This window comes from Natator depressus, chromosome 4 (genome assembly GCF_965152275.1).
Source record: "Natator depressus isolate rNatDep1 chromosome 4, rNatDep2.hap1, whole genome shotgun sequence".
NCBI classification, from domain to species: Eukaryota; Metazoa; Chordata; order Testudines; family Cheloniidae; genus Natator; species Natator depressus.
The window spans coordinates 55,955,456-57,108,888 of NC_134237.1; the positions used below are offsets into that span (position 1 = coordinate 55,955,456).

Genomic DNA, 1,153,433 nt, shown 5'->3' on the forward strand with positions numbered 1-1,153,433 from the left:
TGCATGTAGTGGAAATTTCAGGAGGCAGGTATAAATATGCAAGCAAGCTGACACTATTGGCACAGGTGAAAATCAAACTATAATTGTATCCTTCCCTTGCACAGGAGGAAAGAAGACATCAAGGCAGACTAAGCACTGCAACTTAATCTGTCCATAAAAACTCACTCTCAGACTTCTTTGCTCGGTCGGAATAGCCAGGCTTTGGCAGAGAATTCAGAATTACCTTTAATAAAAGCAGTGTTTTATTGTGCAAAAGCTGCTATTTGTATGGAATGGCACAGAGCTTGAAGAACTATATCTGGAGCTCTTTCTACTAAATAAAAAATGCACTCTTCCCTTTAAGGTCCACCGTCTGTTTAGAGTAGGAAACAAAGAAATAGTGACAATAGGTTTCGTTTTAGAATCTTAATGTGGAAAAACTGTGTCTTGGTCTTTGCTTTCTTGCCATCGAATTTGAGAAGACAGCTTATTTTTCTTTCCTACCCTATTTTTTGCCTTTGTTTTTGAAATTTTCTAATTCCCTTCAATTGTACCTCAACTTCTTAATCTTTGCCATGTAACAAAGTTAACATTTCTCAAACTGTAGCTAGTGCATGCGCCTCTTACACAGTAGTGAAGCATTTGTCAAGCGGTGCATTCCAGTGCAGGACTTAAGAGTTTGTAAAACTCTTTTCTAAGCAGCAAAATAACTTCATACAAGTGCACCCACCACCACAGAATCTGAGTATATCAAACATTTAACAATCTTGATGAACTTGGTAGGTAGGGAACTAGTATCCCCATTTTCCAGATGGGTAAAGTGAGGCAGAATAAGTGACTCAAAGTTCACAATAGTACAGTTCCTGGTTCATCTAAACTTTTTGAGTCTTGGTTTCTTAACCACATGACTATCCTTCTACCCTGCACAACAGCTTCATGACTTTGACAAGTGTTTCTTAAGAGTAAGTTCAACTGTGAATAAACTTGTGCTGCTGCAATTGTAGGGGTAGTGCAGACTCAGGAGGACAAAACCCAGGGGGCCTGGAGGCAGTGAGAAATAAATGTATACATAGTAAGATCTACAACCGGGGGTGTGTGTGGGGGGAGAGTTTAAGAGGAGGGAACATAACCATGTAGGGCATTCACGAGTTTATTTTAAAACTGCCTCCTTAATACAGCTTCATACAACTTAAAATAGTTGCCACAAACAAGGTGTGGGATTGAGGGGAGGATCTAATTGTGTCACAATATTGCATTCTATGTATGTAGATATTTATACAGTGCTTACTGCTAAGGTATCTGAGCACCTTACACAAAAACAAAAAATTGTGAGCATCTCTGCAACAAAAATTACAGCTTCCTCTGCAGCTTGTACAAAGGAAAATTGGAGAAATAATCAATTCAGTTAACAATGAAGCTTCCTGCTGCTGAGGAAGACATGACTTCACTATAACAGTTCAAAATGTCCTTGCATAATGACTTGTAGTTCATCAGTAGGTCCTCTTTTTTATATTAAATCAATTTAAAAAAACCCTCTTGGGCCAAAACATAAAACCTAGATTTTATGCTCTTCTATTAAACACCTTAAATGCTGAGCCATTCTGCTAACGTGCATAGATAATTTTCTTTGATTTGAACATATCAATCCGTTTCGAAGTGACTACTCTTCACTGCTTTACTGTGATGCTGACATTGCTTTTATAGTGCTGAATGTTGAGCACAAGTTCATTTCCAAGCTGAACTTGGATCGGTTTGTCAAGAACAACTGCAGCTTGTTTCCAGTGGGAGGAATCACTTGACGTATCCAAATAAATATCTTCATCTAGATGTATATGATACCAAAATGGAATGGCAGTGACTTGGCCAGACTTACAAACTTGCACCTAAAAATGAAGAGAGGTTCTGTAAGGAAGTAGAACTCTAATTTTTCACTGATTTTATTTGTATTATAGCAGTGGCTAGATCACCAAGAAAATCAAATACAGTGGTTCAAACCTGTTCAAATCTACTTCAAATTGGCTTGCATTGAAATAGCTTTTGTACTGAATTTTTCAACCATGGTAATGAGGAATTGAAAAAAAATTGTGCCCATTCAACTTACCTTTATTTCTCTATTGGAGCTGTTCAAATAGGGATTCATGAGATCTAGTCTTAGCAGCTCTGCTGGCTTGCTTAAGGGCACACATGGTAATGTGGCAAGATCCAAAAATACACGAACAGGCACCTAAGGAGGAATATACCAGGCTTTCAGGCTTAACAATTATACAACAGCAACTTTCAATTTGTGAATTACTGCATTGCTTCCTAAAGGAACTGAACTGTTAAAATAACTATCGCTTCTAATCCTTTTTAAAATCTGGCCCTTGTGACACAAGTTGCATAAGAAAACAGTCTCCTACCAAAGCTGTTTTTTTGAACACTGAAGTGTTGGAAGTCATAACTTTTACTGGTTTCAGAGTAGCAGCCGCGTTTACTGCTCTCCATATCAGATCACAAATCACTTCTGTCCTACCTGAAGCATGTGTCTTGACTTCTATTATAGTAAATTTACATCAGTATCTATGCACAGAATTTAAGTTATAAAATATATTGAAAAAATTAATCCAACATCATTAATACTTCCAGCACTGCTTTTTCTTAAATTCCTTATATTGAGGTTATGGCCCTCAGTTGGGCATTTATGGGTTTTGAGAGCTATGCTTGATATTGAAGCATGTCGCTAACTTCCTACCTTGAACTGGTTGATAAAAGGTGCTATATTAAACCCAAGTGTGGGTTCAGTCCCTTGAACTGCACTTTCAAGTACTAAAGATTGCGATTCTACGAGCATCCCATACATCACCACATATTGTGGGAATATCTTTCCTCCAGAGTGAAGCAAACACCTATAAAGAGAGATAGAGATGTTTATTGCCAAAATGTGTTCTCCTGCTAGTAAGAAACTAAATCAGGGGTGGGCAAACTTTTTGGCCTGAGGGCCACATTGAGGAATAGAAATTGTATGGTGGGCCATGAATGCTCACAAAATTGGGCTTGGGGTGCAGGAGCTCTGGGTGGGGGTGGGGCTGGGGATGAGGCATTTAGGGTGTAGGAGGGTCTCTGGGCTGGGACTGAGGGGTTCGGAGGGGAATCAGGGCTGGGGGTGTGGGAGCTGGGGTGGGGCTGCGGATGAGAGGTTTGGGGTACAGGAGGGTGCTCCGTGCTGGGATCAAGGGGTTTGGAGAGCAGGAGAGGGATCAGGGTTGGTGTGTGGGGAGAGGCTCAGGGGTACAGCCTCCGCACAGCGCTTACCTCAAGCAACTCCCGGAAGCAGTGGCTTGTCCCTTCTCCGGCTCCTAGGCACGGAGTGGCCCGTGACCCTCGGAGCGGGGCCATGCCACGGCTTCCAGGAGCCGCATGGTGCGGCCCCTGACCCGGCACCCTGGCTGCAGAGCCAGAGCAGGGCCAAGACGCATGGTGCAGTCCCCGACCCGGTGCCCCGGCTTGAGTGCCAGAGCGAGCCTGAGACGCGTGGTGCAGCCCCTGACCTGGCACCCCAGCAAGAGCTCGCGGGCCGGCTTAAAACGGCCCGCGGGCCATAGTTTGCTCATCCCTGAAATAAACTGACTGCATTAAGGTCTTGATTCAGAATGGGTACTTAAGTTCCAATGAAGTCAGAAGTGTTCAAATGCTTCTCCAAATTGGGGCCTAACAGCTTTTCAGATCGCTCCTAATCTAAAATACCTTATCAAATTCCACACTGTACTATACCAGGATTCATTTTCTTTGAAGGCTGGTTGACGTTTTGTCTTTGACTCGGGGAACTCAAAATATTAAATACCCAGTGAAGAACAGTGACAGGTCAGGTGGAAGAGCACTGGAGACAGGCCATTCTATGTCAGTGCAAGCCCTACCCTTCCAGGCCAGTACCCTGCCAGAAGCTGGGATTGGATGACCAGATCACATGATAATTGCTCTGTTCTATTCATTCTCTCTGAAGCATCTGGCACCAGCCACTGTCGAAGTCAGGATACTAAATTAGATGGATCACTGTTCTTACCTGGCATGGCCATTCTTATGTAGAATGTAGTTATTTCAGTAAGATGGTGTTATAGGCTATTAAGGCTTCAAATACAAGGTCTGGTTTATTTACAACACTGTGACTCCTGAGACAATACTGAAGGGTTGTGAAAAAATGGCAACAGAAGCTGGGAAAGAGATCACTAGGGCACTGTTCAGGAAATCCTGCTTGAGAGTCAATCCCTTGTGCAGAATGAAAATGGCAGGAATTCAGTTAATCCATGATGTGCCCAGGATAGTGCTAATTATATCACCCACATGTGGGATGCCAGCAGTGTTTTAAATATTTAACAAAATCATTCTCAATACACACAAGAAACAAAGTTAACAGTATTCTTGTGCTAGACTCAGAGGCTTCTTCAGTTCCCTGACACAGACTGCTGAGCTGTCAAGAGCAGCAGCAAGTAGGCATTTAATTCTGCATTGACTTTGTGCTCTCCTTGTTTTCTAGCAGAGGTCTCTTTACAAAGGCACTAGCAGGGACAACAAATGGCAAAAAGAGAGAGACTTACTCCCTTAGCCACATCTTCACAGTCTCTGACAACTGATGTGAATGTACATATGACACAATCAGAACCAACTTCCCCAAAAGGGCTGATACAGCAAAATCACGCCCCCTTGATATTATTATCCTGACCTCACTAAAAGTCTGGATGAATAGATGAAAATGTTACACATGCACACACACCCCACACCACCCCAATAAAAGCCCTCTAAAACTGAAAATTCATCCTCTCTTTCTCTAATATTCCTCCCACTGTTTGTTTTTGCTCTTCTTGCTATTTTCTATTATTTTGTCTTGTATTTTCTTCATTTCTCTCTTGCTTTGTGTTACCTTTTTGTCTGTTCACTATCCCTTTTTCTCTCTGTCTCTGTTCTAGCTCACATGTATCTGTCTCGTAAGAATTTCAGTCTGTTCCACAGCAGCTTGAAATGTACAAGATTCTGACCTTGTTCTATCACTCAGATCTCTTAAAATTTCATGCTGCTGATAACAGCATCAGGACAATTGTTGTTTAGATTTCTGGTATGCTAAGCATAAGATTCCCCCCCCCCTTTTTTTTTTAAATCACAGTGATAAATTTCTATAAAAATGAAATAATTTAACCGATTGTCTTTGACCAAAATAATTCCAAGCTTCAGTCAGACTGGCTGAAACTTGGAATTACTAGGGAGGTTCTCTCTCACCTTCAGAAGATTTATAAATGTCATACAGTACCTGGATATTGCTGCCTTTTCCATCACCTCCTGCTGGATTAAACCTGAAGTCTCTATGACATCCAGAATTATAATACTCCACAGTTTGTCTGATTTGGGTCTCTGTAACACCACATTCTCATCCTCTAAGTGGCTGAGCCAAAACTCTAATGTTTCTTTAGGGAAATGGTTGGCTTCTGAAATTATGTTAAGGGCTATTTGATGCTGCTCTTTTTCAACAGAACTGTAAGCTTTAACTGGTCCAAGTTTGCCAGCAATTATTGGCAGAATCGAAAAGCCCTCGGACACATCTAATACATACAAAGGGTCATGAGTTGTATACGAGGAGTTCTTGTTTTGACTCTTTTCGAAGTTCATCTCTCTATCGTGACCATCAATATCCATTGACAGAGATGCTCTCGTTGGGATCAAGGATGACAACACTTTGCCAATGGCAGCATTAAAGCATTCATGGTATGGCACATTGTTCAGAAGTGCAATTTCAGTGGATTCCAGCATGCACTCCTGCCCCATGCCATCCGGTGTGCTAGTAGTTTGAAGACTAGCCAGAGCACTACATAGTTCAGCCTCATTGCCCAAAGCCAGTGTGTTCTCCCTTTCAATGTCCATCCCATACTCTGAAGTTAAAACAGAAATCTTCTGGATCCTCAAGTAGCAATCTTGGCAGCATACTTCCATCATCACAGTGTCTCCAGGTTTCACAGAATAATCTTATCAAAAAAGTACAAAAAGGTACATTAGTAACTTTCAGAAATTATAGGGGAGTGTTCACACAAATGCCTAATCTGTGGTTTTAGGAAGCAAAACCTACACTAGAGCCATTTTCCATCTACTATGAGGAAACTACTGATATAGCATAAGAGGGAGAGAAGAGGGACAGTGATGGGTGGGGAAAGGCTAACGAAGTTGATAATGAAGTAAGGATTGCAAGGAACACTCAGGGAGACTGAGGAAGAGAAATATGCTGCTATGGTTAGTGATGCATTGTCCTCTTTCCCTAATATGTTCCCCTATCTCTGAGGCAAATTGATAGCATCCTTTTAAGACTAGTTACTATCAAATAAACAAAATATAAAAAAGTTAATAGTATTGCCATGGAAAATCCACATACCAGGAAGGCCCTGCACAGGGTAGACTGCTTGTTCCCAGCAAGTTTCCTCACTGGGACTTGTAGATAGACTGTGCTCATCATCAAGTTGTAGTACAAACCAGACCACAATAGCATCCAGTATACCTCCCTGAGTGACAGGTACGCTGAACTTGCAAGGCTTCCTGGTTGCCAGGCTTTTCAGTTCCTGACCATGATAGTAAAAAGAGAAATAAAACTTGAGTACCTCTTCCCCAAGAATGATGGCTGACTAATGTTGAGAATGGAATGTATGTCAGACTCCTTTTTACTGTTGGGAACATAAATTTAGAGCTTGTTTTTAGAATTAACCCCAGAAGCAGTTAATTTAATTTCTGAATTTCGTACTTTGATATGTAACCCCTGCTCCCAACTGTTAGTGTGTCAACAGTTTTATGTTGTTGTTTTTTTAAAAAGGGAATATGTTTGAATGACACTATTTGAGAACCAACAGTGGGCATGAGAGGAGAAAAAACGAGTGAGTTGCCAGTGTATGCAGAGGTAACTCCATTGCCAACAGATTGCTGGTGGCAAAAAGCTGCACAGTCATGAGTATTCACTTGTTCCAAACAAATAAAAATGAATACATTTGTTTTCACCTACTGTGTATTGTATTTATACCTCTTCACACAGTAAGGCTGGAATCTGCTTTATTTGAAGATCTAGGTCAGTGTTTCCCAAACTTGTTCCGCGCTTGTTCAGGGAAAGCCCCGGCAGGCCCAGCCGGTTTGTTTACCTGCCACGTCCGCAGGTTCGGCCAATCGCGGCTCCCACTGGCTGCGGTTCGTTGCTCCAGGCCAATGGGGGCTTCGGGAAGCGGCGGACAGTACGTCCCTCGGCCTGCGCCACTTCCCGCAGCCCCCATTGGCCGGGCATAGCGAACTGCGGCCAGTGGGAGCCGCAATCGGCCGAACCTGCGGATGCGGCAGGTAAACAAACCGGCCAGGCCCACCAGGGGCTTTCCCCGCACAAGCAGCGTCCCAAGTTTGGGAAACACTGATCTAGGTAATAAAATGTTTAGAGCGTTTCACATTATTTCTAGGATCTTATCAAATGTATTCTGTAAGATTAAAAACATATATATTGGCACAAGTTGAGAACAACATGTACAAGATTAAGCATTTGACAAGACACTAATCGTTTATCAGAGAAGCCAGAGCTGGAAAAGACATTAGAGATTGTTGCAGCATAGTTCCCTGTAATATATTCAAGTGCTTTGCTTTACTTCATTCGTTGACCTTAGATGTCAGCTAAGGTGAACAGGGAAAGTTATCGATACAGAACATAGCAATTCCCAACCAATCAGTAGCCAAGAATGATTTTATCTATATAACAATTTATTTTCAGCTTTGGCTCACCACTTTGGTGCAAACTCCTCTCCATGGGTCAACAAGCCAGAAACACACACATGCACCAGCATCAAAATGTATCGCCCTTTCAGTCTGCATGGCTATCACTGGCTCAGAGACGTACTCAGCTCTATTTGGTGCATATGTAACCCACACACCTTCTGGGTGTGGTGTTCTGCCCCCTCTAGTGGCACCGAGACAACTTAGAGAGAGAGAGAGAAAAAATGAGTCTGCTCTACAGCTTAGCTAAGAACCAGTTGGCTTTTAGCTCATGCGGGAGAGGCTCATGCACTAAGCTCCAGAGGTCCCCAATTCCATCCTGCCCGCTGACGACCAGGGTCTGTGGGCGTTACACATACACAAAAATAAACCTATTTACATTGTCAAAATATAGATGTACAAAATGGTTTCCATAGGGGAAATAAATCATGAGTTGTTTGAATGGTGACTTATCCCACTCTCCACTGCAACCATCTATTAGCAGCTCATTGTTAAGTGGTAATATTTTGACTTTAAATATAAAATACTCTTTCCTGTGTCATCCTCAACAATTCAAATACACTGCTATAATTTTACTTGAAATCTGATCAGTTACAACTCACTTATATATTGCAATTCTAGTGGTAAAAATGAGCCAGTAGGTCAAGGGCATATGGACAAACATGTAACACCACATTTAATAAATTTACTTAGGGAGTCTTTACTGCAGAGTTACCTCAGGATATTTCTTGGATATTATCCCTGTCTCTACTTTTGTTCACACACAAAACCCCCTCACCCAAGTTTACTGGTGCTTTCAACCCAGACTAGCTGCCCTAACTGGGGCTACAGCCAAGAGCTCAGGTGCCACTTTCACTCAGACTGGTAACCTGTTCACTTTGCAGTGAGAATGCAGCTAAATCACTTGAGTGCGGACAGTCCTCCAACACCTTTCCTACAATTCCCTCCTAGAAGGACTGACAAGTTCTTCTATAATTCACTGGGAAAGAATCCTGCAGCACAAGGAACCATGAGATATACCCCCAGAAGTCCTAATGATGCATGTGGGTGAGTGCAGCCTCAGTGAGCACACTAACTCAGGTATGGCTTTGCAGAGTGGCTATTCACACCCAGCACAGGCTAACCTGGGTGCTCAAACTCAGATAACTATTACCCAACCTAACGGAAATGAATAAATACCCTTAGAGACAAGCCAGACTTTTGGCTCTGCATCAGCTGCTCTACAGGTTTTCTGTTTGTTTGTTTTTAGGATGTAAGACAGTGAAGAAATCATTACCTCCAGATTGTTGAAATCCACTGTCATGGCCTGAAAGGGTTCTGTCAGTGGCATATAACCCCCAGGAACTCTACTGAGTTTTTCTGTGGTGTAAGGTTCAATAGTTTCCTCTGAGTTCACAGAAGCACGTGTTGGACTACAGAACTCCACTGTTTCTGCCAAATGCACACAGGCAACTTCTTGTACTCCCACCCTGGGGGGAGAGCAGGGAGGAAGAAAACCACAAACAAGCCTAAATTAGACGAATCAAAGCTTATACACGGTCCTTCCCCTTGAACACTGAACATATTGCGTGCGTAGTGTGATAACAGACATTGTTGGTAGCTGTTCCTGGAATATTAAACATACATCTCTTTCAGGAGTTAAATACAGACCTAAAAGTTAATCAGTACCAGCTCAGTCACTCAACCATACAGAAATTCTGTTCATACTTTGCACAGCTGCTTAAGTTGGTGGTCTCATTTAACTACACACACAATAATACATACAAATATTTGTATTAAGTGAATGGAAAATAAAAAATATTTCCCTTTTGTTTAAATTGATCACATTTCTTTTCCTAAATCGGTCAAATGTGAGCTCCAAATCCTGTCATAAGTATAAACATACCTGTGATGTCTGCGTATCTCTTTGCATTCCACTGCCATCCCAAATACAATAGCACCTGCAGGAATAACTTGACCATAGTCTTCTGTGCCAATGTCTTGATTTTTAGGCTGTGAAAACGTAAATAAATAAGATGGCACAATGAGATGAAGACCTATTTCTACTGGTACTGCTGAGTTTAAGTTTGTTATTTCTCTGTCATTCATTATTATCTCAAAAACTTTAATAAATATTCAAGACTAATGACGTTTTTAATTTTTTTTTTATAATTGCAGTCAATTCAATTTTTTGTGCAAATGTAGTGAATTAAATTATTCCTCTTTTCATGAAAAAACAGCCAATTGTATACTATATATACTGAAGGATGAAAAGTCTAGAAGCTGTAGTTATTTTCCCAATTTTTTCATTTCCCAAAGCATTTCAAATGCTCCTTTGATATTGTTGCATCCACAGTGACCTTTTCTTTGCATACACTTTGATCACAACAAATTGATGGCATATTAAAGGGTCACTCACTAGGAGGTAGTATTTTTTGTTTTTTCCTAATGTATCTGCCTGAAGAATATCTCATTTTCAGTTCCAGGCTTAACTGTAAAGTAATATTTTTCCATAACTCCTTATTTCTCAATAATGCCAATCTGTATTATATATGAATTCTGATAGTTTCTAATAAGTCATACTCTCCAATGTGATTTTATCAGTCTATCCCCTGTTTATCTTGCTACTTCCCAGTAATTAATTTGATAGCTTCAATATATATTTTAAAAATACTTTACTTTTACCACCTATCTTTCAGCATTGGTTGTTTCTCTTGCATCAACTGCATAGTTTTTCTCAAATATTTCTTTTCCATACTTAGATTCATAGATATTTAGGTCAGAAGGGACCATTATGATCATCTAGTCTGACCTGCACAACGCAGGCCACAGAATTTCACCCACCACTCCTGCGAAAAACCTCTCACCTATGTCTGAGCTACTGAAGTCCTCAAATCGTGGTTTAAAGACTTCAAGATGCAGAGAATCCTCCAGCAAGTGACCCGTGCCCCATGCTACAGAGGAAGGCGAAAAACCTCCAGGGCCTCTTCCAATCTGCCCTGGAGGAAAATTCCTTCCTGACCCCAAATGTGGCAATCAGCTAAACCCTGAGCATATGGGCAAGATTCACCAGACAGATACTATAGAAAATTCTTTCCTGGATAACTCAGATCCCATCCCATCTAATATCCCATCACAGGCCATTGGGCCTATTTACCATGAATATTTAATTACCAAAACCATGTTATCCCATCACACCATCTCCTCCATAAACTTATCGAGTTTAATCTTGAAGCCAGATAGGTCTTTTGCCCCCACTGCTTCCCTTGGAAGGCTATTCCAAAACTTCACTCCTCTGATGGTTAGAAACCTTCGTCTAATTTCTAGTCTAAATTTCTTATTTATATGGCTATAGAACCTTTTACTATTGCTTTTAATTCCCTTTGCAAGGTCCAACTCTACTTGACTTTTAGCCTGTCTCACTTTATCCCTACATGTTCTGAGCTCAATAAAGGTAGCTTTTTTTGCTGATCCCTCCCTTCTTCCACTTCCTGTATGCTTTCTGCTTTTTCTTAATCACCTCTCTGCGATGCTTGCTCATCCAGCTTGGTCTACAACTCCTGCCTATGAATTTTTTCCCCTTTCTTGGGATGCAGGATTCCGATAGCTTCTGCAGCTTTTGTTTTAAAATAATCCCAGGCCTCCTCTACTTTTAGATCCATAAATTCTTCAGTCCAATCCACTTCCCTAACTAATTTCCTTAATTTTTGAAAGTCAGCCCTTTTGAAATCAAAAACCCTAGTTGCAGATTTTTGTTAATCCTTCTGTTCAGTTTGAACTGAATTAGCTCATGATCACTTGAGCCAAGATTATCCCCTACAACCATTTCTTCTGTGAGGTCCTCACTACTCACCAAAACCAAATCTAAAATGGCATCCCCTCTAGTCGGTTCAGCAACTGCTTGATGAAGGAATCCATCAGCTATCACATCTAGGAAAATCTGAGCCCTATTATTATTACTAGCACTCGTCCTCCAGTCTGTATCTGGGAAGTTAAAGTCTCCCATGATCACACAGTTTCCATTAGTATTTACTTTATTAAAAACATTAAAAAGGGCTCTATCCATATCCAAATTAGATCCCGGCGGTCTATAGCACACCCCAAGCACTATCCCAGGGGAGGTTCTAATAGTTTTCTTCCCCAGTGTAATTTTTGCCCAGATGGACTCTGTCTTATCCATTCCATCGCTTATTTCTTTACATTCTACCTCATCATTGATATACAATGCTACTCTACCACCTTTACCTTTATTTTGGTCTTTCCTAAACAGCACATACCCTTCAATACCTGTAGTCCAGTCATGACTACTATTCCACCATGTTTCTGTTATCCCTATAATATCTGGTTTCACTTCCTGCACCAGTAGCTCTAGTTCCTCCATTTTGTTACCTAGGCTCCTTGCCTTGGTGTACAAACATCTTAACTTTTGCAGTTTGGCCTCACTTACTTATCTTGTTCTAATCAAGTCTTTGTATTTTAGATATAGGTTGGCTCTCTTTATTGTCTTTTTTCTCTCTTCACTGTCTCAACATAAACAAGCTGCTGATCAATAAATATAAACTCACCAAATGACAACACAGACATGACAGAAAGAGGGTGAATCGAAAGAAGTAACCTCATAAATAGTTCTTATGTTTCAGTACATCTAAAACTACCCTCTCAAGGAGCTACATATAAGCTTTCAATTATTTACACACCAGTTGTGTGTGACAGTTCATTGTATTTTCTTGTGTAATTTTAAACCCTGTATTTGATCCTAACTTGAAGGAATACAAGTTAGCTAAAAACATGCATAATGAATAGATCAAACTATTCCTGTTTTTAATACTAGAGGTCATCAATTTCAGTCTAATAGAGCAGATAAAAAACCCTTCACCTAGATGGTGATTTTAAGGTAATCGTCTTTTTGTTTGGGAGGAAAACGTGAAAGAAGGAACTAGATCCTGTAACTTTTCACAAACTGCATCCCTTTATTTCATGAGACCTAAACAGGAGTTTGTCAGACACAGATAATAATAAGTAGAGGTTTTTTTGTTTTTTTTGGGGGGGGGGAGGGAGGAGTTACATTTACATAGTCTTAAAGGCAAGATGCATCTAGCAACTCCCCCCCCCCCCCGCACCCCCACCCCCCAAAAAAGATGAAGTGGCATCTTCCAGCTTTTCAAATTAATCACCAAGGAATTATTAAATATAAAATAAGGGTGAAATGGAAGATTTAACAGATTGGTAACAGAATGCCCTCTAGTGTTAGAAGCAGATGCATACTAGTTTCTATTAATTGCATACGAGGTGATTTTGGTTTCAGTCACAGTGAACAGGTTTCAGAGTAGCCGCCGTGTTAGTCTGTATTCGCAAAAAGAAAAGGAGTACCAGTAGCACCTTAGAGACTAGAAGCCTTTTCTTTCTAGGCTGCTGTTTCAAATCCAGCCTAGATCTCTACTGACTGCATGGCCTTCTGACAGCCGTTTTGTGTCTTAATATTAAATTAATAGATTTCAGTCTGGTTTGCAGTAGACAAGTGTCCACAACACAAAAGTCATCGTAATCGGCATCACTGATAGACACAGAGGTCAAGGACTGAAGAGCCATAAAGACTGAATTACCCTCCCTACACTGCTCCTGCCAGGTTAGTGTTGAAAAACATTGATAAGGCAGTGTCATTCGCAAGGCGCATTGTCACTGCTTGTCTACTCACATATAACAGGCACGATACAGTACTTCTGCCAACAAGGCTGTCAACTCACTTTCACAAGCACTAATGTAACTCAAATTTAAAAATAAAGCATCAATTGTTTAAGCATTAGAAAGAGTGGAACATTCATAATAAGGATGTGTTATGTATGTATGTTTCAATATGGTTCTGATTTATAAGTATCTGAATATATCACCTACCTTTGGTTGTAAAAGCAAATGCTCCCAAGCATGTATCAAACTCTCCACAATCCCTTCTCCAAACAAACCTGCATCTACCGTTTCTGTGACAACCAGGGAAACCCTATGAAAAATTGTTTTTAAGAAAAGGTAGTTACAGTTATGAGATGGTAATGGGCATTACAAATTTCTGCTAGAAGTCACACCTTTTAAAATAAAATACAAATGTAAACTGAATCTAGAGGCAGCAAATGTTGATAAAAAGCTGTGCTACTAAAGTATTAATTCATGTAAGTGAAAAGCAAAACACATCCAGCAGAGGGACATATTTTAAGTTGTTGTTATAACAAGTTATTCAAACTATAGATAAGTTTATAAACAATGAGCAACAATTTTCCATGAAACTTTCCAGACAATGCTTAGGAATCATTAGGTATGGGAAGAACCCAAGACAAACATAAAAATAAACAGAACCTTTCAAACAGACTTGAAATATGGCAGACCATATCCCAGAACACAAGCTTACATGTAAAATAAATTCAACAGTGATTAGCACTTGAAGGAGATTCCATAAAATTTTTGCTCTATCATCAGTTTGTTATGTATTAAGTTAAAGCATGCAAACAGTGCAATTTTATAGTTATACTTTAAATACAACTTCTAAGCAGGACATGAAAGAGATTAGTGGGCACATATTACCTTTAAATTAGTAATTTAATTTGAGACTAAAAACTAAGGCACCTATATTAATCTTGGATTAATCTTAAATCTCAATACTACCTACAGCAGCAGGGCTGAAATGATGAATAAGCATCAGTAAAATAGTGCTGAGTCTACACCAGCAACCCTTTAATAGATTTCTGCTATTTAAACTTACAGCTCCCCAGAAGCATCCCATCTGAAAACAACTCTTAACCAAATGTGCTGAAAACTAAAATGCTAAGTCAAACTGTGGTTTGCCAACTGCAACAGTTACATTGTGCTTTCTGGGATCCTGAGTAGACTCAGTAGCCTAATCAACAAAGCTTTTTAAATACATTATAATTTGGTTAAAGTGACACTATTATTTAACCCATAACCACTGTACAAAAGGACGTACTAGCAATAAAGATGAGAGGACAATTGTAGAGAAAATAAATAAATACACCTTTCAAGGCAAAAACAGAAAATAAAGCTAAAAACATACTGATGCTACATGAATACATTTAAGTGTGAATAAAAACAAGATGAAATTACCAATATTAGAAATCTTATAAACTGAACAAAAAGATGCCGATGTCCTTTTCTGAAAGCTACCAGAGAACCTAAACTTGCTAAGGATGAAATCATTGTGCCAGCTGTCAGCAACCAGTGTGAGGTGCTTCGCAGAGGAATGGGGGGTGGGAGAAATGTGTCAGAACTAGAATCCACTTGGAGCGGTTGTCACATGGCCCTGCAGATAATTACTTCAGCCCAGTATCTAAAGCAGCCCTCCGTGCTGCTTAAACGTCTCCAACGTCGGGGTGGAGGATCTGCACAAGGGCAATTCCCCACCAACCTCCTAGAGGCCACCAAGTAAGAAATGTACACCTCATGTGCGGATACCCTTAAATCTTGTCTCACTCCTGAATACAACAGATTTCCTTTGAGTAGTGAAGTTAAAATCCTTTGTTTATGGCATCTCAGACCTACCACAGAAATCAGCGAGATCTTCCAAACTTGACATTATAATTAATTGCAGAATTAAGTACAAGATGTACTGGAGCAAATTACACATGTAAACATATTTGGTAATTAGAAAATATGGCTATAAAGTTATTAAACATGTGAAAAAAAAATTTGTATTTAAGCATGGTAAACTTGAAAGTTCTTAAGTATAAAAGTCTCTCAAAAGAAACAAAGATGTCAAACTTCTAGGATGCAAGTCCACCAATGACTTGTGTCCAATGGCAATCCAATGGCTAGAATCTAAAGCTAGACAAAATTCCAATCGGAAATAAGACCTAAATTTTTAACAGTGAGGATAATTAACAATTGGAACAGCCTACCAAGAGTTGTGGTAGATTTTCAATCACTTGCTAATTTTAAATCAAGATTGTATGTTGGTTTTTTAAAAGATATTCTCTAGTTCAAAAGGAATTATATTGGAGAAGTTCTATGGGCTGTGGTATACAGGAAGTCAGACTGGATGATCACAGTGGTCCCTTCTGGCTTTGGAATCCATTAATCACATTAAGATTACTCTAGCAGTGAACTATATCTATTTTGAGAAACACCAACTGAATAATCATTTTGAAGATACAAAGCTAAATTTTTAAAACGCAAATTACTCTGAAGTCTTTGGTTTAACCTGGTATGGTAATTTATCTTCTCACTGCACCTAAAAAAAGTATGTGATAGATTTTAAACTTAGTAGACAACTGAACCTTTTGAAATCATAGATATTCATCCCATATTTATACTGGACTTGGTTCCATCTTTTCCTTTTGCTTTATCCCCCTAAACTTATTTTTAGGATCAAGCCATTAGAAAGTGATCCAAAGAGGTGAAGAGTCAATGGATGTAGCACTTTGCAGGATCTAGAATTAGCTTTTTTTACCCCTTGACTAAGTAGTTAAGCTTTTGTAAAATCTCTAGGACAATAATTTCTTGGAACTGTGGACTTGAAACACCTACTGTATGTAGATGTCTACAGTGGAACTAATCTGAAAGATAATGATGTAAAATTATTCTCCTGTAACCTTTAGGATGTAAAGAACCTTACTGTCATTAAATAATGGTCTGACATTGTTGCAAATGAATGGACCTAGAGAGCTAACCAGACTTACCAGTCCTGACAGCACACACACAAAAGATACTGCCAAAAAATGTCCAAGAACAGGAGGAGGAAAACCCCTAACTGACAACCAGACACTGACCTGACTGTATTATTGTTCTATTTTTTTCCTCTTTTTGTCTCCTTTCAGGTTTGTCTGTCTCAAATGTACCTGGTAGGTAAATGGTTTGAATGAATGAAGTTTACTCTAATGAACAGTGAAACATTACTTGCGATATAGTTAAATACGGCCTTCTATGACAGAGAAATATTAATCTAACAGACAAATTGTGTGAGAATTTTTAAATACCATCTCAATAGACAATTAGTTTCTGTTTTCTAGTGAGTATGTTACATTGCGCAGTTTTTCTCCACTTGCATAAACAAAATTGAATTAAAAAGATATCACAGTAGGCTATTTTAAGCTACCTTTCAGGTATGTGCTTTGGAATTTCTATATCAAGAGACTTCATATGCAGAAGTTTGATTTCTCCTTCCATATTATTTGCTGCTATCACATCACAAGCAAGTTCATACATGGTCTTCGACAACTCACAGGCATAGACACAAGGTGCTCCAGCCTTCTTGGCAAACATACTGCAAAATAACAGAAATCATCATAGGAATTAGTTTATTCTTGTCAAAATTTCAATTAGAAATTATTTTAGGTAAGAAAAGTCTGAATTTTTTTTTTAAGTATATGTACATTTATTTCATATTCTTAATACCAGTACCTGATATCAGTACTAATACAAACTATAGCACTTGGGTGGATATCAGATTTTCCCAGTATACACTGTATTACCAGCAGTATAGTTTGTCCAGAACTACTACAAAGATAATATGTATGACATGAAGGCAGTAATTCATACACTATAAAACCAGAGGGACCACTGTGATCATCTAGTCTGACCTCATGTATAAGGCCACAGGACTTCCCTGAACTAATTCCTGTTTGAACTAGAGCACATCTTTTAGGAAAAACATCCAGTCTTGATTTAAAAATTGCGAGTGATGGAGAATCCACCAGAGTCCTTGATAAGATGTTTCATTGGTTAATTATGCTCACTGTTAAAAATTTGCACCTAACATCCAGTTTGAATTTGTCTAGCTTCAGCTTCCAGCCATTGAATCTTACTAAACCTTTATCTGTTACATAGAAGAGCTCATTATCAACTTTTTCTTCCTCACATAGGTACTTACGTACTGTGACCAAATCACTCCTTAACCATCTTTCTGTTAAGACTCCAGGAGCCAATCTGTTTAGTTTATCTCTACAAGGTATGTTTTCCAATTCAACATTGTGACTGAATGAACATGTATTAAATTAGCATGTGGATACCAGACATACCATTAGTGAAGCAGTTCTAGGTACTCACTTCACAATAACAACTCTAGTTATGTCTTTCCTTCCTTAAGCTTTGTTTTAATATATGAAAATTAATTTTCATGGTTTTTTTTTACAGAAGATAATTTAAATGTACATGACAATGACTGCTAAAAAGCAAGTATATTTTATTTATATTAATATAGTTTACATTAAACATGCATTTTATGACAAACCTCAGTATTCCTGTTCCTGCTCCAATATCTAGAACAGTTCTGCAACCAGAGCGGACCACCTTCTGAATTGCTTTCTGGTAAATCAGATTCCTGTTGGTGTCATTAAGCATGATAAAGTGCCAACGTTCTACCAGCCAGTTTGCAACACGGTAAAAATTCTCCTTTGCATCAGCAAAGTCAGGGTTTAGCTTCAGCGCTTTGTGGAAATATCCAGCTGCTTCATCTCTAAAGCCCATTCTAATAGTAAAAATGACAAATAAATAATAAGCAGGAAGTATGCAGTTGGTTGCCAGATATCTGAAACCTGAAGATTGGGGGGGGGGGGGGGGGAATCACATTTTTAGACATTCATTACTGAATTGTTAAGTAGTGTTGTTTTTAATAACTCTTATACTCACAATTTGAAAGCTACTTTATTTTGCTTTGAGGGCTATGTCTTTATATATGAGAGAGAGGTACACCTTGGACAAACGATAAAAAAAGTGAGCTCTAAATAATTTAAGAGGGTTGAAAATAATAATTTTTCATTTACAAGACTGTTTCAGAGAAAGATCCCTTTACTCTAAATATGCTCCTTTATAAAATAATGTTTTCACTAGAAAACCAAGCAATGTACTTGGCTAAAATTGAGTTATGAAACACTACTGCACAAAGTCTCTGTTTTTACATTTTAAGAATATAAACTTAAGTTCCTTAACCAATGATATGGTAGTTCTGTGTCAAAAAGGATGAAGTTATCTTTACAAAGTAAGATTTATGGTACTACCCTCAGTGATTTAAAATGCAAAAATACATAAAATATATCATTTATTGTACTCTGCTTCTACCTCTATTTCATCCATGACTTTGCCGCAGTAAAACAATTGGCGTCTTATAAGGATTATTTGCCCGATAAAAACAGCAACAGTGAATCAGAAATGCAAGCCAGAATGGAGACATGTCAAAACTCCAAAAATCAAAGCAAAGTAAGATTTTACCCAATTCAGGAGTAATGTATGACATCACAGCTCATATCAAATTGTCACAGCTTGAGTTACCAGTGTTTCCATTAGATCACAATTTTAAGAAGATTATAATTACCATAAAATATTGCTCTGGGCTGAAATTCTCAATCCGGGAACAATTAAAAATTGAACATTTTTAAAGTTTAAAAAAAATGCAAGGAAAATATTGTCAGAAGGGGTTTTTTGCTCTTTATTTAGAAAAAAGAGAAGCAGAGTGGACCACTCTAATAGCAGTGATCTGGATTTCTAGTTAGGAATTAAGGTTTCAAGGCCAAGTCCTATTCTAACATACCACGCTGGCAGGAACTTGAAGCACTGTGGTGGCAGCATGTGCAGCACCTTTTAGGGACTGCATAGTGAAGGGAAATGCCTTATATTGTTAAACAAAGACTAAGGCTCAAACCAATCAAGAAGAGGGAATTTACAGGGTATTCATATTCTGAACCAGCCCTCTTTTGTCTGAACTGGTTGTAATGTGGGATCTTTAGGAGGAACAGAACAGAGTAGAGGCAGAGGATCTTCATAACACCTACAGAAACGTGGAACATAACCACTTACAAAAATTAAATTACCCAAAACTATAGCCTTCACACTGGCTTTCAAACATTCTGGTCTAATTTTTTATTAAATAACTACTGCGTGAGCTGGTAAATGACATTTAAAAGGCAGTATTTTTTTATTATTATTTTTAAAGACCAAATGCATTTCTTAGGATTGAATAGTATGTTTAAGCAGTGGCTACTGCACATATATTTATATTGATTTAACAGATTTGAAATTCAGTATTACATACTTAACATTGTGCCCATGCTCAAAGATACCCCTATTCAGCAAAGCTGAATCAGATCCTTATATGTTTATTACTAATTAATAATAAATAGAAAAGGAGTACTTGTGGCACCTTAGAGACTAACAAAATTATTTGAGCATAAGCTTTTGTGAGCTACAGCTCACTTCATCTGTAGCTCACGAAAGCTTATGCTCAAATAAATTTGTTAGTCTCTAAGGTGCCACAAGTACTCCTTTTCTTTTTGAGAATACAGACTAACCCGGCTGCTCCTCTGAAACCTAATAATAAATAGTACATCTAAAAAAAAACTGAATATAGATTACTACCAACCTGAAGAGATGTTCCCCCATACTATTACATATTATTTCATCATTAGGAAACAGTTCCAGGGCCTGCTCATAGCAGTTAAATAAATCTTGAATCCGTGCAAGAGAAGCTAGCTCTTCAGCCCATTTGAAGAGGGTAAACTGGAAGGTTTCCTGAAAAGTGACGCAAACATTGCTAAATCAGTAATACGCATATCAAAAGCAGTGAATTGAAGACACTAGAAACTTCAGAGGAGGTAGTATGAAATTAGTCTTGAAATGAACACGAGCACAGTTATTTCCTTAACAGCACATAATGCTGGGAGTGCTCGCTTAGGTTCTCCAGTGAGGTAGTCTCTTCCTAGTCGTCCAGCTACCCTTACCACTAATCAGCGCACAGCGTGACATGTTACAGAGCTGTATGTAGAAAGTTTGCGCAGTGCAAGCCAGTTCTAATAGAACCTCATTTTTACAAAATCCTAAATTCACTCAGCTTTTAAGATTAAATGAATCAAATCCTATCCCTCAAGCACAAACAGCTCTCGTTAACCAAATTATGGGGTCATCCATAACACTGCTATGTTTCTCTTTAATTCTCCTGTCCATTCTTCAAAATAAGTTACATACAAAATAAAAGCAACATCTGTTCATTAGAAAGTTCTTAAGAGTGAAAAAAATATAATTGAGTTTGGACTGTCTAAAATAATTCAAAAAGCACTCACCCTGACATCATTTTTTAGCTCAGGTGCTAGGTTTAGTACCAGGAGATAGTGGGCATATGCAGTTCCAAAATCCTGATTTTCCAGACAATGCTGAGCACTCTGTAAAGATCTGGAAACCAGCTCACGTCTGCCAGCTTCCTGACCACCTGGGTGGCCACGATGAGATTTGGCGTTAGAGTTGGGCATTTTGAAGAAAATTAACTGTGCATTCCCATAAACAAAAATAAAGGAAAAAAAATTCTTATCCTAGAGTAATTGTAACTTGCAAATAAAAGTAACAGTAAAATATTTTAAAATTCTAGTATGCAGTGAAGAAGGCCCCCCAGGTCCTACAAAGAGTTGCAGATGTGCTTTACTTTACACATTCTGAGTAGTTCCACTGTTAAACGTGTAAAAATCTTTACAAGGCCTAAAACTGCACAACTTTTTCTGCTAAACTTTTGAAAACCTTTTAGCATGTCTCTGGAGGATCAACTTGTTTTTATAAACTCATATATACACACAGAATTTCATGCTTAACTACCCACAAAACTTACAATTAAACTTTTTCAGTAATACGGCTGGCATAATATATACTCAGAGAAAATAGTCTCCATAAAGTGATACTAAGGAGGACAATCTACTTTGTAGTTAACACCTAAGAGCAACAAGTTATGACAACTTTTTCCATAACAATAAAATGTTAAAATATCATAGGAATTTGTGTATAATCTTATACCACATTTTGTGAAATAGTGTCCCCTGTAATTTTAAATGCTTACTTCCATATATAGGTCCTGGTCCTGCCTTCAGGATTTTCAGACTATATCCCAGGACTGAAAGATAATACAGAAAGCAAGTTCCCAGCAGAGATGTTCTCAAGATGTATTACACCACAAAGAAATAACAGTAATCCACATGGAAGTTGATCAACTATTCTTCAGTTATGTAATTCCATCTACCTATGTAAGATGAGTATGACACAGACATGACATGATACAGTTATCTGAAGAGATGGCTTAACTAAGGGGAAAACAGAACTGTAAGAGAAAAGTTCAGATGATGGATATACCAATACCAATATAAACATCTGTTGATCAGCTCTTTGGGGGGGAATATTGTTCCTATTGGAGGAAATGAGTGCCAGACACAGGAAAAGCTGCAACAGCAACATGTTGACATCCACGCACTTTGTGCAGAAGCATTTTCACATGTATCTGGCTGGTGGGATTTCCTTTCTGCCAAACCCTGAGGGAAAACAATTTGCCTTAGTACCTGTTTGTTCTATTTTACGTCTGCTTGGCACCCACGCTACAGGGATCCTCCAACTACTTGTACCGCCTACATTAAATGGGCACAGTGGCCACTTCCTTTTATTTTTGTATTTATTCTTTAAAAATGCCCTGGGTGCCGGGGCATACGAGACAGAGACAAAGATGTACCCTCTCTGTGACAAAATGAGCATATGAGGGGGGACAAATGTACCCCCTCTGTGAAGGAATGCGGGTATACGGGGGAGCAGAAGCACTGTGAGGGAATGAGTGTGTGTGTGGGGAGGGTGGGGGGTAATGGGCAGAGGCACCCCGATCTGAGGAACCCGTGCCTGCGACAGGGGAGACGAGCTCCTGTCCGGGAAAAAGCAACCCAGGGCAGTGGGGATGGGTGGGGACATGGCTGAGAGCGATCCAGGAGACGGGACGAGGTGTAACACATGGCGGCGGTGGGGAGCGGGATACGAGAACTGGTCACCTCAGCGATCCTTCCGGGAGGCCCTGGCTGCTTACGGCTCGGCCCACAACACAGCTCCGGAGCCGCCGACGGACACGCCAACCAGGGGCCGCCATTTTGGCGCCGGGCGGAGACCCTGCCTCGCAGCTACAACCACGGAGTTCGACGCCGGGTCCCCCAGGAGGCCGCACACGCGCAGAAGTGAAGCCAGTGAAGCCGCTGCGCGCGCCGCCGCTCACCCGGCCGGCGTGACGTCACTTTGCGCCACTCAACGCGATGGGCAGCCTGGAAGTTCCTGAACATGCGCGGGAGAACTGAGCATGCTCAGTAACATCTGGTGAATCCGTGCCCTGCCTTGGGGCGGGGTGCGCTCTGCTGTTATGGGGGTGAAGGGGGCAGTCTGTGCTGGGGGGAGCAGAGCTGATCACCGCACGGGGTCAGACAGCCGGAGGCAGGGACAGGCTACAATTGATTTCAGGCGTGGGGACAATAAATTGACAAATAGGAGGGACAGAGTGAAGTGACAGGGTGCAAATGAGGGATCCCCATGGGGGACATCAACTAGAGAGTCCCCAGTAGCGCCCAGTGCTCCTCAAAACCACCTAGGGAGTCAGTGGACCCCTCCCAGAGGCATGATTGGATAAACCCCTGTCCAGCTTCCTCCTCCTGGTGTGATGGAGGATATTGATGAGGGGGGCCCGCAACCTTGTGGGGCTACGGGCAGGGCTGTCCTTACCCATACGCAAAGTAGACAGCTGAGTAGAGCACCAGGAAGTTTGGGGCACCAAATATCCTGGTGCCCTGCACAGCTCCATGCTGCTCCAGGCCCTGCCCTCTACGCTCTGCCATGTCCCTAGGCGCCGCCCCTGCAGCTCTCATTGGCCGCAGTTCCAGGCCAATGGGAGCTGCGCGGTTGGGGCGGGGGCAGTGTGCAGAGCCCCCTGGTTGCCCCTATGTGTAGGAGCCAGAGAGGGGACATGCTGCTGCTTCGTGTGCTGTGGCTCCATGCAGCTCCCAGAAGCAGCTGAAGTGCTGGAGCAGGGTAAGCCCCGGACCCTGCTCCCCAGCGGGAGCTGAAGGGCTGGATTAAAATGTCTGAAGGGCTGTAGTTTGCCCACCCCTGAGCCAGAACCTCAGTAGAAGGTTCTGGAGGAGCTGGAAGAGGGGCTGACACTGGCACACCCTATTTAGATGTGTGTCAGAGTCTCCCTCTCACCACAAAGGGACAGGTGTTGTTAGGGGAATTTGTGAACCATGTCAGGTACATGGCTCCATGGAGCAGCTGCAGCTAATATCCCCAATGGGACACAGAACCAGAGTGGAGTACAGGCTGGTTCACCAGGGCTCCTTGCTGCTGGTGGCCACAGGTCTCTCCGTTTAGTGTCAGGACAGCACACGAGGGAGAGGAAAAGGATAGCCCGAAGCACAAGTGTATACAGATGTTCCCTGGGTGTGATTCAGAAGTGGACCAGCTGGTTATCATGCAGCCAGCTCAGGTGGCTTGTGGGGCCAGGCCGCAGTGGCAAATTTCATAGGGCAAGGGTTGAAGGGGACCATCATCCTACAGGTCCCATTCAAGGAAAGCAAGAAAAGCAGGAGGTAAGGCTGCCCTCACCTCCTTTAACATACGACAGGGGATTCCCAGGGTGGGCCACCCCATGTGCTGGTACCCGGTAGGGTGATCCACTGGCAGTGGTTGAAACAACAGCGCGTGTGAGGCAAAGGGTCCTCCTCTTCCCTTTCCTCAGTTCATCTCAGCACCCACCTCCCAGGGTTGCGTTCTTAAAGACTCAGTGCATCCCAATGCCTAGACAAGACAGTTCTTCCCTATCTGATACAATGTTCTCAGCTGCTAAAGAAAACTTGAGTCACTGAATATTTTACATACCTGCATCCCCCCTCCAGACATTATAATTATCACACATCTTTTTAATGTTTAAAAAATCCCTTATCAGTTTCTATGTCTGCATAAAGCTTCATGGCAGTTCACAAATTTGTCTGAGCTGCAGTTCTGAATGTCTGAACTGGACTGGCTTTTCTTTTCTTTTTTGTAATCCACTGTAAATGTTGTTACTCTCTAAATTATTTACTTTTTAAAGTGTTCTTTTTATTAATCCTAGCACTTCATCATTTATCTTCACTAACATTGTCCAGATGGATGTCATTGTGCTATTTAGTTTATATTAGCAAAGGATCGTTTAAAATATTAATAGTTGCTAGTAGCTTCAGCAATCACATCTCCCAGTGTTTCTAGTATAACACTTCCTATTTGTAGTGTGCTACTATTCTATTTTTTTTAATACACAAGTTTATTCTTTGGGATTATATGACTTCAAGGCTGACTGATTTCCTGGGTTAGTGTTTTTCAGTTTCCTTTGATCTGTCAATGGGAATTGCCTTTGTCAACTGTTATTTTGCCTCTCTATCCAGCACCCTAGTGCTTTTTCACATGTTGCTATTTGTGTGTGGAACTTGGTTTCCAAATATTATGGTTCCCAAATATTCACCAGAGGCCAGATTTTTAGAATTTGAAAGTAACTAGATGCTTTTGAAAACCCCACTATTCGCTTAACTATACTTTCTTGTATGAAATCCTTCTCAGAAGCAATTTCTACTGTAAATTTTACTAAATATAGATTGACAACTACAAGTATTCAAAAATCATGAGTTATATACCTGAAATGTATTAAATTAAAAAAAAAACATGTGGGTTCTTTTAATTTCCTTTTTTTTCTTCTGAGCCTCTGAGTGCATTAACTTCATACTTTTGCTGTTACCTCTCGCAAAGAAGCCACATACTTAAAACCGTTATACATTCCTATAACATTCAATAACATTTTGGATTTCCAGTAATGTGATTCCCCCCACTTTTGTAACAGAAATCCTTACTTCTGTAAATAATCCTCAATCCTGCACGCTTTATTCTTCAGTTACTTCATTTGTTGCATAAGTAGATGTTGACGTTTCTACTGAATTGTTTATACTTCAAACTGCTTAGGGAAAAATCTCTGACTCTGGTGCATGAGTCACTCCACACACCCAAAGTGGAATGGTATGTGCAATCACTTGAAGAAAAACATAACAAAATATGACAGGTTTCAGAGTAGCAGCTGTGTCATTCTTTATCCGCAAAAAGAAAAGGAGTACTTGTGGCACCTTAGAGACTAACAAATTTATTTGAACATAAGCTTTCGTGAGCTACAGCTCACTTCATCGGATGCATGCAGTGGAAAATACAGGGGGGAGATTTTATATACACAGAGAACATGAAACAATGGGTGTTACCATACACACTGTAAGGAGAGTGATCAGGTAAGGTGAGCTATTACCAGCAGGAGAGAGAAAAACCCTTTTGTAGTGATAATCAAGGTGGGCCATTTCCAGCAGTTGACAAGAACATGTGAGGAACAGTAGAGGGGGAAATAAACATGGGGAAATAGTTTTACTTTGTGTAATGACATCCACTCCCAGTCTTTATTCAAGCCTAATTTAATGGTGTCCAGTTTGCAAATTAATTCCAATTCAGCAGTCTCTCGTTGGAGTCTGTTTTTGAAGTTTTTTTGTTGAAGAATTGCAACTTTTAGGTCTGTAATCAAGTGACCAGAGAGATTGAAGTGTTCTCCGACTGGTTTTTGAATGTTATAATTCTTGACGTCTGATTTGTGTCCATTTATTCTTTTACGTAGAGACTGTCCAGTTTGACCAATGTACGTGGCAGAGGGGCATTGCTGGCACATGATGGCATATATCACATTGGTAGATGTACTGGTGAAGGAGCCTCTGATAGTGTGGCTGATGTGATTAGGCCCTATGATGGTGTCCCCTGAATAGATATGTGGACACAGTTGACAACGAGCTTCGTTGCAAGGACAGGTTCCTAGGTTAGTGTTTTTGTTGTGTGGTGTGTGGTTGCTGGTGAGTATTTGCTTCAGGTTGGGGGGCTGTCTGTAAACAAGGACTGGCCTGTCTCCCAAGATCTGTGAGCACACTTAAAAAGCGAGGATACATTTCAGTGCTGTTCTTCATTCTGACGTGTGCACTGTTTTATACTGTGATTTATCCTGTTAGTTCTTTGCATTCGATGCCCAGATGGCATAGTGCTGATCTCACCTTATGCCTTTTGGTGACATCGCTAAAGTGCCTTGTCTCCACTGTGTTTTTACAGTGGGATAGCTAATGCATGTTAGTTACCCAGTGGCAGAAACACACATTTTCTTAGCACTGAGGATACAGACTATAATGCTGACTGAGATGTTGGATGAATTATTCATGGCTTGAAAACTCTGCTACTATTATTGTGTAGCTAAAACTGCTTCTGTACCACCAGAAGTATTTGCTGCTGAATGTCTGCAGCTCCCTTCCCCCATTTGCATGGTTATCATAGAAAACCAGTTAAAACATTTTAGACTAAAGGAATTAAAATCAACTTTTTCCCCTTATTCCCTTCCTTTATTAAAGGCTTGTCTGTATGATGTCACACTGAAGCAGGGGTGGCCAACCTGTGGCTCCGGAGCCACATGCGGCTCTTCAGAAGTTAATATGCAACTCCTTGTGTAGGCACCGGCTCCAGGGCTGGAGCTACAGGTGCCAACTTTCCAATGTGCTGGGAGGTGCTCACTGCTCAACCCCTGGCTCTGCCACGGGCCCTGCCCCCACTCCTTCCCCTGAGCCTGCCGTGCCCTCGCTCCTCCCCTTCCCCCTCCCCTTCCCCCCCAACCTCCTGCATGCCAGGAAACAGCTGATTGGGGGGGGGGAGGTGCTGATCTGTGGGTGGGAGGCGCTGGGAGCAGGAGGGGAGTTGAGGGGGGGCTACTGATGTATTACTGTGGCTCTTTGGCAATGTACATTGGTAAATTCTGGCTCCTTCTCAGGCTCAGGTTGGCCACCCTGGCACTAAAGTGTGAAGTTGATGAACGTAAGTTACAGCACCTTAAACGCTTTTCAGAGTAACAGCCGTGTTAGTCTGTATTCGCAAAAAGAAAAGGAGTACTTGTGGCACCTTAGAGATTAACCAATTTATTTGAGCATAAGCTTTTGTGAGCTACAGCTCACTTCATCGGAGTGAGCTGTAGCTCACAAAAGCTTATGCTCAAATAAATTGGTTAGTCTCTAAGGTTCCACAAGTACTCCTTTTCTTTAAATGCTTTTGTAGATGCTCGTGTTCAGAACTAAAGTGGCCTTAATTTTGACAACAGCAATCAGGGCAACCACAGAAGACTGCAGCATTCCTTCCCAAAAACACTATTAATCATCAACCCTTTGACCTGTCTTGAACATTTTTAAACTTTTGTCTAGTCCAGATTGTTACAGGGTGGGGTTCACTCAGCCTGGATTCTTTTGCTGCAAACAGTCCTCAGATATACTTGTGGCAAGTTCAACACCATGTACTTTATTTATAATATGTTTTACAAGTGTTTGATCCCCACAGCATAAAGCTTCTCCCCAAACCTGTACCTGTTACCAAGGCACAGGCCAGAAGGGGAGGGAAGTCACCTGGTGCTTTGCCCTTCCAGCCAGCCTTCCTCCCTCCACTGTCTCTTCCTGTCTCTCTTTGAACGGTTTCCACTTGAGGAGCTGAAACATCCAGTTAATTAGTTAATCACTTAGTACTTAAACTATTGTCTCCTCGCTTTACTCCATGTTGGAAGACTTCCAAAGTGCGCAGAGCGGTAAGTCAGCCTTAGGCTATTCACTCTCTTGTCACACAGGTATAACCCACATTTGATTTCTCAAGTCCAAAGAGAAGGAGTGAAGCAGGGGAGCACTCATCATAACTTTTCCATGTAGAAAAGCCTTTGCACAGGTATCAATTCTAGCCTGATGAAATTTCAATAAATGACTTAAAGGTCAATGACTTAAGGTTAAAATATAAGTTGATCTTATGCCTTCTCTCTCCCTTGTGCTAGTCAGAACATCTTTCTTGATCAGGAGAAAGAAGGTCTGATAGTGTCATAGTAGATCCTGCTGTGTATAGGGTTGGCCTACTGTACAGTTATCCCCTCTATAAGCAACGTATAGGAAGTAGTGGCATTCTTATCCCATTACAATTAACGAGTTGACTCACATTTTTGATGCTTTATCTGTAAAGATTCCTTTGATCTCAGTCCCACTCATGCTATAAACCTCGTCTTTTACTAACTGTGATCCCAGGAAAACTTAACTTACAAACAAAGCATTGTCTCTTATACCTTTCTTACATTATGATGGTAATATTAATATGTTCCTTGCTGCAATATCCACAAAAGTGTGAGGATACAGTCTGAAAGGCAGCAACAAAAATATATTCAGCTCACTTCAAACATTGTGCTGTTGTGTCTCAGCACATGGGCAGAGCTGACCACCTGGTCCAGAATCATCCACAAAGAGGGTGTGGCAGTTATAGACATGCTCTATATTTGGTTCTGAAGCTATATAGGATATTTTCATTGTAGGCAAGTCATCTGGCAGGTCACTTCCTGACCAATCAGAGTGCAAGGGGAGAAATGTTATAAATATATCTGCTTCAGATAGCCCTGTGGCATCAGTGGTTGTTTAATGGAAGAGCACACACGTGTGCTTGCTGATAGCAATGGTTTTGCTGACAACACTGAGAAGTGTTTTGAAAAAAAGATGATGTTCACATTCTTATGAAGATCTAAAGAAGCTAGGCACAATACATAGTATGGCCACATTATAGAGACTCAGGGCTAGACTCACAAAGGTACTTAGGCACCCAAGTCTGGGTTTAAGTGCCCAAATCCCAGTTTTATTAGCTCCACTGCAATTCCCAAAACTCCAACCAACCCTTTTAGGCACCTAAACTCACTCAGCACCTATGTTTACAAGGTAAAACTTCCCTAGGCACCTAAATTTCTGCCTCTGAAAATGCATTACTCTAGGCATTTGGATGCCTGTCTCCTGCCTAAGCCGCAGAGTGATCATGAATCAGAGAAGATAAGCGAATGAATGCCTATCTTGTGTGCAGGGCCTGCTCTGGTAGGCATGTTCAGAGTCCACCTACTGGATTGGGGTCCATTCAAAATCTGGCTGGAGAAGGACATGGTGTCACCACCTTCCTTGTAACTTCTAGCCCAGTGGTTAGCGCACTTGTTTGGTATGTGGGGAGACTGAGGATCAAATCCTCCCTCAGACAGAGAGGGAGAGAGGATTTGAACAGGGGTCTCTCACATCCCAGATGAGTGCCATAACCACAGGGCTAAAAGGTACACGATGGGCACCACCATCTTCTCCTCTGAATGTTTTCTGTGGAGTTAGGTACCTGCCTAGCTCAGTCTTGCAAGAAACAGCTTAGGTGCCTAAGCCGCTTGTCAGAAGGGTTCCCATTCATTGATTGCTAGGTACAGGTAGGCACCTACCTGCAGTGGGGTCTTAGGAGATGAACTGTATGAGAGGGGCGGGTTTAGGACACACCTTTCTTGTTGGCATCTCCCATTGGTTATCTTAGGTGGCTCACAGTTTAGCAAACTGACTTGTGTGGATCATATTCTGTCCCATGCATTGTATAGGGAGGTTGGACATAAAATCCAGGCTTTGTGAATCAGTGTTGTTCCTGTGACTTTAGGCACCTGAAAGTTAGGCATTGACACACTCAGTATCCCAGCACCTAAGTCCCTTTGTGAATCTAGCCCTTTGGCCTTCTCCTCACTGCTAAAAAAGATAATTTTTTTAACACCTCAGGGTAACTGAGCTGCAGGAGCTATTCTGAGGTAAAAACACAGTGAGGAAATGGTGCTTTGGTTTTTAGCAGTGGGGAAAAGCCTGAGAAAATGTCTACAATCAGATCAGAAGGTAACGTGCTCATATTTGTGTGCCAAAGTATAGCAGTGCAAATGTTGTATTGAAAGCTTGCTCAATATGTGTAAGAGTGACAATGGTGGGGAAGTCTGTATAAGGAACATGTAGATGTGTGGCGGGAGTCCAGGGTCTGGGGCTACTGGCTGCCACCCAGCCCCACAGAGTCCAGGGTCCGGGGCTGCCACCCAGCCCCACAGACTCTGGAGTCCGGGGCTGACACCCAACCCCCCGGGCAGGGCCCGGGATCCTGGGGCATATGTGGCCCACAATGATTGAGAACCACCGCTCTATGGCCTAATCTACAATGGAAAGAGACTAAGAATGAAAAGCAGTACCTTTAGTCAGGGTTTTACATACAGTAGTCCTGAGGTTAACTCTGTAGAAAGCTTTTCCAAATTACAATAATACCTTGTTTTATTTGTGTCCGAATTTAAAATAGAGATTTCACAATGGTAGGAAATTCTGTCTATCACAACTTGCTACTCCCTGGACCAGGAAGCGGGGATAGGTGCGAGGCAGCAAATTGTGACAGGTGAACCCCTGTCTGTCGCAATTTACTACCCCTGGACCAGAAAATGGGAGAAGGTAGAGATAGACGTATCTCTATCAATCTCAATTTTCTATCACAATTTGCTATCCCTGGATAGGAAGATGGGGGAAGGGCTTGGTAGCAAATTATGACAATTCAGCAAGAGAATGCCTAGACATCAGTAACTGCTACCAGTTGCAAATGTAACATTACACTGGCCATTTGCCCTCTTTTTGTCTCACTCCCAAGTGTACTGAGTGAGAAGTGTGGCTGACTATAGACAGGGATTTGCTTTTTCCTTTGAGCTTCCTTGTAGGGATTCTGTAATAATATGAGAGATTACAGCTGTGGTAGATAGAGAGAGAGCCCATTTTTATGCAGATCTCTGCCCCTGTGGCCCCCACCATGGAGCCTAGACTTGTACTGTACTTCAGTAAGGTATCCAAAGCTTATATTTAACAGTTATATTACTTTTTCCTGAACACACAGTAACCAACCCCTGCTGTCCACAGCAGTTTGCTGTTCCCTCCTCTGTCCCTGCTGTCCAGAGCCCTGCCTTCTAGGATGGAAGTGGAAGATGATCTTTGGTCTCCCAGCCAAACTCCACTTTCTTATATAACAGCTGCTCCACACATAACTTTGGTCAGAGATGACAGGGCGTTTGCTATGTGAAATGGGAAAGTGTGGGGACAGCGGGGTAGTAGGAGGGTGACAAAGAGGGGGACATGTTTGGGACAAAGGAGGGCTTTTTGACCAGTATGGGAAGCTTTGCCCCTCCAACTGCCCAGCCCAGGATTTTACCCCGGCCCAGAGGACAGCACATTTTGCCAGGCATGCTGCACAAACACAAATATAGGGCTAATCTTGTAAAAAAAATCACTTTGTTAAGCCGTTTAAATCATGCAAGTGGAATCATTGAAATGAACTGGACTTCTTGCATGAGTGAAAAACAAATCACATGACAAATTCTTGGCAAGATCTATCTGTCTGATTATCGTCACTTGACTCAAAGATAGGTACCAGTATTGCCAACTGTAACTGTTCAGAAATTCTAAATAAAACCCCCCAAATCATAAGAGTTTATTAAAAAATCATGAGATTTTAAAAATACATTGTGGGTTACTTTTATTTATTTTGTGGGGGTTTTTAACCTTTAGGGTCCACTTGGATTACATTTTCAAGCTTTTCTCCACAACTAAGGTCCAATAACTATTTTTATGAAAGCTGAGATTCTTAGGTATTCACATAAAGCCTCAACTTCTGGATTAAAGAAAAATGTGAAATATTGTGAGACTCATAATAAAATCATGGGAGTTGGCAACATTGAGGTACTGTAATGTATCAATATAAGCAAACTTACTATGATTCACAATTTTAGTAATGGGTCAAATGCACACTAGAAAGGCCATGTGTATGAACAAAGTATGTTTAAAACTGCCTATCTCATAGTGGTAGATTTAATTTTTAATGCTGATCTCATCCTTTTAAGGCTATGTTCAGTGAGTTCACTGTAACTATTCAGTTTACATCTTTTCCCACCCATTATAGAACTCCCCACCCCTGTTCACATCCATTTAAAGTAATCTCAGAAGGGTTTCTGAGGCTTTCTCCATAATCTTCCACTTTCTTTCTGGTTGCTGGTTTGGTGTGGGTGTAGCTCGGTGGTGTTTAGTAGCCTGTGATGTAGAGGAGATCAAAATAGATGAGCTGGTAGTCCCTTCTGGCCTTAAACTCTGTGTCTCGACTCCTTCCCTTAAAGTCACATATCCCAACTTCCAAATATATAATCATAGCTGCACATAGGTCTCTGTCGTGGTGGTGATCAGAATACAAAGTGGAAGAATAAATAGGGTGACCATATGTCCTGTTTTGGCCTTGAAAGTCCCTTTTTAAAGTCCTGTCCCAGATCAGTTGGCAAGAGCAAATGGGATAAATGCTCACTTTTGGCAAAAAAGTGGGGTGCGTAAGAACTTGCGGGTGGGCCAGTGGCAATGTCAGCCCTGTGGGGGTGGCGGGGGGGAGGCAGCAACACCAGCTGCAGCCTCATGTGGTGGGGCAGGCAGGGCTCCAGGGAGCAGCAACACCAGCCCCAGCCTCATGTTGGGGAGGGTGAGGGCAGGCAGGGCTCCAGCGAGCAGCAACACCAGCCTTGTTTGCGGGGGGGGGCAGGACCCTCGGGCTAGTCCCAGGCAGTGTCCTGTTTTCCTTTTTGGAAATATGGTCAACCTAGCAAGAAATGACTTTTGAGTTACACTACTCAATAGTCCTTAATAGGTCATTTAGGGTATTTGGAGAGTAAAAAATAGGAATGGTGGATTGTCAGCAGAAAACCTCAGGGTCTCTGCCCTTACTTAATAGGGGCCAGATCTTCCCCTTTGTCTGCCTGGGTGCAAATTACCATGTACCAGTAGAATGTGGTCTGGTTCCACTTTGACAAGGGGTTGGGACAGACTTTTGGGATTCCTGTGCTCATGCATCTCAGTAAACAGTGGAGGCTGAGAAGCAAGGCGAGATTGGGGGCTGTAACAATGCCCAATGGAGTCAACAGATATTGACCTCTTCCATGAGATGGTGTAAAACCCTTTGTAACCATGAGCCATGGAAATAAAGTTTATTCTCTTCCCAGTACTCCTGCGTGTCACATTTTTTATTACAGAGGAATGTGCTGTCGATCTGCAACTATAGATCCATAAGTCGTTGTTGCTTGTGGAGAAGGTGTGCTGAGAGGCTGAAATACGAGCACTGCTGCTAATGGGAGGAAGGAAGTCTCCAGCACAACTTGCTTATTTGTACTGATTCCAATATTTGGCCTCACAAATATAAATCTCATGTGGATGATATACCACATTAACCAATGGCCAAAAAGGACGGTGTGGAACTCCTTAGATTTTATCACTGGTGCTTCTAAATCATCCACTAGGAGTCATTATTACACAGTGATTTTAGACTTGATCCCGTCAGCTGCTTACCTCTAACAGTACTGTTAGCATCTCATGGGGAGCAAGTTTAGGACATTTTTTTAAAATCTTCAGAAACAAATTTCCTATTGCTTTTCTTTAATGCTGTTATCCCATTCCGTGAAACTTTGACTAAAAAACTCCCTGACCAGTTATAATTGTGCTTTCTTTCATTGTCAAATCTAGTACACCCACTGTACTAAATAAAAATATCTAGGGCAGGATACGGTTTTGAGATTAAGCGGTATTGGTGGTCAGATCTGACATATACCATATGATATGCATTTAAAAGTTTGGGTTTTATAACTTTACTTGAAAGAAGAGCAGAACGACTATAAGATATTATTTTAAAAACAATGTGCTTTACAGCGCACATGTGGACAAAAGGGATGACATTTCATTGTTCTAATGAACAGGTAATGTTCATGGAATTGACTCTTCTCAAATGTAATGGCCTCCTCTTGCAATGTTGTGGCGGTTCAATGACAAGACAGAACACAGCTTTTAGCAAGCAAGCAGGCTGGTCTCTGCTAACAGGCTTCTCCCTGTCAGCTTACCACCATCCCCTTTATTCTCTCTCTCCCCCTGCGCATTACATTCTCCAACAGATAAAAGGAATACACTGGCTTTGTTTAACATTCTTATTTACCAATTTCTATCTACCGCATTCCTTGCTCTCGGGCCTTGAGCCCAGTCCTGAGAGGCTTCCCACGGTTCATATCATCTTGGCGAGATTCCAAAGTTGATGCCCTTGGATGGAGCAGTGTGTGCACTACTCCTACACAACACTCCGGGTGTGCCCTGAATGTTGCCAAGCGCATAAACCTTTATGAATCCTACATCCCCTCCTTTTTTGTTTATTTGTGCTCGGCCATCTCATGGTAGCCATCAATTTGCATTTGCAAGCCAATTAACTCCCGGACAGACAAGGTCATAACTCGTGGAGCCTGCCAGAGCGGGTCTCGACAAAGCCTTAACAAAAAGGAATACATTGTACACAGCAGCAGCAAAAAATAAGCTTAAGAAGGTAAAGTGTGATTGGCCGGGCCCCGATTAGCCATGCTAGAGTACTGGGAAGAGAGGTTCGAGTAAGCGGCGAGCATCATCTCATTCCCAATTTCCTCAGGGTGATGACATACTGGAATAAGGCACGTACCTAACAATTCTTCAGCTGCTACAAAATCAAATAAACAAAAGTGGGTAACATTTGCTATTGAAGCCAATCTTTCCCATAGGTTATATGTCATTCGGACCCGTAACAGAGAAAGCACTCCCGAATCAACCCCTCCAGGAAATAGCAGGCACAAAAGGCATACAATCAGTACAGAATTAGCAGTAATTTGGGCGAGAATTGCCACAAACAAAGTCTCAAGGGTCTCTGGCTGTTGGTTTGCTGCCAGTCTTCGTTGAGCCGCGGCGACCAATGCTTTTACTGCTCCCCGTGTCACGGGCTGGCTTGGGATGCTACGTCTCTTCTGTTTCCGTCCTGCCGTTGTCGACCCGGGAGACACCGCGGTCTCCTCCAAGGTCAGCTGAAAATCCGGTATGGGGTTGGGGTTCGACAGCCCCTGGTGCCATGCCATGCTGTTTCAGTGCCGGTCGCACACACCGGGCTGGAACCCACAACAGTCCTGCAGGAAAAAACACAGCAGCATATCCCCGACCCCAAGTGATTAAAGGCACTGGGCCCAACCATTGCGGATCGGGCAGCTGACGGTAATAGACACGCGGTCTTTCCATTTGTGAAAATGCCGATCCGCGGGGGTCTGCTGATCTGCGTTCAGCGTTAAATTATTTAAAGTAAACAAAAGGATATGCAGTTGTTGCTGAATGTCTCCTAAGATTCGGAGACGCAGCTCCCCTTGTTTTAATTGTTTGTCGAGCAAGATTTTTAGCATGCGATTTGCACGTTCAACAATAGCTTGGCCTGTGGAATTATAAGGGATCCCGTGTTTGAGATGGACGTCCCATTGGGCACAAAAGATGAAAAGTGCTGTGGAGCAATAGGCTGGGGCATTATCCATTTTTATCTGGCTCGGGTGACCCATAACAGCAAAACAGGCTAGCAAATGGTGAATAACTTTGGGAGTGGCTTCCCCACGCTGTGGGGTTGCCCAAAGGAATCCCAAATAGGTATCAATGAAAACATGTAAAAACGAATAGGGGTGGAATTGTGGCACGTGAGTGACATCCATTTGCCACAGCTGATTTGCTGCGGTACCTCTAGGGTTAACGGCATAAAAAAAGGTAGGGGCAGCAGCGGCACAGTGGGGGCAGGAACGAACAATAGAATGTGCCTGATCAGCAGGAATATGAAACTGTCGGGCCAAAACAGAGGCAGACTGATGAAAAAAGGAATGGCTTTCAATGGGGTCAGAAAAAAGGGAATTTACCTGACCACGTAACGCGCGATCGGCGCGCGCATTGCCTTCAATGAGTAGCCCAGGCAGAGGGGTATGACTGCGAATATGAGCAACAAAATAAGGGAAATTACGAGTGGTGATGAAATACTGTAAGGACAAAAACAGGCGAAGGAGGTCCGCATCGACCTGAGGGGTAATGAGGGCAAGGGGTAAATAATCAATTACCTGATAAACATAATGCGTGTCCACAATCAAATTAAAGGGACAATCAGCAAAAAATTGAAAGGCCAAAATAACAGCAGCTAATTCCAAGGATTAGTAAAGCTCTCCAAGCGCTGTGCATGCAAATATTGTTGTACAAGTGAATGAAGCGCTTTCAGCTTTTCTAGAGGGAGGGGCCACTGGTCAATCCATATGGGCTCTAAGGATTGCCATACCAATGGTAATGCGGATGGCAAGGTGGGTGAGGGAGGATTTTGGGCCTTATATATTAATATCGAGGGTGGTGTCCAGCTTTGTAAGTAAATCATGGCCCCAAATATTGAGGTGGACAGGGAGTACAAAAGGGCAGATTGTAGCAAGGGCACAGCCTCCTGGTTTAGAGACCGTGACCCAAGACAAACTTTGGTGCCCGGGTTTGCTACCCCCGATCCCCCACAACTCTTTAGAAGGAACTGTTGGCCAACCGACCGGCCACTCCGGATCACGAATCACCGTAACGTCAGCTCCAGTTTCCACCAACCCTGTAAAAGGAACATTATTTAAGAGAAGTGTTAACTGAGGTTTTGAGGGGCGGACCGACATTGTCAGAGCAACAAGTGGAGAGGACGTGCTGTGAGACGGCGAGTGAGACAACGTTGATCCAAAGCCGCCTCCACCCCGGGTTCGATCCTCGGCGGCTGGCACCTGATAGGGGACTAAAATCAATTGTGCAATTGACCGTCCACGCGGGAGCAACTGTGGAAGATGGGTCCATACCTGAACGTTAATAACGCCGGTGTAATCGGCGTCAATGACTCCTGGGATGACAAAAAAACCCTGTTTCCCAGCGTGTGAGCGAGGGAGAACCAGACCCACAAATCCGGCAGGGAGAGGTCCCGTCACCTGTGTAGGTATGGCGCAAACCTCCCCTGGCAACTGAAAATCAGTGTCCTCCTGCATAATCAAATCAAGCCCTGCACTTCTGGCAGTCGCCGCCCTCATGGAGTCTATGGATTTTAAGGCAGAGGAACAGTTGTCTGAGTGGGAAACACCCCCGTTTGGCCCTGGGTTCGGGGGAGACCCGTTGTGCGGTTTCCCGACCCGCTACGACACTGATTAGCCCAGTGATAGCCCTTCCGACACTTGGGGCACTTCTTTGAGGGGCGGGTGGGCGCCGTCGATGAGCGGCACTCCCACTGAAAGTGACCCTCCTTACCACAGCGGTAACAACGCTTCCCCTCCTTCCCGCTTTTCCGCAGGGCGGCGGCCAGAACTCCAGCTTTATGTGCTTGGGTTTCGATGTTTTGGCACGCCCGCAGCATGTCCGACAGCTCTAGAATTCCAGAGGCTTGTGCAGCCTGGAGAGCACGGCGGCAATCCTCGTTCGCATTTTCAACCGCCATTTTTAACAGGATCTCCTGAGCTGCCGCAGGGTTATCCACCTGTCGGAGGATAGCCTCCTGCAATCTGTTGGTAAAATCCATAAAGGACTCTGATGCACCCTGATGGATACTGGCAAAGCTTTTGGTAGGCTTGCCTGAATCCGGGACCTTCCGGAAAGCATGCTGAGCGCAGGTGGAAATAATGGGGAAGACGGCCTGAGGGAGTTGAGACTGCAGCTGAACGGTAGCAAACTGGCCCTCCCCTGCCAACTGCTCATAAATGATACCTTGCTCTCTATATACCTGGGCTTGGCGTTCCGCCATCTGCCGATACTCACTAAGCCAAATAACATACTGACTGGGTGTCAGCATCATGCGCAACAGTGCCTTCCAATCTTCAGGGATCAGGGTGTACCCAGTACCTAGCCCTTCAATGAGACCACGCACATACGTGCTAGTCCGGCCGAACTCGCAAATTGCTTTCTTTACCTCTCTGATCACCGAGTAAGGCAAACTGACCCAGTCTGCAACCTGGTTGCCCTGGCCATCATCCTGCCAGGTCACAGGACAAACTGAGACCAGATCAGCCAGCTCCTCTGCTGTAAGATCTGAGCGAGTCCTCGCTGCGTGAACCATTTGTTGCACCAACGAAAGCCCTTGAGGAAACGCGGAGGACCCCCGGGGGGGGCCCCGGAGCATGGGGCCCCACATCACACACCGGCTCTGGTGGGGAAAGCCAGGGAGGCGGTGGTAATAGAGGCACTGGGGGCGAAGCAGGGGGAGGGATGGTTGCAGGAGCGGACGGGGGTGGCGGGATCGGCAGCCCCTCTGTTGGCGCGGGAGAGGGCCTTTCTGAGGCGACACACTGTGTTGCATCGGTAGGAGGGGGGGTGGCCGCAGGAGCGAACGGGCGTGGCGAGATCACCAGCCTCGCGAGGGAGGGCCTGTCTGAGGCGACACGCTGTATCGCGTCGCGGCAGAGGTGCCAGGCATGTAAAGCCTGCACGGACGCCCGAGGCTCTTTGTGCAATGTCTGGCCCAACCGCTCCCAGTCCGCTAGCTTAAGGGTTCCGGCTTCAGGGTACCATGGGCATTGGGCACTCACCTCCTGTAGCAGGAGAGTGAGTTCTCGAGTGGGGCAGTCATGCTGAGCCTTACGCAGCAAATACTGTAGCTCATTGCGGTGTTGCACTTGCAAAGCAGAGAGGGAGCTTCCCATACTTACCACAACAAAAAATACTCACCGGGATCAGCGAGGCGGATGAGTGACGCGTCTGAAAACCCTTGCCGGGCGAGGTGAGTGCTGAGGGCCCCACGTTTGGGCGCCAGTTGTGGCGGTTCAATGACAAGACAGAACACAGCTTTTAGCAAGCAAGCAGGCTGGTCTCTGCTAACAGGCTTCTCCCTGTCAGCTTTCCACCTTCCTCTTTATTCTCTCTCTCCCCCCGCTCATTACATTCTCCAACAGATAAAAGGAATACACTGGCTTTGTTTAACATTCTTATTTACCAATTTCTATCTACCGCATTCCTTGCTCTCGGGCCTTGAGCCCAGTCCTGAGAGGCTTCCCACGGTTCATATCATCTTGGCGAGATTCCAAGGTTGATGCCCTTGGATGGAGCAGTGTGTGCACTACTCCTACACAACACTCCGGGTGTGCCCTGAATGTTGCCAAGCGCATAAACCTTTATGAATCCTACACAATGTAAATTTTATTGAGGCTTTTCTCAACATTTGTTTTCAAAGCAGGATACATTGATTTTGAGCCATGTGTTTCATTGACATTATTATGATGATTGTTACTGTTTCCCACTTCTATTGCACCTTCCACCTGAGGATTTCAAGGACTGTACATTCATTAATAATTAGGGATACATTCCTGGGTTTGACCCTTACCCCTGGGATCTTGAGACTGGCTAGGGGCTGATACAGTCCTTGGCATAGCCCAGAGCAGTTTCAGGGCTTCTCTGATTTGTGCCCAGCTGCAACAGCTCCCCCAGAGATCATTCTGGTAGCTGCGGATTGCTACAGTTTAGCTGTACTCCAGCCAAGTCCAATGCTTAAATTATGGAGGGGAGGGGGTGAAGGAGCCAGGCCCTCTTACTACTTTAGGGGTTATCTCACTTCTTTTATGGCCCTCTTAGTTCTCACTACTGTTAAAATTAAAACAAGCCACTTGACATTCAGAACCCACCTATGCTTTTCCCATAATTTGAGCACTGGCAATATCCCTTTCCCCAACCACACACTGCATGGTAGGGGGTCTGCAAGAGAGGGTAGCATAATGCTGGCTACCCCAAACTTACATCACTGGAGGATTCCCCTAAACAAGGATAATCCTCAACTGACATCTTAAATCAGTTTATGTCTATTTTGCACTGCTGTGTGAAACTGAGGTAAGCCACTGCAATGCCATTCACTTCTTTTACACCACTGCAACACATCTTCTCTTGGAGTTTGCATCAGTTTAGCTACATCACTGTCATTTCCTATGGACTATAAAGATGTGGGTTTGCATAAATGCTATATTTTTGGAAGTATATTATGTGTCTTTTTTATAGCCTCAGTCCACTAGTTTTGGCTATTTTTTCCCAATCTTTATTCCAAAGACAAAGAGCAAAGGTGCCTGTGAAATTCCCTCACATTAAATTTATTAGTATTTTCTAGGCTGCTGGTATAAATATTTTAATTATCTAAAGTGGTCTGAACCAACTTTTCAGTGAGGTGTGGATCCCAAAGACTTTTGCTGGTATTGCTTGTTAGACATGTAACCTTGATTTATGTCTCTCTTTAAACCAGGATGTGATATAGGATTTTCCCCTATATCGCAGAGCTCTTCCGGCTGGATCAGACAGTGTTTTATATTACTGTATGATGTACAGGAAGAGTCACTAGATCATTTGCTTTGGTGGATAGGAACTGAACTGGGAATATCCAAAAAAGTAGTAAATTACTCCATCTAGTAAACAGATACAAACCATTTTTGTTGGGGTAATTTGCTGGCAGTTTACATTGTTTTGCCTTGATTTGAAGGATTGACTGTCACTATGATACTTCTGCTGAAGTTGTATATCTGATGGAATGTTTCTCATTATAAAATTCCTAATTGTTAATATAATGGAATGTATTTTCACATCACCAGTTGTGGTATACTGGTTTCCAACAGAGACATTGTCAGATATTAGAATTCTGTATTTTATATATTTTTTATCAGTTGTTTTTAAACTCGGTGCTAACACAAACATTTCAATTATTTTTCCTTGTTAAATGAAAATATTTTGTTTTAATTTAAAAACTCCTTAGTGTATGCAACCCAAATATTGCAATATTTCCAGTGTATGCTAATCAGAGCCATTATAAACAAATAGAGGAAACTACTATTCTAATTTACTTGCTGAAGCAGAGTGAATGGCAATAAAAAAAAACTGGTGAAAGTAAATTTGATTATGAAATTTTAGTTTCAATCTAAACAGCAGTATGGATTTTTTTAATATACAATTTTTTTTACTAAAAGTGTCCCTTTCAGTGTAATATGGTTCTATATGTCCAGAAACAGAGCTACCTCTCAACTGAAAATAAAATAATCTGAAAAATAACCATCACAGAAGATAACATGATTCGGCAAATCGGACACTGCATTAAGAGTCAGGATATTTGGATTGTATTTCTAACTCTGCTCCCTGACTTGCTCTGTGATTTCAAATGAATCAATAACTTAGATCCATTTTTTCAAAGTTTGCCACAGATTCTGAGAGCTGCAGCTTTTGGGTGCCCAACTTGAGACAGCGAGGCCTGATTTTTTCAAAGGTGATGAGCACTCACAGCTCCAACTGACTTCTGTTAACTTGGGACTGACTTTTAGAAGAGCCACACTTCTCATTTTGGGTACCAAAAAAACTAAGGCAAGTAAAACGTAGAGGCTGCTTTTGAAAATTTCATCTTTAACTACTACAGGCCAGATTTTCAAGAGTTCAGCACTTATATTAGGCACTGTCACAGGATCCACCACCACTAGGGTGCCACCTCCTAGCCACATTTGGGAATTATCACCACTCTAGTCCAATGCCCCTTTCTGCTGCTTGTTGCACACTCTGCTGCCACACACTCTCTCTCTCTGCAACTCAGGGTGCTGCGTCTTCATGGTCTAGCACTCCCACCAGCTCACTATGTTTTCCCCTTCCAGGGTAACAAAGTCCCACTTAACAACCATCATAGGTAGTCTGTGCTCCACTGCCTGGGTCTGTGCCACTTCCCCAGTAGCTGGTAGGGGAACCCAGGCCCTCCCACTACTCCAGGTTTCAGTCCAGGAACCTATACCTGGAAACTGTGGTCTGCTTTCCCTCAGACCTTGTTGTTCTTTCCCTGGACTCCCTCCTACAGCTTCTGGCTCCTCCCTGTCTAGGTGTACCAACTCCAACTCCCTCCTCTTAGAGAGGAGCTATTGAACTCCATAGCCTCAAATGCCTCCCTACTCCCAGATAGTGAATACAACCTACTTCCTCTGCTGCTCCTTTCTGCTGTCAACTTACTGGCTTTATACAACTCCTGCTGTTCTTCCCCAGCAGGGCTTCATCTTCAATCAGTCCTTCAGGACTAGGCTCTTCCCCCACTGTAGCCTATCAGGTTAATTATCCAAATTTACTGGCTCTGCCTTATGTGGGGTGAACACCTTATCACAAAATCACCAAAATAAATGGGAAGATTTTCAACAAAGCTCAGCATGCTGGGGGTGCTGAGTTCTTTTGAAAATCTAATCATAAGTATCACTGTGGGAGCTGTTGCATGCTGATACGTTTTAAAATCTGGCCTTTATTTAGGCATCTAAAGGGGGAAAGGGATCTTTGAAAATCTGGTCCTGAGCTCTCTTGAAATTTGGTCATCTCTGTTTCTATTTCCCCATAAGAAAAATGTAGATATAAAGTCCTTTGAAATCTTTGGATGAATACCACTCTATAGAAGCTAAGCATTAGTTCCTGTTATTATTTAATATTATAGGAATTGTATAACATGTATTGAATTTCATGCAACAGAACAGTTTTTGAGAAAGCAGACTTACTGAAGAGCTTTTAACTAACTCACATTTACAGAGCTTTATGACTTTATAAGCTTTGATACAATATTTTGTTATATACCATTCTGACACTATATTACATTTGTAACTATTTCACGCATCAACTATTCTGTTGTGTCATATATGATATCAGAAAGATATTATTGCCTCTTTTCGACCCAAGTGGCTAGTCAAAGTTCTGGGCTCAGTGGGTGGTCCAGTTGGGAACAGAAGGTGGTAGCCAGAAAGAAAAGGAGTACTTGTGGCACCTTAAAGACTAACCAATTTATTTGAGCTTAAGCTTTTGTGAGCTACAGCTCACTTCATCGGATGCATACTGTTTTTTCCAGAGTATGCATCCGATGAAGTGAGCTGTAGCTCACAAAAGCTTATGCGCAAATAAATTGGTTAGTCTCCAAGGTGCCACAAGTACTCTTTTTCTTTTTGCGAATACAGACTAACACGGCTGTTACTCTGAAACCTGTCATTATGCAAGGTGGTAGCCAGGTATTTCTTTTATGCAATCTTGTTTATTTACAAGGAATGTACAAAGTCCTGTGTCTCTGACCACAGAAGGATCCAAGGAAAAAAAGGAGCAGTTTCTCAGTTTACCATCCCCACAAGTCCTTGTAGCCAACAGCAGACTCAAAAACTCTCTCTCTAGCTTTTTCCAGGCTCGCACCATGCTTAAAGGCTCCTGCTTGGCTTTTTCTTGCCTCTCTTCCTCTGCCTTCTTATCTGTGATCTTTTTGTGTTCTCTCCCACACCCATACATACCTACTCAAAACAATCTAACCCAACCCAGACCAAAAGCTCCTGGGTAAGTTAAAACAAACATTTTGTTTTAGGTGAGGCTTAATCCAAATCATAACAAGGTTTCACCCAGCTCATAACAATATTGTAAATACTGCATGTTTCATTTTAACATTTCCAATAGATGTCTCCAGTGTATGTGTAAAAGCTTTTTTTTTTTAAAAAAACAACTAATAAACAGTTATATATAACCACACTACAAAATAAGAAATGGCATAATTACAAATTACATAATTTGTTTACAAAATTGTATATGAAAAATGATGAATGCACGGAGTCTAATCCACCTTGGAAAGTGGAAACACAGATGAGCAGAATTTTGGCTATTAGGTTACAGAATTAATATTTCCTAGTTTATGTATCGCCCGTATAGTTACTCTGGTGGGATTTTCAAAATCACTCAACACTGAGTTACGCCAATGCTTAGTGCTCCATCATGGGTTCATGTGATATTGTACAAATGAAGAACACACTATCTTCTCATACATGGTCCCATGATTTACAGTATCCTATTGGTTTCAGAGGGGTAGCCGTGTTAGTCTGTATCAGCAAAAACAATGAGGAGTCCTTGTGGCACTTTAGAGACTAACATATTTATTTGGGCTTTAGCTTTTGCGGGCTAAAATTCACTTAATTAGATGCATGGAGTGAAAAATACAGTAAGCAGTATAAATATTACAGCACATGAAAAGATGGGCGTTGCCTTACCAAGTGGGGGGTACTCTTCTGCAGGGCTAAGAGTATAACTGAATAGATTAACAATATTGTTGGGTGACTTAAGGGAACCACTGTTGTGGCCCCTTGTGGCATGTAGGAGTTTAGATAGTTTAGTGTCCTTTTTCCTCTGTAGAGAAGCAAAGTGTGTGTTGTAAATGGCTTGTCTAGTTTTTGTAAAGTCCAGCCACGAGGAAGTTTGTGTGGAAGGTTGTTTTTTTATGAGAGTCTCCAGTTTTGAGAGCTCATTCTTGATCTTCTCCTGTTTGCTGTATAGGATGTTGATCAGGTGGTTCTGCAGGGGAAAAGGCAAAATGCCACATTTATTGTGGATACAGAAAGAATCATAGTAAGCAGTTAGTTATAGCTACAACATTCCATTCAATTTCATATTTATTCACACATTCATTCATACACACACACACACAGGTTCTGCAAGGTTATCATAGTTACCAGCCTTAGAGTTGCTCATGCCAAGCCACTGGCCAGGTGGCCTGGACATGAGGAGGGAGCAGGGCCTTGTCAGATGCACATCTGATGCTCCTGGAAGTTGGTTTGCGGAATCAGACCCCAAAGTTCTCACTTTCTAGAGTCCATTTTTATAGGAATTTCTTCCTATCCCAGTCTGTGGGAATTGCTTCATCATGCTGTTCCTGAATCAATCAGCAGATGGCACATTCCTGACGGCTCTGTGCTGCCAGATGTTATCTTGTTCTTTGGTTCTCCCATTCTTGAGACTGTTGGGTGGATTCCAGTCTGCCCTCCGCGGGTCCTCTGGTAGTTTCCACTTGATGCCTTCTTCAGCCGATGGACATTGGATTCTTGGGCTGGCACCTCCCTGATCATTCATTTATTATCCACACCAAGCATCCATCCACATACATCCTCTATCTCTATTTTAATCACAATTGTTAACAGAGCGAGATGAATACAACAAAAGGGCAGGAGTCTCTGGGTGCTGTTTCTGTTGTTACAGAGTATTGCTTTGAGACTCTCTCTCTGTGAGTAGTTGTTACAAAGAATTGCTTTGAGAACAGACTCTGTCTTAGAATGTACTAACACAATTAGCAGCTTGCAAGTTTCACACAGAGAGGAAGAGAAACAGTACCAAAAACCAAGAGACCTCTTAATTAGTAATACCCTGGAATTTAAACTATGGGGAATCAAACTCATGTGTGATTTTAATACAGAACTTCTTTAATATGATCCAACACCTGTCCTAGCCCGGAGCCCCCTCCTGGACCTTGAACTCCTCATTTTTGGCTCTACCCCAGAGCCCGCACCCCCCAGCCAGAGCCCTCCCCCACCCCAACCCCCAATTTCATGAGCATTCATGGCCCACCATACAATTTCCATACCCAGATGTGGCCCTCGGGCCAAAAAGTTTGCCCACCCCTGTCCTAGCTGTGGGCTGTAACAGTGCCTGCCAAAGTTATTGCCAACAGGCATGGGAAAGTGTCCAACTGCAGAGGAAGAAATAAGGCTGCCATCTCTAGAAACCTTTGGGAAAGGATTGCAAAGTTCCTCCATGAAAATTTGAGATCTCTCAGGAGGATTCAAGGGACATCCCTGTGTACATAAAAAATTTGCTCCACATGCCCTCCTTCCCCGCCTAAGTCTGCAGGGGTATGAAAAGCAGATAATAACGCTACCTCTTTTTGTTATACCAGTACCTCTTCTACCTCTTCATTAAGTAAATTAATGAAAAGTGGATAGCTGTGTCCTGTTTAGTTGGGGGTGCCATCAGTATATCATTGTAATGGTACATACAGTTACATACTTACCCGAGGTTCCTTCCTCTGCATTGGGTTTGACTGTACTCAACTGCCAGGACTGACTGGACTGCGATGACTTGTGGCATTATTGGATCCGGCAGTTGCAAGTCCCTCTTCCTTCTCCTGGTCTTCACTGTTCATGCCGGGGCCTTTAACTTGAGCTCCTTGGTGGTCTGCAATGTGGTGGTGGGGTCTCTGCAAAGTATGGCATGCAGCTCTTTGTAGAAGTGGCAGGTTTGGAACTTGGCATCAGATTGACTGTTGGCCTCCCTGGCCTTCTGATATGCTTGACACGGTTCCTTTGCTTTCACATGGCACCGCTGCTGGTCCCTGTTGTACCCCTTCTCCTGCATCTCCCGTGCAATCTGCTTGTAGATGTCAACATTTCTATGGCTGATCTGTAGCTGTGCCTGCACTGCCTCATCTCCCCACAGGCCCAGGAGATCCAGTATCTCCTGTTTATTCCGAGCGTGTCTGGAATGTGTAGCTGTCATAGTCAACTAAGCAGTTGTACACAACAATGGAGAGTTGCTAGGTGTGCTTGCCAAGCTGTACATTCAGAAAAAGGCATTTAAAAAATTTGCAGGCTTTAAAGGAGAATGGAGGTGTCTTCCAGTCTCTGTGACTGTGGGGCAATGGAATTCACAACTGTGACCAGAGTGGTCAGTGTTACTCATTGTGTGACTGCTACTGGGGGACTTTCAGGGTCAACATAAACAACACCGTCTCTACACTTGCACTGCATTGACCTCGACTATGGCTCAACACCACTCGGGGAGGTGATATTAGTGTGTCGGCCTAATGGGGTGCTCAGATCAGTGGGAGACAAATTTAAGAGTAGACATGTGCACAACTACATTGACGCAAGGTGGCTTATGTTGACTTAACTTTGTGGTGTAGATCAGGCCTTAGGCAATGTCTAAACTTAAACTGCTACAGCGGCACAGCTGCAAAGCTGTAGCTGCACTGCTATAGTGCTTCAGTGTAAACACTCCAGCTGTGGGAGGGGATCTCCCGTGGCTGTAGTTAATCCATCACCCTGAGAGGTGGTATATAGGACAACAGAAGAATTCTTCCATCAACCTAGCACTGTCTGCGTAAGTTGTCCTAACTATGTTTATCAGGGTTGTGGCGTTTTCACACTCCTAAGTGATGTAGCTGGGTCAACTTAACTTTTTAGTGTAGACCTGGCCTTACACATGTGTAATTTTCTAAATGCAAGAAGACCCATTGAGTTTAATGAGACTCCTAAAATACGTAGTTACTCACATACATAACTGGTTGCAGGATGGAGCCTTGGAGATTCTATTGGAGTATACAGTGAAAACAGATAAACTGACTATACCATACACAAAATGCTGTCAAATGCACAAAATAAACAAAGTGAAAAAAATACAGGTTTTCCCTCCTCTTTTCTTTCAGATTTTTTTTTGTAACAACAATAAGAATTTTTAAAATGACAGTGTCCTTTTTAGTACAGTTCTTCCCAACAAGGTGCTAAGATGATTTCAATACAATTTCCCTGGACAGTGTAGCGTGGGCTTAACTTTGGGCCACATGGTATTGCAATTGAAATCAATTACAAAACTCACTGACTTAAAAGGGAGCAGGATCAGGCCATGTATTATAAATCCTGTCCCAGGCATGGAATTCCTGTGATGAAATTCACAATTTTCTAAACTGAACTGAAGATGAATATGGTAAAATATATAATATGACTAATATAAGATATTTTATATTGCAAAATAAACATGCCAGTCTTGGCCTTTAACCAGGGTGTATGGGTGTTACATGTTCATGGGTGTACCTCACTGAACAGTATTTTAATTTCCTAGAGCCAGCATCTCTGTGCACTGGCAGATTATTTTGTTCTTCATCAAGTTTTTAAATAACATACTTCTAGACAAGTGTATCTAATTTCATTTGCTCTGATCATATCAGGAATAACTTTAGGAGATTAAGGATCTAGGGCAGTCACAAAGTAACAAATGTGTATGCACATTTTAAATGGCTTGTTACGCTGCTGGTGTTTAGTGCTGCCTTTGAGGAATTTGCAACAATATTCTTTGGCTTGATTGAATTAGATAACACTGGTGATAAGTTGATCACTCCAGAGCTTCCCAAATTCTTTCCTAATCTTTTTATACTCATCTTCTGAGAAAGGATCAGATATCTTTCAACATTATCTCTTACAAAGACAGCCTATACCTTCACCTGATTTGCAACACATTTAAGAAGATCAGAATATTAACCAAATCCTGTGGTATGGCACTGATGTAAATCCAAGGTGAAATAGCTGAGGGAGACCCTTTAAAAGTGACGGCAAAAACAAGCAAAACAAACAAAAACAAAACTTAACACCAACAATTTTCAGGTTTCCCTGGACAAATTGCATACTCCTTTACTGTTCTTCATCTAAAAATATCCCCTAAAATCAAGAATTAATTCCTTGTTATACTTACAAGTAATTTGTAATAGTTAATACCATAGGCAGAGTTCTTGGCATCAAAGTGACTACATCCAGTTATTGTACTGTCAGTGCTATTTCACTTCATAAATTTGCACAGTGTTCAGGGGTTGGTGAAGTTCTAACAGACTGAAAAGAACCCAACCCTCTCCGCCCCCAATCAAAATGAAAGCCAAATATAGATGTCCTCTTGAGCGACTGGTGCTTTGGTATTTGCTCCCAAAAATGATATACTTGAATGGGAGTTTGAAATGAAAGGAATAAATGTGAGGATATAACATGCATTTTGTGATTTGCAACACCAAAGTTACATCCCACCACCAAAACCTTGGTTGATTTAGAGTTTAAGTTGTTTCAGTGCAAAGTCCCTGAAAAGCAGAGAAATGTGCAGCTAGGGAACCTTCCTGAACAAACTTTGACACCCACCCACCTCTACTACAAACTTTATATTTCTAACATTTTTCTAAACTCAGCGCGCAGTTAGGAGAAAACCTGAAGGCCCATCTCAGCACCATTTACCCGATGTAAGAGTACAGACACGAACCGGTTCGATGTAGATAGGATGTGCACCTGGGCGAAGATGAGGCGGCAGTTATGTTCTGATATTAGTGTGTGAGGGGCTGGGAGTTCAGAGAGGGGGAAAGCCTGGCTCGCAGTAAAATCAGCATGCAGGGGACAAATAACAGGCCGCGCGGCAAGTTGCCGCTGATTCTGCAACGGGCAATAGTGGCAAGGGGACAGCGGGGCTACAGGCTCAGCGCTGGGGGAGGTAGGGTAATTCATGCCCTCCCGGGAGCCACACAACCCCAGCACGCTGGAGAGCCGCACCCCGGGCAGGCGTGCTGCAACCCCCCTTCCTGGCACGTCTCTCGCCTCGTCACAAGTTGCTAATCATGCACCAAGGTCCCTGGAATTTGGGAGCGCACCGAGGTCAGCTCCGCGCGGGGAGGGCGCCCAGCGCCAGCGGCTGGAGACCGGGGCAGCTCAGGCTGAGCCGGGGCGGGGGGTTGGAACTTGGCAGGGTGGAGCCGGGAGCGGGGCGGGGCTGGGATGCCGAGGCTGCCTGTGGTGGAGGCTGCCGGGAGCTGGGCAGCGGCGTCTCCTCAGTCGTCCCAGCTGCTCTCAGGGCGGGAGGCTTCCGCGGGCGCTGCTGAAGCTCTCGGAGTAGCTGCCACTGCTCTGCTCCCTCCTCGCCCTTTGTTTCAAGAGCCCGCAGGCCCGGGGCGCGGCTGGCCTCGGGGACCGCCCTCCCACCCCCCATGCCATGGTTTGAAAGTGCCAGCTGCCTGGTCACCTGGGGGAATCGCTGTGCAGCTGAGAGGCACCGCGGGCCCTGCGCCCTAGTGTCGGCTCTTGAGGCTGCTACTGCTGCCTGGTGAAGAGGGATTTGCAAGGACCTGAGCCCTGGTGCAGCTGCAGCAGCCATGGGGCTGCAGCCCTTGGAGTTCAGCGATTGCTACCTGGATAGCCCCTGGTTCAGGGAGAGGATCAGAGCTCATGAGGCCGAACTGGAGAAAACCAACAAGTTCATCAAGGATCTGCTCAAGGATGGAAAGAACCTCATCGCTGCAACCAAAAGTGAGTGGGAAGGGAGAGGGGGGCGAGGAGGTGCTGGCCGGGGGGCAGTGTGTGCAGTGTGGCCACGTAGCCCCTTTTTGTTGCAATAATAAGACCGGCGCGGTGCTTTGCAGGGGCGGGTCCCTGTATGTGGGGCAGTAATCGGCGCTGCATCAAGGAGAGGTTTGCTGAGAGCCTCCTTGCTCAGACCAGGGAGGTTTCCTGCCCTGCAGGCTTTGGGTTGCCCCGCTGTCATCCTGGGTGCGAGCTGCTGCTCTCCTGTGCCGCTAGCAGCTGCTGCTGCAAAGTGGCTCGCCTGAGCTGGGAGGGCAGATGGCGGTGTGCCTTGCAGAAAGCCAGGGTTTCCTGCCGGCTGAGGCGCGCGGAGAGAGAGAGAGAGTGGTATTTGCAAGAGGTGCCAAGTTGCGTTCAGCGGGGGGAGAGGGGAGCCTGCCGCCTCATGCAGTTTTTAATTTTTTTACGCTTCGTGTGAGGCAAGGTTTTGCTCTGAGTTTAATTTAGTTCATTTCCCTCATCACCTTTCGCTCTAGTTAGAACCCCCTTATTCCAGCGCGAGGAAACCGCTGTCTTTCTGCCCTTGTCATCGTGGGAAAGCGATAACAGGCCTGCTACTGACAGCAACTCCCTTTTAACAGAACTTTTTGCAACCTCAGTTACATCTCTGTGATTTCCTGGCGCAGGCCTTCCTTATTCTGTGTCTCCAAAGCCCATAGCATGCTTTGGATACTGTATGTCCACAGTACCATGACACTGACTTTGTGCCACACACTGCATTTGCTTGTGTATTTTCCATCCTGAAAGGACGATAGGGTGTGTGGTCATAGTAACTCTCTAAATTCCACTGAATTCATCCGATGAAGTGAGCTGTAGCTCATGAAAGCTTATGCTCAAATAAATTTGTTAGTCTCTAAGGTGCCACAAGTACTCCTTTTCTTTTTGTCTAAATCAAATTAATGAAACATCATGGTTGGGTTTTTAAATGCACAAAGATGGCTACATCATGGTGCGGGGGTACCATACCACTGAGTGGCATGACTACATATTTACATTCTTGTCTGTAGTGTTGCATTCACATAACTTCTTAAATTTTAAGTTCAAACAGGCTAGTGTAGTTTATAAATCCTTATTTGAAACCAATGATGATTTAAACAATCAAATGTATTTATTTCACTTTGATTTTCACATATGCTGGCACTATGTTCCCTAAACTAGTGGTTTTCAAACTGCAGGTCGTGACCTAGTACTGGGTCGCACCGAAGGGGCTGTTTAAAAATCCCATCGGCGGTGCTGCTCACCACGCTGGTGTGGCAGGTCTGGCTCCTAGGCAGGAAGACCACAGGAATCTGCGTGCTGCCCCCGCCCTGAGCACCGGCTCTGCACTCCCATTGGCCAGGAACCAGCCAGTGGGAGCTGGGGGAGGGGCAATGCCTGTGGGTGAGAGCTGCTTGTGTACCTCTGTCTAGGAGCTGGACCTGCTGCTGGCTGCTTCCAGGGCACAGCATGGTTTGCAGTGCCAGGACAGGCAGGAAGCCTGCTTTAGCACCCCCTCTGTGCTGCCAACCGGGAGCTGCCCTAACCCCCGCCCCAATCCCCAGCTCTGACCCCCCCCCCCACCCAAACCTGGAGCCCTTTGCTCCACCTCAAACCCCTCATCCCGGCCCCACCCCAGAGTCTACACCCAGAGCCCTGACCCCCTCCCACACCCCAGCCCTGAGCCCCCCCCATCCCACCCAGAGCCCTGTCCTGCACCCCAAACCCCTCTTCCCCGGCCCCATCCCAGAGCCCTCACCCCCTCCTGCACCCTTGCCCCAGCCCTGAGCCCCTCATTCCCAGCCTTACCCCGCAGCCCTCACCCTCAACCCTCTGCCCCAGCCCTGAGCCCCTTCCCACACCCCAAACCCCTCATCCCCAGCTCTGTTGGGTCGTGGGCATCAACAGTTTTCTTCAACTGGGTCTCCAGAAAAAAAGTTTGAAAACCACTGCCCTGAACTATACTGCTCCCTTGAGAGCATGTAAAATTTGAAAATGCAGACAGCAGGGCCCAGCAGCTGTAAATTGGAAGGAATTCAGCAGATTATTCATGGGACAGAGTAAGTGGCTGCAGCTGGGGAGGCTTCTGTGGTTGAAGATTTTTCAGATATCTCATTCTACCCAAGTAGAAGCAGGGCAGAACATGTATATCTCTGCTTCGTGTTTACTTAAATGGGTAAAGGGGAGAGCATGCATTATGCCCTTTTCCCTTGTTTATAACACATCTTTATTTGTTGGGCAACACATTTTCTGCATTTGATAAGATATGTTCTTTGGAGACTGCATGCATGTCCAAATCATATAGATTTGAAATCCAAAATTCTTTAAAACTGAAGTGTGAAGTAAAAATATTTCTGTGTTCCTAAACTTGTGAAAAATCATTCTTTTCCCCCTTTGCGTGGATACCTCAAACAGCTGGATGGAATTGTCTGAATCTTTTCCAAAACTTCCATTTCTGGTCTTAGTCTACCCACATGAAACTTCATATAAAAAAGTTATATAACTTTTTTAAGGCATGCGAAAGGTACTGACAATGCTTTGAATGAAAGTATGCAGTGTAGTTGTAGCTGTGCTGGTCCCAGGATATTAGAGAGAAAGGTAAGTGAGGTAATATCTTTTATTGAACCAATAGAATTGAGGATATTGCTCACCTTGTCTCTTGAATGAATGTGTTATCTTGATGATAACCACAGTGTTACTTTAATATCCTTAGTTTTACTGGGTAAATACTTTTGCAGCGCAAATTGTGCCTACTGTATTAATTGACATTTCATCCTATTAGCTCTTCTGAGTAGAGATATTGTATAGAAGGGGGTGGTGGGTGCCATTGATTTTATATATCTAGTCAAGAAAATTAGTTGCATTGTGACTTTGCTGATTGTGGATTTTTTGCCCCTATGAGAGCTGTTTCAGCTTTTGTCACCCATAAATACTGGAGGCAAAAGGCTATGCCATAGGCATTTCCTGAAGGCTGACACTTAGTATTGGGTAGTAGTTGATTTTCAGCTTAAGAAGAATAAATTAAAATCATTAATATCAGGATTTTTTTTAGATTGAAGTACTCAACTATTTGGATTTTGTTTTTGAATGGGAAATTGTTTAATGGTAAATACAACTTAAGGTATATTAAATGTTATTCTGTAAATTGGGTTATTCAAGATCATTTTTCTCATGCCATCACCTGCAGCATCATATCTGTACCCTCATCATTTATGATAAATACAGAACTTTCCTTTATTTTATTTTTTTAAAAAAAGAAACGAAAAAAACGAGCAACAGCTGACAAAAACTTCATGATGCTCCTCTCCATCTTCTGCTGAATGTGAGGGAAATCCATTTAATTGAATAAGTCCCACTTCCTGTTTAACTGCGAGCACTGTAAATGACTATGACATTTGCATTGGGCCACATCCTGAGAGGTAGTAAGCATATGCCACTCCTCTTGATGACAGTAGGAGTTGTCACTGCCTTTCAGGATCAAGGCAGTAGTATTGTTGTGGTCCCCCTCTTATCTTCTTTATTCTCCCTTCCTTTTCAGTTATACTGGGCAGTGTTTTCTCCCCAGTTCAAACTTGTTTATAAGTAGAAGTTGCAGAATTAATGTTATTGGTACACACAAAGAAAAGGAGTACTTGTGGCACCTTAGAGACTAACCAATTTATTTGAGCATAAGCTTTCATGAGCTACAGCTCACTTCATCGGATGCATTTTGCGAATACAAACTAACACGGCTGTTACTCTGAAACCTGTCATTGGTACACAAGTACATTACCAATAAATAAACCATCTCTGCTGCAGCCTTAACTGAAGTTTCTAGTTTTCAACATAAGCCAGACTTCGTGTTGCTTTAAACTCCAAGTTCTAATTCTTTCATGAATCTGAAAGGTAACCAGTTCTGACTTGAAGTTCTCTTGTGTTTCCTGTCTAAAACTTTGCATCATCGAGGTGTCGTTTCTTGAAACCAAAGACTGGAAAGAAAGAAAGAATGAACAAACAGTGGTTTTAGCTATTCACTGACCTGTTTTCATTACACTTCCCTTTTTCCATATTTAAGTTGACTTTCTTGGGGGGTTGCTATTAAATGTATGAAACAGTACAGACATTTACAATAGAAATATCAATTATTTCTCAAGAAACTCGAACCATTTAGGATGTAAAGTTTGTTTTTTGACAGGATCATTTCTGAATAGAGGTAGCCACTGGGGTTTTGAGAGATACTGAATGAAAATGCACTCAGTAAATAAATGAATCCTTAATTTGAGATAAAATGTGCATTTGAAAAGTTTGTTTAAAGCTGTTAAACACTCTACGTGATTATAACCTACATAGCCCCAACATAACATGCATTCAGATTAACATTTGAGGAACAAAGTCATGTGACTCTTGATCAACACCAGTTTTTTAAGCTTTCCATGTGAGTGTCAGCTAAACTTGTGTCTCAGTGGCTTGGGCTAGTAGCATTGTGTAACGGGTACTAGCCCTCAAAGGCTCTGAAATTGTGGCCAGTTTAAATAGTTATGATGGAATTAATTTGTAAAATATGTAAGGAAATGGAGAAAGCATTCAATCTGAAAAGTATGTAATTTCTGTAGTTTAAATGAGTGCTCAGTAAATGTTTCAAAGAAAGCATCTGATATTGGTTCTCAGCAGGTTTGCTTTTATTTAAAAAAAAAAAAAAAGAGAGAAAACCTGTTCTTTGTTACAAGTAATATTGTAGATTATTTAAACTGATAGATTTCTAAATATCTCTTGCTCTTCAGTAGGATGATTATGGTATTTGTTTACCTTATGAATTTTTCTAAGGTTGCAAAATGGAAAATAACTAGTTCACTTCACACTTGCATCCCCATGCCCTAGCACAGTGCTATAGTGTTTGTTAGAAACGCTGCCAGAGAATGTTTACTTGCTTTTTAAAAAAAAAAAAATGGAATTTAAAAATATAGTGGAAACATTTCTGTTGATCTTAAGTTTTGTAATTTTGGGCCATATCTGATCTGACTTTCTTTTAAGAAAAGTTTACACGGAGAGCACAGTCCTCTGCTTCTTTTTAGCCTGTAGCAGCCACACTTCTTAGTGCTCCTTGTAATTAACATACTAATAGCATGACTTCCCTGCTAATGGAAAAAGTTGCTGTTGTATAAGAAAGTGGTCTGAGAGTCTTTCCATTCAGCCCCACCCAAAAGAAGGCATTCATCTTTATGTAAATGGAATAGTATTGCTCTATAATAGAAATGTCAAACTAATTCTGTGGGGAGGACCAAATTACAATTTTTAAATGTGGTCTGAACTGGGATTACAAAATTAGTGCCATAGCCTACCTTCTCTCCTTTGCACATCTTTCACTAATGTCAAGGAGAGGCTTGCCTGAAGATCAAGGATAGCATGTTGTCTTTAGTCATCATTGTTGTCTTCTTTCTTGTCACTTCTGTATTTGGGGTTGGCAACTTTTATAGCCTTTTTCCAAAACTAATGATTTTATGCCTGGCTGTCATGCAAATTGGTCTCTCTAAGGTCCGCTGATATCCAGTCCATGTACAAAGTCTTTGGCTTCTCCCTGTACACGATAATTTCTATCCTACCAGTTTTTTTCCACTGAATGCATCCGATGAAGTGAGGCGTAGCTCACGAAAGCTTATGCTCAAATAAATTGGTTAGTCTCTAAGGTGCCACTAGTACTCCTTTTCTTTTTGCGAATACAGACTAACACGGCTGCTACTCTGAAACCTGTGTATCCTACCAGTATAACTCTCAGGTCTCTATTGGACATGTCCATACTAAGGACTGTTGCCTAGCCTCCCTCAACTTGTCTTCAATTGGGGCAACCCGCATTCGGTCCCTCACAATCTCACTTCATTTCCTATCATGGAGCAATAGTCTTTAACTAGTAGCTCAGCTGTCTTATGAAGTTGTTATTGCATTTGGGATCAATTGGTGGTGGTGGTGTGGGGAATGATGTAGGACATTTCTAGGACCATAGCTAATTCTGTCTTTTGATCATTTTGTGCATGCACTAGACCAATTCTTACTTGCAATTCAGAATTTTTACCTGCAATATTTGAGATGCTGGTTGTTAATGTCATCATTAGGCTTCAGAGTCAATTGGAATGAGTGGTGTAGTTCACACTTTTCAGAGCTGTTGGGTAGATCACATTTGGTAGGCTTCATTCAGAGTCTTTTTTTTTTTTTTTAAATAAATGAAAGCTTATGTTCTGCAGAACTTGAGTCTATCATAGAAGCTGCAAAATAGGCTGGATCTGTTGTGGAGACTGTAGTTTGAATCCCTGGTTTGAAACTAAATTGAGGGTCAAATGAGAGAATTGCTGCTGAGCCTCAGGCAGGAACATTCCACCTTCCAAAATTAAAAGATGCTGACTTCCTACTTTTGCATGACAGTTGTTGCTCAAATGGGCATATAACACACCGTAGAGACTTTACTGGTTTTAGAAAGTGAGAAAAATTAGAGAGCGTGCTTCATCTGGGGATGGTCTACACCGGGGTGGCCAACCTGAGCCTGAGAAGGAGCCAGAATTTACCAATGTACATTGCCAAAGAGCCACAGTAATATGTTGGCAGCCCCCCATCACCTTCCCCACCCCCCGCTCCCAGTGCCTCCCACCCACTGATCAGCACCTCCTCCTCCCTCCCCTCACTTTCCGATCAGCTGTTTTGTGGAGCGCAAGAGGCTCTGGGGGTGTGGGGGAGGAGCAAAGGCATAGCAGGTTCGGGGGGGTGGGACAGGAAGGGGTGGAGTGGGGGCAGGGCCTGTGGCAGACCCAGGGGTTGAGCAGTGAGCACCCCCCAGCACTTTGGAAAGTTGGCGCCTGTAGCTCCAGCCCCGAGTCGGTGCCTATATAAGCAGCTGTATATTAACTTCTGAAAAGCCTTATGTGGCTCCGGAGCCACAGGTTGGCCACCCCGGTTTACACTTAGAAGTGGTACTGGTGTGTCTGTTGGTTAGAGGGGTGACTTTTTGCCACCATAACTACTCTGGAAAAGCCCTAGTTTGGACACAGTCATACCTGTACAAAGGTGCCGTATACTTATATTTTAGTTCCTGAACCAGATCACTCGAGGGTGTGGGAGTCCAGAAACTCCGAGTCTCTTTTGAGTGACTGACCATTGCCCCTGGGCTGGTTTAGAATGAGTCCTCTGGGGTTTTAATCTATTCATTCTGGGCAACTGTTCTCCACTGCCTTGTACCTTGTGTAGTCATACCAATGCAAAGTGGGGCTAAAGCAATAAATTCTAAGCTGTTTAGGGCAGAGACTGTCTTGTTGTTCTGTGTTTGAACAGTGGGGTTCCATGGTGCTCTGAGGCACTATGGTACTAAAAATAATAAAATACTTCGCAGCATTGTGATTTGGTAGTGTTTTATATCCCCTTTGCACAGACATGAATGGGTACACATGAATCAGGCCCAGTGAATTTAGTGCTGGTGTAATTTGTCAGACTGATGGCCCAGAACTTGACATCCTAGAATTCACCTGAAATATACAGCACAGGCAAGAATAGTGCAGCTTCCTTGCCAGTGTGCTTCTGCCTTCTCCTGAGGGAAAGGTAGAATAGTTACGTCTTTGCTTATTTTGTCCTTGGCCTTTCTACTTGAGACTGTCAGCAGTGGTCTGGTGGTGGTTTTTGTGATGTGTACTAATAATTAGAATAAGAATACCAACTTGCTTCTCACAAGCTACCTGTGGTAACATGTATGGTCACTGGTGACCTAGAACCTGGAGCTCTGTATCTTCCTCCCATGCCCCTAGGCATTCCAGTTTCCACCTCTTTGGGTCCTAGAAACAAGCCCATTCTTAATTCCCCATACATTATTAGTGTCATTGAACTCAGTAGGAATTTTCTGTTAAGCATGTGTGTTAGTGTTTGCAGGATTTGAGCCAGCACTTGTAACTTCCCCTCTTAATCCTTGGTTGCAAACTTTTTTGTTGTTGTTATTGAGAGGGTGGTGTAAGTGTTTGCAGAGAGCAACTACAAAGCCTATTCTGTGAATTTGTTAGGAAATTCTGTTTGTTTTTTAAATAAAATTCAACAAGTCCCTTTGTTTCTGGTGCTACTTATTGGTGGAAAATATAGAATTAAAATTATTTCTGCTCATTTTCTTGTTTTCGTAAAAGAAATAAAAGAAAAACAAGGCATTTGAAATGGTAATGTACATTAACATTACATACTTTGGGCCTATGTTTGGTCTTCTGTGCTTGGTGTGAAATGTTAACTTTTTAAAATTAATCAACATATAAAATGTTCCAAAAATATGAAGTGAAGATGCAACATAATTTAAATGAATATTACCAAGCTTAATGCTCTTGGAAGGTAGTTCATAGCTTTATAGAGTAGTTTGTATGACTGGCAGATGTTATATTGGGGATTTTCTTTTGGTTTTATCTTGGGAGTGTGGTGCTAGAGTCTTCCTCTTACGTGACTTCTCTGAATTTCCAAATAAGATTCAGAGAGAGTTTTATGATGACAGACTAGTAGTGGTAAAAAAACCACAATGAATGTATACTACAGTAAAAGCTCTGTTATCTGACACTCAATTAACCAGAAAGCTCAATTAACGGGTATTTCTGATCTCCCAATAGAAATCTTCAATCTAATAACCAGGACAAGTATATTGCCCAGCACGTAATGCAATTGCACGTTCTGCACTCTACTTTTATGCAAAAGAGGCAGAAGACAAGTAAGCAAGCTGATATCAGGGATTTATTCAGAAAAGCAGCTTCCAGAGCGTCATAGGGTCCTTACAGATTCAGCCCAATCTCCTGCACTTTATACATCTACAGTGATGATTGATGTTGTTGATGATGGCCCTGAGGCACTGCAAGATCCTGAAGTGTCTTCTGAATCATCAAAGAGAGATTAAATTATGTTCCGTATAGTTTTAGTGTGAAGTGTATTTTTAGTGATCTGGGTGTACACCATGCACTGCCCATAGTTATATGTAGTATCATAAGAGAACCTCATAAGAGAAAACTTTACCTGTATACACCTAAGTGCTTCAAGAAACCAACTACACTGCAGTGCAGTACTACTACTGGATTGGTGAGTACCGGTGTACTATTTTATACTTTATTCATTTTATTGTATTCTGATTCTTTGAAAATTGGTATTCCATTGGTAAAGTATAATTCAGAATATTCGATTAACCGGCATCCCCCCCCATTTCCCCAATGTGTCTGATAACAGAGCTTTTACTATAGTATTTTTCAGGTATTTGGAACATTTTGAGGGGGTGGCCTAGTCGCTTCAACTCTGATTGGAAGTAGAACTGTCCAGTGAGTGTAAGAATGCACATTCAGGAATGTGTTGCAGTCCCCATGCTGCACTGGAATTGGAAAGAGGAAGTAGAGCTGAAGTCCTTTAAGGGAGAGCTGAGATAAGGCATGTGCTTACTACAAGTTCTTGCTTCAGAAAAATGTGTGCTTTAGCGTTTCCGAAAAGCAAACTATGAGTTGGATGGGTGCGAGTTCTCTTTCCATGCCTACTTATGCAGATGGGGTCATGCTATCATTATGTTTTTGTGAGAATGGATCTTGTCTTATTCCAGCTAGTCAGTTAACTTTTTGCTTTCCTTTCTATATTTCCTTGTCCCAAGATGGAATATTTTCCCCTGTTGTTCTAACCTTGAGCTATATGCCTGCAATGGCTTTATGCTGAATTGGGGAGTTCTTGCCAGTTGTTTATGGTGAGTTACTCCCTTGTGGGAGAGAAGTAGCAGGAAAAGCTACCTGCAAAAGGCGGGTGGGGGCATAAAGGACTTAAAATAAAACATTTTCTGAATATTTCCATCTCACACCCTTAACTAAGTGCACCCGCCTAAAGCTGGTCCTCAACCTGGGATTCTGTCTGTCTTCCTGGGAAGATTAGCTCAGATGGAGATGAGAGGCTCATTAGAAGGTTCACGTTTTTATTTTCCTATTAGGTTTGATTTGTTTTCCTTGGTACGCCCAAGTCCTGGATTTAAAAATAAAAAGTTGTAACTGGACTCTAATTCTACACCTTTTGTATATGCTGAAAGTTTGATTGGATTATTGGTATTGTCCATCATGGAGGATTATCCCAGTTTAAACAAGCAAGGTAAACTGGGTATCTTGCAAAGCGTAAATGTCTGAATAGGGCTCTCCTACCTCAGCAACGAGTTTATCAGAAGTAATAGGATTTTTTGTAGCAGAAATTGGAATGATGTCCTGAACAAAAGTATGCCAGGAGACAGCATGCTGCTAGCAAGTATTCTCTAATTTTAAAAACCAGTTTGTTCCCTGTATTTTTTTTTTTTTTTAATTGCATGCTGTGACATTCCCCTATGGTGTTATCTGGACCCGTGATCTGCTAGGTGACTCCAATCCTTGACCCTGGGAGCCAGCCTTACCCTGCACTGCTGTGAGAACCCCCACTCTTGAGCTGTTCACGCACAGCCTCTGGCATGTAAGCCGCTCCTTGGATTGTGCAACCAAATCACAGTAGCCAATATTTCTGGTCCCAGACACAACCCTAGGAACCTCAGTCTTGCAATGTCCAGTTATGCCCGCTGGATGCCGCAAGCTTATATAAGTTCGTCAGTTTAACAAAGAAATTGATATGTACCAGGCTCGTTATCCCAAGAGGAGCGTCTGGCACACTTCAAACCAAACACACTGCTTCAGGTAGAATAAACAAACAGATTTATTAACTATAAAGAGAGATTTTTAAGTGATTATAAGTCAAAGCATAATAAGTCATATTTGGTCAAATGAAATAAAAGCAAGATGCATTCTAAGGTGACCTTAACACTTTCGATGCCCTTACAAACTTAGATGCTTCTCACCACAGGCTGGCTGGTTGCTCTTCAGCCAGCCTCTCCCCTTTGATCAGCGCGTCAGTCGCTTGGTGTGGTGTCTGTAGATGGAGGTGGAAGAGAGAGGAAGAGCATGGCAAACGTTTCTCCCTTTTATCATGTTCTTTCTTCCCTCTTGGTTTCCCCCCCACCCCCGTCCCCTTCAGAGTCAGGTGAGCATTACCTCATCGCAGTCCCAAACTGGTCAAAGGAAGGGGGGTTGGGTGACTCACTGGAGAGTCCAACAGATCCTTTTGTTGCTGCCAAGGCCAGCGTCCTTTGTTCCTGTGAGGCTGGACTGGGTTTGTCCCATACATGCCCTGGTGAGGTGTGAACTGCCTCTCTGCTCTTGGGAGAGTTTTTGCCTGGGCTTATTTTAAATCATGAGGATACATTTTCAGCCTCATAACTATATACATGAAATTATAACCTATAACATTACTATAACATTATTGCAACAACAATTACTATAACATCACCATAACAACAATGGTCGGTGTACCATTAGCCTTCTGAAGACACCCGACATGACAAACTTTGCATTGGATACCACACAGTCATGTTACAAGGATGAACATGGGGGTGCTGGTTGTTTCCCCATGGTACAGAGCATCACACACGCTGCTTATAAGTAAGGAATTGAAATGCATGGTGAAGAAGCTAAACTTCCTATTGAACTTTTCTTACTGCAGCCCTACAAAAAGCTAAAGCTATTTCTTTGAACCTGAAAATGTGAGTGACTTGAGTTCAAGTGCATCCTCTCCGAAGCAGAGACCCACGAGAAATAGCTTTATTTTTCTTTTGGTTCCATTCTGTAGTTTTGAATTTTCAGTCATGCAAGCTGCACACTAGTTGTACTCTTCCAATAGCATTAAAGATATTTGAGCACTACAAAAAGCCTTTTAAGTTGATGTGCTGAGCCCTTGTAGCCAAGATTACAATGAAACAGTGAATTGTTAGGAAAAGCCTAATTTTAAAAAAGATTAACTTGTAAATAATTGAAGGAACATGCTGCAATGTAACAATGGAACAGATGAACTTTTCAAGCCCTAGTTTGTAGAGGTGGGGCCACTGTTCCGTAACTGTCAGGTGGCTGAGTTAGCAATTGATTAATCCACATAAAATGCAAAGTGAACATTTTGTAGTTTCAAAGCATGTTTGTCTTTAAAGATGTATTTGGTGCAATTTCAAAATAAAACAATACAATTTGATTTTTTGTGCTTTTTATTTTAAAAAGTGAATTTGTAAGCTTTCTGTGCTTGTTTACTGCAGAAATTGACAGGTATAGTTATAATGGAATGATTATTTCACTATAGCTATGCTAGTACAACTCCCCCATGTGGAGACTCTTCTTCCAGAATAATTGCTCCACTTCCAAACTTTCCTGCTGTTCAGTAGTATTACAGTACAATTAACATCCTATGCAGCCCTGGGCAAATCATTTAGGCTCTTTGTGCCTCAGTTCTTCATCTGTAAAATAGGGACACATAGTACTGTACTTCCCTGCCTCTTAAAGGTGTTGTAAGGATAAATACATTAAAAATTTGGAAGCACTTTGAGATCCACTGATAAGAAGGATATGAGGTAGATGATATTATCTTAGTTCTTTTCTCGTGCTTCCATTCCCCTCCCACTGTCCCGTCAAATCTTTTCCCCTAAAATCAACTCCCTGTACTTAAAACAACTTTAAAATTATTTAAAATTCCTGTTATACCTCAGACAGTCTGAATAGCTGCTAATTCCTGTTTTATAGTCGACTCAACATTCATGCCACCAAGAAATAGAACTACCTGCTTGGATAGCATTATGTACCAAAATACATTCATTATTTCTAATAGCAATGTGTAAAATTGCTTCACTGAATACCTCTAGATTCCCATAGGAAAACTAGAGATTGATTGATATATATCAATCAATCACAGAAACTACTAAATCCAGTACATTGTTAAAATTATGGGCTCCACTCCACACAACATCTCTTCATAACCACCAGTTTGTGCCAGTAATTGAAGTCATCTTCATACATTCCCTCTTGTATCCTTTACTTTTTATTGCTATTGTACACTCTGGACAGCCCTAAAGCACGTTAATATTTCCATATTAGAAAAAATGTTTCTAATGTAGTTTTAATGTAACACAGTATTGAGAAAAAATGCCTGCGATGAAGTGGGAAACGTACCATTTTTTTTCATACATTGAGCTTCCATCTAAAGAGATTTGGTTATTGTATTTCAGGTATGGATTAGAGGGCATATGTTACTCCCCCCCCCCCCCACCTCTTTTCTCCCTTATCTGTTCATTTCCTTACGAAACATTCTCTTCTTTATTTTATTTTGTAAAGTAAAAGTTGAGACTACTACAACTGTGAGGAAAGTCTCTAATTTGCTCACGTACATGATTTTAGTGATATCTTTTAGAAAAACTTTTATTTGGGCTGTAAATACTGTTTAAAGTAGAGTGACTTCTCTGCCAGGTAAGTTAGTTTAAAAAGAAAACATTATCTGGGTCTATTATAGTGTTTACAGAAAAACAAGATGGAGATAAAAGAGCTACCAAAATGAAAAGCTCTCTCAAACTACAAAATAATGCATTTAAACCTGCAGTTAAAACCTGTGCTTTTGGTTCTCTGATGCTTGTTAAATTTCTTTCCACAGCATTAGATGTCAAACAATTAACTAGCCTTATGTTTAGAATTAGTACAGTATTGCATGATGTGAAGAACACATTTTTGTGGACTGATCTTAGTCCTTCGCTTGTGGGCTGGACAGTGCTGGCAGTTACCAGTAAAACTGGTGGTAGTAAGAACAGCATTTGGATTGGGGTTGTGGGTGTTCAGAAGAGAGGGACTTCATGTTTCATGCCAGGATTCTGGCAACTTTATTCTAGCTGCTGCTGCTTCTCATGTCCTTGTCACAAACAAGATGTTTTTCCAGAAGTACACAAGCGATGGCCTTTTCCATCGCTGCAGCGGGGCCCTCCTTCGTAAAGGTCTCCCCAAAGAGTTGGCAAATGAGCAGGTGCTCAACAACCTTATATAAGCACGGCCAGAACAGTAGTTTTTTTTTTTTTTAAATCAGTTTTATAATCTCACTTTAATAGTTGTGTTATAAATGCCACCCCACAAATGCAGGTCAGGAACTAAGCTTTATACTTCACAATAAAAGGGGAGTTTCGTAGGACATCAGAACCCAGTTTAGCAGGACTTTACGCCAAGAGACTGCGGGTTTGGGACTGGATATCTGGAGTTCTAATCCTGACTGTTAATATTTTTTCTAAAAGAGATGCTCCAGTTCAAACAGGAATTATTTGGGGAAGTTCTATGGCCTGTGTTACTCAGGAGCTCAGACTCAATAGATGATCAGTGGTCCCTTCTGGCTTTAGACTTGTTATAAATATAAAGGGAAGGGTAAACACCTTTAAATCCCTCCTGGCCAGACGAAAAACCTTTCACCTGTAAAGGGTTAAGAAGCTAAGACAACCTTGCTGGCACCTGACCAAAATGACCAATGAGGAGACAAGATACTTTCAAAGCTGGGGCGGGGGAGAACAAAAGGTTCTCCCTGTCTATGTGTTGCTTTTGCCGGGATCAGAGGAGGAATGCAGGTCAGAACTCCTGTAAAGGGTTAATAAGCAATCTAGTTAGATATGCGTTAGATTCTGTTTTGTTTAAATGGCTGATAAAATAAGTTGTGCTGAATGGAATGGATATTCCTGTTTTTGTGTCTTTTTGTAACTTAAGGTTTTGCCTAGGGGGATTCTCTCTGTTTTGAATCTGATTACCCTGTAAGGTATTTACCATCCCGATTTTACAGAGGTGATTCTTTTACTTTTTCTTCAATTAAAATTCTTCTTTTAAGAATCTGATTGCTTTTTCCTTGTCCTTAAGATCCAAGGATTTGGGTCTGTGTTCACCTATGCAAATTGGTGAGGATTTTTATCAAGCCTTCCCCAGGAAAGGGGGTGTAGGGCTTGGGGGGATTTTGGGGGAGAAAGACGTTTCCAAGCTGTCTCTTTCCCTGTTATATATTAGACGCTTGGTGGTGGCAGCAATAAAGTCCAGGGGCAAAAGGTAAAATAGTTTGTACCTTGGGGAAGTTTTAACCTAAGCTGGTAAAAAATAAGCTTAGGGGGTTTTTCGTGCCGGTCCCCTCATCTGTACCCTGCAGTTCAGAGTGGGGAAGGAACCTTGACAAGACGCTATGAATGACTTGCTGTATGGTTTTGGGCAACTCCCTTCATGTTCCTACTTCCATTACCATCCCCTTCTATGAAACTGTTTCTCTTATGGCTATTGTGAGGATTAGTGTTTAAGTACTTTGAATGAGTGAGTGCTGTATGCTAAGTTTACACTACGAACTAGGGGTGTGATTCCCCTTCTCATGTACACATACTCGCGCTAGTTCTCATTGAGCTAACATTAGTATAAATAACAGTGTAGCCGTGGTATCATGGGTTGTGGCAGCAGATGCATAGCTGAGCCGTGCCGAGTACCTACCCATAGGTTTCAGGTGGATTTGTACTTGGCACTGCTCAGTCATACTTCCGTTGTCACTCCCGCAGCTATGCTTCTATTTGTGCTAGCTCAATGAGAGCTAGTGTGAGAATGTGTACACGAAAAGGGGAATCGTACTCCTATCTCCTAAGTATAGATGTAGTCATAGAAAAGTGCTCAGTATCAAGTTACTATGTAAACTTGGAACCTTCATACATCGGCTGCTTTTAATATCTTGTGCAATGATAGTCCTCCAAGACCCCTCTTGTAATGACAGGTTTCAGAGTAGCAGCTGTGTTAGTCTGTATCCGCAAAAAGAAAAGGAGTACTTGTGGCACCTTAGAGACTAACAAATTTATTTGAGCATAAGCTTTCGTGTGCTTGCTTCGATCAGATGCATCGATGAAGTGAGCTGTACCTCACGAAATTTGTTAGTCTCTAAGGTGCCACAAGTACTCCTTTTATTTTTTCAAGACCCCTCTGCTACTCTTCACTTCAGACTACCTCTACATTCAGCATTTGAATTAAACCATAATGTTATAATGTGGAACACATTCCCCTTACAAAGAAATGTGCTAAAAATAGACTGATGGGAGTCAACCTTTATCCTCATACCAGAGAGGTTTTAGATATCCTAGCATGGAGAAAACTGCTCTGTGAGCTCACAGAGCAGCTGTACTGCACTCTCTATGCTGATTCTTGGAGTGGAAACTTCAGCCAGCAGTGTTTGGCTTTTGCTATTAGCTATTGCAGACAGTGTAAAGAATTTTCTTGTGGGAAATACTCATCAGTAATTCAAGAGGAAAAGTTGGGGCATACTAACCTCTCATTGTAAGCCCTATATACGTTTATTGAAAGCCACACTTCTTTAGCCTCATGGAAAACATAAAAATACCTTCTGTATTTAGAGATGGTGTTGCTTGTTTTCTCTTCCTCTTTGGTGTGTATGTGCATGTGTTCAATCATTGAGAGGATTTGCAAAGAAAATGGCTCTTTGTTTTAAAGAGTTAGTTCTTTTCTGCTACTTTATACTGGCCATGTCTAAATAACTTCAAGAGGATTTAGTCTTGGTTTGGGTGGAACAAGCAAACTGGAATAGATTACTTTTGTTTATTATTTTATTAATAGTTAAAGAAAATGTGGCTATGTAAGCAGAAATTTCTCTAAATTTCTCTATCCAGCCCTCCCTAAGTCCCCCAGCCCCTCTCCCCTTTGGGCAGAAGCCAAAGGCAATGCGTTGATCCTGCTTGGTCATGGTGCCGCCAGGCCCCCTCCCTGCACAGCAGATGCTGGAGTGGGCAAACTGGGAGCTGTGGCCATGGGAAGAGGCAGTGGCGACCTGCAGGGAGAGATGCTGCTTTTGCTGCTGTCTCTCCTTGCAGAGCTAAAGCAGCGGCCCCTCCCTGCAGTTCACAGCTGTTTGCCACTGCCTCTCTACATGGATCTAACACAGGGGTGTGCAGTCCTTTTGGCCTGAGGGCCACATCCCCACATCGGGTAATAGAAATTGTATGGAGGGCCATGAATGCTCACAAAATTGGGGTTGGGTTGTGGGAGGGGGTGCAGGCTCTGGGGTGGGGCTGGGGATGAGGAGTTTGGGGTGTAGGAGAGTGCCCTGGGCTAGGACCGAGGGGTTTGGAGGGCGGGAGGGGGATCAGGGCTGGGGCAGGGGGTTGGGGCATGAGGAGAGGCTCAGGGGTGAAGGCTCTGAGCAGCACTTACCTCAAGCGGACCCGGAAACAGTGGCATGTCCCTTCTCCAGCTCCTATGCCGAGGTGTGGCCAGGCGGCTCTGCATGCTGCCCCATCCACAGGCACTGCCCCTGCAGGTCCCATTGGAGTGCTGGAAGGGGCCATTGGAGCACGTAGGAGCCAGAGCGGGGCCATGCTGCGGCTTCCGGGAGTCACATGGTGCATCCCCCGACCCTGTGCCCTGGCTGGAACTTTGGAGTGGCCCCGACCCAGCTGCCCGGCCAGAGCGGGGCAAGCCCCAGACTCCGCTCCCCCACAGTAGGCGCCACTCTCTGGCAGAAGCTCCTATCCCCATCACCCCACCACAGGGCAGAAGCTGCCCCGAGCTTCATCCCCAGTCTGGTAGGTGGAGAATGGGCTGGGCTTGGGGGGCTCCGGGAGCCACGCTTTAACTGTAAAAGAGACACGTGCTGGTCACGAGCCATGGTTTGGCCATCCGTGTCCTAAAAAGTCACTTGGAAGAAATATTCTGCCCACTTAGAGGCTCATGTTTGAAAAGAATTGGATGCTTTAGCCCTAAAGAGAGTTCTAGAATTTGGTGTATGAAAGTCATTCTGCCTCACAGACACGTTTGTCTTGGTTCTTCTTTTTTAATGGAAAATTTACATTTTGTTAATGGTCAGGAGTTGGCCTCACATGTCTTGAGGTTATCCAGTGTTGCTCTCATTGGAACGTTGCTTCCTGAAAACTATAATTAGTGTAGTAGTTGAGAGAGAGATATGAACAGCTGTTGAGATTTCAGTTTGTGTCACTGGATGGGCGGAACTGGTTGGAATTCCAGAAGCGATAAGTATAAGGAACTAAGGTGGAGCCATTATGGAACTTCCTTTGAAAACAGTTGATAGTAACCCCGTGGCTTCCAACCTATTTTATTTATTTTATTTTTTGTTGCCGGGGGAGACATGGGAACTCACTTCTGCTAGGCTGGTGATTGGAAATGCCTCTGCTAGCTCCCAGCTCATGTCATTCTTCCTTGTCCCATTTCAATTCACTCCCATTTCTCCATTTAGCTATCTTCTGTGTTCTTGTTCTCTCTAGCTCTCCTCCTCCTCCTTTGATCTATTGGCTCTTTCAGTTTTTTTAATATATATATTTTTTTCTATTTCTCTTTGGCTTCCTCCCATCTTCCACTCATTGTTTCTCATTCACCAGAAATGTATTCTTCTCCCTGTGTGGCCTGGTCTACGAGTCTACATTTTTCTTTGGAAAATCACCGTTACTAACACCAGTGCAGCTTCACCAGTAGTACCAATGTAGAGTGTAGCCTAGACAAGATTTTTGCAGTTATCAGCCTCTAATACTGTGGTTTTGACTTGCTCTGAGAAGGATTAAATGCAAAATGATTGAGCAACTTCCAAGGAAAGCATTGCATAGTTTCCAGCTTTTTATCCTTATTTTGTTCCTGACTCTAAAATGGGGATGATGGTACTTGCCTTGGGGTTGTTGTGAGGTTGTTCAGTGCTTTTGAGAACCTTTGTGGCACAGAAGTACGAAGTGTTATTACTGTTCTAAGAACATAGGAACATAAGAATGGCCATTCTGGGCCAGACCTGTGGTCCATCTAGCCCAGTATCCTGTCTTTTGGCAGTGGCCAATGCCAGATGCTTTAAAGGGAATGAACAGAACAGTGTAATCATCAGGTGATCCATCCCCTGTTGTCCAGATCCAGCATCTGATAGTCAGAGGCTTCGGGTCATCCAGAGCATGGGGTTGCATCTCTGACCTTCTTGGCTAATAGCCATTGATGGACCTATTCTCCATGAACGTATCTAATTCTTTTTTGGATCCGGTTATAATTTTGGCCTTCACAACATCCCCGGCAACAAGTTCCACAAGCTGACTGTGCGTTGTATGAAGAAGTACTTCCTTTTGTTTGTTTTAAACCTACTGCTATTAATTTCATTTGGCTGACCCCCGGTTCTTGTGTTATGTGAGGGAGTAAATAACACTTCCTTATTCACTTTTTCCACACCATTCATTATTTTGTAGACCTCTATCATATCCCTCTTAGGCCTGATCTACACTGGGGGGGTGGGGAGGGATCGACCTAAGATATGCAACTTCAGCTACAAGAATAGCGTACCTGAAGTTGACGTATCTTAGATCGACTTACCTCACATCCTCACGGCGTGGGGTCGACTGCTGCCACTCCCCCATCGACTCTGCTTCCGCCTCTCGCCGCGGTGGAGTAGAGGAGTCGACGGTAGAGTGATCGGGGATCAATTTATCCGTCTACACTAGATGCGATGAATCGATCCCCGATAGATGGATCACTACCCGCCAATCCGGCGGGTGGTGTAGACGTACCCTTAGTTGTCTCTTCCAAGCTGAATTGTCCCAGTCTTTTGAATTTCTCCTCATGAAATCTGTTCCAAAACCCTTAATCATTTTTGCTGTCCTTCTCTGGACCTTTTCCATTTCTAATATATCTTTTTTTTGAGATGGGGTGACCAAAACTGCATGCAGTATTCAAGTGACCTCACACTTGGTAAGGCAACTCACATCCTGCTCCTGTATTTTCCACTCCATGCATCTGATGAAGTGGGTTCTAGCCCATGAAAGCTTATGCCCAAATAAATTTGTTAGTCTCTAAGGTGGCACAAGGACTCCTTATCGTATTCAAGCTGTGGGCATACCATGGATTTATGATATGTGCTGTCTTTATTATCTATTCCTTTCCTAATGGTTCCTAACATTCTGTTAGGTTTTTTTGACTTGTTGCTGAACATAGAGCAGGTGTTTTCAGAGAACTATCCATGATGATGCCAAGATCCTTTTTGAGTGGTAACAGCTAATTTAGACCCCATCATTTTATATGTATAGTTGGAATTATGTTTTCTAGTGTGCATTACTTTGCATTTATCAACATTGAATTTCATCTGCCATTTTTTTGCCCAGTCACCTAGTTTCATCTGTTTGGATGCTACAGACATAGCAAATGTTTTCAGCATCCAAAGGGTTAATTAATGGGCAGAAGCCAGGAAATTTAGAGTTACTGCACTCATTTTATTCTTTACTTACCCTGTTGTGCCTAGGTATTGTAGGGGTTTTACTAGTCAGCAGTTGGCATGTTCTGTTATTTAGTACCAATGGGGTGAACTAAAGAAGGAATTTCTGTTTCTCACTGTTCCCATTTTGATCTGTAATAAAGTAATGTACAGCTTGGAGGTGTGTTTTGGTATTTAAGTAAATCTGGCCAGGAAATTACTGTTACCACCAGATAAACCCCATTGGAAGTAATACCAGCCTGAAATGGAAATAAAAAGTGATTGGTGAGAGAACTTTTTTTTAATGGAAACATTTGAGCCAGGATTTTCCTGGTCCCACACCCATTTTAAATTCCTGATAATGACTTTGTTTGTTCCATTTGTACTAGTCATGTTATGCATCAAGTACAGTATCCAAAATATAATATATTATAGCACCTCTTTTTGTCTGAGGATCTTAAAGAATTGTGGTTTTTTTGTTGATTAGCATATAGAAATGCTAACACAACGTTGTTACCTGCCATTCTTTAAAGTATTTTAGAGATACTGATGAAACCTCTCAGCATCCTGTGGGGTAGATTAACTATTAGAGCTATCTTATGGATGGATGAAGTGAGACTCAAAGAAGGTGAGTGAGTAGCTTACCTAGGATCACCCAGCAAGTCTATCAGAGTTGGAGTTAGTAATTAGAAAACGCTTCTCATACTCAGTGCACTAGAATACTCTGCCCTGTGAGATTGTTTGAGCTGAAAACATTAGGTTTTAGATTCCCTTCTCTTCCCCTCTGGTTTTCTGGACAAAGTTACAATTTCATGTTAGACCAACACCACATGAGTGGCTGTCACACAAACAACAAACCATTTTGGTGTAGCCAGGGCTCTGTCAGTTTTAAATGAAGGAGACAAAATAATTGTTTTAATTTCAGTGTTACACTGGAACATATTACAAACACCTTCCAAGAGGAGGATGATCACTTCTGCCTAAATCCTTAACCCTTGTGCAATGCCTGAGCAAACTGGCTTTGCACATGGAGTGTCTGCAGGAGTAGTTTTCCTGTTTCTCCTCCCTCCCCCACCCCTCACTTTAGTCTCTTCAAATTTGGTCAGACACCAAAGAATTGCCTTGTTGTTAAGCCATGTCCAAAGTTTCCAGGCTGACCCTGTGCGTAATAGTATGATCTCAGTGAACAGAAATCTTTCACTTGTGTGGGATGACCAAAACATTGTTTTGTATGCCCGCCCAAAAAATTCTAAGGCTGACAGTCCTGTTATTGTGGTGCTCACCACTGTGGTATCTGTGCTCCACAAGTGGATTTGGCCGGTGGATCCACTCCTAACCTATCCTGTCCTTAACTTCCCTTCCACATGACTGCAGAGAGCCAGCATGGAGAAGAGTTCTCTTTCATGGCTTCACCCACCTTAGCCCCTTACAAAAATTTTGCAGCATTTATGGCCCGCCACAGTTTTGCTGGGATGTGAGATTTTGCTTGTGAGATTCATTTTAAGGCAGTTTTTAAAGTGAATGAGACTTGTCAGATCTGTTGCAAAAGTCTGGAGTTCCTTATTTAGTCATCCCTTTGTCCATTGGGGCACAGATGAAGAGAGGGGGAAGTACATATCAAATCAGAGGATGTGGTATATCTAGATTCATTAAACATGGAATAGCTCTTTAGGGTTGGGAGTAACTCCTTCACGTTTTATGTAGAACTGCTTCAAAATGTGTAAGTCTCACTACAACTTCCTGTGACTTAAGGGAATGAAAGGCCTATCTGCAGTACAAATTAAATATGACTTTTAATTTGTGTTATGGGCTGATTTTAAAAGTGGTGATAAGAACCATAGAAATCCCTGTAAATAAACCTATTCCATATCACAGTGTAGATCAATAGGATAAGAACAGATATTACTGGACTTTTTTTCATCGTTTTTTGTATCTGACATGGTTCCGAGAAAGGAGGTGGTGATTTCTCACTCCCTGCCACCTGGAGCAATATTGTCCCTTCTGTATGAGATCCCACTGGAAAATGCTATAGGATCTGCCCCGAAACTACATGAATCTTGGGAGCCTAGAACCATCTGTGTGGAAGCCCTGTGCTGGGGGTTCTGGCCCCTGGCACCATGGCTCCGTTAGAGTTGCTCATTCAGACTCCCCTGTCCTGGGGGAGGAAGCAAGGGGTTCTGTCAAAAAGATAATATAGGGCCAGGTTGTGTGTTTCTCCTGTTTAAATGTCACAGAACCAGAGAGCAGAAGTAGTCGGGGCCCCGTGGAAAGGTCTCTTTGGGGTCCATTGGGAAAGGCAGAGTGTATGTGACCGTCTGTGTTTTTGTTTTCCGCAGCCTCTGTCTGTCTGTCTACCTTCTTCTCTCCTTTCCCTGCCTCCCCGCTTCCCCACCACCCCAAATCTTGCAGTATTTATTCATATGAGCATTCCTATGGACTTCATAAGAATATGGGCTGCAGGGTGGGTCCTCAAGTCATGCTTTGAGTTATATTTCAGGATTTGAAATTGGATTGTTAAGTGTGGCTTAAATCTTACTTATCATAGCATTAGCTGACTGTTGCATTAGATTAGTAATAGCTACAGTACTCAATCTATTTACTTTTTCATTGTCACATCCCATGGCAATTTATTTTAGGACCATATCTGTTCCGCCCACATATCTTCCCTGAATCTGTCAATAGAAAGAATAGCTATTATTTCCATTGTACAGATATTTGTATAATCTCTGTGTAATCACCAGGTACAACAAATATTCAATATCTCACAATTTTATGAAATTATACCTAACTAAAAATTTTTAAATGTGGTGTTGCAGCATTAATTGAGCAATGGATAATTTGTATGACAATATTTGTTCTAATGTTAAAAGTGTAGGTATGATGCAGTCCCAGATTTATATAAAGTTTCTGAGTTTTGCTTTATATCCAGTTTTAAAACCATTGCTGTGTGGGGAAGAGCTTTTTAGTACTGTGTGCATGTTCTTGTTTTAGTTGCACCTAGATTGTTGCATCCTAACTTGACTGTAATAGCCCATGTTCCAACAAGTGCTTATTGACTGTAAACTTCTCCTTCATGTTTAAGAGTTTTGAATGGCTTTGCACCATCATACGTCTTTTTTTTTTTTTTTTCTTTTTTCCTTTTCTTCCTTCCAACATATTTTCCAACTTGTTCTTTAAATTGTGCACAGGCCAGCTATTTGTGAAACAGGAGATCTGGAGCTGTCTGTAATTGTCCCTATGTTTAACAGTTTTCCCAGTCTGTCTGAAGTTAGGGAACTTTTAAAAAGTTTACTTTTTTCTTAATTCTTTGTATTTGTATTGTAGAAAGCTACAAAACGTTGGTGCTTGTGTATGGGGCACCTTGTATAAATACAAGATTGTTCTTTTGTAGATGAAGATAACTCACTCATATTAGATTGATTGGCGCCCAAGTCAGTGCATGTTGGCTGTCTAGGGGTACTTGACATCTGAGAGAAGGAAGTGAATCGTTCTTTTCTTGGTCCAAAAAGACATCAATCACACAAGTGTGGAAATGACCTTACATGAAAAATCTAAAAGAAACAACCAAAAAACCCACAGCATTGTGAAAATCCTGGTGTGCAGATTTGGCTTTCACTTCAGGTAGCTCCGACCCAAAGCAGTCCTTTCTTCAGTTACTGGGGAAATGGCTTCACAAGGATGATTTATTCAAATACATATTTTCCAGTGTCTTAAACATGTACCTTTTCCATACATCTCAGTTATGAAAGCCCCTCCGTGCGCCCCTCCCCCCCGGCGCAGGTATCTTTATTGTAGCCAAAGCAAAGGAAGCCTGTGGACATTAATGATGATAAAACTTCTGTTCCAGTACTTCCTATTAATGGCTTTTAAATTATAGGCTTGTGTTTTTCCCCCTCTTCTACATGTACAAGGATACAGCATATAGCCCTGGAGTTGCTGTGTTGGATCATAAAGAAGTTCTGTATTAAAATCACAAATGAGTTTGATTCCCCATAGTTTAAATTCCAGGGTATTACTAATTAAGAGGTCTCTTGGTTTTCGGTACTGTTTCTCTCCCTCTATGTGTGAAACTTGCAAGCTGCTAATTGTGTTAGTACATTCTAAGACAGAGTCTGTTCTCAAAGCAATTCACAGAGAGAGAGACTCAAAGCAATACTCTAACAACAGAAACAGCACCCAGAGACTCCCTGCCCTTTTGTTGTATTAACAATTGTGATTAAAATAGAGATAGAGGATGTATGTGGATGGATGCTTGGTGTGGATAATAACTGAATGATTAGGGAGGTGCCAGCCTAAGAATCCAGGGTCCATCGGCTGAAGAAGGCGTCAAGTGGAAATAACCAGAGGACCCCCGGAGGGCAGACTGGAATCCACCCAACAGCCTCAAGAATGGGAGAACCAAAGAACAAGATAACATCTAGCAGCACGGAGCCCTCAGGAATGTGCTATCTGCTGATTGATTCAGCAACAGCATGATGAAGCAATTCCCATAGACTGGGATAGGAAGAAATTCCTATAAAAATGGACTCTAAAAAGTGAGAACTTTGGGGTCTGATTCTGCAAACCAACTTCCAGGACCATCAGATGAGCATCTGACAAGGCCCTGCTCCCTCCTCATGTCCAGGCCACCTGGCCAGTGGCTTGGCATGAGCAACTCAAAGGCTGGTAACTATGATAACAGCTTTGCAGAACCTGTGTGTGTGTGTGTGTGTGTGTATATGAATGAATATGTGAATAAATATGAGATTGAATGGAATGTTATAGCTATAACTAACTGCTTACTATGATTCTTTCTGTATTCACAATAAATGTGGTATTTTGCCTTTTTCCCTTTAATAAGATCCTGCTGGTTTTTATTTTATTGGTATAACAGCTGTGCCACCTTTCTGTGGTCTGAGCTCACACTTGCTGCCTCAGTTTCCCTGCCTCAGTAACCCCACAAAGACTTTCAGGTGTTCAGTGGCAACACCCTTGCTTGGGTCTTGTTTATTCATATAAAGTTCAAGAGGAAAACAAAACTTCTGGCGGAGGCTTTTCCTTCGGCCAGTTTGTTCTCTGCTTTAGCTGGTATTGTCTCCTGTGTAGGCATCCTGGCTTTCCAGCCTGGTCCCTCTAGATAGAATATCATCCCTTCTCGGGACCACTGTCCTTAGTAAGCACACAGTTGTCACCCCAGTCTCCAACAGACTTCCTGAGGGTCTGCCTTCTCAAGTTCTAGACACTTTTCAGCCTACTTTGCTCAGTCTCTCCTGTCAGCCCCTTCTGGGCTCTTTATGAGGCTGTCCCTTGCCCTTATTATCCAGGGCTTCCTGAAGTCTGTCTTCTCCTTCTGGAGAAGACCCAAGGCCGCCTCTTCCCTCTGCTTCTTCACAGCCCTCTCTGGTCTACCTCCAGAGGCTTGATTTAGCCATGTGACCTGCCTGTCAGGTAACATTCATTCTCTCCACCAGTGGAGGCGAACTGATTGTGTCACAGGTAGAGCTGGGATCCATCTCCCATAAAGATCCCATCCATTCTGGTCTGTAGTGGAATTTTGCCAGTCAGGCATGCTACTGTACTTTACCCTGAATTACATTCTGTTTCTGCACTCTTAGGTTGGATCAGTGTGCAAGTTCTAACCTTTTAAAATGTCTGTTACAGGCAAATATGTATTTTCAGTTGCAGCCTGTGGTAGTATGGATATACTGTATCTACATTTTACTTTGGGTAAATTTGTATACCTGGATGGGGAAAGAAGCTCTTTGAATAAATGACTTGGACGGTGGTGTTGTGCAATATGTAAATATGTTAGACTGTATTTCAGCACTCTCACAGTGTAGCAACCGGTAGATCATCCACAAAGATCCAGTAGTTTGATTCCGAAATAAAGAATTTGCTTCTGTATTTCATGAAAGGGGAAATATGACTGGAATTGAAGTATTTTTATACTTGTGCTCTATTAATTGATATTTATATTATGCAGGTCCATATGTATATACTCGTCTTTTGGTTTGGGAATACATACTAAATGCTTCATTGAAAGTTAATAATGTATATAGATATTAAATGCAGAGTTATATAGATTTCATTTTTAATGGAAAGTTTTAAAAAGGCATTTATAATATTTCAGATCTATTCCAGACAACTGGATAAAAACATTGGGCCAAATTCAAATATCAGTAATGCATAGGAGACCTTTTGGAAAGATGATCTCCTTGGCTTGTCTTTTTCAAAATATCAGAAAAGTCAGACCAAGTTATAAATACTGAATTGTCTCCACAGATCCATTTTTTTGAACTTCAAGCACAAATTAAACATATGAAGCTAGAAATTCTATTTTCTGTCTGTGCTTATGTGCTGCAGTTATATTGTTAGTGCTGCAGATATAAAGTTCTAATATTGAGCAAAATTTTTATGGGAGACGTAAAAAATCATGAAATCAGGAGAGTGTAATGCAAAATAGAGATACAATGTTAACCACAACAATGCAAGCACTTAGCAACAGTAAGAAGAGTGGTGGAAGTGCCTTCCACTTCTTTCATCAGGTATAACGAAGGAAGGACATATACTCAGAATAATATGTTTGTCCCCCACTTCCTTCTTTTGGTTGGTTGCCAACCACAAAGAAATGTTATCTGTAGAGATTAGTGGCTCAGGACCATAACTACCAACGAGATGTTGAAATAGGGTGACGAATTTACAGTGTTACTTGGAAAATAGCTACTCAGTGCAGTGTCAGAGTCCAGGCAGGTCAATGACTTTCACACATTTGTATCCATGGGAAAGGGTGAGGGCAGGAAAAGGGAGGGGAAATGGGTTACTAATGAGAAAAACTACCAGTTTGGAGCACTTTCTTGATATGCAACTGTTGCTAAATAAATTAAATGCAATTAAATGAATAACCATAATTTAAATCTCAGTAGAATAATATGAAGCAAATATATGCCAGGCTAACCTATTTGCATAGATTGTGCAGGTTTACATATACAATATCATCTCAATGAGGTGATGCTCATGGGATTTTTCCAATGACACATAAAGATGACAGGCTGTAGTTTTTGCACATCACAAGTCACTGAAAACTTGACAGTATACTTAGTGGCTTGTTAGCCAGTGTTTATGGAGCAGTGATTTATTGAAAGGGCTGTCAGCAGAAGTACAGGCCTTGCTGACCTGCACAAGATCTGTTACTCACTGTGCCCTATTCTGAGGCCTTTGCAAGTACATTGTTCACTGAATGCTGTGAAGGATCTTGTCAAGCTTTATGTGGTAATTAATTCTGACATAGCTAATACCTGAAATGCAGGCATGGCAGTCATGCATCGAAGACATGGATTACTAGCAGTGAATGTGTTTGTGCACAATGAGCTGGTCGCTTTGCTTAGAGGGAAAAGGAACACCTCTAAGAATCCTACAAACATAGCTGACTTGTCCCATGATGAAATATTGTATTAACTTGCCATGGTTCCCTTTTGTTAACTGGAGATTTGCACATTTAATTAAAAACCAATAGACAATTACTCATTCAAAAACAAAAGACTACACAGTCTGACAGTACACCCATTATAGGTTGATTAAATTAACAGCAACTAGTGACAAGAGCCTAGCCTCCTTTACAGGTCTTTCAGTAGGGAATTCTGAGATAGGAACACATTAACATTGTCCTTCAGTTAAAAACAAACAAACAAAAAACTCCAGGAATTTGGTGTTAAACTGGTTATAATGTTATATTCCATCTGTGTTATTTAATCTATTATACTACTGTTGCAGCTAGTTGCTTTTAATAAGACAACCATGGTGTCAATCAATGAGAGTGAAATAAGGCTTGGAGAAGAAAACATCTAAGCAGGAAAAATCTGCAAGAACATTGGCAAACTTGCTATCTTAAGACCGCACACATTCTCACCATTCCCATTAGACAGCGATTCCTCCAGCAGCCTAAACATCTCACTTCCGTTCTTTTGGCAAAAGAAATGCAAAGCCCACAAATGTTGGCTTCCAATTAAAAGCGATACCATCAAGAACTCCTCTGTTTCCTTATGAACTTCCTATTACCCAGAAGTCAAAGACAGAGTTTGAGATGAAACAACTTTAGCTGTCCGCATTCTCTTGGCCAGGAACAGCTGAATGGATTGCTGAGTAAATTCCTACAATCCAATAAATCTTGAAATCTAGTAAGCCCCCAAAAAACAAGCTGTCACCTTGTGACCAGTTCCTTTATTTATAGTCTTCCCCTCCCCATTTTTAGTAGCTCCTTGTTTCTTAAACTTGGGTGTGTGGCCTTGAACTTGTACATTTCAGTCTGTGCCTGAAATCCCCTTGTGCCAGAGAGTAGCCAGATCTGCAGTTGTCTAAAATAACTTCCAACTGCTGGCTTGGAGTATGCACACATTATTCTTTATAATATAAATCTGGCTGCTGGTTTGCCCCTGAGCATTGCTGCATAATACAGGCAGCCACAGATTCCTTCCCCCTAGCTTCTGGTAGATTAGGTAGACCTTGCTGGAAAGTGTTAGTTCTGGCTGTCTGTCCTGATGGCTGCTGGCAATGTTTCAAATAAGTGGAAGACTAATGGGAAGGAGTGCTCACACCGCTGTCGGTGGTGTATTTATTGATTTTTGCTTGGCTATAGGGCAAACAAGACTCTGTTTTTTATTTAAACTGAATCACAGTAACGGGTGTAATTATTATAAATAATGCTTCAATGTTTTATAGTATCTTTTTGTTGGCTTCTGTTTTATCTCATTTCCACTTCTCCCCTATCACCATGGTCAGTTATAACTTTTAGTACCTGTTTAGACTGCAGATTTCTCCGGGACAGGGAATGTCCCTTTTTTGTGTGGAATGTCAGTGCTTTAAATTAATATAATAATAAAGTAATCTCATTCCACAAACTTTTTTTTACTGCTTTTCAGGTGTGTCAAATTTTCCAGCTTTTTGTACTAACTTCTTCTTGCCAGAAGCTCTAGAGAGTTCAAGGACACCTCATGTTCTCTCCAGTTTGTCTCTAACTCCAGTATTGTATCCCTTTCTCGTTCCCTGTTGGAAACCAGAAAAAATTTAGGGATGAGTATTATGAAAGAGTACCTGATGCCAAATGAATCTCAAAAAAGTAAAATAATCACATTTGTGGTGTGTATATAAAGGAAAACTGTGCATTTCTGGAAGTCCTCTTCTGTAATCTGACGGCTAAAGAAGATGAATGATGGATGTTTGTAAGGAGATATATTGTACCAGTGACGTAGCATTCTGGTTGTGAGTGTAGAAAGTAGAAAAACTGGTCAAAGATCAATACTTAGAAAACTCTACAGAAAAGTATGTTTATTGGCCCATCAGTGTGTTTAGCCTTGTCAAGTCCTGATGTACTTGTTGTATAGGTGTCGTTCAGTATATTTTTTTTAAATTAAATGTTAACTCTAAATCTTCAGCAGTTTTATATTATGAAATAGAAACTTAATATCTGAACTCTTTCTGTGATTCTGAATGGCCATTGAATGCTTAACAGCTGCTAGTCACTATTGCTCTGGACTGAATTCAAACTGGTGACCTAGAGTTGGAAAAATCCATGTCCAATTACCATGAAACAGAACTTCCTAAAGCCTAGTGTGTTCCCATTTTACTTACTATTAAAACTTACCACCTGCAGTTGGATAATAAATAAGCTCTTGACAGACTTGCTCAGTGCACGGAAGGGATGTCTGGTGGACCAGGAAAATAGAGAATAAAATGTCCCTGCAGAAATTCTGGATGTGTGGCCCAGGAAAATAGAGAATAAAATGTCCCTGCAGAAATTCTGCATGTGTACACTTGCACCAATTTGGGTTGCAAGGTTGAACTTTCTTGGGTATTAAGTGAAAAATGAGTGAAAAGGTGAGTGGTGATGATGATAAATATCTAGCTCTAAATTATTGGTTCTTGCTTCCATTTAGATAGATGATTTAGAATTAATGACTTCACAATATTTGTTAAAATAGCTTCTGGTGTTTAATATTTTTATATTACAGTAATACCTGGAAGCCCCAATCACTGTTAGGCAAGTGCTTGTACAAACTTTGATACAGAGAGATGTCCCTGATCCTGTCTTTCATTTAAGAAGCTTTTAGTTTAAAAAGCAAAACAAACAAAAAACTATGCAGGTGCATAAGAGGTTGGTGTTTTCACGTACCTTGTGACTTTTCTGTCTGTATATTTTACCTGAAGCACAACAAAGAGCAGAAAGGTAAACATTATGTAAACTATCCATTGTTTGTAAAACTCATGTTTAAGGTTATTTTCTTTATAACTGTGTTATCGTGAAATATCTGTGCAGTATTTCATTATCGAAACACCTGCAACATCTGTGCAGCTAGAGGGAGACTCAGATACTTGTGTGTATCTACTTATAGGGCCCTCAGTACTTCAGTAACTGAATGCCTCACAACCATTGATGGGCTTTATCTTTCCAATACTCTAAGAAGGGAAGGAAGTCTTATTCCCTCCTAACTGGTGCGGGAACTGAGGCACAATATGATTAAGTGACTTGGCCAAGGACTGTGCCCAAGTCGGTAACTGAACTCAGGCCTCCTGAGTTCTAGTCCAATGTGCTATCCACTTGGCCAACCTTCCTACCCAGATAAATCAGTAAATATATTTTAGTTTCTCAAACTGTCTTAGGCTTGGTCTACACTAGAATTAAGTCATCATAAGGCAGCTTATGTCAGTGTCTACACTACAGCCTTGCGCCCGCCAATGTAAGTGCCCTACTACACCGACATAGTAACTCCATCTCTATAAGAGGCATAAGGCTTACGGAACCACGAAATTGACAAGAAAGCTGGCTCTCCAGCTGGGCTGCTGCCAGGTCTTGGCTTCAGGCCAGGCTGCCACACAGACTCTTGTCTTGGGCTGCCATCTGGGCTCCCCAATGCCCACGTGGTGCCCTGCTATTCCACAGGGAGCACAGCAACCAACTGGACTCCAGGTGCAGATCTACCCACCGGAGGGGAGAAGCCCTGGGCAGCTGCCTCTTCTGCCCCTACTCCCAGCTATGAGTCAGTCACAGAGGACAGCTGAACTCCCAGTGGGGAGCTGCATAGAGCTGAGAGCCCTGTCTCTCAGCCCCCACACACTGCCCCTCTTCAGTCAGTGGAAGTGCTTGTGGTGAGGACACTCACCACTGACAGAAGGAGGGTAGTGTGGACAGCAGCCACCGCAGTAATTACTGCGGTGGCTGTAAGTCAACCTAACATAGGTCGACTTAAGAGTGTGTACAGTAGACATCCCCTAAAACTGATTAAATGTGTACAGTATTTTAGGAAGTGCAGTGATTGATATGCTTATATAAATAAATGATTTAAGAGTTTGTGCTGTGTGTATATATAACTATGCTTTAAAAGTTTGTGGGGTGTGTGTACGTATATAAATAAATGTTTTAAAATAGTTTGTGCTGTAATTTATCAGTGAACTTCCTAAAATGCTGTACAAATTCAATCAGTTTATGAAAGTTGAGTAATCAATACATGTTGTTGAACGCTTTCAACTATTGCTTCCCGTTCTTTTAAAATTCATATCACAAGCGTCCAAATACACTCTAAACAAAACCCATTCCAGCTACAGTCAGCTGCATCATAGTTAATCTGGTACCTTCATTGTCTGTATCCTGTTTATTCTTCAATAATATTTTGAATCAGTTGTGACTACATCATTTGAAATGTTGGTTTAAGATCATTCATACTAGAAAAAGTGTGATGATTTTGTTGTCTTACTGTAAGCGGAGACTCATTATCCGTAATCAGCATGTAGTCAGATTGGTCTGAATCCAGCTTTTCTTGTAATGCCACTGCAATGTTCTGCCTGTTGTGGGATTTCAAACAGCGTGTAACATGTAGATCACATCCAGAAGGGTTACGCTTCTCCTGGTATGTACTGAACAACTTTTTTCTGCTGCCTGTGTGATTTTTGCTCGTGACCTACCTGGGTCCTGGAATAGCTGTTCAAATAGCAAACTACTTCTGTGTCATTTGTGGTAATACTCTTGTTCATGTGGGAGGGTTGCAGAAATGATGATGTTATCAGCTCCTTCTTAAGGGTTATTGGGTGAGTTAAACAAGTGAGCTTATTATTTTGTTTTGGAGACCCAACCTATTTCAAATATGCAGCTTTTCTTGGAAAATAAGTCCCATTCAGCCGTATATTTGTAGTGCTTGATTATGTCACAGGAAGGAGTGTGATGAGCCTGTTGCTTTAATTTTTTGTTGCTTTTTTTTCCAGTTCCTGACTGTTGCGCACAGAGATGTGATTCCCCCCCTGCTCCCCTTTTTGTCTTTTGCTGTTACTATTGGTCTTTTGATGTGACTATGATCAGAGCTGATTAGATGGAATGGCGTATTCAGTTTTTAGAAATCTTTTTGAGCAGTAGCCAGCTGTAACAGCCTTGTCTCCATATCTTTCTGCCATGTACATACACATCACATTTAAATAAGTATCCTATATCTAGACAATGTTGTATATCCTATATCTAGACAATGTTGTATATCCTATAACTAGACAATGTTGTACAGCGACTTCCACTTTGAAAACTGGCAAGCCACACACTGCAGTGTAGACAAAAGCTATTCTTTTGTCTACACTGCAGTCATCTCTTTTGGTCTGGTGTCACTTTAGAATGCTTGCTGAAATTGAACGAAGAGAGAATCTTCCTATACAGGTCTTTCTCTGCTTATGTGCTTTCCACTTGTATTTTAACTTTCAGTCCCATGTGCAAGGATTGTCTTCTCAATTACATTTTCTTCTTCCTTGACATGTTAAACACTTGGGAACTGTAGATAAACTTAACAAGTACAGGGTTTCTACCACCAAGATCTACCTGCTTGATGGAAATTGATTGTGCTATAGGAGATGTATTTCATGTAATTTCACAATATGGATCTGCGATGATTTGCTGCACTTGTATTCTGTTCTTATAATAAGCATTAAAAGTTGGCAGATTGCTTTCAGTTTAGTTAATTTATGGGAAATCAACTACTCGGGCTGTTTATGTTCGGTTGCACAAGGACTCTGAGTGAATTTACAAGATTATTAAAATGTTGTTCAGTATATTTCATATTAGATGTTTCTGTCAGGGAGTCCTGATTAAATAAGACCCCTATTATCTGAGTCTTGATTAATTGGAATTTTCCAGTTTAATAAAAAGAAAATGTTCCTTAAATATTTTCTAGTATTTTACTACTTTTTAAAGTTGTACTTAATGTATGTAAAATATGAGGCTATTATATTGGCATAAAAGATTACTTAACTTGATTTTCCAGAGTGCATATCTAAATCTGTGGTAGCAGAATTTAAGTTACATATTTTTTGCATATCTAATAACATGGGTTTTCAGATTGTGCATTCATGACTTCCCTGAAGGTAAAATCCACTTCTGTAGCTTCTGCTTTTGTTATAGATAATATATACTTTTGTGTGTGCATGTGAACATTATCCTCTCAATGTTGAGTCAAATGGGTGTTCTTTAGCTTGTGATTGTCAATTCTGGTTGGATTCTTCTGAAATATTAATTTTCAGCTTTCTTAGTGTGGTCCACAAAACACTCCTTTCCCCCCCCCGCCCCCATCTTTCTCTGTTCCACGAAAAGTATTACAGTCCTGGATGAGCTTGCTCTGTAATAACTAAACGCTCACAGGCACATTGCCTTTTTGGTGTTTGTTGCAATTCAGCTGCTTTGTGTGTTGTTGCAATGTAGATCCTCGTATTGTTCTGTAGCCTAACTATTTGTGCCAGAGATAAAATAAATCAGGGCGAATGATAAGTAAGGATAAGACTTCTTGACAGCTCTCTCACTTCCTGAGAAGTGAAGCAATAATGCTGAGTGGGAGGATTTTATAGTAGGCTGGGGAAGAGGAGAGGTTTAATAACCACTGAGATGGGAGTTGTTTCCTCATTATAAATACTTTAGTTGATTAACACAAATACGATAAACAAGAGTGATCAAGTCTGCCTGCATACTGGGTTGCCACACCTTTTGTGTTGGCTGCTTCTTCTTATGGAACTAAACTGCCACATGCCTGGGCTCTGAGAAGGAATGATGTGTCAGAGCACCAGTTCAGGGGATCAAGTACTCCTCTCCTTTGATGTTCATTGCTAAAAGGAAGGATGTAGCTCTTAGGGCATGTCTACAATGGCAGAGTTACAGTGCCAGCAGTTACAGCGCCACTCAGAGAGCACCAGAGGAAAACCACTGTTTTGTATTCACACTGACAGTTGCCTGCGCAATAGCATGTTCACACTTGCGGCACTTGCATCGGCATTCGTAGCAGTGGACTCTGGGCAGCTATCCCACAAAGCACCTCTCTCTTTTGCCGCTAAGATTTGTGGGAAGGCGGAGGGGATTGTGGGGCATCCTGGGTCCAGTCCCAATGCCCCGTGATGCATTGCTTCGCATCCCAGCAATCCCTGTGCTTCCGTCCACATTTGGCGCCATCTTTCAAGGGTTTGTGTACTGCGCGCCCTGCCTCTTTCAGGCTTCAGGAATGGATCCCGAACTGCTGACCAATATGCTGCTCTCTCTGACCAACGCTTCATGAGTGGCAGTGGAGTTATTCCTTAAACTACAAAGGCAAGAGGAGTGCGACATTGATCTCGTCACACGAAGTAGCTACGACACGAGATTGCTTGTGGCATTCACGGAGGTGCCGACCACAGTGTAACCGCCGCTTTTGGGCTTGGGAAACCAGCAGTGAGTGGTGGGATCACATCGTGATGCACCTCTGGATTGACGAGCAGTGGCTGCAGAACTTTCGGAAGAGGAAAGCCACATTTATGGGACACTGTGTGAGCTCACCCCAGCCCTGCAAGGACACGAGAATGAGCTGCCCTGTTGTTGGAGAAGCATGTGGCGATTGCACTGTAGAAGCTGGCTACTCCAGACTGCTACTGATTGGTCGCTAACCAGTTCTGAGAGGGAAAGTCAACTGTTGGAGTCATGTTGATGGAAGTGTGCAGGGCCATTAATCGTATCCTGCTCCGAAAGACTGTGACTCTGGGCAACATGCGTGACATTGTGGATGGCTTTGCACAAATGGGCTTCCCTAACTGCGGAGGGGCGATAGATGGCACGCATATTCCAATTCTGGCACCAGACCACCTAGCCACCGAGGACATTAATCTCAAGGGGTATTTCTCTGTGGTTCTCCAGGCGCTTGTAGATCACTGTGGGCGTTTCATGGACATTAATGCAGGCTGGTCTGGAAAGGTGCATGATGCAGGCATCTTTTAGAATACTGGCCTGTTCAGGAAGCTGTAAGCAGGGACTTTCTTCCCAGATCAGAAGATCACCACAGGGGAAGTAGAAATGCCCAATGTGGTCCTGGGCGACCCCACCTACCCCTTAATGCCGTGGCTTATGAAGCCATACACGGGAAACCTTGACAGCCGCACAGAACGGTTCAACAGCAGGCTGAACAAGTGAAGATTGACTGAGTGTGCTTTTGGCCACTTAAAGGCCTGCTGGTGCTGCATATATGGGAGACTGGATGACTATATTCCTATACTTATAGCCACGTGCTGTATGCTCCATAATATTTGTGAAGGGAAGGGTGAAAGCTTCACTCAGGGCTAGACCGCAGAGGCTCAGCACCTGGAGGCTGAATTTGAATAGCTGGAGACCAGGGTTATTAGAGAGGTGCAGCGCGGGGCAATAAGGATCAGGGATGCCTTGAGGCAGCAATTTGAAGCTGAAAGCCACTAATATTTGCTGCTATGCTCAGGATTGCAGTGCTTGTAATGCTAGGAGGTGACTGGTACACATAATGCAATAAGGGGGCTTAACATAATTGCATGTTGCTTTGCAGTGCTCTTTTTGCGTTCACTTAATAGAATAAACATTGCTTTCAAACCAACACAATTCTTTTATTAAAAGACAGCAACCAGAGGAGAGAGTCAAATGACAAAAATACATCAGCAGGGAGGGGGATGGCGGAAGGGAAGGTCTCCAGAGGAGGAGGGGTACCAGGAATGTTACAGATTTGTGTATGTCCAGGGATCATACCCAACCTTCTCCTTTGGAGTACGATGCAGCGGGTGCTGTACTCTAGCAGGGCCAAACTGCAGAGGGATGGGTGTTGAGTGCAGTGGATAATGGGAGTCCACAGTGCTGGACTGTGAAGAGGGAGGAGTGGAATGCCGCTGGTAGAGTGTAGAGCCAGAAGGTTGATAACTGTGTGTTGGTGGGGTGTGTGTGTGGGCATATGGGAAAGAGTTTTGTGACAGTGGCTGCAGCGGAGGGTGGGCTTGGGGCCGCTTGGTTTGAAGAGCTGGTATTGCCTGGAGAGTGTCCACTTGGCGCTCTATAATGTTTAAGAGCGGCTCCGTGGCTTCTTTCTGGTGTGCCGCATTCTCCTTTCGGTCCCTCTTCTCGCTGTCCCACCTCTCCTTCAATTCCTATTTCTCGGCGGCGGTGTACATCATAACTTCACGGAGAAAGTCCTCTTTAGTTCTTCGTGGCCACTTTCTAATTCTGCGCAGCTGTTCTGCCGCCAGTAAGGGAGGCTGGCCTCCCAAGGTCATCTCTGTGAAGTTTAAATGCAACATTTTACAGAAGCAGTATTGTTTGCAACACAGACAACACTGATTCAGTGCTTTAAAACACAGCCAGTACTCTCACACCTGTCACTAACTGGCTGACCCCAGGCAAGCACACATGAACCACAAGACCCCCAAAATGGTGAGTAGCCACAGGGGCAGGATAAATCACTCTTCTCGGACCCTGCTGTACACTGGGCATGTGGCTCTTGGGGAGAGCCAGCACTGTAGTGGGGGCTTGATAATCATTCCTGTCCCCATACTTTCCACAGGATGTGATCACTATGGAAGATATCTCACTGCTGAGGGTGATCAGGGAATCAAGGGAATCACCAAGCCTGTGGCTTCCGCCCTGGTCCCTCTGTGGCTCGCCTGTGTGCAGCAATGGCTTGGGAAAGTTACCATTAATGGGGCAAGAAACAAAGCAGCTCTGCCGAGGAACCTGCGACAGCAGATTGCCCAGTATCAGAATAGGCATGCGGTGGGAGACAAGCCTGCTTTCTGCAACCTTCCTGCCCCCCCACAAATTGCTTCAGCAATTTCCAAAATCAGATGCACTTACCAGGGGCCTCCTCTCCTGTTTGCGCTTCGTCGAGATCCAAGAGCTGTGACTGGCTAGGCTCCTCCGGGGTGTAAAAGAGCTTCTGACTGCATGCATCTCTGGCCTCCGAGCCATCTTCTGTCTCCCCCTCCCCTTCTTAGTCCAAGATTTCCTCCTCCTGGCTTGCTCCACTCTCAGCTGGCACGCAAGCCAATGGAGTATCCACAGTGGTCTTTGCAGTGGAGGTGGTGTCACCGCCGAGTATTGTGTCTAGCTCTTTGTGGGACTGGCAGCTCGTGGGCGCAGCACCGGAGGGGCGGTTTGCCTCCCACGCCTTGTGGGTGTTCCGCAGCTCCTTTGCTTTGACCCTGCACTGCAGTGTGTCCCAGTCATGGCCCCTTTCTGTCCTGCATCGTGAAATCTGCCCATAGGTATCATAATTCCTACAGCTGGAGTGCAGCTGGGACTGCACAGTCTCCTCTCTCCAGATGCTGATGAGGTCCAGCAGCTCGGCATTGCTCCAAGTGGGGGATCGCCTGGTGCGTGGAGCAGGCATGGCCACCTGGAAAGATGCACTGAGACCACTGCATGCATCACTGAGCAAACAGGAAGGGGACTTTCAAATTTGCAGAGGAATGTACAGTGTGGGGATGACGGTTGGTCACCTGAGGGCAGGGCAGTAGAGTTCAAACCAATGACCAGAGAGGTGAGGACAGGCATTGTGGGACACCTCCCGGAGGCCAATCGTAGTGCTGTAATTGCCATGGTGTCTACACTGGCACTGCTGCGCTGTAGCCCCAGCGCAGAAAGCTGTACACCTCTTGTTGTAGTGGTTTTTTTAGAGCACTACAACTGTGCAGTTTCTGTGCACTAAGTGGCTTGGCAGTGTGTACATCTCGGGAGTTACAGTGCAGAAAGCTGCTTTACCATGCAGAAACTTGCCAGTGTAGACGGGGCCTTACTGCGCAGAAATTTGCCAGTGTAGACAAGGCCTGTGTCTTTGAAATGCTATTCTGCAGTCAGTTTTTTAGTCCTGATCCTTCTCTTTAACTGCATTCAAGTCCTTTTTTTAACTAGTAGCACCCTTTAGAAATCAGACTTGCCTGATTTCCTGGACCAGAATCTATATTAACATGATGATGTGCTGAGTGCCCTCAACTCCCTTTTGGTTTTTGCATGAATTGATGTTGCTCAGCACCACAAAAATATTGAGAAGGAGATGAAGCCCAAAATAAAGGACTTTTGAATATTTGCTTTTTGTAACTAGCATAAACTTGCTCCTTATGGCATTAAAATATTTTTCATCAATAGCTAACTGGATCTCTGACTTCTTATACACTATGAAAACCAGACCATGTAATTAACAGCCAGTGAACCCTCTTTGAGTAGAGTTAAACAACGTATTGATAAAAATGCCTCCATTCTGTAACCTCCAAAATTCAGAAAGAGGTGTGCAATTAAGTTTTTTGCACTTGTTCACTATATGGTGCTTTAAACTGGATGAGGCAAACCGGAAGGTCTCACATGAGCAAAGCAGCAGCAGTAGGGACAAACCTTTGTTTTGTGAATGTATACAGGTTTTGCATACTACTTCCATTAAGTTCCAGATTGCCCTAAATGGTAGTGATTCTAAATTTATTTCCCTGTTGAAGATGCCCCCTCTTTCTTTGTAAGGGCAGAAATAGATAAATTGTCTTGTAAACTACTCGGTGTGAACACTGTTGGAAGCCATGCATCATTGTTCACTCATTTGTGTACCCAGGAGAACAAATTAAAGGAACAGAGGCAGCAACAGTAGTACATGGAGTGCTGCTTTTACAATAGCTTCCATTGAACTTGGAATTAGAATGTCTATCTTCCGAGAAGGAAATTGTTAGAGACTGGGGAAACAAAGTGAAAACTGAACTGTAACTAATTCAGGAAGCTCCAGTCTAGGGCCTAGAAACTGGGTATCTCTGCCCATTACTGCAGAACACAATCACAGAAGGGAGACACTTGAAGAGAAGAAAAATGAATATAGGCCTTGAGAGCAGTAGCAGCTAGCCTGCCAAGACAATGAACCACAGAGAGAAATTAAGTGTGTAAGAAGAGGCATCTTATGAAGGAAACTTGGAGCAGTGGCATTATTTATTTTTGGTCTCCCTTCCCTCCCAAGTAAATGACACATTTTTTGTTTAAAATTAATCTTTGTAACCTTTTTTACATGTTTATCACTGTACTTACTGCCTGTTACTCTGTTACCTTCCTTTAACCTCCAAAAACTATAAAGGAAAAAAAAAAGAAGGGGAAAATGTGGATATAAAATCAGAAGAAAAAAAGTGGCTTGAAGATTTTTTTGGTAGTAGCAGTAATAGGTCTTTATTCCAGCTCCCTCTGTGTCTCCCCTCTTGTGACTGAGTGCTGTTTTTTAACATTTAGACATGCAGGAATACTTTATCCCTACCCTAATTGGAATCTGAGACTGTCTATGCTATGGAAACTGTACCAATGTAGCTATGGTTCTGTAGTCATTCCAACATAATTTCATGGTATAGACTCAGCCTGCAGTGATGGAAGAGGTTTTTCCATTTCTGTTGGAACACCACTTCCTCAAGTGATAGTGGCTAGTTCGATGGAAGCATTCTTCTGTTGAACTAGCTGCCTTTGCACTGGGAGGTAAAGTCTGCATAGATACAGCACTATGGGGTGTGGATTTTTCACACCTCTGACCAGTGTAGCTGTGTTGGCCAAATTTAAATGTAGACCAAGCCTAAGGGCCTGATACTGCAGTCAATTCCAACAGGCTGTACAAGGATGCACTGGGAGATCCAGAGCTGATGCTAAATGGTTGAGGATTTTTTTTAGAAAACAACAGTAGTGGTGTGGCAACTTTAACATGGATTAGCAATTGAGAGTCTCACAGAAGAAATTAAGTAGGAAGAAGTTCAAGACTATGGAAAAATACATTGAACTATGGATCTTCATCTCCTATTGAACTGTGAATATCCAGGGTCAACTTGAGCTAGAGTGGCCCTCACAAAACCAAAATGTCATAACTTGTGAAATTCTAAACTTCCCAGGTTTTGTGTATGTGTACATACAAATTAAATGATAAGTTATTTATATAGCCCCGCTGCAACATTACAAGCGTAATGGGTACGTAAAGAAAAGAGTTTATGGCTTAAAAGAGGGGTTTTTAAATCTGTGGTTAAACATTCATAAATTGGTTGAGCATATATTCTACACTTCATTTTGAAGGATGGACAATGGAATAAAAGATTAACTGCTTGAATGGGCAAATCAAATAGGAGTCAAAGTCCCAGGCTGCCACTTCCTAAATGAGTTAGGCTTAATGCTGTCATGAGGATCTACTTTATATTGGAACCTCACTAATATATTCAGATGCCCATTCATTTTTATTGCCTTGCACGTTATAAACATTTCTGTTAAAACCTGGACCTAAAATGCACCAATACTGAACAGAGACAAATATACAGATTTTAAAATATTTGAAATAATTCCTACATTAGAACTGTACTTTTTCTATGTTAATTTGGGACTGTGGCAGGGATTCATTTTACATCCATATTTTGAACTAATGTTTTCAGATTGTTGCAGGATACCTGTGTGTGTGTGTGCGTGTTCATAAAAGGCATTCATTTATAACTTGTATGGTGAGTTAGTGGAAGCTGGGGTGGAGATGGAAGGAAAGGGAAAGAGACTGCTACAAAGACTTACCTTGCCACCAATGTTTATTTCAAAACTGTCTTTTTTCCTTCGCCTCCTCCCTCCCTTCCCCCACCAAAAGCAACAACTCAACCAAAACCCAACAATTACCTCAATAACCTGTTCATGATACCTCTCCCCAACCCTTCCCTCAAGGTCTGCTCTAGAACAATGCTGTTCCTATGTAGGAGGATTGAACTCAATGATGGAAGTCGTGGGTTGTGCTGTAACAATGCAACATGTCAGCGCTTGGTAGTTTGCAGTAAGAGTTACAAGGTCTGGATCTGAACTGCCCCAAAGTTCAGAAATACCTTGTATAGTTAATTTAAAAAAAAAAGAAGTGAAAAACTGGAAGGAGAATTACTATCAGAACTTCAGGAACAGGTTCTGCAAGTGAAGAAATTGCAGCCTCAGTACATGGCATGCTTCCAGAGCAAATCATTAGCCTGCATCCAAACTTGCCAGTTGGTAATCTTGACTGATATCACATGCTCAGCAAAGGTGGGCCTGGTTGGCAGAGAGGTAGAAGATTAAAGCCAATAAGGAACACTTCTGTGCATTGTGTTGCAGCTGCTGTTTCTTCACCTACAGAACTTGCTCCTGCATTTCTCCTTCCAATTCATCACTTTTTGATTAAAAACAAACAAAAAAACTCTGAAAGGGAAAAACAAGTTGTCTTATTTTAATTCTCTCAAGAAATTCATTAGTTTCCTTCAGGAAAGTAACTTAACTTTTGCATCTGTTTATTACCTTTACTGATATATTCAGTGACTAAAAGTGTACAGTAAAAATAGCTGCATAAAAGAGGGAAAAAAATTGCGAGTAGGTTTCTCAGATGTAACACATCCTGTTCCATTACTTGTTTTTTTTAAATCTTTATGTAAGCCATCTAAGGAGATGTAGTCATTATACCAGTCTGTCTCTGCTTATAATCTTAAACTTTTCATACAATGAAAGAAGGTTCCTTTTTTACTTTGACCTGATTTTTGTTAAATGTGTGGTCGAGAGCAGAGTGGAGGAAAGAAGATGGACTGATGGCTAATCAGATAACCTTGTCTGCCTGGTACTCCAAAATAATGCCACTTCCCACCCATCTCAGTTAATTTGGCTGTTAATGTCCAAATTAGTTTTATAGCTAGGCTTTTACAGAGAGAACTTTTAAAAAAAGAAGTCCTTAATCATTTGTTTACTGCATCTCATGGTTTGTACAGTTCTAAATCATTCAGACAGCTTTGCGTGTTAAAAGATTTATCAAGTATTATTGTCTTTCTCTGATTTAGTTGTGCCATTCTGGGCTAGTCAGAGTCTGTGTGCTACAGAAATGAGCTCTTCAACAGGTGTAAGATTGAGCTCCTCCATCAAGCCTCATGCTTAAAATGGTTTGATGTTTGAAAAAGGTCACTGTTGTGACCTTGTGAGAACATCACTGGTAGCAGAACAGAACAGAATTAGCTGTGTGACCTTTTAATATAGGTTAAAATAATAAAAAAGACTCTCTAACAATCCAAGAAAACACTTGGGAGTAGTGTGTAGATACTTGAAGTTATCAAATTCTTTCTTTTTAAGCCAGCCTTTAACCCTTTGAGTAGGCGTGCAAAAGCAAATGTTGCTGACAGATTTACCCGATTCCCCTCTGTATGAGCATACCACTAGGCACAGGATTGGCCTCAGGATTTTGGGGATGGTTGGTGAGAATTCTTTGGGGTCACCAGATTAATTTTTATTATTTTTTTTTTTTTTAAACGTAAAGAGGGGAGGGAAGTCCTCAGGCCTCTACCAGTCTTCTCTGCTTCAGGACAAGTGCTCCACAGCATAGAGAGCTGGGCTACATGCATATTAGTCAAAACTTGTTTTCAGTGAAAGCAAGTCAAGGATTTGGGGACGGCTGGAGTGGTTTTGTTTTTGTTTATGGTGAACTTCAGGTTATTTTCTACTACCTTCTATTGTTTAACAAAACAGAACACAAACCTAGTATCCAGTAATTATATGTAGGGTAGAATCTCTGCCTGCCAGGGAAGTGCAACAAGTGAAGGTGTATAAACTAAGCTTAGTCGTGTGATGGCTGTGTTGCAGCTTTTCCTTTTTCCATTTATGTAGCCTGCTCTTCTCTCATTCCATCATGGACTTGTTTGTTCCCTTTCATCCCATGTGTCTTTTTAATTAGTCTTTTCTCTGTAGAGTAGTATCTGTTTTCTTTAACTTTTTCTATTGATCTTCATTCTCTGCTGTCCATCCCCTCTGTCTTTCATGTTGTTCCCCCTCCATGGTTTTTTCTTTTTTTTTACTCTCCCCACAGTGTGATCTGTCTACTTTTCTACCACTCATATGTCATCTACACTCCTCTTAGCACTTGTATAGTGCTTTAACAAAAGCTTCCCATCACCCTTCTACTGTGAAGTAGGTAAATAAATATTATCCCCATTTTATAGATGGGGGTGGGGGTAGGATGGAAAGTTACATGACTTCATCATAGACACAGTCACTCTTGGACCCATGATTAGACTACAGGAAACCATTGTTTATTATGTTAAATGTTGATGGCACCCATTACTTCCTCTCCCACCCCCACACACCTTAAAAGGCAGCACAACCCTGCCCTGCATAGGAGTTGGCTCAGCTTCAGACAGATTCTGGTGGCAGAGGGGAAGTTTGCAGTGAATCAGATGGCCACAAACTGGTATCGATTCCCTCCCCTCAAAAACTGAAGAGTGGAAAGGGTAGACCATGGTTTCTGTAGGCTTGGAGGTAATGTGTGGGAAAGCCTGTGAATAAGCTGAATTTTTAGGGAAAAATTGCAATAACAGGTTTTCAGTATTCTAAAATGTGCAACAGAAAGGAATACAGCAAATGGGTGCCAGGTTTCCTGGGTAACGAAGGGGCCAGGTCTATATTACTGAAGATTGTTAGAGATCTAGAAGGGTTTGGCAGAGGATATATCACTGTAGTGATAAGCAGTGCAGAAAATTACAGTCCCGTCTGACTTTCCTATTTGCACTTAAATACTCTTTCAGTGTTAAAAAGCATTACCTCTTTTACATTAACTCAGCCTCTGACTATTATGAGACACCTAAAATTGAAGTCTTGCCCAATTGTGGTCAGTAAAGATCCGGTGGCCCTCTTTGTAAGAGCAGGGAGATTCACTCCAGTGTCTTGGCTAGTTTCCAGTTTGGTAATTTACATTCTGCTGACCCAGAATTTCTCTCTTTTAGGGAATGGGAACTATTCATTCTTCCTGTAAACTGTCATGTAGGCTGCTGACTTCTAACCAGAGAGATTAGATCATGGTCACAGGGCAAGCTGCTTTTAGACTTCTTTTAGTCCTTCTTGAATGTACCACGGTGGAGATGTGGATGGGTTTTGCTACCTTCACCCCTCTCTGGGAAAGGAAACATGTGGTTATCCCACTCTTAAACTGGATCTCTGGGCTGCAGCCCCCTTGTCTACTCATGGTGTTCTCCTGACAGGACCAACTGTATTTTGGCACTTATAAGCCTTTTACCTCCAAGAGCCACTGATAGCAGCTGATTAAAGTGACTCAAAATGCATCTTCTTCAAAGCAAAGCATTTATTCCACCAAAGGTACATAGCATGCAAAGCAAAGGGTTAACACAATAAAGACCTAAATGCATGTTTCCCTCACCTAAACATGAATTGTTCCTTGGAAGCTTTTTTTAAAAATTTCCCTCCGGCCCAGTTACCTCCATCTCTCGGTTGGTGGAGAGAGACTACTTGCTACAGTTTGTGTGTCTTTCTCACAGTGCATCTCTGTCAGTGTCTCCTCCATGAGCAGCTGATGGCAACCCACCCCGCCCCCTTCTTTTTAGGTCAGCATCTTTTAAGATATTAGTATCCACTTTGATCGTAGGCTCAGGTCTGGGAAGAGTAAACCTTGCCAGCTGGCTGGAGAAAGGTAAAGGTGTTCTCCAATTGATAGCTCCCCTATTATACTGTGTAGACATATCCAAAGGGTCCTTGAGGAAATATCTGGTCTCTGGCACACGTTTAAGTCCAAACCTCTCTACCGTCCATACACACGGCCCTCTGACATTTGGCAGTACCTCCTCAAAACATGGGTTTGCTGGGTCTCCTAGGCGTGTAACTATGAACCTGCATTTCACTCAAGCCTGTAACCAAGCCTACCCACTTTGCAATGAGGACCCTGCTGAAGCCTATGTTTGTATTCGGAGAGTCTGCCAATGCTATCCCACGTTCTCTTGGGTCTGTTGTGTCCGTGTCCTGGTCCTTCTCACTCCCAACGTCACACTCAAGTCTCAGGAACTGGAAGCAACCTCCTACTTCAAATACAGCTTCTTGACATTTAACCCTTCCATGTGGCTGCTTAACTGTAAAAACAAGTAAGCCCAGCTCTTTGGAAAACTTAAAAGATGCCCTGCGCACAGCTAGCTGGCCGGAAGAATGCACCAGGGTTCTGGTCAATATGTGGTGTGATGGCAGCAAGAAACCTGCATGCTTATGAAAGCATATCGGAGGCCGGTGGGGCTGGGGATCAAGTGAACTGGTATTACGTGCTAGGAGTGGATCAAGCACTTCAAGACTGCCTACTGCAAAGTGAAGGATGGGAATGATAAATCTGGGAACTCCACAGCTATTGCCCATGGTACAGTGAATTCAACCAGGCACTGGGAACTGCACCAAAGTCCTGCATGACAGTCTCCTAAGCAGGGATAGCATACTTATAACCTCAGAGGCAGTGGGAACAGACACACCGCCAAAGGAGAGCCTGGAGTTGCTGGAGCAGACCCCTGAATAAACCAGGGTGCTGCTGCCAGGCCCAGATCAGCCTACACAGATGGACCAGCTGGGGATGTCCTGGGTCCATTGTCGGAGGACCTGTTTGGGGATGGCCCTGGGGAGCAGCCCGCAGAGGAAGCGCCAGAGTCTGGTATGTTATGATCACTATATTTTATTATTGCCATTAAGAATGGGAGGGATTTGCCCAATACAATTATTATTAGATGCAAAGAGTTGTACTTCGCTCCTGGAGAGGACGGAAGCCATGCCATTTCCCTGACTGCCCCTATACCTGACACAAGATGGGAGCCAAGATGGATTCCCAGATGGGGAAAACAAAATTAACCATGTCTCTAGTAAGAGGTTAACGCTAGCTGCTTGTTTATTGATCAAAAGAGGGTTGGTGGTACTAGCCTTCTTGAGCATAGCTTCATAGATCTGCACATAAAACTCTGTTTATAGTGCTGCCATGCCACAGTGCCCTTCTGGTACAACCGAAGTGTCAGGCTAGTGTCTAGACCAGGGGCTGGCCTGAGGGCCACATCGGGTTTCCAAAATCGTATGGCGGGCCGGTTGGGGGAGGCTGTGTCTCCCCAACAGCCAGGCGTGGCCCAGCCCCTGCCTCCTATCTGACCTCCCCTGCTTCTTGCCCCCTGACGGCTCCCCCCGGATTCCTGCCACATCCAACCCCCCTGTTCCCTGACCTCCCCGACCCCTAGCCACACCCCTGACCACTCTTCCCCACCCCCCCCCAACTCCCCTGCCCTCTATCCAACCTCCCCTGCTCCCTGCCCTCTTACTGTGCTGCCCAGAGCACCGGGTCAGGCCGCGGCTCTGCAACTGCCCTGCCCAGCCGCCCAGAGCGTTGTGCTGGCGACATGGCGTGCTGAGGCTGCGGGGGAGTGGGAACAGCAGGGGAGGGACCGGGGGCTAGCCTCCTGGACCAGGAGCTCAGGAGCCGGGCAGGAGGGTCCTGCGGGCCATAGTTTGCCCACCTCTGGTCTAGACTATCAGTCCCAATGTCAGCAGTGGATGTGTATAGTCTCCTGGGCCCCTGTCTGGGCTTTGCATGCTGCGCAGGGTGGTTTAAAGGGGTTGTAATAAGTCTAAACATCTGCATCTTATTGATTTTCTCCTTGCCCCCCCCCCCCCCATATATATATTCCTGACTGGTTTAGCATTCAAACTTCTTGCAGAGTAGGCAATCTGGACAGTCAGTCAGATTCTGGGGTAAGACATACTTATTACAGCCACTTCTGTAGTTCTTGAGTCCTCTCTGTTCATAGAAATGCTGGTCAGTCACCACATGCTGAAAAATCTCCTTTGTATAGATGGATGGCAATCCTCTGCTGGCCTGGAATAGGAACTCTCTCCTCTTTGCAGCCACCTCTAGAAAGCTTATGACCACCAAATCTTGTTGTGCCTGAAAGGATGTTAAAATCAAAGCCAGGAACTTGGGCCTTCATAGGAAAACCTTCTCATCCCAGCTTGGGGGGGGGGGGGGGGGTGTGATGGGAGGGGGAATTAAGGAGATTTTTAAAATATTTAAAATTCTTTTTATTATGTTAAGCTTACCAGAATGTATCTGTGCTTGCCCCCTGGCTTGCTGGAGCTTCTGAACAGGCCAGTGAATAAAGGATGAATTAAAAAAAACACCCCAAATGATAAAGATATCAACCTGTTATCTTGTCATGGTGCAGCCCTTGAAGATTTGAATCCCCTTCCCCCAATGTTCAAACAATAATATGCTCTTCCATTTTCCTTGGCAGGCTCCTCCATCTCTTCTGAGCATAGACAAGGAACCAGGAGCCTGAAGGACTGGCACTGAACCAATACTGGAGAAGGAAGAGAATCAGGGCTGAAATGCTGCAGGATGTTGTGGCCCAGACAGATGAAGAGCTGGATTTCCAGAGAGAAAGGAAGGAGAGGAGGTTGCAGAGGGAGAATGAGACAGCGCAGCATGAGGAGAGAATGATTGCACAGTTCCTGGAACGTGACCGGAGGTTCAGGGGAGAGGACAGGGTGCAGCAGAAGGACCTTTTTGAGAGATCGCTTGCTTATATGGCCACCAGGCAACAGGCCCCAGCTGCAGCACCAGCTCCTGTCCAAGGTCCGTCTACAGTATGCGCTGCCTCCTGAGGCTACTATGTCCTGCAGCCGGTGCAGTTACTGGACAATTCTGAGGTTAGCTGGTCCGTGACCCATACAATGAACAGTTTGTGGAATAGGATAATATACTATGTGCAGCAGACAATCCCTGAACAAACCTGGCCCACACAGGCAACGTGCTTCTGAAGGGACAGGGAGTACAGGCATGAAGGAGACATACATTCCACTACAAGTGGAAGCTGAAGTGTTGTCACTGTATATAGTTTGCCAGTTTTGCACTTCTGTTAGTGTTTTTTTTTTGTCTTTTACCTCTTGATGGAAGCTGGTCTGCCTATGTTTTTAAAATGTTATGTATATACATGTTTCAAATAAAGTGTTTTGGTTGCAAACAAGAACAAGTCCCAAGGCTACATGAACAGGTTTTGTTAAATTCATAAAAATCAAACTTCATGGCAGCAGTACATAAGATGTGCATAGAGCTACATTAACAGGTTTTATTATATTCGTAGGCTACAGTGGCTCCAAAAATTGTGGGATAACGATATTAGTTCATTTTCTGTCATCCGTATCACTGTGCAAACTGATCATGTGGGTGCACAATGCTTCTCTGACTTCCCTTGTGCATGGGTTCCTGCACCAGTAATGATAGGTGCTCTCTCTGGTTGCATGTACTATTCCTGCAGTCCAGCAGTGTCTTGAATCCACTGCTGACAAAATCATTCTCCTTTTGCCTCACAGATGTTATGCAGTGCATAGCTTCCACAATAGTGCAGACAGGGTTGGCAACACTGGTATCCAAATAGTTTTGAAGGCAATGCCAGCTTTGCCTTCAACCTGCCAGATGCACTTTCCATTGCGATCCTTATAGCTAGTGAGCTTGTAACTGAACCTTATTCTGCCAGGCCCTCTGAAATCAGGATATGGTTTCGTAAGCCATGGCAGGAATGGGTGTGCAGTGTCCCCTAGAATAACAGTGGGGACAGACTTCATTTATAAGTGTCATTTGGAGAAAATACAAGTTCCCTGCTTGTCCAAGAAGGTAAAGTCCTGATTTGCAAGGAACCCCTGGCATCTTGCGTTGTGCTAATACGCTGCACATTGGTGTCCGTGAACCTGCCTCTGTGACTTATCAATGCCTGCATAATGATGGAATAGTACCCTTTGCAATTTATGTACTCATTTGCTTTTTGTGGACGATGAATTATGGGCACACCAGTCCCATTGATAGACCCCCCCCCCCCCCACAGTTTTTTGGAAGCCTACTCTTTCCAAGGTAGTAATTATTTCAGGCACTTTGTTTATGCCCACCACCTTTGTGCACACAGTCCTGATCACCTCATAGATTTCCACCATCACAAACCTCACAGGTGACTTGCCAACACCACAGTTAGCCATGGGCTGGTAGTAGTCTGGGGTAGCCAGCTTCCAGATGGATACTGTGACCTGCTTCTGGACCAGCATGGCTTCCTTCACGTGTGTGTCTTGATGCCACAAGGTAGGTGCGAGTGGCTCACACGGGTCCAGGATCATCTGCTGCTTCATGCAGAAGTTTTGGAGCCACTGCTGGTCATCCAAGCTCCATATAAACAACGTGATCCCACCAGTGTGTGCTTGAGGCTCTGCTCCAGAATCATTGACCTGAATATGGGGTATCTGTTGCAGTGGGAGGAGACATTTAGCTGCATCATCTGGGTCATGGATGACATGTCTGTACACTCTCTCTCTCTCTCTCCCGTCTTGATATCTGCCTTCTATAGGACAGATACTGCTACCAAATTGTCCACCAGCATCTTGCTGATGTTCTACCTGAATCCTGAAATGGTGTAACTGTGCTGGCTTCGGCAGCAGGGATCCTGCAGATCCAAAATGGCTCAGCTGGATGTGTTGGTGGGCTAAGAGCACTTCCAGTCAAGTGCTGTGGGATGGACAGACAAGTCCCACATTCCAGCATGAACCAAACCCTAGAGAGGCTACAGTTAGATGCTAAGAACCCTGGGATATGCCATCACAAGCCACAGCAGCCGACAATGTCAGTATATCACAGTATGGTCATGCTATTATGGGTATGAGGCATGCATAACAACTCAGTGTGGAGTGCTCAAAGGTGAGCTTGAAAAGCACAGGTTTGCATGAAAAGGTACATGGACCTGGGTATACTAAGAAGTGCAGAGAATACTAAGGCTATGTCTAGACTTGACCTTATTTTTGCCATTGTTTTGTTTCCTGTCCAATCAGTCTCCATTGATTTAACTTCTTCCAGTCAGGCAGAGTAACATCAAACAGGTAAACTGAGGTGCATGTGGTATTTATAAAAAAATACACATAACTTCTTCATTCTCCCCAGATGGTTTCACTTCAGTTGTGTAATCCCTGCGTATGTGTATCCCTGTCTATAAAGTTTGTCATGCACTTTGGGATGCTTGGAGGAAAGATGCCGTATAAATGTTAGTGGTTTTTGGTGGTGGTTTGTGAATGAGGGGAAGGTGGGAAGTAACTAGAATAGCAAGGCAAATTAGTGAGGTTTTTTGTTTGGCTCAGATAGAGGACTTCAGAATACACCCAACTGTGAAGCTTAACAAGCAGTTTGTTCCTAAGTATGTTGACCTGAAAGATAACTGTATCAGAGACATGGTTTTCTGTACTGGCTTCATTGCAGAACTGCACTGTGATGTTGTTACTAGCCAGATACTTAAGGGCTAGAAGAGGATAACCAGCAGTACTAAATAGATTATTGCATCCTTACATTATAAGCTGGTGAGATGTCTGTTAATATTCATAAAAAGTATGTGTGACTGTTTCCATGTTCAATTTTGTATTGCTCACTGACAGAATGCATGGAGTTAACTCAAAGGAGGTTTTACAGGGGCTGTTAAGGGGCCCAACAGGAAAGATAAAACAATGATACAGATAAGATAGCCTCTTAGGTTCCCATCTTTAAAGGAGATACGATAACAATTGCTGGGACATCAGTTGGGAGAAGAATTTACCAAGCTGGCTCCATCCAGGTTTTACTCTTCCAAGGTTAAGCCTAGAATAAAAAAATCCTCAGAAGTTAAAAAGGCAGAAAGGGAGAGGGGTGGTTGTTTAAACTGAGAGGCTGATCAGGGTGTGTTAGTGAAAAGGCAGGCTGACTGACTGAGACCAAGGGAGAAGAAGGCTGAAGGTAATGTGGGCTGGTTCTCCCATCTCAGAGATGGGGAATCAGCTGGAGCAGCCTCAACTATGGGTAGAGAGGTTAAGTTTAGGTAAGAAGTAGGGTCTCTTTGTTACATTAAATCCACTTCTCTAAATGCTTTGTATGTTGTGGGTGAAATAATGTTCTGTTTTGAAGAAACTGTTTATCTCACTGCAAACATAAGCTGACACAACCTCCCAAAGAGAACCCCTTCCAGAGTCCAACCACAGACCTGCTGAGTTAGTCACAGTTGGTACTTAGGGGACTGTAACCCTGGTCCAGAGTGGGTGACGACAGAATTCTGCCCTAGAGGAGGCAAAGAACTGAGGTAAGACAGCTGAGGAGGTGCATTCGTAGAGACCTCAAAAAGGGGCAACAGACAGCAGACCCAATAATGGGGATACCTTGCCTTTTTTGTATAAAATGGAGATGGAACACATCCAGAACCTCTGCAAATGTTCCACTCTAGCTCTGGCTGCGGTAGACAGGAAAATTTCCTGTTGTAAATTGTACCTGTGTCAGACTATCAAACTGCAGTAACATATGGTCTGCAGAGTTCAATGTTCAAGAACTGTTTTGGGGAAGTTTTGAAATATGTGGTATATCAAATATGGTTATTTGCTCATAGATTTGTTTCTCAGCCTTGTTATACTTACTGTAGTCAAGTTTTTTGCTTAAGGGCCTACTCAGCAGGTGAGGTGTTACACCAGTGACTCCCATCTCTCTCTCTCTCACATGCTTCTTTCTTGTTTTAGAAATCATACTAATGCTAAAGGTGTTCGGTACAAAAGCTGATAAAATAACCATGATTTCCAGGGGGCCCAGGCCAACTTCTTTTTATTGTGGGAGTTTTTAACAGAAATGATCTTAAATCAGTTGATCACATCTGAGAGGAGGCTAAGGTAGGTGGAAAAAGTACAAACTGTTCTAACGCTCTTGTATTTCAGCGGCAGCAGAGGAGGGGGAACACAGTGACAGATTTTGTAAAATGTTATGTTCTCGGGTTTTTCAGAAGTTTTCCACTTCATGCAGTTTTAGTAACGAACTGTCTCCCCTTTAAGGAAAACAGTAACAAATGTTTAGTTGGAGTGACTGGATGTCACAGTGGATCGGAAATGGGATATAGAACCTTTCACCTATATCTCTGTTTCAGCTCCAACCCAGGTGGGAAGTAATTTGAAAATTACCAACTAGATGGTACATTAAATGAATGAGTTGTCTCAGTTCTATTCCCACAGGATAAGTGAATACTTGAGGGGGGTAAAAAAATCATGGGCATAAATGGCAACATTGTTGATGACCTCAGTGGAAAGGCCAGGCACTGAAAGGGTATGGGGACTGAACTGTCCCTCCTGTGGAAGTGGGTCCCACAGAGTCAGGTGTAAGACTCTTTTGCAATAGAGTGTGGGGAGCTTGTTCTGCTGCTATCACTGATGTATTTCCACTCCCCTGAATGAATGGAAGACTTAAGGCAATAGGACTGTCAGTTCAGCACCTTACAGGGGTACTGAGTTCTAATACCCAAGATACAGACCTAGTCCTGCAGCAAGCCCTTTTCTTTGGCACTAACAGCATCTTGAGAAGAATACTAAACTTCCAGATAATACCTTTTTCCATACAAAGCATGCTTGCCATTCTGATGCTTGTAGTTGTGTTAGTCTGTATCAGCAAAAACGACGAGTCCTTGTGGCACCTTAGAGACTGTTTGGGCATAAGCTTTCGTGGGCTAGAACCCACTTCATCAGATGCATGGAGTGGAAAATACAGGAGCAGGTATAAATACATGAAAGGATGGGAGTTGCCTTATCAAGTATGAGGTCAGTCTAACGAGATAATTCACTTAACAGCAGGATACCAAGGGAGGAAAAATAACTTTTGAAGTGGTAATGAGAGTGGCCTATTTCAGACAGTTGACAAGAAAGTGTGAGTAACAGTAGGGGGAAATTAAGTTTAGGTTTTGTAATGACCCAACCACTCCCAGTCTTTATTCAGGCCTAATCTGAAGGTGTCCAGTTTGCAAATTAATTCCAGTTCTGCAGTTTCACATTGGAGTCTGTTTTTGAAGTTTTTTTGTTGAAGAATTGCCACTTTTAGGTCTGTAATCGAGTGACCAGAGAGATTGAAGTGTTCTCCGACTGGTTTCTGAATGTTATAATTCTTGACATCTGATTTGTGTCCATTTATTCTTTTACGTAGAGACTGTCCAGTTTGGCCAATGTACATGGCAGAGGGGCATTGCTGGCACATGATGGCATATATCACGTTGGTAGATGTGCAGGTGAACGAGCCCCTGATGGTGTGGCTGATGTGGTTAGGTCCTATGATGGTGTCCCTTGAATAGATATGTGGACAGAGTTGGCACTGGTGTTTGTTGTAGGGTTTGGTTCCTGGGTTGGTGTTTTTGTTGTGTGGTGTGTAGTTGCTGGTGAGTATTTGCTTCAGTTTGGGGGGCTGTCCGTAAGAGAGGACTGGCCTGTCTCCCAAGATCTGTGAGAGTGAGGGATTGTCCTTCAGGATAGGTTGTAGATCCTTGATGATGCGCTGGAGAGGTTTTAGTTGGGGGCTGAAGGTGATGGCTAGTGGCGTTCTGTTATTTTCTTTGTTGGGCCTGTCCTGTAGTAGGTGACTTCTGGGTACCCTTCTGGCTATGTCAATCCGTTTCTTCACTTCAGCAGATGGGTATTGTAGTTTTAAGAACGCTTGATAGAGATCCTGTAGGTGTTTGTCTCTGTCTGAGGGGTTGGAGCAAATGCGGTTGTATCTTAGAGCTTGGCTGTAGACAATGGATCATGTGGTGTGGTCTGGATGAAAGCTGGAGTCATGTAGGTAGGAATAGCGGTCAGTAGGTTTCTGGTACAGGGTGGTGTTTATGCGACCATCGCTTATTAGCCCTGTAGTGTCTAGGAAGTGGACCTCTTGTGTGAACTGGTCCAGGCTGAGGTTGATGGTGGGGTGGAAATTGTTGAAATTTTGGAGGAATTCCTCAAGGGCCTCCTTCCCATGGGTCTAGATGATGTCATCAATGTAGTGCTAGTAGAGTAGGGGTGTAAAGGAATGAGAGCTGAGGAAGCATTGTTCTAAGTCAGCCATAAAAATCTTGGCATATTGTGGGGCCATGTGGTACCCATAGCAGTTTTGCTGGCTTGAAGGTATAAATTGTCCCCAAATCTGAAATAGTTGTGGGTGAGGACAAAGTCACAAAGTTCAGTCACCAGGTAGTTGTATTGTGTTGTTCCTGGAGAGAAGTTAAAAATGGATTCCAATGTGGCTAATTTGGAACTTTCAGCTGTGGGCCCATTCTTGAGCCTGATTTTATTTGCTAGTCACCAGAAAATTTGCTTTGCTTAATAAATTTACCAATCACTGTATTCGTACACCTTGATTTTAATTCCAGCCACAGATTATATTTTAGCACTCAAAACTCTTAATCTCTTTTTTTTAAAAAAAATCTCTAGATTACCTGGGATGACAGTACAGGACAATAGCTGTTTTGAAGGACTCTTCATTCTCCTGCTACTTTCTTTATCTCTGGGTTCTAGGCACCTCAAATTCGCAAATCAGAATTGTATCCTACTTTGGATTAGATTAACTCTTGCTGCCCAAGGAATGGAAAATACATCTTCCTGCTCCTGCGGTGGGGTTATTTAGGTGACCTCACGGAAGTGCCTACCCTTTGTTGAAGTTCACTGTGATCAGGAGTAGCTCTAATCTGTTTCAGGGAGTCCAAGCAGTGGAGGCTATAATGGGGGTGTTCTGAATAGTGCATTCCCCAGTTTCTATTGTTATGCCATTCTCTCAGCCTTTAACATCCATTTTTGGGTGCTGGTGGAGAGAGGTAGCTGTGGATGTCTTGCTCCACTGCAGATACTCTGTGAATGACTTTGCCACTCTCTGGGCCCCTCTGCCATGGTTTGTATATGTTAGACAAACTATGTCAAAGTTGTGGCCGCACTGTCTCTGTGCTCAGCAATAGCTACATGTCATCTCAGCTGCAAAAATTTTCACTGTAACCCAGTCCATTTCATATTCTGGTATGCCAAGCACATCAGTATTTAAATAATGTCTTCAAGAGACTTGTGGACCTGGACAGCCTCCCCCTTCCTTCTCATCCTCCTTTCTTCTTCAGCCTATTTCCTCTCCCTCTCCAATTCCAGAATTTTGTCTGTCCTCCCCCATTTGTTTCTCTACAGTTTCTCTCCTGGGTTGCATTATCATCTAGGACAGCCTTCCCCTCTGCTTGTCTGACTCTCAGATCCCATGGCAAGCTTCTGGTTTGTGACTCCTAAACTTGAGCTGTAGCTCACGAAAGCTTATGCTCAAATAAATTTGTTAGCCTCTAAGGTGCCACAAGTACTCCTTTTTCTTTTTGCGGATACAGACTAACACGGCTGCTTCTCTGAAACCTAAACTTACCTTGGTGCCATTTTTAACCCCTTCCTCTTTCAAATCTATGTAAGAGCAATTTGTAGCTGAAACTAACATAACATAGATTCCAGTGGGTTCACCCTAGGCAGTCTCTCCATGGTTCACACAGCAAGTTTGTTTAACCTAAAAAATAAGGCTTGTTGAGGTTTAGTTTTATGTATCCTCAAAACCAGTATTTTCTTAAACATTTTTTATCAGAAAGATGGATTATACATCTGCCTACTAGCCCACAGCAAGCTTAAAGGTATATTTTCACTAGAAATGCTGCAGTGGAACAGCTGTAGCTGTGCTGCTCTAGTACTATAGTGTAGATGCTCATTATAGCGACGGGAGGGGTTTTCCTGTCCTGGAAGAATTCTTCCGTCGACCTTGCACTGTCTACACTAAGGATTAGGTTGGCTTAAATACATCACTCACGGGTATGGATTTTTCACCCCTGAGTAGTTATAGCTGGGTCAACCTAACTTTTTAGTGTATACCTGGTCTTAGTGTTTATAGATTTAGATTTGAAATCTTCATAATGATGACTGAAACTTGTGCATGCGGGGTTCTTTTCTCAAATCCTAATATTCAAATTGAATATTACAAATAGCTTTTTAAATGTGCAAGTCCATAAAAGGCAGAATAGTTTGTTCTGGTTAAAAATTGCAATCCCAGAAAGGGCCATTTTGAATGAAAAAGCAGTTTGTTAGTGGCTGTTTTGTTGTCTTTGCACTCTGAGTAAAATGCGGTAACCCACAATGGAGTTTGGTCAGCTGCAGTGAATTGAGTGACATACTCCCACAAAGACACTTTGTTCTTGTTTGTAATGTACTTGTTAAGAGAACTTATTTAGTTTCAACCAGCAGTATGGACAACAGATGCTCCTTCCTTTTACAAGGAGACAGGCAGTAGTATCAACCAAGAGAGGGAACAGATATTTGCTTTGGTATCTACACTAAAGTCTCCACAGACTTTAAGGTCAGAAGGGACCATTATGATCATCTAGTCTGACCTCCTGCACAACGCAGGCCACAGAATCTCACCCACCCACTCCTGCAATAAACTTCTCACCTGTGTCTGAGCTATTGAAGTCCTCAAATCATGGTTTAAAGACTTCAAGGTGCAGAGAATCCTCCTGCAAGTGACCCATGCCCCATGCTGCAGAGGAAGGTGAAAAATCCCCAGGGCTGCTTCCAATCTGCCCTGGAGGAAAATTCCTTCTTCTTTGAGTAGTGTCCCTATGGGTGCTCCAGTTTAGGTGTCCGTGTGCCCCTGCACCTGTAATCGGAGATTTTTGGTAGCAGTGTTCCGTTGACCCTGGCTCCCTCGTGGTCTGCCTCCAGGCTATTTAGCACTGCACTGCGAACCCCCCTCACTTCCTTCTCTACCACCTTTGGCCTCTGACAGAAGGAGCAGTTGTCCCTTCCTTATCTGTGTCATTAGCATAAGTAGTGTTTGTTTTGTTACCTTTGTTCTCCCTAAAAGTACTCAGGCTAGTGTTTTTATTTTATTTTATTTTATTTTATTTTATTTTATTTCTTTGGTTTAAAAAGAAAAGAGAAAAAGGAAAAGAACTTCACTTTCCTTCCCTGTCTGGGGGCATTCCCCCTCACCCCCCAGGTATCTAGTGGACTCATAATTATTTATTTTTCAGTTAAAAAAAAAAAAAAAAGTAAAGAGGATGTTCTTCTGCATATTCCTCCCTGCTAGAGGATGACTCCCCCTGCCCAGGGGCTTGCCTGGCTCTCTCTGCTCCAAGCGGTGCCTCTCCTGCCAGGAGTCAGTTCCTGTAATGACCAGACACTCACTGTGCCTGGGAGATCCTCACAGAAGTGCTTTAGCTGCCACACCTAAAACGGCAGCCTCACAGGAGCTGGGAGCAGAAGTAAAAATTCCTCCTTAGAGAGAAAACACTTCAGTCTGCAGGGGACTCCGGTGGGTGTTGACCCCAGATCATCCCCAGAGCCTTCACTTCAAAAGGGGTTGAGTGGTGAAGAGGAGGAGAGAGAGAGAGAAGAAGCCACCAGCAGACTCCCCCTGGAAAGGCTCCTCTGAGCAACTGGCCAGCCAGAGGGGTGTTGCCCAGTGCGGCCATTCCTCTGCTGCGAGCTCAGCTGCCGCTCAGGTTGGGCACTGAAGCTCTGGAAGCTGAAACCTAAGAAGGGGCTTCCTGCTGTGAGCTCTGCCCTGCTCTGAGCTCTGCACCAACAAGGGGCTTCTGTAAGCTCTGTGCTGCTCTGAGTTCTACTCTGGGCAACTACTGCACCGAGAGGGCACAGTTACCGTACCATCGCTAAAAGAGCAAAACAGAGAAGCCCTGTTTCAGAGTAACAGCCGTGTTAGTCTGTATTCGCAAAAAGAAAAGGAGGACTTGTGGCACCTTAGAGACTAACCAATTTATTTGAGCATAAGCTTTCGTGAGCTACAGCTCCAGCATCCGATGAAGTGAGCTGTAGCTCACGAAAGCTTATGCTCAAATAAATTGGTTAGTCTCTAAGGTGCCACAAGTACCCCTTTTCTTTTTACAGAGAAGCCCTGCTGTCAGCTCTGCTTCAGCACCGAGACACCAGAGGCTTCCACCATCATGCTCTGAGGCAACAGTACCCCCCCCCCCCCAAGGAGAGGGGACAGTTACCATACCATCTCTAAAAGAGCGGCATAGAGAAACCCTTTGGTACCAGATGCAACAAAACTCCCATCTAGGAAGTGTTCTGCACCTTCCCAACCATTGATACCGACTACAGACACTCCTCTGGGGTTCCGGATGAGCCCATGGTAACACAGGTACTCTGATACTCTGGAGACCTGTGGCCTCAGTACCCAAGGAGAGACAATTACCATACTGTCTCCAAAAAAGTGGCACCAACAAACTTTTTGTACTGGGCAAAACTCTCATTTACGGAGTGCTCTGCCAACTATCAGTAATGACAATGTACCACGGACCCTCCTCTGTGGTACCAAATGATCCCATGGTACTGCATGAGCTCTGGTACCCTGGAGACCTGATGATTGGGGAAGAACCACAATCCCCATTACTTGGTACCAGGACTGCGGTATCGAGCACGTCCCGGCACCCAGAATCGCTCTTAGCACTGGGCTGTATACTGCCAATACCCCAGTCAGTGGCACCCTTACCCACTGATAAATCTGACATGGGCCAGGAGAAGATCATTCCCTGGTCCCTCAAGGTGGCCCACCACCACACTACCAGGGTCATTCCCAATTCCATCACGCCAACCGCCCGTGCCTGTCTTCCTGCCTCTCCCTCCCAAGGCCATATTGTAACTCTTTGGGTATATAGACACACATGGCGCGACCGTCTCCAGCGTCTCTCAGGGAGAGTCCACCAGATGGTTTGCTACAGCCTGGCACCTGAGCCAGGGCAGGAGAGCACCCGAGCCAGGACAGGAGAAAGCTTTTTCAGAACAGGGAAGAAGAGGGAAGGGGAAAAACAAACAAACAAAACAACAACAACAAAAAAATCTCCACACCTGAAGAGGAAGCTACCTCTTCAGCACACTTCTCCTCATCTTTCCCAGATGAGACTGTGCTGCCCACCCCTCATCACTAGGTGAAGATTTAAGAACTTTCTGGATCTTACCAAGAGGGTGGCAGACGAGCTGCACATTCCCTTACAGGAGGTGACAGATACACATCACAAGTTGGTGGAAATTCTGCACACTACCTTCTCATCTAGAACTGTCCTCCCAATTAATGAGCTGATTCTAGATCCTACCAAAATCATCTGGCAGAGCCAGCCTCCATCGCACCAATCAGCAACAGAGTGTAAACAAAAACAACTCTACATCTCTACCCAAAGAGGCAGGCTTTGTTTTCAACATCCACAACCCAAGTCCATCATAGTGGATGTGGTTAATGCATGAAGCAAGCAACATAATGCCAAGTCAACTCCATATGATCAGGCTTCGCAAGATGGTGTATTCATCAACAACATTACTGTTTAGAGTCATAAATTACCAAACTGTCGTGGCCAAAACAATTTTGTTAATCTTGGGAAACCCAGGATGTTTCTGAAACATTACTGGAAACACAAAAAGAACAGATTCAGACCATTCTTAGAGAAGGTCAGTTAATAGCTAGAGCGATCCTAGAGACACCACTGGATGTAGCTGTTACAGCTGCCCGCCAAGTCTCCATGACAGTGGTACTGAGGTGGGTTGTGGGTGTTTTTTTGTTGTTGTTGGTTTGTTCGCTACACCTCTCTAGATTGCCCAAAGAGCTACTGACTTCCAGTTTGAAGGGCCAAACTCTTTGCGGAGAGGACAGATTTTCTCTCCACATCCTGAAGGATTCTCGGACCGCACTACACTCCTTAGGAATCTACACTGGGGAACAGAAGAGAAGATATACGTCTCAACAACACCACAGATCACAATCTTCTCAATACTCACCATCTCTGTGCTGTTATCAGCCACAGTGTAAGAGGTCCAGGGCTCAAAAGTGAGAACAATTTGCACCCCAGTCCATGACCGCTCAAACTGCCTCTTATAAGCACTTTGATGAGCTGGTCGGGGGCCTGAACAATGATACCTTACAACATCAGCTGCCATCTGTACATCTGTCATACCTCTCAGAAGTCACCTTACCTTACTTCACAGCAGTTAGGACCAGCTCTAGAGCAAAGAGAGTGATTTCTAGCCCTGAACTTACAGGGTGCCTACTTCCATATCTCAATACAGCCATCGTACAGGAGATTTCCTACTGCTTACCTTTGGGGCAGGATCATTATAGGTACAGACTGCTCCACACAGGGTAGTCTCCAAGGTTCACTTCATTGTAGTGGCATGCTAGCCCCGGTACAGTGACTGGACTTTATCAGCACCAACCTGATGCAGTACAAGCGAGAGCGCTCCTCTCACTACCCACATTCACCACCCTGGGACACGTCTCCCTAATATGCTGGGGAGCTCACCTACACAACAACAAGGTTCAGGCCAAATGGCCTTCCACAGAAATGACCTTCCATATCACTCTTTTAGGGTTAAGGGCTGTCAGGAGTGCCCGTCCACAAACTCTGCCTTTCATCAAAAACAACACACAAAGGTTATGATGGACTTAATGTGACCTGTATGTTTTGTATAAACTGCCAAGGAGCTGCCAGATCTCCCTCCCTCTGCAAGGCACCATTCAAACTTTGGAATTGATGCACCCATCACAATGTGCTCGTCTCAGCTGTCTGTCTGCAAGTGATACAGAATGGGATAACCAACAGTCTCAGTTGGAATTTTCTCACGACGAGTGTATACTGAATTCACAGGTGCTTCAAGATATAGCCACCCTTTGGGGAAACATTCACTGGCAGTTGCCTTCATCTTCCCAGCGGACAGGACCCACTTATGTCTTTTCCCAGTTTCCTACCCTATCCAAGATTCTGTTGAAAATTCAACGAAACAAAGTGAGAGTTATTGTGATTGCCTCTCTTGACTATGACAAGTCTGGCTCCCTTACCTGATGCAGATGGCAATATGCCCTCCTGTTCCTCTGACATCAGCCCATTCCTCATCCGCTCTCTCAAAACAATGGATGACCCTTCGCTCCAACCCATGGGTCCTCCGCCTCCAGGCTTGGATCTTTCTTTGTTCCAAGGATTAGAAGCAGAATGCTCTGACAAGCTGAAACACATGTTGCAACACAACCACGAGCTGACCACTCCACATACCTGCCTACAAAATGGAAATGACTCCAAGTTTGTACCATTCCAAACGGACAGACGCAACCTCATCTTTCCTCCCTCTGATTTTGCACTACATTTTAAACTCTCACTCAGCTCCCTTAAGGTACATCTCATGGCGAAAATGGCTTCCCACTTGGAGTTTGCTCAACCACTAATGCGTAGACTCTTTAAGGGCATTGGGACTCTCTTCCCCCATGTGACACCACCCGCTCTAGCCTGGGACTTTAATCTAGTTCTCAGGGCTTGGACTAGACCTCCCTCCGAGTCCAGGGCAACTTGTTCTCTCTTATACCTGGCCATGACGACAGCATTTCTAATTGCCATCGCATCAGCTAGGCACACAGGAGAAATAGCGCCCCTGATGGCACACCCATTATTCATGGCCTTTGTCTTTAAATAAATAATAACTCTAAGGCCATATCCCAAGTTTCTCCCTACTTTTTCTGCACTTTCCTATAAATCAACAGATCCATCTCCCTGTTTTTTCCCAAAACCACATTGTGGCAACTGGGAGACAATTGTGCATATGCTAGATATTAGAGGGACATTAGCATTCTACTTGGACAGGACTAAGGACTTCAGGAATTCCCCTAAACTCTTCCTTTCGTCCACAGAAAGATCCGAAAGCTCTGTGATATCTCCTAAAAAGACTATCCAAATGGGTCTCTAGTTGTATTAATCACTTAGCAAGGGTGCAACTTGCTTCCGTCCATACGCACTCCATGAGATCCGTTCCTACCTCAATCACATTCCATAGGGATACCCCTATCTCCCCAATCTATAGAGCAATGATTGAGGCCTCTGTCCATACTTTCGCAGAACATTATGTGATCACTGAAGATTTGGCCCCTGACACCATCTTCAACTCCACAGTACTCTCTGTAGTAAAAGACTCCACTCCGAAGTCCCAGCCTCTAGTGGTGGGTACTGCTCCGGAGTCACCTAAAGTGGAGCACCCATATGGACACTATTCAAAGAAGAAGAGGAAGTTACTCACCTTGTGCAGTAACAATGGTTCTTTGAGATGTGTGTCCCTATGGGTGCTCCACAACCAGCCCTCCTCCCCTCTACTTCGGAGTTCTCTATGGTAGAGAAGAAAGTGAGGGGGGGTTTGCCCGTGCAGTGCTAAATAGCCTTGAGGCAGACCACAAGGGAGGGAGAGCAAATGCGCAGGCACAATGGGACACTGCTACGAAAAATCTCCAATTAGAGGTGCAGGGGCACACAGACACCTAAAGTGGAGCACCCATAGGGGGACACATCTTGAAGAACCATCGTTACTGCACAAGGTGAGTAACTTCCCCTTCCTGACCCCAAATATGGTGATCAGCTGAACCCTGAGCATGTGGGCAAGACTCACCAGCCAGATACCCAGGAAAGAATTCTCTGTAGTAACTTAGATCCCATCCCATCCAACATCCCATCACAGGCCATTGGGTCTATTTACCACAAATAGTCAAAGATCAATTAATTGCCAAAATCATGTTATCCCATCATACCATCTCCTCCATAAACTTATCGAGCTTAATCTTGAAACCAGATAGGTCTTTTGCCCCCACTGCCTCCCTTGGAAGGCTGTTCCAGAACTTCACTCCTCTGATAGTTAGAAACCTTCGTCTAATTTCAAGTCTAAACTTCCCGATGGCCAGTTTATATCCATTTGTTCTTGTGTCCACATTGGTACTGAGTTTAAATAATTCTCCCTCCACGGTATTTATCCCTCTGATATATTTGTAGGGAGCAATCATATCTCCCCTCAGCCTTCTTTTGGTTAGGCTAAACAAGCCAAGCTCCAGTTCATGCTCCTTCCTTGCTGGACTGCAGTTGCAGCAGCTTTGCACCTTAGGCAATTGTGTGCTTACATATGGCATACACTTTACATTCAAGATTTGTAATGGACTTTGGGAAAGAAATGGAGAGGAAAAAAAAAACAATAAAATGGATGAGGATTTGCTTTCTTTATAGTGCACTCTTTTTCATTACCTTTAATTTACAGAAGTCATTTGATCCAATGCATTGGCAATAGATGAATGCAGCCAGTAGCATTAAAATAATTGATATCAATAGCAACCCACCCCTGCCATGAGTCAGCAAATGGTGATCCCAAGTGAAAACAAAATACTGGGTATGCAAAAGAAGAGGAGAAATGTCATTATTACAACAGGTCATTTTAAGCGGAGAAATAGGAGGGCTCTGGAAAAGGGATTAAAAGTTATGTGGGGTCAGAGAAGTCACAGTTAGAGACTGCAGCAAAACGAGGATGCATAGTGAGAAGATACGTGATGGGAGTGAACAGTAAGGCCCTGAACCAAAGTCTAGTGAAACCAATGGAAAGATTTCTGTTGACTTTAATCCGCTTCCGGTCAGGCCCAAAATGATAAGGAAGGGAAGAAAAATACTATATTAGGCATTGCTGGGACACAGCAGTCTGTCAGCATGAATAATAGTGGCCTTATTGTTCACTGTGCAAGAAACTTGAATTGCTCTGTTTCCTTGATGATGGCTCAGGTGCCAATATGTTGGATGTTGAAAAAAATCACTAGATATGTAAATATGATTGAATTAATTAATCTGTCCCCAACCTAGCACCAAGCCATTCATGAAAAAGAGAAGCTAGACTTAAAATGTTGAGGGCTAGCTAATGTTACCTTTTTTGTGATATTTCCTTTTATCAATATTTTATATATATATATATATATATAATATTAAATATTCTTGCAACTTCCATGTATTAAAAGTAAGATCTATAGGCAGTTTTATGGCATAATACTCCATTTACAGAGCGATTTTAAAATTAATATTTAGTTAATTCACTTGTGGTCAGTGTGATGGGTTCGCCCCGGGGTCCTACCTGGAACGGGGGAACCACTGAGCCCCCTGACTCTCCAGCCTGGGCTCCCTCCACTGTACTGCTGTGACAAGCTGCAAAGCCCTCCAGCCTGCACTTTCACTAGCATACATACAGGTAGGGACACATCCAGCTGCAGTTACATGCAGGTTCTCTGACCAGCCCCTGCATAGTAAGGCTACAGCTAAGGCAACTCCCAGCTTCTCAGGCACGCACCCTTCTGGAGTATAAACTCAAAATTATACCGTCTTGTGCTGCACAGGGAACTGTACAATGTAAGCTCATAAAGTTTGCTCCCTCCTGTGACAGTGCACGCCATAAGGCTTTATGGAAATATGCTTATGAATGTATAGATGACATAACTGGAATATGTTTTATGCTACATATGCCATGTAACATAGCTTTGTAAAGGTTATGATCTACTGAATCTATTCATCCTATTTGTATGCATGTATCATTTTTGTATTCAAAGTTATGAATATTGGCTGGGTACGTGCTTGATTTTTTTAAGTAGCCTTAGTAAAGCATTTGGTCAGCATCTTTAGAAAGAATTTGCAAGTTAAGTGCCCAATCAAGAAGCACTTAACAAACAATGGATCCTGGAAGGTTCCAATCCACATAAGTAGTCTACATGAGGACGTTACAGGTAGCAGCCATGGTTCACATGCTACCTTGAAGTTCAGAGTCATTCATGGACATGTGACTTGCCCATGTGACTCCAAAACTCCATCTTGTAGCTGGAATTCTACATGGCGGAGGGAGGGGTATCCACCCACTAGGAAGTCTATTTAAACACCTGGGAGACCCCTCCATTTTGTCTTCCGCTGGCTCAAGAGATAGCCTCTCCACCCCAAAGGATACCTGAAAGAAACTGGAACAAAGGACAGTAACCACAGGGGGTGTGAGCGATTGCTGGACCCAGTCCAGAAGGAGTCTATTCTTTAAAAGGAAGCTTACTGGAACACCTCTGAGGGTGCGGTTTTATCTGTATTCAGTTTTCATACTGTATTAGACATAGACTTGCGTGTTTTATTTTATTTTGCTTAGTAATTCACTTTGTTCTGTCTGTTACTACTTGGAACCACTTAAATCCTACTTCCTGTATTTAATAAAATCACTTTTTACTTATTAATCCAGAGTATTTATGAATACTAATATTAATGGGGGGTGGGAACAGCTGTGCATCTCTCTCTCAGTGTTATAGAGGGTGAACGATTTGAGTTTACTCTGTATAAGCTTTATACAGGGTAAAACAGATTTATTTGGGGTTTGGACCCCATTGGGAGTTGGGCATCTGAGTGTTAAAAACAGGAACTCTTCTTAAGCTGCTTTAAATTAAGCCTACAGCTGTTAGGGGGTGTGGTTCAGACCTGGGTCTGGGTTTGCAGTGGGTCTGGCTCAAACCAGGCAGGGCACTGAAGTCCCAAGCTGGCAGGGCAGGAAAGCAGTGGCAGAGGTAGTCTTGGCACATCAGTTGGCAGCCCCAAGTGGGTTTCTGTGATCCAACCCATCACACCTCCCTCAATGTGGAGAGGAAATGCAACAGCCTTTGCCCCTGAGTTGATTCCCCCACACTTCACTCCAACTCAGTGGTTTAGATAAAACAAAAACAAGTTTATTAACTACAAAAGATAGATTTTAAGTGATAGCAAACAGATCAAAGCACATTACCTAGCAAATAAACAAAAAATGCAAACTAAGCTTAATATACTAAATAGATTGGATATGAATGAGCAGATTCTCACCCTAAGAGATGATACAAGCAGGCTGCAGATTCTTAAGGGGCAAGCTTCACTTGCTTTACTGCTTGGAATCCCCAGGTTCTTCACTCACAGATTAGAAATCCCTTTAGCCTGGGTCCAGCACTTCCCCAAGTTCAGTCTTTTTTCCTCAGGTGTTTCCAGGAGTCGTCTTGTTTGGGGAGTGAAGATGATGCCACTCCCTTCCTTTATATAGCTTTTGCATAGGGCAGGAATCCTTTGTTCCAAAGTTTGGTTCCCAGACCAGTCTGTGGAAAAATACAGACATCCCAAGATGGAGTCCAGAGGTGTGGTCTGATCACATGTCCTTGTAGAGTCATAGCAGCCATTACTTACAGGCTTTTTGTAGCGTTCTCAGGAAGGATCCCCAGTTGGGAGATAAGCTTCTCCTAAGGCCTATTGTTTTTCCCTAATGGCCCATTGCCCTGAATAAGCCCTTCCCCACCTACTATCTAGAGACTGAAAGCATCTTGTCTAGTGGGCGATACCCAGGTGTAAGTACATTTGAAATAAAGATACATAGGCAATATTTATAACTTCAGATACAAAAATGATAAATGCATACAAATACGATAATCATATTCAGCAAATCATAACTTCTCCATGTGACCCGTCTTGCATAAAATGCCACTGAACAAAACCCTTTACTCATTTAATGCTACATAATAGGCTACATTTTGCTGTTTACTTGAAATTATTTCAGATTTATATAGTATTTAATGCTTTGTATTTTATGCTAGTAGTATCAGCTAGTAAGACATGCAGTATACTGTAACCTATAGAAACATTATGCTGCAATATTCTGTTACATAAATGCTGAATTTTGTTAAATAAAACCCCACTCTATTCATTTTGTACATCTCCAGATGAGTCCTGTGGTCCTAATAAATTTCTAGACTAAAATTATGCACTCTTCTTCCTCCTCCAAATTCCCCACCACCACGTGGAGACTGGATAGCATGAAGTGTCTAGACTACTGTTTGCCATGGCAGTCCCTGTTTATGGTAGTCCCTATTAACAAAGTGCTGCAGACTGGGTTAAATTAGTTTGTTGTAATTTTGCTGCCTGTGATTCACCAGAGTGCTTCTGTTTTCCAGCAGTGCTTTTACTGATGCAGCATTTGTGTTGTCAGAGTGAAGTCATTGCTCGTATCTGTTAAGCGGTGTGGAAACTGGATATCTTGGCAGAAAGCATACCGTAGTTACCCTGCTTTGTATTAATGCCAGTTTATATCCAAAGTAGGACATATGGTGAAGACTTACATAAGGGTGACCATCACTATTCCCCCACACGCTGCCTGAGTCATCTGGTTTTGGGTTGGACATAAGCTGTGTTGGCATGGATTTCACTCCAAACTGCAGTTACCCTGTATTGGGACTACTTCTTTGTGATGCTGTTCCATTTTATGCATTGGAATAGGAGCCACTGGCCCTGTGCACATCCTTCTAGATCTCCATAGTGGCCACTCCCCCACCTATTTAGAATGAGCTAGAGGTTTTTGCTGCCATTCCTGCACAACTGGTGTGGAAGGTCTAGCATAGCTTTTACCCAGCAGGGTGACTTTTAACTCCATAGAATGTGTCTGTACATAAATATACTATATATAATGTCATTCCTATTTTGTACTGGTAAATTATATGCACTGGTGAAGGTAACAACCATTCCTTAGAATTATTGTCCCCATCTTCAAATTGTTGGCAGTTTTATTGTTACTTATCTGTATTGTGGTGGTGGCCCCAAGACCCAGTAAAGACCAAGGCACACTGTGCTAAATATTGTACAAACACATAAAACTATGGTTCCTGCCCTGAAGAGCTCCCAATCTAAATATGTCAGCTGTGTGGAACTTGTAACAGAAACCTTCCAAACACGAACATATTTTAATGAAACTTCTCCTTTCTTTTAATGTATTTACCATTTTTTTTAAACTACCAAGAGTGAAACTCTTAAACAGTACTTAACAAAAATAACTGCCTGACTCCTACACTATTACGTAACTTGCTCTTTGTATTCTGAAAGGAGTGAGAACAATCATTCCCAATTCAGAAGCTGTGCTCTAGATTCTGGGGGAGGGTGTAGTTAGTGCACTGCTTAAAACAATGCAACCTGACTTCTGAAAGAAGCAGTGCTGTTTTATCTCTCATGGGAGAACACCATGTTCGTAAACCAAGATACCTAATTATGCAGCTGAGATGGAGAGGCTAAGTTAATGATTAACACAAAATATAGGGTAAATAATACTGGTTGTTCAGAACCTATAGAAATTCTTTTTGGTAACTGTATTAAGCATCAGCTCTTGAAAGTTACTAAATGCAATCCTTATCTAATAGTTAAAAATAGTGTAACAAATACATATTTCAGCAAACCAAAATTAGAGTAAAACTAACTCCCATGTCTCACACCTCAAACTTTAATTAAGACAAGAAATACAACAGATAGAAACTGGACATTTTGTAAAGCTAGAGTTTAAAGAAGTATCTTTGTTAGGCATTTTTCAGACCGCTAAAAAGTACACATGTAATGGAAATGCCATTGGCATGTAACTAGAAGAACAAAGTAAAAATAAAACTTGTTTATGGCCCGCCACTATGTGTATGTATGTACATTTATGCTTATATGTGTTTGGCTTACTTGCTGATCCTGGACAGAGTAGAGTCTACTTTCCGTGTTGGTAGGTGTGCATGCACCTGCACACACGTGCAACCCCCCCCCCCCCCCGCAGTTCCATAGTGAGTAATTTACCTCCACAAGTGCGACAGTAAATTTTAACTATTTCTTGACAGAAGAATATAAAACCACAAAAATATATTGCAACAAAATCCTTAATGTGCTGTTTGTTGTAAGATTTCTTGTTTGGTGTTAACACTGAAACCATTGGTTATTAGAAATAGTTAAAACACGAAAGTCACATCATATAAAACTAAACAAACTGCCATTTTCAGAGAGGCTTTGGCTCCTGCTTCCAAAGAATAGTATAATTACATGGGATTTATCATTTAACAACATACTCCATTCTGGAGAAATTGCTACTATACCATTTGCTTCTGATTAGAATGTGGTGGCCATTGGTTATTCGAAGCCACATGTTGATTAGTTGGTTGGGCCAATTTAATGATGTTGCGTCTGACAGCCAGCTGTCGTTGGTGCACGATTGGAACCTAATTTCAAAAACGCATGCACAAAGTTTATGAAGTAGGGTGTAGAAGAAAAGCTGAAGAATAATCAGCGATAGCCCCCTCCTCATAAATTGCCAAACTGCCTTAGCAGAAGCATTTTGTACTGTTCTAACTTATCATTTAAAAACTAAACTGGGAGCTTTTCAGTGTTCCATATTACTATGTAATAAAAAGCAAGTGAATTGAATGCTGGGCTGCAAACTGCTGCTGAAAGTGCCGCTGGGCTTCTGGGGATTAAGCAATAGGGAAGGTGTCTAGTACAGAGCGCATTAAGAGAGCAAAATTAATAGATGTCCAAAACACTGGAATGAAAACTTAAACTTTTCTGTAACTTATTCTATCAAAAGACTCAGACTTTAAGGTCAGAAGGGACCATCATGATAATCTAGTCTGACCTCCAGTACATTGCATGCTACAGAACCTCACTTTCACACTCCTGTAATTGACCTATAACCTCTGTCTGAGTTATTGAAGTCCTCAAATCATGATTGGAAGATTTCAAGTTAGAGAGAATCCACCAAAAAGAAAAGGAGTACTTGTGGTACCTTAGAGACTAACAAATTTATTTGAGCATAAGCTCTCGTGAGCTACAGCTCACTTCATTGGAAAGCTTATGCTCAAATAAATTTGTTAGTCTCTAAGGTGCTACAAGTATTCCTTTTCTTTTTGCGAATACAGACTAACACGGCTGCTACTCTGAAACCAGAGAATCCACCATTTACACTAGTTTAAACCAGCAAGTGACCTGTACCCCATGCTGCAGAGGATGGTGAAAACCCTCCAGGATCTCTGCTAATCTGACCTGGGGGAAAATTCCCTTCCGACCCCAAATCTAGTGATCAAATAGACCCAGAACACGTGGGGCTGAGCAGGCTTCAGAACTTGTTTTGGAACATCCACGCTTTTATTTTTAGCACACTAGCTTGAGCCCTGCTAGCGTGAGTCTGTCTACCCATGCTGGGAGGCTCATTCCCAGTTGCAGAGTCAATATATCCTTAATATTTTACCTCTTAGAATGCATCAGGTTGCACAGTGAAGCTTTTTCAAAAAATATTTCTTGAGGGAGGCTGCCCTAGAATCCCCAGAGAAGATCTTTTTATAAAGGTGCAGCTCTGACACCTACTAGCCAATGGTTGATACTGGGTAGGAGGTTGCCCTGGACATAAGTGGGGAGAAGAGTCCCGTCTAGGTGGGGGAAACTTTGGCCTGAGTCAGCAGGTGCCAAGCATCATCTCTTCCCCTCCACCCAGTTACATAGGCTTTGGGTAGGGAGAGAAGATGCTTCTGGCATGGAGTCAGCTTTTGAGAGCACTGGCAAAGATTTCCCTAGCAGGAAGGAGCACAGCAGGATGAGAGGGCCCACACATCATGTCAGTGCTGTCACACTCTGTTTTTCGGTTTGCTCCGATGAGGGGTTATAATTTCAGTGCTACTTGGCCTGATCCAACTCATATTAAAGCCGATGGAAAGACTCCCTTCTGGAGCCTGTGTGTTGTGATCTCCTTAGAAATTACTAAGATAGATACGTTAGGCCAAATTTGTAAAGGTTTTTAGATGCCTAAAGGTGTAGTTAGGCACCTAGTGACATTTTTAAAAGCTATATAATCAGATGAAACACTCAGATTTTTTTAAAGGTATTTGGGCACCTGGTATAGCCACAGTCCCTTCTGTGCAGTGCTCTTCCTGGGATTGGTACGTGACATAGCATTTACAGGCTGCCCCCAGGGCCATTATCACTGCAAGTTGTACCGCGGGTTTGTCTACACAGTGTTAGTGTGCACCAGCTGGGGTGTGAATTCTAGTGTGTATGGGGTGACCATATTTCCCGAAGAGAAAATGGGACACCCCAGCCGTTTGCCCGAGGTTACCCCTCTCCATGCTGTTGCCGGTTGCTGGAACCTTCCTCTCCCGTGCCAGGCTGTTGCCTGGTCACTGGAACCCTTTGCCTCCCCCCCCCCCCCCCCACACACACACACTGCGAGGCTATTGCTTGGTCACTGGAACTCTGAGAGGGCCCCCTCAGGAGGCTGTTGCCCGGTTGCTGGAACCCTGCTCCCTCCCCCCAGCCCTACCTCCCTCTTGCGGGAGGGCTGGCATCTTTGCTTGCCCCCTCTGTGCTGCACCCCACTTTTTTGATAAAAGTGGGCATTTGCCCTGTTTGCTCTTGCCAATGGGAGCTGCAGGGGTGGCACCTGTAGGCACGGGCAGCGTACTGAGCCCCCTAGCCATGACTCTGCCTAGGAGCCGGACATGCTGGCTGCTTCCGGGAGCAGCGCCGAGCCAGGGCAGGCAGGGAGCCTGCCTTAGCCCTGCTGCTCTTCCAGCTGGGAACCTCCTGAGGTAAACACAGCCTGGCTGGAGCCTGTACCCCAAACCCCCCCCCACACCCCAACCCCCTGCCCCAGGTTGGGACCGCCTCCCACACCGTAACTCTCTCCTGGGGCTCGCACCCTGCATCCTAACCCCCAGCTGGAGCCCTTACCCCGTCACATACCCCAACCCGGAGCCCCTTCCCACACCATGAACCCCTCATTTATGGCCCCACCCCAGAGCCGCACTCCCAGATGGAGCCCTCACCCCTTCCTGCACCCTAACCTACTGCCCCAGCCCAGTGAAAGTGAGTGTGGATGGGGGAGAGTGAGCGATGGAGTGAGGGATGGTGGAGTGAATGAGGGCGGGGCCTCGGGGAAATGGCAGGGCAGGTCAAAAATGTTTGATTTTGTGCAATTAGAAAGTTGGCAACCCTATTGCCAACTGGTCAAGTCACGAAGAGTAAACAGGACAAATTCTTCCCAGCCAAAGCACGTGGTCAACTTAAGTGTGTATTTGAGTGTTACACCGCAACTGGTTGCATAGATCCTGCTTGCATGCACTAAAAGTTCCCAAATACATGTTGACTTAGTCCTGTTTGAAGGAACTTTTAGTGTGTGGCAGAAGGGTCCACACAGCCAGTTTAGTGTGTGATATGATGATGCACCCTAATGTCGTGTGAAGACAAGACCTCAGTTAAACTGTTTGATTTACTCTTCTCTTGTGTCCTACCTGTTACTGAGCCACTCTAGGCCCTGGTCTATACTGGAGGGGGGATCGATCTAAGTTACACAACTTCAGCTATGTGAATAATGTAGCTGAAGTCGAAGCACTTAGACCTACTCATCACTGTGTCTTCACTACGGTGACTTGACTGCTGCCACTCCCCCGTCGACTCTGCATGCACCTCTAGCGGCGATGGAGTACAGGAATCGATGGGAGAGCACTCGGAGGTCGATTTATCGCATCTAGACTAGACACAATAAATCGATCACCGCTGGATCGATCACTGCCTGTTGATCCGGCGGGTAGTGTAGGCATACCCTAGGATTCCCTCAACCCTTCAAAAGCCTTATACTGGGTATCTCATTCCCCCGTGGAGAGGACTAGATGTAGAGCTCTTTGAAATAGATTGACAAACCTAAAGTTTAATCAGAGGTACTCATCTGAGGCAGAGATCACCTCAGCCTAAGCAGTTTGCAGTTGGATCTGAGGTTCTTCCAAACAGTGACACATTAGGCAGTCAGTTATACATACATTTAAAATCTGAAGTGTTGAGAGAAAATGTAGCCTTTGTATGTGGAGGTGGGGCACTGGGCAATGACTTTGCTAATCTTTGAATTCCTCGTTTGTGTAATACTTCAGTTTCCTATGCCTGCTTGGATTCCATCTCGCTTAAGGATGAGGCAGAGAGTGAAATTATACCATCTAGGTTCTTTCTCTGGGTATTGGAGGAAATCTGCTTAACTTTCGTGGATCAAATGAATGGGGGGAATGGGTGGAAATATAACTTAGTCTCTGATCCTTTGTGGCTTTAGTATAACACTTAATGTTCAGCAGATGTGGCCTAGTACTCTGTAACTGTAAATATGCCGGAATGTTGAGTTCATGTTTTGACATGTACAATTGTCTTAATATTTCAGAGTATGTTGCAAGTTTGATCTTCTTGTTGGCTTTGTCTTCACATGCAGAAGATTCCTTGATAGGAAGTGGCTCCATACAGCTGACACTATTTTCAGATGTATGCTGTTCTGAAGGAGGAAAACCTGTTTTGAATGACTTTTTTTTAAGGGGTTTATTCATTTACATATAATGTGTTTAATGTTGTAATCTCAGCAGATTTCTTGATATACATCTTTATAGGGTATTTGAAAACATCTCTTGAACTGAATACATTTTAAAGGTAATTTAAGTGTGTGTGTATTATAGGGGGAGCAGGTAGCAATTCCTATGTTTTGGCTGCCTAACACTTTCCAATATAAAATATTTTTGTTACCTCTTTTTGGAAGCATTAATATCTCCATTGTTTGCAGCAGACATTTGTAATTAAGTAGGTGGAAAGATTGGTCATTCTAGATAAGTGCCTTTTCTTTGGCCTGTAAAATTCTGTTTAGGTTTTGCTGAGATATAAAATGTGGAAAATGGCCATTTCCCTTCTCTTGCTTGCAGAAATTAGGAAAGACTTCGGAAACATGCCAAAAGTAATAACTGAACATGAGAATTTTAAGTTTGGGTGCACAGTGCCAAGATGACAACATTGCGCTGGGAAAAACCTGCAATCTGCTGTGTTAGGCAGATTCCCTTTACCATCATAAAGATTCCCTTTAGCCATACAGAGCCCATATAGCCTGATTCCTTTCCTAGGACAACAGCCTTCTGCTGCTGCCACCAAGTAATCAAGTTAGTCCTGGAGCTAAAGGGGTAGAAGTTTGTGCTGCAGGCTGGAAGGCTCACTGTTCAAATCCTGCTCATGATGCAAGGTTCTTACATTTATACGTTATAGAATTTTTTTTTTTTGTTTTTACCTTAAACAAACAAACTGGGAAATTGTATACAAATAAACAACATTAAAAGAATGGTATTTAAGTTTGAAAAGTCAAACACTGAAAAGGCAGAAATACCTGATTTAAGGTAGCCAGTGAAACACTAGTTCTGCCTCCTTGTATATATGTGTGTGTTATGGTACAGACTCTAGCTACATGATCACTTTTTCCCCTTCCCTCCCCTCCCCTCCCCTCCACTCCAGCAGAACCCCTGCATCATTCAGTGCATAACATGAATGCACCGGGGAGGGGGGGGGGTTTAGTTGCTCTCCTGGCTCATGAAGTCAGACACTGGGCACCTGGATACAAGTAAGGAAAGATTTAACTATACCTGAACAGGTGCAGGATGACTGTGAAATGTGCCTTAGGCAGATTAAACGGCTGGTGGTGATGTCCTATGATAAGACTTGATCTTGGTGAGCCAAATGTTCCTGTTGTTGCTGCATGTTGTAGTTTGTATAATATCTGCAAGGTGTAGGGGGAAATGCTACCACCAGGGTACAGGAGGGAAGTGGGCAGATTGTCTGCTGATTTTGAGCAGCCTGATCCAAGGCCATTTACTAGAGACCATCCGGTGCTGTGTGGCTGAGGGTAGCCTTGGAAGCACACTTTAAGGATTTGCCTTTGCCAGACAGTTTGTTACTAATAACACACACACACACTACTAAAAAAGGGAAGGTTATTGCATGTTTGCTCCCCTGCTATGTGTGTCTTTGTCTTCCCGTCTCTCCTTGCTTTCAGCCTACCCTTGTCAATGCACAGTGAACATGGGATCAAATTGACTTTGCTGTACAGTCTCTGGCAAATTTCTTCCTAACACAGTTCTGAAGTATGAAGCGTCAGATTGTTATAAATGGAATCATGCTTAAAAACTCCATTTTCATATTTTATTTTTGTGTATTATTGCTTGCAGGGTATTAAATCCCAATTAGATATGCTGCTATCATTGATGACTAAGTGGAGAGCCTGCTGTGTATACAGATAATATGTAGGGTTGTTAATTTTGTACAACTTATGCACTTTTCTAAAGGAGTGCGAGCACTTCAAACTGTATACTTAAAAACTTAGCTGGTTTTGTTCCAGCAGGGTATGCTTCTGTCTATGTTTAATTATTTAATCTCATTTTAAAAATTTCAGGACAGTAGAACCTCAGACATACGAACGCCAGAGTTACGAACTGACTTGTCAGCTACACACATGGGTGTAGTTTTGTGGGGGGGAAGTGGACATTGCTCCCTCAAGCAGAGGTGAGGCATGGGGGGGGGGGTCTCATGGGGTCAAGTGCCACTGCTCTTCCCCCTACTGCTCTTCTGTGAGCGCCAAGCTGCCCAGGGCTTGCTCTGCTTGGCCTGCCGGGGGAAGAAGGGCTCTGTTGTTCTCATGCCTCGCCCCTGGAACGTTTCCAGCTCGCTTGGCCCCTTTTCCTGCAATCAGGGTTTGGGTGACAAGCGGAGGGGGTGGGACGGACCCACTTCTCCTGCTGGGTGAGGGAGGGTGGCCTCTCCAGCTCATTGCCTCCTGGGTCCTAGTGCTGACCATCTTCCCCTTCTGTGTGTGCTGGGCCCCCTGCATGGCCACCATCCTGTTTCCTATACAACGGTGAGTGCCTGCAGTGGGGTAGGGCAAGGCGTGTGGGGTGGGGCAGGGGAAATGGGGGAAGCAGATTGGGGTGGCGGGTTAGGATTAGCATTTTTCTCTGCATAGTAAAGTTTCAAAGCTGTATTAAGTCAATGTTCAATTGTAAACTTTTGAAAGAATAACCATAATGTTTTGTTCAGAGTTACCAACATTTCAGAGTTACAAACAAACTCCATTTCCCAGGTATTTGTAACTCTGAGGTTCTACTGTATATAATATGCTCCAATTCTTACATGACTCATCAAAAGTAATTTACCCTGCTATTCCTGTTGTCCCATTTATCTCAGAGTTTAAAATTCCTGTTGAATTGTTTATAGACAGGGTAACCTGATTTTTTTGCTAGATTTCAATGCAGCAGTTTCCTCATACATCATACTATTTTGCAGCTGACTTCTTCCAGGTGTTAATTAGTTGGGCAAGTACCAAAACATAGTGTACACATTATCTTTTCCCTCCAATAATCAAAATATGCAAGTCTAAACAAGCCTTAAATATTTCTTCTACAGAGCAGAATATTTAGCGAATATAGTGTATGTATATATATATATATATATATATATTTTCATAAATATGCAAAATATTTCTTAGTTTCTATCATTTGAAATCATAACTTTTTCCACCATGAAAGTCTACAAGTCTACAGCACTGTTAATGACTTCAAGATGCATTGAAGCTGATAGTATATCTTAATTATGCAACTGTTAGAAATACCAGTTGTTTTTAATTAGAAATACAGAAAATAAACCAAAATAGAATTTGGCATGTGATGCATATAGCTACTTACAGATAGATCTCTTCCATCATGATAGCCCACCCTTTTTAGCACTAGCTAGTTCCTGTTAGAGACATTGTTCCTATTGTGCCTTTAGGTAACTAAGAATTAATAAATTTTGATATCAGATGTTCTTTTCACTATTTATGCTGTTTATTTTCTGTAGTTCTCTCAGGTTGGACAGTGAAAATAGACTAGGCAATTTCTCTTGTTTCTAGACTTTCATTTCCAGCCTCTCATGTTATTAGCATCGGGTGGCAATGTTTGGGTTTTAGATGCAGCAGAACAAACATTCAAACTGTCATCCATTTAAAAAGAAACACATAGTTAGCCAGTAAACTGTTGTTAAATCCGCTATTTACACCTGAGTCACGTTAATGTTTCTTCTTAAATACTGTAGTTTCTGGATTTTCAATTTGATGGGCACTTTTGTTGATAGTGGGATACATCAACTTTTTAAAAACATGGTTGTTAACATCTTAAAAGTCCTGTTCTGAGAATAGTACTGTCTATAAAAGGATATTAATCCATCAAGAAAAATGTCTTTATATGTGAAACTATTTTATTCATGAGAAATATCCCCTCTTGACCTAAAGAAACTTCAATCTAATGCCAAATATTTTGTTTTTCTTTAATAAACAACAAACATGTTTTCACTTGCAAACTTATTGGGATTGACGGGCTGACTTTGAATTTTTTTAAAACCTTTTCTCTTTTGTGAGAAGTGAGAGGAATTAATATTTGTTTGTGACTATCCTAAGTTTGTCATAAGGTAATTAACAAAAATTGGATTGTATTTGTTGTCTAGGCAATTTCTATTAAATTTGTTGCATTTTGAAGAGTCTTGAGCCAAACACAAAACCTGTGTTTAAGAAATCCAAAAAGAGAAGCAGATCTTACAAGAAGAAAATAAAAATTATTACTTTTAATATGTCCTTGTATGTATGTTGGCATTAAGGCTGTATGTCAACTGTGAAGCCTTGGGTGTCTTGAAGGAGTAAGAAGAGTTCATGACTTTTGTATTATTGTTGTAGGCAGAGAAACAGAAGTGTGGTTGCTGAGCTACCACAGCTGGTATGTGGTGCCCTTTCAGCATCTGAGGAAAATGTTATTAAGATAGAACAACACAACCTTAACTAACATTAAACGAAGGTGGTTGTTTTTTTCTGTGTGAATTGCCTTATGTTTTAAAGAACCTGCATAAATTGGTGATGTAAAATAAAAAGCAGGTAATACAATTCCTTGCAAAGAATAATGATGTAGTGAACCACTAGAGATTATAGTTTGTGTTTGACTATGAAAACTTAGATTTAATGTGGCTTTTGCAGCTTGGTTTGAATGTGCTGTCATGTATAGAAGACCTAGGACATTACCTAACAGAGAACATTGTCATTACTTAATGCAGCACTTCAGATTGGTGACACTGAAGTCCCTGTTGACATTAGAGTAAATGGAGCCATTGGAATCTGGTGTCATATGTAGACAGGTCACTGCCTAGAAAGCAGTGTTGTCATAGTGTTAATGGGATGCTTCCAAACTGGCACAGCTTAAATCAGTTATGAGATAGAACAGTATTTTCTAGAACAGTAAAGTGGAAAAATATAGGCGTTATGTGTGAAAATTTTAGGTATACTGTAACCTACACCAGAAGCTTAGTGTAGAATCTCCATTTGTACACTTCGCAAAGCTATTTAAAAAAAAAAAAAAGCGAGACACCAGGGACTTAATTTCAGAAACATCTGTCTCTTTTTCCCCAGTATTTTAGAATACATTATTTCTATACAAGTTCCAGCTACACAGAAAATGAAAAGCCCTCCAATGGTCGATTTTGTTAGGTTGTTTTAATTTTTTCCCATAGTAAAACATTTAGCAGATATTCCCATTCTTTCCCTGCTTACACACAATTCTCTGATGCAACCTTAACTTTGATTTTTGCCGGAAATCCATCATAATTAAAACTGTCTTGGTCCTAATACTGATATTTTGATATTTGACACCTCTCACCAAAAGGTTTTAAACAGTGATGTCTAGAGACGTTGCTTGTTTTTTCCTGTTTTCCCATTAGATGGTAGCAGTGACTTTCAGCAACATACAACTCTCTTCCTGGTCTCTGCATGTTTCCTCCTGTCATCATCATGCTATACTGCTGGGAAAATTATAATGAGTAAAGTCTTTGCATTCTACCTTCCTGAATTCCTGGTGCATTGTTAACGGGACCAGAACTTGCAATTTGCTCAGTGACCTCATTTCCCTTTGGCCTTCAAGACAATATTGAAAGATTTGAGGCACCTTGTAGGATTAGTCCCATGCAGGGGCGGCAGGTTTGTATAATTTTTGGTGGTGCCCAGAATGGGTCCAAGTCCTGCCCCACTCCTCCACACCTGCCTTTTATTTTTTAAAATAATGTAAAAATGGACTGGAAACAGTAAGCATTTAACAGTTTCCCTATATTGCACAATGTGGGGGTGTGCGGGGGGATGAGGGCTCTGGGGTGGGGCTGGGGATGAGGGGTTTGGGGTGTGGGAGGGGGCTCAGGGCTATGGCAGAGGGTTGGGGTGTGGGGCCAGGGATGAGGGGTTCATGGTGTAGGAGGGGGCTCAGTGCTGGGGCAGAGGGTTGGGGTGCGGGGGATGAGGGCTCTGGCTGGGGGTGCGGGCTCTGGGGTGGGGTTGGGGATGAGGAGTTTGGGGCGCAGGCAGGCTGCCCTGGGGCTGGGGCCAGAGAGGACGACTCCACAGTCCCCCCAGCTCTCTCCCTGCAGGCAGCAGACTCATCCAGCACAATCACTGCATGTGCTCCTAGGGCAGGGGTGGGCAAACTTTTTGGCCCGGGAGCCACATCGGCATTGTGAAACTCCTATGGAGGGCCGGGTAGGGGAGGCTGTGCCTCCCCAAATGGCCTAGCCTCCACCCCCTATCTGCCCCCTCCCACTTCCTACACCCCGACTGCCCCCCTCAGAAATCCCGACCCATCCGACCCCCTGCTCCTTGTCCCCTAACCGCCCCCCCCCAGGACCCCACCCCCTATTCAACCCCCCCCTCCCCGGCTCCCTGTCCCCTGACTGCCCCGACCCCTATCCACACCCCCGCCCTCAGACAGGCCCCCCGGGACTCCCATGCCTATCCAACCCCCCGATCCCAGTCCCCTGACCGCCCCTTCCCCCCAAACCTCCACCCCATTCAACCGCCCCCTACTCCTTGTCCCCAACCGCCCGCTCCCAGGACCTTTGCCCCTAACCGCACCCCCAGGACCCCACCCCCTATCCAACCACACCTCCCCCCCCTCCCCCGGCTCCCTGTCCCCTGAGTGCCCTGACTCCTATCCACACCCCTGCCCTCAGGCTGCCCCCCCCCCCGGGACTCCCATGCCTATCCAACCCCCCCTGTTCCCAGTCCCCTGGCCGCCCCCCCAGAACCTCCGCCCCATCCAACTCCCCCACTCCCCACCCCCTTACCATGCTGCTCAGAGTGGCAGGAGCTCACAGCCCCACCATCTCGCCAGAGCCAGCCATGCCGCCTGCGCTGCCCAGCAGGAGCGGCGTGCTGAGGCTGGGGGGGGGGGGGAGAGGTGCGGGATAGTGAGGGAGGGGCCGGGGGCTAGCCTCCCTGGCCAGGAGCTCAGGGGCCGGGCAGGACGGTCCCGTGGGCTGTAGTTTGACCACCTCTGTCCTAGGGGCTGGGCCCCCTCTCAGGTCCAGGAAGCCCCTTTGCTTCCCTTGTGGTGGGTGCCGGGAGGGGGGAGGGAAAGGGCTGCTATCACATGTGCGCCGCCTCTTCCTTCCGCAGGTGGCGGTGCCTCTCCCTTTTGTAACTGGCAGCAGCCGGCGAGGGAGCGCAGCATGGAGCGGCAGGGCAGCTGTCAAGGGCGCAGGCAGGGATGTTCCAGGGGAGGCGCTTGGGGCTGGCAGGCGGGGCCGGGCTACGTTCTGCGGGAGGTGCATGGGGCGGCAGGCGGGGCCAGGGGAGAGACCTGGCCCTGAACATTGGTGGAGCTGGACTCCCGTGCCCTGAATTTGCTGGAGCAAGGGCATCACGGGCCCATATAACTCACAGCCCCTGGTCCCATGCAGTTGTGAAATACTTTGGGGGGGTCCTTTGAGGCACAGGTGCTATAAACCCAAGATACTGCTTCTTATTTGAAGTTATAGCAGTAGAATGTTGCCATATAAAGGAAGCTTGTTTTGTGAAACAGAACTGAGATGTATTTCTCTACCAAATCATAAAGTATCTGGGTATTAACAACTAGGGATATACGGGATATATGCAGATTAGCAAAGTGCTTTTCCTAGCACAGGATGCAAGGAAATGTGTATCTGAGAGTTAGTGTCTATGAAGCTTGTAACTTATGGTTTAAATACTGCATGTTGTTGTTTAATAACACAGTAGTATATGTGTGTATGGGGGTGGATTGCCACATTTTGTTTCTGGAGTCACCATATATTTTTATAGAGTTCTATAGTATTTGTGGTAATTACATCAACAACTTTGTTTTTCCTGATTTTAGAAGGGTGAACTGATTGCCTAATGATTTCCAGAGAGGATTAAATGTTTGCCCCTTCAAGCCTCAAATAAATCCTGCACTGAGCTGTACCTGATCGTGGTCTTCAGGTTTTCCCCATGCTGAGCTGACTACATTCAGTGTCCTGAGTCCAGTGCCTTGGGAATAGCTCTCCATACCCATGTCTATAACTGAGTTCTCAAGCCTGTCACCTAGCCTCAGACCTCTCTGGAAGGTGAGAGGGGCAAAGTTTCCATTTTGTTTCCAGGGAACAACTGTGCCCCAGTGACTGTCTCCTATCACAGAAACAAAATCCAAGTATGTTAGGAAAAGATTTATTTGGCATAGGAAAGAAAAATATAAATGAATTTTAACATAAATTAACAGAATAAAATGAGACAGTGCTGGATTCTAGGCAAACCTTCCTGAGATGGGGTAAATCTTGTGGTGACAGTCTATTGACTAAATAGAATTAAAAGCCTTATGTCAACAATGCTTGTATGCTTTGTCTCCTGCAGCCTGTTGAATCATTTAATTCAAACGTCCTTTCTGTAGATCAGAATCTCTCTCTCTCTAGTGGTCACCCCCCTTCTGGAAATAATGCTTGGTTCTTTCCCAGTTATGTCCTTGTCTTCCCCTCTCCTCCCCCGCAGTTCCATGGCTTGTGCAGAGGTTTACACATTATTAGATCACTTTGTGGTGATTAATCACTGTGCCCAGCAACAGGGACTACAAATAACCAATCTGTACTGTGATTGTTTTGTTCACGCTGCACTTTTCCCCTCTGTCAGTCTTTAAAGGATTTAGCACCCCTAATATAAAGTTTGGGAGATAGAGGTTACCATAGGGCATGCCTGTCCTGTAAACTCTCCCCCCTCCTCACCCCCGCCCAGCTGGCTGAGCATGGTGCTGCAGGGGCTTCTTGCCTCACTTTCTCCTCACCTGGGTTTTCTTACTTTCCCAGGGATTCACATGTCTCAGACCTCTGACTGGATAACTAGGTTCAATCCCCTTCTTGGATAACAAAAGTCCAAACAACCAAAAGGTTCTTCTGCTCCTCTTGGGCTCTTCTTTAGCCCACCCTCTAGGCTCAGTTCCTAGTCCCTTCTGGATTACCTTTAAGTCTCTCTGGCACTGGGATAGAGCCCTGACTCTTAGTCTTCTTCCCTAGAGTCCCCTCGGAGTCTGTCCCTTTCGGGCTACCTTTCTATCTTCTCCACTCTGGGATAGTCCACTGATTCCCAGGCTCCTTTCCAGGGGTCCTCCAGACCCTACTTCAGGGCCTTCCACAGGAGCCCAACTTGCTCTCTTGGTTCCTCCTCCAAACTGATTTCTCAGCTCTTTTATGAGGTCAAGGTGTTTCGGGTTGTCACCTGACCCCAATTAATCCAGCCTCCTAAAACTGGGAAACATGTAATTATGGCACAAGTGGAGCTGACTAGCCCAGGCCTCCTGGCCCTTAAAGGGGCAGGCAGCCCTGTCACAGAGATTTTGTTATCTCTTCAGTCTGTCCTTGTAGAGATGATGGGCACAAATCCCATGCTTACCCATTCTTAACCTATAATCCAACCTACTCCATGGCAGAATGCTCCAGTGGGACTCTGTCTGCAGCTCTAGAGCCCCTCTTAGAGGGACTTGACAGAGCACAGGGGGCAGTGCAAAAAACTTAATGTAGCCTTTGGTTTTATGAACCTTTGAGGACTTGCCATTAGTGATGGGATGATATGCATTCTCTTTCCCAGTCTTGGTATTTGAAGTCTTCAGCATCTGGGCCAAAGGGCAAAGAGAAGGAGCTGTAGAGAAGGCATCACTACATGGCTGGTTCCCATCACCCGTAGCTCAACAATACTAAATTATTTTTATACCCTTGTTCCATTAATTCAATGCAGCATCGTGACTCCTACTTTCAGTTCTAGTTTTCTGGATCAGACAAATAGTGAGGTGGACTTTATTCTCAATTTGTAAATCATGCCATATTTTGTCCCAAGCTGCTTGTAACAAAGAAGCATCTGAACTTATGTTCCCCACGCTTTCTACATTACATGCACCCCTGCAGCTAACAGGTTGCATTTTAATTTGAAAATGCCTTCCCCTTTCCCAAGGTGTGGGAGTATTTGTGATGTCAGTCTGTGCCTGCCACCCCCCTCCCCGCCCCCAAGTCTTGATGTTGAAGGGAGAATGCATAGTTGTAGCACCATTCATGGGAGAAAAACCCAACACTGTGGGACCAACTAGAATGGTTCTGTCACACAAACTGGGTGGGGAGTGGAAGAGGAGTGTAAGGCGGAGGGGAGAATAGGAATCTGGTGAGAGATGTGAGAGGAAGGGAATGTAAATATGAAAATCTGAAAATATGTGGCTTTTGTGTCTGTGTCCTGCTAGGGTGAATAGGAATTGGATAGTTGGCACCTTTAATTAGTTGGCACCACACAGTGCAGTGTAGCATTTCGAGTCCGATATGTCCTTATCTATGAAATTGGGAAAAACATACAGCAGATTGGAAACAGTATCTGCTAAAAGGGTGTGTAAACTGTTCGTGTTGTTTCAGCTCCAGCTAATCCAGAGAATAAAATGTTTACACAGTGTGTTTTATAATAGTTAGTCCTAGTCCTTCTGAATTGCATGAGATAGCTAAAAGATTAGAGATTAACTAAATATATCAAATTGCTCTTAATATTGGCCAAGTATGAAGATGTAAGGAGAATCTTTACTGCAAGTTAAGAGCATATGGGGACTTTCATCCTTTTCTCCACTGAAACCTGCCTTTTAGGGTCAATGACATTCCAAACTCTCTCATGTACTGTAATCAGACATTACAGGAGACAAGTGTATGTTTTGATGTCAACTTCAATATTAGAAATCTTCATAATAGTTTATAACATTGTGATATTGTAACTGAGAGCAGAATTTTGGCTAGTTAATATATCCGGTAGCTTCTTGAAGGAAGGAAGTAGTCTGCCCAAAGCAAGAGCAGTTTTGTGCCAATAGTAGTCAAATACTATCAATAAAAGCAGCAGTGAGAAACTGGCTAGGGAAGTCGGAATTATTTTTGTACAAAATATTAGCAGTGCTGTGCATTTGTCTCTTTAAATGGAATTTAAGAATTGCATAGCTGTGGAACTTCAGTATAGGACAAGAAATTGCTGAAGTCTATTGAAAGATATAAAAAATTACACATTTCCCGAATATCAAATTCACATGACGTTCAAGTTGCTAAAGGCTTTTGTTTGAATTAAAGACAAATATCGTTTTAAATCCTTGTTGTTTGCCTTGCAGACCTTTCAGCAGCCCAAAGAAAGTTTGCCCACTCTCTGAGGGATTTTAAATTTGAATTCATTGGTGATGCAGAGACGGATGATGAAAGATGTATAGGTATGTAAGAGCTCTGTGTGCGCGCATGTGCGTGTGCATTACTGGTTTTGTTATGCACTCCTATTCCATTATTTCCTTTTTTCTTTTTTGGTGTTACAGACGCATCCCTGCATGAGTTCTCAAATTTCTTAAAAAATCTGGAAGAGCAAAGAGAAATCTTGGTGAGTTGCAACTTACTGTAAACAAATTGTTAAAAGGATTAAGATAAGAGCAAATTAGCATTCTTTGCCACTGTATTAATCAGCAAAGTGTTAGCATCAGTGATTTATTATTGTGCAATCTCTTTTTCGCTAATCTGGATTTACAGGTTGCAGTTTCTTCTCAGGAAAGGAAAAGGCTTTGATAATGAAGACAATGACAAGGAACTGGCCCAGAATTGTAGTAACAGATTAAATGCAAAAACATACATTGATGTAACATTGTTTGCATATTATACTAAAAAACAAAAAATGCAAAATTTGTGAGACCACCTGTAACAACGCCATGGTTGGGTGATCATCAGGGATTGAACCCAGGACCACTATAGCTCCAAAACACAAACCTTAGCCATTTTGCTCAAAGCCTGCCAAATGCTCTATATTCAGCACTGAAACAAGTTCAGCAGTTCAGTTCTCTCCTGCCTGTGTCTCCAGTTTTAATGTCCCTATTTTGTTTCTGGCAATAGCATGTCCAGGGGCAGTCATGGTTTCTCAGGGTGGAAAAATGTGAGGCTCTGCCATTCTGTCCCAGCTTGGAGCCAGGTCTTCTGGCAGAGTTAGGGTCAGTGGGCAGTGAGCAGGCAGTTCTTCCTCTGAATTGCCCAGGGACGCTGCATTATGTATTGAACATGTGTTATGGCAGAGGGATTGCCTGACACGGAGATGCTAAATTGGATGGCCCATGAAAAAAAAAAAAAGCCTCTATACTCTGCTGTTCCTTGTGCACAGACAGGATGAGAACAAAAGGAAGAAGGCATGGCACTGCCTAAAGAAAAGGATAAATTAAAAACAAGTGTGAAAAAACAGAGAAGAAAGGGAGTTTAATAACCAAATTTGTTCCATGATCGGAGGCAGAACTTTTGGTGGGTAGAAGTGTGGGGCATAGCTTAGTCTTTGCCTTCAGTTGATGAACTTGTTCCATTATAGTTGTGCTGTGCAGCAAGATGTTGGGATTGGCTTTCAGTACATCTTTAAGGAAAATTACACTCTTGGCTGTATAATCTCTGGACACTGCAGTTGTGCAATGGCTATGGTGTTACTTCCTCTTTTCATATGCAGCCCGTTTGCAGGTAAGGAAGTTATTTGACACTGTACGTGTACTGTATGCTGGTTGCCTTATAGAAAACACTAATGGGAATGGAAAAGATCATGTAATGCATGTGTTCAGACAGTGAAAGATCTGATGACAAAGTTCCTCGTGGAGCTAATATTTAATTCCAAATGGAGATTGAATACTTTTCCTGAGATGTGGTTTCTTTCATCAGTACTTATATACTCTAGCACAGTGCGCATCAGTTCTTCTGTTTAGGTAGCCTCCTTGCTTACCAAGTAAGCTTATTGGCATGGTTTTTGACTATGCAGGTTGTTGACTTGCATCTCTTCCATTTAATACAATAGATGAATGATTAAAATGGGGGCTTTGTACTGCTAATTTTTTCCCCCATCTCGTGTGTGGGGTAGGATGATTGAGAGATCTAGGATGACCTGTCAACTACCTGTATACATGGGAGTATGACATGCCAGGGCAAGAGCTGAACAGCATATGAATTTGGTAAGAACAGGGGACTCCACCACAGTGGAATTAATGCTGATTTTGTCTCTCAGGACTTACTTTGAGATTTTATGCTCACTAATTTTTAACAGTGCTTAAATGCTACAGTAAAAGGGGCTTTAGAAAAACATAAGATATATAGATTCCACTTTAAATGCCTGGCTTTTCTGCTCATAGATTTTGATTTTAAGGTTCAGTACGTATTAGTAATTGCCCCCATTAAATGAATGGTGATGATAGTTAATGGTAACTGATAAGATTTCACTGTTACTTGTTTTATGCAAGGAGTATGGTGTTTTTAAAAGATTAATTTAACTCAAGGTAGTCTGTAGTGGAGTGGTAGGGGAGTGGCGTGAGGGCTTTGGCTGGGGTGGGGCTCGGGCTGAGGGGTTTGGGGTGCAAGAGGGTGCTCCGAGCTGGGATCAGGGGGTTCAGAGGGTGGGAGGGGGATCAGGGCTGGGGCAGGGGGTTGGGGCGTGGGGAGAAGCTCAGGACTGCAGGCTCCAGGTGGTGCTTACCTCAAGTGGTTCCCGGAAGCAGCGGCACGTTCCTTTCCCGGCTCCTACATGGAGGCATGACGAGGAGCTCTGCACGCTGCCCCATCCGAAGGCAGGGGGGCCATTGGAGCAGGGCCACTGAAACCTTTAGAAGCTGGAGGGGGGCCATGCCATGGCTTCCGGGAGCCACGTGGGGTGGCCCCTGACCCTGTGCCCCGGCTGGAGCAGGGCAAGCTCCAGACCCCGCTCCCCCGCAGGAGCTCGAGGGCTGTCTTAAAATGGCTGGTGGGCCAGATGCAGCCCACGGGCCGTAGTTTGCTCACCCCTGCTCTAGCAAATATTTTAGAACTGTATCGCCATTGTAGTGAGCAAGTGGAAAGAGAACCAAGGGGATTAGTTTCTGAAAACATTAATTTGTGTGTTGTTGGGGGAGAGATGGACTGCTGATCTGACTCCTTTTCTTTGGCTTCTGAATGAACAGTGTAATCGTGCCAAAGTTACATGGATGTTCTGTTGAAATCAGTGGAATGTTAGGATGCTCTGCACCCACAACGTTTGGCACCAGGGCTATAAAGATTTTCAGTTGTGGTGCAATGTTTATGCTACACATTTTAAAGCCTTTCACAAAGGAGTTCCTCCCATAACAGCATCCTCTTATCAGGCTTTTTTTCTTCTTCTTTGCTATCCTGAAAGGCAGTGTGGAGGCTTGTGACCGATAGAGTGGCTGTGACTGTGTTGAGAGAATTGCAGATAAGAAATACAGTTACAGATTAGATATACTGTATGAATTCCTTTTGCTTAATTACTGACACACATGTACGCTTAATAGGTTGCTGTTTTTTAAAATTTAATTTTGTGTATTCAGCGAATGCAAAAATGATTTTAATATCCATATGGTAAATGCAGTTATTTCAGACTTTGAATTCCAGACTTGGATTAAAAGGTTTTTCAAGTATATTTTACATAGTTTTCAAAGGCATTTGCAACATGTGTAGATGTGAATCTTAATTTTCCATACTGTCCATCACAAGCGTACTCATTTGGTCTGCTACCATGTTGATCTGGCATGGGTTGGATATTTAATAGCTGCAATCAGGCAGTTTTATTTTTGTTTTCAGTTTAAGGACTTGCATTGGTTGCAAAGGTCATGTTTCTAAATACTGAGGGATTTAGAGGTTTATGAAAAGAAAATCCCAAATTAACTCAAGAATTCAGTTGAATTATAGAGTGGCCCACATAAAACAAATTAAACTTTTCCATAACACTGTAACTTAGTGGAATTCCCTGAGGCAAATATGAAGCCGGATGCTTTGCCTCTGGAGGCCATTCTGGAAATGTTTGTTATATTAAGGATGAGTGGAATACCGGAAGTCATGTCTAACTGATTCGGTATTACAAAAATATTCTAGTTTAATTAGAGGACTGTAGTCACTCTGAGTCGTCGTCAGCCATTAATGGAAAACTTTCTTTTTAGTTAACTTAAAATTTACTTTAGAATCTTGTTTCCAGTTAACTTACTTTAAGTATGATAGATCCTAACTCTAGGATTGATAGATAGTTACTATTTCCACTGTAGATCCTATATCTTAGGGAGTTAGAGCTTTAACATTTTTTAAAATTGGCCTGAAATTGAAAATATTTGAAAAATAACAAGTTGTGTAAATTGTGGAGTATTTTCTGCCCATGTTTTGAATTTAATTTATTTTGTCTCTAAGGGTGAGATCCTCACTCTTGTTCTGGCATCTTTATGCCACATTAAAGGGCTGTAGTGGTATAAAGGGTTCCCAGAAGCCCTGGTTGTGGCCAGAGGAGGGCTTCCCTTAGTGCAGGGTTGCAGATGACAGTCATGAAGTTGTCTTCTAAGGACCTGCACCCAGATGCTGGTGATGGGAGATGTGGCTAAGGACTGGCAATGATGTTGCAAACAGGACCAGAGCTCACATCTCTGCAGCCTGTAGGGCAGCCAGGGAGGGTGCTGTAATTTAATCAAGCTCTCAGGGTGACTTAAAGCCACCTTGGCTACCCCGTAACCCTTGGCTGAGAGTTCAGTGCTGCACCTCAGAACCTTGTCCGTTCTCTCAATAGTGTATGTCTCTTCAAATACATGCATGTAGGAACATAGGTAAGTGTGTATATTTTTGGTTGGGCTGATAGTACCACCTGTAATTAAGGTTGGCTATTTCTTCCCATTACAACACCTTGTTTTCAGTTGCTTATAACCTTTGCCAAACAGCACAGAAAACTTCAGCCCAAATGATTAGTGTGTGTCTGCCTCACACTGAATTTTTTTGGACAATTTCAGCCAAAACTGTTCAGCTGCATTTGAGACCGAGGCTAGGGAAAAATGTGTTTTGCCAATGTGAAATGTTTGACAACCTTTTCTTTGAGAAACTCCAGCTTCCCCTTGCCTTCCAGCAGGGACTCAATTTGGTAGTGTGCGGCCTTCATGTCAGGGATGTACTTTTGGAGACTTGGATGGGGGTGATGGGGAGAGGAGAAGCCTGGGTCAAAGAGACTAGCTAATGAGTCTTTGGGCGGGGGGGGGAGGGGACACTGAGATTGGCTGAGGAGCCCAGGGAGGGAGGCTGGGGTGGAGCGGGCAGTAGTATGAGGGTGACTGTAGGCCAAAGGGAGGAGACAGACTGATAGGATGGGGACATGGGAGGGGGGAACTGGTTATGGCTGGGCAAAGCTACTGGGATTGAGTGTGTGGTGAAGGTGAGATGGGGAGTCTGGAGGAGGGTAGGTCTGGCTGGCCAAGGAGATAAGGGTTAGGAGAAAAACCCCAGGAGTGGAAACTGGAACTGGGTAGGGGAAGAGAATGGGACTGGGATGACGGGTCAGGGGCAGGAGGAGGTAGGACTGGGACAGGAGGATGACAAACTCAGCTCCTTTGCATATATGTCTTTAATTACATGATTGTATACTAGTTTTTCCCACAGAACCCTCACCTCATTGAGGATGGATCTGCTCTGGGTATGAATCAGGGCTGTGTAGTGAAGGAGACTTGTCTGTAGAACTCATTTGTTGCAACAGTTAGAAGTTGTGTGGTGAATGAGGCAGGGGATTGCAGGAACAAAGAGGAGGGTCTTATGGTTGAGGAAGTCACTAAAACCAAACTTTTCACATATAGTTCTTAACTGTATATACCTCATTTTCTGGGGGCCAGACTCAATATGGGGTCTGATTTGCAGAAGTGCTAGGCATTCACAGCTGCAAGTGAAGTTAACGGGAGCTGTGCTTTGGTTATACAAACTACTATATAATGCTATGTACTCTGAAAAATCAGGTCCTAGTCATCTGAAATTAGTGGATGCTTTTGACCTTAATCTCTCTCTGTCCCAGCCCTCACTCCTTATTACACAGGGGTGTTGTAAAAATAAATATGTTCTACGCTCTGATGTTATAGTAATGAGCACCATAGGAGGGCCTCTGACAAAATTTAATAATTATGTCTTCAGAGCAGGGTTTGAATAGTTTGCAGTGAATAAGGGAGGAGGCACACACTGATCAATGAGGAGAAAACAAAATATTTAAAACCTGCTTGTTAAGTGAGGACCATCCATCCTGTGCCCTGAGTGAGATGGGTCTGGGGGTGGGAGGGATCGTATTTGATGATGTAATTGGAGACTATATCATAATGCATACAAACAAGGGGGCTGAAATAACGCACAATTCTGGCATTATCTCAACTTCTGAGTGCTTGACCTTGCAACTTTAAAGTTGTTTTAACTTTTTTTGTGTGTAAAGTATATATGTGCATATGTACAGTTGTGTGTGTATTTGTGTATATATAATATAGAAATGTACAAACCTTAAACACTTTACTCTTCTGTCCCATGCACCACCCCCACTCCCTGGTGAAGTTAGCTTTACTGAGAATCTGATCTCTGCCAATCCCTAGGCCAAGATGTTCGGAAAGTGAATAGTGACTTTGTGGTTGCCCACAATGAGACACCTTAAAGAGTCCAACATTTTCTGAAATCAGGCCCCTTTGGGTGCCTAGCTGTTATACCAATAAAATAAAAGCCAGCAGGATCTTATTAAGGGGGATAAGACAAAATGTCACATTTATTGTGAATACAGAAAGAATCCTAGTAGGCAGTCAGTTATAGCTATAACATTTTATTCAGTCACACACACACACACGTACGTACGTTCTGTAGCTGCTGTATAGTTACCAGTGTGGCTTGGGTTCATAGCTTGTGGCGGCTAACTGGCCAGGAAAGCCGGGCACAAGGAAGATCTGGGTCTCTGTTGGGCATACACCGATGCCCTTCCATGTTGGCAGCAGAAAGTTACCCTTCAAAGTCTTCCATCTCACCCCTCCTTTTTGTAGCCTTTAGTTTGAATCCAGAGTCTATGGGTCTTGCTGTGTCAGGCTGCCTCTGGCTTCAGCGTCATTGATCACCCGTCAATTGCAGACATGACTTTCAGCCTAGGACCTGGCTTTGATGTTTCTTCAGTTGTACTTTTGTTCTTTTCTTTTGAGGGTGGACTCCTCTTACTTTGTCAGGGCTGTTGTCTGCATCTTCAGCCTTGGGTCTTTACACTTTCATAAGGACAGGCTGGGGTTGGAGGTTGATTCCATCATCCATACATACCTCATTCACACTTCTAAACTAAACTAATAAGATTACAGCAGGGTTTTGCAAAAATGAAGGTTGCAGCAAGCTTTTACAAAATGGAGTGAGCATTTTAAAATGGAGTTTGGGACAAGTTAAAATGGAGTTTGAGTTACAGTATGGACAAGTGTAAGGAATGGCAAACAGGGAACAGAAGTTACAATATAGACAAGTATAATGAATGACAAACAGTGAGCAGAAGTTACAATGTTGAAACAGTGTAAGTTTCAGCGATTTAAGCAGCAATTGGATTGAAAGTGAAACTCAATTAGCCAGTTATTGGGGTAACCGGTTTTATGAATGAATGTTGTTTCTTTCATAAAACTTTGCTTATGAAGTTATATTAATAAAGTGAACAATTAAAAACAATTTAATTGATCAGTTCTACATAGCCCGAGACTTAAATTTACTAAAGAGTTTCAGTCCTAACCTTTAGCTGACTGGTTCTGTTTTTCATTTAAAATTAAAACTTGGTATTAGCTGGTTTGCTGGTAGTTAGTGGTGTTTTTATTAAGTTCTGTGGAAAAGGAGTAAACTGATAAGAATTGAAATGTTGGATCATAAACACTGCAGCTGTCACTGGCACTTGGATTCCTTGCTTTTCAATGCAGCCATTTCATCCCCTAATTAATTTTATACTAAACAGGAGAAATGAGTTCCATAATACTGTCTGACTCAAGTATATAACATTTTTGAGAACAAGGAAAAACTAGTTGCTGACTGAAAGGGCAAACTTCAGAGGATTCTCTATTTCCTGACATCTAGACCTGTTTTCTGATTCACTTCACTGTCTATTTCTCACATCCTACATTTTCCATTTGGAAACTGATTTTTGGAAGGGATGTTTTTCCTCCAACTCTTCCCCTTCCCAGCTGGAAACACTGAATATTTTTGCTTGCAAAGCTAATAGTATCTTAGACTCTTTGAATCCTCATCTTCCCTGACTCCTGTTGCTGTATAATTGAAAATATTTCTGTTCATAACCAGTTTTGTAGAAGACACTTCTTAAAAAGTGAAAGCTTCCAAAAAAATTGTCCATGGCCTTCTTAATACCATTCCATTGAAAATCACCTCCTTCACTTGTCTTCCCTTTTTAGAAGAAGGACTTCATGAAATATTGTTGCATTTTTGTCCTCTCGGCTGATATTAGGTTACTAACTTTGTGAGACCCACAGTCCCTTTGCCAATAAAATGGATGCAAAGTGTTCTTCCAGAATGAAACACAGAGCGGCATATAAGTCATTGGAGACATCTCCGAGTGTCTTTTGGACCAGATCATAACCTTCCACTGACTGGAAAATAAATTAAAACTGAAATGAGGACCCAAGAACATGCTGCCAGCATTTTTTCTCTATGCCAAGGGTCTTGCTTTTCAGAATGTTAAATGTGCAAAACCTGATCCTGCTTCCATTTTAGCCCATGGGAGTGTGATTGGACCAAAGCATGTAATTCCATGTAGGGTTGATTTAGAAACAGTTCCCCTTATCAAACCGCTTTGGTAGTTTCTTGAACTTTTTAAAAAAAACATTAGGAGATTGGTTAACTCACTACAGTTAGGCTGTGATCTCTGATAAAAGGAATGAAATTATATCGTCTTAGGACTGGTTTATGTTTCACTTTGATACAATCCAATAATTTATACTGCTTACTGTCAAATGTTCATGTGAGCCAGGAAGGGATGTCTGGTCTCCTTTCTCTTGTATGTCTTACTTGTAGATTTCTTGTACAAACTTAAAACATCAGAGTATGGAAGAGCAGGGAGCTGCTTGTTAAATGTCCTCTAGTCTAAAGAACCCAGTTTTAATAGACCCACTCCTGGTTCATATTTCCAGTGTGTGGCCGTTAGAAACTCAAAACTAAAGAGCTCTAGAGATGTCTGTGGAGTAGGGAGCATTAGCCAGAGGTTTTTGCAAAGGGACATGGCAAAGCACAGGTTTTAAATGGCAGTGTCGAGCAAGCACTAGTGCTCCAGTTTCAACATAAAAATATCACAGCTGAAAGATGGCTAATTAGAGAGAGAGTCTACCACACTTATGGTACATAGAAGGGGCATTGGGCATATTCAACTCAGATCATGTTCTTATAACTCTAAGACAGTTAAATTAGAGTCATGCAGCAAGGGTAAGATTAATACCTTGCAAGAAAACTGTCCAAGAATTTAGCCGTACTGTCTTATAACATTGGAGGTGGATTGTCCAAGATATAAAATGAAAGTGTTCATTTTATATGGTTTTCCAAGGAAATGTCATTCAGCAAACTAGCATGTGAAGCAATAGAAACTTTAGGAGGGACAGAGCTTTCCTTTAAGCTCTAAATCTATAGGATTTACCAGCTGCCTTTACACTGGAAGTGTTGACCTAAGAATATGACTCTTGTACAGTTTGTACTGTCAGAGAACTGCAATTGCAGGTAAATAGCTTTCTTGTAGGTGAGCAGTATCCTCTCCTATAAGAATATACTGAGTATTTCTCCTTGCTCTATGTTCCTCGTGTTTTTTGATAGTGCAGATCCTTTTTTCATAGATCTATCTTTGTTGGCACTTGTTTTATTTAAAAAATATCACCCATTGTCCATATACTTTTTTGGGATGGGGTGGGAGGTAGGGTGGCAGCAGGGCGGCAGTGTAACCATGTCCCCTTTCTGCAAATTAACCTTCAGTTCTGTGCGATTGGGTAATGATTGATATATGCAATTAAATGAGGGTAAAATTCTTCTTGCCATGTAGAGGGTAAGGAAAGCCTTCTTATCATGAAGGACAAGGGAAACGCTATTTTAAAAAATATAGAAGAAAATCATCAGAGATCAATTTCCTTTACAAGTACTTTACTTTCCTTACCCGACCAACATGGGTAAATTATAAGTATTTCATTGTGTCCTTTCTTTTACAATGTAAAACCCTTATTCCAACAAATGCTGGGCTTGGCTCAGAGCTGTTTTAATTGAACTGTTGAAAATGTCATGAGGCCAGTTAACTGTTTACTCACCTGTTTGTTTGAAGTTCCTAATCAGTTTTGCTAATTATAATTCTCGTTTGCTGCAACAAGTTGCTGCACCTCAGTTTTGACTTTGTTTGTTGTTTAATAACCTTATATTTTACGATCTTACTATTGGTGAATAGTGTTTAGCTGCTCATTTGAAGTTTATTTGAACCTATGAGAGCTCCTTAGCTACCTCACAATTGTCTGTACACAGTACTCCCTCATCATGGTGTATTGTCTTCCTGGCAAGCTCTGAGCTTCAGGGGATGACTGGGTAGCCCACTTCCCCAAGTCTGGTGCTGGGTTGCTCCAGACTGTGTGTGTATGGGGAGAGTTGAACTTCTGTCTTGCTCCCTCACTTTGGTATTCTAGAGAGAGTTTGTAGCAAGCTTTATATTTAGGTTGCCTAACATCTTCCATTATAAAAGTCTTGTAGGCCTTTTATGAGAAGCTCTCGCACCTCCATTGTAAACAGCAGGCCTTTAATATTCTGCAGGGACAGAGCCTTGAGGCTAGAGACTTGCCTTTTGCTTGTCCCATGATATTAATTTTAGGGTTCACCCAGTTATAAAGTGTTAAAATTGCCATTTCTTTTCTCTGCTTTCATTTCTCAGAAAAATGTTAGCAGTCTGTCAAAATAACTAAAGACATGAATGTTCTAAAGAGTGAGGCCCACATGGCCACTGCTGCATTGGAAACAGCTGTAGTATCTGTAGTGTGTGTGGACTGAGCCAGGCTCCCCCTCCCTTTAACCTCCCCATCACCCCCATTCCCAGCACTTGACTTCAGCCATTTCCACCTCTCTGGGGTCACCATGTAGAGCAGGAGCGTATCCAACTTTTGGGGGAGATGACAGAGTTTGGGGCTTGATGTTCCTGTGCAAAAACTGCCGTGTTTCAGTGCACAGAATGAACATGCAGGATGAACATGAAATGAAGGCAACTGTAAATCTGTCATTTCCTAAGTTTTGAGAATATGACTTTGCAACCTAAATACTTTTCTTTTAATGTAGGGTGTTTTTTTTGTGTACTATTAATCTTAGTACAGTATATGAGAAATACATTGCAAGACTTAATTGGCAGGCGGGACTGCTAATTGTATATGAAGAGTGTATTTGCTATTCAGTTCTGCATTTGTTGCAATAACGTGATCTGATGCCCCCAAGTAAAATTAAATTGTTGGAATTTATAAAGAAAAAATGCAATGAAAGGTTTTGTTAATGAATGGGACAAAGCTCAATTGTTAAGAGACTGTTGCCTTGTTCAGAAAGACTGGAGGAAACCTCAGCCAAACCTTCACTATTGTATTTGCATAGTTCATGATGCTCAGCTTCGAAAATATTTTAACGTCTGCTTCAAGATGAGCTGAGGAATAATTTTTTCAAAAGCTCTTAAGTGATTTAGGAGCCATATGGGTTTAGAAAATGGGGCTCAGGCTCCTATCTCATTTAAGTGCTTTTGAAAATGATGCTCTGGAGCTTTTAATTTTTTGTACTATTTGCAGTTGGGAGGGTAAAATAAATGACTAGCCTTTCTCCTCTGTGGATAACACACTATATACTCTGTTGTTTTTCTTTCTCTAGGCACTCAGTGTTACCGAAACTCTGATCAAACCTTTGGAAAAATTTAGGAAGGAGCAGCTAGGAGCTGTAAAGGTTCGTCTCAAATTTATTTGTTTGCCCTTTTTTAAAGAGATGAGTTTAATTTCTCTATTTGGTCAAAGTATCCTCATGACACCAATTTGGCAGCGCACAGAGAAATGCTGGTATTTATCTTATTTTATGTGCCAATTTTTTTCTTTGGGAACTTGGTTCAGAAATGAATGGGAAATATGCCCTGAGAGGGGAGGAATGTGTCCTTTTCTCTCCTTCCCTCTCCCCCCTCCCTTGTCTTTTCTGTCTTGGATAAAAGAAATGCCACAAAGAGCATTCTCATGTTGCTAATGGATGACCATAATCTTCTGCTGTACGTCCACTTACTTGCATATTTAAAAGCCTGCTACATGTTAACTACCTCAAGAATTTATCCTCATACCCTTTCTTCATATATTTCCCATTGTTGAAATTAGAACTGATAACTCTTAATTTGGAATAATTTTATTTTTAATAGTTTAGGGTAGTGGATTGGGAGGGTGGGTAGTTTAGAGTTTGGCTTGTCTCAGCCTGCTCCAAAGAATTCCTGATTCTTTGTGATTAAGGATGTCTGTCTCTCCTGTCTGTATCATATTTATCTTCAATAATGAAGCCTGAACACCCTCTATTAAACCATTCTTTAAAGACATTCTTTACAGATGGAAATAGTAGATACAGAGTTTATCTCCTTGTAGCTTTTCCTCCTAAAGACAGTTTTTAAACTCTAACAAAAAAGCCCTAAGAGAAACTCCTTAACACTCTCTTCTGCTGTGTACATTTCCAAAACTGTGTAATCGGTCTGCAGATGTCAGAGCTTGACCCTTTTGAGGTTTCACTTAGAAGTGGTATCTAAAAATTACAGGGAAATTTCAATTAAGGTTTAAAATGCTTAAATCTCCCTTACCAGGAACACAGGCATGGTGAATTTTCGAAATAGTTTCTAATACCGAAAACACTTTTAAAACTTTTTCTTCTACAGCAATTGCAGCAAAATGCAAGAACTTGCAAGAAGCCAAATTGTCTGTAAAAACCCCTCCTGAGCCAAAATCTCTCCAGCCAAAAGTTAGTGCTTCTGTAATACAACAGGTCTGTTTCCTCCTGCCTGAACTTTGGTTGCTGAATTTTTCCATCAGGAAGGTAAAATTCCGCTCTGTGCAGCACCAGAGTGAAGAGCTTTTTCTCTTTTATTGAGTCTCTAAATGTTGCTTCCTGATTCACTTTAAACTCAGAACAAGAATACCTCTTCACGGTACACGAGGGGAAAATGTTCTATCTTGGATCGTAAACAATTAAAACAGAACATAAGTTCTGCCTTCACTTAATCTTCTGGGGCCATGAGAGTTTTGTCAGAGCTCACAAGCTTAGCAGGGTTTTTGTCTAGCATATTTTAAAAGTTGTCTCAGTAATTGGGCCTCTTCTAAGGCAAAAAAAAAACAAGAAGTTAGTGGTCCCATAGTTAGCCCCTGACTGCCAAAGGGTATTGCTGTCTTTTAGATGAGAGCTCATTATCATTTATGAATTAAAAATCATTAAAAATCCCATGGCACTTTTCACCAGTGTTTCACCCTTCTGTCCTGTCAACTGGGTAACTGCATTCTGCCCCCCTGAATTTCTCAATACAATTTCATTTGGATACATCATTCCTCACTTCCTGTCTCAACCTCTACAGTATTACTGTGCACTGTTAAACAGAGAACAAGTTCCATCCTGGAAGTGGCTGGACTTCAGTTGTGGCCAAAAGGATCCCAGTACATAAGATTTGAGAAATGCTTCAGGATTTTTTTGGATGAAAAGCTCTGTATAAATTCAGGGTCATGATAAATATATGTACTGTATCTATAAACACAAAAAGGCTTTCTTCAAGGGAATTGAAACCTGGGTCTCCTAACATTATCAAAAGGGTAATTTCTCCACAAGCATAATAGCATCATAGATTACCTTGGGCCAAGTTTTAAGCTTTTACTCCATTTTTGTGCAGTCCTTATTTAGGCAAACCTCACATTGACTTTAAATAGTTTTACCTGTGTAAGGACAAAATAAAAACTGTAGGAACTTCAGGATTTGGCCTCTTGATGTAGAATTTTAAATATATTTAGAACAAAACATCTTCTATATTAAGTACTGAATAGTGCTAAATTTTAAGCTTAAAGCCGTTTTATGGAGATCTGAAGAATACTTTTCAGGAATTTTTAAAAAATATCCAGTATAATGGAAGCACTGAAACATTATCTATGGTATTGGAAAGATAACATTGCATAGTATCAACATCTCCAAGTACAATACAGTTAGAACTATTACGTCTGAATCTAGAACAGTAAGTATATTTGCTGTAGGAAAAATGCACAAGCTCACTACAAAAAGCAAACACTGAATGTTCAGTTCACCTTAAATTACTGCTGCTTAATATTAAACAGTTTTACTCCTATGGAAAAATGAGTCTGGATTGGATAGATCAGGTCCAATTCTGAGCCCTCACTGAATTAACCCTTTGAAAAGGAGCATCACAGTTGAAAAAAAAAAACCCAACAACAGCCTGAATTTAAACAGAGTAAAGTGGGGTTGTGCATATGGGGAAGGAAGTATCTTTTTGGCAAAGCACAAATTCTTAAGCACTCACTTTAATATAATATGTAAACACAATGACATCTTTATCCTCTTTTTTTTCCCCCTCCCCCTCCGAGGCCTCCCATGTGCTAATCTCACATAGTCTATAATGATGCTGAAACCATTTATTATATTGTTTCACTTCAGTAATTTATCAGTTTGGTTTTGGCTTCTTCCTCTCTTTAGAATTTAATTACATGTTTGGGCTTGACTCTGGTAAAGGGTCTGATTGACCCAAACACATCATCATCATCATCATCATCATCTTTAATTTTAGATGAGTTTAATTAAAGGGACGATGTCTAGAATAGTGGTATGCTTAAGGAACCCCATGAGATAGGAAACCTACATTTTAGGTCTAACCTAGGTTTTTTATTAACATTACATTTTGTAAAACCTTGCTTGTGAACAGGTCCTAAACAGATTAAAAGTGTTCCTTTTCAAATAAGACAAAGGTTTCCTCAAAGTCGTTCAGCTCAAGGAATATCATCTGGTGGCATTAAGAACAAGCAGAAAGAGTGTAAGAGAAAATGTAGTGAGTACTTCAGTGAGTAGATCATAACCAATATGTCTTTGATATAATAGATGAGCGGTTCTCAAACTTCATTGCACCGTGACCCCCTTCTGACGACAAAAATTACTACATGACCCCAGGAGGGGGACCGAAGACTGAGCCCGCCCAAGCCCCGCCGCCTGAGACCCTGGGCAGGGGGAGGGGCAAAGCTAAAGCCAAGGGCTTCTACCCTGCTCTGGGGGCATGTAACCTTAGCCCTGGGCAATGGGGCTTGGGTTTCAGCCCCAGGCGGTGTGGCTTGGGCTTCAGACTTGCTGGGGCCAGGGCCAACACCAGCATTGGTGACCCCATTAAAATGGGGTCACGATCCACTTTGGGGTCCCGACCCACAGTTTGAGAACCCTGTAATAGATTGTTTTCAAAATAATATAGGGTGATAGGAAATTTGAATTCAATTAGCATCTTGTGGTAAAGAACCTGTCATCATTCTTAGAATTTGATCCCAATATTATATTATTAAATTTTAATTTTTATTACTCCTATAACAAGACAGCACAAAAATTGTTCTGATTGCCAGTTGCCCTAGTCTTGACTTGACTCTATAATTAACTGAATCAAGAAAAATAGAAATGATGAAAGGGAAGGATTGTTCTGATATTGTTTCTGCTACATTAGACCTATAGAATCATATTTCCAACAAATCTAAAATAACTAATACTTAGGCTGTCACTTTTGTAAATGCAGCATCCAAAATACTGCAAAATTTTGATTTGCATGTGTAGATGGCATTTGTGCGCACAAATCTAATAGTTAAGTTGCTCCTGGTTGCACCCATTTCTGAGATTCAGGAAAAAGAAATATTGGCTGTATATACCTGAGCCACAGCCCACTGAAGTCAATGGAAATACTTAAGTAGGCTTTGGATTAGGTTGTGTATTAGGAAAAAGACCTATACAGCCATTGAAGGTAGTCAGGATATTGCACTGCCTTAAACATTCCAAAAAGGTCAGTCGATTTAATAGAAAATGAAATGGTGGGCATGACCAGTGGCATCAAGGACTTCAGGGGTTGTTTAATATTGAATTTGCAGATTCCTCAAGTTAGTGCATGATTTTAAAATGTCACTGGATGCTTCTTAGTCCCCCGCTTCCCCTCCCAGGAAATACAAATGAGCTAATGAGATGAGACTTCAGTGGGGACTGTAGGAAGTAGTTCTGTAAGGTGCAATGGGGCATAGATTGAATTACCTGTCTGCTTTTTTTTGAACAAAGCGTCTAATATTCTATGAAGAGACTTTCAAATACACTTTATAAAAATATTTTTATCTTTTTCTGTGTGTTTTGCAGGTTTTTAAGGGGAGATCCTCCCAAGCCTGAGGGGCAGTATAGGAGAAAGCACAAATGTGATTGTTAAAAAATTTAACAAGTGGGCTACAGAGGCTGGCATCATGGGCTGATGGAAGGCAAGAGTCAACATTTCAATAGCAAATGAGAGATGGAGAGGGGATAGACCCTGAAAGGTCATGAAAGAGAAGACAAGTAGCTTATGTTTGATGTGATGGGGAAAGGAGAGCCAGTGGAGGAATGCAAAGACAGGGTGATAGGGTCAACATTCTGAATTGATATGAGCAAGGTTAGACTGTGTTTGTCAAGGCAAGAGAGAAGGATGTGCAGTAATCTAGACAGGAGCTGATGAGAGTTTGGACCAGAGTTCTAGCTGATAGGATAGTCTGCATCTTAGAGACGTTTTTCAGAAAGAAGCAGCAAGGTTTAGACATACCCTAGACATGAGGACTTAGAGACAGGTCTGAGTCAAAAAGTATGCCTAGGTTACAGACCAGAGCAACAGGCAGGATCGTGGTGGTGTTCACAGTGCTGGCAGGGCTTTGGTGGGAGAGAGGTGTAGTGGGGATTAGAAGCTGTTTTAGCCGTGTTTAACTTCAGCTGGTTGCTAGACATCTATGAGGAGATGTCAGAGAGACAGGCTGAGATTTTAGTTTGGACCGGAGGACACAGGCCTGGGGTAGAGAGAGAGGTCTGAGAGTCGTCAGCGTAGAGATGGTTGTTGAATTCGTGTTTATGGATGACATTTCCCAGAGGTCAGGTGTAGAGGGAGAAGAGAAGGGGACCAAGGACAGAGAGCTTGGTGGAACCCACACAGAAAGTTGAAGGGGGGGAATGAGGAGGCTTCTCCAAAGGACATGCTGAAAGAATGATGAGAGAGGTCGGAGGACTGGGACAGGACAGAATTACAGGTGCCAAGGGAAGACATGATTTCAGAAAGAAGAGCATGGTCCACTGTGTTGAAGGTGGCTGACAGGTCACGGAGGATGAAAATTGACTGTTAGTTCTGAGCTTTGGCTAGGAAGAGGTCATTAGAAACTTTGGTAAGAGTGGTTTCAGGCAATACAAGGGCAGAAGCTGGATTGGTCTAAGATGAAGTTGGAGGAGAGGAATTCCAGCAGCGATTGTAGACAACATGTTTAATGAGATTAGAGATGAAAGGGAGAAGGGATGGCTGTGTGTGTATAGTCCCAAATCTAAAGGTGCATTTCCTCTTGAGACTCAACTGATCTCCTTTGGATGTACATATGGAGTCCTATTTGCTTACTTTGTCTAAATTAAGCAATTTAGTGCTTTTACTCATATTAGACGCATTGACTCTGCAATGCTGTTAGAGAGTCAAATGGATTCTGTTCTGGCACATGCATAACAAGATTGTTAAATAGGTTTCAGTTGCACAACTTAACTTTAATTCAGCCCAATTTGAGTTTGCTGAGCTAGTAACTAGGAGGGGAAAAAATACTTCCCTTGTAATCTGAGTGGATTTGGTTGGGAAATCATCGAGAGAAAATAAAATATGGATCCTCATGATAGCATTTTAGAGTCATTTTTAAGAGTATGTCTATGCTTTAAACAAAGCGTATAGCAATTTTGACATAAAGATACATTTCTATCCTAAAGACTCCCACTATAGTTCTGGGTTTTGAGTTTGCTGAAAATAACTAAAAGTGCACCATTCTGGGACAGAAATCTCTGATACTAGACATGTAACAGAATTCCATGAAACCTTATAAACAATTATTACAATAACTAGTAAGACTGTTGGTCAGATCCTGACAACAAAGGTTTAATAATACAACACTTTGTTCTTGTGTTGCTTCGTGCACATGTGCATGTGTATGGCTGAGGGTACATACAGAATAAAAGATGTACAGACAACCCCAAATTACCCTACACTAGTACTCAAACAGATAAGTTTTCCAGTGGACAAGCCATTACTGATATAACACTAGTAACTTTAAGGTGGAAAGAAGGCCACTTCTTTCTTGAATGCATGATGGAGGAATTCAGCACAGAGATCCAGGCTTTAGCTCAAGATTGTCATAAACTTTGCAGTTGGCCTTTTACAACTCCCTATACCCTAGTAACACTCAGTATTGCCAAACCCAGTGATCAAAAATCATGAATCAAGCCAAACAAATTAGATTGCTTTTAAAATACAGAGTTTTAAAAAAAATAATTAATTGAATTTTATTTTCTCGTTTCTGAACCTTTAGGGTATACTTGGGTCATATTTTTAAGCTTTTCTTTACCACCATGAGGGCTAGAAACATACACCTTTTTTAAAAATTAAAGATGCGATTCTCATGTAATCATGAAGCAAAGAGCAGGGGCTTTTTAAAAAAATGGCAAGCTTCATGAGATTCATAATAAAATCTCAAGAATTGGCAACACTAAACATAGTTGTAGATTTTTTTTGTTTTGTTTTGTTTTTACACTGGAAAAGCTCAGGCATTTGTTAGCATGACAGAGTTTCTGTCATTACAGTGCAACTGGCCTGTATTCAGTTTAGGCCCTCAGACAGGATTAAAAAAAATGATTTAAAGTGTTGCTTGTTCTCATTTATTGGGAGGGGGCATGGCATTTTGTTTTTTACTCCCTTACTGCTGCTGTGCTACACCTCTCACCTACAGTTTTAACAAGCGAACAGACACATTGTTCTTGTATTTTCATATTTAAGTGAATGATATTGAATTTATTGCTTTTTACTTGCAGGAGGAAAAGAAGAAGTTTGATAAAGAGACAGAGAAAAACTACAGCTTTTTAGAGAAACATTTAAATTTATCAGCTAGGAAGAAAGAGCCACAGCTACTAGAGGTACTGCTGCTACTATTTCTTCAGCAATGTTGCTGAAAATGAAGGTCTTTCCTTTTTGTATTGAGTACTTAAATATATTAATGAAAGTACAAAAAGAGCACTTAGGCTGTTGAAGGCAAAATTGCCATCAACCAAGGAAATTTGGTTTTCTTCAAGAAATCAATATCGTTTGAACATTGCCATTGTTTGATGTCTTTTGGATTAAGTGTGAATATTTTTAGTACCTATACACAACACTACTGAACTTTGTTACTTTTACAGACAGTTGAAGGAGTAGTAAAGCATGAACATAGTGTGGACACACCTGCATTTATAGTAAGGTTTCACTGCATATATGCTTACACAGTAATATGTAGATTGGGTTGACAGCTGACAATTGATATGATGGAATGGAATGCTAAATGCAAAAGCTTGTTGCATGCTGATATTTTTTAAAACTTGGAGTACCTCCTTATCCAGTGATGCTACACAGGAGGAGGAAAGATTGTTGATGTCTTTATAGCTCAAGACTAACAGACCTTGTTTTTGTTGGCATTCCTTCTGTCCCCTCAGTGGTCCATGATAGATTTTGTCAGTTGCTATTTCTCAAGGACCAGTAAATAAGGTATGAGAAAATGAGCAAAGGAAGTTTGTTCGAGCCTCTGTAGACAGAAGGGTTACCTTACATTAGGAAAATCTCCCAGAATTCTTAATTTTCTGTTTAGCTTCTACATGCTTTACATATATTTAGCAGCACTTAAAAGTCCCCCAAATGTAAGGTTTTTTGAACAAAATGTTCCCATCAGCCTCCTTCATATAAATCATTTCACAATCAGCCAGTTACCTCATAATTTGAGCACTCAGCATGTACTTGCATTTTATCAGCATATTGACTCTGCATGCTGTAAAAAGAAAAGGAGTACTTGTGGCACCTTAGAGACTAACCAATTTATTTGAGCATGAGCTTTCGTGAGCTACAACTCACTTAATCGGATGCAGCTGTAGCTCACGAAAGCTCATGCTCAAATAAATTGGTTAGTCTCTAAGGTGCCACAAGTACTCATTTTCTTTTTGCGAATACAGACTAACACGGCTGTTACTCTGAAATCTGCATGTTGTGTTACTCAGAAAGTTAGGCCCTGGTTTTGCAAGTCTCCGTGTACTTAACTTTGAATTGGTGAGTAGTCTGATTGAAGTCAATTGGAACTACTCATGTGCTTAACTTTAAGCGTGTGCATAAGTGTTTGTAGAATCATGGGTAGAAATTGTTCTTACCCAATTGATCAGATACCATAGAAAACTTGATACAGAAAAACGAAAGTGTTATTTTCCACCTTTTTATAGGCCTGTAATGGGGCATATCTCAAGGTCAGGAAACTTGTAAACATCTAAAACAGAGATGAGATACCACGTGAGTGGAAATGCAGAATACTCCGGAGAGAACAGCCTCAGAGCCATTTTGAGCAGAGGTCTAGTAACAGTATCAGCACCACTTGTTCAAAGTATAGAGAAAGTAAAAGTAGATGTATTTAATTTTCTTTACTGAATTTTCAAATACAAAGCTCACTTACAACAATTCCTTCTATTATCAATTAAAATTATTCTTTAAAACTTGTCAGTTAGATATAACTTCTCATTCCTGTTTTTAGAAATGTTAGAAAACAGAATACTAAACATTTTAACAGCCAAAGCATGCTTTTATTTAATGCCTATAGGACTTAAAATGGAAAAAACTTTTGCACAAGCTTAGGAAACATGTATGCATAAAATTGATGGAGTTGGCTACTAAATTAGCCATACACTTGGCTTTCTCTGTCCTTTCCTTTATGTGTACATAGTATGCATTTAAATGAGATAATTTAAAAGTGAACTTGACAAACCAAGAAAATGTGCTATGTTGTGGTGGCAGCTATATTACTGTGGGAGGGCTCCTGCCTCTGTCAATGTAGGATTGTTCTGAAACTATAAGGCATGATGCAGGTATTGTTTGTACAGCACCTCTGATGTACAAACAACATACAGTACCCTAACAAAGTCACAGTTCATACCTCAGAAAGTTTAGGGATAGAATCCTTCATTGACAGGGGGATGGACTAGGTGTCTGTTATAATGTGTAGTGCCATCTGGGGCCTTTAACACTAAAAAAAAAAGAGAGCTAGACCTTGGCTCCACCTGGGTAACCTTAGTCCTAAGGGGCAGGTGCCTCATGGGACATAGACAGTAAACCCCATCACAATCACTTAAGAGAACCTTTCCATATCTACATCCTGTGATTCTAAACGGCTATGTGTTGCATACAATGCATTATAGGCATGACTAACTTTACAAACCGTACATAAATTGTATTCCATGCATAAATTAGGTTTCTAGGTACTAACCCACTTATTTTTAAACCTTTTTCCTTAATGTTGCAAACATGCAGATGACTTCAGTGTGTGGTTCTTTTTTAAAATGTGATCATTCAATATGTGTGTCTTCATTCACAAACTATGGGCACAGAGCAATAGAGGATTGATTTTTATTTTTGTTTAAATACAAAACATTTTGAAGCTATTTTTGACTTATGGTCACTTCACAGCACAGTAGTTAATGTTGTACCAGAACCATGTTTTGATAGTCTTTTGAGTTGGAGGTTATGGTAAGTCTGGGTTTTCCCTTTCTTTTCCCTTCCCTACCCTTTTTTCCTCTTTCTCTGGAGTTTGCACTTTTTGGGGGCCTGAGGCTTTTATGGAATTCCTGGAAGGCAGTTGATACCATTTCACAGAGGAGGACTTCAGTAATGATCATTTAACAATTGGAATGACACTGTCCTTTCCTCAAATTTATTTTAATAAGGGGATGTTAGCCATTGTTCAGTTCCTCTTCAGTTGAAGACTTGGCTTGGACACCTGTATCTTTATTAATAACCTGTACTAATTTCCTAACAGCAAGAAGCAGTATTTGCGCTGGTATAGGAATGAATGGTAGCTAAAATGTAATTAGTACATGAGATCAGTATGACATTGGCACTTTATAAAAGCTAAAATATTAATACATCTGCATGGGTTAGAACTAAGGCTACATATTTTCAGTATTTTGTAGGCTGTATGGTTTGTTTAATACCCAAGATAAAGGGTGGGCTCCTTTTAAACTGTCTTTTATTGCTAGTGGTACACAGTACGGATGCCTGTATAATGCATCAAAGAAACCCTTGACAAATAAACAAGTAAGATAGGGGCCAGATTATCATCTTACTTGCCATCACAATTCATACATGTTCAGGATGGGCAGGAGAGGAGGAGATGAAACCTTCCAGAGGTTTCAGAGCAACAGCAGTTTTTTGGGGGTGATGAGCAATACAGACAATGACAGAGAATCTTCAGCGTGAACACTTCCACCCAGGGTTGAATGGAAGCATTTCACATCTCTTAGGTATGAGTCTTCTAATCACCTGTGTGTCCCTGCAGGGCCCTCTTGTGTGATATTAAATAATCAGTGTATGTTTGCACTGACATGTTTGTGATTTGCATTGCAATTATAATGAAATGTCACGTGAGTTTCCAAAAACACTCCACCTTCTGAAACAAAACACAATCAAGCAAATGGTAAACGGCATTGCTGTTAATGTATCCAAAGTAAGCTACTGTAATGAAAGGTTTCAGAGTAGCAGCCGTGTTAGTCTGTATTCGCAAAAAGAAAAGGAGTACTTGTGGCACCTTAGAGACTAACAAATTTATTTGAGCATAAGCTTTCGTGAGCTACAGCTCACTACAAAAGGTTTTTTCCCCCTCCCTGCTCTTCTGCTGGTAATAGCTCACCTTAAGTGATCACTCTCGTTACAGTGTGTATGGTAACACCCATTGTTTCATGTTCTCTATGTATATAAATCTCCCCACTGTATTTTCCACTGAATGCATCCGATGAAGTGAGCTGTAGCTCACGAAAGCTTATGCTCAAATAAATTTGTTAGTCTCTAAGGTGCCACAAGTACTCCTTGTCTCTTTACTGTAATGAAGTCCTTCGCTAGTCCTTCGCCTAGAGAGTTTTATCACTAACCATCTTCAGCTCTGTATACATGTCATTCTGAAGCTATCGGCATAATGTCTGTGAAACCTAAAACAGCTCTGTTCTGTCTGTAGGCAGATTACCAAGTGGAGCAAAATAGAAAACACTTTTATGAGCTGTCACTTGAATATGTGTGCAAGCTGCAGGAGATACAGGAACGGAAGAAATTTGAGTGTGTGGAACCTGTAAGTACTATAGAATTTATTATATAAGAAAGCAACACCTGATGGCTTTGACAAGGGGGAGAGATGGAGTGTAAGAGGGTGAAAAACAAAGAGGATCAGTGCTGATTTCTGCTTTCTAAGAAAACTAAGTGTTGGATCATATTAAAGAAGTTCTGTATTAAAATCACAAATAAGTTTGATTCCCCATAGTTTAAATTCCAGGGTATTACTAATTAAGAGGTCTCTTGGTTTTCGGTACTGTTTCTCTCCCTCTATGTGTGAAACTTGCAAGCTGCTAATTGTGTTAGTACATTCTAAGACAGAGTCTGTTCTCAAAGCAATTCACACAGAGAGAGAGACTCAAAGCAATACTCTAACAACAGAAACAGCACCCAGAGACTCCCCGCCCTTTTGTTGTATTAACAATTGTGATTAAAATAGAGATAGAGGATGTATGTGGATGGATGCTTGGTGTGGATAATAACTGAATGATCAGGGAGGTGCCAGCCTAAGAATCCAGGGTCCATCGGCTGAAGAAGGCGTCAAGTGGAAATAACCAGAGGACCCCCAGAGGGCAGACTGGAATCCACCCAACAGCCTCAAGAATGGGAGAACCAAAGAACAAGATAACATCTTGGAGCCGTCAGGAATGTGCTATCTGCTGATTGATTCAGCAACAGCATGATGAAGCAATTCCCACAGACTGGCATAGGAAGAAATTCCTATAAAAATGGACTCTAAAAAGTGAGAACTTTGGGGTCTGATTCTGCAAACCAACTTCCAGGAGCATCAGATGAGCATCTGACAAGGCCCTGTTCCCTCCTCATGTCCAGGCCACCTGGCCAGTGGCTTGGCATGAGCAACTCTAAGGCTGGTAACTATGATAACAACCTTGCAGAACCTGTGTGTGTGTGTGTTTGTATAAATGAATGTGTGAATAAATATGAGATTGAATGGAATGTTATAGCTATAACTAACTGCTTACTATGATTCTTTCTGTATTCACAATAAATGTGGTATTTTGCCTTTTTCCCTTTAATAAGATCCTGCTGGTTTTTAATTTATTGGTATAACGTAAGGAACTGGGTAACTAAGTAGAATGACAGGTTTCAGAGTAGCAGCCGTGTTCGTCTGTATTCGCAAAAAGAAAAGGAGTACTTGTGACACCTTAGAGACTAACAAATTTATTTGAGCATAAGCTTTCGTGAGCTACAGCTCACTTCATCGGCTCACGAAAGCTTATGCTCAAATAAATTTGTTAGTCTCTAAGGTGCCACAAGTACTCCTTTTCTTTTTAAGTAGAATGAAAAACTATCACGTTACATATATGCAAACTCCTAATATATATAGAGAGAGACAAACTGATTTAGCTTAAAGCCACCAGTGTAACTATAACTGATCAAGTTACTTTGATGCAAGTTTTTGAGTACAAGCCCTGGAAATGTTCTACAGAAGACCCTGTTAAGGGCAGAAGTGTGCAAAACTTGGCAGCTTTTGTTCACAGGGTCTTTGGGCAAACAGTTTGTTTTGATTGAATTCATAGCCCCTGAAATGTAACGTGACTAATCCAAAGAGCATGTTTCCATGCTTGGGTTTGCAGGTTAAGCTCCTATTTACTTCATTTAAAGTTGAGCCCACTCACTCAAAGGTTGAATCTGGTCCAAAATCTCAAAGTGAAATTAGTCTGAAACTACCAAACTTGGCCAGGGTTGAAAGTGTGTAAAACCAATGAGCTTCACTTGGTTTCAAGCTAAACCATAACAGTGCTGACCAGGCTTACTCAAAGTTCCTGCGGGGGCTTTCTCTAAAATTTCCCCAAACCTTCACAGATAGTTGAATTAGGTTTGTAACAAAACCTTAAACTATGCTAGTATCCTCTGGTTTCAGATATATTTATGAAACATTCATAACCACTCTCATTATGATAGTTATTGAGAGAGTGTGCATGTGTGTGGTGTTTTTCAGCAGTGTTTTTCACTCAGCCCGCGCCTCTTCCAGCAGCTCCCATTGGCCTGGAGCAGCAAACCGTGGCCACTGGGAGCCGCAATCGGCCGAACCTGCGGACGCGGCTGGTAAACAAACCAGCCCGGCCCGCCAGGGGCTTTCCCTGCACAAGCGGCGGAACAAGTCTGGGAACCACTGAGCTATACTGATATAAGCACTGTGATATAAACTATGTCCAAAGTAGGGGGTTTGTACTGGTCTGCCTATACAAGCATATTTGAAGTGGTGGCACAGCTTGTTTGTAGACAAGGCCTTAGGTGTTTTTGCATATGTCCCCTAAGTCCTGTTAAAAAAAATTAAAATAAATGAATCTATGAGCTTACTATTGTGGTATCTAGCGATTCCATAACAAAAGCCATTTATCTTCCTGAAAGCCCAATTAAAATGAGTACCTCTCCAAATTACATTCTCAAACTTCATGCATGCTCTGGTGAACTGGTTCTTTCAGCTGCTTTTCACAACAACCTTTTCCTCTGAAGACTGGGTAAGTTGTATGTGGGAGGAAATTGTTGCTTGATTTGTATCTGAATATAGTGGAGTCTATTATACTCAATATATGCAAATTATATTCCTTTTTTCATTTTAAATTTTCACTGAGGGCGTGAATTGCTCATTCCCATCTCCTTCTTTGCCACGTAGATATTTTATGAGCCTTGCATTTTTTCAAGGGTAGTGAACCACTGTTTTGAAAATAGTTTGCTTAAATGTGGCTTCAGAGTATTGTTACATCATCAGGCTGTGGCTCCTTTTCTCCATAATACAGAGGCCTGCGTCTTTCTGTGGGATTTTCACCCTCACTTTGCTTTGGGAGTTGCCTATTCTTTTCTTACTAGGGCTGTCAAGCGATTAAAAAAATTAATTGTGATTAATCACACAATTAAAAGAAAAACCAGTCAAGATTAATCTCACAATTAATCGCACTGTTAAACAATAATAGAATACTATTTATTTAAATATTTTTGGATGTTTTCTACATTTTCAAATATATTGATTTCAATTACAACACAAAATACAAAATGTGCATTGCTCACTTCCTATTTATTTTTAATTACAAATATTTACACCAGTGGTTCCCAAACTTCCGTACTGGTGACCCCTTTCACACAGCAAGCCTCTGAGTGTGACCCTCCCCCATATAAATTTAAAACACCTTTTTTTATATTGAACATTATTATAAATGCTGGAGGTGAAGCGGGGTTTGGGAGTGGAGGCTGACAGCTCGCAGCCCCCCCAAGTAATAATCTCGTGGCCCCCAGAGGGGTCACAACCCCCAGTTTGAGAACGCCTGATTTACACTGTAAAAAACAAAAGAAATACTATTTTTCAATTCACGTAATATAAGTACTGTAGTGTAATCTCTTTATCATGAAAGTTGAACTTACAATGTAGAATTGTGTACTTCTGAAAGCATGCTCCACACCTTGTCTCGCTCAGATTTTGGAAGGAGCTTTAGATTCTTAAACCTGGAGTCAAGTGTTGTAGCTATCTTTAGAAATCTTACCAGGACCTTCTTTGTGTTTTGTCAAATCTGCAGTGAAAGTGTTCTGAAAACGAACAACATGTGCGGAGTCATCATCCGAGACTGCTCTAATATGAAATATATGGCAGAATGCGGGTAAAACAGAGCAGGAGACATACAATTCTCCCCCAAGGAGTTCAGTCACAAATTTAATTAACGCGTTTTTCTTTTAACAAGCATCATGAGCATGGAAACGTCCTCTGGAGTGGTGGCCAAAGCATGAAGGGGCATACAAATGTTTAGCGTACCTGGCACGTAAATACCTTGCAACACCAGCTACAAAAGTGCCATCCGAATGCCTGTTCTGACTTTCTGGTGACATTGTAAATAAGAAGTGGGCAGCATTTTCTCCCGTAAATATAAACAAACTTGTTTGTCTTAGCGATTGGCTGAAAAAGAAGTAGCACTGAGTGGACTTGTAGGCACAAAGTTTTACATTGTTTTGTTTTTGAGTGCAGTTATGTAACAACAAAAATCTTTGTAAGTTGCACTTTGACGATAAAGAGATTGCACTACAGTACTTGTATGAGATGAATTGAAAATACAATTTTTTTTGTTTATCATTTTTACCGTGCAAATATTCGTAATAAATAATAATATAAAGTGAGCATTGTGCATTTTGTATTCTGTGTTGTAATTGAAATCAATATTATTTGAGAATGTAGAGAAACATCCAAAATATTTAATAAATTTCAATTGCTATTCTGTTGTTTAACAGTGCAATTTAAAACTGATTAATCACGATTAATTTTTTTAAAGAGTTAATTTTTTTGAGTTAATCGTGTGAGTTAACTGCAATTAATCATCAGCCCTATTTCTTACTTGTTTGATCAAGTTTAAAATAAAGATAATTTGTAAGAGACTGGAAGCAAGACAGATTCCACAGGTGTTAGTTATGTTGTTAGCCATTTTTAACAAAATAGATTCTTGTGAATAGTAGACTTTAGTAAGAATATTTTTATTAAAGAAATCTGATAGTTTTTGTTTACTTGTTCTTTTAAATGCTTCTTTTAAATGCTTAGTAAAGACTAAATGAGAATACAGCAATCTTTGCTGGCAATTGGCGTTCGCCCTGCTAAGAAAGCTCTCCTGCTTGTATTCCAGGTGCTGTCATTTTTTCAGGGTATATTCACTTTCTATCATCAGGGCTATGAACTCGCCAAAGACTTCAATCACTACAAAATGGCTCTGCAGATCAATATCCAGAATGTAAGCTAAGATGTTTTATATTTAAGCCAGTTACAAATTTTTGGAATAAAAAATGTGTACGGTATATTTGGATAACTCGTTTCTTGGTAATGTGAGTTAATCAAGAGAAACTTTGGGGTTATAGTGCCATCTTCTGGCTAACCAATTATGTGACTGAATCAGCCATTGTGCAATAATTGAGAATACAGCTAACCCTGCCACCCTAGTGTTCTCTAATACTCTTTAAAATATTTTCTGTCAGCTTTTCATAGTTTGCATTTAAATTCTTTCATGTTCACACTAGATATGTTTAAGTTTAATGTAATTAACAGTTTATTTTAATTATGTGCAGTTGGCTGGCTCAGAGGTTTGGCAATGGAATACATCTGAATTCAGGCTGGATTGACTTTAAGTCATTACTACAGAACTACACTGTAGGTAACTGAAAAACATTCAATGGGACAGCCAGGCTTCCTAACAATTTTTGTCACACTTGTTGGTACTTCCGTTAAAGGGGCCAAAGAAAAAATGACACAGAGGCTCTGAACCAGACTCTCTTCTTCAGAACAATACTTTCAGAAAATAATGTACTTGAAGCACTCAAGTATCGAGCTGTTTAAGGAAACTTAGACTGTGATTGCCTGTGCGACACTTGTTTTGTTGGTTGGCTGTTGGTCTCCAGGGTTGTCTGGAATTACGATACAGTACTTCTAGGAGGTTACAGTCTGATTATAGACATGAATTGATGAGTCAGAACAACAGACGGTAGTGGGGAGAAAAGGCGGAAAAGTGTTACGATAATATATGGTTATGTAAGTTAACATCTTTGATAACACACTTGTATTTCCTTTTTGTTTGTGTACATCTTTTCTCCGCACTCATGAATTCTCAACTTGTATTGGGTTGCAGAGGGAATTTTTTGGTTGTGACAGTGGGCTTCCTGGAAGAAGTCACCCTTTCTGGAAGGAATTCAATGAGGGGTCTTTCCCACTGGGATTGGGAGAATATATAAAAAGCACAGATGGCAGCATAAAAGAAGGCATCGAGGTGCAAATAGGAGACGGATAGTAAAAGGGCATTGAGTCTGATATTGGTATTAGCGCAAAAAAGCTGAAGTAGGACAAGATAAGAAATAAGATCTGAAATATAGGCCAGGATGAAGTTGTACAGGGCTTTGAAGGTGAAGATGAGGAGTTGAACTTGAAATTGTAGATGAAGGTGATCCAGTGAGATGTTGGAAGAGGGAAGTGATGTGGTCAGAGCAATGGGAAAGGAAAACAATCTTTGTAGCAATATTTTGGATGGACTGAATGGCAGCAATATGTGTATCAGGAAATGCAGAGAGGTTGCAGTAATATAAGTGGGAGATTAGTGTTATAACTGTTGGAATTGAAAGGCTGGGTTGGATTTTCAAAATGCTCTAGAGGAAGGAGTGGCAATACTTGGTGACAGCCTTGGAGGAGAATGGAAAGAAGAGTCAGAAATGATGCTGCGGTTGAGAGCCCAAAAGACATGGAGGTCAGTGGTGCTCTCCACTGTAAAGTGTCTCTCTATGCCGATTTAGTAATGCCAGCTCCCTGAGTGGCTTAGAATCGTGGTTGATGTAATTTTAAAGTCAAGATTGGATGTTTTTCTAAAAGATCTGCTCTAGGAATTATTTTGGGGAACTTCTATGTATGACCTGTTCTATACAGGAGGTCAGAGTAGATGATCATAATGGTCCCTTCTGGCCTTAGAATCTATGAATCTGTTTCACACAAGGCTTTTAAGCAGTACAGTTCATGACAATCAACCCCCACCACTCTCACCTTTGTACTGTAAGAATTGTACTGAATTGTAAGAAATGTACTGTAAGAATTGCATAAGCACATTCATAAAAGGTATTATTTTCCATCTTCCATTAGTCCATGATGTGAGAGCACAGAGCATCTCTAATTTCTGTTGCCTGGGTGCATCCTGCTGCAACTGTGGTAGCTGCATTTTGTGGCTGAGGTACTGGCTCAGCAGTCTGTCACTGTCATGTGTCCATTCTGGAGAAATGTCTCATCTTTTGCTTCCCAAAGATTGTGAAGAGCACAGCAAGCCACAGTAATGCAAACAGCATTGATGACATTGGAATCCAAATGGGTCTCTAGACAGTGTCAGTGGCGTTTCTATCTGCCACACCACATTCAGCCACCATTCTGCACCTTCTAAAGTGTAATTTAACCTTATTTTGCCGGGGCCTCTGAGATCAGGGTATGCTTTCATAAACCAAGGCAAAATCGGTTACGTGGGGTCCCCTAGAATAATAGTAGGGAGAGTAACTCCGTTTATGGCAATGTCATTTCATGGGACTAGTGTCCCAGCCTGTCCTTGAATGTAGACTCCCAATTGGCAGAAAACCCTGGCATTATGAACTTTCCAGTGCAGCCCATGTTGATATGGTCTTCAAAGGCCTGCATAACAATGGAGCAGTACCTTTTTTAGTTTACGTACTCACATGCTCCTTTAGGAGGGCAAGAAAACTATGGGCACATGAATTCCAGCAATGGCCCCAGCACAGTTTGGAAACCCCATTCTCTCAAAGTCGGGATTTACTTCAGGAATGCCGCAGAAACCTCTGCCACCACTTTATCCACATTCAGCTTTCCAAAGCCAAATTGGTTAGCAACAGACCAGTAGCAGTCAGGGATAGCCTGTTTCCAGATAGTTACAACAACCTGCTTCTGGACCAGGATGTCTGCTCTCCTTGAGTGTGTGTCTTGATGCTGGAGGGTTGAGGCAGGCTGCTCACAAAGCTTCAGAACGTAGCTTTTCTAGTATTTTTCTATTTTAAATATCTTTTTTCTTTTTTCTTCTTTTTTTTCAATTTAGACAAGAAATCGTTTTGAAGGAACAAGATCGGAGGTGGAGGAGCTCATGAACAAAATCAGGCGGAGTCCTCAGGAACATAAAAGAGCAAATCAGTTTACAATAGAAGGCTACCTTTATGTGCAGGAAAAAAGTAAGATACATTTTTATTTTATTATTTATATTCCAGTAGTGCCCAAAATCTTCTAAGTGCTATACACATGTCTGTATATGTACTTCGACAAACACACATGCACACACAGAGTTTCTACTCAAAAAGCATTTGGTTTAAGAAAAATGCATTTATAATTCAGTGTTCTCATCTCTTTACAAATTTAATATACTTAATATTCTTTCATACAGTGATCTCCAAGCACTATACAAGTATCAATTAAGCAAACCTCCAGTGAGGTAGGGAGGCTGTAATATTCCTGTCTTAGTATTCCAGCGAGGCACAGAAAGGCTCAGTGAGTTGGCCAAGGTTACATAGTGAATCAGTGGCAGAGCTGGGAATAGAGTCTTCAACTGTCTCTCAGTACTGTGCACTAAATATTTTGTTGTTGAATGTAAAGCCCTTTTATAGGAAATGTTTTGTTCTTTTTTGAGGCTGGACCCTATGGTATTCATTGTGGGTGAACATGCATTTCATGTGTTTGGTACTGGAAATTCTTCAATAGCAATGTCTCTTGGTCTGTGCTGGTGTCCCATGCCTCCTCATGGGGTGAACTGTAGGCAGACGTGGCTATGTGGACCGATCACCTCTTCGGTTCTTTTTCCACCACGTGTGGTCTAGGACAGAACCTCCTGTGTTAGTAGTTTGTAGCTTCTTAGGCTCAACTTTCTGTAAAAAATATTGTATATAGTTTTAATAGTTTTGTTAGTTAACAGTTTCATAGTTAATTAGTGTATAGTTGTAGTTTAGTGAGTGTGGACCAGGGGTTTCCCCCCCGTTAATCCCTAGACATTTGTTGTACCAATAAATTAAAAACCAGCAGGATCTTATTAAAGGGAAAAAGGCAAAATACCACATTTATTGTGAATACAGAAAGAATCATAGTAAGCAGTTAGTTACAGCTGTAACATTCCATTCAATCTCATCTTTATTCACTCATTCATTCATATACACACACACAGGTTCTGCAAGGTTGTTATCATAGTAAGCAGTTAGTTATAGCTATAACATTCCATTCAATCTCATATTTATTCACACATTCACACATTCACACACACACACACACACACAGGTTCTGCAAGGTTGTCATCATAGTTACCAGCCTTAGAGTTGCTCATGCCAAGCCACTGGCCAGGTGGCCTGGACATGAGGAGGGAGCAGGGCCTTGTCAGATGCTCATCTGATGCTCCTGGAAGTTGGTTTGCAGAATCAGACCCCAAAGTTCTCACTTTTTAAGAGTCTATTTTTATAGGAATTTCTTCCTATGCCAGTCTATGGGAATTGCTTCATCATGCTGTTGCTGAATCAATCAGCAGATAGCACATTCCTGACGGATCCAAGAAGTTATCTTGTTCTTTGGTTCTCCCATTCTTGAGGCTGTTGGGTGGATTCCAGTCTGCCCTCCGGGGGTCCTCTGGTTATTTCCACTTGACGCCTTCTTCAGCCGATGGACACTGGATTCTTAGGCTGGCACCTCCCTGATCATTCAGTTGTTATCCACACCAAGCATCCGTCCACATACATCCTCTATCTCTATTTTAATCACAATTGTTAATACAACAAAAGGGCGGGGAGTCTCTGGGTGCTGTTTCTGTTGTTAGAGTATTGCTTTGAGTCTCTGTGAATTGCTTTGAGAACAGATTCTGTCTTAGAATGTACTAACACAATTAGCAGCTTGCAAGTTTCACACATAGAGGGAGAGAAACAGTACCAAAACCCAAGAGACCTCTTAATTAGTAATACCCTGGAATTTAAACTATGGGGAATCAAACTCATTTGTGATTTTAATACAGAACTTCTTTAATATGATCCAACACATTTAGCACCATCGGTTTTGCACAGCGCTAAGACTACTGTACCCACACCTACACGATGGATCCAATTCCGGAAACTCCAGTCAGTTCTCCTGCCAGACCTTGGTATTCCCTTATTGAGGATCTGACTATTTACACGCATCCAGAGTCTCCAATCTGATTGGACCTCATGGTCCAATCACAACATTGTCCAGGCGTCACTTGCCAGTCTTGAGCACTGGCAGGGCTATGACACTCCAACACAGTTGGGATGCTATTCACTTGGTTACACCTCTGGTTGAATGCAGCCAGTACCAATGGTTCCACCCTTAGAGTCTGACAGCTCTTACTCTGAGGAAGAATGAGTGCTGTCAGTTCCACTGATGATTTGTCCACAGCATGTCAGTTCATACAGGGCCCCCAGAGCCTTTTGAGGACCTCCTCTTCCACAGGACCCTTAACCTACCAACCATGGATCCATGGTAATCACCATGGGGTCTGCTGAACTATCAGTATGATCCCATCCACTGGCCTTACTGGAGTGCCTGGGGCCCCTACTGTGTGTTGGGATTCCCTCCAAGACTGCTTTCCACTTGGCTTTCCAAGAACTCAGGTATTCATTACTCAGGTATTTTTATTTTGCATATAGCAGTGCTACATTGAGTTGATTAGATCCAAACGCAGGGGTGGTGGATGCAGGGTACACCATAGCTCCAAACTTACACCGAAACCCTCTCCCTTTATATACATTACACATCTCATTGCATTTACTGTATGCTGCATCGCATGTTTTTGGATTGGCATGGTTACTTTTCAGGGGCTGTGCAGCATGCTTTTTGTTCACTCATTGGCCATATTCAACCAACTCTTTACCACATCTCTACATTTCTAACTTATCCTGTCCATTGTTGTTTCCCTGAGTGTTCTCCCTCTTATCTTAGCTGGCTCAGACATTGTTTTGTTAGCCTACTGGCCTATTTACTTATCTTATTTAGCAAAAACGTCCTTTTTTCAGCTCGATGATTCATTTACCTCCCTAATTCTATTTTCCAAAGAATGAGGCCTCCCCCCACATATTTAATTACTCATGTCAGGTCAAGCCTATCTACATTAGCATTTGTTTGCATCATAATCCTGTCTTTCTGTGCCTTCCTTTTCAAGTTTATTACCGAGCAACACATGCCTAAGACCAGAGTAGTTGTAATCATTTGAACCATCATTAATATTAGACTCAAAGTACGAACCAAGGGATGGAAGCTTAACTGCTCTGGAAAACTCCATCAGGGTGTCTCCACTGCCTGTACAGTACTGTCCCCAATTTCCTGTTGCTCGGCTGTCAGTTGGACAATGGAAACCAATTGCTCGTTTTTCCTTTGTACCAAATCAGTGGTGTTAATGGACAAAGGAGGTATGGCTGTAAAGAGAGCGGTCACCAGTGACTCTCGTTTGGTGTTGTCTGTCACAGCCTTTGTCACATCCTCCTTCATCTGCACAGTTGGCCATAGGGTTTCGGTCCTAATCTGAGCCAGAGAGGTGAGGTTCCAACAAAATCCATGTCAGGGTCCCCTGGCATTGTGTTGGCCCCACCAAACAGTTGTGGTATCCCAGAGCACATAACTGTGTCCCCTAGCAGTACCACCTCCTTTACTCTCTCTTTAATGACTAGTCGGGCCCAACCTCCCTCACTTGTGGTCAGGTTCATTCGTGCTGATTACTCATAGAACTGTCTGTGCTTGATTTGTTTACAGCAGGCTGTGTTTATTTCCTCTCCTCCTTGTTTTGCCATCGTCACACTGGGATAATGCTGTTATAGGTTCCATTCTCTGTTGTACCCATACTGTTAACATATACCAATTCTTTACGATTCCCAGACCATCTAGGAATTGCAATCATAATTGGCACCACTGAATTAAGTTCATGTGGTCCAGGACCTTTTAGCCTTGCAAATTGCAAAATTTCCTCCCCCACATTCTTAATTCCCTTTTCTACTAGTGTGGTCTGGATAAGCATGCTGTTTAACAATCTTGACGACGACTCCTGCTTTATTTCTTGTACACCGTAGAGGTCCAGAATTTGAACACTAGGGGCATTGTTCTCACAAAAGATCATCTCCAGCAGAAGATTCCCAACTGCCACAGGAGAGGAAGGAATAAGAGGATTTGGAGCCACTGGAACAGCCTGTACTGCCAGATCCACACATGCCTGCTTCTTCATTCCTAGTTGAAGCAGTGGTGCCAGCTTCCCTCCCCCCACCTGGTGGTTGCAATACCAAGAGCTGCTAAGAAGGATTGTTGACACCCTCCACATCCCCCTGAAGGAGTTCAGGACCCCCATCACACAAGTTCCTGGACTTTCTTTAGTCAGGAGCTCCCTCCAAAGTAATGCTCCCTATGGAGGCCATTTTGGAGCTTGCTGAAGACACTAGCCATCTGTGCCTCTACGCCCCAGAGGGCTGAAAAGAAATAGTTTGTTCTCTCTAAGGGGGTAAAATATTTATTCTCTTCCTCCGAAACCTGAACTCTCTGGTGGTACAAGCAGTAACGAAGTGGAACAGACTACAACAACCAAGACCTACTCCTTCGGACAAGGATGTCAAGAGAGAACATTTCATCTGCCAGCCTACTGTTCCTTACTGCAAACTACCAGGCAGTTATGTCGAAGTACGACTTTATTAACTTTTCAGAGTTTGCAGTCAGTTACCACCAAAATGTAGGTCCCAGTTCCAGGATATTTTTGATAAAGGGATATTAGGAGCCAGGTCATCCCTTTAGGCATCACTGGATGCAGGCACCTCACTTCATGGTGACCTCAGTGGTCATGAAGTAGGCCTCCTGGCTCTGGACGTTGCCTTAACTTCCTTGGAAAGCCCCAATAGTGGAGGATCTTCCCTTCAATGGAAATGACCTTTTCAATGAAAAGACTGACAAGTCATTCACTCACTCAAAGACTCCTGGGCCATACTCAGCTCCTTGGGAATATACACCCTGAAACCTCACAGAAGATGCTTTAAGGCATTGCAACATAGGTATCAGCCAGCCCAGTAGCCGTTCTATCAACAGAGGCCTTATGAACCACCAAGATAGCACCAGAGAGTACAGCATGGTACCCTGCTGCACCACCATCTCCTCTCCAAAACCAACTGCCGACCAAGAAGGCATTTTGCAGGGATGTTTGAGAGATGTCAACCAGTCCCAGCTCATCCAGTCTCCCTCACCTTCTTTGGTGGCTGCCTGGCCAGTTTCCTTTTGATGTGGCAATGCCTAACTTCAGACAAATGGGTTTTGGACATCAGTTTAGCCAGCTACATGATCGAATTCCTGTGTCTGCATTCCCCCAAACACCTTTCCCCGTCCGTTTTCAGAGACCCATCTCGCAAGAGAATCCTCATGCAGGAGATAGAAGCCCTGATCCAGGTAGAGGCAATGGAGCCAGTACCTCCTTGAGATGGGGGAAGGGCTTTTACTCCAAATACTTTCTAATACCCAAAATGACTGGGAGCTGGATCCTGGATCTCAGGCAGTTGAACATCTTCATCCGCCACTCAACTCAGGATGATCACCTTAGTCTCTATAATACTCTCCCTAAACATTGACTACTGGTTTGCAGTTCTTGATTTAAGGATGCTTATTTTCATATAGATATCTGCCCACTGCAACCTGCGTTTTATGGTGGGCTCAGAGCAATTCCAGTACAAGGAGCTCCTTTTCAGCCTTTCCATGGCTCCAAGTGTTTTCTCAAAGGTCATGTCTGTAGTAGCAGTGCTACCATATATTTCCCTACCTGGATGACTGGCTCTTGAATCATAGAATATCAGGGTTGGAAGGGACCTCAGGAGGTCATCTAGTCCAACCCCCTGCTCAAAGCAGGACCAATCGCCAACTAAATCATCCCAGCAAGGGCTTTGTCAAGCCTGACCTTAAAAACCTCAAAGGAAGGAGATTCCACTACCTCCCTAGGTAACGCATTCCAGTGCTTCACCACCCTCCTAGTGAAAAAGTTTTTCCTAATATCCAACCTAAACCTCCCCCACTACAACTTGAGACCATTACTCCGTGTTCTGTCATCTACTACCACTGAGAACAGTCTAGATCCATCCTCTTTGGAACCCCCTTTCAGGTAGTTGAAAGCAGCTATCAAATCCCCCCTCATTCTTCTCTTCCGCAGACTAAACAATCCCAGTTCCCTCAGCCTCTCCTCATAAGTCATGTGTTCCAGTCCCCCAATCATTTTTGTTGCCCTCCACTGGACGTTTTCCAATTTTTCCACATCCTTCTTGTAGTGTGGGGCCCAAAACTGGACACAGTACTCCAGATGAGGCCTCACCAATGTCGAATAGAGGGGAACGATCATGTCCCTCGATCTGCTGGCAATGCCCCTACTTATACAGCCCAAAATGCTGTTAGCCTTCTTGGCAACAACGGCACACTGTTGACTCATATCCAGCTTCTCGTCCACTGTAACCCCGAGGTCCTTTTCTGCAGAACTGCTGCCTAGCCATTTGGTCCCTAGTCTGTAGCGGTGCATGAGATTCTTCTGTCCTAAGTGCAGGACTCTGCACATGTCCTTGTTGAACCTCATCAGATTTCTTTTGGCCCAATCCTCTAATTTGTCTAGGTCCCTCTGTATACTATCCCTACTCTCCAGCGTATCTACTACTCCTCCCAGTTTAGTATCATCTGCAAACTTGCTGAGGGTGCAGTCTGCGCCATCCTCCAGCTCATTAATGAAGATATTGAACAAAACCGGCCCCAGGACCAGCCCTTGGGGCACTCGGCTTGATACCGGCTGCCAACTAGACCTGGAGCCATTGATCACTACCTGTTGAGCCTGACAATCTAGCCAGCTTTCTATCCACCTTATAGTCCATTCATCCAGCCCATACTACTTTAACTTGCTGGCAAGAATACTGTGGGAGAAAAGCTTTGCTAAAGCCAAGGAATAACATGTCCACAGAGCCAGTTATCTCATCATAGAAGGCAATTAGATTAGTCAGGCATGACTTGCTCTTGGTGAATCCATGCTGAGTGTTCCTGATCACTTTCCTCTCCTCTAAGTGCTTCAGAACTGATTCCTTGAGGACCTGCTCCATGCTTTTTCCAGGGACTGAGGTGAGGCTGACTGGCCTGTAGTTCCCCGGGTCCTCCTCCTTCCCTTTTTTAAAGATGGGCACTACATTAGCCTTTTTCCAGTCATCCAGGACCTCACCTGATCGCCATGAGTTTTTAAAGACAATGGCCAATGGCTCTGCAATCACATCTGCCAACTCCTTTAGCACTCTCGGATGCAGCGCATCCGGCCCCATGGACTTGTCCTCGTCCAGCTTTTCTAAATAGTCCCGAACCACTTCTTTCTCCACAGAGGGCTGGTCACCTCCTCCCCATGCTCTCCTGCCCAGTGCAGGAGTCTTGGAGCTGACCTTGTTCGTGACGACAGAGGCAAAAAAAACATTGAGTACATTAGCTTTTTCCATATCCTCTGTCACTAGGTTGCCTCCCTCATTCAGTAAGGGGCCCACACTTTCCTTGACTTTCTTCTTGTTGCTAACATACCTGAAGAAACCCTTCTTGTTACTCTTAACATCTTTTGCTAGCTGCAACTCCAATTATGATTTGGTCTTCCTGATTTCACTCCTGCATACCCGAGCAATATTTTTATACTCTTCCCTGGTCATTTGTCCAATCTTCCACTTCAGTAAGCTTCTTTTTTGTGTTTAAGGGATGATTGTATAGGAAGTGCAGATAGTACTCCCCAACCTCCTTGACCCTTTGCCAATTCTTGTACAAGTAAACCCAGGAAAGTCCATTTTAATACCCACAATGTCTATGACATTTATAGGAACAGTCCTGGATTCAGTTGTGGCCGGGGCCTACTTACCACAGGATAGGTTCTTGCGATGAAAGACCTTAACATCCAACTTGACTCAGTAGTCAAATGACAGTCCAATCCTGCGTGGTCCTCAGAGGACACATGGCATCATGCACGTGTGACCCCCTTCACCAGGCTTTCCAAACCTGGCTGGGTGAGGGCTACATCCCAAACAAAGACTCCTTGGATAAGAGAGTCTCACTTCCTCCCTACATCTGGGCATATCTTACCTGGGGGGAGAAGAGCCACAATGTTTGTGTGGGTTTCCTGTATACCTTCATCATGGACGAGTCTCTTCTAGACTGGGGAGGGCACCTGGATGACCAAGTTGCTCAGAGTTCCCAGACTCCAGAAGAGTCCATGTGCTACATCAACCTCCTTGAGCCACAATCAGTATGCCAAGCATGCAAACAATTCTTTTCTACTCAGGTCAGACAATATGACCACTGTTTATTATATAAACAAACAGGAGGGAGCAAGGTCCAACCCACTATGTTGGGCAGCAGTATGACTCTGGAATTGGTATATCCAACATAGATCACCCTTTCTGCAGTGCTACTCCTGGGCATAATGAACTCCCTAGCAGACAATCTTAGCAGGAATTTTCACAAAGAATACAAATCGGTGCTCATGTGTCAGCGGTCCAGCAGATATTTTGTCAATGGGGAATATCATCTTGGGACTACTTTGGCACTCAGTCAAACAAGAAGTGTGCTCAGCTTACTGCTCTCAGAACAGCTTGTTGCTGCGTCAGAGGGGATGCCTTCCTAACACAATGGTCAGGCCCATTGATGTATGCCTTCCCTCCCATTCTCCTCCTACCACGTGTTGTGCTCAGGAAGATAAAGATGGACAAGGTGACAGTAGTCTTAATACCTCCTTGGTGGCCAAGACAGTTCTGATTCATGATGGCTCTCCAGGTGTTTTCCCTCCCCTGCATCTACCTACTGACATAGAGTGGGGGTAGGACCAACAATCCAACCCAGCGTTCCTCTGCCTGGCTTTTGGATGGGCAATAAATTTAGAGAGAATCCTGCTTGAAGGTTCAAGCCATCATTCCAAATAGCAAGAATCAATCTTTGAGGAAGTGCTGCCAAATGGAAGCATTTTCCCCCTCAATTTTTGAGGGGTAGGCATTTGACCTGAATTTCAGAAGTGCTGAGCAGTATTGACTGTCATGGAAGTTTGATGGGACTAGTCAGTGCTCAGTACCTCTGAAATCAGGCCAGTTAAATTTGAGGATTGCAGCTCTTATTCCATAGTTCAGCTATGTGCTTTCATTCTCTAGCTGTGTTCTTACTGTTTAATAAAGTAGGCTGAATGTTGGACAGCAAATATCATGAATCCTGTTATGCTGATACACAGATGTTATTCAAAGAACATCCTATTAATGCATTCCAGTACACACAATCCAACTTTCAGTGTACTTAAATTACTAATAAGTTGTAGTGATCTTAATCCTGGACAAATGGCTGTGAATTCAAATGTTGGCTTTTAAACAAGTCTAATCATTTTAAAAAATCTAATTTAAAGTTTTAAAAATATGCACACTCTTAATGTTGAGTTTTATCTAACCTGAGGCTGGTACTCTCTCAATGCGTTAATAATGATGATTAATTGCATAATCAGAGGAACATCTTGTACGATGCAAATGAGGGCATGTATAAAGTGAGTGTCTCATGTATTGAAGATTCTACATACTCCTTGAAAGGATTCACAGTCATTGCTTCATACTTCTGACTGTATTACATGCTCGTCCTGAAAAAGTGTTTTAAACTCACCAACAGCGAGGAATCATCCCGATGACTCCATTCTCTAAGAAAACACTGTTTTGGGTCCTTGTTTCCTTTCTTTTCCTAGTTTGTCTTATTTAAAAATAATTCTCAAATAAGTTTGTGTATTTTAATTTTTTAAATGCCTTTCCCCCGTCCGTAGATGCCAAATGTGTAGATTTATTTTTGTTTCAGTGTAAGCATTGTCAGCTAAACTATAGAAACTATTAAGGCACATTGATTCTTTTATATCAAACCCAAAATCATGTGAAAAGGTTTAGGGGTATTTATGGGAGTTCAGGAATCTTGGAGAGTTAGTGCTGCCCAGACTGTGTCCAGCTGAGTGCTGGATTGGCAGCTGACTAGGAATCTGGGGGCAGCACTTTTTTCCCCCAGCTGGTCTCTCCTTTACTATAGGTGTGTAGTCTATGTAGATGGCATATCCGGGCAAACAACATTACCTGACCAGCTTACACTTCTGCTCAAATCAGTTTGGAACATTATGTGCTTGGATGTAGTCTCCCTGGACTGCACCCGAATTTAATTGACTATCCTTTAGGCATTTCTGCTACGTGTGTTTAATAATAATGAAGTGCCTCTAGCAGATAAATGTGGTACCTAGCTGCTTCACAATATCAGAATAACCAAATTTATTAAAAACATCCTGATCCGAATTTAAAAAAATACTCTGTGGTCCGAAACAGTAAACAAATATAAAAATATAGTCTCAAGGCTGACTGGACCAAAAAAAGCTATGAATATGAATGTGATCTCACTAAATTTAGGCTTTGACCAGGATCAGATTGGGTGGGAGGAAGGGCTGATTCTCCCAGGCTGTGCTTACTCACCACACTGATATGCTGAGGTCTTGGCTCCCTTGCTAAGATCATATGCTGAGCTGGACTCCTGCCTTCCTGAGTTTCTGTCCCAGCAAATAGTCAGGTTGCAGCAGTAAAGGCTCCTTACTACTCACAAGGCAGGAATTTCTGCAATGGCAGTTCCTGCTGGTTCCATTGTTAATTGCTCTCTGCTCGGGGAAGTGATGCAGTAGCAAGCTGGGCTTGGTTTTTTATGTTCCAGCTTGCCAGCTGCACTTTTGATTTTGGTGCTCTGGTTCTGGCTGGCTGGTGATACCAATGTCAGAAGTTTAGGAGAAAAATGGTGGCTGGCTCAGAAGTGAGTATGCGCCGTGTTACCCGTGTGTATGCCCAGTTCAAGCCGTAGCTGTGACATTTGAAAGGGTCAGTGAAAGGGGCTTTAGAGAATTCCCTTTCTGATGTCCAAAAAGCTGAGTTCCAGGCTTCAACAGCTGAGATGCCCTTGCTGATCTCAGCTGTTGCCATAGAGCATAACATAAGGCGGTCTCTAAAATAACTGGGGTTTATATCATGTAGGTTTTTAAAGATGATTACTGGCACCGGGATGGTAGCCAGAACCAGGTAATGTAGAGTTTGAAGCACTGGTGTTCTGTACTATTAATGACCAATCCTACTCAGAGTTGGTCTGTACCAGCTAAGCTTCCAGGGACTCATCAAAGACTAAATACAATAAAGTATGTCATAGTGAAAGGCCTGGGAGCGACAAAGGCATGAATAGCTACAGCAATGTCTGTATTGCAGATAAAAGATCCCAGGGTATGTCTACACTACGAAATTAGGTCAAAATTATAGAAGTTGATTTTTAGAAATCGATTTTATACAGTCGATTGTGTATGTCCACACTAAGCGCATTAAGTCGGCGGAGTGCATCCTCACTATCGTGGCTAGTATTGACTTACGGAGCGGTGCACTGTGGGTAGCTATCCCACAGTTCCCGCAGTCTCCGCCGCCCATTGGAATTCTGGGTTAAGCTCCCAATGCCTGATGGGGCAAAAACATTGTAGCGGGTGGTTTTAGGTACATGTCATCAGTTGCCCCTCCCTCCGTGAAAGCAATGGCAGACAATTGTTTCACGCCTTTTTTCCGTCCGGACGCCATACTGCTTTCAGCGGACGGTGCAGTAGGACTGCTAACCGTCGTCATCCGCTGTTTCCGCTGCAACTCTGCTCTGCTGCTGTTGTCTCAATAGCAAATTTCTCCATGTTGGCTGTCATGGGCTCCCGGGTACGTGTGTTCTTCCTCGGGAAACGTGCGCAGTGCTAACCGTTGTCCTCCACCGCTTCCGCTGAAACTCTGCTCTCCTGCTCTCATGAATCCACCTCGCAGGTCCTCTCATCATTCTTTATAAATATCTATTCTCGTGGCATCCGTCGTCAGCCACCGCTTCCGCTGCAACTCTGCTCTCCTGCAGACGTCATACCACGGCAAGCATGGAGCCCGTTCAAATCACCGCTGCAGTTATGAGCATTGTAAACACCTCACGCATTATCCTGCAGTATGTGCAGAACCAGAACCTGCAAAAGCAGGCGAGGAGGTGACGGCAGCGCGGTGACAAGAGTGATGAGGACATGGACACAGACTTCTCTCAAAGTACGGGCCCCGGCAATTTGGCCATCCTGGTGGCAATGGGGCAGGCTCATGCCGTGGAATGCCGATTCTGGGCCCGGGAAACAAGCACAGACTGGTGGGACCGCATAGTGTTGCAGGTCTGGGATGATTCCCAGTGGCTGCGAAACTTTTGCATGCGTAAGGGCACTTTCATGGAACTTTGTGACTTGCTTTCCCCTGCCCTGAAGCACAAGAATACCAAGATGAGAGCAGCCCTCACAGTTCACAAGCGAGTGGTGATAGCCCTCTGGAAGCTTGCAACGCCAGACAGCTACTGGTCAGTCAGTAATCAATTTGGAGTGGGCAAATCTACCGTGGGGGTTGCTAAGATCCAAGTAGCCAACGCAGTCACTGAGCTGCTGCTATCAAGGGTAGTGACTCTGGGAAACGTGCAGGTCATAGTGGATGGCTTTGCTGCAATGGGATTCCCTAACTGTGGTGGGGTGATAGACAGAACGCATATCCCTATCTTGGGACCGGACCACCTTGGCAGCCAGTACGTAAACTGCAAGGGGTAATTTTCAATGGTGCAGCAAGCACTGGTGGATCACAAGGGACGTTTCACCAACATCAACGTGGGATGGCTGGGAAAGGTACATGACGCTCGCATCTTCAGGAACTCTGGTCTGTTTGAACAGCTGCAGGAAGGGACTTACTTCCCAGACCAGAAAATAACTGTTGGGGATGTTGAAATGCCTATAGTTATCCTTGGGGACCCAGCCTACCCCTTAATGCCATGGCTCACAAAGCCATACACAGGCAGCCTGGACAGTAGTCAGGAGCTGTTCAACTACAGGCTGAGCACGTGCAGAATGGTGGTAGAATGTGCCTTTGGATGTTTAAAAGCGCACAGGCACAGTTTACTGACCACCCTCTCCCCCCGTGTTCTTGGGCGTCTGGGTGAGGAGGATGTGGAACTTGGGGAGGAGGGCGAGCGGTTACACAGGGGCTGCAGCAGCGGTCTGTGCTTCTGCTGCCTTTCCTGCAGCTCCACCAGACGCAGGAGCATATCAGTTTGATCCCCCAGTGGCCTAAGCATTGCATCCTGCCTCCTCTCATCACACTGCCGCCACCTCTCCTCCTGCTCCCGCAATCTGTCATCTTGCTCGTCCCACCTGTCTTCATGTTCATTTTCTGCTTTCCTGGACTCTGCCATTGTTTGCCTCCACGCATTCTGCTGAGCTCTTTCAGTGCAGAAGGACTGCATGAGCCCAGAGAACATTTCATGTCGAGTGCGGGTTTTTTTTGCCTTCTTATCTGCACTAGCCTCTGGGATGGAGATGATAGGGGGAGCGTTGAAACATTTGCAGCTGCGGGAGGAAAAAAATGGGAGAGTAGTGTTTAAAAAGACCCATTTTAGAGAACAATGGATAGACTCTTTCACGGTGAACCAAGCAGTTAACGCACCACATGTGCTTTCGGTACAAGGTCGCATTTTGCCTCTTATATTGAGGGCCTGCTGGTTTGGTGTGAGAGATAACACGCATGCAGGGCCGGGCAAAAGAATTTGGCTTGCAGGCAGCCATGGTAAGACACAGTCTTTCGTCTTCTTCAACCTTCATAACATGTGGGAATTGTTTCAAACAGCAGCGCCCTCCTTTCCCATACCAAGCACCCGTTGGGTTGGCCATTTAAAAGGAGGGGCTGCGGTTTTCAGGTTAACGTGCAGCACAAACCCAACTAACTTTCTCCCCTCCTCCCCAATTCTCTGGGATGATTACTTTACCCCTCCTCCCACCGCATGACTAGTTCCAGGAAAGATCCCTGCCAGCCAAACGCAAATAGCTCAGCGTGAACGGCCTGCATGCAGCTCATTATAGAAGCAGCATGTCTGGGGCTCTGACCTGGAGTGGCTGTTTGCCTCTTTGGTTTTTTTGTAGGCTTGCCTGAGCTCCTTAATTTTCATGCGGCACTGCTGCAGGTCCCTGTTATAACCTCTGTCCATCATGCCCTTGGAGATTTTTTCAAATATATTGGCATTTCGTCTTTTGGAACGGAGTTCTGATAGCACGGATTTGTCTCCCCATACAGCAGTCAGATCCGGTACCTCCCGTTTGGTCCATGCTGGAGGTCTTTTGCAATTCTGGGACTGCATGGTCACCTGTGCTAATGAGCTCTGCATGGTCACCTCTGCTGATGAGCTCGCCACACTGACCAAACAGGAAATGAAATTCAAAAGTTCCTGGTGCTTTTCCTGTGTACCTGGCTCATGCATCTGAGTTGAAAGTGCTGTCCAGAGCGGTCACAGTGGAGCACTCTGGGATAGCTCCCAGAGGGCAATACCGTCGAATTGCGTCCACACTACCCCAAATTCGACCCGGCGATGTCGATTTCAGCACTAATCCCCTCGTTGGGGAGGAGTACAGAAATCGATTTTAAGAGCCCTTTAAGTCGACAAAAATGGCTTCGTCGTGTGGACAAGTGCAGGGTTAAATCGATCTAACACTGCTAAATTCGACCTAAACTCATAGTGTAGAACAGAGCCCAGTTTCTCTTCTAAAAGATGTAGGTGAGCATGAGCCATGTTGTAGTATTCAGTGGTATGTGTTTGACTTGCTGGCCTTTCTTGCATTGGATAGAGTGAAAAATATTTATGGAACCAAATGTGCCTAGTGTTCAAATTCAAGTTACTCAAAATTTGTTTTTGTTTTTTTATCTCTTAATCTGAAATTCATATTGGAACTCAAATTCACTTATTCAAAACAGATTGTCCAAAGTTCTGGATACCCTCACTTCCAGGTAGTTGGATAAGCAGAATTTACCTGTATATAATGATGTATCAGACAGCATTTTGTTTTAGAACTAGGATTATATGATAAGTTTACTGCTTAATTGCTTCTGAGCACACCTAATGCGCCCTGAAATTCCTTGATATCATTGTAAGCAATTGTATGGGCAAAAATGCTTTTGTCTAGCAGTGAAGGAGGTAAGATGGAGATGCATCTAGTAAGAGCTGTTTTCCATTAGATTGTAAATATCAGTGAGAACAGAATACATAATGCAGTAGTGTACAGATCACTAAACACAGGTTAACATTTATTATGATTTGACAGCAATATTGCTCGACTTTGTAACTTGATACATTTAGGAATGTAATGATAGGTTAAGAAGATTTTTGTAAAATAGGAAGAGCAGCAAAACATCTTAAATAATAAGACATAGTTAATGGTTTGATTTTTCTTTAAGGGCCTGCCCCATTTGGCTCCAGTTGGGTAAAACATTACTGCATGTATAGGAAGGAAACAAAGAAGTTCACCATGATCCCATTTGAACACAGGTCAGGAGGGAAAATTGTAAGTACATTTCATTATACTTCTTCATGCCCTGTATCTAAATGAGAGGATATGTTAGGTAAGATATGTTGAATACATTTTTCATGCAGTTCACAATTTGCCCTCTAATGATATTAAGCTAAAATAATGGAATGGTTTAATAGATAAGGATTCTGTAGAAGTTTTAGTTGCTTAGTGTTGGAAAAGTAGAAAACATATGAGAGCTAAAATACACCTAATGTGCCTTTCATGTGTAGTTTTCACTAAGGGGGTTTAAAGTTTTTAGTCTGATTATAACCAAGTGTGAACTGAGACAGTACAGTTGCATTAGGTTTCTCACTTATACTCTCCATCCAAATTTTTCTTCCAAGGCACATAGACAGGAGAGCTGGCGGTGGGGGGAGGAGGGGTTAGGTTAGGAGGCTTTTAGATAATTCTTAAAATGGAATGCAATTTGCACGGACAATCAGAAAAATAATTTAAGCTTTCCTTGATAGCATCTAGAACATTCAGGGGTCAGTCCTCTGTTGGATGCTGAATGCCCTTAATTCTCATTGAAGTGTTTGGGAATTGAGGGCACTCAGCATCTTTCAGGGCCTGGCATTCAGTGATGGCATTAGTATGAATGAAATATGTTTTTGTTACAGAAATAATAAATTTGAAGATGAAAAAGGCGTTTTAGATCTCCCAGTCAATCTTCCTGCAAGTGCAGCATCCTGCCCTGTTTAGTTTTAATAGTCCTCAGGGGTTGGACCTCCATTGAAGATTATATCCATGTATGCTTGGTAGACAGGAGGATCTTTTCATCATTCTTAGTAAAACATATTTCTTTAAATGTGTTGGGAAATTTTTTTTCATAAGTGCCTACATGACTTAGGAGCTTAAGTGCTCTTGGAAGTCTATAGCACTTAAGCTCCTAAGTCATGTAGGCACTTTTTAAAATTTACACTCTAACTTATTGTGACTGTAATAGGCTATTTTAGTTAACCTAATTACATATGTAATCATGCACTACAAAGTTTCTAAAGAGACACCAGCAAGGCAGCTAAGCCAAAAAATGTGACCTGTTGTTCTGTCTGGCATTTGTCCTTTTTTGAAGATTTCCCCTTCTTGAACCGCACAGTGTAATTTATTCTTTCAAACCAAAGCTTCATGCACCTAGAAATGTTAAAATTAATTAAAATGCATAACGTACTGTCCACCACACAAAACTAATGGCTGCATGTTCTGATACAGGAGAGTGCCTCATACAGCAGCTTATTGAAAATCAGTCACAGTTTATTTCATGTATTTGATTTTTGGATGCTGTAAGGATGAGTTTGCAAATGTGCTATGAACATAGTGGATTTTGAAGATAACACCTGCTATAAAACGCAAATTTCATGGTACTGTAGGTCCCTTTTTTGTCCTAACTACTTTAATTGTAGCCCTTTAAAGTGGAATTTGGAATATTACCATGTCTGGGAAAAAATGTTGCAGTGAAAGTTTCTCTTACAATATGTCTTCATTGATGTTGCAATGGGTGCAACGTTCTGATTTTTTTTTTTACAATGTTTTTATTCATTTAAACTACAAAATTTCAAATAAAAGACGCACTGTATTGCTGCAGATGTATAAGATGTGTAAAATAGCCTTGGTTTTTGAGGTTTCTGCAGTAACATGTTTAGATTTTAAAGACTTGAATGGCAACCATAACTGAATTCCATTGCATATGTCAGTTTCAGTCCAGCGCTTGCTTTTACTTTAATATAGGTTTATCATATTCAGGTTTCATCACTTGGCTTACAGAAGCTTTGGATTTCAGTTTTGTTATTACATCAAGCATATAAAAAAAATCTCTTGTTTATAGGGTGATGGGGACGTTTTCCTCCTTACATTCTGTACCAAAAGAAATATGGATACTATAGATAGGCGTTTCTGTTTTGACATAGAAGCTGCAGACAGGTAAGCTGGTAAAATACACTAAAGAAAGCATCAGGGTAAATGTTAATAATAACTTGGATTTTATATACTGCCTCTCCTTGCGAGGATCTCAGATGCATAGTAATAAAACGGCTTCCTGCAAGGAAATCATCATTAGAGGAATATCCAAGCGAGGCAGTCCTGGCTTATTGTTTAGCTTGAATTATCCAAAGTTATGAGGCAATAAGAATCTACCTTCAAATGCAGGCACTGCCTGGGGTTTTCACTTTGAAGAAAAAGCATAAAAGAAATACATTCTTTCTTGGCTCATGCACTATGGTTCTTTGTGCACACTAGGAATGTGTACAATAATAATGATAAAGTGGTGGCTGTAACTTTATTTGAAGCACATATAGCTGTGATGGAAGACAAGGGTCACTATGGATTATCCATGCATTAATGGCCAAAAGACCAAATATTGGGTTCTCTGTTACTTCAATGTTAGAGGGAAGAAGCCATGGAGAATTACAGTTTCTTGTGATTTGTTGTATGCTGGTCGCTGAAATGAAAGGTATATTACAAAGCTACATTTTGGCTAAGTTAGAACCAGGCAATTTATTCTTATTATGGGATGCAAAGGCAATATAAAAGTAACATACAGTAGCACCTCAGAGTTACAAACATCAGAGTTACGAACTGACTGGTCAACCACACACCTCATTTGGAACCAGAAGTACAAAATCAGGCAGCAGCAGAGGACTCCCCTGCCCGCCAGCCCCCCCCAAAAAAAGAAAAGAAAAAAGCAAATATAGTACAGTATTGTGGTAAACATAAACTATTAAAAAAGGGAAAATTTAAAAAGATTTGAAAAGGTAAGAAAACTGTTTCTGTGCTTGTTTCATTTAAATTAAGATGGAAAAAAGCAGCATTTTTCTTCTGCAAAATAAAGTTTTAAAACTGTATTAAGTCAATGTTAAGTCTTAAACTTTTGAAAGAAGAACCATAACTTTTTGTTCAGAGTTATAAACAACCTCCATTCCCGATGTATTCATAACTCTGAGGTTCTACTGTACTAATTTTTCATTACAGGGCATGATACATCCCATACAGTGCTGCAGCCATCTCTCCTGTGTGATTCCATTTGCGTTCTACTGGGTTATCTCAAACTCAGGAAACTGTGTACTCATTTTGCCTATCAGATAAATCTAATATTTTAAAATATGTCAAATTTTATGTTTTCCACCTCAACTGGTCTTCATTCAGTGTGAGGGTGGGAGAATCCAGTTTAGAAGGCATTGTGATTAAAAATACTTCTTTGATCAAGATGTATTCCATTGGTTAATCAGTTCTCTCTCTGCACTGGACTGGAGTAGGTCTAGTACGAAATGCTACTTGGAATGTAGGAGAGTCTCATCAATTCCCAGTTATGGGTTTCAGGCTCCAAAATACTAAATTTAAACTGCATATTGGAGGTCAGCTTTACAGATGAGATGATCAAATATAACCTAAACTCCCTTACACTGATGCATCATTGGGTATCCTGGGGTAGAGACTTCCCAGTGTGCCTTGTGTCTGTAACACCCTATTAATCAGCATGATTAGAGCCCTGCACAGATACAAAATTTGTATCTGCATCCGATCTGCAAAAATGGGAGGGGATATAAAGTGGATATGATTTGCAGGGCTCTCTCAGCATGATTTAGTGGTTAATATGGAATCTGCATTTGTCTGTCTCTGACACATGCAAATTGTCATCTTTATTAAGCCCTATGCCAGGGTGGAACATGTTTATAATACCCTACCAGGTCTCAGGGAAGCTACAGTTTTTACTCCTAACTGTCTGTTTACTTCCATGAGTGTGGAGAAATCCATAGATTCTAGAAAAATGTTTTAAAATCAGAGCTGGATTATTTTTTAAAACGTTACTTTGCTCTTTGCCATTCTCTGTCACTCTGGCAAGTCTTCTGATGATGTGGCACTGATGCATTCTTTGTGACCTTATGTACAGAGTAATCTGTCACTTTCTGTGATATTTCTCTAACATTTTTCTGACTTTGCCCTTTCGCAGCTCTTGCCTTCTAGCCATCCAACTTACTCCCTGAGCTTGCCAATTAATGCCATTCTAACCTGGCATATGGTGTGAAAACTTAATTCTTCAAATTCTTCAGTCTTGTGTGCTCATTGCCACTGAGCCGGAATGGAGCATGTTTGGCTTATCCTGCAAAACAATTTTTCATGCCCATCTTCCCCCTGCAAAATTGAACCAATTCCTGTTCACTGTAACCAGTACACAAGGCTGCCTCTTGTGGTATTGAGATGTAACTGGTTAAAAGATAGGAAACAAAGGGTAGGAATAAATGGTCATTGTGGATAGTTCTCTGAAAACATCCACTCAATGTGCAGCAGCAGTGAAAAAAGCGAAGAAACTGTTGGGAATCATTAAGAAAGGGTTAAATAAGAAGACAGAAAATATCATATTGCTTCTATATAAATCCATGGTACGTCCACCTTTTGAATAATGCGTGGAGATGTGGTCATCCCATCTCAAAAAGATATATTGGAATTGGAAAAGGTTCAGAAAAGGACAACATAAATGATTAGGGGTATGGAATGGCTGCCATATTAGGAAAGATTAATAAGACTGGGACTTTTCAGCTTGGAAAAGAGATGACTAAGGTATGGCAGAGGTCTATAAAATCATGACTGGTGTGGCGTAAGTAAATAAGGAAGTGTTATTTACTCCTCCTCATAACACAAGAACTAGGGGTGACCAAATGAAATTAATAGGCAGCAGGTTTAAAACAAATAAAAGGAAGTATTTTTTCACACAATGCATAGTCAACCTGTGGAACTCCTTGCCAGTGGATGTTGTGAAGGCCAAGTCTATAACAGGTTAAAAAAAAACTAGATAAGTTCATGGAGGATAGGTCCATCAATGGCTATTAGCCAGGATGGACCCAGATGGTGTCTCTAGCCTCTGTTTGCCAGCATATGGGAATGGATGACAGGGGATGGATCACTTGATTACCTGTTCTGTTCATTCCCTCTGGGACACCTGGCATTGGCCAGCGTCGGAAGACAGGATACTGGGCTAGATGGACCTTTGGTCTGATCAATATGGCCGTTCTTATGTTCTTGTGTACCCCTTGTGGATGGAGGCTGTGCTGGCTACTCAGTAGAGGCACTGTCTCAGCTGGTGTAGGGGCTTAGCAACTGCCCTAGCTTCATTAGTAGCAGTCTGGACAGCACTGCTGTGTATTTCTCAGACATCTCTCCCACCAAAGTAGTCAAAAGACTAACCATTGGTCATGGGTTTTGTGTGTCCCCATGGTTTGGATACAGGGAATGACCAATGATTTTTAGGAAAGAGTCTCAGGTTTAGCAATCAGTTGACATCTGTTTGTTTTCAAAGCTCTCGTAACAAGAAACTAACTCTCATTTTCTTTTAATCAGAAAGCTGTGATTGTCCTTTATCCTTATCAGAATCCAAGCTGTAGGTTTTATGGGCTCCAAAACTTGCCTCACGCTAACAACACTAGATACCAATTCTTCTGATTTAATATCTCGTGTCACGTTTGATGCTTTTCTACTTTCAAATATGCACAACATAAGAATGGGTCTGTGCTATGGGAATCTATTTAATGCTTTGAAGTACTCTAATTTCTTGAGAAATAGTTAAACGTTAATGTACTTGTCATGACAGTAACAGTGGAAGATGTGAGTAGTTTGAGTATTTAACATTTTTAGGATCAGTGGACAGATGGTACAAATTTCCTTATTTCATACTGTTTATATGTCTGCAACATGCACACTTTTTTGACTTTGCAGTGATACCTACACTTCTCCATAAAAAGATTTATTCTAGCCCACTGTACACTGTTTCATCCTGATAAGAGGCTTTTCATCACTGTAGTCTTATGTCCTGATGGTGCAATAGACCTTGCCTGCCCAAGAAATTTTTTTCCCTGCATTGTTAGCAGTTGATTTGGTTCCACCAGAAGTAGCAATGGCGGAAGTTCTAGTGTAGGCTATGTTTCCTGACTGCACTAACATTCCAATAGTGTAACTTGTGGTGGTAGTAGTGGCAAATTTTAAGAAACGAAACCTTAAATATAGACCACCTTTGTGGAGGAGGGGAAGGAATAAATGTCTCTCCTAGACTAGCTTTGTACCAATACAGAACACGGATGATTCTCTTGATACGTTGCTGAGGGTGGGGGAGAGAGTGTGTTTTAGTGCTTTCACTTCACTTTTGTAATTCTAGTGAAGAGGAGGAGCATTTGCATTATGTAAAAGCGATATACTGGGTTTTTACTTTCACTAATAAAATGGAGATAAGAGAAGACGTTGAAGTATTATGTGGTCCTTTTGCTAGTTCAGCCATTTCCCTGCTTTTCTTTCCTTGCAGAATTATTCAGTTTTGTACATTTAGCATGGTTGAAACTGAATAATACTAAATGTCCAGTTTAAGCCCTGGAAAGTCTGTTTCTCCCCCATCTCCCACATCTTACTACTTCTATTCATATCTGTATTTTCTTATATTTAGCCACAAAGGGTATAAGATGCACACATTTCATGAAGTCCTGCAGAAGGCTTTTTTTTTATGGTTTATTTTTATATCTGCTAGGGGGAAGCAGTGTTTTTCAGGAGAGTAGGATACCTCTTGTTTGCATAGTGATCGTACCCTCACTTTAATAGATCTAAAGAGAAATGTTTATGCCATTTGCAGTTCGTTTCCATAATTATAATTGGCTCCCCTGAGTCTAGCATTGGCTCAGAGGAAGGACAATTTAAAAAAAAAAAAAAAATCTGAGGCAGGAAGCTTCCATTTACTACAGTATCTTGAATCCTTGGATTGTATGGGTATTTTGTCCTGATGCGTAATCCAAAGGGATGCACTGAGCAAGGGAGTAGGGCACCATAATTCCTATCTGCACAGTGCTATGCTGAAATTAATTTGGAAAACCAAAACTTAGTTCAGTAATTGGAAGGCAGAAAGAAAAAGGATTGAGGGATATCATATTTATAAATATGGTATTCAGTGGCAGGGTGTGTTAGGGGGCTTATTCCTTTACCCGCTTACTTCCCTGGTCCTTCTCGCATGAACAGAGGGCAACAATACCCGAAGTCCAAAGGTGCAAACAATCAGATGTTTATTGGGGTGAACTTCCAGCAAGCATGATTCCAGTTTCCTTCCTTAGTGTCCCCCTTCCCAGCTCTGACACCACAGAGCCTTACACCTGTGTCACTTTTCCCATTCCTGCCCTTAGCCAAACATGATTCCTATTTCCTTACCCCCATTCCCTGTTCCCATTCCCACCCCTTACTTCCTGATTGACTGCAGCCTATATAGTAAAACTTGAGTTCTGCTTAGCTATACCTTAACCAATCATTTTCCTGAAATTTAACTAACCAATCCTAATCATGTTATAACATGATTTTTTAACCAATTATATTCCACCACCTTAATTAGTTTACACCCAGCAAAATTAATTATACAGCAGACAGAAACAATCACAGAACCAGACAGAGACCATGCCAATAAACAATAGCAAAGTGGGAACTATAATGACAAAACAATACAGAAGTGAGGATTTCACAACTACATCTATAAAGACATAAAGGTTTCCCAGCTGTGTCTATTGATAAGTGAGTTCTTACTGAACAGAAAACTATTAAACTAAACTTCCTTTTACATCCTCTAGGCTCTTCCCTTTCTCTGGAGGTGATAGATCAGATCACCTTTCTAACAGCCCCAGATTGCCTTATTTCAGTGTGACTAGTTTGGAATGTGAGGATGTGACCATTCACTTCCCAGCTTGTGGCTGCCTCTGCTGCTTAGCCAAAGGCCTAGCCTAAGCACAGGGCCTCAGACTGTCACAGTAAGAGAAGGCCCTTACACCAGGAGACAGTGATTTTGATTCTTTCTTTTATATCTCTATTACTAGCTAAGTGATAAGAATACACCTAAATTCTTAGAGTATAGGCCTTTACAGACAGGCCTGACTGACTATATTCTAACAGGGTGAATGTGATACACTGTTTTTAATTGGCAGGAAAGTAATTACCAGCATCACTACTCCTGCTTCATTGCAGCTGTTAACTTCCCTTGCATTTGGTTTCTTTACTAAGCTTCACAATTATTTATTTTTAAAAGTTCCCTCATACTCTATTAAAAAAAAAGGTAGATTTACACTAATCTCTATTTACTAATCTCTACATCCCAAAATTCAGACTTTCTTCACTTGTTAGAAAAATTTTAATAGCTGAATTTTGTAATGAGGTATTGTATTAAGACTTCATTACTCTTTATAAAATGTACTATAGAATATTTACTAGAATACTCTAGAGTATTGGCACAAATATTTAAAACTGAACTCTACATTTCAAATAAATTAACAAAGTAATATTTTTGTACAATAGCCCTGATCTTATATATCTTGTATATCTTAAAAAGAAAAGGAGTACTTGTGGCACCTTAGAGACTAATATGCATCCGATGAAGTGAGCTGTAGCTCACAAAAGCTTATGCTCAAATAAATTGGTTAGTTTCTAAGGTGCCACAAGTACTCCTTTTCTTTTTGCAAATACAGACTAACACGGCTGTTACTCTGAATCTTGTATATCTTGTAATTCACAAAATTCAGTAATTCTCAGTTGTTGGTGAAATTAACAAACTTCTACTTTAAGTAGTTTATAGTGGATTGTTATTTTTTCTCTGGCTGCCTAATTTGCAGAATGGCTGTTCACTTTGGAGATACAGTTGATTTCTCAGTACATCAATATTAAGGGTGAATAATGTTCTGCAACGTAGCACACACAAAAAAGGAGTTTGTTCTTGGACAGTGAATTTTGTGATGGTGATGGGAGTGCCATTCAAAAAGAGGCAAAACTGATGTTATACGTACTGGCTAATAAAAAGACAAATATAGTTATTTTCCTTTATTGGTGTTCCTGTAGATCTGTTACTCCTGTGACCATGCAGGCATTTTCTGAGGAGGACAGGAAGCTGTGGATGGAAGCCTTGGATGGAAAAGAAGCTGTAAGAATATAATACATGGATTATTTTTCGCATACAGTTATAGTGTAATGATGATCATGTTTTCTGCAGGGCTTACCAGGATTACGTAGTTCTGCAAAATGATAGATTTACTGAAAGAGAGTATCAGTGAAATAAAACATTAGCACAGGATAGAGGTCTGTAAAGATTGTGGTGAAGCTGTGGTGTTTCATTTTTGTAACAGCAAAAATTGATTTTATAGATTCCATTACAATGATGATATCACTATTCTAGGTAATGGCTAGTGTAGACTTAATCACTTTTCCTGATAACAATCTAAGCTATTCAAATAGACTTGCATGAGCAGTCACGTGACAATATTTCTATAAGCTTAAAAATGTACTGTACACTGGAAAATAATAGATCTTACTTGAAAATGATTTTATTTTTTAATCTGTTCGTGATTGAGTAGTTGTCCTGTTTTTGGTTCATATCAAAATACTTTAGACATGGGATGGAGTTGCAGAGTTAGGATACAGCACTGGATTATTCATGTTGTTATATTTGAGTATTCAGATCTAGGGTTTAGGTTTGTAAGCCAAGAATAGTGGGACTTGATAGTAGGTGGTATTATTTCTGTGTCACAACAGATAGTTCCTGTGAATTTAAAAATTCTTTTCTTTACCCCTTTTTTGTCAGCATCATAGCAAAAACTTTTTAAAGTTGTGAATAGTTCCGGTTATAATTCACCAGGACTTGATTTACCCAATAGAATTCAGCAGTTAAATATATATAATGTTGAGCTGCCAATAGTTCTGGAAAATCTAATTGAAAAATGTTGTTTCTGGTTGGGTTGACATTAAAATTTGCATCTACCTCAGCTGCCATTTTGCCACTAGGGAGATGTAATATAAGTGCCTCGTGCCTCCAATGTCCTCTCTAGGATGAGCTCTCTGGCCTGATTACATCTTTCATGAATGCACAGCAGTCAGCCAGGGAGTCTGCCCATAGAGAAAAATGGGGGGGTGTGGGGCACCTTAACTACAACTCTTGTAAGGCTCTGGGGCAGCTTAAGTGGTTGCAGTTTAATGTTGATCGAACCCAAAATGAAATGTGTCGTTCCAAAAAAGTTTAGATAGTTTGACTCTTCATGCTCTTTGGAACAAACACAAATGTCAAATATCTGAATTCCCCATGGGCTGGAAATTGTTATTCGAGCAGCTCTAGGCTAATGTACTGTATCAAGTGAGGCCCAGTATTTGTTAGCAATCAAGTGCTGCAATTGTGCCTGTTTGGCATTAAGCAGGAAGCATCTTGGTTCTGTTCTTATGAACTTGTTTACTGCAGAGCATTAAATTTTTGTATTTTTCTATTAGCTGTTCATCAATTTGAATAGAGCCGACACAAGACAGGAGGGAAGTAAGTACCTGGAGCTACTATTAAAACTAATATTTATTATATTAAATATGTTAATATTTTAATAATTATCAATTTATTATATTAAAATATAAAATATTTAACATTTTAATTCTGAAATGCATAGATAAAAATGTTTTACAAGAGATTATACACTTTTAAAAAGAACTCAATTTTAATCCCTTTGGCTCCGATTCTGAAAACTCGTATGCACATGCTTAACTTGACTAATATAAATCATCCCACAGAAGTTAATGGTTCCTCTCACAGGAGTAAGCACAGGCATAGATGCGTGCAGTATTGGGGTCTAAGTTCACACCTGCTTTAAGAAAAACTATCCCATTGTTCATGTCAACTCATTTCATACTATAAGTGCCTTAAGGGTACAACTTACTTCTAAACATAACAAAACTTTACTGGATGAGATTATATTTGTATGGAAATCAGAAAATTAAACGATATGGCATTGGAAACCATAACTTAGTCACATTGCACACACATATAAAAACAGCATAAAGGCTCACTGCTTATATAGTAGTATAAAATACTGTAGATTTGCAAGAGTAGTGAGTTAATGTAGCAGTGAGAATCAAAACTTGTGTGTCCTCAAAATCTGAACCATAACCTGGCATTATAAAAGATATTTTTTTAATTGTTTACCCTTTCCTATGGAGAAAGAGGTAGTGATGAATGTTGAAACGGATATTTAATGGCCCACAGCTGGGCAGATTGTTACAAGTACCAGTGAAAATTTGGATTCAATTTGCTCAATGCACAGCAGTTTATTGGAGAAAGGATTACACAAGCAGTAAAAGATTATATAATACGTCTTCCTAATAAGCCTCAATTCCCCAAGCATAAACCCTCAGTAACTATGTTGGCCTTACACAGTATCTTGATTGGCACACAAAGCAGGTGTAGCTACCAGTCCTAGATGGAGACTCGACTCTTCTCATCTCTCCTCTCCTCTCCTCGGTTACTTGGTCTGTCAAATGTGTCCCGAAGCAGGGTCTTGGGTTACCTCAAGGCCCTCTGGTTCAAAAGTCCTACAAAGGTCCCTCATAGCAGGTTGTTGGCTACCCTGAGACCCTCTGTCTTACAGTATCACAGACCTCTTCAGATGTTAATTGGTGAACTAACTCTGCTTAACATTTATACCTCTTGTTCTCAGAGGAGTCACATGTCCCAGAAATATTTCATTACTAGGGCTGTCAAGCGATTTAAAAAATTAATCGTGATTAATCACACTGTTAAACAATAATAGAATACCATTTATTTAAATATTTTGGGATGTTTTCTACATTTTCAAATATATTGATTTCAATTACAACACAGAATACAAAGTGTACAGTGTTCACTTTATATTTATTTTTGATTACAAGTATTTGCACTGTAAAAAGACAAAAGAAATAGTATTTTTCAGTTCACCTCATATGAATACTGTAGTGCAATTTCTTTATCATGAAAATTGAACTTACAATTATAGAATTATATACCAAAAAACTGCATTCAAAAATAAAACAACGTAAAATTTTAGAGCCTACATGTCCACTCAGTCCTACTTCTTGTTCAGACAAACAAGTTTGTTTACATTTGCAGGAGAAAATGCTGCCTGCTTCTTGTTTACAATGTCACCTGAAAGTGAGAACAGGCATTCTCATTGCACTGTTGTAACCCACATCACAAGATATCTACATGCCAGATGTACTAAAGATTGATATGTCCCTTCATGCTTCAGCCACCATTTCAGGGGACATGCGTCCGTGCTGATGACGGGTTCTGCTCAATAACAATCCAAAGCAGTATAGACCAACGCATGTTCATTTTCATTATCTGAGTCAGATACCACCAGCAGAAGGTTGATTTTCACTTTTGATGGTTCGGGTTTTGTAGTATCTGCATCAGAGCGTTGCTCTTTTAAGACTTCTGAAAGCATACTCCCTACCTCGTCCCTCTCAGATTTTGGAAGGCACTTCAGATTCTTAAATCTTGGGTCGAGTGCTGTAGCTATCTTTACAAATCTCACATTGGTACCTTCTTTGTGTTTTGTCAAATCTTCAGTGAAAGTGTTCTTAAAACGAACAACGTGTGTTAGGTCATCATCCGAGACTGGCATAACATGAAATATATGGCAGAATGCGGGTAAAACAGAGCAGGGGATGTACAATTCTCCCCCAAGGAGTTGAGTCACAAATTTAATTAATGCATTATTTTTTTAACTAGCATCACCAGCATGGAAAATGTCATGTGCATACAAAAGTGCCATGCAAATGCCTGTTCTCACTTTCTGGTGACATTTTAAATAAGAGGAGGACAGCGTTATCTCCTGTAAACTTTTTTGTCTTAGCAATTGGCTGAACAAGAAGTAGGACTGAGTGGACATGTAGGCTCTGAAGTTTTACATGGTTTTGTTTTTGAGTGCAGGTTTCAGAGTAACAGCCGTGTTAGTCTGTATTCGCAAAAAGAAAAGGAGTACTTGTGGCACCTTAGAGACTAACCAATTTATTTGAGCATGAGCTTTCGTGAGCTACAGCTCACTTCATCGGATGCATACTGTATGCATCCGATGAAGTGAGCTGTAGCTCACGAAAGCTCATGCTCAAATAAATTGGTTAGTCTCTAAGGTGCCACAAGTACTCCTTTTCTTTTTGAGTGCAGTGATGTAACAAAAAAAATCTACATTTGTAAGTTGCACTTTCAGGACAAAGAGATTGCACTATAGTACTTGTATGAGACGAATTGAAAAATACTATTTCTTCTGTTTATCAGTTTTACATTGAAATATTTGTAATCAAAATATACACTTTATCAATTACAACACAGAATACAAGATATATATAGGAAAACATCCAAAATATTTAATAAATTTCAATTGGTATTCTCTTGTTTAACAGTGCAATTAATACTGCGATTAATTGCAATTAATATTTTAGAGCCCTATTCATTACTAGTTTTTCTAATTAATATTTTAGAAGGGACTGCAAAATGGACAGAGACTAAAGATCAGTTGACGTTTATCCTCTCCTCAATCATTCACTTGAGCTCTTCGTGTGGGGCCATCTTAAAGGGTCATTTTAACCCGGGTCAGCCTGTGCCAACCTCACTGATCGCGTGTTTTTGCATTTTCTTTACTTGGTGAGCTGGTCATTGGGTGATATGTTCCAAAGTTCCATTTTGAATCACACACACAGATAGAGCCTCTGATCACTCTCAATAAATTTCTATACCAACTGTCTGATGCTAAGAGAACCCTGCTCCCAGAATCCTCTAGCAAATTCAAACGTATCAAGCCATACCAAAGTCATGTTCACCACATTCATTCATATCAATCACAATAATTCATAATAATTTGGCACCGTCCCAACAATGAAGGCAACTATTCTCCTTGGATTCAGGGGTTAATGCATGTGTTCTTTGTAATCCTGGGGTTTATTCTGCTCCCACTCAAGTCGATGGGAAAGCTTCCATAAGATTTCATGGTGTAGGATCAAGCCAACAGTGAAGGTGAAGACCAGATGGTTAGGTGAAATGTGGTTGTGTAACATGAGTTTTGATTTAGTAGAAAAGGGATTAGACAGTGCCACAAAGATAGTTGGTTCTCGAGTATTATCCTTTGAAAACATCATGTTTTAGGTAGCCCATTCATCAGCTGCCATGAAGAGATGCACATACATGTCCTAAATCTGTGGTGGGAAAAATCTTTTGGCTTGTGTAGGACATACTTTGTTGGGGATGCTAGAAGAATTCCATAGGGGAGAAGCATTGCAATGTGTTCTGTACAAGTACTCTCTTTTCCAATTGGGTGAACTTTCTTAGATTTTATTCATTCTACATAATACTTTTTAAAAAAGAGACATTGGATCCATTTTTTAGGTTTGTCAAAATATTTAAAGCTAAAAAGTTATAAATAATTATTTTTTTCATATCCTTTATTTAATAAACGACAAGTTCACATGAGGCTTCTCTTCATATGATTTTCACTTTATTTTAAAAGGGAATATCACGGAATTATTTAAACAAGACTGGAAATACAGTTATTGTCTTTTTGGCTGTTAGTTGAGGGTTTTCCATCAGAAAGTCTCCATGCGCATTTTAGTTTTATGGGTGTGTTTTAAGAATTGGGGTTTTCCTTTAAAAATCTGCAGTGGGTATAGCTAGTATTCAAATACTCAAGATCTTGCAGGACGTGTTCCAATGAGTTGAAAATTTTTTAGGATTAGTCTGTCTTGCTTTGCAGTAAATAATCTTAAACCACATTCTTTTCCTGCCAACATATGTTTCTAATTAAGGGTCAAATCCCGCAAAGACTTAGTACTGTGAATAGACTCTCTGAAGTCACTACACCTCGTAGCAAGTGCTTGCAGGATTGGTTCTGTACAAATATAAGAGACCAAAAAAGAAAAATGTCTCTAGAAGATTTTACAAAGGTGCCTACTCCTGGAATTCTTCCTCAATTTTGCCTGAGTGAGTCCTGTCTGTAGGGTTAGGTGCAATCTTACTTTCTACCAAAAAAGCAGCACTAGATTGGCCTTGTATCTTTGGGCATGTCTACATGAATACTTACGGCACAGCAAGCAGGGGTGTAAATCTGCGGCCTTTCAACGTGCTGCGCACTAACTGTCCTGTGGACCCTGCTGATGTGCGCTAAAAGTTCCCTAGTTTGCGTTGACGTACTGTGGCTTGAAACAGAAGTAGGTGAAAATACATTAGGGAATGTTTAGAGCATAGCAGCAGGATCCACACAGAGAGTTGGTGTGAAGCATGCTGGAACGCTATAAATTTACACCCCAGCTTGCTGCATGTAGTGTTTGTGTAGACATGCCATCGGTGAGAAAAAGACAAATATATTATTAATTGTGCTTAAAATTTTTTGAAACTGTTTTTCCTTTTAGGTGCACAGTTGGATAAGATAGGGTTCACCATTCTGAAAAAATGCATCAGTGCCGTTGAAACACGAGGTAATGATCAACACAGCCAAGTGCTACTGCTCATGAGGGAAGGACAAAGATGACTGAGGCCTGTGAGAAGGTGGGAGTGGTGTGTGTGTGTGTGTGTGTGTGTGTGTCTGTTATAAAGTCTCACCAGGCCCATTATAGAGCTTGGAGAAGATGGAGGCCAGACTCAGAAGAAGCATCTGTCCAGCCCCTCCATTTTAGCTGTGGCTGTGCTCCAGGTAGAACCATAGGGTTAGAAGGCACTACAAGGGTCATCTCGTCTAACCCCCTGCCAAGATGCAGGATTTGTTGGGTCTAAGGGTGATCTGCTCCTGAGTATACAAAAATGTGTCCTGTACTCCTGAGGAAATCCTGATGGAGGGTCTGTAGGTATATTCTTCCCCACTCTTGTGTCAGGCCTCATGCAGTCCCAGTGTTTGTAAAAAGGAGGTCAGATATTTGCCCATGGTTACTGAAACACCATGAAGGGGTGCGTGCAGTTCCTAGTCCTCACTCTGCAGGCTATAAGGGGCTTAATATGCTGCTAATGAAGCTTTTAATTTTTTAAAAGGTGTCTTAAATATAAAGGGAAGGGTAACCACCTTTCTGTATACAGAACTATAAAATCCCACCTGGCCAGAGGCAAAACCCTTTCACCTGTAAAGGGTTAAGAAGCTAAGATAACCTTGCTGGCACCTGACCAAAATGACCAATGAGGAGACAAGATACTTTCCAAGCTGGGGGGGGCGGGGGCAGGCAAAGGGTCTGCCTTTCTGTGTGATGCTTTTGCCGGGAACGGATCAGGAATGCTCGTCATAACTCCTTAAGTTAGTAAGTAATCTAGCTAGAAATGCATTAGATTTCCTTTTGTTTAATGGCTGGTAAAATAGCTGTGCTGAATGGAATGTATATTCCTGTTTTTGTGTCTTTTTGTAACTTAAGGTTTTGCCTAGAGGGATTCTCTCTGATTTGAATCTAATTACCCTGTAAAGTATTTACCATCCTGATTTTACAGAGGTGATTCTTTTACTTTTTCTTCAATTAAAATTCTTCTTTTAAGAACCTGATTGCCTCAGGCCGACGGATTGATTGATTTATTGAGCATTCCTTTTAAAATGGTTCAGCTCTTTCCAAGATCAAGGCTAGGAAAAAATACCTTATTTTGCCTGTGTTAAAAAATTCAAGACCTTTTCTTTGAAAAACTCTAGTACTCCCAAGCATTGGTGCAAGGATTTGAAATTTGGCAGGGGAGAGGGAGCGTCCTGTGTGTTAGGAATGTGCCTTTTGCCATCCCTGTGGAGATCTGCCCAAATTTGGCAAAGTTGTAAGCCTTAGAAAAATCACAGTTTGTACTTGCTGAGTAAAGATTTCTCAGATTTTAGCTACTAAAATCTCTAACAATTCCATCTACAATGAGCATGCTCCAGCCCTAAGATCAGCTGGACTTTCCCTGCAATTTCAGCTTTGGGCTATAGTTGTCTGTACTGGACCCAGATCTGGACACCTGAACTGTGAGAGCAGGAAAGACTGTCTCGACTGTCCTCTCAGTGACCCTCTGCTGGGTCTAAGCAGTGTGGAGGAGGAGGATGTCTGATTGAAATGTAGAGCGGACAAGAGCTGCACCTTTTGGTGGAAATAGATTGGGATGAGGAGACTGGGACTGAGAACCCAGTGGGAAGTGGAGATGGATCTGAGGTGAAACAGTGTGAAGGGGGAGAACTGGGATTGGCTGGTCAAAGAGACTGAGACAAGGAGCTGGGGGTATATGTGGTAAGAGTTGACTGGGAACCAGTAGGATAAAGAATGTGAATGTGGGCTGGGGATGATGGGAGGCTGTGAAGGGAAATCAGATGAGGAGCTGGGAGGGGAAGACTGGGACTGGGATGTAGCATCCAGAGGGGTGGGGTTAGGACTTGCTGGCCAAGGCAGTTGGGACTGGGATGAGAAGCCTGAGGAGTGGCTACTGGGGCTGACTAGGTGAGGCAAGTGTGACTAGGATGAGGATCTTGGGGTGGGGAAGACCAGGAATGAGGACAGGTTGCATGGGGAAGGTGCAAAAGGGTACAAGCTTGGGGAAAATGAGCAGACGTGTCTGTGCCCAGAAGAGTTCACTCCCCACCAGAACCCAAGATTCCCAAGGCTCACCATTCCTCTGCTTTCATCAAATATCTCTGTAACCTACTGGCAAAGTGTCCCATCCTCTTTTAATGCTGGTCTACAATACAGGATGACAACCTACTCCTGCTATCATGCGTACTGTTAGTTCAAGCGGCAGGGATCTGTGTGGTGCATCGGCTAATGAGCCATATGATTATCAATATGATGCCATGTGATGCGTTTTATTTTTAAACTAGGAAACTGCACACTCAAAACTATGTTAAAGTAACAGTAAGGTTGCAAACTCAAGCACTCAAAAGTTAACAAATGCTACACATGAAGCAGGAGTCCTGCAGGCAACTGTCGTCTTTTACTACACAACCCTCATTTACCCCTAGAGCTGGTCTAGTCTGTGCACTGAATGAGGCAGAGTCCTCTAGAAAAAATATTGTGATCATGTAATTGAAGTTATATTGTAATGCATACATACAAGGGGGCTGAATGAATTCTAGCGTCTCCTAACTTTGGAGTGCTTGACTTTGCAACATTGCCAGTGTTCTTTTAATGTAGTTACTATATGCTATATATAGTAGATAAAATGAACAATGATAGTTAGTAGTGAAAACAAATGATTTCTTTATTATTTTAATTTTATTAAGAGTTTTCAAAAAAAAATTCACTTTTATTTGTAGGGTGGGGAATTCAGGTGTGGGTGTAGGCAATATGTCTGCTATCTAGCATTCTGCAATCCACCCAGCCGTGGCCTAAGGGAACATGACTTGGAAATAGTATACAAAGCCATGGTTATTGTTTATCTGTTCATTGACTCTGAACATACTTAAGATGTATTTGAAAACAAAATAAAACAAAATCTTGCCTTGTATGACATGTGCTGTTGCTCTCATAGGGCTAGAAGATCAGTTTCTGCACTGTTACACCCATACATTTCTAATGATGTCTGTTGAGTTGTATAAGCATAAGTGATGAAATAATTTAGGCAAGTCTCCTTGATGTACCTTTATTATAATAATATGAGGAAAACTATTAGGCTTCAAAGCTCCAGATTTTATACCTAGGAAATAGAAGGTGCACTAAACTAAATCTTATAACAACCTTTACTGTGAATATTTTACAGTAAGTTGCTAAAGGAAGTAATGTTGAATAAAAGAAAATAGAAGACAGATGCTCCTCAGAGTCTGTGTCTGTATGCCATGTTTTATCTCTTTTAATCCTAATGGGTGTGAGGTTGGTGTGGGAGGAAAGAGAGGACAGTCTAGTGTGGGTGGAAACTGAGAATAGTCTTGTCATGTCATAGCAGATAACTCTGGTATGCAAAGAAAAAAAAAGAAAATGAAAACATATTGAGCATTAAATTGTCAATGGCTGAATGACTTTCCCACTTGTGTTATTCATTTTATCAAGCTGAGAAGAAATATTTCACTTTGAATAAAAAAACTGTTCTTCAATTAAAAGTAGTATTAGCTAGTAGACTAGAATTCTTGTGAGCTGATGTATAAGGATATTTACTAATTTACTAGATTAGAAAACTTGAGCTATTAAATCAGCATTATATTTTAAAAACTCTGCGGCCCCATTTTTCTCTGACACGAGTACAATTCTGATGGGATTTTCAACCATATACTGTATCTTAGAGCAAGACTGGATGTTTTTTATTATTCCATTTTGATTTACAGTTCAGCACCTTAGTGGATAATAAAAATGAGAGAGAAAAGATTATAGAAACATCTGAGCGCTGTTCTTCCAAAAGGAAAAACTGGGTGTGTGTGTGTGAGAGAGAGAGAGAGAGAGAGAGACAGACACTGTACTTCCTCTGAGCACTCATTAGGGTGGCATTTTGTAAAATGGCAGTGCTAAGGGTTAATAACAAATTTCCACTTTGTTAGTAATTGGTACTGCGGCAGCACCTATTCTGAGATGTAGGGACAGATGGCAGCAGTGAGCTGTCATCTCAATTTTTCCTCAGTAAGAATTTTTGTTTCACTGGTGAGAAAATAGGGAACCTTCCCGTAGGAACAACCTGGCATTACCTTGATTTGTCAGTATGCGTGTGTGAGCACATCAATAGTACATAATTGGATAGAAAACTAAGTAAAACATGTTATTTCTGCAGCTGTATTAATAGCCCACATTAGCAATATGTATTAAAAAAACCCTCATGTAAGATGTACGTTGTTGGTAGACACACCCTGCTTGCTATGGCATACGTTTGAGACGGGGGGAATTGTTTTACTTATAGTAAATTTGTTTATTGGCATGCCTAGCAAACCATATGTGTCCAAATCAAGCCCTGGTATTCTGAGAGTCAGTCACCCATAACTCATGTAAATATAAAAATAATTAGAATATGCACTGTGGAGCCTTGCAGCTTTCAAAGCTGTTAATAGTGCTTGGTTCAAAGGCCGCTACTGCTGGCTGAACCAATCAGAATTTGTATTCTAGTTGGCAATAAGCTAACGCTCTAAAATACTCTGCAGTATTTATACGTTCAGATCTGAAATCACATGATTTCAAACTGTTTGTGTTTTATTAAAAATTTCATTAAAATAAAAACGGTATTGAGAAGCATTAATTCTCCTCTGCACCTCTCATTATGCATTAGCAATGAGCTCTGCTTCTTTCAGGTTGATGAATTTGAACTTGATCAATTATCTGATAGTAATTACCAGCACAGAGTGATTACTATTGCTAAAGTGGCATCCTAGTTTCACTATTACTGTCATTTCAGACACTTCACAGCAGCACATCTGCTTTAACAACCAAACAAGGGTTGCTGTGGTTTGTCCTAAATTATTTTTAAGCATAAGGTATCAACACTTTTTGAGTCAGCACAATTTTGTTTTTAATAGTTTTAATGTTAGCAGTGCAGTAAATCAATATACAGCCTGACAGCTTGAACTTCTGAGATGAGCAAAAACAATAATATAGATTTGATTGTAAGAATGTTGCTTCAACTTTTCCTTGTTTCTTGCATACAATGCAGAAGATTTGTTCTGCAGCACTAGAAACTAAAGTTGGATCCTCCTGCAAAAAGGCCTGGTGCCATTTGGCAAAGCATCAGAAAGTTGGATATGAGAGATCTATATATCTTTGGGCTGGAGTTCCCACGGAATCCCATGGGAAATTCAAGCAGGAACTGCTCTCTACTTTGCATCCTCTCCAGTCCCCCAAGATTTCCAGGGCTTCCTAGTTTTGGGTGGGTCAGAAATTATTTTAATTGTTTCCTGCTGGCAATTTTCTAAGTGATGTGTAGTACATGTGTGGTGATGATCTTAGTCTTAAACATGGGACTCTCTGGAAAACTGAGAGGTATGGGAAGTTTTTGTATATGTAAATTCACATTATATCATTAGATCTGTGGCCATCTAGACAATAAGAAGAAAGCCCAAGAAGAAGAAGAAGAAAATCTAGAAGACCTTTTATTTTTCAAATGTCAAGGTGTTTTGACCACTGAGTATACTAGGTGGTGGTGGTGGTGGTCTCATTTGTGAAGCTGCTAGAGTAATTCATTAAGAATAATATTTATTGAAAATGATACTTATGATTTTTGAAGATATTTATCTAATATTCAGTGTGACAAAGTTCCTCCTCTGCCTTGGTGGGCCCTGCGCTTATTGGCGGATTTGCTTGCTCAGAGATTCACGGCAGCCCTCAGTTTGGCCACTTTTGCAAGTGGCTCAAACCTGCCGTTCACTCAGCTAACCTCATCACTGGCCAGCATGGGGAAAAGGAAGGAGAACAATCCCCACACTCTCTGCTGGTCCACCTAGTGGGTCCCACTAGAGATCTTCTCCTCTGGTGAGACCCACAGTCCAGGTCAGCTCCTCCTGTATCCAATAGGGAGTTGGGGGGATGAGTGGGAACCCGGGCCCGCCCTCTACTCTGGGTACCAGCCCAGGGCCCTGTGGATCACAGCTGTCTACAGTGTTTTGTGTAACATCTGTGTGACAGTTACAACTCCCTGGGCTACTTCCCCATGACCTCCTCCCAACACCTTCTGTATCCTCACCACAGGACCTATCTCTTGATGCCAGATAGCGTTTGTACTCCTCAGTCCTCCAGCAGCACACCCTCTCACTCTCAGCTCCTTGCACACCCCTCACTCACTGTAGTGAGGTCCTTTTTAAACCAGGTGCCCTGATTAGCCTGCCTTAATTGATTCCAGCAGCTTCTTAATTGGTTCCAGGTGTCCTAATTAGCTTGTCTGTCTTAATTGGTTCCAGCAAGTTCATGATTGTTCAGGAACTGCCCCTGTTACCTTACCCAGGGAAAAGGGACCTGCTTAACCTGGGGCTAATATATCTGCCTTCTATCACTTCCCTGTAGCCATCTGGTCCGACCCTGTCACATCAGGTATAAGCTTTCCATTATTTGACTAGTTCTGCTTGTTTTTTCTTTTGCTCTGTGTTGGAACCATCTACTGTTGAAACTGGGAGTTCTCCACAGGTGTTTTCTCTGTATGTTGTATTCTTTAATAATAATAAATAATAATAGTAATTAATAATAATAAAAATATGAAAAATAAAAGCCAATCACACAAAACCTACCCTGTAGTTACAAAGATAAAATAAAGGTTGTTCTCACAGTATTCATACCTTCTGGCATTTCTGCATTTCCACTTCTAGGTCCATATGAAACCAGGAAGTACTGAGCTTGTTATTGTAAATTGGATTGCATCAGAGCCTCAAAGTCTCAATCAGGTTCACAGCCCTATTGTGCCATGTTGTGTACAGACATATAAAAAAGGATGGGGTAAAGGGGTTCAACATAGAAGCAATGTGATCAGTGTGATGGTGGGCATACAACTTCTGGGTTTCTTTACTTTTTTGATCTTTACATTTTTATTTATGCTAAAAAAATCTTAGTTTTTTGGAGGGAGGTTATGTGAGATTTCAATGAGGGGAGAGAGGGAATGTTGTAATGAAAAGGGACTGAATAGAGGGGGAAAGGGGCAAAGGGAGAGGGCAAAGAAAGAGAAGGGGGGTGAAAGGAAAGTGAGCAGCATAATGGCATGTTGAGTGAGATTGGGCGGCTAAATGGTTGCAGTGGGAGGGGAGTGGGGTTGGATGGAAGATGAGCAACAATCAATGGCAATACAGAAAATGAGAGTGGGGAACAAGAGAAGATATCCAGTGTCCATGTTCCAGAGCTGAGTGAATTAGGATAGCGGGAGGCTGTGAATGCTCAGCTGGCTGTTGAGGTTGCACCGCACAAAAAGGACAGGAGAGAAATTACTGCCCTCAGTCCTGAAGTTGGGTTCCTCAGGCTCTGGGTATACCCAGTGTGGGGAGAACAGTGGGTTGGAATGATGCCTTGTATCTTAAGGAAAGAGCATTGTTTACTGATGTGAAAAAAGTTTGGTTTGTGTTTTTAGGAAAGAGCTCGTAGAACGGGGGGAAAAAACAAACCCTAAAACTATTTCCAAAGTCCTAAATGGGCTGCGTCAGTGCACTGGAAAAAATGTGCATGCACCTTTTTCCTGAAGACCAACATTTTATTTAGCTTGGATTTATTTTAATGGACAGCAAAAAGAGGATTGTAGACAGATACTTTATTTGCAGTGTATTCCTCTCGTAGTCATGAGTGACAATGTGGTGAATGCAGCTTTGAGGAAAACTTATTGTTTAGCATTTTAGAAGTTTTTAAAGTTGTATTTGCTGTATATTTGAATGCTCTGGTTGATCTGTTTTCTTCCTCAATAGGTATAAATGACCAAGGATTATACAGAGTTGTGGGGGTGAGTTCAAAGGTCCAGAGACTTCTGAGTTTGCTAATCGGTATGCCTCTATTTTATAACTACTTTTACCATGTTTTCATTTTGATTCATGGCTGATTTAATTTCAGTATTGATATTTTATGTAATGTTTACATTTACTTTTTCATCATTTTGGGTCAAATTTTAGCTTGCCATACTCATGCATATAGTTTTGTCCTGCATTCACTGTGGCCTCTTGGCTGAGTAAGGCAAGCAAGTTTTAGCTGTTAGTATAAACAAAGAAAACTGCCAAAAGTACCTGTTGGGACAAATCATGGGTGTGGTATAGGTAGGTTTAAAGGAGCCTGAGTTTAAATTAATCTAATCTACACCCGCAGTCTGGAAGGGTAGAAAAGTGGGTATATGGGAGAGTCTCCTTTTTTACACCTTCCTGTTTTTTGTCTTGTACCTTTTTTGGCTAATGGTGAGTAAATGACATGAGCTTAAATTCCCTTTGGCCTGGTCTACACACAGGATTTGTATCAGTGTAAATATGTCAATTAGGGATGTGATTTTTTTTTTTTTTTAAATAATATAGTTATCCAGGTACAGGACCTAGTATGGGCCCAATTACATCAGTATAAATGTGCTTATACCAATATAGCTTTCTTCCATATGGGAAGGGGGGATAAATTATATCAGTATGAGCACATATAGACTAATATAACTGCATCCACATTGGGGTTGGGGGTTGTACCCCTTTACATACTGGTATACTTAAAGTGGTATAACTCATGTGTGGACAAGGTCTTAAGCTTGGTCTACATTTAAAAGTTAGGCCAACGTAGCTACTTTGGTCAGGGATGTGTGGGTGGGGGGGAACAACTCCTGACCAAGGTAGCTACGATGACCTAGTGTAGAGGCAGCTATGTTGATGGAAGAATGCTTCCTTCCACATAACCACTTTCACTGGGGGAGGTAGTATTCCTAGTAGGGCTGTCAATTAATTGCAGTTAACTCACGCGATTAACTCAAAAAAATTAATCACGGTTAATTGCAATATTAAACAATAACAGAATATCATTTATTTAAATAGTTGTGGATGTTTTCTACATTTTCAAATGTATCAATTTCAGTTACAACACAGAACACAAAGTGTACAGTGCTCACTTTATATTATTTTTGATTGCAAATATTTGCACTGTAAAATGATAAAAGAAATAGTATTTTTCAATTCACCTCATACAAGTACTGTAGTGCAATCTCTTTATCATGAAAGTTCAATTTACAAATGTAGGGTTTTTTGTTACAAAGCTTCACTCAAAAACAAAACAATGTAAAACTTTAGAGCGTACAAGTCCCACAGAACCCAAACCACCAAAAAAGAAAATCAACCTTCTGCTGGTGGCATCTGACTCAGATGATGAAAATGAACATGCATCGGTCCACACTGCTTTGGATCATTATCGAGCAGAACCAGTCTTCAGCATGGATGCATGTCCTCTGGAATGGTGGTTGAAGCATCAAGGGACATATGTATCTTTAGTGCATCTGGCATGTAAATATCTTGCGACTCCAGGTACAACAGTGCCATGCAAATTCCTGTTCTCACTTTCAGGTGACATTGTAAACAAGAAGCAGGCAGCATAATCTTCTGCAAATATAAACGAACTTGTTTGAGTATTGGTTGAACAAGAAGTAGGACTGAGTGGACTTGTAGGCGCTAAAGTTTTACATTATTTTGTTTTTGAGTGCAGCTTTGCAACCAAAAAACCTACATTTGTAAGTTGAACTTTCATGATAAAGAGATTGCACTACAGTACTTGTATGAGGTGAATTGAAAAGTACTATTTCTTTTTTTTAAAGTGTAAACATTTGTAATCAAAAATAAATATAAAGTGAGCACTGAACACTGTATTCTGTGTTGTAATTGAAGTCAATATATTTGAAAATGTAGAAAACATCCCAAAATATTTAAATAAATGGTATTCTATTATTGTTTAACAGTGTGATTAATCGCGATTAATTTTTTTAATTGCTTGACAGCCCTAATTCCTATAGCAGTAGAAAAACCAATTTGTGTCTGCACTATGGAGTTATGCCGGTATAGCAACATAGCTATGCTGGTATAGTCTCCATCAACATACATCAACACTTACAATGCTACAGCTGTGCCCCTGTATCACTTCAGTGTAGACCGGCCCTCCAGACGTTTTAATTTGGCCCTCAAGTTCCCGCTGGGGAGTGGGGTCCAGGGCTTGCTGTGCTCCGGCGCTTCAGCCGGGGAGTGGGGTTGGGGGCTTGCCCTGCTCCGTGCGGCTTCCAGAAGCAGCAGCATGTCCCCCCTCTGGCTCCTACACGTAGGGGCAGTCAGTGGGCTCTGAACGCTGCCCCCGCCCCAGGCGCTGCTCCCGCAGCTCCCATTGGCTAGGAACTCTATGGTCAATGGGAGCCGCAGGGGCAGTGCCTGCAGACAGGGCAGCGTGCAGAGCTGCCTGGCCGCGCCTCCGTGTAGGAGCCGGGGGAGGGGACGGGGGGACATGATGCTGCTGCTGCTTCTGGGAGCTGCTTAAGGTAAGCGCTGCCTGGAGTCTGCACTCCTGACCCCCTCCCACACCTCAACTCCCTACCCCAGCCCTGATCCCCATCCCGCCCTCCGAACCCCTCTGACCCAGCGTGGAACAACCTCCTGCATCCCCAACCCTCATCCCCAGCCCCACCCCAGAGCCTGCACCCCCAGCCGGAGCCCTCCCCCCTGCACCCTAACCCCCCTGTCCCAGCCTGGAGCCCCTCCCACACTCTGAACTCCTCATTTCTGGCCCCACCCCAGAGCCCGCACCCTGAGTCAGAGCCCTTACCCCCTCTTGCACCCCAACCCACAATTTTCTGAGAATTCATGGCCCGCCACACAATTTCCATACCCAGATGTGGCCCGAGGGCCAAAAAGTTTGCCCACCCCTAGCGTAGATGCTTACTACAAGGATGGGAGCGGTTCTCCTCTTGCAGTAGGTAATCCATCCCCATAAGAGGCGGTACGGAAGAATTCTTCAGTTGACCTAGTACTGTTTATACTGGAGGTTAGGGTGGCTTAACTACATCTGTCTGGGGTGTTGTTTTTTCACACTGCGCCCCACCCCTCGTCGAGACATAGCTGTAACTTTTCAGTGTAGACCAGTCCATGCTCATAGTCTACACTACAGAGCTATATCTGTATAACTATATCACTCCAGGGTATGGAAAACCCACACTTAGTTATACAGACTTAACCCCCATGTAGACAGCGCTATGTCGATGGGAGAGCTTCTGCCATTGACATAGCAACCGCCTCTCAAGGAGGTGGATTAACTCTGCTGACAGGAGAAGTGCTGTATGTGAAGACAAGCCTTCGTTTAGACTCCGCCTACACGCACTTAGCAGTGGGTAGCTTATACATCATCTGATGTAATCCCTCTTCGCACTAATGCCATCAGAATATTTTTTTCTTTTTCTTCTGGAAAACTTGATACTCATTTAGTCCCAGTAGTCACACTTTTGCTGCCACACCATTGCTTCCAGAAAAGTGCTGGTGTTTGGCTGAATTTCCTCATCTACCTAGTATCTTGCACCAAATTTATAGCCATGACTGCACAATGTGCAACATTTCCAAATTTCCTGTCCAGAGCACTGATAGTACATGCAGTTGGACAAGACCACAGGGATTAGTTCATTTTTATGGAGCTTCCAAACCTGTCACTTGACAGCAAGGGTCTGATTCTCAGGGATTCATTGGTATTCAGAGAAGCTTGTTTGCAGTTTGCACCAGGCTCTTCTCCAGAACCATGCATGCTCCATCTGTGCTGATAACACAGTGTTCTTTGGCACAGAAAACTGGAGGAAACCAGAAAGTGAATTCATTTCATTACCCCAGACATTATGTGAATGACAAAGCGCTTTTATATTATACACTGCTGTCAATTCAGTGCCACCTGTAAGCCTTTTTTTTTTTTTTTTTTTTTTAAAGCAGGCTGTCTCTTCAGGAGTGATGATAAGACTTCAGGCTTGAGGGCCTGTATGTCATATCAATCTGTCATAATGACCTTGCTAAATATTAATTTATATGATGTCTTACTTTAATTAATCAATATTAACAATGCCCTGAGGTACTCTGTCAATGCATGTAAACTTGTCTGTATTTTAAAGCGTTGTAACAAGAAGGGAGTGTTAGGAATCATAAACCAAGATTAATATAAACAACCAACACACAACAGATTCTGATGGCTGTTTAGCTGTGTTGGAATTAAAGACTCAGTAAGCAATAACCTTTTTTTAGCCATGGGAACAATTACCTGTCATCAGTTGAAGAACCTCGTTAGAATACATTTGCTACCATGGGCGGTTTTTGTTTTTCTACTCACTGGTTTATCTAGGGTGTGCAGTTTTGGCAGTCAGATTTTCCTCTTTACCATTAGTGGTTCCAAATTAAATAGACTCAGGTTCCAGTGGTTCAGTAGCAGCTGGAAGAGATTAATGGGGATTCCAGCATCTGCTTTTACTTAATTTTTAAATTAGAAACACTTTTTTGCTCCTTTCCAAGATTCATGTAATGATTGGGAATTGAAAGATTATACTAATGTCAAGACAGCAAGAAACATCAACTAGAGAACATGTAATGTTATAGTCAGGTGCCCTTCCCCTCTCCCAGTAGTTCACTGAAAGTATCATGATGTGATCCTGCTTGCATACTTATTTTTATGTGGTCTCAAGGAAGATTAGAGAAGGGTTTCTGTTTGTTATATAGTGCAGAAGGATCTAAAACATCTGATTAATCTATACCCCGTTGTATCTGAGTTTAAATATCCTTGATAAAATCCTCCTTCCAGTGTCATTAAAAATAAAACAAAACCCCATCTCTGATTATCTCTGATTTAACTTTCAGGGTATTCACTTTTTTTTTTTTTTTTATAAGATCTCAAAGAGTTTTCAAGCTACTTTTATGTGTCATGGGCCGTCCAATGTGTGTGGTCCAGAATGCAAAAAGGTGAAAATAGACTTCAGATGCTAGGAATGGGTGTTGATAGTATATAACCTTTTTGTCTCTTTTTGGAAAAGACATAAAACCAGAAGCAGCATAGAGGTGTATTGAAGGAGGGTGGAAAGACCTTAATTATGGGCCGGTTTCTGTAATACCTTATTCTCAAGGAGTCCCACCTGCCAGAGTAAAAATTTGTGGAATCAAGCCTTTCTTATGATCATAAATTAAATTCAGTTAAAGCAAAAAAATGCAGTTCTGTAAAACATAACACTATCTTCATTCTGTATTTGACTTACTTCTTGAATTTGTCTGTAACCTGTATAGTGCCTTGTTGTTCTGCTTTTCAACAATAGTTTTGTTGAAATATGAACGACAAAGGATAACATTTTGTAAACAAAGGTCTCATTTTTGCATGAAATGGATATTAAATTAATCTTCTAACTTATTATAAACACAGATACAGAGTCACTAGTTGGAAGGTGTCAGGAGTCTCAGTCTTAAGCCTTTCAGACTGCACTGTTGTAGTGCAGCCAGCAGAATACTCAGTTCCACTCACTACTTTGTGTATGATTCACAGAAGAAATAGTGTGTTATTTAAGTGCAAAAATCTACAAAGAAACATGTTTTATAAAGTGACTTTATGATGAGGTGACTGTTAAAGTCTTGTATATTCTACTGATGGGTTCAGTTTTGACTTCTGACAGTGACTGTCATGAAAAATGCCAGGCATCATATTTCATAGAAAAGGATTTTGCAAATCCACCTACATTTTAAAACAGCTGTGAAAGTTACTGCTCTGAATCTATTGTTTACCCTACTTTATATACAGTGTATTAGAATACATTTAAACTCTCAAAGTGGCCATATTAAAATCAAAACTAGAAACAAAGCTGCTCTTCCTAACCTAGCTCAGTAAGCCCAACTGGTTTATAAAGCCTATTTCCATAATATCAGAAATTTTTGGAGATTTAGAGCTGAATTTTCAAAAATTCTTTAAATCTGCACACCTTTATTTGTGTGCACACAAATATTTGCATCTGCAGCTGCCATTCTTGTGTGTACATTTAGTTTTTGCATGCACAAATAGTTGTGTGTGCAAAATTGCCAGCATGAATGCCGAAATCCTATTGAGACCCCTTAGCAAATGTGATTCTTAAATGTTTAGGACACAGTGGAATGTAGAAGTAAAGTAGAATAAAGGAAACTGTTTAAATAAAAGACAACGGGCAGAACCAGAGAGTCAAAAAAAGTGTTTGATCTCCATTTTTTTTTGTAGTCTCACTGTTTGTTTTTTGGGGTGGGGCTAATAGGAGGGTAATCTTTGAAAAGTTCTAGTGTTTTGCTCCGGGGTGAATAATGGAATTCTTTCCCACAAATTTTACTATTTTTAAAAAACGAAAATACTTTCTAATATTTTAAGGATGATTATTCAGTGTTTTCTGAAGTATGAATTTCAAATATGTCATTAATAAATTCCGCACAACCAAGTGCACCTTCTGATTTTGAAGGAGAGTCAGTGATGATTGAGGAGTTATTTGAAAACAGTGAAAATTTAATAGTGGATTACTAACATAGTCACTAGAGTCATTAGTTTCTGATGTGACAGCTGCTTTTTATTTCATGAAGTTAGTAGAAAGATTTCCTTCTCAGTGGAAAGAATGTGATTCTCAGAGCACAGGAATATGTTGGAAAAAAGAAAATAAAAGGTTCCATTTACACAGTGTTCAGGTTTTTGGTTGATGGTTGGCTGGTAGCAAGTTGACAGAAAATGTTATCTGACTGGTATTTTAAAATAAGATTTAAATAATTGATTTAATGAGAGAGAATATTCAGTTACAGAAATAATTGGTTGGCACAGTCTTTAGAACATAATTATTTAGTCCCAGTTAGAAAGGACTGCACCTTTAATCAGGGTGCCTAATTTGATTTTTTAAATGTATCTGTCGTTTGTCCAACAAGCACAGTAACAAATGAATTCTGAATTGTAGGAACTGATCAAAATGTAATCCACGTTAATTACCATTGTTATAGTTTATTGCATGTTGCTGTCAGTGATTGTAATCAAAAAATGTTGAAGTGCTTGAAGGCACAAGACATCTTGGGTAATTGGCTATCATTTTATTTGTTCCTCAGTGGCTTTTTCTTTAAAGTGAGTTTGATCTGCATCTTTTCATGAATATTCCTATATTGAAAGCTCCCTGCCTCTTCTAAATAAGGGAGTCTGGAAATACCCCCTTCTATAAAGAAATTTCAGATGAAGCCTAGTTTAATTGTATTGCTCACTAAGGAGAGAAAAATCAGTGAAATAGTTTTAAAAGCACTTATAAGTAAATTTTCAAAAGAGATGGGTGTGTATTTTGGATTTGAAATCCTACTTCCGTTTTAATATTAAGAGGTAGAGGACAATTTTGGATTTAAACTAACAAACGTTTCTAAATTATTGACTCCAAATTTGATATTCTTCCATTCAGGGACCTTGCATTGTGTTGTTTCCTTTAGGATTATTATAATAATGTCTGATTTCACAGATTCTGCCATGAATTCAACTTTGATAAAATCTTTTATGTATGTATAGATTTAGATTTCTTTTTCCTTTATGGTCATTTGCTAGATGCAAAAACCTGCAGTGAAACTGATCTGGAAAACTCTGCAGACTGGGAAGTGAAGACGATTACTAGTGCTATGAAGCAGTACCTGAGGTAAGGGTCCATGTGTTAACTATTCATAATTGAACTCTAATTACCACAGATTGATGACAATGATGTTTTATTGTTGTTTTGGTTACTCGTATTTACTATTGTTTGAATGGAAGTCTACACTGACTACAAATCCACATATTTATTTAAGGCACTATATTTGCTTTGGGGATGGGGGTTTCATAATTTCACAAAGAGTGGATTAAGGTTAGTGACTGGCAAACTTCAAAATGTTCAGAGGGCATAAACACTTAAGTGTTTGGCTGATTCTCTAGAACTCTTGGGGCTGCAGAATTGGCCTTTCTTATAAAATTTGCTGATTCTAATTGGGTTAGGCTGTTCAACAGTATTTCTTGCTTAGGGTACTTTGGTAGAGCTGGTCCAAAAAAGGAGGGGGGGGAAATCACAAAAATATCATTAAAAAATAATTTGAAATTATGTTTACATTTTGAAATCTGAAAAATTTGACTAGCGTTATATTTTGCTGCTTCTCCTCCTGGTCCCAAGGAGCTGTAAGTTGCCAGGAGAAAAAGTAAGAGAAGTGCATCTTTAGAGGTTTGGGTCTATTCTGTGTGCAAACCAGTTTTCTGGTTCCCTGTTGAGATATGCAGCTGAATTATGTAAGAATATACATCTTTTTGCGTGTCCATTATGGTTTAATATGAACAAAACATTTTTGTTTTGTTTTTTTCTTGAAACCTAAACAGCGCTGGGTTTTCAGTGATGAAAATCCATTTAAATTCAAATTTGAAATCTTTTATATTAATTTTCCTGGTATCAATAAAGTGAACTAAAAAAAGATGAAGGAATTTTTAAGTATCAAGCTTGGCTCTTGAAATATAGCTTATAGACTTCAGGGAGGAGAAAAAATATTTATTTAAATGAACAAAATAAAATAATATTGCTGATCCATAAGATCCTGATATTTTCTAAAGTAATTTTAAAACATGAATAAAGTCAACTCAATATTCTTGAGTTTTTAAAAAATGTTTGTCAAATTTTTCTGTAGTTGCTGTTATTTAATAAGAATTTTATTAGTTGATGGACAATATTTTTTATATGCAAATAGCAATTTTAAGACATTTTAAAGGGGCATGATTTTCAGATGGATGTTCAGATGGGTGGATGTTTCCTGGATATTAGACCCCTTAATCCCTAAAAGCTAGAAAGCCAAAAATTGAGGCATCGTAAATCACTAGTCAGTTTTGAAAATTATGGCTATCAGCTCTCCAGCGCTTCCTGAAAGAAAAAGATACTGTTGAAAAAAAAGTCTCTCTTTCTGTAACCTGAATCCTACATTCCTTTGTGCTTACATTGTGACTCTCTAACCAGCGCAACTCAAATAGAAAATACTTGCAAAGAACTGTTGTGATCAGTTCATAGTTAACTAAATTTACAACCAAAATTCATAAAATATTTATGTTCAAATAAATTAAAGGAAATGATGATTTGTTCTTCAATATCTATGAACCAAAAAGAAGGCATATTAATGGATAGACTACAGTGAATTATTCATTTAGCTCTAGCATAGAGGGTTTTATATATTCCCTTGTATCTGATGTAAAAAAATTATTCTGCTGCACTTCCTTATTTTTAAATAAAGGCATCTGGCCACCTGACTCTCTCTACCATTCCTGCCATGCAGGAAGAAAGATGAGATGCAATGGATGTGGTTTAATTGGCCCACAACTTTATTCACTTAAAATATCTGGGAATATCCAGCAATAAATTGTACAGTGCAGATCATCATTCTTTTCTTTATTGTTTTCACCTAACTGGGAGGTCAGCTGTCAGCCCTCCCCCTTTCCAGCCTGGACACAGCCAAACTGTGTCTAGGACCCTGTCGCCCTCTTCTTGTACGAGGGTTAGGAGTGGTAGAAAAAGTGGGCCGTGTGTGTGTCTTCTACCAGATGTTAGAAACCACAAACCCAGCTTCCTTAGGGGATGCATTCCCCAGTCTACTTCCAAGTGGTAGGTGGGAGACTGTTGTCCGGCTTGTTGGGGGAGAAGGTATAGCACTTCCCAGCTAGGAGAGTGAGCAAGGCTCAGAAACGGTTGCAAAAGTGGGGAGTGGGTCAGCATGGTGTGAGTCATCCTCAGGGACTGGAAGGTCTGGAGAGTTCAAATCCTGGTAGGAGAAGCCCCTTTTCTCTGATCAGGTAGAGCACCCATCCTCCCTCCCTGTCAGATGGCAAAATGCCAGGTTTAGTCAGGACCTGCTGTGGGCATCAGGCGAGCTGCTCCTTTCTGAGGGGCTGGGAAGGAATTTTCCCCTCACCACCAGATTGGCCTAGGTGGAGTGGGGTTCTTTTGCTTTCCCCCCAGCAGGTTTAGGGCGGGCTTTGTTATGGTGAGTAGGGAAGGGAGTTAGGCTATGATGTTGCAACTCATCATGTAAGTGTGGGGCAGATGTCCAGTGAAGGTACGCCACAGGGAAGTTACACAATGACCAGATAAATGGCTTTATGTAGCCTACCTTAACCCTCATTTGAGGTAGGGCGATGGTAAGGTCCTAGCAAGGCAAAAAAAACCCACTCTGACTTGGCCAATCGGGTGATGAGTGAAAAATTCCTTCTCAGCCCTGAAATAAAAAGGTGACTAGTGCAGTGCCCCAGCAGATCATGAAAAAAAATAGTTCTGTTCTAATCCCATTGGTGGGAAGGTGGGTGTAACTATGCCATGATTGATAAAAGTAAGGGCTTCTCCAGGAATGCACAGGATATGACACCCCGCCCCCAGGGATGGCGGGGGGCGGAGAGGGGTGCAACTGGAGTGGATACGTGTTCGGCCACATCCTGTTCCTCCCTTACCTCCATTTAGATAAGTTCCTCCTCCCCACCCTTGTAACCCAATTGTACAGGGATCTCTTAAAGGGGACACAGACCCACAATATTCAGTTGCAGTGAGCACATTTTTTAAAGAAACTGATGAACAATTAGTTACACAACATGCCTATATTTTCATGTGTAAGGCAATCTCAAAATGTACGGAAGGTGTTTATACTGTATTTGAAGCTTCACTTCAACTGGTGGAGTTTAGGTCTTGTGTTTAAGCATGTTGTTTCCCTAGGATTGTGCTCTTACATGTCACGCTTCAGTTTGTATTATAAACCATTGAAATCCTTCATGCTGCCCCCACCGGGGGCTCTCCCCAGTGGAAGGTAACACTGCTTCATATTGAAAGACTTTCCTGCTCGGAATAAATACAAATAGAAACAAATGTACATGAACTTACTGTATTTAGTGATTCCATGTCTTCTTTGTCTTCCAGAAGTCTTCCAGAGCCCCTAATGACGTATGAGTTGCATGGAGAGTTCATCGTTCCTGCCAGTAAATATTTGACTACAATTCAAATAGAACTATTTTATAATAGCACTGTTCTAGCACTCAGGAGCAGACATTGAAAATGTAGTCTCAAATAAATTGCTCATTTCAACTGAATAAATAACAGAGGTATAGGAAAAAATTGGAACCTTTTAAAAAAGAAAGTTGGGGATATTAATATGAAGTTAAATTGGGGTATGCCATCAATGCAGTATCTATAGATATAGCATATAAACCTTCATAGATACATAAATGCACTGTATATTGATAGACTCAATGGGGCAAGTTTTTGCTTGGCTTAGTGCACTTCACTCTGTTTTGATTTATATGAATTTTGTAGTTAGAATTTTAAAGTTCTGGATTTATTTCCTATACCAGTTGTACCACAGCGAATATTATATACCCAGTTTTCTTGCAGTAGTTTGGGACGGTAATATTTCCATCTCGTTAAGCCATTTATAAAGAAATGAAATTTAGTAGGATACAGTATGCTTGGGGTGGGGGGAAAGAGAACAAGCTTCCTTGGATCATAAAAATGACTGCCACTTGATCCTTGTTTTCAGAGCCACCTCTCTGGGAGGCCTGTATCCAAGCTGGGCTAAAGGTGCCTTGTATATTACTAGAAGAAAGGAATGTAAAGGCCAAATTAAACTGTGGCAGTTAACGTAAAGACTTAGAGAAGGTAGAGCAGAAGTTGTAGTTCAGCTGCATGATTTCTAATGTAAATGGAATTGTCTGAGGAGTAGAAATTGCATCAGAAAAAATGTTGGCAGAATAGCCAACAAATATTTAGCTGATTTGCTTTCTAGCCTGTGGCACTTCTGGCAATCCATGAGAATTGAAGTTAAAGTAAAATTTTGAGGACAATTGTTTTATCTTGTTGGCTAGTATTAAAGACTGGCAAAAACAGCAGAATGCTAGTTTCTAGTCCTTGCTAGAGTATTTTCATATTTCAAAAAAGAGATAAAACTTTACTGAACAGGTTTAGGTGTGTGTGTGTGTGTATATCTATATCTGTCTATTTGCTTACTCCATCATTGTGGTGATTGGATTTGATAAAACTAGATGTTTTTTTGCAAAATTCACAAGTGGCAACAAAGAGGAAATATTTTCTGACCTAGTACATAGTTAGCCTTGAAATTCACTGCCATACAATGTAATTGAGGTAAAGGGCTTAGTAGAATTCAAGACATTTACATAAATAATGAGTACATACAGAGTTACCTGAGATAGGATTTAAAATATTCCCTTTCCCCAAAGGAGATAACACTATAAGTTTCTGTTTTACCCTCCCCCGCATTTTATTAGGGTCTACTGGAAGATGTTTGTTTACTGGTCTTAAGAATACAATATCCACAAGTACTAAAAAATTGCATAAGCCCACATGTGCAATGGCTAAACTTGTCAAGCAATGAGAAGAAACTTGAACAACATGATATTAATTTCAGCCATTCAGTTCTTTTTTTAAAAAAGCTTCCAAGTATCTTTCTAACCTAAGGTATAAAAATGTAGTAGATAATAAGGAATGGGCTGTTATTAAATTGCAGCAGAGCGTACTCCACCCCGTTTTCTTAACAAGTATTGATTGAGGCAATCAGAAGCCCTTGACAGTGACACATAACACATTTGATGAAGCGTCACTTCATCTGGCATTCAGGATTCCATGGTACTCTGAAGGACTTTTACTTTGAAGAGAGTTTGATTGTTTTTTGGGGGGGCTCTCTGAATTTGGCTGATCAGAAGTAAAACTGTTGGCTTGCTGGTGGCATTTTCCTCAGTGAAGTTCCACCAAGTATGTTCTCTACCAAAAATATTTCCAAATCTACTAAAAGAAACACCTAAGAAAAATGGCATTTTTTTTTTACAGTAAATACTTAACATCTGGAATAAATTTAGGATAGTGCTGTCAGAGCAGTAGTATTGATTTCAGAACTTCTCAGGTTCACTGTGTCCTAATGGCCATAATGGTTTTCTGTTATGTATAGTGTCTTCGGTACTAACTTACAAAAAGATATGGTCTTATACACACCTTACTATAATCCATTCTTCAGACTTACTTTTATTAAGCCAAAGAATAATGTAAAATAAAAAAAGACTGATTTATTTTTTCACATTTTACAAATCTTTTTCAGCTATTTAATCCCTGTTGTGGCCTAAATTGTTTGTTTCTTTGCTATGTACAAGGAAGCCATTGCTTCTTTACACCCAACTGTGCTACCAGTTATACCATTGACAACAGTGAGAGAGAGAGTTGATATCAAGAATCCTTTATCCTGGTAATCTAACTCTGCAGCCTTATCAGGGTTATTGGCCTACATCTTAAAAAGGTGTTAGTTTTTCTCTTCTGAACCCTTTAGTCCTCTCAGAATGTTATTTTCTGGTGCAATTTCTAATGGAAGGTGTTTTGAAGCAGTGTCAACAGCTGTCTAGCACCAACAAAACTCAATGTAAATGATAAGGATAATTAATAAGCGATGTCAAAAGGATAAAGAAGCATCCTTTCACACTTGGTTTTCACAATGAGATGCTGTAGCTAGTAACATGACCCCTTGCTTTGCAGTATTTTTCTAAGCATGTGTATGATGCAGTAGAATATCTGCATCTTTTTTTTTTAAATATAGATGAGCAAAAAGAGGCATCCATTTACAAGTGGATTGAAAATCACTTCACAAAATAAGAAATGGGCAGATAGTAGTAGAACAGGATGACTTGAAACATAATGTGCATGTATTCAATTCTGCTCTATTTGGAGATATCTAAGTGCAAAACCAAAGTATGCGAGGAATGTTGTTTTGGGGTGGGTGTGTATGGATGGGGCAGGATTTCTGTCTTTGAGATACAGTTACTTGTTTCTGTTATGTAGAAAGTGGCAGCCCTGAGTCCAGAGTTAATGCTATCCACTTCTTGGTTCATAAACTTCCAGAGAAGAACAAAGAGATGCTGGACATTTTGATGAAACATTTAGCAAAGTAAGCACCATGGCTTCTTTTATTAGTTCCCTGCCCACCCTCCCCGCAAAAAAAAAACAAACAAAAAAAAAACTATTTTATCTACAATTGGGCTCATTAACTGTGGTTGGATCCAAGGCTGGTCATGATGCTATTTGACACAGTACCAGGCACCAAACCTATGGAAGTAGATGAGAAGTTTGACTGTGTGTTTTTTTGGAAAAGAGGGCAGAAATCTAATCTGTTAATGAAGTCATATAAGTATTTACTTAGCAATTCTGCCAGCAATTGAGGGCTTGATTGAAGTGAGAAAGTGAATTTATACTTTCTCTTTTTGCAGATTCTGGCAAAGAGAATACTAGAGGTTTGTTAGCAAAATTAGGTTGGTTTCACACTTACTGAAGTCCAAGGCTAAGTGCATTGTACACATTTAAGTTCAATAAATGACGACTTTTGTTTCTTCTTAAAATGCAGATGGAAGAATGGGTTTCCTACTTTCCACAATTCAGCGTGGTTTTATTTGGAGAAACTTTGAACAAAATAAACTTCTAAAATATGGATTAGGGAAATGTAATGTTTTCATTTGTAAAGTATACTGCAGTTTCCAAGAGTATTGGCAAATTTTCATAACTTGTTTCCTGTTTTTTTCTTCCAATTCTTTTGAAAAAGCGTTGCAGACCATGCCAAGAAAAATCTAATGACTGTAGCAAATTTAGGAGTAGTATTTGGACCAACCTTAATGAGGCCACAGGAAGAAACTGTGGCAGCTATAATGGACCTAAAGTTTCAGAATATCGTGGTGGAAATCCTTATAGAAAACCATGAGAAGGTGAGACTCTGTGTGTGTTTAAAAATTTGCTTGATAGCATTATTATTATGCATAGAATATGGCATGACCTAAACATTACCTTTTATGGGCATATGATTTTACATATGTACATACAGATTTTTCCCATGTGCCCCATTGCCCCCATAATGATCACTTTTGTGTATGTAAATTGACCTATCAACATACACATCAAGCACGTTCAGATGCATATTTACTCAGAATGCACTTACATCTGTGCTATTTGTATACACATGAGTTTTCGTGAACACTTGCACATGCACAAAGAAAGGGGCTCCTTCTGTCTATTGGATATGACAGCAGACTGGAAGTGAGAGAACCTCTGCTCTGTTTTCAGGTTTGCCATTAATTGTGCCTGAACTTGCTCATACCATTAACCTTTCTGTGCCTGTTTTCCTCACCTGTAAAACAGGACTCATAGACTTTGAGTTTTACAAGAGGAAAGCACTGTTTGAGAGCTAGGTATCGATATTCTTATTTAAAAAATTCTAATTTAAAATATGTTTTCATTTTCTCAAGTCTGCTTTCTACTGTAAAAGTTACAATGGAAGCTGTTGCTGCCAGTTAAAGTACCCCACACAATGTTCTTTAGAGCAGACATTCGAAATATCATCTTGCATCCTCTCTTGGCTTCCCATCATTGCAGTCTAAACCCAGGGGTTCTATTAGGCATTCCCTGCTTGACTTCCCCTTAGTGAGTCTTTTCAGCCTAGCTTGGCATCTTGAATATAATTCCCCTTTTGTGAGGCCTCAGATGTCCTGCTTGGTTCTGTTGGGCTCCTCCTGGGTATAATTCCTTCTTGATTGGAGTGGTTGGGAGAAAAAGGTGGCAAATCCCAAGCCTTCCCACTCACATTGTCAAAATGAGCTGTCACAGTAGATTGTGCAGAAACTGGTATGATCATCTCTCTTTTCTTATGCTCTTTGAGCAGTGAAATAGTTAATACTTGAAATGTCAACATCATTAGCTATCTGAGTTAGACTCCGTTCAGATGAACGGGACAGCCTGCACCCCTTGGAACAATTGTTTCAGGTTCTGCAAAGGAACCCAAATGCAACACTTGGTTCATATTTTTGGAAGCTATCTCAGCAACTGTAACAACTATATATAATTTATATATTTTAACTTATAGTTTAAATTCTGGAGACCAAAAATAAAAAGTCTTTCTGAAAAAGGTGCTGGTTTGCCATACTGTCACATAAAGGCTGAATCCAAGCCAGGGTCCATTTAATTCCTTTTCATCTAGATCCCTAAACAACACATTATTGGCAAGCATAACACCAGGCTGGTTCTTTGCCATCTCAGCTGCTTATATTTTTTTAGAAACTGGACACTGGTTGAATGTTTGAACCAGCAATTGTTGTGGTGGTTCTTGTTCCCTGTGAAAAGAAGTGTAGCAGAGAAGTGGGGAATGCAGGGCTGGCCTTGCCATGAGGCGAACTAAGGCGGCCGCCTCAGGTGCCAGACTGGGGTGGGGCACCACTAGGACCCAGAGTGTAGAAAATTGTGTCTGCTGCTGGTGCATATATATTCTCTCTGCTCTAGATGCACAGAGATGGTGGAGTGCTGTGCTGGAGGAAGGAGGGCACAAGAGACATAACAGGCAGGCAGGAGAAAAGGTGAGAGGGAATAACAGAAAGCAGCAGGAGCTGCAGGGAAAGAGAGGAGGGGGGAGCCTCTTATGTACCTATCTAGCACCCCCAGGAGCCTGGATTGATTAACACCAGCTTCTCAGGGAGCTTCCTGTTTCCTGCTGCTTCTCTGAACCCATTTGAGGAGAACAGGCAGTCAACTGAAGTAGTAGGAGCCAGTTAGGCCCTTAAGATGCTGATATCTTCCTTCACTCAGGCCCTGCTACCAGCCTGCTTATTTGTCCCCTTCAGCTGAGTGTTGGGAGCCACTATAGCTGGCACAGAACAGCAGTCATGAGTGAAAGAAGAAAACGCCCCTCTGGGGCAGCATTCAGAAAAAGAAAGCAAGCAAAGGAAGCTTTTCTATCTAAGCAGGAAGGAGCTCTCCTGAGATACATAGACACAAATATTCATGGTGAGCCTTCTGGCCCCAGTGAGGATGTAAGTGTGAGGAGATGCCTGATCTTCCAGTTAGTCAGAGTGCAGGTGACCTGGCAGCTACTGCAGCATCCATATATCCATCTCAAATGGATATATCCATGCACATTCCTGAAGAAAAGTGTAGATCAGAGAAGAGTGTGGTGGATGCGCAAGAAACAGCAGCTGCTGAGTTTAGTTCCTTAAGTCTAGATGATCCAGGACTGTGGACCCACTTGAGCAGTAGCCTGAGGGACTTCCCTGTACTGCATGGGCCACAGCAAGTGAAAAACTTCATGTTCCCCAAAGACAATGAAAATAGAAGTTACCATCCAACACATTACTGGTGTGAAATCCCCAATGGTGACAAAGTGGAGAGGCCATGGCTTATGTACTCAAAAACCCAGAATGCTACATACTGTTTTTGTTGCAAACTCTTCCAGTTTAATGTTCCAACCACATTGGGTTCTAGGGAACAAAGGACTGGAAAAATCTGGCTAGAAATCTGGCATGCCATGAGAAGGCAGCAAATCACCAGAGAGCATTCCATAGGTGGAAAGAGCTTGAGATGAGACTAAGGTTAAAGGCCACCATAGATGATCAGCATCAAGAGAAGATTGCATCAGAGTCTCTTTACTGGCAAAATGGTCTAAAAAGGCTCATCGCCATTGTGAGAATGCTTGGTACCCAACACCTAGCACGGTGTGGCACTTCAGATCAGCTGTATGTGCCAACAATGGAAACTTCCTTAAAACTGTGGAGCTGATGGCTGAGTTTGATGCTGTAGTCCAGGAACATCTAAGAAGAGTCACCACCCAAGAAATGTACACACACCACTACCTTGGAAAAACAATTCAAAATGAGATCACACAGTTACTGGCAAGAAAAGTCAAACAGAAGATTGTGGCAGATCTGAAGTCAGCAAGATATTACTCTGTTATTCTGGACTGCACACCTGACATCAGCCATACGGAACAAATAACTTTAATGGTGTGTTTTGTAACAACAGAACCTAGTGAAAATGTCCCTGCAATGGTGAGTGTCAGAGAGCATTTTCTAGAATTTATTGACATTGATGATACTACAGGAGCTGGTATGACAAACGTGCTTCTTAAAAAGCAGGAAGACACAGGAGTTGCGATAGCTGACATGAGAGGTTAGGGCGACGATGATGGTGCCAACATGAGAGGAAAGAACAGAGGAGTGCAGACATGGATCTGAGAGCTTTTTTTGTCCCAGACAGTTCTCATTCATTGAACTTGGTGGTCAGTAATGCAGCATCAGCTTCTAGTGAGGCTGCTGAATTTTTTAATGTAATTCAAAGCATCTATGTATTTTTCTCTGCATCAACTCATCGATTGCAAATTTTGAAGCAACATCTGGGAACATCCTTTCTGACACTGAAACCACTGCTTGCCACATGATGGGAAAGTTGAGTGGAGGCGATAAAGCCTATCAAACACCAAATTGGGAAGCTAGATGATGCCATAGTTGCCTTTATGGAGGATAATGTTATGACAGGAACTGTTCTTGGGAGAACAGTGGCAGAGGGAAATGGAATTACCAGAAACATACATAACTTCAAATTTCTGTTTGTCTTAGTGGTGTGGCATGACATACTGTTTGAAATAAATGTTGTAAGCAAGAGACTCCAAGGTGTTGACCTTGATATATGTGAAGCAATGGAACAACTGGACAAAGCAAAGTCATACCTACAGTCTTACCGGTCAGAAGAGGGATTTCAAAGCATTCTGAAGAGTGCACAGTAGTTGGCATAGGAACTTCACACTGAAGCTATTTTCCCACCCATTCAAGAATACAAGAGTCATAGAAGACAATGACATTTTGATTATGAGGCATGGGATAATCCCATAAGAGACCCCAAACAACAATTCAAATTTAATTCTTTAACCAGGTGTTAGATTGTGCAGTACAGTCAGTTGAAGAACGTTTCATGCAGCTCAAGGAACACAGCAGCATAGTTGTGATGTTGTATAATATTCCAAAACTCCTCACTATACCTGAAGAAGACCTACACCAGCAATGCAGGGCACGAGAGAGTGTTGACAAATGATGACATGTGTGATATTGATGCGAGTCATTTAGGTGATGAACTGAAAGCCCTTTCAAGATACATTTCAGCAGGATCAACTCCAAAGGCTGTTCTGGAATATATGTGCACAAATAAGATGACCACCCTCTTTCCAAATGCTTTTGTTGCTCTGCGCATACTTCTAACACTTCCTGTAACAGTTGCCAGTGGAGAATGCAGCTTCTCCAAGCTGAAGTTAATAAAAACACATCTACGCTCCATAATGACACAGGAGAGGCTGGTTGGCCTTGCAACCATGTCAATAGAGCATGAGCTGGCCCAGACTGTGGATCTTCAGCAGGAAGCAGTTCAAATCTTTGCAACCAAGAAGGCATGGAAAGCACCACTTTGATTATTCAAACAGATAAAAATGCCAGTGTTTACTATGCAGACAAGAAAAGTTACATTTGTTGTTCAGGCGTTTGAAGTTAAGTGTTACTTAAAATGTTTGAACAAGGCATTTTAAGTTGTTAGTTCTCCTTTATTGGGGTAGGTTTCAGAGTAACAGCCGTGTTAGTCTGTATTTGCAAAAAGAAAAGGAGTACTTGTGGCACCTTAGAGACTAACCAGTTTATTTGAGCATAATCTTTCGTGAGCTACAGCTCACTTCATCGGATGCATACTGTGGAAAGTATGGAAGATCTTTTTATAGACACAAAGCATGAAAAAATGGGTGTTTACCACTCCAAAAATCCACCAATGTGTTATATGCCATCATGTGCCAGCAATGCCCCTCTGCCATGTACATTGGTCAGACTGGACAGTCTCTAAGTAAAAGAATAAATGGACACAAATCAGATGTCAAGAATTATAACATTCATAAACCAGTCGGAGAACACTTCAATCTCTCTGGTCACGCGATTACAGACATGAAAGTTGCGATATTACAACAAAAAAACTTCAAATCCAGACTCCAGCGAGAAACTGTTGAATTGGAATTCATTTGCAAATTGGATACAATTAACTTAGGCTTGAATAGAGACTGGGAGTGGCTAAGTCATTATGCAAGGTAACCTATTTCCCCTTGTTTTTTCCTAGCCCCCCTCCCCCTCCTCAGACGTTCTTGTTAAACCCTGGATTTGTGCTGAAAATGGCCCACCTTGATTATCATACACATTGTAAGGAGAGTGATTGCTTTAGATAAGCTATTACCAGCAGGAGAGTGGGTTTGTGTGTGTGTGTGGGGAAGGGGGGGTGAGAAAACCTGGATTTGTGCTGGCCCAACTTGATTATCATACACATTGTAAGGAGAGTGATCACTTTAGATAAGCTATTACCAGTAGGAGAGTGGGGTGGGAGGAGGTATTTTTTCATGCTTTGTGTGTATATAAAAAGATCTTCTACACTTTCCACAGTATGCATCCGATGAAGTGAGCTGTAGCTCATGAAAGCTTATGCTCAAATAAATTGGTTAGTCTCTAAGGTGCCACAAGTACTCCTTTTCTTTTTGTAAGGAGAGTGATCACTTTAGATAAGCTATTACCAACAGGAGAGTGGGTTTGTGGGGGGGGGGAGGGAGGGGAGAAGAAAACCTGGATTTGTGCTGGAAATGGCCCAACTTGATTATCATACACATTGTAAGGAGAGTGATCACTTTAGATAAGCTGTTACCAGCAGGAGAGTGGGGTGGGGGGAGAGAAAACCTTTTGTAGTGGTAAACACCCATTTTTTCATGCTTTGTGTGTATAAAAAGATCTTCTGTACTTTCCACAGTATGCATCCGATGAAGTGAGCTGTAGCTCATGAAAACTTATGCTCAAATAAATTGGTTAGTCTCTAAGGTGCCACAAGTACTCCTTTTATTGGGGTAGGTAGCAGAGCAGTACCATGAGAGGAGTAGAACAGGAAGAAGGCAGAATTGAGACTTTTCAAAGTTTTGGCCCAAGCGAGGGGGCATGGGGTGTCATTTGAGCTCCCCGCCTCAGGTACCAAAATGTTGTGGGCCGGTCCTGGGGGAATAGAAAATACATCAAAGTGATACTGCATTAGCTTACACAACTCAATCTTTTATGCCTCCTTAGGATCTTGAAAGGGTTATCATTTATATATTTTTCTAAAGGGGCTTTTAGTTTCTACCATTACTCTTGCCAGCAAGGATCTACCTTTCCCACTGACCCTTCTCTGTTGTGCACAGTGTTGGTGTTGCCCAGACTGACAGGAATCTCCAAGTCTGGTGGAGAGTGGACTCAGTGTATGACAGCTAAATGGGCAGGCAGACCCCTGTAGGGGTGTCACAGCCATTACATAGACTAAACACATTTTCTTTTAAACATGAATCTTCTTTCCTTGGCTCTCAACAAGTAGTTGGCAGTGTAGGCAAACAGGTGTATTAGCAGCAAGGTGCTCATTTTTGCATAGATAGTCTTCTTAATAACAATACTTCTACATGTGTCAGACTTTCCATAGAGACTTACATTATTTTTATTTTATTTATAACCTTGGTAAAATCCCAGGAGACAGTCTGCCAGCTGTGGGTACAATCCTGGCATGTTAAACATGTAGAGATGTGACATTTCATTCAGCTGTAAATCTCTCTCCTTGCTAATGATTAGCAGCTTCTGCTTTAGAGACTCTAAAATTGTGATAGTAGTAGTTCTGTAGGGTCAAGACTGAGGTGCAGTGAGAAGTTTGAAGTAACACTTACCCAGCTGCTGCCTGCCACAATGCATGCTTCTAGCATTTTATAGAGAAACCATCCTTTCTTTGGCATCAAATTCGATTCAGTATTTAAAAACAGAACATAACTTCAGAAGTGAATAGTGAACCTATTTTTCTAGTCCAAATTCAATTGGTTCAGTAGGTTTTAGTCAGTGAACAAAGATAAAACTGCACCACCTTTTGTGATGCTGTCAAGCTGTCATTAAACATCATTAACATTCTCTAAGCAGTGCCGTATGGGCAGCTTTGTTGACAGATCGCAACAACCGATTCTTAGTAAGAGAAATAGTGAGTTAGGTTACTAGCTTTGAAATAGTGGTGCAGTAACAGCCATCATCACTCAACTGAATCCTAATTAAAGAACTTTATACAATTTATGTGTGAAGAAAACTGGCTCTGGATTTGCTCTGGAATAAGAATATATTGCTTAATCCAGAAGCTATTTTTGAAGGTTTGTTAAGTACATTATTTTCTGCTAGCTGGAAAACAATCACTGCAGCTTTCACCTTGTTTACAGACCTTATATGTATTTCCAAGTAGTGGTGGCAAGCCGATTATAATAGCTTTGTAGCTGTGGGTGTAGCAAATTTAAGTAGACCAGTACTGAGACTGTGACTGTGGAAGGAATGACTGCTGCAGCTACAGGAACCTGAGGGATCAGTAGCCGGCATTAGAATCAAAGTGAGATTAAGGATACAAGGGGTGAATGGGGATTAAGGAAAGATGAGTTAAGTATTCATATTTGTCAAATGTAAATGGGTGTATTAGGGAACACTCTGCTTTTGACACACTGGCATCTACCCCAGACACCAGCTGGTAGGACCAGCTGCAGAAGGCAGGGACCTTCAAACACTTAGAGAACTTTTTCTGGACTTCCTCTGTTCTGTGCTGATTCGCTATTTGCTTCAACCCTTTCTCTCCCCCTCCCTCACAATAATTTCACCTCGTTTTCACTCTACACCTGCACTTCTAACCCTCTTCACCCTTGTCCTGTCCCCCCTCATCCTCTTCAGTATCCCCCTCTTCCTTCACGCTTATTTCTATTTATATTGCCTCATAACGAAACCCACCACCCAAAAATCATGGAACTAATATGATGTTTGCTGCCATCACATTGTTCACTCTGCTTGTGTGTAACACATACCCTGTACCCCATGCTGTGCCTGTTTTGTCTGTAAGCTCTTCAGGGCAAGAACCATCTACTAGTTTGGATTTGCACAGTGCCTTGCACAATAGTGCTCTGTTCTTGCTTGGTCCTTAGGTACTACTGTAATAAACATGACCAATAATAATATTAACCTTTCATGAAAGAGGCCATGATGTGTGTCTCCTTTTATTTCTCTTGGAGGGTTAAAGACTATTATTTGACCTTTTCCCAGGAGTTTCACTGGCCAGGAGTTCCTGGCAATAGTTGCCCTAATGGTCTCTGCTCCTGAGTGCCATTGGAGGTATAGGAACCTGCACTCAGGAAGACTGTGCTTGCATTGCCTAGCAACATGAAGAGAGTAGACATCCTTGTCACCAAGCAGCATAATGTTTTGGCCTATCATTGGAAAGACTGTCCAGTGAAATGAATGTAACCATCACCATCCAAAAGTGTTACTTGTGTGCCATTGAGGCATACCTTAATGTGGAGTATTTTGGTTCCTCAACTCCAAAATAAGCTTCCGTTAAAAGAAAAAAAGTTGAAATTAAAAAAAAAAAAGTGAAAAAGAAAATACGACGGGAAGAATGCTGGAAAAGAGGAAAAATCTCAGTGGGAAGAGAATAGATAAGTTTAAGTATGGGGGAAGGATGAGAGGAGGACAGAATAGCAAGAAGAAATGGCAAAAACAGGAGGAAATGAAGATTATAAAGGAAAAAAATTTGAAAGACAGGCCAGACAAGAGTCCCATAAGGAAAGAAGGAAACCAGAGTCTACTAAGGAAAGAGTGCAAAGAGGCGAGGAGGAGTAAGGAAAGAATGAGACTCCTCCAAAGAATTTAGAAAATTTAAGTCCAGAGGCAAAAACTATCCAGAAATGTTCATTTTTAAAAGATAAAAGATTGCTGTTGGAAGAATTAATTCTTTTTCCTTCTTCAGCTTTATAAATGTTAAGTTAACTGGATGTAGCTTAAAATGTATCTTTATATGTCGTTTTGTAGTCTGTTCATATGGGGAACTCATTAAAGTGAAGTACCAGTATTTGAATGTATTTTCATCATTTAGGTTTAAAGTAGACATGTATTTTAAAATTAAAAGGTAGTTTAATATAGAGAAGTATTTTAATATTTTTATCTGTCAAGCTAGTAATTATTTCATATAATAAAACTTACTACTCTTTTGTCTTAAAAGCACTCTGCAGACACTAATCTTCACAATAGTCATGATAGGGGTCAAGGAAATAGCCCCTTCTTACAGATGGGAAAACCAAAGCAGAGAGGTAAAGGTCTGCTCAAGACTGCAGAGTTAGTAAGGTGTGGCCACAAAGCAGCATGTTTAGCAACACTTCTAATTTCTGTTGAAAAGTCACTGTTGCTGCAGAATGCTCAAGAATCTCTGGGACAGGGTGATAAAGCCATCTCTGAAGGCTCTTTCCTCCCTCAGCAGACTTCAAGGAGGAGTGGGGAGGCGGATCCTCAAAGAAGGGGAGGGAGGGAACCTTAGACTTAACAGACCTGTCTCAATGTTGGAAAACTTGATGTTCTACCCAAGTCACCTTTGCCATGAAGATTGGAATGGTGGACCAAGATATAGCATAAAACGTGGCAGAGCTTTTTGAAACAGCCCATTCTGAATGCCTCTTGCTCTGGCATATGCTCATGCACCCTGCTTCTGGTTAGGGAAGATTTTACAGCAACACTTGGATTTTAATCCATCCAAGCATTTAAGGTTATTCTTAGTGTTAAGCACATGAGTAGTCAGTACCATCAGTGGGACTATACGTATGCTTAAATGCTTTGCTAGATCGGGACTCCGAAAAGCAACAAAAAAAATAATCCATGCTGTATCCTGGTGGAGGGCAATTTAGCAAGGAGTCCTCTACACTGGGCAGGGCGTGGCTGGGTGTTTTAAGTCCTTTCTCCATCCCACTAGATGATTGTTTTACAGGGGGACCGTGGTGGAAAGCAACCTCTGAAGGCAGCCTCATGTTGTAGCAATACATTGAAAACAAATCATTGCATTCATTTAAAAAAAAATCTTCTATTTTGTAAGTCTTAAAGGGTAGCTTATAATATAGTGGAGGCTGTGTATCTGATCTTGATCCAATTGTGAAACAGCTGCTGAGATCAAAAGGAACCAAGCACGGTTCTGGGTATTGTAGTACTTGGCTCCAAGAAAATAAAAATTGTGTAAATCATCAGATCAGTGTAAAAAAAAAAAAAGTCTCAAGGTTTGAAAGGAGCTTGTCAAAACATTGACTACAAATGCATGCAATGCATGTGTGCATGGTCCATGCAGCATGCATGTAAGTGGACAATTCTTCTTTCTGTGTTTTCACATACATTAGATTACTGTGGAATACTTCTTTCAACTCCATATAAAATTTCCAAATGGAGTAGATTTCTGTTCTTTTTGAACAAATGCAGCATTGACAAAATTCCTAGGCAGGCAAACAGAAATGAGAATAGTAAGTGGAATTCAAATGACTAATACTCTCTGTGGGGCTAGATGGCAAGGCTTGTTAAGGTACTGACTTGCATGTGTTTAGCCTAAGGAGATCACTTTGGAGGGCTCCAGAAGGACTGCTGCCAAATGTATTTGGTAATAAAAGGAAATACCAAGTCAGGAAATTTGTCAGAAAATGCTCTATAAAAAAATGTAATCACAGCATTCTTGAAGATGTGAAAAAAGTTAAACCCTTCCATAGACTGAGCATTCCCTGGAATTATCCACTGCTGCAGCTTCCCTTCATAAACAAAGTGCAGAATTTACAAGATTCCATCTTGTTGTTTGTTGTCTAAACTGATCTAAATTACAAGCTGTCCAGTCTCAGGACTTGTCTTCACTACTGGGCTAAGTCGACCTAAATTATGCTACTCCAGCTACATGAATAACACAGCTGGAGTCGGCGTAGCTTAGGTCGATTTACCCAGTGTGTTCCCTGTGCTGCGTCAACGGGAGACGCTCTCCAGTTGGCTTAGCTTACTCTTCTCAGGGAGCTGGAGCACCAGGGTTGATCGGAGAGCACTTTGCGGTCCATTTTAGTGGGTCTTCACTAGACCAACTAAATCGACCCCTGTTGTATCGATTGGAGCAGCGTTGATTTTCCCCACAGTGAAGACCAGCCCTCAGCCAAGTGGGTGTGAGTACCTAATTTGGCCCAGTGTTTCTGCCTACGTTCTTCATGAATTCTAACCCACCTTTGCTTTATTGAAGTTGTCCTTAGAATCGTGTATAATCCATTTTAGCAGCAGTTCCCACCTAGCACAGTCAATATGTATTGCTTTGGTCACAACAGTTGTTTATTTCTATTGTGAAAAGCAAAAGGAGTCCTTGTGGCACCTTAGAGACTAACCAATTTATTTGAGCATAAGCTTTCATGAGCTACAGCTCACTTCATCGGATGTAGCTCACGAAAGCTCATGCTCAAATAAATTGGTTAGTCTCTAAGGTGCCACAAGTACTCCTTTTCTTTTTGCGAATACAGACTAACACGGCTGTTACTCTGAAACCTGTATTTGTATTGTGGTCATCCCATCTGTCATCAGTCAAGATCAAGGCCTTATTGCGGTAGGTGCTATACAGAACATAATTAAAACATAGTCCCTGCCCCAAAGTACTTTCGAGCTAAGTGTAAAACAAATGACAAGAGATGGGTATAACAAATAGACTGGGGAGCACAAGATATGTATGTTTGTTAAGGAGTTCTGTAGTTGCACACTACAGACTGAATTAAAGATACAAATCCTTATTGTTGCATGGAAGGAAAAATAGTAGCAGGATTCTTACTATGCTAGTCAAGACCTGTTACATATAATTCCACTGTCAAAGATCATACTTCAAACCATTTCATTCCCGTGTTTCATACAACTAAAGCTTTGATGGATAGATTGAATGTTGCCTGTATTCTCCATGTATAATTTTTCACAGATGCCCGTGTTTCATTTTGGAGATCTAAGCATATTCTCTCTCATCGCTAAAGATAAAATGGGGGAATTGCCTTGTTAGGTTTGGTGAAGCTATTCTTTGGCTACACCCTAGCTGAGTTTTACAACATTCCCTTTTATCTTTGCAGCTGCCTCTTATTCCCTTTGCCAAGAAAGAGACATTCACATTCTCTTCCGGAATTCTTTATTTGCTCTTTTAGTAACTATATGTATGTTGTATTTGGGAAAGCTGTGAAATAGGATTATGTTGAGTAAATCACCCTCTTGTTTAAAGGCATTAATTGTTCCTTTAAATCTCTCATAACTAAACAAGACATGTAGAGCCTGCTCTACGTGGCTGTGATTTAAAGAGAGACCCCTTCCTTTTTTTTTTTTTTTTTTAATTCTCATTGATGCATTGATTCTATTTAATTCTCATTCTAGTAGTAAAGTACAGTAATGAGAAGGTGGATTTTTGCTCACACTGTGGACAGATGTGTGGCTATTTCAGTCCTGGCATATCAGTTGCTAACTCTCTCTCCTCCACCCTTCAAAGAATAGCAACAAAATTTAGTGGCTTAGTGCAGTCTGTTCATTGCTATCAGGAGCATTCATGTCGTGAATTGTTAAAATGTGGAACAAGATCAGGATACAGAAGAAGCTGCAGTTTTTGCACTACGAATGCTACTTTTAGAAAAGGCTGAGTAAGCAAACTCATAACTTGCAAGTGATCAAAGGACATAAGCTTTAACCTTGTTTCTCCCCTCCCCCTTTTCACAGCTGGCCTGTTAGACAGCAATCTCTTGTTTTAGAGTCTATGTATAGTTTCTGCATTATAGTACAAATATGAGCCACATAGTTTAAGGAGAAAGGCAGGCCAATTGAATGGTGTAAGAGTATACAGACACCATCATGTGGCACTGAAATTTTGCCCAACTGATAGCGCTTTTGGCAACTTGTCAGGAGCTCAAGGACATTGTATTAAGAGGAGCTGACAGCAGATGTTCCATTTTTAGTATGGTGTTGAGACCCATGGACTCCACAGGTCCCAGCAAGCAGCACTTCATCTGAATATGAGTGGCCAGGCTGCTGGGACAGATTCTCTGTAAACTGCATCTTTGTAGTGAAGATAAAGATGTGTGGGACTTCCTTTTAGAGCTCCATGGGCAGTCCCTGAAATACAGTGCTCTCAGTGTTGTCTGATTTATTGATTATATATTGATTATTATATTGCTTGCTTAAGAATTCTCAGTTAGCATTCTGAGGCTTGATAGGTTCTTGTCCCAAGATCTGGCCCAATATTATTAAAATTACTGTTCAGTTGGGATGTGCATTATTGCAACACTTACAACTATTTATAATAGTTTTATGAATACAGTTAGCAAAGTTACAAACACTCTAACCCAGCAAGGTAAAAAGAGATAATACAATACACCTGAACATACTCTCACCATCCCTTGCAGAACAACCTAAAATGTTAAGTCATGATCTTCCTCCTCCTCATGTCCTTCCTCATCAGCACCACCAGTGGTTGTCCTCCTGGCATCTCCAAAGGCACAAAGGCCAGGATATAGGTTTTATAATGTGTTATTTTAACACCACTAAACCTAATGCATATTCAGTAGGAGTTTCACTCCCTTTTCTTTATTTATAGTTCCTCTCCCTAACTCATGTTGGGGTGCCCTTCTCCCGTAGGTTATTAATCCTTGTACCTCAATCTTATTAGTATATACATTTGTTAGTTACCACGGCACACTGGTGATCAGACATCAGCTGATGTCACTAACTTGGAATATTCCAAATTGGTATAAACTAGCATCTTGTAGTTACCTGCCAGCAGTTTTGTCATTCAGCAGTCTATATCTTATGATCTAGGGTTACTCTTGGTTAGCTACTTATGCTAGGACTTTTTTGGGCCTTATGCCTTGGTTAATTTAGCTAGGCCAGGGGCGGTCAAACTTTTTGGCCTAAGGGCCACATCAGGTTTCCGAAATTGTATGGAGGGCCGGTTAGGGGAGGCTGTGCCTCCCCAAACAGGCAGGCATGGCCCCGTCCCTGCCGCCAGTGTGACCCCTCCTGCTTCTTGCCCAGTGACAGCCCCCCTGGGACTCCTGCCCCATCCACTCCCCCGTCCCCTGACTGCCCCCGGAACCCCACCCGTAACTGCCCCCTGCCGCCCCATCCAACCCCCTCTCTCCTTCCTGGTTGCCCCCTCCCCCGGGACCTCTGCCCCCATTCAACTCCCCTGTTCCCTGCCCTCTGATTGCCCTGACCCCATCCACTCCCCCCACCCACTGACCACCACCCCAAAATCCCTTGCCCTCTAGCCAACCCTGCTGCTCCCTGCTTCCTTACCGTGCTGCCTGGAGCACTGGTGGCTGGCGGTGCTACAGCCGCGCCACCCAGAGCACCAGGACAGGCAGCCCCGCTGCCTGCCTGGACCCAGCCACACCACCGCGCAGCACAGAGCACCGGGTCAGGCTGCGGCTCTGCAGCTGCACTGCCCAGCAGGAGCTTGCAGCCCCGCTGCTCAGAGCATTGTGCTGGCGGCTCAGTGAGTTGAGGCTGTCGGGGTGGGGAACAGCGGGGGAGGGGATGGGGCTAGCCTCCCAGGCCAGGAGCTCAGGGTCCAGGCAGGAAGGTCCCGTGGGCTGGATGTGGCCCGCGGGCCATAGTTTGCCCACCTTTGAGCTAGGCTATAGTCTTACAAGCGTTGAGGCTCACTGCATTACTGCCTTTACTTATACCTATGCATTACCTAGTAAATACTTATACCTATAGGCTACATCGGCCAATGATGGTTCCGGTTTCACTCTAGTTATGACTTTTTACCTATTGACTCTTCAGGCAGTCCACTTGGTTGCATTGATCAGAAATTTTTTTCAGACTTAAGAATTATGGATACTGTATAATCACATACAATGGTTGCAATATTCGAAGTCCAGAGGTGCACCTTTGCATCCTGCGCAATCCCATGGAAGCCAGTGTATGGAAAGTCACATGACCTTTTGCTGCTGGACTGTATGTTAGCGAAGCTGGCCTACCTGTATCTGGACCAGCAGAGGGGTGACCCTGGGGAGGTAAGCAACTTTACAATTGCAATTAAATTATTGCTAAATTTTATTGGACAGTCACATAATTCAGGTTTTGGTAAAAAAACTTTTTTTTTTTTAAAGTTGTACAGATTTAATATTAATAGAACCCTTTTAATCAAATTAACCGTATTAAAATCAAAAAAGTTTTGGTCTGGATACAAATATTTCCCTATAGTGTTCATAACACACATCAAATTCTGGAAATAAGAACCAGAAAGTGAAACAATTTCGATGCTGGGGTAAAGACAAAAGTGAAACTGAACTGTTGTCCTCCAGATTGAATGAAATGCAAAAAATAAAAAGTATGTAGTATGAAAAAATTATTTTAAATGTTTAGTTTTAGCAATCTACTAGAGCAATAATTTTGGTGAAGAGGTGTGATTTTAAAATAACATTTTTGGCCTGTCCTGCTAAATGTTAATCTTTTATATTAGTTATACAGTACTATAATTTCCATAGCAATGTTTTTAGCTAATAAATAATGTTTAGAATTTGATATGATACTCAATTTTTTCTCATTGTTAGAATTATGAACCATGATTGTGTCCAGAAGATTACTTTGAAGCTTGAGTTCTCCTTTCCATGGAATAATTTATCAGAGGTACATAGCATTATACTCCATATATTTCACCTTGCACGTCCTAACGTGCTTTTGCTTCTCTGTCTACACTAAAGCATTGACTTATCATGCATGCTTTGTTGATTTACATTGCAGAAAAATGATCCACCGTCTTCATTGCTTCAAGGGATAAACTGGGTGTAGATTCCAGCAGAGTAAGTTCATATTGTGAACCAGTAATGTAATTTGCCTTTTATCCTGAGCATTGGTATGTTTCTAGTAAGTGTTTTTTGTTTTTGTACAGGTTGCTGAGTATAAACCCAGTTCTCTTATCACCATGTCCAAGAAAAGCCAAACCAGCAAAGAAGAATTTGTGGGGATGATGAGGTTACCCTCGAGTACTATTTACTGTGCAGGGCCGGCTCTAGGCACCAGCTAAGCAAGCTGGTGCCAGGGGCAGCACTCCGGCTGTTCTTGGGACGGCACTCCGGTAGCAGCCCCGGCGGCAATTCGACGGCAGCCCCTCTCCAATGTTTCCCGCGTTGGCAATTCGGCAGCGACTCTTATGACTCGGGTCTCGCCGTCTGCAGCAATTCGGCAGCAGCTCCCTCCGATGTTCCTGTTCTCTCCGGCGGCGGCGTATTCAGCGGGTTTTTGGGGTTTTTTGCTGCTTGGAGCGGTAAAAAACATAGAGCCGGCCCTGTTACTGTGTAACATATCCTTAGGCCACCATACATTGGAAAGGCAGGGAGGAGCAGTTGGCATGTAGGGCACATGGGCAGAGCCAGACGGAGAACTATTGTTCAATAAAGATCACTTGAAATGAATGTGTGTCTTTTTTTCTTTTATTTACCAATTGTAGTGCACCCATGTACTGAAGGGAAATTACCAGATACAGACTTGTTTCGTTGCACTGAATGTCTTGAGGAGCTCCAAATATAATACTGTAACAGAAATCATTATTCTGGTGTCAGAGAGCCACCAGTCCAGGACCCAAAGTGACCCTATTGTTTCAGCATCCTGTACATGGGATTAGATGTCAAATTACAGCATTGTGATTCTTGCTTGTACACACAGGGCTGAATTAACTGCTTATTCCATGTAGCGAATACTATGAAAATGGGTGGGTTTTTGCCTCATGACAAAAGCCAGGGACAACTTTAAGGTCTTAGAGATTTTCTTTAAGATTCTCCTCCTCCACAATCTTACAGCCAAATTCCCCCATATTCTCTCTTATCTCACCCAGCTTTTCTACTTACTGTTTCCATTCCACTGATTTTGGGTGAAATCGTCACTGCCGCAGTGGGCCAAATAAGAAAGATGGTGTGATGTCCAGGTCTTTGGCTAGAATGGCTCCTGGTAAACATACTAAAGTTCATTTAATTATCTTTGCCTGAGACCAGAGAGACTAGATTGACTCTATCGGTGTCCTAGTATAGCAGCAGTTCCATATATAATTCATGCCTGACTCAAAAATTATGAATTACCCCAGCTGATTTAGGGGCTTCCTTGGCTGTAGGTTTTGTGGGACCCAGAAACAAGCACTCTAGTAAGAGCTGGGAATCTGGAAACAGACTGAATTAGAGAGGAGTTAGCATTAATCTCATATCCTCTCTAACACCATCTGTTGTTCAGTTTGGGGAGTGCAGCAAAATGTTTTTGTCTATTGCCATGTGGCATCTCTGTTAGCGCAGTAGTCACCACCGGTCGATCATGATCGACTGTTCGATCCTGGAGAATCTCCCAGTCGATCATGATCTCTGGTGGTGCAGCGGGGCTGCCGCTAAAGCAGGCTCCCTGCCTGCCGTGGTGCCATGCCCCTCCCGGAAGTGGCCAGCACACCCCCAGGGCGGGGGAGGGGCACGCCGGGATTTCTGCATGATACTCCTGCCTGCAAGCACTGTTCCTGCAGCTCCCATTGGCCACAGTTCCCCGTTCCCAGCCAATGGGAGCTGCAGGGGCAGTGCCTGCAGAGAGAGCAGTGTGTGGAGCCATGTGCCCCCACCAGGGGCCGGAGGGGCACGTTGGCCCCTTCTGAGAGTGGCGAGGGGCCGGGGCAGGCAGGGAGCCTGCCTTAGCCCTGCTGTGCCTTCAACTGGGAGCCTTCTGAGGTAAGCACCTCCCGGCTGGAGCCTGCACCCCAACCCGCTGCCCCAGCCCTGACCCCCTTCCCAGAGCCAGCACTCCATACCCCCTCCTGCACCCCAATACTTCCACAACCCAAAGCCCCCTCCTGCACCCAAACTCCCTCCCAGAGCCTGTAGCACCTCCTGCACCCCAACACTCTGCCCCAGCCTGGAGCCCCCCAACACAAACTCCTTTCCAGAGCTTGCACCCCTCACCCCCTCCTGCACCCCACCTCCTGCCCCAGGCTCAGCCTGGAGCCCCCTCCCACACTGCAAACCCCTCAGCCCCAGCCCAGAGCCCGAACCCCCTCCCAACCCTCTTCCCCAGCCCAGTGAAAGTGAGTGAGGGTGGAGGAGAGCGAGTGATGGGGGGGGGGAATGGGGGGGCAGGGCTTCAGAGAACGGGGTGTGGGGGGAGATCCTAGGTTGCCCTTAAATTCAAAAAGTGATCTTGGGCGTAAAAAGGTTGGAGACCACTGTGCTAGTGGAATACAGTTGAAGGAACATGTTGAATTTGGCTTATTACTCTACGAAATGCATCTAGAAACCTTATGGGATCTATGGTTAGAAAGCTGAATAACTGCAGTACAGGAACGGTCTTAGCACTGTAGTTATCAAGACTGACTTGTTAGTTGTGGTATGTATCCAAGATGGTTAGTGGTTTGTTTAGTTCAGTAATGTACCCTTTCTGATCTACAGAACAGAAAGAAATCAGTCAAGCATCCCAGTATTTAAAAAGCCCACCAAAGAGGCACATCTCTTTCATATAGCTTTTCTACAGTAGTCCTGAAGACTGACCCAGCCACAAGATGAGTATGTAAATAATCCCTACATTAAAAGCAAATTAAAACAACCTCTTAAAAGTAAAATTTTCTCTCATACCTTATCAGTATATTAAGGAGGAGGAGCTGAGAGTAGTTTTTGATTGTTGCCTGATATAATTGTATTGGTGCTCGGAGTCTTGGTAGACAGACAGATTGGGTACATACCTGTGTAAATCATATATATTAGTAGCTTCAGTGTCTGGCACAGACTGGTTTAATGCTGATAAAATGACAGTAGTTGATGAGTGATGCTAACAATAGTGAGAACTAAGTTGCAGTGTGTTGGTATTCTACTGTAAATCCAGCACTGTTTGGCCACAGCCTCACATGTATACATCACATCATGTAACTGTAATCTCCCTATGCTCTTGAAGTTTGTGCAATAAGTTTTTATCCCTACTAAAACTAGTAGGGATAAAATTTAGTGGCTATATTTCACCCTTGTAATTGTGTACGTACAAACTAATCTCTGGGCTGTCATTACTTCTGGAATCCATGTGAGCAATTACCTTTCATTTGAAGGGAGACTCCTGTGGAGTAACAGGGGGATAATGATTTTTATGAAGTAATGTTATCCTAGCTCTACTTTAATGTTGGTGGCTTGGTGGAATGGGATTCCATTCTGTTAGATATATTTATAGTAGCTGTACCATGTATCCAGACTGCATGTGACTCAATGAACCTAGGATACCCTCGGAGACCTGATCAGTTATGCCTCCACACTGTCTTTCGAGTCAAAGCCTCAAAGAAATGTTTGTAAAATACCACACAGTACAACTGATCATACATGCTAAACTTCACCTATCACTCGTGTCTTGATGCACCACATCTTCTGTCTATATATTACCTACTTTAGAGTGTAAGCTTTTCAGGGCAGGGACCTGGTGTTGCCTAGAAAGCATTTCGCATTACAGTGATATCTAAATGATTGATAAAAACAAAGGTGAATTTAATTTAACACACCCCCTTTTCTCGCAGTTTAGCTATACCAAACTTTATTCTAATTCCCAATAGATCTTAAAATTAGTGTATCTAGGCAGCAGCCAAGTATCAGTTAAGACACGATGACAAGAATCTCTGTTTTGGAAAGGTGAAGTAATATCTTGGACCAACTTCTGTTGGTGAGAGAGACAAGCTTTCGTGCCACACAGAGCTATCACCAATGTAAGATATTACCTGACCAACCTTGTCTCTCTAATATCCTGGGACCGACATGGCTACACCAACACTGCATACAAGGAAAGGTGAAGTCAGTTACAGGAACTTGGGGAAAGTGAGAAAAGGGATGTCAGTGCAGCCACATGTGCACCTTCGATGGTAGAGTTTGGCCCTTCTGCTTGTTTCGCAAACACTGACTCTGAGAAAGTGTGGTGTGAGCTGCAACTTTGGCCTGCAGAGACAGATTGCTATTGTAGAAAAGACAGATCTAGTTATGAAGGGCTACATTATATATCACATTTGTCTAATAAAAAGAGGAAACGACTAAAAAAAAGCTTGACTAGTTGGCCTACGTGAAAAGAGGAAAGATGGACCCCAAAACACATGTTCTAGTGCAGTACATTATGACAGAACTTAGTTTTGTGCTGATCTTATACTAAGTAGTCCCTAACATACATACAGTAACATTTTAGCATATATATAAGAGAGAGAGAGAGCCTGATACTGCAAAACTTAATGCTGTGACTTTTGACAAATAGAGTCCTGCAGAACTATTCACACCAAAAAGCACAGAGCACAGCAGTGTCTGGAGGATTGGGCCCATGGTTAAGTGTGAATTGCTATGAGTGATATGTTGCTGATGGTCAGGAGTTTGAATTTTTCCACTCTCTATCCAACTAGCTTTGTTTAGGTAGATTGGAGAACTTCTGGAAATTTCTAAAGCCCTCTTCCTCAGCAGTGAGGATGGAGGTGACTATGAAATTTGGCAGAAAACACCATATTGCATAAGACCATAGAAACATTGAAATTGTGTTACTTGTACTCATGCTGTAATTCCTGAGTGTAGGGGGTACAAGCTGAATTGTGCTGTCCAAGAGCTCTCTAGAAGTAATTTGTGTTCCCTAGATTAAAAATACACCATTTCTGGAAACGTTCCCTATTGACCTTCCATACCCCAGAAATAAAACCTCCCATCCGACCTGGCCTGAGCAGCTTGGGGAGGTGGATGAAGGAAGAGACAGGGTTGTGGCTTGATACCCAACTGTATGCCTTCATAAGTGAGACCAGATTTGCTTGAGATGGTTACTTAAGTTGCATGATGCCATTATGAAGCAGCAGTGCATAATTTTGCCACTTCACTAGCTAAGTAATTTTAAAGCATGTTATTTATAGCACTTTCCTATGCCATAAGGAAGATGATGACACCTTCATGAAGGAGTTAACATTTAGTATTGCTGATTCCAGCCAGAGGATGAAATTGAGCTTTTCAGGGATCCTAGAAGGAAAGAACAAGACTTGAGTTGGTATCTGTCTTGTTTATTTTGTGTGCGCATGCACGTGTCAGGGGCAGTTGTTTAGTAAACGGTATTGATGGAGATCACAACATGACAGTTTGCAGCAGAGAGTCACAATGTGACCACTTCATGTGTTGCTCCGCTTCCCCAGTTCTAAAACAAATTTTTTCCATTATGCTGCTAATTACAGCTGTAGTTATGGATGGGTTCACTTCCTGTATCCACTTCATTAACATACTGCATGTGTTTAGCTCAGTGTTTCATTGAATGGGGTTTTTTTTAAATAGTTTGCTTATAGTTTTTGTTTTGCTTTTTTGACTTATTTGGTTTCTTAGTCCAGTAATTTTACAGGGACATACTGAAATATTTGTGGAGGATCAAAATAGAGAACCAAGGAAATTTAGTACAGCTCTTGCAAAGTCAACCTAATACATACAGGCAAGTTGATCTCTTGCAGTACTCCTAGAGAAGGCCTTCTCTTCACACCTAGGGCATCAATTTTGAACTGAGAGGTGTAGATAGGGCTAAACAAACATGCACTGGTGGAACGTAATGTAGTATGTAAGACACTGAATCCTTTAAAAAATTTCTAGGTGGCTTACTGTTTACCAGAGAGCACAAATGTAACAATCAACCCATGGAAATAATGGCATTAGAAGCATTCTCTTTAATTTTTCAGAAGCAAATATTTATCCATAATCTTATTGAATTCAGCTTTGTTGTATTTACACATAAGAGGGCAGTATGGTACTATTAGCCAAATGCCTTGTGTGCACACATTATATTTTATTATATTATGCATTGCATCATGTTTTAAGAAATGGCTTTAGAACTCTGAGCACAGTTAGAACTTTGTGAGTGGCTCCACGAGTTATAGTGCATCTACGCAAGGAACAATGTATAGAGGGAATACATGGATAGTTTTCTTTTCTACATGTAAATTATTTTGTGCATTTATAGAGCTGTAATTGCAATTGTATGCAGTGTTTTTATTCTCTCAGACAGTCAATATGTATGTATATGTATGTAAAAGAAGAGACAGATTCTCTAAAGCTGGCATGGGGAGGTTTAAATTATGTCATGTTGCATCTCAGAGAAGTCAGACAGTGTTTCCAACATTGCTTTCCCTTGGATGCCCTATGCTCCCTTCCAAGTCAGAAGGGTGGTTCTGACCATTTTGCACCATTGCAGCCACCTCTCCTTGGCAGTAGATAAACCTAAATTGATCCCAGAGAGAAGTCAGTGTAAATATGGGCTCTTGCCTTGAAGATCCTTTTTGTACAATCTAATTCATATACATGCGATACTCGGTAACCAGGCCAGCAAAGATGCCATGTAAGCGTTTCTTTTAATTCAAACAACATGGTGCTCTGAGTGGTTTATCTGAGTGACCACTGCACTTCTCAAGTGTTTAGTCACTTGGCTTTTAGCCTCATGCCTTATGCACACCTGGGGCATGTTGTAATAATCCAGAAATGTGTACCTGGGAGTCTCTTTGTTTACAACTTCTTAAATTTCTGCTTTGTAAAAGTTTTTTTTCTCTGAAGGCTTATTACAAACTCCCTCTTTATAACCTCTTGCGGTAATATACAAAATGTTTGTCTCTGTATAACTCCAGGACACAGAAACACCGTACACTATTTAACTATGTTGTTTCTTGTTATATCATTATGCTGTGCTGCTGTATGGTGTAATGGAAACACAATACTTCATTTTTGTAAAGGTATGTGCATATTTACTCTCTCATAGCTGTTGTCTTCAGAGAAATCTATAGTATGCTAACGTGCTCACATGAATTTGCCATGATCAAATGTAAAGGGCTGCTATTAAATGCTATATAGGCATATTGATCAGCTTTTATAAGTAAATCAGCATCATGGACTAGTAAAAAATGCCGGAAACTTGAACATATGTGCATTGCTGCTTTACCCAGAGAGAAATGATATGATGCTTTATGTTGGATATTGATGTTCTAGAGGTAATGAATCAAAAAATAAAATGACTAAAGGAAATGTAATCTCTTGTGTGTGTCTTTGTGGGTATCATCATGGTTTGTAAAAGTACGCCTCATGACTCATTATTTAGTGGCTAATTGAAAAGGTTCTATACAATATGCTTCTCCTTCCACCCTCACAGCAACTCCACCACACACACTCCCTCCAAGAGCATGCTGTTTTTTTAGGGGTTAATATGATAATATGACTGTCGTAAATTTTGAAAATTAATATGGGTATTCTGGCAAAATTACAGGCCCTAAGTGAAATTGTGGAAATTTACTTTTCTGGTTAGTGGTTCGTAGAGTTAATTCATTGTTTTCCCCTAGCTGGCAAGCATGGCTGCACATATTTATTCTTTGGATTAACTGATTTGCTGTCTGGTTAATGTGTAGACAGTGCTTTTGCTTATTTTTATTTTGTATGTATGTATTTATTTAAAAAGCACTCATTAAGGACCCATGACACACTCCCAAAACTTGAAGGAATGGATTTTTGGCTCCTCTCTGCTTTGAATGAAATCCAGAACAAATGTTGTTTGATAATGGTTTATAGTTGCATTGCACAGGTTGCTGTTCATGGTAAATAATTAATACCTCTTGTGTTCTTGATTGCAGATTTTCAGAACCCTGCCTGATGCCACTTTCCCTGAGCCAATCTCTATGTCAATTTCTCCTCCAAATGTCCCACCAAGGCAATCAAGAAGACAAGGGCAGCGTAATAAGCGGCCTCTGGCTGTATATAATCTCTGTCTTGAGCTTGATGATGGTAAGATTTTAATTATATTGTCTATCTTGGCAGCAGATGGGTGTTTCTGTATATCTTGTGTGAGTCTACAGTAATTTTCCATTTCACATTTCTGTTTTTTTTCTTTTTGTCATTTGAGACATGGAAAGGAGTAGGGAATATTCTTGTACATATTTGAAACTGGGGTATAATTGCCTAAAGTCCCATTCCTACCTCCTCCCTTCCCCACCCTTTAAAAAAAAAAGGCAGTTCCCATTTCTTTGGGGAGATCTGTATGACCTCTACTGAAGATTATGCAACCATAAGATAAATGGAGAGGGAACTAAAATTAAAGCAAATCTTTTATGAGAAGAGCTAATGCACTCTAATGTTAAATTCATCTGGATTAAAGGCTCAGGTCTCTCAGTGAACTGCAGAATACTGCTACTGTACTTGATTCTTTAATACCTTGCTGTTCAGTGGCAGTAAATACTTGCATCCTGCTCTGTGCTGCCGAGAAGCAAGAAATCTTGCTGGACATGCAGTGTGCAGCAATATCATATAGTGCAATATGGTATATACGGTATCCTGCATGTCCTGGCATTTAGCTCAAAACCTGGCCTGTTTCTTGAAATCTTCTGGTTTGGTGGCATGTGCAGTTCTAAAAAGGCAAGTCAGTGCTCAGTTGTATTGCAGCCTGCTCCACTCTAGTCCCTTCCCCTCTCTCTCAATGTAGTTAGTTAATTATTCCTCCACATGAAGAAGCATGAGATCAAGACACAAAGCCCAGTTAACATTAAAGTGAAGAAAATTAAGACTTGAAGTTTATGTACTAGTATGAGACTTATCGATACACTGTCATTACATTGCCTTCCTGCTTTGGTGAATTTGGTAGTGAAAAAGCAGAGATGCTTTCTATAGCTGTACATGCAAGTTTAATAAACAAGCTCAGCACAACTGTATCAGACAGCTGGCTCTGAGAAATGTCCGCAAGAGACTCAGCGTGTTGCAGTACTTTTCAGTTCATTGGTGAGATGGGGAAGCTCTGCTTCTTTCTTCTTTCTTTTTTTTTTAAAGACGTATGAAACTAGAGGCATATACTAGACAAGGTTAATATATTGCTGACTGAAGAATATGCTGACAAACTAAAAGACATTGTAAACAGTTTCTCCAATTATAAATTAATCTTCAATTTAAATATTTTTACACAACTTGAATGGTGGCTGAGCATGTTTGAGGCTGCCACTGCCACCATTTTGAATGCAAACTCTGTTTAGACCCATGAATTCCCACCACACAGTGGCAGCACCTCACATTAAGGAGCTGATCCTGATCCTAGTGCAATTGATGGGAGTTTTCTTGTTGACTTCATTGGGAACAGGATTAGGCCCTTAAAACAGTGGTATAGGTAACAAAATAATGATAATCTGAGAGAGATAAGGTGGGTGAGGTGATGTCTTTTATTGGACCATCTTCTGTTGGTGGAAGAGAGAAGCTTCCGAGCTTCACAGAGCTCTTCCTCAGACCTGGGAAAGATAACTAGAGTGTGAGCTAAATACAAGGCGCGGCAGATTGTCTAACCTTGCCATTTAGCTAAAGAAACAGCCCATATTCCCTCCTGATTTGGGTGTTTTGAAATAAGAAAAAGGCTGACATTTTAGAACTTGAATATTGCTATGTGTAACTTGGTAATTCAGTGCTTGCTGTGATCCCTTTTGAGGCCTGTGGGTTGTGTTGTGGTAATGATTTGATGCAGCATGATAACCTAGTAATATGCCATCACAGTGGATGGGGATGGGTTCTGTGTTGTCGTGACTCAGATGTCACGATACTGTGATGTAGGGCTTTGTCAGATGATCCTAAAATGTGTTTGGGGGACATTTTTTAAAGCCTGAAAGAATAATTAGGTACCTAACTCCTACTTAGTTAGGGTTGCCAGGTGTCCGGTATTCAATTGGAACACCCGTTTGAAAAGGGACCCTGGCAGCTCCGGTCAGCTCCGCTGACTAGGCCGTTAAAAGTTCGATCAGCGGCGCAGCAGGGGCCCAGGGCTCAGGCAGACTCCCTACCTGCGCTAGCTCTGCGTGGCTCCCAGAAGCGGCCACCAGGTCCTTGCGGCCCTTAGATGCATTGTTATACCAATAAATTAAAAACCAGCAGGATCTTATTAAAGAGGAAAAGGCAAAATCCCACATTTATTGTGAATACAGAAAGAATCATAGTAAGCAGTTAGTTATAGCTATAACGTTCCATTCAATCTCATATTTATTTACACATTCATTCATACACACACACACACACACACACAGGTTCTGCAAGGTTGTTATCATAGTTACCAGCCTTAGAGTTGTTCATGCCAAGCCACTGGCCAGGTGGCCTGGACATGAGGAGGGAGCAGGGCCTTGTGAGACGCTCATCTGATGCTTCTGGAAGTTGGTTTGCAGAATCAGACCCCCAAAGTTCTCACTTTCTAGAGTCCATTTTTATAGGAGTTTCTTCCTATGCCAGTCTATGGGAATTGCTTCATCATGCTGTTGCTGAATCAATCAGCAGATAGCACATTCCTGACGGCTTTGTGCTGCCAGAAGTTATCTTGTTCTTTGGTTCTCCCATTCTTGAGGCTGTTGGGTGGATTCCAGTCTGCCCTCCGGGGGTCCTCTGGTTATTCCCACTTGACGCCTTCTTCAGCCGATGGACCCTGGATTCTTAGGCTGGCACCTCCCTGATCATTCAGTTATTATCCACACCAAGCATCCATCCACATACATCCTCTATCTCTATTTTAATCACAATTGTTAATACAACAAAAGGGCGGGGAGTCTCTGGGTGCTGTTTCTGTTGTTAGAGTATTGCTTTGAGTCTCTCTCTCTGTGAATTGCTTTGAGAACAGACTCTGTCTTAGAATGTACTAACGCAATTAGCAGCTTGCAAGTTTCACACATAGAGGGAGAGAAACAGTACCGAAAACCAAGAGACCTCTTAATTAGTAATACCCTGGAACTTAAACTATGGGGAATCAAACTCATTTGTGATTTTAATACAGAACTTCTTTAATATGATCCAACAGCATGGGCAGCCAGGGAGGCTCCGCGCGCTGCCCTCGCGCCCACGGGTGCCGCCCCCGCAGTTCCCATTGGGAGTCTGAGCGATGGTGGGGGAGAGTGAGCATCAGAGGGAGGGGGGGATGGAGCGAGTGGGAGCGGGGCCTTGGAGAAGGGGTGAGGCCTCGGGAAGGGGTGGGGAAGGGATGTTCAGTTTTGTGCCATTAAAAAGTTGGCAACCCTGTACTTTGTGTAAGTAGGACTTGGGTGTCTAACTTCCTTTTGTGCCTTTGAAAAATTCCCCCCTTAATGTACTGCATGCATGTTGAAATCAGTGGTACTCACTCAGGACTCTCAGCACCTTGCTCTTAGGAACTGGCTGTATGATAGGTGGCTTCTCTGTACAGTGTTGCGTATTAACACTGACTTTTCTTTTCATTTGAATTTAGCTGTTCAGTTTTCTGAGGAACTTTTGTCAGTAGCCAATATCCTAATTATTTGACATTGGGTACAATACATACAGTAACACAGAATGTTTAGCCCAACTATGTCATTACCTGAAGGATCATTTTGGTGGATGGGAAACATAATATGTATTACAGCCTCATTAATTATCTAGTCACTGGTTAGACTTGAATAGCTCTAAATATGTTCTTACAAGCTTTCAGTTACTTCATTCTGTGGGGAACGGAGGGGGAGCAGAAGTTAGGTTGGGCTTTATTCCATATTTTCCTAGTTTCTTGGCTAACAAATACATGTTTTATAACTGCTCTTGGAAGATTTTATATCGTGTGTGTGTGTGTGTGTGTTGTAACAGGAAATTAAACATTAAACCATTTCTCCCCCCCCACACACCTTTTTTTCAAATTCACAATGGCATGAGTTAAGCATAGAGCATTGGCCAATATTTTTTATTTTCTGAATTTGATCGATTTGTCACAACCTTGTTGTTTAAAGAGAGCAGCTAGTTTTTATATATTTATAGAAAAATGTACCTTAAAATTAGTGTGTGTGTGTGCGCGCGCACGCGCATATATATATATATATATATAAAAAAATATATATATATTTCTTATTAACAAAATAATGCATTAAAACTCTGAACTCTCAGCAGTATGTTTGACACCAAGTAAAACTGTCTCTGTGCTGGAAAATTTCTTGAGCATGTTTCGCTTAGAATTGTTATGCAAACCAGGAAATCATTCGGAAAGAGGAAACAAGCCTTTAACTATCAGCTGCTCCAGGGAGTCAACAGGCTGCAGAGTCCACTCAGTGGATTGAAAGCACAAGATCTAGGCCAGTTTTTCTTTTTCAAAAGCACTCTCAAGTCACAAGGATTCTTGAGTGCACCCAAAATGTTTGCAGCAACTACCCAGACATAGGACTGTAACTGAAGTAAATATTGATAGTCGTAACAGGTTGAAAAACACATTGATTAAAATCTTTATTTTGTCTTCAAGTAATTAGCTGCAGTGGGGTCTGATAGCACATGGATTTTCCTTTCACAGGTAATTAGGTGATATTAAACCTGTTTGCAAACAATTCAAGTATTATATTTTACCAACTTGTTGCCAGAAAGGCAAACCAAATCACAACGGAAATATTTTTTGTTGGTCTTTTTTTTTGAGTTTTTCCGTGGTAAGGAAATTATGAAAGCTACATGTTGAAGTATTCCATCCTGTGAGTATTTCAAGTAGAACACCGCTTAATGGGGGACTGAGAAGTACTTTGAGATATGGCCTGATCCTCCAGTTTTCACTGCAGAATATTTGTACCAGATTTGCCCGAAAATGATATTGTGATGAGTTCAGAGTTTGACTGCCCTCTGAACGAGATATTTTTTTTCAAAATAGCATCTTCCATATACTATCCCACAGAACATTATGGAGAGTTTTGTATTGGTTGTGCAATGACTCTTGAGATTTGTGTGTTGTACTAGCCTTACGAACGAAGTAGATGGATAGCCCTGGAAATTAGAACCTATTCTATTGAGGGAGACGCCCCTTCTTTTTTCCAAAAAGTGCCATGGGGTCCTCAGTTTTTACATGGACAGTCAACAAAGTTTCTCAGAAGAAAGCTCTGTTTGTATTTCATCCAAGAGACAATTAAAATGTTGTTCCTTCCTAAATTTATTTATTTTTGCATTTTACAGTCCACAGAAAAATGCTCTCAGAGGTAAAATGGGGAAAATCTATTAACCCAGTGCCCCCTCCAACAAATAAAAATAAGAGCCTTGTGAAAATTATTAAAAATGGAGGTAGGGAATTATCTGTAGCCTGAGAATTGTAATAATCATGGTGGCCTTTAGGACTGGAGAAGCCAAAAGCTACAAGCATGTGGAGTATGGAATGTGGCCCTGAATCATCTCCATTTCTGGCTCTGCTGGTAGAAGTGTTTGTGTAACTGTCAGATGTAAGTTCCCCACACCATGAAGTATCCAATGCCACATACAGAGTCTCTTTTCATGCACATTTTTATTTCCCAAATATAGGCAAAGTGCTCTCTCACTTTCAGTATGCAAAACAGAACTTGTAGGAATATTCAAAAATAAAAATCAAAAAGGGGACATGACTAGAATGAAAATAATAAAATAATGAGGGGAATAAGAGGACCAGTGAGCCTAGGAAATAGGGTCAATCTTTCCTGAAGAAAGAGCATCATTAAAAGTCAGATCTCCTGCAATATTCCTCTATCTCTGTAATGCTCCACCTTCTGCACATAGACATGCAAGAGCACATAATACTGTAAGCAGGCCAATTTGGCGTACTAAAAGCCATTAATCCCAGGCATGGAAGCGACTGACATGTACCCTTGCTTCATGCCAGCTGTGCACTATCCAACCTCCATTCAAAAGATAATATTCCTTACTCAGGCATGCAAGGATGCTTGCAGAATAAACAGCTGAAGCAATAGGCTCAAGTCCTATTAATGAGGAATAATACTGGAGTGAATGAGAGAGCATTTCTTTTAATGGGATGTTTTTGTCTCTCTTTTTGGTGGTGTTCAGTGTGAGTGAGAAAAGTCTAGAGAGAGTCTGGATATAAGGGGTTGATGGGAGAGTTAAGGGAGCCTTCCCCTGTTTTGCTCCTGCTCCTCTTTCAGTCTTCCAAATTCTGTTCCTGTTCTCCCATTACCTTCTTCCCCTCCTTTTCCCCATTAGATCCTGTCCTTCCGAGACAGCTCCTGGCTTCTCTTTTAGGCTTTTCATTTCCCCCTGACAGTGGAAAGCTGAGACAGACAGACTACCTCCTTCCGTAATTCCAACTACAACTGCTCCTTTCTGGCTAGGAACCAACAGCGGGGTAGAATAGCAGAGCGGGTGCCTGATCAGAAGGTGCTATGGTGGGGACCTGGTGGTTAGGAGTTGAAACTGTAGCCACTACCCTGCTGCCTGGCTGGAGCCCAGCAGATAGAAGAGAATTCAGCTGTCCTGTGAGACGGTGTGAGCAGTAACATACAGGCAAAAATGTCATGCAAGATGTGTAACACTTGGGATACACTCTTAGGAAGTGGGCAGTTGTCTTCTACAAAATGTTCAGTTACTGAATAGATTTAATGTTTAGCTCCTTGAAAAGTGCATTACAATAGTCTAATCTCCAAGGCATGGATGATGATAGGGTGGTCCTTGCGTGTAAGAACAGAACATCAACCTCCTGATCATATGGAGGTGGAGGTCTTGGTCCTGGCTGCCTTATGTTATCAGCTAGAAACTAGCAAGATGCCGAAATTGTGATCACACATGACAAACACGCACCTTCAGTTACAGGGGCCAGTACAAACTTTGCCATATCCTATAGTTGCTTTCCTTAACCTATCAATGTTACCTCAGTCTTCTGTGGATTGAGCCACAGCCGTGACCCTCTCATACATTCTCAATGAGCTACTATTCACTGAGACAGACTCCTCTTTAGCTATTGCCATTCAAGGAATAGATCTTGGAGTCATTGTAGATAGTTCTCTGAAAACATCTGCTCAATATGCAGCTGAAGTCTAAAAGCTAACAGAATCTTAGGAATCATTAGAAAGGGCTAGATAAGACAGAAAATATCATAATACCACTATATAAATCCATGGCATGCACACACATTGTATACTGTGAGCATTTCTGGTCCCCCTAAAAAAAGATACACTAGAATTGGGGGGAAATTATGGAGCAAGGCAACAAAAATAATTAAGGATCTGGAGCAGCTTCCATATGAGGAGAGATTAAAAAGACTGGTACGGTTTAGCTAGAAAAGAGACAACTAAGAGGGGATATGATAGAGATCTATAAAAATCATAAATGATGTGGAGAAACTAAATAAGGAAGTGTTATTTAACCCTTCACGTGACACAAGAACCAGGAGTCACCCAATGAAATTAATAGATAACAGGTTTAAAACAAATACAAGGAAGTACTTCTTCACGCAGTGCACAGTCAATCTGTGGAACTCATTGCCAGGGGATGTTGTGAAGGCCAAAAGTATAAGTGGGTTCAGTAAAGAATTAGATAAGTTCATGAGGGATAGGCCCATTGATGGCTTTTAGCTAAGACAGTCAGGGATGCAACCCCCACGCTCTGGGTGTCCCTAAACCTCTGACTGCCAGGATGGCAGGGGTTGGATAACTCAATGATTGGCTGCTCTGTTCACTCCCTCTGAAGCACCTGGTATTGGCTACTGTTGGAACACAAGATACTGGGCTAGAGGGACCACTGGTCTGACCCAGAATGGCCGTTCTCTTCTCCGCACCCTCTAATTCAGACAAAATGGAAACAGAGCTGAGTGTAATTAGCATGTTGAAAACACTTCAACATAGGCCTCCTCATTAACCTTTCCAGCAGTCCCCTATATACTGAAAAGGAGGGGAGATACGGGAAACCATTGTGAGGCATGTTGGGCTTGTTTTCACAACCAGGGTAAGTCGACCTAAGTTATGCTGCTGTAGCTACATGAATAACGTAGCTGGAGTCAACATAGCTTAGGTCGACTTACCCCAGTGTCTTCACTGCACTCTGTGGACAGGAGATGCTCTCCAGTCAATTTCCCTTACTCTTCTCAGAGAGGTGGAGTACTGCGGTCGACCAGAGAGTGCTCTGCCATCAATTTGGCGGGTCTTCACTAGACCCACTAAATTGATCCCTGTAGCGTTGATCTCCCCATAGTGAAGACCAGCCCTGTGTTTTTGTAGCAATGTTAGCTTGTTCAATTACTGCTAATGCTTGTGCTTCCTTCTAAATGAAGGCAGGAAAGTATTTTTTTTTTTAATACTAAATAGCAAAAGAAAATTGGTTAACAAGGTGATATGGTCTCAGTTTGTCAGTTGGGGAGCCTGTATTGAGTGCATGAGCTCTTTCTGCGGCCCATGTCTACCTGGCGCAGGCACTCACAGGAGTCCCACAGCAGCCATCTGGCATGACTCCACTAACTGACAGGATTGCCAAATCCAATACTGCAAAACTCAGAAGGGAAGTCAAAATAAACCCATGATGATGATGTCGTCTGATGAGAAAGGCACCGTAAACCCCTTGCCAGTGCATGTGCCTTTGTTTCACAGCCATGCAGTATGGCACTGTGTCCTGAAAAGAACAGAAAACTTTTAATAAAATAACCCTGGGTTTAAGGATATTTGATGTTATATGAGGAGCACTAATGCTTGCCTACAGTAGAGATTTTTGTACTAGTGTAGTCATGGCACTGCCTTCTCACCAGCAACCATCCTTGCTTTCTCTTCTAGCTGTATCTGCCCCCTTTTGGTGACCTATGGCTCTTCTATAGGAGGTTCCCTAGGAGCCTCACCATAGTTTTTCATTCTGATTGATAGAGCCTTCTCTTGTCATTGTAATCCTCAAAGAGTAAAGAGAGGAACTCCACACTTTTGTATCTGTCTGTTCACACAGTTCCCCTTTGATCTGTCATATCTCAGAATTTAATTATGAGGTCTAAACTGATGCCCCGACTCTGGATCTGTGATTGTGCCTGGAACTGTTTGCCACAGCTTAATGAAGAGATGAGGATTCTTGAAGCATTTCATTTTAAGTTAGCTCAGTGAAAGGTTCACCTACAACTCAGCACATCTGTGTGGTTTTTACTAAAGAAATTGGCAATCTAAAAGTTTTTCATCCTACATTTTAAGGGGGAACCTGAAGAGGAACAGATATAAATGAAGGTAATTCCATGATATTCCAGGTGGTAAAAGTGTGGCTGGAAAACCTGTTTTGTTTTATTGAATTTATACAAACACTTTAAAAAAAATTAAAAAGCTTTTGCATGAGTGAGGAAGGAGAAGTGCCCTCAGCTTGTAATATCTTGCAGATGGAAGACACATTTCCTTTCCCTTGCATTTTGGTTGCAGACCTTAAGCTGCATGAACCAATCTTCAGACAGGTTCTGCCTCTTGATGCTGCTTTTCTAGCATTCCTGAATCACTTTGGGGTTGGGGAAAATAATCTCTCTAATAAAACCCTCTACACTGTGTGTAATATATACATGCATTCTTACATACGCACGCACGCACTTTTTTAAATCAATCAAAGCTGGTCGGTCTTTAGGAAAAAAGTGAGGTCAGTCATAGCCATATGTTAAAAATTATTTTAGCATAAAGAAAAATTGGCCTACCTAATGTTCTGCAACCCTGACTCTTACTGCACGTGTTTCGAAAAGAAGAATTATTCTGATGGATAAACAAGTCATCTACTGCCCACTATCTGACAGAAATCTGTATTGGTTGCAGTGTGCAACAGTCCTTTTTAACATTTTAATTCATGAAAAACCTAATACTTTTTATGTAGTCTAACTTACATACTAAGATAGCAGTAGAATTCTGTGGGATTTGCTACACAATAACAAAAATCTTTCCCATGTAATGACATGCAGTAATAGAGCTGTCTTTCACACAGTGTACAGGAACCTAATATTCAGACACTAGTATCTCAGGAACCCTGAAATTTGTTTTTTAATCTTAGTGTTATTTGTTAAGGTTTGCTACCAAAATAAAGTAGCTAAATGTCAGCCACCCTTGCTCTGAAGAGTGTCCACATGAGAGGGTTTGGACTGGTTTAACTAAGTCAATTTAGAAACAGATTTAGTGAAATAGGTGCAATTTTTGGGGTGTAGACTGGGTCTGAGTAGTAAGCAGAGTTCTGCTTACACATTTCAGTTGGAAAGAAGATGATTATACTGAGATTACTTTCCTCAGCACTGGATGTTCTTTCTTCAGATCTTAATATAAAAGACTACTCCTGATTTCTGCCATTTGAACATGATCCGTGTGGACTGTAGTGGTGGGAAATCCACCCTTAATGGGAGAGGCATTGGCACAAGAGGCTCACAACCCCTATACTGCTGGAGCTGGCTAGCTAGCACCATCCAAAACTGGGCAGTGTAACGTTGTTGGTTTAGGAGAGTCAAAGCCCTATTTAGAGATGGGCTGACTTAATATGATCCCAAAGAGCTTCCGTTGTTGAGTCATCTGATGAGCCTTGACCATAATATGAAGCTGCGTTCTTCTGGTCGAATCCCTGAAGTGGGATGTCAGTGCAAACACGGCCACCTTTCCCAGGCTTTCCAGGGTTAGTCTGCCCTTTTGGCACAGGGGTGCAAATTGCAACAACTGTGCTAATCAAATCCATTATGTGACAGCTGTGGAGGGGGCAAATGGGAGTAGGTTGACTAGTTTTTTCCTCTCCCTTTAGAAGCTTCAGTATCTTGTCTCAGAATCTTTTGACTTCTGTTGTGATTATGTAAATGTGAATGTTCTGCTTCAACAGTATAAGGTAATTTGTTTTGACTTTTGTTGACATTGTAACCTAACTGGTCCCCTTCAGTTCATAATCTAATTCACATAAGAATTCCACTGACCTTTTGAAGTAGAGGTGTTGGTTCATGTCATAACGTAATGCCTATTAGCTGCCACTGACTTAATAATGTGATCCGTACTTCATATCATGTGATTCCTTTTAACTTGTATTGACATTGTTAGACAACTGATCCTCTGTCATATTTTTATACCATTTCACTCTGCTGCTGTACATGTTGAAGTTGTAGTGTCAAATGTAATTCTTACTCTTCTGTGAATGTTTATTATGTGCATTGTTTCTGTCTCTAATCTGTGAAGTTTCTCTTTAAATAAAAACATTGAATGTATCCATCATAAATTCACAGACAAACAAGACTACTTTCTACTTAGTTAGATATCTGTATTATTGAGGAAAAATTGTTCCTTATGATGAATGAATATCTCAACTCTATTTGCTCCTTACCTACATTAGACTTTGTTTATTACAATATGCAAGGTGGAAAAAAAAAATGAGTGGAGGTCTTTTAACCTCCCAGTTTGGGATATCTGTGCAGCCAACATGACGCCTTCAAATGCATGAAAACATTTTATTCTTCTTATAATCTATACCGTGCTTGTCATCGTGATATCTCAGGGGAATGTGTGAAGCCTTCACGTTACGTACTGTTACTACAGAATTTTTCATTTTTATAAACTACTTTTGACCCATAGATGTTAGTATGGCTGATCTTAAAGATTACTTTTTCTTTTGATGGTGCAATCTGTAACTCTACTCAAGTTAGTTTGCAGAAAAACTGGTTAATTGCTTGAGAGAGAAGGTGTTAGCTGTCTGGTTTTCTTGGCTCTTGTTACAAGTGGATGTTTTCTTATTTAAAATTCTTGGATTAAAGCCAAGGACTGATTCTTGATGTTTGTCAAGATATTTCAGTTTCTTTCAGGTTTTGAAGCCAACAACAAAATATTCTTTGAACAGAACATGCATTCCAATCACAGCAACAACAAAATATAAAAAAAAATAAAATTGGCTAGCCTAGCTGGAAAGTAGAGTTTGGATTCTGATATGGATAATATTATTACATTTTATATATTTAGAGTCTTCCAACCCTAAGAATCTCTGATTTTGGAGCAGGGGAGGGATGAGAGAGAGTTGGGAAGGTGAAATAACATACAAACTTATTGAACAACATGGTGATAGACACAGTTTTGTTACAGATTTTGTCTGACAAAACTTTTTTTTTTCTTTTTAACTGGGAGTAGAAATAAGAAGGAGAAGGTCAAGAGTGTGGGAGGTCAAGAATTAAGGGAGTAAAAAAAGATGAAAGCAAGGACAGGCTTTTATAGATTCCAGTGCCAGAAAGGATCATCATGATCATCTAGTCTGACCTCCTGTATAAAACAAGCCATAGAAATAATTCCCGGAAATAATTCCCAGATTGTATCTTTAGAAAAACATCCTGTCTTGATTTAAAAATTGCCAGTGATGGAGACTCCACCGCAACCGTTGGTAAATTGTTCCCATGGTTAATTACCCTGGTTGTTAAAAATTTACGCCTCATTTCCAGTCTGAATTTGTCTAACTTCAACTTCCGTCCTTGGAAGAGCCCATTATCAAATATTTTTTGAAGAGCCCATTATGAAATATTTGTTATCCAGGTATATACTTATAAACTGGTTGAGTCACCACTTAACCTTCTCTTTGATAAGCTAAATAGAGTGAACTCCTTGAGTCTGTTTTCTTATCTTTTTATCATTCTTGTGGGCTCTTTTCTGAACTATCTACAATTTATCAGCATCCCTCTTGAATTGTGGATACCAGAACTGGACCCAGTATTCCAGTAGAACTTGCTCCAATGCAAATACGGAGATAAAATAACCTCTCTACCCCTTTTTATGTATCCCACTGTAGCATTAGTTCTTTTGGCCACACTATTGCAGTTGGGAGCTCTTGTTCAGCTGATTATCCACCGTTAATTGGTTTTCAGAGTCATTGCTTCTCAGGATAGAATCCTGTAAGTATGGCCTACCTTCTTTGTTCCTAGAGGTATACATTTACCTATATTAAAATGCATATTGTTTACTTACGCCCAGCTATCTCTATCAGTGGCCTGTCCTCTTCGTTATTTACCACTTCCCCAATATTTGTGTCACCAGCAAACTTTATTAGTGATGATTTTGTTTTCTTCCAGGACACGGATAAAAACTTTAAATAGCATAGGGCCAAGAGCACATCCTGGTGGAACTTCACTAGAAATACACCCACTCCATGATGATTCCCAGATTACAAGTACATTTTGAGACCTATCAGTTAGGCAGTTTTTAACCCATTTAATGTGTCACAATTTTATATTCCAGTTTTTAATCAAAATATTGTGTGGTATCAAGTCAAATGTCTTACAAATGTCTAAATATATTACGTCAACACCTTTATCAACCAAATTCGTAATTTCATCCAAAAAAGATACAAGTTAGTTTGACAGGATCTATTGCTATAACAGAGGAGAGTCTTAAAAGACGGTTTTAAAAGACTAGAAGATAGTGTTTTTATGGATTATCTAAGGAAGTTTTCACTGTGTATAGGGGTTGACATGGCAAAAAGTGCAGAGGGTGCTTGAAGGAGAAACTGAATGGTGGACAGTAAAGGCTGCACATAATGGATCAAAGATGAGGGTCAAGAATGTGATAAATCACTAGATTTTCTAGATAAGGTTGGGTTAAATTATAAAGGACTATAAACACAAGCTGAAGAGGTGAAGGGAAGCCTGCAGAAAGCCTAAGGGTATTGTGGTTAGAGCACAAGCCAGGAAAATGATCTTGATAGCAACAAATTTTAATGGACTTGAATAGGGAGCAAGGTTTCTGTGGGAAAGGCCATAAAGGAGGGAAAAAAATGAAGTAATCAGACAGAAAGTGATGAGGGCATGTATAGGCTGCGGTCCTGTTTCCCGCAGCCCAGGAAAGACTAACACCATGGCCAAAGTCTTGATCTGTCCCCAGAGAACAGTTTATTATTTAAAACTCATAAAGGAAAGCTATTCCTCTGACCAAAACAGGCTGCAGGGGCCCAGAGGCCTTTCCCCTTGCATCTCGCCCCCCTGCTTCCGGGCTGTCACACTGGCTTCATACAGCTCTCCCCTTCAATTAAGCTCTCTGAGGCTGGACCCCTTTCCTGCTGGGTTGAAACAGGGCTAGCTGTCTAGCTGGACCCAGGACTTCTGGCCCTTAAAGGGGCAGACCATGCTGTTACACAGCTTCCCCCCTTGACTGGCCTGAGGACAATGTCTGTAGTCTATATCCTCACCAGGGTACAGTCCTTTCCTGTTTAGGGTAGTCACTTCAGCCTCAAGGGTCTCCATCTTCTTATCTTTTTCTGTTGTGTGCTGTCGCTGTAGGAGAACTTCAGTGCAAAGCTTCTTTGCCACCTCCTCCAGTATCAAATATTGTTGCTCACTGTTCTCTTCCTTCCCTCTGATATGTACCATTTCTTGTTCCCTCGATATGGCTTGTGCCCAAAACCTTGTCCCTCCAAGCATTCTGCCAGCTGAGTCAGTAGGCTGTTAGGTTGGGCAAAGACCTCTGCTTTGTTCTCATCAGCCCTTGCACACAACCTCCCTGGGTGTGCTAGCCTTTGGGTCTAGTTCTTCCCCTATATTCCTGGTCCAGGATGGAACCTCTCTCTCCTCTTGTACCTGGGACTTGCTCAGTTCTGTTAACCGACTATACACTTCCTCCTCCTTTGACTCTCCTGGGCAATGTTCTGCTTCATTTGCAGGGCCCTCATGTACTTCTCTGAGGTCCCAGGTCCCTTTAATACGTGTCCCACCTTCCCATATCCGAAGCACAGATCTGAGCCCTTCCTCCATGGTGATCCAATATGGCCTACATGCTTCTTAGGGGACCTCAGCTTCTCCCTTTGTCTGAAATAGCACCCCACATAATTGATGCATTGGAAACGTACTAATGAGATTTTCTAGCTCCTCTAGGGGAACTTCCCCTATGTCAGTGGACTTATTGGGGGCCCATAACTCTTCTAAAATGCTCTCTGTCTATGGCTACCAGGATTATCTCCGCTTGAGAGTTTCCCCCCACCTCCTTCGTGTTGGGGTAGCCTTCGAGATCTTTTCACTCGGTTCCCAAAGACCTCAGTTTGACTTTGGTCTTGTTACTCAGGTTCCTTGATATGGCATACAACAAAGCTACACTGAGTTGATTAGACTCAAATGTAGGGGATGGCTACAGGGTATACCACACATCCAAAGTCAGGGGGCACTACTGATCTGGCATACGTTTCTTGCCTTCCCTAGTGAGAAACTCCTGGTCTGGCATATGCCGCTCAGCTCCCTTGGCCTCCAAGAAGTCTTCCACTGTCTCCACTGCCTTGCCCATGAAAAGTGCCCAAAAATGCCTTACCCAGCTTTGGGCTCCCACAGGCAGGACCTGCAAAAATTGTTCCAGGACCTCCAGGTCTATAACTCTCTCTACTGGACACAACCAATGGGTAGTGAGGTCCTGCAGCCACTGGGCCACTACGTGCATGCATGCTCCCTGTGGAAACTGTTTGACCTGGAATCAACGACTGTATGCTTCCAAAGTCAGTCCCAGTCTGTCTAAAATAGCAGCTTTTACCGTGGGATGTAAGCCAGACTCCTCCTCACTCAATACTCGGTACCCTGCCTGGGTCTCTCCCATCAGAAATGGGTGCCACCCAGGCTTCCAAATCAACTCATCCAAGCTTGCAGCCCTGTCTACTCACACGTTGTTTTCTGGCCCCATCTTTACCAACCCAGTGCAAGGCTTGCCTGAGCCACCCTCTTCAGGTCCAGTAAGACTCCCTAAAGCCCAGTTCTCCAGATGTTTCAGTAACAGTTTCTGTTGCTGGGGTTGGAGTTCCAGCCACTGCTATTGAGTGGCAAGCTGAGCGTCCTGCTATTGCTGTTGACTCTGCAGGAGTCGGAGGAGGAGTGCCTGGGTCTGCTGCTGCTGTTCTACCAGTAGACTGACAATGTCCTCTTTCTTTTCTCTTGGTATTAAAAAAAAGACAGACAACCAAACAAGGGGAGAGGCAAATCCTGATCTTTCCTGTAGCTGATTGAATTTCCTCTCTGTTCCAGGGACCAATCGCCTGTCTGCATTCTCCACCACATGTAAGGCTGCTGGCCTGTCTTTCTCAGCATCTTTTCATCAGAGCTCAGTTTATTATTCAAACACAAAACAAAGCTATTCTCCTGATCAAAGCAGTTTGCAGGGGCCCAGAGGCCTTTCCCTTCGTATCTTTCGATGCTGCTCCAGGGCCTTCCACAGAAACCTACTTGCTTCCTGCCATTCTCCTCTTCAGCTGAGCTCTCTCAGCCCTTTATAGGAGTCTCTTGACCCCCTTCTCAGCTGGGTCTGATAATTGAACAGGGTGACTGGCCTGAGGTCCTTAGAGTGGCAGATCATGCCATTACAGCACAGAGGCAGAGTTGTAGTTATGTGGACTGAGAGGAAAAGTTGGATCTTGTACCTATGTGGGAAGAAGAGGCAAGATGTAGAAAAAGCCTGTATGTATGGCTCGAGAGAGAAGGCCAAGACAAAAGTGATATGCAAGCTCACAGACTGGGTGACCCAGATGATGGTAGTGTTGCTCATGATTATAGAGAAAAAGGGGTAGGGTATAGTGCTGTGGAAAAGGAGTATCAAGAACTCAGTTTTGGTCTCACAGAGTTTCAATCGATGTGTGGATGCTTGAGGACAGCCCACGCAGAGTTGTCCTAAAGATTGGCTGAGATATTGGAATGGGTGGAGGGAGATTTGTGAGTTATCAGCATAAAGATGATAGTCTAAGTTTGGCTTGCAGATAAGAGCACCCAGAGATAGGGTGTAGTAAGAGAAGAGAAACTGGGTGGGGATGAAGGCTTTGAGGAACACCCATGAAACGCTCAGAACAACAGTCCACTCAATGATACACTGAAGGAAGTGATCAGAAAGGTAGCCGTCTAGCTAATTTAAGTAATGGCAATGAACTTCAAAAGTAATCATGTTCTGCCTGTTTTTCTGTATAGTAGCTACCTATAATAAAGAGGCTTTGGGAGATGGAGGAGAACTGAAGGTTCCTGGTGCCCCTCTCTAAAAGAATAAAAGATATTAATCCAGTAATGCAATGCCACATTTACACCTACAGAACTTGACAATGTTTCTCAGAGCTTGACAATGTAAAAGAAATGGGGGGAAAATCACAATAGAAAAAAAATTAACAATCTACTGAATCTAGGAATCAATTAATCTACTGAATTAAAAAAACAAAACAAAACAAAACCACCCACTGTGCCAGTAAAGTGCTTGACATCATAGATACAGTGGACATCATAATGCTTTCAAGGCTGCTCTGCCCTTTGAACCTTTCTAGAATTTTACTGGCTTTTCAAAGTAATACATAACAAATGGGGGGAAGAGACTAAATAGATAGCAATCAATATAAATTAAAAGTTCTGAAATGTAGAAAATTGATAAGGAAAGCTAAAGACACCAGGAGAACCTCCATCGCTGGCAGGGCTAAGGATAATAAGGAGTTTTAAAAGTATATTAGCAGCAAAATAAATTCTAGCTAGAATATAGGCCCATTACAAGGTGGTAAAATTGTTAATGATGCAGAAAAGACAGAAGAGTTCAATAAATATTTCTGTATTTGGAAAAAAGCGGGATGATGTACTCATATTACTTGAGGATAATGAAATTCTTTCCAGGCCATTAGTAACTAAGGAGGATGTCAAACAACATCTTCTAGGGATAAACATTTTAAAATCAATGGGCCCAAATGAACTTGCACCCAAAAGAGGCCTAAAAGAGTTGGCTGAGGAGAGTGTTGTTAATTCTTAATAAATATTACTATACTGGGGAAATTCCAGAAGACTAGAAGAGTGCTAATGTTCTGTCAGTATTCAAACAGGGCAAGCAGAATTACCCAGGAAACTATAGGCTGGTTAGTGCGACATCAATCCCAGGAAAATTAATAGAAAAATTGATGTGGGTTTGTGACAGATATGACAATATCCTGGAAAACCTATTTTGAATTAAGTAAAAGTATCTTAGGAGGTCATTGTGTTAAAAATGCAAATGTTTATGTATTGTTGTGGGATGGTTCTTTTAAGGGGGAGAAAGGATTAATGTAAATACTGGGAAGTGTTATGTGCTTCAAAGGACTCTTTTTAAAAAAACAAAACAAAAAGACCCCAATGGACAAGACAAGACTGAATTTAGTTGAGTGGAGTTCCTAGGAAACAGTTGGGAAGAACGGAATCCCCTCCAGAGCCATCCTTTTGAAATTGTGCCACGAAGAGAAATCCATTATCTGGCTGATTACCTATTCACCTATTCAAAAGCCCAAACTAGATAAAGGAAGGACTCAGTAACTCATGGGGGAGCTAGTTCTGAGCGATAGCTGTTATGAACTTCAGGAAAAACCTGTGTGTGGGGCATGAAGAACTAATTACCAACCAGAGCCCTTGCTGGAGTTAGGGAGTGGTCTCTGGTAAACTTATTAGCGTGCATGTAGGTTCTTTTATTTTTTTTAAATATATTTTCTCTGTAATGCTTCTACTGTAGGAATAAAAGTGCTTGCTTAGAAAGAACTTTGCGCTAACTTATAACTTTGTCTTTTCTCTGAGAAAAAACGTAAAGCAAGCTGGCTTAGGAAGTCTGATTTTTCTGGGGATGCCACAGTATAGGCAGGAAACTGTGCGGTCTGGAAATCCCAGTCAAGAGTGGGAGCAGTGGTGGCTGAGGAGCCTGGTGCCTAGAGTGGGTAATAAAGGTGCAGTTTCCCTGAACTGTGACAGGATTCACTTGATAAAGAATGAACGGGTTAGAATATAAGTAATGCCTGTATGCTTTTATGTGAGATTGGTTTTGTCTAACAATTCTAATTTCATTCTTTGATGAGATTACACATTTTTAGGAGAGTGGTAGGAAAGAGAAGAAATAAGGTCAGGAAGGAAAAGGACACATGACCAGAGGGAGGAGAAATGAGGGGGACGACAGTCTCCCATCCCAGATGATATCTGGGATTTAGCCAGAGCTGGCGGAGGGGGTGGTGTCATCCAGGTCCCTCTCTCTCTGTCCTGGTGTGGTAAGGACATCCCTCTGGATTTGGATGATGGACTAACTACACTAATTACACTAATTAACTAAATTAGCTACAACTACACAAATTACACTAATTAACTAAACTAATTACACTAATTCGGTCTTTCTTTCTGCCTTTTGCCCCTTTTCCCATCACTGTTTGTTGTTATAGGTTATCATGACATTTTTGTGGATTTTTATCCACTTTCCCCACAGTTAGACTCACAACTGAGGTAGGCCTACCAGGCCCCAACTATCACTACAACTCCCTTCTGGCCCTAAACTCTGTGAATCTATGAAAATTAATTTGGAATTTGGGGGACATAACTTAGTCTCCAAAACTAACACTGAGATTATGTATGTGTAGCAAAAAATCTCTTGTGTTACTAGAAGGTAACACTGTAGTATGTTGTTCTAAGCTGATGAAGGCACATCCATATCAACATTTATGCTGTAGGAAAGAAATTGTGACAAACTGTAAAATCTACATGTAAAATCCTGACCCCATTGACGTCAGTGGGAGTTTTGTCATTGACTTTAGTGGATCCAGGATTTCACCCTGTGTCTGAAGGACTTCATATTGTGCCTGCAACTTATAATATGGAAGCACTGCCAAGCTTACCTGTAAACTAAAACAACCCTCCTCCTGAGTATTTGCATACTCATAGAAGTGCTTTATATTCTTGACCTGTCTGCGTGCATTTATATAGATTATATTCCCATTTGACGGTTTGTGATTGTAAATGTTTAGCAAATCACAGAAGCAGACAAATCCTCCGAAACGGTTATGTTGACTGAGGATCTTGGTGCTATCAATGTAACTGGGTCTGAAAAGCAAGACTTTAAGGGGAAATGTGCATTATGACTTAGTTTTAGTTTTAGAGAATTAAATTACCTTATGAAGTAAGATTACAATATTACTGTCTAATCTTTAGAATATGTTTCTGATTTTGACATGTATACCTGTAACAGAGATGTAATGAATTAGTTTTTACCTGACACTTGTACAGTTCTCATGGCATGGCATACCATGCAAATTAGAACAGCAATATTGAAGAATTATCAGCTCAGAGTATCATTGCAAAGCAGTAAGGCAGTGCAGCTGCTCTGTGAGTGAGCAGGATTAGGCTAGAATATGAATGACTCATTTTCTGAGGTTATCATTCTCCTCCTCAGAGTTTCATACTTTGCTACTACAGGCTAATTTAGATCCTTAAATTAGCAGTTACTTTAGGGAGAAATTTTCAGATGATCACTTTTTATCACTTGAGTGTCTTTAGTTGTATGTCATTTTAATCTCTAGGGAAGCTGTTCTTTCAAAGGTTTCAGAGTAGCAGCCTGTATTCGCAAAAAGAAAAGGAGTACTTGTGGCACCTTAGAGACTAACAAATTTATTTGAGCATAAGCTTTCGTGAGCTACAGCTCACTTCATCGGATGCATTCAGTGGAAAATACAGTGGGGAGATTTATATACATAGAGAACATGAAACAATGGGTGTTACCATACACACTGTAACGAGAGTGATCACTTAAGGTCACTTAAGCTATTACCAACAGGAGAGTGAGGGGGGAAAAGACCTTTTGTAGTGATAATCAAGGTGGGCCATTTCCAGCAGTTGACAAGAATGTCTGAGGAACAGTGGGAGGTGGAGGGGGGGAATAAACATGGGGAAATAAACATGGGGAAATAGTTTTACTTTGTGTAATGACCCATCCACTCCCAGTCTCTATTCAAGCCTGAATTAATTGTATCCAGTTTGCAAATTAATTCCAATTCAGCAGTCTCTCCTTGGAGTCTGTTTTTGAAGTTTTTTTTGTTGAAGAATTGCCACTTTTAGGTCTGTAATCGAGTGACCAGAGAGATTGAAGTGTTCTCCAACTGGTTTTTGAATGTTATAATTCTTGACGGCTGATTTGTGTCCATTTATTCTTTTACGTAGAGACTGTCAAGATTGACCAATGTACATGGCAGAGGGGCATTGCTGGCACATGATGGCATATATCACATTGGTAGATGTGCAGGTGAACGAGCCTTTGAAAGTGTGGCTGATGTGATTAGGCCCTATGATGGTGTCCCCTGAATAGATATGTGGACACAGTTGGCAACGGGTTTTGTTGCAAGGAGAGGTTCCTGGGTCAGTAGTTCTGTTGTGTGGTTGCTAGTGAGTATTTGCTTCAGGTTGGGGGGCTGTCTGTAAGCAAGGACTGGCCTGTCTCCCAAGATCTGTGAGAGTGATGGGTCGTCCTTCAGGATAGGTTGTAGATCCTTGATGATGCGTTGGAGAGGTTTTAGTTGGGGGCTGAAGGTGATGGCTAGGGGCGTTCTGTTATTTTCTTTGTTGGGCATGTCCTGTAGTAGGTGACTTCTGGGTACTCTTCTGTCTCTGTCAGTCTGTTTCTTCACTTCAGCACATGGGGTATTGTAGTTGTAAGAATGCTTGATAGAGATCTTGTAGGTGTTTGTCTCTGTCTGAGGGGTTGGAGCAAATGCGGTTGTATCGCAGAGCTTGGCTGTAGACAATGGATCATGTGGTGTGGTCTGGGTGAAAGCTGGAGGCATGTAGGTAGGAATAGCGGTCAGTAGGTTTCCGGTATAGGGTGGTGTTTATGTGACCATCGCTTATTAGGACCGTAGTGTCCAGAAAGTGGATCTCTTGTGTGGACTGGTCCAGGTTGAGGTTGATGGTGGGATGGAAATTGTTGAAATCATGATGGAATTCCTCAAGGGCTTCTTTTCCATGGGTCCAGATGATGAAGATGTCATCAATATAGCGCAAGTAGAGTAGGGGCATTAGGGGACGAGAGGTGAGGAAGCGTTGTTCTAAGACAGCCATAAAAATGTTGGCATACTGTAGGGCCATGCAGGTACCCATAGCAGTGCCGCTGATTTGAACGTATACATTGTCCCCAAATGTGAAATAGTTGTGGGTGAGGACAAAGTCACAAAGTTCAGCCACCAGGTTTGCCGTGACATTATTGGGGATACTGTTCCTAATGGCTTGTAGTCTATCTTTGTGTGGAATGTTGGTGTAGAGGGCATCTACATCCATCGTGGCCAGGATGGTGTTTTCAGGAAGATCACCAATGGATTGTAGTTTCTTCAGAAAGTCAGTGGTGTCTTGAAGATAGCTGGGAGTGCTGGTAGCTTAGTGCCTGAGGAGGGAGTCTACATAGCCGGACAGTCCTGGTCAGGGTTCCAGGGGTGTGTCTGTGCGGATTTGTTCTTGTGCTTTTTCAGGGAGTTTCCTGAGCAAATGGTGTAGTTTCTTTTGGTAACCCTCAGTGGGGTCAGAGGGTAATGGCTTGTAGAAAGTGGCGTTGGAGAGATGCCTAGCAGCCTCTTGTTCATATTCCGACCTATTCATGATGACGACAGCACCTACTTTGCCAGCCTTGTTGATTATGATGTCAGAGTTGTTTCTGAAGCTGTGGATGGCATTGTGTTCTGCATGGCTGAGGTTATGGGGCAAGTGATGCTGCTTTTCCACAATTTCAGCCCGTGCACGTCAGCAGAAGCACTCTGTGTAGAAGTCCAGTCTGTTGTTTCGACCTTCAGGAGGAGTCCACCCAGAATCCTTCTTTTTGTAGTCTTGGTAGGAAGGTCTCTGTGGGTTAGTATGTTGTTCAGAGGTGTGTTGGAAATATTCCTTGAGTCGGAGACGTCGAAAATAGGATTCTAGGTTACCACAGAACTGTATCATGTTCGTGGGAGTGGAGGGGCAGAAGGAGAGGCCCCGAGATAGGACAGATTCTTCTGCTGGGCTAAGAGTATAGTTGGATAGATTAACAATATTGCTGGGTGGGTTAAGAGAACCACTGTTGTGGCCCCTTGTGGCATGTAGTAGTTTAGATAGTTTAGTGTCCTTTTTCTTTTGTAGAGAAGCAAAGTGTGTGTTGTAAATGGCTTGTCTAGTTTTTGTAAAGTCCAGCCACGAGGAAGTTTGTGTGGAAGGGGAATGGTGAAGAGCTGGCTGGGAAAGCAGGAGTTGACTGCTTTGATGAGTGTCTGCTATTTCAGTGGGAGAAATTGACTTGGATAAAGTAGTTGTGAGGTGGAGGACAATGGCTTTTATCCTCTGAAGGTGTTCCTAGTTGACAATATTTAAATTTAAAAAAAGGCGGGGGGGAGGAAATCAGATCAGTGAAACAGCAGAACATTCAACTCAGATTAGATTATATCAAACTGAGCTATTCTTTGTGGGGATTAATTACCAGTATGTCAATTATTGAATTAGAACATATTTGTAAGGGTTTTTTTTCATGTAGAGTACTGAGTGCACAATATGCAGCTTCTCAGACTAATGCTACAATTTAGAGACCATTGATCAGATAATTATATAGACATGGAATGGTAGGATATGGGGTTTATAGCTTTTGCCTGAAGGAGTTGAACTTGATGATGAGGTTGAGGGGTCATCACCATATAATATTTTTAATATGATATTAATCACCACTTCTCTGGGATGTGTTGGCATATGTTAGTAGGAGTAGAATTGAAGTGAGAGAATAAATGAGGTGCATGGAGGGAATCCTGTGAAGGTTGTCTTGAATATTTATTATTACTAGTGTATATTTATTTTATGGTAGCACCCAAAGGCCACATTCGGGGGTGGGATAGCTCAGTGGTTTGAGCATTGGCCTGCTAAACCCAGGGTTGTGAGTTCAATCCTTGAGGGGGCCATTTAGGGATCTGGGGCAAAAATTGGGGATTGGTCCTGCTTTGAGCAGGGGGTTGGACTAGATGACCTGCTGAGGTCCCTTCCAATCCTGATATTCTATGAATCTTTGTAAACTCTCATTTTATACATCCCTCCAGACATTCCTCCTTTTCTTATTTCTAAGTATACATTTAAAAATCAAAAGCTGTCTTCTAAATAGATAGATCGAAGCAGAACAGCTCAATGTGGGATGTTTTTTGTCGTGGGGAATCTCATAACTCAGTGGTGCAGCATACCTGTAACTTTATTTGTCATCGTTTGTGATGAAATAGATGCTCTGTTTCTTAAAGGGTCTCTAGTGGCAGAGAAACAAAGGTGCCAGCTAAATAAATCATCTCTGAATATTTTACATGCTAGGTGATATTCTAGGAGCAGCATGTAAACAATCAGATGACCAGAAAACGATGGAGTTAATTACAGATTAGCAGCAGCAATACCCTAAAATGTCCTAAAGATATCACCTGTTTCACAACTGTCTGCTTGTTATAGGTTTGTTGCCTGTTGTGACCTTTGTAATTTCCACAGTCTTGCATTTGATACGATTATGATTATTGCATTAGTTTGTGAAAGATCATTTCCCGGAGTGTTTGTGTTACATTATTTGTTTTAAGACTCTTTTATTTAACAAAGCTAAGAAAGATAGGGGACCCAAAGAATCCGAGTCTGAACAGGAAGTCTGTCATAAATTGCCACTCAGAGGAATGCCAGCTTGGTTTGCTTAGCAGAAGTAACCTTCCAACAAAAGTGGAGCAAAAGTGTGTTCCATAGTTTTTGAAATACTTTAGGGTTATACTAATAACATATATGTGGGTGGGGGATACTTGTAACACTGAAAGTTGTTTCCTGTAAACGTTTCACTGTAACATACGATGTTGTAGTTTGGATAATTAAGTAATTTACTGTGCACTAGATTATTTTTTTTAAGGTATCTTCCTGACTTGTTGTATCCTTGTGCTTTCCTCTTCTAGTTGACAACCACAGCCCTCCCAGGGAGGACACACCGACTGGCAGTATGGATTCTCTTTCTTCTCAATCTCCTACACCTGCAGTCTCCAGTAGCCCCCCTGAGCCAGACAAAAATCACCTTATTCTGGAGAGTGGAGACCTGGCAGACTGGGCAGCCAGTCAGTAAGTAACATTATTTCAGTTGGTTTTGAAAGAGGAGACTGTTGCATTTGACACCCTCTCTCTGCCTAGTTTGGATGCAACCGAGTAACTTTTTAAAGTGAATATACTTGGTTTCCATTGCTATAACTATGGGGAGCGAAGGAGTAAGTGAATAAAAAATTGATCTGTCTCATGTTTCAAAATGGTTCTCAAAATACAGTTCTGCATCTGTCAGTTATATCTGCTAAATCAGTGACTCTCAATCTTTCCAGATTACTGTACCCCTTTCAGAAGTCTGATTGTCTTGTGTACCCCAAGTTTCACCTCACTTGAAAGCTACTTGCTTACAAAATCAGACATAAAAATACAAAAGTGTCTCAGCCTTCTATTACTGAAAAATTGCTTACTTTCTCATTTTACCATATAAGAACGACCATACTGGGTCACACCAAAGGTCCATCAAGCCCAGTATCCTGTCCTCTGACAGTGGCCAATGACAGGTGCCCCAAAGGGAATGAACAGACAGGCTCTTCTTCGAGTGATTGCTCATGTGTATTCCACAATAGGCATGCGTGCTCACCACGTGCACCGGTGCTGGAAGTTTTTCCCCTAGCGTACCTGTAGGGGGGGAGCACCCCCCACAACCCTGGAGTGGTGCCTGCCTGGCGTGGTATGAGGGGAGCTTCGCGCTCCCCCACCCTTAGTTCCTTCTTGCCACCAGTGAAGGTGCGTCGGAACTGCTCTGCTCTGCTCCAGCTTTGCTGTAGCTCATCCCCAGAACTGTTCGTTCATTCAGTGTTAGTACCTGTAGTTAGTTAGCTGTTTAGTTAGTCAGTGAGCCCAGGCTGGGGCATGCCCCACACCCTGGGATTTAAGTCATGCGACTCTTGTAGGTGTTCTGTGCCAAGAAGTGACCCGCATGTAGATTGCGCTGTTTGGGAGAAACCCATATCAGCGAAAGGTGCAAGATTTGCAAGTCATTTAAGCCTCGGACCAAAAGAGAAAGGGACATTAGGCTCCGGACAATCCTGATGGAGTCGGCGCTGACCCTACTCCAGCATGCCGCTCCGAACTGGTACCCAGCACCGCGGCATCGGTATGCGGCACCCCTCCAGTGCCGTCGACCAGTCGGCACTGCTCCCTGTCCATGGGGCACACCAAGAGGGCCAGGAAGACTCCCTCTTCGCAGCGGCACCGAGGGAAGTCTGGGACAGAGGCTATGCCCATGTTGGGCAGTCCTCGATCCCCACCGAGCCCCAGGCCTCTGACTCACGTTGAGCGGAGTAGCCCGGCCCCTTCAGAACAGGCCTCTCCAGATGTCTGGATGCCATCCACACCTGAAGCCCTCCAGGCAGCCCAGGACGTTATGTCCATGCCGGTGCCTGGAACGCTGTCGATGTCGGCCCCACGCTCCAGAGGCAAGCCGCCATTGGGATCTCCGGAGTCGCCTCTGGCCTGGTACTGGTCTTGGTCGAGGGAATGTTCCTGACACCGTTCACCGCCCAGCGACCGCTCGGGGCAGAGTCCATGTGGATCACCCTCGACGCTGACCAGACTGTCTGGCTGGGTTCCGTCTGGCCAGGACTCTTGGCACTGCTCGTCCTCAAGGAGTGAATATCGAAGGGACCACGGCGGGCGTCGCCAACAGTCCTTGTCTCGGAGAGGGTACCGCAGTCCGTCATGGCACGGTCGTCGATGCCGTTCCCGCTTGGACTCCTGCTCCTAGTCTCCGCCAGGACATCGCAGCCCCGGGCGTTGATCACCGGCGTCTTGCCGTCGTGGGTCCTCCCATCGAGGTCGTTCACGGAGCAGCTGTTACCGTCGATACCGGTCCTCCATGGTACCAGTCCTCTGTGGTCAAGATCACGGTCTCGTGGCCGTCGTAGATCCCAGCACCGCTGCTCCTCCCGGTCCAGAGACAGCAGCAGATCTTACGCCAGCCCAGTTTCCATTCGTAGCCATCCTTCGATGGGCCAGGCCAGCCAACCCGAATAGCTGGCCCCATCGGTGCCACAGCAGGTGCAGTGGCACCGAGCGTTGTGGCTGGCCCAATGGTACCAGTGGGCACCGTGGCCTCCAGTGCAGCCCCTGGTGGCAGCTCGCTCGGTGGCTGGAGCTTTGGAAGCACCGTTGGCGTCCCTCTCCAGACCCCCGAGAAAGGAGTTGGTGGGATGTACGTCCTCGGCACCATGCCCAGAGTCTGATCAGGTGGTGGACCCTCCGGTGCCGGTGATACCCAGAGCACTGCACGGCCTCCTCGTCCCGCCCGGAGGAGGCGATTGCGGCCCCACCCCCCATCACCCCGGAGGAGGACTTCAGGGCCCACCAAGAACTCTTAAAGAGGGTGGCAGCAAACCTCCACCTCCAAGCAGAGGAGATTGAGGAGCCCTGAGGGGAGTCCCCTCAGACCCTCTATTTAACATGTTGTCCCCATCAGCACCGGGTAGGGTGGCCTTACTTCTCCATGAAGGCTAAGATTTCAAATGCCCTGTGGCAGACATCGGCCTCATTGGCCCCCATCTCTGAAAAGGCGGAACGCAAGTACTTTGTACCCACTAAAGGGAATGAGTACCTGTATACCCACCCAGCTCCCAACTCCCTGGTGGTCGAGTCGGTCAACCACAGGGAACAGCAGGATCAGCCAGCCCCGACCCCAAAGAACAAAGACTCTCGGAGACTGGACTCTTTTGGAAGGAAAATGTATTAGTCTTTGAGCTTCCAGTTACGAGTGGCAAACCATCAGGTTCTCCTGGACCGGTACAAATTCAATCTGTGGGGCTCCCTGCCCAAGTTTGAGGACTCCCTCCAGGAGCGTGATACGAAGGAGTTCAGGGTGCTAGTGGAAGAAGGGGCAGCAGCCGCTAGGTCGTCCTTGCAGGCAGCCTCGGATGCTGCTGACAAGGCCGCATGATCAATGGCCTCCGCGGTGTCCAAGATGGGTGTCATGGCTCCTGCTCTCTGGGCTGTCCTGCGAGGTGCAGTCTTCCATGCAGGATCTCCCATTTGACGCGAAGGCTCTGTTTGTGGAGGAAACAGATACAAGGCTGCATGGCATGAAAAACTCCCGCACAACCCTCCAGACTCTGGGCCTCTATGTCCTGGCTCCGGCAAAACCTAAGTTCAAGCTGCAGCAGACTCCCGCCCAGGCCGCCCTCCCAAAGTCTGAGGCAACCCATAAGAAACAGTGGGACTATAAGAGATGCCCTCAGAGGCAGTCTCGGCCTGCCCCCAGCCTGGGTCCTCCAAGGGCAAGCAGGCAGGGAAAAGGTGTTTTTGATGGGATGCTTGGGGGCATCCCACCAGTCCTCATCAGGGATCCACCCCCAATAAAGCTTCCCTTCTCCAACTGGTTGTGTGCTTTCCTCCCGGAATGGTCGCAGCTAACCTCAGACCGATGGGTCCTCAACACCATCTTCCGGGGTTACACCCTCCAGTTTACTTCCTCCCCGCCCAACAACCCCGTCCCTCTTGGGGGACCCCTCGCACAAAGCTCTGCTTGAGCAGGAGGTGGGGCGGCGAGGATTAGGAATGATAGAGGCGGTGCCCGAGGAGTTCATGGGCAAGGGGTATTACTCCCATTATTTCCTTATCCCGATGGCCAAAGGCCCATCCTGGACCTGCAAGGTCTGAACCAGTACATGGTGAAACTCAAGTTGTGCATGGTCTCCCTGGCCTCCATCATCCCCTCCCTGGATCCCAGGGACAGGTACGCTGCCCTCGATCTACAGGACGTGTACTTCCACATTCACATATTCGAGGGGCACATGTGCTTTCTCCATTTCGTGGTGGGACAGAATCATTACCAATTCACGGTCCTCCTGTTTGGTCTGTCCACTGCCCCCAGGATGTTTACAAAATATATGTCAGTGGTAGCGGCCTACCTCAGATGACTGGGAGGTCCAGATATTTCCCTATCTGGACGATTGGCTTGTCAAGGGCACCTCCTGGTCACAGGTGAGGGATCACATGGCACTCCTCCTGTCCACGTGCACCGCCTTGGGCCTGTTGGTAAACAACACCAAGTCCACGTTAGTCCCGGTCCAACACATAGAGTTTATCGGGGTGCTCCTGGACATAGTGTCAGCCAGGGTCTCGCTCCCACCACACAGATTCGAGACCCTGAAAGGTCTCATTGACTCGGTCACAAGGTTCCTGGTGACAACAGCCAGGGTTAGCCTGCAACTCTTGGGTCACATGTCGGTGTGCACGTACATGGTCCGTCATGCCAGACTCAGGATGAGACCCCTCCAACTGTGGTTGGCCTTGAAGTTCTCCCAGGCCATGGACAGGATGGACAAGGTCCTCACCATGCCGGACTTTGTGATCACCTCCCTACGGTGGTGGTCCGCCCCAAACAACATGCTCCACGGGGTCCTGTTCAGGGACAGGGCCCCGTCGTTGGAGCTGGTGTCTGATGCGTCGGACCTGGGTTGGGGGGCCCATGTGGGGAACTTTCAGACCCAAGGCCTGTGGTTGGCTCAAGACCTGACCCATATAAACGTCAAGGAGCTCAGGGCAGTGTGGCTGGCGTGCATGGCCTTCCAGTCGCATCTGAAGGGCAAGGTAGTCAGGATCCTCACGAACAACATGGCCTCGATGTTCTATATCAACAGGCAAGACTGGGCCCGATCCTCTGTCCTCTGCCACGAAGCCCTCAGGCAGTGGGACTTCTGTATAGCCCATGGCATCCAGCTGAAGGCCTTCCACCCACCGGGCGCCCAGAACGAGAGGGTGGATAGCTTGAGCAGGGACTTTTCCCCTCAACACAAGTGGTTCCTCCACCCGGAAGTGGCCCACGGCTCTTCCGAAGGTGGGGAACTCCCCAGGTGGACCCTGACCTCCGAGCCACCGTACACGGTCTTTCATAAGGACAAGGTCCAGCTCTGCCCACACCCCGTGTTCCTCCCGAAGGTGGTCTCTGCCTATCACATGGGTCAGGACATTTTTTACCAGTCCTCTGCCCCAAGCCTCATTCATCCAGTGAGGAGCGCCGTCTCCACACACTCAATGTACGGTGGGCTCTGGCTTTCTACCTCGAGCAGACCAAGCCGTTCAGAAAGTCCTTGCAACTGTTCGTCGCCTCGGCTGAGCGTGCGAGGGGCCTGCTGATTTCCACTCAGTTACTTTCCAATTGGATCACTTTGTGCATCCGCTCCTGCTATGAGCTGGCGGGTGTCCCCCCGCCACCCAATGTGAGGGTACACTCTACTCGGGCACAGGCCTCGTCGGCTGCCTTCGGGCCCACGTCCCCATCCAGGATATTTGTAGGGCTGCCACGTGGTCTTTGGTTCACACATTCTCCTCGCACTGTGTGATTGTCCCCCAAATCAGGGATGACACTGACTTCGGCAGGGCTGTCCTCTGTGCTGGAAACTTGTGAACTCCTACCCACCTCCAACAGATATAGCTTGGAATCACCTATTGTGGATTACACATGAGCAATCACTCGAAGAAGAAAAGACAGTTACCTTTTCCGTAACTGGTGTTCTTCGAGATGTGTTGCTCATGTCTATTCCACATCCCACCCTCCTTTCCCCTCTGTCAGAGTTGTCTGGCAAGAAGGAACTGAGGGTTGGGGGAGTGCGCAGCTCCCCTTATACCGTGCCAGGCAGGCGCCACTCCAGGGGTTGTGGGGGGCGCTCCCCCCATACGGGTACTGCTAGGGAAAAACTTCGGGCACTGGTGCACGTGGCAAGCATGCACACCTATTGTGGAATAGACATGAGCAACACATCTCAAAGAACACCAGTTACAAAAAAGGTAACTGTCTTTTATAATCAAGTGATCCATGCCCTGTCACCTAATCCCAGCTTCTGGCAAACAGAGGCTAGGGACACCATCCCTGCTCATCCTGGCTAATAGCCATTAATGGACCTATCTTCCATGAATCTATCTAGCTCCCTTTTGAACCCTGTTATAGTATTGGCCTTCACAACACCCTCTGGCAAGGAGTTCCAGAGGTTGACAGTTCCCTCTTATCCCATGACTGCTTATTTTGCTTAAGAGCCTTTGGTGAGGGGCTTTGTCAAAGGCTTTCTGAAAATCGAAATACACTATATCCACTGGATCTCCTCTGTCTGCATGCTTGTTGACCCCCTCGAATTCTAGTAGATTGGGGAGACATGATTTCCCTTTCAAAAACCATGTTGACTATTTCAACAAATTATGCGTTTGACAATTTTGTTCTTTACGATAGTTTCAACAAATTTGCCCAGTACTGAAGTGAGGCTTACTGGCCTGTAGTTGCCAGGGTCACCTCTGGAGCCCTTTTAAAAAATTGGCATCACATTAGCTATCCTCCAGTCATTTGGTACAGAAGCTGATTTAAATGACAGGTTACAGCTGACAGTTAGTAGTCCTGCAATTTCACATTTGAGTTCCTTCATTTCACATTTGAGTGCCCTCAGAACTCTTGGGTGAATACCATCAGGTCCTGGAGACTTACTACTGTTTAGTTTATCAATTTGTTCCAAAACCTCCTCTAATGAACCTCTATTTGGGACAGTTCCTCAGATCTGTCACCCAAAAAGAATGGCTCAGGTTTGGGAATCTCCCTCACATCCTCAACAGTGAAGACCGATGCAAAGAATTCATTTAATTTCTCCGCAATGGCCGTATCATCTTTGAGTGCTCCTTTAGCATCTCGATCGTCCAGTGGCCCCTCTGGTTGTTTAGCAGGCTTTCTGCTGCTGATGTATTTAAAAAAAATTTTGCTATTACTTTTGGAGTCTTTGGCTAGCTTTTCTTCAAATTCTTTTTTGGTCTTTCTAATTATATTTTTACACTTCGTTTGCCAGAGTTTATGCTCTTTTCTATTTTCCTTATTAGGATTTATCTTCCACTTTCTAAAGGATGCCTTTTTGCCTCTCTCTGCTTCTTTTACTTGGTTGTTTAACCACGATGGCTCTTTTTTGGTTCTCTTACTATGTTTTTTAAATTGGGGTATACATTTAAGTTGAGCCTCTATTATGGTGTCTTTAAAAAGTTTCCACGCAGCTTGCAGGGATTTTACTTTTGGTACTGTATCTTTTAATTTGTGTTTCACTAACCTCCTCATTTTTGTGTAGTTCCCCTTTCTGAAATTAAATGCTACAGTGTTGGGCCACTGTGGAGTTTTCCCCGCCACAGGGATGTTAAATTTAATTATATTATGGTCACTATTACCAAGCGGTCCAGCTATATTCACCTCTTGGACCTGATCCTGTGCTCCACTTAGGACTAAATCAAGAATTAACTCTCCTCTTGTGGGTTCCAGGACTAGCTGCTCCAAGGAGCAGCCATTTAAGGTGTCAAGAAACTTTATCGCAGCATCCCTTCCTGAGGTGATATGTACCCAGCCAATATGGGGATAGTTGAAATCACCCATTATTATTATTGAGTTTTTTATTTTAATAGCCTCTCTAATCTCCCTGAGCATTTCAGAGTCACTAACACCATCCTGGTCAGGTGGTCTGTAATATAACCCTACTGCTATATTCTTGTTTTGGGTAGAACTGCTTTGTTTCTATGCTTGGACTTGCTTCTTAATTTGGCTGATCTGGTCATCAGTATATGACTCAAAGAAACAGTGTCTCATGGATCAAAGGACTGGCCTAAAAAGCACATTGCTGTGGAAGACCCTTACTCAGTAAAGAGGAATGTGGCAAGAACAGTCCTATAACAGCTAGTATATAGAATCATAGAATCATAGAATATCAGGGTTGGAAGGGACCTCAGGAGGTCATCTAGTCCAACCCCCTGCTCAAAGCAGGACCAATCGCCAACTAAATCATCCCAGCCAGGGCTTTGTCAAGCCTGACCTTAAAAACTTTTAAGGAAGGAGATTCCACCACCTCCCTAGGTAACGCATTCCAGTGCTTCACCACCCTCCTAGTGAAAAAGTTTTTCCTAATATCCAACCTAAACCTCCCCCACTGCAACTTGAGACCATTACTCCTTGTTCTGTCATCTGCTACCACTGAGAACAGTCTAGATCCATCCTCTTTGGAACCCCCTTTCAGGTAGTTGAAAGCAGCTATCAAATCCCCCCTCATTCTTCTCTTCTGCAGACTAAACAATCCCAGTTCCCTCAGCCTCTCCTCATAAGTCATGTGTTCCAGTCCCCCAATCATTTTTGTTGCCCTCCGCTGGACGTTTTCCAATTTTTCTACGTCCTTCTTGTAGTGTGGGGCCCAAAACTGGACACAGTACTCCAGATGAGGCCTCACCAATGTCGAATAGAGGGGAACGATCATGTCCCTCGATCTGCTGGCAATGCCCTACTTATACAGCCCAAAATGCTGTTAGCCTTCTTGGCAAAAAGGGCACACTGTTGACTCATATCCAGCTTCTTGTCCACTGTAACCCCGAGGTCCTTTTCTGCAGAACTGCTGCCTAGCCATTCAGTCCCTAGTCTGTAGCGGTGCAAGGGATTCTTCCATCGTAAGTTCAGGACTCTGCACATGTCCTTGTTGAACCTCATCAGATTTCTTTTGGCCCAATCCTCTAATTTGTCTAGGTCCCTCTGTATCCTATCCCTACCTTCCAGCGTATCTACCTCTCCTCCCAGTTTAGTGTCATCTGCAAACTTGCTGAGGGTGCAATCCACACCATCTTCCAGATCATTTATGAAGATATTGAACAAAACCGGCCCAAGGACCGACCCTTGGGGCACTCCACTTGATACCGGCTGCCAACTAGACATGGAGCCATTGATCACTACCCGTTGAGCCTGACAATCTAGCCAACTTTCTATCCACCTTATAGTCCATTCATCCAGCCCATACTTCTTTAACTTGCTGGCAAGATACTGTGGGAGACCGTGTCAAAAGCTTTGCTAAAGTCAAGGAACAACACGTCCACTACTTTCCCCTCATCCACAGAGCCAGTTATCTTGTCATAGAAGGCAATTAGATTAGTCAGGCATGACTTGCTCTTGGTGAATCCATGCTGACTGTTCCTGATCACTTTCCTCTCCTCTAAGTGCTTCAGAACTGATTACCTGAGGGACCTGCTCCATGATTTTTCCAGGGACTAAAGTGAGGCTGACTGGCCTGTAGTTCCCAGGATCCTCCTTCTTCCCTTTTTTAAAGATGGGCACTACATTAGCCTTTTTCCAGTTGTCCAGGACCTCCCCCAGTTGCCATGAGTTTTCAAAGATAATGGCCAATGGCTTTGCAATCACATCCACCAACTCCGTTAGCACTCTCGGATGCAGCGCATCCAGCCCCATGGACTTGTGCTCGTCCAGCTTTTCTAAATAGTCCCGAACCACTTCTTTCTCCACAGAGGGCTGGTCACCTCCTCCCCATGCTGTGCTGCCCAGTGCAGCAGTCTGGGAGCTGACCTTGTTCGTGAAGACAGAAGCAAAAAAAGCATTGAGTACATTAGCTTTTTCCACATCCTCTGTCACTCGGTTGCCTCCCTCATTCAGTAAGGGGCCCACACTGTCCTTGACTTTCTTCTTGTTGCTAACATACCTGAAGAAACCCTTCTTGTTACTCTTAACGTCTCTTGCTAGTTGCAACTCTAGGTGTGATTTGGCCTTCCTGATTTCACTCCTGCATGCCCGAGCAATATTTTTATACTCTTCCCTGGTCATTTGTCCAATCTTCCACTTCTTGTAGGCTTCTTTTTTGTGTTTAAGATCAGCAAGGATTTCACTGGTAAGCCAAGCTGGTCGCCTGCCATATTTATAAATATGAATATATTCTTCACTGCTTAAGGGCAACTTACAAATATTTTGCTTTGCCCCACAAAAACCCTACAAAATTTAGCCCAAAAAAGCCTTTTAATGTCAATGAGGAGACATCACAAAGTTTAGAACCTGAAAAGGATGCCATAAAGCATGATGCCACTGATATGCAAAATGTAGCTGACAAAATGCGGGAAGTGGTAGCAGTTGATTGTATTAATATTATTGATAGAAGTATAGACACGCCTCAGGCATGTACAATTGATCCTTCAGAGGTGTTTGTCTCTGAAAGCCTGACCGAAGAAGAATTGGCAGATGATACAGGACATTTGGGAATTGCCCAGGAAGATTCCTTTGTAATTGAAGAGATGATTTCTGGTGATAATGAGGACTTTAAACCAAGATGTGTAGATACAGAAAGTAGAAGTGAGGAGGAGGAGGAACATGACCAAGATAAGAAGTGGCAGAAAAATGTGATAGTTATTGATCAAGACTTGGATGAATACAGTGAAAATGGAGATCTCCCTGTTCCAGCAAGTGAGCATGATATTGAAACATACAGTATTTCAGACTCTGAAGGTGTTCAGAGCACTGTAGTCAAAGAGAGTGATGAGTTTGGTTTAGTGCTATGTCATACTTGACAATAAGGCTGACATGGATGAGGAGAGCACAGAGGGGACTGATGAACTGGATGATTCCCTGAACAATTTGCATCTTCATTACAAGACCAGATATCTGAAATCAATAACTCAGATGAGGAGAGGGAGAAAGAGGAGGGAGAACAGAGTCTTCTCCTAAATCAAACAGAATGTGGTGGTATTAAGGCTGCTGAAGATGAGCTGGACAATACTTACACTGAATCTGGAGATGAAGATGCACTGCCTGAGGAAGAGGAAGAATTGTCCGTCTCTGTTAAATATGAAGAGACAGAGCTGGAAAACATGTAGATAAATCTCTAAGGGTAGATTTGAATGAAGAGGATTTTATAGAGAAAGGAAGCCTTTGTGAAGAGGGCATACTAATAGGACAATTTATGAAATCTGAGCTCTTTTATGAATTTAATATAATTATAAAATTAATTGGAATATAAATATTGTACTTACATTTCAGTGTATCATATATAGAGGAGTACAAATAAGTCATTGTATGAAATTTTAGTTTGTACTGACTTTACTTTTATGCAGCCTGTTGTAAAATTAGGCAAATATCTAGATGAGTTGAATGCCCCCTGGAAGACCTCTGCGTACCCCCAGGGGTACACATCTCCCTGGTTGTGAAACACTGTGCTAAATTATATTTTAGCTTTTTAGTATGGAAAGTCAAGGTGTTTTACTACTAGCAGTTTCATGGTTTACACTGTTTTATTTAGGCATTGCATTTGTAAAGTATTCTGTGCAAAATACATTACAATTGTTTTATTTCAAACCACTGGGTCCCCCAGATACCTAACCTGAAGAAATGTCTACACACTGTAGTAGTTGTGGGTGGTAGTATGTTACCATCAAGATGTATGACCAAATTCTGTCCTTCGATACATACATACATACAGAACCTATTAAAGTTAATAGGAGCTGAACATTGCTATTCAAGGGCGGGCTTAGATCTATATAATACATTAACATATAAAAATGCCTGTATTTTCAATTAATTTGCAGTTTGTCACTTGAATAGGCTTTGTAGCAGTTAGTGAGCTTGATTCTAGTTCAGCAAAATGTGACACTGCAAGTTTTAGTACACTGGGGCTCAATTCACAACACGGCCAAGCCTGAAACATAAGGAGGCTGACTTTTTTATCGTAAATCAAACTCTGAGTGAATTCCCTCGTTTACTATTCATACAAAATTTAAAATGTCATGAAAAAAATCTTTAACCTTGAAAGGCAAAAAGGTGAATGAAGTAAGTCTGAGGAAGAGATTTTGCTTTTTTGTTACAGATATTTTCCTTTATGACATTTTGAGTGGCCTGGCCTGCTTATACGATATATATGCTATATATATATGTCATTGATAAGTACTTATTAATTGTAATAACATATTTCCCAAATGGGGCGAAAGGACAAAAGTCTTTAAAGCGTCGATGTAATTATAGCTGGGTCTATTTGCTCTCGTTTATATGGATGTGCTTTGGGCACTGTTGCCTCTGGATTGGATTGTAATTTTCTCCCCCCCCCCCCCCCTTTTTTTTTTTTTTTTTTTTTTTTTTGCTTGTTGTTAAGTGATGCAGATCCATAATGACTTTCTAAGCAAGTGGTAACTTTCAGTAGAAGCACGAAATCCCTCTTTTGTCTGCAATTTTTCTTCTTGAGGTTTTATGTCAGGAAAGGGGGGGGGGTGCGTGCATGTGCAGGCTAGCTAGGAAAATTGCATTTAGCAAAAAGAAAAGGAGTACTTTTGGCACCTTAGAGACTAACAAATTTATTTCAGCATAAGCTTTCGTGAGCTACAGCTCACTTCATCGGATGCATGCAGTGGAAAATACAGTGGGGAGATTTATATACACAGAGAACACGAAACAATGGGTGTTACCATACACACTGTAACGAGTGATCTGGTAAGGTGAGCTATTACCAGCGGTGGGGGGGGGAACCTTTTGTAGTGATAATCAAGTTGGGCCATTTCCAACAGTTGACAAGAATGTCTGAGGAACAGCCGTGGGGGGCGGGCGAAATAAACATGGGGAAATAGTTTTACTTTGTGTAATGACCCATCCACTCCCATTCAAGCCTAAGTTAATTGTATCCAGTTTGCAAATTAATTCCAATTCAGCAGTCTCTTGTTGGAGTCTGTTTTTGAAGTTTTTTTTGTTGAAGAATTGCAACTTTTAGGTCTGTAATCGAGTGACCAAAGAGATTGAAGTGTTCTCCGACTGGTTTTTGAATGTTATAATTCTTGACATCTGATTTGTGTCCATTTATTCTTTTACGGAGAGACTGTCCAGTTTGGCCAATGTACATGGCAGAGGGGCATTGCTGGCACATGATGGCATATATCACATTGGTAGATGTGCAGGTGAACGAGCCTCTGATAGTGTGGCTGATGTGGCCCTATGATGGTGTCCCCTGAATAGATATGTGGACACAGTTGGCAACAAGCTTTGTTGCAAGGATAGGTTCCTGGGTTAGTGGTTCTGTTGTGTGGTGTGTGGTTGCTGGTGAGTATTTGCTTCAGGTTGGAGGGCTGTCTGTAAGCAAGGACTGGCCAACCCCTCAGACAGAGACAAACACCTACAAGATCTCTATCAAGCGTTCTTACAACTACAGTACCCACCTGCTGAAGTGAAGAAACAGACTGACAGAGACAGAAGAGTACCCAGAAGTCACCTACTACAGGACAGGCCCAACAAAGAAAACAACAGAACGCCACTAGCCATCACCTTCAGCCCCCAACTAAAACCTCTCCAACACATCATCAAGGATGTACAACCTATCCTGAAAGACGACCCATCACTCTCACAGATCTTGGGAGACAGCCCAGTCCTTGCTGCCCCTTTTCTGGCTCCTCCAGAACCTTTTATTAGGTTTTGGCTGCACTTTTCCCCACACCTCCTGATCTATGCATACCCTGTCCATGGCCCCACAAAGTCATGAGACCTTCTCATCGACCTCTTCCTGGCGCTGGCCAATGTGGCCATCTATTAAGCAGAAGGAGGATGCTGGATGGGGAGGTGCTCTGCAACTGTGGGGCCTACTTCCGTTCCATTCCTCCCTTCGATTACACATTTGGGCAGAGTTCCTCTGGGCTGCGTCCGCTGGCTCCCTAGACACCTTCGAGGAGCAGTGGGCACTGTTCAGGGTTCTCTGCTTGGTGTCCCCCTCTGGATCCTTGCTTATGGCCTTATGACCTCACTCCTGTCCCTGTTTTCTTATTAGATGTCCCCCCAAATCATTTGAGCCCTGGGTTTAGTCAGTCCTCCTTTTAGGCTGGGGAAGGGGCTTTCAGATGTGGGTGGGCAAAGGCCCACCCACCTCCTGGAACTCATAGGTGTTCATTCCCTGCACTGTCACAGGTGCTCTAAGTTAAAATAGCCAAATACTTCTGTTTAAAAACTGTGTTCTCTTTCTCACTGTTCAGGTATTGCAAAGGCAGTTTCTCCAATTCTATCTTTAGTCTGAATTGTAAAATACTTCTTAACATACTTTTAAGTTTGTATTTCTTTCTAAATTTATAACTCATATAACTCCACGCAAAAAAGGGAATTTTCCTTGTGATGTGTCTTCTCCCCTCTGAAACTGGAAGGGAAGTATCTTGTGACTTAAGCCATAGAAATTATAATTGGATCTATTTGATATTCCTGGTTCTGAAACAGACTTTGGTGTGTGACTTCTGTCACTTAATCGCTCAGTCCCTCAGTTTTCTTCATGCCTAAAATGAGGATGATACTTTCCTGCTTCAGTGTGTTGTTTTTTGTAAAGCCCTGTGAGATCCTTGGCTACACGGCATGAAGAAGTGCAAAATATTTTATTGCTTTAATGAAGAAGAACAGCTGACACAATGCGATTTCTTTTTCCTGTGTAGTGTAGACTCTAAAGCTGAGCCAGCCATCCACCTAGTTTCGTCCAGTGATCATTTGAAATAGAGGAATGTGAAATCACTCACAGCTGAAGGTTGAAGATGTATTTGCAATAGTGCTCCTGTAGTGAGTTGCCTAGGCCTGGGAAATGCTCTCTTTGGGATTAAACCTTTTGTAGATGAAGGTGAAGAACAGTAATATTCAGCCTCGTTAAAGAAGTAAATATTTAAGAACAAAGCAAAAAATGCACACAGCAAAAAATGCACAGAGCTCCTAAATGTTTGTTTAGTGTGCCAGAGAGCTACTGTTGCTGCTGTTAATTATTTGTATTACAGTTCAGGGACCTCTTGTTCTAGGCACTGTACAGTAGTACTACTCAGACCTCAGCAGTTCAGGAGCCAAGTTAGTGGTCAACATTATGCAAAAGAACCACAGTAGTGTGAATTAATTGTTTCATTTTCTATAGTGCTATAAATTCATATTTAAACAGTATATATTACAGTACCAGTATTATATTATCAATGTTGCTGCATTACAGTAGACACAAACTGTATTTCTGTTTTCCTGTTCTGAAATGCACAAAAGAAGTTTGTATAATAGTGACCAGGGCTACATTTGACCATACTGTTTGTGTTTTGAGTGTGTCTCAGCCCTGGTCAAGAACCCTGTTTTGGAGCCTCATGGTTTCACCAGAATATGGAGTCTCCCTCTCACCTGCAGCCAGTTTCCTTCTCCTCTTGCTGGTTTGGTAGGCAATAAGGTTCCTTATTCCTCCAAAATCCTGTCCCATTTTGTTCCTCTCTCCTTCTAGCTTTGTCACCCTGACTCACCTAATCTCTGTGTTTTTAAACAGCTGAATTAACTCCTCACGTTTGTACTCTCTTCTGGGGAAATTCCACTGCTCCAAACTCCCCTGCCTGAGATCACCTGGAATTAATTGGATTCTTCCAGCTCAGGCACCCTCTTTAGTATACTTATTGCCTTGCCAGAGAACAGTCATTAGAATGCTAACAACCTCTTTTGTTTGTCTATAGCTTCTTCTAGACAGGGTGTGTGATATATGACAGAGTCCTTGTCAGCCCGTGGTTAGTTTATTACATAATGAGAGTTAGAGTTATACATAGAGCTCATAAAATAAATCAGAATTCATAAGTTGTCCATAGACAGATTCCCCAAATCACCATAGAATGCCTTTCTGGATGTTTGTGAGCAGTGGGTTAGGAAACTAATGATCAAAGCAAAGCAACAGTAAATCTCAGGATGGCTGAAATCCTGAAGAGGAAAACCAGTGTCAAAGGAGCTGTCAGGGGAAGGAGGAAATAGCAATGTCCTGAACACAACAAAAGTCTTGGAGATAATTACTCCTATTTGTCTGACTACCAAATGAATTCCCATCAGCCTTGTTATGTCTACAATCAGTCAGCTTATCTCCCTAAAAAACTGAAGTGGTTCCTTTCTGTAGCTTTGGGTGGTGATGCAAATTCGCAATCTCTGTACAGGTGGCAGGTGACTTTAATGACAGTCTTGAACCTTGTTATGTTCTTTCTGTGTGATTATCTGAGGTCTTTAAGTTATTTTAGAGGAAGAACACATTTAAACAGCTTTAAAAAAGACATGATCCAATTATACAGAAATCATACACACTAGTTGTGCTCATTTTTGTAGCCTGCTATTGTTTCATCATTGTCACCCACTCAGTGACTGCAGTTTTTGGAGGTGTGTGGGGGTATTTGGCACTTGTTTTAATTCTGCCTTTTGTGGTACAAGGGCAGTAATGCCCACCATTTTTGCAATTCCACTGAAACAGGCACAATCTAACTCGACGCTGAAGTCATGTGTTTCCTACATGAAACAGGGTTGGCTATCGCTTAGAATGTCTTCAAAAAGTGGTTTAGACAGCTAAAAACAGTGCACTAGAATCACTGTGTCATATTATATGGGATAAACTGAATACATGTTACCAGAGGGAGGGTTATAAAATAATGGGCTCTGCATTGCAGCCTATTTTCCTCTTTCTCTTACAGCAGCTCTTTTCAATCCAGGGAATACAATTACTCTTGATTTCTGGAAGAGGAACAGCCTTTGGTCTGCAGTTTGCTGTAGCATACAGATATACATATGCTTTATTTTGTTTTAACTAAATTATAATTTTAAAATGCTTTAGCCTAGGACAGCTGCTGTAGCTGTATGCTTTAGATTTACCAGACTGGCATGAAAGATCATTGCGCTAATGTGTTAGCTGCTCCACTGAGACTTCACAGTCTAGGTTTAAAGAAACCTCTGTTCCAGTGTTGGCTGATCCATTTCTGTACAAATGAAGATTTATGCGTGCTGTACACGTTCCTTCCAAGTGGTGGTGGGTCTTTTTTCTTGACCAAAGGAGGGAGTTCCTGCCCTTTGGATGCTGTCCCCTGCTCTGGCTCAAACTACAACAGTAGAAACTGCATCCAGCAGTGTATCTTCCCCCCAACCCTCACCAAAAAGTCTGAGCTTTCATACAGTGAGAAAGTTTAATATGCATGGAGTGTGTTGTCTGGTGCTGGAGAATACTGGATGGCATATTGAATCAGAAATAGCCAATACCTTTTGATATATGTCTTATTGTAATAAAACATTTTAAAAGCACTTTTACAGAGTTTTGTGTCAGTAATACAGTGTGATATGACAGACACAGGGCTGCCAAACCCTTCTATGAAACAAATCTATTTTCTAAAAAGTTAGAGTGTAGATTCTTTTCACAGGCTCTCTCTCTTGCTTGCTCTCAAGATAAGAGACTCCTCGGTAGCTGTGTTACCTTAGGAACCAGCCAGATAAACATCCAATAAAATCTTGTTTTCAGGAGTTTGTTTCTGAATATCAGTATGAAATCTCTAGCTTATTTTCAGTAAGGCTATTCCTCCTTCCCCCTCCCCCCCGATTCTCTATACCAGACAATAACATTTCTTCTCAAAGAGAGATGATTATGTCAGGGTTTTTTTCCACAGGAAACACATTGCATTCATTTCAGCCTTTAGGAGCGTGGATTTCTTTAACAGACTGCCTTAAATTTGAGATAAGATATACTAGTAGGTTTTTATTATCATCTTGGTAAACAAGGCTTTTCTTACAACTTTATCTTTAAATATCTTTTTGTGTAAATAACTTTACCACAAATATCCTTTTTTTAAAAAAAAATCCTGCAGTAGGGGGCTTGTGCAGCACAGCATTGGAAAGATTTTTTGTATTGAGTAAAAACTTCAGTTTAAAAATAGAATCAAATCAGTGGTTCTTTAGGTAGCCAAGTATAGTAAATAAAAAAAGAAAATCTAAAATACAAGTAGGTCAGGTGGGTGCTTCATATTTTTGTTATTAGTGATTGTTTCACCATGTTATGTCCAGAAATAGGGTTTTTCATTGCTGCATCATAGACCATGAACTCTTGATCTGTAACCACAAGCTGAAACTGACAGGCGAATTCAAGAACAGTACCACAGTGCTTTCTCTACAGCTGAATCATATTAAGAGAATACATCAAAAAGTGGGGGAGGGAGTAACACAGAGCTCAGAGGTGCCTGCAGTTCTAAAGGTTTTTCCACTGGAAATATTGGATTTACACTAGGCTCCCAGAGAATATATCTACATTTGTATTCAGTTTTACACTGTGCCTCAGGTGAGGAGCAGTGCATTTTTCTTGGTTGATACACTACTGATCATCTTGTGTAGTAATTCACATAACATGAGACATACATATTGATCTGAGCATTTCATTTCTTCCCCTACCCCTCTCTGGATACATTCTTCTCTCTGTCTCCCCCCTCCGCCAACACTCAAAGGGAACCCATCTTTTATGTTGTATTCATCCTTATGAATTATGTTTCTGGATGAGAGATTTTTAGTAAAAAATGTAAGTTTTGTTTCTAACCCCTCAACGTGATCTCTCTCTCTCTCACACACACGCACGCACGCACAAAACTAGTTGTTTTTCACTGGTACAGCTGGTTAAATAATTAGAAACAGAGTAATACATTTGGTAGGGGTTTTTTTGTTTTGTTTTTTTAACCAAATATTCATGGATGAATATGTTCATTATTCACTGGTTGAGAGCCAAGGATGCCAAATCTGAACTGCAATTCGAGAAGGCACTTCATTTGGTAGAACATCCTTGAGTTGTTGGTGGTTGCTACATTTAGTGGTTTAAGTAGGTGCTGATATACTTTAGTTTTGGCAATAGAGTAAACAAACCCAGAATATTTTTTTTCCTTTATACTTTATATGGGTTTCATAAATCAACCTGGCACTGGTTTTAAAGTGGGAAATGTTAAAAGTAAATAAAAAACAATCCGTATGATGTTTTTAAATGTTGGGCTTATTTAAATACAAACATACTTTAAGACCCTCAGCAGATGTAAATCAGCATTGAGTTATTGAAGTCTGCGAATTGGGACCTTAATATTTTCAGGCATGTACAAGTCTGCACCTTACTTAACCAGTAATGTAGTCAGATTAGCATAGTTAGCCCTGCAGGATGATTGGTGATGATGCCTGAATGAATGTTACCAACATGTTCGTCATTTGAATTGTGTTTTTACATAGGTGTTGCTTGCACTTCAGCGCCTTTATTCCACAAAAGATACGGATGTTCATTTTTTTTAACCACTTGGCCTTTTTTGTGTGTCCTGAAATGAGATTCAAAATAGGGAGAAACTTCAGGTTTTTGTGTCTTTTAGTTTTTTAACATATGAAATTAGAAGTAGTGTGTGTAGTATGTGGGAAGAATGGGAGTTTGTCTGTGTTTTACAGTCACAGAGTTTAAAACAAGTTTAACCCTGGTCAATAGCTATTTCTCCTTCCTGGCACGTGTGCACCTGAGCATGCGCACACACAATATAAAATATTCTTGGATGGTAAAGTCATTGCGACTTCTCGTCAGCTCTGTTCACAGATGAGCACATTGTTTATGCTCAGCAAATAAGGTTATGAAAAAGGTTTGGGTTTCTTTCTACGCCAGATTTCATTGTGACTCATAAGTATACAAGTTACTGTTTTCCAAAGATTCTGGTTGGTCTGAATCTTCAACAAACTGCCCAGGTTGTGTGGCCTCTCGATCTCAGTCCAGAAGCAGCACAGTGAGCATTGTTCTAATATCACTGTTGGGAGGGGCTTTGTTCTCTTGACATCTCCACAACCCCTGACAGAGGCCATGAAGGCCCATGCCGTGCTCAAATGTGGCACTAATGCTGAGACCCAGCATCATGATCCCACCATTGTAATAGCTACAACCTCTTTTGAAAGCCTCCAGCCACACATGGCTTAGTGCAGTACTGAAAAGATCTTAAAATAGATTTGTCAAAACTTGTAAAGGCGTAGGTAGTGGCAGCTCAAATAATAGCCTGCAAGATGTGGTTCCATTGTATCTGCCTTTATTACATAAGGAATTGGAAATGTTTGCATTTTTTTCGAGTTTATCATCACTTGGAGAGATGTCTTTGTCCTGGGATATAGGGCATGTAGGAGAAATACTTCGTCAGGACATTCAGAACCATGGCTGGAAAATCAGTTCAGCGACCCCACTAATCTTGAGTTTTAAGGAGTTCAGTAGTCACAGAGTCCCACATGGAATGTTTCTGATGTGAAAGAGAATTGCATGCAAGTTATTAATGTAGCCCTGAAAAATTTCATCCCTTAGCCCCAGTCAGACTCGTTCACCGATGGTCTCATGGTTGAATACACAGTCCACCACAACACCTACCTCAACTACCAGAACTCCAGCACTGTCGTCTTTCCCCTTCCCCACCTCTGCCACAGGGAGTGACAGACCAGCTGAAAGGTACAATGTACACTTCAATTTTTGTTGATGTTTTCTTTACTTCCGTCTCTCTCTATCATTGTCCTAAGGAAAAAAGCAAACTTGGGTCTTAATGTACAATAGAACCTCAGAGTTAGGAACACCAGAGTTAGGGACTGACCAGTCAACCGCACACCTCATTTGGAACTGGAAATACACAATAAGGGAGCAGCAGAGATAGCCTTCTCCCCACCCGTCCCAAATAAGCAAATACTGTACAGTACTATGTTAAGTGTAAACTACTGAAAAAAAACCCAAAGGGAAAGCAGCATTTTTCTTCTGCATAGTGAAATTTCAAACCTGTATTAAATCCAGTGTTCAGTTGTAAACTGTTGAAAGAACAACTATAATATTTTGTTCAGAGTTACAAACAACCTCCATTCCCGAGGTGTTTGTAACTCTGAGGTTCTAGTGTAACACAGCAGTGGTTTTCAATCTGGGGGTCCGCAGACTATGTCTAGGGGGTCTGGGACGGGTTCTCATGACCACAGAACAGTGGTTTTCAACCTGTGCTCTGGGGCGTCTGCAGGATTTCAATGATTTCCAACGGGGTCTGGACCTCCCTTCAGAAATGTTCAGGAGTCTGCACATGACGAAAGGTTGAAAACCACTGTAATACAGAAACCACCGCAAATTCAAGAATGTAGCCATTTGCAAGCAGAGAGATGCCTCATACTGCTCAAGGTGGTAGTAATAATTGCTTGGGGAATAATGCCAACAGTGTGAACTGTCTTGAGTGGATCTCTACTTCTTGCTTATAATGTATCTTATTTGCTGTTTTCCTCAACTATTTAATATATTACAGGTAGATGGTCCCTAATCAAAACACAACTCCACCTGTATTCCTTTGCCTTCCATATCAAATTCGAGCTTCTTGTCCTTGCCTTCAAGACTCTGCATAATTCTTCCACTCTCCATGTCTCTACTTTCATATTTTTCTCCTCACTCCTTTTGCCCCCTCGATCTCCTCCCACTCTCGTCATTGTGCCGCCTTCTTTGTTTTCCCTCTGCCTTCTGCCCAGGATGCACTAGGCCTCTATCACCTCATCTTTTCCTTCTTAAACAAAGGACTGCTGTACTACTAACTTTGCTAGGGAAAGCAGTCAGACATACTAACAAATCCTCTACGCCACTTTGTCAAAAATTCTGGTTTTGGCCACGTGTTATACTGTGCTACCGCTGTATTGTCCTTTTGACTCTGCACGTTCATTGGGTCAGGGACGGTGTCCCTTCCAATTTTTTTTGTACAGTTTTTTCGCTGTGAGGACTCAACAAATGATGAATTAATAGCATGGTTACTTTGTCAAAATAATGCATTGTAAAGCATCCAGTTACTGTTTATTTAGCCAAAAAAGCTCTAAGATTTCTGGTCATGGTAGCTTCAGAAGTGCATAGTTATCCTGGAAAAATTTGCAGTGATATTTCATTATCAAACCTCTTAAATACATCTCTAGAATAGTGTCCAAAATTTTACATAGGACAGAACATGTTCTGTGGTTTTCTAGACTGTTGTATGGTAATAAACTACAAGAACAGTTCAAATACAGGACAGCATACAGGAAGACTGAAAACATGAAGTTGAAATTCCCTGAATAAATGGGTCTCAATATCTAAAGATTATGATTTTAAGATTAAGTACTCTATCCTTTACCTAATGTTTGTTTCATTGCTGATTTCCTTGGGCAGTGTTTTACATAGTTTGTTTTTAAAAGTGAGATGTGCACAGGTGTGTGTGCATAGCTATGATTACATGTACAAACTGGATATGCACAAGTTCAGATGGCAAGCTGTGAAATGGAATTGTGCTGTTTGTGTGTGCAAATTAGGAACACGCAATTGTGCACATGAAATCCTGTGCTTAAAGTTCTGAAATTGGGCCCCAAATGTGTTATAAATGGATATTAGTTTCTTTTAGCTATTGATAAGCATATTTCATTTTATGTCACACTTTCAGTGTTCTCAACAGAAGAGCAAGAGCAGTGTACCCTTGTGAGGCAGAACATAGCTCTGAATTATCTTTTCAAATAGGAGCAGTTTTTGAAGATGGTAAGTACTCTGTACACACAAATGTTAAAACAAGCAAACTGAAAACCCTCCTAAATGGCCTCAGACAAAAATACATTCATAACTATTAGTGATATGGCAAGGTGGCTGACTACAAATAGTCCGGAACTTAATGGATTTCTGGCGTATTGGTATACATTTTCTTGGGCATGTATTAGCGCACTGTGGTGGTGATACTCAAGGCTCAGATGAGGAGGCACTTGCAATTGTGTAGAAATGCTGATTTGGCAGCACAGAAAAGCATCTCTGTATGTGAACTTTCTTTTTCACAAACTTAGCTTTGTAAATTCCACGGGGCTTTGTGTTGAGGCATCATTTTCCTAAGTTTACCTCAGGATTTAGAGCAGGATAGGGATTTTGGGGGGCGAGGGGGCAGGGAGGAATGGTGAATATATGTATATAAGGGGCGAGTATGCATTACGTTGGGCCAAGTGATGGTGTATGTCTATGCACACAAATATACAGATAAATATGAATGTCCATAAAGAGATCCTCATTTTGAGGGTGTACTTGCCAACCATCCTGATTTGTCCTGGGCATCCCAAATTTAGTTCATCTATCCTAGCTTCCCATCAGCTGCTTCTGTCCCAGGGACACTGAGTTGACAGGAGCTTTTCCTGTAGTTCTGCCCTTGTGCTAGCAGGGGCTATTATTTAATTCCTGAAGATCTAGGAGGGGACTGGACATGTCATCTACTCCTAAAAATGTCAGAGAAGGAGTAGCCAGCCTGGCTTCTCCCCACCAGGAGGACAGCAGAGTATGCGGGGACATGGAAGCAGGGGCTGTTGTGAAGGATTTTAAATGTTATGTTTGGCAGTTATTGCCCTATGAATGCAATGTACTATGCACTGCTATTAGAAAAGCATCAAATGATAGCAAGAGTACCCCACAACCTCCTCTGTTACAAGGCCTTGATACATGGTGTCACATTGAAAAAACCCCAAAACTTAAGTTCATCAAAATGCTCACCCAAATTTTGTGCAGTTTGAAGCTCCCAAGTTATTCTCTGAAAATTTTGTAAAAAATGCTGAGATCTGTGTGCTGGAACAAGGGGCACACTGATCCAGAAGAGCCTGGAAATTCTTCCCTTGGCCAACATACCTGGTACCTCCGAATTTATTCCCAGTTGTTCAACTTGCTACTAGTGTCAGAAAGTTGATATGCGCTGTGTGACAGATATCGCAGCTCTGCTGTCAAACTGGGAGGGCGTATCTAGCATCGTCTCACAGGGGTCAGTCCAGGGTCCAGTCCTAATCAATATGTTTTCATTAATAACTTTTTGGTAGTGGAGTCAAGAGTATACTTACAAAATTTGCAGATGACGCCAACCTGGGAGGGGTTGCTAGCACTTTGGAGGACAGGATTAGAATTCAAAACAACCTTAACAAATCGGACAATTGGTCTGAATTCAACAATATGAAATTCAATAAAGACAAGGGCACTTAGGAAGGAAAAATCAGATGCCAACTACAAAATAGGGAATAACTGGCTATGTGGTAATACTACAGAAAAGGATTTGGGGGATTATAGTGGATCACGAACTGAATATGCAATTGCAAAAAAGGCTAGTATTGTATTAACAGGAATGTCATATGTAAGACACAGGAGGTAATTGTCTGCTCAGCTGGGCACTGGTGAGGCCTCTGTTGGAGTGTTGTGTCTAGTTCTGGGTGCCCCACCTTAGAAAAGATGTGGACAAACTGGAGAGAGTCCTGAGGAAATCAATAAAAATGATAAAAGATTTAGAAAACCTGACCTATGAGGAAAGGTTCAAAAACTGGGCATACTTAAGTCTTGGGTGGGGGAAGACTGAGGGGGCACCTGATAAGTTCTTCAAATAGTCTGTGAAAAAGAAGACTGTGATCAATTGTTATCCATGTTCACTGAAGGTAGGAGAAGTAACGGGCTGAATCTGCAGCAAGGGAGATTTAGGCTAGACATTAAGAAAAACTTTCTGTCAGGTTAGTAAAGCTTTGAAATAGGCTTCCAAGGGAGGCTGTGAAATCTCCATCAGTGGAGGTTTTTCTGAAGAGGTTGGACAAACACCTGTCATGGACGGTTTAGGTTTACTTGGTCCTGCCTCAGCACAGGGACTGGAACTGATGACTTCTCATAGTCTTTTGCAGCCCTACATTTCTCTGATTCTGTGATCTTTGGGGACCATTGTATTAAGTTAATTAATGGTTTATATATGACTGTGTTCTACTCCATGGGGGAAAGGTAACCACAGCTCCTCCAGGAACTAAAAGACTGTGTGGGTGATGAAGCTGAATCACTGGGACTAAACAATTCCAGAGAAGGTTCACCCTGTGAGGTGGTTTGCATAATACTGGGTTTTCCAGAGACTAGGTAAGAAAGAAAGGGCTTTTGGTATAAAACAATGTTTTTTCAATCTTTTTTCATTTTGAATGGAGGTGTGGACCCCTTGGAAAACTTAGAGTCTGTGAACCACAGATTGAAAAACACTTTCTATGGTAACAATAGCCTTTCACTGACCCCTTAGACAGACCCCAGGTCTGCAGACCCCAGGTTGAAAACCACTGCTATAAAAGGATGAGCTTGAACCAACTAGTGGCCTTCTTTCTGATCAGCCAATGGACCGGACCTTCTGCTACAGTGGGTCCCCCAGCCTTTGCAGAAGGGTTGGAAAGAATTTGGCCTAGTAAGGACCCGTAAGACTGATGGGTGACCCCTGGTACATTTAAATCTGTTTGTGTTTATTGTGTTTTCTCTGTAACCTTAAGAATAATTTGCTTGCTTAGAAAGAGCAGAGTGGTGACTTGTAACTGCGGGCAATGCACTGTTGTTAGTGAGCCCCTGGAGAGAAAGCAAAGCACAGGCATTGGCCAAGAGGCAGACTGGCTTGCTAGGGATATCATAGTGTAAGGCAGAGAGCTGTGTAGCCTAAAAACCTCTGGTCAGAAGGAGTAGGACTGTCCAGAGTCAGTTGATGGCTGGAGACCTGACTGGGTGCTCCTGGAGTGGACCATGTAGGGGGGATACATGTGCAGTTACCCTGAAATTGTGACACACTGTCCTACGGGAAGGAGGGATTAAATTGTGCGCAGCCAAACTATACTGACTGGTATGTGCTTAGAGTGACACACAGACACCAAGGAAGAGAATCTCTGCAGTGTGCCCGTAACGCAGGGGGAATTCCAAGTTCCCAGCTTAGATCCAGTAGGAAAAGGAAAAAAGTACACAGACTACAGCAGCTAAAAAATCAACGCACAGGCATATTTTTTTAAAAAAAGATAGCTAAATATGGCCCATATATTCAGCAATGCATCCTACTAACTGTTATATTGGACAAAAAAATGCGTGTGGAAAGTTTCTCAGAAACTAAAAGCTTTTCATCACCTCCCTCTCCCCCACCCCACCAGAATGTTCCTTCTGAGTTTTTTAACAAGCTGGAACAAGTGGGGAGTTCAGCAGAATGTTTTTTTCACTGTACAAGAACCCCCTCTCCCCCCCCCCCCCCCCCCGAAAAACAAACTTAATTTAAGCAAAAATATCGTATATCACAAACTCTTGTTTGGCTGTGCAGAGACATATTCCCCCAAACAAGTCTGCTCCAGGTTTCAGGTCTGTGTGTTACAGCAGATGAGAAGATCTGGGGCTCCCAGTCACACTCTTCTCCCTCCAGTACTCTCAGTAAAGGAATGTGCTTGGTGGACGTGCTTCCTGTCACAGAGCTGCCTTGCAGGCAGATCACGTCTGCATCAAGTTAGGTGGGAGACCTTTTAAAGAGAAATTAGCTAAATGATTGTTCTCTTCAAAGTCTCTAACGCAAGTTATTTTAATTTACCATTTTTTTTAACTTGACTAGGAGGGATCTTCATCAGTCAGAGATCCACATAGAGGAAAAATCTGGGTTTTTGAAGCAAATGGTATACAGGGTGGGCTTTCTAACACAACACCGAGGGCTGAATCCTGCCCTGTGTTGCACTCTCACCAGCTGAGTCGGGGAGAAGGGACTGTTGGGAGCTTCGTCCCCTCTCTTGTGCACTAATATGGCCACAGGCCAAGATTCTTTCCTAGAGCAAAGGAAGGGTCCTAGGAGTGAGGCCCAGTTGCCCAAATCCAGGGTGCACCCAACAGGGCATGGTGTTTCAGTTACAGCGCATGGCCAGGCCCCCAGCCAGCTGGTACTTTATGTCCAGGGGGATAGTTAGGAGCCAGGACTTATGTTGCTGCTTTTTCAAAGCAGCAGTAAAGTTCGTCCAGCAGCACATCCTCTATCCCTTTGCCTGCTTTGCCCTCCTTCTTTGCACCAGGATAAGAAGAGTTTTGGGCTGAAATCCTTCTCACCCTGGCCGAATTCTGCCCTTGGATATGTGGGCAGTGCTCTTAGCGGCAGACTGCTTTTGGACTATATCTTTCCTAAAAGTTGGACTATACAGTAATTTGTAGTTAGGGATGGGGAATAAGAATGGGATCATAGTGAAAGCTAATTATAGCCTTACCAATGGACTCACTGCTTTTTATTTATTTGGTTTGGTATCACGCACAAGGTCCTAGATGCCAGGCAAGCAGAAAAGAAAGCAAAATTTATAATCTAAAAAGCAAGACAGGAAAATGGAAACAACAGAGAAGTAATGTGGTCAGGGTGAGACTAGACATGTCATAATGACAGTGTTTCATAACGATTCCCATTTGGACATATCATAAACAGGCTTTGTCAGAATGGAAAGGTATTTAGGGGTCTCATGTTCTTCAAATATTTTAAAGCCATCTCCTTGTTTTTAGCCTGTCTTTGAAATTCCTTCAGAGAAGTACCCGTCTCTTCACCTATTATAGTATCTACCCCCTGGTGCATTTATACTGAAATCAGACTCCATTGAATCAATTCAGGTTCTTCACTTACTCAATTTAAATTCCCATATGCCCTAATAAGCCCCCAAATGAAGAATTAAAATAATAATACATCAGTTTTGCTGCTCTACCAATAACCTTAACTATCAAAGTGACAATGCATCAATCAAGTTGACATACAGCTAATATCAACCATTAAAGAAACTGTTAAATTAGTGTCTGACAAAAGGTGTTGCTTCCATTAGGGTTTTATGTGTCTCCCCCCCTCCCCCCAGCTCTGTCAGCTCTTGCTGTTTTTCCTGTCTTCCTGCCCCCCCGTTCTTCTTTCCTTTTCTCCCCCCTGCTTTTGCTCTTGGTCTCACTGTTGTTAATCTAACAATGCTCTCCCATCAGTTATTGTCATGGACACGTCCTTTTGCTCAGCCTGGCCCTAGGCTGAATAACAGCCTTTCTTCCTCAAGTGCTTGCTCATGTCTATTCCATTCTAGGTGCGTGCGCAGTTGTCTGAGACTTTTGCCTTAGCAGTATCCAACTTGCCACAAACTAAATGTTCACACAGACATGACCAACAGTGGGTTAACTATTCCTGTTTTATTCCAGAATAAGAGCATCCACATATGGAGTTAATCAGAAACAGCTATTCGGGAACAGCTCTCGATGTGGACAAGCCCTTGTTGACTCAAGCAGGTCTCTGGGTGGGGTTTCTTTCAGGTTCTCAACATAATAAGAACATAAGAAATGGCCATACTGGTCCATGTATTCTGTCTTTTGACAGTGGCCAATGCCAGATGCTTCAAAGAAAACAAACAGAACAGGGCAATCACCAAGTGATCATCCCCTGTCATCCAGTCCCAGCATCTGGCAGTCAGAGATGTAGGAATACTCAGACCATGGGCCTAAATAAGTTTTTGCAATTAGGGTTGCCAAGCATCTAGTTTCGACCAGAACACCTGGTTGAAAAGGGACACTGGCAGCTCCGGTCAGCACCACCGACTGGGCCATTAAAAGTCCAGTCGCCAGTACTGCGTGGCTAAGGCAGGCTAGTCTGTACCTGTCCTGTCTCTGCGCTGTGCTCCAGAAGCAGCCAGCAGGTCCGGCTAGTAGGCGGGGGGGAGGAGAGTCAGGGGGCTCTGCGCGCTGCCCCCGCCCTAGCACCAACTTTGCACCCCCATTGGCCGAGAACCAAGGCCAATGGTTGCTGCAGAGGTGGTGCCTGTGGTGAGAGCAGCGCACAGAGGCTCTTGGCCCCCTCACCTAGGATCCGGACCTGCTGGCCACTTTCCGGGCGCACTGCCTTAGTCTCGCTGTGCTGCTGACCAGGAGCTGCCCAAGGTAAGCCCACATTCCAAATCCCTCAGCCCTGCCCCTGAGCCTGGAGCCCCCTCCTGCACCCCAAACCGCCCATACTCAGCCCCACCCCCCCCCAACCTGGAGCCCACTCCTGCACCCAAACCCCTCATCCCTGACCCCACCCCAGAACTCTCATTCCCTCCCACACCCCAACCTCCTGCCCCAGCCAGGAGCCCCCTCCTGCACCCTGAACCCTTCATTTCTGGCCCCACCCTGGAGCCCGCAACCCCAGTTAGAGCCCTCATCCCCTCCCGCCCAGCCCAGTGAGAGTGAGGGAGAGCGAGCCACCAAGGGAGGAGGAATGTAATGAGCAGGGCCCTGGGGAAGGGGTGGGTGGGGCAGAGGGTGTGGCCTCAAAAAGGGGGAAGGGCTAGGGTGTTTGGTTTTGTGCAATTAGAAAGTTGGCAAACCTATTTGCAATTAGAAGTAAGACCATCTATTTAGCTTACCTAGGTAAAACTGGTAATATTGTAAGGGCCATCACTGTGCTATTTTTAAGGGTAACTGTGGGATGTGTCTGTCTGTGTTTGTGTGCGTGCGTTTTAGTAGTTTCTGTGGCACTGCTTAGACCTTCACCCTGGAACCTCTCTCCAAGTTTGCCTCCACTATGAGGTAATGAGGGCAAATTCAGGTACTGCAGTGGGTTTCTCAGCTGGTATTTCCACTGGCCCAGGAGGTGATAGCTTTTGAGAATTAGTCTTCGATCAGCACTGTGGTGCAGTCTTTCCAGGCCATGGTTAATGTCGCTGTGTCATAGTTCATTTTAATTTCTTTGCCCTGTATTTTTTGAACTACAAATACTGTCCCTTCCTGTCCCGGGCCAACATAAAACATAACTCCTGTGGGATGCTTGGTCCAGTGATGAGTAGTTTTGAGGCCCCGTGCATAGTCTCTGCAGCAAGGTATTTTTAATAGAGGCAGATTTGAGAAAGTGCTAAGAACTGTAATCATGGTTGATTGAGAAGAAATGACAGAAGGGGGTCACCAAAGAGCTGCTCTTGAGCTGGAGATTTTCCTGAAAACTTGGAGCTGAGCAACTTGGATTTAAAGAGAACTTTAACGGCACTGTGTAAGATCCAGAGCGACGGAGTCTGGTGAGATTGATAGTGAATGTGTTTGTACAGTACATTTAGGAAAAAGATGAATGGAGAAAAAGGAGACATCAAAGCAGGTTAAAATTAGGGCTTACTAGTCTGGGCACAGTTTATAAATCTGGATCAACATCAGTGTGGTGATCTCACCATTATACTTACTTTGTCCTTTTCTTTAATCTTCACAGCACCCCTGTGAATTTTATCTTCATGAAAGTGACATACCAATAATTCTGCCTGAGACAGGTGTAATGCAGATGGATGGTATGCAGACTTCCCAAACACAGAGCTCTCTTGCACCTCACTACTGATCCTGTAATATCCCTGCTGTTCCATTTCTGGTTTCCTTGGGGTGAAAATGATATTGTTCACTCAAAAATCCAATTTTTAAATGATGGGGTCTGTGGGTTACATCCTAAAGTGCTGTATTGATTATTTCACATTAAAATCTAAACAACAGTTATTCATAAAGTGGCTTCTAAAATTCACTCCTAGTGCTGCCAATCCAGTGATCTCATGTGGCTCAGCTAAGATCTCCTCTTCTGCAACAGTTTTAGGTCTTCATCCTGTCAGGTGTCCTCAACTCCCAAGTGACTTCAACTCTTTGAATTTGATCTGACTGTATATGTACCCTAATTTGGGGTTGTTAAACTGGGCCTTTGAATTGTATACACTGTATGTCTGACCCCTCCACCCCTGTTGTGTCTATATATTGATTTGCCCAAAATATATTTTAGACTTTGAATTCCAAATTGCAAGGAAGAGTTTCACATTTATAGTTTTTTCTTTGTTTTTGTCTTGAGTTCATGTTCCTTTTTGATAAAAGTGAGTTCTGACTTTCACTAGCCAGTCTTGCGGTTACGTCCCCCTCAGGAGGAGGGCCAGGGTTGTCTCAGCAATGTCAATGTTTGCTCACTGTGGTAGAGCTATAACTGTGGTGATGAAACTTTTGGAGGGAGGCTCAGTGGTGGTGTCAGTGTTGCATTTATAAATGAGTGCGTGTGTACGCTATAATCATGGAATGAAAGTGACAAAGGGAGGGAGGGCATGCTAATTATTAATAGTAATGTAAGTTACTGTATGTGGAGAGATTTAAAAAGGTACTTTTCTATGTACTATTTTTCCTTTGGTAAATTTTAAATGAAAACCTTCCATTACAAAATGTGCTGCCAGATTACTGCTATAACTGTTAAAGTATCATTTTAAAATCTGAAGGCAGTTCTGCTATCTACATTTTTAAAGTCCTCTTCACACTACAGTTTTTATTTTGACAGCACTTGCCAGAGCAGTGAATAGTATTCACCTTGGGACAGAGGAAAAGAACGTGCACATCGTACATTTTTCAGAAGTACACACGTGCCATTTTTAAGTGACTAAGGAGCCTAAGTTTCATTGAAAGTCAGGGCACGCCTACACTACAATAAAACACCCACAGCAGGCCGGTGTGAATTTGTGGGCTGCGGGTCTATAAAATTGCAATGTCAATGTTCAGGCTTGGACTGGAGCCTGGGCTCTGGTACCCTCCTGATTCGCAGGGTGCCAGAGTTCTAGCCTGAGCCCAAATGTCTACATTGCAGTTTTATAGCCCTGCAATCCAAGCCCCATGAGCCAAAGTCACCTGACTTGTGTCTAGCCCCCCCCAACACTTCACATGCCTTAAACCTCTTGCAGTAAAACCTGATCTGACTTCCCCCACAGCTCCAAGCTTCCAAACTCACCCCCTACACCCAGGACAAGTTTTTGGTCTTGCCCTGTTCTCAACTGCTAAAACTTCCCCTACTGTGCTTGGCAAGAACTGTAACCACTCCGCACTAAGCTTCTAAACACTGCTATAATCCCTGTTAAGAGCCAAGATCTAACCTTCCTCCTGATATGGTACCCTGCAAGCACTTTCACTTTGTATCCTTCCCAGACCTTCCTTTCAAACCCCTTCACCATGTCCTGATCTCCTAGGCTGACCACAAAAAATGCCCAATCTTCCTGCAACCAACCAACCCAACCAGATTTGGCTCTCATGCTCAACCCTGGCCTCTGGCACAGAGTTTCTCGAATACGGCCACTGGCTGCATGCGGTCACCAGGGGCTTTTCGTGCGGCCACAGCCTCCTTAGCAGTGATTGGGGGCGGGGGAAAGGAGCAGAGAGACAAACAGGCAGCCAGTTTGAGTTCCCCACCTTCCCAGGGGTGGTGGGGTTCAGGCTTTGGCTCTGGGGTGGTGGACTCTGTCCTCTGGCCACATGGCAGCAGGCTCCATCCACAGCTGCAGGGCTTTGGGCTCTGGCCCCAGCCCCAGGCTCTCCACCCCATCACCCCTGGACCTGTGCTGCCTCCTTAACCACCTCCCCATCCAGGGCTTAATTTGCCCTCTGGCTTACCAGAGCTGAGTAAGTCTGTTGTGAAAAGTGGTATTTGTATGTTTGTTACTATCACTTTTCACTGTCTTCTAGCTATCAAGCCTGCTGCTGTGAAAAGTAATATTAACAAACATATAGGAATCACATTTCACAGAAGCAGACTTACTAGCTAGCAAGTCATTAAAAAAGCAACCAAACAAGCAAAAAAAACCCAAACCCCCAAACAAACGCCCCCAAATAAAATAAAAGGCAAGAACATGCAAAACACCTTATGTGTTTCTGTTCTGTTTAGATCCAGTAAAGAATAGAGACAACTGTATATTGTTTTTATTATTAGGTTGCAAAAAACCCGACGTAAATAAATTACACTGATTTGGACCTGTATATGTGCATATTTATTTGTTTTTCCTAAAGGTAATTAAGTATTTTAGGAAAAATTGCCACCAGCAAGAGTTGGTGGCTGCACTCCGAGGTCACCACAATTTTCGTTGTGAGAACCCCTGTGAGTCTGGCATGTCCTAACTCCTAGGTGGCACATACCAATATTTAAATGAGTTAACCAGAAACCTCCTCTTTTCCTAGCTATGGTCTCCACACTGGTCTGTGCAAAAAATTTAATGCTTTGCTGTGCTTTTTTCAGGAAGAAGAAAAGGAGTACTGGTGGCACCTTAGAGACTAACCAATTTATTTGAGCATGAGCTTTCGTGAGCTACAGCTCACTTCATCGGATGCATATCTCTTGCTGGTAATAGCCCATCCAAAGTGACCACTCTCTTCACATTGTGCATCCGATGAAGTGATATGAGATGTGCATCCGATGAAGAGATATGCATCCGATGAAGTGAGCTGTAGCTCACGAAAGCTCATGCTCAAATAAATCTGTCAGTCTCTAAGGTGCCACCAGTACTCCTTTTCTTTTTGCGAATACAGACTAACACGGCTGTTACTCTGAAACCTGTCATTTTTCAGGAAGATACAAGTTGAAGCTGCAAGTTTAACAGAAATACAGTGGAGACTAATAAAACCTTTTTCTTCCTTTTGTAGTGCAATATTCCAGAGAACCAGGATGGCTTGAAGGAACTCTAAATGGCAGGAGAGGACTTATTCCACAAAACTATGTTCAGTTTCTTTAGCTCTCTGCATTTAACGCCCAGAAGGTGTACATGGTATCCATGGATTTTTGTTAGTCACTTCTCTGCTTTGATGACTGCTTTTAATCAAGGAAGAGCTAGACAATGGGATGAAGAGTTTAATCTGTATAAAGACAAAATGTTGCCAAATAGGAATTGCAGAGATGTGATGTGTAAGGTGGTTTTTTTAGGGTGGGGGTGGGGGCGGGGGCAGGAGGAGTAGTTTAATTTTATGAACAGGGTTTTACATGTGCAAAGCACAACAGCAATCTGTTTGCAGGATAACCAGAATTTTAAGTTAGATATGTGCTTGAACTCAGACTCCGCTGTCATTTGGAGAAAAGTTTAAAAGTATTTACATTGTCCTGGTGCTGATTAAATTGAAATTTGAAAACTGTATTTATATCCACCGTTAAATGTTGGCAATCCTCTATTTTTCTGGTTCTGAAATGTTATTGGGCAAAGAGGCTCTTATGCTGAAGGCAAAGTAATATTCTGAAAGGGGAGGGGAAGTAGCTGGATCAGATTTTATCAGATAAATAAAACCCACAGAGAGGGGGAACATGGATTTTCAAGTGTCTTCAAAATGCAGATGCCTTTATGCAATGTGTATAGCTTCATTTATATTATTTTCAAGACAGGACCCATTAACGTTTATTACAGGCTCCAGTACCTCCTGGTTCCATATTGTGCAATTTCAAAGTACAGGTTTGTCATCCAAAAAAAAAAAATCACTGTAAATTAAATGTTGTTTACTATTTGTCTATCTCTCATGTTGTTGGAGAATGATTTGCTCTGTTTCTATAAATCAGTAACTGAAATAAACTTCTCTTAGTTACTGGAAGGTGTGTGTGCAGAATCAGTAAAGAGGAAGGCACTGCTGATTCAGAACAGCTATGAGTTAGGGAGAACATTCCCCACAGCAAACAACTTACTTACTGACTTCATTAACATCTGCTAAATACAACTAGAGGGTAACATGCTGCATTGATTCTGAAGGACGAGCTCATTGCACACAAGAGGTCTCCCTGTATTCCTCCCACAAGCTCCCTGTGGGCCACCCTTCCATCCCTTGCTATTGCAGGCACTCTGCAACACACACACACCATTGCTGCCCATTCTGCCTCCATGCCAGGAGTTCTGTGTCCCTCTTCTCCCCTTAGCAGCGGCCCCTGTTCTCACCCTGCCATGTTACTAGATATGTTTCAGGATGTACGGTCAGATTCTGAACCATTAAAAGTCAAGGGGGGTTTTACCATTGACTTCAAAGAGCATAGAATCAAGCCTCATTCGTCCTACAGGGCCTGTGCAGCCCTTAGTTGTACTGAGTAGTAGCTAGTTTTACTGAATAGTATCTTACTCCTCAAGTAGCCCCATTGTAAGCAATAGGACTATTTGAGCAATAAGGTACTCATCAATGTGCCTGGGAAAGGTATCGGAATCTGGTTCAATAGTGAACTGTATATCTCACAAATCTGTGCCACATGATAAAAATACGATGAAAGGTAGTTACCATTGTGCTGAGTGCAATTTGTCTTCTCTCTTTCCTCTCTTGTTTAAAAAAATGCACAAATAACACAGCCTTTTAAGATTAATACACTGCATTAAAGTGAGCTTCATGCGGTTTGACTGTTTTTGCAAACCAAAAAATATTGCAGATATATTAAGTTACTAGTCTTAAAACAGGAGTAGTTAATGCTCTTTCATTTTCTTTTTAAATAAAAGTTTTCATGCAATGCCATTATCTATTCCTTTGCCCAGATCTTCCGAGTATACACAAATGAACTCCAGATGGTGGGCTGAGTTGGTGTTGTGGTCCAAATGGAACTCTTCCAAGCTATGAGGTTTAGTATATGTCACTGTGTCTGAGGGGGTGGTGAGCTTTGCCAAACAGCTTTAAGGCAATTCTGGCTGGGAGGTTATACTGAAGATGGTGTAGGACTACTGTAATGAGATCAAGCGCTCTAATCTGTCCCTTGACACAACAGTAAGGAAATAATCCCTCTGATAACATTGAGCAATAGATCATAGGTTTGCTCCCTCAAATTTGTTCAGTTTGGAAAGCAGTGTTTGGCTGGGTATTCTGGTCTCTGATCACAAAAAAAGGACCAATGGGACTACACCTGCGCAAACTCATTTGCGTCCTAAAAGTGTTATTCAGACAGTGCATTGCATTTATGGCCAAGGCTATGCTTTGACTCCGTGTTCCCACTGATACCAGTTGATGATTAGTATGGTCGGTGGGATAGCTAAAAGTTGTGTCAAAGTTAAAATCTTTTTAAAGTGAGGAGTCAGTCACTCATTTGTGAACAAGCAATAGTACCAAACTGTGCATAATATTTTGGCTCAGTGTGTGTTTGGTCCTGCACTGTCTTCCAAATGCCTTAGTTCTTGGTCTAGCACACAACTGAAGTGGGTTAAAAAAGGTAGAGGAAAAGTAGTAAGAGATTTAACTTGTGGAGTGCCACCTCACCCACTGCTATGATCCAGTTTGCTGCATTGCCTTCAGGTCTGCAGACTCCTGCATAAGCTATTCTGAGCTTCCTCTTATTTCAGGTTCTTTTGCCTCTGGTAGCTATGTAAATCTATGCCAGTTCCAAGCAACCCCAAGAAGAGGACAAGGACCCTGTTAAGTGTATTATTTCCTGGTAGGAGAGGTAATGCTAATTTCGTTTTTCCTTCCTAATTCATCGTGGCTGTTGTGAAAGCAAGGTATGAGTAAGCTGGGCTTGAACTGGGCTGAGTTAAACACACTGCCTACTACTTTTAAGAATTCAGCTCTGGTAATTCTGGCCCTGGTGGGAAGGGTCTTCCACCTTGGCTTACACTCTGATTCATGCTGAGAGAAGCCTATGAAGTATTGGTAGCTCTTGGTAACAGAGTGGTAGCCCCGCTGTCTGTGTTCATAGAATCATAGAATATCAGGGTTGGAAGGGACCTCAGGAGGTCATCTAGTCCAACCCCCTGCTCAAAGCAGGACCAATCCCCAATTAAATCATCCCAGCCAGGGCTTTGTCAAGCCTGACCTTAAAAACTTCTAAGGAAGGAGATTCTACCACCTCCCTAGGTAACGCATTCCAGTGTTTCACCACCCTCCTAGTGAAAAAGTTTTTCCTAATATCCAACCGAAATCTCCCCAGCTGCAACTTGAGACCATTACTCCTTGTCCTGTCATCTTCTACCACTGAGAATAGTCTAGAACCATCCTCTCTGGAACCACCTCTCAGGTAGTTGAAAGCAGCTATCAAATCCCCCCTCATTCTTCTCTTCCGCAGACTAAACAATCCCAGTTCTCTCAGCCTCTCCTCATAACTCATGTGTTCCAGACCCCTAATCATTTTTGTTGCCCTTCGCTGGACTCTCTCCAATTTATCCACATCCTTCTTGTAGTGTGGGGCCCAAAACTGGACACAGTACTCCAGATGAGGCCTCACCAATGTCGAATAGAGGGGAACGATCACGTCCCTCGATCTGCTGGCTATGCCCCTACTTATACATCCCAAAATGCCATTGGACTTCTTGGCAACAAGGGCACACTGCTGACTCATATCCAGCTTCTCGTCCACTGTAACCCCTAGGTCCTTTTCCGCAGAACTGCTGCCTAGCCATTCGGTCCCTAGTCTGTAGCTGTGCATTGGGTTCTTCCGTCCTAAGTGCAGGACCCTGCATTTATCCTTATTGAACCTCATCAGGTTTCTTTTGGCCCAATCCTCCAATTTGTCCAGGTCCCTCTGTATCCTATCTCTGCCCTCCAACGTATCTACCACTCCTCCCAGTTTAGTATCATCTGCAAATTTGCTAAGAGTGCAATCCACACCATCCTCCAGATCATTTATGAAGATATTGAACAAAACCGGCCCCAGGACCGACCCCTGGGGCACTCCACTTGACACCGGCTGCCAACTAGACATGGAGCCATTGATCACTACCCGTTGAGCCCGACAATCTAGCCAACTTTCTACCCACCTTATAGTACATTCATCCAGCCCATACTTCTTTAACTTGCTGGCAAGATACTGTGGGAGACCGTGTCAAAAGCTTTGCTAAAGTCAAGAAACAATACACCCACTGCTTTCCCTTCATCCACAGAATCAGTAATCTCATCATAGAAGGCGATTAGATTAGTCAGGCATGACCTTCCCTTGGTGAATTCATGCTGACTGTTCCTGATCACTTTACTCTCGTCTAAGTGCTTCAGGATTGATTCCTTGAGGACCTGCTCCATGATTTTTCCGGGGACTGAGGTGAGGCTGACCGGCCTGTAGTTCCCAGGATCCTCCTTCTTCCCTTTTTTAAAGATTGGCACTACATTAGCCTTTTTCCAGTCATCTGGGACTTCCCCCGTTCGCCACGAGTTTTCAAAGATAATGGCCAATGGCTCTGCAATCACATCCGCCAATTCCTTTAGCACTCTCGGATGCAACTCGTCCGGCCCCATGGACTTGTGCACGTCCAGCTTTTCTAAATAGTCCCTAACCACCACTTTCTCCACAGAGGGCTGGCCATCTACTCCCCATCTTGTGTAGGGTGACCAGATGTCCTGATTTTATAGGGACAGTCCAGATTTTGGAGTCTTTTTCTTATATAGGCTTCTATTACCCCCATCCCCTGTCCCAGTTTTTCACAGTTGCTGTCTGGTCACCCTAAATCTTGTGCAGTGTTTCAGACAATCAGTGTTAGGACATCATGCATCGAAGAGACAAAGAATTGTGAAAGTTAAAAGATACATAAGGAAAGACTTCTTCCAAGCATATAATAATAAAAAAAGCCTCTTTTCCTGGAAGCTTGGGGTCTAGCTCTCAGAATCCAATTCCTTCTTTCCCTCCAAGACCTGCTTAATGACAATGTTGACTCCAGTGACAAGAATAGGGAGAGTCATCTATGAGTGTGCCACTATTTAGCTTTTGGTGGTTATCCTGCACAATTGCCAGTGCCAGAAGGAGAGCATTTTTCAGGGCAGTCTATGCTAATTGTGCTGATCCCCACTGGAAGATAAAGTGTTCAAGGGAGGCTTCCCCCATTGGGCAAGCTAACAACACTGCCTCTGAGGCCTTTTACTCCCTTCTCCCAATAGATTTGATTCTAGTCTCATAGACTTAATTGTGGTGTGGGGTTTGGGTTCCACATTGCTTTATTTCAGCTCTGTGTCAGCCATTGCAGCCTGATTCCGGGCTTGCTGCTGTCTCCTCCTCCTTCCCATGGCCATAAGAAATAGCCTGACTGCCCCTTTGTTCCCCCCCACCCCCTTCGTAGCTGAACGAAGGCCTATCTTCTCAGGTTTTCAGCACTGCAGCAGTTTTCACTTCTCTTTAGCAGAACCCTGCTGGGTTCTCGGCAGCTGGTTCCGCACAGTGGTGGTCTAGTGTTGTAGCATGGGTACCGGTAGTGCTCCTGTTAGAGTCCTAGTTAGTCTATCCTCCTCGCCTGTCAGGTGGGTGAAAGGTCTCACGCACACACACTAACCACCCTTGTTTCTTTTACTTAGAGGACAACACTGGTCTGAGAGGGTCCCAATGACAGTGAATCAGGTAGAAAAGATGGAATTAGCTTTATGTCTCCAGAGGGGCTGCAGTGCTTTGCTCAGACTGTCTTTTTGTCCTCAACAACAAGTGTAAGTGCCTGGACCTTAGGCCAAACAATGAATGCAGGAGCTAGGACCAGTTTGATCAGCAGAAACTTCAGTATATGACAGTAATTAAGCAAAGTTCATCTCCCCTCCCCTGCTGGCAGGCTCTTGCTCCATTATTCTGCCTTGGCTCTAGAAGTTCAGGCTCAGTAGAATCCTCTGTGCTTAACTCTACTCAGAGGCCTGAGAAAATCATTCTTCTTAATGCTCTTCATGGCAGGTTTCCCTCTAATTTTCTGTCTCCCCCTCTCGGGCGCATTCTTGCTCACATACAGCAGAGGACTCGCTGCAGAGGTTTCAGAACTTGGCTACGTAACTAGAACTGAAATAATCAAATTGGTTGTAATTCACATATTTAGTTACTTCAGTGCAAGTGTGTGTGTGGACACAATATGTGAACATAAGTCCAGTCTTACTCATGTAATCTCGAAGTAGGGCACTCTTCTTTTGGATTAAGTAACCACACACAGACTAGCACCAAAATAACTAACGGGGGGAATGACTGCTGCTTTAGTTACAGTAACTCCTCGCTTAACGTCACATTTTTCAGGAACATAACTACAACGTTAAGCGAATCCAATTTCCCCATAAGAATTAATGTAAATTGGGGGGCAGTGTTTCGGTTCCAGGGAAATTTTTTTCACTAGACCAAAAATATATATATACACATACACACAGAGTACAAGTTTTAAACAAACAATTTAATACTGTACACAGCAATGGTGATTGTGGAGTCAGAGGGTGGGATATTTCCCAGGGAATGCCTTACTGCTAAATGATGAACTAGCACTCGGCTGCTGTTAATGTAGCCTCACACTCTACAAGGCAGCGGGAGGGGAGACAGCACAGCAGACAGAGAGAGATGTGCATTGCCCCTTTAAGTATGCTGACACCATTCTAAGTACATTGCCTTTAAAAAGATCAGAAAGTTGAGACAGCAGCTGTGGCCAGCAAGCTCTCTCTGTCCTGCTCCCACCCTGCTCTATATGGAAGGGGTAAGTGGGGGAAGGAGTAGGGGGGAGTGGGACACCCTGACATTAGCCCCCTTCTTTCCCCCTCCCCTACACAGCAAACACGAGGCTCTGGGGAGCAGCACATGGCAATTGCAGGAGGGACAGCTGAACTGCTAGCAATTGATAGCCTGCTGGGCTGTTGCTGCACAGGGAACTTACGGGAGCTGATAGGGGGGCTGCTGGTTCCAAGCCCCCACCAGCTAGCTGCAATGGGTTGCTTTTCCTGCAAGCAGTGGACAAAGCAGACGGCTGTCAAACAATGTTGTAAGGGAGCATTACACAATTTAAACGAGCATGTTCCCTAACTGATCAGCAACGAAAAAACGTTAATCAGGATGACTTTAAGTGAGGAGTTACTGTGGAGACAAGTCCTGCCCTTCCATGCTGGTACATTGCTCTTCACTTCAGCATGGGGGTCTCCACAATTGCACCATGCAGATAATTCAGGCCCCCTTAACTCTCACACGCACTCTCTCTTTGGTTTCCCACCCCATCTCCCCCAGTGCCTGCTGTCCCAGTCTCAGCTGCTTTGTCTAATTAAACAGCAAGGCTGCAGCTGTACCAGTGCTGAACTGGGGTAGGACTAACTTACCTATGTTCCCTATAATAAACCACACTAAATGGGGCTTGACATGGTTTTCTGAAACAGGGCTGAATGCAGGTCGTCCTGGTCTATATGTGTTCAGCACCAAGTCACCCTTGTTGATATTAGCGAACAAAATTTGCCTTTAGTGACAGTTTAAAAGTAGAGGTAGGACACTTCCCATCCACCCAAAACTTTACAAGAATGGAAATTAAGGGAAGAGAATTGTACATTTCTTTTCCACAGTTGTATTGACCACAATGCCCCAAAACACTCCATAAACCTTTTACTTCCATCTCAAACAGACACCCAAAACCAGCGCTGAGCTCCAACACCTCTAGGCTTGCCGCATCAGTTACAAATTAAGCACTGCCAGTAACCAACATGTACCCCAACTTCATCAAACTGGTACTCCAAAACACACAACCTTCACAGATCAACACATTTGACTGTTGCACCACCCAAGCATTTTGGGAAGGGGCGTGTTATTTTGCCTTACCACTCGTGAGGTCACTGTTATTCTTTGCTGCTGAATGCGTTTCGGAGATGTAGGGTAGGATTAAGATTTCTTGGCACCAAAACGTTCTGGTGCAACTTGATTGTTGCTGCTCCTGCCTGAAATTCAGAGGATTAGAGTGCACGCTCCTAGCATTCTGAACTTGTGCAATCAATCGTGCACTGGGGAAAATTCTAATTATGTGAACAATAAAAGTAGCCATTGTAGGAGAGTATATTCCAAGTGAAGATACAGGTAAGAGCCTAACTCCAGCTTTTATTGTGCTAAACCTTTTTGTAGGCTATCATTTTGTCTGTCACTCACGTTTCTTTTGTATGAGACATGCTTCACCTTCCATGCCAGCTCTCCTGGAAAACACAGTTGCCCAACTTGCTTAAGCAAGCTCCCAAGGTGGGACCTGCCATGCTCCTTGAGCGCCTGCCCTCTCAACAGGCAGTGTGTGGATGTTAGCGCCACCACAACCCACCATTATAAAGAGGCTTGTAAAAAACAGATTTCAATGTGCATGAAGAATGACAACAATTATGTAACACTGCAATTAATTTCATGTTGTCTAAATAGATTGTTTGGAAGTAAACACAGGCTTGTTTCCAAGGAAATCAATGCACCATCCGCTAGTGAAGATTAAAGCGCAAGGAATACTTGCAAACCATTTTAATCCATGTATATTTGTACAATTTATATTAAAAAAGTGTACTTGCAGACATTAACAAAGACCAAACAATATTTTCTATTTATTTAAAAAGCTTTAACCATACAGAAGCAAACCCCTAATTATAAATGCATCATTATGCATAGATTTTACTGTTTACACCAGAGTGCTGACTGCTTTTATTTTTTATCCAAAAATCTATTTAAACTCCAAGAATTCTTAAACATTCCACTGACCTCAGAACTGCTGTCTATTTTATCAAGTCATTGACCTCCAGCTGAAAACATTGCTCTACAAAAAGAAAGTCAAATCTTTAACAATTAAAAGTGCATTAATTGTAGATTGTTTTAAATTCATACATGTTTATACAAGTCAGTGAAAACACCACCCTATGAATTAGCTTGATTGTAAAGTATCTTTTTAATAAGAATTTGATATTGCAAACTTTAGCCTTTCTATTTTATTTTGTGCAACTGAACATTTGCACAATGTGATCTAGTATTCCTGAAATACCTGCTGCAGTACATTAAAACTATTTTACATTTTATAATGTGTATGCAATGTTCTTGCTGTCTATCCCCATTCTTTCCTTGCAACAACATTATTTAATGCAATCAGCATAAGCCCACTTTTAAAACAGACATTTTGAAATTTCACTGAGTTTGTCTTATATTTTGCAGGAGACAAATGCCTATTTCATTCTAAACAAGTTCAAAATACTTTCATTTCTTTGTTGTAGCTAAAACAGTATTTTATATTTTTTGTTGTAGATTTGGTTAGTTAATATGAGATGGCTATTCTGCATAAGTATTCTGGAGAAGAGAGTACTGTCTCTTAAAACATCTGTATCCAATTATATCTATTGAATGATTTCTAGCAAAAAAAATCAATGAATGGTTTCATAAACAACAGGTGATTAAAGTAAAGGATTTATTGTAATCTTCTTACAGTTGTTTGCAAAGACAGACATACGTTTTTGCATAAAGATATAAATTGCTTTTTAAAACTAATTTAGTGTGTTTGTAATTATATGAAGTTTCTGTGAATTATGAATTGTACCAAACCAAGATTAAAAGCAATAAGGTACAAAAAAAGAGCAAACAGACAACAATTTATACTGGGACAGGCATTTAACGGTGAAGTTTAGAATATGGCTTTGCTATTTTAACCAAGCAAAGTTACTTAGAGATAGAAAAGGAGCTAGTAACTTTGTTAATATAAAAAGCTGCTGCAGACTGTATTCACCCCAAACCTGGCTATTTTGAAATTCCATTATCAGTATTTAGAGAGAAAAAAAAAGTAAAGGATATCTGACCATGTCGTTACTGTAAACAACCATTCTGCATGCTGTGTATTTATCACGTTGGACATGTGGCTTTCATATTGCTGTGCAGGTCAGTTGATTGTATTTAAGGATCTACCTATGAATTAGACTTCCAAAATTGCAAATAATATATGTATGTATACATTTATATATAAGATCCCCCTCTCTGAATACAGCCTCTACAGATTACCCATTGCATAAGGCAGGTGTCATTTAAAAAGACAAGCAGTGTTGACTCTATGTTGCATGTGCCAGAAGCACACCTCGGAGTTTTGAATCAGAAAGAGTGGGTGAGTTTATTAGATCACCATTTATAAGAATGCTACATTCTGACTGGTCAAGGGACAGCTGTAGCTCAAAAATGTCACTGTTGCCCAGACAGACAGTTTAGGAATCATGACTCTCTGAAAAATTATTCTATTCAAATTAGTGTATATATAATAGCAACAGTGATGTTCAGAAAAGTTCATCTGGTCTCTATTCTACTCCAGAATTTTGTATTTATTTACAAATTGTGAAAGTCACCCCATGAAAGGTGCATCTTCATAGCCTTCTTTACACCAGAGGACATGGTTTTGAGACAAAAATTGATAACTAAGATAGAAATGTTCACAGTGAAAGTACCTGTTTAGATGTAGGTCTGCTTACATTTTTACATTAATGTTTTGAATTTATAACTAAAAACCCCACCAAGATAATCTGCCAGTATCGGCACCGTACATTCATCGTTCCCAATCAAAATATATACAGTATACTTACTGTAATGATCTGTATGTTCCCTTAACCATTATTGGAATTCACTCTCCTAAATCAGAGGTGACAACTGGACCTTTAAGGTTATGTGCATTCAATATGAAAAGGAATAACAAAGAATTTGGAAAACTTTAATTTTGAAAAAGAAAAAAAAAATCATTTAACATCCTATGATTTGCTTTTATCTCCTTGAGGAATCTGGAGTAGAGGGCAGAAACTCACCACATCATAAAGCTGGCAAAAGCTTTTGGGAGACTGTAATGTCTTGTTAAATGAAACCACCATAAAGCTGCAAACACAACATAGTGTAGTTTCCTACAGAAATATGAAGCAGTATTCCTAAAATGAGCTGAAGTCACATATACTTGCAAGCAGTAGACAAAAACGGAGAAAAATGTACCGAAAAGTAGGCTTAAATACAACTGAAAAAGGTTGTGTGGTTATTTACAACAGATCGTGTAAAATGGTAAATTAGATATGATGCTAAAAAAAGGCACAGCTTTCCCTTTCTTAAATACACTGTAAACGGTTCATTATGCATGCAGAACATTTCACTTTACAAAAAAAAATTACCTTGTTTGTTTAGACAAAGATAGTACTTAAATAGTCTCCAGCAAAATAGAATTCTTTCAAAAATACTTTCCCATTCATCCTAGTAACCATTAAAGATTTTTTTCTCATTTACAAAAGCTCCTTACACCTTATTTCAGGTCCTTCACAATTTATACATACAGCAATGTACAGTACAGCAAAAGACTGCAAAAAATTATTTGTAAAGCCAGCACAATAGATACTATAAACTGAAACTGAGGCATTTGTTTTAACATCTTATCCTTTTTAATTAAATAGTAAATGGACACTTAACACAGTGTGTATCACCTATGATGGATAACATAGGATAACAAATGCCACAGGTGAGGATAACGAGTATTCCACACCAAATGTTCTGTTATTACTTTACACTTTTGGGGGGTTTTGTATATATTTTTACAAGAAAGGAATATTAATGCCCCATATTGACTTTACGTTTTATGTGCAAACCAAGGGGTAAGCTTTAAAAAGTTTGTATTAGTCCTTGAACCCTTTTAAAACAAGCAAACAATACCAGAAACTACATGGCATATTTAAAACTCCCATCTGTTAAAATATCAAAATCAAAGAGTTATTGACTAGATATGGCTTTTCATCCAGAGGAACAGGAACATTTTCTAAGTGTTTGGAGTAAGGGGGTAATTTTCAAACAAACATCTAGGTCTTGCCAAATCCAGATCAACTGTTTTCCAAACCCTTCACATGATTTGAGACTAGTCAGAGGCTGCTGAACAAGTGTAAATAGCACGTTTAAAATGTGGTTTCTTGGGTCCTTCATGGGTGTGGAATAACACAAGGAAACTTAAGGCAAAGTTCTTCTATTAAGACATTTTCCATCACTTCCTGTGAAAGTACAGGGGCTTGGCATTTCCAGACTCCACCTTTGGTAACTGGTCACTGATGATTTCCACCAGCATGGCCGGAAACTCCACTTTCAGTGCCTGAGACTCTCGGAAGGTGTAGAAACAGAATTCTAACAAGTCACTAACAAGCTGAAATGCAAAAAAGCACACAGGATTATTAGAAAATGTTTTAAATGAATTGTGCCCACAAGTAGACAATAACAGTACCTTGGAACAGTACCAAGAAACATCAGCTCTACTGAGAACTCCTTTTCAGGAAAAAAAATAGGTAATCACAACTGCTTCACCCATGCAGTCAAAATCAGCAAATGGGGAATGGAGTGAAACCAAGATACCATAAGTTTGACTTGCAGAGGTTCTGAGTAGCTGCACTTTTCTTTGATTTCACTACGGGCCCATTAACCTGCATTCAAGTTTTGGATGCTCAGTGTCTCTGAAAATCAAGCCCTCTGCTCTCTTCCTCAACCCCAAGGAAAATTTTCAGGAAAATCTACCCATATTTTTTGCATCTTACTTTCCAGGTGATCAGAGATTCAGTACATCAAGTAATCTGGATAATTTTACTGAGCTACGCAGGGGGCCCAATCCAGAACTCCAATTGAAATTGATAAGTTTTGCCTGATAAGGAGTTAACGCTCAGGCCCTGTGCATATTACTGTACTGATGCAGGGTCTGCAGTATTCATATGCATGTGCTAATTGATAAAGCTATAACATTTAAATGCATCTACTTTTATCCATGTCACTGGCCATCAGTTTACTTCATCCAGCTCACTACTGCAAAGGCAGAATTCAGAGAAATAAATATTTATTTTTCCAATCTTATCACAGAATCATTCGTAACTGCCTTCCCATTTTGATGGGTTACACCTTTCATTATATAAATATATTTCACTACTAATGCCATGCTCCGGGGGTGGGGAATGGATTGAGAGTTTTATACATGAAAATTTCAGAATAGCCCTAAACTGATTAAGGGCAAAGGTGTATTTTCTATAAAACTGCAACTGTAGTTTTCCACATGGTTATCTAGGTGAATGTTGCATCTTACAACTTGTATTTCATCATGATCACAATGCTTCAGCCAACTCTGACCAGTGAGGGCAAGCATGGAGATAACCTTAGCATAGATCCCTCAAAGAGTGGCTTCCATTTTGAAATCCCAATATAACATGGTCCCCTTGAACATTTAAAAGAAGAGCAATTTAGGCTGGGATGCCAAAAGGCAGACAGCTGTCTTTATTATTTTGGCAATGAAAAAATATAGTACATCTCAAAGCGCTGACGACACTAGTCTGACTGTCTCTTAAACTTCCTTTTTCACACAGATTTTTCTTCATTGCAGATTAGATTCTTCATTCTGGTCTATACCTGCGTATATGAATGCTGTGGCCCTCTTCTTGTAATGTATTTAGCTCTGTCCTTCAGACATTTTAAAATGGGATATTTTTCTCTGTCTTTTGCAATTCTATGACAGAAAATCACAAACTGCAATTTCTCTTTGCTATAGAAGAGATGGGCTGGAGGGCAACCAGAAAGCTAAAGATACAATTTATTAAATTGTGCATGCCCTTCTTCTTACAAACAAATACTGGGTTCTAGTAGTAATATTAGAAAAAGAACAGGCATTTCAAAAATAGCAACTGTCTAACTATCTCCTAAAGTCTTAGAGTATGTTAAGTTTCAGAGTAGCAGCCGTGTTAATCTGTATTCACAAAAAGAAAAAGAGGACTAGTCTCTACGGTGCCACTAGTACTCCTTTTCTTTTTACAGTATGTTAAGTCATCTATGATTTCTGCCTTGGACTAACTGACATCACTTGTCAAAGTCAGAATGGTGTGGACAAAATCACAGAATAGATTTGGGCACCTTGTGTTTGCCAGCAAACAAGAGACCTGAATCTTAGCACATTTTCCCACTGCAGTTCATTAAATCATTGTTCCCCATGGCCAGGCACATCTGGCTTTGTACATTCACCTGTCTTCATTGCTTTATGTGCTGCTCCATTGACTAAAAGCTACAGAATATTCTACTTAAAAAAACCTGTTTGTTAGAGCAACTTTAAAGTTACAAATGACTAAAAGTTATGCACGACTTAATTCTACTCCGATATGTGCTTGCATTATGATACAGACTTTAATTACATGATCAGAAATGTTCTCAAATACCATAACATATTGTGTAAATTATGTATATGTTCATACACACATTTTCATTACTGTATATATCTACTTAAGCCATGCGACCCCAGTAAAACAACATGAGGGAATAATCCTGCAGAGCCCTACATCATTTTTGAGCATCCTGCACCACTTATTTATATTCTTACCAACAAGTTAGTAAGAAAAAAAGGTGTATTATATTATATAATGTGAGCGAGTACATGATCATGCAATTAAAGACTCTATAGCATGCATACACACAAGTGGAAAGATTTAAGATTGTGCATGTAATTTGCAGAGCCCTGATTCCTTCAACAGGTTTTACCTATTTACACTGGGCTGATTTTAGCCTATTTGACAGGTTTTAAATCAGTGGTCTGAATCTCATTTTCTCTTGTTTAATCACTTATGCCAAGGGGGTGTAAAATATTACTAAATCAGAATTTTCACTCACTTTGTTGGGTGGAGGAGAGAGAGAGAGAGAGAGAGAGTGTTTGTGTGTGTGTGTGTGTGTGTGTGTGAGAAAAATAATACAACTTGGAACTGTTTTCACTCACTTTGTGGGGGGAGGGGGAAGAAAGAGAGAGAGAGTGTGAGTGAGAGAGAGAGAGAGAGAGAAAATATAATACAACTTGGAACTGTGTTACTTTTCCAGCTAGATTCTGTGGGGCTAGGAGGGAAATAATACTAGGCATTTCCTTTTCCACATCACCTCTCCCTCTATGGACAGTGTGGAGAGGTGGCTGGGTAGGAATGGAGGGGAAGTGCCATGGAGATAGCTGGATCTTTCCTTCCACATGGAGGGCCCCTCCCTTTGTTAATGCAGAACGTTCAAATACCACACAGATGAACACAGGATAAGAATCTGAATAGAATGTGCCATGAGTTAAGCAAAGTGTGTAATGTTCACAGTTCTTTTCAGAAAGCTGGATGCAAACTAACTAATCTAAGTAGCTATTAGCTGGCTCAGTCACTTTTCAGCAAAATGATGTCTACCACTGGGAGGCTTGAAAATACTGAATTTTCAATACAATCCACACTGTATGTATTATGTGGGAAGTGCTTCTCACCAGGTGCATTTTCAGGCTACTAAGCTTTTTCTTATAAGTGGGTATCATTTTTTTTACCCTGATTTTTTCCTGAGTTGGATTTATTTAGTTTCTACTTGTGTTTAGACTTCCCTGTGTTCCAAGCCTCACTCTGGGTCATGGCTCCTCCTTCTTGTGAATAAAGTCTATTGTATATATGAAACACACAACGCAAAATGACACAATGGAAAAGAAGAAAGTAGGGCTCAGAGGGATAATTAGAAGATTGCTGTACAAAGAAAATCTAATGAAAGGGTTGAGGTTTGAAATGTATCAAAATGTTACTGTATATAGAAGTATGCACTTTCTCTAATTCTATTGTCAGAATTTTCACAATTGTCCTTGCAAATATGGAAAGCAGGAGTTTATCATGGAAGTGCTGATACCACCTCTACTAGAGCTATGTGAATGGCAACACTCTAATTAAGCAGTGTGAATGAAGGCACCACTGATTTCACAAACAGAAAACAGTGAGATCTTGGACAGAAATTATTTATTTTTACAACCATGAATTGTTAAAAAAAACCTATTAAATTACTAAAGAGTTACTTGGATGTTAAGATTTTGCTCGCTTAGGTGTGAGCATATAGAATAAATAAATTCTACTTCCCTCAAAATTCTTATTAGTCACACTCTTGCCAGAGGAAAAAAACAATAGATCACTCCTACCAATTATATTAAGTTGTTTAGCTCACTTTGATAGAATGCAATAAAATGTGGCTTTGTATCTTGGAGTATGTAACAAACCTTGCTCCATAAGCACCCCTAAATAAATAAATCCCAGGTGGTGGTGCCTACATTGTGTATTTTATTATAAAGACAGAATTCATAATATTTACTTCAATGTCACCTAAACCACAGTAAGACATGAAAAGTTGCTATCCACATAATGAACTAACTATGCTGGCTTTTAAGAGTGATTTGATAATATACTTGGACAGAGATTCTCACTTTAGTGCATTAATCATTAATGAATAATTGTCATTTCTACCTAATTCATGAACAGGCAATGTGTTTCACAAAAAACACACTGCATTTAAACATTTTTAAGACTAAAGTAGGCTTATTAAGATTCCTGCATCTTTATGTAACGATTACTGTCTCAATAACCAGTCTTTGCATTTGCACTTTATATTTAAGATCTGTGAAATTCAAAAGATTAATTCCCTATTAACCAAACTTCAATTTGTCATTATTTGTTTTTTCTATGAAACTTTCACCTATATTACTCTTCAAATTCAGAGAAATGAACATCATTCCATCACCAAAGACCACACAGTTATAGTGGACCGCAAGCCAGTGTGGCATTTTCATGGCAAATAGTCACCCAGATTTCAGCCTTCTGATTTTCACCATAACCTTGTACATCCAGGAGTAACAAAAACTGCTTCAGGCTGCAAAGGTGCACATTACCACGCTGAGCCCTTTCCCTACACTGGCAAGATGAGCCAGTGCTTTCACTTAGAAATCCCTCTCAATCTGTGTCTATGGCATGAAATGTTATGGTCACTCCTTGACTCCTCTCAAAGTTTACCTACAGTATCATTATGATTAAGACTACATATATGGAAACCATGATTTCATAATCAACTTAACTAGAAAATTAACAAATTCAAATAATTTAAGGCAGAGTTTGGGTAACAGCACAGTAATTTCTCCCTAGTATTAGTTACAATATCAGGGACAAACGCAAAGCCTCAGTGTTTTCATGTAAAGTAATTCTGTGAATTCATGACACACTCTATTGTACCACCAATATCAGCTTTTTTCAAAGAAGTAAAATCTTTGTTCTCACAGCCTGACCGTATGGGAAGATCCACGAAGTGAGCTGTAGCTCACGAAAGCTCATGCTCAAATAAATTGGTTAGTCTCTAAAGTGCCACAAGTACTCCTTTTCTTTCAGCTGTACAGTATTCCCATCAGGAACCGTAAATATTAATGATTCAGCAGCATGGTCCTTAAAGAGTTTATTTTTATCAGGCTGAAAATATCAACAAGCAAACAACAGTGCAATACTCATCATGCCATGCCAAAGGGTACATTCATGTTAGGGTTTAATGATGCTGCATCGAAACAAAAGCGCTTAGAACTCAAAGTCTGTTTAAATATCAATTAGATTGAAACTGAACTCAACTTTTGTTCTGAGAACTGCTGAAACATACATTAAACTCCTTATATGAAACAAAGATTGTCAAGATACAACCCTTGCCCCCAAAGCAAACTTGCTCCAGGAGATGTTGAAAATCCAAATGAAAATTTTGATAGCATGTGTATGCAACTGTTTATGATGTTCCAGCCTGCTAGTTGTCTGATCAAACAGAGTGGTTCACCTACAAACAAGAACTCTCTCTCCCTCTCTCTCTCTCTCAAATACCCTTAGTCATTCCTTGGTATGAGCCTTACCAATTTGGTTAGGAAGTGGAATCAACTAGCCTCACTGCATTATGGTTCTGAACAAACAACGCTGTTTAATGAAATCATTAGAAATTTGCTTATGACAGTCACAATTGTTAAAAAGAAAATCCCTGAAATGAGGATTAACTATGTTGGTCCCCACAACGCTGATAAAACTGTGAAGTGTGTATGTTTGTGTTTGTGTATTTCAGCTATCTGATGCATATGTCTTCACCTGAACCATTCAGGAATGGTTTTGTTCTTTTGTTCTTCAGTTTTGTTTTCAGTGCTTGAAGGTTTTATGAGCCATTGCTTAAAGTTGCTGATATTTTCAAATACTTTACTGCCTACCTGCTCTTCCTGAAACTTTTTTCCCCATCATCTCAGCACATTTTTGTCTGCACATATGCTCACCATGTAGATGAAAGGCTGAAAGCACTGAGCAGTATAAAACCATCTCATTGGTTATATGCTATTCATATTATTTAAGCCAAATACAGTATCATTCAGTATTCAAATTTCTTATTTTATATAGTCCTTAAAAAAAGAATATTTAAGAACCAGGTTAATAAAAGCAAGTCTTAAGATACAAAGAAACTATATGATTGTGCGGCACTACACCAGGGTAAAGTAAACTCCACAAATGATGATACGCTGCCTTGCTCTAATGAAAAAGCTAGAGGCAGCCGCAGGACTGAATAAGCATGAATTCTAGAGAGCTCCCTTCAGGCTTGTGCTGCAAATGCCAATGCTGTATCTGCAGCAGGGATACAAACATGGGATTTCAGCTGTGGTTAGAGAATTCACAGGACTAAGTATATTCTGATCCTTTAAAATTAAATGGAATGAAAGTTAAAATTATATTGGTGACAGCTGAAAAGTATTGACCTGTACTGAGGATTTTAGCAAAAAAAAAAAAAATTTTTTTAAATTGTACCTTCATTTCCATGATAAAAGCTGAGAAATTCCACTCTACAGGGGAAAGAGCGCTTCTCATCTCTTGTCAACATTACTGTAAAATTATTCTGATGTGCTTTGTCTAAATTAATTTAACATTTGGCCAATTTTGATATTGAGATTAGTCTTGGGAACACACATCCACGGGAACAATCTAAGCCAATACAAGTAAAAAGTAAATTGTAAGGAGAAAAATAAACAAGTGCTTGACTGGTAAGTCACACAAAATAGCAGTGTTGTGCAGACAACTGGCTGTTTTAAAGAAAATGCTGACAGCAAGACCTTCTTTAAAAATCCCTTAACTTGCTTATACTATAATAAAAATGGCATCATCAATTCTGATCCTTACTAAAAAATTAAGTAAAATACCACGGCATTCTGAAGTGATTGATCAAAACACTATAGGTTACAATACTAATGCAGTGTTTTGGGTAATTACTGTAGAATATTGTATTATTTTAAATAAGTTTGGAATTCTGTCAGCTATTACTTCCCATCCACACAATTCTCCTTATTAAAAAAAGTACAAAAGAATTACCAAATAAAACACAAACTCTATATTTCAGAAGACAATCATGTAACTTTCAATGAAATGTATGAAAAATATTACAAAAGCAGGGGCATGAGAGGACTGTATCAACTGCTGCGGAGATTCATATGTGAATAACTTGCAAATGACTTTCTTTCCTCACCAAACCCATTCCTTCAAACCAAACAGTAAAACATCCTTCATTGGCACAATATAAATGAAAATGGATCTCTAAAGAATGAGCTATTACTGCAGTACTAATAATGTCCTTTTCCTCCCACTGAGATTTTAAATGATTTTAATGAACAACAGAATAATATCTGAAAAATAATTCCATATGTATATTCTGTAAACAGAATATACATATGAGCCTCAGGCGCTCTTACAGATTTGACCTAAACTGCACTGCACTGTACTAAGACAAGTACAAAAGAGAGACATTTATATGCAGCTTCTACAATTAGGGCCCAACATTCTACATGCAGCTCAAAGCAAAAAAAATTTTTTTTCCACATCAGGATAGAGTGAGGGAGTTTTCTTTCTTTTGCTATACAGTTTAAACAGTGTTTACTGATAGCCTTGACAGTAGGTATGGTATGCCTCTTGTAACTGGTGGTTACAAGGTAAGCCTCTACATCACAAAATACCTTTAAAACAAAATGGAGGGATAGAAATAATTAAAATTCAATTAATGCTGGATTTGGAAGCTCAGCAAAACTTCAAGGGACCCAAGTTGACCCTAAACCATTAACAAATGTTTTAGAAAGATTGAGTTATGAGATTAGCAGTTGTAATGGGTCACATATTTGTTCAACAGTGAAGTAAACATTTTATTAACAAACCAGTTCTTAAATTACAAAAAGTGTGAAACTCTAATCCAACACCTTGTAGTTGAACTGACTCATGGGCGTTCCTTAAGTTTTAACACCACACAGCATATTTCACTAATCTTGCTCTCTGAAAAAGAATTGTTTACACCATTCATCTGCTGGTTTAGGGCCAGATTCCAGTACTTTTACTCATATTGGGTAACACCTGACTCAATGAATAGTTCTGCTGAGTTCAACATGATTATTTGTGGTGTGAGGTACTATTCACATGAATAAAAGTATCAAAACCTGGCCCTTAAAGGTTTTTATTTTCTAATTTTATGTGCAATTTTCCCCTAAATTTGTCCAGAAACTTCTAATAGACTCTTTAAAAACTGATTACCTATTGATTCCCTGCTGGTTAGTGTAATGAAAAATTATTAGTTTACCTTAAGGGAGAAATTTTTTTCTTTAATCCTTCTTAAAGATGCCACCCTATGTGCTTTAAGATCCCTAATAGATTATACTTACATCGTGCATGGAGTCCAGAAGCTTAGTCAGTTGGTAGAATCGTTGCCAGCTTTGTCCAGAGTTACTTGGACATTTAGTTACCATCTTCCTTAGTTCTTTGATGTAATTTGCCCTCATTTCTTCAAATGCAGCTTGGCTTTTGAGGCCATCCTTGGGAACTACCAGTAAAATGACATCTTCGTATTAATATTCATTTTATTGATTATTCTTATATTATCTACATTATAAAGTTAATGGTTGAAGGGTTATAGAAGTGTCTTTGTGTTGTGTGGGAGCATCATAAACATTTTCAAATGATATAAGAGTCCTTTCCAGATCTGTGTATGTGGATTAGTATATGCAGAAGGGTTAAGTGGGGCAGAATAGCATCTTGAAAATACAGCACACACTAGCCACCCACTGAAATTATTTTTTCATTTGACCTAAGCACAAAGTGATAGCAGAGGGAGCAGGAATCTTTCTCTAGAATTGAGGACACTACATACCATCACTTGTCTGCTATACTATACTTGGGGGGAGCGGCAATGTACAGCACATACTTGCAATTGCTTTGATATTGTACTGTACTCAGATTATAACGGCTAGGTGTGGAAAAGCTACATCAAAGAACATATTTCTTATGCAATCAAAGAATGTCGGAAGGTTAGGACATTATTGAGCATGTGTGTAATATCTTAAAGAGAGCCATCATGCTAATCCAGAGCAAGAGAGTATTTTTACTAAGTTCACATTCTGCTTAAAGATTTGACATGATACTATGTCTGCAGTCTCAACGAAAGCTTTCTTCTTAACACCCCATTAAAATTCTGATCAGTACTAGCGAAGGGCCCATTTCTGAAATTCTACTGAGCATACAGTAGAACCTCAGAGTCACGAACACCTGGGGAATGGAGGTTGTTTGGAACTCTGAAATGTTGGTAACTCTGAACAAAACTTTATGGTGGTTCTTTCAAAAGTGGACAATGGAACACTGACTTAATACAGCTTTGAAACTTTACTATGCAGAAGGAAAACGGTGCTTTTAATCATCTTAATTTAAATGAAACAAGCACAGAAACAGTTTCCTTACCTTGTCAAAACTTTCTGAACTTTCCATTTATTTTTTTAGTAGTTTACCTTTAACACAGTACTGCACTGTATTTGCTTTTTTTGGTCTCTGCTGCTGTCTGATTGCATCTTTCTGGTTCCAAATGAGGTGTGTGGTTGACCGGTTAGTTCGTGACTCTGAGGTTCTACTGTAGTACTAATTTCTGTGAGCAGTTTGACTGACTTCCGTGGAACTAGTACCAATGGTAACGAGAGTACCATTGTCTATTTGAAAACTTCAACCAGATTATTCACTGTAATAGATACTACATCCAGTGGTAAATGTTTGTGGGATCAGACCAAAACTGAATCCTGGACCTGCCCTTGAAAAGGTTACTAATAACTCTCAACAATGTCATGGTGTTTCAGTATTCACTAAATTGTTTAGAATAGATATTGTTGAATCATGAAACAAATGTAAAATCCTGGATGTATTAACTCAGGTCTGCAACAAGAAAATTAAATACTTCAGGTGCAAGAAGTGAGTTTATTTTCTAATAGTTAACTATGGTAGAGGATTACCTAGAACAGGATTTTTTAAATGTGTGGATGGCATCTCTACAGAGACTGTCCTGTGAACACCTTCCCTCTTAATCCCACAGTTCACCTTCCCTCCCACTGTGATCACAGAATGTCCATGTGGCTACTACCAAAACTACTTACACAGAATAGAGTTAGGAATGAATTTAATAGTTTTTTAGCTGCCTACTAAAGCAATTTAGCAGTGGGAAATAAGGAAGAGATCTACAATCATGTGACCAGCAAGCATCCTGTGAACAACCGCCAAGTGCCCTGGGGACCACAGTATGAGAACCTCTGGTTTAGACAAGCTAACAGGTAATGTGTCAACCTGAAAACCAAGAGTAAATAGATTTCTTTACACATTTTCAATTGCAATAATAAACTTGAAGGCACACAACATTCAAAGACAGCTAACACAAAGCAACCATTGTTTTAAATAGATTTGTGAGCAAAGTCCATACCGAATGAATAAAATCAATCACCCTTTTTTGATGGAAATATAAATCGCCTTCAGTAAAAAATAAAATAGTTACAATATGCCATGGCACTTGCATAAAATGCAAGGACTTCACAATTTCCTCAATATTTACAAATCCATCCAATTAAAAGTAGGAAAATATAACTTTTGATCAACACTCCTGTATTTCTGATGGCATTATAAAAATGTGAATTAAAGCCATACTTCTATTTCTGTCAAATATTATTTCTTTATTTTACTGTTATATTGGAAAATTATTACACCATCATCTTAGCCAGATTATAAAAAGAAGAAATAAGATCACAAATAAAAAAAAGTCAAGCAAAACACCGAATTCTGGAGGTCAGCCGAGTGTTTCTGATTTTACTTATTAAATGCAGAAGGCATACTGGCAATCATCCAAGATTCATGGGCTGGGGAAAAGCAAGAAAACAATTGAGATGTAATGTGTGGTTTCTTCCACATGTAACTGGAGTGAAACTTCCTTGATGTGGTCATCATAGAAGTTTCAAAGCAAATAGTACACTACACGTGACATGATTCAATAATAATGAAAAATAAAAATAAAAACAAGCATGGTATTTTCTATCAGAATATAGTATCCAGGTGAAGTTATTAGAAACTGGAATTATTGCTGATCACAGAAAATATTCTATATGCATTATCATAATCTTCATTTTATCCTACTTTCTTCCTCCCTATTAAAGTTACACAATGTAAATAAGCAGAATATCCCAAAACTGACAAAAAAAAATTTCTGTAGATTTTCTAAGGACATCATTGTCCATTTCAGACTGAACCAAGTAATTTAGTTTACCCAACAGGTTCTTGCAATGAACTCTTACAAACCCATTTGTTAATAGTCTAAGAAAAAGGTAGAATAATACATATTTATCTTACTGAAACAACTACCGCCACATTTCTATATGCAATTAAACTATTATTACTTTTCTATAGTTTCTCTCCCTTCACTGCTAATTACAAAAACAGGAGATCTACTTATTTATTCTACTCTGTTCTATCATATATAGTTTCTTATACCACTCTCACAATCGTAGATAGTATCTGAGCACGTTCCAGCAGTGCATTAAGCAGCATAACTGTCACTTGTGGTTTGTTCTTTCTCTCCTCTTGTTCCCAGGGAGAGAATTGTCCTGTGTCCCTGTTGAGGGGAGGAGAGAGAAAGCCAGGTGCTGCTGAGCTCCACTTGGCACTGCACCTGGGAGAGGTTCTAGTATGGAGCTGGCTAAGAGCCGAAGGGTATGTTGACACTGCAGCTGGAAGTGAGCCTCCCACCCTAGGCAGACAGACTTATCCTAGCGAGTCTTGAATTAGCATGCTAAAAGTAGCAGCATGGACATTGTGTCTTGGCCTGGAGCTTGGGCTCTTATACCTATGAGGTTGGGAGGGCTTGAGATCCCAATTTCCAGCCCAAGCCACAATGTCCACACTGCTATTTTTAGTGCATGAGCTCAAGCCCAGGCCAGGAAGCTCACTCCTAGCTGCAACGTAGACATGCCTGAAGTGGCCCCTGACCCAGGTCAGAGCAGCCCTAGACTTGCTCTCAGCTGCCCATAGCTCACAAGTAGAAACCAGGAAGAGCTGAAGTGCAGTGAGTCTGAAGGTTCCCCAGATGAGCACCCCACCCCAGAGCTGGTGCATCAGTGACCAGATACAAGGAAGGCTGTGGGCTGTGAAAGTGGACTCCCTCACATACCACCAGGGAGTTGAGCCACCAGCGGAGAGAGGCAAGGACCCGCTCCAGGACAGTGACTACCATATTCAGGCTGTCGCACCCCGGGCGGTAGACTGAGGTGAGCCATGCTTGGAACAGCCAGAGCTTGGCGTGCCAGGTCATATACATGTGGCCGAGGAGAATCAGACATCCTCTTGCTGTCAAGGTTGGGAAGCTCTGAAGGCCCTGAATGATGCCCATGATAACTTGAAAACGGGAATCCGGTAGGAGGGCCCATGCCTGAACGGAGTCCAGGACCGCCCTGATGAACTCTATCCTCTGGGTCAGTTCTAGGGTTGACTTCGTTACGTTGAGGAGGAGACCCAGCTGTTGGAACATATGTGTGGGAAGTGGGACTGCACCTGCTCTCTGGTGCGGCCCCGAAGCAACCGGTCATCGAGGTAAGGATACACTTGCACCTGCCATCGACGGAGGAAGGCAGCCATGACTGACATACACCTGGTAAACGCCCGGGGGGCTGTGGAAAGGCCGAATGGAAGGGCCGTAAACTGGTAATGTTCGCGGTTGACCACAAAGCACAGGAAGCGCAGGAAGCGCCTGTGCACCGGATGAATTGCTATGTGGAAGTATGTGTCCTTCATGTCGAGGGCGGCATACCAGTCTCCAGGATCCAGGGAAGGGATAATGGTGCCCAGGGAGACTATGTGGAACTTCAACTTGTCCATGAATTTGTTGACCTCACACAGGTCCAGAATGGGCCGGAGGCCCCCACTGGCCTTGGGGATTAGGAAATAAGGGGAGTAAAACCCTTTGCCCCTTAATTCCCACGGAACCTCCTCTATCACTCCCAGGGCGAGGAGTGCCTGAAACCTCCTGAATAAGGAGTTGCTTGTGAGAGGGGTCCCTGAAAAGGGACGGGGAAGGGGGGTGGGAGGGCGGGAAGGAACAAAATTTGAGAGAGTATCCCGCTTCCACTGTGTGAAGGACCCAGCGGTCCAAAGTTATTTGAGACCATGCATGGCGGAAATGGGATAAATGATTCAAAAAAGGTGGGGAAGGATCCTGGGGTAAGTCTGGTACACTGTCCTCAGGCGTCCCTTCAAAAGGCCTGCTTGGAACCCGACGATGGTTTGGTCGGGCCCTGGCCTTGTCCAGATGGAGGGCTGGAGGGCTTCCTCATGCCATTCCACCCCTGCCACCTGTAAAAGTCCTGCCTCAGCCAAGGAGGGTAGGAGTGCGGCTGCCGCTGCTGGCACTTGAAGTGCTTCCACTGGGTTGCTGGGGTGTGCATACCCAGGGACTTCATGGTCACCCTTGAGTCCTTAAGGCTATGCAACCTAGAGTCAGTCTGCTCTGCGAACAGGCCCTCCCCATCAAAGGGCAAGTCCTGCAGCGTCTGCTGAACCTCAGGGGGCAGGCCAGAGGCTTTCAGCCAGGAGATGCGCCTCATGGCAATCCTGGAGAACAAGGTACACACGGCCGAGTCCGCAGTGTCCAGTGAGGCCTGTAAAGAGGTCCATGCCACGGTCTTGCCCTCATCAACAAGAGCCCCAAACTCCTCCCTGGACTCAGGAGGCACAAGCTCCTTGAACTTCAGCATGGAGTTCCAGGAGTTAAAGTTGTAGCGGCTCAGGAGTGCCTGCTGATTGGCAATCTGGAGCTGGATCCCACCCGTAGAGTACACCCTGTGGCCAAAGAAGTCCAGCTGCTTGGCATCCTTCGACTTGTGCACAGGGGCCAGCTGTCCATGCCTCTCCTTCTCGTTCACGGCCGCAATCACGAATGAGCAGGGCTGCGGGTGCGTGAACAAATAGTCATACCCCTTCGAGGGGACAAAGTATTTACGTTCTACCCCCTTGGCCATAGGGGGAATGGAGGCCGGGGTCTGCCAGATGGTTTTGGCCTTGGTCTGGATGGTCTTGATGAGAGGCAGAGCCACCCTTGACAGACCTTCTGGGGCCAAAATGTCCACCACCAGGTCTTCCAGTTCCACCTCCTTCTCCGGGTTTCAGTGCTGCTTCGGTTCTGGTCAGTGGGAGAGGTGCCGAGTTGATGTTGCTAGCTTCAGTGCTGGGGAGCGGTGGTGCATGGGTCTTGAGCAGAGTCCAACAGCAGCACCGCCTCCACTACCGCTGCCGGGGTGCTGCGCACTGAAGAACTCGGTGCTGGGTCCTGCTGTGCCGATGAAGGCTGGGGAATAAGTGCCGCCTCCATAAGGAGCTGCTTCAGGTGAAAGTCCCACTCATTTTTAGTCCGAGGACAAAATCCCTTGCACTTCTCAGCTTGGTGAGCCTCCCCCAGACACTTTAGATAAGAGTTATGGGGGTCGTCCCTTGGCATGGGCTTAGAGCAGGACCTGCAGGGCTTGAATCCCAGAGACTTGGGCACGAAGCCCTAAAGAAAAATAGCCAAGGTGGAGGGTAACCCCCCAACCTGACTGCCACTAATTAAAACAAAAACAAGAACTACCAACAAAAAACAAACAAACTATCTACCAAAGCTAGGGAAACGTGAAGACCTTGCAGAGCAAGACGCCACAGTTCCAACGACCATCACGGGCGGTAAGAAGGAACTGAGGGGGCGCTGGGTCAGCTGGGTCATATATTGAGCGCCATGCAGGCACCACTCTAGGGGGCTCCACAGCCGACCCGACGGATGCTGCTAGGGGAAAATCTTTCCAACGGCCGTGCACACAGCACACGCACACGTAATTGGAATGGATATGAGCAACACATCTCAAAGAACAACAGTTACAAAGGTGAGTAACCGTTTTTTCCTTGCTTTCCACCCCTTCTCTTGTGAACATATGAACCTCCAGGACAAAATTTGCTTCCTCTTTCGTTACTCCTGTAGTTAAATGCCTTGTATCACTTTATGAATTACAGGTGCTAAATCAATATGCCCTCTAACAATTAGCAAGTATGCCAGGTAACAATAGGAACTAACCTACCTGTGCTTAACAGCAGCAAAACTTTCATTATGGTATATTCTTCAAAACTAATCTGCAAGCGAACAAACTGCAGGCTGATCTGGTGCATCCCCTGGCACAGTTCAAACATTGCAGACTGACGCATCCTCTCCCTGCAAAGGAAAAACAGAACAGCAGCATGTGAGAATGCAAATGCATAAGAAAATCCAGAATGGCAACCCTTGCATCAGGGAAGCCAAAGTGCAACCTTCCAGTGAAATGCAGCCAACAGAGTTCTACAATAAAGCCTGCCCCTCGTTCTTGTTTAGCAACAGATTTATGGCCTACAGAGACTGTATGTGCTCCATCTTATTGTGAGTGGCAACCTCTTCTATGTGCTCCAGGAATGAGAGAAAATAGAATGCAGCCACTTTAAAACCAGCTGACCTTTCCAAATCCTGATCACTGCATTCTGGCCTTGGAGGACCCAGAACAGAGTCCTTTTAAGCTAAGAGGCCCATCACGACCTAGGCACATAAGTCGATTTCACTGAACCAGGAATTTTCGTTAACTGGGCTTACTATAGGGTAAGCTGGGATAATACTATACTAGTGGGGAAAAGCTACAGAAATAGAGAGAAATATCATTTGAAAACAAATTTGAGATTTAAATTTTGAAGATATTCGTAATAACACACTAGTCAAAAAATAAATAAATACAAAATTAGGTTGTCAGTGTCCTTTCAATTTTTTCCTGGCTTAAGGCAACATTGACATGACGGTGTTCCAAAGGAGACGTATTCACTTTGATATCTGAGCCCATGTTGTGTAATGTTTTGAATCAGTTACACAACTCTGCTCAGGGAATTGGCTAAGTATGCGTGTGTAGTGAGGGGAAGAAATACGGTAACAAGAGGAAGGATAAAGTATATGGTCAGTTTTACACAAAAATATGGGGCAGTCGAGAGATTCTTTCAGCATACAGGTAGACGTCTTGACTTGGACAACATCATTTTGGACGGTGCTGTATTGTAAAAATACAACCAACAGTTTTAGGAAAGGAATGAGAAATGAGGCAAATGGCTTATAAAAATAAAATGAAATTCATGACTGCATGTTATCTCCTTCAAATCACTGGTATATACCACGAAGGAGTTAGCAGCTTAATACTGTGGACAGACATCTGGGTATTAAAGAGGATATCAGGACTAAATAATAGAGCATAAGCTATTCTAGATTTCTGTGTTGCTACTTTTAGCATTCGTCCACCCCAAATAACTTCAATTTCCAAAGCTGTTCTAACTATTTTCCTGGCAACATAGAAGGTCAAGCTACAAAGATAAATGTGTGCTACAATAAAAGTGAATCTGATAAATTATTTTCTAGTTATTGAAGTTTATGTTAGAGCTTAGTATAGTTCACTGAACTGCCTAAAGGAAACCATTTTTAAAGTTAACAAGGAACTTTTAGGTATTTAGTCAAACTGTTGCAGTTCTGTTATATTAGAATACCAATAGCTGACAAAGCATATATATTTATGATGCCTTTATAAAGAAGAAAATGCCTTTTTGTAATCCCATGAGACGATCTGAAATGAGGAAGTTTATACAAACGAACCTCTTATTAACCAATTTTCTTTTCTATTTTAAGAGAAGTTACATACCACACCATATTAGAGATAAAAATTTCTTAGTCATAGTTTAAAACAAACAAATTCTACTTTCTCTTCATATCTCCAAGTAGCTCTTTTCTTAGGCAATCTCAGACTAAACTATCCTGTATTAAAATTTAAGACAGCGCTAATTAGAACTTTGCTGTGTTTAAGATACTATTGCAAGACAAAAAGGGTAAAAGTAAACAGCCATGAGGACCTGGATTGTTTGCCTCACTTGTAAAATTAGGATATAATATGGGTGTTGTCATAAATATAAAGGGAAGGGTAACCACCTTTCTGTATACAGTGCTATAAAATCCCTCCTGGCCAGAGGCAACATCCTGTTACCTGTAAAGGGTTAAGAAGCTTAGCTAACCTGGCTGGCACCTGACCCAAAGGACCAATAAGGGGACAAGATACTTTCAAATCTTGGGGCGGGGGGGAGGCTTTTGTTTAGTGCTCTTTGTTTACGTGGTTGTTCTCTCTTGGGACTGAGAGAGGCCAGACAGTAATCCATCTTCTCCAACCCATCCTAATCCAAGTCTCCAATATTGCAACCAGTATAGGTTAGCCAGGCAAGGCGGATTAGTTTATCTTTTGTTTTATGTGAATTTTCCCTGTGTTAAGAGGGAGGGAGGTTTATTCCTGTTTTCTGTAACTTTAGGGTTTTGCCCAGAGGGGGATCCTCTGCGTTTTGAATCTGAATACCCTGTAAAGTATTTTCCATCCTGATTTTACAGAGATGATTTTTACCTTTCTTTTTTTTTTTTTTTTTTTTTTTTTTAATATAAAACCTTTCTTTTAAGAACCTGACTGATTTTTCCATTGTTCCAAGATCCAGGGGTTTGGGTCTTTGATGATTTTGTAACCAATCGGTTAGGATATTATTCTCAAGCCTCCCCAGGAAAGGGGGTGTTTAGGGCTTGGGGGGATATTTTGGGGGAGACGTCTCCAAGTGGTCTCTTTCCCTGTTCTTTGTTTAAAACGCTTGGTGGTGGCAGCATACTGTTCAAGGACAAGGCAAAGTTTGTACCTTGGGGAAGCTTTTAACCTAAGCTGGTAAGAATAAGCTTAGGGGGTCTTTCATGTGAGTCCCCACATCTGTACCCTGGAGTTCAGAGTGAGGAAGGAACCCTGACAGGTGTATAATAGAGCACTATAATTGTTCAATGATCACTAGCCATTTTTTATTGATCAGCAACACTTTTCTCTACTTATTCAAAATATTTATTCACATAATACAGCAACTGGATTAAGTTCAACTAATTATTTGAACCAAAGAAAATGACTTTTCAAACATACTGTCAAGGTTCCTTCCCCACTCTGAACTCTAGGGTACAGAGGAAAGACCCCCTAAGCTTATTCTTACCAGCTTAGATTAAAAACTTCCTCAAGGTACAAACTTTGCCTGGTCCTTGAACCCTATGCTGCCACCACCACCAGCGTGTTAAACAAAGAACAGGGAAAGAGCCCACTTGGAGATGTCTTCCCCCCAAAATATCCCCCCAAGCCCTACACCCCCTTTCCTGGGGAAGGCTTGATAAAAATCCTCACCAATTTGCATAGGTGAACACAGACCCAAACCCTTGGCTCTTAAGAACAATGAAAAAGCAATCAGGTTCTTAAAAGAAGAATTTTAATTAAAGAAAAAGTAAAAGAATCACCTCTGTAAAATCAGGATGGTAAATACCTTACAGGGTAATCAGATTCAAAACATAGAGAATTCCTCTAGGCAAAACCTTAAGTTACAAAAAGACACAAAAACAGGAATATTCATTCCATTCAGCACAACCTATTTTACCAGCCATTTAACAAAAGGAAATCTAAGGCATTTCTAGCTAGATTACTTACTAACTTAACAGAAGTTCTGAGGAGTTATGAAGAGCATTCCTGATCTGTTCCTGGCAAAAGCATCCCACAGACAGACAGACCCTTTGTCCCCCCTCCAGCTTTGAAAGTATCTTGTCTCCTCATTGGTCATTTTGGTCAGGTGCCAGCGAGGTTATCTTAGCTTCTTAACCCTTTACAGGTGAAAGGGTTTTGCCTCTGGCCAGGAGGGATTTTATAGTTCTGTATACAGAAAGGTGGTTACTCTTCCCTTTATATTTATGACACATACAAACTGGCTGGTGAAAGAGAAGAATCACAGTGTATGCAAACAAAGACTTATTAAAGCTTCTTGGTGTTCTCTCTGTTTCCTTAGCAGATTTTTTTCTTCTTCTGAATGCTAAGAAAATTTTCTCCCCATTATTAGGTGTACTCTACATTCTCTCCTCTTTTCCACCCTCTTCTAGCTTAGTTACAAGTAGCATGCCATGTTATTTTTAATTTGCCATGATCCATCATGGACTAAGGATATGAAAAGGAACAGGAAAAATCAAAAGGAAACATTTCCAACACTTTGAACACTGACTAGAATATCCTTAGACTTTCTTACTAGAAAAGCAAACAAGATCAACTGTTATTATTTATTAAGTATCGAAAGTACAGAACATGGAAAAAGACATAGTCACTGCCCCAAAGAGCTTACAATCTAAGGCTGCAACATTTACTCTGATTGAGTATAATTTATTCATACAGCAATCCCTACGACTTGAACTGGACTATTCATGTGAGTAAGCTCTAAACACAAGTAAGGATGTGCAGGATCAAGGCACAGAATATTAAATTAAAATAAATAGACATTTTTAAAAGTATGGCATAATGGGTCTACGTTCTAACGTTTCCTCTTTTAGTATTGCAGTAATGGCTGAATCTTGATTCTCTGAGCTATTCCACCTGGCTGTCTGGCGACTGTTATATTACTACTGCACTAGGATGCACATCAAGTACCTAAGCGCCTATAGCAATCACTCTTTAAAACTTTTCTGTTTTGCCTTAGATAGGCAATATTTCCTATAGTTTCCTATAATTTTATAAGCAATACTTAACAAATGCTGTAAATACTAAGCTAATGTTATTAAGTCACCAAACGCAATTAGGAATTTAAGGATGCCCATTCTATTCCCCGATGCCACAGAGCAATCCATAACTCTTTGGGGCTGTGAGGTGACACAGTTTGTGCATCAAGTCAAGAAAGCTCTGTATCAAGCTTCTGCAGAGGAGCAATGGGCAAAGGGAGAAATGAGGAAAAATGGTCCTTATGCTACCTGCCCACCCAGAAACTCCATAGGACAAAGCAGAAATTTGCATAGAATAGGAAAAAATGGGCCCAGTTCTGCCTTCATATACATGGGTGCAATCTCTGGGTGAAGTCAATGGAAGATCTGCATGTGTATCTAAAGGGAACATTTTATTTATTTTTCACTATTAAATGTGCCTGTGCAAAATATAAAATCACAGATAATTTAATTCTAAAATAATACAATGCAATTTGAAAATCCAGTCCGGAACTCAATTCCCCACCCCAAACCCATATCATTAGGCAAAAAGCTGGGTAAATAGAGCCCTAAGGCCTAACAAACTGTTTCTGTTGGACTAGTAGGAAAGTAATATGTCCTACCATCCCATTCTGTCCACATCTAGGGGCTGTTTTTTGCCCAAATCAATCTCCATTGTTGTGATAAGGCAAAAAGAGTGAGGGAGTCCCTAAGGTAGCCAGGGCCAAAAATACATAGGGATTTGTAGTTCAAAATCTATACCTTGAATTGCAATTCAAAATGAACAGGAAACCACTGTAGCTGAAGTAACTAAATGGCAAACAGCAAAGTGAGCATTACTGCATATTCAGTGCTAACTCAAGTTCTTAAGTGGAGCCCCAAGAAAAGCTCACTGTAGAAATGCAATGTGCAAGTGATGACAACATGGGTAAAAGTTGTGAAGTCAGCTTCCAGAAAGAAGAGTTAAAAATCTCCCTGCCAAATGATGATGAAAAAAGCATTCCTGGCTACTAATGCTACTTGGGAATTTTATTCTCTCTCAGTTATATAGCTGACAGTATTATTTGGATTAGACAAAACTAGAGAAGCATCTGAGGAACCAGCAGGAGAAACTAACAAAGCTCAGTGACTGGTCAGAACTATAGCTAATGAAATTCAGTGCATGTAAGGTTAGGGAAACTTCTAGAACCACTGATAAAATTATTTCTATCTACTCATATACATACCTGGGTTCTAAATTAACTGTAACGCTACAGGTAAAAGAGGAAGGGCGCAGGATTTCATGACCACCATCACAGCCGTGAGATTATCCCTGGTGCTGAATGCTCAACCCATGCATCTGGTCACACTTTAGATCTGGTGTGCAGATTAAGGTGAGAGGACTGGATATTATATTGTTGGTTTCTGTGTTGAGTTTAAGGTGCTGGCTTTAACCTATAAATCACTCAATGGCCAGGACCTTCCTACCTGTCCCTGTGCTATACTGCTGCAGTCAGTCAGCCAAGGCCCAGCTTTGGAATTCACTCACCCTTAATCTGAAATTGCCCAAAACTGAATTAATAGTATTGAAAAGGGACTGAGTTCTCCTATTTATCCACTCTCCTAACACACAAAAAAGGGATAATGATATTAAATGGTAACATTTAAAAATTACAAAATGAAATACAGTTTTACACAATGCATATTAATGAGCCATAAGACAACTCTGAGGCCAAGAGCTTAGTAGGATTTTTTTTAAAAACAAATTTGTATGAATCATTAACTCATTATTAAGTAATAATTAACATTTGCTAAGATAAAAGTTTTGTAAGGAAAGTAATTCCTCATACTTCAGGACATAAACCAACTACTAACTGCCTGGGGCTACCAAGAAACTTGAAATTCACCTACAGGTGCCATGAAGTCAGATAAATATACTGATCCATATACACATAAATTATAGATTAGAATCGATGCAGGATCCTTCCCAATTTTAGCTTGACTTGCTTATACACAAGAAATGGACCATGCTGTAACACCCCAGCCTTTACATCTAACACCACAAGTCACATCATTATGTATGAGTGAATGAAACATCTTGTGCTCAATGCTGTCTCTGGTTTCTTATTCCTCTACCCTCCCACCTCCTTTAATGGGGCGGACCTTTTGACTGGACAGCAGGAAATGAAAGACGTCTAAAACTCATGAGTGCCAGGAATGGGGGGGGGGGCGCTACTCCCCTGTATTCCTTATCTCCCTTTGGTTCTCTACTTAGTCATTGGCTGGCTAAGAGGGGAAAGGGCCAGCTGATTGGCTTCCAGGTACCCCCCACTACCTATTTAAAGTTGACCAGACTTTTCAAAAGCCTCTTAGGGTATGTCTACACTGCAACACCAAGTCTCAGAGCCTGGGTCAATTGACCTGCGCTCACAGGGCTACAAATAGCAGTGTAGATGTTCCTGCTCAGGCTGCAGCCTCGAACCTGGTAAGGGGGAAGGGTCTTGGAGCCCAGGCTCCAGTCCAGACATCTACACTGCTATTTTTAGCCTCACAGCACAAGTCCTGCAAGCCCAAGTCAATTGACCTGGGCTCTGAGATTTGGTGTCATGGGTTTGTCTTTGCAGGGTAGATGTACCTTTACTCTCCAGTTAGCTGCCCCACCCTCCGTTCCCTTAGTTGAAGATTAGAAGCTGTGAGGCTTATGATGTTGCGTCCCAGCTCCCAGCTTCTGACACTCCATCCCCCTGGTGTGTCCTTTGGCAGGGCGGGGGGTGTTACAACAGAACTGAGTCTAGGGTAGACTCTCTTCTGAGTTATTGTTTAGTTTGTGGTTAAAGTCCTGTGATCTGCGTTGGAACCAATTAAATGCTTAGTATTTGAAAGCATGAAAAGGGCAGTGTAGTGCTCCTCCCCAAGGTGTAATTAATACTCATTTAAACCCATCCCATGTGTCTGTCATACATTTGCCTGTTTGGCCTAGTCAACACCAAAGAGCGTATTGAAACAGTTTGTACCTTTATTAGCATAAAAATGATCTGATTCTAAGCATACATATTGTTACAGTTGTTTTTTGTTTTGGGGTTTGTTGGTTTTGGGTTTTTTTACATATTCTTTCTGGTTCTGTCATTGGTGTTTTTCTTTTATTGATATATGTTTGCTTAAAGGAGAGGCATTTACTAGTCGCAATCTCGATTATTCATGATTGTTATTATTTATCTAGTCTCCTATCCACACTGTGCGCAGATACAGACTTATTTAGTTTACTTCCAGGAATTACTTGCGGATGATGTAACGTGGATGAGCTAAGGATAATGTTGCACAAAAAACTAGTTGCCAAATAGAGAAACAATGTGGGTAAGATAATATATTTTATTGGACCAATTTCTGTTGGTGAGAGAGATAAGCTCTCGAGATACACGAAGCAATTCTTCAGATCTGGGACAGGTACTGGGTACAGTTTTTAAAGGATGCCTTTTTGTCGCTAAGTGCTTCTTTTACTTGGTTGTTTAGCCATGGTGGCACTTTTTTGGTCCTCTTACTGTGTTTTTTAATTTGGGGCATACATTTAATGTGAGTCTCTATTATGCTGTTTTTTAAAAGTTTCCATGCAGCTTGCAGGCTTTTTCACTTTTGTGACTGCACCTTTTAATTTCTGTTTAACTAGCTTCCTCATTTTTTACTCCTGGGGGAATTCTGCGTTATTGAGCAAATGCAGAATTAATGTCCCTCACAGATCCCTCCCCGTAGAATAATTGATTCTGACAGGAAGGCGAAGGGAAGCCATGAGACGGGTAACATTGCATTTACACCTTTCACCTACCAGGGGCTGATGTGGCACCAGAAAAGAGGGCAGTTGGTGCTAGGGCCGGAGCAGCCAGTCGTGGAGAAGGAGGTAGAAGCTGCCCTCCTCACAGAGCCCTGTCCATGGGGCCAGGTGAGAAGGCAAAGGACATGGGGGTGATGGACAGAGCAGGGCACACAGGGCTGCTGGGGGGGGGGAATCACACACACAGGGGTTCAGAAGGTCTAGTCATGGGAGCATAGGAGTTATTGGGGTGACAACATTGAGCAAGTGGCTGAATGGGAGTGGGGTTGCAGGGCCATATGGGGACATGTGCAGCTATGTCTGGCTGAATGGGGTGTGGGGGTGCAGGGACACAGCGGGACAGGGACAGATGTGCCTGATTGAATGGGAGAGGCTAGTGCCAGGACAATCCTGCACCCTGCCAAAAAATACCCTGTTCCATACTCTCCCACCCATACCCAAAAACCCTCCAGGTTCACTCCTTACCTCCTTCCCAGCAATTATTTCCCTCTCCCTCAGCTCCTCCATACCCCTGATTCCTCCCAGCCTTTGCACTGCTTCTGAGGGTGTGGGAAATATAATTCATTTAAACTACAATACAGAAATGTTACTCAAAAATTCTGTATTAATATGCCTAGTAAAGAATCTATTTGTCAAAACATTTCCTGAATCTTTTTTGTTGTCTGTATTGTTACAGACATACTTGTTGATGGGTGTTTTGAAATAAATTACTAAAATAACTGAAACTGGCATGATTATATTATGTTATTTTGACAAATAAAATACACAGAATTTTAAAATACTTTGCGTAAAATTTTTAATCTTTTGGTGTGGAATTCCCCCAGCAGTAATTTTGTGTAGTTCTGAAGTTAAATGCTACTGTGGTGGGCTTCTTTATTACTTTCCCCTCAGCCCCCACAAGGATGTTAAATTTAATTACATTCTGATCACTATAACCAAGAGGTTCAGCTATATTCACCTCTTGGACCAGATCCTGTGCTCCACTTAGGACTAAATCAAGAATTGCCTCTCCTTTTCTAGGTTCCAGCACGAGCTGCTCCAAGAAGCAGTCATTTATGGTTTATAGAAACTTTATCTCTGCATCCTGTCCTGATGCACCCAATCAATATGGGGATAGCTGAAATCCCCACTATTGAGTTTTCTATTTTTATAGCTTCCCTGATCTCCCAGAGCATTTTACAATCCCCATCACCATCCCGGTCAGGAGGACAGTAGTACATTCCTACTGCCATATTCGTATTATTCAAATATAGAATTTCTATCCAAAGCAGAAACCAAACAATAAAGGCAGATCCTCTAGTCCAGGGGTCGGCAACCTTTCAGAAGTGGTGTGCCGAGTCTTCATCTATTCACTCTAATTTAAGGTTTCGCGTGCCAGTAATACACTTTAAAGTTTTTAGAAGGTCTCTTTCTATAAGCCTATAATATATAACTAAACTATTGTTGTATGTAAAGTAAGTAAGGTTTTTAAAATGTTTAAGAAGCTTCATTTAAAATTAAATTAAAACGCAGAGCCCCCCGGACCGGGGGCCAGGACCCAGGCAGTGTGAGTGCTACTGAAAATCAGCTTGCGTGCCACTTTTGGCACACGTGCCATAGGTTGCCTACCCCTGCTCTACTCTAAAAGTATTGAAAAAAAAAGTATTTGGTCAACATTTCGAATTCCACTGTGGGTTACTCATGCACACCAGGCACCCGGAGTCAGAGAATTTGAAAGCAGTGTCTGTTGGTCCAGGCAAGCACCCTGGCTCACCTCGTGCCTCCTACCAGGGCGATAAAGGGCACAGTGGACTGATGGCCTCTTCAGTTCCTTCTCATAAGATAAGATCTGAACCAGCAGGGAAAGAGGGTGGGAGGTGGAATACAAATAGGGACCACAAATCTCAAAGAACCTCCAGTTACAGGTAAGTAACCTCCTCTTCTTTTTCGAGTGACGGTCCCTGCTGTATTCCACTGTGGGCGACTGACAAGAAGCACTTAAATAGGAGGAAGGAATGAGGATGGTAGGGTTGAGCAGAGAACCACTATCCCAAAAAAGGCATCAGCAGCCAAGTCCTGCGCCAGGGCATAATGTCTCGGAGGGGTATGTCCTGAAGAGGTGCTATGATTGTTGCAAGAGCTCTTGTGGAATGAGCTTCTACCCCTATAGGGAGGGAAGTTTGAGAGCTGATAGCAGAATAAAGCTATGAACTATTTACAGCTGAATTAATGTGTTTTTCAGAACAGCAGCAGAGCTGAGGACACTAAAGTTTCGGACCCGGACCATGCAGCAGTGAGAAGGAACTGAAGAAGCAGTCCAATGAGAGAATTCAGAGGTGGGTTCAATGGTAGGGGTTGGGCTGCAAGGCCCAACCCTGAATATAGGTTATTTGGCATGGAGGCCATTTTACATTGTCTTGGGTCCAAGAAGCTACCTGGTATTTTATAGGAGTTAGTCCCTCCACCCCCTCCCCCGCTTTTTAACTTTAAGTTATTAAAATTGCAGCTTTAAAATCCCTGCATATGTGTTTCATTCTCTTGAATGAAAGAGTTCCAGTTTTTTCTTTCTTACAAATGATGCTGATGCAAGCAGGTACCTATTACTTTATTTTCCTTTTCCACCCCAGTCCCTTTACTATAAAATTATTGGTTCGGCCACTTAAATGTAAATATTCCGAAGAAGCTGTCACCAGTCAGAACTTTTGTTTATAAACAAAGAAAATATTTAACACAAGCAAAGGAACCAACATGTGTATGTACAAACCTAAGTAAATACATGATCTTATTAGTGTAAGCTGTGTCCTCCCACCTCCCCCTACACATTGTATGCTGCTATCTCTGGTGGTGTTATAACTAAATTTAAACATTTTGGGTCAGGGACAATATCTTATTTATCTACAAAACACTCTGTTTGTATATGTGTATAAGCAACATATTGGTGTAATATATGCTTTTCTCCTAGTACACTAAAATAACAACTTTGGTAATCTATGCAGTGCTTATAATGGTAACAAGGTGCTATTTACAAAAAATGTAAACATAAATTGAACCAGTAGCCCACAAAGGTCTTATTAAATACAAGGCCAGATTTTCCAAGGTGTGCAGGGAAAAGTGCACAGCCAATTTTAGGTGTGCCTGAGCTTCATGTATGCAAAAGTGCAAGTGTGCTTTTAAAAATCTGGCCCATTACACTGTTATTACCAGGAATAAATTCATACCCAAATTGCGTGAATAAAGTAAACAACAAGCAGCCCTCTAAGCTAAATGAATAGGCTTTGCATTGTACTTGAAGTTAAGTGAGTGAATTCTAAAAATTAGGGTTCTCTCCTGAGAAAGCCCTTCTGACAAACCTGGAGAATGAGCCCCAAGAAAAGACATTCACAGAGAATCACAGTGAGCTGTAGCTCACGAAAGCTCATGCTCAAATAAATTGGTTAGTCTCTAAGGTGCCACAAGTCCTCCTTTTCTTTTTGCAAATACAGACTAACACGGCTGTTACTCTGAAAGCTACCTTAAGGTCTCAGTTAAGTGCCCTCCCTGAAACCACATGCCTATCAACGGAGAAACTGGCAGCAGCCTATAGTTCTTTGGAAAACAAGAATTTCAGCTCCTAACCCTGTAACAGAAATTACCAAATGAATTGCTGGCTGCTGTTCCTCCTCTAGTTTTCAAGGAAAGAGACATAAGATCAGCAACCTCTTGCTTGGCTCAAAAGAAGGTAAAATTGTTAAACTAGTTATTATTCTGAACCACTTGCGCATGGGATTATGTTCACCAATCAAATGTCTGTTTCTATGCAAATAAAAAAGGAGTAGCAGGCAGCTGCTGAAGAGTTAGAATGCTTGTTAATTCCAGCTGCTGACTGCCAGTTGCCTTTTCTGCTACTATTTTAATGGAAATGGACATTGCTTGGGCAAAATGAAGATAAGTGCTTTAAAATAATGACTTTTACAATAAACCATTTACGTTCAGGCTTCTGTTTTTATGAAAAGGAGGGGACGCACAGCCCACTGTCAGCAACTGCTGGTGCAGTGGAAGGGCCAGCCACAGTGGGACTGGGGTGTCCAGACTTTACACATGGCTAGCATTGCCAGCAGCACCAGTCTCCCCAAAAGGGACCACCCTTGCTAGCCAGCTGTGAGTGGAAAGGAATGCTGTACCCTCTTCCAAAATAGTGGAGTTCCATATGGAAGGTGCTCTCCCAGGAAGTCTTCTGGAACAGCCAGCTAAAATTCCTGGGGTTTGTTGCAGCATAGCCCCTTCATACCCATCCAGCATGGGCTGTGACTTTAAGCCACGATCAGCCCATGGCCTATAGGAAAAAAAATACATTCCCCTGATTTTAAATGAATCTGTCTTCAATGTAGTACGGTTATACCACCACATTAATAATACATTAAGTTTCCTCCTGGAGAAGGTAAAGATATTTGTTCTACAGTGCTAAGAACTGCTAAGGATCACATCAATTTATATGTAACATCACATCACTTTCCGTTTTTAAAGCATATTAAATCTGATAAAACTCACATTAGGATTCACATTAAAATAATTAAAATAATCCAATTATTTAAACCTAAAAATCTGTGATAATAAAAGCATACAAATGACTAATAAAATCAAATGTCTGACATAAGTAACAATTAAGTATGCAGTTAATGGGAATCGAAGTAGAAGACATGAAAGCACTAATCTTCCCTTCAGTTTATGTTCTACTATGGTAAAGGTTCCACATTAAAAATAAAATTACACAAATATTTTCTTCTTATCCAAACTTTTACTTTTGCAGTGCTACATTCAATAATAATAGAAATGTACCCCTGAACATCACAATGCATACTGGCTCCCCTAGGGTATATAGTCAGTAAAACAGCATTTTGTATCCATTTACATGTCCATCACACAACTACACACAGTCTCCCAAAGTGGAAAAAATACTGGTTACACTCTCCTGTTCAGTAGTGAAGAAAAACAATTTTCTCTCCCTCACTCCAAACAGCCTCAAAGATAAGGAGGTTTTGCCTGGGCAGGCAGCAGAACGAAGACCCTTGGGCTGCCTTAAAGAGGGTCTTGCTTTTCCCTCCTCCCCATGGCAGTCCCTCAGTCCTCACTGAAGCCATGCCAGGGGCTCTGTGCATACCCCTCTCCCCCCACCATTCCTATTTCTTTTCTTTCTGCCTAGGAGAGAAGTCATTTAAGGTGTCAACATTTTAAACTCTACTGGGTAAATGGACAAAGATGATCTGGGGGATCATCCGATAACTATTATGCTGGAAAGTGCTTGTGGCTGCCATCACCGGTTCTTTGATCTGTAGGCAGTTACAGACCTGGTTGAAGCTGCTGGCTCTGCTAACCAGAGGCCAAGGGCTCCATGTGTGCCCTCATTTTCCCCTTTCTGGTTTTTCCAGTTTCCCCTGAAATCAGTAGGGTTTTCTGCTCTGATGTCTAGAATATTCCGTGAAATTTGGAATCAATCGGCGGTGGCATTCAAAAGTTATTGCACTTACAGACAAACAGAAAGACAAACACAGAAATGCCATCTAGTTGAGTGTAGGGCCTTGCTTTGCTTGACCAATAACTATTCTCAAAGACCATCCAGTGAAATAAAACCTACAGAGCTACTGCTGCTTGTTGCATTTTTATAGCAGTATCAGATATAAATCTGCAGGTTTCCTTTTTGTGTACTCCATTAGAATGACACTGGTTTTTGTACACTATACAAAACTAAATGCTTTGATACACTTATCTCAGAAAGAAAAGGAGTACTTGTGGCACCTTAGAGATTAACAAATTTATTTGAGCATAAGCTTTCGTGAGCTACAGCTCACTTCATCTCAGAAAGTGGCCTGAACTGATCTTTAAGGAAAGTAAAGAATTAACATGTATACAAATGTCACTGATAAAGCTGTGCATGTCCACACCCACTTCTCATTGCACCAATGGTTCAGATTTCATGAGCTCAAGTCCTCTCTTGACAGGAGATATATGCAAGCACATAAATATGGACAGAAACATGCTTGCTGATTTTCTAACAGATCAGTGATCACAGGTTTAGCCTTTTATTAGCAAAGTATGAATATTATCAAACTGATAACAAGAAGTGTCTAGACAATAAAGGAAAGAAAAGGGGACTTAATGACTATTAGATTTAAAAGATTACAAGATTGTCCTAAAATTAGACACTATTGGATTAATAGCTTGAAATCTAGACTAGCATCAGTACTGTCAGGGTTATATTCAACCCCATGCAAAATGCTGAATGGAATAGTAATTGTTTAAACACTTTGATAGACATTCAAAATCTAAGGAATCATCTTTTTTCCCCCCAAATATGTATAGTCAAAACATATCTGGCGCTCTTAAATATGCATCTTATTTAGTTGCATTTATCCTCCTTACTGTTACTATAGAAATCAGAATACCAGGAAGAATTATAGGCTTCAGCATCTAAAGGTCACACAGAGGTAGTTGTATTCTTACAGCATGTTATGCAACACTAATCCTAATGGTCTCAGGTTCCACGAGTATTCTGTGAGAGGATGTCAGGGACATAATAAAAAGACAATGTATGTTCTGTTTACTAAGAAAATATGTAAAATTAATAAAATTCAGATTTAAAATAAAATCATAGCTACAGTTAAATTCCAATTTACTAGCTTTTAATTTAAAAATTCTGAAGTTCCTTAATATTGCCAAATCCTCTGCTCAGTCACATAATCTTGTCACTGTTAGTTCAAGAGCTACCTTGGCAGCTCCTGAAATCTGAAACAAGCTTTTCTGCATCTCTCCACTTCATCTGCTCACTATCCATTTTCAAATCTCATCTGAAAAATGCTTCTAATTCCTCTCTTACTTCACTTTGCAATTGTGGGAGCCACAAAGCGTTTAGTACAAAGGATGCTATACAAAATTAAGTTATAGTTTATTGAAATTTAGTGTTCTGCTTTAGATTGAGGCCTGGGCTTTGTTTATGGAAATGAATGTATTGTTTTTTATATGGACAAGAGTTAAATTTATATAATGCAAAAATATTTCACAACCACTCAGAACAATGGCTAAAAGTGTGATATATTGTCTGAAGCCAAAGACTAAAGGGATTACTACTCACTAGAGATAATTTTTTCATTCAAATGTCAATAAATTGGCTAATAATTTCTTTTTATTATCAATTTAAAATACCAACTGGAATAGAATGTTTTACTGTACCCTTAAAAATGTATGTCAACACTAATTATGCTGCAGCTTCAGTTATCTTCTGATGAGTCTTTCTTATTATAACTGACTGAACATGTGAACTAATAGCAGAGCTCCATTGGTGGAGTTGGAAATGTCAGATATCTTTGATAAATATTAGTGAAAATTATATTTTTAGTTTCTTCTCTTCAACTTCACTTTAACTTTTCAATTTTTTCATGAACTGAGCACATCTCCTGGTGCCTCTGTGGCATCTAGAGGTATTTTTATTGGACAAACCCTCAAGTCTTTGCTCAGGCAAAATTATCCTTGAATGAATTTAGTAAATAGACAGAACTGAATTAAAATTTTAAGATCTGGCCCATTAACTTTTATATACCCATGATTTTTACAGTACTCCTTTTATTTCCTACAGTACAGCTGAAAACCAAAAAAGCATCAGAGGAGCAAGGAAAAGTGTAGTGTATTTTATTAGTTATAGCTACTAATACATTGTGTTTATACAGTATTGTTTCAATGCTGCTACATTATACTTCTATAATGTCTTTTATAAGAGTGTCAGAGCATTTTCCCAACTCTAATGAAGCCTCTCAATGTTCCTGTGATGTAAATTATTATGCCCATTTTACAGATGGATGAAACAGAGACTTTGGGTAAAATTTTCAAAAGTGCTAAAATGACTTATGAGTCTACATCCAAGGTCCAGATCCTCAAAGATAGTTAGGCATCTAACTCCCATTAAAACCCATGGGAGTTAGGTACCTAAGTGCCTATGAGGCTCTGGATCAAAGTCTTATGTTCCTAATGGCCGAATCCACAATGTGATTTAGGAATTGCAATATTCTGTGTTATAAGGCTTAACTTTTAAGGACCCTGCTGCTCACTGGAATTCTCAGCCCTGAGTTAGGCTCCCTATATAATGTCTCAGGAAAGTTAGGTAGCTGAGAATGAGTCTCTCAGAAGTCAGCATGTTGAGTAATGAGTTGCCTAAGCCAGCCAGTAAAAAATGCTGAGGAGAGAGGCGGAACCTAAGACCCATCTGTCAAAGGCAACTGTGTGCCTATCCATTCAGGATTCACAGTCAGGAACCCTCTCCTCAAGTTGGGTGCCTAAGCCAGGCCAGCACTTTCTTGAGAGAGACAGACAAACAGACGGATCCACTTTCCCACCTCATTCTATCCAACTGCCAGGGCATTCACCTAGAATATGGTAGACCTGTTTTCAAATCCCTGCTTCAAATGACCTGATTTGGAGTAAGGAATTGAACTTGGTCTCCCACATCCCACCTGGTGCCCTGACTACTTAGCTATAGAGTCAAGCTCTCACTTTCCCTCTCTAGCCCAAAATATATTTAATCATTTAATACAGCTTCCCAAAACCCAGATGAGTGCCCTAACCATTGGGCTACTGGGTATCCTGGAGATGTTCCCCCCTGTCCCGAGTAGGTGTGCTCTCAGAATGGCTACCAGATTGGGTCCTGCAGATGAGATAGGGGGTGGAATGCATATTTCAAGAATGCTGCTGGGGCATACCGTGAGCTAGGGTGCCAAGCAGCTCGGCAGCGTCAGGCCGACTCCCTTTGTGGATATAGCCCCTAAGTCACTTGGGTGCTTTTGAAAATGTGACCTCTCGTCTATGGTGGGAAAATGCATCACAATAGCTTCACTACACGTAAGTAATATGGCCCGCTGAAAGGCATGCTACTGATACTGCACCACACGCATCATTTATTCTCTCTACATATTACATACACAATGATTCCCATTTAAGTCAACATTTACCAATAGTAACCACTAAGCTGTACCACATACAGCACAATCTTTCACTAGATTTACAGTGGGAAATAATTCTGATGAAGTAATGTTCTATAGATAGTCACTTTTAATGGTGACCCCTGTGCTGTGTAATATACACATTCAAGCAGTGTACATGTAGAATACATGCACACACATGAACAAAATATATAGCACTGGTTTAATTAATACCAATTTTAACATTTTTAGGAATTTCCACAATACATTAAGAGACATAGTTGAAAAGCATTTTATCACTCGGCTCACATCTTGTTCTCTAAGCACAGTCAAAGAGGTGGAATATGTGCATAATTCATAAAGACAAATGGAGCATTTATTCAGGCATACACCAGAGGCAGGTGAAGGTGGGCAAATATTTCTAGTCCTGCGTAACCCTAACATGGAAATCAAATCCAATATAGGCATGGAGGGGCTTGTGGAATATATTTTTCATGATTAAAGGATGTACTTAACAGATAAATAACGGAGATTCTCATTGACTAATCATTTCTTGTAAGCCAGCCATCAGAGTAATAAGAAATGAGTCACAGAAAACAGTCACCGTATCACACCATTTCCAACATTTTTAGATGTAGAACTTCCTTTTGCTCACAGTATTTAAGAAAAAAGTGAAAAGATAATATGCTGAATGTCAAAGAAAACAATTTGTTAAAAACTAACAATAAATTTATTATATTAGTTATTTTACCTTATATCGAACAAAAATGCATTAGTGTGTATATAATCCTAAACCTTGTTCCTCACTCACTCATGCATCTTATACATTTTCTGGGATTGACACCACCTCCTTTTTATTCAGTTATATTCATTTAATTATTTGTTATTAATTGTTCATCAAAACAAAGTGTCCCCCCCATTGCAGGATAGGTCAACGTATAAGGACCCGCCTGGCTGTGTGTCCTACTGGACAGAGCACTATCCTGGTAGTCAACAGACCTGGATTCCATTCCCAGAGATAGGGCTTGGTGACCTTGGGCAAGTCACTTCACTGCCCTGTGCCTCAGTTTCCCTTCTGTAAAATGGGGACAATGATAGTTTTGTAAAGCACTTAGAGATCTACTGATGAAAAGGGCTATATTAGAGCTGGGTATTATATTATTTCTTCATTTCTTGTGCAAGGACTGTCACTTAGCCAGTCGGTCCCCAGCCTGTAGCAGTGCATGGGATTCTTCCATCCTAAGTGCAGGACTCTGCACTTGTCCTTGTTGAACCTCATCAGTTTTCTTTTTGGCCCAAACCTCCAATTTGTCTAGGTCACTAAGGACCCTATTCCTACCCTCCAGCATATCTACTTCTCCCCCCAGCTTAGTGTCATCCGCGAACTTGCTGTGGGTGCAATCCATCCCATCATCCAGATAATTAAGGAAGATGTTGAACAAAACTGGCCCCAGGACTGACCCCCTGGGGCTCTCCGCTTAATACCGGCTGCCAGCTAGATATCGAGTCATTGATCACTACCTGTTGAGCCCAATGATATAGCCAGCTTTCTATCCACCTTATAAACCATTCATCCAATCCATACTTTTGAGCAACTGCTAGAGTTTGATGCTAATTTTACTATTACTTCCCACTGTAAACTGCAAGTACATTTTTGTTTGCAGGTGGGATTCATTTCTACTAATATAAGTTTTGAATTCCCTATTCAATTTCTTCAGCACACAGGCTGAAAGTACATTTCTAACCACATTCCCATTGACTAACGCCTTCCCCTTAGTCAAACCTGTTTTGACAACGTTTACCATTATGGGACTGGGTCCAAAGCCTTTTGAAGTAAATGGAAAGACTCTCATTGACTTTAATGGGCTTTGGATCAGGCTGATGATGCCAAAACAGAGCAATAATTAATAAGTACATAAAATGTTAATTGTCTGCACAGTGGCATATGCAGAAATACACCAATAACATTTTGCAGCACACTCTCCAAGATAAATGGTTCAGAATGGTTTAGTGAACTGAGTTGGAAGCTTCTATTTTTTGTCCATTCTTTTCCTGTTTTTTTTCCCCTCATCACTCCTCCTGTTCTATTGGTTGTTCCTCTTTCATACTTTTAGAAAGAGCTCTCTTCTGGAATGAGCATGTGATGCTATCCCAATTTGACTGGTTATTTTTATTTCCTGACCCTACCATTCTGAATAAACAAACACAAATTACATCACTAATTCAGCAAGTAAACAGCACTAAAATATTAACTTAAAATAGGAAGGAATACACATGCTTGGAAGGAATAGTTCCTTCAGTTTTTTTTGTTTTTTGTTGGTTTTTTTTTTTTTTTTGCATCATACAACTAGGAATGTTTCGTTATAGAAAAACATTTTGGCTTCTTTCATGACTGCAAAGAAGGGCAATTATGATTGTCATGAAAACACATTGAGCAGCTGTATACTGTTAACAAAAGAACCATTACCTGAATCTGCTTAGAAAAACTTGCAATTTAAACATTCACATTTCCTGGAAATTAGATATTCTTTCAAGCTATAGTAGATACCAAAAAGAGACTGTTTTCTATTAATCTGGGTTATATATCAGTCATATTTCAAAGCCAACATAACATCCTTGTTTTGGGAACATTTCTACATGCACTTGCATACACAAAGAAAATTGGAAGGAGGTAATATAGTTTTGTTGAAAGTTTTCACTTGCTCAACTTTCTGTATCAATTTCAAATTGGGATTAGCAGAATTTTTCATAATCCTTGTATATATTTAAAAATATTACAATATCTGAACTCTATCCATCTTACTTTGAAAAGGCCAATTAATAGATACTTACTCATTGAAGACCAGGTCTGGAGCAAAATAGAGGAATTGGCTGTTTGTATGTTTGTATGATCTCCAGCTCAAGGCAAATGATGATAGACACATCCATGAGTACTGGATTAGAGTAATTTGGTCCTCGAGAGGCAAGTTTCTAAATCCTGAAGAACAAAATGATTAATCACAAACTACAATCAACATTCAGGTGCAATGTAATATGAAGCACCTTAAGCTCAAACTGGAAAAAAAGCTCACCTTTCCCTAACAGTTTACATTTCTCCAAAATATTCAATGAAACAATTATAGCACTGAAACCTATTCTTAGTCTGCACATTTTAAACAATACAGTCCCAAGCAGAACTCTTAGTTCTAGCAACCCAACATTTATTTTATTTAGGTGGTTATTACTAATACCAACAAGACTTTAAAGTTTTAATTTGCAATGAGAAACACAAGAAACAGTCATTACATTAATGATGCAATACAATATTTATCACCTCCTCCTCTCCTGCAAAAATATCATATTATCTATCTTTAAAATGTCTGAAAGAAGATTAATTTTACCTAGACCTGTTGGGCAAATGGCATATTAAGCCACAAATCCTATTTTCAAAAGAAAACACATACAATAAAATACATTCCTACCTGGAAGTATCTTTGCCCACTTTACCACCTGAACCATCTGCTTGCCAGCAAGGCGGTTTAAAGTGGAAAGCAGGTGCTCTGCTGTATCTGGTTTTGAATTATCATATCCTGCATACACTATTTCAGGCTCAATGCTTTCAAGGACCATAGTGGGTGAAGGAGCAAGTGCTGGTGAAATAGCAGACAGGTGAGGAACGAGTGCTGTGTTTACAGATGGCTCTTTTACTGGAGCAATATATGTAGTCCCTTCCTCTGGGCTTTGGGGTGGCGGCTGTTGCTGCTGCTGTTGCTGTTCTTCATGCATCCCTTTCAATTTTCCCAACTTTTTGGACTTTCGGGCTGAAAAGAAGAACAAGACAATAACAGAAATCTGATACAACCTTTACTTGATGGAGGCATAAAAAAGATTATTTCAGTTCTTTAAAAAATGAAAACAATATGGAAACCATTTTTACCCAATAGCAAGCATGATGATTTCAGAACACAGTCAACAACGGAACATGGGCCAGGAGAAAAATATATAAGCAGATTCCTACCCACTTAAATCCAGGATATACCAATAAACCTAAATGTCATCTCTATCTCTAAACTGTTCTTCTAAGACACACCCCTTCCCCTCCCCCCCCATGCAAATAAATTAACAAAAATCAAGTAACGCTTACCTCTCTTACTTTATAATAATTAATTCTCTTACAACCATGAATCGTTTTTGTTATTCCCTGTTGTATCATTTCAATAGTAAAATAATAATGTCTGCTAATTTATTGTTCATGTTTCTATAAATATACCCTGTTTCCTAGTTACCTTTTTCAATTTACATGAAACATTGTAAAAATGGTTTTGATTTGTTTTGTAGGTTTTTATCTTAATCATCTATCACCCATACATTTTTTCTTCATGGTCTCTAGTCTCATATTGCATTTGGTAATCAAGATAATTATTTCTGGCCCGTAACCTTATTATTTTCCATTTCTCTACACTGATCACAAGTCACTTATCAACCTATTAGTATAATCTAGTCAAACCACTTTGTCATTGTAATTCTTTTTTTCGACCCTAGTACTGTCTCATCTCACGACTCAGTCTTCTCTTCTGGCTACTTTTGAAATTACACTATGACCATATATAGCCAGTTAAACAAAAAATCCTGAGCCCGAGAAGTGTAAAACTTCTCTCTCTCTGCTGTTAATTCACTTCTCCCCACTTCCTGCCGTTAAGCCAATTTTTACATATTTCAGTTATAGTACTGCTTTATTAGAGTGACCTTGACCATACTGAAATTTCATTTTTAAACAGCAAATCCTGTCCTTCCTACTCCCCTCTGGTACATATTCTCAGTCGGAAGATAGCAACAGCAACATGTTTCCACTATGAAAGGATGCAGGTTGCAGAGAGCAGTGCTCCGTATTCTCCATTTACATAATGTAAAGAGGCTGACAGTTCTGTAAATATGAGGAACAATCAGCTACATTTCCCCATCCCTTGCACAGGGGAACAACTACCACAAAGCTCCACCAGCTGCAAGACTGCAGAATAGCTCTGCTGGTGGTTCACTGCAGGGTAAGAGAGGGAGATTCCTTTCTCCCTCCATCTGCTGCAGAAACCTCATTTTCTTCATTACTTGGACTTTCACAGGGTACAGGATTTGGCTCAGAGTGAAGTAAAATTAATCAAACTTCTACCTTAGGAATTTCCAGAGCATATATTACCGCATTATCTAAGCATAGAGAATAAAAGATCCAGATTATGTCAACATATTACATTGTATAGACTGTGATTCCTGTTAAAAGGTCTGTTAAATCAGTAAGTTCAATATTGGGGGGGGGGGGGGGAGGGAGGGGTGGCTCTCAAGGGAGAACTTAGATGAATCTCCCAACTTGCAGTGGATCCTGAATTGATTCTGTCAACAGCTTCTGTATTAAAGACGAAATGCCATTACTGTGTAGATATCCAAGAAGTGGGGAGAGGTGAAAGAGCATAAAAAGCACCTTTTCCCCACATGAGCAGCAGGAAAGCATCTCTTCTGAATTCTCAAGGCAATGGAACAAAAAAAAAAACCAACCTGGAAATTTCCCACAAAATGAAATTTGCTTTTTTTGTTTGTTTGTTTCTGGTCGATCAGAACATTTTATTTTGATAAAAGCCCAGACCTGAAAAAAAGTTATTTTACAAACTTAAGTGGGAGTCTTTCCCCATCATTCCTACCTTTTGTAGGAACATTCCTCAAACCTCCAAAATTCCATGATGGTCTGGTGGGGGGAGGAAAAGGAGGGGGGTCCTGGCACATCTGGGCCAAACATTTATTTTTTAAAAGCCACAATTTCCATATGTGGTGTTGCGTTGGACTCCACAACCCATGCATCCTACTTTGTATCTGGAGGTTAGTGTGTCAGCCTGAAGCATCCAATTGGTCCCTAGATGCCCAGGAGTGAGCCGATTACAAAAGTCCCTGCAGCTCCCATTGGCCGGGAACAGTGAACCGCAACCTCTGGGAGCTGTGGGGGGCCACGCCAGCGGACGGCCAACGTCAGCAAAACGTCTCACAGCCCGCAATCAGATTACCCTAATGGGCCGCATGCAGCCCACTGGCCGCAGGTTGCCCACCACTGCCTTAGAATCTAGGATATTTCCCAAATTAGGGAGATGAGCCCACAGTTTATTTGGGGGGGAGGTGCAAAAGTGAAACCCTGACATGACTGGGGATCAACTAAGTGCAGAGATCCTCCTCTTCGCTCACTCTCATAGGCTTTAAGATGGGAAGAGACAGTACAGGCCAATGTTTAGCCCTACACTACAGTGAATTCAATCTCTTTGCCTGCTATAGGACTTGGAGATAGAGGTTCATAGATTTCAGGGCCAAAGGGACCATTATGATAATCTAGTGTCTGACCTCCTGTCTGACATAGGCCAAAGAACTCTGTCGCCAGGTAAACAACAAAAAACAAACCACCATAATAAACTGACAATTGAAAGACTGTCAAAGGCACTGCACTTGTAGCTGAAAACACTCCAATATGCTTCCCTTAACATCAGGATGGACTGCACTGAGATAATGTACACATTATTTTAAAACAGAATATGTGATGAAGATAGAAAACTGAAACAAAGGAATAATAAGATCAAAATAAATAGGATCTGACTAAATATTGGCAATTCTTTCCACATAACATCCCTAAGATACGACCTTTCCTACCCATCCACAGAGCTAAAACTCTTCTCTAAGTTCTCACCATCTCACACCTTTTCTCTGGCCTTGACAAATGCAATCTCACCCTGCAGAGCCATTAAAAATGCTGCTACTAAGATCATTATCCTAGCCCACTGCTCTGAGCATGTTACCTCTGTCATTGCCTCCTTCCACTGCCTCCCCCTTCTTTATCACATCAAACGTAAGATGTTTGTGTTGTAACATTCACTTTCAAGACTCTTCTGTGCCTATCCCTACCTTAACTATCATCTCTTATTCACTATCGATACATTGATTCCTGCTTCCGATCAGCCCATGATGCCAGCCTATATCACTCATTTGTTAAATTTTCAAGACAAGAACTTTTGTGCTTTCTTCCATGCTGTCCCTCATACTTGAAAGGAGTTCTCCATAAACATCTACAAAGCCACTTCATTACTCTCCTTCAAAAACCTCCTTAAAACTCTTTTTCCATGATGGCTACAAAAACAGGCTGCTGGTATGCTTAGACCACCATCATGCTGACCAATACTATTTATTTTTTTGTACTCACCTGTCTGTCTGTAACCATCTGTTGTCGCTCGTCTTGTATTTAGATTGCAAGCTCTCTGGGGCACAGATCATCTTTATGTTTTGTGTTTGCACAGTGCCTAGCACAATGGGGGCCTGGGTCATGATGACTGTGCCTCCTAGGCACTATGGTAATAAAATAATATAAAATGCAAGGCCTTCAAGAAACTGGGCCCAACCCTACTGCTAGATCTAGTCCTGAGAGTAGTTTTATTGAAGTCAATAGGATTAGTCACAAGTTCAACAGTGAGCACTATACCCGGTAGCAAGTGCATGTTCAGCTCCATTCATGTGACCATTGCAAAACATCCATACACTCTGCTCCATAAAAAAGCTGCATCCCATTGTTTTTTTCTGTAGAATATCTTTGTACTTTTAGTCCTTACTTATTTCTCTGTTTTTAGTGTTACTACATGCTTCTTTTTCTTTTTTTTAAATCTTAACCATAATACATTTTCTAATTTCTTTTTGAAAAGGTATACATATGCACCTGATCCAAAACTTTGTTAAACTACACGCAACCAGTGCAAATAAAAATAAAATGCCACTGTCTAGTTTAGACCTGTGAAGATTAAATGCTCCATGAATCCCATCCGCTAGTCTAACAATCCCAGACCTGATCAAATAACATAAAAATAATATAAAATATGAGGTACATTAAATGTAAAAATAATGTTCTGTGGCTAACTTTGTAGCAGGCGCCAAAGAGCAGCAGCACCTTTAGCACTTTTGTCAGCCAGCTAGAGGACATCCATTAGAATAAACCCTACTCGTTTTACTCACAGAGGCATGCCTACTGGTGGCACACAGCCTCTCTTTGAACTTCATTCCCTACGTGCCTCTGAATGAAATAATTTGGTATCCAGTAGGAGCCCCTATAAAGCAGCAGCTGATCTTACACTTTGGTAAATATACTTACTCTTTTCCCCACTCCCAATAAACAATGAGTTTCAAACTGGCAATGTTCACAAGCTTATTAAACTTACTGTAAAGTAAGTGAAAATTGATTTGCTCCCTATTGAATGCAGTTATATGTACAGTACTGCACACAGAGGTGGGATCACTATGACTATTAAGTTATTTTAGCAAGCCAAAGCTGAACTAGTACTTTTTGCAACCAAATGTATCCCAAGAGCAGAGCTAGGATGTCCACGTTCAGCAAAATACTTGATAATGAGTTAACAGTGACATGCATCACTGAAAAATGTTAAAAATAGGCCTGAAGGAATAAAAAAGGATCAAATATCACTGCTTATTTTTATTATTCATTTATGTTTTTCAAGCTCCATGTTTTATTTCCATTAGCACAATGAGTCTAAGAACAAGAATTTTATGCGTCTTTCATGTGTGCAGAAGCAGAAACTATATTTTCACCTGGGATTATGCCAGAATGCTAACTGAACTGGTTTGGTAGTTCCCACAAAAATCTAGCAGCTTTGCTAAACTGACAGCCCATTTAACCAAGATATAAATCCTCTGATTTTCCTCTCCATGTATTTTTGTGTTTATTTTTCGTTTTCTTCCATGACAATATCACAAAAAGTGTGTTTCAATTTCATTTTCTTCCGTTATACCATCAAAACGAATCTGAGAAAAATATTACTGCTTTATAGTCATGTTTACAGTGGAAATAACTGTGTTTTTCATTTGGTTTCATGCCAGGACTCTAGCTCAACTGGTTTGGTAATTCCCACAGAAACCAGCAGCCAACTACAGAAGATTCTGAGAACCTCTGAGAAGTAACTGCGCTGATCTTAATTTTTTTAAGGTGTGTTTCACACTTCTTCTTTAATTGGACTACCAAATGTAAAGCTAATAAAGACAACTCAATATTGGAGAGAAAATATACTTCATAGCTCCTTCCTGTACCCCACAATGTCATAAAACTTAACATAGCCACAAGGCAGATCAGCAGGAATTCTGAATAAAGATAACTGCTAATCAAAAGCTCAAATCCTATAATTATTTTCTTTAGAAACATGTGCGTAATTCATATCAAGAAATTCAGCATCTGTATTCTAAGAGTGATTGGACACTTATGTGAATAATAGGAATATCAAAAGCTATAATAGTCTATGCAAAAAAAAAGTTTTGGAAAGGACGTAAAACCTCATGTTCTAGGGCTTAAGCCAATCTCTAACTATTAAGGGTTAGGACAAGATTTTCATAATTCTGATCCTGTACCGCAGTTCCTAAATTCTTATATTCTTAAGGCTTTCTGAAACAGATTAAGAAAGGGGAAGTGTGGTGAAAGATGCCTTGCAAATGACTCTGGCTTTAACATCTTGAATGTTTTACAAAGGTTTTTTGTTAGATCAGTATTTGTAGATCTCTAATATTCTTAGGCACCAGAATGCAAAATATAAAATAAAATACGAGGGGAAGACGTGGAAAATCATATAATGTTGACTTTTCTAAGCTACAGACAGCACTACAGCAACAGGAATCCACAGCTCTTGTTGAAAAAGAGGATAATATGCAGAAGTATTGCTGCAGTACACAATAACATTTATATTCTGCAATACTAGTCCTCTCTGAAGTGGAGAAACATGGTAGAGATCGTATCAGAAAAGTCATCCCTACTTGTTACATGTTCAGCTAAAATGGATGTCCACTTACATAGAACTAAAACGGAGATAATCTACTGGTACTACCACTAATATATTTACAATGGAGAAATAAATAAAACTAAATGAGAGCCTGGTTAAAATCAATAGGACCAATCCTGATCTGATGGAAGTCCATGATAAAACTTCAGCTGAATTCTATAGGAGCAGGATTAAGCCCACTATCCTAAGCCCTGGTCTACACTATGGGGTTAGGTCAAATTTAACCACATAGGTCGATTTTAAAATGAATGCGTCTACACAACCAACTCCGTTCTGTTGACCTAAAGGGCTCTTAAAATCGCCTTCTGTACTCCTCCCGGGCGAGGGGAGTAGTGCTAAAATCGACCTTGCTGGGTCGAATTTGGGTAAGTGTGGACGCAAGTCGACAGTATTGGCCTCCGGGAGCTATCCCAGAGTGCTCCAGTGCTACCACTCTGGACAGCACTTTGAACTCCAATGCACTAGCCAGGTACACAGAAAAAGCCCCGGGAAATTTTGAATTTCTTTTCCTGTTTGGTCAGCGTGGCAAGCTCAGCAGCTCAGGTGACCATGCAGTCTCCCCAGAATCACAAACGAGCTCCAGCATGGACTGAAAGGGAGACACCGGATCTGACTGCTGGGAGAAGAATCTGTGCAGGCCGAACTCCGATCAAAAGAAGAAATGCTAATATATATGCCAAAATCGCACAGGGCACGGTGGAGAGAGGCTACAACAGGGACACACAGCAGTGCCGCGTGAAAGTTAAGGAGCTCAGGCAAGCCTACCAAAAGACAAAGGAGGCAAACGGTTGCTCTGAGTCAGAGCCCCATACATGCCGCTTCTATGATCAGCTGCATGGCATTCTAGGGGGGGACCCTACCACTACCCCACCACTGTCTGTGGACACCTGCAAGGGGAGAGTCTCGCACAACAGGGAGGAGGATTTTGTGGATGAGGAAGAGGAGGAGGAGAATGCGCAGCAGGCAAGTGGTGAATCTGTTCTTCCCAGCAGCCAGGATCTTTTCATCACCCTGGAGCCAATCAATACCCTCCCAAGGCAGGATCCCCGACCCTGAAGCCGGAGAGGGCATCTCTGGTGAGTGCACATTTGTAACTACAGTACAGGGTTTAAAAGCAATAGTGTTTAATGTTTGATTTGCCCTGAAGAATTGGGGTGCATTTGCGACCAGTATAGCTACTGGAAAAGTCTGTTAACATGTCTGGGGATGGAATGGAATCCTCCAGGAAATCGCCATGAAGCTCTCCTGGAGGTACTCTGAAAGCCTTTGCAGAAGGTTTCTGAGGAGGGCTTATTTCGTCCTCCACGGTAGGACACTTTACCATGCCAAGCCAGTAGCATGTAGTCTGGAATCACTGCAGCACAAAGCATGGCAGCGAATGGTCCTGGGTTTTGGTCACCTTCAAGCAACATTTGGTCTTTATCTTTCTGTGTTAGCCTCAGGAGAGTGATATCATTCATGGCCACCTGGTTGAAATAGGGGAATTTTTGTAAGGAAACAGTAAAAGAACCCCGTTCATGCTGGGTTGTTTGCGCTTGGCTAAAAGGGATCATCCCAGACAATAGCCACGCGGTGGGGGGAGGGGTGAATGGATCATCCCAGAGAATAGCCATGCAGTGGGGGGAGGGGTGAAGGGATCATGCCAGAGAATAGCCACACAGTGGGGTGAGGGGTGGTGTGTGCTGCACATCCACATGAAAACCGCAGCCCTTCCTTTTAAATGTTAAACCCTACTGGCATTGCTTGCTTTGGGAAAGAATGGCGCTACAGTTTGAAACCATTCTCACGTGTTATGAAGGCGTAAGAAGCCAACCCCGTGTACCAAAAGGCTTGCCATGGCTGCCTGGAAACTGAATTCTGTTGCCCAGCCATTTGTGATGTGTCACCATAATGGCGGGTGCTCAATATAAAAGGCAAAATGTGACCTTGTACCTAAAGCACATGTGCTGTCTGCTGTGAATTGCTTGATCCACTGTGAAAGAGTCTCCCTTTTGTTCTCAGAAATGTATCATCTTAAATTTTACTCTCCCTTTTTCTCTCTCCCCCCAGGTGCAAATGTTTCTATGCTCCCCCTATCATCTCCATCCCTGAGGTTATTGCAGATTAGAAGGTGAAAAAAACGCACTCGCAATGACATGTTTTCTGAGCTCATGCAGTCCTCCCACACTGATAGGGCACAGCTTAATGCATGGAGGCATTCAGCGCAGAGACCACGAAATCATTAAGTGAGCGTGCAGAGCAGAGGCAGGAGGCGATGCTGAGGCTAATGGGGGAGCAAACGGACATGATGAAGCATCTGTTGGAGCTGTAGGAAAGTCAACAAGAGCACAGACCCTTCACTGCATCCACTGTATAACTGCCTGCCCTCCTCCCCAAGTTCCATATCTTCCTCACCCAGACGCCCAAGAACGCGGGGGGCGGAGAGGCTCCGGGCACCCAGCCACTCCATTCCAGTGGATGGCCCAAGCAACAGAAGGCTGTCATTCAAACAGCTTTGATTTGTAGTGTGGCTACAATAAGCAATGTGGCCTTGTCCTTCCCCGCACCCCACCCCACCTGGGCTACCTTGTCAGTTATCTCACTTTTTTTTTTTAATTAATAAAGAAAGAATGCATGGTTTCAAAACAATAGTTACTTTATTTCCTTTGCCAGCTGTGATCGAAGGGGGAGGGTGGTTGGCTTATAGGGAATTAAAATCAACAAAGGGGACGGGTTTGCAGCAAGGAGAAACACACACAACTGTCACACCATAGCCTAGCCAGTCATGAAACTGGTTTTCAAAGCCTCTCTGATGTGCAGCGTGCCTAGCTGTGCTCTTCTAATCACCCTGGTGTCTGGCTGTTCAAAACTGGCCACCAGGTGATTTGCCTCAACCTCCCATCCCGCCATAAACATCTCCCCCTTACTCTCACAGATATTGTGGAGCACCCAGCAAGCAGCAATAACAACGGGAGTGCTGGTTGTGCTAAGGTCTAACCTAGTCAGCAAACAGTGCCAGTGAGCTTTTAAATGTCCAAAGGCACATTCTGCCACCATTCTGCACTTGCTCAACCTACAGTTGAACTGCTCCTTACTACTGTCCAGGCTGCCTGTGTACGGCTTCATGAGCCATGGGAGCAAGGGGTAGGCTGGGTCCCCAAGGATAACTATTGGCATTTCAACATCCCGAACGGTAATCTTCTGGTCTGGGAAGTAAGTCCCTTCTTGCAGCTGCTCGAACAGCCCAGAGTTCCTAAAGATGCGAGCGTCATACACCTTTCCCAACCATCCCATGTTGATGTAGGTGAAACGTTCCTTGTGATCCACCAGTGCTTGCAGCACCATTGAGAAGTACCCCTTGCGGTTTACGTACTGGTTGGCAAGGTGGTCCGGTGCCAAGATAGGGATATGCATTCCGTCTATCATCCCACCACAGTTAGGGAACCCCATTACAGCAGAGCCATCCAGTATGACCTGCACATTTCCCAGAGTCTCTACCCTTGATAGCAGAACGTCAGTGATTGCACTGGCTACTTGGATCACAGCAGTCCCCACAGTGGACTTTCCCACTCCAAATTGATTCCCGACTGACCGGTAGCAGTCAGGCATTGCAAGCTTCCACAGGGTTATCGCCACTCGCTTCTCAACTGTCAGGGCAGCTCTCATCTTGGTATTTCTTCCCTTCAGGGCTGGGGGAAGCACCTCACAAAGTTCAAGGAAAGTGGCCTTACGCATGCGAAAGTTTCGCAGCCACTGTGAATCATCCCATACCTGCAACACTATATGGTCCCACCAGTCAATGCTTGTTTTTGCCAGGCCCATAATTGGCGTTTCACTGTATCAACCAGTCGCACTACCACCATGATGTCCCAATTGCCACAGTCCCTGTTTTCAGGAACATCTGTGTCCATGTCCTCATCACAATCATCCTCGTGCTGGCGTCTCTTAGCCCGGTTCTGCACACACTCCAGGATAATGTGCAAGGTGTTTACAACGCTCACAACAGCAGCGGTGAGCTAAGTGGGCTCCATGCTTGCCGTGGTATGGCGTCTGCATGGGTAACCCAGGAAAAAAGGTGTAAAATGATTGTCTGCTGTCGCTTTCATGGAGGGAGGAAGGAAGGGAGGGGCGACTGACGACATGTACCCAAACCCACCCGCAACAATGTTTTTGCCCCATCAGGCATTGGGAGCTTAACCCAGAATTCCAATGGGCAGTGGAGACTGCGGGAACTGTGGGATAGCTACCCACAGTGCACCACTCTGTAAGTTGATGCTAGCCACGGTATTGAGGACACACTCCATGGACTTAATGCTCTTAGTGGGGACATACACAATTGACTGTATAAAATCGATTTCTAAAAATCGACTTCTATAAAATCAACCTAATTTCGTAGTGTAAACATACCCTAAGAGAGATGTTTGGAGAATTTGTAAAACCATGTGAAGACTGAATCTAGATGTGAGAATCCTTAAAGTAAGGGAGCCTGATGAGTTGGAGGATATACAGAGGACTTAATCCTAAAGATCCTTAAATTAAGTATCAACATCTGCCTGGAAATGAGATACAGAATCCCTATGCAAGCTCTGGGGAAGAAGGAAAATAGAAACATTGTATTAAACCTGCTTTTAGCAGGTAGTATAAAATATACTATATTTTATACTATAAATATATAAAATATTGTCAGAGCTACAAGACAGAAGATATTTCTTTCCCTCCCCCACATCAGCCTTATAACTCAGGCAAGAAGGATGGACCACATTTTCCTAAAATGATTGTTTGGAAGGCCAGCACTGAACCAGGGAGCTGGTACCCAGGTATCAGCCTCTCTCTTTTGGACCTGTGGAATGTAGGTAAAAAACAGGGCCTTGAAAGTTTGAGGGCTAGGGTTTTGTTTTCTTATGATCTGTAAAGCACTTAGTATAATTTTGGTGATAGACAGGTTGTATTTCATACTGTTGAATGTTAATTTATGTAATATGAATTCTAATGAACTCTTATATATGCTTGAAATTTGAAATGAAATTTTCATTTTCACCACTGACTTATCATATAACAGTGAGACACAAATGCTGAAAAATAGCATGCTACTACTATTGGATAATACCATACACAAATATTGGACAATATTAATATGATTAAATTGGTTGTGTTACAATGGTATAGTATTTTGTTTTGCTGTATTTCTTTAGTCTACAAATCTATAGATTACTTTTTTCTTTTCATGCTGAGACACATCTAAGAGTATATTAGATGTGGATCCCTTGTAATTTTCCCCCTTTCCCCTGCTTTTTGCCTTAAATAACCACAAAAATAACGTTTTCTAAAGAAAACTGTAGTTACAATATACGCTCAATATCAAATGCAGAAGTACCTGTAACAAGCCATGTTCCCCTTGGACAAGGGAAGGAGAATTTTTACATAAGTGATGTATTCAGAGAACAGCTTGGTTGCTGCCCATCACAAACTAATTACTGTTTGCACAGCTAATGACTAGTTAACGCTGCCAAAGTTAGAGCTCCGTTTATCTTAGCTTAAATTCTGCTGGAATACAAGGACTAAGCTAACCATGGCTAGGAGGATCTTAGCCTCACCCAAATCCTGCAAAAAAACATTTTAGTCAACAGTAATGCACCATCACAGTCTTTTTGGAAAAAGGAGAGGGAGGCGCAAACAGCTTTACAGCAACACACTGCCACAGGTGTCAGACTCTCTTCCTATAGCCCCACTTAATAGTGCTTGTTAGACTTCTTAAACAACTGCCTGACTTGCATAATCAACAAACCAACCAGATTTACTGCCACAAGAAACTTAGGGGGATTTACCAGAGAAGCAGGCAATTGGGATAAGGAAAAGGGAGAGACTACAGAGCAGTGTAGTGTGTGCATATGGAGAAGAGGAGAACTTATCAGGAGAGGGACCAAAGAAAGGGGAAAACAAGATGGAAAAGACTACAGAACAGGTGAAAGATTGAGAATAGGACACAAAAAATAATGAGGACATAGGGAAGAGAGAAGAAATACAGAATGAAGGGGAAAGGCATGCTGCTCTACTTTAGAAAAAGGTTTAAGGAAAGAGAAGGTGAAATACAAGACAGAGTGAAAAGAACACAGATAGAAAAGCCATAGGGGAAAAAAAAGGGGGGGGGGGAGAAAAAGTGGAGTATATGTTAAAAAAAAAAAGAAAGTAAAGAAGTAGAAGAATTTAGGCACAGCTTCAGCATGAGAGAAGGAAGGAGAGGAGTAGAAAATTATACCAATGCTGTGAGCCCAAAGGATTAGAATAACAGTGGAGTTGCCAACAGTGATTGTTAAATGAATATTACTGGATACACACTCTGAAACTGTGGTTAAACAATTCTGTAATTAAATAATTGGTGTTGTCTTGGTTTCTAGTTACTCTGGACTCTGTAGTTAAATAACAGGTGTCCTAGTTTTTAGATATTTTGTTTGACTAGCAGTTCTAGTTTACTACTATATTTCTCTTTCTTTAACTAAATTTTCATACTTTCTCAAGCTGATACAGAACCACTGTGTACTTGGGGAAACTCCTGCCTCCTGTTACAGTGCCTGAAAAATCAAAAGAACTGATAGAGTTCCACTGTACAGTGAGAGGCAGAAATCTTCATTCCCTGCATTATTGTTCAGTGTCAGCCTGCCTGTGGGGCAGGCAGAGAGATCTGGGGTCAGTAAATCAGCAATATATAGATCCATTGACCAAAACCGCTGTATAGGCAGCTTCTAGAGTTCTGTCAGCTGCTTTTACAGCCACAAGATGCAGTATAAGTGATGATGTTCTTGCAAAGGTCCAGATTCTGTTCCCCCTCAAACACCACATAGGTCCCTCATGACTGTGATAGTGTTATTTATGGACAGTTATGATTTACTTCCAATACACATTATTTTATACCTGAACATTCCAAGGGAAAATTTTTGCAGACCTCCATTTTTAGGTTTAAAAAAATTCTATAAATAGATATATTGATAGAACAATATTTATAAAACTACTTCCTTTTCCCCTCTTTTTTACTCAGGATTGGCATGGGAGACAGTATTTGGCCCTCAGTTGGAAGTTAAAATATATACAGTCAGTGCACTAAGGTGTACTAAACCACAGCTTAAATTAAAAAAGGAAAACAAATGGTAGGGTGACCAGACAGCAAGTATGAAAAATCGGGACAGGGGCTGGGGAGGTAATACGAGCTTATATAAGAAAAAGACCCCAAAAATTGGTACATCTGGTCACCACAACAAATGGCCACACTGAAGGTAACTTATTTTGAATTCATGTATTAGGTATAGCCAGGTATTAGATATACAGATCTTAATGTTGGGGAGTTGTTTGCAACTGATGCTACAGTGTAAAAAAAGCCTATTTCCAAATGACAGGTTTCAGAGTAACAGCCGTGTTAGTCTGTATTCGCAATAAGAAAAGGAGTACTTGTGGCACCTTAGAGACTAACCAATTTATTTGAGCATGAGCTTTCGTGAGCTACAGCTCACTTCATCGGTATGCATCCGATGTAGCTCACGAAAGCTCATGCTCAAATAAATTGGTTAGTCTCTAAGGTGCCACAAGTACTCCTTTTCCTATTTCCAAAGACACTTTTACAGGAATATTTAGGTTGTCAGAAAAAAAGTCTAATGCATTTGCTTACATTTTAGCAATCGTCAAAGTGATGATTAATTGACAAATAACAGCTTCATAGGATACTACTCTGTGAGGGAACAACTTTTACCAACTGCCAATTAGTAGTTTCCTGGTAAAATAAAAATTAAAAAGCTTTATCCAAAAAAGCTTAATAAGAATTGGCTAGAAGTCTGAAGATTCTGCCCAAATATGATATCTTGGAAAAAACAGCAAAACAGACACATTGCAAATGTGCTAATATTTTTAGTATATGAAGTGTCTTTCTGCGAACTTTCATCAATACCAAGAGAGATGCATTGACTACATTTTAAAATGGCAATCTAATATGCAAAGAATTTAAAAATAACTGTCCGAGAAAGAAAATGTTATCTTTCCTGAAAGCCAGGCTTAATCATTCTTGTTCAGATATTCATATAATTAATCTATTACTATTTATTTATTCATTCATTCATAAATTATGTGTCACATTTAGTGTTTTTGGAGTTTTGCATTGTATATTAAATACATCATTACACATGTTCATTAAATACTAGAACTAGAAGCAAAACCCAAGTACTAGATTGCCATAAATTAGTCAACTACAATTCTAATGTTTACCATCCACTCCTATTTACCAGTGTACTCTACAGCTCTTCCTTGTGGAAAGAACACAGTAACTTGAAAAATCATTGCATTACAGTAATTTGGCTTAAAAAAATGAAAGCAAAGTTAACACAACTTGAAATAATGCACATACACTGCTAAGAAACAATGTATGAACAATATATTTTGGTTGTGACATTAGTAGAAGGAGCCACTGCACTATTTAGATCAATTTAAATTGTGCAAAACCCAAAGCGGCAGTAAGAGCTCTCTCTCAGGAAAAAGAGCAAAGGGCTCTTTTGGAGTTTCTAGTACCTTAGTTCCCCCAAAAGAGCAACCTCATAGATGGAGGAGGAGGGCATGGATTAGTTCATACAGTTACGAGACTGATAGCAAGATATAAAAAGACTATCTTTTGTCTCATGAAACTGAGTCTTTACGAGGGTTTTTATGTCATTACTGACAGATAGCAGTTAATGGAGTTTTGATAGGTCACATAAACATTGGTATGTATGCTTTAACATATTATATTTATACTTTTGGTTTATATAGTATTGTAATGTATTTTCCTGTGCTGCAATAAGTCAAATAAAACTAGAGAAAGAAAATGTAAAGTGCAGAAGATAGTTTCCTCAAAATTATTTTAAAAATGGATAATTTGCTCATCAGTTAAAGGTCAGATGTCAGCATTTCCCCAAAATCTTGAATTGCTGCCATCATTCTCTAAATACCTTCTTAACAGCTCCAGTAGGTAAATGTGTTTGTAATTATCTTCTGTTGTCTCTTCTAGAAGAGCTAAAACATCACAAATATGCATAGTAAATAGATACAAATATGGTTATACCTTTCTAGGTAATCAAGTTCTGGATGCCTGAATTCCTGCCATTTGAAGAAGTAGAGTGTCAGAATGATTTGGGGAGGAAGAGCATCTACTCGCATGGAGTACACCAGAAAGTGAAGTAGCAGGAAAAGTGGTTCTAACAATGTAAACAAGATCCAGGGGAGAAGATTTTGACTGGCAAAATGTGCCTTCTAAAGGTTTGTACAATTATTATTATTATTGTTTTTGCTGATGATGAAATAAGAAGGGCAAGCATAGGAAAAGGACCAAAGAATTTAGTTTACATATCATCCAAGAGATGGTCTCTCTTTATGAGATCTGACAAGATCACAGCACAAGGTAGTATGGTTGCAGGCTACAAAGATTCAAAATTACATTACAAACTGAACATGCCCTCCCAAATGACAACATTGAATGAACATGATCATTGATTTTCTTATTTCTTTTTTTGTCAAGAGAAATGTCTCAGATTTTAAAATTAAACACCATAACTTGTTTGATTTCTGTGAAACCTGAATGTGTTTACTGAGCTAAAACAGGTAAAGTAATATACACATCATGTGAAGCACAACTAACGAGCATCTGAAAATTGGTAGATGTTAAAAACAACAAAACAGCCTAAAATTTAACAAAATACAACTTTTTCATGGAACATAAGGTTGTTGCTTTTTTTAAACCATGCAATCTTCTTATGTCTTCTTTTGCAAATTAGACTAATTTGCATTTGGAAAATAGGGATAAACCTGATTCTAGTAAATTTTTCATTTCAGTTTGGAAATAAAAGATAGAGTCATTGAAAATTAAATTACCTAAATAAATCCAAATATAAATGACAAAACTAAGTGTTCATAATTCAGGTGAAAAAGTATTTGGTAATATGCTCAGGTACATTTTTGTTAAATTTAAAACTGTACATTACATAAGGGCAAAAAACTGATCGCATATTTAGTTTCTGTAACTTTTTCCATTCTAACATATAGTTATGCTAAATCAGATTAATTTGCATGTTCAAATTAAGCCACTAATACTTTGGAATAGCTATGAAAGTTTTGTTTAATGAACAAAGGCTCAAATTAGAGGTAATTCTCTCTCTCTGACACACACACACACACACACACACACACACACACAGAGTTAATTCCATATTGTATAGTTTAGGACTTGGAAAAAGCAGACAACTCTTATGAAACATTTAGGCGGGATTATGGAAATTAAAGATGGAAAAGATGTAGTTGGCTAACTAGTCCATCTCCCTGCTAATGCAGGATTGTTCCCTCTACAGGAACTAGATTTCCTAGTGTTTTGTGAAGTCTAAAGTTTTAAATGCATAATGCGGTTTTTACCACTTCCCTTGAGAGAACACTCCATGTGTAACGGTGGGCACTAATATGCAGACTAACTTTAGGTATAAGTTCGTGGTGGGATCAACTCATATACTATATGATGGAAATATACAGGCTTTTTGATCAAAATGAAATGTTTGCAGATATTTTTCATTTTGGGAGAAATTTTTCAACAAAAAATAGAAACCTGAAACTTTTCTTGGTTTTCAACTTTAAAAAGTTTCAGTTCTCCCCCCATTTCTTTTTCTCCTTCTCCAAAAACTGAAAATGTGCTTTCTTTTGAATTTTTCCACAGAAAATAATTACTATTTTCCTATCAGCCCTAATAAATACCTGTATGTCTTTTTTTTTCCAGTTAAAACTTAATGAAGTATTCAGAGAATTAATACAAAGCCAGCAGCACAAATATTTTTCATGCTGTTTGTTCAGCATGCCTTAACTATGACCTGGAGATATTATTCTATGGGTAAAAAAAAAACAAAAAACTGTTCAGTCTCCATATACATTGGACTTTATAATCATACTTCTATGAAAGGTGACAATTCATGCCAAATGTAAGGATGATAATTTTGGGGAAAGGATAACACCTATGCACTAAGAACTGAATTGAGACCACATAGAACACCATTTTAAATCAGAGTGTAATTTAGATCCAGACAAAGAAGTGAAAGACTTATGTTATCAATAACCTGATCCAATCTTTTTTTCAGATTATCTTGAATACATTAAGAATATTTCAGTAAGTAGACCTAACAGAGTAACAGAATCCCATGGATGAAGTCATCACATATGTAAGTGAATACAAGATCAGGGCCTAACTTACGTATGTATTCTTTATATAAGATTTGTAGTCTCCATAGCCAGAATGGTAAATCATTTGAAAATTGACAATCAATTCTATTTATCTTAAATATATTAACAATATTTCAGTAAGCTTTAAGACCATCAAATCCTTGTTGTTGCAAGGGACAAATCTCAGTAGACCTCAGCCTACCTTATAACTTTCTGATAGGATTCAAGCAAGAAGAGAATTTTGGGCCTGTACCATAGTATATTCAGGAACAAAACTTCAGAACTGATTAAATCTTTCTGGCCCATAATTAACTGAAAATTAACTACAGTATCTTGGAAAAAAGCAGACTAAAAAATGGGCCAGCATACATTTTTAACACAGTTGCTTCATCTGAATCTCTTCCAATAATTAAGTCTAACATACAGCATTAGAAGCAAAAAAAAAAAACAACAAAAAAAAAAACAACCCCAAACAAACAATGGGTCCGGAAAAGGTTCAAAGTAGTACTTGTTGCAGGGAGAGGGAGAGAGAGAGATCTGTGAAGGAGAGGGTTGGACTATGTTAACATTTAGCTACTTTAACTTTTGTAGCAACTACTAATTATCGCCCCTTCTCATAAAATCAGACAGACTTATGAAGTAAATAACCTCACTGAAGAAATCATTATGTTGTGACTTGATGAGTAATTGTCCAAAGACTATCAGAATATAAAAGGAGAATGGATGATGTTACAATTTTCATCATATAAAAGAAGGTAAATGATAAAATAGCTATACTAACTTCGATGAGTCTTCATGCAAAGATCTGTTGGTTTTTATAAGCATTGTTTTAGATACATTTTTGTAAAAGGTGCCAAAACAGGGCATGGGTGCTTTAACATAAATCAAAGTACTACATTTTAAAAAAACGTCTGAACACACTATAAAATGTACATGCTCAAAATACACACATAACAGTCTGTATTACCGTAAACACAGGAAAAAATATTTTTTGGGAAAAAAGACCAATGGTGTCAAAAAAGATCAGCAAAATACATGAGGTTCTGCAAAAACTCGCTGCATTTGCTGCAGAAAAATGTGGAATATCTACCCTGGATTTTCCATTATTCTGTCAATTTTGTTTGCTATAAAAAAGTTTTCCATTACAAAGATGAAGAAAGAAGTAAGATGGTAGGTAACTTTTACATCATAAAATGTAATGTGCTTTAAAAATTCTTCTACTGAAGAAGAGTTTGAGTTCTCCTATTAAGTAACAGTTTTGGTTCTTTCATTCCGATCAGCAGATCAGGAGGGATACAAAGGAGAGCCAATTTCTTTACAAATCCTAGGAAGAGAGGTCCTTGTTCTCCAAAGCAATATCTGGGAACTACAATTTAGAATTTAAAGCAGTTTTCCTATAGGCCCTGTCCAAAACATACAACCTATTTGGTTAGAAAATAAGTTCCTTTGGAAGTCCAACACATAAGGCAGCTTTGATTTAGTTTGTGTTTGGGGTTCATCTTTCCTTCAAATTAGATGGTGAGAAATTAAATTGAGTTTATTTCTCTGAGTAAGAAGAGCAGAGCCAATGGGAGAATCTCTTCCATTTCTGTAGATAAATAGTACAGGTTGCCCTCTTCCTACTATTCAGTTACACCTCTTTCACTTCCTCAGAGGAGGCGGCATAAGGTGCATGTGTGGGCTGAACAGACATTCCTAGTGGAAAAATCTCTGATGAAAGGCTTGAGAGGCTCATCCGCACCTGAAATAGAGCAACCATGGGGACACTATTCGAAGAAGAACTGATTGTTCCAATGCCAATTAGATCTTTACCTTGAGACAGCTATTTGAAAATACTGCTGAATTTAATAAGCCATGTGCACCACTTTTTATTGACTTCTGTCAGGACTTTGATTCAGTGCATTGAGCAAGTTTGTAGGATCTGATGATGCAACTTGACACTATCTTCCCAGGAATGCCATTGATAGAAGAGCTCTATAATAGAACGGAAAGCTGTGTTTGAGTCACAGATACACAACATGGTTTCCTATTGCCACAGGAATTCATCAAGGCTGCATTCTTTCACCATCATAGTTTGATATTGGCATTGATTGGTTGATGGACAAGATTGAGGGGATAGCTCTTGCCGTGGCACTGAGCTGAACACCATACTGCTTCAAGATTTCAAATATGTCGATCATATTCAGGGAATCGCTGCAGCTGATGGATGATCTGGTTTAACAAGAAACAGCGCACACTGGTCTGGTTATTAATCCAGATAAAACAAAGTCTCTGGCCATTACCATCAAGCAGCCTCCAGCTCCTGATTATAACCACCTCAGTGTCAACCTGTCAAGACAGAACATTGAGCAGCTGGCTATTGTCAAACATTTGGGCATTGTCATAGACAGTACAGGAGGATGCTCGAAAGATGCAGACACTAGTAAGGCAGCAGTTTTGGGCCCTTCAGTTGCCTCTACTGGGACGCTGTGACACCAAAGTTGCTGTGAAGCTGCAGATCTATAGTACTACCATTATATCATCTCTGTTGCACAGAAGTGAAACTCAGGCACTGAGAAAGGCTGAAGAAGACTAGATTGATGTTTTCGATTCTCATCATCTACATCAGCTGCTCCACATCAAGTGGCAGGAAAAGATCAGAAATGAGGATGCTGAAAGCAGAACCCACCAATCACCTCAATCAGCACAGGTTCAGTTTCAGTGGCAGTCTTGTATGGATGTATTGCAATAGAAGACTAATGAATTCCGAAATATGTATACCAAAGAATTCCACTACACATCCAGCGATCACATGGACACCAGCAGCTTCGGTAGAGTGATAAGATCACCAGTGATGGACACACTTTGAATATCCCGTCAGACCATTTTAAGGACCTAGCCAGAGATCGATCTGGGTGGTGCTCAATCAGCAAGGAGGCCAAGTCCCTTTGGGATTTGCCATGATGACAATGACAACAACATGATTTTCAGAATATCTGTGATAATTATATTATGAAGAAAATGTTTTGAATCCTGTTATTTGAATATGAATTAGGCAGCACTAATCTATCAATATAAATGCATATTCAAACTACAGCAGACTTCAATCCTTACTAGGATGGACACTAACATTAAAGCTGAGAGATATCACTTTGCAAGAACTTGTCTTTTGTTAAGGTGTACAATGTTTTAAAATGATCTCAAGAACATTCCCCACCATCATCACAAAAAATCCCATACACAATTCTTGAAGCTTCCATACTCCTAGCTTTAGTGAAACTCCACTAAAATTACTGTCATCATCAAACACCCACTTTTCTTGTTCTGAGCCATAAAATACATATCTCCCAAAAACTGATTTAGAATGACAGTAGGGTTTATTAACTTTTGTGCATTTCTCTCAGTGTAATTCCACCTGAAAGGCTTGAGATTATGCAGCTATGTATGTAAAAAGAAGCATGTTAAAAATATTTTTGCCTAATAAATTAAAATAAAGAACTATAAATGTTATGCTTACCTCCTAAATTCATTCCAGCTTGTAGACATTTCTGTAATCGGCAAGCTGGGCAGTTCTTCCTTCGAATCTTATCGATAATACAGTCATTTCTTCCTGCACATAGGTAATTGTGCTGCCCTGAATGAACCAAAAACAAAACAGAATGTTATTTGAATACCATATATATAAATATTTCCCATTCATTCTATTTTCCATCCATTCTGTAGTCATTTTGAGTTTCCTGTTAAAGCACAGAATCTCTCTTCCCATTCTCTAGCTACCTTGGTGACCTATCATGGAATCTTCCCTCACGCTTCCAAAGCAAACAGAAACCACCCCACTATAGACCGTGCTACAGGAAGCAGGACCCTGAGTTTTAATGAGGAGATGAATATTTGCATCACTCATTAGATGGATTTCTTGCCTGTCCTGTGAACAGGATTAAACTGCTTATTTAAAAATGGGTCTCAGATACACTGGGGTTGAGGTTTTTGGGAGCCCCTATAGTTTTATCATCATTACAGGTTATTTAAGACCCATAAGTACAAAGCTCTGCTTTGTACAAAAATAAAGATATAGTCCCTGCCCCAAAGTGTTTACAATCTAAATTAGAAATAGACAATACAGGGCAGATGCAATATAAACTATCACAACAGAGTCCAATCTTTTTTAAAACAAACACACTCTGAACTGCTTAATCAGTCATCTTATATGTAGTTGATTATTTCTGAAAGCTTTGCAAATAAGGTTCTGATTCACCAATGCATTACTCCAATTGTATGCAGTTATGAATCAAGCCCAAAGGATGGATTTGAATGAAGAGAGGGTAGATATTTGGTTCACAATGAATAAAAGAAAGGAAGAAGGCATGGAGATGAGGGTGTGGGAAGGATACAAAAGGATGTTCAGTTTTTCAGATTGGGAGAACTAGTAGTAGATAGTAGGGAAAAAGAAGGAAATAAGAGCAGAATTGTCGGCGGGGCAGAATCATGAAGAGTTTTTAAAATAAACACAAGATGCTTAAATCTGATGTGGAAGGAAAGAGGACAGCAGCAAAGTGCTAATGTAACACAGTCAGAGTGATGTAAGAGAAGATTATTTCAGTTGCATCCGTTTATACAGACTAGACTGGAAGGGGCATGATGCAATGTTGGGCACATCAGAAGAGGATGAGTTTGCAGCAGCTGTGGTGACAGATGTCCTGTACATATATAAAGAGGTTTTATGGCATGACTGAGGATAGCTCAGAGAAGGGGTAGAGAAAGAAATGACAGGATTTCCCAAGAGCATGGATTCAAAAGAATAGACAAAAGTCAAATCCAACACTGAGGTGGTCAGTTTGTAAAATAGACATAATAAAAGCATTAACTGTGAAGGAGAAGCATTTGGGAGAAAAGAGGACAAGTTCAGTTTTCACTTTATTGAGTTTGAGATACCAGTGAAGATGTCAGAGAGGCAAGATGGCTGGGGGGGGGGGGAGGGGTAAATGAGAGAGGTAGTTTTGTGAGTTATCACTGTAGAAAAGGTAACAGAAATATGGGAGTGAATGAGGTTATTCACAAAAAGAGTATAAAGGGTGAAGAGGAAAGGCCAATAACAACACTGCCGGAAACACGGGCAGATTGTGGCGAAGGGATGAGGAACCACTCAGGCATTGTGGTGAAGTAGTGGTCAGAGAAGTATGAAGAAAATGAAGAGTCAAGAGAACTGACTGTAGCACTGAAACGGTCAACTGTGGCAAAGGAAACAGCTAGATCAAGGAGGCCATTAGTCATGGCTAGGAAAAGCTCTATATTGGTGTCAGTAATCTAGGACTCAGGTGAACTGGGTTCTATTCCTCGCTATTCCACTGACTGGCTGTCTGACCTTGGGCAAGACTTCTGTGACTCTGTTTTCCCTCACACTCTATGTCTGTCTGGTCTACTTAGCATGTAAAGGCAGGGACCTTTTCCATTTGTTCAACACCTAGCACTGCACGGACCCAGTCTCGCTGGGGGCTGCTAGATGCTGCTGTAAGACAACAAATAAATCATCATAAAATGGTAAATTAAAAACCTAAAGCCCTAGAAGTACTGTATGCCACGTGAAGGTTTTATAAGAACTCTGATCCCTGCAGCAGAACTCTGACAAAAAGACTGGAACTTTGGGGTAGTCCATTCATGAATATATGTCAAAGAAAGAAAACAAATTAAACCTGGATAATATAATGAAACTAGGGCTGTCAAGCAATTAAAAAAAATTAATCGCAATTAATCGCACTGTTAAACAATAGTAGAATACCATTTATTTAAATATTTTTGGATGTTTTCTACATTTTCAAATATATTGATTTCAATTACAACACAGAATACAAAGTCTTCACTTACAAAGGGCATACAGTGCTCACTTTCTATTTATTTTTTATTACAAATATTTGCACTGTAAAAATCAAAAGAAACACTATTTTTCGATTCACCTAATACAAGTCCTGTAGTGCAATCTCTTTATCATGAAAGTTAAACTCACAAATGTAGAATTATGTACAAAAAAATGACTGCGGTCAAAAACAGAACAATGTAAAACTTTAGAGCCCATGAGTCCACTCAGTCCTACTTCTTGTTCAGCCAGTCACTCAGAAAAACAAGTTTGTTTACATTTGCAGGAGATAATGCTGCCCTCTTCTTGTTTACAATGTCATCTGAAAGTGAGAAAAGGCTTTCTCATGGCACTGTTGTAGCCGGTGTAGCAAGATATTTACGTGCCAGATGTGCTAAAGATTCATATGTTCCTTCATGCTTCAACCCCCATTCCAGAGGACATGCATCCATGCTGATGATGGGTTCTGCTTGATAACAATCCAAAGCAGTGCGGACTGATGCATGTTCATTTTAATCATCTGAGTCAGATGCCACCAGCAGAAGGTTGATTTTCTTTTTTGGTGGTTCGGGTTCTGTAGTTTTTGCATCGGAGTGTTGCTCTTTTAAGACTTTTGAAAGCATGCTCCACACCTCATCCCTCTCAGATTTTGGAAGGCACTTCAGATTCTTAAACCTTGGTTTGAGTGCTGTAGCTATCTTTAGAAATCTCACATTGGTACTTTCTTTGTGTTTTGTCAAATCTGTAGTGAAAGTGTTCTTAAAACGAACAACATGTGTTATAACACGAAATACATGGCAGAATGAGGGTAAAACAGAGTAGGAGACATACAATTCTCCCCCAAGGAGTTTGATCACTAATTTAATTAACACATTGTTTTTTTAATGAGCATCATCAGCATGGAAGCATGTCCTCTGGAACGGTGGCTGAAGTATGAAGGGGCATATGAATGTTTAGCATATCTGGCACGTAAATACCTTATAATGCCAGTTACAAAAGTGCCATGCAAATGCCTGTTCTCACTTTCAGGTGACATTGTAAATAAGAAGCGGGCAGCATGATCTCCTGTAAATGTATTTAAACTCGTTTCTCTTAGTGTGGCTGAACAAGAATTAGGACTGAGTGGACTTGTAGGCTCTAAAGTTTTACATTGTTTTGTTTTTGAGTTCAGTTCTGTAACAAAAAACCCCTACATTTGTAAGTTGCACTTTCACAATAAGGAGATCACACTATAGTACTTGAATGAGGTGAATTGAAAAATACTGTTTCTTTTGTTTATCATTTTTACAGTGCAAATACTTGTAATAAAATAATAATATAAAGTGAGCACTGTACACTTTGTATTCTGTGTTATAATTGAAATCAGTATATTTAAAAATGTAGAAAAACATCCAAAATATTTAATAAATTTCAATTGGTATTCTACTGTTTAACAGTGAGATTAAAACTGCGATTAATCGCGAGTAATATTTTTGAGTTAATCGCGTGAGTTAAGTACGATTAATCGACAGCCTTAAATGAAACCGGCTTGAAAATTATCTGATATTTAAATAAGCCTATTAAAATAGTAATTGAAAAGTAAAATCATAATGGGCTAACCTTAAAAGGAAAATCTGCTTAAAATATAATATGTTTGTGCACAAAATCAACCTATGTAACAGAGAGAGATATCATAATGAAGGTCATTTACGTGACCACCTCGAGAGAAATACTGTAATTTAATGCCTATTAATATATTTTCTGTCTACTGATTTAAAAATATTATGCAACAGTACTGCAAATCAGAATGAAAGTCTAAAAATAAAGTGAAAAGTAAGTATTAAAATAATGCTGAATACTAAAAGGGTGTCATTCAAAAACCTAAATTTTGATATAATTTTGAAGAATTTGATATTTTCTGCTGGAAATGTGTGTATGATTGTTCAGTACTGCAGCTTTTCAGTCTCTTGCACAATGTCCTTTTGTACAACATGGAGTACTGCAATTCCATTTTTAGGCTTTCACAGGCGGGTGCAGGCTATTAATATGACAAGTCAGCTCTGATGCTGCAAAATGAACCCCTCTGCAGATTTCCCCTGAAGGCAGTTTGTTCTACGAAATTGTACACCTGTTAAGTCAACATTTTTCATTATGGCTTTCAAAAACTGATGAGCTTAGCAGAAGTAGGTTAACATTTATGTACTTCAGGATAATTACATAGGATATATTTTGTATACGTTGTGGAAATGTTTATTTGATTTAAATCCTTGACTTACTGTTCCCTTCAAAAGACATATTCCTTCTATACCTGAATACTTTCATGAGTCAGATTTAGGATACTTTGGTTAGACTGCAATTACTACATATGCTTTCTGTTGATAAATGTTTACTGAAAGTATAATTCAGTAAAGACATATCAATTTTGAAATAATATGTCCTTGAAAACTTCAACTAATATGTGATGCAAACAGCTTTTCTTTTAAATTGCACAGAAATATCCATTGAGAGGCTCTTAAAGTTCTCAATTCCATAGGCCAATTTACTTGGATAAAAATCTAGAAATATTTTAAAACCCTTTACCTGTAGATATTCCTTTTAAGTTCCCACTTAAGTAGAAATTATACAACAAAAGAATGCAAAACCCTCTACATCAACTCCCTATGCATAATTGTTTATTTTTAAATAATTAATAGAACTGTGTTTAGATATATTTGCAACTAAAACTGTGGCATGCTAAAAAAAATCCCTTAAGATGTGACACAAACCAACAAAAGCAAGGCAATTCAAAATTATATCACTATTAAATGTAATATCTTATATTTATATAGCACAACTCTTTCTCAAGTATCCCTAAAAAGCTTTACAATTGATACATAAATTATTATACCCCATCCCACTCCCTTCTTCCCTTTGATTTCAATGGGAATTAGGTGAATAGGCACTTTTGAAAATCCCACCAGGTGCCTATCTGCATCTTTAGATGCCTAAATGTCTTTGAAAAACTGGCTCTTTCTACCTTCTTTCTTTCTTTCTCTCTCTTTCTCCTGATTTTCCAACTGCCCTTCTCATTATCTCAGCCTCTTCGCTCTGGCTACTCCTCCCTTCCCACCCTCTTTCCCTCTCTGAGTTCTGGCCTCTGACACATGAAGAGGCAACTGGCCCCTTCACTGAAGTGCCACTAGGGCCACTCTGAGTGCTGCGAAAGGTCAACTGAGCCACAATGGTTATTGAAACAGCTGTGTTTTAAAGTACTTTTGTTTCATGTATTGTAGGCTTTGTTTGTTTATTTTTTAATTGGGATGACAGGTAGGGAAGAAAGGAAAAGGAAAAAAAGAGGAAGAGAAATAGGCACAGCTTGTCACCCATTCAGCCATGATAAGCAGGCTGGGTTTTGTAGCTATTCTGGCACAGGTGAGTCTTTTGGAGAGATTTGAAGGAAGATAAGCTAGTGGTTGTTTGGATATAATCAGGGAGCTTTTCCCATCCATAAAGGACAGCTGGCAGAAAGTGCAGAAGTGTTTAAGGGAGACGCTAACTTGTGGGTGCCTGGGAATACTGGAGAAAGCAGAGGTCAATAACATAATAGGTTACTAGGTCATCTAGGCTGAGTGGGAATAAATTATGAAGGACCCTAAATATAAAGACAAGAGTTTGTATCGGATGTGGAAGTGAAGATGGAGCCAGTAGCGGGGCTCCAAGAGGGTGCTGATGTAGTCATAGTAATAAGCCAAAATGGTGATTTTAGGAGCAGCATTCTGAAGACACATGAAGAGAGCAAGATTGCATCCTTGATGGCCAGAAAAGAGAGGTTGCAGTAATCAAGATGTGAAATTATGAGTAGAGCCCTGCAAATCTCTGGATATCCGCTTTATACCCGCAGATATTTGCATCTCTGGATCATTTTTGTGGATTGCGGATCGGATGCGGATGCAAAAGTGGTATGCCTGCAGTGCTCTAATTATGAGATTTTGGCTGAGAAAATAGAGAGGAAAGGATAGCTTTGAGAAAAGCACTGACATTTAGAAACAAACTCAACATGTGCAATAAGTGAGAGGACTGAGTCAACAATAGCACCCAGATTATGGAACTGAGTGACTAGGAGGATGGTGCTATTGTCCAAATGATAGAGAAAAGGGAGAAAGCAGGGCTGGCAGGGTGGGAGATCATAAGCTCCGTTTGTGCCATACTGAGATTAAGATGACAAATGGACATCTATAAAGAGATATCAGGAACACGGGCCAAGACACTAGACTGGATGAGGGGATAGAGTCGAGAAGGAGATTTGTGAGTCTTCAGCATAACTATGGTAGTTAGAGCCAGGCCTGCAGATAAGAGTATCTGGAGACAGGGAGTAGAGGAAAAGAAGGGGACCAAAGAGTGAGCGTCTCAGGGACACCCACAAAAAAGGGGAGAGGATGACTCAGTAGACAAGCCATTAAAGGAATGATCATAGAGGTCTGAGGAGAACAATAAGATGACAAACACAAAAGACAATGAGGAAAACATTTCAAAAAATAAGGAGTGGTCCATGGTATCAAAAACTGCAGAGAAATCAAAGAGGACAATGATGGAATATAGGCCCTAGGTTTTGACCAGAAAGAGGTTATTTTAGAGTCTTCAGAGCAGTTTCAGTGGAGCACATAAAGTGGAAGTCAGATGGGAGAGGGTCAAGAATGATATTGGAAGAATGGAACTACAGATGACAGTGATAGTAGAGAGCATATGAGTTCTGAATGGAGGAAAGAAGAGAGATTAGGTGATAGTGTGCAAGAGAGATAGGGTCAAGGCTAGGATGCTTTAAAACAGGGGAGACCAAAGCATGCTTGTATTGGAAAGGAAAAGAACCTCATGAGAATGATAGCTTGAGGACAAGAGTTAAACAGCGGATGAGAACAAGGGTGAGGGAGGACAGAAGATGAGATGGGATGGGGCTATCTACTTATGCATATAGAATGTGTTATACTCATCATGTGTTTATGGTATATAAACACCTTGTTACATTCAAAATGAGTCTAATCCCCGGTTCTCTTCTTTCTTCAGGGTTAATTTTTTATTGAAATTTTGAAAAGTTATGTCAAATAAGTTCATTTTACAGTTTGTCCTGAAAGCAGCAAGATGTAAGGTCATTTTTCACTCTTGAAAGACAGAGTCCATATTTAGGGCCAGCCACTGAGAAAGCAGGGTCTTACACTCCTGATTTTACTCATATGTTTGACAGCTGCATGATTCCTGAAGACAGAAGCTGACATGAGAGGTCATGATCCTTAAAAGAGAAGTTCTCTTATATAGGTTTTGGTGAATTTCTTGTATGGTTTTCAGAATTAGAATGGAGACCGTGAATTTGCTTCCAGGCTCACTGGGGAGTCAGTGATGTAAACCTGTGTTGCTACAGATGGGTTGTTTCATTCAGAACTAACTGACACTTTTTCAAGGTTGCAGTTTTCTTTCCAAGGTGAACTGGAATAAGCAACCTTAGATATCACAAAAGCATGTAGTATTATGGCCAATCAACATCTAACAGGATAGGATGCAACTTCCTGCCCAACCACAGGTGGAAGAAAACACTTAAAGAAACCATAGATACTAGAGAATCCTACAGCGGTGAGGATTCCAGAATACCTTTGGGGCTCTGGACTATTTTGATGATCTCAACAGAAGACAGCCTCAAAGGAAACTGATGTAACTGAGGTGGCTAGATCTTTAAAGCATATGTCTCTTCCCCAAAACAAATCAGTCTGAGTTTAGCTTAACTCAGCTCTTCTTTTTATTCAGTTTACTCAGCCAATAGTGGGTGGGGAAATAAGAGAATAGGAATCAAATTCTTGTTTCCCACATAACAATGCAGTAAGGTAAGAGTAATTTTTAACAAATGCCATTATTGAATTTATACATAGGTAATCCTTGTTTCACTTAAAATAGTTAAGACAAAATGCCTGGAAAGTTAAATGTTCAACATATAAGATAAAGAGGTACCACAGGGTTACTTATTAAGAAGAATGTAATAGAGTTGTCACATCAGAAGTATAGCTACCAGAATCACTTTGTTTATAGTTCTCAAGTTTAGATAACCGAGACATATAAGATGTACATATTCATGCAAAATATGCACTGTGATTCTTCAAGTGTGACAGGGTGAGTTGAAAATAGTTTCAGACTTGTGAATTTCCTGGATTTTTTCAGTTCTATACGGCACAAAACTGAACGGATATTCTCATTTCCTGCAATTTGTTCTGTCTTACTCTCCTATTATATTTCCTTGAAGAAACAAAATCCAGTAGCAAACAGAAAGGCCAATTGCTACTGATCCAAAGAGTTACAGCACAACTAAAACTGCTGAAAACTTAACACCCGTGGAAATGGTGGCATATTCCCCTCTTTAAAACCTAGTATCCTGACTAATGACTGATCCTGCGAAGTGGTATGCAAGAACTTCAACAGGGCTCCTCAAAGGTGCAGGGATCTGCCCACATGCATCACTGTGCAGGATCAAGGCCCAATTACTTTTTTAAAATTATAATTGGGAAAAGGCAAAATAATTAAAGTTGGTAAAATTTTCCATGTTTTCATTCTCCTTCTGTAACATTATATTTTCTTTTTTCAAAGACTGAGCAAAGACATGCACAGAATGTAATTATTTTCCTGGATTTCTTCTGCCTCTAGTCTCAACTGGAACTTCTATAATATTCAAAGAATGTTCAGTTTTGTTGAAACCAATTGGAAAATGTTTGCTTTATCTAGCTCAGTAGACAAAAAGTTTCCTTCTTCTGTTAAAGCTGCAGATTTCATTGCAAGATCTCTCAGAACAAATACAGAGAAAGTTCCGAAACTGCATTAACTACAACTTATAAATCAACAGCGGGGAACCTTGTCTGGTCCAATAACAGAGATGAGGTGATCAAGAAGGCTGTGCTGGGGCTAGGAATGTGATGAAATAGGGGTCGCAAGAGAATGACTTCCCCTTGTCTTCTGCCTCCGCACAGCATAAGAGAACGGAACAGAAAAGTACACTTCCAGCAACAACCCTAAACTGCACCTAGGGGACAAGAAAGAGCAGAGCAGAGGCTCTCTTCCTCCTCCCACCTCCCCAAAACAACCATTTTAAAAGATGTCCTAATCCAGCAGCACAGCTAAAAGCAACATCAGTATAGTCCATAATCTCCCTCCTTCACATATGGAATACTTTAATTTCGGCTACAGATTTCATTTTACTAAAGGTGGGCAAAATTGACTTCTCCCTCCACAAAGCAAGAGAGATCAGACTTTCTGTTGGGAACTAATCAACGGATCTGACGAAAGAGGGAATAGAATTTGTCTCTAGAACCCCTATGTTGCATGACTGCAAAGCATCCCATCTGCAGCCACTATTCCCGTCTTTGGACCAGTATAAGGGCTTCTGCCCTCCTCTCATTCTTCATCTCTAAGTGTGTTTGGCCACTGGATCTGTATAGAATCTAATAGCTTCTTCTCAATCACTGCAAACAACCCAAGCCCCAAGTGAAAAGTTTCATGGTACAGAGTAGGTTATGAAAGCCCGCAAACACCAACCCCTGCACTGGCAGGCATCAGTGGTGTAGAGTGCCTTTCACAGGATCTCCATAGTGAATGAATTTCATCCAATGAAAAGTGCTTTTTACCATGTGAAATTTCAGGGCTTTATTCTCCTCTCACTCACACTAGTGTAACTCCACTGACTTCAGTGGAATTACTCCTGATATATACTAGTTTAAGGGAGAGAGGAGAATCAGGCCCACATTATCCTGGGCTCAATGTATGTAGTTCTATATTAAGCTTCCCCCATTCCCATTAATTAGCTCTATTTACTAAATAGACTGAAGCAGCTATCTCCATCTCCTGTAAGGCTTTAGCCTCTCAGTTTTGCACAGATTTTGGTTCCCATATTAATTCTGAAACTAGGTACTGTATTATTTATCCAGCTGAATGGAAGAGAATGAAAATGTGCATGCTAAAAAAAATATCAATGAAACATAGAATCATAGACTTTAAGGTCAGAAGGGACCATTATGATCATCTAGTCTGACCTCTTGCACAACGCAGGCCACAGAATCTCACCCACCCACTCCTGTAACAAACCCCTAATTTATGTCTGAGCTACTGAAGTCCTCAAATCGTGGTTTAAAGACTTCAAGGAGCAGAGAATCCTCCAGCAAGTGACCCGTGCCCCACGCTGCAGAGGAAGGCAAAAAAACCCCAGGGCCTCTTCCAATCTGCCCTGGAGGAAAATTCCGTCCCGACCCCAAATATGGCGATCAGCTAAACCCTGAGCATATGGGCAAGACTCACCAGCCAGACACCCAGGAAAGAATTCTCTGTAGTAACTCAGATCCCACCCCATCTAACATCCCATCATAGGCCATTGGTCAGATCTACCAGTAATAGTCGAAGATCAATTAATTGCCAAAATTAGGCTATCCCATCATATCATCTCCTCCATAAACTTATCAAGCTTAGTCTTGAAGCCAGATATGTCTTTTGCCCCCACTGCTTCCCTTGGAGGGTTGTTCCAGAACTTCTCTCCTCTGATGGTTAGAAACCTTCATCTAATTTAAGTCTAAACTTCCTGATGGCCAGTTTATATCCATTTGTTCTTGTGTCCACATTGGTACTGAGCTTAAATAATTCTTCTCCCTCCATGGTATTTATCCCTCTGATATATTTATAGATAGCAATCATATCTTCTCTCAGCCTTCTTTTGGTTAGGCTAAACAAACCAAGCTCTTTGAGTCTCCTTTCATAAGAGAGGTTTTCCATTCCTCGGATCATCCTAGTAGCCCTTCTCTGTACCTGTTCCAGTTTGAATTCATCCTTCTTAAACATGGGAGACCAGACCTGCACACAGTATTCCAGATGAGGTCTCACCAGTGCCTTGTATAACAGTACTAACACCTCCTTATCTCTACTGGAAATACCTCGCCTGACGCATCCCAAGACCGCATTATCTTTTTTCACAGCCATAGCACATTGGCGGCTCATAGTCATCCTGTGATCAACCAATACTCTGAGGTCCTTCTCCTCCTCTGTTACTTCCAAGTGATGCGTCCCCAGTTTATAACAGAAATTCTTGTTATTAATCCCTATCAAGGTTCCTTCCCCACTCTCAACTCTAGGGTACAGATGTGGGGACCTGCATGAAAACCCCCTAAGCTTAGTTTTACCAGCTTAGGTTAAAACTTCCCCAAGGTACAAACTATTTTACCTTTTGCCCTTGGACTTTATCACTGCCACCACCAAACATCTAACAGATATATAACCGGGAAAGAGCCTGCTTGGAAACGTCTTTCCTCCCAAAATCTTCCCAAACCCTACACCCCCTTTCCCGGGGAAGGCTTGATAAAAATTCTCACCAATTTGCATAGGTGAACACAGATCCAAACCCTTGGATCTTAAGAACAATGAAAAAAGCAATGAGGTTCTTAAAAGAAGGATTTTAACAGAAGAAAAAGTAAAAGAATCACCTCTGTAAAATCAGGATGGTAAATACCTTACAGGGTAATCAGATTCAAAACATAGAGAATCCCTCTAGGCAAAACCTTAAGTTACAAAAAGACACAAAAACAGGAATATACATTCCATTCAGCACAGCCTATTTTCTCAGCCATTTAAACAAACAGAATCTAACGCATATCTAGCTAGATTACTTACTAAGTTCTAAGACTCCATTCCTGTTCTGTTCCCGGCAAAAGCATCACACAGACAGAGAGAGCCTTTGTTTCTCCCCCCCCCCCTTCAGCTTTTGAAAGTATCTTGTCTCCTCATTGGTCATGTGCCAGCGAGGTTATCCTAGCTTCTTAACCCTTTACAGGTGAAAGGGTTTTTCCTCTGGCCAGGAGGGATTTTAAAGGGATTGACCTTCCCTTTATATTTATGACAATCCCTAAATGTATGACCTTGCACTTTTCACTATTAAATTTCATCCTACTACTATTGCTACAAGGTTATCCAGATCTTCCTGTATGATATCCCGGTCCTTCTCTGTATTGGCAATACCTCCCAGCTTTGTGTCATCTGCAAACTTTATTAGCACATTCCCGCTCTTTGTGCCAAGGTCAGTAATAACAAGATTGGTCCCAAAACCGATCCCTGAGGAACTCCACTAGTAACCTCCTTCCAGCCTGACAGTTCACCTTTCAGTGTGACCCGCTGTAGTCTCCCGTTTAACCAATTCCTTATCCATCTTTCAGTTTTCATCCCCATCCTTTCCAATTTAACTAATAATTCCCCATGTGGCACCATATCAAATGCCTTATTGAAATGGAGGTAAATTAGATCCACTGCATTTCCTTTGTCTAAAAAATCAGTTACCTTCTCAAAGAAGATCAGGTTGGTTTGACACAATCTACCTTTTGTAAAACCATGTTGTATTTTGTCCCAATTACCATTGACCTCAATGTCCTTAACTACTTTCTCCTTCAAAATTTTTGCCAAGACCTTGCATACTACAGATCTCAAACTAACAGGCCTGTAGTTACCCGGATCACTTTTTTTTACCTTTCTTAAAAATAGGAACTATGTTAGCAATTCTCCAATCGTACAGTACAACCCCTGAGTTTATAGACTCATTAAAAATTCTTGCTAATGGGCTTGCAATTCCATGTGCCAGTTCCTTTAATATTCTTGGATGAAGATTATCCGGGCCCCCCGATTTAGTCCCATTAAGATGTTCAAGTCTGGCTTCTACTCGGATGTGGTGATATCTACCTCCATATCCTCATTCCCATTTGTCATCCTACCATTATCCCTAAGCTCCTCATTAGCCTCATTAAAGACTGAGGCAAAGTATTTGTTTAGATATTGGGCCATGCGTAGATTATCCTTAACCTCTACTCCATCCTCAGTGTTAAGCAGTCCCACCTCTTCTTTCTTTTTCTTCTTGTTTATATGGCTATAGAACCTTTTACTATTGCTTTTAATTCCCTTTGCAAGGTCCAACTCTTCATGGCTTTTGGCCTTTCTCACTTTATCCCTACCTGTTCTGACCTCAATAAAGTAGCTTTCCTTGCTAATCCCTCCCTTCTGCTTTTTCTTAATTACCTCTCTGCGATGCTTGCTCATCCAGCTTGGTCTACAACTCCTACCTATGAATTTTTCCCCTTTCTTGGGATGCAGGCTTCTGATAGTTTCTGCAACTTTGACTTGAAGTAATTCCAGGCCTCCTCCGCCTTTAGATCCACAAGTTTAGTCCAATCCACTTCCCTAACTAATTTCCTTAATTTTTTAAAGTTAGCCCTTTTGAAATCAAAAACCCTAGTCACAGATCTATTTTTGTTTATCCTTCCATTTATTTTGAACTGAATTAGCTCATGATCGCTCAAGCCAAGATTGTCCCCTACAACCATTTATTCTATGAGGTCCTCACTGCTCCCAAAACCAAATCTAAAATGGCATCCCCTCTTGTCGGTTCAGCAACTACTTGGTGAAGGAATCCATCAGCTATCATATCCAGGAAAATCTGAGCCCTATTACTAGCACTTGTCCTCCAGTCTATCTCTGGGAAGTTAAAGTTTCCCACGATCACACAATTATCTCCATTGACTCTTGCCCTCTTCCTATAGGACTATCTGCTCTTCTCTTCTTCCTTGCCCTCTCACCTTCAGTGACCACCTGCTGTGCCCCTTCTTTATTTTCCAACTCCGCAAACCTGTTCCTGAGCTCTATTTCTCCTTCACTGGCCTGTCTTTTCCTCTGTCTGGTTCTCTTGGTCACATGCTTCCACTGTCCACTTTCCTCACACAGCAGTATCCCCTCAGAGTTCTTTGGTCCTGCTTCCATCTGCAAGTATGAGCTTTTCCTTTCAGCCTCCTCATGTCTTTGCTCCATCATCCACTCAAACCCCCTTCTATACTCAACCAGAGTTTCCACCTGTATCTCCAATCCTCTAATCTTTTCTTCCATCAGCTCTATCAGGCGGCACTTCATGCAGATGAAATTCTTTTCAAGTATCCCCTCCAGGATCATGTACATGCCACAGCTTCTACATCCAGTCATCTTCATTGTGTCTTCCACTACTTGGGTCGCTACCAATGCTGCCTTTGTGTCTGTCATAGCCTTCTCACCTAAGTCCTGTTCGTCCGGGAAACACAAACCAAACCAAAACACCACCACCCACAGCAAAACAAACCCCCAACGAGCACCAAAACACTGCCAGAACATCACACACTCCCTTCACTAGCCTATCTGTTCCTTTGCCTGGCTCTCTTAATCTTCCCCCCAAACTCCCCTGCTTACAGCTCTGTTTGCTGGCTCCTGTGCCGCTGCAGCTGTCTGAAGCATAGGAAGAGGGGAGACCACTTATTTCCAGAATATCTGGTTCGCAGACAAAACTGCACCTAACCAGGATTCTCTCCCCTGGCCCCTCCCACAACTCCCACTAAAGGAGTTTTCCTCCTGCAGCATGAAATCATGTAATCTGCCCACCTCAACCTCTCATTTGTCACAGACAGCTCTGAAACCTCCACATACTTTGTGAAATCTATGTTATTACGTAACCCTGTCAATTTCTGTTAATTGGTAAAGTATGTTAGTCAATCCTTTTTCCTCTATCATATAATAATTATTATACAAATAAAAATGTTGCTAAAACTTATGAAAAGTTGCCACATGTAATAACCAAAATACACGTTTAACAAAAGTTATATTACTGTTCCTTTCTAGAAAGTAACTGCATATATCTAACCAATCTTTATTTTATGATGTATAATTGGCATCTGAAGCAAATCAAAATGACCAAGTATGCCATTTTCAATCTCCTCTAAATTTCTATGTTTTAGAAAGGTCACTATTCTATGCCTTACACTGACTCCATTTATATCTGGACTGCATTTTCACTGTACTGTTAAAGAATTTTTTTAAAGCAGTTGACAACTGCCCAGCAACAGCAGCCTATGTTTGCAGTCACTATTTTAGGCTACATCACATGTCAATTACATAACCTTGTTTTACTGCTCTTGAACCGGTTAGAACAACCTGGGAAACAGATTAGGGCAGTCCCTCTGAATTCTGTAATCCAAAGTCAATTGCATGCACAACTCCTCCATCCCCCTTCTCAACCACAACAATATTGAACCTACAGTAAGTCACCCTCTCTCAGTAACTAGTTACTTATTGTTAGAGCTTACTGAAACATTTGATAATTAACTTCCTCAGTTCTGTTTAAACCAGTCCAGTCTGAACACAATAAAATAATAAATAATGATCCCGGCTGCTGACATTTATGAGTGGTGCAGGATTAAGATGCTTATAAATGCCATGAGAAAAAACACAGAATTCCAAAATACATTCATATATATATTACCCTTCCTTTTTAAAAAGAGATTGTGAACATTTAATTTTTTCCAATATTCAGACTAATTCTGGAGTCATAATATGGCACTATATTCTTTATAACTCAATAGGTCTGGTCGTCTGTGTGACCATATCATTTCCAGATCAACATGCTTGCTGATGCAGAAAGGCTGTGTTTGCCATTTATTCAAAAACAATAATAAGGCTAATCTATGCCACTGCAAGAAAGTGGGGTTTGGGTACTGGTGTCCAAGGCAGAGAACATTTTCCAATTTTTCCTTTTACAAAAAGTAAAAAAAAATTAATCATAAGATTTAAAATATACATTATAAAGCAAATGTATTTACTATATTGAGCTTGACATTCTTCCTACTTCCTTCCGTTTCTGTCTATTATCTACTGTTTCTTCTATCACTTAATGCATCTTTTCTTCCATTTTTTCACTGTTCATATTTCTTCAGACTAATTAGTCTAAGTCTGCTGCCCTGGGCTACTTCCTAGCTATATGCTCCTTCAGTTTTGGGCTTGGCCCCTATAGTTTAAAGTACAGGTGGGCAAACTATGGCCCGTGGGCCACATCCGGCCCGCGGGACCATCCTGCCTGGCCTTTGAGCTCCCGGCCAGGGAGGCTAGCCCCCGGCCCCTCCCCTGATGTCCCCTCTTCCCCACAGCCTCAGCTCGCTGTGCCGCCAGCACTCTGGGCGGCAGGGCTACAAGCTCCTGCCAGGCAGCGTGGCAGTGTGGCTGGCTCAGGCCGGGAGGTGTGGCTGCCAGTCCTGCTGCTCTGAACGGCATGGTAAGGGGATAGGCAGCGGGCGGTGAAGGGGGGGTGGATAAGGGGCAGGGAGTCCCAGGGGGCAGTCAGGGGACAGGGGGCAGTTGGATGGGGCAGAGGTTCTGGGGGAGGGGCAGTCAGGAGATGGGGAACAGGTGGGTTGGATAGGCATGGGAGTCCCGGGGGCCCTGTCAGGGGTGTGGGGGTGTGGATAGGGGTCAGAGCAGTCAGGGGACAGGGAGAAGGGGGGGTTGGATAGTGGGTCCTTGGGGGGGCAGTTAGGGGTGGGTGGTCCCGGGAGGGGACAAAGGGCAGGGCGATTAGGATGGGTTGGGGTCAGTTGGAGAGGGCGGATAGAGGGTGGGGGCCAGGCTGTTTGGGGAGGCATAGCCTTCCCTACCCGACCCTCCATACAGTTTCGAAACCCTGATGTGGCCCTCAGGCCAAAAAGTTTGCCCACCCCTGGTTTAAACAAACAAAGAATTCAAATGAGCAGGGTCCTATAGGACTTCCTGGCTCCCAAAAGGGGGTGGTGGTGGTGGTTGGAGAAGTTACTGCCAATTTGCCTTACTGGCTCTATGGCCACCTCTCAGGGTCAACCTTCTGTCTTGCTTCCTGGATAAGTTTCCTCTCTCCTGTCCACCTCTCCTTTGCCTGGGCTGTTTCTGAGCTCCTTTTAACCCACTCCTCCAGATGGAACATGCACAGCAGGGCCGGAGGGGCAATGATATCCGGGCCCAGTATTGCCTTTTAACCCCTTCGGGCCAGTGAGGGGTTTGTATATCCCATCACACTAGGACTCAGAGTGGGAAAATGATAAATTCACTATGGCAGCAATAATTAAAAATACTGTCAATAAATGCTCTGGCAACTCTTTTAATCTGGGAACTTTCTTTAAATGTTGCATATAATTCATTAATGATAGTCAGAAACTTTAAAAAATATCTTTTGAGATTCAGAACACGGAACTGTTGACTATCAATCTAACATTAGACTTCAAAACGTGAAATATAACCTGCAGAAAGTTTTTTAAAAGGGGGGCTCATGCTTATTTTGTACTTCTTCAGGATGGATAAAGAAGGTCTGACCGTTTTTTTAACCTTAATATCAGGAATGTCATTTCTGGTTTAGTCAAATGACTTGTGAGGGGCAGGAAGAGAGAAATCTTCTGAAATGAAACATGGCAACCATTCTGTATCAGTAGAACAAGCTATTCTTTTGTTTGTTTATTTGCTTGCTTGATTCCAGGAGGGTAAGTTATTCTTAACTTATACCTTAAAGGAGAGGAGGAATTTTAATAGCTATAATGAGCCAGCCTCTCAACTGGTGTAAATCAGCATACCTCCATTGACCTCGCTGATTACATCTGCTGAGAAGATGGCCTAATCTAGTCATTAGTTATGTTGGATTTTGGGAACTCTTACTACACCAGCCCAGAAGATGAGAAGCTGTGGGGAAGTGCTGCTTTCCCAAGCCAGGGCAAGAGGGAGAACTGTGCTCTTCCCTGCAATCCATTCCCTAATCCCCCTTAGTTTAACCCCTGATCTCATGTCTTATGAAACTTCTGGAATTTTTGTTGTCCACCAGTCATCAAGACCTTAGTTTCACATCTTATACAAGCATCAGAGTGCCACCTAATATTGACCCAAAGAGAAGAGTGCCAGCTACTCAGTCCCCAACACCACTTCCAGTTCCTGCAGCATGTCAATCTTCTATGGAGGATACCATCAAAGAATTAACAAAATCCACATTCTGGGTTTAGTTTACAAGAACTAACATAACTACAGCTTAAAACAGAATGCATGTGTAGGCCACATGTTTGCTCTTCAGTTTTTAGTGGTGTAAATAAAGGAAGAAACAGTGGAGAGGATACATAGTTCTTGGTTTTTTGTGACAGCACACTTGCCAGAGTCTGGGTGGGGTGAATCTGCCAGATGGGCCAGAATCATCCAGAAATTGCATATGGTGGGCACGAGGTGTGCTCATTAGTTGTTTGAAGCTACTTGAGTGATTTCCGTTCTGGGCAAACAGCCTGTCAGGACACACCCAGAGTCGCTCTCAGAGTGGAACCACTGAGAACCCAAGGGGGTTGGGGGTGAACTTTATAAAGAGTAGGAATGGGAGCCAAACTTAAGAACTCAGCAGAGAGGAACAGCGCAAGGACAAGATGGGTCTCCTGTAAGTATTGCGTTCCAGGGCTTTGCCAGTTTTGTTGGATTAAGACTGCAAGTCCCTTCACTCCACTGAAGAAGAAGAGAACTTAGAACTTGCTGCTGGTGACGCAAATTGCAGATTGACATTGCGAAGACTCAAGAGGAGTTTGAATGAGAACGTGGGACTATCTCGTCTCCCAACTTTAAGGAGCTGCCATGCCCTACAGAGGATTTAGAACCATTCAACAGAGACTGAGTCGCATCCTGTGGGAGTGTATACATATTCACAATTATATTTGCATTGAACTTGTGATAGTAAAAAGTTGGGGAAACCTGCCTGAAAGTGTTATCTTTAAAAAATAATTGACAATATTTATAATTTTTCATGGGTTACAAGTAAACTATTTTGCATTCCTATCTATCTATAGATATAGATTTAGTAAATATTTATCCTTTAAAGACTGTCACTTTTGTTCTCTCAGAGATATAGCTTTGTTCTCTCTCTCTCTCTCTTTCTCTGAATGAAGGTCCTGAAAAGACTGAAGTCTGGTCTATACCCCAGTAGAGAGGAAAGATGAGATATAGGAAAGGGGAAAGAAAATATTTATACTTAACATTAGCATAGTGCTTTTTCCAAGCACATTACAAATTACAATTGCAGTGACAACCATAATTTTGAATTGCCTGAATTCTGGGTGTTTATATTCTCAACATTGCATTAATGAAGATTTTTCATTTAATTTCTCACAGAGATAAATAATAAAAAAGGGAAAATAGAAAGAAAAAACAATGAATGGCACAATGAAATGATCAGGTTCAGAGAGATTAACAATTGAGTGAAAGTACTGAACTGCACATGTCCCATGTGCAATTTTCAAATAACTATGAACTCATTGTTCCCAAAATAGATTTCTTCAGTCATGTTAAAGTAATTTGTCCTCATTCAGCACTATGAGCCTCTCTCAAGGGTCACTCATGAGTAATTTTACTCATACGAAAAGGGTTTACAGAATTCATCCCTAAGTTGTTGCCAAATATGAAGTTTTAAATGTAAACAGTTTTTAAGTTAAAACAACCATCTTAAATTTTCTTAATGTGTTTAAAACATATTTCCATGTTAACATAATTCAGATGGCAAAATGTGCTTTTACAAACTTTCCCCCACCACCACAAAAATTCATACATATGTATGTAATAACAAGCATGAGATATTTTAGCCCAAATTATTGTAATAGTTTAACAAAACCCTGGAAAGCAGGGACTTGGAACAAAGGTACCTTCTCAAAGTATAACCAAAGCATTACCATGGCATAAAAAGACTTATTTCATTTTACTTCCAGAAATCAGTGTGTTTAATTGACAATAACTTTTTCAAAATTTGTTTTTCTTAGTTAAACCAAAAGACCAATTTCAGTGAAACACTATAGTTTATAGCCAGTATTCACTCCAGAACCAAAGAGAATATATAATTTGAAGAAACTGATGTCTATCCCAAATATGCCCATTTATGAAAATCTTAATTTTCTTTAATTTATAAATATTTAGTTTCAAAGAGGAACATGGGTGATTTTTATAATTTTATTTCAGTTTCATTACTAAAAGCCCAGTAATGCTAAGCCGCTTGTATGAAAATGGTTTCTTGCAAGAACTAAGGTAAAAATAATTCACAGTCACATGTGACAGCCTAACAGAAGAGTATGACTAGTATGAAAATGCTCTGGGCCAATTTTAATAAAATTTAGCAATTCCCTTATTAAAATCAGATATGCATTATCCTGTATATACCTACTATCAAATCTAGAATAAAACTGTGAGTAGTCCCATTGAAGTAAATGGAATACTCAAACACTTTGCCAGGTAGAGAGTATTTGGAGAATTGTGCCAGTCAGTGCCTTTTTATCCCTCAGTTTTACCCAGCCATCTGAGTCCACGGTCAGATATTACAGATATTAAGCTATGCTGCTGGTATCTATAAAACATTTGACAGTTATGAAAAAGGATGAAGATTAAAAACAGAATTCTAATAATATCCAACATATTTTATAAATAAGAGGAGTGGGGGAAGGATTTGGACCCTATCGCCACAAAAAGCATTAAGAATTAAAGGAAAGTTGCAAATGGACTAAACAAAAATAGTAAGACTGATTGTTTCTGTAAGTATAACAGTTTTACACCCCACTGTAACTGAGACACTCCTGACTCATAACTGTGAAAATGGAAGGACAATTAGATCCTATACTTTCTCTGACATACGAGGAGTACCTTTGCAGTATGGCTTAGTGTTGCTGTTTTTAGAAGTAATTCTTAAACTGGTAGACAGCTGTATTAAATGCTACCCTGAAAGGTACATTTGTGTCTGAAGATGAGATTAAACAAACTTAAAAGCTGATGAACTTTGTGTATTAAAAGGTTTTTCCACTTTGGTAAGTGGATTATAATGAAGTGTGGCACTGTGTTTCATACAACTTATTAGTCCAGTCCCACTGATTTACACTCTGAAGCGGTGTAATGATTCCATAATTGGCATATAGCCAAAACTAACATGCAGAAACAATTAAGAAATTATGTGGAAATCATTTTTGTTATTTTTTTTTTTAAATAGCGAGAGTGACTATTAGTTAGTTACCATAAAGGCCCAAAATTAGAATAATTCAGTTATAGAACATTAAATGGATGCAACTGAAGTAAACTATTTTTTAAAACACAAATGAAAAGACGAATGTATGTAAAAAGTCATCTCAAGCCAGATTCATCCTGTCACTACAGCCCCTTTGTGTGTGAAGAGCTAGTAGGGCAAGCATAAAGCCACTCTTGGGAATACCACTGTTCCAGGAAACCACTACGTACAGGTCTAGAGCTGGCTTCATTAGCTGTGCAGCTGCCTAAGGTGGAGGATGCATCCCAGGATATGTCAGTAGTAGAGTGGGTGTGTGAGCTGGGGCAAAGTGGAGGCAGGCGGGAGGTCTGGAGTGTATAGATCAGGGCCAGGAGGGGATGTGTCCAGACCAGATCTGTCCTCCTGCAGTTCTGCATGCCTGCAAGGACCCAGGGGCCACTGAAACAGGGGCACAATTTAGGGCAGCCTTCAGTGCTTTCTTAGCCTATGTCATGCCCTTCCGGAGCCCCTACAGCAGCACCATGGCCAGCACAGAGATGAATATGCCTCCTTGCTTAGTCGCTTATACCTGTACAAAGTGGGTGTAAAACTCACAAAATAAGATTAGTGGCACTATATTTATACCCATTTTGCACAGGTTTAAATGACTACATAAGGTGAAAGGAGAATCAGGTCATGAAGTCTAAAAATCCACTTTGTAGAATAAATAGTATTTGCTAGCTGTGTCCTTGCAACATCCAGCCTCTGACCTAGCATAGCACAATCATACTAGTTCTGCTACCAAGGACACCTCGAAGACCAAGGAGGTGGAGGATGGATTTGTCCCTGATTGTTGAACTACAGACAGTTCCTTAATACAGAGTTTTAAGGGTGGGATTAGAGAGGTATCAAAGAGCAATCTGAGATGCATGTGTAACACGGACAGACCCCGGTCCTAACGGCAGGCAGGATCGAACCTGGGACCTCTGGAGTTTAGTGCATGAGCTAAAAGCTATGGTTGTTAGCTAAGGCTGTAGAATAGACTCATTTTATCTCTCTCTCTAAGTGGTCTTGGTGGGGTGTGGGTTATGTACTTTCCCTCATTGAGGAAGTGCGTCCCAAGCTTGAGAGTTTTCCCAGTTGAAATCCTGGACAAGCCCCCATGTGTAACACCCCAGTCGTCGTGGGGCGGGATCAAACTGGGGACCTCTGGAGCTTAGTGCATAAGCCTTTACCGCATGAGCGAAAAGCCAACTGGTTGTTAGCTAAGGCTGTAGAGCAGATTCATTTTATCTCTAAGTGGTCTTGCTGCCACTATATGGGACAGAATACCACGCCCAAGAGGTGTGTGGGCTACACATTCAGACAGGAAACCTATTTTATTCATTCACTGATGAACAACTATGCTCAGTTTATTCCCCACTCTGCTGTTCTTATTCATAGGTTAAAAATCATTACACCTAAGTTCCTACTTCTTATTTGACTACTTGGGCAGGATTTATCTGCTGCATACCAGTCCTGTAAGCGAGAACTTTTATAGTAATGTGATGTTGACTTATCAGAGATAATAAGTCTGCTGAGAATTTGAGTTTGTCACTGGTGATTTACCAGGTTGTAGGAATCTGTCTCGTGGGGTAGCCCAGCTACTGATGTTTATTCTGGTCTTATTAATTATCTTCATTAGCAGTGTGGAAGCAGGAAGGAGAGCTGCAAGCACTACTGTAGACAGGAAAATTATATGAAAGGATATACAGAAATTAGAAACATGGGCAGAAAATAATCAAATGAAGTTCAAGTTTGAAAAAAATGTACGAAAATCCATCCAGCTAATAATCCACAAAAAAATTTAATAATAGAGGGAAACTTGGAAAGCAGTAATGAGGAAACCTAGGGATAAGAGGACAAATTAGCCTTAATTATTCAGTGCAGGATGGCAGCACAAACTGTCAATAACATTTTGCGCTGCATATACAGAGGCATTATGATATAGAGCAGGATGGCATAATAGTCTTTTCTCTATGCAGTTCTGTTGAAAATACACCAGGAATACTACAGTCTGTTCAGGCACGTTCATTATGGGAAAGATATAAACAAATTGGAGGGAGTTCAGAGAAGTAGAACAAGAGTGATTAGGAGCGGGAGACAGTGACTTATGAGGAAAGATTAAAATAACTTCTTTATACAGGAGAGGGGGAAGCTATGGGGTCACAGAGGATAGGCAAGGGAGCAAGGGGAGCCACTGAGCCTCAGGGGATGGGCAGGGAGGAAGGCAGCCAGCTCCAGGCTGCAAAGGGGCAACCTGGCAATTCATACTAACATTCCTATGGCAGCTCCTCAATGGGTGGTGTCCTGTGCTCCATTCAACTCCTCGGTGACTGGCGCCCTGAGCACTGACAGCCTTCTATCCCCCACCTGGATGCAGGTACCCTGTCAGCTGGCACATGTGCTCCTGCCACTATTCCACAACCCATAGTGGCTGCGAGAGGAGTGCTGTTCCTACTTGCGCCCCAGTGGCTAGCCTAATCTTCTGCCCTGTGGCAACTACTCCAGCCCCTCCTCCAGGTCCCACTCTTGCCTCCATGATATATGGAAGGGCAGGGTGAAAACATACATCAGACCTCCTCCCCCAATATTTCCATTGTGGAGGTGCTAGTCCCCCTGTCCTCCTTTGTTCTGCTTCCCCTCACTTTATGTATCTATAATTTGACTAACCTTTGGCTACACTACAGCTTATATCAGCAGAACTTATGTCGCTCAAGGGTGTGAATAAACCACCACCACCCCCGAGTGACATAAGTTACATTGACATAAGCACTGGTGTGGACAGCTCTATGTTGGTAGGAGGGCTTCTGCTGCCGACATAGCTTCTGCCACTCACAGTGGTGGGTTTATTATGCCAATGGGTGAGCTCTCTCCCGTCGGCATAGAACATCTTCACCAGATGCACTACATTGGTGCAGCTGCACCACTACAGCACTGCATGTGTAGACATGCCATAAATGACAACCAAAGTGAATATAAAGTCTAGGTGTACTTGCCGAGTGTCAAGTCCAAGGCCCCAATTCAGCAAGCTACTTAAGCATACGTCTAATTTTAAGCACGTGAGTATTATTTAAAAGTGGTACATGAAGGTTTAACTATGAATAATAGTATAAAATTAAGACAGGAAAATGTTAGGCCACATATAGAGGAAAATTTCCTGACAGCGAATATGTAACAGTCTCTCAAGGGAAATGGTGGAAGTTCCATTGCTCGAGACATTTAAAACTATGGCCCTTGTCCTGGATAGACTTACGCACATTCTTAACTTTACATGTTGTCTCATTGACATCAGTGGAACAACTCACAGTGCATAACATTAAGCACGTACATAAGTCTTTACAGGATCAGTATCTAAAATTTGACAGTGCACTAAAAATGTACTGCAGCAATCAATCTTGCATTGGCAGGGATTGACTAGATGACCTAACAATGATTTCCATTGTGGGTGACATTAATCAGGTGAGGTGATCATAATTAAAGATCTGACTGGATCCCCTAGCTGTTCAGTTCCAAGGGAAGGGAAGTTTAAAGGTGCAGATTTTTCATAAAAGTCATAAAACATAATTCTGAGTTGTTAACTGGCCTCCACTGAAAGACACTTTCATTCTTAAGCAAGTTTCTGCTTGTGAATAAGTTATACTAATTTCTATGGTTCACTTATTGTGTTATACATAAGCAAGTTTTAGAGTTCCAAGATCAGAGAAGATAAATACAGAGCTGTTGAAAGAAAGAAGCTCAGAAAGCAATGGCAGCAATTTCAAGAGGTTTACAGGCGGCTTATTATTGAAAGACTCTTGCTTTAAACAAAAGGATAGAAATCTGAAGTGCTTATCTAAAGGACAGCACTTTATTACTAAATTATGTTGCACATGCAAATCTGAAAGGTATGCTCAGCTTGGTGCGTTATAGTTTCTCGGTATTCTTATATGTTTACATTTACCTGAAATAGAATTCTGTGTACAAGTGTGAGTACTAGATTTATGGGAATGAGGTAAGAATTGGCATAAAGTCAACAGTTCTCCGTTTTAGTGTATCAATAATTTTGATTTTATATTATAGACCTTTTGCAGTAAAATTTTTAAGTTTCTGGCAGAAGGTAAAATGACTGCATGGTTGATCATCACTTTCATTACTTGCCAGTGCAGTATCTATAGCCCTGGTATTTTAACTTCAGGGAATATTCTTTATTTTCTATAATATATGTCAAAATGAATTGAATAATAATTTACATTTCATATTGCAAACAGTATGAAATCTGTCAAAAAACAGATTATAGGTGGAAGTGGTGGCACTACATATAGTTAAGGTTGCCCCAATACCTCCTATCATAAAACTTGTTGGCAAAGTCATAAGCAACTGAAAACCTTTAGCAGTTAGTCTGAAATTTTCCATACCAGATGTCTGCCTCGGGGTGAATTTTAAGTATCACCTAAAACAGGTCAGCAATTTCTAAGAATGAGGTTAGGGGAAAATATGTTGTTTTGCCCATGGGGGAAAAAAATTCTTACAACTGTTTTGTTGAGAAGCACTAGCACCTCCATGCTTTGGAGCAGGAACTTAAAATGTTGTGTCAGAGATGTGCCTTTTGATATCTCCTTGAATTTTTGCCCAAATTTGGCCAAGTTGCAAGCTCTGAAAAAAATCTCTGTTTGCACATGCTTTGTAGAAGTTTGTTAGAGCTTAGTAGCTAAATTCTCTGAGGATTCCCTCTACACAGAGCATGCTCCAGCTAAGGGCAGCAGGAGCTCAGCAGAACTTTCCCTATAATTGATCCTCTTGGCTGCCAGGTGATGCTGTGGCATAGGGGGAGACTATCTCCTGTGTCCTTAATACGGGCAGTCAGGAAATCATGAGAAGGAGGAAGCTACCTAATTACAAGGCAGAGGAGTGAGGAGTACAGGGGCAGATATGAGTTGCAGAATCCAGAGGGTGGGGCGGTGGAACAGGAGCTGGAGGAGGGGGAAAGTTGGTGGGGACAGGAACAGGAGTGGGAGGCTGGACAGAAGCAATGGAACGGGAGTGGGAGGGAGGTGGAAGAGTACACAGGAACAGAGTGGGGAAGGGCAGGAAGTGCTGGGGGGGGACAAGAGCTCAGGGATGGAATTGAGCAGGAAAGAAGCAAGAGCCAGGGGGATAGGAGCAAAGTAGGAAGGGGCAGTAACTGTGGCATAGGTGTGTTGAGATGGATAGAAACAGAGAGCAAGAGGAAGTAGGAGATGGGAAGTGATTGGGATTGTATTTTAAAGAAGCCTTATTGAGGGCGCAGGAACAAACCATCCCGAAGTGCAGAAAGAATAGTAAATATGGCACGCGACCAGCTTGGCTTAACAGTGAAATCTTCAGTGAGCTTAAACTCAAAAAGGAAGCTTACAAGAAGTGGAAATTTGGACAGATGACTAGGGAGGAGTATAAAAACATTGCTAGAGCATGCAGGGTGTAATCAGAAAGGCCCAGGCACAACTGGAGTTGCAGCTAGCAAGGGATGTGAAGGGTAACAAGAAGGGTTTCTACAGGTATGTTAGCAACAAGAAGGTGGTCAGGGAAAGTGTGGGACCCTTACTGAATTGGGGAGGCAACATAGTGACAGATGATGTGGAAAAAGCTGAAGTACTCAATGCTTTTTTTGCCTCGGTCTTCACAGACAAGGTCAACTCCCAAACCGCTGCACTGGGCAACACAATATGGGGAGAAGGTGAGCAGCCCTCAGCGGTGAAAGAACAGGTTAAGAACTATTTAGAAAAGCTGGACATGCACAAGCCCATGGGTCCAGATCTAATGCATCCAAGGGGGCTGAGGGAGTTGGCTGATGTGATTGCAGAGCCATTGGCCATTATCTCTGAAAATCTGTGGTGATGGGGGAGGTCCCGGACAATTGAAAAAAGGCAAATATAGTGCCCATATATAAAAAAGGGAAGAAAGAAAACCCAGGGAACTACAGACCGGTCAGCCTCACTTCAGTTCCCAGCAAAATCATGGAGCAGGTCCTCAAGGAATCCATTTTGAAGCACTTGGAGGAGAGGAAGGTGATCAGAAACAGTCAACATGGATTCACCAAGGGCAAGTCATGCCTGACCAACCTTATTGCCTTCTATGATGAGATAACTGGCTCTGTGGATATGGGGAAAGCGGTGGATGTGACATATCTTGACTTTACCAAAGCTTTTGATATGGTCTCCCACAGTATTCTTGCCAGCACGTTAAAAAAGTATGGATTGGATAAATGGACTATAAGGTGGATAGAAAGCTGGCTAGATCAGGGTGGGCAAACTTTTTGACCCGAGGGCCACATCAGGGTGCAAAATTCTATGGAGGGCCGGGTAGGGAAGGCTGTGCCTCCCCAAACAGCCTGGCTCCCGCCCCTGACTGCCCACCTCAGAACCTCCCACCCATTCAAGCCACCCTGTTCCTTGTCCCCTGACCGCCCCCTCCCAGGACCCCCCATCCCTAACTGCCCCCCTGGGACCCCACCCCCTATCCAACCCCTCCTGCTCCTTGTCCCCTGACCGCCCCCTACCGGGACCCCCACCCCTAACTGCCCCCTGGGATCCCACCCGCTATCCAATCCCCCCTGTTCCCCATCCCCAGCCGCCACCACCCCGCCCCAGAACCTCTGCCCTATCCAACCACCTCCTGCTCCCTGTCCCCTAACTGCCCCCCAGAACCTCCTGCCCCATATCCAACCCCCCGGCCCCTTTACCATGCCGCTCAGAGCAGCATGTCTGGGGCCGTGCCGCCCGGCTGGAGCCAGACACGCTGCCACGCTGCCCTGCATGGGTGTGCAGCGCCGCTGCCCAGAGCTGAGGCTGCGGGGAAGGGGAAACAGTGGGGGAGGGGCAGGGGGCTAGCCTCCCCAGCCAGGAACTCAGGGACCGGGCAGGACGGTCCCGTGGGTTGGATGTGGCCCACGGGACATAGTTTGCCCACCTCTGGGCCAGATTGTTAGGCTCAATGGGTAGTGATCAATGGCTCAATGTCTAGTTGGCAGCCGGTATCAAGCAGAGTGCCCCAGGGGTCGGTCCTGGGGCTGGTTTTGTTCAACATTAATGGTCTGGATGATGGGATTAATTGCACACTCAGCAAGTTCGCAGATGACACTAAACTGTGGGGAGAGGTAGATACGCTGGAGGGTAGGGATAGGGTCCAGAGTGACCTAGACAAATTGGAGGATTGGGCCAAAAGAAATCTGATGAGGTTCAACAAGGACAAGTGCAGAGTCCTGCACTTAGGAAGGAAGAATCCCATGCACCGCTACAGGCTGGGGACCGACTGGCTAAGCGGCAGTTCTGCAGAAAAGGACCTGGGGATTACATTGGGTGAGAAGCTGGATATGAGTCAGTAATGTGCCCTCATTGCAAAGAAGGCCAACGGCATATTGGGCTGTATTAGTAGGAGCATTGCCAGCAGATCAAGGGAAGTGATTATTCCCCTCTATTCAGCACTGGTGAGGCCACACCTGGAGTACTGCATCCAGTTTTGGTCCCCGCACTACAGAAGGGATGTGGACAAATTGGAGAGAGTTCAGCGGAGGGCAACAAAAATGATTAGGGGACTGGAACACATGACTTATGAGGAGAGGCTGAGGGAACTGGGATTGTTTAGTCTGCGGAAGAGAAGAATGAGGGGGGATTTGATAGCTGTTTTCAACTACCTGAAAGGGGGGTTCCAAAGAGGATGGATCTAGACTGTTCTCAGTGGTACCAGATGACAGAACAAGGAGCAATGGTCTCAAGTTGCAGTGGGGGAGGTCTAGGTTGGATATTAAGAAACACTATTTCACTAGGAGGGTGGTGAAGCACTGGAATGGATTACCTAGGGAGGTGGTGGAATCTCCATCCTTAGAGATTTTTAAGGCCTGACTTGACAAATCCTTGGCTGGGATGATTTAGTTGGTCTTGGTCCTTCTTTGAGCAGGGGATTAGACTAGATGACTTCCTGAGGTCTCTTGCAACCCTAATAGTCTATGATTCTGTACAGGATAGGGGGGCAGGAGCTGAGGGAGGGGAAGGATAGGAACTGAAGGAGAGGAGGGTAGGAGCTGGAGAGGCCGGAGTCAATGGTTGCAGGGTAGATAGGAGGAGAGGGTGGGACAGACATAAGCAGAGGGCAGACAAAGACATATTTGGGTAGGATAGGTCAGAAAGGTCTATAACTGCTAGAGCACACCCCCCTCCACAACCTAGGGGTCCCAAATCTCACCATTCATCTACTGTCAGCAAACAGCTTTGAAAGCCACTGGCAAAGCGTGTATCTCGTCCCCCTCTAGTGCTTGGTCCATATAGAGGTTAACAATCTACTACTGCTGCTATCAGTTGCACCATTTGCTCAAGCGGTTGAGGTGTGTGCTGGGGATCTAAAGGCCTGAACTCCGCTCATGACCCACTTTAGAGGGTCTGTATGAATACACATGGTAGAGTTTGGGTGGGTTTTTTTTTTCAGTTTGTTTTATAAAAACATAGGAAATTAAATCCTAAAAACTATACTAAAAGTAACTTACTTAAGGTTATAAACTCAAGCACTCAAAAGTGAGGAAATGTCAGACCCTTAATTCAGCTCCTTGTGCACTGAGTATTACATGATCACATACTATTTTTTCTACAGGACCCCTGCCTCATTCAGAGCACAGGACTGGCTTGCTCTGGGAATAAATCAGGTTTCTGCAGTGAATGATGTTGTCTATAGAATTTCTGCTTCTTTTTGCAGAAGTTGGAAGGTGTGTAATGAATGAGGCAGAAAATGCAGGTAGAGAAAGGAGGATCTCATGGTTAAGGAAGCTGAATGTCACCATGGAAAACTGGATTCTATCCCTGCCTCTGTCACAGAGTTCCTGTATGATGCTTGGTTAGTCACGTAAACCAAACCGTTCCCAGTCACTGAGTATTCCTCATTTTCTGCATGCCCAATGTGAGAGATCTGACCTCTGAAACCCAGGTCTGCCCCTTTCCATCACTGCAGCTGATACATAAACATCTCTATAAATTATCATTGTTACCCTATGGTGCATTGTGAAGTTTAAAACTGCTTTCCTGCAACAGCATTTCATGCTGTTTTATATGATTCTGAAGGTCAATTGTGTGTAATGACAATAGGTCAGATTTTGACCTCTAGATCTGTATACAGATCCTTTCCTCTACAAGAGAGAATGGGTGTCAGTTGCATCAATAGCACCTTTCTTGGATCTATGCAGGGCTCCCCGCTAGTTCAGGGATCAGTGAATAGGAAGGAGCTGGGGATATGGATCATGATTCATAGAAATGGTAGCTGCACTACAAAGGAGTTAAGGGTCCCAGCACTTGTGTGGAGGCACTAAGATTCCTGTGGAATCCCCTGCCTCTGTGTGGATCCAGGAAATTCAAGAGACAGCCACCGGCTTAATTGCCTGGAGCGAACCCTGTTCCTCATCCTCATCCCTCTGAACAAGATGAAGATTTAACAGATTTCAAGGCGAGAAGGGATTATTATGATCATCTAGTCTGACCTCCTCCATAAGCGTATTCATTCACCCAGCAATACCTGTATCAAGCCCATAACTTCTGACTGAGCTACAGCGTATCTGGTAGCAAGACACACAATCTTGATTTTAAAATGTCAGGTGATGGAAAATCCACCTTGTCAAGGTTCCTTCCCCACTCTGAACTCTAGGGTACAGATGTGGGGACCTGCATGAAAACCTCCTAAGCTTACTTTTACCAGCTTAGGTTAAAACTTCCCCAAGGTACAAATTAATTTTACCCTTTGCCCTTGGATTTCCACTGCCACCACCAAACTTTATCTGGGTTTACTGGGAAACATAGTTTGGACACATCTTTCCCCCCAAAATCCTCCCAACCCTTGCACCCCACTTCCTGGGGAAGATTTGGTAAAAATCCTCACCAATTTGCATAGGTGACCACAGACCCAAACCCTTGGATCTTAGAACAATGAAAAAGCATTCAGTTTTCTTACAAGAAGACTTTTAATAGAAGTAAAGGAATCACCTCTGTAAAATCAGAATGGTAGATACCTTATAGGGTAATTAGATTCAAAACATAGAGAATCCCTCTAGGCAAAACCTTAAGTAACAAAAAAGACACACAGACAGGAATAGTCATTCTATTCAGCACAGTTCTTTTCTAGCCATTTAAAGAAATCATAATCTAACACATACCTAGCTAGATTACTTACTAAAAGTTTTAAGACTCCATTCCTGTTCTGTCCCCAGCAAAAGCAGCATACAGACAGACACAGACCCTTTGTTTTTCTCCCTCCTCCCAGCTTTTGAAAGTATCTTGTCTCCTCATTGGTCATTTTGGTCAGGTGCCAGCGAGGTTACCTTTAGCTTCTTAACCCTTTGCAGGTGAGAGGATTTTTCCTCTGGCCAGGAGGGATTTTAAAAGGGTTTACCCTTCCCTTTACATTTATGACACACCTCATCTCTTAATAAATTGTTTCAGTGATTAATTATCCTCTCTGTTAAAAGATTTCCTCCCTTTACCCACCTGCTAGTAATGCTCTCCCAGATTTCTTTGCAGAAGGGGAATTGAGCTCAACATGTAAGACTGCAGAGGACATAATAGCTAAGGACATATTCCACCCCCTCTTACACCTCACAGATTCTGCAATGCGGAAGTGAGCAAAGTGCATAATAAAGTGAGTTTATGATACCTCTTCCTTACCAAATCTGTGGGTAAGGTAGGTTTGTCAAAGATGACTGCTCACACTCATGTTCTGAAAAGACAATTTCTCAGCAACTCTAAAGAGAAGAACAGAGACCTGGGTCCCCTGACTTTTCTTTGAAGGGTCTATCTAATCAGTGCTACACACTGTTTCACAACTGCTTCCAAAGACTGAAGTATATTCAAATTTCAGTGCTATGCTTGTACTGAATTCCCAACTGTTCTCAGTTGCTCTCACTCATTTTCCATAAATTACAACAATAGACCTAGATCGTCTCACAAAAACCTACATTAGCCACTTTGACACAGATTATATAGTGCCACCGTTCAATATTTACATCTTCTACTTTCCTAAACACTTGTAAGGGAAAGAAAAAGGGCTTTCAGATAACCACAAACAAGGGAAAAATTCAATTTGATCAAATCTGTTCTAAAATATCCTTTGGAATGGCTATTTGAACCAATTCCATTAGAGTGAATGGATACTTGAATATTGTAAAATAGATGCACATTATCAAACAATACATCACCCTGGAGAAATGAAAATACAAACTGAAAGTTTAGAAGTCATGTGGGTTACTGAATTATCATAAAAATTTGCTTTGTCTATGAAGCTAAACTATTACACCCATATATTACAATCAAATTATAGCTATAATCCTTTAATCCTGCAGTAGACATTGCAAAATTGAACACTTGTTCCCTGTTCCTATGGTTGCATTGACTTTAATTAGGTAACTGGTTCAATTGTTTTGATCTTTTCAATTGGGAGTACATGTGATGGGTTGAACTACAATTAAGATGAGTTTTAAAAATAGGTGTGTACATTTTATGGGGTGTGGAGATGAAGTTTGTCCCTTCTTGAGGAAGCAAAGAATATGAGCTATGCAATTCTGTGGCTGTGATGGATTTAAGACAAAGTTGTGAGAGGTCTTTTGTGTTTAATCAGTGATTCCTGACTTCTGTTTTCCACTATTTCTGGGAAGTGGTCAGTTAACCCTCATAATTAAACAATAAGGCATGACAGAGTATTATTATTATTATAATATATTATTATATTACTACTGTCAGCTTGCAAACAAGTGAGGCATAAGGAGAAATCCATGGACATGCTTTTGATACTTTTAAGTGGACCTGCGTTACAAGTTACACAATATGAAATTAATCCAACTAATCAGCCACTTGGGAGCCATGGCTTTGCCAAAAAACTGGGGGTTCTAATAAAGTGAGGGCAGTCTATGCTTATGTAACATGAAAAGTCCCTGGAAAAAAATGAATATTGATAAAGGAATATACAGGAAGAATGGTTTACTATATTTTATCATGTGACTGAATTGTGAATTAATACAGCAATCAGCTGCACTGTATGCATTAGCAGACAAAAGGGTGGATGCCTCAAACTCACTGTAGAAGCAGAGTTCCTTCAACCACCAGCATGTTAGTCAGCAGCCTACTAAATCACACCACGGAGTGGCTGTTATGGTTAGAGAGAATGAGATGCACTTTAGACCCATTTTAGCCCCTCTCAAGTACACCCCTTTGTGGGCACGTTTCGCTACATTCACATCTCTCCAGGTGGAACCATGTAGTTCTGTGTTCCTTGACAGATCTAACTGGGTTTGGCACCTGTAAGCAATTTTCCTACAGGAATCTGAGACTACCAAACCAATTAAAGGGGCTCAAAAACACCTTCAAAACTAAACATTATTTATTCACCCAAAAGGTATGCAGCACACAGAACAAAGTGTTTAAACAATAAAGGTCTATACATATATTTCCCCCTTATTTAAACCTTAATCTTTCTTTGCCAGTTTTGGTGAGTTCTACTCAGAGGAGTTACTTCCATTTCTGGGGTGGGAGAAACAGCCTGTTGCTGCAGCATGCTCTCTGTGTCCCTCTCTGTGTTCCAGATGCGCACATTTTATCCAGTTCAAACATCTTGTCCTGATTTCCCCCTAAGCCCCTTCATTTGCTCTCTGGGCAGAACTGTTTCAGAGAAACAGCCGTGTTAGTCTGTATTCGCAAAAGGAAAAGGAGTACTTGTGGCACCTTAGAGACTAACCAATTTATTTGAGCATAAGCTTTCGTGAGCTACAGCTCACTTCATCGGATGCATCCGATGAAGTGAGCTGTAGCTCACAAAAGCTTATGCTCAAATAAATTGGTTAGTCTCTAAGGTGCCACAAGTACTCCTTTTCTTTTTGGGCAGAACTGGTTTATTTCTCTCCCTAGAGGTTTCTTTCCCCTCCCCTCCCCTGGAGTTATCAGGGAGACTTCAATTGGAGGTGAAGCTTCCAAGGAATTCATGTGTATTGTCTTTAAAATATGGTGATTGAATTAGTCAGTCTCTGACTTAACCCTTTGAGTCCAGGTAGGCAGCAGTACAAACTGAGCAAGTAAACTGAAGAGCACCTGATATCTATAAAAAATAATACAGAGATTTCACTCATTTTCCACAGTGGCTTATTGTTACATTATGGCTAATGATTTTCATATTTAATTTAAAAGAAAAAACTCTGGGAGAGAGAGAGAGAGAGAGAGAGCAGAGAGAAGAATTATAAAAAATCATTCAGCAATAAAATGTAGCTCTTAGAAGAACAACAACAGAAAATGATTAGGTGCAGGAGTGACCAGGAGATCAGGCAGAATGAAAGTTAGTAACATAATGCTAAACACAATTTTAACTGACTCATGAGCAGGGATTTGAAGGACAGTAAAGTTTCCTAGAAACAACTGGAGAAGGGATGCTGCTATTAGAGTGCTTGAAAATGCTCAAGTAAGTGCATCTCTTAGAAGATCATTTTGAAAAACTATTGCTGGTCAGCCACTGTTCAATCTTTATCATAACATAATTTCCTGCCTGTGCTAATAAGCATGCTTTGCTGGTCTGTTTATACCCTTTGCAACTTTCTCATGCTTCCAGTCACAAGATATTGCAGCCTCCTCTTCTTAAATGAGCAATTAAAATAGAGCAATTGGCAGGCATTCTTAGTAAAATTCTGATCTAAAAATGGTTTTGCTTCCCAAAATAAATTGAGACTAGAATACCACAAGTCAGTGTGGCCATTTGGGCTAGCAATAGCATGATTTGTTTCTAGTGCACTAATTTATAAAAAAGGTTATAGGCAATTTTGTTCTGTTGCATTAAAACATTCACGTAACTGAATTCACTGTACAGACCTACTGTATTTGAATGTCTTCCATCTGCCCTACATACTGTACAGCACAGGAGTACCTGCATGATGACACTGCAGAAGAATGGGAATATGAGAGATCATTTATAGTTCCCAAGGCTCTCTAAAGCATTTGAACACTTGTGAGATCCTGTCATTTGAATTCACCTGTTTGCCACTGCATAATATCATTACAATACCACTGGCAGTAGCAGTCTAATTCAAGAATCTGAGGTTACCACTGCATAAGTATTTTCCTATGGTTAGGCCATCAGTAACATGATAGAAAGTCTAAGTATTATTTTTAAGTGGAGTGATGTCTTTTATTGGCATTTCTGATTTTAGATGTTAGTGCATACTAAACAAAAAGTAGTTATTAATTTTCCCTAACAGTCCATCATTATAATTCCACTGTATCAGAGAAAATGAGCAGCTATAATTTTTGTAATTTCAAGCAGCATTGTTAAGAATGGTATTTGCACACATCATATGATGCATACACTAACACCAAGTCCCTTTCATTTCTAAATCCACATGGTAAAGTGGATGAATAAATGATTGAATGCTAAGGTGCAAATATACAATTATATTTAGAAAACAAGTTACAGTACAAGTCTGTGAAACAAACACATATAATAAATAAATCTATTTATAAATAATCTTTTATATCATAAGCATGACACGAGAAGCAATCCTTCCACTTTACTCAGTACTAATATGGCCTCAGCTAGATTTGTGTGTCCGGTTCTGGGCACCACACTTTGGAAAAGATATGAACAAATTGGAGGAAGTCCAGCAGAGAGCAAGAAAAACCATTAAAGGTCTAGAAAAGATGACCTATGAGGAAAAATTGAAAAAAAATTGGGTGTGTTTAATCTGGAGAAGAGAAGACTGAGAGGGGACATGATAACAGTGTTCAAGTACATAAAAGGACAAGAAGTAATGGGCTGAAATTGCAGCAAGGAGGATTTAGATTAGACATTAAGAAAAACTTAACTGTCAGGGTAGTTAAGCACTGGAACAAATTACGGAGGGAGGTTGTGGAATCTCCATCACTGTAGGTTTTTAAGAATAGGTTAGACAAACATCAGTTAGGAATGGACTAGATAATACTTAGTCGTGCCTTAGTGCAGGGGACTGGACATATCGAGATCCCTTCCAGTCCCACATTTCTATGATTCGGTGATTCTATGCCTGCCAAGATTTTCAGAAATGGATTAATAAAATGTAGATTTAGGAACTTAACTGTAACACTAATAACTGCCTGGTTTTCAAAAGTGCAGAGCACTCTTTTCTCTTTTAAATTAATCCGTGACTAAGATTTAAACTAGTTTCAGAGTAGCAGCCGTGTTAGTCTGTATTCGCAAAACTAAAAGGAGTACTTGTGGCACCTTAGAGACTAACAAATTTATTAAACTGTAGTTCTAGCCTACTAAAATAAAGATTTAAAACAGTACTTTCACTATCTGGCTAGGCAAGCACAAAGTTTTAAGGAAATCTTACAAACTGCAGTTTAAATTGTTCCCTTTAGAAAAAAGTTACAGCTCAATTCTTTTGATCTGTGCCCACACACAGTATCATACAGTGAATCTCTCCAGCAAAGTAACATTACAGTTTTCAATATCATTCATCACCCATTTCTGTAATAAACAGCTGTTTTGACAATTGGAAGAACTGTTTGCCATATGTCTACCTCCAACCTGAGGGTTTTTTTTCCTATACAAAACAACTCAGGTTTTTTATTTGTTACAAAGAAGCAAGCGAGTTATGCTACAGCATATAGAAAACTTGAAACTATAAAATACAAAATATCCAGCCCATCTCTCTTCTGCATTATAAATGTTACATGAGCCAGTTCCCAGATGAATTAAAATGAGCAGCTTGGTACAGTATAAATGAAAAGCTGTATTGTAGTTGTACTGCTTCGTTACAGGTGATGGGCTATAGCACTAGCAGAGAAAATATTAGGCTGTAATAGAGGAATGAATGCAAGTGAACTGAACAAGAAAGAGTGTAAAAAGCATCCTGGATCTAGCTTTCAGTTAGAGTTAAAATGAAGCACAAGCATCAAATGGGGGCAAGATTAGAAATTTGACTTAAGTGCACTGAACCTATGGTAATTACAGATTTTTTTTGGAAACAGAGGAATAGAATTAAAATGAAAGAAACTCAAAATATTTTGTATATCATAATGTGAGTGTTTTACAAATGACAACAATTTTATTTGATTAGCACTTAGCAAAACCAACCACAAAAATACTATTTTTCAACAAATTGTAAAAAAAAAAAAAAATTCAAAACTACCTAATTTGTGTTCTAAAAACATTTTGAATTGATTTTTGTTTATGGATTTTGAGTTATATTTTGAAATCAGTTTGTTTTTACACCACAGAGGGTACTTCTCTGTTGGTGATTTCCTTGATTTAAATTTTCAAAATGACATGCACCACATTGGGAGCACACAAACTTCAATGTATTTGCACTAACCCTGACTTACTCACATATAGATATTTATATGCAAATTAGGGTTTGCATGCAAGCCCAGGATTTTGGTTATGTGCATGTTGTACATATGCAGCTGAATGTCACTTTTGCAAATGTGGCCTACAGTGTCTTCTTATAATCCATTTCATTTCCAGACACACCAAGATATTGGTTAACACCTTGGCTTTCATCTAACCTACTGTGCATCTCCTCTTTCTAAAACATAACCTTGCCCAAATTCCTTCTCATGATATTCCTTCCATAAGGCATTTCTTTTATCTTTTCTGAAATTCTGAAATATTCTTTTCTGAACAATGGTGGGTCTGTACTTCAGTGAATATACATCTCTACAGCCTAGGTAATCATTCCATTACAATTTCCTGTTCTAACTATTGGTCACCTATTGTACAATTAAACAAAATCTGTATCTAGACTGATTTTTTACATACTAGCTTGCTAAAGTAAATGGAAGTCACCTGTGAGAGATCAGAGGCACTATCAAGGTAGAATGGCTTTCTGTCTTTCTTTTTTGCCACCTTATACATTAACTAGCACTGAGACTCAGCAAGAGATCTACAGTTTGCTTCATACTGAAGGCTGAGCTTAACTCACAAGCAGTCTCTGCTAGGAAAACAGGTGGTGGTATTGTTTTTACGCTACTGTCTTGGTTCATCCTTAGACAGAATAAGGCAACTCCACTAGAGCAGCTTGCTTACTTTTCTGCTTATAGTTAAGGTGTTGCAAAGCCAGTCAATACAAAATAGGGAATGGAAGCTTAGCAATCAGAGCAAAAGATTGGGAGTCAGGGGCATTCTGGATTCTGTTCCAGCTGGACAACTGACTTATTCTGTGTCCTTGAATATGTTCTTTGATTTCCTTGTACCTCATTAAGATAGGTGGGGATTGAGTAAAAAGCAAAACTTATCTGAAAAACTAATGCTGAGCAGAAGTGTCGTTGATACATCTCTCTCTCTCTCTCTCACACACACACACACACACGGTTAATAGTATCTTACTCCAAAGAATTCTGCAAATAACAAATTGTAAACATCCAACATTCACTCAATATTTTTGTAGGCTTCCATTTCCCTTTCATAGTCTTACTATGAACATTTTAAAAAAAGAATAAAAAAAGAGGCACTGGAAAATTGTTATCTAACTTCTTATTTAGTAATTTTAACATCACAACTGACCACACAATTTTCAAAAAATGTATATGAAAATATCCAGAAACAATGTTTTAAATGTACTTAAAATATTTATGTTGATTTGAAACAGCTGACCATTTTAACACTGATTCTTCATTTTATGCATAGGAGATCTCTCTGAAATCAGTAAAGCATTAAAACAACTGAAAATATTTTAATATTTAGAGAGAACTATAATTCTCTCTGAATCAGACAAAAAATTATCCCATGAAAAACATGGTGCACCTTTGCATAACTTTACTTCAGCACAGCTTTTGATAATTATAAAATATGCTATTATAAGGTGAGTAATTAAAGTGAAGCTTTGTACATTGAGGGCCAAGACACAGCAAGTTGTTTTATATCAGATGGAATGTTACACCACAAAGCCTGATAAAGGAAGTGGTTCACAGTACAGCATCAGAAATGAATCTCAAATCACATGTGCAACACCGGCAGTGTATTCAGGAAACAAGCAGCACCACAGGACTACAGCAAAATGACAAGTTAACCACATCAACATCAGATGCTGCAACAATCTGCAGATGAAATTTACATAGTAAAAGTTACCAGAGATTCAAAACAGGTAAATCACCAAACATGTTGGGAACTATTGTGGGCACAAAGGGGAGAGAGGAGGACACATTCCCACAGATGCCAGGAATCTGTGATTGTGCCTTCCCAAATTCATTTGGTTCTGTGTAGTTACGCACCACTGCCAGTGGAAGCCGGGGTAAAATGTTACAATTTAACTCTAAATAGCTAATTAGGTAGGATGTTGTTAGAGTAAAATATGTGCCCTGATACCATAATAAATAATAATTACACACGCAAAACATGAAAAGAACACTGTTAAAGTTGCAAAATTGGGCACTCAGAAGTTAGGGAATGCCCAAATTAAGGTTGTCTTTGCCTACATTCTGGGGATGAATCAGGGCTGTGTAGTGAAGGTGACTGTTATCTGTAAAAACCTCCTGCTTTCACTTGTTGCACAAATTGAAATACGCAGTGAATGAGTGAACATACTAATATTCTTTCCTCCTCTTTTGTGTGTGATTATCAAGGAAACTTCTACTCAGACGCAGGGTTAGGACTATAGGAAGAGAAGGAGGGTTTCATGGTTAAGGCATTTGAATGCTGCATGGACATCTTGATTCTATCCTGGCTTTGGCTACTGAATTCCTGTGTGATGTAAGTAAATTACTTCAAACCAACTTTTCACAGGTGGTCACTAATTGTGCATTCTGCATTTTCTGGTCACCCAACTTGATACCTTGCGGCCTGATTTGCAGAAGTGCTGAGCACTCAACTGCAACTGAAGTCAATGGGAGCTGTGCCCTGAACATATATAGTGCTATATAACGGGACGTATTCTGAAAAAATCAGGTCTTCATCTCAAATTGGGTACCCAAAATTAGGGGATGTTTTAGACCTTAATCTCTCTGTGCCTCAGCTCCCAATCTGTAAAATGGGGATAACATCACCACCACCCTCATCTCACAGGATGTTGTGACAATAAATTAATTAATAATAAGTTAATTTGTGAGGCACTCATACCCTATGTTAATGCCACAGAAAAGCTCACAAGGAAATGAAAAATTCTATCTTCAGAGCAGGGTTTGCCTATTGTGCAGTAAAGAAGGAAAGGGGCCACACAATGAACAATGAGAATAAAATAAAACTATTGAATAGTTGCTCATTACACGTGCGCTGTGGGAGGCACAGATTATGTGGAAAACATTGCATGTGATCATGTAATTAAATACTATCATAATGCATAAGCACATGGTGGCTGAATTAAAGTTGCTTGGGCAACCTTTATTCTGGCATTTCCTAATTCTGGAGAGCTTGACTTTGCAACTTTAATAATGTTCTTTTAACACAGTTTCAGGAAAAGACCTGATCAGCCCTGGGCTAGAGCATGCCCCGTGTGGATGGAATCATTGCTGCAAAGCTTTAGCAAGTCTCTATCAAGCGTGTGCAAACTGTGTTTTTCCCCCCCCGAGGCTTCTAAATTGGCCAAATTTGGACAGATTTTCACAAGAGACACCTCCATTTCACAAAAGCCACCCCTCTCCCTGCCAGATTTTTCAAGTCCCTGTTCCAAAGCCTGGGGACCTAAGAGCTTCTCACAGAAAAGGTCGCCGGGATTTTTTAACATGAGTAAAACAATGTACTTCTTCCTAGCCTCGTTCTCAGAAACGGCTGAACCATTTCGTCTGAAGTTTTCCAAAAATCTTCAACCTGAGGCAGTCACACAGAAAATTTCAACCCCAACAGTTACATTTTGGAAAGTTATAAGTAACTGGGTCTTATAATTAGAAGTGTCACTGTCAGGCAATCTTAATACCAGACGGTGATATCAGCATGTAGAACAGTTTATTGTGTTAGTTTTAATACTAAAGCACAGGACACATGGGTTGTCTGTTTGGAGACATTTTTGTTTGCTATTGTTTTCTTTAAAAACTTAAGTCTTAGCCTTAGTTTCCATTATCTGTCCACTTCTACTGTATCAAAAAACTGACTGGGTGTCAAATCAAAATTCAGAATTCCTGGAAAATCTGCCCCTTCAAAACTTATTTAAAGAGACTTGAACGTTAAAAAATATAAAGGCATTGCATAATTTCTACGCTTTGTACTATTAAGTAGGTGGTGGTGGGTGACTGATCCAGGATCCATTTCTTGAGAGGGAAACGACTTACTGGAGACAGACTCAGCAATCCAAACACAACCGTTTTGAACCCTAGCAATGTTGTAGGTTGTTTGATATTTAAACAAATAATAAATGTTAACTTGTAAGGATGGCACATAGTTTTCTCTTTCTTTAAAGATGGTGAATTTTAGGGCCTTAGGGTTGACTTCTTCCCAATGCAAACAATTTATAAAGAGAAATAAAAAGTTTAGGTTAGGACTAGATTACCAAACTAACAAAGGCAGGAAAAACATGAAGCAGTATTACAAAAATAAAAAAGGTGAAATCCTAGCCCCTTTGAAATCAGCAAAAATTTTGCCTTTTCCCCCCACAATTTCACCCACAAAAATTACAGACAAGATGCCAGCATACTTTCCCTTTCCCTCTATCCATAATAGACTGATCTATACACATGAATTTCATTTTTGCCCAAAACCATTTTCCCACTCTTTCATTAAAAATTGAATTAAGTACTACAAAAAGAGTTTGTGTCTGGTTGTGTGTGTATATATATTTATTTTGAAATTTTACTTATTTAGGAGTTTCTTTCAGCTATGAATCCAATTGTAAGAGCAAAATTTCTTATCTATAATTCTGCTTCTCTGGAGATATCTTGCAGGAATCTCTGGGTCTTAGCTATTTAGCCTGAAATTGGCAGAACTTGCCTGGATCCTAAGGTTTTTTTGGAACCTCGAGGGCAGCAGTAGATGGGTAGAAATTGATTAGGTCCCCTACTGGCTGATACAAGTTACCCAGCGCTAAGCATAAATGCTGCTCTTGGAACGTTTCAGTCAGTTCCTTTGACTGAGCAGAATGTGAAACTCCCTGAAAGGTTTATCATCTTAAACTTTTCTAAAATCAAAAATGGGTCAGAGAGAAGAAAAAACAAACCTGAATGGAAAAAAGTAAAAAATAAAATAAAGTTGTAACCTCGAAACTCAGAGTGGAGATTGGGCAGGCAGGCAATGAGAATTTTGTAAGATGATATCTTCAAAAAAGCAGTATTACAGGTACATAATTTTCCCTTTTTTAAAGATAGCATATGTTTGGGATTCTCACATCTGAAGAGTAAAAAGATGGTGGGATGGCTCAAAAGAAAAATGAAAGCAAAGCTTTCCTGAGGTTATATGAAATGCCTCCATTCTTTCCACATTAGATTACATCTGAAGACTCACGTCTGTCATGATGCTTATGAAAAACAGACACTGAGCCTCTTGAAGAGCAACATGAGCATATTTTACCTCTTCTGTTCAGGGCAGGGACCCTGCCTTCTGTTCAGGAATGTGCCTAGAACATTGTTATGTTGCGGGCTGCTGGACAACAAATGAAAAGTAATAATAAGCTGAAAGGACACTGCAGTGAGAGATGGAAACTGGCAGACCAGCTGCAGAAGCAGCATAACAAATACTACTGCACTGGAGCAGAGGGGTAACATGGAGTCCAGCTAGTGCCCCCACCCCCACAGCACCCCCTGGACGCAAAAGCGTGGAAGAGAGATCAATCCACTCTAAGGGCACTAGGACCCATGCAGCGATCCCCATCCTCCACCATGTGAGCTTGGAGGAAGAATTTAAACTGCAGGGATTGGAGTTAATAGGAGCAGCTGCACAAGCAGGTTAAGCGTGGACTGGCAGACAAAAAAATATCCAGTAAAAAAAACTGTAAAAAATATTATTACTGTTCTATATTGATTGGTTATGTGCTTCAGCCCCTTCCCAGCTCCTGTCTCAGTCTCTTCATCTCAGCCTCACTCCACACTTGTCCCTCAGACCTTTCTGCCCTGCTCTGTCCTGCTCACCCCCGCCCTTCCCTTGTCTTTTCAATTAGCTAATCCCCTCCTAACTAAAGCTACTCCCAGAAAATCATGGAACTAACATCACATTTGTTGACATTACATTGGATGCTCTGCTAGGATATTACATCCCTTTCACCCTGGTCTGCTTTGTCTATTTAGATTATAAACTCTTCAGGCAGGGATTGTCTGCTACTCTGTGTTTGTGCAGTGCCTAGCACAATGAGGCTCTGATCTTTGTTGTTCCCTAGGCACTACTGTAATAAACATGATTAATAATAATAAGCAGCAATAACAAGGGCAATAGCAACAATATGAAGGAAGGGTTTCATATATATATAAGCAAAAATCAAAGATATAAAGAGTAGTAAGATACCTGTGAGAAGAGGAATCCTTTTTCTACAGGGGTGAAGTTGAGTCCCGAGTGAAGTCGATATATGTTTTGCCATTGAGTTCAACAGAGCCAGGATTTCACCCCAGATCTTTGGGGTCTAGATCAGAGAGGATGAGCTCGGAATAAAAGATGAACTCAGTCTGTGAGTTTAAACCATAGCAGGGAAGAAAATAAGATTATCTAATTGACCTAAAAGCTATCAAAGCTGTCTAAAATTGCAATGATCTAACAGCCTGATAAATCTCTACAGATTTGAGAAGAGACACTCTGCAGCTACTCCATGGAAAGGAAGAAACTGAAGTGATCGGTAACTTCAGCTTGTAACTTGAGCACCTAATGTTCAGTGCTCTCAGGGGAGGGTGAAAGGGTATTTATGCAGTCCCAGAAAGGACTGCTTTTCTGGAAGGTTCCAAAGCTCAGAGGTACCCACAAAGAAGACTAAGGAAAAAGTGTGTCCTACAAGTGGGAATATGCAGAAGCCACTTGGGAGAAGAATTAATTGTTTCACCATACATCATATGTTTGATCCAGAAAATAATCTTAAATTGTCTGATGCCCTTTCAGGGTTTTTTTGCCAAATATTTTTGGACTGCTGAGTCACACAGATCTTCATAAGAAATACAATTCTACACTTCTTCCTCTTCCAAGTTACATGTATTAGTCTGTAAAAGTGTGAAGTTCCCACCCTGTTCTGAATGCATATAATCAAACTTTTGCCCTTAATTTTGGCTTGGAATTTGGATTTTCAAATACAACCTGAACATTAACCTTTCCTTCATCTTTCTCTCTAAACTTGACCATTCTCAGATTTTTTTCCCCCCGCAGAGAATCTTTTGTCCCATCACTAGCTCCATTTTCTCCAGACAGGCTCCAAGCACTCTACAACAAGATGATCCAGAGGCAGGATCTGGGAAAATGTCACCATTACTATTTCACATCCCAAATTTAGATTGGTTGATCCATCCATTCTTTCTGTATCACTGGTTACTTTCATTTCAGTATTAGCAGCTATGTTAACTTTACGAGTTTGAGTTCTTCTTTCTTCACTGTTAATTTATCTCAGTGATGCTATATGCATAAAGTAAAGCACCCACTGTACATTATTTTCTTTCATTGTTCCCAAAAATGGACATTACTGCTTCTGACAAACTGTAATGCAGTTAGAAAAAATTGGGGTTTTTTTTCAGCTGAATACATTGAAGGTATTCATGTGTACACATTGAACTAATGGCGGAGACTTTTGATCTTGCATATGTTTAGCAGAAAATACTGCTTTGACTTGCCTGTTATTAAAGGAAAGATGCTAGCTTAGGATTTAGGAGGTCTAGGCTCAATGCCCTGCTCTACTTCAGGCTTACTGTGTGACCTTGGGAAAGTCACTTAGGTCCAGATTTGCTCAGCATTGTAGTGCCTGACCAACTCTTAGGCAGTCTGCTGCCTAATGGAATCCGCATCCCTGCGTTAGACGCACAGGCTCCCCATACAACGCATGGGGAGAGTCAGGTGCCTAGGCGAGGGATCCTCAGAAGCCAGCAAGCTGAGCAGGAAGCTGCCTAAGCTAGCCATGAATGAAATGTACAGGAAAGGGCTTAGGCACCTGAGATAGGCAAGAGATAGGCACCTCCCCTCTGCTCAGGATCGTCAGCGTCCTGGAGGTAGGTGCCTAAGCCAGGTCAGCTGCTTAGGTAGCCCAGGCACTAACAGGTAAAAATGTGCTCACTAGACATAGTTTTCCCATCCTGTGAGATCTTCCCACTCCACATTAAGATGGTGAGAGAGAGAGAGAGAGAGAGAGAGAGAGCACACATGCGTGTCCCTATAACCTGGTAGTTAGGGCACTCATCAGGGATGTGAGAGAGAGGTTCAAATCCCTGCTTTTCCTGATTTGGAGTTTGGACTTAAATCCACATCACCCTACATTTCCTTGTGTCCCCAGATGTCCTTTCTACAGGTACTGTGTTGCCACTTCACCCTAGTGGTGGCCTGCATCTGGCTTTCCTGCTGTAGGATCTGACAGGTATCAGGTCTTACGCATGTTCAGAGCAGGCCTGTAAGATCATCCTCCCATGGTAAGATCCTACTTTGGGGCTTTGGCTTCAGCTAGGGCTCCAAGCATCTTGTTAGCTGTCAGGGAGCACCAGCGCTTAGTTGGCTTTGTGAATGCTGACAGGCAGAAACTCTACCAAGTTAGCTGGCAGTTGAGTGGCAGTTTTGAGAATGTCAGTGGGTCTTTAGGTGCCTAACTACTTTTGAGGATCTAGGCCTTAGTTTCTCTATGCATCAGTTCCCCATCTGTAAAATGGGAATAGTAGTAGTACCCTACCTCAGAGAGGTGCCGTGAGGATAAATATATTAAAGATTGTTATATACTCAGGTAATATGGTTATGGGAGCCATATAAATACCTAAGATATATAGATCCTCACTATCACGGTCCAAGGGGTCATTGCTAATTAGAAATTGGGCAAACAGAGGAAGGCTACACTTTTATGAATGTAATTTTAACACTGATACAAACTAACTAGCAGCACTCACAAAACTAAAAAAAAGTCGAATTAGGGCTGATCTTGTGGGATAGTTGTAGTGTTTTTCAGAGCTATGCAGGAGGCCCAAATTTAAATACCTATCTTGGCACCTGTTTGTTGCTCTCTAGGGCAATGCTCAGCCATGGGGAAGGGAATGATTTGAATCATTCAGCAGTAACTCATGAACAGATCAGCCAGAAGAATGGGAGTTATAATTTGGAGTCTTAAGGTGGAGAGAATTTAAAGCGACAGAAAATGATGGCACACTTAGCACTAGCTTACTAACACCTGACCTGTACTGAAATCACTGAGAAGTCTTGAAAATGAAATTCAGTCTGAGATTTTTTTTTTTAATTTCTTTAAAACACTAGCAGGTTTTTAGATTTGCTTGTTGTGAAAGCATCAGTGTTTTTCCACTGTTCTAGTCATTAACAACTTCAGTTTGTGGTTCCGTATGGCACTGAAGCTGCTAAAATCGTCACTCACTCCTTGCTAGTTTTGAAACCAAGAGACTGCATCAGCTAGAGTTTTTCTGGAACATAGCACCAGAATGAGCCTGCTCCATTAGTATTGTACACCTAACATTTATTGCCAAGCTTTCAGTCTCACTGTGCAGTTTGCTATGCAGTTCACACACATCCATAGCAGCAACAGAACACTTTTTTTCCTCCAATAACTTGTAAACGACCTACTGTAAAATGCCTTGCCTTTAATTAATCTTCTCTCTACTTATGCTAAACATTGCTTTTTCCCCTTTTTCTTTTTGTGGTGCAGCTGTTGCCATTTCTGGCTCCTTTTCCATCAGTCTCCTAAGGTTTCAGCTACTGCAGCCAGTTAGGGGCAGGAAATAACAGTAGCCATTACCCCACTCAGCACTCTTGCCTGCCCGGGAGGAAGGGTGGAGGTATCCTTCCTATTTCTATGAAAAATTGAAATCCGGTGGCACTTTCAAAACCAGGGATGATCAGTAAAATTTTTATTTTGCAGTTATAAACCATGGCACATCAACTGTATGGAAATACTACACTGGGAACAGGTCAGCTTATACAAGCTCACAAGCACTCAGCAGACCACCCCTCAGTTTGCCCTTAAATTCAGGCTGTAAATTCAGATTGCTTCTGACCTATTGTGCCAGACTCGATTTCAGGGATCCTCTGAATACATACAGATTCTGAGATAACGTATGGACATTTGTATAGAACAATGTTGAATTCAGAAAGGTCACTGACCTTGTGAAAGCTGTTAAAATGAAAACTGCAGCCTGTGATGGAAAAATACTGGTTCCAACACTGCAGAATGAATAGGAGAATGCAGAGAAGCACAGGAAAGGATTGTGTATATAATTTATTCTAGAGATGGGGGTGCAGACAAAAGTAATCCTTGCTAGCAAACATCACACAATGGTAGTACAAAGAAATCTCTTAAATTCAGTTTATTCAGCATGGACAAAAATATTGCTTTTTAAGCGACAACACACTTTCCCTCTCTTGTTCATCAAAATAATGTTTCTAATAAACTTCTATTCTCATAGCAAAACTAAAGAGAGAACTTTGCTAATGAAGCAAAGTCTTTAAGAATTTTCTAGCATTTCATTCTGCTTGTTTGGTATGCTTCTCACCTTTTTTTAGCCTAGAATTCCTAATTTTAATAAAAGAAAGGCATTGTGACAGAAGCATCACCAGGAAGCATGGAAATTTCAAAAGACTACTACACTGAGGTGTCCCCAATGGTACAGCCTGTAGAATATTCATGGGACTTTTATATCAATACGTGTAATATGTATCTTTGTATTTCTGGCTTGTTAGGTGGGTTTCTTGTGAAATCTGCAATTGGCAGGAGGGGAGGGGGAATTAATGCAAAGTTTCCAAAGCCAGTTATAAAGATACTAGAGTTGAGCGATTTTTCCCCAGTGAATAGAAATTAAGCTGAAAAAAATCAGCGAATAGTTTTGTTTGAAAAAAAATATAGATTTGGGAAACGTCAAAACAGTTACGACGTTTTGTTTCAAAACTAAATTTTTCAAATGCAATAAATCAAATTGACATTTTGTTTAGAAAATGCTGACATTTCACTTTGAAATGTAGTTTCGAGTTGACATTCAAATCATTTAGTTCTACATGAATGAATTTTTTTCGGTTTTTCCTTTGTCAAGAACACCAAAAATATTTTATCTCTGATCGAAATGAAAATTTGTTTACGGGTGTTTTTTGGTTTGGTATTCACACAGCTGTAGCAGACACCCAGACTTTGAAATTTCACTCCCCGGGGAGTGGGAGCATTGACTGGTTTTACCTGTTACAGGAAGCAAGGGGAAAACAAAGGTCCACAACTGTATACAATGTCCACCTGAACAGTCTTGTGGCATTTCTCATTATGATCCAAAACTGACATGAGATTGTAACCTAGAGGGCAAACCCTGCTAGCTGGGTTTGAAGAACTTTGAGGCCTACCAGATTCCCCAACATGGAAGACAGTTTGTCTTATGATATGTTTTCTCTGTAATGCTTTTGTCCTAAAATAAATGTACTGTGCTCTATGAAAGCTGGTTGGTCACTAGTGCACATTCTCATAGGCCTTTGTGAGAGAGAGCAAAACTGTGAATTCAGGGCTAAGGTCAGACCTGCTGGGATAAACACAATGAAGCGCAGAGGGAGTGCAAGCCTAAATACCTGATCTGGAGGAAGCGGAACGCAGGTCCCTCCCCAAGAGAGGTGATGGCGAAAACTAAGACCTGACTGGGAGCCCCGGAACTATGACAGACGCACCTTAATTTCTCTTTCATTTCTATTCAGAAGCATGGAACTCTGAGAAATATGTTTTAAATAGCATATGGCAAAGCAACTGGACAACTGCTTAAATCTGAAATATATACTACACACAGCCTCAAAAGAGGAAAGGTGGTAGACTTTCTGGAGAGGGAAACTATAACGTAATTCTGCCAAAAGAATATCATGCATCTGGCCTGATGCTAAATGGCTGCAGAATACCTTTGCCTGCCAGAAGAACTGCATCTGTCCTCCAGCAAATTGGCAGGCTGGCATGTTAAGATGATTCTGCATCATTTTATGGCAAAAAGATTACCCTGGGTGGATTGCACAGGCAGATTTGTAATTCCCTTGAGTAGCTTGTGGGTAGGAAGCTTGATCTTTTGGTCCAGTCTGTTATCCCCCATTCTAACGCACAATATGGCAATAAAGAACCATCCATAAACTGGAGTTGATCATCCCCAAGCCCCAGGTTTTGGATGGTCAAAATTCTTTCAGGAGTTCAGAACCTTCAGAAGTTGCCACCAAAGATAATTTTTTTTTCCTCAGTGGAAGCCTATTGAGGGGAAGACTTGGAGGATTGATATGCAAACCTATACCAGAGATGATATATCTCTATAAGCTGTTCACTGAGGTGCACATAAAATACTTACTGTACAGTATCCAGTGGCCAGTTTAAGCAAAGAAAAGCATGTAATTATGCTGGAGGCAATTTCCTTAGCTTATCAGAGAATCATAGAAATGTAGGGCTGGAAGGGACCTTGAGAAGTCATCCATTCCAGCCCCTGTGCTAAGGCCCAAGTAAACCCAGAACATCCCAGACAGGTGTTTGTCCAATCTGTTCTTAAAAACCTCCAATGATGGGAATTGCACAACCTCCCTTGGAAGCTTTTTCCAGAGCCCAACTATCCTTATAGTTAGAAAAATCTTCTTAATATATAACCTCAATCTGCCTTGCTGCAGTTCAAACCCATTACTTCTTGTTACACCGTCAGTGGACATGGAGAACAACTGATATAGTTCCACTTTGGGACAGTTCTGTGGAATTTAGACAAACTAAAAAGAAAATGGAGCATGGAAATGAAAATCCTGAGACCTCACATTCAGGGCTTGTCTACACAAACTGTTTGTGGCAAGGTGGGGTGTAAATCTACCCTATACTAGCCTGCCACAGACTAAATATCCATGTGGACCCTGCTGCCATCCACTAAAAGTTCTCTAGTGCACTTTGACTTACCTACTTTGAAACCTAAGTAAATCAAAGCACACTAGGGAACTTTTAGAGCATACAGCCCAGTTTCCCTCTCCCTCCTGTCTTTCTAATTCCCCCAAGCCTCTTGCACTTCGGTTCCTTCATTCCCCTGTATACCCTAATTCTCCCCACCCCTCTTGCTCCTGTCATCTCATCTGAACCCCCAGTTTCCCCTTTCTATCATCTTTGTTAAATATATCTGGTGCACTAGGTAGCTTTCAAAGTAGTATTTAGGATTTATAATAATTTTTTCCATTAATTTTCATAAATTTCATAAATGAAAGGGTTATCCTTAAGCAGAGGCTGGCATATAAGAATCTTTCCCTTCATTGGAACTCATGAAGAGTTGACCTCTTGGAAAATGGCCACCTTCTCCCACTGTCACAGCGAGAGTGAAGCCAGCAGATATATTTGCGAAGATCAGCCTGTGGTGTAAGTCCTACTGATAACAATTGGAGATGCCCTCCATTTTGAAAGAGCACAGTTCTATGTGGAATTCTCCTTTGTGAAATTTGTCATCCCCTGCTGAAGAAGAAACATTCAGTATAAAAGTAATGGGAAAAAATGTCCATTAATCCTAAAAAAAGCTTCAAATATAGCCTATGTACAAGATTTCTGTGAGTGCTAACTATAAGCAGAGTTAAAAACATCTGCCTTATTCTGTTTAGGTTATTTAAGAGAAAGAAACACACACTGAATTCTAAATATCTTAAAGGATCATTTTTGAATATTAATTTTAACTCAAAGTAATTAGCCAATTTATTTGTAAATTCTCAGAAAATTCACTCAAAGACTAAGTAATATAATTTTGAGAGGACTGCTGTGTTCTTCATACATAATGAAGTGCCTGAATCCCTGCTTTAAGTGCAAAACTCAACTTTAACTAAGAAACCATGAGTGGCACTTCCATAATTAATATATTTAATATCATACTTCTGACTTTCTATATTCTACATATATTATATAGAGTTTTACTGAAAATTCTTGCATACATCTTCACATAGATATAATAAGCCAGAGAAGTGAATAAAAATATTTCAATAAAATTAAAAAACTCTCAACTAATGTATGTAAATAGGCACTTATTTTTGTTGTACATCTGTCTAAAATTTGCCACATGAAGTGCATTTTAAATGAGTTTTTTAAAAAATGGAGTCGCTCTTCAAGCGATGCTAAATTAATATACATTTTTGGTACACTTTTCCAAGCTTCCTTTCTGACACTCCTATAGGACAAAAAGATTTCAGTCTACCTAGTTAACTCTGAATGCTAATGATTCAGTAATTACTTATACTTGCATTTTAATATTACATTTATTGCTGATTAAGGGGTATTTTTTCCCACCAGAAGTTTGGTTTCTGTGACTTGAAAACCAAATCTCAGTCCCCTGGTACCTCCTAAAATGACTCCTCCACACCTTTCCTTAGAATTGTATGAAGGGATAAGGAAAGCCATCAAATAAGCACACCAAGATGTTAGAAACTTAAAGCTATACAATAGCTTGAAACATTCATTTTAGTGAAATTTTTTACACTAAATTAAAAGCGGGTAGACACTTGCTGGAAAGGGAATATGTGGGAGGAAACTAAGGAAGTGTGGTGGTGCTTCATACATTAGAGCTATGGGGAAAACCTTGCCACCTAAATATTAGTAATAGAAACCCAGACCAAACTAGCCTCTGGAGTGCCCATCTACTAAGATTTTATGTTAAAAAAAATTATCCGGTACCATAAATTTGAATCCTCCAATTCAGACAGTAGGAAAACGAGCAGCTAAAAACTGAGGCCAGAGGCTAAGAGTATCAGACCTGGTACTACAGAACTATTAGAGAAAATTTCAAGGCTAGTTCTGAATGCTTTGTAAAGTGATGAATTAATTCCATGTCTTCATAATCCAGCAAGTTTGCTTCAGTGAGGAGGATACCTTCTGACTACAAAAGATGGATATTACATGAAGACTTGACTTCAGTGAAAAACTCTCTCAGCCCTGTAGGTCTACTTAATACAGGTACAAATCCATTTTGCTATTCAGTTATCAACAAATTGATCTAAGGCCCACACAAAAAAACGTAATCATATGATTAATAGCACACCTCTTCGGTCAGACTCTACTCTTTCCCCAGAACCAGCTGGGCACTGTAGAGAATACATTTCCTCCTAAGATAGGCCTCTTGTCATAGTCACTGGAGGAGCAGTCTATTTATTCACAAGCTTCTTATTTGCTAAATAGTCAACAAAAAGCCCTACACAAACCGTGGTCCTTAATCACTTATGTTAGTGAAAACATAACATCTGCCACTTGAAAATATTTTACATTTACAGAGAGTTTGTAAATAACCTTTTTTATTTTATTCAGAGCTCAAACCATTTAATACAAGACAACACCAAGCTCCTGCAGCACTCAAAGTTATCCCCATGAATTCTGTCAGAGGTGCCCTGGCAAGAGCATTTGTACGTTAGCTAGCATAATAAAAGGAAAGGCAACAGCCCAACGCCCACTTGGTAATGGAAATGCCATATTTAAAAACACCAATTAAAATGTAGTCTTGGAGAGAAAATCTTAATGCAAGTGCAGACCATCATCATTTACCTCTAAGTAATTTGAGAGCCTCCAATTCAGGCTTTTTCACCAAGATTCACTGGCCTTTCAAGCCACCTCTCTTTTTTTGCAGGGGAGGGGGAATATATCAATGAGTCTATGGTTATATAGCTGGCCTGCGTAAGTCTTACTGTAGCATAGAAGCTACATGTTATGGTAGTAACGGAATTCTGAAGCACAGTGAGACGCTTCCCAGGTTTTATCTAAAATTCTCTTACAGCTCATGAAAGATTTGGGTATATTTGTGGCCAAATAAAATTATTTTCTGTATGTCTAACCAAAAAAACAACTGCGGGATGGAGGAGTGGGAAGCTGGTTTGGTGGATATAAAGCAAAGTGTTTAAGGTGTACATTATCTGTAAAATGCCTGGAAGTTTTTTAAAGCAGTATTTTTCATAACTGCTGAGTTAATTCAACAAATATTTTTTAAGACTAACATTGCAGAATTAATCATGAAAATATAACATCAGAAAGTGAATAAAAGAAGCACCCACATGAACATTTACCTTCCACTGCTCTTTTGAAGAAAACTTTGCAGCTGCCACAGGTAACCACCCCATAATGACATCCAGATGCCTCATCCCCACACACCAAACATACTTTGGAAGGTCTTGAGGATCCAGTTGATGCACTTCTAAGTGAGGAGCTGGGGAAAAACAAAATGAAATGATTAATATTTCAAAAAACAATGTCCATAATGTAGAGTTCAATTAATAATTTATAATAAGGTGTACTGCTCGAAATATCTAACAATTAGAGACCCAAAACTCTTTCTGGCACTGCCTCATTGCATACAACCACAGTTGCCTTAACTAGTACATGAAATATTTTTGTTGCTCATTTAAAAATACCCATAAACCTATCAATGCTCAGGTGAGAAACTTCCAAAAGGGCAGTTGTGTTTACTGATAGTAGATGACTAAAATAAATAATAATAAAATAAATAAAACAACAATAACAAATCATCTTTAATTTAGCAATACAAGTGTTCAGTAATGTTTTGGTGATGCACTAAGCAGTTCTTATTTCTACCCTGACTTACCACATTACTCCATAAGTTTACAGTTAGTTAATATTTCTGTTCATATTACATTTCATTAAACAGCCTAATAGCATATATACTTTTAAAGTATGTTATTTCAAAAAAGCACAGAGAATTTTTCTGTAGTATTTTGCATGCCAGAATAGGGGAGAAAATGTTGGAGGCGTAGGCAAAGGGTTCTGAAACTTCACATATGGGCTAGTATCTTTCAGACTTCAAGAACGTGGCACATGGTGGTTTGGGGTTGAATTGGGGTTTTATGCACAACCCTCAGTAGACGGCAATCTTGCGGCATTCCCCCAGGGGAGCTGCAAGTGTCATTGTGTTTCAAGAATACTTGGAGTCAGTTCTGCTTGTTGGTCTGGAGATTCCTCATCCCCTTTAGGGAAGCTTGTGCAACTGGCAGTGCTAGTTCAATTCATTTCTTGTGCTCAAAGAAGCAGTTGCTCAAGAATAAGGAAGGCTTCTGACTCCATCTGCCACTATTGTATACCTATGTCCAGGCACAATCTTGCCCCCTAATATCTCATCGCTTCCCTTGGCAAGCGCAATCAATTGACATTCTCATGTGCTCACCTTTAATGTAACAAGGATAAATTAAAAAGTATCCACAAAGAGTTTTATATTGAGTTCCAAATAATTATACTACAGTATTTTAAAATTGCACATATCTGCTAAAATGGTATTCTACAGTAGCAGGATAATTTGATATTAACAGTGAAAATTTATCTTCTAATGTTCTCAAGCTCAAAAATGTGTATTTATTTGTTCTTCACTGTGAAATAAAAGAGTACTCAGGGATTTTTAATTCATGGTAATATTTTATAAATACATTTTCTCAGTGTAGTTCAACTTTGTCTGAATTTACAGCTTCACTGAATGAGCCATAAGGAGGTCAAGTGATTTATCCAAGGTCACATAATTAATGTCAGTGGCTCAGATTAGATTAGAGACCAGGAATCTACTGGTTCCTAGTGCTTTACTTTAACATCTAAACTACACTGCCTTTTAAATCACAGCACTCAGATATTAATCACAACACTGGAAATGATATTGCTCCTCCAGTCTCGTCTCTGCTAATCTGTTAAATTTACTAGTCCTGCTCATTATGCTATTTATACACTCATTATATAACAATGTAACACTGTCTGATAATTGCAGTGATAGCAATATTTTATTTATTATAAAGACAGGGGAAAGACTTGACAAATGTTTCTGAATGAATAAGAAACATTACATTTTTCTCAAGTTGTAGTCATCCATATAATATATCCCCCTATAACAGCAGAGAAAACATACAAGGATGGTCATTTTAATAAATCCTGAATACACTACACAACCAAAGCTGCATTTATAACTTAATATTTTCAAGCATTATAGTTGGATACATAATCTGCTTCAATAATGAATAGGGCTGGTCGAAAAATTCTGTTAAAACTGTTTCTTGATGAAAATTTGGAGTTCTAACTAAACAAACTTTTTGCAAAAAGTTCTCTGCTTTCAGCAGAATATTTCAATTGTTTGTCAAAAAACTGCATGAAAACTGAAAACAAAAATATTTTTGTTGACACTGAAAATACTTTGATTCCCAAATGCTGCTGTCCCATTCTCCTGTGTGGCTGGGCTGCCCAGCCAGACTTTACCTCCATGATGCACTATGGAATGTGAATGCCAGGGTGCACTATCTTCCTTCAGGGAAGACTGTGGTGCATCATGGCAAACAACCTGATCAGGGAGCGTGGCCTATATAGCAGTATGGGGGCATGAAACACCGCAATTACAATTCCTATGAGGCACTATGGTGGCATTTCAGAATTAAAATATTTTGATTTTCAGCCAAAATATTTTTGCTTTAAATTTTTGAGGAAAACTTTAAATTTTCTGTGAGGAAAAAAAGCATTTCCCAACCAATTCTAGTAATGAATTTGAAATTCTGTTCTCACTGGATTCACCAGGTAAAAAAGAGAAAGCAGACGCAGCAGGACAATGGTTGGTTCACGCTTGACGCTACATACTTACACAATGTTTACCTACTAAATACATTCTAAAGCATATATCTACTATATATTTAACTGTGGATTCCTTATGCACCCCTAAGCCTCCCACCAATTTCAGTGACAGTTTGGGTCAGGATTGGATTATAAATGAATAACACTATTTTTAAAAAAAAAAAAAAGCTTGTTATGTTCCTGCATGTCACACCTTCACCTTTGTTGTTTTAAAAACGATGTTAAATTACTTCATACAGTAGGTACACTTGTATGTGTAATATGGAAAATGTATAAAAGTGATCACTTCTAAAAATTTACTGTAATTCATACTGCAAATCTTGAATTCAGTCATTCTGTTCATGAAAGCTATTACTTACTCAACAGGGATGCACAGATGGTTACACCTTTTCCTCCTAAAGCACTCTTATAATCAAGTTGTCAAGTTTTTCCTCAATGACTTGACTTAAGCATGACAAACAAGATTACTGAAACAAGCACTTTAAAAAATTCCAGACCAAATATTCAGCATTTCACTCCACAGAACTGGATTTCTAAATCTTTCCACCAGATTAAATAATATCTGTCAGATTTTACATTTATTGAAAGAAACAAACAATTTAAGAATGAAAATAAACAGTATATTTCTAAACCAGGAAATAAAGTACATTCACTTTGAAACTGCATTTGCCTTAAGAACTCTCCTAGTTATGTTTCTCCCTCAACTATAAATTATATGAACAAGGACATTATCCTCCTTTCCTTGTCAATCTGCCATATATTACAATCCCCGTGCTCATGCCAACAAAAATGATACTATGGAAAGGATTGTGATTTTTAAAACATGCTGATGAAGAAATCTGGGGAAAGGTATATGGATGTGAGGTTTCATAGTTAACATTAGACATTCAGAGACTAACAAATTTATTTGAGCATAAGCTTTCGTGAGCTACAGCTCACTTCATCGGATTTCCACTGAATGCATCCGATGAAGTGAGCTGTAGCTCACGAAAGCTTACGCTCAAATAAATTTGTTAGTCTCTAAGGTGCCACAAGTACTCCTTTTCTTTTTGCGAACACAGACTAACACGGCTGCTACTCTGAAACCTGTCATTAGACATTCAGTTCAGTTGATTAGAATACTGATTATTCTTAGCTGTTTTTCTAGTTTCGTCCTTAAAACCACATATCATTTGGCAAAAACTGCTACTTCTACAGGTCAAATGAGACCAAAAAGTAGTTTGCTTCGGTAATGAATTCTTTGGGGGAAAAATGGTAGACTGATCAAATGAAAATTAAATTACCAAAGAAGGGTAGGAGTTTTACCAATGACTTCATTCGGTTAGACCAGTAACTAAATGTTTTTCAAAATCCCTTGCAAAATCTAAGCAAGCTTATATCTGGATATGGCTGAAATAAACCTAGTTTTCAGAAAAAAGTCACGAAAGGAAAATTGCTAACTTAGGCTCGAACCTCCAAAGGCTTATGCTTAATTTTGCGTGTTGAGGTCAGACTACTCACATGCTTAACTATTTTGCTGAATGAAGACATTAGTAAGGCTGCAATTAAACTGATTTTCCTTTGTTTTCATTAACACACCATTATCCAAATAAACATATTAATTTACCTGTCAATATTCATAGACAAACAACAAATATAATGCAAAATACTGGTTGTCCCCTGGGCAGGGTAGGTGGAAGGAGGTTGGATCAGGGTCCATGTGTCCCAGGCTCTGCACTACCACAATCCCGCTGCTGCCCAGTTCTCATAGGAACCGTGCAAACCCGCAAGATCTCTCTCCCTCACTCCCCTACCCCTATAGCTGTGCTGGGAATCAACATGATGGCACTGTGTTGGCCACTTGCCCAGCGCATGCACATGCACACAAGGAGGGGGCAGTTCCACCATGCAGGCACTCAACTTGCCAATCTAGGCAGCTGGGATTTGAATGGGATGCACATCTTGGTCATGTGGAAATCTACACACACACACACACACAGAGGGCTGGAATGGACCTCAAGAAGTCACCAAGTCCAACCCCCTGTGCTGTGGCAGGACCAAGTAAACCTAGACCATCCTCGAAAGGTGTTTGTCCAACTTCTTTTAAAAAGCTTCCAATGATGGTGACTCTATGACCTCACTTGGAAGCCTGTTCCAGTTAGAAATTTTTTCCTAATATATGTACCCTAAATCTCCCTTGCTGTAGATCAGGGGTCGGCAACCTATGGCACGCATGCCAAAGACAGCACACGAGCCGATTTTTAATGGCACGCTGCTCCCTGCCAAGTCCCAGCCATCTGCCCCGCTCAGCCCGCTGCCAAACCCACGCTGAGACCCCGGCAGGCAGCAGCATGCTGTTAAAAATCCTGCCAGCCCCGGCCTGCTCTTCTTCACCCCCCCCCCCCCACGGGGGCAGGGTGAAGAAGCTTGGTCCTGCCGGCTGCTGCGGCAGGGCAGGCAAGCTCCCCCCTCCCCCGCCTCTTCCCCCAGTGTGCTGGGTTCCTAGCCCTCCTCCTCTCCCTCCCTGCTGCCGATTAGCTGATGGCCACTGCGAGGGAGGGGGAGAAGCGGAACTGCGCGCTCACTGCTCCGGGGAGGAGGCGGAGAAGAGGTGGGGATAGGGCCTTGGGGAAGGGGGGTGGAATCACCCCCATGAAGCACCCCCATGACCCCAGCCCACACCCCCAGCCCTCTGCCCTGACCCTTACACCTCCCTCAACACACACCCCAGCCCCCTGCCCTGATCCCTGCACCCCCCTCACACACACCCAGCCCTCTGCCCTGATCCCCGAACCCCCCCACAACCCCAGCCCTGACTCCAGTACCCCCCACACATACCCAGCCCCATCACACCCCATGTCCTGACTCTTGCACCCTCCACATTCCCACCCCCACCCTGAGCACCAAACGGGAGCTCCTACACCCCCGCTCCACCTTCCCACCTGCACCCCTTGCACCAAATGGGAGCTGCCCAGGTAAGCACTCCACACCCAAACCCCAACCCTGAGCCCCCTCCCTCATTCTAGCTCCTGGCCAGACCCTAAACCCCAACCCCCAGCCTGCTCCTTCACCCCCAGCCCTGTGCTCAGTGCAGAGAGAGAGAAAGAGAATGGGTTAGAACCAGGGAGAAGGTAGGTACCCACTCTATGTGGGCAGGGCTGGGATCCCAGACCGGCAGCGGGCTGAGCGGGGCCAGCAGCCGGAACCCTGGCTGGCAGGAGCCGGTGGACTGAACCCCAGACCGGCAGTGGGCTGAGTGGCAGCGGGCTGAGCTGCTCAGCCCACTGCTGGTCTGGGGTCCCGGCTGCTGGCCCCGCTCAGCCCGCTGCCAGTCTGGGGTTCTGGCTGCCAGCCCCTTGCCAGCCAGGGTCCCGGCTGCAGGCCCCGCTCAGCCTGCTGCCGGGATTAAATTAAATTAAATTAAAATGCTGATTTTACACCAGCATTTTAATTTAATTTTAAATGACGCTTCTTAAACATTTTGAAAACCTTGTTTACTTTACATACGACAATAGTTTAGTTATATAATATAAAGACTTATAGAGAGAGACCTTCTAAAAAACATTAAAATGTATTACTGGCACGCGAAACCTTAAATTAAAGTGAATAAATGAAGACACGGCACACCACTTCTGAAAGGTTGCCGACCCCTTCTGTAGATTAAACCCATTACTTCTTGTCCTACCTTCAGTGGACATGGAGAACAATTGATCACCTTCCTCTTTATAACAAACTTTAACATATTGGAAGACTGTTATCAGGTCCCCTCTCAGTAGTCTTAAGAAAAGAAGAAGCATGCCCAGGTTTTTAATCTTTCCTCATAGGCCAGGTTTTTTAAAACTTTTACCGTTTTTGTTGCTCTCCTGTGGACTTTTTCCAATTTGTCCTCATCTCTCCTAAACTGTGGTGCCCAGAACTGGATACAGCTGGGGCCTCACTAGTGTGGAGTAGAGTATGACTATTACCTCCTGTTTCTTACAGAGGATACTTCTGTTAATACACCCCAGGATCATATTAGCCCTTTTTGCAGCTGCATCACTTTTAGGACTCATATTCAGATCCTTTTCAGCAGTACTACTGCTTATTCCCCATTTTGTACTTGTGCATTTGATTTTTCCTTCCTAAATGAAGTACTTTGTGGTTGCCTTTATTTAATTTCATCTTGTTGAATTCAGACAACCTGTCCTCCAAAGTGCTTGCAACCCCTCCCAGCTTGGTGTCATCTATACATTTTATAAGCATACTCTATCTATTCCATTATCCATGTCATTAATGAAAATATTGACCAGACCGAGGACAGACCCCACTAGATACACCCTCCCAATCTGACAGCAAACCATTGATAACTACTCTGAGTACGGTCTTTCACCTAGTTATGCACCCACCTTATAGTAATTTCATCTAGATCACACTTCCCTAGGTCAGTAATCCTACCAAAGAAGAAAATTAGTTGGCATGACTTGTTCTTAACAAATCAATGTTGACTATTCCTCATAACCCAATTATCCTCCAGGTGCTTACAAACTGATTGTTTAATAATTTGCTCCAGTATCTTTTCCAGGTATTCCAATTAGGCTGACTGATCTATAATTCACCAAGTCCTCTTTTTAAAGTTAGGTACTATGTTTGTTCTTCTCCAGTCTCCTGGTACCTCTCATATCCTCCAGGGGTTCTGAAAGATAATTGCTAATGGCTCTGAGATTGATTCAGCTAGTTCCTTAAGTACCTTAAGATGAATTTCATCAGGCCCTGCTGACTTGAATACCTCTACCTCATCTAAATATTCTTTAACCTGTTTTTTCCCTATTTTGGCTTGCATTCCTTCCCCCTCGTAGTTAATATTGAGTATCTGGCCTTCATTAACTTTTTTAGTGAAGGCTGAAGCAAAATAGACATTTAACACCTCAGCCTTCTTGATGTAATCGTATAATCATAGAATATCAGGGTTGGAAATGACCTCAGGAGGTCATCTAGTCCAACCCCCTGCTCAAAGCAGCACCAATCCCCAACTAAATCATCCCAGCCAGGGCTTTGTCAAGCCTGACCTTAAAAACCTCTAAGGAAGGAGAATCCACCACCTCCCTAGGTAACACATTCCCTCCTAGTGAGCCACCCTCCTAGTGAAAAAGTTTTTCCTAATATCCAACCTAAACCTCCCCCACTGCAACTTGAGACCATTACTCCTTGTTCTGTCATCTGCTACCACTAAGAACAGTGTAAACCCATCCTCTTTGGAATCCCCTTTCAGGTAGCTGAAAGCAGCTATCAAATCCCCCCTCATTCTTCTCTTCTGCAGACTAAATAATACCAGTTCCCTCAGCCTCTCCTCATAAGTCATGTGCTCCAGTCCCCAAATCATTTTTGTGGCCCTCCGCTGGACTCTTTACAATTTTTTCACATCCTTCTTGTAGCGTGGGGCCCAAAATTGGGGACACTACTCCAGATGAGGCCTCACCAATGCCAAATAGAGGGGAATGATCACATCCCTCGATCTGCTGGCAATGCTCCTACTTATACAGCCCAAAATGCCATTAGCCTTCTTGGCAACAAGGGCACACTGTTGACTCATATCCAGCTTCTCGTCCACTGTAACCCCTAGGTCTTTTTCTGCAGAACTGCTTCCTAGCCATTCGGCCCCTAGTCTGTAGTGGTGCATGGGATTCTTCCATCCTAGGTGCAGGACTCTGCACTAGTCCTCGTTGAACCTCATCAGATTGCTTCTGGCCCAATCCTCTAATTTGTCTAGTGCCCTCTGTATCCTATCCCCACCCTCCAGCGTATCTACCACTCCTCCCAGTTTAGTGTCATCTGCAAACTTGCTGAGGGTGCAATCCACGCCATCCTCCAGATCATTAATGAACATATTGAACAAAACCAGCCCCAGGACCGAACCTTGGGGCACTCGGCTTGATACCAGCTGCCAACTAGACATGGAGCCATTGATCAATACCCGTTGAGCCTGACAATCTAGCCAGCTTTCTATCCACCTTATAGTCCATTCATCCAGCCCACACTTCTTTAACTTGCTGGCAAGAATACTGTGGGAGACCATATCAAAAGCTTTGCTAAAGTCAAGGAATAACACGTCCACTGCTTTTACCTCATCCACAGAGCTAGTTATCTCATCACAGAAGGCAATTAGGTTAATCCGTTATTAGGTCTCCTTTCCCACTTTCCTACATCTTTCTATTGCTCCTTATGTACTTAAAGAATCTGTTCTTATTGCCTTTTATGTCCCTTGCCAGTTGTTACTCATTTTGTGCATTAGCCTTTCTGGCTTTGTACTTGTGAAGTTTTTTTGTACCCCTCCTTATCAATTTGACCATGTTTCCACTTTTTGTAAGATTCTTTTTTGATTTTCAGGTCACACGTGGGACGTGAATCTCTGTGGTGGGCACCACAACAAAAAAGTTTGGGAACCTCTTCTCTAGATGGAGTGAAGATGACAACACGATATATTCACTTAAGTCTAATTTTAAAATTAAGAAGCATTATTACACTGACACATAGCAGAGCTGGTGACTAAAGAGGCCAACTGATCTAGTTAGTAAGACCAGCAATGTTAAAAAGGTAGAACTTTTCATTCACACAGAACCAGCTAGTCCCTGACTCAGAGAACTATTAGCTTAAGTATGGGGTTTTTTTTGGTAAAAGCTGATGGGGGTATGTGGTAGAGAGCATGCCTGTTCCCATTTTTATAACATCAGTGCTTCCTATCAAGTAGAGACAGCAAATTATCAGAAAATTCCCAAGTATGTAGTAATACAAGACACTCCTTGAAATGTGAAGACCTCAAACTATGGTAAGAGCTTGCTAGAAAATTTTAATCAATGAAAACAGCTTTCCACTGGAAAATGTTGTTTTCATAAAAATGAAATTATTCAAGAAATCATGAAGAAGAAATTTCCCATGGGGAAAAATATTTTAGAAATAAAAGATTTATTTTATGTTATTTATTTTTATGTTTTCTGGACTGAAATGTCTCCTGTAAGTGTTGTAATTAATCAGTTAAACACTTTGAACAACAAAAGAAGATAAGCACTCAGTCACTAATTATAGGAACAGCTGTTTTCAATATCCTAGAAAAATGATTCCAGGCTGACAAACACTTGTTCAAAGTGTCAAGCTGTTATACTGCAAGATAAAACAGGAGATACTTTGGTCTAGAAAATAAGGGGCCAGATTTTTAAAGGTATTTAGGCATCTTAACTCCCATTGAAATCAGTGTCATAATTGTTGTTTAAAACCCCCCCAAATAAAATGTATTTCAAATGAAGGTTCTATTTTGAAACAAAACTGATATTTTTCCAAAGTGAAATTTTTTTCGGAATTTCTATTTTGTGAAAAATTTCAAAATTCCGTTTTCGCTCCAATTCAGAATTAAAACAAATTTTGAAATACTGTAACTTCTTGTGAAATGAAATCTGAAGTTATTACCAGCTCTAGCTATGGCTGCTATTCATTAGGTTCCACGCCAAGAAGAATGCAGGAGTGCTGCAGCATACCTGTATATTAATACTGTATGTGATGGTAGAAATACCAAACATGATAGAAATAGAAGAGGAAAAGAATTGGATCAGATCCTGTGGGAAATGTCATCCATATAAATAAGCCAAATTAACGTTTACATCACTAAAAGATTATTAGCAATGAAAGATAGGACAATAGATTTCCTAGTATGATCAACGCTAAAAAAAACACCACCAGTGTTTGTCAGAAGTTTAAACAATTAAAAACCGCAAGCAAGATGGCCGATATTCAGTACTGTAGTTAAAAATTATTAATAAACTAATGTCAAATTTATATATTTAATGAGATCCAAAGAAGAGGAAAAGGAAACAATGAGATCCTAAACGTTTTCTTTAGGGTAACTGACACTTCTATTTTGATCCTTCCAACCACAAAAAATATTGCACGACTTGAACACAACAGATATAATAGAATACATTTTTATGACTCTTTTATAGGTGTGGTGCTATAGCCCAGGGACCTATGAAGCAGTCGTAATCTCAAATGGATATCTATCTTCTTACAGATTTCTAAAGTGGTTGCTTAGAATGTTCCAATATCATTGGTCACATTGCATAGTATGTGGGTGAGAATAAGCCTGTTTTACAGCAGTGTAAATTGGTAGTAGTTAAATACTGACTGGGACCAACCGTAGCCATCAAGCTCATTTGTGCCTTTGCAAGTTGGCGTAGGTAACAACTTACATGGAATATTAATTAAAAAGAACAGATTTTGTAAAGAAGAGTCAATAAAAATCACAGAATATCCACCATTTAAAAAGGCTGATTATATGGACTATTATCCTTCTCAAACCAGATGTCACATACAGAAATACAGTTTAACAAACTTTACTTCCTTGGTGATAAGCTTATTTGGAATGCTTGCTTTCAAGTTGTAATACTGAACCTGAACTAACTTGTTCCAAATTTTTAATTTAAAAAAAAATGTAAATTATTCATTATAAGTTTGGTTCAGCACAATTGTCTATTCCTTTTTCTGTTGTAATTTCCAATAATCTACAAAAATAAGCACTAAGAATTTGGATGCAGGTTACAACATTACAACTGAAAGAATAAAGTCATACTAAACTAAAGCTGAAGTGCAGCTGAAAAAAAAAACCACAACACACCTTATTCTCACCAAAACCAAATAATCAAAAGGTATAAGGATTGAGGGCATTTAAAAAAATGTAGCTTCCCAGTAGCCTCTTTCTATCTCACCATCTCATCCCCAGACAGGGATTCACCTATAAATTCACAATCCAGAACAGTTTGCAGTGAAGACTTTTGGTGCTACAAATAAAGTTCACCAGTGCAGTCTGCTTAAGGAGGCAGCATGAGGGTTTGTGTTCACTGCAGAGTTAACTTTAGCTCTTACTCAGTTGTTGCCCCTAAAGTCCCTTCAGTCCATACAAACAACCTTTTCATCACCATAGTTTAGTGGTGCCTCCTATCCAGGCTAGATGGCCTGGCTGGAGTTATAGGTTAATGCTCAGGTTCTGCTTTCAGTTGGACTGGTAACACACTAGGGTGATCACCTTTTCAAAAGGCAAAAAAGTGTGACACATGTATGAGCCCTGCCCCGTTCATGGCCCTGCTTCTGCCTCTCCTCTTCCCTCTGAGGCCCCGCCCCCACCCAGGCCCTCTGAGGCCCCACACCCCCTTCACTGACTCCGCCTTTCCCATTTTTGAATAACTTCTAGGCGTTATTAAATAAAGTCAAAGGGGCATGTTTCCCCCGCCGCCCTCTTCCACATGCCTGGGTCCCAATGACTTTAATGATTTTCTGTGCACAGATCAAAAGAACATACCCCAAAGGAGCTTAAAATGAGATCAACTCAGGCTTCGAAATCATTTGAGCTGCAAGTATTTAGCTGTGCAGATTGAAACTGGGGAGTTTTCTCATTTTTAAGTCACCAACGGGACAGCATCAGTGGTCAGGTTAACCTGAAAACTCAAACTGTACTTAACCATTCCTGTTCATAAACGAAACAAAGAGTTTAATTCTGTGAGGTGCTAACCATCCTCAATTCCCATTTATTTAAGTAGAAGCTGAGGGAATTTGTTACCTACCAAGAGATGACTTTGCAGGATCTGGCCCTACACTTTTACCTTGACATAATGGAGCATCATCATAAATTATCTATTGCATTCTTTAAGCAGTAATTTTAGATGGCCTCAAACAAACATAAGGCCATTCAGATTTTACCTTAAAGTAATCTGTTGACTGCAAGAAAATGTAAACTTAGTACGTATAGATAAACAAATTTTGGTGGACTGAAACTGAGCACTATGTACCCCCAAGAGAATAAATCTAGTTTTCAACAACTGATCAGCTGATCACTGACATTCTAAAGTATAATGTGCGTTCCTAAAATTCTTCGGATATGTACTTTTCTCTAATCACTATTACAATGTAACAAGATCCAACTACCTGAGGAAATAAAATGTATTTGTTCTGCAGTTTTGAGATACATAAATACAGTTATCTGTTAAAATGGAATGGTTAACCTAGGTATGAAACATACAAGTAATAGCAAATCTCCTATCTATGCACACTAGAGAGGAACACTGAAGCATGATAGGATATTTTCTTTGACGTTTTAATACCAGATTCATTTATAGAATTAGTGTAGTTTAAATGCATGCTTTGGCATTTGTTCTGTGCTGATTATAAATTACCATCTATTGTATGGCAAGATAAGGCAGGAACATCGGTTTATCCATAAAAAGGTTCAAGTTAATTATTGTAAGTTTATTTATGGGGGACTCATTTAACTCCTTCTTAGCCTGCACCACTGCATTCACCACCTCTCTGAAGAAGAGCAAAGAATAAATCTTTGAGAATCCCATGTTTCACTGCACCTTCTCACATTTTACTACTCACTCAATAAGAAAAAACTAAAAGATTTATTATGCACCCTGGTCACATTTGCACTCTTGCAGGATGTTTTCTTGGTGATGCCATAGTCAGCAATATTTTAGTACTGCAAAATAGATTAAGTCAAATGAGTTTCACCTGCTGATGTTGGCACCACTGAGAAACCATTACTGTGCAGGAGCACAGGAAAAATTAGTCTACATGACCATTTTCTTATGCTGCTGAGGACTCCTGGGAGGAGGAAATATGGAAGCAAAGAGATACAGGCCTATGTGGAAACCAAGTGTGAAAGAGATGCTACCATGAATGGAACTAGTTGCTGAAAAGACTTCTAAATTAAAGACTTTCCTTTCCCACAAAAACCTAGCCTCCTCCTTTCACATTCTCACCCCAGTCCTACCCAACCAGTCCACTCATGAACACAACATTTCCCATGTGAAAGAGGACTGGGAGGAAACCTTCACCATTAGCCAACCAGAACTGAAATTAAAGCTTAGATTCATTAACTTGAGAGATAAAGAAAATTAGCTTTCAATGAAGCAAAAATGTACTGGGTATTACTGGCAAGAGCATATCACTGTGTGACCTAATGGAATACTGATTGCAAAGAGACATCAGTTTAAAACAGAAGCATGGAAATACATGAAAGAGTCACTATCTGGTTTAATTTTATTTGTTTAATAATTTACTATGCACACATTGTTTGACTTCTGAGTGCATTATATACTTAAAACCAAAACAACAATCAGTAGTGCCCACAGTGAGCAGTAACAATAGCCTTCTCCGGTAACAAAAAATTTTACAAAGGAACTACATTTATAAATGAAAAAAAAATTTAACATACTTCAAAATGGCAAAAACAAACAAACAAACAAAAACAACCCCACGCAGAACTTCTGCCCCAGTCTGATGGGGATTAAAACACCACAACAGAAAAACATCCAAAACAACCATCAAACATGGGGGAAAAAATGCACCAAAGCACAAAAAAGTTACCATGGAAACAAACACTCCTTTCCAACCAGTCAAATACAAGCCTCAGTTCTGCAAGCCTTACTCACGTGAGTAGTCCCACTGACTTCTAAAACCACTTGCATAAGCACTACTGGAGCTGAAATCAATCAACACAAAACAAAAAAAAACCTCCATTATTTGTCGGTGCATCAAAGTAAACCTACAACCAACAAAAATGCACAACTACAGAAAGAAGCCATCTGTGCTGAGAGTTTATGCATCAGAACAGTAATAATAGTAACAGGAAGTATTATATTCTAATTCCACATATTCTTAGCTATGTGAACTGTCCTTTGGACTTCAAAGGGAAGTTTGCACAGAATGAAAAACTTCATAAACAAATAAGGGAAAAACACTTTAATGTAATCACTGTCAATAAATTATTTCCTTGTAATTTATCATAAGATGTGTTAACACATTATAGATACAGAACTATATAATTATTTGAATTCCAGTTTATAAGCATTTTAAGGCAGGCGGCTATATCATCGCTATCATTTTATATGTATCTGCAATGTGTTTTATTTTAATATATGTTAATAAAATGTTATTGTAGAGAGAAAGAAGACTCTAAAGGTACTAAAGGTAGGACACACTAGCTTACGTGTTACTGAAAAGAAATATGAAAATATCTGACTTGCCTTACCTTCTCAAAAGAATGCTTAGAATTAGCATTCCAGCCTCACCTTAAGCTATTATTAGTAGAAGCTGTATCAAGGCACTTCAAAACAATGTCAGGTTTCAGAGTAGCAGCCGTGTTAGTCTGTATCCGCAAAAAGAAAAGGAGCACTTGTGGCACCTTAGAGACTAACAAATTTATTTAAGCATAAGCTTTCGTGAGCCGATGAAGTGAGCTGTAGCTCACAAAAGCTTATGCTCAAATAAATTTGTTAGTCTCTAAGGTGCCACAAGTACTCCTCTTCTTTTTGCAGGTAAGGTGAGCTATTACCAGCAGGAGAGGAAAAAAAACCTTTTGTAGTGATAATCAAGGTGGCCCATTTCCAGCAGTTGACAAGAACGTGTGAGGAACAGTAGGGGGGGGGAATAAACAAGGGGAAATAGTTTTACTTTGTTTATCCCCCCCCCCCCACACCTCAACCGTTCCTCACACGTTCTTGTCAACTGCTGGAAATGGCCCACCTTGATTATCACTACAAAAGGTTCCCCCCTGCTGGTAATAGCTCACCTTACCTGATCACTCTTGTTATAGTGTGTATGGTAACACCCATTGTTTCATGTTCTCTGTGTATATAAAATCTCCCCACTGTATTTTCCACGGCATGCATCTGATGAAGTGAGCTGTAGCTCACGAAAGCTTATGCTCAAATAAATTTGTTTGTCTCTGAGGTGTCACAAGTACTCCTTTTCTTTTTTCAAAACAATGTGTTTCCATACATCATCTGAAATTCTAGGCACATTATGAATTAATGAAAGTATGAGTCTTAAAAACAAAAAGTGTGACAGTTCTTTGTTTAGTAAAACTATTCATATTATTTTAATGCAGATTATTATTGAATAAAGAAAATATAACCAAAGCTATTTGTTTTATAAAGCTTCATCTGTGGAAGTAGGAAGTTGCATGAACACACAAACTCATGCTGAACTGTCTGTGCCCAGTACATCTCTAGTTGTGTGTGCGCCTGTAGGCTTGAAAGTGCAAATCCATATAAAAACCAATTACAAATTCCTTACAGGTTTAAGGTTTGATTTTGTAAAACAGCTGCTCTGTGCATGGAACTCCAAGTTAACGGGAAAACTATACTCGGAGCAGCTGCAGAATTTGGTCAGTATGACAGATGACCTGTGTGACAGAGAGAGAGCAAGCGAGAAAGAAGTTGGTACCTGAAAATAAACTATCAAGCCAACAGTTAAACCTATGAAGCCCAAGCAAGAGAAAATATCCATGGCATTGTAGGCCACACAAACATCAGAAAGCCACAGATGCTGATTCTCCAGTTGGCCAGCTGCAGAAGGAAGGGGGGTGTGTGTGTGTGTGGAGGGGAATCAGTAGCTCTGTGCTGAGGAATTGCTCTTCCCATATTACAGGTTCCAGCACCTCCATAAAGAGCAACCTGGAAAAATAGAGAAGCAAAGTCCAACTTCTACCACACTTTCATTGTTCAACTGCCAGTGGAGTTGGGTGGAGTCCAGTATTAGAAAGCAGGTCTAAATTCCCTTACCCTTGGCTACCACCTTTGCAGTCCCCAGTTTTTCAAGGTGTAGCAGTGATCTTTCAGGCACTTGGTTAGGGTAACACTGTGCTCAATAATTCTGTACTGGCAAGGCAATAAGCCATATCTATCAACCTTTAGAACAAAAGTGAGAGGGACATATCACTTACACAGAAAAAACTAGGATAAGGTCAAGGATGGGAAGATCTTTTCTGCCTTGGCTAAATGTCCAGAAGAGTTTTCAGTTTCCCTCCCTCCTCCCCTCCCCCACACGGTTTAAAGCAAACTTTGTTGTTAAAAACTATTTATTTCAAAATGAACAAAACACAATATGCCTCTTTTTATTCTCTTTTCTCTTCCTATCACCTATGCTTTATTTTGTCACATAGTGAGTCTTCTCTCTCCCTCCAACCCGCCCACCCCTTTTTAACTCTCAAAATTCTTCCCATTTTCTCATTCCCTCTGATTGGCCTTCCTATTCTCCCCATTCTGCTCTCTCACTCCCTGAGCCCATTCCAGCAGCTCTTTGCCCTCCCTCTCCAGAGGTTCTCTTCCCATCATTCCCCCCGTCTTGGGTTCTTCTCTTCCTTCTTCAAGACGCTGTGTTATTCTGGGCTCTGGTCTGGATGATGCAGAGCTGCAGTAAGCAGTCTTCCATTGGGCATGTCCAAACCGCAATCAGAGGGTGTGACTGCAGCTCCAGCAGTCATAACTGAGCTAACTTTAATGTAGCTAGCTTGGGTCCTGGAGCCATGGCCTCACTCACTAAGGCCTTGATTCGGCAAAGCTCTGAAGCACCTGCTTACTTTAAAGAAAATGAGTAGTAGTGTTGCCAGCAATCACAATTTCTTCACAAGTCACAGGATTTTAGCCAGGGCTGGAGCCAGTCTAGCTATGACGTGGAAAGCTCCAGTCATCACAGGTGGCAAAGGAAAACAAATTTTCTTGAAGGGAGGGTTGAGCAGAGCCATAGCCATGGGTAGGCCTGGGTGGGCTATGGGCCACTCAATTAGTACCCAGGCCCACCCAAATCTGAGCACCAGGCACAGGGCTTAAGGCAAAGGGGCTCACAGAGGGTCTCAGCTCCACATTTTTTTTTTCCAAATTGAGCTGGGTCACTGAGGGGTACAGTCTTTTAGTAAAGCTGTTGGTTGCTGCATCATAAACTGTTCTACTCAGCTCTGCTTTCTCACCAACACAGGCTCTGATTCTGCCCACACCACCCAGCTCCAGTTACCACCTTCCCATTGGCTGATTGGCTCTCAGCTCCCAAACAGGTTCTGGCCAGGCCTCTGCTCCCCAGCAGTGTGCAGGGGCATGGCACACCTCCACCAATGGGGAGGAAGTAACCAGAGCTGGGTAGCATGGGATGGAGCTGGAGCCCGAGCCCGGGACTAAGAGAAGGAGCCTACATGTTAAGTCCCAACACCACTCATTGGCCCAATCACCTTTCTATCACTCATACAGCACCCAGCGCTAGTTACTCACTTCCCATTGGCTCCCAACACCAATCTGATTGTGGCCATCCCCTGCTCTTGCTAGTATGGGCGGGTCAGGGTGCACTTCTGCCAATCGGGAGGCAATCACCAGAGCAGAGTGGCGTAATGGAGGGGTGACTGGATCAAATCTGAGTGGTGCTGCAACCTAGCACACAGGGTCTTGCTACTCCGAGTCTCTGCCTCCATTCTGGTCTCTAATGGATATAGGCTCCACCACATAGTAGCAGCCCAGGCCTGGGAGCAGAAGCCCATGTGCCAGGTTGCAATGCCACTCAAATTTGGCCCGGTCACCCATCTGTCATAGTAGCAGAGAAGGGACTCCACCTGGCAAAGATAGATTTGAGGAGGCTGAGTCTCCACTAGTCTTAGACACCCACCACCTACCCCAGCCCTCTATTGCATATCAGCCCTGCCAGGGGAACCTGCTCTGATCGACTACGTTCCTCATCTGTCCCAATACAGAAGGAGGAACAGCCAATTAGAGCCACTGCAAGAAACAGGCAAAGGTCTCTCTCCCTCTCTTGGGAGCCAATCCCATTCATACCAGGCCTGGAAAGGAGCAGGGGTGAATGAAGCTCCTGGAGTTGTCCCTCCCCTCAGCCTGGAAGGGAGCTAACGGGGAACTGGTGCAGCCCCACCACACTGGAGAGAGGGGATGAGAGCACCTGCAGAAGGGGCCAAAAACACCCTGATATATTTGGGAATGTTGGCAACATTAATTGTCACAATCTCGGGGGGGGGGAGGGAGGACATGGGGAATTCAAAAATTAAAAATGACATACCAAAAACACATCATCTTGATTTGTTGAGGTTTGGCACATACATTTTAAAATGTTGCAGTTGATAATACTTGAAGTTTCCCCATCTATGATTGTATGTCATACATCATATGTATGTGCACATAGATATCTATATATATATATATATACACAAAGTAGCTGAAAGCCCATGCTATTGCATAGGTATTCCCATTGGGCCAAGTAATCCACCATCTATGCAGTCTCCCTCATAAAACCAATGAAAGTGTTGCAAGTAAATCAGCTGTAGAGTAAGAGTGGTGATTGAGTTATCTCTGGTACTACAATTGTCCAGGACTCTTGGCCAGGTATAGATACAAGTTTTACAGATTACATCTGTGCAACAGCAAAGTCAAAATGGCTGAGAATTTAAAAATTAGATGGCAACAAAGAAAAATACCAGTGATGATTAAACCTTGTGACATTCAGTACAGAGAGAGGTCTCAACAATGCTTGTAGCTGTTTCCATCACTTCCCACTGACTCAGACATTCTAGCTGTTAGAGTGACACACAGAGACAATCTTGGAATCTTATTACATAGATCAGAGGTTCTCAAACTGTGGTCCGAGGACCACCAGTGGTCCATGAGCTCCATTCAGGTGGTCTGCGGACAGTTTCCTCTAAGATAGGTGCCTGGGTGGCCGCACACAAGAGAATGAAGGGCCACCCACCTAAATTAGTGGAGCCGTGCAGGTGTGGCTCCACTAATTAGGTGCCCAGACCCTGGAGAAGACACACATGTAAGGTGAGGTGGTGGTCTTGGGGGGAATAGGGGGTAGGTGGGAGGGGGAAGTGGGGTGAGAAGAGGGGCTGGAGGGAATTTGGGATGTGCTGGGCTGCGGTGACCAGAGAAAGAGGCGACTTTCCCCAGCTCCAGGGCTGCGGCTTCCGGGGAGAGACAGCTCTCCTTCTCAGCCTCAGCCTTGTGGCTGCTGCGGGGGGGAGGAGAGAGAGACCCCCCAGCTCCTTCCCAGCCCCAGCTCGGGGGCTGCCACAGTGGGGGAGAGAGGACACATCCATCGCATTAGAAAGGTAAGACTAATGATATTAAAATATGAGTTGTGTGCTTTTATTTGTAGAACAAAAAAAGTTAGTTATTGTTTTTTTTTTATAGTGCTTTTATCCAAAGTGCTTTACAATAGTTAGCTAACGGCACAAACAACATTTGGAAAGATCATTAAGTGGTCCGCCGAGACCCACAGCAATTTTGAAGTGGTCTGCGAAAAAAAAGTTTGAGAACCACTGACATAGATATTCATAACGGTGCACTCAGCACTTATGAAAATCTTTAGAGTGTTTTACAAATATTAATCAACCTTTACATGCTACTGTAATCTGGTTAGAATTATACCTATTTTAGAGATGGGGAGACGATGACAAAGAAGGTAAGTGACTTGGACAAGTTCACATGCCGCAACAGCATCAGAGGCAGGACTCAGGAGTTTCTGATTCTCAAATGCAAGATCAGACCGCTACACTATCCTACCACACTAGCTAACAACAGATAGATATATTTCTTACTTCACTTACACTGTGTGGTTCCAACATTTTAAAATAGTGAAATTTAAAATAGTATGTCTCCCAGTTCAAAGCACAAAATATGGGATTGGAAATTAGGATTTGAAACTTTTTGCATAATTCACTATACTTATTTTTAATTCTTCAGATGCTAATTCAAAGCATTTAAAATAATTACAAATAGAACCAGATCCATTCTTAAAACGATTATAATTATGCAGCAGTAAAAAAACCTATCATTAAATAATGTAAAACGAAAAGTACTCTACTAATAAATATTCAAACTTATCACATGCAAGACAAGTAAGTTATCAAAAATTATGTTACATGTTTTTAAAGAAACCAAAATTGTAATCTTTCCAAATCTTTTTCTCATTTATCCATGGCAAGTGCAAACACTGACAGGTAGCAGTTATAGAGTATAAGATTACTCTATTATTTAACTTTTAAATGAACTAAAATATCCTTCTATTATAAATTAGAGTGAGAAATAATAGCCTGCCAACTGCCATGGAAAATTTTGGTGAAGTAGTAGACTAGAGCTGAAATCACTGACGGATACCTACAGCAAATACCTTCAGTGATCGCAATTACTGACAAAGTTAAAATTTGTCTTGACAATCCTGTCAAGACAAACTAGAAATGTTCACAACCTCAGGTCCAAGAATTTGTTATTCAGTTGAATTTCATTCAATTTCTCAAAAATTTATGATATACAGTGCTCTATTTTCACCCTCTCTTTATAGCTGAAGACCTGAACTTTATAGAGAACAGACTCAAAGAAAATGAAAATATAAAACAAAACATGGAAGTTATTTGTTCTGCACCTTACACAACCACTGTTCCCTCCTCCCCAAATCCTTCTCTGAATTATATAAAAAAATCAGGGCTAGATTCAAAAGGCTGAGCATTGAATATAAGAATGGCCATACTGGTCCAATGGTCCATCCAGCCCAGCATATGGTCTTCAACAGTGGCCAATGCCAGGTGCTTCAAAGGGGATGAACAGAACAGGCAATCATCAAGTGATCCATTCCCTGTGGTCCACTCCCAGCTTCTGGCAAACAGAGGCTAGAGACACTTCAGAGCATGGTTTTGCATCCCAACCCATTTTGGTTAATCGCCGTTGATGGACCTATCCTCCATGAACTTACCTAGTTTTTTTGGAGCCCTGTTATAGTCGTGCCCTTCACCACCTCCTCTGGCAAAGAGTTCCACAGGTTGACTGTGCATTGTGTGAATAAGTACTTCCTTTTTGTTTGTTTTAAACCTGCTGCCTATTAATTTCATTTGGTGACTCCTAGTTCTTGTGTTATGAGGAGTAAATAACACTTCCTTATTTACTTTCTCCACACCATTCATGATTTTATAGACCTCTATCATATCCCCTCTTAGTCATCTCTTTTCCAAGCTGGAAAGTCCCAGTCTTATTAACCTCTCCTCATATGGAAGCTGTTCTTATTGCAATTCCTAATTTTTAGGTGTCCTTCCATCCAGTGTTAGTCACAACACCAGCTCCATATGGAATACGTGAGGAGAGTTAGGCATCTAAAAATGGATTAACAAAAGCCAGAAAATGGATCAGGGAGCCATGTAAGCTATCTAGTGGGAAATGAACAGATGGGCAGACTAAGCTCCACCCTTCAAAGAACTTAGGCACCTACCGCCATTCCTAGTTGGAGTCAGGCAGCTATTTTCACTCAGGAATATCCATGAGCTCTCCTGGAGTCAGCACCTAAGCCAGGATAGTCTTTTCTCAAGAGAGGAGGAGGAAGTACCCTCCCTTTCCTTTATGCTCAATATCCTAGGGGTCAGAGCACTTCCCCAGTATATCAGAGGCCCAGCTTCAAATCCATCCTCTGACTGATTCTGCAGGAACTCGAATCCAGGTCTTCCTCCACTCTGAGGTGAGTGCCATAACTATTAGGCTATGGGGTCATACTCACTCTCTTGGTTTGACCAATGCCTATTTAAGTATATGCCAGTGGTCAGGTCATTCACATGGGAGGTGGGAGACCCACGGTTCATGCTCTGAATCAGGCAGAGGAGGGATTTGAACCCAGGTCTCTCACATCATGGGAGAGTGGCCTTGCTACTGGGCATAAGACCATCACCTGCTCCTCCTTTCTTTTGTGTGGGTGTTCTCAGAACATGCGTACCATACCTGGTCCCAGTTGGGAGATTGGCAGGGAAATGCCTAATTTGTCCATCTCACCTGATCCAATGTGAAAGTTGGGTGCCAACCAGCTTTGTGGTGTCAGCACTTAGGCAGATGTGCGCATACCCACCAGCAGAAATTTGGATGCCATGGGACTTTACTTGTGGAAACTTAGGCACTTAGAAGCTTTAGGTGTCCAAAGGGTTAGGTAGCAGCTGAGTGGTGGTTTTGTGATTGCTAGTGGTGCCTAAATGTTGGACTTCAGGACCTAAAAGGGACAATTAGGCACCTCAGACCCCCTTGTGAATCTAGCTTTCATTAACTAAATAAAATGGGGCCTGATCCTGGGGGAAGCTTTCACTGATTTCAGTGGGGGCAGGAGTAGGACCCATGGATTAATGCCCCCAAATTCCTCCCTTTTCATGTTTGACTGTTAATCCATCAAAATCTGCAACTACATGGTCAAACTGATGCCTGTAAGCGCATACCATGTAAATGTGTGCCTACATATGTATTTATCAATGAAATTAGCAGAATTCTGCATGTAAAAGCAGGTTTTTGGTGAGCACAAGGTGAATGTGCATTATTAAAGGTTTAGCCATTGCCACTACTGCAGCTTAGTTTATGTGCCCTTTATATAATGTGCAAACTTTTAGAATTATTTATATAGCATGATTGTGCAATTTACATTAATTTTGTTAATTCATAGTAAAAATGAATTGACAAAGATGGCTCTCAGAAAAAGCACAATTAAAACCCTTATAAAGAGCCTGACTACATACATTCTTTGCTCCATTAAGCATTTGATGGTTATTCTCAAAGAAGCTTTGACAATGTGTCTTAGCAAGTGTTGAAATTATTTCTGCTATAAACAGGTATACAATGCGCAGTATAAGCACTTGAGCAAGAATCAAAGTGATAAGAGAAACTCAATAATCTAAAATTCTGAAACGTGTAGGGCTAGTTAATACTTAACTCTCTATCTGTATGTCTACACCGGCCCTGTGAGGGTAGAGGGTCCCAGAGCTTGGGCTCCAGACCGAGCCCAAATGTCTACACAACAATTTTTAGCCTCAGAGCCAGAGCCCTGCAAGCCTGAGTCAGATGCCCCACGGGGCTTTTATCCCTGTGTAGATGAGAAATATATGAAGGGATGGTCAAAAGAAGCCACTATCCTACCCCACTTGTGCCCATCATAGAGGTCGGACACAATCGCAGTCCTTGCCTTCCATGACTGCAAATATCAGGATTCTGCCTGATCCCTGCACAGGAATGTTAGTGGTGGGGAGACTCCTTACACCATCTGCACAGAACTGAGTGCAAACTGTTTCATACTTGCCAAACTGTATCTTCTTTATTTCTGACTAGTGTAAGCAAAATAATAAAACAAGTTGTCAACTCTGACCAATTTCAAGTGCAAAACTTTTTGAGTACTTAAAGATAGCATTTTATCCACTAATTGAATTTGGGATCCAACTCATTTGAATTAATATTAAGATGATCTTCATAACCAGAGCTGGTGAATAGTCTGTCACCATACTACTGTATCTTGGCCTATGATCTCTTCAGGTCCCAGGCAAACAACCTATAACAGAGCAGCTGTACTGCTCTTGTCAAAAGAGCATCAACCCTGGTGTCTTAAGAGACTGAAACTTAATCAGACTTTAAGGCCAGCAGGGATCATTGTGATCATCTAGTCTGACCTCTTACACATCGGAGGCCACAGAACCTCACCCACCCACTCCTGTAATACATTCCATTAATTATACTCTCTCTAGCATTTCATATGAAGAAATTATTCTTCATTTCTTCTAAAAACTTGTATGGAGTGTTAATAAAATGGCATGATTGTCATGTTACATATTAGAAGTGGGTACATTTCAGTAGTGATAAAATGAGATCTATGTCTATAAAGTGCTCTGGGATATTTCTGGAAGAAGGGTGTTTTATCATCATTATAAGTATAGTCTAACCTGTCAGGAGAAGGTTGATATACAATTTTTTTCACAATATTTACAAAAGTCCAAGTCTATTTTTTTTTGTACATACTAGTCAGGTCCCAAAAAATTTAAAATTTTCAATCAATTGTGCTTCGAAAGGCACACAGCTGCTACATAAAAAAATAGTAATGATCCTTGAAAAAACAGAAAAAATCTAATTGGTTTATGAATGAAGGTATGGTATATTGCCAATGGTGACATGCAGTAATTATTCTTGGACCATGAGGTCATAATCACAAATGATGAAACTGCTGAAATAATATTTCTAAAGTTTCATCTTTCCCTCATGCAGAAAATCCTCTGCTAAGACTGCAAAATCTTGACCTTAATTTTAAGGACATTATATTAGTTTAATGAATTATTTAGAGGCTTGTCTTGTGATCAAGAAAATATTAAAGTTCAGACTATATTTTACTTCACACAATTTCTTTACAGAAATTAAGCCCTAAAGAGCTCTAATTAAAAATACAAGAAGTTGATTCACTCTCACATTAACTAACAAAACATCTTATTCATAGACCTTGACTATTAAGATAGACTATGAACTGAATAACTGAAATCCAGTTCTGTGGAAATTGAGTTAGACATTGTAATGTTTTTGTCTGTTTAGATCTTATTCTAACAAGGTCACATATCATCTGAAAATATGAAGGAAAACATAGAATTTTATTAAACTTTCTTACACTACTGTCTTTAGTCAACATTTCTTTAATAAATAGCCACATTTCCTCAAGTTCATCAAAGGCTTCATGTCCCCTCCAAAACTGCGGAATAGTGTGTTCTTCATGATCATACTAGAGTGCACCTAATTCAACATGACTGAAGTTCTCTGTGAAGGGAGCTACTCCAATGAACAAGTCCAACTATTTATGGACTGGATCACTGTTCTAGAAAAGTTCACAGTTCAGTTGATATTCTTAGGAAAAAAAATCTGCTCATTAGGAAGTAAAATGTTAAAAGATTTTTTAAATATAACAATGCAATTTCAGCAGATTTATGAGCACAATATATTTTTTTTTTTATAGGAATGGACTCAGCAGCACTTTATTTTGAACTTCCCCACCAGTTGGGTCATTTAAAACTTTAATGCAGAAAGCACTTAAGATTATATTACAGGGAACAGTAGTGTCTTGACAGAAATATGGATAAAATGACGCTATAGACCTTGTCCACCTCGTATCTCTATGTCTTTATTCTATATGCAAATCTTGCAGTTCACTGGAGATCTTCTATGTAGTTTGATAGGGTTAAGTTTGGCGCACACAGGTTTCTAGGCAATGTTTCACTTGAACTGAATTTTATACCATCTGCTTGATGAAAAGACAAGGAGACACACATTTTTCAACTGTTATGGACAGTAGGCCAGATCTAACTTCAGTATTAATTCTTAATATTATTGGTATAGTAAATTAATGTTTACTTCCCTAAATACTGCTTATTGTCAGAAAGCCTACGAGAGAGAGAGAGGAATGCTCTTTCAAGATGCTTTCATGTATGAAAGCAGTCCTTCAAATTCAAAATGCTGCTGCTGCTGAAAATAACGTCTTCATTCTGAATCTGAAATTCCAGTCTCTTTGGTGGGAGAAAAATAATTCCAAATTATTTAAGTGAGGGAGCCACATAATGGAGCTCTTCTGTTTAAATTAAATACAGAGTGGAGATAAGGGGACCAATCCACCCTGATCTACAGCCATTAACTTAACTATGTGGGTATTAATCAGAGCAGAATTTGTCCCAACAAGAGTATAAGTGAAAGTAGGAAAGGGCCCTCATTTTCCATTATTTCACATATATAATTTCTCCATGCTCTCCACTTTATTCAACAAGTCTATAACCATAAGCAGAGCAGTTGCTTCTGTTTTACGTTGTATTCTATATTTCCATTTTCTACAAGTCCCTTATTAAAGCATCTGGGAAGACATTTTATATAATCTTCTACCAGGCAGCGACCTTTTGGACACAATGCAACAATTCCACATCCAGAGTGTTAGCTTGATGGGAGCCATTAAGCAACCCCATCTTACATTGTTATTGATCATCATCTAATAGTGCCTATGACTTTCAGAATTATATAAATTAGCCAGAGTGAGCTTGCTGTTTAAAATACAATCCCACCCTACTCATTTGCTCTTGGAAAAACATTTTAGTAAACACAATGAGTGAGCCCATTGAAACACTATTTTGCAGTCTCACCTCATTTGCACATATCCTAAAATTCCACTTCTGCAATATTCACATATAGAGATTTCATAACATTTTATACAAAAATGATTCACTAAGCATACATACTATGTATATAAACACACAAGAACTAGATGATAAACTTCAGAACCATGTTATCAATTGCAGGACTCTGATGAGTGAATTTATCATGCACCTGTGATCTCATCTAACTCCACACTAATCTACCTCCCCTGGGATTTATTCTAATTTTCCAAACCCACAAGCAACTTCTACAGCTGATTTTTTTTTTTAAAGCAGCCTGCCTGAAATTCCCCCTTTTCCAGAAGGGTGTGGAATTTCACCTAAAATAAAATCGTACCTAAAAAAAAAAATAAGGGAAAGATTCAGATTTGAGCACCAGTAACAGAATTATTGAAAATTAAAATGTCAAAACTTCAATATTTGATATCTTGCATCCTTGCTGGGCTAGAAGCGGAAGTTTTATATCACAAGATTCCCTGCTTCCCAATGGGGAAACAGCACTCGCTCCTAAACCTGTAAAGGAAAAAGTAATCAACTAATCAACTTTAAAGATGCATCTTTTATGTACAGAAAAGTCATTCTAGGTTATTTCTAGAGAATTTTATTGCTCCCTCTGAGTCCTCTAGTGTTGAATTAATGGTGTAAAAAATACACTCTGGCTTTCTGGGAGGAAGGATAATCCAAATACATTTTAAAAGAATTTTTTAAAACACATGGAAAATAGTTTTCTATTTTAACAGCAGACATATACAGAATCCATGATGATGTGGTGTGATGTAATAAAGATTGTACCAGTGCTCATTAGAGATGAGTAACACCCATGGCTTTATCACTTGTTGTAATGAAAACATCCAAATTCATTTTAATGAACTCTTCATGCCACACCACCATATATATTATTTATAAAGTTCCTCCCGTGTTTCTCAATGTGTTCTGTCATTCTGTCTTTTGAAGAAAATTCTCTTCATCCTTGTGTCTAGTATGGAGCCAAAAACAGTGTCAACACTTAAACATGGATACCCTGAAATTTCCTAATAGGTTTTGTGGGCACATAGGCATATAAAGGCCACCTTTACTCTCACCTTTCCATCCACTTCCTGGGGATATGGGGAAACAAATTCCACCCTCGCTATCTATAGGATACTTTGGAAAATCTGAGTATGAACCAAGGAAACTTTGAGAAATTTTAGCACTTCTGCACATTTCTCCATTGGAGGACATGATTTGGTCCCACAATTTACCCTCTATAAGAGTAACTACACCTCTACCCCAATATAACACGACCCGATATAACACGAATTCGGATATAACACGGTAAAGCAGCGCTCCGGGGGAGCGGGGCTGCGTGCTCCGGCGGATCAAAGCAAGTTTGATATAACGCGGTTTCACCTATAACGTGGTAAGATTTTTTGGCTCCTGAGGACAGCGTTATATCAGGGTAGAGGTGCATCACATGAAATTCGCACAATTTGGTTTTATTTTGAGATTCACACAATATGTAAAATCCTGGCCCCACTGAAATCACTCGGAGTTATGCCATTGATTTCAATAGAGATATGATTTCACCCCACATATACATACGCACACCAAAATAAATATGTTCCTAACTTTCTTAGAATTGGGTTGCTCATATCAAAATCTAAAATTACGAACTGTGATCTATTTGTTCTTTCTGTGCAATTAACTTTTTGTACTTATAAATAAATAAATATTTTACTGTTAAATGCTCCGACATCAGTCTCCTTCAGTGTTCTGTAGTGTGCACTTGATGCATGTCTCATTGTATTTGTACCTGTCATATTTCCAATGTGTGTGTTGTGGCCTGTATGAGAATAATCAGTTTTGCCAAAAAATTAATAAAAATAGAGCAAGATAGAGTGCTCTGTGCAATAACTGCATAGTCCTTTACTTATATATTTCTTAAATGTTGAATAATAATATTTCCGTTTGTATGTAAGAGACCCCATACTCCCTTCCCCTATATTAGCTGTTTCACGATAGGATACTTACTAACATTAGGATCTTTAACTTCAAGTCAATTGTTCAAACAGACCCACAGTTCCCAGTTCAGTTGGTTCCAAGCAATTCTACATATTTAGGGTATCCAGATAGCAAGTATGAAAAATCGGGACAATTGGTTGGAGGTAATAGGCACCTACATAAGACAAAGCCCTGAATATCGGGACTGTGCCTATAAAATCAGGACATGGTCACCATATTCATAATCTCTTTCCTGCTATCTATTATGCCTTGGATAAAGAAATACAATGTTTTTGTTCTTCCTGTTTTCTTGTCAATTATCTTTACATCCCTTTGTATTCAGCCTCTATTTTTACACTCATACTAAAGTTCAGCGGTTAAAATTTACGTTTCCTTTCTTAACATATTTCTTGCATTTTCATAATTAGCTTAGAATCTTTCTTCAGTGACTTTCTTATGCTATGTTTTATCATCTTATTTCCTGAACTCCTTCTCTAAAAATATCAACTATCAGATCGAGGGGTTTTCTTCTCTTCCACTATGTGGTACCTCATCTACAGACAGGATTTACAAAATTCAGATGTCAGATATGTAAACTATTTTTCCTTCAAGAGCGGCAGCTGGCACATTGGTATCTTCCATAAACATGTGTGTTTCTGGCTCTAGATTTTCCTCTGGGTTTCATTATCTTCTATCAACAATGCCACTTTGTTCACTTAACTTAGGTTATGATGAAATAGAAATTCTCTAGTCACTGGTAAAAATCAAGTCTTACAGAAATGTCTCCTGAGGCCTCAGTGTATACTGAGAGGAACAAGAGAGGAAGTACTTTCCTAAGCTCATGTATTTTCCACATATATAATTGCACGTGTTTCTTCTAGAACAGTTCTCATCACAGTATCTATGACATGAATCTTTTTGAACCAGCTTTTCATTTTCACTTTCAAGCAGAAATACTATATGCACAGTCTGAAAATACTATTTTTGTTCCTCATGGTATGGGATAAAGCCCACCTTTGTGAAATATCCTTAAACATTTTATCCTAGAGACCTATTCAAATTATAGCGACAAAAGTCTAGTCATCCATAATTCAGAAGCAGTCACCTGTTACGTGTTTGTGTTAACGGTTTTTGATATACCAATAAAAAGAACACTGCTGGGCCTGAGCCAGCTAAAATGCTCTCTGCACAAGGAACACAACATTGCCTAAATTATGACCGTGTTTTTATATAATTTTAGCAATGTTTATATATTTAGAAAATGATGATCAATATGGTTTTCTCCAGGCATGATGATCAAAAGTGGTGGTATACACAAAGGAACCCATATCTATAATTTTGATATATATCTATATCTATCTACCTATATATATGTGTGTTCACATCAGAGAGATAGGTCTTTTTTAAAGACTAAAGATATGCAAAAGAAAAAAGTGACCACAGTTTGTCATTTATGAAAGTACTCTTAATTATTGACACCACATACATAACATACATTATCTGGTTCCCAAAACAAGAATTGCAAAAACTGGATTGCAGAGGCAACAGTTATGTAATGATTTTGATGTTCTAGGTCTGATCTTGGGCAGCATTAATTTTATTAGTTTTAATTTCATATGATGTGTACACTGTTGTCATAAATATAAAGGGAAAGGTAACCGCCTTTCTGTATACAGTGCTATAAAATCCCTCCTGGCCAGAGGCAACATCCTGTTACCTATAAAGGGTTAAGAAGCTCAGCTAACCTGGCTGGCACCTGACCCAAAGGACCAATAAGGGGACAAGATACTTTCAAATCTGGGAGGGGGATGGGGGCGGAGGCTTTTGTTTATGTGGTTGTTCTCTCTTGGGACAGAGAGGCCAGACAGAAATCCATCTTCTCCAACCCATCCTAATCCAAGCTTCCAATATTGCAACCAGTATAGGTAAACCAAGCAAGGCGGATTAGTTTATCTTTTGTTTTATGTGAATTTTCCCTGTGTTAAGAGGGAGGTTTATTCCTGTTTTCTGTAACTTTAGGGTTTTGCCCAGAGGGGGATCCTCTGTGTTTTAATCTGAATACCTTGTAAAGTATTCTCCATCCTGATTTTACAGAGGTGATTCTTTTACCTTTTCTTCAATTAAAATTCTTCTTCTAAGAACCTGATTGATTTTTCATTGTTCTTAAGATCCAAGGGTTTGGGTCTGCGCTCACTTGTAAAAATTGGTGAGGATTATTATCAAGACTTCCCCAGGAAAGGGGATGTAGGGCTTGGGGGGATATTTTGGGGGAAGATGTCTCCAAATGGGCTATTTCCCTGTTCTTTGTTTAAAACGCTTGGTGGTGGCAGCATACTGTTCAAGGACAAGGCAAAGTTTGTACCTTGGGGAAGTTTTTAACGTAAGCTGGTAAGAATAAGCTTAAGGGGTCTTTCATGCAGGTCCCCACATCTGTGAGAATTTATGTGGTCCAAGTTGTACCACTCACTTGTTTTTTCACCACTAAAATTAAAGATGGGAGCTGCGGAGGCCATGCCTGTGGACGGTCAACGTCCGCAAAATGTCTCGCTGCCCACCAGTGGATTACCCTGACGGTCCGTGTGCGGCCCACAGACCACAGGTTGCCAACTCATAGCCTGGGATACAGAAAGATCAAGGGTGAAAACCTGACACTGAAATCAATGGGCGTTTTAGCATTGACTTAATAGGGTCAGCATTTCATCTCACAACTTGTGGCAGGCTGATTTGTATAAGGGAGAGACATGGTCTAAAACCAATCTATAGCTGTCAGCCTGGACTACGTGACCACAATTGGCACTTCCAATCAAGCAGTTATTCACAAGATTAGTCCCACTGATTTTTGTAGGACTATTTGTCAGAGTATGTGTGCACCAACATGATTAAGAAGGACCCTACAGAATTATGAAGATCTTAAAGGATTTAGATTAATCATAAATGGCATTATAAATGTGCAGAATATGATGTAAGAGGTAAGAAATGACAGACAGATGATGGGACTATACCATCACTGGATGCTATTAGTAAGATCAATAAGTGTGATAATATATCTTAATATAATAAAGCCGTAGTTTGGGGCAAGTATGTCAGTAAAAGGCCAAATTATCAAAGAGGCTTGCCTCTTTGGTGCCTCTTAGGCCTCAAAAACAAATCTGCATGGATCGACTCCTGCACCCACACGAAGCCCCTCAGATATCACTGTGGGCATGGACACAATGGTCTGGAATCTGCTGCAGGACTGGGACCTAAATTTGCACCTGTAGTTACCTGTAAATGTACGAAAAGCACACACACAATTATGCATCTATTTGATTTGTGTATGCACAAATACAGGTGTTTTCATTTGCAAACATGACCCTAATTTCACTTTTTATTATTACTGGGAGACACATGGGCCAATTATGTCTTGCACTTATGTTCTATTTCAAAAACACCTCTTAGATCAAATACATGGCTATCGCCATGATCGTGTCATGCAATATTTACAAAAAACATCCTTTTTTACTACTACTTATTAAAGCTAACATGCTCTTGTTTGTTTTGTCCTTAAAAATTTAAAAAAAAAACTTTAAAGAACTACCATGCTAAGCATAATTGCATTTCTCAGTAGAGTCTTGGAGACCTTCTTTGAAAACAAGAACAATGTTTTTTCATTATTTGATTTTAATGAAATTCCAAAACTATGTTCCTTTTCATTCTGAATTCATAAAATCATTTAAATTCTCCAAGTCTAGACAGAGGGAAAAAAACCCTGACATTCCTTCAGGGTTCAGTGTTACTTTAAAGCACATAATCTAATGTGACTTGAAGCTTGTGAATAGTTAAGTTATGATTACAATTTATAGTATAAAAAGAAAACTGTAATAACTGTACATCTGGGCAGTGGGCTTAAGTGGCAGAGACTAAATAAAAGCTGGAGGATGTTTTATTTTGTCTATTTCATATTCTTCAAGGACATGGCAGCTTGCATTAGAGGACAGCAGGAAAGCAAGCATGTGCAGTGTGAGCAAGCTTGCACGTGAACTGCATCTAGTTCTCTTTTTGAATAGACATCACCTGATAACTTGTCTGCAGAACATATTCCTCCATCAAATGGACATACTGTCATTGTCCACTGGTTGGAAGCCAGAAGTTAAATGCGATCACAACACGTCAAAACACAAGAAATGCACCGTTGCCCTGGTATGCAAGAACTACACTATGCTGTTATGTAAAACAAATGTATTAGATCTCAGAATTACCCTTAATGAATCAGCAATCTGTTTGCTCTCCCCTATGTTATTTACTGCCCCCGGAGGATCTCAAGAGAACCACTGGGTCAGGTGAAGAGAGAGAATTAATTTTTATTAAATCCAATCCATAAATCAGGAAAAAATACTTCTGGTAGAACTCTGATAGCTAGCTATACAATTGGTATTTAGTATTTGTTCTGGGATAAATAAAGTCCTGAAAATCATTTTAGAAAATTTCCAAAAGGGTATTTAGTGAACATACACACATTCAGTAAACACGTGATAAATATATAAAATTGGCAGGGCTTGCAGCAACACCTATAGTTAAAGTTGCCTGACACTTCCCATTATAAGACTCTGTTTTTCAGTTCCTCATACTTTTCCAAACTTTGACTGTTGGGTGTCTGCCTCATGCTGAATGTTTGGGGGATTTTTAACAGAGTTTCAGCAAAGACTGGGTAGCCATTTCCAAGAACAATATTGTGGAAAAAATAATTTTTTTGCCAATGTTAAAAATTGTTACAGCAATTTCCTTGAGAAGCTCTAGCACCCCCAGGCTTTGGAGTAGAGAATTGAAATGGGGGGTGGTGGGATAGGGGAGGAGGGAAAGGACACCGCCCTGGAGTCAGAGAAGATGCTTTGTACAGTCCTGTGAAACTGAGCATGTGCAAACTGCATTTTTTCGAAGGCTTATAACTTTCCTAAACCTCACAGGGACAGCAAAAGGCACATCCCTGATACAAAAGCCATTCCCCTGCTATGTTTCAAATCCCTGTTCCAAAGCATGAGAGCTCTAGAGTATTCCAAAGAAAAGATTACCAGAATTGTTTTAACACTGAAAAATAACTTAATTTGCCCATGTCTCATTCTCAGAAGTGGCTGAACTGTTTTGGCTGAAATTTTCCAAAAAACATTCAGCCTGAGGAAGACTTCCGGCATGGAAAGTTTCACCCCATTTGTTTCAAGTTTTGCGGTTATAAGCAACTGAAAAGAGGATCTTACAATGTGAAATGGCAGGCAACCTTAATAATAAGCAGGGTTACCAGCTCCACCTATGCTTTCATGCAAATACACATATTTGCAAACTGTGTACTGAATTTATTAAATACTGACAATTTAAGGAACAATGTAGCCTTTCAATGGCCACACTGATTATACTTTCATTCTTATTGTGTGATTTTTATAACCAAAAAAATGCTTTTGGGAAACACTAATTATACAGAAATAACCTTCCTTTGACTACACACTCTTGGTTGTCACCTACCAACTCACATTGGAAACCATACAGGGCATCATCAAAAAACTACAACCCATACCTGATGGGAACCCCTCCTGAAAGAAATATATCCGGACCTCCCCTCTTCTGGCCTTCAGACAACCCCCCAACCTCATCATCAGAAGGAATCTCCCCACAGACCACAAACACCAACTCAAAGCAGCACCAGAATCTGCCAGAACAACATATGCAAAACCTGCAGACTTATCTCCACTGCTGCAATGATCAACACCTCCCACAACATACCTTTCAAGATCCAGGGTTAATATACATGCTTATCACAACATGTGGTGTACATCACCAATGCACGAAATGCCCCAACAACTATGTAGATGAAAGCTGACGATTACTACGCTCTCGAATGAACTCACACAGGAAAATGAAAAAAGAAAAACCCTGTATCAGCTGCGGGTGAACACTTTTCACAAAGTGATCACTCTATACCTGACCTATCAGTTCACATCCTCAAAGGAAACCTGCACAACACTTTCAAAAGACAAGTCTTGGAGCTTAAATTCAAAACTTTGCTAGACACTAAAAATCATGGCCTGAATAGGCACACTGGATTTATGGCTTATTAAAAACACACTATAACCCACTAACAACCCCCCCTCCCCCAGCTGCCTTCCTCCTGTCTTCTTTTCCTCCCTATGACTGGAGGGATTTTAATGGGCCATTTCACCTTGAAAGGCCCCTTGAAATATATGTTAACTACTTATAGAATCATAGGACTGGAAGGGACCTGGAGCGGTTATCTAGTCCAGTCCCTACGCTCATGACAGGACTAAGTATTACCTAGACCATCCTTAACCGGTGTTTGCCTAACTTGTTCTTAAAAATCTCCAATGATGGTTTCAGAGTAACAGCTGTGTTAGTCTGTATTCGCAAAAAGAAAAGGAGTACTTGTGGCACCTTAGAGACTAACCAATTTATTTGAACATAAGCTTTCGTGAGCTACAGCTCACTTCATCGGATGCAATGATGGAGATTCCACAACCTCTGTAGACAATTTATTCCAGTGCTTAACTACCCTGTCTGTTAGGAAGTTTTTCCTAATGTCCAACCTAAACCCATTGCTTCTTGTCCTATCCTCAGAGTTTAAGGAGAACAATTTTTCTCCCTCCCTCCTGGTAACAACCATTTAGGTAACTTGAAAAGTGTTATGTCCCCTCTCAGTTTTCTCTTCTCCAGACTAAACAAACCAAATTTTTTCAATCTTCTCTCATGCGTCATATTTTCTAGACCTTTAATCATTTTTGTTGCTCTTCTCTGGACTTTCTCCAATTCGTCCACATCTTTCCTGCTAAACTGTCTCTTCCACCTTGTATTTAGCTCTGACACTCTGAGTAAGTTTCCTAGACGTGAAGAACAGCTCTGTGTAAGCTTGAAAGCTTGTCTCTCTCACCAACAGAAGTAGGTCCAATAAAAGATATTACCTCACCTACCCTGGCTCTCTAAAATCCTGGGACCAACGTGGCTACAACTACACTGCATAAAACAAATTATTAACCAAGTCCAAAATGATGTACCATTTGTTTAAAATGTACCAAATTATCTTGATTATTCTGGGCCTTATTTTCCGTGGCTCTTGCAGGGGGAGGGAAGTGGCAGGTCAGAAGACGCCTGCCACTCCCAATGTATTCTCCACACAAGGGTTACGGAGGGATCAATGACAATCCCTTACTTCCCGTACTTAGGGGAAGGGTAGGAACGGCTTTCCCTCTGTGTACCCTCTTGCAGGTGTAATCCATCAAAAGTTGGTAAGGAGGAGCCAGGGCCATGATCCTGCTCTTCTCCACCCTGGGACACAGCAGTGGTAATAGGTGCATCATGCCAAAGAATGGTGGTGCCTGTGTACTCCTGCTACATGCCAGAAAGCTTGCTGAAAGTTAGTCCTTAATAACATGCCTCATGTATAAGACACTGCTAGGATTTATAGTAAAATTTCCATCCAGAATTTTAACAGCACACAAAAATACTCAAACTCCACTTCTCTTGGGCATCATGCAAAAAATGGAGTTCAAGCCTAAGGGATTTTTTATGTCATAGGAATAGGTTTTCAAGTTCCTATGTTTAGCAGATGGTTGATAACATATTTCTCTATTTCCTGTTTTTTAATTTTCTTGAATTTCTTTAACAGAATAGATATTTTCCTGAACAACCTGTTGAGTCTCATTGCTTGCCTTTTCTGAATTATATCTAGTACTTATTTATCTTTTGTAGTTTTTCTCTATTACTTTCTAAACATAGAAAATCTTGCCCTATTTAGTCTATTTTTTCTGGGTAAGTGTAAAGTAATGTCTCAAAGAAAACAAACACAATGCTCACTTTCTGTCTGGCCTGCTGCTTTTCTCAGGTTATTGGAATTAATTAGGATATGGGAAACCGGAAATGTCTCATTTAAACCCAGAGACAAAAATCCTTCACATTGAAAAATTAGTTTCCTAACTTTTAATTTTTTCCTTTACAGATTGGCAAGTCACTGCTCCATTAGGCTTGGTATTGCCGTTTCCCCCAACATTTTCCAAATCTTAGAAGCAGATAAGAGACTCTTCCCTACACCATATTGCAATCTGCCGATCAACATCCTCTACATTCAGGATGGTCTCTATTAGATGCTTTGGGAGCTTGAAAGCTAATTGACCGACTTTACCTAGATATGGAAGACTCTGATACTTTGCACTAAAGATCCCTATTTAATGCCAACAAAACTAATCTGTCTTCCTCCCTGGTTTAGTTCTATGGATGCAGAAGTTTACTGCCTTGATCACATCTGAAGTGTGTAATTGTTTTTCAGAATATTAGAGGGTTTAGTGCACAAAGATGGCAGAGAAGTCAACTATTGTAAGTGGAAGGCTTTTGGGAAAGGAGACAGGGGCTGGCCTCACCACCACCTCATCTTGAAATAATCTGAGGTAATGTTGCTTAATGGAAAGTTCCCCAAGAGCACTAAACCTTCAAGCCAATGTGATGACTCTCCAAGAGCCTATACCCTGCATCTGCTCCCACACCCTAACCCCCTGTTCCAGCCCTGAGCCCACTCCTGCACCCAAATTCCCTTCCAGAGCCTGCACCCTCTCCTGCAACCCAACCCCCTGCCCCAGACCAGAGCCCTCCTTGCACATTCCAAACTCATCAGCCCCACCACTCAGCCCGTACCCCCCTCCCGCACTCCAAGCCCGTGCCCCAGTCCAGTGACAGTGAGGGAGGGAGGGGGAGAGAAAGAGACAGAGGGAGGGGGGATGGAGTGAGCAGGGGTGGGGCCTCGGAGAAGGGGTGGGGCAGGGGCATGGCCTCAGGACGGGGCAAGGGTATTTGGGTTTCTGCAATTAGTCAGTTGGCAACCCCAATATTAATGTGCATTTTAAAATATATAGCAAAACACAATACCCGGGAACTCAGAAGATTAACGTAATAAAATATTTTATCATCTGAATGAACAAATTCATGCCTAAAAGATTTTTGTTTACAAGAAGTTTTTACAATAGTATTAAAAAATGGTATAATTTTAAAATTTTAATCTGTTGTTACCATATGGGCTAGAATATTGAGCCTCTCTTACTTTTTTTCTACTTACCTTTCTTTTACTTTGAACACAAGAATAATTTTCTTTTTAGTTTGGTGAAGGATTCTCTTCTCAGTAGGATTAAATTTTTACACTAGCAAAACAAAATTGAACTTGGATACAGCCTTTGTAAGATTTGAACAAGAAGGTTACACATTACTATTAAGAGATGCAGTTGAAGTACTATAAATGAAGCTGCAGAATCTCCTATGAGCAGTTGATTTATCTGTGAAAAATACACATTTAAAATAAAGTCTTTCATTACCACATTCAAAAGTAATGACAAAGGCAAGAAACAAAATTTGGAAGATAGCAACTTTTTTTGCTTTTCAATTGCTATTCCAGTAAGTGAACTCTCCTCTTGTGCATCTCCCAGAAATTATGGGTCTGTGATTCGTTGTTTGCACATGAGAGCAGACTTTGAATGTTCAACATGTATACGCAATGGCATATAGCGCATACTGGTTCATCTTTTATTTTAAAAAATTGCTTTACAGAATGTTAAAAGACCTCCCTTTGAGAACCAAAACCAAAGAGGTGATAGCTAAGGCAAAGATTTTGTCACAGATATTTTTAGTAAAAGTCATGGACACGTCATGGGCAATAAAGAAAAATTCACGGAAGCCTGTGACCTATCCATGACTTTCATTAAATATATCCGTGATTAAATGGGAAGCTCAGCTGCTGGGTCCCCACACCGCCTCCAGTGGCTGGCAGCTGCAGGGCCCACTCGGAGCTCTGGGGGTCCCCACCACCCATGTGGAGCTTTGAGCTCCAGAGTCCCCTGCTGCCCCCAGCAGCCAGGAGCTGCGGGGTGCCCTGCAGCTCCCAGCTGCTACCCATGGCGGCGGGGCCCTGCAGCTCCCAGTCATCGCAGGCTGCAGTCATGGAGGTCTCTGAAAGTCTCAGATTCTGTGATTTCCGCAAACTCAGTGATAAAATCATCGCCTTAGTGATAGCTAATATCAATCAGTTATTTCATATTGAAGCAAAAATAAAAAGAGGATAACAGATATCAGCTATATATATCCTCATTGCTCAGTAATGTCAAGACTCTTATTAGACTTGACTAAGGTGGGAAATTTTATCTTCTGTTTTCTACAAACTGCTATGAACTATTTAGAGTAAATATATTACTCCCCCCCGCCCCCAGCCCCTTGGAAAAGTCTGCAATATTTGTGAAAGGCAAATGAAAAGCTTGAACTCATGAACAGAAAACGCAAGCACAATTCCTGGAGAGGTGTGTTTCTCCCCTCAAGCATTTTTGATAACTGGACCTGTAATGGGGCCATTTGGCATTTTTAAGTTTGAAATATTGTAATCATATCCTTCTCTCTGTCATACACCACTATCATCTCATGCTGATGTATTTTCTCTAACAGAATACTCACTTTCGGGACTACTCTATCATATGAGCCACCACATTATATTTGACAGTCTGTGCCAGATAAAATGAAGGGCATCCAAACAAGGACAAGGTTGTTTGGATTTCTGAATCTTTACAGGAAGCATTTTAAATTGTGTTTTAAGTAGAAAAAGGTACTTAAAACCGAGATTGCATGAAAAGTCCTTTTAAGTCAATATGATTTTGAATAAAATTAGCAAGAAAAGCATCTCTTCCAAGTGCTATTAAAAATAATGATGCAATTATTTTATCCTTTCAAGTCAGCACACATATAGAAATGATTAAAAACATTCTTTTTTATAAACGAATCAATTAAAAGAAATGTTGCAGAGTATATGAAATAGCATCTACCAATTTTGCTTGCATTTTATATTGTAGAGAGCTCAGAGAGTTGCAGGTCATCCTGTTCATACAGGTAGGGGAGCTAATCTCAGTTGGAGACTAGCTGAAACTCCCAGGAGGATGTTAAACTAGCAATGCAAAGGGAAGGTACTAAGGTGGCAAATGTGCTATAAACACAAGATCAGCATGTCATGAACAGATTGAACTAATGTGGCAAAGAATATGAAGAGAATATTTTTTTCAATTGCTTTTATACCAATTTAGGAGTCTGGGTAACAAGCAAGAGCAACTGAAAATTCTCATTGATGAGAAAAAAATTGATCTTTATAGTTATAGAAATTACAGTAATTAGGATTACTGAAATTTGGTGGGATAAGTTGCATGATTAGAATGTTAAAATTACTGGTTATAACCTGTTTAGGAAGGATAGTGTGTGTAAAAGAGGTGAGTGTGTTTGGCATTTCTTTTTGAATTACTTATAATTCAAAACCACTGGATCTTGACTACATATAAATCAATGTGAGTGTGACAGACTGATAATATCTTGTAATATCCTGAACAAACCTTACGGAATTAAGATACATGTTATAAAAAAGAAGGTTTAAATAATTTTTGTGTGTGCTCTAACTTGAAAGGATAAACTTAATGCCTTTGGGTACATAGTGTTAAAAATGCAATTGTGTATATGGCATTGTATATACCTTCTGTAGTTGGATGGAGATTATAATGCACCTCCTCATTTTATCAGTCCTGTGAAGTCACCTGCCCTGGAGAGGTATGCTAATACTAGTTCAAATTAGATTCTCTAGAGACCAACAGACAAAAAGGATTTCTTGCGTAAATAGCCTGGTTTTAAATCTGGCTTAGGGTCTTCTTCCTGATCCAGCAGAGAGGACCCTGGTCCAATCCTTATGGTAGCACTGGGCCTACTGAGACTCCATAGACTGTGTGCATGTTTTGAGCTGAAGCTGTGATGAACTTGTAACCACAAGGAATCCACTTGGGTGGGGATTTGAAGGACTGCTCCTGCAAGAATCCACATTAGGGTTGGGGTGAATTCCGGTAAGTTTATTAGCACGTGCGTAGGTTCTTTTATTGTTTTTAACATGTTTTCTCTGTAGTGCTTTTTACCTTCACAATAAAATAGGCTTCCATAGAAAGACCTGCGTTTTACTTATAGTTATAGAAATTACACCTGTTAGTCTCTGAAGAGAAAGCAAGGAGGCTTGCTTGGGCAGCTTGTCTCTGCTTGGAATAACACTGAAGACAGGGAACTGTGGAGCCTGGAAATACCCAGGTCAGAAAGGAAAGAGATGCCAGTCTCCAACCAGAAAGGCAATGACTGGGGAGCTGAGAGTGAGTGCTCTTGCTGGACCACTGAGGGGAAACAGGTGCCCTGAACTGTGACAGTGATAACTAGAAGTGGGTGCTGTTGGGGGTCTGTTACAAACTGCATCAAACTAGAGAACAGCAGGCGTGGCTCCTTAAGCACCTGCCTATAAAGTGTTGAAAGAAAAACGGTTTTGTTTTATAGGACTTAAATTTTGGAGGCATATGGGGGCACATCATGAAGCCATTTGTAAAACATCACTGGAGTTTAAAATGTATAGGTAACACAAGAGGTACTGCACCCAACAGAAGCTAACTATTTTGGACTCTGTCGTGATGAATAAAAATGAATTAATCGCTGGACTGGAAGTTAGTGGTTTCCTAGATATGTAAAACAGGTCAGTCCCAAACAATAATATACCAGGTGCTTCAAACAGGCTAATTTCGAAAACCTGGAAAATTATGAAAGAAAATGACTGTGGAAAAATTTAGACACAAAAATGTGACTTCTTTAAGAAGAATTTATTAGTAGGCCACGGTTCCATAACCAAGAAAGAGGACAACTTTGCCTAAAAGCGTATCCTGGTTCAGTGACAAATGAAGGCTGCAATCAGAAGTAAAAAGCAACAATACAACCAATAGGAAAAAGGGAAAAAATAGTAATCAATATAAATCAGAAGTTCTGAAGTGTAGGAAAGTGATAAGGAAAGCTAAAGACATCAGGGAAAAATCCATGGTTGACAGGACTAAGCACAATAAGGTGGCTTTTTTTTTTTTTTTTTAAAGTTTACTATAGATTCTGCTTATTAGCAACCTCTCGGAGAAAAGCAGAAAGTTTTCACTACAGTTGAAAATAAGCTAAAGGCAGGTTTGCAGGGCTACAGCCAGGGAAGGAAGTACTGGGACAGGCCCATTATTGGATGGAGATGGTAAGATTGTTAATGAAGATGCTGAAAAGGCAGAAGTTTTCAGTAAATATTTCTGTTCTGTATCTGCAGATATGTCAGATGATGTGATGTGAGAATGAGGACATACTTTCCAGTCCATTTGTAATCAGTATTAAACAAAATCTACAAGGAAGAAACCTTTTTAAAATCTAGATAACTTGCACCCAAGAGCTGGCTGAGGATAACTTGCACCCAGAGCTGGCTCTGGCCCACTGATGTTAATTTTCAATAAATCTTGGAATATCAAGGAAATTCCAGAAGACTGGAAGAGTGCTAATGTTGTGCCACTATTCCAAAAGGGAAAGCAGGATGACCCAGGTAACTATAGGCCAGTTAGCCTGACAACAGTCCCATGCAAAATAATGGAAAAATTGATTCAGGATTTAAGTAATAAAGAATTAAATGATAGGAATGTAATCAATGCCAGTCAACCTGGTTTTATGGAAAATAGCTGCTGTCAAATAAATCTGGTTTCATTCTTTGAGGGGATTTCAAGTTTTGTTCATAAAGGTAATTGCATAGATATAGTATACTTAGGCTTTTATAAGATGTTTGTATAAGATAAGATGTTTTATAAGATGTTAGTATCACATGACAAGTAAAAAGTCACCAGTATACAATATCAATAAAGTACATGTTAAATGGATTAAGGACTAGCTAGCTGACCGATCTAAAAAGTAGTCATCAATGGGGAATCTTCATGGAATGGGGGGCAGGGGTTCTATAGTGGGGTTCCTCAGGGATCAGAACAAGGCCCAGTGCTATTCAACATTTTCATCAGTGATCTGGAGATAAATATAGAATCACTGCTGATAAAATTTGCGGATTCCACAAAGATTGACAGAATGGTAAATATTGATGAGGACAGTGCAGTCAAGCAGTTAGGATCACTCAGTAAGCTGAGTCCACCCAAAGTACATTTGAATACAGCCAAATGAAAAATTATACATCAAGAAACAATGAATGCAGGTCATGCCTACAGAATAGGAGATTTTATTCTGGAAAAGCAGTGACTCCAAAAAGGACCTAAATGTCATAATGGACAAGCTCCCAGTGTGATAATGCAATTCTTGGATGTATAAACAGGGGAGTAGTAAGTAAGAGCAAGGAGGTGATTTTACTTCTGTATATGGCACTGGTGAGAACAATACTGGAATTCTGGTATCCATCTTTTAAAAAAGATATTAAAAAATTGGAGAGGGATAAAGACATAAAAATGATTCAAGGGCTGCAGAAAATGCCTTCTAGTGAGAGACTATGAAAGAGATCAACCTGTTTAGTTTATCAAAAAGATTATTGAGTGGTGACTTGATTACAGTGCTTAAGTACCTTCACAGGGAGAAAATACTGAGTACTAAGGGCTCCTTAATCTTAAGGGAAAAGGCCTTACAAGAACCAATGACTGGAAGCTGAAGCCAGACAAATTCAGTGAGGGAGGGTGATTAAAAAATGGAACAAACTACCAGGGAAGTGGAGGAGTCTCCATCTTTTGGAGTCTTCAAATCGATGCATTTCTGGAAAATATACTTTAATCAAACACAAACCATTGGGCTGAATACGGAGGTAACTGTGTGCAATGTAATGGCCTGTGATATACAGGAGATCAGACTAAAATCAGTGTTTTTTAAACTTTTTTCAGTTGCAGACCCCTAAAAATTGTTGAATGAAGGTGCGGACCCCTTTGGAAATTCAACCTCTGGTCCATGGATCGTTACCATAGATGTCTTAGACTGAATATGGACTGAATTCCATATATAAATTCAATATATAAAATTCAACTATATATGTTGCAAGCGTTTAGCATGCCATTTGATGCAGCGTGAGAAAGGGCGTTAAACTGTGGGCTTCTACAGTAATGACAACACTCCTGAGTTTTGACCCGTTGGTGGAGGTATTCACATACAGTACTTTCGACTGACCAGAATAATGGAATGCCTTTTCAGGGATTTGAAACTTTATTTTCACAGTCCCTGGCGGGGGGGGGAGGCGGGGACCACAGGCTGAAAACCACTGGACTAGATGATCTATTCCATTAATTAGAATCATATGGTTTTGTGAAATCTCTCGGCTATTAAATGCATTCTTACAAGTGATCATTCAAATCAACTGCAGCAAGCATTTGTGCAGAGTAAAATAAAATACCAACTTGTTATTCTTTTTGTTTCCTACTTATATTTAGTATCCAGGTTTTTTTTAAGGCATAAAAGGCTGTTTAATTCTGCAGGTCCGTACTTAAAGCCCAGTATTATGTCATAGTGCTGTAAATAAACAAACAGAAGCATATTTCTTAATTGCCACTAATAAGGTAAGGTTGTGGCAAATCATTTATTCACAACAAATAAGTTAATACATGTCAAAATAAGCAGTTTTATATGACAAGTAGTATTAAATGGCTCCCATAATCATTTGTTTAAATGACCCTTCTTATTTTGTCTATCCAACTATAGGGGTAAAATCATGCCATCATATAACAAGAATAATTTGCTAAAAAAGGTTTTTGATACCTTGAAAAGTCCGCAGCTAGAGTCCCACAGTGCATGACTTCTAGTTGTTTATGTGAATAGTTTGCTAAGATATGAGGCAGAGATATTGCAAGTCATTGTACAAAAATTACACCATACCAATTCCTTCTTTTTCTAACCTTCTCCCAGCCCCTCAAATTTGTCACAATGGTGGCTGTGAGAGCTGCAGCCCAAACTTATCTGTTATGCTGACCAGAGTTTCTGTTAGAAAGCTTTCACATTTATGCAACAGTTCTTCTGATGCACAGCAACAGACTACATCCCACATAACCTAGTACAGAACAATTATTGACTTGCACCATTCGTATATCAACTAGTTCAAGTCAGTAAATAGATCTTCTGTCTAAGAATTTTAATAGGAGATAGCATCAATATGCAAATCTTAGTCTATTGGAGGAATCACTGTATCCTATTTATTGTCTAAATGCATTTTAAAACAAAAAGCTAAGATCCACTGATATTCAATACTCTTTTTTCCCCTCAAACTGTGCCAACAGATCTTGAAAGCAAAACTGAGTTTAAATCCCATACAGTGCTTCTAAATTTTGCTGACACCCTAACACCAGCAAATGAAACCTGCAACCAGTGCATATTCATTGTGGTACAAAGAATATCTAACTGCTAATCTTTAATTTAAAACTAACACATTCCTAAAATAAAACACATCAATATGCACTAAATAAGCAAGTATACATAAAGTGTAGATCTTCTCTTAGAAGTGACTATGTAAAAATGACACCTTTCTTACACAACAATTCTGCTTTCTGTGGGCATGATAATATCTGCAAACTTTTGTGAGAATGGGTGTGGAGGGGGCTTGCTGTTTTATTGTTTGTTTGTTTTTACTACTTACACTCCTATTGACTGATACAGCTCTGGGGGAATGGCATATTTCTGCTTCACTCACCAACAAAATTGTGAATGAAGTTCCAAATGCAGGGTCAAATTCTGCTGTCAGTTATATCTGTGCAACCACACTGAAAACAACACAGTTGCACATATATAAGTGATGACATAATTTGAAAACAATGGTGCTGAACAGGTGTGACTCAATGCAAAATGTGGTCTGCAGAATTTGTATTACTTATGATGATGCACGAGTCATATAAAAACATCTTGACTTTCAGACCCCAGAGTCTTTCAGCAACAGCAATCTAAAAAAAAAAAAATCATCTTTTTACTCACTGAGTAATTTTTTTCTGTAAGTAAATACAACACAATTAGGACAGAGAAGCAGAATGCCATTTTTACAGAGTCACTTTCAATAGCAGAATCATACATGATTTTGGGGGGGAGGGAGGAAAGGGGGAGAGAGCATAAACAAGTCAGCAAAAACAAAGCTTATGATTAATCTCCGCTAAAGAGTAACAGGAAAAAGTTGCATTTTCAATATCTGAGACAACCTATTAAGTATAAGAAAATATTTAGCTATTGAAATGCAATATTCTTTATGGACAAAATCATCCGCTCCCACAGAAATATAATATGGGAGAGGGAAATTTATTAGAGAAACCTTGTGATGCTCATCAAGCAATTTCATAGCCATCAACCTTTCAGCTTGAGTGGGACTGTGGGTGAAATCTTTGAGATTAAGAAAGGGAAGCACTACCTATAATGGATGCTTCCCAGTTTACTCTTCTTCCAGACAAATCCTCAGAGCCTTAGCCTCACTTTGCTCAGAGTGGGGGACTATCTTAAGCTCCAAGGAGGCGAAGGAGGGAGTATATTGCCTCTGCTAGAAAAAAAAGAGTTTTAAACATGTGTTAGCTGGCCCTATGATTTTAAAGTGCAGAATGACAGTCGTTTTTTGTGATTTAAATATATACTTTTATTTTTATATGTATAAAATTTTTGTAGAAAGTATTTGAAAAAAGAAAATCCTTGCCCTTCAAATGAGATTACATCTTTGCTTGAAAATCCTCACATTACATCCACAAGCGAGCCCTGAGTCAGAATGTACAGAGGTCACTTTAGGTGACAACAGCAATGGAAAAAAAAATCTGGATGTGGATGGACTATTAAAAAACCAAATCTAAGATCTTGATTTGGCAAAAGTTTTCTGAAGATCATTAGGTTACCTCCAGTTGCCATTCTCTTTTAGGTGCCTAGAGGTGGGTGGGTTTTTGCTTTTTAAATACAGGCTGCACATTTTTATTGGCTTCCTTTACCTTATTAAAACTATGAGAAAAGAAAATATAGGTCACTTCTTCAATGCACTTGAATGCCTGCAGGAAAAATACAGCAAGTACAGATCAGAACACTAAGGAAAGTAGGCTTTTCCCTTAAAATTTTAGGCAATGTTGAGAATCCCTACGTGGGAGACATATATTTATTTATTTTAAAATATGCCATAAATAATTTAGGGCCAAATCTTGCAGTCCTTCCTCAAGCATATCAGCTGACATCAAGGGGACTGTATGTGGGCGTGATGATATGCACAATAATAGTTATTTGCAGGGTCAGGTAATTAAAAAAAAGACGACAGGATTTTAACCCCATTTTGGAATTACCTTAATGTCACTGGGCCTGATTTTGATCTTACACCTCTTTTATACTGGAGTAACTCTAATAATTTCAGTAGACATACAGTACTCCTAATTTTCAGTAGTGTAACAGACAAAATCCAGCCCACTGTACTTAACGAGTAAGAAATTTTTTTCCAGGGAAGTCGGAGTAAAACCATAATAACCAACAATCTTTAGGCCTTTAGGAAAACAATGGGAAAGTTTTCAACAATGGATTGAAAAAATCAGCAAAGGTTAGATGTGAAGACTTGACTGGTATCATAAAATCCTTGGAGAGCCTGAGTCCAGTTTTCAAATATATCAGTTCACGTATCTTAGAGCTGCACTCAAGACGTGTCCAAAGATATGCCTGAAATTTCAGTATGCTGTAATAGCTGCCTAACTACACTGGAATGGCTGAATTAAATTTGTAAGCATGCATAGAAATAAATCTATCCCATGCCCTTTGCTTGCAAGGGTGCTGGCAATTTACTTACATGGTTCTAGTGATGACCAAGTGTCAGACAGACATAACAGAATCCAGGCCATTTTCTTCATTAGCATATTATACCTTCATGCTATGTACATAAAAATTGTTATATAAGCCAAGTTTGCAGCAGAAGACAGCCCTAAAAGGTTGCAACACTTCTCATTTTGCAGGCAAAGTGTTCTCTGTACATGAAAATTACACTTATGTGAGATCTGAACACCTAAGTAACTCCTTAGAGGGTTTTTTTTCCCTTTGAAATAGTTAAGCAAAGTACACAGTGATTTGTTTTGAGAGTAATCATAATAAGGCACAGTGCATGTGAAAGTCTGTCAGCCTGTTCAGCTGCTCTCCTTTGATGCTGAACCATGAACATGCAGATGATGAATGATGGAGTTTGACATTTTATGTCCAAACACATCCCAGTCTCTGGATTTTGATTTTTCTTTTAGGCATCCTATTATCCATTATGAATTAGTTTATTAGTAGTAGCTTTGCAGTAGTTCCAAAAAGCCAAAATCAGGTTGTGGCCTCATTACACTAGTAGCTGTACCAACACACACAGACAGACAGTCCCTGCCACAAAGAACGTATCTATTACATCAATCAAAATCTCTCCATTAGATGATCCCTATTAAAAATCATGTTTAGATCATTACATTTTTGGCCCATTTCCAATGCCTAAGTACCATTTTTGATGCATGTATCATAAAGGCTTTGAAAATACTTATATCTCTAGAGACTGATTCTTATATGTCCCATTCCCCGCACAAATACATAATAGTCTCTATAAAAATATTTTCCAGAAATGTACTGTTTGTTGATAATATTGAAAAATCACTTATACATTGGTGAAATGACTAGGGAGAAACAAAACATAGCAACATGCAATAATTTTTTTCAGAAGGAGAAAAATCTATATAACTATAGGGCAATATAAGCGAAAGGAGTAACTGTAGGTTTCTGTTCCTACAGTGATTCAGGAGGCTGGTAATCAGTAACTACTAAAGTTAGACATTTTTAAATCAGCAGGTCAGAATACCTTGCATCCAAGAACTTTAAAATATCTGGCCAAGGAGCTCTCTGGACTTGATTTTGAATAAGTCTTAGAACACTGGAGAATATGGAGAGGGCTGGAAGAAAGCTGATATTGTGCTAAGGGTAAACTGGATGATATGGGTAATTACAGGCGTATCATCGTGGCAAAATAATGGAAATGACTGAAGGAAGGAAGGAAGGAAAAGGAAGGTAATACAATAATGCCAACCAATATGGATTTATGGAAAATAGATCAAATAAGCTTTATATCTTTTTTGATGGGATTACGCATTTGACTGATAAAAGATAATAGTGTTAATATAATATTTTTAGACTTCTGGAATGCATTGGATTTGGTACCACATGAAATTTTGATTAAGAAACTAGAACAATATGAAAATCAACATGGCAATATTAAAGGATTAAAAACTGGCTACCTGATAGGTCTCAAGATTTATTTGTAAACAGGGGATCATCACTGAATGGGGGTGTGTCTTGTGAGGGGGGTCTCAGGGATCAGTTCTTGGTCCTACGCTATATAACATTTTTATCAATGACTTGGAAGAAAACAAAATCATTACTGATAAAGTTTGCTGATGACACCAAGATTTGGAGACTGGTAAAAAATGAAGACAACAGGTCAATGATAGAGAGTGACCTGGATCCATTGGAAAGCTGGCTGCAAGCAAACAATATGCATTTCAATACAGCCAAATGTAAAGTAATATATCTAGCCACAAAGAATGCAGGTCATACTTACAGAATGGTGGATTCTATCCTGAGAAATTGTAACTTAGAAAAAAAATCTTGGGGGTCATGGTGGATAATCAGCTTAACGTGTGCTCCCAGCAGGATGCTGTAGCTATAGGCATAATGTGAGCCTTCAATGTATAAACAGGGGAATCTCGAGTAGGAGTAGAGACGTTATATTACCTTTGTATTTGGCACTGGTATGACTGCTACTAGAATACTATGTCCAGTTCAGGTGTCCATCATCCAAAATGCATGTAGATAAATTGGAAAGGGTTCAGAAAACAGCCACAAGAATGATTAAAGAATTAGAAATCATGCTTTACAGCGATAGACTCAAGGATTTCAATCTGTTTAGCTTATTAAAGAGAAGATTAAGAGATGATTTGATCAGTCTACAAGTACCTGCGTGAGGAACAGAAATTTGGTTACAGAGGGCTCTTCAGTCTAACAGACAAGGTATAACAAGATCCAGTGCCTAGAAATTTAAGCTAGTCAAATTCAGACTAGAAACAAGGCACCTATGTATCTATGAAGCATACAGTGCCTCTGACCTATCATACCATCTTACAACAACCTACTCTCCTCCCCTCACCCCCCTTTTATTTATTTATTTATTTATTTTTGAGAGGATAGAGCAGAAGAAGTTAGGAAAGATAGTAAATTTTTAAAACGCATTACTCACAAAACAGTTATGCTAAGATTGTCCACATAAGTCAGGGTAACCTACTAATGAAATATAATATTACAAATATAAAAGCTCTTTAAACTTTTGTTTAGGCATGTGATGGGGACAACAGTGCAAATGCTATTTTAGAAAACAGTAAGGAGATTTCTGGGTCAGCAAAGACAATGCTCTGAAAATGCAAGTCTATGTTGCATTTCCATCCTAAGCCCGGATACTCCTCCTTGAAGGAAACCAAATTACTAGAGTAGAAATCTGACAGAAGATGTACCAAAAAAAAAAAAAAGGCAGAAAAAAGAAAAGCTGCATCATCATATCTTAAACACATGTATCTCTGGAAGCACAGCAGCAAGGAATCATGGCGACAAAGCTCAATACAAGCAGATCAAACCTGTCATGCTAACTGTAAAGCTGTATGCAATGTTACTGTAGCTGTGTTGGTCCCAGGATCCGAGAGGTGGGTGAGGGGTAATAGCTTTTACTGGACCAACTTCTCTCTGTTGGTGAGAGAGAGAGAGAGAGAGAAGCTTTTTTTCCTTACAGACAGCTCTACTTCCAGTCTGTGTAAGATCGAAAGCTTGTCTCTCACACAATAGAAGTTGGTCCAATAAAAAAATATTATCTCACCCACTCTCTCTCTCTGATAGTAAAGTTGACATAAAGGCCGGAACTACTGTACATCCATAGGTACTATGGGCAAATGTGACAAGGGCAGAGATATATCCATGAAGACAGCTACTAATATCTTTACTGGTCATCAACATGCATTCACCAATAATAATACAAAACCAAAGGGTGCCAGCTGACCTTGAGGGGTCTGGAGCCAGCCACATTTGATGATGAAAGAGATTCAGGTGTCTGCAAATTGCTGATTCCATGAGCAATAGTAACTTGCAACTGATTTTCCAACAAAACCAAAATGGTATTACAGAGGAGAAACAAGTGTAATCTGAGCATGACCAGGACTCCACACACTTGATTTCTTTATAGACCCATTTATGTTTTCTCTGAAACGTCTACAAATGTTCTGTGTTATGTCCTGAACACAACAGACTACCCAATGGGATTGTGTCACTTAGGCAGCTGCCTTGCCCCTGAGTCAGTTTTCTGTCTACTTTTGTAGCACTCTTAAATTACTATAAAACTACCTCCCCTGCCACTGGATGGACCTAAGTGTTAGACTATAAAACTCATTTTTTAAAAAGTGTTAAAAATAAAGGACACAAGAAGACATTCCCTTTTGCTACTCTAATGTGGGTAATGTAGTAATTTTTGTTTTCACAATATCTCCTGACTATACCCCCCCAAAAATACTGACAAATAAATATAAAAACCTAACAAACTCCTCAACACAAAAACATTAAGCACTTAATCTTTCATAATGCAGGGCAAGATACAGAATCTTTAGATGGCATAATTTTTAGAGAGACTGAGAATCAACAGTCCCCATTGACTTCAATAGGGGTTTCAAGTTTTCAGCTTCTCTGCACCTACATAACAACATGGAAAACTGACTCAATCTTTCTCAAAGGCAAAAATTATTTAGATATACTTTTCTAGGGAAAGCTACATTATACTGTACTTATTCTGACTCCCCATACAAACATGCTGCTGTGGATAAAGCAGTGGACAATTTCTTGAAACCTGGCTGCTGCAGTGGTCCCGACTACAAATGGACACAGTATCAGCTCAAAGATTCAGCTTTACAGGTTCAGGAAGTAGCTCACCAATCTAAACTGTGGGTGTCTGCTCTCATAGCTGAGATGCTATGTTACAGTATGTGTCCCAGCCCAACAAAACCAGCAATGGATTTCCCCCCAACTAATAGTTTTCTCATGAGTTTGAAAATGAGGAGTATTTCCACTTTTGAAAGCCTGTGTCTGGTCTAGGGAGAAGCTCTGTGTCATGTTACTTTGTGAGTTTTTATTTAAATTAATAAACTGTCTCCCCTTAGGGAAGGGGCTTGAAAGACACTTTGGCAAGGGATTAGTCCTTCCTGGGTGAAGGAAGCAGAAGAGCAACACCCTCCAGTTACTCCTTTTGCTTATGTTGCCTTGTTCAATTTATATTTATATAAATTCTCTCCTGCTGAAAAGACATTACTATTGCTGTGTTTTGTTTCTCCTCAGCCATCTCAATGGAGAGATGGTTTTCGATATTCCCAACAAGCAGTAAATTTCTGGAAAAGATTTTTATACAAATTATTATGTATTTGTATGGGGAAGGGGACATGGAATGTTTTGGCCCAGAAACTTCCAAATATGTTTTATCCCGTGTGGAACATTCCCTTTGAGTACTTTTTGAAATGTTGGGTAGACAATTCTGAAGATGTTCACTGTGGACTTCTGAACCTTAGAAAAATGGGGAGGTCCCTCGGTGGTTTAAATCTCTGCAATTCACAGTGCTCAGCTGAAATGGTTTAAGAAATCCATATAGGCAGCTTTTTGAATTTCATAGTCCTGATTTGAACAAACTGGGTCCGCCACAGAAAAACTTTACTGCAGTTTTGAACATGGGAAGAACAAAATATAGCATCATCTATCAGTGAGACATTGTCCAATTTTCATACCTCAACTAGTATGAATAGAACTGATGGAGAGAGTTGCACAGATGCAAGAGCAACAGTGGAGGAATTTCACAAAAACCTCACACAGGCAGTGTGAAAGGGACCAAACTGTTTAAACACAGGGGTCCAGACATTCTCTGGACAGTCAAACCATGTCTAAATATAGTTCTTTAACTTTGTTTGAAACCTAGTGTAGACACAGCCCTCTGTTATCCCCACTGAACATCTTTCAAACACTCTGGCTGCTAGCCCTCTTACGTCATAGGCTGAAGGCCACTTCCTGCTATTAAAATATATTTCATCTATACAAAAAACTTAGATTTTTTTTTATGTGATGTGAAAACAGATTTAGAAAGATCACCGCCGCCCTGTCCCTGCACACCTTGAGCAGGACCTTGTACACCAAGGGGAGCAGGGGGAAGGCATACATCAAGCCCCCTCTCCACGGGATTGCAAATGCGTCCGCGAGTGAGCCCGGGCTGCAGTCCTTGAACAAGCAGAACCGTGCGCACTGGGCATTGGCCCTGGTGGCAAACAGATCTACCTGGTGAAACCCCCACCTGCGGAAGAGCGAAAGCATGACGTCCGCCCTGAGCGTCCACTTGTGCATGCGGTACGACCTGCTGAGGGAGTCTGCCAGCTCGTTCTGCACCCCTGGGAGATAGGATGCCTCGAGGTGAATCGCATGAGCTATGCAAAGGTCCCAGAGGAGGACGGCCTCGCGACAGAGTGGCGAGGAATGAGCTCCGCCCTGCTTGTTTATATAAAACATGGCAGTAGTGTTGTCTGTCAGAACTGTCACGCTGTGACCACTCAGAGTGGCATGAGGGGTCTGGCAGGCGAGACAAACCGCCCTGAGCTCCTTCACGTTGATGTGGAGCGACAGCTCTGCCTCGGACCACAACCCTTGCGTCATGAGGTCCCCCAGGTGAGCCCCCCATCCGTGGTCTGATGCGTCCATCACCAGCATCAGGTCCGGAAGTGGGGCGGCAAAGGGGATGCCTTCGCAAACCACAGGCTGGGACTGCCACCACATCAGGGAGTCCAGCATCCAGCCCTTGGGGCTGTCACTACCAAGTCCAGGGGGTCCCTGCCTGGGCGATACACCCGAGCGAGCCACGCCTGCAGAGTCCTGAGTCTCAGTCTGGCATGCCTGACCATGAGCGTGCATGCTGCTATGTGGCCCAGCAGCCGCAGGCAGCACCTGGCTGTTGTCATTGGAAACTGGCGCAGGGAGGCCACTGCTTGTTGGATAGCCCAGAATCAGGGTACCGGAAGGCTTGACCTGGCCTGCACCGTGTCCAGGACCGCCCCTATGAATTCCACTCTGTGTGTGGGAACGAGCGTGGACTTGGGGATGTTGACCAGGAGCCCCAGCTCGCAGAACAATCTCAGGGCCCCCTACACATGGCCCCGCACCTCTGCCTCAGATCGGCCTGCCAGGAGCCAGTCGTTGACGTACGGGTACACCCGGATTCTCTGCCTCCGTAAGAAGGCCTCCATCACCGCCATGCACGCCATGAACACCCTTGGGGCCGCAGCTAGACCGAACAAGAGAACTGCAAACTGATAATGTTCTCGGCCCACGGTGAAGCGTAGGAACTGTCCATGTGCTGGGAAAATGGCGATATGAAAGTACGCGTCCTTCATCTCGAGGGTGGCGTACCAGTCCCCCGGATCCAGGGAAGGGATGATGCTGCCCAGAGAGACCATGGGGAACCGGGCCTTGACCAGGAATTTGTTGAGCTCATGAAGGTCCAGGATTGGGAGAAGGCCCCCTTTGGCCTGGGCGATGAGGAAGTACAGGGAGTAGAACCCTTTTCCCCTTAGGTCGTGAGGCACCGCGTCTACCACCCCCGCCCGTAGCAGCGAGCAGAACTCCTCCTCTAGGAGATGCTCGTGAGAGGGGTCCCTGAAGAGGGATGGGGAAGGGGGGGCGAACAGCAATGAGTACCTGTTCGGCACCATGCGTAAGACCTAACGGTCCGACGTAATGGTGGACCACGCATGGGAGAAACGGGACAGGCGGTTCAGGAAACGAAGGGATGGATCCGGTGACTGGTCTGGTACGCTGTCCTCGAGCGCACCTTCAAAAGCCTGGCTTAGTGCCCGGCTGGGGTTTGTGCTGGCCCTGCGCATTATTGTTATTATTGTTGTTGCGCCGTCACCTGTTATCCCTGCCTCACCTACAGTAAGGCTCATGCCTATCGCGAGGCTGGTACTGGCATTGAGGGGGAGGCTGCGGCTTAAAAAGGGCTTCCTCTGGGTCACCAGGGTGTGCATACCCAGTGACTTGAGCGTAGCCCATGAGTCCTTGAGGCTATGCAGCCTCGCGTCTGTCTGATCTGAGAAGAGCCCGGACCCTTCGAAGGAGAGGTCCTGGAGCGTATTCTGGACCTCGGGGGGTAGGCCTGACTCCTGGAGCCACACCGAGCACCTCATGACCACCCGACGCGATTGTTCTAGCCACCATGTCTGCCGAATCCAAGGAGGCCTGGAGAGAGGTCTTGGCTACTGCCTTGCCCTTGTCCACCAGGGCCGCAAACTCCTGTTGGGAACCTTGATGGAGGTTGTCCTTAAACTTCCCCACCGCTGTCCAGGAGTTGAAATTGTGCCTGTTGAAGATGGTCTGCTGGTTAGCAATCCTCAACTGAAGGCCCCCCGATGAGTACATCTTTCTACCAAAAAGGTCCAGGCGTTTCGCCTCGTTGGCCTTAGGGGCCAGGGCCTGCTGCCCATGGCGCTCCCTTTTGTTCACCGCCGAAACCACTAGGGAGCATGGACTCGGGTGGCAGAATAGAAACTCATAGCCCTTAGATGGGGCAAAGTATTTACGTTCCACTCCTTTAGCCGTTGGAGCGCTGGAGGCTGGGCTCTGCCATATAGACTGAATGGTCTTAATGAGGGTGAACGCTATTCTGGATGGCCCTTCGGGGCTCAAAATGTCCAACATGGGGTCCTCCTGCTCAACCGTCTCCTCGGCCTGCAACCCCAAATTTTGGGCAACTCTGTGCAGCAGTTCCTGGTGAGCTCTGTGGTCTATTGGTGGAGGGCCGGATACCTCTGTACCCGCCACCACCTCATCGGGGGAAGACGAGGTGGTTAGCTGCTGCTCGACCCCCTCTGGTTGGTCCTCCTGCTCCCTATCTCCCGTGGCAGGGGCTCCCGGCTCAGGCCCGGGCAGGAGTCCATGGGATGGCACCAGGCTCGGTGCCGGACTCTCCGGTCTAAGCTGGGGGGATGCTGGAGGCCTGGATACTGTTGCCTCCGGCACCGTCTGGCATTGGTGAGGGGACTGGGACCGCTGCACCGAGTAACTTGCCCTGGACGGGGCCCCTTGGCGCTCCCGATAGGCCCAGGGGGTCCAGAAGGGCCAATGGCCTGGCGGCCTCCATTGAGGTTGCCAGCTCCTCTGAGGGTCCCTGCTATCCGGGCCCCGGTGCGGGTAGCTATAGCGGCCGGAGCCGGCGCCGGACTGCGGCGTCGCCGATCACAAAGGCCATGGTGGTGCCAACGATCTGCGCTGACGGTTGAATGAGCGGCTCCTGGCTGAGCGGGACCGGGAGCGGTTCCGGAACCCCTGGGACCGGGACCAGTGCCAGCATTCCCTGGACCAGGACCGTCTGTGGGAGACCTCTGGCGAGGGAAGTCTCAACTCCTCCCGGTGCCGGTCTCTGAGCAGTGCCGGAGAGCGATGTGCCCTTCCTGGCGCTTCTTCGCGTTGACCCGCAGCCGGTGCTGCAACCTCCTTCTGGGCCGCTGGCAAGTGTGAATCTGCGGAGTCGGAGCTTGACCGGGACCAACTCCGGGAGCAGTGCCAGGACGGTGTCTTCAAGCAGCACACCATTGCCAGCTTACCCCTCGACGGCACCCAAGGGTGCCGGAGGGTTCTCCCCATATGGGAGGCGGCTCGCTGCCAACAGCTCGATGAGGTCCTTTGCAGCCTCAAAGGTGCCAGGCGTAGAGGGCTGATCCATTATGCCCTCCAGCCCATCGTCCGCACTGAGCTCACTTAGGTCTGGGCTCGGTGGGGCTTGTGTCGCCGGGACCGCCTGTGTCAGCACCGGTACTGCAGCCTTCCCACTCTTGTCGGTGCTCGGTGCCTTGGGAGGCACCAGCCTCTATGCGGGGAACGACCAGGCCTTCCTTTAGGCTGCGCCAGGGGCCACACCAGGGAGGACGATCGGTGCCGGGGCCTAGCCTTGTGCTCTGGGGCCGACAGTTTACGGTGCTTCGCCAGTGCCAGGTCTCCCGACGGCTCTGGGGCACCACACACCGAGGAAGCCTGAGCCAGCATCAGACGCTCCGGGCCCGGCGGCTGCAATGCGGCCTCCATCAACAGTTGCTTTTGGCGAAAGTCTCTTTCTTTCCTTGTCCTTGGCTTGAATGCCTTGCAAATCCTACACCTTTCAGTTTCATGTCCATCCCCCAGGCAACGTAGACACGAGTCGTGGGGGTCACTAACTGGCACAGGTTTGCGGCACATGGCGCAAGCCTTGAAGCCGTGGACCTGCGGCCGGTGCTGGAGGGCTCCAAGCACCTAATCACTTAAGTGTTCACAATCTATATGTAAATAAACTCATAACAGCTACGCTAACGCTAAGGGACTGCTCTTCTAAGAGAGAGAGAGTTCCAACGCCGCCACGGACGGTAAGAAGGAACTGGAGGGGGTCGGGCCGGTAGGGGTATATATGCAGGGTGCAGTGGCGCCACTCGGGGGGCCCGCCGACCCGACGGGAGCCACTAAGGAAAAGGTTTCCGATGCTCGTGCACACCTAACATGGAATGGATGTTGTCAAGGTTCCTCCCCCACTCTGAACTCTAGGGTACAGATGTGGGGACCTGCATGAAAGACCTCCTAAGCTTATCTTTACCAGCTTAGGTCAAAACTTCCCCAAGGTACAAAATATTCCACCCTTTTGTCCTTGGATTGGCCGCTACCACCACCAAACAAATACTGGTTACTGGGGAAGAGCTGTTTGGACACGTCTTTCCCCCCAAAATACTTCCCAAAAACCTTGCACCCTACTTCCTGGACAAGGTTTGGTAAAAAGCCTCACCAATTTGCCTAGGTGACTACAGACCCAGACCCTTGGATCTTAAGAACAATGAACAATCCTCCCAACACTTGCACCCTCCCTTTCCTGGGAAATGTTGGATAAAAAGCCTCACCAATTTGCATAGGTGACCACAGACCCAAACCCCTGGATCTGAGAACAATGAAAAAGCATTCAGTTTTCTTACAAGAAGACTTTTAATAAAAATAGAATTAGAAATAAGAAATCCCCCCTGTAAAATCAGGATGGTAAATACCTTACAGGGTAATTAGATTCAAAACATAGAGAACCCCTCTAGGCAAAAACCTTAAGTTACAAAAAAGATACACAGACAGAAATAGTTATTCTATTCAGCACAATTCTTTTCTCAGCCATTTAAAGAAATCATAATCTAACACATACCTAGCTAGATTACTTACTAAAAGTTCTAAGGCTTCATTCCTGGTCTATCCCCGGCAAAGACAAAATGTAGACAGACACACAAACCCTTTGTTTCTCTCCCTCCTACCAGCTTTTGAAAGTATCTTGTCTCCTCATTGGTCATTTTGGTCAGGTGCCAGCGAGGTTACCTTTAGCTTCTTAACCCTTTACAGGTGAGAGGAGATTTCCTCTGGCCAGGAGGGATTTTAAAGGGGTTTACCCTTCCCTTTCTATTTATGACAGATGTGAACAAGCACTCGAAGAAGAAACCAAGATTACCAGGAAGCCTTCGAAAAATGAAATGCAGACATATTAGCACTGCATTGTGGATAGACCTTCAACCCAGAGCCAAAATTCTGTTCAGATGCATAAATTCTATGTCCAAGCCTGAGTTAGCAGCCTTTAAGAGCAACTATTCAGGAAAACCTATACAAAGGCTTCATCCACAGCTATACCTCCCCCAGAGAAGAAGAAAGATAGTTCTCAGACTTTTCATGGACTACACGGTACTTAACCAAATAACCATACCCAAACCAGTACCCACTGCCATTCATTCTGGAGCTCTTGGATCAGGTATGGTGACTCAGGTTTCACCAAACTGGATCTTAGAAGAGCATATAAACTAATTTTCATTAGGGCAGGAAATGAGTGGAAGGTAGCCTTCAGAACTAAGTATGGGTATTTCAAGTACTTAATAATGGTCTCCACCTTATTAACACCGCTGCCACCTTTCAGTAGCTCATTTACAACATACTTCAAGACATACTAGACCAATGTGCAGTCACATATCTGGATTATATCAATGTACTCCAGTGACCAAGCCATGAACATGAACACCATGTCCAAGAGGTTCCCACAAGATTACAGCAGCATGGGTTATAGGTAAAACTGGAGAAGTGCATGTTCCATCAGTCCTCCACTGAATTTTGGGGGGTTCATTGTATCAATGGTAGTGTTACAGATGGACCCTTGGAAGATGTCTGCAGTTCCAGTTTAGGCAGAGCCCCATAGTACTCGAGACATTTCGAAATTCATGGTGTTTGCTAACTTCTACAAGAGATTTATCCCAAACTTAAAAAAAAAAAATCACCCCCTCCCCCCATAACTGCCATCCTTTTTAAACCTGCTAAATTTCACTGGCTCCTGAAGGCCCATCAAACTTTTGAATGTCTAGTGGTAGCTTTCACCTCAGCCCCAGTGCTGAACCACTCTGTTCCTGACCAACCCTTTACTCTTGAGGCCAGCACCTCTCATGTAGGCAAAGGAGTCAGATTGTCTCAAAGAATGGGGTACCAGCAAGAGATATAGCCATGTGCATTTTTTCCCCTGAAAAAAACTTGTTCAAGCTGAATGCAATTATGAAATAACTGACAGGGAATTCCTCACAATCATGACAGAGCTCCAGACATGATACAATGCTACGGGGAGGGGTGGGGTGTGGAGGGCAGGAACCACACACTAGGTCTTAATAGACCACAAAAACCTGGAATATATATGATTCACCAAGGCACTAAATCAGCAGCAGTTATACTGGGCCCTGTTCTTTTCAAGGTTTGACTTTACGATCATAACAGTAAGGCAGATGCACTTCCATGAAAGGGTGAATACTATATGGAACCCATGAACCCCAAGGAACCACCACCCAGCATTTTGAAACCACACCATTTCCTTTGTGGATGTGTATCATCCAACTTTCTTACCTCGCTTCAAGTAGCTATCCCTAATGATCCTTTTGTAAAGCTCACAGTCATATTGTCATCCCAGGAGATACTGGCGTTGTTCTCTGCCATTATTCCAGGGTCAACAAACTATTCCCTATAGATGTTAGTTACTATCTATAGGTCCCTGATGGGCCCCCAAGAGTTAAGGTGCTGCTCATGCACCATAACACCCCTTCGAGAATCCAAGACTTGGCGTGTAATACTCCACTTGTTCTGGTGGCCGCAAAAGCAGGACAATGTCCAATCCTATGTCAAATCCTGCAACACCAGCACTCAAACTAAAACCTCCTGAAGTGAGTCTATTGGCCTCCTGATACCGTCTGAAACCCCCTCCTGAGGTATAACCCATGATTTTACAGTAGAACTACCAGAATTTGAAGAACACATACTAACCGTAGTGGATCAACTCACCAAAATGGGTCATTTTATACCATGTGTGTGTCTGACTGCAAAGTTACAGTACAACTCCTTATTGTGTGTGTTTTTTGCCTCCATGGCCTCCCCGATCATCTTATCACAGTCTGAGGCTCTCAGTTTATCTCTAGGTTCTGGAAGGAGGTGTTTCACATCCTGGACGTCTGGTCTCAGACATGCACTGCCCATCACCCCCAGATGATCAGCCAGTTGAAAAAGGTCAACCAGGTACTTGAACAGTATCTAAGCCATTTCCTTAACAATTGTCAAAATAACTGGGTTGTGTTACTTCCATTTGCCAAATTTGTTTATATAAACAGAATATACTTCCACCCAAATCAGTCTCCCCCCGCCCCTCAAGAAGAAAGGAAAGGAGGCGGTGGCAGCAGACACCGGAGGGCTCAAACCCAGGCCTGCAGTGTTGCTGAAAAAGAGCCTTACCCTCTGTGCCACCACACTGCAAAGCCAGAGGAGGAAACTGCAACCAATACCCTACAAAAAGGAGCTAAATCTGTGGACTCAGTGGGATGAGCTGATTAGTAGCAGACTGCTGATTAGACACCTCTTAGCAGAAAGCTTCCTGTTCCTGCCACATCCCTTGTCTGAGCTGCTAGTTGCTAGGCCTCCTCCTGACCAAACCCGAGACCAAGTTCCTGCCTCTTCACCTAGTTCCCACTCCTTGCTCCTGTTACCACCTCTTGTTCCTGGTTCCTGCTTCCTCACCCTAATTCCAGTTACTTTCTGGTTTTGACCCTTGCCCTGACTGCTGGCTCTGACTCCAGCTTAACTCTTGGTGTGGCCTGACTCAGACTCCAGCTTTGACCCTTGGCATGACTTGTGTCTCTGACTCCAGTTTAACCCTTGGCATGGCTTTTTACTCTGGCTATGACCCTTGGCGTGACTCCTGACTGTGACCCCAATTCTACTCTGGGCTCCAACTAATAGGTTAGACTACTCAACACTGGGCTCTGACAAAGACACCCTTCATGAATTACAGCTTTGCATTCATTCTAGGGTCTTTAATAAACCCATATAAAATAATATTACTATTTCATCAGTTTAACACCAATTGTGTCACAGAACTGTTATTCTTTCAAGTTTCTTGGCAACCCAGAAAAATGAAACCACAGACATTTTTAGGGATACAACCATCATTAGGCCCCAAAATGTAACGAACTTCTAATCTGTGCCCATAATTAGCCTTCTATAAATATACTTGTGTAACCATAATTCTACACTTCTCTTGTTCATATAAATTATAAACCAGTTAATTACATGATTATACACTTTTTTTCCACACGACCCCTGTCTCATTGAGAGTACAGGACTCTGAGGCTTTGATCAAAAATAATGGTGATGAAGGGCACAGAGGCCCGCCCCAATTTAGCAAGGTATTTAAGCATTACCAAACTTTAATGGGACTGTTCACATGCCAAAAGTTAGGTTGATGCTTAACTAGCTGAACTGGTGCCAGAATTAACAGAAAGTAGAAGAACTGAGTCAAGTACACATAGTTTTCTGTTATGCATTTTGTCTGTGACCCCTGTGAAGGTTTCAGTTTGTGTGCAGACTGCTGAAACAAGACACTGATGCAGTGTATGTGCACTGTTAATGGAATCTTAAAAGCATCGGGCATCAAACCAGGACCAATGTATTGCGTGAAACACAGACAGAAAATGGTGGCTTTTAATAGAACTCAACCAAATCAGAACAGAGATTTACATAGGGACAGCACAAGGTATCCCCCTGACTCCAGAATTATCCCTCCTGCCAATTTTTAAAGTCCTGATGAAAACAATGGAAGTGCTAGAGCTCTTCAAAACAAAGATTCCATGATTATTTTTATAATGGAAATTATTAATCAACCTAAATACCAGGGTCGCTGTTTCTCCCCCTATAAAATGGATAACATTTTAAGAGCTAAGTTAACTCTTGAGCAGCTGAGTAGGCCTAGGTGGTGAGGTATGTGTGTGGGAGAGGGAAATAGCTCTAAGCCATCTTTCCACTGTCTTGATTCCAGGCTGGCATAATTTAAAAAGCAGCCTATGGGGTTGCAATAGTCCCACAGGGACCAGCTAAGGATCAAGTAAAGTGGTGTACGTTCCACCTTGTCCTTCTCCCTTCCTGCCCCAGCACACCCCAACACATCTCTCTCCTCCCTCAATGTGTCCGCTACCCAGATGGGAATGGGAGTGGATGATGTATAAATCAGGTACACAGTCACTCCGTGCCACACAAGGATTTCCTTTTCTCAGGGGAATCCTTGGTTGCCCCTTTAGAGAAACATTCCCCTGCTTTGTCCTGATGAGGCACCTCAAAGCTGGTGGAACTAGTCTGAGAATCAGGCCCATTATTTTTTTGATTGGTTGGTAATGTCCATTTGAAACAATGATCCAAAACCAGATTAAAAATGCATGAGCATTCACAACAAAGCATTACAAGCAAACAAAACGATGCGTCTTTTAGCAGTGTTGCTTTTTATATATATCACACACACACGCAGAGCAACTTTAACAAAACACCATAATACTTTCATTCAAAATAGAAAAAAACAGAATTGCTGAATTCCAGTATCAGACATCCTGAATTATGCAAAAAGTATTGCTTCAGATATTATATTGTATATGAAAGAGACCTCTGTACTTTCCAAACTCAGCACACACAATGATAAATGAGACTTTTAACCTGAAGACACACAAACAAGAAAGTTGGCCTGGCCCCATACATTTTTTCAGCACTAAGTGGGCCAGGTTCTTTTTTTGGTTTGTTTTTCAAAATATATAAACCTGATTAAGGGAAAACTACTAAGTAATTTAATGTAACAAGCATGCAATATGTATCTATTTTGATTTATGGATTGGTTAGTTTCAGTGCTCCAAAAATAGCTTTTAATCTAATCTGTTTTAGCCATCACAACATTTTTTTTTTCAATTGGATTATTATAGTTACATAGGAAATTAAGAGCAAATAATTAGCTTCTTTTACACATTTCTGGTAGAAAAGAAAGTTATGTAGAGCTAAACCCTGTTTCCGGGCATGTCCACAGATGGTCAGGGTTTAGCAGCCTTAGAGACCATCTCCCGTCTTAAGGGAGAAGCACCTCCATGAGGAAGTCATATAGGGCCAGATTTTCAAGAGTATTTAGGTGCCTACTGAAGCAGCTAGGTGACTATTGGGATTTTCAAGAGTGCCTAAACAGGTTAGGTACCGAACGTTTATTGGCTTCAATGAGAGTGAGGTGCCAAAAATGCTTTTGTAAATCCCACTGGGTACCCCTTAGTGAAATGCTGATTTAAGGAATAGAAAAAATTATAAACACACCTGAAGACATTCCAAATATACTACTGAATATTTATGAATGCCCTCTACCAATTCATTTCTGTAACTTGCAGTATTTTATAAGAAGAAAAAAGTTTAGGTATGCTCATGGAGGACTTCTCTCCAGTCTCCAAATGGACTCTCAACAGGCACACAGAAAGAAAGCATGTGTCATGTGCAAGACCATCAGCTTGTCTACCGAACTTGTCTTTAGAAGTATTTGCATTAATTCTAAGCTCTGAACAGGTATCACACATTTCTAAGAGCACTGATGTGAACAGTGTCAACAGGCAAATGTCGCTTCATGATTCCAATTCAAAGGTGTTGTTAACTGAAATACATATTCTATAAACAGCACGAGCATGTCAAACTTTAAAAGAATAGACTCAAAGTATGATTTGATGTGCTGACTCATTCACTTTACCTTTGACATGGTAGGTAAGCGTGAGCCAGTGAAGGGATTCAAAGAGAAAAGTAATCTGGTCTGACTGACGAGCAAAGAAATAATTTTAGCACATAGGAAGATGTTGCAGTAATCAAAGTGCAAGAGGAGTAGGGCATGGACACTTATTTTGGCCATACTTTCTAGACTTGTAGACAAAGAGGCAACAACACTTGGTAACAGCCTGAACATGGGGAGTGAAGGAGAGGACAGAATCAAATATGTACAGAAGCCTGTGTGAAATAGTGATGGAAAAGGATGGTGGGGATGTCTACTTAAGGGAAAAGGTAAAGATTTAGATGTTTTAAGCTTGTTTTTTCAATGTTAAGACTGACCTGGCAGCAAAACATCTAGGATAATAGAGAAAGTAAAAAATGAGAGATTGGACAGCCCAAGGCAGGACAATAGTGCAGAAGTAGATTCAAGAATCATCCTGATACAGGTGATCATTAATATTGTGTAATTAGATGGGGTGACCCAGAGATTATGTGCAGACAGAAGAGGGGACTAAACTCAGAGCCCTGTGGAACATCAACAGAGCTAGGGTGGTGGGAGGAAGGCCAGGCTGAAAACACAGTCAGAGTGTAAAAAGAGAAGAGCTGAGAGCACTGGCTACAAAAACAAATGGAGAAAAGGCTGTCAAAGCGGTTTGCTACTGACCGATACACTGATGCTGTTGAGGGTCCGGCTCTATGACCTCCCTATTTGATTGCTATCTATAACCTGGCAGCTGACCCCAGTCACCTGGTAACCTGACCTTGCCTGCCTCTTGACACTTAACTCTCTTTGCCCTCTGACCTGTCTCTTTGCCCTCTGACCTCCTGGCCTGGCCTGACCACCGACACCTGCTACAACCACTGGATCAGACAGCCCACATCCCAAGGACGACAGTGTGGATGAGAAAAATTATGTCAGTAAACTCATAAGACCCTGATTTAGGTTTAAATTTCTTATATATATAAAATAAATACTATTTTTATCATGAAAGAAAGCCATTCAAAACTACATTAATACACATTTCCAACATCATTGCTATTTCAATGAGGATTTTACTATAACCTCAACTTATTAATGGGGCTCTGCTTAGTGTACATTAACTTGAAATTTACCAAGATCTGGATGCAATTGCTCCTAAGGAATCTACCTAGGCATTTAAAATGTGCTCATTTTCATGGTATTTGAACATCAGAATTTAAAATTCAGTGAATGGACTTAAAAAACCAAAACATCTGATTTGGGACATAAATTGAAAACTCATGCATGAAGATGATGTTCTAATAAAACATCTGTCTACAGAATATAATTTATTTAGTTTTATTCAAAAAATGTGTGCACACTCATTTTGGATTCTTTCAGTAATATCCCAAATACTCACAGTGTGGAGCAGGAGTTATTTAACTGCATATTCTACTTAAATCCTTATTCATGCCTCAGTCCCATCTCAACAAGCACAATTATTTCTTTTGTGGTCTTCCTAAATCCTACAATCTAAAACCTCAAGGATCCAGAATTCTGTTACCAGAGTATTCTCTAACTCCAGAAAGTAAAACCTTATAACATCCATAATTATTTCACTGTAACATACTTATATCTATCACTGAATCCAATTCATGTCACTGGCCTGGTTTTCAAAACTCTCCTTGGACTCACCTGACCCTAACTCTCTAGTCTTATATCTATCATCCAATTACTCCCCACTCATGCATTCCTGACCATCCCATTCTGTGACTACCCAGATTACCCGTACTTTCTTTTGTGCTCTCTCTGGATGATGGAATTCCATCATCCAATCTAATTATTCTCCTCAACTTTCACCTTAAAAACTTTTCTGTACGCTTTAATCTGATTGACACTAAACTCCACTCACTTTTCCCTTCCTTCATTACTGCATTCTTCCCTCACTGAGACTAGCAGCTGCTGCAAGAATACTTAAGTCTTTGCTGCTTTTACGTTTCCTTTCTCTTTTATTCCATTTATTGCGTTGCTTACTTTTTCTTGTGTGTAAAGCAGTTGTTGCACCTACCTCTGAAGTACTGTATCCTACCTACATCTGTATTTGCAGCTTCATACAAATAAACTGTATTGCACGGAATGCAGTAGTTTAAAGGACTATTCTCTTACTATTGAGTCATATTAATAGAATTGTATTAGTCTACTCTACTATAGTGGTAGAATCTTTAAATACCACCACTGTATTGCTCCAATCTATGTTTCATTCTTCTGCAGCTGAACACAAATGAGGAATGCACTGAGCACTGCCAAGTTTCTCCATGCTGCTCAAAACAACTCTTTGCTTTTAGGAAGGAAAAAAAAAATGTCTTGTAGACAGCAACTTAGCACTTTTTTCTAACGGAATTACTTCCATGAAGCACGGGGAGCTATTCTAAGCAGAGAAGAGACATTAGAGAAGAGGCAGAACAATGATGGGCTAAGAATCAAATAAGCTGAGTGGCAGAGGAAATTAACAGTGGCAGAGTTGTTCAACGTTCATCAGTAAGGGTATGTCTACATTACACTACAAGCACTACAGTGGCACAGCTACAGCTATGCCTCTGCAGTGTAGTGTAGGCACTTGCTACAGCAAGGGAGGAGATTTTTCCATCACTGTAGAAAATCCACCCCCTCAAGAGGCAGTAGCTAGATCAATGGAAGAATTCTTCCATCAGCCAAGCTGCATCTACAGCGGAGGTTAGGTCAATCACACAGGGCATGGAATTTTTCACAGAGCTGAGCAACGTAACTAGGTCGACCTATGTTTTAGGTGTAGACCAGGACTTTCTTTAAGCTATTCTTACTTTAAATAAAATGTTCTAAATCATTTATCGATGAATCAATTAAGAGATGACTCTTCCATAAAATACATGTTATTCTCGTTCCTTTTATGCTTGTTATGAATTCCATTTCACATAAGGCATGGTTGGGTACTATATACAAAACAAAATCCAACTTTGGAAAGCTTTGCATTTCAGCTATTTTTCCTCTTGTCCCACAATAACTAGTTATGATCAGAACATGTGCCCACTTCCTAATATTGCTCCCAATATCTGTTAAATATTAGTTTTAGTAACTCCTAATAGCCTTTAAAAATAAAGTAGCTTTTTCATCATCAGGTACTTTAATCCTCATTTTCTAACATTATAAAAATTATGAAAACATTTCTTATTTTCTAAATGATAAATCCTAGAACTCCAATATACACAGATAGCTATATGCCTTTTTTGGTCAATTTCCTGCCTTTTTATTCTAAATGACTGGTGTTGCTGCAGCTTTAATTGGCATCAGGAAGCAGGCTGGAAATTTCATGCTGCTTGAATTGAACCTGCTGCTACTGCAATTGGTTCACATGTAAAATATTTCTACTTTTGGCCCAATAAAGACATATTTTCAACCTGCTCAAGGAAGGAAGGAAGGAAGAAAGAAGCCACTCTAAAGATTATGAAGGAAACATTCCATTCCTCAGGCTCTTCACAATTTTTCCCCAAATAGGACCAACTTAATGCTATTTTTTGCCTAATCAACCTTAAGAGCGAGCTATTAGGGAACTCGGTGTTTATGAGGAACCTTAAAACTTACTTTTAAATGATATATTTTAAGAATTAAGATGTAGTGTATGCAAGGAATATGGAGGTACAAGACATACAATAAAGTAGAAAAAAGTGTCTGTGTGAATTACAATCATCATTAGTGGGTTTTTTAATTTTATTTTTTTTTAATTAAGAGGGCATTTGGGCAAGAGTTCACAACAAAAGAAAGAGACAAACACACTCAGAACATTCTTCCTCACATAAAAGTAATGGCTGCAAATATACATTGACAACATTCCTGAAAATTTATTTTGATGAGTAGGGGGATGATGCTGAAAGGTGCTGTGCTTCCTTCCAGGTCTAATGTACCTTTTATATCTACAGTGCTAGTAGAAAGTGATCAGCATCTTATGGGAGATACTCAGCACTTTGCAGGACTAGGCCTTTACACAATGTAGGGCAAACACACAATCCACCTGCTGCCTTGGCACCCCTCTGGGGACAGAAAACACCTGCATCTCTCCAGTTCAGGATTCCCTCAACATGGGGGAGTCCTCAGAATGCATAGGGACAGCCAGCTCCAATGCTACACTCCTAGCAGACACCAGCATAGGGGGCATATAGGGGAGCTGGGAGGGAGGAGGCATACATTGCACTTTAGCATTTCTTCACCTGGTAAATAGTAAACATGGCAAAGCAGAAAATCTGGCCCTTTACTTACACTCTAAAATGCAATGAATACACCTTGGACGATTAATCAAACTTATTGATAAAGCCAGAATAATCTTTTTAAACACGTTATTTTCAGTAGTACATTGGTAGGGCAGAAAAGGAAGTCACAAAGTTATAGAACAAATATCATGAATCTGAGCTACTTTATAAACATAGCATTGTTTGATGAGAGCCAAAAATCTTTAGTGTAGTTTAAATACACCACACTGTTTCCAGCAGCAGATACTTAGTTCTCAGTCTTAAAAACAAAGAGCTGTTCTATGTATTCATCTGCAATGTCCTTAATTTAGAATTTATCTCCTTTAACATCAGAAATAAAACTGGCATAGAAAAACCAGCACTATCTATTTGCACCAAATTTTCCAAGGGTTCCAAGCTGGTCTCCCATTTGTATTCATTCAATTTTTAAGCTGTATCACACATGGAAATTGCAATTTATATGGGAAGAGTCCACATGTGCTAATCTGCATTTGCAAGTTGTGTTTTGCACATGGAAATGTGGGCAAAACGCCATAAGTGATTTTGTACATTAAGTTGTGTGCACAAAAATACTGGCCACATTTAGAAAAAGTAATCTTTTATGTTTAAAGTTCCTGGAGACACAATGAAATTGTCACCCAAAGAAGTCAAGCCACACAGGATAAGAAAAAATGGCAGCTAACTCATGCTACAATAATTACACTGACTGCGGTGTTTAAAAGGATCTTTAATGCCTTCGTACTAGTGTCTAATAATATATGCTCCTTCATGTTGTGCCATTAGTCTCTCTCAAACACATTCTCAAAATTAGATTTCAGTGCAGGTACTTTCATAAGGGATTAATCAACTGGTAAGAGGAGGCAGTGTGGAATGGGCGCTAAACCAGGAGCTGGGAATAGAATCCACATCTCCTAAACCTCTTGCTGACCTACTTGGCGACTTGAGTATGTCACTTCACTTCTCAGTGCCTCAGTTTCCCCAGCAATAGGATACTGACATCTCTTTATAAACACTTCAAAATCTACTGATGAAAACTGCTACATGACAACGATTAAAGTGGATAGCCTATAACGATTTTCTTTTTGAGTGTCTTCTTTTTAAGTGCATAAGTTGATATAGAAGACCAATTTTTGCTTTAATTTACACATCCATACAACACATTTAAGTCAGTGAGGTAAAATGGATGTAAGTAAGGTTAGAATTTGGCACAAAACATTAAAACAATTATACTCAAAATGGAGTTGCTGTCAGCGATTATAAAGATTTGCATTTGCTTTTGCTTTTCTTCAGACTGAATTTCAACTATGGCTGCAAAGCTGTAACAGAAGTGATTAATCTATTAAACTGGCCAGTCCTCCTTAAATTACTTGTTAAGTACATCTGATGTTAGCAATTCTTTATGTGTGCTTAATCTGCTGTGATTAGACAAGAAATGTTAGATTAGGGATACTACTAAGGAAAGGCTGTTAAATAGGCCTTCGTCTTCATACAGAAAAGTTAAAAGCTTTTCTTGATACAATAAAAGTGAGTATTTACATACTGTGTCTTAATAAAGATCTCTCTAATTCTCCTGGAAGAGCCATAAACATTTAGTAAAACAATCCGAATTTATACTGCTTTGTTCTATGCCTTCAAATACTGTACATGGCTGAACTCCAGATCAAGCAGTTGTCCTCAAATGCCTTCCAAAGAGCCCTGCCAGATTCTGTGGTTCAGAAGTAATTTAAAGGCAGAAAGCTGTAGCAAATCAGACCTAATGGAAAACAGAGACTGCTCTAGTTCATCCTAGCTGTTTGCAGAAGAGAAATGGAACACCACAAGAAAAGAAAGAAGGAAAGAACAAAAAAGAAAAAGGAAGTGGCAAAATGTTGTAAAACTCTTTACAACTGAAGCTAATAATTCACCAGCACCATCACATGGCATGTGCATGTGAGACTGATGATAAAAGAGAGAGACTGATGATAAAACTTGAAATTGAAAAACATCCCATTGTTGGAACTCTTATCTATTCCTTAACTGTTTTCCACTTCCATTTTTTCCAAATGCTATATATTATTCCCACCTTTGTTCACCTGCTTGTTTGATAACCATTGACTAAAATAATTGCTACTAGTTAGGACAGAGATGGTTATTAAGCTTAGTCAACTGTTCATAGCTCTAGCAGATGGTTCTGTTCTGCTGGCCAACAGCAACTTTATGGTCCCCTTCTCCCCTCCCCCCCTTTTTCCCCAATAAAAATAGAGGTTCTTTATTTAGAAACTAATAATTCTTGCAACATAGTATGTTTGAGTCTGCCTTATGTATTCTATTTGCAGTTTACTATACTGGTTTTTCTCTTCAAAGTACATTGGCAGTATTAATAAAAATGTACTTTTAGCAGGCCTGATTCAAAGTCAACTGAACCCAGTGGGAGTCTTTCCATTCACTTCAATGGATTTTGGATCAGGACCATAGTATTTAAGTAGCAACCAGCCAGTGTGAATTAGAACTGATTTCCAAGTCAGCTGTAATTAGAAAGGGTTAGCTGTTTTCTGTTAGCAGTCACTGTTTTTTTCCCCACACTTATCAGATAAGAAAATGCCATCGCACAGAGTTTGGACTGATATTTTACACATGGCAAATGCTATTTCTACATTGTATATATTACATTCAAATTGAATACAGTGATGTATCTGGATCCAATCAAGATGCTGTTGTACAAAGTATAACAGCATACTGGTATGTCTGGGGCTGGATTGAGACTTGCAAGCAATGTCTTGCACTAGAACAGGATGGAGGTGCCCACCCCAACAAATTCCTTCAGCTTGGCATCAAGGTGGATTGTGAACAATACCTCCTAGAGCTTCTTGGTGAAGTGGGGAAGAGACAGAAGTTTAAGGCCAGAAAGGACCACTAGATCATCTATTCCAGGGGTAGGCAACCTGCGGCACACGAGCTGATTTTCAGTGGCACTCACGCTGCCCGAGTCCTGGCCAGTGGTTCGGGGGGCTCTGCATTTTAATTTAATTTTAAATGAAGCTTCTTAAACATTTTAAAAACCGTATTTGCTTTACATACAACAATAGTTTAGTTCTATACTATAGATATATAGAAAGAGACCTTCTTAAAACGTTAAAATGTTATTACTGGCACACGAAACCTTAAATTAGAGTGACTAAATGAAGACATGGCACACCACTTCTGAAAGGTTGCTGACCCCTGATCTATTCTGATCTCCTCTGTATCCCAGGTCACCAATATCACCCAGCACCCACACACCAAACCCGACAACTGAAATTAGACCAAGGTATTACAGCCTCAGGAGACTAAACTATTCAGTGCCACAGACTAAGAATAGGAAGGAGTGAGATGCACCACTGACTGAGGCCTCCACAATGGCAGGAAATTAATTGAGGGCCTGGGCAAGCAATCCGTACTCCATTCTGCACAGAAAAGCAATATCCCCCTCCCTCCCCCCCGCAAGGTCACTGCCACTCTGACCTGGGAGAAAATTCCTTCTTGACCCCTCATATGGTCATCAGTTAGAGCCTGACCATGGAAGCACAAACCAGCCAACCAAACCATGGAAGCACAAACCAGACAACCAAGCCTCAGAGAGATAATGCCCTTGCCCAACCTGTCCAATGTCCCATCTCCAGCCATGGCCATCTCTGATGCTTCAGAGGAAGGAGACAAATAAGCAAGGAAGCAAGCAAACAAAAACCCTGCTACATGGCACACAGAACATACTGGGGGAGGGGGAATCCCTTCCTGATCCCTGCAGGTGGCCAGCTAAAACCCTGAAACATGACCTCTTAGGAACATCCAATATTAACCAGAAGGGACCCTCAAGGCTGTCCCCGAACATCACAAGCAACCCTGCCATACCATCCCACTCAAACTGGTACAGCACTCTCATACAAGTATTGTGACTGCTATTTTTACACATTTTGTAATGTTTCTAAAATGTTTGTGTAGCATGTAGGACTAATACATTTACTGTATTGCCAGATAAAAATTGTTTTGTATGATACTGCAGGTTACCTAAAATACAGTTTAAAGAACTGTTTTAAATAGATGGGGGAGTCTACAGTGTGGAATTCCACAATTTAAGAGGGCTTATTGTATTGTATTCATCAGCTGATGGCTTTGTATACTACAGATCTATTTTTAAACAGCAAGATTTACATTCAAATAAAGAGAAGCAAAAAAAACCCACTATATTCCTTCTTGTCATCTGTTTAGCTGCTGAAGTTTTGGTAGGTTATAAACCCTTTTATGAGGTTTTAGAGGGTGGAGTAAGCAGTCATTTTGTTCATGTTTGGTCAGCCCAGGAGAGCATTTGCAATCCCCTGGACACAGAGTAATCAAGTGATTACTAAGTAAGTTTCCACAATATAATACATGTCTTAGTAACCCATGGAAGTCAGGGCCAATTATCTCAAAGGACTATAATAGATTAGACCACTAGAGATGCTCACCGCTGATAGAATTTTAAAATGTAGAATTTTATCACAAACTTATTTTCAGAGAATCTCAATAATAAACATAAGGACATTAACAGCAGAATTAAATAATCAGGTAAGCTAAAGGCTCTGTCTAGAAGAAAATATAATGTGCTTTCAAGATACTGAAGCCCGAGAAGGGTATCTACCCTTGCTCTGCAGTAGGTCAATGTATTCCAAATAGGTCAGCATCCTGCACAAGGCAAAAAATAAAAACATCTATGTAGAAAAAGTAGCCATTCCAGGTAAGAGGAGTTCAGTTTAATAAGTTCCCCAACTCTCTAGTTTGAGTCCCATGGAGTCCCAAGAGAGTGGACAGGAGCCTTTTACTTACCTGAAACCTGCCTTTCTACACTGGAATCCTGGTGGGAGTTGCAGGACTTCGGGCTGTTAAGAAAAGAGATTTCCTGCTCAAACGATCCTCTCTTCAAATTCATTTATTTGAGCATAAAATTTCGTGAGCAACAGCTCACTTCATCGGATTAATCAGTGGAAAATACAGTGGGGAGATTTATCACTACAAAAGGTTCCCACCCCTACCCGCTCTCCTGCTGGTAATAGCTCACCTTAAGTGATCACTCTTGTTACAGTGTGTATGGTAACACGCATTGTTTCATGTTCTCTATGTATATAAATCTCCCCACTGTATTTTCCACTGAATACACCCGATGAAGTGAGCTGTAGCTCACGAAAGCTTATGCTCAAATAAATGAGTTAGTCTCTAAGGTGCCACAAGTACTCCTTTTCTTTTTGCGAATACAGACTAACACGGCTGTTACTCTGAAACCTGTTATCAATTGGGTAGCTTTCTGCTGTAATAAATTATCTCATGATGGCTCTCTACTAGGACACACAGTTCTAAAGTTCTTATGGGTTCTGCTGTAACTTCAGTCCTTGTTCTTAAAATGCTTGGAGTGTGTATAGCATTTAAAATACTCAATTCGCTTTGCTCTTTTGCTTTATTTTAAAAAAAGTGTCAATAATGCAGTTTTTCCAGACTAATAAAAATGTGGTGAAGTGGGTTGTGAAAATAACCTTTCAATGGAAAGAAGCAATATATTAAAAACACAAATGTTTTGACAGCTTTTGTCATACATTTTGTGAAACTAAATAAAACTTTAATGCACAGCAAATGTTATAATGCCAATGCTGTATCTGCAAAACAATAGTGCTAATATTCTGAATACTATCCTGTGTGTTCTAATTTCAGCACTATATAATTTCTGAAGAATTGGAAGGATTGCGTGCAGTTGTCACTAAACAACACAATAGATAATGTTTACCAAGTTGATTATACAAGGGCTAAGCTACAAGATAATATTATGGATAGCATTCCTGACACAAAATATTAGGTACTGTAATTCAGTCTGAGTAAGTATACATTACTAACGTCTTGTATATATTCTGTCACAGTGAGACTTTGTACATTTACATGCTACAGACATGCAGACCAAACAGTTCTCATTCATTTATTAGAATGATGAGAAAAAAGGAAATAATTCTCCTTTATATTGTGAAGCTTATCAAACAAAGAAGAAATAAAAGAAAGCATTGTATTTGGGTGATGAGATCAGCACACCACCACGTCTGGGGAAATTCCATGAAAAATTGTTTACAGTGAATTTCTTGATACAACTGTTGAAATACAGTTTTCCTTGTTATCAGTACACAATTTATTGTTGTCGATACCAAATTTATCCTGCAAACTAAAGCTGACCAACAAAGCTGAACCAGAAATGTAAGCAGGTCACCAACTAGATAGTTTTGAATCTTGTCTTATCAAAGGAATCATATTTGCAAAAAACAAGACATATCTTCAGAATACTTATCTAACCATTTACTTACAGTGTAGTGGTTACTTTTATTCTCATTATCATCCACACAAAGAAAACATACCTATAATAAGTTCCCAACATTGCACAGCACACCTATTTAGAAATCCATCAAAATTCTCCTCTTATTTTTAAACTTTATAAAGGTCATCCATAAATAACTGACATTTTAGTATAATCTCTGTATTTATAAGCCTGACTAAAGAAATTAATTTGAATAACCACTTTATAAAAGTTTACTGTATATATGCTCTACTCCAACGTATGTTCTTATAGGAAATGCTGATGTGGTGGTGTTGAAACCATAAAACTGTATATTATTGCTCCTCAGTGCTGTTTTTTCCCTAACTACTTGTCAAAAATAATGTCCAGAATACAGTTTTCAGAAAAGCTACAATAAACTGTCATTTACTATTGTTATAACGTAAATAGCATGAATTAATTGAAGGATCAAAGAAACTGCTATATGATAAATTTTTTAGTATGAACATATATACATTTCAGAGTAGCAGCCGTGTTAGTCTGTATCCGCAAAAAGAACAGGAGTACTTGTGGCACCTTAGGGACTAACACATTTATTAGAGCATAAGCTTTTGTGGGCTACAGCCCACTTCTTCGGATGCATAGAATGGAACATATAGTAAGAGATATACACACACACACACAAATAAGTTGGAAGTTACCATACAAACTGTGAGACGCTAATTATATAAATTTCAGCATTTTGTGGAACACAGACTCCTGATTAAGCTCCGAGTAGTGCAAGCTGTTTCAGGCAGGCAACCCCATTTGCTATCCCTGAGCCCCATTTGTTTCATTGGAACTACTCACATAGTTAAAGTTAGGGAATCAGGGCCAAATTAAAGTAAATTATGCTTCAAATTCAACAGACATGCCTATACTTGTGCTTTTTCACTAGAGCGTATGTCCACATTCAGACATCAGTTTCACAAGAAGGGGTATTTGCTATGCCAAACCCAGAAAGAAGACAAAAAGGCTTGGCTGGCAGTAAGGATGACACCACCAAGTGCGGAATGAACCACACATGACAGACAATCACATCACATACTTCATGCACTACTGGAAGACACAGAGATAGATTGTCAAAGGTAATTAGGTGCCTAAAAATGTAGATAAGCACATAGTGGGATTTACAAAAGCACCTAAGCGCTCCCATTGATTTCAAGGGCAGTTAAGACACCTAACTTGCTTAGGTGCTTTTGAAAATCGCATTTGGCACCCATCTACATCTTTAGGCACCAAATACTTCTGAAAATCTGGGGCTCAAATACTATGGTGATGAGGGCAGTGTAAGAACCTATATAGAACAGAATCACCACAATGTCATCTACAGTGTTGGTGGGTGAACACAAAAAAAATTTTTTTGAATTATTTTTCTACAACCTTGATATAGAATTTCATTTTTATTGTGTTCATACCTCTTTTTATTCATTTTCACTAACGTGTGTGGACAAAGCTTTCTTTGATCAAACCTTTACAGACAGGGTGACCAGATGAGGAATTTTGGGGGCAGGCTGACTGACGTGTAAGAATAATCCACAGCACAGAGCACTCATCTGGGATGTGGGAGACCTGGATTCAAGTCCCTGCTCTGTATCAGGCAGAGTGGGAATTTGAAAACAGGCCTCCCACATCCTAGATGAGTGCTCTGAACTGTGGGTTATTCTTACACGTCAGCCTGCCCCCAAAATTCCTCATCTAGTCACCCTGCCTGATACGGAGCAGGGACTTGAACCCAGGTCTCCCAAATCCCATGTGAGTGTCCTGACCAACAGCCTGTTGGCTCCTGGGAGAAGGGGGGCATAGGGGGTGTCAATCTTCTGCTTTGTATAAATAACCCTTCACGGCTGTGAATCCCAAGCAGAAACAGGCACCTAGCTACCCTTGAGGGTCAAGGCTTAGATGTACCGCACTCCTTGACTTTTCCTACTGGCTAGTTTAGGTGGATCCCTGCTCAGATTGCTATCTTCCGAGGGTCCCTTTCTTAGGTGGCTAACTCTCCCCATGCATTGTATACGGAGCCTAAGCACCTAACTCAGTGCTGACGATTCCACTGGATGGCAGTGCACCTATATTCCTTTGTGGATCTAGCCCCTAAATATCTTTGTAAATATATTCCATAGCATCTAATTCACTTTTGAAAATGGGACTTAGGTACTTTTAAAAATTTTAATCAGCATATTTTCAATTTTCATATTCTTTCCTCGATCCAGTCCCAGGACATGCAGAATTGGGTCAGCATTAAGCTTGTTGCTGGTTTGTACATTTCTTAAAATAGGTTAGTATTCAATCTTAAAAGTTCTTGATTACTACACATTTCCACAGGTATCGTGTTGCGGCATTGCACTTGGGGCAACAAGTTATGCATGAACTTAAGTACCTTGCTGAATGAGGGCCAGAATGAAGCACTGATGGCTTTGGTACTAGAGGTACTACATTTTAGTTCCAGTAAATCTATTGGCGAAAATTTAGAGATATAGGCCCAGACTTTGAGCATTCTATTCTATTTTTAGTGGATGAAATCTTGCTCATGCCAATAAATATATCAGCAATGATTTGTGAGAAACATTAGACAACTAACTACTTGTTGACCATGCAGATTAGAGTTAACCTGATTCTGTTACCCTTATTCAGGTTGTTGTAAAAAACACCAGACAGAACTTTGGCTAGTGCCTTAGTTATGAAAAGATAGAATGATGATATTTTCTTTAGCACAGTTACCTTATTTTTTGAACATCCGATGAAGTGAGCTGTAGCTCACGAAAGTTTATGGTCAGATAAATTTGTTAGTCTCTAAGGTGCCACAAGTACTTCTTTTCTTTTTTTGAACATGAGTTCTCTCATTCCTTAAATTCATTTTCAGGTCTCAGAGGAGATCATAAACACACAAACTATTTGATTAGCAACAGTGATTCTATGTAATATGCCTTGAAATATCTTAATTCTGTGCCAGTTATGGAAGACAAGGGTAATAGATTAACTAGAGGGGATCAATCTGACTTTTTATATTAGGTCAAGTTGTTCATTTCCAAATGAATACTTTATTTTTTTAAAATATGGGTGAAAAGTGGCTTCTGTAAAACGCCAGCTGGTTAGACTCAGAAAACAGTGTACTGTGGTAACCTTCTTGGATGTTTGCTTTGGACATGTCAGCAACTTAGCTGCAACTCCAATAACGGTACTATAAAGGTTTGGGCAGTTCCTGCAGGCCTTTTTGCAGCCCAGCATGGTGCTGCAGCTCTGCAAAAAAAGTTATCGGGACTCTGGTTTATGGCTCCCAAACTTACAGTTCACACCCAAATCTAGAGTCAGGTTAGCCTCATCTCCTGGTATCTGAGGCTACAGCTACACTACAAGCTAGCGGTGAGATTCCTGGCTTGTATACACATACTCACGCTAGCTCTCATCTGAGCTAGCATGCAAGACATAGTAGTGTAACTGTGGTGGCTAGCTGTGCAGAGTACAAACCTGGGCAGTGGGAGCTGCAGAGCCAGTGCTCGGGGCTTCACTGGCCCCTGCACCTCGGAGCCAGACATGCCAGCTGCTTCCATGAGCAGCGCGGAGCCAGGGCAGGTAGGGAGCCTGCCTTAGCCCCACTGCACCCCTAACCGGACTTTTAGCAGTGCCGACTGGAGCCACCAGGGTCCCTTTTCGACCATGCATTCTGGTAGAAAACTGGACGCCTGGCAACTCTAGAGCAAGAAGCAGACTAAACCCACTATCTACTTTTTAACATTGGAAACCAACCAACCAACAAGTCTAACTAGTACCTGGACCAACAAGAGGGAAATTTCTTCACATAAATAATAAGACTATTGTAAAGTTTCAGATTCAGTGGAGTCAATTCAATGTTCATGTGAAATCAGGGGTTCAGCCTTATTCGCATAGCTCCCAAAATAGGCCCCCAGTTGGAAAAAAAACATTCAAGTGCTCCCACTTTCTATATCCTATTTCTTTTATCTCACTCATCCAAAATGTCCATCCCAACCTATGCTACCTCTCTTCACTTCCTTCCCCCCTCTGTAAAAAATCTCTGGTGGCTAATACAACAGAAGCAGAAGAAAGAGCAGCCGGAGCCTGACAATTCCCTATAAGGCCCACTGGACTCATGGGATCCTAGAGTGAGATGTTTACGGCCCAATATAATGTGTTCTCCTTGTTCACTTTTAGATAAAAAGTGACAATATAGTTGAGTCACATTACAAGTGTCATATGTTCAGGCTAGCATAGCATATTGCAAAGAAAGCAATTAATGTATAATTAGTTTGTTGAATAACTGTTCCTTGAAACGTGTCTTTCTAATGTAATATAATTACCAAAAAATTTTGGAGATAACATCTCACATCACCCTGGCATCCCTCTGAAGTCCGTATTTTATTTCATATTTAAGGTTCCAAGTGCCACATGGCCGTTAGATAAGGAACCATATGCTACTGAAAATATTTATTGTTGATAAGGAGCTACCCTGTCAGTACAATAAACTCCTGCATGGAGGGAAACAGCAAAACAAGAAAAGTGGGTTGCAACCAAATTTTTGTACTAGAGATCATTCAAAGACTTATTTTACATGCTGAGACCTTGTATGGAACCAAATCTGGCACTTCAATTCCTAACAGTGACAGAAGAAATCAAGGTACAGACAGCTCATTAATACTCTATACGGATGCAAAGATGAAGCAGTGTTGACTGTAGATCCAAAACAGAGTGACATAACTTGGCAGTCATGGAGGAAATAAAAAACAGCACAAGGACAGTACTATACATAAAGGCTAGACTCTGCCAGGGAAAACCCTTCTGCAGCTGGGAAGCCACCTCCTTAGCTGAAAAGAAGACAGTCATTTAGGAGTTAATGGGAAAGGGGAGGAATTTGTTCCACTAAGTCTGACATGCAGTGAAATCATGAACCTGCAAGCAAGAAAACAGTTTGCTTGACTTTAAAGGACAGTCACCTGGCATAGAATAGTCTCTGCAGCCAAAATTTTCAAGGTAGTTGTGAAGTTATTGACATGAACTGTGACCATACAGATCATTGTTGCAACCAGGGTCCTATAGTTACATGAGGTCTTGTACAGAGGAGGTCAAGTGGGGTGTCTATGGAAAGGTTGTAGTTTGCTGGTTATGATTATGCTGCCTGTATGTGTGTATCATTTTTGTATTTGAAGTTATGAATATTGGCTAGGTACTTGTATCTCAATGTGTTTGATTCTAAGTAGCCTCAGTGAAGCATCTGGTCAGCTTCTTGAGAAAGAACTGTTCTCAGTAAGTGCCCAATCAAGAAACACTTAACTGACAATGGACTTTGGGAGACTCCAATCCACATCTAAGCTATCCTGGGAACGTTCAAACTAACATGTAAACAATGGCGTCGGCCTGCAAAAAGCTGAATCATTCATGGACATGTCACTTGCCCAGGTGGCTACAAACTCTATCTTGTTGCTGTGACTTTGCACAGAAGAACAAAGGGGTTTCTGCCCACAAGAGAGAATATAAAAGGCCCTGGAAGCCTCTCCATTTCGTTTTCAGCTGGCTTAAGAGATGGCCTCTCCACACCGAATAGATGCCTGAAAGAAACTGGAACAAAGGACAGTAACTACGGGGTATGAGAGTGATTGCTGGACCCAGACTAGGAAGGAGTCCAGTCTGTGAAAGAAGCTTATTGGAACATCTCTAAGGGTGAGATTTACCCGTATGCAGTTTCGTAATGTATTAGGCTTAGACTTGCGTGTTTTGTTTCATTTTGCTTGGTAACTTACTTTGTTCTGTCTATCGGTTATTACTTGGAACCACTTAAATCCTACTTTTAATATTAATTAATAAGCAAAAGTGATTTTATTAAATGCAAAGTAATTAATATACGGGGGGAGCAAACAGCTGTGCATCTCTATCAGTGTTATAGCGGGCGGACAATTTATGAGTTTACCTATATAAGCTTTACACGGAGTAAAACGGATTTAATTGGGGTTTGGATCCCATTGGGAGCTGGGTGTCGGGGTGCTTGAGACAGGAACACTTGCTAAGCCGTTTTCAGTTAAGTCTGCAGCTTTGGGGTGTGTGGTTTAGACCCTGGTTCTGTGTCAGAACAGATGGATGTGTCTGGCTCAGCAAGGCAGGGTTCTGGAGGCCCAAACTGGCAAGGAAAACGGGCTCAGAGGTAGTCTCAGCACATCAGGTGACAGTCCCAAGGGGGTTTCTGTGACCAAACCATTCACAGTATTCCCCACAGGATTGTTGGACGGACAACAGTGTATTCTTCCAGCCCCACCTAGATCCTGCATCAGGAGATGATCCTCTTTCCACACAGGGGCAAGTCCATGAACACAGGGTGCTCTCTGCACATGTCTGAAGGGGACGAGGGATGCCTTCCAGCCTCTGGTGGTGATAAATCTAATACAACCATCCATTCAGGGTAAAAACACATTTGGTAACTTCTGTTTGATCTATTGGTGCATCTCTACATTATAAATGGAATCAAATTGCCAAATCCTGAGAGGAACTGAGTACTTGCGAGTTCCACAAACATTAAATGTCCATAAACATTTGATTCAATAAGTCTGTACAGTACTAAGTATCAGAGGGGTAGCTGTGTTAGTCTGTATCCACAAAAACAACAAAGAGTAACAGATTTATTTGGGCATAAGCTTTCGTGGGTAAAATACCCACTTTCTACCCACAAAAGCTTATGCCCAAAAAATCTGTTAGTCTTTAAGGGTCCACCAGACTCCTCGTTTTCTGTACAGTACTAACTCACACTTTGCAAATCTGTACAGTCAGTCACTAATACACTCTCTCTCTCTCATGGTAATCTCTCTCCATTTCTGAACAGTGATGTAAAAGCAGAGTGTTGTATGGTTTTACATCCCGGCCCATTCTGGCTGTGGAATCTTGTTTTATTAAGATCATATAGTTTTTACAAAATATGATGCAGAACTTTTCTTAGTACAGCATAAACTGTTTTAAATAAACAGTTTAAAAATAAACTCTACTCACATAAACTGAGTGTATTTTGTTATGCACTACTCTTGATATTTTTATTGTTTGTTCACTAACCAATTTACAAAATTTGCCAGGGTGTCTCAACCATTAGTGCAAATTAGCAAGGTTATTTATTTAAAACAAAAATCAAATATATTAAAAAGCTGAAAAGAGATACTTACAAAAAAAATCCAACTCTCTATTAAAATACAAAAAATGCTGAAGTACCAAAAATGATTCTAAGTATGAAGAGTGATTAGTCAAGAATTTACAAGAGGCTGGTGGATTGAATGATGACATCATTAAGTTGAGTTCTTCAGTACATTACCTATCTGAAACTAATATCCATTAAATTACAATTGGAAATATATACCATTTACATCATAAAGGAATTGTGTTTGAGATTATTTGAAAGTGACAGGAGAGGAAGAGGAAGGAAGCCACAGATCATACATTCACTGCTAAGCAATAAATATGAAACTACTTCTTAAAAATGCCAGCATGATTAAACTATTTCAGTACCATAGGGTAAATACAGAATCAATATATTCAGATTGATGGCTCTACAATACTTAATATTGCAATACAGCTTTCACTGTCCTCTCACAACAATCCATCTGCTAATCACGGTCTCCCCAAAACAGAGACCAATGCATCCATCACTAGCAGGAGCATTTTCAGGGCACCCCCAGCTTCTCTGCCAGGGATCTCAGGGCATTCTTTCTGGGCACTTGGTTGGGGCTTTCAGGGCCCACCACCATCCTGGACAGAGGGGACTCTCTTTCCCTCTTTCACTGAGGATCACAGCAATGGTTGCGCACCATTAAAGTTACAAAAAGTAAAAGTAGTAATGTTAACCCAGTCTTTCTGAACATCCTGTATACTTAACAGCGTGTGTATAATTTCATCATAAACAGTAATAGGCTCGTCACTGGACTAGGACTCAGGAAATTTGGGTTCAGTTCCAAGCTCTGGCAGAATTCCTAAGTGACCTTGAGGAAGTCACTAGAACTCTCTTTCCCTCAGTTCTCCATCTGTAAAATGTGGACAATGTTCCCCTTCCTCAGAGGGCTGTAGTGAGGATAAAATTATTCATGTTTGTGAGGTGCTCCACTACTACACTGATGGCATCCATACAAGTTCTAAATGGATAGATAGGTATAACATTGAATATTGAATAAGGAAAAACAGGAATAGAAAATTATGCATATGTGAAATGTGACAGATTCATTGTTGCTACTAGAACCTAAACTTTTGCACTCTAATGTGATTTTTACTATACAATCATAATGTAGCATTAACACAGGTGTCAATTTAATTTCCTTTCTTTAAAAAGTAACAAAAAATTAAAAGCTTGTAAATCCTTGAATTCATCAGAGAACACTTGAAATAGGTGCACCTTGCATGCACCAAATTGTATGCTCAACCCTGACCTCAGTTCCAGTCCCTTTGCGCTGCTCTTGTGTCACAAGGGGACAGGAAGCTGACAGACCTCCTCAACTGGGCAATCCCCTCGTGTAAAGGGAACCTCTTGGTAGCCAAACCTGTCATGGCCAGCTCTTATGCCACCCCCATTTTGGCTCCTGGAGTAGGAAAGGTTGGTGGGTGGAGTACAAAGCAGACTGGCAACTGACAGCTGCTGCATTGGCACCTTAGAGCTGTAGCCAATCATGTGTAGTTTAAAAGATGGAGGCTGAAATAGCATCTAGTTGATCTCAAGATCACAGAGCAACAGAAAGCTCCTCTTTGTGACCCCACTCCACTACACTTAATGCTTACTAGGGACAGGATTGAAGCCTTTATATATGTACCTGTAAACAATGAAACTTTCTATTCTAAGTGTTCAGTAAGCAATTTTCCATCTGCGACATCCTCATATCAAAACCAATTATTTTTTACTTCAAGCATACACACTAATCTGATGAAGAATGTATTTGTACCAACTTTCAAGCTTCACCCATTTTTGCTGTAGCTATATCAAAAATGTTTGATTTTTTTAATAATGGAAAAAATGTAATTTTTCACTTGCCTCAAAATGCAAAAACAGTTGAAGGGATTTTTTTAATCTTTTGTTTAATCTAATCTAATCAAACACACCTTCATACAGAATAAAGCATAGAAAATGCCACTAAAAAGACAAATGTTTCAGAGTTATGAATATGTGAAAAAGATTGTTATAATGGAAACTGTATTGCAACTTTACTGTAACTACTGTGGTGCTGACCAAGTAACTTTTATAATGTACAGCAGATGGAGCTGAAACTAGTAAAATAAATGAAATGTTCAAAACATTATCTAGATAAATATTTCTTCTTACAATACAACTTTTTATGAAGGTTTATTTTCTACAAACTGAGGCCACCTTTTCAGGCAGGTGAAGGACTGATGGTGTAGGCAAGAAACAGACAATGCGTATACACTCAAAACACATACTACTTTGGAAATAAGTCATACATTCTTAATCTTAAAATAAACTTTTTAAAAAGTTCTGGAAAATTACTAAACTTTACATTATAACTAAATAAACCTTCTCATTTACTTCACTCCTTGTGCTCCTCTGTAACAAGACAAGACAATTTCAAGGGTATTCTCAATTGAACTCTCTAGAAAATTAAAAGTTTTGTCCATTATATTCACATTATATTTTGTGTAAATCTCAAAAGTATACGGTTTCCTCAAAACAAAGGGCTACAAGTTCATTTCTGAGATAGTGACACTTCTCTGACCTTGCTAATTATCAAGCGATCAGTACTGTAAGTCATTGCAGAAAGCAGCAACAGATGAAGTTGATAGAGCATATCTTAATAAATAAAGCAAGTTAAGATATGCAGGCTAATTCATAAAATAATGCCCTGATCCTGCAAATACTAATACAAGTGCTTTACTTGATACATTGTGAGTAGTCCTATACAACAGGAGCCTAAGTGTATTCAAAAGTAGGGCAAGAAACATACCTTTTCTTCTCTAATGTTAGCCAGTAATTGAGGTTCAGAATTTCCACTTTAGGTAGTCAGGTAAAATCTATGAATGTTTCCATTCTGTATATAACACACATTTTATGTTTTATTGATATGCTGAGAGATATCCACATGTCTTTTCCTGTCTCAGTCCTTCTACCAGTAAAGAGAAAAACAAAACAAAAATAAACCTGAAATGGATTTCCTCATAGACTAGATATCTGAAAAAATATTGAGAACCACAACGTGTTAAAACTGAAAAATTATTTGTCCTCCCTTCTTTTACATTCATACAAAAGAAAAGATTGTGTCATCTTGAGAAATAGTGCATCTCATGATAATCTCTTGCTCCTGAAGCACACTGCTTATTGATTTAGGACCTCACCATTGTGTTGTCTCAATGGACATCTGCACAACCTGGTTTGTCATCTGTGACATGAAGACTAGGGGTTTGCGTGTGCCAATTTTATTGCTTGCAGCTTAAGGTATTAGATATGGAGGGTTGATTCCTTAACACAGACAGATCCTTGGGTTAGAGGAGTCCCAGAAGTTCTCAAATCCCAAAAATTTGTGTATAGTAACTACTATGCTTGGAGGATCCCAAGCTTTCTGGAGCAATATGGGATATGGGGGGTTCTTCCACCACTAGAGAGTGCCAGAATGTGACGGTTAGGATGATCTTGGCCTGTAGGTCTCTCTCACGTGGGGTCCAGTGAGCCAGAAAGTGGCAACACAATCGCAGAGTATGTTTTCTGACTCATGGGAGCAGATCTATTTTAGCAAAGACATGGCTAGCATTTCAAGGATCCTTTTGGCTAATTAATCAATCCAACAAAACACCAGTAAATTACATCCATTATCACATCAGACCACCCTGAGAACATGCTACTGAGGAGACACGGACAAAATTTACTGTAATTAATGGTGTGTAAACAGCAGAATCCTCCACAATTTCCAATGACATTTCAACAGAAATGCATTTGGTATATAAAAGACGGTAGGTATTTTCTGCTCCCCAGTATGGGCATGTTCCATTTGATTGTGACCTGCAAAGGGAGGAAGATGAAGGGAGCAGAGCAGGGGGTGTTTTTCTATTCATTTTCAGAAGCAGGGGAATAATGGCAGGAGTTATAGCAGAAGAGCTACTTGTGGGGCTGAATTTATTTACTGGGGGTGAGGGCAGCGGCCCAATTTAGCTGATTTTACTTGAGAGATCAGAAGTGATTCTGTGAGGTGTCTTGAATTTTTTTGTGGGAGGGGCAGGTATTTCATTGCCAGCCTCACCACTTATTTTGGACATCAGCCACCACTGTGGATTTCACAGGTAATTCTCATTAGGAGGATTTCACAAACTAGTTCCCTGAATAAAGAGGGCCCGGCCCTCGCCTAATCCATAAGGAACCTTGGAGGCGAGGTAAATCTGGCTCATTATAATTGCCTTGGTGATATAAAGGATAACAGACAGTCTCTCAAATACCTCAGTCCTAAATTGTTTAGGTCTATATACATAATCAATAAAACTTTGAACTGAACCTATTCGTTCACTGGCAAACATTGTAATTTTGGAGACATCCACACTAGGCAAAGATTGTTATTAATACTTTGAACCCCTATACCAGACGCAAGTAAGAAATCTATGTTCTGTTGTTTCCAGATCAATTTTAAGGAAAGCCCAATTAGGAGATAAATACAAAAAATCAAATATGGAGAGCTGGGCAACATGAATAACTGTATGCCCTCATTAAGAAAATCTAGAAATGGCAAAAGACATTGCAAAATTCTGTCATAATATGGTCTTCTGTGCTAAACAAATCAATCCAATATTTATGTCAAATATTTAATTACTTGGAATTTTCAAACAGAGCATAAATGGAAATTTGCAGATTATTCCACAAAAATCCAGAAAATCTGTGCACAGTATCAATAGGAAAAATTTTAGGAATTATTTTAATATAGTGTGATTGAACTCCAAATGATCTGTTCCTCAAAGATATACCCTACCTCAAACTCTGTACAGATATTTCTCTATTTTTTCCTTAATTTAACATGGAAGTAAAACAAATTAGTCAAGATATGAGATGAAATGTCATCACACATTTAACAACAAACAGAAGGGAGTTTAAAATATAAAGACTATAAAGCATTTTAAAAATTGGAATTCACCATTTCCCCCTTTAAGGAGAAAGACGGTTAAAGGAATGAATTCCAATTTTCAAGGTGACATGCAGTACTGAAAAAGCTTTTCAAAACAGCTATAAATTTCGTAAAAGGGACCTTTAAATGGTAATGGGTTTGTGTCTCCAAGATATTTATATTGATTTTCTTGGGTTAGATTTTGGGCAGGCTAATTAACTTTGAGCCATTTCACCTGAACTATGTGTCATTTTTCAGTAAGTTTTTCATACACATTTTGAATGAGCCTGAATTAAAGTTTTGCAATAAAAACAACTAAAGTTAGAGAGGGAGAAATTCCTGATTGATATCACTTATAGACTAATAACTTTTTCTGATTTGCACCTTTAAGGGAGGGGGTTTTGTTTGTTTTAATTTTTTTTCTTTAAGGTGCTCTCATTTTCAGAGCACCTCTCTCAAATTCAACTCATTTTGGAGGCAGGTCTTCACATTTTAGTCCCAGTATTCCCGAGGTTGTAAATCTGTTATCCTCTCAATTTCATAGTTAAAGATTATTTACTTCAGAAATAAAAAAATTATGCTACACGAATAACAAAAAGAGTAATTTTCTTTCCAACAAAAGGAAGGAATCTTGCAGAATTTTAAGCATCCTGCAAGAAAAAATTCTGTCCCTCCCTCCGCCCTTCCCCCCCTCATTTGTACGCTTCAGACCTGCAATAAATGCCCATTTTTGGGAGAAGAGAACATTCTAAACACTTCAAGCAAATATAATTTAAAAAACAACTTATACTGTCCCTGTCAAGTAGTATCACAGTTCCTCACAAACATTCACAAATGTATCCCTGCCACACTACTTTGAGGTAGGGAAGTAGTAGTATCCCCCACTTAACAAATGAGGAACTGAGGCATGAATAGATTTTAATGACTTGGCCAATCTGATACAGCAAGTCTGTGGCAGATTCAAAAAATTGAACCCAAGTTTCCTGACTCTCAGCACCTTGAAAACAGAACTACCCATCCTCCCTTCCCACAAACCCTAGCCCCCCCCAAATTTCCAGTGGAACGTACAATTCGATGTGTAAAAAAGTGACCCTTAAGTACATAAATTTATCAGCCATAATATATAATTTTATGAAACAGATATTTTTGCTGTTAATGACACCTTTCATAGATCTGTATAAATTTAAACTGTATAATATATTTCAAGGTTCATCACCAGGTAAGAAACAACATATGATAAAGCTATATATTGCTAACTGGGTAATACAATTTAACTGTTATAGCTAGACATTTGAATGAACCGTAGCATACTATGAGATTGGATAGTATTTGTTAAAAATCCCAATTTGTACATAAAATAATATTTAACAAATGCCAAGTTTAATCTTATTTTCAAATTATATCCTTGTAGAACTTTATTTCTCCAAGTATAAACCATGAACATTTTCGTAAGCTTTACATAATATCAATAAAAAGTAATTTAATTCCCCTTATTTTTAGTAGGGAATGCCCACTGTATTAGCAACACAATTAGACAAAAAACAACATTTCCTATTCTCTTCCTGGTATGAAAACAAAAATAAACTTCAAGACATGCCTTGTATTTGGAAACCAGTTGGAGGAACCACACGTTCCTTCCCCACTCTGAACTCCAGGTCCCCACATCTGTACCCTACATGAAAACCTCCTAAGCTTACTTTTACCAGCTTAGGTTAAAACTTCCCCAAGGTACAAACTATTTTACCCTTGGACTTCCACTGCCACCACCAAACTTTATCTGGGTTCCTGAGAAAACGTAGTTTGGACACGTCTTTCACCCAAAAATCCTCCCAACCCTTGCACCCCACTTCCTGGGGAAGGTTTGGTAAAAATCCTCACCAATTTGCATAGGTGACCACAGACCCAAACCCTTGGATCTTCGAACAATGAAAAAGCATTCAGTTTCCTTACAAGCATTCAGTTTCCTTCCTCCTTACTTTTAATAGAAGTAAAAAATCACCTCTGTAAAATCAGGATGGTGAATACCTTACAGGGTAATTAGATTCAAAACAGAGAATCCCTCTAGGCAAAACCTTAAGTTACAAAAAAGACACACAGACAGGAATATTCATTCTATTCAGCACAGCTATTTTCTCAGTCATTTAAAGAAATCATAATCTAACACATACCTAGCTAGATTACTTACTAAATTCTAAAACTCCATTCCTGTTCTGTCTCCGGCAAAAGCATCACACAGACTGACACAGACCCTTTGTTTTTCTCCCTCCTCCCAGCTTTTGAAAGTATCTTGTCTCCTCATTGGTCATTTTGGTCAGGTGCCAGCGAGGTTACCTTTAGCTTCTCAACCCTTTATAGGTGAGAGGATTTTTCCTCTGGCCAGGAGGCATTTTAAAGGGGTTTACCCTTCCCTTTATGACACGCCCCCCAAATCTCAACTAGGGTGAAACGCTGGCTGGGATTTCTTCCTGGAGCTCTAGGAAAAACAGAGTTAATAAGACACATGCACCTCTAAATATACTACCAAGTACATAAAGACTAACAATATTTTCCACATCTCAAGGATGATTTTTAGTTTCCCTGTACTTCTTTTATATAAAACCACAGAATAAAGAACCCAGGAGCTATTTCAGGAAGCCTCAGGTTTACCAGAAAGAAAAACACTTTATAAAACTTCTCTTGGTAGACAAAGTGCATATTAATAATATGAATCTGAAAGAAGTTCGCAGAAAGCACACAAGCATCAAGTCAGACGTAGTCAAAGTATTTTGCATTATGCGTGATATGTTATGTTCAGTCCTCATTTAAATCTCTGCATTGCCTTTTCAATGATTTAATCTATTCCAGATGAAGTAATTGATATTTCCAGTTTCACCAAAAAGAAATGGAAAAACCAAATGCAAAAGAAACAGAAACAAAACATGTTTTGCAATGATTAGTCAATATGAAACCTTCACTCAACATTTAAGTCAGCAGTGTTTTCCTCTCTCTTATTCACTGAACTGTAATGCAGATGGAGAAAGTAAATAAAAGGAAGAACTGCAATTCTTGATCTCTTGCCAGTTTACAGTATTAGAAAAAGAATCTGCGCCACAGATTGGCAGTCATCCATATTTACAGTAAGCTATCTACTGTTTCACCCAACAGGAAGGACAAAGGATTCAGTGTGGTGTTACTGGTTTTGTGTGCTTTGAAAGTAGTCAATACGAAAGTAAACTTCATACAATAAAACCTATATTTTTTCAGTCCATTTTTTTGTGAACTTTAAGAAAAAACTCTTAAATATGTTCATAAAAGAACATGCAAAGGAATGAGAAATGTTAGGGTAGTAGTAATATTAACAATTTAACTTATTAAAGCCAACTACTTGAATAAGAAAGTAATGTACCAGTTAAAGTGGTTTAGTTGATATTTGTATTTCCCCCAAACCTGGAAGCCTATACTGTATGATGTTTTACATCACAGAAGGTTAGGAGATACCTATAGCAATTTATATAACAGGGCTGGTTAAAATTGGAACTCCAACCTTAACTCTGAGATCCAAATTCACTGCTAGTGTAATTATACTGGTTTCTATAGAGTTGCACCAGCAGAGAATTTGGCCTTTTGAGGATTTAAACCTCATTCCTGAGAATATATGAACATGGTTATTTTTCTGAAAATGAGATAAACTTTTAAGTGCTCTTCTCTGAGGATGTACTTCTCGGTGGATTACCACTCTTCGGGGTGTCTACACACCTACCTAGAGATGTCATGCACAATTCCTAGACGTTGTTTGAAACCATTTGACCTCCTGAGGATGGATTTTGGTGCTGTCCTTGCTCAGGTACATGGAATACTGCTGGGAGCCTAACAGTCAGTTTCTTTGAAATGAGGGTAAAAATACCTCCATAATAGCAGCCAATTAAAACGTCAATAAAATACTAATATGAAATTTCAGCAGCTTCAACTCTATGGGGAGAAGAACTGCGAGCAAGTCACTGAGATTTATTTCTTCAAGGATGAGTAACAAGTAAGAAATTGCCTCCTCTTGGAACATATCCACCTCAATGGATACCCACCCTTGAAGCCTAAAAAGCTTCTAGGATGTCTCTTAAAAATATGAGAGACTGCAGGAGGCAGTGAGAAACAGCAAGCAAGACAAAGATGCTTTGAAGAGGAGGTACTCACCTGTGCAGTAACTGACGTTTTTCGAGATGAGTATCACTGTGGGTGCTCCACTGTAGGTGTTGGTGCTCCCCTGAGCAGTTGTTTGGAGATTTTTATAGCAGTACCCATATTGGCTGTGCATGCACGGACCCTGCCTCACATACCAGTTTTGTCTTAATAGTGCGCATGCGCAGCCGAACTCCTCAGTTCCTTCTCTACAATGGAGGCCGCCCCAGCTCTGAAGTAGAGGGGAGGTGGGTGGGGAGTGGAGCACCCACAGGGACACTCATCTCGAAGAACATCAGTTACTGCACAGGTGAGTAACCTCCTCTTCTTCTTCAAGAGGTGTCCCTGTGGGTGCTCCACTGCAGGTGACTGAAAAGCAGTATCTCTCAAGGAGGTAGGGACTTTGGATGCAGTAGACAGAACAGCTCTGCCCACATGTGTATCGGTGATGGGTCCCTGTGTAAGAGCATAACGTTTTGCAAACGTATTTTCAGAAGCCCAAATGGCAGCTCTGAAAATGTCCTTAAGGGGGACATTACATAGAAAGGCCACTGACGCTGCCATGAATCTGGTGGATGAGTCCTGATAAAAGTAAGGGGAGTCACATTCTGTAATTGATAGCAGAGACAAATGCAACTCAAGATCCAGTTGGAAAGTCTGGGGTTAGAGATAGATGAGCCCTTAGAGCGTTCTACAATGGGACGAATAGCTTGTTGGAACGCCTAAAGGTTTTAGTCCTGTCCAAGTAGAAGGACAAAGGTCTGTGCACATCTAAGTGTGCATCGCAGATTCAAAGGAATTTGCATGTGGTTATGGAAAAAGGTAGGCAGATGGATAGGCTAATTGATGTGGAAAGATGAGTGCAACTTTGGTAGAATTCTGGGGAGTAAGCGTAGGGTGACTTTGTGCTTAAAAAATATGGTGTATGGCGGATCTGCAATTTCTCTTGTGTGTCTCGCAGAGGTAATTGCTACTAGAAATGCAGTTTTCATAGAGAGATGTAGGAGGGAACATGTGGCTAATGGTTTAAATGGTTTTTGGATTAGGCATGTTAAGACTAGGAGAAGGTTCCAAGGTGGATTAGGCAGTTTGATGTCTGGGTATAGGGTTTGGGGTCTATCATAAATATAAAGGGAAGGGTAAACACCTTTAAAATCCCTCCTGGCCAGAGGAAAAACCCTTTCACCTGTAAAGGGTTAAGAAGCTAGGATAACCTCACTGGCACCTGACCACAATGACCAATGAGGAGACAAGATACTTTCAAAGCTGGAGGGGGTCGGGGGGAGAAACAAAGGGTCTGAGTCTGTCCGTGTGATGCTTTTGCTGGGGACAGAACAGGAATGGACTCTTAGAACTTAGTAAGTAATCTAGCTAGATGTGTGTTAGCCATTTAAAGAAATCATAATCTGAGGAAAATAAGCTGTGCTGAATGGAATGGATATTCCTGTTTTTGTGTCTTTTTGTAATGTAAGGTTTTGCCTAGAGGGATTCTCTGTGTTTTGAATCTAATTACCCTGTAAGGTATTTACCATCCTGATTTTACAGAGGTGATTCTTTTTACTTTTTCTTCTATTAAAATTCTTCTTTTAAGAAACTGAATGCTTTTTCATTGTTCTTAAGATCCAAGGGTTTGGGTCTGTGGTCACCTATGCAGATTGGTAAGGATTTTTATCAAGCCTTCCCCAGGAAAGGGAGTATAAAGGTAAGGGAGCATTTTGGGGGGAAAGACATTTCCAAACGGGCTCTTTCCTAATAATAATAATACCGGTTAGACATTTGGTGGTGGCAGCGAAAGTCCAAGGGCAAAGGGTAAAATAGTTTGTACCTTGGGGAAGTTTTAACCTAAGCTGGTAAAAGTAAGCTTAGGAGGATGCAGGTCCCCACATCTGTACCCTAGCGTTCAGAGTGGGGAAGGAACCTTGACAGGATCCCTTAAGGAATCGCTTACTAACAGGGTGAGCAAAGTTAGGCCTATCGTTGGTGGCATCATGGAACATTGTAATTGCGGCCAAGTGGACTTTAATGGAACTCAGGGAGAGTCCAGAGAGTTTAATCTCTAACAGACAGTCAAGGATTAGAGGGAGAGGCATGGAAAAAAGGAGTGGTTTCTGTGGCAGCCCACCAGTGTGTAAATCTTGTCCAGTTATGAAGGTAGGTGGTGCATGTAGAATTTGTTGTGCTATGAAGGAGTACATTTCAAACCTGCTCCAAGCAAGTTCGCTTGGCATGAGAGAACCATGACGGAGCCAAACCTTGAGGTGTAACATGGTTAAATTTGGGTGGAGTAGTAGACCGCATTGTTGGGACAAGAGATTTGGGCGGAGGGGTAGTGGGATGGGTGCGGAAAGCGCCATCTTGGCAAGGAAAGGGTACCATGCCTGTCTGGGCCACGTGAGGGCAATCTTTATGACCCTGGCTTGGTCTGTTCATATTTTTTATCAGTACTTTGTGTATGAGTGGTGTTGGGGAAATACATACCTTAGGTTGGTGTTCCATGGAAACATGAATGCATCCCCTGAGGAGTGTTTGCCTAGTTCCGCTCTGGAACAAAATCTTGGGTATTTCTTGTTTGCTGCAGTTGTGAAAAGGTCTGTGGTTGGGTATCCCCATGTGTGAAATATGTCTAGTACTATCTCCTCGTTTAGTTCCCATTCGTAGTTTATGGGAAATCTTCTGCTGAGGTTGCCTGCGGTGGTATTGAGAGAGCCAGGTAAGTATGCAGCTGATATTCAGACATTGTGTCAGACACCAGTTCCATCGTTTCATCACTTCTGTAGAAAGGGAGTGGGATCACACACACACCCCCACCCCGCCCCTTGCCTGTTTACATGGAACATGCAGACAATGTTGTCAGTCATTATCCTGACATGCTGATTTTGTATGAAGGGGAGAAAATGGAGGCAGGCATTGCGTATCGTTCAGAGCTCTAGACGTTGATGTGAAGGGATGTCTCAGCAGGAGACGAAAGCCCCTGGGCAGCGTATTGGGGCATGTGTGCTCCCTATCCCATAAGAGATGTGTCAGTAGTTATGATAACCGGTGGGACATCCTGCAGAAGGGGGACCCCGGAGCAAAGGTTGTGAAGCAAGGTCCAATAGTGGAGGGAGTCCTTGACTCTGGGAGGTATGTATAAAAGGTTGTTCAGACCCTAGACATTCGGTCTGTAAGTAGTGATTGTCCAACTTTGGAAACATCTCATGAAGAGACGAGCGTTCCTGACTACAAAAGTGCAAGAGGCTATGTGGCCTAGGAGTTGTAGGCAATTTCGTGCACTCACCTGTGGACTGTTGTACAGCTTGGCAACCAAAAGACTGATGGTGTTGAGAAAGTGGAGTGAGAGAGATGCTATTCTTTTGCGTGAGTCAAAATGTGCTCCTATGAACTCGAGTTGTGGGATGGGAGTAAGCGTAGATTTTCTTTGTTCATTTGTAGGCCAAGAGCATGGAAACATTGGACTGTCCGTTGTGTGGATTGAATGGCTTCTTGGAGGGTCCTGGCTTTGAAAAGGCCGTTCTCGAGGTAAGTAAAAAATTATGATTCCCTGCCTTCTGAGATGAGCCGTTACAACTGCAAGGAGTTTGGAAAAGACACGAGGCGCAGTCGAGAGGCCGAAAGGTAGGACCTGTACTGGTAGTGCTGTAAGCCCAGAACGAAGCAAATAAAATGTTTATAGGCAGGATGTATGGTCACATGAACGTAAACGCCCTGCAGGTCAAGGGCTGAAAACCAATCTCCCTGCTTCAGTGGTGGGATTATGGTTACAAGAGTCACCATTTTGAATTTTTTTTTTTTTAAATAATGAATTTGTTGAGGTATCTGAGGTCGAGAATGGGTCACCATCCCCCAGTTTTCTTTTCTGTTAAAAGTAATGTGAGTAGAACCCTTTTCCTCTGTGTTGGTCAGGCACTGGTTCTACTGCTCCTAATTGGCAGAGGTGATGCACCTCTTGGTGGAGCAGTTGTTCGTGAAAGGGGGTCCCTGAAAAGGGACAAGGTGGGGGGCAAAGATAGGAAGGGAATGGGCACTGAAGTAGGGATGATGTTTTCTATACCCTCAACCACATCTTCAAATTTACTTATTAGTGGGAGGGGGTTGACATAGAGCCGATGAATTGGTACAGTGACACTGGTATCTTGGTCGCTGATATTGTTGTTCATATGGTCTATAACTTTGCTGAGTATACATCAGGTATGGCAGGCGACCAGCTTGGCTTAACAGTGAAATCCTTGCTGATCTTAAAACACAAAAAAGAAGCTTACAAGAAGTGGAAGACTGGACAAATGACCAGGGAAGAGTATAAAAATATTGCTCAGGCATGCAGGAGTGAAATCAGGAAGGCCAAATCACAATTGGAGTTGCAGCTAGCAAGAGATATTAAGAGTAACAAGAAGGGTTTCTTCAGGTACGTTAGCAACAAGAAGAAAGCCAAAGAAAGTGTGGGCCCCTTACTGAATGAGGGAGGCAACTTAGTGACAAAGGGTGTGGAAAAAGCTAATCTACTCAATGCCTTTTTTTTGCCTCTGTCTTCACAAACAAGGTCAGCTCCCAGACTGCTGCACTGGGCAGCACAGCATGGGGAGAAGGTGACCAGCCCTCTGTGGAGAAAGAAGTGGTTCGGGAATATTTAGAAAAGCTGGACGAGCACAAGTCCATCGGACTGGATGCACTGCATCTGAGGGTGCTAAAGGAGTTGGTGGATGTGATTGCAGAGCCATTATCTTTGAAAACTCATGGCGATCGGGGGAGGTCCCGGATGACTGGAAAAAGGCTAATGTAGTGCCCATCTTTTAAAAAAGGGAAGGAGGAGGATCCAGGGAATTACAGGTCAGTCAGCCCCGCCTCAGTCCCTGGAAAAATCATGGAGCAGGTCCTCAAGGACTCAATTCTGAAGCACTTAGAGGAGAGGAAAGTGATCAGAAAGAGAGTCACCATGGATTCACCAAGGGCAAGTCATGTCTGACTAACCTAATTGCCTTCTATGACTAGATAACTGGCTCTGTGGAGGAGGGGAAAGCAGTGGATGTGTTATTCCTTGACTTTGGCAAAGCTTTTGATATGGTCTCCCACAGTATTCTTGCCAGCAAGTTAAAGTATGGGCTGGATGAATGGACTATAAGGTGGATAGAAAGTTGGCTAGATTGTCGGGCTCAATGGGTAGTGATCAATGGCTCCATGTCTAGTTGGCAACCGGTATCCAGCAGAGTGCCCCAAGGATTGGTCCTGGGGCCGGTTTTGTTCAATATCTTCATTAATGATCTGGAGGATGGTGTGAATTGCACCCTCAGCAAGTTTGCATGTGACACTGAACTGGGAGGAGAGGTAGATATGCTGGAGGGTAGGAATAGGATACAGAGGGACCTAGACAAATTAGAGGATTGGGCCAAAAGAAATCTGATGAGGTTCAACAAGGAGAAGTGCAGAGTCCTGCACTTAGGACGGAAGAATCCCATGCACCGCTACAGACTAGGGCCGGCTCTACAGTTTTTGCGGCCCCAAGCAGTGAAAAAAAACTGCCACCGTGGACAGCAAAAGGAAGAAGCTGCCGCCAATTTGCCGCCGCGGAGGGCGGAACAGAAAAGCTGCCGCCGAATTGCTGCCATGGCCGGAGGAACTGCCGCCCCAAGCACCTGCTTGGAATGCTGGCTAGGCAGCAGTTCTGCAGAAAATGACCTAGGGGTTACAGTGGACGAGAAGCTGGGTATGAGTCAACAGTGTGCCTTTGTTGCCAAGAAGGTCAATGGCATTTTGGGATGTATAAGTAGGGGCATTGCCAGCAGATCGAGGGACGTGATCATTCCCCTCTATTCGACATTGGTGAAGCCTCATCTGGAGTACTGTGTCCAGTTTTGGGCCCCACGCTACAAGAAGGATGTGGAAAAATTGGAAAGAGTCTTGCGGAGGGCAACAAAAATGATGAGGAGAGGCTGAGGAAACTGGGATTGTTTAGTCTGCAGAAGAGAAGAATGAGAGGGGATTTGATAGCTGCTTTCATCTACCTGAATGGGGGTTCCAAAGAGGATGGATCTAGACTGTTCTCAGTGGTAGCAGATGACAGAACAAGGAGTAATGGTCTCAAGTTGTAGTGGGAGAGGTTTAGACTGGATATTAGGAAAAACATTTTCCACTAGGAGGGTGATGAAGCACTGGAATGGGTTACCTAGGGAGGTGGTGGAATCTCCTTCCTTAGAGGTTTTTAAGGTCAGGCTTGACAAAGCCCTCGCTGGGATGATTTAGTTGGAAATTGGTCCTGCTCTGAGCAAGGGGTTGGACCAGATGACCTCCTGAGGTCCCTTCCAAGCCTGATATTCTATGATTAAGACAAGATTGGTATGTGAGGCAGACACCGCGCATGCACAGCCGATACGGGTACTGCTGTAAACATCTCTGAACAACAGCGCAGGGACGCACCAACACCTACAGTGGAGCACCCACAGGGACACCTCTCGAAGAATAGTAAGAACACCCACTTGTAAGTGTGCCAGGATTCTTCACTGATGTGTGCTTAAGTGGCTCCTCTAGAGGTACTTAGCAGGGGATTCCAGCCATTGAAGCTATAGAGCAGGAATCACAGAGCAGGGAATGCAAGAGGAGCCAAGATAACAACTGCTTTCTGCTGTACATGAAACTTGGCCGGCACATGATCCATACCCTTGGCCCTGGGACAGAATGAGTGAACATCCCCATGGCTCCACTCACCTCAAACCAGCAAGGGGTGAAGGTCTCAGTGCAGCTCCTGTCAAGTCTGGGGCAGTCAATATCCCAGCAATGTAGCCCTTCCCCCAGTCCTGTGGGGAGGGGGTGGGGAGGAATGAAGACACCAGTGACTCCCTAATTTCAGATTTGGGAAGGGAAGAGTAGATTCTGGCAGCACCAAATCTCTCAGGCCTGCAAGACTATGAAGATCTCATTATCTCCCCACACCCAGACATAGGAGAGTGAAAATCATGACATCTCCTTTCCCAGCTTCAGGCCAGAAGTAAAGGAGAGTGAAGATCCTGGAAGCTCTGAATGACTAAATGTGCAGAGAGAGAACAGATTCAGAGGGGAGTGGTGAGTGAGAATCACACTAGTGATGGGGAGAGAGATGGGATGAGGGAGCAAGAAAGATAAAATGAGAGTGAGGTGAGAAAATGAATGAATGGATGGATGAGACAGGATGAGCAAATGGGACAATGTGAAAGAGTGGGAAAGGAAAACTGACCAGAAGGAACTGGATTAGGACAGAGAAATAAGAGGAGAGAGGAAGTGAATAAGGGGAAAAATTAATGAGAAGACTAGTGGGAAAGAAAAAGAAAAGAGTGGATGACAATAAGTGGATTGAATTATGGAAAAGAATGAAAGAGAATCAGTAAGTGGAGTGACTAGACCAAACGCGTGAACAAATTTGGGAATAAGGGGTTGCGCTCAGAAGTATTAAACTCCCACTCAGTCAGCCAATCATTTCACTCTCAGAAAGGAGGGAAACTAGACCTCCAGCTATGTGCAGGTAATATCAACCCATGTGTTAAGTGGAATTTATCACAACTCTGCAATTTATCATGCAGTTTTGATGACCTCACCTGCACTCTGCTCATTAGTCGGAGTCTGGCAACATTCCAAATATCCAAGCAGCTTCAATAAACCATTTAAAAATAAATAAATTAAAGAAACCGACCTGCCTCAAATATTTACCTTTTCCCCCCAAATGTTCACTTTTTGCCCCTTCCCTACACCTCAAGATTACCACCAAAAAAATTTACACTGGTCCAATATTCAGTCCTCAGCCAGTGACAATATTCAGTCCTCAGCCAGTGACAGTTTTAAGTTCCAATATCTAATAGCCTAAAAATGGACTTGAAATTTATACCATTGGAAAGAAAACATTCCCAACTTTTCAGTGGAATACACAGGACTTGCTTCCAATCCTGGATGGGCCTGAAATATTAGATTTAAAATTCAGAACAATTTTATAAAATACAAAAATTATTTTAGGTAATTCTTGGTCTGATACAGCCTGGATTAGTTTACTTTCTATATATGTCACTGATCTCCTTCATAAAGCGCTTTGAGAGCTACTGATGAAAAAGTGCTCTATAAAAGCGAAGAATTATTACTAAGCTGTGGTAGTGAGAGATACCAACAACCATTAGATAATATGAAGGTAGACAAGGACTAAACAGGTTTCAGAGTAGCAGCCATGTTAGTCTGTATCTGCAAAAAGAACAGGAGTACTTGTGGCACCTTAGAGACTAACAAATTTATTTGTTAGTCTCTAAGGTGCCACAAGTACTCCTGTTCTTTTTAAGGACTAAAAAGTTGTCAGACTTAAATGAAAATTATCTTTATCATGGACTGCAAGATAAAGAAGATATCTGAATACTTTCTGTAGGGGTATATGAAAGAAGCCATGTGAGCCTTTCTACACCAGACAGAATATCTTTTGCACTTGCAGTTGAACAGCCTTCCAAGCAACTAGGAGTACTTGAAACATTTACCGAAACACTGAACCTACTTCCCTGCTTCAGAGATCAGATGTAGCCAGACTCTCAGCCTCATAGGATCAGTCATTACCATCCCTAACATGACTGAGAACCATATTTGCCTCTGCCCATAAGAGATTGTTAGGATCATCTAACATTTGTCTTTCCTGAGCTCAGTCAGGAACCTTTTTGCCAAAAGTATTGCTGCAAGACCATATATTAGCTTCTCTTCCTCCAACAGGAAGTCCTACTAAGGCAGATACTGACAGTTCGGTTTAAATATACTGGAGAGGGAGGCCAACCAAAAACAAAAAAAAAACCCACAGAAGTTTTTCCTGTTGTTGTGAAGATGGCTTAGAACCCTACAGCTTCTGCTTGAAGTGACACCAATTGCTTTAAACACTAATGTCCCCGATTCACATAAAGTACAAGTTGACATCTTGGGTGGTTTTTCTCTTTTTTGCTTCTTTTACGGGCAGAGGAAGAAAGTGGCTCGACAACAAGCCAGAGAGAACAAAGGATGGCTTGTCTTTTTAGTTTTCATTAAACTTGCCTCAATTTTATCATCCCTTTTATTTTTTCTCCATCATACAGCAGATAATATCTGCTAAATCTAGATATTATAGTCTGACAAATGCAGCCATGCATTTCTGAAAGAATCTATGTCAAAGACTGCTGCCCTTGCTGCCTTTTAGCTGACATCAACAGATGCCAGCCCCTATGACTTCTTGTGTCATCAGTCAGCTTCATAAACTCCTGGTAACCTCTCTGTTTGGGGAGTAGGTCCCTGTATGTGTGAACCGTCTTCCACAGCTACAACTGGCACCGCCCAAGGCAGTTTCCAATGGAAGCAGCCAGCACTGCAGACTAGTGAAGCCTGAGTTCAAGGACATCCAATACTTCAAGTCACAGTCAAGGGCCACGATGCCATAATATCAGTCAATTTGGGTGCTGCTCACAGCAGCCTCCCTCACTCGACTCTTGCAGAGAAGAATAATAAAGTGGACACTAGATAAAAGATATTTCCAAAAAGAACCTCAGGCGTTAGCCAGGGCAGTCTGAGAATACTGCCACATAACTTTTACCATGCAGCACAGAATAAGGTTAGTAGGTACTTTCATTCTATTTGTGGGTGAGTCCATTCAAGGTACTTTGATATCATACCCCATGAGTTCTTCTCAACAGATTCCAAATCAAGTGGATGAATGTAGACTCTCTTTTAATAAATTGGGAAAAGGTTCAATCTGTGGATAAACCCTCATCTTTAGTCTCCATAGTAAATAAATACTTTTCTTATGAGAAATCACCATTGCAGTCGGTATCCAAGTAACAGGCTTATTCCTCCTCATCAGCCTCTTCCTCATCCCAAGCAGGTGTCACAGTGTGTTGACACTCAGTGTCTGTGCACGTGTGGGGTGAGGACTGTAAGCACAAATAACATCAAAGCAATCCTGATGCTTGCTGCACTGGAGGTTTCAGCATTGAGGCCATCTTTAGATGAGCTAAGGCTTCAGGGAATTGTTCCAGACTCTGAAGCATCCAAAACTTCCTAACCACCAAGGGCATGGACCGTTGTCAGAGTCATAATGACGCTGTGAGGTACCATCGGTTGGTGCAATGATCTGGGACACCACCAAAGCAACGGTTAAGGAGAAGGATAGGAGCTCAATCACTGTGTCCTGCTGCCTCCATTTCAAAACAATTATCTGGTCTAACATTATTGACATAATAGAGCTGGGGTACCAGAAGCATTTCCACAGGTTGGAGAGGAATGATGTAACATACAGATGCCAGCAACTCACTCTGGTTTTCATGACAATTTTGCAGCATTCCTTTATGTTAACCCTTGCTCCACTTTTCTAGCTCATCAATATTTTTTGCAGAAATACCTTTCTGCAAACAAGAACACACTCAGAGGCTGCATAGGTCAAGAGGGTTGCAAAGCTTCTCTGGACCAGCTGTCACATACTACATTTTTCTGGAAAGGGCACTAAAAAAAAAAAAAACCATCTGACCAAAACCATATTCTTCTCTGATTGTCTTTGGCACAGAAAGGAAGATATATTATAAATGCATTCCAGATCAAGTAAAGATTACACTAGTACTAAAGTCTGACAGAAAAATATGACAGCCGTTTCCTGTCAATTAAGTTTAAACACAAAACTTGGCTAGAGACAATTGGCTTTTCTTAGTTTATGATTGGTTGATAAGGCAGCAGTTGAATTAAGACAGACAACTAGTATGGCACAGTGACATTTGCAGCTGCTAAGAGTTCTACTAATCAAGCAACCACAGTTTCAAGGATGGTGTCTTTTAGCAAAAGATTAAGAACCAAAAGAGCAAATTTTCCACCAGAATACAGACATGGGAGAGAGATAATGAAGGAAAAGGGGGAAATATTTTTGACATCAGTAGTCTTTTTACTCCTCCTCAGAGATGTCCCACTAGTAGGATACAAGTATTGGTTATCAGTGTCTGAAGTATTCAAAATATCTTCTAAGTGAAGCGAGTCATGGAAATGATCTCACCTTATAAATATGTGAGTATGTCCAAGTGGATCACCATTTACCTACCTCTTCCTCTGTCTCCCATGATGTGAGCAATTATTTTTGAGCCACTTCCTGATCAGAATAGTATATGCAAGATGTGGTTCTTAAAACACATACTGCACATAATAAAGGAGGTCAGGAAAAATAGAGATGATCCTAGGCAATTAAAAAAATCAGTTCTCCAGTAATCACCCCTGCTGCCACCAGAGATGTATTACACTTTGGTGCGATGCCAGCATGAGACATCTCCTCTCAGTTCCTGATAATTTGTACACACACACACTCTCTCACTCACAGAAAGAAAATCATCACTTTTTACAAACAACTAAACATGCATTGATGAAAATATAACAAATTAAGTTCAGAATGATGATCTGGTAAAAGAACTTCCTTTAAAATCTACTTGTTTCCCACAGAACTAAATACCACACTAAGCAGGTAGTGCTTTATTCTTGTGCTGTGCAATATTTTGAGTAGAAGGAACTATCAGGTCATACACACAAAATAAATAAGTAAATTTTACAAAGTGAAGCAAATTTTCAGTATGGAACATGGAAAGTACATCCCTCCCTCACCACTGTACTTACTATACAATAACATTTGTGCATGAACTTTTGGGAAATATATACCCCTTAATATGAATAGTATAATGTAAACTATTTATAGTGGGTTGAATCACACAGTTCTTACTGAGGAAAACTCTTCAAAAAAAAGTAGGGAAAGTTATGCCTGAGAAATGAATGAGAGACTTCAGGATGTGGTCCTATGGAGTCATGAAGACCAATGTTTTCATAAGGGACCACAAGTATAGGGTGTCCCAATTCTTGGATGCCCATTTGAGATACTTTTGGCAGTTTTGAAAATCAAGCCAAACAATCAACTCCAATTGGAGGCATGGGAATTCCTCCACCTCCAAGGAGTCTGAAGCTGGGCAACCAAGAACAGAGGCATCCAAATACCAGTGGCCACTTTTGAAATCTTCACTCTTAATCATTGGAATGAGGCTTATTTAAGAGACTTAATTACACAAATGCAACTAAAGTCAAAAGATTATCAGTTAATACCAGCCTCTGTATAGCCAGAGTGGATCACTGAACTTCTACAGGCTAACAGACGTGGAAGATGCCTTTCTTTTTTTAAAAAAAAGGATCACTAACAATGATACTATGCATTTATCTTATTTAAGCTATTTTGAAATGCTCAATAAAACAAACAAGTAAGCCTTGGAATTTAAAAAAAAAAAACACAACACATTTTCTTCCCTAGGGATCATTTCCCCAAGCTGTATAACTTTAAAAAGGTGTCTACACAGCGTTAAATGTTTTCCACTGGTATTAAAAGTAAATTCAATACTCCACTTCCACTACATAACCAGTTACTGACCTTACACTCCCATTTTTTTTTTTAAAACGGTAGTATGTTTTTGTGCAAGAAATAAAATTTTTGCATGCTTTGTGGTTTTGCATTCATTATTTAAGTATTGCCTAGTCTCAGCAGTACCTCTTGAGGGGTGAACTTAATATTTCTGAATCTAATAATAGTATTTATAATTCTAATACCTGATAAATTCTTGTTTGAAATTAATAAAATGGCAAGTTCCTTTTCAGTCAACATCTGGGTTCTTTATAGAAGAATGTTCTACAGAAGGTTTTATACATACTTTGGAGGACTTTGAAGGCCTTGCTTCAGGGGAATGACACACTTCCTGTTCAAACCATGAATGAATAGCCTCTGCAGGCAAAACCACAAAGAAGTCGTTGGAATGGAAAGCAGCCTACTTCATAAAAAGAGAGCACTAGAAGCCTTTAAGAGTATGTCTATGCAGCAATGTAAGCCCAGGCTCAAACCTAAACCCCGTGTCCACATACCAATTGTGCTTACCTAGGGCTCAAACATAGGGTCCCAGAACCCTGCAAAACTGGAGGGTTCGAGCCCATGTTAAGCTGGGACCTAGGGTCCAAGCCCTATTGCTTTCCTATGTGCATGCAGCCCCAGCTTCTGAATGTAACCCAGAGTTCCTTGGGGCAACTTCCTTAGTCCTCTTTATGCCAACAATCTCTGGTGCAGTCAAGTGCACTTTATTGCAAACTGAAGCCACACCTGCCTTTTCAAATGGCAGCAACTCAAGTCAGCATTAACCCAGTGTCTACTGAACACTGGTGTGCAAGCACACTATCAGAGAGCCTGCTAGGGTTGCCAGGCAAAAAGGGACCCTGGCAGCTCCGGTCGACATCACTGACCAGGCCATTAAGAGTCTGGTCGGTGGCGCAGCAGGGCTAAGGCAGGCTCCCTGCCTGCCATGGCTCCATGTGGCTCCCGCAAGCAGTGACATGTCCCCCCTCCAGCTCCTAGGCTTAGGGGTAGCCAGGGGACTCCAAGCACTGTCCCTGCCCTAAGCATCGGTTCCGCAGTTCCCATTGGCTCAGAACTGCAGCCAATGAGAGCTGCGGGGGCAGTGCCTGTGGAACCAGAGGGGGGACATTCCGCTGCTTCTGGGAGCCACCTGCACCCCCTCCCACACCCCAACTCACTACCCCAGCCCTGATACCCCTCCCACCCTCCAAACCCCTCAGCCCCAGCCCAGAGCCCCCCTCCTGCACTCTGAACTACTCGTTTCTGGCCCCATTCCAGAACCTGCATCCCCACCCCAGAGCCCATACCCTCTCCCATACCCCAGCCCGGAGCCCCCTTCCCGTCCGCTGAATGCCTCATTTCTAGTCCCACCCCAGAGCCCGCAGCTGGAGCTCTCACCCCCTCCCGCACTCCCAACCCTGGAGCCAGCCTGATGAAAATGAGAGCTGCACAGTTTGCCCAGAGCACATAGCAAAGCTGAGAGGCAGGAGGCAGCTCCCGGCTACCAGGATATTGTAAGTCATCCCTACTTAGTCTTACTAAACCAGGAGCTCTGCCACTGACCCTCCCTGCAGGGTTGGCACTTGGTCTCTGCTCCATTCGCTAGCCCTTGCTCCTGGGCCTTTCCTGCCCTCCCTAGGGCTGTGTCTGCAGAGGTGCCCAAGCAGCATACACTGTGAAGGCGGTGAGTGGGAGCCAGCCCCAAAACTCCCCCACAAAGTCTCCCAGGGATCCCTTATCCCTGGCCCTGCCACACCCTGGGAGGCAAGGATAAGGGATCCCAGGGGGTGCTGAAGCACAGTGCTCCCCAAGCCCTGGGCATGCACTTCACCTCTCTGCAGCTGGCAGCAGACAGGCGAGGCTGTGGTTAGGTTTTTCCTCCCAAACCTACATTATATGTCAAGTTTCAAAAACAGACATAAGTAAAAAATCAACTAATCAAAAACAGCTTCATTGAACATCCCATTTTAAAAACTAAGAATCGCAAAGTTTCATTTTACTAGTTTGACAGCCCTGGAGACTGATGTGCTAATTATCTTCAGAACAGGTGCACATGGGCATTTTCCAGCCAATGTGACTCAGCGTAGAAGTGGAGAGCGCAATTCTTAGATTAAATAGAAGTTCAAAAGCCTTCTCAAACTGCAGTCATTCTTCTTAGACAACCATGAAATGAGCTAATTATCCAGTTTCTGTACTTACGTGCTCCTTATGAGTCTCATCAATAGCACCACCACATTTAGGAAACAGGGTGGGAAGAAGCATTTTCCCCACAGTGCAACACATTCGTAGGGCTACAGTGTCAACACTGGGTGTTGCTGGTGTGCTAGGCACTCTGGGACAGGGTTACTTTGACTCGGGTCTGTGCACTGCAGTGTCGATGCTAGAGCCCTAGGTTCGAGCACAGGTCAGGTAATCCTTAATCTAGGGTTAAAATGCAATGTAGACACTCAAGCCCAGGGTTCCCTTACATGGGTCAGCTGACTTGAGTCCCACTAACTCTAGGCTTACACTACTGTGTAGCCATCCCCTTGAGGGCCTGTTACATTCAGGGTTCTTCTTTTGCTGAGGTGACTTGTTTATGCATAACCTCTTGACAATGAATAGTGGGTCTCATGACCTCCTCATGGCAATGGTTAGAATGTCCATCCTCCATTACCACCCCACATTTTAGCTTTTGACAGAGTCTTTCCACAAGGTGCTGGTGACCAACACACGATATAGCAGGAATAGCCAGCAAAGAACTACAAATGGCTTCATTCATTCCTCTCAAACAAGATCTAGAAACAGTGACCATGGGAACTGCTTAACATGCAGAGTCCCACATGTATCTATCCATCTCCTTCTCCTGCTGCAATATCTACATGAAAATTAAAGAAGAGGTAATGACACAATACAGCCTCCATTACCTACAGTAAGTTGATATCACTCAGCTGTATATCTTCTTTTCAACACATGCAACCCATGTCATGACAAATATGTTAAGACGCCTGCAAGATATGAGCACTGAGATAGAAACAGGCAGTTAACTGGGGTCACTGACCAGCACTGCCTCCTTTTTCAAAATACTGTCAATTTATCTGAACCCAAAACATTTTGTATATTTAAAGACAACGTAAAAATTACACAGAGAATTCACTTAATCTATTACTGAAATACAGCCACCTCTAAAACTAAATAGAGGAACTGTTTAACCCATCTGATGGCATACAGTAATATGAAGGATGAGTTTAGGTTTAACTGAGTTTAGATTAGGTCATCTTTTCTCTGCATTTAATTTAAACTGCAGGGAAGTGGGGGAAATTGAGTGAAACGTAAATGGAATTTCCCACATTGCAAGCTGGTATGAGAACACTCTGGTCATGAGAAAAGACCCAGTCTCTTTAATAAGCACAAGTAGCTAAGATTTCAGTTTTACATCTTACATGAAAGATCATTTTAAAAATGTATTTACTCTCTAACCACACTGAGACAGATTAGTGGAGGTCACTAAACTGATTATGACTAAAAGCAGCAATTTGCATATTCACCTGCAAAATACATTAGAACATTCCTCAAAGCAAGCGAACTTGAACTCCCAGCACTTCAACATACCCCCTCCACCACCCCACACACCTCCTATGTCAGAACAGGAAGTGTGATGGCTGGCTCAGGGGCTAGCTCTGATTATTTTATACCAGTGGAGTAGTTCCCAGGGGCCAGGGAAATTCTTCGCTGGCCACTTGCGGACAGAATGTGGCTGCTTTGTGCCATATGTGTAGCTCAGAAAGGACTAGAGTCTAATTGAACATGTGGTTCAACTTTAAAAAAAAACAAAACAAAACACTCCTATTTTTATTTTCTTCCAGTTTTTATGTCCAAAAATCCTGCTGTTTTCCCTTCTCCATGCAGCTAGAAATAGAACCAGACCTGTTACTCAGGAGCAAGTCCTCCCCTCCATGGGAATATCCAGGTGTTAGAGTAAGAGAGTATTGCATGAAAATAAGGGAACATAGTAAAGAAATTATGAATCACAGAATACATCTATAAGTTTACAAAAGTTAACATATATCAGTGATTTTTAACTAGTTTATTTTACTTAATTCATCTTTTTCCAAATAGTTCAGCTGATATAACTTAATATAGGAAGCATGTCGTTCTATTTCTTTGAAAAAATCCTTTTGTTCCTTTCAGTCACTTGTATAGTGGGCACTTGTTTTTGCTACAATAGTGATAAAATACATGTATTGGTTGCAATCACCAGGATTGTATACTTAATTTAAATAAATCACGATATATCCCCAATGGAAATTTTGAGAAAAAGAACATAATTATTGTTGTTGTGGAGAAGCAGAACAATTTTGAACTCCCTCCAGAACATGAGACTAACTTGTGAGTTTGAGTGACAGGTCTGCTTCTGACATCAAGCTACATATAGAAAAAAAACCCTCATTTTTAAAAAACACAAACAGGCAGGGGAATTGCTTGTGAAATTATTGAGTCTACAAATTATTGAAGACCAAATGAATGCGAGTCTTCTGCAGTAACTATTTAAAAAAAAAATGTACAACAGTAGAATAAAAACTAGGTGTTTTGTATCCAGCAGACTTTCCTCATTAGAGAATCATCAGCGATAGGTAAAATTTTGATCCAAAAATATACATAGCATATTTCTCAGGCACATGGCTAGTCTTTGTTTGTAATAAAGATTGAAATGAAAATCCAAATAAATAATTATATTAAATTTTAATGCTATTACCTCACATCATTAATATTGGTGACAAGAGCTAGACTTCATCTTTTGGCAGTAATGTGAGCAAGAATCTCTCCCATGTCAACAATCATTAATCTTCAGTTTGTTCGAATTTATGAAGATAGAACAGGCCGAATATTTTAGCCCAAAAACTGAGGCAACTGAACTGCAGGATTAAAAGCAGCCACACGCAAACACCAAATAATATCCTAAACGAACACATGCACGTGTGGAAACCGTGTATCTGCTACTTGATCAACAATATATTTAATTGCTGCAAATTTAGAGTAAGATTTGTAAATACTAATCATGACAATATCTGATATTTACTTCATATATATTTTTAGCACCTACCTGTGCAAACACTGAAATCATAATACAGAGTTACAGTATATAACTAGCTAAATTTAGCAACACTCAGTTTCTTGAATACAGGCTCTAGAACCTCAGACACCAAAGACATTCACTTCAGTGTGGAGAAAACCTACAAACTATATAGATGCTTTCATGAACCAACCAAATAAGGAAAGTCATTATTTGTTTTTGGTATGACACAAATATTACCAGGAGCCAAGAATCATACTGAGACTTTACAGTACAGTAATATTTTTTAATTGCAAGTCAACTGTTCTTTTTCAGAACCTGTCATAAAATCCCATGGATACTGTTAATGCTTGCTACTATATTTATCTACAGTCATTGTCCTGCAAAGCTAAAGTAGAAGTGTTCTTTTAAGGTATGATCGGGGGGGGGGGGGGGGGTGTTCCAGAAACATGGAGAGCCAGTGCCTAAGAAAACAAACTCTTACCACATCAGCATCCTATAATATTAGGAAACTATTTGCATCATGCAGCTTGTGCTAAATTACTTAGTGATATCATCCTTACCATAACAAATTTTCTGCCAGAAAAAGACCTTGAAGGTCAACACTGGCAACAATTAAAAAGTAATGAAAAACATTCATCCCTCAGGCAGAGTTACAATTTCTTAGTTTGAAGCAATGTGCTGTACATTTTATTAGCTATCACTTGTTTAATTATTCATTGATGATCCTCTTATATTCCATGCAGCAATCTCAGGTTCTGAAGATTTCTATTTGAAATGCTCATTCCAATTCAAGAACAAAAATATCTTCTACGCTAATTTTTGGTGAACGTTATGTTAACAAATTAAGGAGTTTGGCATTGTTTTTGTTTTTAATTCTGAACATTCTCTCTGACCTGGACCCCATGCTCTGTCTTTCCAACAAAGACATTTTGTGTGTCCACATTCATCTGGTGCAGTACCCCTGAGAGAAAACACACAAGTTTTCAACCAACGACCTCTCCCTTTGCCAGCCAGGATCATTTTTATTCTGGTCTCATAATGCAGTAGCAGCTCACACGAGCACAGTATTTTTTTCAAAAAGAAACTCAGTGAATTCAAATAAGGAGATAGCCTCATAAAATTATTTTATGCTGTAAGTGCCATTTTACTAGCTTAATCTCAGCAAGTAAATAAAATCCTTTTAAAGACTTAATACAGAAATAAGGAGTTGCTAGGACAAGCAAGGGTTAGATGGGTATTGTCTGAAGTTTTTAACTTATCTTTCCGCAAGGACACGTGCATTTATGTCTCAACTGTGGGTCACAGATACTAGGGGAATTAAAATAATTTGAGATGTGAAAAAAACCATATCACTTTGAGGCACGAAGACCTGACCTAGAGTCCCCAGTTAAGAATTTCATTAACGGAAAACATATCAAAATATTTGAGCATAATTTGTCACCCTCTCCCCCCCCGGCCCTTTTTTTTCCCCCCCGCTTTCTCTTTCTTTCCAGATATATACACCTCACTTTCTGAAGTATCCTTTTATATTAGTCAGTTATGATGCCAAAGGTTAAAAATTTTTAAAAGCCAGTATACATTAGTAAAATAGTGACGTGAGGAAAGAGAAGGTTGCCTAACAAAAACATACATTCATTTAGAAGTACTCTGAATTTTCTGGTGAACACAGTAAAGTGAGCAGAACCCATAAAATGTGCATTTCTAGCTAATGAGGCAAATCGCATCTAATGCTCTCAGAAAGTATTTATTTGGCCTAATTAAACCCACTAGATCCTGGAAAAAAAAGACAGCATTGTTCTCCAGTAGTCCTTGGTAAAAAACAAGCACATACACAGAGAGTTATGGAAAAATAGAGATTTACAATGCAAGTAACCTTCTTAAAGCACTAAGATGTACTGACACTTCAGGCTTGATCCTGAGATATACTCAATACCACCTAGAAGATGGTAGAGCTGAGTAAGTAGCAGGGGGAGGGGATTATTTTCAAAGCATTTATTTTTCACAAACACATAAAAGCACAAAGTTTATTTTAATGCAAAACAAATTTCTAGGTTCATAGAGGGAATTCATTTTATGATAAACAATTTGTTCTGGTTTCAGAGTAACAGCCGTGTTAGTCTGTATTTGCAAAAAGAAAAGGAGTACTTGTGACACCTTAGAGACTAACCAATCTATTTGAGCATAAGCTTTCATGAGCTACAGCTCACTTCATCGGATGCATACTGTGGAAAATACAGAAGACGTTTTTATACGCACAAACCACGAAAAAATGGGCGATCACCACCACAAAAGGTTTTCTCTGCCCCCACCCCACTCTCCTGTTGGTAATAGCTTATCTAAAGTGATCACTCTCCTTACAATGTGTATGATAATCAAGGTGGGCCTTTTGTAGTGATAATCAGCCATTTTTTCATGGTTTGTGTATATAAAAACCATCTTCTGTATTTTCCACTGTATGCATCCGATGAAGTGAGCTGTAGCTCACGAAAGCTTATGCTCAAATAGATTGGTTAGTCTCTAAGGTGCCACAACTACTCCTTTTAATTTGTTCTGGGCGGTAGCTAAAGTTATGTAGCAGCCACCCTAGAATATCATTTATGATGTTTAGGAGAGAAAACTAGGCTGCTAGGGAAGGAGAAGGGAAAGGAAGGCACTGGGGAACTTCAGATCTAAGACTAGACTGAGAACCCCCTATCTATCTGGTACCACAAACAGTAGAAAATATATCCCTGTAAAATTCCCCTTCTCTGGCCTCAAGAACTTTTTGATACCCAGATGGGGTAGGGCATGTCCCATTGCTTCTTGTTCCTCTAGCAGAAAATAAATTGGCATATCAGGCAAGCTTATGAGAATCTGGAAGAATGGAAGTCCAGTAAGTAAACTAAAGAGATCACAAAGAGTATCCAGTGGCACTTTGTATTCTCCCCTCCCACCTCCTGTTGCTTGTGAAAGAAATGGATCTGTGCAGGTTTGCATCCCTCGCTTTGGAAAAATTCTCCTTGGCCTTCTTGCTGAACTCAGCCATTTTGAACCTGTTCCTTGGGGCTCTTGCTACCAGATGAGGTTCTAGAAGTCCTACTAGGCAAGACCTGAAAGGCTATCCATGAGGACATGAGCAATCCTGGTGAACGAAAGAGAACCATGAAGATTTCTTGGTCTCCACCAAGATGCTCTTGTCAATATGGAGGTTCTAATGGGCTTGAATCAAGGCCCTCCTCTGTGAATGGAGTGGCAATGAGTCTGTCTTTTCTGGCATCATGCCCTTAACCAGAGAATGCTCTGCCCTGTAAACTTACATATTAATAGCAGAGACACCAGCAGGAATGATCTAATATTTGTAAAGAAGCCAGTACATTGAAGGACTCTAAGCACTACTGAAATACAAGTCACAACCATCACCACTATACATAAACTTGGAAACCAAACAGAGGTTGGCCCAGACTTTTTTCATTCACTTGTCTGATAAAGAAACTGGAGGTCACAATGGCATGTTGTTCTATCCTATTCTGTATAGGTTATAATATTCAGTTCACCGTGGTAGTATCAGAGCACTTTCCAGTAGTGCGTTAAGCATCGTGACTTACACCCATCACACTTTGTTTGTTCTCTCCTCCTGCTCCCAGAGGGAAAAGTGGGTGCAGTGGAGTGTCTTGGTTTGGTTGGGTTTAGTTGTTGCTATTGTTGCTTTAAGCTCATGATGCATCCTCAGGTTCCTAGCAGAAAACCACCTTTCAGGATGGGTGACTTCAGTTTTATACACAGGCACGACTCACAGATCTCAAAACATCTTTCAGGGAGGCAGTAAAAATAATGGTTTAGCCCTAAAGAGATTCAAGCATCTGATAATATCCTTGATGTCCTCATGGAAAGAGAAACAGGCAGGGCTTTTGCCTAGACTTCAATGACCTATTGTGTAACAAAATCCAGGATTATTCCATTGTTTCCCAGAGCACATCAAACTCCCCTACTGCCAACGCTCCTTCTGTGAGCCTCCTCAGAACTTTCTAGAACCTTCCAGCTTGCTCCAGAGTGAAGGAAAGGGTCTTCTTCTCTGAGGATCACTCACCCTTCTCACACATTTCTTGAATTTGAGGGTGCCAGATGACCAAAGACTGCCATCCCGTACTAGCTGGAGTTGAATCAGTGTGGAGGTTAGAAAGACTGAGACAAGAAGGCATGGTGATGTTTACTAACAGATTTAATCCTGTTCAAGAGAATATTGAATATGGTTCTGGTAAGGAAGTATCATTTATTTGTAAAATGTATTGCACTAATGTTAAATTACCTAAATGGAGGAGCCAGCTCAAAAATTTTCATGGAAGCAGGACACAATGGCTGAGCAATGTATGTGTTTGAACATAAAATACTTGATTTTTCAAATGGAATACATATGACTACTTTATTTCAAAACAAATCCTAACTCCTACTGCCCACATATTTATTGTAGTTAGTCTTTACAGAACGTTTTCTCTCTATATAATTCACTGTGTTCTAAACCATATCCACTTAAGAAACTAGACTTTCGGTACAAAAAGTAACACTAATTTGCTGAAGTAAACACTTATCTAAAAGTGATATGGAACTTTCTCTTTGCAAAAATCTACAGAACTTTCCTAACAAGTTTCAGAGTAACAGCCGTGTTAGTCTGTATTCGTAAAAAGAAAAAAGAAAAGGAGTACTTGTGGCACCTTAGAGACTAACCAGTTTATTTGAGCATGAGCTTTCGTGAGCTAAAATAAACTGGTTAGTCTCTAAGGTGCCACAAGTACTCCTTTTCTTTTTTCTTTTTCCTAACAAGCTGGTAGAAGCAATTTAGAATTCCAGAGCAGATCGCTGAAAGTGTGCAAATATTTATCAAATTAGGTACACGGGGAAGCTAGTGCCAAGAATGATGCTGACAGTAAACATATTTCTGTTTTTAAACACTTGTGACCAAATATAAAGCTTATTCTTATCAAGTAAAGGTACTAACAAGACCAGCTCCTTCAAAAGGAGACCAGACAACAGGCTTTTATGAGAAGCAAACATCTACAACAATTCCAGATATTTTATGCATAACGGTACAACTAAAGAGTAGCTTTTAAACCAGTACACTCTAAAAAGTGACGTAAGTACAGAAAAGGTCCTAGTCTTCAAATAGCTTTAAAAACTGACCTTTGGGATTGAAAGATTGATTTGTGTCATGGATTTATACATATTTACCTATATAAACAAAAAGTAGCTGCTACTCATAATATGGACTTTCAAGAATGAAATCAGGGTCTGATTTTATCGGGTACACCACAGTAATTTGCTGTGCAGCTTCATGAAACACTTACAAATAGCATTAGAGCCAGAAACCAAATGTTGCTGAAATGCATTCAGTAAAATGTAAAATACAAGGAAATAAAACACTGTAATTGTCTCTCAACCCACATTATAGATAGTGTTCCTAAATTATATAGTATTATAGTTTCTAGTTTTTAATATAGTTTCCCATAGAGGAATTGATAACTTAAGAGACATTCACTGGCCTTTTCTCTACGGAGATCTAACACAATATCCTACGCAGATTTATAAACCAAATAAGTCTGTAGCCTCTCATTAGATCCCAAGGGATAAAATCTATTTTACAAAACGACCACATGCAACAATGCATAAAACAGCTAATGCAAACAGCTTCCTTTGCTAATCTATTTCTCACTCACAACGATTTTCTTGTACTTAACTACAGTTGTACTTTACCAGTTGTGATGTTCCCCTCCGGTGTTACCTGGACCGGTGATCTGCTAGGTAACCCCAATCCTTGACTCTGGGAGCCAGCCTTACCGTGCTCTGCAGTGAGAACCCCCACTCCTGGGCTGTTCATGCACAGCCTCTAGCATGTAAGCTGCTCCTTGGATTGTGCAACTGAATGACACTAGACACTGCAAGCTTATATGAGTTCATCAATTTAACAAAGAAATGGATATGTACCAGGCTTGTTATCCCAAGGGGAGCCTCTGACACACTTCAAACCAAATGCACTGCTTCAGGTAGAACAAACAGATTTATTAACTACAAAGATAGATTTTAAGTGATGGGCAAAAAGTCAGAGTGTTTACCAAAAGAAAATATAAGCATGCAGGCTAAAACTCTCAACTCTATTAGAATGGGCAACATCTAGATTAAGCAGTTTTTCTCACCCCACTGGATATTGCAGTCCTTAATATACAGGTTTGTTCCTTAAACCTGGGCCAATCTCCTCTGTTGGAATCTTGTCTTCTTCTCAGTGTCTTAGTTGCTTGCAGTGAAGGTGGGGGCAGGAGAAGGGCCCAGTATGTGTTCCATTCTGTCTGTTTTATACCCTCAGTCCATGTGCTTGGGGAGCAGAAGTCCAGGCATGTCTGGGGGGCATTGCTGAGTCTCTCCAAGCAAGGCTGAGCAATTCCCCTGGTGTGCTCTCATGCAGATGAGTCATTGTATTGTAACTCCCTTGCTGGACAATGGATATTGATGAGTTGTTTGACATCTCGCCTGGGCTTTGGTTACTTTCCTTTCTGTTGCCTATGGGGTGCTAATATCTGGCTGATTCCCCAACTTACAGCATGTTGATCACCATACAATTCTCATAACTTCATATGCACTAATGATACACATATATAGAGAAATGACTTTAGCAGATCATAACCTTTCCCCTGATAGATATAAAGCATGCCTTGTAAGGTAAGATCATGATTCTATGAAAATGCGGAATATGGGGGTTACAGTACGCTCCCCCAAGGTATAGAATGTCACACCAGTGTACAAACATTTAAGAGAAAAATCAGAGACTTTTTGACAATAGAAATCTGTACCAAAACCTATACTGTAATAAATATACAGACTGGGATACTGTACATCCACCACTTTTTAGATAGACACACGCACACACACACACACTTAATTCCTTATTTAATTCAACATGCAGCCTTGCTGGTTCTCTGAATGCCTGGACCTAAGCAAGGGACGAAGTAACCCATCAGGTTTTCTGTTCTCCAGATATCTCAGAAAGTATTTCATGGACTTGATCCAAATGTAGCAGGATGTTAAAAAACCACATATCCACCAGATAAGTAATTTCTGCGGCAGTTAAATCAAATGTCAGACAGTTCCTTCAAAAGAGGCCTTATGGGGATTTTGATTTGATACTGTTTGTAGCTCCGCAATTAATCACAAAATAATGAAAGATTCAAGTCATTAGAAGCAGGGTTTGGAAGGTTGTAAGGAATTCATGGTATGAACAACAAGAACACAATTTCAACGTGTGAGAAAAAGCAACTCAGAAATAAGACATACAGTAACAGGTGATACCAATTATAAAAAATAGCAGCACTGATTATGCATTTAGGCTCTGATCCTGCAAAGACATAGGTATGTGAGTAAACTAAACACACAAGTAGTCCCATTGAGTTTAACGGAAGTACTGTATAAAGTTACACAAGTGCTTAAGTCTCTGCAAAATCAGGACCCTAGCACCAGACCTTGTGCCAACTGAAGCCCGCAGAAGAACTCCCAATGACTTCAATGGACACAGGATTAAGACTCTACCACTAAACATAGGATTCATGGATTCCAAGGCCAAAAGGGATCATTGTGATTATCTAGTCCTGACCTCCCATATATTACAAGCCATAAAAATTTCCCCAACATAATTTCTATTTGAACCAGAGCATATCAATTAGAAAAACATCCCATCTTGTTTTAAAAATTGCCAGAAATGGAGAATCCATCACAACTCTTGCTAAGTTGTTTTTATGGTTAATTACTCAGTGCTATTTTTTTTTGTGTGTACACCTTTTTTCCCCCAGTCTGAAATTGTCCAGCTTCAACTACCACTCTCAGGATATTTGTAAGCTATGTTATAGCTTTGTGTAATAGTTTGAAGAGCCCATTATCAAATATCTCCCCACATAGGTACTTTTCAACTGTGATCAGGTCACTCCTCAGCCTTTTCACTATTAAAATAAGTAGACTGAGCTCCTGCAATCTATCGCTGCAAGGGATGTTTTCCAGTCCATTCTTGTGGCTCTTCTCTGAACCCTCTCCAATTTATCAACATCCTTCTAAAATTATGGACACCAGAACTGGTCATAATATTCCAAAAGAAGTTACAGCAGTGCCAAATGCAGAGCTAATACTACTTCCCTACTTCTACTTGACATTCTCCTGCTTATTCATCCAAGGACTACACATTAGCCTTTCTGTCCTGAAAATTTGAGCAGCCAGTATTTCAGAAACTGGAAATGATAAAGCACCACTAAATCCAGAGCCGCTGCCTTTTTTCTGTGTGTGTGTGTGTGTGTGTGCGTGCGCGCGCACACGTACATGACATACATATTAAATGCATTACTTTGAAATGAAACATAGAAAGAAGGAAGAATCTACTTTTATCAGAACTCTTGAAATGTATTATGTTAGGGGTCTACCCTGATCTCACTTAAAACCAGTTTCTTGTATTTTTCCCATCATCTAAATGCTGAGATGGCATAAAAAGACTGGTTAATATAAATCATGCAATGTTGGTATCCTGCTTCCTAAAATGTGGTGTACATCTGAGTAAAGTTCCCCAGTACATGACAGAAAAGTAATTGAAAAAGTAAATTAATACATTATTTTATTTTCTTTCCCAAAATGTCTAGAACTTTGATAAAACTGATCTGTAAGTGAAAGTAGCCTACAAAAGTTCTAATATATATAACTGGTGCTTTCTGTGCATAGCATATGACTCTAGGTCACATCTACCTTGGCAATATTTAAAATGTTACATTTTTACCCACAGACTGAACCATTCTTGAATAGATCTCCAAAGCTTCACAAACAGTAAAAGTGAATTATAGTTAATGGCAAAACTCCCACTGACTTAAATGGGGACAGAATTTCACCCTACCAATGCAGAGTGGAATTTTCTTCTTAAGTTGAACAATATTACTACAGTTCTTTTGAGGTTTCGTTTTAATATCTTAGATTTAAAATATTTTTTCATTATACTTATTGCTTTTTTTCAAATAGCACATCAACTTGTACAGTAATCACAATTCATTACAGAAAGCATCATTTGAAAGGGAAACACTTAACTATTTAATAAAAAACCTGCTCAATTAATAACTTGTCCATCAGTTTCTTTTAGACAATGCAAGAAAGTCTTAAAACTATAACAATTCAGAACTTTCTCACCAGATTTAAAATCTCTCAAAGGTTGCTTGCTTTCACTGTATAAAAGAATTACTCTTCTCCAACCTCTCTAGTTTTCTACTAAAATAATTCTGAACTCAGACTCAAACTGTAGAATTATTTATGAAAAAATCTTTACTGTATTTACATTACCATATTCCGTGTTCTACTACTATGAATATTCAGATAGTCAAAAAGTGGTTCAGTAGACCTCTCAGCAGACAGATATTTGTTTCTATTCTGTTCTACACAGGTTCTTTTTACTACGCTCATCACCGTAGTATCTGAGCGCCTTCCAGTGGCATCTGAATCATGTTTGTTCTCTCATCCTCTCAGTATATGACCTTATTCTAACTAATGCAGAAAAACTAAAGTATATTACAACTACCATAAATTGAGAATAAATGTATTAAGGATTTTAGAACTATCATACAAGCAATAAATTGAACAAAACTTAAGAAGTTTATAATGAAAGAAGATTGTCAGAATTAGGCTATGTCTACACTTGCAGAGTTTTTGCGCTGTCAGTTTCACCAGTGATAGGGAACCGGTAAAAGAAAAGCGCTGGTTTGTGTACTCACTTACTTCCACCGGCGTCAGATAGTGTTCACATTTGCAGCACTTCCACCTCCAATGAGAGCAACGCACTGAGGGCAGCTACCCCACAGTGCAGCTTTCTCCATTTTGATAGGTCAGGTCTTGTGGGAAGAGGGGAGGGGTTTGATCGCAGGGCATCCTGGGTCCCTGCACAGCCGCCTCTCCCCAAACACTGATCAGCTCCCGTAGCGCAGCATTGCTCCAAGCAGGGAATCCTTTGCTCCCTGGAGCAGCCACTCTCACCTAGACAGATAAGTGAGCAGACAAACAAACAGGAAGGGAAGTTTCAAAATTCCCAGGGCTTTACAGGGGGAGGGATGGAGGTCTGTTTACCTGGTGTCAGAGCAGCAGACCTGCTGGCCAGAGTAGTCACCTGGGCACTATGGGATATGCTCTGGAGGCTAAAAGCTGTGTAAACAGGAAGGACGTGTCTTCACTTGCACATCACCACAAAAGTATCACTGGTAAGAACTGTACACCTCTTGTGGAGGTGGTTTTCTGTTTGCAGTGAAATTTCTGAGTTTCACCACAAAAAGTCATTGGCAAGTGTAGACACTCCCACGGTTTTGGCGCAAGGGGACTTTTTGCGCTTTAAATGGCAAGTACAGACATGCCCTAAAGAAAAGTAGCACTGAGTGTTGCAGCACTCAGTATTTTATTGTATTTGGTTTGCTATTTGATTTTTTTTTATTATAAAACTAAAGCTGCAACTGCAACCAGGCATAGACACTTTGTAATAATTGTCAGCAGACAAACTCTTGAGATCACTCATAGCTCCAGCCTATATTATTGTCTTAACAATTCAATATAGCTCCAGCCTATATTGTTGTCTTAACAATTCAATATAGAATCAGTATTCTGATATATTACTTGAAAAAACAGTTGACCATTAGAAGTCAAAACGGCAACAATGTTGTCATTAGTTCTTCCCATCCAGGGCAGACGCACCATTTCTGTGGTTAATATTGTTCTCCACAGACTCATTTACTATACAGAAAATCACAGCAGTTGAAGGCCCCAGTCCTACAAACATTTACGCAAATGAATAACTATTCACCTCAGAAGTCTGGGTCTACTGATATGTAGAGAGTTACTCATATGTATTAAATTACTCACACATTTGCATGATCAAAGCCCAAGGTTCACAGTTAGTTGTCTGATTGTTTTACCAATGACAAATAATGGAAGAGACTTTAATCTGAAAGCATCTCCTCAACCATAACTGCAGTATCACTAGACTATAAAATAGTTTTAAATATCACAGAAAAATCTCCAGTTGGTTAAATTAATTTAACTCTTAAATTATCCAAAAAGTTACATTACACTGAACTGGTTTGAAAAGGAAATTTGAGAGCTGTTTTGCATAAACTCTCTCAATTATGTCAATATTACTTTTCTAGAAGCTTCCCCTACAATTGCAGAAGTAGAATTTGCCTCTGTATATTCCGGTTTCTGGATTCAAAAGATAATTCAACCAGTTTGCATATTAAAATGTCACTGAGTCCTTTCCTTTTTTAAAAACAAAATCCTTAAATTCCAATTCATAAAAAAATTTTCCATTATGACTAAAAATTTAGCTTTCAGTTTTATCTCTTTAATTTCCTTTCTCTAATATACCTAACACAAAGAGGGCACACTGTACTATAGTCATTCCAACAACTATGTACACCACTGAATGCAGAGTTCTGACTTCCCTCTTGTTATTGCTACTTTTCTGGATCTTTTAAAGGCTTATATCAGACTGCTGATGTGGCTGTTGCTCAGAATATACAGGGCTGACAACAAACTGAAGCCCCAATGGAGGAAATTTCTAATTTATTGATTCCACTGCTTGGATTTTCAATAGGCCTCCTATGATTTTTTTTTCCCTCTGGGAGCAGAGCCAATCCCCTTGCATGGCTGCTGACTTTCCCCAGAACTAGCTAGAAATATTCTGCTGGACTATTTATAGACTCAAAAACTCAGACATGAACTGGTCAACCAAATTTTTCAATGCCTTGTTCCTCCTCCCTTTACTTACACACACACACACACACACACACACACACACACACACACAAACAAACTGTGGGCACAACTAGACCCCAGAGTTCTGCGTTTCTCAGGGAGATAAGACTTCATTCATACTATATACACACCTATATAGTTGAGATTAATGGAGATTCAAATACCAACAAAAGCTGTCTACAAGTGAGTATGTCGTTACTGGGCAGGCTGATAGCTCATGGATCTCCTTTTATACAGGAAGTATTGAGCTGAGTTCTCTCACACCAGCAGAGATGCATTTGTATAAAACCAATGTACGTGAAAGAATCAGGCCACCAACTATAGAGATTTCCCCACCTGTAAGCTAAAGTTCTGTAAGTCAGACACAACAATCAAGATTGATGCACATTCTTTCCCCTTATGTTGGATATGTAGACAGCCCCAAATTAGAGCTGTTATAAGTTTCACATTGCGGTGTTTAGATGCTGCTTGTAATTATTAGAACTGGGAGCACTGGCTGTTGTGAATCTAAAAGGACAGGAAACAGGAAGGGAGGGGAGTTGAGAAGGCTGAGTGAGAGCTACTGAGGGTGCAGCAGCAGCTTGGTAAAGAGGTTTCCACTTTGAAAATAAAGTCCTGTTGAAGTTTGTTAGTACCTTGCCTGGTTGCTACAACATTTTTGGCGATGAGGATGGGATCAGGTAGTATAGATACTGCTGAGCCAGTGTCCAACATTAGCTGAATAGAGTGTGATTTGCCTGACGGTATGGTGGAAATGTTTACAGTGCACTTTATTTGTTCCGGAATACGTGCAGTAGTGATTTTGTCCACACTCAGCACAGTAACATCTGGTATTGTAACTGCATGCACCTGTTGATTGAACTGGCTGCTGCGACATACTTCAGCAAAATGCCCAATCTTTTTTGCAATGATTGCACTGAGCTACTTTTGCCGGACATCCTGTGTAGCTTGCAAGGTGTTGTGGAGATCCACAGCGAAAGCATGCTTTTACTGTATTTTGAATTTGCTGATTCAGTGGTTTTCCATTAGTTTTTCACTTGTAATCGTTTGTCTTTAACGATAGTGAACTTTTCTGCAAAGGAGTAATAGCCTGGACTATGCCTCCTGTATCCATGCTCATTATTTTGGCTTCAGCTGTAGCTGACTCAATCTGAGTAGCAATGGTTATTGCTTTTTCTAGTGTAAGTTGTGGTTCAAGAAATAAGTGTTCTCTTACACGAAGCAGGGTTGTTTTCTCAATGAGCTGGTCTTTAATCATCTCATCCCAAAGTCACAAGTTACAATCAGACTCCTCAGGGAAGCAATACACTGTATTATAGTCTTCCCTGTTTTCTGCTCATGCTGGCGAAATCTGTAGCGATTAGCTACTACATTCACTTTTAGCACAAAAAAGTTCTTTAATGCAGTGAGTGCAGTCTCAGATTTATCGTCTGCAAGGGGAAAAGTGTAAAATATACGCTGCCCTTCTGCTCCAAGGCAGTGGATTAGCAGGGCACGCTTTCTTCAGAAATCTCTGTAGCAGTGATTGCAAGCAGATAAGTCTCAAACATATGGATCCAGGCAGTAAAAGCAACTGGAGGCTCACCTGGGCTTTGCAGAAAGAATGCAGGTGGGTTCAGAGGCAGAAGATCCATCCTCATCACCAAAATGTTATAGGAACCAGGCAAATTACTAAAACTTCAACAGGACTTTATTTTTAAAGTGGAAACCTCTTTACCAAGCTGCTGCTGCTGCACCCTCGGTAGCTCTCACTCAGCCTCCTCAACTTCCCCACCCCTTCCTGTTTCCTGTCCTTTCAGACTCCCAAAAGCCAGTGCTCCCAGTTCTAATAATTACAAGCAGCATCTAAACACCACAATGTGAAACTTATAACAGCAAAATTGTTTAGAACAATTTACACGTAATAGTCAAGGTAACATACAGAACAAAGTCCTGCTGAATTGCATGTTTGTGTGTGTAGCTAATGAAAAAAACATTAGCTCAAGGTTTTCTGTTGAGTGGCAGATGACTGTAAAATATTAACTGACAGAGGATTTAATATATGCCCTTATGAACTAATACACTTGTAGTGCTCCCAATACAGAACATATTAAGGGGTCCTTAACCCAGCCAGGTAAGACATCAGGAGTCAAAGAACACAGTACCAAAATCCCCTTTTAGATTTACTGTTGTTCCTTAGATTATAACTACTGAAAGAGATTAACCTATTTTTAAATGTGTTGAACTAAATCCCGAGAGATCTGGGACAACTCTCAGTGATGTCAAAGAGACTGGAGACTACCTAATACCTCTCAGGATTTTCCCCACTATATTATATTTATTATATGCCAAGTTTTTATGCCAATACCTATCTTGGTTTTTTTTGTTTTCCCCTCTCCTTCCACATTCTTATTAATTTTCCTTTCTGTTTCATAGTCTCATTTCCTTATTCCTTCCTGCTCCTGATGCTGTTACTATTCCTGCTATGATCTGAAACATCTAATCTTCTGCCCCTTCAGTATGCAAATTACCAGTACATGATGTACACTGATTTTCTGACATGTAACTTATGCTATCACTTAGGTCACCTCCGAATTTGGTGTACTCTGCATAGTGGAGAAAAGGTAATACATCCCCCAACCAAGAATTACTGCCCAATGCATTTACTTCTTTTAGGAACTTTGGGAATGTAAGGTACCTGTGACAGGGTACATAAACCCCATACCTACTGAGAGCAGGGAGGATTTAATATAGGCCCAGGAAGTGGATCAGTTGTGTGTATTTACAACCGCAATAGGAGAAGACTTTGTTGTCAGAGTACAGAAGATCTGAGAATAATGAAAAGGAAACTTCCTGAGAGTTTTGTGGAAGGTCTCAAGAACCTAAGAATGATATTATTGGTGTATTAGAAAAACAGACTGCTACACATACAGAAGAATCATAGAACAAAATATCCTTTCTAATTTACAAGAACATTTTAATTTTTTCTCCTTCTTATTTTATCCATTTTCATGTAAAGTAGTAAATAACCAAATTTTAAAATATTAGGAAGCCAGCATGTTGAAAACGTTAGAAAAAGGTACCATACTAATTAAAGCAACTTTATATTTTATTTGGAAATAAACTAATTATATTTGACTCAAATAGCATAAGCCTCACGAGTATATAAGGTGCACATAAGGTAAAAAAATTCAATACTTTTGATTCAGTTTCATTCCATGTTAAAATGAATTTATCCGGCCTTTACAATGTATAACTAGCTGCAATGCAATAAGTTTGCTTTTATAAAGTTGTATTGATCCATAAGATTGCCTTGTATTGAAAAACAAGGCAGTTTGATCTATTAAATTGGTTTGCATAATTTATTACTACTTGGCAGTATCTAACTAAGCTGTCTATACCACCAAACACTTTTGCTTTATTTTATTGACAAATCAGTGGTATAATGTGTGCACACACATGTGTGTGTATACCACATGTGGATGTTTTTACCATCTCAAATGGGGGAAATTTATTCCTGTACAGAAGGACAGTACAAGGCTTATTCATCACTTAAGTTCCATTGTCCCTGTTCTGGTACTTAGACTTTATTTTTATTTATAGCAGTGCTAAAAAGGAAGCCCATCCATATGTTCTTGGATCTCCTGATGTAACTTATAAATAAAAGTGCAACAATTTAAAATAACCCACCTCAAATTTCCCTCCCCCTTGAATAATTTCCCATGGCTACAATTACAATTCCTTTCCATTTCCAAACACCTGGTATAGAAGAGGAATGCTGCACTTAGTCCTTGAAGGTCATCAGGTTCAGGCCAAAAATGGTGTCAACACTGTTGCTGGCCCTCTGCACAGGGGTGAGTTCATTGATAAAAATATGGCAATCTTAAAATCGATTGTTGTTGCAGACCGGTCCCACTTTAAAAACAAATTTTATATTGCTAATAGTTACACATTCTTTTCACCATATAACTCACTCCTGATTTCTTTTAAATAAATTCAGACTTTTGTACAAAACATTAAAATGCGAAGGTTAGAGGCCCCTCCCTTCCTCCAAATGTTTAATCTGAAATGAATAACAGCACTTTATATTATCCATTTCTGCAGACTGACACTGTCATTGACCAATATTTAATCAGTCAAAAATATAGCGTCTAATCTATGTCTTAATGACAATTCTGGCGTCGGGGGCATGGATCAATGTTCACATTGCGCTCCCTGGACTGGGGAAGCTAATGATGGACCAGTGGACCAAATTTGGTGATAAATCCTGGTCCCGTGCCATCTGAGGCACATTGTGCCTACACTAAGTTGATATCGATTTTTTAAAATGTAAATTTCAAACAAACAGTCTCGAGACGTGAAAAGTTTAGTTACAAAACAAGTGCAAATCAAATACATTATTTCATTGCAATTTTTTTTTTTAAAGAGTTAGCTGGCAGTGGTAATAAAATTTTGGGTAGTATCCAATATTTACTTCCATATACTGAATAGAAACTGACATGTCTGACTCCCCCTCCCCCACACACTTTGTTCATCTTCCAGCTAGTTTGCACAAATTCAAATACAGATTTAAGGAATTATAATTGAATTTATTTAAATTATTCAGTTATTCCACAGTGTATTTGAAGGAATCTGATGGTTCAGTTATACAGGGTTTACACAGCTAATCCTGCTGAAATGTGGTTTTACCTCACGTTTTACAGCATGTTGGTCTATGATAAAGGCTTGGTGTAAAGTGTTAACAGGTTACTCATTTAAGTAACTTTTTTGTAAACCAAATCCTTAAAGAATGTTTATTGACCAATATTTGTTTTTAATTATTAACTTAAAAAAGGCTTGGTGCTAAAAATAATTCAAACCTAGGTGCAATCCTCCCCCACCACACCTGAATAAACACACTATAAACTGAAGAGGTCCGCAGGGGACATGGGGAACAGAATCTTCCCCAGGGCTGCAAAGCTATGAATGGAGCAGCTCTGTGGTCTCTATTGGCATCTCAGGGCTGCAGCAGCCTCCAATTGCTGCTGCAATATCCCTATACAGTTCATTGCAGGGAGATGTTTAGCCAGGGAATCCCAGCTCCCTTCCCCCGAGAATTCCCTCCCCGGTTGGGTGCATGAAACTTCCTTGGAACAGGGCAGGTGCAAAACCCCAGTGCAGGCTCTCCGTATCCTCAGCTTAAGAGTAGCAAGACTCATAGATGTAGTGCATATACAAACACATACACAATGTAAATAAGCAAATACACCATGCCTGACTATACTCTGTAGTACAATTTTGGATACAGTCAGAGTAACAGAATTGACTGCTCATATATACTATTGATAGAACCACATTAACGTAAGTGGGAAATTTGCCCTTAGTTTGCAATAGTCAAACTACTCTACTCCTTAAAAAAAAAAAAAACCTGACAATTGCGCCCGGTTTTGTGATTTTTTTCTATAGACAGCATAAATAATGCTAAAATCCTCTTTTGAACCAAGTCCTCAGTCTGCACAGCTAAAAGGTTATTGTCATGATGCATTGTCTCAGAAGTGCAAGGTCCTCTTCCCCCAGTTTTCATAGTTTCCTTGTAAATACTATCAAAGAGGCCAGTTTTCGTTTCCAGCTTCAATTCTGATGTTTTTCAAATCAGATCGCCAGCTGTCCTTGAACTAGGAATACAGCTTAATCTTAAAATACTCTCTTTATCACCCCATAGTTTATAACAGTGTTAATAAAACAGCTAAGTATACAAACCAAGATTGATTTTTAAAGGCAAGATGTTGCCAGAGTAAACTGGGACTTTTAGACTATGACACAAAGTTTCAAAATGGCCTGATTTATGGGAGCAGTGCTGTCAGTGTGCACATATAAGTGAGGGTTATGAAGTACACAGATGTGTATTTACAAATTTCTGATTTGTGCAAGCACTTCAGGATTTACACACGCTATTTAAATGTACATTTTTGAAAATATGGGCTTTTAGATCTATCTAAATATGAACTAAGCATAACTGCTACCCCTTGTCCTCTGTGGCCTGAATCTGCCATTGTGAAACAAAGCATGATTACAAAAACTCTTCTGAACAGACCGCAGCTTTGCCTAGCTAACTGCTCAAACCAATTTAAGGGATTCAGAATCCTACACTTCGATCTCTAAATTTCATGAGCAGCCTCTTTAAAAACATAGCTCAATCTATTCTAAACAATAAATTAATGGAAAAACAGAGATTATGAAGTTTCAGCACCAAAAGATAGTACTTTTTATTTCCATTGATTTGAATTAATGTGTCTCCACCCTTATGAGATAAACAAGCAGGTAAACAGTGCTATTACTTAACTTGTTGCACAGTATGTTTCAATAGTCTTAAAAATTATTAAAGAAAAATAGGCAAAAGAAAAAATATTTAAAAGTTACTTCTACATTCATGCAAGGCATACATTTCAGCATTGCACTCTTGGAATAGCAATGTAGATTTAGGTAGATGCATTAAAAAAAAAAAAGTAATTTTTCAGTGCCATCTGCATCCTTACCCCTCATAAAAAGGCAGCAGCAACACATGAAAAGACAGACAAAAAAAGAAATGAAAATGTAGTCTATTTACAGGTTCCACATAACTGCAGTATCATGTTAGGATAATATGGAATTCAGAAAAAACATTTGCAAAAAGACTAGAAAAAAACCTATAGTTTGACAGCCTAGGAAAACTAAAATCCCACTGTGGACAAATTTGATTTACTCCCCGTTACTGGCTTATGCTTAAAAATTCTGAGTCCATTGACTGATGAGCATATCTGAACTGCAACTACAAAACTGATCTCATGTCTGACAATCTTTTTGCTTATTTTTTAAAAAGCTAAATAAATAATTTACTATCCTGGTAGCTTATACTACCCTCCAGGAGAAGTGTACATATATAATTACACTCACTTTACTCCCAAAGTGCAGTAGAGTAGAAGGTGCAATCTTCATTTGGTGCTGTTTAAAAAAAAAAGCAAGAGGTGGAAGGTAAATTTTCAGCCTCAATCTGATGTGCTGGTCATTCAGTGCAACCACAGTTTTTAAATGCGGGTCCAATCAGATATCATCTTGGCCTTGGGTGATGCACAATATTTGCACAAAACAGCTTCATCTTAAAATAAATGAAAGCAGATGCTAATTAACTGTGACAACCATATTTTCTTGTCAGACAACAAAAATTGATATTCAAGTTGTCCTTGGATAATTCACCTTTAAAAACATGCCCTGCCTGTTACCATGGATCACAAAGAGTTAAGATTTCAAATACTAAAAGGTAATTCATAAGAGCAGTGCAATTGAAAAAAAGCCCAAGAGATAATCTTATTTCAGAAAAAAGCTTTTAAGTCATAGTTTAATTCATAACTGACTAGACTGAATGTTGTCCTAGTAAGTATCTGACTGAAAAATTCTGATCTAGAAGTAAAATGAAATCTAAAACTTAGGTATGTTATCTGTGCAGTCCTTATTTTCTGTATAAAAAATTTGGAACTATTTAGATAATACAATTCATACCAAGGTTATTCCCATATAAAATATGCAGTGCATTCTGTTAAACTAAACTCTCAAAAAAGGTGTTCAAAACCCCCCCCTCACCCCCCAAAACAGGACACCTTAGTAATTCCCGATCAAACAATGCATAAATATTAAAAAGCATGACAAACTTAGAAGATAGTCACAGTTAGCTACCTTACAGTAGGAGCAGGAATGCCCAAAAGGAAATCAATAGCAAAACTCTCATTCATTTCAGAAAGAGCAGGGTCCAGCCATTTTTTGCAAAAGTTAAAAAAAAAATAAAACTTCATTGCATAACAATGCTATAGAAGCAGAAACTTAGTAAGACAAAAAGATTCTCTAGCATTTGTTTCAGTTGTTTTTAATTCAGTGTCTATAAAAGGGGCATAGTGAGGTCCTATCAGTATCCTGCTGAAATGCAGTCAAGCCAGGCAAGAAGAGTTTTGATTTTTGTCTACTCAAAGTTCAGCTCTGGGATTCAAACACAGCTGAAAGCAGGACAGACAGAAGAATCAGCACAGACAGAAGTTCCTGTTTGCTCTTCCAGCACCAAACGCCATTCAGTTTCTAAAAGCCCTCTCTGTCTCCTCCCCATGCCTCTGAAGTGAGGAAAGATAGAACCACCCCCTGATTCCCCATCCCCCATTTTCAGTGAGACAGAGGCCATGGTGGCCCCCTAGAGGGGCACATAAGACTGCCATGGTTCTCCATCCCTCATCTGTGAGGGGGGGATAGAAGAACCTCTGGTACTTCCATGGGGAGAATCATTTGAGAATGGAGCATTCCCACTCCCTGGAGTATAGCGAGAGAGATCTTGTTGCCAAACCACCTGCCTACAACTCATGCTGGTCACAGGATAAAGGTGAGTGCTGATGCTGGTATGTGACATTGTGATAGTTGATATGTAGGGTGGAAGCAGAGTTGCCTCTGGGCAGGCGTGTGGTCATACAGGCATTGGGGCAGCTAAGAGCAAATGGATATTTTGGTCAGAGAGGGTGGAAAGACAAGGATTGTGGGGAAAAGCAATGTCACCAACTCACAATTTTATCATGAGATGCACAATAGTTGATGATTTTTGTTTTTAAAGTTTCTCATGTTGCATCAGGAAGGAGATGGAGAACAGTCAGGGAAAAGGCGGAACAGAAGGGAGTCTGAGGGTATGATAGGAAATAGGAATGGCAGAGAAGGAGAATGTGAATGGTAGGAAACTAACTGTGAGGGGAAAGGAAGGGAAGTATGGGAAGAAGTGAATGCTTGGGACAGCCAGGAACATGAAGGGTAGAGCACAAAGGGGGAGACAATAATTACAAGGAGGAAGGATGGAGAAGAACAGATGGTGCACATACCAGGTAAGTAACTGGATTTCCCTTCTGAGCAGTGAAGTGGGGGAAGTGTGCATTTAAAGTTTCATTTTGAATCTGATATAACCACACATCAAATGAGGAGGAGGGCTTCTCATTAAATTCTCAAAAATCAAAGGTAGATTTTAAAAAGGTGAAACTTATTTTTTAAAAATCTTGCAACTGGAGGGTCTGAATAACAATTTTTAAATATATGCAGAGGTAATGCCAGAAGAGGAAAAGAAGTTGTGTGGTAACGGCTGAAGTGCCTATATCAAATTTTTCCATTGGGGGACTATTTAAAAATAGTTATGTTTCTGTATGTAAACAAACAAGTCTTGTTTAGAAGTCAGAATGTAAACTTGTGGAATGATGGGGAAAAAATTTACCAAAACGTTCAAAAGTTAAATCACAAATTTGCTATTTTTAGGGCCATAAAACATCTTGATCTGTGGTCAACCCCCACTGACCATAACAAGAGTTTTAGATGTGAATCTAGGAGAGCAAAGTTTTCTCCATAGAGCTTTTGCAGTCCATCCATTAATTCTGATCAGTTTTTGTTCAAACATTCCAACTCAAGGAAAAAATACTCTAGTATCTAATTAAATATTTTTGAAAAATTACTTTAAAAGTACTAATCTATTTCCCCATGTTAAGTATCCTCACACCTTCTTGTCAACTGTCTAAATGGGCCATCTTGATCATCACTACAAAAGATTTTTTCTCCTGCTGATAATAGTTCATAATTAATTAGCCTCTTACAGTTTGTATGGCAACTTCCACCTTCTCTATATGTATATGTCATATAGCCTTAATTTGTTTCACCAAAACCTAAAATTTATAGTATTTTTCCTGAAGCAAAAGATGTAGTACAGTACTTTATAGACCTACAGATTTAGAGAGACAGTGAACAGTTAACACATTCTAATGTAATTGAAGAAGCTTAATTCACAGTTTAAGAAATCAGGGCTGTCAAGCAATTAAAAAACTTAATCACAATTAATCGCACTGTTAATAGAATACCATTTATTTAAATATTTTTGGATGTTTTCTACATTTTCAAATATATTGATTACAACACAAAGTACAAAGTGTACAGTGCTCACTGTATATGGATTCTTGATTACAAATATTTGCACTGCAAAAATAAAATAGTATTTTTCAATTCACCTCATACAAGTACTGTAGTGCAATCGCTTTATCATGAAAGTTAAACTTACAAATGTAGAATTATGTACAAAAAATGACTGCGGTCAAAAACAAAACAATGTAAAACTTTAGAGCCCATGAGTCCACTCAGTCCTACTTCTTCTTCAGCCAGTCACTCAGAAAAACAAGTTTGTTTACATTTGCAGGAGATAATGCTGCCTCTTCTTGTTTACAATGTCACCTGAAAGTGAACACAGGCATTCTCATGGCACTGTTGCAGCCGGTGTCCAAAGATATTTACTTGCCAGATGTGCTAAAAATTTATATGTCCCTTCATCTTCAGTCACCATTCCAGAAGACATGCATCCATGCTGATTATGGGTTCTGCTCGATAACAATCCAAAGCAGTGCAGACCGACGCATGTTCACTTTCATCATCTGAGTCAGATACCACCAGCAGAAGGCTGATGTTCTTTTTTGATGGTTCAGGTTCTGTAGTTTCCGCATCGGAGTGTTGCTCTTTTAAGACTTCTGAAAGCATGCTCCACATCTTGTCCCAATCAGATTTTGGAAGGTACTTCAGATTCTTAAACCTTGGGTTGACTGCTATAGCTATCTTTAGAAATCTCACACAGGTACTTTCTTTGCATTTTGTCATATCTGCAGTGAAAGTGTTCTTAAAACAAACAACATCTGCTGGGTCATCATTCGAGACTGCTAGAATATGAAATACATGGCAAAATGCAGGTAAAAAAGAGCAGGAGACATACTATTCTCCCCCAAGGAGTTCCGTCAAAATTTAATTAACACATTTAACGAGCATCATCAGCATGGAAGCATCACCTCTGGAATGGTGGCTGAAGCACGAAAGAGCGTGCGAATGTTTAGCATATCTAGCATGTAAATAACTCACACTGCCGGCTACAAAAGTGCCCTGCAAATGCCTGTTCTCACTTTCAGATGACGTAAATAAGAAGCCAGCAGCATTATCTCCCGTAAACATAAACTAACTTGTCTGACTTAGCGATTGGCTGAATAAGAAGTAGGACTGAGTGGACTTGTAGGCTCTAAAGTTTCACATTGTTTTGGGGGTTTTTTAGTGTAGTTATGTAACAACAACAACAACATCATCTACGTTTGTAAGTTAAATGTTCAAGATAAGGAGATTGCATTATGGTACTTGTACGAGGGGAATTGAAAAATACTATTTCTTCTGTTTATCTTTTTTATAGTGCAAATATTTGTAATATAAAGTGAGCACTGTATACTTTGTATTTTGTGTTGTAATTTAAAATCAACATATTTGAAAACAGGAAAACATCCAAAAGCTAGGTAACAAATTTCAATTTGTATTCTATTAACAGTGCAATTAAAACCGCAATTAATCATGATTCATTTTTTTAATCCCGATTAATTTGAGTTAATAGCATGAGTTAACTGCGATTAAATCGACAGTCCTAAAAAGATATAAAACTCAATTGCAAGTTAGTCTTTTGTGACCTTTGGAACTTCTGTTGTAATATAACTCAATAAAGAAACAGTATCTTGCAAAAATATATAACCAAAGAAACAGTGGGGTTTATCTCAATTTAAACTGAGATATTTTAGTTTATAAAAATGTTCTGAGAATCACAGGAAGAACATTTTTATAAACTACATTTATCTTTTTACTATATGATTTCCTTTTTAATTCCTACAATACATTTTTCAAGAAGTACTCAAAAACAAACTTATACTGTATTCTTTAATAAAACACCCTCCTATTACTTGTTAAATGTTTTAGTAAACCCTCAGTTGCAAGAAATAACTAGGCCAGAACTACCATTCAAAAGTAAGTTTGTAACCTTATTTGAAAACTTTGTCAAAGTTAATGCCTGTATTTCAAAGATGTCTCATAGATAATAGGAACTTCCTGAGCTATAGTCCAATCCTGTGCTTTATGGAGCAAGTCATACTGTTCCCACCTAGGCCATAGAGGCTCCAGTCACAGCAAAACCAGTGCAGCTCCACTGCAACAAGGAGCAGGATTTGGTGATGACTGAAAAGGGGTGCCCTTCCCCTCCCTTTTGCAGCACGATAAGCTAACCATGAGGCAAATGACGCAGTGTTTTAGTAAGGGCGCATTTAAACACCTCCAGTAACAATGCTTAAGTTACTACCATTGATAAATTATGCAGAACTGAATTACTCTTTGATTCCTCTCTTAACACACTGCTGGTCAGCGTTGCTGTAACAAGGGATGCCACATTTCCACCTTGGAGGCACACGCATCTCAAATAAGTAATTCATGTACATACTACTCTGTAATGCAACTGCCAGATGTGAGTGAGGCATATAGAATTAACATTAAATAAACTTCACAACTGAAAGTGGTTTTTGTTTGTTTTTTATATGTCTGCTTTGAATGTCCCCTCTATTCTATCAATGTATTACTTTCACCACCCTTGTCTACCCACATCATAATGTATATTTACCAGATGAGAGAGTTAAGTCTCTATGTGCAGCTTTAATGTTTGCATTTTCCAACTTCAGTGCTTGTCCTATCAACCTTAACATTCTGTTAAAATATTTTCCCCAAACGAATTTTTATTTCAATCAGCCTTACATCAATTCTAGCTTTTACTATTATGATAAGAGCTATAGTGCTTATGGTAGTTTACAATAAAATATATCTTTAAGAAGCATTCCTTACAAAATATAGATACTAAACCCAACAGTAATCTATGTAAAGCACTTAAGTATTTAAATCCAACCCTATAGAGCACATGCTTGACTTCCATTAAAGTTAAATGCTTTGCTGAACCCGGATGGTTTACTGACTCTAGGCCTCCCACCCTACTCCCACTGTAGACTATTTCAGTACTGCCTGAGTAAAGGCTTTGCAATGTTAGTCTCACTATTGCAATAAACGTACCGATATGCAAATATCTTTATAACAGTCAAATGTCCAATAATCGAACCACATTTACAGTGCATATATAAAGCTGTAATGGTTTTCATACAGGACATTTCAGAAATCACAGTTTTCCAATCCTTATTAAAATTATGAACTAATTTGTATTTTCAGTAGAATTTTGCTAATTCAGATTTCTTTAACCTGCATATTTTAGAATCTGCACACAAAAAATTGGTGCCATCTTCTCACTTCTCAGCAAAGATTTAATAGCAGACTTCTGTAATGAGGTCTTATATTACTGAAAGTACATGACGAGATTGTATAATACTATGCTATTTTCATATTAAATTAACCAAATAAATTTGTGTTGCAGTATCCTAGTTTTCTGTGTGTTCTTTCAGTTACTCACTAATTTACAAAATTCAGTAATTAGGGAAAATTGTCAAGCTTCCACTGTGTTTCCATATCCCATGACCTTTCTGACCTCCAGATTTTCATAAAAGACAAAAACATTACTAAAAACCGTAAAAGAGACAATGTTGTGGATACACAGATTTAAACACACAGCTCTCTAGGGCACAAACATCCATGTTACATATTTTGCTCCATGTGGACCTTTCACTGAATTTTTTGGATGCAGCATCCAACAGAAATTATCTTGCATTAATATTTTTTTCCATTGAAAATTAAGCCTCAAAAGCCAAATTTTCAGAGGATCTTGTAAATGTTGTGCTATGTATTTACAAAATCTGAATTTGTGAGCACAAAAAGCCCCCAAACAACTGAGGAAACAAAAATAGTGGGCCACTGGACACATAAATGCACATAGGTACAGCTGAGGAACGCTTTGAAAATTTGGCCTCAAATATTCATATGGTCCTGTAATTTTCATTTACTCTCTTATTGAGGGAAATTTAAAAAAAACAAAACAAAACAGAATTTACTGTTTTAGCAAGACTACACCAAAAATTATTAGAAAAATAATTTATAAATAAGCTATAAAGATAATGGATCATTTAAAAAATGTAAGCAAGCTTAAAACTTTTACATTAAGAATCATTACTTAGCCCTGGTCTACACTGGGGTGTGGGAAATCGATCCAAGTTACGCAACTTCAGCTACGTGAATAATGTAGCTGAAGTCAACGTACTTAGATCGACTTACCGTGGTGTCTCCACCGCTGCTGCTCCCCCATCAACTCTGCCTGCGCCTCTTGCGGTGCTGGAGTACAGGAGAGCGCTCAGGGATCGATTTATCGTGTCTGAACTAGACGCGATAAATCGATCCCCGCTGGATTGATCGCTGCCCACTGATCCAGCAGGTAGTGAAGACCTACCCTTAGTGACAAACTTTTCATACTAATACTTGTGGGAAGCTAAGGTGGGGAAAAATCCTGCCAAGTTTGGAGAACATTTTAGCAGCTTGGCACTTTTCTATAAAGTCTTCTAGTACGAGGTTCTCAACCTTTTTCTTTCTGAGCCCTCCTCCCTGCCCCCCAATCATGATATAAAAACTTACTCCTGAGGGCATTCTGCACCAAAAAAGTAAAAATTTTGTGCCAAAAAATTAAAAATTCTGCACACAATATTTTAAAATTTTACAAATTTTATTTGTCAAATAAACGTGGAGGCTCCAGCATGGCATTCGGGAGCACAGGCCACTGGCTCCACAGAGGTGGGAGATCACCGTGCAGCTCTCCGCCAGAACACCGACTCAGTGGTTATGCTGCACCCAACCCAGACACAGCGCAAGGACCAGACCTGCCCCAGAAACACACCAGGGCGCTGCCCCTCCATGCCAGGTGCACCAGGTGTGGGCAGGCGGGCTCAGCAAGGCAGGATCCAAGTGGGCTTAGTATGGGGGGTGGGATCTACATGTGGGTTGAGAAGGTTCTGTGTGGGGCAATCTGGGTGTGGGGGGATCTGGATACACAGGGGCTTTTTGGGGGGGGGGGAGGGGATTCTTGGTGCTACGGTAATGGGAGTCTGCATGGATGTCCAGGTGAAGGTAGTTGGGGCTCAGTGGGGGGGAGGGTGTCTGGGGATGACAGAGCTCAGCAGGCGGCCTAGGTATGGGGGCCTCAGTGGGGGGTTAGATTCTGGGGGAGTGGGGCGGGGATCTAGGTGCAGCTGCTTGGGGCTCGGTGGGGTGGGGATCCAGGTGTGGGTGGCTCATTGGGTGATCCAGGTGCAGGGAGAGTGAGGCTCACTGGGGAGGAGGGGGGTGAGGCTCGGTAGGAGGGACTGGGTATGAGGGGGTCTGGATGCACAGGAGTTGGGCAGAGGGGGGGGAGCAGCTCCCTATACAGGGATCCCTCCTCCTACAGCTGAGGAGAGATGGGTGCAGGAAGCGGGGGGGGGGGGGGCGCGGAGGGAGGGAGAGTTTGCAGAGATTCCTACAGCTGGGTGAGTCTGACCTGGCCCCAGATGCCGTGCAGAGGAAGAGGCAGTCCTATCCTCCCCACCCTAGCCAGGACTACCAGCCGGGTCTTCCCCAGTCCCGCCCCCTGCCCCACAGTGATTTACCTCTCTGCCAACTGCCCTGGGCACCCAAAACATACTGCTGTGGAGGGTCACATGACTGCTCTTGTGGCTTCCCTTTGCTTCCCCATCAGAAAGTCATTTTTCTGAAGGGATGCAAAGAAATCTGTGGGGGACACGAAATCTGAGCATGTTAGTTAATCTGTTAGTGGTAAACCTATAGAAATATTGGTTGCTTGTTTGCACCAAGAGGACTAAGAAAAAAAATAAAATAAAATGAGAGCATATTTGTGTCAGGTGTTCTGGTAAGTTGCTGGGAAAAGGCACATTTGATGAAAAAAGCCTCAGCGCCAGACTTTTCAGTTTTACTGTTGTTTCAAGCAACCATGACATGTTCCTTAACCATTTTGAAAGTGACACAGCTGTCATGATCATGGGACTTAGAACTGCATTTTGCCTCAGATGAGCAATCACTTTTAAAAAAATAAATCTTATTTTCCATTCTGAGTGCACATTTCTCACAATGAAGTCATACAACTAAACGTAAGTGATTGCTATTTACTTTAACATTTCTTAGAGATACCATTCCTTTTGAAAAAATATATTTAAATGTGTGATGCACAAACATTTTATGCAAGTAATTTTTTTTTTTTTTTTTAAAAGAAAAAGACATGCTGTACACACCAGCATAAAATTCAAAAGAAAATGTATTTTTGCATGGGAAAACCACTTCTTTCCTCATATTAAGTACTAGTTCTACAAATAAACCCTTATTGACTAAACATCAAAAGAGCAACAATTATGAAAGACAAAATAAATGAGGAGAAAAGGGAAATGTTCCGGATGATGGTTTGTACTGGGTATAATCAGCATGGTGGCAAGAATCTGTCATGTCTGGATAATGTTTATTAGATCTGGTTAGCAAGAACAATTGACTTGTGATACCTATTAAACTGGGGTTTTCATTCTCATTAACGGTCTCAAGATTAATGATCAAAACCTAAATTTAACTCTGCTCCATGCCCAGCCATCCTATGCCTTTACCATGTAAGGCAGCTGTAAGTTAGAGGGCATCTTAGCGTTCATTATATGTGTGCTGAAGAGAAATGGCATGAGGTTCTCCCCTCTCCTCCCATTAATAGGGTGGACAGGGACTGAGAAAGAGTTAAGGTTGTGAATTGAGACTTAATATTGAGATATTCCTAAAATAGTTCCTAAAATGCGACATCTTATATAAAAAAGTTTTTCTGCACTTACATTTTGACATCTGAACAGATCTCTTTCTGCACTAAAGAGATTAGTTTCTCTGTGGCAAATAGATTCCTATCTCCATGAAACACCACACACAATATTAGCAAAGAGACAAAAGTTCTTATGTTTTGAATTTTTCCTTCAAAAACAATCCTAAGTAACAAATACTAAGAAAAACAACAATACATTTTAAGTAAAAAATGCAAGCCATTTCTGAATTAAAAAACTATCTAAGAGAATCTACTCTACTTTCAAAATGAGCTATGACATTTACTAAATCTATAATGTGAAAATGACCTCTGAAATTTCTTTCAAACTTCATACAAAGAATAAAATCTTCTCCATCCTAAGAACAATTTTTTTTCCAGGTCAGATTGTTTCCCTTAAAAAAAATTATAGAAAGGGGGTTTGTAAAGAAGGCTTATGATGGAACCACGATTGCACCTGTAATTATAGAGCCATTCCAAACAGCTAAAAAGTAGTAGTATTGTTTTAACACCACAATAGGGTTATGCTGTGAACATGAAAATATATGCTCCCACTCTGAAATATACAACAGATGGGTGGACGCTATGCCTAGGGAAAGCCCCACATCTTCAGTGTGGCTCTGCATAGATGCAGCAGTATATGTACATGTTAAAAATTTCAGGATCTGGGTCATATACATAGTAAGGACGACAATGACACCCATACCAAACATGCATCAAGAGTTTGGATTTCAGTCTGAGGGCACTGATTATTTACCTATTGGTCTAAATAGAGGCAAATAAGTGGATAGAGCTATCCTGGACTAGCGTGACAGGCAGATCACAAGACATTCTTACCAGTCTTGTAGAAACAAATTGTCAATTAACATTTCATATGTCCCTACAGAGCAGTTTAGGCATTTAATTGTTGGTGAACATGCTCATAACAATAAATGTATAAAATATCACAAAGTGAAACATACAAAAAAAAGTCATTGTAACTTATGAGCATGCGCAACCCTTACTCCTGATGAGTAGCACTTAGCCATGAGAGTACTTGCATGAGTGTCACTAGGACTACTTACAGAAGTAATGACCTCCCCCCCCTTTAAATATTTCACTAATCCTCTAATTAACTTTATTCTAGGATACAGAAAACTATAGTTTAAACTTAAATGTGCGGGACTGCAGTATACCCAAGTTTTGTATTTGGGGTGGAATATACACTTTTCTAGTTGAGACAGATACCAAAAAAAATTTGTATTATGTCAGCAGAATATGTGCTTTATGGAATAGCCAAAGCAAACATGAAATATGGCTTGGAAAATGATAGGGTAGATGAAGAATGACTGGATTGGTGTTTATTTACATGTTTATTAGGCTTGGGGAAGAACATTTTCATATTTCTTTAATTCTGTCTTTTGCCCCATAGGCTTCATGTAGGCAGATTTCCATCCTTCTTTCAGTCACAAGTAGTATATTCTAGTTTGCTTTTCTTAATTAGAACATTCTTTATTTTTCAGATTTTTAACAATTGTATAAATAAAATATATTTTTCTGTGATTTTCCCCCCCCATGAAGGAAAAGATAGATGTTGCATTCCCAAAAGGTAGTGAAACTACTTATCAGAGCAAGGTACCTGGGGTGGGAAAACCTGAGTTCTGTCCCCAACTCTTCAACTGACTACTCTGCACAATCTTCAGCAAATTATTCTGGCTGCATCTACACTGTCAAAAACTGGACATTTGATTCACCAAAAAAGAGTCCACCAGTGCAGCTCTCCTGGCAGTAGTAACAGTGCAAGCTGTAATGTAGACAGGGCTCAGGTGTGCTCTGAGCAAGGTTAGATAGATAACACAATGAAAATGCTTAAGTCCTGTTTACAGTACAATTTCCACCATCACTATCATCAGTATAGCTGCACCAGTGCTTAATTATAGTTCTCATCATTACCTCTGTAGAGTAGGCCTTCAAAATCTCTATTCCCAGTGTCCCCACTTATAAAATAGGCACAATAATACCCATTGTTATGAAATTCACTGAGACCCCAGGTTGAAGAACTTTACATTAGTGCAAAGTATTACTACTACTCACTTGTGGTGTTCCTACAAAACTATGCTAAATGCATACTATCAACAATTCTAAAGTCAATTATTTGCACTTACTTGCAGGCTTCTTTTATACCTTCTCTATTCTAAATACCCTAAATACCCACACCATCGCATCTGAAGTATATGGATATGCCATTTGTTAATAAAGCATGGCTACTTATGATTCAGAAAAGTAGTATACAATTCAAATGATATTGGCGTATTTCACTTCACCAGAAGTGAGGAAATCAGATTGTAGTTGTTTCAGATGTGTCAAGTCTTTAAAGCCCTCCTCAGTTTAGGAGACATTTCTCTGTCTGTGTAAACCACAATGTTCATACAATTACAATTCAGAAATAACATGTTTGCCACAGATCCTCACGCTTAGTTTTTAAATTTAGTCAATTAAAGACAGATACAAGTTCATAACACAAAACTTAAAGTCCCTAATGTACCATTTCCATTTTGTTTATTTCCTTCTGACCATCACCAACAGTACAAAGCATTAAAGCAACAACTAAGAAAGAATAGCCAGTATATGGCACATGAAAGTAATGGCAACAAGCTCCATTATTAAAAATACTTATCATGGTAGAAGCTCAAAAATACTAAGTAGCACTATCACATCAAATGATAATATATTTTGTATTTAAATATTGAATATGAAACATGCAGGTTGTTCTTATTAAAACCAGAATCAAAAAGCTAGCAAGGTTAATGGAGAAACTGACTAATAAATCTTTGAAATGCACCTAGAAAAGAAATATGTATGCAGCTTTAGAAATTAAAAAGAAAATATAAAGCCTAAATTGTGCAAAAAAATAATGAAAGAGTCATATTTATTTAGACACTGGATAGTATGAAAACAAAACAAAACAAAACAGGATTTCAGTTTGCTCACCTTGACACATTTTCTGGAATGTATTCTAAAACTGGATACCCATCATGTCTTCTGGATGCTAAGTCAGTATGTGATTTCCATGTCTCAACTAGTGTACTGACTGGAGGAAATGAGCTCACATGCTGAAAAGTCTGCTCTCTAGCAACAGGTCGTGATAAAGATATTGTGCCTTGAGCTCCAATCCTGTAGTGAAATGATTGTCCACCTGAATTCACACCAACAATGGCAGAGGATGGCATACTGTTCTCTTGATAATAGCTGCCATCATCAGGCTCCTGTTTAATACCCACAGGTAGGCCTGGATTTGGAAACACACTACCTTCACAATTGCCATCAAATGATGAAACAGGTGGTCCTAAAATCCCAGAAAGAGAATAATAGTCTTTGTCATCCATAAATGAAAAATATGAACCATCCATAAATGGAAATGGATTTACTGCTTGATTCCCTTTAAAAGAGGCACCAGAACAAGAATGTTTAGCGGATTCCTGTTTTACTGGTACAGAAAATGGGGAATCAGAGTTGATTTTACTGTTTTCTCCAATACATGAACTACTGAATTCTCCATCTGGGTCAGGCTTTATAAACTGAACAAGATTCATCTGACCAGCTACACAATTGTTTGAGATGGCATTCTCCATTTTAGGAAATGTGATTTCTTGAGTACCTCTCTCTTTTGTTTCTGGACTAGGAATAGTATCTTGGCCTGTGCTAGGTCCAGCAGGTGTGCCAGAAGTAGGGAAGCTTAGGGCATTGTTTACTGGGCTACAGATAGAAGATCCCACAGTGCTAACAGCTGGACTAGAAAGACTGGACCTATTATTTGTATTGGAAGGGCTGGCAATAGAGCACCTTGAGTTCATGTTTGCAGGACTGGACACAGAGGATCTCATAGTGATATTATTAGGACTTGATACTGGAGATTTCACACTGCAGTGACTAGGAGGGCTTGAAATTGGCGATTTCATGCTACTTATAGGACTAGAAAGAGGAGATCCCACATTACTAACATGTGCAGGACTGTGCAATCTAGAGCTCCGGTTTTCAATGTTAGGTGAGCATGACAAAGGAGTTCCCTGGCTGACTGGGCTGTGCACTGGAAAATGTACAAAATTAGTAGAAGTAGTTGAGGATACACAGTTAATGCCAGCTGGGCTACAAACTGAAGGAGTCATGTTCTGAGGACTACTGCCAGAAGGAGTTCTCTCAGGACACATTATAGGGCTTTTGACAATAGTGCGCATTAGACCACCATTCGTAGAACTTCCAGAGTCTGATATCAAAGATATCAAGGGCCTATTTGCGCTGTTTAAGGGAGAGGCACAATGGCCATTTTCCTTGTAGAACTTTACCAGCTGCTCAACATTTTGATAAGTCTTCCCAGGACTTATGCTCCCTTGTTGATTTTGCTGATCGTAGGTATAATCAGCATCTCGTATGGAATCCATGTATAAACCCATAGATTCAGCTACAGTTGTTGAAAGTTCCTTTGAGTCTGACTCACTCTTGATGTCAGAGTTTAAAATACCAGGCTGATTATTATCTTGCTGCAGGCTAGGGAGTAGTTCAGGTTTTTCTTTGCTGTTTCCTTGAGCACTGCTGTTTGGAAAAGCACCAGATACACAGCTTACGTTTACAATCTCCATATAGTTACTCTCATCAGTCCGTTCTCCAGCACCTGAAGAAGAATACTTCACAGACTGAGAAACTTGACCCCACCGTTTCTCCATGTCTAAGCCTTCTGGGTAACTGTAGTATCCTTCTGTCTCCATAACTAGGAAAAAAAATACAAAAAAGTAAAATTCATAAATGATAGGCTTTTTATGATTCCATATTACAATTCAGAGATGTTAAGAAATCTAAGATAACATCACATGATAAAAGTATTTTCTATATATAATCTAATATCATAAATGCGGTTTTAAAACAGCAACCATAGATGCTGATTAGCCATAACATAGCCATGCAGACCAATAGGAGGTGTACAGATCACCTCCTGCCTATGCAATTACTTTAGAGGACTATTAAACCTTACCTCTGGGAGCTGAGGGAAACAAAGGCTGCACAGCCAATGCTTCCTCCAGAGAACAAATGAGTAAAGAGTGGGAGGAGAGGGACAGGCAGTGAATGGACCCATGATTCCACACTCCCCTCTATGCCAGCCAGCCCAGGTAGAAAATGAGCTGTACCGTGAAAAAAGGCTGTAAGTAAAATACTCCTCACCTAGCATAGCCGCTTACTCGCTGCTGTGCATAAAAACATACAAATTTAGTCTTAGATTATTTTGAAAAATCTAAGAGACTTTACTGAATTAAATGTTAGTTCAATGACTATATTAGTGATTTTAAAAGTTATGCACAAAATGAAGCGTAAATGCTTATAAACCTTACAGTACACAAACAATCTTTTTTTTAGTTTGATCAATATATTGAGTGTTCAGTATTCAATTTGAATGTCTAAACTATTTAAAAACTGTAACACTTTTTTCTTCCCAATTTTTTAAAAAGTTTGTAGTCAACCTAAACAAAAGAATTTGAAAGCAGGATTTATGCTTTTTGCTTAAAAATATAGTACTGACCCTGAATTTCTTCTTTTTTCAGCCAAAAGCATCTTTGCAGACACAGGGAGCGGTACTGCATCACCACTAAATCCTATCCCCAGCTTGTTCCTTCATTAAGGCCTGCCTGGTCATGTCCCTGCATACAATGTCCCACCATCTAGTCAGTCATCAGCTTCTAGGTTGGACTGACTGTGGTGGTGTTTGCATTATTTTCTTTGGCATCTTATGAGTTTGTCTTCTGCAGTGTCCCCACCAATGTAATCTTTTTCAAATTGCAGCCAATCCTCCTCTCCTTCTAATTTCTTTATTTGTCTTAAAATCATTGGACTTTACACCTGCCACCTTTGGAAGAACTCTCATCTGTAATGCCTTCAGATGTCTACTTAATTGAATCAGCTGCTTCCAGACCAGAGAGTAATACTGTTTGGAAGGAAACATTATGGAAAGTAGCAAAATCATATGAAGTTTCAGATAAGATAATTACAATTATAAAAGCTATGTACGAGGACTCCTGCAGTGCCATAAGAATCATTGAAAAAGCAAGCAACCGGTTCAAGTCAAAGTTTGGTGTAAGGCAAGGGGGCATGGAATCACGATCGCTTTTCATCATGTTCTTAAACTGGACATTAAGAAAGGAAGACAAGTTGGAGACCGTGACATTGGATGATCTTGAGTTAAGCTCCTTAGTTTATGCAGATGACATCATACAACTAGCACACGTTTGAATGAATGGTTAGACTCCTTGCTACCTAGGAAAACTGATGTAGTCCGTTTGAATATATAATAAATGCCAAGACGACGACATGCATCTTGGAAAAGGGACAATACATAAAGTGTTGAAATGCAGCTGCAGTGAAGTCACAGAACAGGTAGAAACTTATGTGTACCTATCAGTGTTGACATTCTGTCAACAATGAGGTTAAAAGCAGACAGCTGTGCCTTAGTCACAAGTGCTGCACAAAAATTTACAAAATTATGGACCAATAAAAGCACTATGTTTGGTATCAAATTGAATTCCTTGCACAACCAAAATTTTGATTGTCTTCAATAAACCAGTGTCCTACATGTCAAACAGTATTCATATAGGTTAAAATTTTCAAACATAAATGCCTAAAGTTAAACACGTACACCAATATTTAGACTCCAAAAGAAACATATTTAAAACATGTTGAGCACCCCCCAATACTCACTGAAACCAAATGAAGCCATGAGTATTCAGCATTTCTAAAAATGAGAACACTCATTTAGAGGCATTAATATGGATTTAGAGTGAATTTTAATCCTGTGCAGAGGCCCAGCAGAATCTTGTGCACTGCTTATGTCCCATTTAAGCCACAGAACTTAAGTCATGCATAGATACCACTGCACAGGGGTAAATTTCATCTTTTGTGCCTAATGCTTAGGCACTAACTTTTCAAGCTTAACAAATCAAAGCCTATAGCAGTTTAAGTGGCAAATTCCCTGATCCAGCAGCTATAGGAAGAGGTCCATTCTTTGAAAGATACATTTTGGGAGGGTAAAAAGCTTGGAAAGATTTATATATAGCCTGTTATAAGCTAAGTCTAGAAGTATCAGTAAAAACACGTGACAAACAGGTTCCTTGGTGGTGCTGATTATTGCCACTAATAAGTGTTGCAGTGGGTACTAATGCTAAGAAGTCTATGGGCTCAGGTTTTGGTTTTTGTTTTTTAAAAGCAAAAATTGATAAAAGAATCCATTGACTTTCATGTATGCACATCGTATCTCTACCTGATGTACTGTACAGACATTTATTTTTACAAATCTCTAAAAAGTTTTAGCCCAGGGTCTAATTCACAACTGCTGACAATGGAGGGAGGGACTGTATTTATATTGGAAATTATACTTTTATGCATTTGCGATTTTATAAATATTTATATTATGAAGAAACCTGTTCCCCGAACCTCAAAAATGTACTTGAACATTAACACTTGTGACCTAAGTGTTTCACCACCGAACAGAACAACAAATGTAGTCTTTGCAGTCCAAATCTCCAGACAATCAGGCATAAAACCCATTTCTCTGCAACGGTCAAATAAAAATAAAAATTACATGGTACCTGGAATCCCTGTACTGGGAAGGTCACCTAGGTATAAGAAAATCAGAACTAAATCCAGTTTTTTGAATTCTAATATCTAAATCTGTGACTAACTTGGAAATATGTTTGGTTTTTTGCTGTTATTTGAGTTTTCTTTAAATATCATTAATCTGTGTGCCACTTTGATGACCTAGATGTAATACTGCTCAGGAGATCCAGGTTTTAGCCTCAGACCTGAATGTCCCAAGTCAGTGAAGTACCAATTACAAATGAAAGCAGATTGAGAAGGACTGGACTAAACAGACTGCTGCAAATCTTAAATGCAAAGTTAAGGACATTGGACCATATTCTTTATCAATTACTCCCAGGCAATCACAGTTACTTCAGCAGCACTGCACAGGGTAACAGAGCAGAAAATGGCTCACATTCTCTTTCTTTTGCAGAATTCCCATTAATGGTAAAGGGTGTTTCACATGCAAAACAAGGGTAGTATATGCCCCTTTAAGAGGAAAAAAAAGTAGTGGATATAATTATTTTTCCATTTGTCCTAAGACATGGAGCATTACATGGGATTTTGTGCGTGCATGCACACAGGGTGGGAGTGTAGCATGTTCCTAGTTGCTGAATTGTTTTAAAATCTCTACTTATAATTTTTCTATTTTTTATTTCTTTAAGTTATTTAATTTTTTTTATTTAAGATTAAATTCAATCCATGTTTTCAAAATATTTTATTTACCTATTTGCATTCAGGATTAAAAGTGAAATTTTGCTCTGAAAAAAACAGAACTATGTCATATAAAACAGACAGCCATTGTCTTTCATCTAATTCTTATTTGCCTGGCCATGTGTGTTAATTATCAAAGATATCTTTGCTTAATTTAGAATTTTCTCCCTTAATACCCATCACCTCCTCTCACTTATCCTACAGTGATAGAATGCTTAATTTATGATTTCTTAATTATTTTCAAGACAGCATTCTGTGATGGCCAACGCAGACTTAAGACTTCAGAATAGGATCACAAAGCTAGAGAAAGCTCTTATTACACAAATATGAATAATTACCAAGATAGTAAATGGAGCATGGAAAGTTATAAGTAATCTTTATGTTTTAATGTTCTCTTTTTCGCACATCCCGCTCCCCTCCCTTCCCTTCCCCCCTACTAAACAGTCTAGCTTTATTTTTTCCATGGGAAAATTAGATATTCTGTACTGGCTTATAAAATATAGGCACAGTTAGCTAAATTTGAGAGACTATAATTCTAATTTAGAGTATGAAAATGATTAGACTACAATACACAAATGGATTTGTACAGTACATCTGAATAAAAGGCCAAGAATGGAACAAAAGGAATAGTCTCTTTGACTAACCTTACAAAACAAAATGATGCCAGAAAAATCAAGGAAACATTGAGGATGTTTGTCATTGAAACCAAATAACAATGAAACGTAGCTAACTAATTGATTACTTACTATATATATGAAACCACTTATTACAGAGGGATGAACATTAAAACAGATCACTGCATTTAGTCAGTTTGACTTCCACCTAGATTTAAGACAGCTGGTTTTATATTGGAAGTTGTTGAAACTTACTGACCTATTCCTGACAACAAACAATTACAAATCTGATCTGTGGATTTACTTTTTAAAATGCAACAAACAAAACTTTGGGGGGGGGGGGGAAGAAGGGGAGACTCTCTCTTGGTGTGGGAAAGCCTGGGTACAAGACACACTTGTAAATGTCCATATGCATTCCAAACACAAAGAGCCTAACCTCAAATCATAAAATAATAAAAACATGCAGCATCTCCTGCTCTAAAAAGGGACATCTGAAGACCCATCTCCCCTTACAAAAACAAAACAACGCACAAAGCCCTACCTCCTTTGCAAAGTGGATACAACGACACAGCCATAAGAGGACAAGAACTGCCAGTGCTTCCCCCGGACACCTGCGCTGTCTGTCTCTACCTGTTGCTACAGTCCGCATTTCCATTAAAGTGTAACCCACCTAAATCCAACATCCAGGCCAGAAAATGCGGATGGTTTCACATTAGAACAAGAAATAATTATTCGCCAGCAGGTAAATCCTCTGGCTTCCCTCTTAACCTGAAGTTCGCTACTGCGCCCAATGACACTGAGCAGGGCAGAAGAAGAAGAAAAAAGGTGCCAAGTCCTTTTAAAAACATGTCACATGCTCAGATAAAGTTCAAGTTAATATCCCACCCTTCGGTTGCCTCCACTGGCGGAGGGAAAGAAAAGAGACGCGCTATTGGGCTCCGGCGGGTTTCTCATTGGTCGAAAGCCGTTTCAGTCAGCGGGCGGGCGACATGACTGATACAAAGTTGCTGCGACACAGGCTGGAAAATGTATCTCTCCTTAAAGCCACAGAAGCTGGTTAAGAGAGCGCAGAGCCTGGGACAGAACTACCTCTCCTAATGCAACATGCAGCCCTCCAAACATCCCTCTAGTCCAGTTCCCCAGCCGGAGTGGAGTCAGGACAGTGGCCAGCTGCTAGCGACTGAAGGAGTTAAACACACCTCATTACAAACTAACGAGGGAAATACTTTTTAAAAGTGCCTTTAAATGAATCCAGGAGGAGGGAGGCCCCCTCCAAACGGAGTCTTGGCGGGGCTGTGATGGAGAGCGTGCCCTCCCCGCTGGGATTTCTGTCCATTTCACTCCCCACCCCTTTGTTTGAATGCAGGGGTGGGGGTGGTTCCTCTCCTCAGGTAGGACTAGAGACTAGGGTCTATAAAAAGGGAGCCTTTGTCCCCGCCCACCGCAGTCTCCCGGAGACAAAGTTAACTCCACCTGTGCCAAGGTGAGCAGCTTCGCTGGCCAGGGAGCAAATTTGGAAGGACGCAGCCTTTTCCTTTCTGTGCTTACAGTCATCGCCTCTTACCAGTGCAGCAAGACTATCACGTTTCCATTTCAATTTCCGTGTTTAAACAATGCATGAATATGCATGTTATCGATGCGGTAATGATTTAAAACAGAGAAACTCACTAAGGTTCAAGGACTTGTCCTTTGCTTGCCTCTGGGTTTCATTTTATTGCGCCTGGTGTAGTCTTTTGTAAATGCTGCGCACAGATTTTCTCTCTTTCCTCCTTTTCAAGTGAGGGTAAATGATAAATGGGGGGCAATAAAACTGTTTCAAAATTCGAGACGCTGTCTGGAGCCCGAAGCCTTTAATTTCACCCTCCTTGTGTGCTTGTTTCCAAAGTTTATAAATATTTTTAAAAGAAGAGAATACAATGTAAACTTTAAAAAAATGATACACTCCTCAGGAGTTCTATACCAATATCCTTTAACCCGGGGCTTAAAAATCAGCAATAATGACGGGCACTCCTAAACATCAATCAATGAAAATGTATGTTTCCCCTTCTCCAGATTTTGACACCAGCAGCAATGGTGTAGAGAGCCTCTCTTTCTCGCCAGCTAAAACCTGACACAGACACCCACCCACCCCTTCTTGATCCCATTTCTCTCCATTTAATTCCCAGACAAGAATACACTCCCTCACGCCCCGACCAAATCCCATAAAATTAGAGGTACCCTGGGAAAAAAGGGGGGAACCTGCAGAAGAATCGTGCAATAAAAGCGGTTTAAGAGTAGACAAATATATTTAAATATTCCGTGGAATTTATGGTTTTAGAAAGCTGGGGATTACATGTTTTATCACACGGGCGCAGTAAGATATTTACCTTTAGGATTTTTATTTAAAGTCACGTGCCTTCCATGTTTTAATATTCTTCCAAAAATTGATCTCCACTTCCAGACCCCGCAGTAGACATGGGCCGAGGAATGAGACAGGCTCCCAGACCCAGCAGAGCTACCCAGAGACACAACTGCTAATGAGTTATTATTTAAGCAATGAACATGGGGGTTTTTAAACATAAGTTTTAGCTGATATGAATAGGATCGATTTTGACCTGGACACACAATCTGGTAAAATCTCTGTAGACACAGTTATTAGTTCTCCCCTCTCAACACATTGCCCTCCAAACTAACATATCTGGTCCTTGCTTTTTTGCTCTATTGCTTTCCCCATAAAGAAACCTCTCTACCCGCCCTTTCCCCCAGGACTCTGTGCAAGTGATTTGACTGCACTCACCTTTTCTAGGACATGGTGGGGCGGTGGAGGAGGCAAGACCCCCGGCTACTGCCAACAAGCCATCCAACAAGCAGCAATCGCAAGAATTAGGAGGAAACGATGATGAAGATGCGACTGAAAATGCTCGAGGTGGTTTTAGTTATATCCTGGAAGAAGGGGGCTGTAACACTCACACACAAACCCCAGCGGCAGCAGTTCCTCTCTGACTCCAGCTCCACGGGAGGCTGCAGCACTGTAACAGTGGAGCTGGAAACAGTGAAGTCCACCCGGATCAGCTCCTCTCTGCTCTTGGTGACAGCTCCCACCATAGAGAGTTAGATGGGGGGGCGGGTTCCCCCTTGTGTCACACCCTCATCCGCTGCTGGAGGGGGGAGTAGGATCCAGCAGCATGGAAAGAGAAAGAGCCACCCTGAAAAAACTTGTCATTCCAGGTAAAACTCCCAGCGACGCCACCCAGGAAGAGGGAGGCTAGAGTGACACGGGTGTAAACTTTTTCCTCCCTTTTATGTTGACAAGCCCTCTGTGCTTCCCCTCCTGCGTCCGTCCTCCTTCACCTTCCTTCTCCTCCTGGCGCTGCTCCGCACTCCCGGTTTGGCTTCCCCGTGTTTTTCTCACGCACAGGAGGCTGCAGCTGGCTCTTGTTCCTGGTTTGTGGAGCTGCTGGAGGAGAGGGAGGGAGGAAGGAAGGAGGGAGGCAGGCCAGGGTGGCGGTGGGGGGAGGAGTATCGCTCCCTCCCTTCTCCCCAGGCGGAGCGTGTCTCTCGGCTCTGACAGCAGCAGTCTGAAGCGCTGGAGCCCACCCCCGCCCTCCCCGCGGCGGCGGCGGCGGCGGCGGGAGGAGCAGCGAGCGCCGCAAGGACTCAGAGTCGCCCTGCTCTGGCTGGCCGTACCGCGCGTTCGCCCAGATACCTAGCGGGGCTGAGGGAGGCGAGCGGAGCAGGCCCGGCCAGCGGGCAGGGCCACTCCGCAGCCGTCAGGCGGAGAGCAGCGCTAGCTGCTGCCCGCGAATGGAGGGCAGAGGCGGCGGCTGCCACTGCCGGGGCTCTGTGCGGTGACGCACGGCGGGAGCCACCTTCTGCCCTGGCTGGAAGGGTCATGACGGGGTCGCGCTGGCCCGCGGCCGCAGCGCTGGTGCTGCCCCGTGCGCCCACTGGGACTAGCGCTGCCCTGGTTAAAGCCCGGCCGGGGGACACCTCCGCGGCTCCAGTTGGCGAGTAAAATCCGGATCCGCTCTAGCTGCGCTGAAGTGATTAAAGTTACGCGGGGCTGACTCCGGGCCAGCCTGAGACAGCCCGGCTGGTTTTCTTCCCGCAGGTATGCGCTGATTAGCTTCAGGTGCGGGAGCCGGCCTTCGCCCTCCCTAGGGGGAATGTCAGCTGCCCCCCAAGAAGACCTTTCTTTCCACCCCCGCCTTGTGCCCACAGAGCCTGGAAACCTCTCAAACAGAGCCTATGGAACTAGGGGTGCTGACACCCCCGCGCTTGAAGTGGTTTCCATCCTATACAGTGTGAATTTGTTCAATGGCTCTCAGCACCCCCATTATGCAAATTGTTTCAGCACCCATGGGCTCAGACCAGTCATGGGGGGGGGGGTGAAAGCCTGTTACAGGTTTTTTTCCTATGGTTCCCTCCTTCATAGTTACACCCCAGAGTTGGCCTCTGGGGTCCTGAAAACCCATAGCCCTAGTTGCTTGATTTTTCTTGGGGGGGAGGGGACCTCCAGCATCATTTCACAGTTGTAGGGGGCAGCTCTAGCCCAACACACAAGTGGTGCTAAAACCAGCACAAACTGCCTGCAGCTGAACCATCTCTGCTGAGCATCCAACCATTGGCTGCAAGAGGAAGCTCAAGTGTGTGAGAGCCAGTATGGCCTAAGCAAGGACTGAGTGCACAAAGGGCTAATCTCAGCTCAGAGACTGACATCCACATTGCTCAGATGTCCCCCAGCTCGAGTGCAATCACTCATTTTAGACCCAGAGTTACCAATGAGATATACAAAAGTGAGGGTTGCAAACTTATGACTGAAAGTTATTTACATCAGCATTGAAGAATCATGTAACTGAAGGTACAGAATTATTTACACTAAACAAAAGAATTTCATAACTTAAGTTTCCTGCATTCCACATTTGGGCTTTGGCTAGTTAAGATAGATGTTAGCCTCTGCTAAGTCACAAGGATCAAAATTTAGCTCCCTAAATCCTGAGGTATTGAGCACCCATAGCTACCATGAACTTCAACAGGAGCTTTAGAAGGGTCATGCTTGCACAATCAGGCCATTTATGTAAGTACCTAAATTTGGATGCTTAACTTTATACAAACATCTGAAAATTTTTGCTTTAACCTCTGTGCCTTATTTTCAACATCTGTGAAATAGGAATACTAATACCCCATATACTGCATGCAAGGATGACAAGCAGTTAATAGGGGTAAAGTGTTACCCTTTGCCTTCATGACCCACTCACACCTTTCAAACACAGAAAAACTTTCATGTATTTAAAAGTGAACACTAAAGCTAATAAGTGACAGATTAAAATTTCACGTACAGCTGGAATTTTAGAAGTTTGATTTTATTTTAAGATGTTAAATACATTCTAATTTTATTTTCTCAGTGAAAAATAAAGTCTGAAGAGGTGGCTGTCCCTTAAGGCCCTGACTCAGTGAGGTGCTTAAGAACATGCCCAGGTTTATGCACGGTTGTTTTGGAGCTCAGGGTTGTGATCATGATCCTGCAAAGACATGCAGGAGTAATTTTCCAGATGTCAATTGAGCCACAACACTACTCATAAAAGTAAAGTTATGCAGGTGCATAAACCTAGGTAGGCATTGGGCCCTGCTTTTTAATTAAGTTATTGTCTACTCTATCCAATCATCCATCTAAAGTTTATGATGAACTTGATAAATATTAAGTAGAGAATCCTAAGACAGTTGTAAGGCCAGACTTTAGGATGACAGAATTCAATAGCACAATTAGAGTTTTTTAATTGTAAACCAATCTTTCACTTTGCCTACACTAGCAGTCTATATTCACCCATAATGTAGCTGAAAAAGGAGAAATGTACTCATATGTATTAACAAAAATTAGGAACCTTCTGTTCTCTTCTTTCCTTGCCTGTCAAGTCTAGTTTGGAATACAGATAATTTGTTTAAACAGAGCTACAAAGTATGGGCTACAATTTGCAGTTCATAGGCAGGTAAAACCCTCTATTTAATCAGTTAAGTAATCCTGCAAATCACAATAATGTGATTGTATACTACACCATTGATACTATCACCTCGTATACTAATGACTCCCTTCTTTTGTATAAGTTACTTTATTCTTTTAAAAAGAGATTGTTTGCAATTAAATTTTCTTTTCCCATAATAAGAGTGTAAAAGAAAGAAAGCCCCTGAAGTTATGGGGTGGGGGGGGGGTGTTGACATCATGATTGCACCTGTATTTTTTTTAAATCAGGTATTTTTTCATATTAGAAGGTTTATCTTGTGTATTAATTGTGTATCTGTTTTCTATCATACTGTATGTAGTGATGGCTGCAGGAAAAATAAAGCACTCTGGGAGGGGAGGTACAGGATGCTCACAAGTTTTCCACAAATTCAAGAGAAACCCCACTTGTTTTCTGCTTGTGGCTCATAGGAGCATGTCACTTGTCAGTCGTTGGCACTATATGTATTTTAGCAGCATTTTAACAGCTATCACTAGCAAAGATAACATATTGAACAAGAAAATATAATCCTATTTTTTTAATTTAAAGGGCCAAACTAGAACAAGAAATACAATGCAATTTGGAATTTTTATCCAGTCAAGAGAAACACTTGTGACTATGTACACGAAAAAAACAGGAGCCTATAAATACTATGGTGAAATGATAAATATGGAATTAGTAAAATTTTTAAAATGTGCATATAAATATGTAATCGACATTCAAAATTCTGTGATGGGCTCCCACAGCAATGTAGAAATAAGCAAACACAGAACATTGTCATAATTTTCCAAGGAGGTCAAGAGCAGCAATGTGGACACCTTATATGAGAAATTCTCTTCCCTTGCATTAGATGAGAGGTTCACTCATGTCAGACACATGAGATTGAAAGCAGCAGATAGCCAAAGGTAAGTCACTCTGTAGCAGTTGTCATCTTTGTTCCTAAAGATGGGGTAAATTTGCTAATTTGTATTGCTAAAAAAAACATCACCAAAGCTCTGCAAGTGACACATTTCTCATCCACCAATGGTCTCTAAATTGAGAGTGTGTTTTGGGAGCTACAGAAGTAATGGTGCAGTCTAAATTCAGCCTACTTTAAAATAAATAAATAAAATAAAAAAGTAGCGGAGGACTGTGCCCTATTTTGAGAACTGAATCAAAGCAGATGAAGTTTTGTGTTAGTTCCAGCTGAGGCAGCTGGGCATTTCTCATTTCACTCTTTCTTGCTGAAAGACAAACAAACTCATGCCTCAAAAATATTATTCCTTTAACTGTATTTATTCACTATAGATCCAATTTCTATTAGCAAAAGGCTCATAAATTTGAGGTTTGTAATTGCTTAGTAGTTACCTTTTAGGAAAGTATTATTAATTAAAAAAAAGTTTGGCTTGATAGATTAGAGTTTACTTTTCCCTGTCAAACATGTGCAGTCCTTTACGGAGAGGGAAATACAAATCTTCTCTAACCCACTGGTTAATTAATAAAATTCAAGTTCTTGATACATGATCAAAATGCTTTAAAGTCTTTATGAGCAATAAAAACACTTTCTGTATGGTATGGTTATTTTCTACGAGATATCAATAATTAATCTGCAGTCTATTTTGAACAATTTTATACTAATTATAGATATACTTGAATGTTTTAGCCGAACAGGACATATTCCCTTTTACCTAGTTTATTTCTTCTCTTTTTTTAAAAATGCTCTTTAATGGCTCAGCCCATAGATGTGGTTCAACCACATCTAAGTATAGTACAATTCCATTGCTAATGCATGTTGACATTAGCAACCACACACTTGTGTGGAGGGCCAGGACATGCAGTTTGAAAATACATGTTTCCAGCATATTTCAAGTCATGATTTTTATGGATAGTTTAGTTCCAAATGCAAGGAGCTATATATTTAAAATATTAGGTCTTGTTGGCAATGGTATGGTAGAGTAGCAGAACTAATAACACATGCAGAACTTTGTGTTTTTTGTAGCTTTAATATTTCCATATCAATTTATGTACCTTATTTTCAACTTCCAGTTTGTATACTACATGCACTAATATTTATATGAAAATGTAAATTATAAATACAAGAACTCAAAAAAAATTAGTAGAACACTGACTTAGTTTAGTATTAAATTTCCAAACAACTTATTGTGCAGCTAATTGAATATTAATATTTATCTACTGGCACTTTTATAGTATCAAATGTAACAGTAATCTGATTAAAGTTTTTTAGTAACTGCAATAGTACTCCACTTAAACACTGTGTCTGAGTTTGTGGTGTAACAATAAAAAAATAAAAAACATCTTCCACCATATAATATATCAAATGCAGTTAGAGGCACTTTAATCACTTTATAGGCTAGTAAATTTACTTGCTGTTCACAACTCTAGAGGAAGCACTCATCTGAGGAACAGAAATGTCATAATAATTTGGATAACAAGGTCAAGTCTAATTCAAGACTCTTGAAATCCAAGGAAAAAGTTCTCTTTACAGTGGCATACTACATGTACAATCTTACATTCCTTAACGTATGAGGAATTCATATCCATTTATCATTTAGAATTCCAAATTTATATATGGTAAGATATTATATAAATAGCAAAGTAAGGAACTGCATCACAGTAATATCGAGGCTTGAAGATCTTTTTCAAGAGTTAAAAATTTAGTTTTTGGAAGGGAGAGGAAAGTTAAGATAGGACCTAACTGAAGTGTAGTGTTCTACAGAGATACTGGATGAAGTGAACACTTTATAGTTAAGGAAAAGTGATAACTTTAATGGGAGGTGTAGTGTGCCCTATGTTAAATGAGAGAGTCCCATTGACTTCAGGGGATTTTGGATTGGTCTGAGTTTTAAATACGCAATTCCTGTGTAGGTTGTGCCCTAGCAGAAGCAGCTCATGCAGCATGCCAACTTCCATAAAATAACCTGGGGGCTGGGCCACATGATTCTAACTTTCGATTCATCCTGCATAGATTAAAGGATTGGGCCATTTAAATCTTTCTTCTCTGGATGAGGGATTATGAAAGATGGGTACTTCACACATGTTTGATTGGAGGGGGGGGGGGAAGCAGCATTTTTGTCTCACTGTAACCCTGTTCTGCATCCTACCATCATAACCCTGGCTGAAATGAAGGTTGTATCAAGTCCTAATGATATACGTAGCAGCTGTTCATTAGTTATTCAGCCTATATCAGATATGAAGCCACTATGAAGACAATTGGCTATACCTGTGCTCTTGGGACACATAAACTAGCGTAAGGGTCCAAGTCAATATTACCGATCCAGAACATTATGTTGAATTTGGACACTCAGAGGTAAGATGTTCCAATGCTTTCCCTATTCCATCCTCCTGCACCTTCCCACACAAAACAAGGTGCGTGTTTTGTTACAAGATAGAAACTGACAGATTTGTGGGGAGGGGATATGCCAATTTATGAACTTCATTTTGGCTCTGTGAATGGCTTGTTATATTTCAACCTCCAAGTTGAAATATAACCTGTGTGGGGCTTGGAGCATTTATTTTATATTAGGAACTTAGACACCTACTGGAAAAACTGTCTAAGAAGCTGTGACAGAGCAATCAAGGACCACCACCACCACATGATTCTACACAGGTGAAAATTGATTTGCTACCAGCAGTTATTGAATTTGAATGTCTTTGTCTAGAAGTCTATAGGTGGTATGGGGGGAAATGCCCAGTGGAAGCATAGGGACAAGAAACTTGTAAGAAACATGCTAAGATAAGGGATCTATTTCATTATCAGAAACAGAAGACCAGTCTGGAGAGAATGGAGGGACTGTGCATCCCCCAAGGATGTGATATCAGACTAAAGGGATTGTATTCAGGAGTTGGCACTTTCAAGAAAAGAGTTAAAGTGAGTAAGAATTTGCTAAGTTGGTTTTTCCTTGCTACATTGTCCCCAAATGGTGGGTAACTAAAAATCCAGTGCTCCCATAGCCAGGTGGACCCTTGGGGAAAGAGCCTGTCTAAATAAGTGTGTGTAGGGGGTGTGTGGGGTTAGGAGAGCAGAGGTTAGGGTCTAGGCACCAAAACTGTGGAGGTCCCTCTGCCAAAGAAGTGAGAGAGAAGGGGTCTGTATCTGAGAGCATGCTTGAGACCCAGAACTAGGAACCATGACCAGTCATTTCCCAAAGTCAGGGTGTCTGTAATCCAGACGTTAAAAAAAACAAAACTCCCCCATGGGATAATGGAGTGAGTGGATGTAATCATAACAGACTGGAGTCCATGCAGGGACATGAACGAAGTCACCTCCAAGTTCTGTTGTGAACTCACAAGAAATGCATCCTCATCAGGAGCATCTGCTTTGAAGAAAATGTAGGATGGTTTGATAAGCGATAGAGGAGTAGTCAAATTTGTATGTGGCTAGAAGGGAGGAAATCAGGGACATGCCAAGAAGGGGCGAGATTATCTGCAGCAGGAAAGTTGGAGTCTTGTCACTGGTATAAGAATTAATACAGGTGTTGGCATTCTAAGAATCACACTACTGCATGACCATGCTAGTGTGGTTATTAATTCCTCATGCATGCTGAGAACTACATAGCTGGCTTCATCATGAAAGTTAAGGTTTAACACACACACACACACACACAGTTTGAGCAGACTAGAATGGATTTTGCATCCTAAACTATGGTGTCATTCCCATCACTCCCCATTAAGATTAGCTAACATGTTAGATGGGGAACACCCTCCAGCATGCCCTGAAGACCTCAGATATACATAACATGCAACCCCTACACTCATCACCCATACCAGTTATTGCCAACTACTCACCCTCATGCCCATGTCTGCTCACATGTATTAAAAAAGTGAGCATGATGGGAGAAGGAAGTGACAGAAATGGGATTATGGTCACTAGGTCCTACAAGTAGCTTATGCTTTTAGTGGTTCAAGTTGTATACAGATATGCCCACTTGCCAGCAGTAAACAGGCTATTTCAGACAATTTGACATGAGCGTGATTGTGTGATTAAGTGTGTTTGATTGTTGTACAGGGAAAGCAAACAGCTCATGCTTCCCTCAGCTTGTTATTCAAGTATATTTTCAGGGTTTTTTTTTTTTTTTTTTTTTTTAACGTCTATGGACTAGCCACTGCTATTCCAGGATCAAACTGCATTGCATAGCTGTGCCCAATCAGATAAGTCACAGTAGCCCAGAGCCTCAGAGCATTTGGTGCCTAACTCCACTATGGCCCTTGTTCTCTGTTCTTATACAGGAGGAGGGTGTACATGCATGTTTGAAGTTTGGCTTCTGACCCATATTTACATATGCAACTTTGAGATCTGCTTTTCATTACCAATTTTGATGGTAAAATCCAGGTTACTCAAGTGTTCCTGGAAAGTAAACACAAAAGGGGAAATGAACATGGCCAGTTGCAGTCCATTTAAAAATTCAGATCTGTACAAATATTCCATGTAAATGTAATAATTGATTTATTCAGCATTATTTTCTCAGCAGTGACTGGAAGTTAGCAACTGTGCACCAAATACAGAAATATTGCCATATTATTTATCAGCAGAAGCAACAGTGTAACTAATATCCTTCAGCATACTCTTATTTTCCTGATTGTGGTTATTCACTTCTACCTCTTCAGTGAGAAGCAGGTAAGTATTTTCTCCCTTTGAGACCATTAGATCTGACACGTCTACTAAAGCTGCTGTTGAAGCAGAATCTCAGGAAGGGAATGGAATAAGACCATGCTGAGTCTAACACTTACATTATTTGTCCAGAGTCTAAATGAGGTAGACAGACCTGTGACTCACTATGCTTGATAAATTGCAAACAAGATGACAAAAGATAGTAATTCATTCTCTAATGATACAAGCTTCTGATACTGTACAATATGCTTTCTCCGGAGAAACAGGATAGGGGATGGGGACAAAAGCAAGGAGGTTATCCTGAAGAGTGATTTAGAATTCACCCTATCTAATCTAGTTGTAGATAAATGATCCAATAATATTAAGGATGTCATCTAGGACTGAAGCGTTGATCTTTGAGATCTTTTCAAGTGAAAGATGACATACTGGAGACAAAATTGGACAGAAGAGTTTTGAATTCATGGATCAGTGGAATGCTGTCTAAAGTCTAATCCAGATGATCTCCATATAAGCAAATAATACATGGATTTGAATTCAGAACTGGCAGGGCTTGTTAAGAAGGCTTTAAACCAGATCTGAAGTGAGGAATGGGAAACTTCACAAACTGATACTTCCAATATGCAAAAAAGTCTGAAGGAGTTTTACTTCAACAGAAGAATAAGAACTGTACACCAAGAAGAATGTCTATAAGATAGAAGGAAAATGGAAAACAAGGTGAACTAGAAGTGATAGAAAATGAAGGCAATTAGGATTTAAGAGCATAATGAAACCTGGTAGGATGATTTACTAGGTGGAACATCAATAGAGAGAAGACTAGTCTATGTTGGGAGACACAAAGCGGTGATTACTTGTTAAAAAAATTATCTACTGCACACCGCCAATGAGAGTTTGACAATGAAGAAGATAGTGGTTAATTTCTTAGGGTAAGAATACAGGAATAAAAGACAAAAAGTAAATTGTAGTGGGCATCTGCTACAGACTATTCGGAGATGGAGGAGAGAAAGATTCTTGAACCAGTTTTCCAGGTACTTGAAGCCTCAAGATACCATGTTTGTGGCAGATTATTAGACTCAAGATTGGTAGTACAAGGAAACATTAGAATTTCTGTTTTATGCAGAGAAAAAAGTATGAACCAAAAGCAGAGAAGTCATTCTTCATTTACATCTTACTGATAAAGATGAGAATACTAGAGAAGCAGGCTACAGTATCATGACCGCAAAAATACTTTAACATTGTAAGGAATAGGTTCAGAATAAAAGGTATTAAATTTCAAGAAAGCTGATTTTGGAAAGTGAATAACTCTAACAACGTGCAACAGGAGGAACTATTAGAATCCATCAGTGTGACAGAATGCTTGAGGATTCTAAAAGCTACCATAATTAGAGCACACAGCACTTCCTGAAGAAAAATAAATAAATCAGGGAACAAAACGAATGCCTTATGTGATTTCATAAGGGACAACTCAGGTTGAGGTGAGCTGGACTGGGACCCTCTACTGGAAATGGAAGAGCATAGTGGTAACCAAACAATATGGAGAGTCTATCATGGTTGGCAGGGAATAGATCCCTGGCATCAGAAGAACACAATATGTTGGGCTAACCCAGTAAGATAAAAAGGTACTTTTACAAAAGAGACTATAGGAAAAAGTAGTAGCTAATAAGGTCATAATAAGTGAGGGAGAGTTTGAAATTAATGATGCCAACCTTTAGAAGAGACTAAATGCCTTTTTTAAGTCTGTCTTTGGCAAGAAAAGTGAAGTGGAGAAGTAGGATATAAAACCCTTGTAAGACAGCTACCAAAAAAAAAAAAAAAAAAAGTCGTTCATGACTCTCTCCTCCCCCTAACCCTTCCCAGAACAAACAGCAGTTCTGCCCTGAAATGCTGTTGATCCTGTTGCAGCTGCAATAGGTGAGAGCCAGCCTCATAGACACACTGTGCTGGCTCTAGAACTCTTGCCATCTTGTCCCTAGGTAATATAGCCCCCACATTAGGGCAGGGAATTGATGGCTTCTTTGATGATATCTGTTTACGCAGGAGGATCAGGCAAGGGGGAGAAGAGCACAGCTTAATCTGTTCCAAGGTCCTGGTAGTTTAGCTTTAACTACACAGTACTAAAAATGCATTATGTGTAACTGTCCTTAGAAGTCATTCCGTACATAGTGTGCATAAAATCATTGTAGTAAACTGTGTTATCCCTTTCCTGTGATGATTATTGCATTTTAATTTATCATTTCATAAGTAAGCAGGCAAATTGAACAGATTTCATTTAAATTTGGGGCATTTTATTTAAGGCAACCCCTGAAGTGGATGGGGCTAGCCCATAATTTAAAGTGGTTCTTCACCCAATTTCTAGAGGTTCAGTGTTCCTCAAATAAAAGGAGTGTGCAGCTCCCCAGATCTCCTTTCAGTTGTCTATCTTGAAGCTGAAACATGTGACCTAATGATACAGGCTTGATTATTCAGACACTGAGAAAGGGTTTCAAAATTCACTAGTGTTAAAGAAATATGAATTACAGCTGCAGTCACTCAACTGGAAAAGATAATAGTTTCTATTGAGTTTGGTTTTGTTCTGTTGCACATCATTCAGTGTTCTGGTGATCTAGAATACAATAGTTAATATTTTATGAACATTGAGCAATAGACATGTCACCTTAAAAAACCAAGCCACTATATATTTGTTTTTCTTGATATATATTTGCACTAACCAGACACTGTGATGGATACAGAGAAAGGATTAAGTATCTTCAAGAGGCAAACTGAAGATACATTCTTTTAATGTTCGAGCTTTCGTGAGCTACAGCTCACTTCATCAGATGCATACTGTGGAAACTGCAGAAGACATTATATACACAGAGACCATGAAACAATACCTCCTCCCACCCCACTCTCCTGCTGGTAATAGCTTATCTAAAGTGATCATCAAGTTGGGCCATTTCCAGCACAAATCCAGGTTTTCTCACCCTCTGCCCCCCCACACACAAACTCACTCCTGGTACCAGCAGGAGAGTGAGTTTGTGTGTGTGTGGGGGGGGGGGGGGCGGCGGAGGGTGAGAAAACCTGGATTTGTGCTGGAAATGGCCCAACTTGATGATCACTTTAGATAAGCTATTACCAGCAGGAGAGTGGGGTGGGAGGAGGTATTGTTTCATGGTCTCTGTGTATATAATGTCTTCTGCAGTTTCCACAGTATGCATCCGATGAAGTGAGCTGTAGCTCACGAAAGCTCATGCTCAAATAAATTGGTTAGTCTCTAAGGTGCCACAAGTACTCCTTTTCTTTTTGCGAATACAGACTAACACAGCTGTTACTCTGAAACCTGTCATTCTTTTAAAGTTGGAGATCATCTGCAGCTTGTGGGGAAAACAAGTGAGGGACTGATTCAGGTGAGTAAAGGAAGGTAGAGGTTGTTTGGAATATGTGGGATGACACTTCTTTATTTTAGGAGGATCCATATTAAATTAAGAAGCAGAAAAGATTTCTTCAGTGAACTCAGGAAAGCAGACTATGAGTGTGACACTGTGGGAGCCTCAAATAATATAAGGTATTATACTAGTTGGAAATTAAAATGAGATTTCACAGCTGAGACCCCCTAATAAATATTTAAGTAATCTGTGTAGTCCAAAGAAGCATAGCTTTATTTTTAAAAATCTTTTAGTCAGGCTGTACAATATTAGGGATGGGGATGTCCCCCACCCTCAATAGTCAGGACAATCACTAAATGGTATCCAATAGGACTGAATTCTTCCCATTGGGAAGAAAATGTCAAATTAAGGCAAATAGTGCAGTAGATACTTGGGAAAACTAATTTTTGTGCAAATGCTTTGATTGAAGTTACTGCATCCTCAGAATAATGGAAAATAAAAGATTTAATTGGAAAAAGGACGGATGCTGAAGTGACTGAAACTGCATTTTCCAGATTTGCCACTAGATCTAGTAGCTATGTTAAATCATAAACTGGACCTGTCAAGAGAAAAATAGTAGTGTTGAACTGAGAGTACCAAGTTTGTTTCCCTTTTTTTGAACCCCCCCAAGACTTTTGGGGTTTCAAAATATACCCTCTCCTGGACTGATCAGGGAATTTTTGTGGGAATCTTCTACTGACAGCCTTGAGTCTAGAAACTGTTGCAAATAAAGTGTTACAGTTTATCTAGATAACTGCCAAGGACAGTTCAGCAGGTGCAGAGAAGTTGTACTGTATACTAGTTTGAGCGCCACCAGAAATATTCAGATTTCAAAAAACAAACCATGATTTACAGATTGCTGCATAGTTATGGAGTGTCTTGGGTGAGCTTTGTTTTTGGTGGACTAAAGTGTAAAGCTGACTACTATATACTCTGCAATAGCATCTCATATAGGCTTGACTATTGCCACCATCAAGAGATCTGATGAACAGGAAAGGCAGAAATTATGGGCTTTCTGATCTTGACTCCAGCTCCAAGCAAGTAGTATCACATATCTAAAAGAGTAGGAAATCCATAGGGAGGACCATTTTCTGAAGCAGGCTCCTTAAAAAAACCCCATGAAAAATAAGCTAGCTGTAATCAAGTGTGAGATCACAAGATCCGCTTTTGCAGATGGATTTTTGTGCTACTATGGGACTGTGAGCTAACCACCAAGATGTACATTTAATCCATGTGACCATTCTTTGCTATAGGAGACAGCTGTATGTCCTTCCACTCCCTTTTGTTCATTGTCAGCACATGATCCATAATTTAGCTCCAGAGATATTCCAAGATACTGGTGAGTCAGGTACTGAAGTAAATCATGTGTCCATACCCAGCTTTACTCTTTGGATCAGATGAAAGAACCACTTTTTAAAGGCAGAAATTCACCTTTCCTTTAGAAGTATTTCCAAGTCATGTTACATTTAAGCTACAGCTCCAAGTGACAGGTGAGCAGTTATTCATGAAAAATAATAATTGGTTTCTGGCCAGGCACAACCATTTGTTTTAATGGATTCACTTCAGAGTTACTTTTAGGAAAGTATTAAATCTAGTGCAAAATAAAGTTACATACTCGGACTTTTTTTCAATGCTAGCAAGGTCAGTATAGGTAGCTGCATGTGTATGTGTATGTGTGTGTGAATACAGAATTTCTGGTTAAAGATGGGCTGATGCAACCCCCCCACCCATTGGAATCTCTCAATTTTGAGTGATTTTTCAAAATCCAGCCTCATAACCAAGTTCTGATTAATTGGTCTATCATCATTTGCAACATTGGAAATCTGAACACAGCTCAAGTTGTGGGTGGAGTTTGAAAACAACCTGAACTCAGATTTGAGTTTTGCAGCTGGGGCCCACCCCTGACCCTGCAGAGTATATGCAGAAGTTCTCCTCCCATAGCCTTTTATAGGCTTCATATTGTATTTTGTAGGAAGGTCATGTTTCCTAATAATGGACCTGGGCCAACTTTTTTTTTTTTAAGTTGATTGCAGGGATAAGTGATGGTGTATACTTTTTATTAGATGGCCAAGTCCTCACTATTTTCATATGGCATCACCATCAGTCTTACACAAGTGGGATGTGCAGGGAAGAGTTAGAATGTAAGAGGAAACTGAGACTGCTTCTCCAAGGTTGGGAGATTGCTTAGACTATAGCATATGGGCAGCACTAGATTTTTCTCATGGGAACCCATAAAGGAAAGATATTTGAGTAAAGAGACAGCATAGAAGAGCGACTCACCAGCTAGCATACCCCCTCATTGGTGGGCAAACCACAATAGTCTCCTCCTCCAGTGCCCCCTTGTCCAGGAGTCTGCTTCTTCTCATTCCAGCTCTCCAGCCAGGTCACATTCAGTCTCATCCTTTCTGGGGTAAGAGAAAGCCCCACAGAACAGTAGTCTAATGACTTTATGTCAGGTCTTCACACCAGAGGGCTCTCATACCACCTCTCAGTAGCCACTAAGTGAAAGCAAGCCGTTCCTCAACTCTGTGCCCCAATCCAGGGACCCTGTAGCAAGCAACTAAGCTCTGCTCCCTCAGATTCTTTACAGGAATGCTACCTACCTAACTCTGCCCTTAGGCCCTTTACCTCAGCCCCTTGCTGGGCTCTTTCCTCCACAGATGCTTCACCCCCTCCCCAGCTCTACGGAGTTCTTTCTGGCAGAAAATACCTCCTAGGGCTTTCTCGCTAAAAGCCCATCTATTGTCTACCTCCCCGCGCAAGGCTCTCTGTATTTCCTCCAATAAAAAAACCCACCCAACCCCCAGTCTGCCTCCTGGCACCTTATCCTTTTGTCAAGACTCACCACAGACATTCACTCTAGTTCTGTAACTTTCCACAATCTCACTTAGCCATTTACTGGTATTTCCCTTCTTAGGAGTTGATCCCAGTCCCTACTATATCACCTGCAGCTTCCTGGCTTTTTTTCTACTGCCAGGAAGTTCTTCCTTTATTAGTCACCAGTGCTCCTCTCAGATGGGACTCATCCTTAATTCAGACATCTAATTACTCCCCACTCCTCTGTGCAACCAGGTACACTAATGGTTTTTGGCTCCATTTAACTCTTTCTATGCCTGTGTGGACTTTACACTCCATCACAGATGGGAGAGCTCATTTTGGTAAACACAAGAAAAATCACCTGTCACCTGTGAAATCATGGTAATGTATAGCTCATTTATCTTTTGTAGGCTATGTTTACCATGAAACTGTTTAACTGTACTGTTTTCTCTCCTGATTTAAATCTTTCTGATTTAAGCCACATGCTATGAGGAGTGAATGCTATCATGATTCTAGTGAGAAGAGCCTATAATAGTAATATTCTCTTTTTCTAGGAACTACAGAGTGAACCCTAATAAATAACTGGCTTAGTCTCAAAATAACAAACATGACAGGATATGAAAATCACATCTTTCTGTAAATATTAAGGGAAAGTATGATTTCATATTTTGGGTGCATGAGCAACATCCAGAATCACCCACAGTAAATTATTTTATTATTACAGTACTGCACAGGATGTAGTATCAAGGACAGGAAAGCCAAAAATATGTCCATGACAAAGATTTTTCAAGTATCTGTCTTCATTTTTCATATCTACATATTGATTTTTGTTTCATTTTTAGGATTACTTAGCTGCTTAAGTACTTTAATGCCCTCAGCCCTCATTGCAAAACACTATTAAGGGAGAGGCTTTAGATATGCCAGTGACTCCCACATAAGAAGCATGTGATAGCCAAGAGTGTTGAGACTATAAATGTCTGCTGCAAATCTCTGAAAATACCCTGAAAAACTAAAGCACGAAAGAAATGTCTGCTTCCTAGTATAACTTGTTGCACAACATTCATTCCCCAAGTGGTCTAATGGAACCCAAGTTTGTTGATCTTCTAGATATTCTCCTTTGCCTAAGTAGAGTGACTGTGGAAACTCAGAATTAAAGGAGGTTCATTTGTTAAAATGCCTCTTTGTATTTGTGTTTTTATAAATATATGTATGCACACTCAGAAGATGATTTAATAAATGTTATTTTTCTATGCACTCAATTGTTTCTCTTGTACACATGCAGGCAGAGCAAAATGTCCAAATTAGAGTAGGGTGAATAACTGATTTTTTGGTTAATTGAAAGTTCTGAAAAATTGAACAACAAATTGATTCGAACCAAACCTGAAAACTCCAAAAGATTTTGGCAAATCAAAAAAGTCAGCAAAAATTTCATTTTGGTCAAACAGAACATTTCATTTCTGGGCACTTTTTTAATAGAAAAGGAAAGGAAATGAAGGGCTAGATTCACAAAACAGCTGGAAGATGCAGGAATAAAAAGACTTGAGTCCTATTTTCCCAAGAAGTGTCCTAACTACTGGGTTACAGAATCATTCTCATGCTCATTTTTCTGGATCAATGACTAGTCAAGTATTTTATAGAGAGAGGAACAGCTTCAACAGGAGAGAGGTTCACCTCCAGAATATCTCATACCTCTCTCCTGTAGAGATGGAGATCCAAGTTCAGATTCTTTCTCCACAGATGAGAGGATTGAACCCATCCCAGATGAGCACCCTAATCACTGGGCTAAAGCTTATAAAGGAGACAGTAGCAGAATCATCATCACTTCCTCCTTTTTACACCACTTTGTGAATGGAGCCTAAATCCTGAAAAGAAATTTTGGGGGGGGGGGCCAAAACTGTTTGGTGAATTTGTGTGTATTTTCTGGGGAATAAACTATTGTGACAAAGTTCCTGCTCTACCTTGGGGGGTCTTGCGCTTATTGGCAGATTTGCTTGCCTTGGAGCTTCACGGCAGCCCTCAGCTGGGCCATTTTTCTGAACCCACAGTCTAGGTCAACTCCTCCTGTGTCTGACTAGGAGTTGGGAGGTTTGGGGGGAACCCGGGCCCGCCCTCTACTCCGGGTTCCAGCCCAGGGCCCTGTGGAATGCAGTTGTCGAGAGCGCCTCCTGGAACAGCTGTGTGACAGCTACAACTCCCTGGGCTACTTCCCCATGGCCTCCTCCCAACACCTTCTTTATCCTCACCACAGGACCTTCCTCCTAGTGTCTGATAATGCTTGTACACCTCAGTCCTCCAACAGTCCACATTCTCACTCTCAGCTCCTAGTGCCTCTTGCTCCCAACTCCTCTCATACACACACCACAAACTGAAGTGAGCTCCTTTTTAAAACCCAGGTGCCCTGATTGATTCTAGCAGCTTCTTGATTGGCTGCAGGTGTTCTAATCAGCCTGTCTTAATGGTCTCCAGAAGGTTTCTTTTCTGTTTAAAAAAAAAAAAAAAAAAAAAAAAAAAAAAAAAAAAAAACTTTCCCTGTTACCTTACCCAGGGAAAAGTGACCGACTTAGCCTGCTCTCCTGCTCCTGCCCTCTGGTCTGGGCTTTCCTTGCTTTTCGCCTCTGCTTTCAGCGTCCCCCCCAACTGGGCCAGACGATCTCCCCCCTTTCTTTTCTTTTTGTTGTTTTTGTTTTCTTTCTCTGCTGCTGCTAGAGTGCTGGCTGGCTGCTGGCCGGCTGTTAGCCCCCCCTACCCGCCCTCGGATGCTGCTGCCGCTCCAGCTGAAACCCCCCCCCCCCGAGAGGGGGGGGCCTGCCAGCCTGCTTCCCCAGACGGGGGGAGTGGAAGGACCCAGCCCCCAGACCCAGCCGCTTGCCGTTTGTCTGCGGACCCATCTCCGGTTGAGAGGAATCTTATCACTTGCTCTGGCATTTCTGGAATGCAAAAAAGAAAACCCGGAACAGATAGAGAAAAAGCAGTCCACCGGAGGAACACAGCCCGGGGAATCTACAAATCGCTGTGGAGGGGGCCTAAGACTGAGTAATTTTCAAACTGTGCTCTCATGTGGGGGGAGGCCTTGACTGTGTCGTGACTGTATTTGTAGGGACACAGGGGGTGTGGCACGGAGCTGCCCCCAATCCATCTGTGTCCTCCCAACCCCCACACTACTATCCTCATCACTGCCCCCTCCATCGTCATTGCTGTCTGTTTAACATCTGCCTCTGGACTTAGCTGCTCGCCCTGATTCCACCGTGTGGGCCAGAAGCATCAGCCAACCAAACAGGACTCTCTGGACAAGCATACAGTGATTCATGGCCCCCCCCTGAACTGCCCATCCCACAGCCTGTCCCTCTTTACCTGACCCCAGCTCCTGTTAACCACCTGCCACCGCCCCCACTGGGGCATCGGCAATGGAGCGCACCGGGGTAACCTCCGCAGCTGCCATGCCCACTACCTCCCTAGACTCTAGGGGACCCCCCCAGCCAGCAGGAAAGGCCAGGGCAAGAAGAAGGGGAAGGGCCCCGCTAAAACCACCGGGCCCTCCATGGCAGGGGCCACCCCCACTGTTGCGGCCCTGCTACCGACCACGGCGTCCCTCCCTGCTGCCCCCTCCACCAGCTCTGCGGATGTCCCTCCCTCAGCCCCGGGTGGCAGCAGCCCCCCTGCCTGCCACCTCGTCATCTCTCCCGCCCACCACCTCCGACACCATCAACAGCGGCCAGGGCCCCTTCCCCACCATGACAAGGAAGCACGGTGTCCAATGCCTCCTGGTGCCCGCCTCGCCCCACGTGGAGACCTATGTGCAGGCGTTGGAGAGGGTGGTGGGGCCCTCGGCCATTGTGGCGGCCTCCAAAATGTATGGGAAGGTCGTCTTCTTCTTAGCATCAGAGGCTGCCACCCAGGAGGCGGTGGAGAGGGGCCTGGCGGTTGGGGGGGTGTTTGTCCCCCTAGAGCCGCTAGAAGACCTGGGTGTCCACCTGGTCCTGGCCTCTGTCCCTCCTTTTCTCCCCAATGCTACCCTGTTACCCACCCTTTCCACCCTGGGGAAACCTGTTTCTGTCATCAGCCCTCTCCTGTTGGGCTGCAAGGACCCCACCCTCCATCAGATCTTTTCCTTCTGCCGGCAAGTACAGCTTCTACTGCCGTCAGCGGCGCATGACGGAGAGGCGCTCGAGGGGTCCTTCCTAGTCCCCCACCAGGGGGGCCGTTACCGGGTGTATTTCTCCATGGGGGAGGCCTGGTGCTACCTCTGCTGGGCGTCAGGGCATGTCCGGAGGGACTGCCCGTTAGCCCGGCAAGGAGGGGCACCTGGGATCCCCGAGACCCGGCAGGACATCGGCCCCGTCGTTGCCAACGCCCCTGGCCGCCCGATACCCGAACCCGCCCCCCCTCCTCTTTGGACCACTACTTCTCCCACTCAGGCCCAAGGGGCACCTCCCCTACAATGCCCAGACGAGCGGGAGAGCCCTGCCCTCACTGCTGACAATCTGGCGGGGCCTATGGAGGAGGGTGTGGCAGAGATACCACCAGGCATGGGAGAGAGCCTGCCCCAGGGAGAATCCTCCCTCCCTTATGCTGCCGCACCGTCCCCCCGCAAGTCCCTGAGCCATCGCCTTTACCCCCGACACAACCCCTGCTAACCAGCCCCCAGATGATGCCATGGAGGGCTGGGCCCTAGCCCAGGGGAAGTGAGGCAAGCGGAAGGCTCGAGCTCCGCCTCATCTACCCGAGGCAGAGGCCCCCCGGAAGACCAGGAAGGGGGGGCACTGATGCCGAACCTTCCACTTTGACCACGAGTGCGTCCCATCCACCGGTGTCAGCCGGGAAAGACGTGGTAGCACCGGAAGGTAGTGTCTCCCCTCCGAGACCCTCGAGGAAGCCCCTTCTGTCCTGCCACTACCTGAAGCCCCCGTGAACCCCGAGGCAACCGTCATGGCGGGTGCCAGTGGGGAGAACCCCGGGGCGACAGAAAGTGTCCTCTCCTCCATGTTCGAGGAGATCGAGGCCCTAGATCTGACCCCAGTCGCCCGGGGGAGGATGACCTTTTGCCAGCAAACCTCGATTTGGGCGACCTCACTCCACCCCTCTTTTCCCCATGCTCCCTCCCCCTAACTGCTGCTTCTGCTCCCACCTCCGAGGAGCCCCTGGACTCCTCCATTGACCCGGCTGCTGATGGCGCCCCGCTGACGACCACCGAGCCTGCTCAAGTGACAGCCGGCGCCACGCGGCCGGGACACGAGTTGCCAGGGGCACCCCCTGTTGGTGCGGAGCAATCGATTTCCTTCCTGGGCGGGGACCCAAAAGAAGATAATCCACCTCCTGATGCTGTGGCCACTAAATCCACCATAGAGCCCGTGCCCGGTATCAGTGAGAGCTCCCTCCCCAACCCCTTAACCCTCGAGTCTGATCAGGAGGCGCCACCATCCAGCTGCTTGCCTCCTGAAACCCAGAACCTCGCCTCTGCCCCTGCCCCTGCCTCTACCCCTATCCAATTTACCTCCTACAATGTCATTGCCGCCACTGGGGCTGTCTCCTTCCCTTTCCCAACTGATGACCCCCAGGGAGTGGCCTTTGTGTTCTCCTGCCCTGACCCATTAGGAGCTGCTATCTTCCCTCCACCGCCCCCTACTGCCCCAGAGCTTAAGGCGGGCCTTGAAGCTCCAGCCCATCAGGCACCCCGTCGGGGGTCCGCACCTTGCTTGTCCGTTTTAGTGGACCACGGGGCTGCACCAAGGGCCCCGCCGGGGAACAACCGGGAAACCGTAACCCCGCCCCCCCATGAGCTGCGCGGAGAGCTGCGGAAGTTTTTAGAGGATGTCCGTGGCTCCCGCAACAAGGTACAGCTTGCTCTCCAGCGATGGAAGGATTTTTTTCAAATCCTCCGGGCCACAAGGGCCCTCATGGGGGAAGGTAAAGGGATGGGGAAGCAGGATGCCGCGGCCTACTGGTGGGTCTGCGTCTTCCGTGACCAATTATTCACCTACGGGATGAGTCAAGGACTGTTGCGCGGCCCACTGGGGGATGTGAGCATCCCTGCCAGTGAGGATCCCCCTTGGCCCCCCCAACACCTCTCACCATCGCAACGTGGAACACCCGGGGTTGTAGGATGGCTCTCTGCAGGTCCCAGGTGCTCTCCTTCCTTCGGGAGGGAGGGTACTCTGTGATTTTCCTGCAGGAGACCCATACAGATCTGACCACCGAAGACATTTGGCGGCTGGAGTGGGGGGACAGGGTCTACTTTAGCCATTCCACGATTCGGCAGGCTGAAGTGGCAATCCTGTTCTCCCCCGACCTATGGCCTGAGGTGCTAGGGGTCACTGAGGCCATACCGGGTCACCTGCTGCATCTCCGGGTCCGTATAGAGGGGCTCGTGGTTAACCTCGTTAACATTATGCCCCGACATCGAGCCCGGAGCGGCTGCAATTCTATCAGCAGACATCCACTTTCCTCTGCACCTTAGATTCTCACGAGTGCCTGGTCCTGGGAGGGGATTTTAATACCACCCTCGAGGAGCGAGACCGCTCGGGGACCGAGCAGAGCCCGGCCAACGTGGACACCCTCCGGGAGGTAGTTGAACATCACTCCCTAGTGGACATCTGGTGTGATCACCACCCGGATGACACTTCCACATTCACCTTTGTCCAGGTGGAAGCCCATCGGTTGAGCCACTCCCAGTTGGACCGCATTTATTTATCACACTTCCATCTCTCACGAGCCCACTCCTCCAGCATTCGGCTGGCCCCATTTTCTGACCATCACCTAGCCACCATGACAGCCTCCCTCTGTGCGGAGAGGCCGGGGCCGGCCTACTGGCATTTTAACAACAGCCTGTTGGAGGATGAGGGCTTCATGACGTCCTTCTGGGAATTCTGGCTGGCCTGGGAGGGCAGTGGCTGCCTTTCCCTCGGCGCGGCGATGGTGGGACCTGGGGAAGGTGTGCGCCAGGCTTTTCTGCCGCGACTACACCCAGGGCACCAGCCGATGGAGAAATGTGGAGATAGAGCTGGAGAGGAGTCTGGCTACCAGCCCCGAAGACCCGCTCCTCTGTGGAGCGTGCCAGGAGAAGCGGGAGGAGCTCCAGGCCTTCAAGGACCATCGAGCCCGGGGCGCCTTTGTTCAATCCCGCATCCGCCTCCTTTGGGAGATGGATCGCGGCTCCCGCTTCTTCTATGCCCTGGAGAAAATGAGGGGGGCCAAGAAACATGTCACTTGCCTCCTGGCAGAAGACGGCACCCCCCTCACGGAACCGGCGGAGATGTGCGGGAGGGCCTGAGCCTTCTACTCAAGTCTTTTCTCCCCAGATCCGACCGAGCCTAGCGCTTGCAGAGTGCTTTGGGAGGAGCTCCCTATGGTCAGCACGAGCGACCGAGACCGGCTAGAGTTGCCTCTCACTCTGGCCGAGTTCTCGGAAGCCCTCCTTCGTATCCCCACTAATAAGTCTCCAGGCATGGACGGGATGACCGTGGAGTTCTACCGCGTGTTTTGGGACGTCCTCGGCCCAGACCTAGTCACCATCTGGGCCGAGTCTCTGCAGAGCGGGGTCCTCCCTCTTTCGTGCAGGTGAGCTGTGCTCACCTTATTGCCGAAGAAGGGGGACCTCCACGATTTACGAAATTGGCATCCCGTCTCGCTCCTCAGCACGGACTACAAAATCGTAGCGAAAGCAATCTTGCTGCGGCTAGGGTCTGTGCTGGTGGACGTGATCCACCCAGACCAGACCTACACCATCCGGGACCGCAGTATCTTTGATAACCTATTTATGGTTCGGTACCTTTTGGAACTCGGGCGTAGAGACGGTCTGTCGTTCGCCCTCCTGTCCCTAGATCAGGAGAAGGCGTTCGATAGGGTGGACCACGGGTACCTCCTGAGCACTCTGCAGGCATTTGGCTTCGGACCCCAGTTTGTGGGTTTTCTCCGGGTGCTGTACACTTCCGCAGAGTGTCTGATTAAGCTCAACTGGACCCTGACCGAACCGGTCAGCTTCAGGCGAGGAGTACGGCAGGGGTGCCCCCTCTCGGGCCAGCTGTATGCTCTGGCGATTGAGCCGTTCCTCTGTCTCCTCCGCAGGAGGTTGACGGGGTTGGTGCTGCGGGAGCCGGAGCTGCGGCTGGTCCTGTCGGCGTACGCTGATGACGTGCTCCTCGTGATCCAGGACCCCGGCGACTTGGGGCGGGTGGAGGCTTGCCAGGCCATCTATTCGGCAGCCTCCTCCGCCTGGGTCAACTGGGTCAAGAGCTCTGGCTTGGCGGTAGGAGACTGGCGGCAGGTGAGCTCCCTCCCACTTGTGCTTTAGACCATCCGGTGGCGGGTCCACTGCTCTACCTCGGCGTTTATCTTTCTGCCACGCATCCCTCTCCACCAGAAAACTGGGAAAATTTAGAGGGCGGGGTGATAGAACGGCTCCGGAAATGGACGGGACTACTCCGATGTCTCTCCCTCTTAATCAACTAGTCCTGTCCGTGCTCTGGTACCAGCTCAACACCCTGGTCCTGGCCCCGGGTTTCCTGACCAACCTCCGGACATCGATTCTGGGGTTCTTTTGGTCAGGAATGCACTGGGCCGCTGTAGGGGTTCTTCATCTACCCCTGAAGGAAGGAGGACAGGGCCTGAAGTGTCTACTCAGGTCCGTGTCTTCCGTCTCCAGGCCCTACAGAGGCTCCTCTATGGTGCAGGCAGTTCGGTGTGGACCACACTGGCGCATGCCATCCTGTGCCGCATCCGAGGGCTCCGATATGACCGGCAGCTCTTTTATCTCCATCTGGGAGGTCTTCCGCGAGACCTCTCGGGGCTGCCGGTCTTCTACCAGGACCTCCTCCAGACTTGGAAACTGTTTTTAATGACCAGGTCCGTGGTAGCCACCGAGGGGGTAGATCTCCTTGCGGAGCCCCTGCTACACAACCCCCAGCTCCGTGTGCAGGTGGCAGAGTCCCGCTCGGTGCGCCAGAGCTTGATCCTGGCAGAAGTCACGAGAGTTGGAGACCTCCTGGACTACGACCAGGGAGACTGGCTGGATCCCCTGACGCTTGCCCGGCACATGGGGCTCTCCAGACTTCGCACCCCCCGGTGCGTACTTCAGGAGGTGAAGGCCGCTTTGCCACCCGCTGCTTGAGCTTACCTCGACCGGGTCCTGCTCGAGGGCATGCCCCACCCACCCTCTACCCCAGGCCCACCGGACCTTTTAATTGGACCCCTGCCCCGCAGACCCAATCAACCCCCTCACCCCTTCACTGCGAGCCGGCTGCATGAACTGCAGCCGGTATGCTTCCAAACCGCGCCAAGGAAACATCTATACACGCTCTTGCTCCACACCCTTCACGCCCTAACCCTAGTGTCCTGCCCCGACACAAAGTGGTGAGACCTTCTGCCACCTTTGGAGGGGGAGCAGCCCCGGTGGGCCAGCCTATATTCCACCTTGGTTCCGAAGCCCGTCGGGGACATCAGTTGGCGGCGCCTTCATGGAGCTGTGAGCATGGGCACGTACTTGGCGTGGTTCACCCCCATCCCAGATACTTGTCCCTTTTGTGGTATGAGGGAAACCCTGGCACACGTATATTTGGAGTGCGCCAGGCTGCAGCCTCTGTTCCAGCTCCTCACAAATCTCCTATTATGTTTTTGGTTGCATTTTTCCCCTCACCTTTTTATTTATGCACTCCCCATCCGTGGCCTCACAAAGTCACGGGATCTCCTAGTTAACCTCCTCCTGGCCCTGGCTAAAACGGCCATCTATAAAACCAGAGAGAGGAGGTTGGCCAATGGAGTTTCCTTTGACTGTGGGGCCGTTTTCCGATCCTCGGTCCATTCACGTATCCGGGCGGAGTTCCTCTGGGTGGCGTCCACCGACTCCCTTGATGCTTTTGAGGAGCGGTGGGTGCTGTCCGACGTTCTCTGCTCAGTGTCCCCGTCCGGGTCCCTTTGTCTGACCCTTTGATTGGGGGAGAGAGTAAGGGACCCCAGCCCCAGCCATTGCTGCTGCGGACACCACCACCTTAGAGGGGCCCGTTCACACGTGGGTGCACGTTCCCCCCCCCCACCGGATTGTCCACCCCACAGCCTGCCCCTCTTGTTGGGTGCTTTCAGAGGAGGGAATTGTTGGTGACACTCGGGCTTGGCGCCAGGTAACTCGGAAGGGTGGAAGACCACAAGAGTCGAGGAAGCGCCCCGCTCTGGGCCCAGGCAAGCTTGAACACTTCCCTCCCCTGAAGCTAATGAGAAAACAATTGTGATTGGTTGCTGTGTTACACATTGCATATGCTGCTGTTTTTACTTTGTAAGTGTGTTATGCAAATAAAAACATCTTTTGCTTCAAAAAAAAAATTACTCTCCTATAGCCATCTGTCCCGACCCTGTCACAATATGCTTCCAAATTTTTTTGGTGAGCTCTAATCTGACTCTGTTTTTAAATGTATGCTGCAGCTGAGTATTGGGTTGTGCCAATCAGATGCTCTAAAACTTTTTTCATTTGCTTAGACAGTTCTCTTGGTTGCCATTACTTCAGCACATGTAAGGCAGGAGGATATGGTACATTATCATTTGCAATACATGCTATACTTTGATGAATTTTCTCCCAAAATACATGTATAAAGGAAGATGATTAGTGACAATAAAATGCATGTAGAATTCTACAAATCTGTACCTCATCCAAGCAGGAATGGGGCTTTATAGTGTATAATGACTAGGTCTGATTGTGATGGGAATTAGAGAAGATGGGTTACCAGCAAAACAGATTATGGCAATGAGCAGATGATTCCTTCTATCACAGAGGAATTTTGGGCAGATGAATTTTAATTTTCCTTAGAGTTAGGTTGATGAAGAAGCAACATGGTTACCATTGTGTTCATGAAGATAAGTTACTGAGTAATAAACCTGAATAATATTCATTTTCGTTTGAAATGATTCCAGTTAATAAATCCACAAGGTATAGGTGGAAGCAATGGCACTGGCTTTACACCTCACAGAACATTATAATGAAGAACCTTCTAAAGAAGGCAGAATAGTATGTTTATTATATCCTTTAAAAGATTTCCTTCTGTTGGCTCATTTACGAGCACCAAGTTAGATGGTAATTGTAAGATGATTCAGTAACACTCTAAAATGATGATTCAGCTAATTAATGCTGAATTACAGAGGCAGTCCTACACAGATACTCATAACATCCACATTAGCACTGATTGAGTGCATCATGATTAATCTTATTACAGCAAGCACCAAAGGAACGGAACATGATTAGACCATTTCTTGAAAGTATTTACTGAAATTAGTTTATAAAACTGTGGGCTTTATCCTATTTTGTTCTTCTCAGGTTCACTAGGAGGGAGAATAGGGCATAGTAAGCCTCTTCTCCCGTGCAGCAGCAGCACAAGATTCCCAAGAGAATTCTGGAGAGCAGGTTCTGATAATACGCTGGCTAGAGAACCATGACCCCAAAAGTGTTGTGGTCTGTTGGCTAGAAGGCATAGCCAGGTCTCAGCTGGCAACATGCACACTGACAATCTGCAGCACCCGAAGCAATGTGCATCCCACCAAGAGGGGGAGCTTCTTGCTCAGAGCCAGCCGTGAAGTTCTTGTAACCAACACAAGGCTCAGTCCTGTTCTCTCCATCATGACTTCAACCAATAAAGGCAAGATTTCATCATTTGTCTTTGGAGTTTCATAGAAATTCTGGATGGTAGTTTTGTATGCATCCCTCTACTAGCCTATTGGCTTCTTTTGTATAAGAAGTAAATGGGCTATGCAAAGGTTTTGAAAGTAGATTTGGCTCTTTCTTTTAAGACAGGATAGAAAGTTATTAATAAATATGGCACAGAGTTAGTCTTTTCATTTACACACAGGAAACTAGGCAAGGTTACTGTGGTTCAGAAAATTTCAGGTATTTCTAAGACAGTATGTTCAGAGGTCCCAAGAAAACTTAGCTGATTTGAATACATGTGAACTGATGTCTGTCACCATTTTTTAAGATGATGGAAGTATCACTCACTCCTGAAAGAAGTGATTCTGGCAATGACATTGATATGTTTCCTAATGCCAACTGGAGTGATCCTTTCAGAGGCAATACATCTAAGAAGCATGTAAAGTCATGGCATCCTCCCCTTCTTTTTCAGAGATTGGCATGCCCATGTCCAAAAACATGGCAGAGAATTAGGAAATTGAATATAAGCACAATATAAGGTAACTGGGAAACTGAAAACAAACTCATCTTCATTTAAAGGGTACCCACAAGTTCTTTAAGGCCAAAGTTGTTATTTTTTCTTTTAAATAGTGTAATGGGTGAAAATTCCCATGGGGCAGAGCACAAAGCCCTACACATGATTTAACATCTTTGCCTTAATTTGTCTTCTGAGCTAGATGTTGGGGCCTCTTCATGAATGGTGTAGGTATTGTGGTGTGAAGTAGCAGCAGAGCCCACTCTATAGTCAAGATTAAAATATTCTGGGTCTGTGGCCTTTGCATCACTTCTCTACAGGGGGCAATGGTTGATGGATCTGTGTCCTGGCATACGATTGACCCGGACTCTACCAAGCCTTCTGTCATAAATATAAAGGGAAGGCTAACCACCTTTAAATCCCTTCTTGCCAGAGGAAAAACCCTTTCACCTGTAAAGGGTTAAGAAGCTAAAGATAACCTTGCTGGCACCTGACCAAAATGACCAATGAGGAGACAAGATACTTTCAAAGCTGGGGGGGGGCAGGGGACAAAGGGTTCTCTCTGTCCGTGTTGTTGCTTTTGCTGGGACCAGAGCAGGAATGCAGGTCAGAACTCCTGTAAAGGGTTAATAAGCAATCTAGTTAGATATGCATTAGATTCTGTTTTGTTTAAATGGCTGATAAAATAAGTTGTGCTGGATGGAATGTATATTCCTGTTTTTTGTCTTTTTGTAACTTAAGGTTTTGCCTAGAGGGATTCTCTATGTTTTGAATCTGATTACCCTGTAAGGTATTTACCATCCTGATTTTACAGAGGTGATTCTTTTACTTTTTCTTCTATTAAAATTCTTCTTTTAGGAGCCTGATTGCTTTTTCCTTGTTCTTAAGATCCAAGGGTTTCGGTCTGTGTTCACCTATGCAAATTGGTGAGGATTTTTATCAAGCCTTCCCCAGGAAAGGGGGTGTAGGGCTTGGGGGGATTTTGGGGGGAAAGACGTTTCCAAGTGGGCTCTTTCCTGGTTATATTTTGTTAGACGCTTGGTGGTGGCAGCAATAAAGTCCAGGGACAAAAGGTAAAATAGGTTTGTACCTTGGGGAAGTTTTAACATAAGCTGGTAAAAATAAGCTTAGGGGGTTTTTCATGCAGGTCCCCACATCTGTACCCTAGAGTTCAGAGTGGGGAAGGAACCTTGACACCTTCCCATTGGCCCTTTTGATTCTAAGACCTCATGTATGACAGTGTCTAAGAAGCTGCTGTAGAGCTGGATTCTATGGTATTCACTGGGTGCAAAAAGCTTCTCATCCTATTCAGCAGAATGGTAAAATAAAAATACAGCACTATGGATACAGAGGCAAATTCAGCCTTGGCATAGCCCAGTTGCTCCCACTTATGTCAGGAATAAATCTGTTCCACAATGTTTTCGTGACCAGACACTGCCTATACTGCCCCTAAATTGCTGGCTATGCTGCAGGAAGCACATTGAATCAGCAGTCCACTGTCAGACAGAATTGGAGTGAAGGAGGAAGGATGGATATCAAGACTGATTCCCCACTCTGGCACTTTGAATGCAGAAGGTGGGGGCCCACAAGGATTCTAAAAATTAATACTGGCCACTCCAGGCTTGTATTAAACTCCCAAGTTTCTTTCTGACCTTGGATGGGTAGATACTGCCACCACCCAAATGCAAAACCCCTTGGAACCCAGGAAGGCACACTTGGGAATTCCTTCCTGTGGAATACCCTACCCTCAAGCCCTTTCACCCCCACGCCCTCCCCAGGAAGAGCTGAGAAAGGAAAACAAAGGAAATCAGCTGTTACCACCAGCTAATTAACAAACGTGCACAAACCTCTTAAGACACAAAAATCCAAATCCTGTTCTTAAAAAAGGTAAATTTTATTTAAAAAAAATACATCTGAAAACTCAGGCTATTGCTAAATTTTAAAAGAGCTATTCCAAAAATTAAGCACCCAAAATAGCTTTCTTGGGGGTTCAGCTTAAAGGTTACAAGCAAACAAAAGCTGGGGTTAGCACAGAGGAGTCCACAAGCCAATAAGAAATAAACAGAAATAACCCTAATTGCATCTTTCTAAACATTCCTGATCTACTTACATTTCTGGGTGGTTAAATAAGTAGTTCTAGTATGATCTGATGATTTTCATATCTGGCCTTCAGCTTCTCACAGCATAACTGCTCCCTGTTCCCCCTCTTTCCCAGAGAACAACCACAGACACAAGGGGGAAGTTTTTTCCCCATTTTAAAAAGTTCTAGCCTTCCCATTGGCTCTTTTGGTTAGGTGCCTTAACAACCCCTTTCCTTTACCTGGGGGACTTTTTTAACCCTTTACAGGTAAGGCAAGCAGAGAACAGCCAACAAGAGGAACTTTATAGCTAACTGGTTGGCTGGGTGTCCATAAGAGGGAGCTACCCCCTCTTCATTTATCACAGATTGTGTTGTGGTTAGGGTACTCAACAGGGACTCAGAAGATTAGTGTTCAATTTCTGGTGCTGCTACAGACTTTTTTCTGTATCTTTGAATTAATTACTTAATTTCTCTGTGCCTCACTTACCCATCTGTAAGTAGGGATAATAATACCTTCTCAGTTAAAAACTTCCTGTAGAGGCAAGCATGGAAATCTCATTCATATCCCTAAACCCAGGGGTTGTAGTGAAAGTCACCCTCAGCTACAGAAATGGAAGAAGTTGGGAAGAGAAGGGAGATCATTCTTTCCCAGTAGAAGAGTTTTTTGATGGGTCACAAGTAGGAAAGGGGTGTACTTTGACATATACAGTGTATTTTCATAAGAGCAGCTGGAGCTGAGTTGAAAGATGGCCACCCTAAATGACTGAGCTCTTGGAAATGCCACTGAAGAAGTCCCTGAGTTGCTTAGCAATACCCCAACATAGGGATGGGTTTGTTCCCTGATGAATGAACACCAGTCAGCCTAGAAAGAATTTTAAAGAGACTGTGTCTTTGTTTTAGAAATTAGCTAGAGAGGGGAAGAAACAGGTCCACCAGGCAAAAGATTCACTCTTTTTCCAAAATAAACAGTGATCAGAGAGAGAAAGCCAACCATAGAACAAACCTGATTTGGCAAGAGACCATGACCATTATGCCTTCCAACCTCTGTGTGTACTCAGCCCCTAACCAAAAATAACTCCAGTGGGAAGTTTCCCATCAGAAAATTGCAAGTATATTTTTAAAGCAGATTCTAAGCTCTTTGGGGTAAGTCCCTTGTCTGGCCCTTTGGCACTAAATAAATAATATCTATCTAAGACTTATATGAATCCCGTTACTGTAGCATCTGAATGCCTCTCAGTCTTTAAAATATTTATCCTCACAACATCTCTGATGTAGGGTGGTGCTGTTATCCCCAGTTTATACAACGAACAGAGGCCTAGATCATCAAAAGTTGCACCTAACTCCCATTGATTTCAATGCAAGTTAGACACTTAAATATCTTTGAGCAGGTGGGCCAGAGAGACTAAGTGATTTGGTCGTACAGTAAGTCTGTGGGAGAGCAAAGAACTGAACTCAACCCTTCCAGTTCCTAGGCTATTTCCCTAACTACTGGATCATCCTTTCTGTCTGGTAATAACAGCACAGTAATAATAATAATGGTACATGGGCTTGCTACACTAACATGCTTTATACATGATACAGTAATAATTAATCAGAACATACCTATACCAAAATCCATGGATCCTCTCCTGTGTCTAAGATGTCTCCGTAGTAGCTCTCCTGGATTACATGGCTCTACGTGTGTTGAGCTATATCCAAGAGTGGGGAACTGTGGAGCACAAGAGGTGGGGAGATCATTTGTATAAAATGAGCTATCTTCTGCAAGCAGTTCTTTATTTTTCCATTGTGGAGCAGGTTTTTTCCTTCTGTATGAGGTTTCCATTGTAGGCTGACCTTTCTGCTGAACAGGTCATCTTGCTGTTGAGCCAGTGCTGGACCCTTACTGATAGCTCTTTCTGTGTGTGTTTGAAAACTGTTAAATATGTGACCATCTTATCAAGCTAACTCTTTAATAGATCCTGAGCAACTCCTTGGAACAATATGTCAACTTCAGTGGAAATGCTTGCTTCGATGGGGCTTAAAGATTTTGTGCCTTAAGGGTTGTATGACTCCTTGTGGATTCACCAAAGAATTTCAAGTGGGATATTATTGCTCTGTGCAAATTACCCATTTGTTTTCTGTTGGATCAAACTGTTTGTCAGTGGGAGAGCTTCAACTTCAGGAGAATGTATGCACAGAAATATGAGGCTTGGCTGGTCCTAGGGAGCAGAAGTGATTTTCAATGGCTGGTGACATCAGAGAGAAGCTGTCCTGTATTCAAACTGAAGCTGCTGAACTGTAAATAAAACTCTGGAGAAAACTAAAGCAGACTTTGCATCTTTCTTTTTAGAGTTACCACAGAGTAGTTTGTCCATAGTTGTGTAGCAAACAGTAGAATAAGCATTTATAACTGTTTCCTTTTTTAAAATAGTAATTCTTTTTTTTTCAAAGAGGCTTTGTTTTAATTATATATTTATATGCACTATCCACTTGCAAATTAGATGGTCTTGTGCTTCTTGGCTCTGCTCCTTACGAGTAGCTCTGAGCCCCTTTCTTACTTTTAAGTTTAAGGATTTTAACTGATATAGGCCCTTGTACAGGCTGTGCAAGGTCAGGAGACCCCTGGCACCTATAAATATGTAGCCAGAATCCATTTAAAAAATACTTATTATTTCTCACTCTATAAACCAGTTCTGTAGTGGTACCTTTCCAATGCTGTATGATATATAACATTTTAGAAAAAACTATGCAGAAATTTCTGTTTGTGAGAAGAAGTGATATACCTCTACAGGAGGGATACTCAAGAGAACAATTTTTGGGTCCAATACATTTTTTTCATTTTGTTCCAACAATAAAATAATTTGCCAGAATATACTATTGTAGTGGACTATATACATGCAAACTTTTAAACACAAAGTCTTAGAATTATAGAGTTGTTTCCTGGCTTGATGTTTCTGCCTTCCTAGCCCCCCAAAAACATTCTCTGCACTCAAAAATGGCTAAAATGGTTGTGCTCATATTTAAAAACCAATAAACAAAATACCCAAACAAAACACAAAACAAAAAATCAAAACAATAAAGTTGCTTTTGATTAGAGATCAATTGTGGAGACTTTCAGACCTATTAGAGAATGTTTTGGAAACGTGTAAGTCTGTAAGCAGTTCACACTTGTTTTACCACAGAGTAACTCCATTGACTTCATGGAGTTACTCCTGATTTGCCATTATAAGCTGATATCAGAATCAAACTGTGGGTTAGAATGAAATCTGCTTTGTAGTCACAGCTATAACAGTTGGCACTGGTGTGTAAGAGAGATGCTTATCTTAACCAAACCTATTTGGTCTTCAAAATTTCTTTCTTCTGCTATTTCAGTATATCAGAACCAGAAGTGTGTGGAAATGAAAATAATGTTACCCAGTTTTATCTGAACTAAATCACAAATCCCTCGCTATCATAACAACCGTCCATTTCAAAAGACAATGGTGTAAATGCCAAAGCAGCTTGGTTACTATGTGTCATGTTGCAGCATCATGAGTAGCTAAAAAGTCCAATTCTTGAGTGACAGTACGTACTATAGATAATACAGGTGTAAAGCACAGGGTCAGATGAAACTGGCACCATGCTAATGCTTGAGGCCTGCGGTGCTTCCCTCTTTGCTTTCTTCACTTTCCTCTCTTTCTACCACCTCTCTTCAGTCTCTTTGACTTCCTGGTGCAGCACAGTCCTCCAATGTAGCCTGTTACTTGCTGCATCTTGCCAGAGTCCTGTATTGATGCTGAAAGTTTTTAAGTCCCTCTTGCAAAACATTCTTCAACCTGAGCCTCGGTCAGCCTAGTGGCCTCGGATTAAATACAAGTTCTTCATGCAGGAAATCCTTTGGAATGCATCCATTGTCTATCTGGTGAAGCCAACAGAGAACATGCATCCATTGTCTATCTTGATCAAGCCAACGGAGAAGTCTGTGTTTAAGAATAGTGACTAAACTTGGTAATTTTGCTTTCTCAAGTACTTCAGTGTCAGGAACTTTGGTTTCCGACGTGACAGTTACAATACAGTGAAGACAGTGGTAATGGCAGGCGTTAGCTTTCTCTAGTGCCTGCTGTAGTTGGTCCAAGTCTCGCCACCATACAGCAGTGTGCTCAAAACACACTCCTGGAAGACCCGTATCTTGGTGTTCAATTCAGTTTCCTGTTACCCCACACCTGCTTGGTCAGCTGGCCAAATGTGGTGGTTGTCTTTTCGGTATGGTTGTCATCTAGAGTTCGATTATCCAGTACAATTTATCCTAGTTCGCAGAATTTGTGCACAGCTTCGAGTGCTAGCTATTAAAACTTCTGATGTAGTCAACACTCCATAATCAATGTTGTTTGTAGACTGATGGTTAGTTCAAAGTCATTACAAGCTAGCAAAAAGCTACTGCAAGGTTGCTGGAGGTCCTCTTCACTGGGTACAATAAGGATTGCATCCTCAGTGAAAAGGAACTGCTTTATCAGCAGGTATTTAACTTTGTATTTTGCTTGTAAACCTGGGGTGAAGAATTTTCAATCTGATCTTGTATGGAGATGTACACCCTCAGTGCCAGAAGAAAAAGCATGATGAAACAGCGCAGAGAAGAATATACCAAAGAGTGTCAGTGCCAAAACTATTTGACACCACTGTGGATTCCAAAGCTGTCAGATTAATCACTGTCCTCTGGACTGTAGCCTTTATGTCATCATGGAAGGATCAAATCAAACTGAGGATGGATGGAGGACAACCAACTATTGTCTAGCAATTGGGAAAGGCCTTTTCTGCTGATGAGGTCACAAGCCTTTGTAAAATCTATGAAGGCCCTATGGAGAGATTTTCCTTGTTATTGATACTCTTCTTGATACTTTAGCTTCTTGCCTTAGAGTAAAGGCCATGCCAACAGTTGATCTACTGGCATGAAAGCTGTGCTGACTCTCTGGATATGCATGTTCAATAAGAACTTGCAGTCTTTTGAGAATGACCTGTGCAAATACCTTGCCAGCGACACTGAATTTCTCTGTAGTTGTTACAACCACTCTGATCTCCTTTGTTTTTATATAACACTATGATGTTGGCCTCCTTCACATCTTGTGGCCCCCCTCCTTTCCTCCAGCAGGCAAGCAAGATGTTGTACAGATGTTTAAGCATAACCTATCCCCTTTCTTTCAGCACTTCCGCTGAAATTCCATATGTTTCTGTAGCCCTTTCCTGGTGCTAGGATGATGATTCCCTTTTCAAGCTCATTTATAGGTGGTTCTATATCAAGCTGTTTGATAATCTGGAGCCTGGAAATCAGATTGAGCATCGCTTCAGAAACAATGGTTTCATGTGAACAGTTTGTGATAAAGTCCCACCCTGCATTGCATCTGTTTGTTTTGTTCAGTGATTATATCTCCATTTATAAGCCTATGAATATAAACATTGATGGGTTCTGATAACATGGCTATCGTGAAATTTGGAATTTTGAGTACATAGTGATGTGACTAATAACAATGGCCAGTAAAAAAGGGAGTTTCTCTGATTGAAAAAAATGTATTTCAAGGGTAGAAACACTTTCAATAACCCTTTTTATTTGGGGCTAATCATGGCCCAGCTAGGATGGTAGCACAGAGGTGTATGGGTGTGCAAGGCGTCTCCTTATGCCCCTGCACCAGCTACCCCTATCACCGATAGCAGTGCAGAAGAGCAAAGAGCCTCCACATAATGTTTATTTTAAGGGGGATGGAAGGGGATGGAAGTTATATAAAACCTCAGTTTGAAGGAGTTCCCCACTCTACTTCCTTCCACCCAATGTAGCAGGTGTAGCTAACATTGCACCAGCTCTACATCCAGCACAGTTTACTCTCTTCTCAGAGCAGCATGAAGACTGGACTGCTCCAGAGGCAAGGCAACAATTCTCGTGAGTTTTACACAGGCCACATTGTAATGTCACAATGTAGGTCCTGAAGAGTGAAGATAATCCTCTGGTAAACAATTCATTGCATCTGAATTTTTGATAATTACATATTTTTTCACTCACAACAATAAATCTGTATTTGCTTTAAATGAAATGGGTTCCAAACATTGAAAATAACGTCAGATATTTAACCTATACCTCTAAAGAGTTTTACATTTACTTACTATGAACATTTTTGATAATGAAATATGTCTGTAAAGGTGGGTCCTCAACTGTTTTCCTGCACTGTGAAAAGTTGGGAGCCATTTTTTAAAAAGGAACATTTGTATTTGTAAAAAGAAAAGGAGTACTCGTAGCACCTTAGAGACTAACCAATTTATTTGAGCATAAGCTTTCGTGAGCTACAGCTCACTTCATCGGATGCATGCCCGAGTTTTTTCATGAAGTTGATAGATTTCCACTCCATACGACTAAATTCTGTGCCTTGCATAATGACAGGTTTCAGAGTAGCAGCCGTGTTAGTCTGTATCCGCAAAAAGAAAAGGAGTACTTGTGGCACCTTAGAGACTAACAAATTTATTTGAGCATGCCGATGAAGTGAGCTGTAGCTCACGAAAGCTTATGCTCAAATAAATTTGTTAGTCTCTAAGGTGCCACAAGTACTCCTTTTCTTTTTGCGGATACAGACTAACACGAAATTTGTGTTGGTATATGTTTAGTAAAACAGACATCAAAAGTCATCTGGCTTTCTTTTGTTTTGGTTAAACTGTACTTGGCACTACTGTTGTATTATGCAAGGTATAAAATAATTATTCTTCAATATTGACTGTCCCCTCGATAAGGAACTTGGGTAGCTAAATCAAACAGATCCACTTATGAATTCCAGTCGCCTGAAGATTCCATTTATGCCAGGAGGTATGCCTGAATGTGTCTGGAAAATAATGTGACAAAAGAAAGTTGCTAATAACTCATGAACTCAGAAATATTTGCCTGTTGTTCCTGGGGGCACAGACTATATTTGATATTTTTTTAAATTAACTGAAAAAGACATTTTTTCTTTCTTTCTTTCTTTCTTTCTTTCTTTCTTTCTTTCTTTCTTTCTTTCTTTCTTCTCTACAAAGATCTATTTAAAGTTTGACTCTGTGTGTACAGTAAAATGTAACCATTTTGTGCTGTGAGTAGATGTCAAAATTGATTTCTTAGTAATCACAGGAAATCCCAAAGCCCATGAAAAATGCATAATACACTGTAAATGAAAATCCAAAACTTCTCAGCCTTTTGTAGCTAATAAAATGTTGTCTAAGAATATTAATTATCTTACATTTTTAACTCATTAGTGATGAAGCTACTAGCTTTAGAAGCATTGCAAGTGCTCTGGAAGCTGTGGAAAACTGCAAATGTTATTAATTCTCACTGGTAAATTAAATCTGCAAAATTGAAATGCAGATGTTGTATGCAAAGACCATTTAGTGACATGTCAATCTACTTTTGCTATTAAATCCCTTTGAAAGAGAATCATCCTTAGCTCTTTCAGACTGTAGATTCTGAAAAATTACAATGAAAAGAATTCATTTAATGGGCCAGACCTTCAGCTAGGATAAATCAGTGGGGCTAGGCTAGCGTCATGAACTCTGTGGAGGTTGATGAATAATAATACTGAGTGCTTTTAATTCAAAGCACTTTGGAAAGTAAGTCATTATCATTAGCTCCATTTTACAAATTTGGAAACTGAGTCACAGAGAGACAAAGTCATTTGTCCAAGCTCATCCAGCAGGCCATTGACACAGCCAGGAATAGAACCCAGGGCTCTTGAATTCTAGTGTTCTATCCAAATTGCATACACCAATTTCTCATATTCACATCATGGAAAACATCAGAAGTTCAATTTTTCTCATTCACTCGAAATATTATTGAAATATTGTTTCTGTGCTATTTCTTGACCAAATAGATAAATGATGGGGAGACAAATACACAATAAAGATGAACAGGTGGAGGGAACTATCTGCAAGGGGAAAGAGAGAAAAACACCAAAGGCCCAGATTGTGGAGCACTTACATATGCCAACAAGCATTTAGGAATTCAGTGGGACTGCTTGTATAAATATATGCTCAATGATTTGAGTAAGAGATCGACAACCTAGGCCTAAAGGGAGAAAAACAATGCAGGAAGAAAAGAAGCAATCAGTAGATAAAAGAACGGGGGAGAGAACAATACACCCAGAGAGAAACGAAACAGAAAAAGAAAAAAGAAAAAAAAGAAAAAGACAAAAAAAAAGAGAGAAATAGAGATATAAAACCTGGTACATTGATTCCACTACCCAGGGGCCATCCAGATGTGGAGATCAGGATTGCTTCTAAGTGCCCATACAGGGGACAATCCTGTACCACAGCCAAAGTACAGTCTCCAAAGTACAGTGTAGGGTCTGCTATATCCAGGCTGTTACGTGTTTGTGGGCTAATACGACTACCGTAACTGCACAAATCTAACTAGTTGTGCATGGTAGCAGTTGGAAATTGTATATTCTGTAAATATATATTCTTTGATGGAAGTGATCTATATTTTGATCTTCTTTGAAGGTGGTTCTTCAATAGCTATTGTGGTAAACCCAGGACAAACAGCTACAAAAGGGGGGTAGTAATTAGTCCCAGGGGATTAAAAGGCCCCCCCCCCCATCCACTGAGGAGAGAGAACCACCGGGCAATAAGGTTCAGCTGGAAAAGGGGTTGCTAGCGAACCAATTAGGTTCAGCTGACTCCAACTACTTGGGACCTTTTTAAACCCTCCCCTGGTGGGAGGAGGGGGAGGGAAGTTGCTAGTAGTCTGTTTGCAGCAAGACACCAGACCTTTCCAGGAGGGAGGCTGCACTCGCTCCCCAGAAGGGAAGGAAAACAGGCACAAGGGACTGACTGAGAAGAGGAGTACAGGACCCTGTGCCACCTGTAAGAATTTGCCTTGCCCCAAACCTGCGTCTCCAAGGCTAAAAAGGACTGAGCCCACTGAGGTGAACAAGGTATTTTGCCACACTATGCATATGCAGAATTCTTTATTGTACCTGTTTGTAATAAAACTGTTGTTACTGTGCATTTCTCTGGGTTTATATGTTAATCTTGTGCCAGTGCTAGCATGCACAATACAGCAATTGGCACACAGGTCCCCATGTGTGAAATATGCATCTTTCCAATCTAGTCCAGAGCTATGATAGTTCTGTGGTTCCTATGTTATGTGGTTAAGGGTGGATGAGGGTTAATTGGCTGAGACAGCCCAGAAAAGACCAGGGTGATATTATTTGGTTTGAGGGAGCAACCAGAAGAAATGTCAGGAGCTATTTCTTCCTCTCTGACTGAGTGTGTACCCAACTTTGTGTGGTGTTCAGATGTTGCTTGTAATTATTAGAATTGGGAGCACTGGCTGTTGGGAGTCTGAAAGAACAGGAAGGAGGGGGGAGGAGTTGAGAGGCTGGGAGAAAGCCACAGAGGGTGCTGTAGAAACTTGGTAAAGAGGTTTCCACTTTGAAAATAAAGTCCTGGTGAAGCTTGTTAGTACCTTGCCTGGTTGATACAACACTTTGGCTGATTGGGTTAGTAATCAGGAGGCTGGATAGTCTAGCAGCTGTTACTGGATCAGGTGGCAGCTATACCCAAGTCAGCCATTTTACATCTACAGCCAGCTGGAAACTTGCATCTATTTCTTTCAGTGTGGACTTCGCAGCTGTCATTCCTACCTTTGTCTCCTTAAGATTAGACTACTGTCAGCTGGTGCAGAATTTGGCATCTCATTTACTGAGCGATGTCTTTTTCTATGAATATATTAAATTTGAACTTTACAAACTGCATTGGCTGCCTATTGGTTTCTGGATTTATTTTAAGTTGTTTTTGACAGAGCCTAAATGGCCTGGGACCTAGCTATCCAAGAGTCTGTTTCTCTCTCCCTGTAACATATTGCAACAGTTATGGTCAGCAGAAGTACCTGTGGTGAAGCCCCTTTGCTTTAAGAATGACCTTTGGAAATCATTTCCTTCCCACAGCCTTGATCTTGCCCCATTGAAATCAATTGCAGTTTTCACTTCAGTGCAGGCAGGATCAGAATCCAGGTCCAAAACAACCTGAGTTTGTCAGCCTTCTGAATATGCTGCAAAATCTACCTTTTCTCCATGGCTTGTTAGGAAATAGGTGTTGAGTAAAGCTGGGGATTCTGTGTGAGAAGAAATTAACTTCAGTTATTTCTGTTATTGCTGTGTATGTGTACGTGCCCGCAAGGGCTGGGGGGGAGATACCAGCGAAAGGAGGACACGCAGGCCTAAGAATAGTAAACTATCCTTCCTTGAAGGAAGGAAGAACTTTATGCTCCAATCTGCGCAGGGAGCCCCTAGGACGCATGGAGGTGCTGCAGGGGACTCTGGCCATTCGGGACAGCTGACCAGGCAGGACTCCGCTTGGGGTGGGGTGGGGAGTCCTCTGCGGCACTATATTCTCCACGCTTATCTTGGGGTTACATGGGGTCAACAGCTGGCTACATTCTTATATGTACGATTTATGCTTATTACATAAATTGACTCGTTTACAGGCAAAAATATGCTGAGCTATGCTACAATGTCTTTTGGCAGGGTCTGTCGGACAAAGTTCATTGAAACTGCCAGCATCCTCCGCTTACATCGAGTCACATACTCAGTCCACCACTTAGCTCCTCGCCAATCTTCCGCAACCTTGCCCCTACACTCCACCCCTTGGCGGACTGAGGTGTATTAGTTACTGCCACCAGCACGCTTGGAGTGTGCGCACTGTTGGGTTGCCAGTTGGGCCAGGAGGGCAGAGGAGCAATTCACGCAGCACTGAAGAATGACAAACACACACAAAGCCCAGTAATCCAATCAATAGTAGGAGCCCAATGCGTCTTCCCCCAGGCATCGAGATCCGGAAGCCAGAAGGTTAGCCATTGCCAAGGGCCATCCCATACAGATGCCTCAGAGCCTATGTCATGTAACACCTTCAAGTGGTCCATCATATTATGAACATCAGTCTCGATGCGCTTATCCTGATTTGAGTAAAAACAACAACTTTCATTAATCAAGGCACAAATGCCACCTTGAGCAGCTAATAAGTAGTCCAATGCCATACAATTCTGTAATACAACTTGCAACAAAGAAGCTACTTCTAATTGCAGGGCCTGGATTGCATCGCCTGGATTGCATCTATGGTGGCATTCTCTATAATCTCTAATGTGGCTGAAATATTTACAATAGCCTGCTCCAGTTCAGCCACCCCTAGCCCGGGGAGGAAAGCGCGGACAAACTGATGGAAGCCCATGGGTCTCTGCACAATGGGATTTGGGCTCCGTCGTTGATGTGCCACCAATATGTAATTATGCACTGCATGAGCATGCATGGTTTGCATTCCATACCTATAGGGGAGGAACCGTCCCAATGTGCACCGTCAACACCATTGGTTGGGTAGGGTTTTATGTGCCCAGTGGCCACATAGCCAGTACAGCCCCGGCAATCCTGGCGTGGGGAGCCATGTGCTATCTGAGGCATTGTGACACCAACTATCAGAGCTTTGGTCACACCGAGACCAGTAATGTGCACACAGGGTTTGCCCATGCCTAATTGTGCTGAGGGGTGTTCTCCATACAGGGGCACTGGCATTGTAGGAATACAGAAAATCATGGGTATGTAGTCCCCACTCGCCCCAATGCCACCACTGATGGCAGAGGGTGGTGCCACTGGTATAAGTAAAATTGGTTTTGGAGGAACTGGAGCAGTCGTCATTCAAGATCCACACCTCTGCGGCCATCCACTCGTGTGCATTTCCGGTGGGCCAGCAGTAATGTTAAACTGCCTGGTGTCTGGCAGGTATTCTGCTATGACTGTGCATGAGGAACAGGGATGTTTTCCAACGGGACGAGCGGCATCCATCGCTGAAGGCTACTAAACACACCAATACGCATCCCCCAGTATGACTACCAGTGTCCCTTGGCGACAGTAAGGGGGTGTTTCATTATTCTTAGTGAGGGAAAAATGATGTCGTTAAGGGCCCAGGATTCATTCCACAGCACTGCAGCCCATGGAATGCTGGTGCTTACCAATTGGGGGCATGTGCACAGTATCAACAGTCCAACTTGTTACCTGTGCCACCAATTGCATCCACTGGACGGCCGAGTTGTGGTGCCATGTGGCTTGGGCACCTATTGCAGCTAAAGTTCGTTAGAGAATCATGCCGTAGAGAACACGCCATAGGGCCATCGCAGGTGTCGGCCCTCAGGTGGCATGACCAGGATGCTCCATGGACCCGCTCAAACTGCAGTGTGGCCATTATGGTTGTCTGGAAGAAAGATGCTTAGAGGGCACATACATTGGGGTGTCTTCCCCTTTTAGCAGTACGAGGTGAATGTGCCCGGGACCATCAGCTAGGATTTCCCCTTCGAGCGGGTTATGTTTGGTGGGGTTGTGGACGCAAACTGCACATCCAGTTGAGCCGAACCCTCCTGCTCGAATGGTGGGTGCAAGCGCCTCCACCTCCTGGACATCGGGCAACCCACTGCGCTCGCAAATCAACTGTGCAATAAGTTCGCCTTGGGGGAAGGTTACTGCCTGCGGGCCATTGTTAACCAACAGCACCTTAACCTCCCTGGTATAGTCAGCGTCGATTTACTCCCGCCGCAACATCTATGCCCTTAAGGGCCAGACTGCTGCATGGGGCAATGCACCCATAATAGCCTTATGGGAGCCCTATGGCTAAGCCAGTACTTACCAGGTTCCGGCTACTGGGCTGTAGAGTGAGGCCCCCTTGAGGGACCCGCAGATCAAGACCAGCACTTCCCGGGGTGGCCCGAATGGGGAGGTGGGCTTGCAGGTGCAGGCATTGCACTCGTAACACATGGGACCGCTCGATGACCTCCCCCTTGAATCTAGGGTATGGGGTGGAGCCATACAGAGGGCAGTCATTGAGCGCAGCCGTGGCCTGGTGGAGATTACGGCTCCACCCGGCCAGGGACTCAGTGGGAGAGAGTTTGCGTAACTGTTCTTTAAGCAAGCCATTCATGCATTCGATGAGTCTGGCACCCTGCAGGTGATATGCGATGTGGAACACCCACGCAATCCCCCGTCCCCTAGCCCATTCTCTTACTTCCATTCCCATAAAATGGGTTCCTTGGTCACTTTGCAACTCGAGGGGGGATCCGTAGTAGCGGCTGAGTTCCTCCAACCCCTTTATAGTCTGCTCCTGTGTCCACAAGGGCCATTACTCATTGGTGCACCCTGCTAGGCCAGTAGATCTCTACTGGGACATAGGGGCAGTGGTCCCCCACTACATAGCGCCTTACCTCTAGGGCAGGGGGCGAGGGGGACCCACCATCCCATCGGTACTAGGCTGGCAGCTTCCATTCAACATAGTCTGCTGGTGGGGCAGACGGTTGGGGCTGCTGGGGGGTGCCATCTACCTTGTTTTGCGGCCCCCCGTCGTCGGAGCCCCTACCCTTTCCTTTTGCTTCACATTCACCTGCTGTGGCTTTGTGGTTTTCGTCATACTGTCAATTTCCATTAATTGCCTCATGAGCTGTGCCGCATCCCCCACCGACCCTATGGCCCCCCCCAGCCATCGGCAGGATCATCACATTGAGGTGGGGCGGGTGGCATTGTGCAGATGGTGTGGGTCAGCTCCATGATGTCAGGCCCTTCAAAATGCTCAGCAAAGATGCCGGTGAGCATGCCCAGCTGCTAGAGGGGGTTAGCCAGCTCCGGGAGGGAGGCCCACTGTTCCAACCCATCATCCATGTCTGCGGGCGAGCTCCAGATAGTTTTGACAGCCATGGTCAACCATGCCAGGGATATGGATAATTCGCCTCCGAGTTGGCCCCTATCTTGAGACTCCTATGAAGGAGGGGGTCTGTGGTGAGCAAGCCCATCCTGCCTAGCTCAGCGGGGGTAAGGGTAATCGCATCCGCTCCATCGTCCCACAACCGTAGCAGCGACTCCTTGGGATGCTGCTTGAAATGCTGCACAAAATCCTGTATCTCAGAGGACTTATATTCCCAGATAAAATCCCTTCCTACCATTTGATCGTTCTCCCTGTGCAGTCCTTTGTATCGTGTCTCGACAACAGGCCACAGTTGTGGGTACAGTCCCGCCTTCCCACCATCCCCCTCCCTGGGGGACTTGTCCTCGCTCATCTCCCAAATGTCCCCATCCAGGTCTCTGGATCCCAGTCGCTTTTGCGTACCAGTGCACATACAGCAAGGGGACACGTGTCTTGCCGTCCTCCCTTTTGGTGCCGGCGGCTCACAATGCGAGCCACCATAACCGCACAGCGGTGCTCTAACTGATTTGGCCCATTCGGCCGTAGTAGTGATGACTTCTTGGGTTAATGAATGGGCCTCGTTTGCTTGCTGCAAATCAGCCTCTAATCTTCTTGTCCACTGTGCGGAGTGCAGTCAGGAAGACCCATCCCAGGTCCCGCTCCGCAGGTCCTACTTTGTCCAGATGGAGCTTGGATATCCATTCCTCCAGCCTAACTGGGGTAACCCCCCGGCTCCGGCCATGTGGCGGGGGCAACCAACCCCACCAGCTTGCAAGCCATCGGTGCCCACCGTCCCATGGAGAGCCACCCGGGGATGTGGCTCTCTCCCTCCCTGTTATCCTTCCTTCCTTCCCCAAAGAGGCATCCCTTTGCTGGTATCCTGTTTGTGATGCCAATTGTGCCCGCAAGGGCTGGGGGGGAAAGATACCAGCGAAAGAAGGACACTCAGGCCTAAGAATAGTAAACTATGCTTTATTGAAGGAAGGAAGAACTTACACTCCAATCTGTGTGGGGAGCCCCTAGGATGGGTGGAGGAGCTGCAGGGGACTCTGGCCATTCGGGACAGCTGACCAGGCAGGACTCCGCTGGGGGGGGGTTGTCCTCTGTGGCGCTATATTCTCCACGCTTATCTTGGGGTTACATGGGGTCAACAGCTGGCTACATTCTTATATGTACAATTTATGCTTATTACATAAATTGACTCGTTTACAGGCAAAAATATGCTGAGCTATGCTACAATGTCTTTTGGCAGGGTCTGTCGGACAAAGTTCATTGAAACTGCCAGCATCCTCTGCTTACATCGAGTCACATACTCAGTCCACCACTTAGCTTCTCGCCAATCTTCCGCAACCTTGCCCCTACAGTGTATGTGAGCTGATCTGGGGGAACTGATGGGTCTGTTTAATTTAGGTACTTTAGGTTTGTGCCTTGTTCAGGGTAAGCCACTTGCAGGCCGCGAGATGCTTTGTTTACCTGAGCATCCACAGGCATAGCTGCTTGTGGCTCCCAGTGGCTGCGGTTCACCATTCCTGGCCAATGGTAGCCACAGGAAGTGGTGCGGGCCAGGCCACCACTTCCCACAGTTCCCATTGGCTGGGAACGGTGAACCACAGTTACTGGGAGCTGCGAGCAGCCATACCTGCGGATGCTCAGGTAAGCAAAACATCTCGTGGCCTGCAAGTGGCTTACCCTGAACAAGGCACGAACCAAGTTTGGGAACCCCTGCTCTAGAGCACTGGATTGTTGCTCTTTTATGACACTGAACAAATGGTGGGGTCTATGGCTGTTCCTTATACTGCCACAGTAAATGTCCTCTGCTAGTGCGTGTTATGATCAACACACTTGCTCACATGTGTGCACCTTACTCCTCCCTGTGGATATACATATTTGATTTCCAGAGCATGTTTGAGATGATGCAGAAGCCTCAACCCATGTTTTCAAACTATACATATCATACAACAGATTAGGCAGTGGCTTGGAGTTTTTATGCACCATGCTAATCTTAGATGGCACATGATCATTACTACATTCATGGCAGTAACTAATCTATCTTCTGTGGCACCTGTTTGATAGGATGTGCTCAAATGTATGTGAGGTGTAATCAGCTTTAAGTTACACCCTACATATGTAGGGTGTAACTTGCAAAAGCACGCAGCACTGACATAACTGCTCCTGGACAAGCAACGGGTACTTTAAAGAATGTTAATGCTGATATGAATATATAAAGCAGAAGGAAGGCAGGTAGCAGAATTGTCAGCTGTGGTGGTGTCACATTGATAACAGATTTGATGATTGGCCTTTTTTTTTCCCACAAAGGAAAATTGGAGATGACACCTAATTCTGTTTGTCTCTCAATAGACACATAAGCCTTATGTGGTTTGGGGGTGGTGTGGTCTCATTATGGGGTAAAGATGGACTGTTTTCATAGCCCTATTTATCAGACAAAATGAGAAGCACAAGACCTATTAATTGTTTACAGCTAACATGTGTACCTGAATTATAAAGCATATTTGCTCTAGAAGATAAAGTTAACTTTATCTATGATGTGTTCATGCTGCTCCAGTACTCCTACTTCTCATCCTCTTAGTGACTCTACTGGTGCCTAATATTCTTCAAGCCAGGGCATGTGTCTGTACTATCCATTAATTGGAACCAATGACATGGTGGGGATCTCCATGAATTTGAAGGTGAAAATGGAAGGAAGACACCATCAGCCTGTGTGGAATAAATTGTGAAGAGTATTTACAGTATAGCAATGATGTGCTGATCCTACCCATATTTGTCCTGCTATTATAGTGGCTGAGGACACTACTCAATGTGTGATAATGTAGGGGTAAGAAAATGGAGATTGAGTATGAACATACTTTTGCTATTTGACCTCTTGAATGTCTCATATATATATCTTAGCTTCCGTGTTGCTTATTTTTTAGAGGCAACTGAAAAACTGGTAACAACCATGTGAATTTGGGCTCTTTAATTTTGCAGATAAAGGAAAAACAAATTCCAGTAGCTAGAAGTTGAAGAGAGAACAACTCGAACTGAGAAGACTCAAATTTTTAACAAGCATTGCAACAATTACCAAAAGATATGGTTTTTAGATCAAAACTGGATATGTCTCTGTTCAGTCCTTCCAGGTTGGCAAACCCTTATCTGAAGTCAAAAAGATTTGTGACTGCCATACATTTACTTTAAAAGTAAGAGTAAAAAATGTATGGTAACAATGATAAACCTATATCATTCATTTGTGTGTGTCTTTCCAAAGGCTGACAGAATACTTGACCTTGAAGGGTAAGGGGGGTGTGTGTGAAGTAGGGAGAGAGATTTTTCTTTGCTTTAGATTCTAATACAACACCTAATTCTAATTTCAACACCTCTTAACTCCCCCCCCCCCCCCCCGACACACACTCATTGTCTTTTGTGATACCCTCCTCCCCAGTCATGACCCACCTGTTGAGATACACTGCTCTAAAAGATATACACAAGTTCAATTACAAGTCATTGGGAAAGATACAGGTATTACTAGGTGAAGTTCAATGGCCTGTGCTATGAAACAGGTCAAATTAGGTTATTGTTCTAGTCTGTAGTGGACACAAAATCCATGAATAATTGAAAAGTTGAGCTCTAGTTCTGCTGTGGCTGGGAATGCTGCAGGTAAACAGTATGGCCATTTACTTTTGTTGGCTGCACCCTCACTGGAGATAATCAAAATAAACCCATTCAGAGGATGTCAGTCACTTTTGGCAGAGGAAGTGGCTTCCTCTCATGGTATTATGCAGACACTCATAATCTCAATGCCCTTTGTAAAATCTTATATCTCAATTTTGTGGGGAAGGGCCTGCATTTGATTGAGTCTAAATATTTTGTGTGAGTATATGAGGACTGTTTCTGTCTATGCTACACATCTACAATTATGTATAGTGAGGCAGTGTTTTTATGGGTGTGGGCCTACATGAGTCTCACACTGATGGGTTATCGTTTGGCAGGCTCTCAGTGTTTCCTATGCTGTTTTCCATATTTCATGGTGTTTTCCTATGACATTTGCAGCTTGTTGGGTGCTCAATGAGATGCTGCATACTTAAAGAATTTTCTTGGGTATGGATCATGTAGTTTGACATGGTTGATACCTGTTGAACCACTCATTACTTTCCTTGTTAGTGACTCAGGAACTCAAGACATTGGTGCACGGCCACTTATTGTGATTTTGGTCTGTATGACTGCCTCTAGCAACAGCCACTCTTGTGTAACTTACTGGTCAAAAGGCCCTCATTAGTTTCAGGGTGTGGATGATATAATCTGATTCCCATGAAGATGTGACTAGTTGGTATGACCACGTGTGAAGCACTTGCTATTATGATAGCATTGTATGGAGTTACAGCAAAAGGGATTGCATGTCCAGTTTTTACTTGTAAACTGGTCTCTAGCAAAGTCTTATGCAAATGGCTGACTATGATTGCTGTGTTCATTTGACACTATGTAGCCATTTTCCTGCACCACGTATGGAGCCATGTATGGCTGTGCCAGGCATCCTGTGTAATACAGCATTATTCATATACCACTGATAACCTTGGCATGCTTAATTCAGATCACACTTTTGCATCCTCTTGCTCTCTTGTTATTGAAAGTGCATGATGACAGATTGCTCACATGGTAACAGCAGCTTAGCCTTCATCTTCAACAACCAGGTGAAAAAAGCAATGTTGGTGAACGGATAATTGATCATTCAGTCTCTGTAGGACAGCCTTTTAGTGGTCATATCCTCCTGTGGGATTGGCATGAAGGGCCAGATATTCAAGGGGGGGCTCAACCCTTTATGAATTTGTGCACATGCAACTTTGTGCAATTTTCTTATGATTATTTTGTATTGTTAAAGAATGTGCTTTACAGTGTACTTGCATACTATAGCTAGACATTATGGCCCAAATCCTTGGCCCCTGTTCTAGCTGCTTTGCATTGCTGAAGCAGCTCCAATCAGTCACAAAGCTGGGATAACAGGCCAACCGAGAACTCCTCCATTGTGAGCAAGTTCCAGGGGTGCATTGAGCCAATGAAGCTGTGCTGTCTCTTGGTTTTCGGGTTAGAAGAAAGGGGGATGGGTCAAAGTACCTAGAAAGTCCTGGAAAGTAAACTGGCTTTTTAATGCCATAACCAGCTGCTAAAAACTGGTTCCATAGTAGGGAAGCCACTAATGTCTGTTTTGCAGCTTTCCTCTGCACCTCTGTCTCACAAACACTGGCCACAGCTAAGAATCTTTGCCTCCACCCACACAATCCGTAACAGCCAGATTTACATACCTAAACTCTGTGTGTGTGTGTGTGTGTGTGTGTAGTGGGGAGTTGCATGTATGCTTTTGACCAGAAGCAGTGTAGATATATATTTATACAGTTTTTTCTAAATATTATTTTCATTTTCTGAGATTTTTCACTTAAAGTTTCAAAATCTAGGCAGGCTGTAATTAAAATAATTAACTAAGACCCAAAGAAAGATGCTTGGAGAAAAGTTGCTATGTAAGCAAAATCAGAAGCTTGTTTCCTAAGACTTGTTTTAGTCTTAAATTCTCATTCTATTCTGATGAAAACAGAAAACCTTTCCTTAGGACCATTTTTCTTATTTGTCAACACACTAAAATTCTTAATGTAAAGTAGGGACCCTAAAAAGTAAAATCAAGGGACTCTACAGGGACACATGACATAGATACTATGTATATGTATGTACATAAGTAGCCCACTTTCCAAGAAGAGGTAACTCTTTCATTTTATGTTTAATTGTTAGAGTTTCTAGTCCACATTAGAATGGTCCACTAGCTAAGGCCATAGCCTCGGCCTCAGGAGACTTGGGTTGATGTCTCTGCTCTCCCAGAGGCTTTCTGTGTGACATCAGGCAAGTCACTTAGCCTGTCTATGCCTCAGTTCCCAGCTGTGAAATTGGGATAATAGCAGTTCTCTACCACACATGGGTGTTGTGAGAATAAAAACATGAGAGATTTCAAGACACTCATACTATAGTAATGAGTGCCATATAAGTACCTAAAATAGAATACAATCCTTTAAAACATTAAGCTATGTAAAAATAAAAAACTCTAGTTATTAAAAATGTACAAATATGTGCTGACAAACACAATGTCCAATTTTATGAATGAAAAATAACCAAATGGATTTTATCATAATTATGTTGCTATACTAATACCCATAGTCTCCAGTCATGGCACATTGGGCTAGGTCCTGTATAAAGTTGTAGGAAGACCAGGTACCACCCTAAAGTCTAAAAAAGGTCAAGGCAGACAAACAATAGTAGACAAACCATATAAGCAAATTATACAAGGAGATATTAGATACATGCCTTGTGACTTCCCCCTCCCATTTTTGCTCCCCAGGCCACACCACCTCCCATCCTTCTACCACTCCTGCTGTTCCCAGGTGTTCCAGCCAACATGCACTATTGCTGCCTGAATGTTTTCTCCTTCCACCCTGAAATTGCTCGCAGGCTGAGAACCTGCATAACCAGTTTCTGCTCAAAACAAACATTCATGGCTGAGTTATGAACACCCAGAGGGATAAGTGGTAAAGTAGATTAAAACACCAACTTCGTGCCTTTGGTTAAAGCCTCATTAGGCCAAAAGTTAGTCAGTTCTGTAATGAACTTTTATTTACCAATTTGACTTGGAGTGATATACCAAAAAAGGCTCAGGCATAATATGGTAGAAGTGATACAAGTTGGCAGTGAGGTGCCCTGGCAAAGTTTCAGGGGAAGCTAATCTAGTGCTCTAGTCAGTGTGACCTATTTAGTCTCTGACATGTTTTTGGATAGCATTTCAGGATAACACTTTAACTTAGGAGGAGATAACCCACATACATGGAAAACTCACACAAGAAAGGGATAGTGGGAAAAGAAAACAACCTGTGATTCCCTTGACAATACTTTCATTAGAGGGGTGGGATTTGCAAAATGAAGGGGCTTCTCAAACCCAAACTTTATAAATTCCTGAATTCTTAGTGAGTCTGTTGGAGGCCCAAGGACATGTGCCCAGAGACACTATATCTTCACATTGACTCCACTGGAGCCAAGCGGCCAAGGAAGCCTCCACAGATGACCTTAAAGGGGTGGTTCAAGAAATAGCCTTCTTCCCCTGTAAAGACATGTGCATTATCCTTTGCAAGCATTCTTTGCCCCTCACTCAATCCACATACAGCTTACGGACCCCACTGAGACCCTCTGTAGGAGCCCAGGAACAGATTGTGCTTCAGTGGTAGCTCACTCCTAATTTTATGTGGGCTCCCTCATGCATGAATCAAGCAGAATGATCAGGCCCTTAACTCCGAGTACAGAGTTGGGGTAAAAGGTAACCTTTGTTCTTAGATTCTCATTGCAGAAGTAAGAGTTGTGTATTGCTCAAAGGTTTTAATTTAAAATATCATGGTTTACTAAGGCAGAATAAGTAAAAGCAATAAAGTGCATGATAGAATAGAATATATATTGATTGTTAAATGCATAAGAGAATTTTTTACACAATTCAGTGTTTGCATTTCCTTTCTCTCACTGACAGTTGTCAGAGTTTAATTCACTTTGTCCTTTGTAAATGCTAAACACAAAGATAGAGCTTTAAGCAAGGGAATACTTGTTTAATAATTTTTTTTCTCAGGCTGAATAAGAACCCACTTTAAATGTACATGGTACACAGCACTTGAGAACTTCATAAGAAAACATTATGGGGTAGATTTTCTGTACTGTCCTCTTCCTTTTACAGCTCACAGGCAGTGCAAATGGCCAGAGCCGCAGCAGGGAATTCCCCAGCATCTGCTGTGGGTGAAGAGCTAGCTTAACTAGCTCCTCTCCTATTCTACTCTTGGCTCAGGGTGTGTGTCAGGGATGTGTCAGGGCAGGGAGAAGGAGTGGCTGGAGAGGATGCTCTAACCTCTGCTGTGGCAGAGAGCTGGATAGAGAATCAAGGAGGTATAGCTGGCCCCCGATCAGCTCCCTCTCTCTACTTATTTACATAATAACAAGCAGGTAGGCTAAAAACCTATTTAGGCTCTCTTTGATTATTCAAATACTCTAAAGCAGAGGATACTTAATTCATCACAGTCCATATTGGGGGTGAGGATTTAGAACTGGCTTATACTGGACCAATTTTCATGGGCAAGGTGTCTTAAAATACTGTACTCACAGGAGGCTGACTTCAGAGTTCTCCCACAGCTTTCAATGGTCCTCATAATGGCTGTTATAACATTTTACCTGAATGGAGATTGGGTTGGTTGAAGCGATACCTCGCTCAAGGTTCTTCATTCAGTGAGTAGAATTTTAAGGACAAGGTGGGGGCTTTTCTGGGTTTCTCACTGAAGTCAACGCAGCCTGTTTTGCATAGAAAAAAATTCTTGATAATAAAACTAAAGAGAGGCTTATGAATAGCTTAGGGATTTTTTTTCCCCCGTCTAATCACAAATACACTCAAACTGAGGTTTAGAAGGAAACTCCATCCTTAAAATGAAAAGGAGTACTTGTTGTTAGTCTCTAAGGTGCCACAAGTACTCCTTTTCTTTTTGCAGATACAGACTAACATGGCTGCTACTCTGAAACCTGTCATTATTAAAATGGTTGCTCTTTTCAGAAAAGTGAGGGTCATGGTAGATAAGCGAACCATCTGAAAACCTGATGAGAGGAGAGTGTAATGCCCCCTCCCCCCAACTGAATGGAAAGCTAAGGGTAGGGTGACCATACGTCCAATTTTGGCTGGGACAGTCCCTTTTTAAACCCTGTCCCAGACATCCTGCCTTTTTCAAAAAAAAAAAAAAAAAACACCCCGACTAGGCCTTTATCCCACTTGGTCTTGCCAACTGGTCATCAGTTGGCAAAAGCAAACAGGACAAAGGTCTGGTTTTGCCAAAAAAGTGGGGCATGCCCTTCTAGGAGGGCACAGAGGAACATTTGGGTGGTGGGGAAGAGATAGCAGCAATGGCAGGTAGCTTGGGCCAGTCTTACATTAGGGGCGGGCAGGGGGGAGGAGGCCCTCAGGCCAGCCCCATGCGGTGTCCCATTTTCACTTTGGGAAATATTGTCATCCTAGCTAAGAAGGGGTTGGGGGAGAAGCTGTGCCTCATTGCTAATCTCCTTCTTACTTCCCTGAAGAGATTTCAGTGATTGCTAGAATGGCCACTATTCTCCTTCAGGAGGGCCTTTGACCAGCCACTGGTAGGCAACCAGTTCCATCTCTTACCTTGTTCCCCTTTCAGAATGGAGAATTTGCCCTGTTGGGTGAGAGAGAGGTCTGGGGAAAGAAATAGCAGAGTCACCCCAAAGTCAGATTAAAGAGCTCTGGGGGAAAATGCTATGGCAGTCCAACAGCTGCTACAATCTCTTCATGGAGAGCTCAGTGACATGTAGCTTCATTATCTGCTAGACCCTCTGTTCCTGAGTCCAAGTGCTGCTGCCCCATCTTCCTCAGTACAGTTGTTCCTGCCACCTCCACTCCTCAGCCAAAGAGATCCTCCCATTCCCCAGTTTTCCATTATGGGGTTGGTCTAGAGGGCTGGGGGATGGGACACAGTATTTCTCCTCTTTAAATTTGTTTAGGCTGCTGCTGCTTTTTGAACCTTCAACAATTTGCTTCAGGCAGGTCTTGCTGGTACTTCCTCCTGCTGCTGAAGTACAAAAGTATTGAGCTAGAAAAGGGAAGAGAAAGGGAAAGTTAGTCAGGAGTCCCCAGATGAGTTTAACTACTGTCCGTCTCCTTCCCACCCCCATACATGAAAACAAATGTATTTGTTGGTCAAGACACTTTTATTTCCAGGGAAGGAAAATGAAACAAATACGAAGTTCCATGTGAGAGAACATAGTGGCTCACTCTGAAACATTCTGCATTTGAGCTGAAACACAAAATGGCAGGTGTCTCATAGCTGCCTCTCTAGCATGAAGGGACTAGTTTGCATTCAAAAGTAGAGTAACACAGCAAACAGAATATTTCCTTTCAGTTGAGTACCTACATACACCAGGCTTAAAGTACAGCAACACTTTGTTGCTGAGACAGCTTTTACATTAGATAGCTTTGAACATTCATTGTTGTTTGTCCTGAGTAAGATTACTGTTCTAATGTTTAATAATAACAATTGGTCAAGAGAGAGGACCCAGCACTCTTTTTTGTTAAGTCCATTTAGTTCACTCCAGCTCAGCTTAGGCTTCTTGAAACATCTAGCTCACACTGGGCATGGTCAGAGTCTTAACAAAAGCCCATAGTTAAGCCCATTCTTGTAAGATAAGAACTACAGTACATGCATATTTACAAATGTAAAGGTCCCAATACAAATGATCACTCCCAAGAATATGATTTGGATTTTGTTTGATACCTGGCGTCATTTGATTCTACAGAAGCAAAAAAAAAAAGCAACCATATAGCACACATGGTAAAACCCTTCTCTCATATATCTGACTGCTTATATGAAAACTGCACTTACCTGCCTTGTACCAGCAGTTTGAGATCACATAATATAAGAAACACAATGCAGCATGAATTAAACCCTCAATATGAATCTATCATCTAGATTTACATTGCTATATAATAATTTAGCATCATATTTTTGAAATGTCAAACTTTAAAAATGAACAAAATGGGTACAAGACAAGATGGGTGAGGTAAAATCTTTTATTGGACCAATTTCTGTTGGTGAGAGAGACAAGCTGCAAAGCTTACACAGAGCTCTTCAGGTCTGGGGAAACACGGCTACAACAACACTGCATACAAAATGGGTTCAGTTGTTTTTAACAGTTTTATATACACCATGAGACAAATTTAGTCAGGGTGTAAAAACATTGTCAGTGGATTTACTGCAGGAGTGAATCTGGCCACAGGAGTGAGAGAACAAAATGAATATAACATATGAAAGGCAACAAAGCATTTTTTTTTTAAATTTGACAAGTGTGTGTTTTGAAGTAATAGACATATCACACTCTTGCTTTTGAAATGTGACATATTAAAAGCTAGCAGCTGATATAGCACAGCTTGGCACCCACAGTCAAAAAGCAGTTATGTGACATACCTTTCCACACAGGGCTTCTGTTTTTCAGGGTTTATAAATTTCAATTTTTTTTTTTTAAACATTTGAGTTCTATGCAGATGTCCAAAAAAAATCCGGATTTTTCTGGGTTTGTGTGTACCACACACACACTTCTGTCCCAATATAATGCAACCCGATATAACATGAATTCAGATATAACGCGGTAAAGCAGCGCTCCGCGGGTGCGGGGCTGCGCGTTCCGGTGAATCAAAGCAAGTTCACCTATAACATGGTAAGATTTTTTTGGCTCCCGAGGACAGCGTTATATTGGGGTAGAGGTGTATTTGTAATGAGTAATCTCTTTGTAATGTTCTCTTGTGCACCTTAATATAGTACAGTTTCAAACAGCACTATGTTAAAGTGCACTAGGGAAGCTTTAGTATGCACCAGCAGGGGCTACACAGACTAATTAAATGTGCAACATGCTAGTGCACTTTAGAAGTCACACCCCTGTAGTCCACATTACTACTCTATGTAGACAAAGTCTTAGACACAAGTAACTATTTTTGGCGTTTTTCTAGAGTTTAATTGGATAAACCCAACTTCCCCCCGCCCTTTTTGTAAATCGGGATGTTTTATCAGTTAAACTAAAATCAGAAGCCCTACTTTTACATCAAAGACATGGAGGTCACAAATTTTGTAACCTGTTTTTGTTTTGGAATATAACCTCTTGAAGAAAGCAGACATCACTTAGAATGTCTAGCATGTGATATCTGACTTACTCCATTAATAAGTGGCAGTTTTCAAAATATTCAGCATTGTGAAGTAATCTTTTGAATTCTGGCAGGAACAACTGTGCACCATTTGGTAGGAAAATGATGTATATAATTCAGTTAATGAAGTAACTAGGGGGCCTGTTTCTGGAAACCAGAAACATGCACTTTGAACTCTTTATCTGTATACATAGTATATTTCTAGGCCACCAGTCACTCTGTTCTCTAGGCACCCTTAATAAAACATTCTTAAAATGTAGCCCTGTAGTGGCTGTTATCAGCTGAATCCAAACCATGTGTTTCTGTAGTATGAATTTTCAGACCTCTCTCTGTGCCAGTCACACATTGGGAATAAATGTTTGTGGTATAAAAGAATTTAGTAAAAGCTGTGCCGCCTTTGTTGCTTTTAGGGGGCGACGTCAAAATAGCAGTTAAGAGCAAGAATCTCTAGCAAGAAGAATTTTGCCCTAGCAGAAATAGAACACAGGTTTTTTTTCAAAATCACTCAGAAATCTGCAGTCTACAGTTTTCCCTTGTACATAGCAATGTCCATCTGAAAACTAAATATTTTGAGGGCTCTTATGCAGAGTTCAGATGGTTATACCTATTGTTCTCATAACACTGAAGTGTATATGGTACTATGTAATATACTGTACTTACATGTCACTATGGGTTCAGAAATATCTGATTTGACTTCTCTGCAGTCATTTCTACACTGAATTTTTTTCTGATGACAGTCACTGAAACCTGTTCTTTCCTGAATCCTTCTGAAGCAATGTATTTAAGATATTTCTGATGCACAGTAATACCGTCTTACTTTTGAGAGCAGATGGATTACAATACCAACAGTTATTCACAACAACATTTGTTTATCTTAGAAATATGTATCTTTTAGTTTGGTACACATATACATGTGCTGTATGAAACATTTGTTCACAGCTTTATTGTATTTGGCTCTTTGCACTTTTAGAAGTGGCTTCATGGTGCTATTATGTGGAACATTTAGAAGAAAATAAAAAATAGGGTAAGTATTTCTTCAACAGGTACTTATTTGTGAAACAAGGCCCAGTTTGAAAAGACTTGTGCTGTGCCAAACACAAGGCTGACTTTCATAGAAACCTTGGGCAACACAACTACTTATTAAATGAAAATGAGATATAGCTTCATGAATTACCTGTAGCGTATTCTTCCAGAATGCATTAGGAAGGGAAGAGGTAAGCATGTACAAATACAAAAGAGAAACCAGTCAGAGGAGAGAGAACACTTGATATCAGCAAATAATGAAGCGTCAGTGCATGTACAACACACGCACAACAATTCTGGAAAGGCAGGAATGCATGAGTTAGAACTGTCACCTTGTGGATGTACTTTAAATGCACTTATGTTACTGATGACTACCGCTGATAAAAATTTTAAATTTTTGTCCCACAGGAAATTCCATTATTTCAAAATTTGGTTTCACCTGGAATGGGCCAAAGTTGAAATCTGAAATATTTTTGCAAAAAGAAATATTTTCATTTTGATCTTATTGAAATGTTTGATTTTGATAAGGTCAAAATATTTCATTTAGATTTGTCTTTTATAATATATTACTATTATTATTTTATTAATATAGGTTTCAGAGTAGCAGCCGTGTTAGTCTGTATTTTGCAAAAAGAAAACAGTACTTGTGGCACCTTAGAGACTAACCAATTTATTTGAGCATAAGCTTTCGTGAGCTACAGCTCACTTCATCGGCTGCATTCAGTGGAAAATACAGTGGGGAGATTTATATACACAGAGAACATGAAACAATGGGTGTTACCATACACACTGTAACCAGAGTGATCATTTAAGGTGAACTATTACGAGCATATATAGTCTTTCATTGCAGTTCAGTAATTTTCCACACAGTCTGATAAAATCAGTACATTCCTATGAAAAGTTTTGATTTTGTTGAATCAGTATTTGCCAACCACAAACTGTTCTGTTGGAAACTTTTCAACCATCTCTGCTGACCCAAGGGAAAAAAAGGTGCCCAATGCTGCTTCCACTGAAGTCTCACTGAAGTCAGTGGCAAAGCTCCCTTCTATTTAAATGATTTGCTTCAGTGAGAACAGTTAGTGACTGGATCTGGGGAAAGCTATAAAGCATTGCTTTCACCAAGACAAATTATTATTAATTGATTTTTCTAAAGTTGGATCTATGATTTGATACCAAATAACCCATTATTTGTAGATATGCACTTTCAGGAGAGCACCAAACAGTCACAATTAGTGACAAATGATACAACGTTCCCTTTTAATAATCCCAGTAGCTGAAATCCTGATTTTGCAATTCTGAAACTTTTGAAAATAAAGCCTTTTTACATTCTTAATAAGTCAGATGCCTGACTTGCTCAGTATTCCAACAATTTTCTTTCCTCATTTGCTACAACAAATGCGACTATAGTACTAGGCATTTCTTTAGTGCTTTCCATCTTTCTTCACAAACATAATTAATATTACCTTACAATACCCATGAGAGTTTTAAAGCATTTTATAGATGATGAAACTAAGGCACAGAGACATTAAGGCCCTGATTCAGCAAAGCACTTAAACAGGCTTTAACTTTAAACCTGTATTTAAGTCCCAATTAAGTCATTAAAGGCAGTGGGACTGCTTACATGCGGGGCTGGCCATAGGAAAAATGGCACCCTGGGTGAACTTGTATTTTGGCACCCCGTCCTCCCAACTCCTGAGGGCCTGCTGCCTCCCTCTCCCCTTGCCCCATGCTCCCTTCTGCAGCCTTCCACCCCAGGCCTCTTGACCATGACACTCCCCCTGACCACGGTGCTCTGGGTGGTCACCTACCCATAAGGCCAATTCTACTTACATGTTTTGCTGAATAGGAATGGACATAAGCACATGTTTAAGTTCTTTGCTGAATCAAGGCCTTAGGGCAGGGGTTGTCAATTATTTTTTGTCAAGGTTCAAATTTCTTGGTCAAGGTATAGTCAAAGTCCAGACTCCAGAGGAAATAAAAAAAAAAATTATAATCGTAAATAAATACAATTTAAACTTTTACAATTTAAATAAAAACTGCCTGGTGGTCCAGATTTGGCCTGTGGTCTGCCTATTGAGTACCCCTTAAGGTATATCTACATGGTAATTAAACACCCGCAGCTGGTCCATGGCAGCTGACTCAGGCTTGTGCTAAGGGGCTGTTTAATTGCAGTGTAGACATTTGGGCTCAGGCCAGTGCCTGAGCTCTGGGACCCTCCCCCGTGATGGGGGTCCTAGAGCCCAAGCTCCAGACTGAGCCCAAACACTTACACCAGAATTAAACAGTCCCTTAGCCCAAGCCCCATGAGCCCAAGTCAGCTAACATGGGCCAACCATGGGTTTTTAATTGTAGTGTAGACAGATTCTTGGCCAAGATTGCATACATAGGAAGCCCAAGGCAGAACTGGAAATACAACATAGATCTCCTGATTTCTTTCCTCCCCGGTTCTTATCTGTGATGTTCAACCATTCAAAGGACTGTAGCCATTGGTCTGTTGCAGGCCACAAAGAATCCAGATGGGTCTAGTTTAATGCTTCAAATGCAGTGATATATGCTAAGGGGTCCAGTTAAGAGCCCCATGCTTCAAAGATAGTTACAAACAAGGAATATCTTTTTATAGTGATTAGTAGGGCATTATACCTTTCTTTTTAAATCTTCTGTTTTGGGGATTTTCTTTTTCAGTATTCTCTATTGGGATTTTAGATCTCTTGATGCTGGTGTTAGGTTTCCTCATTTGGTCTTTGACACGGTGCTGGAACAAACAGGGTTTTTGCTATGAACATATTGGCATGGCATCATGTTTCATCTCTTGTTTTAATCAGATGAAACATTTTTCTGAAGGGAATTAAGATGGAAAAATGTAGTTTCTATTTCAGTTTCCCTACAGTATGTCATACTCCATAATTACTGTCACAATAGTAATTGCCTGAAAAAAGGGGATTGCATTTCCTTTTGGTTTTGAAGGACTTGTCTTCAGACCTCCAGTGCATTATGGTGGCTGGCAGCATTTAATAACCTTCTGCTGCAATAGTTAGTGTTTTTGTAGGGACATTAAAATTGATTTTCTGCACCTTGGCATATAGAAAGACTCAAGATGTGTGTTATGCCCTATTGCCCAAAAAGATGTAGTCACAGAGCAAAGTTCCCAATGATTGAGGGTTTTATGGTATCTGGAGGAACAGAATTATTTAAACACACATCATATAGGCCAACTCCACAGTGATTCTATCTCACAACTGGCTACCCAGATCTTGTAACTGAGGAAGCTAGTCTCATGATGGGAGGGGACCAAGGATGTCGAGGAGTGACAAACTCCCTTAGATGGAACCAACCTTTTGATAAAGGTAGAGCAGGCTGGTCACTCTTCAGAATATACATCATCTTTGCATCACTCTTTACTACCAGAGAACAGGGAGCATCTCCTCCAACATCCTCTGTGTGGTAAAGACAAGGAACTATTAAAATCTGAGTTATTAAAAGAATGCATGCTGGCAGAAACTGATAAATTAAAGAGCAACAAGTCATCAGAACCTGACAGAACAAATTTGAGAATGAAGCAGCTGAGCTACAAACAAACTCTGACTCAGATCAGCTACAGGTATTATGCCTCTATTTAAAAAAAGATTCTAGCAGTCACCCCAAGAATTACCAGTCAGTGAGGATGATTTCAATCCCAGGAAAACTGATTGAAACAATAATGCAAAATAATAATATAAAAACACCAAGATAAAGATGATATGAGAAGGGCAATCTATCATGACTACTGAATGAAAATCTGTATTTTCTAATCTACCAGAATTCTTGGAGCATATCAACAAAATAGTGGATAAAAGAACTGTCCTTCAGTATTCAGTTTTTGGTTATAATTATGGAAAATGCTGTGACAAGAAAACTCAACTCAAATTATCTGGATGCCTGAGCAATTGGAATCCTGACTTGGTTATAGCTTAAAGATTGTTTTTGTTGCATTGGTTGATAATTTCCTCCCACCCCACCCCAGAGATGGATAAAGGGGTGAAAAAATGTCTCCATTGAAGTCAATGGCAAAACTCCTATTGACTTCAGCGATGCCAGGATTTCATACCAGCTGTCCATACTGATATTGCTAGAACTATTGCTGTCTTTGACACTTATGAGGTGGTGTTGATGGGCTTTCAGTCTCTTTCAGGAGATGGGGCTATACTTCAGTGGCTTTGGTCCTTTTTCACAGAGAGGTTCCAGGGTTGATTGCTTCTGTGCTGAGGGCATAATCATGTAGAATGCTATAAGAATCTACTGTCACCCCTCTGATTCCATGTGTGTATATATAATACACAAGTTGGAGAGTTAAGGACTGATGAGAGTCTTTCCACTGATCTCAGTTGGTACTGGAGCAGGCCCTTAATGAGAAGATTTGGGCTGAAACGTTTTCAGCATGCCGATACCCCACTGTACATTTCTGTCTCATCCAATCCAGAGAGTTTAGTTGATTGCATTTCTCTGTCTGGGTACATCTGGGATTTGGGTGATAGTGAACAGGCTGAAGCTAAGTCCAGTGAAGACTAAGGGGATGATGGCAGCTGTCAGGTGTTATAACTGGCCCACCAATTGAAGCTATAATTTGAAGCTAACATTTTGTGACCAAAGTCGGCAATTTGGAGGTCTGGTTAGACTCTCAGTTGCCGTGGAATGATCAGATATGTACAGCAGCAAGGACAGATTAATTTCTTCTGATCTGGTCAAGAGGTGGTGGCCTTTGATTTAGAATCTGGATCTTGCACCATGATTCATATTTTCCATCACCTCTAGACTAGACTACTTCACAAGGGCTATGCCTTGAATTGATGTGGAAACTGACACTAGTGCAAAATTTGGCATCATGCTTGATAAGAGGAGTATTTTACCATGAGCACATAATACCTGTGCTAACAGGATCTGCACTAGCTTATTTGGCTTCTGGACAGTGTTCTTGGTGATGGTGTTGACCTACACAGCCTTAAATGGCTCAATGGAAGACTTCTAATAAAAAAAAAGTGGAAGACTGGTCAGTTTTGCAAGCAGCAGCAAAGACTTGCCAAAATGCTTGAAAGAAAAACTAAGTGGATGAAACCAAGAAGCAAAGTAGGTACAACTGATGAACCAAATTATTTGAACATCATTCAAATAAAAATGAGTAAAGAGGAGAGGAGATAGGCATGGTGTTGTGGCTCTTTGGTGTGGGTTTGTTGGTTGGTTTTTTTTTTTTTTTTTGAGGCAGCCTGATATATTGGGATAACAGCTGTAAAACACAAGTAATGAGAAGCTCTGGATTAGCCAGTCAGTACTTTGGAATGTTTTGTTCCTTTAGCTTCTAGCTAGAGGATCAGTCTCGCTCAGACACAAAATGAAGTTTTTAGTGCTTTATATCATCTGACATGCAGACGTGACTAAGCACAAAAATTACAGAAGGATTTTTTTGATGTATTTATAAGTATTTATTAATCCTGGGGAGGATTAATGAAGATCAAGTGGACATATGGAGTGAAGAATATAACTGTGAGGGAGACAGCAAGCTGATATGGCTGTCAGAATGCATAGATAATCTAAAACAGTGGTCTCCAATATTTCTACACCCAAGATCACTTTTTGAATTTAAGGACAACCTCGGATCTGCCTTGCCCCACTCACTCCATCCCACTCCCTCTCCATTGCTCACTCTTCCCCCACTCTCACTCACTTTCACCAGGGGTTTGGGAGTGGTTATGGGCTCTGGGCTGGGGCCAAGGGGTTTGCAGTGTGGGAGGGGGTTCCAGGCTGAGCCTGGGGCAGGAGGTTGTGGGGGGGGGGGGCAGGGAGGGGTGCAAACTCGGGGGGGGGGGTTGGGTGCAGGAGGGGGTAAGGGGTGCTGCCTCTGGGAGGGGGGTCAGGGCTGGGGCAGGGGGTTGGGGTGTAGGAAGGATTATGGAGTGCAGGAGGGAGTATGGGGTGCTGGCTTCGGGAGGGGGGTTGGGGTGCAGGCTCCAGCCAGGAGGTGCTTACCTCAGGCAGCTCCCAGTCGGAGGTGCAGTGGGGCTAAGGCAGGCTCTCTGCCTGCCCCAGCCCCACGCCACTCCCGGAAGGGGCCAACATGCCCCTCTGATCCTGGGTGGGGGAAAGGGCACATGGCTCCAGGCACTGCCTCTCTTTATAGGCTCCATTGGCCACAGTTCCCAGTTCCTGGCCAATGGGAGCTGCGGGGCGGTGATTGCAGGCAGGAGCAGCATGTGGAGACCCCTGCGCACCCTTCCACCCTGGGCCACGTGTTGTGCTGGCCGCTTCTGGGAGCAGTGTGGGGCCAGGACAGCCAGGAAACCTGCCTTAGCGGCTGCCTTGCTACACCACCAGAGATCCTGATCGACTGGGAGAGTCTCCAGAATCGACTGATCACCAAAGAGACTTCTATGGGGGAAATTTTGGGGTAGAAGGGGGTAACTGAATTTCAGATTTAAGGAAGAAGGACATGGATAAAACAGCAGGAAAGATGCCTTAGAAAAACTGGAGAAGTGAAATGTAGGTAGAAAGAGTATATTGATCATTTAGGGCTCTCCTTGTGTAGTTATCACTATTATTCAATAAATAACTGTTTATGGTTAAGCTGGTTGTGTCTGTCTGTCTCTCTACTTTTGTGTTTTTTAGCTTCCCCTATTTACTCTGCAGCAACCCTTCTTCTACCCAAGCTAAAGATCCCTGCAGAGCCCAAAATACTATGGGGTTTACTCATCAAGTGGGTTACTACCAGTACAATTGTGATGTGAAAGTGGGGATAGGAATGTGTTAAACCTGTGGCACATAAGGGTGGCAGCTTGAAAGTGCTTCTTGACCCAGCCCATTGAGTACAGGGACATATAAGGGGGTCAGCTTGAGAGTGCTGATTGACCTGGTCCTCTCAGACTTGCTCTGTTAGTGTGTGTGCAAGTGTGTTCATCTGGTTCTAGGGCTGGAGGAACCCAGTCTTGGGGAATCTAGATCCTGCAGGATAGCTCCATTGGGAGGGGACTTGCAGAAGGAAGGAGTAGAGCTCCATATGAACACCAAGTGACACAAGCAGTACATTCATAGAATTACAGAACCCCCTCCCCCTCGCCCAGAAGAGTAACCCTAATAAACGAGCATACCCCAAAGTAACAGTCACATCTGGTAACAAGGGATACCATAAATCTTCTGTATGTTCTTTATCTTTTGCACTTGTGCCATGTTATAAACACAGAGGTCATCTCCTACCTTGTCCTCAGCAGGCATGGAATTCGTCCTGGCAGGGTGACTGGTGCAGTTCCCCAGTGCAAGGCCAGGGTGTGGGAAACAGGATTTCAGGAAGGTATCCCTGTGTGCTGCAGAGTTCAGATGTGTTAGGGTTATCTTTATCTATTCTTGTAGATGGGGTTTAGAGATGGACAGAGGAAGCGTTGAGTGGAGGATTGGGTAACCTATGGCTGCAGAAGCAACTTTGACTGGCTATTGGGCTGTAGAAGTGTCTGTAGAATGACAATGCATGCGTATTTTTTTAAAAGTGGTTTTCAGTTGCAAGTGGGGTAATACACTTTAAACCTATACCTACTGGAGCAGATCTGGGTGATGCTTTTTTTCATCATCCCCCATGTGCAGAACTGGTTTCTAAGAGAACAACTCAACTTCTTATTTTGTAAGTTCCTTGTTGCAGAGACCCATCACTAGAGCTGGTTGAAGTTTTCAAATGTTGATGAGGAAATTTTAACCAGCTCTAGTCACTTTTATTTCTCTGCAAAGTTCCTTCCACACCAATCAAAAAAAATGGAACTGTCTGTGGAGCTAACATAATAAGGGGCAGTTTCACCAGTAAGCTCCAGCTGCATTTTACTGCTCCTTACTACAAAGCTGTAAGTCTACCTTAACTAGTTCGTTAGGCCAGGTTTAGAGCTATTCTGCATCACTGGACCAGTGCAAGCCACCTAGAATGTACTGATGAATCTGGACCTCCATTTCTAAAATATCTAGTGTGGGTGAGCTCCCATCTTGTCAGAACAAACCTGGGAACGACTCACAAGAAATCAGATTATGCTTTCCTGGGTGTGGTTTGAAGAGTATGTCAGACAGTTGGGTTTTCAATAAAACTTTGTCTGGCAGGAGAGAAAGCTAATAAATATTTGAACTACCCATCATTGCAGTATTATCTAGAGGCATTTATCAGTGACTGTTGTCCTAGACACTATATATACTATGAGGAAAAGAGGGTACCTGCCCCAAAAGCTTACAATCTAGGTATATGATGAAAGACAACAAACAGACCAAGGTAACAGTAAGGTGATTATGATGCAGTATTAACTAGCATCAGATTACAATAAGAGTAGGACCAGATAAAGCAGGGATAAAAGTACCTCCCAACCCTGCAGAGATTCCACAGATTTTGGCAGAAAGTCTCTTCATATTTTGTCAGAATTACCAACACATTCTTATTGTCTGTGGTCATGCCTTAAATCCAAAAATACCTAGAAAGGCTTAAAAAGTTGCCACTTAATGCAGTTAATTTCTAAACCTCACTCAGTGACTCACTGACTTCCTGGTTCCTCATCCAACCTAAGGAACAGACTACAGCAGGTCAGAATGGACTAGCTGGATCACAGAAACAAGCCAGTGAAGAGTAGCAAGAGCATTAATTTTAATTAACAGTTCCAAACAAAGTTGCACAACAAGGTCATTTTTCTTTAAATAAATTTTGAAAGCTGTATGGAATATACCTCCTCAAGCACTATTGTATAACTTCAAAGAATGTCTGCCTTCCTGCTCTAGATTCGTTTTCAATGCTGCTAAATAAATACCTACTGAAGCCACACACACAAAAAAATCAAAGAGTCGTGACCTAACTTTCTTTCCTCCATCCCCCAAAATCAAAAAGAGAGAGGCTAGGCAGCTCAATAGCTCTATATGGAAGGAAAGACATCAATTAGTACAAAGAGCAAAACAGAAAGATAATTCTGTTCTCTTTAGAACTAAGGCAGCTTATTTTTTTTTTTAATTAATAAAGGGACAGATCCTGGCCTCACTCTACTCTGTGGCACAAAGATGGTGGAAACTCCTCAGATCAGTCTGATGCCACTGATATGGAGTGGAGCTGAAATCTTGAGGATGATTTCTCCCTGTTTAGAGGCTGCCACAAAGCAACTATGTGGGGGCAGACAGTCTTTGCCACTTGAACCTGTGGAAGAGTTAATGAGCAATTCCTTCCCTCTTCCACCCCACCCCCAGCCTTTGGAGATGGCCAAATCATCATGAGAGAGCTAGATTCTGACTGCTCCTGTATGGAGGCATAAAGATGGCTGGAAATAGGGTTCAAGGGGCTCTTCCCCTCTTGTACACCTGCAAAGAAGAGAGTCAAAATTCTGGTTCTTGCTCCCCTGTGAGCATAAGTTGCAGGGAGTCTTAATTCAACAGGAACACTACACACTTTTCAGGAGGGGATGGCTTGGTGGGGGCTCAACTACAGCCTCTTCCCCTCTGTCCACCTGATGATAATCTGAGGCTGCTTCCACCCTCTACAGGTGGTGAACTGCACCTCCATGCCACCTTTCATCCACCCTCAATATAGCTTAAAACCATGATCTAGCCCATGAGAAATAAAATTCTCTCTCATCAGGGGTTTTTTTTCCTGAGGTTCAGGTGTTGGAGGACATTTTAGAACACAATCACAGACCTGCATAAAATTAAATGTCTGTTTAAACAAACATTTCACCTAACTGTCTGCTTTGGAGTTCTACCAGCTGACCAATGGCACACACTCTGCTGTAATGTCTGGCTAAAGTTTTATTCAAAGCTACTTTAACAACATGAGGACAAAACAATGTGAAAATCAGACAAAGCTTCTGAGCTAGATGCTTAAACTTAAAAGGGATATGGCACAGAGAACTACAAGGGTAGAGCAAAACACATAGTGTTAGGCTTTTTCTAGAGCTTGATGGAAGCTATCGGCTAACAGAACAGAATTTTATATAATCTCTTAATGCAGAAATCGGGTAAGCCTCTAGTGTGTTATTCTTAACCAGTGCTGTGACTGCCAACAAGGATGCCAACTGATGGCAAAATGGATGTAGTTTTTGGGATGAAGACACTTGGGGCCAAATTTTTAGGTTAGTTACACCTGTGCATCTCCATGGAAACCACCAGGGTTACTCAGGCAGAAGTAGTGGTAGAATTTGTTTTTCAAAAACAGCAGCTTATTACACTGACATCAGATACCTATCAAATCACTAATCACTGCCAGGTGGGTACACATTTGAATCAGTGACATAGAAGTGAAAGGTTTACTCCTTAGTTCCCATTCATGAGGCATTCCACCTGCAGGAGGATTGCAAAAGCTGTCCTCAGGAGGCATGGTGGAGGGAAGAGGACTATGTTGCCTCCTTAATGGCTATTTTGGAGGAGTAAAGGTGGCAACCTCTCCAGCCAAAAGGTATGGATTTGGATTGGATATTGAATAAGTCACACTTCCCTTTTTGCAACATTCAGAAACACAGAACCTTGCTCTTTTCAGGATCCATACTCATCATACACAAGGAGGGTGGGAGTCCAGATTGCTGAAGCCTTTACTCCGTTATATTCAAACATCCATTTCTCCACGGAGATGATAATCAAACTCTAGTCCTAGACTTGCCTGCAACTTTTGGGGTTGCTATAGGTCTCAGAAGGAGAGTACTTTTCACTCTACCAAACATTTGCAAGTCAAAATAGGGAGCACTGGGTAAACAGGACTGGAGCCACTGGAATCCTTCCCCTTATTAATTTTAATTATTTGTATTACTGTAGCTGCTAAAAGTCCTAGTCATGGACCAGGACCCCACTGTGCTCCAAATAGCTAGAAAAGTGACACCTTTTTCACTTCCTCCCTTTAGCTGGGGTTAGGGAAGAAAAGCGGGAGAGAGTGAACATATTGGACCAAATTCAACTGTAGGGTAAGTAGCAATGCACCTGCTTGCTTAGAGAGCCACAAAATGCTCAGACTGTGATGTCCAACCGTGGTACACGGCACTGTAAACATAGTGGATTCAATGCATTTATATATGAAGTCTTTTTATCTTTTCTAATGCAACAGAGTTTGAGCCAAACACACTCAATTCACACTAGTTGAAGTGCTTTGCAGCACAGGTTTTAGAACATTTCATATCTCCTAATCTCTCTCCTATCTCTTGCTAAAATAACTACTGGGATTAAATACCCCCCCTTTAATTTCCCTGGGTAAATTTATGACAAGATACAAAGTAATTTCACATAAAATTGCATTCCCTGGAGTATTCCAATATTTTTACTCAAATTTTCTTAGAGGGGGAGAAAACGGTTACCTTCAGCATAAACATAGTGGTGGACTGAATGACTGAAACCAAATGAGAGTGTATATATAATAATGCTGAAATAATAAATAACTGCATTTAATAGAAAAGGATATAAGGCACTTTTTATCTTCAGAGTGCTTCACAAACAACAATCCTGTGAACATTGTTGGTGGAGACAAGTTCCTTGTTTGCTATTGTATTAAATATTTACATGGTTTCCAAATGGTCAAGAAAATCTGATCTCTGGGAAAGAGTTAATTCCTTTCTTAGTAAATTAATATTTTCCACAGGATACTGTACCCTTTCCTAAATTTATAAACAAGTATGTGCACTTTTGGCTGCAAATTCTGTTATGTGACCAAAATAAAGCTAATAACTTCCTGATGCAGAATGCAACTTTTAGAATTCCAGCAAACAGCTTTGAACGGTTTCCAAGTAGACCATTTCAAGATGTCAGCCAGACTGCTTCTGATTGCTAGTTCCTCAAACTCTTCCAGCTGTTCCCTCAGGTGAAATATGGTTCAGTTCTAAGAAACTCCTCCCTATCACACACTATTCCTTTGTTCATAATGCTGAATGGGCTCAGATATGTGGCTTGGGAGGTTGGACTAGAAAGCTTACTCTTTGCTTCTTGATGCTTTGAAACAAAAAGGAACCTGTTCAAACTTCTATGTCCCTCTTAATTAACAGCAGGCTCTTCAGTATTTGTAATTATCCATCCTGTCAGATGGAATCTGTTGTTTCCCTTTAAATGCTTCATTTACTTCAACTTCAGACCCAGCTACTTTAAATACATTTGCAGTGGTTGTTAACCCTTTATTAAATTAATATTTGAAACCCTAATTTTTAACTTATTTTTCTACTTTTGCTACATACTGTCCCTTGAAAGACTAGAAGATAAAGAAGGGACATAGCATTTCAGGCAGGGTTACTTATGACCTGCTATGTAATTTGCCTCAAGATATTATTCCCAACACTTTAAAGAAAAAGTTAAATCACTAACTGTCAAGATAAAGGTTACAAAGAAACCTCTCCCATACTCTCAAATGTCTCTCATTTCAAAGGATGCCACCCATTTTAGTCCCTAAATTAGTAACATTTCGCACAAATTTGGTGTCTGGTCAATAATGTTGTAGGAAATTATTTACATCAGAAATGAAGAATCCTGAAACTGAGGGTGCAGAAAGAGAAACAAACTAAAGGAATGAATCTGACAACATTTTAAGTTTCCTGATTATTTTTGTAAAATTTCCTTCCTTTTAAGTCTTTGTCATGCACTGGATTCTATATCAGGGCCTTGGTAATCAAGATGTATGTACTCTATCTTGTACATTATAAAGATTATGCTACTACTGCACATATTTGCAAGCAAACATGATCTGTGAATTTTTAAAGTATGCCGAATGTGGAAATGAAACTTTTGGGCCTGATTCTCCATTCTGGTAATGTCAAAGGTCTTTAAAAGGGTGTAAATGTACTCTGCACTCATACTAATGCCACTTATCCATAGCATGTTGAAGGGCCCTAGTGTAAATAAGAATCTAACCTGTTGAGAGAGATTCTCTGCTACACCACCCAGAGGTTTAGCATAGAATTCATAGCCTAGGAGGGCTAAAGTGGTTTGAAGCCCCCTTTACGCTTCCAGGTGTCTGGTGTGAATGAGCAAGAACAGAGGTGAGAATCTCAACCTTTTAAAAAGTATATTTTAGAATTAACAACAGATGCCCCTAGAGTGAGTACATGCCTTAATTATCTCTCTGGGCTTATTTACCCTCCCCCTCACTGAATTTTTGCAACACCTTATGCTTTATTTTGACTGAGCACTGTTTTCAAAAATCTGCAATGTGACTGCTATGGAAAGTTTATTACAAAATCTTGCTGCCTCCCTAAATTGCTACTGTAAGTTATTCCCTCCCACAATGTCTGTTTTGTATGCACGTTGCAATCATCGTAACAATGATATGCTTCAAAAAGTAACAGCACAGAATTAAAGGCTACGCTGTACAGAAAGACAACACAAGATCAGAGTAATTTACTTGTATATTTTCATGATAATATCTGTACCAATTGTAAATCATTCAAATATACAAATTAACTGAGGTCTATTATGTAAAATAGCATTTTCATAATATTGCATAATTTCTCAAAGGAAACATTTAAGCTACACCCAAGACTTTGCATAATGCATTTGTAAGTTGCAAAGTAATTATATGAAGGTTCATAAGTACTTTGGAGGAAATTTCTTCTTTCAGGATAGATATTCTCTGGTGGGAAGATAAGGTAGGCCTCACTTATGGGCCTATTTTCTTCCAAGCACTAATTGAACTTCTATTGATTGTAATTGGAGTTACATGGGTGCTTGAAAGAAAATTAATGTCTTTTAAGGATTTTTTCCCCAAATATAGAAAACCTCATATGCAGCAGAAACTACAAATCTAGAACAGTTCTCTGACTTGTTTCTCTGAAATTCCTGCAGGCCTTTAAGCTCTTGTTGTCATTGTTTTGTTGGTCAGCCTCAGAAATTTGATCAAAGATGGAGGCTTCATGTTTGTCACCACTATCAGCTTTCTGCTTTGCCCAATTCCTGGTATCCAAAAACTGCAAAACCATGGAGATTATTTATTTAAATGTTAAAGCTAACTCTGCTCAAAGTGGAATTAGCTGCTGGGGAAGCCTCCAATTACCAGCCTAACGTCTGCACTTGGCTAGAAAAATCTCTGATATAGTTTTTTATTTTTGAAAATTATTTCTGTAAACCAGAGTCCGACTCCCTTCAGCTGAAGGTAACGGAATTTCTCTCTCTTTTAACATGTTGAATGGCTACTATCCTTTAAGCCAGGGGTTCTCAATGTTTTTGTTTCTGAGGCTCCCCTCCCCCCAACATGCTATAAAAACTCTACAGCCCAGCTGTGCCATAACAACTGTTTTTCTGCATATAAAAGCCAGTGTCAGCATTTGAGGGTAACAAGCAGGGCAATTGCTCAGGACCCCATGCCACAGGGGGCACTGCAAAGCTAAGTTGCTAAAGCTTTGGCTTTGGCTTCAGCCAGGGGTGGTGGGTCTCGGTGTCCCGGTCTGCTGTCCCATGTGGTGGGGCTTCGGCTTTCTGCCCTGGGCCCTAGCGAGTCTAACGCTGGCTATGCTTGGTGGACCCCCTGAAACTTGCTTGCAGTCCCTCCAGAGGTGCCAGGCTGGTTGAGAACCACTGCTTTAAGCATCTCACTGCTTATATATCCTCCTCTAATGCAAATAACAATACCTGTGCCAAAATCGTACCCTTACTTATGAGTCTTATAAGCTGGTCTGAATGCTTCAGGGATTTTTTTCATGATAAAAACCTGTATTTTTTCCTTTTTCAGTATATTGTGTGACCGATCTATGCCATCCCATATTTTAATTAATTGTTTCTATTACCACTATTCTACATTTGTCCATACTGAATTGTATATTTCCAATTATATTGCATTTTAAGCCACCTAGATTAATCTTCCTTTGGATCTATTTTAATTCTTCCTTGCTGTTTGCCATATTTACAATTTTGGCATCTTCAGAATTTTGCAGTCAAGCATTTAGATGGATATATATTTTGCCAATGAACTGTCCTGAAGTGGGAATTAATATCCAAAGTTATTTTTTCAGATCAATGATAAGAAAATAAGATTTCCCCAACCTACTAAATGCTTTGAGACCATTTTATAGGCATCATGCGCAGCAGAGAGAGAGAGACAGACAGACAGGCTACCAATTCTTTTTAAAAATAATTATCTATCTCCCACCACACTGCACTGAAAATGTATCTCCAAGAACTAATTTCCTGGTAGCAAGTTATTGGCTAAAAAGTATCAGTACAGATGGCTGTCTGGAATGAAGTGATGCTAGCCATGTGTCACCATGATGTGGGAGATCATTAAGAATGGAATATTGTAGCTGAAATTACAGAATGTCTATATAATATAGGTGGTGTTCTGCTGCCATTTGACACTGAATTCTTAAATTTCCCATTAAAAATCATTATTTTTATGCAGATATTATGTACGGTACCTTGTCCATTTCAGAATGAGATTAAGCATTTAATCAGAATTACAAGAAGGAAAAAATATCTCCAAGTTTGGGATAGGAAGGAGCTACTGTTTTAGGTCCATCATCTTCATGTTTGTTATGTGGGTTTTGTTCTGAAGAATAAGGAATCCGGCAAGAGAGTTCTGTCTATAGTCAGAGGTTAGACTTCGACCAATATGCTGTTTAACCAATGATTGGATATTGGTGGCCAGCAGCATGTGCCAGGCAATCACCGACTAGATTTGCCAGAGTGACAGCTAAGCCAAGTCTTGTGCTTAAAGCAGAAAAGTCAACGTTTCTTGTGGTGAGGAAGGAGCCATCTAGAATGACACTGTGAGAATTTCTGGCAGTAATATTTCCTACTCTGAAGCAAAGGCCTATAAAAAGAACATGGCAGAGAATACAGTGAATGCTAAGGTGAAGTGAGATGAGGTAGGTGATTACATAAAACACTAGAAAAGAGATCCTTTAAAATTGTTGAAATGGGGCTAAAAGAGTCAGGCATAAAAAAAAATGAAAATAAAGGGAAAGCCATGGAATAGGGAGCAGCGGGTCAGTGGATATATATACTGGTGACGTGATAACTCACATTAAACAAATCCTCTTGTATTTGTAATATATGGATTTATTAGTTCTTTTTAAAAATACTGTGGCAGAGCCTACAGTGTGCACCAACAGTGGAAGTTCACTCCTGTAGCAGATAACTGAAGCCCTTAAAACAAATGGTAAATAGATCTTGTGCTTGCTCTGTGTACAGCATGAATTTCATTCCTAGCACGTAACTTCATAGAAGGCCCAGTTTAGACAAATAGCTCTCTTTTGTGTAATCAGAAGAACACCACTAACCACATTCCCTTCAGTTAGTTTAAATCCTTAAATACCAAAAATTACTTGTAAACACAAGCAGGTCAGACATCCTCTCTCAAGAGCACCATATTCAAGCTTCTAAATAACCTCCAAAGTTACCCCTGAGAGCAGCACCACCTCATTTTAACATTCTAAGTCTAACTAGACTTAGCTGCACGTGATCTCAAAGAGGCACTCCCAGATGTGAAGTGGTGACTGTGAACACAGTTTCAGGGATTTAACTACCAAAAACTCAACACTACCTGGCTTGGTGGGGCTTACCCTTCAAGACTGCTATGCCCCTTCTCAGAGTCACTGAAAGATATGTTTACTCTGTCACAAATTATAAATGTTAGTATTTTTAATTAATTTTCAATTTCAGGTACATTTAACCATCCAACACTATGTATGTAAATACATAAATATTATCCATACACACTATGTGGAGTGAGGCATGAATGAGAGCTAGCTGACTGAGACATATTGCAGATAAAATTGAAGTGATGTTGGTAGGTTGGAGAAAGGAACCGGAAGACCTGGAGTGGGTTAAATTCACCTTTTTCAGTGAGGATGTATGCACATCAATTTTAACCCAAATGTGCAGTTTGGGGGTCTCTTTCAGCTCCTCTGCTGATTTTAAATGATCAGGTAGGAGCAGTGGCCAAGACAGATATTTTGTATCCCGTCTTGGCCAAGTGGTTGCTTCCTCTCCTTTCAATGGCCAACCTCATAATCATCATCTAGTGATTAGATCATTGTAATAAGCTCTACCTAAAAAGCTGAGTCTGGGGCAGAATGTGGCTGGCTAGTTATTAAGTGGTGTGTTAGGCTATGAGCAAAATACAGTTCTCTGGGATCTGCACTTATTAGGTTCAAGATATTGGTTTTAACCTATAAATATGGCCCTACCAAATTCACAACCATGGAAAAACACTCCACAGACTGTGAAATCTGGTCTTTTGTGTGCTTTTACCCTATACTATACTGATTTCCTGGGGAAGACCAGCGTTTCGCAAATTGGGGGTTCTGACCAAAAAAGGAGATTGTGGGGGATGGGTATGGGTTTGCAAGTTTATTTTTTTTGGTGGGGGTCGCATTATTGCCATCCTTACTTCTCCGCTGCCTTCAGAACTAGGCAGCTGGAGAGCAGTGCTGGTGGCCAGATGCCCAGCTCTGAAGGCAGCACCCCGCTAGAAGCAGCACAGAAGTAAGGGTGGCAATACCAGACCATGCCACCCTTACTTCTGCGCTGCTGCCTTCAGAGCTGGGCGGCCGGAGAGTTTTGGCTGCTGACAGAGGGCCCAGCTCTGCAGGCAGCAGCGCAGAAGTAAGAGTGGCAATACCAGACCAGGCCATCCTTACTTCTGGGCTGCTGCTGGCAGCGGCTCTGCCTTCAGAGCTGGGCTCCTGGCCAGCAGCCACCGATCTCCAGCTGCCCAGTTCTGAAGGCAGCGCCACCAGCAGCAGCAGTGCAGAAGTAAAGGTAGCAGTACTGCAACCTGCCCTACAATAACCTTGTGACCTTCCCCCCACCCCACTCCTTTTTCAGGTCAGGATCCCTACAATTACCACGCCACGAAATTTCAGATTTAAATAGCTGAAATCATGAAATGTACGATTTTAAAAATTGTATGACCATGAAGTTGACCAAAATAGACCGTGAATTTGGTAAGGCCCTACCTATAAAGCCTGGCTGAAATGGTCTGGGACGTACCTACCTGACAGATTGCCTCTCTTTTTCCTGTGATGCTGCTACAGCTGTGGTCAGCTGGAGTCGTTGAACTGATAGTCCTTTAGGCTTACAGCAAAATGGATGGCTGACAGAGTATTCTTTCTGAGGGGTCTCAGCCAGTGGAGTTTACTTTCTTATTGGTCTGAAATAAACTGAATGTATTGACTTTCAAGGAATGCTACATGGCCATGTACTAGGCTTTTGGGAAAGTCATAGGCAGCTAGATCCAAAGTGACTTAGGTGCCTAAAGTGGCAATTAGGCTCCCAAGTCTAACTTTTAGGTGCCACTGAGATCCGCAAAACCCCTGATCAGATACCACCTAACCCCGTAGGTGTCTAAATTCCTAAGGTGCCTAAGTTTCTGACAGTGGGCATGCACAAAACTGCCTCAGTTCTGATGCTGCTGAGTGCTTGACACCCTTGCTCATGTCTAAGAGCTGGTGGGATTCTTGAACTATGTGTACTCCTCTCTACTTTATCTGTGGGGCCTGACCCAGTAGGTGCGCTCAGTGCATGCCTACTGGATGGGGTCACACACAAAAAGCAGCTAGACAAATGTAAGTCAGGAATTTTTAGAGCCGGTAGGGTGGTGAGTGTGTCCCCCAATCGCCTGGTGTCTAGAGCTCTCAGCTGGGATGTGGGAGACCTAGGTTTGAATCCCTGAGTTGGGGCTGGGACTTACATCTAGGTCTTCCACATCCCAACTGCGTTCTCTAAGCATAATATATTTTTGGGGTGAGTGTCTCTCAATCTCTACCATTGAAACTTTGAATAAAGTGAGGATTTGAAAACAGGTCTACTACATTTCAGGAGAGTGCCCTAACCACCAGTCTACTGGGAGTATCTCTGTCTTTCTCTGCTTTCCGTAAGAAAGGGTTTACGTGGCATAGGCATCTAATGCTAGAAGAGGGTTCACAGCTGAGAATCCAAAGCAGAGGGAGGCACTACTATCCATCCCACAGTTAGGTGCCTGACTACCTTTCCTTGACATTTTCTATTGACTAGCTTAGGTGGCTCCCCTTTCAGCTTGCTTGGGTCTGTGTATCCTTTCTTAGGTGCCTAACTCTCCCTATACAATGCATGGGGAGTCTGGGGGCCTGATCTGGGGGTTGTAATTCCACTGGTGAGCAGGGCAACTAGGGTTTAGTTGCAGTTTTATGGACCTAGCCCAGGGACATTGGGATTTTTAGGTTGGGTGGAGCAGCCATATGTGTTTTTGTTCTAACTGATCAAAATTGAAACAAACAAACAAACAAGTACAGTCCTTAGTGGGCATGTTTCTTCTCTAGTACACATCCTGCATCTGGCTGGTATTTTTGCCTGGGTAGACAAAATTAAATATTTAAATAACCAGGCTAACCACAAGCTATCAATCAAAGAAAGCTTCCCAGGCAGCCTAGGCCAGTCTTCTCCCCAATCAATGCTGATGCTCCAAAACTGCAAGTTCTACAAGGGTTTACTCTGATGACTGCAGGAAGTTGTGGATTTTCTTTGAGTCCTTCATTGCAATGAATTGTAATATATTGTGGAGTTCCTTGATTTTAATGCAACCACCTTCCCCACAAACATTATACTACTCTGTTTGGTTTGAAGGGACAGTCCTATTGAAGGCTAGAAACAAAAGCAGGATATGAAAGAAATGTCTTCAAGGGATTGGAGGAAACAATTCTTCAGACGCTTTGCCAGTGTTCATTTGGTGTTAGGCTCAAAAAGCATTCCTTGTGTTTTTTGCCATGTGTCATTACATCTTTGATACCCCATGGAAACTTAAATTACTCACTGCACTCAGGATCAGTAATGAAACACTTGTTTAAACTCTTGAGAGCCCTAGTCTAAAGGGCCATATGGCTGATTTTGAGTTTAGAAGAAACCTTTTGATGGTCTGAGTAAGAATGAATAATGGGGCACTTACAGCTGTAGGACTTTACTGTACCTAAAGCTCTTTGGTGATACCACACAATTGATAATTATTTGCTGTGTGAAATGTATTGGCTTTCTCCTTTTTCTTCTTTCTGCCGTTGAATGTTTACGACCCTTTGTGTAAAAATAGGAGTTTTAAAATAAATAGATATGGAGAGAGAGAGTGGAGGATGGAATCAAATTCATGCTTTGTAGAAATCAAGGCCCTGATCTTGCATGGCATATAAGCAAAACGTCCAGGGAGCCTCATTAACTTCAGTGGGGCTCCATCCAGGCACAGGGGACCACCAATGTGCCAATGCAATGTTACCAGCTCCTGTGATTTTTATCCCAGATCTCCTGATAGTTGGTTTTTCTTAAAGACCATGTTCCTGGAGACCTGTGATTATGTAAATCTCAGCTTAAAAGAGTAATAAGTTTCTAGCCCTCATAGTTGAACAGAAAAACTGTAAAACTTGATCTGAGGGCACCCTAAAGACCCAGAAACTAGAAGGCAAATAAAAAGAACAAAGTGTATGACTTTTTTTTAAAAAAAATCTCATGGATTTTAAGCCAGTCTTGTGATTTTGTGTGTGCCTGATTCATGATTTTTGAACACTACACACATTATAGGATAATGGTCCTGGAATTTGTCTGAGGAAGAGTAAGGAGTTGTTCCTGCAAACCCTTAGCCACTTGCTAATCATCATAGCTGCCAGTAGAGCTCAGTGGGATTACTTATATGAGCAAGCATTTCTAGGATCAGGCCCAACATTGTACAAAGAAGAGAAAAAAAATATTTGATTTAGAGAGGTATTGATAATAAGGAAATAACGTCTGTTTTATTATCTTCCTAAATGTCTTTATCATGTGTCCCAAAGGAAAAAAGCAAAAGAGGCAAGGAGGGCACTCGCATTTCACAGGGATTGGTGTGATCTACAGATCTAAATAGAATAGAAAAAAGTCTGAAAAAAGTGGAAATTTGCTCTGACATCACTATGAAAATACAATTATTGATCAAACAGGAAATCAATAATGACTTTTCTAGAGAAAGTACAAAACACTAATATCTTATACCAGGTTGTCTATGTTATCGTTTTTTAAAGATAAAAGGTCCCTGACGTATAAAGATCAGCATATTATCTTTATGACAGAGAAAATTATCTCTATAAGAGGCTCAACATAAATGCATCCCCCAAATTAAAAAACATAGTAAGAGAAGCAAAAAAGTGGCACCATGGCTAAACAACAAAGTAAAAGAAGCAGTGAGAGGCAAAAAGGCATCCTTTAAAAAGTGGAAGTTAAATCCTAGTGAAGAAAATAGAAAGGAGCATAAACTATGGCAAATGAAGTGTAAAAATATAATTAGGAAGGCCAAAAAAGAATTTGAAGAATAGCTAGCCAAAGACTCAAAAAGTAATAGCAAAATTTTGTTTAAGTACATCAGAAGCAGGAAGCCTGCTAAACAACCACTGGGGCCACTAGACGATTGAGATGCTAAAGGAGCACTCAAGGACGATAAGACCATTGTGGAGAAACCAAATGAATTCTTTGCATCGGTCTTCATGGCTGAGGATGTGAGGGAAATTTCCAAACCTGAACCATTCTTTTCAGGTGACTAATCTGAGGAACTGTCCCAGACTGAGATGTCATTAGAACAGGTTTTGGAACAAATTGATAAACTAAACAGTAATAAGTCACCAGGAGCAGATGGTATTCACCAAGAGTTCTGAAAACTCAAATGTGAAATTGAAGAACTACTAACTGCAGTTTGTAACCTATCATTTAAATCAGCTTCCGTACCAATGACTGGAGGATAGCTAATGTGACGCCAATTTTTAAAAAGGGCTCCAGAGGTGATCCCGGCAATTACAGGCCAGTAAGCCTGACTTCAGTACTGGGCAAATTAGTTGAAACTATAGTAAAGAACAGAATTGTCAGCTTCATAGCATGTGGACAAAGGGGATCCAATGGATATTGTGTACTTAGATTTTCAGAAAGCTATTGACAAGGTTCCTCACCAAAGGCTCTTAAGTAAAGTAAGCTGTCAGAGGTCTGTACTAGGTCACTACTATTCAACATATTCATAAATGATCTGGAAAAAGGGATAAACAGTGAGGTGGCAAAATTTGCAGATGATACAAAACTACTCAGGATAATTAAGTCCAAAGCAGATTGTGAAGAGCTACAAAGGGATCTCACAAAACTGGGTGACTGGGCAACAAAATGGCAGATGAAGTTCAATGTTGATAAATGCAAAGTAATGTACATTGGAAACCATAACCCAAACTATGCATATAAAACGATGGGGTCTAAATTAGCTGTTACCACTCAAGAGAGAGATCTTGGAGTCATTGTGGATAGTTATCTGAAAACATCCACTCAATCTGCAGTGGCAGTCAAAAATGCTAACAGAATGTTGGGAAAGATAATAAGACAGAAAATATCGTATTGCCTCTCTATAAATCCATTGTATGCCCAGATCTTGAATACTGCGTGGAGATGTGATTGCCCCATCTCAAAAAAGATATATTGGAATTGGAAAAGATTCAGAAAAGGGCAACAAAAATGATTAGGTGTATGGAACGGCTGCCATATGAGGAGAGATTAATAAGATTGGGACTTTTCAGCTTGGAAAAGAGACGACTAAGGGGGGATATAATAGAGGTCTATAAAATCATGACTGGTGTGGCGAAAGTAAATAAGGAAGTGTTATGAGAAGGCACAAATAACACAAGAACTAGGGGTCACAAAATGAAATGAATAGGCAGCAGGTTTAAAACAAACAAAATGAAGAATTTCTTTCTCACAGAATGTTGAACTCTATGCCAGAGGATGTTGTGAAGGCCAAGACTATAACAGGGTTCAGAAAAGAACTAGATAAATTCATGAATGGCTATTATCCAGGATGGGCAGGGATGGTGTCCCTAGCCTCTATTTGCCAGAAGCTGGGAACAGACGACAGGGGATGGAACACTTGATGATTACCTGCTCTGTTCATTCCCTCTGGGGCACCTGACATTGGCCACAGTCAGAAGACAGGATACTGGGCTAGATGGACCTTTGGTCTGACCCAGTATGGCCATTCTTATGTTAAAACAGAGATCTGCCAGACAATTTATTTGTAGGCATGTTTGTAGTTATTGAAAATGTAGATACGTAGCATCAAATTCTGAAATCCATGGAAATCAATTGCAGAATTTTGCCCTTGTATATCTGTTCAGAATCAAGTAATGGATTTGGATTCAGTCTGCTTTTTGGAAAATCACATAAGGATGGCAATGCAGTAAAGAAGTTTAAAATAATTTAAACATAGTTCAGCCAAAGGAAAGAGTCTTACCAAAACTCATTTTTTTCTAAGTACCCGTGAAAGTTTATTCTTAGAGTGTAACAAAGCACAATATGAAAAAACAAGAATTCATAATATACCTGGTAAAAGCAATTATAATTGTTTTCCTCATTCTGTGTGTATACACTCATGCATACACATGTGATACAGTACATCTATTTCTTTCAGATAAGAAACTAGACTGACCTTCATATCTTTGTGTGAATGTTCTGCCTGAGGATAAAAACATTTTAACACTCTTGGTAAAGTCTTATACTCAGTTAGGTTAAAGTAATTTATATTGTTAATGCAAATAAATACTATTTCTCATGTAAGCACAAGAAGATTAAATCAAGTCAAGAAATCTACAGTTGTTCTGTTTCAAATGTAAATTATTTTCTGTCCTAAAATATTTTTTTCATATATAAAATTAATAATACTTTTAAGTGTTAGACAATAAAAAATGAAATATTACCCTCATTTCCTGTGTCATCAAAAGTATGTTACTTCTGACTTTTACAAGTTTAATTTCAAAGTCAATTGAATTGTGACTCTAAAGGCTATTAAGGTATTCTGGCTTGGATTTAGGTAGGATGAGAGAGGCTTTAATGAGTTGGAAATGGGTCAAAAATCATTTACTACTCATTTAAAAAAAAGTTCCTAATTTATTATGTCTTTTTTCTCCAACACTTTCAAAGATCGTCTGCTAGTTGGATTAACCCCTATTAGTTGATTGACTACTGTCTTAATTTATAAGTAGTCAAATCTTTTTCAAGGGACATGTCTGGACATTTAAAGATAATGTATAGAACTCTCAAATGTTTCTTGAAAAGTCTTAGACTTTAAGAAATCTTGAAAATACTAAAAACTGCACCTCTCTCACACACAAAATGTGGGTTAGACCCTTAGATGGTGTAAATTGGCATAAACCTGTGGAAGTCAATGGAGTTACACTGACATACAGAAAGTTTGAAATCCTTTTATAGTACCCTTTCCATATGGTGGTGTATGATTAATTTAGGTCTTTTTTAATCATATGATTGTTCTGTAAACAAAAACACAATAAGGGGCCATTGCATCTAGTTCAAAGGACCCCTTTCTAGTGTTCCAGCTGAAGAATCACAGGAACTTAAATCAGATATTGCCCCTTATTTTCACACACACAAAAAAGTGACCACCTGCATTAAAAGTATCTCACTAATATGAATGGAGTGTATATGCTTCAGCTGAAAGAATAATTCAGTGTAATGTGTAAGGAAGTTAACCAGATACACTGTATTCTTCAGTGCATGGCTGAAATATTTGTAAATATAAGAAGAAAGTAACCCTACATGAAAACTTTCCTTACTTACACCATACTATGGATCTTCATTCCTTCCTCATTGGCTTTAACAGGAGTTTTGTCCTAGTACCAGATTGAGCAGTATTTAGTGCAGACTGAAGGGTAATTAAACTGTTGTGCACTGACATGGTAAAAATTCCATTATTCCAACAGTATTCTGCAACATTTACTATGCTACTAATTTCTTTTCCTTGTGGGTGCAACTGTTTAATTGGTTCAAAAGCTCCTAGCTATACTGAGTCACTACTGAACAGGTACATGTAATTTATGCAGTGTCCTCAATTCCTCTTATGACTCACTATATTTCAGGAGCTGTAGCACCAATGCTACTTTTGACAAAATTATCATGACCATTCACTTTGCCATTATCTGCTAAGATTATAGTTAGATGGTAAGCTCTTGGGGCAGGGACATTCTTTTTGTTAGGTATTTCTACAGTCCAAGGGTCCTGGTCCATTATAGGGGTTCCCAAGTGCTACTACAAAACAAATAATACAGGGGGGCAGGTGACCAAAGCCCACAGGTAAGTCAAAAACATGGAGACCTGAGAGAAGGGTCAGAATCTGTGGGGAGCATGGGCAGTTACAACAGAAATAAGGGAGAGATAAAACAGAATGGGGGGGAGAATCAAATCAGTATCTTAGATGTTTGTACACTAATGCAAGAAGTATAGGAAAAGAGCAGGAAGAACTTGACATGCTAGTAAATAAACACAGTAGAAGCAAGAGGAAGACCAAGGACAGGGTAGGCCTGTTACTCAATGGCGGGGGAAAGACAATAACAGAAAATGTGGACGTGGCAGAGGTGCTTAATGACTTCTTTGTTTCAGTTTTCACCAAGAAGGTTGGTGGCGATTGGATGTCTAACATAGTGGATGCCACTGAAAATGAGGTCGGATCAGAGTCTAAAATAGGAAAAGAACAAGTCAAAAATTACTTAGACAAGTTAGATGTCTTCAGATCACCAGGGCCTGATGAAATGCATCCTAGAATACTCAAGGAGCTGACTGAGGAGATATTTGAGCCATTAGCAATTATCCTTGAAAAGTCATGCAAGATGGGAGACATTTCCAGAAGACTGGAAAAGTGCAAATACAGTGCCCATCTATAAAAAGGGAAATAAGGACAACCCAGAGAATTATAGACCAGTCAGCTTAACTTCTGTACCCGGAAAGATAATGGAGCAAATAATTAAGAGATCAATTTGTAAACAGCTAGAATGAGGTGATAAGTAACAGTCAGCATGAATTTGTCAAGAACAAATTGTGTCAAACCAACCTGATAGCTTTCTTTGACAGGGTAACAAGCCTTGTGGATAGGGGGAAGTGGTAGATGTGATATATCTTGATTTTAGTAAGGCTTTTGATACTGTCTCGCATATGAACTTTGATACTTTCTCATAAATGAACTAGGGAAATACAACCTAGATGGAGCTACTATAAGGTGGGTGCATAACTGGTTTGAAAATCATTCCCAGAGAGTAGTTATCAGTGGTTCACAGTCATGCTGGAAGGGCATAACGAGTGGGGTCCCACAGGGATCGGTTCTGGATCCAGTTCTATTCAATATCTTCATCAATGATTTAGATAATGGCATAGAGTACACTTATAAAGGTTATGGATGATACCAAGCTGGGAGGGGTTGTAAGAGCTTTGGAGGATAGGATTAATATTCAAAATGATTTGGACAAACTGAAGTAAATAGGATGAAATTCAATAAGGACAAATGGAAAGTACTCCACTTAGGAAGGAACAATCAGTTGCACATATACAAAATGGGAAATGACTGCTTAGGAAGGAGTACTGCGGAAAGGGATCTATGCGTCATAGTGGATCACAAGCTAAATATGAGTCAACAGTGTAACACTGTTGCAAAAAAAGCAAACATCATTCTGAGATGTATCAGCAGGAGTATTGTAAGCAAGACACGAGAAGTAATTCTGCTCTACTCCGCGCTGATTATGCCTCAGCTAGAGTATTGTATCCAGTTCTGAGCGCCACATTTCAGGAAAGATGTGGACAAATTGGAGAAAGTCCAGAGAAGAGCAACAAAAACGATTAAAGGTCTAGAAAATATGACCTATAAGGGAAGATTGAAAAAATTGGGTTTGTTTAGTCTGGAGAAGAGAAGATACTGAGGGGACATGATAACAGTTTTCAAGTACACATAAAAGGTTGTTACAAGGAGGAGGGAGAAAAATTATTGTTCTTAACCTCTGAGGCTAGGACAAGAAACAATGGGCTTAAATTGCAGCAAGGACAGTTTATGTTGAACATTAGGAAAAACTTCCTAACTGTCAGAGTGGTTAAGCACTGGAATAAATTGCCTGGGGAGGTTGTGGAATCTCCATCATTGGGGATTTTTAAGAGTAGGTTGGACAAACACCTATCCGGGATGGTCTAGACCAGTGGTTCCCAAACTTTTTCCGCCGCTTGTGCAGGGAAAGCCCCTGGCAGGCCGGGCCGGTTTGTTTACCTGCCACATCCACAGGTTCAGCCGATCGCGGTTCCTAGTGGCCGCAGTTCATTGCTCCAGGCCAATGGGAGCTGCTGGAAGCGGCAACGAGTACATGCCTTGGCCTGTGCTGCTTCCAGCAGCTCCCATTGGCCTGGAGCAGCAAACCGTGACCACTGGGAGCTGCAATCGGCTGAACCTGCGGGTGCGGCTGGTTAACAAACCGGCCCAGCCACCTGGGGCTTTCTCTGCACAAGCGGCGGAACAAGTTTGGGAACCACTGGTCTAGATAATACTTAGTCCTGCCATGAGTGCAGGGGACTGGACTAGATGACCTCTCGAGGTCCCTTCCAGTTCTATGATTCTATAAGGTTGTCATCACCAGCTCCATTCTAGTCAATGGAAAGCGTTCCATTGACTTCAATGGACTCTGGATTAGATTCTATGTACACATAATTTATGGACCAGATTCTCATTTTTATTAAGACCCCTTTACATCATTGTGGTCATGTCAAAATGCCTTAAAGTGGGTGTAAGTCTCATGTACTTTATTGCAGTATAAATGAGCCTTGAAGTAGGAGTAAATGTAACTAAGTCCCATATAGGTACAGAATGGATCATATTCAAATGTAAGTGTGGACACTTGGGTGTGCTAACTTCTAAATGCAAATACCCAATATGGTGTGCAAAATATGGTGTTGTTTGATAAGGATATTGATGTTCACAATAGTTTAAAAATGAGGAAAGAACTAAACAGTTAAATTCTATCTTCTTTTGGAAGGTACAAAAAATCTGTGCAAATAAACATTGTGGGTAAGGCTAAGATTTTGTCGTGGTTATTTTTAGTAAAAGTCACGGACAAGTCACGGGCAATAAACAAAAATTCACAGAAGCTGTGACCTGTCTGTGACTTTTGCTGCTGCGGCTCCATGATTTCCCCAGCCACCGTGGTGTCTGGGAGCTGTGGGGTTCCTCCTCTGCCCACAGCAGCTAGGAGCTGCAGGGTGACCATATTTCCCAAAGGGAAAATGGGACACCCGCAGCCGCTCACCTGAGGTGTCCCCATCCCCCCGTACGAGGCTGTCACATGTTGCTGGAACCCTGAGGAGCACCCCCTCAGGAGTCTGTCATGTGTCACTGGAACCTTGCAGGGGGCCCCCCTGTCACCGAAACCCTGCCAGGGCCCCACTGGCTGCCAGCTCGAGAGTCCTGCAGCCCCTGGCACTGAAGCACAGACTGTCACAGAGGTCTCAGGAAATCATGGATTCCATGACCTCCATGACATAAATGTAGCCTTAATCATGGGTCAGATCTTTACAAGGTGTAAATCACCATAGCTCCACTGTCTTCAAAGGAGCAATGTTAATATACACCTGATGAGTCAACTTCTGCAATCAGTAATGTGTATATAACCTCAGAGTAAATAGGGTTGCAGATCTTTAACACGTAGCAGAATTTGGCTGTGTAATTCTGGATTATCCTTGATTAATAGGTGTGGTATCTTCACAAACATTGGAATGTGGTTCTATGATTATGTCATAATTGACCTTCAGTTGTTCCAAATGTCGGTGTGCATAGTCAGTCTGTCCCTGGTATCAAGAATAATTGCAGAGGACTGGAAGGTTGCTCACGTTACCCTCACCTTTCAAAAGGAAAATAATCAGGAAGCTATAAACCAGTTAGCGCAACTTCAGGCTCAAGTAAAAGTCTGCAAACTGCCATAAAGGACAGAGTGAGAAAATGGATTTTTACATTATAATTGCTTGCCAAAATGATTTCACAAAGATGTAGATCATGCTAGAGCAATCTAAACTCTGATTGAGGATGTAAATAGGCAATTGACAAAAAGCAGTGCATATGATTCCTACCTAGGCACTAGTAAAGCTTTTAACAGCGTACTACATACATGTTTGGTTCTTAGAATCAGTTGGATGGTGTACAGGGAGGAGGCAGGTGTGCAACATTTGTTTATAGATAGCTTATTAGGAAAGGAGAGGAAAGCTGCATGCGGTGCAATTTCAGACTGGCAACCCAAAATAAAAATAACTAGCTTTCTGGATGGAAATTTAATTTAATACTTATTTTGAAATTTAAAAAAAAAATCATTAATTATTTCTAAATGGATAGTTGTTTATTAAAAGTAATTGCCTTCATTGTAATGGAGTGCTTCGTTCTGGGCCTGATCCAAAGCCCAACACACCATGCAATCTGAACTCTAAGGGTGAAATGGACTCCATACAGAGGACCAGCACAAAGCCTATATATCATTTAAATCCCACATAAGCCTTCAAATAGACCTATATGGTATTTAAGTAGTGCAAAGGACATGTGCTGGCCCTCCGCACAAGGGCAGATTTACCTTGAATGAAATAATAGTCCTGTACCCAGCTTTTAGGGCTCTGCTTATGGAAAGTAAGGCCTGTTGCTGACCTTCCCCTTCGTTTCCACTTCCCCAGTAGATGCTGGGAAGGGTTAATGGAATTTCTTTTCCCATCTTATCTCTGATTGATGGCAGATATGTAGGTATGAATTTAGAATGACTGGGTGTGCTTGTGGAATGAATGAGTGCCGATCAAATGAGTGTGGGAGAAACAGGTATGAGTTTGTGTCTGAGGACTGAATAACTTGAGTTCAGGAATTTTGGATCAAGTCTGAGTGTGTAGTATGGTTAGTGTGTGTACTCGATATGAATGGATATGGGAGAGTGTGTATGGAATGAGTGAGCTGTGGCGATACCAGGGGTAGATTGAATAACTATGTAGTGGTGGGAAGAACACGGGGAGCATGTGAATGAGAGTGGAGTAGGGGGTGAATGGATAAGTGTGGAAGCGTGGAGAGTGGAAAACTGGATGTGGAATGTGGAACTTGGTGTGAAATAAATGTATGGAGCGTCAGACAGTGAGTTATGTGCAGGAGTGGAGAAAAAAAAACAATGTGAGTGGATATAGGTGTGTTAAAATACAGGGGAGTGGGTGCGAGTGGGAAATGGATAAAGGTTGCCTGTAGCATGTGGGAAAGAATTAATATCAACTGTGTGGGTGTGGCACACTACCTCAAAGCAGCACCCTGTAACCCCGATATTCATCATTCATATATCGTTGTGATATTTCATACAAAGCATGGCATGTGAGATATCCTAGGAAAGGTCATGATATGCTGAAACCCACTGTTCTGTCAAAATATGTATATCATTAGTGCATATGAAGTAATGAGATTTTGCTCTGTGGTTGTTATTAAAATATGTTGTCAGTTTGAGAGTCGCACGATGCTAGCTCTCCAATGACAACAAGAAAGGAGGTGACCGGGTGGGTGTTGAACAATCATCATCAGCCATTACCAGCAGGGGAATAGTAAATAAGGGATTTACAAATCAATAACAGTTGCACAAGCACCACACAGTGGGGACTGTCAACGCTGTGACTTAACAAGTCCCACCAGGCATGCCTGGACTAGTGTCTTCCAGGCACATAGACCGCGAATATAAAATATGGGACAGTGGCATCATGGTTTTGCCTTTTTCCTCCTCCATCTATGCTGGAAGCAACAAGTATGCTGGGCAGACAAAGACTTGAAATGAGGAGACTGCTCCCAGGCTTACAAGGGGAAGTCTGTGTATTAAGAACTGCAACATCCAGTGGGGTGAGAAAAATTGCTTGATCCAAATACTACCTAGTCTAATAAGGCTTAAGATTTAGACTATGTGCTTACCTTTTATTTTCTTTGGTAACTATCTTTGATCTTTTTGCCTACCACTTATAATCACTTAATCTGTCTGTAGTTAAATCTGTTTTATGTTTTATGTGCTTGGGAAATCTCAGCTCAGTTTACAAAGGCTGGTGTGTGTCCTCTCCACATCAAGGGAGGGGTGGACTGGGTAATGAACTGACCCTGGTCAGGCTTCTGACCAGGGCAAGATGGAACAGTTCTGGAATGAAAGGCTGGGGGTGTGGGAGATTTGCTGGTGCCTCTCTCTGTGTGATTTGTTAGTGTCTCAGGGAGCATTCACGCAACTTAGCTGGATGTAGGGCTCCATATGCTGTTGAGCTAGGTGATAACAGCACCTGGAGAGGTTTGCTGCTTGTCACTATCAAAGCACTGTGAGAGACAACCCAGGCTGGAGAGTTAATAGGGCATAGTGGTACCACAGTTCTAGGTTGCATCCTGGGGACCCTATCACTATGGGTAAGTACTGAATAAGTGTAGAAGTGGGAAGTGAGTATAGAATGAATGCGTAAGAGAATGCAGAGTATGGAATGAATAAATTTGGGGTGTGAATGTGTTGGAGAGTGTAGTGTGTAGAGTAAGTGGGATTGTGGTTGACTGTGCTATTGCTGAGTCTCAATCATGTCAATTACTCCATAGCCCTATTTCCCTTTGCCATTCCCTGTGATGTTAAGCTTGACTGTCTATCTCAACATGTACTAGTATTAATCACTGGAGTATCTAAACCTTCTGAAAATGCTGAGAATGCTAAGGTGGGAAAGAGCTTTCTGAGGGAGCTGAATCCCAATAAGGAAGTTTGATGCAGAAAGATACAATATTCCTTGGACACTAGCAGAACTGCTAACACAAATTTATACATTCTTCTGAATACATTCTTGTTTGAAGTTGTTGGTAGGGACAGGACAGGGTACTGGGTGTCAGGAGACCAAATTTCTGTTCCCACGCCTCCCACTAACTAGTGGGACCTTGCGCTATTCACTTAATCTCTATGCCTCAGTTTCCTCCTCCTTATAAAAATAAAGTATAATGCTTAGCCACCTTTATGAAATAGTTTGAGATGCTTGGATAAAAGAAGCCTTAGAAGTGCAAAACATTATCTATTTTTATAATATTTCAGGCATTTTAGGTCTTTTCTAATTGTTTATTCCAGAAATATGAATTTGTCAAAATTAAAGGGCAAATTATTGTCCTGATGTACATCCTGTAGTACCTTGTTAAAGTATGTGTGCTTGCTTAGCTTAGCTTAGGGCAAAATTTGTTCAGGGACTTCTAGCTTTTGGAACTATATCTAAATACATTGGCCCGCATTCTCAACTGGTGAGATCAAAAAAGTCCCATTAACTTTAGTGGAAGTCTCTGATTTACACCAGGCCATTAGGTATTTCCAAGGTGCCTGTCACCTTGTTATCCAAGTACACTGTAGTTATCCTGATAAATGTATTAATCAATTATTACTGACTGTCATCAAGCCTTCAGTCAGCTGACCATGATTCATGAAGGAAAAATCACTCATAATTAATTAAGCACTCAGCTAATTACTTTTTCCGGAAACAAATGAAATATGCAACCAATCCATTCTGTAACAGTTTCAGAAGAGTACCACTAGGGATTGTGAAGTCAGTTGACTGAATGCACAAGGACACTTTTCAGCACATGCTATGTGAGAAAATTAACCATCCTTTTAAATTCTGCTGAAAATTTCAAAACAAATATTATTTAATGTAAAATTAATCTGAGCAAAGTACGTGGATGGCTATAGTGCTTGATCTTTGGGAGAACAGATTTATTTGACTGACAACACTTTTTCTAATCCCAGGTGTAATACTGCCCTGTAAAAAGCTTCACTTTTAAACAAACAGAACTTCTCAGTAGTTCAGGTAAAAATTCCTAATAAACGCTCAGACATATATTTTTGTGTTTGTGATTATTAAAGATTATTTTACTATAACTTGTTTTTGCTGTGTGTCATTGTCTATCTGGTCTGTGCATGTGTAATGAGTGGGGGTAACTGAACCTCTATAGAATGACATCAAAAAGGAAGGGATTTACAGTTCACATGACAGAGTATAAATCTAATCCAGGGATGGCCAACCTGAGCCTGAGAAGGAGCCAGAATTTACAAATGTACATTCCCAAAGACCAACTGTAAGTCCACGTTTAGTATATCCAAATGCAGCAGCATGTCTGCAAGAAATGGCAAGTCTAGAACCCATCCAGGATCTGTAAGCTCAGAGTGTATTCTGTGCTTCTCCTCCATAAACAATTTTACTGGTTCCAGGAGCTCGAAAAAATGGGAAATAACTACCTCTTGAGAGCCATCGAACTGTGCAGTGAAATAGCAAATTGGTAGGGGAATTTGTCTTCATCCAGTTCTTCAATTAGATTTTGAAATTGTCTGTGATTGAGTGTATTTGAGAGAATGGATTTCACAATGTGCAAGACAGGTTTCATGACATGATCAAATTTGAGATTTTTTTAGATACCAGTTGCTCCCGATGAATAATATAGTGAAATGTCCAAAATTCGAGAAAGCTCTCGTCAGACTTACAAAGCCCTACTAATCCATTCGCAGATCCTCACATGGACGGAGCCCCATCCATTGCAATGGCACGGAGTTTCTGTAAAGGAAAGTGGCTTTTTGCAACTACCAACATCAACGCTCCCTTTAGATGTCATCCACGAGTTCTGTCCTTTAGTGACACAATATTAAGGAGTTCTTCCCTTACAAGACAGTCCTCAGACACAGTATGGACAAATACTGATCAGGTTTATCCTGTGCATGGCATGACTCATCCAAAGTGATGCTCAAACACTCACGCTGCTGAAGTTGCGAGTGCAGTTGCGATTCGATGTCACTGTTCAGGTCAGTGATTCTGCGTTCTATTGTGTGGTGTGAAAGCTGCAGGCCAGAAATTTTCTTCTGTAGATTCTCATTCTCTGGCAACAGGATTGAAATCACATCAGTGAGACACGTTTTTATAAGCTCTACTTCAGAACACGTTTTTTTCACATCAGCTGTGTACCAGGCGGCATAATAGGAGGCTAACGTTACAGTCTGTAATTGGTTGGCAAATCTGGTGAAGAACTGGGCTTCTACATTTGTTGGTTTTTTCAAAGTTTTCAGTTTTAAAGTGTGGAGTTCAGAACCTTGTGGGAATTCTTGATCCATATGTGCACGGCTAGAAGCGAAATGACGCTGCAAGTTTTGAAGATTTGCACTGAGAGATACATGGCCTTACCATTATGTTCAATGAGAAAGTACTTATTCTCCCACTCTTGTTGGAAGCCTCAATTTTCATCTGTGTATTTTCTTTCCTGTTTGCACTTGCCTTCCGTTTTTAGATGGTGTAAGAAAAATTTTGATTAAAAATTTCCACAGCAGCTAGTCACTGTGTGCTTTATTCAAGGAGACACTAGTGTTGGCATGGGGGTGCTGGACCCCTGGCTCTGTCCCAGGCCCCGACCCCCACTCCACCTCTTTCCCCAAGTCCCCACCCACACCTCCTGCGTGTCACAAAACAGCTGATCGCAGTGGGCGGGGGGCACAGGGAGGGAGGAGGAGGTGCTGGAGGAGAGAGGGGTGAGACTGCACACTGCATCCTCACTTCTCTGCCCTTCGTCCCTCCCCAAGAGCCTCCTGAATACTGCGAAACAGCTGATCGCGGCGGAAGGGAGGCGCTAGGGGAGGGAGTGGGGACTGATAGGGTTGCCGGTGGGTGCTGAGCACCCACCATTTTCCCCAGAGTCGGCTCCTAGCAGGAGCCACATATTAACTTCTGACGAGCCGCATGTGGCTCCGGAGCCACAGGTTGGCCACCCCTGATCTAATCATTGATTGCCGGGAATAGTTTTGTGTGTGTTGTAAATTTCCCTCTTCCCCTAACTTAATTTTGGATGATGCACTCGTAAATACGTGGCTGTTAAAAGGTTTTTCCGATCAATGAACCAGCTTCTACTCTCGCTCATGATTTACATCAGTATGAATAACTCCCTTGAAATCAATGGAGCTATAGTGGTATAAAACTGGTGTAAGTCAGAGGAGAGTTAAGAATGAGGTTTAGAAACATTTGCCCTGCTGAAAATGACAAATATCTGATATGAATTATCCAACCCTATCACAAAGTTACTCTAGACGTCTGGCCCTTACTTGTTTTTGCTTCTGCATAGTGCCAATAACAGTTATCAGACCAGCTGCCAAAGGGTATAGCAACTTCATTTATGAAGGAACAATATTGCCACTAATATACAATATACACAGTTTTAACAAATACAATTTTTTTTTTGTTAAGAAGCTTCATCCTCAGTGTGGGGAAAATGCAACATTTGAACTATAGGAAAATAAAAGCAATTTGTAGTTGTTTTTATGCTTTTCAAATTGGCGGCAAAATCCTTAGCAAATCCTTATCTATTTTTGATACCATTACACCTGCAGTTTATCAGGTTTCTGGCAGAATATGTCTCCATTATTATGATTGAAAACTGAGATTTCAAAAGTGTTGGTGTTGCAGGATGATATTGGAGTCTGAATTCTCTTCCCAGCTGTGTTAGGAGCTTTATGTGTACATGTGATAAATGAAGCGGGGGGCGGGGAGGGAAGGTAGGTAACTCCCTTTTATGGACACCCAGCTGGCCAGCCAGTAGCTATAAAATCCCTCTTAGTAGCTGTTCTCTAATTGCTCTACCTGTAAAGGGTTAAAAAGTCTCACTGCTATGCATAGGTAAAAGGAAGTGAGTGGGCACCTGGCCAAAAGAGCCAATGGGAAGGTTAGAACTTTTTAAAATTGAAAGGACTACCCTTTTGTCTGTCTGTCTGTTCTCCGGGGGGAGAGATGGACAGGGCAGCAGCCATGCTGTAAGATGCTTGGGTCAAGTATGAAAAAATCATCCGTATCATACCTAGAAACTACTCATTTAAAACCCTAGATATGTATGTAGATTAGGAAATGTCTAGGAAGATGCAATTAGGTTTATCCCTTTTATTTCGTTATGGCTAGTGGATTCCTCTGTGCTAACCCCAGGTTCTTTTGTTTTGCTTGTAATCTTTAAGATGGACCTCAAGAAAGCTATTCTTGGTGCTTAATCTTTGTAGTTGCTCTTTTAAAAATCTAGCAATAGCCTGAGTTCCTAGATGTAGTTTTTTTTCTTTATTAATAAAATTTACCATTTTTAAGAACAGAATTGGATTTTTGTGTCTTAAGAGGTTTGTGCACATGTTGTTTAATTAGCTGGTGGCAACACCTAATTTCCTTCTTTTTTTTTTTTCTTAGCTCTTCCCTGGAGGGGGGCGAGAAAGGGCTTGAGGGTACCCCACAGGAAGGAATTCTCAAGTGTGCCTTCCTGGGCTCTCAAGGGGGTTCTGCACTTGTGTGGTGGCAGCATCTACCAATCCAAGGTCAGAGAAAAGCTGTAACCTTGGGTGTTTAATACAAGCCTGGAGTGGCCAGTATTAATTTTTAGAATCTTTGCAGGCCCCCACTTCTGCACTCAAAGTGCCAGAGTGGGGAATTAGCCTTGACAGTAAGTCACTTATCCTCTTTGCTACTAGTACGACTACATGCCAGAAGAAAACAATGAAATCTCTAATATGGTTTTGAGTACTATAGTTAATATGACTATCTGGGACAGGCCCAGTTTTTCATAGGATATCTTGGTGTACCAGGGACTTCTTTCAGGAAACATGAAATGTCCCAGGTTTTCATTTAATCTAATTTTTTAATAACTACAAAATGTAATTCAAGACATACTGCAATATTAAGTAGAATTTGCTCTGTATTCACCAGGAACAGGTTGTTCAGTGGGACAATGGTCAGTGTGGTGAACAGTGTTTGGAGTGAAGAGAAAAACGGAATGAGTGTATGAGCTGTCCAAGTTGTTCATTTGCTCAGAGTAATGTCAGTTACACTTGTTCAGTGGTTCAAGACAAACTCATTAAATCAGTAAATTACTGGAAAAAATGTAACCACTCCAAGAACTGTGTCACAGCAGTAGCATCAGCACATTTTTAAAAATAAGTATATATTTTATCTTGAATATGAATTTCAGTACAAAAGTATCTTTTTTATTTAGAAAATATGGTCATTCTAACTATATTATCAGTCACCATAATCGGATATTACCAATGATATTAGCCCACCAGTATCCTCTGCCTTCCCACATTCACCAGACTAGTCATTCCAATATTCCCATCTTCAACTGTCTTTCTTGATTTCCTAGTTAGTATCTTACTAGCTTTAATGTTGTTGCAAAATAAACAAAAACTTTCTTTGTATACACTACCAAAATTGCCCCAAGGAACTGTCCACTAGAGAGTAAATGTTAGCAGACACTGATGGAAATCACTACTACTGCTATTTGCTATGAATTCTCTTCTGGGATATTTTTTGCTTTAATATTTACTACAGTGTTGTTATGGTGACCCACATCTGTAATGCAGAATGGGTGTCTTTTTAACAGCTGGTTCTCATTTTTTCAAGGTTTATTTTCCTGTACATCTATTGAATTTGGATGGTGACTTATAGATAATACTTTCTTGTTATTGATACATTTAAAATACATATTTATTATTTTTACAAACCTTCATGCTGGCTTGTAAATAGGATTCAGCTTTTTGTTATTTGTTGTCGCTTTTTTTTGTTTCAGAACTGGATAATTGCTAAATTCTTACTTATTTTCAGTTTTGCCAATTAACCTTCATAGTTAGAATAAATGCGTTTGTTCTGGTTTTCCTAAGTCATTACCAATTACTCGGGAACATTGAACATCTAACTGTGCTTGCTCTCGGGTACTAGCAACGGAACAGTAATTAACTGAGGTAGTTACTGCTTTCCCTTGAAAACTAAAGTATAGGGTTATACTCCTTGGATAAACTAATAGATTTACATCAGGTTAATGTACTTAATAGAATCCTTGATACCAGGAAGACACCTTAAAACCCTCAATATGACCTTTTTCTGTTCCTTCAAAATTACAGACAATGAAAATAAATCAAATTGAAGCTCATTAGATGTAATAAAAATAGTAATAGTAGTGGATCAAATCTCCTTAGAAGCAAAAATTAATCTGGAATTATAATAAATTTCTAATTAATGATAATTCCTCCATGGATCAGTAAGTCTTTGCAAACTTTGATTAAGCCTTGGCACTCTTGTGATGTAGGCATGTTTTTATCCTCATTTTACAGATAGGAAAACTGAGATAAGGAGAGTTTAATTTTCCAAACTTGAGTGCTTAGTATGATTGGGGCCCAGATCCTTGAAGGTATTTTCCACAATGGAAGTAAGGAGCCTAAATACCTTAGAGGATCTGGGCCAGGGAGCTGCAAGGATCAGGTACCTCCAGATCAGGTTTCTTGTTCCCTGCAGTAATCATTAGAGAAATTGAGCCAAATTCATCCCTGGAATACTTCCACTGGTTTTTGTGAGCTTACATTAGAGATGAATTTAGCTCACTAAGTGAGTTTTGTTAAACAAAAATCTTGACTAAATCATACTAATTTCATTCTGCTTCATTAAAAGTACAACATTGCTAAAATATGATTTATCTTTAATTGCATTTTGTTTAACTACAGTAATTACTGTATTTACTTATTGAGAGTGCTATAAATGACATATGTCTGATCATGAATTTTTATTTGGTTATATTGCCCAACATTTGCAAGCCTGAGAGCCTAAAGTTAGATTCTTAAATCCATATTTAAACTGCTAAACAAAGTGGCCTGACATTCAGAAGTGTTGCCCACTCACTGCTCTTAGGATACTCATCACTGTACTCAGCAATCCTCTATATGTTATATGATGCTCTTGTAACATCTGTGACATACATTTAGTCATTTGTTTGTTATTTTCTTGTCTGTTGTTCTGTCTGCTTACATGCTGTTGTTTTTCTTTGGTAATTCTTTGTTTTATTTGCCTATGGGATGTTTCCCTTTCAATAATGGGTCAAATCCTGACGGCTGTGTAAAGTCCATTTATTCAGGCTTTGCACATGGGTATTAAGCAGCGTCAACGGGAATATTTCCACAATCCATTCAGGTCTCCAGCAAAACTTCTCTGTGGATTCAGAGCTTTTTTTATTAGGACCACAGTAACATCCGCAACATTTGTGGCCCCTGACACACTGGTTTTTGGTCAAAAGAATCTATTACAGGTCCATTCCTCCACAACTCCCTCAATCTGGCTCCATTTTCAAAAAGCCCCTGCATGGTGGTGTTGAGACCTATTACTGTGAGACCACTGTGCTGTGGTCATAAACGGAGCAGAATCCCCTTGTGGCCTAGGACATTCACCCTATGCAGTTGAACTTCATCAGTTTTTCTGCCTCTGATGCCTTCCACAAGACTTCCTCTGATGCCTTCTGTTGGCTGCAGGGTTTAACTCACATGGTATAAATGGAAATTTAGGATGTCTGCTTCTGTGGATTATGACTTGTCTTAATGTAAAATGGAACTATTCATGCCAAAATAACAATGACAGTGATATGCACCCTTTTATCGTTATGTAAACATGAAGTGTGCAGTTTTATATTTTAAATTGTTAGGAAATACAAAATCTTTTAAAATAATAATTACCACAGGTAATAAATGTATATTAATGAAAACTGATTTGATTAAATTGTTTTATGTGCAGAATGAAATATTTACATATAAACCAAAACCAGAATTACTTAATAATATTTACTGCCTTTCTATTCAACATGCCTCATGAGCATGTTTGCCATTTTGTCAGAACTCAATATTTTCTTTTATATATGATCTCTCTGGAAAGAATTATACTACTATGGTTGATAAATTCAAGGTCATAAAAATGTAATCTTCCCACTTATTATGCTTTCGTTGTCATGAGGGAGGTAGGATCTGCAATCTAGAGTAGATATAGAAAAGATTTAGAAATTACCCTATAATAGTTTAGGAGCATGAAAACTCATGTCAATTCAGTTTTAAAGGAGCCTGATTGGAAGGATTTTATTGTGGTTACAGCTTTGGACTGGGACTGTATTCAATTCTTAGCTCTGACACAGACTTCCTGTGTAACCTTGGCAAGTCACCTTCTCTCTCAGTGCCTCATCTCCCCATTCCAATTTCACAGATAATAATAGTTCCCTGCTTCACAGAGGTGGTGTGAAGATAAATTCAGTAATGTTTGTGGGGTGCTCAGCTACCACTGGGACAGGAACCAGTAGAGAAATAGATACAAATATATGAATATGACTATAATATATTGCATTCATATTTCCATGGATTACTTGATAAGCAATGGACCAAATTCTACTCTCCATCACACTCCTTCAACCCCAGAATTTGTCCTACTTTCTGTGGTAAGGTAACATTGTATTGGAAGAAACTTAGTACCCTCCAGCAACCTCAGTGGAACTTATACAGCATCGGGGACCTGCTTATGTTCTGGGGTGCTCCCCTACCCAGATCCTTCCAGTGTCAGAGCCCAGCCACCTCATCCCTTCTTCTCACAAGCAGGGCCAGAGAATGCTTGCAAGCTACTGAAGAAGAGCTTCTATAAGCATACGACTACTTTCACATATTTCAGTCGCTTCCATCTTAAAAAAAACCCACCCTTGACTCCACTTGCCTCTCCAACATTGAGTATGCTTTTTACAATCACTGTCTGGAGTTTGGTTGCTCCCATTCTTTCCTGAGCTGCTTTAATCGGCTTTCATCCCTTGCACTCAACTGAATCTGCTCTTGCCAAAGTCTCTAATGAGCTCTTCTCAGCAAAATCTCAGAACCAGTACTCCACCCTCATCCTCCTTGACCTGTCTACCTTCTACACTGTTGACCATGCTCCTGTTTTTGAAATCTTCTCTGTCTTCTGCTGGTTCTCCTCTTACCTTTCTGCTCACTCCTTCACCATGGCCTTTGGAGGTTCCTCCTCACCCCCCCCCCCGCAACTTTCTGTGGGGGCTTTCACATGTCCTTCGTTTCCATCTTTTTTCCCTCTACATCTTATCTCTGGATAATCTCACCCACTAACAGAAATTCAACTACCATTTCTATGCTGATTCTTCACAGATCTACCTCTCTACTCCAGACCTGTCTCTTCCTATCCAAACTAAAATCTCAGCCTGTCTCTCTGACATTTTCCTCATGGATGTTCAGATGTCAGCTGAAACAGAGCTCTTAATCTTTTCCTCAGACTCTCACTTCTACCTCCTTTCTTGATCACCGTGGACAACACCACCATCCTGCTTGTCACTGAGGCCCATAACCTGGGTACCATTTTCAACTCAGCCCTCTCTCTGTACGACCTCATTCAGGCAATGTTAAAATCTTGCATAATCCTTCCATATAACATATCTAAGAAACAGCCTTTCTTATCCATCTATACAGCTAAAACTCTTGTTCAGGCTCTCACCATCTCATGCTTCGATGCAACATTCTCTTCTCTGGGCTTGACAAATGCAATCTAACTCCACTCATAGCCATTTAGAATGTTGCTCAAAGATCATATTCCTAGCTTGTCACTTTGACCCTTGGGGATGCAGGAGTGAAATTAGGAAGGCCAAATAACACCTGGAGTTGCAGCTAGCAAGAGATGTTAAGATTAACAAGAAGGGTTTCTTCAGGTATGTTAGCAACAAGAAGAAAGTCAAGGAAAGTGTGGGCCCCTTACTGAATGAGGGAGGCAACCGAGTGACAGAGGATGTAGAAAAAGCTAATGTACTCAATGCTTTTTTTGCCTCTGTCTTCACGAACAAGGTCAGCTCCCAGACTACTGCACTGGGCAGCACAGCATGGGGAGGAGGTGACCAGCCCTCGGTGGAGAAAGAAGTGGTTCGGGACTATTTAGAAAAGCTGGACGAGCACAAGTCCATGGAGCCGGATGCGCTGCATCAGAGAGTGCTAAAGGAGTTGGCGGATGTGATTGCAGAGCCATTGGCCATTATCTTTGAAAACTCATGGTGATCGGGGGAAGTCCCGGACGACTGGAAAAAGGCTAATGTAGTGCCCATCTTTAAAAAAGGGAAGAAGGAGGATCCTGGGAACTACAGGCCAGTCAGTCTCACCTCAGTCCCTGGAAAAATCATGGAGCAGGTCCTCAAGGAATCAATTCTGAAGCACTTAGAGGAGAGGAAAGTGATCAGGAACAGTCAGCATGGATTCACCAAGGGCAAGTCATGCCTGACTAATCTAATTGCCTTCTATGACGAGATAACTGGCTCTGTGGATGAGGGGGAAGCGGTGGAGGTGTTGTTCCTGGACTTTAGCAAAGCTTTTGACACGGTCTCCCACAGTATTCTTGCCAGCAAGTTAAAGTATGGGCTGGATGAATGGACGATAAGGTGGACAGAAAGTTGGCTAGATTGTCGGGCTCAGTGGGTAGTGATCAATGGCTCCATGTCTAGTTGGCAGCCGGTATCAAGTGGAGTGCCCCAAGGGTCGGTCCTGGGGCCGGTTTTGTTCAATATCTTCATTAATGATCTGGAGGATGGTGTGGATTGCACCCTCAGCAAGTTTGCAGATGACACTAAACTGGGAGGAGAGGTCGATACGCTGGAGGGTAGGGATAGGATACAGAGGGCCCTAGACAAATTAGAGGATTGGGCCAAAAGCAATCTGATGAGGTTCAACAAGGACAAGTGCAGAGTCCTGCACTTAGGATGGAAGAATCCCATGCACCGCTACGGACCAGGGACCGAATGGCTCAGCAGCAGTTCTGCAGAAAAGGACCTAGGGGTTACAGTGGACGAGAAGAGTCAACAGTGTGCCGTTGTTGCCAAGAAGGCCAATGGCATTTTGGGATTTATAAGTAGGGGCATTGCCAGCAGATCGAGGGACGTGATCATTCCCCTCTATTCGGCATTGGTGAGGCCTCATCTGGACTACTGTGTCCAGTTTTGGGCCCCACACTACAAGAAGGACGTGGAAAAATTGTAAAGAGTCCAGCGGAGGGCAACAAAAATGATTAGGGGACTGGAGCACTTGACTTATGAGGAGAGGCTGAGGGAACTGGGGTTGTTTAGTCTGCGGAAGAGAAGAATGAGGGGGGATTTGATAGCTGTTTTCAACTACCTGAAAGGGGGTTCCAAAGAGGATGGATCTAGACTGTTCTCCGTGGTAGCTGATAACAGAACAAGGAATAATGGTCTCAAGTTGCAGTGGGGGAGGTTTAGGTTGGATATTAGGAAAAACTTTTTCACTAGGAGGGTGGTGAAATGCTGAAATGCGTTACCTAGGGAGGTGGTGGAATTTCCTTCCTTAGATATTTTTAAGGTCAGGCTTGACAAAGCCCTGGCTGGGATGATTTAGTTGGGGATTGGTCCTGCTTTGAGCAGGGGATTGGACTAGATGACCTCCTGAGGTCCCTTCCAACCCTGATATTCTATGATTCTATGACCCCTCTCTTTGCATCCCTCCACTGCCTTCCCCTCCTCTTTCACATCAAACATAAGCTTCTTTTCTTCACTTTCAAGGCCCTTCACCGCCTATATCTATTCTACATATCCTCTTTCATTCAGTATCGAAAAATTGACTCCCACCTCTGATCAGTCTGTGATGCCAGTGTCCCTCACCCACTTCTTAAGTTTGTAAACAAGCACCTTCATACTTTCTCCCATGCTGCTCCTTGTAAGCATCCACAAAACTATCTTATCCTCCTTCAAATCCCTCCTTAAAACTCTCTTTTGGTGTGACGCCTACAAAAAACCGACATTGGGTAGGGTGAGGAGGGCCGCCCGTGCCGCAGCAGGTAACCCGGGGGGGCGCAGAGGGGAACCGCTTCCTGCCCCAGCCCACCTCCGCCTCCCTGGGCCTGAGCACGAAGCCTCCGCCTGCTTCTCAGCCCGCCCGGGCTTCCCGCACAAACAGCTGATTTGTGGGAAACTGGGGGAGGGGCGGAGAAGCAGAGTGGGGCGGTGCATTCAGGGGAGGAGGCGGAGCAGAGGTGAGGTGAGCTGGGGCCGGGCGCAGGGCGGGGAGGTGCCGGTGGGTGCTCTGCACCCACCAAATTTTCCCCGTGGGTGCTCCAGCCCCAGAGCACCCACAGAGTCGGTGCCTAAGGTGCCACTTTGATGTGATCAGTGAGAGGAGCGGCTGCTCCCCCTGCTCCCCTCCCCAGCTACGCTACCCTGCCCCTAGGAGCCAGAGGGACCTGCCGGATGCTTCATGGGAGCTGCCCCAGGTAAGCACCGCGAGGACTCCCCACCTCACCCCCCAGCAGGTCCCACTGGCTGTTAGGGGTGGGGTGGGCACCCACTATAGTGGCCCACGAGACCCTCCTGCCCAGTTCTGGGGGCAGTCGGGGACAGGGGAGAGGGATGGATGGGACAGGGGTTCGGGGGGGGGGGGCGTCAAGGAACCTGGGGGTTGGATGGGGCAGGAGTCCCTGGGGCGGGGGTGGGCCACGACCCCCTCGTGGGGTGAGGAGGGAATCAGTTGTTAAGATTTTGGCAGCTCATCACTGGATATATCCTCTTTTTAATTTTGCTTGTAACGGGGAAAAAACTTGACAAGTTTAACCTAATTCAGGATTCAGTCAGGTTCCTTTGTCTTTGTCCTGCTTGTTACCACTGGTTGCTTTTTGTATCTGGACACCAGGCACAACTAATTCCTCTGTTTAGAGCAAAGCGCCACCCTGTCTTCTGGGCAAAAAAGTAGTTGTTATAAGCAGCAACATTAAATGAGTAACAGCAATTCCTTCTTTAGCATAAGTATAAAGACCACCTACTAGTCAGGGTCTGAATTGTTACAAAGTGCTGTTTTTGTTAGTGTTGAAGGGAGTTAATGTTTGTACATCTTAATGTTAGGCTTTTTGTAACACGTTACCATTTTTGGATCCTGCAGTCTGAGGTACAGTAGGGCAGTACAGTGAACTTAAACAGGAACTCCCATACGGCTAACAAATAAGCCTTTTTTTGTGTTTCTTCGTATTGTTGATATATTTATTTTAATTTCTCTAAAAGGAGATGCTTTAGCTTATCACAGCCAAGTAAATTAATATTTTAAGGCATCTTCTCCCTTCCCCTCCCCCCACCCCCCACTGGTAGAGAGATTTTTTTTAAATAAAGCTGTCTAGAATTGAAAGACATGGTTGCTAGGTGGCCACTGTCATGATAGCTGAAGGTACCAATGAGACATACAGAGGTGAGTCTCTCATAATAGAAGAGATCCATTTTTCATTCTCCTTGAAAATAAGTCTCTTTTATAGACAGATGACAAGATCACAAACTCAGTAGGAATAAGTCTGCAGAACAAATGCATATGGTTTTAATACTTCTCTTAAGAGGTAAAAGACTTTGAAGAGGTTTTTTGGAAGTGGTTTGGATGATGGGGGGGGGTGGGGGGGATGACTGCTTCCACTTTAATTATGGAGGAAAAAAGCTTTCAGGAAAAATGGGTGACATACAAATTTTTGTTCATAGATTGTAAGGTTTGACAGATCTGCAGTACTAACCAACAAAGCAAGAATAAAATATGAAAATGCAATATAAAGTATGAAAATTACTGTTGCTTAAATACATATGGAACTAATGTCTGCTCTGTGGCTCAGGGGCCACATTTGGCCTCAAGGCTCTGACTTGTGCCCCTAAAGGGCAACTATGTTAATAAGAAAGTGTGTATTTGATTGTGAAAAAGAACTGTGTTCCTTGAGTCGTACTCTGTTGTTTTTAAACGGAAGTGTTTGAATCAGCATCATGGCTAGACATAGGAGTTAATTGGTGCCCCCTCCCAACTGCCTTTTGCCTCCCATTCTACAACTGACTATGATTAGAGCTAGTCAAAACTTGAATTTCCATTTAATGGGAAACTTTGATGTTTTGACATTTGTTTTTGTGCTGAACTGGAATGAAAACAAATGTTGAAATTTCCCACAGAACAAAAATTCCACAAAAATTGTTCAGAATATTTTGTTCTGTAAAATTTTTGAAATTCAATTTTAACATGTAACTTTTGTTTTAACTTTTTTATTTTTGCAATATTTTGATTATGTTTGCATTAGTTTGTGATATGCCAAAAGTAGCAATGCAGAATGTGGCATGGTGTGTCATCTCATCCTTTAGTAGGACATGACATTATGACATCATATAAGTCAAAATATTCTGTTTCATTTATATATCTATATCTAGTTTCCCATTACCAATCCTCTAAGCCATCCAATTGCCAAAACCCCACTTTATAACTGGGTTGGTGATGCTGAGCGGGAAACTTCACACTGGGGGGAAGGCAGCAGTCACATGGCAAGATGGGAGCAACCATGAGGCAAAGAGGAAGTGGTGCAGACTGCAGCAGGAGCTGGCAAGCCAGACCTGGACAGACTGTGACTGGCAGACATTGCTACCAGATTCAGATCTATGCAGCAGGTGTGGGAAGCAGCAGGGGCCTTACGGCTAGAAGAATGAGCTCAGAGAAGTGGGAAGGGAACTCTTGGGTACACAGAGCCCGTGGCCAGAGGTAGAGGCTATAGGGCCTGGAAGCCTGCATCCGATGAAGTGAGCTGTAGCTCACGAAAGCTTATGCTCAAATAAATTGGTTAGTCTCTAAGGTGCCACAAGTACTCCTTTTCTTTTTGCAGATTTGTAATGCAACTCTGTAAGCAGATCTTGGCTTTCTTTTTGCAGATTTGGCATTTGATGATGAAAGTTCCATCAGGGTGCATTAAGTGCCTTACACGTAAATAAGAGATGAAGAAGAGCTCTGTGTAGCTCGAAAACTTTGGGGACACTGTGGGATAGACAGGAGCTCAAAGATCTCTGAGATAAGTGGCAGATTTGAAAAATAAGAGTTGTAGCTGAATCTGTTGGGCAAAACTACATGTCAAACATGTGGCTCCATCACATGGAAGCCTTTGATCTCAACACAGCATAAGAACAATCATTTATATAAAGACCTTTAAACGTTCAAAGCATTACAGGAATATTGACTGAGTAACGCTCACCACACCCATGCAAAAAGGTAAATAAAAATTGTCATCTCTGTGTTTTATAGGTGGGAATAGAAGGCAGAGAGATACAGTGTCTTGTGTAAGGCCAAACAGCAAGTCAGTAGCAGAACCGGTGTTAAAAATTAGGAGTTCTTGACTCCTAACTCTGTGCTCATCCCTGAAAACCACCCTGCCTACGTGAAATGGAAACTGGTATGTAATATTGCACAATATTGTTTCTGATTTTATCAACTTCCTAGGTATGTTTTAATACATCAAAGCTGACTTTCTATGTGTCAATTTCATACACAAAGTTTAAAGGAAATGTTAACATTAATCTGTTTAATTTGGGTTGCTCAGCAATAATAAATAAAACCTTTTGATTATCTCATGAGGAAGCTCTTTCTTTAGGTTTGTTCAGATTAGAATAAATGATGATCTGTACTGTATAGGCAGTCACAATACAAATACTGAGAAACCTGTTTTAGTCTCCAGTCCAGCCAAGTACTTAAGCACATGCTTAGCTTTAAGCACATTAGTCCCATTGAAGTTTAATACTAGTGACTTCCCAATATTATTTGCCTAAGGTTTTAATCAAAGGTAGCATAAAATTGCACTGGAAACCTTAGTGGTTCTCCCAGAGTGACCAATTTAGGCCCTGTCCGCATAGCCAAAACCACCCATTTCTTTCTTCTTACCTTCTTTACCAATCTAGCTATGTGCTAAAAGCCTAATTCTGAGAGATGCAGATAACCTACAATTCTTACAGAATTCAATGGGAATTAGAGGTACTTAGCATCTGTCAGGATCAAGTCATCATCTCCTATTCATTATCACTGTGGTATCTGAGCACCTTTCCTGTGGAATACAGGAAAGATCATTTTAAATTTACAATGAAATCTGCCTGAAGCATGGTGGGTCAAAAGTAATTTTCGCTTGTTGTGGAACTGTTCTTGGATAGTGTCACACCTAGAATTATGCAAATAGGTGCTGATAACTGAAGTATGGTGCCTTTATGTTGTTCTCATGGATCACAAGTTATGTGATCTCTTCCACATCAGCCATACAAAACTATCAGAATCATATCCCCCAGTGCCGAACTGCAGTCAACATTTTGCAGCAGGTTCCATGTCTATCATGTACTCAGGCCAACAGGCTGTCATAGATGATATAGTGATACTCAATGATGAATTAATCCCATCCAGAAAGTATTATAAGGGAAGGTTTCAGAGTAACAGCCGTGTTAGTCTGTATTCGCAAAAAGAAAAGGAGTACTTGTGGCACCTTAGAGACTAACCAATTTATTTGAGCATGAGCTTTCGTGAGCTACAGCTCACTTCATCGGATGCATACTGTGGAAATTGCAGAAGACATTATTATATACACAGACACCATGAAACAATACCGCCTCCCACCCCACTCTCCTGCTGGTAATAGCTTATCTAAAGTGATCATCAAGATGGGCCATTTCCAGCACAAATCCAGGTTTTCTCACCCTCCTCCCCCCCACAGACAAACTCACTCTCTTGCTGGTAATAGCCCATCCAAAGTGACCACTCTCTTCACAATGTGTATGATAATCAAGGTGGGCCATTTCCTGCAGAAATCCAGGTTCTCTCACCCCCCTCCAAAAGCCACACACACACAAACTCACTCTCCTGCTGGTAATAGCCTATCCAAAGTGACCACTCTCTCCTTACAACGTGCATGAAAATCAAGGTGGGCCATTTCCAGCACAAATCCAGGTTTTCTCGCCCCCCCCCCCCCAAAACACACACACACACACACACACACACAAACTCACTCTCCTGCTGGTAATAGCCTATCCAAAGTGACCACTCTCCCCACAATGTGCATGACAATCAAGGTGGGCCACTTCCAGCATAAATCCAAGTTTAACCAGAAGGCTGGGTGGGGGGAGGGTAGGAAAAAACAAGGGGAAATAGGCTACCTTGCATAATGACTTAGCCACTCCCAGTCTCTATTTAAGCCTAAATTAATAGTATCCAATTTGCAAATGAATTCCAATTCAGCAGTTTCTCGCTGGACTCTGGATTTGAAGTTTTTTTTGTTGTAAGATAGCGACCTTCATGTCTCTGATTGCGTGACCAGAGAGATTGAAGTGTTCTCCGACTGGCTTATGAATGTTATAATTCTTGACATCTGATTTGTGTCCATTTATTCTTTTACGTAGAGACTGTCAAGTTTGACCAATGTACATGGCAGAGGGGCATTGCTGGCACATGATGGCATATATCACATTGGTGGATGTGCAGGTGAACGAGCCTCTGATAGTGTGGCTGATGTTATTAGGCCCTGAATAGATATGTGGGCACAGTTGGCAACGGGCTTTGTTGCAAGGATAGGTTCCTGGGTTAGTGGTTCTGTTGTGTGGTATGTGGTTGTTGGTGAGTATTTGCTTCAGGTTGGGGGGCTGTCTGTGGGCAAGGACTGGCCTGTCTCCCAAGATTTGTGAGAGAGTTGGGTCATCCTTCAGGATAGGTTGTAGATCCTTAATAATGCGTTGGAGGGGTTTTAGTTGGGGGCTGAAGGTGATGGCTAGTGGCGTTCTGTTATTTTCTTTGTTAGGCCTGTCCTGTAGTAGGTGACTTCTGGGAACTCTTCTGGCTCTATCAATCTGTTTCTTCACTTCCGCAGGTGGGTATTGTAGTTGTAAGAATGCTTGATAGAGACCTTGTAGGTGTTTGTCTCTGTCTGAGGGGTTGGAGCAAATGCGGTTGTATCGCAGAGCTTGGCTGTAGACGATGGATCGTGTGGTGTGGTCAGGGTGAAAGCTGGAGGCATGTAGGTAGGAATAGCAGTCAGTAGGTTTCCGGTATAGGGTGGTGTAAAAAGAAGCCCTTGAGGAATTCCACCATGATTTTTAACAATTTCCATCCCACCATCAACCTCAGCCTGGTCCAGTCCACACAAGAGATCCACTTCCTGGACACTACAGTGCTAATAAACAATGGTCACATAGACACCACCCTATACCGGAAACCTACTGACCGCTATTCCTACCTACATGCCTCCAGCTATATGGATACTATTAATTTAGGCTTAAATAGAGACTGGGAGTGGCTAAGTCATTATGCAAGGTAGCCTATTTCCCCTTGTTTTTTCCTACCCCCCCTCCCCCTCCGGCCTTCTGGTTAAACTTGGATTTATGCTGGAAGTGGCCCACCTTGATTGTCATGCACATTGTGGGGAGAGTGGTCAGTTTGGATGAGCTATTGCCAGCAGGAGAGTGAGTTTGTGTGTGTGTGTGGGGGGGGGGGGGGGTGAGAGAACCTGGATTTGTGCTGGAAATGGCCCACCTTGATTTTCATGCACGTTGTAAGGAGAGTGGTCACTTTGGATAGGTTATTACCAGCAGGAGAGTGAGTTTGTGTGTGTGGCTTTTGGAGGGGGGTGAGGGAACCTGGATTTCTGCAGGAAATGGCCCACCTTGATTATCATACACATTGTGAAGAGAGTGGTCACTTTGGATGGGCTATTACCAGCAAGAGAGTGAGTTTGTCTGTGGGGGGGAGGAGGGTGAGAAAACCTGGATTTGTGCTGGAAATGGCCCATCTTGATGATCACTTTAGATAAGCTATTACCATCAGGAGAGTGGGGTGGGAGGAGGTATTGTTTCATGGTGTCTGTGTATATAATAATGTCTTCTGCAATTTCCACAGTATGCATCCGATGAAGTGAGCTGTAGCTCACGAAAGCTCATGCTCAAATAAATTGGTTAGTCTCTAAGGTGCCACAAGTACTCCTTTTCTTATTATAAGGGAAGTCTCTTTATGATGATCAAAAAGCCCCTCATCAGATCACTTTCAATCTGACTGTTAATCTTCATAAGTTTCTTTGACTAAGCCTGATATTGCCTGACACAGAATCATGAAAACCTTTCTCAGACAGATTGGGCAAAGTGAAGAAGCATCATGCAATCTGACAGCAGGCTCAGTGACAAATAGCACATTTTGTATTGACTTGTTAACAGTGCTGAATCTCTGCTGAATTGAATCTCAAGTGATAATTGTTAGTCAAGCACAGAGCATATTCATTTTAAGTAGAAGTCTACATGCTTCAACTAAGAAGGAAGAAGTGTTATGAATATTTTGATTTTTCTTTGCCTTTAGAAATAACTAGAAAATATTTTAACAGCAACATTTTTGATTGTGCCTCCTTACAGATGACCAATGCAATTCTTCAGAATTACTTAATGAGAATAACAGAAACTATACGCAATATGAAAATTGTTGCACTGGTTAAGATTAAAAAGTATAACACTTGTTAGCCCACATGCATCAGGACATAAGCACTAAAGGCCAGATCCAAAGGCCACTGATGTTAACAGAAATTCTCCCACAGGACTGGCTCTAGCTACCTGGGGGAAAAAATCACCTTTTCTGCCACAATCAGGGCCTCCCACAGCAGCTAGCATTGCACTAGAATAATGAAACAATCATCTAAAGTGGAAGGCTTGTGATGGTTGGAGACAGAAATTTCAGTAACTGGACAGAGGCTAGAGAACTTGCCCCCACAAGAGATAAGAATAAGCACTGACCTCACCACATTCAGAAGTAAATGCAATACTCTTCTCTAAGTGCAAAACTCATCTGTGTCCAATTCTGGTGCCCACAAATCAAGAAGGATGTTGATAAATTGGAGAGAGTTCAGAGAAGAGCCACACAAATGACTAAAAGATTAGAAAACATGCCTTTCTAGTAATATGCTAAGTGGAGTGAGCTCCTTGAATCTAACAAAGAGAAGGTCAAGGGGTGACTTGAGTACAGTCTGTAAGTATCTGCCTGGGGAACAAATATTTGATTATGGACTCTTCACTCTAGCAGAGAAAGGTATAACAGTCCAGTAATTGGAAGTTTAGGCTAGACAATTTTAAAATCAAGATTGGACGTTTTTCCAATGTTTTTCTGGAGCACCCACAGGAAAAAAATGGTAGGTGTTCAGCAGCCACTGGCAGCCCACCTACCAGAACCTCCCCCTCTCCCCAGCACCTCCTGCCCACCAGCGGGCCCCGCAGATCAGCACCTCCCCCTCCCTCCCAGCACCTACCACCTGCTGCAGATCATCTGTTTTGTGGCATCAGGAGGTGCTGGGGGGAAGGGGAAGGAGCGAAGGCACAGCACTCGGGTGAGGGCGGAACTGGGTGTGGTGGGGAAGGGGCAGGAAGAGGCAGGGAAGGGGTGGGGGCAGGACGGGGTGGGAAGAATCAGGGTAGGGCAGGGCCTGGGTGGAGCACCCCCCGGCAGATTAGAAACTCTGTGCCAATGTAACAGATCTGCTTTAGGGATTATTTTGCGGAAGTTCTATGGCCTATGTTATGTAGGAGGTCAGACTAGATCACAGGGCACCCTTCTGGTTTTGGACCCTGTGAAAATCTAAGAGTCTTAGACTAAGTTTTCCACACAAGGAGCTCACAAACAAATGAGAGAGAGAGAAAAGAAAAGTAACAAAAAATTTACTCCTACCGGTTGGGGAGGGAAAGAGAGAGTGAGAAATATTCTTATTGATATTTCTATTTGTATATACTTCTAGGTGCTCAGATACAATGGTGACGGTGGCTGTATAAGAGCCAAGATAGAGAATGTTTTTGCATAATTGTCCATTGTGTATTTTTTTTTTTTTTTTTTAAACACAGTCTGAACTGTTTCCCTCCATCTAATCCCATATTGGAGCCTTTCTCCCTGACATTGCCTCATCAATGTCTGATCATGAATTTAAACTTAATATAGCCAAAACTGAACTGAATATGTTCAAGCCCTCCCAACTCCTGCCATTTTCTGTCAACACTGAAACCACACCATCAGACCTGTAATCCGAGGGTCATCTTTTTCCTCACTCCTCATCTAGGTCATCTCCTAAAGTGGCTAATATCTTACCACTATTTCCTACAAACATTTTCTCAGATACAACCTTTTTTTCCTGTCTACACAGTGAAACAGGAAAGCAACAAACAAAGAATAAGGAATAGAGACTCGGAATAATGCGCTTTGGATGTGAATTCTTAGATAGATAATAAGTAAGGCTGCGAGTTTGTCAGGGCGCATGACTTTCCATGACCGCTGTGATTTTTGCAGCGGCTGGTGTGCCTGGCTGCAGGGCAGCTCAGGCAACCCCTGCACCAGTTGCATTGTCCACCACTGGGGCCGTCTCAGACCACTGCCCCCTCCCACCCCCCCCCCCGCAGCGGAGTTTGGGTGTGGGAGGGGGCAGGGGATTGGGGCATGGGACAAGGTGAGGCAGGCTCTGAGCGGTGCTTACCTAGAGGCTCCCCAGAAGCAGCGACATCCCCCTCGCTCGCTCCTAGGCTGAGGCATGGCTTGGCAGCTCTATGTACTGCCTCCACCTGCAGGCACTGCCCTGGCAACTCCCACTGGCCGCAATTCCCAGCCAATTGGCACGGCAAAGCCAGCGCTCTGGGTGGAAGTAGTGTGCAGCGCTGCCTGGCCATGCCTCCGCCTAGTAGCTGAGTGAGGGGGATGTTGCCGCTTCTGGGGAGCCCCCACAGGTAAGCGCTGCCCAGAGCCCGCTCACCTCGTCCTGTGACCCAACCCCCTGCCCCTTCCCACACCCAAACTGTGTTGCTGCTGGGGGGGGAGGGGGGAAAGGCGTGGAACCAGGCAAGAAGCCTGTCTACCGGCTCCTGTCTACTGGCTCTGCCCTCCTTAGGAACAGCGGGGGTCCTGGGCCTTGTGCCGTCCTCACCCCTGCAGCACCAGGGCTGCCCTCCCCCAGCATCCTCGGCGCCCCCAGGCAGCCCTCCCAAGTTTTTGTGAGGGGTATATAGTAAAAGTCATAGACAGGTCATGGGCCGTGAATTTTTGTTTACTGCTCTTGACCTGTCCGTGACTAAAATGTAGCCTTAATAATAAGTGGTGCTAAATCCATGCAAACCTGAAATTCACAGTCCTTTTTAAAAGTGGCTGTCTGAATACATACAAATAATTATTGTTATAACCCTTCAAATAACATCAAGCCAAATTTACTGCTTTTATTCATAAAAATATTCATGCATCCCTTTTAATATTAGTTAACCAGTTCTAGTGGTGACTATGTAACACAGATGCAACAGAGCAGGAGGAGCCTTTGAGGGGAATCACAGACATGCCAAATAGTATTCATTCTACGAAAGAATATATCAAATAAATTGAATTAAAATCAGATAACATGAACAAGTCACCGCACAACCCTTAAATGACCAAAAAAACCCCTCTACAAATGGGAGTGGCAGAAAAATATGCAGCTCTCAGAATACTGCTATAGACATATAACACTTGAGCAGGAAACAAATACTGAAGTGAGTCATAGCAGTAGGCCTGTGTCTGCCTTTCAATAATAGGCACAGTTTGTGATTATGAAAACATTTCATACCCAGAGTCATCCTTAAGCATACACGGCTGCGTAGGGCACCCAAAAAACTGAGGACACCACTGAGTCTTAGTGTCCACCCTGCTGCCTCTTTTTATCCCTGTTCTGACCCATCCTGCAGGCTCCCACAGCTAGCTGCTGCAGCCCAGTGAGTCTTCCATCAGAGGGGATCTAGTACTTAAAAGTGAGAGAGCCTTCCTGCCTGCCAGACCTATTAGCACAACAATGAAACTGTTTAGAGCCATTCAAGTGGTAATGAAGCCATTTACCAGGCATTTGCCAACCCTAAGGTATATGCTGTCAGTTTCTGAATTTACTGACAAACATTTGTGCATTACTGTGATATTTACTCAGAACATGTTAGTTTACAGGACCTTTAGTTTAAAATTTGCTTTAAAAATATTTCATTAGAAGATTGCTAAAGATTATAAAATCACATCTCTAAAAAACCCTTGCAGAGATTTTTAGATGCACAATCTGAGTTTTCATCTTTAGCCTTAAATGCTTGGACATATAGTTTTTAAAATAAATCCTTCAAAAAACCACCTTTATCTAAAATACACATTTTAATATTAATTACTAGAGTACAAAAAACTTGCTTCCAAAGTCTTCCTGTCCTTTCTGTCCATCCTTTTCTCCCTTCACCCCCCTGTTGGAGAGAGGCGTTAAAAGGACAACACCCCTTTCCTTCCAGATAGCTGGACAACAGAGTTTCCCTTTCTTTACTTCTGACTATTTGATGAACTAGTTTTAAGAGAACCCTCCAGCAAAATCAGTACCTTAGTAAGACATAAAATCCTTTGTTATGCCTAAAAATCTTTGGAAATATTTTTAAAGTTGGTGAAATTTCATAAACATGTCAATTTTTATGGAGCTCACACAAAGTAAATTAGTGTTCCCTGTTTGTAAAAGCAATGAACATGGTTATGAACACACTAAACCTCTGTGACTGATTAATTTAAAATAGTGTCTTAGTTTCAGTGAGTTAAATATGTAGTCATCTGGAATGATTACTTTATGAAGGCTTAAGAGTACATTTAAAATATAAAATCAACTTAGAAATACGGATTAAGAAAATGTAAAATAGAGAAGAGCTGTATCATGTATTCCATAATATTTAATGTTGTATTCAGCAGGACAGCTGACTTGCCATTACTACAAAGCTTTTGCAAATAAATCTCTGACAAACTTCAGAGTATTTCAATATACCTGTGACTGACATTTTTTATTCCCAAGTATAGTGCTTTTCATTGGGTACCTTCTGCATGTCCAATCTTCACTATCTGGCATGCAATGGAAAACATGCTCCATTTTCTTTTGAAAAAAATACTTTTCTGCAATTTCTTTCTAATGTCATTTGCTTTCAGGGATTTGGCTGGAAGGAGTGAGCAGGGACGGGGAGGAAAGAGAGAAGGGAGACAGTGGGGAGGGGCAGGGCCTGGAGGGAGTGGGGGTGGGGCCAGGAGCAGAGCAGGGGTGGAGTATGGGCGGGGTCACAGGCAGAAGAGGTGGGCTGGGGAGCTAGCCTCCCCAAGCGGCAACTTCACCCACTGCCCATGACAGCAGGTAAGAGCGGGCCAGCTCCCGCACACCCAGCGTGTGCTGCAGTCCCTTTAGGCAGGGGCTGTATTCACAAAGCCGAATGCATTGGCCGGATATGGGGGTCTCTGCGGGGAACTGTGACTCTCCACTACCCTGAGATGGGCTGGGTGGCTCGGTATCCTTTGCTGATATCCATCCCTCCCCCCGCCCCCAAGCTTCCAGCCCAGGCTGCGATCAGGCATAGGAGCACCAGTTTAATAATACCGCATACGGCCCCATAAATCCTAAGGAGGGTCCTGTTCAGACCTATCAGAATAAGAACACCCATAATGAACCAGACCTATACTAGGCATAGTTATGCAACTAATACTGAAGCTGAGAAGCAAATGCAGAACTGAGTCACTATGCTCGAGGAGGCTGATGTTGTCCCCTCTGCAAAGGGATGTACGTATAGTGACAACAGACATTCTAAGAGTAAAAGAGTAAAACAGACATTTAAGAGTAAAAATGTGTGTAGGCACCTTAGCCATTGGTGGCAGTCCCTGTCAATTCTGCATAGTCAACTAACTAATGTGAATGCCTGATATTTGCTTCTCCTCCCAAATGGCTGACTGATTCTGGAGTTTGTGCCCTGAATTCTGAATACCTCTCCCTACAGCTTTTCTCTGATGCAGCATTTTGGTGATGAGGCTTATTCTTAGTTTAGCCTAAGTTGCTGTGGCTTCATGGTGTTCGGTTTAGTGATACATTCTTCTTTCTAAATATGATGCTCAAAAGTAGCTCCACTAACCAGGGTCCTTTCTTTTCTTTCTACAGGAATAACTCCAGTAGAGTTGAGGTTGAATGCATGCTACATGATGAGCAACTCTAACAACAACACGTGTCCAGTCAGAGGTCATCAAAGCCTCTTCTTCAAATACAGCAAAATTTAAAAAGACAGATTAAAATTGCCTAGGCAGTTCTGTCATGTTTTGGACAATATATACATACCCACGAGGGCAGATTCTAGTCTCAGCTAGATTCCTTTGACTTTGGTAGAGTTACTCCAGTTACTGTTGAAACTAAGCTCAGAGCCTGGCCCATAATGTTCATTGTACTAACATTTGGAAGTCTGCCTCTGGTTTAATTGTGTTTCTTACTCTTTTATCAATTTCTTTTACTTTCCCTAATGTGCTGAGAGATGTTGCATTTCATGAAATACACTTAGCTCATATTATTTCAGTAGCAAGAGACAGAGTTTCCAGCAAAATCTCCTGCACTTTCCCTATGAAACATCCTTTCAGCAATCTGTGATTACAGGGGTTAGATGTACTGTATGGGCCAGATTTTCAAAACTGCTCAGCATATTCAGGGCCAGATTTTGAAAAGAGTTCAACACATAATGGGAGCTGAGTGGTTCTGAAAATCAAAGTTCATGCTGAGGTGCCTCAATGGGAGCTGAGCTCTTCTGAAAAATCCGGTTCTGTGTTGGAACATAGAAATGGATACCAGACTGTTATTCGCATACAATTTTCCCACTCAGCTATTCCTAAGACTTTTCCTTCTCCAGAATACATTCTCTACAAGGGTAGTTGATGCATTTTAAATGGCAGCACCAGAACATATGTTACAACCTCTCTCTTCTCCAGTGACCATTGCAAATGATCTGGAAGCTGTTAACTAAGTGCCAGATTGGACCTGGCTGCTTATTAGGTGGGCAGATGATGTGGGGCTGAAGAAGAGAGCACAAAGAGCCTCCTCCCTTGCATATCTGTGTTGCAGCAGGGCATGCAGGCCTTGTGCTCCCAGGGGAACAGGAACTGATCCTTCCATATGGAGCCGGAGATACAGAATCCTCAAACGGGGCAGGGAACTGCAGAGGTGAAGAAGGGCTGTTGCTGAAGTCCATATCCATCAGCTGGCAGTACAAGTCAGGCAATGCAAGGAATAGACTACTAGAAGGTCAGGCCCTAAAGACACAATTAAGCCCTGCAAATGCAATAAGTGGGGAAAGCCAACGTGTTGTCTTTATGAGATATTTGCTAATCTGTAGGCAGCTCTGACTCTTTGATATCCTGAAAATTTCCAAAGAATAAATATAATGGGCCATGTTTATAAAGACGTATTCTTTGATGCGCAGAAAATTGGTGCACACACACATCCATTTATGCACTTGATTATTTCATTTACATGCACAAATCTTTCAATTAAATGCACATTTATTCAGTGTCAGCATGCAAATTATTGGTTAAGCTGGTCAGACATATACTGGAGAATCTTTATTATTGGTGATGTCAGAGCCAGATCATATACTGTGATTCTCAGAGCTCAGTTTGAGTTTGCAAAGATGACAGCAAAAATATCATTTGATTTGTACACTGAAAAAAATGTAGTCTGGAAGTTATTGAAAGATAACAAACAATCACCACAATGATGTTCTTACTGCGCCACTTTTTCAGAGTATAATCATACTTTAAAACAAATCTAGCAGCTTGCTTCTGGATAGCCTCCAGGAAGAAAAATGAAGAAACATGCCAATTCTATAAGCTTTTTATTACCTAACTTAATTGCTATATTATTAACTTTTAAAAAGTTTGTTATTGCATTCCATTTATTTCCCTTTCAAATGGCACACATTCAAATCAAAGGCAAAGGGCCATAGACTTCAATGGTTTAGTTTGCTTTGGTGTATCTGTATCGGTATCTGTTTATTTAGCTATAGATACTTTTGGCCCTGACCTAGCAAGCAAGCAGATCAATGATCCTAGCACTGATTGACTTGAGTGGGTCTCTGCATGGGCACGAGGGTTCACCAGTTTAATTTCAATTGCAGAATCTAGCCAAGTATCTTTATAAATAGAGAGAGAGATAGTCACTGAAGTTTTTTTTTTTTTTTTTTTTTTTTTAAACTCCTGGAGTAGAGGACTGCGCTGTGCTATATGTAAACTATGTAGTGAACCTAGAGCTGAGCTAATGCTTTGTTTTTGGTTTGGGGGACAAATTGTAAACATTTCAGTTTGGTTCAAACCCAAACAATTTTTTCGTATTTGTTTTTCAAAAAAACTGGGGAGAAAAAAAAATTAGGGTCAAACAAAATTTTTTTTCCCTACCTGAAACTATTCCAACCTCCCCCCTCCCCCCAATTTTCTGCTTAGTTTCAGGTCATTTTATGAATGAGTTTCACCCTTACAAGATTAGCTAAATTCAAAAGGAAATGCTGTTTCTAAATAGAAAGACAAAACTTGTCAAAACAAAATGTTTCATTTCAAAATGTCATTTTGTTTTGACATAAAAAAAAGAATTGAGGTTTTTTTAGCTGAAACTATTTGCTGAATTCAACCTGAATTTGCAAATAGTTTTGGTGCCCCCCAAAAAGGCATTTTTCACTGACGTTACTACTCACTGAAAAAATTTCACCCAGCTCTAACTGAATCTGCTAAAAGGTTTTACTGACAAAAGTTTTATTATTTTGAAATGTATTAAACTTTAGAAAATAGAAAATTCCAGTGGATTAAAAGTAATAACTGAATACAAATAAAATACATCCACAGTAGACCAGAAAACTACTGTACTATGAAAATTAAAATAATAAAAACCTTATATGGGGTTCAGAAAAAAACAAGGCACTCACAAGTCTTTGGATTCAATTTCAATTAGGGTTATAGGTTTCAAGTTACTTAAAGTTACTATTTGTATTTACTGTGCTTCTCTAAAGTGGCACTATCTTAAAATGATGGCTGTGGCAGAAAAAAAACCCTCTGTGATGATTCACAGAGTTATGAGCGTATAGTTGCTTTATATTCCAAGCTCCATGAAGCACTACACCCGGTGACAAGGGTTTAAGAACCTTATGCTTGGAGAAAAGGAACCCAACCTCACAGATTTTACTTTTGTGTGATACAGCCTGCTGCTGTCTCTTCAATTTCTACCTGAGCAGCATTAGGCATGTGGTGTGGATACTATAACTTGCTCAGCTGCACAGAGAGCATGTCAAGAAATACTGAAAAAATGGATACACCTTTTTGATAGTGCTTTCTAGAGAAGCCTGGCCAACACAGGCTGAAGCAATATTTTGAAATTAATGAGATAGTACAAGAGAAGAGTCCCGGCTCAGCTGGGTTTAAGGGGAGTAAAAACTGTGCACTGTGCGCTTTGAAGGTTTCACAGAACCCTGATGATGAAAGATTTGCACAACATATAACATTTCTGTATGAACATTTATCATCCAGTTCATAAAAGAAATCAACATGAAGGTGAATCCATTTCCTCTTATGTGGCTCAATTAAGAAAGTTGTCACAATGCTTCCAGTTTTACAGTTATATATCATTGAAGTAAGTTACACATTAATATATAGAATCCACACTGAACATATAGAGGCTGTTGTCTGAGGAAGGCCTCACATTTCACTGCGGCTTTGAAACTGCAGAGAGAGAGAGTGTAAGAGTGACAGTGAGTGAGTGTGGGCGTGTGCACGCACAAAAAGCAATCCCACTACCAAACTGTTAGAGGCAGAGCTCTAAGCAGGCCAACACATGTTGATTATAGGAGAGGTAGCCATAATCTTTCTGAATGAACAATTAAAGGTAATTAAGGGCAGAAGTCTATAACAGAAAGGGGCACATTAAAAGAATTTGCCTTTGAGGGAAAAGTAAAGAAAAATCAAAATAATGAGCTTTCCTAAAGGAAAGAAAAAGCAACCAGGATATACATGTCATGAATAGAGACAATAGAAGAGTTGGTCAACATATTTTTGTCAGTTTTTTTGAGGAAAAATGGCTTTTCCATCAACAGAAATTATCTTGTGAAAATGTCCATTTTCTTTTTAAATGAAAATTTCTAAATAAAGTGTTTTGAAATGTTTTGTTACATTTTGGTGGGAAAGCCCAACTCTCTCTCTCTCTCTCTCTCTCTTTTAAAAACTTCGCATCCCTTTCTTGCAGTGTAAAAAAGTGTGGGTGTGTTGGGGGAAAGGAGAGAGAAACACCTCTCATTTTTTTAAACTTTCCCTCCTTTTTCCAGTAGAAAAAAATGTGTTAGTGAGAGAAAATGTTTTACCCATTGAAACAAAATAATCCTGTGATTCAGAATTTTGTCTTCACAAACAAAAATACTAAAGAATGAAGAAAAAGAATCAATTCCCCCCCCCCAAGTTCATTTCTTTTAAATTTTTCATAAAATATTACTTTTCTCAACCAGCTCTTGGTGTCAGTGACATAGGCCTAGATATACAAAGGGATTTAGGTGCCAGATTTGGCCACTACTGAGATCCATGAACCCTCCACTCAGCTGCTTCCTAACTCTGTAGGTGCCTTAATTCACTTGGCCCCTAAACGTTTGCTGTAAAAGTCCCCTTGGAACCTAAGTTTCTGCCTCTGAGCATGCACATTGATGCCTCAGGCAGGCTGTGGACATCTGTCTTATGCTTAAGACTCAGTGCAATCCTCACACCAGGGAAAGATAGTTGTTCCCCTCCCTCCCCCAATCTTGCCAGGAGGACTTGATCTGCTAAGAGGGCTTGGAGCATACCTAAATCCACACAAAAGGTGTAGGGGCAGGGAGAAGATCAAGGTGGCAGCAGTGGCTCCTGCCTCCCTTATAACCTTTAGCCCAGTGATTATGGTACTCATCCAGAAGGTCAGGAGGAGACTACAGTTTAATTCCTCCTTCTGCGTGATGTGCAGAAGGGATCTGAACAGGGGTTTCCCACCTCTCAGGAGAGTGCCCACATCTACTGGGCTATAGGGGAGCCTCTCAGTCTTTACTGCTGAAGTTGTTCTACTTTGTATAAATAATTAAATATGTATTGGCTACAGACAGAGTGAGAATGACTCCAGTAGCTCTGGCACTCACCTAAGAGGTAGGAAACTCCTGTTCAGATCTCTTCTCCGTGTTAGTCAGAGGGAGGAATTGAGTCTGGGTTTCCCACAGCCTGAGTGAGTACCCTCACCATGAGGCCAACCATTATAAGGAAGTCTTCCTCCTCTGTCAGCCATTTTGTGTAGAGTTAGGCATGTGTTGCTACTGTTCTTGCAAGAAACAGCTTAGGCACTTCCCTTCCAGGAGAGGGTTCCTGGCTATGGATTGCAAGCACAGATAGGCATCTCCCTCCAGCCCAGACTTAGGCACCAAAATCCCTGAGGGGGATTGTGTTTAGGACATACCTCTGTCAGAAGCATCTGCTATCAGCTAGCTTAAGCGCATGCTGGTTTTTGTGGATCCTGTTCTCCTCTGGCATCGTATAGGGAACCTAAGTCCCTTTGTAGATCTGGTCCCTAACTCTTACAGCCAGTTAGTCATTTTTAGAGAGAAGCATCTTAAACAGAAGTGACTGACAATCTGGTAAAGGCAGAAGCCAGACTCCACTGGTGGCGCTGGATCCAGGTGGCCTGGTTCTCCATTGCCTTGCACCTTATGTAGTCATGGGTGTTGTCAAGGTTCCCTCCCCACTCTGAACTCTGAGGTACAGATGTGGGGACCCACATGAAAGACTCCCTAAGCTTATTTCTACCAGCTTAGGTTAAAAACTTCCCCAAGGCACAAATCCTTTTCTTGTCCTTGGACAGTATTGCTGCCACCACCAAGAGATTTATACAAAGATTCAGGAAAAGGGCCACTTGGAGTTTCTATTTCCCCAAAATATCCCCCCCAAGCTCCTTTACCCCCTTTCCTGGGGAAGTTTGAGAATAATATACCAACCAATTGCCTTTAATAAAAAGACCCTTTCTTTAGGACACTAAAACCAATCAGGTTATTAAAAGAAGAACTTTATTATAAAGAAAAAAGTAAAAGAAGCACCTCTGTAAAATCAGGATAAAAGGTAATTTTACAGGGTAATAAAAAGATTTAAAACACAGAGGATTTCCCTCTAGGCTCAACTTCAAAGTTACAAAAAACAGGAATAAACCTCCCTCTTAGCATAGGGAAAATTCACAAGGTAAAACAAAAGATAATCTAATGCATTTCCTTGCTTTACTTACAATTTTTATAACCTTAGATGCTTATTTCAGGTAGGGTTTTAGGAAATGTTTGTTTTTCTGCATTGGTCCCTCTCTGTCCGAGAGAACAACAAAGAAAGCACAAACAAAACCTCCCCCCACAGATTTGAAAGGATCTTCTTCCCTTATTGGTCCTTTTGGTCAGGTGCCAACCAGGTTATTTGAGCTTCTTAACCCCTTGCAGGTAAAGGAGGGATTTTATGATACCCTTAGCTGTATGTTTATGGGAGGTGTAAATCACTATTAGTCTTACACTAATTTTGCATAGGTCTAAATGAATACACAACAGACAAAGCGGGGAAGATCAGGCCCAGAATTGTTAATATTCATCATTCTAACAGCAAGACAATAAAAAATAATTTCAGTGTGTTACTCTTATGTTGAAGCATATATCATATTATTAAAGGCTTCTAACGGCAAAGCAATAGTTCCTGTAATGATGATTCTAGTTAGCGTAGAACACTACAGCCACCGTTATTTATCTGGTCTATGTGGAATTGAGAAGGGAAGCCCAGCTGTATTGGGCCATAAGTGCCAAAATTCAGCAAAAGTGGCATTCTGTTAAGAAGTTTCAGTCACCCTTGCTCAGTTTATTCTTCTTGGGTTGCCACTGAACGAACACACCCCAACACACTTCAAGGTGCACATTTTAACAATGAGGTTAATTAACAATCAGAATGATCTACCAAGGGTCATGGTGAATTCTTTATCAGTGGCAATTTTTAAATCAAGACTGGATATTTTTCTAAAAGATATTCTCTCATTCAAATGGGATTAATTCAGGGAAGTCCTATGGCCTATGTTATGCAGGATGTCAGACTAAATGACCACAATCATCCCTTCTCGCTATATAATCTATTAATTGAACCTCAACACAAAATGAGCACAAACAATTCCTTTTGCCCTTCCAGGCACATGTAATCCTTCCCAAGTCCATTTTAGCAGACAGGTCCTCTGTTGCATAGATTTGGGCTCAACAGAATGAGGTTATAGGTTCCTTCCTTGTTCCTGCTACCATTTGACTCTTCCCAGAACCCAATACAGTCTATTTAACTCTTCTCTGGGCTCAAATAGGCCCTTGTTTTAGGGCTTCTCACTCCAAGTCCTTTTGGCCCCTGGGCATCAGCTGATGGCTTCCTGGTATTCCTAGCCCCTTCTCTTTGGCTCACCATGGCAAGCATCCCCGCACTTCCTACTCCCTGCTCCCTGCAACAAAAGGTGTAATGACTTAAATGGAGCTACATCTATTTACACCACTGAGAAGATGGCACATGCAATTTAAAACATGTTTACAAGAGTGAGGAATATGATAAATCCATGATATAGTAACTATAGACACATCTCAAATCTGCAGTCTTCTGGGGTCCTTGAGTTCACTTCCGATACCAGGGTCAGGCTAGGTACTCTCAGCTGCAACAGCTGCCAACAGCCCTCTGTGATTATTCTAGTTGCCAGGGATCCTTAGGGCATTAGACATAGACATAGAATGCTCCAATAATACACCCAACATTATCAGTCAGGAGGAATGAAAGCATAGAAGCCCCTGTAGCAACTGTACACCGCCTGAGAATCCCCTTACGCAAGGAGAATCCTCAAGTGATGGATTTCTTGGGTTTAAATCTGGTTTGTTCCAGGGGGAATGGCAATAAGTAGATGAAATGCACTAGACAAATCAAGGCCAATATTGTGCTTTGTTACAGCTGCTACATACTCTACATTGACATAATTATTGCAACAATCTCTCTAGTAATCACATGACTATTTATATATTCTAACCATTGATGTAGCTCATAAACAACTTAACATGAAGCTGCCTTAAAAAAGATCCATCTGACAGACCTCCTCTCCTCCTTGCTTTGTTGCTTCTATGGCTGTGTAGGCTTCTGCTTCAAAAGTTCTTGGTACAAGTGGAAAAAAGTTCTATGATTGTACTGATTGTATCTCTTTTAATTTTTTTAAATGATGTACATTATTTATATCTTTTGAAATGCAGGATGCAATGTTATGGAAAATAGAAAACATTGTATTTAAATTTAATATTTCCCAAATGTTGCAGTTTTAGAAGTTAGTCCCCTGAGGACAAATTAGATGGTTGCAAACCTTGTTGACGTATAACGCAGGCTGATCTAATCAGCCCATGCATTAGGTGAATAGAAAAGGAAAGAAAGAATCAATGTTAAATATGTTCTACATTAATATACAATACCTTGTCTAAATATTTATTTTTCGTGAAATATTTGTGTTAATATTGGGAAATTGTTAGATATGTGCAATTTAAAATACCAGGGGCTAAAATACTCTGTTAATAAACAAACTAAGGGCTTGATCCTGGAAGAATTACTTCTGCTGGCTTCAATGAGGATTCATACTTCTATGAGTAAGACTTGCAGGATGGCTCTAATACAGTATAATTAGAACACAGGCTCTTTTTCTGCAGTGTTCCTATAACACAGTAAAACTATAGTATAAAATTATTTAACAGGGTTAATCTTACACAAAATAATGATTTTAACCCTATTCATTTTTTTACATATGTCTTTCATTTTCTAAAATTCATTCATGTTTTGGGTTGGTGCAATGCCCATATATTCATGTTACCAATGTACAGTAACAGCCCAACAGTCTATTCTGTGTATATTTCTGGTACCGTGCAAAATGTGTTTCATCTGATTGATTTCACTAGACAGTATTCTTTTGAAAGTGTATGTTGTATGCTGGCTTGCTGCATGGAAGCATTATGCTTTTTACAAATAACCTTTTTAGTGAATTCCACTGTAAATGCTCAACTGGTTCTAATGGGCATACCTTAGTGCCAGGCACTAGGGAGATATACAGAGAAACCAGGGGCAGGAATCATTTCTCACAGGACATAGAGCAGCTGTAGAGTCCTGCTGTGAATGCTGCTTCAGTCCAATAGCTAAGTAGAATATGAATTCCCATATGAGATGTCTAGATAGATGGTAGGAACTGGTGGATCCATCAGGGAAGAACCCCTGGACTTATTCCTGCCCTGTCCTGCTTTTTGTGTGGGGACAATGCAGTAGGAAAGCAAAAATGGTGTAGTAGGGGTCTATTTATTTCAGTCCTGAACAACTCACAAACTTGGGAAGGTTAGTTCAATCTTATTTCTGTGCTGACCACACTCCAGCACTTGATTAGTAGAGACAGTCAGCACAGTGCAATTTTCATTTTTACTTGGCATTTCACCTTTAACACCTTATGAGGTGTTACCTCCATTCAACTGATATTTCTGCATTCTGAAACGTAATCAGCACTTGACATTTGGATAGTCTGGCTAATCAAAAGGGATCATACCAGCATAATTAATAAAGCTTTAACAAATAATGGCATGGGTTAGGGAGCTGATCTATATTAAAGTCCTTACATGTGTTTTATTCATTTAGCAACTGCAGCTATCACAGCTAGGCATATAGAAAGGTGTGATTTGTAAATAATTCATTAAAAGATTTTATTAGTTATTTATTCTCTTAAATGGGCTTCAATATAAGGACCCTCTTTGTTATGTTTATATGGAGGGGTGCTCTCAAATCATGTGTCACTCCAACCAGTAAGAAAGTATTCAAGAAACCCACTATGAAAAAGTCTTTCAAATCTGCTACTCATTCTAGGGGTGGGGTATGTTACATGTAAGCAATTCATTTTATATCCTTTTCCAAAAAGATTAAGATTTCATCAGCCCTTTCTGAGAAGCCCTTCTGAAATTTTTCAGAACATTGCACAGATGTTTCCCAATTTAATTCCTGTAAGTAGCAGGGAAGTTAAATAATTTTTTAAAAGTAATTTTTATTACTTTTCCCAAATTCTATACTAGCTTGGGCTTCAATAAATGGATGTAAATCAGGTGTTAGATTAAGAAATGTAGGCACTTCATTTAAAACAAACTAACTTTTGCATTATAAGTTTTATACCTGCAGTGGGGACAACCCAACTGAAGAACCAAGGGAAAAGTTATGGCATATTAGCATCTGATTTTACACTCTTTGACATCATTGACTTTAGTGGAGTTACTTCTGATTTATTCTAGTGTAAATGAAATTACAACAGATCCATACAGTTCACTCCTATATATATGTGTGTGTTTGTGTGTGTGTGAAAGTGGATATTGATTTAGTCCTGTGTATGTCTGAAACTCCCTCAGATCCTGTTAAAGCAAAACATTTAAACTGACACTTATTAACACTGTGCTTAGATTTTATTTCCCAAGCACATGGTGATTGGTTCATTGGCTCAGATCTTTGTCATAGACATAAATTAACTGAGATCTTCTTGTGTTAGAATCCACTGAATATCGGAGTTTCTATTTATTTTGACAGAAGTCAATGAAGAGAGACCACTTTAACCCTAAGCCTCCAACTTTATCTTAGCACTATTATGTATCCTTATTTAATGGAATCCAGTGCAACCATCTCATAGGATCGAATTCAGACCCAACTGGTGCTATTTGCATTGAGGATGGATGTGGTCCAAAAATGTAGACACAGAAAAATAAAAAATGTTCAATCATATCGCCAACAAGAAGGTTGCCTGACTGTGTCTGGTTATCCTTTCTGCCATTGCAATTCCGTTGATTGCAATGGAATTCTCTTGCTGTTTTCACTTACAAAAATCGTTGAGGGAGTTATAATTGCTGTTAGAAAACAGTGCCTTTTTCAGTTCATACCCTTGTGGGATCTGGGACAACAAAACCCCACATCAGATTGTAGAAAACCAGGAAATGCTCAGTTAAAATCTCCCCACAAATCTCCCAAAGAATGTTATTGTTACAAGAATAAACAAACCACAAATGTACAAAAACAAGGAAATGCACAGCCCTTTCACACACAACCACTCAACCTTAACTTTCCCTCAGTAAAAATGAAACCACCTTGTATCATTCTTTTGGGAGCAGGGAGTTTTTTCTAGGAAATCCCCATCAGCATTAATTCTTTAATTTTGCAGCTAGAAAACAAGAAGAGGCAGTTCAATGTGTCCAGGCCAATCTCTGTCAGCCAGCAGCAATTACTCCCCATATCACAACTGTTACACAATCACACAGTATCTGGCTGGACTGTCTGAATAGGAGTCCTGATATAGAGTTGAGGTGGACACAGAGAAAATCACATTTGTTTTAGGAAGAGTAAGGTACCGTGACGTTTTTAGTTCCTACTGTCACACCTATGGGGGCAAAGCTCGGTTTATGTAGCTGTGTTATGTGTGAAGAGCTTGTTACAAAAGCACCCCAGGGAGCCATTACACTAGTCAGGGATAACCAGAGGATAGCCGCTCTCCATCTATGCTGCTTATGCTCTGCAGTGAGCATTGAAGTGGTGCAACCTATTGCTGGCTATGCTGACTCTACACTCCCTTGGGATTCCCCATCTTGGGGGACTATACAGCTAGCTGGTTAAATCAGCTTGACAGCCCCTTTGTGCAGTGAGATTGCTGGAGCCAAGGATCATAGCAGGAGCCACAGATCTGGCTCTAATGCAGGAATGAAATGGTACCATTGAGGCAGATAAGTGGAGAATTTTGATATGGTGGTGGAGAATCAGTTACAAATACCACCGCCAGAAAATAATAGTAGGCTAAACTCGACAGTTTATTTCCCAGTCATTATGCAGGAACAATTCTCTTGGAAGTTAAAAGGAGTTTTGTATTAGTAAGGATTGCATGATTTCTTATTAGCATTTACATTGCACCAGTACCTAAAGGCTCCAGTCAAGTTGGGCCTCATACTGGGCACTGGACTAACATTTAGTAAATGAGTCCTTGCTCCAAAGAGCTTACAGCTTAAGAACACTGCAGGCCTGGTAAGTCTCCATGTTCTCCCGGGGAGCCTTCCGATTTTTTGCAGTCCTCTCCTCTGCTCCTGAGCTGGTGCCTGAACCTCCTGGGAAAATAGGGTTGGTGTTTTGAGGTTTGATTTGGTGTGCATATTTTATTTCCATAAGGGTGATGCAACCAATTATTTTTCTGCTAAGATCTCTGGGCAAAGCAATACTCACATAGGTAGAGGACATTTTATATTAAGCTCCAAAATGTAGAAATTCTACATTTTCAAGTAAATAGCAAATTCATTTACTAAGTGTTTATTACAAATACTTCAGTCAGATACATCTGGACAACTCCAGCAATCAGTGGGGTTGCACAGGTGAAACAGGGAAGATTTTGGCCCTTGATGTTTAGTGATAAAGTTACAAAAACCTCAAGTTCAAAGTGAGAATACTTGAAACTGATAAAGGGCTTGATGCTGAAGCTGCTTTGGACATAGTCAATGGGATTTTTGATTTCAGAGTGGCTGCAGGATTGGGCCCATAGCCATAGTTTCTTTTGAAATTCCCTAGGGATGGGCAAAGTGGAATCTATTTCAAATGTGTGCTAGGAATGGCTGGTTTCTCAGAAGATATCACATAGAATAGTGTCAATTTTATTAAGGAGTCTGGTGATTCTTTTCCTAACTTTTCCCTTGGTTCTCTTGCATTACCAAGGCTTACAGTTATGTTTTTTAGAAGCAAGAAAGATTGGTCATCAAAAAGGACTCTTTTCTCACAAGGGAGGCAATCTGGAAAGTAATTTCATGGAAAGCAAATATGTTTCTGCTACCCTCAGACATTTCTGCAGCTGCCCTCTTAGTTTAGTAAAAAGAGACTTTAAGAGTTGGCTAAGGACTTATTTAGATACTCAGGTATCAAAAGTACTTTGATCCAGCTGGACACATCAATTAAGAATATACATTATATACGCTGGACTGAGTTACTGTTTAAAGAACTTCTGCATTTTGCAACACCAGCAGGACATACCAGGTAGACTGAGCCTGAGAAGTTTATAGCATCAAACTGCCATATCAGCATCAACTTGGTTACTCCTGCATAGGGATCTGGAAGGGGTAGGTCATGCCATTTATGGACAGGACTTTTGGGGTACTCTGTGCCTACAAGATACTAGGAACAGTGCAGCCATGTGATCCACAGAATGCAGGGACTGAATTTCTTTTTAGCTTTTGTCACAGAGTCACCGGGGTGATGCTCTGGAACTGCTCCCTATGAAGCCAGTCAGGACTCTGTAGGAGCCTCCTCTCTCTGAGCAGACTGTCTTCAGGGCAAGAAGCATACACAGCTTCCACCTTCCTGGGTCTGACCTTGGAGCATTCAGCATCCCCTTCCACACTGTGCACCTCCTGCAGCAAATCCGCCCAGGCAGGGCTCCTGGGGAGGCCAGAGGACCCTGGACCCCAACTCCGCAGTCAGCAGTGACTCTCAGCCAGCCGGTATAACAGAAGGTTTATTAGTCGACAGGAACACAGCGTAGGGCAGAACTTATTAGCACGGAAATCAGTGACCTTTCAGCCAAGTCCATCTTGGTGGCAGGGGACCCCAGAGCCAGGGCTCTGGTCCTCCCCGAGCCCAAAGCCAGCCAAGACTGACTTGCTTCCAGCTGCCTGGCCCCTGCCCTGCTCGTTGCTCCTCCTCCGTCCTTTGTCTCACTTCCTGCGCCAGAGTCACCTGGTCGCATCCCTCTCCTGCATCTCAGGTTACGAAGGGGTGGGCATAGCATCCATACAGGCAGCTGGAGCAGCCTCCACAAAAGTCACACACAGCATCCATGCAAAACAGCAGGACACACACAACATAACAAGGGAAAATCCCCACTTTGTCACAGCTTTATGCAGGCTACACAAGGAATCAAGGCAAAAGCTCTACACAGCCTTCTTCTTCCATTTGACTTCCTCCTTGCAGAAGCAGCATGGGATTTTGCTTCAAATACCAGCTGATTCCACCAAATCAGCACAAAACCTAGGGACTTGTGGATGCCAAAGCTCAACATGGAGACCTTTTTCTTTTACCCTACTTTGGGACTTACCTGGCCTCTCAACTCCTTTACAACCTGCCTCAGGGAAACATACTGCCAGGGGCTTCCCTACTGGCTGCTGCTCCCAAAAATCTCCCTTTAGTGTAAGAGGAAATGAGGGGTAGGAAAGATGACACCACAGCAAACAGCCCTTTTCCTGATCCACTGATCCTGACCTCTCTTTAGCTGCAAAACTTGAACCTTTGAAATCTTCATGGAGGGGCTCTTCTTGTAGGGTTGATTGAAGGTGGAAATGATGCCTTGGAAGGGGGTCTCTCCGTCAGCCCCTCACAAACCTGGCAGAAATGTTGTCACCTCCATCCAAGAAAGTGGAAGAGAAAATAGGACTCCAAGATGGTACAGTGTCTATTGGTTAACCATATAAATGTTGTCCGCCCAAAGTACATTGATGAATAACTAATATAGTCCAAGGAAGACAAATGCAGTAATGGCTGTACACTCAAAGACAAAGAATTTGTAGGAGAAAGAATGTTGGTATTCACACTTCAAAAATTAAACTACCTAAGATCTGAGCGATGCCAGACATACAAGGGGAAAAATGTATTTCCCTCCTCCTTTGAGCCCAATTAAGCGAGAATAATGCATGCAGAACAACTACAGGAGCTAGCCTAGTTAATAACTCAGAAAGGAAACTATTATTTTGTTAGAAAAATAGCAAGGACAAAAATAACAATTCACAAGGTGAAGACAAAATTGTGGTGGGCAAAACAGTTGGATAATAATGCTTTATAATAGTAAATTATACTTACTATTTCTACCACTTTTTATCCCAGGATTTCCAAGTGCTTTACAAGCATTAATTAATTAAGCCTCACAACATATCTGTGAGATAGCTAAACACTATTACATCTATTGTGTACATAGGTAAACTGGAGCATGAGAGGTCAAATGACTTTCCCAAGGTCGTAGAGTGATTCGGTGTTAGAACCAAGAACAGAACTCAGGAATTCTGACTCTCAGTCCTCTGTTCAAAGACAACATTTCCACCATCAAGAATTCCAGTGTTGTAGATACTGTTCCAATAATTATGGCAAAATTAAAGACAATCACATCAAAGCCGTACAGAGAAAAGGGCAAATCAAGTGTGAGGGATCCAGTTTCAATCTCATGCTTTCTATGAGGAGATAATTGTAAACCAGGAGAATTAAATAAAATGTACTGATCTTCTCCTAATATTCTGGAAAAGCTCAGAAAATACATCTTAGACTAGAGGATGAATCTGAAGATATAGGTGAGGAACTGGAGGGGGAGCAAGTGCTAAGCATCCTACATGGCAGGCACCACGACAATGTAAACATTGACCTTCCACAGGACTAAACTTAACTGTGTGGGATGTGTATATCTATGAAACTAAGCACTTTCCCCTTTTTCAGAGTTCCACATCTACTTTGTTCCCAGATCACAGTTCTGACTGTTGATGGAATCACACACTGTCATCTCATGGAGCCCGATACTTCTCCTATAAAGTGCTCTGCCATTGATTTCAATGGAAGCATGATTGGACCCAAGGAGACTTTGCTTTTGTTCTTTCCTGTTTTATTTGCCTTTATCTAAAACAGAGGCCGTTATGATTGAAAATACCCATGTTGGCACCTGGTGTTTGGAAAAACATAATACAGCTTTCTTTAAAAATCCTGAAAAAAAGATACTCACTAGTGACCACTCTGAAAAGAAAACTCTTAGGGTTAGATCCTGATCTCAGTTATAATGGTGTAAATGCAAGGTCATGCACTCAGGGACTAACAACAAGAATTTCTGCTATAAGCTAGGGCTCATCAGTTGAAAGAGACAAGGGAAGAGAGAACCTCAGTGTGCTGATCAACTATGAGCCACCAAAGTGATGCAGCTGTAAAAAAAGTAAATGCGATCCTAGAATGTATTAGTAGAGCTAGGAAAATATCAATGCTATTGTACAAGGCATTGGTAAGATCTTGTCTGGAATACTGTGTACAATTCTGGTTACTCATGTTGAAGGAAGATGAATACAAACTAGAATAGGTGCAGAGAAGGGCTGCTAGGATAGTCAGGGGGATGGGAACATATCTTATGGAAAAAAACCTAAATGAGCTTGGCTTATTTAGCCTGGCAAAACAAAGACTGAACAGGGATATGATTGCTCTCTATAAATACATCCACGGGCTAAACATCAGAGAGTGAGAAGAGCTATTTAAGCTAAAGGACAATGTTGGCACAAGAACAAATGTGTATAAAATAGCCATGAAAAAATTCAGGCTCCAAATTAGAAGTTTTCTAATAATTGGAGAAGTGAGGTCCTGGAAAAGCATTCCAATAGGAGTTATGGGGGGAAACAATTAGATTTAAGAAAGAGCTGCAATTGTATGGCACAGTTGCTTGTGATGGCAGGGGGCAGGACTCAGCAACTCTGGGGCTCACTTCCAGTTTATGTTTTATGTTCCTAAAAGCTCAGGTTTCAGGGTTGCAGATGGCCACCTGCAGGGCTTTCCCCCAGTGTATTCTGGGTTGTTTTTTGCCTCCTTCCTCTGAAGCATCAGAGATGGCCACAGCTGGAAATGGATCATTGGGTGGGGTGGGCTGGGAGTCTGAGATAGCACCAAGCATTCTCTCTCTGAGGTACTTGGCTGGCTGGCTGGCTCTTGCTCACATGCTTAGGGTGTACCTGAGTGCCATCTGTGAGGCTGGGAAGGAATTTTCCCCAAGGTCAGATTGGCAGTAACCTTGGGATTTGTTTATTTTTTTGCCTTCCTCTGCAGTATGAGGTGTGGGTCACTTGCCAGAATTATCCAAATATATCTCACTTAATCATTTCTTGCCACTGCAGTGGCCTTGGACATTGGTGCACCTTGGTCCTTCCTATTCTCTTCACATGAAGTTTAGTCAATACTTTGGTCTAATTTTGGTTGGGTTTAGTGTGTGGGTGCTGGTGATTAGCGACTTATGATATATGAGAGGTCAGAGTAGATGATCTGTTGGTTCCTTCTAGCCTTAAACTCTATGATTCTGTGACTCTATGGCTACGTCTACACTGTACAGTTCTTGTGGTGGCATCTAGGGTTCAGGTAGCTTCATCCCACAGTGAAAAGCAGATTATGTACACACTGCAGTATGTAGCTACCTGTGTCAGTGAAAGGCTCTGGCAGGCAGGGAGGCAGCAGGGAGCTGCCAGATTCTTTTACTGCAGAGAGGACAGGTTTGGGCAGCTCCCTTTGGCCAGAGCCTTTCCCCGCTGCAAGGAAAGACACCTGGAGCAAGGAGCTGCCAGAGTCTTTTCCTTCCACCTGAGCCTCTCTCTGCAGCGGAGAAAGACTACAGCAGTGGAAGAGGCAGTGGGATATTACACTTCTAAAAACAGCAGTGTGGATGGGGAGGCACTGCTTGGGCAAGCAGAGATCCCTGTAGGGTAAATATCCAGTTGCATATCCACAGGTTTCAAGAGTGTCTTTACTCACTTCAGCAGTGCCCCACTGTCTACACTGCTATTTATATCCATGCTGGGGGAGCTAGACCTGTATGTACTCTACATCCTGCCAAAAGGAGTGTGCAGTATAGACATATCCTATGAAATCCGGAGAAAATCTATTTGTGTCACTGTGCCAATTCCACTTTTACTTGCACAATATAAATAAGGAGGAACTCAACTGAAATCAACCAAGTTACGATGGTTTACTCTAATGTGAGAAGAGAATCAAACCCAGTGGATTTACATTGATATATCTGGGAATTTGTCCCTCTGTGTCTTTTTTTGTTTACTGAATATAAAAACAAAAGAACCAATCACTAAGGCCTGTGTAGTTATTCAACATTTCATAATAATCACCCTTGCATCCATTAAAATGCTATGGAAAAGTTAAAATTTTAATTCCAAGATTGTGATGTTAGACACGGATCACCATTTTAAAAAGTGCTCCGTGTCATAGGTAGAAATCTCTCTAGTTAAAAGCATAATAATAGTAATTCTGTCTTTTGTATCAGCAGAACCAACAAATGACTTAAAATGATGTGGCTGTTTGTATTCCAATTTCTCCTTCTTTCTTGAATCAGTGCATTTTAAGAGCGAGAAAGTTTAACACGCCTCTATTATTTGCATTTGTGTTGGATCTGTATGACCTACCATTACTACGGGGTCCTTCATCAAATGGACTGTATGATGACAAAGGATGTTTAGAATTTAGAGCCTGTTACATAATTACAAAAGAGGGCCCTGATCCTGAAAGTTCGTATGTCTGCATGAACCTAATTGACTTCAGTGGGATGTAGGAGTATGCCGTGTGTATGAGACAGCAGGATCTGGATTGTATACTGTATAGGGTTAAAATGTCTTTATATATAGCTTCTGCAAAAAACTGATTGGCTAAAGAACTTTTGCAGAACATTACTGGAAATTATGAAATGTAGACAGATACATTTGGTATCTTCAAATCCAAATTATGAATACAAAAAGGAACTGTTTTTGATGTATACATAAAAAAAACCATAGTGATTCATTATATATTTATGATAAGCGGGATTGTCTGTTCCTAAAATCAAAGCTAATATGTCTTACATAAAAATGTCAGCTAACACAAATTTGCATACAGTAAACACTGGTGACAAAATCCTACACACAAAATTTTCTCTTTGTAGATTCCTAGATATGTGTTATTGATCATTCATACAAGTGCTCATTCGCAGTTCATACAATACATTTCCACATTTGCTCCCTTGATCCACCTATGATATGTGTCCCACCTTATAAACAAACAAGTTAGCACCCGTTTGTTGTTTCTGGCACTGTCCAGTAATATCTAGATTTGACATTATTTTGTGGTTTTAATGGACTTACTGATGTATTTAGAGCCCAATCCTGCTTCCATTGCAGACAGAAGCAAAATCTCCCAGGACTCCACTGGAAGGAGGATCACACCCTTAATATGCATATAATTAAATCCAGTCTTCCAGTTCTTTTTAGGCCAAACCCTGAGAGATGCTGATATGGTTGCAAACTTTCTAATCGCACAAAACCAAACACCCCACCCCTTCCCGAAGGCCCCACACCCCACTCATTACATTCCTCTTTCCTCAGTGGCTCACTGTTCCCTCCCACATTCAGTTTTACTGGGATGGGGCAGGGGGTTGGGGTCAGGAGGGGGTCAGGACTCTAACTGGGCCTCCAGGATGGGGCCAGAAATGAGGGGTGCAGGGTGCTGGAGGGGGCTCTGAGCTGGGGCAGGGAGTTGGGGTGCAGGAGGGGGTGAGGGCTCTGTCTGGGGGTGCTGGCTCTGGGGTGGGGCTGGGGATGAAAGTTTTGGGATGCAGGAGGGGGCTCCAGGCTGGGGGGTGGGGCCAAGGGATTCGGAATGTGGGTGGGGGCTGCAGGTTGAGGCAGGGATTTGGGATGTGGGAGCGGGTACGGGCTCTGGGCTGGTGGTGAGGAATCTGAGGTGGGGCTGGAGATGAAAGGTTTGGAGTGAAGGAGGGGCTTTGAGTTTGGGGGGGTTCAGGGCTGGGGCAGGGGGTTGGGGCTCAGGGTTGGGGTGCGAGCTTATGTCGGGTGGCCCCTGGTCAGCAGTGCAGTGGGGCTAAGGCAGGCTCCCTGCCTGTCCTGGCTCCACTTGTGCCCTGGAAGCGGCCAGCCGGTCTGGCTTCTAGGTGGGGGGGCCAGGAGGCTCCGTGTGCTGCTCTTGCCTGTGGGCACCACCATCCCCCCCAGCTCCCATTGGCCGTGGTACTTGGCCAAAGGGAGTGTAGAGCTGGTGCTCGGGGCAGGGTCAGCACGCGAAGCCCTGTGGCCTCCCCACCCAGGAGCTGGACCTGCTGGCTGCTCTGGGGTGCACTGTGGTGCCAAGACAGGTAGGGAATAGCCTGCCTTAGCCCTGCAGCACTGCCGACTGGACTTTTAATGGCCTGGTCAGAGGTGCTGACCGGAGCCACCAGAGTCCCTTTTCGACCAGGCGTTCTGGTCGAAAACCAGACACCTGGTAACCCTATTATGCTAAGTGCCTGAAGCTCCTGAAGAAGTAATAATTTCTGCTTAAAGTGTTAATTACTACGTTACTGGAGGATTAATATCATGAAACCGATTTATGAAACTTGATTATGCACTTGTGCTCACTGCAATCAATGAAAAATCTTCCATTGATTTAATTGGAACTGGATCAGGCTCTATACGCAGAGAGAGAGAAGCTTCCCTCTGCTTATAAACAAGTTTCACTTCTTCTTAGAGGAGTGAAATGCCATGGAAGAAATTTGGGACTTACACCCCCTTGAAGAGAACCCACATCAGGCACTATGACACACACAATTCAACTTAAATGGTGTGTCACAGTATACAAGTTCACTATAAGCAGGTTCTACTGTATACAAAGCCATATGTCCATATGGGTTGGATAAATCAGTTACCTCCTTTTTATGATTACATCCATGAAAATGCATTTATTTATTCTGAATTATATATAATAGCTACACTAAATGTTTTAGGAATCTTTGGGATCCCAAAGCCAGTATCAACTTGTCAGTATCAACTATTTTAGCTGTTTACACCTGAACTGATTTTGCCAAAGACTGAACTTGCCACAGCTTGGAAGAAACCTGGCTTTTATAGGAAAGCCAGCAATTTTGGGGGGAAAGAGTTTTTATTTTCTCCTCAGATCTATGACTTTTATTCAACATGACCTTTATGGAAAGAGTCAAAAAAAAGTTAATAGTAAACAAACCAGTAGTGGCCCATAGAAATGTAGCAGGTTTTAAAAGAAACAAACCTAAAATCCTATAGAATTTAATAAAGAATTATGGCTTCACTCTAGATTTGTTAAACCATTTTACAGAACTCTACAGCAGTGATATAACTTTCTATTAAGTTCTATGTGGTGCTTTAAAAAAGTCTATGGGAAAGTTTTCATTTTCTATTAAATCTTATAGCAGTTTCCCATAAAGACGGGCATTCCTGTCCCTCCTTTGTTCTATTTTTTTTCTCCCAGGAAACACATTTATGGGTCATAATGTTAGTCTGATTGACACCAGCTGAGAATCCAGCCCATTTCTTGTAAAACTGCCAGGAAAATGGTAAGTTTCAGTTCCAGTAAGTGGGTCCAATGGAGTAGTAATCCTTATACCAAATCTGAATTTTTATCTGTATCGTATAGAATATTAAGATAGTGAGTAAAACTGTGTATGACTTTCATTTTAAAAAAACCCCACAAACCTCCAGACTATATGAATTTTGCCTGGTTTTTTTTGTGTTTATTATAAAATCTAAACATTAGCCAGGGTTACTGAATATTTCATAAGAAAGAACTAGCAAATCAGATCTTACATATAACATCTTACTCACCTTTATGCATGGAAAGTGACAGACACTTGTGCTGTTTGATACAAAATGGCTGAACTTCATCTTCAGAAGACTAAACCCAACATCAGAACATGCCAATGTAAACATCAAAACAAAAAATATATTCTAACCAACCACGGGAAACATTCTGGTATCAGGAAAAGCAACAAGGATTACACACATTTATAAACCAGCACACAAAGGTTTACAACAGTTCTGAAAATGAAGTCAGCTGTCTTGAGTCAAGGGAATAAAGAAAGTCAGTATTGCCCATTTACAATCTCTGACCTTTGTGGAGACGGTAAGAATCTGTTGTAGTGCAGCTACATACAGTACAATTCAGGCAATTTTTTTCACTTGGGTTCAGATTGCAAAATTCATTGTTGTGAGACAAAATGAGGAGGCAAATTTTAGCAGCAACCTCCACTAGACTGCTTGACTGAGCACTCCCGTGCAGCTGCATACTTTTGTGCAGCTGTATACTTGGCCTCTTGAGTTGCTGCTGAGCGTACTCACTGTGAATGCTTGTGTTCATGTATAGTGTGGTGCACCATGGGTAGTCTTAAGGGTAGTTTTGGCAATGCAATGTTATCCATCCTATAGTATCATCTCTATCCCATAATTTTTGTGCCTATTCTCAGTTTCCCATAAATCCATGCGGGACTTGTTGTCTGCCATCTCTGACAGAAGCATGGAGCTTGCACAGCCCTGAACTATTGTCATGTGCATTGCAAGCACAGGACGCATGATCCTCCAGTATTTGCAGGGCTGCAAGAAGAACTGCGGGGAATAGGATGATTTCCTATCAGTTGGTTTGCTGTGGGACATAGCAAGAACCAATTCCAGGTTATTGATGGCGTTCATGGAGCTGCTGCAGAAGGTGGAGCACCAATTCTAGTCCTGAGAATCAAGCCCTGACTGGTGGGATCACATCGTAATGCAGGTTTGGGATGACAAGCAGTGGTTACACTTTTGGATGTGTAAGCCCACATCCTGGATCTGTGTGCTGTGCTTGCCCCAGCCATCCAATGCAGGGACACCAAATTGAGAGCTGAACTGACAGTGGAGAAGGGAATGGCAATCACAAGGTGTAATCTTACAATGCCTGATTGCTATCAGTCAATGGGAAACGATTTTGGAGTGGGAAAATGCACTGTGGGGGGCCACTGTCATGTAAGTGTGCAGGACCATTAGTCATTTGCTATGCAGGACTGTGACTCTTGGCAATGTGCAGGATGTAATGGATGGCTTTGCAGCAATGCGGTTCCTGAACTATGGTGAAGGAATAGATGGCACACACTTCCCCATTTTGGCCCCAGAAATGGAAAGGACTACTTTTCTTTGGTTATGCAAGCACTCATGGATCACCAGGGTTGCTTCATTGACATCAGTGTTGGCTTGTCAAGGAAGGTGCACGATGCTAACATCTGTAAGAACACAGGACTGTTCAGAAATCTACAAGGAGGGACCTGCTTTCCTAATCAGTGGGTTTCCATTGGCAATGTTAAAATGCCAATAATGATCCTGGGGGACCCAGCCTACCCCTCATACCCCGGCTCATGAAATGGTACATTGGCCACCTTGTCAGCACCAAGGAAAGATTCAATTACAGACTCAGCAGGTGCAGAATGACAGTTGAATGAGCTTTTAGTAAATTGAGTTTAGGACCAGACTTCAAAGAGAAACTGCTGAGCTTCAGTTCATTTGCAAATTTGACACCATCAGCTCAGGATTAAACAAAGACTGTGAATGGCTAGCCAACTACAAAAGCAGTTTCTCCTCCCTTAGTGTTCACACCTCAACTGCTAAAATAGGGCCTCATCCTCCCTAGCCTGATTCTTGCTTGCATATTTATACTTGCCCCTGAAAATTTCCACTACATGCATCTGATGAAGTGGGTATTCACCAACAAAAGCTTACGCTCCAATACGTCTGTTAGTCTATAAGGTGCCACAGGACTCTTTGCCACTTTTACAGATCCAGACTAACATGGCTACCCCTCTGATAGTAAATTGAAGCGACCCTGTTATTGTTTACTCACCAAATTGGATCTCTGTGCAAAAAATATCCCAGTGGTTATAGGTGCCTGTTGTGTCCTGCCTAATATTTGTGAAGCAAAAGGGGAAAACTTGCCACGGGGGTGGAGATGGAGCAGCTGTTTGCTGAGTTTGAACAGACTGTCATAAGGGCTATCAGATGAGCACACAGGAGGAGCTATATAGCTTCAAGTGCTCTTTCAAAGTCTTCCTAAGAGCGAGCCACAGTAACGTGCTATGGTCTACTGTGCTCAACCTTGGGCAGCAGGTTGGGGGCCTGTTAGGAACTGTGTGGTGTATGCTGAATAGCTCATATATCAATGACAGTGCTCCAATTGATGTTGAGGGGTTCCTGCACATTTATGACAACTACAGTATCTAGCACTGAGCCGATGGGTTGTAAGTTTACAAGACCACAACTTTCACGGCCAACAGTCATTATTTGCCAATCTTTGTAAGCTAATAAAGATGAATAACTTTCAAAACAAAAGAGTTTTATTCACTTAAGAAAACAGCTCCAGAAATAATCTGAAAAATTTACGAGTAAGTGTGTAACTTTAAAAAAATTAGGAACATTAATAAATAAACCAGAGGAAGTAACACTGATGTCCATTGTAGTTATGCATACATCAACCATGACTCTCACAGATTAGCATAGGTGAAGCTGTGGTGGTCCATGCTTTTCCCTGGTGTGGAATTGTAGGGGAGGCGTGCTGGCCCTGAGGCCATAAGGAATGCTGATGGGGGATGTTGGGAGGCACTATGCTGCAGTTCCCAACAGACTGAAATGGCATTCAGGCCTGGGATTATTAAACCTGGAGGTCCACAAGAGTTGGCAGCATCTGAGTTTGCTGTCGGAGAAGCCCCATTATGCCCTGGTGCATCTCCCCCCCTCCCCGCTTTTCTGTGCCTCCTGTCTGCTCTTTCCTTTTCCATACAGTCTGCAATATTCACTCTCCAGGTCCCCTGTTCAAGGTACCATTGTCACTAGTGTAGGAATGGAAAGCGAAATTTAGGATTGAGAACGTCTCTTGGTTGCCTAAAGAGTTAAACAAGACAAGCTTATTGACACTTCTGCATTGGAGATCATGATCCCTGGTGCCACTCTCAGCTCAAGCCATTGTGACTATGACCTACCAAGAGTAAGGAAATTGCTCGGTTGCATGAAATTATGATTATAGGGCACTGGCACGGAATACTGGCACCATTTTCCACAGCTCGTGGTGGTTTCAGCCGATCTCACTCCTGAGGGAAACAAAGACACAGAGAGCACAGCTGCTGCTGGTGTCCTGAATCCACCCAGGCCCTTATGATGTAATGGTCTGCAGAAATTAGCACCACCTGGCAACATTTAAGAACATAAGAATGGCCATACTGGGTCAGACCAAAGGTCCATCCAGCCCAGTATCCTGTCTACCGATAGTGGTCAATGCCAGGTGCCCCAGAAGGAGTGAACCTAACAGGTAATGATCTAGTGATCTCTCTCCTGCCATCCATCTCCACCCTCTGACAAACAGAGGCTAGGGACACCATTCCTTACCCATCCTGGCTAATAGCCATTAATGGACTTACCCTCCATGAATTTATCCAGTTCGCTTTTAAACCCTGTTATACTCCTAGCCTTTACAACCTCCTCTGGCAAGGAGTTCCACAGGTTGACTGTGTGCTAAGTGAAGAAGAACTTCCTCTTATTTGTTTTAAACCTGCTACCCATTAATTTCATTTGGTGGCCCCTAGTTTTTATATTATGGGAACAAGTAAATAACTTTTCCTTATTCACTTTCTCCACACCACTCATGATTTTATATTCCTATCATATCCCCCCTTGGTCTCCTCTTTTCCAAGCTGAAAAGTCTTAGTCTCTTTAATCTCTCCCCATATGGGACCCGTTCCAAACCCCTAATCATTTTAGTTGCCCTTTTCTGAACCTTTTCTAATGCCAGTATATCTTTTTTGAGATGAGGGGACCACATCTGTATGCAGTAATCAAGATGTGGGCGTACCATGGATTTATAGAAGGGTAATAAGATATTCTCCGTCTTATTCTCTATCCCTTTTTTAATGATTCCTAACATCCCATTTGCTTTTTTGACTGCCGCTGCACACTCCGTGGACGTCTTCAGAGTACTATCTACGATGACTCCAAGATCTTTCTCCTGATTAGTTGTAGCTAAATTATCCCCCATCATATTGTATGTATAGTTGGGTTTATTTTTTCCAATGTGCATTACTTTACATTTATCCACATTAAATTTCATTTGCCATTTTGTTGCCCAATCACTTAGTTTTGTGAGATCTTTTTGAAGTTCTTCACAGTCTGCTTTGGTCTTAACTATCTTGAGTTTATCTTGAGCAGTTTAGTATCATCCGCAAACTTTGCCACCTCACTGTTTACCCCTTTCTCCAGATCATTTATGAATAGAATTGTTCCTAGGACTGACCCTTGGGGAACACCACTAGTTACCCCTCTCCATTCTGAATTTGTTCTATCCAGAGGAAGAAATAAGATTTCTATCTCTAGAAACCTTCAGGAGATGACTGTGGTGTATCAGTGAGGACTGCCTGATACTGCTGGTGCAGAAGGCCTTTGAAAGACCCCCAAGAAGGGGAATCACAATATGACCTGGTCGGAGGGCCACATCACAAAGAGGAAGCAGCAGCTACTGGAGCGAGAGACAGGCCGCAGACAGAGACAATCACTGGAGTGCAACCAGGGACATCAGTCAGACAGAGCTAATCCCCAGAACAACCAGGAGGAGGCGCAGTCATGCGGTGAGTAGAGCACACCATGACGGTAATGTAATTTCTATACTTATACTGCGTCAACCTCTGTACATCGACCATGGGTCAATGCCACTTGAGGAGCTCGTGTTACTGTCAGCATAATGGGGCACTTACATAGAGAACACAAATTTAAGTGTAGATACATGCACAACTAGGTCCATGCAAGACTTACATCACCCTAACTTTGAAGTGTAGACCAGGCCTAGTTTAAACTTGGCTCAAGAAGAGGCTCACATTCATGAATTCCTATGAACTGATCCTGTTGTGTTCAGCTTTAATAGTTAGGTTGTGGATCTTGATAGACATTTGTTTTTATTTTTGGAAGAAACCTGTTCAAAGCCCCCATGGAAGAGCAATGGGGGTTTATGACTTTTCGCCATCAAAGGATCTGCTTCATTAGGAGAATATTTTTCCCCATCTCAGGGAGGGTTTTTTTTTTTTTTTTTTTTACTTATTAGCCATAAATCCAAGCAGTTACTGCACCTGCCAATAAGAGGAAGGGCCCCCCTCTATGGACTTCATTACACCCTGAAGTACGGTAGTTGCTCTGTGAGGGAAGTAATTTGCTACACACCTTTACATGATACAGAATTTTGCCCCTTGCACAGTTGGCCAGCTCTGCTAGCTAGACCATGATGAGGGGAAAGAACTATGGTCCCCTTTCTGCCCTCTTTCCAGAGAGTTACTCCCAGGGTAAAGCAGGGAAGACTGTGGGTAGCCTGAGTAGTTCTAGTGCCTAAGCAGTGTTGGCAGTTCTTTGAGCGTGGGGGCTCTACTTTTGTTCACAGGCCATGTAGGAAAAGCCTCCCATGCATCTCACACACAACTATGTAAGGTAGCCATAACCTAATTGCATTAAGATACAGCTAAGAAAATGATTCATAACAAATCATTTATCTAACAAACTTCATTTCTTTTAGTTTGCAAATTTCTTACCAGCAGCTTACAATTCTGTTTTTTTTTTTCTTATCCAGAGATATTTATGGCACGGTTTCTAGGGACAATGCCTGGACTGCAGATTGTGAGCTATTGTTACATGTATTCAACAACCACAATTTGAGCTGAGTTACTTAGCTAGCTTTGATCACATGGTATGTTCTGCTTCCTGAATGGATGAGGATACCTTTTTGGAACAGATTTCTGGTGCAAACATTCATGTTTGCAAATTAAAAATTAATTTTCCACATATTCTCTCATATTTACTTAAAATTTGCTGTTTCTACAAACATTCTTGCCAGTGAACTCAGTTGCCAGAATATTCACAATATGCAAACACAGAGTCATTGACACAAAAGGTGAGTGTTCAGAAATTGCAATGAATATTAATTGGAATTTTTCTACAGTATTCACCAAATTATATATTGAAATAGTGTGTAAATTTTCCATTGCACATAACGACTTGTGCTGTTCCCTGATGAACTACAGCTGTTCCAATGTCTCCATATGAGATATTTTCATTTTTTAGAAATATCATCTGCCAAATGTGGGACTTCCTGGTTATATATTCTGGATGTTCTGTGGTTAGAAAACTTTGGAGCCACATTACATGTCCTATCATGCAGAACATCTCTGCAAGTAAGTAGGACAACATGATAAAATGACAAAAAAGCTCAATTTGTATTTAAAAATGTAACCGTTATACTTTATAGAGACACTTTTAAATTTCCCTTTATTTTTAAATTTAAATATTTTTGCATGCCATTGTGTTGCTCTGTGCGAGATTCATTCCCCCTCCCTCTGTCAGCATTCTGGTTTATCCAGGGCCAAACCAGTTTCAAATGTCTCCTGCCTGCCTGCAGGCTTTTTTGGCAGTGTTCATGTTGGGCGGCACACCTAAATCCAGGATCAGTGCTAGTCATAAACCATAAACTGGTTTGACTTTAACTTTTTTTCCCCCTCCAGGTTTATACAACACAATGAAAGCACACAGGTAAGTTAAAAAATAGCTTTCACTAGATCTTAGTTTACTGTGGTAAGAGTTCCTGTGTGGCAGTTTGCCACAGCTTCTTTCATGGGAACATTAGCTTAAAAACAAATTGGGTGAGAGGGTGAATGGGATAGTCTGGAAGCAAATGGAATATCTACGATATTTTACATTCAGTAAAATGTGCACAAAACTTTTGTGCCAAACCATCTAATCCCTGAAAAAAAGTGTAGATTTGGGTTGTAGTCTCAGGTCTGCTGGGGCTCTTGACAAGAACTTGACTTCTCTGTGCTTCAATTTCCTCATGTATAGAACTTGGATAATGCTCATTTATCTCACATTTGATGTGAGACTTAATCCTTTGTTACTCATCAAGCACTTTCAGAGCCTCAAGTAGTTGTGTAGATGCCGTATGGTGATTTAATAAATAAATTAAAATGGCACTTCAAATTAAAAAGAGTCAAAATGTTACATACAATGAAACCAGTCCTGCTGCACTGATGGAGGCAAAACTCTTGTTAAAATCAAATGGATATTTGCCTGAGCTAGGCCTGAAGGATCAGCCCCAACCGGGATGGTAAATGCTTAAATATGAAGCAAAATCTGTTTTCCTCAGTTACTTCTGGTGGAAGCTTAAAGTCTTAATGAGAGTTACAACATCCAGTATGCAAGAGGGGAAAGCTGTTGTGATTAGTCACAACTAAGGGGCTATTCCTACCAACACATATTAATTAGTAACTTTCTTTATGTGAATAGTCTTAAAGAGATTAATGGATCCTCCTCACACATACATGTTTGCAGGCTCAAATCCTAAAGCTATAGGTTTGTCATGACTGTAACTTTCATGACAACGCCTTTGATTTTAGGGTTATTCACAGAAAGTCATGTTTTTTCAGTGCAACTATGTACCTTGAAACAACTTTACAAGTAAGGACAGACTTAAACTGGAAGTGCATTTCTGAGCATAGTCTCCAATTAAACTAAAAGAGATGAGGAAGTTTTCATTTTGAAGCCATGGATCTGAAACGCTTTGCAGTTTTGGTGCAAATCCCAAAACACAGGGTTCCCCATTTCTGTATCTTATTTGGATCCTTAACACTGGGAAGCAAGGCGCCACTCTTGAAGATACTTAGATGTCCCCCATTCCAGCAGTGTCTGAATGCTTAACAATCATTAAATGTGTTTATCCTCACAACACCCATGCAAGGTAGTACAATACGCCAATCCACATTTTAGAAAAGGGGAACTAAGGCCCAGAGAGAGTAGGTGACCTGCCCAAGGTCACACCGGAAGCCAAAGGTATAGTGAGAACTTGAACCTAGGCACTCATGGGCAAGCTCCCGCACTCCCTGCTGTCCCATGCAAGAGTAACCCCTCTGGTAAGGTCAGGTTCCTCCCAACTTGGCCAGTGGAAATGTGGGGCTCCTTTGATTACACAACAGTTGCATTAGTAAAGAGATTTCACACTAAGTTCATGTCCTGTTATCCATTACAAGTGAGGGATGATTGAGAGCTCTCATACATAGCTCCCTCCAACCTGGCTTCCCTTTCCTGGCCTGGGAGGAGTGGGAAGAAGGATGGGGTAGGCTACTTGGGCATCCACTCCTTTTCTCTTCCTTCACACCCAAAAAGATTGTACCCCAGCTATCACCAGGAAGATGTCCCTTCTCTTCCTGCTCTAATTTCTAGCTGGGACATGTCATAAAGTAGGGGAGAATGCTTCTATTTCCTTTCCTCCCCCTTCATTTCTAGAGGACAAGATCCTCCTTCCACCTTCCCATTGCCTCGATTCTCCCTGAACAAATCAGTGAAGGTTCCTCACTTCCTTCCTTCACACCTTCTTGAGCCCATTCTCAGGAGATGAGAAGGCTTGCTTAGGAGATCCCCCACTTCTCCCAGACAGTGAGGCTCCTAGTTCAAGTGTCGCAAATCATCATTAGGTCACCCCGCTCCCCAGAATATTGATTATGAAAGGGAGTGTATATATAGACCCTCTCAGTGAGAGAGGAAGGGATACTAAAAAGGTTAACCAAATTTCTAAAAACCTACCCAATTTTGACACTTCTCTTTTATACATACTGGTGTGAAAGCATTTCCATTATAAGGACAGTACATATTTTACCACACCACAATTCCACAGGAGAAATCACATTTTTTCAATAACGTGTAAAACCAAAGTCTGGCTGCTAGCAAGAAAATAAATTAATTTGTCATGCTGTTTAAAACACAGATACTTCACTGGAGGATTAAGCAAGCAAGTCAGGGGACCCCAGGGAGCAGGTATTTTGTCATAAGATGAATCTGCTTAATAATTTCTTCTCCAAACTATCTAATTCCTGGACGTAACCACCACATGTGCAAGTATGTGTCTCTTTCCTTGTAACCCCTCGAACAGAATGCCTCCCTAGCAGCAAAAATAGGATGGATCTTTACTGGAATCAAATGCCACCTAACAGTAATTTATACAAAAAATTATTTGAGCTACATAAATGGAAGATGTATATCCCCTTTCCCATACAGACTGACTCATCCAGATCTATTTCTTGTCCAAATCCCTCCCTTATCATTTCAACTGGGTTGTTTTCTTATCAAGATCTTATTCAATCAAAATTGTATATATCTTAGAAATTAACCTTTTTGTTCCAGCGTACTCTTGGGTCACTCGAGGAGGAGTTTGCAGAACCAATATGCTTGTAGAAAACTGATTTCCAAAACCAAACCTTACCAAATTAGCCTGAGGTACTCCTACTCCAGGCAGTCGAAGGTTTCTCAGCATCCAAAGAAAGCAGCTCATAGGAAAGATTGCTAAAATTAACATTATAGATCAAATTATGAGCTCTTCTGCTATTATCAGATACATGCCTGCCAGCAACTAACCCAGATATGACAAGGTGAACATATTTGGGCATTGATGCCACTCAATCTTTTTGCTAGCATCTTGGCATATATTTTAGCATCCACATTAATTATAGAAATAGGTCTGTATGGTGCACAATTGTAAGATCTTTTCCTTCTTTAGGAATGACCACAATTTTTGTCTCTTTAATGGTATATTCAGGATAACCAGATTCATGAAACAATTCAGTTAAAATAGGGATCAACACTTGCTTTCCAGCTCTAAAATACTACTCAGAAAACCCATCAGGACCTGGAGCTTTATTGGATATTAAATTCTTAATTACAACTTCAACTTCCTCTGCAGCAATTTACTGATCAAGAGCTGCCACATCATCCTCTGATAGCTGAGAAGGTTTCACACTTCAAAACATCCAAATCCTGAAATTAGAAATTTGAGAAATGTACAGGTATGGAAAAAGTTGGGATTAGAGATCTGTGTGATGCCTGTTATTACATCTTTTTATTTCTAGTCAGATGGCTGATTTATCAGGTTTCTTTTTGAATTTTCTGGCTAAAACATATCAGTTTTATCTTATAGGCCATTAATTGAAAACGACTACAGGTGGTTTTGGTTTCTCCTTGTAAATCAAAACCCAATGGCTGAGGCTTAGTCAAAACCAAAACATGGTTGCCAGTGCTCATTTTATTTAAATGTCTCCTATCTTAGAAATAAATAAGCTAATTTGAATGTATATCAGTCTTAAACAATGTCAACATACTGTCCACAGGGCAGCTTCCTGTTTAATTAATATATTTTTATTTAGCACACATTTTGCTAGTGATATAATTTCTTTATGAATGGGATGTATTCCTTAGATTTTCTATATTACTTTCCACTCCTCCTTTAAGCTTTGGTTTGGCTTCCAGTAAACATTATATCTTCTAGCCAGAAAACCCTGATGAGAAGCAGTTAAATCATTACAAAGATAAGAATCATTCTTTTATGTACATTTTGACACAATGAACTAAATAACACACCTTTGAGTTTATCACTTAATGAGATCAATCATTTTCTGCCTCTGGAAATATCAGCACTTCAATAAATTGGAGAAGTGATCAGGTCTATAAATTGAAAAGATTTGTTGTTGTTGAAAGTGTTTATGGTATACAAGTAAATGTAGAGCACTGCAATACCAAATGCCAAAGCTATTTCTCATCATTATAAATATTAAACTCTAGGCTTTAGAGGTCAGAAGCAGGTAGTGCCTGATTTACTAACCTTTTAAGTCTTGACTCAGTCGTGTGTCAACTGTAAACAATTATAATAATCCTACTTTCTAAACTCTAGCACATCTCACCATAGACTGATAGTGGATTCACTGAAATATGCCTTTTCAGGTGAAAAGCTTCATACATAATTCTTTAAAAAAAAAGTACATTAAACATTATTTTTTTTACAAAAGCCATGAGGAATAGAAAGTTTGAAATTGCCTGTGACTTAGAACCATTAGTTCCATTGAAAGCCAGAGGGGCTGATGGTCCTAAGTCACTTAGGCTCTTTTGAGAATTCCACCTGAAGTCTGAAAACTTCATAATAACCCAACAGCAAGAAAATCACCAATTAACCAACTAAAGACACAAGGGCCAACATTTTCCAAACTGGCTGCTTAAAGTAAGACTTACATTCATACTTGAACACAAATATAAATGTCCTGATTTTCACAAGTACAGAGCACCCATAAATCCTGATGAAGTCCATGGGAGCAGTGGTACTCAGCACTTTTATTTATGTGCTTAACTATGGTCTTAGGAGACTAAATTTAGGCACTCAGGTATGACTAGTTTGACAATAATATTTATAAAATAACATTAGACTAAACATTGTTAGGAGACCACACATTCTCATATCCTGACTAATACTAATTACAAACATAACTTGAACAATTAAAAATTCAAATTTTATTTCCATATTTTCTCAAAAGACTTAAGGAAGCCGTTTATTTTATAAGTCATCTTTTCTGAAGGTAAATATGTATCAAAGACATTAATCCATTCTTCTGTTGAATAAACTGATTTTTTCTTCCAGTAATAATGTATAATACAATTCTGAGTTACTGATAAGGTGACTATAATGCATTCTACTTTATCTTTATCCAAGAGTAGTGTGGATAGATCACAGATATGAACGAAAACCCTACATGCCACAGTGTCTTTAAGGTGCTCACCATAATTCTGTGTATTTGGGGAGTTAGTAGTAGGGGTGTTTTGCAATCGGTTACCTGACAAGACAGAGTAATTTTGCCACTGAATTCAGAGGAAAAAGGATTAAATTAATGATATACATCCATGGGTTCCACTTTGGGGAAGAGAGCCAAATTCTTGTATCCATTACATTGGTCTAAATCAGGAGGGACTCCTCTGATATGAGAAGGAGTTGCATCGGATTAAGACCATGTAACTGAGAAAAGAACATGACTGTATTGAATGCATTGTAGATCCACAGGCCATTTAACAGACTAAAGAAATTCTCCTTATTCAAAGAGGTGTTCATTCACAATCCAGTAATCAAAATAGTGACCTGATAGTTATATTTCTTCCATGGGACTCACTGAAGATATTTTTGTTCATCAAGGGCTATTCTTTCAAAATTAAATTGTAATAATTTTGAAATACACAGACACAATTTTGGCAGTTAAAGAACCTGAGTATGTTTGGGGGCCCCAGAATTCAGAGACCCTGCATTATTGTTTACTATATAATGTGGCAAGGGATAGAAAGCAAGGCGCAGGGTGGCAGCAGTCACATGTAAAGCTACATTTCTTTACTCTTATTCTATTTTATAAAGTAGTTCTCCTTATGTTTTATCCCATTCCTACTAAGGTTATTTTGAGTGGGATCAGGATTTTTTCCCTCTCTTATCCTACATGTTGTCACACTGACTTTTCAGAGTCATTGCTACATTAAAAAGAGGCTTATAAATTATCTTAGAATAACAAATTTGCCAAAAATAATAGCAAACAAGTTTAGGGCTGTAAGGGGGCACTGATCTCTTGAGTACCGCCTTGCAGCTGAGTGCAGTATTACAGTCCTTTCCCCACTCCTGGCACCTCCTATAGGTTGTCTGCCTACTTCGGCTGGTGTTCAGGAATTTTGCCCTTTGGCCAGGTCACACAGTCAAAAAGGGTAGCAAGGAATCCAACAAATAAAACAGTCTATCTGCCCTCAGCAGTCTTCCATTCCAGCTCTGGGCCCTTTAAATTCCACCCTTTGCTCAGGCTTTCAAATAAGCCCTGTCCCCTTTTTGCGGCTCAGGTTAGGCTTGTCCCTATTACTCAGGGTTTCCACCACTGGGCTGTGGGAGAACCAAGGCACACTCATTACTCCAGGTCCCAACCCAGGGTCCCTATAAGCAGCTGCCACATGCTGCCCAATTTGATTCATTGCTGCTACTTCCCTGGGCCTCCTCACACCTGGCCCCTTTATCTTCACCCTTAGCTCAGGGACAAAGTTCTCAGGTCCCTCTTTCCCTGCAAACCCAGCTATGCAAGTGCAGCCAGAGCTAGACCCTGGCTGGTCCTCCGGCTCCTGTAGACAGAGAAGTGCACACTTCTCTGCTCTTCTGGCCCCAGCCAGTTCTGCCCTCGTAGTGCCCTGCAGTTCCCTTTATCTGAGCATGTTGGGCTCTGATTGGCTGTCTCTAGCCGTTAGAGGATCAGGTCTCTTTCATTTCCAAGATGGCTGCTGCAGAGAGTCCTCTCTAGACAGGTCTGAAAGACCCACTTTTGCTGGTCCTTTCCTCCCATATTGCTGCTGCCTAGAGTTAGATGTGGTAGGATTGTGGGGCCTCCTGCAAGGACCTGCAAAGGCCAGGTATAACCTGTCACAAAGGTGAAATTCATCCCTCTGCAAAGAGCCAGCCCAGGATGTAAATGTAACTTCAGTCAAGTGTGGCCCACTGCTCCGGGGTGAATTTTGCATTTAAAAAGTACATAAATCATTTTCATTTCCCCAGGTGGCTTAGGACATTATCCTACAAACACTTCTTACTATTGGCCATAATAGTTGCTACCATGATAGTCTCACTGAAGTCAATAAGACTACTCAGGGCAATAAGCTGAGCTTGTTAGAAAATTTTAGTTGGAAAACTTCTGATGAAAAATAGGAAACTATTTCGACCAAATTTCTCCCCTCACCTCAAACATTCCAGTTTTCTGACCATATCTAATAGAAAACATCATGTACAGTAGCAAGTACTTGTAGAGCAGAACCTTCGGGTGGAATTCAATCAATGACTGCTAGGCTGGTGCCTGTGAGGAGAGATTACTATAACTTCCAGGCAGCCAATGGGCTAAGAAACGAAACTCAGCTTCAGCAAATCTTTTCTTGCCGTTGAACCTTGCACTTAGCACCATTTTGGCCCTTAATGAACAAATAACCAATCATAATATACAATTAATAATGGTATTGGGGATGCCAGGGGACTTTAATTGATGTACTGGGTATGAGACCTCCTGGGGAGGTTGTTTAGGAGACCTGAGCTGCCATTATTATTAGTTATTGTGGTAATGCCCAAAATGTGATATATACTTTCCAAACACAGAGGAAAACAGCCCCTGCCCTAAAGAGTGAGGCACCAATAGTCAGTGAAGAAGTTTGAGGCCTTCCAGATAAATGACTTTTTCCTCCTGTGGTTGGGCCATAAGGTCCTTGACAGAATATTTTCTGTCCTGAAGCTTCATAACCAATAAAATCTACCAATTCTAAGCATTTTGTGAGTCCCCCAGCCTTCATCTCCTTCTTCTTCCTTAACTGGACAGAAAGACAGCTTTACAAAACTGGTTTTCCTTCCTAATGAAAAACTTAAGCCAGAAATACCAGAATTTTTACATTTCTGCTCAATACTGTAGTAATTTGGAAGCAAATGTTTGAGGATGAAACAAATTTCAGTTGATGAACAGCAAATGTCCTTCTGAATTCTTCTGAGGGAATGCAATTATTGTACCATGTAAACACTACCTAATATGCATACTGTAGCCTCTCTCTTCTAGGTTTGCGATTTTCTAGTACCAATTACGAATGATACATATGCATTTTAACTTTGTTCCCTTGTTTTATTTTGGCTTAAAAATCGTATTTTAAAAATACTGTTTCTTTTTGTCTTCTAGTCTAAAGCTTTTATGCTTCATGATTTCAAGGTTTTTCAAAACCATCAAGACTAGAAACTTTTTTAAAAAAACGAAAGCTGAGATTCTCACATAACTGGATAACTCCAGGAAAAAACAAAACCAAAAATACCCCCCATCCCCACCAAATACCATGAGATTTGCAGTAAAATCATGAGTTGGCAACAGTCAGTATACTGTTAATTTTATATATTGTTTATTAAATGTGTAGCAAAGTTTTTGAAAGGAATATAACTGAGTTCTATTGTTTTTTATTGTTGGAGTCGAAAAACATTTTTATGAATAGAATTGGATTGATTGATCTGTTTGTGTTGATTATATGGTGTTGTTACAGGTTTACGTAAATGTATGTAGACCTTGCAATTTTGTTGTTTAACTATAATGTGTAGCTACTAACATATGCAGTTTTTTTACTGTGAGTAATGTTGTAGCATATGTTCGTGTTTTAGTACTTTGGAAATAGATTCCTTGGAGAGGAAATGGGATTTTATGGTCTTCTAGGCTTTTGTAATGTTGACCTTTACATGTAATTTTACCAAATTGTAGGGGCAAAGTGAAGGTAATATAAATTGTGTGGGATGATAGTGAATGATGAACAATTACACAGCAGTAGGAAACTGGCCAAATCCCTAAGATGCTCATTTCCATACTTTCCAATGATGGGACTTTTAAAAAGATGTGAAATTTGTAAACAGAGAATGTTGGTAACATTATTTTGTGGATTTGCTGGATTGTGTTGAAACACTTACAAAAACTTTGTTGCAAAAACCTTAACTATTTTGTACTTTTGTTCCCCAATGAGCACCAATATAAGCTGTGCTGTGACAGCATTTATAAGGCCCACCAGTGTGGGGCTCCCCTCCTGCAGAGTTTAATAAGGTCATAGGGGATAGACTGTATGTGTGATATATATCCGACTGGAATGTGTGTGTAGTAGATGATGGAGGTGGAGGCTTTTATCCAATTTTAAATCTACAACTTTAAATGCATGAAGGTTTGTATCTAAAACATTTTAACCTTTTGCAATTTAATAGAGCTCTGCCTTTTCTTGTCTTATTCCTGTCACTTTCTAGATCTCCCCTGATGCATCACTCCTTCAAGCATGTCTCTGGAACTTGATCTGAGCCAGAGAGAATCCTGACCCAGGATTCAGGAACAAAGTGTTTCCTATGTCACATCTTTATACCATTGCTGTAATGAGCTGCTAGTTCTCCACCAACCTGATTGTGGGGTATGTTCATTCCACCTCTCTCATCTTTCTCTAATCCCTTTGTAATTCTCCTACTGTTCTCTTCTGCCCCAAAAGGGACACAGCGAAAGGTAACTTTGTTGAACAAAAAGAAAAGGAGTATTTGTGGCACCTTAGAGATTAACAAATTTATATGAGCATAAGCTTTCCTGAGCTACAGCTCACTTCATCGGATGCATGCCATGGAAAATACCGTGGGGAGATTTTATATACACAGAGAACATGAAACAATGGGTATTACCATACACACTGTAACCCATTGTTTCATGTTCTCTGTGTATATAAAATCTCCCCACAGTATTTTCCACTGCATGCATCCGATGAAGTGAGCTGTAGCTCAGGAAAGCCTTATGCTCAAATAAATTTGTTAGTCTCTAAGGTGCCACAAGTCCTCCTTTTCTTTTTGCGGATAGAGACTAACATGGCTGCTACTCTGAAATTTGTTGAACAAAGTCAACATGGAGTTCATAAGCAAAACTATTCTGAAGATAGGATAAGAAAAGGAAAGGTAGGAACTTGTTAAAAAAAAATCAACGAGAGGGAATTATTTCAAGCCCCGTAACTTTGAAATTCCTATTTGAATATTTTACCAGACTTCTCAGAAAGACTGTACCCTGAGACATGCTGTAGTAATTTCAAGTGGATTCATTTATACCTGGGAAAGTTAGATTGTAGGCTGAATATCCGACTCCTAAAAGGAATCTGGTTAAAATTAGAAATGAAGCCGTTATTGCTGCATTATATTACAGTAGAAATTTATAAACAAGTAATCTTTGGCTATTTAGTTAAAGCACTTAGGACTTTATCCTTAGCATCCAATATATGAATGCCAACCAACTCAATTATACAGTGATTTGAGCTGCATTAATCTCCATTTGCAAAATAGAGATGCACTATGGATCTCTAATTTAGGCTTTAGATATCCATTCTAGCACTTGTGGTTAATTTTTGCTTCAGCTTGATCCCTTAACTAATTATTTTACAATAATACATTTACATCAAATATTTTACAAGGCATAATATGGGATGATAATAAAAAGAAACCACCCTGATGAAGTGCTCAGTCATTAATCTCATAATACCATAACTATTTAACTCATATTCCATATGACTTTCATATCTCCTGTTATGATTACTGATGACTTAATGGCACTGCTAACGCTACCAGATAATGAAAACAGTAACTGAAATTACTTTGACTGGCTACTAGGATGTGAAGATGCAACTATGTCTCTTGGAGCAGTGCATTGGAGAATTTATTTTTCACAAGAAAGCAGAAGACTAGCTGTTCCCACATTGTGCAGATCAGTCTGTTTAATCAGTTGTTACACAATGAAAGTGAAGGAGAAACCTTGGTGTGGATTCATTGATTAATCTCTGAAATCTGTCTCTAGGTGTCCATGTTCCTATCTGGCTTAGATTTCCATGGCACTATATCCTAACATAACTAAACCTGAAGCTGCCTGGGGAACAGCTTCCTTCCTATGGGCAAGCTCTTCAGACAGACTATGTTGTGCAAGCCAGTAAAAGCTGCAGTGCACTTTTTTGGGGCCATATTTCTATCATATGGTGCTCCGCTTTATTAAGGCCCTTAATTCTCCTCTGCAACTAGAAATGTAGCTGCTTGATTGTTTTCCTTTAGGCTTGCAGAGCTTTCTTACATTAAATTTATGATTTTTAGGGAAGAAATTAATGAAAACCAGTAACAGAGACACAAAGGGAGTAGAGGAGTAAAACTGGTTACTAGGTAGTTCTAATACACAAGGAGAAAAAGTATATAGTTGCACAGTTGGTGAAGCTAAGGGCATTATTTGTAACGCCTGGTAAAAGTATCTGGTAAACAATAAATGGAGCTGATCCACAATAGATGTGGTTGTTCAGCAAGAGACCAGCACCAGAAAAATGACAAGAGGGGAAACAGCAGTAGTGCATCCCTGATAGGGAAAATTGGTCTCAAAATGGCTCTTTGTAGGAGGGATCAGATTAGGCCAATGGAGATGGCAGTTGTGTAAAGTTTGCTGGTCCACTGGGAAGGAAAAGCCAACTCAAGAACTGTAAATCTGATAAAACTATGTAGAGAGGGGGACTCCAATAAATCCTGAGCAGGACATCTTACTTGGTAAGTTATTAGGGAGAGTCTGAATTAAGGAGGGAGACGTGTGTAGAGATGAGAATTTCTGTCCAGTTTTCAATAAGGATTCTTCCCCCACTTTCCATCCCCTAGGGAAAAAATATATCAGTGAAAGCTATATCATATTGCATGCACACAAGGGGGCATTTGCTATCTTTTGAGTTGATTTTGCAACTGTAAATATGTTCTTGCGACATAGCTTGTGTATGTATTTTCCTAGGTTTTTTAAAAAGCAAAATAAACAAAAAAATTAATTCCATCATGTGACATCATATTGACACCTACCTGGGTCATCAGAAGGGCTGGATCTTTAGATCCACCACAAGAGATATCATCTTCGTAGCTTTTCCCAAAATGGAAGTGAGAACAGATGGTACAGTTAAGCTGACAGACACAGGATTGCAAGGGAGACCCTTGAGTTTAGCCCCAAAGCCCTCAAAGCTTAGCAGTTTCCCAGACTCACTCACTCTGTGTACGTGTGTATGTGTGTCTCATGTGCACATACACATGCGTGCGCACACACACTTTCTGCAGCTAAGAGCTTGTCGGTCTGGCAAGTTACTGCTTGACTGTACATCTACAGTGCACCAGCTTGCCACACAGTAACATTCTATGTGGACACTGCTACAGTGCAATGAAAGTCCTGGAGTGTGGTTTGGCTTACTACTACTGAAAGCACAGTATGCCAAGCCACACTCCAGGCCTTTCATTGTGCTGTAGCAGTGTCCATGTGGGACGTTACTGCATGGCAGGCTTGTGCACTGTAGATGCACACCCTGACTTCCTGTGTAGTAACTTGCTATGTAGATAAGTCCTTCAGTATTACTGGTCAGGCCTGAAATGAGAGAGGGATAACACACTACTTCTGAATTGAATCCACTGGAAAAATAAATGTTTCCGTTCCCTAGTACAGTACCAAATATTTTTAATGTCCATTAAACAACTAGATATAGTCATGAAAACTTGTGTAAAAGAGAAGACAGATCTGGAAAAGTAGGGTTCCCCTGAAGAATGGGATAAGATGTGACAGGATTAAAATGTTCCCAATCAATATAGGAGACAAGATAGTTTTACAGTGTAAATCACTTTATTGATTTCAGACAAATGCAAAGTACTACACTTCAGAAAGAAAAAAATTAAATGCACAATTACAAAATGGAGAATAACTGGCTAGGTGCTGGTACTGCTGAAAAGGATCTGGGGTTACAGTGGTTCACAAAATTGAATCAGTCAACAATGTGATGCAGTTTCCAAAAAGGCTAATATTATTCTGGGATTTAACACATGTCCCATGTAAGACATGGGAGATAATTGTCCTTTTCAGCACTGATGAGGCCTCAGCTGGAGTATTAAGTCCAGTTTTGGTGCCACACTTTGAGAAAGATGTGGACAAATTGGGAAGAGTCTATAGGAGAGCAACAAAACTGATAAAGGGTTTAGAAAACCCTGACTGGGAGGAAAGGTTAAAAAACTGGGCATATTTAGTATTGAGAAAAGAACATGGACTGGGGGACCTGATAAGTCTGCAAGTATGTTAATGGCTGTTATAAAGATGATTATTAGTTGTTCTCCTTGTCCACTGAAGGTAAGACAAGAAGTAAACTGCTTTATCTGCAGCAAGGAAGATTTAGGTTAGAAATTAGGAAAAACATTCTAAACTATAAGGGTAGTTAAGGTCTAAAATAGGGTTCCAAGGGAATCCTTGTCATTGGAGGTTTTTAGGAACTGGTTTGACAAACACCTGCTAGGGATGGTCTAGGGCTTGGTCATGCCTCAGTGTGAGGGGATGGAGTAGAAGACCTCATTAGGTCCCTTCTAGTCCCACATTTCTATGATTATTATGAAGAAAAAGCAGAAAGAAGAAATAAACAAGTCAGGGGTGGGCAAACTTTTTGGCCTGAGTGCCATATCCGGGTGGGGAAATTGCATGCAGGGCCATGAATGTAGGGCTGGGCAGGGGGTTGGGGTGCGGGAGGGACTGCGGAGTGTGGGAGGGGGTGCGGTGTGCAGGAAGGGGCTCAGCGGAAGGGGTTGGGGTTCAGGAGGGGTCCAGGTGTACAAGGGGGCTCAGGGCAAGGGGTTGGGGGCAGGAGGGGGGCAGCAGGGGGCTGGGATGTGGGAGGGTGCACGGTGCAGGAGGTGGTTCAGGGCAGGAGGTTGCGGTGCGGGAGGGGGTGCAGCAGGGGGCTCAGGGCAGGGGGTTGTAGTGCAAGAAGGGTGCGGTAGGGGGCTCAAGGCAGGGGCTTACGGGGGCTCTGCAGGGAGTTGGGGTGTGGCAGGGGGCTCAGGGCAGGGGGTTGGGGTGCAGGGTACAGAGGGGTTTGGGGTGCAGGTTCCGGCCCAGAGCCACTTACCTGGAGCGGCTCCAGGGTCGCAGTGGGGCTAAGGCAGGCTCTCTGCCTGCCCTGGCCCTGCACTGCTCCCGGAAGTGGCCAGCACCACGTCCCTGCGGCCCCTAGAGGAGGGGGGGCAGAGGGCTCCACGTGCTGCCCTCGCCTGCGGGTACCTCCCCCGAAACTCCCATTGACCGCGCTTGTTAGGCTTATACAAAGCACACAAGATCTTTTTATAGAGGAAAAGGCAATGGGAGCTTTAGGGGAGGTACCCGGAGGTGAGGGCAGCAGGGAACTGTTCCTGGCCAATGGGAGCTGCGGGGAGCAGTGCCTGAAGGTGAGAGCAGTGCACGGAGCCCTCTGCCATCCCCGCCCCCAGGGGCCACAGGGACATGGTACCAGCTGCTTCCAGTAACGGTGTTGGGCCCGCGGTGCCATGGGGGTGGCAATCCCACGGGCCGGATCCAAAGCCTTCATGGGCTGGATCCAGCCTGCAGGCCATAGTTTGCCTGCGCCTGATCTAAGTTCTTTATGAAGAAAGAGAACATAAAGGGAGAAAAGGTGCCTGATTTAATGAATTTACAGACCTAATCCTACAAATGGATCCAATGGGGCATAAGGACCTGCCCACATGGTACCCTTTGCAGGATCATGGCCTAAATAGATGAGTATATAAGAAACATGGAATAGAATGTGACAAAAAAAAATAACAAAACCATGGATAATACAAATACTTCCCATAAATGTAGTGTTAAAGTAAAGGATCTCTGGCACTTTATTTGGCACAACATCTAACAAATTTTATGCGCATAGCCCACACAGGGCCATGCCCAAAGTGATACACTGCATTGCAGTGCAATGGTCTAAGGATGCTGTCTCAGCTGCAAAGGACTTGACTGAAAGAATCAAAGGGAATTCCAGGGTAATGCTGAAGAAAACTAATGCCAAGATTAAAGTTCACTAGCTTTTTCTATAACTGGCCACTAAACATGTGGTCTGTGAACCATTTGCTTGTCTAACTACCTTTATAAGGTGAAAATCTGTCCATCTTGAAAGATGCATAGTGTTCTCTAAGGCAGCTGGGGGATGCAGTGACTTAGTCGACCTCCTGTGAACGCATCTGTGTAATGCCCCTAACAACTGCATCCTCCTCTGCTAGTGAACTCCCTCCTGCATGTGTAACCCAGTCTGGAAGAGTGCGCAGGTCTTTGGACAGCTTTAATGCCTGATCCACTATGAAAAATAAGGGTCTACTAGAGCTGCTAATGGAGTTACTCATAGGCTCTTGCTTTCAGTGCTGAAGATCTTGGGTTTGATCCCCTCTGATGATCCAGAAAGGGTCATTGTTAAATATGCTGTCTCTGGGCTGCTGATGTTTTTGGGTGTAATATCTGTAATAGCTGCATTATTCAAAGGGGCAGAGCTCTTGGCACATCATCCTCAGTGGTGCAAAGGGAACAGAAATCTTCCCTAAAGCTACTGTTATGGATATCTGGCCTTGTTTTAATGCTTGTTCTGATCAGACAGCTCTTCTCACCATTGCTACGCTCAGGTAAAATACTCAGTGTGCAATCAGTCCCAGAAGTGCTGGTTAGACAACCTCTAGCTACAAGTTACTCTCAGAAAAGGAGAAAGATTTAAAGAGACAAGAATGTATTCTTAAAATATAAGTAGCTTTCAGGTTGCCAAATAGTGAGCTTACTTAAAGGAACCAGGAGCTTCTTAAACAGCTCCAACAGACACTTCATCATGTCCGTTTGCTCCCCCAACAGACATTTCATCATGTCCATTTGCTCCCCCATTAGCCTCAGCATCGCGTCCTGCCTCTGCTCTTCGTGCTCACTGAATTCTATGCTGGCCTCTGCCACTGAATGCCTCTATGCATTAAGCTGTGCCTAGTGCGGGAGGACTTCATGAGCTCAGAAAACATGTCATCGCTAGTGCATTTTTTTTGCCTTCTAATCTGCGATAACCTGAGGGATGGAGATGGTAGGGGGAAGCATAGAAACATTCGACGCTCTACGATTCTGGGGGGACTGCATGGTCACCTGTGCTGCTGAGTGCTGCTGGGTTCACCACGCTGACCAAACAGGAAATGAAATTCAAAAGTTCCTGGGGCTTTTCCTGTGCACCTGGCTAGTGCATCGGAGTTCAAAGTGCTGTCCAGAGCGGTCACAATGGAGCACTCTGGGATAGCTCCTGGAGGCCGATACCGTTGATTTGCATCCACACTACCCCAAAGTTGACCCAGCAAGCTCGATTTTAGCACTACTCCCCTCCTCGGGGAGGAGTACAGAAGTCGATTTTAAGAGCCCTTTAGATCGATGGAATGGGGTTGGTTGTGTGGACGCAGTCATTTTAAAATCGACTTAACGCAGCTAAATTCGACCTAACCCCATAGTGCAGACCAGGCCTAGGTTTCCTTCTTATTTCTCCTGAGCGAGTTGAGGATTTGTATCCAAATCTCAAACCAAACTCAGACTAAAAACTTGAGTGTTTTGTTATTATAGTTGTTTGTTTCAGTTTGTTCTGGCTGAAAGGTTTCTACAAATTTGAATTTTTTTCCAAACATTTCTCAAAACGGGAAGCTCATTGAAGTTAACTGCTTCCCATTAATGGTTTCAACAAATTGGTATTTTCTGATGGGAAAAAATGGTTCATTGAAAAATTTGTGGCCAGCTATACTAAAGAGCACCTAAATTATTTCCAGAGGAAAGTGGAGTCCAAGTTTTTGAATTTGGATTCAAATATGTTTGAGGTTCCTAAAGTTTGACAAATGTTGCCCCTTATTTAAAGTAATTTTCCCTGCCCCAGCACTTTGTTTGCAGACAGAAGAAGAAACAGAGAGAAATATAGGAAAATACTGAAGGGGGGAGGAAGAGAAGCCTATTGTTGCAGTATTTCGGATCTGATCAAAAGCAGGAACTACTGAAAATCTTAAGAATAGGGTGTGTGTGTGTGTGTGTGTGTGTGTGAGATTCTCCGACTGAAGAGGCACAGATAATATGGATAAGCTTTGAATTTTTGAATGCTCTGTCCAAACAACCTCTGAACTTCTCAAGGTTTGTTCATTGCTAGCTGTAACATTATTTTAAAGCTACTCAACTGTCCTGAAATGACCTGGGAAAGCACTCCCAACAAAACATTGGCGATTTTATTAGATCAATTTAAATCATAATCAGGCAGTTATTCTGAACACACTTATCTCTGAGTGTGGTATCTAGTGTGTGAAGAAATTTAATTTGTGTTCTGTAATATACTCAGATCTTTAATAAATATTTTTAGAAAATGCCTTCTTACCTATAGAAGTCATAACACTGACTTGTGTTTTAACCACCAGATCACTCACTCTTCCTTATAATTTGTGCAATAAATGGTGTTATTATAACATGAGCTAATAAGAGGAAAGTTACATTGTGTTAAATAATAATAATATTGCAGACTTTAAAGCAAATATTTCTCTACAAGTGTGCAGCCGATCATTGTAAATGAATTGAAATCTGCATATGTTGATCACAGCCATGATCAGTTTTTAAAGCGAGACACTTAGAAGAAAAATGTTTATTCAAATTAAAACAAAATATTTTCTTCTTTACTGTTCCTGTACTTTATTTTTGAAGCAAACAGATGCTAATTCTAAAAGAAATACTATATCATTTTTTTCCAATCTCCATATATATTCTGAATGTTAGTTCCCCGGGGTTTTAGTTTCAGCTTTGTCATGAAATAATATCTTTACAACAAACAAAAAATTTCCACTTAACAGGAATTAATTGCCTTCAACTATAGTGTAGTAACTACTGAGGGCTCAGTTGGGTCATTTCAGCACAGACCAGCAATGGGAGCAACAGAGAGTCACTTTGCCACAGAGAGAATTTCAGGAAGGATTATACCTCAAGGATAATCTCTCCCCAAGTAGTCTGATATCCAGGGCGATTGCACAGGCTGCATTAGTTTTTAGTGTACCTTGCCTTCTCTCTGGGTCAGTACTATGGAAAAGGTCAATGCAATGGCAAAAAACTAGGAAACAAAAGCAAAGGTAACAATTTTTGAGGCTGCTGGTGAAAATTAGAGCCATTGTAAGTCTTGAGAATTTAAAAACATAAAGAATTAGAGAAATGGCGGAGTACAGAAGCTGTAATCAGACCACAAAAGGTGCCAGATCAGAAAGGCAGATGATAAGTAAGAAGCCTTGCTCTACTATGCTAGCAAGTACTGAATATCATCATGCCTATTAGCCATCCAGTGTTGGGGAAAGCTGAGAATGCAGTTTTTAGTTAGTGTTCTCAGATTTTGCAGCAACTAATGGGTGGCTTGAGAGATGAAGACTAATGTAATACAATTAAAGTGACAGCATTGTGAATAAACAAGAGGCTGATGAATTTTCTGTTAGACAATGGAAATTCTCCATGAGGTCATGAAAGTCTAATTATGAATCTAATTCAGATGAGACAGACCAGTACCAATATGCAATTCTTCCTAGGGTAATAACTTTTAGTCATATTGTTACTGAGCCAAAGCAGACAGACAGCTCTTCTACCAGTGGTAAATATGGAGAGCAATGACAAATTGTATCCTGTGGTCATTAGAAAAAACCCTAAGAATCCCAGTTATGAAAAATGTAAAGATACTGCTCATACTAGAGGATAGTAACAAATGCATGCATGACTGGAGCTATATTATCTTAAAAAGTTAAAGAAAAAGTTAAAAAGAAGCATTATCTTAAAAAGTTAAAGAAAAAGATTCAGTATGAAGAGAGTTTCTGCTCATGTGGTGCACAATATATAGATGACAGGAAAATAACATGTCTACAGTCTACCAATGAACATGACTTCATTGAGAAAGCAAATGAACCAAAGGATTATAGCTACCTTCATACGCAGAATAATTCTTTGTTCTTGTGAAGTTGTGCGCTCTACTGAAGCTTAGGAGGGATGAACATACAGTCGGTGATGGCAAGACACTAAAACTGTTCAGCTCATCAGTTCGCAGGAGATAGTTGCTGTAACTGTTAGATAGGTGTAACTACAAAAAGAGAGATTTTGCTAAAACACTTCCTCTGCTGCCTGCATTATATAAAGTGCATCAGTTGACACAGATTTAAAAGTTTATGTACCTCCTGGATTGGCACAATGTTATGACTCATACGCAGAGAATGGGGACCAAATTCAGAGAGACTCCTGAGGGAACTTAAACTGGTGCCATGGAGGTTCAAGAAATTGTTATAGCTCTTCTAAGTAAAATAATAGTAATTATAAATTTTATTGACACTTCTGTTTCTCCAAGTTAGCAAAGAAATATCAGAACTCTTAGTAAACTGTGAAAATACCTGGCTTTAGCATTGCCTCTGTTCCATTTTAGCAGAAAGAAAAATGTTACATGAAGTTTCTTCTAGGAACAAAATAGGAACAGTTTCAAATAGTTTCAGAAGACAGCTTTCCTTCTTGGGCCTGACTAGGATGTAGAACACTCAATGGCATATAAGCCAAATATCTATCTATGGTACTTACATGGCCTCCATTGCTGTAACATCTGAGCATCTTCACATCTTTAACATATTTATCCTTACAATACCCTGGTGAGTAGGGAAGTACTATTATCCCCAGGTTACCGATGGGGAACTGCGGCACAGAGAGGCTAAATGACTTGCCCAAGGTCACATAGAAAGTCTGTAGTGGAGCAGAGAATTGGACCCAGGTCCTGTGCTAGTGCCCTAACCACTGGACCATCCTTCCTCACCTTTAGGTACCTAAAGATACAGATATACATATACTGATTTTGAAAGCGCATAGGCACCCAACTCCCACTGATTTCAAGGACTACTTCATGAAAATGCTGCTTCTCTGTAAGACTAATAAAGAGATGAAATGCCTGATTCTCCTCTTATTTAGACCACCTTTATTACCTTTTTTACCACAGGAATGTATTTGTAATTGCTGTCCAGGCAATTAATTTAAACTTTTATGATCAAAATATATCAGTTTGTCCAAAAAAATTGTATTTCCAAATGAACTGTTGTGTGATGAGTGAGGAACTCAGAGAAGCATCCCTGGTTCACACTTGTGTGACATCCTGTAATGTAAGTCAGAGGGGAATCAGCCCTGAAGAGTGTAAATACATGAAATAAGCACAATAATGCAAAACAGTCTGTGCCCAACGGCATCCTAGTCTCCCAGTGAGAAAGTCACAGGTCTGTTGTGTTTCTGGCCTATGGAAAATTAAAAGGATTTCCCTCTATGATGCTCTCAATCAGTTAACTTGTCTTGACAATCAATAGTAGGCTTGCAACACTATATGTTCAATAATAAAAGAATGAAATAGAATAATTTACATTGTGTGGTACTGTATAAAATACAGTACAAACTTTGGCCCAGTATCCTGCAAGATACTGACTGCCTTCTGGGATTTCAATGAATGTTGAGTGTTTCTGAATTTAACTGCATTTTCTGTTTGTGAAGTGGCTTCCAGCAACTTATAATTTTGTCAAATTTATTCGCTATTAAAATAAATATTTTTTCTATTTTTTTTGGTCTCTTCCCCCACCTCTTCCTACCATGAATATTTTTTATATTTTATTAAGTTTGAACTGTTTTGGTTAGTTCTGACTACACAGGTCATATGGCACAGTTTCTGTTCATGGATGGAATGAATATAACCCCTATAATGAAGCTCCTGGTGTGAACTCTTACACTTGTTATCTCAAAATACATTAAATATTAATATTCGCTAATATTTACTTAAGAGTGGTTCTTTCTATGAACATTCCTGTTAATAAAACTGAAATAAAAAGTTGTGTGAACTCAGCTAAATAGAAATCAGGTTTTTTTATTCAACAGATATTTTCAGATGCATTTGGTCATCTCTATCACCCACCCCTAGCCTTCCTTCTTCCCACCTTTCCCACCAGTTTCCCCTCCTGGTCTCTTGGTTTCCATCAGTGTGTCCTTGCTGCCTTTGCTCCATACTCATTCAGCTGCTCAGAATCTCTATTATAAGCCCTCTTTCATGTTACCTCATAACCTCATTTAGCCCCAGCCTCATAACACATGTAAGCACATGTTTAGCTTTAAGCATGTGAGTAGTCCCATTTCACATGTAAATGCTTTGCTTGGTCAGGCCTTTATGATTATGCTGTCTACACCCATTCAGCTATGTTACATATAGTAAACAGTGTGGAAAATTTTCACCCAGCGAATGAAACCCCCATGTTCTGGGATCATGGTAGGATGCTTAAGAGAGAGGGGATGGAGTCCTAAGTTTTTCCATTTTTGAACTATTCAAGGTCCATAGTTGTCAAATTGTAGCCTGCTGACCGAAGACATATTTTTAAGGGTATAGGAATTAGCATTTTACAAAGCATAATTGAGGAATTGATAACTTTTTTAATATGGACATCTGAAGGCTCCATATTTAAAGCATAGTTAAGAGACTGGATGGGGGATGGAAAAGGTGCTGCATTCAGACAATAGCATTGTGTGGCGGAGTTCCTCAGTGTTTGTGCAACAGTTACAAATAAAACAGAAAAGTACTGTAGTCTGATGCTCTATAGCTGTGCATTAAGAATACCTGTTATTCTAGTTCTACATTGGGTGCTGTCAGGGGTGTCTGGGTGCCCTGGGCCAGCAGTATCGCCTAATGGGGATACTCTGGGGTGTAATGCCTACTGGCAAAGGTTCAAAGTGGCCACTTCACCTAGCAGCAATATCAGAGGAAGAGAGAGTCCAATGGGCTGCTCCGCCTACTGCCAGTTTCAGGGAAGTGCTGCCTAGCAGCGAGAGTGGGGAGGGAAGGGGAACCCCAGCCCACCCTACTCCACGAGGTTCTGACCCGGGCCCTTCAAAAGAAGGTACCGTGACACAGGGTTCAGGTGCAAGTGCGTCCCCAGGTCACTTCCTACCTCACCCCAGTCCCTCTGGCAGCACCTCTGGGGTTGGATGTGGGGTCCCTCTCATGTCCCTTCTGCTTTATCTCTGGCAGTTCCTCTGCTGGCAACAGCAAGTTGTCCCCTTCAGTTCTCACGTTTGGTTGGCTTCCCGCAGTGCAGCTAGGAGACTCAACCCCGACAGCTTCGCATCACAGTGGCTTTCCAGCAGGAGGCTTCTGCACACAACCGCTCTCATCCTCAGTCAGCTCAGACTGAGCTGAGCTGCTCCCTTGTGAATGCTCCCTCCACTGGGAGCATGCCCAGCAGGGGTGAGGTGGAGTGGGGTGGGGGTGACCTCTTGGGCCAAAAACTGCTCTTTAACCCTTGCTCCGTCAAAAGGTGCATCATTCTGGCATTTTCCCCAAAGCAGCAGAACCACAATGTGACTGGCTTGCTGACTGGTGGTGGTGAACTGATGGGGAAAATGAATAGTGACTTCAGCCTCTTCTTCCTTTATAGCCAAACTAGGTCATATTTGAGTTCTGTTTGTCACTCTACCACTGTTCATTTTTAATCCAAAAACTTGAGAGGCTTTACTACTTTCCCAAAAAGCATTATTTACTTCTCTCTGAGCAGTTATAAAACTGCATTTTTTTTAATTCGAGAGGATATGTTTAATTAAAAGAAAGCAATCAAAATGCACTACTCATATTTTAATACTTAAATTTGAAACCTTACCTTACCCCAAATAAAAACAAGCATATTCCAATAGTTATCTATATTTGCAATCTATATTTGCAGTCAACTGGAATGAACTTAATCTGTTCTTTGATTAACTTTTTTTTACAGTTCCATTCATGTATTTTTTTACTTCACTGATTTTGACAGTAAATATACTTAACACAATTAATGTATACATCCACAGTACCACAGGATTCTTGTGCACTACCAAACAAGATGACAAAGAAAGTGAATTAGGACTGATGTTCCCGATATGAAACTGTGAAGTTTGTAAAGAGTATTTGCAAGCACAATTATAATTTGAGAATTAGATCAATCGTTGACACCTGAAACTAGTTACTGAAAAATGTTGTGAAGGTATCTTTTTGAAATAAATTTAAAGTAGCAGCCTATGTCTCCTGCTGCCTGGGTCTCAATCTTAGTGATCTGCAACAAAGTTCTACAACTCTACTAGTAATAGTGTTAATTAATTTTAAATGGTAAAATATTAAGTCGTCTAAATTCTTAACGTAAGATAAAATATTAACTATAATCTGTACTGAAGTTGTAATTCTTTAGATACAAGTACAAAAAAATTGAATAAAGGTGGTTTTGAAAACTGAAAGCAATAGTAAATTGACTAGTCTTCTATCAAGACTGTAAATCTGTTAGATTAAACTGTTCTGCAAACAGAACTTTGTGCTCTACCAGGTAGCATTTAGTTATTTTTCACTGAAGAACAGGACCATTTCTGAGTGTAAATTATTATGAATTATAAGCAGTCTCACAAGCTGAATCACAACCTGCTTCTCAGGCTGTTCCGGGGGCAGTGCAACAAAGTGCTACCCTTTACTGAGGGCAGCTCACAAAGTGATGATCAAGCCGTCTGCTAGTGAATTCAGAAATCTTATGCCATTATATGATTCAGTGCTGGTTTGAAAAAAGAGTTAGGATCTACCAGCTTCTTGGTTTCCAGAATGTATGTACTTAGCAATGGCTGCCAATTTCTTCTTCCTTTCAGTGTTCCTATACTCTCCAATCTCCTAAATTTAAATTTAAAATTTTCAAGATTAAATACACCTTTTTTAGAGTAGAACTAACAGATACTTGTAGTTCACAACTGGTGATAAGCAAAAGCACTGACATTCAACTAGCTTACCATCATGGCATAGCAAATCCAATGGATTCTTCATTTTAAAAAAGAAAGAAGACTGGCTCCTTTGATTACAATGCTTTAAGTAAGATATTAAAATGTATTGGCTTTTGTTTAGCTTTTATTTATTTAAGTAAAAGAGCTGTTTTTTCCCCTTCCTCTGGAACAATGCATTCTCTTGCTACATCTCACACTGAGCATATTTCACAAAGTATTTCTGACAAGTATTTTCTTAGAATCTGCTCTGAGATTCTAAGAAAGTCTTCTGGTGGTCAGATTTCCACACAAAAACTATCCATTTACATGGAATTAACTATGAAAATTCATAGGCCAACTCATTCAAGAGAATAAAGACAAGGAAGAGAAAGTCTGTTATCCTACTATCCTTTTATAACACCAAGACACAATATGTGAAAATAGATGTGCAAAAATGTATTGTAATCAGGCCCCCAAACCAGGTATTCTTTCATCATATCTAAAGGAAGTTGGGTCCCTTTACAATAATATTAGGAGTGAGATCTATGGGCAGAAACCCATCCTAAAGCTTTTATGATAAATGAGAGGTAAATTAATTCTCCTGTTCTTCAGCAGAAGAGCGTAAAGTAACTGATGGGACTTTTGGTATACAAAAGGCTGGAATATATATAATATATAATATAATGTTGGATACCAAGTTGGATACAGTTACTGCTTTGATTAAAGCACACCCTGTTTTAGACCATAACCATTATGTATTGAGAAGTAAAAGAACTCCACAATAGTACATAGGCTATGATGTCAACCTGTTTGTCCTCTTTTTCTTCCACTTTTCTCTGGTTTCCATACATTCTTATGGAGGGCTTTTGATCCACTAACTACTCAGTAAATCAGAGGAGTAATTCATATCACATCAGTGTAAAATTTACTTATTTGTTTTAATTGCATCTTGCCAATGCAGAGAGACAGATTTGTGTAATTTATAGCTAAAATGGCCAACTAGTTTCTGCTGCTTCAGGAAAAAAAAACTGCCAATCTCTTCTGCCTCATCTCAAGCACTAGTTGTCAGGCAAAAGAACAAGTGCTACCTGGTATATTTATCCACAATGGCTGTCCAGGCCTCTTCAGATGAGAGCCCCTACTGATAGACGCAATTATGTTTTAAACACAGATTCTGCACACCATAGATTCCTGTAAGCCTCCATCCTGATACACATGAACAAAATAGAGATATCAGGTTACATAGGTGATTAGGTAGCTGGCTGTATTTTAAAGAATCCTTATTGAGGTTACAGGGACAAACCATCCTGACGTGTAGAAAGAATAGTAAATATGGCAGGGACCAGCTTGGCTTAACAGTGAAATCCTTGCTGATCTTAAACACAAAAAAGCAGCATACAAGAAGTGGAAGATTGGACAAATGACCAGGGAAGAGTATAAAAATATTGCTTGGGCATGCAGGAGTGAAATCAGGAAGGCCAAATCACACCTGGAGTTGCAGCTAGCAAGGGATTTTAAGAGTAACAAGAAGGGTTTCTTCAGGTATGTTAGCAACAAAAAGAAAGTCAAGGAAAGTGTGCGCCCCTTACTGAATGAGGGAGGCAACCTAGTGACAGAGGATGTGGAAAAAGCTAATGTACTCAATGCTTTTTTTGCTTCTGTCTTCACAAACAAGGTCAGCTCTCAGACTACTGCACTGGGCAGCACAGCATGGGGAGGAGGTGACCAGCCCTCAGTGGAGAGAGAAGTGGTTTGGGACTATTTAGAAAAGCTGGACAAGCACAAGTCCATGGGGCCGGATGCGCTGCATCCGAGAGTGCTAAAGGAGTTGGTGGATGTGATTGCAAAGCCATTGGCCATGATCTTTGAAAACGCATGGCGACTGGGGGAGGTCCCGGACGACTGGAAAAAGGCTAATGTAGTGCCCATCTTTAAAAAAAAGAGAAGGAGGAGGATCCTGGGAACTACAGGCCAGTCAGCCTCACCTTAGTCCCTGGAAAAATCATGGAGCAGGTCCTCAAGGAATCAATTCTGAAGCACTTAGAGGAGAGGAAAGTGATCAGGAAGAGAGTCAGCATGGATTCACCAAGGGCAAGTCATGTCTGACTAATCTAATTGCCTTCTATGATGAAATAACTGGCTCTGTGGATGAGGGGAAAGCAGTGGATGTGTTGTTCCTTGACTTTAACAAAGCTTTTGACAAGGTCTCCCACAGTATTCTTGCCAGGAAGTTAAAGAAGTATGGGCTGGATGAATGGACTATAAGGTGGATAGGAAGCTGGCTAGATTGTTGGGCTTAACTGGTAGTGATCAATAGTTCCATGTCTAGTTGGCAGCCGGTATCAAGTGGAGTGCCCCAAGAGTCGGTCCTGGGGCCGGTTTTGTTCAATATCTTCATTAATGATCTGGAGGATGACGTGGATTGCACACTCAGCAAGTTTGCAGATGACACCAAACTAGAGGGCCCTAGACAAATTAGAGGATTGGGCCAAAAGAAATCTGATGAGGTTCAACAAGGACAAGTGCAGAGTCCTGCACTTATGACGGAAGAATCCCATGCACCACTACAGACCAGGGACTGAATGGCTAGGCAGCAGTTCTGCAGAAAAGGACCTAGGGGTTACAGTGGATGAGAAACTGGATAGGAGTCAATAGTGTGCCCTTGTTGCCAAGAAGGCTAACAGCATTTTGGGCTATATAAGTAGGAGCATTGCCAGCAGATCGAGGGACATGATCATTCCCCTCTATTCAGCATTGGTGAGGTCTCATCTGGAGTACTGTGTCCAGTTTTGGGCCTCACACTACAAGAGGGATGTGGAAAAATTGGAAAACATCCAGTGGAGGGCAACAAAAATGATTAAGGGACTGGAACACATGACTTATGAGGAGAGGCTGAGGGAACTGGGATTGTTTAGTCTGCGAAGAGAAGAATGAGGGGGGATTCGATAGCTGCTTTCAACTACCTGAAAGGAGGTTCCAAAGAGGATGGATCTAGACTGTTCTCAGTGGTAGCAGATGACAGAACAAGGAGTAATGGTCTCAAATTGCAGTGGGGGAGGTTTCGGTTGGATATTAGGAAAAACTTTTTCATTAGGAGGGCGGTGAAGCACTGGAATGCATTACCTAGGGAGGTGGTGGAATCTCCTTCCTTAGAAGTTTTTAAGGTCAGGCTTGACAAAGCCCTGGCTGGGATGATTTAATTGGGGATTGGTCCTGTTTTGAGCAGGGGGTTGGACTAGATGATCTCCTGAGGTCCCTTCCAACCCTGATATTCTATGAATGACTTTCTTCAATGTGTAAACATTCTCATACACTTGGTGGCGGCCAATTGGGAGATGAAATCTCAATTCAAGGAATTTTCCACTTCCACTTAAACTGTATTAAATATAGTACTTTATTCTCATTAGCTGCTGAAGGGTGGTTTTATATTCCAACAAAACAACTCAGAAGTCAGAAAATCTTAAAATATTGCAATGCTCTTACCTCTACTGGTCATTGCAAAGTCATTTTTTCAGAAACCAATCCTTGGAATAGAACTCCGAGCCTTAAGCAGAGGAATGCATTTAATACTTTGGTATCTACCACACACGTGGTGTTTAGCTCTTGTTTACAATACAATAACCAGTACCCACCACCTAGTCCTGAGGATCTATCTTGAATCAGCTCCACTAATGCTTAGATGTTTGGTTTATCATTATGCAAGTATTAAGATCATCAGTGTTAAATCCTGGTTCCTGTTAGGGCTAAATCCTGCCCTCTTCAACTCAAAGAAGGGGAGCACAGAGTTAGTTGCATTGTTTGCTAATGGTTACTATGGGGTGGGAGAGTTACTGTAGATTTGAACATACAATGCTGCTCCACTGAAGAGGAGTGAAATGTGTACCTTTCCGTTACCTCTTAGTGCTTGATGATGACTACACCATCACACAGAGTTTATCCCTTTGTTTATAAATGAGCACGTATGGATAGGATGATGTTTTGAAGCCAGTATACATGGCAGTGAGCTAGATAAGTGAGCTTTGTACTGGGCTCTGGAGAAACGCAGCTTGGTGCTTATGGAATGGAAGAGGGGGGAACATCACTTGTGCCATGAGTTGGAGCTACAGAACAGTTTTAGAGTCTGCAGACTACCTTCCCCTTCCCTCCTGCACTCAAGCAGTTTAACACATAGAGCTCCAGCAGCAAGAAGAAAGGGTGCTGAGGGGAGGGTAAGGAATGTGGGACGGGCTGTAGACTTAGGGCAACAGAGTGTAATTACACCATGGTGTCTGCCTAAATGTCATACATTTGTAAAGAATCATTTAGAAATTAGGTGAGTAAAGAGCAGGAAGGCCTGTATCTAGGTTTCAGCCTGTTCACTACAGAGCACCATCTTGGATTCAAAGGGTTTGAGAATCCTGTAGAAGGTTAGAAATATGCAGATGCTCTGTGAGAACTGTCAAGAATTTAAGAGGGCTAGTTAACCAGCCAGTAGTCAACTATACAGGGCTGCTGCCTCATGCAGCAAGAAAGCTAAAGCTATGCACACCGAGCCCACACTTGGACATAATACCATCCATGTGACGAAGCCTGAGTGCAGAAGCGCTTGGCAAGCTTGGAGTCTGCAGCTGCCGAGAAAGGAGAGCGGACCCTGAGATGCTGCATACAGGTTAAACAGATTCCTAACTCCTCACCCTGGCCGGGGCAGAGTCTGAGACATTAGATTCTGAATCTAGTTCAAGGTCCAAGTCCTAATAAACAAAACCTTTAGAGTCTGCCCACTTCAGGAACTCTCTTTTTACATACTATTGCTAGAAGTCAAATAACTGGGATTTATGGCTAAGAAAGTCCAGGATGAAATCATCAGAGATTCAGATGTGGGAGCAGATTATTTTTGGTAAAGGGCTCCTGACTATGGAACTCCCTGCCACCAGAATTAGGATTAACTCATCTCCCATTTCTTTTAGAGTGCAATGCAAAACACAACCAGAAATATCTTCCTTTCACCAAGAGACTATTCTCCAAAGGACATGCAAAATATGAGCAAACTGAGGGAGGAGAAGAGAAAACTTTGTCTGGACTTCAAGAGAAATTTTATGTTATGCTTTCTAGATGCTATTGTGATGAGTGTGTTACAAGTAGAGACATTGAAAAATTGAGTGTCTGAATGACTAAATCAAGGCAGGACAGAGGTCAGTGGCAGAGTATGAAGTAGGACTCAGAAGCCGTGTACTTTCAGTCACCTGTTCTAACACTAAATCACGTTCCACCATAAAATTCTGTGAATCTTACAAAAGTAAATGTGTAACAGTATGCAGGAACATTTTATTGTATCCACTATTTTAATGAAACTTCATTTTCTTATTAAGATGATATATTCTTAAATAGAATATACAGACACAAGCAGATTGTGAATAGAATTATGTCATTCAAAACTGAAAATATGTGCATAACTTACTCATGTGCTTACTGTAACACTGATGTCTGCTATGTGCACCAATTCCTCTCTTTATTACAGTTGTGTGTCAGTTCCATGTGACAGTATTCTATGCTAAATGGGAAATCATAAATTGTTTTAGTATTCAATGGACTACAATTAATCATGATTATTTGTAGTGGCACATGTGAATGTCATACGTAGTTTCATAAGAATTCTAAGGTAACTGAGCAATAATTGAAGTCCACTTAGTATAAAACTATTGTGACAGCTTCATAGGGATAGTTTTCAAAGGTTAGCTGTGTGTACTAGATAACAGGCTGATCCTTAAATGAAAATGAAAGGCTCAGCTCTGCATATAGAATCATAGAATATCAGGGTTGGAAGAGACCTCAGCAGCTCATCTAGTCTAATCCCCTGCTCAAAGCAGGACCAACCCCAACTAAATTATCCCAGCCAAGGCTTTGTCAAGCCTGACCTTAAAAACCTCTAAGGATGGAGATTCCACCACCTCCCTAGGTAACCAATTCCAGTGCTTCACCATCCTCCTAGTAAAATAGTGTTTCCTAATATCCAACCTAGACCTCCCCCACTGCAACTTGAGACCACTGGTCCTTGTTCAGTCATCTGCCACCACTGAGAACAGCCTAGCTCCATCCTCTTTGGAACCCCCCTTCAGTTGAAGGCTATCAAATCCCCCCTCACTCTTCTGGAGACTAAATAACCCCAAGTTCCCTCAGCCTCTCCTTGTAGTCATGCGCCCCAGACCCCTAATAATTTTCGTTGCCCTCTGCTGGACTGTCTCCAATTTGTCCACATCCCTTCTGTAGTAGGGGGACCAAAACGGGATGCAATACTCCAGGTGTGGCCTCACCAGTGCTGAATAGAGGGGAATAATCACTTCCCTCAATCTGCTGGCAATGCTCCTACTAATATATAAGCCTGCATACTTCTGCATACTCCCATTGAACTAAATGGGAGAGTTCTTTTCACAGAGGTTAGCAGGATCAAGTATTTTGTTTAGCAACAGAAGATTGCATCAATATATGCCACCCTCATCCAAACTCTTGAAATCATGAAAATAAGGAGTTTCATGCAACTTTCAGGTCACCTACAAAACTCAAAAGCAGCATGTACCTCAAGGTGGAGTACATCTCACTTTTTAGTATCTCATGAAGATGAAAGTGAAGGTCTTCTGGAGTTTTGGAGATAAATATCATTGTAGGCCATATCTGCAACCTTTTTCCTTGAGGAAAAGGAATGGAGAATTTCCCCTTAACTTCTTTTTTTTTTTCATGCTTTCAAGGTTTGCCCACCACAAAATCACGCAGCCCTGCATGAGAGCCTGTGACAGACATCAGAAAAGTTTTGTCTCTATAACATTTATACATACACACACACACTCACACACTTCCTACTAGCATCCTTCTTCTGGACTTCTGGCACACCTTGTGAGCCTTATGAGGCTTATCACTCTGCTAAAGGAAGCAGAGTAAGGGTGAAAGGTACCAGAATCAGGGCTTGTGGGAGAATCAGCTTGGGAAGGCTTATGAATAAGCTCTGACAAGGGAAACTGAGACCTTTGTCCCCACAGCCAAGGCCAGCAGTGAATGACAACAATGATGACACTAATATGTGACCAAAGTAATATCAACAGTTAATACACTGAATCAATTTTGTGTTCCATCATTGTAAGATTAATATTTATTCTAAACTATTCTGAACCTTCTCCTGTCCTGGAAACATTGTGTAACCTACACTAACACTGCATCTTTTAATCCCTCCCAGGGGGACACCACATATATAGCTTCATGAGCCTGCTAATTCCTCTAAACATGCAGTCCTTGTCCTTTAATTTTAGCAATAAAGGACCCTACTTTTAGTCCCAGAAGTGGCCTACATAATCCCTCTGGCTGGGAAAGCTAGCTCCAAGCTTCAGAAGTCAATATCAACAGCAGTTCCAAATTCCACAGGAGCCTCATGCTTTTAGGTCCAGGACCTCTGAACCTAAAAGCACAAGTCTCTACAGTTGAGCTATAGGGCCAGGTATATTAGTTTATTGAACAAAAGCTTAAATCTTTCAGTACATATTGAGTCAAAGCCTACTGTCCATGCTTCATTCCCAAGGATTGTAGGATTTGGTCCATAGGAAATGCCAATCAGCAGAGTTACTATCAACCACCCATGCTGCAGTATAGGCTCCTATTTCCAGGAACCATTGACATTATAAAGGCAGAGCTCTAGCCACCACCCCTCCTCAAATGATATATAAATATCAACAGTACTAGTAGCCACACTGTACTGTATTCATTTCAGTTGTGATAAACTTTGACACAGAACTGGCAGTAGCTCTTTTTTCTAGGTATTCTAATATTTTGTTCCTTTATAAAAATATAAATTTGGTCACCGAACAGGTCCAGTTGTCATCACAATTGAGATATATGTATGTCCTGCTCTGGCCCATTATCCCCATGTTCATTCTGATATGCTGCATGATTTCTGGCTCTTCTTCCTTGCTCAGACATTTATTTTATGATAGCTCATTGCAATTCCTTTCATTGCTTGCTCCATACTTTTCCACTTGACCTGCATCTGTAGCTTGGTGTGTTTCATAAACATTGGTGGGCCACATTCAGCACTGGCATATGCAGGCACAACTTGACTGTGTCAACAAATTCATCCCTGGTAATATTGGATATATCTTTAGCACTATGGGTGAATTTCTGGGTCCAGTGAAATCAATGGCAAAGCTCCCATTAGCTGAAATTCCAATTCTGAAGAAGTCAGTGTCTTCATTACAACCTTTACTGGTTTCCCATGGTAGCCATCTCTAACTCCAATAAAAAATTGCCTTCCTGGTTTTGAAAACTTTTAATGCATTGTTTCCTGTTATAAAATTTACCATCCTCAAGGTAACTGCTCACAGCAAGACATAGCATTGCAGTAACTCCATTTCATCTCCTCCTTCAGCCCCAAGTGACTTGCCTCTTCAGCCACATCACATTCAGTTCTATCCCCCCATTTCAGGTTAAAGAAAACCCAAATCAAGTAGTGGCTCACAAATCAAAAGCAATAAACACAAAATCCTCCATTCCAGAGGGGCTCATCTTCAGTTCTGCTCTCCAAAGTGGAAAGTAAATATAACAGAGCATATAATCTACCACACTTCTTGGGCTCAATTCTCCACAGACATTTCATACTGCTCCCAGGCTTTGCAGAGTTCTTCCTTGTTCTTTTAGCAGAACACTGCCTCCTAAGGCTTTCTCACTGGAGGCTCAGTTATTCTCAAGCCACGGACTCGCCAGACTTCTTCCCTGGAGACCTTCCCATGTCTAGCTCTTCCCAGACAAAATCTTTACCCACCCATCTCTCACTGGACGTGTATTTTTCAGAGCTGCCTTCAAGACAAGCTACAGAAAACACCCTCTCTAGCAACTCCCGCAATCAATTTAGCCTCCTTCTGCACCTCTTTATAGAGAACACCTGTTCCCCCAACTTCTTCTCAACTTTATCTGATTAGTAAACAGGGCTGGCTGACCCCAGATCGCTGGCCCTTAAAGGGGCATCCCACCCTGACACAGTTCCACTGTACTTTGCTGACTTCATAGCTGCCAACTCCATCCCCTCTGTATGCACGTCTCCCACGTTGGCCTTATTTCTTTCCCTTCCTTCAGATTCTGTATATCTAGGGATCACTGTTTGACTTCTGTTGCCATATTTAACTGGAACTTCTTTTTTTCTCTCAGCCATTAATTATTATGAACCCCGCCGCCCCCCCCAGAATCAACAGAAGCTAAACATTCCTGGAATTTATGGTTTTCTCACATATTTATGGTCGATTCTCTGGCTGAGGTTTCTTGTCCTTGCTGCTGCAAAGGTGTCCATTATAATAGGCTGTTCACTTTCTGAGTCTACGGGGAACCAGAAACTACAGCACTACAAGAAATTCCCCAATTAACCTGGAAAGGATAAGCATTTTGAAGTCTAATTGCAACATTTTACATACAAAAATAGCCAAGCCTTTCATGGCTGATTGATATACTAGAAACAACAAGGTAACATGCTTCTCTGGTGTAGCTGGATATATTTGTTACATATTGGTAATTCCTTTGTTTGAAAGAACATTCTATAAGGCTGCAGGACTTGAATTTGCAAAGCAGTGAATATTCTATGTTTTGTTTGCTAGGACACTTCAAATTTAGATTTAATAGAGTCATCACAAGAGGGTGAGATTATCAGGTGCAGCTTTGTGGTTTTATGTGGTTTCTGTTAAACTTGATCTAGTAGCAACAAAGGCAGTCAGTTTGGTGTAATAAGTAAGCTACAGTTATAAATATATTGGAATGACCCTATTTGCATCTCACAATGATTTCTGATGTTCAGATACAAAAGCAGAGATGGATAGAGTAGAAAACACAAAGAAAAATCTGCAGATTCTTTTGGGAGGAGTGGAGAGCAGGAAACCTTTGTAGACTTCTACCACAATTACCTGTGGATATTTCTGCCCTCATGGATTCCTTTTCTCTATATTCTTTCTATCCCTGTGGCTGCCTTGTCTGACTCTCCATATAAAGCATTTTATGAGATGTGTTAAGTATTCTACATAAAAAAGTGAATTGCATTGCACTGCCTTGTAGGACAGGGCAGGAAGGACATGCAGGCTGAATAGCTAGTTAATCTCTTTCATCTTTCTCATGCTGTAGTTAATACTTATCTGCTCCCATCGGTATTGCAAAGTCATCTGTTTCACCAGTACAAAAATGAAAACTTTTGATTTGATGTGCTCATTGTTTATGATTCTGGTTTTATTCATGTTGAATCTGAGGCCAGACTTTGTGCTTTCTTGTCTGTAATGTTTTTGTGACATTCTCTAGCTTTACATTTTATGGGAATTCAGGCGTTTATTTAGTTTCACATTTTTGTCATCTCCCTCTGTTAGAGTGGTTTGATGTTGACAGACATGATGTACCTGCACTATTCTCAGATTATACTACTTAAAGATCCTGGGAATTAGGTGGCAAAGTTTGCAGACAATAAAATTTTTCTCGAGATAGTTAAGTCCAAAGCTGACTGGAAAGTGTTACAAAGGGATCTCACAAAATTGGTTGACTGGGCGACAAAATAGCAGATGAAATTCAATGTTGATAAATGCAAAGTAATGCACGTTGGCAAACATAACCCCAACTATGCATAGAAAATGATGGGGTCTAAATTAGCTGTTACATCTCAAGAAAGAGATCTCTGAGTCATTGTGGATAGTGCTCTGAAAACATCTGCACATTGTGCAGTGGCAGTCAAAAATGCTAACAGACTGTTAGGAAGCATTAAGAAAGGGATAGCTAATACTACAGAAAATGTCACAGTGCCACTATATAAACCTATGGTACGCTCACACCTTGAATATTGTGCGCAATTCTGGTTGCCGCATCTGAAAAATGATATATTACAATTGGAAAAAGTACAGAGAAGGGCAACAAAAATTATTAGGGGTTTTGAGCAACTTCCATATGAGGAGAGATTAAAAAAATTGGGACAGTTCATCTTAGAAAAGAGATGACTAAGGGGGAAATATGGTAAAGGTCTATAAAATCATAACTGGTGTGGAGAAAGTGAGAATGTTGTTTACCCCTTCACATAACACACAAATCAGGGGTTACCCAAGGAAATTATTAGGCAGCAGGTTTAAAAGAAACGTGAGGAAGTACTTCTTCACACAACACACAGTCAACCTGTGGAACTTGTTGCCAGGGGATGTTGTGAAGGCCCAAAGTAGAACTGGGTTAAAAAAAGAATGATATAAGTTCATGGAAGATATGTCCATTAATGGCTATTAGCCAAGATGGTCAGGAATGCAACCCAATGTTCTGGGTGTCCCCAAGCTGTTAACTACCAGAAGCTGGGATTGGACGATAGGGGATGGGTCACTCAATAAATTGCCCTGTTCTGTTCATTCCTTCTGAAGTATCTGGCAACAGCCACTGTCAGAAGATGGACCTGGTCTGATCCAGTATGGCCATTCTTATGTTTAAGAACTTGTGTCTGTGAATGAGAATTTCTATCCTTATCCTGTTTAATGGCTTAGGAAGGGACTGAAATGGAATATTTTTAACATGGTTCAGTGAAATTAATTTATTATGTTTATCTTATCCTATTCAGATATTTAAACATTCAAAGCACTTATTTAGTCTCTCTAAGACTTTGATCCTTTAGTTAACTATGACTAATTAAACTGTGATGCCAATTTGGATTACAGTATCAGCACACAATATATGTTCATTATGCTTATACAATACATAAACTGAAGCTTAAACATACAATTCTTAAAATATTTTAAGATTGGGGATAATGTTATATGAATGGCTCAAAAGATTACTGAGTGTTTTGAAATGTGTCTGTTTGCTGTTTCTGTGTTTCCATTTGTGTCCTGGATAAACTGAAGAACTGAACGTTGCTTCTATTTGTGATTGGACTTTTGGTTGCTAAGGTTTTATATGTAATTAAAGGCTAGTTATGAGATTGATTTCTCTTTTTATGAAGGAGTGATTGTGAGAAACCTCTGTGAGAGAACACAGCACATGAAAAGAATGAATCAGAATGAGTTTTACTGCTTTTATTAAGTTTTTACACATTAGTTTTCTTTGAAGTGACTAAGTGCATAAAGAAGGAGATACTGCCTGAGATGCCAGGAAAAAGAAAGTTCATGGTGTAAATTCTAGAAAGGAGGCAAAACCAATGACCACGACTTTCAGAATACTGCTGGGTTTGTTAAAGCATTGTCAAATGGCCTATATCTATAGAAACATTTTCAGACTTGCATGCAAGCAAATCCAGATATATATACGATTCTGTTTGGGTGCCCCAAACAGAAAGGAGGCATGCACATAATATTCAGAAGAGCTATTTGGGCACATGCAAACCATATGCAAGTTAGGCTCATGGTTTCTTGTCTGTGATTTAGGCAAAGGCAAAGGCAACTTAAGACTAATTTTTTCATGTCTACATTCTGGGAGTCTTTTGTTGGGTAAGCTTTCTAGTGAGCTGCTTGTAGACTTTGTGGTTAGCCTGCTGCCATAAAAAAAAGACAGCTGATGTGGATGAGGCAGGTTCAGTACTCAAATATGAGAGAAAAAGAATGAAGGAAAGGTTCAAAGAGTTTGAGAGGAGAAGAGCCAGGATGTTAGGGGGAGAGAGGAAGAGGAGGAGAAAGTTAGCAGGCAGAGAGAAGCAGAAGTGATTAACCTGTTTACTCAGGCAGAGGGGGGAGAGCCACACATTAGCTATCTGAACTTGTCAGAGAAACCAGTGTTCCAGCGGTACTGACTGGATACATGCACAACAGCTCTGAGCAGCTGGGCTCATTGGACTCAAATTCTGCTTATGGTGATCAGGGTATCTTTTAACTCCATGTTTCTAAACCACAGTGGCATTCGAGGGCACTATTGGAGACACAAAGAGTATGTCAGCCAGCCAGCCACCTCCAGGTGCATATACCAATTCTGTGCACACACCTCAGGAGAACTAAACACTGTTAGTTAACCCAGAGAGAGCGAGAGCCCCTAATCTGAGGTCTCCCAGCAGTCCCCTCACCACATTGACCTTTGGGTTCTTTTAGGCCTCTCCCCTTCTACTGCCAGTACCTCTGTCGAATCCCACTCATCCTCCCACAGCAGCAATACCAGCAGTAACTTTTCTACAGGTTTGACAGTATGGGCAGTGGGTAGCTTGACCTCTTATAAAGGGTGTATTTTTATGCATACAGAATGTGATAAGAAGATATTAAAAGTTAACAAGTAATAATGGTGAACAATTATAAGCTAATGTACCTAGAATGGGCTATGGCTGAGCACGCCTTGTGCCTAAAGTGATAGGCATGCATATATTGAAAATCACCATTAGACACTTGTGAAAAGGCATGAGCAAATCTGTACATTCATATGCACCAGCTTACTTAGCTCTAGGCATGGTATTAGTCCTGGGAGAATTTAGGCATCTGCATTGTGCTAGCGTTTGGGAGGCCTCTGAAACTAATTTTGCAGCATAAGCCCTGCAGGCACCTAGCAATACCTAGGGCTTCATGTGGATCTAATTTAATAGGATACACCCTGCTGGTATCTATGCTCTCCAGGGGCTAAGTCCTGTATCCAAATATATGTGTTGTGATACAGGAGGACCAGGAAACAGTGGTAGAGTGCTAGAGGGGAAATATATAAGCCCAAGGCTAATTAAGGCATAGTTCCCTATAGACTAGGGAGGGTGGCTACAGGTTAATTGGAGCACCTGCAGTCAATTAAGGCCCTGTCAGGAACCTAATAAACCCCCTGCTTCAAGCAGTTGTGGGCAGGAGTGAGGACTGGAGCTTAGAGGTGTGCTGTGAGACCAGAAAGATCAGAGAACTGAAGTAAGGGAGACCCTGCCCCAGCAGGGGAGGGAGACTCCCTTCCCTGTATCTAAGGACTGAAGGTATGCCACCCCAGGGGGAAGAGGGTAAGAACCTGTAGGGGTTGAGAGGGGCTTGGGCTCAGACTGAGGAGCAAACCCAGACCACTCCCCCTCTTCCCTCCTTTACCACCTTCCTGGGCCACTAGTGGGGACCTCAGAAGCCCAAGAGCAGGGGCAAGGGGTGGTGTCTTAACCTCCCTGCCAAGAAAAGCACAGGACCCACCATACTAACATTGGCCATCTTGTCACAGTGGGTATGAGCATCCCTTAGTGCACACACCTGAGAGTTTCAGAGTAGCAGCTGTGTTAGTCTGTGTCTGCAAAAAGGAGTACTTGTGGCACCTTAGACTAACAAATTTATTAGATGCATCCGATGAAGTGAGCTGTAGCTCATGAAAGCTTATGCTCAAATAAATTGGTTAGTCTCTAAGGTGCCACAAGTCCTCCTGCTCTTTTTATACCTGAGAGTGATTTTTCACCACTCAGTATGACTGAGAACAGTCTGACAACATGGGTTACTCCCATCTGCACAGGCAATACTAAACCACAATATGGTAACATGTACTGGTTAGAGGAGGCTTAAGAAAATTATTGCTTTTCATTGAAGTACAGTAAGTATCTTCATGACTTATTAATACCTAAAGTCCTCTTCATAAAGATTTCCTTTTCTCACTCGCCTTTATCTGTCTTCTGTTAGATATCCTCACCAACTGCTTGCTCTTCACACTGAAGTCCATTTTCTTGAAGTCTTTACTGAATATAGGTCATAGGACTCATCTGCACAATTTTTGTACTGTTTGAATGATATTGATTTGAGACCAATAAAGGTAAATCTCTGGAACCCCCTAATGTGGATGCAACTAAACTGGAATAAAGATGCTTCTCTCAAAGAAGCTTATATCCATACATTTTGGGCTGTTTTGATCTCAATTCTTTTACTTTATTCCTGGTTCTGCTACATCCTTTGTATTGCTATTCTCACCTCCTTCTAGTCATGTCAAGGATAGATTATACATGGCTCAGTTGTACTAATGGAAAATGAGTTGCTACTAAACAAGGTAGCAAACCATTTGTGTGACCTTCAGTTGAGTGTTTTTGAAATGTCCTTGCTACATGACTTTTGCTGTACATTTTGTGTTGCTTATTTTTTTTTCTCATTTTAAAACAAGTTCCTATATTTGCAGCACTCCATATTACAGTCAATTGTGACTGTAGGAATTTGAGATTTTTCTATACACAAGCATCTAGAGATTCCTTGGTCGTCTTTATACCAGTGGGCTCATCTTTGTGAATCTAGTCAGGCAACTGTAACCCTGGCTGCAGCTTCAGGGTTGTACTAACTGTGATTATTGGTTCTGCCTTGGTTGCACCCATCAGCTGCCTTCAGTTGTGTCTGCATATCTGACCTGCTGAAGCAGTGGCACATGGCTTTTCGTAGCTGCTTATCACTATTGCTATTCCTGTCCCTCATCAGTGAGCATTAGTATGGGCTGACTGGGGTTGAGAACTGGACAATACCACCCTGGGTTAGATGACCCAAGATCCAGGCCTCCATTTTCTTCAAAATTTGTGATCTCAGGTAAATGGTACATCTGAAGACCTGTGTTCAAATAATGCTTAATGTGTATGAGGTGATTTTTGTAGTCTCAGTAGAGTCTCTCCAGTGGGTGGGTGTTTGCATTACAAAATCACCTCACAATTTTGCTTAATTCTACTTGATTTGCAGTCTCCGCCAAGGAGAGCCCCAGAACTAGAACAGGAGGGATTCTGTAGTTGAGGTGCACTAGCAGAGTTGTGTAGTTAGCTTGTCTACCTGCAACTACTCTTTGATTATTGTTTATGCATATGCATATAATTCAACCGGTTCTTAAAATAAAAAAGAGCACTTTTAAAACTCTTCAGTTGGACCAAAAATCCTTTTGAAAGTGAAACAAGAAGCTAAATCCAAACCAAATTGATTCCTTCTACCTCACCCCTATTTTACAACACTTGAGACAAGAACATTATTTTTCTACAACATTTCTGCTTAGCATGCTAGCTTATGGTATACACAAATGTGGTATTTCTGGTCACATTCATACACTTTTTTCCCTGTCATCCTTCCTCTTTTCAGAACCAATCCTGTGTTTCTCTGAGGTTTCTTGATGGCACAGGGGCATAATGTCATGGACTTTCTCTCTAAGGGCATGGTTACACTTGCAGATGTAGAGCGCTTTGAGTTAAACCAGCCTTTGTAGAGCACAGTAGGGAAAGCGCTGCAGTCTGTCCACACTGACAGCTGCAAGCTCGCTGGCGTGGCCACATTAGCTCCTCTTGCAATGGCCACAGAGAGCAGTGCATTGTGGTAGCTATTCCAGCATGCAAGTGGCTGCAACATGCTTTTCAAATGGAAGGGGGGTGGAGTGTGACAGGGAGTGTTGTGTGTATGTAGGGGGAGAGAGTGGGTTTTGGGGGGCTGAGAGCATGTCAGCATGCTGTCTTCTAAGTTCAGACAACAGTAGACCCCCCCCCCACCCTGCCCGCCTCTCTCTCTCTCACTCACACACACACACCATTCCACAGTAATGGTTTGCTTTGTCCTTGAGCAGATAAGCATGCTAGCTGTCAGAAACAGAGCTTTCAAAGGGCATATCTGCATTCCTGCGGCAATTCCAAAACAATGACAAGAGTGGCCACTTGATTTAAGGGGATTATGGGATGTTTCCAGAGGCTGATCAGAGTGCAGTAATGCAACACCTCATTCACACTGACACCCAATCATTTCAGCTAAGGCACACCAAGCCAAGGTGGAGTACCAGGAGCACTCTAGCTGCAGAATCAGTGCTCTATGTGCCTTGCCAGTGTGGACTGGTGGTGAGCTAGGGCTCCTGGGTCTGCTTTAATGCACTCTAACTTGCAAGTGTAGCCAAGCCCTAAGTCTTATTAGAATTCAGTACTATTACTTAGTACTTAGAAGAGAATATATGCAAGACCTACTAAGGAATAAGTGCAGGACATACAGTACTAAGTCCTGAGGTGGATAACTAAGATGAGGATATGTTTTTAGTGCCTTTGCATTTTTAAGACATTGCAGTGGACTATTTTACTATTGTGTAAACAGGGATGGTAGAGTAGTGTAAATAGAGCAGTAAAAATGCATCACTTAATGAGTCAGTTTTTTGCAAGCAACAGAAGAGGCACAATGTTACAAGGCACACTGCAAAATTACAGCTGGTCAAGAAAGTACACAGTAAAGAAAATTATATCAGAGGTGATATTACACACAAACCTTTCTTTAGGGCTAGGATACCTATCCCTCCCGCAAATCCCTGGGTGGCTTTCTTTTTCTAGAGCTCAGAGAAAATCTCCTGGATACATTGCAGTCTTTTCAGCCCATTTGATTTATTTTTGCCTTGAATTGTGATTTGCATGTGTTAATGCCTTGCTCCAGTTCTTTCTGCATTTCAGCCTGTAGCCATTACCAACTCTGCATGTTTCCCTTGTTGTTATATATCAGTTTCATTTTATTAGTTAAGTTGATTGTGAACTTCAGGTCAAGGACAGATGAGTCATGTGATTTGAATGAGGTATAACTGCCTTTTCCAGTTTTTTCCACTGCATTGTCTAGGGTTTGGGGAGCACAGCCTAATATACTGTGCAGAAGCAAAGTTCACAGTTCAGTGGTTAGGTCTGAAGTGGGCTCATGAATTAATGTCTTCAAGGAAGCCAGGGCAGGAGAACCACTGTGGCTAGATCAATCACTTTAAGTTATGCTTTTAAGGGCATGAAGACTCATTTTGAAAATTATATTGATTAAATCCCCCTCATTTAATATATGTTTTGGACAGATCCAAAAATGTGTGCTAGTTAAGGCGGTATAAAGCATTTACAAAGGTACTAGCCTGGGTCTGGGTTTGCACAAAGCAAATGAATCACCAGGGCTTTGTTCAAAATGTTCTGTCTAGGCCAATATTTTGCCAGAACTGAATTCAGGTTATGCTTAAACCTTGCAAGGCTGATATTTGTCTGGCTTTGCTGGGCAGGCTCACATGGGATAGAAGTCACCTATTATGTGTTCTAGTTCCCCAATTGGCTGATCCCATGCCACATAATTGGGACCATCAAAAGAAGCTGCCTGCAGCTGGGCATGTAGATGAAGCAGCTCTGTTAGTTTGTAAGCTGTGTAAACAGTATAGTGCTCTAATTTGATTTGACTGAGCACATCCAGGAGGAATCCCTCATAGGGATACAAGAATGGGAACAGGATGTTGTGCTACACACATTCTGTTTTCCCAGTACATAAGTCTCCCTGTAGTACGATTAAGATACCTTGTCATTTCTTTGCTCATAGTGAGACACCACAGAACTTTTTCTAGCAGTCAGATGAAACGTATCATTGGGCTGATGAAAGCCTGGCTTGGCTGCCAGCTGACATCCAGGCCAAAATCTAAGGGGATGGTTCTGACTTATGAAGCCCTAAATAGGTCCTGACTACCTTAGAATCCACCTCCCTCCTCATGTTAGTTTGGATCAGCCAAGACACTAGTATTCCTCTGTTTATACAATTGGGGAGGGGGATGCTGGGAGAGTGCACTCAGTGAGATGTCCTTTGGAACTCACTCGAATTACTACGGCCCAGATCTGATGACACTCAAAGCAAGGCCTATTTTTTTCCAATGGCAAGGTTAGCAAGAGACCTTTTTCTGGTGCATTTTCAAGCTAAAATGCCATTTATTCAGCTTCTCTTTCCATAGTTCATTATTAATTTTAATAACAGAACATTTGATACATGGCTGGACTTTGACACACAAATGAATGTCCACATAGATGGATGGAAGTCTCCCCAGTCATTGACTTGTTTCATTTTCAGCTTACAATTTTAAAATATAATTCACACAACCAATCTCTAAACATTGCTTGCTCCCAGTTAACATTACAACTAGCACTAGTTGTGCAAGTAACTGATTTTCTGATTCTTCGGGAATTCAGAAAAAAAATTTAAAATTTTCAGCAAATCAAAGTTGAGAAATTCATTGAGTTTGAACTTTTGTAACATTAAATTTTTAGAATTGAAATACATTTCAAAATAAAGGGTCATTTGGAATTCTAAAAGCAACATTTTGGGAGGGGGGGAAACTGACTATTTTTATTTTGGTCTGACACAATTTGGCAAAAGCCAGATGAATTTGTAAAATGTTTTGGTGCCACTGAATCTGCAGTTTTTTCTCTGGAAAAAAAATGTCTAAAGTCAAAGTGTAACAACCATCTTTGCATAAATTGAAATTATCTTCAGTTTCATAAACCAAATTAGCTTGCATGATAGAGGGAGCTTTATTAGAAGAATTACCATACAGTGCAAAAGGCATTTGTTTCTAGCATATTTTTTAACTTCTGCCTCATACCTCTGAAATCTGAAAGTTTTTAATAATTAGTACAAGTATCCTTTTTACATCTCATGCATTTTCACTGAACAGAGACATTTCAAAGTCTCTGTCAGTTAATTATAAGCAAACATCTTGTCTAACTACTTTTTAAGACCTATTATGGTTTACAGGATCTGGTAATTAGTAATAAAAAAGCTAGTACTAAAGTCAGATTTAGAATTGCAACATGAGTAAATCCCATTTTGTGTCCTCCATGTCTGATGATGAAGAATCACTTAAAATAATGGGGGCATGGAACCATGGTGATTTTGGTATTTTCATTTTAAACCCCATTTCTTTTGAGGGGTTTACTATAGACATTTTATTATGTAACAGGTTAAAACTTGTCACCCAGGTTCTCTGTAGTATCTACAGATGACTTACAATTAAAAAGGAATGAAACCAAATAAACAATAGAGGTGGACTGTAATCAAGTGTCACAGCAAACATAGGCTTAGATACTGCAGAGCTTTATTCACATGAGGAACTACTACTCATAAATAAGCTGGCAAATTCTGGCTCATAACAATCACTTACTCAACTGCAAGATTAATTATCAAGCCCTAAAGAGGAGTTGAAAAATCATTTCTTTCTGAAAAATTTGAACCTACAATAGTTACAAGTAACACCTAGTTTATTATAACTGAAATAAGTTTGAGAAAATACAGAAAACTATCTTTTAATTTCTTTATTTTGTGTCCATTTGGCAAAACTTTTTGTACCGAATTCAGTTTTACTGTTTCACGTGTATAGAAAACCTGATCCAAAGCCACTGAAGTTAATGCAGTTATTCCCACTGACCACAGATCATGCCTTGCTTGACTGCAAAGATCTGTATAATTATCCACAAGGGTGTAAAACAAAGGAATTTTGAAAAAAAAATCCATGATATAAAAATTGTATTAAAGCTAATGTTAAAAAAATTATATAACCCATAGGTTGGAGAAAAAGAATGTCTGTACATCTTGGTATATTGCTTAGATTATCCACAAATGCAAAGTTTGTTTTTAAAGTCATATGATGCAGTACATCATCAGCAATAACCCAAATTTAGGTGAATAGATTTAACAATACAGTTTAGATATTAGAATCGGAATACTTGGGTACATAACTCATGAAAAGTTGTACAGAGATTTGGTTGTGGAAAGCAAAATATATCAATGAGTGGAGATTGTCCCTCAATAATTGAGAATTAGAATAGGTCGTCCATTTAGACTACTTAAAAGCCACTCTCTCCAAATTACTTTAAAAAAAAGAGAACCCAAAAAACAAATAAAACCTCATCCATTTTATAAAGTTCCAGTTGACCACATTCCTAATTCAGAATTCAACTAGAAGCAGACTTAATTCAGACTTAACTACAATCCATCAGTGATCTTCCTGAAAACACCATCCTGGCCACTATGGATGTAGAAGCCCTCTACACCAACATTCCACACAAAGATGGACTACAAGCCATCAGGAACAGTATCCCCGATAATGTCACGGCAAACCTGGTGGCTGAACTTTGTGACTTTGTCCTCACCCATAACTATTTCACATTTGGGGACAATGTATGCCTTCAAATCAACAGCACTGCTATGGGTACCTGCATGGCCCCACAGTATGCCAACATTTTTATGGCTGACTTAGAACAACGCTTCCTCAGCTCTCATCCCCTAATGCCCCTACTCTACTTGTGCTATATTGATGACATCTTCATCATCTGGACCCATGGAAAAGAAGCCCTTGAGGAATTCCACCATGATTTCAACAATTTCCATCCCACCATCAACTTCAGCCTGGACCAGTCCACACAAGAGATCCACTTCCTGGACACTACTGTGCTAATAAGCAATTGTCACGTAAACACCACCCTATACCGGAAACCTACTGACCGCTATTCCTACCTACATGCCTCCAGCTTTCACCCAGACCACACCACACGATCCATTGTCTACAGCCAAGCTCTACGATACAACCGCATTTGCTCCAATCCCTCAGAAAGAGACAAACACCTACAAGATCTCTCTCAAGCATTCTTACAACTACAATACCCACCTGCTGAAGTGAAGAAACAGATTGACAGAGCCAGAAGAGTACCCAGAAGTCACCTACTACAGGACAGGCCCAACAAAGAAAATAACAGAACGCCACTAACCGTCACCTTCAGCCCCCAACTAAAACCTCTCCAATGCATCATCAAGGATCTACAACCTATCCTGAAGGATGACCATCGCTCTCACAAATCTTGGGATACAGGCCAGTCCTTGCCTACAGACAGCCCCCCAACCTGAAGCAAATACTCAGCAGCAACCACACAACAGAACCACTAACCCAGGAACCTATCCTTGCAACAAAGCCCATTGCCAACTGTGTCCACATATCTATTCAGGGGACACCATCATAGGGCCTAATCACATCAGCCACACTATCAGAAGCTCGTTCACCTGTGCATCTACCAGTGTGATATATGCCATGTGCCAGCAATGCCCTTCTGCCATGTACATTGGTCAAACTGGACAGTCTCTACATAAAAGAATAAATGGACACATCAGATGTCAAGAATTATAACATAAACCAGTCGGAGAACACTTCAATCTCTCTGGTCACTCGATTTTCTGACCTAAAAGTGGCAATTCTTCAACAAAAAGACTTCAAAAACAGACTCCAATGAGAGACTGCTGAATTGGAATTAATTTGCAAATTGGATACAATTAACTTAGGCTTGAATAGAGACTGGGAATGGTTGAGTCATTACACAAAGTAAAACTATTTCCCCCCCCCCCCCCCCACTGTTCCTCAGACGTTCTTGTTAACTGCTGGAAATGGCCCACCTTGATTATCACTACAAAAAGGTTTTCTTCCCCCCACCCCACCACCCCACTCTCCTGCTGGTAATAGCTCATCTTAAGTGATCACTCTCCTTACAGTGTGCATGATAAACACCCATTTTTTCATGTTCTGTGTGTATATAAATCTCCTCACTGTATTTTCCACTGAATGCATCCGATGAAGTGAGCTGTAGCTCACAAAAGCTTATGCTCAAATAAATTGGTTAGTCTCTAAGGTGCCACAAGTACTCCTTTTCTTAATTCAGAACATTTTTCCTTTTATGAGTTTAATCAGAGCCTAATGCTAATGTAGGCGGTTTTGTTGTATTTAATGTTACCTACATTTTGTTATCACTTGGCTCAATGCCTCAAGAATCTGAGCCAAAGCTATTAAACTGTAATATCCATGAGGTTCAGGTTTCTTTCACCTGCAATACTGTACTCTGTGTTATGCTAATGCATCTCCTGTAGTATAACAAAGAACCCCTAATGACAGAAGCACAGAGGCCTGAATGTCATTTACACCTATTTGTTATAGTCAAGGTCAGCAAGAATGCACCTGGAAAACGCAGGCACTGAAACCAAGGCAGTCAACATGCAAATGATTTTCTCTGATTAGCTTATTTTGAACAGTGGTTTTTTTTTTGTGTGTGGGGTGGGGGGGGTTAGGCTTCATAATAAACACACTCTTAAAGGTCTTGCACAAAAATCATAATCAGATATTCATTTAAATAAGCATATCTTTCCTGTAGTAACAATCAGACATTTTGGAGCAATTAGAAAGGACAAATTAGTTTTAAAATACATTTATTTGTAAATAAATTGGCTGAAACATTTATTACAATAGATTTCCTACACTGCCTTTTGTTTAAGGGATGGACTTTTTATTAAGAGATACAAAATAATTTTGGATTGTTTTTAACTGTTGCTACCGATGTGATTAATCAGGAAACAAGGCATTCATTGGTTTTACTGCATGGAGTGGAGCAAGTCCTGAGTCTTGTAAATAGTATTAAGAGTGAACTGTGCCATGTTCCTATGCAGTATGCTTTATTAAAGTAAAATATATTGAAAGACATCATAAATGTGTTTTTTAAAATCAACATTTTGTATCCCTATTATTTTTTTTTATTCTCTGTACCAGTCCAGATCCTTGGGGATAGTCCTCCCAGCCAGCCAACAGAATAACTAAGGGCTTTTCTACACAGCGCAGCAAAGACCGCTAGAGGGGCCTGATTTATAAAGCTCTTTAATGAGCTACACTTTAGCTGCCCCAGATAGACCCTGCTGGTGCGCTCTAAAAGGCACTTAGTTCGCATTAACATAGATGTTAATGCGAACTAAGTACCTTTTGGAGCACATCAACAGGGTCTCTAACATGCTGTGCAGTTACAGCAGAGCATGTTATAGATCCACATACTGCACTTCTGGCTCCAGCAGATGGCCGGACAGCCTGAACAAGAGAATAGAGAAGGCTTCAGAGACCTAACATTTTATACACCCACTATTGCCTTTGTAGCCCCATGTGATGTGAAGCACCAACATTAGGCTGGCCTGAATTCTCACAGGCAACCGTCCAACCTTTGTAGGCATGTAGCACAACTGATTCCTGTAGGAGTTCCAAGGCTAAGAGGTGTCCATGCTGTCAACCTTTGTAGGCATGGCAGCAATCACAGAGCCCTTCTGTTTGACCTATTCGGAGATTCCTTAGAGTCAAATTCACCTAAGAGGAAATTTTGTGTGGGGTGGAAGAGAAGAAAGAGTCATCAGTTTCACTATCCTCTAGCATAGGGGGGGACTGCTCCAGAGAAAAGCCTGCAAACGTTTTTATACATCTAAATGTAATTTTTTAAACTCTATGTAGGTGTAGCCTGTAGGCAGCATCTGCATCTAAGAAATGATTCTTAGTCAGACTTAGGTAGGATAGACATTACCAGTAATATGCTCAGCTTCTAAAATTTGCCCCACAACTGACAATAAGCATTTCTCCTCTACGTTCACATATACAAAACTGACCGCACTATGGTTGCACCAGTAATAAGACTATCTAGTATGTCCCAATAACATTACATCCCCCATTTATACAGAAGAAAATTCTTCTCAGGGCAGGTCTTTGCAGATGTAAGTTGTCACAGGTTCAGGATCTTAGGGTCTGGTCCCTCAAGTTTATAGTTAAAACAGATTTGAAAACATTGCTTTAGTTAATATTTGGAACACTACTTTTTAACTTTCAAAACCACTATTTAAATGCTAACATCAGACCAAATAGTTGTAGATTCAATCTTTCAGGTGGTTTTACAGCACAACAAGCACAAGTTAAAAAAGAGTCTCTTAATTTCTCCCTGGCAAAGAACTTTTAGGTCAAGTAAAAATGTTGTAAAATCCTCGTGCCAAACAGAACTTTCTTCTGGTCTGAAATTAAAATTTCCTGAGACATAATAAGAACCAAATAGATTAAAATTAACTTCCTGCAGTTTGAGCAAATATCTATGATTAAGTATTCTTCCATTGCCAGTCCAAAACAAATAAGCTTTCAATGTTCATAATTTGGCTTGGATTGTCAGTTGTCAATGTCAATCACAATTTTCCATGCACACTCTTACATCAAGAAGATTAAAGCCTTGCCTTGTCTGTAACAGGTAGACTGGCAAGCTCATTCTTCCATTTGTACGTTAATAGCAGGCCAAAACAGTAAATTTATGGTTCTATGCTTATATTTTTTCAGCTCAGAATGTCCTGAATGAGTTATTTTTGTCATTTCTGATTTCAGTGATCATGGAATAACAAGTCGTTTACCTTTAAAGGAAAGGAGTACTTGTGGCACCTTAGAGACTAACAAATTTATTTGAGCATAAGCTTTTGTGAGCTACAGCTCACTTCATCGGATGCATTCAGTGGAAAAATACAGTGGGGAGATTTATATACATAGAGAACATGAAACAATGGGTGTTACCATACACACTGTAATGAGAGTGATCACTTTCCTACTCAGGAAGACAATGAGGAGTCCAGTGGCACCTTGAAGGCTAACAGATTAGCCTCTCGTTAGTCACTTGGCTATTCAGGAAGGACCTGTAAGCATCTGTTTAAGAATGTGCTTGAGTCCCATTGACTTCAAGGACACTGAAACACATGCCTAAAAAAAGTTAAGGACATGAGTGAGTATTTTTGAATGGGGATGGGCATGATCTTGAGTTTAAGTGATCAAGATACAGAGATTTATTTTGATCAGCCACCAAAGACAATTTCCAGCAATATGGATAACTGAGGATATGGTTTAGCTTTAACCCTTAGTTGTGTCAAGTTCATCTTGTGCCTCAAATGACTTTGCCATATCATCAGTCTGCCAGAAATATCTGTTCACATGCCAACAAATGGCATATCCTCACCTGATCTTAGTTTATCCACAATATTGCATTTCTGCAGGCACAACACCATTCTGTGTAGCCTTGGTGATGCTGCCACAGCATTAATGAGTTTCAACACAGAACTCCATTGTAACTTTTTTCTCATACATGTACTGACGGAAGCACTTACAGCTAAACCATACTGGGTATATCTCTTGATTTGTGCATAGTTTATTTTCATGGAAATAAGAGGCCTGGATGCATAAACTACTATTTTCCCTATTTGGGGTTACACAGCCCAAGCCCTCACTTGACTTTAACTGTCACATCCCCTCTTTATTTATCATATATAGTGCCTGCTCTGGCAACTTATGGCTTCATTTTGCAGGATCTTGTTGGGTTTCTCATTTAAACTCTGAGTTTCATTTACGGGTGCCAAAACTTCTGTGAGCTGTAGTTTAAAACTGGCATGGTAAATCACCAACACTGAATTCTTTTCTAACTTGGCATGAGTGTTTGGTGGCCTTGTTTCAGAGACTGCTGATATTTTTTCCAGGTTGGGTCTGATGCCCTTAGCTGAGAAAATGTGACTGAAATACTTAAATGCATCATCAGAGCAATTGAATTAATCACATTTTAACTTAACCCCCCCTTTTTTTTCTAGTTCTTTGGATCATGACATGTAGAATGTTCTTCTGTGATAGTTCCAGACACCAATAATTCATTCACAATTGCTACAAATCCATGGAGTCCGACATGTTTTGCACATTTGCTTTTAAAGTGCATTCTGAGCTTCATGAATACCAACGGTTTAGTGGGCAAATCTGTATCTCCCCAGTGGGTTTTTAAACAGAGTTATCAATGAACTTGGTTTGTACAGTTTTATCTATCAGTACCTAGTTGGAGCATCCAGGATATTGAAAAACTAAGCATCAGTTAATTTACTTGTCATCAAATACAAGTAATGCTCTTCCTTGATTGCCAAATTCAGATCTCCTGAATCTAGATAGTCACAGCTCTGCCATGCATGGTTTTTCCACTCCACCATGGAGTTATGTACTGTTTTCCTACATTTTTTTCATTGTCAATCTCTTTAGCCAATATATCTTCCAGTGTAATTTGGATTTTTCATGGAGCATGTACAACAGGTTCACTTTAATTTTGTATTCAGCGGAAACTGCTCTGTTCCATGAAATGCATCTTTATAGTCTTCCATTAGTCTTTTAGCTTAGCAAGCATTAGTGGCACTAGAACTAGGATGTCTCCCAGAGTTATCAGTGTGATCAATTTAAGATTCATACATGCTCTGAAACCAAACACTGGTAGTATCTCTGTGTCTACAAGGTAGAATTTTAAATATTTCATCTTTGTGCTTACATATTATAGTGCATCCACATATCTTGCACATCCGGTGAGTCAGCTCCACAGCCAAACATTTCTTAGGTAGGATGTATAAGGGGCTTTGAGAGCTTTATCTGTTCAAATTCTTTAGTGGGTATTAAACCAGTGATCAATTTATACTTAACCTGGTGACATTTCTCCCTATTGGTAACCTCTGTGAACATGGCTCCATTGGGCTGTTGCAGTCAAAGCACTCCTTATTCCTGTCATGGGCATATGTCCACAAATACATCATGTATGCTGTACTGGGACTGCTGAACCATCACATGTATTCTTTTGGATTTGCACATTTGTGGATTTCCCTTTTTACATCTGCAACATCTTGGGGGGTTGGATGTTCATCTGGCTTTTGACATGTGACACAGCTTCTCCCCTTTCCTTAGGCTTTTGCCTGCTTGCTTGTTGACGTTAGATACTTGTTTTTTTTATCTGCATGAAAGCATGGTGAAGTGTTGCTACTCCAAATATTGCCTCTTCCTGAGAAAGGGATTTGTGGGTGGGCATGTGCCATTTTTTGAGTGCCAGCAAGGACTACTGCTTTACTTAAATCATGGAGCTGACCTTGATTTTTCAGCTTTTCATGGATTTTTGGTGGGCTTCTCTCAAACACTATTGGGAAGAGGGCAGGCTTCTCTCCTGTTCTGAGATCCCTCACAAAGCTGTGGACACCTTTTCATTGGTTATCACGTCTCTGAGCTTTAATAATTACTAGGGTGACTAGATAGAAAGTATGAAAGTCGGGACAGGGAGTGGGGGGCAATAGCTGCCTATATAAGAAAAAAGCCCCAAATATCAGGACTGTCCCTATAAAATCAGGACATCTGGTCACCCTATTCATTACCTTCACCAAATCACCATCACAATCCTGTGCAGCAAGTCTTCAACTTTCTCTAATCCTCAGGTCTTTTCTCCAGGGGGGCTCTCACCATCTTAAGACCATTCTTCCTCTGAGCCCTGCTAGCCCTTTGCACTGCCTTCCTGTGCTTTTAACTAGTTTCCCCAGCTGGTAGAATAACTAGCTCATCAACTCCCAGTTTGTTTAGGCAAATAAGTACTCTCCTCCTCCATCAGGCCATTCTTGGTGGAACTAATTAAAGCTTTAATTAATCAGAGAGCTGGGTCAGGTACTGACTCTCAAAACTCTGTAGCAACTCCTCCTGTCACAAAACCTTTCACCCATGTCCGTCAATGCACAGTCCTTATCTAGCAACTTTAACACTGTTACAAATATGGTTTCACTTGGACCCTGCCCTCACTGTTACAGAATTTTAGCATGCAGACAATGGGTTTGTTTGGGGAGCCTTATTTAGCAAACCTATAGTAGTATATCATTTTTTCCTTTTCAACTAACCTAGTTATCCAAGCATTACATATGACTCTACCTTTCTCTTCAACTCAGATTAGCCAATAGCATTTTCCGCTTCCCAGCTGTGGATTTCAAGGGACTCTTGAAAATATGTTCTGAATGCTTCTTTGAGTTTCCAACACTGCTTATGTAGTTTCATACTTTCCTAATTAATTCTGAGCAACTGAACTCCAGCAAGCATCAGGACTGTGGCCTGTCATCCTTTCTTAGGCCGCTTTGTCTTGATGGTACTTCTGACGCCAAGTGATCTTTCTGACATTATGCAATGTTTTTGTTTGCTTGCATAAATATAACCTGTAGGCAGCAGCTACACCTAAGAAACTATTCTTGGCCAGCGAGAAAGGAGAGATTTAGACCAGATTTTTCTGGTGGAATCTCATTTAGTCTCTGAGAGGGAGTGAGTACCTTATGTTATCCAACATTAACTCATGTGACCTGGAGAAAGACTGTGATAAAGAAGGATTTGACAGGAAAGAAGAAGGGAATTTAAAGTTATAAAACAAGTGGTAGGGGGATGAATCTTGCAGCTACAACAAAGACTTAGAAAAATGCAGGAACTAAATCAGGGTAATTTTTCTTGGGGAAATATGACCAAGACAAATTAGGAATAAATCATATGACATTTAATAATTCTTAAGACAGTACCACAACTTCTCCACTTCAAGACCCTGTAAAGATTATTTGAGCACTGTATTTGAATAAACTTTTAAAATACTTTCGGGGGGAGGGGGGGGGGGAAGACTAAGAAACAAAAATAATATAAGCTCCCCACCTCTTTCCCCCAGGTATCTATTTGTGACTCAGAGCTGAGGGGTGAGGATCTTTGAACATGTTGCTTTTGTAAGCCTACAAGTGCAGGCAGGTGTTTGTTGTTGTTCTCTGCACCCTCTTGAAAGTAATAAAATGCAAGCTGAAACATCAGCATACTGTTGCATCCCCTAAAACCCACAAGGAGAGAGAACCTCTGAATGTTTCATTACATTTTTTTATTTTATATTTCATAAGATGCTGCAGGGTATGAAAAGGAAATCAAAAATAAAGGTTAAAAAATGGAAGTGCAAGAGAGGGATCATACCTGAAATTGAAAATAAGAAAATAATGGTGTCCATCCATTCTTGTAGAGAAACAAAATAGTAGAAAATCCTTTAAAAATCATTAGTTGGGGGGAAATTATTTAACTGAAAACCTCACTGATGAATTATATTAGATCTGTAAATCATAGGATCAAATCAATTCTGCAAGTGTGTCAAATGGAGGGAAGGGGCTGATGATTTTACATAGCAATAGAGAGGAAGGATGGCACTGTGGCTAAAGCACAACACTGAGATGTGAGAGACCTGGATTCTCATTCCTGTTTGGTCGTGCACTTTGTGTGTGATGTTGTGCACACACTTGCCTACCTCCCAGGGGATAAATTCATTAGTGAGGTGCTGTTGAGTGCCAAAGAAAATCCTATAAATTAAAATAATTTTACTTTAATACAAGAAACACAAAGGATGACAAATGGGCTGATTCTTGGCCCTGTTAACCTGCTTTTCATAAATCTTGTAAAATAAAGAAGGTAAATGCAGCATTTCCAGCTGGTAAGGGACTCCTACGGTGAAGGGGAATCTTGTTTGTAGCATAGAGCTGCTGAAGTGACTCCCATGACACTCTCCCCAGTTCCAGTGTTGGGGGTGTGTCAGAGAAGAAGGGGGTGTGACGTGAGCCTCACCTATCCCGAGTTATTGAAATGGACCCATGGAGCTGTTTGGTAGCTAGTATATCACCCTTGCCAGTTTTCTAATTGGCCAATTGCAGAACCAGCCCAACGATTTGGTTGGGGAAAGGAAAATGGCTTCTTTCCTCTCCTTTTTACTGGCAAGTGAAAGACAACTTTTGTCATTCAGAGGTGTTTTTTAAAGAAAAGAAAAGAACCCCAAAAGACAAAAGTTTTGTCACCGAAAAACGCCGGTGTGAACAGTGCTTTGTCGGCAGGAGAGCTCTCTCCTGCCAACGAACAGCAGCTACAATGAGCCTTTTAGCAGCTGTCGCTAAAAGCTGCGTAGCTTAGACATAGCCTGAGTCAGATGCATGGAGTGTGATCCTTGAGTGATGCTCAGAAACAGGGCCAAAGTTTCCTAGCAAAGGCTCCATACAACAGAAATGATACTATTATTAATGACATAGTAATATACTGTGTATTACACATAGCTGACATATTAGATCTATTAATAAGGCCCGCACAGTACTGCATTTATCTTCCCTTAATAATACAAACTACTACTGAGGCCACCTCTCTGCTGTGAGATTTTCGGGCACAGAGAAAGAAAGTTGTACTGGACTAACATAGTCCAACAGATTCCCTAGTCAGCTTATTCCGTCCATTTCAGTGGAGCTGCCTGAAAAAATGTAAAACGCTTTTAAAAAACAATGCTCATACTAACAGGAAATTTCATATCCATTTGTCTTTAATATCAGTCATGGGTTTTTCATAATTTTGGCATATTTAAAAATCAGAGAAATTTGTTTCAGGAAGGCCTTTTTCCTTCACATCCTATCATTTTACTTGCTTTGTTTGGAAAATGTTACCCAATTTCTCCCAAACTGCTTATGTGACTGAAGAGCCTAAAGTCCCATTTTCAAAAATGAATTAGCCATTTAGGAACCTATAATCAAACTAACTTTCAATGGGCTAAAAAATTTCATATTTAGCTGTCGATGTGTCTTGTAATGGGGGTGCAGCATATTTTGGGTTCTAATAGCAGATAATGAATGCTTTAAAATTACAGTCCACATACATGTATGTTTGCAGGTTGCACAGGTAAAGGAGGTTAAAAGAGAAAAATGCACATGGAATGTAGAGTAAAACTACTCCCTACTCTACAATGACAATTTCTGACAGTAATTAGGAATAATTTAAGAATTTTACTTTGCTTGCCCAGTTTGGATCATTCATTCTTTGGATTGTCTATAAAAAACATAGTATTTTCTATATCTTTGCAAGGAAAATTCTGAAATTTGGAAATGATGAACAGGACATGATTTTCATAAATATGGCATGTCAAATACAATTCAAATGTGGACTGTATAAAGTAAATCTATTGTGCATTTTGGTATAATCATATTTAAATTCTTACTGATGTTTTGACTATGGTGAAGATATCGTGTTAGAATTTTAATCCTAAACTGTCTTATGTAATTTCAGAATCACAAAAGTGCAAAATGCTAGAAGGCAGTAGTCTCCCTTGTAGGCTGTGCCTTTTTTATAGGAAATTTTTCATTTTTAAAAAATTACTTTGCATGGGGAAATGATCAAAACTCCAGAGCAAACAAAATCTGACAGACAAATGATGTCTTGATGTTTGTTTGATCAAGTTCAAGGCATTAGCAATATCATGAAGCATAATTTCTGCTTTTTGAAAAACAATGGAGTTTGTTTAGAAATTGGGATTCCCTGGAGAATGCCAAATGACTGTAGGCTATTAATTATGATGATCTATTGTTATCTTTTGTTCAGAACAATAGTGTTCCTGAGGTCCTGTGGAATTTTTCTCCCATGGAAGGTGTCAGGTTTTGATTAAGCATCATTACATACAGTTCATTAACAACGTATCTTAAAATGAGTTCTTGATTGAACATTTTTATTGGCCATTTAATATAATTTATAGTTTCTGTTGAAATTTCACATACAACATTTGCCAAGCTAGTTGTTATATTTTTTTCATTAAACAATGGCATTAAGGGAAAAGATCTCATTTTTAAACAGTAGAATGGACTATTCAAAGAATTGATTTTTGAATACAGTATATCTTAAAAATCATTAGCAGAATAATTGTTTTCACTAATGGTGCTACCACACATGGGTATAGGAGTGCCAATATGAATGTCCCAGTTCAGGTTTGTTGCACCTAAGGTACCTAATGTTTTAAATCTGACCATCAGTATAAACACACTACATTTTGGAAATTAGTTTTTGCTAATAGTTTTATCATTGTAAATTAATCAAATTCTAGCAAATCTATAAAAGAAGCCTATAAAGAGTGTGTTCCCTATATGTGGTAATCAGGCAAACATAAACATTCTCAAACATATAGATCAAAGGCCAAACTCAAGACATAATTGTAAATCCAGAGGACATTATCTTTTGAAAGATTTACCATATGATTCATCCTTCAGCTTCCAGTAATCTAGGAGGAGTTCAAATAGGACCATTCAACATTCAGAGTACTCTGACTGTAGGAAAATATTTTGCATATATTATCGCATGCAGAATACATAGTTAATGAAAAAACTATGCATTGTGAATTTTAATTACATTTGACTTGTTTCAGTTCAATACACAGATTTTTGCCTTCGGGTATTCTCTTGCTCTAGGAAATAACTCTATATGAAACAGTCATTTTTCATTTAAAAAAAAAATTGGGGTGTGTCTTGAGGTCTAATGTAGAATAGGACATAATAATTTTTTAATATTGTTGAAATGGCATCTTAAGTGGGGCACCTGCAAGAAGCCAAATGTACTTGGAAACAAAAACATTAGTCAGTTGGAATTTGTCTCCAAGGGAAATTGATAAGACATGCCTTTATTTTTCAAGGTTTTCCCCCTTGGGACACATGCAAAATAATGCCAAGAAACCACTCTAGCCATGAAAGTTTGTCAGTATAGCACATGAATTGGTTGGGATGAAATGAGAAGCAGCCCAAATCTTCGTCCCCATATTCAAACCAAAACTAAACAGAATTCTTTGCTGAGACTTCCATTTGGATAAATCCTCCCATAATTCTTCTTTTGCTTCACTTCTCTACTTCCTAGTTCTGGCAGGGATTAGAAGCAGAAAAGCTAAAATACCATCAGAGAAGCTGTTTTCTTGATACGTTTGGCCTGCTCATAATTAGGAAGCACAAAAATCTTTTGAGAAAGCTCAAGCATATAGATCCTAGAGATCTAGATTGTTCAGGTAAAGTTCAGAAAGATATCTGAACTTTTGGATGCTTATTCAAACAAAACCAACTATCCTTTTGAATAGAGATGGGCCTGAACTACAACATTTGGATTCAGCACTAGACCACCTACCAAACATTTGGGAGGTATTTCAATCCATGTTGTTTGCCTATTACAGAAAAACTGTCAGCTGTGAAATTTGGATTTGAATCCACGGTTGGATTTCAACTCACCACTAAATGTGAGCTGTTTGGTTTTAGGATTTGGGCCTCTCTCTATTCATGATTTGTCACTAGAAACAACCAGAACTAAGAAGCTCTGATTTGTTGAGATGCCCCCGCTCCCTTTCTTGTTTGTGGTTTGAGTACTTGCCTTTCAGTAATGACTCACCTGGTTTTATCACCCACTAATCTCCTCACATAATGATGTCACTCATTTTGATATCTATTCAAAGTAGATAACTTTTTGGAGAGTATTTCCCCATAACTTACCTCATAAATGGGGTGCTCTAATTGACCATATTTCCCTATTTTTGAATCCCTCCATTGCCTTCCCTTTTCCAACACTGACAAATATGATTTTAAAGTTGATGGTAACCCTCTAAATTGATTTTGCTCACATTACTGTATTTGAAAGAGATGAGAGAGAAATATTCTCAATTTTTTTCAGTTTTTTATACTTTGTGCGCTTGATAGCACCTTATTCCTCACTCTTTCTTCCATGTAGTCTGTTAGTCAATTTTCCCTGCTGCTTGTGGTGGTCTTTCACACAGCAACACAAGAGCAAAAAAACATATTTAAAAAACAGGAACTGTGAGTGTAAAACCAGAGCACATGGTAATTTATTCATTATTTGAAATGGATTATATTTCAAGAGGATAGCATCCTTTTAAACCCCTTGTCCTTTCCTTCAAGACCCTACATAACTGTGCATTGCCAACTTAGACTGATACCATGCCACCCTCTGTCCCTTCTCTCTGCTATAATGCCAGCCTCAATGTCCCACTGATTCTGCCGCAGCTACCTCCATTCCTTTTTCTACACTGTCTCCTATTCATGGAATGCCCTTCGAATCCTGATCTGTCCAATCATTACCCATTTTACATAGAAATCTTTCCCTAGGGGTCACTCTTTCCATGCTGTGCACAAGTAGTGAGTCAATAATTACTACTATTATTCTAAACAAAAACCAAAGATCACACAACAGCAACAAAAAACCCATTATACGTTTAATTGAGTTGTCAAGATTTGCAGATCCCTAAACTGAGCAACAGTGTCATCTTAGTTGTAACCCGTATCCTTCCTTGCCGCATTTGCTCCCTACGGTTTGTTACCTTCACTTGTCACATGGGGCTAGAGTCAAAAAGAAACTTAAGCAGCCTGATGCTTAGCACTGCAACACTTAACTTTTAGGTGTCTAGAAAAATCAGATTCACAAAGCCTAGGTTAGGAACTGAGGGCCCCTATACAATGGATGGGTAGAGATGGGTGCCTTAAAATGGAATTATATTAGATTGCAAGCTCTTCAGGGCAGGGATAATGTCTTTGTATGTGTTCTGGAAAGAGCCTAACAGACTTAGAGCACTGTAAATAGAATAATAATAATAAATCACTGTTTGTGCTTGTTATTTACAGTGTCAGCAATTTTTTTTTAAAATAAACTGTGACTTAAAAAGAAACAAGTGAAATTGGCAGGTGCCTCTGACCAGGAACCTCGTTTGTGTCCCACACCCTCTGTCATTGGGTGTGTTTGTATGTTTGCAAAAGCCTCAAAAAATCCAAGGTTTTTTTAAAAAAAAAAAACAAACAAAACCAATTCACAGAAAGCCTTTAGCTTAAAAATCACAGAACTTGAACCAAGATTCAAAGAAATTACAATTCTCTGAAGAGTTTACAGTCGAAACAGACAAGACAGATGAAGGTTAAAGAAAGGCAGTATTATGATTATTCACCATTTTACAATGGGGAACTGAAGCACAGATGAAACAGGTGACTTGCCCAAGGTCACACAGGAACTCTGTAATAGCGCTGGGAACTGAATGTAGAGACCTTAAATCCTGGGCCTGTGCCTTAATCACAATGCTACTTCTCCTCCCTACCAAAGTAAGGTTATTACAGTAGGATAGCTGCCACCTTCTTTCCATACACCCACCGAAGGCATGCCATATATACATCTCCAGGCACTTATAACCTAAAAGGCTTAAATCCTCATTTATGTGGAGATGCCAGTATAGATTAACAGTTACATTTTCAAAGGTTTTAGGTCACTAAATTTGGCTTTTTTGTCTGTAAAACAGATGTAAGTGGTTTTTCTGCCCATGGAGCAACAATAAAGGAGTGTGCAAGTGGATCTTCAGTGAGCTGTGTCCATCAAAGCTTGCGCATGACAGAGGGGGGAAATTGGAGCTGAGTGGGGGGCTGGGGAATGCAGAAATAGGAACTACAGCCCTAAATACTTTGCACAAAATATATGCCTGTTAGTTTGGAATATAGCTTCTGTGTTGCATGGTCAGTCCGATGGAGGACTTTGAAGATGAGGACCAAAACCTTGAATTTAACCTGCGAGTCATATAAAGTCTTATAAAGCCAGAAAGTACCAATATTCTCATCTAGTTCGACCTTCTGTATAACACCAGACTTCCTTAAAATTAACCCCCCAATTGAACAAGAGTATCTTCTTTTTTTGAAACAACATTCAATCTTGAAATTTCCACGACAACCTTTCAAAGGTTGTTTCAATGGTTAATTACCCTCACTTAAAAATGTGTACCTTATTTCTAGTCTGAATTCACCTAGCTTCAACTTCCAGCCATTGGATCTTGCTGTACCTTTGCTAAACTGAAAAGCCTGCTATTATCAATTTTCTGTTCCCATGTAGGTACTTAAAGATGGTGATCAAATCACCCCATAGCCTTATTAAGCAAAATACATTGAGTTCCATGAGTCTTTCACTATAAGGCATGTTTTCTAACCCTTTAATCATTCTCCTGGCTCTGAATCCTCTCCAATTTATCAACTTCCTTCTTGAATTGTGGACACCAGAACTGGACACAGCATTCCATTAGTGACAGTACCAGTACCAAATACATCAGTAACAACTTCTCTACTCCTAGTAAATATTCCCTCATTTTCACATCCAAGGATCACATTAACCCTTTGGCCTCAATGTGTCACTGGGAACTCCCGTTCGGCTGATTATCCATCACGACCCCAAAGTCCTTTAGAGATTCACTATTTCCCAGGATAGAGCCCCCTCATTTTGAATGGTCTAAAAGTCTTTTCTTAGATGTATACATCTGCATTTGGCCACATTATATACACACGTGTTGTTTGCCTGAGCCCAGCTTACCAAATGATCCAGATCTCTCTTGTGTTTATCTGTCCTCTTATTATTTACCACTCTCAGCTGGATACTTTTATCTGTGGGGACCCAGTGAAAAGAGTGGGTTGCTGGGGTGATATGCTCTTAGCGGTCTGTGTTGTTGAACCAACCGGAGCTTTTTTAAGGTTAGCAGTATCATTCCTAGTGTGTTACAGTAATTAAGCTCTGAGGTCACGAATGAATGGATAAGGTGAAGTCTCCGAGCCAGATGGAGGAGGAAAGGGACATTTTTCACACTTGGGTATTCAGAAGCATGGAAGAGTCTAGGGTAAGACTGATACTGCAGATTGTCTTGTTTCTAAAAAAAAAAAAAAAAAAAAAATCTTTAACATACAGTCCCCCTTTTCCATCTTCAAAAATTATTGGCGCCTCCGTGCCTCTGTAGATTGCAGGCACATAACTGTGGAGACACTTCTGCACTTCTCAAAATGTATCACTATGGATCTGAAACGAAACAATAAAAATCAAGGCTGCGAAAGCACTTTCCCTGCACCACTTGGTATTCCCATCTTCTGGCTCACAGGCTGTGCTGCCATAAGGTGGAAAGGGTTCCGATACCTTTTTCTCTTGTACAAAGGGATCACCTCTTTCTCCTCACTTTCTGTTTCCCAAGGCATAAATGAAGGGCTTTTCCAAAACTACTCACAAGCAGGAGATTAAGAGGCATTGAGACGCCAATAAGCACGCACCATATATCACTGTATATTTGCTATTTTAGTTCTCTAAATGTACACGCAGCATATAATTTTGTCATGTCTTTAAGGCAAAGGACAAAGGGGAAGGACTGAGAGAATTGTTAACAGTGTTCTTGCCAGGGTAAGGTTTGTTTTTCCCCCATTTGACCTTAAACTCAGGTTTCCTGAGAGTTGAACTGCTTTGATTTACTCTTATAATAAGGTGATCGATTAATGTGAAAGGCAGGCTTTATGAGGTCTGTCCTCAAATGGTCTTGGAGCCTGAGTGTTATACTACCATACTCTGAAAAAGGTCACACGAAAGGAATCAAAGACAAGATAAATGATGGTTTACACATCAGAAAAGCTCTTTGTAGGACAGACAAGAGAATGTAGAACATAATGCATCTCAGGGTTCTCTGCAGATGGTATATAGTAAATATAGTCTGAGCTGCCTCCTGACAAATTGTTGGTTTTGGGTTTTTTTTTGCCTTTTACTTTTGAACAAACCTATGTTCTTGAACCCCATGTCACATGAACAGCCTTTGGCTAAGGTCAAATTCCAACAAATGAAAAGGACTGACAGATCTTAATATGGTGCCCTGGTGAATTTCCACATCCATATCCAGAAATTAGCAGTTTGATTTATCATTTTCTGTCCTCAGGTTTCAAAATCATAGTCAAGTTTTTTTTAGCTGGACATCATGGGGTAGGTGGGTTCTTAGAGAAATGTGAACTGGACTGAATAAAATAGGAACTCATCTTAAAAAAGATCCAAACTGTATCCTTTTTTCTCCTTTATTTTTAATTTTGGACCATCTCTGAAATTCCTGAAGCAGGAAGCATGAGAGATTGTGAGAAAGCACATTCTTCTGATTTCCACCCTAATTTTAAGGAGTGTTCATTATATTCTACTCTAAGTAGCTTCCTTGACTTCAACAGTTACTCCCGATTTATCCTGGTGTAAATGAGAGCAGGCCCATATATTGTAAGGAACAGCTATAGCTGTACAAGCAATTTTGTACTTCTGAGCTTTTATGTAATCTATGTGGATGAAATTCACTTCCCATGCATACAGCCCCTGTTCTTAGGCTTTACATGGGTGAAATGCAGCGGCTGGGGGAGGAAGACAGGATACTAAGCTAGAAGGACTTTTGGTCTGACCCAGTATGGCCATTGTTATGTAAATTCCTCCCTTCACTCCAGGGCTAGGGCAGCTGTATCCCCAACAATATTCTAATCAATGCAGCTCTTCCGTGGCTGTTAGTGTGGTTTATAAAAATAAAATGGTGGATGCAGCCCCTATTTGCCACTTATGCAGGGTGTTAGGGTCACTCAGTCAGCACAACTAGAGATTCCCATGAAGCCTTCTGGCCTGCCCCAAGCCTACAGCCAGTACTGCCCATGATGTCATCCCATGCAAGTCAAATATCCCTCTGCAGCATGCAAGAGGTGTGGAGACTATCCTAAAGGCTGAACTGTCTGTGGTGTCCTAACTAGCCACACTGCATGGCTGAAGTAGTGTGGAGGACCTTCCAGCAGTACCTCAGACCTGGGTGAGTGTTATGCATATGACTGACTTGTACTTTTGCAGTGGAGGAAAAGGGGGTAACAAAGAGGGTGTCTAGCTAACATACCTGGATGTGTATTTTCAATTATGAGGAGTCTTTGTGGGACACACGACCAATCTCAGTGTTATGTGGTCTAAAAATCATACGCTTCATGCAAGAAAAAAAGACTGACCGTATCTGGTTTCAGAAGATGACTGTCACAGTTTCAGGTAACTGGAGCTATTCCGTACCTCTGTGGTCCCTCAAGGGCACCCACTTAAAGTTTTAGGCTCCCAGCCATCATCCACATCCTACTCCCTCCTGACTGGTATTTTTCAGGCTGCACAGCCCCCCTCCCATCCACTGTGATATCCCCAGCAAGCCAGTTTGCCCAAAGGCCAGCACCTGCTCTTTATTTTCTCTCATAGGGCTATGAACAGTGTATTGCCAGCAGTTATAAGTTACCATACAGCTCTTTCTAAGCAAGCACATTTATTCTTAAGGTAAAGGCATTACAGAGAAAAAAAAAAGGAAAAAAAAGAAAACAATGAAATACACATGCTAAAAGCTTATCAGAGTTACCCATGAGTCTTATGGGGCCCAAGTAGGCCAAAGCCTTTCCAAAACTTCTACAAGAGTTGGGGCCCCCTTTGGACAGTAGGTCCTTTTCATTTGCTGGATTGGAAAGAAGGCCTTGAATCAGCTTAAACTCAGCCTTTTCAATATCAAAAGTCCTTTCTTTGTCTGTTTTCTGGAAAACCCCTTTTGAACCAGTATAGGCAAGACTGCCCAGAGGGGTGGTACCTCTCTGGAGGTGTTTACAACCTAAGTGATTCACCATAATCACTCTTCTCTCACTGTTTTTTGGTTCCTGGAGGAGATGTGATTATAGTCCCTCCTGGAGTTGCATCTAATCCCTGGCCCACAACGATACATAAATTTAATACATGATCCCCACAGATATTGCCTGGAATTGCATGCAATATCTGTCACAATGACATTTGGGGAAAATATATGTAATGAGCTTTTCAGATATTTTGTAAGACCAGGACAGTTTGAAGAGGCATTTGGAGTCCCCCTCCGAAAACAAAAAAAAATTGCAATCATTTTATAGAAGGATAAACTGAAATAAAAAAAAAACTAATAGAAATTATAGATGGGGAAAATGTCATCTATAATGTCATCTAGTCCATTCTCCTGGAAGATTGTGTTTGCAAGTACATTTAAAACTTGAATAATAAAGGTGGCTACCCTTTAGAAATGGGGTTTCCTTCCACTCTGGTCACTGGAAATATTTTTCTCAATCTTTTAGGGCAGCAACCAGTTAACATTCTGCTTGGCCTGTGGGAAGGATCCTAGCCTGGTGCCACTGCATGAATTTCTCTTCACGTTCAGTATAATCTGACTAGACACTACAGTTGGCAGACACCAGATGGGTGATAGTGGCCTCTAGTCAGAGTGTGCAATTGCCTAAGCCTTAGGGATATAATCTCAAGGAAATAAGATTTTATATGATCATGAATCACTTCTGGGGCCTAAGTAGATAACTTAAGATGGGAGTCATTCAGGTCACCTTCTCAAAGCTCCTTCTCATACCAAGGGCAAACAATGAGAGGAGAAATTTGATGTTGGAGATCAAGTGATGGATGCATTAGTTGTGTGGTTTGGGATTTACTGAGCCCCTTTGTATGAGACAGGATACATTAGCAGAAGGGGTATTAACCTCCCAAGGTCAAAAACGGTTGACCTTGTTAAGACAGAAAAGGAAAGAAATGGGTGCTTTTGCTTAAAGCAAATTATTTGGCATGTACTTCCAACAACAAAGTATCATATGGTTGTTCAAAAACAAGAGATGGGCAACATGAAAACTTTCACATTAGAATTGGATTAACATCATACAAAAATTCTCCAGTTGTTGAAATTTTAAAATAAATTTACTGCAGCTGCACTCATATTACTTTTCATGAACATTTGCGTTGCTGATTTTTACTCTCTCAAATCTTCATGGAGAGCAAGTTTTAAGCTGGTATGCTCAAGACCCCTGTCTTTTTTCACAGGAAGTGTATAATTTATATGGGACACAGTTTTGCACAATCTAGGGGACAGGGTTTCTAAAACCCTGGGCTAGAGCACTCTCTCAGTGGCTATTAAACTCAAGCCAGAAAAGGATCTGACTACACTTTTTGCTACTAGGACCACACTCAAATGCAATTATTTTTGTCATTTTAACAAAAGAAAATTACATATAAATTATGCATCAAGCCAATAAATCTATAGTAGCACAATATATATAAGAATGATACTTCAGGCCAGGGCTGCGTAACACAGAGAAAGGAAGTAGTTTACAATTAAAAAAATTCCCATATGCTGCCTATGTTCTACCTCCTCACAAACTGCCGTGAAAGATTCATAGCCCCAATGGCTTCCTCAGGCTCTTTCCTGATTATGGTACTCTTCTCAAATTAGTGATCAGGAGCTAAATCATGTGATTTATGACTCCAGTTACAACTAACTGATGCAGCATTCTTTTCCAGTATTGACTGTAGAACACTTAGTGAAGTATGTTTATGATCAGACCATACAGTACATAGATCAGGGCTTTACATGCTGAGAGAAGGATGGGCTTTTTGTAGTTTTCCCTGCTAGAGATTTGGTCTATTTTGGGAAGGTGAGTAATTTTCAAAGTCAGAGGTCCCTTAAGGAGAGCACCATATGGAAACCAGGGAGCTGGGAGGTGTATTTCAGATGACGTAATAAGCCTTTTCCGTCTCTAATTTCTATGATTCCTCAGTACTACAAGTTTAAATTTCTGTTACTATAATGACTTGTGCAGAATACTAGGACAGAGCTTTCATTTGGACCTATTATAAGCTTATTGTGTTTGGGAATTTTCACATCTATATTGTATACATAGGGAACCTTGGAAAAATATCTGTTGTAAATTGCTGTAGCTCCATTTATTACACTGTTGTGTACTAGATACAGATTTGTGGGTTTGGAAAAATATCAAAGCCAAACTGGAAATGTTTCTCAATTGCAGAATTTTGAGGGGTGGTACAGATCATAGCATAAGTTATAATTGGTGTAGCAGAGCAGCAGTTTAATAAACAAAGCCACCTGTAATCAATACACTTAATAATTTTCCATGTCTGTGAAAATGCAGTATTATGAACATAGGGCAATTGGATTTGTGTTCCTAAATCCCTTAGGTGCTTTTGAAAATGTCGCCCTAAACCTTTTGTGTTGTAGTTGCTAATGAAGAGGGTGGGACTTGAATATATGGTAACTTTCTGGGTCTCCTTGATCTTTACTCATAATGCCTTGCACTTTACAACACTGCTTGGCCACTGGAACCACCAAGTGGAGTCCTGGCAACTGAGTTTTCAATACTAACTCTGCTTTCATTAATTAAAAAACAAACTCCTTCTTACTCAATTACATATAACAACCATCAAGAAGGCCCAGCTCTGAGTCAGAGTACCCAAACTGATGAAACATGATGCAAGTCATGCAGGCTAGGGGGAAAAAGACCAAACAGATGTGGCTGGGCTGCTAAGTGAGTCTTCAGAGATCTTTGTGGAATCAGTTTGCCATTTACTAGCCTTGTGTATGTTCAACACACCTCCCACATTTATCATTTAATAAAATCTTGATACCATTCTTTCTACAACATACTAAACTCCCAGCAGCACTTCATAAAAGCTTCCTCCAGATCACACTGTGCTTATCAGTCCAGTTAAAGCAAAACACACCAAGGGATGGGAAAATTCCTGTCAATGAGAAAAATGTCCCCATGCTATGTATAATTTATTGGTCTAGTCAATTATAGTTGTGATTCATCCCACAAGGAATACAACTTGGCTTTCATTATTTTGCAGCTAATGTGACATACAGCACTGTACTGTACAAACCATCTTTAGTTTCAAACAAACTTCTCATGTTTTACTTGCACCTGTAATAGTCTAGTGATTGCACATAGGGAAGGAGTGATTTTTTTAAAAATCACTTTCCTGTACTTAATCCCTCTCTATGGTGCAGTTGAGGGTGGTTTGTATAATGCACACTCTCATCCTTTTAACATTGCTCATTGGCAGTTCAAAAGCTAAAGTCTTCCTTCCCACCTTTGATGAACCAGCTTGCCAGAAAACATTCCCCCGAACGGAGATAGTTCAGTTCCTAGTATTCTCTGCTTTGTACGCTCTTTTACGAGGCGCAAACTTCTGAATATTCTCATTAAGAGAGAAACAAGTTTGAAGAGAAGAAATGTATAGATGGGTTACCAGAGGGAAAAGGAGACCAAGAACAAGAGAAAGAAGGAACACAATAACAAGACAGAGTAACAAGAAGAGTGTGGAAGCAGGAATAAGGTAGAATAAAAACACAGGAATATGAGAATAGGAATGAAAAGAAAGTAGAAGGGAAAGGGATGGAAACACTCTGAAGAAAGTTATAAAACAAAATACCATTTGCAGAAAAACACTAGATGAAATGGTATCTGTATCTTATTTTTGCAAGCTATTTTGTTTAGCATAATATGAGGGAAACAGGTGCGTTCCATTCTTTGTTTCCAGTTACTGTTTCCTTCCTTCCTCCAGCTTCTTCCCATCTTTGCCTGTCTTCAATTCTTTTCTTCTCTCTCTCTTCTTTCTTTGGAGGAAACTAAATATGGCCCTCAAGTGGGGCCAGTCTAACTTTTTTGCCCATCGGCCTAGCCTGTCCTATTATATACAAACTTGTACCAGATGTTCAATATGTACATGTGCATATTCAAGATGCAAAACATGGGTAAAAAAAAACACAACACATTGCAGCAATTTACATCAAATACTTCAGGAATCATCCATTCGCCCTTTCTCCCAGATCCCCCATAGAGGAGTTGTCATGTTTGCTTACCCATTTGCAGATGTCACCAGCCTCCACTGCAGTGGGATACCACTGAAGTCACTGAGAGCTGAATCCAAGAGCAGAAGTTGGCCTTTCAGATTCACTTCCTTACAACATATGGTACTGTATTTTATACCAAGAAACCTAACTGAGAAGAAGCATGATATTTACAGTATATTAGATTTAACTCTTACAGTAGCCTTGCAAAGTCTCTGGGCTAAATCCTGAATTCTTTAACTCAGTCTTTCTTTCCAGCAAAACTCCCATTGCTGAGGAATGATTGAGTAAAATGTGAGTAAAGACTTCAGTATTTGGCCCTGTGCCTTCAACAATTTAGATAGGCTGATGGTGACTCATTTCCTTAATGAATTGTGTCTGCAGGGCTGCGAGATGAGATTGGTTATAACGAAGGGATATTTGTTAGCTGCTTTTTTAATTTTTGGTAGTAATGTCAGAGAACTCACAAAGAGATCAACAGGCTATTAGATATTAAAATATTATTTTAAATATTGAAAAGCAGCAATACATTTACTCTGACAATTAAAGGAGCAAAACTGAAGTGGAAATATACTGGGTTCTGGAGATCACTGCAAAAAATGGGTTGGTCTATTATCCTTTTAAAATGACACTGTATTGCAGAATCACCAGTGCAGAAATGAATTGACAGCAAATTAGCTGAACTCCAAAGCAAAGTCAAAAATGATTCAGGGTCAGATCCCTTCAGCCTAGTGCTGAAATATCCCATTCTTTGCACTGATTATATATACACTCACAAAGCAAGTAATAAGGTAATATTCATCATGACAAAGTGTGTCAAAATCCGGCTCACAGTTTGCTTGTCTCCTGGTCTATATATCTGTGTGACAATGTACTGCATGCATGCCTGTGTCCTTGCATCCTTGTGTCTGTATTACAATTTTGTAGCAACAGGACTGGAACAGATTGCTGACACTATGGCAGCAAGGATATTGTTGGGAGTAACTTGGCAACACTTGTAGATGTTGTGACACTGGCTCTTTGCTCAAGGGCAAGGACAACGGAGGGAACGTTGAATACAAAATGGTGAGAAAAATGATGTCAGGAAAGTTCAGAAGATGAAAGCAGCAGCAGTAAATAAGTCTGAAATTATTTTAGGTTTACATACTTTAAGTCCTTAGTGACTGAAAACACAGCCAAGAATTGCTTCAGCAATATTCCTTCATAAATCTGCATAATAATCTCTCAGAGGGGCTTTGGTGAAATTACAAGTATTCATTTACTAAATTGGGTTCAGTGTCTGTATCATATATGCCGTATGAATATTCAGTGCTATGAATTCTTCCAAACTAGGGTGAAGTTAGCACACAGTCTGTAAGTCTCTCAAATAGAGAGCACAGTACTGGACTTAAATAAAGGGAACATAATTATTTTAATCTCTTTTCACTAAGGATCTAGTGGGAAAAAAAATCTTTAAAGGACAGGTCTCCTACAGTAATTCAATAACTCATACACAAGTTAGTCCTTCAAAATGTGGCACTTCTGATTATATGTATCTGATTTTGGAATAAAATTTCCTTCACAATACAGGACCACAAGAATAATACAGTGTGTTTATAAATTATTTCTGAAATAGAATGATAGTTGCTAAGCCGATACAGGAAGACTGTTTAATTACTATGCATAGTTATGATAAAGGAAACGTTGAAAAAGAAGAAACAACTCTCTTAGAAGACCATGACCTGTGTTAGCTGACTGAAAATGCTTTCCAGAGAGTGAGGATTTATATCTGGAGTTGCCATAAGCTCTGCTTCTGAAGGATCCCAAAATGTTTTACAGGTGAGATTTTCAGAAGTGCTTAAAGGAGTTAGGTGCCCAACTCCAGTAGAAAGACCGTGAGTTAGGTGTGTAAGGGATTTAAAAGTGTCCAATTTTAGCTGGGCTTAAGTTTAGTTTTTTACTGATTTAAGGAATATTGCAAAAGGGCGCTTTTAGCCTAAAATAAGAGAAATCATGCATAGACTTCCACTAATTAATAAAGATGTGAGTTATACTTAATTATTTTGCTCCCAGTCTGTGTATAGACAAGCCCTTTCTCTTAGACTGTGTTACCTATAGTGAACATGAGAGGATATTTCTACACTGCATGAATAAAACACCCCTGGCAGATATAGCGGACAGAACAGGTCATGCGGGCGTCAGAAATTAAAAGGTACAGTGACTAGAGTGAAATCCCTGCAAGCTGCCTGGATGCTTTTTAAAGACACCATAATAGAGGCTCAACTTAAATGTATACCCCAAATTAAAAAACACAGTAAAAGAACTAAAAAAGAGCCACCATGGTTTAACAACCATGTAAAAGAAGCAGTGAGAAATAAAAAGTTGAAGTCAAATCCCAGTGAGGTAAATAGAAAGGAGCATAAACACTGCCAAATTAAATGTAAAAATGTAATAAGAAAAGCAAAAAGGAGTTTGAAGAACAGCTAGCCAAAAACTCAAAAGGTAATAACAATGTTTTTTAAGTACATCAGAAGCAGGAAGCCTGCTAAACAACCAGTGGGGCCCCTGGACGATCGAGATACAAAAGGAGTACTTAAAGACAAGAGTCATCGCACAGAAACTAAATGAATTCTTTGCTTCAGTCTTCACAGCAGAGGATGTTAGGGAGATCCCCAAACCTGAGATGTCTTTTGTAGGTGACAAATCTGAGGAATTGTCACAGATTGAAGTGTCACTAGATGTGGTTTTGGAATTAATTGAGAAACTTTACAGTTACAAGTCACCAGGACCAGATGGCATTCACCCAAGAGTTCTGAAAGTCGCTCACCAAAGGCTCTTAGGTAAATTAAGTTGTGATGGGATAAGAGGGAAGATCGTTTCATGGATTGAGAACTTGTTAAAAGACAGTGAATGAAGGGCAGGAATAAATGGTAAATTTTCAGAATGGAGAGGGGTAACTAGTGGTGTTCCCCAAGGGTCAGTCCTAGGAACAATCCTATTCAACTTATTCATAAATGATTGGGAGAAAGGGGTAAACAGTGAGGTGGCAAAGTTTGCAGAGGATACTAAACTGCTCAAGATAGTTAAGACCAAAAACAGACTGTGAAGAACTTCAAAAAGATCTCACAAAACTAAGTGATTGGGCAACAAAATGGCAAATGAAATTTAATGTGGATAAATGTAAAGTAATGCACATTGGAAAAAATAAACCCAACTATACATACAATATGATGGGGGATAATTTAGCTACAACTAATCAGGAGAAAGATCTTGGAGTCATCGTGGATAGTACTCTGAAGACATCCACGCAGTGTGTAGCGGCAATCAAAAATGCAAACAGGATGTTAGGAATCATCACTGGGTGAGCCCAGTGAGGCTTACATCTTGCCAACTTCTCTGAGGAAGCTCATAGTAGGAAGGTGATATGGAAGGGGGGGGGGTTCAGCTGTTGTGACCTGCACTGGATGTGCAATGTTTGTCTTTCTTCCACAGGACAGAAGCGACTTTGTCTGTACAAAGTGCAAGCTGGTCTCCATATTGGAAGAGAAGATTGAAGGTCTGGAGCAACAGAGAACGACCCTGCATTGCGTACGAGAATCTGAGGATTTTCTGGACAAAAGTCAGGATATGCTTCTACGGGCACAAAGCTCTAAAGATTTAGAGCAGGTTTCAGAGTAACAGCCGTGTTAGTCTCTATTCGCAAAAAGAAAAGGAGTACTTGTGGCACCTTAGAGACTAACCAATTTATTTGAGCATGAGCTTTCGTGAGCTACAGCTCACTTCATCGGATGCATACTGTGGAAATTGCAGAAGACATTATATACACAGACACCATGAAACAATACCTCCTCCCACCCCACTCTCCTGCTGGTAATAGCTTATCTAAAGTGATCATCAAGTTGGGCCATTTCCAGCACAAATCCAGGTTTTCTCACCCTCCGCCCCCCCCCACCCACAAACTCACTCTCTTGCTGTGAGGGTGACTCATCAAGCCCTCGGATCGCTACCCCTTCCTGCTTCTCCACGTGGGCACCAATGATACTGCCAAGAATGACCTTGAGCGGATCACTGCGGACTACGTGGCTCTGGGAAGAAGGATAAAGGAGTTTGAGGCGCAAGTGGTGTTCTCGTCCATCCTCCCCGTGGAAGAAAAAGGCCTGGGTAGGGACTGTCGAATCGTGGAAGTCAATGAATGGCTACGCAGGTGGTGTCGGAGAGAAGGCTTTGGATTCTTTGACCATGGGATGGTGTTCCATGAAGGAGGAGTGCTGGGCAGAGACGGGCTCCACCTTACGAAGAGAGGGAAGAGCATCTTTGCGAGCAGACTGGCTAACCTAGTGAGGAGGGCTTTAAACTAGGTTCACCGGGGGAAGGAGACCAAAGCCCTGAGGTTAGTGGGAAAGCGGGATACCGGGAGGAAACACAGGCAGGAACGTCTGTGAGGGGACGGCTCCTGCCTCATACTGAGAATGAGGGGCGATCAGCAGGTTATCTCAAGTGCTTATATACGAATGCACAAAGCCTTGGAAACAAGCAGGGAGAACTGGAGGTCCTGGTGATGTCAAGGAATTATGACGTGATTGGAATAACAGAGACTTGGTGGGATAACTCACATGACTGGAGTACTGTCATGGATGGTTATAAACTGTTCAGGAAGGACAGGCAGGGCAGAAAAGGTGGGGGAGTAGCACTGTATGTAAGGGAGCAGTATGAATGCTCAGAGCTCCGGTACGAAACTGCAGAAAAACCTGAGTGTCTATGGATTAAGTTTAGAAGTGTGAGCAACAAGAGTGATGTAGTGGTGGGAGTCTGCTACAGACCACCGGACCAGGGGGATGAGGTGGATGAGGCTTTCTTCCGGCAACTCGCAGAAGCTACTAGATTGCACGCCCTGGTTCTCATGGGTGGCTTTAATTTTCCTGATATCTGCTGGGAGAGCAGTACAGCGGTGCATAGACAATCCCGGAAGTTTTTGGAAAGCGTAGGGAACAATTTCCTGGTGCAAGTGCTAGAGGAGCCAACTAGGGGGGGAGCTTTTCTTGACCTGCTGCTCACAAAGCGGGAAGAATTAGTGGGGGAAGCAAAAGTGGATGGGAATCTGGGGGGCAGTGACCATGAGTTGGTTGAGTTCAGGATCCTAATGCAGGGAAGAAAGGTAAGCAGCAGGATACGGACCCTGGACTTCAGGAAAGCAGACTTCAACTCCCTCAGGGAACGGATGGGTAGGATCCCCTAGGGGACTAACATGAAGGGGAAAGGAGTCCAGGAGAGCTGGCTGTATTTCAAGGAATCCCTGTTGAGGTTACAGGGACAAACCATCCCGATGAGTCGAAAGAATAGTAAATATGGCATGCGACCAGCTTGGCTTAACGGTGAAATCCTAGCGGATCTTAAACATAAAAAAGAAGCTTACAGGAAGTGGAAGGTTGGACATATGACCAGGGATGAGTATAAAAATATTGCTCGGGCATGTAGGAATGAAATCAGGAGGGCCAAATCGCACCTGAAGCTGCAGCTAGCAAGAGATGTCAAGAGTAACAAGAAGGGTTTCTTCAGGTATGTTGGCAACAAGAAGAAAGCCAAGGAAAGTGTGGGCCCCTTACTGAATGAGGGAGGCAACCTAGTGACAGAGGATGTGGAAAAAGCTAATGTACTCAATGCTTTTTTTGCCTCTGTCTTCACAAACAAGGTCAGCTCCCAGACTGCTGCGCTGGGCATCACAGCATGGGGAGTAGATGGCCAGCCCTCAGTGGAGAAAGAGGTGGTTAGGGACTATTTAGAAAAGCTGGACGTGCACAAGTCCATGGGGCCGGACGAGTTGCATCCGAGAGTGCTAAAGGAATCGGCGGCTGTGATTGCAGAGCCATTGGCCATTATCTTTGAAAACTCGTGGCGAGCGGGGGAAGTCCCGGATGACTGGAAAAAGGCTAATGTAGTGCCAATCTTTAAAAAAGGGAAGAAGGAGGATCCTGGGAACTACAGGCCAGTCAGCCTCACCTCAGTCCCTGGAAAAATCATGGAGCAGGTCCTCAAGGAATCTATCCTGAAGCACTTACATGAGAGGAAAGTGATCAGGAACAGTCAGCATGGATTCACCAAGGGAAGGTCATGCCTGACTAATCTAATCGCCTTCTATGATGAGATTACTGGTTCTGTGGATGAAGGGAAAGCAGTGGATGTATTGTTTCTTGACTTTAGCAAAGCTTTTGACACGGTCTCCCACAGTATTCTTGTTAGCAAGTTAAAGAAGTATGGGCTGGATGAATGCACTATAAGGTGGGTAGAAAGTTGGCTAGATTGTCGGGCTCAACGGGTGGTGATCAATGGCTCCATGTCTAGTTGGCAGCCGGTGTCAAGTGGAGTGCCCCAGGGGTCGGTCCTGGGGCCGGTTTTGTTCAATATCTTCATAAATGATCTGGAGGATGGTGTGGATTGCGCACTCAGCAAATTTGCGGATGATACTAAACTAGGAGGAGTGGTAGATACGGTGGCAGGTAGGGATAGGATACAGAGGGACCTAGACAAATTGGAGGATTGGGCCAAAAGAAATCTGATGAGGTTCAACAAGGATAAGTGCAGGGTCCTGCACTTAGGACGGAAGAATCCAATGCACCGCTACAGACTAGGGACCGAATGGCTAGGCAGCAGTTCTGCGGAAAAGGACCTAGGGGTGACAGTGGACGAGAAGCTGGATATGAGTCAGCAGTGTGCCCTTGTTGCCAAGAAGGCCGATGGCATTTTGGGATGTATAAGTAGGTGCATAGCGAGCAGATCGAGGGACGTGATCGTTCCCCTCTATTCAACATTGGTGAGGCCTCATCTGGAGTACTGTGTCCAGTTTTGGGCCCCACACTACAAGAAGGATGTGGATAAATTGGAGAGAGTCCAGCGAAGGGCAACAAAAATGATTAGGGGTCTGGAACACATGACTTATGAGGAGAGGTTGAGGGAACTGGGATTGTTTAGTCTGCAGAAGAGAAGAATGAGGGGGGATTTGATAGCTATTTTCAACTACCTGAGAGGTGGTTCCAGAGAGGATGGTTCTAAACTATTCTCAGTGGTAGAAGATGACAGGACAAGGAGTAATGGTCTCAAGTTGCAGTGGGGGAGGTTTAGGTTGGATATTAGGAAAAACTTTTTCACCAAGAGGGTGGTGAAACACTGGAATGTGTTACCTAGGGAGGTGGTAGAATCTCCTTCCTTAGAAGTTTTTAAAGTCAGGCTTGACAAAGCCCTGGCTGGGATGATTTAATTGGGGATTGGTCCTGCTTTGAGCAGGGGGTTGGACTAGATGATATCCTGAGGTCCCTTCCAACCCTGATATTCTATGATTAAAAAAGGGATCGAGAATAAGATGGAGAATATCTTGTTGCCCTTATATAAATCCATGGTACTCCCACATCTTGAATACTGCGTCCAGATGTGGTCCCCTCATCTCAAAAAAGATATACTGGCATTAGAAAAGGTTCAGAAAAGGGCAACTAAAATGATTAGGGGTTTGGAACGGGTCCCATATGAAGAGAGATTAAAGAGGTTAGGACTTTTCATCTTGGAAAAGAGGAGACTAAGGGGGGATCTGATAGAGGTATATAAAATCATGAGTGGTGTGGAGAAAGTGAATAAGGAAAAGTTATTTACTTGTTCCCATAATATAAGAACTAGGGGCCACCAAATGAAATTAATGGGCAGCAGGTTTAAAACAAATAAAAGGAAGTTCTTCTTCACTCAGCACACAGTCAGCCTGTGGAACTCCTTGCATGAGGAGGTTGTAAAGGCTAGGAGTATAACAGGGTTTAAAAGTGAACTGGATAAATTTATGGAGGTTAAGTCCATTAATGGCTATTAGCCAGGATGGGTAAGGAATGGTGTCCCTAGCCTCTGCTTGTCAGAAGGTGGAGATGGATGGCAAAAGAGAGATCACTAGATCATTACCTGTTAGGTTCACTCCCTCTGGGGCACCTGGCATTGACCACTGTCGGTAGACAGGATACTGGGCTGGATGGACCTTTGCTGTGACCCAGCATGGCCATTCTTGTGTTCTTATGGCTGGGGCTTGGGCTGAGGGACTATACAATTTCAGTGTAGGAGTTCAGGCCAGCTACAGGTGTTTTATTGAACTGTAGACAGACCCTCAAGGTCCAGTTATACTCTGTGACCTAGGATTCAAAGCTTTTTATGTGTAGGTTGTTGGTTCAAACTTAAGATGTTGCACCCACTCCACAGAAGAAAAGGGGTAAACTCCTAACCTGGAAGTTCTCCCAGATACTGGTGACAAAATTCACAATAAGATGAAACTTCATCCGTGGCCCATTGAAGAATGCAGCGTTCACAGCGTCTAAGTGATCAGAGAACTACTCTGGGGAGGGCCCACAGTGAAATGTAAAATCCAGACCAGGTCAGTAATTATTAAAAGCTATTACTATCTGATAGTTTCTTTGTAGCTCATGTCAAATAAATTTGTGGTCTCAGTCTATTTCCCATTGGAGGGCCATTCACATTATCAACTCCCAGGCAAAAGGAACATTAACTAGTACCTTTGTCAGCAGTCTTAACTGAGAGAGGCCAGGATATGACTAATAACATCTCCTCCCTCTGTTTTCTTTTTCTTTCTTCCTGACCTCCAGTGTTTGTTTGTTTTCCTCCTAAGAATTTAGATTTTTTATTTCTACTGTATCATTCATGCTTCAGAAGAGAGATTATTTAAATGTAGCCCAAGTGTTACAACCTACAGTTTATATACCTTTAAAATTTTTATACAAGAAAAGTTTGTAATCTCTTACGGCTAAATCTGTGTCTTTATGCTTTAAATGTGGAAAAAAATACAAATTTTTAAAAAATGATTAGGCATAGAGACTGAGCTAACCTTTCAGTATGAGTTGAATCCTTCAGCATAGGATTGAGATACGCTGGAGGGGTGTTTGGGGGAAAGCTAGCTCTTCAATATCATACTGACCATTCAGTATCTGTACTACCTGCTCTGGGGATTAATTAAGGTCTTCGAGTTCCATGTCTGCCAATTTGGCACCTAGTAATAAATTTACTTTACAAATTTACTTAAACATTTTAATGTCTTATTAGCTCTTGTATCTTTCCTTAACCTTTATCACTCTAGCAGGATGGAAAAAATTATTGCAAAGTTTGCAAAATGTGATGGGCAAGGAATGATGAAGTTTATTAGAAGAAGACGACCCCCCCCCATATATGATAGGCTCTGGGCACTGTATGTTTAAAAGGGAGTTTGTGAATCATGCAAAGAAATGAATTTGCGACATGTCAGGAAAGTGTTCCAAGAATCTACAAAGGGGGTAGAACTTGGTATCAGACAAGAATTATGATTCAGCAAGCTTGAGGGGAATAGCAGGGTAGAGAGCTTGGTGAGGAGATTGGGGTGGACAATTTTCTGTTGTCCTGAGTGAAATGAAAGACGTCTCACCCCAGTCCACTCCACAGAAAGGAAGTAAAAACTTGCATTCACCACCTAGGGGCTTTCTAGGGTAATGCTACCAAATGTAGCAAACAAACAAAAACTTCATGTACAGTTTATGCAAGAATGTACTGACAGGGCCTGAACCAGCTCCCATTAAAGTCAGTAGAAGCACTCCTATTGGCTTCATTGGGAGTTATATCAGACCTGCCATATCCACGGGATTGGAGATCCAGTGAGCCAAACTGAAACATGTAAATGAGTTAAAGAAAACCCAAATAGAGAAGTGTTATGAAAAATATCCCTTTATCTCTTTTCTTTTGATCACTGGATGTTGCTACTGCATTTTATGTTGCTCCTGTCATCGGGCCCATCCATCACATAGGTAGATGTATCGCTGCTCCAAAGGTCAGGAGAGTACCATTGATTCAGGATGTTCTTAAGCACACTGAAAATAGAACATCTGGATTTCAGCATACTACAGCATGGAGGGTCATTCAACAGAAAGGCAGAGACACAGAAGGTAACGGGAATGAATTAGTCAGGAATATCTCAGTCAAGTCAGGTCCTGAATTCTGAGTCTGGGGCTTGTTAGCTTCAGTCTCTTCTCATTTTGTAAAACTGTTCATCCATTTTAAAATGGAATGAATGAAATGAAAAAAACCAGCTATTACTTTCTTCACTTAGTAATACTTTGAAAAACCAAGGGCTTTTCAGCTTTCTTCACTTGAACATCCTCCACCCAGACCCAGCTAATTTTCTGTGGGTGGATGAATGATCAGCAAACCCTGAACCTTAACAAATGCAAACAGAAAAGCAGGCTTTGAAAAGGTAGACTTGCTTACTTTAGTTTCCTGCAAAGGATACATCTTAAAAAAAACAAAAAACTGAATTTAGTGTTTGTGAAAGGTGTTGTGTTAACCGAAGTGGAAACTGAATCCCTCGTGTTATCATACACAGAACAGGTAGACAAAGGGGCAACAGTGTAAGCTTCTTCACACTGCCCCATGCATATATTTCAGACTTTAGAGGTTCTTGATTTCTTTTCTGAGAATTTCAAAAAAGGTGCCAAAAGTGCTGTCTTTTTGTGATGTAGACATTGGTCTGATAAATCTAACTCCAACAAGCCATTTCACATACATCGCTGAACAAGCATCAGATGACAATTTCATTCACTACTGTATACCAAACTGAATCAAATTGGAAGTTGTTACCAGAAATGCAGAGATGAGAGGCTAAGGCCCTCTGCTTCCATTTGAATGAAACAACATAGATAAATAAATCAAATATAGCCTCATTTTGTTGTTGAGCTTTTAAAACATTTTTGCAATACTTTCTTTCATATTGGGTTATATCTTCACTTTATTAGTTATTATTAAACATACATATTTATATCACAGGAGTGCCCAAAGGACCAATCAGGATCAGGGCTCCATTGTACTAATTGGTGTACAAATATATGCAAAGACATGGTCCCGGACCCAAAAAGCTTATGTTATATCATCACATACATATCATATTATTTAAAAGGCATAATGAATAATAACCAGTTCTATAATACATTGTAATATTTTGCTGCTTAGTGAGAACATTGATTATGCTTAGTACAAGTTTGAGGAACAGCTTTCTTTAGTCTCAAATTTGCGACAGTTCCCCTTCTATTTGGCAGCACATTAATGGAAATGGAAATTTGCCTCATTCTAAATGTCAGAATAATAGAGCACCAAAAACAATTCAGTCATGTCTTTCAAACCACGCACATATGGTTCAGCACCAAATGTCATTATTCTTCCTCACTTCTTTTCCATTTGTTGCTGTCTTTGTTGATTGTCATTGTTTGGGTTACAATTTTCTCAAAGGCTTAGTGCATAACCTACCTTGGCACTGCCTAGGGCTCTCTCTTCTAGCCAAAGGCCTGATATTCTATGCTCAATAGCCTAAACGAGATCCCCCAATTGCAAGAGTCCCAAGATTTAGATGTCAAACAATGCCTGTTTTTAAATGCTCCTTCAAAGTTCAATGAGGTTCTTTTCCATTACATTTTTTCTCATACAACTCAGAACTTGTCATTCCCTATGCTGGCTTCATACACAATCTTAACCAACTTAAGTTACACTGATATGGAAAAATGGTTTCAGAGTAACAGCCGTGTTAGTCTGTATTCGCAAAAAGAAAAGGAGTACTTGTGGCACCTTAGAGACTAGAGTACTCCTTTTCTTTTTGATATGGAAAAAGTTATATATATTGACTACACTTTTTCTTGCCATACACAGAGACCCTCAAATAAAACTTTAGAAACAGTTTAATTAGCAACTATCCAGCCTTAATGTCAAGTTTTCTTTGTTTCTCTTCCCTTCTTCATTAGTGCTAAGATTTAGTGCATGAAAAGAGTACCGTAATTTTGCTCTTCTCAAGTTCTATTCCATCTGTCATAGAAAATCATATATATTTCTGAAGTGCCTAAAAATGTGCCAGCAGCTTTCTAGACTTAAAGGTAGATACATGCCCTGTCCAAAAAATATTACATTCAAATGATAGAAATCATGCAACAAGTAAGAGCTACAAGAAGTGGGGAAAACATGCAAGAGTCATAAAAATCTCACACACACAAACTATTTTGAAAAAACTTTATTAAGGTTGCAAAGTCAATCATTTCAAAGATAGGAAACACCAGAATTAAAGTTGCCTCTGCAACCTTAATTCTCCGCTTTGAATGAATGCATTATGATACAGTCTTTAATGACATGATCACATACTATTTTTTCCAGAGAATCCCTGTCTTATTCAGTGCCCGGGATGGATGGTATATAATAAATAAGCAACTATATTTTACTCAGTGTGTGCCCTATGCTTTATTTACTACTGTGTATATTAGACAAACCATGCTCTTAAGACAGAATTATTAATTTCCTCATGGGCTTTTCCCTGACACTTATCACTTTAGTATCTGAATGCTACACCAAGAAAATTAGTTTATCTTCTTAACACTCCTGTGAGGTCATGAGGAGCTATTACAGTTTTGGGGTTTACTCTGTACTCCAAACCCCTCAGCTGCCAGTGGCATGCCCGGTGTACTAGGACTTGGAGGGAAGCAGTGCAGGTGCTACAGCAGCCAGACCCTGTAGGAGCTAACCCTGGTGAGTTCTAATAACCACTCAAACACATGGCTAAAGTAGAGGTTTTTAGAGTTGCTAGAAAGGGGAAGGTTGCGAATACCCTAGGTGAGGAGACTTAACCAGTTACAGTTCAAACCATTTGAGTACCTGTGACAGTCCAACTGAGAGTCAGGGCTCTTCAGGCCTATGACTTCAGGTGCCTTCTCCAATTCAGTCTCTATTGAAGGAAATAAGGATTTGCAGGTTTCCAAGCCAGGCTCAGAGTATCTCATTGAGGACCCTTTGCACTGGTTCCCTTTCCTGCTGCTGCTGCTGCTCCCCCATTAGTCCCACACAGACCTGCACCCACCTGTGCTCTCAGGCAGTCACAACCTGTTCCACATGCAGCTCTGCCCACAGTTCCTCTGGCTTCTCTCTAGCTCCCTGCTGCCCTGTGGTTCCCTCTCATTGCCAAAGAACCCGGCCACTTCCTTGTTCATGACCTTTCTCTGGTCAGGGGAAGTGCAATAGGCTAGCGGGGGACTGATGGGAGTTGTATCCCTGCTTTGCAGATACATCACAGTATTATTCTCATTTTACAGATAGGGAGGGAGATATTGAATGGAGAGATTAATGTCAGAAGTATCCACTGATTTTGAGTAGCCAATCTGAGATATCCAGGACCAAATTTTTCAAAGCACTTCACATTATATAGCACTTTATATATTCAAGAACAGTTCACATTGACTTCAGTTGCAGTTCTGAGCACTGAGCACTTCTGCGAATCAGGTCCTATTAATGACCAACTGTATAATGTTTGGTTTAAGTAACTTGCTTAGCATCACACAGGAACTCTGTGATACAGGCAGGCATAGAATCGAGTTCCCTAGTGCAGCATTCAAATGTCTTAACCATGAGACCGTTCCTTTTCTTGCTGCAGCCTCCTGCCTTATTCACTACACACACCTTCCAACTTCTGCAACAAATGAGGCAGAATACCAATGGACGACAGCCTTTTTCCTCAAACAAGCCTGATTCATGCTGAAAGCAAGTCCAGCCTGTGTACTGAATGGGGAAGGGGCCATGTAGAACAAAAAGTAGTATGTGATTGTGTAATTAAAGACAATTCATAAATTATGAATCTTAATGCATAAAAAGAGGGTGAATTAAGGTTGCACAAGCAGCCTTGATTCTGACTTTTCCTAACTTTTGAGTGCTTGACTTTGCAATCTTAATAATTGTTTTAATACATATTTTTGTGTGTCATTTCCTAGGTTTTTAAAAAGCAAATTGAAAAAAACCAGAAATTTCATGATGTGGCATCTTATTGACAATCATGTGGGTCATCAAGGGACTGGAACGTTTAGATCTACTGCACAGACATCTGCCACTTGATCTAACAGACTAGATTATAGCAATAGTATGTTGTCTGCCCTCCAGTGCTGGTCAACTCAGAGGGTATGAGGCGGTTTCACAGTTAGCAGAGGAATAGTGAGACTCAGGAATCTTGGATTCCATTTTAGGATCTGGAGGGGAGTGTTCTCTAGTGGACACAGACTCTTCTGCCTGTTTCTTCCAAGTATTACTCCTTCTGTCCTATCCCCTCCAACCTTCCCTGTCCTGTCTCTTCCCCACCCCTGGCTCCTTGTTCCAGTCCCATCTCAGGCTCAGTCTCCTTGTCCAGCCACCCTCATCTCCCCTCTGAACTTGACAGTCTGGGATCATGTCCCAGTCTCCTCCCAACTCCCAATCTTTTCCCCTCCCATTCCCACTCTCCTTGCCCAGACAGTCCCAGTTTTCCCCTCCTACCTTCTTATACAATCTGTCTCTCCTTCCTGGTTCTCAGTCCTGGTCTCCTTCCCCAGTTTTCTTATCCAATCTGTCTCCCCACCACTTCCATGGCTTATTTTCCCAGTCTCTTTGTTCAGTCAGTGCCAGTTCTCCATCCCTCATCCCAGCTGCTTGTCACATCTGTCTCCCTTCCTCCCTCCTCCTGTTCCCCTCACTGCTTCCTAATCCTAGTCTTCTTGTTCAACCAGTTCCAGTCTCCCTCTCTACTGCCAGTTCCTCAGGCAACTGGCTTCCAGTCCCAGATCCCAATCCCCAGCTTCCAGTCCCAGTTTAGCGGACCAGTCAGTCCCATTCTCCCCCTTCCTGTCATAGTTTCTCTCTCACCTCTCCAGTCCTAGTCTCACCAGACTCCTTGTCTCAGTCTTCTCTTATCACTTCCACTGGTCTGGCTTTTGTCCACTCTGCATTCAGATCATATGGCTGTCTCTTCCATGATGCCTGGGTGCCAGGCAGGGGTCACTGAGAACACAGGAGAGGCAGGCTCAGAGCATCACGAGCTCAGAGCAGCTGGGAGCAATAAATGTCCATCTGAAAGTCCTTCTGAGCCCCCCTATTCCTGGGCTGGCGAATGCTTAGTCGGTCTGTGGGGATGGCATATACACAGTCTGGTCAGCACTAGGAACTGTTAGAGGCTCAAGCATGCTCTGTGTGGAAGGAATCTTTGGTGATCTTAGCTACTAAAATCTAAGAAGTCACTACTGAGCAAGTGCAAATCATGATTCTTCAGAGGTTCCTAACTTGGTCTAATTTGGGTGGATTTTCAGAGGATTGACAAAAGGCACACACTGGCACAAAGGAACCCTCTCCTTTCAAATTTCAAGTCCCTGCTCCACCATGAGGGGATGCTAGAGCATTTAAAAGAAAAGATCTCAATAATATTTTTAACATGAGCAAAACAATATATTTGCCCCTAGCCTTGTTCTCAGAAGTGGCTGAACAACAACAAAAGAAGAAGCAAAAAATCAGCCTGAGACAGACACCCAGCATGGAAAATTTTGGACCAAATGATTACAATTTCACAAAATTACAAACAACTGCAAGTAGGGTCATATGACGGTTGAGCACCCGTAGCCATAGGTGGAGCAACTAGCCCCACCTATAATAATATTATGCAGTTACTTACACAGCAGCCATGAGGTGCAGCAGCTGCATTGCCACAGGAACCATCAACAGCGGTTCCATCTTCCTGCTGCTTCTCCAATATCTCAGCCATTATCCCCTCTCCCCACTCCTTCCCACAGGTGGGAGACTATCAGTGGTGATGACCGCAGCCTATTCTTGCCTTTTCTCAGCTTTGCCCACAGTGCTGTAGCAGAAGCAGTTAAAGGCACCATTCACACTGAGTGGTGTGATTCCCCTTCTCGTGTAGACATACCTGTGCTAGCTCTCATTGGGCTAACATGAGTATAAATAGCTGGGTTGCCAACGTAGCACCAGCAGCTGAGCCACGCTGAGTACAAACCTGCCTGAATCCCCTGGGTACATACCCGGGACTGCTAAGACATGCCTCTGCTGCTGCTACCTGGGCTACACAGCTATTCATACTCATGTTAGTGCGATGAGAGCTAGTGAATCCTACCCCTAACTCAGAGTAGCGGGCACGGGCAGGTTTAAGCATTGGTATGGCACAAATCTGAATTTTGAAACCAGCCTGAATCTGTTTTGAAGGGTCAAAAAGTTGGCATCAAACTTTGGCTGGTGATTTTATGTTTATTTTCACAAAGCTTTTTTCTTCCTTATCTCAGTCAGGGCTTGGAACACACGTATCAAACTGTAGTAAGAAAAGGACTTGCCAGAAATCTTTGCAAAAAAACCCACCAACAACAAAAAACTGGATCTCTTTAGTTGTCCAGTCTGATTCTCTGAACTAAGTGCTTCGGATAATCTTCTGAACTTTTGGATGCTTTCCTGTATCTGTATGAATCTTTTGAGCAACACCTGTCTCTAGTAAAAACCTCATTTCTGCATACATTTCACAATGAGAAGTACTTCACAATCGGAAAGTTCAAAAGGTAAGAGGCTGCTGTTTCTTATTAGCAAAAGAAACATAATTTTGATGGTCTTAATCTATGCTAGATAGGTGTCCACATCACACTACCCGTGCTGTAACTGTTGTGTGAATAAATAGAGCTCTTCTGTCTCCAATTCAGTCAGACACCTTTCAAAATCAGTACAATGAAATGAAAAATATATTGGAGAACTAGAATTTGAAACTTATTCTAGGAGGATCATTATTTTAAACAATCTCTGCCCAGTCTTGGAGACACTTACATGGCTAAAATTTTGTATCATTGGGCCCTTAGCTATTCCTATCTTTAAAAAGCTATTGGGTCCGATTAAAATTTATACAAAGACCCTATTACACTAATCTAGCAGTGTAAAGGGCCTTAAAGTGGGGAGGGGGTGTCAATGTAATTTATACCCCTTTTAAGGCCCCTCTACACTTTCAGATTTGTAAAATGGGTTTTTAGCATTATTCTCAAACTGAAATGATCAATTGTTGCAGAAATTACTGCGATTTAAAATATATTTATCAACAGTTTTGTTATCCTAGCCATTTGTTTATGGTTTGAGTAGAGATTTTATACATGATATAAAATTTGTAATCCAATATGCAAAATTTTTGATCCATCCCATTTTAACAATGCATAGGAAACTAATTTATGAACATTTACATTCTGCCAGCAGTTCATTTTAATAATCTGATATATGTTTTAATGTCTCTCTTTGTGTCAGGCATTAACTTTTAGAAGTGTTAAGAAGAACTGAAAACACAATTCTTCTCTGAACATTCTGCAGAACAGGTCTTAATGTCATTTAATCCAAAGCCCCTTTTATGCCACTCTGACAATATAAAGGGTCCAAAATGGGTTTAAATGTAATTTACACACATCTTAAGGCTGCAATATACTACTGGAGCAGTGTAAAGGGACGGTATGCCCTTTATGTATAAAATCACCACAGGCTTGTCAAGATTTTTTGCATAATTCTATTATATTCTAATAAATAGTGACGGAAGAAAAATAGTAAACATGTATATACACGCAGATTGGTTTTACAAAGAATATTCTTCTGTTTTTAATGAGATGTCAGCTACTCTTGAGACGTTCTTAAAGGTGTTTTATGGCAATTATATAGATTTTGCTGCATACATTGAAATAAAGTAATCAATATGTAAGTAATTTTACTATAGAACAGACTCAGTAGGTATGAAAGCCCTAATTAAGAGCACTGTCTGCTGTAATTCATATTAATGATTCTCTAAGAACAGATTTTATTTGTGAATTTGCTTAATCACAAAGGAATTAAAGAGGACAAACTTATTTATGTGAAACTAGTACTCTAAATGCATGAAGAGTAGACAGAAAAAGTGTCCAGAGTAATTTCTATATCTGATCTACTGGCTTGTCTAATCCATTTTACTGTGGATGGTTGGCCTGACGTGACTTCAGATTAGTTTAATAGGGATTAAAGAGGCATGAGTGTATAAATCTATGAATTCGCAAGTACAAACATGTGTAGGAATTCAGTTATCTTTAAGAGCAGGAGAGAAGGAGAAAGTTCAATGTAAAATCTGGATACATTTGTAAACAAGGGTAATTTTCTGGGAAATATTGAAAACAGCTCACAACTGTGCAATTATAGGGCCAAATCCTAATCTCTTTATTCAGTCGTTACCCACACTGAAATCAAGGAGTAAAGACTTCAAGATTTGGCCCCTGGAAAAATAAATGTACATGTCTCTATGTAAACCTACAAGTCCCCTTGATTGCTGCCCAAACAAAGGAGGCCCCTGGCATTCAGCTTTGTGAGCTGGCATGATCTGTGCATAATATTTTTAGAGCAAGAGCTGCCAAGTGAAGGGGGTCAAAGACCGCCAAATTATGATATCACAGCAATAAAACCTCATTGTAGTGACATAGATAAAACACTCTGTAAATTGCTTTTGTTCGTTTTAATTTATTAAGAGCTTTTGAACTATGGGTTTCATTCCGTGACATGCTTTCGTTTACCTCTCATGTCCTTCATTAATTTGTTTCCTCTTTTAAAAATAATACCACATTTTTGGCAGTTTGAAACTGCTGAAACTATATATGAAGTAGCTTTGCCAGAGATTCAGGAAACTACAGTATTCTGAAAACCTAGGCTAGACTTTTTTACTAGATTTTTCTAGTTGCTGGCTGGAGTGGAATTGCCTCCCTGTCATGACTAAGGCTAAGATTTTGTCACAGATATTTTTAGTAAAAGTCACGGACAGGCAACGGGCAAAAAAGAAAAATGTGACCTGTCCATGACTTTTACTAAAAATATCCATGACAAAATGGTGATCTGCGGGTCCCCACACCACCTGAAGTAGGGCAGCTGCTCAGGGGTTATGAGCTGCCTGCAGTAGCTGTGGGCTGTGGGGTACCCCTACTGCCTGCAGGTCTGGGGGTCCCCAGCTGCCCATGGAAGCTGGGAGCTGTGGGGTGCCTCCACCTCCCATGTCAGCCGGGAGCTGCAGGGCTCCCCTGCCACCTGCAGCTCCAGGGGCTGGGGTGGCCTGGAGCTTGGGGATACCCCCACGGTGGCCAGGAGCTCACGGGTTCCCCCGACACCCCCCCCCCCAGTGGCTGGGAGGCTTCCTCCGCAAGGTGGCTGGGAGTTGGGGGGTTCCTCCCCGGCCGACGGGAGCTGGGGGGTTCCCCTGCAGTAGCCAGGAGCTCGGGGTTCCCCCACAGCATCCGAGAGCTCTGGGGTTCCCCTGCGGCCCCTGTCGACTAGGAGCTCAGGGGTTCCCACACCGCCCACGGCAGCTTGGAGATCCAGGGGCCACCAGAGGTGGCGGGGTATGCCACAGCTCCATGTGGGCGGCAGGGTACCCTGCAGTTCCCGACCACCACAGGCTGAAGTCATGGAGGTTGCTGGAAGTAATGGATTCTGTTACTTACATGACCTCCATGACTAAATCATAGCCTTAGTCATGATGAATAGGTGGCCCATCTTTAAGACTAGTCTGCTTTTCCTGTGGACGTTGGTGGTTAGTGGAATTGACACATTCATTCTGGGGAGGATGGGTATGCATAGGAACTTACTGTAAATAATAAAAGATATTGGGGTTGTTTCTTTTTGCAAGTGGAACGTGTTAAGAGTACACACTGCCCTTAAGAGCAGAGTACAAGTTAGAGGGAGCTGGATTGGAAGCACTGGTGGCAGCTTCACCAGATATACATCTAGGAGCACATGGCTTTCCTTTGTCTTATAATAATTCTGTTTTAGTTCTAATAAAGCCTTACTTCTGATTCCAGACTGTGCCATCCTTCTTATGAATACATAAGACAACACATGGTACCACAGTGAGGTGTAAGTGAGGATAGACAAAAGAGGACTGTATGAAGGAGTAAAGGAGTTATCATGAAGATAGAGCAAGTAAAAGCCTCCAAGGAGCTGAAACTCTCAGATAATGCAGCAAACTCCTGGAAGAGATTCAAACAGTGTTCATATGTATATATGCAAGCAGCTGGCTTTGGTGAAAAAGAAGATCAGCAGAAAACAGAAATCTTCTTAAATATTGCAGGACTTCAGGCAGTTGCTGTCTTTAATAGCATGCAACTAAATCAGGCAGAGAGAGCAAGTTATGACACAATTTTGCAGAAATTTGAAGACTATTGTACACCTTTAAAAAGTGAGAGATTTGAAAGGTAAAAGTTTCATCGTGGAAGACAAAAGGAAGGAGAGACCTCTGAAAAATTCCTAACACAGCTGAAAGTAATGAGCCAAACCTCCCACTAAGAACAGTTAACAGATTCAGTTATAAGGAATCAAATTGGAATTGGAATCAGAGATCCAAAGCTGCAAAAAAGAAACCCCAACAAAAACCTATTGGAAGATATGGATTTCATTTGGAAAAAGCAGTAAGACTGGTCATGCAGCAGAAATCACTCTGAATGGAATAAAAATAATGGAAGGAGAACAGGAAACTGCCATTCTGGATAGACTGATGAGGTGGCAGGGGGGAAACCTGGCAAACAGTAAGTCAGTAAGGAACAAAAACACAAACAAGCCTGAAAAAGCAAAGCATGAGAGTTTGCAAGGGACAGCTTCTAGGTCTGCACAAGATGTGGACACAAACACAGACCTCAGCAATGCACAGCTTTTGGTGAATGCTGCAATATTTGAAAGAAATACAATAATTTTGCCAAAGTCTGCAACCAGGATAAACAACTGCAGAAGAGGAAGCAAAGCCTGCATGCTGATGCAGGAATCCAGGAAAAGAGCACGGACAGCAACTAGGGTGACCAGATGTCCTGATTTTATAGGGACAGTCCTGATTTTTGGGTCCTTTTTTTATATGGGCTCCTATTACCCCCCACCCCCATCCCGATTTTTCACACTTGTTGTCTGGTCACCCTAACAGCAACACAGAAGAGGTGTTCTATGTAGGAGCTATATCTGAAGAGGAATGAACAGATGAATGGACAATTTCCTTAGAGACTAATGGGACTTTTATAACCTACAAATTTGACACTGGTGCTCAGGTAAATGTTGTTGTTTCAGATATTAATGTTAAAAGGTTGAAGAAAAAAACAAGGAACATGGTGAGCAAACAGGTTGAATGGAAAGCTTATTATAGGGACCCTGTTCCTACTAGTACATGTGTACTGGAAGTAAAGACAAAAAATCAAATAGAATTGGTAAACTTTGTGATAGTTAAAGGGAATGAAGCACCTATATTGGGTTTAAAAACATGTCAAACCCTTGGGCTGATACAAAGAATTCACATGGTAGAGGAGATAAGGGCCCTAGGCATAGAGGAACAGTATCAGGATGTTTTTGGAGGCACAGGAAAAACTAGCAACTGAATAGAAAATTGAACTAACAGAACCAAATTGTCCTATCATACATGTCCCTAGAAATATTACTCTAAGTATGAGGGGGGAAAACTCAAAGAAGAACTGGATCTTTTAGTAACAACAGACATTGTTAGAAGAGCCAAAGAGCCTACAGAATGGGTGCATTCATTAGTAATAGTAGAAAAAAGGATGTAACATTGAGATTATGCCTAACTCCTAAAGATCTTAACAAATATATCAAAAGAGAACCTTTTCAGTTACCTACCAGGGAAGGTTTCAGAGTAACAGCCGTGTTAGTCTGTATTCGCAAAAAGAAAAGGAGTACTTGTGGCACCTTAGAGACTAACCAATTTATTTGAGCATGAGCTTTCGTGAGCTACAGCTCACTTCATCGGATGACATTTTTGGGGATATGACTGGTGCAAAGTATTTTACTACTTTAGACGCATTGTCTGGGCTTGGGCAGATTCCCTTAGATGAGAGGTGCCCCAAATTATGAAAGGTATTGCTTTCTTAGATTACCGTTTGATCTAAAATCCACTCCAGATGTCTTTCATAGAACTGTGCAGCAAATATTGAGGAAATTGAAAGCACAAAAGTATTTTTAGATGATGATCTCATCTGGGGCAGCACAATAAAGGAACATAATTACGGGTTAAAGAGAGCATTGGACGGGCTAAAGCAGTAGGCCTGAAGCAAAATAAAAATGTAAATTCAGGCTCAGAAAAATTATCTGATTAGGAGGTAGGTTAATCGAGACAAGGGGTATATATTGATTCTATCGGAACACAAGCTATAACAAATATGCCATGCTCAGAAAATGAGGTGGTAATATAGAGGTTCGTAGGAATGGTTAATTATGTTGGTAAATTTATACCTAATTTGGCTGTACAAACTAGCAACTTCCATGTAATCATGCAAAAGCATAGTCTATGGATATGGGATGCTAACCAGGACAAAGAGTTTGATAACTTTAAAACAATTGAATCAGAAAACCGCTGTCCTAAGGTATTTTGACAGCAGGCAGACCAAATTGTCCATTGATGCCTCCAAAGAAGGAATAAGGACTGCACTGCTACAAAAATATGATGACCATTGGAGACCTGCGGTGTATGCATCCCGGGCTTTTATAAAAACAGAAGCTTTAGTTGTGGTGCATGGTTTGAAAAAAAAATTCCATATATTCATTTATGGAAGACCAATTGTTGCAGAAACAGACCATAAGCCTCTGATAATCAATTGCAAAGAAGGGGCTAGCTGACACTCCACCCAAAATACAACTGTTTTTTCAGATCCAATTGTATGGTTTAACAATAGAATACAAAACAGGAAAAGAGGTGGGGATAGTGGACACGTTGTCCAGAGCCTTTCATAAAATTGTAGTAAAAACAAAGTTGGAAACTGACATAGTGCATGTCAACCTAACAAAAAAAGAATTGTGCTGTCTCAGAAAGGAAGTAGACTGAATTTGCTGAGGCTACAGCTAATGATGAGACTTTACAGAGGGTAATTAAGGCAATGACCCGTTGACCAGGACATTACATACCAAGTCCATATTTCCAGTTCAAAGCAGAACTGTGTTGTTGATGGCATATAGAAAATAGAATAGTAGTGCCTCAGATGTTACAAGCTGATGTGCTCGCAAGAATACATGAAGGACAATTGTGCGGGGAGAAAAGTAAATGCAGAGCCAAAGAGATACTCTATTGGCCATAAATGTGAACAATGAGATACAGAAAATGGTTAAAATGTATGACACGTTTCAAAAATATCAACCTAAACAGAAAAAAGAGCCTATGTTGATAAACAATGAACAGTGAAGGCCATGGTCTAAAGTTGGGGTGGATTTATTTACATATGTAGGTGAAGACTATGTTTTCATTTTGGATTATTATTCTCTTTATCCAGAGGTTTTTTCGTTAGCAAATATCACACAAAACCTGTTATAACGTTTATAAAACCCATATTTTTCAGGCATGGAATCCCTGAAGTTGTCATGTCTGATAATGATCCACAGTTTGATGGACATGAATTAAAAAAATTGCAAGGCAGTATGGTTTAAGCCTGTAACTTCAAGTCCCAAGTATCCTCAGTCCAATGGTCTTGTAGAGAATGGTGTGAAAATTGTTAAATGACTTTTGAAAGAGGCCACTGGCTGGTATATTTGGTTATACTGAACTGTAGAGTAGCACCAGTGAATCATGGACTGTCAGATGCAGATATATTATTTGGCAGGAAGTTTAGAACAGGACTCCCTAATTTAGTAATAATCCCTCAGAGCAATACTGATTTAGATGTCTATAAACAACATGGTAAGTGTCAGCAAAAGATGTATTATGATGGAGGGTCCAGTGTGTTGAAGCCTTTAAAGCCTAGAGATGCAGTGTGGATTCATGATGGCACTTGCTGGGCCCAGAGGGCAGTAGAGACTTGTAATGTTACCTCACAATCTCATGAAGTACAGACTCCTAAGGGACATACATTTGAGAAGAACAGGAGACATCTGAATCTTCCTGAAGAGCAGGATAAGGAGGCAAATACATCAGCTACAGGACAAAGCACTGAGAAAACCACAGAGTATCCTTCAGCTCAGCAAACAGAGCGGTCTGCGGATTCAGCTCGTGCAAGGACGGAAGTGGTGCCTCGTAGATCTAACAGGCTGCGCAGAGCACCTGGCAGATTCATTGACCACTGCTAACAAAGTTGAGTATGATATGGTATTTATACAGAAACAGTATAAATGTTAAATTGTTTGGGATTGTGTTTGCTGGAAAGGGGAGATGTTAGGAGTATGTACTGTGCGTTTAAGAGCAGAGCACATGTTAAAGGGAATTGGATTGGGACAAGTGAGAACCAGTTGGAAGTAGTCTCGTGGTAGCTTCACCAGATACATAGCTGGGAGTACACAGCTCTCCTTTGCCTTATGTACGTCTGTTTTAGTTCTAATAAAACCTTTCTTCTGAGTCCAGACTGTGCCTCTTCCTTATGAATCCACAAGACAACACAGAAGGGATTGAGAATTAGTAGATCTCTTCACTCGGTCCAAAAAAGATAATTCCATTTTTATAGAATAATTCTTTGCCAATCGCAGATCTTTCTGTGCCACAAGTTCATGAGGGTGGCTTAGAATCATTTTGGGAGTGAGACCAAGGGAGGGAAAAAAGGACTAATTAATCTGTACAGCATCATCTGTAGCTGACTCTACAGATTTCCATGCATCAGTCCAATCAGGAGTCAGTTCTACTTCAAGCAGTTAATGCTCTGAACATTTCTCTAACTGCTACTGCACGATGAGAAAAGGCTGAGCCAATGGGAACAAAGTTCCTGAAAGAGTCCTGCTTAGTTGCCAGTGAATATGGCGGCCCAGCAGAGTAGCAGGATGGATAGATCCTCAACGCAGATAGCTCTGCCTTATGGGTGAGGACTTCCCTTCACCACTGTGGAGAATATGGCATTTATCTGTATATTTTTAATGAATATCATGTGCCTCAGTTTACCTGCTTGATGACAACCTGTCTGCCTGGAGTTAAATCAAAGGAGGCTCTGTGTGTGTGTGTGAGTGAGAGAGAGAATGAAATAATGGTAGAAATGTACCAGAGATCACTGGGCTTACCTACCTTTGAGAGAAGTGGTTAGCTGCAGACAAGCTCCAGGCATCCAAGCCTATTGTGGATTTACCCCTTTCTCTCTGCTTGCTGCATACCTTTTTGCCAATGAACAATACATCTGTTTAGAAGGAGCTGTTTTGAGTCACTTTAATAAGCCACTGGTCACAGGCACCCAGAATGACTTGCAGGTATCAATTGCTGCCACCCTGATATCCAGTGTAAGACTGGTAGATCTGTGGGTTCTAGTCTGAGAGAGGTGAGTTAGTGGAACTTGTTACTTGAGAGTGTGCATTCATGAGGGACTACAAGGGAGTATTAGCCACCACTCACACGGTACCTGTGGCAGATAGTGGGAATATGGTGTGTTGTAGCCTGGTGATCCAATCTTAAGTAGGGTGAACTATGGGGTTCCACTCTGAGAAGAGTGTATATTGAAGCCTGTCACTTGGAAAGTGTGTCCACCAGGAAGATCAGAGATGCAGCTCATCCCTGAGCCATCACAACCACAGATCCCTACGATCTGCCAATTTGGGAGGCAGTGCCCCCTCATACTCTGCATCACTTCAAAACATCTCACAGCTGATGGGACAACTACGGTGAAATTCTATGTTCCTTTTTCCACTCTCCTGTAGGTTTCTCTGAGGAGGTGATGATGTAGCCCATTAAATAAGTGGAGGAAGAGAAAGGAAAGTGGATGAGTTAGAAAGAGATGGGGAGGGGAGAAATGAGAAGTAGTGGGAGGAGGAGGAGGAAGGGACCAGTAATGAGTGAATGGGGTTGAAAAGGCCAATGAAAATATTTAAGGGAATGAGAGAAAGAAAGAGACACAAAACAAAACACAAACACACAAAAAAAGACCTAAGCTAACCCTTCAGTTTCAATTCCCCTCTTCAAAACAACCTGTGTCTATATTTTAAAGTGCCTTTAAAACTAACACCTAGTCCCCCAGTTGTACAGGCAATCCTATTTAAAAGCAACAGAGATGTAATTTTGGAGTAGAGCCAAATAATACTGATGAAAATAATAATACACCTCTACCCCAACATAATGCGACCTGATATAACACGAATTCAGATATAATGCAGTAAAGCAGTGCTCCGGGGTGGTGGGGCTGCGCGCTCCGGTGGATCAAAACAAGTTTGATATAATACGGTTTCACCTATAACGCGGTAAGATTTTTTGGCTCCCGAGGACAGGGTTATATCAGGGTAGAGGTGTACCACATTGCTGTCAGAGTTTGAAACTGCTGAAAATATATATCATACCCCACTGGAAAGATGATAACTCTGATCTCCTGTATTTTATTTGGCTTTTCAGTCCATTTTTTTGTTAGTTTTTGGTGTTGGGGAAGACAGTAATGGGAAATTCAGGTAACTAGCTGCTACCCCAATCTCTCTGGAAGATGAGTACAATATGTCAGAAGAATTAAAGACTCTTTTTGGATGTTTTGTAAGCCATAAGAGCAACAAAGAGATGCACAAAAAAGTAAGGAAATCAAGCATGAAACTAGCTGCACTTTCCCCCCTCATTCTGGAACGTTATACTCGGGCCAAGAGGTGAGCTAGCCTTCTTTTGAAGATGACCTCTCAAGACCAGACCACTCAGGTGTATGAATATTTCTAGCCAATCTTTGAGCTAAACACCATAGGAGGGGGAAAGAACACTTGAAATTTGGTACACTGAATCCAAAGAGGCTTTTGGAATGGATTGATGGGCATGGCTTAAATGCACTCAGAAACGATTTCACACAGTTCATGTGGCAGACAAAGAAGACAAGATCTTAGGAGAGTGGCAGGGGCCAAAGGTTTTGTGATGAAAACTGGGGCAAAGAAGAAAAAAGCAAAGACAGCTTATTTTTTTCCTTCCATGATTCAACTGGATTTTGAAATGAAGCCCACTGGGTAGGAAGCTCATACAGTGATATCAAAGGACATTGAATGCCTACTTGTTAAAACACATGGATTTTAAAAGTTGTACTTCTGGGAGAAAAATTCAACCACTGAGACATACAAAATATAAATGAACACTGCACAATTAGACCTACTTTATCTAGGGAAGGAACTTGGAATCCAAGCTCCATAAACATAAGAGGAACCCCAGAGAACTCAGAAGGCAGAACTTTCATCAGATCATTGTGGGCTCAGTCCTTCAATGTTCTGAGAGCTCTGGCCATGAGCCAGCAAATCACTTGCTATGGCATGGAAGGACTCCTTTCAGGATTAAATCAGGCTGAATTAAGCCCTGAATGGATGTTACACAGATTTGGTGTGTGTATGGTGTTTACCTCCCAACCCAACATTTGTCAACCCCCTTCCCATTCGCTGATCCACTGAGAGCTCTTCCAATGGTTCAGTGAAAATGGATGCTGATAGAGGCAACTACCCCTACAGCACGCATGCAACCCCTCCCCTCCTCCCCCCACCACACAGACACACCCCGTTTCTCTTCAGGAGAAGAGCTTCACATAAATCCTGGGAGGATGATATGGCTCTTGGTTAACTGTACTGCGCTGTTATATTGTTTTTTGTGAAGGCCTTTTATATATCATCACCTTTAAATATGAATTGTATGAATTATTATTCTGATGGTAATGTGAATGCACAAAATGTAGTTATATTGCTGTCTAAGATGGTAGATATTTTCTTCCAGTACAGATGATAAATTAATGTTTGTGGCTATTAACTCACCTAGATCATGGCAACTGTTGTCAGATCCAGTTGACATGATTTAATTGTACTTACTCTATGCATTATCCTGGAATGTTCAATTTGTGTCTCTTTCTCTCTTCTCTTCTTTTACATATGTTATTGACTTTAGACCTGGTGTAAATACTAATTTCAAATCTTATTCAGTATAAATTTAGTTCCTCTTTTGGTTAGTGAATCATTACAGAACCAAACCTGATTTCTGTAGATATGTTTGATTTTCCTAAGTATGGGATGAATGATTTCAGCAAATAAGTTTCAGCCTATGAGATGTTCATGAGTTGGTTGCTTTGACTCTTCATTATTTGTGTTGTGTGATAGATCGTATGATATAGTTTCTGCTCCCGGATTGGATAACTAACAATTTTAATGTAGGTAAATAACATGTAAATAAAGAATAACATTAGCTAGTCTTTACATTATTCATACCAACTTCCAGTAGGAATTCTTTTTGCATGAGTAAAACATTCATGTTAAAATTCTTGAAAGTTAAGTCAAGTAACCTATATGAATACGTCTGCAAAATTGGCCCCTTAATTTGCTTCGTCTGATAGTGACTTCTGATCTGATGGTTAAGTGTTCATTTTTATTTTATTTAAAACATTTGAAAATATATTTAGAAATGTATTCATTTTTGTAATTAAATGGAATGATTGAAGTATCCTTCATATTTACACTGGAATGTGATAATGATAATAAAGAATAAATGTATTCAGATAAAGTACAATAAATATTTAAGAAAATTATGCAAACTGTACTGCATATATGAAAAGTGAATTTTCAAAACAGCTTTTACAGATAGCTGTCAGTCTTCTGAACTTTCTCTACAGCTATATCTCAGTGGAAGCTGCTATTTTACTCACACTTCCCAGTAGGAAGATTTAGTATGCAGGACTGGGAGAAGGCAGAACCCATTCATATATCTGGGAAAGCCAGAGACTGTGAAGTTGTGGTTCTAGTCTGAAAAGTGGCTGTGAAAAAATGGCACTTTCTTGTCATGGGATAAGAGGGAAGATCCTTTCATGGATTGAGAACTGGTTGAAAGACAGGAAACAAAGGGTAGGAATAAATGGTACATTTTCAGAATGGAGAGGGGTAACTACTGGTGTTCCCCAAGGGTCAGTCCTAGGACCAATCCTATTCAACTTATTCATAAATGATCGGGAGAAAGGGGTAAACAGTGAGGTGGCAAAGTTTGCAGACGATATTAAACTGCTCAAGATAGTTAAGACCAAAGCAGACTGAAGAACTTCAAAAAGATCTCACAAAACTAAGTGATTGGGCAACAAAATGGCAAATGAAATTTAATGTGGATAAATGTAAAGTAATGCACATTGGAAAAAATAAACCCAACTATACATACAATATGATAGGGGATAATTTAGCTACAACTAAACAGGAGAAAGATCTTGGAGTCATCATGGATAGTACTCTGAAGATGTCCATGGAGTGTGCAGCAGCAGTTAAAAAAGCAAACGGGATGTTAGGAACCATTAAAAAAGGGATAGAGAATAAGACAGAGAATATCTTATTGCCCTTATATAAATCCATGGTATGCCCACATCTTGAATACTGCATACAGATGTGGTCCTATCATCTCAAAAAAGATATACTGGCATTAGAAAAGGTTCAGAAAAGGGCAACTAAAATGATTAGGGGTTTGGAACGGGTCCCATATGAGGAGAGATTAAAGAGGCTAGGACTTTTTGGCTTGGAAAAGAGGAGACCAAGGGGGGGATATGATAGAGGTATATAAAATCATGAGTGGTGTGGAGAAAGTGAATAAGGAAAAGTTATTTACTTGTTCCCATAATATAAGAACTAGGGGCCACCAAATGAAATTAATGGGTAGCAGGTTTAAAACAAATAAAAGGAAGTTCTTCTTCACTCAGCGCACAGTCAACCTGTGGAACTCCTTGCCTGAGGAGGTTGTAAAGGCTAGGAGTATAACAGGGTTTAAAAGCGAACTGGATAAATTCATGGAGGCTAAGTCCGTTAATTACTATTAGCCAGGATGGGTAAGGAATGGTGTCCCTAGCCTCTGTTTGTCAGAGAGTGGAGATGGATGGCAGGAGAGAGATTACTAGATCATTACCTGTTAGGTTCACTCCCGCTGGGGTACCTAGCATAGACCACTGTTGGTAGACAGCATACTGGGCTGGATGGACCTTTGATCTGACCCAGTATGGCCATTCTTATGTTCTTCCTCAAAGCTGCTCCCTGTGTGTATTCAGAGTCATATCTGCTGAGTTCAGTGACAAAAATAGATTTTACTGATCTTTAATCCCATTAGCCCCAAATAACCAGCACAGCCAAGAAAGCCTGAGCTGGATTCTATTTCTTCAAGTGCATCATCATCAACAGAATTGTTTGCTGTATTCCACTTAGTGGTGTAATCAGTTACAAACTCACTATTGGCAATTAGATTGCACAGGTATCGCTGAGAACATAACCTGGAGGCAATGGGGTTACACAGATGTAACTGAGCACATAATTTGTCTTGCAGAATCTTTAAGCACTAATGATAATAAAATGAAGAAAAGAACCCACTTTGACATCTTTCACCTTTCTGCTTGAGTTTGTCGGGTTAAGAGTTAGAAAAAGAGATCTTTTTATCTGTAAATTGAGCATTTTTGAAACAAAAATCATTGAAGTACAATAAAAATGGATCCCTCATAATCTGAAAGGTCAATTTTCAATGTAAAACTGCACTTTTAGGTTAAAAAACGGTTGTTGGAAAGTATAGCCTTGGGCAGGCAGGTGAGCCACCACTGTGCGGGCAATAGGACTCTCAAACCTATTCAGTGTTTGGCCTACTCAAAAGGAGAACCCAAAGTATTACTACTCATGCAGTTCTTTTTCTTTCTGGCAGAGTTCGCTTCATCGGCATGTCACTTTTTTCCTACTTTCTACCTCCATTAGAAGTGTGGGGAGGGAGGAGACAATATGCCAGAATAAAGATAATCATCACAGAAACTATTTGCAGGACCAGATCATACATATATGAAAGGGATCTGTGGGTCATAATGGATGACAAGTGAAATATCAGTCAATGGTGTAACACTGTTCAGTATAAATTTAGTTATTTAGTTATTAAACTGTTGCAAAAAAAAGCAATCATCATTCTGGGATGTATTAAAAGGAGTTTTGTAAGCAAGACATGAGAAGTAATTCTTCCGCTCTACTCCTGTGCTGATTAGGCTCAACTGGAGGTCTGTGTCCAATTCTGGGGGCTACATTTCAGGAAAGATGTTGGACAAAGTCCAGAGAAGAGCAACAAAAATGATTAAAGGTCTAGAAAACGTTACCTATGAGGGAAAATTGAAATTGGGTTTGTTTAGTCTGGAGAAGAGATGACTGAAAGGGAACATAACAGTTTTCAAGTACATAAAAAGTTGTGACAAGGAGGAGGGAGAAAAACTGTTCTCCTGAACCTCTGAGGATAGGACAAGAAGAATTGGGTTTAAATTGCAGCAAGGGTAGTTTAGGTTGAACATTAGGAAAAACTTCCTAACTGTCAGGGTGGTTAAGCACTGGAATAAATTGCGTAGGGAGATTGTGTAATCGCCATCATTGAAGATTTTTAAGAGCAGGTTAGACAAACTCCTGTCAGGAATGGTCTAGATAATACTTATTCCTGCCATGAGTGCAGGGGACTTGATTACATGACCTCTTGAGGTCTCTTGCAGTCCTATGATTCGATGACCTGATGCTCAGATTCTCCTCTGGATTGCTGAGACTTTACACCTCATTGCCAGCGTAAAGCAGTTCTATAGCTCATGTAGTCAGCCACAAGAGAATTGTCTTATTGCAGGGGGATCTTCTGGTGGGAGAGAAATGAAACAGCAGTTCTTGCATTACTCCCGTCATACTACCTGGCAGTGGATATGGCTAAAGTGCTCCTATTCCCTGATGATTCCTAGCTGGGGCCATTGGCACTAGGTGTAACTAACAGCAGCATGAGGTTTGCACTATATCAAAGGACTGGCTTGGTATATAGCCAGGTCAGGATGAGGGAAAAGGCCACCTCCTGCATTGTGTGACCCTCACTCTCAGCTGATGGTCTGGGCCTGATGCTTTACACAGTGACAGGCCAATTTGTCTTCTATAGTCCCTGGAATTTATCAGGATCACTTTGCAAAGATGGCACAATTGTGCAGAAAGTTTTCAAAATTTTGTGCTATAAAACTGAGATAGCTTTGTGCATTCGGAGTTATCCTTTTTTTCTCCTCAGGAGCTGGGAGATGAGGAGGCGGGTTTGTACTTGCAAGCCTTCCTTCCAAGTCCCAGACTCCCATATGGATAGTATTGCCGAGTGTAGTCGCACCCGTTAGAGCCTTAACTCAAACAGACTTCATTGACTCATCTGCTGTTAAATTGTTGCTGGGTTGTTGGATTTTTTTTCTTTACTTCTCACTCTCTTATTGTTTCTTTGGCACCTCTATCATTATGCTGAGGACTGTAAGATACCAGGACAGGATGATGTGTGATGTGAGGATATTGAAACCAACTGTGCTTATTGTACTGGCACATACACCACAAATCTTCTAAACCTGGTAGGCTCATCTAGTAGCCTCTCTTTCTAGGTCATGTAGTATGTTTATTATAATCCCTTAAAGACAAAAGGTAGGAGGACTATGGAGACAAAAATTGTGATGATCTGTACTACCCACTAGGAATTGCCTTGTACCCTCCCTCTTCACCACCCCAAAACAATTAAAAACAATAAAAACATGGCACATTAAAGTAACAGATTCCTTCCATAATCCTCTGTCTATCAATTTAGGCTCTATACACCTTTGCCATGAAAATGACCGGTATTTTTCTGGATTGGCAGAAAGATTAACAGCTGTGTCAGCTGTGTGATCTCAGTTTTTTGTTCTATTATTTTGTCAGTTGGAACTAATAAAGCTTCTTATGGGACAGATATTACTTTATTGTTTAAATAGAATAATTAGTTAATGATTGTAAAATGCTTTGAACTAAAAATACTACAAAGTCGTTATTTACTAATAACAGTGCTAATAATAATAGTTCTACTCTGCATGCATAAATATGTATACAAGATTTGTACTGACTAATTTATCAGTTCTTCTTATGTCTTCGATGCAGCAATAAGAAATTTTGTCATGTGTCTGAAGTTTCTATTGCTCTGGAAAAGCAAACTAAAAAAGTGTTGGAAAAATGTGTATATACAATAAAGGAACATAAGGAACTCTGTTCACTACTTCCATATACTTGTCATCTACAGCATCTGAATCTATTACCACTTTCTATTGCCATTAGATCTAGACTTTCAGCCAGAATACTCGTTGTGACAAATGGTGTATGAAAGGTGTACATCATCCGATGGCAACCAAGGGACATTTGCTTTGTTCACTTAAAGATGTTAAAGAGATCAGTAAGGTCAGAATAGCAGATGCCATATTCTGATTGCTTCATCTACTCTGACATTGACTTATGTGGAGGGGAGAGGTTCACCATGTAGTGAGAGATTTAGGCACCCCATAATGAACTGCTGTAGTGCACATATGTTAGATCAACACCATTTTCACCATTGCATGATAAACTTGAAACAATCACATATATGGTCTAGTGTCCATTTCTTTATTGGTAATGATTCATTCATTTTCTTCCCAGTTGTAGATAGATAGATAGTAGTCAGAAAATCATAATCTATCTATGTGTCCTTGAGAATAGCAGTCACAGGGACTGATAATTGTCACCAGTTCACCACCAGTCCAGATGCAGTAGTGGCAAAAAGCAACTCTTCGGGATTGGAAGAGCAGTAGATCACCTATTGGTACATTGAAACCAATGAGAGTCTTTCCATTGGCTTTAAATAGAATTGGATTGACATTACTGTCTCTCAAAAGAAGCATTGCATCTCTCTTCAGCTCTTTCATGTGGCAAACATTAATGGTCTCTGAAGGGAGCTGTTTGCAGCTGGTGAGGGTCACACTATAATATTTAGGCTTAGGAGAATGTAAGGGTGAACATTTAGGGGATTCTACTGGACCATCCAAAAATGTTCCAGATTGACTTTCCATAATGCGACAGAATCTAGAACCAGCTCCCCAATTTAAGTGCAGGATTCAAAACCTCCTGAAAATTCAGCTGCTTTCCTTGGCAGCTTTTCAGCTTCCTCTCTCTTTCTTTACAATCTTTCTAAATTAGTTGCAGTGGTGGTGCCAATGTCTGCCTATAGCTCTCTACAAAGGCTTTGTTGTTGGTATCTACTGAGTCCTAAACAGCCATGAGAACTCATCTAAATAAGGCTACCTTTTGTTATGGACCCTCCTGCAACTAAAATTCAGACTGCATATGTAACTGCACAGGGAATTAGTAAACTATAGGAAATATGCAGTACAATGTGATATGGTGAAACTGTTTCTCAAACTGTTCTCAAAACAAAGCTCACTGCAAAGGACACAGTAGGAACCACAGTATTCTTGTATGATGACACCTTTCTGTGCAAGATTATGGACCAAATGTTTGGCTACTATTCTTACTAAGCCAAGCGCCTTTGCAATCAAATATACAAATAGCCTATCCATGTCAGAATATGCAAATAACAAACTCTACTGCCAAGATGCCTCACAAAATGCAGCTCTTTTTACATATAAGCATATTATTATTACTCAGAAGTAACTTTTATATAATATTACTTCTTATCATTATGCAGTATTTATTTGTATATTATTCTTACTATACTAGTCCGTTTGCTCTTTTCTTTTCCCCTGGTTGATTTCCCCGGAACTGAAATGTTCAGCTCTGATAAAGCATCAGGTTTTCAGCAAAGTTCTGCTTTTACTTAGTATTATATCAGAGTGCACTGAGGCACAGAGCAGTTAAGTGACTTGCTTGATGTCACACGAAGAGATAGTTGCTTAGAACAAATTTGAACCCTACCCAGGGCCCTGCTGTTTTCAGACCTTTAGCTCTAAACATGGAGCATCTATGTCAACTAGTTTATTCAGTTACTCTGGTGTGATTTGCACCAGTTTTACACTAAAATAACTCCACTAAGTGGAGTTACTCCTGATTTACACCAGTTTTACCAAAACAGTTTTTGGATCCTGTCACAGGGCAAGCCCACCCACCCCCTTTTGGAGTGAGGTGAGGGTTATTATTTCCCATGGCTGAGTCTGTGTGATCACTCTTTGTCTCAGGATAGCATGGCCTAGGGGCAAAAGTCAATATGACTACCCTCTCTCAGGGCTGTGTGGCCCAAAGGCCAGAGTGAATATAACTGTCCTCTCCCTCAGTGGTGCAGGGCCCAATGGCCAGTCAGTAGGGCTGCCCTCTTCAGCAGGGCTGTATTGCCTAAAGGGCTGAGTCAATATAGCTGTGTGACCTAGTGGTCAGAGTCAGTATGGCTTCCTCTTCAGCTGGGTTGGGTGGCCCAATGGCCGGTCAGGGGAGTGTGTAGCCACCTGGGGTGGATGGCAGACAGGTAGGGGGACTCAGGCTCTCCCTGCTTCACCGGATCCCAGCTCAGAGCCGTGGCATTGGCAAGTGCACTTGCTGCTGGGTCAGCAGGGGACCCTTCCAAAACACACAGACACCACCTGGCACAAGGACTAATTCCCCCTGAGCTACTTCCTACCCAGTCCCTGGTACAGTGGTCCTGGCATCTCTGAGGTCTTTGGGCGCCTCAATCTGTGTTGTTCTCAGCAGCTCCACTGCTCCTTGGGCATTTGGAGGAGCTTGGGCATTCACTTGGGACTCGGCATCTCCTGCTTCTGCCACCTGGGGCCTCAGCAGTTTCCAGGCTGGAGCATGCAGTGTGCATCCTCTCTCCTTGGCAGTCAGCCCTGAATCAGCTGAGCTGCTACCTTTTATACCTGGTGTCCAGCTGGAGCATGCCCAGCAGGGCCAAGGGGGCGTGGCTTCCTCAGCCCAAAGGGTGGACTTAGCCCTTGCAGTACCAGTGCGGGGCAAGCACACCCCATCACAGATCCCTTTTTGAGCCTGAGATATGATACCTAACTTTGCGCAGGTGACACCATACTTTGCAGTTGACAGTATTAAAAACGGAAGGACAAATACTGTCCTTAGATGCATGCAGGCAGCTCCTTAGTCTCTGAAAATGAGGCTAAGGAAGCTTGCTCCTGGCAGTACCCCTTCTCCTCCAGCAACCATGCATATGGTGAAGAAAAGCCTTGGGGGTGCATTAATTTTAGTAATCCTTTTTGTATTCTGTGCATTTTTCACATGGAAACACAAAGCTGTTGTGTTTCTCCCCAAGCTCCTGGATCCTGATCCGGGCGGGGGGGGGGGGGGGAGTCTGTTCATTTCTCTCAAAAGACTTTAGATCAGGCCCAAAGTCCAGTGCCTAGACTAATTTCTGGTGGAGGACTACTTGAAGATGTTGGAAATGTGAGGGAGAATATCGGGTTTAGCATATCCTTATTATAGGGACTGCAACGCTGCCTAGCACACAAGATAGGAGGGAATGCGCCTGGTGACACTGGCCTGGTTCTTGGCAGGACAAATCTGGCCTCAAATACAACGTTTCAGTCATTCCACAGTCAGAACTTTCAGTAACATGAATGGAGCTTTGAGGCCTAAAGCAGGTGCTAAATAATATATCTTTTGCATATGCATAGTGTCCAAGATTCAATCTGTTTGGTCTTGAGATTAATAAAATTAAAAAACAAACAAACAAAAAAATAACCAGTGAGTATTGGAACTTATGGCAATCTTTACGTTCGAAATAGCTGAGGGTTTATTTGTCATCCTGACTACTATTTTAAAGCAAAGTTTTATCATTCAGAATAATGTGTTTCCTGTAGAATAGGTTCAAACTTCTGAAATAGCTGCCACCCACACAATTCTCTACTTTACCATATGCATGGTTGCTGGAGGGATGGGGGATTATTGTCAACGGAAAGCTTCCTAAACCAAATTTTCAGGGCCTAGGCATGTACGCCTATGAGGACAGTATTTGGCCTTCATGTTCTCAACTGCGAAGTGTGGTGGCACTTTGCAAAATTGGGTATTCTGATCTCAGGCTCAGTAAAGAGATCCAAAAACTGTTGGTATAAGTCTACAGAAATCCTGCCAAGTTCCACTCAGACTCAGGCAGTGGTCCAGTGGCTGCAGGATCCCACAAACTGCACTGTAGAAACCCAGCACTTTTAGTTAACAGCATTACTAGAATTCAGATTTCTATAGATTATATAGCTATATTTTAACCTTTCTATTTGTGCATTTGTTGTTAATGAACCTTCACTATGGTATCTGGATTCTGACCTAGAAACTCATTGCAAGTTCTTAGATTCTGCTTTCTCACACTGAAGGCCATGAGGCTTCTCTGGGGAGCACTGAATTATGCTTATGGAGAGCCTGGCTGGCATGCAGCTACAATAAATATGAAATCTCCTATATTTAGGACACTACCAAATTCACGGCTGTAAGAAACACGTCACAGACCATGAAATCTAGTCTCCCCCCCATGAAATCTGGTCAGATTTCACGGGGGGAGATCAGTGTTTCTCAAATTGGGGGTCCTGGGAGTTGCAGGGGGGTTGCAAGGTTATTTTAAGGGGGGGAGGGGAGTTGCAGTATTGCCCTCCTTAGTTCTGTGCTGCCTTCAGAGCTGGGTGGCTGGAAAGCAGTGGCTGTTGGTCAGACGCCCAGCTCTGAAGGCAGCACCCCCACCAGCAGCAGCGCAGAAGTAAGGGTGGCAATACCAGACCAGGCCATCCTTAATTCTGTGCTGCTGCTGGTGGTGGCTCTGCCTTCAGAGCTGGGCTCCCAGCCAGCAGCCACCGCTTTCCAGCTGCCCAGCTCTGAAGGCAGAGCAGCAGTGCAGAAGTCAGGGTAGCAGTACCGCCACCCCCCCTACAATAACCTTGTGACCCCCTCCCTCAAGAACTCCTTTTTGGATCAGGATCCCTACAATTACAACACCCTGACATTTCAGATTTAAATAGCTGAAATGATGAAATTTGCAATTTAAAAAATCCTATGATCATGAAATTGACCAAAATGGACCCTAAATTTGGTAGGGCCCTACCTATATTGCTAAAAGTTTATGGAAGCTTTATTTTTAATGAAAAAATGTATAAGGGACCAGGGCATACCTTTGGTTTGAGTAAAACACTGCTAATTCAAACTATCTTCTTTTGTTCATATAGATTTCTTATTACAGCTTAATTAGCCTCATTTGATATTAGACACCATATGAGTATGTAAAAGTAGGTGAGAAGTAGCCTTTGCTCCTTGTGCTTACTGTGCAGGGATTGTGCTCCCGTGTGTTCAAGGATTGCTATTGGGCAGCACCACTGGCATTGCTAGCTACCTCCAAAGAAACAGGGAAAAGATGAAGCTATGGCCCTTTCCCCATCCTGTACTGGCCAGCAGATCTGTCTGGCTGAAGAAGACAGCCTTAGTTAATGGGCATAGCAGTGACCACCTGAAAGCTCCTGGAGGCATTGGGCCTCTTGTACCGTGCCTCTCAGAAATCCTGCTGCTGTGGTGTGGTTCTGCATTGCCCTTGCCTTAGAGAGAAAGCTAGGCCCCTAGACTAGATGATGGCTTGTTGCTATGAAACAGGACAAAGTGAAAATATATCAACACAAACATCTTTTAAAGGATTTCCATACATGGTTTATTTAATTGCTTCACCTCACAGTGATAGGTACAAACAGGTTGCTGCTTTTTTGCCTTATTATTATTCCTGGGAAATAGTTGACATTATTATGTCCTCGGACCATCATTGGTCCGTATCTTTTAATTCGCTTTCTTGCTTTGTGGTGTAATAAAGGTTAATTGCTGGGACTGGTTCATCTCAAGTTTCAAGCGAGTTCAGCACTTCGGGTGAGAGCGATGCTGGAAGTGACATGGCAGCTAGCTCAGTGCTGCCTGTCCAGAAAGCACTGCTATAGGGAATCTTTTGTAATTACGTGGGAAAACAGGAGTTGAATTGAGAATCCAGTCAGTTGATGGGCACTTAATGTGGAACAGCAGCTACTCTGTCTTCGAACTTTATTAGAATAATCCATCACAGTATTTTGTTTGCAATGAGAGCCGGGTAGAAAGTGCTTAATGCAAATTCTATCCCCTTTTTAAAGACCTCAGATTTCCTGGGTCATTCTTTCTTTCTTTCAGACACTTGAATCAAATATTTATACTTCTTAAAATATCTTTATATCTCATTGTCAATTGAGAAATACTTCCAGAATATCACCTTAGTCCACCTTTGGACCCTGTGATTGCACTCACTGTAATGTTTTCAGCATCAGGACTAAAGGTTTAGTGAGTGTGACTGTGTATGTCTGTGCAAATCAAACAACTGGCCAAACATCCTTTGCTTGGTCCTGATCATTATAGTATACAGAGATGCCTTTTCTTTCTCTCTATTTAAAATTATATTTATGGTACTCCTTCATGCTAATACTATTTTCTGTAATAAACACAGCTGTTCAAATGATAAAGTGAAGCAATCATAAAGCTATCAAACTATTAATATTATATACACACACACATACACACAAACTTTGCAAAGAAAGTGTACACAATGAAAGCATATTGGTTTAGGCAATTTTGAAAGAGATTCTATTATAGTGTGTTAATGTTTTCCCCTATTAAATGCTGCTTCTAATTAAACAAACTCCCTACCTTAGAGAAGCAAATTGATTTTGTGCTTCAGATACTGTCAGTAAAATGATGGGGATTAGTGAGATTCGCAGTTAATAATTAAGTAATAATGTACAGATGTAACTTTAAGGCAATTAATTGTCAAATAATGGCCAATCAGAACAGCCAGGTTTACTGAGAACTTCAACACACAAACTATTCATTATCTAATTATTTTGTTCTTATGACTTAACAATTTTGTATTATTATGACATCCATTTTAGTTGGAAGATATCTGTGGTCATATTGATCCTAAAAGCAAACAAAGGTAGACAATGTGATATTGTGGACCAATAATAATACCAATAATATTACACAAGTTTTGGTACTCAGAGTTCATATCTTTATATGTTGGCATATAACCCCCAAACATATGGGTAAACTTCTGCTCTCATTCCAGAATTTAACTTAGATATTCTGGATTTTTCCCCCTACATGAGCAGTACTTTGAAGTCAAAGTGGAAATCATGCATGTAGTGAAAGCAGAATATTGGATCAATGAGCAAAAGTTTGCTCCAGATATTTGCCAGATAACTCATATTTCTCAAAGTGGCCCCTGTTTTGGTGCTCGGTTTAAAACATCTTGAACTGGCCTGATTTTCAGCAAGTGCTGAGCATCCACCCTCTGACAATCAGGCACCTAGCAGGTGGGTCAAGTTGGACACCCAAAATTGCAAGTTGCTTTTGAAAATCTTAACCATGGTGATTATTAATTTATTGTAATTTTCACTGAACATAAATGGCAGAGAGCGATTTATGGCGTATATTATTTCAGGATATATAATGATACATGCATCAGAGCCTGCTGTAAGGTGTTGAGTGATTTCACAAGTTTTCATTTTAGTTGAACAGCTGTGTCTCTTTCAGGATTTCCCATAATTCAAACTAGTGACTGGGTAAACCCCAAACACAAAGCTACCACCCATCCCTCCCCAGGCTTCATTGGCTGGTCAATTTTGTTGTCCTTTTCTCTAGAAAATGATATCTATCTGCTTTGATTTATTGCTGAAAAGGTTAAAAAAATATTTTATTACCACTGGGCAGAGAAGGTACCAGTTTTCTTTGATTTTTTAAATCATCCTTGCCAGAGTTTTAGCCAGAATTTTCTCTCTCTCTCATACTCACACACACAAAAGTTCTTTTGTCCTTATCATGCAATTTGCCAATGGTGAAACGTCTCACAGTCAAGATACAGCTGAAGGCCAAAGTGTTGCCCTCACTTATTGAATCACATGATTTTGATTTGACCTTTAGTCACGTGAACTGCAGCCCTCACATTCACAGTAAGGAGTCTGTGGAGAGGGAAACAGGGCATGTGGATCTGAGGAAGAAAGTTTATGAAAAATACTTTCACGAGTCACCCATTTTGGGAAAAATAGCTAATTTAGTTTTGTTCATGATGAGTTTAAAGAGTTTCTGCCATAGTCCAAGAAACTTGAAAGAAAATATCAGGGAAGGAAGGATTCATCCTTGCAACTTTTAAACCCAATCCATGATGAGGGATTCTAATGTTATCCCCTTTAAGATTTGAATTCTGTTTGGGCAGCTGGAACATGGCTTCAAGCTTCAGCATCTTCTGGCACATATTTCATCTAGCCCTGCCTCAGATCAACATTATTCACTCTGACCACTTAAGGGTGCTTTGTTCGGTGGATAAAGAGCTCAATTTCTACTGCAGCCTGTTGCTGTTATGCTGTAGCTGGATTTAAAACCTTCTATTACAGCAGAATGTGCAATATTGGAACTATGCTAACTAGAATAGCTTTTTTTGTGTCAGTGGTGTTCCAGGAACTGGCTCCTACCTACTGCAACTGACTCGTGCAGAATCCACTGGTGGAGAGACCTGGCTTGGACCAGGAAATAGAATTTGCTTTGTTAACTCAGGAAGCAGAAAGCAAGGAAAGGTGATAGAAGATAGCGTGGTCTTGTCTACATGACAAGTCCCCCTCATTTGGGGACCCTAATCCAAGACAGTTCTCCTTTATCTTGTTTGCCACATTTCTATTTTGTAGTGGAGCTGGTACTTTAACTATGTTCCTGAGTCATGCTAAGACTTGGACGTGACTGGATTGCTGATGAGAGGTATAGTAGCACCTTTTCCAAGTAGTATGTCGGCGTGTGTGCAGCAACATTCACATGACTCATTAGGGCTTGTTGCTGCACATATTTTCTATCTTTACGTCATCTAGGTCACCTGAGGCCCATGTGCTACGTAGCTAGAAACCAAAGAAACAGGTTTCAAAAGGAATAACAAGACTCATGTTGGTGCTTTAGGAAGTTCTGGTAAGAGAGGTAACAGAAGGTGTGGGTGACATTGTAGGCAGCGATTAGAATGGGAATGAGAAGCAGTAAATCTGTCACACTATCCATTGACTATATTTATGTTGCAGAACCAGTCTTACGACTTTTCCAAGGACATGCCAGAATCACCTAGAGGGAGCCAGTTTGTTGACAAAGCAGTCAGAAAGTAAATTAAATGCAAGGAGGCATGTTGTGCAGCTGCTTGTGTTTCACAGGCCTAAGAACAGCTAGTCTTTGTTGCCCTAAGAGGATATGCTGCGGGGGCTGGGAAAATACCATCGCATTAATTCTTTAGTTACATTTTGAATATAATTCCTATCAACTGGGTTTGCATCCTTCTGTGTTCACTTTCCACCAATCTTCTAGCAAGTGGATTTACTGGCAGGAAGGTTTGCCAAAGTGCTGAATATTGCAACATTTTTGTGAACTTCAGCTTAGGTGTATGAATTTCCACTGGAATCCTAATTTTGTAAGAGTTCCATTCATCCAGCCAGGTAATAAGAGACATACCACACAACATTCGTGTCCCATAAAAACCAGCCTATTTAAACTGCAGTAGCACTCAAAATGTGTTAAGCACTGTGCAAAGAGAAACACAAAGTCTGCCCCAAAACTTGTACTCAGAATGCAAAAAAGAAAAAAGGAAACAAACAAAGAAAAAAACACCCAAGCAAGTAAATAGGGGGTGAAGAAATATATGGCCTTATACAAACAAGCAGGATAGCCATGGTGATGACTGGCATATGTAATACAAGTTCTTCTTTTTAAAATATATTTGTTTATCAATTTGTTTTAATTTGGATAATAAAATCTCACAATGAACTGCTCATGACCAAGCTACAGACCAAGAATTATTCACAAACAGAATTTCATACAACAAATACATTCATGAACATACGTCATATACAGATATTTTGCAAATTAAAAAAGAAGCAAAAAAGTTATCAAATAAGTTATTCACTATGAGTTCTGATCCTGGTCCAAAGCCAACTGAACCCAGTGGGTGTCGTCAGTGGATTTGAATCAGGCCCTATTTTTTAAAATGTTCTTTTTTCTGCTTTTTCAACTAATAGTTACTTAAAAATAAAAATAAACTAAAGGAAATCAGGGAACCATTTTGTTTTCTGAGGGCTTTGCTGATGGCCTCTAACAGCATTAATAGTGCCAGCTCCTAATTAGTTTGGTTGTTGTTTATTTTACAGTTACATATGGGTAGACAGACGGGAGAGACCCAGCTTCAAAGTTTCTGTTATACTTATTATTTCATAACTTTGTTTTCAGTTAAAAACTCATCTGCTTCAGTTTTGTTTCTGATTGAAATATACACTTCTCTAGTTAGGTTTCAAATGACTACCTATAGCTCTACCTGTCAGTGATGCAGTTCTCTTTGAATTTGGAAAGACTTATCTCCCTTTCAAATGCAAACATTCTTTACATCTGTGATCCCATACATGACATGCTTTGCAGATAGCTATATCAGGGAGCACTACATTTAAAGACATCACAAAACTTTACACAAGTAAAGATAGATTGCATATTCTAAAACTGAAAACAGATAATATATTGAGCTTATAGACATGACTAATATTTGGCACTTAGGGCTTGCCTTTACTCCAGTGCTAGCTCAAGGTATAATTTTAAAATTGTCTGTAACCTGACTCCTGTCCACCCACCTCTCTAGCTAGAGATAAATGGTGTTTCAAACCCAAGCTAGCTGGCCCATGGAGGATCTGGGTCGAAGCTTCAGTGCTGCCAAGGCTCCAGCAAGTAATGCTGTGGAGATGCAGTTAAAGGCTATAGCTCAAATTAGCATAACTCATCAAATGCTAATCCAAACCCTCTGCTCACTCAGTCACTCTGTACTGCTAATCAAATCACTCTATGTAGGTCCAGTGTCATTCTGTAGTGTGGCTGCTCTCAGTTGAGCTAGGCTATCTTGAGTGGAATAACTTGAGCTAACTGTTGCATGAAGACAAGTCTGTAGATAATGCCTTTCACTTTATAAGCATTTAGGGCCAGATTTTTAAAGGTATTTAGGTGCCTAGAGATGCAGGCATCTAATGAAACTTTCAAAATGCATAGGCACCTAAATTCCACTGAGTTGGACGCTTAGGTGCTTTAGAAAATCCTCCTGGATATCTCTATGCAGCTTTAGGTGCCTAAATATTTTTAAAACGCCTGTTCTTGGAGCAGGTCAAACTATTAGTTGTAAAATGTGTTTCTCAAATATTGACCTTTTTCTTCCCCCCCTAATTGGAAATTGTCCATGGATAAATCACGCTTTTACTCATTTATTAATGTTTCAGTGAATAGTTTTGATGAACATATTTGAGGGACGAATTGTTATTTGCAAGCTGTGATGCAGTCGTATTTGGTTGATTATTTGCTATTCAAGCTTTGTGACTAGTTTCTAAATTCAAAAGGTGTGTTTTCTTTTCCTGGGATGGATGAGGTAACCTTTATAAAAGACTTCTGCTTTTTTCCAAAATGAATTTTGTTCCCTCACATAATATATTCTGTGTATAGCTTAAATTAATTTCAGTGGGGGGGCCTTAAATTAGCTGTTCGTGAACGTTGTAAGAAGGGAACTTCAGTTGTATGCGTGCTTGCAAACAATCAAGAACAAAGAGACCTGGACAGCTGATTCAAAACCTTTTTTCTCTTTTGGCAAACTCTTTGCAAACAGATTTTTATGTTATATGACCAGTGCTATTAGTGCTTTACAAACATTAACTAATTGATCTTCATAGCCATCTGTGAAGCAGGTACAGTATTCATCCAGTTTGTTATCCACATTTACAGGAGAAAACATTGAGACAATGATAAGGGAAGTCCCCACACTCAGAGAGTTACAGAGCCAGCATGAGAATATAGAACACAAGTGTCATGTCCACTCCACGAGGGAATACCACCATGCTGGAGCACAGTAAGTATCTCTGGCTACTTGTGATTATATTCACAAAAATATTCTGCTGGTAGTCTTTTCTTTCTGTTCTTGAAACATTCATTGTCCAAGTTTTTGGGCACTGCTCAACAGAAAAGGATGAGCATCCATTGTAAACGGAAGACATTTTGCTCTTTTAAAACAATATTGTATACTGGTATTTCAGTGGATATAAAAATGAGACCACTAGCCTTTTACAACACACATGGAGAAGATTAATCGTTGAATCATTTAATTTCTAAGTATCAATCATAATCCAATTTCAATGCCAGTGTCTATTTACACATTTCCCACAAAGAAATTAAAATCACAGAACATATTGTTCCCCAAATAATGATTTGTAAGCTTGGTTTTTGAGAGACTCCACCAGAATCTGCCCAATCATAGGAAAAATATCAACATAGTTCAGTGACATTTGCTTTATTTTATGCAATGTCAAGTTGACCTTGAAATCTTCAGGGGACAAAAAGGAAATGGTTACTAAAACACAGAAAGAGGGTTTCACTGGCTAGAAAGAACTGTAATTTATTTTACATAAATTAGAACACTGGCATTTGGATTTCTTTATTACAAAATATGTTGAACTTGGTACAAAAGCTGTGCTATAGTTCAAGACTTTGAATTTAAAATTTCATTGTAAGAAATCTGGAGGGCGTTATTCTCCTCTCATTTACACTGGTGGAAATCCAGAGTAAATTCACTGCAATGGAGATTGAAATATGGCCTTGTTTCGTTAAGCTACAGTAGGAGGGAAATTATAGCATGTAGCTTGTTTGGTGTGGGTTTTTTGTTTTTTTGGTGCTCAGCAGTGTGTGTCCTTTTACTGTATAGGTTTTCCTGCAGGTACTGCTTGTTTATTTATAGCACTGCTAATGGTGTGCTTACTGACAACATAAACAGCCCTGCCTCCTGAATACGGGGAATGACTCACATTCATTAAAATGAATCTGGATACATTTGGCTACTCGTATAAAAGAGATGCATAAGAAGGGGGAAGTAGAGGACATGGAATTCATTAATCCATGAGGTGGCAGTGATGCCAAGCAGAGACAGGCCTACATTTATCATATATGTCTTGTCGGTAAAGTGATTGTTTCTCAAAAAGGCCTAGAATTTGTGAACATTTAACTCTTGGATGAGCGTGTTCCACAACTTGGAGAAAAATGGTCTCTAGAAATAGAACTGATAGAAAAATCTGTTGAAAATCTATGTACCATCCGGCCTATTCTTCATTACATTTTGAATTTTGTTAAGCTTTCAGTTCATGTTGAGTCAGCAGTTTTTCTCATTCAGATCATGGATTTAGCTAGTGTTGTGATGCACAGGTCGAGAATAGAATACATTACTAGCAGCGGGTGGTGGCTTTGTTTTTCTACAGCTGTGGTGATTCTGTCTGTGGTATGAGCGACACACAGGCCTCATCCCCTTTGATTTAACATAACTGTGGCCAATACACTAGCTGCCTTTGCAGACTCTTGGGGAAACGGATGAGATGTGCAAGAAACACAAGGAGAAAGATCTCCGTGAAACTATAATGTAATAAATAACCGCACCCAATCCAGTCTTCCTTATATGTCTCAAAACACATACTGACTTCAATGGGAGTATATGCAAGGAATGGAACTTTGGGCCCATATTTTGAAACTGGGAGGCCTTCCATAACCGTTTTCCTTCAAGACTTTGTTAGAGTGGGAAAGGGTCACTTTGTTCAAGCACACTTGGTCACATGATTGAAACAGAATATTTGATCTAGTTAACTTTGTTGCCAAACACGTGATGCACATATTTTATAAAAATGGCTAACCTGAGTAGACCTCTCACATCCTCCAGTAGCTTTCACAATATGTTCAGTGTTGATTATTTCTAATATGGAAATAATAATTTGCATGTAAGTGACACTTTTCATCCAATGTTTTCAAAGATTTCAAAGAATGTTACAAATATTAATAAAACCTCACCTCTGAGGCGTGGTAAATAAATGCTGATATTTTCAAACTGTGGGTGTGTAAGGTTAGGCACTGAAATCCATAACAAGATCCTAACTAATAAGTGGTCTGACTTTCAGAAGTGCTGAGCTTCTGCAGCTTCTACTGCCTGCAATGTTACTCAAAGTCATAGAGCAAGTCATGGATAGAGCAGGAAAAAAAAATACAGGAAAAACCTCACACCTAGATCAAACTCCTTTACATGCACCCATATTGTGCAGCATGTGTGTCCTGAAATAAAACAGACGGGGTACACAGGCCACTTCACAGTCCCATTGGTTTCCTCTAAGAATTTACTGAAGTAATATCAAGTTGGGTGCCAGGGTCACAAACTCATTGTCTTAGGGGACTTCAGAATTACATGGAAGATATTTCTAAACCCAAGACCTGATGACTATTTTGGCAACACTGGTTTCCCAGTTGCTCGTTGGACCCATATACATCTATGGACATATTCATGGCTTGATCTTTAGCCCGGTAACTGACACTGGGGGTGTAAAAACACATCTCTGTTAAGGGCTGACTATCCCTCTGCACCTTTCTATATTCCAAAGAGAGACAGCTGGGGGAAGAGAGCTCTGCATTTGAATGATACAGCAATAATGGTGTTCTTGGTGGAAGGCTCTTGGGTGTGGAACTCACTTCCACCACAAATCACTCTGAACTCAAGCCTTGCACCCTTCAAATTGCAGTCTAAGACTCATCTCTGTGGCATGCATTTCACTAAAAGTCTAGTGGTCATAGAAAGGGGCACCTGAACTGAAGCGCATAGACCCAAATATCTTTAATTTAGCATTATAAAAGCATGGGAGATAAAAGAATCATGGGTCTTTCTCCTGAAAGAGAATTGTTTCTGTTATTTTAAATGTATGTAATGAGTTCTAGATATCTGCAGGGATGGGTACCCTGTGACTTGTCAACACAGTGAGACAATGCGCAGTAGAGGGGTGTTGTCAAGGTTCCTTCCCCACTGTGAACACTAGGGTACAGATTTGGGGACCTGCATGAAAACCCCCTTTGCTTATTTTTACCAGCTTAGGTTAAAACTTTCCGAAGGTACAAATTATTTTACCTTTTGCCCTTGGACTTTTTTTTGCTGCCACCACCAAGCGTCTAACAAATATATAATCGGGAAGGAGCCCGCTTGGAAACGTCTTTCCCCCCAAAATCCTCCCCAATCTCTACACCCCCTTTCCTGGGGAAGGCTTGATAAAAATCCTCACCAATTTGTATAGGTGAACACAGACCCAAACCCTTGGATCTTAAGAACAATGAAAAAGCAATCAGATTCTTAAAAGAAGAATTTTAATTGAAGAAAAAAAAATAAAAGAATCACCTCTGTAAAATCAGGATGGTAAATACCTTACAGGGTAATCAGATTCAAAACATAGAGAATCCCTCTAGGCAAAACCTTAAGTTACAAAAAGACAAAAAACAGGAATATACATTCCATTCAGCACAGCTATTTTATCAGCCATTTAAACAAAACAGAATCTAACGCATATCTAGATAGATTACTTACTAAGTTCAAAGACTCCATTCCTGTTCCAGCAAAAGCATCACACAGACAGAGAGAACCTTTGTTTCTCCCCCCCTCCAGCTTTGAAAGTATTTTGTCTCCTCATTGATCATTTTGGTCAGGTGCCAGTGAGGTTATCTTAGCTTCTTAACCCTGTACAGGTGAAAGGGTTTTTCCTCTGGCCAGGAGGGATTTTAAAAGTGTTTACCCTTCCCTTTATATTTATGACAGGTGTGTTTTCTAAAGTGCACCAATGTGATGCACAGTAACTGGCCTGTGTAGACCCTGCCGGAGAAAACTAAAAAATCTCTGCTGTGCATTAACACAGTCCCATTTCAAACAGCACTACATTAATCTGAACTAGGAAAGCTATGGGTGGTATCAGCAGGGTCTACAGGGGCTAATTAGTGTGCAACACATAGGTGCACTTTAGAACTCACACTCCTCTAGTGTGCATTGCTGCGCCACGAAGACAAACCTATGGTAATAATATGATTCCCCTTTTATTGTGGCTCTCTAGGATGCTTTAACTAGTTAACTCTGAATGGCTTTCCCACTTCCAAATGCAGCTAGTGGATGGATTAGTTGCCATTCCCCATACTACCAGTGCCTGACCCCCTGCAAGTCGTGATAGAATGTCCACAGACTGAGCAAATCACCACTGATAACTGAGGAGTTAATCTCCAACAAGAGTGGAACACCCTCCCCCACTTTATATCCCACTTAATGTTTTTCCTGGCCCAAGCCACCATGTCAAACCACCGGCCTCCCTCCAACCTACTGAGAAAGGAAGTCAGAATCACAATAGGATGACTCAAGATAACAGTCACATAAATTCCACCCAGCCTACTTAATCTTATTGAAAAAGGCTGACACTAGTTCTGACTGCCAAGTCTATCTCACTGAGATGTATATTTTAGCATCTAGAGAGCTGAAGCAGAGTCTGATCATGTGTCAAGGGCAAGAGCAGATTCTCTTCCTACTGAAGACAAGAAATATCAAAGCCTAGCTGGGAGTGAGGTTACCTCTACTCTATTCTGCATTGAGTTTGCTTTTGTACCAAGAGCTGGTCCTGGGATTTCAACAGTAGCGCCTATGGCAGCAGTTAGCCTTACATCTAGTGTGCCCTTGAGAAGCAGATGCTATGTAGAGCTGTTGGTGTTCAAAGTGCAGCCAGAGGTGATAATGACAACCTGAGAAAACACTACCAGACTCTCAGTGATTGAACATGCTGCTACAGTGGGTGACCTGCCCCGGTACTCCCTGGAGCTGCAAGAGGCTTATATCTTCCTAGGGATTAATGTCTTCCCATGCTACAACTGAGACAATGCAGGTTTACACTTTCCTCTACATGGCATTATGCCACAATCTAGCCCTTGCTTTGTTCCCAGAGCTCAAGGCCAGCACCACTATGATTTTATGCTGTGTCTAAACAAAAGATTTCTTAGAAAGGACATGCAAGTAAACATACCAAGTATCAACTGTATCCTCTGATAAAGGCCTGGATATCCTATAATAGTCACAGGCGAGAGTGGGAAGTGTTTTCTCCCAAAGGCTCTAATGGTAGTGATGTACCTCTCTGTCTATTTTTGTATTTTATAGGTGTGATGGTCTGTACCCGTGTTTACCTCTGTCACAGGATTATGATACATTTTGTATAAAGTATGCCTTGTGAGGTATCATCTGAAAACTCATAATTTGCTGTTCGTTATTGTCCTGGTAAAATATGTGTGGCACCATTGTATGTAAAGTTATAAGATTCCCCTTTATGGTATACCTAAGACATGTTCCAAGTCTGGGAAGCAGCCACAAACCAGTTCCCCAGAGACAAAAGGCAAGCTCAGCCAGGTGTCAGCAAAATCAAAGGGACCATCACCTGGGTAAGTGGCCACTCTTTGACAGGAAAGAGGGTGTGGGTGAAAAAATCTACATCTTGACAAAGAAGCAGGTTGGTGTTCCAATCCACACACCTTTCTGTCTCCTGAACCTCAACTGGAGCTGCTTCTTTAAGAAGAGAAAGAGCTGTAAGAAAGGAAAGCAGATGCCTCAAATGGTTCCTCCTTTTCTCTCTGCCCATGGTATCCACAACACCCGAAGAACAAAGGAAGCAGCTTTGGACTGGGGGAGGGATACTGACTGAAAGAAGTTCAGCTAGTAAGACTGCTGAAACACGTGGTTAGAGAGATCTTTGCTTTGAATTTACTCTAGGTTAAATTAGGCATTAGTTGTGTTTTACTTTTATTTTTCTTGTAACCAGTTCTGACTTTTATACCTCATTACTTGTGTTCACGTAAAATCTCCCTTTATAGTTAATAAACTTGTTTCATTGTTTTATTTAAATCAGCGTGTTTGGACTTAAGTGTTTGGGAAACTCCATTAGGGATAACAGGATTTGTGCATATCATTTTCTATTAATAAAATGACAGACTTTATATGAGCTTGTATTGTCCGGGGGAGAATGGGGCAGTGCAAGATGTACATTGCTGTGGAAAGTTTGGGACTGGGAGTTTGCAGGTGTCATTCTGCAACATAATTCAAGGGTGACTGGCTACAACACTCATACACAATAACTGGGGGCAACTTACATGCTGGAGGCTGTGTGTGAGCAGCCCAGGAATGGTAGCTCTCAAGCAAAGCAGTGTAAAAGGCACCCCAGGTTAGAGAAATGAAGGGACACAGCTATTCCTCAGTCCAGATGGTACCTTGAATATGTCTCAACAGGAAAAGGCTTTTTTTGTAAAAGGACAAAAATACATTTTTAAAAAGTGCTTGGCCAAATACAGCCCTGGTGTAAGAAGCTGCAACTCACTTCACTTTAACAGAGTTATGCCATTTACTCCAGGATTTATTTGATCCATTGTATTTTTCTTGGTTTTGGTCTTTGAGTCTTTTGAGTTTGTCAGATTTTTATATTTGTGTCTGAGCAGAATGTAAAATTCTGTGCTGAGCTCAAGAAGAACTAAAAAAAAAAAATCCCTACAAATAAAATATGAATTTTCTGACATTTTGAGTATATGGGACAGTAGAGAGCATTTCTGAACAAAGACTGATATTATTTAAAATATGTAGGTATTTATGAATAATAGTATCTGTAGTCACACTAGCTAGGACAAAATTAAAAGACTGTCATTCCTCAAGTTCTGAGGCATTGTCCGATGCTTCCACCATTCCCATCCCTCTGAACACCAACATATTGTGTCTATATATGTATATGAGAAAAGAAGAGGCAGAGGAAACTAGGCAAACATATATCCTTCCTAAGGCACATTCCACCACCATTTGAATCCTGATGAGCTGATAGTTAAAGTGACACTTATTTATGCTACCCTAGTACGGGAATTATTTCGTTAGTTAAAGAAGCAAGGGAAAGTCTGGATCACCAAGAATCACAGTAGGTCCAGAAACACTGTTATTAACTCTAGCATGGGGCGGAGAATAATGTGCCATTTTATCCCATGATATGTAAACTGGAGTGTAGCCCTTCTTCAAGGTGTCAATGAGAGCAACCAGGACTGGGTTCAATATGTCTAGGGAACCCCTCTGTCCCCCGCCTCCAGCTCCCCCGAAAACCCTTTTCCCGTCCAAGTTTTAGAAACTAGATATCTAACCACACACAAGCGTGGTCACCTGTGCAGATGTTTATTCTCTCACTCACCGCCGCCCCCGGCACGCTGGAGTTCTTGAAAATTCATATATCTTACACTTTGCTTAGTTGCTGAACAGTTTCCTTAGTCTAGTAACTGTGGCCTACCTGGCTTGCATCATAATCGAGTAATAGCTTTTGAAGTTGTACTACTCAGTAGTTTGAATGGATAAGTTGGAAAGTGTGTTCTGCCACTCTGGTAAAGGATGGGAAATCCTCACTCACACAGAGTCCTCTCTGGGACATTTTTTTGTTGTAACAACACATTCCAGAACAACAGGGCAGATGCTAGGATCCCCTTATTGTGGGGAGGGAAAAAGGGAAGCGGAAGTGGGTATTTTGGAGCCCTGACTGTTGCTATATAAAAAAACAACCTCTCAGGAATCCAGGGGCTAGTTAGACCCCTTGCAAATGTTGGATTTTAAGCATTTAAAAAAGTAAAATTTGGCTATTGTGTCAAAACTTTGCTGTGATTTATAATTTATATAAAAGATTAAGACTATACATATTGTACATATTTTGGCCTTTCTGACATTAATTTGTGTCCCCTTTAAGATTGTTTCTTTTTTGTGGAAATGACCCCTTTGCCCCTCTCCCAGCAGCACTGGGGCTGCAGTAGGACTTTGTTTATGGGCCAGCACCCAGTAACTCAACAACTGGGGGAGAAAGGTGTATTTAGTTGTAGCCTGCTCCTTCAAAATAATGTTGTATGCACTGTTTTTGTAGCCATATTTGTCCCAGGATATTAGACGCACAAGCTGGACCTCTCAGGACCTGAAAAGGAGCTCTGTGTAAGCTCGGAAGTTTGTCTTTCTCACCAACAGAACTTGGTCCAATAAAAGATATTACCTCATCCACCTTGTCCCTCCTCAAAACAAGAGCAGTTCTATTGTCCCTAGGGATTGCAGCTCACATGCAAGTAGAAGGGAGATACAATGTGAGGCCAAGCTCCAGTAAAAATTGGTCTTCTTCATGTAGACATTTTCCAGCTATTCTTCCCCTAATCCAGAGCTGAAATTCTACCCACAACCGTGTTGAGTTCATTAGGTTCAATTATGCATGCCACCTGTTGTGCCAGATACTAGCATTGTGTCAACATGCTGAACTGTGTTCAGCCTGGATTTTTGGAAATATTATCAGACGCAATTAGAAAATGACAGGGCCTTAATTTTTATAGTACTCTCACTGATGTGAAAAGCACTATGCAATTTGGCATGACTTGTAGTCTCTCATCAAGAAAAGCTTAGGACTGGAATAATAAGGAAGTTTCAAATCAGAGTAAAGATGCATTGGAAGAATTGCGATGGAAAGCTTAAACATTACCATATACGTGTACCATATACATGGGATGAGCCAGAGTGATCAGTTCCCTGTATTCATGACAACTAAAATTCATCCACAAAAATGTTAAAGACAAAAAATATAATTCACAACTAATTTCAACCCAAGAGTGATTTCCAGAATTAAGATTTCTGCATACTACATCTAGGACAAGTTCATAATAATACCTGTTTGTAATAGGAAATGATGGCAGGTAATATCGCAATATCCCTATTATTTTGGTTCAGGAAATGAAGTTTAATTTAGCATAATGTTTTAATGGCAAGTGACGGGGGCGGGGGGAGGGAGGGAGAGGAGATGGCAGGGGAGGGGAGGGAAGGGAAGGGAAAAGAGACTTCCTTAATCTTATCAGATATGGTTTTCTCAGAATTATTCCTGTAGTCAGTGCAGTCAGTCAAAGTCACATTAACTGAATGTCAGGGATTGAACATGACCGAATTCCTGTAAGTGTTTGAGGTATTAATCGGGAGAGTGCAATTCAAAATCAAGCAAGATGATGGTTCCTTAGAGGAGTTTTAAATTATATGTTTGTTATTATCTAAACAAACTACTTACTATTCCAAAAGTGTCATTTCAGCTTGTGTGTTCTACTGCACTTGCACAACATTCAACGTATAGAGTCTGCTTTAGCTCTGCTTTTCATGACAGGATATCTTTTCCTCTTCAGTGTTACCTCAGAAAAGAATTGTGAAAGATACTCCACAAGGGAGAAGATGTCTCTCTTTCTTTGCGGCTGTCCCTTTGGATAAACGCAATACAGTAAACTCACTTCATATGTGGTGATAAGATGCTTTAGAATTTATACATGTCAGTATGTATTATAGTTATCCATCATCCACACATCAGGATGTGCTCGATGTAGTGTGAACAGCTTATACTTGGACCTCTGTTTTGAAAAGTCTGTATGTGTTGCATGAAATGATTTGGAGGGCAGCTAGTCTTCACCACTCAGTTTACCCATCTGTAAAATGGAGATAATGGTACTTACCACTTTTGTAAAGCACTTTGAGATCTACTGATGAAAAACACTATATCAGAACTAGATGATATTAATAAAATAAAAATAGATAATAAATAATAATAATAACAAATGCTACATTATAAATACTGCCAGACATCTCACTGCACTATTAAGGAACAAGGGGAAATTCTATGGAGCTACTAAGCAAAAAGTGAAAGAAAAAAATAAAATTGTATTGGGCTCATTCCCCTGTACATGATGTAAATCCAGAGAAATTCAAATGAAGACATTTCCATTACTCTGATTTTAAATGTGCCCCATTGATTTGAAGCCAAAATGTAGATATCATAGGACCTGAAAGTTAGTTACTGTTCTAGTATACTTGTGAGATTTCTCCTAACATTCTTATTGGCTATGCATTCTATTATGTCTTTTATATTAAAAGGAGGTGTCATAAATATAAAGGGAAGGGTAAACCCCTTTAAAATCCCTCCTGGCCAGAGGAAAAATCCTCTCACCTGTAAAGGGTTAAGAAGCTAAAGGTAACCTCGCTGGCACCTGACCAAAATGACCAATGAGGAGACAAGATACTTTCAAAAGCTGGGAGGAGGGAGAAAAACAAAGGGTCTGTGTCTGTCTGTATGCTGCTTTTGCCGGGGACAGAACAGGAATGGAGTCTTAGAACTTTTAGTAAGTAATCTAGCTAGGTATGTGTTAGATTATGATTTCTTTAAATGGCTGAGAAAAGAGCTGTGCTGAATAGAATGACTATTCCTGTCTGTGTGTCTTTTTTGTTACTTAAGGTTTTGCCTAGAGGGATTCTCTAATGTTTTGAAGTCAATGGTAAATGGGACAAAATACAACATGGTTTTACAAAAGGTAGATCGTGCCAAACCAACCTGATCTCCTTCTTTGAGAAAGTAACAGATTTTTTAGACAAAGGAAACGCAGTGGATCTAATTTACCTAGATTTTAGTAAGGCATTTGATACCGTGCCACATGGGAAATTATTAGTTAAATTGGATATGATGGGGATCAATAGGAAAATTGAAAAGTGGATAAGGAATTGGTTAAAGGAGAGACTACAACGGGTCCTACTGACAGGTGAACTGTCAAGCTGGAGGGAGGTTACCAGTGGAGTTCCTCAAGGATCGGTTTTGGGACCAATCTTATTTAATCTTTTTATTACTGACCTTGGCACAAAAAGTGGGAGTGTGCTAATAAAGTTTGCGGATGATACAAAGCTGGGAGGTATTGCCAATTTAGAGAAGGACAGGGATGTCCTACAGGAGGATCTGGATGACCCTGTAAACTGGAGTAATAGTAATAGGATGAAATTTAATAGTGAGAAGTGTAAGGTCATGCATTTAGGGATTAATAACAAGAATTTTAGTTATAAACTAGGGACGCATCAATTAGAAATAACGGAGGAGGAAAAGGACCTTGGAGTATTGGTTGATCATAGGATGACTATGAGGTGCCAATGTGATATGGAGGTGAAAAAAGCTAATGCGGTCTTGGGATGCATCAGGAGAGGTATTTCCAGTAGGGATAAGGAGGTTTTAGTACCGCTATACAAGGCACTGGTGAGTCCTCACCTGGAATACTGTGTGCAGTTCTGGTCTCCCATGTTTAAGACGGATGAATTCAAACTGGAACAGGTACAGAGAAGGGCTACTAGGATGATCCGAGGAATGGAAAACTTGTCTTATGAAAGGAGACTCAGGGAGCTTGGCTTGTTTAGCCTAACTAAAAGAAGGTTGAGGGGAGATATGATTGCTCTCTATAAATATATCAGAGGGATAAATATCGGAGAGGGAGAGGAATTATTTAAGCTCAGTACCAGTGTGGACACAAGAACAAATGGATATAAACTGGCCACTAGGAAATTTAGACTAGAAATTAGACGAAGGTTTCTAACCATCAGAGGAGTGAAGTTTTGGAATAGCCTTCCGAGGGAAGCAGTGGGGGCAAAAGATCTATCTGGCTCTAAGATTAAACTCGATAAGTTTATGGAGGAGATGGTATGATGGGATAACATGGTTTTGGTAATTAAATATTCATGGTAAATAGGCCCAATGGCCTGTGATGGGCTATTAGATGGGGTGAGATCCGAGTTACCCAGGAAAGAATTTTCTGTAGTATCTGGCTGATGAATCTTGCCCATATGCTCAGGGTTTCGCTGATCGCCATATTTGGGGTCAGGAAGGAATTTTCCTCCAGGGCAGATTGGAAGAGGCCCTGGAGGTTTTTCGCCTTCCTCTGTAGCATGGGGCACGGGTCACTTGCTGGAGGATTCTCTGCTCCTTGAAATCTTTAAACTACGATTTGAGGACTTCAATAGCACAGATATAGGTGTGAGGTTTTTTGCAGGAGTGGTGGGTGAAATTCTGTGGCTTGCGTTGTGTAGGAGGTCAGACTAGATGATCATAATGGTCCCTTCTGACCTCAATATCTATAATTACCCTGTAAGGTATCTACCATCCTGATTTTACAGAGGTGATTCCTTTACTTCTATTAAAAGTCTTCTTGTAAGAAAACCGAATGCTTTTTCATTGTTCTAAGATCCAAGGGTTTGAGTCTGTGGTCACCTATGCAAATTGGTGAGGATTTTTAACCAAACCTTCCCCAGGAAGTGGGGTGCAAGGGTTGGGAGGATTTTGGGGTGAAAGATGTGTCCAAACTACGTTTCCCAGTAAACCCAGATAAAGTTTGGTGGTGGCAGTGGAAATCCAAGGGCAAAGGGTAAAATTAATTTGTACCTTGGGGAAGTTTTAACGTAAGCTGGTAAAAGTAAGCTTAGGAGGTTTTCATGCAGGTCCCCACACCTGTACCCTAGAGTTCAGAGTGGGGAAGCAACCTTGACAGGAGGGAACCCCAAAGCAAAATATTTTCATTTGGAGTTTTATTAAATCAAGAAGCAGGGTAATCACTTTATGACAGTATCTGTTACAAACCTATATCCATTTTGACCTAAGCTAGATTCCAGCAACTGCTCCAAACGCAACAAGGCATGTTTTATCCTAAAGAAAGTAGTGTTCCACGTGCCAAAGAAATACATCTCCCACTGCCAAGAGCAAAGCAACTGAGCGTACCTGTTCCATCATGTAGTTCAAAGGGAGCCATTCTCACAATGCTACTCAAGGAATAATCCAGAAAAATATATAGTGCTGTACCTTTCAGCCCTCTTTGTCTAGAACACTCTTCATGAAATAATGGTGATTATAGCACCACAAAGACAAGATTATCTGTCACAGCTTGGCAGGCATGTTATTCACAGGTAAAAATATTATCTCATTATAAACAGAGATTTTACATCAGAAACATGTATAACCATATATGCTGATGAGCCATCTTTCAATACATATGTAGCCAGTACACATCATTTGATTCCATATTAAAATCTTCTCATGATGAAATGGATTTTTTCATTAAATGCATATTTTAAAAAGGTCTGGAAACAAATGAAACTTTCCAATTGGTTATCAGTAAAGTTTTCCCTTTATATCTGTGTACCCTTACTACCAGGTAAATTAATAGATTATGCATTTCAAGGCAAGTGTTATATTTCTATAATGGTTATTACTGTTGTTTATTTGCACAGTGCCCAAAGTATGTTAGCCACTTTATTAAAAACAACGAAAACAAAGAATCTGACACATACAATCCACCAAAAAGTGCTTGCAGTTAAATTGCAGACACGGCATTATGAGTGAGAGCAACATTATTGTTTCTAATAGTATTGTAAAAGTTATTGGCTGTCTTAGATGTCATTAATACCTCTTGCAGGAATACCTTGTGTCATAAATATAAAGGGAAGGGTAAACCCCTTTAAAATCCCTCCTGGCCAGAGGAAATCTCCTCTCACCTGTAAAGGGTTAAGAAGCTAAAGGTAACCTCGCTGGCACCTGACCAAAATGACCAATGAGGAGACAAGATACTTTCAAAAGCTGGGAGGAGGGAGAGAAACAAAGGGTATGTGGGTCTGTCTACATTTTGTCTTTGCCGGAGATAGACCAGGAATGAAGCCTTAGAACTTTTAGTAAGTAATCTAGCTAGGTATGTGTTAGATTATGATTTCTTTAAATGGCTGAGAAAAGAATTGTGCTGAATAGAATAACTATTTCTGTCTGTGTATCTTTTTTGTAACTTAAGGTTTTTGCCTAGAGGGGTTCTCTATGTTTTGAATCTAATTACCCTGTAAGGTATTTACCATCCTGATTTTACAGGGGGGATTTCTTATTTCTAATTACTTCTATTTTTATTAAAAGTCTTCTTGTAAGAAAACTGAATGCTTTTTCATTGTTCTCAGATCCAGGGGTTTGGGTCTGTGGTCACCTATGCAAATTGGTGAGGCTTTTTATCCAACATTTCCCTGGAAAGGGCGGGGTGCAAGTGTTGGGAGGATTGTTCATTGCTCTTAAGATCCAAGGGTCTGGGTCTGTAGTCACCTAGGCAAATTGGTGAGGCTTTTTACCAAACCTTGTCCAGGAAGTGGGGTGCAAGGTTTTGGGAAGTATTTTGAGGGGAAAGACGTGTCCAAACAGCTCTTCCCCAGTAACCAGCATTTGTTTGGTGGTGGTAGCGGCCAATCCAAGGACAAAAGGGTGGAATATTTTGTACCTTGGGGAAGTTTTGACCTAAGCTGGTAAAGATAAGCTTAGGAGGTTTTTCATGCAGGTCCCCACATCTGTACCCTAGAGTTCAGAGTGGGGGAGGAACCTTGACACCTTGACACAGGAAGATCACAGATTTTACCATAGGAAGTCAGATCAGTGGTGCATCAAGTATCCACTATCTATGCTTGGCAGAGGCTTGATATTACCCAGTAATTTAGAAGAAGGTGGCAAATAGGCCTTGGTTTTGCACCCACTGAAGTCAGTAGTAAAGGATCAGGCATATAAAGAATAAATCATCATTCACCCAGTGAATTTTGCAATGACATACTGGGGAGATGGGTATCATAAAAATCACCCAACTCTTTTTAAAAATCTAACTATATTATTTAACTCTATGCCCTCCAGCAGCAATAAATTCCATAGGCACAAGGAGGAAGTGGCCATATTCTGCTTGGTTTATTTCTAGTTTGAGGTCATGTGTCAGGTTTTCGTATTTATGGTATAACAATCATAGGTACAACATGTGCCATTAAAATCTCAACATTTGCCATTCTGCGGTGATTAAGTACCATGTTAATATCCATTATAAGGACAGGAACATTTGTGAATTAATATACCTTGAGTGTAGGATGTTGAGTTTTCAAATGACATCTACTTTATCACATTTAAATTCAAATAAGCTGTGGAATTTCAAAGACATTTTTCTCTTGGAGGAGAGAGGAAGAGAAATCAGCTTGTTATCTGGAACTATTTCAACAAATTCTATCAGCTTCATAATTTGTGTGACATTAACAAACAAGTTACATAGGCATTTGCAATTTATATTCCATAATCCACCAGTCATGACTCACAGAAAGTATCCAAATGGACTCTCACTATGTGATAATGGTATTATATAATTAATTAGATCTTGCATGACAGCTTAATTCAATATTTTTCTTTATTCGGATTATATTTACTTGTGTGGAGGTTGCCCCCGATAGATTACAGTAGCGTATTTCCTGAGGTGATTCTGTTATTTGCTTTGAAGACAAATGAAAGGACAAGGGAACAAATGTTTTCCCAGTATTTTAGCTCTCCCTCTCCCCTACCAGTTCCACACTTGCATGGTTTTTAGCTATATGACTGCTAAACAGAGGCAATTTATTAGTAAATCCAGTATAACAGTTGTCACTTAGCTGATAATTTGCATTCCTAATGCTTCGACTCTCAGTCATCATTATTCAACTGGACCTTCACAATATTAGGGCACTTGTGTGATTTGGAGTATTTAACCTCTCGGCTCAAGGGAAGTGAAGCACTGAATTTGAAACAGAAAAAAGAAACCTTGCTAAGATTAAGCCAACTGTGGGTACAAGATACAAAAACCATTTGTATTAAGCTCTATTTCTTTTCCATTGAGGATATACTCTGGGAACAGTTTTCTCAGCACTCTGTATTGTTGTGTCTATGTAGCATACTTCCCTGGGGAGAGATGCTACCTGTGATTTACTTCCAGTTTTACAGTTCTGGTATCTGTTTACAGATTTGAAGTGTGCTGATCTCACACCATCTTAACAGCAGCATAAACCCATTGACTTAACAAAGAGCAGCAGAAGTGAGATCAGAATTCATCCCCGGCTATGGTTTTTCTACATCTGACTTTTGTAAGTCCCAAACATTTCAGAAAGCTTAAACAAAAGTGTTCCTCCTCCCCAAAATGTCACCTAATTTTTAAGCATGCTTAGATTTTTTAAAATGTATTTTAATTTTGTTTCCTTAATGAATATAATAATATCACAATTGGGGTTAATTGGAAACACAAATGGGGCAAATAAACCTTCACATGCAGATAAATATAACTGTAGTTTATGGAATACTGGTGTAAAAAATAAGATGCTCATTAGAGGGATATTTTAGTGACATCTTAAGACCAGTGAATTGCTTTAACCTTGGTAGAAAAGTGTCAACTGGGATTATACTTATCATAATGATAATATGATACAGCGAGAGTCGTTTCTTCCATTTCTGCAGTACCTGTTATGTAAGCCACTGTTTATCTATTATGAATTCCCCAGAGTGCTTTGGGATTTTTTTCTCCCTTCAGTAAAGTGACAGGTTCTGAATCAGGTGAACCTGGGGAGGTAAAGCAAGAAGGCAGCCTCCAGCATGCAGACAGCACAACATCAGAGTGACTTTTCTCTTTGATTACAGAGTCGAAGGTCACTCTGATGTATTTTTCTTTTTCTTTTTAAAAAAGAAACAACCTTTTATAATTTCACAAGCTTGGGGACTTTTCACGTTTGATTTAAGTTTTTAAAAACATGGATGAGAGGTTTAGCAGGACCTAGGCACTGTAGTGTCTATCAGGCACAGGGGAGCAGGTGCAAGGCATTCAGTCTTGACTGAGGGAGCCACTTGTAGTATGGCAGCCAGACGAATTGCTGAATTAATCTTTCATCAGCAGTGGGATTTCCCTGTGTAATAAGAGTGTTTGAAGGTCACTCCAACAAACCAGCAGTGCTGCAGTACTTAGACATTCTCCAGAGATGTCTTTCCCTTTGAGGAAGCTTTACTGTTCATCAGTAATATTTTCTCAAGAGGCTTTTTCTCAAGTCTTTCTGTAACCTCTAGTTCTTGGCAGGTGTGGAAGTGGATCGCTCAATTTTTTGAAGTTGTATGTTACTAATTATTCCCTGAGTTGAGTGTAGCTGTTGGTATCTATCCTTTCTATTTCCAAATTATAATTCTACAAGACCCAGATGGGTTGGAGAAAATCTTCCATAACCTATTGCAGGAGTTGGCATCAAAAAATATGTATTTATACTTGGAGCTTAAATTATATTCTATAGCGTCAGAGAATTTTAGAAGCCATGAATCCACACAATAGCCCCATGAAATAGATAAGTATTACTGTCCCTATAGTACAAATAGGGAAACTGCCACAGAGTGCCAGGTTTACTTTGCTAGTGCAGCCTGCTAGGAGCTTGCGTGTGCTCAACACAATGCCAAAAGTGGGAGGCGCTGGAGCCTTTGCCGGATGAGCTCCTGTGGTATCCCAGCTAGATCTGAAAGCTGACTTTCTCCAGCAGCCCCCCAGAGAGGCTGATGGTGACAGCATTGCTTTGCCACCCTCTAGAATATATCCTTCCCGGGGTGCAGTGGGCCGGACTAGCAATTTGCACTATTTTATACCAGCAGGGGTGAACCTAACTCAGAGGCCTTATCTACAGTAGGATTTAAAGGCATGTTGTTAAAACAAACATGTTCTAATTAACACAGTTGGAAAGTCTGGTGTAGACAAGGCAGTGTAGGCTTTCAACATGCTAAACTGGTTGAGATAAACCTTCCCCCTAGGCTTTTCTTGACCAACTTAGAACAAATTAAAGATCTTGTCTACACTAGACTTTTAAAGTGCATCAGTTGACCTCTTCTGACAACACATTCTTTTATCCCAGTCTAGACAAGACCAGAGAGTTTAAATAATTTACCTAAAACCACATAGAAAGTAGTGGCCAACCAAAGGTTAGGATTCAGGAGTTCTTGACCTCCAGTTCTGTATTCATTCCTTTGAACCACTTTATCAGTCATAGTCCTTGCTGGGCTTTCAGGTGGACTTAAGCGTTTATGCTAATTATTTTCTGAGCTCCATATGTCCACTGCTCATTCAATTTTCACAAATCAAAAATATTTAGGTGCAGCAGGATGTGCAAACAGAGACAGTGCTTTCCTTTGGTTCCTTCATTTTGATTCAAAGTGTTGCAACATCTAGCAGCCAGAGTTACAAGGCCTGATTCTCCACTCCCGTACACTTTGTTTGGCCACTCACACCAGTGCCAAATAGTAATCTCCTGGAGTGATCCTTGTTGATTACTCCCACTTCACACACACTAACATATCCTCTGGCTTTCCTAGTTTGAGGGGAAAAAAAAAAGATTAAAATAGTGTAACGGGGATTGGTCTACTCACTGCCTGGCGGTACCTTCTTGTGGTTCATCTGGGGAATTAGTTCTGCCACCTAGCTGGACTCCCCTGCCTGCAGTTTCTCAGTCCATCATTCCATTCCCTCCACAGCCTCTTATGTTCCTGGAGCTGCAGCACTTCCTCTTCATAGCTTAGCCCTCTGACCTAGTCACATTAAAGTTCTTCCCCCTTCCAGGCTATCATAAACCCTTTGAGACAAACTATCTCAGGCAGTCCCCTTCCCACTGCCTGGTCTATGCCACTCCCCCAGTGGCTGGTAGGGGAACCCAGGCTCACCCTCTACACCAGGTTCCAGTCCAGGAACCTTCAAGCCAGCAGCTCTCGGCTTTTACTCTTCCAGCCTTTACTGCTCCTTCCCTGGACTGCTTCCTACTCTCCCCTTACAGCTTCCTGCTCTTCCCCCTTGTATCAGGTAGTGCAACTGCAGATTTCCTGCCCCAGCCTGGGAACTTCCTCTCGTTATAGATCCTGCCCAACTCCTCCCCACCTCTGCAATTTTATCTTCAGTTAGACTCTAGCACATCCTAGGTATCCTCCAGGTGCAGTCTAATGTTAATTGGCCTAATTTGCCCCTTCAGACCTTGTGTGGGATGGACACCCCACCACAAATAGTCTAGCTATTTTATGTCAAATAAATGTCAAGCATATTCAGTCTCCTGTTTCTTCTTCCCCGAGAATGGGTCAAAATCAATGGAATGAGAAACTAATACTTTTGGACAAGGTATAAACCAATTTAGAACTTTTGTGCTATAAAGGAAAAAAATCACTTTTAAACTGGTATTTTTGTGTAAGTAATTAATAGCAATGAAGGCCTCTCTTTGCAAAATAAGCCTAGAGTGCACAACAAAAGTGTAGGCTTCCTCCCACTGCCCCACCACTGTGCCTTAACCATGTACTGGAAGGGTTCTCTCTAAGGCTGAGAACATAGGCTTTCTGCTGTTATTGCCAACAGAAATGCCAGCTAGTATGATATATCGTGTGGTGGATTGGTGGTCTCAGTCCAGGTCCTTGCAAACTGGTGTCTACACCACATTTCAGATAGGACACTGAACATCTATCAGAAGACAACTGTTGGTGGTAATTGACTTGGGTAGAGTTTAAACTAGGGAGAAGTGAAAGGTTCAGGATCCCATTCTATATCCCCCTAACTGGTCATGATTTTAATGTCCATGACTTTTTTGAGAGTTAGAAAAAATTGGAACCTCTTTCTGTCCTTTTGGAATAATGTTGTTGAGGAATCTAATGATGTAGGTCTTCAGTGAGATAACAGATGAAGGACTTTCACTTGTAAGCACACACACAGTCTCAGTAACTCTGGTTATGTTTACTGCAAGCGAAGGAAAGTTACCCCTGTGCTTAGTCACACTTACATAATACAATGGTTAATTGCTAGGCCCAGTCCCTCTCCCCTTTGTATCTTTGAGGGCTTGTTTTGCCTCTTAATGCTTCAAATTATTTTCACTGCAAGATCAGAGTGCAAAAGTCCAAGGAAAGGTGACATCATTGCTTTCGCTGTACACAGACCTCAAGTAGAGCTGTCTAGGCACTACTTTAGTTTAAAGTTCTGTATAAAAATCCTACTGTCAACAAAAGAAAAAGAGTAAAAATTATCTATGAACTAAAATAAAGGAAGCTAATTAAACAGCTGACATAGTGACAAAAGCCTGTTGGATCTTCTGCTAGTACCACCAAGCATATACTGGAGATCCCTTGTGATAAGTACTATATAAAATCCTAAAATTAATGGATAGAGGGGCACAGATTCAGGATCCTCTCACTCCTACTGTCATTAATGGAAAAGCTCTGGTTGACTTTGATGGAAGCAAGTTCTGAACCTTAAATAACAACATACCACATGCACATTATAAAAACTTAATTGTAAAGGCACAATACTTCTTATATTTTATTTCCTATGGATTTTTCTTTCTTTCTATCACCTCCTTGACTAACCCAAGCACCATAACAATGGAGGGTTCTCTGTTCCCAGGACACTCACTGTAGATAGTGGGGTAAGAGAGCAAACTGGGCCTGGTGTCTTCATTCTGAACCATACCATTTTAATTCTTTGCCCCCTCCTAATTCTCCTCATTAGTGTTTCAGAGTGTAACTCGACTATTTAATTCTGGTGAAGAACTCCAGCCTGATACTGATTTGCAGCCATCACTGTGAAAAGTGTTCGCTGGTGAAGTCTGAACCAGTGACAGACAGGAAGAGGACTGCCTCAGTCTGTGTGTTTCTTCAGAATCATTTATTAGTAGAGACTTTTCACCTGTGACAGTGACAAGTGAACCCCACAGTACAGCGTTTTGTCCAGTCTAACTGGATTCTAGTTTCTCCCTTACTAGTCTTTTTGGCAGCCTTTTAGTGACATTTGCTAAACTTTATAAGTAGTCACTGGTTAGCTACATTTCCAGTTACCTTAAATCTGTCACATAGTATGGAACAATCGCTTAATGACAAGCACAGAAGATAAAAAATAACCCATCGGGATAAGTTGTTGGGTTCTGAGCCAGCAAGAAGGTGAGATCCCAAATCCAACATTCAGTTAGAATGAGACAGGAGAAGTTTGCTCTAAGCACTCTTAATGGCTCATTGAGATCTTGACTGGATGCTGGGCCAGATTCTCAGATGGTGACAATTGATACAGCTCCATTGACTCCACCAATTGAGGATTTGGTCTGCATAGTTGGCTGGCAAGGTAGTGGTTTGCATTGCTAGCTACACAACGTACATCTTATTTTGGATGGCAATGATATGAGTGCAACAAGGTTTTCCTTGCAACCTGACTGCTTTAAACATCACCTCTAAGGAGCTTAATTCTGCAGTGGTCCAGGACATAGAATCTATGCTTCTTGTGTGTATAGGCTGCAGTAAAATTATTGAGTTGTGAACATTTCTTCATAGAAGAGAATGAAAATCAACATCTGGCAAAGTACTAGAATCTTCTCCTCTCCTCTATGACTAGGACAGAAGGAGAGACAAGATGGGTGAGCAAATGTTTTTATTAGACCAACTTCTGTTGGTGAGAGTGGCAGACCGAAGAAAAGGGAAAAGAAATATATGATAAAGTAGAAATGTACATGCACAGAGGTCCATTTCAGCTAAACATCTAGCCAGAGACCAAACCTAGTTCTAAGGCCCCAGTATAAACCACAAAATGTTCCCCTGCAGTAACACAAGAAACGCTCATTCTCAAAGAGGCCTCATTTAGTAGTTTTAGATGTCACCAAAAAAGCAAACAAAACAGACTCAGATGTCCTGCCCAATGCTTCTGAGATGGCTATTTGCTACTCAAAGAAAAGCAAAGTATATATAAACAAATAAATATTACAACTTACATAGCAGAGCTTGAATCAGGTTTGCATTAGTAGACTCCCCCAAACACCTGCAGAAATAGGGTGAGGTTCCCTTTGCCAATGCCCCTTCCCTAGAGATTGAATTATCTTATTTAAGCACTGCAAAATGCAGCAAAGCTGCCTTCAGTAAGCCAGGCTCAAAGGTCCCTTTCTCCAATTCCCCTCAGCTATCTGTGGATCTTCTCTGAGTCCTGACTTCCATTAGAATCCATCAGTTCCAATATCTAGACCAGTGGTTCTCAAACTTTTGCATTGGTGACCCCTTTCACACAGCAAGCTTCTGAGTGTGACGCCCCTTATACATTAAAAACATATATTTTATATTTAACTCTATTATAAATGCTGGTGGTGAAGCGGGGCGGGGGGGGCGGCTGATGGCTTGTGACCCCCCCCCCCCCATGTAATAACCTTGCAACCCCGCAGTTTGAGAACCCTTGATCTAGACGGATCCTTTTGTTCAGAAATATGGGAGGGGGGTGTATCAGGCTTGTGGAGACACCAAGGAGTCTGTATGTTCGGTCCCACCATCTTTCTTGACAACATTCCAGAATGTTGCACCTGTAGAATTTAATTCATTTTCTATAGTACTGTGGTGTTATTCCTGAAGGTATCTCCTTCCTCCTCCTCCTCCATCCAAGGAAGATTATGGAAAACACTGCAGAGCATCTGTGGCACTGTAAAACATGGTAATAAAAATACAAGTTTCAGTCCTGAATTGTTCCATTTCCCCACAATTAAAATGGGTCTGGTCTCTTTACAATGTTATTTCACATAATTATATGTTATATAAAACTTGGTGAAAAGGAAAAAAAGTACATCAAAATCATATTTTAACTTAGGGTTGTGCTTTTTTTCAAAAAAAAACAAAACAGGTGAACACCTGTGGTGAATTCCAGAACATATGGTGCAGACTGAAACTGGTCAGGTGATGCTGTTGTTTGTATAATTATGCAACCTGTCATTCTAATTTTAAGTGCAAGAATGTTTATCTTTTTATAATCACATTGTATACATCATGCTTTTCACCAGAGGTATAAGGACAAAGTCCCTTTTCCAAACTATATGATTGTTGATCTAACTGGAGCAGGGAGTTTCTCTGTCTGTATCCTCCACTGCACTTGGAGTGATTTGATTTTTAATTTGGAGATTCACATTCCCTTGGGTCAGCCTGTATGCTTTTAGTTAAACTTATTAGCAGTGTTATCGTCCTGCTATATTGTTCAAGAGAATGACAACATGAAAGAGCAGAGAGCTGCAAAGTCTATTCCATTCACTTTTTCAACTAGTAATGGGAATCACAGATTCACAGGTTTGGTTTAAGTAGTGTGACTATCCAGAAGACTGGATAGTTATTCTAACTGATCTGAATTTCTGTAGTCTAGATAGGTGGCTGAAAATCTCACTCCTTCTTTCTTACCTATTTATCAATTTTTAACTTGCGTGTCCCCATGGCACCTGGGTATATTTACATAAGAACTGATTTTCAGTCCAGCCTTTCACAATCAGGATGGAAATATTTTGTTTTAATACTTTACTATACCTAACCAATATATACTATTTCTGGTCCCAGACAAAAAAAAAAGTTTAAATCTGCATGGAAAAGGAATTAAAAGAATGCTCAGTCTGAGACCAAGGTGATGGTTTAAGTTGGTTTTTTGGTTTATTAAAGAATCATCATTATGGACTATCATTTTTTTAAGTGCTCCCAGCAGAAGTTCTTTGGAGTGGGGCACAACAATTAAAAATGCACACAGCAACAATATAGAGAATAAACCAAATAATGTGGGTTCAGGATGGGATTTTCAAAGGGGCCTAAGGGCATTAAGAACCTAACTTTCATTGATTTTCAGCAGGAGTTGGGCACTGTAGGTCTCTCTGAACATCTTAAAACATGTAAGAAGCAGGAGGTCAGGCAAAGTTCATTCCACTATATCTGCATCTTTAGCTCAGTTGTTACTTTCTCTCTCAGGCCTGGTCTACCCTTGGTATTTGTGCCATATCTATATCAGTTAGGGCGGTGAATTTTAGTAATATAGTTATATGGTATAAGTGCATCCACAGTAAGGGGAGAGTTGTATCACTTTAACTATACTAGTATATTAGAGCAGTACAACTTTTATGCGTAGATAAGCTTTAAGCCAGTTCATCGATCCTTATCTTTCTCATCAGGAAGGCATACATGTTTCAGAGCCCTGTTGCTCTATTGCCTCCCATTGCCATTTACAAAGAGGGCAAAGTGGATGTATTAATGGTAACACGGATGGAAGTGAGGGGAGAATTCTTATTTGATAGCCTGTTATAACCCCTTTGGACTCACTTGACTTAGTATTATAATTTTGTATTACCATAGCCTCCTAAAAGCTCTAGTCCTGGACCAGAATGCTATTGTGCTAGGTGCTGTATAAACTCAGAACAATAAGATGGTCCCTGGATACAGACAGATTGGGGGGTGCAAGGGAACAATGAGATAATACTAGTCAGCAAGACAGGTAGTGTTTGCAGCACACCAGTGGCCTAACCATGTCAAGTTTTTTGTAGGCGTCATGGCAAGAGTTTTAAAGGAGGGTGTGATGGGTTCAGTCACAGAGATCCCCTTGGGACTGTCACCTGATGTGCTGAAATTATCTCTGATCCCATTTTCTCTGCCAGCTTGGGACTTCCAGAACCCTGCCTTGTTGAGCCAGACATGCTAGCCTGCTGCAACACAGACCCAGGGTCTGGTCCACGCCCCAAAGCTGCAGACTTTAACTAAAAACAGCTCAGCACCTGTTCTTGACTCTCTTTGAAATATCAAATACCTTCTGCACTTCCCCATAATCCTCTCTGTGGAGTCCTGCATTTCTGCTCCCCTTCATTATTGTTAGCAGAATATATTTATTAAATACCTGAAGAACCAGCAGAGTCAATTTGTCAGAAAATTGTAGAATTTATAAAAATGCTCCAATCCAGTTTTGTTTTCTGATTTTCCTTCTCTCAGGACTTGCCCTCTGTTCTCACAGTAGCTACGCTGAATACATATATTAAATTCATCAACATCTTTTACCAGAGTGTTTCTTTTTGCAAGGAGGCACTATTTCTGATCAGCTGCAGCCGACATTATATTTGCTTGCTTCGTGTTCATAGTTCAACCTTTGCATTTTCTTGCTGCAGTTCTCTTACTGTGGACATTAATCCCCTAAGATTATCTCATCTGATATAAGCACACTGTTGTCTCTAAATCTCACGTGTCTAAACCTTTTGACATTTTTATTCCATTTGTGGAAATCTTCTTCAGACAGGCTGTAAGCAGTTTAGATGGTATTGCCTAACTTTTCTGCTTACATTTATTTGACTATTGTCTGTCTTCTGTTGTCTGGCATCACTGGGACAGATTCATCACTGGTACAACTCCAGTAGCTTTCGAACCCCAAACCAGAATGTTTGAAGTACATATTTTAAAGGAATAATATCAGTAAATCACAACCAATATATATGCATAAGAAAGAAATAGTTGCAATTCAAGATTGCACAATATTGGTCAACCTGGGCAAGATTGTGCCTGGTCCTCCAACCATGTACAAAGGAGGGACAAGTTGCAAAGACCTTTCCCACATCTCATGCCCCTCTACAGAGGCCAGTACCAGTCTTGGAGGGGATGATCCTGGCTAGCTCCTCTTTCTAGTGCTAGCTTCTTAAAAGGGTTGGGGAGAGACAGAATGAATGCAAGGCCATGTCTGGCACCCTCCACACCACCTAATATTATGCTAGTGGAGCTTTCAGTGAAATATGTATGCCACCTGAGCTCCAAGAGGAATTCTGGCTGAGTCACCCTGAATTCCTCCTGCAGTTTCAGCTGTAGAGCAGCCCGCCTTACAACCCCATTCCAATGCAGACAATGGGCTAGACTCTGAGCTGATGTAAATCAATTTCAGCTAAAACAGATTACACCAGCTGATACTGTGGCCATTGCCATTTATGCGATGGTTTCCTCAGTAAAATGTCTCCTCTCAAGGAATTCCCGGTTGGCACAGATCTACACAAAATAAGAAGCACATCTATACACATTTCCCTGCCTCCAGTTCCTCACAACTCTGCAGAGTCCTCATAGAGGCATTCCATGATACAACAATTCTCATAACAATTTCCCTAACATCAACCAGTAATCATAAGTTTTTAAGACAAGATTCCTGAAATTGTTACAGCCTATTTCCTAGGTTTATATAGTTGCATATAAGAGTAATATATCTAAGCTGACACTTTTAAAAATCATGGCGAAGGCTTGGCCTATGATATAAAGAAATCAATTGTTAGTTACGAGAAGCGGTTACTAACCCATTAAAAAAATATAACATTACATTGTTTCCAGAATGAAACCAATAGTAGTGACAGAGTAATTTTTTAACCATTATTTCTCAAATAGACTAAGAAATGTCTGACTGTATATGTGCCCATGGCCCTCAGGGAACAGCAATAGATTGATATATTTATCATCACAATCAAGGGGCAAAAGGATTGCAAACTATTCACAGGTTTTAGAATTCCAGCTGTCGCACAATGTGGCTAGTCTCCCTTGTGCAGTACCAATTGCTGATTTTTTGGGTGGGAGGGGATGGTAACAAAGTGTCCAAGTAAATTGTAGCTGATTATTTGTTTATTAGGGATTTACAGACATAAAAATGCTTATCCATGCACCAGACAGTTATTAAATATCAGATCAATCCAAAAATAACAGACCAATGTGGTATGTATCAGTTTTTTCCATTGCAACCACCTACCAGATTTTGCAAGCCATTTGCTGATTGTTGGGATAACTGGCTCATATCTGGCAACAGCAATAATAACTCTTCCTGCAAGTAAAAAAGAACTCCAAAGTGCATTAAACTTTATGAGAACCCACAGTTTGTTTCCCTTTGCAGAAAATAGGTGTACAATTGGCATTATTATAACCTTGGGGATTTCTTTCTATTTGATGTATGGCATACAGAGCTTTGCCATTCTCCCAGTGATTAGTTGTTAGCATCTCCCCTCTCTTGGCTATGTAAACGGGTTATTTGATCACGAGTTGAAAAATTTGCTTCCTTTTATTAATAAAAATATGAAAGAAACCTAACCCTAAACAAATATTTAATGACACAGAGTTTTGAATAAGCAAATACATAAAGATTTGGGCTTTGTAACCAAAAACCATCCTATCCAAACCAGAAATCAAAAAGACATTCAGTGCCCACCCAGACCCAGAACTGTGAAGGGTGGACTTTCCCTCTGGGATCACCCTAGCCCATGTTGCCCCCTCACTGCCACCACACAATGTGAGCTTTGGGAAGAAATAGAAACTGCTGGTAGGGGCAACCCAGACACATAGGAGTAGAGACAAGTGCCTGCAGCAGAGACTTTTAGACATGGATGAAGTCATCAGTGCACAACTGCTTTTTTCAGTTTTTACTCTGGACATTCTCTCCTCTGTCTTGATTGGCTATTTGCTCCAACTCCCTCACAGTCCCTCTCTCATAGTCCCTTCACTTCACCCTCATTCCACCTGCCCTATATGGTCCTCTTCTGCTCCCTCCCCCGCTACCTCTACCACCTTCCTTCTGTGAGGAACTTAGAACTCACTCAAAAATCATGGACTGCAGATATGTCTGAAATGTCTGAGGTTCAAACTGTTGACTCTAGCAAGGTACAAAGAGTGGGCTTCTGCATGGTATTGTTTCATGTATTCCTCTAGGTGGTTTAGCTTGCAAAGTTTAGATTGTATGTTGTTCCGGGCGGGGACCATGCATTCCTGCTTATTCTGTAAAGTGCCATGTACACCCCTGGGAGCTGTAATAACTAATAAACACAGCAGTCCTAAAAGCAGGGCAAGAGAATTGTTCTCAAACCAGGATCTTTATTGTTTGCACAGCACAGGCTTCCATATGTTTCCTCATAGGTTTCCTTGTAAATTATGTTGTCTTTGATAATTACATTGCAGGAAAAAGAAACAATATTGAGCTGACTACAGTGCAAATGTAAGCTAACCCGTAATAAATGGAGTCTTTCTCTCATACACACCACTTTTACAGCATCCTCCTTACCAGGTTATATGCTGCTGCTGCGCTAGTAGCGTCTATCCTGAGGTAAATTACCATTGAATAATTGTAGTTCACGGTGAAAAAAATCAATTAAATGGAAATTACAGTTATTTATTTCAAAAGTTCAAGTAATATTTTACATCACAAATCTCTTAGGTGACAGGCCATATGGGTTAATAAGCAACCAGTTTTCACTGCGGTCATGACTCAAATCTGCTTTCAACAGGACTGATCGGAAAAAAACCTCATGAACTGTTCACTCCTGATCAGTGACATACTGTAGGGGGTTTAGGTACTTACAAGAGTCTCTTGGTACTATAATTCTCCACCATTTCCATCGCCATGCTCCTTATTGCACCATGCATTTTAAAATAACATACTGGGGGAGGAGGGAGTATACAGTGCACTCCTGCAAGATCTTCACTAGCTCCCTGCCCAACCCCTTCTCCCATTTAAAGTATCACAGGCTGAGCCTCGTGTTACACCATCAACAAATTTGATATATTTTTCAGAAACAAAGTATACACTTTTTCAGCAAATGCACCTAATATAAGTTTGTTTGTAAAGTGATCCTTAGCTGTTGTCCTAGTTTAAATTATCCTCCCCAGATGAATAGCTTCTCCACCCACCACTCCTCATCTTTGCAAGTACATAGTTGTGGGACATTTATGGTACCTACAGTAGCACAATTTATAGCTGTCATTGTAAAATACAGAATAAAATGTCCATGGCATCCATAGTTAAAGACTAATAGGAATTTTGCTAACCTTGGTGTTTGGCCTGAGGGGTAAATGCATCTCAAGCAGTATTTTGTTGAGGAAATTTAGGGAGTATTGCCACCCATGGAAATGTAATACAAAAGAAAATGTAAAAATTGTCCAGAGCAAATATAACATATTTCTATGGAATACTGTAACTGAATTTTGGTTTAACATTTCTATCCCTTCCCTAAAAACCCCCAAACCCTACTGTTTTAAACAAAGAACCCAGCAGTAGATCTGCCACGACTTTTTGCATGACTGATCCTTTAATATCAGACCTAAGTAAATTTCAAATAAACATCAACATGCTGCGTATTATCTTAAAGGAAAACCACATGGCTTTTGTTTATGATCCCAAACATTATGGGACAAACCCTAAGCTCAGTGCAGAGCTTAGGTAATTGGCGTGGGTTCTGGGAGTTCTCTGAAAAGGTGAAAGGGGAGGGACTCTTACCACACAGGCTGGTGAGTGGCAACGGAACTGGTCCACAGCAGCTACCTCAAATGGACTACAAACTATAGTCCATAAAACTTAATGAGGCACAAAATCAGAACAAGTAGATTAAACAACATTGATTTTTGGGATAATATTTATTTGCAAAAATAAGTCTTTGATTAGTTCTGTGACCATCTGGCATCTCCCCCCAATTTACCCGGTAGACCTTTAAAATATGCCATAGGCCAAATCTTTCCCACACTTAATCCCCCATCCTGCCATACCATCTTACTTATGTCAATGTGCTTCTAGAGTGTGTAAGTCAGGGCAGAACATGGCTTTGCCTATTAAACATTATAATTATCACTGAGAGGCCCTTTAGTGGCTACGTGGGAGTCATGGGCAATTGCTCCTCATCTCACATGTGTGGTGCCGCTCCTGTTCATTGTGTATTTGGGGGTTATATGGAGGCATGTGGTGCAATGTTTTCAGTCTGCTTGTGTCACCCAGAGGTCTGTCTCTCCTCTGACTCCAATGATGTGGTTCAGTGCCTCAGCCAATGGCTTGTTGGGATTGGGGTATGGGTAAGAGTGAGCTGGCTGAAACTCAACCCAAACAAGACTGAAGTGATGTTGGGTGATTGGAGGATGCAGACAGAGGAGAACGTGGAGGTAAAATCAGCTCCTTTGATTGAGTGTTTACCCAGAGCTCACAACTGCTGGCAAATTTAGGCCTCAAACTATTGGACAATGCATAACCAACTCAGTTTTTTACAGTCTGCACCTGCCCGGGGGTTATGATATTTCCTTTCAGGTGCAGACCTTGTGGCAGCTATCCATGTCTTTGTCACATCCAGATTAGACTACTGGAATGTGCTGTACATGGGGGTACACCTCAAAACTGTTCAGAAGCTGATGGAAAATTCATCCTTTCACTTATTAAGCAGGGGTTGTTGCTGGGAGTATGACACCTGTGCTCTGGGATCAGCACTGGGAACCTATTGGTCTCAGGGCACAGTTTTAGGTGATAGTCATGACCTACAGAGCTCCAAGTAAACTGGTCCTGCCTACCTCACAGATGATGTGCTTAACGGTTATGGTCAGCCAAGAGATTCAAGCTGCATACTGTTGGTTATAAACGAGAGGGGGCTGCCAGCAGGACATTCTCAATGTGAGCTCTCGGACTCTGAAAATTGCTTCCTTCCATGGTCCGAAGTTGATGGACAGTATAGGCACTCTGCAAAAGCAATTAATCTGACAGAATTTTCAGGGGAAGGTTGAAGGTGGGTTTTAAAGCGGGTATTTGGCTACTTTGATTTATTGGCTAGCTGAGTTAATCCATTATTCGTATAAGATTATTTTTTGCTTAGAACATTAATATGAGCATTTTTATCATTATTTAATCTAAATAAATAAGCTATGGAAACTGTACCCTTACTTTTCTGTATTGTAGCTTATTTCAGCTGTTGCTCCTTGTGTACTTTTACCACACAGTATGAAGTCTCTGGATTTATCTCCGACTAGAAGCCTTCATTGGTGACATCATTCTCTGCTTGGGAGAATGATCTGAAGTAAAAGTACCACATCACAGTCTGCTGCTGTCAGTAGCACCCTGAAGTATCATAAAGCCTGCACCACTGACTTCTTCTGCTTTGTTTCTGTTGAGAATTTATGTAGTAGAACAGAGCAAATGCTGCAAAAAGTGTCTGTGGATGCTTGTTCCAATAAAAACCATGAATTTGCTTCAGTGGTACCACGAACCCTTTTATTAACATTCTGGGGATATTTATAGGGATGAATTCTTGTTTGCAAATTACGTACATCCATTGTTTAAGCAATCTAGACCTTGTTGCTGAGATAAAAACATTAGCTTCTAATTTCTAGGAGATGCCATTATTGCAGCACAAGAAAGAAATGTCCATCTCTTTCAGACAATATCTTATGTATAATGAAATACTTGATCAGAATGTTTTGTAGTATACAAATCCCACATAAAAAAACAAAACAAATGATAAAATCATCTTGGTGATACCCCTTTCACCACCAGTTAAATGGTAATAAAACTTGTTAATTCAAAATGGAAAGATATTTTCGTACCCCAAGTGCAAGTACACAAATATGTGTGTCTTACACTGGTGGCATTCCTCTGCCAGTAAGCGGTGAAATCATAGACAGGTGCAAGACCTCAGAATCATATGAAATACAGTATTGCCCAACGAGGGCCTGTGAAAGTGGACATCAAATTATTTAAAGGCTAGCAATACGTCTACCATGATCACTAAAGCCAGTCATTCTGAAATAACCATCTATAGTATATGAGATCAGTCTTTGGCATGGAGTTGTTTTCTTTCTCCTGGGCCACCGCACAAACGGCCATTTGAAAACTTTACAGAGAATGAACTTTATAGTGTATGCCTAATGAATTTGGACTCCCTGAACTTCTCATCTGACTCAGTAGTAGGAGGCTATTCACACAGCAACAGATGACTATTGGTATCACAAGAAATGGGGAAAGAATATTAATACCTTTAATGACAGGGACAAAATAATTCAAAGATTTGTGGCTTCAGAGATTTGATATTAGGTTCTCCTACACCTGCATTATTGATCAACCAGATGCAGAGCTATGACTTTCTGCCTGCTGGGAGAAACGAGTCGATTTAGATACATATTGTGCTTCCCTTTCTACCTCATGTTACATTTACAGCTACTTTACTTGGTACAGTTTGAAAAACACTCTCCATGCATAAAACTGCAGAGATCCATGCAAAAAGAGATTCTACAACTTATTCTGAGAATATGAATCAGCTGAAGATTTCTGCCTCTATTAGCAGGAAAGAAAGCTGACATCTGCATGCAGGTATATAACCTAAACTGCCTGGTTTTACCTGGTTTAAGATTGAAATCATGCAAAGTTCCTGAGTCTGCAAGCATTTTGGCTAATCTGCCTAAATGTGCGGGAGAGGGGAGTTTATAATGAATCTCCAAACCAATCTGGCTTTGTTTTGAAAGTTTCACACATCATTGTTCACACTGTGGGAAATACAGAGGACTTTGATTATTATCATTATTTATTTGTACTGCAGTAGCTTCCAAAAATCCATGATCAGGATCAGGGCCCCACCATGTAGGCACTGTACAAACACACAAAAGACACAGTCAAAAATCTTACCATCTAATTTGAAACAAGATGCTACAAGCAACAGGTGGGAGCTGGGGAAGGAAGATAAAAATAACAGTAATAAGATCAAGGTGTGTGAGGAAATATCTTTTAATGGACCATCTTCTGCTGGTGAGAGAGACAAAATTTCAAGCTTACACAGAACTCTTCTTCAGGTAATAATAGTAATAAGATCATGCAGTTAACTGGGCTAATTATGTACACAGTTCGACTGTTCCAACTTGATGCAAGAAACAAAAACATTTCAGATACAGCATGGGTTAGGCCAGATGCTATCCAATTGTATTGTTCATTAGAGTTCATATCGAGGCAGACTGTAGGGGTTTTTTGGTGTGTGTGGGTAAAATCAGTGCCTAAATTTGAAAATTAAGGTGCTACTTCACACCGCCCTTTATCTATAACCTGAACCCCATCTGCTTTCTCCAGAATCATGCCGTTATTTCATTTCTTCTTTCCTGCCAGAGACATAGGCTCAAATGTGGCTTGTAATTCATTGGTTACTATCAAGCTAAGAGACCTTATAAATGGGTAGCAGATTTAGATATTCATCCATTGGGATGACTCAGGAATTTTGATGGTTGTTTAAATATTAAGGGTAATGTTCCTAGATTCCATGGCTATTTTTCCCCAGACATCTCTTTCTCTTTCTGGCTCTCCTTTTTCTTTGAAAAATATAACTCAGACCTTTTCTTCTCTTTCTTTCTTCTACTTTTCCATTCCCTTTGTTTCTGCTGCCTCTTCTTTACCACAGTCTGGTATCTCTCCCACCTTGCTTTGCTCCCATCTGTTCCATCCTTTCCATTCTGCCTGTCTGCTCAGTTGGAAGGAGAAGAAAGAGAATGTATGTGGGCAGGGTAAGGGAAAGGAAACAAGAGGGCAAGAAATGTTGGCATAAATTCTTTACCTGCTCAGTTTGAGATCTGCCTAGATATAAAGGGGAGCTACAAAAAATCAAATTCTTTGCTTTGTCCTTTATTCAGCTACCCACACACTGGCAGGCAAAAATGTTAAAATGTCACAGTCTCCATCTACCCCTTCAAACATGTAAGATCCATAACAAAAGAATGCTAAGAACTTATTCTTGCAAATATTTCTTTTCAGCTATCATTTTATCAATGAGGCAGAGAGCATTTTATTATTATTTGTTTTCCTAAACATATATTATGTTAGCAACTACTAAGTAAAGTAAAAAACTAACAAGGCCCTCTGATTACTGCAAAGTGACCTATAGCTTATTATATTGGAGTAAATTATATTAACTAAGGCTAAGTAGTTACAGATATTGAATCCAGTATCTCCTTAATGAAGCAAGGGCTAGAGAACTAAACCTACCTATTGTAACACAACTGAGGTTGCTGTCGTTTGGATACTGGGATTGGACTACCTTCCCCCACTCCCAAGAATAGTCTTTTCCCAAAATACACTATCAGGGGCAGAAACATAAGGAAAAATACTAACCCCAAACTTTGAGGTGGAGACAAATAGCCCCTTTCCAAATGTTATACATGTTATTGTTGTAAAAAAACATCAGCTCTTACTTTTTTTTTTTTTTTTTTTGCATTCAGAACAATGGCTCGATAGAAATTGCAAAAGCTCCCACCAGTTAAGAGAGGCCACAGTGTCACTAGTGTGCTGAGAATGATGGTACTTGAAATGGCCTTGTGTGGTTCCAGGCGGTACATCTGTCACAGCAGAAGGCATTTACTGCTTGTCGTAACACCAATAAGTAAAGCAGAAGAGATTTAAATGAACACTTTATCTGTTTAAAGAATACATTTTCTGTGCACTAGACCGTAGAGAGAAATACAATGAAACCTTTTTATGTGAATTCTCAATAAAAGAATAGAACTGTTAAAATAAGTTATTACCAGGATACCAGCAGGTAAAGTATATAGTAGGAAAATGAACCCATTTAAAGAATTGCCTGAAAAATATATATTTCACATAACAGTGGGGGGAATTCTTTAATGAAAATTAGTTTTGTGCAGCATGCTACTTTGTGTAGAACAAATTTCTAATGTACTCTGGCTTTAAAAATATTATTCACTGTTTGCTAGTACAAAGCCCCAGCAGGCATGCACTTGGCTAACAAGTAAAGAACTCTGCCCCAGTTTTCCATAATGCATTCATGAAGGGATTTGTAACAACCAGTGGTTATTGCAGGAGAAAGACTAAAATGTTGTACCATGGCATTTTTGAAACAAAGACAAAAGTTCAATCACTATAGCTCTTACAACCTAATGAGGTGCTATAAACACTGGCATTTTACTAACAATGAATATAATCCATACTCAAAGTTGTTGCACATCAGGACTCATAACTTCACTTTTATATACTCTGCTCATCAGGATAAAACTATTGATTAGAGAACCATACATCGATGACTAAATATCATTGTAATACATGCTCTGCACCCTGTAGCACTCAGGGTGCAGAGCATGTATTTTTTCTTTGATCACCTGCCCCTGGTCCTCTATATCTCTTCACCATCTTTTGAGTGGAGCAGCTGTTGTGTAAGTATGTATGCTGTGGCTGCAGCGATCAAAGGGGTCAGCTGCCATGTTGAAAGGGAGACTCCAGACATCAAGGACAGGGAGCAGAGGTGCAGGCTTCAGTGAACAGCAAGCTCTGGTTTCAGTTGTGTTGGGTTATGTAATCAGTAAGTAAAAATAATGTAGTTGCTAAATGCACGCTCTTGTTGCTTTAATATGAAGAACAACACATCTCCAGTCCCAGTATAACTTCCCGTGTCTGTGTCCTCTCCTACCCTCACTTCTCTCTGCTTCTATTTAATCTGGCTCAAATGTGGCTTGTAATTCACTGGTTACTGTCATTGGTTCTATTTTCCTCCCTTCTGTGACCCATTTCTGTCTGTCCAGTGGTTCCCAAGCCCCTTTTCTTGGGCTCCCAGTCCCTTTCCTGGCTCTCAGCCCTCCTTGCTATCTTTCTTCTTATAATGTATACTTGTGGCCTTAAACTATATGCAGGAAGCAAGAGGAAAAGGCAGATGAAAAAATCATGCAAGAGATTATGTTCACATATATACATTATACACGGAAAGATATATATATATATATATATATATATATATATATATATATATATATATATATATATACATACAGAGAAATAGGTGTCTTAGTGGAATGTCTCTCTTAAATTTAGATTAAATGTAGACCTTTCCCTTTGGCTCCCATCTCCAGAGATGCAGCTCTGGAGTCAGAAGAACAGATAGCTAGTAAATCCCTAAAGAGATGTTATAGTACGCAGAATTATAGGAGTCCATGTTGTTCAGAATTATAGAGTTGATATGCTTCATGGCTGCAACCTCAAATGATTGGGAAATCCACAAGGTGATGGGCGGCAGCTCTTCTATAAGTAGCTTCTGGAATTTCTGTTCTCAAGCCACAGACCAGAACATCTTCTGCCCTGGGAGGATTTTCATCACTATTCAGAGCAGTGAGAAACCAGATCTGAGTGAAACTCTATCAATCTAAAGTATTGTGTGAGAAGATGTGATCAGGTTTGGATATGCCCTGGATATACTGTTCCCCACACCAGCAGACAGTCATTTCTGTTGCACTGAATCAGACTTTTCTTAAAGAAGCTAACAATAAGCACTGTGTGATTCAATTAATGCAAGAGGATCTAATTAGTGCATTGCCCATGTCAATGTTGCACTTGCAAATCAGGGGATTATGTGCATGAGAAATACATTTATTTCTGATTAGTCTGCAGTAAATATAGGACAACAGCTCCCATCTACTCATTTTTATGTAGCAGTTTCAGTCCACATATTCTAAATCTCTTGATTACCCAGCACCTACATTTAGGACATAACATATTGAAAGAATTGGAAGCACTGAATTCTCATCTGATTGGTTAAAAAACAAAAACAAAAAAACTCCAAACTTAACAAAAATCCATGCATGCACAACAGAAGATCTGATATAGAAAATTCTTCTAAGAATTTCAAGTATTTGTACATCTTTGGAAAATGGGACCACATTTTTCCTCTAGACTTTCCAAGGAAAGAGTGTTTCTTCTTTTTCCCCAAATGGGCGGGGGAGAGGGGCATGGAATTAGCACAGAAGTTAATATGTTAAAGCTATATAAGTAGTATATTTTTACATATTGGATTTAGGAGTTCATACATGGACTATTTCATGAACAAAAATGAAATGTGATCATTTTGTATATTACAATTCACACATAAAAATAACACTGGCCATACTATTTGTATATATGGACCATATGTCTTTTCCACATAGGCTGATCCACATCTGAAGGCTGTATATGGCTATAACCTTTATTTTTATGGTGGAATGAGAATTAAGATACTATATAAAACAATTTCCTGGGATATTATTGCATACACTGTGTCCAGTTTTTAGTCATGCTATTTAAAGGGGAAATTACAGGAAAAAGTTTTGCTATCTAAAAGACCAACTGAGGCATCTTAGTGTACTGTAATACAAATAAATAATAAAAAAAACATGAACAAGCTGAAAAGAGTGTCAGTCACCCCACAGCAGGCCTAGAAAATTGTTAATTTGATTTTCAGTGACTTAAAAGTCCAAATATATCTGAAAAATTGCCTGGATGGATCCAGCAGGAGGATCAAGCAAGTGCATGTAGTTAGTGTAGACCTCTGGAAATGTATAGCCCTATGTGATTGCAGATGTTGCAGGGACTGAAGGCTACCACTGCATGGAAATTAAGTTAACTTTTGCATAATCATCTAAACATTTAGAGGCTTCTCTGAACTGAACCTCTGAAACTTTTTTTATTTGCCCCCAATAATTAAAAACTTAGAAACGTTAGAAACGTTTCTGAAAAAGGGCAGTTTGTCCTTGCACTATTCTAAAGGATTTGCTGCTCAATTAAAAACACCCAACACCACCAGTCATTTTTCTCTCTCATTCCTTTTCCTCCTTTGGTAGGTCTGAAGTCTGTCACCCTGAGTTCCCCCTTCCCAAAGTGAAGTAAAGAATCCCCTAGTACTGCAGCTCAACAGAAACAATACAAAATTTGGATTGGATTTTTTTTTTCTAAAATTACTCCTTACCTCTGTACTTCCCACACAAATAGCTGTGATATTGTAAATATGACAAACCACTCTATGTGAGCTGAATTAATTGATTTATTAGCTGCAAAATAGCCATGTGGGTTGGACTAAATTGGCTTATTAAGGATTCAATAGCTAATTGCCGGCACAGTGGGACAAAAGGAGGAACAAAAAGAAGAGGAAGAAAGACGAACAGAGAGAGAAATATATGTTTGTTTGTGGAACAATTGATGGGCTGCTGGCCAGGACAGGCTGAAAAAGACTGCAAGGATTTTGTGTACTTTGAAAGACTTTACCAGTGGCTGGCACTAAGCAGCCTTCAGAGGAAGGAGTACACACATTCAAGTGCCTGTAACAATGTAGTTGTGGTTCAAGGGTTTCTCTTTTATGACCCAATTATAAATGCAATATAATAATAATAATTAATAAATAATAATTAGCACCTTATACTTGCATAGTACCTTTAATCCAATGATTTCAAAGCACTTTACAAACTGCATTTAATTAAGGCAAAGATACTTGACCCGGGAATAAAACCCATGAGGAGGTATTCCCAGTCCCCTACTCTAATTACTAGACCACACTCCCTTTATATTGGCATGAACAATTCTAGTTATGCCCATGTTTATTAGATAGAGTAACCAAGCTTCTTGGCAGCTAATTAATTGCTTAAACATTATGTGTATGTGGGGGAAAAAAGGAGGGTCTTGTACTTTGGGGTGATAATGTGTAACATGGGAAACAACTAAACAAGAATACAGAGTCATCTAATAGGTGCAGCAAAGGTTAAAGGCTGCAAGAAGCAGAACAAGTTAATTTTAGTCAAAGGATTAGGAAGAGATTTGACAGCCTGCTTGTGTGTGAAAGTACAGTGGATAGCTAGGTGTGGTTTGTAGTATGCTTTATCATAAAACTGAAGAATAAATGTGAAGACTATCTTGCCCCCTTGGAGAGAGAAACAAATGTAATAGGACTTTCCTCATCTAGATAAAGGTTTAGGCATAACTCCCTTCAGCCAAGTCCAAAGCAAAATTCCTAAGTGTGGCTCTGTTCAGCCAAGCTACAGAGCAAAAAAGAAAGACCAAACCTCTAAACAGACACCCAGCTACCCTCCTGAAACATATCCATTTTATACATAGCTGGCAGCACTAGATAGATTAGTTAACTAACTCCTTCCCAAAAGGTGCACAGTCCTATTACCATGCAAAACCCTTGCAATCAGGGAAGCAACTGTGGTCCTTCCACTAGCTGGAGTGAATGAGTTAGTAGACCCTGCTCTTGTTGACCTCTGGGCAGGGTCTATTCATAGAGAATAAGAATGAATTGTAAAAATGAATAAACTAGAAAGGAAGCCGGTCTGTTAATAAATGAGAAGGGGGAATAAAATAATAATAGCACAATAGTGGCTGAGCTATTATGACTTTTTAAAATTAATTATCACAAGTAAAAGAAAGAATAGAACTCTGGACAATTATGAAGTTATGCAGACAGTGTGAAAATAAGTATTGCAGATAAGCAGGTAAGGGACTATTTGAAAATTTTAAACACTTACTAATCAACTGACCTGGATAGCATGCATCCCAGGTTATTAATGAACTCATTGTACCACTGACAATTCTTTTTGAAAAACATGGAGAAATGAACAAAAGTACACATGATACCAATTTACCTAAATTATTGTCCCAAGGCCAAATCTTGCATGATTTACCTACGCTAATAGTCCCATTGAAGCCACTACTTATATGAATAAGACAAAGCAGGGCATAGACACCATACATTTAACTTTATTCCAGTTAAAATAATGTAAGAAATATTAGGATGAAAAATATTACTAAACATCTAGAGCATATTTGGAACCATGAGCAGTAGGGAACATGGGATTATAAAGACTACAGGTGGGCTAGACAAAGGGATTTAGGACTTGTGATGCTGAGTTTTGAGGCACCTAACTTTTAGGGGCTTAGAAAACCACAGGACCAACACTGAAATCTACAAAGCCTGAATTAGGTGCCTAGGCTCCTATTCAATGAATGGGGAGAGATGGGTGCCATAGATTGTGATCCACAAAGGCAGCACTTTAGGTGGGGAGCTGCCTAAGGTAGCCAATGAGAGATGCCAGCGAGAAGTGTGAGTGCCAAACCCCACCCTTTCGCAGAGAAAGGCACCTAAGTCTGAGCTACAGGGAGGCGCGTAGCTCTGCTAGTGATCCATGAACTGGGGTGGGGGGAAGATAGGCATTTGGCTGCCTAAGTTGTGTGTGGGCCCTGAAACAAAACAGCAGAGGTTGGGGAGAAGTAGGAGCCCACCTTCAGCCTAGGGGACAGGGTACTCATCTACAATGTGGGAGACCCCCAGGGTCCTCCTGATAAGGAGAAGGATTTGAAGAGAGATCCGCCACCGCTCAGGTGTGTGCCCTAACCCCCAGCCTATGAGATATTCTTACATGGGTCTCCTTCAATCTCATCTATTGAAGTTGTTCCACTTTAAATAATTAAATAATTAAGTATTACTTGGGCCAATGAAAGAGTTAGCTTGTCTCTGTAGCCTAAAAACAGGTCTTGGCACCTGAGTACCTTAATGGATCCCACCCTAAATCCTGTCAAAATATTTATTGTGGGTTTTTAATCAAATAAAATTAGTGGATCAAGAAAGAGCCCTAGATGTAATATGCTGTACTGGATTCTCAGTCAATCATTTAATACAGTGTCTCATGAAATCGTACCTAAATTATTCCCAATTAGAATATTGTCATATGGACTGAAAACTGGTTGAATGACATAACACTAGAATGTAATGGAGCCCTGCTGCCTGGGAAGGAGCCAGGGGAATGTGGGGCAGATAGAGGCACAGGGCCTCTGAGCAAGATGCCCTTGGTCTCCTTGTTCAATGTGGATCCATCAGGTTTGGGATATGGTTTTGCAGCCTGAGTGATGAGGGGCAAACTCTACCCTTCCCAATGGAACAACTGGAGAGGAAGTTCACAAGTAGATCCTCATGAATATTTTCTTCTGGAGAGCACCTGCCTGCAGCTTCTTTCACGGGGTAGGGGATGTGATCTGAGCCAATAATAGGAAACTATGCCATGTAGTACAATAAGGTTTGCTCCATTAATGATTGTAAAGTGCTTTGAAATCCTTGATACAAGAAGCTATGCTATATAAATGCAAAATATTAGTATTGTCCATTATATTGATTTGTTAAATTTAATGACGACACTTGAGGGACTCCTAATCCTAACCACAGTCCTAAAGTCTCAACATTTTCTTGATTAAGCTATTGAAAATGTAACAGCTTTGAGTGCCTCACATTATTTCACCATTGGATTAAGTGCACTCTGCATACAACTGAATTTACTTATTACACAGGAATTCTATTCAGTAACATTCTTTTCTGTTCAATTTCTTTCACAGTAAAGGAATATAACACTACATACAGTCCTCAAATATATTTTTTCCAGTAACACTTTGCATTAAGGGGACATTAATTCATACTAAATTACAGTGGAACTTCTATGGAACTGTGCATTACAGCTATATGAACACCATGAGAGTTCATCATGATTAATGTTATTATCACAATGAATGGCAAAGGAAGTAATGTCATTTGCTACTAACTATACATTGTTATCATTTTTTATAATAGATCAGCATGTTAAACTCATTTTTTAAAGCGACATTCCTTTCCCCCCACCCCATAGAAACCTCTTTCCACCTTTTAGATGAGAAGACTGGAAGTGATATCTGACTTACTAAGGATTAAGGTTTTTGCACTTGTAATTTGGCCTGGCCTTTTTGTGATCAAATAGTGAACACATGAGATCAGTTCCCCATTAAAAAGTGCTTTATACTTTGATGGTTTGAAGCACGTTATATTATGAAGTTTACCTTTGCTTGCCAATTAATTGCAGGGAAGTTTCACTAACACATCTACAAATAGTAATAATGGCTTCTTCCGTTTTTTATTAAACATTTTGTAAGGTCTGAACAAAAATTGAAATTAGGTACAATCAGAAAGTATAAATAAAAAGAAAAACAATACAAAAATAAATCTTAATGGACTTATAGGCAGAAACACTTCCCAGTAATTATTTGTGTAATTATTAATTATTTATGTGATAGTAGCATATAAAGTCCCAATCAGGACTTGATGTTAACCATATGTGAAGTACAGTACAAACACATAAATGACTTAAAAATCTAAGAAGATGAGCATCATAAGAAGGTTGAAAGAAAGGACTATGATGTATACATAACAGTGCCAAATCAGCTGGGAGTAAGAATTTAATCAGAAAAATGTGAATGATAACTGGGAATCATTTAAGAACACCCTGCTAGATGCCCCCAAAATGCAATTGAGGAAGAAGGCTGTTCTGGTTCAAAAACCAACCTGGTTTAGAAGGGAAGTGAAGGCAGCTGTGAAAAATTAGTTTTATATATATATATATAACTAATGGAAGAAAGGGGAAGGTGACAGGAATGAATGTAAATCAGAAGTTAGGAATTGTAGAAAATGGATAAGGGAAGCCAAGGTATACATGGAGAAATCTATGGGCACCAGAGTTAAGGACAATAAAATTGAATTTTTAAAATATATTAGCAACAAAAAGAATCTGAACAATGGTATTGGTCCATTGCTAGATGGAAATGGTGGGATTATCATTAATAATGAAGAAAAGGCAGAGGTGTTCAACAAATATTTCTGTCCTGTGTTTGAGGAAAAAACAGATGATGCAGTTTCATCATATGGTAATAACACTTTTTTCATTTCACTGGAGGATGATGTAAAACGGAAATTACTAAAGTTAGACATTTTAAAATCAGCAGGTCCAGATAATTTTCATCCAAGAGTTTTAAAATAGCTGGCTGAGCTCACTGTACATTAATGTTGACTTTTGATAACTGTATGGGCTTCCAGCTATTAGTATATAAATAAGTTAACAACCTCCCTTTTGAGACCATAGAATGCACCTTCTGATATGGTTAACTGTGGTCACAATCCCAAAAAGTTTCACACACAAGTAATTTTAAATGAGTGGGGCTACTCATAAGCTTAAATCTTTGCTAGTCTGAGTTCTATATATTACCATACACAAATTATTAAAATGGAATTAAGATTAATGTTAATACCTAAGGGGTGTAAAACATAAACAGCTTTAAAAAAGCAACTGTAGAAAGCCAGTAAATTTTAAGTTAATGATATATATAAATTAATAGAAATGCGTATATAAGGTACCCTTAATTTGTCACTCACCTAGTTTTGCACATTTTGGGGTCAAACCACCAAGATACAATGAACAGAGTTTAAGAGGCATACAGGTGTTAGCTGTGTATTTACCAGACACTCATCTATCTCTGTGGACAGAGGCCAGAGACCAAAGTGGCAGGGGACAGAGTTAAAATTATGTGTGGTACCTTAACATTTCACAAGCCCATACCTTCTTATTTTCAATTTTTTTAATCTTAATTTATTAAAATTTGCAGAATTCTAATATCCCATTTGCCTGGGATGAGCCATTTCTGAAACATATGCTTAAAGTATCATTAGTTCTTCCCTTAATTGCCATCATATTATGGAATAATGGATTTGTAGATTTTAACCCTGGACCAGTATATTTTCATGATCACTTTAAAATTCTGAGTTCTAATTTCCTGTAACTCTTCAATGCTTTTTTTGTGGTGGGGCTGGTGGGGGATGTTCCTTGTATAGTCTATTGACCTGCATTTATCACCTTCACTCCTATTTAATTAATTTTATTTTGTCTGGGAATACATACTGTGTGTATGGACAGTAGAAGTCATTATAATGTCAGCCTTTGCAGCAATCACCACACAACAGCAATATAGTTCTCACAGATATCTCTTTTTCTAAGTATAGGGGAAAACTGGGGTAAGGTTCTTTATTACCATGTAGTCACTATTAGCAGATGATGATTTTTTTAAAATGGTGACTACTATTCAATAGTGAATGTTTTTTAAACCCAAGTAACAGGAAGGTAAAATTGTACTGCAGCCAGCTATTTGCTACAAATATAAGATCTCCTGAACAAAGATCTTGTTTGGCTCCTTAGGTATGTCTCATTCATTGATGCCTTTAGTCTCTCAAAGCAACATTCACACAGGAGCTGTGATATTTTTTAGTTGCAGCACATAACTGTAAATTAAGCTGCCCATAGGCTCCTGAGATTGAAGAGCTTGGGGGTTTAATTTTAGGATTTTTTTTTTTTAGGCAGCAGCAGAAGACAGCTTATTTATATGGCAGAGCTTTGCAAGCTATCTCAGCTGTAGTTAAAATATTTCAACAAAATGTTCCTACATCTAAGGAAATAGAGAAATAGGCAGCCAGCAGAGTGTTGTCTGCATGGGGTTACCCAAATATTTGTTATATATTACCTATGTAAAACTGGCACAGCATGTAATAAAGGGGGACTGTTCCTTGTCACTAGTTTTCTGGGATTTCTTGGTTAAGAAGTGTTCTTAATTTATATTGTATAACTGTTTTACTTTTCAGAATAGCTATGGGGACTGTACAATATGTAAAAAAAAGGGGGGGGAGCTACATTGTTTTTTATTTGTCAATAAGTTATAGCACTTTTTAGAAGGATATGTAACCTAACTATACCACGCCTTAAAGTTAACTAATCAGAGTCCTCTGTTAACCACATGATCTTAACTCCCTGATCTATATCTAAAAGAGTACCTTCTTGTTCTTTTATAGGGACTGAAGGAGGTGACAGGATGTGGCATGTCTACATGATGAAACAGAAAATAAGATAAGGTAATTATATATCCTATGCAAAGTCAAAGCAGTTAGGGACAATAAACTTTAGAATAAAATCAGAACGCAAATGAGCAACTTTTCTTATTTCCAAATATATGCCACTTAGCACAGCTGTGCTCCAAGAAGGCACAGTATTCATTTTCATATTTTCCTGGATGCCATTCTCCCCACTTCTCCTTCTAGAGAGGCTTCTACTGTCTTTTCAGAGACAGTGATGGTCTTGTCTCCCTGTTTTCCCCCAAAGATTTGCTCTTTGGAGCTCCTTTGCTAGGAAAGTCAATAAGATTCATGGTGACAATCAGCCATCCACTTCCAACCTCAAAAAGGTTTGCTGCATTCATCTAGCAACCTGCTTTGTAACTACAGGCAGGATGCTGCTACTGATAATTGCGTAATAAAAAAATCCAAAACACTCACAAAGGTGATGTGGTATTTCTGATATTGATAGACAAACATCCCAGGATTAGTATTTTGGTTATATAATAGTCAGATGTTCTACTATCCATCCTTGGAATACAAACATTCTTCCACCTGCCCTCCAGGTCCTTTCTCTTCAAGATGTTAATGCCTTCAGGATGCCCTGGGCTCCCTACTGTATAGCCTTCTTCTGTCAGGCAGCCACTTCTACTCATCAAATTTCCCACTGCTGGCTTTGGAGACAGCTGTGCAGCCACTTCCAGTTCTAAAAGGAGCTTCCCCTATTTTACTTCCCCTGAGCAGGTACTGCTGAACGTTAGCAAGACGCATCCACTTCTCAATGAAAAAAAAATCCACTTGGAAAGGACTGGGTTTTTTCATGGGGAAGCAGTATCTCAGAGCAGCAGGATTTAGATGCTCACTGCTGATTCTGCTGCTACTGTTAGACCTTTAACATTTGTACTCTTGAAACCTGATTCTAATTTCTACTGATATCACTTTGCACTATGGAACAGCCAGGTTGGGGCCAGAGGGTTTCAAGGGGGGGGGTGGGATTATATTTACTGCCAAAGTGGTGTAAACTGGCCTTACTGTAAATGAGAATGAGGCTGCATGTGCCCTGTGCTGTGGGAAATCTGATTCCTCAGTCAGTGCCCAGTGCCTCAGTCCAGCACTCTGCTCTGAAGCATGACAGCATCAGAGTGTAGATTAAAGGGGAAATGGCAACAATGTGAGTTTGAGTGCCCCATTGCTGATGGAAGAAGAGTTGAACAGGTGGCATAACCCCAGAAGATCCTAACCAGGCTGGCTTCTTCTTCTTCCCCTGGAGAGGGGAATACTTTGGGGGCACTTTTACTTCCTTTCTAGAATTCTGCTGATCTGCACTCCTAGTTCCTCTCAGCTGTGGTCAGCAGTGCACTGCAAAGCATTAATGGTCAGCCAGGTTTCTTAAACTACTAAAGTGAAATGATGAGGGTTATTTATATTCATTGAAAGGGGCCCTCTTTAATTCTCCACCTTTGGTGAACTTATTGCATTCTTTGCTGGCAACTAATCTCTGTCCCTCCCTGATAAAAGTCTTGGAAAATTAGTAGATACGTCTTGGGAAGGTGATTATCATGATGTCTGCCTTCTTGTTAAGCTTATTTAGGTTCTCCCATGCTTACAGAAATAGCTTCTTTTTATAAAGACAGGGAGAAGCAAACACAGAAGAAAAAGAAACTAAACGAGTTTTATCTCTGATTTATCCATATCATCTGGTTACTCTGAGAAAACAAAAACTGATTTTCCCTACTGCCATTACAACATGTAGGAGGCTGTAGAATCAAGAAAAGCAGGTAATTGAAGTCAATGGGATACAGTAAACCAGGGATGAAATTTGCCCATCCTCTGGGCAGGTGTCAACCTTTTTATTAGGACTGCTTAGACACTTTGACCCCTGGTAGGATGGGGTTAAAGAAAGACTTCTGGAATGTAATGTTTTGGTGACTTGGAAAAGCTTCCCAAGGAAATACAAATCAACACAGTATTCAGCTTGCTTTCAAGATTAATGGCCATAAACTCTGTGACACTGAAATAAAACATGCAGAGCATTCACAGGTTTTGCTTCTCTGTCTCTTTATCTTTCTGAGGTGAGAACGCTATTTATTTGTCCTTATAGAGATTAGAGAATTGTCACCTGCTAAAAGAGATATCCTTTAATTCCACCTCTCACTACTTATCTTTTGGATCATGATGGGTATTCAAGTGAGTTAAGTCCTCTGTGCTTAATGCCAACAGAGTTCTGGTATGTTCCTTTATCAACATGTGTTTGTGCAGTTGAGTGTTTGCCTTAAATATCTTCTTTCAGAAAAGTCAAGAAACTCTTTAAAAATGATATCCCAATTCACCAATAAGGTAAGAAACCCACAACAATGCATTTTCTCAACAATAACTTTGTCCTTACCTTTTACCACTGTCTGACTTGGGAGGCATGATTAAAAGGGTTGAATATGTATACTGCAACGTGGGTAAGCAACAACTAGAAGGGCACATGAGGATAGTCTTCATATATTTGAATGCTAAGGTTGTAGAGGAAGTGTTTAGAATGGCAAATAGGGGTTGAAATTAAGAAAGGGATAAATTAAGGCTGAATATCAGGAGGCAGTTCCTGACAGTGAAACATAACAGGCTGTGGAAAAATGGGTAAAAGCACCATCGTTTGAGAGTTTTATACTGGACTGAATAAAACATTACATAATTTGATGTAAGGAACAAACCTGCACTGTCAGAGAGATGGATGCAGTGTGTCTTTTCTACCATTAACTTTGAATCTATGATTGCTTCTTCTTTTGGCTATGAGGGAATCAGGTATGGTTTAGAAAATCCCATTTACAGTACATAGGATCTGCTGGATGTCTTTGTATTGAATTCAATAGGCATTAGATCAGGCCTTTAGACTTTGGAATGGATAAATGGGCTGCTTCTTCTCTGTCTCTACACTGCTGTTTATATTTGTCACAGAAAATGCAGAGAATAGCCTCTATCAAAGAATAGCTTAGCATAGATCTCAAAGACTCAGCCAAGAGAATGAGACTCATCTGGTTTCCTTCCTACCAATCATGAGCCCTTGGGTTTGCGTCTTAGCTATCAGAATATACAAGTCACAAAACCATCATAAAATATATCACAGGCGGTTGCTAGCTGGTTAACTCTGCTCTAATATGTAGCCACCAGATGCAGATGGATTTCTCTCTACATACAGACCAAGCTAGTCTGCTCATTCAGGTACGTAAGTCAAGACTAAGCCAGATCTCCTCTTTGTGCAATAAGGCATTCAAATCCCAGGTGCTTCAAAGATATACAAATCTTGGTTTAAATTGCTGAGTTTGCAAATGACGTGAACTGACTCTGACTCCATGCTCTTTGTTTTCTCTCTACTAGAGTCTGTATTTCAGGTTGTTTTTTGTTCGTTTTTCATGTATAGCATGTGTAAATGATGTGTGTGTATATGATGTATAGCAGGCTGGAAAAAAGATTAAGGGCTTAACAGGCAAAATAAATCTTATTTCATTAAAATTGTCTTTTGCCTGCCTGTATTTCTGTAGTAACTGGTATTATATATATTTATTAATTAATAGTAATTAATAGTAATTCACTTAGCATTGGCCCTTTTATGGGGAGTCTTATTCATAAGGATGTTTACTAAGCAGGCACATAGTGACAAAACACAAAACCAAAGCATGCACATTATCATCCAAAATTATTATTATTCGTCAGGAAACAAATGAGTAATCCCAACCTTAAAACCAGATCTGTAGTCACATTTGCCAGTTACGCATCACCATTTGTAATAACAACAGGGCTGCAGCTAATAATTTAAAGATTTGAGTCTGCAAGTCCTTTACATGTTGTATTCCCAGTGAAGTCAATAGCCCTTAAATGTGTAAACACAAAGGCCAATCCATATACCTCACCCATACACACATCTGTATCTCCCAAGGTAGATCTGACATTACACACAGGAGGAACATTGACACAGCAGTTGCTGTTTTTGAGACACAGCAGTACATAAAAGACCGAATGAAGAACTAAAGTCTGCTAGTTACCATAAAAAATATTGCAGGAGGAAATTCAATATTCAAAACCCTGGCGTGCATGGCGTATGCATACCTATAACAATGTATAATTCAAGTATTTCATGTCCCATAGAGACGTCACCTGTTCCTCAAGGGACAACCAACAAATGTTATAGTATAAATAATATAAGAGCATGAGTGCCTGTGAATCTGTGCAGCACACTGAGTTATTTACTAAAAAGAAAAGGAGGACTTTTGGCACCTTAGAGACTAACAAATTTATTTGAGTATAAGCTTTCGTGAGCTACAGCTCACTTCATCGGATACATTCAGTGGAAAATACAGTGGGGAGATTTATATACATAGAGAACATGAAACAATGGGTGTTACCATACACACTGTAAGGAGAGTGATCACTTAAGATGAGCTAATACCAGCAGGAGAGTGGGGGCCGGGGGGGGGGGGGGGAAGAAAACCTTTTGTAGTAATAATCAAGGTGGACCATTTCCAGCAGCTGACAAGAACGTCTGAGGAACAGTGCGTGTGGGGGGGGGGGGGGGTCCACCTTGATTATCACTACAAAAGGCTTTCTTCCACCCCCACCCCCCGCTCTCCTGCTGGTATTAGCTCATCTTAAGTGATCACTCTGGTTACAGTGTGTATGGTAACACCCATTGTTTCATGTTCTCTGTGTATATAAATCTCCCCACTGTATTTTCCACTGAATGCATCTGATGAAGTGAGCTGTAGCTCACGAAAGCTTATGTTCAAATAAATGTGTTAGTCTCTAAGGTGCCACAAGTCCTCCTTTTCTTTTTGCGAATACAGACTAACACGGCTGCTACTCTGAAACGAGTTATTTACTGTTACACCACACTTCTATCTATTGGCAGTTTTATATTAGTCAACACTGAGTAAGATGGAATATTTACCCTATTAATTTTAAAATTCAGAAGCAACTTTCACTATGCTCTCTTTATTGCTCCATCATAATCAGAATGGTGACAAAAGCTGTGTAACAATCAGGAGTCTGCTAGTAGCTCAAACCAAAGATTATGGTTTTAATGCCAAACAAAAATATTTGTGTTTAGACGTGGACTCCTTCTTTGTTCCTGAAATAAATCTGAGTGCAAATAGTTATGGGTGCAATCACTGTCATTTAGATGTATAACTAGGTGATTGTGCCTGCATAAAGGAACATGGGAGTTGTCATATGGGCTATGAGGCTTGAAATCATATCTATAATAGTACCTAGTGCCAAAGAAAGTGTAATTCCCCAAAATGGAAAAGTATGCGATTATATGCCTATGGAAAAAGTTTCTTCTTAACTTCAGACAGCTAGGGATTTTATCTTAGCTAATATAACTTTAAATATTCTTAGAATTCACATAAATGTCTAATCTTACTAACTTCTTTCCCTCAATAATATCTTGTGGCATTGAGCCCAAAGTTAATTAAGTGTTATACAAAAATGCATTTTGTTCTGTTTTAAATTTGTAGTCTTTAATATCTTTGGGTGTCCTCTGCTTCTTGTGGTATGAGAAAGGGTAAGTAAGAACAGGCAAATTAACTTTAATATGTTTTAAATTTTTCATATACATCTATCATGCATTTCTTGCTCATCCTCTCTCCAAATTAAATAGTCCCATATTTTAAAACTCTCCTCATATGGGAAGATTTCCATGCCTCCAATAATTTTTGTGATTTCTGTTATATCATTTTTGAGATAGGGAGCCCAAAAGTGAAAAAATATTCATAGTGAAGGCATGCGAAATACAATAGCATTGTTGTGATGAGCACCATCTAATAACCTATATAACAGATATATTATGGCATTTACAATATTAGGGTCCCATCCTACAAAAAATCTGCTATTAGGAATAGGGCTTACTGACATGTTAATGTCGTGAAGACTACATCCAGCGTAAAGCACCGATCCAACACAGCCCTTATGAACAAGTGTAACTTTAATCACGTGAGTAGTACCATTGTCATGCATGTGGTTAAAGTTATACACAAGCTTATGAGCTGTGCTGATCAGGTTTGCAAGAACAAGTTCTTCTCCTTTCTTTTTGAATATGTCCTAATATCTTATTTACTTTCTTTAGCCTATTGAGCAAATATTAATTAGGCATCTTAAATTATATCAGTTTTGCCAACAGACGGCAAACAAAAGGGAGACTGTTTCAAAACTGGGTCCTTAATACTTCGTTGTTAATAATTGTCCCAGACTAAAATCTGGGATCTAAATAGCTAGCTGCTAGGATTATTATGAGTTTTATTGTGGTAGAAAAACTATTTAAATTACTTCATCTGATTTTGGTTTACAGAGATTGCTGAATAACGGAGAGACATACGCATGATTTCACTTTTTGTTTGTTTTCTAGCCAAGCTGTCAATTTTAAAAAAGTTATAGTTTTCAAAATTAAAATTATGCAATTTAGACCTTATTTTGGTTGGAATGAGTCATTTGCAGTTTTCAGAAAAAATTATTGAGATATTCAGCATAAAATATGTGAAGTGTTGAGAGCATTTGCAGGAACTTGCATGTCTGATTCCGAAAAAAAAATTCCCATGAGCCCCCAGTAGGATGCCACTTGGCCAGAATTTTTCCTAGCTCAGCTGGTTTTTTCTATATAAATGCCAGCTGAAGCTCAGCAGAACTGAAGGTTTTTTTTAAATGTACTATAATCATTAAATACAAACAATGATTATGTATGTGAATAACAGTCTCTTGGGATGTTTTTAAGTCTTCCAAAAATAGTGCCAAATTAATATAGTCATAATTTTGATGGAAAGCAGGCTAGCTGTTATCCGGCAATTTAAAATGTGCAAAATCAGACCAGTGCACAGAATGGAACCATGTGACTGACAGGAGTTTTGCACAACTTTACTGGCAGGAGCCAATAGGAAAGCTGTTCAGTGACACAGCAGACAAGCAACCAGCTAAACCCAGAGGAATCAAGAAGAAACAGAAAAAGCAATGTTTGCAGCTGCTCAGGTCACAGAAAATTTGCAGGACAACCATAATCCCCCATATGGGAGAAGCACATATTATAGAGAACTTCCCAGCATGCAGATGGAGAGTGCATTCTGTACCATCTCTTACTTAACTGTTAAGAGGCATTTTTTGTTAAAATTTGGTAACAAGTCTTTTAAAGATAATTTGGGCATACTGAATCCAAATATGGCTGTTACCAAGCTGTATGTTGTGTATAATGGCCTCTACAAAGGGAACAAAGTAACACATGGAAATCACTGAAGTGTAAATCTTTATTTCCTTTTTGTTTTGGATTAACATATTTCAGTGAGCTGTAGGATGTAATAAAAATGATCAAATAATATGTACAACCTTTTAATAAAGCTATTGAATTTCACTTTCTTATTTGCAAGAGGTACTAGAAATATTTGTGTATGTTACCATGAAAGAGCATGTTGACATGGCTCTCATAACTTGATCATTAGCACTTTGAAACAAAAATATACAAGCCAATTTAACTATCAGAAATACAACACACAATCAGAAAACACCTGTTTTTATAACAAACATTTTAATGCATACAAGTTAAGCACACATTGTGACGTTGCACTCCATATGATTTTATAAAAATATGCTAATGAGTGTGAATATATTGTAACTGGAATACGCTTCATGCAAAAGGTCCCTTGTAAGGTATCATTACAAAACTTATTATCTACTGAGTGTGATCATCCTATTTGTATGAATGTATCACTCTTGTATCTGAAATTAGAAATATGAAATATAACTCTGAGGTCCTATTGTAGTTATGCAAAGTGTGGGCCATTAATGGTGGTTTAGAATCTTAATGGCTCCTATTAACCAGGACAATTACCTGTAGATGGTTCTGTTTTACTTGTAAGTCTTCCTGTATACCTGTGGGCTGGCAAGTGGGTAATGAAGTCTTACAGTGACATGTGATCATGTCACCTGAACTGGAATCCATCTTTAACCTGATGCTTTTCCATTGAGAAGGAGGGGTGGGTACCCAGAGGGACAAAGGATTCCCGCCTTATGCAAAAGATATATAAGTGGGTGGAACAGAACAAAGGGGGTGGCCATCATGAGAAATCCCCTAGCTACCACCTGAGCTGGAACAAGGGCTGTACCAGGGGAAAGGATTGTGCCAAGACTAGGAAGGCGTCCAGTCTGCGAAAGAAACTTATTGAAACACCTCTGAGGGTGATATTTTATCCGTATTCAGTTTTATTACCGTTCTAGACTTAGACTTGCGTGTTTTATTTTATTTTGCTTGGTAATTCACTTTGTTCTGTCTGTTACTACTTTGAACCACTTAAATCCTACTTTCTGTATTTAATAAAATCCCTTTTTACTTATTAATTAACCCAGAGTGTGTATTAATACCTGGGGGTGGGGGGGCACAAACAGTTGTGCATCTTTATCTATCAGTGTTATAGAGGACGAACAATTTATGAGTTTACCCTGCATAAGCTTTACACAGGGTAAAACGGATTTATTTGGGGTTTGGACCCCATTGAGAGTTGGACATCTGAGTGTTAAAGACAGAAACACTTCTCTAAGCTTCTTTCAGTTAAGCCTACAGCTGTTAGGGGACGTGGTTCAGACCTGGGTCTGGGTTTGCAGCAGGCTAGCGGGTCTGGCTCAAACCAGGCAGGGCACTGAAGTCCTAAGCTGACAGGGCAGGAAAGCAGGAGCAGAAGTAGTCTTGACACATCAGGTGGCAGTCCCAAGGGGGTTTCTGTGATCCAACCTGTCACACACGTTTAACATACTGTTTTAGGAAACTTTGCTATACAGTGGAAGTGTGAATCACTTTTTATCTACTTACTTGATAATACTGTCCTTTAAGCACTAAGTGTCAGGTACATTGACACAACCATGTTCCAATTCTCTACATTTGCATACTCCTGTACAAATAAGTCATGCTATTTTGCATTTGTGTCATTGACTTCTTCACCTTGTTGTGCAGCTACAGAATACTGCTTCCATGCATTCTGTTGGTATTGGTGACTACATGAGCTCTGGCACCAGACCTCTATTCTCCTGTTTCCTACCCATTATACTGGGAGGAGGGAGTATTGGATTTGGACAGTGGGCATGTCTTCAAATTAGTGCCTGGTAATGAGCTCTCTGTATGCAGAAGAAAAGAGCATCATTTGTTGAGGGTACAGAAACGTGAACAAAGTGGACCTTTGGCAAGCCATACAGCTTACAAATAAACTCTTCTGCACTTTTCACCTTCCCTGAGTCCAGGTCACACTGTCCATGGTGTGTTTGAAGCAGATAGTGTCACTGAAAAACTTCCCATGTGGTTTTTTTGCTGTGTCCAGCTATAAAAGAGTTAGCTTCACAACCAGTCAGAGCATGAAATGAGAGAAGAGTTTCTCAGAAATGGCATGAATAGAAAGTATTGTAGTTCCTTTGATGTGCCAACTTTCATCCAAAGCTGTCTACATGTCATTTTGCTGTAGTGAGCCAGCAAAAGAATAAGCAAATAGTGCCCCTGGCTGCAACAACTATATTGACGACATCACTGTGGACACAGTGTAAAATCATTCTTAGTTTACTCCTTCCTGATGAGCACACAGCTGATTGGTGTCAACTGTTACTGTTGAACACCATACTTCAGCCTTATTTTGAAAACCACCAGAATGATCATAGAATCATAGAACTGGAAGAGACCTCGAGAGGTCATCTAGTCCAGTCTCCTTCACTCATGGCAGGAATAAGTATTATCTAGACCATTCCTGACAGGGGTTTGTCTAACCTGCTCTTAAAAATCCCCAATGATGGAGATTCCACAGCCTCCCTAGGCAATTTATTCCAGTGCTTAACCACCCTGACAGTTAGGACATTTTTTCCTAATGTCCAACCTAAACCTCCGTTGCTGCAATTTAAGCCCATTGCTTCTTGTCCTATCCTCAGAGGTTAAGAAAAACAATTTTTCTTCCTTGTAACAACCTCCGACATACTTGAAAACTGTTATCATGTCCCCTCTCAGTCTTCTCTTTTCCAGACTAAACAAACCCATTTTTTTCAATCTTCCCTCATAGGTCATGTTTTCTAGACCTTTAATCATGATGATCTTATCTATCACGTGGTGCTTGTGTCATTAGCCGTTCAGATAAAAATATTGTGAGATTCTCCTTATTTTTTGGAAGTACAATAAAATTCATTGAGTTACTTAGAAGAGGCACACATCTGCCTTCTACCACTTCTTTGGATGGGTCTTGTATCTCTTGAATATTTATGCATTGTACGACACTTAATAGATTCCTTGCAGTACCTGTCAAGCACAATATCTATTCCGTGGACATCTGCTCCAGATCTATGTACTCTTTTTACAAATGTGTCTGCAAGGTCTCCAAATGTTTTGGCTCCAGATAGCTTTACTATGACTTGTGCATCTATCACAAGACATCCTTTTTAGAAAACCTTTGACAAGGTTTGTCACATCAAAGGCTCTTAAGCTAATTAAGTAATCATGGGCTAAGAGGGAAGGTCCTCTCATGGATCAGTAACTGGTTAAAAAATAGGAAACAAAAAAAAGGAATAAATTATGATTTTTCAAAGTGAAGATAGGTAAATAGCAGGGTCCCCCAAGGATCTGGACTGGGACCAGTGCTGTTCAACATATTCATAAATGATCTGGGAAAAGGGCTAAACAGTGAAGTGGCAAAGTCTGCAGCCGATACAAAACTACTCAAGATAGATAATCTTCCCAGTCAGCTTTGGATTTACAAAGGGATCTCACAAAACTGGGTGACTAGGCAACAAAATTCAGTGTTGCTAAATGCAAAATAATGAACATAAACATAATCCCAACTATACATACAAAACGATGGGGTCTAAATAAGCTGTTACCACTCAAGAAGGATCTTGGAGTCATTGTGGATAGTTCTCTGAAGACATCTGCTCAATGTGCAGTGACAGTCAAAAAAGCTAACAGAACGGGATAGATAATAAGAAAATATCATAATGCTGCTATATACATATATGGTATGACCACACCTTGAATACTGCATGCAGTTCTGGTCATCCAATATTTAAAAAAAAACTAAATTGGAAAAGGTGCAGGGAAAGGGAACAACAATGATTGGGGTATGAAAGAGCTTCCATATGAGGAGAGCTTAAAAAGACTGACTGGGACTGTTCATCTTAGAAAAGAGATGACTAAGTGGGGGATACGATAGAGGTGTATCAAATCATTAATGGCGTGGAGACAGTGAACACACAGTCAATCTGTGGAACTCATTGCCAGTGGATGTTGTGAAGGCCAAAAATAAAACTGGGTTCAAAAAATAATTAGATAATTTCATGGAGGATAGGTCCATCAATGGCTATTAGACAAGATGGTCAAAAATGCAACACTCTCCCATCGGCCTATTGTGTCTTCACCAGACCCGCTAAATTGATGCCGCTACATCAATCATAGTGGTGCCAATTTATCACCATAGTGAAGACAAACCCTGTACCACTAAGCCATTCTGGGAGCTGATCACGGTCCACTTGGCTGAACTTCTGACAGGACCTCTTGACAACAAAGTTCCCTTGCTGGAACTCCTTGAACATGCAGCATCTCCAGTCCATAGGTTTCACAGAACTGGACTATCTTGTATTACAGACATTACAGCTTGCCACACATGATACATCACTTGTAGATGCTCTTGTGTTCTTTAACCTCTGGATTTTGATTTTTTTAAAAATCAATAGCAATTTCTGTGCCGCCTGATTGATACTGTCTGCTCTGAATGAAAGATGGACTCAGTTCTGTCAATGACCTCTCTGTATTTGACATATTGCAGTTTCTTTCTAATGGCCATTGCCTCCATTATTCTATGCAGTCCTTGTTCACCTGCTTCATGCATATCTTCTTTACTTAATCCTTGGCAAATAATACAGAGATATCTTGAGACTTACTACCGATTCCATAGTTTACTTACAATTGTAACTGATATGAGTGTCACAAACTACAACCTCATCTGACCACTGTTGTTCTCGCTATTTGTAAAAAAAACCATCATCATCACTTATATGTTAATTCTACTCTAACTACAATGCATTATGTACTGTAAAACAAATACAAAGCATGCAAGAAAATTATTTCACAAATTACAGGAAAAATAACTGGTGTTATGATTAAGTCTAAGATTAGGATACATGGATGACTAAATGCTATAAAAAGTTGAATATTAGGGTGCAATAAAACCATGAAGTGCGTTTCCTCATTTCAGTTCTTAATAGACTGAAAATGAATTATGCCAAACAGTGTGATTTTGCAGACAAGTTCACGAACATGCTGTTGATATATGAAACATTTCTGGTGAATTTTGTCATCAATATTTATTTGCAAGTTTGAGAATCTAAACAGCAAAACTTAGCTTGGTTACAACCATTTTTGAAATCAGCAGGTTCAAATTATGTTAGAAAAAATTGTTACCAACTTTTTAAAAAAATCCCTTATAGAGGATTGAGTCTGAAATTTCTATCTAGTCTATTTCAATCTGGCTAGTTCCACTGGTGCTTTTGGAGGGAATGTGGGGCCATGTGCCTGCCTCCTTTTGATGCTCTTTGCGGCGGTTTGCATTTCTGTGGCACTAGGGAAAGCAGTCAGTGCACTCCACTGAGAGCAAGTGTTCTGATTTTGTCCAGTGCCAACACAAGAGGAGTCATGGAGAAAGTAAGGCTCCTTGTGTTCTTTCTCAGCCCCAACATACATACACAGAGCCAGAGCAGAGTTTATTAGAGCTAGCTGGAAAAATTCCAGCAAAATATTTTTTGTTGGAATTTCTCTGTTCATCAAAATTGAAACATTCTGTGGAGATGGTTCAATTTTGACAAAATTCTGATGGAATCCTGCCTGCCAGACATGTTTCCATTGTAAAACTGCCTGGCTTCCAATTCGCCTACCTGATTCCTCAGCAGCCCTGCCAGGCCTCAGAGTCAGGTGACCCCAAGACTTTTAGGATCCACACCACCGAAGATGGCCTGCCAAGTAGACTTCTGCACCGTCAAGGCTCCATTCCACTTCAGAGAAACTTAAAATAGGAATGAAAACAAATTTAGAAATATCAAAATCCTTTACAGTACAGAATTACCTTTCTCCATGCAGTTCTATCTCTAGCCTTTAGTACACAAGTGTATCAGATTATAAAATAAAACCGCACTGTAAACAGTGAAAAATATTTTGCATAAAAAGATTGCAATGTAAAATATACTGAATACAAATAGTGAAAAGATATTTTGCATATATGTGGTCATATCCTTTGTACACTATTTCAATATTATACTGGGCGCCTGATTTTGCTGAGTTTCTGACCATCCACAACTCCTGTAGTCAGTGTTAACTGTAGGCACCTGTCACCTCTGAACCTCAGGCCGGTAAGTTTAAAAATGTTGGGCTGTGCACATAGAAACTTCAGGCAAAAATACACACTCTAACCTGTGCAAGTGAAGAAACAGTATATGATCATGTAATTAAAACTGTGTTATAGTGCATATGTGCAATGGGGCAGAGTTAGCATGGCAAGTTCAAGGGTAAATTGACATTTTTCTAACTATGGCACGCTTAAGCACATAACCTGCATGTTGCACACATTAACTTTTTTTTCCTTTTGCATTTCATTTTCTAGTTTATTTTTAAAAGAAAAAGGAGGAGAGAAGTGAAAAATCTAAAAAAAAAATAAAATCAGCTATCGTCTCTAAAGCTTTCAAGCTCTCCTTGCTGCAAAACATTTTATAGAGCATGTAAATTCCTTTCTCTAGATCGACATAACTAGGTAGCAACAGAACTTTGCCACCAAACCCCAAGCAACCTTTGATCCAGGCCTTCTGAATACTAGGAAAAGCAGGTTTAGTAATCTTTGGCAATTTGTATGTCAAAAGATCAGAGTGTAGAATTTCACACTTATGTAACATCTAGTTAGTCATCATTAAAATACTTTGCACTAGCTAAATTTATTCTAAAAATCATCCCAATTAAGCAGCAGTCACTATCGTTCACTATCATTAGATTGAATCATTTTCCTGGGAGATGTCCCAGCAAAACAGCTGTCCCAAGATATCATGTCCCAGTGAAGCAGTGCATACTAAAATAAGATTTTACATTTACATAGCATGTTGCATCCCAAAGCACTTTACACATTAGCAGGGTAGAGTTTCAGAAGTGTGGCTTCCCATTAAGGTATGGGGGCAATTTGTACCTACAAAATTTGCACATAGGAAGGCCAGATATCTCTATGACTGTACAGATACAAAGAGCACCATGAAACTGCAGCAGCTTCTGGGGTAGGGAAGAGGGGTATATGCCAAGTAGTTTTACTCTCTGTCATAGCTTCTCCAGCCTGATTAACCAATGCAAGCTCCCCTGCACTCTCAGAAGCTGAGGGGAACATTGAAGGCCTGTTTTTTATTGACATTTTCATTTGGCAACTGGACTTATTCTGTGCACATCTTATGTGCTTCAGTAGCAAGTATAAACCTTGAGATTTGTCGGCTGTAGCTCACCCATGTCAGGCAAATGTCACCTCAGTCTCGCTGGGTAGGAAACTTGATTGGACTTCAGCATGGTAGACAACACAGAATGGGGTAGGCATGCCTGGGAATGCAGGCAGGGGGGTCCTCCTTCTCCAAGGACTCATCACTTCTGCTTGGCCAGCTGAGTGGAGATGGGACCTGATTGGACCTGTGAGGCCCCCCATTAATTTAAACCTCTGCCTGGGGCATTTGAAAGCTTTAGCTGTCCCACCCTCCTTCCCTGTAGTTGTAGTACAGGAAGAGTGTTTTTAGAATGCAGTGGGTATGAACAATCGCTTGTTTTGGGATCAGGAAGGAATTTTTCCTACTAGCACAAATTGGCAGAAGTCTGGGGAGGTTTTTTTACCCTCCTCCTAGCATCATGGAGGCACAGTAGGATTAAAAGGAATAGGACTTAAAAATGAATATTAGGAATTTCTAGGAAGGCTTAGTTCATCACACCATGCCACTGGTGTTCAGAGCAGGTAAAGGCTAAAAGGGTCAGTTCCCAGAGGGAGAACAGACCTGGGGTTTCACTTGTAGTGCGTATGGGAGAAGGGGAGAGCTGATGTCCTTGCAGACCCAGGTCCTCCTTTGGTTCTTTCTGTCCACTTGCTGGAGGGTGAGGATTCAGAAGTGAGCAGAGTCCTAGTTGTAGGCTGAAGAGCGTCTACTCTGAGTTATGGGTTAGCCCTGTATCCTCTGCACTGGCACCATTTAAATGAGAGACAGATGAAGTGGGGCAGATAGCACACCTCCCCTATGTTAACTTAATGAACTTGTGGTTTGCCACTTAAATCTATTCGCCTGCATGTACTAATCAATGGGAGCCCCCCTCTAGCCAAGTCTATACTTAGACTGTTATGGCTATAACAGGTGAGATATAAGCAGCAAGGAATTGGAAGGCGAGGTTGTAAAAAGGTGCTTGTCTTAACTGGAAGTCACTTTCTGCATATCTCATACTGATCCTTAACATTATTTTAGCTGAGTTCTATTCTATTTATGTTGTAATTAAACCAATCTTATAGCTTTCAAGTTTAGCATGTCAACAACAGAAAATCTGCTCACTGGGAATGTTCTGTTTTCAGCACATCAATTTGTTGGCACTGGATAGATGGAAAGCAGGTGTACAGTGAGAGAAACTAAAATATAGCCAGTGAATGTAGATAGGACCTTGGCCTGGAATTTGGGATACCTGAGTTCTGTTCCTGGTGTTGTCACTGTTCTGACTTATCCTTGGACTTCATTTCTGCTTCCACTCCTAGTCTTTGTCTATCTTGTCTATTTAGATTGTAAATTTGGGGGGGGGGGGTGGCTGAGATTATCCCTTACAATGTGACTAGCACATTGGGACCAATCTTGGTTGAGGCCTGTAGGTACTGATGTAATACAAATAAAAATAACAATGGTTCATATTGTATGCTTACTAATGTTTTGTCTAGTCTAATCTAAACGATCAAGTGATGCGGTTCCCATCACTTCCCTTTGGAGACGATTTCACAGCCTAATAGATCTCACTGTCAAGAAGATTCTTTTATATAGAGGTTTGCTCCTGTGGAGCAGTTTGCAGAATTGGGGAAAATTTTGTAATTCTATCCCTGAACATTCAATTTTGTCTGGCAAGATTTATTCTTTGTAAACTCATTCTGCTTACCACTCATGTTTCCATGATTCTCTAGATGTTTAGTAATTTTTCCTTTCCGTATTTGTTCCCGTATTTTACTGGGCACAGGATTTAGAGTTATGGGATTTACGTAATTGGATGTGCATACATAGAACTGAAAATATTTTTTGCTAATTTGCATCTTCCCAAGAACTGTTACTATAGAGGAAAATTAATTCTTCTTCTTCTGTGGTTTATGTCAAGTGTTTTTAATTATGTGATTTTAGGTCTTTCTTCTTTCTCTGCTTTATTTTGGATCAGTTAATTAATTTTAAAAAGAGTCTCCATTACATGCCAAGCACTGGAAGAAGGATAGTAGAGGCCAAAGGGTTGACTACAACAAGAATTATATTACATGCCAGTATAGAAGGAACCACATGGACTAAGTGCGGAAAGATTAATTTAAAAGGGTGTGCCTTCCCAAACATGCTCTTTAAATGTCGTGAGATCTAGTTGAAATCTAGGTTCTATCAACCAATGTCCCTGTTTATATATGCTTAATTTCCTGAAGGGAATTAAAAATTATAACAACTAGTCAGATGGTTCTCGATTAAGAAATGTTGTGCTAATATTAAAGTGCCAAGGATCTAAGACTTTCTGGACTTGTGGCTCTGTTACTTTGTGCAGGTGACAATGCTTTTGTTTCCTGAATTATTTTAAAATAAGTAACTTTAAAATAAGAAAGCTCAAGAACTCTCAAGGGCAGCTCAGTGGTTTCATAACAATATGAACTAAGATTATCTTTTTTGCGCTAAAAATAGGTGGATGCCAGTGTCTGCTAAGCTTTTTATGGGGAGTGTGCATTTTTCATTTATGAGCATTCATCATTAAGTGGCTTTATATTTAAAACATTATCTAATGGAGTTGGAAGTCAAAATATAGACATGTTTCAGAGCTGTTTGATTTATGAGATAGCAGTCCTATTTAAATGTATACATGTGTAGTGTGTCCTGACACATTAAGTGCTCTAGCTTCATTTCCTTTTCGATGTGTACCTTTACTATTTTATCACCATGCCAGTGTCTCTACTGTGTCAATGATCCATGGATCATGTAACCTTGTCACAGTCAAAGGACACGACAAACTCTCAGTAGGATTATTTTTCTCTTACTATACTTGCAATACACACACACAAATACTAATAGCATTGAAAATGGAACCAGAAAAAAATATGTTAACCTCTTTTAAACATTCTGGTCCCTGAACAATGTATTATATGTTATATCATGTGTGGTGTTAGTCTTATGGTAGGCTCAGCCGTGTGTATTAAGGATAAAGTGGATGCCTCAATTCTGTAAATCAGACCTATGATCTTAATTAAAGTTTTTTGTGGTGTATTTTTTCTCTATATATTCATATACATGTATACAGTTTATATATCAGTATATTATCTGTATAAACCTATTACTCATATTTTTCTATCTTACCATTTGAGTTACTCTACAACTTCAAACTCACAGAATGGCACAAACTATCTTGTCTCTCAGTTCTTCAATATTATTAATAATAGTGGTAAGGAGACACATGGTCAGCAGGTTAACAAGCTTTCAGTGGAAGACAGGAATAGTTTGAGCTATAAAGTTAACCACACACCTGCTATTCAGCTATGGGAAGGTACTGACTATATGGGGGGATTAACACCCTGCAGTTATGAGGGTTACCCTTCCTCATACAGAGGGCTGGCAGGTAATCTACAGCACACCTAGCTATCCTCCATCCCATACAGACCATGTGTCAAATGGCTGAAAGCAACTTTTCAATCACTCAGCAGATCACAGGCCAGTGGAATGAGCTGAAGAAGCCGTGGAAATATGTGGATTAAGTTTCTCCCTTTCACAGAGACATAAACCGTTCATGTACATGGCATTCCTACAAAAACAAAGCAATAATTTATAATCATGGTAGAGAACAGTCCATAGATGTATTGGTGGGATAGTGTAATGTATTCTGGAAGCTGGCAGACTGATGAAAGATGGAGTTAGTGGGATTCCTGTGAACTTTGGGTAATGTGTGAAGATAACAGGCATGTAACTTGGCAGTGCCACTGGAGGTAAGGACTTGCCCACATTTTTATAATAAAAATGTCCTCAAGTTCTCAGCTGAGGCCAGGAAGGAAATTTGGTTAAACCAAGATTTAAAAATGTAGCTTAAGTCAGCCATACTCCAATGTTTCCCCTTCTCATTCTCCTCCTCCAAATATGGAGAAAGGCGCCACCAGGAGCTACAGTTAATCTGGAGACTAGAGCTGATCAGAACATTTTTGACAAAGTTTTCATTGTGAAGGTTGAGAAAGCAAGACTCTCACATGCTAACTTCATGGATGATACACTGACCTGGGATGTGGGAGACTCAGGTTCAAGTCCAGTGTAGAATGAAACCAAATTTCAAAACTTTGACTATTGCCAAGAAACATAATTGTCCTCTGGACAGCTCTCTCTGTGATCGAATGTCTACAGTCAGCTATATTCAGGCTATTGCCAACTGAAAGTAGGCAAGTATACCAGCGGAAGAACTTGTACCAATTTAAAATTGGGGAAGAGGGAACACGCTGAATCTCTGGACTTTCATGGATCCTCAGAAGAAAATGTAAAAGGCGAAGTGTTTCATAAAATAACTAAAAACATTGTTTTATTAAGGGGAATTTCACAGAATTCAAATATCACAATATTTACTCCCACATTCGACAAACTTCAAAGGTCACTTGGGGACAGAAATTAGTGGCTGGCATCGTTATCACTAACTGAGGTGAGAAGTGGAAAACAGGATCTCCAGATACCCAAATGGCACTGTAATTTTAAAGAGGTTTATTCTGTTACTAAGTTTCAAATAAGCAATGTTTGAGAGGATTTGAAGTTTAGTAATTAGCCCACTAATTTTCTGCATGCACAGGAGTGCTACATGCATCTAGTTATAGTTCATACACTTCACTTAAAAAAAATCTCATTACTCTACTTGGAAGTTTAAGGATTCAGTTCAGAAAAAGCGAATAGAAAGATATTACACTTGGGCAACAAAATAAAAGGAATAAGGATCCTCTGAGATTATTTAATCATTTGTTTTATCCACATGGATACAATTCACTCTAATGCAGAAGATTCAACCAAGGCTTTACACATCAGTTAAGCCCCCGGTAAAAAATGTAAGTGGAGTTTATATGGTGCATAGGGCCTTGTGTCAGCCCTCTGTGCTGGGATGATGCTTACACAATACCGTCTAAACAGCATTTTATAAGGACAGTACAGTGGTTTCCACTATAAAGGCAACACTGATCCCTTTACTTAGAAAACTAACTCTGATATCTCCACTATCACCATGTAACTGTTGGGAAATAATGACATTTTAATGACCACCATAGTATTTGGTGAACTGTATCCAGAGATTTGTATCTATGGCTGGAGAAGTGATGATTCTGATCTCGATATGCCACTATTAACTAAGCCACCTATTTTAAAAGCCCGTTCTCAAGCTGTTGATTGTCTAATGCAGACACCTGTACTCTGTGCTATGTAAGTGCAAGCATTAACAATAAAACTTACAAGAGTAGGCTGATGTGAAGAGGCACAAAAGTCAAACCAAGCCATATCTAATTTTATCTGGCTGTCATCTTGTGGTGCGTTCTCAGTGATGCAATAATAAGGAGCACAGAGAGAAGGCTCAGAATAGATGAGAATGATACTTTTGACAGCTGGCTTCTGATTTAAAGTTCCATCCCCCCCTCCCCATCACTCATGAACATGCACTTATTGCACTCAATGTATAAGAAGTTAAGGCAATATTTTTCTGAAGCAGATAATGTAACAAGAACCTGTACCCAAGGTTGTTGCTAATGGAAAAGCCCAACAGGAATTTTCAGTACCTATATTTTTTTAATGATTTCTTCATTGTTTTGGGGTTCTTTATTGTGGTCAATAGCTCCTCCTCTGTTAGCTTTGAGTTTGGCACTGAAAGCTCTATAAAATGCCCTAATGGTCCTCAACAGTGCTGTTGTAGTACAGGATCTGGTTGTGTTTCCATTATGAATCTAGTTTCAAAGATATTTATATCTCAGCCATTTTAATTTGCATTAGGTTGTGGAGAATTTGGCTCACAGTCAGTGAGTGATGTAATTTTTGGTGCATATGTGTGTGTGTGTGTGTGTGTATTTGAAAAGATGTCTTTTAGCTTAGAGCGGTTTGCAGTTCAAACCAGTTTTATCTGGTTTCAAAAACTTTCAAACAAACATATCTTTAATTAAAATAAAACGTGCATATGACTATGAAACCACTGTATAGTCTAATGTCTGAACAATGTTTTATCTTATTCAGAAACAACTTTTCATGCTTTGAAAATATCTACACAGTGAAAAATATATTGCACATAAGTTCATTTAAAATTTTGAAATGTCATAAAATTGCTTGATTTTGCATACTTTTCATAAAGTTTAAAACAGGTAAACGTTGACAGAGGTCCTGTGGAAAACTAATATTAGATTCTGTAAGTAATAACTGTATCATAAGGAGACAGAATTAAATTCTGGCATTTTCTAACTTATAATGCTTGACTTTGCAACCTAAATAACATTTTTTATGTAGTATTGTATATTCTTTGTGTAGTGCATATAGACAGAATGCTTTTACCATCAGTATACATTACATTCTGTCTTTGGCATCCTTATACAGGTGGTCAAAGTTTACATTTCCTTATAAATTTCTGTTTGCGTGCAGGATTACCGAAGGATATTGGAGCAGCATATTTATTTGTAACTCATTCAAGGTCTTGTTTGAGTATTCAGCGATGTTGCCTTTTTGGCAGATATTATTTTAACTTATATTTCTGTTAATTTGTTCAGGTATTAGAGCATGAGAATTGAATAAACATAATTCCTATTCTACAAAACCACATTCAGCATCTCCTCCTTATTCATGTTTTGTATTGTGCAACTGTTAGAAGTATATATTTCATTTCTGTCATGTAATTAATAGTATTAGCTTGTGTTGAATTCTGTTGTCTCTAGTCTATCCAAGTCATTCTGAACACTCTTAGTTTGTAATTGACTACCAGTCTTTCACCCCAGCTTCATGAGCAAATTGTATCACCTTTCTGCATTTCTCTCTCTTGTAGGTCATTGTTATATAAACTGAACAAGATCATTCCTAATACTTATTCTTGTAGCAGTCCATTACTTATACTCCTCTTCCTGAAATGTTACCATTCTCAATTTCCCAATGTCTTCGGTGTTTGAGCCAATTTTGTACCCATTCAAATTCAAACATCACACCCCTTTCACCGTACTTGCTGACCTTTTAGATTAGCTTTTTTTAATAAAATGTACGAATAGCTTCCTCAAAGCACAAGTAAAATATGTTCACTTCTACCACCACCCAACTCCCACCCTCTCTTTTTGTGACATTCTCAAAAAATCTATCACCTTTCTAAGAAAGAGATCTTTTGTGAAGACATCTTAATTATCTTTAACAAAATCCTAACTTCCTAGATGCTCCCTTGTTTTGTTGCTAGGCATTTACCCGACAAAGCACTTGAGAATTTGAGCACATATTTATTGTTAAGCATACCCGTTGAAGTAACTGGGACTGCTCATTTGCTTAAAGTTAAGCAGGTGATTAAGTGCTGGTTGAGGCCCTAATGCAATTAGGAAACTTAATCTGCCATTCCATACATCGGTTACACCGGCCATAAAATGTGTTGAATATGTATATTTAAAACATACTTGAAAATATATACATGTAAAAATATTAGTAATTTGATTCATTTTCATGATATTTTAAATATGAGACAATACAATTTACATATTTATAATTTAGTATCATTTTATATTAAATCTATTGTTCTGCAAATTGGCCAGCTTTGTAATATTTAAATATATATTACATATTTTCTCAAATATTTTCAATCTGTATGCAATATATTTTACTCGCTTAGGCACCAGTCCTGCAAACACTTACATATGTATTTAACTTTGTGCATGCAAGTAGCCTCTCCAGTCCCCATGCATGTGTGAGGGTGCCCAGGGGAGTTGGGCAGGAATGACTACTCTGCGAATTTTGCCTAATTCTACCATGAGAAAATCGTATCCATAATAATGACAAGGGTCACTTTATCTTCAGAAATCCCATTTCCAATATGGTTTTAAAATCTCTCTCCTTTGCCAATTTCTTTTGAAGTAAAATCATAGAGCTTCAAGAGTATTGCAAAACTTGCCTGACCAAAAAGAGTTAAATTTTACAGTCTCTCAGATTAGCTGGCCTACTGTATCTTCTTAGCCATTTCCCCCCAACTGCATAAAGACATTGGTGGCATAAAGGAGGCAATAGATTTAAAAAAAAATACTAACCATGATTCTTTCCACTCTATGACTATAATAAATGAGTCTGCTGTAAGTGAGATCTGTATCTGTTGAATGAGTGGTCTGTGTCATAATTTTGACACCACTGAAAAACTGTATTGAAGGAGATCAAAAAAGTCAGAGCGAAGAAATGCCTACTGTACATGTTTGAAGTTTCTGTAAAAGGAATACAAATAGTCAAGGCAAAAAATTTTATAAGCTAGTGGGTTTGACCTCAGCAATGAGCTACTGGACCACCCAGGGTCAAATATTACATAACACATTCTGAGGCATATGTGTTGTATAAAATCCTTAAATCTGGAATTCATGTACCACACAAAGTTTGACCACAGAAAGGATTGCTGCTACACTCACTATCACCCACACACACATACACAGGAATAATTAGCAGTGTACAGTATATATAATGCTGGTGGGAGGAGGGGAAGAGAATTGCCCAGCTGATGTCATCTGCAGCCTAATATCTGGTAAATTATGCAGCAGGTTAATATTTAAATACCCAGTTTCCCTGAATGGCAACTCCAGCTCAAACAGTAATATTTATCTTTATATAAAACACTACAGAAAGGCAGACAGACAGCTACTCTCTCACGTTATTTCCTAGCCTACAAAAATAATAATCACCTGTTCACTGCTGATGGATAGCTATGGGATGGGCTGGTATTCAGTGCAATGTTCACAGCAACACAAAAGTATGGAGTCAAGAGTGAAGGAGTTAAAAAGCAAATCATTTAAAAATAAAATACCTTTAAAAATAGCTGAGACAAAAAGTGCTCTCAAGTGCTGCCCCTGCCTGAATATTACAAAACCCTTCCTTTGAACCATGCTCCCTAGAAAGGAGCATTCAAACCTTGGAGAAGGAGGGAAATGCAGCAAAGTACCAAAATATTATCCTGGGAACTAAGCCCAATCTCAAACCTCTTAATAAAAAGACATGACTGACATCACAGAAAAGAAAATTAGAGATAAATGAAACTCTAATGCTAAGTAGCAAGCAGGAAACACAACACGCAAACCCTAACCCTCAAAAAACTCGTCTATATCAAACACATGATACCACGTGAACAGACAACCTGATTTATTATGTCATGAGCAGGCTTTACTCATGGTTTTACCTTTTGTATACTATGGGGTAGCCTAAATATGGACATTGACCATTGACTTACCATTTCAAAATGCCAACTTTTCAGCAACAAGTGGCTTTCATCTTGAATACATGTCACTCTGAAATTTTCCTCCTAGGCACATGGTCATAATGCCGAACAGCTGATGCTCCTAGGAGATAGCAAGGGTAAGAATTCCTCTAGCCCTCCATCAATACTAAGTCCAGCCGCCCTTTCTCATATGTACGGTGTATTCTATTGGAGTTCTATATAAACTTATGCAAAAGGAAATCTACTAACACACATGCAACTACAGTGATATTACTATAAAAACAAGCCCAGTCACACATCTCCTATTCCTGGTCATTGAATCATCAATTCATAAGCTGTACCGTATACATTTTGCACAGGACATTTTTCAATGTTGTTGCAATCCTCATTTTTAATTACATTTTTAATTACATTTTCAACAGACTTCTACCTGTCAGTATCAAATGTATACTGTTTTCCTTTGAATATTTGGACTGTTTCTTCAGACAAATAGAGCATACCTGGAAATATCCAGTATGTAAATAATATACTGCACTTCAGGCAAAATCACTCTGTGATAAACTTGACCTTGTTGTTTGTTTGTGGCTGCAATATTCATGAGTAGTGCTGTCACTATAACTTGTGAAAACAACATATGAACAGTGTACAATCCACAAGGTAATGACAAACTCCCTCATTCGCACCCGCACACCCACAGGCTCATATGATACAAATATAAGTGACGATTGTAGCTAACTTTCCGTAATAAGCCTGATTTTTACACAGATTTTCCAAAACTGAATCATTCTATCTGATATTTCAGTTGTGTGATAGGACTGCAGGCAGAATATATCTGGAAAGTTTGGATAAACCAGGCAAGATATTGGAGAAAGATGAGAGGTCACAAACTGAGATGGGTTTAATAGATTTCCTTCTTTTCTGGTACATACTGGTATCTGCAAAAGAAGATTAACATCAACTTGGAGTTCAACACTCATCTATTGTTCCAGGTTAAATGTAGTCCTCATGGGGTCTTCATGGCAGGTATGGGAAGAGCGTATCTGGGCCTTATACACATATGTAGGGTAGGTGTGAAAGAAGCCAGACACAGTTATAGCCCCTGAGCTTGAGGGGTCACAAAAGGCCTGCTGCCTTATTACTCTATGAAGATGCACAGTGCCCCAAAGGGGGCAGGGAGTGGTCATGCCATATGCCACAACTACCAGCTTGCAGCGAGGGATTAGCACTGTGAGAATAGCATGCTGCACTCCCACAGGGATATAGCAGCGGGAGTGCTGCCCTCTGCCCACCAGAGAGCTTGGGAAGGTATTCTGCCTTTAATGCTCTGCTTGATATACCTCTGCTCTCATCACGTACTGTGTACACTTCACCAAGCCTCTCTTTTGTGCAACCCTTTTGTCTCTTTTGCCCACAAAAGTGAGTGTCAAATCCTCATTTATGAACGAGGAGCACCCAATGTGAAGATCACCCTTGCATTGCCCAATGCTTGCTCAGCAGTGTGTCAGGCCAGTTATCAGGCTGTAGGAAGCTCTAAATTACACCTGCTCACAAAAGCCTCAATGGCCCAAATAGCAGCTGGAGAACATGGAGTTGAATAGAAGTCCTGGGCACACCCTCTTTATTCCAGTCACACCCCTTCCATCATCAGCAGCAAGATATGGTGTAGGAGGCATTCTGTTGGCTTTACACCAAGGGTGGGTCCCCTTGCACTGGTGCTTTCCTCCCATGGCTGGTTAGGGAAGCTTTTGGGCCAGTTTTTGTAAGCAATGCAGCTGCAGAGCAGCTGTTCCCAACAATCTGGCTGTATGGTTAGAATGTGCTTCCTGTGTCTTATTTAGCTCATTGGCACTTCATGGCAGGGACATTTTATTCTTTTCTATGTTTTTATAGCGGCCTGAACCCACTGTTAACTCTCAATATACTAAATTAATTACAGGTAGATCCAAGATGGAAAGATTAGATCGATCACAAACATCTCAAAATTTTGGAATAGTAAGCTCTGGGTTCTGGCCTTGATCCATATCTCATAATAACAATGTTTAATGACAGTTTAATGACAGTTTAAAGACAGTTAATGACTTTTTAAAATGAATTTTGAAATGTGGATTAAAATAAACCAATGGCCACATTTATCACCCAAAATCTCCAGTGTTACAGGATAGTCAGATTATCACTGGAGAGAAGTAATCTCAGCAAACTGTCTGTTCATTCTATTAAAATTATGGAGGTGACGAGTACTTATACATTGACAGGAATGCTTCTGAAAGCGATAGTTAGTCAGAGCATGTTGTTTTTCTACAGCTACTGATGGCTGAGAAGTATTTTGCTTTCAAAAAGAGAATATACATCAATGATTTTATGAAAGTTATATGTCTTCCTCTTATTTCAATCAAGTGTTTTCCTATCACTTTGATCAAACTAAGTGGCTGCTCTGTATGACCACCATGGTGTATAACACATCTTGAAGAGCTCTTAATGCCGCTTGTAATCTCAGCAGCAATGTCTAAACAACAAGCTTTTAGCTGCCATTTTCTTTTTTCACATGGGCTCTTTTTCTGTCTCGTTTGTGACCTTCCTTATTAATTAAATGGCACATTACAAAAGTGACTGGTTACGGAATTATTCTAAATTGATTAAAATTATAATATTACAGTAATAATATGACAGTAATTCATTACTCCTGAATTCATATTACTTGAATATTGTGGATCTAGTTTTCCTCTGTCTTGCACAGTGTCATGATTTATACCTGTGCAAAATGTGTGTAAAGTGCTACCAAATTAGAACAGGTTTCAGAGTGGTAGCTGTGTTAGTCTGTATCAGCAAAAACAACGAGGAGTCCTTGTGGCACCTTAGAGACTAACAGATGTATTTGGGTCAGAATTTCTTATTTGGCTAAATGCTCCCAACTCCCACTGATGCCACTGAAAGTGGAGAGCCCTCAGAAGTTCCGAGGATTTGAAACCAGTATGTTATGGTATAAAGCTGAATGTGACCTTGAGAAAGGTATATGCAGAATGTCTGATTCAATAAGTGCTTATGGTCAAAAATTGTAATATGCATCGCTTGCATAATTTGAAAATAATTGGAAAAGAAGATTTCCTGATAACTTTTAAAGTTTTTGATGTAAGTATAAAATGTCAAATAGTGTTCAGAGCCTGCTAGGTTTCACACACTTGCATGATTTTAATCCAACCTGAGGCCTCTGCTTTTGGATATTTTTGAAGTGTGTCACAGAGAAGCCAAATTGTTCAGTTCCCCTCCACCCCCTCTTCCTTTTGTAACTATACAAATATGAGATTTGTATTTTTGAACCAAAATCTAAAGAACATTCAAATGAGTCTGAGAATATGCACATTTGCAAATGTTTCCTCCAGTATGTGTTTGAGAGAGAGGAGACAGTAAAGCATCTCTTTTAATTTAGTCTCAACAGTGGCTGCATGGTATTCAGGAAATACAAATGTGAAAGCGGTGCTGAGCAAATAAGAAAACAGAATAGCTTCTGAATTGTTCTTTAAAGAGGAGGCACAAAGCTTTCTACCTGCCAAGACTAGACATGAGAGAAACTGATTCAGACAAACTATCTAAACTCAACCCCAAACTCTAAGTCACTCTTTTTTGAAGTTTTAAAAAGTTGAGGTTAATGTTTCTTGCTTAGTTTATTTGTTGTTTATTTGTATTTTCAGGTTTCTCAGCAGGAGTGGAAACAGAACTACCAAAAAAAATCAGCTAGAAAAGCTCTGCATTCATCTTTTTTTTCATTCTTGTTCCTTCATTTGCATCCTGCATTTCACATGCAACTCAAGCTACACACATCTGTTTCTCCTGCTCTTATCTCTGTGCCTGCTACATGGAGCCTGCTATGCCTGGAATTCTCCTCCTGACCTGATCTATTATGCTTCCACCCTCTCTTCTTTCAAGTCCCTTCTTGAAACACTCTTCTTCCAAGAAGCCTATTAACCATATTTCTCTCAACTCTGTCAAAAAAGTACTGATAAAAATCAAGCAACCCCCTACAGACCGAAGACATGGACATGTGCCCGTCACCACTGCTCAGTCACTTTCCCTTTTCTAGCTTCCTTCCTCCAACCTTTGACTGTTTTTAATCTAATTAGCTTGTATGTTCCCCAAAATAAAGTCCTTATTCAATACATTATACTCGTAAAGCACTAGGCATCCTTTTGGAACAATAGTAATAAATATTAATATTCTCTAACCAATCATTCAATGCCAAGAAGGACTGAAAATCTCACAAAGGTCTATTACCACAAGGTTTCTAACCCAATTTCTAGAGCAAAGAGATTTAGATAAGTATCTGGACTTTTGGACGCTTCTTGACAGAAAGAATCAGATTCAGCAGTACACTCTGGCTGCTGAGTGACACAAAGCAACCATAAACCCCATTTTATGGCTGGTTGAACAGAGTCACAGCTGCTTTGGCCTTGCCAGGATAATGCAAAGCAGCCAGCGCATATGGGTAAATCTGGCCACAAATCTTCTGAGGTTCATGAATTACTAGACTTAACTTGGACAGCTGTAGACTTAGACATCTGCAGATTTAAAATTACTTTTTAAGTCTGCAGAGACTCAGCCAGGGGTTTATGTGAGATGTGATGCACAGGCCCTGTGCTGGCCCTATGCGTAAGGTGAATTTCACCCTATGTGAACTGAAGCTTTGGCTCTGACATGAATACCCATTTGGATTGAGAGCATGATGCTGTGATCTTACTTGACGTTGGATGGTAGTTTATGACTGTGAGAAGCTTTGTGTCTCCTGCATTTGAAACAATTAAACTTCCCAGTAGCTATATATCACAATTTTAAAAGTATGATTATTTGTTCATTGCTATTAGAATGATAGGAAAAGTCATGAGTTACAATGAAGAGAAAACCTAAAGAGAGAAAAGACTGCTGCAAAGAAACATTTTTTGTTTTGACTTCTGAAAGGCAGACTAACACTAATGTAGTCTATTTCAAAAAATGTGTTAAAAGTAGTTTCAAATTACATCTGCCCCTGACTCCCTCAGACAATATTTGTGGCATTAAAAGGTTGTTTTCCTATTTTAGAAGTATTTCACTCCTCTCTGCTGCTGTGTGACAGACCCACACTAATGAAAGGGGAACCTAAACAACTAAATATGCAGGTAAAACAATGAAATTGGCCATATACAACCTTTACAATGGGAACAAACTTTTAAAAATATTTTCATTTTCATAGATTCATAGATTCATAGATATTTAGGTCAGAAAGGACCATTATGATCATCTAGTCTGACCTCCTGCACAACGCAGGCCACAGAATTTCACCCACCACTCCTAAAAAAAAACCCCTCACACCTATATCTGTGCTATTGAAGTCCTCAAATCGTAGTTTAAAGACTTCAAGGAGCACAGAATCCTCCAGCAAGTGACCCGTGCCTCGTGCTACAGAGGAAGGCGAAAAACTTCCAGGGCCTCTTCCAATCTGCCCTGGAGGAAAATTCCTTCCCGACCCCAAATATGGCGATCAGCGAAACCCTGAGCATATGGGCAAGATTCATCAGCCAGATACTACAGAAAGTTCTTTCCTGGGTAACTCAGATCTCACCCCATCTAATAGCCCATCACAGGCCATTGGGCCTATTTACCATGAATATTTAATTACCAAAACCATGTTATCTCATCATACCATGTCCTCCATAAACTTATCGAGTTTAATCTTAAAGCCAGATAGATCTTTTGCCCCCACTGCTTCCCTTGGAAGGCTATTCCAAAATTTCACTCCTCTGATGGTTAAAAACCTTCGTCTAATTTCTAGTATAAATTTCCTAGTGGCCAGTTTATATCCGTTTGTTCTTGTGTCCACATTGTTACTGAGCTTAAATAATTCCTCTCCCTCTCCGGTATTTATCCCTCTGATATATTTATAGAGAGCAAACATATCTCCCCTCATCCTTCTTTTGGTTAGGCTAAACAAGCCAAGCTCCCTGAGTCTCCTTTCATAAGACAAGTTTTCCATTCCTCGGATCATCCTAGTAGCCCTTCTCTGTACCTGTTCCAGTTTGAATTCATCCTTCTTAAACATGGGAGACCAGAACTGCACACAATATTCCAGGTGAGGACTCACCAGTGCCTTGTATAGCAGTACTAACACCTCCTTATCCCTACTGGAAATACCTTGCCTGATGCATCCCAAGACCGCATTAGCTTTTTTCATGGCGATATCACATTGGCGGCTCATAGTCATCCTGTGATACTCCAATACTCCAAGGTCCTTTTCCTCCTCCGTTACTTCTAATTGATGTGTCCCTAGCTTGTAACTAAAATTCTTGTTGTTAATCCCTAAATGCATGGCCTTTTTTTTTCAGTAATCCCAGGTACTAGTTGTAACACTAGTAGGTACAATATTTTCAGATAGAAGTGTGATTTTAAGTTTATGGGGTCCCTTTAGTTATATGCTAAATTATTTATTACATTGGCTGTTAACAATTACTGTAAAATCTTTTTTTTCTTCTTTTACGGGTTCAGAAACTGGAAGTATGGAGGAACTAGCTTGCCAGGCTTTTAGTCTGAACCTATGGTGAACACCCTGTTGCAATATGAATCTGATTTTCTTTAGGATTTCCAGCCCATTTGTGGTTGGAATTAAATTATCCACACATGTGACTCTCAAAAAGATTGTGGCTTCAGTTCATTTGGGATAACCAGTTAAATGTTCTTGGGCCTGATCATTCCTTCAGTTGCACATCTGCCACCATCCTCAAGTCAAATGACATAGCTACAACCACCTGCCTGGGGAATAACAGGGACACGCTCCCCACAGCCTTTTACTATCCTATGAGCCTCAATGTGGCTGCAGAACTGACACTTTCCCACTCCTGGTCCTTCCATGCCTCTTGTTTGGTTGCACCACTTTTCAGAGGGTGAACATAAATGACGGGTGATCAGGTCCCAGATGCTTATTCAAATCTGATCCATCCACTCCAATCCTCTGGGATCTCTGGGGGGTTCCTAATGATTGGCCAGGCTTCCCGTTCCTGCTCAGGAGAGAAAGTCCTTCCTCACAGTATTTCAACATTGCCAGCTGCAACCAGGAAGTTAAGACATAAATACACAAATTTTCCAAAATAGTTGTTTTTCACCTCCAAAAGAGATTCATTTGGGGTGAAGATTCAGATCACTTTCCATTTTCTCTGTAACCAGTTTGCTGAAACATACTCAGAATCTCTGGTTTTCATTAGGATTAATTTCATTCAGTTTCAGTCTTTTTCTTACAGACACATAGGTGATGGAATGTGGATCTTGCCCGAAACTGAATGTGCCCAAATCAGAGATGGGATCGTAAAGCACCAACAGATAACCATGGAAAACCTGAGGTGAGATCAAATGAAGGTTGAGAAGATCACACTCTCCTGCATAAGTGTCCTATTCACAGTCTACCACTGACTGTTGGCCAAATATATGCCAGTAAAATTTTGACATTAGACAGAAGGCTGAGTTCCACGTATAACTGAGTAATTGGTCTGCCCACCCCGATAATTGTCACTCTGTCAGTCTATCTTTAGAAGCTGATGAATTTATATGGCAATCCAAGATACCAGTTTTAAGGGAGAGGTTGTTTACCATTATGGGCCAACTGCTTCGTCCAGCTGACTAGTCAATCTACAGACTGTCACTGGCAAACTGAACTGACATTGTGTGTTCTTTGTAAAGATAGTTTTCAAAGGAATGTACTCACTCAATATGTGCCAGCAGCAAAGAAATAGGTGTACTACATATCTTGTGCAACTAACCTGTTGGTCCACATACCACAAAGTTAAAGACTGACACTTTATTAAAATACTGTGTGCAAAGAAAAATGTAGATTCTAGCTTAGCCCTCTTTCCATCTCACATTCTTTCTTGTCATTCTTCATGTTCTCTTTAATTATATTTTCATAATGAACCTCTTTCTCTAATCTCCATTGCTACATAAAAAGGTGCTTTTTAAAGCACCTGTTAGAAACACAGGTAAGTTTTGTTTATACACAAATTCTGCTTTTGGTTGTAGGCAACTCCATTGTCCTCACTGAGCTTTCAGTGGCTTAATTGAGAGCAGAATTTAACACAAAAGATTGTGCCTGGCTGTTGATTTTCTGTCTGTCTGTTGGGGGTGGACTGCGGTGTTCTGCAGTGGGAGATAGTGGATTGCCACCCGTGTGCGTGTGTACACACACACACACTGAATCAATCTATAATCACAGACCTTGCATGCTGGGGTGCTTCAGGAGGCATTGAGGGGATACAGCTACTGGACTTCTCTGGCTTCACAGCAGCCCACCACTGGGCTATGAGTATCTTGCACTATTGAGCCCAAAGTAATTTTTCTCAATTTACCCTGCAAATTGGCCATGCAATGATATTAAAGCTTTCAGAACCCAGCTCAATGCAGAGTCCTGCCTTGCCATAATAGAGGGCAACGTAACCCTTTCTCTGTGCTTTGTATTTAATGAACATTTTGCATTTTTCATGAAATTTCTTTCTTTCTTTTTTTTTTTTTTTTACAGCCAAGGGAGAGTGTTTTGCAGTTCTACCCCTGGGCAAGTTTGTATCATAAATCCTTTTTCACTGCCAGGCAGGTCTGCCTTCCTTACACAACAAAAGAGTAGAGATTCTGATTAGCTAAAAATCTAATAATGGTAGCTATAGACCAGCTGCTGCAACCTTCTAAGCCTACAGCAGCTGCTCTACTATGGAAAAATCCAAGTGTTTCAATTTTTTTATTCTATATCAATGGCTTCTGTGCAACTCATATGGTTGCTGCATTTAGTTAGTCCTGCTGGTACCTCTTGCACAATTGTATTCAAGCATGTATGGAAATTGAAACATATTTTTCTAGTGAGTGGGAGGAGCCAGAGTAACCATAAAATAATAAATAATAGGAATGAGAATACCGAACTCTTAAAGTTATGAAGCTTTAGCTATGTAGTGATCAGCTCCCCTTAAAAGATTTACCTAATAGTTCAAGAATCTGCTGAGTGAAAGGTCATTTTTTAAACAATAACCATATCTCTGAAAAATATCCTATCAACTTTCACACTTGTATTTGGTTATAACTGTGCAGAATGTGTTGAGACCATCAGCTGTTTACCCTACCTTTCCATTGCATTTTTCACCTACTTGTTTTCCCATTTCCTTCTTTCTAGCACATCCCTACAGTCTATGTGTCAAATTTATAGCTGGCATAATGGAACTCATCTCCATTTCAGTCAATGAACTTAGCTTTTTCTATTCACTGTCCCATTATGGACCAGCTTCTTATCTCAGTTATATGGGAATAAACCAGGAATTACTCCACTGATTGCTATGAAGTTACTCCAGATTTACACTGGTGTAACAGAGACCAGAATCTCCCTTTGTGGTGTTGTTTTGCTTTACCTGTTCTTTTCTCTTTCCTGTTAGGCCCAATTTGTGCTAATTACCACTCAGCTACAGTGTAGAGTTTTACCACAGCAGGGAGAGCTCTGGGAAATATAGTTCCTCTCAGTTCCCTGTTATATGACATAGTGGGAAGCAGCATGCGCTTCCCTCCACACCTATACACTTTTGATGGCCAGTGCAAGGGGAAGGGCCATGGATTAGCCCTGTAATAAAAGTGTGCAACAGATGAGAGGACCCTGATAAGAGTCTAATCTTTATTTTCTAGCCCCAGTCATATGTCATGGGTCGGGGTTACAAAAGGTTATACCCAAATTACATGGCAGGATCCAGTAGCCACAGGAGCCAGAGACTACTGTTATAAGTCCTACCTCCTCCCTGCCCCATTTGAGAAACACGGGGACTGCAACTGTGAAAAGATCCTTTTCAAGGATTCCATCCCAGAAGGGAAACCTTTGTGAACATCCCCCTCTCTTATATACCCATTCAGGGGCCAGCCACGATCTTGTCTTTGACGGTTAGAAGCACATGTAATTTAAAGCTATTGTTGAGATCGCCATCTTTAATTAGGCTGAGTAGAATATTGTTAATTTATTTATTGACCACCATCAATAGGCTCAAGAGCAAAATACCATGCCTGCCCAGGGGAAAAAATATATATAACATACTTTTAAATTTATTTATATTTTATTGTGCTAGCACCTAGAGACCCCAGACAGGGATGGATTGTGCCTGCCAATGCACACACATATATTTTTAAAAATAGTCCCAGTTTCAAAGAGCTTACTGTCTATGAAGAGAGACAACAGCTGGAGATAAATTGGGAGGGGAGAGAAGGGCCAGGTAACAGAGAAATGATCATGTTTGGTATAATAAACAGTAGTCGTTTGTCCCTGTGTGTAAACTCAAAAGGTACAGGGACAGATTTTCTAAAGAGTGGCCTCACTTTTTGCAGATGTAATTTGTGCTTGTAATTTTGCAGATGCATTTGCACTCTGCAGGAAAATATGACTGCTTGCACCTATAATTGTCTGATTAGTGGAATGAATCAGGGTCCTGGAGGCATAATTACTGATTTGCACTATCAGTTCAGACTGTGTGAGCACAGGCTTACAACCATTGAACCTGAAAAAATGGTGTTTGAGCCCCAGCTGATTATGTCAGTCCGCTTTGCTTCATTTTGTATGTGAACAATCCCAGAACTGAAACAGCAGACACTCTGAAACAGCAGTCACTTCATCCCCTTCATAGGGAGCGTTAGGAGATACTGTGATATGTTGTTTTTTTTAAGCCAATGCAAATCCCATTAGCAGATTAAAACTCCACAATGCAGATTTAAAGGAGCCTAGGCAGCAGCTACAGCCAACTTGCCTTCCCTCTTCAACGAGATGCATAGATTGCCTAAGAAAAGGTTTTGTAATGTTAATTTACTATAGAGTTCTGAATGCCATTTTATTCATCTTTTAATTAGACTGGATAAATCTAGTCAGCTTTATTCTACTTAATCCTATCACATAAAGAATTAGGACCTGATACTCCTCTCACTTACACCAGTTTTACTCTGCTTTCACACCACTGATTTCAGCATTCACTCCTTATTTACACTGGTGAAAATAAGAGGAGAAAAAGGTCCTTAATGTGTACATAGAGAAGCTGGCAAAGACATTGAGTTAGATCTTCTGGTCTAGCTCAGGACCTGAGGTGAATACAGGAACCACCATACTGGGTCAGACCAATGCTCCCTCTGACCTCCTATCCTGTCTTCCAACAGTGACTGGTACCAGATGGTTCTGAGGGAGTGAACAGAACAGAGCAATATTTTGAGTGATCCATTCCCTGTCATGCAGTTCCTGCTTCTGGCACCCAGAGGAAGGGGTTGTCCCAGACCATTTTGTCTAATAACCATTGATGGCCCTGTCTTCCACGAACTTATCTAGTTCTTTTTTTAACATTTTTTAAAAGGGTTTTTTTGGGGGGGGAGGGAGGAGGGGGTGCAAAGGTGCTTCACACTACTTGTATGTCTCTCTAGCCCAGAGCTGCTCTAATTTGTGCCCCACAGACAAAATTCCAGCTGCCAATAATCACTTGATCTACAAAATCTTATATCCAGCCATGACCCTTCTACCAGGGATAGGGAAGAGGACAGTGGAGGGAGAGTTGGCTATACCAGACCTACATCACCCAGGGATTCCTCACGTAACTATCTAAATCAGTTTTATAGGGGTGGTGCACTGGAACAAAGAAGCTACTGCATGTTCCAATATCTGGTCTGTGAGGCTGTATTCCTTTCAGCTTTGCAGTTTTCATAGCCATTGGCTTCTGTACAAAGCAGGTGTAAAACACAACTGCTAGTTTGAGAGGAAAATTCTGATTTACACCACTGCATAGGTGTAAATGAAAACATAATGTGCAAGGAACTGGAGCATCAATCCTATAACACATTATAATTCATTTCCTGATACTCAAGTATCTCCTGTTTCCTATGCCACAGGCAGAGGATGAATATTTGTTTCTGTATATTTAGGCTACACAGCCAGAATCCAGCCTATGTCTTTTGGTAAATAATAAATGTTTTAACAGGCATTAGTATAAAACCATGAGTCAAAATAAATCCCATAGACCTCTTGCATAGTCATTTACAACTGAGCAAAGTGAGTTAAAATGGAATGATCTTGCTGATATAAGTGAATGGAAAATTCTGTTTTGGTTGAATTTAACGCCCCTTTTGCATTGGTGTAAATAGCTTTTCAAAGCACAAGGCCATGGAGAATCAAGTGAATGATACCAAGAAACACTCTTTGGTTGATACATCAGGTTGGTTTGTTTCCACTTTTTGCTTTCAGTTAAGGAATAAAATATAATGTGATCTTTCTAGTGATGCATTATAAGCAGGACCCTAAGAATTTTGAAGTAATATCAGGCCAGTTTCTGTGGCAAAGTTAAGAATTCTGTATCTGATTTCTATATATTCTGTAGCATTTGAATCCACTGATGGGTTGTACAGTTCCAGCATTCCTGCAAATATCCTATGTACTCTGGGACAAATTCTGTCCTCAGGTATATGCAAAAGATTCCCTGATCTATTGTCAACGGAGGTTAAACTTTAATTTTTCCTCCATTCTTATAGGCAATGCAGGTAACAATGCAAATTATGGTTCCTTAACCCTTTCCATTATAAGACCCTGTTTTCAGTTGCTTATAATTATGCCAAAGTTATACCATTTCATCTGTAGTTTTCCATGCCATATGTCTACCTCAGGCTGAATGTTTTGAGAAACTTTCAGCTAAAATGGGTCAGTGATTTCTGAGTGATTAAGGAAAAATATGTTGCTTTGCCAAAGTAAAAAATGTTATTTGAGAAACTCTAGTGCTTCCAGGCTTTGGAGCAGAGACTTGAAATTTGGCAGGGTTGTTGCCCTGGTGTCAGGGATGTGCCTTTCACTGTTACCAGGAAAAACTTTCCAAATGTATAAGCCTTTGAACAATCCCAATTTGCACATGCTCAGTCAGTTGAGGCTTGTTAAGAGATTGGAAGTTACATTTTCTAAAGATTCCATCTCCACTGGCCATGCGCCATCTCCTCATGGCTGCTACTTGCTGACAAGATTGCACATATGCCATCCCCACAAAATGACTGTGAATGTTCCATCCCAGGGCTGCCAGGGTTGAGCAGAACTTTCCCTGAAATTGCTCTTCCTGTCAGCCAAGGGCACCAGAACTGAAATCAGAGAGATTGGCTCTCCTATGCACTCAACGCTCCCTTTGCTGTGCCCACACAGCATTGAGGAAAAGGAAACAGCTTGACCCAAATGCAGAGGGGTGGGGAGGGAAGAAAGTTTGGAGTTATGGGAATGTGGGAGGATGGAAGGGAGGCGGGAAGTGGTAGATGTAGTATATCTTGACTTTAGTAAGACTTTTGATACCGTCTTGCATGACCTTCTCATAAACAAACTAGGGAAATACAACCTAGATGGAGCTACTATAAGGTGGGTGCAAAACTGGTTGGAAAACCATTCCCAAAGAGTAGTTATCAGTGGTTCACAATCAAGCTGGAAAGATCCCACTAGGGATCAGTTCTGGGTCTGGTTCCATTCAATATCTTCATCAGTGATTTAGATAATGGTATAGAGAGTACACCTAGAAAGTTTGTAAACAATACCAAGCTGGGAAGGGTTACAAGTGCTTTGGAGGATAGGATTAAAATTCAAAATAATCTTGACAAACTGGAGAAATGGTCTGAAGTAAATAGGATGAAATGCAATAAGGACTAATGCAAAGTACTCCACTTAGGAAAGAACAATCAGTTGCACACATACAAAATGGGAAATGACTGGCTAGGAAGGAGTACTGCAGAAAGGAACTGGAGGGTCATAGTGGCTCACAAGCTAAAAATGAATCAACAGTGTAACACTGTTGAAAAAGAAGCAAACATCATTCTGGGATGTATTAGCAGGAGTATTGTAAGCAAGACATGAGAAGTAATTCTTCTGCTCTACTCCGTACCGATTAGGCCTCAACTAGAGTATTGTGTCCATTTCTGGGTGCCACATTTCATGAAAGATGTGGACAAATTGGAGAAAGTCCAGAGAAGAGCAACACAAATGATTAAAGGTCTAGAAAACAGGACCTATGAGGGAAGACTGAAAAAACTGGGTTTGTTTAGTTTGGAGAAGAGAAGACTAAGAGGGGACGTTCTTCTTAGCATATGCACAATGTGCTTCAGGTGGCATGTGACCAGGATTCATTACCAAATTTGGTCTGCTGGTTGGATCATTAGCTTTCCCATCCCAGGCCAGGTGCTGACGGGGAGCACGACATGAATGCTGATCAATACTCCCCAGAGGGGACATGATAATTTTCAAGTACATAAAAGATTATTACAAGGAGGAGGGAGAAAAATTGTTCTCCTTAGCTTCTGAGGATAGTTGATTTAGTTGGGGATTAGGTCCTGCTTTGAGAAGGGGGTTGGACTAGATGACCTCCTGAGGTCCCTTCCAACCCTGATATTCTATGATTCTATGATAGGACAAGAAACAATGGGCTTAAATTGCAGCAAAAGTGGTTTAGGTTGGACATTAGGAAAAACTTTCTAACTGTCAGAGTGGTTAAGCACTGGAATAAATTGCCTAGGGAGGTTGTGGAATCGCCATCACTGAATATTTTTAAAAGCGGGCTAGACAAACACCTGTCAGGGATGATCTAGATGATACTTATTCTTGCCACGAGTGCAGGGGACTGGACTAGATGACCTCTCAAAAGTCTATCCATCCTACGATTCTTTGATTCTAAGAGCAGGGAATAGGGAGACAAGGGCAGAGGGAAGGCAGAAGCCTGGGGGTAGGGAGATAGGAATGAGGATGGCTGGAAGAGGAGCAGGAACCAAGGACAGAGTTTTAAAATGGATATAATTAAACTGGTGCAGACCCCTGTGAGGGGATGAGGAATGTTGGGGGAGAACAGGATCAGGAGCTTAGGGAAAGGTTGGGGGAGAGAACAGGAGATCGGGGGTGGGGGTGCCGAGAAAGGAGGTGGAATAGGAGCCTGGGTGGGAGGTATGAGCAGGAGACAAGGATGCTGGGGGGTGGAAGCTGTGAAGAGAGGAACATAGGTAGACACTGGGGCAAGGGCAGGAGCTGAGTGAGTGAGAGAATATCAGCAGTGTAGGGGACCGAGGCAGAATCTGGGGAAGAGAGGAGCAGGGGAAGAGGGGCAGGAGCCATGGAGGGGAAGTAGAGAAGAGGGGTTTCGGGAAACAGGCAGGAGATGTAGATGGGGCACAAATTAGAGAGAGTGGGACAGGGAGGGACTTGGAGAGAATACTACCAGGGAAGGGGACAGGGCAGGGGCTGGCTAGGGGGATAGGAGCAGAAAGGATAATGGAGAGGTTGGAGGATTCAGGGACACTGGACCATACTTCCACACAGAATCTGGAATTGAACCCAGGAATTCTAAGTCCCAACATTTCTTTACTATCTAGCAAATAGCTATAGAACCCACTGGCAAAATGTGTGTCTCTAGCCCCCTCCAGTGGCAGGTCCACACAAAAGATAATAGCTTTCTTTTGTAATCAGATCTCCATTGGCTCAAGTGGCAGAGCACTCTGCTGTGGATCTAAAGACCCCAACCCTGCTGATGACATCCATGGGGGGTTTAGTAAGGTTCCACAGGATGAAATTTTTGGGTTTTTTTTCAATGTTTAAGTTTTACGTGTACGTAGGAAATTACCTTAAAACAAACAAAAGAACAAGTTAAAAGATTGTGACAAAGTTCCTGCTCTACCTTGGTGGGTCTTGCGCTTATTGGTGGATTTGCTCGCCTTGGAGCTTCACGCCAGCCCTCAGCTTGGCTGTTTTTCTGAATTCACAGTCCAGGTCAGCTCCTCCTGTGTCTGACAAGGAGTTGGGAGGATTTGGGGGGAACCCGGGCCTGCCCTCTGCTCTGGGTTCCAGCCCAGGGCCCTGTGGAATGCAGCTGTCTAGAGCACCTCCTGGAACAGCTGTGAGACAGCTACAACTCCCTGGGCTACTTCCCCATGGCCTCCTCCCAACACCTTCTTTATCCTCACCATAGGACCTTCCTCCTGGTGTCTGATAATGCTTGTACACCTCAGTCCTCCAACAGTCCGCGTTCTCACTCTCAGCTCCTACTGCCTCTTGCTCCCAGCTCCTCACACACACACCACAAGCTGAAGAGCAGAGTTAGCAGAGAACAAAATCTGCCCACTTTCGGGGGGAGTTGGGGAGGAGGAGGCAGATCATCTTTTAGAATTTCTTCATACACCATAAAGAAGCAGAAAAGGGAAGAGCCCAATCTCTTAAAACTTTTGCAGGTCACCTTTCCATTATTTTTAACCCCACTCCTTTTACAATGACCCTTCTAGAAGGTTAAAACCTGTGTCCTTAACAACTCTTTGTATTCAATACAAAACATGCGTGTTGAGTGGTTGTGCCCTTGGCTTTTAAGGTGAAGAGGAGAGGGATGCTAGGGGAAATACATCACTGAAACATTATTTGTTACAAAGAATTGGATGAACTTTGAAAATGACAAAAGTAAAATAACTCAAAATTTTGGCCTCCCGACCTTTCCTGTGATCTTGGTAGATGCGACTGCAACCCGAACTGTGTGCAGGTCTGACTGCAAATTGCATTACATAGTAATCTGCATACTTTACAATTCACAACCAAACTATAATGCTGTCCCACATGTCAAAGGCACAGCCACACTTTGAATTGGGGGTGTAATTCCAATGTCCAGCTAGCATGCTAAAAATAGAGCATAGTTATGGCAGCATGCCTGGTGGGATGGGCTAGCAGTGCCAAGTACACCCCTAGTATATTGAAGGGGTAAGTACTCAGGACAGCTAGTTCCTCCTGCTGCTCATGTGGATGTGGCTACACGCTATTTTTAGCATGCTAACTTGATCAGAGCTAGCCCTGTGTGTTAACAGCAGCTACCAATGGTGTCAGCGTGTCCTTCCTGTCAGTTGTTCCTCCCTGAGACTTACCTTGGTATGCTTGCCATCTGTGGTTGTCTCATCAAATTCCTCACTCTGCTTGAAGCTGACCTTTTGCTCTTGAAGGTGTTCTGGACCTTCATGGTGACTGAATCACCCTCTGCAATGCTGGTGGACTTGGTCAGGTTTACCATCTTTCTTGTGGAAAAGTCCATACCTGCAGGACAAACGTGACCAAACACACTTAGTGGGAGCTGCAGGTTGATGGCTCAGAGCCCACCCATGGGGCAGCAAGAGGAACAGTTTATCACCTGGGGTAAACTAGTCCCAGTGAAGCCACATTGATTTACAGCAGCTGAGGTTCCGGCCCAAGATCTTCCTCCTCCATTTTAATCCCAAGCCTTTGTTATTCATGTGGGATGTGTCTATGTGAAGATGGTACAAAATGTTTCACTAATTAGTTCTGTGTGATTTTGCATCCTGAAATTCCAGTACCCCACTCCAGATTGGAAAAATTTCAGTGACATGTGTATTTGATGACAATGGTTTCTGGGACTAGGAGGGAGATTTCGTGAGCTCCTCTTGAGAGAGCAGCCATTTTATTTAGCACACACCACAGTTTGATTGGGGAGAGGTGGTAGCATCTGCTCACCATCCCTGTTAGATTCCTTTCCTCAGTGCATCTCCCCTTACAGCTAAGGCATGTTAGTCATGGAAGGAGTCCACCCTGGAAGCCAGGCATCCCCTCTCATATGCTTTGCTGGTGCTAGAGATTGTTTTGACTGCTCTAGATAAGTGTCCCATTAGCATTCCCACTGTTATATAAAGGGGGAATCACCATCTCTCAGGAACATCCATTTGGGCAACCTATTAGTGGTGTCTGAGAGTTTTCTGGGGATGTAATTATTTATAAATTTTGAGCTGGATTTACTGGGACAGAGGTTTCTGCTCCATTTGCACACTCTGGTGTGGGAAAAGAAATTGGCCACATCTTCCCTGCTGCTGATTTCCCAACAGAGGTAGAGTCAACACAGCAAACTCTTTCAGCACCAGCCTTCAGCCCTGGCATAGATAGGATATCAGAGGAAGAGGCAATTGGGAGGGTGGCTTGAACTTGGTGCATTTCATCTATTTTCAGCTGGTGGATTGGCCCTAAGGGACTATTACCAGCTGGTGAAATTTAGAGCAGCCTTCACTGAGGTTATAGTCTAAACATTGTTTTAATAACACTCCTTTTCATACTTCTGTTCTGCCTTTATTCCCACTGATTTTAGTTCCTCTTCTCCATTCCTAACATGTTACTGACTGTTAATGAACCTCTCCAAAGCAAACAAAAGAAGCGGGAAAAAATGGGGGGAGAAGTAGGTGTGTAATAGTGCAGGGTATTTTCTATAATGTTGGTAAAAGGAGCCACTGCAGGAGACAGATGTCCTGTGTTTCTCTATAGAACATGTAATGCATTGGCCAGGGCAATGCAGGCTAAACATTCCCCAGCATGCTTCAGATTTACATTACATTACAGAGCCAGACTTGATCTGTTTCTAGCTGAAATTCCTTAACAATTGACATGACCACTGAAAGAATGGGATCTAAATAACCTCATGATGGCTTGATGACCTCAGGTGTCAAGAAAAGACACTTTCGCACCTCTAGAACATTGCACAATTCATTGGGAGTCCTGAGGGGTTTTAGTAGCTTTTCTTTAAAATATCAGGGGTCCCCTACTTTGCATCTTGTGTGGTCCTTTACACCTGAGCAAAGCAGGTGTGAAATGCTCTCAAATCAGAATTCTCCACCCACTTAATCCAGTACTAGCACATACATTTACACCTGTCTGAGTCAATGATCACACAAGGTGAAAAGCAGTAGACAATAAGGCTACATTATTTTCCATCTTTGGAGACAGTTTACTAGATCTGCTTGGCAAATAAACCTATTTTACATACCCTTTGTTATCTTCCCGAAATCAAGATGTCAGATACTTGCTACCCCAACTCTTTTTATGGAGTAGTATAGCAGGCCCTATTTTTTTCTGGCCATAGTCATTAAATGGCTCAGTCCTCATTTATGTAAAGTTTCTACTAGGGGCAGCTGAAGACAGATGGAGAAATGTCATTCTAAGTCATTTTGCCGTCCCTCCAGTTCTTCCTCTAAGTTATGACAGCTGCAGCCAAGGATATGACAGGTTTCAGACTAACAGCTGTGTTAGTCTGTATTTGCAAAAAGAAAAGGAGTACTTGTGGCACCTTAGAGACTAACCAATTTATTTGAGCATAAGCTTTCGTGAGCTACAGCTCACTTCATCGGATGCATACTGTGGAAAGTACAGAAGATCTTTTTATACACACAAACCATGAAAAAATGGGTGTTTACCACTACAAAAGGTTTTCTTTCCCCCCACACCCCACTCTCCTGCTGGGAATAGCTTATCTAAAGTGATCACTCTCCTTACAATGTGTATGATAATCAAGTTGGGCCATTTCCAGCACAAATCCAGGTTTTCTCCCCCCCCCCACCAACCCACTCTCCTGTTGGTAATAGCTTATCTAAAGGTTTCAGAGTAACAACCGTGTTAGTCTGTATTCGTAAAAAGAAAAAAGAAAAGGAGTACTTGTGGCACCTTAGAGACTAACCAGTTTATTTGAGCATGAGCTTTCGTGAGCTACAGCTCACTTCATCGGATGCATAGCATATCGTGGAAATACAATGTGTATGACAATGTGTATGATAATCAATGTGGGCCATTTCCAGCACAAATCCAGGGTTTAACAAGAACGTCTGAGGAGGGGGGGTAGGAAAAAACAAGGGGAAATAGGTTACCTTGCATAATGACTTAGCCACTCCCAGTCTCTATTCAAGCCTAAGTTAATTGTATCCAATTTGCAAATGAATTCCAATTCAACAGTCTCTCGCCGGAGTCTGGTTTTGAAGTTTTTCTGTTGTAATATCACAACTTTCATGTCTGTAATCGCGTGACCAGAGAGATTGAAGTGTTCTCCGACTGGTTTATGAATGTTATAATTCTTGACATCTGATTTGTGTCCATTTATTCTTTTACGTAGAGACTGTCCAGTTTGACCAATGTACATGGCAGAGGGGCATTGCTGGCACATATCACATTGGTGGATGTGCTGGAAATGGCCCAACTTGATTATCATACACATTGTAAGGAGAGTGATCACTTTAGATAAGCTATTACCAGCAGGAGAGTGGGGTGTGGGGGGAAAGAAAACCTTTTGTAGTGGTAAACACCCATTATTTCATGGTTTGTGTGTATAAAAACATCTTCTGTACTTTCCACAGTATGCATCCGATGAAGTGAGCTGTAGCTCACGAAAGCTTATGCTCAAATAAATTGGTTAGTCTCTAAGGTGCCACAAATACTCCTTTTCTTTTTAAGGATATGACAGAATACTCCGCACCCTGCCCTACTCCATTCCCCTCTTTTCTCCCCCAATATGCCCCATTCACAGGGAAGGCACGGATGGGTGGTGCAGAGTTAGCTAGGCTGGCTTTATGCCACCAAAGATTCCCTTGTGTCAAAGGGAATCCTCAGTTGCCGTAAAGGGACATCCTTCCAGATGCTTTGTGCTGCCTCAGCAGCTTAAAATAGCTTGTCAAGGACTGGCGGATAGAGACCCAAATCTTTACGGTTTTCAGGAAGATAATATTACTGTAATATTAGGCAGCATTTTTTATATGTACACCTAGGGTATACCATGAAGACCACAGGAACCCTAAATACATGTATGCAAGTGCTTCTAAATTTGAAGGTTTAGAGTAGCAGCCGTGTTAGTCTGTATCCGCAAAAAGAACAGGAGTACTTGTGGCACCTTAGAGACTAACACATTTACTAGAGCATAAGCTTTCGAGGGCTACAGCCCACTTCATCGGATGCATAGTCCCCTTTATAACTATTATTTGCTTCTCATTCAGCAGCAGCATATCTCTAAGGCCCCAGTCTTGCAAACACTTAGGGAACAATCCACAAAGATACTTAAAAAGAAAAGGAGTACTTGTGGCACCTTAGAGACTAACCAATCTATTTGAGGTTAAGTTGGTTAGTCTCTAAGGTGCCACAAGTACTCCTTTTCTTTTTGCGAATACAGACTAACACGGCTGCTACTTTGAAAGATACTTAGGTGCCTAACTCCTGTTTTTGACACCACTGCAATCCACAAATCTCCCACTTGTCTGCTGCCTAACTTCACACAGCACCAGGGGTTTTGCCTCTACACTACAACCTCACACTAGGTGCCCAGGCACCCATCTGCCACCTAAGCCTTAGAATAATTCACAAACCAAGAAAGACAGGCATTCAGCTGCCTAAAGTCACATGCAGGGCCCAATCCGGTAGGCACGCTTACAGAGTGCCTACTGGATCAGCCCCCGAGGTGAGTTTATGAAAACCTGCTAGATGAGGGGAGGAACAGCTCCTTCCTAACTGTGGCCTAGTGGGACGTGTGAGACCCTGGTTCAAGTTACCCCTCCTCCTGTGGGAGAGAAGGGATTTGAACAGGAATCAGCCATCTCTTAACTGCTAGGCTATGGAATATTCTGATGTGGGTTTCCCTCATCCTCTCCTACTGAAGTTGTTGCACTTTAATTAAATAATTGAATATTACTTGGGCGAGTGACAGAGTTAAAAGGATTCTGTAGCCTAGTGGTTAGCGCACTCACTTCAGGGGTGGTATTTGAACTAGGTTTCTCCCTCATCCTGGATGAGTATCCTATCCACTAGGCTAAAGTTTATGAGGGAGCTCTGCCCCCCCCCCCCCAAGCTATTTTGCTTTGGGCCCTGCCTGCAACTTACTTCCTAACCTTGTGGCTGCCTTTGTGGATCACAGTCTAGGGTGCCTATCTCTCCCCCTTCATCATATAGGAGCCTAGGTGCCCAACTCAGGCCATGTCTGAACTATAGGGACTATAGCAGTATAGCTACAGCACCGTAGTTATACCAGCATAAGCCTGTAGTGTAGACACAGCCTACAGTTACAAGAAGAGTGTTTTATGTCCCTGTAGGAACACGACCTCCCTGAGCAATGGTAGCTAAGTTAACAGAAGTATTCTTCCTCTGACTGAGCTGCATCTGGTTCAGGGGTTAGAGCAACATAGCTACTACTGTTCGCACCCCTGAGCACGACTGCTATGTCAACCTAAGTTTTAAGCGTAGACTGGGCCTCAGGCTTTGTGGGTCACAGTGTTGTTCCTATGATTTTCTAGGTGCCATCAACATTGCAATGCCTAAGACCCTTCATGAATCTGAACCATGCAGACCCATTGCAGTAAAAGTGTGCAGGATTAGGGTCCAAGATAGGTTTGAGCCTTTAATGTTTAATGAAGAGAAACACTGTATCCTGAGAAAGAAAATATGATTTGTGTGCATAGACAGTTCCTGGTGGACAGGAACTATGTTTCCTACTTGAATTTGAAACTGAATTTTTAAAAAATAGTGCTCTCCAGCGTTGAGAGCTACACTATCTGGTTTCCATAAAGTTCCTTTGAGACGAGAAGCAATTTGTACATACTAAATACAAGTTTTACACCATGTTAATGAATTCTCAACATTCAAAACCACTCTACACATAATAGATCTGAAAAAGCAAAATATATAACATTAATATATTTTTAGTAAAAGAATCTTGCAAACCATTATCTAATTGAACATAATAGTCTAAAGAGTTTCACAAGGATGGTTTTGACAATATTTTCCAGAAATTTAAATTTTAATTATTTTTGCATACTTACTTTGTCAAGACAGAGCCTGAGACTTGCACCTTGTGGGGCTAATATATCTGCCTTCTATCACTGTCCTGTAGCCCGGATCCCAATAGGATCACTGTCCTGTAGCCATCTGGCCCGACCCTGTCACACAACCTAATTTCAGCTGATGCTCATCTGAAAAATCAGTTGATTTCCTTGTAACTTCAAAAACCTCTTCATTTGCAGTATGACCTCATAATCTCTTAACTAGAACATATGGAGGAAAAAAGATGCACCTGTGGGGTTATTTTAATGTGCATTTATTCTGAGTTGGAAAACATTTCGGATAAATGCATTTCTCCTTCAAAAATAAAATAAAAACCCTGAATATATAGTTCAACCTTATTTACTAGAAAAAAGAACAGGAGTACTTGTGGCACCTTAGAGACTAACAAATTTATTAGAGATAAGCTTTCATGAGCTACAGCTCACTTCATCGGATGCATAGAATGGAACATATAGTAAGATACACATACAGATAAGTTGGAAGTTACCATACAAACTGTGAGAGGCTAATTAGTTAAGATGGACTATTATCAGCAGGAGAAAAAAACTTTTGTAGGGATAATCAAGATGGCCCATTTAGACAGTTGACAAGAAGGTGTGAGGATACTTAACTTAAGGAAATAGATTCAATATGTGTAATGACCCAGCCACTCCCAGTCTCTATTCAAACCCAAGTTAATGGTATCTAGTTTGCATATTAATTCAAGCTCAGCAGTTTCTCCTTGGAGTCTGTTTTTGAAGCTTTTCTGTCGCAAAATTGCCACCCTTAAATCTTTTACTGAGTGGCCACAGAGGTTGAAGTGTTCTCCTACCGGTTTTTGAATGTTATGATTCCTGATGTCAGATTTCTGTCCATTTATTCTTTTGTGTTGAGACTGTCCGGTTTGGCCAATGTACATGGCAGAGGGGCATTGCTGGCACATGATGACATATATCACATTGGTAGATGTGCAGGTGAATGAGCCCCTGATGGCGTGGCTAATGTGATTAGGTCCTAAGATGGTGTCACTTGAATAAATATGTGGACAGAGTTGGCATTGGGCTTTATTGCAAGGATAGGTTCCTGGGTTAGTGTTTTTGTTGTGTGGTGTGTGGTTGCTGGTGAGTATTTGCTTCAGGTTGGGGGGCTGTCTGTAAGCGAGGACTGGACTGTCTCCCAAGATCTGTGAGAGTGAGTGATCATTTTTCAGGATAGGTTGTAAATCTTTGATGATGCGCTGGAGAGGTTTTAGTTGGGGGCTGTAGGTGACAGCTAGTGGCATTCTGTTATTTTCTTTGTTGGGCCTGTCCTGTAGTAGGTGACTTCTGGGTACTCTTCTGGCTCTGCCCATCTGTTTCTTCACTTCAGCAGGTGGGTACTGTAGTTTTATGAATGCTTGACAGAGATCTTGCAGGTGTTTGTCTCTGTCTGAGGGACTGGAGCAAATGTGGTTGTATCTTAGAGCTTGGCTGTAGACAGTGGATCATGTGGTGTGTCCTGGATGGAAGCTGGAGGCATGTAGGTAAGTATAGCGGTCAGTAGGTTTCCAGTAAACATCCTCCTGGCCACTATGGATGTAGAAGCCCTCTACACCAACATTCCACACAAAGATGGACTACAAGCTATCAGGAACAGTATCCCCGATAATGTCATGGCAAACCTGGTGGCTGACCTTTGTGACTTTGTCCTCACCCACAACTATTTCACATTTGGGGACAATATATATCTTCAAGTCAGCGGCACTGCTATGGGTACCCTCATGGCCCCACAGTATGCTAACATTTTTATGGCTGACTTAGAACAACGCTTCCTTAGCTTTGGTCCCCTAACACCCCTACTCTACTTGCACTACATTGATGACATCTTCATCATCTGGACCCATGGAAAAGAAGCCCTTGAGGAATTCCACTATGACTTCAACAATTTCCATCCTACCATCAACCTCAGCCTAGACCAGTCCACACAAGTGGTCCATTTCCTGGACACTACTGTGCTAATAAGCAATGGTCACATAAACACTACCCTATACTGGAAACCTACTGACCGCTATACTTACCTACATGCCTCCAGCTTCCATCCAGGACACACCACACGATCTGTTGTCTACAGCCAAGCTCTAAGATACAACCACATTTGCTCCAATCTCTCAGACAGAGACAAACACCTACAAGATCTCTATCAAACATTCTTAAAACTACAATACCCACCTGCTGAAGTGAAAAAACAGATTATCAGAGCGAGAAGAGTACCCAGAAGTGGGTTTGTGGTTTACTGTGGAGTCTAAAACTGGGACTTAGGGGCCAAAGTCTGAGGTGTAGGTGCCTAAGTACCTGTATGGATGGGGCCTAGGAGACTCCATCACTATCATGTATGAAAACTGCATATTATCCTTGAAGCTAATCAAGCAAATAAAGGTGATTGAGCTCACATTATAAATAAATAGCTATTGTAGATCAAGAAGCCTACCCCATCTCCCACTGGTAATCTTCATTGCTGTTGTACATTCATATATAAGTGGACTCACTGCTTTAGTCCTTTCACTAACACAGCAGTCTTTAGCTGCTGGTGTAGCTCTGTTTCTCACAGGCTTTAATTCATTAATCTTTTTACTGATTATGGCTTTCATTGGAAAAACAAATCTTCACTTTTTGCCATGGAAATATTTAGCAGAGGTATGCCAAGAAATTGAGCAAATGGGAAATGCTTTCCTAATAATTAGCTTTTTGACAGACCATTTGCATTTGTGTAAGTGCTCTAGTCTGAATTAAAATGTGATGGCTATATCTCTCATTTTACACTAGTAAAAATGGTGTTTAAATATAAGTTTTCAATACCCTTTGCAGGGGGAATATATTGCAATCTAATATATAATTTAATAAGGAATATAAGAATTGCCATAGAGGAATGAAAGAATGGCACTTTTACACTTTAAATTATATCAGTTTATGTACTTATACTGGTTTATGCTGATTTGCCAATCTCTAATTTACACTACTATCATGCTATCTGGAGTGGTTCACAACCATGAGTGTCAGCCTAACGAGAGACTATCAAGAAGTGGGACTGAGACCCCAACTGGTTGTATGTTTTATAATTAGATTTCACCAAAGCAGTAACAAATGTGAACTCCTGAACCACTATACTGGTCTTTCCATGGAGACACAGACAGTCCCCTGGGGCTCTCCAGTCTATCTTGCCACCCAAGCAAGATGGATTTAGTGATAGTTGGTTGATATGCACCAAAGATCATAAAAGATTCAGGTTGCTTCCAATCCCAAGAGACTAGTCACTTATCCATGGTCAATTTGGACCTCCAATCTCGCTCCAAAGACAACGCTTGTAGCCAATCCTATAGTAAACCCACGAAGGATTTATTAACTAAGAAAATAAATCAGAGAGTTATTTACAGGTTAAAGTAGGCAAACATATACACAAATGAGTTAGTCTATGATTCCAAAAGGTGACAGAGTTGTAGTAATCTGTCAGGACTGAATGTCTTTCAGGGCTAACTCAGGTTGACCTTAGTGATCTTAGAATCATAGAACTGGAAGGGATCTCAAGAGGTCATCTAATCCAGTCCCCTGCACTCAAAGCTGGATTAAGTATTATAGTGATCTCTCTTTCTGTTTCATAGCTCCAGCCCTGGGAGAGTCTAAACAACCAAAGAGATGAAAAATTTTTTGTTCACTATCTTTATTTCCTTTTTCTAGAATTTCAGATGATGGAATGAGCCCTTTTGCACATAGCCTTTCCATGGGTATGAAAGGGAAATTAACAAAGTCTTTGTATTGTGATGTCCCACTGTGATGCATGCCCAGAAAGGGTTAAGCGTCCTGCAGAATAAATTACTCAAATTCAACCCTTAAAAACATGTGGGGAGATAATGTTTGTCTTTTTGTGTATATACATATATATTGATAGAGGTCAACAATGTAATCAAACAGTCCCTGTCTATGCTGTACTGTATTCCATTAATTCAGAGATCAAAAGAACATCTTAATATTTAAATGAACTGTAAACACAAAATATCACTGTATTCATCTCTCTTTGAAATGTATAGCTAATCATCTGCGAATGGTGGAAAAACAAGCAATTGCCTTATGTTAATTTGTGTAGCTAATTACCAGTGATAGACCTACTTCAAAGTCGCCCTGATTGCCTATTGTAAGCCGAGGGACACCAACCTGTCAAAGAAGGCCTGGAATTGTATAAAAGATCCTTGGGTCCTGATCCTGTCATCTCAGATCTGCTTGAGGTTTCATGCAGGGGCAGCCTAAGCCACAAGGACTGAGATCCCAGTTCTGACTGGACCGCCCTGAAATATAAACATTGGACTATAACCTTTGAATTATTTCTGAAAGAACTCTTTGCATCTACAAAGCTCACCATCTCTGCTATGAATCTGAATCTCAAGACTGACTCATGTCTGTATTTATACTGTTCTTTTAAACAATTCTCTCTCCCTTTTCTTTTTAAATACATTTTAGTTTAGTTAATAAGAATTTGCTGTATTTGGGTAAGATCTGGAATATTCATTCACCTGGGAGGTAATGTGTCTGATCCTTTGGGATTGGTAGAACCTTTTCTTTTATATGATGAATAAGATTTTCATTAATCCTCATCCTATTTGACTTGGGTGACTAGGTGGAGGCCTGAGGCTGGGTTGTTTTAAGGGACCTGTGTTGTTGACTTCTGAGTAACCAGTGAGGTATTATAGAAGCTGTTTTTTGCTGGCTTGTTAAATCTAAGTATTGGAATATCCACCAGCTTTGGGGATTGCCTGCCCCATTCTTTGCAGTTCACCCTAATTGAGTGACCTCAGCTGGCTCCCCTGGGATTCCGGTCACACACACAATGGTCCATTTGGCTTTGATAGGCCTTCTTAATGAGCAGGAGATAATCTCTCCTGAAAGGTTTGCAGTTTCAGGGCAAACATTTTTTACAGTTATAAAGCAAAAAAATGAAATATTACCTTATAGCATGTGATAAAGATATTATAAGTGAGATTACTCCATGCAGCAACTTACAGGCATTTCATAAAGTCTAAACCAGTGGTAGGTAACCTGCGGCCCGTCAGGGTAATCCATTGGCCGGCCGCGAGGCAGTTTGTTTACATTGACCATCTGCAGCCATGGCTGCCTGCAGCTCCCTGTGGCCACGGTTCACCATTCCCGGCCAACGGGAGCTGCGGGAAGCGGTGGCCCCTGGATTGCCCGTGGGCCGCAGGTTGCCCACCACTGGTCAAAACACATTGTTATAAATCCAATGCCCATCTTAACAATACTAACAAAGGTGATACAGACTGGTTTTCAGCAATCAATTTGTCAGTGCTGGGCTGATGCCTAAAGCCTTGGCAAGAGCTGGCATCTGGTTTGCCAGTCTCACAACCACCAGTCACATTCCCATGGAATTTGAAGTCAGTAATTTCCACTATATTAAATGTAATTATCATACCTGGGTACAGATTTCATAATTTGTATTTATGGTTGATAAGTAATCACCCAGTTTTTCCACTATTCTTCTCTTTCTGCTCAAAGGCATTTTCTTAGTCATTTTGCCTGTCTTGGGTGAATTATTTTCTCAGGAACCTTCTTCACTATCTACCTATGACCTGTGGCTGAGAAATTCCTTCTGTGTCTTGCTTGTTCTTGTTGATTATAACTCAGTACAGTACTTAGATGAAGTACTGTTTTAAGAGTAGATTGGATTGATGTTCTTGAATTTCTTGAAACATTTCATTTCGTTTTCCCTTCTTATGAAATAATGTCACCAAAGTAGTGTTTCAGCAGCAGACCAAGTGTGACCTTCTTCTTGCTCTGCAGAGTATGGAGAGGTAGAAATATTAGAGGCTAGAGATGCAAAAGCTCTTATAGCATTGCCACTGGCAAGTCAGTAGTATCTGCATGAATGGACAATGGTGAGGCAGTTCTACCCCCCAGTTCCATAAATACATGCAGTTCCTGTGCATTACACATCTGCAGGAGCTCCTTCTTAATGAGACATTGATACTGCTGCCATCTCAGGACCACAGAGTAGGAATCCTTTCTCCTTTATTTACAGATCTAGAACTAGATCCTCAGTTGGTATAAATTAGCATAGATCAATTTAAGTTATCATCTGTTTATCCCACAGACCCAAGCTATGGAGTTTATATTCAAATCGGTATCTGAAAAAGTCCAGGGGTGTCAAGAATCACATTTTTATTCTTTATTTATTTCAAATATCTATTCAAATACACACTCCTCCTCCCCACTAAAACCCATTCAGAGTCAGTGTGCAGTACCGGGAAATGGTAGCAAAGCAGCAACTTGACTGCTACCGTGTGAAATTTTGTTAAATCTAAACCCAACATTTTATCTGATTAATGCAAAGCTATTGTGAGATTTCATGCTTAACCCCTCAAAATCATAATAAATTCCATGACAGTTGAAATTTAATTTTCTGTCCCCAGAGTATTTTGTTTGTGCATTAGGGTAGAATAGCTTTAGCATTTCGTCTAAAGCCACCAAAAAGATGGGAGCAGGGAAGGATACACAAGTGTGAGTCCTAAATTTGTAAAAGACTTGGCATCCATCAAGTATTGAGTGGGTGGACAGTCTCTCTCTTTATGAATTAGGAACATGGATTAATGATTAGGCTTCTGTTTTCTTCACTCAGTTATGCTGGCTTGTTGGTACTGAACATGTGCTGAAGTAGTGTAGTGCTTTAAGCATAAGGAGTCAACTGTGTGTTTTGTTAATCTCTGTCATGTCACAGATGTCATTTGACCTGAAATTACCCAGTGTAATGCAATGCCAGTATCATACTGTGGTAGAGATTTAAAGACACAGGATTTTTCTTATCTTCCCTTTTTGCTGGTAGAAGAAATATAGTAAGTGGCACTAGGTCTACTGAAGGGCTGGTTGACACTGTAAACTGGTTACAGGATATTTAACTATGCAGAAAAGCCTTTCTTTTAACTTATATTTTCAGTAGACAGGGATCACAGCTGGAACTTTGACTCTAACCCTTATGAATTTTGGACTGAGCCACACATCTGAATCTGACCCTAAGTTGTAGGTTCCAAAGTCAGACAGTGCCTGTTTTCTAGTTCCAGTTTAGTTCAAATGTGACTGAATTATTACAGGAGCTCCTCATGAGCTTTCATTGCTGTTGAATCCAATGCTGATCCCTAAACACTAGTCATAACATAATCCAGAACTAGATTTGAAAATTTCCCCTTTGCATTTTTCTAGTCTTAGAATTGGAATTTTACCATATTAATAATACTGAGAGGAAATAACAACCATTGGCCACAGCGGTATTCTGGATCTGGAACATGCAGCTGGAATGCTTTCCCACAGTACAGTGGTCCCCAACCTTTCTTGTGGGAATAGCATATTGCTATTCCCAGAAGACTGGGGCGGGCGCCGTATACCCCGCCGCCGAAATGCCGCCGAGGAACGGCACCGCGTTGGGGACCCCTGCCATAGTACATACCCACTAAACTGATATTTTTGTGGCTTTCCTTCTCCCTACATATTTTTCACTCCCACTTATTCCATCATTCCACAACATCCAAAGATTTAACTATATTGTCAACTTTTCATGTACTGAGTTCTTGATCTCAACAATTTTACTCATTTTATGCTAAGGTACTATTGCGCCATACAGTTAATGTGTTGCTATTCTGGGGGTAACATAAGAATATAAACTAGGTGGTTTTTTTTTTCTAATTTCTCATCCAGGTTCCATTCTTTGTTCTTGCACTCTACATGTTCTATAGAGATATTGCCATACAAACACACATTCCAGGCTATACCATCCACATGCTTCTCCTGACAGGTAAAATTTTGGAGGGCTGCAATTCACTAACTTTCTAGACTATGCCTATTTTTCAAAGTCTATGCAAATGCAAATACAAACTTGTGACTATTATCGCACATGGAAATTCCTGATTAAGGGAAAATTCCTGCTGCTGCCTCCACAGATATGGAGGCTCCTTCTCTATAGCTCTGAGGTTGTTTTGTTGCTCCAGGGGGGTCATAGGATTCCAGGGGACACAGCTTTGCATAGGCCCTTGGCACAGCAGCACAAAGGTTAAAGAAGGTGAATGACCCAGAGTAGTTAGAGGAAGGTGAATAACCAGAGGATTTGCTGAGAATCGATTCTCACCTCCCCACTCCGTGAATGGGGGCTGAAGGAAGCTATTCTAACTTTTAAGAGCTCTAAAGTTACTCTATGGCATTGGGAGCAAGGACTCCTCTCTGCATGTCTGCTTAGCACCCACACTGGCTACTCAGATCACATTCTGGCCAGAGAATTTTCTGCAGAGTGTACAAATCCTTTGAAGATGTAGCCCTGCATCAGCAGAAATTTAATAAAAGATACTGTAGCAGGGCAGGCTGTGCTCCTGCCTTTTCACACCACAGAAACTGGAGTGGATTCTACTGGTTGTGTATCCATCCTGCCATTATATAAGCTCCTTCCACCAACACTCTTACAGTCCCGTGCAGCAGTATGATTTACAAGATCCCCTATGACCTCATGAGAGGAGCAGAGGTCTCCTGTCCCTCAGGCCTCTGTGAGAGTGGGCTCAGCAAGTAGCCCTGTTCCTCTCTTCCCCTTGCACTACCTTCCTCTTTATCATTCTTGAGGTGATGAGCTAATTGGGTAATTAGCTAAGTACCCTGATCAGCTTTTTCGAAGGGAACTAACTGGTGTCAGAGTGCAGGCCCACCTGTTAACTCCCTGCACTCTGTCACAGTTATAGCTGTCTATTTCTGACAACAATATCAAATAATTACTTGCCTATTTTAATCCAACTGCTCTGGAGAGGAGGTAGGTCACTCTTTAACGATATGTTTTTGTGAGTTTTGCAATGTTTCCTGCTATTTATTTCTTTGTTCATGAGATACATATATTACCTCTCTCTTTCGATCATTTCCGTTATTTCATGGTATTTACCCAGTGCAGTGCCACACAACTATCATCTGTGACGCTTTTTTCCGTCGCTCTTTTCTTGGGAGTAAGATCTCTATGGTGTCACATGGGAAAGGGAAAGTAAGCTAACTCCAGCAGTGATATTGTACACGTACATTAGTGGGCTGATAGCTGGAAACATAGACCTCTAGGCAAATTAAATATTAATGAAGAATTCCAGCTGCAATTTATATGTTATAAAAAAGAAAGAGGAAGCATTACAATCAATGTGTATTCTATAATATATGATTTTGAAAAATCCCCTATACAGCAGCCGATAAAGTGTGTGTATTTTTGAAGTATTGAATGGGATTTTATCCACCGATTTTAATGTGAGTCAGGACAAAAAACCATGTATAAGAAAGTAAAGGTTTTAAGTAGCCCAGCTTCATTGTGGCTACAGGCTGAGAGGGTGGTGACCATTCCTCAATTAAGTTTATTTGGTAACACTCACAAGTGACTTCATGTCAGAGGGAACTACGGCACTTCTCCTCCAACCTAGACAGCAGATCAGCATTTCAAAAGACAGTTGAGTCACATTAGTATTTCATAACTCTCAATTCAGTTTCTTAAGTAACAGAAACATTTTAAAGGACCCCTGCTGTCTGGAAAGTGCAGTAGCTAAGCTGGAGGGGAAACAGGAACAAACTAATGACAAAGGCTGGGAAGGACTAAAGAACTTGGCTGATTTTATAGTGCAAACATTAAAAGTTTTAGATATCTCAGCTAAATAAGAGGGGAATATATTTTTACAGTTCTTGTGCACGTGAATCAGTTGATGTGCACAAAAACTGCATTTGCACACCAAAAAGTCAAATCACCTAATTTGCAAGCAAAACACCAATTTTGTGGCCATAAAATTTACAAAACCCAGTTTGAACACTTTCCAAAGCCAAACTCTAAAATACTGTAGGAACTGGGAAACCATCAAACTAAAAAAGCATCATCAACCAGACAAAGAAGCTATGATTTATATATATTGTACGGAAACACAAAATAAACCTCTGACATCAATCACACCAATCTGGCCCTAATGTTAAGGAAGATTAATGTAGTGAAATTTAGCTAACAGCAGGAGTAACGGTGTTTTTAATGGTTTCTTAATTAATGACACCAGTTCACACTGATGCAGATTAGAAAACTGTTCCAAAGAGCAGGAGGAGAACAGCAAGAGATCTCTGAAATCATACACTCAGACATTTTATGGTCAAAAGGCACAATTGTGATCATCTAGTCTGACCTCCTGCACATTGCAGACCACAAAACCTCACCCACCCACTCTGGAAACAGACCACTAAACTCTGGCTGAGTTACTGAAGTCCTGAAATCCTAGTTTAAAGACTTAGTTCAAGTTCCAGAGAATTCACCATTTACACTGTAAGTGACCCATGCCCAATGCTGCTGAGGAAGGCGAACCCCTCCCCCCCCGCCCCCCCAGGGTTTCTGCCAGTCTGACCTGGGGGGGAAATTGCTGCCAACCCCAAATATAGCAATCAGCTAGATCCTGAGCATGTGGGCAAGATCCACTAGGCAGATACCTGGGAAAGAAGTCTCTGTAGTAACTCAGAGCCCTCCCCATCTAGTGTCCCACCAGTAGCAGTTGGGGATTTTTGCTACTGGCAGTTGCTGATGGGCTACACACCATTGTAGGCAGTCTCATCAGACCATCCCTTCCATAAATTTATCAAGCTCAGTCTTGAAGCCAGTTAGGTGTTTTGCCCCCACTGCTTGCCTTGGAAAGATGTTCCAGAACTTCACTCATACACAGAAAACAGAAAATAAAAAACAATCGATGTTGTTAGATTTTGAAAGAAAACTAATTTACTTGATTTTTATAAATATTTCCTGTTGTATACAAAATATTCAAAATTATACAAAATGCCGTGGTAACCACATTAGGGACATATCCCCTAATGTCTATTAATTACACTGAAAATTCACTCAGCCCTGGTTATCGAAAGTGATTCTCTTTCTCCCATGCCAATAGGGAAACGTGGGTGGGATAGCTGACCTAGTAATTTATTTTGAGGTTTATTGTATAAATCAATCTTGAGACATTTACACTTTTTTAAAAACATAACATGCAAAATCAGACATTAAAAAAAGATAAAAGGATCTGCATAAGAGGCTTCCGAGACCTAATCCAATCCCCACTCCCACTTCTACATTTCTCCTACAGGATATAAAGACACCTACAAAACAACAAATAACTCTAAAAAGCCTCCCTGGCCATCAAATAAATTTCCTCTAAGAGCCACCACAACAGACCAATAAAAACCTCATCAAAGCTCCTCCCAAGGAAAAGCTTCAGACAGCTGGGTGCCCTTGCAGCATCTTCAAATCTGTGCTGTGCTGAACCAAGGAGGGAAGCTAATTCCAGCCCCAAGGAGATTGCTCTGCCACCAACAACCTTGCTTCTAAACCAGGAAATTATGTATTTAAATGCTTCAGATTATCACAACAGCTTCAGTTTCAAATAGGGACCAAAATAGTTTTGCTTTTCTTTTTTGAATAACAAGGACCCAGCACATAAGTGCAGGCCAGCATTTAAGGTTCTATGGGCTTGGTCATGGCTTGGAGCCAGTGGGAGCTTTGTCATTGACTTCAACAGGCACAGGATCGGGCAGTGAACCAGTAAACAATGAATCCCTCATGTTTCACCTGGAAATAATTTGGCAGCTCTTGAAAGTCATTGAGCCCTGATTAATAAGAGCTGCACGAGCTGCCGTTTCTCTCACAGTCATTCTGTCAAACTAGTGGTTTGGTGAAATGACTGAAATTTACACATTTGGCTAAGGGGCCATTTCACGTAGGCTTTTAACTATATGAATAGAACCTCCAGGTATTAGGTCAAATGAGAATGAAATAAAATGACAATAAGAGCTTGATTCCAGGCTGATGTCTCTTTTACAAAAGTCTGCGCAGGCAATCAGGACAAACTTATTAATCTTATGTAATTAAACCAAGAGTGGAGCTTCACTATTACCAGACCCTACCTTTATACAAGTTGCACAATTTAATCCTTTTTTTTTAAACAGTGTGTCTCTGCAGTTGGGTGGTGGGGCATGTGCAGTATCTTGTATTCACTCCATTACTTTATGGGGACTGAAAATGCACCAGAACTCTTTCCTTCACCCCACACTACTGCAGGAAGTTCTGCGAAGACAGAGGTTTCTGACAGGGATGACCCTTCATTCTTGACATAGTGAAGGCCACTAGAAGTATGTATTTTCAGCATAGCAACTAGAGGTTCTAGCTGAAAATATCTACAGCTCCTGCTCCCACTTGGAAAGATACATCTTCACCACCATCGATGTAAGCCTTCTTTTCTCTTTCCACTCATGTGGCTGGAACAAAAAACCAACCAAATGCAACCAACCTACCACAACAGTCTTACCAGTAATCCGTGTGTCACACCTTCATTACATGAGATCATTACAAGATCAATTCTCAGTTCCTGCAGAGGGGGCTGACTGAAGGGAAGTACCCCTTGGATGACTGCTGCCTGGCCGCCACATGCTAATCCTCCTTGCACCAAGCAAGAGGCTTTTTCATAATGAGTTTGATATATATCACATTAACTCAACAGCCTCTGTGAGCTTAAGTCTTTAGAAGATTGTATCTTTGAGAGACTATGTTCAATGACCATCTTTTTCTGGTGGTCCAGGGTTCCTTAAACATAACTTCTAACAGTTCAAGAAGTGCAAAACCAGTAAGATGATGGAATGGAAGAGCCACACATCAGTTCTTCCACTAAGAAGGCAAATGCTGATACAAAATTACCCATCATTTACAGTTACTGGATGATAGATGCTCTCTTACATGTGACATTGTACAATAAAGAATAATATGTTTAATGCTGTGGTTGCTAACTAAGCAAGCACCTTTAGGTATTTGATTAAACACCTGGTCCTAACATTGTCATGCTACTAAATGATAAATAATGTGGTTACATGCCTGAACCTTTAACTAACTTATTAGAGGCAAATTTGACCTCTCGTTGCAGACAAAATTCCTCATAGTAGTATTTTATTTTATTTATACTTTTATAAATATAAATAAACTTCAATAAGAGCACCCTGTCAGTGCTCTGGACACCCTTGACAAAAATATAGTAATAAATAAATAGAGTCATCAGGTACTCCAGTCACAGGGACAACAAACTAATCAACATCTGTACAAAATGCACACCAGAATTCCACACCACCACAACTACCCAGCCCTGCCCAGCACCCATCTACTAACAGATAAGGGTGAAAAGGTGGGACATACGGAGTGAGCCGACAAAGTCCACCTGTTATAGACATGAGGAGGAAATGAATTCCAAAGGTCTGGGGTCATAAGCGAGAACACACTGCCAGCTGCCCCCCCATACCAATGGGGCTTCAGCTCAGGCACCTGTTCTGACTGCAGCAGTATGCCTGGAGAGAGAGAGAGTCTCTGAGATTGTCAGGTACCAGCTCATTTAAGGCTTGATATGTGAAAGTCATTCTGGAAACCAATAAGAAGCCAGTGCAGATCACAGAGCACATGTTTAATATGCTCCTAGAGAACATACTGTTTACCAAACAAGCAGTCAAATGCTGCACACCTAGGCACATAACTGCTAAGATTCAACCCTGCATTTCATCTGTGGCACTCATTTCTGTGGGTGTAATTTGTGGCTGTGCTTGAATTCAGCTGATGATTACCCCATGTGCAAAACATAGTTTCCACAACCATTTCTTATAGTTCTTTAAAGGATTCAGATCTAACGAAACAGCAGCTTCTAGAGCACATTCCTTTCAAAGCAAAATGGCAGTGATTAGTTCTAACACATTATATGAAAGATTAATTCTTGTAAATATTCATCTAATGTATTAGAACTAATCACTGCCGTTTTGCGTTAAAAAGAAAGTTATGTGGAAGCTGCTGGCTAAAGAATCTCAATTAATATAAGAAGATGACTGGAATAAAAGGCCTTTGAGAGTTGGAGTAGGCTGGACATTGTGATTAAAAACTAGAATAAAGCTCAGACAACAATCTTAGTTAAAAGAGGAAATAGATTTGTTAGGTGACCATAACCTGTGATGGCCACTACAATCAGGTACAATACAGCCACCAAGGTTTGGAAACTCTGCAGTCTAGATTTCAGAGTAACAGCCGTGTTAGTCTGTATTCGCAAAAAGAAAAGGAGTACTTGTGGCACCTTAGAGACTAACCAATTTATTTGAGCATAAGCTTTAGTGAGCTACAGCTCACTTCATCGGATGCATACTGTGGAAAATACAGAAGATGTTTTTATACACACAGACCATAAAAAAATGGGTGTTTATCACTACAAAAGATTTTCTCTCCCCCCACCCCACTCTCCTGCTGGTAATAGCTTATCTAACGTGATCACTCTCCTTACAATGTGTATGATAATCAAGGTGGGCCATTTCCAGCACAAATCCAGGTTTTCTCCCCCCCCCCACCCCCCAAACCCACTCTCCTGTTGGTGATGAATCCGATGAAGTGAGCTGTAGCTCACGAAAGCTTATGCTCAAATAAATTGGTTAGTCTCTAAGGTGCCACAAGTACTCCTTTTCTTTTTGCGAATACAGACTAACACGGCTGCTACTCTGAAACCTGTCTTTGTGCACTGTCACTCTTCACAGAGATTTAGGTGATCTGAAAATATTGTATGCTTTGAGATTATTCTTAAGAAGGAATTTGGGCGTTTCTTTCACCCTCCTGTGGTGAGATTCCTTATTTCTATTGATTATAGTAATCAACTAGGGCGAGGTGCACCTCTGTTTACACAGCTATGCAGGGGACCAAGGCTCCCCTCTTATTTTCCTCAACGGCCCAGATCAGTAATGGAACACAGCCCTTGCATGCCACACAGTCCTGATTTTGAGCTAGAGGGAAGGGTGAATGGGGAGTGAGTGTAGCCTAAACTCCATCGTCAACATGCTGGCCAGGAGAGCTAGGCTGCCATGAGCAGGAGAACTAAGCTACATATTGTAAAGAGATAACATAATTTATTTGCTCCAGGAGCAATTTAGGGAGCAATCAATATCAAGTCTAAATCCAACAGTTATAAAACATAGAAGAGAAGACTACAGCATGCCTCACCTTTATCTTAGTCTGCAGCTTTATGTCCTTGACTCTGTCCTAAAGAGACAAAAGAAACTGTTGTACATATGTGATGGTTCACATTGGTCAACAGAGAAGTTCGTATAAAGATTGCTACTTATATAGGTGAATCAGATCACAGGATCTACAATGACCAAATATCATCAATATGGACAGTTGGCAGAAGGCAAAGGTGTTCCTGTGATTAGTTGGTGCATTGCTACAAATTTGGTCAGGCTGGTGGTAGGATAGACACATTCTGCAAGGGTGAAGGATTGGTTTGTAAAAACTTGGAAAACTTTTTAAAAGTTTTCTATTAAAACTAATCTTTATAACAAATTCTTGGTGATCCGTATTTATCCTCCTTCAAAAAAAATTTTTAAAGGGATACTGAAATTCTTACTCATGTGAGTAGACCTTAGTCATACAAGTAGTCTCTAGCCACATGAATAGTTGTATTGACTTTAATGGCACTGCTCATTTGAGTTGGGTGGGTGGGAGTGGGTGCAGTCAAAGAATCAGGCACTAGCTCACTGGCATATAGTCCCCTCTCCTCTGCCCCCACTTGTGTGTGGAGACAGAGTCCCTTCTAAATGAATATAAAAATCCTTCCATGGGCTTTGAACCTTCCTTCAGATTCCAGGGAGGGTGCTCACTAGGGTTGAGGGGAATGGGGCCAACAGGGATATAGGTTGTATCCCCAGGTGACTCCAGAGGGCCGTACTTGGTTGTGAGCCCTGTCATTGCAGCTCCATTGAAGATAGGCTGGCAGAAAGCAGGGACTATAAAAATGGCCCAAAGATTGGATTTGGGTCTGTTATACAGTGCTGCAAAACTCCACCTTCCGAGCAGAACCATTCTCCACTAGTAAAGTTTCTCCCATTTTACCATGGAGTGATTGGGGTCTCACTTAATAGGTTGAAACATGTTCATTTTTAAGCCCAAACCTGTTCCCACTGGAATCAACAACAGAACTTCCCATTGTTTTCAATGGGAGCAGAGAGCAACCACCCCTGGTATGTGAAAATCAAGTAATTTTCTTTCTGTTTTGTATACTGATCACTAATAATAAAGATCCTGGACTCCGAACATAGAAGGTAATTTTTGGTGAAGAAAAATTAAACAACTCTCATGATTTCACTGCTTGTCTGTAAAACTGTAGAGCTAAAACTCAAAGAACACAGACAGCAGATAGATTTAGTAACAAGGTGCCACTTACAAGCATTCTTTTAATCATATCTTTACTTTTAAGCTGTAAGACCCTAGCTAATAAGAACTAGCTGCAAGATTAGATAAAGTGACAGAAATTATGGCTGAATATTCCTTCAAGGTGGAATATTCCTTCCTTCCTTCAAGTTCTAAAAGTAGTTGATTTTAGACTAAAGGCAAGGCATGTGATATCAAGTTTACAAGAAATTAAAAAAGGAATAAAAACCAACATCTCCAACTATTAAATCACATGGAAGCCTTTAGACAGAAGACTCTCATTTTCATGAAATGGAGATTAAAGTCACTAAGCAAATCATGTGTGCCTACAGGCCTAGAAATGTCAGCTAAAGTTGAAAATATGTCAAATTTTCCTACCAGTGGTCTATACATTATGATTATTTTTGTAACACAAGATATAGTACTGTAAGTGGAAATAGTCCATATCCTTAACTACTGTAAATCAGAAAGCTTCATTAAAGCTCCCTGGAGCTATCCCAATTTATTACAGCTGAAGATCTAACCTAAAGTCTATTATTCATCTAGACGATTGTACCATGGTTACAAGGTGAGCTTCACTTTAGGCCCTTTTTATTCCCTTTCAAGTACACCACTACGGTGACAAGTTTCACTGCCTTAACTCCTCTCTGGATGGAACCATGTTGTTCTACCACTGTTAGACTGGGTATCTTGGTTGCAGCCCCCAGTTTGCTACCCGTGAAAAAACAGCAGGCCCACCTATATTCAACATCTGCAAGACCTTTCCCTACCGAGCCTGACTCCAAACAGCTTCTTCAACACAAAGTATTACTTATTCACTCAAAAATATGTATCATTCAGAGAAGTGAATTGAAACAATACAAGGTCTACATGCCTGGGTCTTACCTACACTTCATTCTTTTCTATTCTAAGTTCCACTCAGCTCAGACCCCCTAACACCTGGGCTGAGAGAGACAGATAGCCCCTTTCCCTCTTTGTGTCTCTCCCATAGTGCTTCCCTGCCCATTTACCTCCAACCTTCCTCTCTAGGAAAGGGTTTTTAATAGTTACATTTTCTTTTGATCTTAGGCTCAGGCTTGAGAAAAATAAATCCAAAGCCAGGCAGGTGAGCATTTTCCAATTCATAACCCCCTTTCCTATTATTTTCCTGATAACCCTGGAGATAATTTCTCTCTGCCATTGTTTCATTTCCTGTTTGGTTTTCCCTGACAGCTTCCTTTGTGTTAACTCTCTGTAATCACACAGAATGAGGTACCTAAAATATTCACACAGAATGATACAGATATAGCCCTCATTCTCCACAGATTGTATTAACACTTTGGTAGACATTAGCAAGCTACAATGTTCAGAAATGTATAGAATCATTACAAATAATTTCCATGTACTTAATCTAAGGTCATTTATATGTCACTCTTCAATAGCCACAGTCAATAGGTTCAGACTATTTTAAGATTAGCCATGTATACTAAAGTGTACTTTCTGAATATATTGCTATGCAACTTTGATATAAATTAGACATTTTGAAAAAGCGTTTCTTCTAAACTGAAAAGCCTCAAATCTTTGATTTTTATAGGTTTAATGTAAATCCATTTGGCTGATGTATCCAAGCATTTACAGGTAATGTGATGGAGCATGAAGGCAGGAGGTTGTACAAATGATTTGCATTAAAAAGTCTCAGTATAAACATTGAATCAGACATCTCAAATGTGTTCTGGGAAGATCACACAAATGGTAGGTTAAGGGCTTAAAACAAGTGTAACTGATTATCAGCCAATAGGCTAAATGAGGAATCGTGATTTTGAACAGAATATAAATTAGTAAAACAGATGTAGGACCTTAGAATGTGCTGTTTTTAAATTAACCCCCTCAAAGTTTCACATAAAAAGCGGATATATTGAAAAGGAATGGACCAGAGACACCATTTACTTCATCAGTGATTACAAACAACAATGCAGTGCTTGAGCTGTGCAGAATAGGTAGCATAGCAATAAAATTGAAGTAAAATGTGGTAAGAGTACTCACAGGTAACAACTGAGACATACAATATGAAGCAAAAGGGAAATGAGAGAATTAAGGAGGAAATGTTATCGCTAATCAACAGAACTCATAAACATACCCTACCTGTAAACAGTGGGTTTGATCATGCCTAGTTTATTTATTTATGTTAGGGTGAGCTGTATGTTTGGGCTCCCTAACACTTCCCATTTTAAAATAATATAGGACCACCTTTGGACGCTCCAACACCTTCACTGTTTGCAGCAGGCCTTTGAATTTTAGAAGCAAGAGAGCCCAGAGGCTCAAGAAGTACTGTGACCCTAAGAGCCCCTTTGTGCCAACTGGCACAGGGTTCACGGTTCTGTGGCAAACCTGACAAACTCACTATACCTAGCACACAGCTTTCTTGGTATTTATCCATAAAGAATGTTATGTGAGGTCTTTGATAAAAGCCAAGGTGTCACCCCTTATTAATATCTTTGTGAAATATATGTACAAATACCATGTAAGAAATTATGTGTACATATATACTGAAAATATGTTCCTAAGAAGTCTGAATCAAGGCAGGATTGACAAGTAAATTAACCGTTGTAAGTCAACACATTGGAAGTCCCTGTGACACTGAGCCAGTGAGGGTTAAGTAACCAGCAGGCTAAGTGACACAAAATCAACCTTTAAGAACATATTAGGGAAGTATTGCAATACTAAACAGGGCCATTTCTTGTAGGTAGTTATCAAAGCCATGTAGGTAGACTAAATCCTTTGAAATGTAAAAACAAAAACAAGGAGGAATACTAGTGGCCCCTTAGAGACTAACAAATTTATTTGGAGATAAGCTTTCATGGGCTAAAAGCCACCTCAGAATGTTTTTTGAAGGAGTTGTTCACCTGCACATCCACCAATGTGATATATGCCATCATGTCCCAGCAATGCCCCTCTGCCATGTACGTTGGCCAAACCGGACAGTCTCTATGCAAAAGAATAAAGGGACACAAATCAGACATCAAGAATTGTAACATTCAAAAACCAGTTGGAGAACACTTCAACCTCCCTGGACACTCAATAAGAGACTTAAAAGCGGCAATTCTTCAACAGAAAAACTCCAAAAACAGACTCCAACAAAAAACTGCAGAACTGGAATTAATTTGCAAACTAGACACCATCAAATTAGGCCTGAAAAAAGAGTGGGAGTGGATGAGACATTACAAGAACTAAAAAATTTCCCCCTACTGTTACTCACACCTTCTTGTCAACTGTTTGAAATGAGCCACCCTGATTACCATTACAAAAGTGATTTTTCGTCCTTTTGATAATAGCCCACTTTAATTGAATTGTCTCGACCCCCCCACTTGGTAAGGCAACTCCCATCTTTTCATGTACTGTTATATATATCTTCCTTCTGTATTTTCCACTCAATGCATCTGATGAAGTGGGTTTTAACCTATGAAAGTTTATGCCCAAATAAATTTGCTAGTCTCTATGGTAGCACTAGTACCCCTCATTGTTTTTGCTGATAGAGACTAACACGGCTACCACTCTGAAATGTAACTCTGTATTGTCAGAGAATTAGAAATAAATACTAATTGTATTTGTCTATGTTTACCTATATCTGTTAGAAGCATCACAATGTGATCTCATTAGCTTGTAGATGATAAACTCCTATTCCTGTCTGTTACTATATTCTACTGAGTCAGAGATCAAAAGGAAATATTAGCAATTAGATGAAACATGATTAAATGATATCATTGTTTTTCACTTTGAAGGTTGAATAAACTACCTGTGAACCTTTGAATGGTTAATTGTCTTATGGTAATCAATGCAACTAATTACCGGTGTATACGTAGGAAATAGGAATGGACTTCAAAGCAACAACGTACATTATCTGTTTTTCATCTAAGGAATGCCTGCTGTGAAAAGAAGTGTATCAGCTGAGCTTTGGCTATAAAAGAACTTGGGGACCTGATCCTGTTCATCTCAGATCTGCTTGAACTTTGTCAGGGAAGTTTAAGTCGCAAGACTGAGGTCTCCAGCTCCATTCTGGATTACCATGCAATTTCTCATGGAAGAATTTAAAGAGACTCTGCACATGAACTGCCTATTGGACTATAACCTATAGAATTGATTCTGGAAGAACTTTTTACAACTCAGCAATTTCTCAATATCTCTGCTATGAAACTGACCTAAGAACTTTATTCATATCTATATGTATAAAGATCATTAACCCAGTATTCTTTTTTTCTTTAAATAAATCTTAGATTAGCTAATAAGAATTGGCTGTAAGTGTGTATTTGGATAAAATCTGAATTATTCATTGACCTGGTGGGTAATGTGTCCGATCTCTTGGGATTGGTAGAACACTATATTTTATATAAGATTTTAAGTAATCTTATAATCTTTCATTTGGCTGTCTGGGTAGGAGCCCAGTGCTGGATCGCTTTAGGAGAGCTGCCAGAGCAATTTTAGTGGAGGGTGGGGGAAGGAAGAGAGCCATACAGGGTGCCTCTCCCTCACTCCTCAGCTGCACCAACTCTAGATCCAAACATAGTTCCAGCATCCCATCCCTCTCACTGGATGTACCACATAGAGGAAGAAGCCCTCACCTGCCCAGGAGAGGGGAAAAGAGAGGGAACATGCACACCAGGCTAGGCTTCTCCCAACCACTTCTTGAACCATGCACAGAGCATCAATGGTCCACACCCCACCTCCTGAGATAATACCCTTCTCCTGCTGCTCACATGCTCAAAGTCTATGTTGCAGGGCTGAAGATTCATGGGCAAGCTCTGCTGGAGATGCATTATATGGAATATATTACAATTGTAAACAATACAATGTTTTTACTTTTTCCTCTTTAAAAATACATTTAAAAGATGTTATTTATGTTGCAAAGTCAAGTACTCAAATTAGGAAATGACAGATTTATGGTTGCCCTTGCAATCTTAATTCAGCCCCCCTTGTGTGTACAGTCTTTAATTACAGGTTCACAAAGTATTTTTTCCACAGGACTCCTACCTCATTCAGAGTACAGGATGGACACACAAGGGAGTGGGATTATGGTTGCAGGTTGTCCAGGGATTTACTTTACAATTTAAACAACATTCTTTTAACATGATCTTTTTTTTTGAAAAAAGAGCCTGAGTTTGGATTAATCAATATGAAAAACTCACAAGCTGTTCTCATGAGATTTTTATTCCAAAATATCATAAATTCCTCAAGGACAGTTTTTCTCATGGACCATATTTTCCTGAAATCTCATAAGAACAGCTCTTGTCACAAGTGTTTGCCCAGGTCAGGATTTGAACCAAATAGTCTTTTGAGATTGGGATCTGATTGAGAATGTTTAGATCAGGCTCTGTCTGTAGTCAACTCCAATCTGAAATTCAAAGAGATTCTATTTAAGATACCAATTTTGCTCATCTTATATAAAAATGAAAACTAGGGGCAATTTAAGTGTTGCACTTTGGAAATACAGTAAAGATGACTCCTATTGTCACTCATCCAAAACACACTATTATTTAGTGACTATCTGAAAGGTGATAAGCTGAAAAGTGAAGCCACAATATATAGTGAATTTGTTTTTATTGGAAACATCAGGATTCTAGTGTTACATATTAAAATTACAGCATGGTGAATAACAAACAGATTTTTCAGTTTGCTGGTAATTTCAAAGAAGCAGGAAAAAATTGTTTTAGGTTGAACTGAAAACAACACTTTTAAAATTTTCAGTGAATTGGAGAGTAAAATGTTTCATAGTTTTTTTAAAAATAAAATTAAAGGAGATTTTGAAACAAATTTACTTTGAATAAAAAATGAAGCTCTCTCTTTTGAAAACATCAATGAAACATTTATATTTTTTCAGAACTTTGACCAAAACAACTTTGCAAAATTGACACAATTTTACAAAATGTCTTGCTGTTGCTGAATCTGCATTTTTTGCCAAAAAAGTTTCAGTTGAAAAAATTTGCCCAGCTCTAATGCAAATGCCTGTGCTCCAGCAAGAGCCATCCCTCAATCCTGCCCATACCCTGGCCTATACTCACCGAAGAATGGAATGCTTTGCTAAAGAAGAAGTACATTAGTACAATCTTATGTTCTCTCCTTCAAAGTTCCTTTTGTGTTCAAGAGTGCTTCTCTGGAATATAGTACAGTGTAATTAGGCCCACAACACTTGGATTAGATGGGCATTCTGGGCTTTAGATTAAACCTCCATTATAACTACAACTGGTAGTGTGTGCCATAGGGCAGAGCAAAAAAGACAGTAGAAGCAGAAACCAGGCCCTTTTTCTTCTAGAACTCTTTCAGAATGGTGGAGTTGCTGTGGTGTCATCTCTTTACCGTAAACCAACATATATTGTAATTTTACTAGACATAGGCCAGTTTCATTCATTGTCCACAATCATTGTCATTGCCATCTAGGCAAATCCCAAGGGACATAGCCTCCTCACAGATCGCATGCCATTCAGATTGATGTCTCGCCTGATCCTTAAAATGGTCTGGCAGGACAGGCAGCCTATGGCCATCACTGGCTATCTTGTCACAATACTGAAGGTTTTGGTGCCCACATGACCTCATCATATACTAAGGATGAATTTAGCTGTGAGACATAGAACAAATCTTAATCAACGTGTAATACATAGCCCTTTATTTCTGTTAGGTTTAAAAACAAAGTATTTTAACAAATCAACATTACAGTCATGCTGTCACACAATAATAATAATAATTGTACTGCTTACAAACTATTCACATCTAAGGCCATGTCTACACCAGCACTTATGTCAGCAATACAACTGTTGCTCAAGAGAGCGTCAGCACTATGTTAGCGGAAGATGCTCATTCTTTCAACATCTAGCCCTGAAACTCCAGGCCTCCCATTAGCCTCGAACAAGTCCTGCTAGCATGGCTTCAGCTGTGTTAGCCTGCAGCTTAATGAGGCTTTTCAATGATGTTAAGATCACTCAGTTGAACTAACCTGACTGAAAGACACCCCCATTTTGCTTGCCAGAACACACACACTAAAAGTCAAAAGCCTGGCCTGTAGTGGCCTTACTCACACTATGAAAGATAAAGAATAAAAATTGAAATAATAATAATCAGGGTTACAACACAGCTGCTCTGACTTCACATGTCTTTTCAACAGGGTCCTCTTCTGATTCCAGACCCAGTTGGTTGTAATGCAAGTACTCTAGCCATGAATTATTAATGATGATTTGTTTGCACCCATCCATCATCAAAACTCGGCAGGCCACATTTACCTGCCAAACACAAAGCAATTTGGCTACACTGTGAAAGGCTTTAGGAAGAAATGTGCAGTATAGTATTTAAAAGAGAGAGAGAGGGAGGGAGAGAAAGAGAGACACTTTCCACATTTATTTCACGTCTTCTGCTCTTCCTACCTTGTCCCTTTACATTTTGTACCTCCTTTACCAATGCATTTTTTCCGTGAAAGATTTTCATGAGAGCCCTTCTGACATTGATTAGAGTGAGGAAGCAGGGTTGCTGGGTTCCATAAGAGGCTGATCATATTTATGTTATCTGTTCACACATATTAATGATTTCACTTTAATGCTTGGTTTTTGGCCTTCCTCCTGACAAGAGATTAAGCGCCAAAAGGGCGGCAGCTGAGGAGGCAGGGACATGGACTCGACTAGCAGGTCAGACTAATTGTACTTGTCACATAGCATGGCTGAGATCATGCCTGCTTAAAACTGCAAATTAAAAATAGGGTTCAACCATTAGTGTTCACACCAAGAAACTACAAGGCACAGAAGGAACAGAGGTGCCAGTTCATAACGGCACAAAGTGTCATCAGGAATAAGAAGGTTCCCTTGGGACAAATGGAGTAAGAGGCAAAAAGAAATCTGTTTTAAAATTACCATAATGTTTAGGACCAATCATGATTTCATATTCAAGCATTTTGCAAACAACAAAGAGTACTGCAGCAAGAGGTAGAAAAAACTGTGTGTGTGTGCGCATGCATGCTACCCTCCTGGATAATGGAAATCCAGCACTCCTGAGTTATAGTGTCTATTTAATGGAATTGCTTGGTGCTAATAACAAATATAGACAGAATAGTATTTGAAAAGTAGGCCAGTGTAGCTAGCCACTGCCATTTTTAAAATTTGTCTCCTTCTGAATACCTAAAACCTCCTCAGTGATTTCTAGTAACTACAATAAGTGGCAGTTAGGAGAAAAGAAAAAATATTTTATATCTCACCAAATCAGACCTACTCGGTAGATTTTGGTGTAATACTGCAGAATAACTATTTCCTCAAACTAAATAACTTAATGTTTCCAGTGGTGATTAATTTTGTTGTCTCTGGCTGCAAACCCAGGTTATAGAAACCTCAGTGGGTTTGACATACATACAAAAATGAATATATCCAAAACTCCATTTGTTATTAAATGCAGCTGTTGACTAACTAAAAGTGCATAAATAGATTACTTTTTTTCTGTCCATTGTGGTGCTTAATGCATTAGATGCATAGCTTTATTGTACATAACTGAGCACGGTTGCAAACCTATAATAAATAAACTATGGCTTTGTAAAGTGAATAATTTGACTTTTAAATTTAATTCACTGAACTGGTATGTCAAACCTGACATTGCATCAATATGTGTGATGGAATCACTGGGGCAGACTAGACATCCTGGTCCAGTCTAAAAGGTAGCTGTAAGCATCTTTGTGACTCTCTGTTCCTTGCCTTGCTGGACAGTAGTTTGGTCCCAAATTTCAATGTAGAGCTGTTGCGGTTCAATGACAAGACAGCACAAAGCTTTAAGCGAGCAAGCAGGCTGGTCTGTCAACGGACTGGTCCTGTCAGCTTTCCACCCTCTCCTTTATTCTTTCTCTCCCCCTGCACATTACATTCTCCAACAGATAAAAGGAATACACTGGCTTTGTTTAACATTCTTATTTACCAATTTCTATCTACCGCATTCCTTGCTCTCGGGCCTTGAGCCCAGTCCTGGGAGGCTTCCCACGGTTCATGTCATCTGGGCGAGATTCCAAGGTTCATGCCCTTGAGAGGAGCCGTGTGTGCATAGCTCCTACACAACACTCCGGGTGTGCCCTGAATGTTGCCAAGTGCGTGAACCTTATATGACTCCTACATAGAGCAGTCCTGAGATTTTTTTTAAGTTACACGGGCGCAATGAAGCTATTGTAGCAGACAAGGATCATGGAAGCGCCACAGCATTTCAGTTACTTTTCCTCATCCCCAGCCATACAAAGGGAATCCCAAGTAGCCAGTTAAAACAGCTTAACACAGTTTTTTTGCATCTTAAAAATCACTTTAGCTTGAGCTGTCTTGAAAGTATTTTCTGTTCTTGCCTACCACGTACATAGATAGTTTCTTTTGTGTCTATCATTGAGCACTCACACTTGCAACAATGATATTTCTTTATAGTCTTTGATTTTATATTAAAAGTACCCCAAGAGAACGTTTACAATGAGTGAGCCTACATTAATGTAACTAGTGTGAAGGAATATGCATCGGTCATTATATGCTCTGAAACAGTTCCCACATAACCTAAAGCCAACTTCGCCCTCCTCTCTGTGCTGACAGTAGCTTGCCAGACTGTAGAATCCAGGCCATAGAGTGAACTATGGATTCTGAGCTCATTCTCAGTGCTCACCCCAGACTAATAAAGCTAACATGACAAAGTGGTTATTGTGCTTTCTCTAATCTAAAAATAAACTAGAGGACTCCCACTTCTGCTAACCTATGCTCTAACCTGGCCCTGAACAGTGCATGTAACTTTTTGAAAAAACAGTCAGTAATTGCCTAAACAGAGCTGAAAGCTACACAATTTTCTGAAGTCAATAGGACTTTTCCTGCGTAAGGTATGCAGAAATGAGCCCACTGAAAACACTTAACCCCATACAAATGGTCTTTTATATTAAAATATATTTTAAAATGTTGCTAACCTTTGATCTACATCTACATACTCTGTAACATTACAATTCACATGTAATATTTTTAATGCAACATGAAACACTTCCCAAGACATACCTACCATTCTTTTGAATGGCCCACAACAAAATAGATGTAGTACACATCATAGAAAAGATCCACATTTCACACAAAAACTGACATGCTGTACAGGGCCAGAATTGTTATTGTTGTTGAAATTCACAGTTGAAATAGACATGGGCATTTGGGTTTGAAAAAGAGGTTTGACAACAACTAAGACCAAGATAGCTGGCAACTGGGGAACAAAATGAGCTGTGTTTTTTTCCATGTCAAGTATGAGTGGTTCTAAGAAATCTCCAGTTATTAACTACTAACAACCCAATTCCAGACTGTGGGACCAAGTCACTCAGATTCAGCCTCCAGCTATAGTCTGTTAGGATGGGAAGCATAGAAGTACAAACCATCTGTGATTCCCTGTCCGTCCCTCCTCACCTCACCATTGGGGCAGGAACCAGCCAGCGCAGTCTACCATGTAGGTGGTACTAGATGAAGAGGTAACAGGGCTAGGTTGGGCAGATTTGCTGGTATGTTTTCACTGCAGAGTTAACCCAGAGTCTTACTCTGGTGTTGCCCCTCCCCACCTACAAAACTCTCTGACCTGAGTCTGGTGGAATTTTCAACCCAGGCTAGCTGGTCTGTCTGGGGCTATGTCAAGTGAGGCTTTCACTAGAGCTGGTAACCAGCCCACTTTACAGTGGGTATACAGGCTGAATGACTCAAGCACTAGTCCTCCAATGCCTTCCCACAATTCCGCCCGTGTGCCCAGAAGGACAAACAAGATCTCCCAGAATTCACTGAGAAAGAATCATAGCATTCAGCTTTCTGCAGCACAGAGAACCATGGGATATACCCCACGGCTTACTAGCAACGCACATGGGTGAGCGCAGCAGTGAGGCATGGTAACTCTGACAGAGCTGTGCAGTGTGGCTGCTCAAACCCAGGCGAGGCTAACTTGGTTGCTCTGACCCAACTACCAATCACCTGAATTAACTCTGCAGTGAAAATATTACCCTTAGTGCATCTCATGGGCAGACCTGCACTGGGGTTCTGATGGTGACCAAGTCACATTGTAAAGTTGCCCTCTGTTGATAGAGCCCTCAGGGAAGGCAGCCCCAGTTCTTTGGGGTAAGCCAGCCGTACATCTCCATTCCACTTCAGTTACTACTGTGGGCACAATGGGATGCAGTTTGTATCCCTGTACAACTGAGAGGTGACACACACATTTACACGGAACTAGGAACTTAATGGTGACTTAAAGGATTACTTCTGCTGAAGGGCTACCAGGATTTCCACTAGCACAGGAGTCTCTGTTTGACTAAGCCAATGTCACTCTTGAGCCACACCTGACTCTAGTTTCACCTTGCTCAATCAGGTTAATGTTTTCAGCATGTTCATCCTTAGCTCTAAACACCCCATTCCTAGCAGGCATTTATAATTACCCTCACAACTGGGTGCTGATCACAGCCTGTTCCCTGGGGAATGTTTGCACAGACCTCACTCTGCTTCCTGATGTCAGGGAACAAGAAGAGCAATGCAAGTAGCTGTTCACCCTTAAGGAATCTATTTCCACACTGTCAAGTGATTGAACCTAGTGTTTCTCTGAAAGCACCAAGGAAATTGTATGTTTCTAGATTCCGGTCACCTCTAAACACGCTTTATACATGTATTCAAATCCAATTTGCTATTTGCCTAACATAATTAAATACTACCTCAATATTTACAGTGTTCGCCACAGTAAACATAGGGAAGTATAAGGAATACTGCAAATACTGAGCTAACTTTAAGGAAAATTGGCAAGTATTTTAAGTGCAACCACTGTGGACAAGAATAAAGATAGAAGGAAACTTTGTTTTTCAAAAAAAAAAATCAATATTTTACCTCCACTAGGCTTCCCACCAGGGGCCTAATACTACAACTAGTAGGCTGGGTTATTTTCCAGGCTCTTTAAAGGGTAGACTCCATATCACAGTTAGGAAATTCTTACTGCCAGAGCCATAAATATTCCAGCAAGCCTGCTAACCTAACATGTTATAAATAATATATTGAAAAAGGAAAACCAAAATCTTGTGTGGAAAACCCCAGTACAGCTGTTCGTAGCCAGCTGTAAACTCCAGGCCACTGGCTCCAGCTTGAGAAGTAGCCTGAGGGGATTACTGGCCATGCAGTATCAGAGGCCCTAATGATAGCAATGTTATACTTCCTCCTAATAATATGTATGATTTCTCTTCCTACTCTCACTATTGTTTCTGTCCATTTTCTGAAATGATTCCTTTCTAATGAGGGTGCAGCTGCTGGTAACTTTGAATTCTTGATGCATGCTCAAGTTGCATGGCTGAGCCACAAGATGAGACATGAATTTTTTGTTTCCCTGTCTGCCGCTGGCATTCTCCTGTGTTTTTGCCATCACACCACAACTCTGGAGTAGAGCAGTTTGTTCTCTTTCAATTCTCAGGGAGGTTTGGTCATATCCAAGAAAAAAATGAAAAACTGAAGTATGGAGAGCAAAGAATCAATGTAATATTTTTATTGTACAGTATAAGAACTCTGGTAACAGTATTCAATGTGAGAGTAATTCAGATCAATTCAATTCACATCTGCCAAGCCTTCATTCAATCGATGTGCCAAATCTTTGACAGAATAGTGATGAATGCACAATGAGAATGTTTAGAAAACATACCAAAATAGTTTATTCTGAGATCAGCTCAGGATATAGAGAAAGCAGCTGTAACTTGAAAGAGCACCAGTCCTGAAAAACGATGACTCATCATGCTTCTCAAGTGCTCCACAATGTGTGAAAGCCATTGGGTACTAAGAAACCATTTGTCACGCAGGCTGCGTGAGGAATTAGGATGGGGAACAGACATGTTTTTGTAATGCACTATTTCTTTTAGATGTTAGGATCCGGTTGTACTTAATGAGTCGCTGAACACATTTTGTGGGGAAATTATGAAGCATGCAGGGCTAGAGCCATCCTTGGTTTATACCATCTTCAGGGGCATAAACAAGGGTGCAGAGACCCCAGCAGAATAAAGGCTGTGGTGAGGGGCTGTCATAAACGTAAAGAGAAGGGTAGCATAAAATCCCTCCTGGGAGCTGTACGGAATCGCTTTACCTGTAAGGAGCTAAGAAGTTCAAACAACTTGGTTTGCACCTGACCAAAAGGACCAACAAGGAAAGAAGATACTTTCAAATCCGGGGTGGGGGGGACGGGGGAGGTTTTGTTTGTGCTCTCTTATGTTTGTTCCCTCTCCAGATGAAGAGAGAAGCTAAGGGAGAGGGACAACATCTCCTGAAAACATAGTTGGAATAACCCATCGAAGAATTACATAAATTTTAAGTGAGGCAAGGAAATGCGTTAGATTATCTTTTGTTTTAGCTTGTGAATTTTCCCTATGCTAAGAGGTAGTCTTATTCCTGTTTTGTAACTGTGAAGCTGAGTCCAGAGGGGAGTCCTCTGTGTTTTAAATCTTTTTATTACCCTGTAAAGTTACCTTCCATCCTGATTTTGCAGGTGTGATTCTTTTACTTTTTTCTTTATAATAAAATTCTTCTTTTAAGAACCTGATTAATTTTCAGTGTCCTAAAAACCAAAGGGTTTGGTCTGTGCTCACATTGTAACCAATTGGTTAGTATATTATTCTCAAGCCTCCCCAGAAAAGGGGGTGAAGGGGTTTGGGGGATATTTTGGGGGAATAGGAACTCCAAGTGACCCCTTCCTGAATTTTTGTATGAATCACTTGGTTGTGGCAGCAATACCGTCCAAGGACAAGGAAAGGAATTTGTTCCTTGGGGAAGTTTTTAACCTAAAATGGTAGAATATAAGCTTAGGGGGTCTTTCATGCAGGTCCCCACATCTGTACCCCAGAGTTCAGAGTGGGGAGGGAACCCTGACAGGGGCATTCTAGTGGTGTAAGATGGCTGCAATCTCCCCTCTGCTGTCAGGCCCAAAAGGGTACAACACAGCCCAAAGATGGATAATGCTAGCCCTGGAGGGGACATGGCCAGGGCAGCAAAGGACTGGGCTCATTCAACTGCTTGTGCAACCACTGAGAGAGGGGGGCTGTGGAAACATATCTGAACCTACTACAGGAGCGAATTACCCCTGGAGTTTGGCGGGGCCTTACTGCTGCAGGGAGGTAACATTTCAAACTATCTGAGATGAAAGTGACCTACTAACCTGAATGGAGTTTAATCTGGGGTTACTATGACCAACTATATAGAAACAATGGGACAAATTCTGACCAGATGAAACTCTACATACACCAGGTCTGTATCTGACAATAGTTGTACGTCCCGTATATAAACAGAAATACCAAAGGCCTGACTGTTCACTCTCTTGCACCTTGTATCCATTAGCATCTGCTTGAAGTGAGTGCAAAATACCACCCACTCAGATTAGCAGGAATTTACATCCATCTTTGAGCAGGTGTAGATGGCTACACTATGTGTAAGACAATGACAGCTCAAACCCTCTACAGGTGTCACAGGTTTCTTCCTTGTTGTTTGCACCTAATGATAGTTTTATGTAAAATGAATTGTTCTAAAGTGCATCATTTCCTGCTCATGCAGCCAGAACCCTCCTTTTCCTGACATCATAATGGGGTGGCTCTGGAAGAGATGTGGCTGTCACAAAGAAAATAATGTGCAAGGATTATAAAGAGCAGGAATTTGTTATAGCAGGGATTCATTAGTCTCTAGAAGTTGAGTGATTATGAGTGAAAATTACCACCTGTGGAATACAAGTTGGACTCTTTGCTTGAACTGGGAAAATAAAAATGATGGGGTAGAGAGTGAGAGAACAATGCTTCTTCCTTCCCACCACTCCAACTTCCTTCCCTCTTTTCAATTCTTTCCCCACTGGTGTGTGTCAGAAGCATGGATATGACCTACTCATCAAATTTGAATGCCCATAGTTCTTCATAAACTCCTGAGATATAGCAAAACTAAAACAAAACAATCCACACACACCTAACATTTCAGGCATTGGAAGGAGGAGGGGGAAAAACCAAACAGAATTCCATAGCACTGATTTTGGCCTTTTGAATGTACATTAGGGAATGCCTCTTCTTCTTGTTTACTTTCCTGTTATCATGTTAGTGGCCCTGCGAGGTTTGTAACATGTTTATTTAAGTAAATCTTCCTTCAGACAAACACATGGCACATTATTATTATTAAGAATATTGCATAAACATTGTGTACTTTCTATAATTATACACCTAAGTAGTTAGGGTGCCTGCTTGTGTGAGCAGATTGATAAAAGAATAACAGTAAACAGTCTTTTTATTTCAATAATTTTTAATAATGATGTGCTCTTATTCTAATACAGTACAAGATGCATGCTTGGAGGAGCAGATTGTTGACTGCTCTGCTTTAATAAATATTTTTATTGAGAATTTATATCAGTGCATACTCTTTTACTAATACAGAAGAATGTTAATTTCAGAAATAACTGGCCAACTGTAACAAAACATAAGCCACATCAAGTTTATGGCAGTATCTTCAGTTCCAGTAGTATTTGACTTATTAGACATGAAGTTGCAGCACTGTGGTGACATGGTACTTACAGTACCTGTCAGTGAAGTGAATGTGGCACATCTGTGCTGTGCCATGCTGTCTAGGTATGTTACATCTGTCTCGTGAAAAAAATACATAGATGAATGTACTTCATTCATTGAATTCTTTAACTTTATTCATTGATTTCAGGACCCCAGATTGCTCAGGGGTATCAGATACCATGTGATGTTTAGAGCTGGAGTTTACATTTGGATCTCCAAGTTAGCTAAAGTTATTTTGTTCATTTTTTTAAAAAATGGGTAGAAGGGGAGGGAAAAGAAATAAAGCATCAAAATTAATTCCCTTTCCCTCCTCTAGGTTTTTTTCCCCAGGGCCTCATAGGTTCTTTCTCTGCTTATCTTTTAAACTCTGATCCTGCCAAAGGATCAACATGCACAGATGCTTACTCCTAGGCAAAGTCCCACTGGAACTTCACATGGTCAGTATGTCCAGATACCCTTGCAAGATCAGAGCTTTAGAATGCAAGTATTATGGGACAGGGACTTTCTTAATCACTTTTATATCTTGTAGGGTACTGAGCACATTGTCAGCACTTAATAAAATTAATAATGATATATTGCCAAGAAAGCTTATGGACATTGTTGTCGTCCTTGCTTCACTTGGGATCCCAGGAAAGGAAGTTGCCTTCTTTCCCTCTCACACCTGGGAGTAAGAGACCAAAATGGTATAATTCTGCTTTGTGATATGTAGGTGCAATATGGTGGGTCAGAAGGCTCGACTATCTCCCCTCACCCTCCCACCAACCCAGCACTCCTAAACGTGTTAGGAATTCAAACTGGCTACCTCAGAGGGAAGCACACTCTGCCCTCAAGTTAGAATGGTCTAGTAGCTTCTGGGCATGTTGGAGTCACCGCCCTATGCTGGTTGATATTCACACTGCTGCAGCTCTGAAAAGGAACCTAGTGAATGGAGGAACATGTCCATCCTGCTCCATCTTAGTTTGCAAATGGAAGATGGCTCTATCTAGCACAAGCTGGCCTTTCTGCATTACTTCTGTCTCCCCACCTTGGGTGGCCCCATAAGGGTAAGGACTGGATTTTGCCCAAAGAGATTAAAAGCTATCTGCCTTCACTGTTTGGGGTATTAGGGGTTGTTCCTTTAAAGATTAACTTTCCAAACAAAGAGTATGGGTAGAGTGCTGTGAAGATCTTATTGGAAACACACTGCAAATAAAGCAAAGCTCTTACATGCATTTTAAGCACTGTATGATTACTGAACATCATACTGTCTTACCCCTGGATTGGCATATTACACAATCTGAAAAGCACTGGGCTAATTTGGATAACATAGAGGAATACATTAAAGTGTTCTTAGTTATTAGCAAAGATTAAAAGAAGAAAAGACTTGCTATCAGAACAATGTTCAGTCTTTCTTATAGCTCTCTACTGAGCACATAACAGAAAGTGATGTCAAGCTTTGGGAGGAGGAAAGCGTAGTCCCAGATCCTGCACAGCCATTAGAAATAACAATCAACAAATTGTATGGATGCAGCGGTAATTAGAACTGGTCAAAAAATGTAGGCAAAGTTTTTTTAAAACACAAATGGCTTTTCAATAAAATGGAAATGTGATTAATGTTTTTGGTTTTGACTACATTTTTTTAAATTACAAATTTCAGAGTTTTTCAAAATTGTTCATTTTATTTTGCTGGGAAAACTCTCACTTTCTCCCATTGGAAAGAGGCAGGGAGGAGAAGTAAAAAGTGAGTGGTATTTTTCACCCCAAATGAAAACACACATTTTCTATTAAATTTTTCTAAAATTAGTTTATTAAAAAAATTAAGAAAATTGCTTCTTTTGAAGTTGTTCACAACCTATATTTACCTTTTCCCAAACAGCTTACTTACAGAGATACTGACACAACTGAATAGACAGTAAGGAGGAGTATTTCCGCTTTTTTGGCCTGAGCAGTTAGCCAATATCCACAGTCTTGCTGGGTCATTTTTGTTAGAAGAAGAAATTAGTGATACAGGTCAGGTTACAGTATCCTTTAGTACAGTCCTACTTCTCTACAAAGAACATACATGAGGTCTTGTTTCTCTGAATGCAGTGGGAACAAACAACAGGAAACAATGTCTTCGTTTAGAAATCCAAGTCTACCTTTCCAGTGAGTACTATTGCCACAAGAAGCTCTGGCTTTTGGTTTCTTCCTAGGGCCACATTCCACGGCTTTGCTGCCTTCTGCTTGCTACCTTCAGCCTTGCTGCTCACACACAGCTGAAACTAATCAATCCCCAAGTCCCTGCATTTGCAATCAGTCCCCGGGGAACCTTTCCATCTACACTGATTGGCCTTGCCATGCGTGATGCCTTGCTTCAAGTGGTGCCTGCCAATTGTTTCAGCTATCACTGCGAAAAGGCATTTAGTTGCTCTTTCCCTTTCAACTGACTGAAAGGAGGGTAGTGCACCAGCACCTATTAACTTCAACCAGATCTAGGACTGATCTGTACAGCACAGCAATGTTTAATGGCAGCCATTAACACCTGCCAGCATAACAGGCAGAAAAAATATCCAGCCAAATCACAGTTGATTTTCATGTCACATTTTCAAATGAAGGACTCAGTCATAGCTCTGCCAACACCCCCAGCATTGTTGTACAGTGCAATTTTGTACTGCCACGGGAGCGGAGTGAGAGGCAGATTGTGACTTGGAGAGTTACTATCTGCTTCTCAGGCTCTCCCTTGCTCTGGGTCAGTACACTGCACCAAGTCTATACAGGTTTCTTGTACAAGCTCCACCCTTGCCTACCCACTCCTACCCTCATGTGCGTGTAGCGGGGGATAACGTAGCATCTCCACTGAGGTTGCTTTTGTCTCTGCATTGCTACCCATACTAGCAATAGTCCATGCAGAGGTGCATTGCAGTACCTTGCAGCCCCTTGCTCCACTGCACAGTCATGCATGTTGGGTATGATTTGGCCCCAAACATGCACAAGGGCTTGTGAATGTATTTGGAAAAGAAATTGGCAATGCACAAGGAAGAGTGTGGTAAAAGCCTTAATTCGTCTGGGATTACAGAAACCACTAAAAACGCCTCAGTTTAAAACTTTTCACAGATGTCAACTATACTTGTTCCTACTGTCTTTAATTTAATGTCTGGAATATTGTAGTCATGTAATTCAGAGTCCATATGACTGGGAAACAGCCAGCCCAACAGATTTGAGAAATTTTCTTTTTATGTTAGGTTTAAATAAAAGAATGATCTCTCGTGCGAGTTTTTGTACCCTGCTGTGTAAGGAAATGCAGTGGAAAGCTATGAAAGATGTCTGTGTAATGTACTTTAAATGTCTGTGAACTGAATGAGCAGCTGAGAAGTAATGTATAAATTGTAGCAGCTGCCATTTCATCTTTATTAATCATAAGGGTGGGCAAACTCTTTGCTTATTTTTGTTCCCACTCAGACATTGCACGTGCAAAATCAGGCAAATGCATGAAGGCTTGTTCATGTTCTGTTAGGAACTTGTGCTAAGCTAGTACCTAATTGACGCTGTCAGCATCTCCACACTAGGAGTACATGTACTCCTAACTCAGGCACAGCGTTATGCCCACCCCCAACCTCTTTCCACTAGGCAAAGGAAGGAGCAAAATATATGCATGCTGTGTTATCTGCCTCCTCTGGCCCTTTCTTATCCTTCATCTCAAGAATTAGGCTTGAACCCAATACCCACACTGCCAACAATTCCTGGCTCAAACTTACTTTTCACATGCTCTAGTGGAGCCTAGTCGCCAACTACCTCCCTACTCCATTATTTTGGTAGGTGTCTGCTCCCACCCCCGTCTTCTGATTCCTTGGGAGTGGAAGGGTCAGCAAGGTAGACCATTCTTCCCCAATAAAAGGAACAATCTTCACCTGCTTCTTTCATGTGGGCCACTTCCCATCCAGCAGCAAAGGCCAAGGAAATGATTGTCTCTGGTCCTGCTGCACCAGTCCTTTAAGTGCTATGCACAGAAACCCCACAGTTCACTGGGATAAGAGAAACCCTGTGAAGGCTAGCGGAAGCCTACCCAGGCTTAGGGGATCTTAGGGAATCCCTTCCTAGAATAGACCTGGGCACTAGTCAAGTCCTGGGTGAAGTTTCTCTTGATGCTGGGTGTGGCCTAGGTAGCTTTCCCTTCACCAGGATTTTTCCCTCTGCTAGGATAGGGATTCCTTCCCACCATCCAGTGCACGCTGGAGCATTCCTGCCTTTCTATTTTGTTTTCTGAATTCTAAAACATTAAAAATAGTTGGAAAGACTCACAAAGCTTCAAACTCCTTATGAATATGTAGTTTAATATGTTAGGGTTGCTCTGGATGTGTGTGGCACTGAAATCATGAATCTCTAATAACTTATACTTTAAATCTGTATGAGACTTTTGGTCAAGCAACACAGGTATATCTGGGTCAGGACAAGGTGAACTGCATTTGTCCAGCTCTCTGACTGATCCTTGGCTATTACTCAGCAGACAGCAGTCAAGTAGAACTTACACCCACCCTGATTTGGAGTGGGTTCACTGGTTTAGCTGAACTTTTCAGGCAGCTCACCTGCTAATTTACAGAAGCAGTTTCAAAGATTGCTTCTAACAAATTAAGAAATCGGATTACATGACAGAATTCTCTATCCTGTTCAATATTTTTTAGACGTGTGATTGGTTTTAAAAAGCTGTTTGAAGTCCTTAATTTTTCCTTGCCTGTTCTTTTTTAGTCCCCGTCAACTCTTCCATAATTTAATTGGTTATGAAGCATTTTGGAGGGGATCATTGTGTTTGGAGTAGTAATACCAATATATAAGAGGCTGGAGGTAAATTGGAAAAATAACAGAAAAAAACTATTATGGGCCAGATCTCTCAAACTCTATGAGCAGCTCCATTGATTTCATTGAGACTACTCTTTGTGTATAGTACTAGTCGACATGAGTAAGGGTATCAGAATATGGCCCTGAGAGATTAAGGACCTTATTGTCCTCCAAATGGCACACTTCAGTATATGAGTTTGTGGTTCTCCTGACCCCTTGAGTGCTGGCTGCATAGTTTCAAAGGTGTAGCGGGAGCTACTTCCTAGCACACTCCCTTCGGTACCAGCATTACACCTTTCAAAAGCATAATGCCTTGAGGTGCAGATGCTTGGCAACATACTTTCTCCCCCCACCTGGTGAACTATTGCACCGTAGCAGTTTAGGAAATTTACACTTACTTTAAATACTCTAAAATTAAAATGTTCAGCCTAAATCTACCCTTGCAGCGTATGAAGAGTAAAAGAATAAATCATGTAATCTCTGGAATTTATTTGCATTATGTATCTGTAAAAACCCAAATTTCCTCTCAGAATACATATTTGAGCTCTGCCCAAGTGCAGCAAAAGGGCATTGAGAAAACTGTAGGTAACTTCTTGATAAACACTGCTTGCCTGCTTTTTTGAGTTATGTCCTGCTTCATATTACTTTAAAAGGAAATTTATCAATGATGGTTATGTGTTCATTTGTTGTTTCTGATCTTCTTGCTACTATTTCAAAAACTGTCATGCTTCAAAAAGCAGCTGTCTAGTGAAAACCATAGAAAAGCCATGCATCGCTTTGTAGATGTCATACAACAAAATGTAATATACACAGTGGTCAGGGCCGCTTTAAGGCCTATGCTGTTACTTCAAGAAATTCTCCCTTTTTGCCACATTAGAGTAGGTCTACATGCACAAATGTTTTCATAAGGAATGGTGACGTGGCTTTATTCATAAACATAAGGATGTCATTCTCTTTTTGCTCAGAGGCACTGATGCAACTGAACAAAAACATTAAGTTTTTGGAGACAGTCCAATCTGAATGGAAGAACTGTCGCATACGTGGCTTTTCCATATACAGTACCTCCATTGAGATCAGATCTGGAAACTGATCAGATACGAATGGAAGACCCATAGTAAATCAAGTTTTCATGTAGACCTCCATTAAGTCTGGATCAGATCCAGGAGCTAATGTGATGCCAGTGAAAGAACTGCACTGTATTCACTTTCAGATACTTTTGCTGTAAAATGAGATTGGCTGGATTTTAATCTGCAAACTAAAACCAAACAAGATGGATTTTAATTTTTTTAATGTATCCATCAAGACTTCATTAAAAGACTGTTAAGACAGTCACAGAAAACAACCAAAGCTCAGAAATCCAGGGTTACATGGGACACTACCACGGACCTTTTTTAGATTTTACACTTTCTGTAATAACAGTTTTGTCCTTTTCTATTTGGCAAACTTGTTTATTTCCAGCATGGCTTTGCATTATTTTCTTTTTGCTTCTTATTGTCAGTGTCAGTTTTGTTTTATTCCTTGGTTACAGGCTGGTGAATTAATAGATACCTGGAATCCAAAGGACATTCCCTTTGGGATTAAGCCACATTAAAGACGAACTGCAAGGAGATTTCTTTGACAGCAACTTTCAACTTTTAGTATATCAAGTACACCTATACATTGTTTCTTTTTTTAAAAAAAAACTTTGCTTTCATTTATCTCTGAAATTTACATTTCTGACAAACTTTTCCCCCCAGTTTCTATGCAACCTTCAGTGAGCCCTGTAGTACCAAAGATATGAACATGATTCATCTGTAATCTGAACTACCCACACAGTTTCCTCATCTCTTTCACCCCAAATCCTGTGAATGTTAGAAGTGTAAGGAAAGCAAGGTATAGAGGACAGGAAGAAATAAAACCAGTCTGATTGCCCAGCTGAATCCCATCCCATCTTCTCCTGTTGGCCTGTGGGGAAAACAGAATACAAACTACCATCCCCCGCTAACCCAAGGCAGGTCATAAGAACTATGCTGCCAGAATCTTAGCTTTACTGGCAAAGGGAAGAACCCTGCTTCTTCTTATGAGCCTTTTCCTAGTGCTGGTAACCTCAAGGGCCCTATACACTGGTCCCTTTCCTTTTCTGTTGATTAATGATGAGAGGGCTAAGAAGCTTAACTCCCATTCAGGCAGGAAGTCCAACCTGCTACTAGCTGCTGCTTATACAGAAGCTCCATTGTTCCCTTAACAGTCCCTCCTATGTTCCCCTAACACACACTAGAGTATAGATCTCATTCTGGTTCCCTCCAGTGCTATATCCCAGGACATTCTGAAATTGATGCTTGTTTTTATGTGCCAGGCACCCATTGTGCGTGATTGTATTACACAATATCAAAATAACTGGAATATCTATTTTAGTACATAGCATGATACAAATCTAGTGTATCTAATGTGTCTTTTACTAACTTTACAAGCACTCAGCTTACTCTGAATCTGCTTGGGCTTTGGGAAGCATCTAATGCATACTGGACACGTTCAGAGGCTTACAAATAAGCAGGATAGTGACTCCCATACTACCAGTACACTGAGTATGTGAGACCTTCAAGCCCCAGACATGTTCACAGGGACACATGCTGCTCAGTCAGGCTGAGGAAACTGTTGTGCTTCTTATGTACCCTCTTCTTGGGTCACTCTTATCTCTAGTCTCTGATTTGCCTCAGTATAGATGGATGTAATATTGCTCCCTTTCTCTGCCTACTGATACTCCAAGTCCCAAGGCCTGTGTCTGTGTGCTCTGTCTCTGGGGCTTCCTGTTTCAGTAAAGCAATTGACTTAACAGATGATTGATGGCTGTGCTGGAACTGGCTGTGTGGAAAACAGCCCCCCAACCTGAAGCAAAACTCACCAGCAACTACACACCACACAACAGAAACACTAAACCAGGAACCAATCCCTGCAACAAACCCTGTTGCCAACTCTGTCCGCATATCTATTCAAAGGACACCGTCACAGGACCTAACCACATCAGCCACACCATCAGGGGCTCGTTCACCTGCACATCGACCAATGTGATATACGCCATCATGTGCCAGCAATGCCCCTCTGCCATGTACATTGGCCAAACCGGATAGCCTCTATGCAAAAGAATAGATGGACACAAATCAGACATCAAGAATTGTAACATTCAAAAACCAGTAGGAGAGAACTTCAATCTCCCTGGACACTCAATAACAGACTTAAAAGTGGCCATTCTTCAACAAAAAATTTCAAAAACAGACTTCAGTGAGAAACTGCAGAACTGGAATTAATTTGCAAACTTGACACCATTAAATGAGGCCTGAATAAAGACTGGGAGTGGCTGGGTCTCTACAAAAAGTAATTTTCCCTCTGTTGATATTTACCCCTTCTTGTCAACTGTTGGGAATGGGCCACATCCACCCTGACTGAATTGGCCTCGTTAGCACTGACCCCCCACTTGGTAAGGCAACTCCCATCTTTTCATGTGCTGTATATTTATACCTGCCTACTGTATTTTTCACTCCATGCATCTGATGAAGTGGGTTATAGCCCATGAAAGCTTATTCCCAAATAAATTTGTTAGTCTTTAAGGTGCCACAAGGACTCCTCGTTGTTTTTGCTGATACAGACTAACAAGGCTACCCCTCTGAAATCTAAAACTCTGGGTAGGGATGCAGGACTCCGTTGAGCCATCCTGTGCTCAGATCCTTGCACCCTGTATAAATATGCAAGGTAGAACTTTGCCCTTAGGGTATATTCTAACTGAATCAATAAATTCTAACTGAATAAATATATATTCTATCTGAATAAGATATATTCTAACTGAATAAATAAATTTCAAAAAGTTATTCAACCAGCTATAACACTCCTTTTAAAAAATCTCTGTGATCATGACAAATGGCTTAAATATTAGCTTCAGTCTTGCTCACTTTAGAACTACTACATTTATTTATTTTGGCTCTTAATTCCACTATCTTGTAAACACACTCCTTCTGTAGAGCTGGTCTCTTTATATAGAGTTGGGGCCCTCTGCTGTTTCTAATATGTGACTATATGGGGTACGTTGACTTTTTCCCCACTAGATTAATGAATTTTCTGGTGCATAGGAAAGGTAAATCCTGTTACTGAAGACTTCAATATAATGCCTATGAAAAGCATACTGTACAAATATTTATTGTTTTTAATGGATATGCTAAACAGAAATTTCCACCCCAGTGAAAACAGTATACTTTTATTATGTATTAACCAGAAGGCTGTGTACCTTTTAACCCTGTCTTCTTAAGTTTGAGAAGATACAGACTGTCTTGTTCATGTGAACTTTCCTGTAAATGGGACTAAGCCCATGATTAAAATTTGCAGGATTAGGCCCCCCTAGAAATTGATTATGCATTTAGGCATGGATTGCTAGTGTTACTGAGACAAGCAGACATGAGCTACCTTTATTTCCAATGGCACAGAGATGAGAGAGAGAGATCTACATGTTGTTATTAACAATCTTTTTTTTATGCTCTGTGCAAAAATAAATGAAATTAAATGCTGAATCTCTGCATTGTATTTGTTGTTTTCAGTACATATTATAAAATATCAGACTCCACTGGAAGTTTCACCTAACTCCCTTTATTTGCCCACTCCCTTTATGCACTGTAGGCTCAATGATACCTTCCCTTATGTAGATGAATTTCAAAAGGGAGACCGTGTCCACGTTCCTTTTCCCCAGTGTGCCAGAGCAGGGGCAGCCCTAATCTGACTCCTCGTCTGGGGATCATAGGGGAAGACCAGAGAGTGCTGCCTGATGTGCTAATGGTCGCACTCCTCCAACTTCTCCCTTTGCACTAGGATGGCTGTGCTGATGGAGTACAGACAAACATAGCAAGAGGCGTCCCAATCCATATTTCCCCCAGCTTTGGGTAGGCATGATGTACATTAAAGGAACAGTATCTCCAGCCATCTCTGCTTATGCAGTGCACCATCTCCTCCTCCTCCCTGTGGCTCAGGCTCATAAGAGCCACAACTGAGCCCTGAATTTGTGCAAGATTGATTCTCATATACGAACATATAGGTAGTTGTAGGATCAGGGTAGGCATACACATGGTATTAGTCCCATTGAAGCCAATGATTTCAGTGAGTCTATTCATGTGAATAAGGACTGCAACATCCGATCCTTGATCTATTTGTCTGTGCTTGGATCTCATGCTCTGTAACATGCAAAATATTTGTCACCTAAAGAAATAGTTGGGATAAGATTCTGTTCTCCTCTATATCTTTGTATACCTAGAGGAGCTCATTGTATCCCATACATTACTCTTGATTAACACCAATATGAATGAGAGGAAAAACTGACCTTGGAATCAATGGTTGTAAATGGCGTTCACCTGGTGCACCTGAAAGGAGAATTTTTGTTTAGCAGGGCTTAGTTTTTTTACTTTGATTTTGAAAGTCATTTTAATAACATGCACAATGAAAAGTGTGATAGGAACATAAAAAATGCAACTTGCAACCTTTCAGTGTTCCAAACATCGCATTTTGTTTATTGTATTATCTGATGCACAGAACTAATGATCATTTAGGATGCTGTCAGACAAGGAGGAAATAAGTGAGTGAAGGTGATTCAGGTATGCAACATTTTTTAAAATCTGTAATCCAGCATTAGGCCCTGATCCTGCAAACATTTACCCACATGCTTAATTGCATGAATTTCAGTGGAACTATGCAGCTGATAAGAGTTAAGCACATGTAGGATCACAAACACTTGCTAGTGAAAGGAGAGCAGACAATCACTGACCAACAGAAATTTCTTTCAAATAAAGCAGTTCAGCTAAAATATAGGACTTTAACATATAGAGCCAAATTCTTTGGTATAAATTGGTGCAGATCCAGACTTCAATAGAGGTGCACCAATTTACACCAGCAGATAATCTTGTCCAGAAAAAGCAAACAATTCTCCATATGGTTAGTCAAACATGATATATATTCTCAGTAGTTCACCTTTGGGAATTAATATATCCAATATTACCAAGGCATCTGAGTTTGATAAATCACAGAGGAGTCATAAAAAATTCTAACATTAATTATGTTATGGCATTGCCATTAATCTCTAAAATATATCATGTACCTGTATTTATCCCTAAAACAAATGGATTTTCCATAAGTGGAGCAATATCAATTAATTCACTGATAGTGTTGCTAATATAATTTGGACCTTCAGACACTAGCATAACAACAGATACGTTGATTATTTCAAAAAGAGGTGTTTGTGAACAGTCACTAAAATGGTTCGATTGTAATATTTGTTATTGATTTGAGGGATTTCTGGAGGCCTGAGTGGAAAAGAGGAGGCAAGGAGATGGATCCAGGCATCAATCCTTATAAAAACACTTTAAACAATGTGCTTTCACAGTTGCTTAAAAGTCATGGAGCAGATGCGTTGAAATTGTAAAATCTGCAGTTTTATTATGCCAATGACTTTCTATTGGCCTCAGTCATAAAATAACACGCTCCTCACTGAAGTTCTCTGCTAAATAAAAAACACAACCAGACTGACTAAAATCAAACTCAGACAAGCAAAAAACAATTTTGTCTTCATCTAAGAGGACTTGATTAGTTCAATAATAATAATAAAAAAATTCGACTTCGCTATAATTAAGTTCTTCCCAAGGAAAAAACAGTGCATTGAAAAGTGATTTGACTAAATTGTTGCTTAAAAGAATTTGAGAATCAGCTCTTCCCCCACCCCTACCCTCCACCACTCTGAAGGCATTAATTGCATGCTAAAAATGTTCAAATATTTTCATTTTTAAAGATATGGAATTTCCTCACTGAAGCAGAGTATCTGCCGAGCTAACTCTATCCCTATAGAGAAGCTGAGCTGCCTAAACTACACACTGTGGCTTTGGAATTCAGGGAATATTTTAAAAAAATGAATTAGTATATTTCTGGGATCTAAGCCATATTTATCTCACATTTTTTGTTTCTATTGTCTCTATATAAAGGGTTTGTTAAGTTCTCATGTACTGTACTCTTTAGGCAGAATAAAAAAATAGGTTCTAAACATAGCACCTTCTTGAACACAAGGTAGATTTTCCAGATAACACTTCAGCCAGTGAAATATAACAACAATGTAGTGCTAGTAGATACAATGTCAAGGAATCAATGGCAAATCTCTTTATGTAATTTCTCTCACAACAGATATGTTTTCCAAACCAAGAAGTGCATAGATATTAACACAGTCTTTGTCTCAGTATACTGAAAATTTCTGTCTGTTTTCTCCAAGCTTCTTAAAATCAATTTTCTAACACTGAATGTGTTTCTCATGCTTTGTGCTCTATCTCTGGTAATAGTGACTTTGTTGGTCATATTAAATATTCAATAGATTTGCATACATAGAAGGAAGATGGGAACTCCTTGAAGACGCTGTAAATAATCTACAATTATTGGCACCAGAAAGTACTTTCACTTGGATTACATATGTTTATTTTGTACTCATATTGACCATAGGCCATGATAAAAGATAACATGAAAAAACATATTGTGGCTATGATCAACATATATGATAAAGTTGACTGGATGGAAATGCACCCCAAAAATTCTGATTACCCTTTCACATTTCATAAGGTTTAACATACTTTGTTATTAAGCATATATTTAGAACCTAACAATAATATATATTAATCTTCTGAAAATTATATAGTAAGTGGATCTGTCATATTTCAGAGGGCTATTTACAGTGATCACTGTAATCTATAGCACGAAACAGGTATCAGATTTCTGTGCAATAAAACTTATTTTTTTGTGAAGCCACAGCAAATGTTGCCTTAGTGCTAACAATATAGGCCATTTGACCTTAGGCCATATACTTATATTAGAAGGGAACTAAAAACACACTCCAAGAGCAGCTAGTGAACTACTTGAGTGCACAAGCATTAAATTGAATCCACACTTCTGTGCATTCCACAGGACTAGGAAGAGTGTAGATTTGTGCACCACTGGCAACTATGTAAGCATTTTTCTAATGGCCACAGCAATATGCATTGAAAAGTTTTATTAAAGAAAGGCTGTCAACATGTTTAGGCTCTGAATTATAATTCTCATGCAGTCCTATACAAAAATAGTTTAATAGTTATATTTTTTAATGATTGCTTTGGTCCTCGGCATCTGAAACAGAACAACTGTGCTGAGAACCCAAACAATGAGTAGGTGAGGGAATATCTTCTGAGACGATATCTTCAAAGAAGCAGAATTACATCTGCACAGAAGAATAAATTGCTCAAGGATATCTCAAAATAAAGATACCATCTGCATAGAAGAGTATAAATAGTTCAAGGGATATCTTCTGCAACAGGGAGTTTGAAAGAAAAAGGCCAGTGACCAACATGGAAATCACATTTAAAATTTTTTTTTAATAGAAATGATAAAATATCTCTACTGACAGAGAGGAGGAAAAAAAACCCGACCTAGCTTCATGGATATGTTCTCATAAAGAAAAACGCTTTCACACACTGGCCACTTTAAATTCAGCCTCCCCAAAGTAAAAACAAATCTATGGAGCAAGATAATTTGAGCAATCCCACTTTGGGAACAGGATCTGAAGCACTGAAAGACCAAACTGCAATTCTTCCCTAGAGGCTGAAATGAAGTAATGGTGCAGTGTAAATACATGTAGTAGGGAGGTCCTTCTTTCAGTCTTGTGCATGTTATGAACTGAAACATCCTCAGCGTTCACAAAGGAAGCTGCTATACCCTGGATGGTATGAGCAGTAACATGATCTTTAGTTGCAGGCTTGCCAGGTCCGAGTAGTGAGAAATCAATCAGACAACCATAGAGGCATGATCCTTTTCATGACAGCAGTTCCTGTTGAATTGGCATCAAAAAAGAAACAAAAAGCTGGGTGGACTTGCAGAGAACTTTAGCCCACTTCAAACAAAAACTCAAAGATCTTTTCACACTCATTTTGGTCCTCACCAGAATAGATATGAAGGGCTGGGAATTCCTTTGGCAGTATGATAAATTCATTGAGGTGGAATACCTTCACCACCCTGGCTCTGGGATGAGTCCAAAGCACCACCTGATCCTTGTTAAAAATCTATTATAAGGTGTAAGCTGAATTCTGTGAGCTGAATTCATTGCTATCCGCAAAATTACTAATAGGTAGGAAATCTGAATTCATAGCAGTTCAAGAGGAGCTTTCATCAGGACCATGACTACATTAATAATCCATGAGGCAGAGAGGTTTTGTATGGTTTTTTATTGAAGTTTTTTTATTAATTTTTGTTGGTATTTTTAGTGTAGTCTTCACATGCACCAAGCCCATCAAAGGACCTGACAACAAGGGGCTGAAGAGATGCTTGTCATCTCTCTCATCTAGTTCAAAATAGGCCAACATGTGAATGTATATTGAAAGTGCAGCAATTCACTCTAGAATGTGGCAGGAGCAATCTAGAGGTTTTGGCAGCTGGATGGGGTACTTTGGGCCTCTGGCACCTATGAAAGCATGGGAGGAGGTTTGAGTTTTGGAAACTGGGAGATAGTTGAGATTTTTTGGTACAGAGAAGGCTTCTCCTCTTTCCCTCCCCTTTTATGAATGGAGCAGACATGACATTTTGAGGGGTTTGAATTCCTAGTTACCATTGACAGCCACAATTGCCCTAATATCTATCACTAGTGCATCCTACAACAATTAATAATGGCGCTGGCTGGAAAATCAAAATTTTCCTGTGAGAAATTTTGTACAAAATAATCATTCAAAAATTTATTTTCTGTGGTAAATTTTGAAATTATCTGGAACTACACATTTGTTTTGAGTTGACCTTTCAATTTTTGGTTTTCTTTTTTATCTAAATTGTCATTGTACTTGGATATTCTGTATTTGGGATCTGGGGGACAATGTCTTCTCCTTTGTACTCTTTTCCCCCTACTTTTTTTCCACTGAGAAAAGTAAAAAGGGAGAGATGAGCCAAAAAATCCAAAAATAGAAAATACACAATTTTTCATTTCCAAAAAACACTTTTATTTAAAAATATGTTCAAAATGCAGTGTTTTGTTTCTAAACCAATTTTTTTCATTTACAACTTTTCCATAGGAGAACCAAAATTTTTCATTGAATTCAACATTTTCCCATCAAAAAAAATAAATTACAGATAAACCTCATTTTTTGGCAGGATACTGTTCCATGTGAACATTTTTTACTTGCTCTAATGGATAAGCACATTAACTGGATGTTTCCACTTCAGCATTCAGCAGTAAAAGAATAATTATTATTGATTATCAAATTTCCATTGTTAGGTTTCAGAGCCAACAGCATATTGAGATGAAGGGGGAAATTCTCACCTCTCAAATATATACTTTCCAGTTGCCTGCAGAGCATAGAATCATAGAATATCAGGGTTGGAAGGGACCTCAGGAGGTCATCTAGTCCAACCCCCTGTGCAAAGCAGGACCAACCCCCAACTAAATCATCCAGTCAAATAGCCCCGCCCCCCTAAACTAATCCAGAAATGTATTCCAATGGTACTGGCAGACAGATTTCCTCTCTCTGGGGAGCAGAATTCATTTAGCCCCCTACTTGGATCCCACTGACCTGACACTCTAAAACTTCAGTTACAAAATATGATTCCTGAGGGAGCAGCCAGGCTGTCACAGTGTCAGTACTCGCCCAAGCACCGCCAACCTGAGCTGCTAAAATGAGATCTCACTAATAATTAATAGTATTGATATGAAAAGCATCATTGATCATCTAAGGTAACATCTCATTTAGATTAATGGGACAGTTCACACCTCTCAGAATTATTGTTTAAGGCTACTGTAAACTCATATAGATATCACTGCATCAGTTACACTTGGTTCACACTTTCAAAAATGTATTCACATAACAGCCAGTGACTTACTTGTTTTTTAATGAAATCCAAGATTCTGATGCTAGGCAGCTTGAGAGAAGTGCTGGTAGGTATACTGCCATGTATCTCAATTTGAGCTCTGTGTATAGGGAGGGAGGGAGACTAGGGGCTTGATGGTGGGGGGGAGAGAGAGTGTGGTGCAGTGCCTCAAAGGCTTGGATAATTCACATCATGTCTAAAATTAGATTTCAAACTCTTGGGACAGAAATTGGGTGAAATCCTGGTTCCATCAAAGTCAATGGCAAAGCTCTCATCGACTTATATGGGGTCAGGATTTCACCCCTTGTCTTTCTCTTTCTCCTCTAACATATCTGGCAACCTTTGGGGCACTATGAAAATTGCAAATGATAATATATAAATAAAATAATAATAATAATAAAATCAGTTAAATATGAATATGTAGAAAGGCCAGATTCTGATCTCATACACATAGGTATAAATCCACTTACTTCATTGACTTTATTGGAGATAATCTGGTTTGAATCTGGATTGAAAGCAGGAAAATCTGGATTGAAAGCAGAATTTGGTCCATTAACTTCTTGATGTTTAGCTGAACCAAACCTTTGAAATTTGCCCATCTCTACCAGAAATGTTGAATGATTTACCTTCCTTAAAATGAGATATATATCTCAACCAAAGCGGGTTGTCAGTTTCATTGATAATTTTTCCCCAAGATGTAACAATTCATACAACCCATTTCTTTATATACTGTCTTATTTTCAGTCATTTGTAGTGAAAGGCCTATATACTGGAAAGTTCTGTAAAGCAGTCTGTCACCTAATACAATACATCTTAATATGTTGGTTTTTAAACCAATCACATTTAATACTGAATTGCAAAAGGTGACAGAACATTGTCAGAAATAATGTAACATTTTGGAAACTCTAGAAGATGTAATGTTGACCTTGTGCATCTGTCCTTTTCTTCCTTTCTTTTTCTGAATGCTTATGAACTTACTCTAAAAGTAGGTGTTTTATGGATCAGTTTGAAGCAGTGTTTTTTTTAACTCAGATGGGTCATAGGAATTTTCTCAGCACTCTATTCTAATTTGCAGTTTTGCTTTAATAAAAGCCCCAAATATATTGCTACTGTCTAGACATTTTATCTGAAACAAGTGTCCTTTGTAGTCTCAGAGGACTTTTCTGTTTTATTTCCAGTAAATCAAAGTCTGTGAAGAGCTTTGGTTCTTATTAAGACATACCCTTCATAGTCCAGTGATTGCCAACGATGGCAAGCCATTGACAGTTCATTTACATATAAGTGATGACTTCCATCAAGGAGTTGGCTCAAAAATACAACGGACATTTAGAGCATATCCAATATTTCTTGTTCTTTGATGAGCATCAAGTGCCAATTTATAACAGAAACCGACTATTGGAAAGTGAAAGCTTCTCTTTACTAACCTTACACTGCCTTCTATAGATCTGGACTGACATATTGTCACTGAACTAAGAAGCAAGTTCATTTCTCTGAAGAGGCATGTAGAACAAGTTGAGATCAAGAAGCATCAATACAGTTATAAGTTTCACAGACAACAAATCCAGCCAGATTCATTGGTAGCATGAGTTACCCAACCATAAGCTAGGCACACCAGGGCAGTATCTAAACCTGGCAAAAATGTGATCTTTAATTCATCACCAGTGCCCATTGGTACAGTCTGATTGGTAGAGATGTGGTATGTTTTTATCATCATGCCATCAAACCCCATCCTGAACAGGGTTAGACAACTCAGTTATGCTGTTGCTCCTACTGGTGGCAAATTATGGGTCCCATTTTTGCCTGTGAAGACAAGACCTATAAGAGAAACTGCCTGGAGAGCGTAAACTGGATGCTCTTATAATTCATTAATAACATATGTTTGTCTTAAATCCCTCTAGTAGCTAGGAGTGTGAAGGGGCTGATGTAGGTAGAAACTTGGCTATGGTAAATGCAAATTTGGATGCAGTCTCAAGGACTACATTTATACTAATGCTCTGGTGATTAAACTATGCCTAAGAGTTACTAACAGGGAGATCTACGTTAAACTGTTCCCCCCGCATCCCCTCCACTCCAAAAAACAACTATTGAAATATTGCACACACAATTGTCCCCCTGCAGAGATGAGAATGACTGAACCATGCATGACAGATGTTAGTCACCTCACTTAATACGCTACTGGGAGGAGCTTACATACAATGGTGATGAAGGCAATACAAGAACATATATTGAACACAAACAAACAAACTTTAAAAGACTCTCAGTGTTCAGAAACAGCCATAGGGGAATGCCCAGTCCTGTTCATTCCTTCAGATGCTGGTGGCTGCTGGATTATATGACCTGCAGACACATCTATTGTCAGAATCATTTTAATTGGTTCTGTGAGAAGCTAGGGAAAGGAGAGAGAAATAGTTCCCCTCCCAGGCCATGGAGCAGCAGCCGAGCTTCACCAGGGAGGACACTTAAGCCTAACAGCTGGAATCATTTCTATGGCTCTACTGTGTGGGAGAAAGGCCAGGAGGATCAATGTAGCTTCCCCTTTCTAAGGATGATTCTGCAGCCAGACTCCCACGGGCACTGCTGTTCAAGAAGGTCATCTGGAGGTTTCACATCATGCAGTGGGTCTGCAGCCCTGCACAACATACCTAAATCCTACAGTGCACAGTGGAATCATACTGGCTCCATTGACAGAGGCCCCTCTGCACTCACAGGGAGGATGGGGAAGCAAGATATTTCCCTTTTAGGGCCAAATTCTGAAATGCTTACTCAATTACTAGACAAACTCTCATTGAAATCGATGGGAGATTTGCCAGAGTAAAGACTAAGGACGTGAGGATCTTGCCCCAGTTTTAAGAAAATGTTTAAATACTCTTTAAATAAAATCACTGGCTGATGTGTCTACATTTTCCCCACAAATTAAAATAACTTTTCTTTCTCAGTTGTGAAGATTTTATTGTGTTGGTTTGTTCCTTTAAAGCATTTGTACATGCTTCCTATATTGTTACCATATATCCTGTGACATGCACACCAACATATATGCTTCAGAAATAGAGCCTGAGTAACATAGCTTACTGGATTTTCAAAAAAATAGCTTTAAGCGCCTAACTGATGATGTTTGTCAGCTTGTAGAATTTCTATGTATTGTGTATACACAGATGTAGTAGTTTTGTTTCTCTTCTGCCTGTAACAGAATTCTTACAGTCAAACTCCTTGCTTTTGGACACCTGCAGAAGAATTTGACATTTAAAGACTGTCGGCTACTTTCCATCCATCATCGCTACGAATTCTGAGCAGAAAGGTTTTTCATTTTCCACTCTCTCATTGATGACGCTACTAATTCTCCTGTCACTCGAATGTCAGCTGCCTTTAATGCTGGATGTCCACTCACTATAACACAAAATGAACAGATTTGTTTGTAAATTAGAAGTCCATAAATAAAGATTACTCAAACTGCAAACAGCATGACCAAAATCAGCCCTTATGAGACAGGATTTGACATGTTACCACACGGTAACTAAAGTTAAATCAGAGAAGATGGGGATTAGTATAAGAATTGGAACTGGCTAAAGGGAAGACAACAACGGGTAGGGTGACCAGACAGCAAATGTGAAAAATGGGGATGGGAGTGGCAGGTAATAGGAGCCTATATAAGAAAAAGACCCAAAAATCGGGACTGTCCCTATAAAATCAGGACATCTGGTCACCCTAAAACAGGCTATGGTGAAAGGTGAATGATCAGACTGGAAGAAGGTGATCAGTGGAGTTGCTCAAGGCTCTGTCTTGGGATCAATGTTATTCAATATTTTACTTAATGACCTTGGCACAAAAAGTACAAAAGTGCTAATGAAATTTGCCAGTGACACAAAGTTGGGTGGCATCGTCAATACAGAGGATATAAGACCATTATTGAGGAAAATCTGGATGACCTTGAAGCCTGGAGTACAGAAATGGGATGAAATCCAATTGTATGAAGTGCAAGGTCATGCACTTAGGGTCTAATAATAATAATTTCTGCTTCCAGCTGGGAGCTCATGTGTTGGAAAAAACAGAGGAGGAGAAAGACTTTGGTGTGTGGGTTGATCACAGGATGATTTTGAGCCACCACTGTGATGTAGCTGTGAAAAAGGCAAATGTAATCCTAGGCTGTATCAGGCAAGGTATTTCCAGTGGAGAAGGCGTATTAATGCTATTGTACAAGACACTGGTAAGAGTCTGTTTGGAATACTACATAAAGTACTGGTCACCCTTGCTGAAGAAAGATGGACTGGAGGACCTGTCTTATGCGAGGAGACTGGAAAAATTTAGCTTGTTTCGCCTAGCCCCAAAAAAAAGGCTGAGAGGGGATATGGTGGCTCTTTATAAGTACCTCAGAGGTGGGGAGGGAAACAACAAGGAGAATGACGAGCTATTTAAGCTAAAGGACAATGTTGACGCAAGAACAAATGGGTATAAACTGGCCCTGAACAAATTCAGACTGGATAAAGGTGTCTAACCATCAGAGAAATGAGGTTCTGGAACAGCTTCCCAATGGGGGTTGTGGAGGGAAACAATTTAATTAGTTTTAAGACAGAGCTTGACAAATTTGACTGTGATTGTAGAAGGGGTTGCTTGCGCTGGTAGGGGGCAGGGCTCAGCAGCCTGGAGATCATCATCAGTTTATGCCTTACATTCCTAGAAGCTCCTGTTTCAGGACTTCAGCCAGCCACCCTCACGGGTTAGAAAGGGATTCTCCCACCTCTAACACCCCTAATGTACTCCGACTTTTGTGAGTGGATTTTTGGTCTCCTTCCACTGAAGCATCAGAGATGGCCATGCCTGGAGATGGGACACTGGAGCAGGGTGGGCCAGAACTCTGATGCGGCTCTGAGTATTCTCTCTCTCAGGTGCTTGGCTGGCTGGTTCTTGCTCACGTAATCAGTGTCTAACTAATGGCCAAATGTAGGACCAGGAAGGAATTTTGCCCCAGGTCAGATCGTAGTGATTTTGGGTGTGTGTGTGTGTGTGGAGGGGGGGGGGGTCACCTTCCTCTGCAGCATGTGGGTGTGGGTCACTTGCTAGGATATGGGTATATTTAACATAGTCATTTACCTGCCATTACAGGGGCCTCGGACACTGGAGCACCTCCATCACTCCTATTTCCTCCCTATAACACATAATAGTCTATCTCCTGTGGGCAGTAATATCTTAGTCTAATTCAGTTGTTGGGTTTAGTGTGCAGGTACTGGGTGGTATTGTTGGCCTCAGATATGCAGGAGGTCAGGCTAGATGATCTGGAGGTCCTTCTTGCCTTAAACTCTGTGACTGCAAGATTGATATCTGAAGGTGAATGTGCATCCCAGTAAAGACATCTACCCATAATTCACTGACAGAAAACTTTGTTAATGCAGAGTTAAGGTTGCCTGATAGTATCTCTTACAGCCTGCCTCAGAGATAAAGTCCCCACACACTGAGCCCTGAAGATCAGACTTGAGGTCAGGAGAGGACATTGCCCGGCCATTGTACTGGCAGCAGCCTTGCACTCATCCATGATGAACCTGACTGCACCAGATCAGTAATAATACTGGGGAGCTTCTAGAAGCATGGAATAAAGCCATACAATGTACCTATGGACATTCAGTGCTGTAGACTTTTGCTAAGTGTATAGTTGTTGTTGTGATATCTCTGCCCTTCCAGATTGTTTAGTTCTGCAAAACCAGGAAATACTGAGATAAGGTACATGCACATGCAACTGTAACTCTTCCCCCACTGGAGCTGGTAATAGCATAGAATTATCTGCATAGACTCTAGTTGCATTCACTGTGGTAGATGTAACTGTATTGAATGGTGAAAGGATATATGGAACAGTTTGGCACAGCTGTGACAGTGATGTGAGGTATTCCTGTGAGCCTCTCTCCCTGACCTCCATATATGCAATCAGTGAAAGAGGTTCACGTGTATCTTGAGAAATCTAGTATGCCTAATTTCAGCAATGAGTTCTGTAGGTTACATCAGTAGCAAGACACAGGGGTCTTCTTTCCAGGGGAATTGTCAGCAGCTAGGTAAGAGGTAAGTGTGGTCTGTGGGATTAATGCGGGATAAGTGAAAATATAGTGTTAGATGGCATTGTGTGCATAAGATTGTAAAAGGGATCATAGGAGCTACAAAATTTAGCAATTGTGGTATTCTTTCTGTGAAGTAGACTAAGCGTTTCAGTGTAGGGCAGGTGTAGGAAGCTCCTGTTCAACAAAGACAGAGTATTGGTATTGGTATGTGTGTTATGGGCATACTGGGGGCATTGCTCAAAGAGGCCAGATAATCTGACTAAGCATGAGAATTTTAGAGCACTTGGAAGAATCGACCTTTAAACAGAAAAGTTTTCTCAACCTTGTCTGTAGGAGAGCTGATGCTCTGCTATAATTTTGTACAACATTAATAATCAGCAACTGCTTTGCTATATCCAGATCCCTAGCACAGTATAATCCTGAAAGCACAGGAGGCCCTGAGAGGGAAAGGGCCAGCCATTTCCTAGCTCCCACATGAGGGGATGGGGGTAGGCAGAAGTGTTTAGACATCCCCAGAGGGACAAGTCCCTTTCCCAAACCCCAGTACACAAAAGAAAGGAGAATGTGGGGCTGATAGACAGCCCCCTTACATCTAATCCCCCATACTGCCTGCCATCCTCCTCAATGTTACCCCTCCCAAGGTCCATTCCCACTCTCCCTAATCCCACTCCCTGATCCAAACCCCCAATCCTTCTCCCCTCCTCTACCAGGGGGATCCCCATAATCCCCCTCTCCCTGCGGCAGTCAGTAACTCCTCTCCCCCATTCCTCCAGTCCCTAATCCCTCCACCCTTCCCAGCAAGCATTCACGTGAGTAATTTATTTTGTTTTTGAATGTAGTTTGATCACCTGAATTTTTTGCAGCACTCAGATCACATTTCCCAACAAAACAAAACAAAACAAAACAAAAACAAAATAACACAACCCTTTGACAAACATAGAGTGTAGCAACATGGCTATCTTTTATTTTCCTATTTCTGCCAAGGTTTAGGTTCACACAAAGTGCTCAAATGTAGTTCAGATTTAATGGCCACATCACATCCCCTTGAGCCACCCAGCTCCAATGAATACTGACTGGCTATACCCTTCTTGAGTATTCTATCTGCATATGAGCAGTATAATCTGGTTGGGGTGTGTGTGTGTGGGTGTACATTTTGTCCATTAATGTTTCCAATATTTCTTCCTCAAAGGGGATGTGCTTGCCTTGCACTATCTGGGGTAAATGTTGAGTGACTGAGACTCTTTGGGGCCCAACCAGAGCTATGGGTTGATCCCTAGGCCTGTATAAAAAAAGTTGGTTGAATGTGTCAACCTTCAGAAAAGTTTTTTTTTCTTGTGAGAGGGCCGTATCTTGGAAGCTGTGTGGTCAAATGACCCCAATTTTGGATCATTAGCCCTACACCATGCCCTCATGAGGCATACCCAATTTCAAAGCAATCTGAGGAAACATGCAGATTTTAGGGCACTGTGAATAGTCATCCTTTAAACAGAAAGGGTTTCCCAACCTTAACTGTAGTAGATCTGGTGCTCCCCTATAATAAAAGGATAATGCTAGATTACACACAAAAAATCAGCAAGATGGAGTTATTACAACATATATTTTTCTCAGAGGTGCTTACAGAATTATACCCTCCTCACAAACAAAGCTCGCTGAATGTGTCCCAATTGTTGAGGGACTTTATCCTCACAAGTTTGATCTTGCAGCCATTGAATTCCCAAAACTCTAGTCCATAAAGGAGTTTGGGAGTGCAAGCAATGCAGAATCAGGCCCCATGGGAAAGAAGAGAATGATTGCTGCTTTTGCTTATTTTTAGTTCTTTACAAAGACAAAATCAGAAAAACAACAAACACCATTATGCCTCCTGAACATGGCCAAGAGGTGCAGTTTTTAAAACGGTTTGTAATAATTACTTGTACAAGTATTCGGTAAATATTTTTAATTTTTTTTTTTAAAAAATGATGAAAAATTAAAACAAATGTATAAATACAATCCTTACGAGAACAGCAAAAGCAACTTTCACATGCTTATAAAACAAAAGATGAAATTAAAAAGATGTAAGGGCCAGGCAGACTTACAGCGCCTGCATTCTGGGCAGTGAAAAGACTGCATGGTACTCCAAAGGAGGCAGGAAAGAGGTGTGATCTGAGATCCACTCTTCTACACCAGCCAGCTCAGAAGCTCAGCAAGTTCCACTGCAGAGAGGGGTGCAGTAATGGGCATGTGGCCTCTGTATGCCCAGAAGCCAAAGGCAAAATACTTCCTGGAGTTCCCCACACACCCAGCAGTGGCACCTCTATGGAGGAGCTCAAAGCATAGGGTGCATAGGGAGTCACGTGCCTCTTGATCTGGATCAGGTAAACACAGGAGTGACCATGCTTAGTTGGGAGAAGCTCTGCTACCTTTAGTACATTTATAACACAGCACTTAGCATCCTGTAGTGTCACCTAGCAATGCCTCACAGACAGAATATTTATTTTAAAACAAGACAGCCACAATACACAGCTATGTTGCTGGTATGTTTACTTTAAAATAAACACTATGTAACACCTATTTGGCATAATGTGATGAATGCAACTTTTCTAGATGGCCATAAATTTTCAACAGATAAAAAAATTAACACCAGGAAGTTTTTAATTTATTCCAAATAGCGAAAAACAAGCAAAGACCCCCATCCTGCTAACACCTACACATATCTGAGCAAATGACATGTCACTGACTTGAAGTCAATGGGACCACTCAGATGAGTAAAGCTACAAGGGAAAGCATTTGCAGCAGTGATCCCACATCATTGCTGATCCAGTTAAAGTTATTCCAGTAAAAGGTAACCAAAAGTCTCCAAAAGATCAAAAAACTGCAGCTGCTTCTTTTCCTTCTAAGTCTATATACTAACAATACCCCATGAGAAGTAGTTCCATCATATTGCTTATGATTTTATTGATACAAGCAAAGTCGTGCTACGTTTGAGAACTGAACATACTCCTTGTAAATCTTTCAAAACTCTTATTTTCACCTTTAACAGATTTGAATGAGCAACACACTCCCCAGCTTAATGATTGCCTCAAACTGGAGAGTAAACTCAAAATACATTAAAAAGAGGATAAAAATAAAAAATAAAAACAAATAATTGCCAAGACCATTTACATTACAATTTCTATGTATATAAAAAAGAAGAGACACAACCATCAGTAGGAAAACGAACACAGGAGGAGAACAGCAGAAGGGATAGGAAAGAGAAGCAGCTGGAAGAAATAAGCAGGAAGCCCCAAAATGGAAACTCTCTTTGGCAGGATCTGTGGAAAATAGGCATACATCCCTAGAACTGAACTGCATAAAACAGTCTATTACCAATTAAGGGTTGAAACAGTATGTAATTTGTTACCACCTTCTATTCTGTTTAAAAAATGGGGCTCTTGAGAGTTTTTCAGATCAGTCCCAATAACAATAATCAGCACTTCTGAAAGGAACTGATTTTAAATTCTGACTTGCTATTCATTTGGTGGGCCAGGGCTCTTTATGATGATTTGCTCTTGAGAGTTTGATTATTTAAGAGTTGTCCCTCCAAAAGTGTCTCTTGTTTTGATTGCGTGCTTGTGACTCCTTAAAAATTTTAGTCCTGAGGTTAATACTTATTTATTTAACCCCTCTCATTCTGCCAAAGCTTCTAAACATAAAAAATAAAGCTGGAAGACGTTTTCCACACAATGGGGGAGAAGAACCAGAGGGTCAAACCTACCATGACCCCCAGTCTGCATTTACAGGGCATCCCTAACAATCACTTTGCAAAGCACTGAACAATTATCCATCAAGCACATATGAGCATTAGAAAGCTACGCTAAGCCAGCTCTCAAAGATAGATATTCCCCTCTTGAGCCAGATGTGTGTTAACCATTCATAAGGCTGTACATTCATGCTATGCAGGAGGGACAACCATTTTTTTTGCAAAATGTTTGTCAAATTGTGATGAGACATTGGCTTAGGGCATTCCTCAGTACAAAATAATGAGAGGAAAGCCTAAATGGACAATTAAAAACAGAAATACTTGTTGGAGTAGAGACTCAGAACAGTTCAGTGTCCTGAGAAATGATTGTGAAGAATGCCTTGTAAATATGGCAACATACTGCAGCAAGTCACTACGCTGCTCTGTGCCTGTTTCTCCACTTGTAAAACAGGAATAATGCTACTTTCTTCCTTTGTAAAGTGCTTTGAAATCTACTGATAAAAACTGCTATATAAGAGCTTGGTATTAATTATTATTATTTTATTTACTATTAAGTGTCACAGGAGAACACATACTTGATACATCAGTCAGAGGTATTTTGCTCCAGACACCTTGTACATCTCAAGCAGCTGTGAAATGGATAAATATGAGGCAGTCGTCCTTTTACAGTATAAGTGTACGCAACAAAGCACTGGAAAGACAGTAAACCCCCATTCAAAAGAGAAAACACTGCAAGTGGGTCTGGAAAGAAAGCTTACTTCTCCCACACACATAGGTTTTATGAAATCACAAAACATGTTCAGATCTAGGCATAGCAAACAATTATGACACATTGGCTGTGCACCTCTGAAGACGACGATGAACTCATGCATGAACTGGATGGAACACTGAGAGATTTCAATCAGAGAGGGTAACAGAAAGGGAGGGATTTATGGTTCCTTCCACTGGAAAACAATTTGGGTGAGTCAAAAATGACAGAACATAAAAACAAGCCATCTTGTCTTCTCCGAGAGATTACATTGAGGATGTGTATTGTAATGTACTTCAGACTTTTCAAGTGTGGTTACAATCAGAAAAATGATTTTATGTCAATGTCTCACCTTGTTTTTCAACTAATTATTTCCCTGCACATGCTAAGGATCATATCTGCAGTGAGATATTTTCTGACAAAAATAGAAGTTTTTACTACTTTCAGTTAGTCCCATAGAGGCAATACACTGGGGAAGAGCAGGCTGGAGCCTATTCTTACTCATGTGCCACCAGCAATACTGTAAGTTCCAGTTCCAGAAAATGCAATGTGGCAACTCGACTAAGGTCGCAGGCGGAGTTTGTAGGGCTGGCATTTAACAAAAACAGCAGCTTTTTACATTTGATCTCGAAGTCTCTGTGGGGATGTCTATACTGCAGCTTGTAGTTGTTGGTACCAGCATAGGTAGGTAGACTCGTGCTAGCTCTGCTCAACCTAGCACACCAAAAATAGCATTGTGGATATTGCGGCACAAGCAGCAGCTTGGGCCAGCCACCCAAGCCTGGACCCAACAGATCTAGTGGGAGTCTGTCTACCCACGCTGGGAATCACAGCTCCCAGCTGCAGCTACAATGCCATTTTTAGAATCAGTCTTCAGACTGTAACCACAAGGAAAATGAAATAATCATGAAAGCAGATCTCTGACGAAGGTGGCACATCTTTTCAGAAGAGATCACTATTCCAGACTACAGTGTATTTTTCTCACTGCATAAGTCTGCACCTCCTTTCAGGGGTGTTATTATATCATGCCAGTTTATACATCCTATTAATTTAACAAGTCTTAGGTGCTCTATAAACATGCAACACAAATAAAAAGAAGGTGAGCAGAGGGATCTGGAAGAAAATAAGAAACAGAAGAACCTTACTAGACAGTGGACATGATCCATAATGATGGGTGAACATTAAAAGGTTTGGCAATTTGGCTAGATTAATCACTGAGAATTCAAATACTTGTCTGCCCTCTGGGATGTTGCTGCCAGAGAACCCCTTGAGTGCAACAGCAGTGGGATGCCAGCAAAAGTTTTGGGACTGGGGAGAGAGGAGGAAAAGGACTTACTCAAACCTAAAAGATTGTTGAGTTTAGTTCCATTCAAGAGATGGACAAATATCTGGAGAAGCAGAGAGATGTTCTTATTTAACAAACAAATTTGCCCATCTCAGGGGGATAACCCCTACAGACCTACAATACACCCAGACTGTCACCCCAAGCCAGGTATAGATGGAAGATCCAAACATGGAAAGGAAAGTCAATTGCCTCTGTCGAACCATCCCCACTTTCTTAAAGCCCTGTCAAGGGTGCTTAGTAGATCTGGAGTTTGTTGGTGGAGAGGGAGCAGAGACTGAGCAGACTAGGAGAAGAGTCAATAGGAAACGGAGATAGGACTGGGAAAGACACATCTGTTGGTGTCCTCCACCACTCCTCCAGCAGTGTGGAAAATCTCCAGAAAAGATAATACACCTTGAACTATATTATCTTTTCTCCAGATCCCTCCCACAGAGTGTTCCTTAAGGTGGCCATGAGCAGTGAGGAATCCAATGGGTACCCAGGCGTTCCCGAGGGAATAGAGCTGGTGTGGCGGCACTGTGCTACTGCATAAATGGCCTGGTCTCTCAGAGATCCCCTGCTCCCAGGACTTGCTGGTCTTTTGAGTGAGCCAGCAGCCTATCTGAGCTGGGGGAACAAAGCCTGCCCCAGCAGAATGATACTGGAGGAACTCCATGAGGGGATCCTGCTTGTGCATCCAGATTCTCTCTTAGCCATTTCATTGCACTAAGAGCTCACGTTTATTTGGTAATCCACCATGATCCATGTATCACTACTTTCCAAAATATATGTCCTCCATCCTATAAATGTTTCTTGGTTCCTAGATGTATGATCTTGCATTTAAACTGTATTAAAACACATTGTTTAAGTGACCCCATCTTACCAAATGATCCAGATTGCTCTATTGAACTGACCTGTCCTTATAATTATTTACAACTCTGACAATTTTTGTGTCATCTGAAAACTTTACCAGGATTAATTTATATTTTCCCCCAGACAAAGATAAGAACAGATCCCAGTGAGACTCCACTAGAAATGTTCTGATTCGATGATGATTCTCCCTTTACAATTACTTTCGAAATCTGTCAGCCAGTTTTTAATCCATTGCACATGTGTTATATTGATTTGTATACTGCTTAAGTAGAATATTATGCAGTACTAAGTCAAATGCCTTACAGAAGACTAAATATATTATGTTAACATAGTTAACTTTTGTCAACCCAATTTGTAATCTCATTAAAAATAACATCAAGTTTGTTTCATAAGACGTATTTTTCATTAATCATGCAGACAGGTATACATTATAGAACCTCTTTCTTTCTTTACTGAATGCATCCATTGTCAGCTTTTCCATGATTTTGCCCAGGATTAATGTCAAGCTAACTGGCCTATAGTTACCCAGCTCCTGCATTAAATGTGGAATGATACCACTGACTGAAAGTTTAGGAGCTAATCTGCCTCAATAAAATGGATTTATCTATCTGTTATAAATTTAACATTGCAGAGTTACAAAACAGCTTGGTTTTAGGTTGGCAAATCTAAAAGAGTAGCAGTGACAAAGAAAATTCTCAGTTTTCTGCTTATTAAAATGATGATTTTAGATCCAGTGCGTACTTAATGTCAGAAGCTTATTTTATGTTCACAAAATCTGCTTTTAACATGAAAACAGGACAAAATTGAAAAAACTCTAGTTTATAATGCACAGTATAATATTTATAACGTAATGTAGTCCTTTCAAAATATTATCTGAAATATTTGCACTTGAAGATCAGCTCTCTCCTTCACAGTCCCATTCCTTCAGATTGGTCCTGCAGTTGTCATAATCTCATATTTATCACATTTAAATGGCATTAGATTGTAAAGTCTGATGTCACATATTCAGCATTATGACTAAGTTTAAAACAATACAAATTTAAACAAAGAATGCACTTTTTTAATCGGTAAAGGTAGCAAGGGCAACTAATAATGAAAGAAAGGTACAAAAGGGTTTTAAAGTTTCTCCAAAGTGCAAATATTTCTTTAAATAAACTATATGAATGTGTTTAATCAATTCACAGTTAGATTTCCTCATATTGTAGCTATAGTATATTGATACTTGTATATGATCATGTTCTGCGCATCATGATAGTTATATATCTCTCAAAAGTTAACCCACTTGTAAGTTTATTAAGCAGTAAAACTAAAATTCTATTAACCTTAATGGGATTTACACAAGAAAATTCACACTTAATATGGATGTAGCACTGCTGCTTAAAATTGTTGCCAGGAGAAAAAAGCAGGCTTACTGTAGTTAAAGCACAGCCATCACATTTTCTATTTATGTCGTCCTTCACAAGGGTAATCCTCTGTGTATTAGGGAGAGAGGAAAAAGCCAGAGACTGGTTAGTCTTTAAGCTTCTCAGATGTAAGATAAGATAACTGCATTTGCCCATGAAGGATGATCTTGCCTGTGACAGAATAACAAATCACCACTGGTATTAGAGCTGTGTAAATAAAATTGTTCAGTTTAGTGGCTGAACCAGAAAAAAAAATGTAAGTTTGGGTAGACTCAAAATTAATTTTTTTTAAAAAATTTGGTGAACCAAAAAAAGTGAAGAAAAATTCATGGAAATATTTTGTTCTACTTGAAACATGATTTGCTATGTTTTTGAGGGACTTTTTCTTCTATTTCATTTTTTTACCTTTTAATTTTTTTAAAAATAAAACCCAGGTAAAAATGCAAAACAGAAAGCCAATATCAAAATGAAACATTTCAACTTTTTGAAATTGTTTTTGTGGGGTTTTTTTCAGAAGAAACAATTCAGCAAATTTGACATGAATTTGTGAAATGTTTCAGTCTACTCGAATCGGCATTTTTCAGCCAAAAAAATAAAAATAAAATAAATTCATCCAATTCTAACAGGAATAGGGACAGGAACACATTATGTTTGGTGCAAGAGCAACCGTTATCTTCTCAGGTCCTGAAGCTTCTGTTGCCTATATTTATGCCGTAAATTCCTGCTGCTGCCAAATTGTTCCTTCGTGTACTATCTTTAACAAAAATTCAGACTCTTTGTACTCCCACACTCCCCACAACCAAAAGAAATAAAACCACAAACAAACAAAACCACCTTTTTCTTTTGCCATTTATGGCAAGCGAGCTTGATCCTGCCAACATTTACCGATGCATTTCAATAACTACTGGAGCAGTCCTGCCGAATATTCAGGTGTGTAAAGTTGAATTCAGTGGTGCTGCTCACAGGTGAATTTCACCCCGATGCAGAGAACCAGAATGAGACCTATGAAACACTGAAGCCTTTTTGCAGACCTCAAAATAGGTGGGATTTAATGGTACAAGGGACTTCAGTGGTTCATAGGTCTCATTCTGGTTCTCTGCACAGGGGTGAATTTCACCCTAAGTGAGTGAAATTATTCATAAGGGTTATGGAGTATCAGGCTATATTTTAGCAGAATGCCTCATGTAGGCCACAATGAAAATATTTTCTGTGGAAATTAGCTCTATTCTTTCCCACATTCCCATGGTTAACATTTTAAACTAAGTGTTTCTCAGCAACAGACTTTAGCTTCATCTATTTGAGAATGCACAATATGTACCACCATTGTGAACAGCCTACAGCATGAAGCAGTTCGAAAGCTCTTTCCATAGACTTTACGTCAAAAGATTAGGGTCTGATTTTCAGAAGTAATAATAAACAGGAGCTATGGGTGTTCTTCTTTATTTATTCCCATTTATTTCAACTGCAGTTCAATGTTCAGCATCTTTGCAAATCAGTCCAAAAATGTACAGTACTGTCTTTTATTTTGTTTCTGAAAATGGAGGAAACATTCCAAGGAGAAGGTTCTCTCTTTACAAGGTGGGGCAGTCAACACAGAGTAACTGTTACAAACTGTATCATCCACTTCTCTACTGTCCACATTTCTCTTATCCATCATGAATTCAAAGTTCAATAAAAAAATATATATTTGTAAAGTCACAGAATACAATAAACATCATGGCAGGCTGTGTGATGCCCTCCATGTTTGCACCCCAATATAGAAATAATAAGCTAAAACACAAACTATTGGAATTGTACTGTGGCCTAAATGTGCTTGTACTTCCTCCAGAAACCATACCATACGTTGACTTGGATCTTTCAGTAATGACATACAATCTGGGATTGTTAAGAAAATATACATGCAACAGAGCACGAAAGACTGAGATAATAAATACATTGCTGTCCTTAATTTTGGTGTCATGCCTGTAATAGACGGGATGTAAAAATCCAGCATTTCTTCACCTCAGTCATATTCTTCAAAACGAAAATAACACATTGTACAAAGCAAGAAGTTCTGTTCTGAAAAGGATGAAAGTGAGACACTTGCTATCTTACACTTCTTTTATTCACTAGGAGTTAAAAAAGTCACAAAAGAATGCCCATGGGCGAGGCACCTTTGCCATCAACTGAAAATGCAATCCTTACATACTAAAACGAATGCACAAGTTTTCTAATACAGAATTGCAACCTAGAACTTTTAGTTAATGTTGTATTGCCCCTATGTTCCCTCCACTCCACTGAACAGTGCAGAAGGGATGAAGACCTGTGGAAAAAACACAGGTGTCTCATGAAAGAGGAAGGTAGTTCTGCTCAGAGCTCCCTCACTACCACCATCTGCTTTTATTCTTTCTGCAAAATACCCACATTGCTGTTGGGCCACTTGCAAGAGAGGAAAGTGGTCAAGGCAAGGAGAGAGAAGCCAGGAAAAAGACAAAGGAAGAGCAAATCTAAAATGTATGTGCACCTTAAAACCTGTGCAGAAGGGGGGGGTCACATCTCAGTCATAATATATTAATCTTCTCCTCTGCTACAGGACTCTGTTGTGAGTTCAGAAAGCACCATTTTGGGCCAGACAGTTAACAGCAGCCCCTTTCTGGCCCCTTGTCCCGTGGTCATTCTGTGCTCTGGTTGGGCCCAGTCTATCCCCACCAAAATGGTTTTTCAAGATCCATATAAAGAAAAAGGTCTGTGCATATCATAACCTACCATATCAAAAGAGTATGCAAATTCTTTACAATTCCATATTCTGCTCAGCCTCCCACCCCAATTATTAAATTACAGGGTATTAAGAGAAACTACATAAAGCACTCTGAAAAGACAAATTTCAGAGACACAAAATGCTATTGCTAAAAAAGAGAGCATGCAATTAAGTTTTTAAATAATTCTTATCACATTTCATACTAAAATTAGCACTTTCAAAAAAACAATAGCAAACTGCAATATTCCCAAAGATGCTCAGCTGAGGTAGTGTAGCAATGCACAGAGACAGAATCCTGATCGTTCCTTAAATTTTGATGTTATGCACAAATAGCACTCATCTTCTCCTTAATTATTAAAATAATTCTGTAACTCTAAAGTGAATCTAGATTAATATTTATATAAAAAGATCGAGAAGAATTTCATGTTTCCTTTTTGTACTAGTGCAATAACAAAAATGTATGCTATTCTGCTTGATTTTCAGTGAGAATACATTAGCACAAACTTTTTGTTAATTGGGCTCTCAGAGTAAGTACACAGCAATGAACATTAGTCTCTCCTCATTGCTTTTTAAAACCTTTATGTCTACCCAGGTCTCATAGCCTTACAGATTTTAATGGCCTTAATGAAGAAAAAGGGCATTGTTATTCAATTTGATTCAAGCTGATCTCCATTCAGAATGACAATGTCGCCATTCACAATGCTATTGTTAGGGTTGTCTCATCATTTCTATTTTAAATCCTGTTTATCAGGAATTTTTAATTTGGCAATAAATTTCCTTTCTCAGGTCTGAAACATGGCACACAAAGCATATAATCACTCCCTCAAACCAACTTCTGCACACAAACCAATTGTCAAACACATACATTCGACCAGTTATTCAAAATCACAGCTCATATCGCTCAAAACCAGCATCGATCTAAAAACTGAAATTTGGCAATACAATACTCCACAATACAATCAAATTGCTTTGATTTCCTGACTGTAAGAAACAAAATTAAAAACGTTTGCAAGACTGAGCTTCAAATATTTCCTTCACATACGCATGGGTGCTTTGTATGTAATTGGTCTCCAAGATTTTTAGCACACAAAATTAATACCTGCAGGGGTATCTCAAGTTGGGCACCCGAGTTGTTAGCCACCTTAGAAAATGTAGGCCCCATGATATATTGAGCCCTTTTAACACATTCAGGGGCATATTCAATATTGTGAATTACAGGGATAATTGCAAATTACAACAAATTAACAAAAAAGTGTGAATACCTTTCACACAGGTACACGTTGCACATCAAAGCCAAAATCCTCAGGTGTGCACACACCCCAAGAGTTGATAGGTACTAGACACATGTCAACAGGTAAGAGGGGAGAGCAATCCTTCCCCAATGCCTCAGAGGGACTGCAGGGACTACTCCACCAAATCTGCATCCTTTATATAAGGTGAATGACCACGGCATCTGCTTAGCCATACATCTCATAACCTTTGCCACAGTTCCTCTGGGCCATCACTCAGATGCCCCTTGTGTACAGTCATCCAAGGAGCTGCAACAGAGCCAGGTTTTTTATCACACAAGATCAGTGCAGTATTTGAGCACATTTGCAGTACAACCCAATCCCCCTATAAAACACCTTCTGCATAAAATTTGTTAAATGCCCTGAACAAGATTCTCCTCAGCTGTCCAAATTGTCAATGTTCCCCACGCACGCTGCCTATGATGTGAATATTAAGAATGTTTCCTGATTTTCTGTTTCACAAATGTGGTCACCCTACTCTCACTCGTACATGTCAATGTGGCTAGAGTGGTTGCTTGAATATCTAACTTCAGTATTGTCTCTTTGGTTGACAAGTGCAGCATAGGTGGCCATGAATGAATGGGCTTTTTTGTATTCTGATCCAAAATTGATCATTAAATGGAATTGCATTTAAAATAGACTTTTCCTTCTCCTCTTCCCATTGCTACCCTGCTATAAAATATCCATGTGAGGGTATGGAGGATGAGTTAACCAACAGTGATGGGGAACATGGAGAGTTGGCTGAAGCAAGAACACAAGTGGATCCTGAGATTACTACATTTTAAATGAAAATTATTTTTTTCTAAATCCTGGTTCTCCTATTGGGGGTAAAAAAACAAGAAGAGGAACAGAGGGGTACCTCTCAGCCAGCAGCTGTAACAGGAAGTTGAAGGATGATAGTGGGTCAAAAAGGGCAGGCAAAAGAAGCGAGATCTGCAAAACATCTACAGAGAAACCCAGTAATAAGAGTAGGGGGAAAAGTGACCTGGCTGTAAGAATCACAGGTGGACCACAGGAGCCTGGGTAAAAAGCATTCAATCCTTGAGAAACTGCACCCAGGAGCCAGACTGGACCAACCCAAGATGCCAGTAAGTGCAAATGGGTTTCTGGAAGAAGAGAATTACCTATTGATTTAGGCTAGTTCCCAAGTCTGGAGACAGCATTAGAGGTCAGACTAGTTATAAAGATTTCTGTACATATTTTCATGCATTTAAGAGGTATCTGGAAGATGGAGAAGTGGCAAATAACTTCTTCTTCTTAACAGTTACTAATCAATAAATCAGATGGATTAACAACATGTTATACATAGGTATAACTTCCTAAAGGGAAAGGGAAACTTTAAATGCAGTTTCTTTGCTCTAACATGAGCTGGTGAAATCATACTTAAATTTTCTGGAAGGGAAAAAACTACCTGTTAACTGTACTGTTTTGGAGCTGCCAGTAGGACATCAGACATTATTGGGTAACCAATGGAAAATTATGTCTCTTTATGCAAAGAGAATTACTAGTGAAGATTGGCAAGTGCTGAAATTTTGCCACTCTGTGAGTAACTGCAGCATGTTATTCAAGACTAGAAGTATTTATGCAAATATGGCAACTGCCTAAGACCATTCAAGGAAACAAATTAGACACAATAATAAGACCTGGCAACAATGGTTCTTCCTTACTTCATTTTCTGAGAGAAGTGAATGTCCATTCCCTTAGTCCTTGATCAAAAACTGTCTTCTCAGAAGTCTAGTCCTTTTTTCATAATGTAGTCAGTACTTTATTGATCTATGATTCTGATAAACCCAGAGCCTGCATGTAGCAATAAAAATAACTGCTAATGAACAGCTTTTTAAATTTCTACTAATAATGCATCATATCCACCAACCCAAACTGAGGCACCATCAAAGCCTGGACAAATCAGGACCTGTGATGGGAAATATAAACCCCACACTGGGATAGAAGGGGTTAAGGAGCAGTTCTGGGCCCAGGTGGCTCTGTCTGGCCACATGTGCAGAGCCTACACAAAGAGGAGCTTAAAAAGAGAGTCAAGACAGCTCAGAAGGCAGGCAATAACCAGAGGAGGAGGGGTCTTTATAGTTATAAAAGAAGGTCTTATGTCAAAAAAGGCATACAGAACTTATGTTTTGAGAACAACACTGTTGAGATTCCTGTGCAGAATAACAACACCTTTAAATAAATCTATAATGTTTATAACACATGTAAAAAACAAAACAATCTAGAATTGGAAGAGTTAGTGAAGGGTAGCAAAGGCCTGTACATTATTTGTGGTGACCTTAATAGCCATAATGAATTATGGAGAAGCAGAAAACTGACTCTAAGGGCAAACACCTCGAATGATTCATTGACATGCACAACCTGATATTTTTAAACACTGGTTTAATTTGGTGGATAGAATCTTTTCATGTTTAGATCTGGAATTGCAATAAGTAATATAACAAGGAAATGCAGATGAGAAATCTACAAAGAAGATGGAATGATAGGTGATCACTTTCCTATACTAATTATTGCAGTTGACTCACGCGATTAACTCAAAAAAATTAACTGAGATTAAAAAAATTAATTGCAATTAATTGCAGTTTTAATTGTACTGTTAAACAATAGAATACCAATTGACATTTATTAAATATTATGGATGTTTTTCTACATTTTCAAATATATTGATTTCAATTACAATACAGAATATAAAGTGTACAATGCTCAATTTATATTATTCTTATTGCAAATATTTCCATTGTAAAAATGATAAACAAAAGAAATAGTATTTTTCAGTTCACCTCATACAAGTACTGTTGTGCAATATCTTTGTCATGAAAGCGCAACATACAAATGTAGAATTTTTTTGTTACATAACTGCACTCAAAACCAAAACAATGTAAAACTTTAGAGCCTACAGTCCACTCCGTCCTACTTCCTGTGCAGCCAATCTCTAAAACAAACAAGTTTGTTTACATTTGCAGGAGATAATGCTGCCCACTTCTTAATTACAATGTCACTTGCAAGTGAGAACAGACATTCACATGGCACTTTTGTAGTTGGCATTGCAAGGTATTTACATGCCAGATATGCTAAACATTCGTATGCCCCTTCATGCTTTGGCCACCATTCCAGAGGACATGCTTCCATGCTGATGATGCTCATTAAAAAAAAACAATGCATTAATTAAATTTGTGACTGAACTCCTTGGTGGAGAATTGTATGTCTCCTGCTCTGTTTTACCCACATTCTGCCATATATTTCATGTTATAGCATGTTGTTCATTTTAAGAACACTTTCACTGCAGATTTGACAAAATGCAAAAAAGGTACCAATGTGAGATTTCTAAAGATATCTAGAGCACTCAACCCAACGTTTAAGAATCTGAAGTGCCTTCCAAAATCTGAGAGGGCTGGATTATGGAGCATGCTTTCAGAAGTCTTAAAAGGGAAACACTCCAATGTGGAAACTACGGAAACCTAACCATTAAAAAAAGAAAATCAACCTTCTACTGGGTGGCATCTGACTCAGATGATGAAAAGGGACATGCATTGGTCTGCATTGCTTTGGATTGTCATTGAGCAGAACCCATCATCAGCGTGGACGCTTGTCCTCTGGAATGGTGGTTGAAGCATGAAGGGACATATCAATCTTTAGCGCATCTGGCATGTAAATATATTGCAACGCCAGTTAAAACAGTGCCACGTGAATGCCTGTTCTCACTTTCATGTGATACTGTAAACAAGAAGCAGGCAGCATTATCATCTGCAAATGTAAACAAACTTGTCTGTCTGAGCAACTGGCTGAACATGAAGTAGGACTAGTAGGCTCTAAAGTTTTACATTGTTTTGTTTTTGAATGCAGTTATTTGTTTTACATAATTCTACATTTGTAAATTCAACTTTCATGATGAAGAGATTGCACTACAGTACTTGTATTAAGTGAATTGAAATACTGTTTCTTTTTTACAATGCAAATATTTGTAATAAAAAAATAAACTGAACATTGTACACTTTGTATTCTGTGTTATAACTGAAATCAATATATTTGGAAATGTGGAAAACATCCAAAGATATTTATATAAATGGTATTCTATTATTGTTTAACAGCACGATTAATTGCGGTTAATTATTTTAAGAGTAAGTGTGATAAGTATCTAAGTACCAATTTCATAAGTGATAATTTAGAGGAATTTCATGGTAATATTATAAAGGGAGCTGTAGCGGCAGCCAACCTAGCTATAAAATATTGAATTTCCACAAACTCAGAAATCCAGTTCCCTGGTGAAATGAAGAATGCAAATCAGCAATTAAAGAAAGAAATACAGCAGACAAACAAGCAAAAAATACAATGAACAGCAAGGACTTAATGAACTATAAAAGATGTAAAGCAGTGGCACAAGGACTATTAATAAAGCAAAAAAAGATTTGGAGAAAGTATTGTGGGAAAATTACTTAACAAGTTAGATGTCTTCAAGTCACCAGAGCCTGATGAAATACATCCTAGGCTGCTCAAGAAGCTGACTGAGGAGGTATCTGAGCCATTAGTGATTATCTTCCAAAAGTCATGGAAGACAGGAGAGATTCTAGAGGACTGGAAAAGGGCAAATGTAGTACCCATCTGAAAAAAGGGAAATAAGGACAACCCGGAGAATTTATAGACTAGTCAGCTTAACTTCAGTACCCAGAAAGACAATGGAATAAATAATTAAGCAATCAATTTGCAAACACCTAGAAGATAATAAGGTGATAAGTAACAGTCAGCATGGATTTGTAAAGAACAAATCATGTCAAACAAACCTAATAGCTTTCTTTGAAAGGGTAACATGCCTTGTGGATGGGGAGCGGGAATGGTAAATGTGGTATAGCTTGACTTTAGTAAGGTTTTGATACTGTCTCGCATGACCTTCTCAAACAAACTAGGGAAATACGTGGACCTACTATAAAGTCGGCGGGTAACCGATCGGAAAACTGTTCCTAGAGAGTTATCAGTAGTTCACAGTCAAGCTGGAAGGGCATAATGAGTGGGATCCCGCAGGAATTAGTTCTGGGTCCAGTTCTGTTCAATATCTTCATCAATGATTTAGATAATGGCATAGAGAGTATATTTATAAAGTTTGTGGATGATACCAAGCTGGGAGGTGTTGCAAGTGCTTTGGATAATAGGATTAAAATTCAAAATGATCTGGACAAACTGGAGAAATGGTCTGAAGTAAACAGGATGAAAATCAATATGGACAAATGCAAAGTACTCCACTTAGGAAGAAACTATCAGTTGCACACATACAAAATGGGAAATGACTGCCTAGGAAGGAGTACTGCAGAAAGAGATCTGGGGGTCATAGTGGATCACAAAAAAAAGCAAACATCATTCTGGGCTATATTAGCAGGAGTCTTGTAAGCAAGACATGAGACATAATTTTTCCACTCTACTCCACACCGATTAGGCCTCAACTGCAGTATTATGTCCAGTTCTGGGTGCAACATTTCAGGAAAGATATGGAAAAATTGGAGGAAGTCCAAGAAGAGCAACAAAAATTATTAAAGGTCTAGAAAACATGATCTGTGAGGGAAGATTGGGTTTGTTTAGTCTGGAGAAGAGAACACTGAGAGGGGACATAAGTTTTAAAGTACATAAAAGGTTGTTACAAGGAGGAGGGAGAAAAATTGTTCTCCTTAACCTCTGAGGATAGGACAAGAAGGAATGGGCTTAGATTGTAGGAAGGGTGGTTTAGGTTGGACATTAAGAAAAACTTTGTAACTGTCAGGGTGGTTAAAAACTGGAATAAATTGCACAGGGATGTTGTGGAATCTCCATCACTGGAGATTTTTAAGAGCAGGTTAGACAAACACCTGTCAGGGATGGTCTAGATAATACTTAGTCCTGCCATGAGTGCAAGGGCTGGCCTAGATGACCTCTTGCGGTCCCTTCCAGTTCTACGATTCTATGAAAATGAACAAAGATTCCAGGGACTCAGAAATATATAAACTAGTTAAAAGACTGAATGGGATACAGCGTAAAAACAAAATTTATACCTAGACTTATAGTAAATGATAAAGTTTAAAGTTCTAACTTAGGAAAAATTGGAAATTATAGCAAAAGCATTCCAAAAAGTTAGTAGTGATACAAACTGCTACTTCGTTGAATATTTATAAAAATTACTAATGACACCCAGCAGAGAACTGGGTGTCATTAGTTATCAGCACTACATTGTTTAACATCATGATTAATAATCTCCTGGAGAGTGTATGAGCAGGAATAGGTATTACCCTATTTGTGGATGACTGTGCTATACGGGTCAAACAGACTTAAGATAGCGGTGGAAAGAACCAATGAGGTACTGAGGGGAGGGGAGAGTTGAAATTGGTAAGATGCTTGGGGATTTAAGTTCTCACTTTGTGAAACAAAACAGAATAATCTTCACAAAATGAAAGATTGGGGAAGAATGGAACATATCTCTATGCACAGAAAATTCAGGTCGTTCACAATTTTATATTTTTAGGAGTTAGATAAACTAACTTGGAAGGGTCATATAGAAAATATCAAGACTAAATGTAAAGATCATAGAATCATAGGACTGGAAGGGACCTTGAGAGGTCATCTAATCCAGTCCCCAGATATGATGAATCTGCTGAAAAATATTGCTGGGAACAACTGAGGTACAGATAAGAACACACTGATGACGCTGTATAGGACACTTAATAAGATGACCAGTTATAGATTATGGCTATCATGCCTTCAATTTGGCTTCTAAATCATCATTTAAAAAAATAGAGACAAATCAAACCCAGCCTCTGCAAATCACATATGGTGCAAGCATAATAACACCATTATGTGTGATGCAGGTAGCTACCAGAAAATGTAAGGATGAAATTGTTAGAGTTAACCTTTTGGGCTAAGGTTGATGGGCTAAGGTTACTAGTAAAGATAAGAGTACTACACAAATATACACGTATTGTTGAGAATTAAGTAGACAAGATGTAACTGAATGCCACAAACTCCCATATGCTAACAAGGTTAAAAGGGGGTAAAATACTTGAATGAAAAGGAAGATATTAAAATCTTTAGTAATGGGAAATCAAACTATAGCTGGACGGTTGTCTCACCAGTTGTGGATTGTGGAATTATACAATAAAACAAAGGTAACAGCAGGATCATCAAAAATGATTAATAAAATTTATGAGTTTATATATGGCAACGTTGACCCCATTTACCATATCTATACAGACAGATCTAAAGATGACAACATGGGTAGAGTGGGAATGGTCTTCTGGTATCCCTGAATCTGGAATAAAGAGATAAGTGAAACTATTCAATTTTGTGACTATTATCATGGCTGAATTGGTGGGCATACTGTTGGCACTGACCTGGGTAAGGGATGTATGCCCAACTACAGCTGCTATCCTATCTGACTCTTTAGCTGGTATAATGAAGATCAGAAAGGGAACATCAGAAAGCAGGAATAAATTAATTACATATTGTTATTAACAATTAAGTATACATATACTAATAGTGTGGATTTCTGGCACGTCGGGATACCTGGCTATGAAATGGCAGATAAAGCAACAAAAAATGCCTTAAAAATGAGGAAGTTGATATAAAGATTCCTCTGAGTACCCATAGCTTCAAAAGTTTGGTTAAGAGAGAACTTAAACAGGAATGCAAGAAATATGGACCAAAAAGAGTAAAAAGGATGAAGGCTCTATGAAACTTGAAAATAACATTATACTGAACAGCTAAGACAGAAGAAGTGAAATAGGTATATTTAGAGTGCTAAGAGGTCACTGTGGCTTGAATGGTAATTTGTATCTATCAAACGCATACAAAGATGGAAGAAAAGGAGTACTTGTGGCACCTTAGAGACTAACAGATTTATTTGAGCATAAGCTTTCGTGAGCTACAGCTCACTTCATCGGATGCATTCAGTGGACCCGATGAAGTGAGCTGTAGCTCACGAAAGCTTATGCTCAAATAAATCTGTTAGTCTCTAAGGTGCCACAAGTACTCCTTTTCTTTTTGCGAATACAGACTAACACGGCTGCTACTCTGAAACCTGTCATTATACAAAGATGGGTTACGCGAAATGCAAAATTAAAGAAACAGTTGAGTATCTGCTCTGGCAATGCAGGGAGAATTATACAGAAAGAAGGATTATTTATGTAGAATTGAGCTGTCTCCAAAAGAAAGAATATAGTCTGAAAGGATTGGTGAAAATGTCAGGAAAGTGGGGTAGTATTAAAAAAATACATTACTGTGCTTTTTTAAGGATAAAGGACAGGGTGAGAGGCTATAGATTTCGATTATGCAAAAACTGTGATAGGTGGTGGTCATAGCCTTGCATGCTGAATTTATGGCTGCAGTGCCATAAAGTGACAGGAAAAGAAAAAGAAAGAAGGGGGTCAGACAGGATAGGAGGCGCAAACTACCTTGGGAACTCCTGAGTAAGTGTACAGCTGGAGTCCAGGCTGCAAGTGGCATCTGCCAGAGGCTTAGAGGAGGAACTAGCCTTTACCTAGCAATAGGGAACCTTTTGCGCCATCTTCTTGTGGATCATCTGCAAGGCTTTTGACCACACCCTAGACTGGAAAGGTCAGTAGTACGAAGTGACTCAGGGAGGCAGCCCTGAAGCACTCCTAGATGTTTGACATTGCTGCCTTTCATAGAGTCCTGGGCTGGAGCCTGGTTGTGAGGGAGGGCCCGGGTTCCCCTACTAGCCCCACCGTCCACAATGGGGCATATGTCCCTTCTTCCCAAGAGGTAAGGGGGATAGTGACATTGTAAGCCCCAAGACAAGAGCACACAACCCACAGAGACCTGGATGTGGGCTGAAGACTCTTTTGTGCAGGACATTGGACTTTTATATTTTGATGGATTCTGTTAATCTTTGACAAGGGGGCGGCAGACTCAACTGGTGACCTGGCCAGAGGGCCAAGTGCTGGAACAATTTGTATAGTGGGGGTACTGAGAGTCATCGAACCAAACTATAAACACTGCATTTAATGGAAACCACTTCAAACCAAGGAGTGCAGTAGCACCCCTAGCACCCTCATTTCCAGTACCTGTGCATTTGTTTTGAATGAAACTCCATTTTTTGGTGAATAAACTATATTGCCATATTCCTATGCTATTAGGAAATACATATATATATACACATTTTGCTTTATTACTTTGAAAATATTTGCACTGAATTTGTGAATCCAGGGATGGAAATCCCCCTCTCCTCCCCAGCCATTCCCATTTGTTAGTGCTTGGTGAAATCTAATTATAGAACATACCACCAATTGGGGGTCTCTGCCCTGTTTTTGGCAGTCTGCTCTGAGGTAGGCACACACAGACATGAGCCACGCCAGGCAATGTGACAGTTATGTAATCAACTTTGTATATTTTTCTTGTTTTTCTTAAATGTTAGAGAAATACCAGTATAAACATAACTGGAAAAACTACCATGCTAGCTACTTAAATCAGACAAACCTAATGTAAGCAATATATAGTAATAGAATAATAAATAGAAAGTATGTTTCAAAGAACAAGAAAATAAAGCTTAAGGAATCTACAGTTTCTTAAAATGTTTTTAGAAATGTATTGTATCAGTTGTTTTCATATTCAAACGACTGCAAGTATGAATCACAGATTTGACATTATTGAGTTTCTTGACTGCAAGCATGAAGCTGTTCTTCTGGTTCATTAGTCAAGAAAGAATTGTCCCAGAAAAAAAAATCCAAGTCTTGCATCTGTTAAAATTATAAATAAATACTATCACAAGGGCACCAAGACAGTGTGTCCAAGTAATGTATTAAAAACCAAATATTTTCATTTTAAACCTTTAGCGGTCTTCCTTGGATCTGCCATTTTTAATATCTTTCTCTATGGCCCCAATACTACAATCTCATATAGGTGGATGGACCTTTGTGCTTACCTGGATCAGACTTATGTAATTCCAACAGACTTTCATCAGAAAAAGTTGGTTTGTCAAGCATGAAATTACTTGTAGAGGAACAGGAAGCATGAGACGGTATCTACACAGTATTTTGGAGTGAGCAGCCCAGCCCAGCCCCATCCCTAGGCTTCAGTGTCCAAACTCCAGCCTAAGCCTCAATTTCAGTCCTAGCTATATAGCTATTTTTAGAGCACTAGTACAAGCCCTACTAACCCAAGTCTGTCAGCCTAAATCGGGAGGCTTCCTCCAAAATGCTGTGTACACACACCCGGGACTCCACTCATGGCTCCACCAGGGTTTTCAGGGCTTCCAGGATCCCTAATAATAGAATCATAGAATATCAGGGTTGGAAGGGACCTCAGGAGATCATCTAGTCCAACCCCCTGCTCAGAGCAGGACCAGTCCCCAACTAAATCATCCCAGCCAGGGCTTTGTCAAGCCTCACCTTTTAAACCTCTAAGGAAGGAGAATCCACCACCTCCCTAGGTAACCCATTCCAGTGTTTCACCACCCTCCTAGTGAAAAAGTTTTTCCTAATATCCAACCGAAACCTCCCCCACTGCAACTTGAGACCATTACTCCTTGTTCTGTCATCAGCTACCACTGAGAACAGTCTAGATCCATCCTCTTTGGAACCCCCTTTCAGGTAGTTGAAAGCAGCTATCAAATCCCCCCTCATTCTTCTCTTCCGCAGACTAAACAATCCCAGTTCCCTCAGCCTCTCCTCATAAGTCATGTGTTCCAGTCCCCTAATCATTTTTGTTGCCCTCTGCTGGACTCTTTCCAGTTTTTCCACATCCTTCTTGTAGTGTGGGGCACAAAACTGGACACAGTACTCCAGATGAGGCCTCACCAATGTCGAATAGAGGGGATCGATCACATCCTTCAATCTGCTGGCAATGCCCCTACATATACATCCCAAAATGCCATTGGCCTTCCTGGCAACAACGGCACACTGTTGACTCATATCCAGCTTCTCGTCCACTGTAACTGCTGCCGAGCCATTCGGTCGCTAGTCTGTAGTGGTGCATGGGATTCTTCTGTCCTAAGTGCAGGACTCTGCACTTGTCCTTGTTGAACCTCATCAGATTTCTTTTGGCCCAATCCTCTAATTTGTCTAGGGCCCTCTGTATCCTATCCCTACCCGCAGGCGTATCTACCACTCCTCTCAGTTTAGTGTCATCTGCAAACTTGCTGAGAGTGCAATCTACACCATCCTCCAGATCATTAATGAAGATATTGAACAAAACTGGCCTGAGGACCGACCCTTGGGGCACTCCACTTGATACCGGCTGCCAACTAGACATGGAGCCATTGATCACTACCCGTTGAGCCCGACAATCTAGCCAACTTTCTATCCACCTTATAGTCCATTCATCCAGCCCATACTTCTTTAACTTCCTGGCAAGAATACTGTGGGAGACTGTGTCAAAAGCTTTGCTAAAGTCAAGGAACAACACGTCCACCGCTTTCCCCTCATCCACAGAGCCAGTTATCTCATCATAGAAGGCAATTAGATTAGTCAGGCATGACTGGCCCTTGGTGAATCCATGCGCACTGTTCCTGATCACTTTCCTCTCCTCTAAGTGCTTCAGAATTGATTCCTTGAGGACCTGCTCCATGATTTTTCCAGGGACTGAGGTGAGGCTGACTGGCCTGTAGTTCCCAGGATCCTCCTTCTTCCCTTTTTTAAAGATGGGCACTACATTAGCCTTTTTCCAGTCGTCCGGGACTTCCCCTGATCGCCATGAGTTTTCAAAGATAATGGCCAATGGCTCTGCAATCACATCCGCCAACTCCTTTAGCACTCTTGGATGCAGCACATCCGCCCCATGGACTTGTGCTCGTCCAGCATTTCTCAATAGTCCTGAACCACTTCTTTCTCCACAGAGGGCTGGTCACCTCCTCCCCATGCTGTGCTGCCCCGTGCAGTAGTCTGAGAGCTGACCTTGTTCGTGAAGACAGAGGCAAAAAAAGCATTGAGTACATTAGCTTTTTCCACGTCCTCTGTCACTAGGTTGCCTCCCTCATTCAGTAAGGGCCCACACTACCCTTGACCTTCTTCTTGTTGCTAACATACCTGAAGAAACCCTTCTTGATACTCTTAACATCTCTTGCTAGCTGCAACTCCAGGTGTGATTTGGCCTTCCTGATTTCACTCCTGCATGCCCGAGCAATATTTTTATACTCTTCCCTGATCATTTGTCCAATCTTCCACTTCTTGTAAGCTTCTTTTTTTGTGTTTAAGATCAGCAAGGATTTCACTGTTAAGCCAAGCTGGTCACCTGCCATATTTACTATTCTTTCTACACATCGGGATGGTTTGTCCCTGTAACCTCAATAAGGATTCTTTAAAATACAGCCAGCTCTCCTGGACTCCTTTCCCCCTCATGTTATTCTCCCAGGGGATCCTGCCCATCGGTTCCCTGAGGGAGTCAAAGTCTGTTTTTCTGAAGTCCAGGGTCCGTATTCTGCTGCTCTCCTTTCTTCCCTGTGTCAGGATCCTGAACTCGACCATCTCATGGTCACTGCCTCCCAGGTTCCCATCCACTTTAGCTTCCCCTACTAATTTGTCCCGGTTTGTGAGCAGCAGGTGAAGAAGAGCTCTGCCCCTAGTTGGTTCCTCCAGCACTTGCACCAGGAAATTGTCCCCTACTGAAGGGTTCATGTTTAGTCCATCCACCTGGAAACAGTCAGGGCACACCCTGACCGTTGTGTAGGAGCAACACATTGCTCCATCCAAGGACGAGGACCAGATATGAACCCTGGGAAGTTAATTAAAGGACAGTAATCGTGGGAAGCTTCCTTGGCCTGGCCTCAAGGCCTGAGAATTAGGATTGTAGTAGATAGAGGCTGGAAAATAAGAATATTAATCAAAGTCATGTATTCCTTTGTTGTGTCTTTTTGCGGTGGAAGTAGGTAATGCGCAGGGGGGAGAAATATAATAAAAGGGAAGGTGGAAAGCTGACAGGCGGCAGCCCTTTTCAGCTAACCAGCTTGCTTGCTTGGAAAAACCTGTCTTCTGTCTCATCATTGAACCGCCACACCCTACACTTTCCAAAAACTTCCTGGATTGTCTGTGCACCGCTGTATTGCTCTCCCAGCAGATATCAGGGTGACTGAAGTCTCCCATGAGAACCAGGGCCTGTGATCTAGTAACTTCTGTGAGTTGCCGGAAGAAAGCCTCGTTCACCTCATCCCCCTGGTCCGGTGGTCTATAGCAGACTCCCACCACGACATCACCCTTGTTGCTTACACTTCTAAACTTAATCCAGAGACACTCAGTTTTTTCTGCAGTTGCATACTTGAGCTCTGAGCAGTCATACTGCTCTCTTACATACAATGCAACTCCCCCACCTTTTCTGCCCTGCCTGTCCTTCCTGAACAGTTTATATCCATCCATGACAGTACTCCAGCCATGTGAGTTATCCCACCAAGTCTCTGTTATTCCAATCACATCATAAATCCTTGACTGTGCCAGGACTTCCAGTTCTCCCTGCTTGTTTCCCAGGCTTCTTGCATTTGGGTATAGGCACTTGAGATAACTCGCTGATTGTCCCTCTTTCTCAGTATGAGGTAGGAGCCCTGCCCTCTCGCGTGCTCCTGCTCATCCTTCTTCCCGGTATGCCACTTCCCCACTTACCTCAGGGCTTTGATCTCCTTCCCCCAGTGAACCTAGTTTAAAGCCCTCCTCACTAGTTTAGCCAGCCTTCTTGCGAAGATGCTCTTCCCTCTCTTCGTTAGTTGGAGCCCGTCTCTGCCTAGCACTCCTCCTTCTTGGAACACCATCCCATGGTCAAAGAATCCAAAGCCTTCTCTCCGACACCACCTGCGTAGCCATTCATAGACTTCCACGATTCGACGGTCTCTACCCAGGCCTTTTCCTTCCACAGGGAGGAAGGACGAGAAGACCACTTGCACCTCAAACTCCTTTATCCTTCTTCCCAGAGCCACGTAGTCTGCAGTGATCCGCTCAAGGTCATTCTTGGCAGTATCATTCGTGCCCACGTGGAGAAACAGGAAGGGGTAGCGATCCGAGGGCTTGATGAGTCTCGGCAGTCTCTCTGTCACATCGTGAATCCTAGCTCCTGGCAAGCAGCAGACTTCTCGGTTTTCCCAGTCGGGGCGGCAGATAGATGACTCAGTCCCCCTGAGGAGAGAGTCCCTGACAACCACCACCCGCCTCCTTCTCTTGGGAGCGGTGGTCGTGGAACCCCCAACCCTAGGACAGTGCATCTCATGCCTTCCAATCGGCGGAGTCTCCTTCTGTTCCCTGCCCTCAGATGTATCATCTAGTCCACTCTCCGCATTAGTACCTGTGGAGAGAACATGAAGACGCAGACAAGCTGTGGCTCTCAAAGTTGAGGCTCTCAGCTCTGCCATTTTGGTGTTCTGAAGTTTCCTAAATGAAATTTGTCAGAATCTCCAGTTCAAAAGAAATGTCTACAAAATTTAAACTCAGTCTGAATCATCAAAACCATATTTTGAAATGTCTAAATTTCCCATGCACAGGAAATTCCCAATTTGAGTCAGCTCTATTCCCAACAGAATCTGCAAACTATATATCTCTGTTGTGGGAATCCCATAGTTTAAGTATTCAATATTGTATGTATGGTATAGGGACTATGCAAATAATAGAGTGTAACGATTCCTTTGAGACAATTATGGTCTACTGTGTGTGCTGAACTCAAGACTTCAATTGCACCCACTACGGTCAGGGCTGAATATATTTTTTCATTTGCACATACTTTTTTTTTTACATACTTCTTTAATTAGATTGAGTAAATAATATTTGTAAAATGACTTACTACATATTTAAATAAAACAATTTAGCTTGATTAATCCCAAAGACTATGTTTTTCCTTTAAATTTACAAGTATCAGAGGGGTAGCCGTGTTAGTCTGGATCTGTAAAAGTGGCAGAGAGTCCTGTGGCACCTTATAGACCAACAGACGTATTGGAGCATGAGCTTTCGTGGGTGAATACCCACTTCGTCAGATGCATGTGACGAAGTGGTTATTCACCCATCTGCATCTGACAAAGTGGGTATTCACCCACGAAAGCTTATGCTCCAGTACATCTGTTAGTCTATAAGGTACCACAGGACTCTTTGCCGCCTTTAAATTTACAGTTTTTAATACAGGAAAAAAAGGAAATACATGAACACAAAAATGTACTGAGAACATTAGAGGGCTGACAAACTGATCCAGAATAAGATTTTCTAAAGTGTTTAAGTGACTTGGGAGATAAAGTCCCATTTACAAAAGAGATTTAGGCACTTAGGGACACATTTTAAAGGTATTTATGTACTTAAAGATTCAGATGGGCACCTAATGAGATTTTCAAAAGTGCCTACTTGCCTAACTCACATTGATTTCCATGTGAGTTAGGCACCTAGGGTTAGAGCTGCATAAATGGGTCATTTGACCCAGTTTAGAACTGAGTGAAATTTTTTCTGTAAATAGCAAATGCATTAGTTACAGTAATGCATTTTGGGGGGCATTGAAATCATTTGTGAATTCTAATCAAATTGGCTAATAGTTATGGCCAAAAAAAAAGAAAAAAAATCAGAAATGTCCATTTAAAATGGGGATCAAAACCTTTTGTTCAACCCAGACAAAAATTTTTTGGTTTTTCATTTCAGCTAATCAAAAATCAATTATTTGCTCAGCTCTACCCAGGTCTCCCACATCCTAGGATGACCCTTCGGAGTCAATGTCCCGTTAATTTTCAGTGAGATTTAGGCTACTACAGGCTGAGAAATTTTTGAAAATGGGACTTAGGCAATTTGAAAAATTTACCTGCAGTCCTTAACCTACTCCTCTGTGCATAGGAAATATAGTACAATGCTAACCTGCCCATTATTTTGAGACTTTTCATGTAACTCCTGTGTGTATTCTATATTTTCTGCTGGTACATAACTGCATTCATTTTAACATTTCTTATGAACTACTTATTCAGCATAAATCTCAAATGACATGTATTGTTCAAGATCTGTGACAAAAACATGTCATTTGCAAGCATGGGACTCAGTAAATATACTTAATTAATGGGATATTTTGATTAATTTTTATGTATTAGATTGTTCAGTGGATGAATTTCACTCTGTAGACAATTTATTGAAAACAGGAGGCAGTTCGAAACACATCATTAGAAGCTTTTATTTCCAAACTGACACTATGTAGAGTTTTCCTTGTTAGCTCTATAATATCTGCTTCTTTTATTTTTGAGGCTACACCATGTAAATTAAATCATGCTGTTAAACAGCTCAGTAATCAAGATAATAATATCAAAGCTAAAATAAAGAGGTAATCTATACTACATATATACATTCAAACAACATCTGAAATATCCCCCTCTTCTCTTGTTCTTATTCAGAATGGTCAGAGCTGTTCCCTTATTTTATAAGTGTTTTAACCCTCCCATTTTGTCCCCTGTGTTGCTGAACCCTCCATTTATTCTTTTCTTTTGAAATTTCATGAATACCTTTCTAATGAGTTCCATTATGTTTGCAGTAAACTACTGCACAACAGTACGGTTCCCCAAGTCAGTGACAGAGGGTACACATGGAACCATTTGTTAGAATACCATTATAATATTAAAGGGAAGATTAGGGTGATTTCCCACCTTCTGATAGAGTCATCTCCCTCCCTACCTCACTGAATTCTGCTACTAAATCATCCCCCATGAAATAATGACTGAAGTGCAAAGTGTTCATGCTTGGAATGCACCAAGGGCCTGATCCAAGTTCTCATTGAAGTCAATGGAAAGACTTTGGACCAGAACACAAAATGTTTGTTTTGTAAATTAATTTTCCAAGAAAGGCTTTACCCCCTCCACAAAATCTTCCTCAACTCTTCCCTCCACATTCAAATTATACATGCTAAACACTGTGCTATGCTATCAATATATTTTATATTTTTCAAGAAAAAATATACGTATTTCCAGCAAGTACAGTGACTCTAGGATTGTTTGCTCTGATGTGTTGCCTGCTTGCTTGGTTATTATATTGAGAAAATGGCTTTGTTTCAATGTAAAAAATAATTATATAGGTTTCCTAGTCATAGACCTCACTTCTCTGCAAACATACATACCACTGGTTCAAGGATTTTGTCACAAGGAAAGGAAAATTGCAATGGGAACCCCTTATTAAGTGATTGGCAGCATATCATTGTTCCATAGGGCTTTTGGAGAAAAGGATGCTTAATAAATATAATTATTACTTATTATTAATCCCATCTAAATACAAACTGAGGTCAATTGCTGACACAGCAAAAAAGAGTTTACTAATAATACTACTACTAATTAGTATTTCCATGGATAGTTCTTCATCTGCCCATCTCAAAGTGCTTTACAAAAGTGGGTATATAACATTATCCTTATTTTACAAATGGGAAAACAGGCACAGAGAGTTGAAGTGATTTGGCCAAGGTGACACAGCAAGTCAGTGTGAATAAAACCTAGATCTCCTGTCCTAGCTCAACTGACCTATCAATTGAAAGACACTGATCCCCCCCCACCCCACCCCGTGTAGGGAGTAGTTTAGGGCAGAATGACCCAAATGCATGTGCTTAATACTACAGGAGTTGGTAGTGATAGCAAATTTTCATTCTCTCACAGGACTCCTTTTGTAGCATGGTAGTCCTTACAAACCCTACCAGCTTCCATGGAGATTAGAGGAATATGGAATATGAGATTATGGAATATGGGAACCAAATCAGCCCAGAAACCCCATTTCCAGAAATATACAGACCTAACTGGGAACACCAACCATCGCCCCCCGCATCCAAGACCAAGAAAAAAAATAAAAGAAAATGAAGGTGAGTAATATTGTTTATTTAGTTAGCCACTCTCTCACTTTCAAGTGGCCTTTATTTACATAAAAGGATCATTTTGGCCCTGTGAAAAGTTAATACAATTTCCTTAGAAAAGATCGCTTTTAAATCTTGATTGTATATTAAATTATTTCTGCAATGTTTATTCATCTTGAGAGAAAAGTAATTACTTTTGAGAAAACAATATAATTAGTTTTGCTAATGTTTAATAGTGTTCTTAGTTAAGTTATTCTATTGCTTTGTCCCAACAAGATAAGCGATAATTCACCCCCACCAAGGTGGCCTTCCTCAGATCCTAGAGAGAAAACCAAAAGTTCAAAGAATTCTAACCTTAAGTGCATCTCTACCTTGAAAACTGATTCTAAAAATGGCATTGCTTAATTCCATGTTTATGGTGTCCAAGTGATTTCTTTATCAAATCTGCCCAGTTCACAATTAAAGACTAAAGGTTTTATTAATTAAAATTAATATAAATGATTGCTGGTCCTGCAAAGAACGCGGAAGATAAGCATTAAGCTTCATTTTCTGGCTCATACATTGCCAGTGATAAAAATTCTAAAATCAAAACATAGCTACCACTCACTAGATAAGGGGAGAGTAGAGGGATTTATCAGACTCTTTAATCAGAAAAGTGATCAGATATAACTCTGAATATGCAAGATAGCAAATACATTGAGTTGGAAAAGTCACTATACAAAAATAGCACATTCTAAGTAGAATTGCATATTTTCTGCCATTTTCCAATGCAAAAATTCAATGAAGGTCACTCGTCCTTAACAAAAGAGATGTTGAAACATTACCAATAGGAAATGGCGGGGGGGGGGGGAATATCAGTTAATATAAATGAAGAAGCTTTATGGAATGGCCTCCCAAAAACATGCCATATAGATCAATGAGATGAATAAAGCTACTGTACTCTGAAAATACAGAGGGGTTCTCAAACTTTTGTACTGGGGACCCCTTTCACACAGAAAGCCTCTGAGTGCGACCCCCCTTACAAATTAAAAACATTTTTATATATTTAACACCATTATAAATGCTGGAGGCAAAGCAGGGCTTGGGGTAGAGGCTGACAGCTCACGACCCCCCATGTAATAACCTCAAAACCCCCTGAGGGGTCACGACCCCCAGTTTGAGAACCCCGGCTTTAAAAAGTCCATTTCTGTTTATTTAAATCACATGAATCTTTACTTCCTGTAAACCAGCAGATAACTGTCTATTAATTGCTACTCAATTATCTGATGAAAGTTCAACACATCTCAGAAGCCACAGAAACAGAATCAATAGTAAAAAGAGTTATGTCTGGATTCTGTACCAGTTTTTATGAGTATACACACAATAAATTTCCAGGGCTATTTTTCCTAAAATGTTTATAGGAAGAGGAGTCACTGAGCTACAGAAAGTCCTCCTTTAATAGACTAATCTCTTTTCAAGGCAACTGCTGCCTCTTACTTGTCAACTGGTTTAATGACCATGGTAACTCAAAAAGGTGCAATATGCCGGTCACTTAGAAAAAACTACAAAGGCTTTCAGAAATAGCCTTTACTATATACAACATAATCTCATTTGAAGATCCACTTTTGTCTTCTCTTCTATATAATATAGATAAGAACGATAATCCAAATTCAACACACTAATGTTCTATCAAAGATCTAAATAAGCATTTTAGAAGTGAAGTTATTGGCTAGAAAATCAATCAACTCATGGACAAGCACTTAAATACTACAGATGCTGGCAGGTTTAATTACCCTAACAAAAAAGGCCCCAATCCACAGTTGGCGTAAATTGACCTAGCTCTGCTGAAGTCAATGGAGCTATGACAATTTACATCAGCTAAAAATCTGGCCAAATCAAAAGATCATGCATCACTTTATAGCAATAATTCAAGCATATTTAAAAACAGTGCTAGTTTATGTGTTTGGTGCAGAAACAGCGATGCATCTACAGGTTAAAAAGAATCCTCTCACAATTTGTTTTCAGCAACAAGCTTGTAACTGTTAACTGTCATGCAATATCATCCTATGAAAATAGTCATATAATAAATGGAATTCAGTTTGAATAAAGACCTTGTAACTTAAGGCATGGCTGAGATATGAAGCATATAAAGCATGAAAACAATAGGATTATGTCTGCATCACTTTGGCTGTCAGTGGGAACACTGTTGTAATAAGGCAGTTATAAAAAAAGGAAGTGTGTATTGTTAAAATGTCAAGGCTCATTGCAACTTAGTTTCAGTTCAACTTTTTGTTGTTTGAATGCACCACCAGACAATGGGATGTTGGCTGGAAAGGAGAGGAGCGACTCCCATCCATGTCCATTTACTTCTCCTCCAATCTTCTGCTTTAAATGTGTTATTTTAAAAGGCCCAACTATGCAGCAGCATACAATCTTCTTTCTGTGCCCTTAATTTCAGCTCCTCTGTGCAACATACTTGCTGTCCACTTCAGGCCAAATCTTGGAAATGGGCTCACAGCCTAATTAATAAGCTCAGGAAATTTCTCATAAAGCGTGTGGGAGGGAATGGCAAGATATTCAGCTCTAACATGCAGTTTCCAAGAGACAGTTGGGTTGCTGCTGCATGATGCACTATGAGAAAAGGCAATAGCAGATGTGAGCCATGTGGAATTTTAGCCTTGTGGATTCTCACTCATGCCAAAACTACAAATGCTTTGTACAGGGGATCTCCATAGGGGATGCGTAAAGGAAGACTTCCTCCTTCCCAGGCTTCAGAGCACCAGCAAAAATTCTCTGAAACTGCTACTATACTCCATAGTCAGTAAAAAAGATTGCTCTTTTTGCCTTTGCAATTCCTTTTCCCCTGCTAGGGGTTTCAGCCAATGCATTCACATACCCACAAATTGACCAGCTGCAGTCACATCCCCCCTCAGGCCCACTCCTCTGCTGTAATGGAAAGCCACCACCCTGCTCTGAGGCACACTAAGCCCATTTGGTTGACTTTGCAATGGTATTGTGGTGTTACCGCAGCAGTCAGGCGTCTCTGTCCCCAGAACCCATAAACACAATGCTAGCAGATGCCAAAGATACCCATTCTACTTCTTCTCCCTTCCCAGCATTCCATTGTGGAGAGATGCTACATAGCTGTACTCCATGGTGTGCAGAGATCCTCTGTATGGGTTCTCTACTGTCTGACCCACCCAGAGGTAGAAATGTGGCATTTTTACTGATAAGGGCCTCACATAGATGCACAGGCACACTATAGATTGGTCCTTCGTAATGTTAGACCTATTAAAATCATTACCAAAATGCTGAGTAAATATATTTGGTAGCAGGTTCTCCTATAAGCCAGTGCTTTTAACTCAAAATGTTGACATCACTTCTATCAAATATTTGGTTTATTTAGAAAGTTTATATCTATTATTCAGCATTTCTAGAGAGATATAGTCTACACACAACTTATACCACACATTGCTGAAGCAAAATACCCTCAGCCACCTGACTATATTCATAGCCTAATATGGCTTTTAAAATTTTACCTAAATATATGTATCCATCTTCTCCATCCACTATCGGTTGCACCCAGGTTGACCTTACAGGACCTACAATACTCTGCTTTGCACCAGCAGGAGGATATAGTGTGAAAGCCATTTCGAGTGCTTGATGCTGCTTGATGGTTGTTACTTCAGAAGTGTGACCTGGGAACAAATAAACAGCATTCATATAGTGCCCTACAACTACACTTCAAATACTGAGGTGTATCCTTTCTTTTGATACATGTATGCAATTCACATTAACATTAATGGTAGTTGCACATGGATATTTGGCTTCAGCTCACACTTCGGGATTGTTTCATACCCTAAATTGGACTCCTGAGCCTGTGCAGGCTGAACCATTGAAGTACCATAGGCTACGCAGTTAATGCCTGTGATTTCACAATCATTGTAAAGGTGTATAATTTGGATAGATTCACCTTATGATGATCTTGGCCATTAAGCATTATATAGCACAATGTTAGGATTCTTCATAGGGATATTTTATTAGTAGTATTCTAATAATTAAACTGGTATTATGTACAGAAGCTTATTCCGTAATGATGCTCACTAGTAGATAGTATGATTGAATATGTTTCCTCACACAATACTAATTTTCAGGACTGAGATTTTCAAAGGGGTTGAACATCTCTGAGGGTTGGGTGCATAATTCCCTTTGAAAGTCCCAGGCTAGATGCTTTCTGTGAACTGGTCATGAACAGCACTACCTCAAGCTTCAGCCTGTAAATTATTTGAGAAAATGAAAGATAAGCTACAACTTCAAGCAAGCAGTCAGTTTCTTCAATGATTTAAAATGGGCAGTTGCTGACAAGATATGGTAAGAACAAAATGAAATAACACTGACATCAAAAAGACCAACAGTATTTGGTCCTATAACTGTCTCATACAAGTTCTTCTGTTGAAGTCAATAGGAATGGGCACTTTTAATGGGATGGCCCCCACCTCTTTCAAGTACTCCCTGGTTGAGTGTGTGTGTGCCTGCCTCAATCAGTTTTTCCTCAATTTCTAGGCTCCTGGTGCCCCGCCGGCTGCTGCGCTTGTCAGGCAGATCTTTGGTGACTCAGCCCTCTGGCCGAGTCTCACAGAGTCCTTGTGAAAACAAAAAAACCCATTCTAGGGTATAAGTCCAGAATGTCCTGCAGCCCTCCCTGGCTCAGTCCTTTAGCAGTCCAACTTGGCCCATTGATTTTGGTGTAAGGGAGGTCAAGGGTGTTCTGGGGGTTCAGAAGGGATGTCATCAGGGGAGTAGGTGTGACAGAGTGGAGCTCCAATGCACCCAATTCTCCACTGATTTAAGGTACTTGAGGAATCTTAAATCAGTGGCGTATGTTAAAGCTTCCACCTTGTAGCTTTAACTTATATTGGGCATGGCAGCTGAGAATGAAGGAGCTGTGACCAGTTCTTTGACACACCCTACCCCATGCTGCACCCATGCCTTGGCACAGCGCAGAATCAAGTCCATGGTGTTTAATGAATATTGCCAAAAAACGCTAACCATACAGTAGACAAAACACCTCCAAAAGAGGGCTGAGGGCATCACAACTCACGTGGCTGAATTGACGGTGCTTCAGTTCACTTATCTTTACAGCAGGGTGCAAGAGCTCTCTTCTATTCTCATTGTGGAATTCCAGCCTCCGAACATTCAAACACAATGAGTAAGGCCCTCCCCCAAAATCACGATATTGACTTAAATACCGTGAGATTTATTAATATTGGTTTCTTCTTATTTGACGTCTGTTTGTTTGTTTTTACCCTTTAGAGTGCACTTGCTTGTTGTTTTCCAGCGTTTCTCTTCAACCATGAGGGCTAGATGCTTACTTTCTTTTTTAATAAAAGATGAGATTCTCATGCAATCTCTTAAAGCCATCACCTTTATGAAATACAGAACATCATGCCATCATGGTAAAATCATTGGAGTTGGCAACATTGGAGTTGGTATTCAGTTTGAGGAGAAAGACTTCTTTTGTGTTTAAAGTTAGAGAAACGATGGGACAGATGTTTCAGATACTGTGAATGCACTTTGTTTTTTATAATATTAAGCGTATTGTGTAAATTCTAGAAAAAGAAAAGTAATAAATCCTAAAATGATAACTCAATGTTTAAGACACAATAATTCACAGAATTATACAATATTAAAATACGTTGGGAACTATTTCCTACCAGCTTATTTTTTAAGTGAACTTGATGCTTGTTGAAAGCATTAGACTGACAGTTCAGGAAACTACAATCCTATCTTTGCATACAGTACAGGCAAGTGGTGTAAGTTTCTCCATATTACATTGGCAGTATTGGCCAGGAGGAAACACATCTAAGTATTGCGAGGGATATTTCACTCCCCATACCAGTTAGTCTCCAGACAGAACCCACCTTCAAGACTATCAACTGTGGTAATATTGGGCTTCTAAGTGTGAACAACTTTGGCATCCACTAGAAAGCATCTCATGCCACTGCACAGCCATCCACCATTGATAATTTTTGGTTGTTAGCCATCTGAGCTATATTGAAACCAAGATCAGAGGCAAAAAAATCTGTATCCGGTTAACAATTAAACTCCACGGCATCACAGCTCTCAAATCTGAGCTTTTAAAATTTGTTGTCACGGTTAAGTAAAATCACTTCATGTTGCATTCATTTTCTTCAGTATGAAATAAGTGTATGTCACACTTTTTTGTCATACCATTTTTATTTAACAAATTATTTTCTATTCATTAGTAAAAAAAAATTATAAACAAGGCAGCTCATTTATCAAAATGAAAAATGTTCTCCTCCTTGAACAAGGAAAGGGGACTCTAAATAGACTGTCCCTATTCCTAAATTAATGGAACTATCTTACATATAATATTTTCTTTTAAGCATTAATGTAAGCACTCCAAGATCATTAATGAAGAAGTAGAGGAACAGGAGTTACAGTTGAAGGGCAAAACTGCTAAGAAAGCATTTCAGAGGGATGTCACTGAGTGATACAATCTAGGAAAATAAATATAAGGATCATTGATCATTGATATCATAATTAAATGCCTATAGTACATGACGAGGAAAAAGGACAAAACGTTTATTAAAACTTGACTAAGAACATGACCTGCAGGACTAATCAAGCAGGTATACTGAGAGGCCATGCAAAGGGTTACAGTCAATAACACTGTATTTTAAAATGGCTTTATGACTTAAGAAACAACATTTAATAAAACTTCCTGGTTACTATTTACAAACTCCTTTGTACCTAACAATCCAAAATTTGAAACCCAGCATCAGATCATCAGCTGGTGTAAACTGTCACAACTCCAGTGACTTAAATAGAGCTACCACAATTTATACCACCTGAGGATCTTCCCACAGGAGTAATTATTAATAGCACAGCCAGGTCTTATTTTTTTCACTCCAGTGAACGGCAACATATTAAAAATATAGATACCTTGAGTTCTGGGACGTTTACTCATTTTTAATATAGAGACAACAAAACGTTAACATTTCAGACTATTCTGGCAGTCCTCATCATGTACCAGTATAAACATTTAAAAATATTGCAGTCTATAAAGCGATCGATGGAGACTATCAGTTCCTATCCAGACTAACACCACCTACTTCACCCAAACTCTCACACACCTTTCTAAAAAGTAAAGGAGAACAGAATTATCCAGGCTAAGCTGAATAAGAAGAAGAATAGCTGATCTTGTAATATACACCAGATTTATTGTAACAGAAGAAAGTTCACTAAATCAGATGGAATTCATCTCAGAGAGCTAATGAAACTAGCAGCAGTAGTATGAAAGTGACTGTGTATTATTACTGAAAACTAACAAAGTACAGCCAGGATCCCAGAACTGGAAAAATGACAAAACATATTACCTATTTTAAAGGAGAGGAAAAAACAAATACCAGGGGAACTGCAGAACAGACAATTCAAATTCAAATTGCTAGCTAGCAAAGAAGTCAATTTGTAAGCAGCTCCCAAACCTTTGGCAAAGACGATAAATAGTAAAAATTTGGATTGGCAGGGACAAAACATGTCTATCACATATATTAACTTGCATGAGCCTCCTGCTCAGTGCCATCACTACCATTAACCACCTTAACACAATGTAACTTCCCCACAGGCACTCTCAATTTGTACTGGAAAATACAATACCCAGCGCTTATCAAACTTCAAGACGAATGATCCACTCTTCCATTCCCGCATTGCCTCCCAGCTCTCGGGGTGGCAAACTTAATTTTTGTAATGCCCCTTCACACCATTCATACAGTAAACAACATTAGGTCCATCTCTCTGCATCTGTTAAATATTAGACTTTAAACTGAAGGCATAGCACACTAAGAAAGTTTACAACATACAGCAGAAGACAAAAATAGATTGATGCGTGTGTATGAGAATATTTCTTGCTTATAATTGTAGCAGTTATACAAATCATTTAAGCACCAATTACCAGTTTATTATACCAAACATTCTGATTTCTATTGGTTCAGACAGCTAGAAAAATCCTTTCCCTGTCAGGAAGTTCTCCCATGTTGAAAGCAACACTAGTAACTGCTGACGTGCTCAGGCTTGTGAGATTATAAAACAACATTCCCTTTGTTCCCTCCAGGATGTGGAGACCAGGAAACCATATTTTTCTCTAATCAAACATCTAAATGCTTGGCACAGATGGGTTCATTAGGAAATCTAAAATTGGATTCCCTGACCTTCTGTTCCTAAAACTCTTTGATAAAGAATGGGTTAATTAAATTATTCTCACAATACTGGTAAGAAATTTCCATTATTTTGATGTTCTATGAAACAACACACTTTCTACATCTTTATAAATAAAGATTGCTCTTTCAGGAAGCCCAACAGATAAATTGTCTTTTGTTTTGAAAGCCATTTTTTAAATTTGAACCCAGATAGGTAATACCAGTCTTCCATTTCTTTCTTTGAAAAGGCCAAGCAAACTGAATTACTCTTCTTGCTAGTCACCCATGTTTTGTTTTCTGTCATGGTGGGAAAATAATTGTATATGTCATAAGGAAAAGCTGTATGTAGCATATCACTATAGAACAAACAAACACATGTGTATGTGAATTACAGTATCAGCACACTTTGGATGAGAATCTCCCTGCCTCTTTGCTGATATACATAAGGGGGGAAAAGAGGGAACAGGGAGCCCCTCCTGATCTCTTGCATACTTATGGAGGAAGCCGTCAGAATGTTGATGCTTGTGCTTCTTATGTGCAGCGGACACAGGCTAGTCCAGCCACAAGCACCCCACGTTCCAGAGGGAACATGACTAGGATAGGAGGTTAGTGATCATTGCCTATGCCCACCAGTTGGTGGTTGGAGGATGGTGCTAAGGGAAATGCTACACCTCTAAAAACTTATAAGACCAGATTCTGAGTTCTCTCCTACTTTGCCTGCTCCAGCACTCTGCAGGTAGAGTGCCTCCAGCTACTGCTGCTGTATCTCCATTACTCTGGCCCGGACTGTAAAATCCACAATAGAATCTTTTACTTAATTTGTTGACAAGAAAACATATTTAGTGGAGAAAGGGAGGACATGGCATTTTGTACAGTGGAGGCAGCGTCGCTCAGTGGATGGACCACTGGATGCTGGGTTGGGAGACCTGGATTATATTCACAGCTCTGCCACTAGCCTACTGGGTGACTTCAGGAGGGTCACTTCCCCTCTTTGTGCCTGATTCCCCATCTGTAAATGAGGGTGATGATACTTGCATCCTTTGTGAAGTGCTTTGAGATCTACTGATGAAAAATGCTATCTAAGAGCTAGGTATTGTTATTACAGGGCTTAATTCTGTTTCAGTTACAGCCTCTAGTTCAACCCTGCAAACCCCATTTGAACTCAGTGGGACCAACAAAATGTGGCCCCTTTATTTACCATAGTAAGGCAAGAGATACTGTTCCACACAACAATTTCAAAATGTAGATCACCATTTTGCTAAAAAAAAATGAACATTTTATTAATGGCTCATGTCAAGGTGAGAGGAGAGGACAGTTGGACCATTTGGTGTTCAATATATTTTCTTAATAGCTTGGAGGATACAGTGGTGAGTACATTGTTCATATCTATGTATGGCATGAAGCTATGAAGAATCACAAAGGGCTTGATAATGCACAGCACAGATGTGGAACTGCATGTGCAAACACTAGGTAAAAGGAATGATTGGGTCAAATATTTCAGGAGAACACAATCCTGTATTAATGAAGGCATTAGGGTATATCCATCAAATTACTCCTGCCGAGTGCCAGTGAGAAAAGAGTGAATAGCTTTTTGCATGACATAAGATCAGACTTAAGTCAATGTCTCTACAGATACCCATCCTCTGCCCCTTTTATACCCTACATTCCTGAGAACAGGGTAGTGTGGGTACAGAAAGCTGGAGATTAATTTCTGCTCAGTGAAGTCAATGGGAGTTTTGCTTTTCACTATAATGGGAGCAGGATCATTCATCCGCTTAGTTCACACTTGTGCTGGACTGTAGCAACCTTGCGCTCACTGCTGTATACCACACAAGGACTTGCAGGATAAGGCCAAACAGCATTATAAGCCATCTTGAATCATGGAAAAAAAGATCAATAAAATAAGATTCATTAAAGACAAATATAATGTGGTTCACACAGGAAGGGATACTCAAATTCACAAGTATAGAATGGCAGACAAATTGAATGTGAGTCAACAATACAAAGCTTTTGTCAAACCACAAAATGTTGAGTTAGATTCTGTTAATATAATAAAATATTATATGTAAATTAAGAGAAGTAAAATTACCATACAATGGGTTATAATTGCTTTAAAAACACTTTAATTATATTCAGGCAATGTACAATCAGAGGAAAAATATTTTGACAGTAATTACCTATATTTAATTCAGTTTAATGGTGTGCTACTAGCTGGGATGGGTAAGAAAGATTTAATTTGAGCTACTTTTCCTGAAATGCAGAAAGTGCCAAATATACTATAATCGGACATAGGAATTACCCATTTTATAGGAATATTAGCAACTCCAGTTGGTTTGACTACAAAATTAAGTACTATAATCAATTTTGATTACAAAAGACAGACTGGAGAGAATTCAGATAGTCACACAAATTATAAAACATCTACAAAATTAAAATGATGGGGAAAACAATAAACAGAACTGGATATGTTCACTTCAGAGAAAAGGTGACTCAGGTTCTTTCCATTGACTTAAATAAGAGCTGGATTGGACTGCTAATCTTTCACTCTCTTTTAGGCTGTCCAAAGAAAATGTTACAGTTAATAAAGGAATAGCTATAAAAAAAGATTTCCAGATGTTTATGAGGTGATCGAGAAGGTATGTAATAGTATACAGAGTGACATCAAGTAGTGGTGAACATCCAGAGTTATTATCCCTTGAAGTAAATACTGATCTCTGCATTGCCTTGGTCACAATTTGCCTCTAAAAACAATAAATCTTTATGGCCTCAACATAAGTCAATATCTGTGCTTCTTTTTACAGAGAAGAAGCTCGAAAATGAGGGCTACAGTCTTAGATTTGGTAGAGCATTTGTATAAATATCTAAATGCATAATAATAAGTATTATTTTTATTATTACTGAATTATGGAGAAGGGGGCTATTCTCCTTTTTGTAGCAATTACAAAAACACCAAAGTCTTGATCCTGCAAACAATCTGCACATTTACTTTGTTTTATATGTGGTGGCTTTAGTTAAACAAAACCATACCTATTCAGCACAACACTTAAGCACATGCTTAACTTTAACTTTATGCTGAAGGCCATTAACCTTAGTGGGACTTAAGCAGATACTTAGGTGTTTTGCTGAATAGCATGTGCTAAAATGGATTGTTGAATTGGGGCTTGCAAGTAGGCCCATTAAAGTCAATGGAACTACTTACAAAGTATATCATGAGGCACCTGTATAAATCTTTGCAGGATTGGGGCCTAAAGGGAGAACAGATCACACCCAAAAGAACCTTAAGAGGTGATTTGCAAAGCACCTAAGGATTTAGAAGTGCAAGCCTAATTGAAAATGTGCTCCTAAACCCTCATAGGTTTTTTTTAAAATCTCTTCTTAATTTATCCTGTTGGTTTCTGATCAAATAAAAATCATATTTAATTTGTGACCTATCCTTTTCTGTTAAGATCTAATACAGGGTTTCTCAAACTTTTGTACTGGGGACCCCTTTCACACAGAAAGCCTCTGAGTGTGACTCCCCTTATAAATTAAAAACATGTTTTTATATATTTAACACCATTATAAATGCTGGAGGCAAAGCGGGGTTTGGGGTGGACGCTGACAGCTCATGACCCCCCATGTAATAACCTCATGACCCCCTGTTTGAGATCCCCTGATCTAATAACATAACAGGCATCTCAAGAAGATTCATCAGAATACAGGGGTAATCATTTTGTTTTGCTTTTTATTAATATTATCTGTATTTTTGTAAATAATCTTTCAAAACAGCATTGGAATCAAAAGATGTTTATTTATGTTCAATACCTCTTTGTAAACCAAAGATCTAGATTTTTTTCAAGTAAAGACTCAAATTTATGCTACTGTGAAATTAACTAGTTGCTGTAATTTATTCTAAAGTGTTTACCTATCCCTGCTGTTCTGTAGTCAATGAAATGATCTAAAAATTGTTCACAGAGCATTCATAGTTAGCTTCTACTGGAAACAACTGAGATGGGGAAAATCAAGCCAACTTAGTTCCAAATGTTTATTATTATTAATAATACAATTAAGATAATATTAAATGTAGGTAATTATTCTTAATATCAGATTTTGCAAAGGAAACAAAAACAATGTTAATAATATATTTGAACTTGTGCTCACTATTGAATAAAATACTAAATTTTTCATACTCCTCCTATAGCTAAATTAATATTATGTAATTTCATGTTTTTGCTTTGTAAAACTGCTTAGAAACTTGTTTTTCTATGTGTATTAGTGTGTTTTGGACTTCTGCAGCAATATACCATATATTATTGTGTATTTTCTATCAGTTGTGTTTATTCAATGTCTTTTTTGTTTCACAAAGGCAAAAGAAAAGGAATAATACTGGGGGATTTCAACTATCCTCATATTGACTGGGTATGTCACCTCAGGAATGGATGCATAGATAACATTTCTAGACACATTAAATGACTGCTTCTTGGAGTTGCTTGTGCTGGAACCCACAAGTGGAGAAGCAATTCTTGATTTAGTCCTAAGTGGCACACAGGATTTGGTGCAAGAGGTGAATATAGCTGCACCACTTAGTAAGAGCAACCACAGTGTAATTAAATTTAACATATCTGAAGGGGGGAAATGCCAAAATAACCCACCACAGTTGCATTTAACTTCAAAAAGAGGAACTACACAGAAATGAGGAAGCCAGTTAAACGGAAATTAAAAGGAACAGTCACAAGAGTGACAGTACTGTAAACTGCATGGAAACTATTTAAAACACCATAATAGAGGCTCAAACTAAATGAATACGCCAAATAAATTAAAAACAAAACAAAACAGTAAGAGGACCAAAAAATTCCACCATGTCTAAATAGCAGAGTAAAAGAGAGAGCCAAAAGGCATCCTGTAAAAACTGGAAGTCAAATCCTAGTGAAGAAAATAGAAAGAAGCAAACTCTGGCAAGTGTAATAAGGCAGGCCAAGAAGAATTTGAAGAGCAGCTAGCTAAGGACACAAAAACTAACAGCAAAAAAATATTTTAAGTACATCAGATGCAGGAAGCCTGCCAAGCAATCAGTGGGGCCCCTGGATGATTGAGGTGCTAGAGGAGCACTCAGGGAAGACAAGACTCTTACAGAGAAGCTAAATAAATTCTTTGTATCAGTCTTCATCGTAGAGGATATGGGGAAGATCCCCACATCCAGGGGTCATTCTTTTTAGGTGACAAATCTGAGGAACTGTTCCAGATTGATGTGTCAACAGAGGAGGTTTTGGAACAAATTGATAAATTAAATCGTAATAAGCACTATGGAACAATAAGGAACTCAGATATGAAACTGAAAAGCTATTAACTGTGATATATAACCTATTGGAGGGTACCTAATGTAATGTCAATTTTTAAAAAAGGATCCAGAGATGATTCTGGTAATTACAGGCCAGAAGTACTAACTTCAGTACCAAGAAATTGGTTGAATTAAGAACAAAATTATCAGACCTATGGATAAACACAGTATGTTGGGAAAGAGTCAAGACTTGTGTAAAGAGAAGTCACGCCTCACTAATCTATTAGAATTCTTTGAGAGTCCATGTGGACAAGGATGATCCAGTTGATACAGCTGCTTAGTCTTTCAGAAAGCTTTGACAAGGTCCTAAACCAAGGGCTCTTAAGCAAAGTAAGCAGTTCTGGCATAAGGGGAAGGTCTTCTCATGGATCAGTACCTAGTTAAAAAGATAAGAAACAAAGGGTAGGAATAAATGATCAGTTTTCACAATGGAGTGAGGTAAATGGTGGCGTCCCTCAACGATCTGTACTGGGACCATTGCTGTTCAACATATTCATAAATGATCTGAAAAAGGAGATAAACAATGGTGGCAAAATTTGCAGATGATACAAAATTACGCAAGATATACAAGTCCAAAGCTGACTGTGAAGAGTTATAAAGGGATCTCACTAAACTGGGTAACTGGGCAACAAAATGACAGATGAAATTCAATATTGATTAGTCCAAAGAAATGCACTTTGGAAAACAATCCCAACTACACAAACAAAATGATGGGATCTAAATGAGCTGTTATCACTCAAAGAGATCTTGGAGCCATCGTGGATACTTCCCAGAAAACTTCTGTTCAATGCATAGCAGCAATCAAAAAAGCTAACAGAATGTTAGGAGTCATTGAGAAAGGAATAGATAATAAAAAGAAAATATAATAATGCCACTATATAAATCCATGGTATGTCCATACCTGGAATGCTGCACTCAGTTCTGGTCACCCCATCTCAAGAGAGAGATATTAGAACTGGAAACAGTACAAAAAAGATCACAAAAATTATTAGTTGTATGGAACAGCTTCCATCGGCAGAGAAATTAAAAAGACTGGGACCATTCATCTTAGAAAAGAGATGACTAATTGGGGATATCATAGAAGTCTATCAAATCATGAAGAAAGTGAATAGGGAAATGTTATTTACCCTTTCATATAACTTAAGAACTAGGGGCCACCCAGTGCAATTAAGAGGCAGCAGGTTTTAAAGAAACATAAGGAAGTACTTCACACAATGCACAGTCAATCCATGGGTCTCATTGCCATTGGATGTTGTGAAAGCCAAAAGTAAAACTGGGTTCAAAAAAGAACTAGACCTATCATCCATGAACTTATCTATCAACAGTTCTTAGCCAAGATGGTCAGGGATCTAACCCCATGCTCTGGGTGTTACTAAGACTCCAACTGCCAGAAGCTGGGACTGGACAACAGGGGATGGATCGCTGATAATTGTCCTGTTCTGTTCATTCCCTCTGAAGCATCTTGCACTGGTCACTGTCAGAGACAGATACTGGGATATATGTACCATTGGTCCACCCACTATGGCTGTTCTTATGCATTAAACATAGACCACCACAATGACTGTTTTACAGGATACTAATCAATGGAAGAGGCATGTACTCAGTACATCTCTTAAAAGTTAGACTCCAAAAGAAGGGTAAACAGCAGGAGCATGGGGAAGCCAAGATAAGAACAATCATAGATATGATAAAGGGAGACAACTGGACACAGAGTGATCGGGAGCTCCTGATAAGCTGCGTGCAATCAAACAATATGTGCTTTAGTGTGCAAATGTAAACTTATACATCTAGGAGCAAAGAACATAGATCATACTTCCAGGACGGGGGATTCTATCCTGGAAAGAGTGACTCCGTAAAGGACATAGGGATCATGGTGGATAATCAGCTGAAGAGGAGCTCCCAATGCAAGGCTCTGGTCAAAACTGCTAATGCAATCCCTGGATGTGTAAACAGAATCTTGAGTATGAGTAAAGAGTTTATATTATCTATTTGGAACTGGGGAAACAGCTACAGAATACTATGTTCAGTTCACAATTCAGTTCACAGTTCAGGTGTTCACAATTCAAGAAGGGTATTGACAAAAGTAGAGAGGGTTTAGAGAAGAGCCAGAAGAATGATTAAAGGATTAGAAAGCATGCCTTATAGTGAGAGACTCGATCTGTTTAGTTTAACAAAGAGAAGGTTAAGGGGCCACAATCTGTAACTACCTATATGGAAACAAAAATCTAATAATGGTCTCTTAATCTAGCACACAAAAGTATAACAAAATCCAATGACAAAGCTGAAGCTAGATAAATTCAGACTGGAAATAAGGTTCAAATTTTTCATAGTGAGGATAATTGACCATTGGAACCAAGGAGTATTGATGGATTCTCCGTCACTGGCAATTTTTAAATCAAGATTGGATTTTATTTATTTATTTTGTGAAATATGGTCTAATTCAAACAGGAATTAACTCAGATAAATCCTACGGTCTGTGTTATACAGGAGGTCAGGCTAGATGATCACAATGGTCCTTTCTGGCCTCATAATCAATGAATCTATTAATATAATTAAATATACTTTCATTTCATAAGTATTTTATGAAATTTGCACTTCAGATCTCCTAGCATGGTTAAAATTTGTACTTAATGTACTTTTTAAATGTAGTACATAACTCTAAAATATACTTTCACATTGTAGATTATGAGATAGTTGGCAAATATATGCTATATAATATGCTTTTAAATGGATGATGCTATTAAAGCTCTGTTACAATTAATAGCATAATCCATTTAAACCATCTATCAAAATAGATGACTTGTCTCATTACCCAGATTAATACTTGGAATCCAGTGGATTTCAATAGCAAGTGTTTGGTATACAGTAATTTGAAAAAGCATGTGTGAAAGAGAAGAAGAAAAATTAATCATGCCCTTAATATAGATATATGGTGGCTGGAAGTGCTGTAAAGTTTGGGGTGACTATATTAACAAGTAGCATACCAACAAGTGAGATATATGTATCTTTCTAAATTAGAGACCAAACTTTATAAAATATTACACACCCAAAAATAACTTGGGTTAAACTAACATTATTAAAGTTGCAAATTAAAACACCCAAAGGTTAAGAAAGTCCAGAATTAAGGTTGCCCGTGAAACTTTAATTTGGCCCTCTTGTTCATATGCATGATGGTGCAGTCTTTAAATATTTGATCATATATAAGGCTACAAGAATGTCACAGAGGGTATGGAAGTCACGGATTCCGTGACTTTCTGTGACCTCCATGACATTGGGGCCCCACAGCAGCCGAGCCCCTGCTGGCAGTGGGGGGACCCTCCTACAGCTCCCCAGCCCCCACAGGTGGCAGGGGACCCCCCCAATCCAGCTCCCATCCCTACAGGGTGGCAGGGGATCCCCCAGCCCAGGAGTCCATCCCAGCTCCCAGCCACATTAAATCATCAAAGTATGGCCTGTCAATGGTTTACTAGTAGCACAGCAAAACCTGAAGGACATAAAGGACATTCTTATTCCTCTAAAGGCACTTGCATAGGACACCTGTTACAGCCAGAGATGTGCAGAATGATCAACAGACAAAAGGATACCAATGGAAGGAAACAGAAATGGGAACAATATGAAAATCTTTTAGTGTAATGGAAAGATATTGTAGTTGTTGGCTAATATGGAAATGGAGTTTATCAGAAAAGTTTTATATAGAGAGAGACAATAAAACTATATATAGTTTTTATTTAACATCTTTTTGGGTGTAGAACTATCATTAAGAAATAATAATTATGTGTAATGTATAACATATAATTATATAAATAGTTAGTATAATCCTGGGATGAAATGAGGGCTATTAGTGGCAGTGGATACTTTGAACCTTGCACATTTAGTCAAGAAGACCAATGACACCCAATCAAACTACTTTAAAATGAATTACAACAAACAATGGCAGCACAGCTGCTATTAGGACTATAATTAAGTTTAAGAGGGAAACAGCAGCTGAATGCAATCAGATAATTAAGGAGCAAGCTTTTGTTAACACTGAGTATCAGTAGGGTCATGATTCGGCAGATTTTGAATGTATTATGGCTCAACAGACTGATCTATTTTTATACCAGAGGTATATTTCTATTTCTTTTACCAATCAAATATATTTCTGACTAGCAGCCAGTTGGTCATTTATTTATTTAAAGTATTTACCATCCATTTAGGGGAGAAATTTAACATTTACCAAATCTAAGATTACCATGGAAACCTTACTCTTAATCCCTAAATGCTGTGGGAACACTTAGTGATACAATTGTGATGGCTGAATAACAAGCCATGAGTACTATAAAGACTGTAGTTATAAAATTATTGTAAGTAATGTCTCAGTTCCAAGCCTAAGCATATTTTTCTGTAGTAGTTCCAGCTGTGAAACCCAGTCCTAGAAGGGAAATCTCCCTATTGAATAGAATAAAAAAACAAATATTTTAAAATAGCATTTGAAAAATACAGAATAAACATCATCATAGTTAAGGAACTCAAAAAAGTGATCAACAGTTAGAATTTCCTAGTGCATGTCCATCTTTAAAGAAGAATACTGGAGTTTTACCAATCAGAGACTTTTGGTGCCAAAAGGGTATGGATCTATTTTCTGTGGGCTACAAATATATTGGTTCAGGTCTTTGGGATGTGAATTAAGTTCAAGGATCCCAAAACCTGGGCTAGAACTTCCAAGGTTTAGTCCTTCGGATGAGTGGTCAGTTCAGTTTCTCATCATCCACAGTGATTGCACTGGTAGGATTTACACATTTTATGGCACACACACACAAGTCAAAGAGAAAAGGGGATAACTTCAGAGTCCTAAGTAACTGTCTCAGAAAAATATTCTTCTGAGTTGAAAGCATGTCCCTATTGAAGGGAATAGGAATTTTGCCATTTACTTCAACAGAGCCAGGATTTCACCCCTACTGTTTAATGGTATTTCTGAGTATATAATGGCTGCTCATTGCCACCTATTTGTTTACACTGCCAGTAGCTAACACATAATCATTGCTTCATAAAGCATTTGGAATCATTGAGAACGGAAGATATCACATGAAACCAAACTCTTCTGTTAAAAGAATAAAGTAATAATTTTTAAAATATGTAAAAATAATATTCTATACTATTAGAAACTCAGGGTCCATAACCTCAGCTGGTGTAAAATGAGATCACGCCATTAACTTCAATAGAGCTGTGCTGATTTACAGTAGCTTAGTATCTGGCATTAGGAATTTTTACCAAAAGGTCAAATTGGGAAGCTCATTGATGTGTGCTGTACCTTTTCCCCTTTCTCCTTTAGTTATATTAGTCATTCAGGACAAGAAACCCTAAGGAAAAAAGAATAGTAATTGAGTCTATGTCCATCAAAACAGTAAATCATTAGCAACAGAAAAGTTGTGAGTGACACTTCTACTATAGTTAAAATTTCAAACTTGACTGCAGCATCTGACTTCTTTAGTAAAACGTTCTAACCACTGAAGAAAATAACTCGCATCCCTGCAGCAGAAAAAAAAAGGAGAACAGGAGTGGAAACTTCTTGGTTAACTGTGGCTCTTGACTCTACATCTTGGCTCCACAATGAGGTGATATGAGACCTTGGACCATTTGTAATCAGGTCCAGGAGGAGATGTTCAAAAGATGGAAAAGCAGCCAGTAAAATGACAAATCAACATTAATGTAGTTTTTCTGTGTAAGGTTAAAAAAAAAGTTCATATTTTAAGTTTCTGACCAAACAATTTGTTGACAATTTTATTTTTGACCAAATTCCAAAACTTTTTTTTCCAATCAAAATGTTTATGGCCAGTTCTAGGAGCTACAAAAGTAGATATCTTGACACAAACTATTTAAAATAATTTCCATTTGTTTGTAGGAAGTCATTTTAATGGCCTTTCTTCCATCTCTGGTTCTGTGTGGTCCAAAGTTTCATTTCATCTGTAGATCAACAAAGTGTATGTCTAATCTTACCTAGAGGGTGCTATTTTTTTTTCCTTTTCTTCTTCAGGAAATCCATTCCTAGACTCTATATAAGGCAAACAGAATTTGGTTTTTAGGGTATGTCTACACTGCAGCTGGGAGTGTGCTTCTCACTGTAGGCCGACAGACATATGCTAGCTAACGTGGTAAAAATAGCAGTGTAGGTGGGGTAGCAGGCTACCTGCCCAAGTACATAGGCATCAACTCCGTGGGTGCTTTGGGGATTAGTGGGTGCTCTGCATCCACTGGCAGCCAAGCTCCCCTCACCCGCTGCCCCACCTTCTCCTCCCCGCCCCGAGAGCACCGTGTCCCCGCTTCTCCGCCTACCTCCCAGCATTTCCCGCCCGTCCACCACCAAACAGCTGTTTGGCAGCATTAGCATACTCTGGGAGGGAGGGAGAGGAGTGGGAACATGGTGTGCTCAGGGGAGGAGGCGGGGAAGAGGTGGGGATTTGGGGAAGGAGTCGGAATACTGGCAGGGAGGGGGCAGAGTTGGGGCAGGGACTTTGGGAAAGGAGTTGGAATGAGGGCGGGGGCGGGGCCTCATGAAAGTGTAGAGTGTGGGCGGGGCCAGTGGCAGGGTCGATGTCGAGCACGGGTATGAGGGGAAGTTGGCGCCTATACCCAAGTATGTACCCAGGGGTTCTGGGCAGGTATGTACTCAGGTGTCTAGCCCAAGCTGCTGCCCATGCTATCACAGCTCCACTGCCATTTTTAGCATGCTAGCTCAAGCAGAGCTACCAAATGTTGGTCTATGCTCCCTAGGAAGCATGCTCCCAGCTGCAGTGTAGACATACCCATAGTGATATTGCACCTGGAACCAAATATCATTCAAAGATATTCATGAATGGGATAGTATCCTGCCAATCCCAATCCCTTTTACAGTAATCTGGAAAAAAAAATAGATAGTATACAAAAATATCTATTCCCTGATCCCCTCCCCCTACTGAGTATTCCTTGCAACAAGAATCCTCAGCTGTATCTTAACATCTCACCAAATGTCTGCCAAAACCCCAAGCATATCTTTAGCTTTATAAAAAGTACAATGCTAACCATTTTTTGAAAGTCTCTCCAAGATCTGATAAATTCTTGTACTCCTTTTGTATGGAGAAACAGAGTAGAAACTTTCCTCGAGGCAAACAGACCCTCCTAGGATGCATCCGATGAAGTGAGCTGTAGCTCACGAAAGCTTATGCTCAAATAAATTTGTTAGTCTCTAAGGTGCCACAAGTACTCCTTTTCTTACTACAATGGAAGAGCCTCCAAACAGAGATCCCAAAGTCTCTGGTAAAGATATGGCCTGCTGTTCCAGTTTGTCATTACATTTATCATTGCTGTTGTGTATTGCCCTCAGAGATTTTACATCCTTTACTGCTCAACAGAACTGCGGTGTTACCTCCCTTAAGAGAGCAAAGCTGCTTCTTCCTCCTGCTTGTTTAAATGAGACACTATAGATATTATTAAACTGTAAGCATCTACAGTAGAAGGTAGTGTTGCAGAGCTAGTAAAGGGATAGTGCTGTGCTGCTCTCAACTCCAGTGGAATTTTGCTTTATTTGCTTTAACGTAATGACCATTTTCCTTGGACAGAAAGGTGAAGTATTTGCACGTCTCAAATCAAGAAGCTAGCTGGCTTTGAGTCACATTTTTGCCAGCAAGCTACTAGTCTAGTAGGTTTCATGTTTCAAACACAAACTCGCTCTCCTGCTGGTGGTGGCCTGTCCAGGGTGACCACTCTCCTTGCAACTTGCATGGGGATCAAGGTGGGACATTTCCAGCACAACCAGCAGGAGAGTGGGGTGGGAGGAGGTATTGTTTCATGGTCTCTGTGTGTATATAATGTCTTCTGCAGCTTCCACAGTATGCATCCGATGAAGTGAGCTGTAGCTCACGAAAGCTCATGTTCAAATAAATTGGTTAGTCTCTAAGGTGCCACAAGTACTCCTTTTCTTTTCATGTTTCTGTTACACTCCTAGACCAGTGTGTTGTTTAAAATGTGAGAATGATATTAAACTTTTGCCATAATAACAGTCCACTAAGCTCCATCCAATGTCAGCCTGGCACCACAATGTGATCATGCCACAGAGAGTAGCTGAGTTGTATAAGTATTACTGAGGGAAGAATTTGGCCTGGAGGATCTTTACTATTACTGATAATAGTGAGAAGGAGGAAGAAAACACTCAGCTTGATTTTCAAGAACCCAGGCAGAGTTTGCTGTGCTGGTAGAAAAAAATACTTTTTACACCTAAATTGACAATATTTGATAAGAGTAATTGATACTCTTTAAACACAGAAGCCCCCTCAATACACTTTTATAGAATGACTTTTCAGAGAAGAATTCCACTTTAAAACTACCATCATCATCCTTCAGGCCAGACACACTACTTTTTCAATGGTCAAAAGGGGTCATCATAAAAGCACTACCTTACTCTCTTGCTGGGACTGAGCATATTCTTTCCATAGTGCTCTATTTGCTACTTAAGGAGTGAGAGATTGGAACTGAACCCAAGTCTTCCAGAACAAAGTATTCAACACTGCCACCATACTGACCCTATTGTGTGTCTACTTTATACCCTAAGAGAGACCTGGATGTATGTATTCATTTATTAAACACATTCATATTGAAATGAATGCTGTGTAAGTCTTATTGCACACAATCCAAATCCATTATGATGATGAGCTATAGCACAGTACTTTTCAAAACACTTTAGGAATATTGACTAAGCAATCCTCTTAACCCCTTTCAGGGAGCCTAGTTCCCGCAGTACTTTCCATTTTATTTGAGTGGCCTATAACTCTGAATATAATTTATTCTAATATTTATTAATGACATTGAATTCTATACTAAGTTTCAGCTTCTTAGACCTCCTTTATCAAAAAACTATCGAGGTGCCTTCCAGGAGTTCATTAAATGATGTGACTAGCATTTGTCCCTTGGGTCTTTTTCTCTCTAATGGGAAGGAGATTTTTTAAAATTATTTTTCATTTGTTTATTTTATGTTGGCTGTGGTCTGTGTGTTTATTATTGAAGGTAAAGTCAATGAAATGCAACTTGCATTTGGACTAGAAAGTGGTGCTGTTTGAGATGGTTCTTAGATCCTGTGGGTATATTGTCCGTATTGCCAGGATAGAGAACAGAGATATTAAATTATGCTTATCAAACATAAATTTATACTCAGTTTTGCCTGTCTGTGCAAATTGACTGGATTCATAGCATAAAGGAGGCTGTATCTGTATTTTGCAAACAGTAGTTGTTCAGGGTCAAGTTCTGAAGTCTTTCTTGAGACAAAACTCCCATGGAGTCAGTTACAGCTTTGTCTGAGGTAGTACTTAAGGTTTTGACCTTGTGCAACTATTATATCTTGTCCATGAGTGAAGGATGGGTAGACAGGGTGCTTGATTGATTTAAGAAATCTTTAAAATATTTTGGCCTGGAAATGTTATAAAACCTCTTGCTACAATTACAGAAAAATTGATGATTGTCCCTACATGTGGAAATGAATCTCAGGGAAAGGGAGGAAAGGGGAGGAGAGTGAAAACTAAGTTTAAATTGAGTGAGGACTTAATAATTTGACTTATATTTTGGAACATATAACTATTTTTTTAAAATAAGAATGATGGCAAATATAAGAACATTCTTCCTCTCAGTATTTAAGACCCTAGATTGGAACTCAGAAGAACTGAGTTCAATTCCAGTCTCTATTGCAGTTTTCTCATGTGACCTTTGGTAAACAAGCTAGTCATGGTGTGCTTCAATTTCCCATTTGTCAAACAGGCATAATTACACTTCCCTGCCTCAGAGGGACATTGTGAAGATAAATGCAATAGTGTTTGTGAAGTGTTCAGAAACTATAATGATGGAGGATGGGTATATAAGTAGCTAGACAGACAGTTTTTCAGTGGAACGAATGTGAAGTATGACTGACATCCAAGAAATGTCTGTAAGCCGACAAGCTCTCATAGGGCAAATGTGGCCTAGCACACTGCATAGCTCAGTTATAAAGCATACTGACCTATGTCACAGTTTCAGAATAAACTGCACCAGTGTTTCCCCCTCTGTGGTCCCTTGACGGTACCCACTTAAGGTTTCCAGCCCCAGCTGTCACCTCTCTTGTTGGAGACAGGCATCTCCCTCCCTTCCAACCAGGGGTTTTAAGGCTGCAGTGTAAGGCAGGTTGCTGTGCAAGCCAGTCCACCTAAAGCTCACGTGCTTTGCTTTCTCTCTCTAAAGGCTATGAACAGAGTGCTGCCAGCAGTTAAAAGTTATCACATAGTTCTTTCTGAGCAAGCACATTTATTCTTAAGGTAAAAGCATTATAGAGAAAATATATTAAAACAACAGAAGTTCCTATATGCATGCTAAAAGTTTACCAAAGGTCACCCACCAGTGTATGGGGCCCTAGTAGGTCAAAGTCCTTCCAACTCTTCTGCAAGAGTTAAGGGCCCCCTTTGGACAGAAGGTCCTGACCATTTGCTAGATCAGAGAGAGAGGGCCCTGAGTCAGTTTAACCACAGTGTTTTTACGACAAAAGCCCTTTCTTTATCTGTTTGCCTCTGAAAACCCAGTTTGAACCGGTGTATGCAAGACTCCCCATGGTGGCACCTCTCTGGGTGTGTTTGCAACCAAGTGATTCACCTGAATCACCACCACACCCAATTACACATATGGTTTTTGGTCCCTGGAGGAGCTGTGATAATCTTCCCCCCAGACTAGAACACAATGATACATGTAATCTCTGGCCCACAGCGATACATAAACTTAATACAATATTGTTTCCCCAAAGATACCGTACACAGTTGCAATATCTGCCACAACCTACACAGCAAAGAGGTCAGCTGAATAAATAAAAATAATAATAAAAATGAATTGCTCTGTTGGAAGGCTTCATAATCCCTTTTTTGTTGTTGCTGCTTGAGTCCCAAATGTCCATCATAATCTCCTCTCTTTTACTGCATTGTTTGTTGGGAACAAGAATGCTTTTTCATGGCTTCATGAGTCCTTGTTTTATTACATAATGTGCCTAAAAAGCAACCCACTGGAAACTGGTAGGCATTTATTTACCATAGTGGGTTAATCTCATTCAGGGAAGTATAGAAAGTCAGTAATGAGAGCTACAGTATATAAGCTAATTGCCAGGATAAAACCAAATGAATAATTACTTAACTCCAGAATGAGACCTGGGGGAATTTTTCTTTAATAAAGGTTTAATTCACCAGTGATAATGAATGCAATCTCACGTACTACTGAAAAACGCCATTAGCATAATGGCTGAGATACAAAAACTATAATTAGAACTAAAAATGTTAATTATATCCACTAAGGTACCGAATGAAAAGGGAATTTTCACCCTACCTGTAAAATGGGTTTCTATGAGTGTAGCTCCAGTAATCCATACTAAGGGGCCCTCCTTCTGCACAGGTGATTGGCAGGCAGAAGTTAGAATCAGAAGATATCTTCCCTTCCCTTTTCATCCCAGAGAATGTTGTGATCTCTGTAGGGCACTTTGATAGCCAGAGTAAGACTGAGGGCAATACAGATTGTACCTCTGATCACAAAGCTTACAAAATGAGCCCCCAAATACCTGACTCACATAGTTTAATTCCCCTTCAAAGTAAGTAATCACTTCCCAACTTGTAGGCAGACCAATCACAAGTGGTCAGCAGCATTCAATATCTTTCAGCTAATTTTGCCACTTACAAAGAGGTTTGACACTATGCCGTTTGACACATGCAATTGTATGTAACTGTGCATGCAAATATGGGCATGCAATTGGCTAGGCAGGCGGTAAGCCAACGCTACTGATCTGCTCAATTTTCTCTAACAACAGGAAAGCCTCTACACCTAAGAAATGGTGCATGCAGCTGTCTTGTCTTAAAGACCATGAGATCTCTAATGCAAGAATGGTCTTTTACTAGATTTCTGTATTCTATTTTTAAAAAACTGAGTTAAAAGACCATTAAGTTTGCACATTCAAGCACTCAAAAGTTGTGAAATACCAGAATTAAGGTACTATTTATTCCACAGGACTCATTCAGTGTACAAAATGAACTACGTTCACTGAATGGTTAGCTATTCAATATTTCTTTTTGTCATCATTCACTGTGTGATCTCAGGCTTTATTTACCACACAACACCAAAACCCTGCACTGAATACAAAATTATTAATTATCACATGGGATTTTTGCAGTGATCCCACCAAAGTATCTGAGTGCTTCACAAAAATGAATGAATTTATCTTCACAACACCCCTAAGAGGTGATATTACCGAGGCAGAGAGAGATTAAAGCCAAAGTTAAATGTCCACTAATTTTGAGTGCCAAACTTGAGATACCTAGTACCCGATTTTTCAGAGTACTTAGTATTTTATAGCATTTTTTATGTTCAAAGAACAGCACCAATTTACTTCAGTTGCAGTTGTGACTCTGCACGTCTGCAAATGGGCAGCCAGAAAACGAGGAACACATCATTACAGGCCACCTGTTTACATTTTGGTTTTAATGACTTGCCCCTAGGAACCCTGGGCCAGATTCACAAGGGGGCTTAGGGGCCTATCTAAATCCAATATATAGGCATCACTGACATTAACAAAACCCCTGCTCAGGAGCCACCTAACCCTGTAGGTGGCCTAAGTTTCCACTGGTAAAGTCTCCATGGTGCTTAAATTTCTGCTGCTGGGCATGAGCAAAAGCTGCCTCAGTCTTGACACTGCCAAGAAACTCGGCACCTAACTCATACCTGAGACCTGGCAGGATTCATAAAGTAGGATCTCTTCCCCCTCCCCCGCCCTGCATATCTCATCCAATAGATGTGCTCAGATGCTGCCTTGGAGCACATATCCTAGATTGGGCCCAGCACAAAACACAGCAGGAGGTGGTGGTGTTGCCACCACCCTTTTACCCAAACCCAAGTGGTTAGAGCACACAACCAGGAGGAGAAAAACCTGGGTTCAAATCCCTGCTTTGTATTGAATCACAGGCAGTGGCTCCTCGTCTGCTTTTCTGGAGAAAGGACCGACCATGCTTAGGCACATAACTCCAGGCACTTAACTCCAGAATGAGACCTGGGGGAATTTTTCTTTAATAAAGGTTTAATTCACCAGTGATAATTAATGCAATCTCACGTACTACTGAACAACACCAGGAGAGATTTTTTCATGAGTATGAATCCTGAGTAGAGGGAGATGCCTCCCTCCAGCCTGGATTTAGGTGCCTACCTCCCTTTGAGGGGTGGGGCTTAGGCCTTACCCCTTGTTTTGGAATTTCCTACTGGCTAGCTTAAGTGATTCCCCACTCAGCTTGCTGGATTCTGCAAAACCCTGTTTTAGGTGCCTAACTCTCCCTATACATTGTAGAGAGAGCCTGGGTGCCTGACAAGGGGTTGGGGATTCCACTTCATGGCAGGGCACCTAAAAGTTAAGCACTCCAATACTCAGCCTAAGTTCCCCTTGGGAATCTAGCTCCCTGTGGCAGAGAGCTGTATAGAATCCAGTTCTCCACAGTTGCAGTCAACCTCTTTAACCATGAAACCAACTTATCATTTTTATCCAAAATTGAAAAACAACTATAAAAAACTAGTCTTTTGGAAGATGTGCAAGAGCACCCGAAGTAGGAGCACGCCACTGTAGCCAAAGTAGTGATTTTAATGCCAGGATTGCAGAGGTAAAAGGAGTAAATTAGAAATTTTCTACAAAAGCTACATACCAAAATTGCCTTCAAATAGTCTCCCCAGACACTGGGTGAGAATAAAACAAACGGCTATGCGTTAAAACAACTACAGTAGGTACTTGAATTAATGGCATCAAGAAATGTTTGAAGCTACTACAACCTAAGATTAAAGTACACGATAGACTTTTATGAACTCAGCATTGTTAAAACTATGCAACAGAACATATATGCCAACAATCAAACAGCTGGAATTGCTTGTATATATAGTATAAAAAAATTGTTCATTCCGTATCCCTGTGAGCTTGGGGGAAAGGGGGCGGGGACCACCAGCAAACCAAACCAAACCAAAGAATTCATTGTAACAATGCCTTTTTAAAAAATTGGAAATTTATGTGAACATTTTTTTACTTTTTCAAAATTTTCCATTTTAGCAATAAAAATGGAAAGTAAAAAAAATTGTTTTTTCAGATTTCAGTGTTTCAGTTTATCATTTTTCCTTGCCCCCAACCCCTTTTGTAAGACCTGTGATTCATCTGTTGCAGAAGATGCAAAGTGTGTAGTGAATAAGGGAGGGAACAGTAGGAAGAGACTTATTAGTTAGCCTGTCCATCGCATACGAATGCTGTGTGACTTTAACAGGATTTGAATTCACTCAGTTGAAATTATGATGCACGGAACTAAATAATCTTTTGAATTTATATGTCATACAAAGCAAGGTTTTCTGGAAAAAATATTCTGTTTAACTAACAGAAAAGAATAAAGAAACAGCTGTAAATCAAGAGTCGTTATGCCAACATACTGTACAGCTGGATTCCACATTACTTTGCATCCCCCACATCATACCGATTATAAACTGAGTGCTAATGTTTTCATTTAATTCATTTTTTGAATATTTTAAATTCATAGTATTTAGTGAACACTTGGTCTGAAACAAAACAAACAAACAAAACCTGACCTGCAGGTGCAAGGAATTTGAATAACCACATAATTGCTGACCCTCAAACCAACTGAGTCTCCTGGCACCTTTTTAAATGTGTAAAGGAAACATAATGTCCATATTACTCAAAACAATTGTAGATAACAGAGCTAAAATAAAGCAGTTAATTAAAACATTATTATTTATATTTCAGTAGTGACTACAGTCCCCAGCTGAGATCGCAGCCCATTGTGTTGGGCACTGTAAAAACACACAGCTAAAGAAGTCACTGCCTAGAACATCTTGATCTCCCATTGACTTCAGTGGTGCAGGAAGACAGAGGGTTGGATAAGAAACAAAGATATTAAGTGACTTCGCAATGCTATACTGCAGGGCAATGGCAGAGCTGAAAATAAAACTCAGGTATCCCTATCCACTGGATCACATACAGTCACTCAACTGAATATATCCCAGCCCATGTCTTTCAGGAAGCAATGGCTGCTAAGCACTGAGAGTCTATAACAAATTTTGCTACTTTCTGAGTACTTTAATTTTCCATGAATATTGCCTTTCATAAGAGTTATTTATGTTAACGTATTCACTCCTTAATTTAAAAGGGTATTTTTGTCATCAATATTAGTTTTCCATTGAAAATTAGTATAGCCTCAAAAAAGTGATATAAACTAACAATTGTCTTATATGAAGCTTTTACCAGTATATAAGGCTATGTATCAGTGAAGATATGGCTCTAAAAAATTAAATAACAGTCACACACAACAGAACAACATAAAATTATGCACATAACATATTTCACTTCTGAGATGTAATAAATTAATTCATGTACTCTGCACACAGCTATCCACAGAACTTCAAGTGATCTCAGAGACATGTTGCATCTGTCATCATCCCACCATGGAATCTGATTATTTTGCACAATAGCAATTTTAGGCTCAGACATCTCGTTTGAATATATTTTTAATGCTAGCTCCTCATATGGGAGTTGGTGGAAGGAAGTTTTTTAACTTATATAGCAGAAACAAAGTATGGTAAAAGGATCAGAATTACCCAATCAAAGAGTAATGTCTGACTGCATGGACCTGTTTAGAGGCTATCCAAGTTTAGGCCTACATTACTGATGCAGCAAAGTCTAACCTTACATTTCCCAGTTACCAGATGGAAGTATCCAAGAGTTAAAATATCAGAGAACAAATCAAAATAAGATTTCTTTTTCAAACCAGAACTGAACACAAACTCATTTCCAAGTGCACATGCCCTAGTCCTGTTTATATGCATTCCAGAAAAAAGTAGGAAATGTACATGATAATTACCTGGGTGATACCCATTGCTGTGTTCCCCGTGTAATCAGAAAGTATTTCTTGAGATGCAGCTGCAGTCATTGCCCTTTTACCAGTGACTGTCCTACCTAAGACAGACCTCTTAATACTTCTGGCTGAATCAATGAGTCAAAGAGAACGAACTCTTTACTATCTGCCTGGTTTGTGAGCCATACCTGCCTTCACAGTTTTCTAGCCATACCAGGCCAAATTTTATCCATCCAGATCACTCCTATGTATACTGCTTAGTGCTTTCATTCACACATCACATTTAGTTATGACTTTCTTCTAGGTCTTTTTTGTTTTGGGGGGATTTTTCTGAGGGAGGAAAGTTGGCATGAGTATTTTTTGCTCTGAAATAGTTCACAACAAGTAAGGATAGAAGCCTAAAAATAATCCTGTACATCTATATTTCTATTTATTTTATTATTTAAATAAATGCCTTGATCGGGTACTGAGCACTTTTGAAAATAAGGCAGGTCCTTAAATATGAAGTCAGGAGTCTAAATTTTGGCTTCTGAATCTTGTCCATGTTTGCCTGTCTGATTCAGAAGCCAGAATTTGGCACAAATCCATCCTTTTAGCATCTGTGAGTTCAGCTCCATTGCTTTCACCTTCACCAGCAGTGAATATGGCCCTAAGAATAAACAGATTTGGAAATGCTGTGTACCAACATATCATTGTAATGTTCTGATAATATTTTTGATAATGAAACTTTGTCTTCTGTCAGTTTTCCATAACTTTTTTAACATTTTAATTAAAAATACCCTTCACAGTAGCTCTAGTTGGTTTACGTTAGTTTCTCCTTAGTAATGCAGCTTGCAACGATACCAATATTGCTTGGCTTGGGAAATATACTGAACACATATTTATTGACTAATCAAGTATACAGTAAAACCAGAAAAACACAGCAATATTTAAAATCTAGCTGATTACACGTTCGTGGCGGATGACTAACAGCTTACCTCAGCAAAGCAAAAAATGCTGCCAAAGGTTTCTTCATAGAAATGATCCTTATTTATTATCCAAGTTCACAGCTGTATACACTGCAGGCAGCAACTAAAAACACTTAAAAAGCATAATGCTAAAAAACAAACCCAAAGCTTACGTGACTGTGATGCTCATTAAGGGTCCAATCTTGCCTCATTAAAGCCAATATGAGGGTTTTTTCCTCCCAGTTATTTCAGTGGGAGCAGAAATAGGCTCTGTAAGCAGTATTCAGATAAATTATGGCTGCATTCTGCTCTTTAGCACTGAAATGATTCTCTCGGACATGAACAGCAGCTCTAGGAGGTTACTCAGTACTCTCCTTTTTGAAGGGACAGAATCAGAGAAGATGCTGTTAAAGGTCATGTCCTAATAACAGCCATATTCTGCTCTGAATCTATACACAGAATTCTACCTCACCGAACTCCGGTGGTTCTGTGAGAAAAACAGAGTGCTACATGACTATTTCAACTGCCTTTGGGCCCAGTTCTACAAATCTTACATTGGGTAGTATTTACTTACATGAAAAGCTTCATTAAACTCAATAAGGCCTCATGTGAATGCTATTCAATGTTGATAAGAGATTGCAGAATCAGGCCTTGTGAAAGCAGTAATATTTAATTGGCTAATATGGCTGCTTAAATTCTTCATTTGGAGGGAAGAACAGAGTGAAGTTTCCCAAGATTATCTCCTCATATCCATCCCACCCTCTCTGCAAAACCTTTTTTCCTCTTCCTCATTTCATCAAAGCCAAAACTTTTCAGTTGAGAGAAAGCACCTCTCTCCAATGCTCTCTATAGCCTGGTGGTTACAGCATTGCCCTGGGATGTCAAAGACCCAAATTCAAGTCCCTTCTCTGCCTGATTCAGACTGACCTAGCATGAAAAACTCCGCTGAGTCAGGCAGGACAGAAACTTGAACCTGGGCCTCCCAAGATCCAGGCCAGTGCCCTGACTATTATGTTTTATACACACACACACACACACACACACACACACACACACACACACTCAAAACCTGAGCTTTTTGTTCCAAAAAGAGACATTGTGACAAAATTCAATTTTTATGAAAATATTCAAAGGGTTTTGGTTTTGTTCCTGTGCAGAACAGCAACAAATTTTGAAACCTCATAATTTGCCACAAAACAGTGTTGTTATCCTCCAAAGAGCTCTGCTCAGAGTACACCAGAAGTGAGAAAGGAAATTAAATGTTGCTCATCCTGGCAGAACAAATGGGGGTTGCTACATGTCCGAGGGCCCAAAAACCCAGACTTTGGCAAACTGATTATGGAAATAAAATACACAATGATAAAAGACCTCTTCAAAATGCTCTATCTGTCCCCTTAAGATAAAACCTGGGGACAGTTAGTTCAAGCACTTCAGATCCCTACCACAGGATCACACCAGGAGACAGGCAATCAAGCCATTTAAAGATCTACAGGTTAAAACCGACACCTTTAACTACACTCCAGTACAAATTGGATATCGTGAAGATCATGGATCAGAGGTGCAATGTGCCCTCTATGAGAAACATTCCTTATTAGGTCCAGACTGGCAGGCACAGGTAGCCCGAGTACAAGAACTTCTATTTTTGAGCGTCACAGCTTTGCACTCACCCCAAGAATCTAGTCATTTAGAATCTCGTACAGAGGTATAATTAGATATTTTATTTATGTGCAAATACAAATATAAATAATTGTATAAATTATCACATGTGTGGGTATAACACAGCAGTCCTTGGTATTCTATGGTAACATTTAGGTATATTAGATTTATGGATCAGTTCCTCAGCTGGTGTAAATTGACATAGCTCCAACTCAGTCATCAAAGTTACACTAATTTACACTAAATGAAGGTCTGACCTTCAGTGAAATTAATTAGTTTTAAAAAATTAACCAGCTTTGTTTCCCTTTTGTTCTTGTACTGATTTTCTTTTCCATTCCTTCACCACATTGTTTCTGTCCTCCACTACCAAACAGTATATCTGAAGTATTTTCCTCCACCTTTTCCAATTTCTGTTTTCTCTTAGACTAATTACCATAGAATATCAAATCATAGGAATGTAGCACTGGCAGGGACCATGAGAATATTCTAGTCCAGCCTCCTGCACTGAGGCAGGACCAAGTTTACCTAGACGATCACTAGTATTTGTCTAATCTGTTCTTATAAACCTCTAAAGATGGGGATTCCACAGTCTTTCTTGGTAACCAGTTATACTGCTTATTCTATGCTATTCTAATAGTTAAGAAAGTTTTTCCTAATATCTAACCTAAATTCCCCTTGCTGCAGATTAAGCCCATTACTTCTCATCCCACCTTCACTGGACACAGAGAACAATGGATCACTGTCCTCTTTATAACAATCCTCAACTTATTTGAAGACTATTATCAGCTTCCCCTTTAGTCTTCTTTTCTCAAGACTAAATATATCCAGTCTTTTCAACCTTTCTTCACAGGTCAGGTTTTCTAAACCTTTTATCATTTTTCTTTCTCTCCTCTGAACTCTCTCCAATTTATCTACATCTTTCCTAAAATGTGGCACTCAGAACTGGACACAGTACTCCAGCCAAGTGCCGAGTGTAGCAGGACAATTACCTCCTGTATCTTGCATATAGAACAGGAGTACTTGTGGCACCTTAGAGACTAACAAATTTATTAGAGCATAAGCTTTCATGGGCTACAGCCCACTTCATTGGATGCACAGAATGGAACATATAGTAAGAAGATATATATATATATACATACAGAGAAGGTGGAAGTTGCCATACAAACTGTAAGAGGCTAACTAGTTAAGATGAGCTATTATCAGCAGGAGAAAAAAACTTTTGTAGTGATAATCAAGATGGTCCATTTAGACAGTTGACAAGAAGGTGTGAGGATACTTAACATAGGGAAATAGATTCAATATGTGTAATGACCCAGCCACTCCCAGTCTCTATTCAAACCCAAGTTAATGGTATCTAGTTTGCATATTAATTCAAGCTCAGCAGTTTCTCCTTGGAGTCTGTTTTTGAAGCTTTTCTGTCACAAAATTGCCACCCTTAAATCTTTTACTGAGTGCCCAGAGAGGTTGAAGTGTTCTCTTACCGGTTTTTGAATATTATGATTCCTGATGTCAGATTTGTGTCCATTTATTCTTTTGCGTAGAGACTGTCTGGTTTGGCCAATGTACATGGCAGAGGGGCATTGCTGGCACCTGATGGCATATATCACATTGGTAGATGAGCAGGTAAACGAGCCCGTGATGGTGTGGCTAATGTGATTAGGTCCTATGATGGTGTCACTTGAATAAATATGTGGACAGAGTTGGCATCAGGCTTTGTTGCAAGGATAGGTTCCTGGGTTAGTGTTTTTGTTGTGTGGTGTGTGGTTGCTGCTGAGTATTTGCAGGTTGGGGGGCTGTCTGTAAGTCAGGACAGGTCTGTCTTCCAAGATTTGTGAGAGTGATGGGTCGTCCTTCAGGATAGGTTGTAGATCCTTGATAATGCGTTGGAGAGGTTTTAGTTGGGGGCTGAAGGTGACGGCTAGTGGCGTTCTGTTATTTTCTTTGTTGGGCCTGTCCTGTAGTAGGTGACTTCTGGGTACTCTTCTGCCTCTGTCAATCTGTTTCTTCACTTCAGCAGGTGGGTATTGTAGTTTTAAGAATGCTTGATAGAGATCTTGTAGGTGTTTGTCTCTATCTGAGGGGTTGGAGCAAATGCCGTTGTATCTTAGAGCTTGGCTGTAGAGACAACAGATCATGTGGTGTGTCCTGGATGGAAGCTGGAGGCATGTAGGGAAGTATAGTAGTCAGTAGGTTTCCAGTATAGGGTGGTGTTTATGTGACCATTGCTTATTTGCACAGTAGTGTCCAGGAAATGGACTGCTTGTGTGGATTGGTCTAGTCTGAGGTTGTTGGTGGGATGATTTCAACAATTTCCATTCTCTCCCCTGCACTTTACCCGCCCCCTGTCCATGACTTTTACTAAAAATACCTATGACAAAATTGTAGCCTTAGCTATTACATAAAACACTATTATCCTGTAGGTACTTATAAATTAATTGTTTAATCGTTATTTCCAGTTATCAAAGTTAGGCTGAACACTCTACAATTCCCCCAGTCCTCTTTCTTCCCCTGTTTAAAGATAAGTTCTGTGTATGCTCTTTTCCAGACCTCCTCCATTCTCCAAGATATCTCAAAGATAATCTCCAATGGTTCCAAGATTGCTTCAGCTACTTTCTTAAGTACTCTAGGGTGAATTTTAGCAGGCCCTGCCAACTTGAAATACTTGTAACTGATCTAAATATTCTTTAATTTGTTATTTCCCTAGTCTAGCCTGTGTTCCTTCCCCTTTGTTTTTAATACTAATTGTGTTGAGTATTGGTCACAATTAACCTTTGTAGTGAAGACCGAAGCACAATAGGCATTAAAAACCTCTGCTTTCTTATTGCCTTTTAGGTCTTTTACTAGGTGGAACTCATTTAGGGTCTTGGCCTTTTTTTTAACTGCACAGTTTAACAATTTTTCAACCTATATTATAATGTCAAAATGTCCCTCAGTTCTGCAACTCAATTTACCGTAGTACCAGCTGCAAAGTGCTGTGCAGTGGTTTATGGCCAGTGAATCATAAACCTCCTTAGTGTTCTTGCAGAGGAACCCACTAATGAACCTTTGCTGGGCTGTGGAGTCTCCTGAACAGCAACACCGCAGCAAAACTGATGTACTTTGGGACTTCCACAACTCCAGAAATGCCAGGACCCTTTCAGTCTATCTGTAAGTTATTCCTTGCACTCTCTCATTTCTGCCAAGGTATTGTTGCAATTTCTGAACTGTAGATAATTCTACATATGGAATACATGCTTCATTTGTTACCCAAAGGGGTAAATACTTGTACCTTGGCTAAAAATATATGACAAATACTTCAGTTAAAGAGTAATTTGTGTGTTTTAGCTATGTAGGTGGAGGGGCATGGGAGAGCTTATCAGTCAGTACTTGTAAGTAAAGGATACATCGATTGGTTATTAAACTAATTTTGAACAGAAAAGTTAATCATAAATTCTTATCGTTCGACTCTTGCATGAGGCAATACCTAAACTGTGTCTGTGGTGCTCAACCAAGACATACATTTGAAAACATCAATACATATTTCTTCTCAAATGATAAATATCAACCAAATGAGGTGGGGGATGAAAGTCACATTTATTCATTCAGTTATTATAAATGATGTGATCTTTCCAAATACAAGCATTGGAATAATTAAACTAATTTTCCAAAATTATTCTAGTGTATTCAATTACAGATTTTAATTATTTTAGAGAAATAATCCACAGTGTTAATGAAAGAGACAGTAGTAAGAATCATGGCAGGGTATGGGTTTCATGTGCCTGCATTCCATAAGCCTTATTAGAAAATGTAAATCAAATATTTGATGAATACTAAGAGCCTATTGGGACACTAAAATGAATATTACCATTGTGACTCTGAGAATCAGGTTGAAGTATAACAGAAGTCAGTTAAGGTAAGTGGATTTCAGTGCCAAAGGGAACATTAGCTGTTTTGAAGAGGTCTCTAGAGAATTATCCAGTGTTAAATAATAATAAAAAAGATGTTTAAATAACATTCAGGTTGTGACACAAAAAACAAAAACTACCAGAAATTCAAAAGTTATAACTGATATACAACCTCAGCTCTCATATCTATAAAAATAACCTAAGCACACCCAAGAGAAGTGTGGATGGCATATGAACATTAACTGTGAATTTCCTGTTTTAGCACTTGATCCTGCACCATTAAAGTCAATGGGAGCCTTGCCATTGACATTGAGAGGAAGATCAAGCTCTTATGCTGGTTTATATTATACTATACTTATAGCTTTATTTAAATATACAGTTTTGTATTCAATTTCCTTTTAAAAATAAACAATCCATGGCATTCTGCGGAATTCATATTGTTAGCCTAAAAGGCTAAATAGCTTTCAAGTATTATATATGATCATCTCAACAACTTAGTGTTTATATAGCACTTTGTTTTGTAAGTGCTTCACAAATACTAGCTAATTCTTTTTAGCAAATGCCTTGTTTTAGAGGCAAGGAAAGTGAAAGACTCAGAGGTTAGGTGAATTTCCAAAGACCACAAAGAGAAAGATATTACTCAGAAAATCCCATCACAACTCAACTCACAACAGCACACTGTCCCTAGTGGAGGCTTATGTAAACGTCTACAGTATTTTTAGGTTAAGTTAATGGTGTATAGGAGTTATAGCCTACCAGAAGCACTATAAAAATTCAGTGTATTTAAAATTATATTGTAGAAAAGGTTAATATGTAGTCATTAGAAGTAGAGCTGGGGTGAGAAGACAGTGTTTGTAGATAGAATATGTTAGGCCTGGGGATTTGGCTTGAAGCTGAATCAGGACGATGTTTCGATTTGACAGCACTAAGATCTTGCAAGTGGTTCCTGCAAGGTTTTTCCCCAAATGGAAAAAATGTGCAAGATCAATGGCTCTCATAAGATTTTTGCCTTCATGAAAAGTGGAAATTTCATGAAATCAGCTATTATGGAGTTTTCCACCCCATGGGGCTGAATTTTCATGAGGATGACTGTTCTTGTGAGATTTCAGGTATGCTGGAACCAGGTGGGGGGAAGGAGGAAGCTTTTTCTTGTTTTGATTTAGACCTAGAACAAGAACAAATAAGGTGTTTGTGGGGAGGAGGGTTGGATCTCAGAATTTGCAATCAAAAAGGTTTGGAGGGGAGGTTCAGGTTATGATTAGGTTATGTTCTCTCTAATTATTTGATCTTCATTTTCTGGTTCACTCCTCTTCCTCTATTTTCTGTATAATTACACTAAATGTATATTTCTGGAAGTACATTTTAGTGATAGGACAGTACCAGGATATCAAGGACAAAATATATGGTAATGGCCTATGTGTAAGTAGATTGCTCTGTTTGCCTCACATAGTTTCCTTTGCTTCCACATAAGTATTCTGCAAGACAACTCTATTCAAGTCAAAGGGGAAAAGAGTGCAATAGGTACTCCAGTACCTAAGCCTCTGGACCAGAAGCGTGATCCCGCTCTCATCAATGTCAATGGCAAATTCAACTGACTTCAATAAGAGCAGGACTGACCCTACGTTACAATCACTACCATGTTCTTTCGCTATAGTTCTTAAAGTTTTCTCTTAATAAATATTTCTAATTCTTTAGCTCCAGTACGCTATATGAATGATATAAATGTCCACAGTCACTCAAAGCTTAAAGCTTCACTAGATAAAACAAGAAATTGAATCCCTTTTTGATAAAATATCTTTCTGATACAGAATCTCTCTCATCCGTCATATAATCTTTCCTGAGAAAAATGAAGTGCACTTTATGAAACATGTCCTTTTCCTGTTCTCTATATTTGCACACTTACATGAGGAAAATATTCAGAAAACTCTAGGTGACTGGATTTCAGATCCAAAAATTGGAACATTTTTTGCCACCATCTGTAAGATTGAATATATACATCTATTTTTCAAAACCCAATCTACTTAATAAAATATGTTCTGTAAATTCAGGAGGACACCCAGGTCTCAAAACATCTATATAAAAGAGGGAGGATCAAAAACATGATTTAAGAAAAATAATAATAAAATTCAATTTTGTATTTATATCACTTTTTTATTTTAAATCAATTATTTCTATTTATATCTGGATTTATTTACTTGTGGCTACCTCTTCACCCACACACACAGGCCAGAAATTTGCTAGACATTCTTTTGAGCTACAGGGCAGAGGTAACATCTTGGACCTTATCCTTCACCTATGGTCAAAGACTATTTGTTTGCAAGAAGTTTGGTGGAAATCACAACATGATGCACAGGCATCCAGCGCAAGGAGTGCAGGATCACACACACAGTAAAAGGAAATATTTTACCACAAGTATGTCACTCTCAGCACAAATTGCAAAGTAATAAAAAAAACAAAATAATTCATGAACATACAGCTGGAGGACAAAGCTGCAATAATGATAATTGTGACAGAAGTTTCTGATGCAGAAATTGTGTTTACTGTTGTGTCTTAGACAGCAGACTGGTCTGTGACATTGGTAATAATGAACAAAAAGTGAATTTCAAAACAGATACCAAACTGAGTGCATTGGAATCACAGCAAGTGACCAAGTATAGATTCTGTATTTTTTCCAGCTGTCTCAGGGGAGTCTCTAATTATTGTTGTTTTTTCTAGGATTACAGATATATCAATTGATGTGATCCATTCCTTCGGAGTTGGCAACGATTTTTTTGTGTGTGATGCATAATACATAGTCTTGCAATGGAGAGTACTGCACAGATAAATCTTTTCTTGTACTTCTCCAGAGGAAGCTTAGATAAATCATGTAAAAAGACATCTTTGTGGCTGTAATAAATTGTGAACATTTAATATATCTCCCCTATATCTCATTGATATTTGACTCCAGAATTCTTGAACTTTTTAATATCTCCATAATCTCCACGTTTGGATTTTCAATGGCTACATTTATTCTTTTTATTTATTATAATTATTATTCTTACTGCAATCGCTCCCCTAAGTCCCCATTGTACTAGGCTCTGTGCAAGTACATAAAAGATACAGCCCCTGCCTTGAAGAGCTTGCAATCTAGTTTAAGACAAGCTATAACAAGTGAGCATAACAAATAAGATGGAGGAGGAGGGAGGTCTGTGTGCAGTGTAAATGTTCAAAAACCATGGGTGTGATCCTCCACACTTCCACAGGTATGTTTATATATGTGAGCAGTTTCATGTGTATCAAGCTTCTCATGTGTAAGTTTGCTGGATGGGGTCCCATGTTTTTATATTATACTGACAGATATATTCAGCACTTGTGGCTATTTTTAAAATATCTTCCTCTTTGTGTTATAATAATTCTTTATTAATTTAGTGTTCTAAACATCTGCTCAATTCTTTTTCCCCTTTTTATACCTTGACCAGTTTCTATTCTTTTTAACATTATTCTATTGCTTATTATGTATATTACTGTAGCATCTAGAGGCCTCAATCAGGAATAAGAAGCCCCATCTGCTTATTAAAACACTTTTTCTTTATTTCTCCTTTTTAGACCTATATCTTTAAAAAAAATTAATTCCCTCCCCCCCCCAACCTTTCTATTAGCCAAGATGGGTAGGGGTGGTGTCCCTAGCCTTTGTTTGCCAGAAGCTGGGAATGGGTGACAGGGGATGGATCACTTGATGATTACCTGTTCTGTTCATTCCCTCTGGGGTACCTGGCATTGGCCACTGTCAGAAGACAGGATACTGGGCTAGATGGACCTTTGGTCTGACCCAGTATGGCTGTTCTTATGTTCTTATTAAACCTCTATTATTTTTAAGCATATATCTATATATTTCTGTGAGTTTTCTGCTACTGGACACTAGAAAATTGGGAGAAAAACACAGGAGGAAGGAAGAATACAAGAGAGCAGAAGTGTTGGCATAGGTTAGGAGGAGTGGGGACAAGGAAGAGGCAAGTCAATCATAGCAACAGCAACCACAGTATGCTGTGGCAATGTCCACACAAACCTCAACTAAGCAAAACACCTAATCACGTGCTTAATTTTGCACTTGCTTTTATGCCCAATTGATGTCAGTGGAATTTAAGTACAAACACAAAAGTTATGTGTGCGTTCACTGCTTAAGTGCTTTGCTGTATTGGGACCATATACAGGAAGACACAGTGCCTGCTCCAAAGAGTGTACTGTCACGCATCCCAATCCTACAAGCATGTGGGTGAGTAACTTTACACAGGTGAGTAGTCCCAGTGAAGCTAGTGGAACTACTCACACACATGTATAAAGTTATGTTTATAAGTATGTGTAGGGACATGGCCGAAATAATTTTGTATTTAATTAAAAATGTGCACAAGTACACATCAGCTATAGCCAACCACCTCTTAGCCTAGCCATTCTTATTTGCCAGTTTTCTGTCGGTGCCACTGGAGAAGCAAGTCTTGAGGAGAGATTTATCATTATATTTGGCATTTGCTGTTTTGTGCCTTGTCGAGGTCATATGAATATTACATTCTATATGAATAGAGTTTAAGAAATAATTCTGCCTCCCATAAAAAATATTGTTGCAAGAAAAAAAGTGAGCTTGATGTTTGCAAATTTCATTTATGAATAAAAAGGACTTAAATTGTTTATGTAACTTGGATACTGACATGCGAGAGATTTCAGCAGATGAAGAGGTGCTAGCCATAGCAAAGAGAGAAAATGAGACTAAAGACAGATGATAATGAGTTGGAGAAAAATCAGCAAGTGCACATTGCTGAAGCACTTTCATATTTGTCCATAGCAATGAAAAGGGGACAGCCTACGTATACCAGTTGGCGATTTGGAAAATCTCCTAGATAAAGTCTGCAAATACAAAATATACCCAGCAGAATTGCAGATATTTTTTAAATGAATTCAATACAGCATACACGCTAATATTATAACTTTTAAACAAGTTTGTACTGTATACGGAATTTTATAAAGTTAATGAATTGTATTTTATTAAATTACATTAAATGTTATTGAATTGATCCACTAATACAACAAATTAAAAACTGAAGTCCCTGACATGATGGTATTGAAAACACAGTCGGTCAGATGGAACTGGCTGTGACTTGGTGAGCTTAGTCTCTTTGGGATGGAACAAATCAGAATCTAATGAGACAGCCTGATTAAACAGTTTCTTTTATGATCCTAATGCTGTGTTCATTGTGGTGTGCTGAAAATCTTCCAAAGCTAAAAAATCACTCCCCTAGCTTATAGTATAAATGTAGCCTTGTCTGTGTTTTGTACATACATTGAACTCAATGTGTTAGAGACAAAGTCCTATGTACCTGTTCATAATTAATTTACAGACGGCTAATATTTAAAAACTAGTGTGATATAGTGTCTTCATCAGCATGTATTTCAGTGGTGATATAGTTTCTACTACTTTTGCTACTGAGTCTTTAGAATCTCATTTCACATTCTTGCAAGCAATTCTTGATGAATACACACACACACAAAACACTACAAGCAACTTTAGATGTCTTGTATTTTAAAAGAAAACTCTCTTTCAGGAATTATACCATTACTAAAATAATGGTATAATTGGTATATAATACTAAATAATGGTATAATTAGAGGCCCCAGCCCTCCAAACACTTACACATGAAAGTAACTTAGACACATGTATAGTTCCACTGAACTTAATGTACTCATCTGCATATGTGCTTGCAGGATCAGATCCTGATGATGTACTTTGTATCAAATTATGGAAAAAACAGAAGTGAAATAGCAATTTTTCAGCTATCTCTAATATATATATATATTCTATGACCTCCTTGGAATAGTTTTCAAGATGTAATTTTGCTACCAACTGCTAACTATAATTCCTATGGATGCATCCAATGTACAGCCAATAAATAAAAATAAATTGATTTAAATAAAAAATATACTGGATTAGCAAAGAAAATATATGATGTTGCATTTACTCTTTTTCTGACTGCATAATGAAGTCTACAGTACATTGCAGAATGAAGTGACAGCTAGTACTGGTCTATAAAGTCATGATATAATATATTTATTGGTTTACAAAATCTAGAAATGGGTCCCAGATATCCTTAAATTTAATCTGCTTTTTTTCTTGAAGCCAGCAGGGTGCCTTTGCCATAGATATGCTATTCAGTTTTTTTAGCCAAACCTTAACTTTTCAATAACTTAGAATAACGTATTTAGCTACTATCAAACCATTGTCACCTATTTTTCTTTAGGATGTAGAGGAAAGGTATTTCTGAGCACCATTTAAGATCTAGCTCTCATTTGACTTCAGTGGCTGAGCAAACTTGATCCTCCAGAAGCTAAAAAAACAGATTTCAGAAGGAAATCTCGCACACTTCATTTTGTGTCTGAGTTCAAACCAATGGTTTTGTAGGTACCACTGTATGTGCCTGTATCCGTTTTTTGACAGTGCCAACACTCATTCAGTGGAGTCTTGCTCTCTGTAATATATATTATTATTTAAGGAGTAGTGATTTTAAAGTGACATCTCTAGTATAGCCCTGTATCCTTATATTAACAGAGTTAGCTATGCAGTATTCTATGTTATATTTCATATTCATATGCTGTTCATATCTTGCAATCTACAATTTCCCTTCCAATTTGCTATAAAGCTCACTACTGCATACTTTTAGCTAGTTAACATGCTGTTGCATATATCCCAATTCTAGGCTTGTATTTCACTTACATACCTTTATTACACGGAAATAATTTACAGTATTTTAAAGAAGAAATAGATCCATTCCAAGTACTACAAGCAAGATTTGAAATTACGTAAAACTGCTGTAATTAAATGAGAATACCAAAGAGCTGCAGGGATAATAATGGGACATGGAAGCTTTCACTCCCAGGTTATTACTAGTTTAACAGCAACCAAAGATGGCACTGACAAAAAGTTGCTACTGGAGATGAGTGAACCAGGTCCGTTGAAGTCCAGTGACACTTATTTTCATCGCTTTGATATTTGGATTCAGACAAAAATACAACATTAGATACTAGAGGTAAAATTAGATGGCAAGCTGCTCAGGACAGGCATTATGTCTTCTTCACATTTGTTCTCAGAAGCACCTGGCATGCTTTTGGCTGCTGTATAAATAAAGTAAAATAATAATAAATGAAGTGTGAGCAAGGAAGTGAAAGAAGCAGTGTCACAGGACCAGACAGAGAGGAGTGAGATTTTTAAAAACAGTTATTGTTTTTTCCTCATATATTCCAGGCATTTCTGGCAGCAGTCAGAGACAAGTAGTAATTGGTGGGCACAGCAGCAGCAAATGGCAATGACTCAGAGGCTGGATAGCAGCATATTGCCTGTCAGGAAGACAGCCCTGTACAGCTCCTGCAATATCAGGAAATGGGAATCAAAATGGACACCTGAGCACTGTATTGGTGGGAAGGCAGCTGGAGTACAACACCCGTTGCAACATCAGCAGACAGGAACAGCTAGACGACAGGCAGCAGCAGCAGCAGAAAAGGAGACAGAGAAGAGAGATCTTTCTTCTTTATTGTATTCATTGAGGGTGGCAGGCATGATGATCCAATCATTCTACCACTTGATCACACAGTCATACAGGATGCAACGTCCATCCCATAGATTTACAGCAATATTAAAAGCAGGATAACAAGAGAAGATTCTATCATGCCATCCCACCACTGCCATATCACTCCTCTTCTGAGCACATAATCAGGCAGGATGGTTGTCTTTCCACTGACAGAGGATAGCCGGATTACTTTGCAATTCACAACATTCAGTCATTCACAATGTGTCTCCCTGGCAAACTGGTGAGGTTATATTCTGTTTATAACTAATCTTTAGAAATAAATGTTATTTGTGTTACAAATCAGAAAAAAAAGTGGGTACTTTTAAATAAATTTCACTTATCTGTAAACACATGCATGTTGGAAACAATTTGGTGGGTGTCCTGTTGTCAGACATACATCTCCACGTCTCAGAAAATATTTCATGATCTACATGTTTATACTTTGGTAAAACTTTGAACTAGTAATAGCAAAGAAGTCTATTCTCTGCCCAGTCCATCCCCTGGCAGCAAACTGGTGAAGCTAAGGTTGAAACTATGCAATGACTGAGAGTTGCTAAATAAATGAAATAATGAATGGGGGAACATTAACCTTTGCTGGCTTGTCTGTGAGCATAGTGAATAGTAGCAATACTTTCCAAAAGCTAGGATATTAGACTAAAAATATGTCTCACAGTTATAAAACCTCGTTACCATAGCGATGAGGACTGAGCAAATGATTAAAAATACCTGCTTTTATTCAGACTGTCTTAGGAATGTGATCTAAATGGCATATAATGCATGATTTTCCATGAGAAATTAATTAAATTTACTAAAAGTAAACATTATTGCGATATACTATTGTGTAAGGTGGAATGTGGGGTCAGATACTCAGAGGAAAACCTACTACCCCAGGATTCAACTTCCGAAGGCTAAAAATCTCAACAAATTATCCCACTGATAATAGTAAGTCATTAACAAACCAAAGGAGATACAATTGAACATGAGTTTATCACACTGTGGCAAACCTAAAGAAGTTTCCACCTGAATTTCATGGACCTCAAATCTATTGTTATCCAAAACAGGGTCACTGTCCCCAAACATTTGACTACCCTGACTGACCCCAAAATTAGGGAGCCACAAAGGAGGTATAAAACCTCCTTTGAGCTCCTTTTGGGTGCAATGCCGAGTACGGTTTAGCTGCACCCAAAACTTGTGGCCAACATCTCATTCATCTCAATAATGTGTTGGTGCTGTAGCCTAATAACAATATAATTGCAAATACCGACAGTTCTTTCACTGCCATTTTATCAGAAATATCCAGGTGTCACACCTACCCACAGCTGCTGGATGTACTGGCAAACCTGGGTCAGGATGGCTACAAACACCATGAATTTAAAACAAAAGTGCATTGCTGCACAATGGAATCTGGAAATGCCACCTGTCTTTCCCTGTCTCTCGGTGTCTGAGGGTGGGTCCAGAGGTCCACTCACAGAATTCTCTGCTGCTGCCCAGAAGTGGAGATCAGGGAAGAGATCAAGCTGTTCCAAGACTGTTTCATTCTCTTCCCCAGAAGAGGGAGATGGAAAAGAGAGGATTTTTACCCATGAAAGCTTATGCCCAAATAAATCTGTTAGTCTTTCAGGTGCCACCAGACTCCACGTTGTTTTTGTGCATACAGACTAACACAGCTGCCCCTCTGATAAAAGAGAGGGGAGATTTGATTTACTTGAAGTCGTTTTCTTCATTTTTGATCACCTATTTATACTGCAGCATAACATTATTCTCCTCTTATAACATTTTATTCCATTGACCTGCTCTCTTAAATAATATAAATGCACAAAAAACTTCATTGTGAAGCAGTAGGGTTGCTATATACACAGCATTTGACATAAACCCCAAAAAGCAAGACAATGAAAAGTTAAACCACTTAACAGTACATCCCTTCTGATCCTCCATCCACAAGCACACGTTACCATTTCCACAACTACCATACACCACAGATCAGGAACTTCAAACTTAACTCTGCCCCCTTTTGTCTTCTATACATACCCCTTTGCCAGATTATACTGACACACACATGCACACACTAGTTGTGGATGTTTGGTGTAGTATGTAGTATGATGATTGTTGCACTGAGTTGTAAAGAGTTGTGTGCAGAAGGGTGTTTAAAGGGGATGGTGGAAGGCTGGCACCCCTGTGATGCAAAGTAGGGAAGGAAACAAGTGCCTTGCATGCAGATATCTGAAATGGTTGAGCAGCAAACTAGAGTGCACTAAGCTTCTCTATACTCTTCTGAATGCCATACAAGGTGGTGAAGGATCAGTGTCTTGCATTATTAAAACAATGAAACTCTACAAAAAGTGTATTTTCATTTGAAGTTGTAAAACACTATGAGGAAAAATTTGAGCAGGCTTTGTCTAATCTATTTTTAATAACAGCAGCTCCTGTACTGTCTCTACACAAAGACATTACAAAATTGTAATGGATGTTTCCTGACCATTGTGAAAACATTAAAAAAAAAAAAAAAGACACTTACCTGGACAGACCAGATGCAAAACCTTATCTATTTGCTGCTGGGGTAGTAATTGTCCACAGTCTTTGAAAAATGCCTGCAGATCATTTTTATCCATCTCTTTCCAGAACTCCCTCTTGGCAAACATTGTTTCATAAACTAAAAGAAAAGTTTCATAGTTTCATTTACAGAAATTAAAAAAAAAATCTTACTAGGTCTATTATATATGTTGGAACGTTTTGCATTGCCCTAGAAGTGTCTTATTTAGAACCAGGTTCACATACAGTACAAATACCATACACATATACAGTACAATGAATGGCTAATGAAATTATTAAGTGCCTTAATGAGGCCTTTGGACTTGCAAAGCAAAATGTTTGCCAAAAAGGAACTAGAAGATTTGAAAATTGATACATTTTTTCCAAACAGGAAAGAACAGTAATCCTGAAAAGTGTAATTATTGTACATCATAAAACAATGAAAATTGTTATGAGGGGGGAAAAAATCACTCTAGATGATAATTGAACTAAGAGCAGTAAATAGGTTGGATTTATTAAAAAACAAAACAAATATTTCCAGACAAACGTGATTACTTTGAAAGAATTACAAAAATTAGGGTATAGAGGGAAAGTGGTAGATGTAATAATATTTAGATTTTAGTAGAAGAGGGAAAGTATTTGGCAGTGAGTAGTTTGAAAAAATTAATTTCTTCTTCTGTCTGTGAGCTGTCTACAAACATGAACAGTTTTTAATTTGTAGATTTTTCTCAGCCTTTCCATTTCTTAGTCAAAAATGATCCCTAAAACAAAAGTAATGGATGGAACCCAGAATGATGAAACATGGTTGCTGGAACATAATCTTCAATTCTTTCTTTTTCGTGTGTGTGTGTGTGTGTGTGTGTGTGTGTGTGTGTGTGTGATTTTATTGCCTAAAAATGGTGGAGAGTTGTGGAAGTAAAATTATGGAAGACAGGACAGCTGAATTCAGATATTTGTCACTTTTTAAAAAGACCCTTATTCCCATCCAATGAGTTCAGCATCACATGTTTTAACATGTCCTGATTGTGTTGGTCAAATCTCCACAGTAGGCTACAAGCTAAAAAGGCAAATAATTATGCAACGTATAAAAATGTCTGCATAATCTTCTACATTTGCAAATCTAAACATCATTTTAGGTAATCTACCATAGCTCAAAGACTTTTGCAGTGTCTGTGCCAGGCAATCGTCCTCCTCAGTAAGCAATTTCAGTCTAGCTAACAGAATGAATGGTTTACTAGTTATTAATGTAACCATTAATTTGAACTTTATGTAGAAGTTAATAGAAATTGACTGTATTAAGTATTGACATTAAAAATGCAAATACATATAAATAGGACTATTTCTCTCCCATCTTCAAACACAGCATAAACTTATCACTTTAATGTATAAGAAAACTAACAACATCTGGCTTCTAAGCTGGACTTCTCTCTCTAAATGTTTAAGGACTAGGAAGACAAGAAACAAAATGTCAGGATGTAACATCTTATGTCTGCAAAGAAGCTTTGAAGGGGTACATTTTTATGTCTTCGTATTAAAGCCTCAGTGACTCAAAAAGCCATGAAATACTACACAGTATGTGACACTGTAAAGAAGATTCTTAGTGTAAAGGGGCCTTAAATTAGGTATACATTCCAAAGTAGAGTAAAAGGGACATAGTGTAAATGAGAATTAAGCTCTACCTGATAAATACATATGAGGTTCAAAGGAAGCCAAACAGGCTGGAATCTAGTTCCTATCTTTATCTGGTGGCCCCATTAGCTTCTTCAGAATTTACATGTTCCTTTGAAAACATGTTTCTAAGCCTAGGATGTGAAGATAGTTTTCTTACTATGGAATCAATGTATACTGTTGCTTTCTTGAGACTTCAGAAAGACAGAATGAACCAATAACTCAGAGGCACAAACTGCACCCATTCATACCAATGGTGAGTTAACTCTAAAACCTGATGAGTGCAATTTAATTACCAACATTAACAATGCTACCCATCTTGAAGAAACATCCAGTCAATGTATTCCTCCAGCATGGCTGGATATCACAGGGCAGATACTGAAAAGTTCTGCTGGTCAGTACTGCTCCCCTACCACAGCAGTCGCTACAGTATGTCAGCCCTTCAGTGCTTTTGCCAGTCTAATTTTACATACTCATTGAGATAGGTCTGTGATCACTTCCTTGGGGAATATTCTGCAGTATAATAGATCTCACTATGAGGAAGTTTTGATTATTTTTTTCTCCAGTCTAAAATTTTCTTTTTCCTTAAATTCATCTGATTACTCTTTTGTTATGTCCCAAGGATTGATCTGGTAGTGATATGCAAAACGGTGCAGAAGAGAGTGAAAAGAACAGCAGCAAGGATGCACTGCTGCTACCCAACAAATATATCCCACCCTGTTGGTGTTCCTCTGCACTTAATGGCGTGGATCAAGAGAAGTAAAATCCCCCCTCCCCCTAAAAAAATAAGACCACTTGTTTGGCTTTAGTCTCAACCTATCATCATCATGCCCAGTTTCTCCGCTGCACACTACTGCACACCCCAGTACATGTATAGGGTCTATGATGGCTCCACACTGTGCTACATAACAGTGCCTCTCAAGTACAAACATACAGCCTTTCCACAACCTATGCTCTTCTATGGAGTAGCCACCAGACTGGAACTAAAGTGAGCTCATAGTAAAGGCAATATAGAGTATAACAATAGTTATGTGAATAAAATGTCTGAAAAATGAAACATTCAAAAATGCAGAGATCCTTCCACAAAAAGCTCTTTATATACACAAGTAATTTTCTTTTATTTTGGATGATACTACTAGTTTGACAGAGATTCACTATACTTGAAATGGGGCATAATGGTAATAATTCTCAAACCAGTAGGAATTTTTAAATGCAATCACTGTTAGTGAAGAGAATACAGTAAGTACTAAGATGATTTGCAAATTTGTCCTCTGTCACCTGCCAGCTCATTAAGAATTCCTTCTCCCTGACAGCGTACAACCCTGTCCATTATCTGAAAGTTACAAAGCAAAAATCAAATCTCAGTAGTGCAATGACTATGTCACAAAATGTAGTACCCCCATTGACATAAATCCCACAGTTCTAAGAACTGAAGGCCAGAATGACGTCTTACAAAAGCAGTTGTGCATATAGTAACATGCAATATCCTTTGCACAAAGGAGCAATTTAAAATGCTGAAGTTATAAATGAGCAGTATTACTTCAGAACAGACACAACCATTGAAATTAGAATAAAAGATTACTCTGTACAAAAATGTTAACAGCACTTACATTTTTTCTTGTCCAGCCACTCCTCTAGTTCTGAATACCGTAGTGGTGTGGATGGATTCAAAACACCAGCTCGACGTTGAATGCGATTCATCATTTTACGGTAGTCCTTTACAACTGCTAAAAGGGATGGTCCATGACTTTTAGCCTGTAATTACAGATATATTTCATTTTCATTACTTTTAGAAATAGTGAAGGATGACTAAAGAAAGCAGATGAGGAGGTGAAATTGTTAGATGTGCAGAGTAAAATAAGATCTTAAAAGAGGGTGAAGAGAGGTAATTTTATTGCCACAAATAAGTAAGTGTAGATCTGAAAAACTGTTATGCATCATGTGATATATAAAAAATAGTGTACAAGACCTGATTTCAGTCTGCAGTGCTAATAAGGGCTGGTCCTTTCAAAAGATGTTGAGGTGGAAATATCTGGGGATGTGTGGGGCACATGAAGACTACAAGAACAGAGCTGGAATAATGAAGAGCAGCAGATGTTTTTATTTGTCAGAATTAGGGATCTGACTAGGAAGACAAGATTCAGTATCCAAACAGAGGAGTACTATGGGAATGCTGGGGAAAGAGGAACAGTGGGATGGAGTAATCACCAAGGAACAGGGGAAACTTCTCAGAAGCATCAGTATGGCAGGGTCATGTGATTGACATCATACTACATCAGCAGTGTGATAATCTCAAGTGCCCAATGAAATAATGCTGAGATTTCAAGAAACAATAGATATGGGGCATGAGCCAAAGCCCATTGAAATCAATACAAGCCTTTCCAGGGACTTCAGTGGGCACTGGAATGGAGCCACAGTTAATAAATATCAATGCTGCAAAAGGATTAAAAATGGATGTTATAATTTATATCATTACATAGATTTCCAGAAACCTGAAGGATTAATAAATGCAAACAAAACCTTAATCATTGACTGAATCACAGCAATGCTTACCTGTGGACTCATAATGGTGATCAGGATAACAGCAGCCACTGCATTGCATCAGATACCACAGTTCTCATCAGATACAATTATAGAAAAATAATGTGATATCTCAGATTCCCTGGTACAGTAATAGCTGACTTTTAAATGCCAATCACTGAACCTAACAATCAGTGTTCAGTTCAAAGTATAGCCCTGTAAGGAAAAATATGCCCCATTCTCTTTGGTCCAACAACCAATTTCAAAACTATGCAAGTTCAGTTCATCGTTAATCATATAAACAAGGCAACCACTTTTTGTAGCATATAAAGCAGCATACTCACAGGGGAATTTTAGGACAGTGACAACTATGGAATATTTTTATTTGGTTTGTATGCGCTCTATTTAAGGATTTTTGGAAATCCTTTAACTATGGTTTTCAGTTTGATTTATAAATTCATATAATAAACAGGTTAATGATATACACCGTTTATAATAGACTATCTATTTGAGTCAGGTGCAGGTTAGGCTATGGAATACTTATTAGATTAGAGGGCTGCGTATTGCCTAGAGATTGAAATCCTGATGAGGTGGAGCTGTGTTATCTCTATAGCCAGCAGTAAGCAAGACCTCTGTTAACATACTGTACATATTGAAATGGAAGGCAAAAGTAAACAGTCTAGCGCTTTCTGACCCTATGTGCAGGAGCTCATATTTGACTCTGGCTGAAAAAGAAGCAAACTTCAAAAAAGGACAATTTTATGACATACTCTATGCATGCTTAGCTCAAGTGTTTGATATTTAAAATGGGGGCGAGTAAAGAAGAGAGATAATGAACAGCTTGTTAAACCTATGCTGTTTTTATATGTGAAAAAGAAATCCTGGAATTAACTGATTAGCATGTAAGTGTGCCATAGTTCTCTTCAGGACAGAATTAAAAAGGGATCAGATGTGAATCACAGCCCCTTTACTCCAAAAGCTAATGGAGGTTCTCATTAAGCTCAAGTGACGAAGATCTGTCCATTTAGAGCAGGAAGGTTCAGATACTATCTTCATTGTCACTGAATTTCCAAACAGCCCATGGTGTGCAACATAGTGGTTACAATGGAGAGCTAACTGGGCATGGGCATACAACAAATATTTCATATTAAAATCATAAAAAGCAGTAGTGCTTAGGCTACGGTGACAGACTGGATCACAGAAACCCCCTGGGAGCTGCCACCTGATGTGTGAAGACTTCTTCTGTTCCTGCTTTCCTGCCCAGTCAGCTTAGGACTCCAGCACCCTGCCTGGTTTGAGCCAGACCCAGGTCTGAACCACGACCCCTAACAGCTGTAGGGTTAACTGAAAGCAGCTTACTGAAGTGTGCCTGTCTTTAACACTCAGATGCCCAACTCCCAATGGGGTCCAAACCCTGAATAAATCCGTTTTACCTTGTATAAAGCTTATACAGGGTAAACTCATAAATTGTTCACCCTCTATAACACTGATAGAGAGATATGCGCAGCTGTTCCCCCCCCCCCCCCGCAAGTATTAATACATACTCTGGGTTAATTAATAAGTAAGTAAAAAGTGATTTTATTAAATGCAGAAAGTAGGATTTAAGTGGTTCCAAGTAGTAACAGACAGACAGAACAAAAGTGAATTACCAAGCAAAATAAAATAAAACAAAACCCGCAAGTCTATGTCTAATAAAACTGAATACAGACAAAACCGCACCAGTTACAGTAAGCTTCCTTTTAAAAACTAATCTCCTTCTAGTCTGGGTCCAGCAACCACTCACACCCCCTGTAGTTATTGTCCTTTGTTCCAGTTTCTTTCTTGGGGGTGGAGAGGCTCTCTCTTTAGCCAGCTGAAGACAAAATGGAGGGGTCTCCCCCGGGGTTAAATAGACTTTCTCTGCATAGGAGAGAGGAGGGGATCTTCACCCACAAAGTCCAGCTCCAAGATGGAGTTCTGGAGTCACCTGGGCAAGTCACTTGTCCATGCATGACTCAGTTTCTTACCAGGTAGCAGCCATGGGTCACATGCTACCTTGAATGTCCTCAAGTAGACTTATGTGGATTGGAGCATTCCAAGATCCATTGTACTTTAAGTGCTTCTTGATTTGCACATTACTTTCTCAATAAGCTGACCAAATGCTTTTACAAAGATTACTTAAAAATCAAGCCAGTACACAGCCAATATTCATAACTTCGAATACAAAAATGACACACACATACAAATAGGATTAATAGATTCAGGAGCTTGTAACCTCTACAGAGATATGTTACATGGCATGTGTATCATAAAACATTCTAGTTATGTCATATATACATTCATAAGCATATCTCCATAAAGCCTTATGGGGGGGCACTGTCATAGCTACTTTCCAAGAATTTTAACACTACCCAGACACAATGAATTACAGTATGTTAAATTAACATTGACACATTACCTTGGTCTTTATTCTGTTGAATCTGGTACGTTCAAGCCATCCTCTGACATATTTCTGAATATAAATGGATGCTCTAATTACTTTTCTGCAGCTAGGGTCCTTTCTGGCATGAAAAGCCTCAAAGACTTCTAAGTGTGGTCCAATTCTTTTGACCTTTTCCTGAGTTTTAATGACAATACATTTTCCACTAGAAATTAAAACATAAAAGATTTTTTTAATTTATTTTTCAATAGTGTAGAGCATGCAACACAAACTATAAAAACCAAAATTCTAGCAAAGGAATGGATATAATTTGAATCTAAAATAATTGTACAATGCATTCAAGGCTTTAAAATAAGTATTTAGCCATTTACCATCCACTATTACTAAATTAGCATCCAAAACTTGTTGTGTTTTACAGACATGTAGATCAGCACATTCCCTACTAGGCTGCAAATATTAAAGGATTTTTTTAAAAAATGTTACATGTCAAAAAGAACATATTTTTCAGTTTCCAAGTTTTTGTATTTGATTACAAAACATAGTAAATGAAAAAGAGTACTAGATTCAATGCAAGAATGTCTCCTTTTCAATCAAGGATCTGAGTAAGATGAAAATAAACATTGCAAATCTTCCTTTTTCTGAAGGTATAATCATGAGTGGAAATAATCATTTCATAGTTAAAGTCATAACTAGCTTTGTATTATAAAGCCAACTGTGATTCTATTTCCCACACCTAGACTGTGCCAAGACTAAACTACTCCACCAGAAATATAATTGAGTACCTTTGTCACAGGAGAATGTTTTTGTTTTTTTTTTAAATTTGGTATTAATTGAACAAAATGCTAGGAAGATATGAAAGTTTGAAAAACTGAGCTTCTCCTATTTGAGTGTTTCCCGTGTGTGTGTGGTTTTGTTTGTTTGTTTTTGGCCCCTAAGCCCCCATTTTGGGGTATGTTTCTTTTGGAGAGGTTTAGCCCTATGAAGCTGAAATAGGTTTTATGTCTTGTCCTCCCCATCATACCTTCTCCCTATATTCAAGTCATTACAGCATTTTCACATTATACCCTCTACATATAATCCACAAACACAACCTACCCTTATCCATCATTCTACCATATGCTGAAAACCCAATCAGCCATTCTCTCTCTCTCAGTTAGAAACACTTTTGATTATTGTATTCACCTTTCCAAAGTGGATCTGTGACTCCACCACTCACATACAATCAGATACACATTCTGACCACTTCCATTCTACAAATAATAAAATAATAATAATAATAATAATAATAATAATAATAATACCTAGCTCTCATACAACATTTTTCATAAGATACTGATCAATACTGGCCCGGATTCACTCATACACCAGCAGGGGCAGTTTACTCAAATAAAGGGCAAGGAGTGTTTACATCGCTGTCCTCCACACAGGTTTTTTCTAGGGGATGGCAGCTTTAATTTGCCATTGAGGTTCCACAGCAATTGTAACATAAAAGGCTTCTTAAGAAATATACTGAATCCATTCATTCCCATGACATCCTGGCTCCAACCCTTTCCTAGACAGTGTTGCCCATTTTGCAGGCAGTTCTGGTCTGCACTGGGACATCAGATGGAGCAGAGGCTAAGGGTGGCCTCTTGTCATACTTTTCACCACCAGCTGCCAGTAGCCCTAAGATGGTTTGATCCACTGGCCACAAAGCCCAGAGTGCATCATTCTCTCAAACAGGCTAGACAGAAAGAGCCTCACCTATGTGCTATGCTACAGGTAGAGGGGAACTGACAAGCAGAATGTACTGTTTTTTTCTTGTTCATCCTTTCAAAACTTTGAAAAATGTCAGAAATGTTTATCATAGACCCTTATCTACATCAAGAGGATGATTCATACTGTGGCATCACTTGAGATGGAGTTAAGATTGCCTGGGTTCTCTCACCTCTACTTTCAGACTTACAAACATTAAGGTTACATTTTAGATTTTCTAACTTTCTGGGTTTCTTTCCCCCAAAGTAAGATTTGTAAGGGTTCTTTTTCTCATAAAAGTTAACCTGAACTCCAGCTTAATACTGTTGTCTGGGGAAATCATTTATAATTGTGTTCATTCCACTCACATTTGGTCAACATTCACTTTGGGTCAACTCATATCCTTTTGGGGGCTTTTACAACAAATATGGAAGATATGAGGACCTATTTGGAAGATGGGAATATACAAGCAAATCCTCAGTAGGTGCAGGGGCAGCTGTCAGCTCCTTAAACTTCTATGAAAAGCCAAATGTGAGTGAACTGCAATGCAGATCTAAGGGCAATATATTGCATAACTTTCACTATCTAAAGTGTTTTGAGGTTTACATGGGCTCGTAATGGCGATTAGAAAATTGAATCACAAGGTTTCTGATTTTTTTAAATAATATTTTAATTTAATAATATGCCATTTACATGTGCCTATTTATAACTCTACAAAAGTACAATATTGTGAACTGGCACTTGAAGTCAGGCAACCTATTATGATTATACCAGTATTTTGTATTGGCCTTAATGACAATAAAATAACAAAATGCTATTTTCATGTTACACTGTTCTTTCTTATATGCGTCATTGCTTAATATGAAAGTTTGATATTTATGTTAATTCCTGGATTATGTGATTTCTATTAGTTATACCACCTCTAATACTTTTCTTTTTTTATGAGAAAATATGTTCCCTGTTCTTAATAGAGAAGAAGAATAAATTAAGAGTGATTTTTACTATTTCGAGTTTAGAATACACCAGATAAAAAAAATTAGGTATGATGTTTGAAAGGAAACTGCTATTAAACTATAATCTTATTAGCATTAATACATATTACACCAGTTATAAATTTTGGTTCAGATATTGCTACTAATTAGTTTTGGCTGATATTGAAGTATTTTGCATGCCCCATGTATAAAAGCTGTTGGCCCATCTGTTAATAGGTTGGAAATGATTAAGGGATACTTATTTTCGCTGTTGTAAAGGCCAAATAGTTTTCAAGCGGCAAATATGTGACAAAAAACTAACAGGGTTGCCAAGTTCAGGACCTGATTTTGCAGAAAAGTTTTGATGTCTGATACTGCCTTGGGCCACCATCTCATCTACAAACCTACAGTATGTATAGGCAAATATCCACCCTCCTTTGACAGGACCAGCCTACCTACTTTGTTCAAATGTAATTTATAATAGAGTTGCAATTTATTTTGATTTGGTTGATCTGCTATCAACCCAAGTCAAGAGGTTTCTGCTTCACATATACTGACCTGCGGTTTCCTGATACTCATATCTGGGTAGCTAGTGATATACAAGTTTGTGAAAAGAAAAGGAGTACTTGTGGCACCTTAGAGACTAACAAATTTATTTGAACATAAGCTTTCGTGAGCTACAGCTCACTTTATCAAATGCATCTGATGAAGTGAGCTGTAGCTCACAAAAGCTTATGCTCAAAGAAATTTGTTAGTCTCTAAGGTGCCACAAGTCCTCCTTTTCTTTTTGTGGATACAGACTAACACGGCTGCTACTCTGATACAAGTTTGTGGTTTCAATTTAGTCTCCAAGAAATATTTTTACTATTTTAATATTTCATGTTATAAATTCACCAAGTAATTTCCAGGACTGGAATTCTGTATCTACACCACTACAATAGAGTTTTATCAAGCTTCTGTGGCTGCCACTGGAGCTGAGAGCATTCTGGCCTTGTCAGTGTGCATAGTTCCACATCTACATGTAATATCTGAAAATCGTTCCAGGACTCCATGCAGATGAAGAAAAAAAGTGAACATTATTTAATATCTGTATTGTTATAGCACCTAGATTCCTCCACCAGATTCCCACTGTTATAGGCACTATGGAAACATCTACGACTAGATGGTCCCATCCCTTACTTGGCCATGCAGGGAAGAGAGAGGGACTAAGACCCACTTTCTCTCTTACATCCCTCCTTGGATTGCATTGCAAATCTACCTATAGTGAGGAGAGCAAGTGGACAACCATGAAGAGTGGTGGAGAGTGGGAGGACACTGGCTCTTCTTCCCTCTGGTCAGGGGGTCCATCTTAACCTATTCTTTCTACAGAGCAATGGAGGAACTCAAGAAGGAATTGTGGTTCTGAGTCACAATTGGTTCTGTGGTTTGCTCTTGGTATGAGACAGCTTCTCAGGACAAGCTGTAAACTTACAATGTAGCCCAGGGTAAATGATAGTTCCTGTCCTAAATTATTATTTATTATTTGTATTATCATAGCCCTATGTGCCACAGTCATGGAGCAGAACCTCACTGCGCTAGGTGCTGTACAGACACAGAACAAAAGATGGTCCCTTCCCCAAATTGCTTACCATCTGAGTATAAGACAAGAGACACATGGATACAAACAGATAGAAAGGGAAGTACATGGAAACAATGAGACAATATTGGTCAGTATGACAGGCAATGGTCTTGATACAGTAGTGACCTGTTAAATTTTATTATAGGCATCACACCAAAGGAGAATTTTAAATAGGGTTTTGAAGGAGATTAATGAGGTGGCTTTGCAGATGTTTATGTGGAGCTGCACCCAAGAGTGAGGGGTAGCATAGCAGAAACTAAAAAGTTGGAAAATGTAAAAAGTGCGTGATGGAGGCTGGCGTAAAGAGCCAATCAAATGGGAGTAGATATTTCAATAGTGAATGAGAGATGATAGATAAAGGGGGAAAAGGCTGCGAAAGTCCCTGGAAGTGAAGACAAGTAGTTTATGTTTGATAAAATAAAGAAGGGGAAGCCAGTGAAGGGATGCAAAAAAGGGGTGACAAAGTAATGGGCTAGGATAATGGACTTTGCAGCAGCATTCTCAATCGATATGAGATGAACAAGCCCAGAGAAAAGGATGTTGCAGAAATCAAGATGCAAGATGATTAGAGCTAGATGAGAATTTGAGCTGTGTGGTTGCATAGGAAAGGCCATATCTTAAAGATGTTATGAAAAAAGAATTAGCAAGATTTAAATATAGCCGTGATGTAAGTGCCAAGAGATGTCCTAAAGAGTTTGCATTTTGCAAGTCTATAGAATTGTCCATCAGATGATCCCCAACTATTTCAGACACTCTTTGCAGTGTCCTTGTTGATCTGGGATATCTTTATCATCCCCATTTTACAGGTATGGGTACTGAAGCATCAAGAGTTTAAGTTTAATCATCAAAGAGAGGGGAATGCAGGTAGAAGCTTCAAGTGATGGGGAGAGAAGCAGAGGAAAGATTATGAAAAAGACAGCCATGAGAAACCTCAGAGAAAGAATGTGGGAATGTAGTGAGGTATACCGGTATGGAGAAGGGGGGGAGGAGAGGGGATAAATCAACAAAAAACCTCCATCAACCCAAATCCCTAGTCACAAGGAACTTCCCTATAGTTCTACCAGATAATCTCAGTCCTCCATTCCGTCTGGACGAGGAATATTTCAGCCTAAGCTTTTCTCAAACAAACTAGACAATATATCCCTGTGCAGAGGACCAGAACGAGATCTACATCCCACTTAAATATCAATTATGTGTGAGATTTAAGGGATGCACAGGCCTTTGTTGGACCTCTTTGTTTGGTGAATCTCACCTATTACATCATATCCTGCCATTTTCTCATATATACAGTTCCATACATTGCAGCCAAAGCTGATGGAAAGATATGACTCAAGCTTTCAGTTGTCACAGATGAAGAGTTCTTTGGAGATATGTAAAAAGCATTCAAATAAAATATTTAGGGCTGTCAATTAATCACAGTTAATGGATGCAATTAAATAAAAACAAATTAACTTTTTTTTTAAATTAGCGTTAATCGCACACCTCTGGCTGTGGCCAGAGAGAAAGGGAGACATGGCTGGCCTTATAGGTGTGTGAGGGGGACCACAACCCAGACTGCTGTGCTCAGGGGGGTGCCGCTGCATGCCTCAGGGCAGGGGTGCCCGTCCTCCTGCCACCCTGCTCCACTGCTGCTCCTGCCTCCTCCACCCCCCCACCCCACCCCACCCGCCAAGCTGCTCTGGACTGGGAGCCTGCCTCCTGAGCAGAGAGAGGGTGGGGGCTGATGTTGGGTTGTTCCCCTCCATCCACCCATGTACCTGGTTGCTGATGCCCACTCAGGAATGAGTGCTGCTGCCTGCAACTGCTGCTGGCTGAAAATGCATCCAAGCTCCTAAGTGCTCTGCTTAAAGAGACAACGCTCCCCTTCTCCCCTACACACACACGCTCTCACACCAAACCAAAATCTAAAATGGGGCCCCTGGGGCCCCAGAAGTGGCCAGAGGTCTGCAAAATGGCAGTAGGCTCCGGCAATATGCAACCCCCATGAGACAGCACGGAGCCCTCCTTGAGCTGCAAGCTGAGTGCCTTTAAACCATGAGCTGCAGCAGCGGCGCAGAAGTAAGTAACATCCAAAATATTTAAATAAATGGCATTCTATTGTGGTTTAACAGTGCAATTAAAATTGCAATTAATTGCAACTATTTTTTAAGCTTGTGATTAATTTTTTTAATATCATTTGACAACCCTAAAAATATTCTATATTGGTTGTGTCTCTGGCTCATGAAATAATTTTTCTTGGTTGGATTTAGATTTAAACTGTGACACCAAGGGGGAAAGATGAGTAACTAACCCTGGATCTATTTACTTCTTCATCTGCAAATTTAATTTTTAAATGAATAATATAGAGTGCTACCAACATGAACTTTCCTGGAAAATCTGTCAAGCACTTTCTCTAATGATTATACATCTTAGAAGTACAACAAATGAAAGGATTACCACTGAAATCATATTAATCTACAAAGGATTAACAGCATACTGTTGAAAGACTTCAACAGAGTGATTTATTCATGAACTGCAATAGGACACTATCTGAGATTTTAAGAATGCAACGAACTATTCGTATATATTGTGCTGAAGGAGAGTATAGAAGCTGGAGCAACAAAAGTTCAAAAGGACTCTAAGAAAGAATGTTTATATAAAGAAAACACTCCACAGTGTAGAGAATAAAATGGTTAGATAGTAACCGTGGAGTATAATATATCATATTATTTAGTCTTACTCCCTAGATATTATTTACTCATTTTCTCTCTGAGTTCTTGCCAGTTGTGTTCTCATTTTAATTTAGAATTTTAAACTTTTAGATACGTTATATGAAAGGTCTCATGTTACAAAAAGGAATTGAATCGTATTGAACTTCTGAACCTATTGGAATAGAGAATGAAGCGCCGATTTCCTACTGGTACTGGGTGTTCTCTCTAAATATGAAAAACACTCCTACTGCATATAGAGCCCCTTCTCTTTGGCACTATGCAGCTTAGCTTTTAAAATTTCAACACAAAACTGGAAATTATTTTCCCAGTATATTTCCCCTGTTTATAGCAGCAGCAATTATAGATAGCAAATATAGCAGTCAGGCATTTCAAGTTAATGACAAGCTGAGTTCACCTCTTCAAGGCAATCATCAGGGCTCTAGATTCAGTAGCCAGGCCTATTCATCTAATCACTTAAGCACGTGCTCAACTTTAACTTGACTTAACTTTAAATCACTGGGATTTTAAAACATGCTTAAATGCTTTGAAGTTAAAATTAAGCAAGTGCTTAAGTGCTTTACTGAATATGGATGCAGTAATGAATCAAGACCCCTTGATGACTAAGTTATTGCATAAATAAAAGCACACACACACACAGTATGGATGAGAAGAATTTCGATTACCAGGTTATTATAATTCAAACTGACAAAATATGGATATGAAAAAACAATATTTAAACACAAAAATCCATCTCAAATTGTTCACTGTTTGAATATTCACGGATTGTAACTTACAATTAGGCCCATACCAAATTCATGGTTCATTATGGTCAATTTCATGGTCAGAGCATTTTTAAAATTGTAATTTTCACAATTTCAGCTATTTAAATCTGAAATTTCAAGGTGTTGTAATTGTAGGGGTCCTGACCCAAAAAAGGAGTTGTTGGGCAGTCACCAGGTTCTTGTAGGGTGGATTGCAGTACTGCTACCCTTACTTCTACATTGCTGTTGGCGATGGTGCTGCCTTCAGAGCTGGGCAGCTGGAGATCGGCGGCTGCTGGCCAGGAGCCCAGCTCTGAAGGCAGAGCCGCTGCCAGCAGCAGTGCAGAAGTAAGGAGGGCATGGTATGGTATTGCCACCCTTACTTCTGTGCTGCTGCCTGCAGAGCTGGGCCCTCTGTCAGCAGCTGCCACTCTCTGGCCACCCAGCTCTGAAGGCAGTGCAGAAGTAAGGGTAGCAATACTGTGACCCCCATAAAATAATCTTGCGACCCGCCCCCCTCAAGTTCCTTTTGGGTCAGGACCCCCAGTTTGAGAAATTCTCGTCTCCTCTGTGATATCTGTATAGTATAGCGTAAGAGCACACAAAAGACCAGATTTCATAGGGGGAGAGCAGATTTTACCATCCCAGACACGTTTTTCATGGCCATGAATTTGGTAGAGCCCTACTTATAATACTCTAGCAAAAGAAAGTGCTACTTTAAGACCAGCTGCTAAAGTTGGCTCAAGAGCAGTTCCAACTTCAAGCTAGAAGACAAAGCAATTCAATGGATTGAGCCCCCAGGCCTAATCCTACAATTAGTTTCATGCTCTCAGTGCCCACTGGTGCTAGTGGGAGTTGAGGATGCTGAGCAACTGAAAGGATTATGCTGTTGGACCACAAGAGTGGAGTTTTACATCATAATATTCAAAATCTAGGATGTTTGCTTCTTTTCTGGAAATCATTTAACCTCTAATTAAGGCAAATAAAAGCTCTCTCTTCCATCTCACCTTTACAAAATAACCAGAAAAACAATACAAAAACAATTGGCTATGACTTTCCAGAAAGATTTGTACAAAAGAAGCACCTGCTAATCTTCCTTTGTGATTCAGGAGCAATAGTTACAGCTTTCTTTAATTTGTCATCTTGTAAATCTGTTGTCATCTAGAAAGACAGAGATAAAACTAGTGAACTCTACAGGAGAAATCCATGACAATTCATACTGCCAAATATTTTAAAAATATATCAATATTAAAACATTTAATTTACACAGGACTTTGTTGAAAGAACCTGTGCTGCTAAAATAGATAAACCTAGTCTAACCATAGCAGTGAATGGTAGTAATGAGCCCATCAACAGTCTGCCTTGTTTCTAGATTGCAGATTCAGAAAAGTCTTCTCTTTCTTGCCCCCAAAAAACAGTGGAACAGAGGGAAAATTCATTTGAATAAAATTCTACAAATACTTAATAAATTAAGACAAGACAAAAAAAGGATAGGTATTGACCACCACATTTTTCTTTTTAAGCCAGGTAGTTATATATTACAGGATGACCTCAGGCTCTACATTTTCTTTAAGATCCAGCTCTAGTGTTGCACCATGGTTATTTTCATCTTCTTTAATGGGATAAGTTACTTGTGAAAGGCTTTCATATAATATGGTCCACCAAAGATACTGCATGCAGTTGCAATATCTGTCACACTGGGCTCTCCACATATAGGTGAGCACACTCTGAATCTTTGGGCCTGGAGATTGGTATGTTAGAGAGACAGAGAGAGAGGGGGGTTCTCCTTTGTCAGGACCAGACCAGTTCACAACTAAGTGTCAAGAGAGCAAAGGTGAGCTATCACATTTGTAGAAGATATGTAGAAGAGAGAGATTTGTTTTTTCCCTGAAAAATACTTTTCTAAACATAAACAACTGCCACGTTGCTAACTATGTGTTTCAAAACTAAACATTAACATAAATTATAACATTTTGATGAACAGGACTGCTAATAAAACAGTAATACCCTTGGGACTTAGTAATAATCTCTCAAATATTTTGTACTTTCAGAATGAACTGATCCCTTAAGTACTTTTTTACTGAGTATCCTGAAGTATGCTACTTTCCCTCGATTTGTATGTCAGAGTCACCCCTTAGAATGTAAAAGGGGCGGGGGTGAGGAGCACATCATAAAGTTTTGTTGTTAAAAGTTTGCACAATGGTACTTTTTGCTACACTCTCACAGCAAGAGATTTAAAAGCCAGCTTTATCTTCCCAATACCTTCACAGTGCAGCAAAGCATGTGTTTGACTCAGAAAAAACTGTACCTACATCACACTGTGATGATCCACTTGCCAGTTCGTTCGTTCTGCCTCTCAGTTACAAGATGAATTTAATTGGCTGTTATAGCAATATGCACTGTGCTGTTTAGAGAAGAAATTGTCTCTAGATATCTTATACTGAGTTTCCCTTCCACATCCCTCCAATAATAGTGTTCTCCCATCACCGTCTGCCACCACTCTTCAAGGCCAGTTCCTCTCTACAGCCTTCCAAAGGTCCTTCAACCTTATGATTATCCAACAATCACAGCTCCTTTCCTCCACTCCACTTCTCATTTTAACTTTAAAGATCCAACCATGGGGTTCAGCAAGTCTTGCAATCTTTCTTCTTGGCTTGACCCCTGCTAAATTCAAAGCCTTCTGTCTGAAACAGGAACACCCTGCAATAAAGACCTTCCTTCCATTTTATAAGCCACCTGTTATCTTCCTCACCAGCGCAATCAACTCCTCTACTGCTTCCCAGTCCTGTTGCTCCCCAACCCACTCTGCCATCTGCATGGCAGGAATTCAGAGAAAAGCTTACTAAGTGTTATAAGTCTCAGCTTTGTCTCACAGGCAGTGATGCTTTGTGAGCAGAGTAATTATTCCAGAATAAAGCCACTTTTATTCCAAAATAGAGTGTCCACACAAGACGCTATTCTGTAATAACTTATTCCACTGTACGTATGCCAATTTTCCCTTGTAGACTAAGCATAAGGGGTTATTTAGTAAGAGTTTAAGGTTCTTTATCCAGAGCAAGAATTTCAGTCCTTTTATTGTACCTCAAAAATAACAGCTTTAGCTTTAAATTAATCTAAAATGGAATGAAAAGGTTTCAAAATGTCACTTTAAACAGCTCCAAATTGTGTGAAATACGGAGATTTGGGGGGATTTTTTTTTTTAAGACCAACAATATTTCAGGAATTTGACTGAGAAAGTCATGAGAGACTGAAAAAAGGTGAGGGGTTAGAATAAAAGCTGAAAGTCAACACTAACTATTGGATAGCTGACGCTGTGCTCTCACCTGCTACATCTCAGGCTTTGTTCGGTTCAGAATATCACATAAGCCAGTTTGTATAGGGAAATTCAAAACTATGGAGCCACCTTGTTTAGATAGTACTATTGTTTGCCAGCCTTGAACCACAGTGCAAGAGTGCAAGTGCTTGCTCATAACTAAAAGTGTATTCGTTTTAAAGAACACTCTTCCTCTTGTTGAAGGTCATGGAAATAACCCTATTGAAATAAGAATTGTGAGCAAACCATAACTACATCCTATATTCTCTCAATGAAAACAACTCAATAATCCAAAATAATGGCACTCTAGTAATGCTACAGTTCGCCTATACAATCTATTATCCATTATCCACTTTCCCATATGCCTTTTATGGAAAAATGTTGTCAAATATATTTAAAAGTTTAATGAACCCATTTAACTTTTTTGTTTCTTAATTTTCCAAAGAGTACATTAAAGCCATTCTAAACAAACAACAACAACAATACCCCTTGTGTGTAGATGTAAGTGAGGCTACAGGCACTTTCTGGGTCTGCTCGTTGTTTTCTCAAAATTTATGTTCTATATCTGGTGCATTTTCTGTCATAAAATGAAAGCAATTAGAACTGTAAAAATATTCTACAAGCTGGTTTTATTTCTATGTGAAACATGTTCACTACCAAAAGCTTGTCTTTTCAGATGGCTTTATTTTTGGTTATGGTTTAGGTTTAGTTTGTGTTTCGGTTTTTCCTCTGTTAATTTGGACTGTTTCCTTTTAATTGGATTACCTATTGTAACTAAATTCCATGCAAGTGAAAATGCCAAAAGTTAAACCCACCTTGCTTAAACACTAACTTACTCACCTGAGACTTGCCTGTTTAAGGCCTACATAGAACATTAACCCAGTGTTCACAACAGTTGTTAGCAATGGGTTCCCCAACCCAATTGTGAAAACTGCTTAACTGCACTGTAGAAAGGACAGAACAATTTTCAGAACCATTATAGAAAGTATCTCAATCATGTTCTGTAACATGGAAAATGGTTTTGTCCCATACAAGATAATCAAACTGTCTTCACCACAAGCTCAGGAGGACCTGTTGCTCACAACCATTGTCCACAATGGGTCAATTCTATAATGTAGAGTAGGGTTTAGAGTCAATGCCATCTTCTATGGGTCTCCCAAGAAAGCTTTTTTAATCACCATTTCTGATATGATAAAGGGCAATACTGGAGATTTACTGGCAATTATATTCCCTATGAGAGGCCATTTGTAAAATACAAAAATAGAGACTAGTGGCATGAGCAAGAGATCCCAAAATACCTTCATATGTGTATGTATAGATTGATACTTTACGCTGACATCTACATTACAAGCTAGGGATGTGATTTCCTGGCTCATGTACACATACTCATGCTAGTTCTCATCAAACTAGCAACAGTATAAATAATGCAGCTGTGGTAACATTGGTACCTGCAGTGATGGCGTGGCTTAGCCATGCTGTGTACAAACCTGCCTGAAGCCAGTGGGTATGTACTCTGCATGGTTAAGCCTTCCCTTTGCTGCTGCTACCCACGTTACCATGGCTCCACTATTTATATTCGCTTGTAGCTCGATAAGAGCTTGCACGAATATGTGTACACGAGCAAGGGAATCACACCCCTGGTTAGTGGTGTAGGCATAGCCTGAGACACATATCTGCATGGATATTTTGTCTTCTATCTTTTGTTTTATGTTCCATGTCTTATTTTAAGTATTGTGACTATTTAATTTAGCAATAATCCTACATTCAATATTATCTACCTCCAGATGAAATACACTCCCCAGTTGTGGTTCTCACTATTGTCTTTGAGAATCAACTGACTCTTAGGGTAATTCACAATTCTGACCAAAAAAACCAAGACAAGAGGGAGAGTGCTTATGGCACAAAGGCTGGATTCAAAGCATTTTCCAAAGGGTACACAACACAATTGACTATATCCACCTGAAAGTTTCATTTACTTGAGTCACCATCATTAAAAGAGACATTTAGCGATAACATCATGAAATTGCAGAGTTGCTAGGGTTCCAGCTGCGACTACCCAGAATCCTGTCCAAATCAACTTAAGCTATCAAACCTCTGCCCTTCTTTCATACTTTGTTTTATTCACAGATCGAGCCCCTCCTTTTAAGAACAAAAGGAACATTTAAAGAAAAGAAACCCTCCCACTTTTCGTACTGCAAGCCTTTCAACCTTCACAGGAATTCCCAGATAAGCTGAAATATGTAAGAAAACAAAGATTTTATGAAGTAGAATAATATATTCAGCTCTAAAAGTTAAAGATACTTGCTACTGTAAATACCATAAATAACCTGTAACACACTGTACCTCCTAACCATTTTTGCTAAGAAATAAAATATATTTAACTTTTGTTAAATGTTAAATTAGCTAACACATGCTAATTAACATGCTTTAAATGTCTAGTGTAGAAAGACCTTTAACACATGCAACACTGGTCAAGTTTAAGCCTAGTCTCCCTGGATACATGGAAGCATTTGAAAGATTCTGGTGAAATTAGAAACATGACTAGTATAGCCTTCTAATGAGAAGCCTCAAAAGAAAAACACCATTATGTGTACGTATTTCTCATGCAATACTGTATTAGAAGTGATTCTTCATTTATCAGCTGAGAGCAGTTTTACATACCTCCTTGTCCGATTCTTTTATTATTGGCCTCTTTTGCTTCGTTTGTTTTTGCGCATTTAAAGGTTTCTGTGATACCTCCCCTCTCCAGTCCTGGTATGCTTTGCCTATAGAAAGATCAACACAGTTTAGAATAATACATTATTTACCCAGATTAAGTGTCCACTAATCCTACTGGGCCAAATTCAGCCCTCATATTAGTAGGTGCAACTCCCAAAGATATCAATGGGAATGGCACCCACTTACTACAGGATCAATCTTGTAAGCGGGAACTACTTCCACAGCAAGCTTCAGATAATTCTCACCCTGCCTGGGATCTGGTTGAATGACAACAAAAGTAGTAAAATCTCAAACATTGTTCCTCATGGGATCTGGTTTAATCCAGTCTCCAAAATAGTTTTCAGACAATTATAGAGGAAACTCCATTTCTGCAAGCCTTCTCCTCGGGCTTAGCTCAACATTCTGTCACAAACTAGCAACAAAGATCCCCCCAATAGCCTCTTTCTCTCCAGGTGTTCTACAGGGAGATGCCCACAAGAAGTTCTCCAAATATCCCATCAGACCAAGGAAAAGGAAACTCCCATATATTCCTGCTTCCTTTTCCAAGCATGCATTACTGCAAGATTTATGGTTCTCATGTGTCCTGAAATTACCAGCCAGAATGCCTCTATACAGGGCAAAAACCAGAAATGGGGCTGAGGTGGGCCTGGAATCCATTATAGAATGTCAGCTTGCTCTGTGATACATCTATGTGTCTGTCTAGATCAACACAGGGTATGTCTATATTGCAGCGAGAAGTGTGCCTCCCAGCCTGGGTAGACAGACTCGCAAGAGCTAGGCTCTAGCTAGCATGCTAAAAATAACAGTGCAGACACTGCTGCATGGACTAGCTACCCAAGTACAAATCTGTCTGACCATCTTAGGGGCTTGCACATGCCAAATGTCCACAGTGCTATTTTTAGCATGCTAGCGTGAGCAGTGTATGTCTACCCAGGCTGGGAGGCACGCTGCCAGCTCCAGTGTACACACCCCGGAGCCTTGTGCCAGATCTCTATTTAGTTCATAATCTAGTATAATCGTATACTATATTTAAAATGTCCTGACAAGTAATTATTTTTATAAACATACTTTTCTGTCTTAAAAACAAAAGAAAGGCTATGCATCAACTTGTGTTGAGTTACATATAATATGATTTTTCCACTACTCTATGTCGGCTCTGAACAAACCTTTACTTGTCAGTTTTACCTGCCTTTTTTTAAGATGTTATCAGCCTCCACAGTTTTGAAAGTAGCAGAGTTTTGATTACATAACCAGGGCATCATTTGCTATGGGGCAGGGGTGGCAGTGGTCCTTGCAGACCTTGGTTTGTATTCCCAAATTTTAATAGCTCTTAGGCAGCTGGCACTGTGGTGTCTCCTCCAGGCCCGTGGGGGCAGTTCTGGGGCAGGCCAGGCCAGGGCTCCTAATCACCACATTTCTGCATCTTCCCTTCCCCCGTTTGCTGGACAGGAAGTAGCAGATGAAGCCTGGGCCAGAGCTGAGCATGAAACAAGGTAGGCCCCAAACCCAGCTCGAGGCTGGCCTTTGGTGAGACTCAGCCCACTGCCCCAGCACAGTGCCCATCCCTATTCCCAGGACAGGACTGGGACACCACCTTTCTGCCCTCTCTGGGATTAGACCAGCCTGCTAAACCTCCCTGAGCAACTGCAGCCTTAGCAGGAAGGTGTAAGCGGGGATGCTGACACAACTTTGCCCACAACAAAATTTTTCTGAAATGATGCCCCTGTTAACTTAAAGCTTAATTCAGTGAAAACTACTATACATTTACTCTAGATTATAAGTCCATCACAAATCTACCTAGGTGACTCCCTAAACTACTGGGCTAAAAACTATGCGGGGGTTAGGGAGGGGACACCATTACCACCACCTCAGTTTTTCCTTGAAAAAGGACTGACCTGGCTTAGGCACACAATTCCAGGAGAGGTTTCACAGCTGTGAATCGCAAGTGAAGACAGGCATCTCTTTCTGAGACAGACTTAGATGCACGAGTCCTTCTGAGACGTGGGGCATAAGCCACGACCCTCTCCTTAGCATTTCCTACTTCCTAGTTTAGGTGATTCCCAACTTGTTTCATTCACAAAAGAGATGCTGAATGCAGGTTAAGTTGAACAAGTGGAAATGTATTAAGCCCATTGGGCTGCTCTGTTCATGTGGCTAAGAAGCTTCCAGCCTAACTCACCAGTGTTCCCCATTACCCTGGTGTCCCATCAATAATAGTCCTTCCAGGGAACACTGGCCTTCTGATTCCAGTTCCATTTATCAGGATTCATCTTTCCTATTTGATAAACATTTTAATATAAACATTAAAACAAATAATTGACACCCAAACCCTCATCCCCTGTCCCCTCCAGTGGAGGATGCTAGCATTTAGCCAATTTGGAGTCTCATGTTTATCACAGACTCACCTGGTTACATAGTCTTTGAGATGGATAGTTTGGGGTTTGTGGTCTGATTGCACTATTACTGGGTGGCCATAGATGTAGTGATGGAATTACTTGTTAGGATATAGATATTCAGGTCTGTCTGTAAAGGCCTATACTCTAAGAATTTAGATGTATTCTTATCACTTGGCTAGTTCTAGAGGTATAAAAGAAAGAATCAAAATCACTGTCTGCTGGTGTAAGGGCCTTTTCTTACTGTGACAGTCTGAGGCCCTGTTCTTAGGCTAAGGCCTTTGGCTAAGCAACAGAGGCAGCCATAAGCTGGGAAGCGAACGGTCACATCCTCACATTCCAAACTAGTCACATTGAAATAAGGTGCTATTGGGCTGTTAGGAATACAATCCTGTCCTGATAATGCCTATCACCTCCAGAGAAAGAGAAGTGCCTAGAAAATGTAAAAGGAAACAGCATCCTGTCTGGCAAGAACTCACTTATCAATACTGGGATGTGAAATCCTCACTTCTGTATTGTTTTGTCATTATAGTTCCCACTTTGCTATGGTTTGTCTGTATAATCTCTGTCGGGTTCTGTGATTGTTCCTGTCTGCTGTATAATTAATTTTGCTGGGTGTAAACTAATTAAGGTGGTGGGATATAATTGGTTACATAATCATGTTACAATATGTTAGGATTGGTTAGTTAAATTTCAGGAAAATGATTGGTTAAGGTATAGCTAAGCAGAACTCAAGTTTTACTATATAATCTGTAGTCAACGAGGAAGTGAGGGGGCGTGGGTGGGAGGGGATGGGTGTGTGGGTGGGGAGATGGGAACAGGGAATGGGGGTGCGGAAATTGGAATCATGTTTTGCTAAAGGGGGAAATGGGACCAGGGAATTGGGGTAAGGAAATTGGAATAATGTTTGGCTAAGGGCAGGAATGGGAACAGGGACACAGGTGTAAGGCTCTGTGGTGTCAGAGCTGGGAAGGAGGATACTAAGGAAGGAAACTGGAATCATGCTTGCTGGAAGTTCACCCCAATAAACATCGAATTGTTTGCACCTTTGGACTTCTCGCATGAACAGAGAGCAACAATACCCGAAGGACCAGGGAAGTAAGTGGGTGAAGGAATAAGCCCCCTAACATCACTCCACTCCAAAAACCACAACCAGAAGCTCTCTCTCTATTGGGGTGTAACCTTGTTCAGTTTCTGACATGGCTCTGCTGGCATAAGTGACCAGCTGCTCCTGCAAAAGAGCTAAACCAATTCTTTCTCAAATTAATCATGCTGGAGTGTCAGTGGCTCTCCTGGCTGGTAGTACTTCAGGACGAGGGCATCTGTTATTGTTTGTTTAAGCCTGTCAAATACTTGAAGTTGGGGACCTGTCTAGTCACACTCAAGATCCTGCCTTCTGAGCTGACTATAGGTTTCGCCAATGCAGCCAAGTGCAGACAGAAGTCTGACAGAAAATGTATCATTCTTATGAAGCAATGTGCCCCTTTCACATCCATTGGAGCTGGCAAGTTTCTGACTGCCTTGAACTTGTTTGGATCTGCTTTCTGTCTCTCTGCTGTGAACCAATGTCCAATGTATGTCACTTCATGCTGTTTGAATTGCATTTGTGTATTGAGTTCAATGTTCTTGTCCCTGCATTGCTGTAGAAAAGCTTGTTTTCTTTCATGGTCCCATTGAGCTTCTGTATCATTGCTCCTTTCACCTGTAACAAGCATATCATCTACAATTATCTGCATCCCAGCACTCCTTCCAGAGCTTGGGAGAGTCTTCTCTGGAATTGGACTAATGCTCATTGGCATGCTCAGCCATCTGTAGTGAATAAATGGTGTTGCAAAGTTTGTCAGCATGCTGGACTCTTGATCCAGGCTTGTGTGCTAAAACCCGTTCCTCACATCATAGATCATGACAAGTCTGGCTTTGGAAAGTTCTGGCAAGATATCATCAATTTTGGGCATTGGATACTGGAAATGGTTCAATGCACAATTCAATGGGTTTAGATCTATGCAGATGTGTAATTGGCCTGATGGCTTCTTTACCACCATCATGCCGCTTACTCAGGCTGTGCTGGTTTCTACAGGTGCTATGATACCTCTGCTTTCCAGCTCCTTGTATACTGGATTACATAGTGCCACTGTAATTTCCGACATAGTAAGAACACAGGTTCCTTTGTGGAGCCTACTTCCAGTTTCTGTTTTCCTTTGAGGCACCCCTCATCTTTGAAAAATCCCCATATGCTCTAAAATTGCCTCTGTTGTCCAGGAGACTTCCCTTTTTGCTTTTTGCACTATAGCTATAAAATTCTAATGCTGAACCCTGATCAGATCCAGGATTTGTATTGCTGTATTCCCTAAGAGGGTCTGTGGTGCTTACCATCCACCGGCACAAAACTTCAGTTGGTCCCATATGTTGTTCTTCAGGAAAGTTGTTATGAGGTCAGTTTCCTATGGCCTGCATTATTCTCTCATTGTGCATAATTAGAGTGCGCCTGCTCAATCTGTGTTCACGTCAAATTCAACCTGAGGAATCACACTGCAGAAGGCCCCACTCTCCAGCTGAAATCACACAGCACATTTCCCTATTAAAATTGTTGTATGCATGGAGGTTGGCATTGCCCCTTGTTGCTTGCCTGTCCCAACAGCCTGAACTTGATATGCTCTCAGACTCTAAGAGAAAGCCACAATGTCATTGCAGATATTTGATGTGCTATCCTCCACTTGTATAAGTCTGACCAAATCTTCCTGGGACCTTTCTCTGCTCTTGCACACACTGTTAAATGGTTCACCTCGCCACATTCTTGCAATGCTGTCCTAGTTGGGCCTCTTCTCTTTTATCCAGTCATGCTGTCTCCCACAAAAAATGCATCTCACTATGGGTATGGAACCCTGGTCACCTGCTCTCCTTCTCACTGCATGTACTTTGCGGGGTATTGTGCCTCCTAGGGCTTTCATCCTTTCTCTTGAGGCTTCCACAGCATACCAATCTGTATAATGTAAGATCAACTTCCTAGAGCAACCGGTCCCAAGGTGGTGATCCCAAGTGCTGGAGACTATCCTGTCCTGAATCCGGGACTCTGCGAGGTCCCCAAAATTGCATGTAGCAGCCAGTGTGTGTAAGGCAGTAACATAAAGGTTATCCCTTCCCTTTCGGAAAGGTCTCTTGTGAATAACCTGTGTCGCTCCACAGTTGCATTCTGATTAGAGGAGCAATACCTCCCCGGGGCTCCAATGGCTACTATAAGGATTGAGGCAATGGTGAACAGCAGCCCTCTCTGCTTTGTCCCCCAAATAGATAAAATAATAGTTTTACTTTCCTGACGTTGATCCCTCCTGCCTGGCCAGGTCTGCATATAGTTCAAACATCTCCTTCCACTGGGTCCATCACCTGGTTAAGTTTAGATCTGCAAAATTCAGGGCTTCAGGGCCTTCACACTGATTATCATGACTCATGCTGCCAGCTGCTGCACTTCAGAGAACTCACAGCTCAGATGCCATCACCATGTTTCATTCACAATGAGTGAAGCTGAATGCAAGTTAAGCTGAACAAGTGGAACTTTATGTCCTTTGGACGGCTCTGTCCATGTAGCTGAGTTGCTTCCAGCCTAATTCTCCAGTGTTCCCTGTTATCCTAGGGTCCCATCAATAACAGGTCACTCCAGGGAATATGGGTCCTCTGACTCCAGTGCTACTGATCATGATACACCTCTCAGCATGCTGGCTTCTGTGAATCCCATTCTTCTGTGCCTAACTCTCCCCATGGATTTATGGGGAGCCTGATCACTTCACTCAAGGCTGTGAATTTCACTTAGCAGCAGGACACTTAAAAGTTAGGCACTGCCACACTAATGTAGCAATGCCTAAGTCCCCCTTGTGAATTCCTCCCTATCCCTCCCTTCCCACCTTTTGTTCCACTTCTTACAAACAAACATCTGGCCCTTTTATTTCCCATTCTCCACCTTGGTAGGAAAATATCTTTATCTTGCCCTTTACCATAAACAACCTTTCAGTGAGGCTAGTCAGGAGTTGTTTCATTGACTTCTACTTAAAAACGAAACAGAGAAGAAATTAAGAGCTAGCAAGGTTGATGCTGAAATCCTGTGGAAGCTATAAAAAGATGGGGAAAAGTAATTTTTATAATCATGATTCTCAGCAGCACTCTCATCCCTAATGACCATTTAATTCAAAACTTGTGTTATCTTTTTATAAACTCTCAACTGTTTAATGCCTTTTTTAATTGGACATTCAGTTTTAATCTTCAGGTACTTACAAACAATTAATAGCTGAAAGATAGAATTAGCACTTCATACTTTGATTATCAGGGTAATAAAAAAAAGGAGGAGGATCCTAGTTGTCAATTTAAATCCTAATTGTTTGAATAATTAACTGTTGGAGGGTTGATCTGAACTGTTAGATTTCATCTGTTATATCAATTTAAAATTGCAGAAGCTAACTAAACAGGTAAAAACACTGGATCAAATTGTTATTTCCACTGAATCCCCTTTGCACCATTCTGGCCATGTAAAGGGGCCTTAGCGTGAGCATGAATATAATTATGCCCACTTTAAGGCCTTTTACACTGCCAGAAATGGTGTAAATAGGCTCCAGTGTAAATAAGAATCAGGCTTATTAGGAGAACCTGCCTATGTGATTGCACTGTCCGTATTTTTAGGTTTATAATTAAAAAAAAAGCCACCAACACTTAAATAAGTTTTACACCAACATTCCTGTATTTGTCAGGTGACCAAGGGATTCAGTAATAATCAAATATGTCCCATGGGACAGGGGGCTGTTATATTGTTACAAACAATGCCAAACTCAGATGCTGTGCAGCGAAGAATACATAAGTTGCTCTAATTTACAAGGCTATGATGTCATTGAGAGTTCTCTGTTAAGATAAGGTGCAAGAGCATTTAGGATATCATAAGAAATCCTAGTTACTATTATGTACTGGTTTTAAAAGATATCTTAACACACTATGTTAATATGATGTGGCTTTCTTCTTTTTTAAAAAATGTGTTTCATCTCAAGGAGGAACAGGACTCTGGTATCTCAAGCACTGGGCCCATGCTCAGGAGATTTGGGTTAAATTCTGGTTCTGGCCACAGATCTCCTGTGTGACCTTGAGCAGATCAGTGAGGCCCAGATTTTTAAAGGTATGTTTAGGTGTTGCAGCATTCATCGTTACAATGCCTAACTGATTTAGATACCTAATTTTTCAGTAGGACACATCTCAATCTTCCCTGCCTGTTTTAGCTGCCCACATACATAAAGCACTGGTAGAAATAAAGGCACGAGCTGACCCCCTTATTTAGCCTCCCCCTTTTAAGAACAGCAGGTCAGGTACTGTTTCTAAGATTGCCGTTTTTGTTAGTGATATGTTTCCAGTGCCTAATGGCCAACTTAATGTGAAATGGTTCATATTACAGATACAGCCACTCAATCAGTACTAATTGTACCTTTGTTGTCAGCCTCAGCAGAGCGCCCACATACTCAGTGGGTATGTGGAATATATCCCCTCTCCCAGAGATGGTCCCTGCAGAGCAAGGTTGAGCGATACTGACAGTTGAATGAGTGTATCCACTTTAAGGCTATTCTAAAATATTGCCACTTAGTTTGGAAGTGGAATAGATTCTGCATTTCTTTTAATTAAAGAATTTATGAAACATCCTCAAACAGACCAACCAGACTTAAATTTTTAGCTATACTTTAGTGTCCACGTGAAATCCTCATTTTGTTTACTTAGTAGAAATGTACCAGACAGACTACAAACAGAGAAGAACAAAGCCTCAGAAAATGCATTTACAAAGGTTTGCTTTTCAGGATTGATATTACAAGTAATTAGCGTGACATTTAATAAATGACATTTCTAAGAACTGCTAAAGCTAACTTAACAGGCAAATAAAACAGCCTTGTTTTGTTTTTAAAAAGCTATTTGCATTGTAGTACATTTTATGCAAAGTGTTTTTGCCAACGCATGTTTAAAACATTTACATGCATGAAATAAACATCCTTTGTATACATCCAGCTTACTATTACAGTGTTCTCAACTTAGCACAAACCCTGATTAAATGAATTGTGATAAAAAAGGAAATATATTTCCATATCCCAATTCAGTCAGTATATACTGCAACTGAATGGACTCGTTCTATAGTTAAAATAGATTAATCCTTGCTTAATGTAATGCAGTTTTTCTAAATATAGTTCAAGCAGTAAACAATTCAGTCTCCACTTTAGTTTTTCTTTGAATAAAGAAGAGTGAGATATGGTATAATCACATTTTGTACAACTTTCTCTAATCCTCAATATCCAGTTAGGATAGTAGGAAATAATGGAAGCTGCTTTGAACAATCTGGATTTATCCTTGAGCCCTGCTACCCAGTGCTGAAGATACATTAGTTTATATAAACTGTATTTTAGTGCCTTAAAAAAACAAAGCGATCCAGGATATTAATTAGAAATTTGGTTGTGCTTTGCCGATGTAAAAGTTTCACCGTGTTAAGGAGAAAGTTAAGTGTCCTACCTACATCATGGATTCATCAGCGTTGTTTTAGTACTTAAGAAATCTTGAAGCCTCTTCACTAGCCTAACAAATTTCACTGTCACTTGCCTCACTCTGTTGTTTAGCTAGCATAATTAAAATTGACAGCACAGGAGAGAGGGCGGAGCGGTCAATCTGGACTGCTGCATACAAACTGAGCTCCCACAAAATGGCCTTATAAACGAATTTTTGGCAGGAAGTGCATGATTTGGGAGACAGAGGGTGAAATGCTGGGCCCATTGTAATCAATGGCAAAACTCCAACTGACTTCAATGGGGCCAGGATTTCACTCAATCTCTCTGCTATGGAATTGTGGCTAAACGGCATGGCTCCACCTATAGTAAAGTATACAAACTTATAAAAGCTAAGGGAAAGGAACTGTGAGATAGCTGAATAACAGAGGTAAGAGATAGTAAATAATATTAGAGTGAGTGTCCTTGATGCAGGAATAAAATAGGATATTTAAAGCTATTTGTAAAGCTGGTTAAAAAACAACAGCTTTTGTGACATTAAAAAAGGAAATTTTTATTCCAAAGGTTTAACAAGGGAATATTTTATCTGAAATTTATCATAAAAAGAATTATTGAAAAATTTCATTTAGAAAATTTTCAGGAGGGGAGGCTTCCTCCTCTTCCCCCCGCCCTTTTATTAATTTTGCAACCCACCTCCCACCCTACCCCACCCCCCAAAAAAAAGAGGTGGTAGGGAAAGGAAATAGAAAATGAAAAATAAAACTTCATTGTCAGGTTTTGTCAAAAATAAAATGGAAAATTTTGGAAAAAACTAGAATTTCTCATGAAAATTTCCATTTTCTGTAAAAGGCCATTTTTCAAATTTTTTTTCAATTTTGACCAACTTTACTATTTTGGCATAGCATGGGAACTAGGGATTGTGGGGGTGCTGCAGCACCCCCAGGTTTTACACAGGTCTCCACTCCGGCCCCACATGCATGGTCCTGGCTGCCAGCCCTGTGCCCAGGCTCGCTCCTGGCCCCGCCCCCACCTGTTGCTCCAGCCTCAGCCCCCTTACTTCTGTCCAGGTCCCCCCTTCCCGGAGACACAGTCCTGCTCCTGGCCCCTGTTGGGGTGGGGGGACAGACAGGGGTAAGGAGGCTGGCTTTCAGGACCTCCACTATTAAAAATGTTCCAGCACTACTGTATTTGGGCCACATTTTTGAAGATTTAGAAATATCCACTAAAATTGGTAGAGCATACATAGAGCCTTCCATTGCCCATCACTGCACAATTACTGTATGGAAATGAAGATTATGACAGTAACTAGGATTGAACCTCACTGAAGTAACATTGGAACTGCAAAATCCTACAGAGGCAGGAACAGTGGCAAAAATACCAGCAGCTTTTATGTACCAGGCTGCTTCTAGGGCTATCACCTGTGGAGTTGGACCAGTGTGGGAGCAATCATGGGAGATTTCCCTAAAAGTCTTCAGTACAAAGATCTTAGATTTCCACACACCCTCCGTAGGGCTTTCTCCATCTCTTCCTCTTTTATGGGTCTCTCTTTTCTTTCCCTTTTCTCTTAGGGTCTCAACCCAAGGTTTTTCTTACCACAGAGCTCTCCCTTTCCCTCTCCCCACCTTTTCCTGCTTACCCCAAGTCTCACTTCCCATCCATCCTCAGGGTGTCTCTTTCTTGCACTGGTGTGTCTAGCTCACTCTGATCCCAACCTTCATGCTCAAGTAAACTCAGACAAAAGGGAACCCATTCCTAACTCCCCAGTCAGGCCCTATTCCATCGATGTCCTTTGCCTTGATCATATAAGTCTTTCCATGATTTAAAGTACTCAGTCTGACCCCTAGACGCACGTGGACAAGTTCCATAATAGTGAAAATGCAAAGAAAAGGTGGGGAAAGAGTCCTGTATACATATACATGCATCATGCTCCCTTAGAAAAAGCCCTTTGAACTGCAGACTCTTCCCTTCCCCTACTCTTGTCACCATGGGTTATTTTTTTAAATGTGTTTTCACAGCAGTTCTTCACTGAAGTGAGCAGTGCTACTTTGGGACCTTGGTACTTGTGCAGTAATTACTATTCTTCAGTTCGGTATTTAATAGGCCAGTGAGAGTACTACTAAAAATATAGCAGTGCTCATAAAGATTGTCTACTGGATCCTTGTAGAAATACATCTGAAGATGCCATCCCAAAACAAGCTCTGTTCACTTCAGTGGTGTTTTTTTGTTAAGGGCTGTTGCAAATGAGAAGGAAAAAAAAACAGGACTGAAAGAACAGGGGAAGGAATGAAACCTGTGGTTCAGAATGTCTCTGCCTTTGCTACAGCAGCAAAAGTCTATTTTATCATATATGCAAAATGAGCTTATTTACTCAAATACTTCAGAAACTACGACCGCTGTAAGGGCTCTAAACTACCCTTGATTTCATTGTCAACAGAATATTTAAATGCCACGAGCAATGTAGTGTGAATGTTTTTATTAAAGGTCAGATTCTTTTCCTGTCCGATGAGATGAGATCTTGCCGCCTCTTTCCTTTTTATGCTACAAGTAGTTCTTGTAAGTGCTCTGCTTATTTGTACCACTGTGTTTTTTTTCTTTTTCCCGCTGCATGACACAATTTCAGTCAGTACCCTCCTTTACAAAATGAAGGGACACTTTGGATGCTTTCCCCATGAACCAGCTCCATTAGATGAGTATTTTCATATTATCAAACAAGTGTGTTTATATGATAGATCTATTTACATGAACTGTGGGGAATCCACCAAGAAAAATAATCTTTTCTATCTGCTTCCTGTTATAAAGTGGAAATGAACCAGAAGCACAAAGCTTAACACCCACAAATTGCATAAGATATCTTGAAAATGTAGTGGAACTAGTGCTAATTACCACAACACCACCATTTTATAAAACAAAGTGACTGAAAAGGAAACTACATTGGAAACTAAAGATGACAGCATATCTTCATCCAATACTATTCCCTTCCCTTTGAAAAATTGGTCATATCCTTAATACACAAAATCAAGAGGTCTGAAGTCTATTGCTAGATCTGCCACAATTCCAAAAAGCAAGACAGTTATTCTCCCTATGCCTCAGTCTTCACATCTATAAAAGGGACTGATGATAGATACCTACCTCATTAATCTATATCAAATTATTTGAGACCTTCAGATGTTAGGTACTAGAGAAGTACAGATATTACTGTGATTAGTAGTTAAAATTTATCTCCCTACTGCAGATCAGAATGCATAAAAATAATACATAAAAATGATAGGTTCTAAATTAGCTGTTACACAAAGAGATCTTGGAGTCTTCATGAATAGTTCTCTGAAAAACATCAGCTCAAATGTGTAGCATCAGTAAAAAAAAAGCTAAAAGAATGTTAGCAATCATTAGGAAAAGGATAGATAAGGCAGAAAATATCAAAATGCCACTATATAAATCCATGGCACACCTACACCTTGAATCCCACATGCAGTTCTGGGTCACCCCATCGCAAAAACGATATACTGTATTAGAATTGGAAAACGTATAGAGAAGGGCAACAAAAATGATTAGGGGTATGGAACAGCATCCATATGAGAAGAGACTGGAACTGTTCAGCTTAGAAAAGAGATGACTAAGGGAGGGGATATGATAGAGGCAGATAAAATCATGAATGATGCAGAGAAAAAAAGCATTATTCACCCCTTCACATAACCCAAGAAGCAGAGGTCACCCAATGAAATTAACAGGTAAAGGTTAAAACAAACAAAAGGAAGTACTTCTTCAATGAACAACTTGTTGTCGTGGGATGTTGTGAAGGCCAAAGGTAGAACTGGGTTCAAAAAAAGGAATAGATAAATTCATGGAGGATAGGTCCATCAATGGCTATTAGCTAAGATGGTCAGAGTTGCAAGCCCATGCTCTGATGTTCCTAAGCTGGGCCTCAGGGGAAGAGGTGGGGCAGTGGTGGGGCCTCGGAGAAAGAGGCAGGGGAAGGGGCCAGGGTGTTCTTTTTTCAGCAATTAGAAAGTTAGCAACCCTACCTAGGTATGAAATGAGCAGGGAAGAAAAATGGATTAGGGACAGAAAATTTTTTGCAAAACACACACATGTTGGACTTGACTCACTGTAAGTTCTGTGCTATCAGAGGGACGTTAGCAGTGGAAAGTCTATGTGGAGGTTAGTTAGAGGGGAAAGCTGAACCAAGTTCAAGTCAATGCTTAGCTGCGACTCATCTTTGTTAATGAATAAGGATGAACCAAGTCAATGGGAACTTTCTGGCATTACTTCCCGATCAAATGTGTTTGACTTTTCATACATATATCATTATTTCCTTTGGCTTGGATTGTTTTTGACTGATATAGGGCTATCTTTAACGCACCAGTTTGTCTAAGTAAAACATTTTGGGTTCAATCATCCTTGTGTTGGGAATATCCTTGAGCAGGAATTAAGGGTCAGGAATTTTTCAAGGTTCTCCTCACAAGATTTCACCTTTGGAATAGGAGGAAGGGACAGAGACTTGTCCTCCAGCAAAACATGCCAGAAGACCAGCCCACAAATCCCACAGATCCTTGAAGACCCCAGGGGACATCCAACAGGCCAGTACCACCTTCAGGGATGCTCTGTGGCTCCCACTGGTTGTGTCCCAAAGAGTTCCTCCACGCCACCCATCCCAACTCCTCATCTCTGATAGCAGTGCTCCATTGGAGTTCTGACACCAGGCTTTCCCTAGCCAGTGACTGCTACCAGGACCCCCCACCGCATTGAAGAGGGATTCCCACTAGGAAGGAAGTACCAAAAAGTCTGTAATATCTTTACTTCACAAGGAGAGATTAAGAATATTATATACCACCCAGGCTCCTCCCACGAGTTTACTCCATCCCCTATGCCTACTTACAGATCCCTTGACCTGCGGAACACCCCTTTTGGATTCTGAGGCAAGAGTGGAAATGCTGACAAGAATGGCTGGTCCATTCAAGTAGGAAGGTGGTAATCCACGTGTTGGTCATAGGAGCACATTCATAAGAACATAAGAACAGCCATACTGGGTCAGACTAAAGGTCCATCTAGCTGAGTATCCTGTCTTCCAACAGTGGCCAATGCCAGGTGCCCCAGAGGGAATGAACAGAACAGACAATCATCAAGTGATCCATCCCCTATCATCCATTCCCAGCTTCTGGCAAACAGAGGCTAGAGACACCCCTGCCCATCCTGGCTAATAGTCATTGATGGACCTATCCTCTCTGAATTTGTCTAGTTCTTTTTTGAAGATCTTTTCAGAATCTGTATTACCAAGCTAGCGTTAAAAGGTGGGGGGGGGCTGACACAAATACCTTTTATTTTTGTTCACTTTTGGCAAAAGATAGGCTGATATTTCTGCCATAAATTATGCAATGGACCATGCCCAGTCTTTACTGTCAACCTAAGTTATGTCTCTATTGCAAAATGGGACAACACTTTTCAAAAAAGCATGTGCACTTTTGTGCATGCCCTGCTTGGCACATGCACAAGCACTGTTGTTTGTATATAAAGTTTTGGAATCACTGCTCCATATCAAGCAATTTTCTTAGTTGTATAAATTATTCGTCCTTCACAACAACGCATTAGCCTCTTCTAATTAACAATGAGTAAATTACCTTCACAAGAACTACTATTTATTGTTTAAAATAAAGCTTAGACTGGGGGAAATATCTGAAATCTGAAAGAACACTTCAAACATTTGGCAATTTCCATTCCCAGAGGATATTAGAAAATCTTTTCCCCCCTTACTTTACAACAGAACCAGTCAAATGATACCTGCCAGATGGTGAATATAGCTTTTTCTCATCAAATAAATTTATTTAATGAATGTCTGATGTAGGCAGGTAGTTCAACAGGTATTCGAATGCTCTTTGATTAATAGTGGCAATATTAATTGACTAAATTAGACAAAAAACATCTCTCTTATATGTTCCTGACCATTTCCACCACCACCTCTTATCAGTTCCTATTTACCAACGATAAAAGCTATCATAGTCTAAGATGGAATCCCTTTGAGCTCAAAACTGTCTGTACAACTTGTAGATAACAGTGCCTTTTTTACTAATGGAACAAAAACTGCATTGTACAAAAAATAATGAAATATGAAAATGTAAAAATTTACAGGAAATATTAAACATTTGTTCTTGAAAGAAAGTTTATACAGATAACCATGTATTTATGTCGATCCATTAGCAGAGAAGAAATGACAGGTAGAGTTTTTATGATGTATAACATGTAGTGTGCTTAACATCAGCTTTCTGTCAATTCTATAAAATTAGGAGTACAGAAAAGCTGGTACTAACAAAATGATCAATAAGTTAGTTTTAAACAATCCTTTATTTACTTTAATCTATCCCTTTCTTTCCTGTTCGCAATGGCCCCAGTCCTACAATCCAATCAGCACAGACCCATACTTAAGTCCACATGGAGTACTAGCAATGAAATCTCTGGAGCACCACATAAGCTCCCGCCATGCAGATCAGACACTACATTTCAGAGCAATAGTCTCCAACAAAGACAGTATCCACAGACTGAGAACTACTGCATTGCAGGTTTATTCACAACAGGATTGGATATTTTTCTTTAACCTCTGCAGTTTACTATTTGTATTACAATTACATTACAAATTTTTAACATTCTTCTGTGCTACTAATAAAGAGCAAGATTATCTCGTCCTATGCCCCCGACTCTATTGTATGGGCTACGGATATCCCAGGTCACAGGGAGTGGGGGAGGGAAGGCACCAAAGGCCTGCTGTTCCCCTCCTGCACAGGTTGGGACAGAGTGGGTGGTAAAAGCAGGGAACAGGTAGAGCATAAACTAACCCCCTCCCCCCCAATATGTTGGCCAGCAGAGCTCAGCCAGATTGAAGAAGAAAGTAGTCCAAAACTGGGATAGACAGCAGCAAATTGTTTTCTCCCTGCAACAAGGGGTGGACCAGAGAGGGACTCGGAATCAAGAGTCACACAGGTCCCTCCCTGACCTTCAAGGATTACACATAATCTAGAGCAGATTGTTATATTGCAATCTAGACCCAAAGAACAACAAAATAAAGCTGTTAGTGCTTCACTATCAGCACATTGTAGATGTGCTCAAAATATGCCTGATGTTTATCTACAGGGCAAATACTGTTCTGTAGCTTTTCTGGGGGTTTTTTCTATAGTATGAAAAAATTAAGATTGTGCATGTGCAGCTATCTCGACTACAATTAACAGAAAGAATGGATTTCTACTCATTCTGAATGTCTGATGCTTTCAGAACTCAGCGTTGCCTTTTTTCTTTTTTAAATAGCCTTACCTTTTCCCATGCTAAGACTGTCTGGTGCACAGAAAAAAAAAGGTAAGATCAAAACAGACAGATCATTTTGCTATTAAATATACATGGGCTGACTGTTGCTAAGTACAGTAGAGTAACAAAATGTTTTGTGACTATCATGATTCAGAGTCTGGTAATCTCTGTTAGAACCCTCAATGTAGGTCTACACTGCAATTAAACACCCATGGCTGGCACATGCAAACTCACTCGGGATTATGGGGCTCGAGCTAAGAGGCTGCTTAATTGCAGTGTAAACATTCAGGCTTGGGCTGCAGGTCGAGCTCTGGGACTCTCCCATCTCTCAGGTTTCTAGAGCCTGGGCTCCACCCTGAGCCAGAATGTCTATCCCACAATTAAACAACCCCTTAGCCCGAGCTCCATGGGCCCGAGTCAGCTGGCACAAGCCAGCCACAGGTTTCTAATTTCAGTGCAGACATACCCAGTGAGGCAATTATAGCAAACACATTTTTCCTTGATTAGCAGAAACAGTAACAAACTCAATTCAGACAAACATCTCATTTGCAGAAAGGTCCAGCAATTTTACCCAGTTTTCAGTGCACACTGACTGATGAAAAAGTTCAAAGAGTCAATGATTAAATCTCCAGTCCCCCATCAGGATCTATTCGTGTAGACCCCTTCAGCCATGCAAAGTCACATCGTTGTCAATGGGTATCTGTAAAGGTGCAGGGGTGCCTGCTACCAGATTCTGATGCAGAACTAGGAGTCTAAAATGGTACAAGAATGCAATTCATCCTGACTCCCGCCCCCATTACTCTGTTATAGTCAGTGACTATACAGGATTGTTAGCAGCAATGGTATTGTCAATCAGCCAACAAGAGTTCTTACCTATGTGCAGTCACCAAAGCTTTCTTGCCACAGGGTTGACAGAATCTTTCATATGTGTTCAGCATATATGTAGTATATTGCAGCAGAAAGATAGGAATCAAAGCATCGGTGCAGGTAAACCATCCTGTAACTGCATTTTTTGATTCAGGATCAGGCTACACAGTAACTTCCTTCTATCGGTTCTAATGACACATACAGGATTCAAGGCAGCTCACAAAGCTTGACCACCGGGATTTCAAAGGATATCTACTCAATGGTATCCTTGGAATACATGAACACTTAGGCTTACAGTGAATTATTAACTAGCCAAGATTAATGTCTTTATTTCCTTCTACCTTTCCCCGGAACTTCTAAACTCAAAGTGAGATATTGCTTCAAAATATTTGCATCATAACATTTAAAAATATAAACAAAAGAACGAACTTTTTTTTTATCATGAATGCAACATAATGCAAGTAAAATCTAATGCCATTAAAAAGAACAACATTTACCTTTGTACTGCATCTGAAGCCAAGGAATGTCATCATGCACGCATGTGGAAACACTGGGTAAGTTGAAGGCCTCACTTGAAAATGCAAGATAAATTCACATCATTTAGCTTTTATATATTCCCTATATTACAGACTTAAATGACGAGATCAACTACTATACAGTATAAATTGTCATTTTTTCAGTGTTTAAAATATTATTTAAGGAGGAATCACATTTTTTAAAAAAAATAATCCATTATCAACGGAACTGGGTGGCTTTGGGACTTGCTAATGGGATGGAGTGTTTAATTTCTAGATTAGATGTTCTGCTCCCAATCTGTTATGCCCTAAAGTTATTACCATCCAACAGCTGTTTGGCGTCAATGTGAAATAAGTAAATGGACTCAGTCCAAGCTCTCCAGCTCCTAGTGGACAGGCTTCCCACATCACAAATATCAACACAACTGCCACCCTTTTTAGTAGTGTCAATAGAGAAGCCAAGGAGTGAATGAGCATGGAGACAATTACCATGTCAACCCTGGAAATTACAGAATTTATGCATATTGGCAGAGAAGAAGTGGATCTTGTGATGCCTATGTGCATGCTATCCTGTAAGATGGGCTTTTATGCAAGACTACCATAAGCACTAAAAGAGAAATCACTTAAAACAGAAAACATCCCACACCATTCAAAACTGATTGTTGTAGTCATTCTCCTCACTATGAACCAAACTATGGTCTGGCTTGTGTGACTGCCCAAGGCTATAAGAGCGGATAAGAGGTACCCTTACGCCCTCATGCTGGCTACCCAGGCCTCATGAGGTAGCAGCCTGAGGAGCAGCCTGAGGAGAACAACCTCCCACAACATCCCCCTCCCAAACAAATGAGTGGGAGTAGCCTGACCTTTGGCTTATTCTTTCCTCCCAACACTGCCAAACTGCCTTCTGGTCTGTTCCAGGGTTGTTTTTCTGAAGAATCCCATTCGTTTTAAATGTTACATTCAAAGTAGTTTATTAATAAGCCTTTCTGAGGTGTCATGCAGGATGTTTTTCAGAAATTAAAAAAATGCACATTCTAGTCTGAACATGAAGTATGGGGAGATATTCATTGCTCAGCTATTCACATGTTCTCTGAATTAGTTAAAGTGTGAACTTGGTCACAATAATGTGTGGTTTCAGTCTCAGTCCAGTAAGCAAACATCCCACCCATTTGATTTGTTCCATTTTAATCAATGTTGTTGCACTACCATTTAGTTTTACATATTGACGGCTATGGAAAAGTTATGTGCCAGACAGTGACACAGTGCATGTTTGTCCCAGAGCTCAGTTCCCAGCATTACTATAAAATGACTGTGTGCTGCAAGAGCATCAGCACAAGAGCAGCTCTGATTCAATCATGGATGCTGGCATGCAAATGCACCCACCAGGAATTCCCATAGCCAGTAATAACACAAGGAACTTTTAAACCCAGAGCAGCATTTTCATGCCTAATGTGTAACCAGGGATATAAGCATGCAGATATTAGCAATAAGTCAATAGAAAATTCAGAGGGAGGGTACCAGTACTATAGTACGTGTATATTTTCGCCTTAGGCATTTTAGAGATTTGTTAGTATCCCAACTTATACAAAAATTTAGATATGTCTTTAGGACTCTGGACAGAAATGGAGCCGTCTACCGTGCTCTCTGTTAGTGCTGTTATGCCCATATCAGTAATATTGAGAGCATTCGTAGTTCTATTTGGATTTGTGATGGGGCGGACTGGCCCCGCACTGGGAATGAGAAGGTCAACGCTTCCCTGCTGGCAGAGGAAGCCATGCCCCTGAGGCTCTGCTGGGCATGCTCCAACAGAGAGTCAAGTATAAAAACTGGCAGAGCCTCAGGGGCATAGAACCGGCAAAGAAGCCGGGAGGAGGGATAACCTCACCCTGCCCCGGAATCAAAGGGGTTGACGAGGTACAAAACCCGCCATGAGTGGTGGAGAATGTGGGCATTGACCAGGGCCTGCTAGAAGGACCCACATGTACAAGATGGAGACTGACAAGCTCCTAAAATGGCTGCTGGAAAACCAGCAGCAACAGGCTGTACAACAGCAACAGCAGACGCACCTGTTACAGCAGCAACTGCAGGCAGCAAAGCCACAAGAATCCCAGCAACAGCTGGTTCGGGGGTTAGCCGCCCAGCAGTAAGGGAGTCAAGATTGACTCTTTCAACAGATGGCAACCTTGCTGAAAACGGCAGCCAGTCCTCCCCCCAACCCAGCCGGAGGAGGGTTAGGGGAGGGCTGCGGGGGACTATCGGTGTGGCTGTCGAAGATGGGGCCTGGGAACGACCCCGAGCTTTCTTAGTAACTTGAATGTGTAGCTACAGCCACTCAGTGGCTCCTCAAGCACTGGGCCACTATTCTCGCCCTGTATTTAACGGGACCCACGCAGGACGCTTATCGCAATCTTGACCCACAGGAGGCACTGCAATATGAGAAGGTTAAGGCCGCCATCCTAGACCAGATGGGCATCAGTCCGGAGACGTACCGACAGAGGCTGCGTCGAGAGAAATATCCGCCAGGGCCAGACCACAGGCCGTAGCCAGAAGGTCCGCAACCTCTGTTGGAGGTGGCTAGAGCCTGATTGCCGTACTAGTTGCCAGGTGGCCGAGGCTGTGGCGCTGGAGCAGTTCCTCCAGATCCTTCCCACCGGGGAGAAGGAGTGGGTGCAGCAACACTGGCCGAAGACCCTTGCAGAGGCTATGTCCCTCATCAAAGACTTCATGGCGGCAGAGCCAGAAGAGCGAGCGGGTCTTAAGATAAGGACTTCAAGAGGGGGAGACCGACCCCCAGAAGGAGCGGCACATAAGACCGGCGGGGGAGATCCCCATTTGCCTGCCCGGCAACCCCCAAGATCCGGGGCCCCTCAGCAGCGTGCCTGTCCCAGGACCAAGAGGACCCTTCTGGGGAGTCAAGCGTACTGCAAGGCACCCTACCCATGGAGGGGAATCGCGATAGATGCTACCAGTGCGGACAAAGGGGGCATTTCAGGAGAGAGTGCCCCTACATGGACTGTAATTATGGACAGGTCCTGACGGTAGACCAATGAGCCCAGAAGGACGGGCCGTCGAAGATGGTGATCCCAGTGCAAGTGGAGGGAACCCCAACCTTAGCACTGGTGGACTCGGGTTGCAGCCAGACTGTCATTCGCATGGGACTGGTAGAGGATTCCCTTCCCACTGGGGCCCCGATACAGTTACAACGTATACATGGGGATGTGAAGTCTTACCCCACCATCTGGGTACAACTGGAGGTCGCCAAAAGGGAGGTGCATTGCTTAGTGGGGGTGGCCCCTCGACTAGCGTACCCCGTGGTCTTGGGTTGCGACTGGCTGGGTTTCACTAGTCTTATGCGGGGGTGGAGCAGACAGCCTGTGAAGAGGAAGAGAGCCCACTATGGGAGGTATGGTTTGTTGGGCCAACCTGGGCCACAAGACCCCTTGGAGGGGACATCGAGAGGGCCTGAAGTAACCGAAGGGAGCCAAGCCCTGACCGACGGTTCGACAGGGGAAGAGACGAGGTGGCTGGATGTTGATGGAGATTTCCTGGAGGAACAGAGAGGGGACTCCAGCCTTAGTCGAGACTGTGAACAAGCGGTCAGCCAGGATGGAGAGGCCCAGTCTCAGCAATATCGGCCCCAAGGCCCCCATTTTGAAATCTACAAAGACTTACTTTGTCAAGTGGCCCAGGAGCCAGAGACATGAGCCAAGGTGCGCCAATTGTTGGTCCCCTGAAGGTTCCGAAGAGCACTGCTCCGCCTGACCCATGTGGTCCCCTGGGTGGGGCATTTGGGGCGAGAAAAGACCTTCCTATGAGTAGTCCAACTGTTTTTCTGGCCAGGCATACACCAAGAGGTCCAGGATTACTGCGCCTCTTGCCCAGAGTGTCAGAAGGCCAGCCCAAAGGTGGTACCCAGGGCCCCCCTGGTGCCTCTACCAGTGATTGGCACTTCTTTCGAATGGATTGGCCTCGACCTGGTGAGGCCCCTGGAGAAAAGTAGCTCAGGGCATAGATACATCCTAGTCGTAGTAGACTATGCAACTTGGTATCCAGAGGCAGTACCCTTACGAACAACTACGGCCCCCGTGATCGCCAATGAGCTATTACAGATATTTTCCTGGGTGGGATTGCCATGAGAGATATTGACAGACCAGGGGACTAATGTAACCTCCAAGCTGATGGCAGAGCTCTGCAGACTACTGAACATCCGGGCCCTTAAGACCTCTGTCCACCATCCCCAGACAGACGGATTGGTAGAACGCTTTAATGGGACCCTGAAGGCAATGCTGCGGAAATTCATGGGGGACGACCCCCACCAGTGGGACAACTACCTGCCAGCACTCCTCTTCGCCATACGCAAGGTTCCACAGGCTTCCACCGGGTTCTCCCCATTTAAGCTCCTCTACGGGAGACGACCCCGGGGGATTTTGGACCTCTTGAAAGAAACCTGGGAGGAGCAAGAGACCCAGGTCAAAAGTTCGGTCCAGTATATCCTCCATTTGAGGGAACGGCTTTGGGAACTGGGCACCCTAGCCAGGGAGAACCTGTTACAAGTACAACGCAACCAGCAGATCCAGTACAATCGAGGGACGAAGATGAAGAACTTCGAACCGAGGGACCGAGTTCTGCTGTTACTGCCCTCCTCTAAGTCTAAATTATTAGCCAAGTGGCAAGGACTGTTCGAGGTGGTTCTGCAGGTGGGGCCCACTGATGAGATCCGGCTGTCTGGACGATGAAGGGACACCCAAACATACCACATGAACCTCCTGAAGGCATGGAAGGACCGAGAGTGTTTTATGATTGCCCCATACCCCCCAGAGCCCGAACTTGGGCCCTTAGCCAGCGAGTGCAAGGAGCCGGGCATGGTAGCCATTGGCCAAGAGCTCAACCCTACGCAGCAAGAACAGATACGGCAGGTGGTGGCCGCATTCCCCATGGTACTGTCTGCTCAACCAGGGAAAATGACGGTGACCAGCCACCACATCGCCACTATCCCCAGCCAAAAGGTGAGAGAGAACCACCGCCCGCTCCCTAAGAACATGTGGGAGACTGTGCGGAAGGAGTTGGAATTGATGTTAACCCTGGGGGTGGTGGAAGAATCGAGGAGTAACTGGAGAAGTCCCATAGTACTGGTCCCCAAGCCAGACAGTTCAGTGAGATTTTGCATAAACTTTCGCAAAGTGAATGCCATCTCTCACTTTGACGCCTACCCCATGCCACGGGTGGACGAGTTACTGGAGAGACTAGGACAGGCAGAATTTATCTCCACCCTGGATTTAACCAAAGGGTACTGGCAGATCTCTCTGACACCTACCTCACAAGCAAAGACAGCCTTTCCCACACCATTCAGTCTTTTCCAATTTACAGTGATGCCCTTCAGGTTACATGGTGCCGAGGCTACATTCCAGCAGCTCGTAAACCAGGTACTGAGCCCCCACAGTTTGTATGCCGCGACATACATTGATGACTTTGTTTATAGCTCCAGCTGGGGAGACCATATTCGGCACCTAACCAAGGTACTACAAGCCCTGGGCAACGCAGGCCTCACGGCAAATCCGGCCAAGTGCCATTTAGGACAGAGGGAGGGGACTTATTTAGGCTATACGGTAGGGCAAGGGAAATTACGCTCCATGGTAGATAAGGTATGGGCTTTGAGGGACTACCCCACCCCTAAATCCAAAAAAACAGGTACAACAGTTCTTAGGGTTGGCGGGGTATTACCAGCAATTTGTCCCTAATTTCTCGACACTGGCTGCCCCCTTGACGGACCTAACAAAGAAAACACAGCCCCAGGAGGTCCAATGGACAGAGGAACGTGAGGGTGCCTTTCACGCACTCTGAGAACAACTGACCTGGGAGCCTGTGTTAACCCAACCAGACTTTACGAAGCCCTTCATTCTCCAAACGGACACATCTGGAGTAGGTATAGGAGCTGTCACAAGAAGTAGAGGGGGAAGACCACCGCATTTTGTACCTCAGCCAGAAACTCTTTCCACGCGAGGCACACTACTCTACCATAGAACGGGAGGCCCTCACAGTAAGTGGTCAGTTGACACACTGCGATACTACTTGCTGGGGAACCACTTCTTCTTAGTGACTGATCATGCCCCCTCTCCGCTGGATCAACAGCATGAAAGAAACAAATGACCGAATTATGAGGGGGTATTTGTGCCTCCAGCCCTTTTCCTTTCAAGTGCTGCACAAGCCAGGTAAGGCCCAAGGAAATGCGCACTTTTTCTCTCAGATAGGAGAAGAGAAGGACCAGGAAGGGGACGGGACAGTGGAAACCCCTACCATTGTTCTAAGGGGGAGGGTGTGTGATGGGGCAGACTGGCCCCAAACTGGGAATGAGAGGGTCAACCCTTCCCTGCTGGCAGAGGAAGCCAGGCCCCTGAGGCTCTGCTGGGCATGCTCCAACAGACAGTCAAGTATAAAAGCCTGCAGAGCTGCTCAGTCAGGGCTGGTGGCTGAGGAAGGAGGACACCCAGCAGAAGCGCCAGCCCAGGAGCAGTGGCGACTCGTACAGGAGGGAGCCGAGGGGCCAGGAAGTGGGACCAGAGACTGGCAGCTGTGGGAACCCCAGGGAGCCCAGGGGCTGAGGAACCTGAAGGCCCTGATACCACAGGGACTGCTATGTTTGGAGAACTGGTAGGAAGTGACCCAGGAAAGGGAAGGGAGTGGTATCTCCCACCACTCTGAGGGCAGTGTGTTGCAGTAGGATTCTCCACTGACCCGGGGCAGATCACGCCATCAATAACAAGGCCCTGGGTTGAAGCCCGGTGAAGATGGGTGGCCCGGGCTCCCTTACCGGGGGTCTCCCCCCACTTTTGTGATGACGAACCCTCTCTTACCTCAAAGGAGATAGATGAACTCTGGCCGCTGGGCCGCACGATCCTATGAGGGGAAGAGGACTTAGAGGGATTCTGGCCCTCAGGCCACACTGTTTTAGGAGCGCACTATAGAGACTCTGGCTATCCCACCAGAGGAAGAGAGTTTCAGAAGACTCTGGCCATTGGGCCATGCTGCTTTAGGAGTGCACTATAGGGACTCCAGCCGCTAGGCCGCGCTATCCCACCAGGGGAAGAAGATTTAGCGGGACTCTGGCCATTGGGCCATACAGCCCTGACTACCAGGGAGGTTGTAGAACTGGCGTAGAAGCCAGGAGGTAGGATTAACCTCACCACCACCACCACCCCCCCCGGAATCAAATGGGTTGACGAGGTACAAAACCCGCCATAGGTTTATTTTACAAATTTGTTTTCATATTAGTATTGTGGCAAATTGCCGGCACTACTATGATGGGTCTCGCGCTTTCTCTTCTTGGGGAGGCGGGTTCAGGGCACCATTTCTTATTCTTATTAACTGCCCCACTAGTGTCCTAGAGGAGGGGAATGGAGAGGGAGGGAACTGGGCCCGCCCTCTACTCTGGGTCCCAGCCCAGGGGCCCTAGGGATAGTGGTAAACCACTAGAACTAGCGGTTCCTTCCCCTGGGCTACTTCCCTCTCCTGCCCTCCCTCTGCACAAACCGGGTGTCCCTTTACCTAGGGTCTTGGTCTTCTTAGCCCACGGCAGCACTTCTCCAAACTCTCCTCTGCTTCCCTCCAAACTGCTCTCTGCTCCAACCCCAATCCACTCTGCTTCAACTCCTCTCCTTGTCCGATTGAAGCAGGGGGTTTTTATCATGTGACTGGCTTCAGGTGCTTTAATTAATTTATAGCAAACTTTCTTCCCTCTACAGGGAATAAGGCTCCCTTCTAACACTCTCCTGCTGCCCTCTGGCCATGCTGTATCACAGTATCAAGATGCTCCAGTAAATGCATTTCTAGAGGTTTGATACATTTCATTGGTGTTAAAGGTACTCATCGTTCAGCCACGTGCCTTGTAACACCAGCTAAGAAAACTATCACCACCCAAAATACACTGCCTATGCACATCTTATTGCCTATATTTTAAATACAGTTTTCAAAAGTAAAATTAGAATTCTGTGCATGCTTTCATTTTCCTTACAGCTCACCCAAAATGTTTGTGAACAAGACCCAATTCTTCTTACATCCCTAAAGTTACTCGACTTCAATGGGAGCATGATCTTTAGCATTAAACAAACAGTATTTATGAATTTTGATATAAATCTTGTTGGTCAAAGTTATACAAGATCATTCTGATGTTCAGATGCATTGTATGAAGTGGTTAGTGAAAGCAACACAAAATGAGATCAAACTTGATTATAAAGTTTTGACAAAAAAAGTGTCCCCACTAGAACTTAAACAAATTCACCAGGATTTTGGGTATGTTGATGGGCTGCTAAGCAATGCCAGAAGTATCTGAAAATCCTAGAGTAACCATATTTAGGAAGCAAGAGAAATTATGGCAAAGTTTTCCCCAGGATCTTCCAATTTAGGATACTCATCCATGGTGCGCTGCAGAGCATAAATATCACAATCAATCCCTAAATCTTTGTGTACCTAATAGGATTCTTTTTCAGCCAGGCCTCTACTTGTCCTCTAATTGTGCACATACAGTTTGGTGGATACGCATACTTCACGAGCTCTTGCACATGTCCTTTGAATTACCAAATAATTGCACATGTGCAAGTGTCAGCATCTGCACATATTTTTATTAATAAAAAGCATTGAAGGGTTCAAATGCAAACACTTGCAGGTGTAGTATATATAAATGGCACACACAGTTAGCAGGTATTCACACATTTTCATCTGCAAAATGCTGGCACAAGAATGAGTGTGACCTCAAGAGAATCTAGAAGTCTGAAAATTTGGGCCTATAAAGCTCAACATGAAATAACCCACTTAGTAACAACCATTTTCCCTTTTATATTTAACTTCATTTTGGTGGTCTCTTTTTGTTGGTCATGCTGCCTCAAAATTAGTATTCTGAACCTCTCTTCTATCTACATTTATGTGAGACTGTGACAAGGCTACCTTCTCCATCCTTTAGACCACCACAAACAAGATGCTTTCCAGGTTTTATAGCAGATTAATGACTGTGCAGGCTTTCCAGAGCTTCATTGTGTTATATACTGTGTCCTCTTTGCCAGTTCATTGGTACAGCCTTGAGCAGCAACATTCAAATGGACATAAACTTCTCCCTTAGCCTACTCTCCGAGGAGGGAGAGGGAAAGATCTCCTCATTCTGAGATCCTGTATCCCCTGGCTCCTGCCATCCTCATCCTTGCACTTTATTCCTGTCTTTTAACTGTTCCCAGCTGATGAGTTGGATTGATTGCTCTCGCTAGCTCATGAGCCTCATTAAGCCATTCAGCACCCATCTCCCAGTGAAGTCCCCACTAGTGGGGAATAGCTAGTACTTTAGTGACCAGAGTGCTGGGTCAGCTCTAGGATACTAGTATTCAGTCAATGAGACTGAACAAATGAAGCTGTGGAAAGCCTGCACAGTCCTTAAAATCTGACATTTTAACGAGGAGATTGAGCTATATGCTGTAAACTCAGTAAAAATATTTCCTTATAGTTCTTGTTTCTGGGTGTCACTATAATGCTTTGCTGTATAAGTTCTGCTCCTGCACCACTGAAGTTAATTAGAGTTTTGCCATTGATTTCAATGGAAGATGAATCAGGACCTTAAAGTGTATAAACAAACGGTCAAACTCAATCCCCTCTTAAAAGTAGTATGTAGCATATATCATTGAAAAGAGAGTTTATCCTACATGTGCAATAAGATCTTAGTTTTGGATATAAACTATGTCCTTGTGAAGGATGATGGCTCCATATATGTAACACTGTTTATAGGCAAACAAAGCCTTTCACCCCCCCTAGATTTGTTACAATTTCATTAATTCAAAAGCACGGATAAACCCATTCGTTTCTAAAATTTAAGCAATTTACAGTAAACATACCTTTTAAAAAAGTTATTCCCTATCAGAAGACAAGGTCACTTTCATAGATAGCATTGAGAGGGGATGGGGAATAAATGGCAAAATGGAGAAGAAGATATTCATTTCACCCAGTTATAATGAAGTTTTACCTGAGAGATGCACAGTTTTTACGTTTCTTACGCTTCATAGCTCTATTCATAGATTCAATCCTGGCCAACAGATCACTTAGGCTAACTGTTTCTATTAAAAAAAAAAAGAAAAACACTTAAAAGTAATTAGCTGTCTATCTGTGTATACACTTTCAACAAACTAAATGGGACACCCGATGCTTTCCTACAGCAAAGGGTTTGTGAAACTACTGATACGTGCACACACTGCCAACACAGGCATTTTCTCATCTGTTGCTCTACAATTAATTCTCACTCAAACTCTAAGCAAGTGGACCACACACAGTGCATAGCTCTGTTTTATATTTGTGAGCACAAAGAAAACCAGACTACTTTTAACTGTATAAACTTCTTCAGAAAAGGATCTTGCTAGGAATGTAGATATGCAGTGCAATGTTTCTAAGTACAACAGGTAGCAGAAACACTTGGCAGATTTCAACAGGCTGGCCAAATGGCAATGACTCCTATTCTCCCCACTTCTTTACTTCACCCACCCAAAAATAAAGAATTCGGGAAGAGAAATATCTATCTTTGTGTCTATTCCCCAAAATTAACATAGACTCACAGACTTTAAGGCCAGAAGGGATCATCTAGTTTGACCTCCTGCACATCGCAGGCCACAGAACCTCACCCACCCAGTCCTATAATAGACCCATGACCTCTGGCTGAATTACTGAAGTCCTCAAATCATGATTTAAAGATTCAAGTTGCAGAGAATCCACCATTTACTCAAGTTTTGACCAGCAAGTGATACATGCCCCATATGCTGCAGAGGAAGGCAAGGAGCCCTCATGATCTCTGCCAATCTGATCTGGGGAAAAATTCCTTATGAATATGGACCCCAAATATGAAGATCAGTTAGATCCTGAGGATGTTGGTAAGACCCACCACCCAAATACCTGGGAAAGAATTCTATGTAGTAACTAGAAAAGGAGTACTTGTGGCACCTTAGAGACTAACCAATTTATTTGAGCATGAGCTTTCGTGAGCTACAGCTCACTTCATCGGATGCATCCGATGAAGTGAGCTGTAGCTCACGAAAGCTCATGCTCAAATAAATTGGTTAGTCTCTAAGGTGCCACAAGTACTCCTTTTCTTTTTGCGAATACAGACTAACACGGCTGTTACTCTGAAATATGTAGTAACTGAGACTCTTCCATATCTAATGTCAAATCTCTAGCCATCGAGGATAGTTGCTGCTGACTGTCTCAGATAGGTCACATGCCATTATAAGCAATCTCATCAAACCATCCTCACCATAAACTTTATGCTTTTATAGTTTTACACTATGTTCATTTGGAAACACAAGATTTTTATTTTAAATATCCATGTAAACATATTATAAAACATTATGGGCCAAGGCAAAACTGTTAACACTTGGTAGCCTGGTTTTCATATTTTCAGCTCTCATTGATGCTAATTCAGCACCTCTGGAAATCACCTGATTTGAGTGCCTACAGTGAGTGAGAGAGAGAAGTTTTGAAAGATAAATAAAACATAGAAAGAATGATAGAAATAGGTTCTATAATTTATTTATTTATATAATCTTAAAAATGCAGGAGTTCTAACCCCCTAGTAGAAAAATACAGGAAGATTTAGCAAACTCATATTGATCTTATGAGCTATGCTTTTCTGATGCCAATGGATGCAACCTGCTCGGCATTTCAGATGAAGGCCCAAAACATTCTGGCAGTTCACCCAAGGAAAATCAGTCCCCAAATCCAAATATGGCCCCCCCAAAAAAATGTAATCCTGGGAAGATAAGCAAGACTCGTGATAGTTGTGCACAAAGGGAAGAATCTTTGGCCCAGTACATAGTTTGGATCAAGCTATGGAGTAGCCTCCATAGTCCCTTCAGACACCCAGCCTTCTACTCCCCCTCACCCACACGAGCACAAAGGCAAAGAGAAGCCATGGGATGCGTGTAGCTACAGATATCCTGGGTTGTCGCTGCCTATGAATTCCTTCTCTTAACTAACTTGTAGAGATCCCTTTTACAGCTTATCTTGCCCTCACATGCCCAAAAGAACCCCTACAAGAGGGACCCTGGTACCCTCAGAGAGGATGGCCAACTACTGATCTTCCCTTATGTGGAAGTTTGGGCTATATTAGCTTCTTATGCCTATTTATAACAGCCTAGTCTGGCCAGATTAGTCCTGAGGATACGCAGGCCAGTGCAGGATGACGGGTAGGGTGGCTACACAGCAGCAGATCGGTGGTCTGGATCCCTAGTACTGCTTCAGGAGTCACATATGTGAGCTCCCTGTCCTCTGACTTGCCTTCTGCATATCCAGCACTAGAGCTGCAGTAACTCCGAGGGAATAGTTGCAGGGGGAAGAGGAGAGACCATTAATGATGGAAGAAAATTGTCTCTCAGGTGGTTTAGGGGATCTTGGGAGCTGGGTGCTGAGATTGAGAGTAACTACTGAGTGTTATTTTCTCTCAGTAGTAGTTCTCCCCTCCACACTGTGGCCAGATTTGATTTGTCCTTATTTGTACCATGGAGTAGGGCTAAACCAGACTTTTGCATTTAATCTACTTTACTATAAGGTATCTTTGTGGCTATGTAATTCTGATTTCTGTTTCTTTACCTAATTTATAGGCAAGGATAAATTAAGGCAATCCTTGGCTGTAGGCACAGACCCATGCCATGGATCCTTGCCCTTTCATGGGAGTGACAGCATGTTTGATGAATGAGGTAGTTCACACTTCTTGGAGCTATTGTTTGTTGTTTGCAGACTGAGACAGGAATTAACTACACTCAGGTGACATTTTCAAGCTTTTCTTTACATCTGTGAGAGCTAGAAACATTTATTTTTTAAATGAAGTTAAAAATTATCACATCATATGACTCCTGGAAGTGGGGCCTAGGCATGGGACCATCACACCTATGCCTTAATCCATCCCTTTCTATAGGTTTAATATGCCTCATGAATTTTTAATCCATGTTTCACTTTACATTTTTATAAGTTAAAGAGTATCAGGCATTTCAGAGACCATGCCTTTACTAGGTTTAAAATACGTATATAATCAATTTAACAAGATACAACAGTATTTTCAGTTTTGCTGTGATCAGCAAGTTTCCACACTCCACAGGGAGAGCCTTACGCTCACTGCATTGATAGCTTAAAGGATCTTTAGCCTTCTCTTCTCCAAAAATCTGTACAGTCAGTACATAGGGTAGGAAGACAGCAAAGCGCTTTGGAGTGAACAGCTGTGCATTTTGGTTTCTTCAATCTTGCATTCAGTAGGTTCAAGTATTTTGCAAACTCTCTTTTAAACAGTCTGACCACAAATCCTTTCCCGTCCAAGTTGCTCAATTTTCAGTCTCAGTTCTTGTGTTATCATTTCACCACCTCCTCAGTCACTATAGAGTTTTCCAGGGTAGGAAGAGTTGAATTTCTAATGTAAAAACAAGTAGCAAAAGTCTCTTTGGCTTAAACTTTTCAAGTCTTCTTTGTATATAGTAAAGAACCAAAGAAGGCTTTACAGGTTACCTTTCACCTTACACAGGGAGAGGCACTACTGTTCCAGATCCTAGTTAGGCACAGTCTTCAAAGAAGATGTTTTACTAGTACTGCCATTCCTCTTTGCATGAAGTACTTTGCAACGTCTCTCTCAGTCTGACACTTTCATTCATACTTCACCATTTTACTAACACATTGAGCTTTGAAAGGTAGCACAGTTATTTGCAATGTTCACATCCACCAAATTTTGAACACACTATATAAAGATGTTCAGTGACACTGATAGAGTAGGTTCAGGCGTAGCTGATTATCCTGCTAACATTCTGGGACTGATTTGAACATAATTGTCCTTTGAATAGACTACCAAAACCACGAGTCCTGCCTGATAGTGTCTTTCCAAAATATTGCTGACAACCTGCACACCATATTGTTGATTCAGATGTCAGTTATTCTGAAGTTCATGCATAAAAGACTACACCAATCCACAAAAATGTCTACTGGTCTACATTTGTTTTTCCCTTTCAACCAAGCAAGCATGATAGCCCAATGCCGTCGTAAAGGTGCTAAAACAACTGTAGACCAGAGGGTTGGCTTGTTGCTGCTGCATCCAACTGCAGGCTCTCTCAGGCTCCTCCATCCAGGTTGCTTCTCTCTGACCCCACTGGGACCTTCTTTTGGGGTTTCTTTCCCCTTTTGGCTGTTGCCTCTTAGCTAGGGGTTATATTCCAGCTTTCCTTTCCCAACCTTTTCATCTCTCCACAAATGGGAAGTGCTTTAGGGGTTCCCCCACATCTGCTGGTGGTTCCGGTCTCTTCCTTTCCTTGTATTCCTGGCCCCAGCCAGCCTGTACCTGTTTCTATTTTTCTCTCCCACCCTGGCATTCTGCAATCTTTTATCATTTTTGTTGCTGTGGATAAATTGGAGAGAGGGCAGATTTTTCCTTAAGTGTGGTGCCCAGAATTGGGCACAGCACTCCAACTGAGACCTCAACAGTGCACAGTAGATAGAACAATTATCTCCTGTGTTTTACATACAGTACTTCTGTTAGTGCATCCCAGAATTTTAGCCTTTTTCACAACCGCATCACATTGACTCATTCAATTTGTGATCCACTATACCCTCCCCACCCCAATCCTTTTCCGCAGTACTACTGCCTAGCCAGTTATTCTGCATTTTGTAGTTGTGCATTTCATTTTTCTTCCTAGATGTAGTACTTGTGCTTGTCGTTATTGACTTTTATTTTGAATTCATACCAATTCTCTAATTTGTCAAGGCCATTTAAAATTCTAATCCTGTCCTCCAAAGTGCTTGTGACCCCTCCCAGCTTGGTGTTATCCACAAATTTTGTAAGCGTATTCTCCACCCCATTATCCACGTCATTAACAAAAGTATTGAATTTTACTGGACCCAGGGCTGACTCTTATGACTACAAAGAAACTAGATATGCCCTCCAAGTTTGAAAGCAAACCATTGGTAACTACTCTGAATATGGTCTTTCAACCAGTTTTGTCCCCACCTTATACTAATTTCATCTAGACCACATTTCCCTCATTTGCTTAAGAGAATGTAATGTGGGACTGTGTCAAAAGCTTTACTAAAGATCATATCTACCCCATCCACTAGGCTTGTAACGCTGACAAGAGAGGAAATTAGGTTAGTTTGGCTTGACTTGTTCCTGACAAATCCAAGTTAGCTATTCCTTATAGCCCTATGATTCTCTAGATGCTTACAAGTTGATTGATCAATAATTTGTTCCAGTGTCTTTCCAGGAATCAAAGTTAGTCTGACTGGTCTATAATTGCCCACATCCTCTTTGTTCCCCTTTTTAAAGATAGGTATTATGTTTACTCTTCTCCAGTCCTCTGGGTCCTCACCCACCCTCTGAACTCAATCTATGCCAGTGGTGCCCAAAATTTTCCAGTTGCACCCCCCTCTGACCATTAACGGAATCCGTCTGCATTCCCCAACCCCGTATTAATGCACAGCCAAGGCTTCCTCAGCAGCAGAGCTTAGGCTGAAGGTGGAGCAGGAGGAAGAACTGGGGATGGGGGTGGAGCTGGTCTGGAGGCAGAGAGAGAATGAGGGCAGAGGTTGGTTGGTGGCAGAGCAGAGTTGGGGGTGGAGTGGGGATCGAAGTGTGGTGCTCAGTCTGTCCCCCATAGGGACTGGCCCAAGCTCCACCACATGCTCCCCCAAATGTTCTCCATGACTCCCTTCAGGGGCACACCCCACCACTTGGGGACCACTGATATGCACACTGTAGTTAGACCAAACTTTATCCCTCCCTTCCTAGGTTATGGGTGTATTGGTAACGCAAGGAATAACAGCAAAAATGTAAACTTCAGCCTAAGCTTTTTCCTTAATTTTGGTTGTTCCTAGAGTTTCCCTGCAGAGACCTCTCTGTCCTAGACCGTAGTGTGGTTTGAGTTTTGGGATGCCTATATAGATATTTATGCAGGAGCTGTTTTATGCAGGAGTATCTGAAATGAGGTGCCATCTGGCAAATCTAGGTGAATTCTTTCATGGCTGAGAAACAAGTAAATTTCCTCTCAGTAAACAATTTTGAATGTAAAAATGGGCCTTTGTAGCCTCAGAATTGCCAGTTAGACCTTTTCTACAGAATACACTATCAAAATTCATAGGAGATCATCATTGTATCTCTCTTAGATCTCTCTCTGGCATTATGGGACTTGTGACATCTGTTCAGAGAAAAAATAAAAGTTCAATGGGGTAAAAAAATATAGGATGTTGGATTTGGTTTATAGCATGTAGCCTGTGGTGGTTTTGTTCCTTTTATGTCTGAACAATTGTTTGTCAAACCACAAGAGAAAAGTCTCACGGCATTTTCCCAGATATGCAAACATAATTCTATCAACACGAGATAGCACTGACTCCACTTCCCCAGTAAAGGAAAAATTTAAGCTTCTGGATTCCTTCTCTTAGAGAGAGAGAAAGCCCTCCTCATAATGAGTTTTGTTATACCTCAGGTGGCACTAGTAGCAGTTGTAATTTACCAAGCAAGGATATGCCCAGTGGTTAGGTTTGGCACCGTTTCTGTAGAGGCTCATCATTATAGTGTATGTATCTTTTTGTAGTAATGGCTTTTTGTAGTGCAGCAGAACTTTACACACAACACTAAAACACTCAAGTACCACATCTAAGAAGATGCTAAGCTCCAAGCTAGATAAAGTGAAATCAGGTATAGGCAGAGAATATGATTCCTCTTCTGAGATGCAAGGTCTGAGGTCTTTGGAAGGAAGAAATGTGGTTCTGAGATTACAGTGAGAACATCAGGGAATGAAAATGATGAGCTCAGGCCAAGGCTATGCAGGCAACATCAGTTCCATCTAGCTTCTACTTCTTGATTACACAAGGGAGCAGAGAAGTTAGCATGAAGGCACACATGAGGTTCGGTTTAGGGTTGGTCAAAAAAAATACACAGAAATTTTTTTGATGGAAAATTGGGTTTTTGACAAGACAAAATTCCTGAAGGTGTCTCCTTTCTGTGGAAAATTTCAACTTTTCTGTCAAAAAAACTGAAAACCTGAAAACCCAAAAGAATTTGCAGCTAAAACTGAAGACACATTTGAAACAAACAATATTTCTCACCATTTGGTAACCCTTACTATTCGTAAACCCAGTTGTGCCACCCTTGCTCACACTGAGCCGTACATTGACTCCATGAGAATTCCCTGTCCAGTTCATAAGCCAGATCTGCCATGGAGTTATTCCAATTTATACCCTCTGAGAATCAGGCCACTATGAGAGAACAAGGCAGAACTGAGCCCAAAGTAAGGAGTTACTTTTTCCCCCCTTTCTAAAAATTATATAAATGAATGTGATTTGGGGGGGAAATTGCACAGAGGAGCCTGCCAAAGACTCCAGCCAGCAGGAGCAGAAAGTGAGGGGGTAAAATGGGGCCCATACAAGGCCCCTCCCACTCCCAGCACCCTCTGGACCCAGAACTGTGCAAGGTAGACACTATCCACATGCACTCCGGGGCAACTATGATACACAAGGGACCCCTCACCACATGGACTTGGCAGAAAATTAGAGATAGCCAGAGATGCCAGGCAGAAGAAACATAAGCAGCAAAAGCAGGGACCTCTTTACTGTCAGACAATCCAGTCAAAACTATAGAAAGTTCTGACTTTCTCTGCCCTGTGTTGATTGGCTGTTTTCTCCATCCCTTCCCCATACCTTCCCTCACAGTCTCTTTACTTCGGTTATACTGAACACCTAACCCTCACCTGTCCTGTCCCCTTCACACTCCTTCCCTTCCCTTCCCTTTCCAACTGATCCCCTTCTAAAACAAATCCCCACAACTACACACTAAAAAAAATTGTGGAACATACATGTTTGCTGACATCACATTGTTCATTCTGCTTGTACGTTATACCTCTTCTCCCACCCTGTCTTGTCTGTCGATTTAGACAATTTTTCTCATTGTTTTCTAGCACTTCCCTGTGGCAGTATCCATCTGTCTTATCTTCTACTTAGATGCTAAACTCTTTGGGGGAAGGGACTGTCTTTGTCTTCTGTTTGTACAATGGCTAGCACAATCAGGTCCTGGTCTCTGACCGGGGTCCTAGGCACTATCGTAATACAAATAACACTAAATTAAAAACATCTTTCTCACCTTCTTCTTTCAGGATACATTGTGGAGATGGTTGGACTAATATCTTAGATTTCTCAGGATATGTTTTGAAGCTCTTGGATATGAATCCATTTACAGAGCTTGGTCTTTCAAGTGGCTGTTTTAATCCTTCTAAAAGAGAGATTCTGAGAAAATTCTTTTTAAGATTTGTTGTCTGAATAGGAATACAGTTATAAGGAGAGGCATTTTTTGCTAAAATAGGAGGGGCACTATCAGAAGTCCTTGTTGGTTCCCATGTGGAAGGTGGTACAGGTCTATCATATTCCTGTTGACAAAATAAATACATTATTAAACTGGCCACAACTAAAATCTGTCAACTGTTGTCTCTGTTGTGCCGAACATAGCTGCAGACCATGCTTCTACTATATTTTTAAAAATAAGAATCTGGGGTTACTGAGAGATAACTGCATGACTATGCATGTAACACAGTTATTTCAGAAGTTCCAGAAACCCTAGAGGATGTTATTCTTTTTATAAGATGAAACTTTTGGCATTTCCCAACTTTTGAGTACCTGACTACACAATGTTAATGCCCATTTAAGATAAGCAAATTCCATGCCATAAACTGTTTATTTTTAAACAATAAGAGGTTGGGGAATAGTAGATGAGCAAAGTCTTCATGGCTTCAAAACTCTGCTGGCTTACAAAAACTTGCAAATAGTTTAATTTTATGGGATTTACAAAACCTATTTGGCCAGATATCACCAGAACCTTGCCAGTCTTGACCAAGGTCTCAGTCAGAGCTTAGAATTTCATATTTAATAGCCAGACACCTACTACCAGTAAACTATTCTACACTAGCCTATTTTACGCTAATATTTTCCCAGTTAAACAAAGTCATTTCCATTTACCATCATTAGACTCATTCAGTTTCCTCAGGACAGCCTAATAATATAGTTTTCTCAATATGCTGTGAACCAGTCTAACATATTAATTTTATAAAAATATTTTAAATGTATATGTTATTGCTATGTACTATTTTATAGCATCCATGAGCCTATTAGGTGGCTCACATCTAGCCTGAAGAGAGATAGGTCCATTACCCAAAGAACTGTAAGAATTGATTCTTGCAATCGGATCTGTATTAGTATAGCTTGTGATGCCCATGCAGATCCAATTACAGGGGCCATAATTAAGAAAAGTTACAGACAAACTGAGACTGACTCCTCATTAAGTAATAAAATATTTTTAAAAATTGATTTGACCCCATATTTAATTCACATTTTTATTGAACCTTCACTCTATGCTAAACATCCATCATTTGGTTGTATCCTTAAGACACTTTTACACACTGGGCCAAGTTTATTCTCTGGGTTGCTCAAGTTAATGTCAGCTTTGCACAGCTGTCTATTGGCTGCTCTACAACTCAGAACAGCTGGAGAACAAAGCACTCCAACCACTTCCACTAACAACCCACCCATTCCTGCACTCCTACCCTGGAACAGTGTATACCTCAACAACAGTATAGGGCTACACCAGCTCTAAACCACTCCTGCACTGGGGGCATTCCCCAAGAATTTGTTACAGACCTTTAGCCCTGCAAGAGCAGAGCAGTGTAAAGGGGCTGCAGAGGTGACCAGAATCTGGCCCATGGAATAAATACAGCATCATGGAACTGCAGCAGCCTTTAAGGAGGAAGGCAACAGCTAACCAGCACAGATGAAAGTGCACAATAGAGGGAAGAAACATTCTATAAAATGACACTAGGGCATGTGTATCATGCTCTCTTTAGTGTCCACACAACGACCAGAGCACCAGAGTTTGATTCTGCTCTGAAAATAATCTACACAGCAAACCTTATGGTACACACTATATCTATCTTGTGGAAAAAAAACTTGAGCCAAGCCGGACTAGAATTGAATCAGTGGCTAACAACATCAAACTCATCGTTAGACACTAATCCATCCCTGTTAGAAAAGCTCTCTAATGCCAGTGTTACTACCTCACTCTCATTTTCTTTAAAATCAAATTCTCTCTGCAAAAACACTCATGTCAAACAACGCCCGACTCCAATGCCCTCTCTACACTGTGTCCTGAGAATCCCCAGTGGGCTTTGTATAGACCAGTAGACCTACAGATAGGAGTGTTTGCTATGCTCCTGCAGTGCTTTATGCTCCTCCAAGCTGCAGGAAGCAGATGAGCTGTATCTCTTCAGACAACTGTACAAAAATTCTAGATTAATATACAAACGATTCCCCTCCACCTCCATTCTCCACCCTGGAAAGGTAGATAAATACTAATATTTATCAAAATTTAGGAGACAAATCATAATCTGGTATAAACTAACAAAGCTGCATGAAAGTAAATGGAGCTACAACAACTGACACCAATCGAGGATCTCCCTCAAAATGCTTATCCAAGCTCTCTGTATTTACAGCACGCTTCACGATGCACATGGCCCTCCCTCCCCACAAAATCTTTCTGCCTCAATCCTAGGCACCAACTCCATGGGTGCTCCGGGGCTGGAGCACCCATGGAAAAAAAATAGTGGGTGCTCAGCACCACCGGCAGCCCCGTGGATCAGCTCCTCCACCTGCCACCGAGCCCTACCAATCAGCTCCTCCCAGTGCCTCCCAGCCGCCACGATCATCTGTTCAGCGGTGTGCAGAAGGCACTGGGAATATGGGAAGGAGCAGGGGGGCAGTAAGAGGCGGGGGAGGGGCAGAACAAGTGGGAAGAGGCAGGAAGAGACTGGGCAAGGGTGGGGGCTTCAGGGAAGGGATGGAGTGGGGTCAGGGCATGGGGGGGTCAGCGCATGGGGCACAGTGGAGGTTGGGCCTGGTGTTTCTACCTGCTCACCCGTATGGGATCTTTCAGTGACACATCCCCTCCTTTATCCCCTCTACTAATTCCGAAATGAAAACACTATCCCCAAATGTTTATATTACAGACAACTGATAATACTTACCCCGCAAGCGCTTATTGGCCTATCACTACCTATTTGGAATAAAAATTGGGAAAATTAGTTTAAAAATGATAATTTAGATACAACAAACCACTGTTCAGTGCAATTAGCTAAAAAAGGTTTGATATAGTAGTTGTTAGGAAGTTTCTAGGATCCCATAGTGAAAAGTAAATTTTTAAATACACATGCCAGTGACAGGGATTTTTGTTCATTAGAAACTAAGAATAATTTACAGTGTATTATTTGTATCCTGTAATACCCACAATGGGCTAGGCACTATCCAAACATATATACAGACACAGTCTCCACCTCAAAGAGCTTCCAGTCTAAGAAAAGCAGCATACAGGCAGAGGGAGGGAGGGAGGGATAAAAACACATGATGAAAAGATATACATTTTTCCCCAGTAATAAATGTCAACTATCCCCAACTGCCTTCTTTCTAGACATTATTAATTGATTAATTTATTGTAAGCATCATGGTAGAAGATCTTCAGGAGGGATCTGAAAGAGGGCATAGTTGTTCTGTCCAGATTGGTTCAGGGGGGGTATGCTATGCAACTGGATACACAAGCGGATGGCATGGAGAAATGGTTACGCCAGCTGTGGGAAAGCAAAAAAATAGTCTGGATCAAATCTTGTGTCACTGGTGGAGCAGAGGGTGTTAAGAGGATCCAACAGAGGACAAAAATAGATAAGGCAAAGGTAGGGTTGTGAAAGGTCTTGAAGGCATTGACATGAAGCAGCTTAATTATGTAGAAGAGGGAAAGACAGTAAAAGGATTCAATGAGGATAACAACAAAGGTGATCTTAGCAGCTGCATTTTGTATGGATTGAAGGGACACAGTGTGGATGTCAGGGAAGATAGAGAGGAGGTGGCTAGAGTAATGAAGATGAGAGATAAGAACCTGAATAGCAAACAAGTCATGGACGAAGGGAGATAGGGCACAACTATAGAAATAGATATCTAAGTCATCACAGAATCACAGAAATGTTGGGCTGGAAGGGACCTTGACAGGTCCTCTAGTCCATCCTCCAACTTGGAGGCAGGATCAAGTATACCTAGACCATCCCTGACAGGTGTTTGTCCAACCTGTTCTGAGAAACCTCCAATGTCAGGGATTCCATAATCTCCCTTGGAAGGCCATTCCAGTATTTAACTATCCTTATAATTAGAGTTGTTTTTGTAATATCTAACCCAAATCTCCCTTGCTGCAGATTAAGCCCATTACTTCTTGTCCTACCTTCAATGGACATCTAGAACAATTGATCACCATCCTTTTTATAACATTAACATATTTCAACACTTACCAGGTCCCTCCTCAGTCTTTTTTTCTCAAGATTAAAAATACCCAATAGTTTTAGCCTTTCCTCATATGTCAGATTTTCTAAACCTTTTATCATTTTTGTTCCTCTCCTCTGGACTCTGTCCAATTTGTCCACGTTATTTCATGTGGCACCCAGAACTAGACAATATTCCAGCTGTGGCCTCACCAGTGCTGAGTGGAGCAGAACACTTACCTCCCACGTTTTATATATGACATGCCACATTGTTGAATCATTCAATTTGTGATCCACTATAACCCCCCAGTATTACCACCCAGCCCCTTATTTCCTATTTTGAAGTTGTGCAGCTGGTTTTTCCTTCCTAAATATAACACTTCACACTTCTCTTTACTGAATTTCATCTTGTTGAATTCATACCAATTTTCCAATTTGTCAAGGTCCTTTTGAATTCTCATCCTGTCCTCCAAAGTGCCTATAACCCATCCCATCTTGGTATCAGCCACAAATTTTATAAACTTACTTTCTACCCCATTAGATAAATCATGAATAAAAATATTGTATAGTACCAAAAACAGACAACCCTGCAGAACCCTACTAGATACACCCTCCCACTTTGACAATGAACCATGGCTGACTATGCTTTGAATGTGGTTTTTCAGCCAGCTGTACAGCCACTTTATAGTAATTTCATCTAGACCATATTTCATATGGGATTGTGTCAAAAGCTTTACTAAAATCAAGCTCCATCATATCTACTATTTCTCCCCTACCTCCTAAGGCCAGTAACCCTGTAAAAGAAGGAAAATAGGTGGGTTTGGCATGATTGTTTCCTGACAAATCCATGCTGGCTATTCCTTATAACCCTATAATCCTCTAGAAGCTTACAAATTGATTGTTTAGTGACTTGTTCCAGTAACTTTTCAGGTACCAAAGTTAGACTGACTAGCCTATAATTTCTGGGTACTCATTGTTCCCCTTTGTAAAGATAGGTACTGTGTTTGCCCTTCTCCAATCCTCTGGGATCTCATCCTTCCTCCATGAGTTCTCATAGATAATCATTAATGCTTCTGAGATTACTTTAAGAAGTTCCCTTTTGTACCTTAAGATGAATTTCATCAGGTCCTGCCAATTTGAGCACATCCAACTTACGCAAATATTCTTTAACCTTTTTGTCCCTATTCTGGCTTGTATTCCTTTCCCCTTGTTAATTTAATTGTGTTGAGTATCTGGTCACAATTCACTTTTTTAAAATGAAAAAAAACCTTGATGATTGAAGCAAAATGGGCATCAAACACCTCAGGCCTTCTGGGTGTCATCTGTTATTAGCTTCCCTACCCTGATAAGTAGTCACTTTCCTTTATCCTTCTCTTGTTTCTAATATATTTAAATAGCCTCTTTTTATGTCCCTTGCTAATTGTAACTAATTTTATGCTTTAGCCATTCTGATTTTGTCCCTACATGCTTGTGCTATTCTTTTGTATTCATCTTTAGCAATTTGTCCATGTTTCCACTTTTTGTAAGATTCCTTTTTAATGTTCAGGTCATTAAAGAGTGCCTGCTGTGGCCATAATGGCCTTTTAACTATTCTTTCTATCTTTCCTTTGCATTGGGATAGTTTGATTTGTGCCTTTAATATTGTCTCTTAAGAAATGCCAGCTCTCCTAAACTCCTTTCTCCTTTGATTTTCTTCCCATGAGTCTTTCAACCAGTTCTCTGAGTTTGTTAAAATCTGCTTTTTAAAGTCCATTGTCCTTCTCTTGCTATGACTCCTTTCTTTCCTTAGAATCATGAAATCTATCATTTCATCATCACTTTCATGCAAGTTGTCTTCCACCTTCACAGTCACAACCAATTCCTCCCTGTTAGTCAGAATCAAGACCAAAGTGGCTGGCGGCAGGTTACTTCCTTATCTTCTGAAACAAGAAGTTATCTCCAACACATTCTAAAAACTTTCTGCATATTTTGTATTTTGCCACACTACTTTTCCAACAGATATCTCAGTAAACTCCTCCATCACTACCAGATCTCACGAAAAAGTAAAAGTAATATGAATGGATGAGATCACTCAGAGAGAGGGTTTAAAGTGGAAAAAAGGGTGGGTCCAATGTCCTCAGGGACCCCAAAGGAAGTGGAAGAGAGCCCACTGAAAGAGGTGCTGAAGGCATAATCAGAAAAATAGGCACAGAATCAGGAGAGTGTCACGAAAGTCAGTGGAAGACAAGATTTTCAGAAGGGAGGTCTGATTGTGGGTGTCTATAGCAGCAAGAAGGACAGGGATTAATAAATAGAGGCCCTAAGAGTTAGCCAGGTGAGAGCAGTTTCTGTGGAGTGCAGAGGATGGCAGCCCAATCAGAGATTATTCAGGATGGAGTTGTAGAAGAAGAACTGAAGGCAACATTTCCAAATCTTGCATGCCATGAGTTTAGAGGTAAAAAGAGATGGAGCAGCAGAAAGGAGAGAGGGATTTAGAGGATATGTCTACACAGCTCGCAGAAGAAAACTCACACTCCAAGCTCACACTAGTGCTCTAAAAAATAGCTGCATAGACAGCACTTTGAAATTGCAGCACCAAGTCTGTTGATCCAGCCTGGGAGGCTCAGTTCCCTGGTATGACTACATAGCCCACAACCATCTGAATGTGCTACAGGATAAAGTACCATAAAGATAATTACAGTGTCCACAACATCACAGTTGTTTAATCTGGTCTTAGTATCCTTTTCACAGTCTATTCATATGGGAAACAAGCATGTAACTAAGTTTCAGTAATTTATCTTTACTAAGAATTCTCTCTAAACACCTGTCTCTATGCTCTGTAAATACCTGAATGATATATTACACATCGCTGCATGTTTATTTTATGTCTTTATTCATGTAACATAGTTTTGTAATTATACATAAAAAATGAATCCCCACCTAGTCAGGTACTACATGGTAAAAATGAACATATTGTAATGAAAGAGCCATTCATTTATTTTTTCTCCCTTTGATTAAACAACTGGAATTATTTTTCTAAACAGGAGCTCTACAGAGTCCATTATAATTCAGTAGAACTGATTTTTTTAAAAAAATTTTTGGGAGAATGCACACTGGGCCAAATCCAGCCTTGGCAAGAGTACAACTCCTGCTGACTTCAGTGGAAAGAAAGTTAGGCCAATGATGAGCACTTTGGAAAATCCCAGCCTTCAGAGTCAGCAAAATTCAGCTAAGTAACACATACCCCAAATCCCACTTCTAGAAAGACTGGGTGAATCCCCCTAAACACTATAACTGTCCTCGGGTCTTGCAGGTATTAAGATACAGGGAGCAGAAAGAAGGCACCTGCATATAGCTGTTGTGTCAGTCATGGGGCTGCTCTGAAACAATTTATGAATAATATATGTGAGCTGGTTATTGGGATGTTTACTCTACGAGTAGGTTGGTTTCGTTTAATAGGAGGCTGTAAGGAGAACAAGAAGAATGACTCAACATAAACCATCTCCCAATAAACACTTCAGAGTTATTAAGAAACAATGCCTGAGCTATTAACTGTGAAGATCCTATTTCTGTGTGTCATCTAACTTACATAATTTATTTTGCCACCAGGGGGCCAATTCTGGGAGCCAGCAGAGTAAAAGATCCATAAACAGTTTAAAAGACTCTCTATCCAGAGGCAAGGCAATTACTATTGTGGACCAGTTCATTCTCACACCCCAAACCCACTGGGATATCTAAAAAAGATAGCCCTGATTGATCCACCCATCACAAGATGGTAGGGCTTTAGTTAAGATAGATATGCATGTAGATTGATTGTTATTTTAAAATCCTTTGCTCTAAAGGCTTTGTTCCTATAGTTAAGGTTAAATACATTGATTTAAGAAGGCTGTCTGGTCACTATATTCAACACTTATCGTAGGCTCCTGAAGAGACGAAATGGAGGTGCTGAGCCCAATTGGACCTGCTGGGTAAGCACAGTTGTTAGACTGGGTACTGTAAGCCAGGGCCTGGGAAAACTGTCTGATTCCACCCTGGTAGGATAAAGCCACGAGGCCTGACACCTGAGCTGATGGCTTCAGAGAGAACAGATAGGCACAGAGAAGTAGCTAGCCCTGCAACAGCAACACCAGTTCCCATCCTTCAGCATCAAGTCTCAGTCTTCCCACTGAGGACAGCAGGACTCAGTAACTCCCATCCCCACCAGCTCAGGCTGATATGGTATTTTTAAATTTGAAAAGCACTTTGGAGCTTAAACCCAAGTACACAGTGGAATTGCGGAATACAACTTCCTTACCTTCCCCATAAGATTAATTGATATTATGGAAATGGAAGATTGGATTTTGAGCACTGACTGTATGCTTCAGAGGTTATTTTTTGAAGAAGAGAAATTTGATTAAGATAATCATGTTTACATAATATACTTACACTTCTGTAAGAATTTGACTCATTACCACGACATTTTGATTTAAAAAATATAGCATGTAGTAAATTTATTAAAAAGCCAGCTAACAGAGTCCTCAAACTAATTATAAATTGGGAAGTATCATCCAATAGAGCTGTTTCTAGTAGGGTCATGTAAAAGGCTCTGTTGTGGCCCAATACTATTCAAAGTTTGTCAATGTTATGGAAGAAAGTAAGGAATTATTGTTGGTAAAGTCTGTAGATACCAAAAATAAAATGGTGTAGTGGCAAATAAAGACGTCAGTTCAACAGAGCAATGTGTAAGGTAGTTTCATTTGAACAAAATGAGCTTTAATACAGCTAAATGTAAGGTCAAATCTAGAAACAAAAAGTAGGTCACACAAGATGGACTGTATTCTGTAAAGTGATTCTGAAATGAATTGAGGAATCACAGTGGACAACTAACTGTAAATGAGTTCCCAGTGTGAAGTTGTGTCTAAGAGGACTAATGCAGTCCTTGCATGTACAAGCTGGGGAATATAGAAGTATGGTGGGTTGTATTACATCCATATAGAACATCAGTGAGACCATTATTGGAACACTATAAAGGATGCTAAAGAGCTAAAGATACTATTTAGCTTAACAGAGTGATTCAAGGTCAGGGAAAATAGTATCTTACTGTAAGGTAGTTTTCAAAGAAGGTCAATCTATTTGATTTATTCAAGAGAAGGTTAAAGTTGACTTAATCACAGTCTATAAGTACCTACATGGGGAGAAAATTTCAAATAGCAAAGGGTTTTTTTAGAGTAGCAGAGAGAGGTATACTGAAATCCAATGGTAGAAGCTGAAGTTAGACCAATTCAAAGTAGAAATAATGCTCAATTTATTTATTTATTTTAACAGTGAGGGCACTTATTGGAGTAACTTACTTAGGGAAGTGGCAAAGTCTTTAAGATTGGATGTCTTTCTAAAATATATGTTTTATCTAATCCAAACATTATGGGCTTGATTCAAAAATGACCATGTGAAATTCTCTAGCCTATGTTTTGCAGGAGGTCAGATATTCATAATAGTCCCAGCTGACCATAAATGCTATGAAGCTATGAAGTATCAGCTCTGTTGAGATGATGAAAGGTATTACTGGGTCCCATTACAACAGGGCAAGAGCAAGCTGCAGCAGATAATAAAACCTAATGCTAGAAGAGAGCAAATGCCAACATAAGGGAGCAAGCTGTCTGAATTAATCCTATTCTGGCAGAGAGTAGTGTGTTGCTCAGCTCTGTGGGGAAGTAGCAGGCTACTGGGTCTCCTGAAAAAGACAACTAGTAGAGAGGAGATGGGAAAGGAAGGCTCACAGGGTGAACAAAGAGAGGCTCAGATTCAGAAAAACATTCTCATATCTGCATGTTTCTACAAACTGCATTTATGTATGATACAGGCAGCTCATAGTGCTGTACACACATTAAGCAATAATCTAGAAATAATTCCCACCTGATAGGGTTTCAACATCATCTCCATTTCTGGAGGCTATGAAGCATGAATATTTAAGCTTTAAAAGATAAAAGTCTGCTACTTACCAGTGTGAGAGAACCAAAAGATTTTCTTCCATTTACTAAGTACCATTGCAATACAGGGAACAATATGAAGTATTAAGTTGTAATAAAAGATTATGCAGCGTTTTCATTTGGAAAAACACATTTTTCTCTAAGCAATGTTTTGTCAGTAGTGTAACAGTGCATTAGTGGAAATTACTTTGTATAAGTTTTATTGTAACAGTTCAAAGCACGTGCTCCGCTGAAGTCAGTAGGGAATTTTCAATAATTTTTGCACAGAATAATGTGTATGGAGAAGAAACCCTCAACCTTGTAAAAAATGTTTTTCATGAGGGTGGGTACAGTGACGTATGGTTCAATGGGAGCCAGACTGAAGGGAGTCAAAGAGGAAGTTGGAGGAGAAACTGTCAGGACACTTAAATGAACTGTGCAAGCACTTCCTTATGAGTATGAACTGCTATTTGTTTTTCAAATACAAGATTTGATCAAAATTTTTCCTGAATCTTAAGCTGCCCAAGCATAAATGTTTTTTTCCTTAAAAGTCGTCTCAGAATTATAGCTCAAATGAAAACATGACAGGGCAATGCGGAGTATTAAAATGGGTTACAGAGTTCACTTTCAACTCACCACACTATGCAAGACTTGCCAAAAACATTATCTCAAGGTATATACTAAAGAGCCTTTATTTCTCTTTTCTCAAAGATGTCCAGAAATATAATTTATTCCTTTATCCTTTTATCTGAACAAAAAAGTAATCCTGTTTTCTTAAGACACCAATTTTTCACCTCTTTCATGATGATTTAGAAGGTTGCAGGTTTCCTTTTATTCTATCACAGAGGCTTCTGTATTCTCACTGCAGCTGACCTCTGAATGCACCATAGGAAGTAGAAAAGTTTGATACATCACTGCAGAGTTATTTCTGGTGATTGAAACAATGACTAGTGGAGCAGCAGGATACGCAGCAAGAAGCCTCTTAATTCTAATCATTGAAAATATTTCTTCCTCATCAAAATGACACTGGAGCTCCTAATCCAGTTCTTGAAAATGACTATGTTCAAGTAGCTAGTCAGTCAGTCAGGGGAGCATTTTGTTTTCATACTACACAAAAGAGTCATTTTTTCAGAGACAGTGTATGAAAAGTATTTCTGTAATTCTTTAAAAATCCTCCAGATTGTTTCTCTGAACTGTTGTTTCTACCAAGAATGACCTCTGGGTACCTGCTCCCTACTGTGCCATTACCTTTTACTAAAAAGCAAGAAATAACCTTGCAGTGTTGACATTAAGGATCTTACTTCACAGAGTATGTTCAGAAGTCAGCTATTATGAGGATAAACAGCATTCCATGATGGAAGTAGAAGCAGGTCTTTGAGCAGAGGAGTGAGTCCTTCCCTCTGAACAACAGTTCACATAAGAAAAGGAGTACTTGTGGCACCTTAGAGACTAACAAATTTATCTGAGCATAAGCTTTCGTGAGCTACAGCTCAATGCATCCGACGAAGTGAGCTGTAGCTCACGAAAGCTTATGCTCAAATAAATTTGTTAGTCTCTAAGGTGCCACAAGTCCTCCTTTTCTTTTTGCGGATACAGACTAACATGGCTGCTACTCTGAAAAAAGTTCACATAAAGGTAGCTTTCATTTGGAAAAGTCTCATTTCACTTTGAAATTTAATAAAAATGTACAGTAGCTACAGTATAATATATAAAAAAACTTCTGGGATGTAAATGGCATATTTTTCTCTGCCACCTTTGGCTGATAAGATGCAATAGTGGTGTGAAAGTAATGGTGCATAATATTAAGTGGTGTGCTCCGAGCACAGGACTATGAACCATTAACTTCTAGATTTCTCACTCCAGCTCTGACACTGTTTCCCTTTGCCTTTGACAAATCGCGAAAGCTCCCTGCCTCAGTTTCCTCGTCTGTAAAGTTGTTAAGAATAATAATCCACTATACAGAACTATTGTCAAAATTAGTTAGGATCTATAAAGCACTCTGTTGATGCTACAATGATAATATAGTACTATAACTCTATTTTCTCCTTTATTATCTTGTTATATTTAAACATACAAGTGTGTGACTATTGCTTATATATGTGCACACTTACATTTTGTTTCAGTAGTGTTCATGAAATTCAGTAGTGGATAGCTCAACAACAATTAATGAGTTTCTGTATTCTGTTATGTGCAGTTCCAGTCCAAGGCAAATATTTGTTTCCCTAAATAAAAATATTTAATGAGAATGTGTCTTGTAAGTGAATGTACAAAATTGACCCATAAATGTGAAGTGAGCAGCCTGATGACTCTCTGGACTGTGCCACGGCTTCACTAACACACACACTTACTTCAGTTTGCTATATTCCATGAAGCGTGCAGTTAGTCTGCTACATTTACAAGTGTTATTTTGTTCACAGATATAAGCTTTGTACTTGAAAGACAAAATTTCTTTTAACTGTTAATTCATGTTCTTGGAAGAGATCCATCCTCCAAGTGCTATTTAAAGTGGGAGAAGAGAATGCCCTCTGGCTGCTGTAGAAAAGAAGTAGCTGTACAAAGCTGTGAGAGAAGATGACATCTCGAAAGGCCACCCTTTGGAAAGCTCCAGAACAATCTATACCAAAACTATATAAGCTCTAACAGCCACTTGAGAATTAAAGGTATCAGATTAACTCATAACCACAAACATTAAGGGTTCAGAAATAATATGGGAAAATACAGGGTCAACAGCAAATATTTAGTCTCCTGGAGGGGAAAAGGCAGCATGAAAATATTGCATGACCAAAAACTGCCAGTGAATATTAAATCTTGTCGATCTCAGATTGGACCATGGTTCCTTTCCAAGAATAGAAATTAACAAGTAAGATAGTTAATTGGCAAAGAGAGAAATTATCCTCTGGTCCTCATTTATTGGTTATAGCTAGCATTAAGCAAAGGAAAAAATATATTTTCAGCTGGAGAGAGTGTCAAGAAGGCACACTCAGATATACCCTTCTGCAGGTACCCTTATTCAGGAACAACAAACACCTCCTCCTTACCCTGGTAGCATTTGATAGCAGAGGTAGCAGCTGAAGTCCTGAAATGGACTGAAGTGAAAAAATCCAGTTGCTTGGTTCCAATTCTTCTCAAGGCCACTATCTACACCTATTGTCCCTGAATGCTAATTCTAGCGAGACACAAGTGTGCACCTCCCATATGAAATACAATCAAGTCAAGCAAAAACTCCAGATACTGTGGGATGATAAAGTCCTTAGCACTATGAGCATCCAGCATACCATGGGGGTGGTCACATTACACTGACAAAGAGAAAATAAGAAGTTGAAAGAGTGAACTCCAGGAACTGTGTATTCCAGAAATTGTCCAATACAAAATGGGGACTTGACTCCCAAAACATTCTGAGCAATCAGTCTTGTCTTGTTTTACTTAATTACCAAGTACTGTCCCACAGTATGGACACACTTGAGCCAAGCACACAAAATTGATACTGAACTCAATCAATCCTGTAGGATTATGACAGGGACTTTGAAACCAACCCCTACAATGTCATGGGGATTACACCATCATCAGTGAGGTGGGATGCCTTCCCCAGAAAGGGGACGCAAAAACTGATGCATGATCCAAGACACACACTGTATGGACACAGACCACCACCCAAGAAGCAGAAGTCCAGAAAGATATTTGCCTCCGAGAATCCCTTACCCCAAAATACCAGAAGGCTACAAAGTAACAAAACAGAGAGAAATGCCAATGATCCTGGAGAACCTGGCTCCTTCAGAGCTCCACCCTCCAGCACTGACCTCAAACGGGAAATACTGGTGTAGTGTAAATCGTGTGAGAGCTAAGGTGGCAAAGACTGGTGACAATATGACCAAGTGGCAGTTGAGCAATGACCCCAAATGTGAAGAGACTACACAAACACTTTAACACTTCCTGATGCCCTCTGTCATCCCCCGAGGAACTATTTGAGGTAAATGAAAACACCAGGTGTTGGTTTCAATTTGGAAGCGATAAGCTATGATGATGATGATGATCATATGCTTCAAAAGAAGATCCATGCCTTTATAATCCCATGTTAGCTTTCTCTGGCTGTTTCTGGGGAGGTAAGGATTTCTTTGTTGTTTGATAGTCGTGGGTCCTCAGCATTTTGGAAAATGGGAATAGGAAGTGAATGACAATAGAATGACCACCTTATCAAGGAGTATATCAAAAATTGCCACCTGCTAATTTGTAAGTGGATAGAAGCTTTTTCAAATGCCCTTTCAACTGTGTGAAACCACAGCTAGCTACAAAAATCTGAGTTTGATACTATAGACTTTTCTGGGACATCCATTGTATCAAGAGAGGTGTCAGCAACCAGTGATTACTGAATATTTGAGAAAAGGCAAAAAGTGAAAGAAGAGGGAGGAAACTATAGCAAATATAATAAAGAGATGAAAAAGAGCAACAAAGCAACAAAAAGCTGCTAACAGGGTCCTCAAATAAAAAACAAATAAACAATCAAAGCCACTGAACACATTGGCAGGAGTTTTGTGCTGCTACCTCTATTCTGCCACAGAGAGAACTTCTGGGACTTTCCCCGATGGTGAACCTGAAATGGCACAATTCTCACATACAGATCAACTACCTCCATTCTGCAACAAGTAGAGAGCACATCCATATAAATTCAAGGATAGGCAGATGCGTCCTTAATAAAGCAATATTATGGTGAACATTTTCAAAAGTTACCACTGATATTTAGGTGCCCAACATAAGACTTCCTATTCCCATTTTCCAAAATGCTGAGGACCCACGACTATCTGAAGAGAATGGGAGTTGGGGTGCTGAGCACCCTGAGAATGAGATCTGAGATCTCAATCAGGGTAAACAAAAACTAAGGCACATCACACCAGTTTTGAAAAAGGTTGGCCTTGTTATGCCTAGTTTGTTTTAAGCCTCTAAAATTAGCTTTTTATCTGACTAGCCTGACTGACCATCAAACTATGAATTCAGTAAACAATTGAAGAACTGTGGAACAATGATATGGAGATAATTCCAAAAAGCATTAAATGTGTACAGCTCTCTCTGTAGCAAGATCTCAGCCGTAACACATCTTTACAATTTCTGGGCAACAGGCAACTCTGCCTGCAAAAAAATGAGTTTCCCCTAATCATTTTGTTAGTGGGACAAGAGAGTCCACTACCTTCAACTGCTACAGCAGATCTGGAGCCCCACAGATGTTGCAAGATCTGCATGAATCACAGGTCACCTGCAAAGGCAGTCCCTGGGCTCCTAACTCCTACGTTAGCGTGTTAGCACTAACACAGCCCCACTTCTCCCTTCCAAGATAACGCCATGGAAATCAAAACTTCCCCTCACAGAGACAATTACTAATGGTTCAACTAGAAATAACTTTTAAACAGATTTCAGCTGCCTCCCCAGCTTCTCCTCCAGCCCTGTACCACTCAGAGGGATTGATCCTTTACTGAATAGAGGGGTTTACCCTAAACTCTGGAAGCAGGGGCTGAATGCTGAGGAGCCTATACTTTTCCCCAGTGTGCAGGTTTCGCTCCCGATTTTGCTGCCCACCCCAGCGGAATACAGCCCAATGGTTTAAAATCAAACTGCTTCACGACAATGAAAAATATTACCTCTTCAGAGAGCATTATACTGAAGATGGCATACAGCAGCAGAGCATATTCCTTCATCTGAGTTCTGGAAATGAGAAACAGATTAAAACACTTCCTTTCCCAACTGTTAGAACTCATCTTTTTAAGCTTTAATCACTGTTTCCCTTCCAATTCACATTCATTATACTAAAATAAGATTGGAACACACTAACTGTACATGATATCTATCAGCCCATGTTGGTGGCATGACTTCAGTAAACTATTCAAAGCTTTGCTCTTGTGGTTTATGATGTCATCAGAACTCAGTGGAATCAGTGAATCATCGCTTATGTACAGCTGGAAGTTTTGAGCTGGGGAAGATGGCATGGTTGTAGCTGCTCAATCAGCAGTTTGATTTCTCATAATGATCCTCTACATTCACAAAAGAACAATTAAGTTCAGTCTTCTTCTAAATTGTAATCTTGTATAAATAAAGCTTATATAATGTGAAGCAGCATTTAGTTCAAAACTCAGAAATACATATAGTGCAGATATATTGTTCAACATTACTTTTCATATATGAAAAGTTAAGACATGAACACAGTATATTGCTTAGCTATCAAATCCTAAAATATAGTCTGTATCTTTCATACACATAATATTTAAATGAATGTTTCACCTGTTGCAATAAATTATTTTGTTCACTTATTAATAGGCTATTTATCAGAACAGATACATTGCTTTTGGAAAATGACATACATCATTGTAAGCCAGATCAATTCAACATAAGATGACTTCAAGTCAACACCTACCAAATCTAATACATCTTTTGAATCAGATAGATCTAGTAAATCATATCCATATTATGTATAGTGCATGCAGTTGATGACTCACTAGATAAATTAGATAACAAATGCTATATTATCATGCATTTGTTAAAATAGATCAGTGAGTCATTTAAGCTCAGCTCCTAGAACTTGACACATCAACTTCTGAAGAATTCTTTGGAGCTAGAGAGGATTTAGGAGAATGACTGCACTGCACCTAAAGCGGGGATGGGGAGAAGGAACGCTGTCCGGGCTTGCCGGAGGAAGGGTAGCAGTACTTTACAGGTGTTGGGGTGGGGAGGGGGAGAAAGAGGTCAGAAACTGCTACAAAAGATGGGTGAGGGTCAGCTTGGCGATGCTGACTCATCCCCGGGAACATAAGGGTGGAAGGTTTTAAAAGGTGCAAAGCCGGGCAGTAGAAGCCCTTTCTCAAGGCAGCCAGCAAGGCAGCACCCACCCTCCCTCCCCTTGAGGTGGGAGTATCAGGTTTGGTAGGGACTTGCTGTGGGCATTGTGCTAGTTCCTCTTTTTACAGGGGCTGGAAAGGAATTTTTCCCTCACCACTATATTGGTTTAGGTGGAGTGGGTTTATTTTTGCCTTCCCCACAGCAGGTGTCAGGGAGAACCTATTATGGTGAGGAGGGAAGGGTGTTAGGCCATATGTCTCAACTCATTTTGTAAGTGTGGGGCATATGTCCAGTGCAGGTAGTCCATAGGAAAGGCATCTAGTGACCAGATAAATGGCCTGGTAAGGGACTTTAAAAGGAGGTGCTGGTTAAAGGAATGGAATGGTGAAGGGTGGGGTTTAGGGCTCCTATGATTGGTATGGCAGGGAGCCAACCCCCCTTTCTTATAGCCCACCTTAACCCTCCTATGAGGGGGAAGGGGGGGGATGGTAAGGTCCAAGCCATGGGTTAGCTGGGGGGACCTGGATGGAAAATGAAAGGGGGCTGGTGATAGCCCTGGCTAGTTATTTGAATGAACATGGTGTTACCTGCACTGTACACTCTTATCTGCTGGATAGTCCCAGACATCTAATAATAAAGTTGCAGCCTGATTAAATCCATATCAAGTGTCTCCTGCCCTCCTTTCAGTATAGGAAGACAAAGGTGAAAGAGTCAGGTAAAATATACCAGAAAAGAGCAGAATGTGTCTACAATATAACACTGTCACCAGAAAAAGAAATCTTACGTTGCATTGTGTTTTTGGGGTGGAGGAAGTAGGGGATGTGTAAAATAAGAGAAGTAATTACTCCTCTCGTGGCTGGAGTTAGTCCCAACTGAATGAGTATTTCAATTCTAACAGACAGCCAAATTGCTGAAAATTAAGACAATTAAAAGTTTGGAGAAATAAAACCTCTGATGAAAAGGTTGAACTGAGTATATTCAGTCAAGACTGTATGACTGAGGTGAGGCATTGTGACTATTTATATTATTTTATTTATATTATTACTTTAGATTAAGTGTTCATCAAGAGCTCTAGGTTATGTGCACAAATTAAAAACATACCAAAAAAGTTACCAGTGGGTTCAAAATCTCTCTCAACTCCAATTCCTACATAAAAAACTATCTTACCCCAAAACCCCTTTCCCCACTACACCATTTAGCCTCCCCAACTCCCACTGCACGAAAGCCTTGAGAACAGATGTACCTGAAGATATATAATGAAGGCTAACAAATCTAGGCTCTGTCAGACCAGAGGTGAAAAGCAGATTCATGAGCTTTGAAGTCAAAAGCTAAAACAAGGCTGTAAATAGGACATGGATCAAATACTTTCACTAGTCAAGAAGGATAAGGAACAAATATTAATGAGTCTGAGATGTAGCAGGGTAAATGTAAGTTGAATATTTAAAAAAAAAACTTTACAATGGAACGAGTTAGACAAGGTAGATGATCTTTTATTGGGCCAAGTTCTGTTGCTGAGACAAGTTATGAGGACTGGTTCAACATTATCTTTAAATCAACTGTGAATTCTCTAGAAAAGTTCAAATCTTCACTAAAAACAAAGTCAAGTGATTATGCTACCAAAAATGACAAAATGACAGAAAATAAATTAATAAATGACCTTTCACAAAATCTACTTATCACCAACTTCTACATGCACTGGCTGCCCCATTCCTCTCCTGAGATGGATGACACATCTGAAGAAAACTGGTTAAATACCCACCTGTTTCAATCTCTATTGCACTGGAACTCCTCAACACGGCAGAAATAGGAGGGAAAGAGTGTCTGAAAAGTTTAAACTTTTTAAAAATTAAAGAAAATAGCAGGAAGACTCCCTCAGATAATGAAATGCATTAGTGTTTGTGAGTCTATCATTAAAGAACTGCATCTGAGAATATTAAATTAAATAAAGTGCTCTAGAATTTTCAAGAACATTTGGAAGATGAGTGGAATGTTAGCTCCCCTGGATCCCCAGAAGAGGAAATAACATGGCGGAATTCACTGAAGTATTATTGGTTCCATATTCCTTACAGATTAGCTTGACTATAATAAAGCAGGAATTGATAGAGCACTCACTCAGGAGTGATATCCCTCACACTTATTTATTTATTTTTGGTGCCAGTTTAGGACTAATTGTGTCTTTAGGCACAGCCCTGATGTACTGGTGGTGCATAAGATGTACCAGGCTACTCTCAAAGCAGGCCAGGAGGCACTATGCCTCTGAGCCACAATTCCTCTCTGGTGCCCCTTTTGCACTGAGGGTAGGTAAGGGAAAGTATTTTACTGCAAGACCTTAAAAGGATGTAATTTACTTCCTCCCTAACATTGACACTCTGACCAGCAAGTGGGGAGGAAGAGAGACAAGGGGGCTCTCCCTGTTCCCCACACACTTGCTTGCAGAGGGAAAAAATGTATCCTGAGAGCAGGAGTTGTGCTCACAACAGATCCACACCCAAGATCTTGGTAGATAAAGCAGAGAGAGAGAGTAGGCTTACTCCCCCTTACTTCCTTGCTTGGCTGAGTAAGACAAAGGCACAACCTAGGAATGAGACCACATACTGAAGTTAGCCAGAAATAACCTTGATGCTCAGTATTATTTTTTCACACAAAGAAAAACTTAAGACAGAGGATCAGATTCTGAAGCCCCTTACACACACTAGTGAACACTCACACAAAGGAGTAGTCCTACTGAGTGACTGTAGCATGGTCCATCACAATTTAAGGGACTCTCTTCTCTCCAACTTCAAATCCCTTCCTGAAACGCATTTCTTCCAGGAAGTCTCTCTCTTCCCCCCTCTCTGTTTCATCTCTACCACTAATCTCGCTGCACCATTTTTATACAGTCAATAGGAAAACAAATCTCTATTAAAAAAAAAAAAAAGCGTGAGCTCCTTAGGGAAAGAAATGTCTCTTTCCTTGTACTTTGTAACCTACTCCAACAGCTGCAGCATTATACAATTAATAAAAAAAAATTTACAATATGTTTACAATTTGTTGCAACCCAATATAAAAGATACATTTAAAAGATGGTAGCATCACACACCATATGCAGAATTTCTGCAAAAGAAAATCATCATGAACAAAATACCAGAACAACGGTGTGGTTCATATAGGTCTTCCTCCATATATAGATCCACTAAGCATGTAGGCTTAAAACCAATCATAAAGAGCCTAATGTTTAAAATCCTTGTGATCGTAGCCAAGGAATGTATTTTAGCATGATAATCACAATGCACACTGCAATCAATATGACCGTGGGTGAGGAGCAGCCCCCTTAAAAAAATCAGGCCATTTTACTAAGATGCCTAAATATGCAATGACTTTGGGTCTCCCCTTTCTCTGGTAGGCACAAGATCCACCAGCAAAATCCCAGGTCTTATTTACTTCTGGGAGCTAAACCTTTTAGGCTTTATCTTCACTGGCTACTGGAGGCACCAGCAACTAGACTGGTCAAACCCAGAGTGCCTAATAGCTATTCCCCACCTGACCCATTCTCTCCAATTCCCATACCAAATGATAGCCCTAGTGTCTGACAAGTGCACGCCATCACCCCTAAAAAAGCCCTGTATCCACATAGCATATAGATGTGACTGGGATCAGTAATTCATACACCCTTTTCTCCAGGCTTCCAGCAATCTGTACCCCTTTTTAAGGGCTTCATACCATTTTACCAGTGGTTGGTAGGGAAACCCAGTTCCACCCTCTACCTTGGGCTCCAGTCCATGGACCCTAAGACAGGCAGTCAAGATTCACTCCATTAGATTTCTTGATATTACCTCCCTGGACTTCTTCCTACCAAGCCTTTCCCTGGGTTTTCTCCTCACCCGCAACAGCCATCTGATTCCTCACAGATCTCTTCGTTCTCTATTAGAAGAGTAACTGCTGAGTTTTACCTTATAGTCCCTTTCTGCTCCAAACTTCCCCTATTTTATACCACCTAACTTCTCCCCTGCTGAGTTTCATCATTAATTAGGTCTGACTCTGGCCCACCCACCAGGTACAACCAGGTGGGTAAATTGGCCTCTCAGACTCACATTAACCTTTCACCAGCTGTGTGGAATAGACACCCCATCACAAAAAGTTTTAAAGTGAACTGTACTTCTATACACTAGAAAAATATTTAAATGATTATCTTGTTTGTTTGCAGAAAATAGACATATGTAAATAAAAGATATGTCCCTTTAATATCACCATTCCTCTTTCTCCCCCTTTGAGAATTAGGAGCAAAAGGTACTGTCCTATCCCACAAAGGAGTAGAAAGTCATTAAGTATTGTAAAGGGCTCTGATAGCCTCTGATAGAAAGCATTTCTAAAAGTGCAAAGTATTTTATTGTTCTTGCTGTAGAGCATCAAGGCTTTTATAGGTTTGCTTGCTTTAAAACCCATGTTTTCATTTTTCTGTGTGTGTACATCTATGACTGTGTATAAATTTTTGCTGTACTAGGTAAGCAGACTCTGCCACATCTTACAGTATTATAAATAGGAGATAAGGGAGAACAATAGCTATCTCAATGGTTCCAATCTCTCCCAAATCTGGAATTTAACTTTCTCAAAACCACAACACTGAGAATACAGTGAGAAGAAGCAGAAAGATGAAAGATATGAGGAGTGCTATGGCCCTGACTGCCAATATGTCTCCCTAGGTCTCCATATGTGACTGCATTTATCTTCCTCATTTTGCAATATTTGTGTTATCTCTTGGAATGAAGCAGCTTCTATTAGAAAAGAATACATTCATTCTCATACTGTTGGATTCACATTAGCTTTCCATGTCACAGAGTATTTTTGGCTGCTAAGATGACCCAAGAGATGTTTTCTTTTGACAACTTTTAAAGCCTAGTAACAGTGTTTAAGAGGCATAGGCTTGGCGTGCAAGGCAGTTATACTGTAATGTTCACTTTAGTCAATATCTTTTCCACAAATGTAATGTTCAACCAGTTCCAGAATATATAGCAAATGGTCATCTCCAAACAGGTGAGAATTACATGAGCAGGGCATTAGAATTAGAATGGAGACACTTAGGCCAAATTAACAGTAGCTAGTTACCAGAATCAATGTCCTTCAGAACAAATTATTTTAATAAACAACAGTATAGGTATCAATATTGCTGATTGTGATACCGTAATCTGGATACAAATTATGGTTTTATATTAAAGTTCATAGTCAGCTTTAATTTGTATCAAGAAAAGTGTGCGGTGTGGACAGTTTGTCTTTAAAGGTGTGGAACTGAAATTGTTGCATAAATAACTGATGAGATTACATAGGATGAAATCAAGAAAGTGGCTATTTAATGAGAATATTAATTGAGTTCATGTAAGTTTGGGAACAGGAAAAAAATTAGCCTAAAGTAACATCTCAACCTGAAGATGTTTCAATTTGTTGATCAATAAATAAGCAGAATTTCCATGATGAAAACAGCCACTCTGAGGGATCAGTACAAAGTCTGAATCATCCGTACTGGATTCAAACAGATGTTATGAACTCTGGTTTGGTTTCAGTGGTTATTGTGGCAGATAGGCAATATCCTTGGAAAATTTTACTTAAGTTCAAACAGCTCTGGAGTCCATTATATTATATGCAAAAGGTTATATATTATCGTGGGGCTGGTTATGCTTAGTTCTGGTAGGAGTCAGTCCTTCAAACCCCACCAAGGAGTTTTCCCATGGTTACAAGTGAAGGACGTTATGAATTTATAATCCCAGGAAAACCCCTTAGTGGAGACTGAAGGACTGACTCCTACCAGAGCCGTTGTTGGAGTTAGCTATGATCTCTGGTAAACTCATTAACATGCATGTAGGTTCTTTTATTTTTAAAAAAATTGTTTCTCTGTGCTGCTGTCACCTGAAGAATAAACATATTTCCTTTGAAAGAGCTGTGTGGTAACTTGTGACTGCTGGCAATTACAGTTGTTCATAGCCCTCTGAGAGAAAGCAAAGCACAGATGCTGGCCTATTTCATCAGTCTGAATTGCTGGTAATATCACAGTGTAGGCAGGGAACTGTGCAGCCAGAAAAAAATCCTGGTCAGGAGGGAGAGGGACACAAGTCTCTGCCCAAAAGAGGTGACATCTGGGAGCCAGAAGCCTTGGTGGACTATGGAGGAGGGGGGAACAGGTGCAGTTGCCCTGAATGGTGACCGTCTTAATAATGGCAATTGCCCTAATTTGGATTTGCATGTGTCAGCCAAGAGGAATGCTATGAAACAGAGACCCACTGTGGCATAGGGAGAATCATTTCCTTGAGATATGTGATATCTCAATTTGAGAGACACATATGGTTTGCTGCTGTCAAGCCAGACCAAAGACATTTCTGGTATCTTAAAACAATACTGTATGATTTATGTTCAGGGATGACCATCCCCTCCCCCAATATTGAGCAGAATCTAAATCCTGCAAAGATTTACCTACATGCTTAATTTTATGCATTCCAAATAAAGTGAAGCATTTGTACAAGTTTTTGGAGGATCACAGCCTAGGCAAGGATATTTTCCCCCTCTTTTTGTTTTATGACTTCACCTTTGTTTCAACAATTTGTCATCAATATCTGCTTTAATTTAAGCCTGAAATGCCTTCTGAATCCTATTGGTTGGGATGAAAAGTGATAATGGATGCCTTGTAAAGAAATTGAACTCCAGCTTCAGGAAAGGCAAAAATCAGAAGAAAGTAACAAGGTATTTGTGATCCCCTCCTCAGTATAGTGTTGGAAAGGGGCTAGTGAGTCATATGTGTTGTAATATCACCTCTTACCACAGCAGTCTGTTGGTTTTAGCCTAAGTTTTGTTCTAACTATGTAATTGCAAGGTCTTCTTCACATTTAGAGTAGGTGTAAAATCTTCAAAAGTGTCTGAGGTACCTAAGTTCCATTTTCAAAAGTGCTTTAGGAAGCGTAGACTTCCAAAGAGACATAGGGATCTAAATCATTTTTGAAACTGGGATTTAGGCTCCTACATTGTTCTTGGTATATTTACACTCTGACATTTATGGTAGTGAGAATATTTTCCATATTACTATCAATTAATGCACTGTACACTTGGTGCTTAAGTAGTTTTAATTATTTAAATTAACAAATAATAAGTTTACCATGTGGATGTTAAGAGAGAATAGCATGTTCAGAGGTGCACCGAATACATATGAAGATGAAGTTCTTGTCCACTGGATCTTACCCTTCAAGGGGACTACCAAACAATACAGATGCAAACTGCTGAGGATGACCAAAGGAAGCTGATCAGTGAATTACAGGTTTTTATGTTCTTTTTTAACAAGTCCCCACCATAAATTATTTTATTAAATTACCACAAGTGGTTCAGTAGAGTGTAGTTCCATAAGGGAGATTTGTCTCTCATTTATATGTTACTTTTCAAAATAACTCTAGACTACATATAGATTAAAACATAAACCATCATGATTTAGCTGAGATGAAATATCACAACGACAAAGTCCTTAACAATGTTCTAACTGGAATAACTGCAGTACCAGCAGATGAAGTGACCTTGCCAAGTTTACAGAGTGTGCCAATAACAGAGCTGGGATTAGAAAACTGATTAAAATTTTGCTCACTAGGATAAAACACTTGAAATGAATCACCTCATTTTCCAGCATGTCCTCGGATTGCTGCAGGCACAATAAATTACTGTCATATAATGGCAAACAACTATAAAAAATTAGAGTTAAACATTTCATCATATAGTGCAATGCCATAGCCTATATTTAAAAATCCTCAATCTAGTTAAAATTTGATGGTCATAGATAATAAAATCTATGACAAGCAGCTTTCAGGGTAAAATTTCAGAATTATAGGCCTGATCTGAGTGTACTGAAGTCAACTGGAGTCTGAATAGACTTTGAATCAGACCTTATGTGCACATTTCTCATTAGCATTAACTGTTGTTCATTGTCCCAGGTATATCCACTCCGAACACACTTGCGGCATTGCTGAATGTTCTGGTTATAACCTTGCACTCCAATGAAGTGAATTAAATTTTAATGGACAACAGCAACAAGCAGTTGAGTGGAAAACTATCAGTAAATGGGATAGCAGAATTAGTGGGAGCTGCGGCCTTGAGCATCATGCTAGAAATGCAGTCTTTACAGAGCAGTGTTTGTCACTCTAAGACTGTGTCTTCATTGTACAGTTAACCCGGGTGATTGGCACCCAGGGTGGAGCATCCAGGTTAGCCTAGGCCAGGTGCAAGTGTTTCCACTGCAAAGCCCTAACCACATTATTGTTTTGCACTCATCAGTGTGTGTTGGGGGGTGGGGGAGGGAAGGGGGAAGGCGTATCCCATGGATCTTTGTGCTGAGACACGCTAGGATTCTTTCATAGTCAATTGTGTCAACTGCAGGAGAACTTGTCTCACCTTCAGGGGAAATTGCGAGAAGGGCACTGGAGGATTGTCAACACTCAAGTGATTTAGCCTTCATCCTCATTGAAGAGTGGCTGGGTCCAGCCTGAGTTAAACCAGACACAAGGTTCTAACCCACACCCCCAGCCAGGTAAGCCAGCAGAGGCTTAAACCTCCTCAAAGTACCCTTGAGTAAACATAACGTTACTCAAGCAAACAGTCCCACTGAAATCAATCTACTTGCCTGAGCAAGTGTTGAATGTATTGACTGTTGGTCCTGACCTGGTCTGGGAGGGTATATGGTTTTCGATAAAAATATAATCTTTTGCTAACCATATATCTAGAAACAATAATGGAAGTTATGGAAGCTTTAACTGCAAGTAGAATAACCAAAATATATGCATTACAGATAGACTTAGCTATAGATTTTAAGTGTTAAACATTGAGGACTTAAAGTGAGGCCCAGTAGAAGTTGGCAGTTGCATAAGCTAATATGAATATTAGGTGCTTGATCTAAGGTTATAAATTTTAGCAATACATGATAATGTATTTTGATAATTTAGCCGATGTACTGTGTGTGTGTGATAAATAGGGAAATCACAAATGAATATATCGTAACATCTTAGGGCATATTTGCTATAAGGTAACCATGAAGGTTGACATATTGAAACTATTGGGACATTAATTGACACAAATGGTTTGCATCAGTAGTCAGAATCTTAGCTACAGTTAGCCAGAATACCACACATATTCAAGGGCCCAAACCTTATCAAATATGGTCCCAGATGTGCGAGAGTGGTTTAGGAAAAGGTGAATAAAAGATGTGGTTATCCAACCTATTGTTGGGACACTGGGAGATGACATGGGACAGCTGGGTGTGCGGCATGGCCCAGTGCCCTCCTCTTGGGATGACCTTCACTTTCTTTTCCTTTCATATTTATTTCTAATGGTCTCTGTGAAATTGTAAGTATGCACAATGTAAGACTAAGTATGAATAATGCAGAAAACCACTTTACTGTACTTTTCTTTTTCTTATACTTATGTATATTGATTTTTCCTATGATTTAAATTATATTTGTCTATATTAATTAAAGCTCAATGTTTGTGTGTGCTTCACCAATTTCATCTTCTAAATTAACTCTAAGTAAGCACCTGAAAAGGAATCTAATTTATGCATGTTGCACCCGAATAAATAATTTTATAATTGATCAGGCTACAATGGTTTAGCTCCAAACTTAAGAACAGCTTTAAAACTTTTGTGGAAGATACTGGGTCACCTACTCAGATGTTTTGCCAGTGATCCACTTAATCAAAGTGGTCTAGACATACCATTCTTTATAGGTAGTTATGTGGGATTATAATAGTATATATTTAGATTATTATGTAGAGCTGTGTGGAAACAGGAATTTCCAACCTTCAGTAAATTTAGCATTCCAAAATAAAATAATAATAATAATGAATTTATTCCAAGTCACAACAGAGACAGAATTTTTGCCAGAAATGGAAAATTTGGAAAAATTCTGTTTCAAGAGTGAAATGGAATTTTTGTAAAATTTCTGGTTACCAAGTAAGCTCCCAAGCTGCCTAGTCAGCTTGCTGGACAGATAGCCTGGGAGCCAGCCAGTCCACTTACCTCCTCAGCAGGTAGCTGAGGGAGTTGGCCAACCAGCCCACTCTCAAGGTGAGTGGCCCAGGGATTCCGAGATCCTGCCAGGTAGGCTGCCACAGATCCATGCAGGCTAGTGGGTTGGTTAGCAGGAAATCAGGCAGGTGAGCATACCTGCTTTCCACCAAAATTTCTGACATAACAGACGTACCTGTGGAACATCAACTCCTTGGAATCAGTATTTTCCAATGTAGAACTGTTCTATCAGAAAATTTTCAGCCATCTCTATTATTAAGACCATTAGAATTAAAAAACAGAATTCCTGTGTATCAGTAGAATCAAAATATTATATTCTACATTCTCTATTATTATTAATTATTATTTCTGCTGAACTAGCCCCCAAAGGCCTCAATGAGGATTGGGGCCCCATAGTGCTACACAAACACATTTCTCCTGAACCATCTCCCCTTTTCTCCACTGACACAGTGCCCCAGCCAACCTGCACCACACCACTGCTGATGCAATATGCCACACAGAATTGCATATTAAGCAGCTTTGAAACTATTTGAATATACATGTGTGTCAAAATGCCAGGAGCAGCCCAGCCATGAGACCAGTGTGGGAAATTTTGTACCTTGTACAGTTGATACAACAACAACAAAAAGAGAGAACTTTTGCTGCTGTTCTAGAGGTGTCTACTGTTTGTAACAAGTTTTTTTTTTACAACAGATTAATATTGATACTACTTATGAACAGAAAAAAATTGTTCAGTAACTGTCAAGGTTCCTTCCCCACTCTGAACTCTAGGGTACAGATGTGGGGACCTGCATGAAAACCCCCTAAGCTTAGTTTTACCAGCTTAGGTTAAAACTTCCCCAAGGTACAAACTATTTTACCTTTTGCCCTTGGACTTTATTGCTGCCACCACCAAGCATCTAACAAATATATAAGCGGGAAAGAGCCCGCTTGGAAACGTCATTCCCCCCAAAATATCCCCCCAAGCCCTACATCCCCTTTCCTGGGGAAGGCTTGATAAAAATCCTCACCAATTTGCATTGGTGAACACAGACCCAAACCCTTGGATCTTAAGAACAATGAAAAAGCAATCAGGTTCTTAAAAGAAGAATTTTAATTGAAGAAAAAAAGTAAAAGAATCACCTCTGTAAAATCAGGATGGTAAATACCTTACAGGGTAATCAGATTCAAAAATAGAGAATCCCTCTAGGCAAAACCTTAAGTTACAAAAAGACACAAAAACAGGAATATACATTCCATTCAGCACAGCTTATTTTATCCGCCATTTAAACAAAATAGAATCTAACACATATCTAGCTAGATTACTTACTAAGTTCTAAGACTCCATTCCTTTTCTGTTCCCGGCAAAAGCATCACACAGACAGAGAGAGCCTTTGTTTCTCCCCCCTCCAGATTTGAAAGTATCTTGTCTCCTCATTGGTCATTTTGGTCAGGTGCCAGCGAGGTTATCCTAGCTTCTTAACCCTTTACAGGTGAAAGGGTTTTTCCTCTGGCCAGGAGGGATTTTAAAGGTGTTTACCCTTCCCTTTATATTTATGACAGTAACCTTCTGAAATAGGAGTTGTGTCCTCCAGAAGAGAATCTCATCATACCATCTCTATGTCCACTGGATCCTAGCATGCCTGGGTTTTTTTAAGGTCCCAATGTCTCTCATGGACTGCTGGCCTTGAAATATATCCTAAAAACAGTCTGTTATCATGCCAGCAAATGGCTGTGAAGAAAGAAACCAGATTAAGGTAAGTAATTGTTCTGAAAATCCAAATTCTGGTATAAACAGTATGATATAATATCCTGTGTTGTATGTTCATCACAATCTGTGGTCCCAAGCCTCAGAGAAATAAAAAGACAACAGTTTGTTTTTATTTTTCAGTTTCTGCAGAGAATGCAAATTATTAATATTAATAATCTTCAGCTAATGGAAATCTCATATAAGCACAAACTGGAGCCTACTACACTACTACTTCTACTGAGTAGTACTATAGCTAGTGTACTCTCTAGTAATCATTGAGACAACCACATTAGAGTTTCATTGCTGGTTTTAAGATGTCCTGACTAATCAGTTCTTACAGAGAGCATTACAATTTTCAAGGAACTGCTCCCACAGATTCTCACCTTGGGAACATAGGGTATAAGACTGGAAGGGACCTTTGGGATCATTAAGTCCCTATTCCCTACTATTTCAGGTAACCACATTACATAATCCATTCATAAACTTATCAAATCTACCTTAAAACTAGTTAGGTTGCTTGCCCTCATTATTCTTATTAGAAATAAGACACTCAGAAATAATGGTTCTCAGACCATTGTCTGTAATTTCTTCTTAGTAAGAGGGAATTTAATTCATTTGTCTATTACAAGTTAATTTATAATGGAAAATGCACTTTATGAAAAATAAATATTCATAATACAAAATATCATACATATTTTTTAAATAATCTGTTCTTAGGAGATTGTTAGAATCCAGGTGTATTTGAAATGTTTTTGAATGCATAACTGATGTTATGTAAAGCCTCCGCTCAATCCAGCAGAATGCAATTGTAAGATTTCTAACTTTTCAGTCATTGCTAGTACGATCGTTAAGTTCTGTAACCTTTTGCAAACTTTGTACCTTTAGTTATTCTTAGCATAGTCTTTCAAGCTTTGTAACTCTTGCAAGCTTTGTAACCTTTTCAGTTACCACTTGTATAAACCTCCAAGCTTTGCTATACCCATCACACAATCAGAGAGTGTGTGAACAAGGGAGTGTGTGGGGCAGATAAGGGAGTGTGAAAAAGGGAGTGTATGTGGAACTGGGCAGAGAGGAACAGCAAGGAGAATAGAGACCAGAGACAGGTGTGTCTGATGTAATCTACCCTGAGAAGGCAATCATGGGGTGCTGTAAAGAAAAGAAGAACCTGGTATGCATGAAAGGAACGAGGCCTGGAAATGCTTCTCCGTGACAGACACAGAAGGGAAACTCAATGGTGACAAAGTGAAGAGGCCATGGCTTATGTACTCAAAAACCCAGAATGCTGCTGTGACGAAGCGGGACTGTTCTTAATGTTTCCTCTGAATATTGTGGGGGTGCCTCAGTTTCCCCTATGCAGTTCTTAAGTATCTAGGTAGTGGGATAAGGGTATCATTGATCATTGCAGAGCCCTAGCGGGCAGGTGTGTGCAGGGATCTGGACACAGAGAATGGCCGACACCCTGTTTCCTGGCAACTGATGGCCTGGGCCCTTCCCCCCCTGCAAGGTGAGAGCTAAAGTGTTGGAGAACAAAGGAATCAGGTGACCTCCTGGCCTGGGAAAGGGACAAAGCCCAGAGAAGGAGGGGCTGGAGAGAGTTTCAGTTTGGGGCTGGCTGGGGACATGGAGTGAAGTGCAGACGTGGTTGTCTAGCTCACTGCCCCCAAAATGGACCCAGCTGAGGGGTCCTGTTCTCTGCACCTAGAAGCTCTGTGTTAGACCATGTCCCTGTTGTCTAATAAACCTTCTGTTTTACTGGCTGGCTGAGAGTCATGTCTGACTGTGAAGTTGGGGTGCAGGACCCTCTGGCTTCCCCAGGACCCCGCCTGGGCGGACTCATTGTGGGAAGCGCACGGAGGGAGAGGATGCTGAATGCTCTGAGGTCAGACCCAGGAAGGTGGAAGCTGTGTGAGCTTTTTGCCCTGCAGACAGTCTGCTCCCAGAGAGGAGACTTCCCCAGAGTCCTGGCTTTGTAGGGAGCAGTTCCAGAGCATCGGCCAGGGACTCCGTGACAGCTGCATACTGTTTTTGTTGCAAACTCTTCCAGTCTAATCTTCCAGCCACATTGGGTTCTACAGGAACAAAGGACTGGAAAAATCTGGCTAGAAATCTGGCATGCCATGAGAAGGCAGCAAATCACCTGAGAGCACTACATAGGTAGAAAGAGCTTGAGATGAGACTAAGGTTAAAGGCCACCATAGATGATCAGTATCAAGAGAAGATTGCATCAGTCTCTCTTTACTGGAAAAATGTTCTGAAAAGGCTCATTGCCATTGTGAGAATGCTTGCTACCCAAAACCTAGCACTGCGTGGCACTTCAGATCAGCTGTATGTGCCAAACAATGGAAACTTCCTTAAAATTGTGGAGCTGATGGCTGAGTTTGATGCTCTACTCCAGAAGCATCTAAGAAGAGTCACCACCCAAGAAATATATACACACCACTACCTTGGAAAAACAATTCAAAATGAGATCATACAGTTACTGGCAACAAAAGTCAAACAGAAGATTGTGGCAGATCTGAAGTCAGCAAGATATTGCTCTTGTTCTGGACTGCGCACCTGACATCAGCCATATGGAACAAATTACTTTAATGGTGCATTTTGTAACAACAGAACCTAGTGAAAATGTCCCTGCAATGGTGACTGTCAGAGAGCATTTTCTAGAATTTATTGACATTGATGATACTACAGGAGCTGGTATGACAAATGTGCTTCTTAAAAAGCTGGAACATACGGGAATTGCGATAGCTGACATGAGAGGTTAGGGCTACGATAATGGTGCCAACATGAGAGGAAAGAACAGAGGAGTGCAGACACGGATCCGAGAGTTAAACCCTCGAGCTTTTTTTGTCCCAGACAGTTCTCATTCATTGAACTTGGTGGTCAGTGATGCAGCATCAGCTTCTAGTGAGGCTGCTTAATTTTTTAATGTAATTCAAAGCATCTATGTATTTTTCTCTGCATCAACTCATCGATGGCAAATTTTGAAGCAACATCTGGGAACATCCTCTCTGAGACTGAAACCATTGAGTGCCACACGATGGGAAAGTCGAGTGGAGGCGATAAAGCCTAACACACACCAAATTGGGAAGATAGATGATGCCATAGTTGCCATTATAGAGGATAATGCTAAGACAGGAACTGTTTGTGGGAGAACAGTGGCATAGGGAAATGGAATCACCAGAAACATACATAACTTCAAATTTCTGTGTGGCTTAGTGTTGTGGCATGACATACTGTTTGAAATAAATGTTGTAAGCAAGAGACTCCAAGGTGTTGACCTTGATATATCCGGAGCAATGGGACAACCGGACAAAGCAAAGTCCATATCTACAGTCTTACCAGTCAGAAGAGGGATTTCAAAATGCTCTGAAGAGTGCACAGAAGTTGGAAGAGGAACTTCACACTGAAGCTATTTTCCCAGCCATTCAAGAATACAAGAGTCACCAAAGAAAATGACATTTTGATTACGAGGCACGGGATAATCCCATAAAAGACCCAAACAACAATTCAAAGTTGAATTCTTTAACCATGTGCTAGATTGTGCAATACAGTCAGTTGAACATTTCATGCAGCTCAAGGAACACAGCAGTATATTTGGGATGTTGCATGATATTCCAAAACTCCTCACAAAACCTGAAGAAGACCTACACCAGCAATGCAGGGCACTAGAGACAGTGTTGACACATGATGACATGTGCGATATTGATGCACATGATTTAGGTGATGAACTGAAAGGCCCAAAGACTGTTCTGGAATCTATGTGCACAAATAAGATGACCACTCTCTTTCCAAATGCTTTTGTTGCTCTGCTCATACTTCTACCACTTCCTGTAACAGTTGCCAGTGGAGAACGCAGCTTCTCCAAGCTGAAGGTAATAAAAACACATCTACGCTCCACAATGACACAGGAGAGGCTGGTCGGCCTTGCAACCATCTCAACAGAGCATGAGCTGGCCCAGACTGTAGACCTTCAGCAGGAAGCAGTTCAAATCTTTGCAACCAAGAAGGCACGGAAAGCACCACTTTGATTATTCAAACAGATAGAAATGCCAGTGTTTACTATGCAGACAAGAAAAGTTACATTTGCTGTTCAGTCGTTTGAAGTTAAGTGTTACTTAAAATTTTTGAACAAGGCATTTTAAGTTGTTAGTTCTCCTTTATTAGGGTAGGTAGCAGAGCAGTACCATGAGAGGAGTAGAACAGGAAGAAGGCAGAATGGAGACCTTTCAAAGTTTTGGCCCAAGCGAGGGGACATGGGGGCGCCATTTGAGCTCCCCACCTCAGATGCCAAAATGTTGTGGGCTGACCCTGTTCCTAACTGGAATCTCCCCACTTCACTCTTCTCTTCCCTTCCTCCTCCCCCCTCCCCCCTCGCAATTTTTGAACTTCCAGGAAAAAAATTATCTCTAACAAACCCAGTTTGCAGAGGGGTTTTTGGGTTTTTTTGGGTGGGGGGGTGGGGGGGTTGTATTGTTTTGATTCTATGGAGAAGAATGAATTCCCTTTTCTGAATAGATGTGTTTACAGAGAAGAGACTGCTGTTGGCACAAACACAGATTTTATATCAAATAGTTTTGAGGGATAAGTCTTTCACATGAGTCACAAACATCAGAAATGAGGTGAGTTTTTTGTTTTGTTTTTTAACAGGGAAGTTGATTACCCATTAGAAAAAACTACCAAGGGATGAGGTGGATTCTCCATCTCTTCATGTCATCAAAACAAGACTGGATGCCTTTGTGGAAGATAGTATTATGATGGTGGTTAGATGAAACCTTACTGAAGCTGGTGGTGTGATAATGCCTCTTCATTCAGGATAAATTTAAGCTCCTTTCTGGAATAAGATAGTGATACAATAAGAGCCACCACCCAGAACACATGCCACGTGCAAGGCCGGTAAGAAGCTAAGGTATGTGAGCTGAGGGATTTTGCTGGTGGATGTATGTGTCGATCTGTGAGCAGAAGCATCCAGAAAACTAAGGGGACAACAAAAGAAGCACTTAGTGTGACCCTGAGAGAAAACAAAGAGAGGGGGTTTGGGAGGCAGAGTGCTGGCTGAAAATAGGCTTAGAACTGCAAGCAAAGGAACTGTCTTCTGTTGGATTCCTACTGTGTTTAGAGAAACAGGACATTGTGTTCATTCTTTCCAAATAAACAGGATTGCATCAAAGAAATACCCGATTCCATCACCAATTTCTCCTCCTACTGGAAATAGCCCATAAGATTCTGAAAATTGGCTAACTGCTTGGCTACAATGGGATAATAATGTGCTTTTGCCAAACTCAAGTTATAGGGCTCTATCAAGGGGAACTGGTAAAATTTGATGGCCTGTGTTATACAGGAGGTCAGACCAGATGATATTATGGTCCCGTCTGACCTTTGAATCTATGAAGACATAAAAATTGCAAATCTAAGCCCTTCCTCCAAACCAGAGGGCACTGAATGGGAGCAGAACTGCAACTTGGAGAAACAGGCATGTTTTAGCAAGAGGAAAGGCAGAGAAGTAGAATCTGCACAGATCCTCCTATTTTCCTCCTCATGTGAGGAACCAAATGAGGTCTGAAGTAGCCTCTGTAGAGTAACTACAGCCATTCTGAGATCTGGCCAAGAGATTCCTCTTCCTATTATGCAATTGCCTCATGCCCAGCCAGCTACTCAAAGTAGGCATGGATTTCCGAATTAGGCCTTAGTGACCTTTCTTTAAATGCATTCCCTCTGGGAAACTCATGGTAATTCAGATTTTAAATAAATTACGCCATTAATTGTGTTTTAATAACACAGAAAATAACCTGCATATGAACAAAGTCAAAGTCAAAAACTAGTGCCCCCCCAGCTCACCTCCGCTCCGTCTCCTCCCCTGAGCACACCGCTGCTCCGCTTCTCCCCCCTCCCTCCCAAGCCTGGGAGGGAGGAGGGGAAATGCTTTACCGTGTTATATCCGAATTTGCATTATATCGGATTGCGTTATATCGGGGTAGAGGTGTATGACAAAATGAGTCTAAATTAAAGCTGCCAGAATGAGTATAAGGGCAACTGGTACAAAAGTGTTCCGCTGCTAACCCATGCGAGATGCACTGGCAAGCCTGGTCCCATCCTACTGCAGGTGCACAGGTTTGCTTCACCTCCTTGGTCTCCATCCTCTTACTACCGTTTTAATGGCCATTTGAGTTTACGTCCCCTGCTCCATTGATAATTTTCATGTAACTTTTGTCAACCTGCACATTGATCAGTGGGAGGAAACATGTCCTTTGGGGCGGGGGGAGGAATCTAGTAACTTTAGTCAACCTGCACATTGATCAGTGGGAGGAAACATGTCCTTTGGGGCGGGGGGAGGAATCTAGTAACTTTAGAATTATATATCGAATGCTCAAAATAACCAAGGTTAGAGGGCTAGTCATAATAATAACTTAAATTGATATTAATGGAGGAAATATTTTTGAGGGAAGGGGCGTTGGAATTTTTTTTTTTTTGAGGGTGTGAGTAGAGGAGTGCAGAGCTTGGGTTGGTGCTGTTTTATAGAGTGTTAGGTGTGTAATGTCCAGACTGCAAAAATATCTGCATGTGGTTTCTAAAGATAAGGCAAGTCTTTTTTCCCCCTTCTTATTTTTATTATAGTAAGGCCTAGATGTGTCCCCCTGCCCCCCATTATTGCGTGCCCATTGTACTAGGTGCTGTACATACACATAGTAAGAGATAGTCCCTTCACCCAAAGAGCTCACATTCTAAATAGATATGACAGCAAATTATAGAAGAGAGGAAGTGATGGGATACTGAGGCAGAGAGCAATTAAGGGACTTGCCCAAGGTCACACACAAAGTCACACACCAATGGAAGAAAATTTAGAATTACACCTCTGTAAAAAGAAAAAAAAACAGTAAAGGGGCCAGGAGCAGAAGCTGGAATGCTGCTGGGTAGGCCAGGTGGCAAGCTGGGACCAAAGCATGGAAGCAGGGCAAGTGAGGAATCACAGACAGAACAGGAATCCAACCAAGGGAGGAGAACCTGAGGAGTAGGCTGTGAGTGGCAAACTTTGCAACAGGATATATAGATCCATGCAGCTGTATAGCAACAACTTATACAGCAATACAAACCCTATATAAAATTAGCATTCTGTGTGTTAAGTGGATTTCACCTTGATAGGTGTTAAAGTAACTTTTCTCTGTCAAGATGAAGATTCCAGAAAATAAGTGGTTTGATCTATAGTCCACTTCCAAAACAGAAAGATTACTATAAAATGCCTCATTTCTAATTAGAAAATGGAGATGATGAAATTGAACATAAATCTGAACTTATTTTTAATTTTTCTGATAAATCAATGTTGAGTTGCTGGTTTTGTTGCTAGGGTTTTTCCAATTAGCCATTTTTATATTCAACTTTCCCTAAACTAGTGACATAATGTCATCTTAAGACCCTTCACTAGATAAGACCCTGCCAGCTTCCTCAAAAGTGATATCATGTATTCCGTTTTATTTGGAGGGGAGGGAGGGTGAACACGGCTGTGAGGTGTATCACAGACTTGCAGTCACTCTCACTATTTTTAAAGTTGATTCTAATTAAAAAAAGAGGACCAAATTCAAACCTGACTGGACCATGTTGCCTGGCTCCAAGGCAGGTCTCACACCTGATTTCTCCAAAGACCTTGGAGGGAGAAGCTGCAAGGTAAAATAAACTATTTCACAAACTATAAGAACCAAGGGTGAGACTAAGCCTCACCTTTCAGATGTGCAAGCCACCTGAGGAAAGATTGACATTCCAAACAGGCTACACCAGCCTTTGACCAATCTTCCTGCACCTAAAATTCTGCTAGCGAGAAGTGTTTTGCCAGCAGAACATCACCATCTGACTCCTTGTCCAGAGTCTAGAAGATTGCAAGAGCTGAGAGTTTGTGAACCCTCTGTTATCTTCTTTTTCCTTTTTCCATTTTTGTCTTGTGGGGTTAAGCTGGGAGATGTCCTACTGTTTTTATATTCTCTAGTTCATGGATGTGAAATGGTGGCTGTGAGAGCATGTGTGTAGGAGCACCATAAACTACACACACAGGGAAGAACACTAGAAAGAAAGTTCCCTGGATCTAGAGAGCCCTATATATTGTCTTGCAACTATTCATTAGAGTATCTTTAATATTTAACAGTCTTGAGAGACTTGAAATAATCATCTGTAATTACTGGTAAACAATAATTGTCACACTTCTGTTTATCAAAAGTGTTCTGTTAAAGTCTGTATTGTATTATCTCAGTGGGGGGGAAGGGAGGAAAGGGTTAACCATCACACATGACTTGCAGTCTAAGGAGGAAGATTTAAAATTGGCTCTGATGTTGTGGACATTAGGTAGTGATTTGGTTTCAGTATTAATATACTTAACCATTCAAATTATATATTTGATTTATTATAGATCCCAACTAGAGAATATTACCAAAAGATAGCCACCTCCTTAGAATTTATTGTAGAGATTAATTTCTTTAGGTGTCGATTTGATGTTTTTAACTAATCTGATAGTTTAGTTCCAATCCCCTATTGAGAGTAATTTGTTGATTTGACCTGGATTTGATAATCATATTGCTTTATTCTTAGTTTAGTATTAACAGTAGCTCAGCTTTGGTTACATGTTTTCTTGATTTAATTTTAGTTTGTTTAATGGACTTTTAAACAAGTGTATAAACCTGACAGAGTCATACTTATTTCAATAAGCAGCATTGGTCCAAAGCCTTTAAAGACCTCAGTAGATATTAGCCATTCAAGCTAAAGGCCTGACCAGCTTCCCCTCATTAGACGTGGTTCTCAAAAAGAATTTGTGGGAAGCAGCAGAGAATAAGCACCAGTTCTGTAGCCAGATGTCTGAGTAGAGAGGGGCCTAAAAGAAACTAACTGGAGCACTGAATCAATGGCTGGTCCAGCCTCTTAAAAGAGACAGGAGTCTGAAGAAGTTGGAGGGGGGAGGGCCAGCTCAGTGGTTTGAGCATTGGCCTGCTAAACCCAGGATTGTGAGCTCAATCCCTGAGGGGGCCATTTAGGGATCTGGAGCAAAAATTGGGGATTGGTCCTGCTTTGAGCAGGGGGTTAGACTAGATGACCTCCTGAGGTCCCTTCCAACCCTGATATTCTATGATCCTAAGAAGGCTATTGTTGCCGAACTGTCCAGACACAAGGTATCAGCCTGGGAAGTGACCAGCAAATTGCATTGGGCTCAAAGAGCTATCAATCTTGTAAAAGGTAACTGAATACAACTAGGGACAGTGGCGAGGGGGACACCTTGTAGCCTAACTACTATTTGGAGCAGACCTCTAGCAGCAGCTGTGCTGGAAGTGTTGCCACAATGGCAGGGGAGAGACAATGCAGAGGGGACCCCAATGGGACACAACATTGGCTGATATATTGTGACCAGGAAACCTGGAGGCTAACTGCCTCTAATAGAAGGAATGGGCTGGACAGAACACCCCAGGCACTAGGCAAGCAGAGCCCTAACTCTCTATTGGGCTGCTCCCCAATGGCCAAACTGGGAACTGCTGCATTTTAACTTGAAATATAACTGCTTATGCCACTGTACATAGCATATTTGTAACTTTTCCATTTTCCGACAGCCCTAGCAAATACACAGAGCTAGGGGAACACTTTCTGATGGAATGCTGATTCAACCAAATGAAGACATTTCACGGGAATGTACCAATTTAATCAAAAATTTTGATTGGTGCTTGGATAATCATTTCAAAAAGGTTGTTTTGATATTTCTTAACTGAAATATTTTAGAATTTTTGTTTTGAGAAATTTTCAACTTTTTGTTTCAAATTGGAATTAAAAGATATGTTGAAATGAGAATTTTCCCCTGGCAAGGAAATTCTGAGTAATGACCAGTTCAAAAAGATATCCCTTCATTTCAGCCTTGTATCTGAGTGCTAGAGCCTAAGATCTAGCAGATGAAGCACATTCAGCATTTGGCTTCAAGTCATAGTATACCTGGTGCTGCTGAGTATCTTTAGAGGTTTGGTGCATCACAGTACTAACAGCCTACTAGTTCACCTTTCCTTTTACCAACTCAGTTTTACTGACCTATACAAATGAACCATGATTTTCCAAGTCCATTATTTCTCCAACTGTTCTGAATTTTAAGTTGCAATTCAATGTCAAAGTGGTGAGAACTAATAAAAAATTTACAAGAACTCAGCACAAGACTTCCCCATCCCACACCAAGGATGTACTGCAGTAATTTGACATTTGATTTGTATTATTTTCAGTTCAGCTCCACTACATTCTACATTTACTTAAACCTTAAAGAGGCAATGTTTATCAAGTACTGGACTTGTTTTAAAAAAAGGAACCTTGGAAGGTTCCTTCATTTCAGAAGAGACACTTTAAAAAAGTATGCTCTCTGCACGGCATGGATATGGTACTCAGAAAAAATAAAGCTTTGCCGTACTGGTGTCCTTGGCCAAATTTTCACTCTCCCAACAAAGCACCGGCTGATTGTCAGTGGTGGTGAAGGCTATTTCAGTTTTGCTGTTTATATGTATAGTTTATAAAGTACTCTGGATCTTTCAGGATGAGAAGTGCAAAACATAATGCAGAGCTTGAAGCCTGAAAATTTTATAGAACAGCCAAGTCAAGCACAGAGGTATGGATAACCAGGGAAGCTAGCTCGCCTGCACAGAATCCCCTGGACAGTTCCTCTGCAAAGAGATCCCTGCAAACCAAGAATCAGGGAGTGCCAAGACCACTTGGAAAGGAAGCAGTTTAGTTAAGACAGTCTCACTAAACAACTTTACGTGAGACTGGGCATTCAAGTATTATAACACAGGTCCTGGCCAATTAAAAAATAGTTATGGCCTGATCCCATCATATTTACATGAGTACTCCTTACTCTGGTGAGTACTGCCATCAAAGTCACATATTCCTATGAGTAAGTGACACAGGGTTCATCCCAAAGCCTATAATTTTCAAATCTGCCAAAGGGTATTGGTCACCCAGTTCCCATTAATTTTAAAAAGTAACAGTAATTTTAATAGTAAGAAGCATGTCTAACTCATCTGAAGTATTGTTAAGACTTAAACACCAAATCAAGTTCAGAAAGCCAAAACAAAGTGGCATTGGTTTAAAAAGGAAGTGTAATAAATAATTATCTTTAGTAAGATGCAGGGCTTTGGAGCGGAGCCCGCAAAGCAGCTCCGCAGCAGTGGAGCTGCAGGTTTTTGCCTGGAGCTGGTGCGGAGTCGGAGCACAGCTCCAAAGCTCTGGTAAGATGTTTTTCTCCATTTCCCTCTCACTGATTCTAACAGACTCTCTTTGTGAAAAGAGAGCAAAAAATCTATGTCTATCTACAGCTGTACTACTGGATGTGAGGTATCATTTTAAAAGCTTCACTGGGCATCAGAAGCATATAGTCATACTTCAGATGATGTCCTTATTTTACACCACAGGAATGGGGGGATGAAGAGACTATAAAGTATAAGAAGCAAAACCCAAGATCCCCATGATATTGTTTAGAAACTGTCATTGTTGCACACAAGATTTTATACGATCGTACTGGAGTCCAAATTTTACAGTTGAATGAAACCTAAAATACCAGAACAGAAGATACAGAAACTCCGAAGCACAATTTATTTACTTCCATTATATTGTCCTAGGAGGGTATCAAGGATGAGTTAGCTAAAGCACTTTTGAAGTAGTCTTCTGAACCAGCATGTATTCAATAGCCACCAAAAGGGGCTGACTAACCAGAGAATGAAGTGATGTAAATGAGATGCCAAGCAAAACTATGTTTCACTGCCAAAGGTTTTCCCCAAGAGGTGAATAACATTTTCCATAAGTCTGTGGAAATTACTGAATTAGTTTGGTAATGAAATACTCATAGCTACTTTCTATGTATGATTCAACATTTCAGTTCTCTACTGAATAGTATGGGTTGCATTAATTACATAAGATGGAAATTCATATTTGTTATTCAATAAAAAGACTAACAGTCTAAAATACAATATTTTAATTCACTAGAGAATATTTATCTTAATGTTTAAAACATGAAATTTGCTTATTTTAACCTACTTTGATTCTGTAAGACTATTTATATTACAGTGTAATTTTACAGAATTTCAGCTACATATAAAATGTATTGGGTACATTTTGTATTAAGCAGTGCTAATTACAGTGACTGCTTTGTAATTAAAATTGCTTCACTGTAATTTTCATACAGTTTCATACATGGGCCAAACAAACAACAAAAATTATCTACCCACTACTATTGGATTTAGGGACAGCATTTTCTTCTTAAATGTTGTTCTTTTCCCGGAAAGATTCTTTCAGACAGCCAAGTGTATGAAAAGTCTGACTTCATTTAGGGATCTCTGCTTTCCCCTTTGACCTCTCCATGCCTTACTGAGAGCTGCTCAGTCAAAACTTGAATTTATACTTCACCTGAAAGCCTATAATTAGCATAATAAAACTTAATTTGCCTTTTTCCTGAAACCCAGGAGTACTTAGTAGGTCTGAAGGGTTACCAAAGTCCAAAACAACAGAGAAAAAGTGTGGTGGGGGGGGGGGAATCTTAAAATAAAACTAGAAATGGTACTGTCTTCTGGGGGTTTAATAAGCTGTTTCATTTCAGCTTTTTTGATCACTTTCATACTAACCTGCCTGCATATCTGAGCTTCACTACTGAGGTTGACAATTCTATTGTTCCAGTGGAATATAGTGATCATAGGAGATTATGATCATGAAGGATAAAGCAGTTCCTCTGGTAGCTTGGGCCAATCCCATGGAAAACTTTGAATATGAAGACCCAAACCTTCAATTTGACTCAGTATTCAACAGGGAGTGAGTTAAGGGACAAGAGCATTCAGGTGATGGACTCTCAGTGGACTCCACTGTTGAGCAGATGAGCTGGGCTGCAGTGCTATGAATTGTAGTATTATTTATTTATTTAGAGCTGAGTTTGATTGCTACAGTAGATACATAGACAGACCTAATCAAGCCTGCAGATTACATTTGTGTGGATCATGGTGGAAATCCAACAAAGGAGATCTTTTTGTCAATCCCAGAATGTGGCATTTGTAACAGCTGTGGATATTTGGTTATCCAGAAGGAGCGAGAAGTCCAAATGAACACTAAGGCTAGGTCTTAGTGATCGGAGGACAAATGACTTCAATGGAGAAAGGTAGTATAGATCCAGCAAGTCCTCTGAAGAATCAAGACAGCATTACCTCAGTTTTGCTCCTGATTAGCTTTAGCCAGTTGTGCCTCATTCAGTGGCTGATATCAGTTCTTGAATCGCTGGAAGATTATTGTTTATTTTAGGATTTCACCAAAGCTCCTGTAACAAGGTATACTGCCTCTTTACGGTTCAGGAGCGGAACCATTTTCAGTCAGCCTAGAGCTGCCGTGACTGTGGGGAAAGTAGTGGTCTTGAGGAAACCATTTGGGAAAACTCATAATGCTAACACTTTCAGGGGCCAAACGCAGAGTTCCATGAGCACAGGAGTTGCAACGGCCCTCTTTATGCAGTGCGGAGAGACCAAGCTGGCTCCTTGTGGTTTTGGCCAGCCTCCCTCTGCAGCACTAGGAGAGCAGGGCAGTCTGGGAGTTGTACTATCCAAGGCACCGAGGACTATATCCAGGGCTCAGGCACAGCCTGCCAGGAAATGGATTTGGTTATATAAACAGTTTCTTTCCCAGAGAAGAGACCTGGAGGGAGCCAGAGAATCTCTGCAAGAAGCTCAGGACAAGTTATTACTTTTGAGGTTTATCCCCCTCTATTTTGTTCTTTATACAACTATGTTTATTTGAGGTAGATCCCTCTGGGAAAGGGCTGAGCCAACACCTGCTATAGTTAAGTTATGTCTGATCCAAAATCCATTGATGGCAGTGGTATTCTTGGTGTGATGACCCCCTTTTGGGAGCAGGTAGGACACTTTTCTTTGTTCCTGACATCTTCCTTTGGCTACAGAGGTTGTTATAGAGTTGGTCTGAAGAGGTGCTGTGTCTTTCCAGCTACAAATATCAGCAGCATAGTTCAACCCTCCCCCAACAGTAGCCCAAGTAAACACAGCAAAGTAGACCAATCCTGCAAATCCAAAGCATTCTGGGCCCACCCAGCTCGCCTTGCAAGACAAACAGGCCAGTAGTCTCTGAGTTAGGGCTGGATTTCTCTAACCCCTGGTCAGTCTGAGGGGCCTAGCACAGGAAAACAATTTAATAAAGATATAAGAACATAAGAGCATAAGAATGGCCATATTGGGTCAGATCAAAGTTCCATCTAGCCCAGTCTTCTGTCTCCTGACAGTGGTCAATACCAGGTGCTTCAGAGGGAATGAACAGATCAAGTAATCCATCCCGTCACCCATTTCCAGCTTCTGGCACCCAGCAGATAGGGACACTTCAGAACATGGTTTTGCATTCCTGCCATCTTGGCTAATAGCCGTTGATGGACCTATCCTCCATGAACTTATCTAGTTCTTTTTTGAACCTTGTTAGTGCCTTGGCCATCACAACATCCTCTGGCAATGAGATCCACAGGTTGACAGTGCATTATGTGAAGAAATACTTCCTTTTGTTTGTTTTAAACCTGCTGCCTATTAATTTCATTGGGTGACCCCTAATTCTTGTGTTATGAGAAGAACTAAATAACACTTCCTTATTTACTTTCTCCACACCAGTCATGATTTTATAGACCTCTATTATATTTCCCTCCCCCCTCCACCCCCATCATCGCTTTTCCAAGTTGAAAAATCCTAGTTTTATTTCTCTCTCCTCATATGGAAGCTGTTCCATACTCCTAATCATTTTTGTTGCCTTTTTCTATACCTTTTCCAATCCCATATATCTTTTTTGAGATGGGGCAACCAGCTCTTCGCCCAGTATTCAAAATATGGGCATACCATGGATTTATATAGAGGTTCCTCTACTTATCCAGAGTATCAAGGCAGCAGAGCATCTTCAACAGCCTTTGTAGTCAGCATTCCCTACTCTGTGGATTCAGGGAGCTCTGGCTCTTTTCCCCCTCAGAGCACAACCCCTAACTGGGATTGGTTCCTCTCTTTTAAGGAGCTGACCTCTGCTAATACTGCAGGCTTCCCGGGGTACTGGACTGGGGAGGAGCTCATTAAGCCCTTCTTGGCCAGAGTAGGCACTTGTCCCACCGATAGGGACCATTTAAGTTTTTCAGCATGCACTATGTACTTAATCATGTGCTTCCTTTCCCCTTTCAAACAAAATTAATCTGGTTAATTTAGTTCATTAGTTATTTTGTTAATCCATAATTTAGGGAGTTATACATTTATACAGTGTCCCGAGGGTAACAAGTTTATCATACAGCATGTCATTCAAGAAAAAGATAGTAATTTTTACAGTGGGATACTACTGCCTGGTATAAGATCTGGCCATGAGCCACCCTGAAGTACAAATAGAGGCATCTTCATGGCTTCATATTCATTTATAAAAAATGGACAATATCAAAAGAGAAATATCAACAGGAGCACACTTCTGGTTCAGCTATCTTCAAGAAATATGAAAGAGCTAAAGTAACTTTGAGCAATATCGCAAATATATGTGCTGAAAGCTATTCAAATATAAAATAAGCACCAACAAGTGGGCAACCTTGTCAGTTGCAATGCTAATAAATCAAATTCACCAAGGTAAGTTAGCTGCATTTTCAGTGCAAGTGGATCTATCAAAGGGCTGATAATGCTATAACCACCAGAAAAATAAATGTGCTTTCTCTGACCTTGACTATAATTCACTAGCAGCTTGCCTTATTGTTTTTCTAATATTGAGCTCCTCTTCAGATGCTATCTAAAAAGAGTTTATATTCCTGTAGGTGTGAACTTTCATTTGTGTCATCAGTACTCTATTTGATTTTGCCGGGGTGTATTAAGGTAAATTTTACAAAATAATATTTCAGGGTAACATTTTGTGAAGCTACTTAAAGAGGATTTGTGGTTTACAAAAAAAAAAGGAGAAGGAAGGGTGAAGACTGATCTGATCGTCTTTTGATAGTGTTCTGCATTGTACTGGTTTCTTGCTCCCTCGTCTGACAATGGTTACGATTGCCACTGATCCTGGAAGAAGGGGAGTGCCCTGCAAATGTGTTATTCTGTACTAAATCCCAGCTATATTCATTTGGAAGAGTGGTGGCCTCAACATGAGCTTCCAAATCAGGGGTGCAGGGTGAAAGAGTAAGACAGTGCATTTCCAGCATTCTTCAGAGTTTATCAGGGTTGAAGAGAGGTTTCTTTTGTTCACTAAAATAGGCATTTTTCCCTAATAATTTCTTTTCTTGTTGGTACAACAGTACAGAACACAAACAAACAAGCAGCAGCTCTTCATAGCTACAAGGCAGAAACATTACAAACAATCTCTGGCACCCTATGCTCATCCCTCTTTTTGGGACATCCTGTTGACAACTGATACTTCTAGAGTGGACTCCTATGACACCGTGGTTTGCAACCTTTCTGAATTCATGACCAGTAAATAACACATACACACACAAACAAAACCCCACCACACCAAACCACCAAATAATCATTGAAAATATATATCCCACAATCCTTTAGGGATTAGCATCAAAGACAGAAACAATGGGGAAGGGGATTTGGGTGCTAGGTGTAAGGCTAATGTGAATGTTAGCTGTGTCTGGAATGCTTGTGCTAGGGGCACTCCTCCTCTCATGCTCTTGTCTCCTACTCTCCTCCCACCCGCACCTGCACAGCACTGTCCCGAAGACTGAAACTGGCTTCTCTTTCCCCTCCCCCAGAACTGAACACTGTGTGGGGGAGCCCTATTTGGATTAGGTTTGGTACGTGAGATGGGGAAAAGCAACATCAGCAGCAGAAGCAGGGAAGATGATGGGCCTTCCCTGCACTCCCCTAGCTCCTTCTGGATCCTCGCAGCCACACAAATTTACAGATTCACTCCCCCCCTCTAATCAACCCCACTTCCAGCTCACCTCAGGAGCATGCCCCATGAGTTGAGAAACGCTGCTACAACATATGCTCATATGTATATATAGTAGCTTTGTGAAACCGTACTCACCCAGGGTGAATTTTTTTTAATAACTGAGTAAGATCATTGATATATTTATCATCCTTTGTGCCTGGGCCAGAAATGTTTATAATCATTTAGCAAATCTGTCACACCCAAATCAAATATTTTTCCAAACCTGAACAACATCAATTACAAGTTTAGGTCTAACTATTTGATGCAAGAAAAGCAGGCTCAGATGCATGGGTGAGGCTATTAGAATTAGACCTTTTTTTTTAAAATTAACACCCATCAATGTCCTACCTCAGCATCTTAGAAATATTAGAGAATTTAACTTATCTTCACAACACCTTTCAGGTACAAGGAGGTAGGTAGTTCTTTCCTTTTGCAGACAGGAACTGAGGCAGAGAAAGTAAGTAAACTTCCCCAAATCATAGCAGGGAACAGAACCTAGCTCTGAGTCAGAGTCCCAAGATACCTCTCCCAATGTACTCATTAAGAAGCACCTTCAAACCGTTTCCAGGATAACATATTCTGATTTGGTATACAGGTAGGCAGAAAGAGATCGGTCTTGGGGTTCTATATGACAGTGATGGGCAGAAGTATGAGTGTCTAGCAAAGTCCCCGGTGGACTTCATGGAGGCTCTGGCACTTTTCCCTTTTGGGAGCAAAATCTCTGCATGGGGTAGGGATTGTGGTTTGATTTCTTAGGAATCACTGAGTTACTGTTTTAGGTTGATATGTTTTAGTTATATTTTATATAAACATAAAATATTTTTATTTCTGCACTCTCACAGCACTTGTTGGGAACAAATTAGATGTGTAGCAATCCCCAAAATCAGAGGGCAGAGGCCTGAAGTCAGAAAATCCTAGGAGCAAATCCATTTTCTAAACCACCTCAATGGGAGGGGAGGGAGGGAAACCCTGAACAATTTCTCAGTGAAGACCTAGAGGCTAATATGGAAAAGTGGGACCCAGGACAGAGATGCAAATGTGGGAAAAAACAGAAGAGATATGGAAGGAGCTAAAGACCATGGAACTCTGGAAAGATGAAGGTAGCCGTAGGGGTGGAGATGGAGGAAAATTAAGAGAAATGGCTAACATAGAATCCCTTTGGGATAAAACGAACTACACGCTTTTGGTACTGATACATTTTCCAATTTAATCTGTCAAGTGCTGCACCAGTTATCAAAAATAACCTACATATAGTAGTGAGCTATTGCTGTTACAGTTGCTTCTTCAAAACTAGAGTGTCTGCAGACAGGTGAACCTGCACCCTTCAGTGACCATGCTCAGAAGAACAGCATTTCTCTGGCTTCATAGAGAGAATGATCTTCCCAAAAAGGCAGCTCTTTCTGACTTATCTGGAAATAAATGAAATTGCAGAACTTACTTGGAGGAGGGGACTAGAATGGAGCTATAAAGGAAAGCTTGACCCACTTTACTTTGATTTTATGTTGCTTAAGAATCAAAGGTCGGGGGTGAGGCAGGAAAGAAAAGCATGCAAAGATCAGTAGTTCCACATCTGAAAGCAAACATCAACCCTCTGTGATTAGGGTTCCCTGAATCTGGTGAAGTATTTGATACTAATGCTTTTCTTTCAATCACTGTTATATCAAAACTTAAAGGTAGTTTATGATAAGTTGGTGTATTTTCCTACCGGGTGGTCATGCTCACTTTGTTAGGACTTTTAACTTAAAGTTGAAGAGCCATAATAGGGGGAAAAAAATCTTTAAAAGAAACAACAAGAACATTTTTTTAAGTAATCTTTGTAAATATATACGTATTATAAGTAAAGGTACTATAGATAAAGATTCATATAGCCTTATAGGGTCAAGCACTCATTGCCACAATTTACCCATTAACGTTAAATATTGTAACACCCCCCTTCAAACTGAAGCTCAAACATAGTACTTCAATTTTTGAAATACAGGAAAAAAAAAGATTTCAAAACTCTTGTTTCAACTCAAAGTGTTAATACCTACAGTAAAAATAATAATGAGTCCGGTGGCACCTTAAAGACTAACAGATTTATTTGGACATAAGCTTTCCTGGGTAAAAAAACAAAAAAACAATTCTTCAGATGCATGGAATCACGCATCTGAAGAAGTGTTTTTTTACCCACAAAAGCTTATGCCCAAATAAATCTGTTAGACTTTAAGGTGCCACCAGATTCCTCATTGTTTTTGTGGATACAGACGAACCCTCTGATACTTAATAGAATATCAGGGTTGGAAGGGACCTCAGGAGGTCACCTAGTCCAAACCCTGCTCAAAGCAGGACCAATCCTCAACTAAATCATCCCAGCCAGAGCTTTGTCAAGCCTGACCTTAAAAACCTCTAAGGAAGGAGATTCCACCAGCTCCCTAGGTAACCCATTCCAGTGTTTCACCACTCTCCTAGTGAAAAAGTTTTTCCTAATATCCAACATAAACCTACCGCACTGCAACTTGAGACCATTACTCCTTGTTCTGTCATCTACTACCACTGAGAACAGTCTAGATCCATCCTCTTTGGAACCCCCTTTCAAGTAGTTGAAAGCAGCTATCAAATCCCGCCTCATTCTTCTCTTCTGCAGACTAAATAATCCCAGTTCCCTCAGCCTCTCCTCATAAAGCATGTGCTCCAGCCCCCTAATCATTTTGCTGCCCTCCACTGGACCCTACACGTTTCAGAGGGGTCCAAGTTTCTTGCACCAAACTACATGGACAATGTCCTTCAAGGGCTATTTCACACAACTGCTCAGTACTGACATTTTCTTTATTGAATTATGTACACATTAACTATTTTTGTATGTAATATTAATGTGTAACTAAGACATCTTCCTGTCCTTCCTGATACATATGCAATGCTTAGAACAGCATAGTGCACTTGCATTATTTGTCTTTATTCAACCGATGTCCTATGCCATACCATAGCTATTATCCAAATTTAACAACTGTATTACCCACAGAAAAAGAAAAATGGTCAGAATTACAGTTGTAAGAATCTTTGCATATCTAAATTACCTTAACTTATTTCCAGTTTAAAATTTTGGTCATATGTTTGTTCTATTAAACTGCATATTTTCATTAATAACTTGAATCATGGACTTGCAAGTATGCTTACAAAATTTGAAGATGTCATCACACTAGGTGTGGTTGCAAGCACTTTGGAGGAATGGATTAGAATTCAAAACAACCTTGACAATTGGAGAATTGGTCTGAATTCAACAAGATGAAATTCAATAAAGACAAGTGCAAAGTACTCCACTTAGGAAGAAAAAAACAAATCCACAACTACAAAATGGGGAATAACTGGGTAGGTGGTAGTACTACAGAAAAGGATCTGGTGAGCTTATAGTGGATCAAATATTGAATGAATCAACGTGATGCTGCTGTCAAAAAGGCTAATAATCTGTGGTGCATCAACAGGAATGTCATATTAAAGCAGGGGAGGTAACTGTTCCACTCTACTCAGGACTAGTGAGGTCTCAGCTGGAGTACTATGTCCAGTCTGGATGCCACACTTTAGGAAAGATATGGACAAATTGGAGAGTCCAGAGGAGAGCTCCAAAAAATAATAAATAATAATAATAAAAGGTTTAGTAAACCTGACCTTGAGAAAAAGTTTTTAAAAACTGGTCTTGTTTAATCTGGAGAGGGGAAAAAGACTGGGGGGTGGGGGACCTGATAGCAGCCTTCAAATACATTAAAGGCCATTATAAAGAGGACTATGATCAATTGTTCTCCATGTCTACTGAAGATAGGGTAAGAAGTAATGGGGTTAAATTCTGGAATAGGTTTCTAAGGGAGACTGTGAAATCCGCATCACTGGACAAACACCGGTCAGCGATGGTCTAGGTTTACTTGATCCTGCCACAGCACAGCGGTCTGGACTTGACAACTTTGAGGTCCCTTCAAGAATCTATACTTGCAACAAAGCCTGTTGCCAACTGTGTCCGCATATCTATTCAGGGGACACCATCATAGGGCCTAATCACATCAGCCACACTATCAGAGGCTCATTCATCTGCACATCTACCAACGTGATATATGCCATCATGTGCCAGCAATGCCCCTCTGCCATGTACATTGGCCAAACCAGACAGTCTCTACGTAAAAGAATAAATGGACACAAGTCAGATGTCAAGAACTGTAACATTCAAAAACCAGTCGGAGAACACTTCAATCTCCCTGGTCACTCGATTACAGACCTAAAAGTCACAATTCTTCAACAGAAAACTCTTCAAAAACAGACTCCAACGAGAGTCTGCTGAATTGGAATTAATTTGCAAACTGGACACCATTAAATTAGACTTGAATAAAGACTGGGAGTGGATGTGTCATTACACGAAGTAATACTGTTTCCCCATGTTTATTTCTCCCCCTACTGTTCCTTCACACGTTCTTGTCAACTACAGGAAATGGCCCACCTTGATTATCACTACAAACGGGTTTTTTTTTTCTTGCTGGTAATAGCTCACCTTACCTGATCTCTCTCATTACAGTGTGTTGGTAACACCCATTGTTTCATGTTCTCTGTGTATATAAAATCTCCCTACTGTATTTTCCACTGCATGCATCCGATGAAGTGAGCTGTAGCTCACGAAAGCTTATGCACAAATAAATTTGTTAGTCTCTAAAGTGCCACAAGTACTCCTTTTCTTTTTATGGTAAGAGAGTTCAGTGGTAACAGTTTAGGTACCTGAATTGAATTGTATCTAATCATCCCTCCCAGGCGACACAAGCATGAAATCCTGGGTCCACATTCTCTCCCCGCTGCTGCAGTATTCGTGAAGATGGAAAACTAACCTTTGACCAACACTGATCTTAGAACACAGCATTGATCAATTCCAATGAGCTTTAAATACTGTAATTGTCCCTGTGGGTCTGAGAAGCATTGGATGTGCTGGGTCCAGGGAGAAGAGGGAGGGAATGAGGATCAGCAGCCTAGACTTGGTTTTGTCTGAGTTGCGAAGTAGTGCTTTTTAAGTGAGAGGTGAATTATAACTGTTCAGCAAATGCATTGTGCGTAGGAGTCAACTCACGTAGAAAGTGGTTCCCTGATCATAACAGATGGCATGTTGGCAGGATAAGTTTTAAATGGCAGAGTGTTAATGTCGAAAGATTTCAACAGCAGCTTCCATGACAGGGACAGACATAAATGAAAAATATGAAGACATTTCAATAACTTACTGGAGTATCACTTCTTGTTTAATATTTCTATCTCAACTCCCAAAGTGCTAGATGGAGTTTTCTTGGCTGTAGGTAAAATATTAGGTTCCAACTCAGCAAGTCTGATCCTGTCAGAAAAAAAAAAGTAATGGGGGAAATCTATTTTTAGGGAAATCAAGAGTGAAAACCAGGATTTTATCATATCAGGGAAGAAATGAGTTGGATCTTTGAATGGTATACAATAAATGCCTTGCAGAAACTACTGAGCAACCAAAGGAGACTCCTCTTGACTTGCTGGTTTTATGAAAAGGTCTCTTGGAAGAAGGTCAGAGCACAAGCCTCTCTCTCTGAGCTGCAATTAGGACTTTGGTTACATACTTCTCAGTTTCTTAACCAGCCAACATGTGTGACATTATAAGCCTAAAAACCATCCAGACTCTCATATACAACTTTTAATGTGTAATGATTTCATATTTTACAAAAACTGAGGAAACTAAACTGGATAAAAAACACAACAATTTTGGCCACCCAGCTTCTCATCTCTCCTGGTTTGTTTTCTTTTACTCCTTTCTCTTTCCTTGTCTACATTTTTGTTCAATATTTCTTCTAAGTATTTTTAAGAAATTCTTATTGATGTCGGTTGTTCTCTAATCATTTTCTCACTTACTCTTCTGCTCATCCTGTCTTTTCTCCATTCTTGCAATCTTTCCTTTCACTCATCTTTCTTTTCTCCCAGCCTCTGGTTCAGACCGCAGTTTCCCCTGCTTTTGCATTCAGGCTCAGATTTAGGCTCCTCTTTCATCCCAAATATTCACTCCTGTGCCACCTTGTTTCTTCAGCCTGCCTATTGGAGGGTGGCTGCTGCTACCACCACCTGGCCGTTCTTCCCCTTACCAGGACCTGTGCAGCATAGAGCTCTCCCTGCAGCAGCTGCTATTAGCATGGGTATAACTGAAAGCCTTGCAGAGAACTCTGTAGCTCTGGCTGAAGGTGGAAAAGGTAAAGAGAAGCAATGGAGCACTGATTCCACTCCCTACTGCAGCAGAGGACTACATGAGGTGGTGGCATCAATACATAAGGTAACCAACAGTATTATGGAAAACCTAGGAGATTTGGATTTACAAAGGGATCTCTGAAAACTGGGTGACTGGGCAACAAAATAGCAGATGAAGTTCAGAGTTGATAAAGGCAAAGTAATGCACATTGGAAAACATAATCCCAATTATACATGTAGAATGATGGGGTCTAAATTAGCTGTTACCACTCAAGAAAAATGTTGGAGTCATTGTGAATAGTTCTTTGAAAATGTGCAGCAACAGTCAAAAAAGATAACAGAATATTAGGAACCATTAGAAAGGGGATAGAAGATAAAACAGAAAATATGATAATGCTGCTATATAAAGGTATGCCCACACCTGGAATACTGCATGCAGTTCTGGTATCCCCACCTCAAAAAAGATATTAGAATTAGAGAAAGAAAGGACAGAGAGGGGCAAACAAACATGATTAGGCATATGGAACAGCTTCCATATGAGGAGAGTTTGATAAGACTAGGACTAAGGGGGGGATACGATAGAGAATTATAAAATCGCGACTGATGTGGAGAAAGTGAAAGTGTTATTTACCCTTTCACACAACACAAGAACCAATTAAATTAATAGGCAGCAGGTTTAAAACAAAAGGAAGTATGTCTTCACACTATGCACAGTCAACCTGTGGAACTCATTACCAGGGATGTAATGAAGGTCAAAAGAATAATTCGGTTAAAAAAAGAACAAGAATTTCATGGAGGATAGGTCCATCAGTGGCTATTAGCCAAGGTAATCAGGGATACAACTCCATGCTCCGGCTGTCCCTAAACCTCTGACTCCTAGAAACTAGGACTGGATGACAGGGGATGGAACTCTCTATAAATTGCCTTTTTTTGTTCTCTCCCTCTAAAGCATCTGGCTCCTACCACAGTCAGAAGACAGGATACTGTGCTAGATGGACCATTGGCCTGACCCCATAGGGACATTTTTGTGTTCTTATGTTCTCTGCTTGCCTGATAGCACTGCAGGAGTATTCACATGTTTCTACCCCATTGATATTAACTTGACACAAGTGAGCATGTTTAATAACTGAAACAGGAAGTCTTCTCAGAGGCTGATTACTAATGTCACTACTAAAGAACGCAATGATTCTAATTTAAAATGGCTATCAAAGGCATATACAGGCCTGTTGTTGTAATTTTGATGGACTACATGTAGCCAGAGAGTCAAACAAGTTATCATGACCCTGGTCACTGTTCATCATTAAACAGATTTAAGCAAGGTTCAGGGTTTGCTTTGCAAATACCTCAGCCTGCTTAGTACCACGGCAAACACACAATTAAACATCATTTTACCCTTTTATTAAAGATATAGAAAAGGAGGGAAAAACAGTTAAAGCATTTGAAGTGTAAGGTATTAAATAAAGGTTTAATTTTAACAATATCCTTTGTTCCCTTTCTTTTTAACTGGAGAGAGTTTGTTAAAAGTAACCGCACTCCCTATTTGCTGGTCTCTTAGATGGTACTAAAAATGGTAAAAATTGTCATTTTGGGGGAAAAGAGAAGTTAGCAGAGATGGGCTGGAGTTGTTATCACTATTATTTCTAAAGTCCTGTCCTGTTTCCTAAAAGTCAAAATGAAAAACACCCACAAAAGGGGAAAGAAAATAACAGCAAAGAGAGAAAATGCAGCTTCCATCTCTTGCATTAACTTTCACTGGCAACTTCACTGCAGGAGGAACACAGGCATGGCACACATGGTCTTATCACCCCCTCGGAGACTGGGATAATTTGTACCAGCATTGAACTGTTTAGAGCACTGCTTTTAGCTGCCTTTTTACACCAGTGCCGTGGACATGGATGTAGGCGGTCAGAGCAGTGGTGGTCATGCCTCATGGTCAGAGCAGGAGTCAGGCACCAAGCCCGGGTCAGAGCTGGAGACATATAAGCTATGATCTGGCACAAGGCAGAAGGGAAGGAATCAGGTACAAGACAAGACAGGAAGGCAGGGATCAGGAGGCACGCAGGGCTCTGGAGGCAAACAACAAGGCAGTGATTCACTTAGTTACTCGGACAACTTCTTTTGCCTCCTTCTGGCTTAAATAGTGAGTCAGACAGAGAGAGGCTGGACATCTCCTCCAAGGAGGAGAGGTGGGGAGCTTCATGGGCGGTGACTATGGTGAGCTAGGGTCCAACAGCCCATGCTCCCTGCTGGTATCAGTGAGCTGCTGGATGGTGGCTGCGGTCTGAGGACTGCCTAGGGACCTGCGTTTGAGACCTGCAATCCCTCAATACCAGTGGTTTTAGCCAGCTAAGACAGAAGGCAAAGAGGAAGGATGGAAAAGAAAGAAAGCACCGAAGGTGGAGGCTTGGGTGGTGCGTGCGTGACAAAGTCTGACATCCCCGTTGGTGGAGTTGTGATGTTTTCTGGATCCCTCTCTTTGGCCAAGTCTGTTCAACAACAAAAAGGCACAATGATGTTAGGGTGGATCCCAGAGTCCCAGGAGATGGTGAGGGTGGCAACCATGCTAAAGAAGATTACTCTTCTTGTTCTCCCATCTTTCCGTTGGGCAATTTTCCCCCCAAAGTCTCTTTTTGAGAACGCTAAAAGCGGAAATGTAGGTGGAATAGCTCATTATTTTGTCCACAAATTGGGCCTAATTTCTGACATATCAATTTTGATCCATTGATTTCTGGTCCCATACTTCTCTCGTTTACCAGGCATGATCATACCACAGTCCTTGAGTTATATCTGTAGGCTTTTTTGTTTAGATTAGGGCTGTTAATTAATCGCAGTTAACTCATGCAATTAAATTTTAAAAAAATTAATCACAATTAAAAAAATAATCACGATTAATCATCATTTTGATCACACTGTTAAACAACAGAATACCAATTTAAATTTATTAAATATTTTGGATGTTTTTGTACATTTTCAAATATATCAATTTGAGTTACAACATAGGATACCAAGTGTACAGTGCTCACTATTTTTGACTGCAAATATTTGCACTGTAAAATGATAAAATAGTATTTTTCAATTCACCTCATACAAGCACTGTAGTGCAATCTCTTTATTGTGAAAGTTCAACTTACAAATGTAGATTGTTTTGTTACATAACTGCACTCAAAAACAAAACAATGTAAAGCTTCAGAGTCTCCAAGTCCACTGAGTCCTACTTCTTGTTCAGCCAATTGCGAAGACAAACAAGTTTGTTTACATTTACAGGAGATAATGCTGCCCGCTTCTTATTTATGTCACCTGAAAGTGAGACTAGTTTTAGAGTGCAGTTATGTAATAAAAAAAACAAAAACAAACAAACAAAAAATCTACATTTGTAAGTTTAACTTTCATGATAAAGTGATTGCACTACAGTACTTATGTGAGGTGAATTGAAAAATATTATTTCTTTTATTTTACAGTGCAAATATTTGTAATAAAACTATAGAGTAAGAATTGCACACTTGGTATTCTGTGTTTAATTGAAATCAATATATTTGAAAATATAGAAAACATCAAAAAATATTTAAATAAATGGTATTCTATTATTGTTTAACAGCGTAATTAATCATGATTAATTTTTTTAATCACTTGACAGCCCTACTTTAGATTAATGCAGTCTGACTCCCCTTTGCACCTTTTCCCATCAACATGTATTGTAGTATGTTATCACAACATGAATTTCTATCTGCTTTCCCACAATTGAGTTCACTATTAGGGTAAATTTGCTGGCCCAATTACCTACAACAGGAAACACCTTTAAAATGAATAAACTGGGAGATTGAGAGGCTACATTTTCTTGGCAGGGCAAAATATGTAGTCTCTTCTGGAAGCCACCATTAGTAACATTCCATAAGTTAACCTAAGCACGTGCATCTGAAGCACTATCCTCTCTACCGATCTAAAAACATAACACAAAGGTACATATTCATTGGGCTACCTGGATTTCTTTCTTTGTGGGTCAATTTGTCAATTGCTGCCAAAGCCCGATGTACAGTTTCTTGAACACTAGTGTCTGATTAATACATTCAGTATATGTATTAAACACCACTAAGACCTGGTTTACACTTAAAGTTTAAGTCAAAATAGCTGGGTCAGTCAGGGGTTTGAAAAATCCGCATCCCTGGCTGGTGTAGCTATGCTGATCTAACCCCCAGTGTAGAAGCAGCTTGCCAGTGGAAGAATGCTTCTGTAAATGCAACTACCGGGGAGGTGGCATTCCTACATCAACAGAAAAACCCCTTCCGCCAGCATAGCTGTGCCTACACTATGGGGTTATGCTGGCATAGCTACTAAAACATAGCTATATCAGTATAGTCCCCATAGTGTAGACAAACCCTAAGTAATCAGAGGACATCATGGTGGCAATTAGAACTCAAACTTGGTTTCCTAAAGTTAGGCACCTAAGCTTAATAAATATCACACCACATATTTAAGTTCCTAGCTGTGGATGTAATAGCGTAATGGTCAGGCAGATTTGAACATTTTGGCCTGTGTTTTCATTTCACTGCTCAGTTATTCTGTTCTGGACATGAAAGCCCAGATTTCAAAATGCAGTCACCCTCTTTCCAGACACAATCCGAACCCACAAAAAATTGCACACATATTAAGTAGCTGAAACCAGAACATGATTTTCTTCATGTTATGCACAAAAAGCATTTCCAGTTGGATTCATGTAACTTTACAATATAGTTTTATTTTCACCGATAGTTTGTTTTTATGTCAAACAGTTTTATTGAAGTTAAATGGGAATTAGTTATGATGCTCTGGCTTTACTGCTACTGTAGTCTACAGGACTAACCTGCTTGCTTGCATATACATCTTTTCTTATAGTTTAAGTATTTGGTTTATTGTAATAGATGTATAGATTTATATTAAAGTAAGTTTGGCTGTAATGCAAGAGACCTACAGGTCATATCCTGTATGTTAAGCTAAGACAAAGTTAGCATATCTATATTAAGACCTTTTACTCAGAAAGCAAAGTTGACCTATAGCTTGTTACCTACATAGATAAGTATCCACGCATATGTCGAGGACCTTTTACCTAGACCAATAGACAATGGAAGAATGGGTTGGGGGGGGGGTTCAATCTGTACCCACGGACTTAACACGTACACTACAAGAAAACTTTATGCACAAACATACTAGCCTATGGGGTAAGCATACCCTAACATTTTGTGGGTGGGGAATGAAATTTGGGCATAGGAGGAAGGTTTTCCGGCACTTGTGCCCTATAAAAGAGGTGACCCACCTTGCTAGAGTGTGTTGGTTTGCGTTTTTTTTTCCTTCTCTCTCTCTCATATATATAAGTAGGCTATACTTGTTCTACTTAAACTAAGTTTCAAGGGAACTAGGCTAAGCTTGGTTTCCATACGTTTTTATTCTTAGTTTATTAGGTTTTGATTTTAAAGTTTAAGTTAGTCAAGTAAACCCTAAGTTAGTTTTGATAGCTCTTAGCATTAGGTTGTTGGTTTTTTTTAAGCACTGCATCCCTCACTCAAGAATTGAGAAACCTGAATTGCAAGGCTGGTCCTCTGTCTCTTACCACCAGCTTATCAAGGAAGGATGTAAGTATATTAACCAAAGCTTTGTTGCATATAATACTATATTATCATATGTATCTTTTGAATAGCAGTAATGCAATTGTAACTTTGTAACTCTGAGTGTTTTACCATTTACTTACTATTTCATTAATTTTAATAAAAAGTCTTTAAGGCTATATCTGTCTCAGTGTGAGCTTCCTGTCATACCCCTGAGGGTCCTTTGTAAATTCTATGGAGCCTGATTCAGGACAAGAACTTTTAACTTCTGATCAAACAGATTGGCGAGCCTAAAACCCATATGATTAATAATAATAATTGTTAATATTGGTAATTGATTGTTAATTATATTAATTCAATTACATTAAAATTAAATTACAATATTAGGGCACCCTAAATCAGTCTACACTACAAACTGTCCTGAGAAGAAGCAAAATTATTTGCTGAGCAGAATTTAAAGGTAGAATGGGGGGGGAGGGGAAGAAATCAGTGGTGCCAAATAACTGCAGTTTACCACAAGGGTCCACAGCTTATCCTGTGTTCATTTGACAACAGTCCAGTTTGGCAAGGACAGTCTTGGGTTCTGAACATCCAATCCAAAAGCTGGTGTCCCAGTCAGTGTCCCGCTATCATTGCCAGGTATCTTTCTCACTTGCTTCCAGAGTCAGGCCCCAAAAGCCATGAGACTTATTTTTTTTAAAAAATGATGAGATTTAACATAAATAATTAAATAAATAAAAACCCACCACACACA

General features: G+C 40.9%; 4 protein-coding genes, 2 long non-coding RNA genes and 1 pseudogene across 9 annotated transcripts; 4 read left to right on the plus strand and 3 right to left on the minus strand.

Annotated features, from left to right (window-relative positions):
- Positions 1-1,052: 1,052 nt before the first annotated feature.
- On the minus strand, positions 1,053-22,697 carry PRMT9 (protein arginine methyltransferase 9). Of its 2 annotated transcripts, XM_074950966.1 has the most exons (14): positions 22,488-22,693; positions 21,521-21,700; positions 20,760-20,960; positions 20,063-20,211; positions 17,939-18,175; positions 16,805-16,972; positions 13,603-13,705; positions 9,617-9,723; positions 9,008-9,200; positions 6,368-6,551; positions 5,258-5,966; positions 2,711-2,864; positions 2,081-2,203; positions 1,054-1,862 (listed from the first exon to the last, which is right to left on the minus strand). In XM_074950966.1, exons 2-14 carry the CDS (start codon positions 21,524-21,526, stop codon positions 1,647-1,649), a joined length of 2,550 nt encoding a protein of 849 aa, XP_074807067.1. In that variant the 5' UTR covers positions 21,527-21,700; positions 22,488-22,693; the 3' UTR covers positions 1,054-1,646. The 2 variants fall into 2 exon arrangements, with proteins under 2 accessions (XP_074807068.1, XP_074807067.1); XM_074950967.1 differs by lacking the exon at positions 16,805-16,972 and having other exon boundaries at positions 1,053-1,862; positions 22,488-22,697.
- A 27,070-nt stretch (positions 22,698-49,767) lies between these two features.
- Positions 49,768-300,055, plus strand: ARHGAP10 (Rho GTPase activating protein 10). 2 transcript variants are annotated; one of them, XM_074950968.1, is made up of 23 exons: positions 49,768-50,089; positions 133,912-134,007; positions 134,107-134,168; positions 145,439-145,510; positions 152,663-152,764; positions 156,862-156,972; positions 161,579-161,683; positions 164,519-164,648; positions 179,769-179,875; positions 181,704-181,798; positions 188,717-188,798; positions 190,133-190,175; positions 195,065-195,130; positions 202,924-202,998; positions 210,539-210,626; positions 213,894-213,952; positions 216,810-216,915; positions 217,564-217,723; positions 241,278-241,428; positions 265,987-266,146; positions 285,973-286,113; positions 288,086-288,177; positions 298,849-300,050. In XM_074950968.1, the coding sequence occupies exons 1-23, from the start codon at positions 49,936-49,938 to the stop codon at positions 298,935-298,937; spliced, it is 2,346 nt and encodes a 781-aa protein (XP_074807069.1). In that variant the 5' UTR covers positions 49,768-49,935; the 3' UTR covers positions 298,938-300,050. The 2 variants fall into 2 exon arrangements, with proteins under 2 accessions (XP_074807069.1, XP_074807070.1); XM_074950969.1 differs by lacking the exons at positions 285,973-286,113; positions 288,086-288,177 and having other exon boundaries at positions 298,849-300,055.
- LOC141986468 (uncharacterized) lies at positions 232,445-233,612 on the plus strand. Its single transcript, XR_012639286.1, has 4 exons — positions 232,445-232,689; positions 233,230-233,305; positions 233,420-233,478; positions 233,568-233,612. It is a non-coding gene; the product is annotated as an uncharacterized LOC141986468 (long non-coding RNA).
- Positions 300,056-307,374: 7,319 nt separating the features above from the next.
- Positions 307,375-569,266, minus strand: NR3C2 (nuclear receptor subfamily 3 group C member 2). Of its 2 annotated transcripts, none has more exons than XM_074950972.1 (9): positions 568,529-569,266; positions 559,799-561,572; positions 420,981-421,120; positions 367,784-367,900; positions 346,735-347,073; positions 346,106-346,250; positions 326,058-326,188; positions 319,326-319,483; positions 307,375-310,985 (listed from the first exon to the last, which is right to left on the minus strand). In XM_074950972.1, the coding sequence occupies exons 2-9, from the start codon at positions 561,568-561,570 to the stop codon at positions 310,830-310,832; spliced, it is 2,958 nt and encodes a 985-aa protein (XP_074807073.1). In that variant the 5' UTR covers positions 561,571-561,572; positions 568,529-569,266; the 3' UTR covers positions 307,375-310,829. The 2 variants fall into 2 exon arrangements, with proteins under 2 accessions (XP_074807073.1, XP_074807072.1); XM_074950971.1 differs by lacking the exon at positions 568,529-569,266 and adding an exon at positions 566,294-566,529.
- On the plus strand, positions 414,856-415,159 carry LOC141986470 (transcription initiation factor IIA subunit 2 pseudogene; annotated as a pseudogene).
- An 85,417-nt stretch (positions 569,267-654,683) lies between the features above and the next one.
- Positions 654,684-670,848, plus strand: LOC141985845 (uncharacterized). Its single transcript, XR_012639036.1, has 3 exons — positions 654,684-654,811; positions 660,163-660,287; positions 670,830-670,848. It is a non-coding gene; the product is annotated as an uncharacterized LOC141985845 (long non-coding RNA).
- Positions 670,849-888,199: 217,351 nt separating this feature from the next.
- Positions 888,200-1,077,226, minus strand: IQCM (IQ motif containing M). Its single transcript, XM_074950990.1, has 13 exons — positions 1,077,168-1,077,226; positions 1,059,561-1,059,664; positions 1,054,671-1,054,747; positions 1,045,831-1,046,017; positions 1,042,484-1,042,628; positions 1,039,192-1,039,326; positions 996,717-996,875; positions 951,811-951,850; positions 929,047-929,128; positions 924,959-924,997; positions 923,132-923,153; positions 904,201-904,366; positions 888,200-888,236 (listed from the first exon to the last, which is right to left on the minus strand). The coding sequence occupies exons 1-13, from the start codon at positions 1,077,178-1,077,180 to the stop codon at positions 888,200-888,202; spliced, it is 1,206 nt and encodes a 401-aa protein (XP_074807091.1). The 5' UTR covers positions 1,077,181-1,077,226.
- Positions 1,077,227-1,153,433: the final 76,207 nt, after the last annotated feature.

What these genes read in the sequence shown, in the direction of transcription:
- PRMT9 (XM_074950966.1), bottom strand. An exon ending in GAGATACGCAGACATCACAG is followed by an intron (nt 9,201 to 9,616) that starts GTATGTTTATAC and finishes CTCTCCCCCCAG; the next exon opens with GGTGGGAGTACAAGAAGTTG. An exon ending in TGGATTTCAACAATCTGGAG is followed by an intron (nt 6,552 to 9,007) that starts GTAATGATTTCT and finishes TATCATGGTCAG; the next exon opens with GAACTGAAAAGCCTGGCAAC.
- IQCM (XM_074950990.1), bottom strand. An exon ending in TAAAAGAATCGGACAAGGAG is followed by an intron (nt 1,054,748 to 1,059,560) that starts GTATGTAAAACT and finishes CTGTCTTTCTAG; the next exon opens with ATGACAACAGATTTACAAGA. An exon ending in AGATGGATACATATATTTAG is followed by an intron (nt 951,851 to 996,716) that starts GTAAAATTTTAA and finishes TTCTCCTTTCAG; the next exon opens with GTGCACCAGGTGAACGCCAT.
- ARHGAP10 (XM_074950968.1), top strand. Translation starts at nt 49,936, where the DNA reads ATGGGGCTGCAGCCCTTGGAGTTCAGCGATTGCTACCTGGATAGCCCC. An exon ending in AGCAGCTAGGAGCTGTAAAG is followed by an intron (nt 145,511 to 152,662) that starts GTTCGTCTCAAA and finishes TTTTACTTGCAG; the next exon opens with GAGGAAAAGAAGAAGTTTGA. An exon ending in AATTTGAGTGTGTGGAACCT is followed by an intron (nt 156,973 to 161,578) that starts GTAAGTACTATA and finishes CTTGTATTCCAG; the next exon opens with GTGCTGTCATTTTTTCAGGG.
- NR3C2 (XM_074950971.1), bottom strand. Translation starts at nt 566,327, where the DNA reads ATGGCTGTGTCGTTGTATCCACTTTGCAAAGGAG. An exon ending in GTATCCACTTTGCAAAGGAG is followed by an intron (nt 561,573 to 566,293) that starts GTAGGGCTTTGT and finishes TTTTTTTCCTAG; the next exon opens with TTATGGAGACAGAAGGATAC. An exon ending in CTTCAAAAGAGCAGTGGAAG is followed by an intron (nt 367,901 to 420,980) that starts GTAAATGTTCAT and finishes TGGTTCATTCAG; the next exon opens with GGCAGCACAATTACCTATGT.